General features: G+C 41.9%; 2 protein-coding genes across 9 annotated transcripts; one reads left to right on the forward strand and one right to left on the reverse strand.

Annotated features, from left to right (window-relative positions):
• The first annotated feature begins 304,304 nt into the window (after positions 1-304,304).
• LOC140727912 (rho GTPase-activating protein 6) lies at positions 304,305-837,537 on the forward strand. Of its 8 annotated transcripts, none has more exons than XM_073045873.1 (12): positions 304,305-305,288; positions 687,414-687,573; positions 744,681-744,752; positions 759,959-760,215; positions 774,043-774,238; positions 777,234-777,289; positions 786,855-787,005; positions 791,793-791,941; positions 802,223-802,402; positions 823,929-824,026; positions 825,552-825,814; positions 835,666-837,537. In XM_073045873.1, the coding sequence occupies exons 1-12, from the start codon at positions 304,737-304,739 to the stop codon at positions 836,391-836,393; spliced, it is 2,862 nt and encodes a 953-aa protein (XP_072901974.1). In that variant the 5' UTR covers positions 304,305-304,736; the 3' UTR covers positions 836,394-837,537. The 8 variants fall into 8 exon arrangements, with proteins under 8 accessions (XP_072901974.1, XP_072901977.1, XP_072901981.1 ...); XM_073045876.1 differs by lacking the exon at positions 304,305-305,288 and adding an exon at positions 499,546-499,596; XM_073045880.1 differs by lacking the exon at positions 304,305-305,288 and adding an exon at positions 502,575-502,593.
• A 10,073-nt stretch (positions 837,538-847,610) lies between these two features.
• Positions 847,611-889,534, reverse strand: LOC140727213 (uncharacterized). The gene is made up of 4 exons (XM_073044479.1): positions 889,471-889,534; positions 852,778-853,065; positions 851,288-851,452; positions 847,611-848,968 (listed from the first exon to the last, which is right to left on the reverse strand). The coding sequence occupies exons 1-4, from the start codon at positions 889,532-889,534 to the stop codon at positions 848,781-848,783; spliced, it is 705 nt and encodes a 234-aa protein (XP_072900580.1). The 3' UTR covers positions 847,611-848,780.
• Between the last annotated feature and the right edge of the window lie 26,932 nt (positions 889,535-916,466).

Raw genomic sequence — 916,466 nt, forward strand, 5'->3', positions numbered from 1 at the left:
GCTGGCAGACAAGGCTGATGTTGTCACATTGCATATCAAACACGGTCACTAGTATATCTCAATAGATGAGATATTTGTGCACTCAGAAAGTCAGCTTACACAAACACTAACCTTGGGTTTCTGGCTCTCGCTCTTCAGTAGTTTTAGATTGTCTGTGTTAAATAATTTCTCCCAATAGGGGTGTTCGAACATTTAGAACTGCCTCCCTCTGTAGATATGTAATTCAAAGGAAACATTGCCAACCAAAAATATTGAAGTAACAATGCTATCATGATTACTGAAATTATATTGAATCACCTGCTGTTACCCTTGATCTTAATGTGATGTACATTTGAGTTTGTGAGACTCTACTGTGAGAGGCTTGAGAGGAATGACTGCTTGTTGTGATAAATAAAGACTTCTGTATCAGCAGGTTCATTGTCTCTCTGGTGATTTCAGACACAGTCACAACAGAGGTTACCTTCAACCTGGAGTGTAGGTAAAGCACGGTGAACAGATTCCCATTCATCCTATAGGTTAGCTCCAAGTTAGTGAGAAGTTTTTTTTTTGGAGAAGAGGATCTAATATTACCATGAGAAAGATGCTCCATATTCCTTTAAGGGGAAATAATTTTGAACAGGACAAGTGTATCTTTACTTCAAAGAACCTTTTTATACTATGTGGATTTTTACATCACTTTGACAAATGCTGATTTGGTTTAAGATTAGTGGATCACCGCAGTCTTCAGTCATTTAATTAGCAAATCAATAATACATTAAATTCTAATGCCTTTAATACAGAGTCAATGTTCCATCTTTATATTAGACCGCAATAATATCACTACACATCTTGGGAGTTGCGAGGAAACCGGAGCATTTGGAACATATGCCAGGGAGAATTCAAGGTCAGGATTGAACCTGGGCCGTTAGAACTGTGGGGCAGCAGCTCCACCGGCTGCACTATTGTTCCGCCTTTACAAACTAAATTGGAATTAAACTTGGTAAGTTTAGAGGCCAGGCAATAATTTGGTTGTTGACTTCTGTGAGAAAGCAAGGGATTGTGATAGAAAATATATGCATAATTCTACAATTTAACGTCATGATTTATTTCAAAGATAAGAAGTGAGAGGAGATCTGTAACACTCAGCTGAACTGGCCAATTGTGATTCTAGTTTTTACAGGCACAATGGACTCTTAACAGTAACAACTTTCATTTATATGCAGCCTTTAATAAGCAAAAGTCCCTAATCGCTCTGTGAGGATTATAAAACAAAAACTGTCACAAGCCACCCTAAAAGGACATCAAAACAGACTACGAAAGCTTTTCCAAAGAGGTATGTTTTAAGGGATGCGTAAAAAAGTAGAAATCATGGTAGAGAGAATAGGAGATTTTGCAGAAGCATTCCTAAAGCTTCAGGACTTGGAAATTAAAAACATACGGTAGAGACATGTGGTGGAATTATTAAAATTGGGCATGATTAAACAGACAGAAATGGAGGAATGTGTATTTCTCTGTATTATGTTGCTGGAGGGAAATATGGAAGTGTGGGATCATGGAAAAATCTCAAAACAAGTACAAGAGTTTTAAAATCATGGTATTACTTGACTGGGTCCCTATGTAACTTACTGAAAGAGTTGGAATGACTGAAAAGGATTTGACACTACTTAACGGACAGTAGACAGAGATTCAGAAGTCCTCAATCTCATGGCAAATAGTTTCTGAGAAACCAACTATTCTTGAGTAATATGCACAAAATCAGGCAGCATCTATGGAGGTGAATAAACAGTCGGTGTTTTGAGATGAGATCCTTCATCAGGATTGGACAGGAAGGGAGCAGAAGCCAGAATAAAGTGGGGGGGGGGGAGAAGAGGTAGGCATACAGGCCAGCAGCAGGTGAAAGGTGAGTCTAGGTGAGGGGGAGAGTAGGTGGGTAGGGGAGGGGTATGAATAAAGAAGCTGGGATGGGATAGGTGGTAGAGGTAAAGGGCTGAAGAAGAAGGAAACTAATCGGAGAGGACAGTGGGTCTTGGAAGAAAGGGAAGGAGGAGGGGGCACCAGAGGGAGGTGATGGGCAAGTGAGGAGAACAAGACTGGAGAATGAAAAAAGAGAGGGGGGAGAGCATTGCTTTTGATACTGGTTTATTGTTGTCACCAAGGTATGGTGAAAAGCTTGTCCTGCATACTGTTCATAATAATCAAATCATGACACAGTAGAGCAAAGTAACACAGTAACAGTGCAGAAAAAAGTGTAAAAGCTGCAGAGAAAGTGGAGAGCAGATAAACAAGATTATAACAAGGTAGATTGTGAGATCAAGAGTCCACCTTATCGCCATAGAGTCACATTTTGCCCTACCAAGTCTACACCAACCATCAACCAAACATTCACATTAATCCCAAATTAATCCTATTTTGTTTTCCCAACAGTCTTAACTACTCACCTGTATACCACTGGCAATTTACAGTGGCCATTTACCTTACGAACCTGCGTATCTTCGTGACGTGGGAGAAAACTAGAGCACCTGGAGGAAACCCATGTGGTAACAGTGAGAACGTGCAAACTCCACCCAGACACTGAACTGGAGTCACCGGAGCTGTGTCTTAGTGGCTCCACTATCTGCACCATTGTACCACCTTTGCAGACCAACTCAGAGCTAAACTTGGTGAGGTTGGAGGTCAAGCACTAAGTTTGTACTTGACTTATACAAGAGAATGAAAGATAGTGAAAACACTATCGCTTTCAAACCCTCTTGAAAACTGGAATAATTGTTGGTGCCTGACAGGGTGGTTTTTCTGACTCAGCTGATCTGGGATTTTCACACACAACAGTTTCTAGAGTTTACAGAGAATGGTGCAAAAGACAGAAAAACATCCAGAGAGAGGTCAGAGGAGAATGGCCTGACTGGTTCAAGCTGACTAGAAGGTGACAGTAATTCAAATAACCACATGTTACAACAACAGTGTGTAGAAAAGCATCTCTGAACACATAACACATTGAAACTTTGAGCAATGGGCTACGGCAGCTGAAGACAATGAACATACACTCAATGACTTTATTAGCTGCAGAAGGTACCTAAGAAAGCGGCCCCAGTGTATATGGAAGCAACTGAAAATAGGTCCATTTTCCTTTTTATAATTTTTCATATTTAGCATTTATATATTTTCATCTTATATTTTTATCATCTTTTCTGTAATACCAATTAATTCCTGTAACTTACATTACTACTTGGCAAATAAACTTCTGCCATCTCCAATGGGATCTCATCAGCGAACACATCTTTCCATCCCCCACAACTTTCCACTTTCCGTAACGATCACTCCCTATGTGATTCCCTTGTCCATCCATCCCTCTCCACTGATCTCCCTCCTGGCACTTATCCTTGCAAGCGGAACAAGTGCTACACCTGCCCCTTAACCTCCTCCCTCACTACCACTCAGGGCCCCAATCAGTCCTTCCAGGTGAGGAGAAACTTAACCTGTGAGTCTGTTGGGGTCATCTATTGTATCTGATGCTCCTGGTGTGTCCTATATATCGGTGAGACCTGACGTAGATTGGGAGACCGCTTTCCCGGGCACCTACGCTCCATCTGCCAGAAGAATTGGGATCACCCGGTGGCCACCCATTTCAATTCTACCTCCCATTCCCATTCCAACATGTCAATCCATGGCCTTCTCTACTGTTGCGATGGGGCTACACAAAGGTTGGAGGAGCAGCACCTTATATTCCGGCTGGGTAATCTCCAATCTGATGGCACGAACACGATTTCTCAAATATCCAGTAATTGCCTCCCCTTCACCATTCCCCATTCCTGTTTCCCTCTCTCACCTCATCCCCTTAACTGCCATCTGGTGCTCCGCCCACTTCTCTTCCTGCCATAGTCTTCTACCCTCTCCTATCAGATTCCCCCTTCTTCAGCCTTTTATCTCTTACACCAATCAACTTCCCAGCTTTTTACTTCACCCTTTCCCCTTCCCAGTTTCACCTGTCACCTACCACTTTGTACTCCTTCCTCCCCTCCCCCTACCTTCTTACTCTAAACTCATCTTTTTTCTCCAGTCCTGATGAAGGGACTCGGCCCAAAACATCAACTGTTTACTCTTTCCCATCGATGTTGCCTGGCCTGCTGAATTCCTCCAGCAATTTATATGTGTTGCTCAAATAAAAAAAAATTTAAATTTCAGTCTGGCATGTTTCTGGATCAGGTAAAATAATCAAATTAGCACAAAATGCAGGAACAACAACAAAGTCTGTGAGTTGGATAAATTGAATGTTCAGCATACTCAGCACATTTAAGATAGTTCTGACCAAACTTATTTAATGGCTTCCAGCTATTATATTTCTGCAAACTCACCAGAAATTATCATCTTCCAATTAGTAATTTGCTGAATTATTTGAACAAATAAAAAAAGATTGTGTATTCATGTATCATCATGTACGAAGCCCTTCAGCATTTTACAGCTTTTGAAGAATGTCAAAGTATTGTGCAGAAAAGGTGTAACTGATTTCCACAAAGCAGAATCCTGGTACCAACAAAATAAGTGACCTATTTCAAATGTTAGGTATAAAGCAAACATTGGTCGGGTTACAGCTGAAAATTCTCTTGTCCCTTAAATAATGATAACAAATTTTTTACTTGCAACTGAAAAGGCTTCTCATTCAAGGTCTTAACCAACTCTTTCGATCAGTCTCTCAGTACTCTGTATTAGAGCAAATCTAGGTTTTATGTTTTAGTTACCTGGTATGACATAACCTCTAACAAAGGGAAACTGATAGATAACTTTCATCTTCAAGGAAATATTCTAAAGGTAACTGAAGATTCAGCAGTACTTAAAGGGCAAACTGTAAACAACTTCACTCCCACATTTTCTGAGCCAGACAAAGCATGCTATTATGATCACATTTTTAATAATGCTGATGTACGTCTGATATGACTATCCAGGTTTTTCTCTGTGCAAAAAAAAAAATCTCTGCTACCTTTGTCAGACAAGATGATATTATAGAGAAACAAAAACACATAGGAAATAAAAAAAATGCTGGAACTACTTCACAGGTCAAGCAGCATCTGTGGAGGGAGAAATAGAGTTTAATGAACTTTCAACAGTTCTAATTTTGACTGAGAGGATATACTTTGGCTTGTTGATCACTTCTTGCCTCTGAATCGATTCAGTACAGAGCACAGACTTCATTCCAGCTAAGTCTTGGTTTTAGAGTTTTAGTTATAAATTCTGCATTAACAACACTGAACAACAAAGTCTTTGTTTCCTGAATACATTTGGGTGAATTTTATGGATTTTGGGCTGCTGAACATGAAAGTCACCATGAAAATTCCCTATCACACACCATTTTTTCAAAATCGCCTATATTTGTTATTTCAATTTCATAATTCAAATCAGAATAACTGATGCCAAGATTAAGAAAGGCATTTTTGTTGGTCCACAAATCAAACGGGCATCAATGACTGGCAATTTGAGGAACTACTAGTGGGACTGGAGAAAGTTGTATGGAAAGCATTCAAGGAGGTTGCTGAAAATGTTCTTGATGTCTAGAGAGCACCAAACCACGTGAAGCTGGTTGACAAGATGCTTCAGGCATACAAAACCATGAAGTACATGCATTCCCATTTAGACTTCTTCCCTGCAAATCTTGGTGCTGTCAGTGACGAGCGTGGTGAAAGGTTTCACCAGGACATTATGGTCATGGAGAAACCATATCAGGGCAACTGGAATCCATCAATGCTGACTGATTATTGTTGGACACTTAAGCAAGAAGCCTTGGCCACTGAGTACAAACAAAAATCACCAACAAAACATTTTTAGCTTGGTTGAACTATTGCAAAGCATCAGCACCATTATACAATTAAATGCATTATATTCAATAAAAGTTGATTCTCCAAATTCCTACATGATACAAGTAGACTGAAAATTTATTGGTGTCCAGCTTCAAGTGGTCTATTATAAGCAACAAAAAAAAAAATTCAGAGGAAACAACACTTTTGAAAAAAATTGTTGCCCAGTATATCAGATGCATGTGGGTTACTTTCTTGCAAGGGAGGATTTTGGGGCCAATTTAGAACTAATCACCCCATCAGTGATATACAAATGGTTATAATGTTTCAGACTGTTGATCACTCATCAATCCTATAATAGCACCATTTTATGCATAAACATGAATTCATATTATGCAGTCAGATCTATTACTCCCCTGTAACAATATAACAATATTAATCATAGTAAATACTTTTAAGATCTTTTAAATATTCCTGATAAGAATGATCTTTTCTGATGATATATCTCCAGTTAGTAATTAGTTCATCTTATGATATAGTTGGAAATGGTTCACTGATTTGCGTAAAGAGTGAGCCTTGATTTATAGCTTCACTTAACTCCCAGCTGAAGTCTGCATCCTATTTCTCATTGATGTTTCCACTTGACACTTTGCACCTCTGTGTAACAGATGAGGGTTGGGATGAGGATGGGAGGGCGAGGAATGGGTGCAAAGGAGAAGGTCATGCGCTAGGATGGTTGGAGTTTGGGCTGACTGAACGGGCTGGGCTTAGTATAGTGTTGTCCAATACATTCCTGGTTGAGCATTTTAATGAGGCTAATGACATTTCTATGGATTGAAATACTACTCTTTAAACTGCTGCAGAGAAACAAGCTATTTCACATCAGATAAGACTGATAATAAACCTGATTCTGAGTATGTGAAATTTAAAAAAATGTGAATAGATACTGAAGCTGGACCAGAGTCCTCAAACCTCTTGTTTGAAGAACATCTGTATGATACTATTTTCTCAGGATCTTCTGCAAAGTGGTAAGGTGGGAAGACCAGTGTGCAAATTTCTTCATGATCGGTGTGAATAGTTTACTTGTTTAGGATACTAAATAGCAGTGGATGACTGTCAGATTAATGTACCTGCATTACACGCAAGATTTTTATTGATATTAGCAAAGTATGGAGTTTGGTCCATTGACATTTGTAGCTCCTGAGAAATCCCTTTCGTGAAGCCTTGGACTACAGACCCTGACTCATTCTTCCAGATCTGATGTGTCACTAACACATACCTTGAATAATACGTTTCCTGACCTTTTCTTCTACAGACTGCCACTATATCTGCAGGAAGAGCATCAGACGATTTACATCAGCAGGGATGCGCAACATAAGGTTAAGATAGTTTGTGGCCAAAAATCCATAGATTGACCAAAAATGTGGATTCGCTGCATGCCTGAGAGAACCAAGGCCTTGCAAATGCATAAAAATGTGAGGACAGAAGGATAGAGAGACATAAATATGCGCATGACCCTTGGTGGCTTTGTACTCCTCACACTTCAACAGTTTCACATATAACATGCACTATTTATGTCTGAGTTCTGTCTTCAGGAACCTTTTGAAACCTATTAGCTAAATATATCGAGAGAATTGAAAACCCTTAGAAAGACTTCTGAAGGACTGACTTGTTTTTATATGGCATTTGTGTCAATGGTATCAATTCCTTGGTTTGAACAGAAAGCTGGGATATTTCCAAACTTTCACTTTTCCCACCGGGCATGCAACCTGATTGTGCATATGTAATTTCTGTTAAATTGTTTCCATACATGTAACATTATGGAAGTGAAAGGCATAATTCTGTGGAGACTTTGAAATTGTTTCTGACTACCGAGAACATAATGCAGAATTATGACATAATATTTAAAAATTGTTATCAAACAGCTAATGCAGATACCAGTCAAGGGAAGAGACCTGAAGTCCTGTTTGTGCAAGCCAGGAGGGGAGGAACAGTGTGTTGCAACAAGGGAAAGACTTATATTGGAAGGAAAGACACAGAGTTAAAAGTACTGTAGTGAGGAAGGCTAACTGGATAGTCATTAGAATTAGTTCCTCACTAGATTATCAGCAGACGGACCCCCAATATAACCTTGAGTGTATGAAAGGATCCGCTTGTAGCATACAAGGGTAGGGAGAGAAAGGAAAGGAACATCTCATTGTCAGTGGTTACATTGACATTACTGTAATCTCTCAATTTAAGAAACGGTATTTCACTACATAATGAGGAATTTTGTTCTTTCGATTACTAAAAATTTCCAGCCAGAACTACTGCAATGAAATATATGTTAACAGGAGACAGGAGACAGTGGCTCCACATGATACCTCCAGCCCTGCCATAACCCTACACCATTAAATTTTTAGTGGCTCTATTTTGATGCTGCAATTTTAACTGTAACTTTTCTGTGCATTTCATTGCAATAACAATGCACATAGGATTTATTTTCAGACTTTTGGGGAGGTTTAACTTCCCCTTTCACAAACCGTTCCCTTCAAACTTCACCACATCCTTCTTGAGAATGTACATTTCCTCTAGAGAGAAATTTGCTTGATAGATAGATAGGAAAGGGAAAATATATCTTTTAATGATTTTACTACCGCTTTACATCTCTAATCATGTAATTACTTTCAACATGCCAGTTCTGTGTAAATAAAGTGCATAGATTTTACAAAATGATATGTCCGCAGACATTAATTCAACTGAATCACTAAACTCTTTCAGGGAAAGGAAGCTGCTGTTCATACCCAATCTGCTTTCTTATGTTAAATTTATTATCCCATCAATGTTGTGGTCTCTTTACTTCTCTTTGAAGTGGCCTAGTTATGCCACCCACTGAAAAGTCAAAAAAGAGTTTACCATGACACCCACACCCTGTGAATGAAGATGAAAAATATTTCCAACCTTTCAGCAAGATGAAAATTACTAATTTTTTTTCAGTAAATCATACTTCCCCCAATAGTAGAAACATTAGAAAATAGCAGCAGGAGTGGGCCCCTTAGCCTCCCAGTATTTTCCTGCCATTCAATATGATAATGGCTGATATCCTTGTATCTCCAGTTCTTACCTCCTACCCCTCCTCACAGCCCCTACCCTGCTCTCGTGACTACACCCCTCCCACACCTGGAACCACCATGGTGGGCTTCACAGCTGAACAGGTGAGAAGACAGCTGAAATGTCTCCACCCAAGCAAGGCTGCAGGCCCGGATGGTGTCAGCCCCAGGGTACTCAAAGCCTGTGCCCCCCCAGCTATGTGGAGTACTTCACCATGTCTTCAACCTGAGCTTGAGTCTCCAGAGGGTTCCTGTGTTGTGGAAGACGTCCTGCCTCGTCCCTGTAACGAAGACGCCGTGCCCCAGTGGCTCCAATGACTACAGACCGGTGGCATTGACCTCCCACATCATGAAGACCCTGGACAGACTTGTTCTAGAGCAGCTCCGGTCTATGGTTAGGCCACACTTAGACCCCCTCCAGTTCAGCTATCAGCCCTGACTAGGAGTAGAGGATGCCATCGTCTACCTGCTGAACCGTGTCTACGCCCACCTGGACAAGCCAGCGAGCACTGTGAGGGTCATGTTTTCTGACTTCTCCAGTGCGTTCAACACCATCTGCCCTGCTCTGCTGGGTGAGAAGCTGACAGTGATGCAGGTGGATGCTTCCCTGGTGTCATGGATTATTGATTACCTGACTGGCAGACCACGGTACATGCGCTTGCAACACTGTGTGTCAGACAGAGTGGTCAGCAGCACTGGGGCTCCACAGGGGACTGTCCTGTCTCCCTTTCTCTTCACCATCTACACCTCGGACTTCAACTACAACACAGAGTCTTGCCATCTTCAGAAGTTTTCTGATGACTCTGCCATAGTTGGATGCATCAGCAAGGGAGATGATGCAGAGTACGGGGCTACGGTGGAAAACTTTGTCACATGGTGTGAGCAGAATCATCTGCAGCTTAATGTGAAAAAGACTAAGGAGCTGGTGGTGGACCTGAGGAGGGCTAAGGCACCGGTGACCCCTGTTTCCATCCAAGGGGTCAGTGTGGACATGATGGAAGATTACAATTACCTGGGGATACGAATTGACAATAAACTGCATTGGTCAAAGAACACTGAGGCTGTCTACAAGAAGGGTCAGAGCCATCTCTACTTCCTGAGGAGACTGAGGTCCTTTAACATCTGCCGGACGATGTGGAGGATGTTCTATGAGTCTGTGGTGGCCAGTGCTATCAGGTTTGCTGTTGTGTGCTGGGGCAGCAGGCTGAGGGTAGCAGACACCAACAGAATCAGCAAACTCATTCGTAAGGCCAGTGATGTTGTGGGGGTGGAAATGGACTCTCTGACGGTGGTGTCTGAAAAGAGGATGCTGTCCAAGTTGCATGCCATCTTGGACAATGACTCCCATCCACTCCATAATGTACTAGTTAGGCACAGGAGTACATTCAGCCAGAGACTCATTCCACTGAGATGTAACACTGAGCGTCATAGGAAGTCATTCCTACCTGTGGCCATCAAACTTTACAACTCCTCCCTAGGAGTGTCAGACACCCTGAGCTAATAGGCTGGTCCTGGACTTATTTCCACTTGGCATGATTAACTTATTATTATTTAATTATTTATGGTTTTATATTGCTATATTTCTTCACTATTCTTGGTTGGTGCAGCTGTAATGAAACCCAATTTCCCTCAGGATCAATAACGTCTGTCTGTCTGTCTTATCTCCTTGTATCTACCAGTTCGGCATGGGCCTCAATCCCTCGATCTTTCAAAAATGTATCTCCTCATCTTTATAAACCTTCAATGATCTGACCCTCACAAGTTAACACAGTAGGGAATTCCAGAAATTCACCACCCTCTGTGTGAACTTCCTACAGGCCACAGTTTTAAATTACCACCTTCTACTTTTGTAGCTGTGTCCCCTTGCTTGTGATTAATACCCAATGAGGGCGTTTTGACATCTGCATTTTTATGATCCTAAAGGTCTTCAATGTTTCATTAAAATCAACATGCTTCCAAACTCTTAAGAAAGAAAGCAACACACATAAAATTCTGGAGGAACTCAGCAGGCCAGACAGCCCCTATGGAAAGGAGTATAGTCAACATTTCGGGCCGAGTCCCTTCATCAGTTTTAAGAATGAAACATTAATGTTAGCTACTTGTGATAGAGCAATTGTTTCTCTTAAACAATTGAGGTTAAACAAATTCGTAGAAACAGCTCAGTTCATTTCATGTAAAATACAGAATCAACAGAGGTTTGATAAGTCAGTCCACTTATCACACAACCAGAGGTGATGGACAAAAAAATAGTAGCCTTGCCAATAATGCAGATATTGTGATAATCTCTACATAGTTACTTTAAGAGATGTTGTGATCTATTGTAACTAATATTGCCCAATGGTTAGATGATTGTGCCAGATACAATGGCTTTGCACATAAACAGATACATAAGACCATAAGATACAATAGTAGAATTAGGTCATTTGGCCATCGAATCTGATCCGCCATTTAATCATGGCTGATCCATTGTCCCTCTCAGCCCCAATCTCCTGTCTTCTCCCCTTATCGCTTCATGCCCTGACTAATCAAGAATCTATCTATCTTTACCTTAAATGCACCCAAAGACTTGGCAACCATTGCCATCTGCGACAATGAGTTCCATAGATTTACTACTCTCTGGCTACAGAAATTCCTCCTCATCTCTGTGATAATAGGATGCCCCTGTACTCTGAGGTGATGTCCTCTGGTTTTAGACCCCCCCCCCCACCACAGGAAGCATCCTTTTCACATCCACTCTATCAAAGCCTTTCAACATCCAATAGGTTTCAATGAGGTCACCCCTCATTCTTCTGCATTCCAGTGAGAATGGCCCAGAGCCATCAAAAGCTCTTCATATGACAAGCCTTTCAATCCTGGAATGATTTTCATGAACCTCCTTTCAACTCTCTGCAAGTTCAGCACATCCTTTCTATGATAAGAGGCACAAAATTGCTCACAATATTCTAAGTGAGGCCTCAGCAGTGCCTTATAAAGCCTAAGCATTACATTCTTACATCTTGTCATCTTGAAATGAATGCTAACATCATATCTGCCTTCTTCACCACCAACGCAACCTGCAAGTTAACCTTTAGGGAATCCTGCATGAGGACTCCCTTTACACCTCAGAGTTTTGAATTTTCTCACCATTTAGAAAATAGTCAACCCTTTCATTTCTTCTACCAAATTGCATGACCATACACTATATTCCATCTGCCATTTCCTTGCCCATTCTCCTAATCTGTCTCAGTCTTTCTGCAGCCTCTCTACTTCCTCAAAATGATCTGCCCCTCCATCTACCTTTGTATTATCTTTAAACTGGGCCACAAAGCCATCAATTCTGTATCCAAATCATTGACATGCAACGTAAAAAGAAGCGGTCCCATCATAGACCCCTGTGGAATACCACTAGTCACCAGCAGCCAACTAAAAAAGCCTCCCTTTATTCCCACTCTTTGCCTCCTGCCAATTAGCCAATCCTCTGTCCATGCTAGTATCTTTCTTGTAATACCATGGACTCTGCTTGGTACCCTGTCAAAAGCCTTCTGAAAATCCCAGTACACAACATCCACCAATTCTCCTTTGTCTGTCTTGCTTGTTATTTCTTCAAAGAATTCCAACAGATTTGTCATTCAAGATTTCCCCTTACGGAAACCATGCTGACTTTGGCTTATTTTATCATATGCCTCTAAGTATCCCGAAATCACATCCTTAATAATCATCTCCAACATCTTTCCAAACATTGATGTCAGTGTGTTGCCTTTATGGCATTTGTTTAGTTTATTATATTTTTGCTTTAGTAATTAGTTTGTTATCATTTTCTAGTTAAAGTTAAGATTGTTTAAAGTAAATTCGTTGTCTGTGATATATCTCGGCATGCGATGACGTTACACCCAGTTTCACCGTGTCTTCTGGGAAAATACCGGTTTGAAGAAACGGGAAGGAGGGGGCTCACATGTGCAGGATCAGCGCGAGAAAAGTTTTCTTTCTACGCACTAGAAACATCATTGAAGCAACGGCGTAAGTTCATGAGATAATCGATATGTTGAATTAAAAATGTTAACGCTGATTCTGTTAAAAGTAATGACGGTTGATAAGGTTTATGTTTTTGTTATTTAAAGAGTTGTGGATAGTTTGTGTTGAAGTGTATTTAAAGTAGTCGATGGCGTAGGTAGATTCTGACTGTATGTTGCACTTTAATGTAATATAGTTGTTGTAGTTTTACTTTTGCAAGTATTTATGATGTAAATGTGATATCAAGAAGGAAACAAATACTGTATATATTTTGTATTGTTTTATCAACAGTTTTCAGCATATGTTAATGTGGAAGAGTGAACAGTAAATGGTTAATCTTACTGCGATCCTGTCTCATTGACTACGGTTTACCTCAGTGTTTACTTCAGAGTTCTTTTACACCTGAGCGAGAACACTACAGTGAAAAGGCGACATTATCAGGTGTTTCAAATGCTGCAATGACAACTCGATCCAGCATCAAGTCGTTGCCATCCAGCACCAGGAGCAGTAGGGCATCAACAAGTAAGGCTGCCCATGCAAGAGCTAAGGCAGAAGCCGCCAAGGTGCGAGCGTTCTACGCCGAACAAGAAGCAAAATTGAAAAAGGAAGCGGCTGCCAGAGAAGCCGAAAACCAGAAGGAAGCGGCTGCCAGAGAAGCCGAAAACCAGTTGGAAAGGGTAAGGATAGAGTCAGAGTTAGAAGTGCTGACGCTACACCGAGAAGCAGAAGCTGCCAGGGTGGAAGCAGAGATAATAGAAAATGCTGAAGAAATGCATGATCTGGTTGACGTAAAATCTACTTCAGAAAAGATCAGATTGGAACGCACAAGTGACTATGTCCGATCTCAAATAGACTTGAAGATTTGTTCTTCCTCTCCATACTTATATGCTAACGTCCCATTTCATGAGGAGTCTCAGAGAGGCCCAATTGCATCACATCCATTCGAGGAAGACAATTTACCCTTGCAACTCCGCGATGAATTCAAGAATGAAAGGGCTGATGACAAATACTTCTCGACACCAAACTTTCCAGATTTGGCGAGAAGAGAGGCAAACGCTGAATTCAGAACAGCAAATTCCATAACAAATGTACACCCTCAGTCATATACCCGCCGACATATTCCCCCAGCCAGCATGCCACTTGCAGTTGAACCCATGGCACAGTATTTAGCACGACGAGATCTCGTCACTTCAGGACTATACCAGTTCGACGATAAACCTGAAAATTACCGTGCATGGTACTCCACATTCGCCAACGCTATCCACGGAGTCCAGCTCGGAGCAACCCAAGAGTTGGATCTTATGGCAAAATGGCTGGGAAAAGAATCATGTGAACAGGTGAGACGCATACGTTCAGTGTACATTAACAACCCAAGCTAGCCTTACGCAAAGCATGGGAGAGACTTCGGGAGTGCTATGCGGCCCCTGAAATTACTGAATCGGCACTATTCCAACGTCTGGAAAGTTTTCCTAAGGTGTCAGCCAAGGACCACACTAAGTTAAGAGAGCTCGGAGATTTACTCATGGAGATTCAAGGCGCCAAAGAATTGGCTATTTAACTGGTCTATTATACCTAGATACTTCATACGGGATTAGACAAATCGTGGACGAACTTCCATTTGGGCTGCAGGAAAGGTGGGTGTCTGTTGGCTCAGAGTACAAGGAAGAGAACGATGGTCGATTTCCTCGCTTTGAGTATTTCATTAGGTTTGTGTGCAAGGAGGCGAAGAAACGAAACGACCCTAGCTTCATGAGTCCAGGTAGCAGTACAATTTACACCAGGCCGGTCAAATCCACTTCGAATAATTTCAACATTAGTAAACCTGTCTCAGTGCTTAAGACTGAAGCTTTTACAACTAACAATGACCCTAGCAAGAATTGTCCATTGCATAACAAACCTCACCCCCTCAAAAAATGCAGAACGTTTAGGAAAAAACCCCTTGAAGAGAGGATGGCCCTTCTCAAGGAGAAAAAAAATGTTTTAAATGCTGTTCCTCTACCTCTCACCTTGCTAGAGAGTGTACGATCTCCGTGAAGTGCCCAGAATGTAATAGCACTAATCACGATGGGGCCATGCATCCCGGCCCATTACTGCAAACCGACAACGCTCCTTCACCCCCACAACAGGACGGCGGGGAGGGAGAGGCTCACTCCAGGACAACTGTTGTCAGCTTGAGCTGCACAGAAGTTTGCGGTCAAGCTCAGTCAAGCCGTTCTTGTTCAAAGATCTGCCTCACTAAGGTGTACCCTAAGGGAGCCAAAGACAAGGCCATCAAAGCCTATGTAATTCTGGATGATCAGAGCAATCGCTCACTAGTCAGACCAGAGTTCTTTAACTTGTTCCACATTGAGAGTGAGCAGTTCCCATACTACCTTAGAACTTGCTCAGGCAGCGTGGAAACTTATGAAAGGAAGGCAGAAGGCTTCCAGCTCGAGTCCCTGGATGGTAAAGTTGTCATCTGTCTCCCTCCACTCTTAGAGTGCAATGAAATTTTGAATAACCGCACTGAGATCCCGATGCCAAGTGCAGTGCTGCACCAGCCACATCTCCACCACATTGCCAAGCACATCCCAGAACTGGATCCAAAAGCAGAAATACTCCTGCTATTAGGAAGAGATGTTCTCCAGGTGCACAAGGTTAGGCAGCAGGTCAATGGACCACACGATGCCCCCTTTGCACAACGCCTGGATCTGGGCTGGGTGGTGATAGGAGAGGTGTGCCCTGGCAATGTACACAAACCGACAGTTAACACGCTCAAGACCAATGTGCTAGAGAGTGGCCGCCATTCAATTTTTCAACCCTGCACAAGTTTCATGTGTATCAAGGAAGCACGACAAGGCTTTAACAAATGTAAAGTAACCGACAAGACGCTGGGTCAGTCAGTCTTCGCTCAAACTGAGCATGATAATAAACTTGCTCCATCAGCTCAAGATGCCATTTTCTTAAAAATAATGGACACCAAGGTCTTCAGAGATGAAGCAAATAATTGGGTCGCCCCACTACCTTTCAGAGAACCACGCCAGCGCTTGCCAAACAACAAAGAGCAGGCAGTCAAGCGGTTCACGTCCTTGCAAAAAACCCTGAAAAGGAAACTTGAGATGCAGCAACAATACGTAGCATTTATGGAGAAGATCTTCGCTAATGGACATGCTGAAGTAGCACCGCCACTGAGGGAAGGCGAGGAGTGCTGGTACCTCCCAACGTTTGGGGTTTACCACCCACAAAAGCCCAATCAGATCAGGGTGGTCTTTGACTCCAGTGCTCAGTGCGCTGGCATCTCCCTTAATGACGTGCTCCTTACAGGCCGCGACCTTAACAATACCCTTCTCGAGGTCCTGATGCGCTTCCGGAAGGAAAAAGTCGCAATCTTAGCGGACATCCAGCAGACGTTCCATTGCTTCTTAGTACAGGAGGACTATCGCAATTTCCTCCATTTCTTATGGCACAAGGACAATGACATTAACAAGGAAGTCATTGAGTACGGATGAAAGTCCACATTTTCGGCAATAGTCCATCACCTGCCGTGGCCATCTATGGGCTGCGAAGAGCCATCAGAGAGGGCGCACAGGAGCACGGCGATGACACCGTTAAGTTTGTAGAAAGGCACTTCTATGTCAATGACGGCTTGATATCGCTACAGAAAGAAGACGAAGCAATCGATCTGCTCCGACGTACACAAGCCTCACTCGCTGAGTCAAACCTCTGCTTGCATAAGATCGCATCAAACTGTCAGGCAGTAATGGAGGCCTTTCCACACGATGACTGTGCTCTGGCAATCAAAGACCTAGATCTAGATGGAGAAACCATACCCACACAAAGGAGCTTGGGCCTCCTTTGGGAGATTACAACTGACTCATTCACATTCTCCATGCTGACCGTGATCAAGCCATTCACCTGCCGTGGAGTTCTCTCCACTGTCAACAGTGTTTTCAACCCCTTGGGTCTACTGGCACCAGTTACGATCCAAGGAAGAGTCCTTCTCAGAGAACTTACCTCTGAGCTCTCTGACTGGGATACCACCCTACCAGAAGACAAGCTAAGCAAGTGGGAGGCTTGGAGAGATTCACTTCAAGATCTAAAACAGCTTCATATCCGACGTAGGTAGACTGCGACCTCACCCACCGAGGCAGCGCACACAGAATTGTGTGTTTTTTTGGATGCGTCTACCAAGGCCATCGGTACTGTGGCTTACTTGAAAGTAGTCGGAAAGGATGGTCAAGTTGAAGTAGGATTTGTAACTGGTAAGGCGAAGCTCACTCCTCAGTCCGAGCTGACAATTCCAAGGCTTGAACTGTGCTCAGCTGTCCTGGCTGTGGAAATGGCAGATCTTATCCAGGATGAGCTAGACCTAGAGCTGGACGATATCAAGTTCTACACAGATAGCAAAGCAGTGCTTGGTTATATTTATAATGAGTCAAAATGTTTCTACATGTACATTCATAATAGAGTTCAACGTATCCACCTGTTATCAAAGCCTGAACAATGGCATTATGTACGTACCGAGGATAACCCTGCAGACCATGCATCGAGATCCTTACCTGCATCCCGCCTGGCTCAGACATCCTGGTTCACCGGACCCCCCTTTCTGTATCAGCCACCAACGGAAAAAACTGAAATGAGCGAGACATTTGAGAAGATTGAACCCAAAAGAGACTCGGAAATTTGGCCGCAAATACAAACAGGAGTCACCTACCTCGAAGAATCAATACGTACTAATGAACGCTTTCAGCGGTTCTCCACTTTGCATTCTTTAGTGAGAGGACTTGCGTTCCTCATTCACATGGCCAGATCACACAAACATTCATCCCGAAACAGTAAATGTAGGGGATGGCACAAATGTAACTTACCTCGCACTACGGACGAATTGGCCCAGACAACGGACGTCATTTTTAAAGCAACTCAAAGAGCGGCTTTTGCAGGGGAGTTTTCAGCTCTCCAAGTTAATAAACCAATACCAAAGGACAGCCCTTTGAGGAAATTCCACCCGATCCTGAAGAACGATATCATCTGCATTGGAGGCCGGTTAATACACTCCCAACTTCCAGCTGCAGAAAAGAGTCCAGTAATCCTGCCCAAAGACAGCCATGTGTCCTTACTGCTCACTCGCCATCACCATGAACAGGTAACGCATCAGGGCCGTCACCTGACGGAAGGAGCAATAAGGGCAGCGGGACTGTGGATCTTGGGAGGTAAAACACTGATCAATTCAGTACTTCATAAATGTGTAACCTGCAGGAAACTGCGAGGCAAGTTGGAAGCTCAATGTATGGTGGACCTCCCACCAGAACACCTCGAAGCCTGCCCTCCTTTTACATATGTGGGGCTCGACGTATTTGGTCCCTGGACTATCACTACGAGACGCACCAGAGGGGGACAAGCAGAGAGCAAGCGGTGGGCCACTATGTTTAGCTGCATGAGTTCAAGAGTGGTACACATTGAGGTCATCGAATCTTTGGATACATCCAGCTGCATTAACGCTCTCAGGCGCTTCTTTGCGCTAAGAGGCCCTGCAAAACGGTTAAGGTCTGATTGCGGCACGAACTTTGTTGGAGCATCAAAGGAGCTGGGGATGGACAAAATGGTGCAAAAGTACCTCAGTCAGCAGGGATGCAACTGGGAGTTTAACACACCACACGCCTCTAACATGGGAGGTGCATGGGAGTGGATGATTGGTATCGCCAGAAGAATTCTTGATTCAATGTTTCTGCAGCAACGCACCCGATTGACCCACGAGGTACTGTGCACACTAATGGCAGAGGTCACAGCCATTATAAATGCACGACCACTCCTACCTGTGTCTTCTGACCCGGAAAACCCCTTCATACTCTCGCCATCAATGCTCCTTACGCAGAAGGCAGGAGCTGCTCCTCCACCAGGGGACTTCTCTGATAAGGATTTGTACACAAAGCAATGGAGACAGGTCCAGGCTCTGGCAAATCGGTTCTGGTCTCGTTGGAGACATGAATATCTACCTTTGTTGCAACACAGACAAAAGTGGACAGAACCCTGCAGGAATCTTCAAGTTGGAGATTTAGTCCTGCTCAGAGACAAGCAAATCACCCGCAACAGCTGGCCAATGGCCAGAATCACTGCCACATTCCCTAGTAGGGATGGACATGTCAGGAAGGTTGAGTTGAAAACTTTTGACCAAGGTGATGTGAAAATTTACCAAAGGCCAGTTACAGAAGTCATTCTACTTCTACCTAAGGACTGATTTAGAGACTGAAGTTTTGTATTATGTTCATTGTGACCTTACGAAGGTCAGGCAGGGACTGTGTTGCCTTTATGGCATTTGTTTAGTTTATTATATTTTCGCTTTAGTAATTCGTTTGTTATCGTTTTCTAGTTAAAGTTAAGATTGTTTAAAGTAAATTCGTTGTCTGTGATATATCTCGGCATGCGATGACGTTACACCCGGTTTCACCGTGTCTTCTGGGAAAATACCGGTTTGAAGAAACGGGAAGGAGGGGGCTCACATGTGCAGGATCAGCGCGAGAAAAGTTTTCTTTCTACGCACTAGAAACATCAGTGAAGCAACGCCGTAAGTTCATGAGATAATCGATATGTTGAATTAAAAATGTTAACGCTGATTCTGTTAAAAGTAATGACGGTTGATAAGGTTTATGTTTTTGTTATTTAAAGAGTTGCGGATAGTTTGTGTTAAAGTGTATTTAAAGCAGTCGATGGCGTAGGTAGATTCTGACTGTATGTTGCACTTTAATGTAATATAGTTGTTGTAGTTTTACTTTTGCAAGTATTTATGATGTAAATGTGATATCAAGAAGGAAACAAATACTGTATATATTTTGTATTGTTTTATCAACAGTTTTCAGCATACCTTAATGTGGAAGAGTGAACAGTAAACGGTTAATCTTACTGCGATCCTGTCTCATTGACTACGGTTTACCTCGGTGTTTAGTTCAGAGTTCTTTTACAACTGTGCGAGAACACTACAGTCAGGCTAACTGGCCTATAATTTCTTTTCGTCTGCCTCTCTCCCTTCTCAAAGAATAGAGTGACATTTATAATGCTCTATATCCTCTGGAACCATTGCAGAATCTAGTGATTCTTGAACGATCATCACGAATGCCTCCACAATCTCTTCAGCCACCTCTGGGGTGTACACCATCTGGTCCAGGTGACTTAGCTACCTTAAGACCTTTCAGTTTCCCAAGAACCTCGTCCCTAGTAATGGCAACTTCACACACTGGCACTCTCAAACTTTCATCATACTGCTGGTGTCTTCCACAGTGAAGACTGATGCAAAATACTTATTCAGTTCATCCTCCATTTCCTTGTCCCCTATTTCTACCTCTCGAGCATAATTTTCCAGCAGTCCAATATCTATTCTCACCTCTCTTTTACACTTTTTACTCCTCTCTTTAATATTATTGTCTAGCTTACCTTTCTATTAGAACATAGAATGGTACAACACATTACAGGCCCTTTGGCCCGCAATGTTGTGCCGACCCTCAAACCCTGCCTCCCATATAACCCCCCACCTTAAATTCCTCCATATACCTGTCTAGTCGTCTCTTAAACTTCACTAGTGTATCTGCCTCCACCACTGTCTCAGACAGTGCATTCCACACACCAACCACTCTCTGAGTGAAAAACCTTCCTCTAAAATCCCCCTTGAACTTCCCACCCCTTACCTTAAAGCCATGTCCTCTTGTACTGAGCAGTAGTGCCCTGGGGAAGAGGCGCTGGCTGTCCACTCTGTCTATTCCTCTTAATATCTTGTACACCTCTATCATGTCTCCTCTCATCCTCCTTCTCTCCAAAGAGTAAAGCCCTAGCTCCCTTTATCTCTGATCATAATGCATACTCTCTAAACCAGGCAGCATCCTGGTAAATCTCCTCTGTACCCTTTCCAATGCTTCCACATCCTTCCTATAGTGAGGTGACCAGAACTGGACACAGTACTCCAAGTGTGGCCTAACTAGAGTTTTATAGAGCTGCATCATTGCATTGCGTCTCTTAAACTCTATCCCTCGACTTATGAAAGCTAATACCCCATAAGCTTTCTTAACTACCCTATCTACCTGTGAGGCAACTTTCAGGGATCTGTGGATCTGTATTCCATCCTTTCTTTCTTTATGACTTTTTTAGTTGCCTTCTGTTGGTTCCAAATCCTCTAACTTTGCACTAATTTTTGCTTTGTACCCTCTCTTTGGCTTTTAGGTTGACTTTGACTTCTCTTGTCAGCCACTGTTGTGTCGTCTTGCTTCTTCCTCTTTGGGATGTACATATCCTGTGCCTTCTCAATTGCTTCCAGAAATTCCAGCCATTGTTGCTTTCCCATCATCCCTGCCATAGAACCATAGAACATTACAGCACAGAAACAGGCATTTCAGCCCTTCTTGGCTGTGCCGAACCATTATTCTGCCTAGCCCCACTGATCTGCGCCTGGCCCATATCGCTCCATACACCTCTCATCCATGTACCTGTCCAAGTTTTACTTAAATGTTAAAAGTGAGCCCGCATTTACCACTTCATCTGGCAGCTCATTCCACACTCTTACCCCTCTCTATGTGAAGAAGCCCCCCCAATGTTCCCTTTAAACTTTTCCCCCTTCACCCTTAACCCTTATGTCCTCTGGTTTTTTTCTCCCCTAGCCTCAGTGGAATAAGCCTGCTTGCATTCGCTCTATCTATACCCATCATAATTTTATGTACCTCTATCAAATCTCCCCTCATTCTTCTATGCTCCAGGGAATAAAGTCCTAACCTATTCAATCTTTCTCTGCAACTCAGTTTCTCAAGTCCTGGCAAAATCCTTGTAAACCTTCTCTGCACTCCTTCCTGTAATTTGGCGACCAAAACTGCACACAATACTTCAAATTTGGCCTCACCAATGCCTTATACAACCTCACCATAACATTCCAACTCTTATAATCAATACTTTGATTATACACCCAATCTAGAATAGCTGATTCCCTAGTGGGCTCAACCACAAGGTGCTTTAAAAAGCCATCTCGTAGGCATTCTAGAAATTCTGTCTCTTGGGATCCAGCAGCAACCTAAGTTTCCCAACCTACCTGCATTTTGAAATTCCCCATAACTATCGTAACCTTGCCCTTTCGGCATGCATTTTCTATCTCCTGTTGTAATATGTAGACCATGTTCTTACTACTGTTTGGGGGTCTGTATATAACTCCCATCAGGGTCTTTTTACTCAGCAGTTCCTTAGCTCTACCCACAATGATTCAACCCCTTCTGACCCTCTGTCACCTCTTTGTGATGATTCGATTTCATTTATTACCAGCAGAGACACACCACCCCCTCTGCCCTCTGCCTAGCTGCCTGCCCTTTCAAAACAACATTAAGCTCCCAGCTACAATCTTCTTTCAGCCACGATTCAATGATGCTCACAACATTATACATGCCAATCTGTAACTGTACTACAGGTTCATCTGCCTGAATCCATATGCTGCGTGCAATCAAATATAATGCCTTCAGTCTTGTATTCACCCATTTTGATTTTGTCTGCATTTTACATTGCACGCTGTTGACTGCAATTTTGCCCTGTCATCAACCTCTCCTCGCTAGCAGTCTCACTATACAGTGTTTCTGTTTGTAAACTGACTATCTCATCCTCAGCACTATCACTCCAATTCTCCTGCCAAATTAAACTTAAACTTAAACCCTTCCAAACAGCTCCCTGCAAGGATATTGGTACCCCTCGGGCTCAGATGTAACCCATCACTTTTGCACAGCTCATACTTTTGCCCAGAAGAGATCCCAATGATCCATAAATCTGCACCCCTTTCCCTTGCACCAGTTCCTCAGCCATGCATCCATCTGCCAAATCATCCTGTTCTTCTCCACACTGGTATGTGGCACAGGCAGCAATCCAGATACTGCTAACCTGGAGATCCCGTTTCTCAGCTTTCTATCCTAAAATCTCTCTTCAGGACTCCTCACCTTTCAAACCCTTGTCACTGGTGTCAATATTTACCAAGACTTCAGACTGTTCAGCCTTGCTCTTTACAAAGTGATAACTGCTGAACTGTGACTATTGTTGTCACTTAATGTTTGAATACATATCCCATTAATGAATAAATAATATATAGTGACTAGATTTGAATTGTTATAAAATTTTACTCAAATGCCCAAGATAGAAATTCATTTAGATTCTCAATTTCATCAGTGTCAACAATAACATTAACTGAATAAACAGTTAAACCAGGATGCTTAATGAAACCAATAAAATGTACGTACTTTTAAGTAGAGTCTTTGACAATGTTGAAAATTTGGAATGAAAAGCTTACTGTGTTGATGATCCCATCTAGCTCTTCGGGGGAATTAAATCCACTCTTCAATTCCTCTCTGGGTGTGTGGTTTCAAAAATAGCTTCCTGATCCCATGAGACAGAAATGGGTAGAAGCCACTTGGGAAGCACAAGCAGTGTCAAGTGGTGTACAATCAAGATTTTCAAGATTCAAGTTTATTTATCTCATGTACAGTACATCAAAACATCCAATGAAATATGTCATTTGTGTTAACAACCAACACATCTGAGGGTGTGCTGGGAGCAACCCGCAAGTGTTGGAACATATTCTGGTGCCAACATTTATACTTCCAAGGCTTGTGAATGGTGTGGGAATTCTTAAATCTCCTGTTTGATTGCTGGTAATCATCAAGTGCAGAGAGTTGAGACTATTATTTGTGTTAGTCAAAGTGGATCATTTTTGTGGATTGTGAGCAGGAGTCCAGGTTGTTGGTCCTCTCTTAAGTATGTCATGTACTAAAACATGTTCACATACCTGACAGTGCTCTTCATGCTCTCCACCAGCACCTCCAATCCCCCTGATGCTGGTTGTTGGAATCATTTCCACAACACTGTCATAAGTCTGATGTCTTGGCTTTTGATCATTTGACCTTCACTCCCCCACTGCAAATTGATTCAGCCTTCCTTGTTCCCTTAGTGTATTCTTAACACATACTGCCACCCTTTACTGTTAACCAAGGATCTATCTGCTTTTCTCTGCTTTGTATACAATCTTGGTTAGACAGTACTACACTGGCAGGGCTCAAAACTACAGTGAGATCCCCACCTTCCTAATGCCAAACAGTTGCAGTTTAAGATGCCTTTGTATATGCTAAATATTATGTAGGAGCCATGTATTCGATGCTGTGCATTTATTATGTTTAATATGGCAACAAGTCACACGAGTGGGGGCACGGTAAAAGCGTAGAGATTAACTTATGTACTCATGCTTACCTTGGGGTAGTTTGTAGTTTTGTGATGGCAGAGATCTTATCTTTGCCGACCACTGAGGTAACACTCAATAATGCTTAATTGTACATTCGCTAATTGCTAGTAAAGGATTGAAACAAGGAATTCAATTCTTTAGAGCAATCATTGGTCCTGTGGCCATGTCGTGCAAGTGTAACAACTTCATCTGGGGGTTGCAGGCTGGTGGCAATTGTTTTGTTTTGACCTTGGGTCAACTTTTACCACAACATATTATTTGCTTTGATTAAAACTGAAGAATGATATACATGTATCCCCCCCCTTTACAAAGGTAGAGCGTTCCTATGAAACCTTTCTTAAGCCGGAATGGCATAAGGTGAAGAACCATTAATTTATATGGGAAAATTTTTCATAAAAGCAAAAATCCTGTTTGTAATGTGAAAACAGATTACTAATGTAATTCTTTTGTAAAAGCAAAGTGGCATAAAGCGAACATTCGTAAAGTGAGGGATACCTGTAACTACCAAAACTCCCAAATCATTTGACATTTAAAACTATCCAACTTGAGTCTCCTGACTAGTTGGCTGTGATCGTCAGTTATGTTCATTTTTGGGGGTGGTGGAGAAAACTGGAGAGCGGAATGGACCAACTGCAGCCAATGTGCCATCCTCGAATAAGCTGTGGAGGCAAGGGGGCACTTTTTATTTAGAGACATTGACTTGGCCACATCAATACAGGAATGATTTGGTAGGACCGACTTTTTTTGGGCAGCAAGAAAATGTTCAAAACAGGCAGTTACAGAACAAAGCAATACCCAATACCTGTCAAAACACAAGAAAAGAAGAAGCAGAGACATTGACCAACCAGCCTCTAAATTCTGGAATTCCTGAAAAATCCTTTTAACTTAAAGAGATCATATAGATTTCAAGCCTGTTTATAGTAAGGGAGAAGTATTGAAAATGTTTGCCCCTATTTTTCACTGGAAAACAGAATCACAAATATATTTTCCAGGCAATTGTATTAAAGCTGCTCTTTCACCTGAGCACAGACTGGTAGTGAAACCAAAATTATCAGTGAACCTCAATTATTTCCTCAAAAGATTCCTAAATGTTCATTAAAATCTTATTTGAGAATAGATCCAGGATGTACTTGAACTGTATATAAATAATTTAAAATATTTACTCATGTAGCATTGCTAAGACCACATTGGATAGTCAGCGTTTAATAGAGATGCTATGAAATAATGATGATGCCAATAGATCTCTCACGAGAGCTCTGAATTTTAGCTGTCCACTTAAAGGCAAGCTTGCTATACACTTTTCTACTTTCATTTCAATAGCAACAGCAAATTTTAGTTACATTATGGTTTTAAAGAAATAGAATTTCTCAAAGCATTTAAAAAAAAACGCAATCAGAACAAAATTTACACCACACAAAAAAATGAATAGAGCTTGCCAAAGATGTAAGGGTTTAGGGGCATGTAAAGTAGAAGAAAGAACTGAAGAGATTCAAGGTAGGATATCCAGGATTAGCACTTAAGAGGAAGAATCCAACCTATAGTCAAAGAGCAAAAGTATCAGAGTTGAAGAGAACTAAAGGAACGGTAACCATAAGGATTGTGACATTTTATTAGGCCCCCTCCTGTACCTAATAAAGTAGCCAATGAATATTTGTTCATGGTCTTCTGCCGCCAATTTGCTTCAAGGTTCGACATGTTGTGCGTTCAGAGATGCTCTTCTGCACACCAGTGTTGGTTATTTGTGTTACTGTCAGCTTGAACCAGTCTGGCTATTCTCCTCTGACTTCTCTCATTAGCAAGGCATTTCTCTCACAGAACTGCCATTCACTGGATGTCCTTTCTTTTCACTGCAACTCCAGAGGCTGTTTTGCATGAAAACCCAGGAGATCAGCAGTTTCTGAGATACTCAAACCACCCCGTCTGGCACAAACAATCATTCCATGACAAAGTCACTCAGATCACATTTCTTCTCCATTCTGATGTTTGGTCTGAACTACAAATAAATCTCTTGATCATGCCTGCATGCTTTTATGCGTTAAGTTGCTGCCTTCTGATTGGCTGATTGGATATTTGCATTAACAAGCAGGTGCACAGGTGTACCTAATCAAGTGGCCACTGTGTGTGTGTGAGTGATAATAGACAGAGATATGGATAGGATAAGTATTGAGAATTTGAACACAAGATTAAGGGTTTTAAATTTGAAACCTTTCTGGGAAGCTATCTCTAGTGCCAGGAAACATTTTAATCCTGACATTTTCATTGATATGGAAGTGATTTCTGCAAACAGCTCAAAAATATGGAACCAAACATCAGACTAGGGGCAGCAGTAACACAATTATATTTGAATAAAGTCATTCACAGGGTACGCACATCATTGGCAATGATAGCATTCAGTGAAAACCACTATTGTCCTTCAGTCGAGGAGGTGGGTACAAGTCAATGTCATGGAGAGTCTGAGGTCACATATCGGCCAGACTAAGCAAGCACAGCAGACATCTTTCTCTGAAGAGCATTAACAAACTCAGAAGGGATTGTCCAGCAATCCATCTGCCTCATAGTCATGATCACCCTCGCCAGCTAATGTTCCATATTTATTTCATTAATTAAATTAAATTTTCCAGCTGCCACCATGGCATCTGAATGGACCTTTGGATCACTGATCTGACCACTAGTTCAGTAACTCCACCAATGCAATTGAACATCCCAGCGTGGCAGTGGGAGAAGGGAACTGACTGACAACGCAGTTGCCATAACTGCTAGTACAGCAGTGACATTTGCTGGAGCTGACTGTCAGGCAGCAATTGATAGACCAAAGCAGTATTCTAATTTTGTATTGAGCGAGCCATTGTGTGAGCAGTGGAGCAGCCTGACTGATACTTTCCAACGGGACAGCCAGTGGAAGTCCCAAAAGGTCTGTTACTTCTTCCACAGATTTTGGAAGAACAAGAAACATGGACCAAAAAACAAAGAAAATTTACAAGGATATTGCTGGGTCTGGAGGACCTGAGTTATAAGGAAAGAATGAATAGGTTAGGAATTTATTCCTTGGAATGTAGAAGATTAAGAGGAGATTTGACAGATGTATACAAAATTATTAGGGGGAAGACAGGGTAAATGCAAGCAAACTTCTTCCACTACGAGGTTAAGGGTGAAATGTGAAAAGTTTAGGGGGAACATAAGGGGAAACTTCTTCACTCAGTGGGTATTGAGAGTGTGGAATGAGCTGCCAGCACAAGTGGTGCATGCGTGCTCGATTTCAACATTTAAGAGAAATGCATGGATGGTAGGGGTATGGAGGGCTAGGGTCCTGGTGGTGGTCGATGGGAGTAGGCAGTTTAAATGGTTCAGCATGGACCAGATGGGCTGAAGGGCATGCTTCTGTGCTGTACTTCTCTATGACTCCATAACTGAAATCATAGTTGAGGTAAAAGTGATAAACACAAGAGATTCTGCAGATGCTGGAAGTCCTGAGCAACACACACAAAAGTGCTGGCAAAGGGTTTTGGCCCAAAATGGCGACTCTTTCTTCCCCTCTTTAGATGCTGCCTGACTTGCTAAAATTGTCCAGCATTTTGTGTGTGTAGCCTAATGTAAAATTGGCTGTTCTTGATATCGAGACAACATTTGGCCAAATATGGCATCATTGTACCCTGCTGAAACTAACAGCTATAAACATCAAAGAGAAAACCTCTGATAAATGGAGTCATACCTCACACAAAATATCAGCATTTGTCACACTAGAAAATACAATAGTCATACACTCAAGTTTAAATCATTTACACGCATTGAGTGGTTCAAAATCAAATCCTTTACTTCTACACTATTTTCTGTCACTTAGCTAGTCTTCTATCCGTGTGCTACAACCCTTTATTCCGTGAGCTTCACCGGTGATGAGCCTTTCACGTGGCACCTTATCAAACAAATCCATACACACAGAGTCTCAAGAAACAACAGATGTTGCAATTTGAAGCAAAAAGCAAACTGCTGGAGGAACTCAGTGGATCAGTCAGCCTCTGTGGAAGCAATGGGATGGTTGGATTTCAGTTTGAGACCATGCGATTAGTCCTGATGCATGATCTCAGCCCAAAACTTCAACCTGAAACATTGACTATCCTTCTGCCTCCACAGATGCTGCTTGACCTCGTGAGTGTCCTGGTACTTTGAGCAAATGCGGAATACTTGAAGTTTTTCAGTGCCCAGACATCACCCTTGAATCCATAGATGTTTGGAAGATTATGGCTAATGCAGGAAACCTCAGATAAATGGAGTCATATATCACACGAAATGTTAGTGATCAATCTTTCACCTCCAAAACATCACTCTAGGATGTCCTCAGGCTGCTGCCTAATCATTTCAGCTGCTTCATCAATGACCTCCCTTTTACCATAGCATCAGAAGTTGGAATAGTTGCTGATAAATGTTTGATATTCAATCTCGTTCACAATCCTCAGCAAAAGCAGACTTTGAGAACTTGGAGGCATGGGCTAATTGCAAGACAACATCTTCAACGAAAGGAAGTCTAATGACCTCGGCTTGGCATTCAATGACTTTGCTGTCACCGAGACCCTCGCTGTCAAAGTTTTGTGAGCTACCATTGGCCTAGAAGGTCAACTGGACCAGCCACCTAAATACCATGGCCACATGAAGAGAAAGTGACCCACCTCCTGACACCCCAACATCTTTCCACCAACTTATCTGTGTGAGTGCATGTCAACAGCTCCTGAGAACTCTAACACCTTTGAGGACAATGATTTGTCCACCCATCAGCCACCCTAAGATTTCATTGCCCCACAGGCACACCAAGTCTGCAGTGTGTATCAATTACAAATTCACTTAGGCCATTCTAACAGCACTTCTATTACCAGTGAACTTTACCACCAAGAATGGCAGGTGAATGGGACTACCACCACCTGCAGGTTTCCTTCTAACCTTCACGCAATCCTTACTAGAAAGTATATTACTTATCCTTCACTATCACTGAATTTAAACTCTGAAGCTCCCTCCCCACCAGCGCTATGAAAGTACCTTCATCAGAAAAAGTGCAACAGTTTGAAAAAAAAATCAACTCACTGCTACTTCATCAAGGATAATGGAGATGTGTCATAAATACTGGACTTGCCAGTGACACCCAGGTCCTGAAAATTAATATAAAATATCTCAATCTGTCACCAATATACACCCACATTTTTCACACTATATTCCATTTGTCATTTTTTGCCTACTTAGTAATACCAAAGAATTGATTGTGGACTTGAGGAAGGGGAAGTTGAGGGAACACATACCAGTCCCCACTGAGGGGTCAGCAGTGGAAAGGGCGAGCAGTTTCAAGTTCCTGGGAGTTAATATCTTTGAAGAACCCTCTTGAGCCCAATATGTTGATACAATCATGAAGAAGGCATGCCAGTAGCCATATTTCATTAAGAGTTTGAGGAGATTTGGTATGTCACCCATGTGTTAACAGATTTCTACAGATGCACCTTGGAGAGCATTTTAAATGGTTGCATCACCATCTAGTATGGAGGGGCCACTGTACAGAACTGGGAAAAAACTGCACAGTGTTGCAGACTCAGTCAACTCCATCATGGGCACTAGAAGATTGAGGATCCCAGCACTGAGAACACCTTCAAAAGATGTGCTGCCTCAAAATAGTGGCGCCCATCGTTAAAGATCCCCATCACCCAAAACCTGTGTTGCTATTATTATTACCATCAGCAAGGAGGTACAGGAGCCTAAAGACACACACAATGTCTTAGTACATGATTTTGTTTAAACCCTATTCTGAGTTCTCCTAGAAGATTACCAGCAGGATATTTCTGTAAACACAAGGAACTTTTATTCCAAACATCTGCAGAAGAAAGGTCTGATGAAAGATCACTGACCTGAAATTTAAATTTTCATATTAGTATGGAGTATCTCAATTTAGGGATAATTAGGGATAAATGCCAGTGACAGGTATCACTGACATCCTCATATTGTGGAAAATAAGTTTTGAAAATGACACAGTGGTCCTAAATCATGCATGAGAAGAAATTATTAATTACAATTCTTGTTTCAAAAATGCAAAATCATTTCCTTTAGTGTGTGAATCCACATTACAGATGTTATGTTTTGTAACTTCAACACATTAAACTAATTCCAAGGAAGACACCAGAATACAAAATGTGAGTCTAACTTTGTGCTTACTTTAAGCAAATTGCACGCATGTCATGTGGTTGCCTGATTATGTATGCAATTCACATATTTATACCTATAGCCTTAATGAATGATATAAACAGTGAAGAATGCTTTATTACACAATATGTTTACAAGATTACTCAAATATTACTGAAATATTAAATACACAACAACAGAGTAATCATAAAATTATGTGCGAAATTAGAAGGCGATTTTTCACATATCAAGTGCTGGCCATCAGCTGAAGTCGTCAACATTCAAACTCCTGATGGCTAAAGTGCAAAGCAGAGAGTTTTAATGTTAATGAAGTCTGGTGAAGATTCTACATGCTGATGCACATGAGTCATGAAGAGATTAGACGTCATGCGTGGGGTTTATTCAAGGGCTGATCGTAAACTGTCTCTGGAACTTTACATATTGTTGCAGCCCAGAGACTGGTTAGTCATACAACAGAATCCACAGGGGTGACAGCCTTGAAGCAAACGGACTGGTTGCAGCTATAATTATAAATTCTACATAAGGGATATGAAACAAACTTTGGCAAGTGAAGTGAGGAACAGATTAGCCATAGTTTAACTAAAAGTTATGTCCTCAGAATATCATTCATTCAAAGCTGGGGCAGTATTCTGTAACCAGTTACCTGTTCACCAAAGGGTTGTTGAGCTTCTTCTAGAACAATGATCATAAATTTAAACTTTTATCTTTGTATTTGGCAGGGAGTTTGCCTGGTCTGATTCTGGTAATGACACACACATGTTGGAGCAGTGATTACATTTTTACAAACATTTTGCAAGTTGTGGTCACTGGGATGCCCTAAGATTGTGAAATGTTCTTATAAACACATGCCTATTTTTAACATGCTGTGTGAGTATTTTGAATATGCACAAAAAATAAATCTGCATAATACTTTGTAACGTTCAGAATTAGTTCATACTGTAAAACATTCTCAACTTATTTGTCTCAGGTCTTTTTGCTTTGTTTTTATTATTCTAGAATAACTGTCTTTACTTCTAGATACCCGGTAATTAACACAAGGCTCAAGCAGTGTTGGATGGTGATAGCAAGTCACAAAAGCAGCATGGAGTTCCATTGTATGTGGAATTGATAGAGCCCATGTCTCTCATGTGATGAGTTTTATAGATAAGCAAAAGGCAGTCTTGCACAATAGATTACAGAGTAAGATTAACAACCCTGCCAAGCAGGGGTTGCAACTTCTGTAGCTCTCTGAGAGAAAAATATAATATGAGCACATCAGCTTAACAAAGCAAATAGTTCTAATTTACTTGCTGAAGGGTCTTGGCCCGAAATGTTGACTGTACTTTTTTCCATAGATGATGCTTGGCCTGCTGAGTTCCTCCAGCATTTTGTGTGTGTTGCCTAATTTATTTGTTGGTTATGTGAAGTGATAAAAGAGGGAGCTGTAGAAATTAATTACACCAAACAGTTAGATCTCCACAATAAATTAACAGCAAGAAGAACAACATGTGGCCTTTGTATAGTATTGTAAATGGAACTGGGGATCACTAGTATGATTATTAACACCCAGTGACATCTAAAATATCAGACAGGATTTGTTGCGGAAACACTGCTTTCCAAAATTCTAACTCAGTTGCACATAAGTAAAAAAAATGTAAGTGCTCTCCCTGGCTTATCAGCTGTATAGTCCTATTATTAGGCGGACACACCAACCGTTCAGCTGTTGATCTGTGCTAAACCACTTAATAGTTCCTCGATTACTATGCTTATCCCATCTAATATTTTATACTTTTCCTCCTTAGCTATAATATTAATATAGTCAGACTCTTTTATGAGGTAGCTGCTAAGTATGCATAAAGAACCCTACTCACATTCTCCATTTCCATACATGAGTTACTTTCTTGGTCTCTGTTAAAATTTGCTCTTTCCTTTGTTCTCTTCTCAATCTCTGTATTTTCTTATATTTTTTAGGATGTTTTAATATTCTCTTGTTTTTCGAATTTCTCTTTTAATGTCACTCTGCATTTTCTATACTTCTCTAGGTATCTGTACCTGATGCAGATTCATTTTCTTTGCTTTCACTATGAAACCTATCATGTAGGGGGCTCTAGATCTGGTAAATCTATCTCTTTCTTTGAGGGAATATCTTTATCTTGAATTTCTCAAACCTCTTTCTTGACTGTCTCTAATTATTCAGATAATTATGTGCCTTCAAGAGGATAGCTGTTTCTACTCTAAAACAGCTCTAATCCCAGAATTTCAAAATTCAGCCCTCTTTATATTGACAACATTGGCTGCCACCATATTAATATTAGGATAATTGTAAGACAGTCCTGTAAATGCTCTATTGTCTTGACCATTATCTATCTTCTATCTTCATGAATTGTTTGAAACTACATAGTACAGTTTGTTCAACCACTATACCCTCATTTTGTGATTCTTCTAACACAGTGATTCCCAGCAGGGTCGGTACCGCTCTGCCCCAAGAGGGCAGTTACGTGTCTTAAGGGGGCATCACGGGAAATAGAAGTCGTTGTGGGGTCGGTAAGCGACACCCTAACTTGAGGCACAAGACCTGACCAACCGTTAGTAGAGCAGGCACTGGAACACAGGGAGAACCATAACTCTGTAGGTGATGAGCACCCATTGTCACAACATGTCTGAAACTCAGCAAACTCATCTGACTTTACCACCCAAACTGACATACTTGGGGATGCATAACTTAGCAGTCAGTGTGACCAGCAGTTCACCTTGACTCATGGCACAGAACAAGCTCATACAATTTAACAGTTGGTAAATTAAGTGGATCCTCTCAACTTTCTCTACAGATCTACGGAAAATACGTTGTGCAATGATACAGCGTTGGCCAGAACCAATCAGCAAATCTGTTGACCTTGAGGATTCCTCTTGAGGTGTTCAAAGTCACCTTGGCTTCATATCTGCATTCCAGAAACCTATTTGGGGATTATGAGAATAGCATAAAGGTAGCTTGCTGAACAAGGGAGGTGAGGGAGGAGATTGCTGAGCCTCTGCTGATGATCTTTGCATCATCAATGGGGACGGGAGAGGTTCTGGAGGATTGGAGGGTTGCAGATATTGTTCCTTTATTCAAGAAAGGGTGTAGAGATAGCCCAGGAAATTATGCACCAGTGAGTCTTACCTGTAAGTTGTTGCAGAAGATCCTGAGAGGCAGGATTTATGAACATTTGAAGAGGTATAATATGATAGTCAGCAAGGCTTTGTCAAGGGCAGGTCATGCCTTACGAGCCTGATAGAATTTGTTGAGGATGTGACTAAACACATTGATGAAGGAAGAGCAGTAGATGTAGTGTATATGGATTTCAGCAAGGCATTTGATAAAGTACCCCGTGCAAGGCTTATTGAGAAAGTAAGGAGACATGGTATCCAAGGGGACATTGCTTTGTGGATCCAGAACTGGCTTGCCCACAGAAGGCAAAGAGTGGTTGTACATGGGTCATATTCTGCATGGAGGTCGGTCACCAGTGCCTCAAGGATCTGTTCTGGGACCCTTACTCTTTGTGATTTTTATAAATGACCTGGATGAGGAAGTGGATGGATGGGTTAGTAAGTTTGCTGATGACCCAAAGGTTGGGGGTGCTGTGGATAGTGTGGAGGCTGTCAGAGGTTACAGTGGGACATTGATAGGATGCAAAACTGGGCTGAGAAGTGGCAGGTGGAGATCAACCCAGATAAGTGTGAAGTGGTTCATTATGGTAGGTCAAATATGTTGGCAGAATATAGTATTAATTGTAAGACTCTTGGCAGTGTGGAAGATCAGAGGGATCTTGGGGTCTGAGTCCATAGGACGCTCAAAGCAGCTGCGCAGGTTGACTCTGTGGTTAAGAAGATGTATGGCGTATTGGCCTTCATCAATCGTGGAATTGAATTTAGGAGCCAAGAGGTAATGTTGCAGCTATATAGGACCCTGGTCAGACCCCACTTGGAGTACCGTGCTCATTTCTGATCGTCTCACTACAGGAAGGATGTGGAAGCCGTAGAAAGGGTACAGAGGAGATTTCCAAGGATGTTGCCTGAATTGGGGAGCTTGCCTTATAAGAATAGGTTGGGTGAACTCGGCTTTTTCTCCTTGGAGTGAAGGAGGATGAGAGGTGTATAAGATGATGAGAGGCATTGATCGTGTGGATAGTCAGAGGCTTTTTCCCAGGGCTGAAATGGTTACCACAAGAGGACACAGGTTTAAGGTGCTGGGGACTAGGTCCAGAGCAGATGTCAGGGGTAAGTTTTTTACTCAGAGAGTGGTGAGTGCGTGGAATGGGCTGCTGGCAATGGTGGTGGAGGCGGATACGATAGGGTCTTTTAAGAGACTTTTGGATAGGTACATGGAGCTTAGAAAAATAGAGGGCTATGGGTAAGCCTAGTAATTTCTAAGGTAGGGACATGTTCAGCACAACTTTGCGGGCCAAAGGGCCTGTATTGCGCTGTAGGTTTTCTATGTTTCTTCTATGTTTCTAACACCAGCTCTATCCTGACAAACTTTCAGATTTCCCAGTCTGAATCCTTATCAACATAATTTTCGCTGTTGTGAACGTCGTCATCTTCACCTCATCTTTCCTTACATTTTACTACCATCGTTCTATCTGTGTCAATTCGCTGCCGTCATTAACAGCAGATAGGCATTCCCAGTTTGTGTTAATTTTTAAATTTAATGCATCCCTGTTAATGATGGATGAATACATATGGATTGATCCCTATGTGTCTGAAGGTGGTGAAGCCTTGAATTCTAATCCTTGAATTTGACTTTTAATTCAACGTCCCATGTGTCTTATTTGTAATACTGTACTATCTCATGAAACCATCGATTGCAGGAATACTTCCGTAAATGACACCCTGAAAAGGCTACTTATGGTATTACTCAGTTCCAGAAGATGATAAGCATTTGAAAGGAGTTGCACATTCGAGTCATTTGCCAAGAAAACTAACAATGACCTTGATAGTGATCTCATTGCTTCTTATAACATTTCCAAAATGATAGCAAACTATGTAAAATCTCATACAATTGATGAAAGATTAATAATGCCTGCTGTATCAGAAGTGCTTACTGCTGTTCTCAAAATGGATAACAATATTTTAAAATCAATAACTCTGAAGCTCATCATTTTGACAAAATGAGTGAAGATATTGAGGAGTAGCAACTATGTACAGAGCTAAAAAAACAGAATTTGGGATACAACTGGGTGAGTCAACAGTGCAGGACAATGAGGCATTGCTAATGTCATATTACAGTTTATCAAAAATGGAAATGTTTATGGCGAGATTCTCTTCTGTAAAAAGTTAAAAAAAATATCAACAGAGAATCAATCTATGATGAGCTCAAAATGTATATTGAGGATAAAAATATTATGATTATAAACATGATTACTTGTGCAAAAGATGGAGCACCATATATGATAGGTCATCATGACGGTTTAGTGGCATTTATGAAAAAAGAAATTCCATGTCTGTTTGCAAGCCATTGTATAATTCATCATCAACATCTCAGAGCCAAAATCCTCAGCCAGTGGCTTTTTTAATATCTGCTATCAATGAAATTAAAGCTCATTCACTAAATAACAGAATATTTCATCAGTTATGCCAAGATAACGATGAAGAGCTTGAATATGTCTTATTTCACACTGAAGTGGGTTGGCTGTCAAAAGGTTTAAAAAGTTTCTTTGATCTTTTTGACACTGTTTGAATTTTTGCTCAAAGTTGACTTGAGCTTCAGAAACAAGATTGAGCTTTTACGTAGAGACGTGGCATACCTAGATGATCTGTATGACAAAATGCACTTTCTAAATATGAAACTGTAGGATGAGAATTTCAATTTAATCCAGGCAAAAAGTGCAGTGTTCACTTTCATTGGAAAATTGGAAATATATAAGCAAAACATTGGGAGAAGAATGTTCTCACAGATTCCTTGCGTGGAAAGTACGGCACTCTCTTTCACAGACAGTGATTTGCAAGAGTACTGCTTATGCCTGCAGTCACTGAAGAAGGTTTTTCAGAATTGATTCAAGGATTTGAATGAGTTAGAAATTCCAGACTGGGTATTTAAGCCATTTCTTTGCATGGTGGAAGAACAGGAAGAGAGCTTGCAAGAAGAAATAATCGAAATTCAGAATGATGGAAGCAGAAAATGCTTTTCAATAATGTTGGCTTTTGTGGTATGTGACTACACTTTCATCTGAAGTTTCCTGGTCTTTGGAGAAGAGCCAAACTGCTCTTTATTGTCTTCCCCATCCTCCTACCTTGTTAAAAGAGGCTTCAGTTCAGTGAACCACATACTTACTAAAAATAGAAACCACTTGAACATTGTTATACATGGGGACTTAAGGCTTTTTCTGTCACAGCTAGAAACAGATATTTCAAATCTTGCTAAAAACCATCAAGTTCAAGGCTGACATTGATACCAAAGCTACTGTACAGTGCACAGGTACTGTGTAAGCCAGGTTTAAAGACAAATAAAAATTTAAAATAGAATCATTTTTCTCATGTTAGCATATGGTAGACATGTTTTTACACTGTGGGGATGCTGGAAAGTATATTGTGCCTAAGAAGGGCATTGGCAAATATAAAAGTGCTTTAGGGGGGTGTTAGGCTAAAAAAAGGTTGGGAAGGACTGTTCTAACATAACCCTTCTTACAGCTGTAATTGCTTTTAAACTCTTGCCACTTCCTGTTTTTTAATCACTTCCTGATTTGATAACCTTGAAACCAAGAACACTAAGCTACCATTTAGCTCCTCGTTAAGTATGATTCAATGAGAATTAAATATCATCTGCTTTTGCATCTAAATGTGGATTCAACTGATCTGCGTTTTTCACTGTACCCTTGCATTTGGGTACATCTCATTAACTACAAACAGATCCCCCTTTCTGTCAACTTTCCAGTCCTTATCTGCTCTTAATTCCAAAGTCTGCAGCTAATTACTCTGCAGATACTGCCTAACCTGATCAGCACTGCCAGCACCTTTTGTTTTGATTTCAAATAACCAGCATCTGTATTATCTTTGTAGTTCCCTCATTGATTTTTGGATTTCATTCCCAATTCTGTTTTGCTTTCATTACTATGCTAAACTAATTTAGACCCTCCCCAGCAGCACCGTCAGACCCATTCAGGGTGGTCCTGGTCTTATTCAGGTCTAATCCATCTGTTCTGTACAAGCCCTACCTTCCTTAAACTAAGACCAATGCTCCAGCAATCTCAAGTTCTTAATTCTACTGCATCTTGCCATCCATCTGACTATCTTTCTACTTCTTCGCTCCTTGGCATGTGACACTGGGAATAATTTGGGGGTTTAAGGTCTGTTTCTTAATTTCTTTCCCGTCTCCTTAAAATTTACCTACAGGACCTCTTCTCTTTTTCTACTTAGGTCATTGGTACCAATGTGGACTATAGCTTTAAACTATTCATTCTCTCCTGCAGAATGTTCAGCAGCTCCTGAGTTATGTCCTTATCAGGGAGACAATGTTCCATCCTTGAATTACTGCTGCAGCCTCAGAAAAGTCTGTTTCCTCCACTAATGATAGGATTCCTGATTTCTTCTGAAGTACTTCTTTGATCAAAGGATTTTAGAATATCCTAAAATTGTAAGTTTTATTTTATGAATATGAGCCTCTCCTAGAACTGTATAACTAAGGAATTATTTCAATGCTTGACTTGTAACTGTCAGGGTCACTATGTCTCCTTTATTAAGGATGGTACATCAATATTATACACCAAAAACAAGTGAGAAACCAGTTAATGCTGGAGAACATACATTGGGATTGTGAAAGTGCATCTGTTTGACTAGGTGCAGGACACATACAAAATCTGTGCCCTGTTGTCATGTTTCCTCCATTTGTTTAATGTCAGTTCTGCTAGTTATTCCTCAAGCACTTGACCCTTAGCCAGTTTTTGTGAGTGGCTAGCTCAGGTTCAAGCTAATCAGTGCTGATTTAAGTCATGCACATTAGAGGGAAGTTTCTCATTGTATGTAATTGGTGCTGGAAATCATTCCAAAGACATTGAAGGAATCTATGGATTTGGAAAAGCTGCAGGGTGTTGGAACCTCAGCCAGCTCCATCATGAGCTCCACCATTGAGGACATCTTCAAAAGGTGATGCCTCAAGAAGGCAGCAGCCAACAAGAAGGATCCTCAATAGCCACAAAATGCCCTTTTCTCATTAATACCATCAGGTAAGAGATACAGGAATCTGAAGATGTAGAATGGCAACTGATTATATGTTTGTGCTCTTCTGCTGCTGTAGCCCACCCACTTCAAGGTTCAACGTGTTGTGCGTTCAGAGATACTCTTCTACACACCACTGTTGTAATGTGTGGTTATTTGAGGTACTCTTGCCTTCCTGTCAGCTTGAATCAGTCTGGCCATTCTCCTCTACCCCTCTCATTAACAAGGCATTTTCACCCACAGAACGGCCACTCACTGGAAGAGTTTTATTTTTTATTGCACCATTCTCTGTAAACTCCAGAGACTGTTGTGCATGAAAATCTCAGGAGATGACCATTTTCTGAGATACTCAAACCAATCAGTCTGGAACCAATAATTATTCCATGGTCAAAGTTACTTAGATCACATTTGTTCCCCATTCTGATGTTTGGCCTGAACAACAACTGACCTCTTGACCATGTCCACATGCTTTTATGCATTGAGTTACTGCTGTATGATTGGCTGCATTAACTCGATGTAGTGTACCTAATAACGTGGTCACTGAGTGGATATCCTTATTATAATTCATAGTAATTTATTTCTGTATACTGCACTGTACTGCTCAAAGTTCAAAGTAAATTTATTACCAAGGTAAATATATGTCACCATATACAACCCTAAGATTAATTTTCTTGCCAGCGTACACAATAAGTCCAATAACCATAATAGAATCAATGAAAGACCACATCAACAGGACAGATAACCAGTGTGCAAAAGACAACACTGTGCAGATACAAAAAGAAAGAAGAAATAATAATAATAATAATAATAATAATAATAATAATAATAATAATAATAATAATGGTCAAAGAATAAATATTGAGAACATGAGATGAAGCATCCTTGAAAGTGAGTCCGTAGGTTGTGGGAACATTTCAATGATGGGACAAGTGAAGTTGAATGAAGTTATTCCCTTTGCTTCAAGAGCCTGATGATTGAGGGGTAATAATGTTCTTGAACACGAAGGTGTGTGTCTCCTGTACCTTCTTCCTGATGACAGCAGTGAGAAGAGAGCATGATCTGGGTGGTGGGAGTCCCTGATGATGGATGCTGCTTTTCTATTGACAATGCTCCATGCAGATGTGCTCAGTGATGGAGAGGCCTTTACCTGTGACAAATTGGGCCATGTCCATGACTTTTTAAAGGACTTTCAAGGGAAGTGATGTTTCCACACCAAGCTGTGATACAGCCAGTCAGTATCCTTGCCACCACATACCTATAGAAGTCTGTCGAAGTTTTACATGTCATGCTGAATCTCTGCAAACTCCTGAGGGAGTAGAGGCACTGTTGTGTTTTCTGCGTAATTGCACTTACATGCTGGGCCCAAGCCAAGTCCTCTGAAATGATAATACCAAGGAATTTAAAGTTACTGACTTCCTCCACCTCTGATCCCCTGATGAGGGACCTCTGGTTTTCTCCTTCTGAAGTCAATAATCAGCTCCTTGGTCTTGCTGACATTGAGTGAGAGGTTGTTGTTGTGGCGCCATTCAGCCCGATTTTCAATCTCCCTCCTATATGCTGATTTATCACCACCTTTGATTTGGCCTATGACAGTGGTGTCATCAGCAGACTTGAATCTGGCATTGGAGCTGTGCTTAGCCACACATTCAGTAGTGTAAAGCGACTAGAGCAGGGGCTAAGCACACAGTCTCGTGGTGCACCTGTGCTGATGGAGTCGTGGAGAAGATGTTGCTGCCAATCCGAACTGACTGACATCTGAACATGAGGGAAATGAGGGACCAACTGCAACAGGATTTGCCACAAAACAACAATGTTCATGACATAAGTCAGTGATAATAAACCTATTTCTGATTCTTACAGCGTCCCAACTTTTACATGTAGCCTTAAACACATTGTTCAATGAATAAGAGTGGAGGACAATGAGCCCCCACTCACAAGATCTCAAAATCCCAACAGAACAGATTTTCTAGTAGCAATGGGTGAAGGTTACCAATAAGGTCAACACAAAGGGTGAAACTCCACTGCAATTGATGCAGTGCTCCGATAAATTTAAGCGATCAAGTATGATCAAGATTGATAAATACATCATCAGTTTCTGTTTCCCAATGCCCGAACCGTTTGCTTCACAAAGTCCTCTGTTCTAAACGACCCATCATTCACCCAACAACAATCTCTTCGAAACAGGATGCCCAGCTAACGTACATAGGCTCCACAGCAAGACAGCAGCTGGCTATCAACAGACTACCAACCCTCTGACAGCTATTTGGGGAAGAATCAAGATAGAAATAGTAAAATAAACAAAGCTGTGTAGAGAATCACACTCTGAGGGTAGACACTGCAGTGGTTGGTTGATATTTATATATTTGTTATCGTGCCTCTTTTATATGAAATATTACATCAGCCATGCCTTCAGTTTTTGTGGTAAAATGGATTCTGAGATATCTGCAACTGAAGTAAAATTCAGGAAGTGTAATAGTCTTTTTCTTTATTTTCATTCACTCAAGGAAATAAGCATTACAAGCAATTCAGCGTTTATTGGTCAACTTTAAATGCCCTTGAGAAAGCGGCAAGGAAATGCTTTGTTGTGCCACTGGAGTGCGGGTATTGCCAATGTGCTGTTATGAAGGGAGCTTCAACATTTTGGCTCAGTGACAGGGGAGGGGGTGGCACAATGGTACTATCACTGGATTAACAGTCCGGATACCCAAGGAAATATTGGTTTGAATCCTGGCAATGAAGATGGTGATAAATTTGAATTTGTATTCTGGAATTAAAGTCCAATGATGACCATAAAAACCAGTCAATTGTTATCAAGACCTATCTGGTCACTAATGCTCTGTTGGGGAAGAAATCTGCAATCTGGTCTGGCCTACACATGACTCCTAACCCACAGCAATGTGGTTGACTTTTACCTGCCCTCTGAAATCGTCTAGATATTAAAAGTATTTGAAAGCTGGTGGGTCACCCAGAATAGCATTGGAAACTGGAATGGCAAAAGCTACCCACATTGTCCTTGTGAATTCCTCCTTAACACGAACTGGGGCATGTGGTCAGCTAGAAAAGACAAGGACAACAAAAGCATGATAACACCTCCATCTGGATGCTGATTTCCAAGCGACTTACCCTCCTGAATTGGAAATATATCACTATTCCTTCACTGTCACCAAGACAATATCCTGTAGCTAACAACATTGTGATACACCACACCTCAAGGTCTGCATAGGTTCAAGGCAGCAAGTTATCACCACCTTCTCAAGGACAGTTAAAGACGGGCAATTAAATGTTGGCTTGGCCTGCAAAACCAACATGCCTTGAATGAATGACCAAAAAAAACAAGTCATACAGAATTATTTCTAAATTAGGATGTGAGCGACTTGAGGGAAATGTGGCTGTTCAGATGAACTTGCTATCCTTCTCCAGTTTGAATTTATTGACTTAGAAGTCTTATAGGTACTGTAGTCTAATTTGGACACTGCAGTCAAGGTATAGAAGTGGTGGATGGAGTGCCAATTAAGTGGGTTGCTTGCTTCATAATAATTTCAAGGTTTTTGCATGTTGAACTGCACCTTTCCAGAGAGATAGAGAGTATGTTGTCATGTTCCTGATCTGTGCATTTAAATGGGAGCTCAAGAGGTATTCAGTCTCTCATCTGACTGCAGCCACGTTGATTATGGGGCTGATCCAGATAACCTGCTGCCTATGCTACCCCTCAACAACTCCCAGGATGTTGTTGCTGGGAGTTTTGGTAACTGCTATTGAATATCATGGATAGATACCTAGACACCCTTGATGAAGATGATCATTGGCTTGTATTTGTGCATTGTAAATTGGCTTTCCAGATATCAGTTCAAGCCTGAATTTAGTTCCAGATGGACTTCTTCATCATCTGAGCAGTAATGAATTGGCTCAGGCTTCTCACTCCGAGTGTCTCCTCCTAACTTCCTTTTCTTCCCTTCCCTCTCCTTCTGCTTCTGCTTCCAAATCCTCCTGCTTCCTGATCCATAATTGCTGGCAAGAGCTGAGTCCGCACAATTGCTAAACTGTGGGGTTTAGTTTGGGATTTGCCTCTAGAGAGGATCAAATGTCAAACTGTTGCACGAGTTCAGCAGGTATGTTCAGGGACCAGCCACACAGGGGAAGGCTCGTGATCTTTGATCTGACATCGTGTTTGAAAGGTACAAAGGTCCCACCAAGATTAAGGCATCATTTGATGAACCATTAAGATTTCCTATGTATGCATGCAGGCCAGCTGCGTATTGAAAAAGTATATTTCCACATTTTGAGAAGGGGCCCTCACAGCTTAGTGAGTGCAGATGATTTTATACTGCATCAAGAAGCCTGCAAAATTGGGCAATCGCACTGTCTGCTGTCTTCTACCCACGCATAACAAGATGAATTCACACCACCTCAGGTGTAAAGCCTGCACTACTATCCTGCAGCGAAGGTGTGTTGAATATTGCAACATATAAAGTTCTTGATATCAGTCTGGAAAGATCCTGAGGTAAAGAAAATGAAAGAAACTGACTTTCACGGATACTGGAGCAATTGCCCTCTCCAAACGCAGCAGTCCTTGGTTATTATGCCCGGCCACTGTGGTGACTTTGCAGCCATTGCTTTGCTCTCCGGTGCACAAGGGAGAACTGGTTCCCCTCTCCTCTTCTTTTCGACTCCTTTCTGGCAAGTTATCCTGCAATGCAACCTTCTCTTCCTTGAACTGTAAGAAACTTTGAGCAAATAGCCAGCAATACACCCACTTTGGTCATGCTTCAGGTACTCATTTAGAACATTGTCCTGTCTGGGACCACACACTTCCTGAAGACAGAGTAAGTAATTACTCACTCTCCTTTAACCAACTCTGCTCAGCAGTTACTAAAAATAAGTCTGCAAGTCACTTTGGATATTTATAAATAGCACGTGGTACTTAGTTTTTGGCAGCTAAACATCAGACTCGCCATATGTGATTAACATTTAGATCACTGCAGTGAAATTTGACAGTACTGGTGTCAAATCAGAGTCTATACTCTGTACACCCTCAGCCATACTCTCCAATTTGCCATGCTGCTTGATTTGCTAAAAAAAGAGGTGCGTATGATTTGCCCGGAAATTCGTGAGCAATTCATCATTGTAACTTCGAAAGTACTGGCCAAAAATGAACACGAGCGTACTTCCACCTCCAGCTTCATCATCAGTGAGCAGATGAATCATCAGGGCAGGTCATGAGTCACTTGATCTCAGCTGAGAAAGGTGGAACAGAGATAATTTGATCAGTCTTGGACAAGAGTAGGGCATTCCGTCAATACTTGAAGTTTTCAATTTCTGAATAATGAGTCCTGATCAGGTTACCGCTGGGATATCATTTCTCCAGATTTTTCTTGCTTACAATTTGGTCATGAAAAGTTGACTGGATTAGAATTGGCAGTATAATAAAAATAGTGTGCACGTTCTTGGATAGAGCATGTGGTAGGGAATGTGTAAATGCTGAGCCACTATCTGTGGACTACACTTCTATTTATTTTATTCTATTGGCACACAGCCTGGAGTATACCTTTTGAGTCATGCTGCTCAGCAAACCCCTAGCCTAATCACGCGACAATTTGCAATGACCAATTAACCTACTAACCAATAGGTCTTTGGACTGTGGGAGGAAACCAGAGCACTTGGAGGAAACCCATGCAGCCACGGGGAGAACATACAAACTCCTTACAGGCAGTGGCGGGAATAGAACCCAGGTCGCTGCTACTGTAAGGTGTTGCGCTAACCACTACGTTGCTGTGCTTCCCCACTCGGGCAAGCTGGAGTTTGGAATAGTTAATTGCCTGGTTAACTTCAGGGCAGTTTGTAGGTGATGACTGATTTGTTTCCTGTTGATTCATTGCCAACTGTTGCCATGGTGACCATCACATATCCTCCACTCTTGTCCTTGAGTAATGGCTCCTGAGCTAGCTGAAGTCTCATAAATTCTGAGGAGTTCCAAGAGCCAGTAGATCTTCAGATGAACACGGGCTTAATCCTGTGGTAAGTACTGTAAGTTTTAGAAACAATCATCAGGGATAGAATTTAGAGTCATAGAGAAGTACAGCACAGAAACAGGCTCTTTGGCCCATCTAGTTCATGCTGAACCGTTTAAACTGCCAATTCCCATTCCCATTGACCTGCACTGGAATCATAGCCCTCCATACCTTTACCATCCATGTGCTATCCAAACTTCCTTTAAACGTTGAAATCGAACTCACATGCATCACTTGTGCTGGCAGCTCGTTCCACTCTCTCAGCACTCTCTGAATGAAGAAGTTTCCCTCATGTTCCCTTGTCAAATGCCTTGCTATAGTCCATGTAGACAACATTCACTGCCTTGACTTCATCCACTTTACTGATAACTTCCTTGAAAAGATCTAGAAGATTGTTTAGACATGACCTCCCACGCATAAAGCCACGCTGACATAGTGCCAGCGTACAATGCTCCTTTAGTCGACACCTTTCGAACAGCTCACGGAAATATCTCTTTCACTTCTTTTATGTCTATTTCTCACCTTAAGTGTATTTCTGGGACTGTTAGAGCCTGTAATTTACAGTTTGGAGATTGTTTGAGTGATTCAGTGCTTTGCTGTCTCTGAGAAGATTCCAGGAAGTGTGTGCGTTCTTGGACGGCCTCGATGCAAAGAAACTTTGAGATCCCATTAATTGCCGATTAAAGTGTCACGGAAGATTGAGACATCGAGGAGAATGCAGAAGGTGAGCGAGAGTTTCAGCACTGACTGCCTGCCTATTGATCACAGCTGGAAAAGGAGTCTGTGAGTGGCCTATCGCCGTGTGGCTCCCTGTGGCAGGTGAGTAGGCCTCTCTGCCTCACGTGGTGGCCTTCTCTTTCAGTGAACATCAGTGATACCGTAGTTCTGTGTTTATGGATTGGACTATTGTGTTTTTGGACTGTGGAGTTTTCAGGATTATGGTTTTTATATTCTGGGTTTTTTATCGCTTTTTCCTTTTTCAATTTGTTGTGCGAAGGGAGGATGTCGGGAGTTGATGTCATCTTGCATTTTGTTAGTGTTATGTGCAGGGAAGGGGTTGCTTTTATGGGGGTCAATGTTCCTATTCCGTTTTGTGTGGGAGGAGGGGTGTTTTGGGGGATTGATGATTGGGATGCTGTTCCTTTTTGTATGGTGGTGGGGGGTGGGGTTGATGATTCTCTTTGAATGACTTTCATGTTCTTTCTTTGCTTCATGGCTATCTGGAGAAGACAAATTTCAGAGATGTATACAGATACAGTACATGCTTTGAATCTAAATGAACCCTTGAACCTTTGAAAAACTCTGTAACATTAGTTAGACATGACCTATTACACATGAAGGCATGCTGATGATCCTTAATCAGTCCCTGTCTATCCAAATACTTATATATCCGGTCCCTTAGAATACCTTCCAATAACTTGAATGTGTGGAATGATCAAAAAGCCAACATAGATTCGGTAAAGGCAAATCAAAAAAAGGTGGGAGTAGTGTAGTTAAAAAACTGGCTAGCTAACAAGAAATGGAGAAGAGTGGAGGAAGTGTCAGGGAGATCAATGGCTAATGTTTTTAATATGTATTAATGGACTTAGGTGTACAGAACACAATTTTCAAGAATGCAAATTAAATGCAACATGGAGTTGTGGTGAATCTTAATAAACTAGACATATATTGACTGGATAGAAGAATGGATGCTGAGGTGAAATTTAATGCTGGCAATTGTGGAGAACATAGAATCATAGAAATCTACAGCACACTACAGGCCCTTTGGCCCACAATGTTGTGCCGACCATGTAACCTACTCTAGAAACTGCCTAGAATTACCCTACCGCAGAGCCCTTTATTTTTCTAAGCTCCATGTACCTATCTAAGAGTCTGTTAAAAGACCCTATAGTATCTGCCTCCACCACTGTCAACAGCAGTGCATTCCATGCACCCACCACTCACTGTGTGAAAAACTTATATATACACAATGGATCTGTTTTACCCTAGTGGCTACAGCTCCTTGTATGATTCTGCAAGCTCCTTTGGTGTCGCATTATTTATATAGGGCTATCTGATAGGTTAACTGTTATCTACCAACTTGAATGGAATGTCTCTTGTCTGTCACAAAGGAAGAGTTGACCACATTGGCCTGCCACTTTTCTTTAGTCTTTTCCTGTACTTCGTTCTCTGCTACTAGACTTTTGTTATTCTGTCTTTCCAGTTCCTTGGTTTTCTTAGCGCTGATTAAAACTATAGTGAAAGCAACAAGTTTTATGCCTCTTTCTTGACTTCTCACAGAACCTTTGATCAATAAGCATCAGAATCTAACAATTTGGCACAGTTAGCAAGGATGGTTGTTAAGATCTTAGGACTCAGAAGTATCCAGACAAAATTGACATTCTCTTAGCACGGAAACAAAGGAAATAAGAGCTTCCTCCAATTCCAAATTGAAGTGTTGCATTTTGGCAGGAAGGAGAATGTTAAATCATAGGGGTCTAGTTTAAAAGGATTACAAGAGCAGAGATTGGGAGTGTTTGCTGAAAGTGACAGGAGGGATGAGGAAATGGTTCAAGAAGCATTTAGGGTCCTGGTCTTTATAAACAGGAACAAAGGGTATAAGAGAAGAAGGTAATGATGAACCTTTATAAAATACTGGCTACGCCACAATCGAAGATCTGTGTCCAGTGTGTAACATTCACACTTTAGGAAAAGACTTTGAAGAGATGGGTAAGAAATTTACTTTTGGGATGAGTGATTTTAGTTACATGGATAGACCAGAGAAGCTAGGGTTGTTCTTGGAACATAAAGTAACAAGTTCCCTGCAAGGAAATCAAGAACCAATGACCTTCTTCAGTGCTGGGACTGTTCTGTGTTTCTACCAGCAAAGTGCTGGAACAAAATGGATACTTTCTTGCTTATTCACAAGGAGTTCTGCTACAATGGTGTTTCATTTCAGGAGATAGACTTCCAGAAGCCAGTAGCTGAGGGATTGGGAAGGTAAATTCTAGCAGACTTAGTAGAGAATTCCCAAGTTTTGATAAGGCCATACTGTGCACGTGGATGATTTTTATTCCAACAAAATAAATTTAATTATTAGAAATCCCACAATGAGTTCTGCAATGCCCTTTGCAGAACAGCCCCTTATTAACTGATTCCTCAATTTGATCATTGAAGTCAGAATGAGTCCTTTTTGGACAAGAGTCAGACCACTAACCTCTCCCTTACCCACTTCCTCACTACTTCATATACCGATTATTCACCCTTGCTACCAGCCGCAATCCCCTCAGATGCTTTAAATCAAGTGCAACTCATGTCCAGTTAACATCCTTTCCATCTTTGGAGGTCAAATGTAAAAGGCTCAAGCAGTGTCTGCTGTCTCTCTTGAATTTGTAAGATATTTTATGCAGATGTTACCAAGTATCTTGTGATTCAGCTATGGCTCACAGGGAGCAGTTTCATTTGTATTCTTGAAGGTTGCTTGTTCAATGTCCATTCAAGAGATTTGAATGCAAATCTGGGCTATCATGATATACCATCCTGAGGGAGGTACTGTATATATCTGTGAAACCCCTTTTAATGGGCGTCTCTGGAAATATGGCCATTTAGTCCTCTGCTAACAGTCGCTGGACTCCATTGCAGGGAAACTACCTTTCTCAGGCTCCATACGTCTAGTGTGTATCCGACTTTGGTCCCGCCAAACCCCTGAGGTTGGGATGTCTCGCCCACCCACACCCCTGATTGTGTGATTTACCCACCCCCAGCAATTGACCGTCGGCAAGAAGCAACAGATCATAAACTACGAACAATTTTAAAGAAAGCATATTTATGAACGTTAACTTAACCAAAGAGTTATTAAAGAAAAGAAAAAACCGAAAAGGGCCCATTATAATTAAACAGTTAAATGTGCACAGGCGGAGCTCAAATCTTCCAAAAGACGGTGTTTCCAAAGCACTCACTGGATTGCACGCACAATCCTAAACACCCCTTATCTTTAACGGTAACCCAAATACTGCCTGCAGAGCACACTGAAAAACTATTACATGAAATACCCTACAACATTGGCTGTAAAACCTTTAGCAAGGCGTTACGTCTGAGTGCCTGCCTTTTACATCAGGTGAACCAGAAGGCCGACATGCATACCCTCCATTTGCCATGATGCTATAACAAACATCACTCAGAAGGTTTTCAGCTTGTTATCACTTTGTAATTTGCTGGATCTCACTGTGCACAAACCCAGTGCTTTGCTTGTTATATTGAACCACCACTCACACTTTACTGACTAGAAAATACTTGAGGCATGCTGAAGTCATTGAATTTTTTTTTTGCATTTTGTGTGCAAGTTAAAAATGAGGACATGCAACATGATTCAATTCAAGTTTAATTGTCATTTAACCAGACCTGAATACAACCAAACGAGACAGCGATACTCGCTGGTGCAAAGACACATTACTGACAGTCACATGCAGTAAGCACACACATGATCAGCATCACGTAATAAGAGTCCCAACACCTGCCACCAACACTGACACCCCCCCGCCCCACGACGCTGTAGTTTGATGCCCAGTCCTCCCACATACAAGTCATCAAACCCATATAGGATATCAGTAAAAAACACAAAGACACAGATTATGCATATGTATAGTCCAGACCCCCCAGTCCCCTGATATTATCTGTTGACTGGCCCCTGACACTCACTAGGTGTCACCAGTCCTCACCCTGACATCCAAATCCCGCTAGATTAATCACAGCTTTCAAGCCCAGTGCTCACATATACAAGCACATATAGAAAATTAGTGAAAGCACAACCACACAAATATGTCTGTGTGTAGTCCAGAACCCCCCAGTCCATTTGAAATCTTCAGTTGCCACAACTGCACTACGCTGCCCCCAGTAGAGCGTGCTGTCTCAGACGCCTCTTCCCCCGGCCGTTGAAAAGCAAACGACTCTGCAGCTTGAGGCCCCGAGTCCATTGAGTGCAGCCAAAAAAAGAAAAATCTGTAGACTGCCACACCAGAACTTGTCTTCTATTGAGCGAAATCCTGGGAGGGCAGTTCCAGCTCCGTTCTGGACACTCTGCCACACCGTCCTCGGTGAAGCACAGCGGCTTCATCCCCTCATTCCAGGCGGCTGCAGACAGGCGGCACCAAGGCTTCAGGCCTAGTCCTCGCTACTAGGCTCCCTCCATCCGCCCATCAGGTCATAATTTGATTAAATTGCATCAAAAGCTGGGCATGAAACACAAACAGTTATGAATGGGTTTTGAACCTCCTGTAAGAGAATGAAAAGTCTGCGACTCTGTGGAAATCACACTGATACACAGATGGGAGAGTTCCCTGAAGTATAGTCTGTCCATTTGGAACCAAATAAGCTTGCAATCCTCTAGGGAAAACCTTAACATCCCTTTAAAACTTACTTTTAATTGTGTGATTACTTCATTTCTTGAATCTTGCACGTTACCTTTTTATTTTATAAACCAGTATAGATAATTCAATTAGCTCTCCTTCATTCCCCACCTCTCTCTGTTTGTGTGCCACGTGGTCAGAGAGTGAGTCAATGGCACCTGTTCCAGTCCCACGCACTCCCTGTGAAACAGGATCAAGCTGGGAATGAGGCTGTAGTTTGCTCAGTCCACCCACACTCAAAATAGCAGTGTAACTGGGTGACAGGTGTTCTGTTGTATTATGTGACTAATTTCTTTATAAAAAGAGTTCTTCTGGCATACTGTTGGTGATAATCACATAAGGGGGGGGGGGGGGGGGGGTCTCATCTCTATTTGTCCAGGCATTTTCGGTCTTTGTGGCCCATGTACAATCTGAATGGCATTTCTGATACAACAGTGTAAATAACTAAATGCCGTTTACTTCAGCGAGCAGCTATGCATTTGGAGTCACATCGGGCCAGACTATAAGAGCAGCAAGTTCATTTTTTCTCTGAAGGATAATAATGAAGCTGGTTTATGAACCTGACAACCTCACAGCCCCCTTTACTGAAAAACAACTTCTTATGCTGCATTCAGAACCTGAAACTACTAAACAGGATTTGGATGTATATTCTGCTGATTCCCAGTTATCACTTCAACATTAGTAGAGCAATAAAGTAATAGTTGCCTTGCAAATCTAGTTGAACAGGGAAAGAATAAACCTGTGTGTTTAGAATCATAGCAGAATTTTATTAGACATAGCACCAAAGGAAAATCATTCCTAAAATGTCAATTCCTAAATAAATCATTCGTGTTACTGATGACAGCAGTATCTATTGCTGCCCCTCTTAATGAATACATCCGTAATCTTCTTGCTCTGTAGGTAACCATTTGGTCTTTATTGTCTCTTCCATTTCCCTCAAAGCAAGAAGATTAACTCCGCATCCCAATTATGTTCTCAAATTCCTGACAATTTATTTTTCTGTTTAAGTATTTATACAATTTCCTTTGGAAAGTTGCTGAAGAATCTGCTTCCACTACTTTCTGAGGCAACATATTCAGGTTCAAAACAACAACACACAAATATCCAGATATTTTCACTGATCATATTGAATTTGCTACTCCTTCCATATTTCTGGGCACCTCCTCATAATCTCATTTGCTTTATGAAGAACAATCACATTAGCTTTGGACTTTCCCCATAATTGGAGATCTTTTTCAATTCTATTGCTGAATTCAGAATTGTAAATGTATCAACCTTGATTCAATGATGGAATTCTTTCCTTTTCAGTTAAAGATTGCAAATTGAAATTCCAACTTCAGAGACGTAAATGGGGAAGGTGCTTCGGGTTCAGAGGCTAAAGATGTGCCTAGCCTTGCAGAAAGATGTAAAAGATCCCATAGCACTGCTTTAAAGAACAACAAGCAAGTTCACCAAGTGACCTGGCAATTTTATTCCCCTGCCAATACTAACAAAACATGAACAAGAGAAAATCTGCAGATGCTGGAAATCTGAGTAACACACAGAAAATTGCTGAAGGAACTCAGTAGGCCAGGCAGTATCTATGGAAAAAAGTACAGTCAATGTTTCAGGCCGAACTTTGTTAACTTTGTTTCTCATTTTATGGATGCCCCCTAGCCTACCGCAAGTGTCCAACACTTCCTTTCTCAGATAGACAGTTGTTTGATTTTCAGTTATTGTTTGCGTGACTTTCTCGGTTTAACCTGGCTGCAATGTAGCCCTATGTTACAAGAGGGGCCGCATTTCAAATGGTTGCAAATTGTTTTTGATACTGAGGTTATAAAAGACCACCAATAAGTTCCTGCCCTTTCTCCGATCATTACTTAACTCCTTATGTTTTACAATTTTCATGTAATTTTTCCTGCATTACAACAATCATCATACTTCAAAAATGCTTAAATAAAAACAAAATATTCTGGATACTGCAAATCTGAAAACAATAGTGTGTGCCTTGTGTAAAGCAGAATTTTTGGATCAGTGGGGTCTCACACAAAACATGCATTGACCCATTGCACACAGCACTTGTAGTACAATTTCCTGGTACCAAAGAATTTTTAGGCAAAGGTTTTTGCTTTCTCTATTTCACTTTTTCTTTGTCTCTCTCAATACGATCTTCCCTTCTGCCCTTCTTTCATATCTACCTATATTGACAATCAATTGCATTGAACTATAACTTTGCTTACACCAGTAGTACTTAAGTAGCTGGTTTACGAACCAGAGTTAGGGAGATGCTATGCTGTTTTCACTGTTCACTCAGATGTTTGGTACTCTGTAGAATACACTTCTACCTCCAGCATGGAAAAATAGTGCACACCTTAAACATGAAAATGTACATCTAACAACAGTATATCCATTGTTACGTTACCAAAACAGATTTTCTTTGAAGAACCTTGTGTTTTCTTCTAATGCATTTTTCAAGATCTGGGCACTGCTGATAAAGCCAGTAATATTATCCTGCCCTAATTGCCCTTGAACCGGGCCAGATTGGCATCACATACAGCCCAGACCAGAAAATGAAGTCCGATTTATTTCCCTGAAGGACGTGTGAGCCAAGAGAGGTTTAAAATGTTCGGGCCAAGATGAACTTGAGTCTTGATGCACCATCAATAACTCTTGGAGGTGTGAGGTGAGATATAGGCTTTTATTGGCTGGAAGAAAGAACAAGCAGCAATTGGCCACCACACTGCATCCTGGAGACTGAGGCCGGGGCGGTGTCCCCAAACGCCTTTATACCGGGGTCCGTGGGAGGAGCCACAGGAGCAGTCAGCAGGGGGGGCGTGTCCAGACAGGTATATGTAGTTCACCACAAGTCCTAATGAAGAGTCTCAGGCCAAAATGTCAACTGTTTATTCCTCTCCATAGATGCTGCCTGACCTTTTGAATTCCTCCAACATTTTGCGTGCATCTCCCTTTTCAAGAAAGGCAACAGGAAAAGCCTTGGTAACTACAGAGCTGTGAGTCTAAAATTTGTGGTATTTAAGAAAGTGGAAAAAAATTGAGGGAGTAGTAGATGAATGATCAATTAGAAAGGTAGGGACTAATAACAAACAGCCAACATGACTTCAACAATAGATCCTATTTGATCTATTTTATTGGATTTTGAAGAGGTAAAATGTGTATCCATGAGGTCCGGGCAGTAGATGTGCTTAACAAGGACTTTAGTAAAGCCTCTGACGAGATCCCATATGGAAAACTGACTCAAAAGGTTAAGGGCATGGGATCCAGTGCATGTTGACAAACTGGATCCAAAATAGCCTTGGCAGTAAAAGACAGAGGGAGATTAGCAAGGATAGCTTTTGTAATTAGATGCCTGTAACTATAGAACATAGAATAGTACAGCACAGTATAAGCCTTTCGGCCCACGATGTTGTGCCTACCTTTTAACTTACTCCATGTGACCCTTCCCCCCAAATAGCACTCCACTTTTCTTTCATCCATGTGCTTATCTAAGAGTTACTTAAATGTCCCTAATACAAAGGTGACAAACCTTTTGAGATCATGTGCCAAAATTGGCAATAATTTTCTAAAAAATTCTCTTGTGTGTCATGGTAATTTTGTGCAGAGATTATCTTTGATTAATGAATTAGTAACAAAAATTATGGACTTTTTAAAGAAAAAGAGATGAGTCCTGTTGTTTATTAATAAATATTCATAGTTATACTATTAATAAAAATATAACAGACAGACTGAAATAAATGAAACATTTTGGAAAACCTGTTAAAACTATGAATATTAATATCTTAAAAAGGAAAATTAACATAATTTCTAAATGGCATTGTTACTGTAACTGTTTACTATCTAAATATTGGTGTACACCAGGTCTGCAAGGAATTCATGAACAACTGTATCATCCAAAGTCCGTGTTTTTGAAAGCATCTAGCTGACACCAAGCAGACAAGAGATATTTCCTGTGAAAATATGTCTCTACTCTCAAGCTTGTTAAAAAAAATTGCAGCTTTTTTTGGCAATAAAGATAATAATTATGTATTTGTTTATTATGGGTGGGATTTAAAGGATTAAGGTGAGGCACAGCATGTTGTGTGCCAACAAAACTTTTGCAGCCATCTTGGGCACACAGGCCACTGGTTCGTCATCCTGCCTCTACCACCATCCCCACCAATGCAATCCCATTCACTTACCGTTCTCTGTGTAAAAAACCTACGTCTGACATCCCCCTATACTTTCCTCTGTTTATTTTAAAAGAATGTCCTCTCATATCGGCATTGCCACCCTTGGGAAAAAGGTGTTGGCTGTCTACTCTATGCCTCTTATCATCTTAAATGCCTCATATAATTGTAATCACCTCTATCAAGTCACCTCTCGTTCTCCTTTGCTCCAAAGAGAGAAGCCCTAGTTTGCCCATTGTTTCCTCAGAACACATTGAGCCGCATCCTGGTAAACCTCCTCTGCTCCTTCAGTAAAGCTTCCTCATCCTTCCTATAACGAGGTGACCAGAATGGAACACAATAGTCCAAGTGTGGTCTAATCAGAGTTTAACAGAGCCACAACATTACCCTGCAGCTCTTGAACTCAGTCCCTGACTAATGAAGACTAACTTACCATACGCCTTCTTAACAGTCCTGTCAACTTACACGGCAACTTTGGGAACCCCAGGGTCCCTCTGTTTCACCATTCCTGCAGTTAACCTTGAACTCTGCCTTTAAGTTCAACCTTCCAAGGTGTATCACTTCACACCGTTCTGGATTAAAATCCATCTGCCACTTCTCAGCCCAGCTCTGAACCTATTAATATCCGTTTGCAACCCTCGAACCCTTCTACACTATCTATAGCACTACCAACTTCTGTGTATCCTGAAAACTTACTAATCCACCCTTCCACTTTCTCGTCTAAGTAATTTATAACAATTACAAAGAGCAGGGGTTCCAGAACACGGACTTCCAGGCGGAATAAGCTTCCCTCGTGCACTGCTCTCTGCTTTCTGTGTGCAAGTGAATTCCAAATCCACACAGGCATGTCTCTACAGGTTCCATGCCTCCTGGCTTTCTGAATGAGGCTACCATGGGAAACAGTGTTAGCACCTTATTAAAGTGTATATATAGGTGTGGCATATACACATTTTAATAAGATGTCAACACTGTTCCCCCTGGTAGCCACACCTACGTCTATAGCTTCATTAGATTACATTGTCACCTCCATGAAAAGTCATTCAGGGTTGTGAGGCATGGCCTGCCCCTCTGACAGCCATGCTGACTATCTCTACTCAGACTATGCTTCGCCAAATGGATCATCCCTATTACTTTTCTTGAACAATGGACTAACATTTGCTGTCCTCCAATATTCTGCTACTACCCCTGTGTCTAGTGAAGGTGCAAAGATCATCACTAATGGAGCAGCAACCTCTTCTCTTGCTTTCTGTGGTAACATGGGAAGTATCCCATCTGACCCCAGAGATTTATCTATCTTAATGTTTTTCAAAAGTTCCATCACATTCTCTTTCTTAACCTCAACATGTTCTAGTACGTTATGCTGACCTCACATTCATCAAGGTCCTTCTCTGTGGTTAATGCTGAAGAAAAGTATTCATTAAGGATCTCCCCTACTTCTTCCAAACAGGCCTCCATTTCCTATTTAATCCCTGATCAGTCCTCCCTCACACTAGTCATCTTCCTGTTCTTCACATACACGTAGAACATCTTGTATCTTACATGCCAAGGTCTTCTTATGCCCCCTTCCATGTAACATTCCTAAATCCATCTTAAGCTCCTTCCTTGCTGTCTCAGAATTCTCAGATGTCCTGTCTGCTCTTTGCTTCTTGAACCTTAAATGTGCTTCCTTCTTCTTCTTGACTAAATGTTCCGCCTCTCTTGTCAACCATGGTTCCTTCTTCCTACCATTTTTTTCTCTGTCTCAATGGGATTAATCTATTTAGAACCCAGACAAGTGTTCCCAAACATTCTTCCGCATTTCTGTTGTATATTTCCCTGAGAACATCTGTTTCTAATTTACGCTCCTAAGTTCCTGCATAATAGCATCATAATTGGCCCTCCCCGAATTAAATACTTTCCCATATTGTCTGCTCCTATCCTTGTCCAAGGCTATAGTAAAGGTTAAGGAGCCATGGTCACTGACTCTGAAATGCCCACTCACCAAAAGGTCTGTTATCTGACCAGGTTCATTGCCTAGTGCTAGATACAATAGGGCCTCTCCTGTAGTTGTCCTATCGACATATTGTGTCATGCATCCTTCCTGGACACAGCTACTACAATCTGTTCCATCTAAACTTGCACAAAGAAGGTGCAAATCAGTATTAGGGAAGCTGGAGTCGCTAATGACAACAACCATGCTATTTTTGCACCTTTCTAAAATCTGCCTAACAATCTGCTCCTCGGTGCTCCTGTTTTTATTGGGGGCTGGTGGTCTAGAATACTTTCAGTAGAGTGCTTGCTCCTTTCCTGTTTTTGACTTCTACCACCCCCCTCCATGATGACTCCCCTTTCTGAGGCTGAGATACTATCCCTGATTAGCACCACCACACCCCACACTTTTTTTACACCCCCCCCCCCCCCTTTTTGAAGCATCTAAACTCTGGAACATGCAGCAGCCATTCATGCCTTTGCCTCTGTAATGGCCACAATGGTTCCGTGCACTGATCCATGCTCTAAGCTCATCATAGAAACTAGAGCATGGTACAGTACAGTACTGTAGAGGCTCTTTGGCCCGCAGTGTCCTCCGTTTTTCTTTCATCCATGTGCCCTTCAATGTCCCCAGTGTATCAGTCTCCACCAGCAACCCCAGCAGTATGTTCCATACACCCTACCTATGACATCCCCCTAAACTTTCCTCCACATAATCACCACATAAGGATGCCTTCCAGTTCTTGCCATGGCCACCCCAGGGAAGAAGGAGGATAAACACATTTCAACCCATCCAACTGAGTGCATTTATGTCCTAACCATTGCCTATCCATAATCAATCTCTCTACATATTGCATCTACCTTTACACCAACAAACCCATCCACTGATCTATCACTCTGACTCCTATTCCACTGCAAATCTGATCTAAGCCCCCCCCCCAACAAACCAACCTTCAACGTTGGTCACCCTTGAGTACATATGTAACCCGTCCCTTTTGTACACTTCCTGCATTCCCCAGTGATCCACAGATCTGAAACACTGCCCTTTGCCCCAATTCTTCAGCCACACATTACCATCCAGTTCTTGCCCTTACTGGTGTGTGGCACAGGCAGGAATCCAAAGTTTACTACCATGGAGATCCTGCTTTTTAGTTTTCTTCCTAACTACCTGCATTCACTCCTCAGGACCTCATCCCTTTACCTAGTTATGTCGATTGGTACCAATATATACCATGACTTCTGGCTGCTCACCCTCCCCTTTAAGAATGCTGTGGACTTGATTTGAGGCTTCCCTGACCCTACCATCTGGGTGTCTCTTTCACATTCGCAGACTCTCCTGTCTGCTCCTATTGAATTTCATTGTGTATACTGAACTGAACCGAACCACAGTTATACAACTAGAAATTTGAAAAGGAAAACACAGGCCTGAATAATATCTTACTTATTCATTCCTGGGATTTGGTGACCAAGCAAGATACAAGAGGTCCAGGTATGATCTCTGGAAAGCTATCTCACGTGTGAAGTGCCAATTCCGGACCAAACTTGAGTCACTGGAGGATGCTCAATACCCGAGGCCAGGCTTGAATGCTATTACCTCTTACAAAGCGGAATCAAGTGACATAGGTGACAACAAGGTCCAGATGGGCTCAATGCCTTCTCTGCTATTACACTTTGACTGTAATAACACGGAGGAACTCCATGAACTCCTATAGCCCCCAATAAGCCTGTGATTTCAGTCTCTGAGGCTGATGTGAGAACATCCTTCAGAGGGGTGAACTCACAGAAATCATCCAGCCCGGATGGGATATCGGACTGAGTACTAAAGACCTGCGCTGATCAATTGGCTGGAGTATTCAGCATTATCTTTAACCTCTCACTTCAGCAGCCTGAGGTACCCAGCTGCTTCAAGCAGCCTTCAATTGTACCAGTGCCTAAGAGGAATGTGGTAACCTGCCTCAATGACTATCGTCCTGTTACACTGCGATGAAGCGCTTCGAGATGCTGGTGATGAAACATATCAACTCCTGCCTGAAAAGTGACTTGGATCCGCTCCAATTTGCCTACCGGCACAACAGATCCACAGCAGAAGCCATTTCATTGGCTCTTCACTCAACCATGGAATATCTGGACAGCGAAAATAAGTACAACAGTATGCTCTTCATTGACTATAGCTTGGCATTCAATACTATCACCCCCTCAAAACTAATCAATAATTGCCTAGTCCTGACCTCAAAACCTCCTTGAGCAACTGGATTTCCTCCCTTGCAGACCCAGTCAGTCCGGATTGGCAACAACATCTCCTCCGCAGACTCCATCTGCTGTGTGTTTAGCCTCCTGCTCTAGTTGCTTTATGTTTATGTCTGTGAGGGTCTCAGCCCAAAACGTCGACTGTTTATTCATTTGCGTAGATGATGTTTGACCTGCTGAGTTCCTCCAGCATTTTGTGTGTGCTGCAATATTTAATTTCCATTTCTGAATGTGAGTCAGCAAGTGAAATAAAGTTTCTTTCTGGCCCGCTGTGATCTGTCCCTTTCATGTGATGTAATAACTGCCCACGCCAGTAATCTTCCAAGACTCCATAAGCTCTCTCAACCCCCTGATCTTTCATCATCTCCTCCCTGCTGTGACCTCTGACCCCTCCTGTCACATGTGGGTCAGGACATTCCTGAAAAAAACAGGTTAGTCCTTGTCCTTGGCTATATGCCTCCTGGATCAGCTTGTGATCCAGTTATAGGTCTGGCCCAGAATCGGCCCAGTGGCAAACAGCCAACTCCCAAGGATCTTCACACATGGCCTCATCATTACAGAAGTGGATTCTGCACATTGATAGGTCTTTCCACATTGTAGTCATATTTTGCAGACCAATGTAAAGAAATAAAAGGGCTGAGGTGGACTATTGGGCAAGAAATTTGCTTATATCTTTCAATATGCATTTGAAAATCAATTTCTCTGATGCAGAATGCAGTTGCAGCTATTTCCAGGTAAAATTATCTGGAAATTCAATCAATCTCACCCTCACTTGCCTAAAGCGACTTCTGCATCAGACTTGCATGAATTGCAAATTGAAATATCTTAATGAAACTTTCACTGGCCTTGAAATTGATGTGCTTCCCAAACTGGTGGTTGCTCAGATTGGTACAAATGGGAGGGTATAGGCTGCAAGGTTTTCAAATGCTGGACTGGTAGCCTGCTTGGGAGAAATAAATAGAAGCAGAAATGACATATATTGTGCCACACACAGACAAGGCATAGCACAGAACAGTCAGAGGAGGTTATTGCCAAAATCAAAATCTGAAGTGCTGCTGGGAATGTAATGACCTCGTGTCAGTGGTTAAAGTCAACGAATACACCTTCAAGTACTCCGATCTAGCACCTGCACCCACTTCAGTCAGGCACTGCTTAATTTGCTGCAACACCATCACCCACTAACAACTGATTCCGTCTTGAAAGCTGATCGTGTTTCTCACAGTGCCAGCTATTCGCCAGAGTCAAACGCCATGCTCGGCATTCACTAACACACTTTCTGCCGTCCACCAAGAGAGAAGGATGCCGCCATTTAGCAATCCTGCACAAGCCCTGGCAGGTGCTGAAGCTTTCTGTCACAAATTGGCTCCCATGCAGCCACAAAATGCTAAACTGACTGTAAGATGATTTGGGGTATCCTGATGTCAGAAAAAGTCATAGGAATGAAAATTCCTTTCTTTCTTATATTTCCACTTTGCTGCTGTTTGCCATGTTAGAGGGGCCATTTCATAATTGTGAGTTGATCACTGTGAGACAAATGGGGAGTCAGGGAGAATTGGATGAAGCGCACTGAGGAGATGATCGTAAGGAAGGTCATGAGGATGGAGAGAATTGTGGGGGCACATTGAGGGAATTGGGAAAAGGGCAGCAATTGGAATAGAAAGGGTTGAGATTCAGAATGAGTCAGGAACATTGGGGGCTGTTGAGGGAAGATTAAAGTGAGCTGTGGAGAACTCTGGATTGGCAATAAGATTGGGAGGGGGCTGAAGCTAATAAAAAAATGGAGAGAAGGAAAATAGGGGTTGAAGAGGTAATGGTTGGGGGAGGGGTCAAAGCATGGGACAGGAATGGCACCAGGACCCAGAGGGATGGTCAGGGCCGCTGCTAGATATTGTGGGGTAGGACTGGTAGACGATTAAGGAGATGAGGCAGATGATGAAGGCAACTTAAGGAAGGTGTTTGAAATTCAAAAAGCCATGTTGGAGGTGGATAGAGCAGAAAAAAGTCATCGAACTGGCAACAAGCTGTAAAGATATTCACAGCACAGCTTGAAAAGACAAGAGTTCTTTCCTTGTGTGGAGAGCAATCTATCTCGCAAGGTTAGAGATCTTGGAAAAAAACCAATAGGGATGAGCCATTTGAGTAACGTAACCTTTATGCTGTGGGTGAGATTCTCTTGAACAGTAAAGCTAATATGACATTCATATCTTACACTTTCAAAGTAGCAAACCATGGAAGTGTCATAAATCATTGCAGTCACTGCGTGTTTACAGGTACCATCCACACAGAGTTCCTGAAACACCCAGTATTTACAGGGAACATTCAGTCACAATTACTGATGGCGTGTTACCTGATATTAAATTGCATAGTGGAGAAAACTAGTCCACTACCTTAAAGACGAGAAAATCTCATCGGTGCTTGAAATCCAAAGCAACACAATGGGATCTCTCAGTGCCCACCCATTTCATTTCTACTTCTCTTTCCCTCCTCTACTGCCATGAGGAAGCCACACTCAGGATGGAGGAGCCTCCAAACTAATGGCATGTACATTGATTTTTGAACTTCCATTAATTCCCATCCCCACTTCACCATTCCCCACTGCTTTATCCCCTCTCACCTTACCTGCACCACACCTCCCTCTGGTGCTCCTCCACCTTCCCTTTCTTCCATCATCTTCTGTCCTCTCTAATCAGATTCCCTCTTCTTCAGCTCTTTATCTCTTTCACCAATCAACTTCCCAGTTCTTTACTTCACCCCTTCCCCATCTCCAGGTTTCACATGTCACCTACTACCTTCCTCCCCTCCCCACACCTTCTTACTCTGACTTCTCTCTATCCATTCCTGATGAAGAGGCTCAGCTCGAAATGTCGACTGTTTACTCTTTTCCATAGATGCTTCCTGTCCTGCTGAGTTCCTCCAGCATCTTGTCTGTGTTGCACTACCCCAAAGGGTTTTTTGCTCCATGCATACCAAGTACTGAATCATAGTTTTGCTAACCACTGTATAGCCACACATCAGCTAAATCTTGGAAGTGGAATCTGATTTAATCCCAGCATTGAGATAAATTGATAGACAGCCCTGAAGTACAAAACCCATGCTGTCCTTTTTACATCCTGTTCTCTGGCATGAGAATGAAATGTAGACATCTCTCTTTGTAACCTTGGAAGGAGCCCGGCCCAGAAAAATCAATTGCTGGTGTTGCAACAATATGCTGGAAGAACTCAGTGGGTCAAGCAACACACGTGGGATGAAAGCAATAGTCAGCATTTCCATTCAGAACCCTGGTACGGTATTCCTTTCCTCCCACAGATGCTGCTTGATCTGCTGAACTCTTCCTGCAGGTCAAGCAGTTGCTCTGGATTTCAGCATTTGCAGCTTCCTGTGTCTCTATTGCCTTATTTTTTTTTGGCAGCTGCTGACAATTCTGGCCTTTCTCTGGTCTGACATGGCAATTGTGGCTTTAGCGGATGTTAAATACTGAACATTTCTTGATGCCTTGCAGATGTCTCATACACTTTTCCCAAGAAACTTCAGATATGGGTTTCCACTGGGAGCTCTGCTGCTTCTCTCAGTTATGTCAATTCTTGTGAATATCTGGCAATTCACCCATTTCTGAGAGGCATCATTTTATGCTGAAGTGTTGAACTCAGGAAAGAATAAGCATTTCACAACTTGCAATAAATCTCCCTATAGACGGTTACAACTGAAAATATCTACAGAAAACATCATCATTTTGGAGAAACATTGCATAAGCACTGGTAACAACTAAATAATAAATGATTGATCCCTTTAAATATCACAGATTTTCCATTAGGAGTCACCAAAGACACTCACAAAATTCTACAGATGTACCATGGAGAGCATTCTAACTGGCTGCATCACCATCAGGCATGGGGGTGGGGGCGGGCTGCTGCACAGGATCGAAGTAAGCTGCGGAGAGCTGTAAATACAGTCAGCTCCATCATGGGCACTAGCCTCCATAGTATCCAGGACGTCTCCAAGGAGCAATGCCTCAAAAAGGCAGCATCCATCATTAAGGCACACACTCAACGATTCAGGATCACCTTCTTTCGCTCTGCCGTCCGATTTCTGAATGGACATTAGACCTATGAATACTACTTCACTACTTCTCTATATATACGTATTTTTACACCACTTCTTTAATTTAACTATATATGTTTACTATAATTCACATTTTTTTCTGTTATTATGTATTTCATTGTACTGCTACCGCAAAGACAACAAATTTCATGTGATATACTGGTGATATTAAACCTGATTCTGATTCTGAGATGGTGATCAGAGGTTCGTTTATGTCACTGGCTGAAAGGCATACTGGGTTCAATGGAATCTCGATAAATTGGAATCAAAAGTGGCAAGACCAGAGAAGAGAGAGGACAGTGGTGGAGGGGTATTAGTGGTGTCCTGCAAAGATCAGTGCTGAGACCTCTATTGTTCATGATATTTGGATGGAAATGTAGTGAGCTGATTCGTAAGTTTGCAGATGACACAAAAAAAGTTCTGGATGGTGAGGAAATTTGCAAAAGGGATTTAACAGTGTGTGCAGATATGGGTTGAGAAACAGCAGATGGAGATTAAGCTGGACAAACAGAAGGTGTTGCACTCTGAGAGATCAAATGTAAGAGGAATGTATATAGCCAGTGGCCTGATGCTGAGAAGAATCGATGTATATTGGGATCTCGAGGGCAAGTCCACAGCTCCTTGAAAGAGGCAGCACAGCAGAGAGGTAAATAAGGTTTACACCACACTTGCCTTCATCAGTTGCAACTCTAAATATAAAAGTCAGTGAGTCACATTGCAGCGAAATAGACCTTTGGTCTGGCCACATTTGGAGGATTGTGAACTGTTCTGGTTGCTGCATTACAAGATGATTGTGGAGGTTTTGGATAGGGTGCTGAAGACATTTATTGGAATGATGCCTGGATTAGAAAGTATTAATTATAAGGAGAGATTGGGCAAGCTTATATTGTTTTCTTTGGAGTGGCAAAGGCTGAAATAAGACCTGATTAGTTAAGTTAAAGTTAAAGTTAAAGTCTGTCCCGAGCCTTATAGGCTCATCAGGCCAGTGCTTATGCCGGTTTCCGTGGCGTGAGGCGACTGAGAGTACGAGACTCCTCCCCTCCGGATAGGATGTCAGTCTATCGCGAGGTTAACCCCAGCATTTTGCTGGTACCCATTTTCAGCTGGGTGGACTGGAGTAATGTGTGGTTAAGTGCCTTGCTCAAGGACACAACACACTGCCTCGGCTGGGGCTCAAATATTCAGATCGCTAGCCTAACGCTTTAACCACTTGGCCACACGCCACACTGATAAGACCTGATAGAAGTATATAAATTTCTTAAAGTAATAGAGGATTAGAGAATCTTCTTTCCAAGGGCGGAAATATCACATTCTAGAGGGCATAACTTTAAAAAGGGGGGGGGGAATGTTTAAAGGAGATTTACAAGACAAATTTACTTTTTTTTAAGACATGTGGAGAGTGGTCAGTGCCTGGGATATGCTGCTAGAGGAAATGGGGAAGCTGATACAGTCACAACCTTTAAGCGGCGCATGAACAGGCAGGGAATGAAAGGATAATGACCATGAGCAGATAATGTGAAGTTTAGTTGGCATCATAGCACAGACACCGTGGGACAAATGGCCTGTTCCTATGCACTTTGCCTCGATGTTCTATGATGAAATGGCAGCACAGTGTCCAGTGAGCAATTCACCTTCGTTGATGGTATTCTTATATTAAACATTCACACAATGGCATTCAATTAAGGAAGAAGATAGTGCCAGTGCACAATATAACCAAGGGTGACACACCCTCTAGACGGTTTTTGAAACTACTTCTCTCACTCTTTTTATGCCTTCCTTTTCTTTCAAATGTGGTTTTACTACCATTGGAGCCCATGATCTACATTCTTGGTGGTGTGTTATCAGGGCCAATTGAGTGAGCTGGCGCTTTGTTGTCTCTGAGGGAGTTTGGTGATGTTTGGAGTGATGTGTGCGACCAAAGAGCCTGGAGATGGGGCGTCATTTCTCACCGAATGAAATCATTGAGGCAAGCGGGTGTTCAGTGCCATCTACCAGCCTCACGCTCGCTGCTGCAGGAGGAAGGTGCCTGCGTGTCTCTCCCTTTTGCTCGTTGCTTCTGGAGGCAGGTCCTTGTGTTTGAATGGCATCTCTCTCCCTCAACAGCGGTGCCAGAGTCTGGGTCCTGGGCAAGGTTTAATCGATGTGGTTTGTGGATTGGACTCTGTGGTGATGTATTTCAGGTTTCTAGTTGCTCTTTTTTTGTTGCTATTTTGGGCGATTTTGATTAGGGCGGGCCGCACATAAGCACTGAGGTTAACTGAATATGCCTGGAATGTTTCGATTGTGCGTTTTATATTCTGTGTTTCTCGCTTGCTTTCTTTCTGTTGCCTTTTGCGCTATTTGTGTTTTTTTTATATGTGGGGGTGAGTTTTTTTTCTTTAAACAGGTTCCATGGTTTTCTCATTTTACGGCTGTCTGTGGGGGTGACAAATCTCAGGGTTGTATACTAAATGCATACTTTTATAATAAATGTACTTTGAATCATTGAATTTTGGTCTAAATTTGGATAGCAATGATGTGTACAAGAAGGTGGTGGTGTGATAGTTGCAAACAGAGCTTAGTATGATGAAGAGGATTGCACAAAAGGGATGCAGACATGGATGGGTGCGGTTGTTATTTTTTTAGTCATGCTTTCATTTTTGCACAAATGATAGGCATCATTCTAGGGAACGGTAACTACTCCTTTCTCACAGAAGGTCCTCTGATTTGTTTGTAACATCAAGGTTCTTGCGTTATGACTGGTGCATAAACTCTCTGAGTTGTCGTAATTTGACCTTCAGGTTCTCCTCATTGACACAAATATTTATGTACAAATGGAAATGTTATCAATAAATCTTAAGAACACTTTATCTGCAGCCACAGGACTAGCTCAGGTACCTTGGAAACATCAATATAAACCAAATTATTTTAAACCCAATTGTTTCTGGCACTGGCAGTAAATGAGTACGATTACAAAATGGCAATCAACTTCGGTAATGTCCAGTAAATCAAATTTGACCTCATAAAAGGTGTCTAACAGGGAAAGTTGTTTTCCACCCTCATTAGAGCAAGCTAAATTTTACATGGTGTATATTGACAGTTCATCAGTCGGTGAATTGGAGGCTGGGTAAGCTACATTTCCAGGATTACAACAAGTAGCTGAGTATCCAGCAAAGTTCTCAGTACATTAGGATCTAGCAATTCTATCTGATCAAAAATTAATAAATAAGCTACACAAAATGACCATGTACCGTGGAGAGCATTCTGACAGGCTGCATCACTGTCTGGTATGGTAGGGGTGGGGGATTGCTACTACACAAGACCGAAAGAAGCTGCAGAGGGTTGTATATCTAGTCAGCTCCATCTTAGGTACTAGCCTATAAAGTACCCAGGACATCTTCAAGGAGCGGTGTCTCAGAAAGGCAGCGTCCATTGCTAAGGACTCCCAGCACCCAGGGCATGCCCTTTTCTCACTGTTACCATCAGGTAGGAGGTACAGAAGCCTGAAGGCACACAATCAGCGATTCAGGAACAGCTTCTTCCCCTCTGCCATCTGATTCCTAAATGGACATTGAAACCATGAACACTGCCTCATTTAAAAAATATATATTATTTCTGCTTTTTGCGTGATTTACTTACTTGATTTACTTATTATTATTATTATTATTTCCCTCTCTACTAGATTATGTATTGCATTGAACTGCTGCTGCTAAGTTAACAAATTTCGCGTCACATGCCGGTGATTCTGATTCTGAAAAATGCCGTGAAAACCAGCCCACTTTTTGCACGTGCTCTGTGGGGGCTAATTAGTAATTTGTAATGCATGTCATATAGTGATGTATGGAGGTGGTCTGATCTGCACAGGAAGTCCCATTGACAGACGTGTGCGCTGCCGCACTCAGTTATCTGTGTATTACGGATTGATTGAGACCAATTCAGTCAGTTTGCTCAGCCTGTGGGCACTAAGAGCCTGGTCTTGAAGCGAGTTGCCAGCATTCGTGCTTCCTCTTCTATGTCCTTTGGACAGCACCGCAGTGTCAGATTCTCTTTGTTCACTAATAATGTCCATTTCCATCTTCTCTCCTGCTCATGTGCCACTCTGTTCTCTGTTCTCCTGTGATCTTCTGCTTCTTCCAGCTAAGCTTGTCATCATTGTCATCAATCCCTGTTAGATTTGACCATTCCGCACCGATTCTACTTTCCCATCCCCCAGCCCTCGACTCAACTCTCTCTTGACTGTGCTCGGCTAATAGCCAGATTAATTGACATGTGGGCGGAAATGGGTTTGTACTCATTACTTTTCAAGTCAGAGGCAAAAATGTGACCACTCACTCAGTGAGGTGTGAAGGATGGAAGCAGGGCTTTTGGTAGAGAGGGTGACCTCTACAAGCCTCTCTGTGAAAGTACAGAGAAAGAGCACTAAATGAGCATTTAATCAGTACATGGTTGAAATACTTAACAAGTGCTGGGAAATAAACACTATTTATTATCAGTACCATTAATATCCCATAATCTAAATGCAAATGCATTACCCGAAAGCAACAATATAATCAGAAGCTGAGAAATAGGATGCAAGAATAACTACACAAAGGTTTTTGGAGTTCCATAAAAATGCAAATGGCCATTAATGTCCTTGCCTGACCTGATCTCTACGTGACTCCAGTCCCACAGGAACATAATCGATCTTTAACTTCTCCCCATAATGGACAAGTACTCCATTCAACTGCATTATACTGCTTTGCCCATTGCAGTTCAGGAAGTTAGAAATCACCAGCTGAGTTGTACGATATTTGGTGCTCTTGTTGCGTAATGATAAGTAAATTGCAGGCTGATCTCAGTAGAACTCGATATTGCAGATTCCAAGTTTCCACCAACAAAAAGCAGAGACACCTAATTAAAAATCTGCGCTTGCTGCTCTATTTCTGTTCTGCTTTCAGCAGACGTCTGTCAGAAGTATTACGTATTTGGTTAGAAAATTTAGAATTTGCCTTTAGGCAATAAAAACCCATTGCAGTAGACCTTTCTGCATTGCATGAAGGCTTAACAAGCAACAGATGAGCAGATTGGAGGACTGGTGCAACATTTTACGTTTCAGAGTAACGCAAATTGCACATGAAATGGATTATCTACTTATCCATTGCCAGCAATTTAATTCTCAGAAACCATCCTCACTTCCTGCTCAACATATTGAATTATTAATCATGCTTTTAGAAACACTGCAGTCAGCTCTTATGGTACTGAGTGCTTATGCTAGTATCCTCTGCATTCATTACTATCAAGCATATTGTTAGAAATGCAGAGATTAGTCTACGAGAGAAACTTGCATTTTCATTAAGCACGACTCCAGTTGACGATAAGGGATTATATTTTAATGAACGTCTTCATTATCCTAAATAATCCCTCGAGGTTGAGAATGTCTTGTTCCCACTGAGGTTTTATGAGCTCTGGGTTGAAAGATGCTGTGCAGGATTTGCAAAGCTTGACACAAGTGGGTCATGGTTTGCTTGATGGGGTGAGAGAGTGGGTTCTGCTGTTACCCCATGACTTTTGCTTGCTCCTTTATAGAGACACAATGTATTCATCCCCTTCCATAAGGCCATAAGAAATTGCAACAAGATTAGGCCATTCAGCCCATTGATTCTACTCTGCCATTCCATCCTGGCTGATTTATCATCCCTTTCAAACCCAATTTCCTGCCTTCTGTCCATAACTTTTGATGCCCTTGCTAATCAACCTCCACTTTAAATATATCCAATTGCAATGAATTCCATGGATTCACCACTCTCTGGCTAAAAAAATCCTCCACATCTCTGTTCTAAAGGGATGTCCTTTTATTCTGATTCTGTGCCCTCTGATGCTAGACTCTCCCACTACTGGAAACATTCTCTCCATGTCCACTCCATGTAGGCCTTCAATAATCACTTGGCTTCAATGAGACTGCACCCTCCCCCCACTTCAGTCTCATTCTTCTAAACTCCAGTGTGTACAGGCTTAGAGCCATCAAATGCTCCTCTTGCAGTCCCAGAATAACCCGCTCTGGACCCTCTCCAATGCCAGTCCATCTTTCTTTGACAGGGGGCTCAAAACTGCTCTCAATACTCTAAATACAGTCTGACCAATGTCTTATAAAGCCTCAGCATTACATCTTTGCTTTTGTATTCTAGTCCTCTTTAAATGAACGCTGACAATGCATTTGCCTTCCTCACCACTGACTCAACCTGCAAATTAACCTTCAGCGAATTCTGCATTAGGACTTCTAAGTTCCTCTGCTCGTCTGATTTCTGAATTTGCTCCCCATTCAGAAAATCATCTGCACCTTCTACCAAAGTGCATGGCATACACTTCCCTACACTGCTCAAGTAATTCTGCAGACTCCTTGCTTTCTTAACTGTGCTTGCCCCTCATCTACCTTTGTGTAACAACTTCCACTGATTCTTCTTTGTCTATCCTGCCTGTTACCTCCTCAAAGAATTCCAACAGATTTGTTAGGCAAGATTTCCCATGAAGGAAACCCTGCTGACTTCAGACTATTTAATCATGTGCTAAGTACCTCAGAACCTCATCCTTAATAATGGACTCTTGCCAACCACTGAAGTCAGGCTAACAGGCCTATAATTTCCTGTCTTTTGCTTCCCTCCCTTCTTAAAGAGTGAAGTGACATTTGTAATTTTGGAGTCCTCTGGAACCATTCCAGAATCTAGTGATTCTTGTAAAATTCTTAAAAGTATGACATGTTGTCCTTCCTTAGTTGGGAGATTGAGTTCAAGAACTATGAGGTAATGTTGCAGATCTCTAAAACCACACTTGGAATATTGTATTCAGTACCTCATTTTAAGATGGATGTAGAAGCTTTAGGGAGGGTGCAGAGGAGATTAGAAAGCATGTCTTATGAAGATGGGTTGCGTGAGCTAGGGCTTTTCTCTTTGGAGCAAAGGAGGATAAGAGGTGATTTGATAGAGGTGTACAAGATGATAAGAGACTTAGATCGAGTGGGTAGCCAGAGACATTTTTCCAGGGCAGAAATGGATAATACCAGGAGGCATACTTTTAAGGTGATTTGAGGAAATTATAGGGAGGATGTCAGAGATAAGTGTTTTTGTTTACCCAGAGTGTTATAATTGCATGGCATGCCCTGCCAAGGGTGGTGCTAGAGGCAGATACATGAGGGACATTTAAGAAACTCTTAGACAGCTACATGGATGATTGAAAAATGGAGGGCTATAGGGTATTATAAAAGATTGGCTCAACATCGTGGGCTGAAGGACCTGTACTGCACAGTACTGTTCTGTGTTCTATCACTACTAATGCCTCCACAATCTCTTCAGTTCCCTCTTTCAGAACACTGGGGTGTAGCCCATATGGTTCAGGTAACTTATCTACCTTCAGACCTTTCAGCTTCCCAAGCACCTTCTCCTTAGTAATTGCTACTGCACTCACTTCTACCCCCTGATGCTCTTGAATTTTTGGCATGATGCCGGTGACTATGACCATGAAGACTGATGCAAAATACTTATTAGGATTGTCTGCCATTTCTTTGTTACCCCATTGCTACCTTTTCAGAGTAATTTTCCAGTAGTCTAATATCCACACTTGTCTCTCTTTTACTCTTTATGTATCTGAAAAAAAAATTTGGTACTCTCTTTTTTATTATTGGCTAGCTTACCTTCATTTAATTTTTTTCTCTCTTTATTACCTTCTGCTGGTTTTTAAAAGCTTCCAAGTTCTCTAGATTCTCACAAATTGTTGGTATATTGAAGGTTTTGCTTTTGCTTTACTTCCCTTGAGAGCCATAGTTGCTACATTCTCCCTTTAGACTGATTCTTCTTCTTTGGGATGAGCCAGTTCTGTACCTTTCGAATTACTCCCAGAAATGCTTCCAATTACTGCTCTGCCATTATCCCTGCTAGTGTTCCCTTTCACTCAACTTTGGCCAGCTCCTCTCTTATGCCTCTGTAGTCCCTTGTTCTCCACTGTAATACTTTGACTTTAATTCTCCCTCACAAATTCTAGCATGTAATGATCACTGCCTCCTAAGAGTTCCTTTACCTTCAGCTCTCTAATTAAAACTGGTCTATTACATAGCACCCAATCCAGAATTGCCTTTCCCCTAGATGGTTTTACCACAAGCTACTCTAAAAAGCAATCTCCTGGACATTCTACAAATTCTCTTTCTTGGAAACTAGCTCCAATCTAATTTTCCCACTGTACCAGCATATTGAAGTCCCCCATGACCATTGTAACATTGTCTTTTTTACATGCCTTTTCTAGCTTCCTTTGTAATTTGTATCCCACATCCTACCTACTGTTCAGGTGCCCTTATATAACTTCAATCACGTCAAGGGTCTTTTTACCCTTGCAGATTCTTAACTCTATCCACAAGGATTCTACATCTTCTGATCCTAAGTCACTTCTTTCTAAGAATTTGATTTCATATTTTACCAGCAGAGTCATCATATCCACATGTGTATGATCCACCATCCAACATCCACCATCATGTTTTGGCAATTTGGCTTCAGTCCTCCTGTGAATTTTGCAGTGAAAGTATTGTGTAAGGGTTGGGATTTATTGCCCAACATCAAATAATCTGTTTGATTCCCTGTGACTTTTGACTCAATCTATTGTTTTCTTTTCATTGGGCAATGAATAACTAATTACTTGGATGTGGGTCTCTACTTGCACAAGTGCCAAATGAATAAGAGCAATAAACATCATTCCCTCAGGACTTTAGTGAACCAGTTTAGTTTTTATGACAACTATGATTCATTTTGCTTGTAACAATTTGTATTTGAACAGTTTTAAAATTGAGATCAGATTTTCAAAATCCCCTGTAGGAACAGGACTCAGGGTCTGTAGCCAAGTAGATTACACTCCTCAATTTCATTTTCTTTCATTATGGGTAGTACATTGAAGTTGATGAATGGTGAAAATATTATTTTTTAGCTTTGGCAACAAACATTAATGGACCATCAGTATCACCCCAGTACACGGACGCGATCAATATGCTTCATCAGCAAAAAATAACCTTGATATTTTCTTGCAACATAGAAGGGACCATTTTGACCACCGAGTCTATCTATGTTGGCTCTCACAATGATCCCACCATCATCATTCCCCGGTTTAACTTCCCTGTAACTAGTTTTTTTTACACGTATCTGTCAAGAACCCCAGCTCTCTTCCCATCCACTGTAACTAAGGGTAATTTCCGGTAGTGAAATTAACCCAACAACCAACTAGCCTTTGAAATGAGGGATGGAGCTGGAACTCCACAGGGTCACAGGAAAAGCATGCAAGTTCTACACAGAAACTCTCAGAGGTCAATTAAAAACTCCATCTAAACCCAGTCCAAATGCCACTTGTCTAAATCAGACCCAAGTGTGAGAAGTTTTCTCAGACTAACAGGGCCATTGCCTAAGATACCACTAACACAGAATCAGAATCAGATTTAATTTCACCGGTGTGTATATGTATATAAAATAGTTAAATTAAACAAGTAGTCCAAAAAATTAAAAAAGAAGAAGTGAGGTAGTGTTTTTGAGTTCAATGTCCATTCAGAAATTGGATTCCAGAGGGGAAGAATCATTGAGTGTGTGCCTTCAGGCTTCTGTTCCTCCTTGATGGTAGCAATGAGAACAGGGCATGCCTAGAGTGATGGGGGTCCTTAATGATGGATGCTGCCTTTTTGAGGCACCACTCCTTGAAGATGTCCTACAGAGGCTAGTGCCCATGATGGAGCTGACTAAGTTTACAACTTTCTGCAGCTTCTTTCAATCCTGTGTAGCGTTTTTCCCCCCACCCCCCATACCAGAAGGTGAGGCAGCCAGTTAGAATGCTCTTCCTGTAACATCTGTAGAAATCTGCGAGAGTCTTTGGTGACAAACCAAATTTCCTCAAACTCCTAATGAAATATAGCCACTGTCGTGCCTTTTTTGTAGCTGAATTGATATCACAACACATGATTTACATGCCTATATCACTAAAAAATCTATCTGAGCTGGATAAAGGACTGAGGCAGGCCAACACAAAAGCGACATGCAAATAACTCCTGACCCATGCGGTATATTGCCATATAGATTTCCAAGGATGTTGCCTGGATTGGGGAGCATGCTTTATGAGAATAGGTTGGGTGATCTCGGCCTTTTCTCCTTGGAGCGACAGAGGATGAGAGGTGACCTGATAGAGGTGTCCAAGATACTGAGAGGCATTGATTGTGTGGATAGTCAGAGGCTTTTTCCCAGGGCTGAAATGGCTGGCACGAGAGGGTGTAGTTTTAAGGTGCTGGGGAGTAGATACAGAAGAGATGTCAGGGGTAAGTTTTTTTACACAGAGAGTGGTGAGTGCGTGGAATGGGCTGCCGGCAGCGGTGGTGGAGTTGGAAACGACAAGGTCTTTTAAGAGACTCCTGGATGGCTACATGGAGCTTAGAAAAATAGAGGGCTATGGGTAAAGCCTAGGTAGTTTTAAGGGAGGGACATGTTTGGCACAGCTTTGTGGCCGAAGGACCTGTATTGTGCTATAGGTTTTCTATGTTTCTATGTTTCTATCCTTATTGGGCTTGTTAGCATTAACGTGGCTTAACACTGGAGACACAACAGACTGCAGATACTGGAAGCTGTAGCAAAAACTAAACCTGTTGGAGGACTTGGGCGGGGTGGGGGGTGTCAGTGGTAGGAGATTGTTGACTTCTCAGCTTATGAGCCTGCATAGTGGAGAGGGAATTAACTAGTATAAAGATGACAGGTGGACCAGAAAGGAGAAAGGGATGGAAGTGCCTGGTGGGGGAGGGGTTAGGTGGAGTTGGGAGACAGAGGCAGGTTGGTGGAAGGCGGAAGCAGACACGGAAAAGGGGCAGGTGAAGCTAAGTGGGGGTGGAGTGAGGAGGATAAAGGTAACAAGCAGAGACACAATCTTACAAGTTAGGAAGATGATCACAAGAAGCATTAAGAAGAAACGAAGGCTGAAGGAGACAAGATGGGGCAGAGGACCTGGTGGGTTGGTGTATGAGTTATCAGTGGATGGATCGAAGAGGGAGTGAGTGTTGAAAATGGGTGATGGGGGAGTGGAGGGGGGAGGAGGGATGGGAGTATGGAAAAGGGAACAAAGATAGGAGAGCAGGAGGTGGATTGAAAAGAGAGAGTGGAGCAGGGGGTGGGCTAGGGAGACACAGGGTTACCTGAAATTGGAAAATTCAATGTTCATACAGCCGGAATATGAGGTAATGTAAAATGTGCTGGGGGATCTCCACTTCTACGGACCGAAATGCATGTTTAAATATGAAGAGCTGTTCTTCTAGTTTCTATTGGGCTTCATCTTGGCAGTGAGAGAGGAGGTGCAGAAACAAGTGTTGCTCTCCTTTGATTGCAGAGGAAAGTGACAGGGTAAGGGGAGAGATAGGTAGAGAGGGATCAGGAGTCACAGGCTGTGAGACTCCATGACGGGGGGTGCGGAGAGGATGATGTGGGTAGTGTTGGCGAAGAGATAGCATCTCAGCTGGCAGGGCAATACAGATGATGTGCAAGATGCAAAGGCTCAAAGAGTGAATGGTGATCACTAAGAGAACTTCAGTTCAGATCAGTCTGCAGAGAGTTAAGGTTAAGAGCATAAGTCTGGGAAAAAGGAAGTGTAAGAGAGGACTTTGGCCAAGATTAGTCAGACCACACTTGGAGTATTATAAATAGCTTTGGGCCCTTTATCTATGAAAGGATGTGCTGGCGTTGGAGAGGGTCCAGAGGAGGTTTACAAGAATGACCCCAGGAAGGAAAGGGTTAATCCATGAGGAGTATTTGATGGCTCTGGGCCTGTACTCACTGGAATTTAGAAGAATGAGAAAGGATCTCTGAAACTTACTGAATATTGAAAAGGTCTAAATAGAATGGATACAGAGAGGATGTTTCCAGTACTGCAAGAGTCTAGCACCAGGGGACACAGCCTCAGAGTAGAAGGGTGTCTCTTTAGAACAGAGATGAGGAGAAATTTCTTTAGCCAGAGGGTGGCAAATCTGTGGAATTCAGTGCCACAGACGGCTGTAGAGGTCAGGTCATTGGGTATATTTAAAGCAGAGGTTGTTAGGTTCTGACTAGCAAGGGCACCAAAAGCAGGAGAATGGGGTTGAAAAAGGGATAATCGAACAGCCATGATGGAAGGGTAGAGCAGAAGTGATGGGTTGAACAACCTAATTCTGCTCCTATGCCTTATGCTCTAACCACAGTAGAAGTGAAGCTATGTTTCCTGAAAAAGGAAGATGTTTTAGATCTCCTGGAATGGAAGGTCTCATCTTGAGAGCATACAGTACTTACAGAGGAACAACAAGAAAGGCGTGGCATCCTGACGAGAGACAGGGCGGGAAGAGCAGCTGTGGGAGTCAGTGGGCATATAGTAAATGTCACTGGATAGTTTGTCTCCTGCGATATAGACAGAGATCCAGAAAAATGGAAAGAAGTGGTACAAGTGAATCTGAGAGCCGTGTGGAAATTAGTAACAAAGGTGACCAACTCGGCAAGCTGAAGACACGTGCAAGAAGGAGCACCAATTACATTGTCGGTATAAAAAAGAAGGAATTGGGCAAAATAAGACTTGGAACAATGAGTATTTCACACAGCCATTGAAAAGATAGGGATAGATGGGGCCCATGCTTGTGCTGAGCCCTAATGATTTTCAAATTATGCAAAGCTTGAGGAGATTGTCAATGTGAATGACCCTTACTTCCTTTTCTGTTTCCGCAGTTTGGTTTATTGCACACTGGCCAGGAATGCATCCAATGTAAAAAAACAATCAATAACCCAGCATTCTGTGAATAACCTTCAGGTCATGCAGACACAAACAAAAGGACCAATTGCAATGTAACCAGATTTAGAATGGAACAAATGTTATATGCTACCATATTGGTAATGAACAATAGGATAATTAAGATAAAATAAATTAATTCAGTCTCTGCATTGATGTGGGAACATTCCACAATGCAAATGTAATCACCGAGCAGAACAACTCAAATATGTTATGCGAGGAAAACTGTAGTTGGTGTATATTGAACAATTCCTTCCATTTGTTCAGCCAGCAAGTTTTTCCACTGATGATTCACAAGCCAAAAAGTGAATCAAAGCAAGTGAGTCATTCACTGGCAAAGACATACGTTAAACAAATAAACTGCTGTATTCCTTATATGATATTCCAGTAAGCAGTTCATCAAAATTTAAAGAGTCCAATTCACATATTTTCTTGCATGTTAATAATATTGCTACTTGCTAAAACACCTTCTTAATGAACAATTTTGGGGCAAGAATCTCTTGGAGGTTTCTCTCACAAATTTCCATTAATGACAAGTTCGAATGGCATTAATCTTCTGTTACACATTTAAAAGATAAAATGTTTTTTTCACATTATCCCTCTTAAACTCTTCGCTTTTCTCTCTGTGGGTCTCTGCGCATCCTTCTTCCCCCCATCGGAGATCCTGTCTTTCTAGTCTTGTTACTTCGTGGAATTCATCCATAAGCTCCTCCACCTTCCTCCTTTCAGACTCCCAGCCAAGTCCTGTTTTCCCCTCCCTCCCAATAACTCCACGTCTGGCTTTGTACCAGTTTATTTTCCAATTAAGCCTCGGTGTCATGCACATTTTGCTTAAACGTTAAGTAAATGTTCCTTCTGAATATAATTATTTAAACACTTCGACAGCTTATCTAGTCAGCTCTGCCATTCAATCCCGGCTGATTTATTTTCCCAACCTACTGCCTTGTAACAAAGACCATACGGAACCATCCATCATGCATATTGTCCAGCCTTCTTAACCTGTGGAACTTTGATTTCAAAGTATGCAACTGTTTTGTAAATCAAGCATTCCCTGCATGCATCACTTTGTGAGCTCAGTTTTGTTACCACGTTATCGTCATTTGTGGCGCACTTGGAGAACGCTAGATTGGGGAAGCAAGTGAGAAGCTGCAGCTGAAACATTTACCCCCAAAGTTATTTGGTGTACTTTCACTGAAGTGGGGATGACCAACAGCATACACCACAGTCATCTGGAGGCACCGCCCTAACTCTCAAACTGCACGACCCAGAGGGACACAGAAGACCTTACAGCACGTTAGTAAATGGGATTGGTAAAGATGAATATTTTAGGGCTGGCATAGACATGGTGGGCCAGAGGGCCTGGTTTGGGCCTGATTGACTGAGTAACAGAAGCAGCAGGGTCATGGGATCACCATTAACTCCAGGTCTCCTTGCAAGTCAAACTCCTCAAGCTACCTGTATGTCATCGAACAGACAGTTCCCGTTCAAAGTGACTCCATCACAGTTTCAAGGGCAGCAACAGACTTGTCAGTAATGGCTACAACTCCAGGAATTAAATTTTAAAAAATCTTGCAGATGCACATTGTGCAATTGCGTTTTTTTTTTGGTTTTGGTAGGGGGTTTGAAAAGTTGTGTGTGAACAAAACCAGTCAGCAGTCCAGCATGTGAGCCAAATGCCTCACAATAATATGAGAATACAAGCCAAAAACAGAGGGTAGCAATTTCTCATATCTTACTCACTCATTAAGTCAATTTACACTTTAGTAGACTGCCATGTTTTGTACCATCCAAAAGCTCTTTGAATTTGTTTGCAGTCTATCTGGCACTTCTCAAGTTCACTTGCTAGCTGCAAGCAGGCCTCAGCTCCCTGTGCTTAAGATTACAAGGCCAAGAGACATCTGAAGCACCAAAGATGTCCTCAGGCTCAGATATCAATCAGTGGCAGTTGGTTCAATAGCTGTGCTCCAAAATGCTCCAGTTTCACCAGATTAGAAGCACTTGTGAAAAGGAAATTCAAGAAAGGGCAGTTCTCAACAAGCATTAAAACCTGCAGCGACAGGTAATAATGAAACCAGTGAAGGGAAGGGAATTATTTATCAGACAGACAACATTCAGCATCCTTTAATGCATGAAAAGCCAGCTAGACGTTGGAAGGAAATTGAGGGCCATACAAAATGATGATTGCATTCAATTAAGCTTTGTGCAAAGAAATTCTTCCTAACTTCTTCAATAAATCTGCTGATTTAGAACTGATGTTTGTTAGCCAACTCATTGCTGAGCATCTTTTCCTTCTGCCAGCATACCTCATTCTGTTGGTCAGATAAAATCTAAAGTGTAAATATTTTTCTCCCTTTGCATCCTGGTTTGAAAGTCTTGAATCTTTAAAGTGGCTAACATTAGTTTTCAGATAGCAAGTGAGAGCTGAGGTTGACACCCACACCGGAAAACAAAGACCTAAAGTTTTACGTTTCTAAATAGGATTAGACATGGGCTTTGTGGAAGAAGCCAGAGGGTGGTAGGAGATGATTACCTTTCTGACTGGAGACCTGTGACTAGTGGAGCGCCGTAGGGGTCGGTGCTGGATCCATTGTTATTTGTCATCAATATCAACGATCTGGAGATAATGTGGCAAACTGGATCAGTAAATTTGTGGATGACACCAAGGTTGGGGTTGTAGTGGACAGTGAGAACAACTATCCAAGCTTGCTGCGAAATCTGGACCAACTGGAAAAATGGGCTGAGAAACAGCAGATAGAATTTAATGCAGACAAGTGTAAGGTGTCGCATTCTGGGAGGATAAAATGGGGTAGATCTTAGATGGTGAGCAGCAGAGAACTGAGGAGTGCAGTAGAACAGAGGGATCTGGGAATACAGGTCCATATTTCCTTGAAACTGGTGTCACAGGTAGATAGGGTCAAAAAGAAAGCTTTTGGCACATTGGCTTTCATAAATCAATGTACTGAGTGCAGGAGTTGGGATGCTATGCCTGAATTGTATAAAATGTTGGTGAGGACTAATTTGGAGTACAGTGTGCAGTTTTGGTCACCTACCAACAGGAAAGATGTAGATAAGATTGAAAGACTGCAGAGAAAATTTACAAAGATGTTGCCGGTAGTTGACGTGAGTTAAAGGGAAAGACTGAATAGGTTAATCCCTGAGAATTTAGAAGATTGAGGGCAGATTTGATAGAGGTATACAAAATTAGAGCAGTATATATAGGGTAAGCCTGTGGAAAGTGGCCAGTGAGTGAGTGGCCCAGTGAAGGAGTGGAGATTTGAGGCTTTGACTCGAGAGATTCTGGCAGTTTTGGCAGTTGGACTGTGCAATCAAGTCAATCGAGATTTGAATAGCTCAGCAGAAAGCCGTTGATTAGACAATCAAGATTTGAATAGCTCAGACTCAGCAGAAAGCAGCTAATTGGGCAATCGAGGTCAGGTCACGAAGCAGTTTGAAAAACTCAAACAAATAAATAGAGGGGTAGCTCAAGTGGAGCAGCCTGTGGAAAGTGACCAGCAAGTTGGTGGGCCAGTGAAGGAGTGGAGATTTGAGGCTTTGACGAGAAGAGGACGAGCTTCACTCCAAGTGAGGTAAGGCCAGGTAAGTTCCTTTCAAAGGAGAAAGTTTCAAAAGTTGAGGCAAGTATTGGGTAGGGCATGGCAGCTGAGATCGGCCCCGTGGTTTGTTCATCCTGCAGCATGTGGGAAATCAGGGATACTTCCAGTGTCCCTGACAACTATGTGTGCAGGAAGTGTGTCCAACTGCAGCTTCTGGCAGACCGCATTGAGCGTCTGGAGCTGCGATTGGATTCATATTGGAGCATCCGCGATGCTGAGAAAGTCGTGAATAGCACGTTCAGTGAGTTGGCCACACCGCAGGTAAAGGCTACACAGGCAGAAAGGGAAGGGGTGGCCATGAGACAGCGTAGCAGTAGGCAGGTAGTGCAAGAGTCCCCTGAGGTCATCTCCCTCCTAAACAGATATACTGTTTTGGATACTGTTGGGGGAGATGTCTCATCAGGGGAAGGTAGCAGCAGCCCAGTTCATTGCACCGTGGGTGGCTCTGTGGCACAGGAGGGAAGGAAAAGGAGTGGGAGAGCTATAGTGATAGGGGATTCGATTGTAAGGGGAATAGATAGACGTTTCTGCGGCCGCAAATGAGTCTCCAGGATGGTATGTTGCTTCCCTGGTGCAAGGGTCAAGGATGTCTCTGAGCGGCTGCAGGACATTCTGGAATGGGAGGGTGAACAGCCAGTGGTCGTGGTGCACATAGGTACCAATGATATAGGTAAAAAATGGGATGAGGTCCTACAAGGTGAATTTAGGGAGTTAGGAGATAAACTAAAAAGTAGGACCACAAAGGTAATAATCTCTGGATTACTACCAGTGCCACGTGCTAGTCAGAGTAGAAATAGGAGGATATTTCAGATGAATACGTGGCTTGAAAAATGGTGCAAGGGGGAGAGATTCAAATTTCTGGGGCATTGGAACCAGTTCTGAGGGAGGTGGGACCGGTATAAACAGGATGGTCTGCACCTGGGCTGGACGGGAACCAATGTCCTAGGGGGAGCGTTTGCTACTGCTGTTCAGGAGGCTTTAAACTAATGTGGCAGGGGGATGGGAACAAGTGCAGAGAGACAGAGGGGTGTAAAACGGGGGTAGAAGCAAAAAGTAGTAAGGTGAAAAGTAAAAGTGGCAGGTAGGCAAATCCAGGGCAAAAAGCAAAAAGAGCCACTTTTCAACATAATTGTATAAGGGCTAAGAGTGTTGTAAAAACAAGCCTGAAGGCTTTGTGTGTCAATGCGAGGAGCATTCGTAACAAGGTGGATGAATTGAATGTGCAGATAGTTATTAATGAATATGATATAGTTGGGATCACAGACACATGGCTCCAGGGTGACCAAGGATGGGATCTCAACATCCAGGGATATTCAATATTCAGGAGGGATAGATAGGAAGGAAAAGGAGGTGGGGTAGCATTGCTGGTTAGAGAGGAGATTAACACAATAGAAAGGAAGGACATTAGCCTGGAGGATGTGGAATCGATATGGGTAGAGCTGCATAATACTAAGGGGCAGAAAACGCTGGTGGGAGTTGTGTACAGGCCACCTAACGGTAGTAGTGAGGTTGGGGATGGTATTAAACAGGAAATTAGAAATGCGTGCAATAAAGGAACAGTAGTTATAATGGGTGACTTCAAACTACATATAGATTGGGTGAACCAAATTGGTAAGGGTGCTGAGGAAGAGGATTTCTTGGAATGTATGTGGGATGGTTTTCTGAACCAACATGTCAAGGAACCAACTAGAGAGCAGGCCATTCTAGATTGGGTATTGAGCAACGAGGAAAGGTTAGTTAGCAATCTTGTTGTGCGAGGCCCCTTGGGTAAGAGTGACCATAGTATGGTGGAATTCTTCATTAAGATGGAGAGCGACATAGTTAATTCAGAAACAAAGGTTCTGAACTTAAAGAAGGGTAACTTTGAAGGTATGAGACGGGAATTAGCTAAGATAGACTGGCAAATGATACTTAAAGGGTTGATGGTGGATATGCAATGGTAAGCATTTAAAGATCGCATGGATGAACTACAACAATTGTTCATCCCAGTTTGGCAAAAGAATAAACCAGGGAAGGTAGTGCACCCGTGGCTGACAAGGGAAATTAGGGATAGTATCAAGTCCAAAGAAGAAACATATAAATTTGCAAAAAAAGTGGCACACCTGAGGACTGGGAGAAATTCAGAGACCAGCGGAGGAGGACAAAGGGCTTAATTAGGAAAGGGAAAAAAGATTATGAGAGAAAGCTGGCAGGGAACATAAAAACTGACTGTAAAAGCTTTTATAGATATGTGAAAAGAAAAAGATTGGTCAAGACAAATGCAGGTCCTTTACAGTCAGAAACAGGTGAATTGATCATAGGGAACAAAGACATGGCAGACCAATTGAATAACTACTTTGGTTCTGTCTTCACTGAGGAGGACATAAATAATCTTCCAGAAATAGTAAGGGACCGAGGGTCTAGTGAGATGGAGGAACTGAGGGAAATACATGTTAGTAGGGAAGTGGTGTTAGGTAAATTGAAAGGATTAAAGGCAGATAAATCCCCAAGGCCAGATGGTCTGCATCAGTGCTTAAGGAAGTAGCCCAAGAAATAGTGGATGCATTATTGATAATTTTTCAAAACTCCTTAGATTCTGGATTAGTTCCTGAGGATTGGAGGGTGGCTAATGTAACCCCACTTTTTAAAAAAGGAGGGAGAGAGAAACTGGGGAATTATAGACCGGTTAGTCTGACATCGGTGGTGGGAAAATTGCTAGAGTCGGTTATCAAAGATGTGATAACAGCACATTTGGAAAGAGGTGAAATCATCGGACAAAGTCAGCATGGATTTGTGAAAGGAAAATCATGTCTGACGAATCTTATAGAATTTTTTGAAGATGTAACTAGTAAAGTGGATAGTGGAGAGCCAGTGGATGTGGTATATTTAGATTTTCAAAAGGCTTTTGACAAGGTCCCACACAGGAGATTAGTGTGCAGACTTAAAGCACACGGTATTGGGGGTATGGTATTGATGTGGATAGAATTGGTTGGCAGACAGGAAGCAAAGAGTGGGAGTAAACGGGACCTTTTCAGAATGGCAGGCAGTGACTAGTGGGGTACCACAAGGCTCAGTGTTGGGACCCCAGTTGTTTACAATATATATTAATGATTTAGACGAGGGAATTAAATGCAGCATCTCCAAGTTTGCGGATGACACGAAGCTGGGCTGCGGTGTTAGCTGTGAGGAGGATGCTAAGAGGATGCAGAGTGACTTGGATGGGTTAGGTGAGTGGGCAAATTCATGGCAGATGCAATTTAATGTGGATAAATGTGAGGTTATCCACTTTGGTTGCAAGAACAGGAAAACAGATTATTATCTGAACGGTGGCCGATTAGGAAAAGGGGAGATGCAATGAGACCTGGGTGTCATTGTACACCAGTCATTGAAGGTGGGCATGCAGGTACAGCAGGCGGTGAAAAAGGCAAATGGTATGTTGGCATTCATAGCAAAAGGATTTGAGTACAGGAGCAGGGAGGTTCTACTGCAGTTGTACAAGGCCTTGGTGAGACCACACCTAGAATATTGTGTGCAGTTTTGGTCCCCTAATCTGAGGAAAGACATTCTTGCCATAGAGAGTACAGAGAAGGTTCACCAGATTGATTCCTGGGATGGCAGGACTTTCATATGAAGAAAGACTGGATCGACTAGGCTTATACTCACTGGAATTTAGAAGATTGAGGGGGGATCTTATTGAAACGTATAAAATTCTAAAGGGATTGGACAGGCTAGATGCAGGAAGGTTGTTTCCGATGTTGGGGAAGTCCAGAATGAGGGGTCACAGTTTAAGGATAAAGGGGAAGCCTTTTAGGACTGAGATGAGGAAAAACTGCTTGACACAGAGTGGTGAATCTGTGGAATTCTCTGCCACAGGAAACAGTTGGGGCCGGTTCATTGGCTATATTTAAGAGGAAGTTAGATTTGGCCCTTGTGGCTAAAGGGATCAGGGGGTAAGGAGAGAAAGCAGGTACAGGGTTCTGAGTTGGATGATCAGCCATGATCATACTGAGTGGTGGTGCAGGCTTGAAGGGCCAAATGGCCTACTCCTGCACCTATTTTCTATGTTTCTATGTAAATTCAAGCAGGCTTTTTCCACTGAAGTTGGGTGAGACTACAACTAGAGGTCATGGATTAAGGGTGAAAGGTGAAAGTAAGTAGAACATGAGGGGCAACTTCTTCATTCAGAGTGCAGTGACAATGATGAAGTGATGGATTTGGGGTCAATTTCAACATTTAATAGAAATTTGGACAGGTACAAATAACCTATCTACTAGGACGATAGGTTCGGTATTGTCATTTAGAGTAAAATTGGATAGGTAGATGGACAGGAAAGGAATGGAGGGTTATGGGCTGAGTGCAGGTCAGTGGGACTAGGTGAGAGTAAACGTTCAGCACTGACTAGAAGGGCCGAGATGGCCTGTTTCCGTGCTGTAATTGTTATATGGTTATACATGGATGGGAAGGGTATGGAGGCCAATGGTACTAGTGAAGATCAGTGGGCAAAAAAACCCAAAAAAAATACAACTGCAGATGCTGTGGATCAAAGAATGTGAACACAACGCTGCAAGAACTCAGCAGGCCAGGCAGCATCCGTGAGAAAAGAGTAGCCAACGTTTCGGGCCGAGACCCTTCATCAGGAACATTGAATTCTCCAATTTCCGGTAATTCCCTCCCCCTCCCCCTTCCCCTATCCCAGGTCCCTCTCTGCCTCTCTCCCCTTTCAACTTTCTGCTTCTTTATCTCTACGGGTCTTTCATGCTTATCCCCTCCCCCTCCCCCCCCTTTATCTTTCCTCTGATTGGTTTTCCACCTGGCGCCTCTAGGCCCTACACCCTCCCCTATCTCTATTACTGGGCTTCGGTCCTCTTCCCCCCCCCCCCCCCCCCCCCATTCCTGATGAAGGGTCTCAGCCCGAAACATTAAGAAGATCAATGGGACTAGGCAGTGTAATGGTTCGGCATGGACATGATGGGCTGAAGGGGCCCATTTTTTGCTGTAGTGCTCTATGACTCTACTTCAAAGGTAATCACTGCTTTAATGAACAGTAGTCACAAATCACACAGCAGGATCGGCAGTGCAGAAAAATCTGACCTTTTGATGTATTCATTTGATGAATATTGAATGGTGGCCCAGCTCCACAAATCACTTAACATCCCTCCGAGAGGACAGATGAAGACTCACTTTTATTGAGATCTTGAACAATGCAGCACAGAATCGCACTCTGTCGCAGAGGTACATGTAGTATTACTAAGTGATTGAAGGTAGAATAATCGAAGTTACAGTTTTCATAGACCTTCTCTTGAAAAAGTGTACAATTTTGGCTTGAGTTACAGAGAAATAATGAAATCAGAATAAGAATAGGTTTATTTTATACATGACCAATGTCAATATCCTTTGATTGTTGTGTAGTAACTGATAAAGACTGAGTGCTAGTCACACTCCAAATTGCAGTGTTGTTCAGCTTTGAAGCATTGAGGCTGTCCTTGTTGGAGATAATAATTTCAAAGGATCCTGGGTTCTCTCTGCCCCTATACATGAGATGTTGGCATCTTAAGTACCTATAAAATTGTTTTGGAAAGATAGCTTGACATGCAATGAGAATCAGTCATCTTTTATGATGGTATTTTCTCAAAACAAAATATCCCCGTGTAAAAATCAGAAAACAAACCTGCATATCTTATTTCCATTTTGTCATTCTTCTTCAGATGAAACTTTGGGAAAATGAGTGAACCCAAGGCAAAATTCTACCTGAACTCTGTGGGTTGTGTACTTTATCTTTAACAGTTAGCTCCTAAAAGCTACAAGCTGATTGGAGAATTTTTCCGCACGGCAGGCTTCAGAAGGTGCGCTTTACTTTGACTAATCGTATGCAAATCCAAGTTAATTCTGTGGGCACAGCCAGAGCCCAGAGTTACACCTTCAGTTATACAACGAAAGAACCAGCAGTAACATTAATATAAAGCAACACAGTTCCTCTTGAGGTATATGCGATTGCTAAACCTGAATACCATTGCTTAATATATTAACCAAAAGGCACATGTAGCTGACTTGGAGTCCAGATGTACGTTTCTATAATCCAGTAAGCAACATAATGGGCTCTGTTGCTGGGCCTGTGACTTCAATAGCTCGCTGTCTGCATGTCATCTTCATGCAAACTTTAGTCATTTGCGCACTTCATGGTAAGATCGGAAGAAGAATGCCTGCATTTTGAACTTTGAGTTAAGTTGTGTAGTTGATTTGCAGCAGAGTCCTAAAGTACTGCAAATTGCTTCCAGGCTTGGATATCAGACTGCTAGGGTCATTCAGTCAGAGGATCATCTTGGAATTAACCCAGTCCGATGCCAACACCACATCCCTCCCTGAAATTGTGCGGTTTTAGTTAATCATTAGAGAAGGTTTTGTGGGGACAATGGGAATGGCCATCTGAAACATTCTGGTTGCAGGTCCTTGCCACGTTACAAAGTTATAACCTGGTAGAAGTGTACAAGATGATGAGAGGCATTGATCATGTGGATAGTCAGAGGCTTTTTCCCAGGGCTGAAATGGCTGCCACAAGAGGACACGGGCTTAAGGTGCTTGGAAGTAGGTACAGAGGAGATGTCAGGGGTAAGTTTTTTACGCAGAGAGCAGTGAGTGTGTGGAATGGGCTGCCAGTGACAGTGGTGGAGCCGGAAATGATAGGATCTTATAAGAGACTCCTCGATGGCTACATGGAGCTTAGAAAAATAGAGGGCTATGGGTAAAGCCTAGGTAGTTCTAAGGTAAGGACGTATTCGGCACAGATTTGTGAGCCGATGGGCCTGTATTGTGCTGTAGGTTTTCTATGTTTCTAAGGTTTCAGCCCTAAGAACTGCCCAACGTCCAAACAGTTTGCAAGTCAGAAATGCAGCTGCCCAGCAATATATTAACATATTATAGAGCAATCTCTAGTTAAATCAGATCATTTAGATTTCTGTCATGTTGTAGTAACCCAAGATCCCACAAAGCAGAAGATGGAGCAGCTATGGAACAGACAGCAAATCCCTCCCTCTAGTTTCTCAGATCTTGTCTGTTTGTAGAGGCTATCCACAAGCAGGGCATTCACACCTCGGGAAAGAGCCATAATACCATTCATTAATGTGAAAACTCTATTATTTTGATTATTATAGATTAAAATATTCTTCTATGCCAGTTTAAGGTTGGCTGATTTCCTTTTCCAATCTAATCTAGCAAATATGCCCAGCGGCCACCTTATTAGGTACCTCTTGTACTGAATAAAGTGGTCACTGAGTGTATGCTTCTGCTCTTTTGCTGCTGTGGCCCATCCACATCAAGGTTCAAATGCTGTGCATTCAGAGATGCTCCTTTGCACACCCCTGTTGTAACCCATCATTACTTGACTTACTGTCAGCTTGAACCAGTCTGACCATTCTCCTTTGACCTCTCTCATTAACAAGGTATTTTCGCACACAGAACGGCCTCTCACTGGGTGTTATTTGCTTTTTGCACCATTCTCTGTGAATTCTAGAGACCGCTGTGCGTAAAAATCCCAGGAGGTAAGCACAGTCTGAGGTATTCAAACCTGCACCAACTATCATTCTACCATTAGCTGGTCTGTCACTTAGATTGTATTTCTTCCCCATTCAGTGTTTGGTCTGAACAACAGCTGAACCTCTTGACCATGTCTGCATGCTTTAATGCATGGAGTTGCTGCCACATGATTGGCTGATTGGATATTTGCATTAACAAGCTGGATTACTGTGTACCTGTTGCAGCGGCTACTGAGTGTATACAACCTACATTTGAAGAGGCAGCAGAAAGGCCACTCAGAGTTTGAGCAAGAAGAGTGATGGCTGGCGGCGGCATTGGACTGTTAATGGTGTGGGGATTGTGGTGAACTACATATACCTGTCTGGACACCCCCCCCCCCCCCCCCCCCCCCCCCGCTGACTGCTCCTGTGGCTCCTCCCACAGACCCCGGTATAAAGGCGATTGGGGACTCCGCCCTGGCTTCAGTCTCCAGGATGCAGTGTGGTGGTCAATTGCTGCTTGTTCTTTCTTCCAGCCAATCAAAGCCGATATCTCGCCTCACGTCTCTGAGAGTTATTGATGGTGCATCAGGGATGTTGGGAAACAGTGTAGGCTCAGGCAGTGGGGAGGATCTGGAAAAGGAACCGGATATGGAGATTCGGGCAGAGTGCAGGTTGGTGGGAAGAGGCTGAAATGAAGTAAAATCTAGATCTGGTAAATGGAAAAAGAAACTTAATATTGGAAAGGTTTCAAGTGAAGGAGAAGAGGGGTGAGATATTTTGAAAAAAAGGACAGAAGACTTCCAAGTATTGTTTAAATTTGACCTGGAACGGCCTTCTTCTATCAATCCCTTTGGGTTAACTAGAGAGTTGAAATCGGTGAGAAGGCATTATGTTTGAAGACTTTGCTTGGCAAAAAGATATTATCTATCTTGCCTAATGAAAATAGAGGCATTAGGGGTGTCATAACGGGTGTTCCAGTGGAGATGTCAATAGAGGAGGTTAAATTTCATTTATTGGGAAATAAGGTTAAGGAGGTAAAGAGATTACAAGTAGTTAGAAATGGGGAATGGATGCATAGTTTATCTGTATCGATATGTTTTGATGAGGTGAAGTTCCCTGATAAAGTTAGTTTAGGGGATGTTTGTTATAGCGTATGAGCTTATATATCCCAAGCTTAGGTGTTATAAATGTCAGAGGTTTGTGCATGTTTTTGCAATATGTCATGGGAAACTAAGATGTAGTAAGTGTGGTGGGGATCATAGGTATGAAGATTGTGAGGAAGGTGTAGACAGAGTTTATTATTGTACTTGTGGAGGAGAACATAGTGCAGCTTATAGGGGATGTGAAGTGCTTAAGAAGGCAGCTGAAGTTCAACAGGTGTGGTGAACTACATATACCTGTCTGGACACGCTCCCCCTGCTGACTGCTCCTGTGGCTCCTCCCACTGACCGTGGCTCCTCCCACAGACCCCGGTATAAAGGCGATTGGAGCCTGGGCCCTGCCCTCAGTCTCCAGGATGTAGTATGGTGGTCAATTGCCGCTTCTTTCTTCCAGCCAATAAAAGCCTATATCTCGCCTCACGTCTCGGAGAGTTATTGATGGTGCATCAACAGGTTAAAGTACAGACAGGTGTGTCTTATGCAGAGGGCTTGCAAAAAGTTAAACCAAATGTTGATAAAGTATTACCAGTTGGAGAACAGACTGTGAAGTCTGTCGATATATGTCGGTATCACAGTTTTCTTATTAAAGTTTGTGAAGTTTATAATGGATGTGGTGAATTGTACTCAGACATCTAGCTGAACTGAGAAAATTAATTACTATGAAAGGTCAGAAGAGTATCTTGGTGTAACTGGTGTTATGTGGGAAGCCGTAAATGAAGCTCTGATGGGTAGGGTATCTGTATCCTAGTCTCCTGGTGAAGGTACATAATGGGCATAAGAATATTGCAGTGGAATGTGAGCAGCCTGATTTCTAATGGTCAAGACTTTATTTCTGATTTATCAAATCCACTGGATGTTATATGTATTCAGGAAACCTGGTTGTTGCCACATTTAAGTTTTTCTTTGTAGTGTTATGTTGTAATTAAGTGTTATAGGTTAGTTGGTAGAGGGGGTGGTGTTGCCAGGTTTATAAGGAAAGGGATAGGACAGAGTTATGGATGTGAATGAAACACATGAAGCACTTGAGGCAGAAATATTTGATTCAACAGGTAGGGGTATTACAGCGGTAAATTTTAACAACCGTTGTGGAAAATTTCAATTGATTTGTTAGAAAGCATAACAAATCAAGTTCACTGAATGTTATATGGTGTGGGGATTTTAATGCACATAGTTCACTGTGGGGTTGTTCATAGAATGATGGTAATGGTTTGATTGTAGAAGAATTTTTAGAGATTTCCCATCTTGTGTGTCTTAATAATGGGAGGGGTACAAGATTTAATGTTCATAATAGTTCTGAAACAGCTGTAGATTTAGTTTCAAACATTCTGACTGGAGTGAGGGAGAGGGATGTCATTGGAGATGAAACACTGGGACATGATCATTTTCCTATATTTATAAGCTTGGGTTTGGGTTTATATGGGGGACAAGAGGTCACTTTTAGGAGGTGAAATTTTAGTAAAACAAATCGCGGGAGGTTTAAGGTTTTATATTATGAATGTCTGTCAGAGCTGAATGTTGAGAATGATGTGGATTTTTGTAATGAACGGTCATGTCACATTATTCATCAAATTGTGGTGGAAGTGATTCCTATCAAAAAGGGCATTAGTAGGAGAATGGCTGTGCCATGGTGGACTGAGGGGTGTGCAGAGGTAATTAGGGGGAGAAATAAGGCATTTAGGAAAGTTAAGAAGTATCGTTCTCCAAATGACTTTTATTAAGTATAAAAGGGCACAGGCTGTGGTGAGGGAAGTGGTGAAGGTTGCAAAAAAGGTTTACTGGAGGTCATATTGTGATAGTATTGGAAGGGTGTTAGACTTAGAGATGTTTGGGGAGTGGCTCAGAAAATGGGAGGGATTTGTAGGGATAATAATATTCCAGTATTGATTAAAGAAGGTAAAATGATAGTTACTGAAATAGGGAAGGTTGAGTTATTGGCTCGCTCATTTGCTGCAGTTCATAATCAATATAATTGAAGTGACAAGGCTAAACAATGTAGGGACAAGGTTCTAAGTGAATACCCTGAAGTATTGGAAGTGTGTATAGCAACAAGAGTATTACTGATGTCAATTTTCTTTGTGTGAATTTAAGAAGACTATTATTAGTGCAGGCCAGATGTCTCCAGGAAAGGATGATATATGTTATTGTAAGATTAGATACATGATTGACAACTCTCTTTTTGAATCATACTTGGAGGTTAAGCTATCTTCCTCCTTCATGGACAATGACAGTAGTAGTGCCTATTCTAAAACATGAGAACCCCCCATGGATCCTCCTAGTTACAGGCCAATATCGTTATTGTCTCATTAATATAAATTTATGGAATGTCTGGTAATAGAGCAGTTTAATTACATTTTGGGAAAACAAGGTGATATAGCATTTTATCAGAGCGGATTTTGAAAGGTAGAATGACATTGGATTCAGTTTAACGGTTGGAAGATGATATTAGGAAAACACAGGGAAATAAAGAAGTTGTAATAGTATTTTTTGATAGTGAAAAGGCATATGACATGTTATGGAAGGATGGAGTTTTGATTAAATTATGGAAATTAAGAGTGAAGGGAAGATTGTATAATTATTTTCTGAGTTTTTTATTTGGACAGTCTATGCAGGTAAGGGTGGGCAAGATATATTTGGGTTTCTATGAGATAGAGAATGGGACCTCACAAGACAGTATTTGTAGCCCTTCATTATTTAACATTATGATTAATGATATTTTCTCTGAGATAGGTACCAAGGTGGGTAAATTACAATATGCAGATGACAGGTCTTTACGGATTAGAGGAAGAAATTTCAATGTTATCGTATACAGGATGCAATTAGCAATTAACAAGGTCAAGGGCAAATAGATGGGGATTTCAGCTTTCAGTAGCTAAAACACCAGGTATGTGTTTTACAAAGGGGATTAATAGACCTGCACTTGATTTGAAATTGTATGGTCAAACTCTTGAAGAAGCGTTAGAGGTAAGATCTCTAGGTATATGGATGGCGTGGAAGCACCATCTGACGTGGAAGCACCATCAGTAAAATAATTGATAAATGTAAAGGAATATTATATATTCTCTTGTGTCTATGTGGGTATTCTTGGAGTGCTACATAAACATTTTTGTTGCCCATTTAAATTTATTTAATTAGATCTGATCTTGATTATGGCTATGTGGTTTATGGATCAGCTTCATCTTCAACATTAAAATGTTTGGATGTGATACAAGCACAGGCTTTAAGACTGTGTTCTGGTGTGATAAGGTTGTCTCCTGTTTCAGCTTTATTGATTGAAATGGGACAATTATCCTTACAATTGCAGAGGTTGAAGTTGCTGTTAACAAACTGGATTACTTTGAGGGGGTGAAGAAATGGTCATCCTGTTAAAGGTGTGTTGGAGGACTGTTGGGAACGTCACAAGAGGAGTGTTTTTAATTTTGGGTGGCTGGGATTTTATCAGAAATGGAATATGGGTTTGTTGGATTACACAATATCTCCCACTGTAGATTTCTCGGTAACCGCATCCTGGGTTTGTTCAATGACTTTAGTTGATTTCAGGCTACATGATCTAATAAAGTCTAAGGACTCAGTCATACCTGAGAGTCTGTTGGTTCATCAGTATATTAAGGAAAATTATTACAATATATTAACCATTTTTACAGATGGTTAAAAAGATAATTTAACTGGGAATATTGGTGTGGTTGTTTCTGTGCCTGAGTTACAGCTAACAACAAAGAAATGTCTTTATAACCATCTATCAGTATATACAACAGCATTGGTTGCCATCAGTTTGGGCTTGCAGTGGGCGAAGGAAATTTATTCAGATTCCTTTTCGGTTTTGATGAGTCTTAAAACAGGTTATTCTAGTAGTAGGTCAGATTTAGAGCTGGGAGCTCTTCAAACCTTATTTCATATTCAAAGTATTGGTTTACATGTCTTCTTCTTGTAGGCCCCTGCACATAGAGGTGTTGAGGGGAAAGAGCGAGCTGATTGTTTAGCTAATAAAGCTGTTAAAAGTTCAAATGACCTTCCACTCAGCAAATCAGAAGCTAAAGGGTTAGAAGTGTAAGTAATAGGGGCTTATGGCTAGCCTTGGGGGATAATTACAGAATACATAAAACTGTTGGGTTTATGGGAGAATGGGGTAAAACAAAAAACATAGATACATAGAAAACCTACAGCACAATACAGGCCCTTTGGCCCTCAAAGTTGTGCCGAACATGTCCCTACCTTAGAAATTACTAGGCTTACCCATAGCCCTCTACTTTTCTAAGCACCATATACCTATCCAAAAGTCTCTTAAAAGACCCTATTGTATCCATCTCCACCAATGTTGCCAGCAGCCCATTCCACGCACTCACCTCTCTCTGAGTAAAAAACTTACCCCTGACATCCCCTCTGTACCTACTCCCCAGCACCTTAAACCTGTGTCCTCTTGTGGCAACCATTTCAGCCCTGGGAAAAAGCCTCCGACTATCTACATGGTCAATGCCTCTCATCATCTTGTACACCTCTATCAGGCCACCTCTCATCCTCTGTCGCTCCAAGGAGAAAAGGCAAAGTTCACTCAATCCCAAGGAGAAAAGGCCGAGTTCACTCAACCAAGGGAAGGAATTATATGGGAAGCAGATTCTAAGTGACATGACTTAGAATTGGGCATACTATGCTTAATTATTCATTGCACCTACTCGGGAAACATCACTCTGGGTGTGTAGGTTTTGTCATCATTATGAAACAGTTGAACGTATATTATTACAGTGAAGCATATAATGCTGAAAGAAATCAAATGCAGGCTTCATCTTTGGAAGGCGATAGTTTTCTTTTAAAAGTTTATTAAGTTATAGGAGTGACTTTAATTCCCAGTATTGTCTTTCACTATTTACAATTTATAAGGCTCTTTGGGGTAATTTAGCTTTCATTTGAAAAAGGGTTTTATTTCTCATTTCTACACCACACTCCTGTCCAGTTGGTGGCAGTAATGCATCTTTAGGTGGGACTGCCAACCGCCATTAAAAGTCAAAAGAAGAAAAATAGCTACCTATATTTTCTGGGTTTCCTTAATGTTCCAGGTTTGACTGTATGGATAAGAACAGGAGTAGCCCTTCTGATATTTTTTCTAGTCTGATTTGCTATTTATTACATCACTGTTTATGTTCAAATCTATTTTCCTGACCATGCCTCATTTTCTTTGATAACTTTAATCAACAAAGAATTATAATTCCTAAATTTTCAATTGAATCCAGGAACGGCATACTTTGTGGGTGGTGTTTCTTTTTTTCTTAACTGCAAAATCTGCTTCCCATTTAATCTTCAATGGATTTATTTTTTTAAAAAAGATAATTCCCTCCTGTTCTAGATGTGGCAATTCTGAACTCATCCACATAATTTTTTATTACTAAAATAGTAATTAAGTGAATTATAATTAAGTCCCACCATGGCAATTTATATGGCCTAGATGTGGCTACCAAAAATGAAAAACCCAAAGGGAAGGAAGTGAAATATAAGCCAGATTGAGTAAGGATGGCAGGCTTCTTTCCCTAAATAACATTAGATGAGTTGGGTTTTTATTGAGAGAAGCAATAGTTTTCCAGCTATCCCACACATTCTGTCCCAAATTTATTTGTTTTAAAGTATTGAGGAATTTAATTTTTAGGCAACATTATCAGTTGATAGGAATCAAAAGCAAACTGTATACAGCCTCTAAGGTAGTTATTCAAATTCCACAGCCAAATCTGCCCTCTGTTGGTCATAGTTTGAACATCAACTAAAATGTAGAGGAAAATTGGGTTGCTTCTTTAAAAATAGAAAACAAATGTAACTCTTTTAAAAATCCAAAAGGAAAAAGAGGAGATTTTAATGTTTTAAAATCAAACTTTGCTTCAAAATTTTGTGCAGAAGCAAACTAGATCTCTAAGTTAGTATTTGAAACTGAGCATTGGCAAGCCCTCAATGACCATTCAGTATTAAGTAAATTTGTTATCAAAGTACGTATGTCACCATATACTACACTGAGATTCAATTATTTGCACAAATTCACAGTAGATGCAAAGAAACACAATAGAATTGACTAAAACTCTACATACAAAGTGGAACAAACAACCAATGTGCAAAAGAAAGCAAACTTTGCCAATACAACAAAAACTAAGAATAAATAAACAAACGAATTGATAAATAATGTTGAGAACATGAGTTGTAGAATCCTTGAAAGGGTGTCCATGGAATGAATCAGTTCATTGTCGAGTGAGTGAAGTTATCCACCCTGGTTCAAGAGCCTGATGATTGAAGGGTAATACTGTTCCTGAACCTGGTGGTGCGCGACCTAAGGCTCCCATACCTCCATCTCGATGGCAGCAGCAAGAAGAGAGCATGGCCTGGATGGTGGAAGCCCTCAATGATGGACGCTGTTTTTGCGTAGCAGTGCTAAGAGAACTCTTTCTTAAAGAAAGTACTTTATTAGTTATGATGCATTTTGAAATGTTTTGATCTTGTTTTTGACTTTTCATGAGTGATTCATGATGCTAAAAACTCTTAGGATAAGATAGGGTGCATGGATAATAGTTATCGGCGTGTAACTTCATTCACACTGTCATAGCCAGACTGCAAACCCAGCACCCGAGTGCCCTCGTTACCATCTCGGGTGACTTCAACCATGTTGGCTAGAACACTGCCCAACTTCACGCAGTATGTGAGCTGTACAACCGGAGGGGAGAGGACCCTGGACTTGATGTATGCTAACGTTAAGGATGCTTACAGCTCCTCCCCCCCCCCCCCCCACCCCCACCACTGGGAAGGTCAGATCACTACCTGGTGCATCTCAAACCCTGCTACGTGCCTCTGGTGAAGAGTAAACCTGCAACCTCGGTCAGTGAGGAAATGGTCTGGGGAGGCTTATGAGGCACTCCAGGGTTGCTTTGATGTGACAGACTGGCAGGCACTCTGTGAGCCACATGGGGAGGACATTGATGGGCTCACAGAGTGCATCACTGGTTACATCAACTTCTGTGTGGACTGCAATGTTCCAGCAAGAACTGTCCTTTCTTATTCAAATAACAAGCCATGGGTAACAAAGGACATTAAGGACATCCTAAATGCTAAAAGGAGGGCGTTTAGAGATGGAAATAGGGAGGAGCTGAGGACAATACAGAGGGACCTGAAAGCCAAGATCAGGGAGGCTAAAGACAGGTTTAGGAGGAAGCTTGAGTGGAAACTCCAGCAGAACAACATGAGAGAGGTCTGGAGTGGGATGAGGACCATCACTGGGTTCCGGCAAACCAGCAACAGAGGAGCTGAAGGCAGTGTGGACAGGGCCAACGAACTTAACCTGTTCTTCAATAGATTTGACACTATGGCCCTTGCCCATCCCCCACATGATTCATCTGTTGTCGGCCCCCAACCAACACATACTCCACTCTCCCCTCCTACCCCTCCTCACAGCCCTGCTCCCTGCTCTTGAGCCTACACCCCTCCCCCACCTGAAACCACCACGGTGGGCTTCACAGCTGAACAGGTGAGAAGACAGCTGAAATGTCTCCACCCAAGCAAGGCTGCAGGCCCGGATGGTGTCAGCCCCAGGGTACTCAAAGCCTGTGCCCCCAGCTATGTGGAGTACTTCACCATGTCTTCAACCTGAGCCTGAGTCTCCAGAGGGTTCCTGTGCTGTGAAAGACGTCCTGCCTCGTTCCTGTACTGAAGACGCCACGCCCCAGTGGCTCCAATGACTACAGACCGGTGGCATTGACCTCCCACATCATGAAAACCCTGGAGAGACTTGTTCTAGAGCAGCTCCGGCCTATGGTTAGGCCACACTTAGACCCCCTCCAGTTCACCTACCAGCCCTGACTAGGAGTTGAGGATGCTATCGTCTACCTGTTGAACTGTGACTACACCCACTTGGACAAGCCGGCGAGCACTGTGAGGGTCATGTTTTTTTACTTCTCCAGTGTGTTCAACACCATCCGCCCTGCTCTGCTGGGTGAGAAGCTGACAGTGATGCAGGTGGATGCTTCCCTGGTGTCATGGATTATTGATTACCTGACTGGCAGACCACAGTACGTGCGCTTGCAACACTGTGTGTCAGACAGAGTGGTCAGCAGCACTGGGGCTCCACAGGGGACTGTCCTGTCTCCCTTTCTCTTCACCATCTACACCTCGGACTTCAACTACTGCACAGAGTCTTGCTATCTTCAGAAGTTTTCTGATCACTCTGCCATAGTTGGATGCATCAGCAGGGGAGATGAGGCTGAGTACAGGGCTACGGTGGGAAACTTTGTCACATGGTGTGAGCAGAATCATCTGCAGCTTAATGTGAAAAGGACTAAGGAGCTGGTGGTGGACCTGAGGAGGGCTAAGGCACCAGTGACCCCTGTTTCCATCCAAGGGGTCAGTGTGGACATGGTGGAGGATTACAAATACCTGGGGATACGAATTGACAATAAACTGGACTGGTCAAAGAACACTGAGGCTGTCTACAAGAAGGGTCAGAGCAGTCTCTATTTCCTGAGGAGACTGAGGTTCTTTAACATCTGCCGGACAAAGCTGAGGATGTTCTATGAGTCTGTGGTGGCCAGTGCTATCATGTTTGCTGTTGTGTGCTGGGGCAGCAGGCTGAGGGTAGCAGACACCAACAGAATCAACAAACTCATTCGTAAGGCCAGTGATATTGTGGGGGTAGAACTGGACTCTCTGATGGTTGTGTCTGAAAAGAGGATGCTGTCCAAGTTGCATGCCATCTTGGACAATGTCTCCTATCCACTCCATAATGTACTGGTTAGGCACAGGAGTACATTCAGCCAGACTCATTCCACCGAGATGCAACACTGAGCGTCATAGGAAGTCATTCCTGCCTGTGGCCATCAAACTTTACAACTCCTTCCTCGGAGCGTCAGACACCCTGAGCCAATAGGCTGGTCCTGGACTTATTTCCACTTGACATGATTGACATTATTATTTAATTATTTATGGTTTTATATTGCTATATTTCTACACTATTCTTGGTTGGTGCGACTGTAATGAAACCCAGTTTCCCTCGGGATCAATAAAGTATGTCTGTCTGTCTGTCCGTCTGTTAATAATTATAGCTTACTTATAGAGCACGTTTCATAAAGATGATGTAATTCAAACTGCTTTACAGTGGGACAAAATATAAACGTGCATGAAAATAAAATAAAAATAAAAATGAAAATAAAAGCCAAAGGGATGTTAGTTAAAAGCAAGGTTGAATAAATAAGTTTTGAGTTGGTGTTTAAAAGTACCAACTGAGTCTGCAACCCTTAGAACTTTAGGTATTGAATTCCACAGTTTATGAGCATATTTAAAAAAAGCTGACCTACCAATTATCTTTGAAGGGAGATTGTTTAGATTGAAGTCCCAAGAAGAAGACCCAAGAGCTCAAGCAGGATTATAAAACAAAAGCAATTGTGTGATGTCTCGCACCGTTATGAGCTTTAAAAATGAGTCAGAGAACTTTAAAATCAATTCTAAAAGATACAGTAAGCAAATGCAAAGTAGCTAGGAATAGAGTGATATGCTCCCTCATCCTGGTTTTAGTTGAAAGTCTAGCAGTGGCATACTGAATGAGTTGAAATTTGTCAATAGATTGCTTTGGAAGGCCAGTAAAAAGTGTGTTGTAATAATCTAGTCTATTTGATATAAAGGTGTGAATTAATTTTTCAGCATCATTATGTGACAGAATCTGATGTACCTTTGCATTATTTCTTAAGCTAAGGTCCAGATATGTGAACTACTTTTTATAAAAAGGTAAGGTATAAAGTGATAGAAAAGATGTTGGAAATAATCAGGTAAGGCAACATCTATGAAACAAGAAATGCTTAATGTTCCAATTCCAGGAATCATCTTCTGAACTGGGATAGTGAGAAAAACGAGTTACTTTTCAGCAGGAGAGATATAGTGTGGAAGGCTTTGCCTGTGACAGACTGGGCCATATCAACTACTTTTTGTAGGCTTTTCCATTCAGGGGCACTGGTGTTTCCACACCAGGCCGTGATGCAACCAGTCTATCTACCATACATCTATAGAAGTTTGTCAAAGTTTTAGATGACATGCTGAATTTCTTGATTTCTTCGTAATGCCACTTAAGTGCTGGACCCAGGACATATCCTCTGAAATGATAACAGTGAGGAATTTAAAGTTGCTGATCCTTGCACCTCTGATCCCCTGATGAGGACTGTCTCATGGACTTCTGGTTTCCTCCTCCTGGAGCCAATAATCAGCTCCTTGGTTTTGCTGACGTTGAGTTTGTTGTTCTGGCACCACTCAGCCAGATTTTCAATCTCCCTTCTATATATTGATTCATCACTACTTTTGATTCGGCCATCGACAGTGGTATTGTCAGCAAATGTAAATAAGGTTTTGGAGGTGTGCTTAGCCTCACAGTAATAACCACAGAATGAATAGAGCAGTGGGCAAAGCACACGGCCTTGTGGTGCATCTGTGCTGATGGAGATTGCGGAGGAGATGTTGTTGCCAATCCAAACTGACTGGGGTCTGCAAGTGAGGAGATCGAGGATCCATTTGCAGAAGGAGGTATTGAGGCCTCAGACTTGAATTTATTGATTAGTTTTTAGGGGATGGTAGTATTGAATACTGAGCTGCAGTCAATGAAGAGCATCCTGATGTATGCAGCTTTGCTGACCAGCTGTTCCAGTGTTCAGTGAAGTGCCAATGAGATGGCATCTGTTGTTGATCTGTTGTGACGGTACGCAAATTGGAGGGAATTAAGTCACTTCTCAGGCAGGAATTGATAAGTTTCATCACCAGTCTTTCAAAGCACTTCATCACAGTGCTACAGGTCGATAGTCATTGAGGCAGGTTAGTGCATTCTCCTTGGGCACTGGTATAATTGAAGCCTGTTTGGAGTAGGTGGGTGTCTCAGAGGGCCAAGGTGAGAGGTTGAAGGTATCGGTGAGTACTCCAGCCGGTTGATTAGCACAGGTCTTTAGTACACAGCTGGTACTCCATCTGGGCTGAATGCTTTCCACGGGTTCACCCTCTTGAAGGATGCTTTCAAGTTGGACTCAAAGACTGAAATCACGGCTATCAGGGGCTGTGGGAGTTCGTGAAGGTTCCTTCATGTTTATATGATCAAAGCGAGCATAGAAGACATTGAGCTCATCTGGGAGCCAAACCTTGTTGTCATCTATGTTGCTTGGTTTCACTTTGTAGGAAGTAATATCATTCAAGCCCTGCCACAGCTGTCCAGCATCCCCAAGTGACTCAAGCTTGGTCTGGAATTGTCACGTCATCGGGTGGCTTTGTGGAGAAAACAGCTCAGTATTCAACACAATCATATCCACATTTTTAATGAACAAGATCCAAAACCTAGGCCTCTGTATCTCCCTCTGCAACTGGATCCTTGACTTCCTCACCAGACCACGGACAGTGCAGATCAGAAATAACCTCTCCTCCTCACTGACGTTCAACACTGACACACCTCAAGGATGCCAATACTCTACTCTTACACCCATGACCATGTGGCTAGGCACAGCTGAAATGGCATCTATAAATTTTCAGATGATGCAACTATTTTTGGTAAAATTTCAGATGTTGATGAGACGGCATTCAAGAGCATGATAGATCAACTGGTGAAGTTGTGTCATAACAACAACCTTGAACTCAACATCAGCAAGACCAGGGAATTGATTGTGGACTTCAGGAAGGGGAAATTGAGGGAACACGGGGATTAGCAGTGGAAAGGGTTAGCAGTTTCAAGTTCCTGGGTGTCAACATCTCTGAAGGTCTATCCTGGGCCCAATATATTGATGCAATTACAAAGAATGCACAACAGCTGCTATATTTCATTATGGGTTTGAGGAGAATTGGTATGTCACCAAAGACATCTGCCAAGTTCTACAGATGTATTGTGGAGAGCATTGTAACTGGCTGAATCACCATCTGGTATGGAGGGGTGGGGGCACTGCACAGAATTGGAAAAAGCTGCAGAAAGTTGTTAACTTAGCCAGCACCATCGTAGGCACTAGACTCCCCAGCATCAAGGACACCTTCAAAAGGCGATGCCTCAAAAAAGTGGTATCCATCATTAAGGACCCCATCCTCCAGGACATGCCCTCTTCTCATTGCTACCATCAAAGAGGAGGTACAGGAGCCTGAAGACACACACTCAGCAATTCAGGAACAGCTTCTTTCCCTCCACCATCAGATTTATGAATGGGCAGTGAACCTACTATCTCAGTATTTTTCCTTATTTTTTGCTCTCTTTGTGCACTACATACTTAATTTATTTTTACGTTTATATTTCTTATTATAATTCATAGATTTTTATTATTGTGTTATAACATATTTCACAACTGCCAGTCATATTAAACCTGATTCTGATCTTTCTCTCCCCCCACACTCTCTGCTTTCTGTAGGAAATGCTCTCTGTTTGAATCCCTTGTCCATTCGTCCCTCCACACTAATCTCCATCCTAGCACTTACTGTATCCCTGCAAGTATAACAAGGGCAATATCTGCCCCCACACCTTCTCCCTCTTGACCATTCAGGGCCCCAAACAGACTTTTCAGGTGAGGTGGCACATTCACCGTGAGGTTTTCAAGGTCACTTATTGCATCCAGTGCACCTCTACATCCGACAAGGATTGGGGGACCACGTTGTCAAGCACCTTTGCTCTGCCTGCAGCAAATGGCTGGACTTTCTGGTGACAACCCATTTCAATTTGACTTCCCCATCACATTCGGTCTCCCACGGGTTCCTCTACTACTATGATAGGCCACACTCAGATTGGAAGAGCAACACCTCGTATTCCGTTGAGTAGCCTCCAACCTAATGGCGTGGACATCAATTTCTCTAACTTCCCTCAATTTCTCCATCTTCCCTATCTCTCTTTCTCCATTTCCCATTCTGGTTATCCTCTCATCCTTTCTCTCCTTACTTGCCCACCACCTCACTCTGGTTCCCCTTTTCCTTCCCTTTCTTCCATTGTCCACTGATCTCTCCTATTGGATTTCTTCTTCAGCCCTTTACCTCTTCCATCTTCTATCTCCTAGCTTCTTACTTCATCTCACCCCCCTCACATACCTACCTTCCCCCTCACCTAGTGTCACCTATCACCTGAGCTTGTACTCCCTCCCCTCCACCCACCTTTTTATTCTGGCCCCTTCCCCCCCTTCCTTTCTAGTCCTGATGAAGGACCTCGGCCTGGAATGTTGACTCCATAGATGCTGCCTGACTTGCTGAGTTCCTCCTGTATTTTGTGTGTTTGCTCAAGTTTTACTCAACTTGTTTCACTGAAACTGCTGTTTAAAGGGCTAATATTCAAACTTCATCCTCTGTTCTCACTGGATCTCCAACTTCTTGTGACAACTATCCATAGAGATAAGGGACATAGTGAGTTTTGGCTTCCAAGTAAAAAGTCTCTTCTAATCTGCTGCTTCTAATTTCTGCCAAATCTCACTGAGATCTTTCCACCACTGCATTATGGGTAAGAACACAAGCCCATAAGACAAAGGAGCAGATTTAGGCCATTCAGCCCATCAAATGTTCTCTGCCATTCCATCATGTCTGATCCTGGATTCCACTTAACTGCATACACCTGCTTTCTTGCCATATCCTTTGATGCCCTGACCGATCAGGAAATGATCAGCTTCCACCTTAAATATACACATGGAATTGGCCTCCACTGCAGTCTGTAGCAGAGCATTCCACAAATTTACTACTCTCTGGCTAAAAAAAGTCCTCATTTCCTTTGTTCTAAAGGATTGCCCCTCAATTTTGAGGCTGTGCCCTCTAGTTTTGGATACCCCCACTATAGGAAACATCTTTTCCACAGCCACCCTATCTAGTCCTTTCAACATTCAGTAGGTTTCAATGAGATCCCCCCCACCATTCTTCTAAATGCCAGTGAGTACAGGCCCAAAGCTGCCAAATGCTCCTCATATGTTAATCCTTTCATTCCTGGAATCATCCTCATGAACCTCTTCTGGACTAGTAGATGGTATTAGTGCCCAGTCTCCAACCTCAAGAAGAGAATGCTCCTCATTCTTTTCCTTTAGCCTTTAGGGACGAGCAGATTGGGCACTGACAGTTGTCTGGAATACAGGCTTTCCCCAGTGGAGGTATTCATAGACTGCATTCTTATTCCTATAGAGATCTTCCTTGCAACCTTTTGGAAGGAGCATCTGGCTCTAGCTGTGTTCCCACTTTTAGGGAGTTATGAACTTGAACCCCATGATCCTTCAATACATTAATGTTCCTAATTGTCCTAACCCTTACTGTATATTTTTCTCTTGTATTTGACCTCCCAAAATGCATAGTTTCACACTTATCTAGATTAAACTGCATCTTCCTCTCTTCCTCGGATTCCAGGCATAAGCTCCCTCCTTTGTCTTTCCCTTGCTTTTAATGACACATATTTGGGATTCTCCTCAACCTTATTAACTTTTTCCTGCTCTCTTTATATCCCTCAAGGGCTCTGTCCAGTTTCAGCCCCTGAACATTACACAAGCTTTCTTTCTCTTTTTGAGTAAATTTGCAACATCTCTCATTATCAAGGCTTCTGAACTTTGCCCCCCTTGTCTTTTGTCCTTGTGGATACATTGGTCTTGAATTTTAACAGCAGGTCTTTAAATGATCCCTTACCTTAGGTGTGAACTTGCCCAAAAACAGCCACTTCTGATCTACTCTCCCCAGCTCCTGCTTAATACTGTTGTAATTGACCTTTCATTGATTTAGCAGTCCCCCAATGTCCATTCTGAGCCTTATCCATAACCATGTGCAAACTTATTGAGTAATAATTATTGTTCTCAAAGTGTCCTCCCACTGAAGCTCCAATCACCCCGCTAGGCTCATCTGCCAATGGAAGATTAGAGAAGGGTATATAAATGGCATGGTTGTTACTATGGGTGATTTCAGCATCCCTAATTTAGACTGGGATCTCCTTGAAGCAGAAGGTCTATACAGAGCAATCTTCGATAGGTGCATCCAGGAGGGTTTCTTCAGTTAAAGTGTGGATGGACCTGGTGTTGGGGGATGAGCCTGGCCAGGTGACTGACCCTTCAGTGGTAGAACAGTTGGGGAAGAGAGATCACAACTCCTTAAGTTGAAGATAACTATTGATAAGGATACATATGGACCTTGCAGGAGAGTATTGAATTGGAGCGAGGCAAATTGTGACACTATTGGGCAGCAATGGGGGAGAGTTCTTTGGAAATAGCTGCTTTTGGGCAAGTCCACATCTGACATGTGGAAGGTGTTTGAAGAGCAACTGCACAGAGTACAGCGTTGGGGTGGCAAGGTGGGGGGCCTTGCGGTCGAGGGAGGTGATGAATTTTGTCCAGAAGAAAAATAATTGTATGTAAAGTTTAGAAGGCTCAAATCAAGCAGAGCTCTTGAGAATCAGAAAGACAAAGCCACAAGACAACTCAAAAAGGGAGCTGGGAGGGTCTTCAGCAGACAGGGTTGAAGAGAGTCTCAAGGCCTTCTATATATGCAATGAGAGCAGGAGGATTACTGGGGAGCACTCAATGAAAAAAGAGGGAATATGTGCTTGGAGGCGGAGGATGATACAAAGATTGGTGGTCTTGTAGAAAGCAGGGAAGTCTGGCAAAGGGTACGGTGGGATATATATCATTTGCAAATGTGGCGGATAAATGGGAGATGGAGTTTAACCCAGCCAAATGTGAGGTGTTGCACTTTTGGAAATCAAGTGTAAAAACCCTTAATAACAAGACCCTTAACAGTATTGATATGCAGAGGGACCTTAGGGTTCCAGGACCATATCTTCCTGAAATTGGCTGTACAGATTGCTAGGTTAGTAAAGAAGGCATATATTCTGCTTGCCTTTATTAGTCAAAGAATTGACTTCAAGAGTTGGGAAGTGATATTTCTCCTTTTAAAAAAAACTCTAGTTTGGCCACATCAGGAGTATTACATTCAGTTCTGGTCACCTCATTATAGGAAGGATGTTGAGGCTCTGGAGAGGGAATAGAAGAGGTTTACCAGGATGCTGCCAGGATTAGAGAGCATGTGCTATAAGGAGAGGTTGCACAAACTTGGATTGTTTTCTCTGGAGTGGCAGAGGCAGAGGGAAGATCTGAAAGAAATTTATGAGGTATGGATAGGGTAGACAGCTGATATTTCTTCTTCCCAGGGTTGAAATGTCTTAAATCAGAGAGCATGCATTTGAGGTAAGAGGGGTTGTTCAGAGGAGATATGTGGGTCAAGTGTTATTTACACAGTGTGGCGGGTGCCTGGAACGCATTGCCTGTAGTGATAGACGAGGCAAATACGATGGAGGCTTTCAGAAGACTGAGTTAGGGATATGAATGTGTTGGAAACAGAAGGGTATCAACATTGTGTAGGCAAAAAGGAATAGTTTAGTTGGCTACTTGAATATTACTTTAATTAGTTTGGCACAAAATTATGGCCAACGGGCCAGTTTCTGTGCTATATTCTTCAACTGTGTGTTTATGTTGTTGATAAACTCCACTGGATGCACCTAATCACTGTTTAAGCCTCTGGCACGAATAGAGTCCCAGTCAATACTGGGGAAATTAAAGTCATTCCAGCATACAGAGTCATAGAATACCACAGCACAGAAACAGGCCCTACATCTCACCTAATCTGTGCCAAACAATTAATCTACCAAGTCCCTTCAACATGCCCCCAGACCATAGCTCACCATAACTCTCCCATCCACTTACCTATCCAAATTTCACTTAACTGTTGAAATTGACCCTGTATCCACCCACTTCCGCTGGCAGCTCCTTCCACCTTCTGAGTGAAACAATTTCCCCTCAGGTTCCCATTAAACATTTCACCTTTCACCCTTGACCCATAACCTCCAGTTGTAGTCCCACCCAACCTCAGCAGAAAGAGCCTGCTTGTATTTACCCTATCTATATCCATAATTTTGTATACCTTTATCAAATTTCCCCTTATGTAACTCAGGTCCTCACCATCCTTGTAAATTTTCTCCGCCCTCTGCACTCTTTAAGTCTTATTTGCATCTTTCCTGTAGACAGGTGACCAAAACTGGACACAATTCTTCAAATTAGGCCTCACCAACATCTTGTACAATTTTAACATAACATCCCATCCTCAATGAAGGCCAGTGTACCCAATGCCCTTCTGCTCACCATGTCAGTCCTACCCTGGCTGGCCCTCCCAAAGTGCAACAGCTCAACTTGTCTGCATTAAATTCCATCTGCCATTTTTCCAGCTGGTCCAGATCCCACTGCAAACTTTTTTTCAGTCATCCCCACTGTAGACCCCTGTGGCTTTTGTCTACATATCTGTTTCCCTTTCTCCCACTGGCTAATGGTAAGCCCAGAATATAACCCCACCATAGCAATTACACCTTTCTTCTTTCTGAGCTCTCCGAATAATGTTTCACTGGGTAAGTCCTCCAGGATGTCCTTTCAACATGCAAGTGTGACTTTGTCCCTGATCAGCAGTGCAGCCCCTCCACCTATTTTACACTCCTTTCTATTATATCTCAATGCATCCCACAGAATTAACATAGAACTGCTAACACTTAAGTTCTTAAGTATAGTACGTGAGGCCAATAATATCTAGATTCTGTATTTTAGGTTGGTAGGTTGATTGGTAACTTAATTGTGCCCAGAGAGGGTGGTTGCTAGGAGGACCAGGGTGGAGCTGATGGGCATGTGAGAAGGAGGGAAGTAAATTGGGGGAATGGGCTGTTCTGAGAACCAACTTTGGCTCCATAGGATGAATGGCTTTCCATGTGTTAAGGAAATATGATAATGAGGTAATATGAGATTATGAAGGAGCCACTCATGAGACTCATCCCTGGTATCATAAGTAGGCCAAACGAATGGACAAGAACACAGCAAAGTAAGTATAGTATGGGGGGGGGGGGGGGGGAGGGGTGGAATATGAAGCTGTTCACCCTGGTAGGAAAGAGATCAAGCTATTTTTTTAAATCTCAAGAAAACTTTTAAACGCTGGAAAATGAGGAAGAAAGCAATTGTTAGGAAGCTGGCAAAGTATAGGTTCACGGAAATGATACTTGGAACGAGAGTGTTGTCTTCTGAAGAGAGATTGGGTACTACTGGCTGATTTTCACCAGGGTTGTTAAAAAATGAGGGTTGATCGCTTTCAGTGATCGTAGAAAGAGTGGTTGACAGGATTCTCCAGGTAAAATCATACCAAGGGGTGTAGTCTCAAGATAAGCATTTAGGAATGGTAGCTGGAAATACTTCATTACTCAGACTGTTGTTAATCTTTGGAATTTTCTACCCCAGAATGCTCTTGGAAGTGTGGAAAGTGGATTGAGCACAGGATCTGATATGGCCTTCCTGAATAGCAGAGCAGGCTTTGAGAACTATTTGGCCCATTGCCGAATGTAGGCTAAATTGATAGATCTTTGGATTGAGGGATATAGGAATAAGCAGGATAAAGGACTTTGAGGCAAAGGATTCTCTATGGCCTCAGCAAATTGTAAAGACGACTCCATGGAATGTTTCTAGTACTGTTAGGATTTTATTGCTTAGCACTTTATTGGCAAATGCTGCTTTCATTTATTTTCATCTGATTTGATGCATGCACACACGAGTTGTTCCAATGTTGATCTATTTGTTTCGTTGGAGCAATCTGATGACTGATGTACATTTGACTTGATCCACAAGGTGGTATTGTCAGACAAGTTCACAGTATACAGTGGCATGCAAAAGTTTGGGCACCCCTGGTCAAAATTTCTGTAACTGTGAACAGCTAAGTGAGTAAAAGATGACCTGATTTCCAAAAGGCATAAAGTTAAAGGTGACACATTACTTTAATATTTTAAGCAAGATTACTTTTTTATTTCCATCTTTTACAGTTTCAAAATAACAAAAAAAGGAAAAGAGCCCGAAGCAAATGTTTGGGCACCCTGCATAGTAAGTACTTAGTAACACTCCCTTTAGTAAGTATCACAGCTTGTAAATGCTTTCTATAGCCAGCTAAGAGTCTTTCAATTCTTGCTGGGGGATTTTCGCCCATTCTTCCTTGCAAAAGGCTTCTAGTTCTGTGAGATTCTTGGGCTGTCTTTCATGCACTGCTCTTTTGAGGTCTATCCACAGATTTTCGATGATGTTTAGGTCGGGGGATTGTAAAGGCCATGGCAAAACCTTCAGCTTGCGCCTCTTGAGGTAGTCCATTGTGGATTTTGAGGTGTGTGAGGTGTGTTTAGGATCATTATCCTGTTGTAGAAGCCATTGTCTTTTCATCTTCAGCTTTTTTTTTACAGACGGTGTGATGTTTGCTTCCAGAATTTGCTGGTACTTAATTGAATTTATTCTTCCCTCTGCCAGTGAAATGTTCCCGGTGCCACTGCTTAACAGTTGGAGAGGTGTTCTTTTCATGAAATTCTGCACCCTTTTTTTTAACCAAACATACCTTTGCTCATTGCAGCCAAAAAGTTCTATTTTAACTTCATAAGTCCACAGGACTTGTTTCCAAAATGCATCAGGCTTGTTTAGATGTTCCTTTGCAAACTTCTGATGCTGAATTTTGTGGTGAGGATGCAGAAAAGGTTTTCTTGATGACTCTTCCATGAAGGTCATATTTGTGCAGGTGTCACTGCACAGTAGAACAGTGCACCACCACTCCAGAGTCTACTAAATCTTCTTGAAGGTCTTTTGCAGACAAACGGGGGTTTTGATTTGCCTTTCTAGCAATCCTATGAGCAGTTCTCTTGGACAGTTTTCTTGGTCTTCCAGACCTCAACTTGACCTCCGCTGTTCCTGTTAACTGCCATTTCTTAATTACATTATGAACTGAGGAAACGGCTTCCTGAGAACACTTTGCTATCTTCTTATAGTCTGCTCCTGCTTTGTGGGCATCATTTATTTTAATTTTCAGAGTGCTAGGCAGCTGCTTAGAGGAGACCATGGCCGCTGATTGTTGGGACAAGGTTTGAGTCAGGGTATTTTATAAAGCTTTGAAATTTGCATCACCTGGCCTTTCTTAATGATGACTGCAAACAAGCCATAGCCCTAACAAGCTAATTAAGGTCTGAGGCCTTGGTAAAAGTTATCTGAGAGCTCAAATCTCTTGGGGTGCCCGAACTTTTGCATGGTGCTCCTTTCCTTTTTCACTCTAAAATTGTACAAAACAAAAATAATACACTGATCTTGCTTAAAATGTTGAAAAGAATGTTTCATCTTTAACTTTATGACTTTTGGAGATCAATTCATCTTCTACTCACTTAACCATTCACAGTGTCAGAAATTTTGACCAGGGGTGCCCAAACTTTTGCATGCCACTGTATGTGTCTTAAGAACAGCATCGATTCAGTTGTATGTGCCTTAGAGTTCCCAAGCCCAGCTGGCTGAGACTTAGTAAATTAATGATAGACGACATCACACCTTTTAAAAATGAGTTTGAATAAAATCGATTTGGCTTTAAGGATATACAGTATTCAGAACTTAATTTATAATTTATTTAAGGCATTGTTATGAATTCAGCTTTTAAGATTTTTTGGACAAATTGGGTAAGACGAACCTCAGAAGTTCATCCGTGATCTGTAGTGCTAATAAGGGTAGCAAAAACATCCGTAGACTGCACTTGTTTGAGTCATAGAGAGATACAGTATAGAAAGAGGCACTTTGGCCCAAAGCAATACACACAAAATTCTTGAGGAACTCAGCAGGTCAGGCAGCATCTGTGGAGAGGTTGCATCCTGCACACGAGGCGGCCATGGACTGACACATTGGAACGGGAATGGGAATTGGAATTAAAATGTTAGGTCATTGAGAAGTCCTGCTTGTGTCAGATGGTGTGGAGGTGCTCGACAATAGTCCCCCAATTTATGACGGGTCTCACCAACGTAGGGAAGGCCACTTCAAGAGGCTGCCCTTTGTATTAATCCCCTGTTAATTCCATTCTTGACTCTCCCAAAATGAAGGCGTACTTATATCCCAAAGTACTAACTTTATTGAGCAAATGAGTTTTTACAACATGAGATTACTAATGCATGCATTTCATTTCCTGGTTTTTGAAACAGAATTCAAATGTTCAAACTGCTAAAATAGAATTTAGAGTTTATCTTTTTTCCATTGTTGGCCTAGACAACTGGCTTATTTGACCAATAATGTAACCACTACACAATCACACCTGTTTCATTGCCCATTAAACATATTGTCGAATCTGACACCGGTCATTAAATCCTCACTATTGGAATGGTTTGAACTACTCCATTGAGAGCATTGGCCCTCCCTGAGGCACTTTCAACACACATTGAAAGGTGGGTTTTGTAAAGTTAATGCTACTGACTTATGTTGAGCAGATTGGGAAGGTGGATGATTTCTGGCTGCCACACTACAGAGCTAACAGCGTGCCTGAAATTGGGAGGTCTGTGGAGTTCTAGTTTATTCCTCTTTAGACTCTTTGCACAGGCCACAGCTCCAACTTCAAAGTGAAGTGATCAGAAGTGAATTGAAGAGACTGCAAGAAGAACAGGTGGGCTTAGGAGTCCATGTTTGGATTTTGGCGAGGACTCAGGTAAGTGGATTACAGGCTTGGAAAGTAAAGTTGGTCATTAGGAGATATATCAGCAGTCTAGCAGATCAGGATGAAGTCAGGGAGATGGGGGGGGGGGGGGGAAGGATATTACAGAAAATAGAGAAAGTGAACGGAGGGAGGTTGTAGATTGGATGGAATGGAGCTCAATTTATCTTGTGTACTTAGGTGATTTGTTTACTCTCCTGGAGGCAACTATGCCTGGGAGATAGTCTGAGGGCAAATGAAAGGTCTCTCACTTTATTGGCAATTGTCCCATTACCTGCTTGAGTTATGGTTAGCAGGTACCTCTGGCTATGGTTTGCTCCAATGGCATTCTGCAAACTTCTTTTCTGAAATGCACGTAACATCTTGGACCCAATTTTTGACCGAGGCTTGAGGAAACAACTTTGCCTCCCCATAGATTCTAAAATTCTTACTATAATCCAATTCTGGGAACTGGGCTGACAAAACCAAGAGTGCACACTCACTACAAGGATCGTAGGAATGCAATGTGAGTTTAGAGTATGCTTTGCTACTGGCAGAATTAGTTCAGAACTAGCTCTTCAGCATATAGAGATAGATCTTGATTTTGTTTTGTGTAATGGGGGAAAACTGGTGATAGCAAGTCATTGGTATGAAATGGACTCTGGGTTGGCAGAAAATGTTGGTAGTTTGGAGATCTATCAGCAGCCTTGGAGGTCGGGCTGGAGTCAGGAAGATGAGGGTGAGGATATCATGGGGAATGTTGCTGGGTGGCTGGAACAGAGCTAAATACATAACCCTCACATTGCATAAAGCCTGTCTCTGAATCCAGCTCTCTACTCTATCTCTTATCATCTTTTACACCTTTATCAAGCCCTTATTCCGAACATGTGAGAGAGAATTCCATAATGGAAGCTCAGAATCATTCTTGCTGCCTGGCCTGCTGAGTATCTGCATTGTTTCCTGTTTTTATGTCTGAATTATCATGATTGCTCTAGTGCAGGGTCCAGTCTTTCATGCTTTAGTACCACAGATTTATGTACACAAGGTTTACACTTATTCCATAACATTTTTCCAATGTCATAAGATGGGCATTGGGAACGGACCCAAATACCAGACACAGACACTGAAGTACTAGGGAGAGGACTAGGTGTATCAAGAAAGCAAGGGAAATGGGGAAGAAACGACACTGGACAAGACACAGGCCCTGGACAAGACAAGGAGACAGGGCATGGGCTAGGACTAGAGTAGGAAAGTGGGACCTGGACAAGGACTCCGAGCCAGAGACTGGACAGGGACCCAGAACCTGGGTCTTGACTCGGGCTCGGACTCCAGATCAAGGTGAGGCCTGGGCGTGGCAAGGCAACAGGACTGGATGTGGGGGCAGGACGCGGGACTCCAGGGCTGGATGAGGACATGAAGCTCAGACTTGGTCTTGATCGAGGGAGAGCAAAGCAGAAGCAGGGAGAGGCATAGCGGGACACGGACACTGGCCCTGGACGAGACCAGGACTCAGGGCCTAGGCTACAACTTGGACACAGACTGGAACCTCCACGGAGTCTTGGACACAGACTGGAACCTCCACGGAGCCTTGGACTGGAGTACCAGAACACAGAGCCGGGACCCCTCCTTGGGAGCAGGACATAGGGCCGGGACTCATACAAAAAACACTAAACACAGAGACAGTTCCAAGCTCAACAATAGATAGTTCCTTCTGTTGGCATGACAAGGCTCCAGTCTCACTCCCGCAGCTGAACTTGACAGCGATACAGGCAAGGACACAGGCATGGGTAGCTGGCAGGGCTTCAGAGGGAAGGAAGGGAACAGTCCAGCCTCAGGGTGCCAGCAAAGGCAGCATAACTTACCCCACAGAGGCAAGGCCAGGATACCAACAAGACAAACCAGCAACCACACGCAAACCCAGGGCCACTTATATTCCAGCCCCAATATGAGAATCAGGTGCCTGTGATTAAGCCCAACTGAAACAACGGACTGCCAGAAGACCCAGAGTCTGGACCAGACCATGAACCGGAATTTGACCTTTGACTCGTACTTTGACTTTTGATTAAGTAGCCAATGAGTTGAGCTGGTCAGCTACATTCATGGTGGTGAGGTTGGCTGTGATCTTGAGACAATGGTCTTATTTTCCAATTTCCGTCCAGCTGATGAGCTTCAGAGCTACCCAATGAAACCATTAGCAGACCCCAGCAGGAAGAAAGGAGAGAGGAAGAGATAACAGCCATGCTCACAGGGGGTAGCGTTGAGGTTGCAGTCCTGAAAAAAAAGTTTTGTGGGACCTGGAAGTGAAGCCACAAGATATGATTCCAAACTTACTTCAGACTCCAGCACCTGCACAGCCACTGCTTCTTCTCGGAGGAGCACCACCTTGTCATGGTGGAGAGGCTTGTGAGTTCCTGAGACCCTGACAGCAATGCCGTGTGGAGATTAGCTTGTGGTAGGGTCACCCAAGGCAGTGAGGTCAAGGGCGAGGCGCCAGACAGAGCCATCCAACCGAGACCTCAGCGGTGGAGCTGACAGAAGACGATGACGCATCACAGCAGCAGTGAAGTGGGGGAAGGCTGCAACTGTCAAGGGTTGCCTGTTGCCTTGGGTGCTATGCCACTGGACCCTGACCCTGATTTGTCAGACACTGTGTGGTGGCTGCCTGTGTATCAGCCTCCCCAAATCATGCACAGGTGTTTTCCATTAAGACAACATCATATCTGACTCAAGTGATTACACTACTACCACTAGTATGTGCATCAGATGATGCCAAGAATTCCCTAGAACAGGATTGTGTTTCAGATTGCGGCTGGTATTTCATTTCGCTGTAGCCTTGAAAGTAAGTTGCTTCTGTTAAGTCTTTAAGCAATGGTTACTATTGAGACAATAAGAACATAAGAATTAGGAGCAGGAGTCGGCCATCTGGCCCACTGAGCCTGTTACGCCATTCAATAAGATCATGGCCGATCTGGCCATGGACTCATCTCCACCTTCCTGCCTTTTCCCTATAACCCGCAATTCCCCTATGATGATTTTAGGTCAAATACAACAAGTAAATGTGAACAATTTTGTGGTGAAAGTTATCAAGGGAGTTCCAGGATGTTTTGTACAAACTGCTCATCAACATTTGGTGTAATGTTATAACGTGAAAAAGTATTTGTTTTACCTTTCAAGTGGAATGAAAATCTGCAGCAACTCAGAAAGTGATAACTATTCTCTTTGCTTTTGACAAAAGGTATGAGTTAGGTTTTAAACCTTGCACAAGTGGTGCCAATCTTCACAGACCCAAGAATGTCTGCATTTTAAGTAAGACACTTCTGTCTGTAATCATTTTCAGATTGCAAACGGAATGAATGTTGTCTGTGAGAGCTAGTGTGCTAATTCCCACCTTACTGCAGTGACTACAGAAAGTACTTTATTGAAGTGCTTTGCGGCATTCTCACCTGAAGAAAGACATCATTTAAATTCAAATTCTTATTTCTTCCTACAATTTATTTTCATAAACACGACCTAAGTGTGATTTAGGACATTGTCCAGCAAATTATCAATGAACAAGTTATCTTTTGAGAATTGCTTCAGTTTGTTTAACTAACTGGAACAGATGCTACCAAATACATTTGATTACTACCAAGTGCACCCTACTCCCAGCACCCTATTGCATTCCTCAAATCAAGGAGTTATGATTCTCCTTTAGGAGATTGTGCAAAATGGATATTATTGATTCAGTTCTTACTTTCACTTCCAATCAGGCATCAAGGGATATTGGAATAGACTGTAACAGGGGAGTGCTGAATATTTTATTATTTATATTTTGACCATTGTTTTCCTGTTAAATCTGCTTTTCTGTTTTCTATAGAGAATTTTAACTGTGTACAAGGAACCACAATAAGTCAGCCAAAGTTGCTTTCTATATTTTTAAAAAAATTGTTTATAATTTATAAGCTGTGTGAAGCATTCTTGTTTTCCGCACTGGTGTTGCACAACTGCACAATGGCTTTCTGTTTTGGCACAAGCCTCCTGATGAAGTGTTTCAAGACTGAGCAACTTCACCAACTCCCTTGACATAATTGAGCCAGAAGCTGTTTGGAGATTGTGTTAATGAGCTAACTTTAGTTGTATGCTCCTCATACTGATCCTCACCCCCTGGAATTGTGTGAGTAACACCCTTGATAATCTGAGAATTAGGGGGTAGAACTAGAAGGGCTCGGGGATAGCTGGGGAGAAGCATTTGTGGGTGGAAGTCGACTTGCTGGCTAACCTTCAGGCCTTTACAGCTGCTAAATCAGGAGCCATCTACATACAGGATTGCATGTCTTCTGATAATACCAGGGCACTGAATTTTCACCATACAATGCACATTTTGCTAAATAAAGGTAGGGACAATTGAAACTATGATGTGTCTTGTGGTTCTATTGATAAGAGGCACCTGAGGTAAATTTTGTTTTATTCATATTCTGGATATAGGACTGTCCTTAATCAACACAAAGTGTGAATTGCCAAGTTGGCTACAGAGTATCTTGGAAGCTATGTCTTCCTGTGGAGTCACTAGTATAACTGTTGCTGAGTGGCAGTTTCTTATGATACATGGGTAATCTGCCCTTTAGTTGGTATCAATTCCTGTTGCTGGGCTTAACAGGACAGCACAGTGATGCATCTGTTAGAGCCATTTCCCCACAGCACCAGTAACTCGCGATCAGCCCTGACCTTGGGTGTTGTGTGAAGTTTGCATGCTTTCTTGTGACCTTGTTCGTTTTCTGTAAGTGCTCCACTAGCCAAAGACATATGGCTGGAGAGGTTAACTTGGTACTGTAAACTGCCCCTAGGCGTGCAAACGAATGGTTGAATCTGAGAGGCACAAAACATAGAACAATACAGCACAGTACAGGCCGTTCGGCCCAAAATATTGTGCTGACCCTTAAACCCTACCTCCCATATAACCCTCCACCTTAAATTCCTCCAAAAGTGTGTGTGTGTGTGTGTGTGTGTGTGTGTGTGTGTGTGTGTGTGTGTGTGTGTGTGTGTGTGTGTGTGTGTGTGTGTGTGTGTGTGTGTGTGTGTGTGTGTGTGTTCTCAATTGTTATCTCTACTCCTGCCTGACCACACACAAATCACTGTTCACATCCTGCAGGGTGGCCCCACTGAATCCTGCTCCCACATCTACCCACAAATTACTGATTAAACAGTGAGCAGGCAGGCAGGACACTCTGCGACCTGTTCCACTAGCTAGTGATTATGATTACTTTGTTCTGTGTAGTTACTTTTTGTTGTAGGTAACTTCTTTTTAATTGGGAGCCATCCACATTTAATTTCAACTGAATGACTGTCAGAAGTTGCCAGGTTTCCCATATCAAAACCCTTTTCAGAAGTGGATTAGTATAAAAAGCATGGCATGGGCGGTGTCGTAGTTGCTATGTTTTGTAACTCCAAAACATAAAAACTAAATGAAAGGAAACATGGAACCAGGAATGTGTGTCTTAGTTTTGTTTTTACTTTAACTTTAAGCGATGTGCGCACCTGTGAGGTGGTGGCATAATGAAGTATGCCATTCCCGTACTTTTACGTACAACCTGTAATGAATAACGTAAATAAAGAATGATTAATCAAACAATATTGCTCAAATATTACTGAAATATTAAGAACACAATAGTATGAATCTAATTAAAGTGGTTATGAATGGTTATCACGGACAAACTGCAGATTGGGCGGGACTGTTTGCAGCAAGGCCAATCAGCGAGTATCCAGCAGGAGACCAGTTCTGTTTGCCTTCCACTTACCTGTGTGTGTTATAATACTTATAAAGCACGACCTGAAGGCTAACGTTACTGCAGTGGGGTCATCTGCCAGAAATGGCTAAACTGCAGAGAGGCAAGAACTACTACTACATCACTATCTCCTACTACAAATTCCATTAAATCCCTGATACTTAGCATATATTAAAAAGAAGTTCAATTTGCTTTTCTTAGTGAATAAACGCTCTTCATTGCCACATAGAATTTGTGTATATAATAGCATTTTTAATAGCACTGGTGGGCCTTCTTGGCAGTGGACTCTGCTTGGTTAGACCAAGTCAGGTCATTTGTGATATTGACCCCGAGGAACTTAAAGCTGTTCCACCTGCGCACCACCGATGTAGATGGGGTCCTGCGGTCCGCTACTCCTTCTGAAGTCAACAACCAATTCCTTCGTCTTGCTGACGTTGAGGGATAGGTTATTGTCTTCGCATCATGCCACCAGGTTCTTAATTTCCTCTCTGTACTCAAACTCATCATTACCCAAGGTACGGCCTACAATTGTGGTGTCATCAGCAAACTTATATATTGAGTTCGATGGAAACTTGGCTACACAATCATGGGTGTACAGTGAGTACAGCAGGGGGCTGAGTACACAGCCTTGTGGGGCAATGGTGAGGAAGTTGAAGATCCTGCTGTAGATCTGAGTGCTAAGACCCAGGTTCTGGAGCTTAGGAATCAGTTTATTTGGAATGATGGTATTAAAGGCAGAGCAGTAGTCGATGAAAAGGAGCCTTACATATGCGTCTTTATTCTCCAGGTGCTCTAAGGAGGAATGTAGTGCCAGAGAGATGGCATCTGCCATTGACCTGTTGCTCCGGTAGGTGAATTGAAACTTATTACGATTCAATGTTTACTAATTTTCTATAGAGCCTACTCACATAATTAGATTGTTGTTACTATTCACACACACACAAAAGTTTGGCATTATCACATTGAGCATCTTGTCCATGGTTTTATTCCATCCCCGCAGGTTAAAAGGATGCCACTGTGTTTAGTTTGTATGACTACACTTCCAAATGAAAGCATGTGGCCATGTAAGATGAGGAAGCATTTGGGAAATCAAGACACTGAATTATTTCAAAAAACTATGTGATTATTTTCATTCAAGGCTGACAGTAAAGCAAAGGTTTAGTGAAAAAACAGCTAAGATAGACAAAGGTTTACTTGCAACCTCTGAGATTTCACACATAATTACAAAAGCTGGCAAGCCACGTAATATATGTGGATCATTGGTTCTGCTTGTAGTTTCTGTTACAATTTCTACTGTATGAATTGGAGCACATGTGAAATGACTCAAGCCATCCTCTTGAGCAACTCATCAATATCAAGGCAAATTGATAAAATGTCAGATGAAGAGGAAAAGCAACCAGCTGCACATCTGCAAGTTAAGAAATTTGCCCCGCAGATTGATGAAAGCGCATTACGTGATACAGAACTCCTTCTGTTGACCAATGTTAGGTTTTTGAACGGAGATCAGACTAGCGAGGAAATACTTTTTGTCTGAAAGCTTTAGATACCAAAGGTGAAACAATTTTTGAAGGAGTCAAGAGCTATTTCTTGGAAAACAATATTCTGCTGGATAATGTAATGGCTTGTGCAACTGGTGGTGCTGCTCCAATGGTGGGAAGATACAGGACTCATTGCTCATTTAAAACATTGGTGCCTGATGCTTTTTGTATACACGGTGTCAGCCACCACCAGCATTAGGTTGCAGAGAAACCAGGAAGATGTTTGCACATCACCCTTACTGCTGTAATAATGGCTGTCAACTTCATCAAATCAAATGCACTTCCCGATGGTCTTTTTCGACAAGTTTGTGAGAAAACAAAGAAAATTTTGAACAGCTACTATTGCATACAGGGGTTAGATGTTTATCAATAGGTAATTGTTTTTGTCACTTTGTGGCACTTTGGGATAGTATTGTAAGTGATGAGCAGCTTGGAGAACAAATTGCTGCTGCTAAGTCTGACATATTTTACCTGTCAGATTTATTTGATAAACTGAATTTATTAAACAAACTGTTACAAGGGACAAAACTGCGATCTGATATCATGCAAAGAGGGTATTGCTACTTTCCATGGAAAACTCAAACTTTTCACATTCAGTTTATTGTCATTTAGAAACCACAAATGCAATGTAGTTAAAAAATGAGACAACGTTCCTCCAGAATGATATCACAAAAGCATATGACAAAACAGACTACACCCGAAAATCCACATAATGTTTGGTAATCCCCAAATCCAGAGTCCGGAGAGGCTGCTGCGTATTAATATCGTGCTACCATTTTAGCGCATTTCCCGGAAAGGAACTCCAAAACCACCAGACAAAAACAAGAACAAAAACTAAAGCTACAAGACCTGTACAAAACCACATAGTTACAACATATAGTTACAACAGTGCAAACAATAGCATAATTGATAAAAAAACAGACTATGGGCACAGTAAAAATAGTCCAAAGATGTTAAAGGACTATAAGTTCAAAAGAAATCACCACACAGTTTCCACAAGTCCCCAGGGTCCCGACAGACTCGCCATCCCACGCCGGTGGCAGAACGGAATACCCCCGCTATGGACTTCCATGGCGCCGCCCGACTCAGCCTCGCAGACGCAGCACACAATGAAAGCTCCGTCGAACCCAGCCTCACAGACGCAGCACACACCGAAAACGACCTGACCGCAGCGAACTCCGAGTCCGTCGAACCTCTGAGCCTCCGACCATCCCCTCCGGCACAGCTTCTCCGAGCACCATCCTCTGCCGAGTGTATTAAGACGGCTCCGCCAACGGCCATCGGCAACGCGACCCCGAGGACTGGGGGCCTGTTCTTCCCAGCAGAGTCCCGGACCTCACAGTAGCAGCAGCAATGAAGAAGGTCTTCCTGGAGATTTTCCAATGTTCCTCCGTGCTTCCACATCCGTTTTCAATCGATTATGATTGCGCACGGCACCACACTTCACAGATAACAGATAATCAGCTCCGGAGTGGCCGCTGCAAGTTGCGTCGCGCCGCCATCTTGGATGAGCAGCAATATTTGACGTTGCGAGTTTATGCAATTTTGAAAGAGAATCTAGTGCCATCCTGATGGCAGAGTTTGTCATCGAAACATTGGTTATAATTGATGCCCATACCTGGCTGGAAGCCTGAGAAGAGTTTATGTATTATGCAATGTCTTTCACTGGCCAAAGTAGAATTGAAAGATGATTTGATTGTATATCTTGATTGAAACACTGATATGGAATTTTGGTTCGGAGATCTGCTGGAGATGCACATTCCAGACTGGTTGGTGGATCCATTTGGGGTGAATGTGAATGACGTTGGCACCAGTTTACAAGAATGTCTTATTGACCTGCAGAATGATATAACGGCTCAAACACAATTCAAACGCAGCAAGCAAAATTTCTGGGTAACTAATAATATTCAAAATAAGTTTCCACAGCTCTGGGAGAAAGCAAAGTTGTTTTTAATTGGACTTCCCACCTCTTGTCTAGTTGAATGTGGTTTTAGTCAAGCTCTTCAACTTCTACTAAAAGCTTGTAACCCTCTTGATGTTGTGAAAAGAGGTGATCTTTGATTACCTTTAACTGAGTTGCAAGCAGATATTCAAAAACTCGCTGGTTTGCATCAGTTGCAAGATTCTCACTAAATACCCAAAGTAACAATACTAAGTGATTTTTCAGGCTGGTTGGAAGATATCATTAAGTACTTGATTCATAACTTTGAAATGATTTTATTTTTCATATACACCTGTAACATTATATTTAACATACTGTATAATAGTACTTATAACCTGTTACACATTAAATATTGACTGTATATTAGAATAATGAGTATAGTTGACTAAAATAAAACTTTAAGCAACTAACAGAGATCATGGTGAGTGGAGGCCACAGAGGTAAAAGAAAGTCACAATTGGGCCATGAGCAGAAAAAGGTTGAGATCTACTGATGTAGGCAACATCTACTGTTTTTCCTCTATCAACTTTGCTGGTAACTTCCTTGAGGAATTCATTGATTTTTTTTTCCAGCTTATTTCAAGTCTCTTCAGATAAGTGGAGCTTCACCAATGAATTGGCTTGATAAGGCCAATGCATCAGCATTCACTTTAGTGGGTGACATTTTGTCTACTTTAGTGGGAAAGGGAACCATGGTTAATGACTTGTCCAGCCCTCTCAGTAGTCAGCATTCTGGACTTCAAATGATTGTGGAGTAAAGAATTGTGAATGAATACTGAAGCTATGGTCAATGTTAGCGACACCCATACTTCAGTGGAAGAACAGGGATCTTTATGGATATAGATAATAGGCACTGAAAATTCTGCAAGGTAGAAAGCAATAATGTGCAGCTTTTGGGACTTTTGGTCTGGTTGAGCTACATAACAACGGCGAGGAAGTGAAGTGTGTCGAAGTAAGCTTCTAGTAAGAAGTTCCAAACAGTGAGCCAGTTTTAATAACAAAGACTTTCAAGAGTAAGTCCTCACTTGAAGCATCGGTAATAGTGGTTAGGCACCAAATTGCACTCGAGGATTACATGAAGGCTAGCCAGAGTGTTCAGCAAATGTTTAGACCGATTGTCAGCCAAGTCTTGTTTCTCCATAATATGTGGTTTCAGATTAAAGGCACTAGCATGTATAAAAAAAAAATTCTATTTCCAAAGCATTATGTCATCAAAAAATAATTTGGATTTTTCAGGTTGTTCATGAGGTAAGGATGTCTAGATTAATGCCACTGCCACTAAATTGCCTTTGTAATGTAGTCAGTTTTGTAAAATGCAGAAGCTGGAGTCAAGATCCTTCAAACAGTAATGAGGTGACTAAATCCGTCCACCTCTAAGAGGTAGTGCCAGTTGGTTGAGCTCGAGGAAGTGGAGCTTTATATTTATAGGTGAAAATGCTATCACTGAATTGAGTCTCAAAAAGTAGACAAGGTAGATCAAGTTGCAAGGAGCTTACACTGTCTTTTGTTTGAGAATCTGGATGCTTTTAATAATGCAGCTTGCCAGGGAGTGTGTAAATTAGCTCACAACAAACAGGCTATCAAGAAGGCACTGGCAACAGAAGTTCATTTCGGGATTGTCAGCAATAAGAATCGCAGTGTCGAATCGGAATCAAAAAGCACTGGTAATTGCCCAAGAGACCGAAGTTCCTGACTGGGAAAGCTAATTGAACGGCCCTCAGCCTTACATTCATATGCCAACCATTTATGATTAACCTGGGGATGGAGATGCACATATTTAAGACTAACATCCAAAAAACTCCTGTAAGTTCAGACATTTTGGCATTTAAAACTCTGAGCTTCTTTTCTTTTTCTTCAAATATTTCTGTTTCTTAGTTGAAATATTTCAAAAAGGGAAAAATATTTCTGTTTCCAAGCAAAAATCCAAAAATCCAAAAAGTTAATAAAAAATCCTTTTGAGGAGATGGAGGAGTGGTACATTAGACAAACAAATAGATGACTTTGAGAGTGTAGGGGTGAGGCATTTGGCAGCAAGTTGATATATGTAATGAGCACTGGTTTGTAGCATTCAATTTATGCTATAATAGTTGCTCTGAATGTTCAGTACACTTGAACCATAGTGACCCTTATATGGAAATTATATCAAATGAACAAACCATTTCCTCAAACAGTTTTTTCTTCATCTTCCTTGGAATTTGATTTGCTTTGCTTCCATTTCATTCTATTGCTAAGCGGCATCTGGAGAAAATGCTCTAAGGTGCTTTACATAGGGAATTCATATTTTTAAACCATGCAGGATGGCGGGGGTCAATGCTACTTGGTAGGATTTAGTAGCAAGTTTGTGGACTTGAGTTCTGAATGCTCTTTTTCCAAGCCACCCATGAACTAAGCTGGGGTATTGGAAGTCTTTGCTGAAAGGTGGTTCTCAATCCATGGAAAAGGATCCAAGTCTTCCAGGATCTTATTGTGCACCATTATTGCCAAAAGGGCGATGCTGTGAGGCAGGTTGATAGATACTAATGAACATGCTGTTGTCTCATACCTTTCAACAATTAAATGAATGATGACTTGGAGATAGGCCTGTGCTGAAGTAAGCGCCAACGATATATCTTGTGTCTGCGGCTATGTATCATAATTCAATGGCTCATGTTTGAATGATCAGGGTTCTAGAGTGTAGGGCATATAGAGAGATAGTTACACCCAAGGTGCAGGACACAGGAAACTGGGTGACAGTCAGGAAGGGGAAAGGGGTTAAACAGCCAGGGTGGAGTACCCCTCTGGCCATCCCCCTCAGCAGAAGGTATATCAATTTGGATACTGTTGGGGGGGGGGTTTGACCAAGGAGCGGTCAGGTCTCTGGCACTGAGTCTGACTCTGCGATTCAGAAGGGGAGGGAGGAGAAGAGATATGCTGTGGTGATAGGGGATTTCTGAGCTAGGTGAATGGACAGGAGGTTCTGTGGGCGAGAACAAGACTGCCAGATGGTATGTTGCCTCCTGGGTGCCAGGGTCTGGGTTATCATGGATCGAGTCCTCAGCATTCTGATGTGGGAGGGTGAACAGCTAGAAGTTGTAGTCCATGTAGGTACCAATGACATGGGTAGGAAGAGTGGTGAGGTTCTGCATAGGGAGTTCAGGGAGTTAGGTGATAGGTTAAAGGGTAGGACCTCTAAGGTTGTGATCTCAGGGTTGCTACCTGTGCCATGTACTAGTGATGCCAGAAATAGGAAAATTATAGAGTTTAACATGTGCCTAAGGAGTTGGTGTAGAAGGGAAGACATAAGATTTTTGGATCATTGGGCTGTCTTCAGGGAAGGTGGGATCTGTACAGTGTGCTAGCACAGATAGCAGAGAGATTGTGCAGACAGATGTTGTTAAGAACTCAGACGAAGTCAGGAATCAAAATATTGAGCATGGTGTGATTAATGTTCTGAGCTGTATATAATTCAATGCAAGAAGAATTGTAGGAAAGATGGATGAGCACAGGGTATGGAACAACACATGGAATTATAATAATGTATTCATTAGTGTGACTTTGTTGCAGGAAGAGCAGGACAGGCAGCATAATATTGGGATCTGGTGTTTCAGACGTGATAGAGCAGGAGGGGTTAAAGGAGTAGTGGTGTTATGAGTCAGGGAAAATGTCACAGCAGTGCTCAGTCAGGACAGACTGGAGAACCTGTCCAGTGAGGTGTTATGGGTAGAACTGAGAAATAAGAAAGGTATGACCACATTAATGGGGTTATATTACAGACCACCCAACACTCCTAGGGATTTAGAGGAACAAATTTGTAGAGAGGTCGCAGACTGTTGCAAGAAACATAGGATGGTTATAGTAGATGATTTTCACTTCCCACATATTGTCTGGGACTCCCATACTATAAAAGAATAGGTGGGATAGAGTTTGTCAGATGTGTTCAGGGAAGTTTCCTTAATCGGTACATAGAAGTCCCAATGAGAGAGTGTGTGATACTGCATCTGCCATTAGGGAATGAGACAGGGCAGGAGATAGATGTTTGTGTAGAGAAAAACTTTGCATCCAGTGATCATGATGCCATTAATTTCAAAGTAAGTACAGTATGCAAAAAGATAGGTCTGCTCTGCGGGTTGAGATTCAAAACTGGAGAAAGGCCAGTTTTGATGGTATCAGAAAGGATCTGGCAAGTGTGGACTGGGACAGGCTGTTTGCAGCCAAATGTGTACTTGGTAAGTGGGAGGCCTTCAAAATTCAAGTTTTGAGAGTACAAGGCTTCTAAGTGCCTGTCAGAATAAAAGGTAAAGATAATAAGTGTAGGGAACCTTGCTTTTCAATAGATATTGAGGCTCTGGTTAAGAGAAAAAAAGGAGGTGCATAGCTGGTATAGGCAAGTAGGAACAAATGAGGTGCTTATGGATTATAAGAAATGCAAAAGTACACATAGGAAATAAATCAGGAGGGTAAAAGAAGTCATGAGGTTGCTCTAGCAGACAAGGCGAAGGAGAATCCTAAGGGATTCTACAGGTATGTTAAGAGCAAAAGGGTCAAAATTGGTCCTCTGGAAGATCAGAATGGGAATCCATGTGTGGAGCCATAAGAGATGGGGGTGGGGTGGGGAGATGTTAAATATTTTCTTTGTATCTGTATTTACTCAAGAGATGGACACAGAGTCTATAGAAGTGGGGTAAAGTGGCATCAACGTCATGGAGGAGGAGGTGTTTGCTGTACTGAGGCAAATCAAGGTAAATAAATCCCCAGGGCCTGACAAGGTGTTTCTTTGGACCCCATGGGAGGCAAATCCAGAAATTGCTGGGGCCCTAGTAGAAATATATAAAACATCCTTAGGGACAGGAGAGGTAGCAGACGATTGGAGGATAACCAGTGTTGTTACACTGTTTAAGAAAGGCTCTAAACTTAAACCAGGAAATGATAGGCTGGTGAGTCTGACATTACTTGTGGGGACGTTATTGGAAGGTATTCTAAAGGACCAGATATATAAGTACTTGGATAGTCAGCATAGCTTAGTGCATGGTAGGTCATGTCTAACCAATCTTATAGAATTTATCAAGGAGGTTATCAGGAAAGTGGATGAAGGCACGGCAGTGGATGTTGTCTACATGGACTTTAGCAAGGCATTTGACAAGATCCTGCACGGAGATTGGTCATGGAGGTTCAGTTGCTTGGCATTCAAGATGAGCTAGTAAATTGGATTAGACATTGGCTTTGTTGGAGAACCCAGAGAGTGGTAGTGCATGGTTGCCTCTCTGACTGGAAACCTGTGACTAGTGGTGTGATACAGGGATCAGTGCTGAAACCGATGTTGTCTGCCATCTATATTAATGATCTGGATGATAGGATGGTTACCTGGATCAGCAAATTTGCAGATGACACCAAGATTGAGGATGTAGTGGAAAGTGAGGAAGGCCATCATGCCTTGCACTGGGATCTGGGTCAGTGGGGAAAATGGTCTCAAAATGGCAGATGGAATTTAGTGCAGGCAAGCACTAACTAGAGTAGGTCTTACCAGTGAACAGCAGGGCACTGAGGAGCGTGGTAAAACAAAGGGGCCTGGGAGTACAGGTACATTATTCCTTAAAAGTGGCGTCACAAGCACATTGGCCTTCATAAATCAAAGTACTGAGTACAGAAGATGGGATGCTATGTTGAAGTTCTATAACATGTTGGTAATGTCCAATTTGGAGTATTATGTGCAGTTTTATTCACCTACTTACAGGAAAGATGTAAATAAGTTTGAAAGAGTACAGATAAAATTTACAAGGATGTTGCCTGGTTTGGAAGACCTAAGTTAAAAGGAAAGATTGAATAGGTTAGGACTTTATTCCTCGTGAGATTTAATAGAGATATACAATATTATGAGGGGTATAGATAGGGTAAATGCAAGCAGGCTTCTTCCACTGAGGTTGGGTAGGATTACAACCAGAGGTCATGGGTTAAGAGTGAAAGGTAAAAAGTTTAAGGGGTACATGATGGGAAACTTTTTCACTCAGAGGGCCATGAGAGTATTCAACGAGCTGACAGCGCAAATGGTGCATGCAAGCTGGGTTTCAACGTTTAAGAGAAGTTTGGATAGGGACATGGATGGTAGGGATGTGGAGCGCTATGGTCCCGGTGCAGGTTGATGGGAGTTGGCAGCTTAAAAGGCTTTGGTATGAACTAGATGGGACAAAGGGCCTGTTTCTTTGCTATACTTTTCTGTGACTCCATGTGGAACCTGTGGCATTAAAATAGCATGCAGTTATGCAGAACAAGATACTTGGAAGAATAAATTCTCCTGAGAACAAATAGTTTTACCAAAGACAGGACCAAACTCAGCAGGCCCAACAAGATAAGTATGCAAATGAAGGATCAGAATATACACAGAAATTATTGGACAATGACTCCCTATTAAAACTGAGATATACACTAATTGGCAGCTTTTGATGAGAGCAAATGTAAATGACAGATTGAATAATTTGCAGATTCTATTGATCTATATTCCCTGTGAGTCTACATTATAACTGGTAATTTTTATTATTTGTATGCCATAGGTAATAAGGAAATGTGTAAGATTCTAAACTGGTCAATTCTTGCAAATAAAAAAAATCTCTTCCAAGTGGAATTCTTTGGTGTCTGGGTCTATGCTGTTCTCCTTGTGTACTAGTAAATAAAGTTTCTTTGGGAAGGAGGATTAGTTGTTAAAGTGCATTTGATTGGTGATGACAAATGGAGGTGAACTGTGAATTCATGTGAATTTCACACCAGAAGGCTGGAGAGACTTTCATTTTTTAGTTTGCTTGAGCCTCCTTCATCCATCTTCAGAAACAGAAGAGAAAGAATCTAAGGCTTCTTACTCAAGCTGATCACATTGTATGCTATTCCTAACGTGGTTGGATTAATGAAGCTTTAGAGGCATTGCAGAAACATTTTGCTTTCCTTCATGTGGAGCCTAAAGGAATAGGGCTATCCCACTTGACACCACGCTGATAAGGTTGAGAGTTGCCAGGCACAACCAGAATGTCACTTCATTACATTGTGCACTTCACCAAAGCAAAGACTACTGATGCAAAGATAAGAAGTAGGAACTGGGTTTGGTCATATGATCCCTCTTGTATGCATCACCATTCAATGAGATCATGGGCAATCAAATTTTGGCTTGTTTCCCAAATCCTTGATTATTTTACAAGAGGAGTAATTCAGACACTTGAATTAATAATATAGAATACTAATTGCTAGCATGGTATTTTCAGATTTTGAATGTAGCACGCACCACTAGGAGAAAGGAAGAAACATGACTTTAAACCATTTCTTTATTATTAAAAGCCAGATTATTCTGCTAAGATATTTTTCTGATGAGGAATTTAAAGTAATCAAAATTGCTATTGGAAAGTTAAAGTGACATTAAAAGGAATAAAACTGGACAACAGCCACCACCCCCTCCCCACACACACACGCCCTAAAGCGGACAGCATGCATCGAATCATCTGAAACAGGTGTGACATTTCTCTGTTCATTGCATTCTGCCCGACCTGCTGAGTTCCTCCAGCACTGTGTGTGTGTTACCCTGGATTTCCAGCATCTACGGAATCTCTTCTGTTTATGATTTGCTGTTCATTACCTGTGCTAACATATCAAAGTTCAAAGTCAATTTATTATCGAAGTGTATGTACGTCACTATATATAATCCTGAGATTCATATTCTTGTGGTCAATCTTAGTAAATGCAAGAAACACAATAGAATCAATTTAAGACCACACCCAACAGGATGAACAACAACCAATGTGCAATAAAAAACAAACTGTGCAAATACAAAAAGATAGAGAAAAAGAAGAAATAATAATAATAAATAAGTATGCAATAAATATCAAGAACATGAGATGAAGAGTCCTTGAAAGTGAGTCCATAGGTTGTGGGAACAGTTCAGTGATGAGGCAAATGAAGTTGAGAAAAAATTATCTCCTCTGGTTCAAGAGCCTGATGGTTGAGTGATAATAACTGTTCCTGAACCTGGTGGTGTGGGTCCTGAGGCTCCTTTTCCTTATTCCTGATGGCAGCTGTGAGAAGAGAGCATGACCTGGATGGCTGGGTTCCTCGATGACGGATACTGCTAACCTGTGACAGCGCTCCATGTGGTTATGCTCGATGGTGGGGAGGGCTTAACCATGCTGGACTGGGCTGAATCCACTACTTTTTGTAGGCTTTCCATTCAAAGGCATTGGTGTTTCCAAACCAGGCTGTGATGCAGTCAATATACTCACCACCACACACTTGTAGAAGTTTGTCAAAGTTTTATATGACATGCCAAATCTTAGCAAACTTCTAAGAAATTAGGGGCACTTACGCAATGGACCTAGGACAGATTCTCTGAAATGATAACATCAAGGAATTTGAAATTGCTGACCCACTCCACCTCTGATCCCGATGAGGGTAGGCTCATGGACCTCCAGTTTCCTATTCCTGAAGTCAGTAATCATCTCCTTGGTCTTGCTAACATTGAGAGAGAGGCTGTTGTGGCACCACTCAGCCAGATTTTCAATCTCCTTCCTATCTGTTGATACATTAACATCTTTGATTCAGCCAACAACTGTGGTGTCATCGGCAAACTTAAACGTGTTGTTGGAGCTGTGCTTAGCCTTACAATCATAGGTGTAAAGTGAGTAGAGCGGGGAGCTAAGTACACAGCCCTGTGGTACACCTGTGCTGATGGAGATTGTAGAGGATATGTTGCCAATCCAAACTGACTGGGATCTGCAAGTGAGGAAATTGAGGATCCACTTGCATAAGGAGGTATTGAGGCCTAGGACTTGAAACCTGTGGATTTGTTTTGAGGCGATGATAGTATTGAATGCTGAGCTGTAGTCAATGAAAAGCATCCTGATGTATGTGTGGTAACTTCTACTTTACAAAAAGTCCACTCGACAACTTGATGGCCAAAAGAGCATCTTTATCTGGGACGGTAAATGATATTTACAATACAGAGGCTTCCAGGTACCTCGTGCGGCCTGGGTGGAGGAACTGTATACAATGCATACTGGGAGTAAAAAGAGCGGAAGTAAAGGCCCCGCCAACCCCGGATCCCGCCTCTTGCTACCAACAGCTTCCTGAATAGTATTAACTTACTTTTAATAATACTCACATTACAACACTTCTCCCCCTTTAAAATCCAACATTCCCCAAATATAGAAGAACTGGGAAATAAAAACAGTGGTATCATTAGCAATAGGTTACCAATACAAAAACACCTAAAAAACATGACAAAATCAACATTCAATCTAACAACAAAAGAAACTATCCAATCAAAGATTCAGTCTGTCAGGAGGTTTGTGAGATCTATGCACTACCCCCGGTGACCCAGCAGGCACCGCTGGTGAGGATGTTTTGGGTGGATCTGGTGTTGGGGACACGAGAGGGGTCTGTATGTCCGTGTGAGAATGTCCATCCTCTTCAGGGGACTCTGCCCCCTCTGCCAGTGTCACTCCCTCTAGCAAAGTCACTGGTGGACATGCTTTCCTGGTATGCATTAAGTGGACATTGCTCCTTAACTGTTTTGGACTACTGAGCTTCTTTGAAATCGGTGGCAAGCTATTCTCAGCATTATTGGGATAAACAGCATCTGCAGGTTTGCCACCTAGCTTGGAACAAACTGAAGAAGGAACTTTGGTCTTTGAACCATCGTCACAACCGTGGCTCAGAATAGACCCAATTGCATATTTTTCATAGAGTTCCTTGTTATAACTTGGAACTACCTGGAGTTCAACAGCAGGAAATCATAATGTGTTTCGGAAAACCTCTTGTGCTTGAACAAAGGTTTTGTCTGTTAAATCACAGTCATTGATTTTGATGATACATTCATTCTCCTGGAGCAGGTTCTCTTTCCTTGAACGGCTGTTCTCTTCAATACCATGAATACTCAGGCCAAGGAATCTTCCACTCAGCGTAGAGTTAAAAGGCACCACCTGGATTCCCAGGGGGCCACCATCTCCAGAAAATTCTACTTTCTTTGTCAAATCACTTAGAGTGCTTTCTGAATGCTTGTCTGGTGGTCCTGGAGGCTCTGTTCTTACATCGTCTGCGGGTGCCCCGTTTGCTACTGTTACGATTGGCTTCACATGCAGGTTCCTGTTAGTGGGATCATCAGGCTGAGATGCACCTTGCTGTAACTGGGCAGGTGGTACAAAAGATGGGTCACTGCTTCGCCATACTAGAAGTGACGTGCTGGCTTTCAGTGCCGAGGGGGTGACGTCAATTGCTCCTGTAATAGGCTGACGAGACACAAGCTGCACTGCGAGCTCACTCTCAAATGTGTACGGACTATGTCTGTCACTCACATTGCCATCGGCGACTTCATCTGCCCGCTGCAGCTCTTGTTCTTCCGTCATGTGTGCAGACTTAAATTCGTGCCAGTTGAGCCGGATTTTGTGAAGCCAATCGCGGCCCAGAAGACTGGACCCACTGCCCTTAGCTATCACTAGCCTGGCTTCAGCCTTCTGGCCCCCAGCTGAAATATCCACATATAACACCCCTACATGAGGTATGGGCTGCCCCGTGTAGGTCCAGAGTTGGATCTTAGATGGTCTGATGGGAGGCAGGTTGGATCCCCATGTCCTCCTGTAGGTCTCTGCACTAATGACCGATGCAGTAGCCCCTGAATCAATCTCAAACTTAATGTCCTTTCCCCTGACAGTGACTGTGGCATAATGTGGTTCAGGTGGTCCCTCATCTGTTTCCACCCCAAACATGTTGTAGGCACACGCTGCCTCTTCGTCTGCTTCTCCTAGGTGGTGTGTGGCTGCCCAAGTCTGTTGAGCTTTCCCCTGTCCAGGCTTAACCTTACCCTTTATGCTCCTGCACTTTTTAACGAAATGTCCCTTCTTGCTACAAGCATGGCAGACAGTATCTTTGAATTTACAAATATTTGCATAGTGCGTTCCTCCACACCGAAAACATTCGACCCGCTTTTCCTGTTTACCAGTCTCCCTCCTGACCTGGAGCACTGCCGCCGACTGCGACCCCCCTATATCCTTTCTGTATATCCTTGGCATTATCAGCGGCCATCTCCCTGCCTTGAGCAATCTCTAGGGCTGTCTTGAAAGTCAACGGTGGGGTTTCCCCCAACAAGCGGCATTGTACGGCGTCATTATTAATGCTGCATACTAATCTGTCACGGAGCATGTCATCCAACACGGCTCCGAAATCGCAATGCTCCGACAGCTGCCGAAGCTCGGCCACAAAATCGGCCACAGACTGACCTGGCTTCCGGATATGGCTGTGAAACTTGAACTGTTGAACTATCACTGAAGGCTTTGGATTGTGGTGGTTCCCCACGAGCTTGACCAGTTCTTCGTATGGAATTTCTCCCGGTTTATGTGGCATAGCTAAGTTCCGTATCAGCTTGTACGTCTTTGCCCCACACACGCTCAGGAGAATAGAGCGCTTCTCAGCCTCCTCAGTGATTCCATTAGCACAGAAAAAGTGGCCCAACCTTTCCTCATACTCCGGCCACCCCTCGATTCGCTCGTCGAAAACACCGATCGTTCCGAACGTAGCCATCCGAACACTGGGTTCCTTGTCCACTCACAGCTCCTGATCGAAAACGGAGCCAACCCGTCCACAAAACCAGTTTACCTCATCGCCCAAAATATGTGGTAACTTCTACTTTACAAAAAGACCACTCGACAACTTCATGGCCCAAAGTGCATCTTTATCTGGGACGGCAAATGATATTTACAATACAGAGGCTTCCAGGTACCTCGTGTGGCCTGGGTGGAGGAACTGTATACAATGCATACTGGGAGTGAAAAGAGTGGAAGTAAAGACCCCGCCATCCCCGGATCCCGCCTCTCGTTACCAACAGCTTCCTGATTAGTATTAACTTACTTTTAATAATACTCACATTACAACAGTATGCATCTTTGCTGTCCAGATATTCCAGGGCTGAGTGAAGAGCCAATGAAATGGCATCTGCTGTGGACCTGTTGTGACGGTAGACAAAGTGTGAATAAAATAACTATACTCATTCACTTCCATCACGACCCAACCAACGTGACAGATGACCCATAATAGACACGAAACACAAAATACAATACAGACAGACAGAAAATAGATACATGGCACCTGCAATGAGTGTGCCCCACAAACTCACTCAGTCTTCCCTAACCAGAAGCCACACTTTGTCTTTGTTGTTCCAGTTTAGTTGAGAGACAGCCGGAGAATGATACTTTTTGTTGACTGCTAATTGGAACGTTTATTTCACTTATTTACTATTTTCACTTAGATTAATTACACTAATTTGAACTCTAATTATTCTTATTTCTAATATTGCTATAAGATCGTTTATCTTTACTGGTTTTGCAATAAAGGATCGAACATACCTTTTTTGACTCAGAATTCAGTTATTTGGAAGCCTGTCATACAGTGTTATCTCCCACACTCATCTCTCAGCGGTTTTGGTTTGTTTTCAAGTAACCTTTACACTCACCTACAACTATTTTTATACAGTCCCTGACAACTGTGGTGTATTTGTTCAGATCTTCTGATGAGCCCTTGAACACGCCCAGTCTATCAACTCAAAGCAATCTCATAGCTGCTCCTCAGAGCCCGTGACCACCTCTTTGTTGTCCTTATCTCTGGAGCCTTGCGCTTTAAACTCTACCTACCTGCAGGAGGATAGCTAAGTGATCAGATTTCCCAAAATGCAGGCTCGGCATGGAATGGTAGGCATTCCTAATCATCATGCAACAGTGCTCGGGAATGTTGGGTCCCCTGGTGCTGCAGATGATGTATTGATGATAAATGGGCAGATATTTCTTCAAACAAGCCTGACTGAAGTCCCTGACAATGATTTGAAAGGCGTCGGGGTAGGCTGTTTCTTGTTTGCTACTCAAGGCATCAGGTGCCTGATTAACATCTGACTTTGGTGGTGGTAAATTGCAGTCAGGATCATGGAGAAAAGCTCTCTTGGTAGGCAGAACATTCAGCACTTACGTTCCAGTCAGGGGAACAAGAGTGCAACAAGACCGCTGTGTCTGAGCACAACAAAGCACATACTCACACCTTTTGCCCTCTCTAGAGACTTGCTCTTTAAGTTGGACATTTTGGCTCTTGCCAGAGCTGGTATTGCATAATGTTCCTTTTTAATTGCTTGATTCTGATATTTTGGACCTAGACACAGCCATAGCCATCTATTAGGCTTCTTTATCACCTGAATGGAACTCGTCGGGCCCGTTGGTTCAGTGATTTTGGTCAGTACCTCTTTTTTGTGTTACAGTACACACCTGACCCCGCCAGCCTCCGGGGTTTAGATGCTCCAATTCTCCAGAGTATGGCTAGCTGGCACAGTCCCTTTAAAGATTCTGGCCTGCTCTGCTAATTGGCGGCCATGTTTTGGCACTGAGTTTTGGATGTTTAAAGAGCACCTGACCTGAGGTTTGGGCCTCATTCGACATCTCAACTTCGGTTCAGTCTGACATTGCGTTTAGGATTTTAGCCTCATTTGGATTCTCATCTAGTCTCATCAGGTTCTCATCCAGCGTCTAGTCAGGAACCCTGTTCTCGTCTCAGTCTCGAAATCGTGGCTCAATTCTATAGTCTTGGATACTCCAGCACTTGGGCCCTTATCATCCTCGCCCAGGCCTCTTGTCACCTTCTGCTCCATTTCTTGAAGTCCCTTTTAGAGTTTTCTCTGCAGCTCAACTCATATCTTGAAGGTCAATGGTGATGTAATTTTTAAAGCCTGTTGTTTCATCAGAGCTTCACAGATATTTGGAATTAGCTATATTTCAATCTTTTTTTCTAGAGGCATTTGTCAATTGAGGATTGACTCTCTGTTTGTGATGAACTGTCATCTTTCATAGGTTGTCAGTACAAAATAGTTGGGTCCATCCATTTCTGGGGCATAGAACAGAAATTAGTTCCTTTCCCTTTTGTGTATCTCCATGTGCTATTTATGTGACATAGTGTGTTTCAGGATATTTTCTTTGCATACCCATCTGCTTTTAGGTTTTCAGGGGAAATGTTAGTTTCGAATGGGGAATATGATATTACTTTACTCTGCATATCCAGTTTTAGCCTTAGATTTATAGTTCAAAGTATGGTTCTAATCTTTTTACTTTGTGGATTTCATTTCTCTAATAAACTTTCACATACAGTCACTCCTTGCAAATGTGCAGTTCCAGTATTGAATGTGCCCTCAAATGCTCTATCATCTCTCATGATAAGGATGTTTTTGAGGTCAGCGGGAGACGCTCATGGAGTGAGTACTGTTTTAGAACCGCTCCATAACCTTTACTTTTTTTAACCTATGATCACCCTTATCCAACTTATTTTTACCTACACCAAAAGATTCTTGCTATTTTCTTGGGCTTATCGTTAAGAGTTTATTGTGAATTTTTGAAGATATGCAAACAGAAATGGCTCTTAGATCTAAAGGACGAGAACCGGGGCGCAACCCGAACGGTAATGGAAAGAAGCAAGCTCATCCGCAACGCACTGAGTTAACTTATGAACTGTTTATGGAGGTTTTGGATAAAAAATTCGATGAACTACAACAAGTTTTTAAACAAGATATAAAGGCTTTTCAAGATTATATGGTTAAGACGGATTCAGTAATTAACCAGCAGCAAGTTCTTATCGCGTCTCTGTAAGAAGAAGCTCGGAAACGAGATTTGACAATTGAAAAATTGCAACAGGATTTAACTTCGACCATTAAATTGGTGGAAACACTTAAAGCCAAGAGTGTCGACTTTGAGAATCGGTCCAGAAGACAGAACCTACGTATACTTGGTCTCCCAGACGGCATAGAAAAAGGCGACCCTTCGAAATATTTTGCTCAACTTTTAAAAGATGCGTTCCCGTCGGTTTTCCCAGAGAACCCCCCCGTTACTTGATCGAGCACATAGAATTTGGCGTTGTTCATTGAGTGCTCCAGCTAAACCCTCGGTTGTAATTGTCCAGTTTAATTATGTACACGGCAAAGAACAACTTATTTGTGTGGCTCGGCGGGCTGGGATGATTAAATTTCAAGATTACTATTTCCGTTTGGTTGAAGATTTTAGTCCTGAAGTTATGAAGAAAAGGCTTCTTTTTAAACCTCTGATGTCTGAATGTTATGAGAAAAATCTAAAACCTGCGCTCTTATACCCTGCGAAGCTTAGAATCTCTCCGTCGAATGTTCCACGCCAGGTTTTCCTTTCTACATCTGAAGTGAGAAAGTATCTGGAGGAGAATTTCCCTACAGCCATAGACACTAATCCCTGATAAATGAGTGATTCTGATCGTGTAAGATGGTTTTCGATTCCTCAAACCAGAGTTAGTCTCTGGTTATTGGTGTAGGTTTATCCTATACTTCATATTTAAGTTAAAGTGTGTTTTCGTTATATTAATTGCTCTGTTTTATACACTTTAACCATTATACTATATTTTTGACTATTATTTCTGTTCCCTTGAAGGTATATTTTTAACCTTTCGAAGGGAAATTTTTTTTATTATTAAGATGGTGGTTTTTTGGAAAAATATTCTTGGTTTTGTTTAAGATGGCGTCATTTTTTCTTTTTTCGTCTTCTTCATATAATGCATCGCTTATCATAGTTTAAATATTTCTTGATTTGTTTGGGTTATAACCCGATTTATAAACTTTTAGTGATTATATTCTTTTTTTACAACGAAGTATATTAAGAAGCGTGGATTTTAGTATTGTGATTATAATTTTTAAAGTTGGGGTGGTTTTTTTTATATATATCCTTTAAATACGGAGTGGTCTTCCACTGATATGGGGGTAGAATTAGTCTCATTTTTTCTTTTTTCTAGCCATATTTTGGCTTTTTTTCTTTTTCTTGTGGGGGTGGGGTATGGTCTGTTTTCTAATTTTATTTTTCTTTTACCAGTTTGTTTTAGTTTTTTCATTTGGGCTGTTTTTGAACTTCAAATATGTCTACGGTGTCGTCACTTCCGGGTCCGCTCTTTATTTTTGTTCCTCCTCCAGGTGCATGAGTTTATAATTTGGTTACCCCTTTCTATACCAAAGGGTTGACTTTAGAAGCATGGCTCAAACCATTAATTTTGTGTCTTGGAATACTAATGGTTTAAACCATCCGATTAAACGAAAGAAGATTTTCAAAGTATTCCAAAGACTTAATGCTCATATCATTTTTGTACAAGAAACTCATGTGAGGAAGGAGGACAAATATCACTTTTTTAGGTCTTGGCGGGGTCAACAGTATCATTCGAATTCGAATGCCAAAGTTAAGGGAGTTTCAATTTTTATTAACTCCTCTATTGCATTTGTTCAACATGATATCCTTTCGGATCCGAATGGTAGATTTTTGTTAATTACGGGTTTACTCTGTAATAAAAAGGTTGCTATGGTTAATGTTTATGCTCCAAATGTGGATTGTCCTGATTTTTTTAAGTCCTTATTTACTTCTTTACCTAATCTAAATGAATATAAGTTAATAATGGGTGGTGACTTTTATATTGTTGTTTAAATCCTTTGATGGACAAATCTATATCTATTCAGACTTTACCCAATAAGTCGGCCACTTGTATTAACTCCTTTTTGACTGATAATGGAGTTTTTGATATTTGGAGATTTCAGCATCCTAACGACAAAGAGTTTTCTTTTTTCTCACATGTTTATCATTCCTATTCGAGAATTGATTATTTTTTATTGACTCTTGTTTTATTCCATCGGTAATTGGTTGTAATTATGATATTATAGCTATCTCTGACCATGCTTCATTAAAACTTTCTATTAAATTTACGGATACAGCTTCAAGTGCTAGACAATGGCGATTTGACTCTACCTTATTGCAAGATCCGGACTTTATTAAATTTATGAAGGAGCAGATTGATTTCTTCTTTTCAACTAATTCCACGGAAGATATCTCTTGCGGAACACTTTGGGACACTTTTAAAGCGTATATACGTGGACAGATTATCTCTTACTCTGTTGGTTTGAGAAAACGCATTAAGAAGGAAACTCTTTTATTGGTTGATAAAATTAAAGAGATTGACAAGAAATATTCGACCACTCCTGGTAGGGAGCTTTACAAACAAAGGGTTGAACTTCAAATGGAACATAGTTTATTACTTACATCTCCGATTGAAAATCAATTAATGAAAACCAGATCTGATTTTTATATACATAGTGATAAATCAGGTAAACTGTTAGCTAGTCAGCTGAAGAATGTTTGGGTTAAACGTCAAATCACTAAGATTCGTCAGCAGAATGGGGATTTGACAGTTAACCATGATGAGATAAATAAGTCTTTTCAAGACTTTTATACCTCCCTGTATCAATCTGAATTCCCTCAGGATCATAATACCATGTGTGATTTTCTTGGGAAATTGAATTTTCCAAAATTATCATCCGATGATCTTTCAGTATTAGATACTCCGATTATGGATGCAGAAATTAAAGGGGTTATTTCCTCAATGAATTCTGGGAAAGCACCAGGTCCAGATGGGTATACAGTAGAATTTTTAAAATGTTTTTCCGCTACTCTCTCTCCTTGGTTATGCAAGGTTTTTGAAGAAGAAATTAGATTGGGGAATTTGCCACAATCTTTTTATAGAGCTTCCATTTCTTTAATACTGAAGAAAGATAAAGACCCTACTGACTGTGCATCTTATAGACCAATATCTTTATTGAATGTGGACTCCAAGATCTTTTCCAAGTTACTGGCTTCCAGGCTGGAGAAGGTATTACCCCAAATTATTTCGGAAGATCAAACTGGTTTTATTAAAAATCGCTATTCTTTTTTCAATGTTAGGAGATTACTGAATATTGTTTATACTCCTTCACATAGCACTTCAGAATGTGTTATTTCATTAGATGTGGAGAAAGCATTTGATAGAGTTGAATGGCCTTACTTATTTTATGTGCTGGAGAAGTTTAATTTTAGTCCGACCTTTATTTCTTGGATTAAACTGATTTATCACACTCCAGTAGCCTCGGTGTTTACTAATAATCAAAGATCTCCCTTCTTTCGTTTATTTCGGGGCACTAGACAAGGTTGTCCTCTTAGCCCATTACTATTTAACTTTGCTTTAGAACCTTTGGCAATTGCCATCAGAGAATCACAGGATATTTTGGGTATTAATCGTGGGACAGATATTCATAAGGTATCTTTGTATGCAGATGATTTATTATTATTCATTTCTAACCCTGAGAAATCTATTCCAGCAGTTCTATCATTGTTGGCTCAATTTAGTGAGTTTTCTGGGTATAAGTTAAATCTTAATAAGAGTGAATTGTTTCCTTTGAATAGACAGGTCCCAAGCTATGGTAATTTACCTTTTAAATTAGTTAATGACTCTTTTATTTACTTAGGGATTAAAATCACAAAAAACCATAAAGAATTATTTAGGTTTAATTTTTTACCCTTAATTGATCAGATTAAAGGCTTGTTTACTAAGTGGTCACCATTATCTTTATCTCTGATAGGTAGGATTAATGCTATCAAGATGGTTATTTTACCTAAGTTTTTATATATTTTTCAAGAGGTACCAATTTTTATTCCGAAATCCTTTTTTACTAATGTTGATTCAAAAATTTCCTCATATATATGGCAGAATAAAAATCCCAGGTTAGGTAAAACATACTTACAGAAGACAAAGAAGGAAGGTGGGTTGGCATTACCTAATTTCAGATTTTATTATTGGGCAGTTAATATTAGATATTTGTTATGTTGGTTGAAAGACTGGGATGGTCCTTTTGGCCCTCATTGGGTGAGTTTGGAAATTAAATCGGTACCAGGTTATGCTCTGGGTTCTATTTTAGGGACTAGTCTCTTTAGACTTTGCTCTTTCTAAATTGCCGAAACGAATTGACAACCCGATAGTTAAATATACCTTACGTATATGGTTTCAATTTCGGAAATTTTTCGGGTTGATTCAATTCATTTTAAATATTCCTATTGTATCTAATTGTTTTTTCCACCCTTCAATTATAGATCAAGCTTTTTTGGCTTGGAAAACTAAGGGTTTATTAAGATTTTCTGATTTATTTTCGGACAATTGTTTTATGTCTTTTGAGCAATTATCTAATAAATATAATTTGCCTAGATTTCATTTTTTTAGATATTTACAGGTTAGGCATTTTTTAAGTACGGTACTTCCTACGTTTCCAAATTTTGTGTCTTCAGATATTTTGGAGAGTTTGTTTGAATTAAACCCTTTTCAAAAAGGGCTTATATCAAAACTTTATAATATAATTATGAAGATACGTTCAGTGCCCCTTGATAAGACCAAAAATGATTGGGAAAGAGAGCTCAATCTTATTATTCCTATTGAGAATTGGGATAGAATTCTTCAATTAGTTAATACATCATCTATATGTGCCAAACATTCATTAATACAATTTAAGGTCGTACATAGGGCCCATATGTCCAAGGATAAATTAGCTCATTTTTATTCTTATATAAACCCTAATTGTGATAGATGTCAATTGGAAATCGTGTCTTTAACTCATATGTTTTGGTCATGTCCGCTTTTGAAAAAATATTGGAAAGATATTTTTGATATTATCTCTGCGGTATTGAACATCGATTTACAACCCCATCCTATTACCGCAATTTTTGGTTTACCGATGATGGACTCACTTCATTTATCTCCTTCCGCCTGTCGAATGATTGCTTTTCTCACTTTGATGGCTAGAAGATCTATTTTGTTGAAATGGAAGGAAATTAATCCCCCCACTGTATTTCATTGGCTTTCTCAAACTATGTTATGTTTAAATTTAGAAAAAATTAGAAGTGGTGTATTCGATACTTCTATTAAATTTGAAAAGATATGGAGACCATTTATTCAATATTTTCATATGATGTAATATGACCCTGTTCCAAGCTTATTGGATTTTTCAGCTTTAATCTTATTTATGTTGAGAGGATCGGAGTTGACGACATTGATGTTTATGTATTCTTGTGAGATATTATAAACAGCCCTTTTTTTCTCTTTTTTTTTTAGTTTTTCTTTTTTTTTTCTTTTTTTGCTTCTTTTTTCTTCTTCTTTAGATATTAGATTAGTAGGTTAGTCAATTTTGCAAATATATATATATTTTTTCTTTTTTTATATTATATATTATGAAATATCTAGATTTACCTTGTTCATACATATACTGTATGGTTCATGTTTGGGGAAAACTTATTTATACTGTAATCATTGCTTATGTATTCTTTCATGTGTAATGGGAATTTGTATGTTTGGAATCCCTTTATTAATATATTAATTGTATTTTGTTTATAATATTATTAATACTAATACAAAGATTGAAAAAGAAAGAAAGAAAAGATAAGGATGTTTTTGCTTTAATTTTATTGTGTCGGCCTTTTCACTTCCTTGGTTTTGGATGCATTTTTTCACTTTCAATTTGCTCGTCTCCCATCAGTTCAGGTTGCAACGTAATCTATGTTTGACGAGAATGCTGGACAAGTTTTGCTCTCTGTTAGTTCAGTTGTTCTTATCGCCTGCCTAGTCTTTCATCCTTTTGATTCTGGAGACAAGCTAGAAGAATAGCACCTCATATTCTGGGTTTTCTACAACCTGTTAGCATGAAAATTGCATTCTTCAAATGCGCATCCCCTCTCTGCTCCTGATCTACTCAACTCTTCATACACTCTCCCCAGTCTCATCACCCTACTTCTTTCCCCTCATCACACATACACTCTTCTCACTTGGCCCCCTCATCCACTTTTCCTATCCTCCCTCCCCACCTCCCTCCGTCAGTCCTATGCTCCATTTCCCTTAAAGTCAGATTCTACATCTTCAGCCTTTTGTGTCCTCAGCCTAGTATATTCCAGGTTCAGGTGCTCTTTCCACTCTCACCTCCCCCATCTGCCTCCCCCCTCACCTGGATCAACCAGCATGCTAGCTCTTACTTCACCCCTTCCCTCCACATTGTTATACTAGCCATCTCCCCTCCACCTTTCAGTCCAGATGCAGCGTCTCTACCTGAAACGTAGCTTGTCCATTTCTCTCTATAGATGATATTCCATCAGTATTCTGTGTTTTGATGCTTTTGATTCTGTTGTTTTACTAAATCAACTCTGCTCCCTTTTCGGAATTAGTCTAGAGATGGTGTTTTTAAGTATTCAGCTTTTACATCTGCTTGTTTGTAGCCTTCCGTGCTCTGGCAGTATCTACATTTGGGGGTGAATGAACTCCAAACCTATCAATTAAAGCTTTCTACATATTTGCTCCCTCCACAAGGACGGCAACCTTGTTGTGGTTTGGAGGCTTTCATGCCTCAGTGACTCAGAAAGCTATGTTGGTTGGAGTCTGGGCTTTATATTTTGACTCTTAGTAGGGTCACCCATGCCAAACAGGTCAAAGGGTAGAGGTCAAACTAAGAGTGGTCCATTGATCCTCCAGGTTCGGAGGGTCAGCTCAGGGCTCACAACACTGACTGGTCAAACAAAACTGTTACGGAAGCAGCAATGAAGAATCCTCCTACATCTGTGTGTGGTGGATATTCCGGAGTCTCCACCCGGGACTGAGCGGAAGCTACAAGGGAAGCTGTGAACGCTGCCAGAGATGGAGAACCTTCATTGCCACCCTAAACGCCAGCGGTGTAATAGGCAAAAGAAAAAGAACATATTTGGCTATGCTAAGCCTCAAATAGGTTGGACCACTAAATTTACTCAATCTCCTTGAATCTGTATGTACTAGATCCATTTATGCAAAGAAATCATCCACAGTCCCTCAGCTGTTTCTTGGGTCAGCTTTGGTTTTCATACTATGGGTACAGGCAACAACATACATTGACTCAAACTACACACTATCATGTTACAAAAGATCATTTCAGGATCATTAACTTCGGCCTCACTTACTTTGTAATTCTGATACTAAACCTCGGAGGGTATCAGCAAAGGGCAGAGTATACAAATGTAAGAAATACACTCAGTGGCCACTTTATTAGGTACATCTGTACAACTGCTTGTTAATGCAAATATCTAATCAGCCAATCATGTGCCAGCAACTCAATGCATAAAAGCATGCAGATGTTGTCAAGAGGTTCAGTTCTAGCTCAGATCAAACATAAGAATTGGGAAGAAATGTGATCTAAGTGACTTTGACTGTAGAATAATTGTTGGTGCCAGATGGGGTGGTTTGAGTATCTCAGAAACTGCTGACCTCATGTGATTTTCATCACAGCAGTCTCTAGAGTTTACAGAGAATGATGTGAGAAACAAAATACACCCAGTGTGCAGCAATTCCGTGGGCAAAATGCCTTGTTCATGAGAGGGGCCAGAGGAGAATGGCCAGACTGGTTCAAGCTGACAGGAAGGCGACAGTAACTCAAATAACAGTAGTGCGCACATCGAGCTTTGAAATGGATGGGCTACGGCAGCAGAAGACCACAAACATGCATTCAGTGGGCACTTTATGAGGTACAGGAGGTACTTAATATACTGGCTTCTGAGTGTTTATTTTCAGTCAGAGTCAGAAGGGGAACTAAGAGTTCTGGGTAAAGGCAGGTAGGTGGAACTGAGTCCATGGTTAGATTAGCCATGATCTCACTGATTGGTGGAGCAGGCTTGATGGGCCAGATGATCTACTCCTGCTCTTATTGCCTATGCAACACACACAAAATGTGGGAGGAACTCAGCAGGTCAGGCAGCATCTCTGGAACTGAAAAAACAATTGACAGTTTGGCCCAAGACCCTTCTTCAGGTCTGAGAAGGAAGGGGGAAACACCAGAATAAAAAGGTGGGGGGAGGGCAAGGACTGGAGCAGAAGGAATCTGATAGGAGAGGAGAGTGGACCATCGGAGAAAGGGGAGGAGGGGACACAAGCAAAAATGATAGGCAGATGAAAAGGTGTGAAGTGTCAGAGTGGGGAATAGAAGAAGGTGCGGGTAGTTTTTTTTTAATGGAAAGAGAAATTAATATTCAGCCATCAGGTTGGAGGGTACCCAGATGGAATAAAAGGTGTTGGTCCTCCACCCTGAGGGTGGCCTCAACTTGTCACAAGAGGAGGCCATGGACTGACATGTCAGAATAGGAATTGGAATTAAAATGTTTGCCCACCGGGAAGTTCAGCTTGTGGCAGATGGGGTGGAGATGTCCAATGAAGTGTTTCTCCAATTTATAACGGGTCTCACCAAAAGTGCCTCAATTGGAAGGACTGTTTGGGAGCCTGAATGGAGCTGAGGGAGGAGGTGTCCTATTTCCTATGTTCTTATTTAAGTAGATTGACCATTAATAACCAATCAGATGAATTGGTGGCAGAAATAGGAATAATTGAGTATTTATAAGTCCGTTGTGCAGATGTGGTTGTAAAGTAACCAATAAATGTTGGTTCAGGATAGATATTTGAGGATAAATATACCAGGAATAAGTATTTAGCAAATGTGGGTGAAATGGAATGGGAGGGGGCGGCATTGCGATTGGAGGAAGCCAAGAGAGAAAAAAAGATATTAGTTCTAGAAGTAATTAATTTGAGTGCAACTATGAAATATTGATGAGAATGTTCAATAGGCCACCAGATATTAGTAATTATATAGGGTTTAGCATAACTCAGGAAATTAGAGAAGTGTGTAACAAGTGTGATCTACTAATCATGATGGATTTTAATACACATACATGTAGCCCTCTCACCAGGGCTCCTATACAAACTCGGCTCATTGGTTAACTCTGCTAACAGCCACCTGACTCAGCAGTGAAGGCCACCTTTCATAAACAACACACATCTATGGTTAGTATGATTTGGGGTCAGCCAAACAGGAATGTTGGGAATGTAAGGAACCTCGATTTGAGTGAATGCTGTGTAAATACTGCCCATACACAATAATCGATTAGCAAGAAATAACAGATCATGCACCTTTTACAATTATAAAGAAAGTACATTTATCAATGTCACCTTTAGATGAAAAAGAAAAGAAAAAAATAAAAGGGCCCATTAAAATTAAACCAGTCTAAGTGTGCACCCAATATTGGAGCTCCTGTCGTGTTGTAATGGTTGGCTGTACAGCTTTACTTATGGCACCGAATTCTCATCACTAATCACAGGTAAAATTTCCCTTCACTGACTCCTTCATCTCATGAAGCTTACATTAGGGTCTCCCTTTCAGATTGAATCCTTTGGATCCTCTCCTCTTTGCATCTCCTACAAACCTGACCACTGTCCGTCACAAGTCCCCCTCCAACTACCTCTCTCTAGAAACTTCTCCCGATCCCACCATCCTGATTGGCTGACACAACATTCCTAAGTCGAATAATATGGCTTCTTATCTTTAGCCGAAACCAAAACATTCTACCAGCAAGGACACACTACATTTACAGAAAACTGCTAAAATGAAATACCTACAGCATAGCAGTAGAAATCTTAACCGGGACATTACATTCTCTCCGCAGCAAAAGTAGTCTTGTCATCGTGACTTTGGAACTTATTTAACCAACTTTAATAACACATTATTCAAACTAATTTTGTGATTTCAGAACCCCTCCTCCCCCAATCCACTTGTAAATGACAGTAACATATCTCACTATTGGAATGGACACAACTTCCCTGTGCATCATATGCCAATCTCTCTGGGGGTTTCCTGGTTCTCTGAGATCTTCTTACCTCATCATCATCAGCTTCTTCAGCCTCAGGCTCTTCCTGTGACTGTTCCTGGTCACTTGGGAATGCCTCCCCCTGTCTATCTCTTGTAACTTCCAGTGACTCAGGTTCCCTGGCCACCTGACTGAACTCAGCTTCATCCCCAATTGTACTGGAGCCCAGTTTCCCCTCACTGTCTACTATCATGTCTGCCTGTCCACTGCTAAGTCCTCCCCATTACATTCGAGTCAGGGCTCAGAGATTCAGAAATCTCTTCATCAATTCTTGGGGAGTTTGCATAAGGTAAAGCATACCACACTCCCATTTCCTCATCCTCTGAGTTGGTACAGTATTCGGTTCCACTTCAGGTCTTTCCACTGAAATCTTACTAATGTCAGTGGGTTGCTTTTCTGTTCTCTGTCTGTGCAGAGTTCCCTTACTTGGTGTAGGTTCCGTGTCAGGTGCTGGGTCAACATGTACTTCCTGCCCTAGGGGTAGAAGGTGATTCTGATGGAGAATCTTGACAGGACCATTTCCATCTTCTGGCTTCACTTGGAAAACCGGCTAATTTGGTATCTGACTCTCCGCTACGTAAGGTGTCAGCCAACTTATGTTTCTCCAGTAGCCCCAATTATTAAAACCCGGTTTCCAGGAACCAGCTGAGAGAACCTAATCTTTTGATCATATTTCCTCTTGTTTCCTTGGTTTTTCTTGGTAGCAGAAACCACTGTTAGCTCATAAACTTTTTGCAGTTCTTTCCTCATGTCAGACACATACTTGAGATACGTCTTCTGCCGCAAGTCATCACTGCTGGTACCCAAACAGAGATCTACAGGTAATCTTGCTTCACGCCTGAACATCGAATAGTATGTACCCTGTAGCTTCATTCTGTGTACAGTTGTAACAGTGTACCAAATGCCCAATATACTGACTCCACTTCTTCTTTTTGTTGGCATCTAGGGTTCCAAGCATGTCTAGCAATGCCTGATCGAACCTTTCAGAGTGAGGATTACTCTGAGCGTGATATGGCATGGCTCTTGACATCTCAACTCCAGGCATGCCCAGTAACTCATGCATGAGCCGATTCTCAAAATCCCTTCCCTGATCACTGTGCATCTTGCTTTGGAGGCCGTAATGAGCAAAATAATTCTCCCATAAAACCTTGGCAACCATAGATGCTCTCCAATCCTTTTTGGGGAAGGCTTGAGCATATCTGGTGTGGTGATCAGTGTTGACCAAAGTTGCAGGAATCAGACTCTATGGAGAGGAAATCCATATTAAATCAACTGGTCCCACACTCTGTAAATGAGATAATGGAGCAACTCTTGTGGCAGCGTCTTCCTCCCTATTATATTGGATGCATGACTTACAGTTCTCTCCAACCTCAGGCTTCATTTGAGGCCATAGAACCAATCTCAGACCAATCCGTATGTAGCATCCGTGCCCCTAATTTACCCCTGTTCGCCTAGGGTGAACTGCCGTTGCCCCGCCAATAGTGCAATACTTTGGCGTAAATACAGTGTAATGCCCCCCAGTACACGCTTGCCACACAAATATCAGACAATACACCAAAGGTGAGTAAATAATTGCAACTTTATAGTTATTTCTTAGTGATGGGTTAGTAGAAACGGATAACCTAAAGGCGCCAAATCTGTAAGTTTATCAGTCTGTGCACATAATATTTTAATACATTGGAGCTCACGCCTCCGGTTCCATCCACAACGACCTACTGAACCTTCGGCCACCGTCCGAACCGCCAACGTCCAGTATCCGCTGCCCTGGAACCGCTGTCCACTCCTCACACGTCCGTCCTCCTCACTCACCTCCTGAAAAAGACCGCGAACTCCCGCTCAGCTCACACATACAAGATAGCATAACAATTCTCCATAGTTTGGTTCCCCCCTTATCTGCGATTATAACCCAAACATTCCAGATACAGAAACCCATTACAGCATTTTGTGTGTGTTGTTTGAATTTCCAGCATCTGCAGATTTCCTCATGTTTACATCATTAAGTAACATTACTTAGAAGCCATTTCATTATAACAATACAGAGAAGCCGTTTTGTTAGCCTGAACAGTTAACACCACGGTTACTGGTACTGAGAGCCCTACGCATAGGTCTTGTCAAACCCCAAGTGACCTGCATCATCATTAGTACCATCCTTCAGTACGTCCTAGGCAACACCGTCTAGGAATGCTGAGGTCCGTCTGGAGGGAATGTGGCCTGGTGTAAAACTTTGATCAGCTCCAGCTTGTCCCATTCCCTCATCAGTAGGGCTATGATAAGGTGCTTTGTCGTCTCAACCTGGGCCATATCCACCTTGACACCAGATGACCAAATACATCTCTGCAAGTGTCATCTTGCAGGGCTCAAGGCAGGCAACTGCTTCGTTGTCAATGTCAAGACCACGCATCCGCATCGCTGCTCTGACTCCCCGCCGATATTTCAGACAACACCGACAGCCAGCGATGACCTGTGGCATCCGACTTCGCCGAGGTCATAACCTAAGTCAGTGGATTGTTGCTAGCCCTCACCTTGAACTTGGTACCGTATAGAACAGAGTCCCTTCACTTACCCACCACAGCCCACTTCAATGCCAGAAACTCCAATTATTGCGTAGGGTGGTTTCATTCGGAGGATGACAGACTGCAGCTGATGAAAGCAACAGGTCTCGACTGTTTCCCTTGGTCCTGAAAACTGCATAAGCCCTCATGGCTAGCATCAGTATGCAATATATATGGCAACTGGGGGTTTGCAAAGGCCAGCGCAGGTGCTTTAGTCAGCAATTCTTTCAGCAACTGAAAGGCCTCTTCACATCTCGCATTCCATTGTTCTCCAAAAGGCTCTGAGGGCTAAGATAAATCTTGCTTTCTCCTGCCTTCATTCTCCTCACTCTCTTCCCCAAGGGGGTGGAGGTGGTAAGTTGATTCAAAGGGTGGCTTACTCTGGAGGGTAAAATCTTCACAAATCTCAGATAGTATCCACAGAATTCAAGAAATGAAAGTAGGGTACTCACATTCCTGGGCCTTGGCCACGTGGTCACCGCCTCTATCTTGGACAGATCTGTAGCTATTCCATCCTGTGAGACTGCGCCCAGTTTAATTGACTGGCATCTTACAGAACTGGGACTTGTCCAGTGACAGTTTTAACCCTTCAGCTATCAGATGATCTCACACCTTCAGCAGCCTCATCTAATGCTCCTCCAGTGTGGACCCGAACACTGTGAGATCACCCAAGTACAGGAGCAACTCAAGCAAGTCCATGTCCCCAACAGTCTTCTCCATGACACATTGAAAACTAGCTGGTGCTCCTGATAAGCCACGGGGCATTCTTTCAAACTGATCAGAGATTAAGGGAGTTAGGGCTTTATTCTTTGGAGAGAAGGAGGATGAGAGGAGACATGACAGAGGTATACAAGATATTAAGAGGAATAGACAGAGTGGACAGCCAGCACCTCTTCCCCAGGGCACCACTGCTCAGTACAAGAGGACATGGCTTTAAGGTAAGGGGAGGGAAGTTCAAGGGGGATATTAAAGGAAGGTTTTTCACTCAGAGAGTGGTTGGTGCGTGGAATGCACTGCCTGAGTCAGTGGTGGAGGCAGATACACTAGTGAAGTTTAAGAGACTACTGGACAGGTATATGGAGGAATTTAAGGTGGGGGAGTTATATGGGAGGCAGGGTTTGAGGGTCGGCACAACATTGTGGGCCAAAGGGCCCGTAACGTGCTGTACTATTCTATGTTCTATGTTCTAATCCAAGTTTTCATATGAATGCTATCTTCTCTTTATCAACTCACGCATGGGTATCTGATAATACCCACTCCTTAGATCCAACACACTGAAACATTTCACTCCACTCAGACAGGTCACAGCATCCTTGATCCATGGAAAGGTATATTGGTCGGGGACTATACATCGGTTCATCAAAATCAACATACATTCGTATCTTCCCATTCTCTTTCTCTCCACCACTATGGGTGATGCATAGAGTCTCCCTGACTCAGTGATTATTCCAGTTCCCTTCAGTGTCAGCAGCTGCTGCTGAACAACTTACACCTCCACATGTGCTAACTGTCAAGACCTCTCTCTGGAAGGGGTGTCCTCCATCACTTGAATAGTGTGGCGAGTACTTTTGGAGCCACTCACATCGAACTCGTCAGTAGAAAAGACATCTTCGAGTTTCTGTTAGACTCCTTTCCCATTTCTCAGGTACCGGGGAGTCACCAAAGTTCACATTCACATTCAGTTTATTGTCATTTAGAAACCACAAATGCAATGCAGTTAAAAAATGAGACAACATTCTCCGGAATGATATCACAAAAGCACACGACAAAACAGACCACACAAGAAAAACCACATAACGTTTGGCAATCCCCAATCCAGAGTCCGGAGAGGCTGCTGCATATCGATATCGCGCTACCGTCTTAGCACGTTCCCCGGAAAGGAACTCCAAACCCATCAGACAAAACAAGACCACCTAGACACACCAAGTCAAGAGACCAGCACTACCACCCAACAAACCAAAAACCTACACAAAACCATATAGTTATAGTTAACATTTAGTTGCAACAGTGCAGACAGTACCATAATTGATAAAAGACTAACTGAGAAAAACCACATAATTTAACATATAATTCCAACAGTGCAAAGCAATACCGTAATCTGATAAAAGAGCAGACCATGGCACGGTAAAAAGAGTCTCAAAGTCCCGACAGCCCATCATCTCACGCAGACGGTAGAAGGAAGAAAAACTCTTCCTGCCATGAACCTCCAGCGCCGCAACCTTGCCGATACAACCCCCTGGAAGCACCCGACCACAGCCAACTCTGAGTCTATCCGAAACCTTCGAGCCTCCGACCAGCCCTCCGACACCGAGCACCGAGCACCATCTCTGCCGAGTGCTTTGACCCCGGCCCCGGCCGCCAAGCAACAGGCAAAGCTGAGGATTCGGGGCCTTCTTCCCGGAGATTTCTCCAATTGCACTGTAGCAGCGGCAGCAAAACAGGCATTTCAGAAGTTTCACCAGATGTTCCTCCGTGCTTCACCCGTCCGTCTCCATCAAATCAGGATTGTACACGGCATCCTACTTGACAGATTACAGATATTCATTCCGAAGTGGCTGCTGCGCACTGCGTCGCGTCGCCATCTTATCTTCAAGTTGAATGACTTTGCTGTTAACTTTCCCAATCCAGGAAACTGTCTCTCTCCCAGTTTCCTCACTGGGAAACTAGACATTACAGTCATTGGGAAAAGTTGTACCATCAGCATCCCACGTCTGAGGGAGACCTCTCTTTCAGAGGTGTTCCTGACAATCACTGTCATCCTGTTTACGTGTACAGCCAAAGGTTTCTGCAGTGCAGGCCTCACCAGCACCCCAGCAGGTAAGCATAACTCTTCGTGGTGATCCTCTGGAACGTCCACCAGGAGGGCCTCAGTATTGGGCATTCCGGGGAATTTCGGGTTTCCCGTCACTCTAGCTACCTCCACGGGATGTAACACGACGGGTTTGGACTGGGTGTACCACACAGTTGCTTGTTCATGCTCACCGTCCTGCTTAGGAGGAACCTGTACCTTCTCAAAAACAGCTCTGAGTGGACAAGGTTTTCAAAGGATTCTCTCCAGTACTCTCATCGCATGCTCCCAAGAGCCTCCTCACAATGGAAGTATTTGTTCTCACAATAATGGAAACTTCACCTTTTTCAACCAGATCTGGACAGACCAATACTAATGTATCACGGGTTTCAGCTACTCCGACATCTGCTTCCAGAAACTCCAGCTTCAACGACAAGCGGCCATCATACGGGTAGTCATCCTTACTAAGGCAACAACTTTCTAAGGCACTGAGTGCCGTAAATGTTAAATGTGTCAAATATTTTTGTAGAAGAATCTGTCGGGTAGAGTAAAAACTGAGAGCCTGTGTCAAGTATGGCTCTAGCATAGGTACCCTCAATCCGTATGGATACACTGAAGTTGGTCCCATTAAATCTTCAGGAATAGGGTTTTGCACTTTAGTGTTTTCTTTGACATACTGATTGGTATGTGTAATTTCTGAGACTCCAGGTCATTCCCTTACTGGCTCCTGCTGTGGTAAACCATGTATACCTGTCTGGACACGCCCCTCTGCTGACTGCTCCTGTGGCTCCTCCCACAGACCCCTGTATAAAGGTGATTGTGTCTCTGCTCCTCCCTCAGTCATACAGCATGGACGTGCTCCGTTTTACTGTTAATCAAAGCCTTTCAGAATTTACTCTACTTCCAGTCTTTTGGAGTTATTGATAGTGCATCACCTCCAAAGTTTATTGCTTAAGCAACCATTGATTTACTGTCCGAAGGTTTTCCTGTCCCCCACACTCCCACTTGAAATGTCCATCCTCACCACAGTTGTAATAGAAAATACCGGCCATTTCCTTTGTCAAGAGACCCCTGTCAGCAGCAGCCCTCTGGTTGGTATGTCCTTCTGGTTGGTCTGTTTTCCTATCGGACATCACACTTGGTGGTAGCACTAGCCAACATCAAGCAAGGTAGCTTGGCTTGGAGTTTTTTTTACTGCATCCTGAAAAATCCCCACGTGTGGCATCAGGGGTTGCTTTGGCAACAGTGGCTACTACTGAGGATTGTACCCTGCTGACGGAGGCCTCCCGCCACCCGCTCCTCCATCGTGTTTTCCTCCTCTCTTACTTCTCTGATCAGCTCAACAAACGAGGGAGGGGGACACGTCTCGTGAGTCATTCGAATGCTTAAACCAATCACATCGCATGACAGTGCGTCCTTCACAACTTTCTCCACCCTTAATTGATTTATTTCAGCCATTTGAATGGCCCCTTTATGGCACAAACAAAGCAACAGTCTTCCAGGCCTGAAAATGTAGGCAGGAAGTTTCTCCCCTTTCTGCTGGAATGTGTGCCTGAACCTCTTCATAAGCTCCACTGAGCTGTCTGTCGAGCCACAAACATTTTCTAACGCTTGTATGTAGTCCCCAAACGTGACCAATGTGTTTTCTGCCAATAAGGACCTCATCTCCTCAGCAATCAGATCTTTTAGACCCTCTACCAGTTGCTGTCTTTTCATATTATCTGAGCATTGCCAGACATTCAGTAATTGAGATGTCTGCTCCACCCAAGTCTCATATTTTTCTTTCCCATTGGGCATGGGCTTGACTCCAGAGAACATTTTCAGCCTATGATAGCTTTGGTTCTCCACAAGTATACTTTGGCATTTATCAACCAGTGATGTAATAGCTGAAGCCAACTCAGAATTTCCGTCAACCGCTGGAGGATCCATTAAACCTTTCACATTAGACAACTCCTTTCCCTCACTTACCAGAAATGAAAACAACTTGTCTTTAAAGTCTTTGCCCTCAGCTACATTCCCCCACTTGTCTAAAAATACGGACTGCCCTTGGTCCCACTTCTCCAGGTTCTCCTAATCTATCGAGCAGCGTAACTTCAGTTACATCACTGCTAGTCGGGACTAATACAACATCTTTACCAGCCAATTGGTCAAAATGTCATTCAACCAGCATAACATTCCACAATACTTTCTCAGCACCCTGAGTAACATTTCAAATATCCACCCCACTCAGAACACAAGCATTTGTGGATAACTACTTTGAGTCACCGAGTCACACCAAACCTTAACCCCTGTGGCATCCATAATAAAGTACTTTAACCACTTTCCCCGACACTAGTTTAACCACAGGCTAAAACACATAAGCTGCTTAATCAATCCTAAAACAGCATTCACACAGCCTTCAAAAACCCGGAACAAAGCCCCCACAAAATGTAACCCTCTCACTGGTGCTTGTATACGAGCTCAGCTCATTAGCTAACCTTGTGGTGAGAAGGCCACCTATTACAAACAACAGGCCTCTAGGGTCAGTATGATTTGGGGTTCAACCAAACAGGAACATTGGGGATTCTGATTAAAGGAACCTCGATTTGAGTGAATGCTGTGTAAATACTGTCCATACTGAATTATCAATTGGCAAGAAATAACAGATCATGCAGCACATACAATTATAGAGAAAGTATATTTATCAATTTCAGCTTTATCATTTAATAGGAAAAAGAAAAGAAAAAAAATAAAAGGGCCCATTACAATTAAGCCAGTCTAAACGTGCACTCAACATACACAAAATGCTGGTGGAACACAGCAGGCCAGGCAGCATCTATAAGGAGAAGCACAGTCGACATTTCGGGCCGAGACCCTTCATCATCCCGAAACGTTGACAATGCTTCTCCTTATAGATGCTGCCTGGCCTGCTGTGTTCCACCAGCATTTTGTGTGTGTTGTTTGAATTTCCAGCATCTGCAGATTTCCTCGTGTTTGCTCTTTAAATGTGCACTCAGTGTTGGAGCTCCTGTCGTGTTGTAATGGTCGGCTGTACAGCTTTACTCATGGCACTGAATTGTCATCACTAATCACAGGTAGAACTTCCCTTCACTGACTCCTTCATCTCACGAAGCACTCCTTGCATTAGGATCAAATACTTCAGCCGTTACTCCCGGATCCTCTCCTCTCCACATCTCCTGCTAAAAGACCACAAACCCAACCACTGTCCCTCACAAATCTCTCTCCGCCCAGCTCCCACTAGAACCTCCTCCCAATCCCACCATCTTGACTGGCTGACACAACATTCCCAAGATGAATAACATGGCTCCTTATCTTTAGCTGAAACCAAAACATTCTACCAGCAAGGACACACTGTTTTTACAGAAGACTACTAAAATGGAATACCTACCGCATAGCAGTAGAAATCTTAACCAGGGCATTACATTCTTCCCCACCAAAATAGTCAATTCCTCATTACTTTGGAACTTATTAAACCAACTTTAATAACACATTATTCAAATGAATTCCATGATGTCAAGACCCTCCTCAATCCATTAGTAAATTGCAGTAACATATCTCACTATTGGAATGGGCTCGACACGCTGTTTCCCTGTGCATCATCGGCCAGTCTATTTGGAGGAGAAGGGGTTTCCTGACTCTCTGACATCTTCTTATCTCATCATCATCTTCTTCAGCCTCAGGCTCTTCCTGTGACTGTTCCTGGTCACTTGGGGATGTCTCCCCCCGTCTATCTCTTGTAGCTTCCAGTGACTCAGGTCACATGTACCATGTGGTGAGTCAGTTCCCCGGCCACCTGACTGAACTCAGCTTCATCCCCAATTGTACTGAAACCCAGTTTCCCCTCACTGTCTACTATCATGTCTGCCTGTCCACTGGTCAGAGATTCAGAAATCTCTTCATCAGTTCTTGGGGAGTTTGCATAAGGTAAATCATACCATACTCCCTTTATAACAGACAAGGGTGAACTAGCAGCTACTGAGCAATGTATTTGCACTTTCAGTAGGGCTTTGATAAAATCTCATTCTACATGTTGGATATTAAACCATAAATGATCCCATGGACAATTAGTTTTCAACAGAAAGTAGGAATATTTCTGAGTTGTGAATCAATAGATATTCACACATAGATTAGTGCTATGACCCAGTCATTTCACAGCCTATACAGATGACTTGGATGAGGGGACCAAATATAATTCATATAATTTTTTGACCTTGCAAAGTGGGTGATGCCGTGGGCTGTGATGAAAATTAAAAGGTTAGACATAATCACATTTAATGGCGGAACAGTCCTGAGAGGCCGAATGGTCTCCTCTCACTTCTTATGACAGTCCACAATTCAATATAACTCAACTTTGCTTTTCATTGTCTTTGAGAAAACGACCTAAAAGTTAGCTTCCTTTTTTAAATTCTACAGCGTTCACAGCTACCCGCTGAGGACTGAAGACATTGACGCTGTCTTCTATAGACACGGCAGTGCCCCGCAAGCCAATGTTGATTAGTTTCTCAAATTCAGAACTGGCTTTGCATGATATAGAATTTGTTTTCCTTTATTTACTTCATAGCTGCCAGTATGGTTAAATATTGTTATTTTCCAGAGTACTTCCAGTCAATTAGGCATCCTGATTATGATCTGGTGCTCATCAATGTGTTTATTCTTCCAGCTTTGTATCATGTGTTGGTTGTATAATACTATTTTTGGTAGACTGAATATATTGCACCCGTGTGTGATGTGGTGCAACAGGTACAAAGTAATATACTTGCACTAAACAATTCAATTCTTTGCTCATTCTTATAGTAACAAGTAAACAGGGATCATCATATCTGTTTCTGGTCATCCTGATTGAGAGTGAAATGTGGAATAGTTTGGTCTTGAAATTTTCTATGAAGGCCCAAGATTTTCCTCATAAGGAATGTGAGCACATCATCTAGGCTAGCATGGTGGCTTGAAATGCCGGAATGCATAACACTGAGGAGCAAGACATATGGCTGATCTGTGCCTTGCAAAAGCCAGTAAACCTTCAGTTGCAGGAAGCAGGAAGTGGTGGAAAATGTGAGGGTCACATGGCAGCTGTGGAGCCAGAAACAAAGAGAGAACAGACATGCTTCGAGTACTTTTTAAAACCAGTGAGACTTTCAGAGAGTAAGTTCCAGATGCATTTTCTCATCTTCTCTTGAATCCTTCTGTCAGTTAAAACTTTGCCCCTTTGTTTTTGACTCTTGCTGTAAAGGGAAAAGGGCCCGATCTTATTGACTCTATTTATCTCCATCATATTTTCAACCTATATAAATCTCGGCCTCCTCGGTTCCAGTGGAAATAAATCCTGTTCATCAAATCTTCCCCTGTTGCTACAATTTTCCAGTTATGTATAGTTCTTGTAAACCAATCTGCTTCCTTTTTAATGCTGTCCTGTAAATGTAACGAATGGAATTGTATATAATACCTCAACTGTGGTTTGTAAACAATTCCAGGTGACCTTTAACAACTTGTGCCTTGAAAAATATAAGAAAAATTTTGCATATCCTTTTCATCAACTTATTGACCTGTTCTAAAACCTTTTAAAATCTGTGGATCCAAGGTTTCTTTGTCCTTCTATTTATTGCATGATCTCCTTAATTGCAGCACGTCCTCAAATGCATTATCTCACATTTCCTCCCTTTCTTTCCCAATAATCGGATCATTTATATTTTCCAGGCAGTCTAAAGCTGTCACCTATATTCACAATCATTCACGGCCACCTATATCGGCTTTTATTGTATCATCTGCAAATTTCTTTATTATGCCCTTGTCATCTACATCTAAGCTAATACGTTTTACAAAAAGAAATTAGCCCCGTTCTGAGCCCTGTAGAACCTCACTGTAGCGTGCTTCCAATCACAAAAATACCCTTGTACTATTCCTCATTAACAGCTCACGGTGTTCCTATTCTATATTCCTCTCAATATTTCAGTCAACTCCTGCCTCAGCCACAATCCCTGCACTCTTTCTCTCATTCATCAGCTGTTTGTCTCACCAAACTGTTGGTGATCACAGTTTTCAGCAGTTTGTGTGAATGTATCCTCTGGTGTAATACTGAACTAAGCTCTACACTCCCTCCAGCTCCACCTTGTAGTAGCAAGCTTCCCCGCAGATTTGATTGTGGACTACTTGTGTTTTCTCCTGTCTACTACTATAAGATCACAATGAGAAACAAATCTTACCGCATTTTGGAAATGAGTTGACTCTGGAAAATGGGGCAATGGTTTTCCGTGCCTGTAGCAAGCCTTGCACGCAATCTCAACATTCCCTTCTCAACTTCATCAGTTTCACGAAATGGACCAGTCCAAAGCCCAGGAAATGGGCAATGGAGTCCGTTTTTGTTTTATTTACATCTATAGCAGTGAACAAGGCCTCTTGCCCCATCTATTTCATTGTCAGTGTGGAAACTTCAAGCAATGACTGCAGAATTAAAATGGAAAGCGCATACAATCAGCATTGATAGCAAATCCCACCAGTTTTCTTATGGGCATCTCAGATTAACATCATGCCTACAGGAATGTAGTTAACCCCACCTTGCCTCAAAGTTCAAAGTAAGTTTATCATCAAAGTACTGTACTTGTATGCCGCCATAAATGAGATTCATTTTTCTTGCAGGCATTCAAGAAACACAGATCAATGAAAGACCATACCCAACAGGATGGACAAACAACCAATGTGCAAAAGACAACAAACTGTGCAAATATGAAAAGAAGTAATAAGAAGAATAAATAAGTAATAAATATCAAGAACATGAGATAAAAAGCAGACAGTGCTGTATCTGCACTCAATCTGAGATAACATCAGCCCTCCCTTTGTTACCATGAAGGTGATGTCACAGTTTAAAACCACGGTAACCTGAGTCTGAACCACTTGCTCGCATTCAGATGCTGAAAACCACTCAAGAAGGAGCAGCAGCTTTGTTTCAAGCTCAGCCAACAGTTTTGACACAGTGTCCATTGTCGGTATAAGTCAGCTTCCCATACATCAGGAACTGTAGTGTTCATCACTGCTTGCTTCCAGAATTCAGTGTGCAAACCAGCTGAAATCTCCAGAGATCAAAGACTGAATTCTTATCTTAAATCTGATAGAAGAGAGAAATAGCAAGTCATCTGTGAGAGACTGAAATCATTGAGAGAATGAGAGAAGGGTTTGAGAACTTAAATTGGTGAGAGCAGTTGACTGCTTAAAGTGGCAAGGAAGTGGGAGGGAGAATCAGGAGAGATTGGTGTTGGGATGGGTCAGGCTGATGCACTGAGTTTATTCAGACTACAGAACTTGCTGTCTCCAATGCCGTCAGCCACGGACGTCCCCAGTCCACGATCCCAGCTGCCAATCTCGATGGTTTCAACAATCCCAAGCAGAATCAGAATCGACTCCACTGCCATCAATGGGGGTTCCAACAACCCTGGACATCTTCAATGTGCCTATTGCACAACCGCCTACTCTGACTCCCTTCACAATTCCCCATTCTGTTTCCCTCTCTCCTTATCCCCTTACCTGCCTATCACCTCCTCCTGCTGCTCCTACTCCTCTTTCTTCCATGGTCTTCTACCCTCTCCTATCAGATCCCCCCTCCTCTAGCCATTTTCCAGCTCTTTGCTTCACCTTCTCGCTCCCTCCCGGTTTCATCTATCACCTACCACTTTGTACTTATTTCGCCCCTCCTCTCATCTTCTTGCTCTGAATAACCTTTGTTTTTCCATTCCTGATGAAGGGTTTGGGCCTGAAATGTGGACTGTTTACTCTTTTCCATAGATGCTGCCTGGCCTGCTGAGTTCCTCCAGCATTTTGTGTGTGTTGCTTTATTCAGATCGTTGGGCAGGATGAATATAAAGTTGTGATAACAAAACAAGGTATCTGCCAAGGGATATGGTCACGTTAGGTGAGTTGGCAAACTATGGCAGATGCTGAAAAATGTGAGATTATCCACATTGGCAGAGGGAATGGAAATCCAGATGTCATTTATGCAGAGACTGTGGGATGATGCTGTGCAAAGAGATCTGGGAGCCCTCGTATGTTAGCAGCATCCAGTACAGCAAGTTCGGAAGGCAACTGGAACATTGTCCTTTATTAGGAGTAACTTGGACAATAAGAGAGCACAATATTGACAGTGCAGCTGGATGATTTACTGTGTACATCTCTAATTGCTTTGATTAGGTGGGAACTACTTAGGCATTTTAGGATAAATCACTACCTCGATTCCTGTGGTAATCATGAGCATGTTGAACCTATAGTCACTGAATTCCGGTAAGATGGCAGCACGCTCAGTCACAGTGGCTTCTACAGGGTCAACCAAAGGTATTACTTGTCTCTTTTGAATGTATTTTACACAATCACAAAATCCTACTGGGCACAAAGTACTGCAGGTCTCACCCATCAGTGAGTTGCTTGTTGGTAGGGAGACAGAAGGAGCTAGACGGTGCAGATCGTGCTGCTGCTGTAACAGAGAGGCATCGGATGACAATTAAACTTGAACCTGAACTGGAAGTTTAGAAGAATGAGAACTGATCTACTTGAAGCATATAAGATTCTGTTCCTGAAAGCAGGTGGAGGGGAGTGATGATGGTGCTAAGTGGCAACACCTTTGCTTCCATCCTTGCAAACAGCTCTATTTCCATCTTTAGTATCTTTATTTTTCCCTTTCAGAGTTCTTTTGAGGACCCTGATCTGAAGTTACATGCTGACTATAGTTCTTTGTGGGAATGGGACCTGCTCTCGTTTCATGACCGGCCAAGGGCTCAGCCTAAGAACTTGGCTCGGCTTTGGAAGCCTCAGATCTCGGGGCCCTGGAGATCGAGGGTCGGTGTCACGACAGGAGACCCGTGTGCCGTCGAGGGAATCGGAATATCTGCGGCTGTGTGCCCAGAGACTAGTGATCTTTGGGCACAGAGCTCGAGAAAAGTGCTGTGGCAGACTTTTAACATCGTAAACCAGCGAATTGTTTGTTATGTCTCCCCGCTTGCTGTGAAAACAGAAACATCTCTTTCTCCCTTATTAGGAAGAGAGAGAGCCTGTGGTATGTCGAATACCGAGTGAACAATGTAGTCTTTGGGGTAACTGCAATCTGTGTCTTTACTGTTGTTTTGCTCATGCTTGAATGCTCGGTGACGGGAGCCAATGTTTTTTTTGCCGGTGGGGGGTATTGTTGCTTGCTGCCGCTTACGCATGGGAGGGGAGCTGGGGTGGACTTTGGGGTCCTAACATTTGACTGTCGTTCATTCTTTGGAGCACTCCTCTGTTCTTGTGGATGGTTGTGAAGAAAAAGCATTTCAGGATGTATATTGTATACATTTCTCTGGCAATAAATGTACCTTTGAACATCTGATGGAGGTTCTTGGCACAAAACATTGACTGCTCATCTCTCTTTATAGATGCTGCCTGACATTTTGTGTCTGTTACTTTGGAACTTCAGCATCTGCAGACTCTCTTACCTTTAGATTCTGACTGGGTTTGAGAGAATAGAAAACGAAAGAAGATTCCTGTTGATCTAGAACTGGGAGTATAATCTCAGAATGTGAGGTCACTCTTTTAAAGTGGTCAAAAGAAAAAAAAAAGTTTTTCTCTAAGTTAATAGACATTTTCAGAATTCTTTAACCTTGAGAGACTTAGTGTTCCAAGCTGAGATGAAAAGCTATTTGGACCAGAGGAAGGTTAAGTGCTGTGAACAACAGGCAGATAAACCGATGCCAAGATTAATGAGGATTGGAAAAAAAGAGTGTCAGCAATAAATGGCAGAGCAAGCGTGATGGGCGATGGCTGACCTTGCACGTTAATGTCATTTTCTGCCCTATTCTCATAAGCCTGCAGCTAATCCATTCATGTAGACCGTGATCAGCTACGATGCAAGCACTGGTCCCTGTGATATTCCAAGCAGCAAGTATAACAGAAGTGACATAATGTCTTGTTAATATAGACTGTTGATTCGAAGCGGGCAAAAGGTGTGAGTCCGTGTTTCATGATAAACTATTCATAGTGCTCAGATGAAGCGGTCTTGTTGCATGCTTGTTCTCCAGACATGGAACATCTAAAGATTAAGTGCTGTCTGTTTTATTTACTGAGAGTTCTCCTCTGTGATCCTGACCACAGTTTACATACAGCCAAAGGCCAATGTTAAGCAAGCACTTATTGTATTGAGTGCCATGGTTAGCAGGCAAGAAACAACCTACCCCAATGTCTTTCAACATTGCCAGGGACTTCAATCAAGCCTGCTTGAAGAAATCTTTGCCCAGTTATCAACATATCACCTGCAGCACCAGGGAACCCAACACACTTGATCATTGCTATACTTTTTTTTCTCCAGATCTGCTGAAGGGTCTTGGCCTGAATTGTTGACTATACTCTTTTCCATCAATGTTGCCTGGCCTGCTGAGTTCCTCCAGCATTTTGTGTGTTTCTTGGAATTCAGGCATCTGCAGATTTTCTCTAGTTTGTGATTGAATCACAGAAGGATGTTTGATAGCTGTGGCAGGGCTTGTGTCACGTGTCCAGCAACAATGAATATAGAATTGAGTCAGGTTTTATAAACAAATAAACGTTTATTAAACTCTGCTCAACAAAAATGAAAAGTAAACAAATGACTAACTTAACCGGAAGTTAACTGCTATACGGCAACTCTGGAACAGTTCTTAAAGTGGTAAATGCGAACACAGTCTTAAAGGGGTAAATATGAAAGTCCAAGAGATTTATACAGTCAATTAGGAGAGACTTTCCTGAAGTAATGAATTCCTCAACGACATGATGTTACTGCTGATCACAGTCGAGAAATACCTTGTCCAAAGGATTCACGACGAATGAAATAAAAACAGCTTAAAGGAACTGACCTTTTTCTTGGCGAATGAACACTGCACAATCCTTTCTGCTCTTACAGGCAGGGGTTATCTCAGATGCAGGTCACTATTTCCTGAATGAAGATTCAATAAGGTCGATCCTGTATCAAACTGTCAAATGACCCCAACTTTACTTGATCCTTCGGTAAAGTCTTCACTCTCCAATACTTAGACCTTAAAATTAAATCAAAGATACATCAAACAAAACTGGCAGCGATTGGTGAAACTGCCGGCACAACGATTCTGTACCTTACAATAGAAAGTAAAACACTTTAAAATGAAACTGCATCATGAGAGAAATAAGCAGCATAATGGAGTAACTACGAATTAAACGATGACTCAACTGCGTAACAACAGGGGTTTCCCGTTATATACCTGTTGAGAACATGTCATCACGTGACCTCACACTGGCGGGAAAATTACATCACCCCACCATCACAAGACCATTACATCATGCTCACAAGATACTCTATTACATCATGGTCACAAGATACCCATGGGGTATGTACAACTTGAATGCTATCAGCTCCAATGAAATAAATCCAAGTGACATATGTGACAACAAAGTTTCACTTCCAGACGATCTCAATGCCTTTTATGCTTGTTTTGACGGACAAAACACGAGGCATCTCTTCATGAGCTCCCATAGCCTCTGACTATCCTGTGATTTCAGTCTCTGAGACCAACATGAGAGCATCATTCGGGAAGGTGAACTTACAAAAATCATCTGGCCCACATGGGGGACCTGGCTGAGTACTGAAGACACGTGCTTATCAGCTGGCTGGAGTGTTCACTGATATATTTAACATCTCGCTTCGGCAGTTTGAGGTACCCTCTGCTTCAAGCTGGCTTCCATTATGCCAGTGCCTCAGAAGAACGTGGTAACCTGCTTTAAAGACTATCTGTGACCCATGCCATGAGACCGAGGCGAGGATGGTTGGGGCCCAAGGGCTGGAATATCCAAGACGAGATTTGAGGCACAATACAAGGGTGAAATGAAGATGGTTCTAAACTAGATACTGGATGAAAATCCAAAACTGAGCTGATGATTGAGCACCAAACCTCACTTCAGGTGTTAATAGAAACATAGAAAATAGGTGCAGGAGTAGACCATTTGGCCCTTCGAGCCTGCACCACCATTCAGTATGATCATGGCTGATCTTTCAATGTTAAATCTTGGTGCCAAAATACGATTGCCAATTAGCAGGGTGGCTGGAATTTTTAAGGGGCACGCACCAGCTATCCATATTCCAGAGAGCTGGAGTGTCTAAATCCCGGAAGCTGGCATGGTTGGGTGCATATTGTAACAGTACCATCTCCCTACGGCCGACTCCTGATGGACCTGGATTGACGAGATGACAATGGTAGTCATGGATGAAAGCTGTATCCAAGATGTCCCTTTCAGGAACCCAGCACTGTTCCTTGGATCCAAAACCTTCCAAGTCCATGAGGAACTTCCGAACACCCTGAAGAGTTTATGAATCCAAAGTTCTTCTCATGATGAAGACCTGTTCTCCATTGACAAATCTAGGGGGTGGCAGGACTGATGGCGGTGGGACTAAGGGACTGTTGTTCACAGGTTTAATTTGGAAATGTGGGAAGTGGGATTTATCTTGAGGGTCTTGGAGAACTGTAAGGTGTAAGCCACTGGGTTTACTCTCCTGAGAATCTTGAAGGGTCCAATGAACTTGGGCACCAATTTCCTAGACTCCATCTGGAGAGGCAATTCCTGAGTGGACAGCCAGACCTGTTGCCCAGGCTGCAAAACTGGTCCCAGTCTTCTCTTGCGGTTAGCCTTTATTTCAGCTTCTATTTCTGCCTGTAGTGTCGGACAAGATCTTTGGCCGCAGGATTTCCAACCTTGGCCTCCTGCTCAGGGAAGAGTGGTGGAGAATACCCAAACTGGATTTCAAAAGGGGACATCCCATTCACCGAATGCCGTAAAGTGTTGTGGGCGACCTCTGCCCACATCGAATGGTTGCACCACTTATCCGGTCTTTCAGAGGCCAGGCATCTTAGGATTCATGTTAAATCTTGGTTTACCTGCTCCTTCTGGCCATTGGACTGTGGGTGAAATCCAGAGGAAAGACTTGATGTTGCCCCAGTCAGCTTACAGAAAGCTCTACAAAAATGTGACATGAATTGTAGACTGCAATCCAACACAATGTCCACCAGTAAACTGTGGATCCTGAAGACCTGGTGCAGAACAATTTCAGCCGTGTCTGCTGCAGATGGAGGTCTGTCCAAGATTATGAATTTGCAGGCCTTTAAAAAATGTTCCACAATTACCACAATACCAGTCTTCCCCATGGAAGGAAGAAGAGCTGTGACAAAGTCTATGAAATTGTGCACCCATGGTCTATCTGGAACAGGCAGAGGGTGAAGGAGTCTTTGAGGTGGGATGCAAGGCTCCTTGTCCTAGGCACACACCTTGCATGCCTGCAGATATTGACAGATGTTCCTCACCATTCCAAGTCACCAATTTCTTCTCGAGGGTCCTGGTGAGATGTCAATCTCGATGCATGTCCCATTGAAGAACCTGAGACTGGAAACAGTCGACCCGGAGAACCGTTCTGAGAAATTTCCCTTTGCACTTGGGCCTTGTGGACAAGTGTGTTGACTCCCCAACGAATTTGCGCTAATATCTAGCTTGGGGAAAGATGGTGGTCAGCAGCTTGTTTTGTTCGGGTTGGTCAAAATTATGGGACACACATCTGGTTTCTGGTTCTTTGACCCAAGTTGATAGGTCAGAATAAAATTAAAAGTGGTTAAAGACAAGAGACTGGAATTCAGTCTCTTGGCCTCCTGAATATAAGTCAGGTTCTTGTGGTCCATCCATATGATAAATGGTTTCTTGGACCTCTCAAGCCAGTGACGCAGTTCCTCCAGCGCCAACTTACCTGCAAGTACCTCTCTATTTCCAATGTCGTAGCTCAGCTCTGCTGGGGAAAACCACCTGGAAAAAATTCACACTGGGTGCAGTTTATTGTCACAAGTGTCCGTTGAACCACACCGCACCCACTCTGACATCCGAAATGTCCACCTCCATGATGAAGGGAAGGTCCGGCTGAGGCGCAACCAAAATGGAGACTCCAAGGGTGTCCATTTTGGAGCCTTCCCCTTACACGGGACCAGAGCCCTTTGGCTTAGCCACGGGAGTTCCAGATTGCTTGCACCCCTCCTTGGCTTGTTCCTGAGCTCGAGGCATAGTTCCAGCCACCCTTGACTGGACAGAAACAAGGGAAAATCTGCAGATGCTGGAAATCCAAGCAACACACACAAAATGTTTGGAGGAACTCAGTAGACCAGGCAGCAACTATGGAAAAGAGCACAGTCGACATTTCGGGCTGAGACCCTTCAGCAGGACCCTTGACCCCGATGCTGAAACCTGTCATCGGCAGAGATTCTTATGTGGCCGATTTGCATGGGCTCAGCAGGAGAAGGGCTGAAATGTCGACTGTACTTTTTTCTACAGATGCTGCCTGGCCTGCTGAGTTCCTCAAGCATTTTGTGTGTGTTTCTCAGTTCAGGTGCTCTTTAAGTATTAAATCCTGGCATGAAAACATGGCTGCCAATCAGCAAAGCAGCCTGAATCTTTAAAAGTTCTGACCCACTGACCAAATTCCGGAGAGTTGGAGTGTCTAAACCCTGGAAGCTGTAGTGATTGGGTGCACTATCATCCAGTCGCACTTAGTAATGAAGCGCTTTGAGAGGTTGGTGATGAAACATTAACTCCTGCCTGAGATCCATTCCAATTTGCCTAACAGGTCCACAGCAGATGCCATCTCATCGGCTCTTCACTCAACTCTGGAACATCTGGACAGTGAAGATAATAAATCAGGATGCTCTTCATTGACAGCATGCAATACCATCATCCCCTCTATGAACTCCAACACCTTGTCCTCAATACCTCCTTGTGTAACTGGATCCTCAATTTCCTCACTTGCAGACCCCAGTCAGTTTGGATTGGCAACAACTTATCTTACACAATTATCATTAGTTACAGGTGCACCACAGGGCTGTGTGCTAGTCCTCTGCTCTAGTCATTTTATATTTCTGACTGTGAGACTAAACACAGCTACAATGTCTTTTTATGTTTTACTACTCGGGGTAAAAGAGAGGCAGAACGGCGTAGGTCAGACAGCGGAGTGGGAAAAGTTTAAAAAGGCAAGGACTCTTCGGCGGTTTTTGATTCAGAGCAAGAAGGCCGCGGGTGAATGGCTAAGGATTTCCGGAGCGAAGGCAGTTTTAGTACTCGGGGTAAAAGAGGGGCAAGACTGCGCTGGTGTGTGATGTTAGCCAGTAGAGCGGGAAAAGTTTAAAAAGAAGACCGCCATATCCAGTGGGCAGCATTCGGAGCGGGCAGCGGAGTGAGAGGTGGCAGAGTGATAGGGCTTTGGCTCAACGGGCTTAGGCGGTAACGAGGCGGAATTGCGGAAAGGAAGTAGTGTGTGTGTGAGGCTGGTTTTCTGGCTCGGTGTCAGATGTGGGAGGTCCTGTGTTTCTATGTTTGCAGATGGCACCAATGAAACTGGCCAAATCAAAGGTGGTGACAAATCAGCAGATAGGTGGGAGATTGAAAATTTGGCTGAATGGTGCCACAACAACAACCTCTCACGTGAATGAGTAAGCCAGTCCTCATCATGGGATCAGAGGTGGAGAGGGTCAGCAATTTTAAATTCCTCAGAGTTATCATTTCGGAGGGTCTGTCCTGGGTCCAGCACTTAAGGGCCATTATGAAGAAAGCAGTGCAATATCTTTACTTTCTTAGAAGTTTGCAAAGATACGGCAGGTCATCTAAAACTTTGACAAACTTCTCGAGATGTACAGTGGAGAGTATACTGACTGGTTGCATCACGGCTTGACAGGGAAACACCATGCCCTTGAATGGAAAAGCCTACAAAAAGTGATGGATAGAGTCCAGTCCTTCATGGGAAAAGTCATCCACACATTGAGTTCCTCGGGGTCACTATCACAAATGACCTGACTTGGTCTAACCAGGCAGAGTCCACTGCCAAGATGGGACCTCTATAGAAGTGGCAGTTTGCACCTGAACTGGAGGGGTCTAATATCCTAACAGTAAGGTTTACTAGTGCTGCACAGGGTTGGAGGTGCTGGTGGTTAAACTAGAGTTGCAGGGGGATGAGAACTAGAGTCCCAGAACAGATAGTGGAGAGGTTGTGGAGACAGATCTTATTAAGACCTCGGACAAAGTCAGGAATCAAAAGGTTGAGCTTGGTGCAACTAATGTTCTGAACTGCATATATTTCAATGCAAGCAGTACTGTAGGAAAGGTAGATGAGCTCAGGGCATGGATCAACACCAGGGATTATGATATTGTAGCCATTTGTGAGACCCAGTTGTGAGAGGGGCAGGACTGGCAGCTCAATATTCCAGAGTTCCATTGTTTTAGACGTGACAGAGCAGGATGGATTAAAAGGTGTGATGAGATCCTAAGTTTTATTCAATATGGACTGAGCCTTTAAAAAGAGAGAGTGTGTGTGCACTGATTCAGAGAGAGAGAGCACCGTAGCAGCTCGTGAGTTGCCATGGTTACGGAAGTGCGGAGCTATATAATGGACGGCTGGCATTCAGCATGTTTGGGATATATGCAAGGTCAGTTGGCTTTTCAGACAGACACAGACAGAAATACAGAAGAAATAGACACTGGATGAGCTTTGAGTGCCCACGAAAGGGTGGGTTTTGCTCACCATGTGGAAAAGGGGTGACCGGTGGAAGGCTATTGCTGTGTTTAACCCTTGCCTGGGTTGATAGCTTTACTGCACGACGACGGTACCCTTTTGTGTGGTCACAGTCGGTGACTTTAACAGGACTTTGGAGAACAACGTGGGAAGAACCTCTCTCTCTCTCCTCAAATCTACTCTGCTTAATATCATGAACTGAACTGACTTCATTTCTTATACCACCGTAAGACTCTATCATTTACCATCTAAGCTTGAAGAAGTTTGGGGTTTTATACTTGCACACTCATATATGCATAAACTCTGATAACCTGTTTGATTTATCTGGTTTTATATTACTATATTACATAGATAATAAAAATAGTGTTTTCTTTGTAGCACAATCAGACTCCAGGTGTTTTCCATTTCTGCTGGTTCTTTTAACCTGTTATGGAGTACGTAACAAGGGAAAGGGATGAGAGAAAATGTCACTCAGTGGTCAGTCAGGTTAGATTGGAGAACTCGTCCGATGAGGCTTTATGGGTAGATGGAGCTGATGAATAAGAAAGGTATGACCACGTTAAAGGGACTATATTATAACAAATTTAGAGGAACAAATTTACAGAGAGATTGCAGACTATTACAAGAAGCATGAAGTTGTTAAAGTAGGTGATTTTTAACTCTCCACGTGTTGATTGAGACTCCCATACTGTAAAAGTACTAGATGGGATAGAACTTGTCAAAGTTCTGATCAAGAAAGTTTCCTTAATCAGTACAAAGAAGTCCCAAAGAGAGAGTATGCGATACTGGATCTGCTATTAGGGAATAAGACAGGTGACAGAAGTTTGTGTAGGGGAACACTTTGCATCTGGTGATCATAATGCCATTAGTTTCAAGGTAAATTACTGCCAAAGTAAGTTACTGAGTTGTGACTGAAAGAAGATCATAGTTAGGAGTTTAACATTCAAGCATATACATTGTATTAGGACAGGCAGGTAGGTAGAGAGGGTGGGGTGGCTCTGTTGGTAAAAAATGAAATCAAATCCTTAAAAAGAGGGGACATAGGAGAACCCTTGTGGGTAGAGTTAAGAAACTGCAAGGGTAAAAAATCGCCGATGGGAGTTATATACAGGCTTTCGAACAGTGGCTGGGATGTAGATACAAATTACAATGGGAGATAGAAAAGGCATGTAAAAGGGTAATCTTATGATTGTCATGGGGATTTCAATATATAGGTAGATTGGGAATATCAGGTTGGTGCTGGGTCGCAAGAGGGAATTTGTAGTATGCCGAAGAGATGGCTTTTTAGAGCAGCTTGTGGTTAAGCCCACCAGGGGAGGGCTATCCTGGACTATTCTATTCATTTGTAATGAGTCAGATTTGATTAGAAAGCTTAAGGTAAATGAACCCTTAGGAGACAGTGATCATAATATAATAGAATTCGCCCTGCAGTTTGAGAGGAAGAAGCTCAATGGAAGAAGTCAGATGTATCAGGATTACAGTGAAGCAAAGGGAATTACAGAGACATGAGAGAGGAGCTGGCCAAATTTGATTGGAAGGGGACACTAGCAGGGATGATGGAAATACAACGATGATTGGAGTTTCTGGCAGCAATTTGGAAGGTGCAGGATACAGTAGATACATTCCAAAAATGACGTTTTCTGAAAGGAGGATGACACAAACAGAGCTGACAAGGGAAGTCAACTACAGGATAAAAGGAAAAGAGAGGGCATAAAATACAGTCGGCCCTCCTTATCCGCGTGTTCCGCATGCGCAGATTCAACCAACCGCAGTTCTGGAAAACCCGGAAGTTCTCTCTACAGCACTCATTGTTTGAGCATGTACAGACTATTTTTTTCTTGTCATTATTCCCTAAACAATACAGTATAACAACTATTTACATAGCATTTACATTGTATTAGATATTATAAGTAATCTAGAAATGACTTAAAAGTACAGGCAGTCCTTGGGTTATGAATGAGATCTGTTCCTGAGTCTGTCTTTAAGTCGGATTTGAAGTTGGAACAGGTACATCCAGTATTATATTATTTAGCGTCAGTTAGTCAAATGTTTTTATTAGTATATAGTACATATTTTACCTTTCTATGCATATAAAACACTAAAGAAATGTACGTATTTCAATAATTAAACCACTGCGTTGCTTAGTAATAATTGTAGCTTTCATCGGGGCAGGGCCTTTCACATGCTCCATTAAAATTGTTCCGATCGTTGACCAACTGTAGCCTAACACTTTTCCAGTGACCGATGGCATTTCATTTCTTTCCAATCACTTTATTACTTCCACCTTACTCTCAATCGTGATCGTGATTATTTTCGTGAACAGAAACACAGCAGATTCAGATCTGCACCGCCGGGTCCTAATGTCCACCGCACTGAGACAGGTTAAATAAAGTCCAGGGTTCTGCTGGGTCCCAAAGACCACCGCACTGAGACAGGTTGAATAAAATCCAGGGTTCTGCTGGGTCCCAAAGACCACCGCACTGAGACAGGTTGAATAAAGTCCAGGGTTCTGCTGGGTCCCAAAGACCACTGCACTGAGACAGGTTGAATAAAATCCAGGGTTCTGCTGGGTCCCAAAGACCACCGCACTGAGACAGGTTGAATAAAATCCAGGGTTCTGCTGGGTCCCAAAGACCACCGCACTGAGACAGGTTAAATAAAGTCCAGGGTTCTGCTGGGTCCCAAAGACCACCGCACTGAGATAGGTTGAATAAGGGACTTGAGCATCCGTGTTTTTTGGTATCTGTGGGGAGTCTCGGAACCAATCCCCCGTGGATAAGGAGGGCTGACTGTATATCAAAAATAGTAGGACACTAGTGGATTGGAAAGCTTTTAATAACCAACAGAAGGCAACTAAAAAAGCCATAAGGAGAGAAAAGATGAAATATAAAGGTAAGGTACCCAATAATATAAAAGAGGATACCAAAACTTGTTTTCAGATTTATAAAGAGCAAAAGAGAGGCAAGAGTGGATATTGGACCATTAGAAAATAACACTGGAGAAGTAGTAATGGATGCAAAGAAATGGCAGATGAACATAAGCATTTTGTGTCAGACTTCACTGTGGAAAACTCTAACGGTACGTCAGAAATTCGAGAGTGTGAGGAGGGCTGAAGTGAGTGTAGTTGCTAATACTATGGAGAAGGTGCTTCAGAAGCTTAAAGGTCTAAGGGTAGGTAAGTCAGCTGGATCAAATGAACTACACCAAAAGAGGTAGCTGAGGAGATCGTGGAGGCATTAGAAATGATCTTTCAAGAAACATTAGATTCTGGAATGATTCCAGAGGACCAGAAAATTGCAAATGTCACTCCACTTGTTAAGAAGGGAAGGAGGCAGAAGGAAGGAAGTTATATGCCAGTTAGTCTGACATCAATGGTTGGAAAGATGTTGGAGTCCATTGTTAAGGTTTCAGGATACTTGGAGGCACATGATAAAATACCCCAAAGTCAGCATGATTTCTTAAGGAGAAATCTTACCTGACAAATCTGTTGAAATTCTGTGAGGAAATGACAGGCAGAATAGACAAAGGAGAGTCAGTGGGTGTTGTTTACTTGGATTTTCAGAAGGCTACTAAACAAGGTAAAAGCCCATTGTATTATACAAAGGATACGAACACGTATAGATGATTGGCTGACAGGGCTGACTGGCAGGAGGGAACGTGTGGGAATAAAGGGGACTTTTCCTGTTGGCTGCCGGTGACTAGGGGGTTCTGCAGTGTTTGGTGTTGAGATGGTTTCTTTTCATGTTATATCTTAATGATTTGGATCACAGAATTGATAGCTTTGTGGCCAAGTTTGCCACAAGGTAGATAGAGGGGTAGGTAATGTTGAGGAAGCAGGGAGTTTGCAGAAGAGCTAAGACAGATTGGGAAAAATGGGCAAGGAAGTAGCAAATGGAATGTAGTGTAGGGAATTTATAGTCACGCACTTTGACAGAAGGAATAAAGTTGTAGACTATTTTCTAAACGGGGAGAAAATTCAGAAATCAGAGATGCAAAGGGGCAGAGGTGTAGGATTCCCTGAAGGTTAAACATGCAGGTTGAGTCAGTGATAAAGAAGGCAAATGCAACGTTAGCATTCATTTCAAGAGGACTAGAATATATAAACAAGGATTATATACTGAGGGTTTATAAGGCATTGATCAAACTACATTTGAGGTATTGTGAGCAGTTTTGGGACCCTAATCTAAGAAAAGATATGCTGGCATTGGAAAGGGTCCAGAGGAAGTTCACAGGAATGATTCTGGGAACAAAAGGGTTAATGTACAAGAAGCATTTGATGGCTCTGGGCCTGTACATGCTGAAATTTAGGAGAAGAAGGAGGATCTCATTGAAACCTATTGAATACTGAAAGACCTAGAAAGAGGGGATATGGAGAGGATGGTTCCTATAGTGGTGGAGTCTGGGACCAGAGGGTACAGCCTCAGGATAGGGAACCTCCATTTAGAACAGAGATGAGGAAGAACTTATTTAGCCAGAGGGTCATGAATTCGTGCAGGTCAAGTCATTTGGTATACTTAAAGTGGAGTTAGACAGGTTCTTAATTTGTCAAAGGTTATGGGGAGAAGACAGAAGAATGGGGTTGGGGGGATGATAATAAATCAGCCATAAAGGATGTCAGAGTAAACTTGATAGATTAAATGGTCTAATTCTGCCCCTCATCTTAAGGTCTTATGGGCTCTTCATTCCACGTTCTCTATATTTATTGATTATTATTATTTTGTTTATTTCTTTTGTATTTGTACTGTTTGTTGTCCTTTGCACACTGGTTGTTTGCTGTGTTTACAGTTTTTCATTGATTCGATTGTGTTTTTTTGTCATCACTGTGAATGCCCACAAGAAAATGAATCTCAGGATAGTAGATGGTGATATATACAGTCTTTAGATTGATAATGAATTTACTTTGAAACTTCAAAACTTTGATACTTTGTACTCAGTAGTAGAATGAGCACTGCTGGCTGGAAAGAAAGGCTTGATGCCCTCCACATCTGGCCCCCTCAGCCTTGGGCAATGGATGGCTTCTCACAAATTGTGATTTAATTATTTGAATGATGATGCTGACCCAGCAAGCAAAGGTATTTGACATTTCATTTCTCTTCATTTTAAGCTGTTGGTATTTTAAGGTAATTTTGGTTTTAAGAATATTTAAATATTTACATACTTAATGATGCTTGACTGTCATTCAAAAGCCATCAACAGCAGCCGCATGTCAGATTTTAGGATTTGAGGGAAGAGGAAAGTAGTTCACTGGGCAATGAGGAAAGAGTAAGGAATTGGGACTAATTAGATAAGTGCGTCAGAGTGGGAACTATGGGCCCACAAGCACTATTTGTGGTGTTTGCTCTCATGCTACAGTGCTTTCATTCCATTTCTTAAAAAAAAGCAAAACGGCAAACATCCTTCGTTAAGGATCTCCATTGTTGAGGGCAGAAGAGATACCCTCTTCTCATTGCTTCCATCAGGGAGGAGGTACACACCTGAAGACACACACTCAATATTTTAGGAACAGTACTTTCCATCAGATTTCTGAATGAACAATGAACCCATGAACGTAACTTCACTATTTTTTCCTTATTGAGTCTCTTTTTGCACTATTTAATTAATTTAATTTTCACATATATTTCTTATTGTAATCTATAGTTTTTTAAAAAAACTATGTATTGCGATGTACTGCTGCTGCAAAAGAATAAATTTCACAGCATGTGCAATTGATATTAAGCCTGATTCTAACTCTGGTATTGAAAAACTGGACAAAAAATGGTGATTTGAGGATTGGGCTTCTGGACTATACACAGGTGGATAGAGGAGTTGGTAGCAGTGCTATAGTAACACAATAGAGTGCAGCAAGCCTAGTTTATCAGCTGCTCTCCAGAGCTTAGAGCTCCAGACCATAGAAGCAGGCTCTTTGGCCCACCTCATCCACGGCAGCTTTCAGTCTCTCCTACCACTCACTAAATGCTGGGGCAAAGATTTTAAAAGATTCACCTCCCATCAGTCATTGTTTCCTTAGATTTCCTGCTATTTTGACAAGTGTTCCAGTTCCATCTCAATGTCGTTACTAAGGTCAAAGGGGATGAAGCTACCAATGCCGCACATGAATGAATCAATGCTCTTGAGGAATGCAGGCAGTGTCACTTACTCAGTAGTCAGTGGCAGGGTATCAGGGTTTGGATCCTCTGATAACATCTCAGAGCTGAAGTCTGTTAAAACGTTATTTCCTGTTTTATTTCAAGCTCTACTGATTTAGCAGTGTTCACTTGTTTATTTATTAAGACACAGGGCAAACAAGCCCTGCCGACCTTTTGGGTAGTGCCACACAGTAATTTAATCCTAGCCTAATACCAGGACAGTTTGCAATGACTAATTAACCTCCCAACCGGTACGTCTTTGGACTGTGGGAGGAAACTGGAGCACCTGGAGGAAACCCATGCAGTCACAGGGAGAACGTACAAACTCCTTACAGACAGCCAAGGGAATTGAACCTGGGTCACTGGCACCATAAAGTGAAGTTGCCCCTTACATGACTTAGGACTTAATTCTTCTCTGCAAGTTTACTAAGACCAGATCCCAAACACCAATGTATGAAAGTGAAAGTGGTAGTAAATGACATCCAGAGGCTGAAACCTGGTCTCCTACCCCTACGTCATCCTCACTGGACTGTCTCTATTTGCTAGAGAAAGAGACATGCGATAGCTGAATGAAACTACGGAGAATTTTGTACCTCTTCTGTTAATCACAGAGCAGCCAGAGACCCACTATGGCTGGCTCATTTCATGACATCTTAATATGCAAATCCATCACTTGTGAATTGTTCAACCATCAGGCTTTTGAATAAGAGGGGATAACTACATTCACTTGCCTCATCATTGAAATGTCTCCCACAACCAATGATCTCACTTTTAGGACTCTTTATCTCATTATCTCATGTTCTCATTATTTATTGCTATTCATTTATATTTGCATTTACACGGTTTGCTGTCTTCTGCACTCTGGTTGATCTTTCACTGATCCTGTTAAAGTTACTGTTCTATAGATTTGCTGAGTATGCCCACAGGAAAATGAATCTCTGGGTTGTTTACGGTGACATATATGTATTTTGGTAATAAATTTTTTTTGAACTTTGAGATCCTGGTGACCCATTTGTTTGGCTGTCTATGTATTCATTTCAATTCAGCCAGTTTGAGTGCTTTGTGTGAGGGGTGTTGGCAGCATTCCAGTTGGAAAATCTTGTCATAGGCTTGAGTATTCACAACCTTTTGGCTGCAGTGGTACTGCTGTTGTTTTAGTATAATCAGACACAGTGGACAGCTTATGTTTTGCATGCCAGCCGGACAGATCATGCCATACATGATTACGTCAAGTCGTAAAAACAGTATGCAGGACATAGTTGTGCAGTTACAGAGGAGGTGCAATACAGATAGACCAATACAGTGTCAGGACCATGACAAGGTAAGCTGGAAGATCACAGGTTCATCTTTCAGCATATGAGAAGTCTATTCAGGTGTCTGATAACAGTGGGATTGAGACTGGTGGTTATCCACTCAGGCTCTTTTTTCTATCTTCTAGCCAACGGGAGAGGGGATAAAAGTGAATGACTGGGTGGGAGGTGTCCCTGATCATTTACTTATTTTTGAGATACAGTACAGAACAGGTCCTTCTTGCCCACTGGACCAAGCTGTCCAAAAATCCAACGATTAAACCCAAGCATAATCACAGGATAATTTACAATAAGCAATTAACCTACTAACTGATACATCTTTAGACTGTGGGGGGAAAGTGGAGTACCCACTTGCACATGGGAAGAACGTGCAAACTTTCTTACAGAGGAGACCGGAATTGAACTCTGAACTCTGACGCGCCAAACTGTAATAGTGTTGCGCTAATGTTTGTTGCTTTCCCAGGACAGTGAGCAGCGTTGATGAGAGTCAATGGAATGGGAGGGGGTTAGTTTGCACGATGGGTTAGCCTGCATTCACAGCTTTGCAGATCCTGGGCACAGCAGTTGTTATACCGAGCAGGGATACGTCTGGGTAGGATGATTTCTATGGGCCTTCTGTAAAAGTTGGTGGGAGTCATTGAGGACATGTGACATCACCTTAAACCTTAGTGGAAAAGGGGCATTCTGGACCTGTGCAAATTGCTGGTGATGCATCTGGGAACTTGAAGCTCTCGGCCATCTCTATCTCGGCACCTTTGATATATAGAGGGGTGGGTGCTCCCTTGCTTTGTTTCCTATCAACTCATTCTTTTTAAGGGATGCACAAGTAAACATTGCAGGGAGCCATGTAGAATCCATTTCAGAGAGCTCACAGCATTCACAGTTAGACGGAGATAGAGGAAACCATTGATGAACAGAAGACTTCTGGAGTAGAGTTTGCCTCATCAGATTCAGATTTCGCATTTCCACGCTGACCCACATAAGGTGCCCACAATGTTCAGAACACAAAGCAAAGCAGAGCAAGCAACAAAACCACAATGTCAAAACAACCGCCGTTCTAGCAAAAATAAACTCCGTTCCTCCCTCCCATCGATGAGCTCAGGCAGTCTTCCAACTCCAGGACAGGCTGTCTCCGGACCCAAGCCTTCAGAAGACTCTTAGACTATGGCTTCAAATTCTCCAGTGGACTTGCAGTGGTCTCAGGGCTTTAGCCACTGGGCCTTGATTTCTCTGCTTCTGATCAACTTTTGGGCTTCGATCTTCAGTGTCGACCCCAAGACTTGCTGACAACGATGAATGAGGATGTTGGCTGAGGACCCCCAAAACTAGGGCTTGAGCACCAGACTTGCCAATGACGGGACCTGAAACACTAGGCCTTGAACTCCAGTCTTGCCAATTAGCATATCTAGAGGTTTGCCATGGCTTGTGCATCCCACCCTTGCAGAACTGCAATCCCAGAAAACGTTGATCACTCGCTGACCTCACGAGACCACCAGCTGGTCTGCCCACAGTTGTCCTTTGTCCATGTAGACCCGAGGCCTGACCTTTAATTCTCCCTGTCCCTAAATCCTAATTGACCGCTAACTCCCAGCTCTGTCCCCAAAACTATCCCTACAAAATAAAAAAAACAACTAAAGCATTTGAGTTTGAGGCACAGCTTTGATGGAGTCCTTAACTTGGTGCCATCTTGAAAGAAAAAGGCTTGACCCATGACCTTCTACATGACTGCAGGGAAATTAGAGGAATTAGTTTTGTTTGTTGTGCTGCAGATTTTTGCATTGTTGTTTTAGTCCACAGAGCATCAAACATGAATGCTTGCAAGTCCTTCCCAATGGCTTGTACAATATGAACGTCCAGTTTTAATAGGATGTACAATACTCCTGGTTTCAAAAATCAGTGCTCCAAATAATTCAGCATGTATAGGGAATACATCCCTAGTTGCTTCTCCAAGCAAACAGGTATTGACAGGCATCTCACTTGTGACCATGAGGTTAGGAAGTCTTCTGTGGGCAGGATATATACCCCCTACCTTTTTGATACAAATACTATTTTCTGCTTGAAAGCATAAGGCAAGATGTTGTCCAGCTCTTGATATCATGCCATCATGGATTGCTCTGTTATCCAAAGAATTTTGTGTGAAACTGAATATTGAACAATCATCTATAAATATCCCTCTATCTTAACTGAATGTGGAAGTAATGGAATTGGAACAAAGTATTACTTCTTTGAAGTCTTTCATCAATTCTTGTCTCTGAGGTAATTGATCTCAAAACTGACCGTGTCCTTTGTGTCAGGTAACAGCTCAGCCACCATGGAGTTTGCTTCTGATGCATCATTGTATGCATTTGCACCAGGGTTCCCTGCTGCCACGTTTGATCAAATGCTGCCTTGCTATCAACAGTAGTCGTTTTGACTCTATGGATTAAGTTTTATACCCATCTTTAGAACAAAGCTCTGCTGAAGTCTGGAGCCCTTCTTCCAGAGCTGAATATGTATAAGCGAGTGATCGATGTAGATATGCTGCATGCACCTGCTGTTGACAACCACTTCTGTCTTCTGACTGATGACTGGGAATTGGCTAGGAAATGACGGGGGGGGGGGAGTTCTCTACATTTATGTCAATTCCAGGGAAGGCTTTGTTAATAACAAATTGCTGTTTAGCTCTTTCCATGCTCCCCACTTGGTTCATAGTTAAATCAGCTGAGATAACTTCCAAGTGAATTTCCAACATCTTAGTCTCAGATTTTCAGAGGAATGTTATTCATTATTCACCAAACTGCTGTGCTCCTCTCAAAGCTTGTCTGTTGCTTCAGATTCCAGCATTTGCAATCTCTTCAAAATTCAAAGTACGTTTATTATCAAAGTATTTACACATTATACACCCTTGAGATTTGTCTCCTCACAGGAAGCCACAAAACAAAGAAAGTCAAAAGAACCCTTATAAAACAAAGTAAATTGTGCAAACAATAACAGTCAGCAAATAGCATTCAGAACTGAAGCGAGTCCATAGACCTGAAGCTCGGAGCAGCTGGAGCAGGCCACAGCCTCTGCCTCAGTTCAGCGCAGAACCGAGTTAACATCATGGAGGAGCAAGCAGAACGGGCTCAATCCTTGCCTCTGGTCCTGACACCCTGGTTTTCAATCTGGCCCAGTGTTTATAGGTGCTCTAGGACCCAGGCTCTGTCACTTCAACATGCTCTGGGCCTGGATTCTGCTGCCTACTGAATCTCATTTGTATTTTATTGCTGGAATTAGCTGTTCAATCCCCTGGTCTCTGCCGCACCCATTTGAATGAATAAATTAATTTTATTGCTTCATATAAAATTGGCGTTATTTTATATCTGCTATATATATTTATCTTTATAGGCATAAGCAACAAATAATACAATTTTCTCATGTTATGGGATCTTGGGATTTACTCTCAAAGACATCATTTGTACTCACAGCAAGCAAATTCAGAAAGTGAGAACTGAACTGAAAGTTTGAGAGCTATGAATCCACTTAGTGTTAAGTAAAACTTCAAATGCCCTGGAATGTTTACCATTTCGATTTGACTGTAATAGGAGACAGTTCTTCCTGCATTGTTGTCATTCCACTGAAGAAGGCTGTCCAGCAAAATCAGTTACTTACTTTGATGTCTCATCGAAATTGCAAGCAGATGATGTGATGATGCAAGGTGAGCAAAGATTTATTGTTTTATTTTTTCAGGTTGGCCTCCTGTATTGACACAAGATTGTTTCTTGGCAGCATTGATCCAGGAAAAAAAATCAGGTAGCAATCTCAGTATCTGGAGAATTATGGAATCGGGCTCTGTTGAGGCAATAATCTGGGATGACACTGGAGATGAGAGATTTAATGGATGTTTTGACAGTTATGAGTTTCTTTGAAAAGCTGTTCTGGATTTGTAGCAGTTTTCTTTCTTTGTGAGCAAGAACAATTGCTTTTAATGCTTTCACCAGACTGAAGTGTAGCAGATTAAGAAATGGCAAAGGGTAAGGCATCTTTTCCGTAGAGGGGCCCCAAATGGTAATCTAAATCACTTGTGAGGGTCACCTGACTGCAAAGTCTCAACAACTGAAGAAGTTCTCACTGCTGTTGTGTTCAATATCAAACAACAGCTCTAGTAAATCTGCCCGCAAGAATATTGGTCCCCCTCGGATTCAAGTGCAATCCATTCCTTTTAGGTCCCACTTGCCACAGAAGAGGTCCCAATTATCCAGAAGTCTGAATCTCTGCCCCCCGCTCCAATTCTTCATCCACACATTTATCTGCCACTGCATTCTATTCCTAATCTCACTGACGCATGGCACTGGTAGCGATCCTGAGATTACTACCCTTGAGGTCCTGCTTCTCAACTTCCTTCCTAACTCACTATATTCTTTTTTCAGGATCTCCTCCCTTTTTCTTCCTCTGTCTTTGGTTCCAATATGTACCGCAGCTTCTGGCTGCTCACCCTTCCTCTTCAGGATATTTTGGATGCATCCAGATATATCTTGGACCCTGGCACTTGGGAGGCAAAATGCCATTCGCATTTCTTTTCCACGTCCACAGAATCGCCTGTCTGACCCCCTAACTATAGAGTCACCTGAAACTGCTGCCATCCTCTCCAGTTCCCTACCCTTCTGAGCCATGGGGCCAGACTCAATACCAGAGGCACAGCTGATGTTGCTTCCCCCGGGTAGGCCATCCCTCTCAACAGTACTCAAATTGGAACACTTATTGTTGAGGGGGACGGCCACAGGGGTGCTCTCCACTATTTGATGTCTTTCTTCCCTTCTCCTGACAGTCACCCATTTATCTGTCTCCTGTAGCCTTGGGGTGACGACCTCCCTGTAGCTCCTGTCTATCACTGCTTCACTTTCCCTAACAAGCCGAAGGTCATCGAGCTGCAGCTCCAGTTCCCTAACACGGTCTCTAAGGAGCTGCATCTCGATGCACCTGGCCAGATGTGGCCATCGGAGAGGCTGGGAGTCTCCTGGAAATCCCACATCTGACACCCAGAACAGAACACTGGCTCTGTAGATATATCCCCTATTCTCTCTAGAGTTGAATAAGAAATAAGGAACAAACTTACCTAAACTCCTCTTTCTCTCGCTGAAGTCCTGTTGAGCCAAAGCCTTCCTACTCTGACTCAGACTACTCCGACATTGCCTGCTCCCGTGATGATCGCTCCAGTAGGCAGTACCTCCCTTTTGTAGAGACTAGGTTTCCCATTGAAAATCTTTGTTGGACCTGTGCAGGAACACTCTGTTGTGTCTGTGCAGTACTCCAATCAATGACAGTCAAGGCCTTGGCGTTATCACATCAAAGGATCTGTCCTGGGACCAACACATAAGTGCCACCACAAAGAAGGCATGATGACACCTCTACTGTCATGGATGTTTGCACAGATTTAGCATCTTATTTAAAACTTTGACAAACTTCTACAGATGCATTGTCGAGAGTATTCTGACTGGTTGCATCATGGCCTGTTATGAAAACACCAATGCCCATATCTTCTCACTGCTGCCATCGGGAAGGAGGTACAGGAGCTTTAGGTCCCACACCCCCAGGTTCAGGAACCGTTACTACTTTTCAACCGTCAGGCTCTTGAACCAGTGTGAATAACATCACTCAGCTCAAATCTGAATTAATTCCACAACCTATGGACTCACTTTCAAGGACTCTACAGCTCATGTTCTCAGTAATATTTATTTTCACAGTTTGTCTTTTGAACATTGGTTATTTATTAGTCTTTGTGTGTAGTTTTTTATTGATTCTATTGTATTTCTTTGTTCTAGTGTGTATATCTGAAAGAAAATGAATCTCAAGGTAGTATATAAGCATATAACAATTACAGCACGGAAACTGGACATCTCGGCCCTTCTAGTCCGTGCCAAACGCTTACTCTCACCTAGTCCCACCGACCTGCACTCAGCCCATAACCCTCCATTCCTTTCCTGTCCATATACCTATCCAATTTTTTTTTAATGACACCATCGAACCTGCCTCTACCACTTCTACTGGAAGCTCGTTCCACACAGCTACCACTCTCTGAGTAAAGAAGTTCCCCCTTGTGTTACCCCTAAACTTTTGCCCCCTAACACTTAACTCATGTCAACAACACACACAAAATGCTGGTGAAACACAGCAGGCCAGGCAGCATCTATAAGGAGAAGCACTGTCGACGTTTTGGGCCGAGACCCTTTATCAGGACTAACTGAAGGGAAAGATACTAAGAGATTTGAAAGTAGTGGGGGGGAGGGGGAAATGCAAAATGATAGGAGAAGACCGGAGGGGGTGGGATGAAGCTAAGAGCTGGAAAGGTGATTGGCGAAAGTGATACAGAGCTGGAGAAGGGAAAGGATCATGGGACAGGAGGCCTCGGGAGAAAGAAAGGGGGAGGGGGAGCACTAGAGGGAGATGGAGAACAGGCAGAGTGATGGGCAGAGAGAGAGAAAAAAACAAACAACTAAATATGTCAGGGATGAGGTAAGAAGGGGAGGAGGGGCATTAATGGAAGTTAAAGAAGTCAATGTTCATGCCATCAGGTTGGAGGCTACCCAGCCGGTATATAAGGTATTGTTCCTCCAACCTGAGTGTGGCTTCATCTTGATAGTAGAGGAGGCCATGGATAGACATATCAGAATAGGAATGGGACGTGGAATTAAAATGTGTGGCCACTGGGAGATCCTGCTTTCTCTGGTGGACCGAGCGTAGGTGTTCAGCGAAACGGTCTCCCAGTCTGCGTCGGGTCTCACCAATATATAAAAGACCACACCGGGAGCACCGGACGCAGTATACCACACCAGCCGACTCACAGGTGAAGTGTCGCCTCACCTGGAAGGACTGTCTGGGGCCCTGAATGATGGTGAGGGAGGAAGTGTAAGGGCAGGTGTAGCAGTTGTTCCGCTTACAAGGATAAGTGCCAGGAGGGAGATCAGTGGGAAGGGATGGGGGGGGGGGGGTGACGAGTGGACAAGGGAGTCACGTAGGGAGCGATCCCTGCGGAAAGCAGAAAGAGGAGGGGAGGGAAAGGTGTGCTTGGTAGTGGGATCCCATTGGAAGTGGTGGAAGTTACGGAGAATTATACGTTGGATCTGAAGGCTGATGGGGTGGTAGGTGAGGACAAGGGGAACCCTATCCCGAGTGGGGTGGTGGGTGGATGGGGTGAGGGAAGATGTGCGGGAAATGGGAGAGATGCGTTTAAGAGCAGAGTTGATGGTGGAAGAAGGGAAGCCCCTTTGTTTAAAAAAGCAAGACATCTCCTTCGTCCTGGAATGAAAAGCTTCATTCTGAGAGCAGATGCAGCGGAGATGGAGGAATTGTGAGAAGGGGATAGCATTTTTGCAAGAGACAGGGTGGGAAGAGGAATAGTCCAGGTAGCTGTGAGAGTCTGTAGGCTTATAGTAGATATCAGTAGATAAGCCATCTCCAGAGATGGAGACAGAAAGATCAAGAAAGGGGAGGGAGGTGTCGGAAATGGACCAGGTAAATTTGAGGGCAGGGTGAAAGTTGGAGGCAAAGTTAATGAAGTCAACGAGCTCAGCATGCGTGCAGGAGGCTGCGCCAATGCAGTCGTCGATGTAGTGAAGGAAAAGAGGGGGACGTATACCCGTATGGGCTTGGAACATGGACTGTTCTACAAAGCCAACAAAAAGGCAGGCATAACTGGGACCCATGCTGGTGCCCATGGATACACCTTTGGTTTAGAGGAAGTGGGAGGAGCCAAAGGAGAAATTATTGAGAGTAAGAACTAATTCCGCTAGACGGAGGAGAGTGGTGGTAGAGGGGAATTGGTTAGGTCCAGAATCCAAAAAAAAGCGAAGAGCTTTGAGACCGTCCGGGTGGGGGATGGAGGTATATAGGGACTGGACATCCATGGTGAAAATAAGGCAGTGGGGGCCAGGGAACTTAAAATCATTTAAAAAATTCAAAGCGTGAGAAGTGTCACGAACATAGGTGGGAAGAGATTGAACAAGGGAGGATAAAACAGTGTCCAGGTATGCAGAAATGAGTTCGGTGGGGCAGGAGCAAGCTGAGACAATGGGTCTACCTGGACAGGCAGGTTTGTGGATCTTGGGTAGGAGGTAGAAATGGGAAGTGCAGGGTGTGGGAACTATGAGGTTGGTGGCAGTGGATGGGAGATCCCCAGAGCTGATAAGGTTGGTGATGGTATAGGAGACAAAGGCCTGGTGCTCCTTAGTGGGGTCATGATCAAAGGGTAAATAAGAGGAGGTATCAGAGAGTTGTCGCTGTGCCTCGGCCAGGTAGAGGTCAGTACGCCTCAACTCATGTCCTCTTGTTTGAATCTCCCCTACTCTCAATGGAAAAAGCCTATCCATGTCAACTCTATTTATCCCCCTCATAATTTTAAATACCTCTATCAAGTCCCCTCTCAACCTTCAACGCTCCAAAGAATAAAGACCTGACTTGCTCAACCTTTCTCTGTAACATAGGTGCTGAAATCCAGGTAACATTCTAGTAAATCTCCTCTACTCTCTCTATTTTGTTAACATCTTTCCTATAATTCGGTGACCAGAACTGTACACAATAGTATATGGTGACATATATAAATTTACTTTGTATTATTATTTCATTTATTTTTTAATTATTATTTTTTCTTTTTTTTCTGTATTATGTATTGCATTGAACTGCTGCTGCTAAGTTAACAAATTTCACGACACATGCTGGTGATAATAAACCTGATTATAATTCTGATTCTAACCTTCGAACCATCATTTCACAGTGTGTCCAATTACAGTGGTGGTGTAGCAGTTATATTTGTAGAACCAGTAATTCTGAGGTTTGGATAATAATCGAGAGACTTTGAGTTCGGATCTTATCAGTGCACTTTTCATTCAGCAATCAAAGTTACAAAATTAACAAGAAAACAATCCACAGGGTTTTTCGGTTGTCAATGAAATCCATACTTGTGCAGTTAACTCATGTTCTCCATCCTTCAATAACCTGTTTGACCCTCACTTGCTTCCTGAAGTAACCAAACAAGGCGTTCTAAATCAGGTGAACAAAAGGTGAGAATAAATATTAGCTTTGCTAGTGACGCCTGCAACAATAGAATAAAGAATACATTTATTCATTCAGTGACATGTCCTGGCCATGGTGGTGCTGGAGATAAATCTGAAAAGCACTTCACATTAGTTTAATTTAGTGTGTAATTTAGACACGTTCCCCTGCAGTCAAGGAATTGATATGATGCAAACTGCCTTAGTGGGAATCTGAACATGACATTCTGTACAAATCTGTATTTATTTTACTGTAACTATGTTTATTTTTCACTCAGAGTTGAGTTAAACACCAATTAAAGTAGATTTTTAATGCCATGTAAAGCTCTGCTTCAGAACATCATGACATCTCAAAGTAGTTTATAACAATCAATACTCTTTAAGAATAGTGAATGTTGTAACATTTGGAAATGCAGCAGCCAATTTTGTTTGAGGAATGAATGTTGACCGCAGTTAATTTATCAGACAGAGAAAACACCATGCAATCTTTGACTGGGAACAAGCACTTTTGTAGTTAGAGAAATACTGCACAGGAAGAGGCCCTTCAGCTCATCTAGTTCCTTTTATATCTCTCGTAGGTTGTTCTAAAGTATATTGCAATCAGTGAAATATTTCATGTTTATTTGCTGTTGTAGAGCAGGAATCATGAATGCCACGTTCAACACATAAACAACAATGCATTAATGATCCAATAGTCTGCCTTTCGTTGATTGTGCGAGAGATCTTATACAGAGTTATCTTCTCTGCTCACCTTTGAAATAGTGCCAAGGGATCTTTTACATCCACCTGAGAGCAGATCCTAAAGATGGCACTTAGTTCTCAAAGTGCATTGGACCATCTATCAGTTTCCATCATCGCACTTAAGTGTCTCAGTTTGTCATCAATCAAGCTTGGTACCATTGAATCAAATTTCGCACAGCTTGTTGTTTGCAAAGTCTTAAGAAAGAACAGGGAGAACCCTTTTTCTTGGGCATAGAGTAAGGTCAGATCCTGGCTAACTTTGAAAGAGCTAAAACTTAGGTCACCTTGATTCTTGGTCACCTGGTTACAGTGATTGGCTTGTCTGTGCTCTGTTAATTTTTGCTGGGGAATATCAATCAGAACACTCAATACACCGTGATGTCAACCTCAACCTCTTGAGATCTATAGATGTATGATGACCAAAATTCCTACCTTGGTTGATCTGAGATCAGAAGGAGCTGTTGGCTTGTGGAAGTGAGGTTTGAAAAAGCGGGCAGGACCATTCGGGATATTCTGCTCACTGAGATTTTGGTGCAAGGGCCAATAAAAAGAAGTCCTGTTTAAGTGGAGTGGCCATTGTGTGAATGGACGGTGTTAGAGTGGAGGGCTTGAGGCTTTGGCTCAAGAGGCTATGGCAAGAAGAGGTGGAGGTTTAGGCAAGCTTCTGGTAAATTTCTTCCTTTTTTTATTAGTGCCTTGTTAGTATAGTGAGAATGGGTCTTATGTCAGATGTGGGACTTCCGGGAGCCCTCCATTCTCCATGTTGGCTACATTTGTGTGAGAAGCATCCAGCTGCAGCTCCTTACAGAATATCTTAGGGAACTGGGGTTGCAGCTAGATAACCTATGGCTCATTTGGAATAATGAAAAGGGGATAGATAGGAGCTACAGGGAGGTAGTCAGCCCTAAGTTGCAGTAGTCAGGTAGCTGGGTGATTGTCAGGAGAAGGAAAGGGAATACATCAACAGTGTAGAGTATCCTTGAGGCCCTTCCCCTCAATAATAAGTATTCTGCTTTGGATGCTGTTGTGGGGGATGACCTACTAGAGGAAAGCAAGAGTGACCAGGTCTCTGACACTGAGTCTGGCTCTGTAGCTCAGGAGGGAAGGTTGGGAAGGTGGGAGTGGAGGGAAGAAGAGTGCAGTGGTGATAAAGGATTCAATGGTTAGGGAGGCAGACAGGAGATTCTCAGGATGAGAAATAGTCACCTAGATGGTATGCTTCAGGTGCCAGGGTCAAGGACATCTCAGATCGGGTAAATAGCATTTCTAAGGGGGTGCGTGGCAGCCGGAAATCACAGTGCGTATTGTTACCAACAAGCGAGCAACATTTTAAAGTGATTGGAGAAAAGTATGGGGAGATGTCTGATAGGATTTTTACACACAGAGTGGTGGATGCGGGGAATTTTCTGCCAGATGTGATGGTAACCACAGATACATTAGGAGCATTTAAGAAACTCTTAGTAGGTACATGGATGATAGAAAAATGGAGAGTGAGATAGGAGGGAAGGGTTAGATTGATCTTAGGGTAGGCTAAAGCGTCAGTGCAACATCATGAGCCGAAGGGCCTGTAATATTCTACAGTATGTTCTATGTGCAATCACTGCGATTGAAGAAAGACAGCTTAAACACCAAGAATTTCAGATATTTAAACTAATCTGATAAAAGTTTTTGTTTGACAGCATAATATCCCAGTAGGTTACTAAACTATAATTACCATTCTGCAAATTTCTGATCCTAAAACAATTAATTTTATATGCTTGTAGGTAGCTCATTCGTGCAAATATTTCAAAATATAAGCAGCCTAGAAAGATTAAAAATTATTTATTGATGAAGTTTATTTATGTTGAAGCAGCTTCAAAATCCTATTTACCTTCCAGGCTATATTTGGAACTCCAAACATATTTGGGATGTCAGCTAAAACGTGTGTCTTTTACTCCTTGTTTGTGATTGGCTGCCCAGCCGGCTTGATGCCATCGTAGTTGCAGGATGGCATCTGATGTTGGGAAAGGGAGAGATCAAAGCATCACAGAATGTACGTAGGCAGCAGTTTTTGAGGCTAGCTGTGAAAGGTGTCAATTCATTGCAGTCTACAAAATGTGGGCTATTACCCTGAGGTTGTGGACTCTCACCTCAAAGAATTTGGAGCTTTGATATAATTGACCATAGTTTAGCCTTCTGATCACTGTATTTTGGATGAAGAACTTTCTGTTTAACGATCTATTGCAAGTAAAATGTTTTAGTTGACTTTGAAGGATAATAAGACAGCAATGAAGTAACATAGAAACTCATAAGTGTGTAGCCACTTCATCTGGGGAATTCTCACTGGAAAGATTCAATTCCTGCCTTTTAAATAATTGTTTCTTGAAAGTACCAACCAGAATAGGACTTATTTACAACCAGCCAAGCAGAATAGGCCTTCTTTATCTTACGCTTCGCCTCCTGGTAATCAGCCATACTTCTACCCATGCTATTATCTTTCTTGTAATACCATGGATTCTTATCTTGTTAAGCAGCCTCATGTGCGGGACCTTGTCAAAGGCCTTTTGAAAATCCAAGTAAACAAGATCCACTGCCACTCCTTTGTCTATCTTGCCTGTTATTCCCTCAAAAAAATCCAACATATTTGTCAGGCAAGATATCCTCTTAAGGATACCATGCTGACTTTAGCCTACTTCATCATGTGCCTCCAAGTTCACCAAACCCTCATCTTATACAGTATATCGCAGGCAGTAAAATGTGAACAACATAGGAGCAGTTCATCAAGGAGAAGGAGAAGCATCGAAGGCTGCATAAATAGAAACATAGAAACATAGAAAATAGGTGCAGGATTAGGCCATTCGGCCCTTCGAGCCTGCATCGCCATTCAGTACGATCATGGCTGATCATCCAACTCAGAACCCTGTACCTGCTTTCTCTCCATACCCCCTGATCCCTTTAGCCACAAGGGCCATATCTAACTTCCTCTTAAATATAGTCAATGAACCGGCCTCAACTGTTTCCTGTGGCAGAGAATTCCACAGATTCACCACTCTCTGTGTGAAGAAGTTTCTCCTCATCTCGGTCCTAAAAGGCTTCCCCTTATCCTTAAACTGTGACCCCTCGTTCAGGACTTCCCCAACATCGGAAACAATCTTCCTGCATCTAGCCCGTCCAATCCCTTTAGAATTTTATACATTTCAATAAGATTCCCCCCTCAATCTTCTAAATTCCAGTGAGTACAAGCCTAGTCGATCCAGTCTTTCTTCATATGAAAGTCCTGCCATCCCAGGAATCAATCTGGTGAACCTTCTCTGTACTCTCTCTATGGCAAGAATGTCTTTCCTCAGATTAGGGGACCAAAACTGCACACAATATTCTAGGTGCGGTCTCACCAAGGCCTTGTACAACTGCAGTAGAACCTCCCTGCTCCTGTACTCAAATCCTTTTGCTATGAATGCCAACATACCATTTGCCTTTTTCACCGCCTGCTGTACCTGCATGCCCACCTTCAATGACTGGTGTACAACGACACCCAGGTCTCGTTGCATCTCCCCTTTTCCTAATCGGCCACCGTTCAGATAATAATCTGTTTTCCTGTTCTTGCAACCAAAGTGGATAACCTCACATTTATCCACATTAAATTGCATCTGCCATGAATTTGCCCACTCACCTAACCTATCCAAGTCACCCTGCATCCTCTTAGCATCCTCCTCACAGCTAACACCGCCGCCCAGCTTTGTGTCATCCGCAAACTTGGAGATGCTGCATTTAATTCCCTCGTCTAAATCATTAATATATTGTAAACAACTGGGGTCCCAGCACTGAGCCTTGCGGTACCCCACAGGTCACTGCCTGACATTCTGAAAAGGTCCCGTTTACTCCCACTCTTTGCTTCCTGTCTGCCAACCAATTCTCTATCCACATCAATACCATACCCCCAATACCGTGTGCTTTAAATTTGCACACTAATCTCCTGTGTGGGACTTTGTCAAAAGCCTTTTGAAAATCCAAATATACCACATCCACTGGCTCTCCCCTATCCACTCTACTAGTTACATCTTCAAAAAATTCTATAAGATTCGTCAGACATGATTTTCCTTTCACAAATCCATGCTGACTTTGTCCGATGATTTCACCTCTTTCCAAATGTGCTGTTATCACATCTTTGATAACCGACTCTGATAAATTTATCATTTGATAAATGAACAAAAGCCTTTCACATTCTTGCTTAATCACTCACATAGACTGACTGTCATCTCATTTCCACCACCTCACCCATGTAAATGATTTCCTGCAAATCTTCTCTTCTCTCATTGACTGCATTCAGAATAATTTCTCACACTATCCTAGCAGAATATTCATGTGTAACTACATTAAAAAATTACCTGAGGTGCTACCTTCACAGAAAATAATAAGATTGAGTTTCAATTATCCCCTCAAATTTGACCAATGGTTGAGCACAGAAGCCTTTTAGGGGTAAATATCCTCGATGAACGATGGAAAAAATAATTTAGTTCAGCACCTTAATGGCTTCTTTTAAATGTCGTTCTTGCTCGGCAGGTGGTGCAATTCTCCTGGCAAAGCTAACAGGACAACTTGTGCTGAATCCCTCTGTAAGACTTTACCATGTCATCTCGGCTAACTTGCCAGTGTAATATGGAGAGAGGGATGAAATTACCACTATTTGGATAAGATAATTTATTTTATGGCTGCATATTGACTGCTTTCTCTGTCGATTTTCAGATTGCAGCATGACTTTGGCCCAACCATATCGATGCAGCTACAAAGAAGGCATAATAGTGGCTATATTTCATTAGGGGTTTGAGGAGATTTAGTACGTCACCAAAGGCACTCACAAAATTCTACAGATGTACTGTGGAGCACATTCTAACTGACTGCATCAGCGTCTGGTATGGGCAGGGGGGATTTTACTGCACAGGATTGAAATAACCTGCAGAGAATTGTAAAGCTCCATCATGGACATGAGCCTCTGTAGTATCCAGGACATCTTCAAGGAGTGATGCATCAAAAAGGGGACATCCATCGTTAGGGACCCTGGACATGTCCTGTTCTCATTGCTGCCATCAGGAAGGAGGTACAGGAGCCAGAAGGCACACACTCAATAACTCAGGGACAGCTTCTTCCCCTGTGCCATCCAATTTCTAAATGGACATTGAACCCACAAACACAACCTCACTACTTTTTTACTTTTACTTTTACAACACTAATATAACTGGTAAATATATATATTTACTGTAATTCATGTTTTCTTTTTCTCTATTATTATGAATTCCATCGGGTTGCTGCCGCAAAGACAAATTTCATGCCATAAGCTGGTGATATTAAACTTGATTCTGATTCTGAAATAATAAATTGGCTTTGAAGCTCTATGGGATATTCTGAAGGCTTGAAGTGTATTGGTAAATAGACAAATGTTGCAGGTACCTACTCCCGGAAAGCTAATGACCCACTACTGAGATTTGGGTGGGGATGGAAAAGGAAAATACCTGAAAAGGGAATTCCTGAACTTCTCTATCAAAAGTCACGAGGGTACCTGTGAATTGCAATGGACTGAAAAGCCAGATTAAAATCCCATCCTAGCAGATTGATAACTTTAACTCTAGTTTTACAAAAATATCTGGAAATTTTTTTTGGAAAATCTGAACTATTACATATTGGAACACATACCAATCCTCATAGAGGGATCAGAAGTGGAGAAAGTGAACAGGTCCAAGTTCCTGGGTGTCAAGATCTCTGAGGATCTAACCTGGTCCCAACATATTGATGCAGTCATAAAGAAGGCAGCTATATTTTATTAGGAGTTTGAAGCGATTTGGCATGTCAACAAATACACTCAAAAACTTCCATAGTTGTACTGCAGAGAGCATTCTGACAGGCTGCATCACTGTCTGGTATGGAGGTGCTACTGCACAGGGGAGTCAGCCCCATCTTGGGCACTAGCCTATAAAGTACCCAGGACATCTTCAGGGAGTGGTGTCTCAGAAAGGCAGCGTCCATTATTAAGGACCTCCAGCACCCAGGGCATGCCCTTTTCTCACTGTTACCATCAGGCAGGAGATACAGAAGCCTAAAGGCACACACTCAGTGATTCAGGAACAGCTTCTTCCCCGCTGCCATCCAATTCCTAAATAGATATTGAATCTTTGGACATTAACTCACTTTTTAAAAAATATACGGTATTTCTGTTTCTGCACATTTTTAAAAAACCTATTCAATATATGTAATTGATTTACTTGTTTATTCATTATTATTATGATTTATATTATTTATTATTAATTTTATTATTTTTTTCTTTCTTCTAGATTATGTGTTGCATTGAACTGCTGCTACTAAGTTAACAAATTTCACGTTACATGCTGGTGATAATAAACCTGATTTTGATTCTGAACTATTTCATTAATATGCTTCAGTGAAGGAAGCCTTTTCTGGTTTGGCCTTGGCCTGGCTCTGTTTGCACACAGCCTGATTAATAAAGCAGTAGCAAGTGAAACACTCCGTTCCGTTGGCTGCGTAAGTCTAAGGTAGTCAATCTCTGACTTCGCCAAACGTGGGAGACTGAAGCAGAAGCCCATCCAAACCCCCTGTTTGTGTGGATGCTGCGTGATTCGTTACCCTGTTACAAATCAGTACCACAAAATATCAAACAGTACACTGCACACAATTAAACAATGTAGCTTTACAGTATAATTCTTAATTTAACTAAAGGGTTTGTAAAGACAAAGCAAAAAAAAGGAAAGGGCCCATTTTTAAAAAAAAATTTTTTTTTATTAGTTTTTCAAAACATTTTACAAAATTTAAAACCCCAAATCCCAATGAGGAGCATTAATACAGAGCAAGGTTAAGCATACAATAACAATATGCTACACAGGAAGAGAATTTAACAAAAAAGCACCTAAATTAAAGACAAGTGAGCTTAGTGTCCTCCCCAAACCCCACAACACAAGAAAAAAAAAACAATTCCAGACCAACCACCACACAATATAGAGAGTATAAGTCTGGACAGTAAAACTCCCAGACTGTGAATACACTTATTAACAGAGGATAATAATGCCTACTACCAGAAAAAAAAAGGAGCTGAAAGCAAGGGACTGAAAAGAAAAAAAACCCTCGTCAAGAGGAAGGTTATGAAAGTACTCGATAAAAGGCCCCCAGATCTTATGGAACTTTAAATCCGAATTGAGAACTGAATAATGAATTTTTTCGAGGTCCAAGCAGGCCATAATGTCGTTAAGCCATTGCGCATGAGTGGGCGGGGCAACATCTCTCCATCTAAGGAGGATCAAGCGTCTCGCCAGGAGAGAGGCAAAGGATAGTATTCGGCATTTGGTCGGACCCAGACATAAATCTGTCTCGCCCCAAAAACCGAACAGAGCAATTAAGGGGTTAGGTTCTAGGTGCTGATTCAGAATACCCGATAGTGTAGTGAAGACATCTTTCCAGAATTTCTCCAAGCTAGGACAGAGCCATTACATATGGATGAGAGAGGCCATGCCCCTCTTGCATTTAAAACAGAGCGGACTAATGCCAGGGTAGAATCGAGATAGTTTAGATTTAGACATATGGGCTCTATGAACAATCTTAAACTGTAAGAGACAATGGCGAGCACAAAGAGAGGTTGAGTTAACCAATTTAAAACTGAGTCCCAGCTCTCCTCGGATAAGGAGATATTTAAATCCTGCTCCCAGGCCATTTTAATTTTATCCACAGGCGCCCGTCGTAAGGCTGCTAGTTTATCTTGGATAATTGAAATTAACCCTTTACCTAGTGGATTAATGGAGAGAAATAGGTCCATAGCATTTTTCGCAGGCATTTCAGGAAAGTTAGGAATTAAAGGAGCAGTAAAGTGTCGGATTTGGAGATATCTGAAAAAGTGAGCGTTAGGCAGGTTGAACTTAACAGAGAGCTGTTGAAAAGAAGCGAAGCGGTTATCAATGAAGAGATCTTCAAAATGTCTAATGCCCTTCCTGTACCAAACATGGAATGCTGAATCGAACGTGGTAGGTAAAAAAAGGTGATTATGTGCGACAGGACTAGAAATGGAAAACCCCTGGAAACCATAGCATTTCCTGAACTGAGCCCATATACGCAAAGTATGTCTAACCAGAGGATTAGCTATTGATCTGGGCAGACTGCTAGGGAGTGCAGAGCCAAGAAGTGCAGATATAGATAATTCTTTAGTGGAGCTCAACTCCATTGCCACCCAGTTAGGGCACTCAGGTTGACCGTGGAAGAAAGACCAGAAGGCAGCACAACGTATATTAGCTGCCCAGTAATATAAGCGAAAGTTAGGTAAAGCCATGCCACCCTCTTTTTTAGATTTTTGGAGGTGGATTTTATTAATTCTAGAGCGCTTATTCTGCCACAAATATGACAAAATAATAGAGTCTAAGGAATCAAAAAAAGATTTAGGAATAAAAATTGGGATAGATTGAAATAAGTATAAGAATTTGGGGAGAACATACATTTTGACAACATTGATACGACTTACCAAGGACATAGATAGAGGTGACCATTGTACCAGACTCTGTTTTGTAGCATATGAAAGGTTGACAAAGTTTTCACGAAAGAGATCTTTAAACTTCCTTGTGACTGTAATTCCAAGATAAGTAAATTGATTATGGACTACTTTAAAAGGGAGATCTCGAAATATTAGTTCTTGTGCTTCTTTATTAATTGGGAAAAGTTCACTCTTATGTAAGTTGAGTTTATAGCCAGAGATCTGGCTAAACTGGTCAAGAAGTGAAAACATTAGAGGTAAGGATGTAGACGGATATGAGAGAAAGAGTAGTAAGTCATCAGCATAGAGAGAGACTTTATGTTCAACACCCCCTCTCCAAATCCCGGTCAGTTCAGGACATTTTCGAAATGCTATCGCCAGAGGTTCTATAGCCAAATCAAAGAGAAAGGGACTTAAGGGGCATCCCTGACGGATGCCACGTTTGAGATTGAATACTTGGGATTTCTGAAAGTTAGTTAGAACAGAAGCAGTAGGACACAGGTACAGCAATTGGATCCAAGAGATGAAACTTTGGCCGAGGTCAAATTTTTCTAAGACTGCAAAAAGGTAGTTCCACTCTATACGATCAAATGCTTTCTCTGCATCAAGGGAGATAACACATTCTGGAGTCCCAGTTGGAACTGAGTATAAAATATTAAATAGACGCCAAATGTTAAAAAAAGGGAGACGGTTTTTAATAAAGCCTGTTTGGTCATCAGAGATAATGGAGGGAATAACGGTTTCTAATCTATGAGCCAACACTTTAGCTAAGATCTTTACATCAACATTGAGCAGAGAGATCGGCCTGTACGAGGAACACTCTGTTGGGTCTTTGCCCTTTTTTAAAAGAAGAATAATAGATGCCTCATTGAAAGAGGGTGGCAATTTGCCGTAGTTAAACGAATCAGATAGTACTGAAAGTAACTGAGGAGAAAGAAGTGAGGAGAATGATTTATAAAATTCCACAGGGAACCCATCAGGTCCAGGAGATTTCCCTGAGGACAGTGCAGAAATTGCAAAAGATATTTCTTCTAGTGATATAGGCGCATTAAGTTTGGCTTTGAAATCAGATGAAAGTGAGGGGATATTCAGATTCTGTAAAAATTGATCCACAGAGATATTGTCATTCAGGGATTCAGAGGAATAAAGCCGAGAATAAAAATTTTTGAATGCATCATTAATTTCTAAATGATCCGATGTAAAGTCTCCGTTCTCCTTCCGGATCTTTGTAATATGTTGTTTGGCTTTAGAACGCCTCAGCTGATTGGCTAGGGGTTTACCAGACTTATCCCCATGAATATAAAAGCGGCTCTTGCTTTCGAGAAGTTGGCGTTCGACAGGTTGAATGGACAGAAGGTTAAATTTAGTTTGGAGTTCAACGCGCTTCTTGTATAATTCAGGGTTCTTAGTTTGGGCATATAATTGATCCACATCTTTAATCTGGTTAATGAGGTCTGCTTGATCTGCACGGGATCTTCTATTGAGATTTGCTGTGTAAGAGATTATTTGACCCCTCAAATATGCTTTCATGGCATCCCAGACAATCTGGGATGGCACTTCAGGTGATGTATTAGTGTTAAAATAGAAGGTTATCTGGTCTTTAATAAATTTTACGAAATCATCATCCGATAATAAAGTTGAATCGAACCGCCAGTGTTTGTTCCTCTGAGGGAGACCGGGAAAGTTCAGAGAGAGGGTAATTGGGGCATGGTCAGAAATCAGTATACTCTGATAGTCACAAGTGTGGGCAAATGGGATAAGTTGGTTATCGAGTAGGAAATAGTCAATTCTAGTGAAGGTATGGTGAACATGTGAGAAAAAGGAATAATCTCTCTCCGTAGGATGGAGGAAACGCCATATATCAGAGATACCAAAATTAGAGAGAAACAACTGAATAGCTAAGGCAGATTTGGTAGGTGATCTGGGAACAGAGGACGATCGGTCCAGTTTAGGATCCAACCAACAGTTAAAGTCACCACCCAATATAAGAGAGTATGAGTTTAAGTCTGGTAGTGAGGAAAAAAACCGTTCAAAAAAGTTAACATCATCAAAGTTGGGGGCATACAGGTTTGCTAGTGCAACTTTAGTGTTATATAGTTTACCAGAAACAATAATAAAACGGCCATTTGTGTCCGATATTTTATTATGGAGTTCAAAAGGAATATTTGAGTTAATAAGAATGGAGACTCCCCTAGCTTTAGCGGCAAAGGATGAATGAAAATGCTGACCCGCCCACTTGGACAGAAGCCGGGAGTTATCAAAACAACGGATATGAGTTTCTTGGAGGAAAGCAATGTCAGCTTTGAGTTGTTTTATATGTGAGAATACCTTCCTCCTTTTAACAGGGTGGTTCAGTCCCTTTACATTCCAGCTCACAAATTTAAGTGCACTAGCCATTATCAATTACTAATGCATAAAAGGCAGCAGGCATATAAAAAAATCAAGCGGTACAATAGCAGTCTGGGAGCAGAGATGTAAACATAGATTCGTAAGGTCAAAATATAAACATGTCCTAAACAATAAAGAAATGTTGGAACTGGAAAACTCACCCCATCCACACAACCCAAAACTAGCCGGCTACCAAAACAAGTAGCTAGCTCTACCAGAGAAATTAACCCAAATACAACTTCCAGATCTGTGTCATTGACAGCAGTTCCATATAAATGCTATAACAAACAGTAACTAGTTTATGCACTAGGAAACATAACTACAGATTAGAACACCTTCTGCCGGGATATACAACTTAATACAGAGCGAATCGGAAGAAAACCAAAACTAACCTACCCACGAAATATTGTAGAAGAATAAAGTAAGAGAAAGGGGAAAAAAAGGGTAAGAAGGAAAAAGAAAAAAAAGAGGAAGGGGAAAATTATAAATTCAAGACGAGTATTTATCAACCGTTTACCGAGAAGGGAGAAAAAAAAAATCAGAGAATGGAAAAAAAAAGGGGATGAAGAAAAGAAAAAGATAAAATAAATAAGTATTTAAAACAGAGGAAAAATAGATCAGCAGTTGAACTGTGAACCGACAAACAGGGAGGCCTTCACTAAAGACTTCAAACCTCCAAAACAAGTTAGATTTAGTTGTAGAACTCTGTAGGTAAAGTTATACAGAGGTAAAAAGAGATTACACACACACCAAATCCCGGGAGAGATTGTCAACAGCCTTTAGAGTTTCAGTGAATAATGTCTGAGTGATTCAAGTGAATTCCGAGTCCAGAGAAAGTAATTTTACTACGAGTACTTATCCACCATTTTAGGAGGTCCGATCAGATTCCGAAGATGACTGGATAGCCGGAAGACTTGCCACAAATGTTTCAGCTTCCCTCGCTGATTTGAACCACTTGAATTCCCCGGTATTAAACTTGATTCTTAGGTCAGCAAGATTACGAAAGGAAGGTTTGAAACCACGATCTAAAAGCACTTTCATTACGCCTTTATACTCAGCGCGCATCTTTAAGGTCTGGGGTGCAAAATCTTCCACAAAGCGAATGGTTGTATCCTGGAAAGTAAAAGAGCCTCTGCGACGTGCCTCCACAATCAGACTGTGTTTTACCTGGTATTGATGGAAACACAAAATTACTGGTCGTGGACGGGATCCCAGAATTCCGGCGGGGACGTTAACTCTGTGTGCCTGTTCCAGCTCGGGCGGGTTTGGAAGCAGATCCTTCCCGAATATCTCACAGAGAAACTCGGCGAAAAACTTCACGGTTGACCCCTTCTCAGTCGCCTCTGGTAATCCCAGAATTCTGATGTTGCAGCGTCTGCAGCGATTTTCGAGATCCACCATTTTGGAAAGAAGTTTATTAGATTTTTCCTCTAAGCTGGAACAGAGAGTCTCCAAGTATTGAACCCGACTTTCTAAAGCTTCAGAAGTCGAATCGATGCGAGATAAGTGTTCAGCATGTTTGTCCACTTTATTGTTGATCCGATCCAGTTTCTCTTCTAACTGTTTGAAAGCGGTTTTAATTTCCTTTAAGATTTCGTCTCGGAGATTTTCAAGCGCCTCCATCGTCACGTCCGACGAGGTCGTAGTTTCTTTTCTCCCGGATTTAGAACTCTTGCTAGACATTGTAGGTTAGATATATTCACAGGCAAGTGAGAGATACCGAAATAATTCCTAATTAAGCTTTATAAAATGGAGACATTTAGTGCAAAGGTAGCGACAGTAACGGAACAAAAGTTCGGAGCAGCTAAGCGATCGCCATCTTACCGGAAGTCCGAAAGGGCCCATTTAAAAAAAAAGAGACTAATGTGCACAAGTCGGAGCTCCAGGTTTCCCCTTCACCGATCCTCCCCAGACTTCGTTGAATCATGGCCCCGCTCCAGGTCGAGTCCTACGACCTCTTCTCTCTGGTGTCTTCCCCTTTCATCTCCCACCGAACCAAAGACCCAGCTCACACCAGTGTCAGGCACACAACATGAAAACACACTCCCTTCATTGGATGACTCACATTCCAAAGCACCTGTTACCTCTAACCATAACCCAAACACTGCTTCTACAGACCTTTCCCAGGGTGTTACACTCCTCCCCCCACCAAAATTAGTCATGTCCTCAGGACTGTGATAATTTGTCATGCTTTCATACAAGCACAAATTCCAACCCAGGTGTGAATGGCAGTGACATAGCTCACCAAGGTGATTGGTACCACACCCTGTTCCCCCGGTGCTACATAGGCCAGTCTATCTGGTGTACCCTGACTCTTTGAGGCCTCCTTACCCCATCATCTACTTCAGGTTTAGATACTTCTTGGGATACTTCTGGTCTACCTGGCAAGGCCTCCCCCGGTCTATCACTCGTGCCCTCCTGCAACTTGGACCCCTCTGGAATTTGGCTGAGCCCCGCTTCATCCCTTTTCAGGGTCCAGCTGAACCCCAGGCTGTCCACAGACAGGCCCCCAATTTCACCTGACTCAGCGTGAGAAGGGTTGGGAATCTCTTCCTCAATCAGTGGGGAGTCAGCAAAAGGCAGCATATACCACACATCCAGGTCCTCATCCTCTGAGTCTGTGTTCCACTCAGGGGTGGTAGCCGGTCTAATCTCTCCTGCTGTTGGTCCGTCAGTCACCCCGTGTCACCACAGAGTCCTCTTACTAGGTGTGGACTCCAGGTCGGGCCCTGGGTCAACTCACACCTCTTGTCCCAGAGGCAGAAGGTGGTTCTGATGGAGAATCTTGACAGGCCCATTCCCATCCTCAGGTTTCACCTGGAAAACTGGTAGGTTTGGCATCTGACTCTCCACTATGTATGGAATAGCTGCCTAGAGGTCGGCCAGCTTATGTTTTCCAGGTAGCCCCAAGTTCCTTATGAGGACCCGGTCTCCCAGCAGGAGTTGGGAGAACCTCACCTCTTGATCATACCTCTTCTTTTTTCCTTGATTTTGCTTGGCAGCCACTACCTCAGCTAATTCATAAGCCCTTTTCAGCTCCCTTTTCATATCAGACACATACTTCAGATAGGTCTTTGCTGGTAGGTCTTCCTCATCAGTCCCAAAACAAAGGTCGATAGGCAACCTCGCCTCACTCCCAAACTTCAGATAGTATGGCAAGTACACAGTAGCTTCATTTCATGTACAGTTGTAGCAGTGGACCAGATGTCCAATATGGTGACTCCACTTGCTCTTCTTGTTGATTTCCAAGGTTCCGAACATATCCAGCAAGGCCCGTTCTCTGATAGTAACCACAGAACCCAAGGAACGAGTGCAAAGCGCTCACAGTCTGGGGCATTGGCCATGTGGTCACCGCCTCTATCTTAAACCGATCCTTAGCTACTCCATCCGTGAGACTATGTGCCCAACATAGAGGACAAACGTCTTGCAGAACTGGGAATGTTTTAACCCTTCAGCTTTCAGGCAGCTCAGCACCTTCAGTAGCCTTGCTTCATGTTCCTCCAAGGTGGACCTGAACACTATGAGATCATCCAGATACACCAATATCTCAAACAAGTTCATATCCCCCACTGTTTTCTCCATGACTCATTCAAAGTTCGCAGGGGCTCCAGATATGCCCAGGGGCATCCTTTCAAACTGGAAGAATCCCAGTGGACATATAAATGCCGTCTTCTCTTTGTCAGCCTCACTCATGAGGATCTGATAATATCCACTCCTCAAGTCCAGCACACTGAACCACTTTGCACCACCCAGACAGGCCAGCATGTCCTCGATTCTTGGGACCGTATACTGGTCAGGGACGGTACACCTGATCAGTGTCCTATAGTCCACACACATCTGTACCTTCCCATTCTTCTTTCTGGCCACTACTAATGGGGACGCATAGGGCCTTTAGGACTCAGTGATGATCCCAGCTTCCTTCAACTTATACAGACACTGCCAAACGTCTTCCACTTCTGCAGGGGCCAGCCTCCGTGACCTCTCTCTGAACAGAGTGTCCTCGGTCACCCGGATAGTACGGCAAATGCTCTTGGAACAACCCACATCACACTCATCAGTAGAGAAGGCACTTTCCAGTTTCTACATCTTCTCTTCCAACCTCCTCTTCCAACCTGAGTCTCCAAAGTTGAACGTCTCAGCGGTCAACTTTCCCCCTTTTGCAACTAGTTTCTCCCCGGCTTGTCTCACAGGGACCCTAGACATTACTGTCACCGGGAAGAGATGTACCAGGGGCATCCTCCGCTTGAAGGTGACCTCCCTCTTCACAGTGTTCTTGACAATCGCTGCCATCCTGTTCGCCTGTACAACCGAGGGTTCTATAGTTGGTGCCTCACCAATACCCCAGCAGGTACGCGTGATTTCTGTTCATGGTCTTCTGGAGCATCCACCAAGAGAGCCTCGGCCTTAGGCATTCCAGGAATTTTGGGGTTTCCCATCCCTCTCAGTACTTCTCCAGGGTGTAAGACAATTGGCTTTGACTGGGTGAAGCACACAGCCTCTCGTCTAAACTCATTATCCAACCCAGTGCAGCCACACACTTCTTTGAAAGCAACGTGAAACACCAGGTGGATGGACAATGTCTTCAGAAAGCTCTCTGCAGCTCGCTTCTTGCAGGCTCCCAGGAGCCTCCTCACAATAGGAGTATTTGTCCCCACAAGAATTGAAACTCCACCCTTCTCAATGGGGTCCGGACAAACCAGTGCTAATGTACCAAGGACCTCAGCCACTCCCATATCAGCCTCTGAAAACTCCAGCTTCACTGACAAATAACCATCTTACGGATCATCACCTGCACTAAGACCCCAGATCTCTAGTGCACTGAGTGGCGTCAATGGTAAGTGTGTCAAATACTGGTTGTAAAATGGTTATGGTAAGGTTATGCTCAGAGCAAAGAGTAATTGTCAATACCATGCCTACCTAGCACTCCACTCCATATCCCGTTGTTCTGTCCCACTCTAGCGTTGAAGTCCTCAAGCAAAAGGATCTTATCATTCTCAGGGATCCGGCAAAGAGCTTCATCCAATGTCTGATAAAAGCATTCCTTGGCCTCATTCTCAGATGGCAAAGTTGGTGCATAGGCACTGAGAAGCCTGGCATAACGTTCCTTTGCCGGGGGATACGGAGGGTCATTAGTCTTTCACTAATGCCAACAGGTGTTTCTGTAAAACTTGGTAGAAAGGTGTAGGCCAATCCTACTCCGTGGAGATGTTGTTCACCTGGGGGGAAACCTTTCCAGAAGAAGGTGTAACCCAACCCTTCCTCTGTTAAAGAGCCTTCATCCAGAAGCCTGGTCTCACTCAGGGCAGCAATGTCAATGTTGTAGTGCCTCAGCTCAGCAGCGATCAAGGGTGTTCTCCAGTGAGGTCTGTCAGAGATGCCATACGAGTCCAGGAGAGTCCTTACATTCCATATTGCCAGTTTTAAGTTGTATTGTTTCTTATTTCGACCACAGTAGTGGAATAGCCCAATAGGCGCAGTAACCTATCCAGGTGAGTGATTGAATGGGCAATTTTTAGGCCACCTTTTCTAGGCCCTTCCCCAATTTGGGTGAGCGGTGCGGTCCCTCAGTCACACAGGGGTCTGCCGAAAACAGCTGCCACTCAGTCCCAGCAGCTAGCGACCAAATACCCTGTGCCGTTGCTGTGCAGGGTTCTGACTAGGAGCTCCCAGTCCATTCGTACCTGCTCCCATTGCCAGACGCCCCATCGCCGTCAGACTTCAACCATATGTAAGGTCCAGGTATTGTTCACCGTGGTCAGAAGTGGAGACCTGCGCAAGGAAGATATTAAAATGCCACAGGGGGTGCGCCATCACCAGTAGCACTGTCTTCACCATGATGAGGTAAATCCCGGTGGCAAGGGTGAACCCAGAGCAACTGGTCCCACATCTTGGCTGCAGGAGGCTGCTGGGTCCTTGGTCTGGTAAGGCCCGCCTATTGCACGCTGCCAGTGCATTGCTTCTCTGTCAGGGTGTGCTCCCTTAGCCTTGTCTCAACAGACTTACCACAAGACAGTGGGGTTATTTACCCATAGCTGGGACAGTGGCTGATGGGCGCCAGGGCATGTCCACACAGCGGTGGGCCTGCACGCCACGTCCCTGGGGCCCACTGCTGCTCTGAGATCCCCTGTAGTTTAGCCTGGGACTGTAAGATACCCAGTTTCCGCGTGTGGCCCCGAGGAGGCACTGCAGGAGTCTTGGTGGTGGAGAGGCTCTGTACTGGCAGGAGGAGGCTTACACACTCCGCTCCTCTGTTGAGAAGGCTAGCCAGCGGCAATAGCTGTAAGATAAGCTAAGTGTAGCAAGCAGAGAGCACTATGTGGCAAACAGCATGCAGCATGCACTAACTACAAACACTACTACACTACTGCACGAGACGCTTCACACACACCCTGTGAGCAAATACTCCACCCACCCACACCACAGTTATAACAGACAATACTGGCTGCTCCCCTTCTCGCGGGACCCTGGCTGCTAGCAGCCCTCTGCGTAGTCTGTGCCCTTAGAGAATTTGCCTCCCTAACAGCTCTATCATACGGGGAGTCACACCCACTGATAATAACTGGGACATCTCAGTTCTCAACTCTGCCATGATCTCCTCTACCACTCCCCGGGTTGGGCTATCTGTGGTCACTTTAACACAGGGGGCTACTACTGAGGACTATACCCTACTGATGGAGACCCCTGCACCTCCGATGCATCCTCCTTCTCCTGTGCTTCTCTGATGAGCTCGAGAAATGAGGGAGGGGGGGTGCGTCTTACGAGACAGTTGGCGACCTCAAGCGATCAGATTCTGCGACTGGGCGCCTTTCGCTATTTGGTCCATCTTAAGTGATCCACCTCAGCAGTCTGAATGGCCTCTCTATGCCGCAAGCAATTTAGCTGCCTCTCTAGCCAGAAGATGTAGGCAGAAAGCTTCTCCCCCTCTTCTTGACACGTTTTGAAACCCTGTCATGAGCTCCATTGAGCTTCCCGTCACACCAAACACCTTCTCTAGTGCTTGCATGTAGGCTGCAGAAGTGGCAAGGGGGTTCTGTGCCTTTACGACTTTCACTATGTCAGCAGCCCGCCCACTCAAACTTTCAACCAATCGTTGACATTTTATGCCATCAGAGCGCTGCCACTCATCTAATAACTGAGAGGTCTGCTCCACCCAAATCTCATAGTCCTCTTCCCCTTTAAGGTGGTCTTCGTTCCTGAGAATTGGTGGAGCCTACGATAGCTGACACTTTGAACCTGGGCATTTTTCCATTTATTCGCCAGGAAGCTAAGGGCCACTATCAACTCAGAATTCTCACTCCTCACTGGGGGACTCTTTAGACATTCCAAATCAGATCACTCCTACCCCCCCCCGCTTCGCAAAAACGAGAGAACCTTGTCTTTGATCTCTCCTCCCCCAGATATGGGAGACTTGACTTACGATTCAGCCTGCTCCCCCACACTCTCCTCCTCCCAGAAAGTATGGACAGCCCATGACCCCCTCTCTCCCAAGGCTCCAATAGTACCAGGCAGTTCTACTGCCGTTACGTCAGCACTGGTCTGGATTAAAACAAAGTCTTTGCCTGCCATTTTATCAAACCTCCGCTCCACAATCGTAACTTTTCACAAAGTTTTAACAGTACTTCAAATTCAAATTATCAGTTCATCAAGGATACAAATGTCTACCCCACTCAACATGCACGCATTTGTTACTAGTAACCCCGTGGATTCGCACCACCACTCAACCCCGGCAACATCCATAACCCCATTATATAATCACTTTACCAGACTTAAACACACAGCCCACTGGATCAATGCTCAGAGCAATCACACCGCATCCAATGAAATCGATCCCGGATGAGCCCCCACAATTGAAACACTCCGTTCTGTTGGCTGCATAAGTCTAGGGAAGACAATCTCCGGCCCCAACAAATGTGGGAGATTGAGGTGCGAGTCCATCCAAACCCCTTGTTTGTTTGGATACTGTGTGATTTGTTGCCCTATTACAAATAAGTACCACAAAATAACAGACAGTACACTGCATGCAATTAAATGATTTAGCTTTATAATTCTTAATTTGACTAAAGGGTTAGTAAAGATAAAGCAAAAAAAAAGAAAAGGGCCCATTTTAATGAAACAGTCTAACGTGCACAAGTTGGAGCTCACAGTTTCCCCTTCACTGATCCTCCTTCAATCTCCCTGGGCTTCATCGGATCATGGCCCAGCTCAAGGTCAAGTCCTACGACCTCTTCTGTCCTGCGGCTTCTCCCTTCATCCCTGCTGAACCAAAGACCCAGTTCACACTGGTGTCAGGCACACAACACGAAAAACACACTCCCTTCTTCGGACAGCTCACATTCCAAAGCACCCATTACCTCTAACCTTAACCCAAACGCTGCTTCTACAGAAAGAACACTATGTTAGCAGTGAAACCTTTCCCAGCGTGTTACACAAGTTATTTCACGAGAAGATAATCAGATGAAATTATACATCAAGCCAAGAGAAGAAACATTATGACAGTTAATAAAATATTTGGCAACGATTGAAGTTCCAAGGTGCATTGTAGAGGAGTAGACAGTGCTTTCAGATCTGAAGGCACTGCTGCTGTTGTAAAGGATCTGGGAGATACAGCAGTAGCTAGAGTTAGAGATTTGTGGTGTAGTATGTGTTAATAGTTCTCCAAACTGGTTTAACAAGCCACTTCTAAGTCTCACCCTCTGTATCTCAAGGCAACTAAATATGAATAATTATTGTTTTTTTCTGGCAGCACACATGTTTCATGAATGATATATGATAAATGAATTACCATCATTAATAAAATCTGTTTTTAAAGAGAGGGCATTTTATCCAAATATTTGCTGGTGAATCTACACTTGGCAAACGTAGTGCACTATGTCAAAATTAGCATGTCTCAAGTTTCTTATGCTTTGTATTACATTTGAAACACAGTTGTATGAAAATAGTGAATTAATAGTGTTAGAACATTTGAGAATGGAACCATATTAGCATCAGTACTGGCATGAACATACATTTTATCCTGAGATTTAGAATATATTACTCAATGTACTTGCAAATCAACTTTAAATACCTAGTTGTTTTCTTTTGTTCAAGGTACTTGTTTTATTCTTGTATTGCAATTTAAACCTCCTCAACCCTGCCTGGAATGTAGAGGCAAATGTGAGATATTGAACTTGGATTTGACTGCAAGATAAATGTCCCAGGTTGCTTCACTTTTGGCAGATATATAACCATATAACAATTACAGCATGGAAACAGGCCATCTCGGCCCTTCTAGTCCATGCTGAACGCTTACTCTCACCTAGTCCCACTGACCTGCACTCAGCCCATAACCATCCATTCCTTTCCTGTCCATATAACTATCCAATTTTTTTAAAATGACAAAATCGAACCTGCCTCTACCACTTCTACTGGAAGCTCGTTCCACACAGCTACCACTCTCTGAGTAAAGAAGTTTCCCCTCATGTTACCCCTAAACTTTTGCCCATTAACTCTCAACTCATGTCCTCTTGTCTGAATCTCCCCTACTCTCAATGGAAAAAAGCCTAACCATGTCAACTCTATCTATCTCCCGCATAATTTTAAATACCTCTATCAAGTCCCCCCTCAACCTTCTACACTCCAAAGAATAAAGACCTAACTTGTTCAACCTTTCTCTATAACTTAGGTGCTGAAACCCAGGTAACATTCTAGTAAATCCCCTCTGTACTCTCTCTATTTTGTTGACATCTTTCCTATAATTTGGTGACCAGAACTGTACACAATACTCCAAATTTGGCCTTACCAATGCCTTGTACAATTTTAACATCACAACCCAACTCCTATACTCAGTGCTCTGATTTATAAAAGCCAGCATACCAAAAGCTTTCTTCACCACCCTATCCACATGAGATTCCATCTTCAGGGAACTATGCACCATTATTCCTAGATCACTCTGTTCTACTGCATTCCTCAATGCCCTACCATTTACCATGTATGTCCTATTTTGATTAGTCCTACCAAAATGTAGCACCTCACACTTACCAGCATTAAACTCCATCTGCCATCTTTTAGCCCACTCTTCTAACTGGCCTAAATTTCTCTGCAAGCTTTGAAAACCTGCTTCATTATCCACAATGCCACCTATTCCAGTATCATCTGCATACTTACTAATCCAATTTGCCACCCCATCATTCAGATCATTAATGTATATGACAAACAACATTGGACCCAGTACAGATCCCCGAGGCACACCACTAGTCACTGGCCTCCAACCTGATAAACAGTTATCCACCACTACTCTCTGGCATCTCCCATCCAGCCACTGTTGAATCTATTTTACTATTTCATTATTAAAACCTAAAGATTGAACCTTCCAGCTAACCTTCCATGTGGAACCTTGTCAAAGGCCTTACTGAAGTCCATATAGACAACATCCACTGCTTTAACCTCGTCAACTTTTCTCATAACTTCTTCAAAAAATTCAATGAGATTTGTCAAACATGACCTTCCACGCTCAAATCCATGTTGACTGCTCCTAATCAGACCCGGTCTATCCAGATAATTATATATACCATCTCTAAGAATACTTTTCATTAATTTACCCACCACTGACGTCAAACTTACAGGCCTATAATTGCTAGGTTTACTCTTAGAAACCTTTTTAAACAATGGAACCACATGAGCAATACGCCAATCCTCCGGCACCATCCCCATTTCTAATGACATTTGAAATATTTCTGTCAGAGCCCCTGCTATTTCTACACTAACTTCTCTCAAGGTCCTAGGGAATATCCTATCAGGATCCGGAGATTTATCCACTCTTATATTCTTTAAAAGCGCCAGTACTTCCTCTTCTTTAATCATCATATTTTCCATAACTACCCTACTTGTTTCCCTTACCTTACACAATTCAATATCCTTCTCCTTAGTGAATACCAAAGAAAAGATATTGTTCAAAATCTCCCCATCTCTTTTAGCTCTGCACATTGCTGTCCACTGTGATTCTCTGAGGGACCAATTTTATCCCTCACTATCCTTTTGCTATTAATATAACTGTAGAAACTCTTTGGACTTATTTTCACAACAACACACAAAATGCTGGTAGAACACAGCAGGCTAGGCAGCATCTATAGGGAGAAGTGCTGTCGACGTTTCAGGCCGAGACGTCGACAGTGCTTCTCCTTGTAGATGCTGCCTGGCCTGCTGTGTTCCACCAGCATTTTGTGTGTGTTGTTTGAATTTCCAGCATCTGCAGATCTCCTCGTGTTTGGATTTATTTTCACCTTACTTGCCAAAGCAAACTCATATCTTCTTTTAGCTTTTCTAATTTCTTTCTTAAGATTCTTTTTACATTCTTTATATTCCTTGAGCACCTCATTGACTCCATGCTGCCTATATTTATTGTAGATCTCCCTCTTTTTCTGAACCAGGTTTCCAATATCCCTTGAAAACCATGGTTCTCTCAAACTTTTAACCTTTCCTTTCAACTTAACAGGAACATAAAGATTCTGTACCCTCAAAATTTCACCTTTAAATGACCTCTAGTTCTCTATTACATCCTTCCCATAAAACAAATTGTCCCAATCCACTCCCTTCTAAATCCTTTCGCATCTCCTCAAAGTTAGCCTTTCTCCAATCTAAAATCTCAACCCTGGGTTGAGTCTTATCCTTCTCCATAATTATATTGAAACTAATGGCATTGTGATCACTCAAGTGATCCCCAACACATACCTCCATCACCTGACCTCATTCCCTAACAGTAGATCCAGCACTGCCCCTTCTCTAGTTGGTACCTCTATGTATTGCTGTCAAAAAACTATCCTGCACACATTGAAGAGACTAGGAGAGAGGAGGTTAGTTCACAAATAGAGAAAGCTAGTAGACAGTGTGTGAGGGAGGATAGGCAGCTGACAGAGGAGGGGAGAACTCAGACCAATGTGCAGAACCAATTGAAAACCATTTAGGATTTTGTACCTGCTCTACCATTCATGACTGTTGCATGACAGCTGCATGTAACCCATCTTATTCCAAATCCATTTGATACCTCTTTTTAATTCAGTACTTCCATCTGCTTTGGTTAGAATGCAACTTATCTGGGTGTCATTGGCATTCTTAGAACTTTGGTTTAGTATTTCATCCTCTAAGCCATTTCTAAATGTGGTGGGGCCACCACATATTGTTGTGGGACCCAGCCAGCTACTTTCCTTTATTCCTGTCAATTATTCCTACTTCATGTCTCCATTGCTCAGCCAATGTTCTCTGCATGTCTGTGCTTTACTTTCACTTCCAATTTATTGAACTGCCTCTTTGAGGGAAAGTGTAAGTGCCTCTGCAAGTCTGTATAAATAATATCTAGAGGCAATACGTGGAGTGGAAAACAAAGTTAATGTTTTAGGATCATGACTGTTCGTTCTGAAAGGCTGACAGTGCTTCACCATCCACAACTTCAGCTTGATCCGTTGAGTAGTTATAGTATTTTTTCAGATATTCGAGTTTCTGCAGCATTTTGCTTTTGTATTCTTAAGCATTTGAATATCCAATCATTATCACCCCTTCAAAATATTCAATTCAGTATGCTGAGCCTGACCCACCCATTACAATTCCATAAAGGAATGAATATTGTAAAATGTCACCAGTTACTTAAATATGTATTAATATTAGTCTTTTCTGAATAAGTATTTGGCTAGCTGCAGTTCATGGTTTCCATATCAATTCTTTTTTTCAAATAGCAGAGTGACTTACACGCACTTTAAATCAACTGAAGATTATGATTAGAACATCTGCAATATTTTCACATAGTTCGCTTAAAACTTGTCCAAATGCTTCAGGCTCAACGCTTTTTGCCAGCAGGCAAAAATGGATTCTGCTTTAGATATTGTGCCGTTAAGTCCATTTAATGTTGACATACATTAAACAGAAGTTAATCTTACAGAAAATTCAAAAAGACCCTCAGAAATATCTTACTTTAGCGTAACATTTCCATGCGGATATCCATAAATCTGACTACTGGAGCACATCCAGGCTCCCAACCAAGAAATTTGGAGAGCATCTTGGAAAAATTAGAGTTTTATCCAAAATGCCTTCTAAAGAACTATCAGGAACAATATGCATTTCATTAGTAGAAATGCCTCATTTTAAAGTTTATTTCTGAAGCTGCTTTCTTACAATGTTGGGTTTTATTTTCTTCACAAACTTCTTATATTGCAGTTTGCTTTTAGGTAAAGGTGTTAGCACTTTTGCTAACACTTATGATAGACTCCCTGCAGACTCTATTAGAGATAAGCCTAAGTGTAAAAGAACAATTTAATTTGAACTGGATGATTCAACTTTTTCTGCTCTAAGGCCAATAGATTCACCCTGTCATCCATCTCCAATTGTGCCCACATTAATCTGAACCGTCTCGCTTCTTCAATACAAAATTAGATGAACATTAGAGGAAAAGGGTATTAAATGAAAGATTTGCACTTTCCATTGAACTGTCCATCACCAAAGGCAGGGAGGTAATGACAGGGAAGATTGTTATTGTTTCCACAAGTTTTTTTGTATTTATCAGATTGAGGAAATGGTTTTCAGTTCGGTACCATTACAATCAGGAAATTAGCCTCAGCAACACCATGCTCTTGACGGAGTCAGAAGTAACAGGATGCAATCTTGTTACGTTAATTGTGACTGTCACGTGTTTCCTACATTCTATGATCATTTAAAAAAAGGACTCTTGTTTAGTGCCTTAGCAGAGTCATTGTGTTGGAGAGATTGGTTTGTCCCGTGGTGTCGATCAGTTGCTCCCCCAAGGTTCTGTTGGTATTCCTATGACTAATTTCTTGTTTCTGTTTCTTCGTGGGGTATCTGTGAGGATTCACTCCACTTCTGGGGTCAAGTCATTGTCACCACTTCCCGTGACTGAGGCTGCCTTTCGCTGCACCTGGGATGAGTCAGTGCCAGCAATTTCTGTGAGAGATAGAGAGAGCCTGTCGTTCATCTGCACTTGTGTCCAGTCCTGCGAGCAAACACTGCAACAAGAGTACTAGAGAATTATTTTGTGGGGAGGGGCATTAAATGATTTTTAAAAATGTTGAAGTCAGTAAGATGATAGAAATATAGAGTCTGACCTCAGGATGTTTTTTTTATAACATTTAATCTTCGATATTGCTGCCAAGCCTGGTGAATTGCTGCAGTTGTGTAGTGAACAGAGTTACAGGGTTTTGATAAAGTGAAAAGGAAGCATCAAAGCTATACATAGAAATCAGGATGATTTCTGAATTGGAGGGGATTTATTCTGACTGCACATGCTGCTTCTGTGCTCCTTGGCAATTGAGGGGTCATGTTTGGGAAGAGTTGTTAAAAATACTTTGCACATCCCTGCACCGCAGCTTGTGGAAGATTATTTTTATGGCCGCAATATTCTGGGAGAACCAGAAATGGTGTTTGGATAGAAACAAATGATCCAAGAGGGCTGAATATTCATAGAGTTCTCCTGTTTGTAGTGCAGTTACGTTCTTGGAGCATTTGCGTTATTATCTGGGCTTTCCATGAAATTGGGAACTGAAAAACCTCTGGGAAAATCACTGTCCAAATACTTTGACTGGGTGGTTAGATTGGGCCATCTGTGTGTGCCAGGGTAGTTGTGGTAAAGGAGGCCTATGTTGTTCTGGAGACAAGTGGAATTCCAGCCTGGAGACATGAGAGAAAGTATAGGAGATTGATGGAGTGCTTTGAGATTCAAAGCATTTGTTAAGGGTGACCGTCATCACGGCATTACATGAGATGGGAATGTGACAAACTGTATAGAAAAAGAGAAATGGCCAAAGTCATCAGACTATAGAAGAAACCACAAGAGGCAAGATTACAAAAGGAACATGGAAATAAGATTTCTCTCAAAAAAGCTTCCATTTCTCCATAGCTTCCTATCTCATTACTCCACACGTTCCATTGTGAGCTGATAGTTGAGAGCGCTCACAGTCTCAAATGGTAGAATGTCGACTTTGAACATTCTGGTAGTGATATGAGGCACCTACGCCTACCTTCCTGTTTCTTGTTGAAGTGCAAACACAAACTACGTATCACTTAATATTTTTCAACTTTCTTTTCCACTCTCTCTCGCCACTGACATCAAACAGATTCATCTTAAAGCAAAGAAAAAATCAGATGTTTTAAATATGCTTCTACAAGTTAATCTTTCTACCATATTTATTTGGGATGCATGATCAGGCGTTGACTAAATGAGGACTTGCCAAAAGTTCAAAGTTCAAATTACATTTATGATCAAAGTATTTACACATTATACAACCTTGAGATTCATCTCCATACAGGCAGCCACAAAACAAAGAAACTCAAAAATAAAACATTTAAAAAAGAGAAGGCTGTCAAACACCCAATGTGCAGAGAGAAAGAAAGCAAATCATGTGAACGACAAAGCCAAGCAAACAGCATTCAGAACTGAAGTGCACAGACCCTCAGTTCAGCGTAGAGCCATGTAAACATCGCCGAGCAACAAGCTGAACTGGCTCGTAACTTGCCTCGGGTCTCAACACCCTGACTTTTTCAATTTTCCCGGTGCTTAAATCATCGTCCAAACATTGGTTTCAGTTGTTTCAATACGTTCTGTGGCCTGGATACCGCTGCCTCGATCCTGCCTGAACCCGGCTTTTCCAGTTCAGCCTGGTGCTTTCTTTCTTTTTAAATATTTTTATTAATTTTAAGGAAAACATAAGTGAAATATGAATTCAAAATGTTTGAGAGTACATAATTAATAGTTTAAATAGACAATCAGATATGTAATAATCAATATATAAAGCCTCCCAAACTCATAGTATTAATGTAAAAGAATTGAAAAAGAGAACCCCCTCCAAAAAAAACTAAAAGAAAACTTAAAAAAAAACTAACCAACATGGGCAATTGCATAATGTTAAATACATACAGTAGTGCCGATAACTCCGAACCTCCATCCAAATAATTAAGGATAATAACAGTAAGGTTTAGGATCAGACCATTTATCTCATATGAAAATGTTGAATAAATGGTCTCCAAGTTTCCTCAAATTTAACTGAAGAATCAAAAACCACACTTCTAATTTTTTCTAAACTCAAACAAGAAATACCGTAGTTTGAGAAAACCACTGAAATACAGTTGGAGGGTTAATTTCTTTCCAAATCAGTAAAATACATCTTCTAGCCATTAGTGTAACAAATGCAATCAATCGTTGAGATGAAGCGGATAGACGATTATTATCTATCATTGGTAAACCAAAAATTGCAGTAAAAGGATGTGGTTGGAAATTGATATTTAAAACTCTTGAAATAATATTAAAAATATCTTTCCAATAATTTTGTAAACAAGGACAAGACCAAAACATATGAGTCAATGAAGCAACATCAGAATGACATCTGTCACAAGTTGAATTAACATAAGAATAAAATCGAGCAAGTTTATCTTTAGACGTGAGCTCTATGTACAACCTTAAATTGTATTAGGGCATGTTTAGCACAAATAGAGGACAAATTTACCAATGACAAAATTTTTTCCCATTGCTCAGTAGATATAGGACAATGCAATTCTTCTTGCCATTCCTTCTTAATTTTTTCTGATACATCTGGCTGTACACTCATAATCATATTATAAATGATATCTACTAAACCCTTTTGACAAGGATAGCCTGGTGCTTAAACAGATGGAAATGCGGTATTTTCCTCATTCCTGGCAATGGGCCTGCTGCTTTGCCTTGCCTTGGTACCGCTGCACTGAATCGCCTCCAAGTGGAAAGTCCAAACTCCGAGTGCTGAGATTCACCAGCACCATCTTAAACCGGAAGCAGGTTCTAAAATAAATACTGCTATTAAACAAGAGAATGGTAGCCTGCAGGAAAGGAACATATCTCTGCTCCACAAGCCCATGCTCGAAGGTTTTATCTCTTCATCCTGATACCCCCTACCTCCCATTTCTTTCTCGTTTCCATGACTGCACTGACGATCTTCCTCTGCTGGTTTTACCATGCTTTGACATCTTGACACACATTGCACGACAGCTTCAGACCATGTCTCCTTGTTATCCATTGCGGTCACAGAACACATAAACTTGGATGTGTCCGGAGCTGTACTGTTGAGACTCAGTGGCGTATGGAATTTATATTTGTTTATGCCTCCTCCTTGTCGAGTCTGTTTTTGGTTAACAGCTGACAACTAGGCATTTTGAAGATGAATGAGATAATCAGTGGACCAGTGATAGCTTGTGAAAGTGATACTTGGCTTTCTTCGCAAGGCTGCTTTATCTTACTGGCAATATGCTGGAGAGGATGGGTAAGGATGGGCATATGTGACCTTTCATCAGCTTAATGAGGGGTGTGTGAGTGGAACTTAAGTGAATCTTGCAACAATGAGGATACTAATGGTACATTGGCTGGTGGCAGCACCTCTTTCATCTATTCTGGAAACTCCTGGAGGCGCTGAGCTTTTCCCCAGTAGCCTTGCTTTTGTGCATTGCTGTGTAAAGCAGAGCCTGCCACTGCTAACCTGGAGATTCTGGTTGGTGTGTACCAAAGCGCACCTCTGCATTGCTCCAGCCCTTGTGCAAATTCCACAAGTTAGTAGGTTGCTTTTTTTAAATTTATTCAGTTACGGGATGTGGGCATGGCCAGTTAAGCCAGCATTTATTGGCTATCGCTAATTGCCCTTGAGAAGGTGGTGATGAACTGCCTTCTTGAACCGCTGAGGAGTAGGTACACCCGCAGTACTGTTATGGAGGAAATCCCATGATTTTGACCCAGTGACAATGATTGCTTGTGAACAAACCATTAGCTAGCCATCTTGCATGTTTGTGAACCATCTTTTAGAACATCCTGAAAGCATTTGCAAAGAAAATTAAGAAGGGCCCATACGCAGAGCATTGCGGGTGGTGACAACCTCACTGATGAGTCACAGCCTCCTGATGGGCTGTTCATCTAAAGGAATTACATCCACTATTTGCAGTCCTTCTGCACCAGGTATTGATTATCATGAACTGCATCTTTTAACTCTCCCTCCTGTGGACCAACAGCAGCATTGCAAAGAGAACGCTGCTAGCCTTTTTTGGCTTTATCTGTGAAATCCTGGGTACAAGACCATGAGCAGAGCCCTTGCTGATCTGAGTTTCCAAATGTAGGTTATGCCTGCAAAACTCCAAAATGCTGATGAAACCTCCAAAGTGAGAAGGCAATGGTGCTTGCAGAGGATTTGTTGCCTTTCGTTCCTTCCATTGCTGAGTTCCAGGAAGCTCAAGGTAGCCATAAGACCACAAGACAGAAGAGCAGAATTTGGCCACTCAGCCCATTGAGTCTGCTCCGGCATTCCATCCTGGCTGATTTACACCCCATTCTCCTGCTTCCCCCCATAACCACTGGTAGCCTTACCAATCAAGAAACTATATCAAACTCTGTTTTATATCAATCCAATGACCTGCCCTCCACAGACATGTATGGCAATGAATTCCACAGATTCTCTACTCTCTGGCTAAAGAAATTCCTCCACATCTGTGTTCTAAAGGGCATCCTTGTACTCTGAGGCTGTGCCTGCTGGTCCTAGACTCTCCCAATAATGGAATCATCCTCTCCACATCCACTCTATCTAGGCCTTTATAAATTTGATAGGTTTTAATGATATCCCCCTTATTTTTCAAAACTGAGGTTTAGAGGTTTCAAATATACCTCATACATAAACTCTTGCATTTCCGGGATCATTCTCATGAACCTCCTGTGGACCCTCTCCAATGCCAGCACATCCTTTCTTTGATAAGGGGCCCAAAACTGCTCACAATACTCCAAATGTGACTCATAAAGCCTCAGCATTACACGCTTGCTTCTATATTCCAGTCCTCTCAAAATGAATGCTAACATTGCATTTCCCTTCCTTACTACCGACTCAACCTGCAATTAAAGGCATGGGGCATCTGCACGAAGATTCCCAAAGCCCTTTGAACCTCTGATTTCTGTATTTACTCTCTGTTTAGAAAATAGTCTACACCTTTATTCCTTCTACCAAAGTGCATGATCATACATTTCCCCACACTGTACTCTTTACCCATTCTCCTAATCAGTCCAAGTCCTTCTGTAGATTCTCTGCTTCCTTCACACTACCTGCCCGATCACCTATCTTTGTATCATTCGCAAACTTGGCCACAAAACCATCAATTCCTTAATGCAAGTCATTGACATATAACATTAAAAGCAGCAGTACAAACACCAAGCCTTCAATCCTTGCAGAACACTACCAGTCACTGGTAAACAACAGAAAAGCCCCTCCCCCTTATTTCCACTCTTTGCCCCTTGCCAGCAATCCAATCCTATGGGCATGCTAATATCTTTCCCATAATGCCATGGGCTCTTGTTTTGCAGTCTCAAGTGTGACATCTTATGAAAAACCTTCTGAAAATTCAGTGAATTATCATCTACTGATTCGCTTTAATCTATTCTACCTGTTATTTCCTCAAACAATTTCAATAGATTTTTCAGGCAAGATTTCTCCTGAAGGAAACCATGCTGACTATGGCCTATTTTATCATGTGCCTCCAAGTACCCTGAAACCTCATCTTTAATAATGGACTCCAACATCTTCCCAATCCCTGAAGACAGGCTAACGGGCCTGCAATTTCCTGTCTTTTGTTTCCCCTCTTAAAAAGTGGAGCAACATTTGCAATTTTCAAGTCCTCCTGAACTATTCTAGAATGTAGTGATTCTTGAACGATCACTACTAATGTCTCACATTCTCTTCAGTCACCTCTTTCAGAATCTGGGGTTTTACCATTTTTGGATTATTGCTAATGCGCATGCAAATATTGAGTCAATCCATGAAGCCTGAAGTTGGGCTGTTTCCCTGGCAACTGGGTTACTTCTTGACCTGGCATTGAAAATAGCCTGCTGTGAAGGGACTGAGGTATATGTTAATTAATATTTTGAGAATGAATGTTTAGTTTTTAATTAGCTTCTTTAAGAAAGTTTCATAATTTTCATACTTCCTTTTGTATTTCCTAGTTTTTGAATGTCCTCAATGGGTCTGATGTAGCTAGCTGTAAAAAATTCGGCTTTTTGTGGACAGGTAAAGTCTGAGATTGTAATGTGATGTAATTTACAGTGTGCAAAGTTGTATCACCATGTAGAGCTTTGTCCAGAGGGTAGTTAGCAGGAATTTGACACCAGCAAATCCATTAAAGATAAGTGCACACGGGCTGCTAAAGTGATCAATTCCAATGCTGATCTCTACCAGCCTATCCATATCATCCCATACCTTGCAAACAGCAAGGGAGTATGACCCACCTTTCTGCCTAACCTCATATAACAATTTAACAATTACAGCACGGAAACAGGCCATCTCGACCCTTCTAGTCCGTGCCAAACATTTACTCTCATCTAGTCCCACCAACCTGCACTCAGCCCATAACCCTCCATTCCTTTCCAGTCCATATACCTATCCAATTTTTTTTTTAATGACAAAATTGAACCTGCCTCTACCACTTCTACTAGAAGCTCGTTCCACACAGCTACCACTCTCTGAGTAAATAAGTTCCCCCTTGTGTTACCCCTAAACTTTTGCCCCTTAACTCCCAACTCATGTCCTCTTCTTTGAATCTCCCCTACTCTCAATGGAAAAAGCCTATCCACATCAACTCTATCTATCCCTCTCATAATTTTAAATACCTCTATCAAGTCCCCCTTCAACCTTCTACGCTCCAAAGAATAAAGACTTAACTTGTTCATCCTTTCTCTGTAACTTAGGTGCTGAAACCCAGGTAACATTCTCGTAAATCTCCTCTGTACTCTCTCTATTTTGTTGACATCTTTCCTATAATTCAGTGACCACAACTGTACACAATACTCCAAATTTGGCCTCACCAATGCCTTGTACAATTTTAACATTACATCGTAGCGGTGTGCTACACGCAGCGCTAAAATAACAACACGGAGTCGGTAAACTGCAATCAAAGAATGTTTTATTCAAACTTCACAGCCTTGCTTTAAAACCTCCCTCATCCCACCCTCCCCGGGCGCGGATGCTCTAAGGGACATGTACTCACAAACCCCGGCAGGCTTTTTCCCTTTGTTGCGGACCTGGCCTTTGTGCCTGCGCGTTGGCTATTTGTGAGCCGGTTCGAGTGCGCTAGGAAGTGGGTCGCCACATAAACCCCCCCCCAGAACCAGCGATACACCCCCCAATGTCCACAGTCTGGGCTGGACCCTGTTTGGGAGGTCGGCCTCTGCGCCGCGGTGTCGGAAACTCGACCGGTTGCGCCAAGTCCACATGGGCCGGTTTGAGTTGGTCCACCGTGAAAACCTCCTCTCTCCCCCCAATGTCCAGCACGAATGTGGACCCGTTGTTCCTGAGCACCGTGAACGGCCCCTCGTAGGACCGTTGCAGCGGTGGCCGATGCGCGCCCCTTCGTACAAACACAAACTTACAGTTCTGCAGGTCTTTGGGTACGCAGGTCGGGTGCTGCCCATGCTGCGAAGTGGGTATGGGGGCCAGGTCACCGAGCCTCTCGCGTAGTCTGCCCAGGACTGCTGTGGGTTCTTCCTCTTGCCCCCTTGGGGCTGGTATGAATTCCCCGGGGACGACCAGGGGTGCGCCGTACACCAACTCGGCCGACGAAGCGTGCAGATCGTCTTTGGGCGCCGTGCGGATGCCGAGTAGGACCCAGGGAAGCTCGTCCGCCCAGTTAGCTCCTCGCAGGCGGGCCATGAGAGCCGACTTTAGGTGACGGTGGAAACGCTCCACTAGTCCGTTCGACTGTGGGTGGTAGGCAGTGGTGTGGTGCAGCTGAGTCCCCAAAAGGCTGGAGGTGAACTGGGCACCTCTGTCGGAGGTAATGTGGGCCGGTACACCAAAGCGAGATACCCAGGTGGCAATCAGTGCCCGGGCGCAAGATTCGGAGGTGGTGTCGGTGAGCGGGATCGCCTCTGGCCATCTTGTGAACCGGTCCACGATAGTGAGGAGGTGCCGCGCCCCGCACGACACTGGCAGGGGGCCCATGATATCCACATGAATGTGGTCAAAACGCCGGTGGGTGGGGTGGAACTGCTGCGGCAGAGCTTTGGTGTGCCGCTGCACCTTGGCCGTCTGGCAGTGCATGCACGTTCTGGCCCATTCACTGACCTGCTTGCGGAGTCCGTGCCAAATGAACCTGCTGGAGACCATCCGGACGGTTGTCCTGATGGAGGGGTGCGCTAAGTTATGAATGGAGTCGAAAACACGTCGCCGCCAAGGTGCCGGGACGACGGGAGGGGGCTGGCTGGTAGCGACGTCACAGAGTAGGGTCCTCTCACCTGGGCCTATGGGGAGGTCCTGGAGCTGCAAACCGGAGACTGCGGTTCTGTAACTAAGGATCTCCTCGTCTGCCTGCTGTGCCTCTGCCAGCGCCTCAAAGTCTACCCCTGGGGAAAGGGCGTGAATGTTAGGGCGAGAGAGCGCATCTGCCACGACATTGTCCTTACCCGAGACGTGCCAGACGTCCGTTGTGTATTCAGAGATGTAGGACAGATGGCGCTGCTGGCAGGACGACCAGGGATCGGACACCTTCGTGAACGTAAAGGTAAGCGGCTTGTGGTCCGTGAACGCGGTGAAGGGCCTACCTTCTAAGAAGTACCTGAAATGCCGGATTGCCAGGTATAGCGCCAACAGTTCCCGGTCGAAAGCACTGTATTTGAGCTCGGGTGGCCGCAGGTGTTTGCTGAAAAACGCCAGGGGTTGCCAACGGCCCGCAATGAGCTGCTCCAGTACCCCACCGACTGCCGTGTCAGATGCGTCCACTGTGAGGGCGGTAGGGACATCCGTTCCGGGGTGCACTAGCATCGCGGCGTTCGCCAAGGCTTCCTTCGTTTGAATGAAAGCGGCGGCGGACTCCTCATCCCAGGCAATGTCCTTGCCCGGACCCGACAGCAGGGCGAACAGGGGGCGCATGATTCGGGCAGCTGAAGGGAGGAAGCGGTGGTAGAAATTGACCATACCTACGAATTCCTGAAGGCCTTTGACCGTGGTGGGTCGGGGTAAATGGCGGACTGCGTCTACCTTAGCGGGCAGAGGGGTTGCCCCATCTTTAGTAATCCTGTGGCCCAGGAAGTCAATGGTGTCGAGCCCGAACTGGCATTTGGCCGGGTTGATTGTTAGACCGTAGTCACTCAGCCGGGCATAGAGTTGACGGAGGTGGGACAGATGCTCCTGACGACTGCTGCTGGCTATGAGGATGTCGTCCAAATAGATGAATGCGAAGTCCAGGTCACGTCCCACCGCGTCCATTAACCGCTGGAACGTCTGTGCGGCATTCTTCAGGCCAAACGGCATGCGGAGGAACTCGAAAAGGCCGAACGGGGTGATGAGAGCCGTTTTGGGGACGTCGTCCGGATGCATCGGGATTTGATGGTATCCTCGGACGAGGTCTACCTTGGAGAAGATCCGTGCGCCGTGCAGGTTTGCTGCAAAGTCCTGAATGTGTGGCACAGGGTAGCGGTCCGGTGTTGTAGCCTCGTTCAGCCTGCGGTAGTCGCCGCATGGTCTCCAGCCCCCTGTTGCTTTGGGCACCATGTGCAGGGGGGAGGCCCATGGGCTGTCGGACCGCCGGATGATCCCCAATTCCTCCATCCTCTTGAACTCCTCCTTCGCCAGTTGGAGCTTGTCCGGGGGAAGCCGCAGAGCACGGGCGTGGAGGGGTGGTCCCTGGGTCAGGATGTGATGCTGTACACCGTGGCGGGGCATGGCTGCCGCGAACTGCGGTGCCAGAACCGATGGGAAATCCGCCAGGACCCTGGTGAAGTCGTTGTCGGACAGCGTGATGGAGCCGAGGTGAGGGGCTGGCAACTGGGCTGCATCCAGGGAGAACGTCTGAAAGGTCTCGGCATGAACCAGTCTCTTTCTGGGCAGGTTGACCAGCAGGCTGTGAGACCGCAAAAAATCCGCACCCAGAAGCGGGTGGGCTACGGCGGCCAGTGTGAAGTCCCACGTGAACCGGCTGGAGCCGAACTGTAGCTGCACCTTACGGGTGCCGTAGGTCCTTACTGTGCTGCCGTTCGCGGCCCTCAGGGGGGGACCCGGCGCCCTGCTGCGGGTGTCGTAACTCGTCGGAGGTAAGACGCTGATCTTGGCACCGGTGTCGACCAAAAAACGGCATCCTGACCGCTGGTCCCACACATACAGGAGGCTATCCCGATGGCCAGCCGCCGTAGCCATCAGCAGCGGCTGGCCCTGGCGTTTCCCGGGAACTTGCAGGGCGGGCTACAGTGGCGGGCTTCTGCGCCCCACTGCTGATGGTAGAAGCACCATTGTTCGTTGGGCTCCTCACCCCTGCCTCTGGGGTTAGCGGGCTCTGTGGCCGGGCCTGGTCTGGTTTGCTGCTGGGAGCGTGGCCTGGTGATCTGTGCGATGGACACCCCACTCACCTTCTTGGCGTTCCACAGCAAGTCCGCCCGGGCTGCCACCTTCCGGGGGTCGCTGAAATCCGCGTCGGACAGCAGCAGGCGTATGTCCTCGGGCAGCTGCTCCAGGAATGCCTGCTCAAACATGAGGCGGGGCTTGTGTCCGCCGGCCAGAGACAACATCTCATTCATTATAGCTGATGGAGGTCTGTCTCCCAAGCCATCCAGGTGCAGTAAACGGGCAGCTCGCTCGCGGCGTGAGAGTCCGAAAGTCCTTGGGAGCAGGGCTTTGAATTCCATGTACTTGCCATCCGCCGGGGGAGACTGTACGAACTCCGGAACCTGGGCCGCTGTCTCCTGGTCAAGGGAGCTCACCACGTAGTAGTAACGTGTGTCCTCTGAGGTTATCTGCCGAACGTGGAATTGGGCTGGAACCATAGGTGGGGTCGTAGCGTCCAGAAGCTTGGCAGTTTCAACGAAACCGCATGAACAGATGCGGCGTCGGTCATCTCCGGTCCAAAAATCGTTTGGACCGTCAGGGTCACCAATTGTAGCGGTGTGCTACACGCAGCGCTAAAGTAACAACACAGAGTCGGTAAACTGCAATCAAAGAATATTTTATTCGAACTTCACAGCCTTGCTTTAAAGCCTCCCTCATCCCGCCCTCCCCGGGCGCGGATGGTCCAAGGGACACGTACTCACAAACCCCCGCAAGCTTTTTCCCTTTGTTGCTGACCTGGCCTTTGTGCCTGCACGCTGGCTAATTGTGAGCCGGTTCGAGTGCGCTAGGAAGTGGGTCGCCACAACATCCCATCTCTTATACACAATGCTCTGATTTATAAAGGCCAGCACACCAAAAGCTTTCTTCACCACCCTATCCACATGAGATTCCACCATTAGGGAATTATGCGCCATTATTCCTAGATCACTCTGTTCTACTGCATTCCTCAATGCCCTAGTCATTCATAGATCTCTCTGCTGTCAACCAACTCGAAGTATCACAATCACAGTTCAATTATCTAAAGGAAGGATTAGAATTAGCTGTAGAATTAAAATTCCTTTGATCTGTGAAGATACCTACTTAAGATACTTGCAAATACTTTTAACCCACTGCTCCCATCTTAAGTAAGACTAGATTCAAGTGAGACCTTAATTCATGCATGATGTTTCCTGGCAAATCGGCAGCAGTTTTACATTTAACAAAATCCATGCTATTGGCATTCCCATTTGACAGCACTGAACTTCTCACATAAATATAGACAACCACTATCCTACAACTTGTGTCCTAAATGCAGCAGTGCATTAACTCTGGGAGAACTCAAGCACCATTGCAGCTCTTCAATCAGTATCTTTACCAATAAAAAAATCCATTTTCATTTGTAATGCCCTGGTTAAGATTTTTACTGCTACGCTGTAGGTATTTCATTTTAACAGTTCTGTAAGAGCAGTTTGTGTTACTTTCAGCTTGTTTGGGTTTGAGCAGAGATAAGAAGCTTTGCTATTCAAATTAGGAAGGGGCTCTTAGCCAATCAGGATGATGGAATTGGAAGAAGGTTTTGAAGAACGGCTGGGTTGAAGGTCTTTGTTGGCGGGAGCTGGGAGAGGACAGGAGGGAAGATGGCTGAGGAAGCTGTCCCTGTTGCACAAGGTGCTTTGTGCAGGTGAATGGCTTAAAGATGGGAGACCCGTTTGTTTGAGGTGGATTTCGAGCGACATTCCAAAGATGGCGTGTGCTTTCACGCAGACCGTGGGTCCAGTGTGAGAGTGACAGACAAGTTCAAGCTGAGCTCTAACTTAAGTGCACATTTGACTGTTTAAGAGTAATGAGCCCTTTTTGGTTTTTTTCTTTCATTTAATAACTGTTTGCTTAAGTTAACATTCTTAAATATACTTCTTTATGATTATATGCAGGGCACAGTCTGTTATTTCTTGCCGAGGGTAGTAAATCACACAGCATTCACACAAACCGGGGTTCGGACGGGCAAGGCATCCCAACCTTTGGCGAGTTGTATACACCCTAGATGTATGAAGCCTGAGAGAGGTGGGTTTCTCGTTGTACATTCCAGTGGTTGTCAGCGAGGAGCTAACCAGCCACATTTCCAGAGATGCCTAGTAGAAGCGGGTTTCATGTTTTAAATGCTATAAGATATTAGTTGAGATCTAATAGCATTTACTATAAGAAATCAAGATCAAGTAGCCTTAGGTAAACCAAGACAAGAGAGCTGGAAATAAAAACTCTGTTTTAAAGTGTAAGTTGAAATTTATAATGGAAGAGGCGATGCATGGGGTGTTCAGGGAGAGATAGCTGAGCTGGAGGGGCTTGTTGTGTCCACTCTGGGGCAGCTCACTCACCTTTGGTCCCCACTGGGCACTCAGCTCTCACTGTGGCTCCAAGTAGCTGTTTGCATGTGACGGAGCCACGCCCCGGTACACTGCTTTGACAGGCGGGCTAAAGCAGGTGAGGGTAGCCAGTGGGCCTCATTCCCAGTGAGATACAGACCTGCCTGCCCTAGAGTGCGAAGACAGCTCCGGCAGACCGGGCGGAAGAGATCTACAGTGAGATCCAAATAGTTCGGAAGGCAGCACTGTAATGTTACATGGAGAGCGAAGGGCATGACCAGGCACAGATGTCATGGTCATCCACTACAAGCAAGGAAGAGCCCAGTTTGTGACGCTTGTTCGTACCACTGGTCTCAGACTTTTGAGGTCAAGAGAGTGGAACTTCCTCAGTGCAATGGCTTTCCACTTTAACAACTCTCCCGCACAGGTTTCCTGTCATCATCACCAATGGAAGAGATCAATGAGAATTGAGGCTTTATAAGTGCAGGCATCATATTTTAATATAATAATGACGGCTCTTGACAATGTAGGTAAAGAAGGAAGTTGCAATTCCACACTTAATCTCTGTGTAACAGTTGCACTCACACTAACTGTTTCATTTTTTTGGTTCTTTGAGTTTTGTGTGCCTTGGAAGGGGTTGCATTTAGAGTGTTGGCTCACTGGTAGATGAACATTTAATCAAAAAGCAAGGGTATTTTGTCAACCGAAATGTAGATTTACATTTCATATCTGCTGCCCAAGATTCATAATGTGCACCTGCATGGAGACATTTAGCATGAGCATACTTTAGTACAGCAGCAGAATTAGAGTTAGAGTTATTTATTTCCACTGTGTTGCATGATGTGGAATTAGTTGTTTTGCAGCAGCAGTGCAAAATTCAAAGTTCAAAATGAATTTATTATCAAAGTACATATAGGTCACCACATACAACTCGAGATTCATTTTCTTGCGGGTAATCACAATAAATACACAAAACTGAATAGAACCAATGAAAGAACACACCCAGCAAGACAGCCAAACAACCAGTGAGCAAAAGGCAACAAACTGTGCAAATAAAAAAGGAAAGAAGAATAAAGAAATATTAATAATAATAAATAAATAAGCAATAAATAATGAGAACATTAGATGGAGAGTCCTTGAAAGTGAGTCCATAGGTTATGGGAACAGTTCAGTGATGGGACAAGTGAAGTTGAGCAAAGAAAGCGTATCAACTAACTATAAATTACAAAATAATTAAATAGTGCAAAATAGAAATAATGAAGTAGTGTCCATGGGTTCATGAAGCACTCTAAAACCTAACAGATACTGTTTTTGAATTGTGGGTTTTCAAGCTTCCATACCTCGCCCCTGATAGTCTTAACAAGAAGAAGGCATATCCCATATGGAGTAGGTCCTTAGTGACGGAAGCTACATTTTTGAGGCACCAGTTGAAGATCTCGGTGGTGGGGAGAGTTGTGCCATGATTGAGTCTACAACCATTTGCACCCTCTTGTGACCCTGTGCGTTTCAGCACTAAACCTGCAGCAGAGATTTTACTTACTTGAGCTTGTCGAATCTCACTTCGTAACCTGTTCCTTTTGTTCAAAAACTGTTTTAACAATCTGTAATAAAATGTGATCATATTTATTGCAAAAATGGTTTGATGAAGAGAAGCTCACATTTATCCCACAAACTGATCTATTCTGGAGTTCCCATTGATTCTGACTTCCCCTCTCAGAAGACTGAACTTATTGAACGATTTCCTGTTTGTGCTCCCAGTTAAACACTGCATGACAATACCTGGCAACAATCCCTTCTGGCCAGCATGTCCTACTTCTTTAAAACTAAACACTCTCTAACTTGGACTAATAGAATTTTGCAGTTAACAATTATTCATTTAATTGAAAGATGGCACAATAACCACGACTAAAAATAGCACAGAGAAGTTTCAATGTCTAATTATATAGATATTGTTTTGTATGTTGAGCTAATGTTTTAGATCTGTGTCCTAAAGCCTGAATCTAATCCAGAATAATGTTAAGCAGCTCAACTCTGAGAGCTGTAATGCTCTGACATAAAATGCAATTTTAGAACTCGATGAAGCAAACTTTAGGATCTGTCCTGGGACCAGCGCCTAAATGCCAGCACAAAGAAGGCATGCCAGCACCTCTCCCTTCTTAGAAGTTTGCGTAGACACATCCTGTCACCAAAAACTTTGACAAACATCTACAGACACACAGTGCAAAGTATCCTAACCATGCATCATGGTATGGAAACAAAATGCCCAGGAATGGAAAAGACTACAGAAAGTGGTGAATACAGTCCAGTCCTTCAGAGGCAAAGCTCTCCCTACCGTTGTGCACATTTACATGGAGCACTGCCACATGAAAACAACATCCATGATCACAGAACCAGACCATGCACCCTTCTCACTAATATAATTGGGCAGGAGGTACAGAAGCCATAGGTCCAACAGGACCAGATTTAGGAGCACTTATTATTCTACAACCACCAGGCTCCTGAACCAGTGTGGATAACTTCACTCACCGCCACTTTCAACTGATTCTATGACCAGGGATTCACTTTCAATTACTTTTTACAACCTATGTTCTCACTTTTTTTATTTCCACAGTCCACCTTCTTTTGCACATTTATTGTTTGTCAGTCTTTGTGTATATGTTTTTTCGAAATTCTATTGTATTTTTATATTTTACTGTAAGTGCCAGCAAGAAAATGAATCACAAGTTAGTATTTGGTAACATGTACATACTTTGATAATAAGTTTACTTTAAGCTTCAAACAGTGCACCTGTGAATGCATCCATTATCCAGGAATAAGTTGCATGTCTTCTTCTGGGATGCTGCAGCTTTTGTTGTTGCAGAAAACAGAAGGTTTACTTACATCTGTGCTCTTGTACAATCTGATTGATGCAGGTTTCAAAATTGCTGCATGTACATGGTAACAAAATAACTCAAACTGACCAAAAAGAAAAGCCTCTGTTATGGATGTCCCAAATGACACCTGTGAGAAGCAGCAAGCTTTCCCTACCAGAAAGTACCAGGACTGATTTGATTAGAATGAACAGGAAATCCAGGAGCAAACTATCTGCAAACATAAGGTATCTTTGGAATGGCGATGCCAGCATTCCTTGTGGATATGGAACAGATCCGTCTGCAGTTGAAGTCTGGGGCTCAACAGAATGCCTTTGATTAGGATAAGAAATGTTGGGAGCAATGGATGCAGGAGATCCAAAATCTCCCAATAGTCATGAAAGTTATGGCCTTCTGTGGCACAAGCTTCACAGGGCCGCCCACTGAAATGAGCTTATTAAAGGCATGGAGGCAGTCCATGCCCACTGAAAGAAACACTTCCAAATAACTTATCTGTGACTTTGACCGCCCTCCACAGCAAACTATCCTGTCTAGAGGAAGAATTGACAAGAATTGTAAATGGCCATTTGCCAATTAAAAAAAAACACAGTAACATGTAGGAGTAGATGGCACCTGCAATTCTAAATCTCAGCAGAGAGGAACTTTATGTGTCCCACATCTGAGAAGACAGGGATATATATGGAAATTCAGAGATGCCATATTTATGGATCTTACCAAGAAAAGGGACAAGTCCAGTTGAGTACTATCTCAGGGACTGTCTTCGCCAGGATCAGGTTCAGCCACTTTCTCCCTGTGCTGGAAGAGCTGCTATCTGATTTACAATGTAGATTGTTCACAGCTAGAGCCATGTTATACAGAGGAGTGTGTGTCAGTGTCAGTCCAAGAGAAATACACTGGCAGGGTAAGTAAGGCAAAATCAGTGTCCTTCCCAGGTTGACATTTTGAGCATGGAAGACCTAATCGCAATCAGCTGACTGTGATGGGCAGGTTATACTGTTTGCATGTCGACCAATTATCAGGTAATAGGGAAATGATTTGAGATTATTCTCAAGCTCTGCTTGATATAGTCTGACATTTCCATTGACTAGTTGGAATGCTTAAGAAATGACCACTCAGATGCTCTTGGGATGGCATTGAGAACTTTCATTCATTGAGGGCACGGTGCAGTTGGCAGGACAGGACCCAAGAGCGGAGGAATGGCAAACCCTCTCTGTCGCGGTGGTCACTGGCACTGACTCGATCCTGGTGCAGCAGACGGCGGGCTCCCCATGAAGAGAAGGAAATACGAGGCTAGTCACAAGAATACCAAAAGAGCACTGGGGGCACAGCCAAGCGACACTGTGAGACAACTCATTCACCACAAACACAGTAGGATTCCATTTACAGAAGCATCCCGAGAGTTCCCTTTCAATAATCATGGAATGAGGGAAATTCACGCTGCTAACTATCAACCAGACAAAAAGCACCTGGGCTGAATGGCTCTAACAATTAGTAAATCTAGTTGTTCAAGAAACCCTAAAGCCCAATGTTCTACAGCAAGCCGCAGAGGCCAGCAGTGCTTATAACAATAGCCCAGTATAGAAAATGGAATGAGCCCGCCACCTCTCATACTGAACAGTCATCCCACTTGTCAAACACTTCCCGTCCTAAACATGATAGTGTCTATGCATCCCGCACTGATCAAATTAATTACCTTGGAATCCGCAGTGGAAGTAAATCATCCTCAATCTTGAGGACCCACCAAGGGAACGAAACACAGCTAGTGTGAAAATACAGGCTTGTAAATAAAATGATTTTGAGGCACTAAATCATGTACTCAAAAGGATACATGAAGAACGACTGATCAGAAACTAGGCTAGTTTATTTTCCTGAGGTCTGCAGTGTTTCCTAATATAGATGTTAGGCTCCTTGCTAACGCTTCTGTGGGACTTAATGCCTGGTTAAAGTCTGCTTAGAGCTGTCCAGAATGGACCAATTACAATCCTCAGCTAACCAGGGAAGGAATTGATCTGTATGCATCCTTCCATGCTTTAATAATGTTTAAACATTTCCTGGGCATTCACTGCCTGGATGTCTGAAAGTTGCCACAGCAAACAGAACAGAAAAAATGCAACCTCCTTCAGCTTGTAGAATGTGAATCCATAATTCATTCTTCCCAAGTTATGCAGTTGTGGCAAATCTGTACAACGTTTGCACCAGCTGTAGGAAATGCATTGTTGCCCCCCTTTTCAGAGAAGCAGCAAATAAGAAAATAAGAGCAGAGGAGTAGGTGTAGGCTATTCAGCCCCTCAAGCCTGTTCTATCATTTATCAAGATCATGGCTGTTCCCTTATCTCAAACACCATTTTCATGCTCCATTCCCATATTCTTTGTTTTCATTACTATTCACAAACCTATCTATCCCTCCTTAGAAGGCAGTTAATTACTGAGCATCCATTATACTCTGAGGTAAAAAAATTCCAAATGTTCACCAATTTTTGACTGAAGATAGACCTTATCTCAGATCTAAATGGCTTTCCCTTTATTTTAAAACTCTGATCTCCAGTTTTAGGTTCCTTAGCCAAACAAGGTATCTTCACTGAAATGCACAAAATCCTTCAAATCCCTTAGAGCCTTTGAAGATTTTTTTGCATTTCAGTGAAGTCACCCCTCGTTTATCTGAATTCTGGAGAAGAGAGGTATAATCTATTCATTTGCTCTAAATTTGACAATCCCACAATCCCAGCAACCTGTCTGATGAACCATTGCTGCACTCCCTATAATGAAAGAATGTTTGAGTAATAATAGTCTGCTTGCTTGTGAAAATGAGAGATCTTGTTTATTGTCTACACAATGGTTTGGGATTTTAGATATGGATGATATGTTTGAATAATTGCCTACCTCATCTGATAAATTGTTTGTAACTCAATGAGTGTTTTAAGCTTCTATGAGGTAGCAAATTGTATTGAAGGCCAGATATTCTTTGTTTCTTTTCATCTCTGTAATTATTCCTTGGAAATTGGATTCGCAATTCTAACTCATTCCCTCTTGAATTTCTTCAGAGCCTTAATTTCTCTTTCTTCTTAGGATTTCAAGGTTAGAGATTGAACCAACTACCATGAACAGGCCCATAAAACATCACTTTTATTGCACATATAGTGAAAGGCAGGGCAGAGGGACTAATTGGATTAAAAGGTTGATGTAGTTGATAGAATAACCTCCTACACTGCATTTACTTATAGAACCCTCTTACCAGGGCTCCTATACAAACTCAGCTCATGAGCTAACTCTGCTAACAGCCACGTGACTCAGTGATGAGAATGCCACCTTTCATAAACAACATACGTCTAGGGTTGGTATGATTTGGGGTTCAACCAAACAAAATGTTGTGATTTTCTGATTAAAGGAACCTTGATTTGAGCAAATGCTGTGTAACTACAGTCCACACACAATTATTGGTCGGCAAGAAATAACAGATCGTACATCTCATTAAATTATAAAGAAAGTATATTTACAAATCTCAGCTTTATCTAACAGTTAATAGGTAAATGAAAAGAAAAGGGCCATTACAGTTAAACTAGTCCAATATGTACATGACGGCTGGAGTCCATACTGGACACAGGGGTGTATCTGTTACTCACATGCTAGACCTATGGCCACGTGAAAGCACCCGCCACAATCTGAATTCCCTCGAAGTCCATCTCAAACAAACTGGCTCTCTCATGAGTACTAACCCTTCCTTCTTGGAGCCATTCATCTGCACAAAGCACCTCTAGCAACAGGGACTCTCCTTCCAATGGCATTCTGTGGCATCCCAGTCCACAGCTCCTGCCCGAAAGATCCCAAACCAGACTACTGTACATCACAAATCTCTCTCCACCCTACTCTCTCTAGAACCTTCTCCTGATTCCACCATCCTGATTGGCTGACACAACACTCCTAAGTTGGCTTCTTATCTTCAGCCAAAACCAAAATATTCTACCAGAATCAGGTTTATTATCACCGGCATGTGACGTGAAATTTGTTAACTTAGTAGCAGCAGTTCAATGCAATACATAATCAAGTAGAGGGAGAGAAAAATATAATAATAATAATAATAATAAATAAAATAAAACATAATAATAAACAAGTAAATCAATTACGTATGTAGAATAGATTATTTTTAAAAATGTGCATAAACAGAAATACTGTATATTAAAAAAGGTGAGATAGTGTCCAAAGCTTCAAAGTCCATTTAGGAATTCTGATGGCAGAGAGGAAGAAGTTGTTCCTGAATCGCTGAGTGTGTGACTTCAGGCTTCTGTACCTCCTACCTGATGGTAACAGTGAGAAAAGGGCATGTCCTGGGTGGGTGTTGGAGGTCCTTAATAATGGACGCTGCCTTTCTGAGACACCGTTTCCTAAAGCTGTCCTGGGTACTTTGTAGGCTAGTGCCCAAGATGGAGATGACTGGATTTACAACCTTCTGCAACTTCTTTTGGTCCTGTGCAGTAGCCCCTCCACAGGACACACTGCTTTTGCAGAAACTGCTAAAATGAAATACCTATAGCATAGCAGTAGAAATCTTAACCAGGGCATTACACTTAACATCATATGTCTATCAAAATCAGATTTATTAGCATTGACACGTCTTGAAATTTGAGTTTTTGTGGCAACAATATAGTGTAAAATCATTATAAATTGGTAATAAAAATTAATCTATGCTACAAAAATAAATAAATAATGTAAAAGACAAATAATGAGATAGTATTTGTGGGTTCATGGACAATTCCAAAGTCTGGTGGCAGAAGGGAAGAAGCTGTTCTTGAAGTGTTGAGTGTAGGTCTTCAGGCTTCTGTACCTTCTTCCTGATGGTAGAACAGGAAAAGGTCATGTCCTGGCTAGTGAGCACCTTTAACCATAGATTTGCCTTCTGGAGGCACTGCCTCTTGAAGATGCCTCCATAGTGGGGAGTATTGTGCTCGTGATGGACTTGGCTGAGTCTACAAACCTTTGCAGGCCCTGTCTATTGAAGGCTCTATACCAGGCTGTTCTCTCCACTATGCATCTATAGAAATTTGCCAGAGCCTTTGATTACATACCAAATTTCCTCAACGTGCCAATGAGGTAGAGCTGCTAGTGTGACTTCTTCATTACTGTTTCAATACCTTGGGCTTGGGATGGATCCTATGAGATGTTGATGCCTATGAACTACAAGCTGCTCACCCTTTTCACCATTGTCTCCTCAATGAAGACTGATGTGTTCTCTCTGCTTCCCATCTTGAAGTCCACAATCATTTCCTTGGTCTTGCTGATACTGAGTGCAAGGCTGTTGTAGCAGCACCACTCGTGTATGTTTTCTCATTGCCCTCTGAGATTCTGAAAACTACACTGGCATCCTCAGTGAAGTTATCCACTCAGTGACCACTTTATTAGATATACCTGTACACCTGCTCGTTAATGCAAATATCTACTCAGCCAATCATGTGGCAGAAGCTCAAAGTATAAAAGTTGTCAGACATGAGCAAGAAGTTCAGTTGTTGTTCAGACCAAACATCAAAATGGGAAGAAATGTCAGTCAAAACATCAAAATGGGAAGACCATGGAATGATTATTGTTGCCAGATGGAGTGGTTTGAGTGTCTCAGAAACTGCGGATCTGGGATTTTCAAATACACCAGTGTCTAGAATTTACAAAGAAAGATGTGAAAAATGAAAATCATGGCAGTTCTGTCTGGAAACACCTTGTTAATGAGAGAGGTGAGAGGAAAATGGCCAGACTGGTTCAAGCTGATAGGACAGTGACGGTAATTCAAAGAACCACACATTTCAACAGTGGTGTGCAGAAGAGCACCTCTGAGCACATAACACCTTCAATCTTGAAGTGGATGGGCTACAGAGACAGAAGACCATGAACGTACACTCAGTGGCTACTTTATTAAGTACAGAATGCATCTAATAAAATGGCTTCTGAGTGTAGATGCTTTTTGAAGTCAATCATGTGTATATAGAGAAGCGAGAAGTAGGCTAATCGCACATCCTTGAGATACACTTGTGTTCATTGTCAGCAAGGAGGAGATGTCATTACCACTCCACAAAGACTGTGGTCTCCTGAAAATGAAGTTGAGTTTCCAGCTGCAGAGGGAGGTACAATGACACAGGTTTTAAAGCTTGTTTGTTAATAGTGAGGGGATAATGGTGTTGAGTGCCAAGCTGTAATTGATGTATGTTTTACTACTGTCTAGGTCATCCAAAGACAAGTAGAGAGCAGTAGAGAGACTGTGTCCGCTGTAGACTGTTGTGGCGGCAGGTAAATTGCAGTGGATCCAGGTCCTTGCTCAGGTTGGACTCAATTCTAGCCATGACTGAACTCTCAAAGCACTTCATCATAGTAGATGTGAGTGCTGCGGGTGATAGCCATTGAGGCAACTCACCTGCTTTTCTTGGGGTCTGATTGAAACCTCTTTGAAGCAGGTGGGAACCTTCAACTAGAGCAGGAAGAAGTTGAAGAAGTACTTGTACACTCCAGTCAGCTAGTCAGCACAGGTTTTAAGTAACCTACCAAGTACACCATCAGGGTTTTATGTTTTCTGAGGGCTGTTCTGTTGTTGCCATTGAAGATAGAGATCAGAAGGTGCTGTGAGAATTCACACAGGTATAGTTCTATTTTCCATTTCAAAGTGTGCATCAAAGGTATTGAGCTGATTGGGGAGTGAAGTATCACTGCCATTTATGCTGTTATGTTTTGCCTTAGAAGAAGTAGTGACATGCAAACCCAGCCACTGCTGATGTGCATCTATTCGAGTCTCACCCTTCACCTGGAATTCCCATTTTGCATTCATGTTGGCTTTCCGTAGGTCATACCTGCACTTCTTGTAGAGTTCTGGATCACTGGTCTTGAATGCCCAAGGCAGACTGTGAATCTTCTGGTCCACGTAGTGCTTCTGCTTTGGGGAGACTCAGTATGCTCCTGAAGGTACACACTCATCTATCTGCATAGGTCTTGATAGAGAAGGTGATGACCATGGCATGTTCATTCAGCTCTGAAGATGAACTCCTGCTTATGGTCCAGTCCACTGATTCAAAGCAGTGGACTTCTCCTTTACCTCAATTGACCATATCTTTGCTGTCCTCACCACCAGTGCTGCGATCCTCAGTCCCTGCCAATATACTGGGAGTAGGAGTACAGCCAAGTGATCAGACAGCTGAAGCGTGAGTGCGGGATGGCACGGTAAGCCTTCTTGATTTTGGCGATCGAGTGCGCTGGCTCCTCAGGCTCTGCAGGCGATATGTCGCTGGTAGTCTGACAGAGACTTCTTCAAGCTATCCTGGTTGAAGTCTCCCATGATGATCGAAAGGGCATCAGTATGCACTGTCTGGTGACTGCTGAACACAGTGCCCAGCTCCTTCAGTGCCAGCTTGATGTCTGCCAGTGGTGCAACATATACTGCAACCAGGATGACGATGGAGAACACTCTCACCAGGTAGAACAGGCAACACTTGACTGCTAGGTGTTCCAGGTCAGGGAGTTGGACTGAGACACCTGTGCATCACAATGAGTTAATCATGAAGCAAACACTGCAGCCTCTGGCTTTATCAGATGTCACCGTCTGGTTCAGGTGGTAGATGGTCAAGCCCTCAGGCTGGAGCGCAGTGTCTGGAGTGCTGGGGTAAGCCACGACTCAGTGAGGCATTGTACACAACAGCTGCTGATGTCCCTCTGCTGCTGCAGTCTTACTCTGAGGCCTTCAGTTTTATTTTCCACAGATTGTATATTAGCTAGCAGGATGGTAGAGAGCTGGTTGGGGGTGGGGTGGGGAAGAGATCAAATGATTGACTCAATCTTGTAAATCTTGCTTGTGATAATTTGCAGTTGTTCTCCAAATTTAACAAGGAAATTTTGGTCAGGAGCCACAATAGAAGTTTTGAAATGTTCTCGGCATCTGACACCACACCACTCTGAGTGCTGCTGGCCTAAACTGGAGCTCACAGACACAGAAAATGGCTTATCTGGTTTTGACCTTTAACCATTTAGCATTGGATTCTGGTACTTATTGTGACATATTAAAAATAACTGTTTTAAATGACGTGGGACAACAGTAATAGTCATGTGTCATGGATCTAAATGACAGGTCCTCACAATTGATAGGAGAGCATGCTCCAATTTACATGTTTAAAACAAGCCATACGACATATATGGGTTCCCATTAAATTTGTCCACTACTTGGGCTAAAAATTCTTCACACAAGCACAACAGGATAAATTGTATACTATGATAAACGGTTTCTACTCTTTGATGCATTTACTAAACTGGATGTGTATTTCCTTCTCTGGGTTCTAACACATGGTGCAAATTCTAATTGTGTAACTCTGAGGTAATGATCTGATCTTGGCTTTAGTTGTTCTGTTATGAGAAAGGAAAACATTAATGTGTAAAGTCTAAACATTTTTCTTGTCACGACTAGAATGCTTTTAATGGCCATGTTTAGTTACACCGACGCATTTCAAGGTGTTGAAGGGTTTCCTAATTATTTTTGACAAGTATTTGTAGATTGTTTGGTTTTCAATGAAAGATTCTGCTTAAACTACTAAACATGCAATTTGCTGTCTAAATTCAAATGCAATGAGTTATTGTTTTTGTGAAAGAGATTCTGGCGGAAATAGTTTGTGCAGTCAGATACCTTCTTCTACATCCTTGGAATGTCATACAGGATTGTACATTAATGCCATTGTTATAACTGAGGATAATCAATTCATTTGTACAAGCCATCTGTCATAAACATGAATAAAATAATGACAAGAATCTAATTAGCTGATGTTGCTTGATTTCTTCGAATTGTCCAGTAGAAGCTGATAGTTCGGGTTCTTATGTCATGCTCTCTTCTCACTGTTGTCATCAGGTAGAAGGTACAAGTGCTTCAGGTTCAAGAAGAGTTACTACCCCTCAACCGTCAGGTTCTTGAATAAAAAGAGATAACTACACTCACTTGTCCCATCATCAAAATGATCTCACTTTAAGGACTCTTCATCTTGATATTTCATGTTCTCAATACTTAATGCTATTTATTTATATTTGCACTTGCATTTGCACGGTTTGTTGTCTTCTGCACTCCGGTTGATCTTTCATTGATCCTGTTATAGTTACTATTCTATTGATTTGCTGAGTATGCCCACAGGAAAATGAATCTCAGTGTTGTATGTGGTGACATATATGTACTTTGGTAATAAAATTTACTTCAACACTTTGATACTTTTTATCTGAGAGGATTCTGAACAGTGTAGCTCTCACTACTGCACTGGAGTGTTAACCTGGCTAAAGTCTTTTGGACTAACGTTTGGGCCTATAGCTTTTTGGCTGAAAGGTAAGAGTGTTATCACTGAGAAAAGTCAGGGAGATGGACATAGCAAGTGGGCCTCAAAACTCACTTTAATTCTTAAAGTAAATTTTCATACTAAAGGATTGTATAGAACTGGTTTGGTTCAAATTCATTTGAAAGGTTCCACTGTTGTATTGGTTACCCTACAAATCTCAGGCCAGCCATTATAATTAGGCTGCTGAATACTTAGAGACTGAATAAAACCTGTGTGTCAAATGGGATTTTATTAATAGTCTTGTAAAGTTACTGAATCAATAATCATAGAATGTGAGTACAAATCACAACATGTCAGTTCATAATCCAGATCTAAAAGCAAGCAGATATCAGAAAAGGTGATCTTTATCCTGTTGGCTTGACATAAAATCCCAACAGTTTCACTAACGTCTGCTGGTGAAGGAAATTAGCCATTCTCACCGAGTCTAACTGTGGGATTGCAATCCTTTTGTAACAAACATATGGAAGGACAAATTGCTCAGGGGCTGCAGCGGTTCAAGAGGACAACTCAACTTTCCATAGGCTACAAATAGTTAAAAATGCTCATGTTAGTTGTCCCATATCTAAGAGCAAATAATTTAAGCACATCTATGTGAATGATATGTCAAGAAACAAGAATTGTTAAGGCTGGTAAAGATAGAAGGTTTTTAGATTTTCAATTCTATTTTCTTTCTTGCAGATATATTCTACTGATGTTAGGGGGCATACGGAATGACTGAAAAGTCTGGCAGTGAATGGTTTGGCAATCTGTTTCTGTATCCATTCATGTGATGTGGATGTTGGCAATACTGACATTTCTTTTCTGTGCCTAATTGCCCACGAACAAAGAAAACAGCTCAGAGTCAGTGGCATTAGGGTCCTGGGAGAGGATGGCAGATTTCCTTCCTTTAAAGATATCAAGGAATTATATGGCTTTTTTTTATGACAATCTGGTTGTTTCATTACAGAGACTAACATTTTTAAGACACACTAACCCTAACCCATACGACTTTGGAATGTGGAAGGAAAACAGAACTGTTGGAAGAGACCCATGTGGTCATGGGGAGAACATACAAACTCCTTCCAGACTGCAGTGGGAATTGAATCCCGATTGATGATTGCTGGTGCCATACAGCGATTGCGCCATAGTAACCATCAACACTATTCTTACTCATTTTTTCCACACTTTCATCAGATTCTTCTCCTCAGCTATGCATTTGTGGCAACTTATAGTGATTTAGTATTGGATCTGCCTTTAAAATAAAGCTCAGATGTTTTAATGGCAATATAAGAAATTCCATGGTCTGGAGCTGTTGACAGCTGTTAGTCTGTTCTAGATAAACAGCTAAACTAAATTACTTCTCATATTAAATACCAATGATCCGATTCATCCAAACCTCACAATCCATATGGATGTGGTTCAGATTTAACGATAGAAAATAAAAAAGGACAATTTTTTTGTATAAACTGTTGATTAGGAATTTCCTTCCATTATTTCAGAAATATTTATTGTTTAATTTACATTTCTCTCTTTCCTCTCAGCTCTTCTCTTTATTCTTATTATTCTCTTCAGCTACCTGAACAACTTAGATTTACATAGAGCTCCAAATCAGTTACAGTGCAACAAATAGGTCACAGTGGTGAAAGTTAAATAAGTTACATTTATGTGTCCTTCAATATAATAAAACTCACAAGATGTTTTGGAGAAATGCTGACTGACAGGTGCTTGGATAGGAAGTTATGTTCAATGGAGAAATGAGAACACTTTTAAGGGAAAAGTATCAGGGGGAATTGTCAGTGCTTAAAACCTCGGCAGCTTCAGGCATGGCCAAAAATGGTGGAAGCAAAACCAAATTCTACAAGAAGCCAGAATTTAGAGCACGAAGCTATCTTCGAGAATTATAGGGCTGAAAGAGATGAGTACTTTAAAATCGAGTTGCTTCATGTCAGTGAGCGTAGGAGTCAGTAGACTTTGTACGATATAGTTTTAGATGGTCTTGCCATGACAAATGGGCAACATTGGAAAGTCAACACCAAAGAGTTCAATCAGAGATGAAGTGAGTCAAGATCGTTGCTTTAGTAGGTGTTCTTGGCTATGGAAAGAAGGTGAGGCTGAAGGGTCAAGATCAAATAGAATTCTGAGGCTATGAACTACCTTGTTCACTCTTGAGTAGTGCAAAGGAGTGGCATGGAGTCTGATCAGAGTTTATGGCAGTGACCATTACTTAATTTGAGGAGATGTTTTCTCACTCACTGCTGGATGTTGGAAAACATATGTCACTAAAGACTATGGGAAGAGACTAAGTTTAATAGTTTTGATGGTGGAACAGAGTAATGAAGTAACAATTTATGGATAGGTTTAAGAATGGGGGGACTAGTGACAGTGAACTATAAGACATTAATGATGCTGAGAACAAACGAGTTAGGTGGTGCAAAATGCCTAAAAGACTGGAGGAAATTGCAGGAGTTTGAGTGAAAAAGGGAGAGAAGCCAGAGGGCATTTCATGGTCAAGACTGGAAAAGAGAAAGATATTGATGAAAATAGTAAGTGAGCCCAACACAGTCAGTGTGATCGAGAAGTTGTCCTTTCTAATAGAATGAATACAATATCAGATCCTTACCAGGTGAAATAGGAGAATAAAGTTTGAAACCAATCCGATTTAACCCAAAAAATGGCTAGAGAGTAGGTGTATGGGGCTGCGACCAATGGTGTTGGCTTTGCTTTTGTCAGTGTTTAATTGGAGGAAGTTGCATCATATTCAGAAATTAGTGTCAAACCAATGATTTTCACTGGGTCTGGAGCTGCAGTTCCACAAGTACTTTATATTTCTCCAGCAATTCTCAGCAATGGCACTTTTGTCCCAACACCAATCAGACCAACTATTAATTGGTCTCAGAACAATTAGTATATCCACTGTAATTACAAAGTCTCCAATTGTCCTTGAATGGTTCAAAGTTACTTCTATGTTAAATTATTTTTTTGTATGGAATATTAAATTAAAGCCCTAGCTGATCTTTCAAAAGAACCAGTTAAAGATCTGATGGGACATTTTCAATGAGCAGCAGCAGAAGGAATGGGGTACAGGGCATGTGCGGAGTAAAGCAGAGATCTACTCTGTCAAAATTCAAAATAAATGTATTATCAAATTATATATATGTCTCTGAGACTCATTTTCGTGTGGGCATTCACAGTAGAACATAAAACAAGAACAGTACAGTACCAGAACAGGCCATTCTGCCCACAATATTGTACTGAACTAGCTGAAAAGCAAATCAAAAGCACTCAAACACTAATCCATTCTACCTACGCAGTGTCCATATCCCTTCCTCTTCCTTACATCCATGTGCCTATCTAAACATCTCTTAAAAGCCTCTAATGTATTTGCCTCTACCACCATACCAGGCACTATCCAGACATCCTCAACTCAGAGGAAAATCCTTACCCTCACATCCCCCCACCCCACCCGAACCTACCCCCTGTCACTTTCAATGCATGCCGTCTGGTATTAGACATTTTAACCCTGGGAAACAGATACTCGCTGTCTACTTTATCTATGCCTCTCCTGAACTTATAAACCTCTATCAGATCTCCCCTCAGCTTCTGCCAGTCCAGAAAAAACAACCCAAGTTTATCCAGTAAATACAAAGAAAGACAATAGAGTCAATGAAAAACTGCACACAACAAAAATGGATTAAAAAACAACGTGCAAAAGACATCAAATTGTGTAAAGACAACCAAGAAAAGGAGTAATAAATATTGAGAACTTGAGATGTAGAATCCTTGGAAGTGAGTACATAGGTTGTGGAATCATTTCATTGTTGGGGTGGGTGAAGTTATCCACTTCGGCTCAGGAGCTATTTGAAGGGTAATATCTGTTCTTGAACCTGGTACTGTGGGTCCTGAGGCTCCTGTACCTTCTTCCTGATGTCAGAAACGAGAAGAGATCATGGCCTAGATAGTGGGTGCCCTTGATGATGGATGCTGCTTTCCTGTGAAAATGCTCCTTGTAGATGTGCTCAGTGGTGGAGAGGACTTAACCTGTGATGGACTAGGCTGTATCTACCATTTTTGTGGGCTCTTCATTCTTGAGCATTGATGTTTCCATACCAGGCTATGGTGTAATCTGTCTGTATACTCTCTACCATGTACCTATAGAAGTTTGTCAGAGTTTTAGGTAATGTGCTGAATCTTAGCAAACCTCTAAGAAAGTAAAGGACTCTGTTAGAGTTGTTGGTTTCAATGGTTTTAAACCATCTGATATTCAGAAACTTCAAAATTAAAATTCATTTAAAATAAGCAAAACTATAAGTTTGCAAAATTTATTAACCTTCCTTATTGCCTTCAAAAGTGATATCCAAAGCATAATGGCAGCAAATCCAAGCAAGCCTGTGTTCAGCTGTTGTACTTATGGGAAATCCAGTGGCAAGGCAGATATTCAAATTCAGCTTCTGATCACAGTCAGCAAAGACTGCTTTTATTTTGCAAAATTAGATCAGCAAAATTCAAGATTCAAGATTATTTCTTGTCATTTCCTGTTCACAAATGTTGCTCTGGATCCAATGTAGCAGAAAAAAATTCACAAACAATAAAGAACATAATAATAATAAAAGCACACAGTAACTAAAGATACTGAACATAGATTGATTGTATGTCCATAAAGATTGAACAAGTTAGGTCTTTATTCTTTGGAGCATAGAAGGTTGAGGGGGGACTTGATAGAGGTATTTAAAATTATGAGGGGGATAGTGTTGATGTGAATAAGCTTTTTCCATTGAGAGTAGAGGACATAAGTTGAGAGTTAGGGGGCAGAAGTTTAGGGGTAACACGAGGGGGAATTTCTTTACTCAGAGAGTGGTAGCTGTGTGGAATGAACTTCCAGTAGAAGTGGTAGAGGCAGGTTCGGTATTGTCATTTAAAGTAAAATTGGATAGGTATATGGACGGGAAAGGAATGGAGGGTTATGGGCTGAGTGCGGGTCGGTGGGACTAGGTGAGAGTAAGCATTCGGCATGGACTAGAAGGGCCGAGATGTCCTGTTTCCGTGCTGTTATGGTTATATGGTCTCCTTTGTTTCATTGGCATTAAGGAAGAGGTTATCTAGCTGGCACCAGGCCTCAAGGCCTCCCTCCTGTTCTCTGTATGCCGTCTCGTCATTGTCGGTGACGAGCTCCACTCAGTGAACTTGACGATGTGATTGCTCAGATGTTTGGCCATGCAGTTTTGTATGAGCACAGTGTACAGCAATGGACTAAGCACACAGCCCATATATATCATAATTACACCCTTGGAATAATTACTTTTTTGAATAGTACAGACTTCTGAACAAAATTACCTATGAAAATGAATGTAAAATAAACTAAATACACCAGAAGGCTCAGTAGGTCAGGCAGCATCTATGGGTAGAGAAACAGATTTAATGTTTCACCTGAATGACTCATCAATAGAATCCTTTGATTATATGACGCAGAATCAGGCCTGAATTTGTCCCCGGTACCAGGTGTCACTGACTGCATGTGCTCATTAAATCAAACAGCCCCAAAGCAATCACAGACATTCTCACACCACAAGGCATAAGACCTGAAGATTTATTCCTGAAATTCTAGAGTACTATTTAATTCACTTGATTAATTGGCATTTGGGTAAGTCAGGTCTTACTAAACTGATTGAGTTTTTTGAGGAAATGATGCAGATGATTGATGAAGATTGAGCTAAGGACGTTTGACAAGTTCTCTCATGGTAGACTCATCCAGAAGATTAAGACAGTGTAGTGGTCAATGGTACATATGCTGGCTGGAGATTGATGGTTAGTGATCTGTTCTGGAACCTCCATTATTTGGGATAAATAAATGACTTGAATGAAAATGTGGATGGGTGGGTGAGTAAGTTCACAGATAATCGGTGATATTGTGGATAGTGTAGAAGATTGCTTGCCAAAGGATACAGTTGGATATAGATCATTTGCAGATATGGGCAGAGAAATGGTGGATAGAGTTTAATCCTGCCAAATGTGAAGTTGTGTAGTTTGTGAGATCAAATGTAAAGGGACAGTACACTGTTAAGGGCAAGACCATTAACGGTGTTAATGTACAGGGAGATCTTGGGGTCCAAGTCCCTATTTCCCTTATAATGGCTGCATAGTTGATAGGGTGAAAAAGAAGGTGTATGGCGTGCTTTCCACTATAGCACTTAGTTCAAGAGTCAGAAAGTTATGTTACAGCTTTATAAAACTCTAGCTAGGCTATATGTAGAATATTGCCTCATTATACAAAGTGTAGATGCTTTGGAGAAGGTACGGAAGAGGTTCAGCAGGATGTTGCTTGGATTAGAGGGCTTGTGCCTGGAATGAACTGTCTTGGGTGATAGTAGAGGCAAATATGGTACAGGCATCTAAGAGGCTTTTAAATAGACACTAAAATATGCGGAGAATGGAGACACTTAGATGCAAATTACTTACTAGGTTATATTGCAGCAAAAAAGTAAAATGGCTTTATTGAATAACTTTGAAAGAAAATCAGCACATTGCAGCTGTTATGGGAGGAAATGAGAAACTAAATTTGTAGAGCAACCAAGCAATTGGAATCCCTGGACAGTTCTGTGGAGGAGGAAGTGGTTGTGATAATGACACAGCCTTTCTCCTCTGAAGTGCAATGGAAGGATGCTATGAGAAATGTGCTTCCCACTATCTTTAAGCCATACAACTTGAGGTTAAGTACTTCAGCAGAACACTGAGGGCCGGATGAGGAAATGGGCAGCATAATGTCATATAGCAGCATTTCATGAAACAGAAATGTTACATATATATAGTATACAAATAACTGACTTAATTATTTCTCTCTTCCCCCGCCCTCCTTTGATTGAACCCTCTTCATGTTGTCTGCTTGCTGTGATTCCTTGACCACTAAGGAAGTGCCATCTATTGAAAAACAGATAATTATCATGCAAAGGTATTCTGATGGAAATAGATTTACTGGCATTATTTCAGGATCTGTTAATGTCTTTTTTGCCAGGAACAATCTGAGTATCAAAGTTACAAACACTTTGGGATGAATCCAAACTTTCTGGTGCCAGGTTTGTTATTTTCCTGTGAATTTCAGAGTTTTGAGGGCAGCCAAAGCTGCAGAGAAGATAAAAATGGTTAAACTTTGGTCATTTATATTAGCCCCTTCGACCTTCTCTTTTCCCTGAAAGTTTGACCCTTTAAATAAGGATAATTAAATGAATACTTCTACAGGTGTGGTCATAAATTTGATCTAAAGTTTGTGAAGACGTCAGGTTTGTGGGTGGGATACAGAAGTAGTAAAGCTTTGGGACAGGATTCCAGAGCTCATGAATAGGAGAAGGCGTGGTTATTAACTGCAGTGACAGCAATCAGGGAAGAGATAATAGAAATCTCAGATAGGGCTAGAGGAAGCTATAAAGCTTAAAAGGAAGTAAGGACATAAATTATTTTCAAAACAGTAATGAGCATTTTAAGTCTGAGTTAGCATTGAACTGGGGTAACGGGTGAATAGGACAGGGTACAGGATGCAGAGCCTTTGGAATATCAGAGCTACTTCCTTATTCACAACTTTATGCTTTAAGGACTTTGATGGAGGTACAAATTAATCTGTCAGCAGATTAATTTTCTTTCTTTTATGTAATAACTTCCCCACAGTATATGTAAAGCCTACTTCCTGCAACAGTTACCTGTCATTAACCATCACACTTGATTGACTGAAACCGAAAAGAAACAAATCATAAGAATCAAATTCAAAGCAAGCATCTATAACATTATCTATAAAAATATTCATTTATTGAGATACAGCCCTTTCTGACCCTTTGAGCCATGCCCCCCAGCAACCCCTGATTTAACCTTAGCCTAATCATGGGGCAATTTACAGTGTCCAGTTACGAGATGGCCTGTTTCCATGCTGTAATTGTTATATGGTTATATGGTTATATCAACTGGTATGACCTTTTGGACTGTGGGAGGAAATCTGTGCAGTCACGGGGAGAACAGGCAGTGTCATGAATCGAACCAGGGTCACCTGTACTGTAAAGTGTTGTGCTGTTACGTACCCGTGACACGTGACAGTGGTACCCTTGTCACGTGACTGGGGTTGAAGTTATACTGGACTTGAGGTAATGGTCTTGTGATGGTGGAGTGATGTCATTTTCCCGCCAGTAGAGGTCATGTGACAGGTTTTTTTTACAGGTTATAAAAGGAAGACCCACCCTGTGGGGAGGGGCAGTTCGTGGCTGGATTTGCCAAATTGACTTCATGCCACTGCGTGATTTAATGTTATCATGCAGTTTAGTTGAAAAATGAAGTTTTATCTAATGCCTAAAGTTTAAAAGGTCATTGCCAGCAGTTTCTTTACTGTGGGGAGTTAAAGATCGAGGAGAATCGATTTTCGACGGTGGAATGGTTTCGACCTTGTGTGATCCTCATTCGGAAGGATTTCGTTGACTGTTCTCGTGTTAATCTCTACTGGGATAGCAGGAGATTGAGGACAGTGTGGAAGGAAAGGTCAGTGCCTTTAAACCGTTACGTTTCATAAAATTCTTCGTGGGAAGAGTTCGATGCCGGGGATTGAAGGAGAACGACGTGGAAGAGAATTTAAATCGCCTTAAAAAGTCTCTCCTTTTAAATGGACTGAGCATTTTGAACTTTTGGCAATATCGTTTTAAAGAACTGTTTTTGCAACATCGCTTTAAGAACTGTCTGAGCTGCATCGCTTTAAGAACTGTTAAGCTGCTGCACAGCAGCTGATTTCCGGTTACGTTAGTGTTTGTTTACTTTTGGGGGGTTTGTTTTCAGTGTTTAATAAACGTGTTGTTTGTTATAAATACCCTTGCCTAGCTCACATATATTTATTGTTGCCTGAATACGTAACAGTGCTAATCACTACACTACCCTGGCGCCCTAATATATTATACTGTTTCTCCCCACCTGATCTGTGTTTGCTTGTGCTATCTTTGGTGTTTGTCTCCCGCCTGCCCACACATCAGTTTGTTCTTTCATAGTTTCTCCTGAATTAAGGAATAATCTCAGAATGTGGGAGCGGCTGGTGAAGCAGCCAATTATTAGCCACCCCTAATCAATCTGGCATTGTGGAAGCAAGTGACAACCAGACAAGTGTGAGACCAGTGCTACATGTGATGTGCTACATGCTGATGTGGTGCTGGGATTGTCAAAGCATGAGACAACCGCGCAAATGTGAGACTAGTTCTACGTCTCGGTCAGGTTCAGAAAAGAGAGCAAAGTGCCTTGTCAAAAGGATATTGGTGAATTGGTTTGGGTTTTAGAGCAACTCCATGGCTTTATAGTCATCTTTATTAATATCCCTTCTTTTATTCCCTTTTAAGTTTGATTCAGAATTAGCAAACAGGCATTACAAGATTGAAACTCATTGCTGCCTGTCCTACAGATTACTCAGTTAATAATTCATTCATTGCTCTGCCTTTTCTTCGGTGTCCGTTTTGCAAAATTCAATTTCAGCCTTAGCTGGTTGCATTACTGTGCTTGATCCCTGCAAGTATGCCTTTCCTTTATTACTGTCAGGCACATACCAAAGACATCATCATTCTCATAACACCTATTTCCACTTGCACCATCATAAATTGAAATTCAAGGCTCCACATTGCAACAGCTGTGGAACTGTATATGATTATTAGAATCACATTGTTTCAGTTAGTAGCTGTTCACATGGTTTAAATTAAGATGATGCTCAAAATGAGAGAAATATCCCAGACACTTTCAATGCCCACTCTAGTTTCTCTGGTATCTTGAGAAGTCCAAAGTGATACAATGATCACTCAACGTTTTTCATGATTTAGGTGGAAAGACACTCTCTTAACAGGTGACCCACTGCTGAAACAGCTGGCAGTATTTATTCCATTCGTGGCGGTATCATCACGGCCATGTTGGTCCTGAACCTTAGGGCAGAAAGCAAAGACGCCACCCAAAGCAACGCACACAAAATGCTGGAGGAACTCAGCAGGCCAGGCAGCATCTATGGCACAGAGTAAACAGTCAACTTTTCTGGTTGAGACCCTTCTCCAGGGCTGTGAAGGAAGGGGGAAGAGGAGAGGAGGGGAAGGAGGCAAGCTGGAAGGGGACAGGTGAGGTCAGGTGGGCAGGAAAGATAAAGGGCTGGAGAGGAAGCAATCTGATAGGAGAGGAGAGTGGACTATAGGAGGGGACTCAGGGGCAAGTGAGAAGAGGTAAAAGGCCAGAGTGGGGAGTAGAGGAAGAGGGGAGGGTGAGGGATTCTTTTAATGGTAGGAGAAATTAATATTCATGCCCTCAGATTGGCGGCTACACAGACAGAATATAAGATGTTGGCTGTTGGTGAGGAATTTTTCGGATAGTGACATAGCTGGATGCTAATGGGGAGAAGAGCCTATTTCTAGAGTTTCAGAAACATTATATACTACCTCGACTCCCTCAACAGCAAAGTATCCTCAGACTCAGGTTTTCCAAGGCTGTCACCACTGAGATAGGTAGTGTTCTATGGGAAATAAAAATATTCAGCTGCATTGAAGTGTCTGATTTTCTCTCTTGGAAGAGGTCAAGATCATGTTGACTCTTGGCTTCCTCCCGAGAGGATATTTCTAGCCTCTAGAGCTCATTTCTGGCTGGCCTCCCAAGTTGTTGCTCATTGCCACATCAGAGGGATTGCCCAGATACTGTATTTATCATGCATCAATTTATCTACAGTACTTTGATTTCAGTGAAGAAGTTTTAGGGCGCCATGGTAACATAGCAGTTAGGACGACGCTATTACAGGTTGGGGCATCGGAGTTCAGAGTTTAATTCAGACATGATTTGAAAGGAGTCTGTTCATCCTTTCTCATGGAATGCGTGAATTTTCTCTGGGATCTTTGGTTTCCTCTCACAGTTCAAAAAAGTACTGTAGGTAGGTTAATTGGTTACTGTAAATTGCCCCATGATTAGGCTACAGTTAAATTGGGGAATGATGGGTATCGCTCAATTAATAAATAAAGAACTGACCTTTCTTTATCAACTGGAAAGATTTTCATCCTTGGAGATAAAAGAAATGCTGGAATCTGGAGTAACAGCCAATGTGCTGGAGAAACTCAGCAAGTTGAGCAAAGTGTTTTGGAGGAAGGAAACTGTTGATGTCCTAGGTCAAAAGCCTGTATCAGATTTCCATACTTTCACTGTCTTTATCATACTATGTCAAAAGGAGAACTTTCTCGTTCTGATTAGCATACTTCTGAAAAGCACATACGTGACCCCTTCATCTCTCCATTGCCAAATTTTTTCTGCATTTGGCACTGCCCTGACTCAGCATCATGGGGACAAATCTACCATCCACTTCTGTGGCTGCTCACACCACTACCCTCTCCAATCACCGCAGCTGAGGACAGATACACACAACTGCAACAAGGTAATCAAAAGTGTCACTGGTTTCTCAAGACACGGGTTTATTATCTACACCCATCCAGTGATACTTGGTGGTCCCAGGTGATCAAAGGAAGAGACATACTGGGGAGTGGGGGAGTGGTGATCCTTCTCATCACTTACATCTTCATCCCTTCATCCTTAGATGAATGGGGGAAGGAAACTTTGTTAGCGGAAGCTACAGCGGAGTTATTGATAGCCTCTTCTCCTAAGGAGATTACAAGGAAAGCCAAATGGATTTTTGTGTCCTCCTATTTTTATCACAAATGTAGTTCACCAAAAATCCCTATCATTCTGTTTCACAACTCTAACAGGAATGAATTAATTTGGTACCTCTATTCAGTGGCATGTTACAACTTTGCTGTACACCTTGATGAAATGTATAATACTTCATAATCTCAAACCTGCATTAAATACTGTATGTTTGACTGTGAGGGTCACCACTCCGTAAATGTAAATAGGCATGTAGATCACCACGTCATATCTTTTGAGGACATGAGATACAGTGTTGTTCCATTTTGTGTAGGTTCTCTTTTCCAGGTGGAGACACCTATAACTATCTGTTGCAGCTCATGCCCTTTGCTGGACTTGGTGTATCCCTGGAATGTGTTTTATTGACCGGAACATGTTCCCCTTTGAGTGAGTAATGGAGCTGTCTCCTTCTCTGCAGCAATTGTCTTTGCCATTGCAGTCATATTCTGTTGCTGCTGTGTGACTTCCATGAGGAATAAGCCTTTATGGGCTACTGACCTACTCTGAATACTATTTAACAAAGTATTTGGAGTTCTACTGAATTAGGAAGATCCCAACAGGAACAGCCCATCCCATTTTAGCATTCGTTCCTGGGTGCAAATCCTCCTCTTTGAATTTGGGCCATTTGCATGGATTGTTGTGGGTGATCTGATTTGCACTTCAGTCTTCCTGTTCTCTTATCAAATATTAATCAACTTTTTGGCAATTGTCTCTGTCATCTGCCTGTCTCCCTTCAACATTTTTGAAATCATATTTCACTAAGTAATGTCCATCTAAGTCTCTTTCTGCCCAAGATATATTGTTCTATGTTTCCCCTGTCAAGTCTGTGTCACCCTTCAAGGACTACTCCAGTGTCACAAAATGATGAAAGGAATGCAATCAATATTTTTCATATGAATTTTAAAATACTTTAATAAAGTATCACATAAAATGTTGGTTAACAAAACTGAGGCTGGTGTAATATGAGGTTTAATGCAATTTATGCTTGAGAACAGCAGGCAGAGGATTGTGGATAATGTTTGCTTTTCACACTAGAACATAGGTAATAGTAGCACAGAGTTCCCAAGTTAAATAGTTCTTTCTCTGATATATACTTTTTGCTTGAATATTGGTACACAGTGTAACATTTAAGGGTTGTGAACTTGACACTTAAAGTTTGTCAATGAAATGAAACCCCCTATGTTAAACAATTCACTGGAACAAGATTAGATCGTTTTGTAGAAAAGACAGACAAATGTAGATGGAATTTAGCACCAAGAAGTTTAAAATGATGATTTTGGAAGAAATGATGGTCTGAGATGATATAATGTTCAGGCACAGACCAAAAAGTGTAACCTAGAAGTTCATATGTCTAGATCATTGAAAGTGGTAGGACATATTGATGTAAAAACAGAAAAAGTGGGTAACACACAGCAGGTGGGCAGATGGAAGGTTTTGATGAATTTTTGATGACCGGTTTGATGAAGGATTTGATGAAGGATTGAGGAAGGTTTGACAAAGGGCTTGAAGGGTTTGATGAAGGGTTTGATAAAAGGTTTGATGAAGGTTTGGTGAAAGGTATGATGAAGATTTTGATGAGGCATTTGAAGAGGGGTTTGAAGAAAGGTTTGATGAAGGGTGTGATTAATGTTTTGATGAAGGTGTTGATGACAAGTTTGATGAAGGGTTTGATGAAGGATTGAGGAAAGTTTCATAAGGGTTTGATGAAGGGTTTGACGAAGGGTTCGATGAAGGGTTTGATGAAGGTTTGGTGAAGGGTTTGTTGATGAAAGGTTTGAAGAAAGGTTGATAAAGGTTTGAAGAAGGTTTTGATGAAGGTTTGATGAAAGGTTTGGTGAAGGGTTTGATGAAGATTTTGATGAAGTGTTTGATGAGGGATTTGAAGAAAGGTTTGATGAAGGTTTGATGAAGTGTTTGAATAAGATTTTGATGAAGGGTTTGATGAGCGGTTTCATGAAGGGTTTGATGAAGGGTTTGATAAAGGGTTTGATGAAGATTTGATGAAGGGTTTTGATGAAGGCTTGCTGAAGGGGTTTGATGAAAGGTTTGATGAGGGTTTGATGAAGTTTTGATGAAGATTTGATGAAGGGTTTGATGAAGGATTAGCCTAAGGGTTTGATGAACGTTGGGTAATGAGTTTGATGAAGGATCTGGTGGAGGATTTTGATGAAGGGTTTGATTAAGGATCTGGCGGAGGATTTTGATGAAGGGTTTGATGAAGGATCTGGCAGAGGATTTTGATGAAGGGTTTGATGAAGGACCTGGCGGAGGATTTTGATGAAGGGTTTGGTGAAGGATCTGGCAGAGGATTTTGATGAATGGTTTGACGAATGATTTAATGAAGGTTTGATGAAGGTTTTGTTGAAGTATTGGCTGAATGGTATGATGAATGTTTGATGTAAGTTTTGATGAATGGTTTAATGAAAAGTTTTATTAGGGGTTTGATGAAGGTTTTGATGAAAGGTATGATGCAGGTTTGATGAATCAATGCTGGTTTTAATGTGTGTTTGATGAAGGGTTGATGAAGATTTTGATTAAGTGTTTGATGAAGGATCTTGTGTAAGTTTTGATGAGGGGTTTGATGAATGTTTGATGAAGATTTTTTTGAAGGGCTTAATGAAAGATTTGCTGAAGGGTTTGATGTAAGTTTTGATGAATGGTTTAATGAAGGACTTGCCTGAGGGTTTGATGAAGGTTTGATGAAGGGTTATATCTAAGGTGTGAAGAAGGTATGGTGAAGGCTTTGATGAAGAATTTGAGGAAGGGTTTGTTGAAGGCTTGATGAGATTTTGATGAAGGGTTTGATGAGGTTTTGATTCAGATTTGATGAGGTTTTGATTAAGATTTGATGAAGGGTTTGGTGAAGGATTTGAGGAAAGTTTTGATGAAGACTGTTATGAAGGGTTTTATGAAGGTTTCAATGAAGGCTTTCATGAAGGGTTCGCTAAATGTTTTGATGAAGGTTCTGCTGAAGGGTTTGATGAAAGATTTGCCTAAGCGTTTGATGAATGTGTAATGAAGGTTTTTATGAAGGGTTTGTTGAGGTTTAGATGAAGATTTGATGAAGGGTTTGATGAAGTCTTGATGAAGGTTTTGATGTAGGGTTTTATGAAGGTTCTGATTAAGTTTTTGATGTAAGCTTTGTTGAAGGGTTGATGAAGGTTTTGATTAAGTGTTTAATGAAGGATCTTGTGTAAGTTTTGATGAGAAGTTTGATGATTGTTTGATGAAGGTTTTGTTAAAGGGTTTTATGAAGGATTTACTGAAGAGTTTGATGACTGTTTAATGTAAGTTTTGATGAATGGTTTAATGAAGGATTCGCCTGAGGGTTTGAGGAAGGTTTAATGAAAGTTTGGTGAAAGTATTGATGTAGGGTTTGATGAATGGTTCAAGAAAGTGTTTGATGAAGCATTTCATGCTTGTTTAATGAATGGTTGATCAATAGTTTGATGAAGGGTTTGCTGAAGAGTTTGGTGAAAGTTTTGAGGAAGGGTTTGATGAAGGTTTGATGGAGGGCTTGATGAAGGTCTTGATGAAAGACGATAAATGTTTGATGAAGGGTTTGATGAAAATTTGATGTAGGTTTTGAAGAATGGTTTAATGAAGGACTTGCCTGAGGGCTTCATGAAAGTTTGATGATGGGGTATTTGTAGGATGTAATGAAGGCTTTGGTGAAGGTTTTGAGAAAGAGTTTGATGAAGGGTTTTAGGAGGGGTTTGCTGAAAGCTTTGATGAAGGGTTTGATGAAGTATTTGCCTAAAGTTTTGATGAACATTTGCTGAAGAGTTTGATGAAGGTTTGAAGAAGGGTTTGATGAATGCGTGATGAAGGTTTGAAGAAGCGTTTGATGAATGCGTGATGAAGGTTTTGAAGAAGGGTTTGTTGAAGCTTTGATGAAGATTTTGTTGAAGTGTTTTTTGAAGTTAAGATGAAGGGTTTGATGAAGTTTTGATGAATGGTATGATGTAGGGTTTTATGAAGGTTTTGATGAAGGTTTTGATTAAGTGTTTGATGAAGGATCTTGTGGAGGTTTTGATGAGGGGTTTGATGACCATTTTGTTGAAGAGTTTTATGAAAGATTTGCCTGAGAGTTTGATGAAGGGATATATGTAGGGTTTGATGAAGGCTTGGTGAAGGTCTTGTTGAAGGGTTTTATGAAGAGTTTTATGAAGGGTTTGATGAAGTGTTTGATGAAGTTCTGCTGAATGATTTATTGTAGGGTTTTAAGAAGGGTTTGATGAATGTTTGATGTAAGTTTTAATGAATCATTTAATGATGGACTTGCTTGAGGGTTTGATGAAGAGGTATATGCAGGGTGTGATGAACATACGGTGAAGGCTTTGATGATGAGTTTGATGAAAGGTTTGCTGCAGGTTTTGATGAAGGATTTGATGAAGTAATTGATGAAATTTTGATGAAGGATTTGTTGAAGGTTTTGAGGAAAGGTCTGATGAAGGTTTTGAGGAAAGGTTTGATGAAGGTTTTGATGAAGGTTATGATGAAGGATTTGCCTAAGAGTTTGATGTAGGGTTTGATGAATGTGTGATTAAGGTTTTGATGAAAGGTTTGTTGAAGTTTTGAATTCCCCTCGTGGTCTTCCGGAGCATCCACTAAGAGAGCCTTGCCCTCAAGCACTCTGGGAAATCACTCTCGCTACTTCCCTGGGCTGTACTACCATTAGCTTCAACTGGGTGAACCCTTGACTAAATTAGGTAGCCAGCCCAATGCTTTCTCAAAAGCAGCTCAAACACCGGGTGCACGGACAATGTTCCCAGAAAGCTCTTGCCAGCCTTCTCCTTGTGGTCCCCCATGAGCCTCCTCACAGGAGGGGTGTTGGTCCTCACCAGAATTGAAAGGCTGCCCTTTTCAACAGGGTCTGGACAAACTAGCACCACTGTATCAAGGACCTCAGACACTCCCACATCGGCCTCCGAGAACTCCAACTTCACTGACAAATAACTGTTGTACGGATAATCACTAGCACTAAGCCCCCAGATCTCCAGTGCTCTGAATGGGGTCAATGGTAAATACTTCAGATACGGGGTATAAAACGAATGGTGCAACAACGTGACCTGTGACCCAGTGTCGAGTATGGCTTTAGCGTAAATACCCTCTATCCGTAGCGACACACTAGGGCATAGTCCCACTAAGCCTTCAGGAATTGGGCCTTTTGCTTTCGAGGGTTCCTTGGTATATTGCTGGTAATGTGTTCCCCCAGAGACACCAGGCCGTTCCCTCACAGGGTTTCCTCTAAGTTTTCCCAATGACTCTCCCTGCTGAGGTACCCGGGGGCTCACTCTCCTTCTGGTGTGACACCAGTTGCCAGCAGCCCTCCGCATTGTTTGTCCCCTTAGGGGATCCAACCCCCCATCAGCTCCAACATATGGGGGAGGGGTCATATCTGCTGACAACAGCCGACATCTCCGTTCTCAACTCTGCCACAATCTCCTCTACCGCTCCCTGGGGTAGGCTATCCGTGGTCTCTTCACCGCAGGGGACCACTACTGAAGACTGTACCCTGCCGATGGAGGCCTCCTGTGCTTCCGCCACATTGTCCTCCTCCTGTACCTTTATACTCAGCTCAACAAAAGATGGGGGGGCATGTCTTACGAGACTGTCGGAGACCCCCAAACAATCAGGTCCTGGGACTGGGCACCCCGGCTATTTGATCCATTCTTAACTGATCCACCTCAACCGCCTCAATGATCCCTCTGCACTGCAAACAATTTAGCTGCCTCTCTAGCTGAAAAATAAAAGCAGAAAGCTTCTCCCCCTTCTCCTGAAGCATGTTCTGAAACGCCACCATGAGCTCCTTTGGGCTTCCTTTCAGGCCAAAAACATTGTCCAGTGCTTGCATGTAATTGATAGCTGTCACTACGGGATACTTTAACCTGATGGCTCTCACAATATCAGCAGCCTGCCCATTCAAACTTTCAACCAATCTCTGTCGCTTTACGTCAACAGAGCACTGCCACTCATCCAACCACTGAGGGGTGTTCTCCGCCCAAGCCTCATGCTCTTCCTCCCCTTTAGGAGTGGACATTATTCTAGAGAATAGGCAGAGCCTGCCATAGCTGGGACTTTGAACCTGATTTTCCCATTTATTCGCCAGAGAGGTAAGGGCGGACACTAACTCAGAATTCTCACTCTTCACTGGGGAACGTGGACTAATTAGACATTCCAAATCCAACCACTCCACCCCCTACCACTATGTCAGTGCTGGTCTGAATTAAAATGAGATTTGCGCCTGCCATTTTTTCAATCCTCCACCCCACAATTGCAACTTTAACAGTACTTAACTGGTGAATTAACAATTCATCCGGAGTACGAATATTTACCCCATTGGTTCAATGCTCAGTGTAATCACACAGCATCCAATGAAATTAATCCCAGATGAGCCCCCACAATTGTAGTTCTCACTTTGGCTAGTGGCTTAACCTAGGAGAAGACAGCCCTTGGCCCAGCCAAACTTAAGAAATCTTGTTTGGGTGGATGCTGTGTGGTGTGTCCCTGTTCAAGTCTGTACCATGAGATAACAAACAGTACACAATATATGACTGAATGATTGAGGTTTATAATTCTTAATTTGACTATATGGTTAGTAAAGAAATAAAAAAAAGGAAAGGACCCATTCTCATGAAAGAGTCTAATGCGCAATGTTGGAGTTCACTGATAAGACCATTCATCCACAATTGACCTCCTCCATGTGTCGCTGACCTTTGGACCCTCACTTCAAGTCCAATCCATCCAGCGGTCTACCAACTCTCTCCAATCGCATCTCCTCCCCTCATCTCTCCCCAGCAAAAGGTTGCAAAATCCCTGCTCCCAGACCCATAAGAAAGAACAACATCCCGCTCATTGGAGAGTCCCACATTCCAAAACCCTATTAGCCAGAACCCAAACATTGCTGCTACAGAGAAACCATTACCTTAGCAGTGAAACCTTACAGCACATTACAGTTATAATGATAGTTTGATGAAGATTTGGTGGATGCTTGGTGAACGGTTTGATAATGGTCTGATGAATGTTTGATCAATGATTTGATTAAGTTTTTGATGAAGGGTTTGATGAAGGTTTACAGAAAGGTTTGGTGAAGGTTTTGAGGAAGAGTTTGATGAAGGTTTCATGAAGAGTTTGATCAAAGTTTTGATGAAGGTTTGTTGAGCATTTGATGAAGGCTAGATAAAGTGTTTTATAAAGGGCTTGATGAAGGGTTTGATTAAACTTTGATAAAATGTTTGATGAAGGGGTTGATGATGGTTTTGATAAAGGGATATGTTGAACATTTGATGATGGTTTAATAGTATTTGATGAAGTTTTCATAAAGGTTTGATGAAGTTTTGATGAGTGGTTGATGAAGATATGATGAATGTTTGCTGAAGATATGATGAATGTTTGCTGAAGTGTTCATGAAGAGTTGATGAAAGTTTGATGAATGGTTTGATGAAGGGTTTGGTGAGAGGTTTAATGAATTTCTGAGGAACATTTGATGAAGGTTTAATGAATGGTTGATGAAGGTTTGATGAAAGTTTGATGAAGAGTTCATGAAGTGTTGATGAAACTTTGATGAAGGGATGGATGTAGGTTTGATGAAGTGTTTGGTGAAGGTTGATGAACGGTTGATGAAGGTTTCATGAACAGTTGATGTAGTGTTGATGAAGGGTTCGATAAAGGCTTGATGAAGGGCTTGACGAAGGGTTTGGTGAATGTTTCATGAAGGACTTCATTAAACTTTGATAAACTTTGTTGAAGGTTTTAAAGGGATTTATGAAAGTTTGATGAAGTTTTGATAAACTGTTTGATGAAGGATTTGGTGATAGCTTTAGATGAATTAAATTGAATTGAATTGAATTCATTTCTTACATCCTTCACTACATGAGGAGTAAAAATCTTTACGTTACATCTCCATCTAAATATGCAATGTGCAATCATAGTAATTTATAATAATTCATAATAAATAGACCAGTCAATGTAATATAGAGTACACTCAAGCCAAAGTGTATTCATCAGTCTGATGGCCTGGTGGAAGAAGCTGTTTAATGAATGTTTGATGTTGTTTTGATAAAGTGTTGGATTAAAGGTTTGATTAGGGATTTGAGGAAGGCTTGATGATGGTCTGGTGAAAATTTGATGAAGTTTTTGATGAAAATTTGCTGAACGGTTGGTGAAGGTTTGATGCAAGTTTGATGAAGAGTTGATGAAGTATTGATGAAAGTTTGAATGGTTTGATGAAGGGTTTGGTGATGGTTTTGATGAAGGTTTGATGAATGGTTGATGAAGGTTTGATGGAAGTTTGATGAAGAGTTCATGAAGTGTTGATGAAACTTTGCTGAAGGGTTTGATGATTTGATGAAGGATTTGGTGAAGGTTTGATGAAGGATTTGATGAAGTGCTTGGTGAAGGTTTTGAAGAAATTCTGAGGAATGTTTAATGAAGGTTTGATGAATGGTTGATGAATGTTTGATGAAAGGTTTGATGAAGGGTTTGATTAAGGGTTTGATGAAAGTTTCATGAATGTTTGATGAAGGATTTGATGTAGGTTGATAAAGGGTTGATGAAGGATGTGATGGAGGGTTTGGTGAATGTTTGATGAATGGTTGATAAAGAGTTGATGAAGTGTTGATGCCGTTTTGATGTAGGTCTGTTGAAGGGTTTGTTGAAGATGTAATGATGGTTTTGACGAAGGTTTTATGAAGGTTTGATGAAAGATTTGATGAAGGGCTTGTTGATGGATTTGCTGAAGGTTTTGACGAAGTTCCTGATGAAGGTTTGTTGAAGGGGTTGATCACGGATTTGATGAAGGCTTGATTAGGAGTTTGGTGAAGGTTTGATGAAGGGTTTGGTGAAGTTTTGATGAGGGGTTTGATTAAGCGTTTGATGAAGGTCTAATGAAAATTTTGACAAAGGTTTGATGAAGAAATTGTTAAAGGCTTGATGAAGTGTTTGATAAAATATTTGATGAAAAGTTCGGTTAAGTATTCATAAACTGTTTGGTGATGGTTTTGTTAATGGGATTGGTAAATGTTTGATGTTGGTTTGATTAAGTGTTTAATCAAGGGTTTGGCGAAAGCTTTAATAAAGGGTTTGATGAAGGATTTGATGAAGTGTTTGGTGAAGGTTTTGAAGAAATTCTGAGGAATGTTTAATGTTTGATGAAGGGTTTGATTAAGGGTTTGATGAAGGTTTATTGAAAGGTTTGGTGAAGGTTTTGAGGAAGGGTTTAATGAAGGTTTCATGAAGAGTTTGAAGGTAGTTTTGATGAAGGTTTGATGAGGAATTTGATGAAGGCTTGATGAAGTGTTTGATTAAAAGTTTGATGAAGGTTTTGATAGAGAGATTGATGAACGTTTGATGAAATTTTGATGAAGTGTTTGATGAAGGGTTTGATGAAGGATTTGATGAAGGATTCAGTGATAGTTTTCATGAAGGATTTGATGAAGATTTTGATTAATGATTTGATGAAGAATTTGGTGAAGGTTTTGATGAAATTCTGTGGAATGTTTGATGAAGGTTTGAGGAATAATTGATGAAGATTTGATGAAAGTTTGATGACAGGTTTGATGTAGATATGATGAAGGGTTTGATGAGAAGTTCTTGAAGTGTTGATGAAAGGTTGATGAAGAGTTCATGAGGTGTTGATGAAAGCTTGGTGAAGGTTTTGATGTTTTCATTAAGGTTTGATAAAGTTTTTGATATGGGTTTGATGAAGGGTTTTATGAAGGTTTTGGTGAAGGTTTGATGAAAGGTTGATGAAAACTTGATGAAGTGTTCGATGAAAGATACGGTGATAGTTTTCATGAAGGATATGATGAAGATTTTGATGAATGGTTTGATGAAGAGTTTGGTGAAGGTTTTGATGACATTTTGATGAAGATTTCTTGAAGGTTTACTGAATGGTTCATGGAGGTTTGATGTAAGTTTGATGATGAGTTCATGAAATGTTGATGAAAGTTTGATGAATTGTTTGTTGAAGGGTTTGGTGAAGGTTTTGATGAGGTTTTGATGAATGGTTGTTGAAGGTTTGATAAAAATTTGATGAAGAGTTCATGAGGTTTTGATGAAAGTTTGATAAATAGTTTGATGAAGGTTTTGATGAAGTTCTGATGAAGGTTTGATGTAGGTTTGATGAAGTGTTTGATGGTTTGATGAAGGGTTTGATGTAGATTTGATGAATGGTTGATGAAGTGTTGATGAAGGGTTTGATGTAGTTTGATGAATGGTTGATGAAGTGTTGATGAAAGGTTTGATGTAGGTTTGATGAATGGTTAATGAAGTGTTGATGAAAGTTTGATGAAGAGTTCATTAATTGTTGATGAAAGTTTGATGAGTGGTTTGATGAAAGGTTTGGTGAAGGTTTTGATAATGTTTTGATGAAGGTTGATGAATGGTTGATAAAAGTTTGATGAAGGCTTGATGAAGGGTTTGGTGAGGGTTTTGAGGAAGGGTTTGATGAAGTCTGATGAGAATTTGATGAAAGTTTTAATAAAGGTTTGATGAAGCTTTTGCTGGTGTTTGATGAAGGATCTGGTTAAAGTTTTGAAGGATTTGATGAATGTTTTGCTGAATGGATTGATGAAGGGTTTGATGACAGACTGAAGAAAGGTTTGATGAAGAATTTGATGAAGGTTTGATGAGGGGTTGATGAAGTTTTGATGAAGAGGTGATGATGTTTTGATGAATGGTTTGATTAAGAGTTTGCCTAATGGTTTGGGGAAGGGTTTGATGAAGGTTTGATGAAGGTTTATTGCAGGTTTGTTGAAGGCTTTGATAAAGGTTTAATGAAGGGTTTGATAAATGTTTAATGAAGGCTTGATGAAGGTTTAGATGAGGGCTCGATGAGTTTTTTTTGAATATGAGGCCTTAATTGTTTCTTCTTGCATCCCAAAGAGAAGTTCTCACTGTTTCATATTCAAAACCATGTTTCGTATCAAAATGGGAAAGGGAGAGAAGCTGGTTTTAATTTGCAGCGAAAGTGCTGGTGGGAGGTGGTGCAGATAGGATGAAAGAAATATTGGTGATAGAGCAAGGCCAGGTTAAAATGGTTTAATAGGTGATTTGCTTGAAGCTGATTGTATCATTTAGTCTTTGTTATACTGGAACATTCCCAGCACGCCAGAGTATACTAATGGGGTGAGATAAAACTGAGCCAAAAATATAGATGAATATTTTGTAGCAGAAATGGCCAATTATGAAACAGGCAGAGAAACAGAGTTATCTTAATTTGGAAAATTTGATACTGAGTCAAAACGGCTGCAATGTGCCAGATGGAAGGTGAGATAGTTTTCCTCAAACTTGCGTTAAGCCTCATTGTAACAATGCAAGAAGCCTCTGACGGCTTAGATTGAGAGCAGTATGGAGAATTAAAGCGGCAGTGGAAGCTCAAGGTTGGCCTGTGGACTTTCATTCAAGACATAACTGGGAAATAAATCACAAACACGTGAGATCTCAAGCTTTGTGATTAGAAGTTCTCATTACAAAAGCAGGGAAGATAGGCTGAAAATTTTGAAAGCACAGATTAATCTGGTTGTGGACTACAGGAGGAATGGAGACAATGGATATGAGGTTGAGAGGGTGAACAGCTTTAAGTTCCTTGGCATACACATCACCGAGGATCTCATGTGGTTTGTACATACTGGCTGTGTGGTGAAGAACAGTGCCTCTTTCACCTCAGAAGGTTGAAGATGTTTAGTATGGCTCCCCAAATTCTAAGGACTTTCTACAGAGGCACAAGTGAGAGCATCCTGACTGGCTGCTTCATTGCCTGGTGTGGGAACTGTACTTCCCTCAATCACAGGACCCTGCAGAGAGTGGTGCGGACAGTCCAGCACATCTGTAGATATGATCTTCCCACTATTCAGGACATTACAGGGACAGGTGTGTAAAAGAGCTCGAAGGATCATTGGGGACCCAAGTCACCCCAACCCAAATTGTTCCAGCTGCTACCATCCGGGAAGTGGTACCACAATATAAAAGCCAGGACCAACAGGCTCTGGGACAGCTTCTTCCACCAGGCCATCAGGCTGATTAATTCACACTGATACAATTGTATTTCTATGTTATATTGACTGTCCTGTTGTACATACTATTTATTATAAATTACTATAAATTGCACATTGCACATTTAGACGGAGCCGCAATGTAAAGATTTTTGCTCCTCGTATGTGAAGGATGTAAGTAATTCAATTTAAGTCAGAAGTAGAGTACTGAGCAGAATATTGACTCCTGGTCACTACCTGAGAAAGGATGAAGATGGTCCTTCAGAGGCTGGGAAGGAGATACACCAGTATGGTTCCAGGGTGTTAACTACAAGGGTAGGTCTGAGAAGCTCGCATTATCCTTACAGTAAATGGTTTTGAAGAGAGATTTGACAGATGAGCACAGAATAATGACAGGATTAGAAAAGGTATCCCCAATAGCTGATAGCACAGGCTCTACGGGACACAAACTATGGCGTTGGTAAGAGAGTAGAGATATGTAAAGGAGGTTTGTGATGATCTCAGACTCACTGGGATGATGCTGTTGTGGTGAAGGGATTGGAGACAGTCAATAACTTCAAGAGAAAATTGAGCAGCACATCAACGAAATAAAACACACAAGGCCGCATGGACAGAATGAGTGGAGGGATTATTCTATAGGCAGCCAGCTTTGATCTTATGGAATAGGTGGTTCCTGTTAGGGATCATTCTGGAGTTACATAGTTCTGGTTTAACTAAAATGAGAATCAATCTTCAGGAAATAAAACTTTAACTTCCAACTGATACTTTGCGGCTAATGAAATTGGGTGTGAGATATGCTGATCCTGTCATACTCAGGGATAAAACAACAGATGAATGTTCCTGCTAGTGGCACAATGTTAAAAATGTACCTCTGCTACTTAAAGCACAGCTCAGGGCAGCTCTGTTTGTCACTTCACTTTCTGGTTAGTTGTATATTCGTGGAGCCATCCTTCAACACAGTAATAAAAGGGATATATTATGGGTGTCTGGAGTTTGTCCTCGAGGTTCTTGGAACAGTCTCCAGTATTGAATATTCAAAGGGGCTCCGCAAGTTGGGATGTGCTGCCACTGTAAATAATTAATTCTGTAAATTCTCCTGTCTATATTCAAAATGTTAAAGTTAAGTACATGATTACAGCAACTGAAACTGCAGTTAATCATTCATTGTTACCTTTGTGCTGAAGAAATATAAAACATCATTTCAGTAGAGTGAAATTCTCTTGGAATCTCCTGAACTCTCTCTCCTGGATGTTTTCTCTGTGAATAAAGACTTCTGTATTTCCCAGTCACAGCTTCTATATGGCTCAGTGTTAGTCAGTCACAACTGGTTCCATTGGTATTGTAATGACTGTAACTTTGTACTGTCGCTCCTGTGTACACACGGGCACATAGAGCAAAACCATTCATAATTCCCACCAATCTTTGACTGTGAGACCAAGAAATTCATGGGTGTAGTTCTCTGCTGTTGTACCCAAAGCCTTGGAGATGTTAACGCTCAAAAGGCAGCCACTGTCATCAGTTCCAGCTGTCCCCAGATACAACTGTATCTTATCAGTTTGCCTCATTTACTTACTTTTGGTGAATTGTGACCGTAAATCCAGGGAATTCAGGTCTGCATCAGATGTCATTTAAAGAATGACATGAATCTGATTGCAGAAGGGAATATTGGTGAAAATGGCTTAAGTTGCTCCTGAGAAATACGTGTTCTGACCTTACGTTGAAGTTCAGTTTAAAAAGAACATTGTCCTAACCCCAACTCAGGAATTAGGAGAATGAAGTAGCCACATATTTATCTTTAACTATCAAGGAAACAACAACATAATGAGTTGCAAATCATAAACACAAAAAAAATTATGCACTTGCTGGAAATTCAAAAAACACACACTAAATGCTGGAGGAATTCAGCAGGTCAGGCAGCTCCTAAGGAAATGAATAAACAGTTGATGTTTTGGGCCCAGACCATTCATCAGGACTGGTAAGGAAGTGGGAAGATGCCAGAATAAACAAGTTAGGGGAGAGGAAGGGGGATAGCTAGCAGGTTTTAGGTGAAGCCAGGTGGATGGGAAAGGTAAAGGTAACGGGCTGGAGAGGAAGGAATCTGATAGGAGAGGAGAATGGACCATAGTAGAAAGGGAAGAAGGAGATTCAGATAGGTGAGAAGAGGTAACAGGCCAGAGTGGGGAATAGAAAAAGTGAGAAGGGAGAGGGAATTTTTTTTACCAGAAGGCGAAATTGATGTTCATGCCATTTGGTTGCAGGCTACTCAGATGAAATATCAGGTGTTGCTCACCACCCCAAAGGTGGCCTCATCTAGCACAAGAGGAGGCCATAGCTAGACATGTTGGAATGGGATTTGAAATGTTTGGCTTTTGGCAGACGGAGTGGAGATGCTCAACAAAGCAGTCCCCCCAATTTACGACAGGTCTCACCAATGCAGAGGAGGCCGCATCGGGAGCACTGGGCCCCAGAGGATTCGCAGGCGAATGTTGCCTTACATGGAAGGACTGTTTGGGGCCCTGAATGGAGGTGAGGGAGGAGGTGAATGGGCAGGATTAGCACTTTGGCCACCTCTGGGGATAAGTGCTGGGAGGGACGAATGGACAAGGGAATCACAGAGGGAGCAATCTCTGTGGAAAGCGGGGGGGGGGGGGGGTGGAGAGAGTTAAAGATATGTTTGGTGGTAGGAGTCCTTTGGAGGTGATAAGTTCTGGAGAAAGATGTGTTGGGTGCAGATGCTGATGTGGTGGTAGGTAAGAACAAGAGGAACTCTGTCACTGTTAAGGCAGTGGGAAGATGGGGTGAGTGTAGATATTTGGGAAATGAAGGAGATGTTGGTGAGGGCAGCATCAATGGTGGAGGAAGGGAAACCCCATTCTTTGAAGAAGGAGGACACTCTGATGTCCTGGGAAGGAAAGCCTCATCCTGGGATCAGATGCAGTGAAGACAAAAGAACTGAGAAAAGGAATTATTATTTTTACAGGAAACAGGGTGGGAAGAGGAATTGTCAAGATCACCGGGGGAATCGGATGGTTTATAAAAGAATGTTGGTCGACAGTTTTTCACCAGCGATGGAGACAGAGATAAAGAAACAGGTGGGAGATGTCAGAAATGGACCAAGTGAGTTTAAGTGCAGGGTTGAAGTTAATGAGTTGGTTTCACTTGTCTTGTTTGTCTTTTCAAAAACTGATAGTAACAGCAACGTGATTATTGAAATGTACTTGCATTTCTCTTGCTTAGTACTATGGTAACTCCGTGGTTTAAGGAAACATCTGTTTATTGTGGCAATCAACTGTCAACTGCACCTGAGGCAGTGTTGCGATAGCTAACCACATCAAACCATTTCTTCAGGCAGTAGTGTCACCTTTACTTAAAATAATAGTTATCTTCAGAAGCAAACATATGTACCAGAAGACAATAAACCATAAGACATACAAGCAGAATTAGGCTATTCTGCCCATCAAGTCAGCTCCACCATTCCACCATGGCTGATTTATTATCTCTCTCAACCCCATTCTCCTGCCATGATCTTTGATGTCATGACTAACCAAAAATCTATCAACCTCTGTTTTAAATATACTCAGTGATGTCCTCCAGAGCACTCCGTGGCAATGAATTCCACAGATTCACCATCATCTGGCTAAAGAAATTCCTCCTCTTCTCTGTTCTAAAGTGATGTCCTTATAGTCTGAGGCTGTGTTCTGTGGTTCTAGACTTACCCACTTTAGGAAACATCCTTTTTACATCCACTCTATCTCGGCCTTTCAATATTTGACAGGTTTCAATGAGATCCCACCTCCCTTATTCTTCTAAACTCTGGTGAGTACAGAGCTATCAAATGCTCCTCATACACTAGAACACTAGAATATTACAGCACAGTACAGGCCTTTCAGCCCTCGATGTTGTGCTGACCCATATATTCCTTAAAAAAGTACTAAACCCACACTACCCTGTAACCCTCTATTTTTCTTTCATCCATGTGCCTGTCCAAGAGGCTCTTAAATACCCCTAATGTTTTAGCCTCCATCACCATCCCTGGCAAGTCATTCCAGGCACCCACAACACTCTGTGTAAAAAAACTTACCCCTGATGTCTCTCCTAAACTTCCTTCCCTTAACTTTGTACATATGCCCTCTGGTGTTTGCTATTCGTGCTCTGGGAAGCAGGTACTGTCTATCCACTTTATCTATGCCTCTCGTAATCTCGTAGACCTCTATCAAATCCCCTCTCATCCTTCTATGCTCTAAAGAGAAAAGTCCCAGCTCTGCTAACCTTGCCTCATGAGACTTGTTCTCCAATCCAGGCAACATCCTGGTAAATCTCCTCTGCACCCTCTCCATAGCTTCCACATCCTTCCTATAATGAAGTGATCAGAACTGAACACAATACTCTAAGTGTGGTTTCACCAGAGATTTGTAGAGTCACAACATGACCTCTCTACTCTTGAACTCAATCTCCCTATTAATGAAGCCTAGCATCGCATAGGCCTTCTTAACTATCCCATCAACCTGTGCAGCGACCCTGAGGGATGTATAGATTTGAACCCCAAGGTCCCTCTGTTCATTCACACTCTTAAGTAACCGACCATTAACCGTGTACTCAGTCTTCTGGTTTGTCCTTCCAAAATGCATCACCTCACACTTACCCAGATTGAACTCCATCTGCCATTTTTCTGCCCAATTCTGCAGCCTGTCTATATCCTTTTGTAACCTTCAACAACCTACAGCTCCATCCACAACTCCTCCAATCTTCGTGTTTTCCGCAAACTTACTCACCTATCCTTCCACCTCTTCATCCAGGTCATTTATAAAAATCACAAAGAGCAGGGGTCCTAGGACAGATCCTTGCAGCACTCCACTAGTCACTGACCTCCAGGCAAAATACTTTCCTTCCACTACTACCCTCTGCTTTCTTCCTGTAAGCCAATTTTTTATTCAAACAGCCAAGGTTCCACTTATCCCATGCCTCATGACTTTCTAAATGAGTCGCTCGTGGGGGACCTTGTCAAATGCCTTGCTAAAATCCATGTAGATCACATCTACCACCCTACCCTCATCAATTTCTTTTGTTACCTCTTCAAAGGCTCATGAGGCACAACCTTCCCTTCACAAAGCCATGTTGACTATCCTTGAGTAGACTGTACTTCTCCAAATGCTCGTAGATCCTATCTTTAAGAATCCTTTCCAGTAGTTTGCAGACCACCAACATAAGACTCACCGGTCTATAGTTCCCAGGTTTCTCCCTATTACCTTTTTTAAACAAGGGAAATACATTTGCCATTCTCCAATCCTTCGGCACCTCCCCTGCAGCCAGAGGATTCAAAGATCATAGTTACTGCTCCAGCGATCTCTTCTCTCACTTCCCACAGCAACCTGGGGTATATCATGTCCGGCCCTGGGGACTTATCAATCTTGATGTTTTTAAGAAGATCCAATACTTCTTCTTCCTTAATCTCCACATTGTCCAGCACACAGGCCTGTTCTGTTTCGACCTCACCCTGATCAAGGTCCTTTTCACATGTGAATACTGAAGCAAAGTATTCATTTAGGACCTGCCCAACCTCCTCTGCCTCCAGGCACATGCTGCCTTCTTTATCCTTTAGTGGCCCCACCTTCGTTCTTGTCATCCTCCTGTTCTTCACATACGCATAGAATGCCTCGGGGTTCTCCTTAATCCTACATGCCAAGGCCTTCCCATGCCCCCTTCGAGCTCTCCTAAGTCCTTTCTTAACCTCCTTCCTGGCTATCCTATGTTTCTCATGAGCCCCTCCTGCTTCCTGCTTCTTATATCTAACATATGCTTCATTCTTCCTCTTGACGAGTTTTTTTCTTGTCTCAGTGGGACAAACCTATCCTGAACTCAGCACAAGTGGTCCCTAAACTTCCTCCACATTACTTCTGTGCTTTCCCCTTTGAACATCTGTTTCCAATTTACTCTCGCTAGTTCCTGCCTCATCCCTTCAAAGCTAGTCCTTCCCCAGTTAAGCACTTTCCCATTTTGTCAGTTTTTATCCCTTTCCATAGCTATGCTGAAACTTAGAGTTGTGGTCACTCTCACCAAAATGCTCCCCCACCAAGAGGTCTGTCACCTGACCAGGTTCATTACCCAGAACTAGATCCAGTATGGCCTCTCCTCTCAAAGAATCCTCTCAGGAATCCTTCTTGAACACACCTGACAAATTTAGCCCCATCTATCCCCCTTGCATTCAAGAGGTGCCAGTCAATATGAGGGAAGTTGAAATCACCCATAACTACAACCCTGTATTTCCTGCTCCAGTCTAAATTCTGCCTGCTTATCTGCTCCTCGGTGTCCAAGGGCTATTTGGGAGCCTATAGACTACTCCCAGCACATTGATTGATCCCTTCCTATTTCTGACTTCCACCCACACCGACTCAGTGGACACTCTCTCTGCAGCGTCCTCCTTTTCTATAGCCGTGATACTATCCCTGACCAGTAATGCTACTTTCCCCACTTTTCTACCTCCCATCCTATTCCTTTTAAAACACCTGAACCCCAGTACCTGCATCAGCCAATACTGCCCTTCTTCCAGCCAAGTTTCAGTAATGGCCACAACATCGTAGTTCCACGTACTGATCCATGCTCTAAGTTCATCCCCCTTATTCCTAATACTCCTAGCATTGAAATAGACACATTTCAACCCCTCTAACTGGCTACATTTATGCTTTATCCCCTGCCTGTCCTTCCTCAGCAACTCAGAACACATAGCATCATGCCCTTGTCCTTCTACCCTAATCTCTGCACTCACATTCTGATTCCCACCCCTCTGCCAAACTAGTTTAAACCCTCCCCAACAGCTCTAGCAAACCTGCCCGCCAGGATATTGGTCCCTTTCCAATTCAAGTGCAGCCTGTCCTTTTTGTACAGGTCAGACCTTCACCAGAAGAGATCCCAATGATCTAGAAATCTGAACCCCTGCCCCCTGCACCAACACTTCAGCCACGCATTCATCTGCCATAACTTCCTGTTCCTACCCTCTCTGTCTCGTGGCACAGGCAGCAATCCTGAGATTAGCACCCTTGAGGTCCTGCTTTTTAACTTCTTTCCTTACTCCCTATGTTCCTTCTTCAGGACCTCATCCCTATTCCTCTCTATGACATTGATCCCCTCGTGGACCACGACATCTGGCTGCTTACCCACTTTCCTGAGAATACTGAGAACTCGATCCGAGATATCAAGGACCCTGGCACCAGGGAGGCAACAGACCATCCGGAATTCTTGATCTCTTCCACTAAACCTCCTATCTGCCCCCCTAACTATCGAATCCCCTTACACTACTGCTCTCCTCTTTTCCCTCCTTCCCTTCTGAGCTGAGGGTCCAGTCTCGGTGCCAGAGACGCGACCACTACAACTTGTACGTTGTAGGTTGTCCCCACCAACAATATCCAAAACAGTATACTTACTATTGATGGGAACGGCCACAGGGGTGCTCTGCTCATTCTGTCTAATCCCCTTCCCTCTCCTGACAATCACTCAGTTACCTGTCTCCTGACTCTTAGGGGTGATCGTCTCCCTGAAATTCCGATCTATTTCTGCCTCTGCCTCCTGAATGATCCACAGTTCTTCCAGCTCCAGCTCCAGTTCCCTAACTCGGTCTGATAGGAGCTGCAGCTGGATGCACCTTTTGCAGATGTAGTCATCAGAGACAATTGTGCTGTCCCTGACTTCCCACATACTATAAACGGAGCACTGGACTGCCCTAACTGCTGCCTCCATTACCAATTCCTAAGTTAATTAAATTAATTAAAGAAACTTTCCCGACCTTACCTCACTGGGAGCAAGCTCGTCCTCCGCCTCTTCTCGCTGGAGCCTCTTGAGCCAAAGCCTCAAAGCTCCACTCCTTCACTGGCCACTCTGCTTGAGTTACCCCTCTTTTTATTTGTTTGAGCTTTTCAATTCTCGATTGCCCGATTTCTCAGCTGCTTTCTTTTGAGTCTGAACTATTCAAATCTTGATTGACTGGATTGCACAATCCAACTGCCAAAACTGCCAAAACCTCTCAAGCCAAAGCCTCAAAACTCCGCTCCTTCACTGGCCCACTCACTCACTGGCTGCTCTCCACATTAACCTCTCACTCCTAGAATCATTCTCATGGTCCTCCTCTGGATCCTCTCCAAGGCCATCAGATCCTTTCTTAGATAACGGGCTCAAAATTGCTCACAATGCTCCAAGTGAGGCCTCACCAGTACCTTATAGAGCCTCAGCATTACATCCTTGCTTTTATATTCTGGTCACCTCAAAATGAATGTTAACATCGCATTTACCTTCATTACCAACGAGTCAACCTACAAGTTAACACTTAGGGAATCCTGCATAAGGACTCCCAAGTCCCTTTACACATCTGATTTTTGAATTTTCTTCCTGTTTAGAAAATAGTCTACACATTTATTCATTCTACCAAAGTGCATTACCAGACACTTCATAACATTAGACTCTACCTGGCACTTCTTGTCCATTCTTCTAATCAATCCAAGTCCTTCTGTAGACTTCCTGCTTCCAACCACCATCTGACCCTCCAGCTTTCAAGTCTGCAAACTTGGCCACAAAGCCATCAATCCCATCATCCAAATCATATGCCACAGACTAATATTCATATATAAAGTTACAGGTTCTTTTGCTTAAATTAATGCAGAGAAAACTCTTCAAATTCATAGAAGAGGGTTAAACAACTTTGTGATCATCTTTGTAATCCTTTACATACATTTATATATTATATAAATTTATACATTTGAATATATTTCAATGAAAGAAATTGTAGGAAAGGCAGATGAGTTCAGGGCATGGATCAGCACTTGGAATTATGATATTGTAGCCATTAGTTAGACTTGGTTGCAGGAGGGTCAGGACTGGCAACTCAATATTCCAGGGATCTCTTGTATTAGATGTGACAGAGCAGGAGGAATTAAAGGAGGAGAGGTCCCCCTTTAATCTAGTCGGGGAAAATGTCACAGCAGTGTTCAGTCAGAACAGACTGGAGAACTCCTCTATTGAGGCATTATGGGTGGAACTAAAAAATAAGAAAGGTATGACCATGTTAATGGGGCTACAGTGGTGCTAGAAAGTTTGTGAACCCTGTAGGATTTTCTCTATTTCTGCATACAAATAGCCTAAAATGTGATCAGATCTTCATGTAAGTCCTAAAACTAGATAAAGAAAACCCAATTAAATAAGTAACATAAAAACATTATACTTGTTTATTTATTTATGGAGAAAAGTGATACAATATTAAATGTATTATTGAAAAAAGTATGTGAACCTCTGGGTTAATGCTTTCTATAAAAGCAATTTGGAGTCAGGTTTGCAATCAATGAGATGAGATTGAAGGTGTGGGTTGTAGAGGTGCCCTGCCCTATAAAAAAGACGCATGAATTCAGGTTACTGACAGAACCTGCACTTCGCAAGAAAGATCTGCATACGTGCACCATGCTTTGATCAAAACAACTTTCAGAGGACCTAAGAAGAAGAATTGTAGAGGTGCATGAAGCTGGAAAAGGCTACAAGAGCATTTCTAAAGAGCTGATTGTTCATCAGTCCACAGTGAGAGGAAATTCAGCACTATTACCACTCTCCCCAGGGATGGGTATCCTGAAAAGATCACAAGGTGCAATGTCGAAGGAGGTGAAGAAGAATCCAAGGTAAGAGCAAAAGACCTGCAGAAATCTCTAGAACCTGCTAAAGTCTCTGTTCATGTGTCCACTATAAGAAAAACACTGAACAAGAATGGTGTTCATGGAAGGACACCATTGCTCTCCAAAAAAAACCATTGCTGCCCGCCTCAAGTTTGCAAAGGACCACCTGGATGTTATACAACACTTCTGGGACAATGTTCTGTGGACAGATGAGATAAAGGCTAAACTTTTTGGGAGAAATTCACATTGCTATGTTTGGAGGGAAAAGGGCGCGGCACACCAACATCAAAACCTCATCCCAACTGTGAAGCATGGTGGAAGGAACATCATGATTTGGGGCTGCTTTGCTGCCTCAGGATCTGGACAGCTTGCAATTGTTGAGTTCAAAATGGTATCAAAATATTTTACAGGGGAGTATCAGGGTAGCACACCATCGTCACCTGAAGCTTAATAGAAGTTGGATAATCCAACAAGAAAATAATCTGAAAGACAAGAGTAAATCAACAACAGAATGGTTTAGAAAGAAAAAAAATCATGTTTTGGAATGGCCGAGTCAAAGTCCTGACAATCCTATAGAAATGTTGTGAAAGGACCTGAAGCAAGCACTTCATGCAAGGAAGCCCACCAACATCCTGGAGTTGAAGCAAATTTGTAAGACAGAATGGGGAATGGCCTAAAATTCCTCCAAGCCAATGTGCAGGACCAATCAACAGTTACTGGAAATGTTTGGTTGAAGTTATTGCTGTACAAGGGGGTCACACCAGTTACTGAAAGCAAAGGATCACATACTTCTTCCAACAAATATATGTAATACTGGATCAATTTTCTCAATAAATAAATGAACAAGTATAATGTTTTTTGTGTTATTTATTTAATTTGGTTCTCTTTGTCTAGTTTTAGGACTTGGGTGAAGATCTGATCACATTTTAGGTCATATTTATGCAGAAATAGAGAAAATTCTACAGGGTTCACAAACTTTCTAGCACCACTATATATTACAGACCACCCAACAGTCTGAGGGATTTAGAGAAACAAATTTGCAGAGAGATCATACACTGTTGCAAGAGACATCAGGTTGTTATAGTAGGTTATTTTAACTTTCCAACATATTGACTGGGACTCCCATGCTGTGATCTACCATTAGGGAATGAGACAGGGCAGGAAGCAGAAGTTTGTGTAGCAGAACGCTTTGCATCTAGTGACCACAATGCCATTAGTAATAGTGTGATGGCAACTGTTAGTCTCCCCTTTCTGTGTGAAAATGAGTGAGATCTGTGTATGTGGGTGTGGGTGTGGGGGGGGGGGGGAGGGGAAGAGAGTGAGAGAGAGAGATATTAAACTGTTGATGAAACCAGCAGGAGTGTGGGGGTAAGGTAGATGCCTTGATGCTTGCTTCTGCTTGCACGGAGGAGGGGGAGAGGGGGTTTTGGGGTTCTAATATCTTTCCCTCATTATTCTTTGGGATTCTTCTGTTTTTTGTGGATGTTTGCAAAGACAAACATTTCATTGTCTGATAATAAGCAGAACCATTTGAAGGTTGAGTCGCTCAGCATTCAAGATGAGGTAACAAATTGGATTAGACATTGGCTCTGTGGGAGAAGCCAGAGAGTGATAGTAGATGGTTGCCTCTCTGACTGGAGGCCTGTGACCAGTGGAATGCTGCTGGGAATGGTACTGGGTCTATTGCTCGTCATCTATATCAACGAGCTGGATGATAACGTGGTTAAATGGATCAGCAAATGTGCGGATAAAACCAAGACTGGGGGTGTAGCAGACAGTGAGAAAAGCTATCATGGCTTGTAGTGGGATCTGGTCCAGCTGGAAATGGGGGCTAAAAAATAGCAGATGGAATTTAATGCAGACAAGTTTGAGGTGTTACTCTTCGCTAGGGCCAACCATGGTAGGTCTCACTAGTGTATGGTAGGGCACTGAGGAGTGTGGAAGAACAAAGGGATCTGAGTCAATAATTCATTGAAAGTGGTGTTGAAGGTAGATAGGGTCATAAAGAAAACTTTTGGCACATTGGTCTTCATAAATCAAAGTACTGAGTACAGGAGTTAGGATGTTATGTTAAAGTTGTATAAGATGTTGCTGAGGCATAATTTGGAGTATTGTGTGCAGTTTTGGTCACCTACCTACAGGAAAGATGTAAATACATTTGAGAAAGTACAGAGAAAATTTACAGGGGTGCTGCTGGGTCTGGGGATCTGAGTCATAAGGAAAGACTAAACAGGTTAGGACTTTATTCCTTGGAGCATAGTAGATTGAGAGGAGATTTGATAGAAGTATACAAAATTATGAGGGGTATAGATAGGGTAAATGCAAGCAGGCTTTTTCCACTGAGGTTGGAGGGGACTACAACCGGAGGTCACGGGTTAAGGGTGAAAAGTGAAAAATTTAAGGGTAGCATGAGGGCTAACTACTTCAATCAGAGGGTCATGAAAGTGTGGAATGAGCTGTCAGAACAAGTGGTGCATGTAAGCTCGATTTCAACGTTTAAGAGAAGTTTGGATAGGTACATGGGTGGCAGCGGTCTGGAGAGCTTTAGTCCTGGTGCAGGTCGATGCGAGTAGGCAGTTTAAATGGTTCAGCATGGTCTAGATGGGCCAAAAGGCCTGTTACTGTGCTGTACTCTTCTATCACTCTAGGAAACTTATTTTTGAAAGCATAGTCAAACTTCACTTCAGTAAAGCTGTTAAGATCTGTCCTCAAGCATTTCTTCCAATAATCTTGAAAAACAGGCTGCACAAGCTGAAGAAAAATATTTTGCCAGCCAGCCCTGCTTTTTGTCATTGAACTATGAGCTCTGCAAATGCTCAGAATGCACAATGCAAATTCAGTTCACAATGCCAGAATTCCAAGCACAGATGTAAGGGAATTCACTTCCAGCCCAAGAAAAATAATGTGAAGTATATTCTAAATGATGAGAAATGTGGAACAGCAGGGAACAAAGGAATTTCAGAGATGAAGTACACAAATAAATTAAAGCTATTAGACAGCTACAAAAAAAGACAATGCAGGCATCAATGAATTGTTGATATTCACCAAAAAGTGTCTAGCTTTAAAAGGGAGGAAATTTGGGCTGCAGATGGTATTGTAATAATGCATTATAAAATGTTAAAGTATTTTGTGTTTTACAATGTTTACTTGGAGTATCTAGTGTTAACATGTATTATACATTGGAATATATAGTCACGTTTAGTGTGCCAAATTATGTATTTTGAGTGAGGAAAGTGAGCATTCAACCTTTGACAGAACTTGACAATTTAAACAAGTGTGAAGATGCAGGTTAAAATCCACATAAAGGATGTTGCCTGAACCAGTCCCTCATGTTGCAATGATACCTGTTATAGCCAGGCAGCGAAGGGGGCACCAGAGGTGTTATATGAGAGAATAGAGGTGCAGCTGATGGGCTGGAATCCGTGCTGGGCTGGGAACTGACCCCTGCGGGCTGGCCCTCCTGTCGGTGATGCCCTACAGTGTTCATTCCCGTGAAGACCAAGCTGGATTACCTTCATCTGTGGTGGACCCAGTGCGAGATGAGGAACTGCCGCATGCTTGCTCTTGCAGAACCAGGACTCCAGGGCAACAAGCCATGCACCATCAATCCTCAGTCCATGCCACTCAAGGACATGTACTAATATTATTTTGTGCTATCGTAATTAAATGTGCTATGAGTGACTGTATGTACCGTGTTTTGCACCATGGCCTTGGAGGAACGCTGTTTCATTTATCTGTATACATGTACATGATTGAATGACATGTGGTCGATGTTTAGGGATCTCTTGCAGGATGTTGGGGATAAATTTGTCCTGGTAAAGGAAGATAAAGAATGGTAGAGTGAAGGAACCATGGGTGACAAGTGAGGTGGAGAATCTAGTCAGATGGAAGATGGTAGCATACGTGAGGTTTAGGAAGCAAGGATCAGATGAGTCTATTGAGGAATATAGGGTAGCAAGAAAGGAGCTTAAGAAGGGGCTGAGGAGAGCAAGAAGGGGGCACGAGAAGGCCTTGGCGAGTAGGGTAAAGGAAAACCCCAAGGCATTCTTCAATTATGTGAAGAACAAAAAGTTGACAGGAGTGAAGATAGGACCGAGAGATAAAGGTGGGAAGATGTGCCTGGAGGCTGTGGAAGTGAGCGAGGTCCTCAATGAATACTTCTCTTCGGAATTCACCAAAGAGAGGGAACTTGATTATGGTGAAGACAATATGAGTGAGGTTGATGTTCTGGAGCATGGTGATATTAAGGCAGAAGAGGTGTGGAGTTGTTAAAATACATTAGGACGGATAAGTCCCTGGGGCCTGACAGAATATTCCCCAGGATGCTCCACGAGGCGAGGGAAGAGCTTGCTGAGCCTCTGGCTAGGATCTTTATGTCCTCGTTGTCCACAGGAATGGTACTGGAGGATTGGAGGGAGGCAAATGTTGTCCCCTTGTTCAAAAAAGGTAGTAGGGATAGTCTGGGTAATTATAGACCAGTGAGCCTTACGCCTGTGGTGGGAAAGCTGTTGGAAAAGATTCTTAGAGACAGGATCTATGGGCATTTAGAGAATCAAGGTCTGATCAGGGACAGTCAGCATGGCTTTGTGAAGGGTAGATCGTGCCTAACAAGCCTGATAGAGTTCTTTGAGGAGGTGACCAGGCATATAGATGAGGGTAGTGCAGTGGATGTGATCTACATGGATTTTAGTAAGACATTTGACAAGGTTCCCCACAGTAGGCTTATTCAGAGGGTCAGAAGGCATGGGATCCAGGGAAGTTTGGTCAGGTGGATTCAGAGTTGGCTTGCCTGCAGAAAGCAGAGGGTCGTGGTGGAGGGAGTACATTCAGATTGGAGGGTTTGGATTAGTGGTGTCCCACAAGGATTGGTTCTGGGACCTCTACTTCTCATGATTTTTATTAACGACCTGGATTTGGGGGTGGAAGGGTGGGTTGACAAGTTTGCAGATGACACAGGTTGGTGGTGTTGTGGATAGTGTCTAAGATTGCAGAGAGACATTGATAGGATGCAGAAGTGGGCTGAAAAGTGGCAGATGGAATTCAACCCAGAGAAGTGTGAGGTGGTACACTTTGGAAGGAACCAACTCCAAGGCAGAGTACAAAGGAAATGGCAGGATACTTGGTAGTGTGGAGGAGCAGAGGGATCTGTGTACATGTCCACAGATCCCTGAAAGTTGCCTCACAGGTAGACAGGGTAGTTAAGAAAGCTTATGGAATGTTAGCTTTCATAAGTCAAGGGATAGAGTTTAAGAGTCTTGGGGTAATGATTCAGCTCTATAAAACTCTGGTTAGGCCACACTTGGAGTACTGTGTCCAGTTCTGGTCGCCTCACTATAGGAAGGATGTGGAAGCATTGGAAAGGGTACAGAGGAGATTTACCAGGATGCTGCCTGGTTTAGAGAGTGTGCATTATGATCAGAGATTAAGGGAGCTAGGACTTTACTCTCTGGAGAGAAGGAGGATTAGAGGAGACATGACAGAGGTATACAAGATATTAAGAGGAATAGACAGAGTGGACAGCCAGCACCTCTTCCCCAGGGCACCACTGCTCAGTACAAGAGGACATGGCTTTAAGGTAAGGGGAGGGAAGTTCAAGGGGGATATTAGAGGAAGGTTTTTCACTCAGAGAGTGGTTGGTGCGTGGAATGCACTGCCTGAGTCAGTGGTGGAGGCAGATACACTAGTGAAATTTAAGAGACTACTAGACAGGTATATGGAGGAATTTAAGGTGGAGGGTTATATGGGAGACAGGTTTTAAGAGTCGGCACAGCATTGTGGGCCGAAGGGCCTAAACTGTGCTGTATTGTTCTATGTTCTATGTTCTCTAAACTTGAACTTGAATGTGGATTTGATTAGTCAGATCTGAACATGGCGCAAATAACCATCTGATGGTCTACAATTTGAGAAATAAACATTATAAATTGTGCTTGATATAGGCACCTTACTTAATTAACTAGAAAAAAAGAGGGAAAATGCTGAACAGCTGTGAAAGATGGACTTCAAGCTGATTTATGACCTAACATGTCTTTTAGCCAGAAGACTACCAGTTCAAAACTTGAAAGCTAAAAGAATAATGCCGCTGGCTGCCTCTTAAATGTGTGATTACATATATGTCATGACAGAGAAAGAGGCATTTTACCTTAAAGTCTGTGCCAGCTCAGAAAGCATTTTAATTTGTCCCATTGCCCAACATTTTCCTGTAACTTATTCCCCTCACACGGCCACTCTGAGGGTAATTGACAAAGACCCAATAGCTAAACGGCCTTTTGTTCTGTGTTGTGGGATGAGAATGGAGCATCCAGGTGAAGACCAGGGGTCACAGGGAGGACATGCAGACTCCAAATACAAAGCATTGAACCCAGCAAGTCTGGTCACTGGAGTTGTGAAGCAGCAGCTCTTCTAGCAGTGTCAATTTGCCACTCTTGTCATACAGTCTGTCTGTCTTCAACTGAAAAGCGTGTCAATTAAGTGTCAATAACTCTCTCTCAATCCTCATCTGTTGGGTTTGTAATTGAATCAGAACCATCAGACATAGGAACAGAGTTAGGCCCTTTGGACTACTGAGTGTGCTCCGCCATTCCACGGTGGCTGATTTAGAAACATAGAAAATAGAAAATAGGTGCAGGAGTAGGCCATTTGGCCCTTCGAGCCTGCACCGCCATTCAGTATGATCATGGCTGATCATCCAACTCAGAACCCTGTACCTGCTTTCTCTCCATACCCCCTGATCCCTTTAGCCACAAGGGCCATATCTAACTTCCTCTTAAATATAGCCAATGAACCGGCCTCAACTGTTTATTATTCCTCTCTGCCCCATTTTCCTTGCCTTCTCCCCATAACCTTTAATGCCCTGGTTAATCAAGAACCTATCAACTTCCGCTTAAATATACTCAATGACTTGGCTTGCACAGCAGCCGGTGGCAGAAAATTCCACAGATTCACCACTGTTAGGCTAAAGAAATTTTCCCTCATCTCTTTTCTAAATGGATGATCTCTATTCTGAGGCTGTGCCCTCTGGTCTTAGACTCACCCACCATCCCCTCTACACCCACTCTATCTCAGCCTTTCGATATTCGACAGGTTTCAATGAGATCCCCCCTCATTCTTCTAAACTCCAATGAGTACAGGCCCAGAGCCATCAAGCATGCCTCATATGCTATAACTATTATGCATAAGGAAGCGGTGCCAACATCACTCCCTGCAGAACACCACCAGTCCCTGGCAGCCAAACAGAAAAGGGCCCCTTTATTCTCTTTTTGCCTCCTGCCAGTCAGTCTATCTTCTATCCATGCTAGTATCTTTCCCATGATACCACATTAAGCAGCCTCGTGTGGGGCATCTCGTCAAAGGTCTTCTGAAAATCCAAATAAATGACATCTGCTGCCTGTTACTTCCTTAAAGAATTCCAACAAATTTGTCAGGCAAGACTTCTCCTCAAGGAAACCATGCTGACTTTGGCCTATTTTGTCATATATCTTGAAGTACCCCGAAACCTCATCCTTAATAATTGACTCCAATATCTTTCTAACCATTATAGTCAGGCTAACTGGCCTATTATTTCCTGTCCTCTTCTCCCTCCCTTTTTAAAGAGTGGAGTGACATTTGCAATTTTCGAATCCCAAGGAACGATTCCAGAATCTAGTGATTTTTGAAAGATCATTACTAATGACTCCATTATCTCTTCAGCCATCTCCTTCAGAACCCTGGGGTGTAGGCCATCTGGTCCAGGTGACTTATCTTTTCAGCTTGCCAGGCACCTTATCCTTAGTAATAGCACTGACATTCACCTCTGCCCCCTGACACTCTCATATTTCTGGCAGTCTGCTACACGCTCAGTGAAGACTGACGCAAACTGCTTATTAAGTTCATCTGCCATTTTCTTGTCTCCTATTGCTACCTCTCCAGCATCATTTTCCAGCGGTCCGTTACCACCCTCGTCTCTCTTTTACTCTTTATTTATCTGAAAAAAACACACTATATTTTTTATATTATTGGGTGCTTATCTTCATATTTCATCATTTCTCTCTTTATGGCTTTTTTATTTGACTTCTGTTGGTATCTAAAAGCTTCCCAATCCTCTACCTTCCCACTAATTTTTGCTATGTTACACACCTCTCTTTAGTTTTTATGCTGGTTTAGACTTCTCTTGTCAGCCACGGTTGCCTTATCCTCCCTTTAAAGTACTTTTTCATCTTTGGGATTTATCTTTCCTCCACCTTTCAAACTGCTCCCAGCAATGTTCACGTTGCTCGTCTTGTCATCCTTGTTAGTGCCCCCTTCCAATCAACTTTTGTCAGCTCCTCTCTCATGCCTCTATAATTCCCTTTACTCCACAGTCATACTGAAATGTCCAATTTTAGCTACTCTTTCTCAAACAACAGGTTGAATTCTATCATATTATGAACACTGCCTCTTAAGGATTACTTTACCTTAAGCTTCCTGGTCAAATCTGGGTCATTGCGTAACACTCAATTGCCATTCCCCTAGTGGGCTCAACCACAAGCTTGCTCTAAAAAGTCATCTCATAGGTATTATACAAATTCCTTCTCTTGGGATCCCGATTTTCCCAATCTACCTACATATTGAAATCCTCATGACTATCACAACATTGCCCTTTTTACGTGCCTTTTCAATCTCCCATTGTAATTTGTAGCCCACATCCTGGTTACTGTATAATGCCCATCAGGGTCTTCTTACCCTTGCTGTTTCTTAACTTTACCCACAAGTTAAGTACATCTTCCAATCCTACTGCATGCCACCTCCTTCTAAGGATTTGATTCCATTTTTTACCAACAGAACCACACCACCCCTTCTGCCTACCTTTGGATACAATGCGTATCCATGAACGTTAAGCTCCCAACTACGATTTTCTTTCAGCCATGACTCAGCAATGCCCACAACATCATACCTGCCAACCTTTAACTGCGCTACAAGATCATCTACCTTATTTTGTATACTGCATGCATTCAGATATAACATGACTCCAGGCCTATAGCATTGTGGAGACAGAAATCCTGAGGCAGGCCATTGTGGAAGTGTTAAGCTTTCCCAGCTGCAGTTAAGAAGGATGTTGGTAGAACTTGGAATAATGTCAGAAATTACTGGGTATATGACAGGTCAGACAGCATGTGTGAAAGGAGGACCAATATTAACATTTCAGCTCCATGACCTCTCATCGCTACTGGAAAAGAATATAGAGGAATTGGCTTTTAAGCAAGTACAGACGGATAAATAAGGGAGTAGATAAGGAGGAAAGAATGAAAAGGGAGGATTGGTGATAGCATGGAAGGCAAGAGCCTTTAGATGGTGATGGAGCAGTGGTACAAGCCAAACAGGAGAATGGGGCAATGGAATAAGAAACAAAGTGGATTTGTAATTGCCATTATCACAATCATGACTAGTGCCTGACACCTGCGGAAAATGAGAGCTTCATTGGGGCGTGAGGACAAAGGAGTCACAGTGGAAATGTTCAGAGTTATATCTATAGAATGAATGCAACTGTTCTCTTATTCCATATCTATAGTGTATTCTATATCTATACACATATCTATAGTGTATAGTGTATCTATAGTATATTCAATATAGAGCATTGAATTAAGCCAGTTGGTCAGGCCAAACATCCTCCCAGATTTCCCTTTCTTACTTAATCACATGGTGTCAAAATGGTTGTGATGTGTCTAGTGTGGTAGTGTAGTGGGTAGTGCTTGTTACTCTCACTTTTAGCTTCCACCGCAGGCTATCAGACAGACAGACAGACAGACATACTTTATTGATCCCGAGGGAAAATGGATTTCGTTACAGTTGCACCAACCAAGAATAGAGTAGAAATATAGCAAAATAAAACCAGAAATAATTAAATAATAATAATAATAATCAGTCTTATGAAAAGGAGAGCTGAATGTGTAAGTCTCCCTGCCAGTATGTAGCCTCTACAACAGCAAGCCTCATGTAGTGTCTCCTCGTTGGTGACACACAGAAACTGAACTCCTTTCTGAATCAGGCAGAACTACAGAGGACGGGGAGGAGGTCCAGCCCCTGCACAATTAGCACACAAGCCCACTGGTGTGTGGACACGTCCTGGTGCTGTGAACCATGGTAAATAGCTCCACTGCCTTGTGGGCAGCTCCGGGAACAACGAGGCCTATGGGAGCAAAACCCAGACAGCAAATCTGGAGTGGAGCCCCTAAGGTAGCTGAACATCATTGAACATCCTTCTGGCAGTTCCTGCAGTCAAGCTGGTGCCAAACATATTGCTTCATAAGCTTTCCTTTGGACTACACTGGTGAGGTCAAAAGAGGGATCTTGATGACTGGGCATTTGAGGATCTCCATACCTTCTGCCCAGGCTTGTGGTAAAGATGATCATCACCCATTGTCTTTCGAGAAAAGATGGATGCCAACCACCACTTGATCACATAACCCTCTAATCTTTCCTCCCTCATAAGCATCTGAAGATTTTTCTGAAATGCATCAATGCCATTTGCCTTAACCACTTAGTGGGGTAGCATATTCTGCATTCTCTTTAAATATCTTTTTATCTCTTTAACGGATATCTTAACTATGCTACATTGATGTCGTCCAGCTTTACCACACTGCACATGTTAGGATACAGTAAATTAGAAATGCCTCTTCGAGGGTACAAAATACTTCCTGCACATGTGAGTGCTCATTGGCTGTTCGTTGTTCATTCGATTTTCCGGTGCAGCACTCTTTACCAATATTGTTGCCATTGGGCCTGCTAACTACTCTGTACTTAATAAGTATTATTGTGTTTGCAATAGGCGTAGAGTACTTTGTAAATATTGCTATATAACAATCAACAAGGTACTCCCTGGGGAGAGAGTGGGCTTCCACTTCATGGATCCTATATTGTAGGTGTCGGTGAGGCATTTGGAAAGGAGAGATACTCTGTGTGGTCACTGGGTACTTAAGAATCAGAATCAGGTTTATTATAATTGAGGGATGTCATGAAATTACTATAAGCTGATGGTAACGAGAAGACAGCATGTCCTGGGTGGTGCGGGTCCTCAATGATGGATGCTCACTTTCCAAGGTGTCTTGATGATGGAAGGACTTGAGCCATTTGAGCCCATGATGGAAGTGGCTGACTCCAGAACCCTCTGCATCCTCTTTCGATCCTGTGCATTGGAGCCTCCATATTGGGTGGTGATGCAACCAGTCAGAATGTTCTCTACATCTGTAGAAATCTGCTTACAACCTTTGGTGACTTACCAAATACCCTCAAAGTCAGAATCAGAATCAGGTTTAATATCACTGGCATAGGCTATGAAAGTTGTTTTGCAGCAGCAACTCACTATATATTACAGTAAGTATATACCGGTATAAAAGATAAATTAAATAAGTAGTGCAAAAAAAGAGGGAATAAAGTGAGGTAGTGTCACAAGCTCATCAGTCCTAATTGTTGGTCCGAAACATTGACTGTACTCTTTTCCATAGATGCTGCCTGGCCTGATGAGTTTCTCCTGCATTTTGTGTGTGTTGCAGTGAGGTAGTATTCATAGATTCATTGTCCATTCCGAAAGCCGAAGGCAGGGGAGGAGGGCGGAAGAAGCTGTTCCTGAAATGTTGAGTTGTGTCTTCAGGCCAGTTAGAATGCTCTCCTCATCACCATCTGAAATTCTGCCAACAATAGTTATGTCATTGGCAAATTTATAGATGGCATTTGTGCTTTGCCTAGCCACACAGTGGTGGGTGTAGGAAGATTAGAGGTGGGCTAAGCAAGCATCCTAGAGGTGAACAAGTTTGATTGTTAGTCAGGAGGAGATCCACACTGACTGTGGTCTCCTGGTGAGAAGTCAAGGATCCAGTTGCAGAGGGAGGTACAGAGGCCAAGGTTTTGGAGCTTGTTGATTGGAATTGAAGTATGATTGTGTTGAGCGCTGATCTGAAATCAATAAACAGCATCTTGACATATGTATTGCTATTGTCCAGATAATCCAAAGCCAAGTGGAGAGCCAGTGGGATGCATCTACTGTAGACCTATTGTGGTGATAGGAAAATCGCTGTGGGTCCAGGTCCTTGCTTATGTAGGAGTTAATTCTAGCCATGACCAACCTCTCAAAGCACTTCACAGTAGATGTAAGTGTTACTGGATGATAGTCATTAAGGTATCTCATCCTTCTTGGGCACTGGTGTGAATGTGTGTCCTCAGTCCCCTGTACCTCCTCCTCAGTGGTAGCAAAGAGAAGAGAGCATCTCCTGGGTGATGGGGGTCCTTGACGATGGATGCCATCTTTTTGTGGCATCACTGTGATGCTGGGAGGCTAGTGCCCATGGTGGAGCTGGCTGAGTTTACAACTTACTGCAGCTTTTTCCCCTCCATACGAGATGGTGATGCAACCAGTTGGAATGATCTCCGCTGTGTGAGTCTTTGGTGAGTTACCAAGACTCCTCAGATTCCTAATGAGATAGAGCTGTTGTCATGCCTTCTTTGTAATTGCATCAATATGTTGGACCCAGGCTAGGTCTTAACAGATGCTGACACCTAGGAACTTGAAACTGCTCATCTTTTCTTCTGCTAATCCCTTGAAGAGGACTGGTCTGTGTTCCCTCATCTTCTCCTTCCTGAAGTCCACAATCAATTCCTTGATCTTACATTGCACATTGAGAGCACTGTTGTTGTTGCGACACCACTCAACCAGCGGATCTATCTCACTCCTGTACGCCTCCTCGTCACCATCTGAAATTCTGCCAGCAATAGTTGCATCATCAGCAAATTTATGGATGCTGTTTGAGCTCTGCCTAGCCGCACAGTGGTAATGAAATATAACCACAGGCTTGCCTTCATTACAATTGCATTGGTATGTTGGGCCAAGGATAGATCCTCTGAGATGTTGATGTCCTTAAGCTTGAAGCTGCTCACCCTTTCCACTGCTGACCCGTCAATGAGGACCGGTGCATTTTCTCTCGACTTCACCTTCCTGAAGTCCAGTCACTTCCTCTGTCCTGCTGACATTGAGTGCAAGGTTATTGTCTCTGTAGCTCTCAACCAGCTGATCTATCTCACTCCTGCGTGCCTCCTTTTTGCCATCTGAGATTCTACCAACAGCAGTGGTGTCATCATCATATTTATAAATGGCATTTGAGCTGTGGCTAGCCGCACAATCACAAGCGTAGAAAGATAAGAGCAGTGGGCTAAGCACACATCCTTGAGGTGCGCTTGTGCCGTCATCTGCGAAGAGGAGATGCTATTACCGATCTCCACTGACTGTGGTTTCCTGATGAGGAAGTCAAGGATCCAGTTGCAGAGGGAGGTACAGGGATCCTGCTTTTGCAGCTTGTATGTTGGCACTGAGGGGTTGATGGTTTTGAGCTGTAATCAATAAACAGCAGTGATGCACCATCAATAACTCTCGGAGACGGGAGGTGAATGATAGGCTTTTATTAGCAGCAAAACGGAGAACAGCATCTCGGAGACTGAGGGGGGAGCAGTGCCTCCAATCGCCTTCATACAGGGGTCTGTGGGAGGAGCCACAGGAGCAGTCAGCGGGGGGGGGGGGGGGGGGTGTGTCCAGAGTTTACCACAAGCAGACTGACAAAGGTATTTCTGTTGTCCAAGTTGTCCAAGCCTGGGTTGACAGTCAATGAGAAGGCCCACTCCATGCTCAAAAGCCACAGCGAGAAGAAATTAACCAACAGTTGTGACACACTGATTGCACATTTCACACTTACTGATGTTGTGATCTACATCTGCAACATTCTGCTGATAAACATAACTTTGTGCCAAAAATGTATGCTTGGATGCTGTTTTAAAACTTCAAAAGTCTCAGGGAAATCAGTTAAGCAGTAGCAAGACCAATTTTACACCACGCTTCCACCTTTCTCTCTTAAACATTCTGTCTGTCTTTGAAAAATAGCAGAGCCTTCTTCTCTGATGGTTATATATCACTGTGTTTGGCACAACTTTTTCATGTTTTTTGTTTGCACAGTAAATACATTAACCAAAGCAGGCAGATGATCCCTTATAAGCATAAGAAATAAAAAGATGGGTCAAAGACCCTGTGGCTGTGTATCTAAACATATTCTGTGGTTTCCTACTTGACTGACCTAAATCTTCGAATCAAGTTCTGATTCAGTGTCCTTCGTCATTCATCAGTGATATGGTGTCAGGTTGAAATATTCGTACCCCTTCTCTGTTCAGGGAACATCTTGCATATTTGGTTTAACATCCTCTTGTTTCTTTTATCTGTTATTTCCCATTTTCTTCGTGGATTTATTTTCTTATTATCTTATAATGACGTACAAGACTGTTTGCCACAGGGAGAATTTACAGACTCCACACAGAGAGCACAAACGGTGTCTGAATAGCAAACAGGTGGAGAGGCTGAGCAGTCAGAGAGCAATGGACAGTCAGCATTTCAGGGTGAGGCCCTTCACCTGGACTGCAATTTTATGCTGCTGATTTCAGCACAAATCATGCAATTCTTGCCCGTCTGTCACACAACAGTAGGAGAGGTGATTTCATCAAAGCAGAAATGGGCAAATTAAGGGAACAGAGCCTTTTACAGGAAGTGGGATAAAAGAAAGTGGAACAGATACAATGTGGGAATCTTTCTTTCTTTTTTTACTTATCTATCTATTTATATATGTTTATTGATTTATTATTATTATTTTGTTTTTCCTTTTCATACTTGCACAATTTGTTGTCTTTTGCACATTGGCTGTTTAGAACGAAAGAGCTGAGTCGAAGGGCTGAATCTGTTACATTTCTTCCTGCTTCCAAATATTTGGGAGAACATGAGGCAGTGATGTTCAACTGATTTGCATCTTACTCTGGAGTCCACTTTCAACTGTGTGGCTTCCTCATTAGCCATTCACAAGAGTGGCTACCTATAAATTTATACATTTCTTAATATAATAAATGAGTAAAACAGCAAATGGCAGCGTGGTAGTGTTAATCTATTGTAGTGCAAGAAACTTGGATTCAGTTCCGCTGTTGTCTGTAAGGAGTTTGTACGTATTCCCTGTGACCGCGTGGGTTTCCTCCTAGAGTTTTGATTTCCTCCCATAATCCATAGATATATGCATTAGTCGGTTAATTGGTCATATGGGTGTAATTGGGTAGTGCGGAGTTCGTTGGGGCAAAAAGGCCTGTTACTGCACTGCATCGCTAAATAAACAAACAAACAAACAAACAAACAGATAAATAAATAAATAAATGCATTTTAATTAGAAGCATTGTGTTCAAGATCAAGGAAGTCATATCAGTCTTTCATTAAAAAAACTATTCAGCTGCAACTGACGTACTGTGTTCATTTTTGGGCTAAGCACTTTAGAAACATTTTGCAGAAACTTTGGAAAGGGTGGAACAGAAATTTCCCATGATGAGGAGCTTCAGTGAAATGGATTCACTGCAGGAGCTGCCTTTGATTTTCTTGGAATATAATAGGTTGAGCGGGAATCTGATAGAGATACTTAAATTCATGAAAGGCTTTAGACAGTAGGTTGAGAGAAACCATTTCAATTGGCAGATGCATTGAAGATCAAGAGAGGTGGAATGAAGTTGACTGGGGAAAAAACCTGTAACAAGTGGTTCAGGTGTGGAAAGGTGAGAGAGATAACGCCCATAAGTGTCACCACACATTCCAGCACCAACATAGCATGCCTACAATGTTCAGCAGGACCAACACAAGCAACAACAGACCAAAACAAGACAGCAACAGTAAAGCAAACTCCTTTCCCTACAGGACAGACTCTGGGTCTCCAGTCCCTGGCCCAGTCTCTTTGATCTTTTGGGACTTTATACCTCCAGACTTGCCATCTTAGTGATGGCCTGGACTCCTGTCCATATGGACCTCCGACTTGGGATTCACTGACCTGGGAACTGTTGGACCCTAACGATCTGACTTCTGGGATCTCGGATCATTCCAACCTCGACCTCGACCTCGACAAGTGCCTTCCTCTGACTCTTCAATCTTCCTTATCCATGTCCCTAAACCCTAATTTGACCCTAACTCCTGTGCTGTCCCCAAACCATCCCTCTGAACCTATAAAAATATCTAAATCTGAGCCACGGCATTGATGGGCTTTGCAGCTTGGCACCATCAATTCAGTTTATTCAGTTTCTGAATAGTCTCATTAAGGAAAAAAACTGTAAGCAATGTCACACAAAGGCATGGCACTAGGAAAGGTCATGACAAACTTACGGTTTAGGATTCACTGTTCTTTAATGATTCTGACCTGCAGCAATGTGCGATAAAACTCGGTTCTTTATTCCTCTCCATAGACCTTCTGAGTTCATGCAGCAAGATTAGGGATCATTGTTTGAAACTTATCTCTCATCCAAGATTCATGGATGCAACTCGTTAAGTTTGATGGTGTGAAATAAGAAATTAAGTTAAGTATGCCTTTGTCATCCCTCCATTATATGGTATTTCAATGCTGCATTGGGAATTTATGTCCCACTGGTTAATCCAGGCATGTCTGAAAACTTAGTATGTTTCCTTTCATTCATAATCTGGATGCTGATTGTGATGGTTTTTGTTTGTGAAAAATGTGCACAAAGAGCTGTTAAATCTTTACAGAACAGTGTTACTTAAAGAAAACCACTGTGTAATCATAGATCTGGCTGTGGTGACCTAGTTTGGACCACAGTTTAATTTTAATAGACAGCCCCATTGCAGGCACCCACACAATGTAGATAAAGATACTCATATGATTTTTCTTTACTCATTAGCTGCGTGGTTTATTAACCAAGGAAATGCACTCACAACGATCAAATTTATTTGCATGCTTTTGTCAAAATGTTGCTGCTAAATATATATAACTAATTTGTACGTAATACATAATTTATACATAATCCAACCTTCCCTCTAATTTTTTTCCACAACTGCATTTACCAACCATTCCTCTGAGCAGCAGATCTTTTCATGGCCTGAAAACTGCACAGCACTTTAAATGTTTAAATGCTAAGAAAGTTTCAGCTGCACGAAACAAGGGCTATGTGTTCAGGAGTATTTCATTACTGTGTGACCATGCACCTGCACAGCTCTGAGGGAAAAGTGGTTCTGACACAAGAGACTGCCGATGCTGGAATCAGGACCAAGAGTTTGCAGTCCAGGTGAAGGGTCTCGACCTGGAATGCTGACTGTGCGTTTCCCTCCACAGATGATCTCTGACTGCTCAGCTTCTCCATCAGTTTGCTTGCTAGACTCTGGTTGTGCTTTCCGTGTGGAGTCTGTAAATTCTCCCTGTGGCAAATGTTGTTAAAAAGTATGGAAGAGTAAGCAAATAAATTAACAAAGAAAATGGAAAATAACTGGTAAAAGAAGTAAGAGGAAGTTGAACCAAATACGGAAAATGTTATCTGAACAGAAAAGGAGTATGAATATTTCAACCTGAAGCCATATCGCTGTTGAATGATGAATGACACTAGATCAGACCTCAGTTTGAAGACTGAGGTCAGTCAAGAAGGAAACCTACATACTTCGTGAGAATATGGCTATTGAGATCAAGCATCCAATGACTAGGTCTATTGTTTATCTACTTGCCAAGCTTGATTCTCATATATAGATTTGTTGGTCCGTGGCTGGATTTTTGGACAACTCTATTCTAATCTACAGAAGAAAGTTCCTTCTTTAAAAAACGTTCACACATTATGTTTGCACTGTTTTGTGCACTTTATGCAGTCCTGGGTAGGTCTGTAGTCCAGTGTAGTTTTTTTTCTGTGTTGTTTTTTACGTAGCTCAGTGTAGTTTTTGTCCTGTGTCATGTAACACCATGGTCCTGAAAAATGTTGTCTCATTCTTACTATGTACCATACCAGCAGTTATGGTCGAAATGACAATAAAAAGTGACTTGACTTGATGGAGAAAACATGACAAGACGGGAAATTGGGCTTATCATCGGTACATTTCAATGTGGTAGTAATGTAATTTCTGGATTACATTCCAGACTGTAGAAGATGGTAATAAAGAAGTGGGTGCTGCTGTTAAAACGTTACTATTTGTTTCTGCCTCAGACTGACTCACCTTTGATTACTATCTTCACATTTTCATTGAAAATGCCAGCCATTTAATACGAGCTGCGGTTCAGATCATGTGAATCTCTGAAAGGGGAACGAACCACACTCAATAAGCTAACAGCTGATTAGAAAATCTGTATGTCATGAATTTCTTGCTGAGTAGACCATCCTGCCGTCTTCAGTAAAGAAGGAATATAACCACTTTCATATCTTCTTTCCTGTGGTCCAACAGTGTGTGGATTAGTGAAGGACACAAAAGATTTCTCATCTTTTTATCTTCCACGTGGTTGATCAAGAATGAATTTGCGTGGGTTATGAACAAACAGTAATAGTTCTATTAATTTATGTAAAATGAACAATGTATTCTAAAACACGAACAGCAGAGAGCAACATTTTTCTGTTGCATAATATATTTGGTAAGGACAGCAGTATAAATAATTTGAGATCTGTGGATTTTAAAGCTCTTCATCATTGGAGTTGTCCTCACATTAACTTGCAGTCTAATATAGGCTATTAGATTGCTTTGATTAATTAAAATGCCCGCTATCATAGGACATTATCTGATCATGGACTTGCATGATCTGACAAATTTATGCTCAAGTATAGTTTTGGAATTAAATGACTTGAGTTGAGTTTTCTAACATTTATTTTCTGAGTTTGAAGTTCTTTTTCTGAGATAAATGAAGCCTTGCTTCAGAGGATTGTGGTTTAAGTATTTTCACATGGAAGTCAGAGCACCATGTGTTGACCTAGTTTTGACCCATGATTTCTGTTCTTATTACGCGCTCACTCTCTGTATGCATTCAGCACTCCTGTCCTTGCTCCGTTTGAGCAAGCTTCTAGAGCAGAAGCCATAGCATATTAAATGTTACTGTTTGAAAAATAAATCTTTACTGTTTAGCTAATTTTCTTGTAAAGTATGAACAAATCTCTGTTAAATATATGTATTTTATTGCAGGTAGAACCATCTAAAGGAAGGGAGTTATATCAGATTTAAAGAGTGTAGGAATTACACAGATGGAAGGAAAAGATGAAAGATTGAATATGATAGTAGGGCAGCAAACTGCCCTTTTAACTGGGAGTAGAGCATGCCTGGAAGAAATGCTCTTCTTTGTTTCCCAGAAGTATTTGACAAGGTGAGCATAAGGGGCTGGTGAATAACCTAACAGCCCAGGGTATTGGATGAAGTGTATTGGCATGGGCTGTAAACTGGCTTGTATGTAGAAAAAGAAAGGCTAGAATGAATGGGTCCTTTTTGGGCTGGAGGATAACCCTATCGATCAGTCTTGGCCCTCAGTTGTTCACATTAATGAAATAAAATGTAAAATTTCCAAATCTGCTAGTGACTCAAGAATGGTTGGAAAAGCATTTGTGACTCTACAATGGAATGTAGATGGATTGACCAATTGGGTGAAAACCTGTCAAATGGAGTTTATTCTGGGGAAATAAGAGTAATCAGATGGAGAGAGGCAACAAATGAGATCATTTCAGAGGAATCCAGGAGTTCGAATACAAACATCCCAATACACTAGCTGGTAGGTCCAATGAGTAACTTTGAAGGCAAACAACATTTTGCTCTCTGTTGCAAAGGGTTAGATGTTCAAGATGAGGGAGTTTTTAGTAGTTATGCAGGTTGTTGATGACACCTACTGCTGTGCAGTTTTCGTCCCCATTGGAGACTGTCTAAAAGCTAATTCATTGGGTAAGAGTGTTGTCTGATCAAGAGAGGCTAGCTAGTTTGGGTCTGTATTCCTTGGAGTTTAGAAGAATGAAGGGTGAGATCCAAAGGGCGCTGATAAGGTAGACTTTGAGATGGCAATATGTCAGAAAATGTGTAGCTCGGGTGGTTGATGGTTGGGTTGAGGTGATCTCTGATCATGGCAATCTATTTGCAAATATTTTGGTGAATCGAGGAGACATCATCAGTGTGCAGTTCACCTGTGGTGTGTCCACAGAATGCTTGGCTTTTATATACTTATCAAACAGTTAATTGGTTATCATAACGGAAACTAAATTGCCTGCACTGCCTGGTGATGGAGTATGCCAATGGTTAGTTGATTGATGGTCTGTAACTAATGCTTCGTGGTTGTATATTTTGCATTAAGCATTCGTGGAGGAAAAAAAACTGCTCCCGAGTGGAGGCTTGCTTGCAAGTTAAGTTCTTCCAATGATGTCCTTTCAATACAATGTGTACCCTTGGATTCTAAGCTCCCAACTATAATCTTCTTTCAGTTATGATTCAGTGAAGCTCATAACTGCTAATTTCTAACTGTGCTAAAAGAATACACCTTATTCATATACTGCGTGCATTCAAATCTACCTCCTTCAGTCCTGTCTTTGTCACTCTTTTCCCATGTTGTCCCCATGTTACATTGCAATTCATCCCACTGACTGCATTTTTGCTTTATCATCTGCCTGTCCTTCCTAACAGTCTCACTACACACTGCATCTGCGTGTCTACCAACTGCCCCATCCTCAGCCCTATCACTCTGGTTCCACTCCCCCTCAGAAATTAGTTTAAATCCTCTCACATTCCCATGGTCCAAATGTGGTCACAGTTCAATACATTCTAGCAAAGGAAAGAATTATTGTGTGACACTTGTTAGAACTTTTTTCTGGTTTATAATGCAAGTGGTTGCTTTGTTTAGGATGGATCTCGTTGACATAATACTTTATGGGTCCTCACGTAATACTTCAACTTGTGAAGAATCGCGTCTTTGGAAGCTGTAAAATTGATTCTGTACAATACTGAATTTGCTTCCCCAATACCTGTGCCATTCATGAGTCCCAAGTTTGTATAAGTATTAGATAAATGCCTAAAATGCATTAGGTTTCCAAGCATCAAGATTTTACATAAGAACTGTGCAGCTTGCAATAGATTAAGGGATGATTTATCTATTTACTTACTTCTCTTTTGGTAGACTAAGTTGACTTTGAGTGCTGGATTCCTGGAAACCAAACTGCAAAGGGCTCAGTAGAAAATCTAGAAAAAAAAAATACTCTCACAAGGTAAGCATAATACTTAACTAGAACTAGAGTTGATTTGCAAAAGTGGGAACATGAGTTTAATAGCTGCTTTGAGCAGTTAAGGAGCAATGTAAGTGGAGCCAAAAAACTTATACAACACTTGTTGTCTCTGATCGATCTATGTTTAGGAGCTGAAGTCTTCAGCTTTGACATTGAGTGGTGGGAGTGCAGATGAGGAGTAGGAGGAACTATCACAGTCAGCAAGTGGGGGAGAGCAGTATTCACTCAGCGTAGGGCCAGCAAACAACTTTGGAGGACTGTTTGTTGTGATTTTGGCTGGAAAGAAATATGTCCTATTGACATCACAGTTATATGACCCTTTCTGGTAATATAGGAATGCTTGCTAATGGTTGATAGTTGTATTATCATTTAGAAAATCTTACAACTACACTCCAAGCAAAGAGGGAGCTGATTCCTACTAACTTTACAGGGTTTTCCATATAAAATCTCTGCATGAAATCATTTGTTTGTGGGATTTGTGTTTTGAGCCTAATTTTTATTCGCTTCATCAGCAGCAGAAAATGATGGTTTTTATTACTCTAGTATGGCAATTTCCAATGACTATAATAACCTGAGAACTGTTCAGAGATTGAATCTAATTGAATATTTTCTCTTTAACGTAGAATGGTGATTGGGGGCGAGCAAAATGAAAATAAGGGAAGTTCTCTTTACAGTGGCTCTGTATCATTTTGCACGAACGTTTACATTGGTTGTTTAGAATGGTTTAAGAAAAAGATCCACCAGTTGTACCGTATTTTCAGGGAACCTCGATGTGTCTTAAGTGTTGGTCTTGAAAGTATGCTCACATTTCAAAAAACTTGGCAAAAAATTGTAAAGTTCACCACACCATTCTGTTTTAATACAGTTCTATTCAGGATAGGGAGGAACAATCCCCAGAAAGAAAAATATTTAATTCACATACTTTTTCCTAAAAAGGTTGTGGAATTGGATATTACAGAACATGCTGACAATGAAGAGTGCAGCACTTTGCAGCTCTTTTAATTTACAAAAAAAAGTTTAAAAATCTTTTCTTTGCAGAATGAAAACAACAAGTCCTCGCTACACGGCAGAGTCCTGTCAAATCTAATTGGCTCCTTAACAAATGTTATGTTTGGATCAGGATTTGTGAGTTAAAGATAAAAATATCTAATATGCTTTTCCATTGTACGACTTAATCAGTTAGCAGTCAGAAACAAACACAGAAAGAATCACAGATGAAGCGTTCATTTTCTTTGAAGATCTGTCTACCGTTACAACCAAAAAAGAACCATCTGAAGTTAGAAGACTAAACTAACTTAAAGTCATATTGACAAAATAAGGCACTAGAGCAGAAAACTCACTTGAAATAGTGCCCCATCGATATATATGATTGGAAATTGATTTGACCTCTTAGGAAGTAATATTTTCATTAGTGAATTAAAATGCAGTCCTTGCATTTATGTATCATGTTGCATAGCCTCCTACGATCTGCAACATTCCAGAGTCAAACTACTATTTTTTTTCTGAAATATAATGTTGGAAGTGTAACGGATTTGCATTCTGCAGTATTTCACAAACAGAAGTGAAAATCGAAAGGCTACCAGTGCACTCTCAGGAGGCGGGTTGGCAAATGAAAGGTTTTAACAGATTGGCAGTTTTAACCCTGGCCATTTGGGTTCTGCAGGCTTCATGAGATCTGACGGCTGAATGGAGAGTATCGTTAAAGGGAGCAGGTGTCTTCAATACCGTGATCCTTGTGGATTCGGAAGCACAAGAACTTTTCAGATTACCTTTCTCTACCTCTGCCCCTAGCTGCATCTCAGCAAGTCTACATGTCCCTAGCAGAATATCCCTGGCCAGGGATTAGAGCTCCTTTGGGAATTAGACAGCATCCACCTCATTCCCTGCACTCAAGATCAGGTTTCAAAATCCCATGGACTCCAGCTATTACATTGGAGAGCATAGAACATGACAGCACAGTGCAAGTTCCTTGCCCCATGATGTTGTGCCAACCTTTTAATCTACTCCAAAACCAAGCTAATGCTTCCCTCCTCCCCTTGCAAAGCTCTTTCATCCATGTGCCTATCTAAAAGACAAAAAGTCTCTAATACATCTGTCTCGACCATCATCGCTGGTAGCACATTCCATGTGCAGACCATTCTGTAAAATAAACAGTCCTCTGACGTCCCCTGTACACTTTCTTCCAATCACCTTAAAGTTGTACCCTCTCACATTAGCCATTTTCACCATGGGAAAAAAGGTACTGGCTGTCTACTCTCTCAATGTCTTCTATCATCTTGTACACCTCTATCAAGTCCCAGCTCATCCTCCTTTGCTCCAAAGAAGCCCTAGCTCACTCAACCTATCCTCATAAGATAAGGCAGCATCCTGTTAAATCCCCTCTGCACCCTCTCCAAGGCTTCCACATCCTTTCTATAATGATCCACCAGAACCAAATGCAGAATTCTACATGTGGTCCAAACAGAGTTTTGTAGTACTGCAACTACCTCATGATTTTTGAACTCATTTCCCCAACTAATGAAGACTAACACACCACATACCTTCTTAACCACCCTATCAATTAGCATGGCAACTTTGAGGGATCTATAGATGTCAACCCCCAAAGATCCCTGCGTTCTTCCACACTGCTAAGAATCCTACCATTAACCCTGTATTCTCTCTTCAAGCTTAACCTTCCAAATTGTATCACCTCACACTTATCTGGATTTAACTCCATCTGTCACTTCTCAGCTCAGCATCTTATCAATTTTGCATTGTAATCTGCAACAACCTTCTACACTATCCAAAACACCACCAAGCTTTGTGTCATCTGCAAACTTACTGATATGTACCTCCACTTCTTCATCCCAGTCATTTATAAAAATTACAAAGAGCAGTGGTCGCAGACAGATCCCTACAGAACACCACTGGTCACTGACCTCCAGGTAGAATGCGCGCCATGTTCTGCTTTCTGAAAAATTGGCTTCTTAAGACATCAGCCACTCTGCTGTCTACTCTGTGGTCCTTTGCACATGAGTGGAAGCTGACCATCTACCTACAGCTAAGGAATTAAAATTCTATATCACGTGGAAAACCCAACTTCTGACAGCACCATTGACTACAAAACTTACTCCAGATTATTCAATATTATATTGCCAGAGTAAGTAGTAGAGGTGGATATAATTATAACATTTAAAGTGTATTTAAACAGTTACATGAGTAGGAATTATTTAGAGGAATATGGGCCAAATGCATGCATCTGGGACTAGCTTAGCTGGATGATTTGGTCTGCCGAGGCTAGTTGGGCCTGTTTCTGCACTAAGTCATAGTTCTATGAGCCTGTAAGAGGATATGGTACTTTAGTGCTCAAAACCCCTAACCAATGTCTGGCCTGCTGAACATAATGCAAACATGGAGTTCAAAGATGGGTAGGTATTTATCACTTTCCTCAGACAATGACAAAACATACTTGATGGAAGGTAGCAGCCTGTGTCAGCACCTGACCTTACCTAGGAATGTGGAATTGGCAGCTCAAAGTGGTGCTGTGTCAAGTCTGTCAGGATGTTGAAGCAGGGTCCCAATCACAGACCAAGTACTGTGCACACTGTGTTATTTCTTGAGTAGCAAATCCAGAGAGGCAACAAAGTCAGCGTCAAAGTTCAGGCAGAGATTAAAAGTTCCAGAGAAATCCAAAAAACCAGTATCGGGAAACAGGCAGAGTCGATATTCAGACAGACAGAGTACAGATACGAATTCTGGAAAGGCTCAGGAAAACTTACTGGCACAATTCTGGCAACAAACAGGTGAAAACACAGGACTGAAATACACTGAGCAATAAACAGAGAGGCAGAGGATAGGTGGAGCACAATGAGACACAGGTGGCAGCAAAACAAACAGGTAATAATTAGAAACAGGTGAGGCAGAGTACTCAGTAATACAGGGGCCAGGGTAGAACAGGAGCAGGGACAGGAGTATTTGGGGTATAAAAACAAATGAGCACATTACAAAACCACAGACTGACAGTTAGGGGAAAACACACAAAAAGACAAAGTTCAACTGGAGGTACTGCCACAATACTACTTGCCTGTTAAGCAGTTAATAACACCAGTGGCAAAAACATCATATGTCACTCAGTTGGTCAGACAGGGGTCACAGAGCAATAACTTTAATTAAAATACAGTATGTGAAGTCTTATTTTTAAGCATGGACTACATTCACATTCCAGTTTACAATCTCCCTAAACATTGACAGTAATGACAGAGCTATGGATGATGGTGGACAAAGAACAACAATAAAAACAGAATCCAAAGGCAAATTCATAAACAGTAGTACTAGAAATGAGACTCCTATGATTGAGCACTGAGTGTGCAGCACGTGCCCTTTAAGTACACACTTTCCATGAAGGAATGTGGCAGGCAATAATTAGTAGCCTGAGTCTTAAAGGGACAGCACCAGTTAACCATGCTCCAGGTAATTTGAGTGCCAAAACTTAGATGCCTGCCACTGTTCAGTAGGGCACATGACAGAACCTTGCCCTCCTATGGTGTGCTCCTGATGGCCCAGGGTGATCAGGATGGCACTGGTGAAAGTCTTCTTTCAAGGTAGGGACCAGGATGTCCTACGAAGGAATATAGCTTCTTTCTTCTGTGCCATATCCCTCCCAATCTTTGAGATACTGCCTTTTAGCTCAGTCGATGCAGGTGTCCAAAAGTCACTGGACTGTGTAGCCGGATTGTCCCTCCACAACTCTGGGAGGCAGAAGAGGTTTGGGAACTGGAACCAAGGAGCTGGCTCTCAAGGCCTTGATGCAGGATATGTGGAATGTGGGGTGAATCTGCATGCTGCTCGGGAGTTGGAAAGGATAGGTAACTAGGTTGACACATCGCAGGATTTTGAATGGACTGATGTAACAAGGGGCCAATTTTCTGGATTCAACCTACATGGGGAGATATCTAGTTGAGAACCAGACCTGCTGACCAGGAAGAATGCTGGTCCCATTTCTCGCGACATCTCTGGACCAGCTGGTCCGCTGATGGAACCCCCAACTCCGCTTCTTCTTCCAGCAACAGCGGAGGATTGTAACCAAAGGGGTCATCCTGACAGATGAGTGCAGGGGAGTGTTGAGCGCAAGCTCTGCCCAGATCAGGTTGTCATTCCAGGTGGTAGGATTCCCCAAGGCTAGCTATTTGAGTGTTCTCTCTAGGTCCTGGTTCACCCTCTTGATTTTCCCATTGATCTGCAGATGGAACGTGGATGCCAGACTGGCAGAGGCCCCAGTGGGTTCACAAAAGGCTTTCTGAAACCTAGAGGCAAACTGGGAGCCGGGATCAGAGATGATGTCCTGGGGGAAATTGTGAATCCTGAAGATGTGCTGTAACATGAGCTTGGGGAAGGGTACAAAATGCTAAGCCTTGGAGAATTAGTCTATGAACACCATTGTTACTGTATTACCTCGAGATGCCAGAAGACCAGTGACAAAGTTCATAGAAATGTGGGTCCAAGGACGAGCAGGAATGAGGAGAAGCTGAAGCAAATCTTGAGGCTGTGGTTGGGGTTCTTTACTTGTTGTGCAGACTTCACATGCTAAGACATATTCCCAGACATGTTTAGTCCTGTTTGGCCACCAGTAATGTCTCTTGACAAACTCTAGGGTAAAAGCCACCCCTTGATGTCCATCCATGTTCAAAGTGTATTCCCAGTTGAGCACTTCTGAATGAGCAGGTTCAGGAACAAATTTACATCTGGCAGGACTAGATCTGCCCCATGTTGCTCTTGGGCTCTGCACACTATCAAGTCTAAGTTCCAGTGGATAAGTGCCACCATTCTAGAGCTGGGAATTGTAGTTTAGGGGTTCTCTTCCCAGTTTCAAACAGTCGAGAGAGGGCATTTGATTTTTGTTAGATCTTTTTGACCTTGAGCGGTAAGTAATAAGGAAGTTAAACCTATTAAAGAATAGGGACCAGCATGCCTGCTTGGAATTCAGCCTTTTCACATCCTGGAAGTAGGCTTGGTGTCTGTGGTTGGTCCATACCACAAACAGATGTTTGGACCCCTCCAACCACTGCCTCCACTCCTCCTGTGCCAGTTTAACGGTCAACAATTCCTGATGTCATAGTTTGCCTCCACAGGAGAAAGATGTTTTGAGTAGAAGGCACAGGGATGCAGTTTGTGGCCTGAGGCAGGTTGGTGGGACAAGATGGCATCTACTCCCATGTCAGATGCATCAACCTTCACCACAAAAGGTAAGTCTGGGTCTGATGGAATGAGGATAGATGTGGACGTGAACCTTTGCTTTAACTCTGCAAGAGCTGCCTTGGCCTCTGTGGTCCAGTGGAAGGGCACAGTAGATTTCTTTGTGAGGTTGTCGAACTGTGCTGCTACAGAACTGAAGTTGCAGATGAACTGTCAGTAAAAGTTGGTAAAACCTAGAAACCGCTGGATTTCTTTCACAGAAGCGGGTTGCAGCAAATACCGCATGGCCTGGGTCTTATTGGGGTCCATTTATAAGTTGCCATTAGATATAACAAACCCAAGGAGGGAGACTGTGGATACATGGAATTCGTTCTTGAGCGTGATGAATAGTTGATTCTCGAGAAGCTGTTGTAGAACCTGCCGGACGTGTTCCTGAGTGGACTGGGGGAAAATGAGTATATCGTCCAGGTAGACAAAGGTGAAGTAGTGTTGCATCTCCCGGAGCACGTCATTGATGAAGGCTTGAAATACTGCAGGAATGTTTACCAACCCGAAAGGTATTCATGGGTATGTTGAATGCTGTTTTTCATTCATCTTCCTTGTAAATGCAGATTAGGTTGTAGGCACTACAGACGTCCAATTTGGTAAATATTGTAGACACCTGAAGAATCTAAAAGACTATGTTCATGAGAGGGAAAGGGTACAGGTTTGTGACAGTGATCTTACTTAGCCCTGTATTCCAGAGCCTTAGTCCACCACCTTTCTTGGTGATGGAGAAAAACCAAGCTCCAGCGGGCGATGTGGGGAGTTGAATAAACTCAGTTACCAGAGCTTCCTGGATGAAGCGTTTCTCTCTGGGGCTAATAGAGAGTGCATCTGTCCCCAAAGAGGACTACTTGGTAGCAGATTGATGGCGTAGTCGTAGTCCTGGTAAGGTGGTAGAGTGGTGGCCTTTTTCTTGCTGAAGATCTCCAGCAGGTCTGAATATTGTGGAGGTACTCCAGAAAAATTAGATGAACTGGGGGTAGAGGTGGAAGGTTCAGCAGGGAAGTCAGGAGGCATGTTGGAGGTAGGCTTAGGCCCCTTTGGGAAGTATTTTCTTTTGCACTGGTTTGACCAGCGCAGAGCAATGCCAGAAGTCCAATTGACTCTCTAGTTGTGGGATGAGAGCCAGGGATGACCCAGAAAGAGTGGTATTTGAGATGGAGCTGGATTGAATCCACGTGCTGGCCAATCTTGAGTTTGAGCAGGGATGTTTGATGGTTGACCTACCCTGGCACCAAAGGTCTCAAAAACAGGGCCTGGTTGAGACACAAAAAGGGGATTTTCAATCTTCTGGACCTGTCCGGGTCCAAAAAATTCTCAGCTGTACTGGAGTCAATAAAGGCATCTAAGGAATGTTTTTGGTCTCCCCATGAAAGGGACACAGAGATCACCACTCTGGAGGGAGTTGAACCATCACAGCCCTCCCTACGCTGGACCGTCCTGGAAATTTCCCAGCAGCTGAGGACAAGAAGGCTGATAATGTCTCTACAGTAAATACAGCACCTCTCTCTTAGAGCTCAAGAGAGATAGGACCAGTCTATTTGCAAAGGCTTCACAGAGGCTGGGATCAGCAGCGGTCGAAAATGAGTCCTGGCCTGGGGAATAAGTAAATTTGTCAGGTAACCTGCTCCTCCTGTAGGTGCATGGTAGAGCCTGGGAAAAATAAAAATGGGTTAGTGTAATGCTTGATGGTTAATGCAGGCTCGGTTGGCTGTGGGACTGATAGCCTGCTCTGTGTCTCTGTGGTTTGTAAGTGGAGATCAAAGTAGAACAGGCCACACAATGAGCGCCTCACTCAGACTTACTACAATCCTGCTGGGCACATTGGATGAAATTTATGTGTCCTATTACGGAAATATTGCATATTTAGCAGCAAATTTGCATTTATATATCATCTCTAACATAGAAACATATCATGAAGCATTCCATTAAGACATATCTAATAGTACAGCTATGAATGTGACTTTGTGTCAAAAACATTTTCGAACAGGTGGGTTTCAGCAGGGTCTTAAAGGACGTGAAGCAATGGAGGGTATTTAAGGAGGGAACTCCAAAGAATGAAACATGAAAGATTAGAATTCAGGGTGGGAGGGGGGGAAGATGAAAGAAACTATATCAGTATTTGGCATGCTTGCTGAATATTTCTGTTGCCTAAAAAAAACTAAAACAGATTAAAATGACTGCTAAACCTAGCTGAAAGTCAAGGTATGTAAATTTTAAACAACCTGGCCAGGAAACATTGTCACACAGTTCATCCTGCGCCAAATATCTTAGAATTTATAAAACTGCCCCCAGTCAGATGAAATCATTTTGCCCCAAAAATTATAGTTTCCCAGACAGTTTATTAATTTTTCATTGCATTAGCTGGAATTAGCTTTGAAATATGTTTGTCTGTAATTTCAGGCTCTTTAATTACTTCTGTGGGTTTTGGCATTGCAGACAAGGTTGGTATTTATTGTCGACATCAAGCAGCACTTCTACCCAATTACACACGAAGGCTCTGCTAGTTTAGCTAGCTAGGAGTTTGCTAACCAATCAAGGTGTTTCATTAGGCAGCTAAGAAGCAATCAATATGTTGCAGGGCTGTTTATTCTGTTCTGAAATGCAGGGTAAATATCTGGATTTGCTTGTGCATGTCAGATCGTATTTTAATCTTCTTTTGGTTTTATCTGCCTTTTTACCTTGCCTCTGTGTCTCCTGTATGAATGATGCAGTTATAGCTTTCTATATTTCTTCTGTACAATAGTCAACCCTTCTGATGTGTGTGAATGAATCGTGCTTTGGGTGACATTGTGACTCAGTGCTTCTCTCTACAACTCCAGCTTGTGAAGTCACTTCCTGACTCTGCATGAAGTTAGCATGTTCTCCAGTGACCATGCGTGTTTCCCTCAGCTGCTCTGGTTTCCTCCAACTTTCCAAAGGTGTATTGACTGCTGTACATGACATCTAGTATAGAATGTGGCAGGTGAATTAGAGTGGAGTAGGTGGGCAGGTGAGGAACAGTAACGCCATTGCTCTGAGAGGTGGTATGGGTTTGATGAGCCAAAAGGCCGCCTTTGTAAGTAAAAAATGAGAAATATGAAATATTATTTTGCTTCCCTGAAGGCCATTTTAATAAACCAATTTGAACCTTAAGACAATCTGATGACTCCCCACTCACATGTCCAGAATTTATTTTTAATTACAGAAGGTATTAGATAATCTGGTGCTTCTTAATTCGTCATTTTTAAATAGACATTGAACCCAGAAACATTACTTCACTACTTTTTTTATTTCTGTTTTTGCACTACTTATTTAACTATTTATTATCTATATACTTACTGTAATTCACAGTTTTCCCCTATATTATCATGTATTCCTTTGTACTGCTGTCGCAAAGTTAACAAATTTCAGAACATATACCGGTGATATTAAACCAGACTCTGATTCTGATTTGTACTTTGAATCACCCTGCGATCTCTCAGATGAGGGATCGCACCAATGTCTTATGCAAAAGAGCCAGTAATATCTTTGAGAAGGTGACCCAAAATATAGGATTTAGTCTGATATGCTTGTGGAAAAGCTGTCTTAACTATCAGCAGACATTAGTGGTTCTTGTGGTTCAGCTGTTGTAGAATCATGTATCATATAGTATGGCTACTCATCACCACACTGGCCATAAGATACTGAGCTATATTAATCCCATTTCCCTGCACTGGCTCATTGCTATTAACATCCTGTGTTTCCTGTGCAAATCTAAATACTTCTTAAATGTTGTGAGATATCTCCCGGTTGCGCACTTCAGATTAAAATGGCTTTTGGGTAAATAAAGGTTCTCAACATCTTCTAAACTTAAACCTATGCTCTCTACTTATAGACTCCTGTGTATAGTAGAAACATTTCTCACCATTTGTCCTACTTATGCCTTTCATAATTTTAAATATCTCAATCAATTCCAGCCTCCTCTACCTCTAGAAAATAACTAATATAATGCACAGGACAGCTGAGAGGCTTCATCCCAGGCAGCATCCTGGTAAAGTACTTCTGCACCTTCATTCTGATGTTGAGACATCCAGAAATGGTCAGGTTCTGCAGCTGTGCCTAGCTAATGGTTCACGTAATTGCATCATCACCTCTTTGTTCTTATATTCCAGGCCCTGGCTTATGAAAACAAATGTCCTGCATGACTTCCTAAGCACCTTATCTACAGAGTTACTGTCTTCAGGAATCAAGACACAAAGATTCCTTGGTACACCTGGGGTCCAACTATTCACTCTGTATATTCTAGTCTCAGCAATGCTATAACTAATGTATTGCAGGATTACATTTAATCTGCTATTTCTTTTATTGTCTCACCAAAGTTTCAAAGGTTCAAAGGTCCAATTTAATGTCAGAGAAATGTATACAATATACATACTGAAATGCTTTTTCTTCACAACCATCCATGGAACAGAGGAGTGCCCCAAAGAATGAACGACAGTTAAATGTTAGTACTCCAAAGTACCCCCCAGCTCCCCTCCCTCCTGCATGTAGGCGGCAGCAAGCAATGATCCCTCTCCCCCCCACCGGCAAAAAAAAAACATCGGCACCCACCACCGAGCACTCAAGCGTGAGCAAAGCAACAGCAAAGACACAGACTTGCAGTTACCCCAAAGACTTTGTGTTTCACCTAGTAGACAATATACCACAGGCTCTCTCTCTCTCCTTAATAAGGGTGAAGGAGGAGTCTCCGTTTTCCCAGTGAGTGGGGAGACATAACAAGCAACTCATTGGTTTACAATGTTAAAAGACCGTCATGTTGCTTTTTTTGAGGTTTGTGCCTGAAGATCTCAAAGATCTTGGGTCGCTGGGCGCACAGCTGTAGATATTTTGACTCCTCCCGATGGCACTCGGGTCTCCTGCCGTGACACCGACCCTCAATCCGCCCATCTCCAGAGCTCTGAGATCCTAGGCTTCCAAATCCGAGCTGGACCCTTAGACCAAGCCCTTGGCATGCTGTACAACAATGGCCGATTATGAAACCCCCGAGAGCGGGTCCCGTTCTCACAAAGAACCGAAAGGGAAAAATAAAGATATTAAAGATGGAAATGGAGCTGCTCCTGAATATGGAAGCAAAGGAGTCGCTGTTTAGTACCATCATTACTCCACTCCGCCTCCTCATTATCTTCATCATCAATATCATTCTGTAGCTGAAGACTTCCCTCCATGCTGTCAACAGCACCATTAATTTTCACGACATCATTAAACTTACTGATTATACCTGTTATATTCACAATATATATGAAAAGCAGCATGAGTCCCGGCACTGATCTCTCTTGTACACTACTGGCCACTGGTTTACAATTACAGAGACAACCATCGACCAGCATTCTTTCCTTACTAAGATTTATAACTGCCTCTTGATATTTCATCGGGAAAATGCCTCCTGTAGGTACATAGCACATCCTCAGTACTGCAGTCATAGATTGTGTGCTGTAGACTCTAGAATGAGACTCAAGCACATGGCTCTTTGACTGTGAGGCAGGAAAACTGCCAGCTGACTCACAGCCAAGACTTTACAGATTGCATTGTGGGCAGTTCAGAGAAGGTTCACTAGGTTGATTACAGGAATGAAGAGGCTGCCCTCTGAAAAAAGGTTGAGAGTATACCCACTGAAGTTCAGAAGAATGAGAGGTATTCTGGTGAATCATATATGAATTCTGAGGAACTGGATGATAGACAGAGACATTTTTCCACAAAAGGGAATCTAGAACAAAGGGTGATAATTTCAGATTAAGGCTCTGCCTTTTAAATTGGGAAAAGGAGGATTTTTTTTCCCTTTAGAGGGTCATGAGTCTTTGGAACTCTCCACCATAGAGAGCTGTAGAGATTAGTCATTAAAAACTTTCAAGTTTGAGGCTAGAATCAATAGTTATAGAATACAGTCAGAAGAGTCCAGTTCAGCTGTACTCTTTTTGAGTATCACAGAGGCTTGAGGCTATGCATGGTAATCTTGAGCTCCAATTTAGTATGTCTTATGTTCTTATAGATTAAAAAAATAACATGTACTCTGGAGTCCATTTTCACCACCAGACAGACAGAGGAACTGCAAGGAAAACTCCACTAGAACTCCAGTTCGTTCAGTCCCTTAAGCCTCCTGAACAACTCAGATACAGCTGATCAGTGTCTTCCTCAATCCTACCAAATGCTTTTGCTTCATATTCCTTGATACCCATGTTTCAATAAGACACAGCTTTGAAGTCCTCATTTGCTACAGCAACCACAATGTCTTCCTCCTGTTGTATGAAGAGGCGGTGTAGTGTGGTGTCCATGTTTGGTGGGGGGACTGGCCTCTCTAATTGGTGTTTTCCTCCAGTGTTCGATCAGTGGAAGGACAAGGCGGATTGCGTGACTGCACCATCAATTTGCGGGACATGTCACTCAGGGATTTTGGCTATGTATATATTTTTTTGTGTGACTGTATGTGTGCTGACTATCTTGAAAGTGCTGTGTATGTTTTGCTCCTTGGCCCCAGAAGAATGCTGTTTCATTCAGCTTGTTCATGTATGGTTGAATGATAATTAAACCTGATTTTGATTTGATTTGATTTTGATTTCATGCCTGAAGGGACAGGGCCTAATTTTAGGAAGCAAGCTCCATAGAGTCAGTCATAAAACATACAGACTGGAAAACAGACCCTTTGGCCCACTGAGAATATGCTAACCATTAAGTACCAATTTGACATTAATCCAATATTAATTCTATTTCTCTCCCTACCACTCTATCACTATCAGATTCTAGATCTTAGTAAAGGCACCTTAAAGTAGCCAATTAACCTACTACGCAACATATCTTTGGAAAGTTGGAGGTTACCAGAGCACCCAGGGAAAACCACACGTCGGGGAAAGGACATGCAAATTCCATGCAGACAACACCAGAGGTCAGGGTTGAACCAAGTTCACGTTAAGCTTATTGTCATTCAACCATACACATGCATATGGCCAAATGAAACAACGTTCCTCAAGGTAAAGGTGCACAACATGGTACATATATCTCACACACATAACACATAAAGGAATATTGCCACCAATAAATTAATAAATAATAATGTTCATACGATGCAAGTTGAAATATAAAATAGTATTATGCTACTAGTGCTTCATACTGTACGTAATGAGACCCAGGCTGTGGCAGGGAGTTCAGCAGACTTAAGGGGAAGGAGGTGTTGCCCATCCCAATAGTTCTTGTCCTAATGCCACCTCTTGCCTGATGGTAATGGGTCAAAAAGATTATTGGATGGATGGGAGGGATCACTGACTATGCTGAGGGCCCTGTGTACTTAGTGTTCCTGATAAATATCTCCAGTGGGTGATGGTGTTGCAGCTGCTCAGGAAACTCTCAGTGGTGCTCCTGTAAAAATTGGTCAAAATGGGGTGGGAGAGGGGACCCTCACTCACCTTAATATCCCCAGGCAGTGGAGACACTGCTGTGCTTTCTTGACCAAGAACTGAGTTGACAGAACGGGCAGGCGAGACCATCCATTATATGCACTCTTAGAAACTTGGTGCTCCTAACTCTTTCCACAGAGAAGCCCTGTATGTGCAGAGAGGAGTGATCAGCCTGCACCTTCCTAAAGTCCACTATCATCTCTTTGGTCTTGTCCACACTGAGACTCAAGTCGTTGTTCTTGCACCTTTCTACCAGCCACTCTACCTCCTCCTCTGTCTGTCATCTCATCACCGCTGTTGATGAGTCCAACCACCTCTGTGTCATCAGCGAACTTGGTTCGGTTTGCACTGGATCTAGCAGTACGGTCACGCGTCAGCAGCATGAACAGCAGTGGGCTGAGCACACAGTCCTGGGTCACTAGAGCAATAAGCTAGCGGTTCTATTCACTGCAATGTTGTGCTGCCTTGCCTTGTTCCTACATGCACAGGCATTAGGCATTAAATTAATGTTTCCTTATACTTAGTCTTATGTTTATCAGAACATAGGTACACAATCACATTATAGTGGTATCCATTCCAGTTTTTGTCCAATACCAAAGTTCAGAGGAAATCAAAAGGAATAAATGAGGTATCAAAATAATACTGAAATACTTAATAATACCAAAATTATGAGTAATACCATAAAAATTATACTGATAAATATATAAAATGTAAATGGTTGGGCTGAGTTGTTCTCTGATCTTGGCAACTTGAAAACATTTCGTCAGCATACAAGGAGACATCATCAGTGCCCTGTTAATCATGGCTTTTATATGCTTATTAATCAGCTGATAAAATTTATATGATTTTTTTACATGTAAAACAGTAAATCTGGTGACTCGTTATCTGTTTTCAATAGTTGCTAAATAGGACAAATATTTAACTGTAAAGCTACTAGTGAAGCCCTAAACAGATTTAGATTTTAGTCTGTTTCTATAGTGGAGTCATTACAAAACCATTGAAGTGGTTACATCATCCAATAGATTCAAGTATAATTACTATTTCATTGTTTATTCAGATTTACAATAGCCAAAAATAGCTTTCATCCATAATTCAAATTTTGATCAAAACATAAAAATGCAATTTCATAGTTTGCATGGGTACTTAAAAAGTCACATCAACATGAGATAAATAGTAGATGAACACTGAGATATAAACAATGACATACTAGTTTCCATTTTCCACTGCTTTAGGACAATGATAACAAACTGCTTGTTAGTTTTGTTTATCAGCAATTTTCTCCTTCCTGTAGTACTCTCATAGGAAGCAAACATTTTAACAAGGGCTTGACTTATTACAGATTTTGTTCTTAATTGTACGTGCAGATTGTTGTTCCCCAGCTACGTGATTATTGTAAAATGTTTCGGCTCTTTTTTGTTCTCTAATCTTCCAGCTGAATATTTTGATTGAAAAAACAGCCTTAGTCCTATAGCAGCAGACTTGGTTCAGTGTCGGAAAGTCAGAAAGTATTCTGAAATATTTATAGCTATAGAGTTATTAGCAACAGAAATGCAAAGTAAACCAGGAGGCAAAATTAGATTCTGATTGTCTTTGTTCTGACTAAGTGTTTGTTTAATAAGTCTTCACCAGGCCTCAGGGATGAATCGTGTAAAATACAAACCCCTGTCCTGTTTTGAAATGCTTATCATAAAACTCCAATAAATTAATCTTATGTAAAATTGTTGGTCAATATGACTGAATTTAATGAATCACCTGCTTGTTATAGAGTATATAGGGAGGTAAGTAAAGAAGTAAATAACTTTTATGCTGACATTATCGAGCAAAGTAAAGAAGTAAATAACTTTTATGCATGCATTGTCCAGCAGTACTGATACAGTACTGCCCTGTCAGAAGTTCTGCTTTTAGATCAGGCATTAAATTAATGTTTCATCTGTTTCCTTATACAGATGCTAATAATCGAGTGCAAATACTCAAGGATAGACAGGTGAGTTCCCCTGGTATCCTGGCTGACAATGATCTCTTAGTTAAGCAGATGAGCATTGAGGGCAAATTGTATTATTTGCATCGGTAACAACAATGACTGCACCTCATTCAGAGGAGCATTGAATTAGCTTTCTTATCTCGCTTAGAGAGTGCATGAAAACAAATCATACATCAGTAGTCTGAATTCAGTAATGAGCACAGTTACAATACAAATGTTAAACAAATAAACCCCAAAGGCAGATCCATTACTGAAGGGGCACCCTTAGATCAGAAAAGGAGCTAAATAAATGCAGTGTTTCATTTGATCTATGGTCTGTGTTCTCATTTACATAATGCACCGATTTTCATGTTCATTTATAAATAGCTCATATATTCATGGCATAACATTTCCAGTCATTATTAATTGCAGTATGTCTGTGGTTAAAAACATTTCAAATTTGTCATTAAATGACGCAGTGAATGCTCATGCACGTCAAAGATTGGTCAACATGCACACTTTGGCTGGAAATGCCACCATGCAGTGACTACTGGATAAGTAGGATGGGACATAGACATCTCCACATTAACATCATCTTTTTAGAGATCCACCATCAACCTCTAGTCTATTATTGGTCATGAACCTGATATAAATACAATGTTCACTGGAATAAGTGAAAAGCTAGATGCATTCCAATGAAGGAATGACTCTTCTTCAAAATCACTCCTCACTGTACATAAATAGCTCTTCCATGGAGAGAGTTAAGAGCACCAAGTATTTGGGAGTGAGTATAACAGACAATCTCACCTGGTCTCTCAATACCAATGCTAGCTTAGAAAGCTCAGCAATGTCTCCACTTGCTGAAGAGACTGAGGGAAGCCTTCCCCTTTCTAACCAATTTTTACAGGAGCACCATTGATAGAGTCCCGACCAGATGCGTCATTGTCTGGTATGGAAATTGCAAGGCATCTGACACAAAACTCTACAAAGGATTGCCACGAATGCTGAGAAGATCTCTTCCACCCATCTGAGATATTTATCAGGAGTGTTGCATAGGCAGGCCCTTAGCATTTTCAGTAACCCCTCCCATCTGTCCAATAATCTCTTTGACCGTGCACCACCCCCCCCCCCCCCCGCCATTATCAGGCAGGAGGTACTGAAGCATGAGGATGAGGACTGTTAGGATGGGAAACAGTGTCTTCACCCAGAATGTGAGACCACTGGACTCCCTGTCATCACACAGGTCTCAACACGCATGAAGAGCCAGTAGCGTCATACTGTTTACTTTTTGACTTGTTTCCTAAATGCACCTTATTATTTGTTAATTTGTGCATGGTAATATTACCTTGTGCATTTTGTGTGAGAGTTAGGTGTACTGTGTTGTGCACCTTGGTCTGAAGGAATGTTGTTTCATTTGGTGGTATACAATTGAATGACAATGAACTTGAGCTTCAAATGAAAAGTCAGTAGAGTAATTCAATATTTGCCAATTGTGCAGCTTGGGCATCACCAACAACACATAACTATATAACCATATAACAATTACGGCACGGAAACAGGCCATTTTGGCCCTTCTAGTCCATGCTGAACGCTTACTCTCACCTAGTCCCACTGACCTGCACTCAGCCCATAACCCTCCATTCCTTTCCTGTCCATATACCTATCCAACTTTACTTTAAATGATAATACTGAACCTGCCTCTACCACTTCTACTGGAAGCTCCTTCCACACACCTACCACTCTCTGAGTAACGAAATTCAAAGGCCTTACTGAAGTCCATATAGACAACATCCACTGTTTTACCCTCGTCAACTTTCCTCATAACCTCTTCAAAAAATTCAGTAAGATTTGTCAAACATGACCTTCCACGCACAAATCCATGAAACATTCAGGAAACAGTGCCAGGGTGAAAAAGCAATTCTTCTTCAGCAGCTATCCACTGGTTTAAATGTCTAGTCCCTCAGCCACTTTGGTTACACTCCACATTATTGAGTATGTTGTGAAGGATTCTAAGTTATGAAAAGAGCACCTGGAACATGGGAACATTATCATCATTGAATTCTCTTCCTCAAACCATTTTATAGTGGACGTACACTATTGCTGAAGGAATGATTTGACCAGCTTGAAGTTGCTTCATCATGTGATTTAGTAGAGATGTGTAAAACAAACGAGTGGACATTTGTGCAAGCCGTGTTGCACAGGATTCATGAGAATATGATCTGCATGATATTTGGGGGTTAATAAACTCAAGGTTGTTGCAAGAAAAATGTGTGTGATGTTGGCAGTAAAACGGTTGATTATTACAGCTTAGTTTAGTGAATGCATATCCATGGATACTTAAAAACAATGGAAAATAATGGAAAATTGTGCAATTTTTTATGGGAGTCCCAACCCCAAAAGATCATCAGAAGCAAAAATTCCTTCAGGATTATAGTAAATCTTTTTTTCAACTCTGCAGTAGGTGAGAATGATTTCACATGCGAAAAACATCATCTCGGATTCAACGCATCTACTCGAAGGGATCTTCTCCGATTTCATAGATTTGTACTTTCTAACCTCCTCGCTGGTCTCATGAGTAGCCATTTTAGGGCGAAAACAAACGGTTATTTCTATCTGAAATGCGTTTTCGCCTCTCTGTAATTTCAGTTCTCACGTGTCCACTCTTTCGCTAATACCCCTCTCCGTTTAATTCGCTTAGCTTGTCATTTTCCTGTATTGGTAAGCTGTTCATAACTGGTCTCCAGTCCTGATCGGTTTCAGGTACAGCTCAGTGCTTGGGTCCCCTGCTTCTGACACAGAAGTCTGAAACATCACCGCAGGGATTTCTGAGCTGACATCCCAATGTGGTACTTTTCGCGGGGCAGTATTTCAAGTTGCTCAGTCCATTTTGAAAAGGGCGTTTTAAACCAGCCGGTTTTTGTCGACAGACAGCAGCCAGAGGCAAACTACCTGTTCATTATCAGTTTAATGCTTGCTGCTGCCTCGGCAGCTCCAAAAACAAGGAAAACGCTGAAAAATGAGCAGGTTACACGAATGTCTTCGCTGTGGCTTCCTTCACGTTTGAGCCATTGGTTCAGTTTCCGCTGATCGCTGAAACGAGGTGACCTCTCGAGTCCCCCACCAGTTTTGTTACGTTTTCATGGACTTGGTTTGGGGTTTATATATCGATTGAACATTTTCTGACACGGCGTCTGTGCAGTTGCGCGAGGGTTAAGAGGGTGAATGGTTTGCCAAGTTTGAGTGGTGCGGATGTGAGTTGGTGTCGCTGGCTCGGGCTCTCCCCTCCCCTTGTCAGCTTCAGTTCCAGATTCGCCCGTGTCAATTTCAGTCACCGCGTGCAAGTGTCTTTCTGCTTCTCCGGGATCTGTCTCCTTCGAAGATGAGAGTGTCAGGTCGCCAGGACCCCGGACCGGTTTGCTACTGCAGCAGACCTAGTCTCCGAACAACCTGAGTTCCCCCTCCCTCCCTTCAAAGCACAGAACACCGCCGCAAGTCAAGCGCCGCTATCCGAGAGGAGAGCAAACTTGCTCCGAAGATGTCGACTCAAGGTCTATTTCAAGGTGGGGGCGGCAGCGGCGGCGGCGGCGGAGGATGGTTGAATGCCGTTTTGTTTTGCTCCTCGCCATCGGCCAAGACTATATCCAAAAGGAAATTGCGCCAGACCCGAAGTTTAGACTCCGCTATTACCCGAGGCTACGCGACCGATACTGAACTGGCGCAGGATGACTTTCATGTCCTGGGGTGTACCAGCCTGCGCTCCAAATACTCGAGCGCCAATAGCCCCACGTCTCCCCTCAGCTCTGCCGAGAGCTTGGCCAGCTCCCGGTCGCTGAGGTACAGGCACTGCTCCGCGGGAAGTGGCGCCACCAGCCCCCGTACTTCCCTAGAGAAATCCTTCTCCACTAACATCTGCAACGAATACGACCAGAGGGGGAGTGTAAAAAGAACTGCCGCCTGGGATCTCTCCTTCCTCCCCAGGAACCAGGGTCAGAACCTGGCCAGCAATACCTTCTTCTCTCCAAGGAGGTGGCTACAGAAGAAACCACACCAGCCCGATAGCCAGTCGTACATAGTTTGGAGGTCAGAGGTAGGAGTTCAAAATGGGATTCATACTCCATGGTAACAGAAAGAGAATGCAACCGAGAGATTTGATGTTTATGTCCTAAGTTGAGTTGCCTTGCTGCGGTGGGGTGGGTCGCTGACTTCATTCAGCATTTACATAAAAGCAGGATGAATTAATCCACAGCAGCCTGATGTCTTTGTACCACGTTCATCTGCTAACTGTTGCTATGTGCAGTGGCAGGTGCAGTTAGGAAGTTAACAACAGTTTTGTATTTTCAGCAATAAATTATAATCCTAGTGCACCCCCATATTAGAACTGAGATTTACTGTGATCAACTTGTGGTTTACTGACCTGTCTGCCTGTGCTCTCTGAATGATGATATCTCCATCAGGAAACGGAATCGAAGGGAATTCCTGTCTGCAGTATGGCAGGATCCATTGATCAGCCTGGGCACTGTCTTGGCATGTATCAGAAGACTGTCATTTCCACAGCTTGTGCTCAGTAACTTTTACAAGTGCTTTCTCACAACTAATTGAGCCCTGTATTTGGTAATCTATGTCAAATGTTTACTGATAGTACTTCACTTCAATGCCAGAACCTGTCTGCTGCTTATCAGGGTTATTGAGCACATAGTTTAACCTAGTGTTGCCCTGAGGGATGATGGTCGCATTTTATTTAAATTTCAAAATATATTTTATTGGTTTTATATATATATATTAGGTCAATGCAATTATATTGTGCTTATTGACTGTCTGTGTGAAATGACATGAGTTTGATAGTTGTCACCAAAAAATGATGTAGTCTTTGTCCCAGCTTCCACCATAGAATGGTGGTCAGCATGACGTTACTATAGCTTAGGCTGTCGGAGTTCAGAATTCAATTCCAGCAAGGAGCTTGTACCACCTGCCTGGGAACAAGTGGGTTTCCTCCCATTGCTCCGGTTTCCTCCCACAGTCCAGAGATGTACTGGTTAGTACATTAATTGCTCATTGTAAAATTAGGCCAGGGTTAAATAGGTGGGTTGCTGGGTGGTGTGGCTTGTTGAGCTGAAATAGCCCCTTCTGTGCTGTATCTCCAAATAAAATTAATATGAAATAAAATCAATAATATCAGTCAATTATTTAATTTATGATCCACCTACAGTTTTAACAAGCATAGTCCAGCTTCATATCAGTTCTAGTAAATGTATACTGTGATATCTTATGAAACAAACATCTTTTGTTTATCTCCTGAGTATGAGTTAAAAGTTCTCATTTGTGCTGTAGGGTTAGCTCATTCCCATGTTTGCATGGACTTTTCAAAGTATCATCATATCTCTTAGTCAAGATCGAAAGTGGGAGAAAATAGCCAAGGGTCACCTGTATTCAGAAGGAACCTATTTATAATAAAACATTTTTACACTGTAGCTTTGTTATGGCAGTTAATAAAATTAACTTTTAAATTTGTCATGAAATGCGATTGATTGATTGATTGTATTCTGATTATTTGAAAACATTTAAAGAGCAGTTCCCGTGCTAGAAAAGTATTCCAATTTTTTACATTAACTTTTATCAGGATATTATAATAAATGATTTTGCTTTCTTGATCCACCTGCCAGTTTTATGGGTCTGTTTCAGTATTGTTGCAGAATTTCAACAAGCTCTAAAGGTGGATCTAAACATACATGGTTTACCTACACAGACGATGCAAGACGCAGAACAAGCTTCAAAATTCTATGTAGAGGAAACATTCTGAATTCTAAACCCCCCCCCCCCCCAAAGAATGTGGGTATATAATAGTTCCTCTTATATTAACAAGGTACCTTAAAACTTTTCTCAGCTAATGGAGCATTGTTGAAGTGTCATCTAAAATAGTTCCAAAGATACCAGATTTACTGTAGATAGTGGTTAATGGATAAATCTAAGCCTTGGTACTGAGAGAATGCCCCTTTTACATGCATCTGAGAGAGAAGATAGGGCCTCAGTGTAATGTTTCAATTAAAAATGGCATCTCCAGAAGTACACTCCCTTAGCATAATGCTGATGTTTCAGCCTAGAATACATGCAGAAGTCTGGAATGGGATTTGAACCCATGACCTTGTATTGCACTTACTAAGTCCTACCTCAGCTATGTGGCAAAGTAATGTAGGTATGTGTTTGCTGTAGGTATGTAGGTACTAGCATCAAAGTAACTTAAACAATTTAAGTTAATAACCTTACATATCATTAAAGTTTATTAGCTAAAGTATAATATTTCTTTATTTTAGCTGCATACATCATTGAAATTCATTACTTAAGTTCAAGTTGGAGCGAAGTATTGCCATTGGTGAATAGCATAAACACTTTTGTAATGAACTATAGAAATCTATAAAAATGTTGTAATCGTGGTTTTAATGGGTTCTTAAAGTTGTGGCTGCATTAACAATCAAAATATAGCATTTTGAAATTCAGTGGTTGTGACAACCAGAAGAGCAGTACAGTGATGCCTCACAGGGCCAGGGACCTGTGCAATTCTGAGATCAGGTGTCATTTGTGTTGAGTTTGCATGTTTTCCCTGTGTTTCCTCCAGGCGTTCCATTTTTCTCCCAGATCCCAGAGGTGCACAAGTTGAAAGATTGATTGGTTATTGTAAATTGTTTCCAGTCTATAGGTAAGAGGTGGAATGTGGCAGGAGTTGATGTGGAAAGAATTTAAAAATGGGATTAAAGTAGAATTCCTGTAAATGAGCGCCTGGCATCTGGCATGGACTTGATGGGCCAAATGGCCCATTTCCATGCTGTACCTCTCTGACTCTGTGACTAATAAGATGAAATACGAGGCTGACTGACCTGTAAGGATCCATGACAAACATGGAGGGCATAATTTCAAAGTGTACAGATGACACAAAATGTGGAAGTGTAAAATAGGAGGGAAACAGAAGATACCTGGAGAAAGGATGGACACATGTCAGAATTAATTCACAGATTATTTACAGTATAAGTGGGTGTTAGGAAGGGTACTGAAATATCACTGGAAGCACCAGAATGAAAAGGCATGGGAGAGGAACACATTTGATTTCTATTTGAAGTAATCAGCAGAGACAGAAAGAACCAAATATCCTCCTCTTGATCCTTGAAACTTCCATACTTTTTTGAAATAGGTATAAAACTATGAGTTTATAAGACTGACAGTTAAGGATCCAAAAAAAAGCTTCGCCTTTGTTGTGTGATATTGCTTTACAACTAGTGTGGGTGTGTCAGTGCAGGAAAACCATCTGATGGTACTGCTGAACATACAGGTGAGCTGTGTTGGCCTTTGGGGCATGGATTGATTACCCCTCCATGGGGTAATCAGCCATTATTTTGTTGATGCAGCATGCTCCAGAATGCCTTTTAATGATGATAATAAACAATTTAAACAACACTAAGAGAAATTGTGACAACAGAAAAAAGTTGTAATCTTTGTGGTAGAAAATTATGTGTTTATATGTACCACACTTACCACAGATTGCCCATAATGATGCTATTTGGCTGAGTCCAAGTGTTAATTCATTCAAGGCTGTACATCAGAAGTTCAAGCCAGCACTGTTTTGGGTGGGATTGCACTAAAAACTGACAGTATTGAGAATAAACTTGAGGATATTCAGCCCAGTTTGGAAAAGTTGTGCTCTGAAATAGTTCTGTGATTCCGCTCTTTCACCCACTGTCTTGTAATTTTTCCATTTCAAATATATAAATCCCTTTTGAATTCATTTCCAGGCAGGGCACTCAAATCACTTCTGTCATGAAGTCTAGTTCCTCAGTTCTCCTCTGTAAATTAATTTAATTTTGTGCCTTTTGGTTCACTAAGTGGTCGGACGTGCCACCAGGTTTCCTGTTGCCACCTCTGAGATTTTGAGTGAAAATTTAAATAAAAACTAATCTATACTTCTGGAATACCATCAAATTCAAGCATTATTAATGGGATTAAACTACGGGCTTCTGTAATACAGTTGCTTTTCAGATGTCTTTGGGTTAAAAAGAAAATCAGAATGTAAGACACTGATATAAATAAACACATTCAAAATTCAAGCCAGTACACCTCTAACTGTGTAACCTGCATTACCAGGGAGGTTGTAGTTCTAGAGAGTGGTCCAGCACAGTTTTAAGTAACATGATGTTGAATCATTGTTTATTTTATTTTATTGAGGTATTGCGTGTAATAGGCCCTTCTGGCCCTTTGTGCCACACCACCCAGTAACCCCCAGTTTAATCCTAGCCAAGTCACAGGACAATTTACAATGACCAATTAACCTCCCAACCGGCACGTCTTTGGACTGAGTGAGGAAACTGGAGAACCCAGAGGAAAGCCACATGGTCACGGGAAGGACATGCAGACTCCTTACAGGCAGGGATGGGAATTGAACCGTCGGTCGCCTGTACTATAAACCGTTGTGCTAACCACTATGCTACCGTGCCACCCCAATTACGAATTGGGCCCGTGTCCAAGAGTGCAAGTTGAAAAAATCCATTTACATATTTAGCTTTATCACGAGAGAATAAGTTTTTGTAATGATTTGTGAATTCCGTGAAGGTGTACTTCCATTACCATAGTGTGGGGGTTTCCTGTTCTTCATTTGTAGAGCTTCAACGTGTGGTCATAGAAGTTGCGATAAATGTAATTTAATGTAAAAAAAAAATTCTTTTTGTAACCTAAAGGTTTTGTCCTTTATCAAAGGACACCTGCCATTTTCATCCAGGAGTTTAAAGCAATTTAATCAGTAGATGAACGGCAATATGTAGCATTGCAAAGGAAAAAACAGGTGTTCAAAGGATGGAAAGAGATCAATAGCACTAATGGGCTTTTGGTAGATCTTATTCTTGTCTTTCTTGGTGTGCTTCTAAGATAGGTGTAAAGTGTACACACAAAAAGGCACAGGGCATATTGAATGAGGCTGGAAATCCATAGTTGCCATTAGCATATAACATATGAAGCTGTGGCATTAATGCGTCCCCGGTGGAGGGAAAAAAGGATGATTGGTTGCCGTATCTTCCTGAAAACAGGTGTTTGGGAAAATAATGAAAGGGAGTAAGTATGGGGAGGCAGTGTTGATTAAAGAGAGAGCTGAAATTGGACAGAGATTACTGTATGTCTTGGACCATCAATGGCAGAGTATATGTGTATTGGGGGTAAGAAATATTAGAGGTGACTTTACACAGTTTGAAATATTTTGCAAGCCAATTGTGGAAAGGATATAAAGGAGCCATTTGGCAAAAATACTACAAGGATGTGTGAAAGTCATCTATCCTAATATAGACTGGTATTGTAACAATACAAGGGTTAAAGCAGGGTGGAGGAAATATTGAGCCATGCACAGGTAAACTTTCTTGATCAGTGTATTTTCAGCCCAAAAAGAATGAAAACTGCTGATTTTTTTTGGTGGCAAGCTAACTGGGGAAACATTTAATATCATCAGGTTTAAAATAGCAATGAAAAAGGAAATAGACAACTCTGTGTTTAAACTAATTAATTAATGACAAATCATAAACATAAGATGCAGAAAATCCAAAGCAACACACATAAAATGCTGGAGGAACTCAGCAGGTCAGGCAGCATCTATGGAAATGGATAGATAGTCGATGTTGCGGGTCGACTGTTTGTTCATTTCCATAGATGCTGCCTGATTTGCTCAGTTCCTCCAGCATTTCATGTGTGCTAATTAAGGTCTATTTCAATAGGATAAAATAAGATTTGGCCTTTGTAATAAAAATAATTTTATTTAAAAAAACAGGCAGGTAAAACTGTAAATGAAAACTAGCTAACTTTGGGGAGGAGATAGTTTGGGCAATAGTGGAGAAAGGGGAAAAGTCACAATTCCTTGAGTGATGTAAGAGATGAAGAGTAAAATGAGGCAGATTAAATAAAAATTTATGTCAAATGAGAACCAGGCTAATTATAGAAAAATCAGAGGGAAAATAAGATGGGAAGCAAGAAAGGCAAACAAGCAGGCTATGGAACAACTCCGTTAACCATGAAAGGGGTTTCCAGAATCTTCTATAGGCATATAAGTAATAAACAGGTGGAGGTGAATAGGGATAAAACAAAGATCTACTTAAAGAGAGAGAGAAACTAAATTGGAGAATTTGCATTGATCTTAACAAAAAATAAAGATGCTCTGGAATCTCATACGAGGCTCTTTAGGCTTTGCAAAAAAGTAAGCTGTTGGAGAAACTCAGTGGGTCAGGCAGAGGGATGGTTGATGTTTCAGGTCAAGACCTACATCAGGAGACTTTTGTGGCTATTAGGCTTGTTATTGGAGGGCCCTAGCAGCATGGATAGAAGTTTGGCTCAGTGATGGGACACAGAGAGTAGCTTTGAAAGGCTATTTTTACACTGGAGGAAAGAGAACAGCAATATTCCTCGGAGCTGGTAGTAGAAGCGCTATTTTCCTATATATATATTAATTATTTGGACTTTGGTAACTGGACACAATTCCCAAATTTGCAGAGGTAATAAACCTTTTAAGTGGAGTGTGCTGTGAGAAAGATTGCAACACATTTCAAGAGAAAATGGACAGATTGGTGGAATGGGTAGGTGTAGACAGTGATTAAATGCAGAAAGTTGCTGTGATCTATTTCATTCAGAAGAAGAGGCAATTCTCTGCCCTGGAAGACGTAATGCTAAAATAAGTGGTACTGAAGTATTTCAGTTAAGGTTGATTGTGCATAGTCAGTTCATTAAAATTGGCACAGTAGATGGATAATGCAGCTAAAAATATAAATAATACTTTCCTGATTTATACTGTAAAAGCAAGGGAGTCAAAATAAACAATTAAGCAGCTTGAGTGATAAAACACAATTGCATTTTTAAAAATCATTGCAATGAATAGCTTTTGTGAAATTGAAAAGGAGTACGGAGTACAAACGTTTATACTGCTCCTTTCATTTAACAATGGCAAAGATCACGTCCATTGCAATTTGGGAAGCGGCACTGTGCCAGAGGGTGGAAGCAGTTGAGAATGATTCATGATGTCGTTTTCTGTGACAGTCAGGAGGGAGACGATGCCCTCTGTTAATACCACAGTTAGTGTTGTCTTGAATCTGTCCATGATTACAGTATCTGTAATTTCCACTGGCACATCCTCATCTTTCCAGATATTGACATGAGATTGTGTCATAGGGATGTATGGCTCAGAAATGGGCCCATCTCCCCACTATATCCATCTGCACTAATCCCACTTGCCCACAATTGATCTGTCTTCTGCGCCCTGCCTATTCAAGTGTCTCGCTAAATGCCTCATAAATATAGTAATCATATCTAATTGCACCACCTTTCCTGAGAGTTCCTAATATTGCTATTCTTCATGTAAAATAAAAACTTATCCCCCAAACCAATTTAAACTTCATTCCACTCACCTTAAACCTAACCCCTCTTGTTTTGATACCCACAGCATGGGATATCAATTATGCTTATTTACCCTATTTATGCCTCCTGTAATTTTATATACCTCCATCAGGTCACCCTTCACTCCAGGGCAAACAAGCTCAACCTGTTGAATCTGTCCCTATAACTTAAGTCGTGCAATCCAGGCAACATTCGAATGAGCCTCTTCTGTAGTTTGGTCCAGTACACAGAAGTGTACACAGTACTCGAGTGAGGTTTAGCCAGTACTTTGCAAAGTTGTAATATAACATCCTAACTTCCATTTTCCATGCCTGCCCAAAGGCAAGCCTACTAAATGCCTTCTTCATCACACCTTCTACTTGTGTTGTCACTTTAAAGAAACTAAGTTCCTTTACACCAAGGTCCCTTTGATCATTAACATTCCTGAGTATTCTACCATTTATGTATTTGTCCTGCCTCTGTTTGACCTACCAAAATACGGTATATTATTTTGCACCTGTCAGGATTAAGTTCTACCTTCCAAAGCTCCATTCATATTTCCATCTGATCTGTATAGCCTTAGACAATCCTCCTCATTTTCCATAACACCACCAACTTCCATGTCATTGGCGAACTTACTGATCATTTATTCCACATTAACATCCAAGTTGTTAATGTATATCAGAAACAATAGATTCCAAATGCCAATCCCTACGATATCCCTCTGACAGCTAACTTCTAACGGGAAAAACAACCTTCCTCTACCACCCTCACCTTCCTCCTCTGACCAAGCTACATTTGGATCCAGTTTGTGTGTGTTGCTTGAATTTCCAGCATCTGCTGATTTCCTCGTGTTTGGATCCAGTTAGCTAGCTTACTTTGGATCCTGTACGTGTTTATCTTCTGAGCCAGCCTATCATGCAGGATGTTATTAAATGCCTTACGAAGATCAGATAGACAGCTTCTACTGCCCTTTGCTCATCTGCTTTGCTGGTTACCTCCTTAAAATTGAATCAAATCATTGAGACAGGATTTTCCTTGACAAAAACTATTCCTGATTTAGTCCCTCCCATTCCAAAATGTACAGAAATCCTATCTCTTAGAATTTTCTTCCATAGTTTTCCTCCTGCCGAAGTGTTGCTCACCTGGCTTATTCCTGCTGCACTTCCTAAATAAAGGAAAAACATTACTTTTCCATCAGTGGTTCTGATGCCTCATTCTCTGCTAACAAAGATGAAAAAGTCTCCATCAGGACCCCAGTTACTTTCTCTGTTGCTCCCCACAGCACCCTATGATAGATTTCATCTGGTTCTGTGGATGTGTTCAATGATATCTAATCCCTCTCCTTCAAAATGCTAACATGCATCAGTCTATCAACATAGCCTGCTGTGACCTCACTATTTCCCACGTCCTAGTCCCTGGCATAGCTATCTTCTCGTTTCTGATGTACTAGCAGAATGTCTTAGAATTCTCCTAAATCTTGTATTCTAGGGATATTTTATAGCCCTTATTTGGCTTTCTAATTTATTTCCTATATTCTCTCTTAAGCCCTCTGTATTCCTCCAGAGACTCATTTGATCCTAGTTGCCTATACCTGTCACATGTTGCTTTTTATTTCCTGATCCAACCTTCAATATCCTTTGTCATTCAGATGTCCCTAACCACGCCGTCTTTGCCTTTCAACTTGTTGAAGCATGCTGGCCTGTTTTCAAAGGCTCTCAATGTTAGGTGTCATTTAAAAGATATCCGCTTGTCAGATGTTGTATACTTATGTCTGAACTTCCCCTTCATTGGGTGTCAAAAATTCTGGATATCTTTAACTTCCAGGGCCTGGTTATTTTCTAGTTGGCATAATAGGCATCTGTTGGTCTCATGAGACCATGGATTTGCACCTTGGAAGGTTTCCAGGGCACAGGCCTGGGCAGGGTTGTATGGGAGACCGGCAGTTGTCCATGCTACAAGCCTTCCCCTCTCCATGCCACCGATGTTGTCCAAGGAAAGGGCACTAAGACCCAAGCAGCTCGGCACCAGTGTCGTCGCAGAGCAATGTGTTGTTAAGTGCCTTGATCAAGGACACAACACGCTGCCTCAGCTGAGGCTCAAACCAGTGACCTTCAGGTCACTAGACCTGATGCCTTATCCACTAGGTTATTAGTTGGCATATAGATGGCCTTTTCCACTTTTTTTTTGTCAGTAAAGTATGGTGGCAAAGCTCAGCTGAGCAGGTGGCTATGGGTCTGAGTTAAGTGCACACAACTGAAGAGATCTTTAACATGTTCCTTCCAGCAAGCAATAACTGCCTGTCTCTGCTTGGTAAGTTTACCTCAATTCTTGATTCTTTACGGATGGGATCTTGAGTTTGTGGGTCTTGACAACATATGTATCTAAACATGTCTTGACTACACTGTTGTCAACACAAGAGCAGAAAACCTGAGTTGTTTTGACATTTTTGGTTTGGACTCGCAGTGGATTGGGACTGAACCCTTTTGAATTCAGTGTTTAGACCACCACTGTGGTACAGTAGTTAAATTACTGGATTAACAACTGGAGTTTTGAACCAGCATACATTCCGGGGAATTTAAATTGAAGTAATTAAATAAGTAGTTCCTAGTTCTGGGCACAAACTTAGAAATGTGAAATCTTAAAGAGAGTGGATAATTGATTTATTTGAATGAATGCAGTCATGAGGGTCATTAGACAGACTGAAGAGGAGGCTGTAAGAGGGCTATTTAAAATCATTAAGGACCAAGTAGAGTAAAATTATTCATATTAGCAGAAAGAACCAACTAAAAATGAGAAGGGGTAAGATAGTTTTACCCCAGTTTGGAATGCATAGACAGTACTGTGTTGAGGTGAAGGTAGATTAAATTGTAGTGTTCAGGATTCACTGCTTAAAGGAAAACAATGCAGGGCCTTGGTCAGATAGCAGATAAGTGGTTCAAGTTAGTCTTCCCTTCCATCGGCCTAGCATAAACTTGACAGGTTGAATAGACTGCTTTCTTGCTAAGTCTTTCTGTGAATTAATGTTATTTTTGGCTTATTTGTGACTCCAGCCCAACTGAAGTGCAGCTGACCTAGCTGCTTGTTGAATTGGGCAGAACCATGCAGAACGGTTGTACATAAATACAAGCAGAAATGGGCAATGAAGGTCTACAGTGACCACATCCTGACCATGGGAAAGCAATGTTTTATATGTGTTCTCAGATGACACTGTTTCTATCTGTCTTGCTTGAAGCTCCTTAACCTCGTGGGTGGTGATGCATTGCAGGATCAATTCTAGGTGCTGGGCCAGGCAGCTTTAGCCAGAAAACAAGCACAACACAACTGTACATATGCCTTCACTGATGAGGAGTGTGATGGAGAGGGCAGAAGAAGACCTGGGAAAGAATCCTGGCATTCCAACCAGCACAAGCAGAGCCAAAGGGCATCAAGAGAACAATACCTTGGTAGATGCAGGGCCTGAGCTTTCAATGGGAAAGAAAAGATCCCCCACGCAATGCTTTACATTTCACTAATGAAATATTCACCGACCCAAGACTGTCTCAATGATGTGTTGCTAAGCTTTACAGCTGAAGTCTAGAGGATGTATTTAACATCTGTCCATTACCGTGCTCATGGAAAACAAAGGTGATCTCTGACGCACGTCTTGTTGGGCTTGTGGTGGAGATGAACACTGTTGAACTTAGCCTCCAGACCACCATGGAGATGTAGTGGTTAAATTACTGAGTTAGCAGCCGGAGCTGTGGGCCTTGGGTCCTGAGGTGTAAGTCTAAAGCCCACCACAGCAGGAGGGGAGTTTAAATTCAGGTAATTAATTAAAATTTGGAATTTTTTTAGAAGTCAGGCTCAGTGCAATTAACCATGAAAGTACTGGAATCTTATGGAATTTACTTGCTTCATGGTAATAAGTGAGCAGGTTTGCTTCTGCCCATTATTACCCAGTAAGGCAATTTGACTCTAGGTACATCAAGTGCTTAACCTCAACTGTCTCCTCCATTCAGAGATAAAGGAGGATGGAGAATAAAGGTTGATATTGGAAATAATGCCCACATCTTCTGTATGAACATTTTAAAAAGTATACTCTCTTTGTACTAACACTACTGCTGTACATTAACTGTTCTGTTGTACATACTATTTATTACAAATTACTATAAATTGCACATTCAGAGAGAGATGCAATGTAAAGATTTTTACTCATGTACATGAAAGACAAAAGAAATAAAGTCAATTCAATTCAATTTTTTGCAAAGTGTTGTAATCCACCATTATGGTAAATCACACCAATATCATGATTGCCATTGTGCCTTGATTTTAATTGAGACAGAAAATACTTAAGGAGTCTACCAATGCTTTTAGCCCTAACAAGGCAAGGCTCATGAGTCTTCTAGTGCTTCATACAATTAAACATATTACGAGGGGTGATTGATAAGTTTGTGACCTAAAGTAGAAGGCGTCAGTTTCAGAAAACCTAGCACATTTATTTTTCAACATAGTCCCCTCCTACATTTACACACTTAGTCCAGCGGTCATGGAGCATACGGATCCCTTCTTTGTAGAAGTCGGCGTCTTGGACCTCCAGAAGTGGTCGACAACAGGGGTGATTGATAAGTTTGTGGCCTAAGGTAGAAGGAGATGAGTTATTAACTTCAAATTTTCTGCATAATCATGCAAAGAGTTTAACTGCACATGCATGTAACAAGAGCTGTATAACTCATCTCACTCTTTCAAGCAATTAGGGACAACAATCATTTAGGTCAACCTGGGTCCTGGAAATGCAAAAGTGAAAGCACGGACATAGAAAATCACCTTAAAGGTTTACAAAAGAGTGGTTTGTGTACTGTGAAGCTTGTTGGCAATATTCTTGAGAAAGCATGATGAGCTGCCTTAACACGATAATGCCAGATCAGTCTTGACATGGAATTGATGACACTATTAATTTTAAAGAGAACCCTTATCCTATAGAATGGGAAGGTGTTAAATTTAAGTTATTTGTCTTTAGTGTTTTACTGCTTTTGAAGCACTTCATTGTGTTTTAATAAACTTTTATGATTTTTTAAAATAATTAATAATGTTGAAATCAATTTTATTAAGTTTTAAATATTGGTAGAATAATATAGTGCAGGATGGGCCTTTCTGGCCCTTTGAGCCTCAACACCCAGCACCCACTGGTTTAACCCTAGCTTAATCACAGATCAATTCACAATGTCCGATTATCCTACTAAGCGGTCTGTCTTTGGACGCGGGAGGAAACTGGAGCACCTGGAGAAAACCTACTCAGACATGGGAAGGAGCATACAAGCTTGCTTACAGAGAAGGCTGGAATTGAACTTTGAACTCCAACCCTCCGAGTGTTCCGCTAACTGCTATGCCATCACGGCGCCCCAATTGTTTATAGACTTCTGAAAACTCTCATGGCTTTGACAGAAGTAAAACTCAGCCCTCCATCTTTGGCTTCTTTCAAAGCTATGGAAGAGCAGGGCTGAGTCATCTGCTGCCAGAGGCTCAGTTGCCTCAGATTTTGCCACCGGATTCCAAAAAGGCCTGTGCATCTGGCCCCAGAGAATGTATGCAGTGGGGAGTCATGGCTGACAAATCTGAGCAGCAGAATGAGTCCAAGAAGCTTCAACTCACTTCACACCAGACCCAATGTGCATGAAGGACTCTGTATTCCTGAAACCCACAACAGATACTGTACGATGTATTGTAAAAGTATTCAGCCCCAACCCATTGTCCACATAAATCAGTATTACAATGGGATTTTGCTCAATGTAACTGAGAATTTCTATTTGTGAATCACATGCTCCTTTTTTCACAGTTGAGCCCAAAAAAAGGGAAAATGGTAAAGCATGAAAAACTAAAAGTTCACAAACTGAAATATCAGAAGTATTTATCCCCTTTGCTCAGTACTTAAGTGAACTACCTTTCACAGCTATTACAGCCAGTAGTCTTTTTTGGATAAATCTCAATTAGTTTTGCATAATGTGATGGAATAAGATTTTCCCATCCCTCCTTGCAAAATTGCTCAAGCTGTGCAAGGTTAGTTGGGGATCAGCAGTGGACAGCAATCCTGAGGTCTTCCCAGAGATGTTTGATTGGGTTTAGTTCAGGATTCTGACTAGGCCACTCAAGGACTTCGATTTTCGACATTTGAAACCACTCCATGATTGCTCTGGCAGTGTGCCTTGGGTCATTGTCTTTCTAAAAGGCAAACTTCCTCCTCAATTTAAGTTTTCTGGTAGAAGCTAGTAGGTTTTTATTCAGGATATCTCTGTATTTAGCAGCGTTAATCTTCCCATCAATCCTGACCAGTTTTCCAGTCCCTTTGCTGAAAAGCATCCACATAACGTGATGCTACCTCCACTATACTTTACAGCAGGGATGGTGTTATGTGGCTGATGCACAGTATTAGATTTATGCCACACATACTGCTTAGAGTTGAGGTCAAAAAGTTCCACGTTAGTCTCATCTGACCACAAGACCTTCTTCCACATCTTTACAGTATCTTCTCAGCGACTCTTTGCAAAGTCTTTTTTACGGCAAGTATATGTTTTTATTTTTAGCCAGGGCTTCTTCTTTACCACTTTTCCATAAGTACCCTTTTTGTGCAAGGCCTTTGAGATTGTGGACCGTGAACTTCTGCTCAGATTGACTCTTGGTATCACTGTAGTTTCTCTTACAAATGCCAATCTTCTCTGGTGACTAAATTTAGAGGGGTGGCCAGACCTAGGCAGCGTGACTGTGGTTTCATAATTTTTCCACTCTTTCACAATGGACTGCAGTGAGCTCCAAAGTATGTTCAGTGCCTTTGAGGTGGCCTTGTACCCTTCCCCAGATTTGTACTTCTCTATTATCATTTCCCTAATTTTCCTTGAGTGCTCTTTTGGCTTCATTTTGGTTGGTCAGTTGATAATCTACCATAGTGTTGGACCTTGCAGAGGGAGGGGGTATTTATTCAGGTGACCCTCCAATTTTCTATCTCTACAAGTTGTGTGACTTGGTAAGGTAGTATATGGTAATGTAGCTGAGGAAAGTTAGCGTGGTAATTACAAAGGGGATGAATACATTTACAGCCTCACTATTTTAGTTTTTAATTTTTAGTAAGTTGTTGACAGGTTTTGGAATTTTCTTTTGATTTGACATGATGCACAGCATTTTGTAGATTAGCTCAACAAATCCTACTTCAATATATTTTAAATTTAGAAAAGGAGGCAGTAAAATGTGAAATTAGTTGTAGGGGCTGAGTACTTTTTCAAGGCACTGCGTAACATGTTCATTCTGTGTAAGTCAGTGAGCACAGTGAAGGATTAATATATGTTTGTTTAATAGGAGGGTTCTGATGTGTTTAATACTCCCGTTTCATGTCAATTATCCAAACTAAACTTCCGAAAATCAAAATAGTTTTATTCTCTGAGATGATTGGAATGGTTATGAAATGCACATGATTTGCTTTCAAGGCAGCTGCAGAAATTCCAGAAAAAAACTGGAGAGATACAGAAAGCAAGTCAATGTTGATTACCATGGGGTAGTCTCGGAAGGAAAGTAAAGAATTACAGTTCGTCAGATTTCATACAGGCTTTGTACAGTTTGTACTATTTCAATGGTGAACTGAGAATTTTTTTTGAAAATGATAAGCGTAGCTATGTTCATCAGTAAATAAGCAGGTTTATTTATATATTTATGCTAATCTGAGATTTTTATGAGGACACTAAACAAGTCTAATTCAGTGGCCATGTTATGTTTCTGAATGGAATGGTTGCAGGAAGATTAGGATGAAGAGTCAGTTTGACATTGTTGATTTCATTGTAAAATTGTAAACTTCCCTTGCTCCCATGGTCCACACTTCCCTCCTGTCAGATTCCTTCTTCTTCAGCCCTTGACCTTCCCAACCCACCTAGCTTCACCTATCACCTTCCAGCTAGCCTCTTTCCCCTTCCTCCCCTTTTTATTACTCCAACTTCCCCCTTCCTTTTCAGTCCTAAAGAAGGGTCTCAGCCCAAGATGTCTGCCTGAGTTCCATGGTGCTTTGGATTTCTAGCATCTGCAGACTTTCTTGTGTTCATTGTAACTCGCTATTCTCCAATTACTAGTGATTGTTAGTGTGGACACATTGGGCTGAATGGCCTGTCTCTCTCCCTGACTCTAACCTTGATGCAAATGACCTAAAGTAATTGTTTATTTACAACATTTTAACAAAAAGAGAAATGTGAGGTTTTACAAGTTCCAGTGGTTGTTACTTGCAGTCTACTTTGCATGAGTGAACTTACTTATCGTGTGCCACATGTCTAGGGGGAGTTAGAAGGATGGGATGAGCCAGTCAATTAAAGACTATGCCAGGGAGTGGCTTTGTTTGTTGGAGAGGAACTGCCTCAGTCAGTGATCTGTGAATTAGTGGAGACTAAATATATCCCTTAATCTTTTGATGATTGTGATAGTATTTATACAACTGGGTAACATTTAGTTTATTAAAGCTATTCTTGTGAATTGAAAGGTTTGTGCTGTGTAGGGTTTTCCAGCAACTTCATCTCTTGTTTCAAATGTTCTCAGTGGAGTGTGCCTTACAATCAGATGTATTTCCAACACTTTTCAGTTTTGAAACTTCTTATCCGTCACTGGTAATGTTATGTGGTGTGGCGTAATTGCTTATTGTACTAAATGCAAGTTGTTTTTTTTTCGAGTTACAGCGCAGAATAGGACTTTCCAGCCCTTCGAGTGCCCCCCCCCCTCCAGCAATCCCTCGATTTAATCTAGCCTCACCAAAGGGCAATTTACAACGACCAATTAACCTACCACCTGGTACGCCTTTGGAGGAAACCGGAGCACCCAGAGGAAATCCACACGGTCATGGGGAGAACGTACAAACTCCTTACAGGCAGCGATGGGAATTGAACCCGGGTCACCTGTACTGTAAAGTGTGTGCTCACCACTAGCTACCGTAATTCAGATTGGAGACTTGGGGCCAGGAGCCATGCCACGAGTGATAAGTGTGAATCTGTTTGGTTAATAGTCTAGAATATAACTAGTTGAAGGCTGATTGCCATTGGTTTTGGAATCTGATGGATGGTCAAAGGAATCTCTGCAATTTCTTCACCAGGGATTCTAAAACGTTAGTGTTTAAATAACAAATACTTCAATTATTTTTCTGCTGGAAACAAAGAATAATGTTGGATAAGTACTATATATATCTGGATGCATACAAATGGAGATGAGCCATTGACATTTATTACAAACCCATTGATTCCTACAGCTATTCTGACTAAACCTCCTCCCACCCCATAACTTACAAGGCTGCCAACCCCTTTTCTCAGTTCCTCTGTCTCTTTTGCATCTATTTAGAGATACAACACGCTAGCAGGACCTTCATCTCAACAAGCCCATGATGCCTAATTACAACACTGTGACCAATTGACCTACTAACCCATAACCCCTTTTTGAATTTGGGAGGAAACCAGAGCACCTGGAGGAAACCATACAGTCATGGGGAGAGTGGTGGAATTGGACCCAGATCGCCGGTGCCATAATAGCATTACGCTAATCACTAGGTCACTGTGCCACCCCTCATGATGTGACTTACCACTCATAGCCATTCAAGATGCCCTCTTTTTTCAGAGAATAGAGTTACCCCCCACCCCACCTTCCAATGCAATTGATGGAGCCCTCAACCACATCTCGTCTAATTTCTGCAATTTTGCCCTCACTCCATTTCTCCCCCACACCCCCACCCCAGCAGAACAAGGTCAAGTTTCCCTCGTCCTCACCAGCCAGTGCATATTGTTTGCAGCTTCTGTAGCCTGCAACGGAATCAAGAGCGTGTTGCCGGAAGTTGGAGAATGTGCGACTGAGCCCGGAAGGCTGTGTGGTGTGTCCAGGTAGAAAATACGGCATTGTTCTTGTGCTTGCTCTGGACCTCATTGGCCTGCGGATCAGACAGAAAGGCCAAGAATAGGAGTGAGATGGTGAGTAAAGGTTGTAGGCCATGGGAGGCTCAGGATCACCTCGGCAGACTGGATGTTGATGCTTTGGCATCTTTCTGCATTTAAATTCTCTTTATGCTAAACTGTCTAACTGTCTGCCTGCTGGATTTGGCCATGACCATCTTATGATGAGAGAGAAGGAGAGAGAGAGAGGAGAGGGAGGGAGGGAGGGAGGGAGGGAGGGAGGGAGAGAGAGAGAGAAAGAGAGAGAGAGAGAGAGAGAGAGAGAGAGAGAGAGAGAGAGAGAGAGAGAGAGAGTGAGAGAGATAAGAAGTAGTACTGGAACTTACAGTGTTGAACCATCATAAATATAACAGTACTGCTTGCTGTATAATTTAACTAATCTTTATTGCATTGACACTGGAAGAAAATCTGAGGAGTTTCCATTGATGTTTTGCAACTCTGAAGATTCAATTGAAAATTATTCTGGTACCAAAGCCTCAGTATCAGTCCATTATATTAGCGGCCACAGAGCACAGCATCCAGGGCAGTCTTCATAGACTTAGTGCCATGGAAAGGGGAGTGAACATCATGGGAGAGCGCGCCATATCTTGAATATCCTTAAAAAAAACTGAATTATTTTTACAAATGGTGGGCTGATATTTAACCTTTCCATCTGCTCCTGGTTCTGCGATTCCAAAACCAACTGAGAGCAGGCTGTGGAAAGACAAAAATCCCTTCCATCTTGTGATTATCTACAAAACTTGATTAATAATAGACTTTGCATGTCTTGTGGTTAGAATTTGCATTTTTAGAATTGGTGGTTGTGCCAAGGTAGTACACTGTAAATCCTGGAAATGACTGGTTTCTAATGACCTAATGCCTTCCTTGCACAGGTGCCAGACACTAACACACACTTATTATTCTAGAAATATAATTGTGAAAAGTCAGACACATCTATTATCAAGCTGTCAAAGAAAATGCACATCATCCTTATTAGATTAACACAAATATGACATTTACCAATGTTAGCCAAAAAAAGATGCTTGCATAACATGTAAGGTTTCCAATAATCAAGAGGATATTAATAATGTTTACCAACTCTATCCATTAATTATAATTACTTTTCACACAGAAATGTATTCTCATACTGGTGATGTTGCTAACTAAAGTAATTTTGTTAACTTTTGATCTAAAGTACATAGACCCATTTTAACACACATCAAACAGGTTGGTGAATTGTTTGCCCATGTTATCAAATGTTGGAATAAAATTTGACACTAGCTTTGACAACTTTCAGTTTGTCAAAGCAAGTCTTATCTAATTTATTATTTAGATAGCTTTTGTTGCCATAAAGGTAAAGGCTTTTTATTAATAAAGTAATAATTCCATTTAATCCACAGTTAAATTTGAAATACACTCAGTAGCCACTTTATTAAGTACACTGTACACATGCTCGTTAAAGCAAATATTTAATCAGCCAATAATGTGGCAGCAAGTAAAGGCATAAGAGCATGCAGGCCTGGTCAGAAGGTTCAGTTGTTGTTCAGAGCAAACTTCAGAATGGGGAAGAAATGTGATCTAAGTGATTTTGACTACGAAATGATTGTTGGTGCCAGATGGGGTGGTTTGAGTATCTCAGAAACTGTCTGCTGGAATTTTCATGAACATCAGCCTCTAGAGTTTACAGAGAAAGTTGCAAAAAACCCCCCAAAAAAACCTCCTGTGAATGGCAGTTCTGTGTGAAAAATGCCTTGTTAATAAGAGAGGTCAGAGAAGAATGGCCAGACTGGTTTAAGCTGACAGGAAGGTGACAGTAACTCAAATAACCGCATGTTACAACTGTAGTGTGCAGAAGAGCATCTCTGAATGCACAACATGTCAAACATTGAAGTGAATGGTCCACAGTCATAGAAGACCACAAATATACACTCAGTGGTCATTTTATTAGGTACAGGGTGTACCTAATAAATAGGCCACTGCATGTGTATTTTTAATAGACCTATACTTATTAAGTGCTATTGCTCCCTCTGCATTTTCAGGCTGAGTAAATGAATCTTTTCTAAGAAATCAGAGACCGTATAATCCCAGTTTTAACTTAATCAAGCCAGTCTTACTCGTGGCTGCTGGAAGTATTGCTTCGATCCTGAGATAGAGTGAGTAAAATTGTTCTCCTCCCCAAATTCTTGACCAGAGGCATCCACATGTGACCATGAGGGTAAGAGGGTGTTCAGCTGAGAACTATGCTATAACTGAACATCCAACAGGTGATAGAACAGGCTATCTGAAGACTAGAAAACTTAACCCAAAGTCGATACTTACATCAGGCTGCTGTTTATTGACAACAGCTCAGCGTTCAACACAATCACACCCTCAGTTCTAATCAACAAGCTTCAAAACCTGGGCCTCTGTACCTCCCTCTGCAACTGGATCCTTGACTTCCTCATCAGGAGACCACAGTCAGTGCAGATTGGAAATAACATCTCCTCCTTACTGACAATCAACACTGGTGCACCTCAACGATGCGTGCTTAGCCCACTGCTCTACTCTCTCAACACCCATAATGGTGTAGCTAGGCACAGCTCGAAGGCCATCTATAAATTTACAGGTGTCACAACTATTGTTGGCAGAATTTCAAATGGTGATGAGGAGGCACAGAAGAGTGAGATAGATCAGCTGGTTGATTGGGATTGAAACAACCACCTTGCACTCAACATCACTAAGACCAAAAAATTGGTTGCGGAATGGGAAGTCGTGGGAAGACACACCAGTCCTCATTGAGGGATCAGCAGTAGAAAGGATGAGCAGATTCAAGTTCCTGCTGTCAACATCTCTGAAGATCTATCCTGGGCCCAATATATTGATGCAATTACAAAGAAGGCACAAAAGTGTCTATATTTCATTAGACGTTTAATGAGTGTTGGGTATGTCACCAAAGACTCTTACAAATTTCTACAGATGTACCATAGAGAGCATTCTAACTGGTTGCAGTGCTGCCTGGTATGGAGGGGCGACTGCACAGGATTGGAAAAAGCTGCCGAAAGTTTTTAAACTCAGCCAACACCATCATGGGCACTAGCTCCCAGCATCGTGGGCACCTTCAAAAGGCGATACCTCAAGAAGGCAGCATCCATCATTATGGATCCCCATCTCCTAGGCAATGCCCTCTTCTCATGGCTACCATCAAGGAGGAGATACAGGAGCCTGAGGACACACACTCAATGATTTAGGAACAGCATCTTTTCTGCCATCTGATTTCTGAATGGACAATGAACCCATGAATACTACTGCACTATTTTTCTGCTCTCTTTTTGCACTAATTCAATTTAATTAAAAAATATATATTCATTGGAATTTATAGTTTAAAAGATACATTATTATGTATTGCAATGTACTGCTCCCACAAAACAACAAATTTCACGACATGTGCCAGTAATGTTAAACCTGATTCTGATTCTAAAGGGCAATGTCATAAAGTCATAACAGGAATAGAGGAGATAATTTGGTCTACTGAGTTCACAGTGACCACTTACAACACATATATACTAATCCTGCATCTATCCCATTCTATTAATTTTCTAGACTCTACCATTCACTTGCACGCCTGGAGTAACTGGCAGTGGCCAGTTAACCTACCATATCTTTGACAGTGTGGCAGGAAACTGGAGCATGCAGAGCAAACTTACATTTTCACACAGAAAGTGTGCAAACTCCACACAGTTCAAGATTGAAGTCAGATGTCTAGTGCTGTGATGCAGCATCTGTATCTGCTGTGTTACTACGCCAGCCTTGGTACAAAATGAAATATTGAAAGAAATAACCTGGTCTGGGGAGTAGTTTCCAGTCCTGATGAAAACACTGACTGTTTATTTCCCTCCATAGATGCTGCCTTACCTGCTGAGCTCCCCCAGCATCTGCAGAATCTCTTGTGCCTACGGAGTAGTTACCATGATTGAAAATAACCCTCCCCCCCAATAACAGCAGTGTAGATTATATTTGTGGTACTTAGTGAAGCATTTGTGCCCATCTAGTCCATAAGAAATTAATCTCAATTAGTGTCTCTTGGGCTCATCTGCCAATGAAATATTGTCACACCTCAAAAAGCAAAGAGACAGGCATAATATTCTTTTGCTCAAGTTGACTGTGCGTTAAGAGATCTTCCACCCTTCAGTGTAATGGGCTCATTTACGTTCACCTGATAGGACTGAATGGAATTTGGTTTAAAATCTCATTCAGAAGTCAGACTCTTTTGCCGTGCAGCCATTCTTCTGCAAAAAGAAAATCAGACAATCAACCAAGTTACGTGCTTAGCTCTCTGGAGTGAACTTAGCCTCAGAGTATCTGACTCATAGTGGAGAACACCGCCACTGAATCACAGAACACAGTCTAAGTGCAGTTCTACCAATGAAGAACACTGAACACTGATGTGCTTTCAGCTCCTCTCTGAAGGTTTGGGTGCCCTGGAAAGAATAAATATATCAACCTTCTGCTGTTTAGATATTCCAGCAGATCTTCTGATGCTGACAGCCCATTTTAATGTTACATTTTAATGATTGATTGAGTATATAAAATATTTTTTCTGCTTAATGTATATTCCATTACATACAAAATCCAAAAAGGTCGTCATATTTTACTAACAAATCCAAAGGCAGCTTTGGTATTTAATATTTAAACAGCTACCTGCAATTCATCATATGTATGACTTAAATTAATATAAACTGTGGAAGATAATTGCACTTAGTGGCTTTAAATTTGAAAGATTTAGAGTGTTTTAGCCTTGCATTTTTATTCTGGTTTGCATTGAGCTTGTCGTCAACTGAATGGTTGCTACAAACAACACAGTTGTATAATCAGCTATTGTTAAATTCATTGTAGTTAAATTCACTGTGCTTTCTCTTGGCAACAATATTCCTCAGCAAACACTTCCAATGATTGAGAATTGTTCGATGCAACTGAGTTTCACACAGTTTTCTATACGAGGGTCGGGCATTATTTGCTAGTTGCTTGGAGAAGGTGATGTTGAGCTTAATAAACTGGTATAGGTATTATTGTCTTAATATACAGTGCACCTGGCTAATCAACTGGCTGGAGTGTTTACTAACATCTTTAACCTCTTACTTCGGCAGTTTGAGGCATTTACCTGTTTCAAGCAGGCTTCAATCATACTAAGAAGGATGTGGTAACCTGTCTCAGTGACTATGATCTGGTAGCACCTACATCCACAGTGATGAAATGCTTTGAGAGGTTGGTCATGAAGCACGTCAACCCTTGCCTGAGGAGTGCCTTAGGTCCGCTCCAGTTCGCCTACAATCACAACAGGTCAACAGCAGATGCCATTTTATTGGCTCATCCCTCTTATCATATCAGAGGGTCTGTCTTGGGACCAGCATGTTAGTGCCACTTCAAAGAAGGCATGGCAGCACCTCTACTTCCTTAGAAATTTATAGAGATTTGGCATTTCATTTAAGGCTTTGACGAACTTCTATAGATGTATGGTAGAGTGGTTGCATCACGGCTTGGAATGGAAACACCAGTGCCCAAGACAAAAAAGCCTATATAAGGTGGTGGATACAGCCCAGTCCGTCACTGGAAAAGCCCATCCCACCATTTGCACATCTACAGGGAGTTTTTATTTGGAGATACAGTGTGGAACATGCCTTTCCAGCCTGAGCTCCACCACCCAGAAATCCATCGATTTAACCTGAGCCTAATCACTGGACAAATTAATCTACTAACTAGTACATCTTTGGATTGTAGGAGGAAACCAGTGCGTAGCAAGTCAAGTCAAGTCACTTTTATTGGCATTTCGACCATAACTGCTGGTACAGTACATAGTAAAAATGAGACAACGTTTTTCAGGACCATGGTGTTACATGACACAGTACAAAAACTAGACTGAACTATGTAAAAAACAAAAAAACAACTACACTAGACTACAGACCTACCCAGGACTGCATAAAGTGCACAAAACAGTGCAGGCAATACAATAAATAATAAACAGGACAATAAGGTGTCAGTCCAGGCTCTGGGTATTGAGGAGTCTGATAGCTTGGGGGAAGAAACTGTTACATAGTCTGGTCGTGAGAGCCCGAATGCTTCGGTGCCTTTTCCCAGACGACAGGAGGGAGAAGAGTTTGTATGAGGGGTGCGTGAGGTCCTTCATAATGCTGTTTGCTTTGCGGATGCTGTGTGTGGTGTAAATGTCTGTAAATGTCCGTAGAGACCCCGATGATCTTCTCAGCTGACCTCACTATCCGCTGCAGGGTCTTGTGATCCGAGATGGTGCAATTTCCAAACCAGGCACCTGGATCTTCATGGGAAGGATGCACTAACTTTCTTTCAGGGGACTCTATAATTGAACTTTGAACTCCGACATCCTGAGCCACAATAGTACTGTGTTAAATGCTCTGCTATGGTAGCTCAACAAGAAAGCATCGGGGGTCCTCCATCATCCCAGCCATGCTCTCTTCTTGCTGTTGCCATCGGGATGGAGGTACTGGAGCATCATGTCCCACACCAATGGGTTCAGGAACCCTTCAACCATAAGGTTCCTAAACTAGTGTAAATAATGTCATTCAATGCAACACTGAAATAATCACTGAACACATCCTATGGTCTCACTTTCCAGGACCCTACAAATCATGTTCCCTCGGTATTAATTTTGCATTGTTTTGTATTTGCATGGTTTATCTTCTTTTGCTTGTCAGTCTTTGTCAGAATCAGAATTAGGTTTACTGTCACCAAAGTATGTCATGAAATTTGTTAACTTTGCAGCAGCAGTACAATACAATACACGATCAAAATGGAAAATAAAACACTTGAATTACAGTAATTATACACACACATATATGTGTGTGTGTGTGTGTGTGTGTGTGTGTGTGTGTGTGTGTGTGTGTGTGTGTGTGTGTATGTATTAAATAGTTAAAATAAGTAGAGCAAAAACCGAAATTTAAAAAAAAATTGAGTTAGTGTTCATGGGTTCAATGTCCATTTAGGAATTGGATGTCAGAGGGGAAGAAGCTGCTCCTGAATAGCTGAGTGTGTGCCTTCCGGATCCTGTACCTCCTCCCTGATGATAACAATGAGACGGGGGCATGTCCAGGGTGGTGAGGGTCCTTGATGATGGAAGCTGCCTTCCTGAGGCACCTCTCCTTGAAGATGTCTTGGATGCTTCGGAGGCTAGTACCCATGATGGAGCTGACTAATTTTACAAATTACTTTGATCCTGTTCAGAAGCCCCTTCAAACCAGATGGTGATGCAGCCAGTCAGAATGCTCTCCATGGTACATCTGCAGAAATTTTTGAGTGAGAAACCAGACCTTCTCAAATTCCTAATGAAATATAGCTGTTGGCTTGCCTTCTATATAGCTGCATCGATATTTTGTAATATGATTAGGTCCTCAGAGATATTGACACTTGAAATTGCTCACTCACTCTACTTCTGATCACTCTATGATGATTGGTATGTGTTCCCTCATCTTACCTTTCCTGAAGTTCACAATCAGCTCTTTTGTCTTACTGGCTTTGTGTGCAAGGTTGTTGCTATGACACCACTCAACCAGCTGGTATATCTCTCTCCTGTACGCCCTCTCATCCTTCTGAGACTCCGTCAACAATAGTTGTGTCATCAGAAAATTTATAGATGGAATTTGATCTGAGGATAGCCACGTAGCCATGAGTGTAGAGAGAGTAGAGCAGTGGGCTAAGCACACATCCCTGAGGTGTGCCAGAGTTGATTGTCAGCTCAGTGGACAACATGTTATTTCCAATTTGCACAGATTGTGGTTTCCCAGTTAGGAAGTCGAGGATCCAGTTGCAGAGGGAGGTACAGAGGCCCAGGTAATGTAGTTTAAAAAAAAATCAGAACTGTAGGAATGATGGTGTTAAATGCTCATCATAGTCTTTAAAAATGTTAATAAAATTAAAACATTTGTCAGAACAAAGTCTATAAATATTGTGACCTATATTCTTGTAAGAGGCTGGATTTTTCTGTCAGTACTAAAATATTTACAGTTGCAAATATCTTGTTTCAACATCTGTCTAAATAATTAAATATTTCACTGCTGAGACTGAAGTATCATAATGTTAAAACAAACACAAAAATTGACAGTAAGAGATGTACAATTTTAAGGAGCAAATAGTCTGTAATGAAGAGAAGGACAGACCACACTATTGTTGGACACAGATTCTTGAACTGACGGACTGATTGCGTCACATCTAGGCACAGACAGTGTAGTACTAGGGGAGCAGACAATGTGGTACATTGTGAAATAGGCTGGCATTCCAGGGAGTGAGCTAATCAGAAATCCACCCACCCCACTTCACCAGTTACATTCATGACTTAACTGCATTGGTTTTGACCCGTATCTCTTAATATCTCCAATATGGGAACAAAATCTAGCTAGAAGAAGGAGAAAAAAATGGATTCATCATTGGGACAGTGCCTGCTGAAACTAACAGATGTGATAAGCTGAATGGCCCAAACCTGCCCCTATGTTTTATGGTCTTAAGGTCTAAGTAATTTACCTTGTTGCTGCTTATTCCAGCCATCCAGAAATAAGGCTCCTAGAACACAGATGTTGCTAGAAAAAGTTCTGGTATTTAAGGCTTTTATGTCTGGTTGTCTGAAAAAGAGTTGATTCATCTTGAACTGAATTTTGTCAATTGTTATTAAGTGAGTGCTTTGCAGGATTGACAAAAATAAGGGTAATTTAGTCAGCCATCAATATAGTGTCAAAGATATAACAGATTGATTTTTATTCCCTAAAGGACATTGATGAATCAGTATGTCTTTTATGGGAATCCAGCAGTTGCATAAAATGTTAATGCTTGTTAATTAAGATAATTAGATTATGAGCCAGATGATATTAACCCCTAAGCGTTGGATTGAAAGAACTGGAAGAATATTCTTCAGCAGTTAAAACCAGCAGAAGGTTTGAGAACATGTATCATCCAAATATTCACTCCTCTCTTTAGAACAATAATAATCCAAGTAAAAACACATTTTAGGGCATTTTATTAACTTTCATATCCTTGCATATTATTATAAAATAAATAAAATAATAATTTTCTTCAGCACTGCAGTAAGTTAAATACATATGGAATTTAATTTTAATTCTTGCTTTGAGTTGTATATAAAGAGAATACTGATGTTAATCAGACCCTGAGATGAATCCACAGTAATGAATTTAATCCAAGGGTGCTATTAATGGAATGATAAAGGACTATTTGAATCAATACCCTAAGATTAATATTTCAGCTGCAGCTAAATTGATAACACAGTTGCCAGTGGGTGAAAGGATTCTGGGTTTATAACCATCGTGACTGAAATTAAATGGGCACGCGCATTTACCACTCTGTGTAGCTTCCCACGGGTTCCAGCTGCCCTTGCTTACAAATATAAGGTTTGAATTTGGGCACCACTGCAGCAGTAGGACCTTTATTTTCTCAGCTTTGTGGGAATTCATCTCATCAGCACTTAACAGTTATATCCCCAGTATTAACCCAATTGAATTGGTGTGTGAAAAGCTTAGAGAGGGTGTAGTTTTTAAAGTACACCCATAAAAGCTTTTTTGAGCTAATTTGTAAATAGTCTTGTCAGAAAAGGGGAAATATTGGACTGAATATTTTGCCCCTGGCTTGTAGGAATCAAAGGATTCTTACTTTAAACTTGCCTCATAAAATTTAGAGTGAATCCTACCACCAAGAAGTAGCATTACCATAACAAAAACAGGTGGGACTTCAAGCAGCTGCATCATGGGTATGTTACTTGCTCACGCATCATTCAGGGTTACTACTTACTGACTGCCCGTTACACTGCTAGCGTTCAGGGCAGCAATTTAGCTCCTCCATCTCTGTCTGTCCTTGGGTATCTTCCCTATTGTGCCCAACTGTATGGCGCTAAGTTGTCTTTGGTGGGGTTCAAATACTGGAAATTTCAACCTGATAGTAATGCACAAGTACCTTCATCACCACTATCTCAAGGATGGTAGCAGATGAGAAACAATATCCCACATCATGTAAGCAAATGCAAGTTTAAAAAATCAGACCATTGAAGATATAAGTGAGGTTATATCAAGCTCTTCAACACTGTCCTGTGAGTAATAATACTGCATCCAACATAACTCTAGACAAGTAAAGTGTAAATGAAAGTACTCAACATTTCTAATGCTGAGATATATCGGAGGATGTAGTAGGACATGTCATCAGTGTTAAAACCTGGGAGTGTAAGACACTTTTGCCCAGCTGACCCAGCCAGGGTTGATCAGGCCCTGGCTTGTATCCCAGCAGCATTGGTCCATGGGTCACAACCCTGTGTCCATAGACATTGGAAGGCTAACTCAGATGCCACTGTGATGGTCCTGATAGCTCTTTTCTTTGCTGCCCTTAAAATGCCAATGAGAAAGTAGATTCTGCATTGTGAGCAGTCAGCGAAACCTCTACATCCCATCTTCATAGCCTCACATCGTACCTTCGACCACTGGCACTGCTCATATTGTCATTTGATCAACTTCTCAGGATTGTCAAAGCTTCCCTCGCGATCAGACTGAAAAGGGTGGGAAATAAAATCTTTTACCTTTCTTCCTTATTCTTCTTTGCACTGACAGTGCTTCCACCAAGTCATCCACCAACTCATTCATGAACTCATCCACAAACTCATCCATCAACTCATTCATGAACTCATCCATCAACACATCTAACACACAACCGTCAGCTCATCCACCAACTCATCCATCAACTCATCCATTAGCATACTCACCGACCCATCCATCAAGTCACCCACTAAATTCATTCACAAATTCATCCATCAACTCATCCACCAAATCATCCTCTAACACATCCACCAATTCATTCACCAACTCAACACCTCGTGCATCAACTCATCTATCAATTCTTCCAACAACTCATTCACCAATTCATCCATCAACTCATCCCCTCATTCATCAACTCATCCACCAAGCCTTCACCAACTCATTCACCAACTCAACCACCAACTCATTCACCAACTCATTCAACAACTCATCCACCAACCTTTTCAACAACTTATCCACCAAATCATTCACCAACTCATTCACTAACTCATCACCAACTCATCCATCAACACATCACCTCTTCCATCAATTCACCCACCAACACATCCACCAACTCATTCACCAACTCATCACCTCATAAAAACATAAGAACATAAGAAATAGGAGCAGAAGTAGGCCATCCAGCCAATCGAGCCTGCCCACCATTCAATAAGATCATGGCTGATCTGTTCGTAAACTCTGCTCCATCTACCTGCCTTTTCCCCATAACCTTCAATTCTCTTACTAAGTAAAATCCTACCTAACTGTTTCTTAAATATATTTAATGAAGAAGCCTCAACTGCTTCCCTGGGCGGAGAATTCCACAGATTCACCACTCTCTGGGAAAAACAGTTTCTCCTCATCTCCATCCTAAATCTTCTCCCCTGAATCTTGAGGCAACGTCCCCTAGTTCTAGTCTCACCTACCAATGGAAACAACTTTCCTACTTCTATCTGATCTAGCCCTTTCAAAATTTTGCATGTTTCTATAAGACCCCTTCTCATTCTTCTGAACTCCAGAGAGTATAGTCCCAAATGACTCTATCTCTCCTGATAGGTTAACCCCTTCATCCCTGGAATCAACCTGGTGAAGCTCCTCTGCATTGCCTCCAAAGACAGTATATCCTTCCTCAAGTATAGAGACCAGAACTGCACACAGTACTCCAGGTGCAGCCTCACCAGTACCCTGTATAGTTGCAGCATAACCTCCCTGCTCTTGAATTCAATCCCTCTACCAATGAAGGCCAACATTCCATTTGCCTTCTTAACAACCTGTTGTACCTGCAAGCCAACTTTTTGCAATTCATGAACAAGCGTTCCCAAGTCCCTCTGCACAACAGCATGCTGCAATCTTTCACCATTTAAATAGTAATCTGCTCTTCTATTATTCCTTCCAAAGTGCCTGATCTCACATTTTCCAACATTGTATTCCATCTGCCCAGACCTTGGCCCACTCACATAACCTATCTATATCCCTCTGCAGACTCTCCCTATCCTCTGTACAATTTGCTTTTTCACTCAGTTTGGTGTCATCAGCAAATTTTGCTATGCTGCACTCAGTCCGCTCTTCTAAATCATCAATGTAAATGGTAAACAGCTGCGGGCCCAGCACCGACCCCTGCGGCACCCCACTCACCACAGACTGCCAACCGGAGAAACACCCATTTATACCAACTCTCTGCCTTCTATTGGTTAACCAATCCACTATCCATGCCAATACACTTCCTCGGACTCCAAACATCCATAACTTATTTTTGTGTTTGTGCAGCACCTTATCGAATGCCTTCTGGAAATCCAAGTATATAACATCCACCTGTTCCCCTCTATCCACTGCATTCATTCTGTCCTCAAAGAACTCCAGTAAGTTTGTCAAACAGGACCTGCCCTTTCTGAATCCATGCTGTGTCTGCCTAATGGAACCACTCCTTTCTAAATATTTCGCTATTTCTTCCTTAATGACAGCTTCAAGCATTTGTCCGACTACAGATGTTAAGCTAACTGGCCTATAGTTGCCTGTATTTTGCCTACATCCTTTTTAAAAAAGTGGTGTGACATTTGCTGTCTTCCAATCTGCCGGGACCTGCCAGAGTCTAGAGAGTTTTGATAAATGATTACCAATACATCTACTATAACCTCCACCAATTCCTTCAGCGCTCTAGGATGCATCCCATCAGGTCCAGGGGACATCTACCTTCAGGCCCTCTAATTTGCTCATCACTGTCTCTTTAGTGACAGTGATTTTATCAAGGTCCTCACCTCCCATTTTGTCCATAACACCCTTCTTTGGCATATTAGACGTGTCCTCCACCATGAAGACCAACACAAAATAGTCGCTCAATGCCTCAGCCATTTCCTTATCACCCAATATCAATTTCCCCTTCTCGTCTTCCAAGGGACCTACGTTGACTTTAGCCACCCTCTTCTGCTTTATATATTTATAAAAACTTCTGCTATCTGTTCTTATATTTTGTGCTAATTTACTTTTGTACTCTATCTTCTCTTTCCTTATTTCTTGTTTAGTTGTTCTTTGTTGCTTTTTAAAGTTTTCCCAATCCTCCAGTCTCCCACTACTCTTTGCGAATTTGTACACACTCATCCACCAACTCATCCACCAATTCATCCCCAATTCATTTACCAATTCATCCACCAATTCATTCGCCAACACATCAACCAACTCATCCGCCAACTCATCACCAACTCATCCATCAACTCATCCATCAACACATCCACCAACTTATTCACCAACCCATCCACTAAGTCACCCACCAACTCATTCATTAACTCATCCATCAAATCATCCACTAACACATCCATCAACTTATGCACGAACTCATTCACCAACTCATCAATCAACTCATCCATCAACACATCCACTAATTCACCCATCAGCTCATTCACCAACTCATCCATCAACTCATTCACCAGATCATCACCTCATCCATCAACTCATCCAGCAAATCATTCACCAACTCATCCATCACCTAATCTAACAACTCATCCTCCAACTCATCTATCAACTCATTCACCAACTCATCCATCACCATATCCACCACCACATCCACCAACTCATCCACCAACACATTCACCAACTCATCCTCAACTCATCCAATAGCTCATTCACCAACTCATCCACCAACTCATCACCAACTCAACCATCAACTTGTCCATCAACTCATCCATCAACTATCCATCCATGTAAATCCATTGATTTGGTTCCTCGCCTTATTACACATGAAGGAAACATTTAAAGTGATGCTTTAACATACAATAATAGTTGTAGTGGGATGTGTGGAACATCATTGTGTTCCTTGGGCCTTTGTTGCTGCCTCCTTGGAATCAATAATCACACATTTAAGAACAACAAGAAGGAGATGAGAAGAACTTTACTTTTTATGCAATGAGTTGTTACAATTGGAATGAACTAGCTGTAAGTGTAGTAGAAGCTGTTTCAATAGCAACTAAAACACATGCTTGAAAAGTATGGAATTAATTAGCTAACTCCATCACTGAGCCAACAGATCCATAATGGCTTGAATGCACTTTCTATATACAGTATCATGCCATGATTCATTTGTTGCTCAGACTGTGTATGGAATCTTGCCCAGTGACTGAAACCCAACACAAAGACCACCACTTGTTAACATTGCAAGCCACTGAGTAAGAAAGATTTGCCAAATTGTATTTTCTCTCTTGGAAGAAAACAATAACACTTTTAATCAGTTTTGAAATCTTGAAGTAGAATTGGAACCAAACAAATAGGCAGCTGTCCTTTGTGAGGGGCTGAATGAAGTAGCACGTTTCTGTGGTGTGTGAGGTACTCATTCCTAAAGGGCTGTTGTGCAAAGTTTTGGGTGTGCAATAGAAGCAAAAGGCTGTCTCTGCTCCAGTGTGGTCTCCTCAATTGCTTCGGCTGATGATCTTCCACAGAGGGAACTGTTGCTATAGATGAAATCTATAGAAAATAGATGAAATGCTATAGGTCAATTCGATGAAACACCAATCACAAACAAGAGAAAATCTGCAGGTGCTGTAAGTCAAAGCAACAACACAAAATGCCCAAGAAACACAGCAGACCAAGCAGCATCTCTGGAAAAGATGGAAAAGAGACTGTACTCTTTTCCATAGATGCTACCTGGCCTGCTGAGTTCCTCCAGCATTTTGTGTGTGTTGTTTCAAAGAGACACTATTTTCCAGTTACAAAAAAAAATCCCACAAACCCACGTGCGTGAGGCAAAACACATAAGTAATAGATTACATTTCACCAGGTATTTGAAACATTGATTTTATAAAAGATAAAACATTGTAAATTCTAAGGGCTAGATGTGTGTGGAATCTGGTATGGAGAGCCTTCCAACGGTTGGATAGTTAGATGGTGGATTGTGAGGATTTGAGTCTAGTTCTAGATTGGTTTTGTTTTACATGTGCCTAAACTTCTGCTGAGAAGCACTGATCCTATCATTTTGATCTGTATGCAATTTGATTTGACAAAGTCCTTTTTTGCTGTTTTACAAGGAGAAGACTAAAATGTCACTGACAGATTCCTTGGAAATAATGTTGCTACCTCTAATATTTCGAGCTTTATCTGCATCAAGCTTTTAAACATAAATGGTTCTGGAATGTTTTAACACTTCACCATATGTTGGATATGCTATAGATCGAGAATGGAGACTGCTACAAATCAGGGATAGAATAATAAATGGAATGACATGCAGCAGAGTTAGGAAACAATCATGAATATATGTGTCAGCACCCACTGTTGCAGTGATTTTGAGCAGGAGTCACAAATTAAATGTACAGATTTTAACTTTGTAATAAATTCTAATTCCCCTGCCTTATTTTTCAGCTGGCTTTGTCTTTAACAAAACAGATTCTTCTAAATTTGGCATCACTGAAAAGACCTCAAAGAAAAAGTTAACACTTGTTGTCCACATTCAGTAAGGCCGAAATTGTAGTTACAAGCATATATCAGCAGTCTGCCTTTGCCTTTGAGTAGAAAATATAATGGACTCAGCCCATCATCAGAGAACCCCACTGCTCAGACCATGCTCTCTTCTCGCTGCTGCCAGAAGGTAGAGGTACAAGAGCCTCAGGACTCACACCACCAGGTTCAAGAACAGTCACTACCCCTCAACCATCAGGCTCTTGAACAAAAGTGGATAACTACACTCACTTGCCCATCCTTTGAGATGTTTCCCACAACCAATGATCTCACTTTAAGGACACTTTATCATATTATCTCATGTTGTCATTATTTATTGCTATTTATTCATATTTGCATTTGCACAGTTTATTCTCTTCTGCACTCTGTTACATTTGCTGAGTATGCCCATGGGTTTGTAGATGGTGACATATATGTCCTTTGATGATAAAGTTTATTTTGACTTTGATGTTGTGTGGTGAATGTACTTTCACAGTAATGCTAGGTTTGGCATTATGCATTGGTAGCTTTAATACAACTGAAAGACTTGCTACACCACCTCAAAGGTACCCATGCCAGTCTGGAGCAGAGCTCACAGATAGGACCCGACTAGGTGAGGGTGGACGGTCTCATTTCCTAAAGGATATTTATGACACAGTGATGTAGCAAGGGTGTCACAGCTCCAGCAATCCAGCTGCTATCCTCACCTCTAGCACTGTCCAGAGTTTGCACATTTTCCCTGGGATTGTGTTAGGGTCTCTAGTTCCTACCCATGTCTCAAAGATGTGGGATTGGTAGATTAATTGTCTCTCCCCCCACCCCCTCAGATTCTGGGGTGAGCTGGTGTGAATGTGGGGAGAATAGGTTATGGGGAAATTACTGGGGAGTGGATTATTCTGAGCAAGTACAAATTCAATGGGCTGAATTGCCTCAATCTATGCAAAAAGTAAATGCAGAAATACCAGGATTAACTTCACAGATTCGTAGTTACTTATAGTGGCCCAAAGTTTTTTTTTAAAACTGATCTTGTTCTTAAAGTGCCATGGGATTTTAAACTCTCAATCTTGGCATTATTATTCAGCTATTACTAGAACTACAGTATAAACACAACCACCACCACTATTTATTTATTTATTTATTTGTTTGTTTGTTTAATTAATTCAAGGTACCCTGTGGAATAGGCCCTTTGAGCTGCACCGCCCAGCACCCCTAAGTACCCCAAATTTAACCCTAGTCTGATCATGGAACAATTTACAATGACCAATTAGTCTACTCACTGGTATGTCTTTGGACTGTGGGAGGAAACTAGAGTGTCCAGAGAAAACCCTCGCTTTCCACGGGGAGGATGTATGGACTCCTTACAGAGGACACTGGGATTGAACTCTGAACTTTGACACCCTGAGCTGTAATGGTTTCGCCCTAACTGCAACACTACCCTGGCACTCTGTGAAGCACTGTTGTTAAAATAAAGCTTGTTTATCTGGATGTACAATCTATGGCTTGTTTATCCTAAATTTCCATTAACCGTACATGCTTTGTCATAATTTGAGGATGATAGGATTCCTTGTATGATAACACTGTGTCACAGTGCATAGAATACCAATATCCAATGCAACTTCAACGGATGAAAACTCCAATAACTTTTGCTGCCTGTTGGAAACTTCTCTCAGTTTTACAGGGGTTTTTAAATTGTTGAGAGATAACTTTCAGGTGGAATATCAGCAAGAGGCATTAAAATTAACCACAATATCAATTTGTCAGTACTAGCATTCACAGGAAGCACACAGAGTTTAGGAGACAGTCATTTTAATTATTGTTTCCCAACATTTTTGTTTGTGGTAGCAGTTACCCAGTAACTTCCAAGCCTGGAATGTTAGTTGTATGCTCTGACCTATATTGCACTAATTTTGTACTTGTTTTTGAAGCATTTTAAATTTATTTCCAAATATTTTATGAAGCATGACAAACTGTATGAGTGTGGCTGCAAGTGGGAGTAAGTTAGAGAAGCGTGTGCATGTGTCTTTGTCCATGAGAGTGTTCGTCTGCCTGTGAGCACACGTGTGTGCATGCGTGCAAGTTCATAAGTTAACGCATGCACATAGGGCCACGTACGCATGCTCAAAACTTTCATGCATGCACACATGCTCACTGGCTGATGCACGCTGTCACGGATGAAGGCACATGCGTATTCATTCTCATACACATGCATTTGCGTATGCTTGTGTGTATGTGTGTAAATATGCATTAAGAACATTTGTGTGCATGAGACAATTAATGCATAAATGTGTGTGCGCAGTTTCTGTGAGATAAGTACATAAATATTGTGTGCATACTATTCTGTATGACTATAACTGTAGTTTAGAATAGGATTAAATACATCTATGTCCAAACGTGTGTGGACTAGGAAGTTAATTTGCTAGCCTTGTATGTAGGCAGGTGTCAGAATAGGGATGGAGAGGGGAGGGGGAGTAGGGAAGCATAAAATGGAATTTTGTGTCAATGGGTGATCGATGGCTGGAGCAGAATCAGTTACTACAGACGTGTCTATGACTCCATTAGGGACTGACTCTTGTATAAATTTGGTAAAACCTTGTTTAAAGTAGAAGGGTTTGTAGTTTCGCAGAGCCTTTCATGGTCTTATTTTGGACTAAATCTAGCCCAGTAGTGAAGTACTTTAATGTAGAAAATATAGCAGCCCAGTTGTGTACAGCAAGCTCCTGTGAATAGTAATGTGATGATTATTGGCTGATAATTTATTTTCATTGTGACAAAGGTAAAGGGACAAATACCAGTGGAAGGTTGATTTGTACTTAAAGAGGTGCAGGTCAGATATGAAACTAGTTTTGCAAGTAGGCCATCCCTTACAGAAACTGCACAAGTTTAACTGCTGTGAAACCCATCTGGAACTATCAAAAGCTGAATAATCGTGGACCACCTCTCAAACCAGAAATCACAGCTAGTGTGCAAGGCTGTTAGAGATTTACCATTTGCTGACAGATGTTAGGTTCTCAGAGAAAACTTTGCAAGACTCTTGAAGATTTAAAAGGAAAGCTAAATTACATTGAAGTCTGTGGCACTCATGAATGTGATTATGATCTGAAGGCTCAGTTTGGTATGAGAATAGTAAGAAATTACACTCAGCAATTCAGGAATAGCTTCTTCCCCTCTGCCATCTGATTTCTGAAAGGACATTGGATCCATGAATACAATCTCACTACTTTTCTTTGTTTTTATCTTTGCACTACTTATTTGATTTAACTATTTAATATACTGTATATACTTACTGTAATTCATGTCTTTCCTTTATTATTGTGTATTGTGTTGTACTGCTGCCACAAAGACAACAAACCTCTCAACATATGCCAGTGATATTCATCCTGATTCTGATTCTGAAATGCCGCTCCCTCTTATATCGTTCAGACTTGGAAGTCAGGGCCCTGCCTCTTGTTTTTGGGTCAGTCATAGCTATTGATTAAAAAGTGACACTGTTCAACATTTTTGCCGAGGCAACCTGCTCATCTTTAATTATCCCAGGCAACAAAACCTCACTTTCGCAAAGTTTCATCCTTACACTTCACATATCCCATTTAAACAGTTCTTTTATGAATATGATTAACACTTCATTCCTTGATAAGAAGAAAGCCCACTTATACTGTAAAAGTGCAAAACACTACTTTTAGAGTAAGGGCCTGACTTATATTACATTGAGTCTATTGGTACGGATGTGCCATAGGAAGCTTAATAACATAGAATACTAGTTTCTTAGTGGGTACACCCTGAAATAAATAAAACATACTCCTCACATAAATATTCATATTAAGAGAGCTTTGGAATAAATGGGAAATGCACTGGGATTTTGTACAAATGTTTAAATTTAAAAATTCCTATAAACTGGCACAGATTTTCCCTGTGGGAGCATTCTCTATGTAGAGGGCAATTTAAATCCTGACATCTTTTCTCCGACCGTAGTACGAGTTCAGCAAATGGAGCTGTGTGCACGCTGTTGTTTGCACATACAGAGTTCAGCCTTATTCACCCTCGTTACGCTGCTCTTCGAAATGTTCCTCGTGCCGTTATGTTGTACAGCCAGTGTATTCATTAACATGTGGCCCTGCTTATGCTCAGCCGTTTTCTCATTTGTCATTGGGACTCAGGCCTCACTGCAAGGTTTCCCTTTATTTGCTGTCCAGAAAAGACCACCAGTGGGCCTCCTCCTGAAAGAACTGGTTGGAATACAAGTGAACATTTTCAAGGCTCAGAATTTCTCCCTGTGTTTTGGAATAGGGCACCAGCTGACCAAGTAATTGTTGTTAGAACATAGCCTCTCCAATGTATATTTCCACTTCTTAATTTAATACTTTACTTGCTTTGCAGTTTTCAGTTGGTCAACAACTATTCTTAGAAAACGTACATGGATTATTTACATTCTGCTTGCAGTGCTTGTCACCTTGGCTTGTCCCTGGAATAGTTAACTCCGAATCATGGGCTATGGGTTCATAGTCCTGTTCTCAAGTCAAGAAGCAAACAGAGGTTGACATTTTAACACTAACCTGAGGGATACACATTATACCAATGATTGGCAAGTCCCATGGTTGATATTGAGGTGTTGACGAAGTTCAGGCCGGGGGGAGGGGGTGCAAAGCTGAGAGTCAAACTTCAGACACAAACAAGAGATTCTGCAGATTCTGGAAATCCGAGCAACACACACAGAATGCTGGAGGAACTCAGCAGGCCAGGCAGCATCTATGGAAAAGAGTACAGTCAATGTTTTGGGCCAAGACCATTCATCAGGACTGGTGAAATAAAGATGAGGAGTCAGACTCTGATGACTCCAGTCCTGATGAAGGGTCTCAGCTCAAAATGTCGACTGTACTCTTTTCCATAGAAGCTGCCTGGCCTGCTGAGTTCCTCCAGCATTCTGTTTGTGTTGGGTCGAAGTTTGGAGCTCAGCAAGACTGGAGGTAGAAAATCATAAGCACGAGCAAATCTGCAGATGCTGGAAATCCAAACCAACACAGATAAAATGCTGGAGGAACTCAGCAGGTCAGGCAGCATCTATGGAAATGAATAAACAGTCGACTTTTAGGACAGAAACCCTTCTTCAGGACTGAGGAGGATGGGATAAGATGCCAGAATAAAAAGGTGGGGGGAGAGGAAGGAGGCTAACTTGGTGATAGGTGAAGTCAGGTGGGTGGGAAAGGTCAAGAGCTGGAGAAGGAGTCTAATGGGATAGGAGAGTGGACCATAGGAGAAGGGGGAGGAGGAGGTAGGAAGCCCAGAGGTTAAGGACCAAAACTGGCATGTCCAGATGTAGAGGCCTGAAGGTCGAGTCTGTGAGTCCAGGCCAAGGTCTGGAGATTAGAGGCCCAATGTCTGCAAGTCTGATCATTCAGCGCTAAGGACTGGAGGCCTGGAGACAGCCTGCCCTCGGGCTGGATGTCTGTCTGTGTATCTGAGGGCTGTGTGGGTGGGAGGGTTGGAAAAGGGTTTGTTTTGCTGTGGTTACCTTCTTTTGTTCTGTTGTTGTTGTGGCTGATTGTTTGGTTCTGCTGAACACTGTGTGCATGCTACATTGGTGCCAGAATATGTGGTAAAACTTACTGCTGCACATCATCAGGTGTGTTAGTTGTGAATGCAAATAACGCATTTCACTGTAATTTTTGATGTACATGTGATAAATCAATTTGAAAATGGATCTGAGTGCTGTACTGCTAGGCACACCCTGTTAGATGAGACCCTGAGTTGAGGTCTTATCTACCTTTTCAGTGAATGTAAAAGATCTCATAAAGGAGATCTGAAGAAGAATGAAAGAGTTTCCTGCTGTCCTGGTAGTGAAGTTTCCATTGATCCCTGAGCTATGATGAAGCTGCTGTCTAGGGATAGTTGAATATAGGGGACAACAAGAAATACATTCAACGCAATTTATCAATTTTCAGAAAATTTTAGACAGGCTTAATAAACACAAGTTAAAAAATAAAGAAAAGTAACACTGGAAACTTACAGCAGTACCTGCAGAGAAAAACTCAAGCTTAAATTGCTTGAGTGTGATTTTAAAATTAGTTTAAAGGAGTTGGAGAAAGTTTGCTTTTGTGTTTGTGTAACTGCAAGTTCCAAATATGTAAAATGAAGTTCTGCCCATAGTTTCAATTTTGTTAGGATTCAATGGATAGAAGGGATTCGAATCACCAGAAATGTTTGCATTTGGATTACTGGGACCTTAAGTTTTAAACAAATCTGAGTCTTACACCCATCACACTGCTTTCCCACGGATTTAATGGGATGGGGTGGGGGTGGTGGGGGCAGAGAATGAAATCCCAGGAATGCCTTTGGCTGAAAGGACATAAGTACTGATTGATCCAAGTGTGAAGGACAACTGCAAACTCAAGGGCAGGAATCAGGGAGACTTTGGCAATTAAAATAAAACTAAGGATTTATTACAGAAATTAACAAGAAAAAAAACTAACAAGAGCTCAGGCAATCTGTACAGAATCCTGATGAACTGAAATTACTCATGAAGCAAAGAAGAACTCAGTCTGAAGTTCACTAGACAAAGAACCACAAGGAGCCAACAGAGAGAGGTTGGCATGCCCCCCTGAAACACACCGTAGAGCACGTAGGAATTCCGAACATTGAAAACAGTGTGTTAGTTAAATTATCACAAGTTAAAGGAAAGTGATCAATACAAAGAGTTTAACAATCCTCATGATCCCAAATGAGACACCTGTAAAACAAAGTAAAAACCAGAGCTGGTGCAAAGACAAACAATTAGACATAAAAGGTAAACAACCCAAGAACAAAGAAAAATGACGCTGAGAGTAAACAGTCCACATACTAACTGACTAAAAAAATCTTTTTAAAAATGGCCCTGGTTGTGACACCGGGAGCTAAATGTCTTCCCATTCATTTCATAGGTTGAGCTTTCCGATGCATTCAGTGCGGGAGATCCCCATTCCTTTCATTCCTCCTCTTTCCAAGTTCTCTGATCTGCGCCTTGACACATTCTCAGTCTTCTGTCAGCTAGACCATTCTCAATCAGCAGCATCTCCTCTAGGCTTTGCCTTCTGACCTACGCCGGCAGCTAGTACATGAATCAAACTGACAACAGAGAGGAGACGGTCAAGAAATCTGTTAACTTTGCGGCAGCATTACAATGAAATACATGATAAATACAGAGAATTTAAAAAAACTGAGTTATATTAAATATTTATATAGTTAAGTTAAAATAAGTAGCGCAGAAAAAAACAAATGTAAAATAGTGAGGTAGTGTTCATGGGTTCAATGTCCATTCAGAAATTGGATGGCAGAGGGGAAGAAGTTGTTCCCAAATTACTGAGAGTGTGCCTTCAGCCTTCTGTACCTCCTTCCTGATGGTAACCGTGTGAAGAGGGCATGTCCTGGGTGGTGGGGTCCTTAATGATGGATGCTGCCTTCCTGCAACATAGCCCCTTGAAAATGTCTTGGAAACTATAGAGGCTGGTATCCATGATGGAGCTGACTAATTTTACATTTCTGCAACTTACTTCGATCTTGTGCAGTAGTCCCCCCATACCAGACAGTGATGCAGCCAATTAGAATGCTCTTCACAGTACATTTGTGGAAAGTTTTTGAGTGTTTTAGTTGACAAACAAAAATCTCCTCAAACTCCTGATGAAGTATAGCCGCTGTCTTGGTTTCTTTATAACTGCATCAATATGTTGTGTCCAGGTTAGGCTGTCAGATTGACACCCAGGAACCTGAGATTGCTCGATCTCTCCACTTCTGATCCCTCCATGAGGATTGGTATGTGTTCCCTCGTTTTAACCTTTCTGAAGTCCACAATCAGCTTTTTCATTTTGCCGACGCTGAGTGCAAGATTGCTGCTGCAACACCACTCAACAAAGGTTCTATCACCGGCAAATTTATGGATTGCATTTGAGCTGTGCCTAGCCACATGGTCATTGGTGTAGAGAGAGTAAAGCAGTGGGTTAAGCACACATCACTGATATTAATCTGCCTCTGCCATCAAACTCAGTATGACATGAGGAAATCTATCCCTCCCTTTCTAAAGCCTACTTTGTAATATCACTAAAGCAGTTCAGAACATGTCATCTCTTCAATACTCTTTTGTACCAATCACTGGCTAAACAGCATTTGATAGAAGTGCAGATTCACACTGAATAATTCAAGTTGCTGTATGGAAATAACTTCCACATAACCTGACTGCTTTAAAAGTTACGAAATAGAAGGCAAAGCTCCTTTATTTTTAACCAAGGGTTGCAATTTATGGAGTTCTAAATCCCTTCATCTCTTGCTAATGACAGGATAATAGTTTATTTGTGGGGCTGGCACTGTAAAATGACCCATCTAAACAATGCTGAGAATATCGAGAGGGAACTGCTGTTCTCTTTAGCAAAGGCTAAACTCCAAGTACAAAGTGAAAATTTCTGTCAGACTTCAAAACTCCCTTTGACTTTTGATTCCATAGGTCTTTAATGATTGCTTTTGGATAGTTGATTGTTCGAGGCTCTCTCACAGTTGCTTCTTCCCACTAGCTCACCATTACACAGTTAGGACACTATAACATGGGGGGGGGGGGGGGGGGGAGGTGGTTTAGTCAGTTGGATTGTTCCTGGGCATGTTTGCAGTGGGATGTTCCTGGCTGTTGCCAAGACTGGTACAGAATGACTTTGGCGTTATATGGAAAAATGGTGAAAAAAAACGTTCTCAAAAAGGGAGTCTAAGGAGGAGACCCACATGGTAGAAAGGGAATGGGATTGGTTGGCTGGCAAAGGGAGAATAGGAATTGGCAATGGATTTGCATCTTAGTGCCTTATGATATACATCTCTAAGGATTCAGATTAAAGCATTTACTGCTTCATCAGTCTTTTTCAACATGACCAGTAAAATAGCGAACTAGGAGACATTGCTACCAACTGATAGGGGCCGGTGCCAGTTTAGCTTGACTTCTCCACATTTATCCTTTCCTTACTCACCAATAGAAGGCTAAGGCCAAATGACACACTGCTAGTTCCCAGGATATAATCTACTCTCTTTAGAGTGTACACTCAACTTTATATATACAGAAGTAGAATTTTGTTTGTGGTTGTCAGTGCCATATACAGTAGACAAGGTACTTAGTATCAACTATGTTCATCTCCACATGTTTGATTTCAAAGGAGGAAATTACATTAATAAATCAGCAGTGGTTAATTCTGCATCTTGGAGAGATTGTCAAAAGCTAGGTAAGGCCACAAAGGGGATTTACTAGCATGGAGGAATCCATGTACCGTGGATCCGAAACCTCAGTTATGCTGAGAAACTTTTGGATTTGCTCTTTTCATTTCAGGAAATGTTAAGGGAAAATTCGTTAGAGTTGTTCAAAATCATTAATGATTTTGATAGAGTAAATAAGATTAAAGTTCTTCCGGTGATAGAGGGGGTGATAATCATACAACTGCAACTATGAAGTTTACTTTTAAGTAGAAATTTCTCTCTCCGCAGTGCTGACTGGACTGCTAATTATTTGACGTTTTCTGTTTAAGTTTGATGTTTCTAGCATCTGCGTTTCAAAAAAAATAAATAAATTGAGTTAATACATTGAACATGCAAATGGGCAGATCAGTATAAATGTTGATGCAGGACTTTAGTTGGGCTACAATGTTATTGCATGCCAATTCATTATCACAATTTCATGGAGGGAGCTGTACTCCATGATCCTTGCCTCTGATCATCCCACATGCACAGTGAAGTGGGAGACTCCTTCAGGGAACACAATTACATGGCAAAGTCATCACGTACAAAAAAAATTCAGTTTCCTCTACTCCCACTGCACTTCCATTTCACCCCCATAACAGCAGAATATTATGCAGCTGATCCAGAGCCTTCTTGGGGATAGGCCTTTTAAGATTATAAGTCATCCCTGGGTAATGAATAGATTCCAGTTTTACAGATGTAAACTAAAATGGAATGAATGAGATGAATTTTGGCTCCTGATGGCTGATGCAGATACTATAGGTCGAAGGGTTGCATATTCCATTCAAAAGAAGTGACAATTCTTGAGCTGTGCAGGTCCCAACACAAGCTGCTTACAACTGCACTGTTCTTGGTAGGTTGATCACAGGAATAGTACCAATCATCCCAATGTTAACCCATGCCTGTTTTATGAACACCTGTATGGATGAGTGAGTTTCTATAATATTAAGTTTGAAAATACGATGTATGTACAGATACTTGAGTGTTGTGTTCAATAGTTGACTAAGCTAACCTCGTCAACATTACATTTCAGTGGATCAAAATTCCCCCAGTTGGCGCTCTGCTGAAAAAAAAATCTGAAAAATTTATGACATGTGTACATATGTTTGAAGAGGAAATATCGTAATGTTTTTCCTTCTCTTTTTCAATTGGAAATGTTTGCTATGAAACCAATGACGACTATCTTGTGAACTTTGTAGAAACAGAACCATATCCAAATGCGATATATGTGTACTGCAACAGAGGCACCCTCAATTTGCCTTGCGATTCAACAATATATGAAATAAAAAGAACTGCAAAAGCAACCAGACAACTTTTTGACACTACTAACACCACAGATCACGGAATGTCCTTATTCCTTGTGGATTAGACCAGGCAGTTGCAACACTGAAAGGACCCCCCCCAGACCACACCGTCTGGTATGGTGGCTACTGCACAGGATCAAAGTAAGCTGCAGAGAGTGGTGAAATTAGTCAGCTCTATCTTGGGCACCAGCCTCCGTAGTATCCAAAACATCGTCAAGGAGCAGTGCCTTAAAAAGATGGCGTCCATCATTAACTCCCCCCACCACCTAGGACATGTCCTCTTCTCACTGTTATCATTAGGAAGGAGGTACAGAAGCCTGAAGGCACACTCAGTGACTCAGGAACAGTGTCTTCCCCTCAGCCATCCAATCTCTGAATGGACATTGAACCCATAAACACTACCTCACTACTTTTTAACTTTTGTTTTTGCACTACTTATTAAATTTAACTATTTAATATACCGTATGCATTGCCCAGGTCTGCGCCCTGGAGGGGACGCCCCAGTAGACATTACAGGCGCAGATCCATGGTCTTGCGAGACCAACGGATGCCACCATATATACTTACTGTAATTCAGTTTTTCCCTGTATTATCGTGCATTGTCTTGTACTGCTGCCGCAAAGTTAATTAAATTTACAGCATAAGCCAGTGATATCAAACCTGATTCTGATTCAGACAAAACTCCTCTGACTCTCCACCAGCTGTCACTTTGCAAGAAGAAACAGAATGTGGTTTTTTAAACTTACAGTTAAGCTGTGTTTAATTTTGCACCATAGAGAAATAAATCAGTTAAATACTTAAACAAAATAAATGTCTCTGTGTAAACAAGTATCTAGCAATGAGATTAGGGGTTATTTATCTCCCTGCTCTAATTTTAGCAGTTAATCAAATAATCTAGCATGAGTGCTTACGGTCAATGTAACTCGGAGAAAGAAAACATGAGTTTTGTCTGTTAAGGGGACAGTTAACACAGATTCAACTTTGATGACCTGTGAATTAGAAAGACTTGATTGTAGAGTTTCATAATCTAAACTGACAACTCACCAGTGGCATTCACAGAATTTATCACATTTCCTCATGGCTTAGATGGGGATCATTTAGCCCATATATGTCAAACTCAAGGCCCGCGGGCCAAATCCGGCCCGCGGTGGAATTATCTTTGGCCCGCGAGATAATATCTAATTACTATTAAAGCTGGCCCCAGTAATCAAAGCGCCTATGGCGTATGATATGGCTAATGCTGAGTTTATTCAGGTTCCAGGTTTTCAGGGTTTTTAGTGTTTATTCGGCAGTCTTGCTCGGCAGTCTTCTTCATAAGAAACGGAATTTGTAAAGTGAAACACTTTGTAGTTATAGCAGAGACTGAGACACATGAGAGCAGGCTGAAAAAATGGAGGCAACGAAAGCTGCGTTCGCACGCGTCCGACTGATCCGGCCCGCATGAAGCTGCAGTTTGCTCAATCCGGCCTGTGACCTAAAATGAGTTTGACACCCCTGATTTAGCCCATCCGCTCAAAACCGATCCCATTTTAGGTTAGATTTAGGTTCCTTTAATATCAGAGAATGCATACAGTATGCAGCCTGAAATTAGTACTCTTCACAGACATCCACGAAACAAGAGATTCCATAGTGTTGATAAGTCTATTTTATTAATCCTATTCCGCCCTTTCCCTCCTTAATTCCATTGAGCCAATTTAGAGTGGCCAGTTAACCTACCAATCTGCACATCTTTAGGAAGTGGGAACAAGCCAAAGTAGATTTCTGTGGTCTCTTCTCACTGTTTGATAAACATCTTACTTTAAGTATTTAACTGATTCTCTTTTGAACAGTCCTCTGTTAACAGCAACTACAAGCCACAAGTCTGAAGTGCTTCCTGAGATTCCACCCCCCTTTAACTTGGAATTTAATTAGACTTACCACAATAGGAGAAGGCCAGATAATGGACAGTCTATAATGATTGTCTTACTTTTTGATTCCCACCCTCTACAAGGACAAGTTATAGAGTCATTGTGCTGCACAGTAAGGAAACATGTCCTTTGACCCAACTGATCCATGCCAATGTTGCCCATCTGCCCACATTTATCCCATAATCCTCTCAACCTCTCCTACTTATCCAGATGTCTTTTAAATGTTGCTAATGTGCCCGCCTCAGCCATTGTTTATAGCAGCTCTTTCCAAATCTGCACCACCCTTTGAGTGAAGTTGTCCCTGATTTCCCTTTTAAATCTCTTGCCTCTAATCTTAAATCGACACTTAACGCCCCATCCCTGGGGAAAAAATCATGTTTTCACCCTTTCTATGCCCCTTATGATTTTTGTTATCTCTATTGCCTCACCCCCTCAAGTTAGATGTCTGATGGAATTATTCCATCTGCCTCATTGAATGCAGCTTCAAGAAGTTTCACACTGCCCTAACAAAACAGCTGGCTTTATCGAGACCCTCTATGCCACCATGTACACCCTTCGCCTCTGGCGTGAAGTGGCAAGAGTGTTTATCATCTATAAAATGTATTATAATTACTCACTCAAGGCCTCCCCTTCCAGTGCATACCACATCCACAATCTCTGTCACCCAGAAGGACAAGGCAGGAGGCACATAGTAATGCAAAGGCCTGCAAGTATCTCCAAAGTTATATGCTATTCTGACTTAGAAATATAATTGGTATTCCTTCATCAGCCCTCACTCAACAGTACACTGGGTGTTACTAGTAGGACAGATGCAGCACTGCCTCTTTCTCAAGGGCTTTTAGGGAATATTGCCTTTGCCAGGGTAGCCATTATCCCACAGATGATTAATGAAAAACTGTATGAGCCTGCAGAGCAGTAGATTCCAGATCATCATAATTTGTTCTTCAATAAATAGATGCTTCAAATCAGCACAGGTTCTTTTGTTAGTCATCTTAAGTCTGAAATATTTATCCCCAGTTTTCCTCTCACATGAACCATCTTTTTCTTACTTATTTACTGTCAAAAACATTCATGATATTGAACTCCTTTGTTATATATTCTCTTAATATTGTCTGTCCTAAGAAGAATAGCTTTAATTTTTCAATTCCTTACAAAAGTTGAAGTTCCTCGCTTGGCACAATTCTAGTAAATCCCTTCCCATCCTCTCTAAGACCTTGACATATTTTCTGGGTTTTCTTGCCAGAAGTGAATTCTATACCTTAGCTGGTCTTGTTGCTGTTTTGTACAGGCTTAGAATAACTTTCTTACTTTTGTTCCCTTCTGCTCCGTACTAACAATTTGCATTTGTCCATTAGCTTTAATTGAAAAAAAGGATTCTTCCCAACAATGCTCTCAGTCAAATGATATCCTTTAATTTTCTCATAAGATATCAAGAGTTTAGTGGTAAGCTTAAGGAATATCTTAATAGATGAAGGAGAGAGAGGGTGTAAAATTTTAGGAAGGAAATTCAGAAATTGAGACTTAGTCAGCAGAAGATATGTCAACCGGTGGCAAATCAATTCACTTCATGAGACCTGAATTTGAGGAGCACTGGTAACTCAGAGGTTTATGGATATAGGCTGTTTACAGTGACAGAGAGGAGCAAGCTCATGGAAGAATATGAAATCAGGGAGAAAATATTAAAGCAAGGTCAGCGAGAACAAGGATGAAGTGAGACAGGAATGGGTAACAGAGCTCAGGTGTACCCTGACTCGTGGCTATCGCTTGAGGTCGAGGATGATGGTCTTCATTCCGTTTCCACAGAGCGAAGACACCTGTGCGTGTATTTGTTTAATGTGTACTTGATGTTGCACGCCAAGAAACACATGATACTTCACAAATCAACCAACTGATTCCAATGGCATTGAAACCACGACGATTGGAGCTGATGGATTTGTTGCAGCCTTCATCTGCCTTCACAGCCGTTGAATTCGAAGTAACTTCGTCCACCTGTTCCACTGTTGAGGTCTTGGTTGGATTGTTCTTTGTCAGGGACCTCACCCTCAACCTTACCGCCATGGTTGATCCTACCAGGAGCATAGCTCCAGGCGGCATCGCCCTCGGGATCTCAGGACCACACAAGCTTCTCCACCACAACAAGGTGACAATCCATGGAGAAGACTACAACAATGGAGATTCACCAGTTGATTGCAAGAGCAGTGCTTAGAGACTACAAAATCATTGGTAAATTTTCTAGCTGGTGAGCTGAAGCTTGGGCTATTACAGAGATGGAAGACGGTTGTCTTAGTGAATAAGAATCAAAATCAAGTTTATTATCACTGGCACATGTTGTGAAATTTGTTGTTTTGCAGTAGTGGTATTGTACGATACATAAAAATATTATAAGAAATATATATAAATAGACAGATAAAAAGATACTGCAAAAATAGAACAAAGTGGTGAGTTAGTGTTCATGATTTCATGGTCCATTCAGAAATTTGATGGCAGATGAGAAGAAACTGTCACTAAAGTATTGAGTGTTTATCTTCAGGCTCCTGTACCTGCTCCCTGGTAGTAGCAATGAGAAGAGGGCATATCCTAGATTGTGAGGGACCTGAATGATGGATGTCACCTTCTTCGGGAGTTACTTTTAGAAGATATCTTCAATAATGGGGAGGCTGGTGCCCATGCTGGAGCTGATTGAGTTTACAACATGAAGTGGATGTATGGTTAGTGGTTCATTTTGGGGTCCATTGTGAATCCAAAATTGAAAACAGTGGCTCTTTGTCAGATAGGTATCAAGTTGTGAATGAAGGAAACTAAGTCTTGATGAACTCCAAAGAAAGAACTTTAGTCTGTTCATTCTTCATTGAACCAACAGATTGTGCTCCCAGACAGAGAACCGTGGAGAAAATCATAAAAAAACTGCAGTTGTTAGAAAATTGAAGCAAAAAACTGAAAATGGATGACTCCTCTTCTTTTTTTACCAGTCCTGATGAAGGGTCTCGGCCTGAAATGTCGACTGTACTCTTTTCCTTAGATGCTGCCTGGCCTGCTGAGTTCCTCCAGCATTTTGTGTGTGTGTTAAAAGGAGGAAACTCTGTTAGCCAGCATCTATGATGACAGGAACAGAAATAAAATTTCAAGCTGAGGATTTCCAGCATTTGCAGTTTTTTCTTATCTTCATTTATGGTTGCTTTCACTGCTACTTATTAGAATTCCAACAATGAAGAAGCTCTGCTCCTCTCTCAGACAGAACTTCTGTCTGACTGACAAAGAGTCTCCATCCTGATATATTAATGCTGTTTCTCTTTCTCCAGATTCAACCTGGAGCTGCTGAATGTTTCCAGCATTTACTGTTTTTTCTAGCATGGAGGGAATCAAAGGTGTCAGGTTGAGGCAAAATATGTAAAATCATATTGGATGCCATTGGTGATTTTGATAAGGACATTTAGTACTGTGGTAGAGTCTGAAACTTAATTGATGGGATTAAAGCAGGAAATTGTGCAAAAGAACGGCAAGAATTTTGGAGAATACAACATGTCCAAGGATTCCAGAGGATGAAAAAATTAGAGATGGGGTGATAGTTTGCAGTGATGGTGGTATTATGTTTTTTTCTGAGGATAGATTGTAAATAAAACTTCCACTCCACAGAAAACTGAGATCTTTCCTGATCTTTTAAATTGGTTGAAATAGAAACAAATTTTGGAAGCAGTACAACATGAATTTGGAGCCACAATATGTTTTCAGCAAGAGTAACTAAGGATATATGATCTCAGCGATATCACATTGCTATTTCTGGAGCTTTTCCTGAGCTATATTGGCTCCAATGTTTCTTATTAATTTTTTTTAAAAAAGGACTTCACTTTAAAAGGAGTTAGTCAGGTGAAAGGACTTTGGCACATTCTGAGGATGTTATTTGCAAGTTATTTATTTCTAATGAACATCTCCTTTGCTGTTGCAACCTTGTCATTTATTTTGAATTAATGACCATTATCCTTGCATCCAAAATGAAATGGGTTTTATTATTCATGAGTATTGGAGTTGAAAAATTGTGCTCTGTGTCCTTGTATCAATGAACTTTAATATTTTGCTAGTTATGTAACTCGTTAGCTGGCTGAGAGTAGGGAGTTTTGACACAAGAATCACAATTCAGCATCCAATAAAATCTTTTTCTCACGTTTTTAAATCTTTCCCTGTCACAATGTTCTAAAGCACAGAAATTTCTCACAAAGAAGCCTGGGCATATTTAGATAGATGTGTATTTGCAATGTTTGGCTGGAGCAGTAATTGTTTTGTGCACTAGGATTTCAGAAAGATTGCACCACTCCCCAAGTTCCACTCATGGCTCTTGGTGCTTGACGTGCGTTTCTTCCTTTGCTCCCTCTGCTCTCCCTAACCAATGCCACTACATTTGACAGCAGCTGCAAATTAAGCTCACTGTAAGTAATTCATCAACCTGTTGTAGATTGGCCTGAAAATTAATTTTTAAAAGTTTCTATCCTTAATGGCACAGCATGGACTGAGACTCAATGGACCTCAGAAGGATGAGTGGATCGCATTGAAACCTACTGGATAATGCAAGACCTAGAGTGGACATGGAGAGTGTGTTTCAATTAGTATAACAGTCCAGGATTTGAGGGCAAAGCCTCAGAATAAAGTGGTGTCCCTTTAAAACTGAGATAAGGAGGAATTTCTTCAGCCAGATGATGGCATATCTGAGGAATTCATGGCCACAGAGGGCTATGGAGGCCAAGACAGAGATTGATAGGGTCTTGATTGGAAAAGGGGTTAAGAGCTGCAAAGAGAAGTCAGGAGAATTGCGTTGCAAAAAGAAATCAACCACTAAATGGCAGAGCAGACTTGACAGGCCAGAATGCCTAGTTCTGTTCCTAAACAGGAGAAAATCTACATTTGCTGGAAATCCAAAGCAACACACACAAAATGCTGATGGAACTCAACAGGCCAGGCAGCATCTATGGAAAGGAGTAACCAGTTGACGTATTGGGCTGAGATCATTCTCTTCGAGTGGACTTCTCCTCTTTCTTTCCAGTCCTGATGAAGGTTCTCAGCCCAGAATGATGCTGCCCGAACTGCTGAGTTCCTCCAGCTTGTTGTACGTGTTGCTTTTCCATAGATGCTGCCTGGCCTGCTGAGTTCCTCCAGCATTTTGTGTGTGTTGCCCTAATTCTGTTCCTTTATCGAATAGTCTAAAGAAACCACAAGAATGGAAATACAATGGTGAATATTCTTGGCTATTAATACTGATCACTGAAGTAACCATGGCAATATCAGCTAGAAATAAAAGTTTGGCTCTCAGTGAACATGTCCAGGAAGCTTTCAGAGGATCAAATATCACAACTGATTAATCACTACAGTAATAGCTTGTAACCCTCTCGCACATTAAATGTGGTAAGATATTCCAAATTTCACTGTGGACTTAACCAACAATTTTTGACTTACAAGGTCAGGATAATGGACCTTAGTGAAAGAAATTGGCTTTGAGGAGCATTTGAAAAGAGGGAAGCAAAAGGAAGATGCAGTGGGTTTAAGTTAGTAATGTTCAACAAAAGTATATTCCAGGTAAAAGCAAGGATAGCAAGGATGGGGAGAGCCATTCCTGAATAACTAAGGAAATAAATGAAGACATCAAACTAAAAGCTCATGCATACAAGGTCACCAAGAGGAGTAGGAAACTGGAAGATTGGGGAAAAATTAGAAAGCAACAAAGAAATGTCGACTGTACTTTTTTCCTAGATGCCGCCTGACCTGCTGAGTTCCTCCAGCATTTTGTGTGGTGCTCAGATTTCCAGCATCTGCAGAGTTCCTCTTGTTTGTGAAAGAACCACTAAGCAAGAAATAAGGAAAGGGAAAAAGGATTTTGAAAGTGTACTGGCACAAAATATAAAAACAGATAGCATAAATTTCTATAATTATATGAAGTGGTAAAGGGTAGCCAAAGTAAATCTAAGTACCTTTGGAAGGCACATTGGGAGCATTAGACACAATAGACAATTCCAGCAGGTTCTCAAGTGAAGTGTTGCCTCACTTGGAAGGACTGTTTGGCGTCCTGAATGGAGGTGAGGGAGGAGGTGAATGGGATGGTAGATAAGGATAAGAGGAACTCTATCACTGTTGGGGCAGCAGGAAGATGGGGTGAGCAAGGATGTTCGGGAAATGGAGGAGATGCGGGTGAGAGCAGCATCAATGGTGAAGGAAAGGAAATCCAATTCTTTGGAGAAGAAGGAGATCTCGGATGTCCTAGAAAGGAAAGGAGCATCCTGGGAATAGATGCGGCAGAGAGGAAGGAATTGAGAAAAGGGAATAGCACTTTTACAGGAGACAGAGTGGAAAGAGGTATGGTCAAGGTAGCCTTGGGAATCAGTAGGTTTACAAAAGATGTCAGTAGACGGTTTGTCTCCAGAGGTAGAGACAGAGAGATTGTAAAATGGGAAGGAGGTGTGAGAAATGGACCAAATGAATTTAAGGGCAGGGTGAAAGTTGGAGGCAAAGTTGATGAAATTGACAAGCTCAGCATGGGTGCAAGAAGCAGCATCAATTCGGTGGTCAATGTAGCAGAGAAAGGGTTGGGGAGCATTACTGGGGAAGGCTCAGAACGTGAGATGTCCTACGTAGCTAATGGAAAGGCAGGCATTGCTGTGGCCCACATGGTGCCCTTAGCTACCTCCCAAGTCTGGAGAAAGTGGGAGGAGCCAAAGGAAAAGTTGTTGAGGGTGAGGACCAGTCCAGCCAGATGGAGGAGGGTGGTGGTTGAAAGGAACTGCTTGGTTCCTTTATTGAGAAAGCAGTGGGAGCTCTAAGGCCTTCTTGTTGGGGGATTAAAGTGTTTAGGGACTTGACCTCTCTGGAGAAACTGAGATGGTCAGAGCCTGGGAATTGAAAATTAGAGAGGAGATCGAGAGTATGAGAAGTATCATGGATGTAGGTGGGAAAGGAATGAACTAAGGTGGATAGAATGGAGTCGGGTATGAGGGCATGAGTTCAGTGGAGCAGGAACAGGGAGAGACAAAACACCTACCTAGACTGTCAGGTTTGTGGACCTTGAGGAGGAGGGAGAAGTGAGCACTGTGGGGTAAGTGAAGTATGAGTTTGGTGGCAGTGGATGGAGGTTCTCCAGAGTTGATGAGGTCAGTGATTGTGTTGGAGACAGTTTTCTGATGGTTTGGTGTAGGGTTCTCTTCAAGGGGTAGGTAAGAGAAGGTGTCTGAGAGCTGCTGCCTGGCCTCAGCAAGGTAATGGTCAGTCTGCCGTACTGCAACAGGTTGGGATTGGTGTGGAGTGAGTGGAGGACAGGTTTTCAGAGGAGTTAAAGTTCAAGATGAGTGTGGAGTGCTGAAGTTGAGCTGGTTGATGTCTTGACAGTAATTAGAGAAGAATACTTGGAAGTTTAGTTACTGTTGTAATATAGGAAACAACCTATCCACAAGCAAGTTATATAGATGAAATTTCCTTTCCTCTGAAAGGGATAGAATTATAAACTTACATAAAAGAGCAAAGTGAAGGACAATACAAAAGCAAATGAAGAAGAAGTTAAATGATTTTGGTGGTCAATTTTAATAAAAATGCATCATATCACTGAATAGTGAACAAACAACATGCTTAGAAATTGACCAAGCCTGTTGTCGTCTTAACATTTGATATACGCATGGTCAGCTAACCAACAGATGGATTTGATTTAGAACTTCTGACTGTGTTTTTCTAAGGTCCCAGTTTGACATAGGTATCAAAATTACTTCCATCAATTTAGTCCCACACATATATGAAAATAATCATTCAGATTCTGATCGCACGCCAAAATGGGATGCTATGATCGAAGTTCCCAGGGGGGTACTTCTGGTCTGGTGACTGAAAGCACAAAACAGAAATAGAACAAACACAGGTCATCAAAGTTCAGCACGCAGCATCCATTCATTTTGAGTGTTGATTTGGTTCCAAAATGGTGACCCATGGGGGTATTCCGATTTCTAGGACATTAAATCATGTCAGCCACCATACTGATGAGGATGTTTGCGTATACATCTCACACCCACTGGTAGGATGAGATTTGGTAGCTCATGATCATCAGTCTAGCAATAATGCTGGCTCCACTACTCTAGAGTTCTTCACTGGTTGGCAGATTTGGTCTCAGAATTTGCAGTCATTTTTGCAATTGTTATTGACGACCTGAGCTACAAAGAAACTGTAAAGGTTCAAATATTCAATTTATTGTCAAAGTAAGCAAGTACAATATAACTCTAAACACAAAAATACAACTGCAGATGCTGTGGATCAAAGAATACATACACAACGCTGGAAGAACTCAGCAGGTCAGGCAACATCCGTGAGAAAAGAGTAGCCAACGTTTCAGGCCGAGACCCTTCATTAGGAATGGGGGTGAAGAGAGGGCTGAAGCCCAGTCATCAGGGTCTCGGCCCGAAACGTTGGCTACTCTTTTCTCACAGATGCTGCCTGACCTGCTGAGTTCTTACAGTATTGTGTATAATATAACTCTGACATTCGTCTTCTCCAGATAACCATGAAATACAGGAAAACCATTGAAATTGTTGAGAGAAAAGACATCAACACCCCCCCCATTGCACAAAAATGTAAAAGAAACAGAAACAAAATCACTAAACCCCAAGCCCCCAACCCCGTCGCAAAATAAACAACAACAATATCAAACCCCAAACCTGCCCCTCACAAAAAAAGAACAGTGACAATCGCATCAAACCCATAACCCCCTCTCACACACACAAAAACTAATGGATCGCCCACACACAAGAACATCAGACCCTAAATCTCCAACCCCTCCCTCCAACAAAAAGTAACTACATATAAACTACAGTTCAATAATCACATAAATCTCAGAAATTTGAAAACATCCTCTTGTCAGCATCGAGGAGATTGGCCACATGAACCCAGTCCTTCCGTGAAGAGTGACCACCACACTGGATCCGCATGCTGTCGACCCCATGGCCTCCGTGGAGAGCGACTGCTGATGCCCTCCACATTTGCCTCGATGCTTCAGTTGTTCTGGATGCTTTAAAATGGAGTCGTTCCTGGCCTCATCTCTGGTCTTTTGCACGAGGCAGCTTGTGCTCTCGGTCCTCTCTGGGGCCAGCAGAGTGCTACATCATTCGATCAAACTCCACACTGCATGTCACAGGTTCCAGAAGTTTTCAAAACACAATCAAGACAAAAAGAACAACGGATGTAGGGAAAGTGAAATAATCAAAGAGGTTGGCTATCTGGTATTGTTTGCTGGCTCCATCTTGACCAGAAGTTAACTGGGAGATATAAAAGTATTCAAAATAGCAAATCTGGACAAGATCTAGTTCTCTTCTCCTCGTACAGTGTTTTACCTTTTTTGAACACTAAGACAGTAATAAAAGATGAGCAAACAAGATAAAGGATGAGACAATAATAAAAGATGAGCTACAATTTTAATGGCTATAATCACATATTTAATTTTAACCTTTTGATTACGCATTTACAATGGTAGTGCATCTCAACTAGCAGAACTCCTTTGAGTATTCAATGCTGATCTGAAAGCTTCTAAGCACTGTGATAGTATTGAGTTTGCTGTCCGTGAAGTTCTGAACTCAGAGGAAGATCTTAAGCCCTATCCAACTTAGATAGCTATGGGCACCCTAACTAAAGGGAGGTTATGTGGCAGCCACCTACTCTTAAAAGGCTGGAGCACTTCCCTGTTTCTCTTCCGCGGCAGGTTTAGCCGCCAGTGTGCACTGTTTCAGCAGTGGGCTGAAATCCCACTCTCTCCATCAAAGAGGAGATACTTCCAATTACTGAAGTAGTTTAAACAAAGTTCATTTATTTTTTCGGGATGTACTTTTAAATTTAGATAAAATTCTTAAAATACATTTGAAACCCTCAGAGTATTTCTATCTTACAAAAGGTTTACTAATTACAAACTATTTCTGAAACACAGGTGTAAGCTAAAAAGACATACCAATGAATTTCAGACAAATGAGTCATCCATGGCAGAGGAATGGATTCTAGTCACCATCTTTCTGTCATTCTTCTTGACATTCCTTGACCGTTCCTGACAGGCCTGACTGCTCTCTGACATTTATACTTGTTTTTGGCTACTTGATGACTTCATGCATGTGATATTTTTCAGATCCTTTTGTTGGGAAATTCACACTGGCTGTCTAAAAGCTTCTGAGGCCAGATATGCCAGGAACCCAAAATTCGTGCTGTGAGGCTGACTATCTGAGTACACAAATCTCCTAACTATTTGATGTGACAATTGATAATGTCTGTGTGGTCTGCAAGTTTCCTTGAACTAAATAACTTAGCCAGTGTCATCTGGTTTGAAGTATGCCCAATTAACATGACCCCACTGTCTTTCCCTGTAGCCTGTGCTCCATAGACAATACTGTTTGTATGCAAAACTGTCCTTTTAACCTCATTGCTTGCAATTTACATTAAGAACTAAAGACTGGCTCCCATTTATGATAGGAAGCTGAGCAAAGAATATTAATTGGATGTTTAACTTACACAAAACAACTCTTTGATCCCTGGAAGTGTCAGCTGCTGTGTTAGCAAACTGAGCTTGGCAAAAGGTGTCCCCAGCCTGACCATCATAGCATAAACTCCAGGCAATGCTATTACAGAGTGCAGGGAGGGCATACAACTAACCAAAACATGAATCAAAAAACAGACCAACTCTGCTTTAAATAGCAGGGACATCCCTTCACCAATGTGCAAATTCTGGAGATGTCCAATTTATGCCTTCCCTGATCTCATCTTGTAGTTTTCAATGACCACTGATTGACATTAACAATTGACACTGAATGTAGCAGGATCAGAGCATCCCATATCCAATGGGTGGATTTAATACTCATCTATTGTCTTCCCCTGAATAACTCCAACGGGACAGAATTGGAATGTGCCACCCTCACTGATTGGTTTCTGTTGCTTTAAACTGTTACTGAAGGTAACATGTGAACAGTTTTTATTTCCAGATTCTCATTTTAAGTAATATTTGCTAACCATAGTTTTATAGCTCCGGAATAATTGCTAACATTCTGCATGTTATGTACAACACATAATCTTGCTCTACTCACATTGCCGGGCAGTTTGCAAATCGTTGTTACCTGCATGTAGAAAGGCACACAAGATTCAACCTATGGTGAGGTGAGGATGTTGCAAGTGAAACAAATCTGGAAATCAGGTGGGTTGGAGGGATAAAAGATTAGAAATGTGTGACAAGAAGGATTATGCATGAAGACTCTCTCATCTTCCATATTTTCAGCCCTGAGATTGGATAAAGTCGTAGTAATCCCTGCTCCAGTTATGGTGTGCGTATTCCCCTCTATGAGATCAGATGATGCAGTCATGCTTAGGAAAGAAGATTGGATTGGTACCAACTGGCATAAAAACAGAAAATAATTGAAATAATTGAACTACTTGGCAGGTTAGGCAGCATAATTGAAGGGGAAAATAGAATTAACATTTAGGTTAATGATCTTTGATCAGCATTGACTTGTGTGCAGTGATAGTTCTACACTCATAACAATGCACTTCCATTCTGATATGTTCTCTTCTTCCTCACTCCCAAATGGAATTATATTTTATTCTCTTGTACCATCAAAGAAAAATAATTGACCAAGACTACAAATGGGACTGAACTAAACACAATAAAATATTTTCTCTTCCCCAGATTAAATATATCTTGATAGAATAAGATGTACAGAATTGCTATAAGACACAGACTCAAATAAATTGTGCTACCCATAAAAGAAGATATTACTTGACTAATTTAAAGCTTGAAAGGCCAAGGTAATAATAAATCACCAAAAGATTCAAACCAACATATTTTTCAAATGAGATGATCTTATCAAATAAGGCAGCAGATTACATCAGTATTGACCGAATATAAAATACAAATGCTTGAAAGGTCAAGTATTATATTTTTTGAAATTAATTGAAAAATATTATTTTTTTCAACAGTGAAACATGACTTCAACCGTTTTAAGGTTTTTTTTTTGCAATACTCTGAAAATTTCATTTGGTGCTTAAGCCTTAGTGACTTCAACATAATTCTACATCAGGGTCACATTGGATGGTGTCATTTACTGTGCAATATTCCGTTAAAAAAATTGCAGAGAAATTTGGACTACCCATCTTAGGAGTGCCTTGAGTTGCGACAACTGGTCTTCATCGAACAATCTTGGTCTGAAGTGCCTGCAAAGTAATTGAAGTATTAATTATATATTAGGAAATGTAGAATGAAATGAGCTAAAAATATTAATGAGTCTTAGTTGCATCAAGTTGTTTCTCAGCATATGGGGCACTTGTTTAATAAATTAGTGTAACAAATACAAATTTAGTGCAATTTTGGGGCTCAAGGTTCATGGCTCTATAGGACCCTGGTCAGACCCCACTTGGAGTACTGTGCTCAGTTCTGGTCGTCTAACTACAGGAAAGATGTGGAAGCCATAGAAAGGGTGCAGAGGAGATTTACAAGGATGTTGTCTGGATTGGGGAGCATGCCTTATGAGAATAAGTTGAGTGAACTTGGCCTTTTCTCCTTGGAGTGATGGAGGATGAGAGGTGTACAAGATGATGAGAGGCATTGATCGTGTGGATAGTCAGAGGCTTTTTCCCAGGGCTGAAATGGTTGCCACAAGAGGACACAGGTTTAAGGTGCTGGGGAGTAGGTACAGAGGAGATGTCAGGGGTAAGTTTTTTACACAGAGAGAGGTGAGTGTGTGGAATGGGCTGCCAGCGATGGTGGTGGAAGCGGATACGATAGGGTCTTTCAAGAGACTTTTGGATAGGTACATGGAGCTTAGAAAAATAGAGAGCTATAGGTAAGCCTAGTAATTTCTAAGGTAGGGACATATTCGGCACAACTTTGTGGGCCAAAGGGCCTGTATTGTGCTGTAGATTTTCTATGTTTCTATGTGAAACATTCTTTTCAACATTTTTAAGCTCTGATAGACAACAACTTCCCACTCATTATAGGAAAAAAAGTGCATGACAGCTGACAACAATATTGTTTCCTAGAATGTTTTCAAGTCAGGTATAAAAAGCAATAATGTTCGACAGGTATGGTACCAGTTTCAAACTTACTCTTCAAAGGATAAAGACATGAAGTGAAATAAAGAGAAATTAGAATCCTGCCATGCCATTCATTTTGATCATGGTGGATCTGTCAGTCAGTTCTCACAGATCCGTAGATAGTATTACTCAAAGGAAATTGTAGATCTCCATTTTTCTTTTATTAAAAGGTGCTAATGGAATTCATTCTTGAATACTATAGCTTTAATACAAATAGTCTGTCCACTTGTTCTGGATTCTCTTCGCTCAGGAAAGTATTTTTTTTATATCCAGCTACTGGCTTGTTTTAAACACTTTGAATTTATTAACTGCTGAAAGGATTACAAGTTAAATTTCAGGCTAGCCTTTTATGTTCTGTCCCCAAGGGCAGCATATCCTTCCTGATCCAGAGATGTTCAAAGATGAAAGCAGGTTTGCAGATGGGATCTACATCTGACCAAGCCTTTGCATACTAATGCACCACTTCGCCGTTTTCACCTCCACCATCAATGTCGAGACAAAGGCATTGTTCACTAACTTTTTAAATTGTTTTTCATAGTTGCTAATGAATGTATCAACATATCCAACCTCCTCAATGGGCATCTACCATTTCCTATCAAGGAGAAGCATCTGTGTTTGGATGTATGCTGTTTTCAAACATCCGACATAATTTCACCTCTCGCGTTTCATCAGTCTGATGGCTGAATTCCTGAAAAATTGCCTCAAAGTATTTTGTTTCTCATTTGTTGGTGGAGCATATGATTTACTTTTTCATGTGTTGGTGCTTGGTGGGACACTTCAAACTTCATCTGTTCCACCGAGCAAAAATAATCATGGCATCCCTACTTTTTGTTATTTATTATGATACAGATAGACTCTCCCGTGCATTGGGTCCACAGCAGTGCCTAACAGAGCAATCCCATGAGCCCTATTCCAAGGTCCTTATCATTCCGAAGCTGATTAACTCCCCTTTGATCCTTTTGCCAATCCATGCAAAGGCATGATTTACAGTAGACCAGCATGTCTTTGGACTGTGGGATTCATATTACCCGTGTGTTTCTAGGATATAAACAAAGAGTAACTGGTAATATATTACTGACAAAACATTGGCTTAGAGATCAATAGAGAAAACTGAAAAGGAGATGAGTTATCTTCACCTAGGAATTTACTTGCCTACACTGGAATGCCACGTTAACAGCTTAAGTTAGGAAGGAGGCACAGTCATTAGTCCTATCGAGTTTGGTCTGGCACTTAGACCAGGTTCAGTGCTCATCTAGATCAGTTTCAACAGCTTCTCTTGCCATGGGATTGAGCCCAGATCTTCAACCTTGACTGCCTGCAGAGCCAGGAAATGCTCCAATAATGCTATCAGAACCAGTTTCAACAAACTCACAAATAGCCCACATCTATACATTTCTAAACATCACTGAGAAAGGCACACAGGGGGTACTCCAAAGCAGATTTCAGACTGCATTCATTTTTCCAAAATGTGGAGCAGCCCTCTGCATCAGTTCATATATGGTAAAATTATTCTCCCATAGTTTTATCGTCCTGTAAAATATAGTCCCAGTACCCAAGAAGGCCGAAACGAAAGTCTTGAGTGGCTACCTCCCAGTAACTCTGACCTCACACATCATGAAGACCCTAAAGCGGCTGGTCCTGGTTCTCCTCTAACACTTGGTCAGACCAGACCCCTATCCCCTGCAGTTTGCCCATCAGAAGCACATTGGAGTCGACAATGCTCTCATCTACCTGCTGAACAGATTCTAGTCCAGTTTGAACAAGCAGGACAGCACTGTGAGGATCATGTCTTTTGATTTCTCAAGTACCTTCAATACTATACAGCCCTCATTGCTGGGGGAAAAGCTCCAGTCAATGCAGATTGGCACTTCCATTGTATCCTGGATAATGGACTACCTGACTGGCAGAACACAGTTTGTGCAGCTTCAGAGTTGTGTGTCAGACATGGCTATAAGCAGCACTGGGGCCCCACAGGGGACTGTATTGGCTTCCTTCCTGTTTACCCTGTATACCTTGGTACCTCAGACTTCAGTTACAACACTGAGCTGTGTCATCTGCAGAAATTCTCCGATAACTCAGCAATAGTTAGGCATATAAAGGGAGGACAGGAGGATGAATACAGGGCCCTGGTGGAGGACTTTGTCAAATGGTGCAAGCTGAATCATCTACAGCTCAACATCAGTAAGACAAAGGAGATGGTGATGGACTTTAGGAAGATCAAGCCTGCACTGCTCCCTGTTGCTATTGATGGTGAGGATATGGATGTGGTGAGGACCTACAAGTACCTGGGGGTGCAGCTGGATGACAGACTTGAGTGGAGTACCCACATAGGGGCCAGGTACAAGAAGGGCCAGAGTTGCCTCTACTGCCTAAGGAAACTGAGGTCCTTTGGGGTATGCAGGCCTCTCCTTCACATGTTCCACCAGTCTGTTGTAGCCAGTACAATCTTCTGTGCGGTGGTGTGCTGTGACAATGGCATCAACTTGGGTGATGCCAACAGGCTCAATAAACTGATTAGAAAATCTGGCTCTGTTATAGGAGTCAAACTAGTCACACTGGAAGCTGTAGTAGAACAAAGGACCCTACGGAAAACCCTGGCAATTCTGGGCAATGTTTCTCACCGTCTGCATGCCACCTTGGCTGAACAGAGGAGCACTTTTAGTAATAGACTGAGACAACTACACTGCTCCAAAAAGTGCTATATGAAGTCATTCTTACCCTTGGCCGTTAGACTCTATAATGAGTCAACCTATAGCTGGGGAAGTGATGCCCCCTCCTGTTAAACTATTTGAGGTAACATATTTCTTTATTCTTTCTTACTTCTCTTATAATATTTGTATATCTGTGCATTTGTAATGCTACTGTGACACTGTAATTTCCTTTGGGATCAATATCTATCTGTTTTCCATTACAAATTACTGTCTTTATTCAATCATTTCCACAGATGAAATCTGGAACTTTATTCTTTCATTTCCATTTCAAATGAGTTTCTTTAGAGTTTAAATTATTCAGTGATATCTTGTATTTTTACAACAAAGTTTTCTTTATGGATGCACTGGTATGATCCCTGTAGAAGTTACTTGTTATTGTAATTCTCACTAATTAAATAGCATTGGTTGGAATGGTGAACTCTGAATATCTTGAAACTTATGAAACACAGAACAGATGACTTCCGTTTTTATTTGCTCAGGGGTTTTGCATGTGCCTAGAAAAATTAGCATTTATTGCCCAGCCCTAATATCCTCAAAATTAGTGACTTATATCCCAAAATAGTCAGCCATGTTATCATGTATGTAGTCAGGCTAAGATAGTTAGCTGGTGGTGTAGTGGCGAGTGGTTCCGGGTTCGAATGCAGCCAGCTCCTTGCACACTTTCCATCCATGCTGGTTTGAGCGTCGAACTAGCAACTCGGCCTCGCATAAAACAGACGAATGCCAAAGAAACTGCAAGGTTGCCACCTGATGTGCCACAAGGCATGGAGAGCAACAACAACAGGCTGAACTGGGGGTAAGTGCAACAGATTTCCTGCCCTTAAAGCCTTCAGTGGAGCAGAGGGGTTTTTAAAACATCCTGATAACTTTGTGTCTCCATTACTGAGACCAACATTTTAAATCCACATTCTCATTTCATTAATTTAAATTCAGATGTCCATTTTCCAAAATAGGATTTAAATTTATGTCTCCAGATCAACACTCGCGCCTCTACTTACTATAATTCAATTGTGTGGCCTTATACTTTGTACTGTAGGACAACTTAAAATTCACATCAACATTCATATCCAGTTTTGTATCAAAACATAAACTTACAGTGAAGCTCTTGAGATTCTCATCAACCAATGCCAGATAGGAAGAATTCTGCATAAGTAATTGGCTTCTGTGGAATGTAGAGAACTTGCCTCTCCACATTGCATTTCCAGTATGAAAGTTAAAGTCATTATGCCAATCTTTATAAAATATTAAGTTCATAGGCCTAATAAAGAATAATATGTAAAGTAAAATGTTCCCATTCATGTGGCAGTGGGTGTTGCATCCGGGGGTATAGTGGAGTGATTTTCTGCGTATGTAAATGGAGTTATTCATGGATGTTAAGTGTTGTTAGAGATTGTAACAGCATGTCATTTCTGGAAGTGATCCAAGGTACTCTGCTCCATGCCCCAACATGGCAGGGGCTGCTAAAGTGATGTTAGAAATAGTGTGGGCAGAGGTGAAACGCGCTGGAACTGATTTGGCAACGAGCAGCCTCCTTCTGTAAGCTAACACTCTCGTAGCTGAGGTAGGTGCTTAGGTAGATGATCGGTTACCCCAGAAGTAAACTGAAAGGACTCTGCAAAATTCAGAGAAGGCTGGTCCATCGGTGCATTTTAGCTGAATCCATTCTCCTGGAAAAGAATCCCTGACAACGGTCCAAGTAATGGCTGTCCCTTTAAAGGGTCCCGAAGTGGATCTGTTTCCATTTCATTAGAGCTTATAATTCAAATCAGAAATCCATGGTTTCTTTGCAGTAACAGACATTGGTACAAGTAGGAGCAGGAATGTCAAGTGTGTGTTGCATACGAATGACTGTCCCTAGAAAATTTCAGCGTGAGTATGCATCCTTAGTATGTACAGAATGCATGTATATATGTAAAATGCCAATTTGATTTTACATCTCAATTCTTTCTTGCAGCATATAAAAAAGTGTGCACTATGCAGTTGATTTCTAGGCCCCATTGATATGTTCAGGAAAAAAATAATCGTGGAAAGTTTTCAGATTTTAATGTGAGTTTTTCAGATGCCATAAAAGTTTACAAGAATCATAAACTTTAGTATATTGTATTAATTGTTAAATATAAGAACAAACCCTTTAGAAACAGACATGCGACACAAGAAATTAAACTTTCCTCTCCAGCTGTGTTGGAAATTTTGGATGTAAGTTTACAGCCATTTCAGAATTTTTTAAAAATCCTGTAAGCTCAACAAGCAGGCTTTTGTAGGGGCTAGGAAAGGGTGGTGCGGGGGAAAAGAACTGCAGTGATTCCTCTGAGTCGGTGCAACATGATCAGAAGTGTTCGTGATTGAAAATTGTCAGATATCACTTATGCGTGATGGTTTTCAACCTTTCATGCTGAAGTTTGGTGCTATGCCTGACAGGGTTGTTGTTTAAGTGTGTTTCCAGGAAGCTCAGCGTCCTGGTATTTACCCCATGCATACTACAGGAAGTCCTGAGCCAGACTTCAATACAGGGAAGTTCTTCCACAGAAGCTCAGACTGAAATTGGTGTGACACTGCTGTCTCACACCGAGTCAAGTGATGATTTACCATATACCTCTTTTTGCAGTGAAGTCTTAGTTTAATCTTGTAATAAATATACAGTAGCAGTCCAAGTCAAAGGGACAAAGTTGCCTTGTCCTTGCCTGCGTTTGCAGTAGGTGTGAGCATATACAGTAAGGGAAAATCTTGCGTCCTCCTCTTTTGAAAGATCATTAATGGGGGCCCCTGTGAAATTTTAAAGACCATGACCAACTTTAACTTGTCACTTCTATAATGGTATTGAAGTGAGCTCAAAGGATCCCCTCCCTTCTTGGGTCTTGCCAGAGTGGTTTCTAGAGGAACAGGCTTTGATGACAGGAATCCTTGGAGTACAGCTGTGAGAAAATTCTGATCTTATCATCCTAATGAAACCTTGGTGCTTTAAACTCACCCATGAGCTTGCAATTTAAACAGAGCGTTCCATGTTTCAAATAACTGAAGCAAGGAAAATATGAGTTAAAAGGATTCCCATCATCATGCATGGTAAATGTTTTATTGCACTTAAATTTTTAATGGATCCCATTGCAACTTGGAATAAGTTTGTCAAATAGCGTGTCTACGGTTTTTTGGGGAACTGGTAGAAACCACAATGACCTCAAGCTCATCTAGAGCTGCATTGCATGTTCTGAACTGAATCCATGTCCAACTCACTCCTTATTCCTGCCTGTTCTGATTTATCTGCCAATTAGTGCTCTAACGACCATTTAAAAATCTTAATTCTGATTCACAAACCTGCCTATGGCCTCGTCCCTCCACAACATCCAGTAGATATTGATTTATTATTGTCACTCTTCCCAAGATAGAGCAAAAAACTTTGTTTGCTTGTCATCCAGGCTAATCATGACATGCATCAGTGTATAAAGGAAACTGATTGGAAAATATAGCAATGTAGCTACAGAAAAGGTGCAGAGCAGTTACACAAATAAAATGCAAGGGCCACGATCAGATGGAGAGAGAGAGATCAAGAGTTCATCTTTACCATATGACTGTCTGATAACCAGTGGGATAAAAACTCCTCTTAAATCTGTTGATACGTCTGAGAAATCTACATACCATCAGTGCTTGAGCTCCTGTCCATACTTTGCTCTTTCTGTTTCAATCCCTAATTCTGGAATTCCTTCTCCAAAACTCTTCACCTCTCTTAATTCTTTTTTTATGGCACTTCTTAAAGCCTAACTTTTTGACCAAACTTTTGCTAATATCCTATCCGAGTATTTTCTTACATGGCTCAGCAACATGCTTGTCTGCAAGTGCTCCTCAAGGCATCATGGTTCACTTCAGCATGTTAAAGTTGCAGTAAAAACTGAAGTTGTTATTGAAACACTTATTATCATTGATACATCAAAGGAATCTGGATTTCAAATATTCTCCTTATCAGTCGTGATTTCATTGTTTATGCAAGCAGTTGGTAGTACTTTTTATAATTTATTTACCTGATATCATCTAATTTACTTATCTGTCTCAGCAGAGCCTTAGAATGGAAAAGGTCACAGGTTCATGTCCCTCTCCAGATACTTGAAGACAAAAGGCAGATTGATTCACTAGGGCAGTACAAAGGAAGCACTGCATGATTGAAGATGGTATCTACTGAAAGAGATATTAAATCATAATCCTATGAGGTGCACATAAAAGTTCTTCTCAGTATCCGGCCCAAAAGTTAACCCTCACTCAACATCCCCAATACATTTAGCGTATCACTGGCCATACTTTGATTCCATTTTCTTTTTCCTTCCTCATACAAGTGATCACTCTGATGAAGCTCTAAAGTACTTTGAAATGTTTCAAGATTATGAAAGACTATATAAAATGCTTTATTCATAAACATTAATAACAGGGATCTAACATATTGTACTACCAAATATGCACAAAACTAATACATATTACACTGATACTGAAAGGTGTAGGTGTCACAACCAAAATCATCCATGCGTTCACTTCAATACCTTCTCATAAACCACACTTCTAATGAATGGAAATGAAAATCAGGTGGTCTCCTGACAGAATAATCTAACTGTATTGCCTTTTGGTACACAATTGCTGTGTTGACTATCTATCTGTTGTCCATTTTATCCTTTGCCATTTGTTTAAACACTTCTCTGTTGTCAGATTGCTTTGTTAATACCAGCTTCCAGAAGAATCACAACTTTGCCTTAGAGAAAATCAAAGAAAAACTGCAGGCTCTCAGTATTTTAAATAAAAACAGAAAATGCTGGAAACTCTCAGTGGGTCAGTAAGAATCATTCTGATGAAGGGTCATTGACCTGAAAGGTTCTCTCTCCAAAAATATTGCTTATTTAAGGAGTTGTTCCCACATTTTCCTTTTGTATTTCTTGAATTCAATTTTGAGCAGGTCAAAGACATCATCTTTGACTCAGCACATATTTTGCTGCCTTGTCATTATCTCACTCCTTGTCCCTGACAACTAATACAGGCAGAGAGCTGATTCCATGTTGGAGCCTTGCTTTAGCTCTGCTTCCCACAGATTCTATTGTGGACTGGGGCGTAAGATCAGTCTTCTGGAAAGTGAACCTGCAGAAAGCATCTCATACTAGCTGTCTCAGTAAAGCAGTCAGGATAATCAAAGACCCAGCCACCCTGTACATTCTCCCTTCTCCCTCCCATCGAGGGAAGATACAAAAACCTGAAAGCATATGCCACCAAGCTCAAAGACAGGTTCCACCTCACAGTTAGAAGTCAATCGAATTGTTCCCTGGTATGATAACGTGGGCTCTTGACCTCACAGTCTACCTCGTTATGACCTTGCACCTTATTGTCTATTTGCACTGAACTTTCTCTCTAACTGTAACATTATTCTGCACTCTAATTGTTATTTGCTTGTACTATCTCGAAACACTGTTCTAATAACTTGATCTGATTGAATGCTACACAAGACAACATTTTTATTGTACCTTGTTATATACTACAATATGAAACCAACCACCAATTTTCTAATCTGTTAGTCTCAGCTGTCAAATTTCCAGTTGATATGATTGCCTTAGCAGAAGACAATGTTTCTTGCTGTCTGGCTATCAACTCATTGAATCATCTTGATTTAAGCAAGCCAAAAAAAAAAATCCCTTTCTTAATGAAAATTGGATGAAATGGTCTGGATGAACTTCCAATACAGTTCTTTTTATTTATTTTTTGTTATAATTAGCTGTAGCTCCTGACCTCAGGAAATGAGTTGCATTGACTATTATTGCTATCTCTGGTATCATGGAAAGATAGGTCACATGCTATTTGGCCTTTAGATGTAAAACACTCCTCAGTCCCCACCTTTCCTGCCAATTATTTCAATGTTACAGTAATATCAGATACAATGACAATCAATGTGTGTGAAGACAATCAGCTATCGTAAACCATTAGCAGAGTGTGGGTTTGCACTGCAATTAAACAAGAAGCTAGCCAATTGTTAGTTCATTGCAAAGTTGGAATAAACTTGGAACACTTATCATTTCGATGCTTCATTTCACACACACACAGTTCTCTCTGCTGTTTCAATGGAAACAAAATGATTTGGAAGAATTAAGAGATGTTTGATGACATTACTTTTCATTTGACCACCAAATAAATGCTAGGTGACCTGAGGTCCATTTTTGTACATTTATCAATTGGTCTTCCATGTGCAGCAAAAATCAACTTTAACTCTTCTAATGTAGGTTTTGCTCTGGTACTAATACGTACATATCTGACTTCAATCCATGTTGTAATTGTGTCTATAAGCACAAATAACTGACTGTTCCCTTTCGACAAAAATAATTTGGATTTGTTAGAGTGATTGGCTCCACCATATCCATGGTTGTAGTGGTGTCTCTTGCCTGTAATCTCCATGGCTCTGCATTGCTGGCATGGATGTACCTTCTTCTAGCTCTCTGTTGATGCTTGGCCATTATACTAATTATCTGGTGAGGGTGTTCATATTGACAACTCCAATGAGTACAGCATTGTGTAATTCATCCACAGCCTTTTGCAGAAAGTACTTGGAATGACTGCTTGACGTGTTCATTTTAAACATACTTTATTGGTTGATAAGTCGAAGTGGCAATAGCAGAATGACTGTAAAGCTTTATTAGGCCCATCTTCTCAAAGTATATTCATGGATATGCATCAGTACTACAGTATATCTTGCTGAGTCACCTGAGCAATCCAAGAAATCGTTGTCTTTGAGCTCCAAGTTAAATTTTTACTCCCAATATCAGATGATTCCTGCAATAATCAGGACAGAATCTCAACTTGAACAGTAAGCACTTGTTACACTTGAACAGTAAGCACTGTTAACGAATCTTCATCTATAATCACTGGTCACCCTATTTGGTAACTCAAAACTGTGGCTATCATAGCACATCATATATCTGTCACAAGACTTCCACAACTGCCCAGAATTCCTTCCTGAGATGAACAATTTGTCATGTGTTAACGCGCATGTTTACTGGCTCTCTGTCAATCAAAACTGATTAAAGTCTTTATATCCTTAAACTCCTATTTAATACAGTTGCCTGCATCAATCTTCCAAAAAGTAAATTATCTGTAATATGCAGTGGTTGCAATACGGGACAGATTTCCTGTTTGTAATATCTTAAGACAGACTCATTCTCTCTGTCATATTCAAGGCTACACTACTAATATTTCAATTTAGAAGCTATTGCTGCATGTCCTTCTTCCTGATGTGAGTAGCACAAACACGTAAAAGAAGTTGTATGGGTGTAACTGCCTCTCCACCACCAAGAGTGCTTCAAAGGTTTCAAAGGTATCAGAGAAATGTATACAATATACATCCTGAAATGCCCTTTCTTCACAACCATCCACAAAAACAGAGGAGCACCCCAAAGAATGTACAACATTCAAATGTTAGAACCCCAAAGTCCCTCCCAGCCTGCACATAAGCGGCAGCAAGCAACAATCCCCCCTCACCCCACCGGCAAAAAAAACATCGGCACCCGCCACCGAGCACTCAAGTGTGAGCAAAGCAACAGCAAAGACACAGACTTGAAGTACCCCAAAGACTACGTGTTTCACCCAGTATACATCATACCACAGTCTCTCTCTCTCCCTAATAAGGGAGGAAGAGGTGACTCTGTTTTACAGCGAGAGGGGAGACATAACAAATAACTTGCTGGTTTACGATGTCATAGGTCCATTGTGTTGCTTTTACGGAGCTCTGTGCCCAAAGATCTCAGGTCTCTGGGTACACAGCCAAAGATCTTCCAACTCCCAACTCTGTTGGGACACTGACTTTCGATCCGCCTGTCTCCAGAGCCCTGTGATTGTAGGCCTTCAAAGTTGAGCCGAAATCTTAGGCCGCACCCTTGGCGTGTCGGATAACGGCCAGTCATGAAACTGCGAGAGCGGGTCCCATTCAAGCAAAGAACAAAAGTCAGCGTGTAACTCCGGGCCAGGGTCTTCAAAAGATTGGCTGACATATGACATCATCAATGTTTTGATATCAAGCTTAAGGAGTTGCCATTGGACTGGAAGCACTGTTACACCTGTGGTTGGCAGAGGGTGGAATTATGTGACATTCTTGCCTATCTTCCCCAGGGATCATCTACTCAGTCAATCCTAGCACCAAGATACTTTTCCCAATCGCCAGGACTAATAAAACAAATCATACCTTTGCTGCAGAGCCTGTTATTGATATTGTTAAAATTTTAGAAATAACAAAATCGAGCAGTCTTATTGAGATTCACCTCAAGGCCGTTTTTTTTGCAAAAATTCTCTCAGACCTTGAAGATCTTGGATATGCTCTTGTAAGAGTCACTCACAAGGGCTACATCATCGGCAAAAGCCAGGGTGTTGCATTAAGTATTTTCTGCACTGAGATGGAATCCGGACCCATCTGCATCCAATGAAAATAAAAGAATGTCCATAATGATATTAAGTAAGATAGGGGGAAATAGGTTACCCTGCTTTACCCCTATCCCCAGCACCAGCATAGGGACAGACTGGGTCCTGGCTTTTCTGTTCTCAAGTGTCTGAATTTACAAACATGTCAGCTAGAAGGTCCATAAAATGGGCATCAATCTCCCCCCCTGCCTCCAGCTGAGCTGGCTGAGGATAGAATTCAGTAGAATTCTTGCCTGTCTTCCCCATGGAAGTTACAGTTCTGCACATAAAATAATTTGTAGGTACTTTGTGTCTAATAACTTTAAATGAATTATTTTGCCTTTTGGACTACATATGAAGCTATCTTTGAGAGCACGATCAAAAAAATTTGCCTATGTTACAAAATGTTGATTGATCTTTGGGTACAACAATGTAATTGCTCACTGTTTCTCTAAAGTTTTGAGTGGTTGTGCCAAAAAGATTATGTATTATAGTGCATTTGCAAATTCTGAACTGGTGTCAGCTGAGTTCCACGTAACTTTCTGCATAAAAAAATGAGTGGCAAATTTGCAGGAGAAATATTTCTTAATCTTACGGTCCTTCACTGCAGTGTTCAGCACCTATGCTCTGTCTCCACATAATTAGGTACATTTGTACACCTACTTATTAATGCAAATATCTAATCAGCCAATCATGTGGCAGCATCTCAATGCATTAAAGCATGTAGACATGGTCAAGAGGTTCATTTATTGTATAGACCAAACATCAAAATGGGAAAGAAATGTGATCAAGGTAACTTTGTCCCTGGAATGATTGCTGGTGTCAGATGGGGTGGTTTAACTCAGAAACTACCAATCTCCTGGCATTATCACTGACAACAATCACTAGAGGTTATAGAGAATTGTGTGATAAACATCCAGTGAATGGCAGCTCTGTGGGCAAAAATGCCTTGTTAATGAGAGAGATCAGAGAAGAATGGCCAGACTGGCTTCAGCTGACAGGAAGGCAACAGTAACTCAAATAACCACACACTACAACAGTGGTGGGCAGAAGAGCATCTCTGAATGCACAACACGTCAAACCTTAAAGTGGATGGGCTGCAGCAGCAGGGGGCCACGAACATACACTCAGTAGCCACTTTATTATGTATAGGTGGTCCCTAATAAAGTGGCCACTGAATATATATGTTCCTGCACTATCTTCTGGCTCAAGAATATTATTCACCATAAGAGGCGTCTCCTTCCTCCTAACATAACTGATTGACATGTCTTGTTATGTATCTCCATTCTAACCATGACCACTACTTGTGTTCAGACTGCTGTTTTCTTTCTTTTACTACCAAAACCACGTTGCACTACTCAAGCAATGTTTTGTTCTCATTCCCATCCCAACATATCAGTCCTTGGCCTCCTCTGTTGCCATAATAGGTTCAATAGATTCAATTTAATGTCAGAGAGATGTATACAATATACATCCTTAGCAAATATCCACGAAAACAGAGGAGTGCCCCAAAGAATGAATGATAGTTAAATGTTAGAACCCCAAACCCCCCCTAGCTTCCCCCCATGCATAAGCAGTGGCAAAGCATTGATCTCCCCCCCCACCCCACCAGCATAAAAACATCGGCATCTCCCACTGGGCACTCAAACGTGCAGCAAAGCATCAATAAAGACACAGACTTGTAGTTCCCCAAAGACTACTCGTTCACCCAGAATTTCGACATACCACAGGCTCTCTCTCTCTCTAATAAGGGAAAAAGAGACGTCCCCGTTTCACAGCAAGAGGGGAGACATAACAAAACAACTCACTGATCTATGGTGTCAAAAGTCTGTTGCGTTGCTTTTTTGAGCTCTGTGCCCAAAGATCTTGGGTCTCTGGGCACACAGCCAGCAGCCAGCTTGCCGCTGACGATCTGCCGTCTCCCACGACACACCAATATCCTGCAGAGACACCGACCTCGAGTCCGCCCGCCTCCGAAGCCACGAAAATTCGGTACCCTGAAGACTCATTAGTTTTCTAGGCAGCGTATATCGAAAATGGTCAGACATGAGGCCGCAAAGAACCTGAGGCCATTCTCAGGTTGGGGGACAACACTTCATATTCTGTCTGGGTAGTCTCCAACATGAAGGCAGGGACATCAATTTCATTAACTTCTGGTAACTCTCCCCCCCACCATTTTCTCTTTTCCATCTCCCATTCAGGCTCTTCTCTTCTCCTCACCTGTCCATCCCCTCCTTCTGATCCCTGTCCTTCTTCCCTTTCTCCCATGGTCAACTCTCCTGTCCTATCAGATTCCTTCTTCTTCAGCGTTTTACCTTTTTCACCTATCCCTTCCCAACTTCTTCCTTCAGTCTCTCTCCCCCATCCATCCATCTTTTCCCTTACCTGTTTTCACCTATCACCTGCCAACTTTTACTCCTTCCTCTCCCTCCACCTCCTTACCCTGGCTTCTTCCCCTTTCCAGTCATGCTGATGAGTCTTGGCCTGAAGGTTCGACTCTTTATTCCCCTCCATCTGCTGATTTCCTCCAGTAATTTGTGGGTGTTGCTCTGATTTGCATGTTTATCAGCTTGTTCTATTATTTGCAGACTTGCACATATTTAAATATTCTTTAAAATTTGATTGGAGAAGCTTTAAGAATGAGCACAACTGCTATATAATTGCCTGCTGCTCTTCCTGTTTTCCCTTTGATCTGACCCATGGGACCTCTGCGAGATGGACCCTAGCGGTCAGAAGATTCAACCTTTGTGCCCTGCTCTTTTTGCTGGTAACAGAAATGTTCATGCATTTTCTCTTTTCCTCTGATGCTACCTACCCTGCTGAGCACTCTCTGTTTTTATGATTATTTTTCTTGTGACTAGTGCAGTTTCAAATCTCTTGATTGATGACAGAACTCTGCACAGTCTGTTGAAAACACGAACCGATAGGTTTCTGGACATGATGCTGTTCAGGGGATATAGGGTGAGAGCAGGGAAAATGGCTCTGATGAACAATATCGTGCTGAATGGTCGATGCAGCCTCAAAAGGCGAGATGGCAACTTCTGCCCCCAATTCTTGTGAATATTTAAGACCATAGACCTTAAGTTATCAGAGCAGAAGTAGGCCATTTGGCCCACTGAGTCTGCTCCGCCATTTCATAATGGCTGATCCATTTTCCCTCTCAGCCCCAATCCCCTGCCTTCTCCCCGTATCCTTTCACGCCCTGACTATTCAAGAATATATCAACCTCTGCTTTAAATATACACAAAGACTTGGCCTCCACAGCTGCCTGTGGCAAAAAATTCCACAGACTCAACACTTTCTAGCTACTCCTCATCTCCAAACTAAAATGATGCCTTCCATTCTGAGGCTGTGATCTGTTGTCGTAGACTCTTCCATCATAGGAAACATCCTCTCCGAATCTACTGGGGCCTTTCAGCATTCAATAAGTTCCAATGAGGCCACCCCTCATCCGTTTTAGTCCAGAACACAATTGGCGTTTAATGCCTATATCCAAGGGACCAGGCGCCCCTCCTAAAGCAGGCACCTTCCTGTCCCTGTAGAAGAAGATACCCAAAGCTGACATCAATAGATTTTTGGATACTTACCAAGGGATATAGGGTTCAGGTGGAAAGTAGAATTGAATTGCTATTCTTTAATTAAATGGTGGAGCAGGATAAAATGCCACCTGGGTTATTCCTGCTTGTTCTTTCACTGCTTTCCCCCCCTACTAAATGCACCAAATGTGGCTTAAACAATATTGCAGCTATCATATCAGTGGTTTGTTGTCCATTTTGAACTGTTGCCATGGAGTAGAATGGGAAAAAAAACCAGGCGTGGAATTGGACAAGCATTGCTCAGTATTTCAGTCCAGAAACCAGGGCTTTCTAGAACATTATTGTAAAACGCATTTTTGGGGCAAATCCAGCCCCCACAAACACATGAATGGAACTGTATTCCAGACACATATTATGATGAATATGCCATTTAATTCAAGCAATGAAGATATTCTGCAGAAACAAGTAATAAATTGGGATTCAAAGATCATTTATAACCCATTGCTTTTTTAGTATTATAATAATCTCACAGTTTTTAAATGACATTTTAAGTAAACAGGATGATCTATTGGTGTTTGCAGCTTTGAGGCCATGCTGTTGCTCCATCTCCCGGGACAGCATGCTTTCCTTACCCCCACGTATAATTTTGTTGATGTTTGACATGTTTTTTCAATTAATTCGAAAGTTGTTTGTTGGATTTCTTCCACCACTATCGCATCTGTTTCTTTTGATTGAAATAATGAGCATAAGCTGGGAAATGTTTTTATGAACTCTGCCTCCAAGTTTGCATTTGGATGTATCTTTTGGTAATGCTTTATGGGATGCCGCTGGAGATTACCAGAGATAAGTGTACTAGGGATTGGCATCATGGCCTTCCTCTCTGTCCCTCAGGATCTGTTCTCTCTCCACATTGCTTATTATCCCCTCATGTAGCTGATTGCTACAATTCCAGCCCTTGAATTCCATATTCCATTATCACTGCATTCTGCCACCTGTCCTCCACTTTGCCTAACATTCAAACCCATTCTACTCCACCCTTCTTTTCCCCTTTCCCTTCGCACTACAGGCAATGGAGTGAAGAGCATGAATGGAGAATATGCCATCTCTTCAATTCATGCTCCAGGGATCAGTTCATGTACTGTCGCTGTGTGGAATCTCCATGTGGTGAGTTCGAAACTGCAGTCAAGGCAAGCGAGCTACCGTCAGATACCAGCACACTGGAAGGCATGATCACACAACAGCCAAGTGCAGAAACTTCACACACAATATTGTTGCCAACAAGAGGAGGCTGCTGGATACTCCAAGAAAACATCTAGAGTGTGGGCCGGTCAGTCAGAAAGCTGCGGTTTAGTGTCAAAGGGTGTTCTGGAGCCTAGCGAGAATGTAGCAGAGGTTGCAGTTCAGCTCAACCAGTATAATGCAGGTGGTGGGGAGCACAATGTACAAGCCTATTAAGAGTATAGCTGATTCCCAGCACCCTTTAAACCCTGAGAGCATTCTCCCATCTGCTCCCTCCGAACCCTGAGTGTATTCTCCCATCTGCTCCCTCTGAACCCTGAGTGCATTCTCCCATCTGCGCCCTCTGAATCCTGAGTGTATTCTCCCATCTGCTCCCTCTGAATCCTGAGTGTATTCTCCCATCTGCTCCCTCCGAACCCTGAGTGTATTCTCCCATCTGCTCCCTCCAAATCCTGAGTGTATTGTCCCATCTGCTCCCTCTGAACCCTGAGTGTATTCTCCCATCTGCTCCCTCTGAATCCTGAGTGCATTCTCCCATCTGCTCCCTCTGAACCCTAAGTGTATTCTCCCATCTGCTCCCTCCAAATCCTGAGTGTATTCTCCCATCTGCTCCCTCTGAATCCTGAGTGCATTCTCCCATCTGCTCCCTCTGAATCCTGAGTGTATTCTCCCATCTGCTCCCTCCGAACCCTGAGTGCATTCTCCCATCTGCTCCCTCTGAACCCTGAGTGCATTTTCCCATCTGCTCCCTCTGAATCCTGAGTGTATTCTCCCATCTGCTCCCTCCGAACCCTGAGTGTATTCTCCCATCTGCTCCCTCCGAATCCTGAGTGTATTCTCCCATCTGCTCCCTCCGAACCCTGAGTGCATTCTCCCATCTGCTCCCTCTGACCCCTGAGTACATTCTCCCATCTGCTCCCTCCGAACCCTGAGTGTATTCTCCCATCTGCTCCGTCCAAATCCTGAGTACATTCTCCCATCTGCTCCCTCTGAATCCTGAGTGTATTCTCCCATCTGCTCCCTCCGAACCCTGAGTGCATTCTCCCATCTGCTCCCTCTGACCCCTGAGTACATTCTCCCATCTGCTCCCTCCGAACCCTGAGTGTATTCTCCCATCTGCTCCGTCCGAATCCTGAGTACATTCTCCCATCTGCTCCCTCTGACCCCTGAGTACATTCTCCCATCTGCTCCCTCCGAACCCTGAGTGCATTCTCCCGTCTGCTCCGTCCGAATCCTGAGTACATTCTCCCATCAGCTCCCTCTGAACCCTGAGTGTATTCTCCCATCTGCTCCCTCTGAATCCTGAGTGTATTCTCCCATCTGCTCCCTCCAAACCCTGAGTGTATTCTCCCATCTGCTCCCTCCGAACCCTGAGTGTATTCTCCCATCTGCTCCCTCTGAATCCTGAGTGTATTCTCCCATCTGCTCCCTCCGAACCCTGAGTGTATTCTCCCATCTGCTCCCTCCAAACCCTGAGTGTATTCTCCCATCTGCTCCCTCCAAACCCTGAGTGTATTCTCCCATCTGCTCCCTCCGAAACCTGAGTGTATTCTCCCATCTGCTCCCTCCAAACCCTGAGTGTATTCTCCCATCTGCTCCCTCCAAACCCTGAGTGTATTCTCCCATCTGCTCCCTCCGAACCCTGAGTGCATTCTCCCATCTGCTCCTTCCGAATCCTGAGTGTATTCTCCCATCTGCTCCCTCTGAACCCTGAGTGCATTCTCCCATCAGCTCCCTCTGAATCCTGAGTGCATTCTCCCATCAGCTCCCTCTGAATCCTGAGTGCATTCTCCCATCTGCTCCCTCCGAACCCTGAGTGCATTCTCCCATCTGCTCCCTCCGAATCCTGAGTGCATTCTCCCATCTGCTCCCTCTGAACCCTGAGTGCATTTTCCCATCTGCTCCCTCTGAATCCTGAGTGTATTCTCCCATCTGCTCCCTCCGAACCCTGAGTGTATTCTCCCATCTGCTCCCTCCGAATCCTGAGTGTATTCTCCCATCTGCTCCCTCCGAACCCTGAGTGCATTCTCCCATCTGCTCCCTCTGACCCCTGAGTACATTCTCCCATCTGCTCCCTCCGAACCCTGAGTGTATTCTCCCATCTGCTCCGTCCAAATCCTGAGTACATTCTCCCATCTGCTCCCTCTGAATCCTGAGTGTATTCTCCCATCTGCTCCCTCCGAACCCTGAGTGCATTCTCCCATCTGCTCCCTCTGACCCCTGAGTACATTCTCCCATCTGCTCCCTCCGAACCCTGAGTGTATTCTCCCATCTGCTCCGTCCGAATCCTGAGTACATTCTCCCATCTGCTCCCTCTGACCCCTGAGTACATTCTCCCATCTGCTCCCTCCGAACCCTGAGTGCATTCTCCCGTCTGCTCCGTCCGAATCCTGAGTACATTCTCCCGTCTGCTCCCTCTGAATCCTGAGTGCATTCTCCCATCAGCTCCCTCTGAACCCTGAGTGTATTCTCCCATCTGCTCCCTCTGAATCCTGAGTGTATTCTCCCATCTGCTCCCTCCAAACCCTGAGTGTATTCTCCCATCTGCTCCCTCCGAACCCTGAGTGTATTCTCCCATCTGCTCCCTCTGAATCCTGAGTGTATTCTCCCATCTGCTCCCTCCGAACCCTGAGTGTATTCTCCCATCTGCTCCCTCCAAACCCTGAGTGTATTCTCCCATCTGCTCCCTCCAAACCCTGAGTGTATTCTCCCATCTGCTCCCTCCGAACCCTGAGTGTATTCTCCCATCTGCTCCCTCCAAACCCTGAGTGTATTCTCCCATCTGCTCCCTCCAAACCCTGAGTGTATTCTCCCATCTGCTCCCTCCGAACCCTGAGTGCATTCTCCCATCTGCTCCTTCCGAATCCTGAGTGTATTCTCCCATCTGCTCCCTCTGAACCCTGAGTGCATTCTCCCATCAGCTCCCTCTGAATCCTGAGTGCATTCTCCCATCAGCTCCCTCTGAATCCTGAGTGCATTCTCCCATCTGCTCCCTCCGAACCCTGAGTGCATTCTCCCATCTGCTCCCTCCGAATCCTGAGTGCATTCTCCCATCTGCTCCCTCTGAATCCTGAGTGCATTCTCCCATCTGCTCACTCTGAACCCTGAGTGTATTCTCCCATCTGCTCCCTCCAAACCCTGAGTGTATTCTCCCATCTGCTCCCTCCGAACCCTGAGTGTATTCTCCCATCTGCTCCCTCCAAACCCTGAGTGTATTCTCCCATCTGCTCCCTCCAAACCCTGAGTGTATTCTCCCATCTGCTCCCTCCGAACCCTGAGTGCATTCTCCCATCTGCTCCTTCCGAATCCTGAGTGTATTCTCCCATCTGCTCCCTCTGAACCCTGAGTGCATTCTCCCATCAGCTCCCTCTGAATCCTGAGTGCATTCTCCCATCAGCTCCCTCTGAATCCTGAGTGCATTCTCCCATCTGCTCCCTCCGAACCCTGAGTGCATTCTCCCATCTGCTCCCTCCGAATCCTGAGTGCATTCTCCCATCTGCTCCCTCTGAATCCTGAGTGCATTCTCCCATCTGCTCACTCTGAACCCTGAGTGTATTCTCCCATCTGCTCCCTCCAAACCCTGAGTGCATTCTCCCATCTGCTCCCTCTGAATCCTGAGTGCATTCTCCCATCTGCTCCCTCCAAACCCTGAGTGTATTGTCCCATCTGCTCTCTCCGAACCCTGAGTGCATTCTCCCATCAGCTCCTTCCGAATCCTGAGTGCATTCTCCCATCTGCTCCCTCTGAACCCTGAGTGCATTCTCCCATTAGCTCCCTCTGAATCCTGAGTGCATTCTCCCATCTGCTCCCTCTGAATCCTGAGTGCATTCTCCCATCTGCTCCCTCCGAACCCTGAGTGCATTCTCCCATCTGCTCCCTCCGAACCCTGAGTGTATTCTCCCATCTGCTCCGTCCAAATCCTGAGTGCATTCTCCCATCTGCTCCCTCTGACCCCTGAGTACATTCTCCCATCTGCTCCCTCTGAACCCTGAGTGCATTCTCCCATCTGCTCCGTCCGAATCCTGAGTACATTCTCCCATCTGCTCCCTCTGAATCCTGAGTGCATTCTCCCATCAGCTCCCTCTGAACCCTGAGTGTATTCTCCCATCTGCTCCCTCCAAACCCTGAGTGTATTCTCCCATCTGCTCCCTCTGAATCCTGAGTGTATTCTCCCATCTGCTCCCTCCAAACCCTGAGTGTATTCTCCCATCTGCTCCCTCCGAACCCTGAGTGTATTCTCCCATCTGCTCCCTCTGAATCCTGAGTGTATTCTCCCATCTGCTCCCTCCAAACCCTGAGTGTATTCTCCCATCTGCTCCCTCCAAACCCTGAGTGTATTCTCCCATCTGCTCTCTCCGAACCCTGAGTGCATTCTCCCATCTGCTCCCTCTGAACCCTGTGCATTCTCCCATCAGCTCCCTCTGAATCCTGAGTGCATTCTCCCATCTGCTCCCTCTGAATCCTGAGTGCATTCTCCCATCTGCTCCCTCCGAACCCTGAGTGCATTCTCCCATCTGCTCCCTCCGAATCCTGAGTGCATTCTCCCATCTGCTTCCTCTGAATCCTGAGTGCATTCTCCCATCTGCTCCCTCTGAACCCTGAGTGTATTCTCCCATCTGCTCCCTCCAAACCCTGAGTGCATTCTCCCATCTGCTCCCTCTGAATCCTGAGTGCATTCTCCCATCTGCTCCCTCTGAATCCTGAGTGCATTTTCCTATCTGCTCCCTCTGAATCCTGAGTGCATTCTCCCATCCGCTCCCTCTGAATCTTGAGTGCATTCTCCCATCTGCTCCCTCCGAACCGTGAGTGTATTCTCCCATCTGCTCCCTCCGAATCCTGAGTGTATTCTCCCATCTGCTCCCTCCGAACCCTGAGTGTATTCTCCCATCTGCTCCCTCCGAATCCTGAGTGTATTCTCCCATCTGCTCCCTCCGAACCCTGAGTGTATTCTCCCATCTGCTCCCTCCGAACCCTGAGTGTATTCTCCCATCTGCTCCCTCCAATTCCTGAGTGTATTGTCCCATCTGCTCCCTCGGAATCCTGAGTGTATTCTCCCATCTGCTCCCTCCGAACCCTGAGTGTATTCTCCCATCTGCTCCCTCTGAACCCTGAGTGCATTCTCCCATCTGCTCCCTCCGAACCCTGAGTGTATTCTCCCATCTGCTCCGTCCAAATCCTGAGTACATTCTCCCATCTGCTCCCTCTGAATCCTGAGTGTATTCTCCCATCTGCTCCCTCCGAACCCTGAGTGCATTCTCCCATCTGCTCCCTCTGAACCCTGAGTACATTCTCCCATCTGCTCCCTCTGAATCCTGAGTGTATTCTCCCATCTGCTCCCTCCGAACCCTGAGTGCATTCTCCCATCTGCTCCCTCTGAATCCTGAGTGCATTCTCCCATCTGCTCCCTCTGAATCCTGAGTACATTCTCCCATCTGCTCCCTCCGAACCCTGAGTGTATTCTCCCATCTGCTCCCTCCGAATCCTGAGTGTATTCTCCCATCTGCTCCCTCCGAATCCTGAGTGTATTCTCCCATCTGCTCCCTCCGAACCCTGAGTGCATTCTCCCATCTGCTCCCTCTGACCCCTGAGTACATTCTCCCATCTGCTCCCTCCGAACCCTGAGTGTATTCTCCCATCTGCTCCGTCCAAATCCTGAGTACATTCTCCCATCTGCTCCCTCTGAATCCTGAGTGTATTCTCCCATCTGCTCCCTCCAAACCCTGAGTGTATTCTCCCATCTGCTCCCTCCGAACCCTGAGTGTATTCTCCCATCTGCTCCCTCCAAACCCTGAGTGTATTCTCCCATCTGCTCTCTCCGAACCCTGAGTGTATTCTCCCATCTGCTCCTTCCGAATCCTGAGTGCATTCTCCCATCAGCTCCCTCTGAATCCTGAGTGCATTCTCCCATCAGCTCCCTCTGAACCCTGAGTGTATTCTCCCATCTGCTCCCTCTGAATCCTGAGTGCATTCTCCCATCTGCTCCCTCCGAACCCTGAGTGCATTCTCCCATCTGCTCCCTCCGAATCCTGAGTGCATTCTCCCATCTGCTCCCTTTGAATCCTGAGTGCATTTTCCCATCTGCTTCCTCTGAATCCTGAGTGCATTCTCCCATCTGCTCCCTCTGAATCCTGAGTGCATTCTCCCATCTGCTCCCTCCGAACCGTGAGTGTATTCTCCCATCTGCTCCCTCTGAATCCTGAGTGCATTCTCCCATCTGCTCCCTCTGAATCCTGAGTGCATTCTCCCATCTGCTCCCTCTGAATCCTGAGTGCATTTTCCCATCTGCTCCCTCTGAATCCTGAGTGCATTCTCCCATCTGCTTCCTCCGAACCGTGAGTGTATTCTCCCATCTGCTCCCTCCAAATCCTGAATGTATTCTCCCATCTGCTCCCTCCGAACCCTGAGTGTATTCTCCCATCTGCTCCCTCCGAACCCTGAGTGTATTCTCCCATCTGCTCCCTCCGAACCCTGAGGGTATTCTCCCATCTGCTCCCTCTGAATCCTGAGTGTATTCTCCCATCTGCTCCCTCCGAACCCTGAGTGTATTCTCCCATCTGCTCCCTCCGAACCCTGAGTGTATTCTCCCATCTGCTCCCTCCGAACCCTGAGTGTATTCTCCCATCTGCTCCCTCTGAACCCTGAGTGTATTCTCCCATCTGCTCCCTCCGAATCCTGAGTGTATTCTCCCATCTGCTCCCTCCGAACCCTGAGTGTATTCTCCCATCTGCTCCCTCCGAACCCTGAGTGTATTCTCCCATCTGCTCCCTCCGAACCCTGAGTGTATTCTCCCATCTGCTCCCTCCAAACCCTGAGTGTATTCTCCCATCTGCTCCCTCCAAACCCTGAGTGTATTCTCCCATCTGCTCCCTCCGAACCCTGAGTGCATTCTCCCATCTGCTCCTTCCGAATCCTGAGTGTATTCTCCCATCTGCTCCCTCTGAACCCTGAGTGCATTCTCCCATCAGCTCCCTCTGAATCCTGAGTGCATTCTCCCATCAGCTCCCTCTGAATCCTGAGTGCATTCTCCCATCTGCTCCCTCCGAACCCTGAGTGCATTCTCCCATCTGCTCCCTCCGAATCCTGAGTGCATTCTCCCATCTGCTCCCTCTGAATCCTGAGTGCATTCTCCCATCTGCTCACTCTGAACCCTGAGTGTATTCTCCCATCTGCTCCCTCCAAACCCTGAGTGCATTCTCCCATCTGCTCCCTCTGAATCCTGAGTGCATTCTCCCATCTGCTCCCTCCAAACCCTGAGTGTATTGTCCCATCTGCTCTCTCCGAACCCTGAGTGCATTCTCCCATCAGCTCCTTCCGAATCCTGAGTGCATTCTCCCATCTGCTCCCTCTGAACCCTGAGTGCATTCTCCCATTAGCTCCCTCTGAATCCTGAGTGCATTCTCCCATCTGCTCCCTCTGAATCCTGAGTGCATTCTCCCATCTGCTCCCTCCGAACCCTGAGTGCATTCTCCCATCTGCTCCCTCCGAACCCTGAGTGTATTCTCCCATCTGCTCCGTCCAAATCCTGAGTGCATTCTCCCATCTGCTCCCTCTGACCCCTGAGTACATTCTCCCATCTGCTCCCTCTGAACCCTGAGTGCATTCTCCCATCTGCTCCGTCCGAATCCTGAGTACATTCTCCCATCTGCTCCCTCTGAATCCTGAGTGCATTCTCCCATCAGCTCCCTCTGAACCCTGAGTGTATTCTCCCATCTGCTCCCTCCAAACCCTGAGTGTATTCTCCCATCTGCTCCCTCTGAATCCTGAGTGTATTCTCCCATCTGCTCCCTCCAAACCCTGAGTGTATTCTCCCATCTGCTCCCTCCGAACCCTGAGTGTATTCTCCCATCTGCTCCCTCTGAATCCTGAGTGTATTCTCCCATCTGCTCCCTCCAAACCCTGAGTGTATTCTCCCATCTGCTCCCTCCAAACCCTGAGTGTATTCTCCCATCTGCTCTCTCCGAACCCTGAGTGCATTCTCCCATCTGCTCCCTCTGAACCCTGTGCATTCTCCCATCAGCTCCCTCTGAATCCTGAGTGCATTCTCCCATCTGCTCCCTCTGAATCCTGAGTGCATTCTCCCATCTGCTCCCTCCGAACCCTCAGTGCATTCTCCCATCTGCTCCCTCCGAATCCTGAGTGCATTCTCCCATCTGCTTCCTCTGAATCCTGAGTGCATTCTCCCATCTGCTCCCTCTGAACCCTGAGTGTATTCTCCCATCTGCTCCCTCCAAACCCTGAGTGCATTCTCCCATCTGCTCCCTCTGAATCCTGAGTGCATTCTCCCATCTGCTCCCTCTGAATCCTGAGTGCATTTTCCTATCTGCTCCCTCTGAATCCTGAGTGCATTCTCCCATCCGCTCCCTCTGAATCTTGAGTGCATTCTCCCATCTGCTCCCTCCGAACCGTGAGTGTATTCTCCCATCTGCTCCCTCCGAATCCTGAGTGTATTCTCCCATCTGCTCCCTCCGAACCCTGAGTGTATTCTCCCATCTGCTCCCTCCGAATCCTGAGTGTATTCTCCCATCTGCTCCCTCCGAACCCTGAGTGTATTCTCCCATCTGCTCCCTCCGAACCCTGAGTGTATTCTCCCATCTGCTCCCTCCAATTCCTGAGTGTATTGTCCCATCTGCTCCCTCGGAATCCTGAGTGTATTCTCCCATCTGCTCCCTCCGAACCCTGAGTGTATTCTCCCATCTGCTCCCTCTGAACCCTGAGTGCATTCTCCCATCTGCTCCCTCCGAACCCTGAGTGTATTCTCCCATCTGCTCCGTCCAAATCCTGAGTACATTCTCCCATCTGCTCCCTCTGAATCCTGAGTGTATTCTCCCATCTGCTCCCTCCGAACCCTGAGTGCATTCTCCCATCTGCTCCCTCTGAACCCTGAGTACATTCTCCCATCTGCTCCCTCTGAATCCTGAGTGTATTCTCCCATCTGCTCCCTCCGAACCCTGAGTGCATTCTCCCATCTGCTCCCTCTGAATCCTGAGTGCATTCTCCCATCTGCTCCCTCTGAATCCTGAGTACATTCTCCCATCTGCTCCCTCCGAACCCTGAGTGTATTCTCCCATCTGCTCCCTCCGAATCCTGAGTGTATTCTCCCATCTGCTCCCTCCGAATCCTGAGTGTATTCTCCCATCTGCTCCCTCCGAACCCTGAGTGCATTCTCCCATCTGCTCCCTCTGACCCCTGAGTACATTCTCCCATCTGCTCCCTCCGAACCCTGAGTGTATTCTCCCATCTGCTCCGTCCAAATCCTGAGTACATTCTCCCATCTGCTCCCTCTGAATCCTGAGTGTATTCTCCCATCTGCTCCCTCCAAACCCTGAGTGTATTCTCCCATCTGCTCCCTCCGAACCCTGAGTGTATTCTCCCATCTGCTCCCTCCAAACCCTGAGTGTATTCTCCCATCTGCTCTCTCCGAACCCTGAGTGTATTCTCCCATCTGCTCCTTCCGAATCCTGAGTGCATTCTCCCATCAGCTCCCTCTGAATCCTGAGTGCATTCTCCCATCAGCTCCCTCTGAACCCTGAGTGTATTCTCCCATCTGCTCCCTCTGAATCCTGAGTGCATTCTCCCATCTGCTCCCTCCGAACCCTGAGTGCATTCTCCCATCTGCTCCCTCCGAATCCTGAGTGCATTCTCCCATCTGCTCCCTTTGAATCCTGAGTGCATTTTCCCATCTGCTTCCTCTGAATCCTGAGTGCATTCTCCCATCTGCTCCCTCTGAATCCTGAGTGCATTCTCCCATCTGCTCCCTCCGAACCGTGAGTGTATTCTCCCATCTGCTCCCTCTGAATCCTGAGTGCATTCTCCCATCTGCTCCCTCTGAATCCTGAGTGCATTCTCCCATCTGCTCCCTCTGAATCCTGAGTGCATTTTCCCATCTGCTCCCTCTGAATCCTGAGTGCATTCTCCCATCTGCTTCCTCCGAACCGTGAGTGTATTCTCCCATCTGCTCCCTCCAAATCCTGAATGTATTCTCCCATCTGCTCCCTCCGAACCCTGAGTGTATTCTCCCATCTGCTCCCTCCGAACCCTGAGTGTATTCTCCCATCTGCTCCCTCCGAACCCTGAGGGTATTCTCCCATCTGCTCCCTCTGAATCCTGAGTGTATTCTCCCATCTGCTCCCTCCGAACCCTGAGTGTATTCTCCCATCTGCTCCCTCCGAACCCTGAGTGTATTCTCCCATCTGCTCCCTCCGAACCCTGAGTGTATTCTCCCATCTGCTCCCTCTGAACCCTGAGTGTATTCTCCCATCTGCTCCCTCCGAATCCTGAGTGTATTCTCCCATCTGCTCCCTCCGAACCCTGAGTGTATTCTCCCATCTGCTCCCTCCGAACCCTGAGTGTATTCTCCCATCTGCTCCCTCCGAACAAGTGGCAACAATCTCCTGCAGTGGGAAGTGTGCTGCTTGTTGCGCCTTAAGGTACTGGCTGGATAGATTGTACCTTCTGTGCCATATGCTGGGATCTTTCACTGGGGGATGAGGACCCAGCACAGCATTGTGGTGTTGTTCTATAAACCCTGCAAGTGAAGGTCTCACTTCCAGAAATATTACGGTGTGCCCTGCAGTGTTCCTTTAATTCCAGACTTTGACTTCCAGCAATTTTTGGGCTTGTATGTTTCTGGATGTTCATCAACTAATAAAATATTCAAGGCACATAAAATTAGATCTATTCAACATAAAAAATAGAGAATTAAAACACAGTAACATTTAATTGGCTCTACGACATGTAGCTAAAACTGCCCAATGCATCTCTGGCACCAGCCAAGGGCACGTATACAGAAAGTTACTGGAATAAGGCCAGCAATATCATAAAGGACCATACCCAACTTACTTATGGACTGTTTGTCCCACTCTCATCAGGGAAGAGGCTACGCAGCTTTCATGCCAAGAACACTAGACTCAAAAGCAGTTACTTTCCCCAAGTCGTCAGGCTGAATAATATCTGCACCCATTAACCACCACTACGTACATGTCAACTCATGTAGGTACATACTATCACTCTATGTATGTACGGTTACTTGTACATTATAGGATGCTTTTAGATTTATATTTATTGTTTTTTTGTTTCTCTGTGTTATTTATGCTTATTGTGATTTGTATATGCTGCACAAGATCCAGAATAGCAATAATTTTGTTCTCCTTTAAACTTGAAACTTGAAACGAACTCAAACCAATTAAAATGATCAAAGTAAGCTACTAATTATTTAAATCCATTGTAAACCTCCCTGTACATTGACTTGAGTTGGGACAAGTTTCCGTCCCTGGTGCAAGTGATTTGAGGTATTTCCCCATCACAGGTGGTGGTAAGTGCAATGACTGAGGGTCCCTTTGCTGAAATGCATGAGGTACCTTGGTTAGACAGCAGTGGACAAACGCCTGGTCTTCTGCATCTGCATGGAAATCCCTTCTACAGAGGTATGTGAGGAACTGCTGCCACAATCTTGCAGTCTGGGCCAATATTTTTCTCAATCCCTTCTGTGATTCAAAGGTCTATTTGAACATTCTGTTATGTACATAGTTTCCAGCAATTGGGAGGATGAGTTTCAAGGCAAAGTGTTTTTATTATTTTCCTCACATCTTGAACAGTTTGTTCCATTTTTGTACCGCAGCTGTAGTAAACACAAACTGGGAAAGCTTGAGGGAGTTGGAGAAGCACATCATGCGGGGAAAAATGTGGGGCTTTTCCGAGGGACAACTTAAAATAGCAAGACCAATATGCAAATGGCTGGGTCATTTTACTCTGTGTTTGCAGGGCAGGGATTCAACGTATCTGCAAGGACAAATTGTGATTAGTATAGTGCATGGGGTTAGCATTTCTAGTTAAATAAATTCCCACTTCCCACTCTCCTTTCTTAATCCTCAACAGTTTATTACAACTAATAACTAAAATTACTTTGAATGTTTTTGCCCAATTGGTCTGAGCAACATCCATGAGATAAATCTTTAATTCATGAGTTTCTGAGGCAGTCCTGCTGACATTTCAACTCCTACAGCATTATTACTGTTATAAAATCCCCAGAGCTCATAAACAGGCACAATATGATGTTGAGCCACTGAGGGAAGTGACATAAGAACATAAGAAACAGGAGTAGGCCATTTGGCGTGTTGAGCCTGCTCCACCATTCAATAAGATCATGGCTGATTGACCATGGACTCATCTCACCTACCTGCCTTTCGCCATAACACTTAATTCTCCTCCTATGCAAAAATCTATTCAACCTGGTCTTAAATATGTTTACTGCGGTAGCTGAAGGTTTAGGTATAAAGCACGAGTACATCGGAACGACTCCAGTTAAGTACAGCTCTGTAGATCATTGCTCTTGATCAGAATGGTCAAAGGGGTTGCCATTGATTGGGCAGTACCGGCCAAGTCATACACTCAGTCTGTGTAAGATGCTCAGGGTTGAAAGTAATTCTGTAGTGCAGAACCAATGAAAAGCTGCATGCTTGGTGGGCCTGTCGTTCAGCTAGGACAGTAACCTATTGTTACTGGAGGTCCTGGAGAACCATTCAAAGCCAGCAGAGTGATCTTCTGAAGTATGGGCTAACATTTGCCATGAACACAAACTCTCAGTTTTTAGAACCTTGCAATGTGCAAGTCAGCTGTCTTGCTTTGCCAACAAAGTGATAAGTTCATTTCAAAGCAAGTTCATGGGCTTTGATCTTGTTTGGAACAATCCAGGAATGTAAAAGTTACGAGACCTTCATCCTTTCCTGCTTTTCTCGAATGCAAATCTGAAAAGGGGGAAACTGGACCTTGTTAGTATCCGCCAGGAATTCTGGCAGGGTAACGTATCGAAGGCAAGAGTACGAATTTGTGCATTCTTATTTCAGTTGAAAGCTGCCCTGCTGGAGGATCAAGCATATTTTATTTTAATCTTTAGTACGCCTTGTTTTGGCTGCATTCCTGAGCTAAGCACAATTTTCAGTAATCATTCCTTGTTGGTAATTTTTATACTTCCATCCACTTTGGGAACTCATTTCCTTATATAGCTTATTCAGCTGATTTCTTATTCAGCTAGAACAATTTGTTTGAAAGATGCAGTGCAAACATTTATGCGCTGTATTTGAACTGATCCAGCCAAAAGCGCAGGAGGCAAGGGCTGAGAATCGACTGAAAGCAACATAAAGTAACTGGTCTCTTACAGCGATCAGTGAAAACAATGAATAAGCCCAATAGCGTCGTGTCAATAATTCCTTTAACCTGCTGTCATTAAGGTGTATGCAAGGAAATTGAGATAAAATATTTTAAAAAAACTACTGCATGTCGACTGTTTCTATGTTGGCTAGTAATCCCGAGAATCAGAGCAGGAATAATGAAAGAAGGACAGAGACACAGAGTCTGATAAAAACCTCCTTTTCAAAAAAGCTGTTGAAAGTAACATTCCGTTTTCATCCAGTGGAGATATTTAGGAAATTCCTGTTAATCCAGCTTGGTGACATAATGAATGTGGTTATGTTTATGCAAGTAGTTTATACGTAATTTCTCCACTTCCTGAATTTTTCTAGAGAAATAATCCTTCTCTTACTACCAGATGCTACTATAGTTTGCTTCTTTCCGTCCTTAAGTTGTACACTTTTGGAGTACTTTGACATTGTATAACAACCACTGTGTTGAGTCATACACTTACCCAGTCCTTTCTTCAAATTATTGGCTGACACAGCATCAGCAAAAGTATATGGAGCTGGAAATTGCATTACTGCTTTAAAAACAACATCGTGGTCACTACTAGTTGCATAAAGATCATCAGCTGTGAAGTTCACAGAACGACTTCTTTGGGTTTCCATGTATAAAGTTGCACTGAAACTGAAACTGATCTTCACAATTTCAGCTCAGTGTTTCTGAATGATATGTTGTGAGTACTTGCAGTTGTTGTCTGTTAGCAAACAAGAACTGTGTTTGTTCTAATCACTCAGGTTAAGCAGGTCACTGAAGGTAAGTTTTGTGTATTGCATTGCTGTTGATATCCCCATTTGAGAAGTTTTATATTGGAGATAAAGACTCTGAGGAAAAGCAAAATTACACCAAATAATGAGATAATTAATAATATTGTAACATTAGTAATACCTTTTGTGCACCTTTCTGGGTTTTTTAAATTTTTGTAATGAGCACTAACCTGAAAGATGCACAACATTGCTTCACTCCCACATGAAGACAATTTCCAACTGCACATCCCTAGTTTAACTTGGAGAACACACAGTCCAGATGGAAGGTCTCGACCCAGAATGTCAATGACCTATTTCCCTCAATAGATGCTGCCTGCCCTGTTGAGTTCTGCCAGACTTTGTCTGTTGTTATTGGTTTTGTTTTGAGTTATGTGAACAGATTTTTAGGATACTGTTTTTGAGAATCATCCTTAGCACTGTTAAGGCCAATGCTCTTAAAAAGTTGAATCATTTGGGTCCATGTGGTATTAGTTCAAAGCTTAGAAAATCATTCCAGAGATTACCAGGGATCATCTGTATCAGTGTCTAACTGGAGTGACGTAAAGAATGGCAATTTTTCTTCTCTAAAGGATAGGATTGATAGTTTGATTTCTGTGAGGAGCTGAGAACTTCATAGCCACATTCAAATATGTTAGTTGCACCTTTAGATGAGGGTTCTAAATGCATATTCACACTAAGTGGCCGTGAATGCATATTGACAACATTATTTATTGATATTATTTGACTACACGTCTGATAACATAAACACTGGACCAGCTTTGTATTTCTATTTCTCTCTTATACCACATTTTAATTTTCAACTTGCCTTAAAGTGATCATTCATAAAGACATTTGAGTTACTAGTTCAGTGACATCACCACAAATCTGTTTTGCTAATAATAGAAAAGAAACAGGAAGTCTGACCATTTTGTGTATATTGGCAATACTATTTTAAGCATAACCCATGTTAAGACTGGTTAATTTCACAAAACATTGTCTCTTCCACCCACGCTCACAGCAGTACATTAGCACAGAAAAAAAAAACACTGTTTAAACTTTCAAGTCCTTGCCCTGAGAGCCATGCATCTTTTCTGCCTTTAAGTGGGAATGAGCCCCCAAGAGAGAGCCAGCTATCGTCATTTTAGTAGGATGAAAGGAAAGACATATAGGCTCAGTGAGAGCACAGCAGCAACAACAGTTGTAGCAGAGTTCAGGCTGGACTCCTGAGAACTGTGTTGTTCTCCGCAATTAAAATCTGAGTCTTACACGGTTAGATTTGGCAATATTCAACTTTTCCAGAGAAGCTATACTGTAGAAAATATCCTTAATGGAAGTTTGCGGCACTGTCTAAAATCATCCATTTTTTAAACTTTTTCAGTGCACAGTACTGCTGTTAAATTTGTCTGAACGATAACACCACCTCACTACTTTTTAAATTTATTTTTGTTTTTGCACTACTTATTTTAACTTAACTATTTAAGATACATATATATATATGATTACGGTAATTCAGTTTTTTCTATATTTATCATGTATTGCATTGTGCTATTGCTGCAAAGTTAATGAATTTCTTGAGATTTGCCAGTGATGTTAAACCTGATTCTGATTAATTCAGCTCTTTGTCACAAAGACCATGAATGCAATAAAGAGAAAGAAAATCGCGTTATCTATTTTAGGTTCTGGCTGCTGGAGGAACATTGTGCTAGACACGGAAGAAAGCTCGGCCTTTTTAAATAGATTAAATGGCTTGCTCTCCACATACCGTACCTCTCCTCAGGTCCTGATGGTTTACAGCCATTTGGTTACTTTTCACATATAGTCACAATTGCAACGCAGGAAACACAATTGCATATAGAAGGGTCCCGTAAACGACATAGCAAATCAGGATCATGTAATATATTTTACAAATGTTGATTCAGGGATAGATATTGACAGGACATCAAGGAAAGGATCTGTATTCATCAAAGTAGTTGCGTGTGATTTTGCATAAACAGTGCAGCTGGAGCTCTGGCTTAATATTTCATTTGAAAGGGATTTTCTCTGACACTGTGGCAAGAGTAAAAACATTTTGTTTTAAATTCTACAGAGCTCTGCTAAGATCACAGTTGTAATATTCAATTCCACTTATAGAAGGATTCACCAAATTGACCCCTATTATTGAGTATTGGTATTGATTTATTATTGTCACATGGACTAAGATACAGCGTAAAGCTTGTCTTATATACTGCTTATACAGATCAAGTCATTACACAGTGCATTAAGATAGAAAAAGAAGCTGAAATACACCCTAGGATGCGCTGGGACATATCATCACGATGTAACCTGGGGTGACTGGGTGCTTCGGGTCTTTCATCGTCAGACACCCTCGCCCAGGCGACCCACCCAGGGATGATCAGTCCCTGGTTAGTGTCGACAGGTCACACATCTTGATTCATAGCCATCTGGAGGACTGCGCAGCAGCTTCTGTGACGGTCCTGATGTGAATTACAGTAAATATATATATTTAAAAAAGTTAAATAAGTAGTACAAAAATATAAATAAGAAATTTGTGAGGTAGTGTTCATGGCTTCAATGCCCATTCAGCAATCGTATGGCAGAAGGGAAGAAGCTATTCCTGAATCGCTAAGAGTGTGCCTTCAGGCTTCTGTACCTCCTTCCTGATGTTAGCAATGACAAGGCATGACCTGGGTGATTGGGACGGAATCTATAATGATGGACTCCACCTTTCTGAGGCATCGCAGCTTGTTGATACCCGATACCAGGCGGTGATGTAGCCAGTCAGGATGCTCTCCACGGTACATCTGTAGAAATTTGTGAGTGTCTTTGGTGACATGGCAAATTGACTCAAACTCCTTGTGAGATATAGCCACTGCTGTGCCTTCTTTGCAACTACATCGATATGTTGGGTCCTTCAAACTCTGATGGTTTGAAAGATGAGAGGAAATCTCATAGAACTAAACAAAATTCTTAAGGGGCTTGAGAGGGTAAATGCAGGGCAGCTGGTTTTTCTGTGCCAGGTGTCTGGAGCCAGGATTTGACTGACCACTCCGGACAGAGTAGAGAAAGGTTTCTTTATCCAGTGGATGTTGAATCTTTGGAATTCTCTTCCCAAGAGGGGTATGGAGACTTGGTCACTGTATATATTCAAGAGAGAGATCTGTATATTTTTGGATGTCAGGGGACTTTATATATAGGTATGTGTTGTTGAAGCAAGAGGTCCTGGAGTTTCAGATCAACCACAACCTTAATGAATGACAGAACAGGCAGGCTGCAGATAGAGGAGCAATTGAAATTAAGGATTTGGAGAAAAAGAGGAGCTCAAAAGGGTTGGAAGGCAGGTTACAGAGATAAAGAAGTGAAGGCAGGGGGCGATTTAAATACAACATAAGACCATAAGACATAGGAACAGAAGTAGGCCATTTGGTCCACTAGTCTGATCTACCATTCCATCACAGCTGAATTATTATTTCTATCAGCTCCATTCTCCTGCCTTCTCCACGTAACCTTTGAGGTACTTACTATTCAAGAATCTATCACTCTCCGCTTTAAACATACCCAATAACTTGGCCTCCACAGCTGTCTGTGGCAATGAATTCCACAGATTCACCACCCTCAATATTTCAATATTTGATAGGTTTCGTTGAGATTCCCCCTCATTCTTCTGAACCCTAGTGAGTACAGACCCAGAACTATCAAATGCACCTCATACATTAACCCTTCCATCCCAGGATCATTCTTATAAACCTCCTCTGGACCCTCTCCAATGCCAGTACATCTTTTCTTAGATAAGGGGTGCAAAACTTCTCACAGCACTCACAGTGTGGGCTGACCAATGCCTTATGAAGCTTCAGGGTTATATCCTTGCTTTTATATCCCAGTCCTCTTGAAATGAATCCTAACATTGCATTTGCCTTCCTCACCACTGACTCAACCTGTAAATTAATCTTTAGGAAGGACCCCCAATTCCCTTTGCACCTCTGATATCTGAATTTTCTCCTTGTATAAAGTTTAATAATGAGATTTTTTTGAAGTCAAGACATTCCCAGAATGTGGAGCAATATAGGCCAGAGGTTGAATTCTTTATTATATATCAACTTGGACCATTTCCCGTCAATGAACTCCAGAATGAAACACAACTTACCAAAATCCACTGGGGGCTTGTTGTAAATTAAAACCTGTGTGGGAGATGTTTTGTTTATATCAAACGTTTAGCTGTATTAGTCCCAGAGGGTGAATCATGTTGGCTGATTGCAAAAGAGGGTGAAATGTGACCTAACATTGGGTTTATACTTGTAAGGTCATTCAGTGCATGCCTGCGTGTGGATAGAGTAAATGCATTACTTGGTCTACAGGTGCTCAAAGAAAAATAAAAGGGTTTTAGAATAAAAGTATAAAATAAAAGATCTTTACTTGCAACTGGGAGGGTATGAAGTGAACTGAAGCATGATTTGTCTGACCAGGAATTGGGAATGAACCTCTCAGATGCTGCATATTTGGACGGCAGAAGATATGGAGACCTGATGGAGATACAGCAAGTATTCACCAGGGTGTACCCAGATCTGAGAGGCTATACCTATCACAAAAGATAGACTAGGAAGGTATCTGTTCCTGGAATAGAAAAGATTGAGTGTTGGCCTTGGGTAGTCTTCAAGGTTGTGAAAGTGTTTCATGGGGCACTATTTTGAGGAGTAGGAGTCCTTTCCTTGATATTGTGGTCAAATTTATCCAAAATGAACATTTATGAAATATATATAACCATTTGCAGGGGTCTGAATCTCTGGACTTGGTTTTATCTATATGATAGGTACTAAGAACTTCAGTAGGGATTTCAATAAAACATTTTTATTCTGAGAGTTTAGAATAAGCAGTTTTACTCCAAAAGAAATAGTTAAGGTAAATAGTGAGAAGAAATTACTTCCCGTGGTTTGTACACACCAGCTGTGTGGTGAAAAAAGCACAACAGCGCCTCTTTCACCTCAGACGGTTGAGGAAGTTTAGTATGGGCCCTCAAATCCTAAGAACTTTCTACGGGGGCACAATTGAGAGCATCCTGACTGGCTGCATCACTGCCTGGTATGGGAACTGTACCTCCCTTAATCACAGGACTCTGCAGAGAGTGGTGCGGACAGCCCAGCACATCTGTAGTTGTGAACTTCCCATGATTCAGGACATTTACAAGGACAGGTGTGTAAAAAGGGCCCGAAGGATCATTGGGGACCCGAGTCATCCCAGCCTCAATCTATTCCAGCTGCTACCATCTGGGAAGCAGTACTGCAGCATAAAAGCCAGGACCAACAGGCTCCGGGACAGCTTCTTCCACTAGGCTATCAGACTGATGAACTCACGCTGATTTGAGTGCATTCTATGTTACATTGACTGTTTTATTTATTATAAATTACTATGATTGCACATGGCTCATTTAGATGGTGACATAACATAAAGATTTTACCCCTCATGTATGTGAAGGATGTAAGAAATAAAGTCAATTCAATTCAATTCAATTCTTCTTAGATGAGCCCTTGGGAAAGAGGATGACTTGTTTTCGCCCACATTATGTGGGTTTTGAGGTGATTGCTGAGATTAAAATAGGGTTCAGGGACTAACACAGATGGGGCAGAATGGTACAGCCATTTCATCTCCCAGAACGGTGATACCTGGGGGATGAATGGACAGTAAGGATCTGCTCAGTGGTATCAGCTGAAACAGTATGAGATATAACTCTAGTGAAGCATAATTAGAGTCAGTTATCCTCTGGCTCTGTTGTATATTCCATGTAAATAAGGAGTTCAAGTGTGTGTTAAATATTGCTGATTAGAGAATACTGGTGTTGCAGTAGAATATCCAACAGCAGATAACCTCACTTGTGGAGTCCGATAAAATATTGCATTAGTTGTATATTATTTCTATTTGCTTGTTATGTATATCTAGCTGTCTACTTCTCTGCAAACCAATGATAATTGTTTATCCTAGTGTCAGATTTTACTTCTTTTCAACTGCTACTAAAAATAGAAACCTTTTGATGTTACAGCCCATCCACTGTTGAGCTGCCAAAAGTACAGAATGTGATTGCATGCCAGTTTGTTGATATACAGTATTTCAGCAGAAAGATTGTACAAGTGACATAACAGGTTGATATTCTGGCACATGATTGGTTGGTTATATAAAGCTTTTGGAGTTGGATTTGAACTGTTCGACATAGTTATTATTAGCTTAGAAACTGGATTGATTTTATGTGTGTTTTGATATGTGCAAATTGCACATAACATTGATCATACCTGGAGTAAGATCATGCTGACCATCCCTTCCCAGTGAAGTCACATTTGCTGAGACATTCCCCTGCATATTTCTGTGCAGGATACATATTAGCTCAGTGAGATTTACTTGGCACCATGTCACACACCTAATAATGGCATGAGTCACCTATTGCATGATTCCTCCATTGCTGGCATGAACTGGAGCTATTGAGTATGACTTACAATTATTATGGAGCAATTCCAGTACAACTGGGAATATTTTTGAGCAGATCTTGGGAAATCTGGCAACCTTTAATTATATTAAAGAAAAATTAAAGAGAGAAAATCCCCTCAAACATCAAAGTGGACATTTTTGTATGAAGGTACAGGAGATACGTGAGGTCCTTAATTAATATTTTATTCTCTGTTTTACTATAGAGAAAGACGTGAAGACTTCAAAATGAGGGAAGATAGAGGCCTTGGAGATATAGGTGGTGCTTAAACTGTATTGAGGTAGACAAATTTCCAGGTTGTGACCAGATATATTTGAGAATTCTGTGGGAGGCTAGAGAAGAAATTGTGGATCCCAGGCTGAGACTTTGCATAATCATTAGCCACAGTTTTAGTGCTGGTAGATTGGAGAGCAATAAATGTTGTGCTTTATTTAAGAAGGGCTGCAAAACAATTGTAACTACAGACAAGTAGATCTAATATCTGGGGTAGATAAGTACCTGTTGAGGACTTTAAGGGATAAGATTAACATGCATTTTGAAAGACAGGGGTTGAAGAATGGTGGACAGCACAGCTTTTTGGGTGGGAGATCGTGTCTTATGAAAATTGAGTTTTTTGATGATGTCACCAAGAAGGTCAGTGAGATCACAGTCTAAGTCAGGGGTTCCCAACCTGGATGTCATTAAAAAAAGGTGAGAACCCCTTGTCTAAGCAGACTTCAGTAAAGCCTTTGATAAGGTTCCACATGCTAGGCTGCTCTGGAAGGTCACACCTTCTGGCAAGCTGGACAACAATCAGATAGTGATGCTGGAAAGTAGTTTGCAGGATGGAGGATTGTAAATAGAGCTGTGCCTCAGGGGTCAGTGCTGGGCCCACTGTTGTTCATCTATTTCAATGAAGACAGAACATATTCCAAACGGAGTCCTGACGAAGGGTCTCGGCCCAAAACATCGACAGCGCTTCTCCCTATAGATGCTGCCTGGCCTGCTGCGTTCCACCAGCATTTTGCGTGCATTGCTTGAATTTCCAGCATCTGCAGATTTCTTTGTATATTCCAAACTGTATGGGTTGGTAAGTTAATTGGCCTCTAGTTTACTCTTAGTGTGTAGGCAAATGGAAGGACCTGGCGAGGGTTGATAGGAATGTGGGGAAATGGAATGGATTAGTGTAGGAATAATGTGAGTGGGTCCCTGATGATCAGTGCAGACTTGGAGTGTTGAAGGCCTTTCTTACCATGCTGTAAAACTCTGTAATTCTGTCTCCTGAACCCATAGACACTCCGTGATGGGATTGTCACTAAGCCTTTGTGAAGAAGTATGCATGACTTCTTGCAGAGACGTGGAGATGGAAGTGCCTGCATTTGGTCAGTGAGGTATAATGGCTGCCACTCATCCTGCTCAGCATGCACCTATCCCCTGTCCACACTCTGGAGCAGTATAGCTTGGCCAGACAGTGGTGAATCTGTGGAATTCATTGCCATAGGTGGCTGTGGAGGTCATGTCACTGAGTATATTTAAAGCAGAGGTTGATGAATTTGGAGAGAAGGCAGGAGACGGGGTTTGAGAGATAATAAATCACCCATGGTGGAATTCCTGAGCAGACTCGATGGACCGATTGGCCTAACTTTGCTCCTATGTCTTATGGTCTTATACTCTCAGCTATATCACCATCTGGTATGGGAATTGCAAGCTTACTTGTCACATTCCTGTCTGCTTGAACCAGTCTAGCCATTCTCCTCTGACCTCTCTCAATAACAAGGAACTGAACCACCATTCACAAACAAGAGAAATTCTGCATATGCTGGAAATCCAAGCAACACACAAAATGCAGGAGGAACTCAGCAGGCCAGGCAGCATCTATGAAACAGAGTAAATAGTTGATGTTTTGAGTCGAGACCCTTCATTAGGACTGCATGAGTCCTGATGAATGGTTTCGGACCAAAACATCAATGGTTTATTTATTAACCATTGACGCTGGCTGGCCTGTTGAGTTCCTCCAGCATTTTGTGTGTACTGCTCATCACCGCTGTTCTCTGTAAACTGCAGAGACTTGTGCATGAAAACCCAAGGAGATTCAAAGTTCAAGTACATTTATGATCAGAAGTAAGTAGGACGCCAAATTTTCAAAAATGTTTCATATTTATCTCTTAAAAGACAGGATTAAATATATAGGTGCTCCGAAGATGAAATAATTGGTTACTTGGGGAAAGAAATAAATACATACACTAAAGTTATTACGAACTCCGTGGAGCATGTGGGGACCCTCCAATATCCAGGCATTCCTTTTTTTTTTCTCTTTCTTTTTTTTTCTAATAGGGATGTTGGGGGGAGGGGTTAAGGGGAGGGGGGCTGGGTAACACATTTTTTTTTCTCATACACACTTATTCTGTAAATTTGAAAACAATAAAAAAGTAAAAAAAAATAAGTAGGAATTATACAACCTTGAGATTTGTCTGCTTACAGGCAGCCACTAAGCAAGAAACCCAATGGAACCCATTAAAACACACACACACACACACACACACACACACACACACACACACACACACACACACACACACACACACACACACTCACACACACATCGTGCAAACAACAAAAGTAAACAACAGCATTCAGAACAAAAGTGAGTCCATAGATCAGCAGTTTTGAGATATTCAAACCACCCCATCTGGCACCAAAAATCATTCCACAGTCAAAGTCGCTTAGCTCACATTTCTTCCTCATTCTGATATTTGGTCTGAACAACAACTGAAGCTCTTGACCATGCCTTTATGATTGAGTGCTGCCATGTGATTAGCTGAATAGATATTTGTATTAACATACAGGTGTACCTAATAAAGTGGGCACTGAGTGTATATCACATGCCAATAAAGGTGAAATCCACTTTACCACTTCTAGGAGACAAGGGTAACTAAGCTTAAATAGTCATAGCTTTAATGAAGTAAGGTGCAGTGAATCTAGAATGTTAAAGAAAGAATCTGTTAAAAGTAAAAGGAGTGAAGAGAAATAATGGGAACATGACAAGAGGTGAGTGGGAATGGCGTTTGGGAAAGAAAGAGAGGAAATAATGGGGAGATTGAGAGAAGTAAGGGAGGAAGTAAAATAGAGAGTGGGAAAGAGCAAAAGCATGGAAGGGAGGAATGGGGAAAAGAACTATTAGAAAGGAAGTGTGTGAAATCAGCAGGAATTGAGATAAGTGAGAGAGTGGAGAAAATGGGCGAAAGGCAGAGTGGTGAGTAATGATGAACACAAGTGATTCTGCAGATCCTGGAAATCCAGAGTAACACACACAGAATGCTGGAGAAACTCAGTGAGTCAGGCAGTATCTATGGAGATGAATTCATCTATGGATGAATCTATGGAGATGAATTTATCTATGGAGATGAAACAGTTGACATTTTGGGCTGAGACCCTTCATCAGGTCCTGTGGGTAAATGTTGATGAAATGTTTTTTTTAAATAAATATGTTAAGATTATGCTAGAGTATGTTCACAACCATGCAAGTCGGATGCCAATGGTGGACCAGTGGATAGCTCTTTTATGTCCAGATAAGGAGATTGTGGGTTACATCACATTTCAGAGGCTTAAGTACCAAAACAGGTTAGCTCTGCATTACTGTACAATGAATGCTGAACAAGCAATATTAAACCAAAGCCCCAGAGCCCTCCTACCAGGGCTACACTACAAAGGAGCAAAGAAGTTCTGTTTTTTTTTCTCAGACCAACTTTTCCATTCATTGTCAAATCGCTCCTTGTTGGCTTTTGTTGTGTTTAACTTGTTTGGAATGGTTTCTACATTACAAGGGTGGTTTGGTTTCTGAATGAGTACTGCAATGACAGTAAAGTACCTCAGGATCATGAACGGTGCAATTGAAATGCAAGACTTTCATTTTCTTTCTCCCCCATGGTGATTCAGTGGTTTATGAGCCACAGAATTTTGGATGAGCTAGTTTATGAAAGGTGGAGAATGAGAAGCTGGCCAAGAGAGGACTCGGACAGTTGAGTCTGGAATAGGAGGTCTCAGCTGCAAATGAGCTGTGGCAAGAGCAGACACCAAAGATGTTATTGACACAGATATGGGCGATCGTTGTGGGGGAGGGATAAAGGGGAGGAAACTCAGCTTGGAGGTCAAGCAGGTTATTACGACTGCAAAAACTGCAGTGAAGTTGCTTGAGTGGCAGGGAATGCAGGGGTAATCAGAAGCAAACTTAGGAGTTGTGGTAGGACTAATGATAATGGCCCATGATTTTCTATCTGTATTCCAAAACTTGCATTCAAGTACTTCAGTATAATGAAAGGCATTTTCAGCTTTGTTCAGATATTGGAGGTTCTTGGCCAATATCCTATATGGAAAGATATTGCTTTGGGTAAATAGCCCCACTGCCTTGTGGGTAGCCTCGGGAGAGACAAAGACTATGGGAGTAAACCCCGACAGCAAATCCGGAGTGGAGCCCCTAAGGCAGCCAGACATCATTGACCATCCTTCTGGCAGTTCCTGCAGCCAAGCTGGTGCCAAACGTATCGCTTCATAAGCTTTCTTTTGGACTACAGTGGTGAGGCTGAGAGGGGGATCTTGATGACTGGGCATCTCAGGATCTCCATACCTTCCTGACCAGGATTGTGATGATGATAATCCTCACCCATTGTCCTTCAAGGCAGACAGATGCCAACCAACCAGTAATAGTGCTTTGCTTGTGCAGACCCTTCACAAACGTTGTCTGTGTTACACCATCTGTACATTCACTTGTAATAATCCATTGAGTGGGATATTAAACCCCACCATAGCAATTTAAGAATCTGAATTTAGTTTCAATCCAAATCTGAAAATTTAAAATGGCATCAGTAAAAATTGTCCTTGAAGCTTAGGGTCGTCCTAATGAAACTGTTTGACTCATCTCTATAAGAATGCATTCTGGATATTAGATAATCATGTCTATGCCACTTACTCTTCACTGCCCTCTGACATGGACACTGAGAATCATATTTATTATGTCTGGCATATGACGGGAATTTAGGTGTTTTGCAGCTAAAGTTCAGTGCAATGATGTTGACCCACTTCAACCGGGGAAGCTGAGCCACCATCCCACTCTCATTTAAACAGGATAAAAATTAGCTTCCGTGAAGAACAGATAATACATAAAGATGCACCAATAGTCATTGAAGGCTAATTAAGCCAAATATTAATAAGCGTAGATGCAATGCTTTTTAATTGATCAGCAGATTAATTAGTCAAATCCAATGTCATAAATATTGTCCTTGTGCAGCATCTCATTATTTTTGATGATAAGTTTTATTTCAAGTGATCCAGATAAAACTATATACAGTAGTGGGTTATATTAAATTTTTATGTGAAAGTGAAACTTTATGCAATTTTTTTTCTCATGTCTTGTTTGTTAGTCTGGGACAGCTATTGCCTAACAATATACAACACTGGGCTTACATTGGAATGAGCTTAGTTCTCAGTTGAATACCCAACCAAATCAGTTAACCAAATTGGTGTCTTCTTCCAATGCATATTTCATAACTGAAGACAGAGTCTGATCCAAAATTTTCCTTGCATTTTTACAAAGGAATAACAGTATCAATAACAGTTGACAGCTATTTCACCAACACTTTGCTCACCCAATTCTGCTAGCTGTTTTTCCCTCTCGTATTATTAGCTTTCCTGTCTCTATTTATATGATACCGCAATTATTCATCTTGTTCTTTCTTTGTTGCAAATTCAACACCCTAACTATTTTAAGCCTTCTATCCATCTCTACCACATCTGGCTAGGTTATAACACTGCTAAAACTGCAAAGTACGCCATTTGCATTCCTCTATCAAGCTACTTGTCTTTTATAGCTAAAACAAGCCTGACTTCACCATTATATTTTCCTTTGTTTTGTCAGTCTTTGTACCCTTTGCTGCTCTCTGGAGATAGAATATAGGACATAGAACAGTACAGCACTATACAGGCTCTTTGGCCCATCATGTTATGCCAAACATTTAACCTAATTCAAGATCAAATTAACACTTTCCTCTCACATCATCCTCCATTTTTCTTTTATCAATATGCCTAAGAGTCTCTTAAAAGTTCCTAATATATCTGCCCCTGGCAACACGTTCCACACACCCACCATTCTCTGTGTAAAAAAAAACTAACTTTGACATCTCCCCTGTACTTTCCTCCAATCACTTTATGCCCTCTCAAATTAGTTATTTCCACTCTGGGAAAAAGACACTGACTGTCCGCTCTCCAGTCTTCTGATACTACACTTGTGGCCTTTGAGGGCATGAAGATCATCGCCACAGGTGCAGCAATCTCTTCCTTTTCTTATTTGTTTCTTAATGGAAAAACAGCAGTATTATTTAATTGATGGATTACCAGTTTCCGAAGTGGATAATGATTATTAAATGCTGAACTAAACTCACATCAGATTTAAACAGCAATTCAAAAGACAAATAATATCCCATTGTTTTGACAAAAGCACAGATCAAAAAGATAGTGTTCAGTCCAAAAAAGGCAATGACCTATTTCAGTAATATTCCTGGCAAGTTTTTAAAAGGAAATCTTGGTTACAGATCTAAAATTCTTGGAAGGTGCAAAAGTAGGTCAAAGGAAAAGTTATTGTAAGTAACATTATTTAAATATGCTTAGGACAAAGTAAAATCTCTCTCCTCTTCATTACTCTGCTGATAAGGTTCCCACATTGATCTCTGAACTCTCTGACTTCCATTGTTGATGTTTAATTCAGGCTTCCTTTATTAATGTGCTACCTATCTGGTGAGATGTCCAGCTGAAACTGTGCCTGCTTTCTTCAGATGGATGTCCCATGGCACTGTGCAATGGAGTGGGTGGAAATTTCCCCACTCTTCTGACCAAGATTCATCCCTGCAGATGATTCCATTATTATATTGGGGATCTCATTGTGCACAAAATGCCCGCAACCTTTCTTACATCGCAAATAGAAATATACTTCAGCCGTGCTTATTTAGCTATAGAAATGGTGACCCTGGACCCAAAATATTGAGGGTTCATTTCCCTCCTGACCTGCTGAGTGGTATGTTTGTTCTTAATAAAGACCAATGTAGGAACGTTAGAACTGTTTTATTTACAGATTAAAGCAATGGCTTCAGCCCTTTTCACATTTCATTTGGGACCCTCCAGCACCCACCCCCAAGAGCATATGTGACTTGTTCACCAATGTCATTTCCATTTCTGGGTGAACTGCCCGCATTGCACACTGGTAAATGAGGTTCTTTATTATGTAGACACATAATAATACATCCACCCTCTTTGAAGTAAACAAACAGAATAGTATTTCCTCAGAAACCTGCAAGACACTATAATGCTTTCCAACAAAGATATTTGCATTAATAACTTCAATTGTAATGAGCAATATAGTCCTTAATTCGCTCATCCACTTTCAATTAATCTCTGTGGTGGTTTAATTATCCCTCTCGGTCTGCTATTTGTTTCCATAGATGTATCACTTTCATTTGCTGTGTTCAGTGTCTGTTCTTGTTCTCACTGTTTTGCTATTATTTGCTTCATGTGCCTCATTAATGGAGTCCCGGACTACATCAATCAGTGAGTCTTTGCACAAGTTCCAACTGATTCTGTCTCAAGTTACAGAGCTCCTTCTGTTGGCTGCATATCACAGGTAGCAACTCCTCCTGTTGGTCTGTGTTGAACTGGTGCTTTTGTTCTGACCTTGGAGTCTGTGTGATCTCCCCATCTTCCTTTTTGTTTTTCTGTTTCAACTTTGGAGAGGATCGTGGAGATAATTTTGATTTCTGGAGTTTAACTGGAAGACGATGAGAGACAGATTTTGAACCAAAGCTGTGTGATGTAAAAGCAAGACCAATGACTTCTTCATCTTGAACACTTTGCTCAGCTCTGGCACCCTGACTGTCATGCCGGTGTAACTGCTATGGATGTCTATGGCAGATGGAGTTCTCATGCTTCTCCTGCATAACCTCTCTGGAGCTCTCATGGCTGCTGTTACAAGTTTCTCAAGCTATTTCAGGTAAACATCTGAATCCCTGAACAAAATCTACATACTCTTCTGTGAGTTTTGCATGGTCATCTTTGGTCTGTGAGCCACTATGAAAATCTTTCCACCAGGTTGAGCTTTACACATGCAATCAGATCTAATATTGGCTGTACCTGCTTTTCAGGAAATGGTAGCTGTGCCTTAACGTGCTGCCCTTTGTGCTTGAAGGTCACTATACAGCCTCCTTTAATTCTTTCCAGTATACCCTGTAACTTTTAACTTAAATGGGTAAATCTTGCTCTTTACTTTGAGAGTCTTGTAATCATCCATGGCTAACAAATTTACCTGGGCTCTGGTGTCAAGCTTGAATGGAATTACTGTCTCACTCTCAGTCACTAGAAGAGTCCATTCTGTTTTTACAGTCTGCAGAGAATCTACAAAGTTCCTCCAATTCCTCAGTAAATGTGCGCACCGTTCTTTTGGTAGCTTTGTAGCACTTTGTGAAATGGTTCTTCTTTCCACAATTATTGCTGACTTTCTACTAGCGGGGCACGTCTTTTGGGATGTGCCTACCTCCACATTTGCTGTTGAGCCTATCTCTTTGCTATGCTGTTGCTTTGGGAAATGCCTTGTGTTCTGCCCCTCTGTTTTCACACAACACTGTTGTTTCTGCTCCGTGCAGGTCTTTAGCTTGTGCTCTTGTCATCTCCGCTGCCCTATGCATATTCACAGCCTTTTCTAGCATTAAATCTTTTTCACGGAGCAAGCTTTTTCTGAGCCCATTATCTGGGATTCCACAAGCTGATTTGTCTCTGACTCATGAGTCTCTCAAATCTCCAGACTCTCAGGACTTACTCAGTGTGTGAAGCTCAGATAAGTATTGGTCAAAGCTACCACCTTGTTTCTGGTCACAGGAGAAGAACTTGTATCTCTCATATTTGATGTTTTTACTTAGGAAAAAAATACTCCACAAATTTTGTCATCAGAGTGTCTTAACAATTTGAAAGCTGTTGTAGACCAAACCAATTATATGTAGAAAGATAGATTCTTTCAATTTTTCCTCTGCTCACTACTAAATATATATTGAATCACTGTCTGAAGTGTTTTGAGTTATCAGCTAGATTGCCAGTAAAGCACATAGCTGTGAGAGGACAGGTTATCCATTGAAGGGATTGTTAGGCTCTCTCATCAAGTTTCTTGATGAACTTCAAGACAGCATGTTATATGGCCGGCAGCTTCTCTCCATTGGAACCAGCGTTTCTTTCTTAGTGGCTTGTGGTATTCAGCTACACTTTGTGTTTAGATCTCAAGGCAACTTCTGACACAACATTACGTTTGTTCTTAATAAAGACAAATAGAGTGGGTAAGAATGCTAGAACAGTTTTAATTACAGATTACATCAATGGCTTCAGCTCCTTTAACATTTTACTCGGGATTCTCCAGCCCTCCAAGAGCGTGTGTGATCTGTTCACCAACATCACTTCCATTTCTGGGTGAACTGCCCGCATTGCTCACTGGGAAATGAAGGTCTTTATTATGTACACTTGTAATAATACACTGAGTTCCTCCAAATGTAGTATGTTTGTTTCCATCATCTGCATTCTCTCTTGTGCAAACCCACATCTCTGTCTTGTTCTTTTACACCCTGCTTGGAAACCTCATACTGAAGCAACTATTGAAATACCTGCAGCAATCTGAAAACTCCTTTCTTTATAATGCTTCAAGTATAAATGCAAACTTCATTGTATTACAGAGAAAATGCTTTCTTGTCAGGGATACTTAGAGTTTAAAAAAATACTTTTTTGCAGTGCTGAACAGAAGTATATTCCAGGTAAAAGCAAGGACAATAAGGACAGACTCAGCCTTGGATAACTAAGCAGATAAAGGAAGGCATCAAACTAAAATCTCATGCATAGAAAGTTGCCAAGAGTAGTGGGAAACAAAGAACCACTAAGCAAGCAATAAGAATGGGAAAATAGAATATGAAAATAAACTAGCACAAAGTATAAAAACAGATATTAGAAGTTTTTATACTGTACTTACATAAATCAGAAGAGGGTGGCTAAAGTGAATGTAGGTACTTTGGAAGGTAACATGGGGAAATTAATGTTGGGCAATGTGAAAATGGACGAGACTTTGATGACTATCTTGTGTCAGACTTTACGATGGAGGACTTGTCTAAAATACCAGGAGAAATGTTATGGATGCAATGGGAGGTGGGGATTTCAATACAATTGCTCTCACAAAAGAGGTAGTGCTGAGCAAACCAGTGTTTTTAAAGGTAGACAAGGCCCCTGGTCCTGGTGGACTGCATCCCAAGGTATTGAAAGAAATGGTGGAAGTTATAGTAAAGGCATTTATGATCATTTGCCACAGATTTCTGGATTCTGGGCAGGTCCTGGCAGATTGGAAAATAGCAAAGTCGTGCCATTGTTTAAGAAAGCTGAGGCAAAAATCAGGTAACTATAGGCCAGTTAGCTTAATATCTGAGGTCAGGAAAAAGCTCATATCTATTATTAAGGAAGAAACAGTGAGACATCAGAATAAAAATGGTTTCATCAGGCTGACATAGGATGAATTCAGGAATGGCAGATCCTATTTGACAAAGTTATTGGAAGGTACTTTGAAGATAAAATGAATAGTGGATAAAGGGGAACAGGTGGGTATTGTATACTTGAATTTCCTAAAGACGATCAGTAAGATGCCACATAAAAGACTTATCCATAAGATAAGCATACATGGAGTTGCAGTAATATATCAGCATGGATATAGGACTGGTTAACAAATAGATTGCAGAGTGTTTAGATAAAATGAGTGTTTCTCTGGTTGGCAATCTTTGGTGACTGAGATGCCTCAGGCGCTGATGCTGTGTCCACAATTGGTGACAATATGCATTAATGTTTTGAAAGATGGGTTCAGGTTCAAGGTAAGTACATTTACTGGTGGCACTAAGTTGAGTAGAAAAGCAAATTGTGCAGTGGATGCAGATAATCTGCAGAGAGATATAGACAGGTTAAGTGAGCGGGCAAGGGTCTGGCAGATGGAGTACAATGTTGGTAAACGTGAGTTCATCCACTTCGGAAGGAAAAATAGAAGATTAGATTATTATTTAAATGGTAAAAGATTGCAGCATGCTATTGTCCAGAGGGACTTGTGAGTGCTTGTGCATGAATTGCAAAACGTTGGTTTGCAGGTGCAACAGGTGATCAAGAAGGCAAATGGAATGTTGTCCTTCATTGATCAAGAAATTGAATTTAATGCTGCTAATGTACAGGGCACTGGCAAGGCTGCATCTGGAGTACATCGTCCATTTCTGGTCTCCTTACTCGAGGAAAGAAATACTAGCTTTGGGAGTAGTGCAGTGCAGATTTGCAGGGTTGATTCCGAAGATGAGAGGTTAGCCTATGAGAGACATTGAATCGTCTAGGACAAAACTCGCTGAAATTCAAAAGAGGGGATCTTATATAAACATATAAAATTACGAAAGGGATAGCTAAGATAGCTGGGAAAGTTGCTTCCAGTGGTAGGTGAGACTAGAACTTTGGGACTTAGATTCAAGATTCAATGGAATAAATTTAGGCAGAGATGAGGAGAAATTTATCTTCCCAGAAAGTAAGGAATCTGTGAAATTCTCTGCACAGGGAAGCAGTGGGACACAGATAGATTTTTGCATCATAGGGGGTTTAAAGGGTTATGGGGAATAGACAGGTAGGTGGAGCTGAGTCCATGGCCAAATAAGAAATCATCTTATTGAATGGCAGAGCAGACTTAACTGCTGACTCCAGCTCCTGTTTTTTTGCGTGTGCTTAAAAGCTAGTAGGAGAAAATAAAAATGGACAACTTCCCAGCTCTGAGTGGGGGATATATCTTAGTGGAGTTGTAGATGCCATTAAACTATGACCCAGTACACCTTCTCAGGTTGTGATTAATAAAATCTCAACACAATATTTCAGAATATGGAAGTGTTTCTGTGTGTTGGCTACTGTTTATTCTCAATATAACCACAAATAGGTAGTTTTTTTCTGATATTTTGAAATTTGGTGGCACATCAGTTCTCTACATTTTAGACGATAAGACCATAAAATATAGGAGCAGAATTGGGCCATTTGGCCCATCAAGTCTATTCTGCCAGTTCATCATGGCTGATCAATTTTCCTCTCAGCCCCAATCTCCTGCCTTCCCCCTGCCCTGACCAATCAAGGATCTATCAACCTCTGCCTTAAATATACATAAAGACTTGACATCCAAAGCTGCCTATGACAATGAATTTCACAAATTCACCACTCTCTGGCTAAAGACATTTCTCCTCATATCCATTCTAAAAGGATGCCCCCCTATTTTGAGGCGGTGTCCTCTGGTCTGAGACTGTCCCACCATAGGAAACATCCTCTCCACATCCATTTTATCAAGGCCTTTCACCATTCGATAGGTTTCAATTAGGTCACTCTTCATTCTTCTGAATTCAAATGAATACAAGCCCAGAGCCATCAAACGCTCTTCATATGACAAGTGTTTAATCCTGGAATAATTTTCATGAACCTCCTTTGGACCCTCTCTGGTTTCAACATGTCTTTTCTAAGATAAGGGTCCCAAAACTGCTCACAGTACTCCATGTGAGGTCTCACCAGTGCTTTATAAAGTCTCAACATTACATCCTTGCATATATATTCTGGTCCTCTTGAAATGAATGTTAACATTGTGTTTGCCTTCCTCACCACAGACTCAACCTCCAAACTAACCTTTAGGGAATCCTGTACAAGGACTCACAAATCCCTTTGCACCTCAGATTATTGTATTTTTTTCTCTACTTAAAGAATAGTCAACCCTTTCATTTCTTCGACCAAAATGTATGACCACACACTTCCCAACCCTGTATTCCATCTGTCTTTTATTTGCCCATTCTCCTAATCTGTCTAAGTTCTCCTGTAAACACGAGGAAATCTGCAGATGCTGGAAATTCAAACAACGACACACACAAAATGCCGATGGAACACAGCAGGCCAGGCAGCATCTATAGGGAGAAGCGCTGTCGACGTTTCGGGCTGAGACCCTTCGTCAGGACTAACCAAAAGGAAAGATAGTAAGAGATTTGAATGTAGTGGGGGGAGGGGGAATGCAATATGATAAGAGAAGACCGGAGGGGGTGGGATGAAGCTAAGAGCTGGAAAGGTGATTGGCGAAAGTGATACAGAGCTGGAGAAGGGGAAGGATCATGGGACGGGAGGCCTCAGGAGAAAGAAAGGGGGGGGGGAACACCAGAGGGAGATGAAGAACAGGCAAGCGACTAAATATGTCAGGGATGGGGTTAGAAGGGGAGGAGGGGCATTAACGGAAGTTAGAGAAGTCAATGTTCATGCCATCAGGTAAAAGCAGGATCTCCCAGTGGCCACACATTTTAATTCCACATCCCACTCCCATTCTGATATGTCTATCCATGGCCTCCTCTACTGTCAAAATGAATCCAAACTCAGGTTGGAGGAACAACACCTTATATACTGGCTGGGTAGCCTCCAACCTGATGGCATTATAATTGACTTCTCTAACTTCCGTTAATGCCCCCCTCCCTTTCTTACCCCATCCCTGACATAATTAGTTATTTGCCTGTTCTCCATCTCCCTCTGGTGTTCCCCCCCACCTTTTTTTCTCCCGAGGCCTCCCATCCCATGATCCTTTCCCTTCTCCAGCTCTGTATCACTTTTGCCAATCACCTTTCCAGCTCTTAGCTTCATCCCACCCCCTCCGGTCTTCTCCTATCATTTCGCATTTCCCCCTTCCCCCACTACTTTCAAATCTCTTACTATCTTTCCTTTCGGTTAGTCCTGACAAAGGGTCTCAGCCCGAAACATCGACAGTGCTTCTCCCTATAGATGCTGCCTGGCCTGCTGTGTTCCACCGGCATTTTGTGTGTGTTGTTGTAAGTTCTCCTGTAGTAGTTTTCCTATTTCCTCGAAACTACCTGCCCTTCAACCTATCATCGTATCATCTGCAAACTTTGCAACAGAGCCAACAATTCCATCATCCAAGTCATTGACATATAACGTAAGAAGAATCAGTCCCCACACAGACCCCTGTGGAACACCACTAGTCATTGGCAGCCAATGAGAGAAGGCTCCCTTTATTCCCATTCTTTGCCTCCTGCCAGTCAGTCACTGCTTTGTCCATGCTGGAATCTTTTCTGTAATACCATGGGCTCGTAGCTTGTTAAGCAGCCTCATGTGTGGCACCTTGTCAAAGGCCTTCCGAAAATCCAATTCTCCTTTGTCTCTCCTGCTTGTTATTTCTTCAAAGAATACCAATAGATTTGTCAGGTAAGATTTTCCCCTGAGGAAACCATGCTGACTACAGAATATCTTAACATGAGGAAATCTGCAGATGCTGGAAATTCAAGCAACATGCACAAAATGCTGGTGGAACGCAGCAGGCCAGGCAGCATCTATAGGAAGAAGTACAGTTGATGTTTCGGGCCAAGACCTTTCATCAGGACAAACTGAAAGAAGAGATAATAAGAGATTTGAAAGTGGAGGAGAGGGGGAGATCCAAAATGATAGGAGAAGACAGGAGGGGGAGGGATGAAGCTAAGGGCTGGAAAGTTAATTGGCAAAAGGGATACACAGATGGAGAAGGGAAAGGATCATGGGACGGGAGGCCTAGCGAGAAAGAAAGGGGGAGGGGAGCACCAGAGGGAGATGGAGAACAGGCAAGAAGTGATTGTGAGAGGGGCAGAGAGAGAAAAAAAAGGGGAGAAATAATAAATAAATAAGGGATGGGGTAAGAATGGGGAGGAGGGGCATTAACGGAAGTTAGAGAAATCAATGTTCATGCCATCAGGTTGGAGGCTACCCAGATGGAATATAAGGTGTTGTTATCAGCCATGATTGAATGGTGGAGCAGGCTTGATGGGCTAAATGGCCTAATTCTGCTCCTTTGTCTTATAGTCTTATCATTACAGGGTCTAAATTTTTAAACTTGGCAGAATAATTTGAATGGCTTTATCAGGACTGCATCAGTTAAAGAAGGCATCTAGTTGCCACCTACTTGAAGGATGGCTAAATAAATGCTGGCCCTACCAAATGTGTTACCACTGTACTAGAAATAATACTATTTGAATTGCTTTTAGAAATGTGATTGTGAAATCACAGTGATATATTTTCAAGTTAGGAGTGTGTGTGACTTGGAAGAAAATCACATGTGCCTTCTGCCTTGGCTGGAAATGATTGCTTAGGGTCCACTTCCTTCCCTTCACTCTCACTACTAAGTTCAGCTACACAGGTTTAACCTTGTGCTGATTCAGTTGGGACACATCAGGAAGTAGAACGGGATTTTGTTAACACTACAGTGGAAAGATCATTATTCTGTGCTGCGTGGATCTGACCAAGTTCTTGGCTGTTTCCCTAATGCATCATTCACAGTCTGAACAGATTGACTATCTTCTCCATTTGAAGTTGTAGATGTGAGGCCACACAGAACTTTTGCTAGTTGTCTGGAGTGGGACTTTGTCCTATAATTTGAAACTAGTGTTAACAATCCATGTGTTAGGAGGATCGGCTGTAATTCGTTAATGGTCTTTTTGCTTGATGTGCAGCAACAAAAGGTTAATCTCCCAGCAAGAAAGTTGCAAAAAAGTATTGGATAATGTGAGAACAGTCACATTGGGCGAAGTGTGGTGGAGTTATGGGAGCTTAGAGGTGGGGGTCTTGCAATGGAACCTTACAAAATGCATCCAAACAAAGCTGGCTGTTGGAACTTCTATTTGTATCCCCAATATTTCGGTTCATTGGCAGTAGCTTAAAGCAGCATAAACTTACAGGCAACTGTTGAGGCTCAGAATATCCTAGTTCTATAAACAGTTGAAAGCATATCCAGGACAAAAAGTTAAGGGTGATTTCAGTAAAATAGTTCAAGTGCATAGATTGTGTACAGTATGTACACGATCATCATTTATTAATGAGTATTTTGGAAGGATTGACAATGCTTGTTTTTAAACATCAAACAGAATAATTCTCTTTTAGTACAGGACAATGTAGCTAGCTTAATCTAACTATAACTAAATCAATTAATTTTGTCAAATTGTTGAAAGTAAGAAGGCATTCCTGATTTATAGACCAACATCTCTCAGAAGGTGAGGAGTCAGACCGTGCACCATCTAGTGGCTGTATCTGTCAACTGCATTGGCAGCACAGCAGTTGTGTTATCTGGCTTCAGTACTGAGTCATGTGTGGAAGTTTCAGCAGCAAATAAGTTGATACTGAAGTGATTTCAGTGCAGTGCATCTGCATTTTTATAAAGAACCCTGTATTGCCATCTCATCTCATGTTGTCTCAGACAACCAAGACAGAAATTATATGGATACAAACAACAGGTAGAGACATATTTCCATAACGCCACCAGCCCTGAACGTGTGTGGGAAGGCATCAGGTCCATCACTACCATAAAAGGAAGATCTTTGGCCCTGCAAACAGCAACGGCACATTATCTGAGGAGCAAAATGACTTCTTTACTCGGTTTGATAGGGCAAAAACAAACCAGAGCTGAAGGCCTTGATACCCGAGGAGGACACAGCGTTGACACTGAGCACACATGAGGTGAGACGTAACATCCTCAGTATCAACACACGCAGAAGAGCAGGACCAGATGGTGAGCCCGGGCAGGTCCTCGGGACTGTGCTAACCAGCTGCTAGAGGTTTTTACTGAAGTCTATAACCCCTTGCTATGGTCCCTGCATGCTTTACACATCAACCATCATACTAATTTCAAAGCAGTCAGTGGTAACACGTCTCAACCACTACAGACCAGTTGCTCTCACCCACAGAGCTACCTTGTGCCTGGAGAGACTGGTTATGCCCCACATTTAGAACACCATCCCTGCTACTCTGGACCAGCATTAGTTTGGCTCATAGGCAAACACATCAACTGAGGACACCATATCCATCATACTGGAACAGCTGGAGCACAAGGACACCTACGCCAGAATGCTTTTCATTGTCTACAGCTCTGCCTTCAACACCATACTCCCCAACAAGCTGACCATTAAACTACACAATCTGGGACTCAACTCACCAATTTGCAACTAAATTCTGGAGTTCCTTACCAATCACACCCAGACAGTCAGACTAGGCAAGTACACGTCACCCTCACTGACCGTGAACAGCGGTACACCCGGTACACGATGCGTACTGAGCCCAGTCCTTTGCACTCTTTTCACCCATGACTCTGCCAACAACTACCATCAGATTTTCAGATAACTTCACAGCGACGGGATTAATAACAAATGACAATGAAACAGCATACAGAGAGGAGGTGCAGAAACTGTCTGAATGGTGCAGTAACCATAACCTCTTACTCAACATCCCAAAAAACCCAAAGAAATTATCAACTTCAGGAATCAAGGTATGAACAAGCTCCACTACTCATAAATGAAGAACCAGTGGAAAGGGTCTCCAGCTTCAGTTCTTGGCGGTGAACATCACAGGGGAACTCTCTCGGACCCCCAACACCTCCCTGACAGTAGGGAAAGCTCAGCAGTGCCTGTACCATCTTAGGAGTGTAAAGAGAGCAAATCTGCCCCAAAAGCTGCTGGTCAACTTTTACCGATATGCCATGGAGAGCATACTGACTTACGACGTGACAGTATGGTATATTAGCTGCAACAAGATCAACTAGAAAGCATTTCAGTGAATGATCAAGACCTCACAGAACATGATTGGGACACAGCTACGAGATATGGAAACCATCAGCAACTGACACTATCAATGGCGAGCTCACAACATCGTGATGGGCATTCCACCCCAGTAATCACCTGTTCAATCCCCTACCATCCTGCAGGAGATACAGAAACATTTCTGCATGGACATTCAGACTGAAAGACAGCTTTTTCCGCAAGGCTGTCGAGCAACGGAACAATGCTTCTCCCACCCTACCCATCCATAGTCTATAGGCACTCTGGACAACCTCTAAGGGCAATACATGGGCATGTGCAAAATGGGGCAACAGGGGGAGCTGCAGTGATCGGCTTTCTGGCAATGAGTATGGTGCAATGGCTGAGAAGGGAAGGGTGGTGAAAATGACTAGTGTAGTGATAGGGGATTCCATAGTTAGAGTAGACGTGAGATTCTGTGGATGCAATAGAGACACCCGGATGATAAGCTGCCTTCCAGGTGCCAAAGTCAGGAATATTTCAGAGTGGTCTATGGCATTCCAAAGAGGGAGGGTGAGCAGCCAGAAATGTTGGTACATATTAGCACCAATGACACAGGTAGAAAAGGTGAGGAGGTCCTGAAGAGAGAATTTAGGGATCTAGGTAGAAAGCTGAAAAACAGGACCTCAAAGGTAGTAATCTTGGGTAGTAATCTGCCTGAGCAATTTGCCAGTGAGATTAAGAATAGGAAGATTTGGCAGGTGGATGCATGGCTGAGGACCTGATGCAGGCGGTAGGGATTCAGATTTCTGGATCATTGGGATCTCTTCTGCGGAAGGTATGACTTATACAAAAGGGATGACTTAGACCTGAATCCAAGGGGGGCCAATACCCTTGTGGGCAAGTTTGCTAGAACTGTTGGGGATCGTTTAAACTAGTTTGGCTAGGTGAAGGGAACCTCAGTGATAGGGCGGATGGGGCAGTTGGTATACAAGCAGACGCAGTGTGTAGTCAGACTGGGAGGAAGATGACAGGGCAAAATTGCAGTCAGTGGGATGAGTTGCAGTGTAACAGCAGACAAAGTCAAAAAGGGTGATGAATGAAGGACTGAAGGCGTTATATCAGAATGCATGTGGTATACAGAATAAGGTAGATGATCTTGTAGTGTTGAGGGCATCACTGAGTCGTGGCTGAAAGAAGATTATAGATGGGAGCTTAACATCCAAGAATACACATTGTATTAAAATGACAAGCAGGTATGCAGAGGGGGTGGTGAAGCTCTGTTGGTAAAAAATGAAAATAAATCATTAGAAATAGGTGACATAGGATTGGAAAATGTGGAATCCTTGTGGGTAGAGTAACGAAACTACAATGGTAAAAAGACCCTGATGGGAATTATATACAGGCCTCCCAACAGTAGCCAGGAAGTGGGCTACAAATTACAACAAGAGATAGAAAATGCATGTCAAAAGGACGATGTTATGGTAGTCATTGGAGATTTCAATATGCAAGTAGATTTGGAAAATCAGATTGGTTCTGGATCCCAAGAGAGGGAATTTGTAGAATGCCTACGAGATGGCTTTTTAGAGCAGCTTGTGGTTGAGTCCACTAGGGGATCAGCTATTCTGGATTGCGTGTTGTGTAGTGAACCAGATTTCATTAGGGAGATTAAAGTAAAGGAACACCTAGAAGGCAGTGATCGTAATATAATAGAATTCACCCTACAATTTGAGAGGGAGAAGCTCAAATGAGATGTATCAGTATTGCTGTGGAGTAAAAGGAAATACAGAGATATGAGAGATGAACTGGCCAAAGATGATTGGAAGGAGACACTAGCAAGGATGATGACACAGCAGCAATGGCTAGAGTTTCTTGGAGCAATTCAGAAGGAATAGCATAGATACATTCCAAAGAAGAAGTATTCTAAAGGCAGGAAGATAGAACTGTGGCTGACAAGAAGTCAAAGCCAACGTAAAAGCAAAAGAGAGCACATATACCAGAGGATTGGGAAGCTTTAAAAAACCAACAGAAGGCAACTAAAAAAGCCATAAGGAGGGAAAAGAATAAGTATATTCAGATACGTAAAGAATAAAAGAGAGGTGGAAATAGACATTGTACTGCTGGAGAAGGACGCTGGAAAGGTATTAATGGGGGACAAGGAAAAGGCAGACAAACTGAATAAGTATTTTATGAGTAAGTATAACTGAATAAGTAATAAGAACTGAATAAGTGTCTTCACTGTGGAAGACACCAGCAGTATGCTGGAAGTTCGAGAGTGTCAGAAGGCAGAAGTGAATGCAGTTGCTACTACTAGGGAGAATATTCTTGGGAAAGTGAAAGATCTGAAGGTAGATAAGTCACTTAGACCAGAGGGACTATAACTCAGGGTTCTGAAAGAGGTGGGGGAAGCGACTGTGGCGACATCTGTAATGATTTTTAAAGAATCACTAGAGTTTGGCATTGTTCAGGACATAGGTGTCAAACACAAGGCCCGCGGGCCATATCCGGCCCGCGAGATCATTTTAGATAGATCTATTATTTTAATTATTAATGGCCCGGCGATATGAAGCGCTGATAACACACAAACTACAGATCCCATAATGCAGCGCAACAGCTGCCGATAGGCTACCCGGGAACATTCCCGCGTCAAGCGTCTGTTGCTGTATACAACGCTATTCTGAAGTCAAAGCTAACCCCTAACAATGGCGAAGAGAAAAGTTGATTCTGAAAAAAGAGTCTTTCAAAACCGATGGGTTGCGGCTCGAACCTTGTGCATGTTTGGTAGCACATATCTGTGTGAGAAGCTTTTCTCAGTGATGAAGATTAACAAAACATTACACAGGAGTCGTCTCACTGATGAACACCTGCAGTCCATCCTGAGAATCTCCACAACACAGAACCTTACACCAAACCTAAACGAACTTATTGCCAAGAAAAGATGCCAAGCATCCAGCTCTGACAAAACGGCATAAGAGCAAAGAAAACTGAGTGTTTTGATTTGTTGTTGTTTTAACTTCTGCTGAAAAGCACAAATTTTATTTATATTTTCAGGGTTTTTTTGCAGCATGCTCATATTTCTAACTTGTATAATACTGACAGGAGATATTTTTATGGAGAGCAAAATATTTAAGTTATTTAAAGTTTTAGTTTATTTTTTCTAGAATAATATTCCTGTCTGTTTTTATTCATATTTATGTTCAAAAAATGTTTAGTTTTAGTGTGTTCAATAAACGTTTATCCTGTTCAGCCCGCGACCTAAAGTGTGCTTTGAGTTTTGGCCCCATGTGCAATTGAGTTTGACACCTCTGGTTCAGGAGGACTGTAAAATTGCAAATGTCACTCCACTCTTCAAGAAGGGAGGGAGGCAAAAGAAAGAAAATCATAGGCCAGTTAGCCTGCAGTCTGTGGTTGGGAAGATTTTAGAGTCAATTGTTAAGGATGATAGACTAAAGTCAACCTGGTTTCCTTAAGGGTAAAATCTTTGCCCGGCAAATCTGTTGGAATTCTTTGAGGAAATAATAAGCAGGGTAGTCAAAAGAAAATCAGTGGATGTTGTGTACTTGGATTTTCAAAATGCATTTGATAAGGTGCCATATATGAGGCTGCCAAAGACATTAGCATGGATAGAACATTGGTTGATTGGCAAGAGACAAAGAGTAGGAATAAAGAGAGATTTTTCTGATTTGCTGCCAGTGACCAGTGGTATTCTGCAGGGCTCGATGTTGGGACTGCTACTTTTTAAATTGTATGTCAATGTTATTGATGATGGAATTTATGGCTTTGCGGCCAAGTTTGCAGATGATTCGAAGAAAGGTGGGGGTCAGGTAGTGTTGTCGAAATAAGGAAGTTGCAAAAGGACTTAGACAGATTAAGAGAATGGGCAAAGAAGTTACAGATGGAATACAGTGTCCAGCAGTGTATGATCATGCACTTTGTTAGAAGAAATAAAAACATGGACTAGTTTCTAACAGGGGGAAATTCATAAATCTGAGGCGCAAAGGGACTTGGGAATCCTCGTGCAGGATTCCCCAAAGGTTAACTTGCAGGTTGAGTCAGCGGTAAAGAAGGCAAATGCAATGTTAACATTCATTTTGAGTGGACTAGAATATAAAATTAAGGACTTGATGCTAAGGCTTTATAAAGCACTGGTGAGGCCTCACTTGGAGTATTGTGAGCAGTTTTGGGCCCCTTATCCAAGAAAGGATGTGCTGACGTTGTAAAGGGTTCAAAGAAGGCTCCTGAAAATGATTCAAGGAATGAAAGGGTTATCATTTGAGGAGTGCTTGGTGTCTCTGGACCTTGTTGAAATTCAGAAGAATGAGGAGGGATCTGATTGAAACCTATCAAATGTTGAAAGGCCTAGATTGAGTGGATGTGGAGAGGATGTTTCTTATAATGGGGGAGTCTATGACTAGAGGGCACAAGTGCAAAGCACAGGGATGTACTTTTAGAATGGAGATGAGGAGAAATTTCTTTAGCCAGAGGCTGGTGAATCTGTGGAATTCATTGCCACAGGCAGCCATTGGGTGCGTTTAAGGTGGAGGCTGATAGTTTCTTGATTAATCAAGGCATGAACGTAATGGAGAGAACGCAGGAGATTGGGATTGTGACAGAAAAAGATCACCCATAATGAAATGGCGGAGGAAAGGAGGGATGTGGAAGCATTGGAAAGGGTACAGAGGAGATTTACCAGGATGCTGCCTGGTTTAGAGAGTATGGATTATGATCAGAGATTAAGGGAGCTAGGGCTTTAATCTTTGGAGAGAAGGAGGATGAGAGGAGACATGATAGAGGTGTACAAGATATTAAGAGGAATAGATAGAGTAGACAGCCAGCGCCTCTTCCCCAGGGCACCACTGCTCAGTACAAGAGGACATGGCTTTAAGGTAAGGGGAGGGAAGTTCAAGGGGGATATTAGAGGAAGGTTTTTCACTCAGAGAGTGGTTGGTGCGTGGAATGCATTGCCTGAGTTAGTGGTGGAGGCAGATACACTAGTGAAGTTTAAGAGACTACTAGACAGGTATATGGAGGAATTTAAGGTGGGGGGTTATATGGGAGGCAGGGTTTGAGGGTCGGCACAACATTGTGGGCTATTCTATGTTCTATGTTCTAAAACTTGATGGGCCAAATGGATTAATTTTGCTCCTATATCTTATGTTTTTATGAAATGGGCAGCCACTGTTTCTTTTAGTTTTAGAGTTGTTTGTTTTTAACCCAGTTGTAACTTAGATGTTATTCTAAATAATTCGGGCATTATTTAAAATTTAGTCGTTGTGTTTTTAGTAATTGAATTGTCGGTATGTTGTTTTACACTGAGCAGAGCAGCATTGCAATTTCGTTGTCCTGATCAATGACAATAAAGCTCTCATTAACTAATATTTTCTTAATAAGGTTGTGCTCTTGGTTGCAACCTTCTAATCAGGGGCCGGGTAGGGAATGTATCATAAGAACTGCAGTGGCCCTCCAATAGTCATTACATACACAGTGGATACATGTGTGTTTATATTATGTGTTTGATAAGCAGCTCCAGAAGTGATTAAACTGAAGCTCTTACACATGTCCCAGCAGTCACTAGGTAAGGAATACCCTCCATCAGTCATCACCATTAGTGATCAAATACCCCCTCCTGCAAGGGCAGCATGATACCTGGAGGAACTCCAGGTAATGGTTCAGAAGTGTCCTGCAGGAACACCAGTGCTCCCCAAGTCTTTGGCAAATTGTGTGAGGGGCTCTGGTGAGGGGCATTGCACTACAGGCCGAGCACAGAGTAGAGAGGGTTGCTGTTTTATGATCCCTCTCTATGAGCCTTGAACTGAACATTCTCACGTCATTAGATGTCCAAAAAATATCCTTGACAATGCAAAATATCCTCGACAATGCCTTTAAAATTAAGAATTTTTTACAGCAGCCGCAGCCTGGCTGGGCAGCCCAGTAGCATAGTGGTTAACATAATTTTTTACAGTGCCAGCTGTAAGATTGTGGTTCAATTCCTGCTGCTGTCTGTAAGGCATTTGCATGTTCTCGCCACGACCACATGGATTTCTTCAAGTGCTCCAGTTTCCGCCCATATTCTAAAGTTGAACAAGTTAGGGGTTGTAAGTTGTGGCATGCCATGTTGGAGCTGGAAGAATTTGACACTTGCAGGCTGCCCTCTGCAAATCTTGGAGTGTGTTGGTTGCTGACACAAATAACGCATTTCACCGTATGTTTCAATGTGCATGTGGCAAGTAAAGATCATCTTAAAAAACTTAGCTTACTTGCTGATGATCATCTCATCCATGACTTATTATTCACAACCTGAGCTACCTACTTGCTGGAAGTTTGAGGTCATTGAGTTCTCTGCTGTTCACATCGTAACCGACACCATCCCGGTAGTCCATGGCCCCGGGTTTGCTGACTAATGCTAGGTCCTGCTTAAGCAATTCCTGTTTTTTTAAACTTTTCGTCCATGTGTTTAAACCCTTTCATGGCCTTGCCCTCTTCATCTTTGTAATTGCCTTTCACTGTGCTTCAGGCTGTTTGTACAACATAAACTATGGTCTCAAAAGAAATTGAAATGTTCCATAACTGGCAGCTATGTCTCAAATGCACATGCCCTAAACCATGGCATTCCTTCCACAGTCCCCTCTACCTCTCTCTTCTCCTTTGACTCACTCCTTAATTTTTACGTCTTCATCTGCCCTTATGGGTGTCCACGTTTGTTTAAAGTGGTTGCAAAGTGCCTTCATAGGACTTCTGCAACTTGTGTTCTTTGGAATAAGATGATGTCAACCATTGTGTCATGCATATCAGCAATAGGTTGTGAGGTCTGTACTTAATTATTTATAGTTAGGAGAGGGGATTATTGATATAGGACAAATAAGTGTTTACTTGATTAATACTCTTGCTCCATGGGTATTGTTCTAATGGATGTGGGTTGCTAGATGTAGTGTTCCAGTAAATTTATCCAGCACAGAAAAGGGAATGGTAACATGTGACCAAGATGGAGTACATCGCTCAGGGGTGGATATAAAATCAAACGTGTGTCCACAATTGTGAAGTTTTAGCTCTCTCAGTGGAGAAATGTGCAGTGAGAAATGGAGTCATTCTTGTTACTGATTGTTGTGCAGTTTGTAGGACCTACACATTGTGGCCATAAGTAGCCAGTAAGTGAACTGAAAGAAAAACACGAATTGTGAGAGGAGCCGAGTGTGTTGAGCAACATCTGTGGAGGCAAGGGGATAATTGACATTTCAGGTGGAAACCCTACATCAGTAAGTGAATTGCTCTGGTCTAGATGGTGTTGAGATCTTCAAGTTTTGTTGTAATAGGTGACGGGTTCTCAATCATCTTCCTGACCCCAGTCTCAATAGTGGCAGAATCCTGTGGAGTCAGGAGGAGTATCACTCTGTGTCGAGTGCCCAGTCTCTGCTCTGCTAATGTTAGCCCCAGTGTTCGAAATGTGCCATCAGTCACAGTTGGTGCACAGAGTGTTTAGAACCAAGGTGAAAATTCAAATTATTGTGCTAATGAAAAGTGAAATCTGAATTTCTGTGCAGTTGTTGTTTGGTGCGTCGAGTGTTCCTGGTGTCTTCAGATTCTCTGTTCTTATATTCCTACAAGATTATTAATTAGGTCAGTGCTTTTTGTAAACTCTCAATCTGTGTGTTTGCCACTGCTGGTGACCCTTCAGATTTGTTATACTTGCATGACGCGCCCTCTCTCCTGTAATGATTGCACCAAAAATCAAGGATATGTATTCGATCCTTTATTAGTAATTAGCAAACATACAATGCTGAAGTGATGAAACTTACGCGTACCCATGTGTAAGCTAAGTGTTATTGAGTGGTTAGCAAAGGATACGACCTCTGTTGGGCCCCACCTACTACAGACTGCAATAAACAAAACACGAATACATAATTTATTCCCTTCTCTTTTACCACACGCCCACTCATGTGACTGGTTACTATAATAAACGCACAACACAGAATACAAAGCAAATTGAGGACAGATACTTGGCTTCCACAGAGTGCATGTTGATGAATGACATGTACTTAGTGAGGGGTCTGCCAGAGAGTGAAATTGCACATGGGCATCTTCTGTCGATGTTGGATTGGCACTGATAATTCAGCCTAACAGAAAATGGTGGGTAATAAAATGCAATAATTGCTTAATTGCATGAGGAGGTGTGGAAAGTTACTTTTCAAGCACATATACAGACTCTGGTGGCACTTTTAGAAGGAACAGGAACAACAAAAACAAATAGAAGACAGATACTCAGGGAATTCTGGAAATACCAACTTATCATCGAAAGGATAATAGGCATCCGTTAGTCTTGAGAGACCATGGATTTGTGCCATGGAAGGTTTCCAGGGTGCAGGCCTGGGCAGGGCTGTATGGGAGACCGGCAGTTGCCCATGCTGCAAGTTTCCCCTCTCCATGCCACCGAAGGGCCGATACAGCTTGGCACCGGTGTCGTCGCAGAGCGCTGTGTGGATCAAGGACACAGCATGCTGCTTTAGCTGAGGCTCGAACTAGTGACCTTTCGATCACTAGACCAACGCCTTAACCACTTGGCCATGCGCCAACACCATCGAAAGGATAATATGTTGGTATTTCATTGGAATGCAGCTGAACTTGCTTCATGAGGTTCGTTGAGGTTGGAACTAGAGGGCATGGGTTAAGCGTGAAGGTAAAAAGTTTAAGGGGAGCATGAGGGGAAGCTTCTTCACTCAGAGGGTGGTGAGAGCTTGGAATTTGCTGCCAGCACAGCTGATGCATGTGAGCTCGGTTTTAACATTTAAGACAAGTTTGGATAGGAACATGGATGGTAGGGGTATAGAGACGTACAAAAAAGCTGGATGAACTCAGCAGGTCGGGCAGCATCCATTGAAAGAAGCAGTCAATGGATGCTGCTCGACCTGCTGAGTTCATCCAGCTTTTTTGTATGTCTTGATTTGACCACAGCATCTGCAGTGTACTTTGTGTTTACTAGGGGTATAGAGAGCTATGGTCCCGGTGCAGATTAAGTGGCCCAGCATGGACCTGAAGTGCCTGTTTCTGTGCTGTATTTTACTTTGACTTGATGTGTTGCTTTTCTTTTGTGTTGTGGTGGAGCAGATGCTGTGACAGTGAAAGAGCGAATATATAAGGTGCATGAATGGAGATTGGATTATGTTCACTGGCATCGCTGTCAATCGGTCAGGCAGAAAACTGCAGCTTAAATTTCCTGTACGTTTCCTCCACCCCCAGCCCCTTCACAACCCCCCAACCCCCCACACCCTAATATTTTCTCCCATTCCACACTCTTCAAATCTGAACACCTTTGCTGAGAAGGGCAGCCCAACCATAGAAACATAGTTTCAACAAACCAGTGATCTCCTGAATGGTGTTGTGTATGTCAGCATGACTATCAATTCATGCATTTTGCCCACACACTTGTGAGCTGGAGTCCAAGTTCAGAGTAGCCTGCTCTGCCATTCAAAAAGATGATTGTTGATCTGATTTTGACAGCACTTCTCTAATGTTCTAAATAGGCCTTCACTCCACAGTAACCATGTGCTGAGTGCGGTGGAATAACTGAACATCAAGAGTGGAGAACTCCAAAGGTTCACAGTGCTGGAAGGAATCCCTTCTCTTTTCTCTCTAAAAAGGCCACGTGTGCATATTGACACCCTCACATCAGACATGACGTAATCAGAATCAGGTTTAATATCACCTGCACATGTTAACTTCACAGCAGCAGTACAATGCAATACATGATAAATATAGAATAAATAAATAGGTACAGTAGGTATATAAATGTATATTAAACAGTTACATTTAAAAACAGAAGTGCAAAGACAGTAATAATAAGAACTAGTGAAGTAGTGTTCATGGGTTTAATGTCCTTTCAGAAATTGGATGGCAGAGGGGAAGAAGCTGTTCCCAAATCATTGAGTGTGTGCCTTTAGGCTCCTGTACCTCCTCCCTGATGGTAACAGTGAGAAGAGGGCATGTCCTGTGTGACAGGGGGTCCTTAGTAATGGACGCCACCTTGCTGAGGCACCGTTCCTTGAAGATATCTTGGATACATAATGCATTAAAAGCTAATTTCCAAACAAACTGATGCCTACCATGCCCCCAGAAGAACAGTGCTCTGGTTTTCAGGAGGGATTGTCAGTCTCAGTTATGTTCTTGGGAATCTAAGATGTGATTGGAAACCACAGCCCTCTGCCTCAGGGCTGAGCAAAATGAACGTTTTGTATGGTAGTCATTGCAATTCCTCTGGAGACCATTAAGAAATATTAAGAGGAATTGAACTGAAATTTAAATAAAGCCCGGATTAGAAATGAAAGTAAAACCCCCTTCAAATCTTTTGACAGACTCTGGCTGCAGCTCAGTGAGGCCACCCAGTGTCTATAAATGAATTCTCAAGTTAGTGTTTTAAAGAATTTCTTCCAACCCTAACCCTAATTACCAACTGATTGTGTATGACTGAAAATTCACTTACAGTGACAGAGTACAATTAACTTCAGTTTCCAAATAGGATCAGGCTGAATTTCTCACACAGCTGCCAGGTTTATGAGAAATAAGTGGACAAATAAAAAATTTAGCTGTAAGGATTGAGTTTCGTTCTTGTTTTTGTGTTATGCTACGTTAGGCATGTTATACTCATAGAACCATAGAACATTACAGCACAGAAACAGGCCTTTTGGCCCTTCTTGGCTGTGCTGAACCATTTTTCTGCATAGTCCCACTGGCCTGCACCGGGACCATATCCCTCCATTCACCTCTCATCCATGTACCTGTCCAAGTTTTTCTTAAATGTTCAAAGTGAGCCCGCATTACCACTTCATCTGGCTGCTCATTCCACCCTCCCACCACTCTCTGTGTGAAGAAGCCCCCCCAATGTTGTTCTTGATGTGAAGTGCTTTGCCGACCGTTGTGCATGGGCACATGTACAGCTTAAAGAACTGAGCTGAAACAAACTCAAATGTTACTCATCAATTTTCCTGATGGAGGATTCACGGGGATTCAGCTGATGAAGAGAGTGTGTCAGAGGTCACAGTGCTGGGAAAGTGTTTATTGTGATCAACTGCGAAGTGTTAAGTTCTCTCCTGAGGGTTAATGTGGTTACTAAGGTATTTTGAAGGAGACTATCTGAAGCATCAGCCTGCTTGAGCTAGCTTAAGAAATTTGCTCAAGAAATTTTAAGCAATGATTTTAAGTTACCTCCGTAGGCACAGTGATTAGATGTCCATGCTTAAGTATCTGACAGAAACGCTACAATAAACCTTAGTCTCACCTCACCGAAGTCCAAGATTCAGGCCTTTGTCTCAAATCCAGATTTTCATTGCGTTTTCTGGATCTCCATAGGTTATATGGCATTTGGACTTCAGGAATGTTTAATTCCCCATTGTTCTTGCCTGTAACCCACTCAACAAGATCCTCAAGTGAAGAAAAATGGCCTTTTTGGAATATGCTTCTACCCCTGTGATCTCCATGTCGTAGGGACACTCCTATAGCAATACCCACGTTTGGGCCACACAGTTCTATCCCAATAGCATAGTTTAGACCAGACATGCACATATAAAGAATGACCCCTTCTTACCCTTTCCCTACTCTGGAGTCTTTTGGTGGATCAATTGATTATTATAGAGGATATGGTGGTAGAGAAGGCATGCATGCCTTCAATGATTAGAGTACTGAGTATAATAACAGTCAGGAAGTTATATTAAGAGGAATAGATAGAGTGGACAGCCAGCGCCTCTTTCCCAGGGCACCACTGCTCAGTACAAGAGGACATGGCTTTAAGGTAAGGGGAGGGAAGTTCAAGGGGGATATTAGAGGAAGGTTTCTCACTCAGAGAGTGGTTGGTGCGTGGAATGCACTGTCTGAGTCAGTGGTGGAGGCAGATACACTAGTGAAGTTTAAGAGACTACTAGACAGGTATATGGAGGAATTTAAGGTGGAGGGTTATAAGGGAGGCAGGGTTTAAGAGTCAGCACAACATTGTGGATCGAAGGGCCTGTACTATGCCATACTATTCTATGTTCTATGTTCTATTTTGAGTAAATTCATCTAAGCCACACTTTGAGTATTGTATGCAATTCCAGTCACTCCATTTCTGGATGAATGTGTAAGTTTTGGAACAGGTACAAAAGAGGATAATTGGGATGCTGCCTGGGTTTGAGAGAGTGAGCTATCAGGAGACGTTGGTCCTGATGAAGGGTCTCAGCCCGAAATGTTGGCTGTTTATTCCTTTCCGTAGATGATAGCTGACCTGCTCCCAGTTCCTCCAGCATTTTGTATGTGTTACTCTGAGGGTGGGTGAAATTGGGTTGTTTGAGGCAGAGAGGAGACCTAATAGGAGTTTATAAGATAATGATGGGGTAAAAAATCAGAATCTTTTTTCCTCAGTACTAGAGAATATGCATTTAAGTGAGAGGAGGAAGTTTTCAAGGAAATGTATGGAGCAAGTTTCTTTACACAAACATTCATGGGTGCCTGGATTGGGCTGTCAGATAGTAGTGGCATTTAAGAGAATATTAGATAGGCAAATTAATACACAGAGAATGGAAAAGTATGGATGATGTGTAGCCAGAAGAGATTTAGTTTAATTTTCTATTGTGTTTGGCACAGATACCGTGGACTGTACAGCTTGTTTCTGTGCTGTCCCGTTCTCCGTGTTACATTCTATTTGGTACAGCAAGCACCCAAATGAAGCAAGTTTAACTGCACAATTATTCTATTCACTCTTGGCCTTTTTGGTTACCATTTCCTCCATGGATTTAAAATGTGTTGCTGCCTTTTGGAACTACCAGTTCTGTCAGTGCTATGTTTTGACTGAATTTCTGCCAATCTCTGTAAGTTATTATTGCTAGGGTTGGAGACATCTTTTAGAATATCTATGATATAAGTTCATAATTGATTAATTAAGATTTGGTGCATACTCATGTCAGCCTCAGAAAACAAAGCTATTACTTAGTGTTTTTATAGTTTACTTTGATAAAAATGAAAATACAGATGTGGGTGGATTCCTGAGAAAATTCTTACCCTTCCTGAAGCACAAACTTCCCAAAATAATTTGAAAAGTCTTTGAATTGAGGAGTATAGCGGATTTTTCTCTTATTCAGTAATACTTGGGCGAGAAACCTATGTTTTCAGTCATGGAATGAACCACTCCTGATTCCATATTAATATCTGATTATGTGGTGTTGGTGTGGATATGTTATCATCATTTGCAGTTCAGCTACCATTCTGCTCAGACTTGAAATATCATTCCAAAGGGATCCCTAAACATTCATAAGTTTCATGAGGTGCAAGGAATACTAACAGGTACAAGTTGACTTCCAGCTTATCTACAAACAAAATCATGGATTCTTTATTATAATTGGGCCATTAGTCTGAAACCCCAGCGAACCAAGGAAAAGCTTCATCATGTCAAATCACAATGATTAAATTTTGTCAACGATATTGACAAGATTTTGCATAAAGTACTCAAAGGAAGCACCCATAAATAGACTCCAAAGTAACAACATGCAGAGGGCCAAGAGCAATCCTGAGCTTTGGTTTGGTGTTGGTGTCTGAATGTTCATCTACAACTCTTCCTCTTTAAAAATATATGCTTAAAACTCTTATATACTCTTACAAAGTTAAATCAAGTGACATAGGTGACAACAGGGCTTTGCTTCCAAATTACATCAATGCCTTCTATGCGTGCTTTGACCATCAAACATGGAGGAGACGTCATCAACTCACATAGCCCCTGATTCTCTGAGGCTGACATGAGGGCATTTTTCAGGAGGATGAAGTCAGGGAAAGCATCAGGCTCAGATGGAATACCTGGCTGAGTATTAAAGACCCGTGCTGATCAATTGTTTGGAGTGTTCATTGAGATCTTTAACCTCTCAGTTGGGAATCTGAGGTACCCAACTGCTTCAAGCAGGCTTCAGTTATACTGGGGCCTAAGAAGAACGTGGTAACCTGCCTCAATGACTGTCATCCAGTCACACTTACATTCACTGTGCTGAAATGTTTTGAGAGGTTGGTGGTGAAACATATCAACTCCTGCCTGAGAAGTGACTTGGATCTGCTCCAATTTGCCTACCGGCACAATAGGTCCATAGCAACTGCCATTTCATTGGTTTTCACTCAACCCTGGAACATCTAGACAGCAAAGATGCATACATCAGGATGCTCTTTATCAATTACAGCTTGGCATTTAATACTATCATCCCCTCAAAACTAATCAATAAGCTTCAAGACCTTGGCCCCAATACCTTCCTGTGCAATTGGATCCTCAATTTCCTCACCTGAAGATCCCAGTCAGTTCAGAAATAGCAACAACATCTCCTCCACAATCTCCATCAGCAAAGGTGCATCAGAGGGATGTGTGCTTAGCTCCCTGTTCTACTTGCTTTATTCTTATGACTCTGTGGCTAGGCACAGCTCCAATGCCATATTTTTTGCTGCTGACACCATTGTTGTAGGACGAATCAAAGATGATGACAAATCAGCAAATTAGGAGGGAGATTGAAATTCTGGCTGAGTGGTGCCACAACAACAACCTCTTACTCAGTGTCAGCTAGACCGAGGAGCTGATTATTGACTTCAGGATGAGGAAAGTGAAGGTCCATGAGCCAGTCCCCATTGACGAGTCACAGGTAGAGAGGGTTAGCAATTTTAAATTGCTAGGTGTTATCTTTTCAGAGGATCTGCTCTGGGCACAGAATCAAAGTGCAATGATGGAAAAACCATGGCAGAGCCTTTACTTCCTCAAGAGTTTGCAAAGATTTGGCATGACATCTATAACTTTGACAAACTTCTATAGATGTGTTGTGGAGATTATATTGCGTGGTTGCATTGCAGCTTGGTGTGGAACCACCAATAGCCTTGAACTGAAAATCCTACAAAAAACAGTGGATACAGCCCCGTCCATCACAGGTAAAGCCCTCACCACCACTGAGCATATCTACACAGAGTGTTGTAATCAGAAAGCAGCATCTGTCATCCATGCAGACCATGCTCTCTTCTCACTGCTGCCATCAGGAAGAAGGTACAGGAGCCTCAGGACCCACACCACCAGGTTCAGGAACAATCCTCAATCATCAGGCTCCTGAACCAGAGAGGATAACTTCACTTAGTTTCACTTAACCCAGCACTGAACTGATGCCATGACCTACAGACTCACCTTCAAGGACTCATCTCATGTTCTCGATAATAATTGCTTATTTATTATTGTTGTTATTTTTATATATTTTCCTTTCTTTTTGTATTTGCAGTTTGTTCTCTTTGGCAAACTAGTTATCTGCCCTGTTGGTGCAGTCTTTCACCATTCTGTTTTGGTTATTGGATTTATTGAGTATGCCTGCAAGAAAATAAATCAGGGTTGTAAATGGTAACATATATGTACTTTGATAATAAATTTACTTTGAAATTTTATCTTGATCGCATTGCAAAATACCAATGTTCTAATAAGAAATCTGCTTGCTTGGGTATCTGCTGGTGTCACTATGCTGCAAGGCAAGCCGGAGAACAGCAGACCACTTTGAGCCTCGGTCTGAATAATAAGAGTGAGTTTCCAACTTTGGAATTCTGACATTTTCATTTGACGCTGAAACACTATCCCCCCAAGACTTTCCTCCAATAACCTTAAAATTATGTCCCTTGGTATTAGCCATTCTCGCCCTTTGGAAAAGTTTCTGACTATCCTTTTAAACTATACCTCATCACCTTGTACGCCTCTATCAAGTCGCTTGTCATACTCCTTTGTCCCAAAGAGAAAAGCCCTAGCTTACTCAACCTATTCTCAAGATATGATCTCTAATCCAGGTTTCATCCTGGTAGATCTACTGTGCGCTCTCTCTGAATTTTCTGCATCCTGTCTTTGATGAGGTCACCAGAACTGAACACAATATTCCAAGTATGTTCTAATCAGGATTTTATAGACCTGAAAAATTACCTTACGGCTCTTGAACTCAATCCCCTAATTAATAAAGCCTTATACACCAAACGCCTTCTTAACCACCCTATCAACTTGCATGGTAACTTTGAGGGGCCTAAGGACGTGGACCCCAAGATACCACTGTCCTTCCACACTGCTATAAATCATGCCATTAACCCAATATTCTGCCTTCAATATTCAACCTTCCAAAGTGAATCACTTCACACTTCCCTGGATTGAATTCCATCTACAACTCTTACCCTAGGTTAACCAAAGGCAATAATCTCCAGTAAGGAAACAGATATGGAAAGAATAAATGCTAGGGGTTCTGCAGATGCTGGAAATCATACAAAATGCTGGAGGAACTCAGCAAGTCAGAGAGCGTCTATGGAGGGGAAGAAACAGTGGATGGTGAAGGATCTCAGCTGGAAATGTCAACCGTTTAATCCCCTCCAAAGATGCTGCTACATATGATAGGGAGGTGTGAATACACAGAGACTGAGTTTCCAGGGCCTCCATGGGTTGAGAAGTCCAAAGATTCACTTCTGATTGCATGTAGAATATTCTTCTCATCTCTGTCCTGAAACATTAATGTTTCATTTTCAGACTGTGAGCTCTGCTTTATGTGCAAGGGAAAAATATTCTTTCTCTACCCTTTCAAGTCACTTATTAATTTCAAATGTTTCAAAGGGTACATGAGAGTACACACACTAGTCCTCATGAAGGGATCAGAAGTGGAAAGAGAGAGCAATTTCAAATTCCTAGGTATCAATATCTCTGAGGATCTGTCCTGGGCCCAACATATAAAGAAGGCAAAACAGCAGCTATATTTCATTAGGAGTTTGAGGAGATTTCGTATGACACCAGAGAGATGCACAAATTGCTACAGATGTACTGTGGAGAGGATTTAACTGGCTTGATATGGGGGTGGGGTGGGGTTGCTAAGGCACAGGATTGATACAAGCTGTGGAGAGTTGTAAACAGTCGGCTCCATCATGGGGACTAGCTTATGTAGTATCCAGGACATCTTCAAGGAGTGATGCCTCAAAAAGGCGATGTTCATCATTAAGGACCCCCATCACTCAGGACATGCCCAGTTTTCATTGCTACCATCAGGAAGAAAGTACAGAAGCCTGAAGGCACACAGTCAATGATTCAGGAACAGCTTCTTCCCCTCAGCCATCTGATTTCTGAATGGACGTTGAACCAATTAACACTACCTCACTACTTTTTTATTTGTATTTTTGCACTACTTATTTAACTATTTAAAATACTATACATATATATTTACAGTAATTCGCATTTTTTCTGTTTTTCAGCAGCTTGTACTGCTGCCACAAAGACAACAAATTTCTTGACATATGCCAGTGATATTAAACCTGACTCTGATTCTGATTCTGAGATCAGCTCTCTTAACCTCTGCTTAACCTCCTTATAGGATAAAGCCGTCATGCCAGGAATCAATGTGAATGATCTTTGATCACACATACATTATTCCTGTGGGAGGGCTGTCAGACCTGTACACAATATTCCTCAATTCCTAGCATATGTCCATGATTACTTTCCATGTTCTCTATTACCACCATTTATAATAATAGATTCCAGCATTTTCAATTTTACCAATTTCAGGCCAATTTTTCTATTGTTCCTTGTTTTCTCTCTCCCTCCTTTCATAAATAACAAGGTTATACTGTATATGCTACCTTCCCAATGGTGGAAACATTCCAGGACTATGGGATGTTGGAAGATGACAAGTGCTTCCATTATTACTACACTGCCTTCCTTCAAAACATTGTGATGCAGGTCACGAGGTCCTCCCCTCCAGTTCCTTTCAATTTCCCAACTTTTTAAACAAATGGGAATTACTTTCAGCCCTACATTAATTCTAGATCTCTTGTTTGGCATTATATCTGGACGGCTTTCTCCCATGAAGGGAGTGTGATGGATAGTCATTTTCCAGGGCCCGAGATGCTTATTGCTAACCTCAGCTTTCTAGCACAGCAACATGACCTTTCCAAAGGGTCAGAGTTGTTTTTGACAAAGTTAAACTTCTAATCAATATTCCTTGTTCAGCTACTTGTTGTAAACAAGTGAACAATGAGGTCTTGTAGGCGCATGTTTAATCAATGTAAGACAATTGGGTTATGTTAACTGGCCTGCATCAAACCAGATAGCACTGACTAAATTATTTATGCCATTGTGACTGAGTTCAAGGCAGCTTACAGACCAGACTAATTTTGTCACATAGCACATCACACATGGTCACAGGTGTAGCTGATCAATTAATAGTTGGGCTATTTTTGTACTCAGAGAGTCAGCCCTCACAGCATTAATTTTTGGTGTCTGGAAACTCTGGCCCCAGACGCCGTTACACCATTGGTGTGAATTAATCTGTCCCAGCAAAAATATCTGAAAGACATCACATGCAGATAATGTCAACTAGTAGCAAAACTGTATAAATGTCAAGAAACATTGGGAATGACAAGGAGAATGATGGAAAGATGGGGTGACAGAAGGAAGAACAATAATTCATTCTTCAACCTTCAGTTTCTGTGGCAGTTACAGCTTTTAGGTACATTAGTATGTAAGAATTGAACCTGTGTTTGGGAATCCTTTGTAGCTTATAAACGTTTTGTAAGTCTGAAATCTTTTATAAATCAGAAACCCTCTGTGAGTTTTAAATGTGCGTTAATGACTATTGGTCTAAATTTAAACATGTATCATTAAAAATTAAATTAACCTGTGTTTAAGCAACTTTGTTAGCTGGAAGTATCTCTTTCTTGGTAAGGAGGAGGGGTCCACCGTAGTGCAAGTGGGCAGCTGGACCTCACCACAGAGACTAGACAGGGAAGTAAGCTAGTCTTTGAAGAGTAGGTTGATAGAGTATTATCTCCCTATTGTGAGGGTACATGTAGATACAAACATCAAATATGACTTAAAATCTCCTTCTGAGTTTAGGGCTTTGTGAACCCAATACCATCACAGGAGACGTGAACTATCAGTTTAATTTCTCTGCCATTTTCTTATTTTGCAATTTAATTTCTCCTGTCTCACTCTGTAAGAGACTCGGATAACTGTTTTCCTTTGTTTGTATATCTGTCAAGCTGTCAGCAGTCTATATTTTATGCTTCTTCCTTGATTATTCCTGTGTTCTATTTTATCTTCCCTTTCCAGCATTTTGGTCCTCCTTTGTTGAATTCTGAAATGTTCCCTGTTCATTTTAGCAACAATATAAGACTTTTCCAATACTATAATACTTCCTTTAACTTCCCTTATCAGCTAGACCACTATTCCTATTGAAAGTTAGAGTCCTAATAGGTTACATCTTTTTTGTTGTAAAATATTAACAATTTTTCATTTACTGTCAAACCTTTTAATGTGGTACACATATATACTGTACACAGCCAAGTATGCTGCACATCTTCATGGCTTATACTATGCTTAGATATTGAAGTAAACTACTTTTCATATTGAACTAAACCACTTTTAATCTTTATATAAAATGCTATCATGTTACAATCACACTTTCTTAAAGACTCCCCAAAATTAACAGTTCATTAATTACCAATTTGCCATTGCACAGTGTTAGATGCAAAGTAGCCTTCTTTATCTTCTCAATATCCTTATGTAGAAAATCATGAGTCTATCCTCCATAAAATTACTGGTCTTAATGTAGGTCAAAGTCCCCTGTGATTGATATATCACCCTTGTTATTTCACTTCTGATATAGGCATCCGTTAGTCTCGTGAAACCATGGATTTGCACCTTGGAAGGTTTCCAGGGCGCAGACCTGGGCAGGGTTGTATGGGAGACCGGCAGTTGCCCAAGCGGCAAGCCTTCCCCTCTCCATGCCACCGATGTTGTCCAAGGGAAGGGCACTAGGGCACCGGTGTTGTCGCAGAACAATGTATTGTTAAGTGCCTTGCTCAAGGACACAACACGCTGCCTCAGCTGAGGTTCGAAGCAGTGACCTTCAGATCACTAGGCCGATGCCTTATCCACTAGGCCACGTGCCAACACTTACACTGTGGTCTGATCAAAACTTACATTGTTGTCTGTTGCGCTGGAAGACAGTACTCACCATTTTTTTCTGTTCCTTTTGTTTTCTTAGCCTCATCCAAAATAAATCTACCTCTTTTGAAGCTCTGGTCCTTTATCCCTGCTTTATTATCAGAGAACCTCTCCCCTTTTACTCTTTGCTGATAATGAACTATTCTGGGATATTTAATTCTCAACCTCGGACGTTTGCAGCACGTGTATTGGTGATTAGATTCTATCCACGTATTTCTGTGTGGTCTATTAATTCCTTTTTCATGTTATAAATGCTGCACGCATTCAGATGGAATCTGAATTCCGGTAATGGCCCAGCTCCTCTCCTTCACCATTCCCATTTCCCTCTCTCACCTTATCTCCTTACCTGCCCATCACCTCCCTCCAGTGCTCCTCCCCCTTCCCTTTCTTCCATGGCCTCCTGTCCTCTCCTATCAGGCCCCTTCTCTGACCCTTTATCTCTTTCACCAATCGACCTTCCAGTCTCTATTTCAGCCATCCCCCTCCCAGTTTCACCTATCACCTACCACCTTGTATTTCTTCCTCGCCTCCCCTCGCCCTCTTACTCTGACATCTCATCTTTTCTCTCCAGTGCTGATGAAGCGTTGCGACCCGAAACCTCAACCGTTTATGTTTTACCGTAGTTGCCGCCAGGCCTGTCAAGTTTCTCCAGCTCTATGTATGTGTTGGATTCAGATTGAGTCGTTTTTTTACCATTTTCCCTTATCTAACTCTAATTAGAGGTATACTCTTATAGACTTGGAAACGTCTCCATGGAAGTCAGGACCAGCTACATCAGTACATTTGTAACTCAATTCCTCATTGTTTCCCAAGGACAGATTCCCCTGTAGAATGCCTGCCAACAATTGCTCCAGCTGTCTTGGCTAGATATAACTGGTGCTGCCTAATTACTGTACTGGTCCAGAGAGTCACCAGCACTGTTATCAGTGTAATAAAAATCAGTATGAAACTAATCACAGCAGGGAACAGGTTAATTCCCCATACTAACCCCCTGTGCTAGTTTTAGGGAAGGGGCAATTGAACTTAACAGCCTTTTTTTGCAAGTTATCTCAACGTTAGTTGTGTTTGTTAATTATTAGTAATATTTCCTACATTTTAGCAGCTTACTTCAAAAAACTATTTGATTGACCCTAAAACACTTTGGGACGCCATACAGTTCTGAAGGCGCTGTATAAATAAGTTATGTCTTCCTAATTGATTTTATTGTCACAGGCATGACATTGACTGATTATTTTACGAGGCACGGTACTAATATTCTGAATTTGTAACCATGGGAATGCTCAACGTCGATTAAGTAATCTTGAGAAAGGCACAGTAACTGGAAATGAGAATGCAAAATGAAGCAGTCCTGCTATCAACTGCAAGAATGCCGTGTAAAGGAGGGATTAAATTGTCAACCCTTCCCAAGCACTTAGCCTCTGAGTTAAATTTAAAGGGGCAGTGTCTTCATGAGAAATTATATTTCAAATAATTTGTTATGTAAATGATATGAATCGAATAAGAATATGCTATTTCATGTGCTTGCAGGCAATATGCATCTATCCACAGAAAAGTTATTAAACATTTTTCTCCTTTATAAAGCATCGGAGGAAAGAACACTTTTTTCCCCCTCTCAATTTAGACCAATTCCTGGGAGTTAGCTGTGCCAGAATGTTAATAAACTTAGGGCAACAATGTTGAAATGTAAAATTGTCTGTGCCTAAGGAATGTAATGTTGCTAAGTGTTCCATGACTGATACATGTCACCCTGTGGGCCAGCCTTAAAGGGTACTGGCGAAACGCCTATTGTCAAATTCTCTCATTGGTTTCTTCCAGCAGAGTAACTGATCAGAAATGCTCTCAGGCTGAATAGTTGTTAGCACTTGTGACTGCTGCTCGACTGCTCACCGTCTTTCAAAGCATTGTGCAGATATGAAACGGTGAGGTGGGGCAGCTGGAGGAAGGGAAATTGTTGTGTATTTAATATATAAATAATGTCTGAGCAATCTTGTGTGTGTGTATATATAGGTTGATTAAGCATTCCTGTTTGTTTAAATAATTAATTATGGGTCATACATATAAATATGTCAATTGCATACATCATCATGCTACCACATGATACATGTGCACTTTGCTTGAAGTAAACTCGAAGTTAGACCTGCATTTTTGGACTCCCATGTGTTCCTTTGAATTAGCGTAATGCTTTGAAGTTACAAAGCATAATGGAAACGGAGAAAGGGGAGATGGAGGAAGAGGAAGGGTGAGGTGTATCTGCCACTGATTTATATCCCACTATATCCTTTGGTAGTTTTCGAAGCTATCCGCAGTAGTGTTAATCTTGTATTATTTGCAAACTTACTTACTTACTTTATCCACCCATCAACGTTTTTATCCAGGTCTTAAACAGCAGAGGTCCCAGTTTAGATGTCCATGGTACACCAGTACTCACAAATTTCCAGAAGAATAAGTCCCATCAACCTCTCTTTTTTCCATAAGCAAGCCAATTCTGAATCGAAGTGGCCAAGTCATGCTGGATCTCAGCCATTGTAATCCACTGGATGAATTTACCATGAGGGACCTTGTCAACCATCTCACTAAAGTCCATGTACACAACATCCACAGCTCTCACTTCATTAATCACCTTCTCAAAAAGCTCAGATTAGTAAAACATGACCTGTTACACATAAAGCCACACTGACTGTCCCTAATTTGGACATGGTTTTCCAAATGCTCCTAAATCCCATCCCAAAGAATGCTCTCCAGTAGCTTCCCTGCCTCAGTCTAGAGTTTATAGGATGATCCATATCCTCCATCTTGAATAAAGAAACAACACTAGCTACTCACTAGTCTTCCAGGAGCTTGTTTGTGGCTAGAGAAGACATGAAGATGTTGGTCAAGATCCAATTACTGCCTCTCTCAATTAATGTGCATGTCCCATCAGGCCCTGGTGACTTACCCACTTTAATCTCCATTAAGAGACCAAACATTACCTCCTTCTATATCTCAAAATGCTCCAGCACATTAACAGGCTCCAGACTGATCTTTTCATCCTTCTCCTTGGTAAATACTGATGCAAAGTACTCATTTAGGGTCCTCTACCTCCGAGCACATTTTCTTCTCCTTTATTTTTCAGTGATCCTATCCTCTTCCTATTTATCCTCATGTGATTGATGTATGTATAGAATGCCTTGGGATTCTCTTGCTTGCCAAGGACTGTTGCCCCCTCCTGAATCTTCTAATTCTCCTCTTGAGATTTTTTTCTAACTTCTTTTTAATCCTCAGGGGCTCCATTTGGTTTCAACTTTATAAACCTCACAAGCACTTCCTTTTTCTTATGAATTAAATTTACCATCTCTCTCAACTTCTAAGGTTCCCTTTACTTGTCCTTCCTTCCAAATGGAACATAGCTGTCCTTTACACTGCCCTGTTAGCCTGTAGGGTAACATAATTGGGGGAAATGTACTTAATTCACAACCTCCGACACTGAGTTGGGGTTTCACTTTAAGAGACTGGTCTGATGTGCTGATGGCCTTATGTAAGGATTTTTAGTGCACTTTTGTGTTTAGGTTCTGAGGTCAATAAAAATGTGTTATGGGTTTAATTAAACATAAAACACCTCACTTCATTTTATTTGCAAACACCTACATTGGTGACCGTGATGCTCTAGGCTGATTCCAGAGTTATTGGACATGAAGGCCAACACAGTCACTTTGAAACTGTTCCAGATTTGGGAGCAAAATGCAATCGCTTAGTTTGTACAAGCTGAAGCCCGATTTGCTCTGCGACAAATCACCACCAATGAAACTAAGTTCTATTATGTGGTAGCATTGCTCAGCAATTCTAGGGCTGCAGGAGTGGTGATTTTGTTTGAGCACGCACCTGAACACGATAAATACCGATTGCTGAAAGCTCACCTTTTACAGACTATCGGAGTCAGAGCGCGCTGAACAGTTGTCCTTACCCGATATCGGTGATGCTAAGCCTTCAGAGCTAATGAACCACGTGCTGTCTGTACTGGGAAATCACCGTCCTTGTTTTATTTTTAAAGAACTCTTCATGCAGGAAATGCCTGATCAAGTTTGCACAGCCCTTGCTAATGCACCTGTGAAGGACTATAGGGAGCTTGCTAAAATGGCTGATAGTCTACACTCAGCCAGGCAATGGTGCATCATTCCTCCTCCTTACTCTACCTCAATAAGCCCAGTCAGCAAAGCCTCCAACAGCAGGATGTAAAACAGACGATGCCAGGCCTGTGTCGTTTGCTGACTTCCTTGCCGCTTCGATAGTGCCAGTGCATTGGACACCAGCGGTTCCAGCTGTTGGGGTCGTCTACTGTTTATTATGGACACCCTTGCAGGGTGACACTTCCTGTGTGACGTGGGTGTTCGAATGAGTGTGCTGCCAGCATCACCTATTGATGCACCATCAATAACTCTCTCTGAGACGTGAAGGCGAGATATCGGCTTTTATTGACTGGAAGAAAGAACAAGCAGTAGTTGACCACCATACTACATCCTGGAGACTGAGGGCCGGGCTCAGGCCTCAATCGCCTTTATACCGGGGTCTGTGAGAGGAGCCATGGTCAGTGGGAGGAGCCACAGGAGCAGTCAGCAGGGGGGCGTGTCCAGACAGGTATATGTAGTTCACCACACCTATTGATGAGAAAGCCAAGGGAAACAAAGTCTCCCTGGGGGCTGTCAGAGGCAGCAGGATCCAGACTTCCGGGGCACGACAGGTGACACTCTACTTCACCTTACACATGGGACTTCATCCTGGCTAAAGTAGCTAGGCCTCTGCTCGGTGCAGATCTCCCTTGTGCCCAAGGGCTGTTGATCGATCTTAAGAACTAATGGCCTGTGAATATCCAGGACTTTGGGTTGTTACCCTGCTCCCCCAGTAAGTTCCCCACAACAACTTTGTTAAGAGCATGCACCACCACATGTGATTTACTCTATAGCTGAGCGAGTTCCCAAACCTCACCAAGCACACATTCTCCACTACAGTCACAAAACATGGGGTCGAGCACCACATGCCCTGAACTGGCCCGCCAGTCCATGTCCGCACACTTAGACTGGATGCAGAAAAGCTGGCAACCGCGAAGGCTGGGTTTGCCAATGTGGAAATACTCAGCATTGTACGCCAGTTGAATAATCCCTGGGCATCAACTCCTCCATATGGTTCCTAGGTCCAATGGTGGTTGCTGCCCACGTGGTGATCACTGCTGTCTGATCGAGGCCACCACACCCGATCGTTACCCGAACCCACTAATCCCAGTCTTCTCCATACCTTAGTGGGAAAATTAATTTTTTCCAAAGTCAATCTAGTTAGGGGCTCCCATCAGGTGCCTGTGTGCTCAGAGGACATCCCCAAAATGGCTGAGATAACCCCTTTTGGCCCCTTTTGACATTCAGCGTATGCCATCTGGGCTGAAAAATGCATCACGACTTTCCAATGGCTGATGGATTCTGTATTAAAACCTTAGATTTTATTTTTGTTTACCTTGATACTTATCTTCAGTGCGTTCAAATCTGAATACGTATCTCATTTCCGCACACTTTTTGAGCACTTAAATCAACACAGGCTGATTCTTAACCCTGCAGGGTTGTCAACCTTTGACTTTCTTGGCCATCGCACTTCTGCAGAAGGCGTGAAACCCCTCCCATCAAAAGTAGCCGCTATTATGGATTTCCCACCACCCCGCACTACTAAAAACAACAGGAGTTTTTAGGATGGTAAATTTCTATCACTTTATTCCTCGAGCTGCTAGACTTATGCTCCCCCGTATAGCGCACTTAAAGGCAATAACTCCAATCAATACTTGACTGATCAGTGGACGTGACCAGGGCATTAGATAATAACTAACGAGCTCTTTCTAACGCAACCCTACTGGTGCACCCACTCCCCACCATGCCCATGGCCATTACTACTGATGCCTCAGATTATGCTGCGGGTGCTGTGGACAAATAGTTGATTGGAAGCATGTGGCAGCCAGCAGCTCTGCCCCCTGAAAGGAAGTACAATACATTTGACTGTGATCTTCTCATTCTCCATCTGGCTGTCCACCATTTTTGTTTTCTCTTAGAAGGTTGCCAATTCACACATTCATTGACCACAAACTCCTCGGTTACATGATGACCAAAATATCTGACCATTGGTCTGTATGGCAGCAACACCACCTGGCCTACATATTTGAGATCACAACTGATATACAACATTTCAAGGGGAAAATGTCATGGCTGATTCTGTCTCATGGTCAGCCATTGAGGCCGTACACATAGGGGTTCTTTATGCCGGCATGGAAGCCGACCAAACTACTGACCCAGAGGTCCAGGCTTACAGAATAGCAGTCACAGGCCTGTGGTTGGCTGACGTTAAGATCAGGGAAGATGAGGTTTCTCTCCTGTGTGATGTCTCAACCAGTCTCACTCACCCTATTGTGCCCACAAGCTCGAGACAGACTGTTTTCAACTCCGTACATGGCTTCTTACATCCAGGCCGGCAGGCCTCACTGAAACTGTTTGCACTAAAGTTTCCTCAGAAAGGAGTGCATGATTGGACTGTGGCCTGTGTGGAGTGCCAGTGAGCAAAAATTAACAGTCACGTTCAGGTGCCATTGGCACCTTTTGAGGTCCCCGAGCAACGGTTTGACCATGTCATTGTGGACCGTGATGATGGCCACAGACGTGATTCATTCATCATCACCTGGGTTGCTCGGTTTGGCACCCCATCTGATATTTCCTTTGACTGCAGTCCCCAATTCACATCAGACGTCTGGGGTGCAATGGCCTGGAACCTCGGTGTTAGGCCACATTAAAACCATGGTGTCTCACCCGCAGTCCAATGCTCTATGCGAACCTTAATGGCTGCTCTGAGGGCTTTCCTGATGGATGAGTGTTGGCACGATCATCTCCCATGGGTCCTGCCGGGGCTCAGAGCGGCTCCAAAAGAGGACCTGCGGTCATCCGCGGCTGAGTTGGTATACGGACAACCATTGTGAGAGTTAAGTGATTTTATTCCTGACACCACAACCGCCCGGCCGGCCTCTCAACAGCGTTCCACCTTCCTCAGTAAATCCAGTTCCTTTTCACCTGTTCCTACCTCCCATCATGGCGTAGAGCACAATTGGGTTCCTGTTGACCTACATTCTGCCTCATTTGTTTTTGTCCGCCATGATACACACCAACCCCTTTGGCCCACTTATGGTGCCCCGCTCCATGTTTTCAAATGGAGAGAAGAGACTTTTATCATAGATAAGAGGGTAAACCTGAACGTATTTTGGTGGATTGCCTTAAACCGGCCCACCAAGATTTGGAGAATTCCACTGCCATGTCTGTGGCTCACAACATGACCACGAACGTGACAACGAACCTCTGGACAAAGCAGACGCCTCCACTCTTGGAACACAGGACCTGAGCTGGGTGGCTCATCTGAGCTCCAGACAGACTGAGAAGGCGGGTCGTAGTGAATAATGCGGGGGGGGGGGGGGCTATGTAGGGTAATGTAATTGGGGGAAGGTGCATAGTTCACAACCACTGACATCGAGTTGGGGTTTCGCTTTAAGAATCTGACCTGACATGCTGACATTATGTAGATTTTTAGCGTGGTTTTGTGTTTAGGTTTTGGAGTTAAATACAAAGTGTTACAGGTTTCGTTGAACATAAGATGCCTCACTTTGTTTTATTTGTGAAACCCTTCAAGTCTCGTAAGGTCCTCCACTTGTCAGTTCTGCACTTGTCCAGAAACAGCCGTTCCCAGTTAACTCTGCCTGGTTCCTGCTGAATACTCTTATAACTTGCTCTGCCCCAGTTTAGTGCTCTACCACAAGCTTCATACTTATCCGTTATCTATAGCCATCGTAAAATTTAAGGAGTTGGGATCATTGTTCCCTAAGCGTTCTCTCACTGAAAGATCGGGCACGTGGCCAGGCTCATTTCCCAAAGTCTCATCCAATACATCAGACCCTCATTGGACTATCTGTATATTGATTTAAAAAACACTTCTGGATGCACCTAACAACTTTTGCCACAACTAAACCTCTTGCACTAAAGGAGTCACAGTCTATATTGTGGAGGTTAAAGTCATCGGTCACAACAACCTTGTTGGTTTCACACTTCTCCCTAATCTCCTGCACATCCTTAATGCCCTGGTGGCTACTGGGAGTGCTGTGGTCTGTAGTATAATCCCATCAGAATATTTGCACCTCTCTCATTTTTGAGTCCTCCCATATAGACTCAGTGTATGAGCTCTCTGTTATGTCCCCTTTGTGTGCACCTGATATATGGTCTGAATAAAGCATGCCCACACCCACCCTTTAGTTCTCTTTCTATCTTTTCTGGAACTTACAGAGGGAAAGTAAAACAGTTAACATTGTGCGATCAATACATAACAAAATGCTGGAGGAATCCTTTTCTCAGAGCAATTTGCTATCTAGCCTCCCTGTGTGAAATTACACACCGAATTGAAACTTTTATTCAGCACTGGGTTTAAACCTTTCAGTTGCTGCTAGATTTAAAATATTAATTTAAAAATTACATTGCATTATATTAATATTAAAATTCATTTATTTTTGTTTTGTCTTTTAACACAAGCATTAACCCATTCTTGTTAACCAGTGCTGCATGAATCAAGCCTAACAGAGGGACTTATGACTTTGCAAGAGCAACAAAGAAATTAGCATGAATTGGGACTCTCCAACACTGACTGTAGTCTGGTCTAAGGTGTTTGAGATAGTATTGCATGTGTACAAAAAAGTGGTTTCGTGAGTCACTTGGAGTCTTTTTGCCTCTCATTTGCTGGGAACCTGGACACTTCCTATTAGTGCCAAAGAAATGCACAGCAATGCCCTTCCTGCCTCTAGCCCAACAACGGTTCCCATTTTCTATCTCCCTGACAATTGCCTAATCCCTTTCAAACACAAGAAAACCTCCAGATGCTGGAAATCTAAAGCAACACACACAAAATGCTGGAGGAACTCAGCAGGCCCAGCAGCATCTGTGGAAAAGAGTAAACAGTAGATGTTTTGGGTTGAGACCCTCCAGCAGGACCGGAAAGGAAGGGGAGAAGTCAAACTAAGGTAGGGGAGGAGGAGGAAGTACAAAGTGGCAGGTAGTATGTAAAACTGGGAAGGGGGAGTGGGTGAAGTAAAGAGCTAGGAATTTGGTGAAAGAGATAAAGGGCTGGAGAAGGGGGAGTCTGATAGGAGAGGACAGAAGACACTGGAAGGAAGGGAAGGAGGAGGAGCACCAGAGAGAGGTGATGGGCAGGTAAGGAGATAAGATGAGAGAGGGGAAAATGAATGGGGAATAGTGCAGGAAAGGAGTGGTGCAGGGCAATTACTGGTGCCATTGTCTCCCGCACCTTCACCGACCTTATCAACTCCGGGGATCTCCCTTTCACTGCCACCAACCTCATAGTTCCCTTACCCTGCACCTCCTGTTTCTACCTCCTACCCAAGATCCATAAACCTGACTGTTTAGGTAGACCTGTTGCTTCTGCCTGCTCCTGCCCCACTGAACTTGTGTCTGCATACCCCGACTCTGTCTTATCCCCCTTGGTTCAGTCCCTTCCTACCTGCATCTATGACACTTCACATACTCTTGATCGTTTCAATGACTTCAAGTCCCCTGCCCCGAGTGTCTCATTTTCACCATAGTTGTCCAGTCCCTACACATCTCTATCCCCCATCAGGAGGGCCTTAAAGCTCTCCACTTCTTTCTAGACAACAGACCCAACAAGTTCCCCTCCACCACCAATTTCTTCCATCTGGCAGAACTGGTTCTCACTCTCAATAATTTCTCCTTCAGCTCCTCCCTTCAAACCATGGGCACTCACATGGCTCCCAGCTATGCCTGCCTTTTCACCAGCTACTTACAACAGTCCATGTTCCAAGACTACACCGGCATCACTCTGCAGCTCTTTCTACGCAATATCGATGACTGCATTGGTGCTGCTTCCTGCACCCATGCTGAGCTCTTCGATTTCATCAACTTTGCCTCCTACTTCAATCCTGCCCTCAAATTTATCCGGTCCATTTCCAACACCTCCTACCCCTTTCTCAATCTCTCTGTCTCTGTGTCTGGAGACAATCTATCTACTGATATCTTTTATAAACACCCTGATGCTCATTGCTTTCTGGACTATACCTCTTCCCACCCTTCCACTTGTAAAAATGCCACCCCCTTCTCTCCATTCCTCTGTTTCTGCCGCAACTGCTCTCAGGATGAGGTTTTTCATTCCAGAGCAACTGAGATGTCCTTCTTGTTCAAAGGAAGGGGCTTCCCTTCCTCCACAATCAACACTGCCCTCACCTACATCTCTTCCAACATGTCAATCCGTGGCCTCCTCTGCTGCCACGATGAGGCCATACTCAGGTTGGAGGAGCAACACTTCTATAGTCTGTCTGGGTAGCTCCAACCTGATGGCATGAACATCAATTTCGAAGTTCAAAGTAAGATTTATTATCAGAGTACATACACGTCACCACATACAACCCTGAGATTCTGTGTCTGCAGGCATACTTAGCAGATCTATGGAACAGGAACTGTAAATAGGATCTGTAAACTGTAAACAAAGTGCAAATGCAGCTAATAAATAAATAGCATGAAATAACAAGATAAAAGAATCCTTAAATGAGTGTAGTCAACCACTTTTGTTCAAGAGCCTGGTTGAAGGGTAGTAACTATTCCTGAACCTGGTGGTATGAGTACTGAGGTACTTGTACTTTCTACCTGATGGTAGCAGCAAGAAGAGAGCATGGTCAGGGTGGTGAGGATCTCAAACTTCTGGTAATTGCCCCCCCCCTTCACCATTCCCCATTCTTGTTTCCTTCTGTCACCTTATCTCCTTACCTGCCCAACACCTCCCTTTGGTGCTCCTCTCCCTTTTCTTTACTCCATGGTCTTCTGTCCTCTCCTTTCAGATGATCCTTTTTCCAACCCTTTATCTCTTTCGCCAATCAACTTTCAAGCTCTTTATTTCAGCCACTCCCCCTCTCCTGGTTTCACCTATCACCTGCTACCTCATGCTTCTTCTTTCCTTTTCCCCCACCTTCTCAATCTGACTTCTCCCCTTCCTTTTCAGTCCTGAAGAAGGGTCTCAGCCCGAAACGTCAACTGTTTTCTCTTTTCCACAGATGCTGCCTGGCCTGCTCAGTTCCTCCAGCATCTTGTGTGTGTTACAAATCCCTTCCAATACTGATAACTGCAGATAACTGCCCAGATTCTCTTGCATCACTTTTCCACTGCCAGCCGCCAGTCCCCCAGTCCACATCAAGCTAAATTCTATGCATCCTGCGTGTGGCATCATCCAATATACTACAGCATTAACCTCGGCATTATACTACATTGTGAATGAATTGGATGTAATACTACAGATTTTAGAGTGTAAAAGCTGGTGTTGTATATTTCTTGCCGCTATATTTGTTCAGACTGTAGTTGCTTTATCTTTATTCCTAATTACAGAAAAGTTAGATCAAGTGGAGTTAAATGAAGATGAGGATAAAGTGTCCCTTCGTTATATAGTCTTTTGTATCATCTTTGCCCTTCTGTTCAAATAGAATCCCAGTTCAAGTGTGGGATTAAATGAGATTTAGAATTTGTATCAAAGCTCTGGTTATCTCCAGCATTAATAACCCTCAGCTTTAGGAGAAGATCCAAGTAATGAGTGTGAAGTAAAACTAAGTCAGCAGCTGAATATAAGTGAGCAGGGATCTCAGGACCCTCTTGGCCATCTAAGTTTTTTGGATATAGGCTTCGATATAAATGATCCTCTTGATAAATTACATCTGCAGGGAACACTTTTTTAATGAGGAACAAAATCCATCCTCTGTTAAGTTTCCTTCTTTAGGAGATTTGGAATGTCCAAGGATCCCATGATGGTGGCCAAGTTTTCTTTGTGGAAATTGGCAGATGTAGGACATTTTATTAAAAATAAAGAGCATATTCATCAGTCCCCAAAAACCAACATCCCACTCTTTTTCCTATATTTAGTGTAACGGCTTTGGTAGATTCATATACTGTATGTACCCAGTGATAGTAATCTGACAGCAATGTTTTTGCACAACTGCACCCTCGGGATCTAGTTTCACTTGCTGACCTCAGGAGAGAATGCCAGAAATGTTTTAATTACTAATGCCATTATTCACACAGTTTCCTAAGTGTACCAAAGAAATGTGGAAACTCTGTAAAGATTTACTGTACACATGATGTTACGTTTCTGCAACTCCGAAAACTAATTGAAAGAAAACCACAGGGGCCAGGGAGAATGTGTGTGCTTCGTTTTCACTTTTGTAAGGTGCACACTTATGATGTGGTGACATAATGATGCAGGCCAGTCACCTACTTTTACATACCCGTGCTGAATAGTGTAAAGAAACAAAGAATGCTTAATCAAACAATGTATTTACAATATTAGTCAAATATGACTGAAATATTAAATACTCAACACAAGGGAGCTGCCAGAGAGTGAGAAAGACCAAATGGAGTCCTTTGGTTCTATCACCCTCCACCTTGTTCTTCTTCCTTCCCTCCCACCACCTTCTTATTACGACTTCTCTTCCTTTCCAGTCCTGATGAAGGCTCTCTGCCCGAAACATCGACTGTTCACTCTTTTCCATAGATGCCGCCCGGCCTGCTGAGTTCCTCCAGCATTCTGTGTGTGTTCCATTGGGTTAGTACCAGCTTTCCTATTCAGGTGATGAAGGGCAACATTTCACACAGACACTTGACTTATGATAGTTCAAATCTTTGATCGATATTTTCATTTTATTTTCGTAAGTCGGAGAGATAACCCGTGGAGGTGCACCTGGAAAATCAAAATCAAAATCGTAGGGTGAACTCTTCGGCTACTGACAATATTGTTGACAGCTGCATGTTAATTTAGCATAAATCAAAACAGCATACTTAACAGTAAGATTTCTAGATGGGAGCCACGTCCACAAGATTTCTTTCCCTCGCAAGGATTCGTAAGCAACAGAGTCCTATTGTATTTTAATCTGAGGATACCCTGGATCTCCTTCTTGCAGGCCTCTTCAAACGTATGTCTGGCAGTGTGCCACAAATGCTTTAGAAACGGATTGCTGGATGGTATGGATTTGAATTACATGACCACCATGCTTCACGCCAGTTCTGATGTCAACAGCAATAAATCTTGCTTTGGTCAACAGCAGAGTTGTGGTTTAATTCTCATGTGGTAAAGTCAACAGGCCAATCATTTAATTGTTGTTTAGATAGGGAAATTTGTAGAAAGCTTGTTGAAATTTTGCATGCTGTTTCAGAAATACCCAGCATTAACTCTATTCTTTCCATGTTTTCTGAAACTAGTTTAAGATGCCCATCAACAATTACTCTTCCACCCACAATGCAAACCCCTCTCCAAACACCACCCATGCAATAGACAATCTAGTCAGATTGCATTCTTATGGGGCATTTGATCCATGTTTTAGGACACTTCCTCCCCATTTCCCTTTGTAATCAATGAAAAGTAACATGTTTGTAATGACTCATCTATCTGATTGAGAATAAAATCATAAGAGTACTCCAGCACAGAAGCAGGCGCTTCGACCCGTCTCATCCATGGCAAACTGTTGTTGCACAACGTTAATAGTTGTATTGATCTGCAATACCATTCAGGGTCTACATTACGTCAAGCTCTATACCACAGAGCTTGCCTCCCCCATTGCCAATCAACTACAGTTCCGACTCCGTCATCCACTGCACTTTTTTTAATATATAGTATTTCTGTTTTTGCACATTAAAAAAAAATCTATTCAACATACATAATTGATTTACTTGTTTATTTATTATTATGTTTTATTTTTTTCTCTCTCTGCTAGATTATGCATTGCATTGAACTGCTGCTGCTAAGTTAACAAATTTCATGTCACATGCCGGTGATAATAAACCTGATTCTGATTCTGATGTCAGCATAAAACCTTCTGAATTATAGAAACATAGAGAATAGGTGCAGGAGTAGGCCATTCGACCTTCCGAGCCTGCACCGCCATTCAGTATGATCATGGCTGATCATCCAACTCAGAATCCTGTACCTGCTTTCTCTCCATACCCCCTGATCCCTTTAGCCACAAGGGCCATATCTAACTTCCTCTTAAATATAGCCAATGAACCGGCCTCAACTGTTTCCTGTGGCAGAGAATTCCACAGATTCACCACTCTCTGTGTGAAGAAGTTTTCCCTCATCTCAGTCCTAAAAGGCTTCCCCTTTATCCTTAAACAGTGACCCCTCATTCTGGACTTCCCCAACATCGGAAACAATCTTCCTGCATCTAGCCTGTCCAATCCCTTTAGAATTTTATACGTTTCAATAAGATCCCCCCTCAGTCTTCTAAATTCCAGTGAGTATAAGCCTAGTCGATCCAGTCTTTCTTCATATGAAAGTCCTGTCATCCCAGGAATCAATCTGGTGAACCTTCTTTGTACTCCCTCTATGGCAAGAATGTCTTTCCTCAGATTAGGAGACCAAAACTGCACACAATACTCTAGGTGCGGTCTCACCAAGGCCTTGTACAACTGCAGTAGAACCTCCCTGCTCCTATACTCGAATCCTTTTGCTATGAATGCCAACATACCATTTGCCTTTTTCACCGCCTGCTGTACCTGCATGCCCACTTTCAATTATTGGTGTACAATGACACCCAGGTCTCATTGCACCTCCCCTTTTCCTAATCGGCCACCGTTCAGATAATAATCTGTTTTCCTGTTCTTGCAACCAAAGTGGATAACCTCACATTTATCCATGTTAAATTGCATCTGCCATGAATTTGCCCACTCACCTAACCTATCCAAGTCACCCTGCATCCTCTTAGCATCCTCCTCACAGCTAACACCGCCACCCAGCTTCGTGTCATCCGCAAACTTGGAGATGCTGCATTTAATTCCTTCGTCTAAATCATTAACATATATTGTAAACAACTGGGGTCTCAGCACTGAGCCTCACGGTACCCCACTAGTCACTGCCTGCCATTCTGAAAAGGTCCTGTTTACTCCCACTCTTTGCTTCCTGTCTGCCAACCAATTCTCGATCCACATCAATACCAAACCCCCAATACCGTGTGCTTTAAGTTTGCGCATTAATCTCCTGTGTGGGACCTTGTCAAAAGCCTTTTGAAAATCTAAATATACCTCATTCACTGGCTCTCCCCTATCCACTCTACTAGTTACATCTTCAAAAAATTCCATAAGATTCATCAGACATGATTTTCCTTTCACAAATCCATGCTGACTTTGTCCGATGATTTCACCTCTTTCCAAATGTGCTGTTATCACATCTTTGATAACCGACTCTAGCATTTTCCCCACCACCGATGTCAGACTAACCGGTCTATAATTCCCCAGTTTTTCTCTCCCTCCTTTTTTAAAAGGTGGGGTTACATTAGCCACCCTCCAATCCTCAGGAACTAACCCAGAATCTAAGGAGTTTTGAAAAATTATCATGAATGCAGCCACTATTTCTTGGGCTACTTCCTTAAGCACTCTGGGATGCAGACCATCTGGCCCTGGGGATTTATCTGCCTTTAATCCCTTCAATTTACCTAACACCACTTCCCTACTAACATGTATTTCCCTCAGTTCCTCCATCTCACTAGACCCTCGGCCCCTTACTATTTCCGGAAGATTATTTATGTCCTCCTTAGTGAAGACAGAACCAAAGTAGTTATTCAAATGGTCTGCCATGTCCTTGTTCCCCATGATCAATTCACCTGTTTCTGACTGTAAGGGACCTACATTTTTTTCTTTTCAAGACCAATCTTTTTCTTTTCACATATCTATAAAAGCTTTTACAGTCAGTTTTTATGTTCCCTGCCAGCTTTCTCTCATAATCTTTTTTCCCTTTCCTAATTAAGCTCTTTGTCCTCCTCTGCTGGACTCTGAATTTCTCCCAGTCCTCAGGTGTGCCGCTTTTTCTGGCTAATTTGTATGTTTCTTCTTATCCCAAGCCCTGACTTACAATTCTTTGAATACCTTGCAACAATACCTACCTCCCGTCTACTAACTCCCTAATATCCCAATCATTCCACAGCTGCATTCAATCCCAATCTCCAGATCACCAATCATCCCATCCATCCCTGGTTCTGATGCCTTTAAAGTCAATAATCTACAATTCCCTGCTGGACAACACCATTCCCACCTCCTATCCCTTCACAACTACTGCTCAGCTTTTGATGACAGACTCAACATTGTCTGGGCCTCCAGTGGGACCTGACTTCCAATCCTGTTTTCCCTCTGCGTTTGAACGTTAGTGCACACCTACTGTGGCCCTCTCCAAACATTAGCCATTATCCTTAACTAGTTCCATTCTAATATAGTTCTCTTTTAATTGTTCCCTAAATTGACACACTCTTTTAATCCTCAGGATAACTTCAGATGGCCTATAAAGTGTCTCCAGTTTGGGAGATTGTAATTTGTAAATACATGACCACCTTTTGCCAGGCCCATCACAAAATGGAGGCAGGAATCAGTAGGAGCGGAACCAGGTAGGTATCATCAGAGGTCTTGGCTAAGTTTGGACTATTTTTTCAGCAGATAAGTCAGTGTGATAAAACAAGAGAAAAAATATGCAGGAAGATTGTTATTTAAAAGTCATTTGGTTTAAGGGTTATGCTTTGGCAGAATTTTAGATAACAAAAGCATTGGATAGACAAGTCTGTTTGATAACTGGATGACACTAATTCTGTTTGTCCCAAATTCATGGCAAGACAGGCCAGTAGTGGTCTGCAGAGCTGACATTTGTTTCCTATTCTCTGTGAACGTGGAGGCAGTTTTTTCTTGTGCTACTGCAGTAATGGTGCCAAGTATTCCCACAAGTCTGTTAGATGGAGAACTCCAGGATTTTAATGCGTTCACACCTTATAACTGGCTGCATGTGGGAGAGGACTACTTCATAATCTCAGAAATAGTGAACAGAATGGAATTATTGCTTATCATCTCAATTTCTAACCTTATGAAAGTTAATGATGAAGCAGCTAAAGTTTGGCCAAGGACATTGCCTGAATAGATTACAGGAGCTAGCGGGGACTCAAGTCTGCTGTAAGGCATCTATGATTCTGTGTCCGAGAGCTCAAAGGATTGACAATTGATTACCTCAGCCACCTTTTTGTGAGGGGTACAATTCCGAAGAGCAGAAAGCAATGGGAGTTTGGCCCCATCTACTGCACACCGGCACAGTTTGGGACACGTGCACGATTATGATTAAAAACTGATACCCCTGCACCTACTATGAATATGAGTGAATCTCACAGGATTGATTAAACAATTTTAAAAAATGCTGGAAATCTAAAATTTTTTTTTAAACGGGGAAATACTGGAAATACTCAGCAGGTCAGACCTGTGAGGAAAGAAACAGAGTTAATATTCTGGTGAATGTTCTGTGACCTGAAACATTGACTCTGTCTTACTTCCAACAGACCTGCTGAATGTTTCAGCATGTTCTGTTCCCGTCACAGAACCTGATTGTTACCTTCTCACTCAGTTATTTTCATTTTACCTTATTTCCACTCCTCTCCGAATTATTACACAAACATTATTACTAAATTTACTTAAATACATATCTAATTGTTGCCAAATGACAGTGCATAGAACATACTGTTCCTCCCAGTCTTGCACTTGTCTTCTTTCTGGAAGAGCTGATCAGATGGTATGGTAGCACTGCAGTTCCTGTTGTTGCTTCACAGGTTCAGGGACTGGCTTCAATGCTGACCTCCAGCATCATCTGGAGATGATGTATTTTCCCTTTGAACGCATGGATTTCTGCCAGGTGCCCTGTTTACCCCACTTTCCAAAGAGGTGCTGTAATTTATTCCTTAATGTAGACAAAACAAAGGGTGGGGTTGATATAAACAAGTGTGAAACAACAAGCTTCAGGGAGAATGTTGCTGCTAGCTGGTAGGGATCTGATAGGCTGAATAGCCTCCTCCTGTGATGTAGTAAGTAGATCCCACTTCCCAGCTTGTTCACCATGTACAAGTGAATTAAACCCGCTCTCCCGTTTCATAAGATCTTGGCTGATCTCATTCTGACCTCAATTCTACATTCCTGTCCATATGCAATTTGGAGAGCTTACCTGCAATCTCTTTGTTTTCAATTATGTATCAAATTCTCTTTTGTATATTACAATTGAATCTGCTTCCAACACACTGCTAGGCAGGATGCTTTGAGCCATAACAAGCTCACTGTGTAAAAGGAGTTTCTATCCATCATTTGGTTGCTCTGTTATTAATTGCCTGAAAGGTTTGTACTCTTGTTCATAATTTTGCTGTTGTGGAAACAATTTCCTGATTATCATAATCCCTCATAATTTGAAAACCTTTACCATTTTCCCCTGAACCTCTCAACTGTACAGAGAAAAATCATAAGTTCTTTAATTTCTCCAAATAATTGAAGTCTAACATCTTTGACAGCACTCAAGTAAATTCTCTCTGTGTCCTCTCCAAGACCTTCTAATCCTTTCTAAATTGTGGTGCCCAAAATTGGGCACAATTGAGGGAGTTTATTCCATGACATCAATAGAGATGATGAAGGGCACTTTGACAAGTTTTTACAGAGCAGTTGCCTTCTGTTTTAACTTGCCAAGTGTTCTGTATCCTGAGGAAAATGTTACTCTCAGAGCAAGAGGAGTAATCTGCTCTATCAATCATATGTATTTGATTTTGAGACCTTTCTGAGCACAGATGTAATTTTCTTGTTTATGTGCATATTTAATTGTTTTCCTATATTTTCATTCTGGGGACATGGGCTGCATTTTCTGTCCTCCCCACGTAATCTAGTCCCGCCTGGTGGTGCAATAATATCAGCACCAGACTCCGAAGCGAAGGTTCCTGAGTTCGAATCCAAGTTGCGTTGAGCGTCGAGCTAGCAATTTGGCCTCGTAAAAACAAGAATAGCTTGCTACGGAAACACCGGTGCCCCAATAACTCCACTGCCGAGTTAAGGGCTAGTCTTCTTCTTCCACTTAATCTAAAAGGATAACTCCGGGCCTTCTTTTTAGACTGGTGCACTTTGCTTTGACGGTTATACAGAAATTAGTGGCTTGCTTTTCAGGAGATCAGTATAGCTTTATATTTCTAGATTTTCTTTCAGGGGGTTCATATTTTGCCCAAATGTCCAGGCACTGTATTTCAGTCATATTGCAACTCTTAAAACAAACATCTTTCTCACTAGTTCTTTTGCTAACCCACAAGTAGAGCAGTGGAGATGATTCAGCGAGGAACGATAAATTTAATAAGAGACTGGGAAAATAACAAACCTTGAGGGGCCACAACATGAGAGAGAACAGATACTGAACACCACAGATAATAAAGTAACTGAAGGCGAGGAGCAATTGGTTGAGGCTGGATGGATTGATGGTCGGTGGGTTTAAATAGGCTGCAGGTGATGAGTTGGAAACGAGCAGCAGGTGACACTGTTAGCTGGATGTAGATTGGTAGGTGCCTGCCTGTGCAGGTTTGACATGACTGACACCCCTCACCCCTCCACTCCTATGGCCGGCAACCAATGACCCAGGGCGATCCAGATGGGTCTAGTGAAACACCTCAATGAACGATGGATCCAAGATGAAACTGGATGCCACCCAAGACTTCTCTTTCAGGCTGCACCCTTCCCAGTTGACCCAAGCACGATGACGTGAATCCATCAACTGGCGATTCTTGTACTCTGGACCACCTTCCACCATCCTAGGGTTCGGAGGTGCAGGCTCAAGTGGGTTGAGGGGTCCATGGACAATGGGCTTGAGGCAGGACACATAGAAGGAAGGTGTGATCCTGAGAGATGGTGGCAGCTGGAGATGGTAAATGACTGGATTGATGCAATGTGTAATCTTGAAGGATTGATGTACAGGGGTGAGAGCTTATGCAGTCAGTGCACAGGGTCATATCTTGGGTGGACAGCAAGACAAGGCCTCCATGGCTGGGCGCTACAGGTGTAGGTGTAATTAGCAGCTAGGATGGCCTTCTGCACCCTCTTTATAGCATTTTGGTAGCAGCAAACCAGGGCCCTGACGGATGGACCTCCACTGTTAACTCCTCCATGGGGAACAACGGGTTATAGCAGCCTTGAAGCACTTCAAAGGGTGAGACACCTGTGGCAGAGTCCGTCATGTGCCTGGATGGCTGGACAAGGATGAGGAGTGGGTGCTTCAGACCTTACACCTATTGAGGATGGTCAATTATGGGGACAGACAGGAGGTTCTGTGGCTGTAAAAGAGATGCTAAGATCATGTGTTGCCTCCCAGAAGCTTGGGTCCAGGATGTCTCAGAGTGGCTGCAGAATATACTTAAGGGGGAGGGTGAGCAGCCAGAGACTGTGGGGTGTATATTGGCATCATTGACATAGTAGAAAGAGGGAAGAGGCCCTGCACAGGAGTTAGGAAAGAGGCTGAAGAGCAGGACCTCTAAGGTTCCAAGGTAGTAATCTCTGGATTACTTCCAGTACCACATGCTAGTTAGGGCAGCAATAGGATGGTAGTACAGATGATTGAGTGGCTGAGGAACTGGTGTAGGGGGCAGGATTTCAGGTTCTTGGATAATTAGAATCTTCTCTGGAGCAGGGGTAACCTGTACAAGAAGGATGGGTTGCACCCTAACTGAGGGAGGGACCAATATCCAGGCCTGGAAGTTTTGCTAGTGTTACTCAAGAGGGTTTAAACTAGTTCAGCAGGGCGATGGGAACCAAACCATCAGGTCAGAAAATGGAGCGATGGAGAGGAAGGTAGATGTCAGGGCCAGTAAAACCCAGGCAGGAGCAAAGTACTAGATATGATGAGACAGATAGTTTAAAGTGCGTGCATTTTAATACTAGCAGTATTATGGGTAAAGGTGATGAACTTTGAGCCTGGGTCAGTACATGAACTATGATGTTGCAGCCATTACAGCGACTTGGTTGACAGAGGGACAGGAATGGGTTCTTAATGTCCCAGGGTTTTGATGTTTGGAAAAGATAGAGTTGGAGGTTAAAAGGGTGGGTGGGTGGGGGGGGGGGGGTTGACTAATCAGGGACAATATCACAGTTGCACTCAGATGGGACATAATAAAGGGCTTGTCCACTGAGTCTATATGGGTAGATCTCAAAATATAGGAAGGGTGCAATCACTCTGGGATTGTACTGCAGACCTGTTCAATAGCCACCCGGACATTGCGGAACAGATATGCAGACAGATTAAGGAAAGGTGTAAAAACAATAGGATTGTTGTCTTGGCGATTTCAACTTCCCTAATATAAACTGAGACTTTCAGAGTGTAAGAGGTTCAGATGGGGCAGAATTTGTTAGGTGTATTAGGTGTATAAGGTTTCTTAAATCAGTATGTAGGTAGTCCAACAAGAGGAGGGGCTGTACTTGACCTGGTGTTGTGAGCCAGGCCAGTTGGCTGACCTTTCAATGGGTGAACCATTAGGGATCAGTGACCACAACGCCTTAAGTTTAGAGATGGCTATCGATAAGGATGCATATGAACCTTGTGTGAGGGTATTAAACTGGAGCAGGGCAAGTTACGAGCATTATGCAGGAACTAGGGGTAGTTCATTGGGAATAGCTGTTTCTGGGCAAGTCCACACTGGTGTGTGGAAGGTGTTTAAAGACACGGAGTACAGGACAGGTATGTTCCAGTAAGAGGGAAGGACAGGGATGCTAAGATAAGAGAACCTTATGTTGAGGGAGGTGATGAAATTAGTCAAGAAGAAAAAGGAAAAGTATGGAAAGCTCAGAAAGCTAGAATCAAACAGAGCCCTTGAGGATTATAAAGAAGCCTGAATAGAAAATTAGGAGAGCCAGGAGGGGCCATGAAAAGTTCTTTGCAAGTATGATTAAAGAGAATCCAAAGGTATTCTATTCATACATCCAGAGCAAGAGGATAACTAGGTAGAGGGTAGGACCACTCAAGATAAAGCGAGGAATATTTGCATGGATATGGAACATTGAGTGAGTTGGGTGAGATGAGTACTTTACATCAGTGTTTCCCAAGGAGTAGGACATGGAAGATAGGGAGACCTCCGCTGAGTGCACTGATAAGCTTGCACCTTTCGAGGTGAAGCAGGACGTAGGATCTCTTAAAGAACACTGAGGTGGATAAGTCCTCAGGCCATTGGGATATACCCCAGGTTATTAAGAGAGGCAAGGGAAAAGATTTCTAGGGCTTTGATCAATATCTTTGTGTCCTCACTAGCCACAGGTGAGGTCCCAGAGGACTGGTGAGTAGTAAATGGTCCATTATTCAGGAATAGAACAAGGAATAGTCCTGGAAACTATGGACCAGTGAGTCTCACATCAGTAGTAGGGGAGTTACTAGAGAGAATTCTTAGGGATAGAATTTCTGGGCACTTGGACAATCATGGCCTAATTAATGAGAGCCAGCATGGCTTTATGTGGGGCAAGTCCTGTCTTACTAACTTCATTAAGCTTTTTGTTAAGATGATGAGGGTGATTGTTGAAGCTAGAACTGTGGATGTTGCTTACATTGATTTTAGTAAGGTGCTTGACAAGGTCCTTCATGAGAGACTCATCCAGAAGATTGAGGTGCATGGAATTCATGGTAATTTGGCTGTTTGGATTCAGAACTGGCTTGCTCATGGAAGAAAGAGGGTGGAGGTTGAAGAGACTTGTTCTAACTGGAGATCTGTGATTAGTGGTGTTCTGCAGGGATCTGTACTGGGACCTCTGCTGTTTGAGATGTATATAAATGACCTGGATGAAAATGTAGATGGGTGGTTTAGTAACTTTGAAGATGTTACTGAGGTTGGTGGAGTTGTGGATAATGTAGAAGACTAGACAAGAATACAGCGCAATATAGATCAGTTGCAGATAATGGGTGGAGAAATGACAGGTGGAATTTAACCCAGATAAATTTGAGGAGCAAATGCAAGGAGAGATTCACTGTTAAGGGCAAGACCTTGAATAGTGTTGATGAGCAGAGGGATCTTGGAGTCCGAGTTCATAGCTCCCTGAAAGTGGCTACACATTTGATAGGGTGGTTAAGAAGGCATGTGGCATACTTGCCTTTATTAGTTGAGGCACTGAGTTCAAAAGTCAGGAAGTTGTGTTTCAGCTTTATAAAACTCTAGTTAGGACCTAACTGGAGTATTGCATTCAGTTCTGGTCACCCCATTTTAGGAAGGACGTCGAAGCCTTGGAGAGGGTGCAGGAGCGGTTTATCAGGATGTGGCCTGGATGAGAGGGAATGTGCTAAAATGAAAGGTTGGACAAACTTGGGTTGTTTTCTCCGGAGAGGTGGTGGCTGAGGGGAGATCTAATAGAAGTGGATAAGATTATGCGACATAGAGAGAGTAGACAGACACTATCTTTTTCCAAGGGTTGAAATGTCTAACACCAGAAGGCATGCATTTAAGGTGAGAAGTGGTAATTTCAAAGGAGATGTGAGAGCCAAGATTTTTTACATAGAAAGTGATGGTTGCCTGGAATCAGCTGCAGGGGTTGCTGGTAGAGGCAGAAACATCTTAGACTTTTAAGAGATGTTTAGATAATTCAATAGTTCAATTTAATATCAGAGAATGTATACAGCACACAACCTGAAATTCTTGATCTTCACAGACATCCACAAAAACAGAATGAATGACAGTACCCCAAAGACCCCCCATTCCCACCTCCCATGCACAAGCAGCAGCAAAGCAGCAGCCCTCCCCTGCCCCTCCCTACTGCAAAAAGCACCAGTGCCCACCACCCACCAAACAAGCCATAGCAAAACCCCTGAGAGAGACCATGATCTGCAGTACAACAAAAACCAATCGTTCACCGGAAAATTCAACATGCCACTGTCTCTTGCTCTCTCTCCCTAGTAAAGGGGCAGAGAGGTGTCACACAGCAAGACTAACGAAACAAAACAACTCACTGATTAAAGTTTGCTGCGTTGCTTTTTTCCCCCGAGCTCTCTGACTCGAGAACAGACAAGAAACTCTCCCCCACCGAGAGAAGGAGACAGAGAGATCCGGGTACAGAGACCTCCAACAGCTGAACCACTGTTCACAATATTCAGTTTTCTCCCACGATGCTTCAGTCAGCAAAGAACTAGATCATCCACAGGGCCGCAAGGAATGCTTGACTTCTACTCTGCGCTCTTGGGATATCGAAAAGTGGCCGATTGGTAAGCCCCGGGAGTGGAAACCATCGCATAAAGAACTGCAGGATGTGTCAAGGGCACTGACAGAACACCATCCATCTTAAAAAAGGAAAAAAAGAGACATTGAAGGTAGAAATTAAGCTGTTTCCACAGATGATCTTGAAGAAGCTGCTGTCTAGTGCCATCGTGGCTCTACCTTGACTAGGAGAGGCACATGAATTTGAGGAAACTGAGGATATGGACATAAATGTGAGGAAACTGTAAGAATATGGACATGAATATGAGGAAACTGTAAGGATATGGACATTATGTGAGGAAACTAAGGATATGGACATTATGTGAGGAAACTGTAAGAATATGGACATGAATATGAGGAAACTGTAAGGATATGGACATTATGTGAGGAAACTAAGGATATGGACATGAATTTGAGGAAACTGTAAGAATATGGACATTATGTGAGCAGAAGAGATCCGTTTAGTTAGTCATTTGATTACTCATTTAATTGGCTCGGCATCATATTGTGGGCTGAAGGGCCTGTTCCTGTGCTGTACGGTTCTGTGTTCTATGTTTTGGGTGACATTTCAAATCTCGGCAAACGTCTAAGAAGGTAGAGTCGCTGCTGTGCCTTCTTTGTGTGCTGGACCCAGGGCAGATCCTCTGAAATGATAACGCAAAGGAATCTAAAGTTGCGGACACTCTCCACCTCTGATCCCTGATAAGGGCTGGCTCATGGACCTCCAATTTCCTCCTCATGTAGTCAATAATCAGCTCTTTGGTTCTGCTGACATTGAGTGAGAGCTTATTGTTGTAGCAACAGTTAGCCAGATTTTCAGTCTCCTTCCAACATGTTGATTTGTCACCACCTTTGATTTGGCCAATGACAGTGATGTTGTCAGCATAATTAAATATGGCATTGGAGCTGTGCTTAGCCTCACAGTAATATTATGAGTATAAAGCAAGTAGAGCAGAGGGTTAAACGCACAGCCTTATGGTGCACATGTGCTAATGGTGATTGTGGAGGAGGTGTTGTTGCCATCCGGTTCTTGGTCTTACTGATATTGAGTAAAAGTTTGTTGTTGTGACACCACTCAACCAGCTGATCTACCTCCCTCCTGTACGCCTCCTCATCACCATCTGAGATCCGCCAACAACAGTTGTGTCATCAACAAATTTATAGATGACATTTGAGCTGTGCCTAGCCACACAGTCGTGAGTGAAAGTTTCCTCTTATCTTTTCAGTCTAAACCATCTATAATTTTGAATACCTATTTTAATTCAGACTTCCAGATTATTAATCTGGTAATCTTACCACAATATTGGAGTGCTGAGATGTACAGAGAGGAAAGAAAATTTCAATTAAAATATAACATGAATTTTCAACACCTACTCCCTGTATTCATTAGCAAAATCCAAAAGCAATTGTGTTGTAGAACCTTTGGATGGACGAAAACGAAGTTTTGACATGAGGTTTTGCAGAGACTGTGTCAGTACAGGCGGCAAGGATATGTCATCTAGGTTAGATAATGGTTCTTCGAACTGGACATAAATTGTGAGGTTAGTGGATAGTATTTTTGGCTGAGGTTCTTACTCCATAAATTAGTGACAGGAAGGCAAATTTAATGATGCATCGTGATTTTCCTTGGCTTAACAGGCTTTACATTGGCAACCAGGAGAACAATAGTTTGCTTACATTTGCTACTATGAATGAGTTATCAGAGGATAACCACACACTTCAAATGTTCCGTGCTCTGCCTTGAGAGGATTTGCATCTAAAGCAACGTGTTGCAGTTCTGTTAAATTTTCAAATATTTACAGAGCAGCCTTTTATCATAGTATGTTGAAATTATTTTGCCATCGTTATTCACTGAGTCTGAATGGAATTGACAGTCCTAAACCTAATACTTGATATTTAGATCTGCTGAGAATTATGTAGACTTTCAAAAAAAAAATCCAAGGCGCTATTTAATGAAGAACAGAAATACTTTGGTGTGGTAGTTTATTAAATTGTTTCTGGTTCAAATTAACTGTCATACTTTTGCACAATGTGGGACTAATCACATTTGAAAGTACTTACTTCCCAGCTTAGTGACATCCCTAAAATGGTAAAAGGTGCCAGATAAATGCAGCAGTTTGCCTCCTTTCTTTTACTCCAGGAACTTTATTAAGCAGACAGCCTCTTACTTTTCTGAGTCTACACGGTCAGAGCTGCCATCATTCAGATGTGAATAATATTAATATTCTCTCATGAGGATTTGAAAACTATGAAACTACAGTGTGAGGAGGAATATGGGAGCTTTCTACATGTCCCGGCCAGTAAGTTGCCCTGCAACAGTAATTCTACTTCAAAATTATTTACTTGTGTGAGAAATATCTGGAATATCTTGGGGTGCTGAAAGGCCCAAAGTAAATGCAAGTCCTTTCTTCTTTGCCAAGTGGGCTTAAATTGGTGATTGTCAGAATCAGAATCAGATTTAATATCACTGGTATATGTCTAGAAATTTGTTGTCTCTGCTGCAGCAGTACAATGTAAATGCATAATAATAGAAAAAAATTACATTAATATATATATTGAATGGTTAAATTAAATAAGTAGTGCAAAAATAGAAATTTAAAAAACTAGGGAGGTAGTGTTCATGGGCTTAACGCTCATTCAGAAATCGGACGGCAGAGGTGAAGAAGCTGTTTCTGAATCATAGAGTGTGTGCCTTCAGACTTCTGTACCTCCTTCCTGTGATGGTAGCAATGAAAACAAGGCACGTCTTGGGTGATGGGGGTCTTCAATGATGGACGCTGCCTTTTTGAGGCACCGCTCCTTGAAGATGTCCTGGATACCACAGAGGCTAGTGCCCACGTTGGAGCTGTCCCTACCTGGTCTGGCTGGTACTGTATGGTTTCCCATTTTAAGATTGTTGACTCTTCGCTGCTATCAGAAGGTGCCTTTAAGCCATTGTTCTTAGCAAAATGTGGGCTGAAGAGTGGATGTTGTTTGTTGCCAATGACAGATTCATTCCAGCAGTAAAGTCAGAAGGAAACTGAGGAAATATCAGCCAGGAGAATAGGGAAAATTGAATAGCCGGAGTCTCCTGGGTACAGAGTAAAGGGCAGGCAGCCAGGATGTGATAATTAGGGGCTTAAATGTTGCCAGTTAACTCCATCTGCCCATGTTAGTAATTTTCTTTATTGATGAAAATTCAGCATTTTCTTTGGGAGAGGTCAGACTTTTCTACGTTTGCTTAAAAGAGAATGCTGGTGTCTTGATGTAGACTCGTCCTCTCTTTCCCAGAAGAGCCTGGGATTCAGGGCAATGCTTTTTACACTACAGTATGCTCCAACAGAGCATTTCTCAAGAGGTTGTACTTGAAAACCAAGACCACCCTGCATTCCATTGGCTGAATGGAAACTTTCCTCTGGCTTTATACCAGGCTTCCCTATTCAAATCAGTACGGCTGGGTTGTGGCACTTTGTGCAACATGGCCAACACATGTAGATGCCTACTGTGGAACAGGATACAGAACAATGTTACATTTGACAGCATATCTCAGTGACTGTGCTCTTTTGTAAGAGCTCTCAGGACGCTGAAAGGGGGGGGGGGGGTGTCGCAGACCAAGTACTGTGCATACTGGGATATTTATTGAGTAGCAAATCCAGAGGGGCAACAAAGTCAGCATCAAAGTTCAGGCAGAGATCAAGAATTTCAGAGAAATCCAAAAACCAGAATCAGAAAACAGGCAGAGTCAATATTCAGACAGACTGCCAGACAGACAGACAGAGTTCAGATACAGTTGCTGGAAAGTCTTAGGAAAACTCACTGTCACAATCTGGCAACAAACAGGTGAAAACACAGGACTGAAATACACTGAGCAATAAACAGAGAGGCAGATGATAGGTGGAGCACAGTGAGACACAGGTAGCAGCAAAACGGGTATAATGAGAAACGGGTGAGAGCAGAGTCCGCAGTAATACAGGGGCCGGAGGGGACAGGAGTATATGGGGCATGAAAACAAACAAGAGCACATGGCAACACAAAACCACAGACTGACAACTAGGGGGAAAACACACAAAAAGACAGAGTTCAACTGGAGGTACTGACAAGAGCACCTCCAAGTTGCAGTTTTTATTGGAATGCTATGAGAATTAGTAGGCTGGAGTTAATGAAGAATGGACTGTTGATCATTAAATGATAGAAATAGATGGCGACAGATGAGTTTGTGGGGTAATGATGAACATATGAGATCAAATATGAGAAAGGGAAAAAGAGCATCACCAATCCCTTGGGCTCATTTATTTTTTGTGATCCGCGACGAATGTGTATGCATATTGATATTATGTGAAGCCAAAAAATGTACTTGGATGTGATTATTTTCACAGTGGTATAACCTACTAAAATTCACAGCAAGATATTAGCAGATAATGCTGTATCTATAGAAATTAACCCCATTCCAGTCTTTCAAGAAATGCATTATCAACATCACTTGAAAATGAAAACTTTCCGTGCACCAGGAGTGGGGGTGAAGTATGAGGGATGATTGATAAGTTCGTGGCCTAAGGTAGAAGGAGTCAATTTTAGAAAGCCTAGCACATTTATTTTTCAACATAGTCCCCTCCTACATTTATACACTTAGTCCAGCGGTCGTGGAGCATATGGATCTTGGACCTCCTGAAAATGTCCACAGCAGGGGTGATTGATAAGTTTGTGGCCTAAGGTAGAAGGAGATGAGTTATACAGCTCTCATTACATGCACATGCAGGTAAACTCTTTGAGTGATTATGCAGAAAGTTTGAAGTTAATAATTCATCTTCTTCTACCACGAGCTTATCAACACCCATTTGTGGACACTTTCTGAAAGTCCAAGATCTGTATGCTCTATGACCGCTGGACTAAGTGTGTAAATGCAGGAGGGGACTATGTTGAAAAATAAATGTGCTAGGTTTTCTAAAATTGACTCTTTCTACTTTTGGCCATGAACTTATCAATCACCCCTGGTACAGGCTTTGTGTTAGGCATCTGAGGGTCAGTGGTGGGTTGTTGCAGACTCAGATGGTTGTGGGTTCTAGCTCCAGTTTTGAGGCTTGGGCCCACAGCCAGGCTGCTGTTGCAGAGCAGATGTGGGAGAGTACTAGAATATCAGGATGTTCCATTGTCACTTACAAGGTAAAATTTGTGTCCTCACCTTTTTTTCACAGCTAGATGGAAGTCTCCATCACCCTTTTTAAAGAGAAGTGGGTAAATTCTCCTGGTAGTCTGGCCACCATTTCTCCTTGAACTAATATCAACAGATTAACTGATGAATTTATCATTACTGTCTGTGGGAGTCTGCGGCCCACAAATTACCAGCTTCATTTCCTTCATCACGTACATCAACAGTGTTTTAAGATGTTTTGTGAACATGATGGGTACTGTTTAAATGTAACTTATTTTCCATCCATCTGCCTTTTGTTTGCCTTTGTGCAACCGGTAACTTTACCAGTTCATGCTACTACATGGGTTTTCTTCCCTGCCAGCTTGTCCTCTGTTGTACTAATGTGGTGAATGGTATTTTCCTTAGTAGTCCTGATGAAGAGTCTCGGAGTGACACATCAACTTTTTACTCCCTTCCATGGATTCTGCCCAACTTGCTGAGTTCCTCCATTTTGTGTGTGTTGCTCAAGATTTCCAGCTTCTGCAGAATCTCTTCTGGCATTTTCAATAGATTTGCCACATTTTCTCTGTCAAGTTGTGCTTATTTTGGAAATCTGACTTGGCTAATACAGCAAAGAATGTTGAGCTAATTGCATTAATTGTAGCTTAAATCTCTGTCTATTTGAGGGCGTAGACTGCAATTTAACAAAGGCAGAGTCCATGTCCTCTATTTCCATTACCACAAAATTCAATGCATGTGTCAGGCACGCTATTGATATTTACATATACTGTGAATTAAAGCAGAGGCTAGCCTCTGTATAAACAGTGACTTTCTGCATTCCATCAGGGTTACACTGACCCTAAAGCTGATTACAATCTCCACAAGGCAGCAGCAATAAGTAAGCCTTTGTTTCCATGTGAATCAAGATGTAATTAAAGGACAAAATTAGGATCTGGGCTGTCCTGACAGTTTTTGATACCCATTAAGGAAAAATAAATGTCACGCTTCAACCCTTGAGCTGACACTTCTTTTCAGTTATACATTTGTAGGTTGATGCATTGTTGCTGCTCAAGAAAGGTTTCACTCATTACTGTACAAGTTGAATATTGAGAAATCATTTGTGGCCCAGTGGCCTCTAATTTGGAATATTGTGTTTCATGCATCACCATAGAGGCTTGAGCTGAAACCCTCAGTTGACAATTCATTACCTTAAAATGGGAGTAAAACATATTGAGGCCAGGAAGCATCTATAGAGGGTAAAGAACAGTTGAAGTTTTGGGCTGAAATCCTTCATCAGGACAGGACCCATTGAAGTGCTATCTTTCTGACCGGATGTTAAAACTGATGACCCAACTGCCCATTCAGGCAGATATTAAAATATCTCACAGCACTATTTCAATCAGACATTGTCTGTCCCATTTTCTTGCCCAGTGTATTTCTCTCACCATAATCTAGCCATAATCTAGCCATTATCTAGCCATTGCCTTTATGGCCCTTTAATGTGTGCTTATCCGATGCTATGTTTCATGTTATATCTCCATCTACTTGACAGAAGTGACTGATAGCTCTTGCGATAGCCTGAGGCCATTGCACAGTTTTAGCTTTTCTTTTTCTTATCTCCCTCCCATCAGAAACAAAGAATGAATTCATCTTTTAAATAGAGAACTCCACAGAAGTTCCACATATTGCAACCAGGTTTCACAATGGGTTTAAGAATGAACAGACCAGAAGGTTTTGAATTATTATTTTGTTATCTTTCTATTCTGTCCATGGAGAATATTTGATGCACCATCAATAACTCTCCGAGACGTGAGGCGAGATATAGGCTTTTATTGGCTGGAAGAAAGAACAAGCAGCAATGGACCACCATACTACATCCTGGAGACTGAGGCCAGGGCTCAGGCCCCAATCGCCTTTATACCGGGGTCTGTGGGAGGAGCCACGGTCAGTGGGTGGAGCCACAGGAGCAGTCAGCAGGGGGAGCGTATCCAGACAGGTATATGTAGTTCACCACAATATTGTAAAGTGATTAGAAACCATTGTCAACCGACTTTGCAAATGAATCAGGTTCACTTCCTTTTCCTTTTAATCTACTACCCCGATTTCATTCTCAGTTTCCTTCTCAACATCCCCAATGATTTCAACTTCTATTCCTGTATCCCCCTACTTGCCAGCTCCGTGTAAAACCTCTCCAGTCTGGTTTCTGCACCTTGCTGCCATTTCCAAATTTAACCACTCTATTGCTGCACCCACCCCCACCTTCTACTTTCTGTAAACTGCAAAATTCTACTGTGCCACAGCAGGATCTCAAGAGCAACTATAAATCTAAGCCCTAAGCTTTCTGCTTGTACAAACGTTTTGTGACCCAAACAAGTAGAATCTCATTATAACTTAGGTTTGATTATTTGAGTATACATCCAGAATTGCACTTGTTTGCATAAGGATTCATTTTAGTTACATCCCCTGCTGCTTTTCATTACAGAAAGTGCAGCTAACTTTAAGTATTGAATTTCAGATTTCCACTCCCATATACTCATAAGTGCCGAGCTGAAGCAACGGGTGAGCTACACAGATGATTTATGTGCTTTTACAATTCTACGTGCGCCCATGCCCTCTGTCACCTCTGCTTCACGTGCAATTCTTTAAAAAGCCAGAATTGAATTTTTGTCACAAGCAAGCCATACTTTTATCATCAAAACTTTGTATAATTTCGTTGATCCTCTCTGCCACCAAAGCACGACTACACCCTGCTGCTCCTCCAACCCAATTTTGCCTCGATTCACGAGGCTAGTTTCCTGTTTATTTTCCATTCCACTCTCTTGTTAAATCAGGCTGCTCTCCTTTTTATAAAGTTACACCTCTTACACGTATTAGGGGGTCAGCCACAAAAGATCTCCAGAACGGATTCACAAAGGATTGATTTGCCTGAGCCGTGATCTCATTATCTCATTTATAACATTCTCACCAGAGCAGTAAAAAACCTTTGACAAAAGAATCGGCTTCATTTGAAGGAAGTTTTCAGATGCATCGTCGTCTTTGTGCTGATAAATTTTTAAAAGTGAATCAGCAGTAGTTCATTTGTGTGCACAAGTCAGCCTTTCTGCCACAAAACTCATTTTTATTTTAAAATTCATGCCCATGTGCTTATTTCAGATTTAAACCTGATGGCTTTGTTGATTATCATGGAAAATTAAACAGCAATGGTTAATTCTGAAGTTTTCTCTCTCATTTAGAATGTATTTCAGCAGTGGATCAGTTTGCCCTATTCAGTAATAAATCAGCTTGTTTAAAATCTAATTGAGTCCAGTAAGGGGCCACATTCCTAAAGGCTGTGATCATTTCTACATATGCTTGAGATTGGAGGCAAGACACAGTCACAGAACCTTTTTTATTAACCAAAGCAGACACCTTCAATCCTGTGAAAAGTGTAAAAGGTAGGAAAACTACCATTTATATAAAACTTCACAGACTATTAAATATTTCTGCAAGACACGGCTGTTAAGCACCAAGCCCAGGAGTGTAGCAAGACCCCACAAACAGAAATGAGATAATTACCAGAGAATCTGATATTGTGATGTTGAATGAAGGATAAATGTCAGCCATGATATAAGGGAAACCTATCTCTTCCTCTTTGAAATGACACCATGGGATTGGTCGATCTGAGAAAGTAGTATTGAATTAATGTTTCATCCGAAAGACAGCGCCATTGAAACTGAAGAGATCCCACACTGTGGAGTTTGGCCTATATTTCACGCTCAGCTCTCTGAACATGGAAATCTATAGACTTGTCAGCAACAAGCAAAGTGCTACTGATTCACAGCCCATAGCTACGTTTAGTCCAGTTGGAGATGCTGGCAGTTATTAATCTGAGCAAAATTAACCCAGAATATGTCAGCTTAGAGGACAGTTAAGAATGTGCCGTGGTGGTGTGGGACTAGAGCAATAGCAAATGGGAATGGCTAAAGAGATTAGTTTCATTCCTTGAAATACATTGATTAACTATCTCCAAATTTTGCATTGATCCGACAGTGTCATATCACTTTTACTACAGTTACATTTACTACGATCAAAATTCCCAAACTACTGTGGTATTAGACCACTGAATCAGCCGAAAGCCTTTGATATTCTATTTGATCTGAGCTCAGCTTCCAACTTAGAACACCATGTAACACCTGCTTCCTCATTTGGGATACTGTTGGTCGCCATCACTGAATTGGCTCACCTACTGTTGTAGCATCTATCTCTATTTCCATTATCTGTAGATCCAACTTTCTGAGGTTCTTCTGACTGCTCTTCTACCCTACAGATACGTGTGTTCATCCTACTATCTATTGAACATTCCCTAATCTACACTGAGTGTCATTAACCCAACTCCATTAATCCTGTTCTTGCTGACTGTTCTATATTCTTATGCTGTGTTCTGACCTCTCCATGGCTCCTCAATCATTGTAACCTTTCTATATGGCAGTATTCCTCTGAGAGTACGATGTTGCTCTAACTCTCGTCACTTTGATTTCTACCCTTCACAACTCCTCCACCCAGTCAGCCGTTGTTGGGGATACAACCATTAGCCTTCTAGTTTTTAAATCAACGCTCTCTGTTTATTTCTCTTGCCCTGTAAATGCTTCTCTAAACTTCAGGTTCAGATTTACTTATCAAATGCACGTTGAAACATATAGTGAAATGTGTCATTTGTGTTAACAACCAACACATTTAAGAATGTACAAACATGAGGAAATCTGCAGATGCTGGAAATTCAAACAACACACACAAAATGCTGGTGGAACACAGCAGGCCAGACAGCATCTGTAGGGAGAAGTACTGTCGACGTTCCGGGCCGAGACCCTTCGTCAGGATTAACTGAAAGGAAAGATACTAAGAGATTAGTATCTTTCTTAGTATCTTTCCTTTCAGTTAGTCCTGACCAAGGATCTCGGCCCGGAACGTCGACAGTACTTCTCCCTACAGATGCTGCCTGGCCTGCTGTGTTCCACCAGCATTTTGTGTGTGACACTTAAGAATGTGCTGGGGGCAGCCTGCAAATATCACCACTCATTCCAGCACCAACATAGCATGCACACAATGCTCAACAGAACTTCCCTCCCTGACCATGCTTTTACTCATCCCCAAAGTCTCTGCATTTGATTTAGCGCCATTTCTTTACTTAGTTGTGCTGCTGTGGTATCATAGGAACTTAATAACTTTAAAAGTTGGAAATGTTGTGGCAGAATACTTCTAAAGCTCCATGCCTTTTTTAAACCAGTAAATGCACTTCATTTCCAGTCTGATGGTGTACCATTTGAGAAGATCTTAGAATCTGGGGCATTGTGAAGAGACATCATTGGACATTGTACAGTATTTAAGGAGGATTTGCTAAGCTTGGGTAACCCTCCGGTTCGGCCAGCCCGTGTTCATCTCGGGGAAGACAACTTCTGGCCCCGCCAAACTGAGAAACCTCGTTTGTGTGGATGCTGTGTGATGTATTGCCCAGTTACAAATCCGCACCGCAAAATATCAGACGGTTCACCATACGCAATTAAATGATTGAACCTTATAAATCTTAATCTGGATAGAGGGTTAGTAAAGAAAATAAAAAGTTAAAGGGTCCATTTTAAGGAAAAAGTCAAAAGTGCACATTGGAGCTCACTGATACGGCCATTCATCAACCATCGACCTCCTCTGAGCGTTGCCGACCTTTGGACCCTCACTCCCAGTCCACTCCATCCAGTGGTCTACCTGGTCTCACCACATGCGTCTTCCTTCTTCTCTCCCCGACAAAAGACCATGAAAATCTCTCTTCCAGACTCATGAAAAAGAACATTTCTCTCATTGGATAGTCCCCACTTTCCAAAGCCCCGTTATCTCTAGTCCTAAACCAAACATTGCTGCTACAGAGAAACCATTACATTAGCAGTGAAACCTTACAGAGAAGCCATTACATTAACAGTGAAACCTTACAGCATGTTACACTTGGACGTTCAAATTACAGATAGTAGAATGTCAACTTAATGATAGAAAGCCGAAATGATAGCTACAGTGATAACTTGACTGGTGAATTGGAACAATAGAATAAAGGACACAGACTTATCCAGCTGTGATCAGAGGTTCATGCTCCAACTTTCTGAACCTGTTGGAAACATCCGCCTACAGACATTGGAAGACTCCAGACAAACTGTTCCAAAGAATATCACTCTGTATGGACTCCAGCCACTGTTTACATGCAGTGTCTGCACCTGTTTATGCAATCTTGGAAGCTATCCAGATATTGGCTCTTGGAGCACAATTCTTAGCTTGGGAGAAAAAAAATCTGCACACAGTAAACTTTTAGTTCATGTTTGTTCATTTGTACTTTCATTAATTCTCCTTCTGATATATCGCTGCTGAAATTGCCAGCAGCAATAGCAAGCGTGCACACACTACCTTGTCAAGCAGTTTCATCCGTGGAATAATTAAGAATTTTGCACAGTATCTTGCATCAAGGACCACAGAGCTTTTAGCCTAAGATAGTCTGTTCTTCTTGAAAAAAAAGACTGTATAATTTGTCTTTTTTGGAAAAAATGCAAACATTACTTACAGTAAACAACAAAGCAAGAAATTGTTAATGTCTTTGTAGGTGGTCTGTTAATCAGTCTTATAAATGCTTGTAAGGGTTATGCATAATAATCTTTAGTACACATGAAACTTCAGGACATGCGTGTGCAGTTTATTCCGGACTAACAACAACTACCACATGTGTTAATGTGACATATATTGCGGTCTCATTACATCACTTGCCCATGTGATTCATTTACATACAACGTCCTGTGTGTGAGTAGCTTTTCCATGTTGCCTGAATCCCAGAGTGGAGCAAATTAAAGAATACAACTGCCAATCAGGGCACAGTAAACTTACACAAACAGAACATCTGGAAGCTCTGGATCTTTTGTAAAAGCTGTGGTTCTTTTGGAAATAAAAGCTCAGTGGTCGTTTTGGAAGTAAGTTCTGTGGTTCTTTCACAAAAATGTGTAATGAACTTCATGTCCACCTAATTGGGCAGATGGCCTCAATGTGACATCTTCTCTTAAAGTAGGCATCACAGATAGTATAGCCCTAGGGTTTTTGTATTGTCTTAAATTTGCCCTTTCTGACATAGTTGGCTTAAAACTGACGTAACAAAGAAGGCTTCATACAAATGTCAAAGAAAAAGGAAAATGTCTTGTATTTACTTGCACAAAGCCATGAACATAATTAATAGGTGCTTCACAGAAGTGTTATCAAATGAAGTTTGACAGTGAGAGGCAAGAGAATAGATAATCAAAATCATAAAATGTAGAATATTACAGCATAGCACAAGCCCTTCGTCTCACAATGGTATGGCAAACTTTTAAATTACTCTAAGATCAACCTAAACTTTCCCTCCAAGAAAGGTGTTTCTATCATCCATATGCCTATCTAAGAGTTTCCTAGAACTTATTGAAATGGTAGATTTTGTTTTAGAAATGCTTTAGTATAAGAGAACTAGACTGCTGATATGTTCAGGAACAGAATTCTAGTTCAGAGGTTATCCAATTGAAAACTCACCAATGAAGGAGTCAGTAAAATCAGGAATGTTAAAAGAACACAGAGAGCTTTGTGGGGCCTGCAAGAGAGTAAGTAGATATGGAGGAGCAAAAGCATTTAAAAACAGTGATGAGAATTTGAAATTGCAGTATTAATGTATTGAAAAGCAGTGAAGGCAATGGAATACAGGGATTAGTGAGTACGGAGATGAGGGAGTACGGAGATGAGGGAGTACGGAGATGAGGGAGTACAGGGATGAGGGAGAACGGGGATGAGGGAGTACGGGGATGAGGGAGTACGGGGATGAGGGAGTACGGGGATGAGGGAGTACGGAGATGAGGGAGTACGGAGATGAGGGAGTACAGGGATGAGGGAATATGAAGATGAGGGAGAACGGGGATGAGGGAGAACGGGGATGAGGGAATATGAAGATGAGGGAGAACGGGGATGAGGGAGTATGGAGTACACAGATAACAGTTGAAATGAGAGTGTTCACATAAAGAATCAAGCAGAACCAATTTTGGGTGTAGGTTGAAAATGTGAGATTGAAATATGGAGCCTTTGAATACATCCATCAGTAGAGTTTTACTAGTAGATGACCAGAGGTAAGTGCTGATGTCACCCAAAATATGAACAATACCTTCTCCCCAACAGATGCCGCTTAGCCCGCTGGCATCCCCGGTAGATACTTCGTTGCTGCAGATTCCAGCATCTGCAGTCTCTTGTCTCTCTGTCTGAATTTGCGTCATGACTAGTTGGGTAGCAACACATAGAAGAATAATCAGAGCCCAGTATTCCAGCACACCAGTTCCTAGTGGAGTCTTTCTGGTAGTGATTGTGAATATTTTAAAACCAGAATCAAAATCAGCATCATGTTTAATATCACTGATGTATTACATGAAGTATGTAGTTTTGCAGCAGTAGTACATTGTACTGCATAATCATAAAACTATAAATTATGATTAGTATATGTAAAAATTAAATTAAATAGGTAGTGCAAAAGAGAGCAAAAAAAGAAAATAATAGTGAGATAGTGTCACTGGATTAATTGTTCATTCAGAAATCTAATGGCATGTGGTGGAAGCTGTTCCTGGAATGTTGAGTGTGTGTCTTCAGGCTCCTATGTCTCCTCCTTGATGGTAACAATGAGACGAGGGCATGTCCTGGGTGATGGGATTCTTTATGATGGATGCCACCTTTTTGAGGCATCGCCTTTTGAAGTGGTCCTCAGTACTGGGGAGACTGGTACCCATGTTGGAGCTGGCTGAGTTTACAGTTTTCTGCAGCTTTTTCCAATATAACTGTCATGCCCCCCCCCCCCCCCCATTACCAGACAGTGATGCAATCAGTTAGAATGTTCCCCATTGTACATCTGTAGAAAACTTGTAAGAATCTTTGGTGACATACCAGGACTCCTCAAACTCCTAATGAAATATATCTGCTGTTGTGTCTTCTTTATAACTGCATCATCTTGTTAGGTACAGGGTAGATCTTCAGATGTTAACATGCAGGAACTTGAAACTGTCCACCCTTTCCACTGCTGACTGCTCGAAGAGGACTGGTGTGTGTTCCTTCAACTTCTCCTTCCAGAAGTCCACATTCAATTTCTCAGTTTTACTGACATTGAGGTTGTCGTGACACCATTCAACCAGCTGATCATCCTCACTCCTATATGCCTCCGTGTTGCCATCTGAAATTCTGGCAACAATAGTTGTGTCATCAGCAAATTTATAGATGGTGTTTGAGTTGTGCCTGGCCACACGGTTGTGAATGTAGAGAGAGTCGAACAGTGGGATAAGCACACATCCTTGAGGTGCACCAGTGTTGATTATAAGTGAGGAGGAGATGTTATTTCAGATCTGCACAGACTGCGGTCACCCAGTGAGGAAGTCATGAATCTAGTTGCAGAGGGAGTTACAGAGGTCCAGGTTTTGGAGCTTGTTGATTAGAACTGAGGGGATGATGCTGTTGAAAGCTGAGCTGCAATCAAACAACAGCAGCCTTATATATCCTGATAGATGCAGGAAAGAAACGCAGATAGTAGTTTGCCTCCCAAATGCCAGGGTCCCGGATGCTTCTGATTGTGTCCATGATATCCTGAAGTGGGAAGGAGAACAGCCAGAGGTCGTGGTACCAATGACCTAAGTAAGAAAAGGGAGGAGGTCCTGAAACAGACTACAAAGAGTTAGGAAGGAAGTTGAGAAGCAGCACCTCAAAGGTAGTTATCTTGGGATTACCGCCTATGCCACGCGACAGTGAGTATAGGAATAGAGTGAGGTGGAGGATAAACGTGTGGCTGAGGGATTGGAGCAGGGGACAGAGATTTAGATCTCTGGATCATTGGGACCTCTTTTGGGACAAGCGTGACCTGTACAGAAAGGACGGGTTGCACTTGAATCCAAGGGGGGACCAATATCCTGGCAGGCAGGTTTGCTATGGCTATTGTGGAGAGTTTAAACTAGAATTGCTGGGGTGGGGGGTGGGAACCGAACTGAAGAGACAGAGGAAGGGGCTGTTGGCTCACAAATAGAGAAAGCTTGGAGACTGTGCGAGAGGGAGGATAGGTAGGTGATAGAGAAGGGATGCGCTCAGACCGAAGGTTTGAGATGTGTCTATTTTAATGCAAGAAGCATGAACAAAGCGGATGAGCTTTGAGTGTGTGGATCAGTACTTGGAGCTATGATGTTGTGGTCATTACAGAGACTTGGATGGTTCAGGGGCAGGAATGGTTACTTGTGCTATGTAACCTTCTGGTTCATCCATGGTTTTTGGTTTGGACATAACAAGGGCAGGGTTTAGGGGTGAAGCAGCAACTGAACTGAGGCAGGGCAGAGTTAGGCAATTGGTTCATGATGGAATAAGTTGGTCTGTGTAATATTCTGTCTATGTGGTGAGGTTAAATATGCCCTCAACCATTGTGCGCAGTAGGCTTCAGATTCAGTTGACTACCAAGGCAAGAAGTAGAGTTGGTGACAAGGAAGAGAATCTGTAAAGAGAATGCAATAGATTGATGGTAGAAGTGTTAGAAGAGTAGGTGATGAGCATGACCACAGTATTGTCACCAAATGTGTGTAAACTTTCAAACGATGCTATCGAACAACGGTACCTGGGTAATAAAAGAGGAGAGATCAAGGAGTGGACTCTTGTGGGATGACAGAGGTCATGGTAAGTACACAAGAAGGCTAGACATTCCTGATGATGACTTCATGGAGGAAAATGACGTTTTGGCAAAAACAGTCATGTTCAGCTGGAGATGGTTTTGGGTGCGAATGAGAAGTTCACTCTTGGCAGAGGCAGCAGACAAGTTAAGAATGTCAGGAAAGAATGGACTGCAATGTTGATATGAGCTCTTCCAAGATGAATAAATGAAGGGTGAAAAATGGCCTTTTAATTGCAGATCTTAAGTGGACAGAACTACAATAATCGCAAATCTAAACTGGTATGAAATGGGCATGATTTGGAGCACTGCTTTCAATTTTGGACATTGCATCCAGGGACTCTTACACAGAACCTTGGTAGGAATGTGGTGCACGTTCTCCAGAATAATAAAGGGTTGAGAATAGAAACAGGTATCATGAGCTGTTTTGTTTTTTTTTGATTTAGAATCATTTAATATGATTGAAGGATTCAATAGGATGGAAGAAGAAAGAGTCTTTCCCCTTGTGGGTGTTTTGAAAGGGGTTGTGGACATTAAAGTAGAGCAAAGTGTTCAGGAGAACTTTACTCATGAAAGATGCAGCAGCAGAAAGCTGGAACTCTCATCACCAAATCTGTACCCCATTTATTGTCCCTACCAAATTGCTTTAGAGGAGGTGGTGAACCACCATCTTGAATCACATTGTGTGAAACTCTGTCAGATACCTTTCTGACATTTGAGCCATACATCAACAGTTCCGTTCTCAGAATGGTGAGTGATGATGACGGGAGCTTAAAGCTGGAGTGTTCTTGTTTACCTCTTGTCCTTGTCCTTCAATGTGGTAAAGAGTGACAGGCCTTAAAAGTGCCGTGAATGCTTTGCTCTGGATGACGTGAAGCTTGAATGTTGTTAAAGCTGCATTTGTCCAGGCAATGGGAGAATATTTCATCCTGTGTGTGATCTGTGTCTTGTAGATGGCTTGAAGGCTTTAGAGTGTTGGTAAGAAAGCCAGCCACGACAGGGCCCTGCTGCTGTTGGCGCTGAATCTGTTAATTTCCTGATTAATGTCACAAGGTGCTAATGGTAGAGAGTGAGGATAATAAAGTTTTTGAATATCAAGGGGAGATGGGTTATGTCTTCCTTATCGTTTGGTACCAGAGTGGTGCAAATATTTAGCCATGTCACAATGGTTACTTCACATGTATTCAGCCACTTTTATCTGGATTCTGCACATCAGCAGTGGACAAAGGTAAGATGAAGCAGCTAAGTAATAGAACACTGCAATGGGGAAACTATGAAGAAATGTTCTAGACCTGGACATCTGATAACCACAACTATCTTCCTCTGTGTTACCTGTGACTGCTGGCAGTGGTGCAATTCCCCCAATTCAAAAATGACTGGCTTCTGGGAAAGTGTGCATTGTATGTGTAGTCTTTGCAGTTCAGGCTCAAAAACAGGGCAAGCACTTTAGCCTTGTTTTTTACAGGGCCATCAATGAAGATGTGGACATTTATGTGATCCACTCTTTCTGTTAGTTGTTTATTTGTCCACATATTCATGACCCTTTTTAGCATGGCAGCAGACATTTGAAATGAACCACTGGTTCTGTGATTGTACAAGTTTGAGGAGAGGTTTGAGCCTCTGACAATATTCCAGCTAAAGCATGGAAAGCTCATGCTCCAGATCTACCCACATCTTTGGTGAAATCTTCCAACAGAGCAAGAACTTGGCACCATCTTGACAAATTGGAAAATCACTTAGTTATGTGGTTGTGTGCTTCTCCTGTGATCACCAAGTTGACAACTCATTTTGTAGACATTCCCACTGCTCTATCCTAGAGGCTCTGATTTACTTTACCTTGAACCAGGGTTAATCCCCTCAGCTGAGGGAAATGTTAAAGAATGATTTGGCAGGAAGGTCAATGAAAGAGTCCTGTAATTGATGGGAAATTCATGGATTTTTGTTCCTCCTTATTAACAATAATAGCAAATTTAAATCATATCATGTGCCAGAGCTCTGTGCAACCTGGTAACTTTCAAACAAAGTCTGCAGAGTTTGCACTCAGAGCATGTTTATAGCTTCTCACGCACAGCACAGCACTGAATGAGAATTAATGCAGGTGAACCTGGAGTTTAATAGCAAAAGCCTGCTGTATTGTAAAGGTCTTTTCCAAACTTCTAATTTTGTTTGATGTGGAGAATCTTGCCTTATTTCTGTTTGAAGATGTTTTTATTAATGCAAAAGTTGCTAATTGATATGATAGCATGAAGAAATAATGAGGTGAAGTATTTGAAGTTTGTTTTCAACATCATGCTGTGTAGTTTAAAGTAAATAATAAAATTGCTAATTTCCCCTCTCCACTCTAAAATGCCAATGGGCACCAGATACCTTCTGGAAGCTATACCCTGATCATATATCACAGTACTGAGTGTTGGCAGATAGTCATCTGTGTGGGGCAGGTCAACACACATTTGACTTCTCCAGCAAAGCTGGGAAAGGGGAAGAAGTTCTCCCTAATCTTAACCAAAAGATTTGATTGATGCTTTTGGAAAGTCAGAACATCAAGGGTGTATGGAGCTAAGGATAAGGAGGTAATGGAAATCTGGGTGTACTTACAAAGGATTGACTTTCAGAACAGAGCAAAAATTGAAACTAAAAATTAAAGGGAGGAATGAGAAGAAGAAAATTCCCGCTAAGTGGTCAAAGAGTATTGGAGAGCAGAAATTAAATAATTAAAAATATTTGCTGACCTAAATCCTCAGACCTATGGAAGCCAACTTAAAAAGATAACGTTTGATGAAATTCTATACTAGCAGTTAGCTGCAAGTTGCAGGCAAGTAAAGTTCTGGCCAGGCGCATTCCTGGAAGATGAGATCACTTGAAAATGAAAGGTTCTCCAGATTAGTTGTTAATGTTTCAAGGCAAGTGTGGCTCTGCATTGTGTCAGCACGGAAACCTCTTTGGTTTATTGGGTTTGGATGCTGAGAGAAGCTGGATACTTTAGAACCACAGTTGATTTTAGAAATATTTCTTAATACATTTTGACTTATGACAGCTTTTCCAGTTGATCTCAGTAATATATACCGTATAGCAGATATTTTTTACATAGAGACATATGATTGGCTGTACTGTTCCACATGGAGGTGGGTTCAGACCCTTGTTTTTAGCCTCCTCCTCAGAACAATCCTACCCCATTCATCCTCCTCTTGATCCTCTCTTCCTGAATCTCTTCTTATTTAGTGTCTAGGTTTATATTGTCTCTTTATGTTTGGCTTCCACTAGTGTTGTAATTTAGGTCACAAATCTGAAAATTCTTCAATATTTGGATAGATGTCATCATTGCTGTCTCTGGAAAATCCTCAAAATCTGCTGGAAGAAAAAGTGAACGGATTTCAGCAACCTCTTCCAGGCCCTAATTACACAAGTGGTCTGGCAGCACATTCCCAAAGCAGCAACATTACTCTGAGCTTTGTGCTCAGGGGGAAATGCTTTACCTTTTCAAGGAGGACTTGTGAACATCCTGTTTTCCACCTGGAAGAGATTGTCAGGTGGAAACGGGATGTTCTCAAATCCTCCTTGAAAAAGTAAAGCATTCCTCCTTAACTCCTGAGAATCACAACCCAGCACTGTTCAAAAAAGAAAAAGTCAAGTCACACAGCAGAAGGAGCAGACCATTTCCCAATCTGCCCGCCCAGTTAACATCTCCCTGCCTCATCTGTGACCAAAGCTGTAGGTTGCACATAGGCCTCATCGTTCATCTCAGGACTGGAGTTGAGGTGAGTCACCCTCCACCTAGAGGACTGCCCAAGGAGATGATGTTTAACAGAGTAAGGGGCAGGGGAGCAATAAGCAATCTATGAGAATTCAGTATGATGTTTGTATACCATTTGTATTGGATTTTTCTGCCAAATATTGGAAGAGGCAAAAATCTGTTTAAGGCAACCATGTTAACATCACTGCTGACATTAAACAGAGGAATTGAATATAAATTTCACAGTGCAATTTAAAGGATTGATGAAACACAGATCTTGCTCTTCTTATAGTATGTATTGTCACTTTAAATTTCCATCCATTAAAATAATGTGGCATCTATTGCCTTAGTCTCCATTGCTCTTTCGCCTTTCATTCCACACAGCAAGCACAGCCAGGCAGCGCTGATGTTACTGAACCACTTGAAGCTCATTTTATTCTCAAAGTACATATGTGTCACCATATATAATCCTGAGGTTCATTTTCTTGCAGGCATTCCCAGTAAATACAAAGAAACACAATAAAATCAATGCAAAACTGCATACAAAGACATGCAAATGACAAGTTGTGTAAACACGAAAAAGCAAAGAATAATAATAAATAAATAGATAAATAAATAAATAATACGGAGGACATGAGTGGTAGAATCCTTGAATGTGAGTCCATAGTTTGTGGGTCAGTTCAGTGATGTGGCGAATGAAGTTATCCACCCTGGTTCAGGGGTAATAAATGACCCTGCACCAGTGGTTAGGAGACTGGAGGAAATTGTATAGTTGCAACGTGAATGAAAAGGCACCATTTTTGGACAGAGGCTGGCTGTGGGGGAAGGGGGAGGGAGTGCTGGAAGGCTTATAGTTATTTACTAGTTGGGCTAGGGTGGATTTTGTGGAGGAGGTGGTCAGTGATATAGATTGGGGCTAAAGTAGTGTGGGTTTGCAGCCAGAGGGGTGATTGGCAATCATGGTGTTGGGATATTGATCAGATAAGGGGCCAGGGCCAGGAGGTGGGGAAATGGGTTGTGTGGGTGGAGGAACTCACAACCCAAGTACCTCATTCACAGATTATCTTGCATTTTCACCCCTTTATCCCTGGGTGCCAGAGTGTAGGCCTCACAAAGTGAAAAATCAAATAAAGTGCTCGGCTATGGGATTACTACAGAAGGGTGGTCAGCATGGTCAAGTTGGACTGAATCGCCTGATTCCATTCTGTATGATTCTGTGATTTTGTGAAGGTCCACCACAAAACCAAGCTTATGAGCAGTATCGTATCATACCACCCATAGACGTGTATATTCCTTAGCTCCTGTCTTTGCTGTGGCATGGTATGACTGGGAGGCCGAATTCCATCTGAGGCAATTACTGATGGGCTTGGATGATGCTGGGCAGCTTCAGGTTTCAGCCATATTTTCTGAACAAATATGGCTGCAATCTTGTCTGGCTGGCTGACAGGTATCAACAGAAACACCGGAGGACAACCGTTTTGTGGTCCAGTCCTCTCCACCTGGGTAAGTGCCACAGCAATGCCAGGACACGGCCAGTAAGTCAGGAATCGCAAAAACTATTTGGTAAACACAGCTGGAACCAGTGTTTGAACTTGAATGGTCCCATTATGTCTGTTTCTTTGGAGTGCCAGAACATTGGGAGGCTGCTAATGCTGTAACATCAATGAGCCCTGACTTACCTGTGGCAAAGGTTTGGGTGACACAGATGCCTTATCAGTCATCTTCCGTCTGGAGTGGAAGTGAGTTACCCTCCACCCAAACATTGTGACTTCGTGTTGGCTCTACCTGTGTGTGAATGAAGATGACCACGGGGCCTGGTACCAGATTAGTTCCATACTCCTTCATGTTTTTTGACAGTAAACGGCAGGCTTTCTGACAGGTCACATGATGTTTTAAGCCTTTCATTTGTACAGCCACAGCCCTTTTGTTTGCAGCCCACCCGAATGAAGACCTCACTTGAGCCATTTACTGCAAAGCTACCCTCTAGTGTCCATGTACCTTTTACCCTGCCTTCACCATAGGCCAATCAGACTCCTTTGAATTCCCTTTCTAGATACATATCTGACCTCCATCTTAATCTTTAAATTACACAGAGTTTTGGTATCTGGACTGATGAATAAATTAATGGTTCCATGGGTGTCCTCCAACCATTCCACAGATCTATAGTGATTCTATCAACTATAGATTCCACAGATCTATAGAATAATGGTTGGTTGGCATCTGTCTTTCTCGAAGGCCAATGAATGATGATGATGATCATCATCATCACAACCCTGGGCGGAAGGTATGGTGATCCTGAGATGCCCAGTCATCAAGATCCCCCTCTGGCCTCACCAGTGTAGTCCAAAGGAAAGCTTATGAAGCGATACATCTGGCACCAGCTTAGCTGCAGGAGCTGCTGGAAGGATGTTCAATGATGTCCAGCTGCCTTTGGGGCTCCACTCTGGATTTGCTGTCTGGGTTTACTCCCGTAAACTTCATCTCTCCCGAGGCTGCCCACAAGGCAGTGGGGCTATCCACTTATAGATAGGGCCCTGGTTCACGAGCACCAGGGCATGTCCACATGCCAATGGGCCTGTGTGCTACACGTGCAAGGGCCAGAACTCCTCCCCATTGGGTCTGCCAGTGTGTGAATGAAGACGACCACGGGGCCTGGTACCAGATTAGTTCCAGACTCCTCCATGTTGCTTGACAGAAAACAGCAGGCTTTCTGACAGGTCACATGATGTTCTGAGCATTTCATTCTGTGTAGCTGCAGCCCTTCGGAGTCAGTAGTTCAGCCCGTCTCTGAAAGGAGTTCAGTTACCGTGTGTCTCCAGTGAGGAGGCACTACATGCGGCTTGCTGTTGGAGAGGCTCTGTTCTGGCAGGGAGAGGTATATACATTCAGCTCTCCTTTCCGCAAGACTGCTAGCCAGCAGTGGAAGCTGGAAATGAGAGTGACAGGCACTACCCACTACGCTACCACACTCGATGTATCACAGCAACCATTTTGACACCTATAGAAAAATACTGCAGAGAAATAAACCCTTTGGGCCTCCAAGTCCATACTGAACATCCAGACCTATTTGCACTGATCCTACACTAATAACATTTTCTAAATTCTCCCCCACATTCCCATCAATTTCCTATAGATTCTATCACTCATCTACACACTAGGCATAATTGACAGTGGTTAATGAACCAATCAACTTGTATGTTTTAATTGATGTGGGCAGAAAGCTCACAGCGGACAGTGCAAAGTCCCATGAAGGTCAGAGTTTGAGCTCGGATCACTGGAGTTATGAGACAGCAGCTCCGCTACTGGCAACATTCAGATCGTCCAACTTACAGACAGCTGGCTCCTTTTGGGTATCTGAAATGAAAAAGGAGACACAAAATTATCTTGTGGGAGTGCGTAAGTAAGAATTGTGTGTCGACACCTGTGGTTGTATGGGCAGAAAACTGGCTGTGGAATGACTTCACTCACATTTTCTAATATTTTTCTGGTAACTTTGGAGGTAAACAGGAATGATAAATGGGATCAGCTGCAGTCACAGCCATATTTTCTCCAGAAATTGCCAGATCACTTTAAGAAAGCTGGCCTGAATTAAATGGAGCAGACCACTCGTGATACTGGCAGCTGTTTTTCAAGCAGATAGTTGGAAAAGTAATTAGCACTGGTCAAAATAATTGAAGTTACCAGACAGCCCAAAGTTGCCTTGTTTCCTACAAATGTAATCAACAGGCACAAGTTAATTTGCATTTGTGATTGCAATGCCCATTTTGGGAAAATATCAAACTTAGCCCTGATAAATCTCCTTCAGCAGGAAATGCCTGTATCTGATCACATCCATTCCCATAGGAATGCACCGGGAGCTTAGCTGCTTACTTTCAAACTGAAACCTCTGGGGGATAAAATTTGTCCCTTCCACTGATGATTGCATTGAAGAGGTGGATAAAAGGATCTTCCTCTCTTGGTCAGTGGGAAAAGCTTTCAGAGGGAACTTTGTTCTATGAGAAGAAGAGACAGACATAGGACGTGGGTAGGGATGGGATATTGATAGGATATTCCCACTGTACAATATTTGGACCACATGCTTGAGAACTGAAATTAAGAAATCATGCAGAGTGGATCAAAGATTTGGTTCCACTTGTCTTTCTGGTATGTGATCCAATTTTAATGAAAATCTTGCATAACAAAAATGAGGAAATTCATTGGAGTTCCATTGGAGTTTTAGTATCAGGTCCCCTGATTGGTGGCTTTCATGAATTTTCAGTCACTCGAGTCATCGCGATCAACAGGAACTCTCTTCCACTCATTCAAGATATTTATCAGGAGCGCTGTGTACACACGGGCCCTTAGCATCGTCAGTGATTCCTCCCATTCATCCAACAATCTCTTTGATCCCTAGCATCAGGCAGGAGGGACTGTAGCATTAGAACAAGACCTGTTAGGGTGGGAAACAGCTTCTTCTCCCAGGGCCCTGAGACTACTGAACTCCCTGTACCACACATGCATCCCGCCATACAGTCTGATCACATATGAAGCACCAGTAGCAATATCCTGTTTACTTTTTAACTTGCATCGTATCTGCACCTTATTATTTGTTAATTTATTTGTGGTAATATTACACGGTGGGTTATGTGTGTGAGTTATACGTACAGCTTGTGCAGCTCGGTTCGGAGGAACATTGTTTTGTTTGGAGGTTTACATGTATGTGGTTGAATGACAATAAACTTGCACCTGAGCTTGAATCTCTAGAAGGAGGCTTTCATAGCACATGCTTTGACAAGACCTAAAGTTGTACCTTCTGAAATAAAAAGAGAAAATGTTGGAACTTGGCTGCATCCGTGGAAAGAGGGACAAACAGAAGGGTCATTGATCTGAAAAAGTTAAACCCGCTTCTCGCATCACAGATGCTGGCTGACCAGTTGAATATTTCTGCCATTGTCTGTTTTTGTTTCATAGAGTCATACAGCACTACACCACAGAAACAGGCCTTTTGGCCCACCTTTTTCATGCAGAACTGTTACTCTGTCTAGTCCCAGTGACCCGCACCTGAACCATAGCCCTCCATTCCCCTCCCGTCAGTGTACTTATCCAAACTTTTCATAGAAGTTTCAGTTGAACCTGTCCACCACTTCGCTGGCAGCTTGTTCCGCATTCACACCACCCTTGGGGTGAAGAAGTTCCCCTCCCCCCAGTTCCCCTTAAATATATCATCGCTAACCCTTAACCTATGACCTCTAGTTCTAGTTTACCCAACCTCAGTCGAAGAGGCCTGCGTGCATTTACCCTGTCTATATCCCTCATTATTTGGTGTACCTCTATCAAATCCTGCCTCAGTCTCCTATGCTCCAGGGAATAAAGTCTTAACCTTTTCAGCCTTTCCTTATAACTCACGCCCTCAAGTCCTGGCAACATCCTTGTAAATGTTCTCTGTACTCTTTCAATCTTGTTGATATATTTCCTGGAGGAGGTTCAGGTTTGAAGGTTTTACTTCAGGTTTTTAGTTTTCCTCTTTCTCGAAGGATAGAGTGATTCTTGGCTAGATGGCATCTTCTTTCACCATGTCTAGATGGCACAGTGTAAATGGGATGGGATGGGGATCCTGCAGTGGTGCTCACACCGGTCTTCTAATCAGGAAGATAGAGATGAGGAAATGGGAAATACTGCAAGCACTTTGCCTCAAAATATCATTCCTGGATCAGATTCCTGTGAAAAAGCTATAAATAATACATTTTATAGTCTTCTGACACCGGCCAATGTAAATACTTTGGAATGTAATCAAAGTGAATATCTAAAGCAGAGCAATTCCTGGATGCGAAGTGAAGCATGATGAGAATAGTTATCAACTTCATGGAGAAATGGGGCAGCTTGGTGGAGTGAAGGACAACAAATACAAATGTGGATAGTGGAATGTGAAGTGAAATGGATTTGCTGGCAAAATAACTCCACCAGCTGAGCAGTCGTCAGCTTTCCCGACTGAAGCTGTTGCCATGTTATTTTCACTTTAAATTCAGTGCACCTTTCACCGCTGCAATGCACTGTACTCAGAGGTTTGTTAGTGTCTAGACGGCCTTCTCGTGCAGTTTAACCCTCGCTGCCAGGGAGAGAGGGAGAACAATGCGCATGTGTAGACAGCGGTGCATGTGCAGATGACAGATCAATACGTAGTGCTAAGGGGAGGGGGAATCATTGCTCGAAAAGAGATCGATCCATACAATACAGGTTGGGTGACAAGAAGCATGAGTACTGATGAATCGTAAGACATCTCGAAGAAACAAAGTGAGCTTGAAAATGGGAACGAATAGAGCAGTTTACCTAAAGCTGGAAAATTCGCTGTTCATTGCAAAGGTGGGCAAAGTGCCTAGATGGGAGATAAGATGTTCTTCTAGTTTGCTTTGAGATGCACCGTAACTGTTGAGGAGGCTGAAGACTGGCAGGTTGGCATGGAAGGAGGATTGATTATTAAAGTGATGACAGAAAGCTCAGAATCACCTCTGTGGACTGGGTGCAGGTGCTTCACTAGGTGAATACCCAATTTGCATTTGGTTTCTCCAGTGCAGAGAAGACCCCATTGTAAACACCGAATGCAGTTTTCTAGATTAGAAGTAGAGGTGAATCACTATTTCCCATAGAATTATTATTTGAGCTCCTGAATGGTGAAGAGGAATGGGTGAATGGAGAAGCTTCAAGACCTGGGCCTCAATACTTCCTTGTGCAATTGGATCCTTGATTCTGTCACTTGCAGACTCTAATCCATTTGCATTGGTAGCAACTTCTCCACAATCTCCATCAGCACAGGTACAACACAACGGTGTGTGCCTAGCCCCCGCTCTACTCACTTTAAATGTAATACTGTGTGGCTAAGCACATCTCCAATGTCATATTCAAGTTTCCTGACGAGTTTGAAAATCTGGCTGAGTGGTGCCACAACAACAACAACATTTTACTCAATGTCAGCAAGACCAAGGAGCTTACTATTGACTCCCTGATGAGGAAACCAGAGATCCATGAGCCAGTCCTCATGATCAGAGGTGGAGAGGGACAGCAACTTTCAATTCCTCAGGGTTATCATTTCGGAGGGCCTGTCCTGGGCTCTGCAGGTAAGTGCAATTACAAAGAAAGCACAGCAGCACCTCGATTTCCTTCGGAGTTTGCAAAGATTCAACGTGACATCTAAAACTTTGACAGACCTCTATTGGTGTGTGGTGGAGAGTGTAGTGACTGGCTGCATCACAACCTGGTATGGAAACACCAATGCCCTTGAATAGAAAATCCTACAAGAAGTAGTGGATACAGCCTTCCCCACTTTGAGCACATCTACACGAAGCGTTGTATCAGGAAAGCAGCTTCCATCGTCAGGGACAGTGCCACCCAGGGCGTACTCTCTTCTCGGTGCTGCCATCAGGAAGAAGGTACAGGAGCCTCAGGACTTGCACCACCAGGTTCAGGAACAGCTATTACCCCTCAACCATCAGGCTCTTGAACCAAAGAGGATAAATCCACAGAACTTTACTTGCCCCATCATTGGATTGTTCCCACAACCTATGGACTCACTTTCAAGGACTCTTCACCTCATGTTCTCAATATTTACTGTTTATTTAGTTATTTTTATTATTTCTTTCTTTTTGTATTTGCACAGTTTGTTGTTTTTTGCACACTGATTTAACACTGAAGTCGGTGCGGTCTTTCATTGACTCTATTTACCTAGAATGCCCGCAAGAAAATGAATCTCAGGTTTGTATAGGGTGGCATACATGTTCTTTGATAATAAATTTACATTGAACTTTGAACTTTATTGCATCTCCTTCGGCTGCATGGGATGGGGAATAGGTGTGAGGATGGAAGGGCCGACCATGAAGTGAGGGGACCCTGCAAAATGTAGATAGGGGAAGAAGAGGATCATGTTGGAGCTGTTGGAATTTGGGAAGGGTAATCTGTTGAATGTAATGGGTGGTGATGTGATGATAATAGGTTTGCTGACCATGAAGTTCTAAACTCAAGTGAGGACGTTAAGCACTATTGGATATAAATAACCATGAATACCCTCACTAAAGAGAGATTATACTGTAACTGCCTGCTCTTCAAAAACTAATTTATTTCCCACTTTATTCTCTATACTGAGTTTAGCTGCCAATCCTCACTATCTGAGTGGTGGGTTCCTCCTCCCTACCAAGAAGGAGATACTTCCAGCTAAAAAATTAGTTTAAAACACAGTTCAACTATTTTCAGTGATGCACATTGAAACCTAAACAACATTCTTAAAATGCATTCAAAACTCAGTGGATTTCTATCTTATAAAATTTTTCCAAATTACAAACCATTTCTAAAACACAAAGGATTTCCAAAACACAGATACAATCCCTATAAAAAGAAAACACGAGGAAATCTGCAGATGCCGGAAATTCAAGCAACACACACAAAATGCTGGTGGAACACAGCAGGCCAGGCAGCATCTATAGGGAGAAGCGCTGTCGACAAAAGACTTGTCCATCATGGAAATTGAACACAGAGGAATGGATTCTAGTTCTTGTAAAAGTGTTTGCCATTCCCCATTTCCAGTTAAGGTAGCTCTCTGTTCGTTTGTTGGTAATTTGCTGTTATTTTTCAAAGCTGCAAACTCTATATAATATGGTCCTCTTGCAGTAGCCTTACTGTAATAAGTGTATGGAATACCAGTGTAGGACATAGTTCTAAGGCAGTAAATTTCTGTTCTGTTGGGGTGAGATTATATGAGGCATAGTGTATGAGGGCTTGTATTTCTTCTCCCTCATTACAGCAGAAGGTGACAGCGGTTTAGGAGAAGCAGGAATTCGCAGAACAAGAGACTTTGTTAAGTCTCATGTCTGGAATTCTATTGCTTGCTGAACACTCATCAATTTCTCTAGTGCCTCATAATTGGGGTAAAAACAAAAAGCTTTTCATTTTCTGTCTGTTTCCTTCTGTTATATAATGGTTTTAACAATCAAGCAGAGTCAGGTATGAAAGCTCTAGCATAATTTAATAGGTTTAGGGTTGATTGTAAGGCCTTAAGGGTCTTTGGATATCTGACTTGGGTGAATTTTTGTCGAAATTCAGCACTAAACCACATCCCCGATTGGTAACTGTCTGTGGTGAACTACATATACCTGTCTGGACACGCCCCCCCCCCCCCCCGCTGACTGCTCCTGTGGCTCCTCCCACGGACCCCGGTATAAAGGCGTTTGAGGCCTGAGCCCGGCCCTCAGTCTCCAGGATGTAGCATGGTGGTCAATTGCTGCTTGTTCTTTCTTCCAGTCAATAAAAGCCGATATCTCGCCTCATGTCCCAGAGAGTTATTGATGGTGCATCACTGTCATACCTAAGAAATTTACATTTGTATGACGGAGTGGATATATTTTAATGTTAATTACATAGCCTCTGACTGTCACTTTCAAGAAGTGGGTGTGTCCAGAAGCCAATGAGCAGATCTATGCAAGATTTATACTTTTACGAGTCAGTCTTCGCAGCATTTGTTGCAATGAATGTTACTGAAACTCCCCTGTGTCATTTTTGTTGCATTATCAATCGGCCTTCCCCTTCTTTACATTTCATTTTCCCTGAGCTGTCGGGGAGGTAGTGAATGTTTGGGGTGAGCCCTGTTCCTTTGTATTTTTAGAACGTGAGCCTTGTGATGTGTGCTTCGTTGCATACTCTTCTCCATAATATCAATGGGACCTCTCAACGTTTCCTCTGTCGTTCAAGGAGTGTCGTGGTCTAGGAGTAACTATTGCAAAGAAAGAAGGTGGAGCTAAAGGTTGTGGCCTATATCTAGTCTCTAGCCAACCAGGTTGTGGGTATTTTGGCATCTTGAGGCGCAATTCATTTTGTATCAACATCATTTCCTGCATGTAGACTGTTATTTTATGTCATTTCCTGTACAGGTTAGTATGGATTTTGATTTGAAGTGCATGCCATCTCCATCTCTTTATTTATCTATTATCTGTGAGACTTAAGTTTTGTTGATATTGGTAAGCATTTAGTAGATACTGTGTATTTTTAGGGAAGTACTGTGTTCATTGTTTTTAAGATATCATTGCACCATGAGTTTGCTGTTGTTTTCGTGGCATCATTATGACATGTGTGTGTGTAACACCGGTTGTAAGAGTAATCGACAGTATTATTATATTCAGGCACATGACGATTCTGTATTGAACTGAATATATACTTTACTCAACCTCCTGCAGTTTCACAAGTGAAATCGCATTAAAAACCCAGAAGAAAGCTTCCGCCTCAGGTGATTAGCTCGCTGCATGGCTTTGTACTTACGCATTGCGAGGGAAGTAGAACAGGTGAACACCTCTTGCTAAGGCAGACGGTCTCCACGAAACTTGTTTGGTTCATTGATTACATCTTCCCTGCTGAGGGGCTGGAGGAGGAGAATGCCGTGAATGCGATTGTCCCGAGGAAGGAGTTTGACTGGATAACTTTGCTCCATTCCCTTGGAAAAGGGGAGGATCCTGTGCCAGCGCCTCTTTGTCCTTGTGTGGGAATGAGCAGTAATCTAGCTACCACCATGTTGGTGTGCAGGATCTTTTCAACAACCTGAAATCGTTCACGTTTTGCGTGTTGATTAATGACTGTTCTGGAGTGGAGATTTTCACTCGGGTAAAGGGGGAACATGATAGAATGAATGAGGCCCCAGTCTGCCTTTGTCATTAGTTCTCTGATTTTATAAACTGTTATTAAGCCCTGGCTTTCAGCTACTTTACTCAATACAGTACTAAGTCCTCCATGTACACCTTTACCATTTATTTGTTTGTAAATCCATGCATGTATCTGATACAGATTTCCACACTCATGTGGAGGCTGTACCAAAGCTATGGGAAATAACATTAATAAGAATTGCTGAGTATGTTGTGGTGGATGACTGGTCCAGAAGGCCTGTGACCTCCCGGCAGTCTGAAGCAGCCATTTCAGAATTCCGTCAGCATCAGCTGGAGGTGTAGCGCATACTGCCTGCAGACTGAATAGTCAAAGGTCCAAAACCTTGATGGGAAGCTGCAGTGGCTCCTCGTACAGGAACAGGTCCCTGTATTCTTCTCTTACTGGCTATTATTAATCTTTTTTAATAATTCCAGAGCAGGTTCCCAAGCCTCTGTTCTCCAGGCTTCATTAGTATCTTTAGAGTTTACTGGTGTAGGTGCTACCTCATGTGTGCCTGTAAGAATACACAATTTCCCATTGCATTGGGATTAAGATGTGAATCACCAGGTTCTGTCACATATTTCTTTACTCAGAGAGTGGTAGCTATGTGGAACGAGCTTCCAGTAGAAGTGGTAGAGGCAGGTTCGGTATTGTCATTTAAAGCAAAATTGGATAGGTATATGGACAGGAGAGGAATGGAGGGTTATGGGCTGAGTGCGGGTCAGTGGGACTAGGTGAGAGTAAGTGTTCGGCACCGACTAGAAGGGTCGAGATGGCCTGTTTCCATGCTGTAATTGTTATATGGTTATATAAGTATGTGGTCACCACATGGTGTTTGGTTTCTGTCTAAAAGGGGTTCATTTGTTATCTCCTGGAACAAATTATTGTTACATTGCAGGGATCTGGTACAAATTGTGATGGTCTGAGTCCAGCAGGTCATACAGAAGGGTTTGGTCTGTCTAATCTGCATCACACTCGATGTTCTACCCCTTCATCATTCCAGTCTCTGACTTGAACAACAAAATATTTATCATGTTCAGTCTGACAATTTGAGGAGCAGTCAGGGTATTATCCCATGTTTCTGGTATACTATAACACAATCATAATATCAACCAGTATTTGCCTGCATAATGGAGAAAACCAGGATGTCGACCATCGGATACATATGATGGGTAAAGTGCCATAGTACTTGTTGAGCGCTCCCTGAGTTAGACTGCTGCTAAATAATTTTTAAAAAAATAATACTTCCGGTACAACATGATCATGTTGGGCATCACCTTGGGATTGAGATTGCTGACCTTGAAGCTCTAAACTCAAACAAAGACCTTAAACCCTATCGGATATAAATGGCCATGAGTACTTTCACTATAGGAAAATTATGCAGTAACTACCCAATTTTCAAAGACTACTTCACTTTCCTGTTTATTCTCCACCCTGTGTTTCGTTGCCAAAATGTACTGTTTGAGTGGTGGGTCCCTCCTCCCTGCCGAGACGAAGATATTTTCAGCTAACAAAGTAGTTTAAAGCACAGTTCAACTATTTTCAGTGATACACATTTAAATCCAAATAACATTCTTAAAACACATTCAAAATTCACAGAGGATTTCAATCTTAGACATTTCTAAATTGCAAACCATTTCTAAAACACAAAGCATTTCCAAAACACAGGTATTTTTCTGGCATCTAGAAGCACAGTTGGTTTGTATGAACATCACTTTCTCTAAATGGGCTGTTTTTTACATCATTTCCTGCGTGGATTAGTTTGGATTTTAACTTGAAGCACACAGTGGAAAGACATCAATCTTTGTCCTCACTTTATTCACCCTTGAAACAGTAATATCTGTGAGTCTTAAGTTTTATTAATATTGGTAAACATTTTATTTTGAAGAAAGTATTGTTTATCGCTTATCTTTATTAAGATATTGTTATGCCATAAGTTTACTGGTGTGTGTGTGTGTGTGTGTGTGTGTGTGATTTTTAAGAAAGTGTTTAACTCACTGCATGGCTTTGTACGTACACACTGCAAGGGCGGTAGGGAGGTACGATTCTTCTAAACTAAAAAGACATACCAACGATGCAGACAAACAAATTGTCTGTCACAGAAATCAGTTATTGGATATGCTGATATTATCCATCTGGTCTGCAAACTTCCTTGAACTAAGCAACTTAGTCAGTTTGTCTGTTTGACATAAATAAATAACCCATTGTCTTGTACCACAGCCCTTGAGCAGCAATAAACCAGGACATAGAGTCATAGAATCATGCAGTGGTCCAGCACAGAGACAGTTATTAAACCTATCTAGCCTATGCTAAAACATTAATCTGCCTACTCTCATCGACTTGAACCCTCCATACCCCTTCCATCCATGTATCTGTCCAAATTTCTCTTAAATGTTAAAATCGACCCCACATCCACAACTCTCGCCACCCTCACATTCCCCTTAAACATTTCACCTTTCACCATTAACCCATGACCTCTAGTTGTAGCATCAGTGGAAAAAGCCTGCTTGCATTCACCCTATCTATACACCTCATAATTTTGTATACCTCTATCAAATCTCCCCTCAATCTTCTACATTCTAAGGCATAAAGTTCTAAACCTATTGAACCTTTCTCTATAAACTCAGGCCCTCAAATCTCAGCGACATCCTTGTAAATTGCCTGCTTTATCGAGAGATTGTCCCATTGCATGTTACAGACAATTACGTACTTTTGAAGTATAATAAAAGCTGTAACATAGTGACATTTTCCAAGGAGCTTTGTAGGAATATTATCAAAGAAACAATAAAGGGAAAAGCATCAGTGAGAAAAAGATTAACAGATGGAACTTTTGAACTTGGAGCCTAAGCCAACAGCAATATGAGGAAAGGTAGTGGTTATAGGCGAGAGGACAAAAATGAAAGAATACAGAACTGACTTAATAAATTGAAATTCAGGAGCCAAGCCCAGATAGCAAAGTGCAGCAAACAGCAAGAAGACAGTGACCAGTTAACCTTTTTTGTTGGTTATGTGAATGTAAACTATACTGAAAAGGAACAGAGTAGGAAAAAGCATTGCCAATTTGCTATAACCTGTTTTACATTACTGCCTAAATTTCCAAAGAGATGTAAACAGGCGAACCTTGCAAAGAAACTTACCTCTTGATGTAGAGAGCTCTCAAATTCAGCTTATCTAAGATTAATCAATTGAATACATGATGCTGGGTCAAAGTAATTGACACATTTGTTGCTTAAAAATGGTAATGTTAATGCTGTTCGTGAAAAGAGTGGAACAACAGACAGAATATGGGAGGAACTGAATGGGCCGGACAGCACCTATGAGGGAGAATGGACACGGTCTTGACTGGACATTTCCCACCGTACTTGCTGACTGACCTGCTGAGTTCCACCAGCGTTTTGTGTGTTGCTCCATATTCCAGCATCTGCAGTCACTTGTGTCTCCTGGAGAGTGTTGCCCAGTTTTTCCCATCTAATTGACTAGGGCTCCCATTTCTGTGGTGCTCAGTGTTTACGTAGAGTTGTTTTAAATGTGCTTGATGTGCGTGCCTGGAGTAAACTGTAAAGTTGAGAAGGGTCAATATGAAATAGGTAAGGGGGTTGAAAAGGGATTTAAATTACATCACAACATCTTCTATTATCATTTTCTAGGATAAACGAAGAACAGACCTGTTTGTGGGCAGCCTCATAAAACTGGTTAGAAGGTGATGCTATTAAAAATGAAAAATACTGGAAATGTTCTGTAGGTCAGGTAGCATCTGTGGAGATCATTGTCAATCTGAAGTGTTCGATCTGCTTCTCTCCTCACTCCAGTATTTTCAGATATCTGACATCAGCAATTCTTGGCATTTGGGTATAGAACTGCTTGTCTACCTCTTCAGACTGGAGATCTGTTAAAAGGCACTTGGTTACTTTTCAGCTAACTTAGACACAGATCTATGAAATGACCCTACACTCTTCCCCATAATTGGACTGCACAAGCACCCGGAAACCAGACACTAACACAAACAGCAATCAGCAAAGCTAAACTCTAAAAGAGAGCCTTTAGATCAGGAGACAGGGAGGAATTGAAACATGTGCAGAGGGAGTGAAAGGAGAAGATCAAGATGGCTAAAGAGGAATACAGGAGAGAGCTGGAGATCAAGCTTGGGCAGAGTAGCACATGGGAGGTATGGAGAGGCATGAAGAACATCACCGGCTTCAATCAGCCTAGCTGTAGAACCTCAGAATGCAGCTGTGAATAGGCTAATGATTTGTTTAATTCTTCAATGGGTTTGACAATTACTCTCCTGTTCACACCCCCTTCAACATATCAATCCAGGTGTTGAGACCCCCAATGCAATCTCACCACTAATGCCTTCCCTCCCCCCTCCTGTTCAACACGGGTTGACAACACAGGCTACCACTGTCTACATATTCTCCTTGTCCTGCACCTACCATCCACACCTCCAGGTACCGACTGCTATCATCCCGATCTTCACCTCCCCCAGCCCCCCACCTTCCACCAACTCCCCAGTCATCATGGACTCACCTTCACTACTGAGCAGGTCAGAAAGAGAAGGGCTTCGGGAAAACTCAGACACGGCAGAAAATTGTGTCTGGACGATGTGAACCACATGGTTCTGAAGGAGTGAGCCGAGCAGTTGTGTGAAGTTCTCCAGCTCATTTTCAGTCTTGAGTCTCAGCCTGGAAAGGGTCCTGACTGTGTGGAAAATATCACGTGTGGTCCCAGAACCCAAGAAGGGCCAACCAAAAGTCTTGAATGACTACTGTCCAGTGGCCCTGACCTCATACATTATTAAGTCCCTAGAGAGGTTGGTCCTGGCTCACCTCCAATCCCTGGTCAGAATTGGCCTCGATCCACTGCAGTTTGCCTACCAGGAGCACATTGTAGTGGACGAATCTGTCATCTACCTGTTGAACAGAGCCTACTCCCATTTGGATAAACTGGGCAAAACTGAGGATCATGTTTTTTGATTTTTCAAGTGCCTTCAATACGTACAGCCTTCAGTGCTGGGGGAAAAGCTCTGTTCAATGCAGATAGGCACTTCCATTGTCTCCTGGATAATGGACTACCTGACTGGCAGACCACAGTTTGTGCAGCTTCAGAGCTGTGTGTCTGACATGGCTATAAGCAGCACTGGGGCCCCACAGGGCACTGAATTGGGTCCTTCCTGTTTACCCCGTATACCTCAGACTTTAGCTACAGCACTGAGTCACGTCATCTGCAGAAATTCTCTGATGACTCAGTAACAGTTGGGTGTATAAAGGGAGATGGGAGGATGAATACAGGGCCCTGGTGGAGGACTTTGTCAAATAGTGCAAGCTGTATTTCAACATCAGTAAGACAAAGTCAAACATCAGGAAGACTAAGCCTGCATTGCTCCTTGTTACTATTGATAATGAGGATGTGGATATGGTGAGGTCTGCAAGTAGCTGGTGGTGCACCTGGATGAGTGGAGCACCAACACAGTGGCTGTGTACAAGAAAGGCCAGAGTCACCTCTACTTCCTGAAGAATGAGGTCCTTTGGTGTGTGAAGGCCTCTCCTTCACGTTCTACCAGTCTGTTGTTGCTAGTGCAATCTTTTATGTGGTGATGTGCTGGGGCAATGGCATCAACACAGGCAATGCCAACAGGCTCAATAAACTGATTAGATAGGCTGGCTCCATTATAGGAGTCAAACTGGACACATTGGATGCTGGGGTAAAACAAAGGACCCTATGGATAATCTTGGCAATTCTGGACAATGTTTCTCACCCTCTGCATGGCAGCTTGGCTGAACAGAGGAGCACTTTTAGTAATAGACTAAGATGCTATATGAGGTCATTATTACCCTTAGCCATTAGGCTCTATAATGAATCAACCTTTAGCTAGGGAGGTGATGACCCTCTCCTGTTAGACAATTTGAGATAACTTATTTTTTTATTCTTTCTTAGTTCTATTCTAATATTTGTATATCTGTGAACTTGTAATGCTTCTGTGACATTGAAATTTCCTTTGGGATCAATAAAGTATCTATTGATTGTGGTTCTACATATTTTTCTGTGTTGTTGGTTGGAAGATGGGTATGAAGAATGGGTATGAAGGATGAATATCGTGGGAATATCTAAACAAGGGTTCACGGTCCCAAAATAAGCAGTCGACCATTCATAACTGAGATGAGAAGAAATTACTTCACCCAATAAACCTTTGGAATTGTCTATCCAGGATGGTTGTGCAGCCTCAGTTCTAATTCACAGCAAATATCTATTGAGTTTCAGATATCAAGGAAATCATAAGGTACGGGATTGGTACAGGATAGACAGAATCAGAATCAGGTTTAATATCATCAGCACATTGTGAAATTTGTTGCAGCAGCAATACAATGCAATACGTAACAACAGAAAAAATACTGTGAATTGCAGTAAATATACATATATAGTAGTTAAATAAATAGTGCAAAAATAGAAATTTAAAAAGTAGTGAGATAGTGTTCATGGATTCATTTTCCATTCAGAAATCAGATGGCAGAGGGGAAGAAGATGTTCCTGAATTGTTGAGTGTCTGTTTTCAGACTCCTTTACCCCCTCCCTGATGATAGCAATGAGAACAAGGCATGATCTGGGTGATGGGGGTCCTTAATGAGGGATGCTGCCATTTTGAGTCCTTGCTCCTTGAAGATGTCCTGGATACTAATTGTGGTGAACTACATATACCTGTCTGGACACGTCCCCTGCTGACTGCTCCTGTGGCTCCTCCCACAGACCCCGGTATAAAGGCGATTGAGGCCTGAGCCCGGGCCTCATTCTCCAGGATGTAGTATGGTGGTCAACTACTGCTTGTTCTTTCTTCCAGTCAATAAAAGCCGATATCTCACCTTTACGTCTCAGAGAGAGTTATTGATGGTGCATCACTAATCAGGCTAGTGCCCATGATGGAGCTGAAACTTGCGAGTGTCTTTGGTGACATATCAAATCTCCTTAAACTCCTAATGAAATATAGCCATTGCTGTGCCTGCATCGATATGTTGGGTGCAGGTTAGATCACCAGAGATATGGACACCCAGGAAACTGAAAGTAATGCTGAAATCAAAGGTTACCCATAATACTAACTGGCAAACAATATGCAAGGGACCAAAGGCCCCCCCCCCCTCCACTCCCCTCCCGCTTCTGTTTCTAATGTTCAAGTAATTTTATATGTGACAGCTTTGTCCGGTAATATCATAATGTCACCAGCATAACATGTGGCTCTAGCATTGAATTCCTAATGTTCAAAGTTCTGACGGGTGTAGAAAGACTGGTCTAAAAACATCCGTGCATGCATTAGCTACAGGGACCTTCTACAGTAGAAGGCAACACCTTGAATCCAACAGAAATGTGACAGAGACAATTTGAATTGCAAAGGTACTGTGGTTGGACCCTGGGAGCAATGCTTCCAGAATCAGGCAGGTAGTGCAGCTGTTGTGGTTGTTTGTTTACGTGTTGAATCAAATGGGTCCACATCAATGATCGTTTGAAGGCTGAAGCAATGAGGCCTGTGTTGTTTGGAGTTTGCCAATGACCGGGTGCCATGTGGTTTTATATATTTTTAATATTTTACTGGTAGCCTTGTTCTCTGCCATGGTATTATAGAGAGATATCTTGTAATTACATTCTGTGCAGATTATGAATACCATGTATGATTTCATTTTCCTAAAATATTCTGTTGTGGTGAGCTGAAAATGGTATTTCACTTCCAGCTTGGTTTATAGGCATTTTCAATTTTAAAAGTAGTCAGCAAGTTCCAGTTTAAACTTCTTCCAAAATGCCCATGTGCAGCATCGACTGTGACTCAATGGTTTGGTGACTTGGCTCTGAGTCAGAGGTCGTGGCTTTGAGTCACACATTAGAGACAGGGTTGTAAAGTATCTGCCTACTCCCAGATTTACTGCACAGAATAGACAGCTGCCACTGCTCATCTGCCACCAGGCAAACTGCCTTTGGACTCTGGAAGACGGTAAGACGGTAGCTTTACATATATATATGTAAATTAATTCATTTTTCTGGACGTTGACGTTGCTAACAAGGCGAACGTTCATTACCCATAAGATATTTGATCTTATTGTACTGTTGCAATGCATTGTGGTGAAAATACAACCACAAAGTTCCTGGGGAGGCAGTTCTGGGATCTAGGTCCCCAACAAGGTGGAAACTTCATACTTCCTAGTCAGGTTGATGCACTACTTGGATGGAATTTGCAATCTAATCCTTGGTGGGAAAGGTCATGGATTTTGGTGTAAGTTTCATCGCTGTTGGTGTGGCCTAGCTACGGTGGGGGGGGGGAGGGGTGGTGGAAATCAGAATGGGAGGGCATAGTCTTAATATAAGGACAAACTATTTTAGAATGAAACCAGGAAATGCAAGTGCAAGTGCAATGGAAATGTGGAATTAACATGAATGTAGGATGAGACTGCTCTAAGAGTGACAGCTGTGCAGTAAAGAGATCAGGGATATGAAGCTTCGGTGGGTCAGTGGAGATGCACATCCTCTATGTCCAAACTTCATGTGCACAGGGATGGCTGCATTCCACTGGGCTCTCTGTCACTTTGAAGTGTCGCACAGAATGCAGTATTGCTTGAAACATCACCTAACACTCTCCAGGATTCCACTTGACTACCCAAGGGATTTTCATCTGTTGTAAGTGAAAAATCCTTGCTGTAAAAATCTGCAGTAGTACCATAAAAATGTAAAATACTATGAATGTCAATACAACAAATTCAGAATAAGGCAAATAAACATGAGTAAATTGTAAAAGGAAGAGATTTTACAGATGCTGGAAATCTTGAACATACACTCAAAATGCTGCACGAATTCAGTAAATCTATGGAGGGGAATATGGATCTTGGAGTACCAGCTCTATTGCCATTCTGTAGACATTATATTTTAGATCCCATTTGCTAATTAATCTTCCTTATGCTGGAGTTAGAATGTCGCTACTTTCTCTCATGATCATTCACAGTCAGCACTCATTCACTTGCTCCTCAATCTGAAGATTCTGCAAAATCTCCTGCCGAGAATGATTATCAGTTTTCCTTCCTTTCTGTCACTTACCACCTTCCACGATGTTGTCTTCCAATCTATCTGCCTTCATCTATCCTTCCAGATATTTTCCTTTCTTTAATAATGCTTTATTTTTCTGTCTTGGGGTATCTTCACTTCTGTCTTGTAGCTACAACCATGGTTTACCAGCTATTTTACACCAATGCTGAAAATCAAAATCCACCATTCAAAATCAAGATTTTGTTGTCAAAATCTTTCACATAATCTCTGTCTCTCCCCATAATTAAAAATAATTATCCATTCGGCCCCCTCATCAACATCATCATGCAAAAGCAATTGAGCGATAATGCTACATTTACTGTGTATAGAACATCACTTGGGAATGCTGTGTGTGGCTCAGACTTCTATACAATTGGATTAGGAATGAAGAGCAGATGGATAGTATCTGGGGGTAGTGGAGAAAGTTAGAAAAGAGGTGGTGTTGTGGGGGTGGGGGATGGATTAAGTTGAAAGTTGCAGGAAAATGGTCAGGAGATAGAGCATAGAACCTCACAGAACAGGAACAGCTCCTTCTGCCCATTATGTTGTGCTGATCTAATTAAATTAGTAATTAACAATCTACTAAACTAGTTCCTTCAGCCTACACAAGTCTATATGTCACCACTGTCTGCATATTCATGGGCTTACCCAAGAATCTCTTAAACATCTCTATCGTATTTGCTCTATTACTACTCCTGGACCTACATTCCAGGCACCCATCAATATGTGTAAAAAAAAATGCCATACATATCTCCTTTCAACCTATCCCTTTCTAACTTTAAATGCATGCCTCCTAGTATCAGACATTTTGATTCTGAGAAAGAGATACCAGATATCTATCTCTATCTATAGATACTCTATCTATGTCCCTCATAGTCTTCTACTGCATCTCCCCTCAGCTGCTCCAGGGCAAACAACCCAAGTTTGTCCAACCTCTCCTTACTGCACATGCTCTCTAATCAAGGAAACATTTGGGTAAAACTTTTCTGCACTCTCTCCAAGGTCTCCACGTCGTACCTAAAATGGGGCAACCTGAAAATAATGCAATACTCCGGATGCAGCCTAACAAAATTGTTATAAAATCACAACATAATTTCCTGATCTTTGAACTCAGTACCTTGACTAATAAAGGCAAGCTCTGGCTTTTCCATTTCATCAACTTATTCAGCCATTTTCAAGGAGCTACGGACAGTGGACATAGTGCAGATGTAAGATTAGGGAGAGAAAATGGGAAATAATTGGAGGTTGAAATTGGAGCAGGAAATGATCAGGGAATGTTGCTGTGTAAAATAGATGAATGGCTGTAGGGGGTGGGTGGGGGAGTTGGTTGCATACCACGTCGGCCCAAGAAGAGGACCTCAGTGAAAAATGCCAGCTAGAACTTGCTAAGGTAGCAGACTTATCAAAACATCTGGCAGACCCAACTCACCTCAGCTGGACAACTCGCCAGGAAATTCCAACAGGATGAGTTAAACTTGTTAATGTATGTTTGACGGGGAATCTTCACAGAAATGCTGAAAGAAATTTGGAACAACAATTTCCCTTTTGTACGGGGTCACTAATAACAGTTCATTCATTCTTCTTGCCTCTGTGTTGAGCAAATGCACTGTGAGTCGGACCGTGGGAAGTGAGGGTTACCCATATTATTTTCTGAAATGCCGGCTTACATTTACTGTCCAAGTTTCTGCTTAACATGATGACACCTGAACGTTTTAAATTCTTTTTTTGATGTGGGTAGCTGATGTCATTGCACTTCCTCAGCTCCACTGTTGAAGTCACAGTGAATGCTATCACTACAAATACACTAAACAGATAAATGAGTTGTTCAATTTAAATGTTTTGAAAGACCTTCAAGATGGCTGTATTTCTATAGATGACAGCCAGGAAAAACTGCTGATCAACTTTTAACAAACAGGTAAAGATTCAATTAAGTTTTGTTAGTTAATGCATTGTTTAATATGATAAGAGTGATTCCTGTAACATTTTTGTGATACTAAAAGAGTTCAGAGAGAATTGACAAGGATGTTGCCAGGACTGGAGAACCCAAGTCACAGTATATGGAAAGACTGAACAGGTTAGGACTTTATTCCTTAGAACATAGAAGATTGAGGGGAGATTTGACAGTTATATACAAAATTATGAGGATATAGATAAGATGAATGCAAGCAGTCTTTTTCCATCGAGGTTGGATGAGACTACAGCTAGAGGTCATGGGTTAAGGGAAAAGCGAAAAGTTTAAGGAGAACAAGAGAAGAAACTTTATCACCCAGAGGGTCATGAGGATGTGAAACGAGCTGCCAGTGCGTGCAAACACTATTTCAATGTTATGGAGAAGCTTGGATAGATATATGGATGGTAGGATATGGAGGGCTATGGTGCAATGGGTGTGGGCAGATTAAATGGTTTGGCATGAACTAGATGGGCCAAAGAACCTGTTTCCATGTTGCACTTTTCTATAACTACTTTGGTGTTACTTTGAAAGAATAAAGAGAATTCAGTATGACCACAATGTTGTGGTGAAAACTTTCAGCATGCGTGTCACTGACACCACTAAGGTTTGCAGGGATGAAGTCTAAATGAGAAAGCAGAAAATGAATCTTTAGTGAAAAATAGTGCGTGATAGAGAAAGTCATGGTGATTTTCATGATCAGCTCCCCAAGATCGATAAGATACACCCAAAAGTTTTCAGGAAGCAAAATCTTTGTTGTCCTGTGTAATCAAACACGTAGAGCATCTAGAGCCTCGTATTGGACGCTTTGGTCTGAGAGGCTTCACTGAATAAAATAAGTTTCAACAATAATTCAGTAGCAGGTTGATTTAAAAAAATTATTAACTGATTTTAAACTCCGAAGCTGCAATGATGGGTTTGACACAAACATGAGAAAATCTGCAGATGCTGGAAACCCAAAGCAGCACAACAAAATACCGGAGGAATTCAGCAGGTCAGGCAGCATCTATAGAAATGAAGAAATAGGCGACATTTTGGGCCGAGACCCTTCATCAGCACTCTGAGTGGGTCCTGAAGAAGGGTCTCGGCCTGAAACATCGTCTGTAATCTTTTCTATAGATGCTGCCTGGCCTGCTGAGTTCCTCCAGCATTTTGCGTTTTGCCTATTACGGGTTTGAACTCAGGTCTCTGTCTTGTTATTCCATTAATTTAACCGCTGCACTGCTGGTTACTGTATTTTAGTTTAAAGATCAATTGGTCATACAGATGCTGCAGTGTGCTAGTTGAGCAGGGATCACAATGCCGAGTTTAATAGCAGGGTATCAATCAAACTGGTCTGCCCAGTCATTACTAAGCTTGTCGAATGTTACTGTGGCTGCACCCATCTAAATGAGTGGTAAATGTGTCATTACACTTCTGGCTTGAACCTCAGAGTTAGTGTAGGTACGGTGAGGGGTCAGGAAGTGATCTCTTTGACAGAGTATTCAGTGTCTGTCCACAACAATGGAGCTATTTATGAATGTCTGGTCTCCATTCAGTGAAGACCCCGAAGATCTTGTCAATGGGGAACTGGATGGCAAGTAGCTGCAGAGTGATTGGTGTGAACTTGCCATTCATTTGTGATGTTTATAAAATATTGCCAACAAACTGACTGATGTCCTGAAGTAGTGAGAGATACAATTTAAAAAGAAGCCTTTTTGTCCTTTTGTTTTGGACTGCTGGGAATCAGATTAGAAGAGAGAGTATTTTTCAGAAAGCTGAAGGAAAGGTAACAAAGGGGAAAGGTAGCAAGAGGGTAGCAGATAAAATAAATGATGGGAAAGCATGAGGTGATCCATTACCATACAAAGAGCAAAAATACACACTACAGTGTAAACAGTAAGGAACCAGTAAATGTGGGTGTGCAGAGAGAACTTGCTGCGTCATTTCATGAGGCACATAAGCATGCAGGTCTAACAAACAATAAGGAAGACAAATGGCAAGTTGACCTTTGTGGCAAGATAGTTAGAGTACAACAGGTAAGGAAACCTTGCTGAAGTTGTATGATGTTTCATTACGGTCTCTGTGCTGTTTAAGCCTCTTTGCTTAAATCCAGTTAGGTTTATCTTAGAGTTGGTGCACTGTAGATTTACACTGGACAAGAGGTGGTTCTGGGAGAGAATATATAAGATTATCCCTGGAGGTTAGGAAAATAAAATTTGCATTGAGATATATGATTTTCTCAGGTGGAAGACAGTAGAGTATAGAATTATTGGTAATAGATAAGAGAACCAACAGTTAGGATGATAAGAAAAGATGCCTTTATGGCCTTGTATTCAAATCATTGACAGTTAATATTCAATTAGAAAGTCAAGTTGATCTTTATTGCAAAAGGATTTGAATAAAGAATAGGCAAATTTTATTCCAATTATGTGGAACCCTAGTGAGACTGCACCTGGAATAATGTGTACATGTCTGGACACACTACCCAAAGAATCATATACTTGTGATTGAGGGAAGCTTCACTAATTTAATCAGATAGGAGATTCGCCATTAGAGGAGAAGCTGAACAGATTTGGTTGGTCCTCTCTTGTGTTTAGAAGAATGGGAAGTAATCCCATTGAAATATTGAAAATTGTTATGGGACCTGACCGGGCAGATGCTTGCCCTGGCTAGGATGTCGACTTCCAGAAGTCAACGCTTCAAATAAAGGGATGACCTTTGGGAAATGAGATGACATGAATTATCTCCACTTAAAGTTTTGTGAATCTTTAGAATTCTCTGTCTAAGGGGGCTGTGGTGGCTCAGCCACTGAGCATAGTCAAGGCAGAGTTCAATATAATTCAGAGTGCTTTGGGAATCAAGAAATGTGAGGTTTTGCAGTGAAGTGGCTCTGAATTAAAAGATCAACCATGATCTTGTTGAATGATTACTTAGACACAAGGGGACAATTTGCCTCCCCTGCTTTTTATAGGGTCCTACTCAGGGAACACACAATTTTTAAGGGCAAGAGAGTCCTCTTGAGTTCTATATCTGGATTAAGCAGTAACTATTCAAGAGAATTAACTCTTTTCAAAAGACCAATTTTTTTCTACATTCTTACATAATGGGTCAGGTGAGAAACAAGTACTGGAAATTCTGCTGTGCAGTGCACCTAATACTTCCCAACAAAGTCTTTGATACCCCTTTAACCACCAACAGTACCTCCCAACCACCGCCCCAATACTCCTCTGATACCCCACAACAAACTCCCAATTACATCTCAGCTTCACACCTCCCACAGTACAAGAAGGCAACCGGAGGTGAGGTGCGGGCCAGTTTTCCTCACTGCTCTGCTCTTTGCTGTGCCACGGCTATGGCTGTGGGCCTACTCCAGGCTTCGGGTCTGTGAACTGCACGGTGTTTTGCTCCTCTGTGTGATGAACAGATGCTGAGGCTGTGGGCCTACTCCAGGCTTTGGGTCTGTGAACTGCACGGTGTTTTGCTCCTCTGTGTGATGAACAGAGGCTGAGGCTGTGGGCCACCTCCGGCTGCTCCAGGCTTCGGTTCTGTGGACTCACTTACATTCTGACTGCTGTTGCTTGCTTTTATTGTTGCATTATTTATGTTTTTTCCCCCTCTCTCTGTGCATTGGGTGTTTGTTGGTCTTTTTTTAACGGGTCTTTTTGGATTTGTTGTTTTCTGGCTGCCTTTAAGGAGACGAATCTCAAGGTTGTATAATCTATACATACTTTGATAATAAATGAACTTTGAACAAGTGCATATCTAACAACTCTTTCTCCAGTGCCTCATCTCCTACTCTCCCAGAGTGCACCTCTTGCACTTCCAGATCCAATACTGTCTTCCTCTACAATGCCACCCGTGGAACTAACAGACGAAGGCCTTTCCACACAATGTGCAGAGCCTATTCAATTGTGCAGAATCACCTGAACCTGTCAAAAACACTAGGATTTTGCTGCCAGGTGCCTTGTATGTAACTTACCCATGCCTGTCCTCAATTACCCCCTTCTCGACTGCCATTTCAACCTGCCTTCCTGGTGTAGAGGTGTATTTTTTTTGGAAATATTGCAATGCCTTATAATATCTGGGCTGATGGCGTCGACACTCTCAGTATAAAACAACTGACTGTGACCCAGATCCTGACCACAGGAAAAGAAAACAACTTTTTGTCTGAAGTGATAATTCTTAGAATCTCACTGCACGGTGCTCTGAAAGACCTTCTGTCATTCTTACCTTCCTGTTCTTTCCCAATAACTCTGCAATTTTTTTCCCTTTTCAAGTGTATGGAAATGTCTCTTCTATCCTTTAAAGGATGTGTTTCCAAAAGCTTGCTGCAAAAAGAAAATCTCATCTCTCCTGTTAACTGTATTCAATCTCTCTCTCTTGGCTCCAAACCCACCTGCCTGGGATTAATTTCTAAATGTGTTTATGTGTTTACTCAACACCTCCCATTCTCCCTCACACAGTTTGTTCCTAATAGAAAAGTTACTTAGACATAAAATTTCCCGTTTTGTATTTGCACGGGTTGTTGTCTTTTGCACATCAGTTGTTTGTCCGTCTTGCTGGGGGTAGTCCTTCATTGATTCTATTGTGCTTCTTTTATTTAGTTTGAACTTTGAAAATGTGAGATAATGGTTTATAAAACAATAAAAATGTAAATTCATCTGTTCATATTTAAGCACAGACCATGTGGCAAGGGAACAATTAATCAGTAACTCGTGATCGTTCTCCTTGACAAAGTTTTGGCCAGAAGGGTACATTCCTAAACTCTACCTTTGGGTAATATCATAAGTCCTGATGAAAGGTCTCGGCCTGAAACATTGACTGTACTCTTTTCCGTAGACGCTGCCTGGCCTGCTGAGTTCCTCCAGCCTTTTGTTTGTGTATTGCTTTGGATTTCCAGCATCTGCAGATTTACTCTTTTTTGTGATACGTCATGTGATAGGTCAGGTAGGCCAGAGTGAAATTAATTAAAAGAAAGAATGTTAGCTGCATCAAATAAGCAGTGTTAGATCAATTCACAGCTCTATGTGCCTGCACACAGTTTGTAACTCATTAAAATCCCCATAGTACCTGTTTTGTGTGAATTCATATTGCAGCTATTTCTACAGCTTGAAGAAGCATATCGGTTGTTTTGATCAGCTATTTGACAATCAGATCCTTTCTGATTTAGTGTCACGAATTGTATTTGTTAACCATCCATTGACTTCTGTGCAGAGTCTTCTGTTCTTTTCATTGTGTTGTGGGTTATATTTTAGTATTAGCATATTTTAAATCTGTACTCTACCACATTCCCCACCCCCATCTGTACATTTCCTTCCTGTCTCTATGATCAAATCCCACACGTTCAAAAACTGAAGTTAAAAGTTGCTGTCATCTCCAAAAGTCTCAAGATTGTGCTTGTGAAGTGATTCAAATTGAGAACTTAGAGAGAAACTCTCCAAGAAGGATTGTGCTAGAGTAAGTGTGTACTTTTTTCAATAAGTCATTCTACAACAGAAGCTTTTCTATTTATGAAATAAGATAGAGAATAAAGTTACCTCATAAGTAGTTAGTAAGTTGTATTGCTGATCAGAAATCTGAGTTTCGTTAAAACGATGATAACCCATCAGGTTTGCATAGAAATTCACAGTAGTTTGAAAGGCAGCCTTGGAAATTACAGTATATGTTCGAGAAAGCAGCTTGTTAGTGTCCAGTTGAATAATATCATCTCATGACCAAGACTCAGCTGCTCACCATTTCCATCGGGAGACCTTCTTGCCTCTCTACCACTCTCTCCTCCATTAGAGAAACATTTCAGGGTTTACTTTTCTCTCAAGCTTTCAATACTTGACCTTGTTAATAGAGGAAATGGATTTAAGAACAAGGAAGCTACACTAAACCTTTATAAAATCATATTGTATTCTGGGTGCGACATTTAAGAGGGCAGTGTTTCAGATCTAAACGTTCATTATTCCCAAGACTGTTAACTATAACCTCAGGAGACCATCAGACAAAGCAATATTACTCAAGAAAATAAATGATTATTGTGAAGGCTTGGAGAAGGGGTTTGGAAAAAGGGGTTTTCTATAACAGTATCAGGGATTAGAGACCGTGTATTTGGATAGACTGGAAAAGGTATGATTGCCCTCCACAGACTAATAAAGTCAAGAGAACATTTGCTGTCTTGAGACAAGCTTGTGGATGATTTTAAGTGGAAGAAAATAGATGGATTGTGCTTAGATGTGACTGGCAAAGGATCCATTGGTGATTTGTGGAAATGTGTGGGGTTTTTTCTGTGAGTTATTGTGATCTCCTTAGAGGGATGTGGACCAAATGCAGGTAAGTGTGACTAGTTCATGAAGACGCCTTTGGAGGCATGTATGAATCGGATCTAGGGGCCTGTTCCTGTGTTGTCAAACTATGACTGTATAACTCTAAGATCTGGACTGAACTGTCTGAAAACATGTGGGAGCCAGATTCAATAGGAATCTTCAAAAATGACTGCAATAGAGTAAGTGCGTTTTTGGTAAGATGCTAGGACGAGAAATGAAGTTGGGGTTTTATTCCACCAATGTGATAGCATTGGAATGACCTCCTCTGTGCAGGGATTCTGTTCTACAATGTGTTCTGTACTCCAAGTGAGTGCTGCTGTTCCACTTTCTGTTCCTGCAAAATTCCTTAATGGTGCTGTATAATAAAGGGGATACATGCATGCAAATTGTTCAAGACCATACACTACTTCCGAGGAAAAGTGGATCCTATGTTACTAAAAAATGGCCTTTGCTTTTGTTACAGTTTAGAGATGACTAGAAATGATTCTGGTGTGAATTAGTTCCTATTGTGGTCTGACCAACACATTTTTCAAGTCGGCCTCCTCTGGTCAACTTATAGTGCAAACCCATAATGATTTGAAAATTATTTGATTCATGCACTCGGGTAGTTTTTCTATTGCTTTCAAAGGCAGACTGTTCAAATGTTAGTGGGACAGGGCTTCATAAAGATTATAAGCAATTTTATTTCCCTTTGTAGAGGTACAGTAGTGGTAAAACTTTCTTGATTCTGTGGGAACAAGCTTTCCCCGCAAAACCACATGCCTGTAGCATTTCAGTGGTGTTGCCAATACAGCTGTTGCCAAACAGTTCCAGTGACCCAGTTTCAATCCCGGCCTTCCTCGATGGACTTTGCATGTCCTCCTTGGGATCTCTTTGGTTTCCCTTGGTGCTCCAGTTCTGTCCCACAACCCAATGATAAACTTTAGGCAGATTACTTGGCTGCTTTAAATTGCCTTTAGTTTAGAGGTGAATGGTTGAATATATGGATCTGTGAGAATAGGTTACAGAGGAGTATGGTGGGGCATTTTGCATTCTTCCATGAACCAGCATAGTTTCCTTCTTCTATGTCATAAGGAAATATGGAATGCTGTCTTTCTCTACATCACAGGGCCACCCTTTGAAATAATTTAGATGTCTTGGAATGTATCTTTTCCTTGGCTTTCTTTTGGGTCAATGTCAGTTCACACTTTTCTGCTGCAAAAACCGAGTTACCTGCACAACATCCCACTTGAAAAGCTTTTATCTCTGAGTTTGTCATGGCAACAAATTTATTTTTCACACAGCCTGAAATGGAAGATCTGCCAAGTGTTAGAGTCCAAGGGTTCCCCAATGTAATAGGTATGAAAAACAATGACAAGGTAACCAATTGCATTGCCGTTGTAATCTAATTATAGCACAACTCTACACCTATCATAGCAAGCTATTGTGTTAGACTCATCCTTTGAAAAACTGGCTTCCACGTGTTGTCAATTAAGAGTCAAATCATGCCCATGAAATGATTCAGATAAAATGACAACGTGAGTCCCCCACCAATGATATCTCAGAGATTATCCTTGACCAGAAACTCAACAGCACCAACCACATGTATACCACAGTGATAATTCTTGCTGTTGCTAGTAAGGAGTTAGTACGTTGTCCTTGTGACCGTATGGGTTTCCTCTGGGTGCTTCAGTTTCCTTCCACACTTCAAAGATGTACTGATTGGTAGATTAATAGGTTACTGTAAATTGTCCTATGATTAGGCTAGAATTACATTGGGGATTTGCTGGGCAGTGTGGCTCGAAGGGCCTATTCTGCACTGTAACTCAATAAATAAATAATTTCCAGGGCTGTGTATTCCATGGCAAATGTCTTCCCAACTAACACGTCAGGATTTTGCAAATATGTTAAAGTGACATATCACAAGTGTGCTTGAAAACCCTACACTTGCCTGGATGATTATAGCAGCAACCACTCTCAAAAATCCTCAACAGAACCTTCAAGGCAGAACGCCCCCCTTGCTTGGCATCTCATCAACTACCCAAACATTCAGAATCAGAATCAGATTTATTATCACCGGCATGTGACGTGAAATTTGTTAAATTAACAGCAGCAGTTCAATGCAAGTCAAGTCACTTTTTATTGTCATTTCAACCATAACTGCTGGTACATTTCACAGTAAAAAATGAGACAACGTTTTTCAGGACCATGGTGCTACATGAAACAATACAAAAACTACACTGAACTACGTAAACCAACACAAAAACTACACTAGACTACAGACCTACCCAGGACTGCATAAAGTGCACAAAACAGTGCAGGCATTACAATAAATAATAAACAAGACAATAGGCACAGTAGAGGGCAGTAAGTTGGTGTCAGTCCAGACTCTGGGTATTGAGGAGTCTGATTGCTTGGGGGAATAAACTGTTACATAGTCTGGCCGTGAGAGCCCGAATGCTTTGGTGCCTTTTCCCAGATGGCAGGAGGGAGAAGAGTTTGTATGAGGGGTGCGTGGGGTCCTTCATAATGCTGTTTGCTTTGCGGATGAGGCGTGTGGTGTGAATGTCTGTAATGGTGGGAAGAGAGACCCCGATGATCTTCTCAGCTGACCTCACTATCCACTTCAGGTTCCTGCGATCCAAGATGGTGCAATTCCCGAACCAGGCAGTGATGCAGCTGCTCAGGATGCTCTCAATACAACCCTTGTAGAATGTGATGAGGATGGGGGGTGGGAGATGGACTTTCCTCAGCCTTCGCAGAAAGTAGAGACGCTGCTGGGCTTTCTTTGCTATGGAGCTGGTGTTGAGGGACCAGGTGAGATTCTCCACCAGGTGAACACCAAGAAATTTGGTGCTCTTTACGATCTCTACCGAGGAGCCGTCGATGTTCAGCGGGGAGTGGTTGCTCCGTGTCCTCCTGAAGTCAACAACCATCTCTTTTGTTTTGTTCACATTCAGAGACAGGTTGTTGGCTCTGCACCAGTCCGTTAGCCGCTGCACCTCCTCTCTGTAAGCTGACTCGCTGTTCTTGCTGATGAGACCCACCATGGTCATGTCATCGGTGAACTTGATGATGTGGTTCGAGCTGTGTGTTGCAGCACAGTCGTGGGTCAGCAGAGTGAACAGCAGTGGACTGAGCACGCAGCCTTGGGGAGCCCCCATGCTCTGTGTGATGGTGTTGGAGATGCTGCTCCCGATCTGGACTGACTGAGGTCTCCCAGTCAGGAAGTCTAGGATCCAGTTGCAGAGGGAGGTGTTCAGGCCCAGTAGGCTCAGCTTTCCAATCAGTTTCTGAGGAATGATTGTGTACATAATATAGAAGAAAATAAAATAAAATAATAATAAATAAGTAAATCAATTACAGTATATGTATATAGAATAGATTAAAAATCATGCAAAAAACAGAAATAATATATATTTTAAAAATGAGGTAGTGTTTAAGGGTTCACTGTCCATTTAGGAATTGGGTGGCAGACGGGAAGAAGCTGTTCCTGAATTGCTGAGTGTGTGCCTTCAGGATTCTGTACCTCCTACCTGATGGTAACAGTGAGAAAAAGGGAAGCCCTGGGTGCTGGAAGAGTCGTTAATAATGGATGCTGCCTTTCTGAGACATTGCACCTTGAAGATGTCCTGGGTACTTTATAGGCTAATACCCAAGATGGAGCTGACTAAACTTACAACCCTCTGCAGTTTCTTTCAGTCCTGTGCAGTAGCCCCTCCATACCAGACAGTGATGCAGCCTGTCAGAATGCTCTCCATGGTACAACTATGGAGGTTTTTGAGTTTATTTGTTGACATGCCAAATCTCTTCAAACTCCTAATGAAGTATAGTCGCTGTCTTGCCTTCTTTATAGCTGTATTGATATGTTGGGACCAGGTTAGGTCCTCAGAGATCTTGTCACCCAGGAACTTGAAACTACTCACTCTCTCCACTTCTGATCTCTCTATGAGGATTGGTATGTGTTCCTTCATCTTACCCTTCCCGAAGTCCACAATCAGCTCTTTTGTCTTACTGACACTGAGTGCCAGGTTGTTGCTGTGACACCACTCCACTAGTTGGCATATCTCACTCGTGTACGTCCTCTTGTCACCATCTGAGATTCTACCAACAGTGGTTGTATCATTAGCAGATTTATAGATGGTGTTTGAGTTATGGATATAGAGAGAGTAGAGCAGTGGGAATAATAACGCACCCCTGAGGTGCGCCAGTGTTGATCGTCAGCGAGGAGGATATGTTATCACCAATCCGTACAGACTGTGGTCTTCTGATTAGGAAGTCGAGAATCCAATTGCAGAGGGAGGTACAAAGGCCCAGGTTCTGTAACTTCTCAATCAGGATTGTGGGAATGATGGTATTAAATGCTGAGCTATAGTCAATGAACAGCATCCTGACATAGATGTTTGTGTCTGTTCCAACATCTTCAGTGTAGAGTGTGCACCATCTACAAAATGCACTGAAATTACTTGCCCAGTTTACACACCAGCAATAAGACAGTAAAAGACCAGGGCAGCGTGCACATAGGACACAACAATCTGCAGGTTCCCCTCTAAGTAACACACCATCCTGACTCAGAAATAAACACCAGTCCTCATCATTGTTGGTTATGAACCTGGCATTCCCCACTCAACATCAGCTTGGAAGTAGCTTCCAGTGGTTCAAGAAGGCAGCTCATTAGCACCTTCTCAAGTGCCATCGGCGATGGGCAATGAATGCTAACCTGGGACACACATAACCTGAAAATGATTTTTTTTCAAAATTCAGAATTGAAGAGGGGGATTGAGACCCTGACTGGCCTCCTCCTATTCCAATCTTCCTGGCCTATAGACACACCATCTTCATTCTTCCCTGCATCTAAGGAGACTTCGATAAGGATTCAGAAGGCTACTAATTTAAACCAGTTTATAATGTTTTTGTACTAGTTCATGCTGCCTTGAGAACATTTTTGAATTATTTGTGATTCATGCAATAAACTTAACTGTGAATCATTGGATTAATCTCTTAAAGCAGCGCAAATGCAATAAAAAGGTTAAGGTGTTGCTTGACAACATGCTGCCCAGATACAGTGTGAAGTGGTTCATTTTGTCAGGTCGCATATGATGGCAGAATATAGTATTAATGGTAAGACTCGGCAGTGTGGAGGATCAGAGAGATCTTGGGATCCGAGTCCATAGGACACACAAAGCTGATGCTCAGGTTGACTCTGTGGTTAAGAAGTTATATGGTGCATTGGCCTTCATCAACCATGGGTTTGAGTTTAAGAGCCGAGAGTTAACGTTGCAGCTATATAGGACCCTGGTCAGATCCCACTTGGAGTACTGTGCTCAGTTCTGGTTGCCTCACTACAGGAAGGATGTGGAAGCTCTAGAGAGAGTGCAGAGGAGATTTACAAGGATGTTGCCTGGATTGGGGAGCATGCCTTATGAGAATAGGTTGAGTAAACTCGGCCTTTTCTCCTTGGAGCGGTGGAGGATGAGAGGTGACCTGATAGAGATGTATATGATGATGAGAGGTATCGATCGTGTGGATAGTCAGAGGCTTCTTCCCAGGGCTGAAATGGCTAGCACAAGAGGACACAGTTTTAAGGTGCTTGGAAGTAGGTAGAGAGATGTCAAGGTTAAGTTTTTTACGGAGAGTGGTGAGTGTGTGGAATGGGTTGCCGGCGACGGTGGTGGAGATGGATACGATAGGGTCTTTTAAGAGACTCCTGGATAGGTACATGGAGGTTAGAAAAATAGAGAGCTATGGGTAACCCTACGTAGTTTCAAAAGTAAGTACATGTTCGGCACAGTATTGTGGACTGAAGGGCCTGTATTGTGCTGTAGGTTTTCTATGTTTCTAATGTAATTGTTCATTAAATGCAAAATTTTAAAACTATAGATGCTGGAAAACTGAAATGAAAACAGAAAATGTTGGAAACACTGAGGTCTGTGGAAGGAGAAACAGAATTAGCTCTTCTGATAGACCTTTCATCAGATCAGAATCAGAATCACGTTTACTATGCATATGTCTTGAAATTTGTTGCGCAGCAGTACAATGCAATACATAACAGAAAAAATACTGTGAATTACCGTAAGTATACAGATATTAAAGTTAATTAAATAAGTAATGCAAAAATATAAATAACGAGTAGTGAAGTAGTGTTCATGGGCTCAGTGTCCATTTAGAAATCGGATGACAGAGGGGATGAAGCTATTACTGAATTGTTGAGTCTGTGTTCTCGGGTTTCGCTACCTCTTCCCTCCTGGTGGAAGCAATGAGAACAGGGCATGTCCTGGGTGATGGGTTCTTAATGATGGACGCCGCCTTTGTGAGGCACCGCTCGGTGAAGACGTCCTGGATACTACGGAGGCGAGTGCCCATGATAGAGCCGACTAAGTTTACAACTCTCCACAGCTTATTATTTCATGCGCAGTGTCTCTTCCACCCCCCACCCCCCATACCAGACGGTGATGCAGCCTGACTCGCTGAATGTTTTGATATTCTGCATTTAATTATGATAATACGTCATCCTACAATGTCACATTTGCTGTTATGATTATATTTCAGTTGCAATATAGGAACCAGATCCCAGGATCAACAATTAAACAATTGACACTTTAATCAGTTTCAGATGTTGGTTGAGGGATAATACTGGGCAAGAGTGATCCAGCACTTGTAGCACGGTATTTTTTTTTAAACACATATCCGAGATAACACTCAAAACATATCCCCACAATGCATTCCCAGCGCTCCGTAGTAAGTTTGGATCGTGTGCTTGTTCCTGGCGCGGGATTTGAGCCCACGGAGCCTTTGGCTCAGAATTAAGCGCAGGGGTCACTCAACACTGAACCACAGCAAGTGAACCGCTGGTCAAAAATTGGTTCTCAGCCTGCGATTTCTCAATTTGGGCCAGTCTTGTAATTCAGACCCTAATTAAAGGTAATTGACTCCACGACAATAACCGCGAACTGGGAAGTGCTGAAGAGTTTTTCGATACCTTGGATCACTGCCTTTTCTTTAGGCACTCGGGGCTGCAGATGAGCAGCGGCAGTCCCTTATTGCTCCGTGCGCACTGGCGTCTGCTGCTCATAACATCAGCGAGCGGCCGCGAATGTGTCAGGGAGCTTGGCACACGTGTGGTCGGGCGCAGTGCATAGCGGACGCGGCACAGCTGCGCCTCTTCAGCTTGTCCCGTTTGTCCGCCGAACGGCGATCAGTTGACACATTCATGTCGATGTGCCAATGACCCGGGGTCTTGTCAATTGAACCCCTCACCACCATCAGCAAAGGAGCCGTCCGCACGGTGAAGGGTTTATTATGAACCCTGTAGCCTAGTCCGGGTTGCGAGCAGCGCTGACCGTATTCCTGAATCGAGCCGGAGTCTGAAGTGGGCTCGGCTGCAGTGAAAAATCGCAATCCGCATTCTCCAGTGTAGGTATTATGAAGAAAAACGGCGGAGGCACCTGCTTAAACGGCTTGAAACGGGAGTCTCTTTAGTCGGGATGTGAGAACGAACTATACTTAATAATCCATTTCCATCACTGCACTTTGCAACTGACTGCAAAGAACTGGTGCATGTGTCTGGTCAATGCTTCAACCATGTCAGACTCGGTATTTTTTGAGAAACCGGCTCTCTGCGTGGTAAGCTGTTTATATTTATTTTTACCTCGCTCGAAAACATGATTATAAAGCTGTCCATACACGTATGTTTGGGAATGTGCGCTCGTTACACTTGCTGTGTATTATATACAAGTGTGTGTGTGTCTCGGTGTGTACATTTATATATATATATATATATATATCCTGTGTGATTAAAGCGAAACCCTGCAAAATGCTGACGCCTTGCTCATTAGAAGCAGGACAGGGTTGCAAGTTTGATGTTTCACAGATGTCGCTCACCGTTCAGTTGAACAAACCACAGGCAGTGGAAGAGAGAGAGAGAGAGTTCTACAGCGTTTTACCGCCGAATCACGGCTTGACCGATCAATCGTTGGCATTTATGTAAAACTGAACCCATTTTAGTGCGATTCGCAGAATATTTGTCCAAGGGTTCCTCTTCATTATAAGTCAAGGGAAAAGATTTTGGAGTCTCAAGTTTCAGCTGGTTTGGTATGGGTTCTGAGGGCCTGAAGCTCTGGCATCCCCTCCCTGAACCATTTGGCCTCTTGTCTCTCCCGCCTCTGTCACTGGAGAATTGCTTAATGCCCCCGCACTCTGGTGGATTTTGTGGAATGAAAAACAGTGTCTACTCTGTTTCTCTTTCCACGAATTCCTACTAATCTGTTGAGTCCCTCCAGCCTTTCTTGATTTTCATTCGTTTGGGGAACCTGCAGTTTTTTTAAAAAAAATCTTGAATTGGAATTGTCACGTATACCCTATATGTACATGCTATCGAAGTATATAAGCCATCTTGTGTGTTTATATTCATCGTGTTTTTATTGTTATTGTTTTGTGCTGCATCAGATGGGAGTAACAAGTATTTAATTCTCCTTTATACTTTTTGAACTGGAAATGATATTAAACAGTCCTGTGTTAGAGAGTGAAAAGTTTCATAAAATCAAGTCATTACACAGTGCACAGAGGCAGAACAATCTAAAGTAATAAGAATGCAGCATTAAAAGTGTTAACAGTCACAGAGAAAGGGCTGTACAAGTAAACAAAAAGGTGCAAGATCATTATTTATTGAGATACAGTGTGGAATAGGCCCTTCTGGCCCTTTAATCCCTGCTGCCCAATTTCATCCTAGCCTAATCACAGACAATTTGCAATGACCAATTAATTTACCAACCAGTAAGATTTGGACTCTGGGAGGAAACTGGAACACTCAGAGGAAATTCGCGTGGTCCTGGGGAGAACGTTCAAACTCCTTACAGACAGCGGCAGGAATGGGGTAGATTGTGAGGTCAGGAATCCATCTTACCAGGGGACTGCTGGGGAACCATAGGTCTTGTAACAGTGAAGTAGAAGTGGTCCTTGAGGCTGATGGTACACAATTTCAGGTATTTGAATCTTATGGCTGATGGAAAAGGGAGAATTTTCAGGGTTGGTGGTGTCTTTGATAATCTTGACTGCTTTACTGTGGCAGTGGGGAGGATAGATAGACTACAGAGGGAAGGCTAGTTTCCATGGTGAGCTGCGTCCATGATTCTCTGCAGTTTCTTGAGGTCCCATGCAGAGCAGTTGTCATACCAAGCTGTCATGCATCCTGACAGGATGCTTTCTATGATGCATTGATACCGATTGGTAAGGGTCAACATGGACGTGCCAGATTCATTTAGCCTCCCGAGGAAGTAGAGGCAGTAGTGAGCTTTCTTGACAGCTAGGTTGTTGGATGGGTTTTGGTGATGTTCACTTCTAGGAACTTGAAGCTCTGAACCTCAGTGCCATCGATGCAGATAGGAACATGTGTCCCTTCTTGGAGTCAATGACCAGTATCTCGTTCGACACTTGTTATGATACCATGTTACTGAGATCACTACCTCCTTTCTGTACTCCGACTCACTGTTATTTGCGATACTGGCCACTATGGTTGTATTATCTGCAGATGGAAGTAGAACAAAATCTGGCCGTACAGTTGTGTGTGTACAGGGAGAAGAGTAGGAAGCTGAAGCTGCAACATTAGGGAGCACCGGGACTTAGAATAATCATGACAGAGGTGTGGCCGCCCGTCCTACTGAATGTGATCTGTTGGTTCGGGAAATCAAGGTTCTAGTTACAGAGAGAGGCATTAAATCCCAGAGTTCAGAGTTTAGTGATGAGTTTGCTTGGAATTATTAGCATTAAATGTGAAGCAATAATCAATAAAAAAAAAAATACCTGATGTAGGTGCTTTACTGTCGGATGCTCCAGAGAAGGATGTAGGGTCAGGAAGATGGTGTCGACTACAGACCTGTTTCAGCAGTGGATGAGTTACAGTGGGTTGAAAGGCTGGAGTTAATTAGCTTCTTGAATCTCTTCCTGATGGTGAATGCCAGAGCCCTGGGTGGTAATTGTTTACCTTTTGGTTTGACCAAGTAGTTGTTAATCTGCTTTGTTGTATTCTCTTGGAGCTTGGTATCGATCTTCTGCTTGTTATTGGTCTTGTGAACCTGGGACGTTTCTGCTGTATGGTTGGGGTTGTAATATGGTTCCCACAGCTTTCAGATGAAGTGCAGATTCCAAGCTCACAACCTCTGTGTGGCAGCAGGGGTTTGGGAATGCCAGAGCCTCCAATTTCTCCATGGAGTTACACATGTCTGATTGGATGGGTGTACTTCCATTATGCTGGAATTCCCTGCCCAAGTGATGGACACGATCTAATTAATGAGTAAGTCTGAAAGCAGTATTGTAAGGCAGATACTCTGAGTCTTTTTTAATTCTTACAAAGTGACATCACAAGTACTAGGCAGTATTTATTGGCCATCCTTAGTTGTCCTTAATTGGACTGTACTTGCTGGAATTCAGAAGAATGAGAGAAGATCTTGTAGAAACATATAAAATTATGAAAGGGGTAGATAAGAAATAGGCAGGGAAGTTGTTTCCGCTGGTAGGTGAGACTAGAACTATGGGACGTAGCCTCAAGATTCGGTGGAGTAGATTTAGGATTGAGATGAGGAGGAACTGCTTTTCTCCGAAGGTGGTGAATCTGTGGAATTCTCTGCCCAGTGAAGCGGTGGAGAATCAGAATCAGGTTTATTATCACCGGCATGTGACGTGAAATTTGTTAACTTAGCAGCAGCAGTTCAATGCAATACGTAATATAGAAGAGAAAAAATATAATAATAAACAAGTAAATCAGTTACAGTGTATGTATATTGAATAGATTTTTAAAAATGTGCAAATAAACACAAATACAGTATATTAAAAAAAGTGAGGTAGTGTCCAAAGATTCAATGGCCATTTAGGAATCGGATGGCAGAGGGGAAGAAGCTGTTCCTGAATCACTGAGTGTGTGTCTTCAGGCTTCTGTACCTCCTACCTGATGGTAACAGTGAGAAAAGGGCATGTCCTGGGTGCTGGGGTCCTTAATATTGGACGCTGCCTTTCTGAGACACCGCTCCCTGAAGATGTCCTGGGTATTTTGTAGGCTAGTACCTAAGATGGAGCTGACTAGATTTACAACCCTCTGCAGCTTTTTTCGGTCCTGTGCAGTAGCAACCCCCCACCCATACCAGACAGTGATGCAGCCTGTCAGAATGCTCTCTGCAGTACAACTATAGAAGTTTTGAGTGTATTTGTTGACATGCCAAATCTCTTCAAACTCCTAATGAAGTATAGCCGCTGTCTTATCTTCTTTATAACTACATCGATATGTTGGGACCAGGTTAGATCCTCAGATATCTTGACACCCAGGAACTTGAAACTACCTCTGTAAACATATTTAAGACAAGGTTGGATAGATTTTTGCATAGTAAGGAATTAAGAATACGGGAAAAAGACAGGTAGGTTGGAAGTGAGTCCATGGCCAGATCGATATTGAATGGCGGAGCAGGCTCGATGGGCTAGATGGCCTACTCCTGCTCCTATTTCTTATGTTTCCAATTCAGCACAGGACCTCATTGGTTTTCCGACTTGGGAACAATTAAGTACAGGCAAAAAATGTTGCTTAGTACTTGTGATGCCAGTTTGTAAGACTGGAAGAAAGACCTGGAATCTCTGCCTTATAATATTACAGTCAGACTAACTCTTTAATTAGATTGTGTCCGATATACAGTTTAAAAAGTCTGCTACCTGTTACATGCTGGACTAAAAACTGCTGGGTACTCAATCATGCCAGTTTGCCCAAATTGATCCTGGATTAGTGTCTGCACGTTTGTCAGTCTGAATTCTATCTTGCACCACCCCCCTCACAATTTGGATGCTCCCTGAGTGTGCCAGAGTCTCCACTACCACATAACAAAGTTTTTACGGTGACATTTTCCCCATTTGTAAGCACATATTATAAACGTGGGACTTCTGCAAGGCAACTGGTGATGAGTTAAACAGAACTAATCTAGCCCCCCTCTCTCATGACAAGTCCTGCTGGGGTTGTTTTATTACATTCAAAGTGTGATGATAAGTAAATTGCATCAAGTTTCAAAAGTATTCAGGTGCCAGTGTGCAAAATAACTCCCATCTTGAGTCAAAAAGCTCAGCTGGAGTTCACATGTCAATTCAGAAATGTGTACTGTACATACTTAATACATTTCCATAGGCTGACATTTCTCTGGCAACATGTTTTGACAAATTACTTTAGATTTCTATTCTCTCATTACAATCATCAATCATTTAGGCATTTTAAGGATTAAAAATAGAAAAGATGTAAATACTCAGCAGATCAGGCAATATCTGTGGAAAGAGATAGAGTTAACTTTTAGTGTCATAGGCTCTTCATCAAAGTGGAATGTCATCAGAACTTTATCATCAGTTATGACCAAGGTTCTTCAACCTGCAACATTAACGCTTTCTCTTTCCATATTTGTACATTGCCTGACCTGCTGAATATTTCCAGTGTTACATACATATGTTGCCTGCTGAATATTTCCAGTGTTACATACATATGTTGCCTGATCTGCTGAATGTTTGCAGTGATTGATGACTTTAGTTTGTTATGGTGGGCACGATGGGCCAAAAGCCTTTCTTTAATGACATAAATAGTCTATTGTCCTATAAATGTCATAGTTCTTGTTTCTTAGATTTATAATTTCTTTAACATGAGTGAAGTGCATTTTGCCATTACGTATTGCTAAATAGTTTGTTTCACATTATCATTTTGGTTGGAATTTGATTATACGTCTTTGGCATTCCATCATTGTTATCTTTTGTTCAATGAATCACACTCCTCTTGGTCATTGCTTATTTACAGATTTTTGTTGTACAAGTAGTGATGTATTGAGTAGTCTTGATTGAATTTCATTTGGATTTTTTGCTTCCACTGTATACCTCATAGTGGTTGTGAGGCATGCTTAGCACTATAAACAGTCCTGGTACAGAGTGATGAGTGCAAGTTGTGGAATTCTACTGGATGTTCAGTAGTTTGCTGCCATTATAGTCATAGGAAGTTAGTCAATGATTCAGGGACAGCTTCTTCTCCTCCGCCAGGTATCTGAATGGACATTGAACACATGAACACTACCTCGTTACTTTTTTTGCACTACTTATTTATATTTTGTACTATTTATTATTATATATAGCAATGCACTGCTGTTCTGTAACAACAAATTTCACAACATATGCCGGTGATATTAAACCTGTTTCTGATGTGGAAAATCAAGTGTACAAGCTGAAAATGTGTGGGAGACTGTAAGAGAGAAACTCAAGAATTTGTGCTCAAAGCTAAGGCAAAATGGAACTGGATTTGCGGACGGGATGAAAGTGTGTGTATGTGCGTGCGTGTGTGAGTGCGGTTTACGGATCAGTAGTGGTTGGCAAGGTGTTTGTGAACTGTGAATGGAGAATCTAGTGTGAGAGGTCACTGTTTAGATATGAGACGTAAGATGAGAGGAACTGTTTTCTCTTAGAGGGTCATGAGTATCTGGAGCCTTCTTCCTCAAAGAGTGATGGAAGTAGAGTCTTTAAATATTTTTTATAGTGGCGATGGGCAGACTCTTGATAAAGGTTAACAGGATTAAATAGGAACATGCATCTGAAATTAACATTAGCACAGGCATGATTTTATTAAATAGCTGAATGGGTTGAGAGGCAAAGTGATTAACTCCTATGCCTAATTCATATGTTTGTGTGTCACTGTTGTGAAGGAGATGTTGGTGAATTCCTGTTGTCTGTTTTTGATGTCAAGGGAACAAAGAACAGGGAAGACGGGATAAAGGTCTGGAAGTGGGAGGGCTCTGTGCTCGGCAGATTGGTCCTGAACTAGTAGTGTTTGATTCAAGCATTTAGGAATGCTATTCGTGCTTAATCTGATCCTGACAGACAGGGTGATGGAAGACTAAACTAGCTATAAACATTCAGGTTGATGTCTCTTGTATCAAAAGGGGCAAAAATAGATGTCTTACCGAGGAGGTTTGTTACGATGTTAGTGTGGTTTGATTTGAGACGGGAATGAAGCAGTGGTGAAAGTGAAATACGATATGAAAACGTGCTTTTGAGATTTAGATTGTTTTGAACTGGAGTGTTTTTAGAGTTGAACTTGAAAGGCTGGTGAAGCTTACAAGAAAGTGGTCAGAGATGGGCTTGATTGTGCAAGTAAAAAAACAATTTGGAAGACAGCAGGAAGCCAGTGGCAATGAGCCAGGGCAATAGAGCTTAAGAGTGTTAGGAATCAGAGATTTCCCCATGGGAGAGGAAAGGATGACCTGACATGAAGATTGAAATCAGAGAAGTCCCTTAGTGCAGAGGCTGTGAAAAGAAATACAGGAGGTTATCTTGATGAGAAATCTAGGGTGCGGCATTGTTATGGAAAAATATTCATCAAGCAAATGAAAAATAAGCACAAGTATAGAATGCACTGATGTTGAATCAATGTTACTGTGTTTGGTATGATTTTATTACACTTGGCCTAATATTTTTCAAAACTTTCCAAGAGGTTCTGAGTCCAGTTCTGATACTCACTTGTGTAAGTGCCTTCCCCCATATTTCCTTTGCTCTATTCTGAACCCTGACATGGAATGTGAAGAGGAAGGTTGATAAACTAGCTGGTATAAATTTGTCCCTGGTTTGCTTGTGAGTGGTAGAATTTGAAGGGGTTTCTGGGAATGTGGGGAGAATAAAAAGTGGGATTAATGTGTGGTGAACTACATATACCTGTCTGGACTGCTCCCGTGGCTCCTCCCACAGACCCCTGTATAAAGGCGATTGAGGCCTGAGCCCGGCCTCATTCTCCAAGATGTAGTGTTGTTCATTCTTCCAGTCAATAAAAGCCGATATCTCGCTTCTTACGTGAGTTATTGATGGTGCATCAATTTTATTGACTGGAAGTTAAAACATGGAAACCGGTGGTGACTAAAAGCAGGAGGTATAGCGCAGGGGACAGGGCCTTCATTCAGTCAGAGGTGCAGCGGCTGCTCGGGGAGGGGATCATCGAGCCAAGCACAAGCCCTTGGCGGTCCCAGGTGGTTGTTGTTCGGACTGGGCAGAAAAATAGGATGGTTGTGGACTATAGTCAGACCATCAATAGGTTCACGCAGCTTGACGCGTATCCCCTACCCCGCATCGCGGATATGGTCAACCAGATAGCTCAGTACAAGGTGTACTCGACAATAGATCTGAAATCCGCTTATCACCAGCTCCCCATCCGCCCAGAGGACCACCCCTACACCGCCTTCGAGGCGGGCGGCAGGCTCTATCACTTCCTGCGCGTCCCATTTGGTGTCACCAATGGTGTCTCAGTCTTTCAGAGGGAAATGGACCGGATGGTGGACCAGTACAACCTGAAGGCCACAATTCCCTATCTAGATAACATCACCATCTGTGGTCGCGACTGGTCGGATCACGACGCCAACCTCCAATGATTTTTCCAAGTGGCCGAAGCTTTGAACCTTACTTATAACAGGGACAAGTGTGTGTTCAGAACCACCCGACTCGCTATCCTTGGGTATCTCGTGGAAAACGGGGTCATTGGCCCTGATCCTGACCGTATGCGCCCCCTGTTAGAACTCCCTCTTCCCACCACCCTCAGAGCCCTCAGACGGTGCCTGGGCTTCTTTTCCTATTATGCCCAATGGGTCCCCCATTACGCAGACAAGGCCCACCCCCTGGTCAAGTCTACCACTTTTCCCCTCTCTGCTGAGGCCTGCGCGGCCTTCAGCTGCATTAAAGGGGACATTGCCAAAGCAACGATGCATGCGGTGGACGAGACCATTCCCTTCCAAGTAGAGAGTGACGCCTCCGATTTCGCGCTGGCTGCTACCCTCAATCAGGCAGGCAGGCCAGTAGCATTCTTTTCTCGTACCCTTCAAGGCTCTGAAATTCGGCACTCCGCGGTGGAGAAAGAAGCCCAGGCCATAGTGGAAGCTATTAGGCACTGGAGGCACTATCTCGCCGGCAAAAGGTTCACCTTGCTGACCGACCAGCGCTCGGTTGCGTTCATGTTCAGCAACCAACAGCGGGGCAAAATCAAAAATGATAAAATTTTGCGATGGAGAATAGAACTCTCCACCTACAATTATGATATCCTGTACCGGCCTGGCAGACTCAATGAGCCCCCTGATGCCCTATCCCGGGGAACGTGTGCTAGCGCACAGCTCGACCAGCTGTATGCCCTTCATGCACATCTTTGCCATCTGGGGGTCACCTGATTTTACCATTTCGTTAAAGCCCGGAACCTGCCGTACTCCCTGGAGGACATCAGGACGATGACCAGGGACTGCCAAGTCTGCGCTGAGTGCAAACCGCACTTCTACCGTCCTGACACGGCGCAACTTGTCAAGGCCACCCGCCCTTTTGAGCGACTGAGTGTTGACTTTAAGGGCCCCCTTCCCTCCACTGACCGCAATGTCTATTTTCTCAATATTATTGACGAGTACTCGCGATTCCCCTTTGCCATTCCCTGCCCCGACACCACTACCACGTCCGTCATAAAAGCCCTGCGCCAGCTCTTCACTCTGTTCGGATATCCCTGCTATATCCACAGTGATAGAGGGTCCTCCTTTATGAGTGACGAGCTGCACCAGTACCTGCTAGCTAGGGGCATTGCTACTAGTCGAACCATGAGTTATAATCCCCGGGGGAATGGCCAGGTGGAGAGGGAGAATGCCACTGTGTGGAAGGCCACACTTTTAGCCCTTAAGTCAAAAGGGTTGCCGGTCTCTCGATGGCAGGAGGTCCTCCCTGAGGCAGTCCACTCTATCCGCTCCCTGTTATGTACGTCCACCAATGCCACCCCTCACGAACGCCTATTCTCTTTTCCCAGGAAGTCTGTCACTGGGACCACCCTACCAGTTTGGCTGACGTCCCCGGGGCCAGTGCTGCTCCGAAAACATGTGAGGAGTAATAAATACTCCCCGCTGGTCGAGAGGGTTCACCTCCTGCATGCTAATCCCCAGTATGCCTACGTGGTCTTGCCTGATGGGCGGGAGGACACGGTCTCTGTCCGCGACCTGGCGCCCGCAGGAGCAGCAGACCACTACCCCGTACACTCCACAGTAACTATGAACCCTGTACCCAAGGTGACACCGCGCACACCGTGTCCCACACAGACTCCTCACAGCGCTCATGTACCAGGCATCTCGTACGCGTATATTCCGGGCGCCTCGCACACACGTGAGGGATCCCTGACACCTCCAGTTAGGCCACAACCAGCACAACCTCCGTCTCCTGTGCAATCACCACCTCCGGCACCTGTGCAATCGCAGCCGGAGCTACGTAGATCGCAGCGACAGATTCGACCACCTGATAGACTTAACTTGTAAATATACTTGCAAGAAACTTCGCCACCTGGGGACTCTTTTTAAAACAAAGGGGGGGGGGGGTGAATGTGGTGAACTACATATACCTGTCTGGATACGCCCCTGATGACTGCTCCTGTGGCTCCTCCCACAGACCCCTGCTGACTGCTCCCGTGGCTCCTCCCACAGACCCCTGTATAAAGGAGATTGAGGCCTGAGCCCGGCCTCATTCTCCAGGATGTAGTGTTGTTCATTCTTCCAGTCAATAAAAGCCGATATCTCGCTTCTTACGTCTCAGAGTGAGTTATTGATGGTGCATCATAATGTGTAAGTAGTATACAGTAAATGGGTGTTGATGGTTGACATGAACTCAGTGGATGAAATGCCTGTGTCTACATTGTGTAGCTCTCTGATTTCTTACAATTCTACATGGCTGTTCATTATGGTCAAGTGTTGTTCTGACTGGAAATTGTCACACGCTCAGTCCAGCACATAGCATTCAACTGTGCTCAGTGCAAGAAACCTCACAGATTTCACGGCTGCCTTGCTGAAGTGCATAAAAAAGCCAAGATTAGTAAACTTAACCTCCACTGAACTAGCATGTTATTAATAACAGGCTGTGCCTCTCTCCTCTTCTCGTGTCTCTCTCTCTCTCTCCTTACATAATGTCCTGTCTGGACAGACGTTGACAATGAGCATCTGAGAGCCTCCTTTAGTGAGAAGCAGCGTGGTTAACTAAAACAGGTGCTTCCTGTGCCATAGACACACATGTCTGCAACTTCATTTCTGGTCGGTAGTGCTAAGCACTTTATATGGAACCATCACATTGTACTTTGTCTCTGAAACTTACTCCACTGAAGTTGATAAGCAGAATTTTAGAGGCCGAGTATGACCTGTGAAGCTATTATATATAGTATGTTTACTTCTAGTCATTGGCAATAAATTTCTAGGCAAAAGCATTTTGTTAAGATTTTGCCTTGGGAATTTTAGTTGGATTAGAGAGCTAGTAAAACCAAGAAATTGAATTTGCTAAATTAAAAGATCAGTGAGGCTCCCACTCGTGTGAATGTGTTGTTGCTGTCCTTCAGCTCTGAGCGATTCTGGTACAGAATGTAGGGGAAATGGTTGCAGTGCGTGGGTGCAATGGCAACAGCAATGCAGTTTTAAGATTACTAACAAAGGAAAGGCATTTTTGAAATGCATACTGTTGTTATGATATGGATGCATTCACCGCCTGAATGGATGAAAGAACAAATTTGGAAGTAACATTTAAAAAGAGAATTGTATGCATACATCAAAAGGCAATGCTTGAGGAAAGAACAAGGCAGTCGCACTAATTGCGTAGTTCTTTCAAGACGCCAGCAGAGATAGCAGGGTCCAAACAATATTTTTCTGTAAGATTTAACTTGCCAGGTATTTACCTTTGGTTACCAGTGCTAAACACTGGTGAGATTTTTGGCTAGTGCCCCCCCCCCCCCCCACACCTTTCAGGCAATCAGTTCTATTGAGTTCAGCAGAAATAATGAATCCCCCTGTACCTGGTCCATGTTAGCAACTTTTCCCCCTTGCCACCCGCTCCGCATCTTCTTAGGGTATGAACTTGAAAGCTCTGCATTTCGGATCAGCTCAAGTTCAAGTTTCTTGTCGTTTCAGCTATACTACATGTATGCTGCCAAATGAAACAATGTTCCTCCTGACAAAGGTGCACAACACAGGGCATATAACTCACACTCAGCACCTAAAGTAATATTACCACAAATAATAAGGTGCATTTATGACACAAGTTTAAAGTGTAAATATAATAATGCTACTGGTACTTCATATGTGGTGGGACCTGGGTGGTGACAGGGAGCTCAGTAGTCTCACAGCCTGGGGGAAGAAGATGTTTCCAATCCTAACAGTCCTTGTCCAAATGCTGTGGAGCCTCCTACCCAATGGTAGGGGTCAAAGAGATTGTTGGGCAATGGGAGGGCTTATTTATAATGCCAGTAGACCTGGAACACAATCCTTTACTGGTATTCCTATTTCCACCAGTAATGCCTGGTTGTTACAGTCAGAGGCAGTCCTAATTTGTCATAATATTTAGAACAATTCCTAAGTTTCAAATTCTTTTCCAGGTATCATTTGAAATCCCAGAATTGCCTTATGAATAGTTTATACTTTATTCACACACAAAGATCAAGTTTCTTCTTGAACTCTAACAAGCATTAATAAAGTCATCAACTCTTTAACGCTAGTAGGTGTTGCCTTTGATTCCTGTAAAGGGATTTCCACTTCCAGGATAAATATGATTTTTTTAAGTAATGACAAGGCATCAACATTTCTGGCTTGTGCTTGAGTTCCTTTCAGTATCCACAACAGCCCTCTTCCCCCCCCCCCCCACCCACTAACCCTGGCACAGCAGAGCAGCTGCCCCATGGTTTGAGGCATCTGTGTTTAATCCTGATCCCTTGTGCTGCATGTGCTGAGATGGCCATGTTCTCCCTGTAACCACGGGGGATTCCTCCGGATGCTCTGGTTTCTAATAGCTGTGCTGATTGGTATGGCAACTGGCCTAAATGGATGATAAGATTGATGGGAATGGTGGGCAGGAATAAGATACAGGGAAAAATAGTGGAGGGAGTAGGATTGCTTCATAAATTGAAAAGGACTCTGTAGGCTGAACTGGCACTTTCAATCTTGTAAAGAAATATGGAAACCCCTTTTCAATCCTCCCTACACCCCCCAATGTCCATTGGTCATCCAACCTTGGGATTTCACCTTTGCTCAGTTAAGAACAACCCTACCAAAGTCAGTAGGGTTCAAGGCTCATTTTAAGGCAGGTAATGCTGCCCCAGCCTTCATTGCATCAGTGGGATGGTTCTTTATTGTTGGTTATGTGATCTTTTGGTTGGGTGTTAATTGGGGGCACTCTTCCTTGTGAAGTGGATGTCATACAACTTAAGAGTATGTGTAATTTTCCTGATGTCTAAGTCAATGCTTATTCGTTAAGCAAAACCCAAAGTTGATTATCTGAATTGTTATGATGCACATACTGGGACCCAAACTTTCTTCATGACGGTAATTGCTTCTCTTCAGGAAATATTTCTTTCGGCCTAGTCTCAAGTTGCAACAGGTGTCATGCAAGTAGAATTTCTTCCTCATTGCATTGTCCTTTTAGCTGCAGTTCAGGCTGAGCTAAGGCATTTCTGAGTGATAAAACAGATGTAAACTTAAATTATTTACAATGTCTGTACAGTTCAGTTATTGTCGACCTTCTGTCTATGTAGTTTTGTTACATTTTTGATATTTGATTTTTTTTTTGGGAGGTATACCAAAAGAAAGACTTGCATTTATTTAGCGCTTTCTATGACCTTCGGTATTTTTGAAATGTGATCACTGTTGTGAAGTAGCAACTATTTTGTACACCGATCCCGCAATGTAAGGAAATGTATGACTAGAAAACATAGTTTTGTGTAGGATTTTGTGAATAAAACATGTGAGAGTTACTTTGTGCTTAACAAAAGTCGCAGTCCTTACTTCTATTATGAGCAAAACCAAAAGCAATCACCTTACACTGACATCATTATGTCAGACACCGTCTCTGAGTGAACATAACATCCCAATGATGGTGTTTGTGAAGTATATAGAACAGTTTCTGTTATGGACAATGTGTGTCATCTAAACCTATTACATTAGTGATGATGGTTGGGGAAAGAGGTGTTAGACAACAGACCATGGAAATGTCCACTGATTTTTAATCAAACATGTTGTGCACTTTCTCTTATCATTCTCTTTCTCTTCAAAAGATGTGAATTTCTCTGGAAGAACAGTTAACCTAAACTTCTTGTAATTAAGCTTCTTAGCTAGAAATTAATTGGTACTGCATAGTGAGTGGCAAATTGGAGCACCCTGTGACCTCTGACCCCTGTGTTTGCACATTCTTCATCTGACCAAGAGGGTTTCATCCACTCTTCCATTGCAGCTCTTCCTCTACCCACATAGTCCGAGCCCAGCCACAGTTTGTAACGCTCATTTGCTAATTGTCGGTAGGACACTCCCTTGAATCTCTTTACTCGATACTTTCCCTCTGTACTTGTGCTGTTTGCCAGGTCAGATTCTGTAATCACTTCCTTGGCATTATTGATATTGGTTTATCATGGTCATGTGGACCAAGATATAGTGATGAGATTGAAATGAGGTTTGGTTATTGCTTATTGTAAACTTCCACTAGTTTGTATATTTTCTTACATTATTACATGAGGTATTCAGTCCATTGAGTCAATGCTCCGAGCAATCCCATTTATTTCTCTATTTTGTTTAATCTCTCACATGCCGATTAACTCCCCTCTGACTCTTCTCCTACCAACCTACTCGAGGATAGTCAACCTACAAACTGGTATGTTTGTGGGGTGTAGGAAGACACCAGAGCACTCAGTGCAGTTGGGGAATCCACTCTCTTCACGGGTTCAGATCCCAAAGAAACAGCTCTGAGAGACAGGATCCCTGGCATTGTGAGCAAGTGTCCTACTATGGTGCCTTATAATAAACCCAACCATAGTAAGCTTTGATTGTCTCTGCAGGGGCAGAAACAATTCTCTAAATGTGCAATTTTAAGAAACTGTAAAGCAGTATTTAACTAATAGAGATTGTCAACTAGCCACATATGTGAAAAGGGTATAATTAATCTACACTTGCTTTACTATCAAGCCCCTTGCGAACACTTGGGAGGTATTCTGATTTCCCAAGGATTTTTGCTTAGCTTGCTTATTCCAGCATTCATTAATCAAGGAAATTATTACTCTCTACAATGAAAATAACTTGTTCAAACTGTTTTTTATTGACCTATTTCACTATTAAATAATATTCGTAAGCCTTCACCTCTTGGCCATGAATGCTGTTCATGACATTGTGCATAATAATGGTGTTCTATTTTGTATCGCCTAATCACTGACTGGAAATGTGAATAACTGCATGTGGATTCCTAAGAAATTGTATAGGGTTAATAGCAGTATATTGGATAATCTGCCTTCCCTGAGAGACTAATAGACATTGATTAATTATTAGCTTGCTGCCAAAACTAAGTAACCTTACAATAATATCTTTATTCTCTTGGTGCAGAAAACTGATTTTGGAGAATAGCAGAATTCTAATACCCTTGACAGTAATCTAGAGTATTTAAGTGATTTGCTTTGTTTGTATTAGTAACTTTTCTAACAGATTGGCTGATGATATGAGCAACTTTTATCAATGCTACCATTGGGCAGGAGATATACAAACATTAGGTCTCATACCACCAGGTTCAGGAACAGTTATTGTCCTACAACCATCAGGCTCGTGAACCAGCGTGGATAACTTCACTCACCTCAACTCTGAACTGATTCCATAATCTACACAGTTATTGTCCTACAACCATCAGGCTCATGAACCAGCGTGGATAACTTCACTCACCTCAACTCTGAACTGATTCTATAATCTACACAGTTATTGTCCTACAACCATCAGGCTCGTGAACCAGCGTGGATAACTTCACTCGTCTCAACTCTGAACTGATTCTATAATCTACACAGTTATTGTCCTACAACCATCAGGCTCGTGAACCAGCGTGGATAACTTCACTCGTCTCAACTCTGAACTGATTCTATAATCTACACAGTTATTGTCCTACAACCATCAGGCTCGTGAACCAGCGTGGATAACTTCACTCGTCTCAACTGTGAACTGATTCTATAATCTACACAGTTATTGTCCTACAACCATCAGGCTCGTGAACCAGCGTGGATAACTTCACTCACCTCAACTCTGAACTGATTCCATAATCTACAGACTCCGCTTTAAAGGGCTCTGCAACTGTTGTTTACAGTGTTATTTATTTTTTATTTGCACTATTTGTCTTATTTTGTTTGTCATTGTGTAGTTTTCCCATAAATTCTATTGTATTTATTTTATCCTGTAAATGCCTGCATGAAATGAATCTAAAATATGGTGACATACATACTTTGATAATAAATTTACTTTGATTTTGACTAATTAATAAAGTAGTTAATAAGTGTTTAAATTTGTAGTCATTTTTAATGACGTGCTTGAATCAACACTTTCCTTCAGGAAATAAACACAGGTTAGGCAACATCTATGGAGAGGGTCAAAGAGAATTCAGATTTTTTTTACCTTGGAGGTTCATCTTAACTGGTGGTGAATGTATTTCACATAGGCTTCCTCCCTTATTTCCATCAGTTTGTATGTTTCTCATTCCCCTTACCTCTCTGTTCATTGTTTCTCTTTTACTAGATTGGCAACCTATCCCAACTGGTTGACTGTTGACACTTTATCCCATGTTATTATTGAAAAAAATCATAGTTATGAGTTAACATCTATGATCTCAGTATATCCCTATATGGTTTATAGTTAATGAAATTCTTTTGAAATGCAGTCACTTCTATAAGCTAGGGAATATGGCACGTGGTAGTGACAAGGCGCTGTTCTTGTGATGTAGGATGGATGTTAGCTAAGACACTGGGAAGAACAGCCATTTGCAACCTTTTGCATCCAAGTAGAATGGAGAGATTTGGGGAGGGGGTTCAGTTTTGCATTCTACCTGAAATTCAGTGCAACGCATTTTCCATGTCAGCCCAGCAACCTGTACTGAACTGCTACAAGATCATGCATTTATCTGGTAGCCTTCATGTAATAGGTGGCTAGGATGTTAAACAATGTCACACACATTGCACAGTGTTTGGAAACTAAAGCACAAAAGGAAATATTATTAAGGTGGTGAACTGTGGGGAAAAAAAGGTCCAAATAACATTTAAAATGTGGATGGAGATAGAAAACAGCAAAAGGTATTTTTGTTTCGGGTAAGGGCTGGTGGTGGTAATTGTTACTTAGAAACGAAGTTGCTGATGTGCTTAAAGTGAGCTGTAGAGAAGGATTTCTTTTGAAGCACTCTTGCTAAGATTTTTATTGCAAAGCAAGGTTTTGATTGAAATTGGCAGGATTTAGTAAAATAGCTACTGCATTGTTGATCCATTGGTTTGGGGGTCGTCATGACATAGTTGGAGTACAGTAGTACGGTTGAGCTGTATTATTTCATGTTGTCATGAAAGAAGGGAGAAGAAGGAGCTTGCCAACAACTGATTTTTAAAAATCAAGCATACTAGTTTCTGATTTTCTTTTTTGAAGCTTAAAGATTCCTATATCTCTATTTAGAAGTGATGCCCACAGAATTGTTTCATACAAAACAGACTAGAAATAATGTTAATATGTTAGACCCTGTCCCGATTGATCCATGGATTTTATCTAAATGTATGCACGCTGCCACACCATTGCAGCAGCTCGTTTAGTCAATGGCTCTCACTTGTGCTGCTTTTGTTGGAGGTGTAAATATATAATTTTCTCAGGTACTTGTACTCTGTTAGAGATGATGCTTTTCAGACGAGACATACAGTAAACTGAAGTCCCTTTTGCCAGCAGAGGTAAATGAGAAAGGTCTCATGGTAGTAGACTGAAAAACAGAAGTAAAGTTCTTCCTTAGACTCTTGTCAATATTTGTTCCTCAATAACACGTTATCACCTTACTCTGTGTAAAACCTTATTATTCATAGTTTAACTTGCTAAGCATCCTGAATTATATCAGTGATCTCAAATCAAAAGTACATTATGAACATGAGTTGTTTTTGCTGTCCTAAGTATATTAAATCCACTATGTAAATACAACTCTTCATTTCTATTTATGTGAATGCAGAACTCCATAACAGAAACTAGTCAAAGTAAATTTATTATCAAAATACATGTATGTCGCCACATACTACCTTAAGGTTCATTTTCTTGTAGGTATTTACAGGGAAAAAATACAATAGAATTTATACATTATCTAAGACTGACAAACAACAAATGTGCAAAAGAAGACAAATTACAATAACAAATAAATCTGGGAGCATGAGTTGTGGAGTCCTTGAAAGTGAATCCTTTGGAATGTGGAATCTTCTCAGAGTTGAGGTGAGTCAAGATATTTATGCTGGTTGAGGATATTGATCATGCTAAGAATATCCAGATTCACTGCTGTGACGCTTGCTGTAGAGAAACTTATAGAAAAGTACAAAATGAGCTGCATTACAATTACTAGAAAATTCACTGAGCAGTTACACGTATATTGGTGAATATATAAAAATACAAGGCAGCATAGGAAACATAACAACTTGATACTCTAATCCAACAGGGATTTCAGGATGACCCGTGTCAGCTTTCTCCCGGTTAACAGCAATGTGATGCAACGTGATTCAATGGTTGGATGAGCTTATTCATCTGCTCAAGCAGATCTGATGTTGTCGTTCTGCAGAAACAGCTCTTGCATTGACTTTTTTCAAGGTCTTAATGTCTTTAAGCTGTGAATCACATTTGCCTTTGAGAATCAATTTTCTTCCAAGCTTTTACCTCCAATGTCAGAAGAATTTAGATGATTTAGATCAGTAATTCTTCAAATAATGCCAAATCTTTCATTTTTTTTCAATGTCTCTTGCACATAACTATGAAATTGATAGAGCAGTGATGTATTGTGATAGTGTGTCACTCAAAATGCAGGATCTGCCTTGAAAGGTTCACAAGTAGTTGAAACCACAACTACTCAGATGATGGGATAGGAAGCCATGTTTGCTGATACAAGTCAATTCTGCTCTATCTCCATCAATAAGCTTGCAGATGATGCCACCCTAGTGGGCCATATCTCAAAAAATAATAAGTCACACTACAGGAAGGAGATAGAGATCTTGGTAGCAACTTTTCCCTCAATGTCAGCAAAACAAAAGAGTTGGTCATTAACTTCAGGAAAGGGATGTGGTGCATGTATGTCTGTTTACATCAACGGTGATAAAGTTCAGAGGATTTGAACCTTTAAGTTCCTAGGAGTGATCATCACCAATAGCCTGTACTGGTCCAGCCATGTAGGTGCCGCACCCAAGAAGCTTACCAGCACCTCTACTTCCTCATTTGGCATGAATTGCCCCATAGCTGTGGAGCTGGACTTGGTACGGAACTTGTTGCTGCTCACTACAGAGAGACAGTGGAGACGGTGCGTGAAGGTGGTGTGTAGTCTAATAGAAAGTGATTGTCTTGGGCATTTACCTTGTGGATCGCAAGACCCCATTGGGTATTGGTAATGTACAATACTGCGAGTCAAGTCCATTGGTTTTATTGGCGAGATGGTTGGCAGGGGAGCAGCGCGGCCTTGGTCGTAGTGGGGCCTAGGCCTCGTGTTGCAGCAGCCCAGGAGGAGAGATGCCGGACACGATGTGATACAGCATCCATGCTAGGTTGGGCGCTGGCCCCATCTCGTCAGCGCTGCTCTCCAGTGTTCACTCAGTGGAAGACGAGCTGGATTGTGTCCGTACGCTCGTCTGCAGACTGCTGAGAACTGCTTGTTCTTGCCGACAGCACCTATACACCATCAATTTACAGGACATTTCACTCAAGGACTTGGGCTATATACTTGTTTGTGTGACTGTATGCTTACTGCTATTTTATGTGCTATATGTGTCTTGTGCTGTGTTTGACTGTGGGCACTGTGTTTTGCACCTTGGCCTAGGCTGTTTCATTTGGCTGTATTCATAAATGGTTGAATGACAATTAAACTTGAACTAAAGACAATAGAGATGGATAATACACCATCATTCCTCAGTAATCCTTTCAATATAGAACAAGGTCATTTCAGACCATTGGCAGTCAAAAGGCTCCTATTCCCTGATTAATATTCCCTATAACTGACTCTTCCACATTTTCCAGCCACTCCTCTTTGGTTTCTGCCACTCAGCAACACACTGAGAGCAGTTTACAGTGGCCAGCGAACCTACAGGCCCCCCTACTGGGAGGAAACTGGAGCACCTGGGAAGACCCAGAGTTATAGGGAGCAAGTGCAAACTCCACACTGACAGCACCCTGATCACAGGAGCTACGTGGCAAAGCCTTTACCAGCTGCCACACTGAGTACTGGGCATCACTGCATTGTTCGTAGAGAGTGGCACAATTATATCTTAACATCAAGAGCTGAATTGCCAGGGCTGTATTCAAGGAAATGTAGGATAAGGGTTGAAGGGATTGAATTTTATTCAAATATTAAAAGGATCTGGCAGTATAAACACTTCCTTCTCTTTGGGGAGATGAAAGCTAGATCTCACAGTTAGGAAAGTGTTTTACATGCAAGAGTTGTGGAAGTTTGAAACTCTTTTCAAGATCAATTATTAGTGAAGGGTTAAAAACAGAAGGATTTTTGAACATTCTAGTAATTTCATGTCTGTCACATGGAGTCAGATTGTAGAGAGATCATACTCTTATTGAGTTATAATACAGATTCGAGGGGCAAAGTGGTTTACTGTTGTTCCCAGATTCTTATAAGCTAGATCTTCAGTTAAAGACTCTGCCTTCATTTGGGGAGATGCATGATCAATTAGAAGATGACAATTATTTTAAACAAAAAGCAAATATCAGCAATGGTGGCGATGGAATTGCTGGGTGGTTCAATAATTCTTCTGGTACGCTAGCATTCTTCATGGAAGGCAGCCTGTTATCCTCATCCAATCTGGCTGCTTTGTGACTCCAGGCCCACGTGAGTAAGGTTAGCTTTGTTTACCACATTCATCAGTCAGATTTCTGCAGTCAGTTTCCTCCCAACTTCATAATCAGTATCCTTCAGTCTTCTGAATGTGCATTTTAACCAATTTCCCTTAATACTTCTGGTTGACATGTCAGATTTCTAATTAGTGAGGTGTTGGAGTTGTGAAAGACATTTTTTAAAAAACTGAAATGGAGTGCAACTACAAAAATATGGGAATTGAGCTAAAGGGGCAGAGAAGGTAAAATCAAGAGCGCATTTGTATTTAAATAATCTGAGCATTTCGATAATTATGGCTCCCCATGCAACAACATGCCAATTTATTTGAAAATTGCGATGTCTTCAAGACTGTAATAAGATGCAGCTTATTTATATCCAGAAAGAGACAGATTATTTACAGAAACAGAAACTATTTATATGTTATGTCCTAAGCTTTTGGCTCAAACTTAATGTTCCAGACAGTTTGTGAAACTGTTATATTAGTTGAGAATCAGGTTCACTACGTGACTCTTAGTCCCACAGGACTACAACAATTCAGAGAAAACAGCACATTTCATGCTTCAAGATGCATGATAAATATCCACATTTCAAGATCACATTTTAACAATTGTGTAATGATGCAAGAATTAGATTCCAAAATAGTTCTTGTCTGATTACAATAGCCGCTCAATAATTTGGTCTCGACAATTTTTGTTGTAATAATATGGAATGTCCAAGGAGATCACTACATACTTTTTCTGGGCTTGTTATTCAGAGTTTTTGTTTCAAAAGTGCAAATTTCATTCCCCTCTCCCCCACCCACCACTCTCCCTCCTTTATTTGGGCTCACCTGTCATCAGTCAGTTTGTGCTCCTCATTCCTTGCCTCATCTTTTTATTCTGGCTTCTACCCTCTTTCCAGTCTTGCTTTGGGGTCTCAGCCTGCAACATTGATTGTTCATTTCCCTCCACAGATGCAGTCTGAATTGCTGAGTTCCTCTAGCAATTTTTGGGTGTGTTTAAGGCATAGGTAGCAGGATTCTTGATTGATAAAGGGGTTATGGGGAAATGATAGGAACGGGGTTTTCTAAAAAAAATCAACCATGATTGAATGATGAAGCAGACTCAATGGGCCAAATACCCTAATTCTGTTCCCATATATTTTGATCTTGTGGTCTAACAGAAGTTCCTTATCTGCAGGGGCCTACATACTCTAGTAGGCCACCCCTACATTATTCTGTACACTTCTTGTCACTACATCTCAGAACAAATATGATTAAATGCAAAGCAAATGAGATTAAATGGTAAAAACAGATGATAAATTTTGAACAGTGTTGGCATAATTAAAAGTACGATAGTAGCATAGATCTTCTGAGAACTTTTCCCAAGAAAATGGAAACCCTCACGTGCATCTAATCACCCCATTAGTCAAAGAAGCAGATTGCCAGGAGAAGAGCAAAATGCACATTTAGAGCTTTTCGGATTCAGTTTTAGTTTAACAAATTTAAGTGAAGAAAATCCGTGATAAGGCTGCAGTACAGCACTGAGCTTCATCTGCCCCTGCACTGCTTGGTTTGACTGCACCCACTTTTCCAGGGTAGATGGGCAAGGAAAAATCAGAACTGGAACTAGAGGAATCAAAAGCAGATGCACAGAGTGGGGCACAAAAGTAAATGATGTGAGAAACTATGTGGATAAGTTAAGAGCAAAAGAAAGAATCTGATGGGAGATGATAGTAGACTGTGGAGTAAAGGGAAGGAGGTAGGGCACCAGACGGAGGTGATAGGCAGGTGAAGAGAAGAAAAGGGGTGAGAGGGCCAGCAAGATAAGGGGGGAGGGGAAGGAGGGAATGGAAAACTAGGAAACAGGGGAGTCGTTAATGGTTAGAGAAATCTACATTCTTATCATCAAGTTGGAGACTTTCAAGACTGAATATGAGGTGTTGCTCCATCAACCTGCAGTTGGCCTCATTGTGGAAGTGGAGAAGACTCGTCAGTGTGGGAAGGGGATGTGAAATTGAAGTGGGTATCCACCAGGAGATCTTGGCTGTTGTAGCAGATAGAGTGAAGGCACTTGATGAAGTGGTCCCCCAGTCTATTTCGGGTCTCACTGATATAGACAAGGCCACACTAGGGGGGCCCGATACATGAATAACCTTGACAGGCTCCCAAGCAAATCATCAACTGTTCATTTCCCTTTTAAATACTGCTTGACCTGCTGAGTTCTTCTAGCATTTTGTGTGTATTGCTCAAGTTTTCCAGCATCTGCATAATCTCTTGCATGTCCTTAAATACACCCAGTGACTTGGCCTCCACAGGCCTCTGTGGCAACAAATTCCACAGATAAGCCAGCCTGTGTTGCTCATCTCAGTTTTAAGAGAATGTTCCTTTATTCTGAAGATGTGTGCTTGAATGCTAGATTCTCCTACTAATGAAATATCTTCTCTTTGTAACTGGTAGATTTTAATGAGATTCCCTTTCATCTTTCTAACTGATCAATTACAGGCCAGGTCATCAAAAGCTCCTCATACATCAAACCTTTAATTCCTGGATTGTTCTTGTGAACTTCCTTTGGACCCTTTCCAGGGCATTTTTCCTTGGATACAGGGTCCAAATTTTCTAACAATATTCCAAATGCAATCTGACTGATATCCTATAAAGCCTCAGCAATACGTTCTTTTTTATTCTAGTCCTCTTGAAATAAATATTAACATTGCAGTTGCCTTCAGTACTACTGACTCGATGTGTGAGTGAGCCTTCAGGAAATACTGAACTAGGACTCCTAAGTCCCTTTGCACCTCTGATTTTTTTTAAAATTTCAGAATCAGGTTTATTATCACTGACATGCGACGTTAAATTTAATTTTTCCTTTTAGAAAATACCTAGATTCTTCCTACCAAAGAGCATAACCCTACACGTTGCCTATGTTCTGTTCTGTCTCTAAGTTCTTTATCCACTCTTCCAACCTGCCCAAGTCTGTTAACACATCTCTTGCCTCCATGACACTACCTGTCCCTCCTGCAGTGGAGGCTACTTCAGTAAGTATATTTAAGACAAGGTTGGATAGATTTTTGCATAGTTGGGGAATTGAGGGTTATGGGGAAAAGGCAGGTAGGTGGAGATGAGTCCATGGTCAGATCAGCCATGATCTTATTGAATGACAGAGCAGGCTGGATGGGTAAGATGGCCGACTCCTGCTCCTATTTCTTATGCTCTTTTGTTCTTATCTCTTGTTACCAGCTGCAAACTTGGCCACAATGCCACCTGCTCCTTTATCTAGATCAGGGGGTTCCCTGCCTTTTTTATGCCATGGACCATTTCCATTAAGCAAGGGGTTCGTGGATCCCAGGATGGGAACCACTAATCTAGATCATTAATATATAAAGTGAAGTGAGATGTCCCATAAACATACACAATGGACAAAAATAGTGAGGAGCGTTCTTTGGGAAACAAACGTATGGTGTTTAGATATACAGATTCTCAAAACTTCCTGGGCAGCATTTATGAAATTGTCAAACGTTTATTACAGAGGAGGATGCCATCCTAATCCCACCTTCCAGCACTAGATCTGCAGGCCACTGCTCTTTCAAAAAGACAAATGCATAATGGTTAAATGTGACAAGGATGTCTGTTTCCACCATCCTCTCAGGCAGAAAGCTCCTACCACTACTTTGGGCAGAAAAGTATTTCTTCCTCTTCTAATCACCCCTCTAGTTTTTTGTATCTGTTATTTGAAATCGATGCCTTAGATTTTGATCTCTCTGCCTAGAGAAATTACAGTAGGTTCTTCCTGTTTATCTAGGCCCCTCAGAATTGTAATAAGTCTGTCTTCATTTGCCTCTGTTTCAAAGCAAATCCAATCTTCATAATTTTTCCAGTCCTAGCAGCGTGCACGCAAGTCTCTAATGCACCCTCTCCAGAGCAGTTACATCTTCCATGCCCAGGTAGTGACCAGAACGGTATGTAGTACTTGGGCTTTGCATGTAGTTCTGGCGCATCCTTTCTTCTCTTATTCTGAATACCCAATTCTTTGTAAATCTGCTTAATTCTGCCCACTCTTCTGGGTTGGACCAGAAACTAGGCTTCTGGGAATTGTTGGACCTGGCATTTTTCTTTTGTGGTAATGTCAATCCAAGGTGATTAGTTTCTGTCAAACTGCACATGAGCACACTGTTATTTCAATAACCCTTCGTGTTCTGGGTCAATCATTTCTGATCCAGTTTGGACTTTTGACCATAACAATCAACTGACCTTCAAGGTAATAATTCTTAATATCTTGGAGCACAAAAGGATGTCTATCAGGTCCTGGTGTGGATCTAGCATCCCAGAAGAGCAGCTGTCAGCTTCCTTTAATTGCCCTGCTTTTTTCCCCATAAGTCCATAACATTTTTCTTTTCAAGTAATATAAACTTTCTTCTTGAATGTGACTTTGAAGTACCAACGTGTTGATCTTCTCTTTTTTTTAAAAAAAATTTGCCAATTACTTAATCTTCCTGTTTAAGATGGTGCTGGTGGAGTCCAGCAGTTAGTTATCGGCAGCAAACAAAGTATGGAATACAACTAAATACTTTCTCAGGAACACCTTTTCTGGTAAAGGTATCTGGTAAATGATCACTGCAAACAATGGAGAGGTGAGCAAAGGTGTCTACCAAAAGCGAGAGTGGGGAAAGACTTGAGGTTTGATTGATCTAAGTACCAGGCTGAAACGTGGTGGTGGGGTCCAGGCCTGGAGCATATTGAAGCGATAAGGCCCGGGTCCTACAGGGAGGAATGGGCCGATGTTTGGACGATTTAAATGCCGGGCCAGATTGAACAGGCAGGCAGCCAGGACCAGAGGCGAGGGTCAAGCCGGTTCTGCTAGCTGCTTCGTGACGTTTACTCAGCCCTGCGCTGAACTGAGGCTTGGCCTGCTCTTGCTGCAGTAGTGACGGGCTTCGTTTCTGTGAATTTGCTTTCGTTCTGAATGCCATTTGTCTACTTTTATTGTTTACATGATTTGTTTTTTTTTCTCTGCACATTGGGTGCCGGTTTGTTTTTCTTAATGGGTTCTTTGGGGTTTCTGTGTTTTGTGGCTGCCTCTAAGGAGACAAATATCAAGGTTCATAATGTATACACACTTTGTTAATAAATGTGCTTTGAACTTTTGAACTTTTAAAATTTGTGTCCTCTAGTTACACATTCATTTGCCCCAGAAACAGATTTTTTCCATCCGCTTTATCATTACCCCTTGTAATCTGTGAAAACAATCTTTAACCGTTCAGCAGAGCAACCACCTGGGCTCTATAATATCGCCACTTGCTTATGAATTTACAAAAGCTTGGTTTTCTCAGGGAATCAGTTTGACAACGCCTGTTCTTTAGTGTACAGTACAAACTTTAATTTTATGATGGGCTGGAGCGTTGATATTAATAGTCAAAGTTACCACTCTTGTTAGAGTTTCCTTTGACTTTGGGAATACCATGCTCAAAGGAGGTTGCTTTCATCTATAGGTGCTGAAGCAAGTAACTATGGAGTAACTAACAATCTTTTAACAAGCTTATTTTCCATTTAATACATAGATTGTGGAAATTGTAATGCAGTTGCTTCAGATTCTGTGATTTTTTTTTTCATATTTATTCTCCTAAGCTTTTATTATTGGAGATGCTGGACCAAGAACTACATAGTGAGGGATTTTTTTGGTGGCAAATTTTGCTGGAAATGAAAGTTTATAAGAAAAAGGTGAAGGCTAATGGAACTTCGGGCAATATTGGGGCCAATGGATTAACTCCTTAACCAATGAGAGTTAATATTCAAATAAGTAGTTGAGGGATAGTAGAGAAGATGGATGGAATGTAAAAGCAGGCCAGTCCCAGATGAGAAATGGAGTGCAACAAAGATTGGAAGTCACAGAGGAGATAAAAAATATAACAAAATTTAATATTTTGCAAATGTCTAACAACAATTAAGTCCAGGTAGTAATGCGTTTGGACAGATTAAATTGTTTCCTTCTGGCTCGGAAGTTGGTAGTCACATCTTTACATTTGACCTATTATTGAAAACAGTTATTAATTACAAATCTATATTTCTGTGGGGAATATAATGAGTAATTAATATGGAAGTTTGTCACATGCTTAAAAATAGCAAGGAGGCTTTTGCCGTGGGTGAAGCAAATGGCAGTTAGCTCTGGAGATTTGCAATCTCTGACAAATGATCGAACTTGTTTACACATCTGGCTTCAGTTCCTTCAATGTTGTAATTTTCAAGAAAATACAGTCAGTCGTTCAATTTTCCCTTTGTCTCTCTGTTGTCAGAAAAAGTAGCACTGTTTTGTGTCACTTTCAAATGATCTTTCCATAATATATTGGATGGGGGAAGCAAGTATTGCACAATAGTATGACACTGTAATGGTGCACTTCTCTGAGTGTCTGTGATCCTGTATCATTGTTTAATATGAAGAAACCAAATGTATGATACTCAGTGGCCACTTGATCAGGTATTCTTCTATACCTGCTCATTAGAGCAAATATCTAATCAGCCAATCACATGACAGCAACTCAATGCATAAAAGCATGCAGACATGGTCAGGAGGTTCAGTTGTTGTTCAGACCAAATATCAGAATGAAGAAGAAATGTGACCTAAGTGACTTTGACTGTGAAATGATTATTGGTGCCAGATGGGGTGGTTTGAGTATCTCAGGAACACCTGATCTCCTAGGAATTTCACGCACAACAGACTCTAGAGTTTACAGAGTCTGGTGTGTTAAACAAAGAAAACAGTGAACAGCAGTTTTGTTAATGAGAGAGGTCAGAGGATAACGGCCACACTGGTTCAAGCTGACAGGAAAGCAACAGTAACACGAATAACCTTATGTTACAACAGTGGTGTGCAGAAGAATGCCTCTGAACTACAACTTGTCAAAACTTGAAGCAGATGAGCTACAGCAGCAGAAGTCCATGAACATGCATTCAGTGGCCACTTTTTTAGTTATGAGGTGCCTAATAATGTGGCTACTGATTGTATGCCTTAGTATTCTGGCGATACAATACTGGGTGGAGGTGCGAGTTGTGAGACGGATATAGAAGGCTTTAAGGGGACGTTAACCAGCTAAGTGAATGGGTGAGGATATGACAGATGGAATACAATGTGGGAGAAATTTAAAATTCTCCAAAAATGAGCATGGGGTATTTTTTTTTAAAACAGTGAGAATTGTTGGTGTTTGGAAGGACCCAGATATTATTGCCAAAAGTTATCATGTAGATACGGCATGTAATTAGGAAGACAAATAGTATGTTATCCTTTATAGTATGATAAATTAAATAATAATAAGTGCCTTATTGATCCTGTGGGAAATGCTTTCACTACAGCAGCAACATTTAAAAATACACTTAGCAGTGTGCAGACTTAACTAATAATAAAGTACGGAATAATAATTCACCAGTGTGCAATAACGTCTGAAATATTGAAACAGACTATTGTACTGTGATATGTCTTCTCCTGTCGCACAGAGATGAACTGTTGTATATGCTTATTGCATTTAGTAAGAAAGATTTTCTGTAACGATCTCTGTGACAGTAGAGCTGAATGAGTCTGTTCGAAAGGGTGTTCCGCTGCTTATTCAGTAGGTCATGGAGCGGACGTGCTAGATTGTCCATAATGGATAACAGTTTGTTTAGTGACCTCCTCTCCATCACTAAGTCAAAGAGTCCAGGTTGTAGACAAGGATGGATCCAGCCTTTTTGATGAATTTATTTAGTCTTTTTTGAATCATCAGCACCAGTGCTGCTCCCCCAACATGAAGTTGCAAAGAGGACTGCACTCTCTACAACAGACTGGTAAAAGATCTCCAGCATCCTGCTGCACACGTTGAAGGATCTCAGCTTCCTCAGAAAATAGAGTCTGCTCATCCCCTTCTTGTAAACAGCCTTGGTGTTGCTTTTCCTGTCAAGTCTGTTGTCGAGGTGAACACCCAAGTATTCGTACTCCTCCAACACTGCAGATTCTCCCAGAATGTATACGGGACTCGTCACAGTCCTCTTCCTACTAAAACCGATCACCATCTCCCTGGTTTTGGCCACATTCCGAAGCTGGCAATTCCTCCCACACCACTCCACAAAGTTGCCCAACAGTCCTCTACTCGGACTCCTGCCCATTGCTGATACACCCAGCCACTGCCGAGTCATCGGAGAACGTCTGCAAGACTCAGATTTGTACTGAAAGTCTGAGGTGTACAGTGTGAACAGAAACAGAGACCGGACAGTCCCTTGTGGGGCCCGCCACCACCATCATCCCAGATGGAGAACTACCCAGCCGTACAAGCTGGGGTCTACCTGTCAGGTAGTCAGTAATCCAGGAGATGGTGGATTTGTCTAAGCCCATCCTTTGCAGCTTCTTGCTCAGAAGAAGTGGCTGGATTGCATTGAAGGCACTAGAGAAATCAGAAACTGTGATTTCACAATGCTACCAGCATCATCTAGGTGGGTCTGGGCTTTGCAAAAGGTAAATGATGGCATCATATATTCCCACATGAGCTTGTTAGGCAAACTGTAGAGGGTCCAATGGAGATCTCACCTGCAGTCCGAGGTCAGTCAGGACCAGATTCTCCCACACCTTCGTCACATGAGATGTGAGGGCAATTGGTCTGCAGTCATTAAGTTCAGATGGAGTCACCTTCTTGGGTACAGGAAGCAAGCAGTAAATGCCTTCTCCTGACTCGCACTCTGATTGTAAAGGAGCTGCAAAATACCAGACAGCTGGCTCGCACAGGCCTTCAGTACCCTGGGGCAGTTACCATCCAGTCCAGCAGCCTTGCCGTGGTGTAGTCTCTCCAGCTGTCTCTTAACCTGACCTGTAGTCACAGTCAGATGGGGGGGGGGGGGGGTGGTCATCCCCATGGAGGCAGGAGACTCCAAAGTTGGGGGGAGTTTGTAACTCGGCGCTCACCAGAGGGGAGAGTGGAGGGAGAAAGCTTCGGGGGCGGGGAGGGAGGGTGGTTTGGGCAAGTGGGGAGGGGACAGCAGGAGGTCCCATGCTGAACCTGTTGGAACAACAAGTTCAGTTTGTTGGCCCTATCCAGGCAGCCCTCGACCTTCCTTTCCTTAACCTTGAAGCCTGTGATCTGCTTCATGCCGGGCCACACACCGCTGATGCATAACTCTGCTGGGGCTTGTACTCCAGTATCCTCTTGTAGGATTCTTTGCACTCCCTCAGCCTTACCCTCAGTTCACTCTGTACTCGCCTCAGTACTTAATTCTCTCCAGACCGGAAGGTTTTTTTCTTCATATTGAGAAGTTCTTTCAGATCAATGGTACAAAACTAAAAGTGTCTTGATGTAATTAAAGTGTCCTGGTGAAACAACACTTAGAATATGGTGTACTGGTCTGGTGTCACAACCGTAGAGGAAGTTCAGTGAAGCGGGGGTGGGATTAAAGACGAGAATGTGCCTGGAGTTGAAGGAGGTAGGGCAGGGCCTCAATGAACTCCTTACTTCAGTATTCACTACTATGAGGCACGTTGATGAATGTTAGGATGGTATGTTGGATTTAAGAAAGAGCATCTGCTGAGAATTTTGAAAAACATTAGGATGGGTAAGTCCCCAGGGCTGGATAGTATACATCCCAGGTTGCTATGGGAGCTGAGGGAAGAAATTGTTACGCCTATGGTGATGATCTTTGCATTCCCACTGGCTACAGGAGCGATACCTGAAGATTAGACGGTGACCAAATGTTCAAGAAAGGCAGTAGGAATAATCCTGGATATAATAGTGGTTCATCAGTGCTGAGCAATCTATTGAAGAAGGTTCTTAGAGACAGGATTTACAAGCTTTTGGAGAAGCATAGTTTGATTAGGGATAGTTGGCATGGATTTGTGAGGGGCAGGTCGTGTCTCATGAGCCTGAGTGAATTCTTTGAGGAGGAGAAAACAACTAGATGAAGTTAGAGTATTAGGTGTGGTGTAAGTATATTTTAGTAAACCAGCTGACTACGCTCTATATGATAGACTCATTCTAAAAGTCTGGAGCCATGGGATCCAAGGAAACTTGGATGTGTGAGTTCAGAATTAGCTTGCCCACAGGAGGCGGGGCGGTAGTAGATGGAGTGTATTCTGCCTGAAGGTCGGTGACCCGTGGTGTTCCACAGGGATCTGTTCTGTGGCCCCTGTTCTTTGTGATTTTTGTAAATGAATGGGGTGAGGAAGTGGCAGGGTGGTAAGTTTGCAGATGACATGAAAGTTGGTGTATTGGATAGTGTGGAAGGTTGTTGTAGGTCACATTCAGAGGATGCAGAGCTGGGCTGAGAAGAGGCAGATGGAAAGTGTGAAGTGATGCACTTTAGGTGAGTTTGAAGGCAGAGTATGGGGTTAATGACAGGATTCTTAGCAGGGTGGAGGAACAGTAGGATCTTGGGGTCTATGTCTATAGATCTTTTAAAGTTGTCGTGCAAGTTGATAGGGTGGTTAAGAAGCTGTATGTTGTGTTGGCATTTCTTAGCTGGGGGGTTGAGTTCAAGAGCCATGAGGTAATGTTGCAGCTCTGTAGAACTCTAGCTGGACTACACTTGGAGAATTGTGCTCAGTTCTGGTCCCTTCATTGTAGAAAGGATATGGAAGCTTTAGAGAGGGTGCAGAGATTTACCAGGATGCTGCCTGAATTAGAGGATAGTTTGTGTGAGCTAGGGCTTGTCCCTTTGAAGTGATGGAGGATGAGAGGTGCAAGATGTTGAGAGACATAGATAGAGTGGACAGCCAGAGACATTTTCTGAGCAAGGAAGTGGCTAATGGATTTTGGATATTAATGGAATTGGTGTCTGTTCATTAATGTGAGCGTTTAGGTAAACATTCAGTCATGATGTCATTGAATGGTGGAGCAGGTGTGATGGGGTGAATGGCATGTTCTTCTTGTTCTTTTGCTGTTATGTCAACACATTTTAAAAATGGCCGGGGGAGCTTTCACCAGCTTTCATTCAGATTCTCTGCTTCCTTCTTTTACAAAGACACGATCATTGAGATGCAGTTTGTTCTGGTCAAAAAAAAAAGATGGACAGAAATTAGTGAAGTGAAAGAATCATACTAAAAGAATTAGTGGTTTCTTATTGGAGATGGAAAACTATATCACACAGCCTTTCTATTGGGAACACGTCATGATTTTTCTCTGAAATGTATTTATGAATATGGAACCTTTTGAATAATCCTTATCTTTTCCTTTGCCAATTTCAACAAAGAAGATGATTGGCTAGGGAGGCTGGCAGGACAGATAACTTGAAGAATGTTTCTTGGCCACCTGGAGCTGATTCTTTTCTCCTGCTTATAAGCTTTACTGTGTGTTTAAAAGAAGAACTAGAAAAAACATTTTTAAACTAATATGCCTGTGTATTACCTATTTTCATACATTCCAGTGTGGGTGGGAATATGTAGACAGTTGTATACAAAGATTTGTAGCGGTGTGCCCTATAGACCAGTAAGTCAGATGTGATTACGGAGAGACAAAGACTTTGTCATTTTGGTGATTGTTGAGGTTTGGATTAAGGGTTTGACTAAAATTAAATTTGGGTTAATTGGGAGATTGGAGAGGAAGGTTGATGGAGGGCAGTAGCATTGTTTGTTTGTGCGTGTTTGGGGATGGATGAATGACTGACGGAGAGGAAGGAAGTGAAGGGACTTGCTCTGAGTGAGCATCCTGACCCCTCCTGGGACCTGGTTTGGGAGGAGCACTATTCAAATGTAGCTGTTCCAATTGTAAACATCAGATGCTCCTCAGAACACTGTAATCCACTGTCAGATACAAACGCTGCAGCAAATCTCTGATTATATTAGAGGTTACGTCATTCTGAATACTTCCAACTCAAAAAAAATCACTGCAGCAAGAATAGTTTGCAGTCAGCTTTCTGGAGGGGTGCGATCAAAACTTAATATCATATTCACACTGTTTTAGAAGGGGCCAGCTTTTTATTTATCTGGGAGCAAAAATAGTGCTACACATCCAAACTTCGAGGACATCTCTTTCCTGACATGCAAGGGGAAGGAAAGTGGAGGAGGGTGTTGGTGGAATGGTGAAGGGATTGATTTCTAGATTGAGAAATAAGGTGGTATTGGCCAGATTGGATTTGTGCTGGTTCTTGTAGACAAAGTACCTGGGCGGTTTTTCACATTGTCTGTTGGATGCCAGTTTTGGAACAGCTTGGCCAAGGTAGCAGCAAGTTCCGTAGCTCAGGTGTTCAGATCCCCTAACACTGGCTGTTTCAAGTGGAGTGAATCGAACTGGCTGAAGACCGGCAACCATCATGCTGGGGAAGCACTGCAGGAGGCTGAAAAGTAAATACAGTCAATAGAGCAAGCAAGTCCAGTTGCCAGAGCAGCCAGTTATGGGTGGAGGTGCATAAGAGGGCTGGCAGACATAAGTGTATTAGCTGATGAGGGTGAGCTGGCAGTGTGAGTTTATGACATTGTGGCGGAGGGAAGGGCAAGAATGGAGTTTGAAGTTCCTGGGTAAAATATCTACAGGCATGATGGGAGCGGGGTAGGAAAGCTCGTAAGAAAGCAGGTCTTAACTCCATCGTCAGATTTCTGAATGGTCCATGAATCCATGAACATTAACTCACTATTTTGTTCTTGTTCCACATTAATGTTATATTTCTTAAATATAATTATTCACCAGGGAGAAATATGGGGTGGAGAGCAGATTAGGGAAGGTGTATGTTGATAGTCAGCGATGTGTCTATCGGGAAGGGGATGATATTGTTGGCAATATTGAGGGACATTAAACTGGACAGATCCCAGGGCCTGATGAAATCTTTCTTGTGGTATTATGCGAAGGAAGGGTGAACATCGCTGGTTCTTTGAAGGAGATTTTTGTATCATCTTTAGCCATAAGGCATGTAAAACTGGAAGGTAGCCAATGTTATTCCCATATTCAAACCAGGAAATTGCAAGCCACTGAGGCTTGTGTCACCACCAGGAACGTCTTAGAAGAAATTCTTGGGATACGATGTATTATCATTTGGAAAGATAAGGACTGATTATGGGGGTCAGCATAGCTTTTATGCATGTGAATTCCTGCTTCTCAAATCTGACTTTTCAAAGAGGTTGCTGAGATAATTGATGAAGGCAAGGTGGTAGACGTGGTATGATGGACTTTAGCGAGGCTTTTGACAAGGTCCCGCACAATAAGCTGGCCCAGAAAGTTTGGACACATGCAGCCCAAGATGTTTTGGCAAACTAGTTACAAAATTTGTTTGGTAAAAGGGGTCAATGGTAGTAGAGGTGGGTTGTTTCCCTAACGTGGAAATCTCTAATCAGTGGAGTACAGCTGGGACTGATGCTGGGACCTTTGCTGTTTATATATAAATGGCTTGAATGAGAATGTCTGTGGGCTGCTAACTGAATTTATTGATAACAAGAAGTTTGGTGGGTTTCTATGTAACAAGGATGGTTGTCTAAGGATGTAGAGGGTCATGGATGAACTGGAATAGTGCTGCCAGAATTTAATCTGGACAAGTGTGAGGCAACTTATTTTGGGTCTTCTCAAACTGGCAAGGCTCTTAGAGGCATTGATACACAGAAGGACTTGGGGTTCTAGTTATTAGCTCCCTGAAAATAGTGATATAGGTGGATAGTGTAATGAAGGTGTTTAACTTCCGTTCTTTCATAGAATCAGAGTCAGGTTTAATGTCACTGGCAAATGTCGTGAAATTTGTTAACTTTGTGGCAACAGTACAATTCAATATATGATAAAGGTAGAAAACTAACTGAATTACAGTAAAATATATATAAAGTAGTTAAATTAAAACAAGTAATGCAGGAACAAATTAAAATAAGTAGTGAGGTAGTGTTCCTGGGTTGAATGTCTATTTAGAAACCAGATGGCAGAAGGGAAGGAGCCATTCCTGGATCGGAGAGTGTACCTCAGGCTTCTGTACCTCCTTCCTGACGGTAACAGTGAGAAGAGGGCATGTCCTGGGTGGTGGGAGTCCTGAATGATGGATGCTGCCTTTCTGAGGCATTGCTCCTTGAAGATGTCTTAAATACTATGGAGGCTAGTACCCATGATAGACCTGACTAGTTTTACCACTCTCTGCAGTTTGCTTTGATCCTGTGCAGTAGTGCACCACCCCTTCCCACCAGACAGTGATGCAGCCAGTCAGGATGCTCCCCACAGAACATCTGTAAATATTTTCAAGTGTTTTAGGTGACACACCGAATCTCCTCAAACTCCTAATGAAATATAGCCGCTGTCTTGTCTTTATAGCTGCATTTATATGTTGGGATAGGTGGGGATATTGAATAAGAGTGGGGATATCACGTTTCAGCTATGCCAGACATTGAATGAACTGCACTTGAGATATTGTATGCAGTTCTAGTCAAATTCATGTTTGTTGTCATAAGCACAAGTAAATATATGCACAGGTGCAATGATAACACTTACAACAGAATTACAGGCACATGGCATATAAGCAGCATTCACAGAGAAAATATAAACAAAATATACACAGTTTTTACATGAACACAATTGGAACCACTTTAGTGCAAAGTGATCATAGTATTGTTAAACTGTTATGATAAAGGTTGTGCAGGTTGGTTCAAGAACCAAATAGTTGAAGGGATGTAACTCTTCTTGAACCTGGTAGTGTGGGACACCCTGGAACTTGAAGTTGCTCACCCTTTCCACTTCTGATCCCTCTATGAGGATTGGTGTGTGTTCCCTCACCTTACCCTTTCTGAAGTCCACAATTAGTCCTTCGGTCTTACTGGAGTTGAGTGCAAATTTATTGCTGTGACACCACTCAACTAGCTGATAAATCTCCCTCTTGTATGCCCTCTCGACACCATCTGAGATTCTACTAACAATGGTTGTATCATTAGCAAACTTGTAGATGGGATTTGAGCTCTACCTAGCCACACAGTCATGGATGTAGAGAGAGTAAGCACACATCCCTGAGGTGCAGCAGTTTAGATTTGCAGTGTTGAATGTAGCAAATGCAGGAAAATGAGATTACTGTAGATGGACAATTTGGGCCAAATGGCCTGTCTCCCATTGTAGGACTCTGTGACTATCTGAAGAAGAGTTGAGGAACCTTGACCACATTTATCTCTGAAGCCATGCCAGCAGGCTGATTAGCTAGTTGTGCATTTTATTGTTTGCTAGTGCTCATTGTATGGTAATTTTGGCACTACAGTTCCCTGAAACCACATTGATTACTTGTCCAGTGCTGTGGGAAGCCCTGAAACTTTGTTAAGTAAATATCTTTTCCTTTCTCTGTACTCTTGCCAGAAAATTGTTATGTGTAATGTGCAGCCAAATTTCTTATTAGTAATTTTTACGTTCCATATTCCTCAATTTCTTTGGTTGCAGTGACACAGGATAGGACACATACTTATTTATCACAATTGAACTTGCTTCAAGCAACCCAGAAACATTTTGATGATCTGAAGCTTTGCTCCATTAATAAAGACTGGAAAATCTTGCTTGTTGAGCAACATTCGTGATGATTTCAATGCTGCTTTCCGAATCCTAGCTTGTCAAAATCAGAATAAGTCCAGCAGGCTACTGGAGGCAGCCTATTGGATGAGACGTACTGCACTCTCGCAGTCTTTATGGCATGGTATTCATGTACAGTGAAATAAAAGTCAATTTGGAGGTCATGTTTAAGGTCTGGCCAGATGCCAGATGTGCCCGGTTGCATGATAAATCAATTAGTTTGGCCTGTTTATTGAGTTGTTATCAAAGGTGTACTTACTTTTCCAGCTGAACAGAAATTGGTATCAAATTCTGTGTCATTGCGTGTATAAATACTGTGTGATAAAGATCTGGTTTGACTTGCTTACCTCCCTGATAGCAGGAGAGTTCAACTCTCTGTATTTCTCCCACTGCAACAGATATAAGTATGGAATTGAGATACAAGGGTATCTGCATGACATAGGAATATTTTGCAAGAGAGCATACCTTATTTCAATATTTCTCTGTCAGCTTTGTTCTTTGCCTTTCTTCATGCCTTTACAGCTTATGAATGTAAAGATAAAAGAAAATAATAGCAGAGTAGAATAGTTAGTCCCTCAAGTCTATCCTATCACTCAGTTAACCGATCTGACATGGGCCTCAATTCCTCTTCTGTGCAGGTGTATGTAGCCCTTAATTTCCTGATCCTTCAAACAATGTATCACTTCTTCTAAATATCACAGTTTGTGCAGCTTCAGAGCTGTCTGACATGGCTATAAGCAGCACTGGAGCCCCACAGGGGACTGTATTGGCTTCTGTCCTGTTTACCCTGTATACCTCAGACTTTAGCTACAACACTGAGTCATGTCATCTGCAGAAATTCTCTGAAGACTCAGCAATAGTTGGGTGTATAATGGGAGGATGAATACAGGGCCCTGGTGGAGGACTTTGTCAAATGGTGCAAGCTGAATCATCTACAGCTCAACATCAGTAAGACAAGGGAGATGGTGATGGACTTTAGGAAGACCAAGCCTGCACTGCTCCCTGTTGCTATTGATGGTGAGGATATGGATGTGGTGAGGACCTACAAGTGCCCGGGGATGCACCTGGACAACAGACTTAAGTCGAGCACCAAAACAGAGGCTGTGTACAAGAAGGGCCAGAGTTGCCTCTACTTCCTGAGGAGACTGAGGTCCTTTGGCATATACAGCCTTCTCCTTCACATGTTCCACCAGTCTGTTGTCGCCAGTACAATCTTCTAAGCGGTGGTGTGCTGGGGCAATGGCATCAACTTGGGTGATGGCAACAGGCTCAATAAACTGATTAGAAAGTCTAGCTCTGTTATAGGAGACAAACTGGACACACTGGAGGCTGTGGTAGAATAAAGGACCCTACAGAAAACCCTGGCAATTCTGGACAATGTTTCTCACCCTCTGCGTGCCACCTTGTCTGAACAGAGGAGAACTTTTAGTAATAGACTAAGACAGCTGCGCAGCTCCATATGAGGTCACTCCTTCCCTCGGCTGTTAGGCTCGATAATGAGTCAACCTAAAGCCGGGGAAGTGATGACTCCCTTCCTGTCAGACTGTTTGCGGTAACTTGTTCTTTTTATTCTTTCTTACTTCTCTTGTGTTTGTGATGCTGCTGTGACACTGCAATTTCCTTTGGGATCAATAAGGTACCCCTCCACCCCTGATCTGGCAGTCAAAACTGTGAGAGAATTCCAGAGATTCACGACGTTCGGCAAGGAGCAATTCCAATGTACATCACTTTTGAATGACTGCCTCCCTAACTATGCCTCCTGACATGAGATTCTCCCCATTAGTGAAAACATCTTGCCATCTAACCTTTCTAGGGTAGTTTGTTTCAATAACATTGCCTCTCGTTCTAATCTTGGAAGAAAACAGTTTTTTAGCCATTCATGATAGACATATTGGCCTAGAAATTTGTAATGAGCCTGAACACACAGAGTGTCAAGCATTGGGGATGTTCATGGGTTGTTGGTGTGAGGTGGGAAGTGGGGGCATTTCCTGTGGTTTATTGTGCAAGGTCCTTGGACAGAGATATTCCATTGCACTCTTTTACCTGGACATCATATGGGGTGGAGCAGATCCACACAACGGCTTTGTCAGAAGAAGTTGGGGATTGCATCAGGAGAGGGACAGGCCTGACAACGTGGGGCTATGACATAGCCAACACTCCTGATGAAAGATCATGAATCTGAATTTTCCAAGATGCTGCCTGGCCTGCTGATTTTCCAGCATTTTGTGTGAGTTGCTTGGATTTGCAGCATCTCTTGTTTGGGAGTGACAATTGTGTTGGGTGCAGAGTACATCCTGTCAGAGACAAATGTGGAGGGACTTTAACGGAGTGGACAGGAATCGATTATGAAAAACCTGAACATGCTAACACAGAGGTTGATGCCATTGGGAATGATCCATAACTAACAAGGCATTTGGACTCCCTTACAGTTAAATAATGGCAAAACAGATCTTGGCCTTCTAGTTAAAAATTTTCTTCAGTGCAGAGGCGCCTTGCTGCTCATTGACCTCATTTTACATTGTACAAGCTGGCACAGTGGTGAAAAACAAAGTGCCATTTGTTATTACTGAGCAACTAGACAGCCTGCCTACCTGTTAGTCCCGGAAGTGCTCTGCTGACCTGTAGAATAATAATTGCCAAACGGACAGAGAGATTCCACTATGGCAGAACTGCATTTCCTCCAGACCCACTCCAGCGTCCGCTCACTCGATTGTAATGTATCACTCGATGCAGAAAAGCAAAATGCTGCAGCTGCTAGCAATCTGAAATGGAAGTAGAAATTTCTGGAAACTTGGGACTGGCCCGGCAACGCGGGGTTATAACATAGCCAACACTTCTGATGAAAGACCATGAATCTGAATTTTCCTTAGCTGTTCTGAGAACATGATAAAGCTTCCTTTCCTTGATAAGAGTGCAAGTTACTTTGCTTAGAGTTGCTAATAATGCATGCTATCATGTTGCCTGAAGGTGCACCAGGGAGATAAGATTGTGCACAAATTCATGCTTATGTAAAATGCAATTGTGTAATATCGAATGGCAGAAATGCTTTAACACTGATACTGGTGTGCTTCTGACGCCTTTCCATCTCCATCCAGATGATGAAGATCTTCATGGAATCTTATTCCTGCAGGTAATAAATAGTTTGTTCCGGTAGGCTGCATTAGTACAATAGATCCATTTAATATCAGAGAATGTATACAACATACAACCTGAAATTCTTGCTCTCCATAGGCATCTACAAAAACAGAAGGGTACCCCAAAGAATGTGTGACAGTAAAAACATTAGAACCCCAAACCCCTCCCACTTCCCCCCATGCACAAGTAGCAGCAAGCATCAACCCTCCGCCTCTCCTCCCTCACTCACTACTGCAAAAAACATTAGCATTAATTCAGTTATTTTAAACTTCTGTCTTCCTATACTTTACATTTGATTTCTCTTTTAATCCAAGTTTGCTGTTCTCCTATTCATTCATCTTTCTGCATCCAGTTTCATTCTGCTCTTCTCCATTCCTGCAATTCGTCGTTAAAGGGGATGAGTTAAGAGGCTCAATTCTTCAACAAACTCCAACAAGCACCATTGACCAGAAGGTTTGACCTGTAGGATGGTGAGAATATCTAACAAATGGAGCATGATCCACTTGGCAAATTCTGGGCAATGTTTCAACTAAACAATCTCATGGGGAATCACCACCCCATTCCAAGTGCTTAGCAGACCATTACTTATCAGGAAGCAGAGATGCACTGTATTATCAGTCTTCTGAAACATTACATTGATATTTTTATTAATCCTGCAAAGCATGTCAGAACAGCAATAGGAATTAAAATGATTGGTCACTGAGAAATTCTGGTTTTGGTGGATGAAGCACAGGTGCTCCCCAACCCCGTCTGCCTCCCCTTCATCCCCAAGTTCCTCCCACGCTCCCCTTGATATTATTCAATCATGAGCTATAGTGACTCCATTTGCATTGCAGCACCTGTAATACCTGCCTGCATGAAAACAGCAAAGATCAGACTTTGGACTTGAAGCTTTGTTGGATGCCCATTCACTCCACCATTGAACTACAAACAAAAGTGATGCCGTATAATTAAATTAAAAAGTCTTAATGATATATACCACAGGTAAAATCATTCTCATTCTGTTCCACTAGGGATACTGTTCTGGCCTCTGGAGGTGTAGTTTGTTTTCTATGATAATTTTGTCTGAACATCACTTCCTGTACATAAGCTGTTTTTTATTACATAATTTCCTGTGTGGTTAATTTTAATTCGATTTGGAGCACTCAGTGGAAAGACACACAGCTCCATGCTCTCTTTGCCATTGAAACAGCAATATCTTTTCACAAGTCAGATCTCATTAAAAACACAAAAAATTCCTGCAGATGCTGGAAATCTAACACAGCACTCAGGAAAAAGCTGGAGAAATTCAGCAGGGCGGACAGCATTTTGTTTCCATGGATGCTGCCTAACCCTCTGATTTGCTCCAGCATTTTGTGTGTGTTGATCTCATTTAAAAACAATGAAAGCTTCCAACTCGGGTGATTTTTGTTTTTGAGAGGGTGTTTAACTCACCGCATAGCTTTGTGCACACACACTGCGAGGGCAGCAGACTGAAATGATAACTAATCTTTTTAAGCATCGCCTGCCAACTGGAGATGAGTCTGAAAGCGGTATGCGACAATATCAGCTTCTGACCTGAGCAATATTAAATGCCAAAACTTGGAAGGGAGGTCAGAGTGTGGCACTCGAATGATTCCACAATTCGCATAGCTGCAGCACAAGTCCACGCTGGAGCTGAATCGGCAAAAATAGGAGCTCAACGTGAAGTTGAGATGCCAATGGAGAAAACTCACATTGACATGGAGTGTGCATGGATAGACGTGGAGAGAATGTGTAGAGGCGTACAAGGAGGTGTGTGAAGCTAATGTCGCCTCAGCAGTGGCAAAGGTATATGAAACAGCAGCTGACTTGGACAGTAGTTAATCTATAACCAGCATCAGTCATACTTTGTTTTCACAACTACCAATACATCTTACCAAAGAATTATGTCCAAATGCATCTTGGTTATAAAAAAGACAGTGCTTTGGATCTATAAGGGGAAGATGTTCATGTCTTTTCCATAGTCCTGGTATTCACAGTCAATGTGTTCAGCAGCAAAGAGTCACAGCATTCCCTGTGCAGTTCCACCACAGAAAAGACAATAGTCAGGAGTTGCTACTGATGCCAATTCTGTCTGTGCTTGGTCAGCTTGAATTTGCGTCCATCTCAAGACGCACATTTGGTAAACCAGTCTCCACAATGATCCCATTCAGGAGCAGCAGGTGCATTACACTTGACTTGATACCTGGCTAATCGAGACCCATTCATAGTAAGACTAAAAGTGTTTGACAACCAGTCTGCTGGTTATCTGTCCTAGAAATTAAGCTTTCTGCAAAGCTGTGAAAGGACTAAACCTCAAACCTAGCCAAAGGCTGCACCTTCCCTGGAAGTGGCTTGGTGGGGATCACAGCAACATGCAGGAAGGGTTGGGTTAGTTCGCATTAATAATCCAGCCAGGGGTTTACAAATGCTGTGGCAGACACTGTACGAATTCTATGGCTGTCCTGAGACAATTGAAGAATCTCTCTTCAGCAGACTCGATAATTTTCCAAAGAACCACAGAAGCTGTTGTCAGAACTGCAAGCCAGAAAAAAAACGGGAGTTACCTACGAGGTCTGAGTTGCTTGGATACAGCAAGAGGAATAAACCTTATAGTGAAGAAACTACCAAACAATGTGCAGGAGCGGTGGATAACAGGAGGGTTCCGTCATGCCTCCATCTGCTATTTTCATTCTTTGTTGAATTCATCTGCCGCTGCACAGAAATGTGAAATGTGCTGTGTCTGGCAACACCTCAAAGTGAGTTTCCAGCAAAAACATGCAGCACTATAACCCCTATCATAGTCAAGAAAACAAAGTAGTAAACCCTATTATTAATCTGATAGACAATTCTCAGTCCATAAGAAACCTCATCTCATGCCGAGGATTCAGAGGAAAAAATTGCTTAGAGATCAGAGACGTTTTCTAAAGGAGCACCCAACAGTACACCAAGCTAAAGACTGTTAAGTGGTCATATTGATATCACACTGAGTGCAACCGTGACCAGAATATTTTATCAGCACTTCATTAGGGCCGGCACCTTGGGCTCCTGGTTCCAGCAGAGCATGATGGGGAGTCAGCTGAGCATCCATCAGATGTAGTTACTTCCTCACGCTCAGAGGTATGTCCAAAGCAAATCCTACTCTGATAAATGTCTAGTTAATGTCTACCCAAAAGGACATCATGAGCAAAAAAATAAAGGCATTGGTGACATTGGAGGATCAGTGCAATGTGTCATTGGTAAAATCAACATCCTTTGCCACTTTCTGTATTCAAAGTTCTGTTTCCCCGTACACTTTAAAGACATCAGAAGTTGTTGAAAGAAGAGCCAGTGGATTGGTCATGGAGTCAATAGGAGAGAGACGTCTGCTTCCCTTGCCAGCCTTCCTGGAGTATGACTGTATTCCCAACAACAGGCACAGTTTGTTTTGTATGAAAATCACTTCCTGTACTTGAGTTTTTGAAATATAATTTCTTGCACAGTTAATTTGGATTTGATTTGAAGCTCAGTGCAAAGACATGCATCTCCATCCTCTCTGTTTGCCCTTGAAACAGCAATATATTTTTGCAAGTACGATCTCGTTTAAAAACCCTGAGGAGAGCTTTTGTCTCGTGTGATTTTTTGAGAAGGTGCTTAACTCGTTGCATAGCTTTGTACGTGTGTGCTGCAAGGGCAGCAAAGATACTTAGAGTAGCAGCTGAGGCAGGTTCTCAGACGTGGAGCCCCACATGCAATTTCAACACCTTATGGGCATTATGGACTATGGAATGAATTTCTACCTCCATGTAATTAAGACACTGTTAAGGTAGATTTATTATAAAGATTTTGATGATGTTAAGATTATCCTCTTTGGACAAACTTTTGGCTATAAAGTCATTCAGCTGTATTCATAGACAACTTGCTCTTCATTTTGGCATTTGGTCCATATGATATTTCACTATATTGCAAATTACAAACAGATCTGTCCTTTTACTAAGCACTCCAAGAGACTAAACATTTGTGTCCACAATGTCTGCAGACCAAACTCAACAGTATAGCTTCTCCAAGCGAAGGATAATCGGCTACAAAGCCTAGTACTGTGCTTTGCATGCTGGGATACATGCCGACAGCGTCATTTGATACTGGGAATGTTTTTCTTAAATTCCACTGAGTCAGTTGAAAAGAATGTTTTGATTTATATAGCAGATGATTTTTTGCCACCAAGGAGCCGAACACAGATGAACAGTTTGAAATCAACCCAAACTGTTAACTTTCCTTAACAACCAGCAAAAGCACTGTTCAGCTCTGTTAACGAGCACATAAGAGGGTTTTGGTGTGGCCCTGCCTTTTTGTCTATGCACGTTGCCCAGCACTTTGTGGGCTCTTTGAAAAGGCTAAATGGAAAGCTAATATCTTCTAAAATTCCCTTGGTGATGTACAAAGTAGTTTATGGGTGGGAACAGTGCGGAGATGCCAACTTTTTGCTTTAGATAGTTTTGTTTATTTGTCCCTGTAACTACTAGCTAACAAAGACAACATCTATAACGTACCTCCTGCTATCTGAAGCAGAGGATAAACGTGTTAAGTGCATTCTTTGCATGCTCTATTTACCTCACAAATTCCAGTTTTCATGAAACTTTCAGGATTCTTCCCAAATTTGTCTCCATATAAGGTCAAAAATGGATGATTTTAATATATTCTTTCTTCAGGATCTGGTTATCACTGGAATGGCTGCATTTAATCCCATTCTAAAATGGCGTTGAACCATCTTATTGAACTCCTGCAGTTCTTCTCGTTAAGATCGTCTCTCACATTGCGGGGCAGGGAATTCTGGGTTTGAAATGGTGGTGATGAAGACAAACTGCAGTGTGTTTCAAAGTCACGACTGAGTGTCATTTGAAGGGAGAGCTGCAGGCATCTCCTTCTCATGCACTTGAAGCCCTTGTCCTTCTCAATCACAGAGCTTGTAAATTTGGGAGATACTGTCAGATCAGCCTAGGCATTTTGTTGATGGTGTAGCTGCTTTGTCCTGGACAGAGGGCAGTTTGTTTTGTTTGGAGGAAGGCGGGGAGTACTCTATCACACTCTTGTGCCTTGTGGATGGTGGAAAGTCTTTGGAGAGTCAGCTGTTGAATACCCAAATAACTCAACTCCTGTCACTCCAGAGACTCTCTCTGATGGGCTTATTTGAATTTCTGGTCAATAGCAGCACCCAGGATATTGATGGTGGGGATGCTTGGTAATGGCATTGCTGTCAACTAAACAGACCATGTGGTTGGACTCTCTGTCAATGTAATTGCTTATTGCTTGGCATTTTTGTGGTGACCATATTATTTGCTTGTCGATAAATGGACATCTACTTGTTTTGTGTTCTCATCTGCATTGAGCTTTACTCATTGTCTCTGAAAACCTTGATCTCATTTCACAGTGAAAGGTCACTATCCACAGAACTGTTGTGAACAAGTGATTTCACCTGGCCCAGGAGCATCAAGTTAGCTGTTTATTACTGAAATAATGGAGAATGTAGGCCGTTAATGCTGGAGAACCTCACCTATCAGGCAGCATTTAAGAGAATTAAATCGCGTTTATTATCACTGATGTGTTGTGAAATTTGTTGTATTGCAGCAGCAGTGCAGTACAATACAGAAAATATACTGTAAATTATGATAAATATATTAAAAATTAGTGCAAAAGTAGTGAGGCAGTGTTCATGGGTTCATTGTCTGTTCAGAAAGCTAATGGCGGAGGGGAAGAAGTGTTGAGTGTGTGTCTTTAGACTCCTGTCCCTCTTCCCTGATGTGGTAATGAGAAGAGGGCATCTCCTGGGTGGTGGGGGTCCTTAATGGTGAATGCTGCCTGTTTTGTGGCATTGCCTTTTGAAGATGTCCTCAGTGCTGGGGAGGCTAGTGCCCAGGATGGAGATGGCTGAGATTACAGCTCACGGCAGCTTGTTCCGATCCTGTGCAGTGGCCCCTCCAAACCAGACGGTGATGCAACCAGTTCGAATGCTTTCCAGTTAGAAAACAAACCAGATAGAATAAACAGTCAGCAGTTTGTGTTGAGGCCTTTTGGGAGTGGAAGGGGCCAGAAGCCAGAGCATGAAGGAGGAGTCCAGTCTGTGGGTTATAGGGGAAAGGTGGGCAAATGGGAGAGAGGGAGTGAAGTAAAGTGTTGAGTGGGAACAGTGGAAGAAGTGAGGGGCTGAAGTAAAGGGAATATGGTGGGAGAGGATAATGGAGCATGGAAGGAAGGGAGGAGGGGCACCAGAGTGAGGTGATGGGCAGGGGAGGAGAGAAGGTGTAAGAGAGGAATCGGTATGGGAAATGGGAAAAGAGAGAAGGCAGAGGGAGAGAAATTACTGGACATAGAGAAAATGATTTTCATGCCATCAGGTTGGATGCTACTCAGATGGAATTTGATGCAGTATCATTTTTGAGCCTGCTTGTACTGTTAAACATCATCATCTGCTTCATATTAACAAAATTCAGGTTAAAACAAGAATTTAAAAACTTATTTGATCTTTGAAATTGAAGTTTAGAAATCCTCCTCAGTGTATCTTCCTGAGTTCAGGGATGCTGACTTAGGAAGCAACCTACAGTTATAGGAAGCATGCCATCTCATCTGACACATTTGTTAGGTTGTCGGTATAAACATTGAGCAGGATGATGCAGAGGACCTACCAGATCACTGTAGTCTGTGACTCCAGTGGATTCACACCCTCACAGTAAAGTACAAAAACCTGCTGGATGCCACATATAAGAATCTTGCTCTTTTTCAATTCAAAATTAAACCTAATTCGTAACAAATATGCACTAAATACCCAGAAATTCTAAGGCTTTCTTTACATTCGTAGTGGCTTCTCACCTATACATTTATAGTTTCGCAACATCTATATGTTTGTAGTTTCATTCAGTTAAGACATTCTATGTACAAAATACCAATGTCACTCATGTGGTCTCTTTCTCCAGTATAGCCCTAATGTGAGTGTGGGGCTGTTAGTCTATTGTATTTCAATAAGTCAATACTTCTGATATTCCAGCAACTGATTGCTCCAATGGGTACAAAGTTTCTAAGGATGACAGGGTGAAGAATGCAGGTTAGACCAGTCTATAATCAACACATCATTGTGAAATGGGTATCCTCTCCATTATGCCATCTGACCCATGTCTGATGGGACGTTGCTATGATTGGGTCTGGTTAGGTCAACTTTGGCAAACTGGTAGGTCTTTGAGCTCAGACTGGATTGAACCAGGCTAACATCTGTCAGCCCTTTATGAGTGTGTGTGTTATTGAGGTGTACAGATGTTTCAATGCATGAATCAAAATTTGCAAATTTCATGAACTGCTATTCATTCACAGATTGTTTTACTATATAGTGTCTGAGTTTAGCAAGGGAAGTTTTGACATCAAGGGTACTGTGAGTCAGTTGCTGTTCTTGGAGAAAACCAGGTCATACCACTTAGGTGATACTAGAAGAAATAGGATGTGAGCCTCAGCCTCAACAGTACTCAAAGGTTCTTTTATTATCAAAATATGTATGCAGTATACAACTCTGAGAATCTTCTTCTCCAGGTAGCCACGGAACAAAGAAAAATCATATAAGTCAGTTCAGGGAGAAACAGCAAGCCCACCTACCCTCTTTCACAAAAAAAGAATGGTAACATGATTATCAGTGCCCCCCCCCAATATCTCCTTCCCACCACATGAAACATCGGCTCCTGAATCCATGTCCCCCCACACAAAATGCAAACTGCCCCCAAATGCCCCTCTCCCTGCACCGAAGAACTAATAAAAACACAGAAAGAGCATCAACTCCTAAACCTCCCTCCCCTCCCCCACACAAAACACAACATGAACGTCGACCCCCAAATTTTTCTCCTCCTGCACAAATACAGAGAAAGAATGGGTGAAAACACAAAGTATAAAAACCATAAGACTGAAAAAGTCCATAGACCATAGTCCAAATCCATAAACACAGAACATCAATAGCATCCTCCAACGTCACTGAAAGAGAGAGGCACACAAAGGCCTTCCCTCTGGGCACAGCGATAGGCCACGCAGGCTTCCTTCTCCAACAGTGGAGTGGTGACGGGCCACACAGGCTCTTTCTCCTTCTTGACGCTTGCCTCCCGCATTCACCGCGATATTTCAATCTTCCTTGTTACTTTAATTGGCGAACAATGGAAGTTTTAATTAGTGGAATAGAGTTGAACATCAGATTGTGCCCCATCTCGTAGTTCTTTCACCTCGAGGCTTATGTTCGCTTGCCTCTCAGAATCTTCTCGGAGACAACAAAGCCCTGGGTCTCTCAGTTGATCTTCAGACTGTTAAGTTGCAGGCTCTAACAGTTCCACAAACACATTTAAGATGAAAAGCAGACGTAAAAGAAGTGAAATAAATCGTTCCATGGTCTATCCAGAAGATGTCAACTGAGGGAGCATTGTACGCAGGCGCCGTCTTGACCGGATTCCAGGATGGAGAGTTAGAGAACTTGATTGGTAAAGGAGAAAGTGAAGAAAGAAATACACTCATGTTTAGGGGGTTCCATGAGGGTAAAGCTTGAAAAGCTGTATATGTATGGGATTCCAACTATGGTCACAGGCTGAGTGCCAGTTTGGATAATCCAGATCAAGATGTACAAAAAATCTGGATATACTCAGCAGGTCGGGCAGCATCCTGACGAAGGGTCTCGACCTGAAACGTTGACTGCTTCTTTCAACGGATGCTGCCCGACCTGCTGAGTTCATCCAGATTTTTTGTACATCTTGATTTGACCACAGCATCTGCAGTGTACTTTGTGGATAATCCAGATGGTGTAAGTTCTTGGGCTGTGATTGGATTCGTCTAGAGCCTGTTAGACCCATGAACAGACCAGAATACCATTTGGAGTGATGAACTTATCCTTTAAGCTATCCTGAGTGCCAATAAGTGCGCAAGTGTTCTGTGGTCCAATTTGATTATTAGGAAAGCATCAACTCAACATCAACCTCAGCTGTAGAGGGTGATTGTCAGAAATGATGGACTGTGTTGAGTTGTTTAATAATGCACAGAAAAATAATGCAAACTGCTTGAAATAAAGTGGTATTCTCAGTGTGTATTTCATTGCAAAGAACTGTAAGTCATCGGTGTGGAATAGGACAGGAATCTGAAGAAGTAGAACTGTTTACACTAATTTTGGAAAGTACCTGGATAGGAAGATATGAACAAGAATAAATTATACTGTTAATATCAATTCACCAAGGAAATGTTCAAGTTATGTACTACTTTCATATCCTTTCATACCTAAGAAATGGCTCCAAAAATGGTGGTGTGGAGTGATCATTTGATTTGGGGGTTGCAGTTGCGTATCGGAGTCAGAAAGTGAAGTGTTCACATCTAACGAGAGAGAGAGCCTTGTAAAGTGAAGACCAAATAAAGATCCCTGTTAATGGATTTTCATCCCACTGGAAACTGGCAGCTTAAATAGGGTGAATGATGGTTCAGTGCATTTGGATACCACCACAGAGGGCTCTGGAATGCCGGCACCACATCTAGTAGCATCAGCAGGTAGGGTCAGATCTTCAGTATGTGTGTGCTTACCCTCCAGCAGAGAGGGCATAATTGCCACACAGAACGTACTCTGATGAAAGAAAATAATTTAACCAGTGTCCCGATCATCTTAAAAAGAATTTGTGGATATGTGCATCAGCCTATCTAAGAGTCTCTTCAAAGTATCAGCCTAATGTAGTAACCTCTAACACCACCCATGACAGTGAATTCCAGGCACTTATCAATCTCTGTGTAAAACAAAACCAATGTCCTCTGACACCTCTCCTAAACTCACCTCCACTCACCTTAATGGATGTCTTATTCATTAGCCTGGGGAAAAGATGCCAGCTGTCCACCCTATGCCTCTTCTAATCATTAACAATACTGTGCAAAAGTCTTAGGTACATTTATATAGCAAGGGTGCCCAGGAGTTTTGCACAGTACTGTAGTAATTTTATGTATCACACTGTACCATAGCCACAAAAAAAATCTAATTTCATGACATGTATGAGTGATAAAACCTGATTCTGATATGGGTCTCTATTGTGGACTGAGAGTGGGAAGGGGGAAAGGAGAAGGGTATCATGGTTGGGGGTGGGGGAGAGAGCTGGTAGCAGCAGATAGATATTGTGTAATGATCAATAAACCAATTGTTTGGAATCAAATGACCTTGCCTAGTATCTCAGGACTGGGAGTGTCTGCAGCCACACAACCTCCCCACCCCAGCACTCCTTCTCTGCCACTTGTCCCACACCTCTCCTGCGGTGATCCTTCCTCGCCATTCCTAACATCCTTTGCTCCCGTCAGATTAACAAACTCACTCTCCAGATACACGTAGACAAATACAACACTGTGACAAAGTCCTAGGTACCCTTGCTAAATATATGTGCCTAGGACTTTTGCTCAGTTCTGTACAACTCTACTAAATCACCTCTCATCCTCCTTTACTCCAAAAAGAGTCCTAGCTTGCTCAAACCATCTTCTCTAATCTAGGTAGGATCCTGGTGAATCTCCTGTGACCCTCTAATGTTTCCTCATTCTTCCTCCAATGAGAACCGAACATAATACTCCTAGTGTAGTCTAAGCAGAATTTTAAAGAGCTACAACATTTCCTCGTGGCTCTTGAGCACAGTCCCATTGACTAGTGAAGGCTAACACACCATACACCTTCTAAGCCACCCAATCAACTTGCATGGCACCTTTGATGGATCTAAGAACCTGGGCCACAAGATCCCTCTGTCCACTGCGTTGTTAAAAATTCTGCATTAACCAAGTATTCTGCTTTCACATTCAACCTTCCACAGCGTTTAAATTCACACTTTCCTGAATTGAACTCCATCCACCACTTCCAGCCTCTGCATCCTCTTGTCTCATTGGAACATCCGACAGCTTTCTGTACTGTCCACAACACCACCAACCTTCATGTCATCTGCAAAATTACCAACCCACCCTTCCACTTCCTCATCCAAGTGGTTTATAAAAATCACAAAGAGCAGGGGTCCCAGAACAGACCCCTGTGTAGCATCACTAGCCACACACCTCCAGGCAGAATACATTCCATCTACTACCACGCTCTGTCTTCTCAAGGGAAGCCAGTCCTGAATCCATGCTGCTAAGGTTCCATGGATCCCATGCCTCATAGATGAGCCTTCCATGGGGAACCATGTCAAATGTCTTGCTAAAATCTGTATACACCACATCCACCACTTTACCTTCATCAATTTGTTTTTCAATTTCCTTGAAAGCATCAATCAGGTTTATGAGTTATGACCTGCCCCTCACAACATCATACCAACTATCCTAATAAGACTATGCTTCTTTAACTGCTCAAATGCTCTCCATTACTTTGCCCACCATTGACATTATAAGGGCAAGTGACTTGCGGTAAGAGAAATGGTATAGTTGTATTGATCAACCATTATATAATTAAATACTGTGGGCGAGTGAATAGTCCAATGCCTATTTTGGTATTCCTACTTGAAACAAAGAAAGAATGTAATGGTCAGACAGTGGTGGTGCTTTATGCTACTACCAATGTCTTGTATTCTGTATAACATAATTCATTATATTCTCAGGCCGTCTCTCAGAATCAACGGTAACCTATGAGAGTATTATGGTCCTAATATAGGAACACCCATAGATTTGATATTGGGGGAGAAAAACTGGTCTCCAGCACTCCAGAAGAAAATCTTTTACCCAATTCATTCCCTCCTAAAAATGAACATTATTTTTAAAATTGGTCTTGATAATTATCCCAAAATGCAGCATGTGGCTATGGTTAATAATAGTGTATTGTCTGTGTGTAAGTTTTTTTTTCATGAAATGGAATATTTTTTCTTGATATCCAAGATATTTTCGATAGTTCCTTTTCCTTTACCTCTTATATTAACAACAGTAGAGTGTTGTCAGATAGCAGGGTGTTCTTTAGTCACCCTTAGGGGATGGTTCTTGCCTGCCTGCTTATGCTCATCTGAGCATAATTGGAAGATGGCTCCATGTTCCGTCAATGGAATGTGTTAAATTGAATGTAACCTCAATCAACAGAAAGTCTAGTAAAGGATAGCAGCTGTCCACCTTCAATAAAGTATGTCAAGTTGTATGGCAATTTCTATAGAGATTAATACTGGCCTCTGGGCTATAAATTATTGACTAATTAAGGATATTTCTACTTCTTCAAACTGATTTCAATTGATTAAAATCCAGGCCACCATTTCTTTCATTGTTCAATTTTACTTGTGGCCAATACAGGTGTACTTCAAAAATATTCTGCTGTCTGGTAAAAAACAACAAAAACGCTTGGATAATGATTGATATTCTGTTTAGTGTGGATTGCACTACAACTCAGAAAGAACTGCTACCGTAAGATCCTTGTTTCTCCCAACAAGCGATAATGATATTCCTAACGTGCCTTGCAGATTGTATGGAGAGCTGGGGTGGAACAAGATGAAATGCTTACTGCTGGAAATCCAGTCTCAACCGTTTATATAACTGGTCCAGTTTGGATTCTGGCCAGTGCTGACCACCACAATGCTGAGATGGATGTGTAGTGCCTACTCTAACAACCCAATGCCACTGCTGGCGACCCCCACAGATTGCTAACCTCGTTAGATGCACCCTCTGGTCAATCCAATAATAATGTTCCAAAATTGAAAAACTGTAATTGATCCTTTAATAACAATTAGCAAAACAGTCTTGAAGTGATGAAACTTATGAAACTAAAACGAGCGATATTAAGCATACTTAAGTGAACTTAATTGAAGTTAAGTAGAGTTAAGCAATTTCAGATTTAATTCAGTGGTTAAGCATAACTAAGTGGTCACCAAAATATATGACATCTGTCAGTCTGCAGCTCAAAACTGCCCAGAACAAAGCACAAATACATAACTTTTACTACGTCCTCACTCATGTGACTAGTTACCATAATAAACATAATAAGTGTGGAACACAGAATACAGTGCAGATAGAGAACAGATGCACGACTCCTACAGGATGATTTAGTAATCAAATAATAAACTCCAATATTGGGCAAAATGATTTCTTGGGGTCGATTTTGCTGTTTCTACAGCAAGGTTAGTGAACCTAAAATGTGGACAGTCATATTCAGAAATCCAATTGAAGAGCATTGTGTTTCAGCATTCACGGAACTGAAAATCCTTTTTTTCATCGCAGTGAAACCTATCACTGGAAATCTGGGAGGGCCCTCCAAGTCACATGGGATGTGACTATCCCCTCATGGAGCATTCATTTCATTTGGGGGACCTTCTCTGTGTTCCAGGAGAGACACTTTGGAGCAACTATAGGGCTCCCACTGCTGTACTGGATTGGGATCACTAATAGCTAATACCTCCACTTTATTTTTTCTGGGCAACGGTACACTAAAGCACCTTTCACCCTCACGTTTTCAGACTGTTTACTCCCTCAAGAGATCAAAGCCAAGACTCAAACCACCCCATTCCATGTACCTACCCAACCATCCTTGTCCATGAGCTTAAAGCTCAGTCCTCCATCGTGGCTTCTCAACCTCTTGACCCAAGAGTATCTCTCACAACCTCCCTCATCTTTCTACAAGAGATCTCCAAACCAACTATAAGTGGCAAATAGAAAATTTTCCCAGATGTAACATTCTGCAGAGAATAAAATAATGATTAGAAACTGCTTGTTTTTTTCATTGATTCTACTGTAGTTGTGTTTTACTGTGAATGCCTGCAAGAAAATGGCAACTACATATATGTACTTTGATGATAAATTTACTTTGAACTTTGCTTAAAATGATGTACATTTGTTTCTCATTTTCGTGCAGTTTGCCATACTTGGGAAGGAAAACAGAAGAAATGGACTGAAATATTCCTCCCTTGTATAATTTCCCTTCAATTATTCTTTTGAACTCTTTGTATATGGGAATCCAGTTGAAATATGCACTGCTGTACTGATTAAACATATATGTTTATTTCAGTTTAAGTATAATGTTGAGCAGATGAGATACTTGTACTGGAATTTGTACTGTGTATTATGTTCATTTGCAATGTTATTTATTTATTCATTTTCGGGATGTGGACATCACCAGCTAAGCCAGCGTTTATTGCCCATCTCTAGTTGCCCTTGAGGAGGTGGTGATGAATAGCCTTCTTGAACTGGTGCAGTCCCTGAGGTGCAGGTACCTGTTCCTGAACCTGGTACTATGAGTCATGAGGATCCAATAATTCAATTATTATTGAAATGCAGATAACATAGCAGGCAATTTATACATAGCAAACCGGCTGCATAGCAGTTTGAAGTCTTTAATGATGTATTGGTTAGGACATGAGGACAAACTCAAGTTAACATAGTCCCATTTTCCTTTATGCTCAAACAGGAGCCTAGACCAGGTGTCAGTATGCGATTCCACCTGGCAAAAATGGCACTTCTGTGTGGCTTAGCCATTCTCTGTGGTGTAGCCGTGTCCGTTGAGCACATTTGTCTGGAGTGGAGCTTGAACTCACAAGTTCTGGCTCAGAGAACATGTTGCTAATGGAGTCACAGCCTGAGGCAGTCTCTTTGCTGTTCTCCCTATACACAGCAGGCCACGCCATCATAAAACAGATGACACTCAGCCAGCCAATTCCCTAAGGGATGATCTGTACTCAGCAGGTAATTTGCTAGTTACTAATAACTCATAAGAAACTATGACATAAGTTCTGAAGAACTATCAATGATAACAATTGGAAAGTGATTAAAAAAGTATGAGCATTGTTTTCCTGGAATGAGGGAATAAATTTTGTAGGACTGTACTTGTATAAGTCAAAGCAAGGAGCAAACCACACCTCTGTCAATTGAGGTTTATTGGTTCAAGCTGACTACTTGCAAAGATAGTTGAATGGTGTTTTGCTTCCAAAGTAGGTTGTAGGTTCAAGGTTCACTCTAAAGCATTTCCTTGCAAAGCTGAAAATATCAAAGCTCAAAGTTCGAAGTAAATTTATTATCAAAGTACATATGTTACCATATACTACCCTGAGGTTCATTGTCTTGCAGACATTTACAACAAAAAATACAATAGAATTTATGAAAAAAAAATATAAACAGCCAAAGACTGACAGACAACCAATGTGCAGATGAATACAATCTGCAAATAAAACAAAAACCCAGAACCAGAAATGCTGCATTTTTGTGGCAGTGCTCCATGTCAATGTGCTCAGTGGTGGGGAGGGCTTTGCCTGTCATGGACTGGGCTGCATCCACAACTTTCTTCAGTCTTTTCCATTCCTGGGCATTGGTACTTCCATACAAGGCTATAATGCAATAAGTCAGGATACTCTCCACTGTGCATCTATAGAAGTTTATCAACTTTTTTGGTGACATGCCAAATCTACGCAAACTTCTAAGACAGTAGTGCTTTCTTTGTGAAGACACTTAACTATCTGTGCTGGTCCCAGGACAGATTCCCAAAGAGGTTAACACCAAGGAATTTAAAGCTACTGACCCTCTCTTCCCCTCATGAGGAAATTGAGCATCTGTTTGCATAGCGAGGTACCAAAACCCAGGGCTTGGAGCTTAGCGATGAGTTCTGAATGCTGAGCTGTAGACTCAGAGTCAAAGTAAATTTATTATCAAAGTGTGCGTGTGTCACCATATACTTCTGAGAAATTCATATTATTGCAGGCATTTACAGGAAAAATAAATTAATTAATGAAACTGTATATAAACAGAGACGGTCAAGTAGCTGGGGTCCAAAAGAAGACCAATTGTGCAAATAAACACAAGTAAATAAATAACCCTGAGCACTTGAGTTGCAGAGTGCTTGAAAGTGCGTGTGTAGGTTGTGGAGCCAATTCAGAGTTGAGGTGAGTGAAGTTATCGACACTTAAGCAGCTTGATAGTTATAGGTTAATAACAGCTCCTGAAACTAGAGGTGTGGGACCTAAGGCAGCACTTTCTGCTTGATGGTAATAGTGAAAAGAGAACATGGCTCTGGATGATGAGGGTCCTTGATGATTGATGCTGCTTTCTTGTGGTAATACTCCTTGTAAATGCATCAATGGTGGCAATGGCTTTGCCTGTGGTGTACTGGGGTCTAGCCACCACTTTCTGTAGATTTTTCCATTCCTGGGAATTGGCGTTTCCTTACCAGGCTGATGTGATGCAACCGCGTAGGATGCTCTCCACTGTGCATCTGTTGAACAGTGTCAAAGTTTCAGCTGACATGCTGAATCTATAGAAACTTCTAAAAAAAAAAGTGGAGACACTGCTGTGCCTTCATTGTGATAGCACTTGCTTGCTGGCCCGAGGACAGATCCTCCGATATGATAATGCCAAGGATTTTTATGTCACTGAACCTCTCCATCACTGATCTCCTAATGAGGACTTTCAGTGGATCTTTGTCTTCCTCTTCGAGTCAATAATCAGCTCTTTTGTCTTCCTGCACTAATCAGCTGTCGTGTTTGTTTACATTTTCATTCTTGGCAGTCTGAAGTACCACCTGCTTGAAGCAGGCCTCAATCACACTAGTACCCACAAACGATGTGGTCACCTGCCTTAGTGACTGCCATCCAGTGGCACTTACATCCACAGTGATGAAATGCTTTGAGAGATTGGTCATGAAACATGTCAACCCCTGCTTAGGTCCACTCCAATTTGCCTAGTGTCACACAGGTCACAGCAGATGCCATTTCATTGGCTCTTCACTCAGCTCTGGAACATCTGGACAGTGAAGATGCATACTTCAGCTGACGTTGAGTGAGAGTTTTGTTGTCAGCCAAGTACGCCATCCAGGCCAGATGCTTTCTATGGAGTCACCCTCCTGAAGGATGCTCTCACATCGGCCTCAGAGACTGGGGTGTGTTGGGGTGCGGTGTGAGGTCATGAAGGTTACCGTGGTTTTTGTGGGTAGCAGGGTATTTGATGCCTGCTTGAAGCAGGTGGGTACCTGGCCAGTGAGTATGTGCAAGATGATTCAACTGGAATCTGTAAAACCATTGTTCTGTTACAATTGTGACTGTGTGTTCACACGTTCCTTGATAGTATTAGGGATGCATGTAAATATTCCCTTCCACCTGCTAAAACGGAAATGTGAAAATGTGAGATAGTGGTGCACTGTGAGTAGTGCCATCAGTTTGAACAAATGACTACACAGTGGCCTCTGAGCTAGATGTTATGAAGCTCTTAGTACCATCTCTCATAACCACTAAGATCCTTTGATCACCCAGTCAACCAACACAGGGAGGTTACCAGAGAGCAGAGAAAACTTACAAGTATGTTGCCAGGACTTAAGGGCCTGACTTATAGGGAAAGGTTGAATAGATTAGGACTTGTTCCCTGGAGTGTCGGAGAATAAGGGGAGATTTGATGGAGGTATACAAAATTATGAGGGGTGTAGTTTGAGTAAATGCAAGCAGGCTGTTTCCATTGAGGTTGAGTGAAACTAGAGCTAGAGGTCGTGGGTCAAAGGTAAAAGGTGAAATATTTAAGGGAAACATGGGGGGTGGGGGGGAGCTCTTCATCCAGAGTGTGGAATGAGTTGCCAGTGGAAGTGGTGGATATGGGTTTGATTGCAATGTTTAAGAGAAATTTGGATAGGTGCAGGGATGGGAGGGGTATGATCCAGGTGCAGGTCGATGGGACTAGGCAGATTAATAGTCCGACACAGAATGGGCCTGCTTCTATGCTGTAGTCTTCTATGACTCATTGCTGTTTATGGGATTTTACAATTTACAAATCTGACAGCTGATACTACCACTTTGAAGGTACTCCATTTGCTTTTAAGCATGAAACAGAAACTGAGGTCGTGAAAACTGCCATGCAAATACTAATAATCAGGCATGAAATTACGTCAGCCTAATCTTTGTTCAGTTGAAACCTCCACTGTTGATAACGCCAAATGATGCTCTCACTATAAAACAAACACACACACAAACAGACAGTAGTGGATTATCGTTGATAATTGCGCGCATACACCCACCACCACCACGACGTAGTCATACACATCCAGACCTGGACAACTCTCCCTATTTCCTCACTCACCACTACTGGGTCAAATCCTTGAGGTCCACTACCTTACGGCATTGAGAAAGAATGTTCACTGTATAGTGTGCAACAATTTTCAAAAAGACTGTTCATTGCTGTCTTCCCAATGGTAACTAGAATTGGACAAAAACTCCTGGTCTTAGGAATATGGAAACGTGCTGTAGGTTGCCTATTCAGCCTTTAAGCCTCTTGCACAGTTGCATTGCGTTGTGATTAATATGTAACCTTATTCAATCCATCCTCTTTGGTTCCGGAGAATGCTTCAGGGCAAGAGCAATTAAAAAATCAGGAATAAATAGGGAAAATGTTTCTCTGGTGACTGCAGTGCAGACTTACAATTGGAATTGAAGCTTTGGATAAGACGATCAAAATAATTTGGCCAGTCAAATAACTTGGCTTTATAAGGGTGAATGTCAGTGGATACTGCTTTCAATTAGTACATTTTCTTAAATATTTTCTGAGATTTCTCGAAGCAGTGCATCTAATGCATACCAAGTGATCCACAGTGGAAAGTGTGCCATCAGAAGAGTCAGGGTTAAAATGGTTCACACTCAGAGAGAGCCAACTGATGTCATGTCAGCCACCAGTGAGCTCAATGCTGGGATAGCTCAGCACTCTCACATCCAGGGCATCTCAGAGGAGGAAATAATGAATACAAAATACTCCCTTTGCTCAAACAATGATTGACTAGTGATATTGCAGCAAATTAATTAATAATTTCTGATTATATACCTGTTGATAACACACTCCTTCACTAGAAATTGTCAACACCCAAATTTTCATCATTATTACATAGGATCCTTTAAATCAGAATCAGGTTTAATATCACCAGCATATGTCATGAAATTTATTACAAACGTTTGTAACTTTGCACCAGCAGTACAATGCAATACAGGATAATACAGGGAAAAATCTGTGAATGACAGTATTAATATGTCTTAAATAGTTAAAATTAAGTACAGTAGTGCAAAAAATCAGAAATAAAAAAGTAATGAGATAATGTTCAATGTCCATTCAAAAATCAGATGGCAGAGGGGAAGAAGCTGTTCCTGAATTCTTCAGTGTGTACCTTCAGGTTTCTGTATCTCCTTCCTGATGGTGGCAATGAGAAGAAGGCATGTCCTGGGTGGTGGGGGTCCTTAATGATGGACGCTGCCTAGTGCTCCCTGAAGGTGTCCCGGATAATATGAAAGCTAGTGCCCATGATAGAGATGACTAACTTTTACAACTCTTTGCAGCTTACTTTGATCCTGTGCAGTAGCCGCCACCCCCCCCCCCCCCCCCCACCCCCATACCAGACAGTGATGCAGCCAGTCAGAATGGTTAGGTTAGGTCTCAGAGATATTGACATGCAGGAACTTGAAACTGCTCTCTCTTTCCACTTCTGATCCCTCTATGAGGTTTGGTGTGTGTTCCCTTGTCTTACCCTTTTTTTCTGAAGTTCACAATCTGTTCTTTTGTCTTTCTGACATTGAGTGCAAGGTTGTTGCTGTGATACCATTCAACTGGCTGGTATATCTTGCTCCTCTACACCCTCTTGTCACCATCCAAGATTCTACCAAAAAATGGTTGTATCAACAGTAAATGTATAAATGGCACTTGAGCTGTGCCTAGTCACACAGTTATGAGTGTAGGGAGAGAGTAGAGCAGTGGGTTAAGCACACATCCCCGAGGTGTGCCAGTGTTGATTGTCAGTGAGGTGGAAATGTTATTTCCAATCTGCACTGACTGTTGTCTTCTGGTTAGGAAGTCGAGGGTCCAGTTTTAGAATGAGGTGCAGAGGCCCAGATTCTGGAGATTTTCAATCAGAACTGTAGGAATAGTGTTAAATGCTGAGCTGTAGTCAATAAGCAGCATCCTGATGTAGATATTTGTATTGTCCAGCTGATTCAAGGCCACATGGAAAGCCAATGAGATCACATGTGCAATAGACCCATTGTGGTAATAGGCAAATTGCAGTGGGTAGAGGTCTTTGCTGAGGCAGGAGCTAATTCTAGCCATAGCCAACCTCTCAAAGCATTTCATCACTGTAGATCTGAGTGCAACTTGAGGATAGTCATTAAGGCAGCTCACCCTGCTCTTCTTGGGCACTGTTGCCCTTTTGAAGTAGGTGGGAACTTCTGAATCTAGCAACGAGAGATTGAAAATGAAACTCCTGAGACTGCCTGATATATTTGCTTTAGCAATTGATACAGTGTGCTGACATCTTACTCTTCAAAACTACACCAGACTCCTTTCATAATTGAGGATACGCTCTGGTACTGTTAATACTGAGCCTCTAAAATTTGCAGCTTTGTCTCTTTGCCTTTGACCAACACTAATATCTGAGGATAGGGATAGTTGGTAGTCAACACTAGGCTTAAAGGACAAGTAGTCCTGTTATGCTTCACTTCTGACACAAATGTTGAAAAATCATATATTCCAAATATTTAATAGCCAATGATAATAATAATAGAATTATATTATAATATTCCTGGAAGAAGTCCGAAAGTGGTTATAAATGGTTGTCTCTCTGACTGGAGGCTTGTGACAAGTGTACCACAGTGGCTGGTGCTGGGTCTGTTGTTGTTTGTCATCTATATCAACGATCTGTATGATAACGTAGATTGGCACCAAGATTGGGGGTATGGTGGACAGTGGGGAAGACTATCAGAGCTTGTAGCGGGATCTAGTTCAACTGGAACAATAGGCTGAAGGTAGATGGAAATTAATGCAGACAAGTGTGAGGTGTTGCACTTTGGGTGGACCAACCAAGATAGGTCTTGGATGGTGAGCAGTAGGGCACTGAGAAGGGGGATCTGGGAATACACTTCCATAATTCCTTGAATATGGTGTCACAAGAAGATAGGGTCATAAAGAGGTTTTGGCACAGTGGCCTTCATAAATCAATGTACTGATGACAGGAGTTGGGATGTTAAGTTGAAATTTTAAAAGACATTGGTGAGACCTAATTTGGAGTATTATGTGCAGTTTTAGTCACCTACTTTCAGGGAAGGTATAAATAAGGTTGAAAGAGCGGAAGGAAAATTCACAAGGATGTTTTGGTACTTGAAGACTTGAGTTATTAGGGAAGGTTGAATAGGTTAAGACTTTATTCCCTAGAATATAGAAGATTGATGGGAGATTGGGTAGAGAAAATTATGAGTGGTCTAGACAGGGTAAATGCGAGCAAGCTTTATCCACTGAAGTTTGGTGAGACTACAACTAGAGGTCATGGTTTAAGGGTGAAAAGTGAAATATTTAATGGGAATATGAAGGTGAACTTCTTCACTCAGAGGGCCATGAGAGTGTGGAACTAGCTGCCAGTGCAAGAGACGGACGTGAGGTCGATTTCAACAATTTAAGAGAAATTTGGATTGGTACATGGATAGGAGTGGTGTGGGGGAGCTATGGTCTGGGAGCAGGTCAATAGGACTAGGCAGATTAATGGTTCAGCATGGACTAGATGGGCCAAAGGGACTGTTTCTGTGCTGTAGTATTCTGTATCTCTATACCTTTAAAGTGATTAATACTTTTAACTACTGATCTTACAACAGTTCTCTATACTACCAGAACATAGCTGTTAAAGGCAAAGCTTAGTACTGCTATGGTCTAATTAACTTGGCCAAAGGCAAATATTTTACCCAAAAAAAGTATGCAATTTAAGTTCCAGAAATGGTAATACTTTGCATATTATGTTGACTTATGAATTTAATGTCCCTCATCACTTGTGTTAGAGTCCAGGTTGAAGAAGAATAATTATAGCTTGCTTATCAACAGGCTAAATAAATAATTTTAAAGGGATTTCTTAAAACAGAGTGCTACAAATGCAAAGCTTGCAGGCTGATGCAATGGAATAGACCTATAGCATTGATGGATTTAAACGGCAGCTTGAAGGAGTGGGAGATAGTGGGGTTCTGGGCAGTGCAGGAAGAAGGGTGGAGTCCTAAGCTGAGTCAAAAACACTGGTATTTGACCATTTGGGTTCCGTAGTCTATTCTGTGATGTACGTTGTGTGTTGTTCAGTGGCATTACTAAATAACTCCATTGCTATCACATACTAGAATCAGATTCCCAAGTAAAGGTTAATTAAATCAGGTTCATGTAAAATCCAGAAGATCGGAGCATAACTGTGGAGAGTTGGATTCTGATTATTAAGTGTACTTATTTTTAGAAGGAGGCAATTCAGTCCATTTGAATTAATGTCAGCTCTTAGAGCAATCCCATCATTTCTAACTTACCCCCATCTATTTCCCAGAAACCTGTTCACTCTCATTTGGCTATCGACTTTCTCCAACTTCACCCTGTCTAATTACCAAACCGGGGAATAATGCTCAACGGCCATTTAACCTGCCAGTTCATCTTTCACATGCAGGAGGAAACTAAGGCACCCAGAGGAATTAGTGCAGTTACAGGAAAAACATGCGAAGAGCAAACAACACCTTAAGGTCAGGATTAAACCTGGCTCTCTGAAAGCTGTGTAATATCTGCTATTCAACTATTCACCTTAATACACGAGATTTTTGATGATATAGTATAACCTTTGAAAATGTGGTATATTTTTGGAGCTCTTAACGTGTTCAGTAATTTTATTTACAAAACAGTGCTTGAGGTAGGCTTAATGGAAGTTGATTGATCTTTGGTGATCAATACGTTCTAAGAATTATGAACACATCAAAGAGTAAGAAAACACTATGGATGAATAGAGTGTCATGGGATGTCAATCATTTTGATGATGGAATTGATGGCTTTGTGGCTAAGTTTGCAGATGAAATGAAGATAGGTGGATGGGCAGTAGCAGGTAGTGTTGTGGAGGCAGGGAGACTGCAGAAGGACTTAAAAATTCGGAGAATGGACAAAAGAGTGGCAGATGGAATACAGTGTCAGGAAGTGAAGGTCATGTGCTTTAGTAGAAAGAATAAAACCGTGGACTATATTCTAAATAGGGAGAAAATTCAAAAATCTGAGGTGCAAAGGGATTTGGGAGTACAGGATTCCCTAATGGTGAATTTGCAGATTGAGTTGCTGGTGAGAAAGGCAAATAGCATGTTAGCATTCATTTTGAGAGGACTAGATTATAAAAATAAGGATGTAATGATGAGGCTTTGTAAGGCATTGATGAAGCCTCACTTGAAGTATTATTTTGAGCAGTTTTGGGCCCCTTGTCTTAAGGATGTGCTGGCATCGGAGAGGCTTCAAAGGAGGTTCTTCAGAATGATTCCTGGAATGAAAGGCTTATCTTGTGAGGAGCATTTGATGGCTCTGGGCCTGAACTTGCTGGAATATAGAAGAATGGGGAGGGAGAGGGAATCTCATTGAAACCTATCAAATGTTGAAAGGCCTAGATAAAGTGCATATGGAGAGGATGTTTCCTGTGGTGGGGGAGTCCAAGACCAGATGGCACATCCTCATAATAGAGGGAAGACTATTTAGCTTGATGATAAGGAAGAATTTTTTTGCCAGAGGGTGGTGAATCTAGAATTTGTTGCCATAGGCTGCTGTGGAGGCCTGGTCATTGAGTATATTTAAGGCAGAGGTTGATAGGTTCTTGATTAGCTAGGGTGTGAAACCTTACAGAGAGAAGGCAAGAAAATCAGATTGAGAGAATAATGGATCAGCCATGCTCAAGTGACAGAGCAGACTCGATGGGCCAAATGGCCCGATTCTGCTTCTGTATCTTTAATCTTAAAAGCATATTTGGAAATTCATCATTTAATGAGTAATGCTTATTGTATATTGTGGAAGAGAAATTTGCATTTAGTTTTGTTAAGAGAATATATTGAAGAATTTGGGCCATATATGGATACATGGTTTCAAATCAGCCAATACAGCATATAAGCATGTTGTATGGGCTTCTGCTCTCATCGCCTGGTGTTGAAAAGGCGACAACAAAATAGATAAAACATGCTTAGATTGTCAAACTGCCTTCATCTAGACACTGACATGTGCCACAAAGACATTATTAAATTTGCACAATGGGCCTACGAAGTTCAAAGTACATTTATTATTGAAGTATGTGTACATCATATGTGTTCCACAACAGTTTATGGTGTACAGCTTGGAGACAGTTGTGGCATCGTGTAGCACCGTTCTTAACTTGCTTTCAGGTAATTCTATTGCAGGGGATGTGGCATGGTAATAGTGGATAGGCCTCCAGTCAAATTGTTGCCTCAGTCAACAATGCTGGTCCTCCTGTTTTTACCACATACTAGCTTAACATGCTTTGTTAGTTGTTATCTTTCACTGTCACGGATATCATTCCCCCAGGAGTTACCTTTTCTCCAGTATTAGTTCTAAGTTGGAAATCTGCAGGCTTCAGTTCAGTAACTCTGAAATGCCATTGAAACTCATTTTGCAGAATGATTGAAAGAACTGAACCAGAATCTAATTCCATTTTAATTAATTTGCCGTTCACTTCTGATATAAGCCTTATTGCTTGTTTATTGTTAGTTTTTACATTGTAAACCTCAAGGCTTACCAGTCCTGTATCACTGTGATTATTATCAGATTTTTTTATCAATAGCATTGTTACAAGAATCACCCCTTGTAATAGTGAGGCACAGAGAATCTGTAGTTATCGACAAGTAACCATATAACAATTACAGCACGGAAACAGGCCATCTCGGCCCTTCTATTCCGTGCCGAACGCTTACTCTCACCTAGTCCCACCTACACTGAAAGAGATCTCATATTAGGCAGGTCGGTATGTAGTCAAGATAATTAGTTAATTCTTGCAATTTCACGAAATTACAAAGATCTCAGAACACAAGTAACACTTATACAACATGCAGCTCGTGCATTTGGAAGCCCGTGCCAACATTGAATGAACATCAATGGAATCGGTTTCAAAGAAAAACAACTTACTTTGTAAGTTTATAACAACTTTTTCAGTTATAAAGCAACTTATATTGTTTCAATTAAAAGCACGTGGGTTCACAAATTGTCTCTGTGTGTACCCTACTAGAATTCCCTGACACTCCATGACCAGTCAATGAAGAGAAAAGGATATTACCCAGGAAAGGAATCTACACTGGCCAGGCGTTCCTTGTGATCCTGATCTCCACGTGTCCGTGGGGTTCTCCTTATCCGCGATGGTTGGTCTCTGGCTGCTGGAGAGTTATCGCCCCTGCATATTTGGAGCTTCTGAGTCTTGTACTGTTCCTGATCAATTAAGCCATTAGACCTCCATCCCATTGGCTCAAGGTCACCTGAGCTACCTGGGTCACCTTCTTACTGGTCATTGTACAGGGCTACAGCCAACATTGTTCCATGGCTCTGCCCACCCCAGCCTTGTGTATTTGTGTCTTTACACTCTGACTGGTACAAACCAGTTAAATGAGGCAACCCAGACAGAGTTTAACGAGATTACTGATTGCCGGTCCGGTATTTTACATAACAAGTAGCTATTCCTCTGAGAATGGTCTCAGGTTTATTGCTGTGATTAGATTGTCCCAGAGCAAGGATCAGTTCAGAGTCCATTCCCTTTACATAACTAATGGTCTCAGGTTTAGCAGATCATTACCTGAAGCTTCCTGTGTCCACATTCAGTTGCTCTGATTATCCAAGAGCAAGACACTGTTCAGAGTCCACAAAATGGGGGAAACAAAGTAACTTGTCTGCTTCCCCTGTCCTTGGTCAGACTGCAGTTTCTTCTTGCCAACAGCATGCAGATTCGTACGCGTCTTGAAACTGCAACTTGACTTATTATCTTTTTCTCTTCCTTGCGCGGTCCATTTATGTTTCTCTGCCTGACATGCTCTTGGTATGCGTCCTACTTTGCTGCATTTTCTGCAAGTATTACCTTTAAATCTGCATTGATCTTGTTGTATGTGAGCCCCTGCCACAATGGTAGCACAATTTGTTCAGCCAGGCCACTTTCTATTGAGAAGTTGTTTATGCTCACTTTCATTCCTGACTACAACTCAATTGTGTCTGTCTGCTGTTTCAATTGATGCAGTGATTTCATTTGTTCTTTTAGCTATTTTTGAATGTTTTCTTGTAAGATTTAACAAACTAAATGATCTCTCAGTGAATCATTAAGCCCATTACTGAACTGACAATTCTCAGACAATCTCTTCAATTCAGCCATGTACACTGAAATGGACTGCCCTTCCTTTTGCTTATGGAATCTAAAGCATTCTGCGATCAGCAATGGTTTTGATTCTAAATGTTCCTGCATTACTTTCACAATAGCAGCAAAGCTCACTTCAGCTAGTTTGGTTGGAGCAGTTAAACTTTGAAGCAAACTGAATGCCTTTAACCCCAATGCATTTAGCAAAATTGCCACTTGTTAATCATTGACTATTTCACTTACTTGAAAATACTGCTCAATTTGCTTACTATATGAAATCTAGTTATCTGTTGTGCAATCAAACATGCCTATCTTTCTGATGCAGGCAATCATTTCTGCTCTTACCATAGAACCATAGAACATTACAGCACAGAAATAGGCCTTTCGGCCCTTCTTGGCTGTGCCGAACTATTATTCTGCCTAGTCCCACTGACCTGCACCTGGGCCATATCCCTCCAAACCCCTCTCATCCATGTACCTGTCCAAGTTTTTCTTAAATGTCAAAAGTGAGCCCGCATTCACCACTTCATCTGGCAGCTTATTCCATACTCCCACCACTCTCTGCGTGAAGAAGCCCCCCCTAATGTTCCTTTTCAACTTCTACCCCTTCACCCTTAACCCATGACCTCTGGTTTTTTTCTCCCCTGGCCTCAGTGGAAAAAGCCTACTTGCATTCACTCTATCTATACCCATCATAATTTTATACACCTCTATCAAATCACCCCTCATTCTCCTACCCTCCAGGGAATAAAGTCCTAACCTATTCAACCTTTATCTGTAACTCAGTTTCTCAAGTCCCAGCAACATCCCTGTAAACCTTCTCTGCACTCTTTCAACCTTATTAATATCTTTCCTGTAATTAGGTGACCAAAACTGCACACAATACTCCAAATTTGGTCTCACCAATGTCTTATACAACCTCACCATTACATTCCAACTCTTATACTCAATACCTTGACTTATAAAGACCAATGTACCAAAAGCTCTCTTTACAATCCTATCTACTTGTGATGCCACTTTTAGGGAATTTTGTATCTGTATTCCCAGATCCCTCTGTTCTACTGTACTCCTCAGTGTCCTACCATTTACCTTGTATGTTCTACCTTGGTTTGATCTTCTGAAGTGCAATACCTCACACTTGTCCGCATTAAACTCCATACAATTAGAAGATCAATTATTTCTTTTAATAATTATTATCACCCGGGACTCACTGTTTATGAACTCGGAATTCTGCCTTTTTTAAAAACTCAACTGTCCCTGCACGTGCTGGGCTGCAACTGTTTTTCTTAACTCGATGTCCCTCGCTGTGTTTTTGTTTCAGTTCGAGCATCTCTTTGCACTTCACAGGTCGGTAGCCGACTCGGGTTCATTTTAAAAATTCTTCACTGCCACTGTTATGTTTTGAAACTTCAAAGCACTGAAATAATTCAAAGGAAGACACGAGAGTCTGAAAAGTGACTCTGACTTTGTGTTTAAGTGAAGTGCACACGTATCATGTGTTGGCATAATGACGTATGTAATTCACGTATTTATTCCTATAACAGGTATATATACATATACAATTATGCAAATCTTACTGAAATATTAAATACATGACAATGTGAACTTGAGCACAGAAGGCTCTGAGACAAGTGCTGGAAAATGGAACTAATGTGGAAAGGTGCCCACTAGTTGGTAGGGAAATGGTGGGCCAAATTGTCTGTTTCCCTACAGTGTGACTCTAACTCCAGTGGGCGTAACTTTATAATAGTTCAGAGGAGGAACATTGTTTAAAAATTCTACACGGCCTGAGGAGACATTTCCAGTCAGATTATTGAAGACTTGCATTCATGTGGCAATTTAGGCAACTCCCAAAGCTCCTTACAACCAATTAGCTCAAATTTCAATAAGTTCAAAGTTTGAAGTATTATCGAAGTCCATATACATTACCCTATATTATTCAGAGGTTCATTTTCTTGCAGGCATACTTAATAAATCCAGTAACCATAATGGAATCAGTGAAAGGCTATACTGACAGGGTTGACAGCCTGTGACAAAACCAGCAAACTGTGCGAATACAAAAAGAAATTTAAAAATAAATAAATAAACAATTAATATGGAGAATATGAAATGAAGCATCCTTGAAAGTGAGTCCGTAGGTTGTGGGAATGGTTCAGTGATGGGGCGGCTGAAGCTGTGAAGTTATTCTCTCTGGTTGAGGAGCCTCATGGTTGAGGTGTAATAGCTGTTTCTGAACGTGGTGGTGTGGGTCCTGAGGCTCCTGTACTTTCTTCCTGATGGCAGCAGTGAGAAGAGAGTTTAGCCTGGATGGTGGGGGTCCTTGATGATAGATGCTGCTTTCCTGCGACAGCGCTCCATGTAGACATGCTTCAATGGTGGGGATTGTTTTACCTGTGATGGACTGGGCTGTGTCCATTATTTTTTGTAGGATTTTCCATTCAAGAGCATTAGTGTTTCCATGCCGGGCCGTGATGCAACCAGTCAATACACTCTCCACTGCACATCTATAGAAATTTGTCAAAGATCTACTGTCCAAGTGTGGATGCTGACAAAATATATGAAAAATAGTTACCAAAGTTTGCAAAGCAGGTTCCCTGAAACTACTGAAATAAGTAATCAGGTCACTTTGTTACTGATGATGGCAGAGGGACAACTATCAACCAGAATAGTGTCGTGGTATCTTCGATCTCTGTCCAGAGTGGAGTCAGGGCCTGGGTTTTATTAATTTCTGACTTTCTGTTGTATGTACAAAACTTCTGTAATGTTTGTAATACTTATCAGTATCACGTTAAGGATTGCGCGCATGACCAGTTGATACATTATTTTGCAGGAATACTGCCATGATCAGCTGCTTCCGCAGTGGGCAGAGGGGAGAGACGTGCCACCTTGTTGCTCTTGTCTTTGCTTTGCTGGTCTAAATAATCTGTGATCCTTTAATCTCTTGGCACATGAGAGGCAATACTGAGACAGCTTCATATTGTGATTTAACTGCCAGTACATTACTGTTGATCCTCTCGGCGTGCCAGGACAGGAACAGGAAACCCGCAGCAAACACAAATTGGAAGTTGTGAGCCGAAGTACAAAACGTAAACCGTCTGCAACAGGTGATAATATCCTTCATTGAGGATTTCCTGAAAAGTGCGTGATGTAATCAGCCTCTTGTCTGCATACTTACACTGAGCACATTTTAATATAACCCCAAAGATAATAGACTTTTCGTATTATCATATTTCTTCACAACAGAAAAGATGAAGCCTCTCTAAAAATATTTTTGCCTTAAACGGGTTTGAGCAAAAAAATAATGAATGTAGAAATTAGTGAGAAAAGGGAACCATTTTTTCATTCAGCTTTTATCGTGCCTACCAGATTGCTGGAACACCTGCAATACCAGCTGGTGTGACTTCAAGAATATTGCTGACTGCTTGTTGTGGTGTTGTGGAGAAGGCACTTGGAGTACTGTACTCAGTTCTGGTCGCCTCACTACAGGAAGGACGTGGAAACCATAGGAAGGGTGCAGAGGAGATTTACAAGGATGTTGCCTGGATTGGGGAGCATGCCTTATGAGAATAGGTTGAGTGGACTCGGCCTTTTCTCTTTGGAGCGACGGAAGATGAGAGGTGACCTGATAGAGGTGTACAAGATAATGAGAGGCATTGATCGTTTGAATAGTCAGAGGCTTTTTCCCAGGGCTGAAATGGCTAACATGAGAGGGCATATTTTTAAGGTGCTTGGAAGTAGGTACAGAGGAGATGTTGAGGCTAAGTTTTTTTACGCAGAAAGTGGTGAGTGCATGGAATGGGCTGCTGGTGGGTAATGGTTAAGCCTATGTAGTTCTAAGGTAAGGACATGTTTGACATAGCTTTGTGGGCCAAAGGGCCTGTATTGTGCTGTAGGTTTTCTATGTTTCTATGTTTTAGTATAGAACTTTCCAGAAGCTGCTTGCATTCTTAGACTAAGCTTGTAGGAACAAAATAGACTAGACTTCTGCTTTCCCCTGCTACCTTCACACCTGATGTCCGGAAATGTTTGGATGAGTAATTGGAGCTCGGTGGCTGGTCGGGCAGGAAGAGATTTGCATACAGTTGGTCAGAGAGAAGACTGAGGGAGGAGCAGATAGACTTTGGGCGATATGTGCAATAAGTTGGGAGCCGAAGGAGGGACTGAACAAATGTACTTGTGGGAGCATCATGAAGATGGTAGACACTTTGAATTCCTTGACAGCAGACCAGGTATGATTAGACTCTGGAGATACAAGAGTCTGCAGATGCTGGAACCTGGAGTAGCAAATAATCTGCTGGAGGGACACAGTAGGTCTGTGGTTTAGGAAATGGAGGTGGAAGGCGTTCTCTACATTTCAGGTTGAAACACTATATCAGGACTGCAGGGTTGGGGGGGGGGGGGAGCTGAGTTAGTTTAAAACAGAAAGGTAAAGAGATTGCTGGTGGACTGGAGGTGGGGAGGGGGATGATGGGCTGACTGAGGCAGATAGAGGAGAGGAAGGGGTGGAGTTAGCGGAAGGATAGATGGAGGTAGAGGGAAAAAGGAAGATAGAGAGGGGACGGTTCAGGCGGAGACAGCTGCTGGAAGGTGTTGAGCAGGAACACTACCAGAGCCAGAATTCAGTGAGAGTGGAAGGTAATGATGGGAGCCAGTAGGGGAGAGATGAAGGGCAGATGCAATCAGGATCATTTGTGGAAGTGGGGATGAGCCAGTGAGTGAAACGTATCGGTAGTGGGCAGATGGAACTGAGAGGAAGAGAGAGACAGATATGGGTTGCTGGGGGAGGAGAGGAAGTATGAGCTAGAGGAGAATTGGAAGGAGGGAGAAGGGGAATATGGAGAACTGGAGGTGTTCAAACTGTTGGATTATAAACTACGAAGGGGATTATGAGGCGTTGTTCCCCCGCTTTGCTTCGTGACTCTCTCTGGCAGTGCAGAAGGCTAAGGATGGACAGGTTGGTGTGGGAATAGGAAGGAGAATTTGAAACAGTTTGTAACTAAGGGGCTGAGGAAGGGCAGTGTGGGCGGGGAGCAGGTGCTCTGTGAATTGGTCACCTGGTCTGTGCCTGGTCTTGCCGATGTAGAGGAGGCCATATTGGGAGTGCTGAATGCAGTAGGTGAGGTTGAAAGAGATACATGGAATCTTTGCCTTATTTGGAAGGGTGGTCTGGGTCACTGGACTTCCTTTAACCAAAACTGGAATGCTTATAGCTATTTTAGGATGCCAGGACCATCTCATTCACAAGCCTCGTGTGTATGAGCTATCTTATGCAAGAGACATCATCCTGTATATTGCATACTTTCGAATGTTAATGCACATGTCCTTCAGCCTCCCTCTACTTGTGTCAAATGCAAGGTAGACCAGGATCTAACTTAAGAAAGTACTCAACTAATTCACCACATAGTATTGAGTTTTTACTAAAATTCAGCTGCACAGAATGCACCAGTATTCTATCACACAGTATGTTTTGTTGAACATTAATTGGATAGTTTAGTAGCAAGAACCCAATGGCTGTTCACACCTTTACAGGGAATGTTAATTTAATTTTTGACTGCAGGGAGCTTTACACTTAATTGTCACATGCACAGTTTGTAGCAGTTACCAACTACCAATGTTAGCTGATATCTTTTTCCATCTGCAAGGGATGTTAACGACAGCTGTTTGACTCCACTGTTGACCCAACTCGGATACCTCAAACTCAGCATGGGCAAAAGCTGACATCTCATTGGTTTGTTTGACTCAGCTGTTTGTTGGTTAAATTCGCTGAGCCATCATATGCGAATACAGTTAGGTGTTTGATGGATAGCCACAATGATGGATACATCAGTTTGGAATGATTTCTACTGGAGGTCATACCTTCTGTGGTAGATCTTGCTGTGAGAGGCGACTGTGACAGTTCAGGCCAGGATCAACACTTTGTTACTGCCTCAGTTCTAATTTCACAGAAAATGCAGTTTGTGAAAATTGCATTGATCTCTGCCTTTAATGCACAGTGGGATAGCTGGTCTCCATGGAGGTTGGAAAGCTGTTGCCTGCTGTCAACCTAACACAAGCAGTTCATAGATAGATGTCTCAGCATTTTTCTCTGTTGGCGAATTTTTGCTCTGGTTGCCATGGAGAATTGTGTTTTGTTTTCATCCTGATTTCTTCCCAGCTGACTAATTCTGGGCTCGTGTGTGTTGCTTATAGTGTTGTACACTTCCAAAATCAGACAGAAAAGTGGAAGAATGCGCAAATGAACTTTAATTAAAGCAAAGATGTTTCACTGCCCTGCACTTTCAGCTGCAGGCTTGACTTTGCTAACTCATTACTGTCTGAGGTCGATTCACAGAACTGTTCAGCCCAGGTGAGCTGTGCCAGCTCTGTGAATGACCTATGTAATTAGTTCCACTCTCCTGCTTTCTCCCCAGATCCATGTAGCTATTTCCTCCCTCTCTTTGTAAATATCCAATGATGTCCTCAAAGTTATTCTTAAGTTTGCTTCCTCCACTTTGTCAGGGACTATATTCAGGCTGTAACAACTCGTTATGTGAATCGATTCTTCTCATTTCCCCAGTTGCTTTTCCACTTATTTAAAACCCGTGCCTTCTGAATACTCTACAGTCTGGCAAGGGATACAGTTTTGTTCAGACTCCCATCAAAAATTTTGGCACTGCTCTGATGTCCTTTTTTTAATATAGCCTTTTTTTTCAGTTGTGGGGATGGAATCTTGCTGACACTTTGTAAACCATTAGGACAGGCTTTCGTCCACACACCTTCTTCAAGTTTGTCATCTAATTGATGATTTGAATGCAAATTTTGATAATGACCAAGATAGCCAGCATTTATTGCCCATCCCTAATTTCTCTTGAACTGATTGGTTTGGTGGGTCTGAAGATGCACATTGGCCAGACTGGGGAAGAATGTTCCGTTTTCTTCAGGGAAGGACACTAGTTATCCCGGATTATCATAGTTTGTTTTAGTGATGGGATTTGAACTGTGAGTTCCAAATTGTTGGCCTCTCGATAACTAATCCATTAACTTGACCACAACCAGGTATTTGATGACTGGAGACTTGATCTTAAAGTCAAAGGTTAAAATGCACAGGTAAAATGAAACTTCTTGTAGCAGTAGTATAATACACAATATCCACAAGAAAACTATTAATTGAATGTAAACTATACAAGAAAGAACAAATTAGAACAACCATTACAAAGACCATTGTAGTGTAAAGTGGTCATAGTGATGATTGTTGTGCAGGTTGTTTGAAGAAATGAATGGTTGAAGGGATGTGGCTGCTCTTGAGCCTGGTGGTATGGGACTTGAATCTTAAAGTCAAAAAACAAAGGGTCCTTGGATTTGTTTATACGTATTTGACTATTAGAACATACAGTAATATCCCAAACTTTGAAGGTAGTGCACACCTGCTATGATGTGTATGTGTGCCCCTTTGAAATAGATGGTCTAAATTCCAATTCCTGCATTTACCTTTCCAGTGCATCAAACAAATGCAGATGTCAATGGAGTCATAAAGTACCTTCAATTTTCAAACAACTTCCATGATCTTTTGTATGGCAGCTTTTCAAAATTCAAACAGACTGCCTTTATTAGTCCTCATGAACCACCCTGGTTCCTTACGATTGTCATAGTTGGGGGGATGGTAGTGGGGATAAGCTCTCGCTACCTATTAAATGCTCTCAATTATGTGCATCTCAAGTAGCCTCTGACAACCAAGTCCAACTCCTGGCCTCCATGTGTGGTTTAGCTACTGAGCTCAGCAGAATCAATTCGGCTGACAGGAGAAGGGGCAAAGCCATGTTACTGGTGCCTTAAAACCAGTCGCTTTGGGCTGATAGGGCCCATCAGTCATGGTTGGCAGCTCGTCTAGGAGAAGGCAAACTCTCATCTCAAGCTTCTGCTGCCTTGCAGCCATACCCACTCATTGGGAAGGCTTTCACAGTAAACCCCGAGGAAATATCAGAAGATGGACTCCCGAAGGGTGTCCTACGTTGAGTTCAACACTGGCAATTCCTGTGACGCTGCTGGTCTCTGCCATTCTTTTAGATTAATCAGCTAAGTGGAGAGGGGGAGCCTGCTGTGTGGGCAACAGCTTGCTCTCCATATCATACTGGCCTGGCTTGCCTATCACATAGAGAGCTAGGACACAATACCCATGATCAGCTCTCACCAACGGAGGCTACGTCCACACTAAACCGGATAAATCCGTAACCGAAGCTTTTTCTCTTTGTTTTTACCCTCCGTCCACACTAAAACGGCGTTTTCATCACCCAAAACTGGAGCTTTTCAGAAACGCTCTCCAGGGTGTGTAATTTTGAAAACGCCACTTGGGCAGATCAGTGTGGAGGGAGTAACCAGAGAAATCTGAAAACGCTGTCAGACGGCAGCGCGCTATTTCATTGTTTTCTTGAACGCAACCTAACAATTTCAGAGCAGACGGCAATGAGACTGAAGCCAGAAGAGTTAGAAATATACTCGCCAAATACTTTGACCCATAACTTACTGAATAAATAAGTATACTCACTTCGCCCTGTTTTCTGTCCTTGCTTGTAGGAAGGTGGTTTACCTATTTATGCAAGTACTTCTCTGACAATAGATGTGTAACAGCCTAATGTAACATTGTATGGAAATACAAGATAACACTGATGCAGTGTTATATGTAGTTGAAGAAGTTTGAACCCTTCTTCAACACATATGCAGTGATATGTTTTATACATTTAACAAGGTACTTTATTAATGCAACAGAGTTAGTCAGTTTTTCAATGTTCGTCGTGAGCCGGGTTAATCTATCCATGAACTCCCTGTCGGTTGCCGCCGTATGCTCCAGTATTTGTTTTTTTTTAGTTTTAAGTCCTCCTGCGCGAGAGCCAACAGCTGTCGTCGTTTAAGTTTTTCTAGTCTGTAACTGAACAAACACGCACCAAGTCTTTCACAGCGAGATTCGACCCAAACATGTCGCTTGTTTTCGGTAGATGTGTCCCGAGCATGCGCAGTAGGAGGAGATTCGCCGAAATATCCTTTTCAATGTGGACAGAGATATTTTTTAAAACACTTAGTGTAGACACCTATCGTTTTTACGTGAAAATTATCAAAATTATCCGGTCTAGTGTGGACGTAGCCAGAGTGTCTCGTTAACCCCCCCCTGTTTTTAACATCCTTAACTACTCCTTTACCCTCTATATTTATAGAGCTCCTATTGTATGTTTTAATATCTCTGGATAGTTTACTAGCACACTCTATATTCTTCCCTTCTCACATGCTCCACCATCCTTTACAAGTTTGAAAAACTTTACCCAGTGTTCTGGACTACCACGATTCCTTACAACGTTGCCAAACTTACTTACAAATTTGAACCCTTCTTCAACACACATTAATGTTTAATCTATTTTCAGAGTCCACTTCGGTCAGTTCTACCTTCATATCTGCGATTGCCTTTAAGTTACAAATTTAAATTTTTGACTTCAGTTTCTCACTTTGAAACTGGATAAGAAGCTCAGCATGTGTTCATTCGTCCTGGAAGTTCGCTTACGGTGTAGTTGCACACAGCCATATCTAAAAATGCCTAAGCTTTAGTTGATTTCACATGTTCTGACCCCATAGCTACCTCGGACACTTCGATTTTCCCAATTAGTGTTGAAGATTAATGTTACCATGATTATTTCAGTCCCTTTTTTTGCTAAGTTTATTAAACCCTTCATTAAAAGATGTTGTAACATTGGATAGTCTACATTAGACTGGTATTAGAGATGGTATTAAACATGTGCAAAAGGATCTTGTATTGAAGCAGTAGAGTCTTTACAGCAGAGCAGTTACAAAATGATGTATTCAGCACCAAGTTACAATTATGGTGCCCAAAATTTTCTAGCTATTCATCATGTTCTACAAAGAAAATAATAATATTTACAGTACATCCCTGTGTTAGGGAGGAATTTCATTTCCAATGCAAACCGTGACAAAAATTGACAAAATATGTTGTTTATTTTGCATTTTGTGTTTCTTGAGTAAGTTTTTATCTCCATAAATTCCACAAGACCACGTATAGCAAGGATTTACCAGCAGTTGTGCGATGATGCCCAAATAAATCTGCTTTAGTGATTTTGGTTGAACACTCAGAAACAAATCAGATTCAGGTTTAATATCACTGATATATGTTGTAAAATTTGTTGTATTTGCAGTATCAGTACATTGCAATTCATAATAATAAAAACAGTGAATAACAGATTCTGTGTGTGTGTGTGTGTATATATTAAATTAAATAAGTAATGCAAAAATAAAAAGAAATAGTGAGGTAGTGTTAGTAGTGTCCATGGATTCAATGTCCATTCAGAAATTGGATGGCAGAGGGGAAGAAGTTGTTGCGCAATCACTGAGTGTACCTTCAGGCTCCTGTACCTCCTTCCTGATGATTGCAATGGTAACAGAGCATGCCCTGGGTGATGGAGGTCCTTAATGATGGAGTCCACCTTTTTGAGTAGAGCAGCAGGCTAAGCACACATCCCTGAGGAGCGTCAGTGTTGTCAGTGAGGTGGAGATGTTATTTCCAATCCACTCAGACTGTGGACTTATGGTATGGAAGTCAAGGATCCAGTTACAGTGGGAGGTACAGAGGCCCAGCGTTTGGAGCTTTTTGATTGGAACTATAGGAATGATTGTATTAAGTGTTGAGTTGCAGTTCATAGACAGCATCCTGACATAGATATCAGAATTGTCCAGGTGATCTAAGGCTGGGTGAAGAACAAATGAGATTGCATCCACCATAGACCTATTGTGGCAATTGGGAAAATGCAGTGGGTCCAGGACCTTGCCAAGACAGGAGTTCTAAATGCTATTTGCTTACTTTTATTATGTGCACAATTTTTTTTCTCTCTTTCTCTGCACATTGCATGTTTGTCAGTTTTTTTAAATGCCTATAAATAGTTTGTATGTTCTCCCCGTAAGAGCATGGGTTTCATCCCACAGTCCTATGGTTAGAAGGTTAATTGGTCATTGTAAATTGCCCCATGATTAGACTAGGATTAAATTGGGGGTTTGCTGGGCATTGCAGCTCAAAGGGCCAGAAAGACCTATTCAATGCTATATCTCAGGAAGTAGAAAATGACTGAGAAAGAAAATGAGTTATTGTTACTGGTGGATGACCTTTATCTGAAAATAGTTGAACTCAATGTGGATTTCTGAGGGCTGAAATACATCTAAGTGGAAGATGAGTTATTCCCCCTTACATTGGGATTTTTCTTCTGCCTGACTCTTTGAGTGAAGAAACCCAGCATTTGATATTATAATCAGAATTATTGTCATTTTGTAAAGACAATGTGTGTGACATATGTAAATGTTAAACTGTATTTTAGTGAACTAATTTGTTCTTTTTACTATTTAGCTTAATTTTGACATATTTATCAGTGTTTTATTAAATTGCATGAAATTGCAGTGTATCTTTCCATCATCATAGTAGTTCTGATGCATATATTTTACATTCCCACATGTCACAAACGATTTTGCAAACCATCAACATTTAGTAGCTGATGTTCAACTTTTTATTATTTACAAATCATTGTAACTTTATGTAGTTGAATTGGTGGAATGGTTCCAATAAAGCAAGTCCATTATGAAGCTCAAAGTGTAAGTAAATACATTGGGAAGTCTCAGTCTTGGCCTTTGCACTGTTTATCATTAAACCTTTGTTTTCATCACTGTGATTCTCTCCCTGATCTCACATGTATTATATTGCTTCATAGTCTCCTGGAAACTTCATCATTCTTTTCTTTTGAATTGGCTGGTTAGCCTCAGCATTTGAGTTTTTCCTTCAACCTGGCCCAATGACAATCTAACCCTTCCTGTGGTAAAGGCATTTTTTGGCAGACCACTTCAGAACTTGCATCACATCCACACCATTGTGCTTCATGACAATTCCATACAACCACAGGAGTCTTATCAGAACATCGAAGAATGGCGTATGTCATTCCTTTGTTCAAGAAAGGTAATAGGGATAACCCTGGGATATAGACCAGTGAGCCTTACATCAGTGATGAGCAAAAGCTATTTTAGAGGATTCTTAGAGACAGGATATATGACATTTGGAGAAGCATAATCTGATTAGGGATAGTCAGCATGGCTGTGTGTGGGCAGGTCAAATTCATGAAGGTAGAGTGGTGGATGTGGTGTATATGGATTTTAGTAAGGAGTTTAACAAGTTTCCCATGGTAGGCTCATTAAAAAAGTCAGGAGGTATGTGACCCAATGAGATTTTGCTGTGTGGATTTGGAATTAGCTGGCCCACAGAAAGCAAGAGGTGACCGTAAATGGAGTGTGTTCTGCTTGGAGGTTCGTTACTAGTGGTTCTCCGCAGGGATATGTCTGGGACCCCTGCTGCTTGTAATTTTTATAAATGACTTGGATGAGGAAGTGGAAGGGTGGGTTAGTAAGTTTGCAGATGACCTGAAGGTTGATGGAGTTGTGGGTAGTGTGGAGGGTTGTTGTACTTTGCAATGGGGCAATGACAGGATGTAGAGCTAGGCTGGGATGTGGCAGATGGAATTCAAACTGGGAAAGTGTGAAGTGATTCATTTTGGAAGGTTGAATTTGAAGGCAGAACATAGAGCTAATGGCAGGATTCTCAGCGGTGTTGAGAAACAGAGGGATCTTGGGGTTCATGTCCGTTGATATCTCAAAGTTGCAGCACAAGTTGATAGTGTGGTTAAGAAGGTGTATGGTATGTAGGCCTTCATTAATCAGTGAATTGAGTTCAAGAGCTGTGAGGTAATGTTGCAGTTCTATAAAACTGTTTAGGTGACACAAGGAGCATTTGGTTCAGTTCTGGTTGCCTCATTATGGAAATGATATGGAAGCTTTCGAGAGGGTGCGAAGGAGTTCTAGCAGGATGCTCCTTTAAGTGGTTAGGTTCAGTGAGGTAGTGCTTTTCACTTTGGAGCTAAGTGGCGACTTTATAGAGGAATATAAGATGATACAGGGCATAGATAGAGTGGATCTTCAGCACCTTTTTTCCTAGGGCAAAGATAGCTAATATGAAAGAGCATAACTTTAAGATGATTGAAGGAATATATAGTGGGGGATGTCAGAGGTAGGCTTTCTTTTGCAGAGGGAGTGGAAGGCATTGTCAAGGCATTGTCAAGGGCAGATACATTAGGGGCATTTAATGAACTCTTAGATAGGCACATGGATGAAAGAAAAATAGAGCGCTATATTGGACAGAAGGGTTAGAATGATTTTGGATGAGATTAAAAGTTTGGCACAACATTGTGGGCCAACAGGCATGTACTGTGCTGTACTGTTCTACGTTCTAACCATTTAGCAATCATAATATATAGGGATTGACACAGATATACAGAGCAACTAATGGAGTCGGTACAAAATAATGATTTTAATTACCTTCCTATAATATATAATAAACGTCATGAGCCAGCTTGAGTGGTTTCTAAATATTGGCAAACTCTTGCCATGAGCTCGCTGCCAGACTTTTATTAATTTTATAGTTTGGAAAACAATGTTTATTTTAAAATAGTTGCTGTTGCACCAAAGAAACGTCAGGCTTCTAAAGCAGCTGCTTAAGGTTGAATAATGCGAGTTAAACAGGGAATGTGGTGCTTCACTCAAAGTATTCTTTGCGGTCAGGGAAATTTCACAGTATTTCTCGGAATGAAAGGCATGTTGAGTGGACTCTGTGGTAGGTCAGACAACCTGTGATAAGGAAGAGATAAACTGTGAATTGTAATTGTCCCAGATTGCTCTGTGATTTGTGTGTGTCTGCTATATGGCATGCAAAAATCAGAGCTCTTAATTGGTCTCTCCATGATGTTGGCATTTTGCTGCATTTCTGCTCATAAAACATATTAACCCAGTTGCAGAAAAGTGTGTTGATGCCTTATAGTTTCTTAATTTTTTAATATTTAGAATTGTAGTCAGTAAGACCAAAGAATTGATTGTTGACTTCAGGAAGTGTAGGTCAAGGGCACACACGCACGCACCCCCCTCCCCCCCCCCCCCCCAGTTGAGGGATCAATAGCGGAAAGGGTGAGCAGTTTCATGTTCCTGGTGTCAACCTCTCTGAAGATCCATCCTGGGTCCAACCTATTGATGCAATTACAAAGAAGGCACAACAGTGGCTACATTTTATTAGGAGTGTGAGGAGAATTGGTATGTCATAAAGGCTCTCACAGATTTCAACAGGTGTATTGTGGAGAGTATTCTGACTGCATCACCAGTATTGGGGGGGGGGGGTGGGAAGGCACTACACAGGATCGGATAAAAGCTGCAGAAAGTTGTAAACCCAGCCGGCTCCATCATGGGCACTAGCCTCCCTAGCATTGTGTACACCTTGAAAAGGCGCTTCCATCATTAAGGAACCCCATCACACAGGATATGTGCTCTTCTCATTGCTACCATCCAGGAGGAGCTACAGGAGCCTGACGCCACACACAGAGTGTTTCAGGAGCAGCTTCTTCCCCTCTGCCATCAGAATTGTCTGAATGAACAATGAGCCCGTGAACACTTCCTCACATTGTTTTGCTCTCATTTTGCGCTAACTTAATTCAACTCCTTTAGTTGGGTGCATATATTGTGCTTTGGGCAAATTACAAAGCATGACAAAAATGGACAGTTTGTTGACTTTTTGAAGTGGAAAGATGATTTATGTGACATAGCTTGGATGGTATCCTCACAATCAATATTTCACAATAAATCATTATTTCTTTTCACCAATAGACAATAGGTGCAGGAGTAGGCCATTCAATGTGGTCATGGCTGATCATCCACAATCAGTACCCAGTTCCTGCCTTCTCCCCATATCCCTTGACTCTGCTATCTTTAAGAGCTCTATCTAACTCTTTCTTGAAAGCATCCAGAGAATTGGCCTCCACTGCCAATTCCATAGATCCACAACTCTGTGGGTGGAAAAAGTTCTTCCTGAACTCCATTCTAAATGGCCTACCCCTTATTCTTAAACTGTGGCCTCTGGTTCTGGCCTCCCCCCAACATCAGAAACATGTTTCCTGCCTCTAGATAGATAGATAGATAGATACTTTATTCATTCCCATGGGGAAATTCAACTTTTTTTCCAATGTCCCATACACTTGTTGTAGCAAAACTAATTACATACAATACTTAACTCAGTAAAAAATATGATATGCATCTAAATCACTATCTCAAAAAGCATTAATAATAGCTTTTTAAAAAGTTCTTAAGTCCTGGCGGTAGAATTGTAAAGCCTAATGGCATTGGGGAGTATTGACCTCTTCATCCTGTCTGAGGAGCATTGCATCGATAGTAACCTGTCGCTGAAACTGCTTCTCTGTCTCTGGATGGTGCTATGTAGAGGATGTTCAGAGTTATCCATAATTGACCGTAGCCTACTCAGCGCCCTTCGCTCAGCTACCGATGTTAAACTCTCCAGTACTTTGCCCACGACAGAGCCCGCCTTCCTTACCAGCTTATTAAGACGTGAGGCGTCCCTCTTCTTAATGCTTCCTCCCCAACACGCCACCACAAAGAAGAGGGCGCTCTCCACAACTGACCTATAGAACATCTTCAGCATCTCACTACAGACATTGAATGACGCCAACCTTCTTAGGAAGTACAGTCGACTCTGTGCCTTCCTGCACAAGGCATCTGTGTTGGCAGTCCAGTCTAGCTTCTCGTCTAACTGTACTCCCAGATACTTGTAGGTCTTAACCTGCTCCACACATTCTCCATTAATGATCACTGGCTCCATATGAGGCCTAGATCTCCTAAAGTCCACCACCATCTCCTTGGTCTTGGTGATATTGAGACGCAGGTAGCATGTCCAATCCCTTAATAATCTTATATGTTTCAATCAGATCCCCTCTCATCCTTCTAAATTCCAGTGTATACAAGCCCAGTCACTCCAATCTTTCAACATATGACAGTCCTGCCATCCTGAAAATTAACCTCGTGAACCTATGCTGCACTCCCCTGTTTACTTCTAGTGATTTTGGTTGAGACATCAATTTTGTGCAATACATTGAGGAGAGCCACCTTACACGGATTTGAAATAGTGTTGTGGCTCTCTTCAATCTAAGTAAATAGATAATATTGGCTTCAGAACTTGTCACCTTGAAGAGTGCTGCACTCTTTCAACACCACATTGATGAACCACTTGGCTTTGCTTCCAATAGTCTCTCAGGCAAAAACAATGTTGTTCATAAGGAACTTGTACATTCTCCCTGTGACCGCATGGATTTCCTCGGAGTGCTCTGGCTTCCTCCCACAGTCCAAAGCTATACCAGTTGGTGGGTTAATTGGTTGTTGGAAATTGTTCAGTTATTAGACTAGCTTTAAATTGTGGAAATGCTGGGCAGCGTGGCTCGAGGTCAGATGGGCCGTTTCTGCACTGTATCTTAATAAATATGCACACAAGGATCAAATAAATAGATTTCATTGTGCTCTAAATATGGCAATAATAAAAAGTGATTTCTTAAAAATTGTTCTGTGTTAAATTACAAGAGTAATTTGTGACTTAATAAATAATTGATGCAGAGTACTTAGGAAAAGCAAGTGAATTTGGATGGGTCCTGATGAAGGGTCTCGGCCCGAAACGTTGACAGCTCTTCTCCCTATAGATGCTGCCTGGCCTGCTGCGTATTGCTTGAATTTCCAGCATCTGCAGATTTCCTCATGTTTGGATTTGGATGGGTTCTTTTTCTTGTCAAATACCAGGGCTGTTTAAGACTAACTACTCGGTTGTTTGCTATGATTGGTCAATATTTCCAGTATTATGTGATTAATACGGGGTTGGAAGGTGAAATTGATGGCGATCATTGATGGAGGTCCTGACAAAGGGTCTCGGCCTGAAACGTTGACAGTGCTTCTCCCCATAGATGCTGCCTGGCATGCTGTGTTCCACCAGTATTTTGTGTGTGTTGATTGAGATTTCTTTCTTATGGGTCTATTTGTATGTTCTATGATACAGGAACGAAGGGAAAAGCAGATCTCCAGATGCTGGAAAATGTTTTTAAAACTTTAGAAATAGTTTTTCTTGTCTGCATAATCAGAAAGCCGAGATTGACACATTTCTGCCTATTATCAAGTAAACATGGTTGCAATGGTGACATTTGTAGACAAATGCAAATATAGTACTTGTAAGGATGAACATAAACATTAAAAAATGTGATTTTCACCCTTTTCAAGCTGGATGGGCAATTAGAGAAATAACAGATGTAATTAATAATGAGCAAATAAAAAACATTATGACATTTAGCAAAGGTAGGTTAATGTCAACCATGTGTTAAATAGTAATATAACCAGTTCTAAGTTATCAACAACAAATAATAGTGTAGTAATGCCCATCCCAAGAGTTCATTCTAAAACTGTAATTGACCTTGGTGAAATTTTATCACCAATAATGTGTCCATGATTTTTAGGAGGAGACTACTTAGTTATTCAAAGAATATAAGGGAATTAAAGAATATAAGGGAATTAAATACAAGGAAAAAATTGCTTGCCAGAGTTCTCTTCTGTCTCAGAATGAGAACAATGGGAAATGTTTAAAATTATAAGTTGTTTGGACATATTGAATCTCAATAAATTTTCTGTCATTTAAACACTCAATTTTAAATTTCAGAGAAGTTTAGGAGGGACTTGATAAGTAACCAGAATAGATCGTTGTTAGGGTGGTAGGACAAGAACCTCTAATATATTTCCAGGGGAATCAATTAATGTTATTCAAGGTTATTAAAACCACACAACTGTTACTCCATAAAATTTTCTTTTGCTGATGTTTTTCATGTTCCAGGCAAATTGATTTGAGTGTTTCAGGTTTTTACAATGAAATTTCTTTACTTTCTTCTGTCGTGGTCTGTTTATGCAGTGCACCAAGCTGACCAAATGATAGGGCAGGACATTTTACTTCCACCTCACCACTAATAGATCTGTCCCAGGATAACTGCGCTGTCCAACTGGAAGGTAAAGTTACTGAAGAGGTATCCTTAGGCAGAAAGTGGGTAGAACAGAAAACTTGCCTCAGAGAGTGTCTGACCAAATATCATTGCTGCATTTAAGGAGATGCTGGATAAATGCATTAGTGGGGAAGGTAACACAGATAACTGGAATGAGGCATGAGCCAAGTGGTATACATTGGGTGTTTAAATCTCCTTTGTGTTTTTGGAGAGTTAAAATAAAGCAGTAATGGAAGGATGTCTGCAGTTCAAGTTGCACCAGTTTATTTTAGTGGTTCCCTGCATTCCAATAGTGTGTGCACTTCACAACGTACATAATAGGTTACATTGCACTGAAGGAGATCCCAAGCTTTAGAAGTGCAACCTTTCATTCTGTTTGCCTGAAGGGGAACGTTTTGTTAATTTAAGCAGAATGTGCAGTAGTCCAAATAATATCGGGATTGCCCGGAAATGACAGCTTTATCCTGATTATTTCAGTTGTTATTTGGTAAGTCGGATGACCACAGTATACTGACTGTGTGTAGCACTACCGACCTGTAGCCTACATAGGAACGTGTCTGTACACAGCAGTCTACATACTGCATTATAAGTTGCAGGTTCTGACAGCTGAGTAATATGGTTGTCTACTCATTGACAACACATCATGTGTTGTAGACCTCTGCTCTTCTCCTGAGGATGCATCTACTTCTAGGAAAACACATTTTAAATTCCTGTAATGGACAGGATGAATTTTATTTGTTTTAAACAACATGTTAAACTGTTTCTCATTTAATTGCTTCATCATCTTACCAAATCTAGACTGCAACAGAAACAGTAGCCGGGGTTTGAATGAGTGAGTGTGAAAACCAGAGAAAGGAAGAGCAGCTTAGCTGGCCTGACAAAGTTGATCTTGCCTTCCCTCCATATGGCAAATGTTGCATTTTCTGCATTCCTACCTACGTTGGGAATGGCATCTGAGCATGGCCCCTCTTGATGCTCCACAATTTTCTGAAGCTTTGGGAGCCAGCTGGTGTTCAGAATGCAGTGACCTCCCTACACACGATGAGTGAAGTGTTGGGAATGGCCCATTAATGATGAGGTTCAGAGAACTGCTTTGGGGCAACAGCCAGTCATTGCAACCCTGGGACTGAAGCAAAGTATTCAGGTAGATTTCTTGGAAAACAACGTTCATTGAATTGGAATTGGGGTTCAAACAGACTTTGTTACTGAATGATTTTAAAATAGTTTTAATTTTACTTTAATAAGGCTATGCAGTAAATCGCAAATGATTCCCATTAATTATTTTGAATGTTTCTACAATATAATCAGTGAAATTTGTTCTCACAATGAACTTCTCATAATAGTGTAGCCCTGAACATCCATAGTGAACAAAGTAAGTGAGTGTGGGAGCATTACAGGCAAGTGTAAAGCCACCATGCCTTCTTAACCCATTTCTCCCAATTCTTTCTGTACCAATTACTCCAAGAACCATCTCTGCACGTTGGATGAGAATTTACATGTAATCATGTCTCATTGCTTTTGAATACTTTAAACTTATCTACTGCAGTCCTTCACCACCACCCTTTGACCAGCATCAGCCAGCTACTCACTGCTTCAGCCCCATGATGTTCAACTTGTCACCAGGACACAGTAATCCTAAAGACATCGACTGTTGACGAGAAATTATTAAATGATATTGAAATGATTATTAAATGATATATCAACTATTTTACTTGAGGACAATGAAAGAGTGAGAAGGCTGAATCTGCCGCTATAATTTATTTTCACAATGGTGCATATTTAAGTGATGTACGATAGTGTGCTTTGTGATTATGGGAGAGCAGGGTTTACATATGCTTCCAATGAAGACATGGCCTCTTCAATTAACAGTTCTCAAAACAGATTCCAACCTTTGGCTGTGTTGTGTTTATTGTAGGACCTCCATCCAGTTATTTAAAAGTGGGCCTCTATTTTTAATGTCCTTAATAACATCAGCGTAGATCTGACAAGTGATTACATCCATTTAATTTTGAGCTGACAAGTCATAACGATAATGAACTTCTGTGAATCCTCCCACCTGGTGTCTCTTTTGGAATCAGTGCCTTCCATGTTGTGTCAGTTATTTCTGTCAGTGTTTATGCGTTCCCACTTACAAAGTGCAGTAAACAGTAGGTAGCCTGGAACTTCTCGGTATTATTGATCGGTAATGGGAGATGTTCAGTTATAGCAATCTGGAATGTTTTTTCCAACTTCACTCTATTTTCTTCTATGCTGTTCCTAATTCCGTCCTAATAACAATAATCTCATTATGTAATGAGGAAGCCTGTCCAGATACTTACACAGGTCGATCTTTCATGTCCAGAATCTTAAAGGGCAAAAAACAAACTGGAGGTTAAATAACATGTTAAACTAACACTACACCCAGCAAATGGAAAGTCTGAGCCAAACTCATTTGAGTTACAAGCATACTTGATAGCTGCTCAGGCAGCTGATCGAGTCCTTGCTCTGATGCATTGAAGCATGACAGCAAAGTTTGATATGTGGGGAGTCATACAGAAAGTTTGAAAGAAGCATGCTTTAAGCAAACAACCCAGAATTCCAGATGTAACGCTGTTATAATAACAGCCATTGATGGCAGGATGCACACCAACTGTAACAGCACAACTTGCATGAATTGCAGCCAGTCAGACAGTTCCGCTCCAAATGCAAAAGAAGCTCACCATGTTAAATTCAGCTGCTGAGTCAAAATATACATCGAGATTACTGCACATGCGAAGGGAAGAATGAATCCACCAACATTTCAGATGATCCTTTCCAATTATTTTCTGATATGCTTTGGTGCAAATTTGACTCTTTTCTAACTATAGGGTTACAAGTTCTGCAGAGATACTCCCTCAGCTCACTGCTAAACTACTGTGTGGCAAAACCAAGGAGAAAATTGAAAAATGTTCCCTCTTCCTAAGACACGACATGTACTGGTTCATTACACACACCTGCTGTGTTTGCTCCCACCCTCTGCTCACTCACCAATTACTCCACATCTCAGCCTACAAACATTTCATACAGACTGTCTGAAACAGTTGGCTGTCACTGGATGAATGGGAAAAAACAGAAGACAGGGCAATGAATAACAATGGTATCCAGATTGCTGCTGTTGGTAATGGAAAGAAGAACTTGCATTTAAATCAATACCACATCCTCAGAACCTCTCAAACTGCTTGACAACCAATGAAGTACTTTCTGAATCCCATTTACTATCTCAATTTATACACAGTGAGATCCCATGATCAACAAAAAAAATCTATTGTTGAAGCAATAAATATTGGCCACAAATATTTATTTGGAATGGTGTTTTAGGACCATTAATATCCACCATTTATTCCCACGGAATCTACTGCCTGGAATCCAAAGTATCCATTTCTCTTCAAGTAGCTTCCTGAACTTTCTCCGTTACTTACTGCCCATGCCCCTTACTGCTCTACATCTACATTCTCCACTCACGTTTGGTCACTCCAGTGAAGATCACTGCCCACTCCTCATTGTGCACTCTCTACCACCCCACCCCCACCACCATCCATGCATCCACTCACCTTGATCTTTAGATGATGAACCCATTTCCATCAACTCTCTTCTACTCTTGCTCGATGATCTTCAGCAACTCGGAGGCACATTTTGTGCTGTGTAGCCTGTACTAACAGAAAGCCTATGTTGCTTGAGGGGATCCTGGTCCAGTTATAATACCAGGCTTGTGATGGGGAGCATGTTTATAGTCGAGAGAGACTATGAGAATGTTGACTGTATGGGTCTGAATGACAGTCAGGGTTTGGGAGAGAGACTCACTCTAATTGATCACCATAGTTTGCCACTTTTATGATGTCATTATTACTTGCCACTTATCAGATGTTGCTTGAACGTTGTTTAAGAACAGCTTACCTAGTTAAGGAATGCAAACAGTTGGTAGTATCACAATTATGTTTTCTCTTGCACACTCAGTTATTTCTTCTTATTACGTGGAAACATATGGACTAGGTTATCTGCTAATTATCTAATGCGTCATGTAGAAAAACTTTAGGTTCAGAGGGGTAGACTGCTTCATTTTCTAAGGGATCATGGATAGAATTGAACATGTTTCAATCATCAAAGAGCATCACTATTTTGACCTTATGATGGAAGAATGGTCATTGATGAAATAGCTGGAAGTAACTGAGCCTAGAACTCAACCTTGCTCTCCTGTAGCTCTGTCCTAGGGCTGGGAAAATCAACTTTTCTAAAATTACTTTGTGCAAGGTGTGACTCTAGTGATCAGAGTTTTCCCTTTTGACGTCTATTGACTTCAGTTCTACCCGAGCTCCTTTGATGTCAAGGTAAATCACCCTCATCTCACCTGTTGGTCCATCTTTGGATCAAGGTTGTAATGATGCCTAGAACCAAGTAAATCCTGGCAAAACCCAAACGTCTGTGAACAGGCTAATGATAAGTAGATACTACTGAAAGCACCATTATTAACAACTTTCATCATTTTGCTTTTGATTGCGAGTAAGTTCATTGGAAAATTTGTCAAATTTGTCCTGCTTCACTCTGGACAATTTTCCACATTATTAGGTAGAAGCTAGTGTCTACACTATACAGACAGAGATATGCTAGATGTGAGTGCAACTGGGTGATAGTCATTGAGGCAACTCATCCTGCTCTTCTTGGGTTCTGGTATGATTGTCGCCCTTTTGAAACTGGTGGGAATTTCCAGCTGTAGCAGTGAGAGATTGAGGATGTCCTTGAACACTCCTCCCAGTTGGTAGGCACAGGTTTACAGTGTCCTACCAGGAACACCATGAGGGCCCGACTTGCAAGAAGGTTCATCCTCTTGAAAGGTGTTCTGAATCAGCCTCCAAGAGAGAGTTTGTTGAGCCGCCAGATTCTGCACGGATCTGCAGAGGTGTAGTTTTATTCTCCATTTCAATGTGTGCATAAGAAACATTGAGCTTAACTAGGAGGGAAGCATCACAGACAGTCATGATGTTAGAATTCACTTTATAGGAAAGCAATGCCTGCGAACCCTGCCAGAGCTGACGTGCATCTGATTCTGTCTCTAATATCATTTGAACTGTTTTTTTTTTGCTCTTAAGATAGCCTTTTGCAGGTCATATCTAGACTTCTAGTATAGTTGACTGGTCTTGAATGCCACAGATCAAACCCTCAGCAGACTGCAGATCTTTTGGTTCATGCACAGCTTTTGATTTGCGTATGTCTGGTATGTTCTCAAAGGTGCACTCACAGGTCTTGAAGTCGGTAACAACTGTGGCGTATTCATTCAGTATCAAAGATGAATCCCTGAATATTGTCCAGTCCACCAGCTCAAAGCAGTCCTGGAAGCATTCCTCTGCCTTCCTTGACCTTATCTCCTTCATCCTCACTGCTGATGCTCTGGTCTCTAGTCTCTGTTTATATGCCAGGAGGAGAAGTACAGCTAGGATCAGACTTCCCAAAGTGTGGGCATGGCATGGCATGGTAAGTGGTGTTGGTGGTAATATAACAGTGGTCAAGTGTGTTGGCTCCTTCAGAGACTTCTTCAATCTTCTTCAATCTGGCCTGATTGAAAACTCCTGCGATGATAGGGAAGTCATTTGGGTGCATTGTTTTCTGACTGCTGGTCACAGTGCTGCACCCCTCCAGTGCCTGTGTGGCGTTGGCCTGAGCTGGAATGTTTACACTGCAATCAGGATGATGGCGGAAACCTCCCTTGGGAGATAAAATGAATGACATTTTACCATTAGATGTTCAGGGTCAGGTGAGCTGGATTTACACAGAAACACCACATCTGTGCACCATAAAGGATGATCCACCTCCTCTACCTTTAAAAGACAGTGCTGACCTGTCTTTGTGGAGAATGGTGAAGCCATCAGCCTGCAGTGCTGCATCTGAAATGGCAAATGTTAGCCATGTTTCCTTGAAGCAAGGTACACAGCATTCCTGATGTCCATCCTGGTTCTGCAATCTTGCTCTGAAGTCTTCAATTTTAATTTCCAGGGACTGTACATTCACCAGCAGGATAGAAGGGAGCTGGGGTCCAAGGGCTCTGAGTTTCAATCAAACCTGTAGACCGGCTCATCAGTTAGCTGAGGTCATCCGCTTGTCACTTCTAACTGAACATTGCAAACTTGCTAGCTTTGTTAAACCACATTCAACAAAACCTTTCATTATTCTTAAGGCTCCAATTCCAAACTTCCAGTATGTTAGTTACAAGCTACAGGTTGCTGTTTGGGAATCTTCTTTTGTGGCCAAGTTAAAGATGACTAATCTGCACTGTCATTGGGCATGTGATCATGTTGCTTATCAGCCTAATACATCTTCAGTCATCACGGGCAATTTTTAGTGAAATCATATGACAAATGTCAGAATGTTCATTTACTTCCGCTAAGTGTGTGTGTGTGTGTGTGTATACACACACACAAAATATTATAATGAGTGGATAAGGGGGTTTGTACTAAAAATATTATGTATTTGCTAAAATAGGCACACTTGTAATTATGCAATAAGTAAAATGTGCCTTGGTCCCTAAATTTTGGTCTTTTACAATACAAGAGATTAAAAAAATCAAGTTATATTACAGTAGTCAACCCGCTATACAAGTTTATATCCATTCTGTGGGCAGAATCCTGATTATTTTGATCCGCATCAGCCCTGTGTGACCCAGGAGAGAATAAAGGCAGTATAGAGTGGGTGTTAGGTGACCCCTCAAGATACGGGCATGAATCCTGTCAGGAACCTGGGCACTGTTGTAGAAATGGCCCACAAAAGTGAATTGCTATGGACCAGGTGCTAAGAAATGGAATTAGTGTTGACTTGATGGCCATTGTGGACATGGAGCCTGGAAGGGCCTTTTTCTGGTTGGTTAAATGCTGTAAGGAATATTATTAGTGACAGAGGAGTTAATTCTCACTGTAATTTGGGTTGCAAGAGGTGAAGGGCGAGGAACAAAAAAGCATTGACCATCAGTGTTCCAAGCTGCCAGTGTCTTCAGAGAGCAAACCTTCCATGAGTACTTCATGTGAACCATTTCCTTCTGCCCAACACAGACAACCTAACGTCAGTCTCAATCACCACCATTGTTACCAGCCACTGACAGACCTGAATAATGGGCTTTGTTCTCATTGTTTCAATGTTTTATATTTATTTGTGTATTTATTAAGATATAACATGGAATCAGCCCTCGAGCCACATCACCCAGCAATCCCCTGATTTAACTCTCGCCTCATCATGGGAGGGTTATTAACCTGGAACCATTAGGCTCTTGAACAATAGGGGATAACTTCACTGGCCCTATGTTGTGATGGAAAATAACTGGTTCTTTGAGTCTCAACAGTAGAGGACTGGACACACACAGTTTTAATAATAAGGAATTTATTTACAAGGGGAAGTCAGGTCAACACAAGCAAATACAATATTCTAACAAAAAACGCTTAGGGTTAACACGTGTGGGGAAGGTCGGGTTGGCTGTACAATACACAGGAAGCGGTATGGGGACAGGTACGGTTACACATACAAAGAACAAGGGAAAAGCACTACGATAGCTATCCCCCTTGACCTTGGATAACTGCGGCTCCCTTACCAGGACAAACGATAGACCTTCCCAAACATAAATCAATGCACTTACCTTCAATGAGGTGGTCTGTAAGAGAGACCAAGCCAGGCACATGTCTCACCTTTTATAGCATGGGGCTGGGCGAGATAATCCAATTAAGGTGACCAATAATTTAGGTGTGCATTGATTAGTTGGGAGGGACCAAATGTTGATTGGCGTGTGGTGTGTCCTCCGACCAGCCAGGTGGCAGTGCGTCTGTCACGTGGCCGGTATCTCTGGATACACCCTATCATTGAAATATTCCCACAACCCATGGACTCACTTTCAAGCACTCCTCACCTCATGTTCTCAATATTTATTGCTTATTTCTTTCTTTTTGTTTTTGCACAGATTGTTGACTTTTGCATACTGGTTGAATGCTGGAGTTGGTTCAGTTTTTCATTAATTTTACAGTATGATGGTTATTGTTCTATGGAGTATGCCCACAATATAGTGACATAGATCTATGCACTTAGATGATACCTTTACTTATGAACTTTATATGACTTACTCCACATCTTTATGACCTATCCCTTTAAAATAGATTAATTGCAGATTTCAAATTAACAATTGACCAACTACCATTTGCTTTTAGTATTTGGGTTCAAAGCTTTACTGTCCTTTATGGAGAGTGGTATTTCCTAACTTTATTTCTGAAAGGCTGGCTCTGATTTATAAAAAAAAAATGTACATTCTAATTTTAGACTTGCCAACTAGGAGATATAATTTCTAACAACCCTTTTAATTTTATTAATAGCATGAAGACCTTGCTCAAATTGCCATTCATATTCCAGTGGACAGTTTGTCTGGATGATTTTTCAACATAATTCAGCTGTGAAAACCCAGAAAGCAAGAGACTAATTATGCCACATTCTCTACCACATATTAATTTATGTCCATATATATCCAGTATATGTCCATTTGTGGTACAACCTGTGCTCTAAAATGTTGTGAGATAACTTGTATATCCTTATACCCCAGAGGCGTTTGTGGTCATTTTTTGCACTTGACTAGAATATTTTAATGATCTTCCCTCTCTTTGAACTTCCAGGGCTTTATAGTATTCATGGGATTTGGCTTCTAATCAATGCCGAGGCTAGGTTTCAGCCTGAGGACCAGCCACTGGTGGGTATTAGGGAAATTTCCTCTCCAGCCAAGGTGCACTGTGGGCAGGAGATGGTCCATGGGCACTACTGGACTGGGGCAGGAAGAGTGGTTTCTGGATGTATTAGAATTGTGGGCAGGGAACAGTCATTAAGTTCATTTTGACCTCAAAGCACTATTCATCCACCGATTCTGGTAATGTACACGGACAGATTGAGAGTCCGGAACCTGCCAAAAGCCCAAAATCAAAATTAAGGGAGGGAATGGTGAAATTAAGATTGAATGGAAAGCAGGAACTGGGTTAAAAAATTGTTAATTGATTTTATTTATTCAGTTAATCACTTAATTTGTTTATTTAAAAGTCGGGTAATATTTCTGTAAACGTCCATTCTTTTCCACCTAGCTGATCACTAAGCTGCTTTATTTAGCTTCACAGCTATTATATAAGCAATTTATTTTAATATTACCTTGTTTCTGCTTCATGGTCAACACTGAGGATGCCCTTTAGTTCTTGGCAAGCTGCTGGAAAATCTCCCCATCACAATCAATGCTGAAAAGCAGGAGTATGTTAGTTGAGGGGGGAGGGGCAGAGCAGTAGTGGCAAAGGGGGAGGCAGCCAAGGCATCATCCATTGTGATACATGTGATTGCTACTTGTATTTCTCATTCATTCGCGCTCTCCTACTCTGCTGTTTTTGACGCTGTGATGTCCGCATTTGCCTCCCTGGGTGCTGACAACACTGGCTCTCTTCTAATCATCCACTTACGAGCAGTGGTCAATGCTGCTGGATGCTTCAGTCGTAGATAGCGGGCAGCGTAGTATATTGGCATGATGCCTTCATTGTAAACTGTCAAGGATTAATCATACAATGCCAGCATTTGTGTTTGAAGAGTAGCTAACCCGGCTCCATTATGGTGCTACTTAAGGATCTATCAACACATCATTTTGGGGGGCTTTGAAAATGCTATGAATATACACTAATTGATCTATTTGACTTATTCAATGTAACTTTTTGAATATAAGCAAATAATTTAGTTCAGAATGTGTGCCAAGTTGAGAGAGGAACACTGGACAGATTGAGTGATGTTATGTGCTAGATTTTCCATTCCTGCTCTTGTGTCAAATTGGTGTTGTGCATTGTGGTATTGTAATTTTTCTAACTCTGGGAGCATTAAGCTTGGATATTAAGTTTAAATTCTACTAAGTATCTTTCCTTCGTACGAATAAACCCCTGTCCATTTACTCCCTCAGACAGAACTAGGCATTGAACCTGTCAAGTTACTGGATTGCTGGGTCTTCTGTCTTTGAAAATATTGAGAGAGATAAATTACAAAAGTAAAATGAATATATTAGTCACAGTTCCATTTGCAACTTTCTTTATAATGCTTTTGTTGCCTGGTGGGTGTCAAAGCCAGGCTGCTGCCATCCAGTTAACTACCACGGTGGATATCATAGTGCTTACTGGAGTCTAATCTGCAGCATCTCATCAAAATAAATTAGAGCCATTGAGCTATATGTTATGGAAATAGCCCTTCAACCCTCCAAGTCCATGGTTGTCGAGCACGCCACTTGTGCTAATGCAGCATAAATCTCAAATTTTGTTACCTCCCCTTTCTTAACAACTCTGGTTACCACTCGTCGGCACAGGTGGCGTAATTTACAGAGGCCAATTAACCTAGCAATTTGCTCATCTTTTGGGACGTGGATAGAAACCAGAGCACTCAGAGGAAACCTGTGCAGACACAGAGAAGCTCCACGCGGATGGCGTCGAAGGTGATGATTTAACCCAGGCTGTGGCGTTGTGAGGCAGCAGCTCATCTGTGCTGTCCATGCTCTTGCAATTTGTAATAATCAGTGGCTTCTTTGTAGAATCTGGTGCTAAACTTGAAAGCTCAGTTTCTCAAAGGTTTGATACTCTGGGATAAAGGGTGAATTCTCACCCTCCCAGTCCAGGAACACTGACTCCAAATATCAAATATTTTTTAAATTGCTGGCAGTGTTGGCATATAATCCGACTCCTTTCTGAAGGCATTGATGGACTTTCTTCACGTCTGCAGCACAGGTGAGTAGCTCTCATTTCACAATGACAGGAGATCTCAGCTCAGCGACCATGAAGGAGCAATAAGATAAATGCCCAATCGGCATGAAGTATTTCCAGCAGAATTCACAGATGTTGTGTCAGTAAAGGTGTTGTATATATTATGCAAACTTCAGCCATGGTTGGCCAATCTGGGAGTGGTGGGGAGATGTTTAATTTGGCAAATGAGATATCAATCAAGTGGATACTTTAGATGGTGCATGTTACAAGCTATTAGTATTCCCACAATGGTAAGGCTTCTTTCACTGCACTTCCCAAACCCATTGACTACACTGGTTAGATGTACACCACTGAGACAATGGCATTTGAATGTTGAACCCTGTCAGTCTCCTGTAATCCTTGCACTATTGGAATTTAAAAAGAGTGTATGTCATTGTTACTTCATCTTTCATGCAGATACTATGAGAGTAGCATCAGTGCAAGGAGTGCTGTACTTCAGGGGGCTGTCCGTAACCTCCTTAGTGAAGAGAATAAATGCAGGTCTTGCTAGTGAAATCCACAGTCTGTTTTTAAAAAAGCAGAAAGGTCCTGGGTTGGGCTTTGATTGTGTCATTACAACTGCACCCGTCCGGGAAAGAGGAAGAGATGCCCATCATGTGACTTTGTAGGACTCCAGTTAACGTCAAATCACATCCAGCTAACTCACTGTAGGTCAGCTGTCAAACCTCAATGTATATTGAAAGTGGTATTCATGGCTTGTGGAGTTGTGTACTACCTATTCACAGTCCTAATACATACTTGTTTTTACTTTATTTTAAAGAGATACAGCATGGAATAGGCCCTTCTAGTCCTTTGAGCTGCACTGCCTCGCAATCCCCAATTTAATCCTAGCCTAATCACAGAACAATTTACAATGACCAATTAAACTACCAACGTCTTTGGACTGTGGGAGGAAACAGGAGCACCTGGAGGAAACCCATGGAGTCACGGGGAGAACATATAAACTCCTTACAGACAGCCATAGGAATTGAACCTGGGTCACTGGTACGGTAAAGTGTCGTGCTAACCACTACTTTACAGTGCCGCATCACTCCCCAAAGATCAAACTTGTTGCATAATAGTGTGGTCCTTGGTTCTTCTTTGTTTTGTGTCTGTCTGTGGGGAAGCCGAATCTCAGGGTTGTATACCACATACATCCTTTGATAATAAATGCACTTTGAACTTCGGTCTAAGAATTGGGCTTTGCAAATTCTGATCTCTAACCTGCTGCCACATGTCTTCTATTTTTGGTAAAGATGATTATAGATTAATAGTTTATTCAGCATAAGATACGTTAATAAAAAAAGTAAACCTGTTCTGCTTTATGTATTGTACCACTTAATATACTGTATTTGGGCTTGTAATGGACTGATATTTAGATTATAGGGCAGTTGAGGGCTGAGTCAGTAAAATGGCCATCAGTTAAACTAGATGGTCTTTTTCAATGGTAAGATGTATGTCTGCCTTCTGTTTCTATTTCTTATGTCTTGATCCATTTGCAAAATACATCTTTTTTTCTCATTTATAACACAATAAAATATGCAGACAATGACCAAATATCATCAGCTTTGGCCAACGTGTATGTAGTTTTGCATTTACAGAACTAATTAGCCATGGCTCCCACACTAATGCCACTAAAGAATTGATAGACAGTCGAGGCAAGATATCCTTGAGAGCACAGGCCTGTGGGATGAATTAGATGAGCCAAATCATGGTTTCTTCTCTGGAATTGTTCTAACATCCACTGGGATAAGATGACACAGGACTATAACCACATCTATACCAGTATTATGTGTATCCTTTCAAGTTGTCCACTACGCCTGAACAATGGGCTACATGTCCAAGCAAATAGCGACAGGCCATTGTGGCAATGCCATGTAGTTAGTCAATGATACAGATGAATATTGACTAGTCCATTTGAATCCTGCTTATTCCCTTGTGATCCCACCAACAACCAGATTCCAAGATCAGGAACCATCCACTCTTGATACAATTTAGCCTTGGGTTTACTTGTAAATATTTTAGTAAGTGATAATTCTTATTAATTAAATATTTTAAAAATTCTGAAGCCTAATGAATTGTGCTCACTTTATTTGATTGCTTTTGGATGCACACATAGTGGAATTTTGTTTGGTTGTGGAAAGTAGTGTTTGTGTAAACCCATTGTTGCCAAGTGCTGCTTGCAATATATTCCAGGCACATGACAGGTAGATGGATCCTCTCTGATGGATGTGGTTGCCATAGATATTATAACAACCATAATATCAACATTGTATCTTCAGGAATGATGTGTGTCTGATTTATTTAAGTGTAGCTCATTTGTCATTCCAGTGCAAGAACCAGGCACGGCGATTGTTTTGACTTACTCGCAGTATTGACTTGTAAATCTCGCACGATGTTGCAGGATCTAGCGACATTAATTATACCAACTCCAGTACTTGAGAAAAGAATTAAAAGCTGGGCAAACCAAGTGAAAGATGCATATTGCTTTGTTAATTTTATAAAGCAGTGTGTTGCTAAATGCTTCTCAGTTCCAGGCATTTAATTGGTGCACTGCACGCACGTGAGCTGTAAGAAGTAAATTGCCTGACTGGTAGATCAGCGGTTTGCTAGCTGTCTGCCGGGGTTTTCAGCACTATGCCTATATATTATGCCATTTCTGAGTCTTGCCATGCTTGTTCTGGACTTCCATGGCTGAGCACAGCTCAGATTTATGGTGATTTCTTGAGAAAAGTGCCTCTGCTTTGCAGAGATGTAGGACAAGTCACAGTACCCTTCTGTGTAACTGGATCTTGGGCTTCGTGACAGAAAGGACCCCAGTCGGTCCGAACTGGCAGCAACATCTCTAGCTTCATCACGCTGAGCACGGGTGCTTCCCCCCTCCCCAACCCCGGGCCGCGAGCTCAGCCCGCTGCTGTTCATACCGCTGACTCACAACTGCGCTGCCTGATCCAGCTCAAACCACATCATCAAGTTTGCTGATGATACGACAGTGACTGGCCTCATCGGCAACAATGATGAGTTGGCATACAGAGAAGAGGTAGAGGGGCTTGTCAGATGGTGTAAGAACAATGTGGACAAGTCAAAAGAGATGATTGTGCACTTCAGGAAGGCACAAGTCAACCCCTCTCCATTGCTCATCAATGGCTCTGCCATGGAGAGAGTTAAGAGTAAAAGTTCCTAAGGAGTGATCCAACCTGGACCCACAACATCTCCTCACTAGGCAAGAAGGCACAGCAGCATCTACACTTCCGAAAGAGTTTGAGGCCTGACCCCCCTCCTAACAGCTTTCTACAGGAGCACCACCGAGAGTGTCCTGTCTGGCTCCCTCATTTTGTGGTATGGAAGCTGTAAGTCATCGGACCGCAAGACCCTACAGAGGACAGTAAAAGCCACCGAGAGGATCTCCGGGGTCTCTCCGCCCTCCCCCAACCCCCATTTGTGAATTTACCGGAGCATTGCAGACAAAGGGCCTAAAGCATTGTCAAGGATCCCTACCCCTCATTCCACAATCTCTTTGATCCACTACTGTCAGGAAGGAGGTGCAGAGGCATTGGGACTAGGTCTGCCAGACTGGGTGACAGCTCCTTCCCCCTAATGAATACCCTGCCACACTGAGGTCTTGTCACTCAGATAGTGAGCGGTTTACTGTTTATCTGCACTACGCTTTACTACATGCATTTTTAATTCTATTTTATTAACTTATTCATGGTATAATATTTGGTTTGTGCTACATGGTCCGGAGGAACATTGTTTCATTTGGTTGTATGTGTGTACGGTCAGATGACATTGAATCAGAATCAGAATCAGACTTTAATCGCCAAGTACCTATGCACATACAAGGAATTTACTTCCGGCAGATGTTGTCTCTCTGCTCATAACAATAATAATGATAAATATAAATGAAAATATAGATTATACATACAGGTAGTGCAATCCAAGTAATAGTTAGCCGACAGTTAACCAGCAGTTAACTGTTCAGCAAAGTGACCGCAGTAGGGAAAAAACTTCTCCAGTGCCTATTAGTCTTAGTCTGGAGGGATCTGAAGCGCCTACCAGACGGAAGCAGATCAAACAGTCGATGCGCAGGATGGGAGGAGTCCTTTATGATGTTCCCCGCCCTCTTCTTCAACCTGGAAGAGTACAGGTCCACAATAGAGGGCAGGGAGGCTCCAATGATGCGCTCAGCAGTCCTCACTGTGCACTGTAGTCTGGTTCTATCCTGCTTGGTGGCGGCTCCAAACCACGCAATGATGGAGGTGCACAGGACAGACTCAATGACTGCAGTGTAGAATTGCAGCGGCAACTTGAACTAAAAACGTTCCCATTCCCTCCCTTTATTGCATAATTATTTCATTCATTAAAAATGCTGCTCAAGAGTTGGGATTGTGTTTCTTGCACTGCGGAGTGTCTCTTTCAGCGAGTAACTCGGCCACTGAGCTAAATGCTGACAGCCACAAGAGCCTGCAGTGCGTCAGTGGGGAACATTGTGCAGAGATTTCATTGCGTTGCAGAAGGAAACCCAGCAGTGCTCTTCTGCAAAACAACTGTCTAAAGCTCTTGCTCTTTATGGGACTTCCACAAATGTCATTTTGGGTGAGTCACAAATCTGGTAGTGCAAATTCTAGCCTTGCAGCTCTGCTGCAGTTAATCTTCGTGACATCGTGGATTGTTAAGTGTATAAAGGCCTTTTTAAAACAAAGCTTAGTCAATCATGTTAAATATCATAATTTGGTGAGAATTGTTTCATTGACCCCACCCTTAAGCTTTAGAATTCTCTCATCTCCTTTTAAGGTGACCTTTAAATCCCATCATGTTAATGCCCTGTGCTCAGTGGCAATTTCCCTTCTGATGATACGTCTGCAAAGCAACTTGGGCTGGTTTACTACATTCAGAGAACTATGTAAGTGCAGCCTGCTGATGCTAAACAGGAAAGCTATGTTTCAAATGGAGCTCTCCTTCCTTTTCCAACAAGGTCCCACTTATAAAGCTACTTTCTGGGTAGCGTTCTCATCACAAAGATCTGCTTGAATGTATAATCCTGTAGAAGGAATACTGGAGTGGAGGCTCTGGCATGAAGCATGTTGCTTCATTTAGTAACATATTTGTCTGACCGTATGCATTTAAAACAATCTTCACCAAATTAACATAACTGCAAATGGTAACAAATATTAAAATGTGGGTAGTTTAGTCCAGAAAATATTCATAAAAGCTCTAATATCTTGGTAATTTGTGTTTAATAGAAGTTTCTGAATGGGAAATGGTGTGGAGCGAGAAGAGAGAATTAGTCCTTTGATGTGGTTCTTTGTTCATCCAGCTGTTCTAAACAAGGCACTTCACTGAACGCTGCCATTTCACTGAAAGCAATTCAACTCAATGCCCAAAGCAATGACATCAAAGCAACGATCCCCTTCACATCCAAGTAATTTTTCTCTATCATGTTAGAAATACTCACTCCAAAAAACATAAGCTAGATTGTTCAGATGTAACTTAGAAATAAATATGCTGGATTTTGATCTTTGATTGGATTTTGATCAGAGGCTTAATGGCAAAGGATTCCTTCTGCAATCAGTGTTTGATTTGGTCAAATAAGCCCTGAAAACAAAAATTATGCCACTATTGTTAAGAAGTTAAACCAAAACTGCTCATGGGAAAGTAAGAGTAATCTTTTCTAGTGGGTGTATGTAGTTATATAGGTTTTGTTGTCATAACTTCTTTATTTGTATCCCACAAGCCTTGGAGGATCATGAGTGTGTGTGCCTGAGACAGTTTCTAAAACGATCTGTTGTTACTTCCTAACTCAAGTTGCCCGTCCGATAGTGGTGCACCATTGCACTCTGTGTGTCTAGACGGAGGGTTCCAAGATGTTTACCCAATGACCATGAAAGAACAGCTAGCTGGTGGTGTAGTGGCATCTGCACTGGACTTTGAGGCGAGAGGTCCTGGGTTTGAATCCGACCGGCTCCTTGTACACTTTCCTTCTGTGATGGGTTGAGCGTTGAGCGAGCAACTGAGCCTTGTTAAAAAAAACCAGACAAAAATTACTAAAGAAACGGCAAGGTTGCTGTCCGATGTGTCATGGAGAGGAAGAAGAAGAGCAAAATCAACAACAACCACGAAAGGCAATATTTATCCAAGTCAGGATGGTACGCAGGATCAGATGACACAAATCTCATTGGAGTGTTCCATGGTTTTTGATTCCAAGTCATGGCATTGTAGAGTTTACAAATTCAACTTTAAATTTAGAACTATGGGATTTCACAGAGTAGGAGTTAAATTTTGTTGTGGAAGTCTTCTCATTCTGTATGACACATCCCTAAACCAATGTCTATTATGTAGAACTGGATTTTGAGAAGCAAATTTAAAAATCAATCCACAGACATTTAGATTCCTTGCTTTCAAAGGCAGGGATATTGAGTAAAAGAGTTGAGATATTGTGTTTCAGCTGTACAAGCAGGACCTTAATGATGCCACACTTGGAATTTTGTGTACAGTTCTAGTTACCACACTAAAGAAAGACGTGATAGCAATAGAATAAGTGGAAAAGGGGTTCACTGGGGTGTTGTTTGAAATGGAGAGCTTTAGTTACAAGGAAAGCTGGAATAGGCTAGATTTGTTCTCCCTGGCATGCAGGAGGCCATAGGGATAGATAGTCACAATCTTTTTCCAAAGATGGAGGAGTGTGAAACTGAAGGAGGTCAGTTTAAAGTGAGAGGAATATTTAAAGGAGATCTGAAGGGCAGGTTTTTCCACACAGATAGTAGTGGGTCAATGGAACAGTGAGGAGGTGTAGGGGCAGGTGCAATCACAATATTTAAAGAGGCATTGATATAGGTACATGGATAGCAAAGGAACAACAAAATGAGACTTGTGTAGGAAGGTATGTACCTCAGCATGGGCAATGTTACTGTGCACAGGATCAGAAAAAGCTGCAGGAAAGTTGTAAACTCAGTCAGCTCCATCATGGACACGTTCATCAGGTGATACCTCAAGAAGACCGTGTCAATCACTAAGGACTCACATCACCCTGGATATGCTCTATTCCCATTGCTACCATCAAGGAGGGCTTATAGGAGCCTGAAGACACACACTCAACATTTCAGGAATAGCTTCTTCCCCTCTACCATCAGATTTCAGAATAGACAGTGAATCCTTAAACACTACCTCACTATTTTTCTTTTCGCATTACTCAATCTAATTTTTAATATATATTTCTTGTTGTAATTTATAGTTTTAAAAAAAAATATGCTGCTGCCAGAAAGCAACAATCTTTTTATGACATATGCCAGTGATGTTAAACCTGATTCAGACTGAATGACTCCAAGACCATTAGGGACCTTAATGAAGTTTTAATGAACTTGGCTCTCACTCTTCAAAACTCCAGTAGATACATGTCTAGGTTAATCCTATCTTTCTTTAAAGGTGAGCTGCCTGTTCCAGGAATCATGATCCTTTTGTGTTTTGAATTCTGAAATCTTTCACCATCTAGATGATGAGCCTTTGTAAATTTTCCTGATTTTCCTGGCAAAATGAACAGTTTCACATCTTCACCATTATGCTCTGACTCCCAAAGCTTTACTCACATGTTTGAATTACTTGTAGTCCCTTTGTAGTCTCCTTATGTTCTTCTGACTCTCTACTTTCCTACCTATCTTTCATTATCTCCAGTACATCTCAAATCAGCAAATGGATGATGTAAGAAAAGCTATCAGCTTTCCCACTGTTGGAACCAAGATGGATATGATCCAGTCTCTCAGATCCTGCTTGCCAATCCCTGGAGGACAAAAACATTCCAGTCCTCTTCTGCAAACAAAGGACTCCTCTCCATCAATTCTTTATCTGGATGTGAAACACAAGCACTTCAAAAATCACTTTCACCTCAAGTCTATGCCAATCACCCAGAACCCCCCCCCCCCCACAATAAACAGTTATCAAGCATTGTGACTTGTACAGAACAAAGAAAGAGGATTAATGAAGTATGAACAATGTTATGTTTTTTGTCAGTAAGTAGACTGCAACTTTTCAGAATACTAGTTTGCTATGAACATTTGTTTTATTTTCACTAATAGGAACCTCGCCACGTCTCTCTTACATCAGAGTAAAGGAGTACATTTGTTATACTCAGCCACACTTCCAACTGCATACACTTTAATGTTCAACCTTGTTCCTGCCTCGTTCATCAAAAACAAAAGACAGAATGTTGTTGCAAATATTTTTCATATCTCACCAGGAGGAAATACTGGAATTTAGTTTTATTTGTGGAAATACTGATGATCCAGAAAGAAAATGAGAGCCGCAGCGATGACAGAGGAACTGAATACGTATTTTGCTTCAGTCTTCACAGTGGAAGATGTCTGCAGTATACCAGCCATTCAAGAGTGTCAGGGAAGTGAAGTTTGTGCAGTGAAAATTACAACTGAGAACGTGCTCAGGAAGCTTAATGGGCTGAGGGTGGATAAATCTCCTGGACCTGATGGAATGCACCTTTGGGTTCTGAAGGAAGTAGCTGGAGAGATTGTGGAAGTATTAACAATAGTCTTTCAAGAATCGATAGATTCTGGCATTGTAATGGATGACTGGAAAATTGCAAATGTTACTCCGCTATTTAAGAAGGGTGGAAAGCAGCAGAAAGGAAACTATAGACCTGTTAGCCTGACATCAGTGGTTGGGAAGTTGTTGGAATTGATTGTTAGGGATGAGATTATGGAATACCTGGAGGCACATGACAAGATAGGCTAAAGCCAGTATGGTTTCCTGAAAGGAAAATCCTGTTTGACAAGCCTACTGCAAATTTGAGGAAATTGCAAGCAGGGTAGACAAAGGAGATGTAGTTGATGTGCTGTACTTGGATTTTCAGAAGGCCTTTGACAAGGTGCTGCACATGAGGCTGCTTAGCAAGATAAGAGTCCATGGAATTACAGGGGAGTTACTAGCATGGGTAGAGCATTGGCTAATCAGCAGAAAACAGAGAGTGGGAATAAAGGGATCCTATTTCTGGCTGGCTGCCGGTTACCAGTGGGGTTCCACAGGGGGTTGGTGTTGGGACCGCTGCTTTTTACGATGTATGTCAATGATTTGGACTATGTAATTAATGGATTTGTGGCTAAATTTCTTGATGATACAAAGATAGGCAGATACTTTAGGGACATTTAAGGTAGGCACATAGATGTAACAAAAATGGAGAGCTACGTGGGAGGAAAGGGTTAAATTGATCCTGGAGTAGGTTAGGAAGTCAACACAGCAGTGTAGGCTGAAAGGCCAATATTGTGCAGTACTGTTCTATATCTCTGTATATCTGCAAGATGCAGCTGAGAGGGGAAGCTGGGTAGTGGGGGAGATGGAGTAAAAAAACTGGGAGGTGATAAATGGAAGAGGTAAACTGCTGAAAAAGATGGAATCTGATAGGAGAGGATGATGGACAATGGAAGAAAGGAAAGAAGGAAGGGCAGCAGAGGAAGGTGAGGGGTAGATGAGGAGAACAAGAAATCAGAATGGAGATTGATAAAGGAGAAAGGGGAGAGGGAAGCAATTACTGGAAGTTAGAAAAACTAATGTTTGTGCTAATGTTGCCCCTCCTTCCCTTTCTTCCATGGTCCATGTCCTCTCTTATCAGATTTCTTCTTCTTCAGCCCTTTACCTCTTCTACCTATCACCTCCCAGCTTTTTACTTTAACCTGCAGGTTGTACTCCTTCCTGTTCCACCCCCTACCCCACCTTCTTACTCTGACTTCTGCCCCCTTGCTTCCTAGTCCTGATGAAGGGCCTCAGCCTGAATCATCGACTTTAGAGATCAGGAAGCTATAGCATGGATAGAGTAATGACTGTGTGTAGGCTGAATCGACTGTGAATGTACTTTGTATATTTAGTCCACTTTCTTGGCCAATGGTGAATTATTTTTGTGGGTCTTGGAAGATTACATCAAGTTAATCCATCCATTGTCACGAAAGGAACTTTCCGAGATTGGAAATCCTCCTTAATTTACCTCATCTGGTCTTGAGATGAGAGAGTTCTTTCATACCTTACAGCTAAACAAAAATAATTTAATTGAGCTTCTATGCCCAAAATGACAAGGGTTATTTGCCAGTGATCAGTTAATACATTCCTTGGACTAGTCACCTGACAGCTACTAAATTCAGTTTCAAAGATTTCTTATGTGTTAAGCGTAGTTGAAAACCTGTTGGCAAGGAACGCTGTGATTTAGTTACACATAGTGCACAGAGGAAATCATCTCAAGGATTGGTTGAATTTGGTCCAAGCCACGTTCTTAGTACACTAGAAAAGAGGATTTTAAAGAGAGTAGCATGGAAATATAAATAATTTTCTGTCAATATATCTATAAATGGACATCATGCATCACTAGAGGGGCAAATTTCAAAATTCCCCATATTTCCCTGATTCTGGATAAGGTCTACAAAAATCCAAGTAAAAAGTACTGATTTATTTCTTAGGGAATTTTGTCGAGATGAGGTGCTGAGATAATTAACAGCTGAATTACACCAATCAGGAGAAGTATAACATTTCTGCTGTGCATTATATAGGGAATGGAGACTCTGGGCAGAAGCACACTACAGTCTTTTCAGATAGAAATGATCCAGTGCCATGCCTGCAATCAGTGCAATGAAAGTGACCCTCTGCTCTGGATCAACAGAAGGCCATTCGGCTTCTCAGACTTGTTCCTCCCATTCATTAACTGTAATGACAATAATCATAATAACTTTTAGAGCACCTTTCATACAGACGATGTAGTTCAAAAAGTGCAATCATGAAAATAAAATAAAAAATAAAAATGAAAATAAAAGACAAGAAGATGTTAGTTAAAGCAAGGTTAAATAAATAGGTTTTGGGCTGAAATTTAAAAGCATCAGCTGAATCTGCAACCCCTAAGTTTTAGGTATTGAATTCCACAGTTGAGGAGCGCAGTTCAAAAAAGCTGACCTGCCAATTTTCTTCAGAGGGAGGTTGTTTAAATTTAAGAGACCGGGAGAGGAAGACCTGAGGTCTCAAGCAGGACTATAAAACAACAACGATTCTGTGATGTGCTCCGATCACAGAGCATTAAGAGCTCTAAAAACACGTAAGAAAACATTACAATTAATTGTAGAAGATACAGGAAGCCAATGCAGAGTAGATAGGATGGGAGAGATATGCTCCCTCATCCTAGATTTAGTTAAAAGTCTAGCAAAAGCATTCTGAATGAATTGAAGTTTGTCAGTCGGTTGCTTTGGAAGGCCAGCAAAGACTGTATTGCAGTAATCTAATGAGATCTTGCACATGAGTTCCATTTTTCTGCCTTTGCAATAGATTCCTTGAATTTCTGGATTGGTCTGTGGTCCACGTTCCTGTGTGGAAACAAGTCCGGTCTTTTTCTGTGTTATTAAAAAGGCTTATTTAGTTTCTTTCCAAATAGTCTAGCTCTTAAATTAAGTATATATTCCTTGTTCAAGATTCGTCCAGAGGAGGAAATAATTTCACTTTATCCTCCCTGCTGAATTCCTTCAATATTTCGAATTCATTCAGCTCACCCTGCAACATGCTGAAACATGGGAATACAAACTATGTTTATGCAACCTGTCCTCTTAACCTAATTACAGTGGATACCTCTTAGCAGTCTGCCCCCTCTGAAGCCAAATTGGTTCAATTATTTTGCAGTCCCTGGGGCAAACACGGTAGTGTAATGGTTAGCACAAAGCTTTACAGTGCGAGTAATCTGTAGGTTAATTAGTCATTGTAAATTGTCCTATGGTTAGGCTAGGGTTAAATCGGGGACTGCTTGGTGTCATGAATTAAAGGACGGAAGGGCTGTGCTGTAGCTCAACAAATAAATAAATAAATAGATCTTGTGGGGATTGAAATTACTTCCTTCCAGTTTGGTATAAATTAGTTGATACTTGGATAAGATTGACTCACTAGCTACTGCTTCTTCGCACTCAAGTAGACAACACCCATTGGAACTCTGATCTTTAGTTTTTGGCTCATTCATTTGCTCAGATTTCACTGATACATCTAATTCATTAGTATAACCAAAACTTTATCAGGGTAGATTTAGGGGAGGCTGTTATCAGCTGTGCATTAATCTGAACACTGAGCGTAGAGCACTCAAGCTGATGTGACAAGGAAGAATTTCATGTACTGCAGCATTGTGAGACTGTGGTAATAAAATGATATAAAAGATCATCTTTTGGTCCTCAATATCTTATTGAGAAGAATCACGAATTATGTATTGAGGTCATGAGGTCACCACCAGGTTCAAGAACAGTTACTACCCCTCAACCATCAGGCTCTTGAACAAAAGAGGATATCTACACTCATTCAGTTTCTGGTGTTCCCACAACTGATGGTCTCACTTTAGGAACTCTTTATCTTGTTACTTCATGCTGTTGTTATTTATTACTATTTATTTATATTTGCGTTTGTGCAGATTGTTGTCTTCTATGCTCTCGCTCTTTCATTGATCCTGTTTACAGTTTCTGCTCTATAGATTTGCAGAGTATGCCTGCAGGAAAAAGTATCTCAGGGTTGTATGTGGTGACATGCTTGCACTATGATAATAGGATTTACTTTGAACTTTGATGTTATAGGCAAGAAATAATGATTGTACATGAGTTCAGGGATAGCCAGCTGTTAAGGTTTGGGAACCTATCAAGAATGGAATCAGCTAAAACCCATAATCTTGCCCACAGAGGTACATAAAAGAAGAATCCAAGGAAGAGTTTACGTAATGTCTAATATTTTTCATTGTTTTGTCTGCTTAGCTGTAGATGGAAGTCAACACATTCAAAAAAGGCATGTTTTAAATTAATATCGGAGCAATGCCGCTTATTACGAATACATCCAATCCCCTGCTCCTCACTGACTTGGCATAGATGGGATGGTGTGAAGATGCAGCTTGCCTTCTGTTGAGGAAGGCTTTGCTGAGGGGTGGATTCAACACACCCTCGCTGCTGTTCTGATGAGCACATTGTTGCCCTGTTAGCATTGACTTGACTGTTAGCGTTTCTGTCCGTTATACTCTACTACCAACTTGTTGCTTCTTGTCTCAGCATCGCCTCGGATCCCAACTGTCACTCTTCTCGCATCTCTCGCCATTTTTCCACCTATGGTTCAGTTTTCAGTGGGTGTCAGGGGTTCTGAGTCACACTGATACACACTCATCTCAAGAGTGAATTTCTGATAACGAGTGCAATGATAAGGAATGCCTTGGAGCAGGGGGTAGGAGGTTGGGAAGCTGCTGGGAGAAGCATCTTAACTTTCCCTGTCAGTAAAATACTTCCCTTGGCGAGACTTTTTCTTATGGTCACTAATGTCACATGAATGCAGGAACTTTGGCTGTCGTCGTTCTCCACCTATAAACATTCAGGTCCTATTGGATTTCATTGGAATTTAACAACACAACTCTTTAGAAATCCTCTCCCTCCAAAGCCTGGGGACAAAACCTACAATGAGCTTTCAATTGGTTTATTATTGTCACGTGGACTGAGGCACAGTAGAGTGAAAATCGTGTCTTTCATGCTATTTACACATATCAGTTAATTTCCCAGTGCATTGTAAAACTAACAGAATGCAGATTAAAGTGTCACAGCTATGGAGAAAATGGAGTGAAGGGAGACAAGAAGGTGCAGTGTCGTAAAAGAGAGATTGTGGGTTCATGGGTCCCTCTTATTGTGCTAGGGAACCGTTCATCAGTCTTCTAATAGTGGGATAGTAACCGAGCTTGAATTTCATAGTACTGTACATGCTTCCATGTTTTTGTATCTTCTCTCCGATGGGATTGGGGGTGAAGAGAATATATCTGGGGTGGGTGGGGTCTTTGATTATGCTGGCTGCTTTATAGAAGCCATGAGAAGTGTATGGACGGAATCCATGGAGGGGAGGCTGGATTCTGCCCTAAGCTGAGTTGTGTCCACCACTCTAGCTTCTTGCAGTCATTGAATGTTTGCAACCTGCAGTAACTTTTTCTCACACAGAACATTGTAATCGTAGTCTTTCAATTGTAAATATCATTCTCGATGCTCCAAAATAATCTGAAATTAGCAGCTGGCATTTAAAGTCAACTTGTTTGATTATTATCACTGTTTTTTGAGAGGATTTCCTGTGTACAAATTGTCTCCTCATATTACAATGGCGACGGCATGCCTAGAAATTAGTTTGTTTTAGTTTTGTGTAATTCTAAAGCATTTTGCAGATGCACATTTCAAACAGTATAGTTGAGCTTAACCAGCACTGTAACTCTATGGTGATTGCTGGAATCTGGAAGCAGAAATTGGATCATTAAGTTCAACATATACTTCTAGTTGAATGGTTTGAAACAAGGCACATCCATTAATTCGGTTACATTTTGAAAAGGACGTGTGAGAAGGGCAAAGAACCTTACAGGGACAAAAGGGGGAAATAGAATATTGTGTGTAAGCTGGAAACTGTACACTGCAGCAAACCACCTACTTTGTACCATCTGCAGACTGTGAGTTCCATAACAGTCTCATCTTCTCTAAAGTCTTTGAAAAACTTTAAATATCAAAAAATAAAGTTACAGTGTTTGTCAGCCACCGTGGCTAGTAATTCAGTGGCTTGTTCTTAGTGCATGTGCTAAATCCCTTACCTTTTCACCTTTCAGAGGGAGAACAATGTTCCTTTAATTAAATAACTTGGCTGAAATGTTGCTGTTGAACTTAAAACTAAGCAGTAGTATGTCTATTAAAAATGACTAAGTTAAATATTCTGTAAAGGACACATCAAAGTGCTGAGGCCTTTGTGCAAATTTGTAATCTTGAACTACAGAAGATTATGGTTCATTTACAGAGCTAAAAGCAAATTCTGTGTATTTAATTCTCTGTATGGCTGTGACGGTTCCAGTGAAGTTAAGCAAGAGCTTGATGTATGGCAGGTCAGCTAAAAACACTTAATGCAATTACACTGATTTCTTTTGCACAAACTTTGTTTCTGTAGATATAGCCCACAAGTGGCAGGCACCAACAATACAGATGCACACTTTTATTTAGCGGGTGAATTCAGTTTCTGTGTTGTTGAGAGGGGTCATTCTGACCCATTTTGCTCCCATGGAGTCCAGTGTGAAATTAACACAATTCTTATGATTCTTACTTTCCTTTGGTTCCAACGCTAATCTTCCAGTCCCCTACACTTGCCCTTGCTGCAGGTGTCCCTGGGGTTTCATCTCCCCCCCCCCCCGATGAAAGACTAACCACCACCCACAAGTGCATACTGACCTCTTCTGCTAGTTCCTCCCAATCTTTACTTTGGTTTTTATTGAATATTCCATGACCAAACACATGAGCCTTGCACGGACTTTTGCTGCAGTGTTTCTCCCCCCTTCCTCTCCCTGGGCCAGAAATTCCTCAACACCATCACTTCAGTGTTCGTTCCTCCAGCATTTTGTGTGTGTTGCTTGGATTTGCAGCATCTGCAGGTTTAGTGTTGCACACCTCCCTCGCATTGTTTTAAAAAATCAGGTATTTTGCGGCATGCCAGGATACCTAAAACTGACTGTTAGAACTAAGTTCTCAGAGGGATTTCCATTTGAGAAAATACACCCCTTTCTATTAAAGAATATTTTTGCGTTAAAGCTGGAGCTCTGATGACAAGTATGGTGTACTCTGTGAGATTTGGATTCAGATTAATTTATTGTTCTGTACAGGGTGCTATGAAATTCCTTGATCGCATGTAACTCCCAGAGTAAACAGAACAGAATATAATGAATATAACAATAAGTACAATGATGGATACAAAACAGTGGAATGGAGGAAAGACTGAAGTGTAATCTGAAACAGTGCAACAAGAAATGCCGAAGTGTCAATCCCAGAATGTCTGAGAGAGGTAGGGGATGTGAAAGGGGTGACTGGTTCAGGAACTTGACAGCAGTGGGGAAAAAGATGTTCTTAAGTCTGGACATCCAGGATTTCAAACTCCAGCATTTTCTCCCAGAAGGCAGAAGAGAAAGAAGGAAATGACTAGGGTGGCAGGCATCCTTGACGATCAGCCTGCCTGAAGCAGTGCACTGTGAAGATGAAGTAGATGGGGGGGGGGGAGTGACGAGTCTGTGACGGACTGGGCTGTGTTTACCACCCTCTGCATTTGTGTCATGCCAGAGCAGAGCTGTTTCTGTACCAGATGGTGACATAGCCCGTTAGAGTACTTTGTATTGTGCATCATACTAAGTTTGAATCCTCTTGAACGTGCTGAATCTTCTCAGACAGCCAAGAAGACAAATTTGCTAATGGGCTTTCTTGATTGCTATATCAGAGGAAGGGCCAGGTGAGATTGCTGGTGATATGGATGCCAAGGAACTTTAAGCATTTGACCATCTCTACAGCAGCTCCTTTGATGAGGACAGGGTTCTGATCACCCTTCCCTAGGCTACTAACCAGTTCTGAATCCTGAAGAAGGGTCTCGGGCCGAAATGTCGACTGGTTACTCCTTTCCATAGATGCTGCCTGGTCTGCTGAGTTCCTCCAGTACTTTATGTGGTTCGCTTTGCTGATATTAATGGCAGTATAGAGTACAGCAGCACAGAAACAGATCTTCTAGCCCATCCAGTCCATGCCTACTTGGATCGTCTCTGTAGTCCCTTCTACCTTCAACCAAACCCCTCAACCACGTACCTACACAAACTTCTCTTGAATGTTACAATTGAACAGGCAACCATGACTTCTACTGGCAGTTCGTTACACATTCGCACCACCCTCTGAGTGAAGAAGATTCCTCTCAGATTACCCTGGAATATTTCAATTTTCTCCTTAGGACCTCTACTTCTAGTCTCACTCATCCTGAGAGGAAAAAGCCTGCATGATTGTCATACTGACAATCTATACCCCTCAATTTTGTGTATCTCCTCGACTTCTCCTTCCTGAAGTCCACAATCCATTCCTTGCTCTTACTGACATTGAGTCCAAGGGTGTTGCTGCTATAGCACTCAACCAGCTGATCTCTCTCACTCCTGCACACCTCCTCATCACCTTCTGAAATTCTGTTGTGTCATTGACAAGATTATAGATGGTGTTTGAGCTGTGCCTGGCCACACATCCTGTAGAGAGAGTGGAGAGATGAGCTGAGAACGCACCAGCCTCAGTAAGGAGGAGATGTTAATTCCGATCCACACATTTGGCCTCATCAATGTCTTGTACAACTCCCAACATAACATCCTATCTCTTGTACTCTTTGCCCTGATTAATGAAGGCCAATGTGCTAGAAGCACTCTTTACTACCCTATATAACTGTGATGCCACTTTCAAGGAATTATGGATCTCTATTTCCAGGGCCCTTTACTCTACAGTAAACCTCAGAGCCCTACCATTCATGGTGTGAGTCTTGCCCTAGTTTGTTATCTCAAAGTGCAATGCCATTATAACTTTTTTGCATTAAATTCCATCTGCCATTTTTCACCCCATCTTCCCAGCTGGTCAGGATCACACTGCAAGCTCTAATAACCTTCCTCACTGTCCACTACACCCTCAATCTTGCTGTCATTTTCAAATTTGCTGATCCGATTTGCGCATCCACGTGTCTAGTCTACCATCTTCTATGGACTGGAGGAGCCGGAGGTGTAAATGATGCAGTTTACTGAACAAATACTGTTAATGAGCTGTCTAGTGGAGTGATAAACAGCATACTGTGAGATCTGGCAAAGACTAGCAGCTCCATCCTGGAAGGAATTTAAAGGAAGTATGGGAAATCGGGGCCCAGCAAGTTCAAAGGATGTGGGGAAAATAGAACACAGTGAGCCAGATGCTAAAGCATTGCAATTTCTGAACAATCGGATAACAAATTTTCAGATATTATAAATAAAGTTTACTTTGGATTTTAAAAACAATATCACTGCTGTGGTTTGATTTGCAAAGCAGCAAACCCACACTATTTATATGTTCGGACTCAATAATAACCTCAGAATCCTCAGAACCGCAGTAGAGTGGAGGCATGCAATCTTTTACCTTAGGGGACAACACAAGATGAAGAAGATTCATTTTAAAATAGCAGCTTTTGGTCATTAAAAGGCACTAGGGAATTAAATGGGATTTTTTGACAAACCAACACAGTTAACCTGGCTAAGGGTCTTTTAGTGTAAATTTCTGAAATTTAAAACCAAATTTAATTTCTAAAGAACACACGCACAATGCTGGAGGAACTCAGCAGGTCAGGCAGCATCCATGGAAATGAACAGACAGTCGACGTTTCAGGCCGAGGCCCTTCTTCAGGACTGAGAAGGAAGGTGGAAGATGCCAGAGTAAAAAGGTGGGCGGTGGGGATTTTTTTTTCTTAAACCTCAATTGCATGTTACCATTGCCTGTTTTAATTTGTTCTTCTTGCAAATGCTTCACAAAGCTTTATGAGGGGAGAAGTCAAATAGCGATCAGTCAAGTGGTGGTGGGATGGGGATATGGTGAACAAAGAAAGAAAGATGTCTGTAGGGGTGGCCTGTGAGATAAAATAAATTTGCAATAAATTTATTGACCACTGAGCCGAATTCATCAATGAGGATATCACAAAAATAGTCTGTACAAGAAAATACAAGTTAAATCTGAATACATTTTGAAAAATGTGAATTCAAAGGGAAATAATTTTCAAAAAGCTGTAGAATAGCATTAGAACTACATATTAAGTGAAATAGAAAGGTTAATTGAAATGTAAAAATAAATAAGTAAAATTGTTAGGAAAAGATTTTTAGAGCAACAAACAATTTGGAGGAATTAAGTGGATCAAGCAGCAAGTGCGGGGAGAAAGGAATTATGCTTGCAGTTAAAACCATGGACAGTGTTAGGACAGCACAGGGCAGGGAAAATTCCATTCCATTCCTTCCCCGCCCCTCCCCTCCTCCCCCATAGTTTCTGCAGAAGGTGTTTTGTTTTGCTCTGGATTACAGCATGTGCAGTCTCTTGTGTCTCTGAAAGAAATGATGGTTTGTCCATTATGAGTTATCCATAACCAATTCTTGAAATGGACTGCGCACTAGACACCGTATCAGCTTGTTGGATTATGTTCACAAGGACACAACTTCTTTAACAAATGAAATGTAAGTTTTATTTGTGGAGACCCTCTTCTTTGCTCTAGTTTTTCTTTTATCCATTTCTAAAAGCATCGTGCCATCTTGCAGAATGGTTCCATTAAAACCGACAGTCCTATGATGCCTTCTGGAAGTGGTAATCCTTCATTTGAACAGAAAATTCAATATTGGCAGGTGAAAAAGCCAACAGAAGGCTCGACTGTCAAGCCTTTTCAATAAGGCCTCTGAGCAGCCTGGGTAAATTAAGCTTTGCTATATAACTTGAAAATTAGTTACCATTGGATCTTGGATTCATTCTACTTTTGCCATGCTTTCTTTGTATCACTTTAGTAGTGGCAGTCAGTGATTTAACAGTGATTTAATTCTGCAAAGTACATTCAGGTACTGGAGAGGATCACAAATAACCATGGTAACCCAATAAATATATGTTATCCAACTAGAACTAATGCAATCCTGAGAAGATAGATGATCCTGTCAGAAATAATATATGCCAGGCAGTTCAGTATTAGAATGCTTGTGATTGGCTGGAAAGTTAGCAAAACCACTCCATATATGGTAGGCAGAGGATGAATACAAATGCAAAAGTTGGAACAAAAGGCCAGGAGATGTGGTGGGAGAAGTTAAAACCCCTGCTTCCCTGAGATTTGGGGTAGAATTGCCATCTTATTTTCATTGTATCAGTTGGCCTTTGCATTCTTTGATACAATAGATCATATTTGTTGTCCGCAAGCTATTTAGATTCTCACTAATCTCTTGATTTTCCTAGAATCGGGCTGACAGAACTGGCTAAAGCTGGTTAAAATTGCAAGTTGCGAATGAAAACACAAAATCATCATTGCATCAGCACTGGAGACTTCTCAACCATGGCTCATGTTTAGCTGTAATCCTTCTGAACATTCAGTAAGAAGCTATCAAAGTACACATATGCTCTTGTAGATTCCAGGGAGACAGAGTTCAGGTCAAAATAGCACTGTACAAACATGTGTTGAATTATCTGAACTAGAAGTTCTAAACTGGAGAGAACAATCACAACTCCATCAAGCCTTGGGGGAACTTTATGGAATCAAAAATCAAAGTGACTATGACCAACCTTTACTTTCCAGCTGTGAAGATGGGTTTTCTGGGAATGCACAGCTGTTTTGTGTTGGATTTTTTTTTAAGCAAGATAATACTGGCCACTTACGGTTGTGGCAGACACAGTCACATCACTTAATGAGCTGGACCTTTCTCCACAAATGCTGTTGACTGTTGCTGAGATGCGGCTTCACGGTTACTTTACTGGCCTTTTTTGTCATCCAGATAGCATCCATTCTCAATTGATGAGCTTGAGCTTTGACAGAGTGCATGCTATTGAATTCTCATTCAACTTTCTCTCATTTACCCCCCCCCCCCACATGTACACGTACACACAGATACAGACGCAGACACAGAGACATACACAGCTTAAGTGTGTGATAGTAAGAACACTTCAAGAAAGTTTCAAGTGATGATAATTTCCTTCATTATTTCTTGGAATGTAGGTGCGTGATTTTTGACAAGGTTGGCCTTTTGTGTCATGAAGGCCCTTGAGAGCCAAATTTCATTCCATATTAAAAATGGGCATGTGGATTGTGAAGTACAATTAATGTCTGACTGGGTATTCAGTGGCAGCAACCCACTAACAGCGCAGTCTGATCATGTCACTGTTCGGTCAGTCCAAACAGTTCCATTCTTTCACTGGGTACATCAACTGGGGACCAATATCATGAGTGATGATTTCCTTCAAGCTGCTGATAGAAACATATTTTGTGTAGGATTAGTGTAAATGTCTGCCTGATGGTGGACTTGATGCGCCAAAGGTCCTTTTTCTGTGCTTTATGACTCCGTTTCTCTATGACTTCAATGGCATTTCTAACCAAACCAATTACTATCTCCAGACGCTGCTCAATGCAGCCTGGTTATTTTCTTACTAAAGACCACAACCAATTAGAATTAATTGTAATGTTCTTCAGCCTTGTGATCTGCAAGCCTCCCAACTACACCCCACATCGTATGCAGCTATTCAGCCATGAGAACCTTACCTCCCGAGATTGCACAGTAACCTCCAAAGCAATTGCCCCAACCTTGCAAAGAGAGTGTGCTATAACACTATCTATTAGTCCCGCAACCAGGGGTCCACAAACACATTGCTTAACGGTATTGGTCCATGGCATAAAAAGGTTGGGAACCCCTGTCCTAAACAGAAGAGGAAAATCTTTGCCATGCACCCTAAACACCGGTGATTACCTTTACTGGGAGCGGGGCAGTTGCACATGTAACTGTGGTTAATTGGGTGCCTTAAATCACTGAAGAAGACAATTTTCTCTTAACTACAGTACATCTACTTTGTCCCATACCCACACTCTCTTTTGATTTAAAGGCTAAAGATTGTGTAAGCATTTTCTTTTCTCTTTCATCCCCATCCTTATTCCTCTTTTATCTCAAATAAACAGAGAGAAAAGAGAACACAGCACTTCATCACACAGTTTCACAAGCAACACCTTCCATATAGACACCAAGACAGCACAAACTTGAGTGTATAGTACATGTAGACCAGAGTATTGATCCATAAAGCAGCCTTGGATTGCTGCTGCAGCTCAAATTTAGCTAGCGTAGGAGCCATGTGATCTGTGTCGTGCATTTATTATGTTAATTGTGGTAACTAGTCTTATTAATGAGGGCCTGATAAAAGCAAAGGGAATAAGTTACGTACTCATGCTTATTTTGTGGCAGATTGTAGCTTGGGACCGTGAAAGTCATACCTTTGCTGGCCGCTGAGAAAACGCTCAATAATGCTTAATTAAATGTTTGCTAATTGCCATTAAAGGATTGAAATAAGGAGTTCAACACTTTGGAGCAATCACTGGCACTGTGGGCGTGTCACACAAGTATAACAACTCTGGATCAACTCTTTGCCGCTGTTGTTAGTGTGGCAGAATGCTGAACCTACACAGTCGTGGGATCTGGCATAGACTCCAATGGCCAAACAAGCCTCCTCCTAAATTGTGAACAAATCTGAAATATACTATGTGTGGTACACTGATCACTGGTATCAATGATTTTCTGTTGATAGCTCTACGTCAGATTGACACAGAGGAACTGAAATCAAAGTTGTCTTCAACAAGAGGGCAGGTAGATTTGCAGCACCCATAGAGTAACCTGTGCAGTCATTTAGGAACCATGGGGAAGTAAATTATGTTGGCTTAGCTATCTATTCACCCCACTCTTCCCTTTTTCAATGGTCACTTGCTGGCTTTCCAAATTGTGCACCACTCCTCCCCCTCCTGCATCCTTGTATGGGAACAATTGGTTTTCGCAGAAACCTTGTTATTAGTAACAAGTTCCCTCAGCACCTTCAAGTGCATTTGCAGCTTGAGTTAGCATTAAAAGGTATCAACGACCTAATGAAATCAGCCAGTAATTGTTTTAAATAAGAAGTGTTCTGCTATCCAAACTGATCAATGGGAATCTATTAATGTTGTACCCAAGTTCCTGCCATCCTATCCTTTCCACGTAGCCATCCATGGCTATTTTCTCTAGCTGAACCAGCATCCCTAATTGCTCCTGAGAAGGTGGTGGTGAGCGGCCATCTTGAACTGCTGCAGTCCATGGGGTGTGGGTATATCCATGATGCTGTAATGGAGAGAGTTTTAGGACTTTGATCTAGTGACAGTGAATGAAGAGTAATATATTTCCAAGTCAGTATGATGCATGGCTTCCAGGCAGTGTTGTTCCCATGGTTCTATTGCCCTTGTCCTTCCATTTGGTACAGATTGTGTGTCTGGAAGGTGCTGTCTAAAGAGTTGCTGCAGTGCGCTCTGCGTGTCAGTGATAGAGCGAGTTGTGAATGGGACGCCTATCAAGTGGCTGCGGTGTTCTCTTTGGGTAACTTTAACAACTCATTGATGTTGTTGAAGTTACCCAAAAAGAAATAAAAAATGTAAAAAAATTCAGAATGAGGTACGTGCAAATTCTGTTCAGCAAGGACTAGGCCTCAAGCCGTGGTGTTGCCAGTTTACAGCTGCCAGGAGAGAGGCGCCGGAGCCGGTGCACTCACTGGGGGCAGTATGGCATCAAGTCCTGGCTGGAGTCAGTGCTGCTCCCAGTGGTTGCATGGCAGAAGACAGCCTGTATTGCAGTCATGGACTCAGGATCTGAACTGCATATATTTGTTGTGTGATTGTATTTTACTGATATCTTATATCTGCTTGTATCTTGTACATGCTATGTGTACTTTGTGCTGTGTGTGACTGTTGGTACTGTGTTTTGCACCTTGGCCCCGGCGTAATGCTGTCACGTTTGACTGTATTAATGGGTATTCATTTGTGGCTGAATGACAATGAAATTTGAATTGAATTGATTTTATGGTCTGTGAAAATACTTTTTTTTGTTAAGTCATATATAATACTGTGATCTTATTGAGTGCTACATGTGAATACAAACAACCCCTGTTGTCTTATCTGTTGCCCTTTTTATGTATAAATCTAAACACTACTGTGGTGCTCTAATGGAAACATACCCACACAAGTTGCAGCAACTCATCAATCAGACTTACTATGTTAGCATTTATGAAATACTGTATACTGTATATTTCAGTCTCCGAAGATGTTTACATAATACAAAGGGAGCCATGGGTTAAGTTTCTTCCTTGCTTTTAGAATAGCAGGCGTTAAACCTCTTTCAAATCAGTAATACTGTGAAATGGCTTGTCATGAATGCACTCACTATTCTTCCTCCCTTTAGAAACAATGTATATCTGCGCATAGAAACACAAATTGAAGTTTTCTGCTAAAGCTCGTTTGTATTTTCCAACTCAGCATACAGATTCATTACAATTATTACAAAAGGACTGAAGCAGTGGGGAGGAGCATCTCGGAAGCTTCAAAGATGGCATTCTGCCTGAAAATACATAGACTGAAGTACCTGGGTTTTAAAAGGTGAATCTCTCAGTATCTTAGCAATTCCAAAAGGCTACAGCCATTGGTTACAATTTTACCCAATGAATAAAGGATGATTTAACCAGTTCACTTTCTTCTAGGTGCTGAACACTAAACGATCTGCTCTGTTACTTGCTTACTGTGCAACTACTTTTCGTGTGTTCCTATTTATATCAATTAATTCTTGATAAAGAATAAAATAATTTTGGTTTCATTGGATATTGATTCCAATTTTGTCTGTCCTGAGGCTTGCAGCAAGTTAAATAAACAGTTTGCTGCTGCATGTAGGGTCAGTATTGGAAATTGTGAAACTCTTTTAACATGGATGCTGGTAGAGTTGCTGGAAGTTGTATTGTGTACTCCTTTTAAATGATGGGACTTGGAAACAGTGGAAACTATGGTATTTATTACAGCTGTGCTATGGAATGCTTTAGGTTGAAATATACAGTATTCTATTACCGTAAGTTGCAGAATTCTGAATTTTTAAGAACATCAGAAGTTTCTTAAAGGACCACAAAGAGAATATATCAGAGGTGGTTATTGTATTGATTGAGTGATTATACTTGCTTACATAGTCAAGGCAGTTTTGTTTGGAGGAGGAATAATGGAAATGTGGAGTGAGACAATTGTAAATGGCTTGATTTTCTCATTTAGATGGTGTGGTGAATGTGGTGGAGGAATTAATTTGTATACCGTATGAAGAAACTTCATCAAAAGTCAATAAGCTAAATGAGATGTGTTACTGGTCAACACTCCCTTGGTCTCCCTGCCTATGGGACACATCTGCATGGGAGTTGTTAGGCATATTTGATGTCAAATACTCTACCCCACTCAAGTGATAGCATTAGTTTGAAATTCCACCTGCCTGTGGTGGATGCCACAAACACTGAGAGCTGGATTAAATTGAGCCCTGCATTAACATCAGTTGGAAAGCCCAATTCTGACTGGAAATGGATAGGCTCCTCCTTTATCTCTTCAGTGTTGGCAATCGTTCCATCCTCTCCTCCTAATACTGCTCTTGTGCCCTTTGGACATGAGGTCATTTCCCCATTGGTTCACCAGCTTCTACCTCCTCTCATCCACCCTCTTTGCATGTGAATTGAACTGACCTCACAATCTATCTCATCGTGGCTTTTGTACTTTATTGTATGGTTGCTATCTGCATTTTAAATTGGGTATAGTACTCGTGAAAGAAGCACCATCTGGAGATTAACACATGGCTGCAGTTCTAAGGATGTGCTAGACTGTTTGAGATACTATTTCTTGGATGATATGTTAGGCCTTGCCTATCTTTTGAACGGACTGGTAAGTTCCTTTATGAATTAATTTAAGATTGTAATGGCGGTGTCTTAGCCAACATTCAATCCTGCATGAACATTTCTTAAACAGTTTTTGGTTATTTTTGTTCTTGGAACCTGGCTATGTATAAAACAGTGGTACCAAGCTCTGTGTTAGTATTTTTTTATGCTTTTAAAACTACTCCCAAAGTTATAGTGTATCTTGAGACATTGCAATTATCTGAAAGGCACAGGATAAATGGAATATTCTTTTTCTGTTGTTATCCAGTGGAATTTTTGGTTGAGCACCAGGCCTTCAGAAAGGTCATGTTTGTTTAAGTTCATTTCTGCATAGGTCATTGTTGTAATCAGGAAATAATTGATGTGTTGGGAAATGGGAGATGGGTACCAATCCATTGCTGGTTACTTTTATCTTCTGGGAACAGATCTTAAAGACGTGACATATGAACTCATGGATAATAGCACATTGGAGTTACCTTATTTTTGATACATAAAACATTTCCCTACTGTCTAGCCAAATCTTCAAATGCAATTATTTCACTAATTTGAATATTCAAATTAAATATTTTCCAATGATTGGTTGTTTTCTGGGCATTATATTTGAAGTCATAATAATTGCTTTTGTTAAATGAAAGAAATGGCAAGGTTTTTGATTTGGAGGCATTAATTCAAATAAGAACATTATAAATATTACTCAAAGGAAATATTTACAGAGCTAGAGGTGAATTGCATAGCTTTTTCAAAAATACAGCTGATAGACTAAGTGACCTCTTTTAGTTTTGACTTATTATGATTAAACATCTTGAATATTCAGGCCAGCCCTGGGTAACAAACAGGAAGCATTTCTACGCATGTCCAGAAATTGGAAAATCCTTAAAAACCACTTGGTGGATTAATATCCATTGAATACCTTTGCTGGGGTTCATTTGCCTAACTCTTTTCACCATGTTGATGAAGCAGTGAGGTCAGCTTTAACTCATTTGCAATGTTCTTTCTACTGAGCAGACAACTGTTGCAAAGGGAGACTGTGTTTCTTTGAATAGAGCCATGGTGCTACCAGCCTGACTTCTCAGCTTTAGAATGCCCTCTTGACACTTCAACGCTCTGCTTTTTATTTATGTTATATCCTGAAATCTCTGTGAACTTAACTTCGTCCCATTTTATTTCAATGATCTTGTGAACTCATGTGACACTTCACTACATTTAAGATGCTCTAGAAAAGTAAGTAGTAGTTGCTGTTATTGCATATACTGTGGATTTTGGTTAATTAGTCCATCAATTAATCAGGTCAGCCACTTATTTGGGATAGCTCTTAAAGAACAAGAATGAGTTGAGAAAATAGCCAGGATTCCCGTCGTTTATTTGGGACACTATGCCGCTTACTTGGGACAGGAGACTGTTGCTGAAACACTTCTAATTAACGTCAGTCGAACTTGTGTGGCTGTTTGACATTACATCATACTTAGAGCAAACAGTTTTTAAATAGCGCCATTTGCATGTGTTTGTGTTCAAAAAGCAGTGATTTTTGTCACTGATAGTTGGAGAGACATAAGCAGTAAGATAATTCAGAACAGTTTTGTTCACCACAGTTCTCAAGCACTCAGGCTTAGAGATGCCAGAAATGGCCGGGAGTAAAAATGAAACAATTTCACTATTTCAACAAGTTAGGAACTATGAAGACTTTGAAGGTACTGACAAGCATCTTCAATATTGATTTGGAGGATGCAGCTGTCAAAAGCATTGTTGGTAGGCAGTCCATTAACTGCACTCTGTCTGCGCTAATTTTGTTCATTTACAGTCAAACAAAAGAACGCGGCAGTGTGTTGGTTGTCCGTTGTAACAGATAATGACAGTAAAACTTGTGAGAGAGATTACTTAAAGTAGAAAAATGTTGCACTGGGACAGTTCCACTCTCTCGACCTCCGAAGTCCGGGTTCAGTGGTACAAGCAATCTTCACAAAGTGGATAACCATGCCTTCCTTCCATGTCTTATCATGCCCTTAGCTCTCCAAGAAGCCTTGCACAACTGCCATCTTCGCCGTTTCATCTCACTCTTGATCTAATCTGCCCAGAGTGCTGGGGCAGATCTCATGTGCTAGGACAGGCATGTCTCTATTTCACCGGGGTATGGAGCCCGCTGGCAAGCCTCACCCGGTTTAGCCCGCCTGTTGAAGCTGTGGCTCCGTCACATACAGACAGCTACTTGGATCCACAGGTGAGAGCTGAGTGTCTAATGGGGACCAAAGTTGAATGAGCTACCCCAGAGTGGACACGACAAGCTGTTCACACGGCAGCATACATTGAATGAATTCTTCTATCGATAATTATTAGTACTGTAGTAGCATTGGTAGTGTTCTACTTTGTTCTGTATGTTCAATAAACTGATTAGAAAGTCTGGCTCTGTTATAGGAGTCAAACTGGACACACTACAGGTTGTGGCAGAACAGAGGACCCTACGGAAAATCCTGGCAATTCTGGACAATGTTTCTCACCATCTGCAGGGCACCTTGGCTGAACAGAGGAGAACTTTTGGTCCTGTAATAGACTAAGACAACTGTGCTGCTCCAAAGAGCACTATATGAGGTCTTTCTTACCTCAGTGTAATGAATCAACCTATAGCCAGGGAGGTAATGACCACTTCCTGTTCAACTGTTTGAGGTAACTTATTGGTTTATTCTTTCTTACTACTTTTCTAATATTTGGATATCTGTGCACTTGTAATGCTGCTGTGACACTGTAATTTCCTTTGGGATCAATAAAGAATCTATCTAAATGGTAGTTCGTCTTTTTTATACCTTTAACTATTTTCATGAAACTTTGTCTAATTGGGGCAGCTGCTGAATTGAGCCAAAATGTACTGGCCCTGGTTAGTCCCGATTAACTGGAATCCACTATATATAAGATTTTGGCTAGCTGCCAATTTCATTCTGCTGTCCCATGCCAGAGTTTGTCTGACAATGCCTCTGTGAAGTGCTTTGTTCCTTATGCTATGATGAGACTGTTATAAAAAGGCATCTTTTAAGAGTAGGATGGAGGTAATAAGTTTTGACTTGAAAGATTAAACACCTAGAACAAAGTAGTTTTTGTAATTCTAGGATAATGGATGTGCCTCCATAAAACAGAACTGGCTGAGGCCAGAATAATATTTATGGGACTTCACAGTTCTCATTGTAGCTTGGGAAGAAGCATTATTCTCCAGTGAAGCTCTTTTCTTTATTGCCATTGTCTGGAACAGCATTTTGTGCTTGCGATTCCTCCTCCCATTTCTAAGCTCTGCTGGGGAAGGTCCATGTGACTTTTTCATTTTCAGTTACTTCCAGTCAAAACGTTACTCAACCCAGCTGCTGATGACGCAGCCCATAAAAAAAGCAGCCGTCTGCGGGTTGTCTCGAAGATTAACGTGGAACTGAATCTCTTTATAAACTGGTTCAAAGACTTGATTTTCAAATCGGGACAAGAAAATGTGTCTTCGTGTTTTGCAGAGGGTAGTGCATTTCTCAGTTTAATACAATATTTCAGGGAAATTTAGACTGAATAAACATCTCATTTATAGCACTTATTATTTTTACGAAGCGCAAAACACTTTGAGCACATTCCACCTGCTGTAAAGTTGATTACACTTACGGGGCAGTAGTTTTAGTGGATTTACTCTCCTTGGTTGTAGACGTCTCCTACCGAATATCCGCCGGGTGCAGGCAACTGGAAACAGCAGAGGGATGAATGAGTCTTCAGGTGACAGGCACTGATTCATGGCATGTGATTTGGATCTGCACCTGTCCATACTATGTATTGACGGTTTGGATGAAGGAACTAAATATAAGGTCTCAGGTCTGGAGACGACGTAGAGCTGGATGGGTGGAGGGGCAACGTGAGCAGTGAGGAAGATGCAAAGAGGTTGCAGTGTCATTGAGACGTTGGACCGAGTGGGCAAGTTTATGCCAGATGCAGGTTAAGGTGTGTGTATTTGACACTGTCCACTTTGGTTTAATACAAACCAAAATGTCTGTTGCCAGAATGATCATGAATTGGGAAAAGGAAAGACAGAATGAGACCTGGGTGCACCTAGGACAATGCAACAATGGTGCAGCTCATAGACCTGTTGCTTCACAGTCCCCATCACCTGGCTTAATTTCTGATCTCCGCTGCTGTCTGTCTCCCTGTGATCTGTAGGCTTCCAGATGCTCTGGTTTCCTTCCACACCCGAAAAATGTGGGTTGGTAGTTAAATGCCTCTGTAAGTTGCTCCTAATTGCTCCTAGATACATTGTTGAATCTTCAACAGCAAGGGTTGTGGAGGAGTTAGCATTGATGGGAATGTGGGAAAATTAGTAGGAGTTGTGTAAAGAAATTGATGCTTCATTGCTGCTATGGACTTGATGGGCTGAAGGGCCTGTTTTTGTGCTATATCTGTTTGTGAAAGCAAGTGGTATCCGTCTTCACTTCAAGGTTTGAGTATAGGAGTGATGATGTCTTAATGCAACTGTAGTGGAACGTGGTGCAACTCCACCTGTAGTTTTCTGTGGGGCTTTATCATTCTTATCTGATGTTGTTGCCAAGTGCCACGGAGATTTACAAGATTTATGGGATTATATGATTGCTTTAAGAGCAGAGGTTGGGCAGTCATCTCTGGATTTACTGGAATTTAGAATCCCTGTGAAGCATTGTGAAACACACATTTATTGTTCTCACCTAACTCTGAGATTCATGGTCAAAATTTACAAATTTAAACTATGATATTTTCCACTTTCCATTCACTGTCATCAAAAACTCCACTGTCCATCAACTAAATCACACTGTGTTCTATCCATCCATCACCCATGCACTCATTGGTGTACATCAGTTGCTAGAAGTTTAAACAATTAAAATACCAAACAGTTAAAGCAATAGAGCTATTTTTATATATTTTAAATTACCCATTATCAATTGAAAATGGGAAAAACAGCTCTGCATTTAAAAAAATGCTAATTTTCCGTGTCAGGGTGATTGATTGGACGCCATTCATTAAAAATATATTTGCAATTCAATGGACTGCAATTGGCGTTATATTTGGAGAATTTTGGGGGGAATTTGTCACTTGAGCTTGGCCACGTTTTTTCAATTCTGAGTCTTTTTGATGCAGGTTCAGAAGGAGCCAGACAAATCATTCTTGCTGATGTTTGCATTTATCTGTATATATTTAGCCTCCAGAACTTGACCACAAATTATTTTTTAATAACTGAGAGAACTATTAGCTTTATTATAACAAATTACAATATTACCCTCTATTAACACAGTTTAAGGAAAACTTCCATTTCACTTTATCGCCATCTAGTGGCAGTAACGGGTACTTGCACAGCACTTACAGGCGGTCCCAGGATCGTTAAGGATTCTGTCCCCTACACATTTCTCCACAAAATCTGTTTTCTATGGCTACTTGTAAAAGTTCTTTAATTTTTATTTAATAATCAGCCCAAGCCATCTATAATTAAAGGAATATACACCATGAGTCAAGTCAAGTTTATTGTCATATGCAGGTGCAATGAAAAACTTACTTGTAACAGCATCGCAGTCGCATAGCATCATATAAACAGCATTCAGAAGGAAAACATAAACAATTTTTTATACAAGAAAGAACACAATTAGAACAAAAAGTCTGTTTTAGTGCAAAGTGATCAAAGTGGTCATAGTTTCAGAATCAGGTTTAATATCACTGGCATAGGTCATGGTGTTGGCACGCGGCCAAGTGGTTAAGGTGTTTGTCTAGTTATCTGAAGGTCGCTAGTTCGAGCCTTGGCTGAGGCTGCGTGTGTGTCCTTGAGCAAGGCACTTAACCGCACATTGCTCTGCGATGACACCGGTGCCAAGTTGTATGGGTCCTAATGCCCTTCCCTTGGACAACATCGGTGGTGTGGAGAGGGGAGACTTGCAGCTTGGACAACTGCCGGTCTTCCAAGGAAAGCCTTGCATTAAAAAAAACTGCAATACTGCAATATATATTGTATATATTGTACTGCAATATATACAAAATATACAATAAATTACAATAAGAAATATATTTTAAAAATATATAAATTAAATAAGGACTGCAAAAAGGAGGTGGTGTACATGGTCCATTGTCAATTCAGAAATTAGATGACGGAGGGGAAGAAGCTGTACCTAGAACATTGAGTGTGTGTCTTCAGGCTCCGGTACCACCTCATTGGTAGTAGCAATGAGAAGCGGGCACAAGCGGGTGATGGGGACACTTCACGATGGATGCTGCCTTTTTGAGGCGTCGTCTTTTGAAGATGTCCTGGTTGCTGGGGAGGCTAGTGCCCATGATGGAGCTAGCTGAATTCTCAACTTTCTGCAGCTTTTTCTGATCCTTTGCAGTAGTCCCTCTCTACCAGATGGTCGTGTAACTAGCTAGAATGCTCTCCTCAGTACATCTATAGAAATTTGCAAGAGTCTTTGGTGACACACCACGTCTCCTCAAACTGCGAATGAAATATAGACACTGTCGTGCCTCCTTTGTGATTGCAACAATATGTTGGGCCCAGGAGAGAACTTAAGAGATGTTGACACCCAGTAGCTTGACTCTGCTCACCCTATCCACTACTGAACCCTCCATGAGGACTGTGCATGTGTTCTCTTGACTTTTTCTTCCTGATATGAACAATCAGTTCCTTGACATTGAGGGCAAGGAGATGTACAAGAGGGAGATTGATCACAACTCAACTGGCTGACCTACCTGACTCCTGCACACCACCGCCTTATTATCTGAAATTCTGCCAACCATAGTTGTGTCATTGGCAGATTTATAGATGTCATTTGAGCTGTGCCTAACCACACAGTTGTGGGGGTAGAGAGATTAGAGCAGTGGGCTAAACGTGCATCCTTAAGGTAAGCCAGCGTGGATTGTCAGTGAGGAGATTTCCGGTCTGCACTGACTGTGGTCTCCCAATGAGGAAGTCAGGGATCCGGTTGCAGACCAAGGTACAGAGGCCCAGGATTTGGAGCTTGTTGATTAGTAGTAAGGATATGATGGTTTTGAACACTGAGCTGTAATCAACAGACAGCAGCCTTACTTAGGTAATGTTATTGTCCAGGTGATCAATGGCTAAGTGGAGAGCCAGTGATGTTGCATCTGTTGCAGACCTATTGTGGCAATAGATAAATTGCAGTGGGTCCAGGTCCTTGCTTAGGCAGGAGTTGATTCTGGCCATCTCTCAAAGCACTTCATCCCAGTAGATGTGAGTGCAACAGGATGATAGTCGTTAAGGCAGCTCATCCTGTTCTTCTTGGGCACTGGTATGATAGTCTCCCTTTTGAAGCATGTGAGGAACCTCTGGCTGCAGCAGTGAGAGATTGAAGATGTCCTTTTGAACACTCCTGGTTGGTTGGCACAGATTTTCAGAGCCCTATCAGGTGCACCATCAGGGCCTGACACCCTGCGAGGGTTCATATGTTCTGACATCACAGGGTCACCAGATGCCGTAGGGTTTGCAGAGTTGTCGTTTTAAAGCATAAAAGCCATTGAGTTCATCTGGGTTTGAAACATCACAGCCATTCACGGAGCTAGGTTTCACCTTGCATGTGGTAATGGCATGAAAACCCCTCTAGAGCTGACGTGCATCCAATTCCATCTCTAACTTCAATCAGAATTGTTTTATCACTCCTAAAGTAGCCTTCTGTAGGATGTATCTGCACTCCTTGTATAATTCTGGAGCACCAATCTTGTGAATGCCTCCAATTTAGCCATCAGCCAAACTATGAATCCCTTGGTTCACCCACGGATTTTGCTAATCTGTAGTGTTTAGGGTGTGAGTTCAAAAGCTGTTTTTGAACCAACTGATATGGGTCTTCAAGCTTCTATATCTCCTGCCCAATGGTAGTTCTACAAAGATGGCGTGGCTGGGATGGTGGTAGAATATTAAAAAAGCAGATGTTCAAAAAAACAGGGAAAACCTTTGGATAAACGATGATAAAGCATTATTATATCTGGCAGATTGGTCAGAAAATAATTATTTTAAATTATTTAATTGTTTTTCTTTTTGATTGAGTACCACTATAAATAAGTTGTATCTTATTCTTGTGAAAGTGAAGCAGATAGTGGAGAATCCCTCTGCAAATCGAGGAAATAATGAATTGTTGATGCAATCTCCCCCCTTGCATTGGCTGAAGTACAAGCACACTCTTCCCTCTAACTCAAAGCATGTGATGTGGGCTCATATTTTACCAGAGACTTGAGTAATGTGCCAGCTGAGATCACACAAGTTTGTACTGCACAATTTAAATATTGCCAAAATTTAAATAAGTTTGCATTGCATGAAGATCCATCAAGATTTCAGAGAATACCATTAATCTTTACAATATCTTAAATTCATAATTTCTGGAAGGGGAAATCATTAAGAATGCAGGACCTTCTTTTTGTTGTTATTTGGCATTTTGCCAATACCAAGTGCTAACACCAAGTGGTGATGAAATTAACTCGTTGAAACACCCCGGACTGCCCAAGCTGCACGCCAGGAAGGAACACCGAGATGCCATACATAATTGTATTTATTTTAAAGATTTTCATAAATACATGATAGAATTGAGTATTTTGTTTGGGCGGGGGATATGATTTTGCTCCACAAACAGCTGTTGGGAAAGTGAACCAGTGTAGCAGCAGTCGGTGAAGGCGCGGGTTATGTGTATTGCCGCTTGTTTAACTCTGTGTAGAACTATTCATGGAAAAACACCATTAAAATGGTTCAGAAAGGACAGACATTTGGTGGCGACGTCCGAGGGTTTTGTCACTTCCCTGGAACTTCTAAGCAGAATAATAACACCACCAGGCACTTTTTGCATTGCCACGTTTTTATTTTGGAGGCTTCTACTACAACGGGGAGGGAAAAATGGCAACGTCCCTCGACTTGCATCTTTTTTTTTAAAAAAGCACTAAGTAAGCTCTCTTCCTGTTGTCATTCTTCCTACCCAATACCCTTAACAGCAGCCTCGCCTGCTTCATTTACTGCGTTGCTGCTCTTCAACACATGGGAGGCTTGGCTGGAAGGAAGCGCGTTTTTAAAAACGTGAACCCTCTTGATTATTCCCGCGTCCCTTAAAGGGAAGACAATACCATCACCTCAATAACGTGACTTGAAGGGATGTTACCCGATGCCTCTTCGGACGGCCCTTTGGAGCTCTATTCCTAATAAGGAAAGTATCTAGAAGTGACAGTCGAGCCGAGAAAAGAGTTGGGGGCGGGCGATTGATAAAACGCCAGTGTTTACTGGACTTTAGTTTGCAAATTTCACCAAATTTAATAGAGTCGAGTCATCACCAGAGAGGAGTCGGTGCAAGGTTCCGGTGCTGGCAGGGAAGAGCTTTCGTGGAGTTGGAGATATCGGTCGGAGAGGGGAAGAGTGCGGAAGAGCTTGAGTCCCGGCTAGCCCGCCGACCGGGACGCGCACTCGCTGTGAGCGGCCGGCGGGCCGGCTTGGATGGGCGAGTCGGAGTCGGCGCCCCCGCTGCTCAGTGCCGGCTGAGGCAGCGGATTGTCAGAGAGAGAGGAAGCACCGTGCTCTCACTGCCTGCCTGAGCTCAACCGTAAAGCAACCTGTGGGACACGTACTGTGCACCCATCGCAGGTACAAACATTGCCCCAGTCGAGCTGCTCCCAGTTTCTTAAAGGAACGTCAGCCCACTGTTGGATGCCTGAAAATGGGGGGGAATGCCCAAACTTGGATCATTAATTAGTTTGGCGAAAATTATTACGAATGATTCGGTTTGGCTGAAATGTATGTGCACTGCCGTTGATAGCATAGAGAGCTGCGGTTAGTTAGTTAACCTTCCAAACGTCTCCTTTTCTCTATAATCATTTCATTTCTCGATGCAGTCTTCTTCTTCGTTTTCTTCATTCGTATTTATACACCAGTATAATTAATTTATAGGCACTCTCCCTTCGTTTATTAAGGATGATAGGGTGTAGTGTTACTGAGTGTTTAACATGCCTTCCCCCCCCCCAAAAAAAAACAAGCCCCTTTAAATTCCCAAGCACATACATCCTGGACCGGCCATGTTCCTTATAACTGCGATATTGCTTATGTAAGTTTGAACTTTAAATGGTGAATCTGTTTTATGAGTGGGTGCTTGGCGGGAGATCCCAGCTCAGTACAATGATTTGTTAAGTAATGTTTACCCTGGCGTTACCATGACATGGCCTTTGCACGTGTTTCGTTGTAATTCTCTGCAGAATAGTCAGGAACGACATGACGGTAAATTCGAGGATCACAATAGGATCAATGAAAAACTGCACCCAAAAGGATGGACGTACACCCAATGTGCAAAACTGTGCCAACGCAAAAGAAAAAAATAGAGAATAAGCAATAAATATTGAGAAAATGAGATGAAGAGTCCTTGAAAGGGAATCCATAGCTGTGGGAACACTTCAGTGATGGGGCGAGTGAAGTTCTACCCTCTGGTTCCGGAGCCTGATGATTGAGGGCTAACAACTGTTCCTGAACCTGGTGGTGTGGGTCCTGGGGCTTCTGTGCCTTCTTCCTGATGGCAGCAGCAAGAAGAGAGCATGGCCTGCAAGGTGGAGTTCTTTGATGGATGCTGTTTTCCTCTGACCCTGTTCCATGTAGATGCACTCATTGGTGGGACGGCTTTACCCTTAATGAACTGGGCCACATCCACTACTTTTTATAGGATTTTCCACTCAACGGCAGAACAAGCTGTGCAGCAACCAGTCAATATACTGTCCAGCACTTACCTGTAGAAATTTGCCAAAACTTCAGTCAGGATTGGTTGAAGAAAGCTCTGCCCAATTATCATCAATATATAACCTGCAGCACCAGGGATCCCAATACATTGGGCCATTGGTATATTACAATTAGGAGTGCCTACCATTCCATCCCTGGGCCACATTTTGGAAAATCTGATCATTTGACTGACCTCTTCCTAACTGCATACAGGCAGAGGCTAAAGAGCAAGTTCCTAGAAACAAGGGCAACAAAGAAGGCAGGGGAGTGGCTATGGGATTGCTTTGACATAGTCACATTAACATTGTTAAACATGAGTGGAATAAGCTTTTAAAATAGATTTGAATGTATTCAGGTACTTTCCTTATTGTGCAAGCACAGCAGTGGGAATGCCAGGCAAGGCAGTGGAATGCTCCTTTTTGCAGGATGTGGGAAGACAGTGAGACCTCTAGTGTTCCTGAAGACTACACCTGCTTCTTACCACATTAGGGAGCTGGAGCTGGATGAGCTCTGGTTCATTCGGAAGGCTGAGGGGTTGATTGACAGGAGGTACAGTAGGTAGTTACACCTAAGGTGCAGGACACAGGCAACTGGGTGAACGTCAGGGGCGAGGGGATAAGCAGCCAGTGCAGGGTACTGTATCCCTGTGGCCATTCCCCTCAATAACAAGTTACTGCTTTCTAATCCATTGTGTTTTCTTTGAGCTGAGGGTTTAACCTAGAAGAGTTCTCTGGCTCCAGTCAGGAGTCCAGCTGTTTAACTCAGAGGAGAAGAAGAAAGAAGACGCAAGCAGTAGTAATAGTGAATTCATTGGCTTAGAGAATTGTCCTGGAGGTTCTGTGGATGAGAAGGAGATTCCCGGATGGTATGTTGCCTCCCAGGTGTCAGGGTTAGCTCAGGTCAAGTCCATAGCATTCTGAAAGTGGGAGGGTGAGCAGCCAGAAGGTTGTTGCCCAGCTTGGAACTGTTACGTTTTGTAACTTCAAAATATTAAACTAATTTAAAGGAAGATATAGGAGTCCAAAATGTGAGTCTAACTTCATCTTTACTTTAAGCGTGGCATGTGCGTATCATGTGGTAGTGTGATGACGTATGTAATTCCTGTATTTATAAATATAACCCATAATGAATTAAAGAACAAGAATGCTTACTCAATACATTGACAATATTACTGAAATATTAAGTACCCAACAGGTACCAATGAGGAAGGATGATGAGGTCCTGCAAAATGAATTCAGGGAATGAGATGCTAAGTTACAGGATAGGACCTCCAGGGATGTGATCTCGGGGTTGCTACTCATGCCATGTGCTAGTGAGGCCAGAAGCAGGAACACCATACAGTTTAACATGTAGTTAAGGAGATGGTGCAGACAAGCGTCCTTCAGATTTTTGGATCATAAGGCTGTCTTCCAGGGGAGGTGGGACCTTTACCGGCAGGCTGTTTGCACCTGAAGTGGACGGGGACTTTTAGCCTTGTACTGAAGTGGACGGGGACTTTTAGCCTTGTACTGAGGTTTGCTCAAGCAGCACTTGGTGGGGTGTGGTGGTGTCTGAACTAGAGTTGCACAGGATGGGAACCAGAGTGTCAAGGCAGTTAGTGGAGTGGTTGCGGGGAAAGATGTAGTTAAGATCGCATACAAAGATGAGAATTGAAACTTTGATAATGGTATAAATAATATTCTGCATTGTGCCTATTTCAGTGCAAGGAGTATTGTAGGTAGGGTGGATGAGTTTAAGGCATGGATCACCACATGCAATTATGACATCAAAGTCACTAGTGAGACATAGTTGCAGGAGGGTCAGGGCTGGGAGCTCAGTTTTCCATCTTCCGTTGTTTTAGACATGATAGAGTGAGAGGGATTAAAGGGGGAGGGGTAGCATTACTAGTCAGGCAAAATGTCACGGTATTGCTGCAGTAGGAAGGACTGGAGAGTTTGTCTACTAAAGCCAGGTGGGTGGAATTGAGGAATAAAAAAGGGATTACCATGCTAATGGGATTATGTTATAGACCACCCAATAGTCAGTGGAATTTAAAGAAGGAAATTTGTAGAGTGACAGTGGTTGTGATGATAGGTGATTTTAACTTTCCACATATTGACTGGGACTTCCACCCTATAAAAGGGCTGGCTGGGCTAGGGTTTGTCAAATATGTTCAGGAAAATTTCCTTAATCAGTATACGTATAGAAATCCCAATAAGCCAGCTGATGGTGTAGCCATGTTTGACATAACACCTTCTGCCGGCATTCTGGATCGAAGTCATGGCTGAATATCCTGAGATAGCCGCGAAAGCACTGAAAATGTTGCTTCCATTTCTAACATCATATCTCTGCGAAGCGGGGTTTTCTGCAAGGAATGCAACAAAAACTAAATTGCGGAATAGACTGGACATAAGGAACCCCCTTCGAGTATCACTGTCTCCTATCACCCCTCGATGGGACCATCTTGTTGCAGGAAAACAAGTCCAGGGCTCCCACTGATTCAGTGATATTGGTGTGTTGCAATGATTTTATATGTTCATACGAGGAAAACATGCACTGTGTGTTTAACGTCCAAATGTTACTTAAAATGTTATGATGCTATTGACTTGTAATTGACTTATCCCTATATTCATGTGAGGAAAATCTACCCTGTGTGCTTGATATTAAATTTGTTAGATAACCCCTTTTAGAAATGAAATTGAGTGTATTAGCCACTTATGAGTGACTTATAGTTCACTTATCACCTATATTCCGGTCGTAACAGCCCCCGCCCCCCGATCAGCTGGTCCGCAAGAATATTGTCAACATTAAACTGGTCTGCAATGCAAAAAAGGGTTGGTGACCCCTGTATAGTGCATCCGTACTGGACCTCAAGGCGAGCGGTCCTGGGTTAGAATGCAGCCAGCTCTTGACATTCCTTCCATCCGTGCTTGGTTGAAAGCTGAACTAGCAACTTGGACTCGTTTTATAAAAAAAAACAGACAGAAATGCTGAAAGAAACAGCAAGGTTGCCACCTGATGTGCCTCAAAGTGCGGAAGAGAGCAGTACAAGAAGTCCCAACTGGCGAGATTATGATGGACCTCCTATTAGAGGATGAGGCAGACCATGTGCCAGGAGTTTGTGCATGGGAACACTGCATCTAGTGATCATAGTGCCAGTAATTACAAGATAACTATGGTGAGGGATAGATTAGGTTGAGATTCTAAATTGGAGAAAGGCCAATTTTGATGGTATCATAAAAGATCTGGCAAGTGTGGATTGGGTCAGGTTGTTTTCTGGCAAAGATGTGCTTGGTAAGTGGGAGGCCTTCAAAACTGAAACTTTGAGAGTACAGAGGTTATATAAAAGGCAAGGCTAACAGGTCTAGGGAACCTTGTTTTTTGAGAGATACTGAGGCCCTGGATAAGATGAAGAAGGTGCATAGCAAGAGTTGGCAGCAAGGAAATAAAGAGTTGCTTGAGGAGTATAAGAGATGCAAAAGAACACTCTTGTGGAAGAGAGAATCGGGAAAGATAAAATAAGGCATGAAGTTGGTCTAGTAGACAAGGTGAGGGAGAATTCCAAGGGCTTTTACAGATATATTAAAAGCAAAAGAATAGCGAGGAACAAAATTGTCGTCTTGAAGATCAGCATGGTCACCTATTTATGGAGCCAAAAGACACGGGGGAGGTCTCAAATGGATTTTTTGCATCTATATTCACTCAGGAGGTGGACACAAAGTCTTTAGAACTGAGGCAAAACAGCAATGAGATCATGGACTGATACGGATTAGAGAGGAGGAGGTTTTTGCTGTCTTGAGACAAATTAGGGTGGATAAAACCTCAGGGCCTGACCCCAGCAGAGGTACTTAATGGTCCTTAGCCATGGGTGTAGTGGTGGAGGATTGGAGGATAGCTATTGTTACTCTGCTGTTTAAGAAAAGTTCTAAGAATAAGATAGGAAATGATAGGCCCGTGAGCTGGCATCAGTAGTGGGTAAATCATTCTATATAAGTGTTTGGATAGATGGACTGATTAGGGGTAGTCGTCAGCAAGGCTATGTGCATAGTGGATCATGTCTTACCAGTCTTATGAGTTTTTGAAAAGAGGGTTATTGGAAAGTTGATTAAAGAAAGGCAGTGAATATTGTGTACTTGAACTTTGACAAGGTCCCATCTGAGAGATTGGTCAAGAAGATTCAGTTGCTTGTCATTCAGTAAATTGGATTTGAAATTGGCTTCATGAGAGAAGCCAGAGAGTGGTGGTAGATGGTTGCCTCTGCGTGTTGCAGAGATTGGTGCTGGTTTCATTGTTGTTTGTGATCTGTATCAGTGATCTGGATGATGATGTGGTAAACCAGATTAGCAGATTTGCAGATGACACCAATATTGGGGGCATGGTGGACAGTGAGGAAGGCTATCAAAGCTTGCAATGAGATCTGGACCTGCTGGAAAAATGGGCTGAAAAATGATAGATAGAACTCAGTGAAGACATTACACTTGTTACATTTTGAGAATACAAACAGAGGGATGTGGGAATACTGATCCATAATTCCCTGAAAGTAGCATCATGGATAGATAGGGTTGTAAAGGGAGCTTTTGCCACATTGGCCTTCATAAATCAAAATTTAGAGTACAAGAGTTGGGATGTTATGTTGAAGTTGTATAAGACATTAGTGAGGCCTAATTGGACTGTTGTGTGCAGTTTTAGTCACCTACTGTACTACAGGAAAGATATCAATAATATTGAAGGAGTGCAGAGAAAATTTGCAATTGTGCTGGAATGGGGACCTGAGTTATCAGGGGAAGTTGAATAGATTGAGACTTATTCCTTGGAGAACAGGAGAACGAGGGGAGATTTAATAGAGGTGTGAAAAGTTATGACAGGGTAAATGCAAGCAGGCTTTTTCCACTTAGCCTGGGTGAGAGTAGAAATAGAGGTCACAGGTTAAAGGTGAACCTGAGGGACAACTTCGTCAGTCAGAGGGTGGCACGAGCTGCCAGCAAGAGTGGTGGGTGAGGGTTTGATTTAAAAAAAAAAGAAAATTGGGATAGGGATGTGGATGGGAAGGGTGTGGAGGACTATTGTCTGGTTGTGGGTTGCTGGGTTAGGCAGAATAATAATTTGACATGGACTAGATGGGCCAAAGGGCCTATTTCTGTGCTGCATTGCTCCATGATTCCATATCTGTGAAAAAGGAAAGGACAGTCTCAATATGAGTGGCTTCTTGTGCCTAACTCTGTCCCTTTTGCATTGCAAAATATTAGACCAATCAATAGGAATAAGATGTCCTCAGCAACTCTATTTTAGTCTTTGACCAACAATGCAAGTTAATATAATAAAAATGCATTGGGGTATTAGTATGAATAGCATCCAGTGGTCTGAAAATGTGCCTTGCACCCACAAAGTCCTGTGTGTGCTATATTAATGGAATGTTACTGTATTACAATTTGAACTTGCTGACTATTGCACAATTTGACTTGCTGACTATTGCACAATTGTCTAGAACAATGCAGATATATGCCACATCTTCCAATTAAACAGTAACTTTTTTTCTAAGAATTGAAAAACTCTTTCATGCGTCCTCTGCATATTACAATATACATTTCTGACAGTAAATTCTCTTTCTTTAACTACGTACTTTCTCTCCACTTCACAAAGGTGTCATCTCTCTTTGGACCTCCACTCACTGAGTGTTGGCATTCCGAGGACAATGAAAGCTGTAAGTCTGTTTGACTTATGAGGGGGGCATAATTCTGTCCTTCCCTGCTGTCGCGGTCAGGAGTCACTAGGAAGCAGTCAAACCAAGGGCTGTGCTCAGCAGCTTGGTAGTGATCTACAGATTTGGCACATATTAGTGATTGACCTTGAGTCTTGCCTACATCTACATAGTGCCAAAGGAGGTAATGTGCAGTGGAGCACTGTAGTCAGCATTTTCTTGTGAAGTCTCCTTTCCTGGGATACGCAAGAGACTGCGGGTGTTGGAATCTGCTGGAAGAACCCAGCAGGTTGAGCAGCATCAGTGGGAGGAAAGAATTTGTGGTGGTTTTGGTACTTAAGTGGTACCTGACTATTATGGCTATGGTAGTGGGTGCTGAACCTATGTGTGTCTTCAGATGTAGCTGGACTGATGTTTGGGACAGAAAATTCCACTGTAAGTAGGTTGGTTGCTAACGTACAGGTGGTTATGCATATCATGACTGGAGCTAGCTGATGGACTGGTATTTTTATTGGTGTGAGAAGAGTGAATAGGACACTGATGAATATTTCCACTTGATTTATATTGCGTATTTGTAATGGAATATTTGCCAGTACTTTGGCATGTCGAATTGTTAAAACTGGGCCATCAAAACACCGGGATTTAAAATAAAGGATTTTGCTGGGGAATAGAACTGTTGTATAGTCCACGTTGTGTGCTTCCACACATTCATTTTCAAGTAGTACACTTTTGATCGATAATAGTTTTCACATTTTCTTTATCCAATGCTCCTGTTCTTGTGTCTCATCAGAGTCAAGGTCTGCTTCTGATCATTGATATTTCTGGATTGTAATTTTTTTTATGCAGTGGGAACTCAGTTGAGACCCTCTCAGAGGCAGGTGGTTTCGATTCATACAATCAAGTATTGAGATTTTCATGGGACTGTTGCAGTCCAGATGAATGGTCTCGACCCGAAATGCTGACTGCCCACTTCTCTCCACAGATGCTGCCTGACATGCTGAGTTCTCCAGATTCCAGAATCTGAAGTCTCTTGTGGGATTTTACTTGGGTTACAGAAATACAGAGAAAATATGCTAAATTGTTGCACAAACCAAGGAATAGCAAATGTTTGATATAAAACATCCTAATTGAATATTAAGATAATTATTATCCCATTATTCCTAAAGCAGATCAACTATTCACAGTTCCACTAGGGTAAAACTATGAGTTGAAACATATTAGTTTCTAAAGGTTCAGAGATGCCAAGGAAATGATGGATTGCCTTAGAAATAATCATTTCTCCCTGTGGAAGCCTGCTGTGCAAAGTAAGTGAAAACATGAAACATTCTTGATGAAAGTTCTCTGGTCTTCAATGAAATTTGAACTTGAGCCAGAATAGTGGTATTTATTGGTGAAAATATAAAAATAACTGCAGATGCTAGTGTCTATAAAAACAGAAAATGCTGGAAATGCTCAGCAGGTCAAGCTGCATCTGTGGAAAGTGAAGCAGAATCAAAATTCCAGATTGAAGGGTCCAGCATTTTCTGTTTATGTTTTAATGTTATTTGTTTTTGTCATCCAAGACTTCATCTCAGCTATTCATTTGGCATCGCTTTCCATTGTTGGTGCAGGAAATAATTGACGGATCCAATTTCAACAGATCTACTTTAGATATGAGAAGATTGCATCATTTTATCTGCTATTTTTAATTCTGCACAGTAAAACCTGAGGATTAGATATATACTTGAAAGTATTCCAGGACTCTAGTGTAGGGAGAGAAGAAGCCCTCTGCTCAAGAGTTAACTTTAAAAAAAAATCAGAATACCAGGAGTCTGATCTTACAGTCATTATGTGGTTTTGCAAATTTGACTGTATTTATATAATCATTCTCAATAACTTTGTATTAAATACCTGTTGAATTGCACCTATCCACGTAAATTTAACACCTATTTGTGAAAACCTACAGACTAAGGAGGATCAGAAAGAAAGGAAAAGTGTAATTCAGAATGCTAAAGTTAAAAATGTTAAAAATAAAAGTTCTTAACTATAAGGCAGCTTGGTAATGCATTATGTTGTATGAGGGATTTGTACTGGTATAGATGTACCATGGAGAGCATTGTAACTAGCTGTATCACTGTCTGGTATGGGGGTTGGGGGGTGGTGTCTACTGCACAGGATCAAAAGAATTTACAGAAAGTTGTAAAATTAGTCAGCTCCATCTTGTGTTCTAGCCTCCATAGTATCCAGGTCGTTTTCAAGGAGCAGTGCCTCAGAAAGGTGGCACTGTTATTAAGGATCCTCATCACCCAGGGCATGCCCTCTTCTCGTTGTTACCATCAGGAAGGAGATACTGAAGCCTGAATGCACACACTCATTGATTCAGGAACAGATTCTTCCCCTCTGCCATTTGATTTCTAAACAGGCATTGAACCTATGAACATTATCTCAATACTTCTTTAATTTCTGTTTTTACACTACTTACACTACTATTTAATAGTCATGAATATAATTCTTTTTTTATATCTTTATCATGCTTTGCATTGTACTGCAGTAAAGCTAACAAATACGATTCCAAATGGACATTAAACCCATGAACACCACCTCACATTTTTTAATTATTTCTGTTTTTGCATTATTTTAATTTAACTATTTAATATACACAAACTTACTGTAAAATTGATTTGCTTTTTTCCTGTATTATCATGTATTGCATTGTAATACACATATGCCGGTGATATTAAATCTGAATCCGATTCTGTGACTTTTGGCATTGGGACCCACTTTCAATCCGCTCAGTTTGTTGTGTTTAAAGTTTATTTCTAAGGATTGGAAAGATCCTACAAAAGTATTGTTCCATTGTCAGCTTCAGTGCTAATGGACCTAAGTGGGCTCAACGGTGACGGGCTTATTTGGAGTGGTTCTGGATTGGCTCATAAGTGAAGTAACAAGCAATGCACACATTTCTGATGTTAAGATGCATCCTTGTTACACTGGGGCACATCATCAATGATGTAACTTGGGGTCATCAGGTGTTTTGAGCCTTTTAACATGAGACCCACCCAGCTGACCCAGCCAGGATTGGTTAGGCCCTGGCTTGTGTCCCAGGAGCACCGGTCCATGGTTCACAGCTCTTGATACAAAGCCATCAAGAGGCTTGCCTGGCAGCCTCTGCGATGGTCCCGATGGCTCTTTGCAGCCCTCGTAATGCCAAGGGGAGAGTGGGTTTTACACAGCAATCAGCCAGCGAAGCCTCTGCACCCCACCTTCTTAATTCAAAATGTTGTTCATATTTTGTGTTTTTGGGTTTCCTGAAAATATGTCACTCAGAAGTATCTCTTTGAATATATACACATAATTTGTGATAGATGGCAACTGGTTTCAGCTTTCTGAGCTTGCTTTTCCTCCTAACTCTCTCGTGTAGCTTCAACTGCAATATTAAACCATAACAGGAGTAGGAAATTTTTTAATCACTTTTTGTTCTTTCCAGAACCCAGGCTTTCATCTGTATTTATCAATCCTCCTTTCTCCTTGCCTGCTTCCCTTTACAAACTCCATCTTGCACAAAATACCAACAATATTGATTATACTTGCAACTTTGATTTGCTCAAGTTTCATTTAAAACGGAACTGTTTCCAGTGATCTATTTACTGCAGTCCTCTTGCCTGCACAGAATGAATACTGGGAACGGGGTTAAACCTGCCTTCAGTCTCCATGCTCTGACAACCTCATAGTTCTTAGTTACTTGAGAAAATAATGGAGACTTTGGAATGCTTTAAAAAATACATCAGTTGTATGGACTAACACAGTCTGCCTGATATGTACATTGTGGGAACCACGGCTTTCTCTATTGTACGAAACCTTCTCAAATTGAAACTTTTTGACCAACATTTAATTTCCCTTCCTAACCGCTCTACAGTGGCTCATTTCCCATTTTGTTCACTTTAGTCACCTTCATCACTTGCTCTTTGAGATGGTATATGGACATGCAAACAAGCCATGGCTTTTCAAGCTTTAGGCCCCAAAGTTGCTGCTTGACAATTTATTTGAAATTAGGGAACTGTATTATCCATATTCTTGGAAATTTTCTGAAAGTTTTGTCTTGTAGAAGATAAGCTATCTGCTCTGATAATATTTTATTCATGGAAAGAATATACAGCTAGCGTATTCTGTAAGTAGTGCCATATCGAGTAGTTCGGAGTAAATTTCGTAACAATATAGTAATACACATCTAGCTTAACAGAGTTGCTTTTCACACCTCAGCAAAATGTAATTTATTTTCATTTGACAAAACTAGAAATATTTATTGAAAGAATTTGTGATTTGGTATCTTTATTATTGAGAACATAATTTTCAATTCTTGTAAGTTTTCAGATAATAAATTTGTAGTTTGAATTTGTCATGAAATAATCAGAGACTTTTCACAGTGCTTTTTTGTAAGGATTTACAGCATTTATACTGCCCCATTGTAATGCTGATTGTTTATTTTATAAAGAACACATTCATGGTCTCCATATTCTTTATTGTTTATAATTATTTTTCTGCCTGTAGAATCACCTCTCTGACTGTTTATTGTTTCACCCATCTCTTGAAACCTTGGTGTCTTGCTGAAGCACAAATCTGAGAGTGTGGGTCAATTATGGCACATTCAGAATCAGGTTTAATATCACTGGCATAGGTCATGAAATTTGTTAACTTTGCAGCAGCAGTACAATGCAATGCATAATAAAAGATTTAAAAAAGTAAATAAATAGAAAATACCGTATATCTCGATGGAGAGGAAATTGAAGTGGTTGATAGTTTCAAGTTATGTGTGATCAACACCGAAGTGGTAAGCAGTCAAGAAATCCAAAGAAGGATTGCCCTTGGCAGAGCAGCCATGAGGGATTTAGAGAAGATCCTCAAGAACAGGAGTCTATCTCTATGTACAAAGATTTGACTTTACAAAGACTGTGAAAGTTAGATGGTAAAGAAGAAGGACAGGAAGTGTATTGACACCTTTGAACCGTGGTGCTGGAGAGAAATACAGTGCTACACATCTCGTGGACCTCTCACAGAACAAATGGATTGGTCCTCAATGAGACCCTCTCTCTGGAGGCTCAAATGACAAAACTCCAGCGATTGTACTTTGGGCACAGCATGCAAAGAAACAGTTCCCTGGAAAAGGATATTATGCTTGGCAAGGTGGAAGGGAGGAAGGCCGCCAATCAGATAGATGGACACAATAAAGGCAGCTATAAGTGCAGAGTTATCTACACTGAGCTGCCTTTGCGAGGATCTACTCATTTAGGGCAACTATCCATAGGGTTGCCATGAGTCGAGGATGACTTGATGACACTTAACTATATATATCTTAGTTAAATATTTAGTGCAGCATACCAGCATTAAACTGATGTTTAACCCTCAATCAAAACCCTGAAACTTGCAGTGGTGATCTCAACTCATCTCAACTTTTAGAAGTTTTCACTTGCAAATAATTAACAAGTCTTTCAGGAATGTTTAGTGGAAGTAGACTACATCTGAGCTAAGAGCCATGTAAAATCTTCACACTGCACAGTCCTTTTGACACTTATGATTAACTGGGAAAGTAAATAATGTAAGCTTGAAGTTATAAACAAGCTGGTTATTGATGGGAAACCTGTTGCTTTGGGTTTAAGCGGCACACTGCCATTCGGGTGATGATGGCTGGCTAAGTGAATTTATCAGACTGTGTGTACTTTCATTAACTGAAAGAAATGTAGATCTTAACACAATTGTCCTTCCCTCCTACAAGCAGGTCATGCCTTGCCTATGCTCTTGAGGGCCCTGTAATTTTTTTTTGCAATTAGAGTTGACGTGTATATCAATGGTGAGACGAGCTTTTATTCTGTTGTACATCTGGTTGTGTTTGGATGTGTTGCAAGTGGCTATAATTAAAGTTCTCATGAGAACTCACTGCGGAGAACAATGCCACAGATTTGGCTGGGTATACTCCACCAATTCTCCCATCACCCTGAAAGCTAGTTGGTCGCTGTTTGTTTTTATCGTGTTGATTTTTTTATTTTAGTGGTGTTGGGGAGGAATTGAGATGTTGGCTGCACATCACAACAGTTTTTTTGTCTGCGCATTCCTTCTGCTTTATCAAAAGTGCCGTGATAAAACCAATGACGAAGAGAAGGCATTCAATGTATAGACAGGATATTCAAAAGGTCTGTGTTTCCTGAAACAAAAAGACTTCCATCCTTATGGTGTTTTCTGTGACCTCTGGATGTACCAGACATTTAAATGCTTTTACAACCATTGTTATAGGAAAAGATAAAGATTTTCTTCCATATTTTTCCTTTCCGCTGCCAGCATCAAGGTCTCAGGCTTATCATTTATCTGTTCAGAAGGACCCTTTCTCTGAACCCAGACACTGAGAAAACTCAGCTCATGCTTCCACTTTCTCTCTGCAGTTCGGCATCAGAATTAGGTTTATTATCATTAAGATACGTCATGAAATTTGTTATTCCACAGCAGAAGTACAATGCACAACATAATTGCTGCAAGTTCCAAAAATAAATAAATAACAAAAACTGAAATAATTAATTGGTGCAAAAAAAGGCACATTGAAATGATATTTATGGTCAATGGACTGTTCAGAAAACTGACAATAGAGGGAAAGAAGCTATTCATAAAATGTTGAGTGTGGGTCTCAGGCTCCTGTACCTTTTCTCCGATGGTAGTGACGAGAAGAGGACATTTCCTGGGGAGGGTTCTCAATGATGGATCTCACTTTCTTGCGGCAAAACATCCTTATGATTTCCTTGATGGTGAGGAGGGTTGTGCCCCAGGTGGAGCTGGGTTCTTGCAGTCCTGTGATTGGGTTCTCCATTCCAGGCTGTGGTGTCAGAATACTCCCCACTGTAGACCTGTAGAAACTTGCAAGTCTTTGATGATATACCAAATTTCCTCCAACCTCTATTGAAGAGAGCTAGTGGCCAGCCGCCTTCGCGATTGCATGAATGTGTTAGGCCCAGGATAGATCCTCTGAGATGTTGTCACCCAAGCACTTGAAGCTGCTCACCCTTTCCACCGCTGACCCCTCAGTGTGAGCTCGTGCACGTTTTCCCAACTCCCCCTTTATGAAGTTCCCAGTTCATTGGTCTTACTCATGTTTAGCTACAACACCACTCAACCAGCCGATCTGTTGCCATCTGAGATTCTGCCAACAGTGGGATCATTAGCGGATTTATAGATGGTCTTTGAGCTGTGCCTAGCCATGGGTGTAGTCAGGTTTAGACAATGTGCACATTATTTTGCTGATTAGGACAAAGATCTGATTACCATGGGACTTCCCAGTAGAGTCTGAGATTATTTGGTCCATGGTGCCTTCGTAACATGTGACCAGACTTGCTGATCTTCATTTCTCACTGAACCTTTTCTTTCCACCATAGAGAGTTATTATTCTTGCCCATATTCTAAGCTACATTCACATCCAGAACAATAGTTTTGAACCTTGTGTGTCTACTCCTTTATTGGATATTTTGCTCCCAAATTCACAGCACTACATAACCTGTTCACCTTTTTATCCCTCTGGGTTTACTCCCATTTCCCAAATCCTCTTCTGTTCCCATGAGTATTAGAGTATGCACCTTTGATGGCGGAATTTAATGCCTGAAAGAGCATTAGGTTTGCATAAAAACATTAACAATACATGAAGGGGTAGAAGGGGACTCTTGAGCTTGCTTTCCTCATCAATATTGACACAGGTTCTCATTACTGCCCAGCCACAGATTCCTGTGTGTCCAAAAACCTATTGATCTCGACCTTGACTTAGCACCACATCCATCTGAAGTAGTGCAGTCCAAAATGACGGCATTAAGGCACTTTTAGTCCTAAAATCACTGATCTCTTCTCTTGAGGCAGTTCTAGACTCTCCACTTAGTAGAGATAGCATCTTGGTATCTATCCCGTCAATCCCTCGATTTTCCATGCCTCGACGAACGCTCCCTCTAATACATCAAAATTTCAGTGAATGCAGGCCATTCTCTCTCAACCTCCTGTCATCCCGGAACTCAGTCTGGCAAATCTCTGTTGTGCTGATACCAAGGCAGGTGTATTATTTGGCAGATTAAACATGCAGTTTTTCAGTCTGTAATTCAAATTCTTAACCAAACTTGACTCTAGAGTGTATTAATTTGTTTACCATATCATTAGAATATAATGTTCTGTAGGAGTGAGTCATCCAAAAGCATGCATTTCTCCAATATGTTCTTCAGCTCCCAATTACCGTACTCCAAAGCCATGTAGTCACTGTCGTGTTTGCTGCATGACAGCAAGTTTCATACTGCAAGATGCAGGAAGCTACACAACCGGTAATGACAAGTTATCTTGTTTAAAAATCTAGCAAAGATTTTTGTGTTTGTTCTGCATGTTTCTATTAATTTAAAAAAAATTATTGAAACCCGAAGACTTTTTTTGAGGAACAGTTTGAGGATTTGTGTAGATGAATCCTCTCTTTTTTCCCCCTGCATCACCTTTTAGTGTTGTAATGTTTAAATAATATTGACACTTTTCAGTCTTTCAAGAGAAGTATAGTTTATTGTCACCAAACAATTGATACTACAGTGTACAATCATCACAGTGATATTTGTTTCTGCGCTTCGCGCTCCCTGAAGTACAAATCAAAGTAAATATAATAAAAATTTAAATTATAAATCAGAATTAGAAAATAGAAAAGGGAAAGTAAGGTAGTGCAAGTCAGGTCCAGATATCTGGAAGGTACGGCCCAGATCCGGGTCAGGATCTGTTCAGCAGTCTTATCACAGTTGGAAAGAAGCTGTTCCCAAATCTGGCCGTACAAATCTTCTTGCTCCTGAACCTTCTCCCGGAGGGAAGTGGGACAAAAAGTGTGTTGGCTAGGTGGGTCTTGTCCTTGATTATCCTGGTAGCACCACTCCGGCAGCATGTGGTGTAAAGTGAGTCCAAGGATGGAAGACTTAGCACCACATCCATCTGATGTAGTGCAGTCCAAAATGATGGCATTAAGGCACTTTCAGTCCTAAAATCACTGATCTCTTCTCTTTATTGCTTCACTAAATTTCATTCATTGTGTTCGTCCATTTCCCCAGTCATTGTTGTCCACCATGGAGAAGACTTTCATTTCCTCATACCATATCTGAGTTTTACATCTTCAGTTTTGAAATTATACCAAGTTTGTGTTACTGATATGCTTCAGGCTTGACAATCAAATACTCTGATGTTTCATACAGATGCCCAACAATGCAGCATTACCTCAGCACTTAAGTAAGAGTGTAGAATTTGTAACTGGGTATCTTATTTCTGACTCAAAGGTGTGTGCTATTTGTGTGGGTTTGCACTGACTACTTATTTTGCTTTGCTGACAGTTTGATCTCTACCATCATCTCCGAGAAACGAACAATTGAATTGGAAGATCATGCCTTATTTGATTTTATACTTTCTGGCAACCTTGACTAGGTAGACTTGGAGAGACAGATCAATATTCAGAACCCATTTGGAACAATTGCTACCATGGCCGTATACTACATGGGTGCTTCTTTAGAATGTTAGGTGTTGGCCATGAAAACTACCAATCTTAAAAGAGACTGGATGGCAATATAATTCCTTGAAAAGTGAGTTGATTGGCATAACGATATTCTTGAGTGTCGTCCATTAGCACTTGGCTGGATTGTTATCATAGACTGGTGGCACGGAGAGGAGTTGTCCTTAAAATTTCAGTATTAAAAAAATCTGTAAGTGGCCAGTATGAGTCCTGAGATCAAATGTTGGTTGAACTTAAGATGGTACCTTAATGGCGAAGCTTGTGAAGTGAATGGCCACTCAGAGGTTCATGACAGATTGTTGCAGTAGTGGATTGATTGAGACTTGAATGGCCTGACAGTGTGCATAGAGAAAGCTGCGCAGTAACCTCGTGGTAAGCAGACTAAAGTCTACTTCTGCCCGTGCTCAGTTGGTGGGAATAAGTTTTGGAGGATCCCGGGTGTTATTTAAAGGGGCTTCACCTTTTGCATGCTGCTGGATGTTTGAAGGGAGGTTTTGAAGTATCAACATTAGCATGATGTTGAAATTCTCTGATGACCTCATGTGGAGGAAGTGTTGAGTTCCATTTTGTAGGGATAATAAGGACAAATGGCAATGTTTGACCATCGGTGTTTTGCTGTAGAATTGTATGGGCTGGAGGTGTACATGGAGAACATGAGGTCAAAGGGAACAGGGCTAACTTGCAAAAGAGAGAGGCAGGAGGGTAGGATGTGACACTTTTGCTGCAGAATTGCTGCTAAATCTTTCCAGTTCCGTCTTTTGCAGCCCCCCCCCCCCCCACCATACCCCATCCTCTGCTTCTGAATCGCTTGTCAGAACCTCCAAATAACATCCATTGAATTAATACACCTTGCCTGTTGTGTTCAGACCATAAGACATAGGAGCGGAATTAGTCCATTCTCCACATCATGGCCAATTTATTATCTCTCTAATCCCCATTTTCCTGTTTTCTCCCTGTAACCTTTGACACCCTTACTAATCAAGAGCTTACCAACCACCGCTTTAAATATACCACCTGACTTGGCCTCCACAGTCATCACTGGCAATGAATTCCACAGATTCACCACCCTCTGGCTGAATAAATTCCTCCTCATCAGTGTTCTAAAGGGACGTCCTTATGCCCTCTGGTACTTGTCTTCCCCATTATGGGAAACATCCTCTCCACGTCCAATCTATCTAGGTTTAATCTTTGTTTATGTCAAATTTGCAGAAGTCTGCCTCAGAACCTCCAGATAAATTTGAATTGTGGTAATCAGCAAGCAGGACCAAATTTGCAAACCGTGAACACAAACTTTCAAAGGGGCTTATCTTGCTGGCATTGCATCCACTTAGCAGCTGTTTTCAATCTTGCATGCAAAATTACCACTGGGGTTTAGCTGCAAGATGTAATGTGTTCATAGAGCAGTCTTGCCTTTATAGGCAGTTATGACAATAATCAGCTGGGTTGCCCTCACTATTGGTGAAGATTCACTTTAAGTTAGATTCTGAGCATGAACTGTCCAGACCAGATAGGACATAGATGCTTTCTCCTGTAGTTCACTCTGCACAAAGGAAGTATGATGTCACAGCAGCAAGGGGAATAGGATGCCAGCAAGTTTATAAATAGAAATGTCTTAGACTTGGCAGTTCCTCAGGAAAAGAAAGTCAGACAACATTTAATGGACGTTTTTAAAATGGGTTTAATAGCATACCATGCATGGGTCCAGCAGAAATACAATCCATTTTCCAATCTCCTTGCGCTGCTCTCTGCCAGATGGCACATTAGTGGGTTAAACTGCCCAAGAGTATACTATCACAGTGGGTGTATTTAAAAATAGGCTGCAGTTAGCACGACACTATTACAGCTTGCAATATCAGAGTTTGGCGTTCAATACTGACATCTTTTAAGGACGTGAATGTGTGGGTTTCCACTGGGGGTTCCGGTTTCCTTCCACATTCCAAAACTATACCAATTGATAGTTAAGTTGGTCGTTATAAAATGGTCCTGTGATTAGGCTAGGGTTAACAAGGTGGTTTGCTGGGCAGTGTGACTCGCTGGGCCAGATGGGTCTGTTCTGCACCGTATCGCTAAATAAAATAGAAACATAGAAAACCTACAGCACAATACAGGCCCTTTGGCCACAAAGCTGTGCTGAACATGTCCTTAACTGAGAATTTACCTAGGGTTACCCATAACCCTCTATTTTTCTGAGCTCCATTTTCCTATCCAGGAGTCTCTTAAACGACCCTATCGTATCTGCCTCCACCACCGTCACCAACAGCCCATTCCAAGCACTCACCACTCTCTGCGTAAAAACTTACCCCTGACATCTCCTCTGTACCTACTTCCAAGCACCTTAAAACTGTGCCCTCTCGTGTTAGTCATTTCAGCCCTGGGAAAAAGCCTCTGACAATCCACATGATCAATGCCTCTCATCATCTTGTACACCTCTATCAGGTCACCTCTCATTCTCTAAGGAAGAAAGACTCCGTTCACTTAACCTATTCTTATATGGCATGCTCCCCAATCCAGGCAACATTCTTGTAAATCTCCTCTGCACCCTTTCTATGGTTTCCACATCCTTCCTGTAGTGAGGCGACCAGAACTGAGCACAGTACTCCAAGTGGTGTCTGACCAGGATCCTATATAGTTGCAACGTTACCTCTTGGCTCCTAAACTCAATTCCACAATTGATGAAGGCCAATGCACCATATGCTTTCTTAACCACAGAGTCAATCTGCGCAGCAGCCTTGAGTGTCCTCTGGACTCGGACCACAAGATCCCTCTGATTCCCCCACACTGCCAAGGGTCTTACCATTAAAACTATATTCTGTCATCATGGTTGACCTACCAAAATGAACCACCTCACTTAATCTGGGTTGAGCTCCATCTGCCACTTCTCAGACCAGTTTTGCATCCTATCAATGTTCCGCTGTAACCTCTGACAGCCTCCACACTATCCACAACACCTCCAACCTTTGTGTCATCAGTAAATTTACTAACCTGTCCCTCCGCTTCTTCATCCAGGTCATTTATAAAAATCATGGAGAGTAGGGGTCCCAGAACAGATCCCTGAGACACCCCACTGGTGACCGACCTCCATGCAGAATATGACCCATGTACAACCACACTTTGCCTTCTGTAGGCAAGCCAGTTCTGGATCCACAAAGCAATGTCCCCTTGGATCCCATGCCTCCTTACTTTCTCAATAAACCTTGCAAGGGGTACCTTGTCAAATGCCTTGCTGAAATCCATATACACTACATCTACTGCTCTACCTTCATCAATGTGTTTAGTCACATCCACAAAAAAATTCAATCAGGCTCTTAAGGCGCGACCTGCCTTTGACAAAGCCATAGTGACTATTCCTAATCATCTTATGCCTCTCCAAATGTTAATAAGTCCTGCTTCTCAGGATCTTCTCCATCAACTTACCAACCACTGAAGTAAGACTCACTGGTCTGTAATTTCCTGGGCTACCTCTACTGCCTTTCTTGAATAATGGAACAACATCCCTCCAATCCTCCGGAACCTCTTCTGTCCCCATTGATGATGCAAAGATCATTACCAGTGGCTCAGCAATCTCCTCACTCACCTCCCACAGTAGCCTGGGGTACACCTCGTCTGGTCCCAGTGACTTATCCAACTTGATGCTTTCCAAAAGATCCTGCACATCCTCTTTCTTAATATCTACATGCTCAAGCTTTTCAGTCCGCTGTAAGTCATCCTTACAATCGCCAAGATCCTTTTCCATAGTGAATACTGAAGCAAAGTACTCATTATGTACCTCTGCTATCTCCTCCGGTTCCATACACACTTTCCCACTGTCACACTTGGTTGGTCCTATTCTCTCACATCTTATATTCTTGCTCTTCACATACTTGCAGAATGCCTTGGGGTTTTCCTTACACTTGGCTGCTAAGGGCTTCTGGCTCTCCTAATTTCTTTCTTAAGCTCCTTCCTGCTAGCCTTATAATCTTCTAAATCTCTATCATTACCTAGCTTTTTGAACCTTTCATAAGTTCTTCTTCTTGACTAGATTTACAGGAGCTTTTGTACACCACAGTTCCTGTACCCTACCATCCTTTTCCTGTCTCATTGGAACATACCTATGCAGAATTCCACACAATTATCCCTTGAACATTTGCCACATTTCTTCCATACATTTCCCTGAGACCATCCGTTCCCAATTTATGCTTCCAAGCTTCTGCCTGATAGCTTCATATTTCCCCTTATTCCAATTAAATGCTTTCCTAACTTGTCTGTTCCTCTCCCTCTCCAATGCTATGGTAAAGGAGATAGAACTGTGATCACTATCTCCAAATTGTTCTTCCACTGAGAGATCTGACACCTGACCAGATTCATTTCCCAATACCAGATCAAGTACGGCCTCTCCTCTTGTAGTCTTATCTACATAATGTGTCAATTAACCTTCTTGAACACACCTAACAAACTCCACCCCTTCTAAACCCCTCGCTCTAGGGACATGCCAATCGGTATTTGGGAAATTAAAATCTCCCACCACGACAACCCTGTTATTATTACACCTTTCCAGAATCTGTCTCCCTATCTGCTCCTCGATGTCCCTGCTACTATTGGGTGGTCTATAAAAAAACACCCAGTAGAGTTATTGACCCCTTCTTGTTCCTAACTTCCACCCACAGTTATAGTTTGATCGTTCTACATACTTAATGATGACTGGGAATTTATTGCAAGATACAGTACGTCAAGTGCAATCTGGTGGGTCAGGTGATGCCACAGTGTCAGAATTAAACATTCAATCTCACCAAGTTTAGTTGGCAGTGAATAATAGACTTGACATTTTACCTGAAGTTAATTCAACTAAACTACTGTTCAGCAACTCGTGATTTAGTAAGTCAGTATGATTACTGAGGCTGTCTAGTGCCGTTTCCATTGAGAATTTCCAATTATTCCTGATCAATTCTAATTTTGCTTTGCAACCTTTCAAGTACAAGGTATTTTAAAACCAAGTAAATAAATCTGTAATTAAATCCTTAAATACAGGTAGCTTTTCCTGTATTAGTCTTTTAGTACTTTTAGTTAAATACGTTAAGGGATGAAAAGATTGAACGTGCAATGATGGAGGTTTTCCAACCTTCCGTTTCTGCTTCTGCCTGTTTTGTGGTACTCTTTGTATATGTTTGTTCAACAACAACTGCTGCTATTTCCACCAATCTGCCTTACGTGAGAGGATAATGGAAAGGCCTCTTGAGTCTGCTCTCCCTTTCAATAAGATCATAACTATTCTTTTACTTTAGCAGCACACCTTCACCAGCTCCGCATCCTCTAAATTTGTTGATCGCTCTCTGGACGAAACTTAGCAGCAGCTCTGGACTATACTGTTTTGGTTGAAAATTGCTAGCATTCAATATCCTCTATCAGTGATTCCCAACAGCAGAGGTTATGTGTCCTGAGGGGGCATTAAGGGAAATAGAAGTCGTTAGGGGGCATTCTAGATTCTTGGGGGTGGGGGGGACAGGATTGTAAGCGGCACCCTAATGTGAGGCAGGAGACCTGACCGACCGTGTCAACTCGCTGCTGTCATGAACATCCGATAGGCATTCCCAGTTTGTGTTAATTTTAAATTTTAGTTTAGCCCTGTTAATGATGGATAAACACGTCACGATCTCCATGAGTCTGAAGGCAGTGAAGTCTTGAATTCTAATCCTGCTATGAAATAGAAACTACAGAAAGTACGTTAATACGATGTTACATACCTGGAGTATGGTTTTATTCTATTCCTGTCAGATCAGCGACGTCCCATATGTCTTATTTGCAATACTGTACTGTCTAATGAAGCCATGAAACCATCAAGATTGCAAGAACATTTCCGTAAAAGACACCCTGAAAAGCCTTTGTATTATGTATTACTCTGTTCCAGAAGATGAAAGAAGCATTTGAAAAGAGTTGCACACTCAAGTCATTTGCCAAGAAAGCTGAAAATGACCTTGATAGTGACTCAATGCTTCTTATAACATTTCCAAAATGATAGCAAAGTGTGTAAAATCTCATACAATTGGTGAAAGGTTGCCTGCTGTGTCAGAAGTGCTCACCACTGATCTCAAAATGGATACCAGTATTTTCAAATCAACTCCTCTGAGTAATAACGCTGTAGCTCGTCGTATTGACAAAATGAGTGAAGACGTTCAGTATCAACTGTGCACAGAGCTACAAACAAAATTTGGGATACAACTGGATGTGTCAACTGTACGCGATAACGTGGGATTGCTAATGGTATATGTATAGTTTATCAAAAATGAAAAAGCTTATGAAGAGATTCTCTTTTGTAAAAAGTTTAATAACAAATATCAACAGAGAATCAATCTATGATGAACTCAAAATGTATATTGAGAATAAAAGTATTGCAATTAGGAACATGATTTCTCATGCAACAGATGAAGCACCATGCTGATTTAGTGGCACTTATGAAAAATGAAATTCCAAGCCTGCCACCCATTGTGCAATTCATCGTCAACATCTCACAACCAGAAAGTCAGCCAGCGACTTTTTTCAAGCGTAACTCTTGTAATATCTGCTGTCAACAAAATTAAAGCTCACCCATTAAATAACAGAATACTTCATCAGTTATGCCATGATAATGATGAGTTTGAAACCTTTTTCACACTGAAGTGTGTGATCTTTTTGACACTGTGGTTGAATTTTTGTTCAAAGTCGACAAAAGCTTGGGCATCAAAATTGAACTTCTAGCCAGACTGTATGACAAATTTAACATTATAAATATGAAACTGCAGGGTGAGAATTTCAATTTAATCCAGGCAAAAAGTACAGTGTCAAATTTTATCTGAAAATTGGAGATAGATAAGTAAAACATTTGGAGAAGAATGTTCTCACAGTTTCCCTGCATGGAAAGTACGGCATTTCTCTTTCACAGACGTTGATTTGCAAGAGTACTACTTACAACTGCAGTCACTGAAGAAGGATTTTCAGAATCAATTCAAGAAATTCCAGACTGGCTAATTTTAAGCCATTTCTTTGCAAGGTGGAAGAACAGGAAGAGAGCCTGCAAGAAGAAATTATTGAAATTTAGAATGATGAAGAAGCAGAAATGCTTTTCAAAAACGTCATCTTTTGTGGTATGTGTCTACATTGTCATTCTAAGTTTCCTGGTCTTTGGAGAAGAGCCAAACTGCTCTTCCTTGCATTTCCATCCTCCTACCTTGGTGAAAGAGGCTTCAGTGCAGTGAACCACATACTCACAAAAACAGAAACTACTTGGACATTGTTAATCGTGAGGACTTAAGGCTTTTGTTGGCACAACTTGAACCAGATATTTCAACTCTTGCTAAAAACCATCAAACTCAAGGATCACATTGATATTGAAACTGCAGTACAGTGCCCAGGTACTGTGTAAGCTAGGTTTAAAGACAAATAAAAATTTAAAGCCGATTCATTTTTTCATGTTAGCATATGGTAGACATGTTTTTACACTATGGGGGCGCCGGAAAGTATATTGTGCCTAAGAGGGACATTGGCAAGTATGAAGGTGCTTTAGGGGAGTGGTGGCAATATGAAAGTCTTTAGGAGGGTGTTGGGCTAAAAAAGGTTGGGAAACACTGCTCTATATGAAGAAACTTTTTTATATCTTTAATTGTGAAAGGGAAATTCCTTATCTTCACCCTTCTGTCCCTGTTCTTCAGACATTTCATCCAGGCAAGCATCAGGCTTGCATCTATTCTTTAAAGAATGTTGTATGTTTTGATGGTATCACTTCTCAGTTTTCAACATTTTAGCGAATATAGGCCCAGTCCATTTGCTAACTTCTTGTGGGGTGATTTGCCTCTCCCCCTTCCCCCTCCCTTTTCATCCTTATAATCAATCTGGTTTACCTTTGTTGTACTTTCTCCTTTGTAAGTATCTTCTTAAGTATAAGGCTTATCATACCTGTACCCACAATATCCCAGTGCCGTAAGCAATGTTCCCTCTAATTTTTAGTAGTCAGTGTGTGCAAAAATCTTACGTTGTGCAAATTCTTTTTCCTGTGACTAAAGTATGTGCACACTGAATGCACACATGGCACAGTTTATATAGGTTTACAAAATATTTGACATAAAACTGCACAGAATAACAAAATAACATACATATTTAAGTCACTCAGTTACTTTTTCTCTCTCGTCTTTGGCATTTACCCATTCTTTGATCTCGTCTGTATTTGATTGTTTTCGCTCTTGCTCATCTGCACTCAACCGTAACATGCTTAGCACTCCTGTAACAGGTAATAATGGGTTCTGTTGCCTGGGCTTTTGTACACCATCTAAAGGTGATTTACTTGCCAAATGATGCTGCAAAAAGTCAAGTTTCCAAATATCATCCCACTTCTTTCCACGAGCAAATTCTCCAGCAACTTTCGCATCACGACAATACAAGCAGATAATTCCAGTTTCCGAATCATACTTAAATACTTCTCGTAGCTGAACGTTCATGACCTTTCAAATTTGCAGTTCTTTTGCGCTTCACGCCCTTCGTTTCTTTTGAATTCGACATTGTGAATCAATATTTTTTCTATAAAAACTTGGTAAGCTATCTACAGGATTTGAAACAGATCATTGCAAACTTTACGATATGAACACAGTCCGCCAAAGATAGCTGCCGCCGTGATGCAGCTGTACAAACCAGAACAAGAAGGGTGAAGTGTCGTAAATTAGTGACGTGCATTGTGGTATTTGAAAAACTGACTAACTAGTTATCAAAAACATTTAGCTAAAAGATTATTTTCAATAAGTATAATTATTAATTACTACATTATTTTAAGTAACATTTAGGATTTCATTTTCACGAAACAATATTTGCAAGGATATGAAGCAGTACAGTGAATAGATATTTCACAGTGAACAACTACATTTCGTGCACACTTTAATTTCCTTTGTGCGCTGGTTGAAAACGTGTGCGCGCACACAGCTAAGAGGGAACATAGGCTGTAAGGTTTCTTTATTCTTTACCCAGTTTCTATCATGATAAAGTCATTTTAAATTTCTATATCTCTCAATTCATACAGATCCCACAGATTATAACATTTCTTGACCTTTTACTTTTATTTCTAAATGCCTGCTTTTCTATTTTTCCACATTAGGTGCCACTGGCTATGGTACCCATTCTCTCAGCTTGTCCATGTTCCCTTGAAGCCTCTCTGCATCATTCTTAAAGGGCACTTTGTCATTCAGTTTTGTTCTATATGTATAATTGATAATGTAACACTCGCCCCACCTTATACAAAATGTTCAGACACGTGGTGAAAAGTCGGAGTGCTGTGCTGATCCCTGTAGCGTGCTAGGAGGTTTGTGACCACTTATAATTAATTGTAATATTTTCTCTGCAATTAATGTGAGATTTTTTTGTACTGCATTTTCTCTTCCTTCATTCTTAAATATTAGATGATAGTAAATGCATTCTCACTATACGAGTATTGTTCAGAAGTTTATGGATTTTTCCTTGTTGACAACCAGTGCATTCATTATTTCCAATGCTGCTACTTTCAAACTCTTGGAATGCAGCTCTCAGGAGCAGGTAATTATTTTTAGATTTTGTAAATAATGCTGACTTCTGATTCATAAACCTGCTGTCCCCATTATTTTTGAGTGATTTTGTGGTTTGCTTTGTGAAGGCTGACATTAAATTTCTCCGCCTTTCTCTTAGACTCCATGGTTTCTTTCCTCTGTTGCAATCTATAAGGGACCCACATCACTTTTTGCTGATTTTTCTTTTTTACATATCTGTGAAAGCTTTTAGTGCATCAAACTAGGTTGACCAAGTGCTGCAGTTTCATGTTCTTCATCAATGCCGTAGGTATTTTCAGACAACATCTTAAAGACACAAAGTTTTGTTTAAAAAATGCATAGAAGTTAAGGTAGAAGGTACAGGAACCAAAGGTGGAGCTGTTAAACTCAGGCTAAATAGGAGAGAAGAATTTGACAAGCAGATTTGGGATGTTACAAGACTTTTAGGGTTGTGGAAGTGTGGAACCATCATTTAACAGCAAGAGAGAGAATTTTAAAGTTGGGGACCAGTTTAAGTACCCACACTGGGATGTTGGGGGAAGTAGTTTAGAATATAGCCAGAAGTTTATAGAAAGAAGATGAAACAAAGCCAGTTAGGAGAACTATGTTGGGATTATCAAGCCTAGAATGAAGGGTAAAAGTTCATATGTGAGAGGTTAGAGTCATTGAGTCACTGAACAGTGCAGCACAGAAACAGGCCCTTTGGCCCATCTAGTCCATGCCAAATCATTTAAATTGCCTATTGAAGACAGGATGGGGGGGGGGGGGGCTTGTGCCCAGTGATGAAACTTGATACCTGGCAGCTACATTGAAGTTAAAGTCAAGTTTGAGTAATAAACTTGAGGCTGGTGTGGAACCAAGCCTGACATTTAGAGTCTTGTAGACTTCTTGTGGGTAACTGTATCCTGCATGGAGTCAGTGTCCAGGGTATGCCCCGTAACAGCTCCATTGAAATACAGGTGTGGAAAGTGATGGCGAGTTCCTTCAAATGACTTAATGTCCTTCACTTAAAGAAAATGAGAAGCACAAGAGTGCTGTTAATGGTCACCCAGTTTATAAGCAAATACATAGCAATAATTTAACCAGACTCTTTCGATGTGACAGCTTTGTCAGTATGCAGTTGTTCACTGTGAAATATCTATTCACTGTACTGCTTCATATCCTTGCAAATATCATTTCATGAAAATGAAATCCTTTACACCTTGTCTGTAGGTTATTGTATTAGACAATTATTCTATTCCACTGATTGTATGTAAACTTAGAATGAAAAATTGCCAAAATGTTATGGTGATTTGTGGGAGTTTGGTCGTGGGTGTATTATTTACTGTTTGCTTCCAAAAAAAATTGTATTTTGTGAGAATTGGCTGCATTCTTAACACTAGGTCAAGGATAATGATTTAAATTCACTGGATTATAGTGTCATGAATTCTGTAAACTTTGATGGATATCTGCCATCTTTTACAGTTGACTGAGGTTTAAAATGTCAACGTTAGTTTTGGAAGTTGCAGCAAAATCTCCAGTGGAGGTTATAAAACCTGATAACACAGTTTCTTATTTCTTTTGGACAGCTCAGACTTGATTGTGACTCTTTTTAGCAAATATAACTTTTCTTTATTTACAGTTGCACTTTGATCTCTGACTATCTCTGGAAATGGTTCATGATTAATTAATTCACTCATGCCTACACAATGACCTTTTAATTTGAGATAACTGCTGGGCATAGTGATATCATTGAAGGAGACAGTGTAGCTTTATCAAACCTTTGCCAATATCTGCGGAGAGGGTCGTGGGTGACACTGATTTGGTGCTTTATTATAAGTTGCATGCATGTGATGCTTGATGCAGCATTGGAAACTTCTGTGGTCAATCTCCAGTCCTGGTGCAGGTGAAGCTTCCCACCCCACTTCCCATTCTAACCAATTTTTCAGGAGCACCGTTGAGAGTGTCCTTATCAGCTGCTTCACTGTCTGATATGTGAATTAAAAGGCATCTGACCATAAGACCCTACAAAGGATTGTGAGGACTGCTGAGAAGACCATTGGGGTCTCCCTTCCACCCATCCAAGATACATCCATCCAGGAGTTCTGTGTAGGTATGCCCTTAGCATTGTCAATGATCCCTCCATCTGTCCAACAATCTCTTTGAACCCCGACCATCAGGCAGGAGGTATCGTAGTATTAGAACAAGGACTGTTAGGATGGAAAACAGCTTCTTTCCCCGGGCTGTCAGACTGCTGAACTCTCTGCCTCCGCCCAGGTCTCATCACGTATGAAGAACCAGTTGCGTTATACTGTTTACTTTTTAACTTGTGACAGAAGAGCTCCTCATTATTTGTTAATTTATTTGTGGTAATATTACTTTGTGTTGTGTGTGAGTTATACGAACTGTGTTGTGCACTGTGATCCAGAGGAATGTTGTTTCATTTTGTGATGTACATATGTGTTGTTAAATGACAATAAATGATCTTGATCAGCATGCCTTAGTCAGCAGTTCAAGTGTAACATATATGCAACCAAATGAGACTAAGTTCCTTTGGACCACGGTGCACCCTCACAACATATGTCACACACAGCACACTAAGCAAGCTATTACCGCAAATAAGTTAATAAAATGTAATACAAAATGCATGTAGTGTGCAGCACAGATAAACAGTAAACAGCTTGCCGTCGTCGTGATGAGATCCTGGTGGCGACAAGGTATTAGTGTCTCGGACTGAGGGAAGGAGCTGTTACCCAGTCTGGCAGTCCTGTACCTCCTCCTTAACAGTATTGGGTCGGAGGGATTGTGGGATGGGTGGTAGGGATCCTCAGCATTGCTTTGGGCCCTTTGCAATGCTGCCTGTAAATGTCACCAGTGGGTGGAGGGAGACCCTGGCTGGTGATCCTCTGTAGGGTCTTGCAGTCTGATGCCTTGCAGTTTCCGTACCACATAATGATGTAGCCCAGTAGGACACTCTTGTTGGTGCTTCTGTAGAAAGTTGTTAGAATGAAGGCGGCCGCATCTCCTCATATCAAGCATTCACATCAGGATGGGAGGTGTCGCAGTTGTGTTAACGCGCAGAGTGGACCTGCAGTCGGTTATGGTTTATGTATCTTGCCACAAATACCGCGTGACCCTGGTGTCACAAAGATGTTTGTGCCTTTCTGATGGCACGGGAGAGTGCAGACTTTGCTGACTTTAGCGTCGTCCTGTCCTCCAATCTGTAGGCAGCATCCTGATACGTAAGCCGAGCATGAACCTGTGCAGTCAGCCATGGTTTCAGGTTTACCCGGCAGCGTAGTGTTTAATCATAAACGTCCTCAGTGCATTTTCCTATGTAGCTAGTCACTGATGTTGTGTATTCATCAGTGTTGCCATGGTGATTTTAGGTAGCTGCCTCCTTCAATATGCTCCAGAAACTGTCCTTCAGGGATGAAGTAGTGCCTTCTGGCCAGGTCCTGATCTCCCTGTAAACTGGTTTGACCATTTTAACCCGTATGCAGGGATTAGCAAAATGGATATGTAGTCTGTGTATCCGAAGTGAGGGAAGGGGCAGTCTTGTAGTGTTCACGGATGTTTGTATAAACCCAATCTAATAGTTGATGGTCTCTTGAGATATCTGTTTCCTGTTTAGAAATAGAATGCACTAATTTGAGAGATTTCACTTCTTTTGTGTGTTGGTGGGTGAAGCAGAGAGCTAAAAATTGAACCTACCAACAATAGCGTTGCCACCTTTGTACTAGATAAGACCACAAACTGGTAATGCCCACTGGAAAAAAAAGTGCTCACTATTCCCTGTCAATGAATGCAGGATACAGACAGAAGTCTTTACTATACCTACAACCACAAACAGATAAATGATATGGGCATTGCATATGCATCAAAATTTGAGATTAGCAAATGCATTTCTTGATGTAGATGACTAGATTTTTTTCCATAACAATGCCAAAACTACATGTTGAAAATTAAACCCATATCCTTAAGGCACAGGACTGAAAACAGCAAAAACATGAACATTAGTCAATTACTCTAAGTAACTTATCTCCAACATAAGTAACAGTTCACATTTTGTGGGGTAAGTGGGGGTATTAGGGAGAGAAATTAATTAGAATTTTAAAATAGTGAGCTAGAGGTATCACACAAAAAGGAAGAATATGTAATCATACTTGGAATTATAAAATCTCACCAATTTTAATTACCAACCAGAAAGCCCTCTTGGCCATTCATATAGCCACAAGCCTCACATATCCTAGCAGATATGTCCATCCATAGCTTCAATTTGGTTGAGACTTTGAATCCTGAGTATTTACGCAGAATGTCACAGCACATACATTATATTAAGACCAATCTGATAGAGATAGCAAATCATACAACGTACAGGGAGTAGAGGGTGATTTTTCCTTAATAGTGAAAATTGGTAATACTATTCTAGCAGTATGTTATAATTATCTTAACATTTCATCCAACATTTTGTTTTCTGCATTGTTCAGAAATTTTTGATGTGGATCAATTTATAGGAAGAAGGCAATATTGTATATATAAGGGAACTAATAAGCAATAGAGAAAATAACATCCAAACTAATACGAGTAGAAACAATAGCTTGATTTTTTTTGACTGCGTGCTTTCGTGTTCTGCTATTGCTTTTGTCTACTGTTGACAGACAGCCATTAGTCAAGCAAACAAACACTGTCTATAGGCTCATTATTGATGGTGGGGATTTTTTGATAGCATTGATCTCAAATTGAAATTTGTGCCAAAAGGCATTTGAAGCTAAAGGTCTGACCTTCCTCCCTGGTGTGCAGTCAATATGTTCTACTGCTTCCAAATCTGTGTTGGGTTCTCTGCTCACAGCATTTGAAAGTTACACCAAAGTCTGTCCATAGGAGCATCTGATGTAAAATCTGATGTCCCTGATCCATGTTTATAGTGTTGACATTGTGTCAGGAGGCAGTTTACGGAAACATGAGGATCGCTAAAACACAATAAATTTGACATGTGACTTGACACATTTATCCAATGCAAGTAAAACTCATCGGGAAGTTCTTTCTTGCAAGGAATTCCTCATTCTGCCTTGTAGCCAATGCTCAAAGTTAACATGTATCACCCAGGCCATTGTAATGGAATATCAAACAAGATATGTTATATGTGGGCATTTAGCACCAAAAAGGGTTTGTCGTTAAGAATTCACTCAGGACATTTGTACAAAAGAATTCATCTGTCTTCACGTGCATTGAAGCCATTGACTACACTTGAGTAAATCCTGTTGCCAATTTTCTTGCTTAAAGAAAGAGCCTTGTTTCATCAAGTTTAAAAACTGGAAAAGCATGCGGCCTTGAATACATTAATAATCCTGAGTTAATGTTGCTGTAATTGTTCGTATTTATAATTTAGTATTCTGGTATTGAACATATCTGTCCATCGAAACCCTGCTGGGAGTGAATTGCTTGATGTCACTGGGATGATAAGCTCATACAGAGACAAAACTTAACCTCTAACAGCTACACTGTTGACAAGCATCCTTCTGTACTGAGCATTTCAATGATTGCAGAATTTCTCACTCTTAACTAAATTTGGAACCCTTATCACCGATGATACTTTCAAAATCACACGTTGTGTCCAATTTTTCACTCAATTTTTATAACAACCATTTTCTGTTGGTGAGCAGTCAACTTAAGAACGCAATAGTGCTGGCATTTAAGCATAGAAGCTAGACTGGACTGCCAACACAGATGCCTTGTGCAGGAAGGCACAGAGTCGACTGTACTTACTTAGAAGGTTGGCATCATTCAATGTCTGTAGTGAGATGCTGAAGATGTTCTATAGGTCAGTTGTGGAGAGCGCCCTCTTCTTTGTGGTGGCGTGTTGGGGAGGAAGCATTAAGAAGAGGGACGCCTCACGTCTTAATAAGCTGGTAAGGAAGGCGGGCTCTGTCGTGGGCAAAGTACTGGAGAGTTTAACATCGGTAGCTGAGCGAAGGGCGCTGAGTAGGCTACGGTCAATTATGGAAAACTCTGAACATCCTCTACATAGCACCATCCAGAGACAGAGAAGCAGTTTCAGCGACAGGTTACTATCGATGCAATGCTCCTCAGACAGGATGAAGAGGTCAATACTCCCCAATGCCATTAGGCTTTACAATTCAACCGCCAGGACTTAAGAACTTTTTAAAAGCTATTATTAATGCTTTTTGAGATAGTGATTTAGATGCATATCATATTTTTTACTGAGTTAAGTATTGTATGTTATTAGTTTTGCTACAACAAGTGTATGGGACATTGGAAAAAAAGTTGAATTTCCCCATGGGGATGAATAAAGTATCTATCTATCTATTTATCAAAGATTTCTGTTTCCTCGGTAGGCTAATAGAATTTTGATTTTCTTAAATTTATTTTCATGTGTTTGGAAGTTTGTAAACCAATTGATTAGGATTTTAACATCAAATCAATAAAAGCCCCACCATATAAATATGAAGTAGGATATTATGTACATTGGAAATATTGGCTGTAATGATATAAAGCTCAGAACTTTGTATCTGGATTTGCACCATGTGACAGCTGAGTACTGTATGACATGAAGCTTCTGACGTGAGCTGCCAAATACATACTTCATGGACTTTATTTTATTCTTCATATCTTCCTGCTCTGCCATAGGGATGCAGTGAGAAAGCCGACAGGCTGATTAAGGCAACATGAGTGAATCTGCAGATGCTGGAAATAAATAAAAACACAAAATGCTGGCAGAACTCAGCAGGCCAGACAGCATCTATGGGAGGAGGTAGTGACGACGTTTCGGGCCGAAACCATTCATCAGGAGTGAAGTAACATGGGATGGTGGAGAGGGGATAAGAAGTGGGGGGAGGAATGGAGTAGAGAGCTGGGAAGTGATAGGCTGGAGGGAAATCGGCTAGGGGGAAGGTGGAGAATGATGGGAAATAAAAGAGAAAGAAAGGTAGGGCTGGGGGGAGATTATAGTGAGGGGGGAAAAAGAGAGAGAAAGAGAACCAGACTAAAATAATAGGGATGGGGGTAAGGGGGGGGGGGCAGGGGTATCAACAGAGGTCTGTGAGTTGGATGTTCATGCCGGCAGGTAGGAGGCTACCTAGGCGGGAGATAAGGTATTGCTCCATCGACCTGCGTGTGCCCTCATCTTGACGGTAGAGGAGGCCATGGACAGACATGTTGGAGTGGGAGTGGTCTGTGGAATTGAAGTGTGTGGCCACAGGGAGATCTCTCCACTGCTGGAGGACTGAGCGCCAGCGTTCGGCGAAAGGGTCTCCCAGTCTGCGGCGGGTCTCCCCAATGTATAAATGGCCACATCGGAAGCACCGGATATTGTATATCACCCCAGTTGACTTGCAGGTGAAGTGGTGCCTCACCTGAAAGGACTGTCTGGGGCCTGGGATGGTGGTGAGGGAAGAAGTGTGGGGGCAGGTGTAGCACTTCTTCCGTTTGCGGGGATGAGTGCCCGGAGGGAGGTCGGTGGGGAGGGATGGGGGGGATGAATGGACAAGGGAGTCGCGTAGGGAGCGATCCCTGCGGAAAGCCGAGAGTGGGGGGGAGGGGAAGATGTGGCTGGTGGTGGGATCACGTAGGAGGTGGCAGAAGTTACGGAGGATTATACGTTGGATCTGTAGGCTGGTATGGTGATAGGTGAGGACCATCCCTGGTGGGCTGGTGGGGGAATGGGGTGAGGGCAGAGGTGCATGAAATACGGGAGACGCGATGGAGGGCAGAGTTGATAGTGGACGAAGGGAAGACATCTCCTTTGTCCTAGAATGAAAGGCCTCATCCTGAGAGCAGATGCGGCGGAGGCAGAGGAATTGAGAAAAAGGGATAGCATTTTTGCAGGAGATGGTGGGAGGAGGAATAGTCTAGGTAGCTGTGGGAGTTAGTAGGTTTGTAGTAGACGTCGGTGGATAGGCTGTCTCCAGAGATAGAAACAGAAAGATCTAGAAAGGGGAGGGAGGTGTCTGAAATAGACCAGGTGAATTTGAGGGCAGGGTGAAAGTTGGAGGCGAAGTTAATGAAGTCGACGAGCTCAGCATGTGTGCAGGAAGCAGCACCGATGCAGTCGCCCCTGCCCCCCCCTCCCCGTACCCCCATCCCTATCTATTATTTTAGTCTGGTTCTCTTTCTCTCTCTTTTTTCCCCCCTCACTATAATCTCCCCCCAGCCCTACCTTTCTTTCTCTTTTATTTCCCATCATTCTCCACCTTCCCCCAGCCCATTTCCCTCCAGCTTATCACTTCCCAGCTCTCTACTTTATCCCTTCCCCCCCTTCTTATCCCCCCTCAACCATTCTATGTTACTTCACTCCTGATGAAGGGTTTCGGCCCAAAACATTGTCACTACCTCCTCCCATAAATGCTGTCTGGCCTGCTGAGTTCTGTCAGCATTTTGTATTTTTATTAGTCTGATTAAGGATCTGTTTGGTCACAGCTTCCGTGGTCACACACCAGCTCTTGGGATGATTAGATTGAATTGAATTGACTTTATTTCTTACATCCTTTGCATACATGAGGAGCAAAAATCTTTGTTATGTCTCTGTCTAAATGTGCAATCCTAGTAATTTATAATAAATCGAACAGCCAGTGTAACATAGAAGTGCACTCAAATCAGCGTGAGTTAATTAGCCTGGTGGGAAGAAGCTGTCCCGGAGCATGTTGATCCTAGTTTTTATGCTGCGGTATCCTTTACCGGAAGGTAGTAGCTGGAATAGATTGTGGTTGGGGTGACTCAGGTCCCCAATGATCCTACAGGCCGTTTTTACACACCTGTCCTTGTTAATGTCCCGAATCATGGGATGTTCACAACTACAGATGCAGATACAGATTGGTCTTTTCATTGGAAAGTTTTTAGAGACCTCAGGATGTGCACATGAGGTGAAATGGGGTATCACCTGCTGTGAGTACTGTGCTTGGTAGTCTACACAGAATTCAAATTGGGAGCTTTGTACATTATCTGAAATTGGAGTTTAACCCTGTACCTTTTGGAAAACTGCCACTGAGCTAAAGCATTACTTGTTTCCTTTCTTAAAATGGAAGAAAATAAACTAAATATTCTCTTAAAGCTGTTTTTAAAACAATATTCTTAAAACATGGTATGTCAAATTATGGTGTAAATACTTGGATAGAGTATGCATTACATCATTCCAGTTCTGGGAATTAAAAACAATTCTGGTGTGAAGATAACAGACAGTTGTCATTTCCAGCATGGATTATGTTTATAAAGCAATAAACTAAAGATTGAGCAGATTCTTATATCATCAAGATTTTGTCCGTAGCAAAATCACCAAGTTTAGGTCGTAATAGGTTAGTTGGCGTCTGGTGGAAGGTCATTGTCCTGAAATGTTAATATTGCTCTCTGCAGCTGCTGCTTGACACTCAGGATTTTCTGTTTTTATTTCACATTTCTAGCATCTGAGGGATTTTATTTTCCCATGCTCAGTTCTAGTCTTAAAAATCTGCCACTTGCCTTTTATTTTCACTCTTTTGGTAGTACTGGGATGTTATAGCAACTTGGGATTATGCTGCTCTTAACATTGAGGAGATATTCCAGGGACTTATCAGAAGTAATTAGACCGAGGGTAACAGTAGTCAAAAAGAGAACATTGAAAGCTTACTCCAAGCGAGTGCTAAAGAAAGCAAGGAAGGAAGCAGGAGGAAAATTTGCAAAGCTTCAGACTTCAGACTTGCATCCTTTCACGCTTGGGAGTATGGTGTGCTTTATGTGAAAGAATGCCAAAATATTTTATGTATTTGCTTCCAGCAGTTGTCATTGCCAGAGCATTATTCCAGTTCTAATATGCAGCATGGCTCATCATCCCCACACTGATCTTTTATGCCCATCTACTGTATCCTATTTGCCTGTATTATTCTGCATCATTCAGTAGGATTGCCTCTATAAAGAGCCTGTCTAAATGTTTCTTAAACATGGTGATTGCATCTGATTCCATCACCCCACTTCAAAGTTAAAAGTCCGAGTCAATTTACTATCAAAGTACATGCTGTGTATGTCATTATATGCAGTACTAACTTGGGATTCATTTTCTTGCGGGCATTGACAGGAAAATAAAGACTTACAATAGAATTTATGAGACAAACATACACAGACAGGCAAATAACCAATCCGCAAAAGAAGACAAATGGTTAAAATAAAAACAGACAAATAAATAATCTTGAGAAGATGAGTTGTAGAGTCATTGAAAGTAGGTCTGTAAGTTGTGGAATCATTTCAGCATTGAGGTGAGAGAAGTTAATCTATGCTAGTTTTGGAGCTTGATGGTTGAAGGATAATAACTTCCTGAATTTGGTGGAGGGGACCTGTACCTGCTTCCTGGTGATGGTGACAAGTAGGGAGCGTGGCCTGAATGGTCAGGGTTCGTAATGATAGACGCTGTTTTCCTGTGGCAGTGCTCCTTACAAGTACTGTACGCTGAATTGTGGGAAGGGCTTTGCCTGTGACAGACTGGGCTACCTCCACCTCTTTCTTGAGACTTTTCTGCTCCTAGTGTGTTCCAGATATTAAGCTCGCGTTATGTAAAAAAAAATCCATTCAAATCCCCTTTAAAACTCCTCCTTCTCACCTTAATCATCTGCCTTTTTTAGATACAAGACAAAAAGACACAGGAGTAGAATTAGGCCATTTGGCCCGTCGAGTCTGCTCTGCCATTCAATCATGGCTGGTCCTTTTTTTTTTTCCCTTCCTCAGCCCCATTCCTTGGCCTTCTCCCCGTAACCTTTGATGCAATGTCCAATCTAGAACCCACCAATCTCTGCCTTAAATACACCCAACGACCTGGCCTCCACAGCTGCCATTGGTAACAAATTCCACAAATTCACCACCCTTTGCCTAAAGAAATTCTCTGAATTTCAGTTTTAAATGGATGCCCCTCTATCCGGAGGCTGTGTCCTCTTGTCCTAGTCTCCCCCACTATGGGAAACATTCTTTCCTCATCTACTCTGTGTAGGTCTTTAAACATTCAAAAGGTTTCAATGAGATTCTCTCCTCATCCTTCTAAGTTCCAGTAAGTACAAACCCAGAGCCATCAAGCGTTCCTTGTATGATAACCCTTTCATTCCCAGTATCATCCTTGTGAATATCCTCTGAACCCTCTCCAATGCCAGCACATCTTTTCTTAGATGAGGACCCCAAAACTATTCACAATACTCAAGGTGAGGCCTCACCAGTGCCTTATAAAGCCTCAGCATTACGTTCCTGCTCTTGTATCCTAGTCCTCTTGAAATGAATGCTAACGTTGCATTTACCTTCCACACTACTGACTCACCCTGCAAGTTAACCTTTAGGGTGTTCTGCACAAACACTCCCAAGTCCCTTTGCATCTCTGATTTTTGGATTTTTTTCCAGTTTAGAATATAATCTGCACATTTATTTCTTATACCAAAGTGCATGACCATGCATTTTCCAGCACTGTATTTCATTTGCCCCTTTTTTGTCCATTCTCTGAATCTGAGTCCTCCTGCAGTCTACCTGTGTCCTCAACACTACTTGGCCCTCCACCAATCTTAATATCTTCTGCAAACTTGACAACAAAGCGATTCCATCATCTAAATCATTTATATTCAGCATAAAAAGAAGTGGTCCGGCAAAATAAGCGCTCTAGAATTAATAAAATCCACCTCCAAAAATCTAAAAAAGAGGGTGGCATGGCTTTACCTAACTTTCACTTATATTACTGGGCAGCTAATATATGTTGTGCTGCCTTCTGGTCTTTCTTCCACGGTCAACCTGAGTGCCCTAACTGGGTGGCAATGGAGTTGAGCTCCACTAAAGAATTATCTATATCTGCACTTCTTGGCTCTGCACTCCCTAGCAGTCTGCCCAGATCAATAGCTAATCCTCTGGTTAGACACACTTTGCGTATATGGGCTCAGTTCAGGAAATGCTATGGTTTCCAGGGGTTTTCCATTTCTAGCCCTGTCGCACATAATCACCTTTTTTTACCTACCACGTTCGATTCAGCATTCCATGTTTGGTACAGGAAGGGCATTAGACATTTTGAAGATCTCTTCATTGATAACCGCTTTGCTTCTTTTCAACAGCTCTCTGTTAAGTTCAACCTGCCTAACGCTCACTTTTTCAGATATCTCCAAATCCGACACTTTACTGCTCCTTTAATTCCTAACTTTCCTGAAGTGCCTGCGAAAAATGCTATGGACCTATTTCTTTCCATTAATCCACTAGGTAAAGGTTTAATTTCAATTATCCAAGATAAACTAGCAGCCTTACGACGGGCCCCTGTGGATAAAATTAAAATGGCCTGGGAGCAGGATTTAAATATCTCCTTATCCGAGGAGAGCTGGGACTCAGTTCTCAAATCGGTTAACTCAACCTCTCTTTGTGCTCGCCATTGTCTCTTACAGTTTAAGATTGTTCATAGAGCCCATATGTCTAAATCTAAACTATCTCGATTCTACCCTGGCATTAGTCCGCTCTGTGATAAATGCAAGAGGGGCGTGGCCTCTCTCATCCATATGTACTGGCTCTGTCCTAGCTTGGAGAAATTCTGGAAAGATGTCTTCACTACACTATCGGGTATTCTGAATCAGCACCTAGAACCTAACCCCTTAATTGCTCTGTTCGGTTTTTGGGGCGAGACAGATTTATGTCTGGGTCCAACTAAATGCCGAATACTATCCTTTGCCTCTCTCCTGGCGAGACGCTTGATCCTCCTTAGATGGAGAGATGTTGCCCCGCCCACTCATGCGCAATGGCTTAACGACATTATGGCCTGCTTGGACCTCGAAAAAATTCATTATTCAGTTCTCAATTCGGATTTAAAGTTCCATAAGATCTGGGGGCCTTTTATCGAGTACTTTCATAACCTTCCTCTTGACTAGGGTTTTTTTTTCTTTTCGGTCCCTTGCTTTCAGCTCCCTTTTTTTTCTGGTAGTAGGCATTATTATCCTCTGTTGCTAAGTGTATTCACAGTCTGGGAGTTTGACTGTCCGGACTTATACTCTCTATATTGTGTGGTGGTTGGTCTGGAATTGTTGTTTTTTTTTCTTGTGTTGTGGGGTTTGGGGAGGACACTAAGCTCACTTGTCTTTAATTTAGGTGCTTTTTTGTTAAATTCTCTTCCTCTGTAGCATATTGTTATTGTATGCTTAACCTTGCTCTGTATTAATGCTCCCCACTGGGATTTGGGGTTTTTAATTTTGTAAAATGTTTTGAAAAACTAATAAAAAAAATTTAAAAAAAAAGAAAAAAAAAAGAAGTGGTCCCAACACCAACCCCTGCAGAACACCACTAGTCACTGGCAGCCAACCAGAAAAGGATCCTTTTTTTCCCACTTGCTACCTCCTACCAATGCCAGTGCTCTAACCATGCCAGTAACTTTCCTGTAATACCATGGGCTTTTAACTTGGTAAGCAGCCTCATGTGTGGCACCTTGTCAAAAGCTTCCTGGAAGTCCAAATATACAACATCCACTGCATCCCCTTTATCTATCCTACTTGTGATTGCCTCAAAGAATGCCGACAGGTTCTTCAGGCAAGATTTTCCCTTAAGAAAACCACACTGACTTTGTCAGTGTCATCAAGTACTTCATAACCTCATCCTTAACAATTGACTTCAAAATCTTCCCAACCACTGAGGTCAGGCTAACTGGTCTATAATTTCCTTTCTGCTGCCTTCCTCCTTTCTTTAAGAGTGGAGTGACATTTGCAATTTTCCAGTCCTCTGGCACCATGCCAGAGCCCATTGATTCCTGAAAGATCATTACAAATGCCTCCACAACCTCTACTGCTGCCTCTTTCAGAACCCTAGGGTGCAGTTCATCTGGTCCAGGTGACTTCTATACGCTTGGGTCTTAAAGCTTTTTGAATACCTTCTTCATTGTAATAGTTAACTGCATTCACTTCTCTTCCCTCACACCCTTCAACATCAGCACACTGCTAGAGTTTTCCACACTGACGACTGATGCAGAATACTCATTTAGTTCATCTGCCATCTCCTTGTTGCCCATTATTATTTCCCCAGCTTCATTTTCTATTGGTCCTATATCATCTCTCATTTCTTTTTTTCTTTTTTACATACTTGGAAAAAGCTTTTACTATTCACTTTGATATTGTTTGCTAGCATGCTTTCGTATATCACCTTTTGTCTCCTAATGATTCTTTTAGTTGCTCTCTGTAGGTACTTAAAAGCTTCCCAATCCTCTATCTTCCTGCTAATTTTTGCTTTGTTGTATGCCCTCTCTTTTGCTTTTACATTAACTTTGACTTCCCTTGTCAGTCGATCATATTGTGATCACTGCCTCCTAAGGGTTCCTTTACCTTAAGCTCCCTAATCATCTCCGGTTCATTACATAACATTTAATCCAATACAGCTGATCCCCTAATAGACTCAAAACAAACTGCTCTAAAAAACCATCTTGTAGGCATTCAACAAACTTGATCTCTTGAGATCCATTTCCAATCTGATTTTCCCAATTGACCTGCATGTTGAAATCTCCCATGACTGTCATCTCCTATTGCCCTTTTGATATGCCTTTTCTATTTCCTGTATATAACTGCCGTCAGATTCCATTTACCCATGCAGTTTCTTAACTCAGCCCACAAGAATTCAACACCTTCCAATCCTTTTTCACACAGATATCCCAGCCAATAGAATAAAATTAACTATAATATATATATAGTTATATATTAACTATATAATTAACTAAATTATCTATGGCCATAATAATTTTATATACCTCTACTAGGGAATACAAACCCAACCTATTCAATCTCTCACATTGACTGAAGACCCTTGTGAAGTATCATTGTGGTGAATCGTGTCTGCATTCTCTCTCCACAACTCTAGCATGCTATTTAGAACTGTACACAATACCTCAAGTGCAGTCTAAGGAGTGTCTTATGGAATTGCAACCTATCATTTCAACTTTTGTGTTCTCTGCCCTGACCTATGAAGACAAGCATACTATAAGCCTTCTTTACTGTTATGTTTTGTAACTCCAAAACATAAAACTAATTGAAGTAAGAACAGGGGAGTGGGATTGTGAGTCTAACTCTGATTTTTACTTTAATCAAGACATGCACGTAGCATCATGTTGTATGCAAAGCACTTATTTTTCTATATAACCCATAATGAATTGTTAAACAAACAAGAATGCTTGATCATACAATATATGTACAATATTGCTCAAGTATTACTGAAATATTAAATACACACCAGTCACCACCCTTTCTACTTATTTTGCCATTTTTAGGGATCCATAGACTTGAACCCCAGGGTCACTTTGTTCATTAAGATTCCTTAACATGCTTAATCCTCAATACTGTACATATTTTACCCCCATTTGACTTTCCAAAATGCATCACCTTGCAGTTGTTGAGATGTGATTGCATCTGCCAGTGCTCTGACCAGCTTTCCCTCTGAGCTGTTTCCTCATTATCCACAACAGCATCGGCAATTTGTGCTATCCCAGTTGTTAACATACATCACAAACAAGAGTCTCAGTACCAGACCCCACAGTATGCCACTAATTATAGATATATAATCAGAAAAGCACTCTTCCACCACCATCCTTCTTTTAATCTGCTTGCTTTGGTCCCACTGTGACAAACTGCTTGAAAGATGTGGGCTCTGTAGGAATTACAGGCATTGCCATATTTTGTTATAGAAACAGATTAACATTTGGAGCAACTTCAAACTTTTACTGCTGTCTGTAGCCTGAAAATCATAAGCACATTATAATTTGAAAAAAAAAGCATCTCTGATCACTTAAATAATCAATTTGAATCCTTTATGTATCTGTTTCTCTGAAATATTTGTCCCTCATCACCGTAAAGGATACTATCAACCTTGATACAAGGATACAAGTTTTATAAGATGTTCTGCAGTTTTCAGAACCGGTTTGCAGTCAGTGCTGTGCATGAGGTCTGTAGGTAAATGAGTTGATAATTGGCCTGTGGTTCAGGTCATGTTGAAAGTCTCAATCCAGAGATTTGATAATGTGATCCAGAGTGTAACTTTTGGAGTGATAATGAAGGAGATAGCATTTCATCTTTTGAACTGAGATGCCATTTTGAAGAATATTGGAGTACTTCACCACATTCTGGGCAGTATTTAACTTTCAAAACATGCCATCAGAAGCAAATGATATGTTAGTTTATTGATTGGTGCTTGAATGCAAATTTATTGGAGCTTTTCTAACATTACTGGGGTGACAATCTTTTCAGAAGCTGTTATTTGGCTACAAGTTGCTAATTTGGGGACGTGGGGTTTATCCTTAATTGAAGTTGGCAAGTTGGGATTTAAGTGTAAATATTTTCTGTCTCTCTTCTCTTTCCCTCTGAGGTTTGAAGACGTGGGTGTGAGTAAGCTGGAGGGTGGTACTGAAAGGAAGAATTCTGCAGATGCTGGAAATTTAAATTGTGTTTGCATATCGGCTCTTGATGCAGACACAGGAGAAAGGCTCCTATAATTTTAGAAATAGCCAAGAAGTTTTCAAAGTAGTTTTATTTAGATCAGAAATGTTGCTGGCTCAGTTAAGTGTTGGCCATGTACTAGTATACAGATGAAGTATTACTTGCCAAATAGCCTCAGAATTACTGACATTTTGGACGTAAGAATTTAAGATTAGGAGGAGCAGGATATGCCGTCCTGTGCTCAGTTCTTTTAACGAGATCCTTTTATTTTCCTTTCTAATAACAGGGCGACTTCACCTGGAACAGCATGTCTGGCCGCAGTGTTCAACTAAAGCCAGTCCCTATTCAGAGTCTCTCGGAGCTGGAGAGAGTACGGCTTCAGGAAGTGGCTTTTTATCGGCTGCAGCAGGACTACGACTTGGGCTGCCAGGTTACAATTCCAAAAGGTAAGAGTTCGCCATTGCACCTGGTTCCTCAGAAAGATTGCTGATCACTTCGTTTTTTGCTCGTACTTTAACTTTTCAGAAATGCATCTGCTGTATTTCCTGGTAATTGTAAGAAGTTGTGACATAGGTTTTCAGCAGATGAGATTAAAGCCTTGTAATCTGGGTTGTCATCTTTTCAAGGTAGTCCTGGAAGTCAAGGGTTTAAAAAGTAATCAGATCAATCAGGGAGAAAAGTCATGGGCTATTCATTTTTTTAAAAAAAAAGAAAAGTTGTGCATTTTTCAAATGTTTTGTTTTTCTTTTGGTTGCTAGTTGTGTGAACAAAGAATATTGAAGGCATAAAGATAAAGAATAATTTTGACAATTGGGCCAGGAATGGGGTAATGGAGATTGTGTGTGCTTTCCATCTGAAGTAGAAATGGATGGGAATGGCTCTCACTGACCTGCAAATCTTTCACATCGTAATCAAATTTCAAAGTAATTTTATTCTCAAAGTGCACCATATACAACCCTGGATTTATTTTCTTGCGGGCATACACAGTAAGTCCAAGACTGCACCCAATAAGCAACCAATGTGCAAAGGACAACAAACTGAAAATATGAAAGAGGAAAAAAGTCATAAATTAATAAACAATTAAGTATTGAGAAAGTCAGATGAAGATTCCTTGAAAGTGAATCCATAGATTGTGGGAACAGTTGAGGGGTAATATCTGTTCCTGAACCTGGTGGTGTTGGGTCCTGAGGGTCCTGTACCTTCTTCCTGAACATATTCTCAGAGAATGTGGTGAAACAAAGATTTACAGTGAACCTCTGTGTTATCGCGTAGCAGTTGGATGGATTGATAGACAAATAGATAGTTTATTGATCCCAAAGGGGATTACAGTGTCACAGTAGTATTACAAGTGCACAGATGTACAAATATAGGCAGTCCTCGGGTTACGAACGAGTTCCGTTCCTGAGTCCATCTTTAAGTCGGATTTGTACGTAAGTCGGAACGAGTACATCCAGTATTATTTAGCATCAGTTAGTCAAACGTTTGTCTTAGTATATAGTATATATTTTACCTTTCTATGCATATAAAACACTTAAGAAACACGTCCAAATACACTAAAACATCTTAAACATAATAATACACTAATAATAAAAGTAACTACATACAGCTCCATCGATGTCTTGCATCCTGGAAGGGGTATTCGTGAGGTAACACTATGATGGACCTAGTGCTGGAGGGTCAGGGTTTGATTCTGCTGCTGGAGAGGGCAGGTTTACTACTGGAGTCGATTTCTTGAAGTAGGCATCAAGGGAGGCTTGTACAGAGCTTTTCTTTTTCTGGTCATAAATGGTCTTGTAGCAGCTGAGTTCCTTGGTAACTGCACGGTAAACTTTGGTGAACCTCTCTGTATCAGGATCTTGCTCCTCTAGCTCTACCATCCCTGCTTCAATGAGACGAAAGGCTTCAGCTAACTCTTTTGTCACAAACTTTTTCGGTTCTGGAGTTCCTAGGTCCCAGTCTTCTTCTTCATCAAATGCTCTCATCTGCTGCTCTAGTTCCATAAAGTCTTCATTGGTCAGTTCTTCAGCATGGGAGTTGAGTAACGACATCATTTTCACTGATGTTTAACTGCAGTTCATTACCAATATCAACCACAGCTTGCCTGGCTTCAGCGATGTCATCAGCTGTAAACCCCTGAAAAACATGCACGAATTGGGGGCACAATTTGTCCCACACTCCTTTCATATTGACTGCTTCACTTCATCCCAACAATCAACAATATTTTTGTTGGCATCATAGATGTTATAATCCTTCCAGAACTCTCTTAAGCTCATCGTATCATCTTGGGTAGCCCTGACTGCTTGTGTGAAGGTCTGCCGTAAATAATAGGCCTTAAAGGAGGCTATGACTCCCTGATCCATTGGCTGAAGTAGTGATGTGATGTTGGGGGGTAAAAATATGACCTTTACATTGGGGTGAAGGTCATCTAAAGTGCTTGGATGTCTGGGTGCATTGTCAAGCACAAGGAGAATCTTGAAAGGAATTTTCTTGGCCAAGCAATAATGTTCAACAGCAGGAACAAAATGGTTCAAGAGCCAATCTTCAAAGATGGCAATTGTAACCCAAGCTTTTGAATTTGCCTTCCAAATAACGGGAAGAGATGCCTTAATGATGCAGCGAAGTCCCCTTGGATTTAGAGAGTGATACACAAGCAAAGGCTTGAGCTTGAAATCCCCGGATGCGTTACCCCCAAGCAATAACGTTAGCCTATCCTTCGATGCCTTATGCCCTGGTGCACTTCTTTCCTCTTTCGAAATGTAGATCCTTTCAGGCATTTTTTTTTCCAAAATAAGCCAGTCTTGTCTACATTAAATATTTGTTCTGGCAAATAACCTCCCTCCTCAATAATTTTTTTAAACATTTCAGGAAAATCACTCACAGCACTTACATCGCTGCTTCACCTTGCACTTTAATATTATGTAAATTTGCCCTCACTTTGAAACGATTGAACCAACCCCTACTCGCAACAAATTCTTCATCACAATCACCCTCACTTGCTGTACGTGCAGCTTTTAAATCATTGAGAAGGCTTTGAGCCTTTTCTTGCAGTAAAGTAAGGCTAATAAGAATATTACACTTTGATCATCTAACCAAATTATCAATAGCCTTCCCATTTCAATAATCAAACCACTGCATTCCTTAGTAATAATTGTAGCTTTCATTGGGGCAGGGCCTTTCACATGCTCCATTATTCTCACTTTATCGACTGACTGTAGCCTATCACTTTTCCAATGACTGATGACTTTTCGCCTCTTTCCGATCGCTTTATTATTTCCACCTTATTTTTAATCGTGATTGTTTTCCTTTTCTTTGATCCATCACTAGCACTTGCATTGGATTTATGCTTTGGAGACATGATAAATAAGAGAAAAATTTAAGCCAAATACAAAGTTACACACTCAACACGGTGTAAACGGAAATGTGATTTGACTTAAACTGGTGGATGGCGTTCTCCTTCCTCGAGCCGACGAACCGCTGAAGCCGCGCAATGTTTTCATGAGCGTCACAGCGTAGTGTGTGCGTTCGTTATTATGAACAATTGTAATTAACTTGAATTTTCAATATAATAGGCTTTATGGCAGGCCGTTCGTAAGTACGAGTTGTTCGTAAAGCGGACATTTGTAACTTGGAGACTGTATACAAATATTAGAAGAGAAGTAAGAAAGAATAAAAAAATAAGTTACCTCAAACAGTCTAACAGGAGTGGAGTCATCACTTCCCCAACTATAGGTTGACTCATTATGCAAAGTTAAGAATGACCTCATGTAGCGCTCTTTGGAGCAGTGCAGTTGTCTTTGTCTTTTACTAAAAGTGCTCCTCTGTTCAGCTAAGGTGGCATGCAGAGGGTGAGAAACATTGTGCAGAATTGCCAGGATTTCTTGTAGGGTTCTTTGTTCTACTACAGCCTCCATTGTGTCCAGTTTGACTCCTATAACAGAGCCAGGCTTTCTAACCTATTTATTGAGCCTGTTGGCATCACCCATGTTGATGCCACTGCCCCAGCACACCACCGCGTAGAAGATTGTACTGGTGACAACAGATTGGTAGATGTGAAGGAGAGACCTGCATACTCCAAAGGACCTCAGTCTCCTCAGATCCAGCTATTGACGGGATGGTTAAGAGGTGACCAGACGAATATCCCCGCTGTAAATTTAAATTATAAATTATATTTGCTTACTTAAGTCACTTTGGATTTCAGTGATTTCTGATTTCTTTTCTTCTGTATTCACTAAGGAGAAGTATATTGAATTGTGTAAGGTAAGGGAAACAAGTAGGGTAGTTATGGAAACTATGATGATTAAAGAAGAGGAAGTACTGGCGCTTTTAAAGAATATAAAAGTGAATAAGTCGCCGGGTCCTGACACAATATTCCCTAGGACCTTGAGGGAAGTTAGTGTAGAAATAGCAGGAGCTCTGACAGAAATATTTCATATGTCATTAGTAATGGGGATGGTGCAGGAGGATTGGCATATTGCTTATGTGGTTCCATTGTTTAAAAAGGGTTCTAAGAGTAAACCTAGCAATTATCGGCCTGTAGATTTGACGTCAGTGGTGGGTAAATTAATGGAAAGTATTCTTAGAGATGGTATATATAATTATCTGGATAGACAGGGTCTGATTAGGAACAGTCAGCATGGATTTGTGCATGGAAGGTCATGTTTGACAAATCTTATTGAATTTTTTGAAGAGGTTACGAGGAAAGTTGATGAGGATGAGCAGTGGATGTTGTCTATATGGACTTCATTAAGGCCTTTGACAAGGTTCCACACAGAAGGTTAGTTAGGAAGGTTCAATTGTTAGGTATTAATATTGAAGTAGTAAAATGGATTCAACAGTGGCTGGATGGGAGATGCCAGAGAGCAGTGGTGGATAACTGTTTGTCAGGTTGGAGGCCGGTGACTAGTGGTGTGCCTCAGGGATCTGTACTGGGTCCAATGTTGCTTGTCATATACATTAATGATCTGGATGATGGGGTGGTAAATTGGATCAGTAAGTATGCAGATGATACTAAGGTAGGTGGCATTGTGGATAATGAAGTAGGTTTTCAAAGCTTGCAGAGAGATTTAGGCCAGTTAGAAGAGTGGGCTGAATGATGGCAGATGGAGTTTAATGCTGATAAGTGTGAGGTGCTACATTTTGGTAGGAATAATCCAAATAGGACATACATGGGAAATGGTAGGGCATTGAGGAATACAGTAGAACAGAGTGATCTAGGAATAATGGTGCATAGTTCCCTGAAGGTGGAATCTCATGTGGATAGGGTGGTGAAGAAAGCTTTTGGTATGCTGGCCTTTATAAATCAGAGCATTGAGTATAGGAGTTCGGATGTAATGTTAAAATTGTACAAGGCATTGGTGAGGCCAAATTTGGAATATTGTGTACAGTTCTGGTCACCGAATTATAGGAAAGATGTCAACAAAATAGAGGGAGTACAGAGGAGATTTACTAGAATGTTACCTGGGTTTCAGCACCTAAGTTACAGAGAAAGGTTGAACAAGTTAGGTCTTTATTCTTCGGAGCGTAGAAGGTTGAGGGGGGACTTGATAGAGGTATTTAAAATTATGCGGGGGATAGATAGAGTTGACGTGGATAGGCTTTTTCCATTGAGAGTAGGGAAGATTCAGACAAGAGGACATGAGTTGAGAGTTAAGGGGCAAAAGTTTAGGGGTAACACGAGGGGGAACTTCTTTACTCAGAGAGTGGTAGCTGTGTGGAACGAGCTTCCAGTAAAAGTGGTAGCGGCAGGTTCGGTATTGTCATTTAAAGTAAAATTGGATAGGTATATGGTCAGGAAAGGAACGGATGGTTATGGGCTGAGTGCGGGTCAGTGAGACTAGGTGAGAGTAAGTGTTCGGCATGGACTAGAAGGGCCAAGATGGCCTGTTTCCATGCTGTAATTGTTATATGGTTATATGATTCCACTGGATTTATGTATATTGCACTCTGAGAGATCTTGGTTGTGAGAGATGTAGTCTTATTGGCTCATCCAGATTAAAAGCCTAACAGCAAAAAAAACACACTTGCATTTATACATGTTTAGTACAGTAAACTGTTTCAAGAAAGTTTACCCTTGGTTAATGGTAATGCTCCATGTCATAAGAAAGGTTGGGAATGTTTTAGGGAATATTTTAAAAGAGAGAGTATTGTTAGGAAAGGATTTCCAGAGATTCCAGAGGGAGGGTGAAATTGGAGGTTTATGGAAGAATGGTGTAAGCCAGACAAAAAGGCTAGCTGGGAATATCCAGATGAAAAATTAGGACATTGAAACAGGTTGGTGTACACAGAAAAGAAGTTTGCATTCTTTGTGTGCAGGATAGTATTGGCAAGCTTTCAAATTAGAGGAGGGAAAGCGTTGTTGAACTGCAGAGGTGAATGACATAAGGGTGTGCTGGTGGAAACGTGCCTCTCCTTCGCTCTGCTGTTCGAAGTAGGTAAATATCAATGCCTCAGAGTCGGGAGGTAAACCAGAAGTTAATGAGGCAGCATGGCCAAAATCAGCTGTATACTATAACAAAATCTGTAAAGCTCATTTGACCGAACAAATTCCCTTTCACTAGCATAAAGACTGCAGATACCTTTGCTGTCTCTGTATCATGGATTAATATTTTATTAACATCTCAGGCTTCCCACTTCGGATCATGTACAGGTGTCCCCCCCCTCCCCTTTATAAAGGTAGAGCGTTCATATGAAACCTTTCTTAAGCCGAAATGGTGTAAAGCGAAGAACCATTAATTTATATGGGAAAATTTTTCTTAAAAGCGAAAATCCTCTTTGTAATGCGAAAACAGGTTACTAATGTAGGTCTTTTGTAAAAGCGAACATTCGTAAGGCGGGGGACACCTGTACCATCAATCTAGTTGCCTATCAATATTTTAAAATAAGTTTGTACGTGTGCTGCTATAGGTTTATCTGTAAATTGATAAGTTTTAAGCAATAAATATTCCTCCGTTCCTACATTTGTTCCTCTGTTTCTCAGCTCCTGAAGGTGCTGATTTGTACTGTGCAGTAGGTTCACAGTGCTGAAACAGTTCCAATTCTCTGTCTGAGTGAATATTTGAGTGTTGACAATGAGTGTTGGCTGGTAGCAGTGTGTGCCACAGCCAGATCATACCTACCTTCCCCACCGATTACAAGTACCATTGACCAGAGCACACTGAAAGCAATGCACACAAGTAATGTGTTGGGCACAATTTTGCCAAAGCCATTGAGGTTCCATCTCCACTGTTCATTGCTTCAGCCTTATTTTCATTTTGAGTCGTTCACAGAAGTGAATGGCACAGGAAGTTACACTTTTCCTCCACCACTCTGCAAATGTTTTCTTTTCAAACATTTGTCCAATTTTCTTTTCAATTTCCTGCTGAATCTGTTCCCACCATCATTTGAGCAGTGCATTTCAGATCAGTTTTCCTCATTTCTTTCTGCTGGCTCTTTTAGAGTTTAACTTAACCCCTGTCCCCTAGTTACTAATGTTCTTCCCACCAAAAGCTTCTTCCTAAAAGCACTCTTTATTTGGATTCTTGCAGGTTAAAGACCAGGACGTGCTTTGAATCCTCTACCCATATTAGTTGCTAATGAACTAAAGGCAAAAGTTTTAATGAGTTAAGAAGGAAATCACGAGCGCTAAAAGAAGGCATAAGGTGCCTCGTCACCTTGTCCTAGCTGACGAGGCGAAGGACAATCCCAAGGGCTTCTACAGATACATTAAAAGCAAAGGATAGCAAGGGACAAAATTGGTCCTTGTGAACATCAGATTTGTCTTGTATAGATGACCAAAGAGATGGGGGTGATCTTAAATAGATTTTTTGCTTCTGTATTTACTTGGGAATGGGCACAGAGTCTATAGAAGTGAGGTCAGGAATTGTATATGGATTAGAGAGGAGGAAGTGTTTGCCGTGTTGAGGTAAATTTGAGTGTATAAATCCCCAGGACCTGACAAGGTTTTTCCATCTGACCTTGTAGGAGACTAGTGCAGAAATTGAAGGGGCCCTAGCAGAGGTATTTAAAATGTCCTCAGCCATGCGTGAGGTGCTAAAGGATTGGAGGATAGCTAATGTTGCCCCATTGTCAAAAAAAGGCTCTAAGAGTAAGGCAGGAACTTACTGGCCAGTGAGCTTGAAGTCAATAGTGGTTATGTTATTGAAAGGTATTCTAAGGGACCAAATGTATAAATATTTGGATAAACAGGGATTGATTAAGGATAGTCAACTTAGGGTTGTGTGTAGTAGGTCATGTCTAACTAAACTTAGAGTTTTTCAAGGAAGCTTACCAGAAAAGTTCAGGAAGGAAAGACAGTTGGATGTTGTCTACATGGACTTTAGCAAAGCCTTTGACAAGGTCCCACATGGGAGTCTGGTCAAGATGGTTAAGTCACTTGGCATTCAGGATGAGATAGTAAATTGGATTAGACATTGGCTTCATGGGAAAAGAAGAGAGTGGTAATTGATGGTTGCTTTTCTGTCTGGATGCCTGTGACTAGTGGTGTGCCACAAGGATCAGTGTTAAGTCAGTTTCAAGATTATTTAATGTCATTTCCATTGCACAAGGAGAACAAAATAATTGTTACTCCAGATCTGATGCAGCAATAAGAAAGCAATAAGGAGAGATCATCAGGATAAAAAACATGATAAATGTAAATACATAAGGTAGCTTATATACATAGATTGAAAATGTCTGTACATCAGAATCAGAAGTAGAATCAGATTTAATTCCACTGGCATATGTTGTGAAATCTGTTCACTTTACAGCAGCAGTATAATGCAATACATGATGAATAAATATAGAGAAAAAACTGAGTTACAAGAAGTATATAGATGTCTATTAAATCGTTAAAATCAGTAGGGCAAAAAGGCAGAAATAATAAAGTAGTGAGGTAGTACACAAGGTGACTGACAGGAAATGATAAGGTAGTGGGGTGGTGGTGTTGTCATCTGTATCAGTGATCTGGATGATAATGATGTGGCACACTGGATCAGCAAATTTGTAGGTAACAACATGATTAAGGACGAAGTAGACAGTGAGGAAGGCTGTCAAAGCTTGCAATGACCAGCTGGGAAAATGGGCTGCCAAATGGAAGATGCAATTTAATGCCGAGAAGTGTGAGGTGTTCCACTTTGGGAGGACAAACCAAGATACAACTTGCATGGTATCAGTAGACCTCGGAGGAGTACAGCGGAGCAGAGGATCTGGGAGTACAGATTCATAATTACATGAAAGTGGTGTCACAGGTCATAAAGGGAGCTTTTGGTACATTGGACCTAAATAATCAAAGTACTGAGCACAGGAGTTGGGATGTTATTTTGAAGTCGTACAAGATGTTGCTGAGGCTGACTTTGGAATATTGCATGCATTTCAGGTCACCTACCTACTGACAATATAGCAACAAGATTGAAAGAGTACAGATAAAATTTACAAGGATGTTGCTAGGAGGGTTCAGCAGCTGAGTTGTAGGAAAGGTTGAATAGGTTATTAATAAGCTATCAGCGGAAGTGGTGGATCTGGATTGGATTTCAGCATTTCAGAGAAATTTGGATAGGTACATGGATGGGAGGGGAATGGAGGGCTACACGCTGGATGCAGATCGATGGGACTAGGCTGCATAATAGCTCAGCCAGTACTTGATGGGCCAAAGTGCCTGTATCTGTGCTGTAGTTCTCTGTGATTTAAAAAAATAAAAGATGTTGAGGCAGGATTGAGTCATAATGACACTTAGTCATTTGAGCCTTCACTATTTAGTATGGTTGATCATAGAACAATACGCCAGAGTACTTTGATCCAAAACATTGTGCTGACCTTTTGACCTACGCCATAGTCAATCTACCCCTTTCCTCCTATAAACCCTCAACTTTGATCCCTCTAGTTACCTAGTCAATAAGTTTGTGTCTCCTCTGATCTTGCGGGCCCAATTCCATTTTGCTGTTTGATCTCAGAATAATGGAGATCAAACAGCAAAATGATTTACAGCTCTTGCTGCTTGTTATAATAAAAGCTCTTTTACTAGTTGTCCAGAATGTTCACGCCTGTTGTGGCAGGAACCACCCGGGGTGGCACAATAGTGTAGCAGTCAGCACAATTGCTTTGCAGTGCCAGCAATCACCAATTGGGGTTTGATCCCCATTGCTGTCTGAGGAGTTTGTGCATTCTCCTTGTACTTCCTTCGGGTGTTCCATTTATCTCTCACATTCCAACTTCAGGAAGGAGAAGTCAAGGGAATGCGCACCAGTCCTCATTGAGGGATCAGCAATGGAAAGGGTGAGCAGTTTCAAGTTGCTGCATGTCAACATCTCTGCAGACCTATCCAACATATTGATGGGTTACAAAGAAGGCATGACAGCGGCTATCCTTCATTAGGAGTTGACACCAAAGACTCACCAATTTCTACGGGTATACCATGGAGAGCATTCTAACTAGTTGCATCACCATCTGGTATGGAGAGGCCACTGCGCAGGATCAGAAAAGTTGCAGAAAGTTGTGAATTCTGTCCGTTCCATCATGGGCGCTAACCTCCCCAGCATCCAGGCCATCTTCGAAAGGCGATGCCTCAAAAAGGTGGCATCCATCATTAAGGACACACCATCTTCTTATTGGTACCATCAAGGAGGAGGTACAGGAGGCCTGAAGACATACTCAACCTTTTATGAACAGCTTCTTCCCCTCTTCTATCAGACTTTTGAATGGATTAATGAACCAATCCATGAACACTAGCTCAATTTTTTTTCTTTTTTTGCTCTCTTTTTGCATTACTTAGTTGAATTTTTTTCAAAATATATTTCTTATTGTAATCTATAGTTTTTTATTATTATGTATTACAATGTACTGCTGCCACAAAACAACAAATTTCACAGCACATGACAGTGATATTAAGCTTGATTCTGATTCTGAAGATGTGTGTTTAGAGTTAATGAGTTGAGTTGTGAGCATGCTATGTTGGTGCCTGTTGTGGCAACACTTGTGGGCTGCCCCAGCGCATTGCCCGGACTGTGTCGGTCGTTCATGCAACTCAGTGCATTTCACTGTGTATTTGGATGTTTCGATATACACGTGACAGTAAATGTGAATCTTTAATCTAATTCCCAAAGTATCAGCAGCTAACAAATACAAAATAAAAATAGTACATTGGAAACACTTGGCCTCCAAAGAGGCAAAAACTCCTTCCGGTTGATGATCTTTCATTAAGGCTGTTGAAAATCCTTAAACCTTTGACCTAACATGTTAGCCGTTTTTCTCTCTCATTTTTCCCTTGATCCGTGTCAAAGAAAACCAAATTAAATCCACTGTGATTCAATGTTGTGAAACAATAAAACATGGAAACTTCCAAGGGGCTGAATGCTTTTTATAGGCACTATATCTCAGAAGGATTAACAGATTTGCAGGCCATGATGTGAGTGCTGCTTTCTGTGCTGTAATGCCTCACTCTTTGGGCAAAACTTACTGCAGGGTGGCAAGGGATTAATGACCTCTCCACTACTTATGTGATGATAAATAGGGAGGCTGGTCCTTCAACACCTGTGGAGATTGAATCCTGTTAGATCTCAATCCCAAATTTGGAACCATAATAAGACTGTGGGAGCAGGGGTAGAACACTTTGCCCCTTAATCCATTAGGACGCTGACTGCATCATGATAAAGTAGCTCTAGGAAGGAGGACCTGCATTAAGAAAACTGCGAGTGAAAGTTGTGCCTTCCGAACACTGTCACTTTGGTCATGTCCAAAATCAGTAATGTTGCCTCTGGTGCTTTCCCGTCTACTGTAAAGCTGAGCATTAGACTCCAGCATTGTAAACGGCAAGTACGCACTCTTATCTGGTGCCTCCCAAGAAGCAGCTGAATCTTTTGTTTTGATCTTCTAGGCGCATTGAGAGAATTCGTCACTGAATGGGAGCGGTATTCTTGGCTTTGCAGAACAAAGTCTATGAAGTGGCAGCATGATCTGCTGTGTGATGCATAAATTTTCAGTTTTCTGTTCTCCTTTGCAGCTGATGCAGTACATTAACTTCCATTGGCCTTTTGTAGACTTAAAATGTTTCTTGTTTAATCATTTTTATTGTAATAATCTAGTGATGAAGTATTACTATTATTGCTAACTAAAAGGAATAGTAGGTCATACAAGAGAGAGAAATTGGATTGTACTTTGCTTTCTAAAATATGTAGTTACCCCTGATGTACTCATTTTTTCAGCTCATTTATTGCTTTGTCTCACTATTGCCTTCTTATTGTCTCATGATCTCACTCTCTATCTTGCTCTCTGTTTCTCATCAGTTCCTCTCTGCTTCTCTCTCCTGGCTTACTATTCTCATCTTGCTATGTGTCATCTGGCTATTCAGGCAAGATGGCACTGGTGAAACACAGCGGTGTGTCGTGGGCAGCTGACGCAACTTCTAAATATACTTCTGAATTAGTCTCGCTGTATTCTGCAGCCTGTAATTTCTCTAAGTAATGAACTTTTGAACAGTCTTAATGAGCGAGTGATTTCATGATCCTCTTTGGGACTTGGTGGACTTAACTCTCCAGAACACACGAACGGCACGAAGGTACCTTGCCATGGTTGAGAGGGAGGAGGGGAGGACTTCAAGCCAGACTGAAATGCAGGGGATTGAAACGTCCTCTACCCAGCATCTTGTTTGCAAATGTATGGACTTTGGAGAACAAGATAGAGAACCTAAGGCAAGTTTGCTATATCGTGGGGAATATTCTGTGTTTCAGTACAAACACGATGGATACGTTGCTAAGACCTAAGGGCTTCTTGATACACTGGATGGACAATTCTGCTGATTCAGAGAAGGCAAAATGTCGGGGACTGTGTTTCTTGATAAACTCTTCGTGGTGCTCAGACGCAGCAGTCTTGTTGCATGCCTTCCCTCGACTGGAACATCCAGTGATTAAGTACCGACCAAGAGAGTTCTCCTCTGTGACCTGACTGCAGTTCACATAGCGCCAAAGGCCGATGCTAATCAGACACTTGATATATCGAGTGCTGCCATCAGCAGACAAGAAACAGCCTACCCTGATGCCTTTCAAATCATTGATGGGGAATTCAGTCAGGCTTGTTGAAGAAATCTCTGCCCAATTATCACCAATATATAACCTGCAGCAGCAGGGGTCCAAATACACACAAGCACTGCTATACCATGATTAGGAATGGCTATCGTTCCTGCATTTCAGGAAATCCGATTACTTGGCTGTCCTTCTCCAAGAATTGGTCGCAGGAGGCAGGGGAGCAGCTAAGGGTTTGCTTCGAGTTAGTGGACTGGGCTGTGCTGAGGGATTCATTAGAGGATCTGAATGAATATACTACAGTTGTCACGGACTTTTTAAAAGCAGTCATAGATGAATGTGTCTTTGCAAAGTCATTCAGTATTCCCTTACCCAGGGGTGTCAAACTCATTTTAGGTCACGGGCCGGATTGAGCAAAATGCAGCTTCATGCGGGCCGGATCAGTCAGACGCGTGCGAACGCAGCTTTCGTTGCCTTCGTTTTTTCAGCCTGCTCTCATGTGTCTCAGTCTCTGCTATAACTACAAAGTGTTTCACTTTACAAATTCCGTTTCTTATGAAGAAGACTGCCGAATAAACACTAAAAACCCTGAAAACCTGGTACCTGAATAAACTCAGCATTAGCCATATCATACACCATAGGTGCTTCGATTACTGGGGCCAGCTTTAATAGTAATTAGATATTATCTCGCGGGCCAAAGATAATTCCACCGTGGGCCGGATTTGGCCCACGGGCCTTGAGTTTGACATATATGCCCTAACCAGAAGCCCTGGATGAACCATGAGATCTGCATTCTGCTGAGGACCAGATAGTGGCATTCAGGTCTGGTGACCAAGTAAGATACAAGAGGTCCAGGTACAATCTCCAGAAAGCCATCTCACGTGCTATGTGGCAACTCTGGACCAAACTTAAATCACTGAAGGATGCTCGATAGCTATGGCAGGGCTTGACTGCAATTTCCTCGTACTAAGTGCAGCCAAGTGACGTAGGTGAAAACAAGGCTTCACTCCAGAGTGAGCTCAACACCTTCTGTGCTCACTTTGACTGTCAAAACATGGAGAAACCTTGACGGACTTCCATAGCCCCATATGACCCTGAGGCCGACATGAGAGCACCCTTCCGGAGGGTGAACATCCGAAAGCATCCGGGCCAGTAGGGATACCTGGTTGCGTACCAAAGACCTGAGTTGATCAACTGACTGGAGTGTTCACTGATATCCTTAACCTTTTGCTTTGGCAGTCTGAGATACTCACCTACTTCAAGCAGGCTTCAATTACACCAGTGCCTAAGAAGGATGTGGTGACCTGCCTCAGTGACTATTGTCCAGTAATACTTACATCCACTGTGATGAAACATATTACCTTCTGCCTTAGCGTCTTGGATCTGCTCCAATTTTCCTACCATCACAACAGATGCTATTTCATTGGCTCTTCACTCAACCGTGGAACATCTGGACAGCAAAGATATGTACATCAGGATGCTCTTTATTGACTATAGCTCGGCATTCAATACCATTATTCCATTAAAATTAATCAATAAGTGGCAAGACCTTGGCCTGAATACCTCCCTGTACAATTGAATCTTCAATTTCCTCACTAACAGAATCCAGTCGGTCAGATTGGCATACAGGCCTCCTTCACAAACTCCGTCAGCACAGTTGCACCACAAGGCTGTGTGTTTAACCACCTGCTGTACTCACTTTACACTTATGACTGTGAGGATAAGCACAACTCCAATGCGTTATTTAAGTTTGCTGACACCACCACTGTTGTTGGCCGAATCAAAGGTGATGACAAATCAGTATATAAGAGGGAGAGTGGAAATCTGGCTGAGTGCTGCCACAACTAGAGCCTCTCAATCAATGTCAACAAGACCGAGGAGCTAATTATTGACTCCAGGAGGAGGAAACTGGAGATCTATGAGCCAGTCCTTATTGGGGAATCTGAGATGGAGAGGGTCAGCAACTTTTAACATTCCAGAGGGTCAGTCCTGGGTCCAGCGCGTAAAGGCCATTACAAAGAAAGCACGGCAGCAGCTCTACTTCCTTAGAAGTTTGCAAAGATTCGGCATGACATCTAAAACTTGAACAAACCTCTATCATGACCTTGTATGGAAACGGCGATGAGCTTGAATGGAAAATCCTACAATAAGTAGTGGATACATAACAGCCCAGTCCATCATGAGTAAAGTCCTCCCCACCACTGAGTACATCTATATGGAGCGCTGCTGCAGGAAAGCAGCATCCATCCTTAAGGACGTGTACCGGGCCATGCTCTCTTCTCACTGCTGCCATCAGGAAGCACGTACAGGAGCCTTAGGACCCACACAACCAGGTTCAAGGACAGTTGTTACCCCTCAACCATCAGGTTCTTGAACCCAAGGGGATAGCTTCACTCAACTTAACTCGCCCCATCACTGAACTGTTTCCACAACCCATGGACTCACTTTCAAGGACTGTTAACTCGTGTTCTTGATATATATATATATATTTTTTTTCTTTCTTTCTTTTGTATTTGCACAGTTGTCTTTTGCACATTGGTTGTTTGTCAGTCGTGTTGGGTGCAGTCTGTCATTGAGTCTATAATCTTTCTTGGATTTACTGTGTATGCCTGCAAGAAAATGTATCTCAGGGTTGTATATGGTGGCAAATACAGTTCTGTGTAAACATCTTGGACACATACTGTATAGATACATACTGTATATATATAGTACTTATATAGTACTGTAGTAATTTTATGTATTGCATTGTATAGCTGCTGCAAAAAAAAAATTCATGTGATATGTAAGTGATGATAAACCTGATTCTAATATGGACTGAGAGTGAGAAGGGTCCAGGGAGAGGGGAATCATGGTTTGGAAAAGAGGAAGGAAGAGGGGAGACAGTGGGAAGCACCAGAGAGACATTCTGTGATGACCAATAAAATTGTTCGGAATTAAATGACCTTGCCTGGTAACTTAGGGCTCAGTTTGTCTGCACCTGTGCAAACCCCTACCCCTGGCAGTCCTTCTCATACCCCTCCGTGGCGCTCCAGTGTCACCATTCCCAATATCCTTTGCTCTCGCCAGGTTTACAAACTCGCTCTCCGTTTCACATCGACAAATACGGTACTGTGCCAAAGTCATAGGCACCCCAGATATATAAACTGTATGTGCCTAAGACTTTTGAAGAGTACTCTATGTACTTTCATAATAAATTGACTTTGAACTTTTGCTATTCTGACCCTATCCCATGCCCTCTCTTGTTTATCCACCTCTATCAACATGTCTGTCTCTTCAAATGTGTAAAATCACTTGCTGTGTCCTTTTATAATTGTTCATGTTTACTTGAAAATCTAAGTAATGATGTATTGATATTCTGTTTGTTTTCTGGGAATTATGACTTGGCTTTCCACATAACTTTTTGTAAACAAAAGATTTGTTTGCACAGTGTGTTTATTATTGATCAAAGAATTTTCAAAGCCAAAGTCACAGATATTTGGACTAATTTACTGCCATCCAAGTGACAGAGAGGATTTGCATTTCCCCAGCTCCTTATCACTTTCTACGATTGGCATGCAGTGATGTGTAGTCAGAAAATGTTTTCTAACACAGCATGGTTCTGAAAATGAATTAAATGAGAAATGGCTGCTTGCTTTTGTAATTAGCTGAAGGAAGAATATTGAACAAGACCTGGAGAACTTTTCTATTGTTCTTATGTGATCTGCTGCAATTTTAGCTGAAGTTCATTGTGAGAAGCCTAGAATACAAGTGTGTGTGAACTGTATACCACACAGATAGGCCACAGTTCTCAAAATATGTCTGCTTGGGTCTCCAAATTATGGAACACATGATTGCACTGGAGATTTACAATGATTTTGTTCAGAAAATGATTGAAATGCAAGGGAAAGAGATGTAAGGTAAATTATAGAAGGACGACGAGGCAAAGGTTTTTCATCCAGTGGGAAGAAGGTGTCTGAGAAGTCAACAGCTTGGAAATGTTGGTACAAGTAGAAATCCTCAATGCATTGTAAAAAGCTACAGAGCCACTGAGTGTGGTTTTGATCCCAACTTGAGGAAGAATATACTTGCCTGATGTCAATAGACTTAAATTGATTCTTGAGATGAAGGGTCTATCCTGTGAGAAAGACTGGGCTGTTGTCACGGGAGTTTAAAGCATTAGAACAGTTTCATTGAGAGCACACACAAAATGCTGGAGGAACTCAGCAGACCAGGCAGCACCTACGGGAAAGAGTTTGGGCTGAGAACCTTCATCAGGACTGAAAAAAGAGATGAGAAGTCAGAGTAGGAAGGTGGGAGGAGGGTAGGAAGAAGTACAAGGTAGTAGGTTGATAGATGAAACTGGGAGAAGGGGAGGGGGTGATGTAAAGAACTGGGAAGTTAATTGGTGAAAGAGATAAAGGGCTGGAGGAGGGGGAACCTGATAGAAGAGGGTAAAAGGTCATGGAAGAAAGGAAAGGTGGAGGAGCACCAGAGGGAGGTGATGGGCAGGTAAGGAGTAAAACAGGAGTTGAGATGTATGTGATTATCAGAGGACTACCGCTGTGATTTCCTCTGGTAGAAGAACATCAAACTGGGGTAAAACATCAGGCTAGAGTGTGTGCTATATAGGATGAAGCTGAAGACAAATATTTTCAGGGGAAGGGTTGTAAATAAGTAGAATTCTCTTCTCCAGGTGGCTGGGGATCTCAGTTGATGAATTTATCGAAGGTTGAGGTGTTTTGCTGGATAGGAAACTGAGTGGGAAATTGGACGATGTATAGGATCAGTCCTGATGTTATTAATTGGCCGCCCAAAACTTGAGGGATGAATAGCTTACGCTTGCTGTTTCAAGTGGACTTGATATTCAAGATTTTCTGGTTCCATGTCAATTCATTTCATAATTTTGAATTACTAAGCATCTGTTCTCGGTGAATTTGCTTAAAACAAGAATGGTGCGGGCAAGCGCAGCAGTGTAGCTTCCCCCACCCCCACCACCCATGCAAGTAATCAACAAGGATGTATGCATCTTTCAATAATTGTGTCTTTTGTTTGCTTTTTGGAGGAGTTTGTTAATCACAGTCAAATTTAAGTGCACACTATGAAAGATGGTAGATATTGGTTCAGAGCAAAATATGTAATGCTGGAAAAAAAGACTCAGGGAACATCTGTGGAATGAGAAGTAGTAGTTAATGTTCCTGGACTAGAACCCTTCATCAGAGTCAGAAGAGTCGTAGACCTGAAATGCTAACTCTTTTCCCTTTCCAACGGTGCTGCCTGGCCTACTGAGATTTCCAACATTTTCCTTTTTTTTTCTTTCAGATTTCCAGTATCAGTAGATTTTTTTCTCTCTCCACTCTTCATCATTTCTTGTGCTTCATATCATTCTTTTATTTGATGCAACACCTCCTTGCAAGATCAAATTTTGAGGGGAAGCAAAACCTAAAATGCACAAGGTGGATTTTGCCACTGAGGCAATGGAGTGATGCTCATATCCAAGTAAGCATTTGATTCATGTTGACTTAATATGAAAAACAAATTGAAACTAGACCATTTGATATAAGAGCAAAATTAGGCCCTCAGTCCCAATCTCCTGTCTTCTCCCCATATCCTTTCATGGCCTTGACTAATCAAGAATCTATCAACCTCTACCTTAAATATGCCCAATGATTTGTGCTCCCCTGCCACCTGTAGCAACAAATTCCACTGATTCACCACTCTGACTAAAGAAATTCCTCCTCATCTCCGTTCTAAAATGATGTCCCACTATTCTGAGGCTCTGTCCTCTGGTCTTAGACTCCCACATCATAGGGAATATCCTCTCCACGTCCACTCTATCCGGGCCTTTCAACATTTAATAGGTTTCAATGAGATTCCCCCTCATTCTTCTGAATTCCAGTGAATTCAGGCCCAGAGCCATCAAATGCTCCTCGTACGACAGATCTTTCAATCCTGGAATCATTTTCATGAACCTCCTTTGAACCCTCTCCAATGTCAGCATATTTTTCTTAGATAAAAGGCCCATAACTGCTCAGAATACTCCACGTGAAGCTTCACCAGTGCCTTATAAAGCCTCAACATTGCATCTTTGCTTTTATATTTTAGTCCTCTCGACTAGAAATGCTAACGTTGCATTTGCCTTCCTTACCGTTGGACTCAACCTGCAAATTGACCTTTAATGAATCGAGGACTCCCGTGTCCCTTTGCACCTCGATTTTTAATTTTTCTCTCCATTGAGAAAATAGTCTATGGTTTTATTTCTTCTACTGAAGTGCATGACTGTACACTTCCCGACAATTTATTCCACTGCCATCTCTTTGCCCAAGTCCTTCTGTAGCCTCTCTGCTCCCTCAATAGTACCTGCCCCTCCACCTATCTTCATATTGTCCGCAAACTTGGCCGCAAAGCCACTAATTCCAGCATCCAAATCATTGACATGTAATGTTAGAAGAAGCAGTCCTAACACAGACCCCTGTGCAACACCACTAGCTGCTGGCAGCTAACCAGAAAACTCTCCTTTTATTCCCACTCTTTGCCTCCTGCCAGAGAAATAGGTTCACTCCTTTTGCAGAATTTGTTCTCGGCTCTCATTTGTGGCAGCAGATTAGGCGTTTCCTGGTTCATGCTTATGAGGTCTTTTTATTTACCTGGGAATGTTAATCAATACGTCATACTGAGGTGAAATAAAAAAAAAATAATTGAGCCTGACATTAATTACTGAGCATTACTTGGACCAAAATGAGCAACTTGATTCTAGGAAAGCATAATAGAAAACATCTGGAGTTGTGCCTTTTTTTCCCCTAGCTGCAGTGGGCTAGGAATTAATGTTTCAAAAATACTTTATTTAAAGCTATGGCACAGTAACAAGTCCTTCGTGCCCAGTGAGCACACGCCACCCAATTACACCCATGTGGCCAATTAACCTACTAACCTGTACATCTTTGGGATGTGGGACCACCCAGAGGACAGGGCCAGGTACAAGGAGAACATACGAGCTTCTTCCAGGCAGTGGCAGGAACTGAACCCAGGTCACTGGCACCGTAATAGCATTACACCAAGCACTATGCTACCACACCACCTCAAAGAAATGTGGCTATTTTGCACTGGATGTACAGTACATAGGTATGAGGAAGAAATGATTCACCCTTTAAAACTAATTGATTTCAGAATTTGCCCACTTAAACTATTGTTTTACAGGGAATATTGCAAATAATTTTTATTTCAGTGAGTGTTTTTTGTATTAAGGACTGGGAACTGAATAAGAAAAAACTGAGTGGGAATCTGTATTCTTGTTTAACTAGATTAGTTTGAGCCGTTGCTGCAGAATAATAGTTAATCTTAGTTTTTGCATTTTGCTTTTGTTAAAGTTCATCTTCTCTTCCCTTTCTCTGGCTAACCTTGTCTAGCCTACTCTGCTATGGGAACTATGTGTTCCTCCAAAGTTGGATCCTCTTGTGTATTCCCTTCTCTTGCTGCAGAATTGACATCTCTGCCTCTGTTGTCAAGGAGTTGTTCTAAGTAAATAAATCTGCTTCATTTTATCTCTTGGGAGATGGGGCTAAATTAGTAGCATGTGTTACAGAGATGAGGATGCATGGAATTTTTTTTTATTATTGGTAAAGCAGTTCATCGATTGAAGACCATTCATTGATTGCAGTAAAACATATGCATTGGAAATCATAGCGACACGTGGAAGAAATGCAGAGTCAAGGATTCAGGAACAGCTTCTTCCCCTCTGCCATCCAATTTCTGAATGGATATTGAACCCGTGAACACCACCTTTTTATTTTCTATTTTTGCACTACTTATTTAATTTAGTTATTTAATATATATATAATACACTTACTGTAATTCAGTTTTTTTCTATTATAATGTATTGCATTGTACTGCTTCTGCAAAGACAACAGATTTCATGACATATGCTGGTGATATTAAATAGGATCTGATTCTGAAATGCACAGTGTGCTATCCAGTGTTCACATCCATGGGAATTTATGCTCTGTTGTCTCTGATGGAAACCTGGACATTATGCCCAATATAATATGGGTTAGTGTCAGATTTCCTTTCTGCTCCACCCCCCCCCCCCCGGAATATTTTCCCATGTATTGGATTGAGATGAGGCACTCATCATTCCTTCACTTGCCTTTGGGATTTTATCGAGCTTTTTTTGAGCTAGAAGTAACAACAGATTTTGGTAAACACACTTTGTGGCATATGTCTATAGGATGCATCATGCTCCAATGTATCATTTACCAAGCCAGATTCATTTTAATCCCAGTCTTTCGATCACTGCAGATTACTTGCCAAACTTAATTTTGCTCTAGAACATCTTATATTCTGCAGTTTAGTACCTGTGATGTACAAGTCTATGATTGCAAGTATCTTATCCTCCAGCTGAGGGGAAGGGAATCCATCACTAGCATGCTGTTGAGTGAGTGAAATGTCATGTGCTGTGTATTTAGGTAATGATCTTGCTTTGGAAGTGCATGTAAGGTGGTAGATCTGTAACTGTGTGTTAAATTAGAAGTGTGAAAGTTTATCCCGTGCAATTGTTTGCTAGCTGAGCTTCTCTGACTGATTTCTGTGATAACCACATTGCATTACCTCTTCATCTGTGTCCTAGATGGCTTTTTGGATCCATGAATCTCTCTTCAGCCATTGAAAGTGTATTTTTACCTTTGCAAATGGCTTCGGAGTTTACTCCCCATTGTCATGCATTAACGTGGAAAAAGGCATAACTGGTAGAGTATAAGAGCTCAAATCATTCCAGAATCAGAATCAGATTTCATCTCACTGCCTATGGTGTGAAATTTGTTTTTTTGTGGCAGCAGTACATTGCAATATATAATAAAAAACTAAGTTACAATAAGAAATATATACAGTATATATAAACATTAAATAAGTACTACAAAAGGAGGGGAGAAAAGAAAATAGTGAGTTCATAGGTTAATTTTCTGTTCAGAACTCTGGTGGAGGGGAACCAGCTGTTTCTAAAACACTTGAGTGTGTGTCTTCACCCTCCTATACCTCCCCCTTGATGATAGCAATGAGAATGGGCACATGCTGGTGATGGGGGTCCTTAATGATGGGTGCCACCATTTTGAGGCATTGGCTTTTGAAGGTGTCCTCAGTGCTGGGGAGGGTAGTGCCAGTGATGGATCTGACTGAGTTCGCAACTTTCTGCAGCTTTTTCCGATCCTGTCCAGTCGCCTCTCCATACCAGACGGTGATGCAACCAGTTAGTCTCCACAGTACGTCTGTAGAAATTTGTTCGTCTGTGATGACATACCAAATTTCCTCAAAGTCCTAATGAAATATATTGGCTCTTTGTAATTCTATAAGTTCCACAGTCAGTTCCTTGGTTTTATTGATATTGACTGCAACGTTGTTGTGACACCTCAGAACCCACTCATCTTTTGTGCTCCTGTATGCTTCCTCATCACCATCTGAGATTCTGCCAACAATATGCTATGTTTGTTCTTAATAAAGACAAACTTGCATGGGTAAAAACGCTAGTACATAGTTATTTTCAGTTAATGACTTCCAGCTCAACACAAGTGCATGTGACCCGCGCACCAATGTCACTTCTGGTTCCGGGTGAGCTGCCCACATTGCACACTGGGAACTGAAGTCTTTTGTTATGTGCATTGTGCATTATGTCACTGCAATTATGAAACCATGTTGTAAGTTTGGATATTGAGCAGAAAGTAATAGGACTTTATTGAACTAGAATATTTCACAAGCACATAGACTTGTAAAACTATCAGTGCCAAACTCTTCTCTAGAAATGTGTAAAAGAAATCCTACTGTTGTACTACTTCCCCAAGGCCTAAAACTAATCCTTTGGCTCAAGTTCCTCCTCTTGTTTTTGTGTCCAAGCTAATTCCACCACCTATTTCACCTTTTATAGTCAGGGAATTATACAGCTCAGACATGAGCTCTTCTGCTAAGCCAACCATCAAATATCCATCTACGCTCATCCCATTTGCCAGCACTTCGCCCACAGACTTCCATGCCTTGCCTAGTTACCTGCTAAATGTGACAATGGCTGCCTCCGCCAGCTCTTCAGCCAGTGGTTTACCTGTCTGGGTGGGAAAAAAATCCTCAGTTGTCTCCCCCCCCCCCCCCCCCCAAGGATCTTAGTCCATACTCAAAACCTATTCCTTCTACTTTTGCATGTTTCTGCTCTGAGGAAGACGTTCCCATTATCATACTCTGTGTTCCTCATTGTTTTGTATACCTCTCATGTCCACACTTCTGCTGCAAGGGAAACTATCCTAGTTTCTCCTGTCTGTCCACTTGTGAGTCACTTTCCTGAGCAATATCCAAATGGATCTCCTTTGCATTCTCTCCAGTGCAATCACGTCCATCCTGTTGGGTAGTGACCAGAACTGTGCACATTATTCTGGTTGTGGCCTAACCAGTGTTTTATCGACTGCCCCGCTCTTGTATCCCTGTGCCTGGCTAATGAAGAACAGCATTGTGTTTGTGTTCTTTACCACAGTCTAATTCTGCTATCATTAGGGATCTTTTAACCTGTAAAACTAGATCTCTTTGTTCACTATTACCTGACTCTTTGTTCACTATTACCTGAGCGTAACCATTCATTGTATATGTCATGCACTTATTACCCAACATGCATCTTGCGTTATCAGCAATGTGTACATAAAACATGATTAGTTATTGTTGGGAACACACACAAAATGCTGGAGGAATTCAGCAGGCCAGGTAGCATCTATGGGAAAGAGTACAGTCAACGTTTTGGGTCGAGACCCTTCAACAGGACTCATTATTGTTAATTATTGTTATATCTGATCATGAGTCGAGGACCTATTGAGAAGGAAAACAAAATGTTGTTAATGCTGAACACCTGAATTAAATCATAAAATGCTGGAAAAGTATGACGGAATATACAGAGAAAGTGAGTGAATAATCTGTTTGATAATTGTTGCATGAACATTTAGAATTTCAGGTGATCAACATTTTCTGATTTCACCTATGCAGTATATATTCCCCTTCGGTTTTAGATGAGGATTTCTGCATCTCTTACTTAGCCACCTGCAGCCTATTTTATTTCTTCTTCTGCTACCTGTCCCACTTGCTCCATCTTTCACTTTGTGCTAATTTCTCTTTTTTTTTAATTTCTTCCCTCAACCTTTTAATCTTCCATTAGCCTTTCCTTTTATTCTGTACTCCTTTATAGTCATCCACTTTTGTACCTTGGCTCCTGTTTATTTCTTTAAAGTAGTTTCTTATGCACAACCCTAATCTTTTCCCCCTTGTTTGCAGTATAAAAAGAGCAATTTTGATTTCGAATATTGCACCTTGCATCTACCTTTAAAAATTAATCTAAGGAATGATCGAAGAATATGTGCATTTTTGTCGGTACACTGATTGAATGTATGATAAGTATATGTTCGATTTTTTGCAACTTATCTACTCGGATCAATCCAAAACAAATGTGTACCTCCCTGTTACAAAGACTTGTGGTAACGGCCACCTTCATGAAAACAAATGTTAAATAACATCAGCATTGCCACAATAATCATGATCTCTCACCTTTGCAGTCACCCGTTAGTGAACCCCCAACCAAATTTACTCCTTTAGCTTCGGGATGATTGTTTTGAAAATAATGTAGGACCAAAGTTATGGACTGCGTGTCATTCCAGAATGGAATTGCTCCTCTGGACCATGTTGCTACAAAATTGATACAAGATGTGTTGGCTCTTTTCACTTGTGACTGGAAAGGCATAAATAAAATCAATTCAGCACAGCTTAAAAATAATCGGCTATTTCACAATATATGTTGTGAAAGTAATGCCATTGTGTACTGGATGTCACTAGTGCTGGTAGTACAAGCTGGCTACCAAGACCCCCTTGTGATTTACATAAGAGTATAATAGGAGGAGGAATGGGCCATCTGGACTCTCTTGCCTGGTCCACCATTCAGTAACAGTACAGCTAATATTTTACTTCAGCACTGCATTTTGCAGTTATCCCGTAATTCCCTTAATATCTAAAAATCTATTGACCTCTTCCTTAGCTACACTTTCTATACTTAACATTTATTTAAGTAGTGTGAAGAATTCATTTATTGCATGGTTACAGAGTAACAGTCAAGAATCAGAATCCGGTTTAATAAAAAAAAGTAGAGAGATCGAGTTCATGGTTCGACGTCCATTTAGAAATCGGATGGCAGAGAGGAAGAAGCTGTTCCTGAATTGCTGAATGTGTGCCTTCAGGCTCCTGTACCTCCTTCCTAATGGTAACAATGAGAAGAGGGCATGTCCTGGGTGGTGGGGGTGCTTAATGTTATATGTCATCTTTCTGAGGCATCACTCCTTGAAAATGTCTTGGATACTATGGAGGCTGGTACCCATGATGGAGCTGACTAATTTTACAACTTCTCATTTCTCTTATAGGAATCTTACTGTGAGATAGAAGTTTCAATGTTTTCATAACACTTCATCCACATCCTTCCTTGCCTTTCTCCTGCAGGTTTCTGTCATTGTGGTGTGAGATGTTTTAATGGGAAAGGACTAAAGGACCAAGCACTTGTTTTCCATAATCTTTTCAGATTTTGAGTTAATAGTTCATCTCACGAATGGGACATTAAACAAGGGATTTTCCAAATTATTAGGTATTGAGACCCCATGGCATAATTTAAAATGATTCTGCCCTTTGCTTGGCCAGTGTTCATCCTTAAATCAGCATCACCAATGCAACTTGTCTGGCCATCACTGACTTCTGAATTTGGCGATTAGAATAGGGAGGGTTTTTTTTACAGTTGTACGGGCTGCCGGTGAGGCCACACCTGGAATATTGTGCATAGTCTTGGTCCCTCTTCCAACAAATAAAAGGTGTGCTAGAACTGTAGGCAATACAAAGACAGTTCACCGGGCTGATTTCTGGGATGAGAGGGCCATCCTCTCAAGAGTGGCAAGACAGATTGGATCTATATTCCTTTGGAGTCTGCAAGATCCGAGGGAGACTTGAGGGATAGATGTTGAGATATTTTCAGTATCAGGAGATTCATGAACAGGGAGAATTAGCTGTAAAATAAGGAGCCAGTCATTTAAAATTGAGGTGTGCATATTATATTTTAAAAAATCCTTCTTTCTGAGGATAATGAATCTGTGTAATTCTCTGCTCCCGAGGATGGTAGAGACCAGATCAATATATATGTTTGGAGATGGTAAATATTTGAAAGATCAAGAGATTGATGATTATGATAATTTTGAATAGTAGAACGAGTATGATGTATCTACTGGACTCCTACACTGGCGTTCTTGTGCTCTTGGATGTTTGTTGCATGTTGCAGTGAACAAGTTGTACTTTAGGCGTTAGCTGTAAAGGATTTTAAAAATCGTAATCATGGTAAGTGCCACAGAAATACAGGCCCACTTCTTAAACAAATTGTGCAATTGGTAGATGCAAAGTTAGTTAAACACCAAGAATGTGTCAGATTTCAATACCGTCCCAGGACTCACCAAGATAACAGATGCAACAAGGTGATTATCTCTCCCTAGACTTAAAGATAACCGCAGACAGGAAAAAAAAATATTCTTGTGCTTTGATTAAGATCAATCATATGTCTTATCTTAGTCTGCATTTTACTAATGGTGTGCTGTTAATAGTTGTTACTGTTGACTCCCATCAATATTTTATGCATTTTATCCGCTGCAGATGATGTCTACATTTAAAGTGGTTACTGGTGTCACTCTTTAAGCACATTTATTCATTCATAAGACATGGATATCCTAGACGTCCAGTCCTGACAATTGCCCATCCCTAGACGTCCAGTCCTGACAATTGCCCACCCCTAGACGTCTAATCCTGACAATTGCCCACCCCTAGATGTCCAATCCTGACAATTGCCCATCCCTAGATATCCTGTGGCAGTGAGCTGACATCTAGAATCACAGCTGAGAATCTTTCCTTTGTCGCCCTCATAATTTCTTCCCGTGATAGCTATTGGAATAGATGTTTTTCTTCTTTTCTGTTGGAAGATGTGCCCAGCAACACACACAAAATGCAGGAGGAACTCTGCAGGCCAGACAACATCTATGGAAAAGGGTACAGTTGACTTTTTGGACTGAGACCCTTCAGCGGGCAAGATACGCTCAGTCCCCCTATAGGGCACTTTGTTTTCCTATGCGCTTTTCAGCTCCTGCATTCTTTTCCCCCAAGTTCTTTTGTCTCTATTCCCACTCTCTAACGTACACATTTGATCATTGATCAGGTTACCTTTTTCACAGCTTTATCCCTATCGTTACCCCAGTTTTACCCTATCAGAGATCAACCCCTCCTCCATCCTCCCTGCAGTTTAATTAGCAGGTTTGAGCAACACACTCAAAATGCAAGCAGAACTGAGCAAGCCGGGCAGCATCAGTGGAGGGGAATAAGCAGTCACCATTTCAGGCTGAGACCTTTCATCAGGACTGGAGAGGAAGGGGGCAGAAGCCAGAATGAGAAGGTAGAGGGAGGAGTGGGAGTACAAGCTGGCAGGAGAACAGGTTGGGGAGGGTGAAAGTAAGAAGCTGGGAGGTGATAGGTAGAAGAGGTAAAGGGCTGAAGGTGAAGGAATGGAATAGGAGAAAATAGTGGACCATGGAGGAAAGGGAAGAAGGGTAACCAAAGTGGAGAATGGGAAAGAGAAAAGGAGGGAGGGGAGGAGAAATTACTGGAAGTTAGAGAAATCAATGTTCATGCCATCGGTTTGTAAGCTACACTGATGGAATATGAGGTGTTGCTCCACAAACCTGAGTTTGGTCTCATCATTGCAGTAGAGGAGGTCATAGACAGACATGTCAGGATAGAAATGAAGAGTGGAATTGAAATAGATAACCAATGTGAGATCATGCCTTTGGCATTGGACGCAAGTGAAGACACTTGACAAAGCAGTCCCCCAATCTGTGTCAGGTCTCCCCAGTGTCGGGGAAATGGCACTGGGATCACTGGATACAGTAGATGACTCTGACAGGCTCACAGGTGAAATGTCCTGGAAGGTCTGTTTGGAGCTCTGAATGGTGGTGAGGGATTAGATGTAGCACTTGTCACACTCGCAGGAGAAAGATCTGTGAGAAGCGACAAATAGGCAAGGAGTCACATAGAAACTAGTCCCTATGGGGGTGGGGTGGGGTGGGGAAGGATGTGCTCAGTGGTGCGATCCTGTTGGAGGTGGCAAAGTTATTAAGAATGATGTGCTGGATACAGAGGCTCGTGGGGTGGTAGTTATGGACTGCATCTGCACAATCTCTTGTGTTTATGACAAGCAAGTTTGTCTCCTTCTCAATTCTAATGAAGGGTTTTTGACCTGAAATCTTAGCTCTGTTTCACTGAATATTTACAGTATTTTCTGGTTTTTTTAATGTTCATTTACTTGTTGGAATGGACTTCGCTTTTCCAGATTCTGGTGTTGAGCAAGTGGCATGGTCTGTTTAGTGGAGCCAGCTGAGTGTAATGATTGTCTCACTGCTGGGCACATTGACCTGGGAGAGGATGTCATCGTTGCATAACTTCTTCTTTCACACATGGATCTAGTTTTGGAAAATTAGTTCCAGGAGTAGTAAATTACTTTTCAATAGTTGTTCAATAACAAAGACCTGACAATCTTAGTCAGCTGTTGAATTTTGAAGTACAGGTTGTCAAAGATTGTCAGGGACATGCAGAAATGTTATGTTAAAGCCAACATCTTATAAATGGTGCAGCAGGCTGAGGGCCTGCTCCAGCTTCTATTTCTATGTTGTGTTGCTATAAGGAAAGGGTTTTAAATTCAGCTGTCAGCTGATTTCATTATTTTCCATAGGTGCTACAGTATTTCTAGCATTTCCAATTTTCTTTTAGATATTACTTATTGAGACTTCTCTTCTACCTAAGTAAAGGTTGACAACAGTTTGAATATTGTTGTGGAAATACTGCTGGTCAAGGGCAGGCCACCAGAATCGCCTGCATTATTCCTTTGCAACTGAACTCTGAAAGTTCAGTGTGTGCTCCAGTTTGTCATTGTATTTTGGATTTCCTTTGTTTCTTTTTATAGGGCATGGTTTTCAAACTATTAGGCTGTAATCGCTGGAATTCCCTCTCTGAATTTCTTTGCAAAGTACTTGCAGATTTAAAAAAAAACCTTCACTTCTGACTAAAAATCTCCACGTGTCTTGCTATCAAGGTTTACCTGATAAGACTCCTGTGGGACCAGTTCTCTCTTTACTTCTAACAATGGATGTCCAAAAGTCATTGATGAATATCCAGTTAAAGTGATTTTGAAGTGATCTAGTGATCTACTTGACATGAACACTTATTCAGTTAAAGCATATATGTCAAACTCAAGGCCTGCGGCCCAAATCCGGCCCGCGGCGGAATTATCTTTAGCCCGCGAGATAATATCTAATTACTATTAAAGCTGGCCCCAGTAATCGAAGCGCCTATGGCGTATGATATGGCTAATGCTGAGTTTATTCAGGTACCAGGTTTTCAGGGTTTTTAGTATTTATTCGGCAGTCTTGCTCGGCAGTCTTCTTCATAAGAAACGGAATTTGTAAAGTGAAACACTTTGTAGTTATAGCAGAGACTGAGACACATGAGAGCAGGCTGAAAAAACGGAGGCAACGAAAGCTGCGTTCGCACGCGTCCGACTGATCCGGCCCGCATGAAGCTGCATTTTGCTCAATCCGGCCCATGACCTAAAATGAGTTTGACACCCCTGAGTTAAAGTGATCCAGTCAAAGTGATTTTATTTCATCATATCGATCTTTAGATCAGCACTGTGGGCAACCTATCACTGTTTTGCATTTTGGTTGTACTTGAATGCCCTATTACTGACTGTAAACTGCTCAACCAGTTACATTTGCAGTGCCCTGGTCTGAAGATAGTTGTGACAGTTATAGATTGCTATGATTAAAAATAAAATTGAATCATGCAGGAAAGTATTAAATTGGACGATTGTGAAAACGGATTGAGGCAGGCTGAGATGAAGAAGGGAGTAGTGATGGGTTTTCAGAAAAGCATTAAGGTGGATAAATTCCCATGGTCTGATGCCATACATTCCAGAATATTGAAATCCCCTCACTTGTCTCTTTCAATATTCTTGTCACCTCCTCAAGCACCTTTGTTACCTCCTCAAAAAGCCGAATCAAGTTTGTAAGGCAAAATCTGCTGTGCACAAAGCCACGCTGACTGTCCTTTCAATGTTCTCCTCTATAATCTACATGGACGTTAGAAAGGCATTTGATAAGGTTTGTTACAGTAGGCTGATTCAGAAGATAAAGGTGCATGGTATCTAGGGTGAGTTACAAGTTTGACTTGCCCATAGAAGACAGAGCAGGAATAGAAGTTTGTAACTGGCTAGAGGTCCATGGCCTGTGGTGTTCCACAAGGATCAGTGCTGGGACTTCTGTTTTTTGAGATTTGGATGAAAATATAGGTGGAGGATTAGCAAGTTTGGTGGAATTGTGGGCAGTGTAAAGAGTACAAGGGGAATATAGCTGAGTTAAAATATGGGCAGAGAAGTAGCAGATAGAGTTTAATCTGAGCAACTGTGAAATGGTGCACTTTGGGAGGTCAAATGAGAAGAGAAGTTATACAGTTAATTGTAAGTCCCTTAATAACATTGAAGTAGACCATAAGACATAGGAGCAGGATTTAGGCCACTTGGCCCATTGAGTCTGCTCTGTCATTCAATCATGGCTGATCCTTTTTCCCCTCCTCAGCCCCATTCCCCAGCCTTCTCCCTTTAACCTTTGATGCTGTGTCCAATCATGAACCTATCAAGCTCTGCCTTAAATACACCCAATGACCTGGCCTCCACAGCTGCCTGTAGCAATAAATTACACAAATTCACCACCCTCTGGCTAAAGAAATCTCTCCATATCTCTGTTTTAAATGGATGCCCCTCTCTCCTGAGGCAGTGTCCTCTTGTCCTAGACTTCCCCAACATGGGAAACATACTTTCCGCATCTACTCTGTGTAGGCCTTTCAACATTCGAAAGGTTTCAATGAGATTCCCCCTCATCCTTCTGAAGTCCAGCGAGTACAGACCCAGAGCCATCAAGCATTCCTCGTACGATTACCCTTTCATTCCCAGAATCATCCTTGTGAACCTCCTCTGAACCCTCTCCAATGTCAGCACATCTTTTCTTAGATGAAGAATCCAGAGCTGTTCATAATACCCAAGGTAAGGCCTCACCAGTGCCTTTTAAAGCCTCAGCATCAGATCTCTGCTCTAGTATTCTAGACCTCTTGAAATGAATGATGATGTTGCATTTGTCTTCCTCGCCACCGACTCAACCTGCAAGTTAACCTTCAGGATGTTCTGCACAAGGACTTCCAAATCCCTTTGCATCTCAGATTTTTGGATTTTCTTCCCATTTAGAAAATAGTCTGCAGGTTTATTTCTACTACCAAAGTGCATGACCATGCATTTTCCAACATGGTATTTCATTTGCCACTCTCTTGCCCATCCTCCTAATCTGTCTAAGTCTGTCGAAGTACAGAGGGATCTTGGGATCCAAGTCCACAGCTCACTAAAAATGGTAAACACGTGCATAAGGTGATAAAGAAGGCATATGGCATGCTCGTTTATTGTCTGTTGTTTGCATGATTTGTGTTTTTTCTCCATCGTCCACCATCAACTCTGCTCTCAAACGCATCTCTCCCATTTCCCGCACATCTGCCCTCATCCCATCCACCTGCCACCGCACTCGGGATAGAGTTCCCCTTGTCCTTACCTACCACCCCACCAGCCTCCAGGTCCAACGTATAATTCTCCGTAACTTCTGCCACCTCCAACGGGATCCCACTACCAAGCACATCTCTCCCTCCCCCCCTCTTTCTGCTTCCCGCAGGGATCGCTCCCTACGCGACTCCCTTGTCCACGCGTCCCCCCATCCCTTCCCACCGATCTCCCTCCTGGCACTTATCCTTGTAAGCGGAACAAGTGCTACACCTGCCCTTACACTTCCTCCCTCACCACCATTCAGGGCCCCAGACAGTCCTTCCAGGTGAGGCGACACTTCACCTGTGAGTCGGCTGGTGTGGTATACTGTGTCCGGTGCTCCCGGTGTGGCCTTTTATATATTGGTGAGACCCGACGCAGACTGGGAGACAGTTTCGCTGAACACCTACGCTCGGTCCGCCAGAAAAAGCAGGATCTCCCAGTGGCAACACATTTTAATTCCACGTCCCATTCCCATTCTGATATGTCTATCCATGGCCTCCTCTATTGTCAAAATGAATCCAAACTCAGGTTGGAGGAACAACACCTTATATACCGGCTGGGTAGCCTCCAACCTGATGGCATGAACATTGACTTCTCTAACTTCCATTAATGCCCCTCCTCCCCTTCTTACCCCATCCCTGACATATTTTGTTGTTTGCCTGTTCTTCATCTCCCTCTGGTGCTTCCCCCCCTTTCTTTCTCCTGAGGCCTCCCGTCCCATGATCCTTTCCCTTCTCCAGTTCTGTATCACTTTCGCCAATCACCTTTCTAGCTCTTAGCTTCATCCCACCCCCTCCGGTCTTCTCCTATCATTTCGCATTTCCCCCTCCCCCCACTACTTTCAAATCTCTTACTATCTTTCCTTTCGGTTAGTCCTGACAAAGGATCTCGGCCCGAAACGTTGACAGCGCTTCTCCCTATAGATGCTGCCTGGCCTGCTGTGTTCCACCAGCATTTTGTGTGTGTTGTGTTTTCTCTCTCTCTCTCTCTCTCTCTCTCTCTCTCTCTCTCTCTCTCTCTCTCTCTCTCTCTCTTTCAATGCACGGTGGTTGTTGGTCTTTTTATTAAACTGGGTAATTTGGGTTTTTTGCTTTGTGGCTGCCTATACAAATCTCAACGTGTATGATTCATACATTATTTGGAATAAATGTGCTTTGAATCTTTGAATCTTGCCTTCATTGGTCAGGATGTTGTGTATGAGAATAAGGACATCATTCTATGGCTTTAGAAAACTTAGTCAGAGGGTACTTGGGAGTATGGTGCAGTTCTAGATGTCCTATTGTAGAGAGGATGTTGATGCTGTGGAAGGGGTGCTGTTTGGATTGGAGAGCATGATCTCTAAGGAAGGGTTGGACAAATATGGGTTGTTTTCAGAGGCTGAGGGGACACCTGATAGAGGTTTCTTTAAAAAAGATATGAGAAGTATTGTTCGGGTAGACAGTCATAATCTGTTCCCCAGGGTAGAACAGATGTTGGTCAGATGTTTATGTTGTAGGCATCAAGAAAATTAACTTGTATGAGATTAACTGACTCACATCGGTATAACCAAAACTCATTCTGATCGGAACTTGGTCTCTACTGGGTTCCTGACAGTAACATGCAACTGTGATACATCCTAACAATTATGCTGGCTGGTAGTAATATTAATTGTTACATAGCATAATATCAAGATTAGGCAATTTAGTCAGTCCTGCCATTCAAATGAAATCATGTCCAACTTGCAATATAACGTGATATAACAGGCTTTTCAATATGTTTCCTCAAACCCTTTGTATTTTCAAAAATTTTTGATCCTGATTTAAGAATAATACTAGCCCTGGCTTCAGTTATCATTTGCAGAAGAAAGATCTGAATTTCTAATCCCCTTCATACATTGAAATATTTTCTGTAATCTTCAGACTAGGCTTGACTGCTTGCAAGAAAAAATAGTTTCTCTCCACCTATTCTACCTGTATTTCTTTAACGTAACAATGTCTCTTTTCATTATTCTCTTACTTTCATTTGCAGACTGCGTTGTGAAGCCAGTGTTCATTGACCAATCCTAGTTTTCCTGCACTGACTTGTTCACTGAGCCATTTCAGAAGTTGGTTTAGGGTCAACCAAGTGGCTGTGGGTCTGAAGTTTTTAGGCCAGATGAGATAAAGGAAGATTTCCCATCCAAAAGAAAAGAAATTCAGCTTTTAAAATAATGTGGTACTTTTTCCTGTAAGAGGAAACTGAAAGAAAAGTCCCTGGTTTACTTAATTAATGTATATTTCCTGGCAGCCATGATGGGATTTGAAATTATATTTCTGAACAATTAATCCAGGCCTCGGGTCTCTTTAGTAACAGTTGCCAATCCATGTCCACCTGAATTTAATTTACTAAATTCCAGGAAATGTAACCCTTGTTTGTGCAGCCTTAGCTGTGATTCCTTTCTTGTGATCCCTAAAAGCCCACTGTACATATCATAAGGTGTGGTATTCAGATCTGTTACTTATTAGTTACTTATATGGATATTGCTGGTAATGTTGGCATTCATTTTCCATCCCTAATTGTGTAACTAAGGAAGGTGTGAAAAATTGACTACATTGGTGAAGGTGTGAAAAATTGACTACATTGGTGGGTCTGGAATCACGTGTATGCAAGAATGGGTAAGGACAACAGATGTCCTTCACTGAATGTTAACAGGATCTAATAATTAGAACACCACTTTAGTTCCTTTGTGATTTCAAACTCCCATTAGCTATTTTGATTTTTCATTGCCTGACCAATATCCTGTGTAGGTAGACTTTTGTTATTTTTGGATCTTCACTTCTTCCCCTTCATCATTCACAAAGAAATTTTTTTTTTAATTTCAAAGGATGAGGGCTTCACAGGCTGAGCCAGCATTTAATTGCCCTTCTTGAGAATGTGGTGGTGTGCTGCCACCTAGAAGCAGTGATGTCCTTATGGTGTGGTTATACCCACAGCAGGAGAGAGACTTAGGGAGAGGGCCACAGGGTTTTGACTCAAGTTGGGACAGTGTGTGGCTTTGAGGGCAACTTGCAGGTGCTGGTGTTCACATGCTTTTGTTGCCCTTGTCCTTGGAGATGATAGGTGTCGTGGGTTTGAAATGTCTTGTCCAAGCAGTCAGTGGGTTGCTGTACTGGATCCTGTAGATGGTGGAAATGCTGCACAGTGGGTTTGTGGTGGAATGAATGGTTGTGGAATGGGATTCCTATGAAGCAGACTGCCACTTGCCTTCTGGCAAGCCTCTTGAATGTTATTGAAGCTGGGTAATGCAGGCAATGGGAGAGTATTCTATCACACTCTTGAATGAACTCGCCATTGGTGGACATGCGTTAGTGAATGAGGAGGCAAGTGACTTGCTACAGGATTCCTAACCTCTGACCTACTTTTCTAGCAGCATTATGTACATGGCTACTTCAGTTCAATTCCTGGTCAATAGCATCTCCCCCCATAGGGGGTTTCAATGATGGTAATGCCATTGAATAGCTAGGGGTGATAGTTGGATTTTATCTTGTTGGATATTTTCATTGCTGGAACTTGTGTGGTATGAATGCTACTTGCCACTTATCAGTACTGGATATTGTCCAGGTCTTGCCACACCTGGATGTAAAATCAGCAAGCCACCTGTTTTGAAATCTATTTACTATTAAAAACATAACAAATAGGAGCAGGAGTCTGCCGTCTGGCCTGCCGAGCTTGCTGTTCAGTAAAATTATGACTGATCTGCCATAAACTCAGCTCACTGACATGCCTGCATTTGTGAGTCTGTCAGGATCATCTTCTGCTACCAGTGCTCCTGCTGTGACCTCCACTACATTGAAGAGACCCGACGTACATTGGGAGACTGCTCCCTCGAGCAGTTTATTCCATCTGCCTCAACAGGCGGGATTTCCTGGTGGCCACCCATTTTAATTCTATTTCCCATTCCCATTCCAACACGTCAGTCCATGGTCTCATCTACTGCAACGATGAGGCCACGCTAAGATTAGAGGAGCAGCATGTCATATTCCATCTGAATAATCTGTGACCTAGCAGCATGAACATTGATTTCTCTAATGTCTGGTTATCCCCACACCTCCCCTTCTCTCTTTTCAATTCCCTTTTCTGCCTCCCCTCTTACCCTTTCCCTTCTCCCCACCTTGAACCCTTTATATTTCCCACCTATCACCTTTCAGCTTCTCATTTCCCCACCCCCACCACCCACCCATCTTGCCCATTACCTGGCTTCCCCTATCATCTGACACCATGTACTTCTTCCTCTCCCCTATCTTCTTATTCTGGCTTCTTCCCCCTTCTCCCCTTCCTTTCAAGACCTGATGAAAGGTCTCAGCCTGAAACATCGGCTGTTTATTCCCCTCCATAGATGCTGCCTGACCTGCCAAGTTCCCCCAGCATTTTGTGTGTTGCCTTTTTTTCATAACCCTTAACTCCCCTTACTGTGCAAAAATATATCTATCTGTGTCTTACCTATATTTATTTAAGTCCCTCCATTGCATCCCTGGACAGAAAATTCACAGATTCACTACTCCCTAGTAAAAGCAGTTCTTCCTCATCTCCATCCTAAATTGACTGCTCTGAATCTTCAGACCATGATCCCCAGTTCTAATCTCATTTATCAGTGAAAACTACTTTCCTACCTCTATCATACCTTACCTTTTCATCATTTTATATGTTTCTATAAGCCCCTTTCTCATTCTGAATTCCAGTGAGTATTGTCCCAGGCAACTTAATCTCATCAACCCCCCCCCCCCCCCCATTTCCTGAATCAACCTGGTGAGCCTCTTCTGCATCTGTTTCTCATGTTCCTAATATAATGTTTCCATTTGTTCAGCTTGCAATGTCCTCTGTCTTTGCAGTAGTGGAAGGCAGGATTTATGTACCATGACATGGGCTGCCATTGAAGTAGAGTTGTAGCTCCAGTGTTGATCGTTACAGGCCCTTCTGGACATATCCTGAAAATACAAGCAGTTGGAGAGTCTGCAATCCCTACCTACCACTTGGCCTCATTTCTTACCTGCTTAATTCAAGAGTTTCAATTTCATATAATGATTATTTCAGGAAGATTTTCTCCTCAGCCTTCTAGAAAGCTGCATAAATAATATCCAAAGTCATTCTCTCATCCAATATTTTAGCAACCTCTTCCAAACATTCACATTTCCTGTGCAAAATCTATCCTTTATAAATCCTTGCTGTTCGCTGACCATCTAAAACATTCAGTGCTTAAACATTCAAACTTAAACATCTTAATTAACAACCCCAGTATTTCCCAAAAATGGATTTTAGGCTAATTGGGTTATAACTTTTATTTTCCCTCAAGTAGTTGAATACAGTGTAGCAGTGAGACACTAAACTGCTTGCATAGTGTACCATCTATCCTATTACAGAATCCTCCCGTGCTATCACAGTACTCTTTTCCTGCTTTTAGCCTCTGGATCTAAGGAGTCATGATAGCTGTTCTGGCTGTCAATTCTTTAATCTTACAAGCAACTTTTCTGAAGACTTCCATGCTCTATCACAGCATCTCATGATATACGGAGTTGCTCTTACTGACCCCATCTCAATATTGTACATTCCTTTAATGTGATGATTCCTATAAATTGCTGATGACACCACAATTGTAGGCCTTATCTTGGGTAATGGTGAGTCTGAGTACAGAGAGGAAATTAAGAACCTGGTGGCATGGTGTGAAGACAATAACCTATCCCTCAACGTCAGCAAGACGAAGGAATTGGTTGTTGACTTCAGAAGGAGTAGCGGACCGCACGACCTCATCTACATCGGTGGTGCGCAGGTGGAACAGGTCAAAAGCTTTAAGTTCCTCGGGCTGAATATCACAAATGACTTGATTTGGTCTAACCAAGCAGAGTCCACTGACAAGAAGGCCCACCAGCACCTTTACTTCCTGAGAAAGCTGAAGAAATTTGGCCTGTCCCTAAAACCCTCACTAATTTTTATAGATGCACCGTAGAAAGCATTCTTCTAAGGCGCATCACAACCTGGTATGGAAGTTGTCCTGTCCAAGACCGGAAGAAGCTGCAAAAGATCGTGAACATAGCCCAGCACATCACACAAACCAATCTTCCATCCTTGGACTCATTTTACACCACACGCTGTCGGAGCAGAGCTGCCAGGATAATCAAGGACACGACCCCCCCCCCCGGCCAACACAGTTTTTGTCCCTCTTCCCTCCAGGATAAGGTTCAGGAGCATGAAGATTCGTATGGCCGGATTTGGGAACAGCTTCTTTCCAACTGTGATAAGACTGCTGAACGGATCCTGACCTGGATCTGGGCCGTACCTTCCAAATATCCGGACCTGACTTGCACGACCTTACTTTCCCTTTTCTATTTTCTAATTATGATTTATAATTTAAATTTTTATTATACTTACTTTGATTTGTACTCCAGGGAGCACGAAGCGCAGAATCAAATATTGCTGTGATGATTGTACGCTTTAGTATCAATTGTTTGGTGACAATAAAGTAAAGTGAGGTTTGGAGCAAATTACCCGAATACTCCCCTCCCTTCTTCGTGTGCCAGAATTCTTTCAACTTGTGCTCCTGCTCAGTGACTCTGAGCTGGTGAGACATGTCTGTTACAGATGATTTGTTTGGGACAGTCTCACCCTTTACAAACTCCCATGTTATGTCTTTTCCAACATAAACCTTGATGTGCCAAGTAATTTACATTAACTTTAGAGTCCCTTGTGAAATGTTTTGAGGCATACTAACTTGCTGTAAGTACTGAAATGAATGACAAAGTATAACACCTTGCAGCACACAGATCTCAGGGAATGTGATCATTACAGTCTTGATGTCCAATGGTCTCAGCATTGCTGAGCCTTCCACTGATGTCTTGGGATCACTGCTTACAGAAACATAGATACTGTGGCTATAAGAGCAGGTCAGAGGTGGATTTCCTGCCATCGGTGACTCACCTGACACAAGTCTTTCCATCAAGCAGAAGGTACAAATCAGGAGCATGATGACTACTTTACTTTCCTTCCCTTTCCTTCCCTTCCCTTGGTGAATGCATCTCCAACAACACTCAAGTTTGATATCATCCTAGACAGAGCAGTACATTTGATTGGTATCTTGACATTCACCTTAAATATTTGCTCCTGCCACCATTGGCACACTGTGGGAGTGCTGCATAATCTTTATAAAATCCAGTGCAGTTACTCACCTAGGCCACTTGGACAACATCTCCTGAGTCTTCACCTTCCAAGATGAGTAAGGGCAGTAGATACCTGGGATCACCACAGCATGCAGGTTTCCCTCCAACTGTCACAGGATCCGTACGTGGAAGCATATCATTATTTTCTCATCATCGCTGGATCTAAGTCCTGGAATTCCCACCCAACAGTACTGGAACAAGTTCTGTAGCTTAAGAAGGTGGCACAGCATGACCACCTCAAGGGTAGTCAGGCAGCAACACTAATTACTGGCATTGCTCACGTCCCATCATTGAGTAAACAAAGTTTTGCACAAACTACTCTCTGTCCCAGATAATACCTCAAACGATTCACTAGAATTCCTCTTGTGATCAAACTCTTGTGCTCACACTCTTAAAGAGCACTGTGACTGCTAGGATTACTCTTGACCTTGAGATTTACTGTGTTACATCACGATCCTGAATACTGTAAGTTCAAACAAACAATACATTATGGTGATCTTTAACATAATAATACAGTCATTGCCCAGCCTAAAAACAAAGTTTCATCAAGTTTTTTTAGTGTTCAGTGAGAATGAAAACTCCCACTCCTCTGTGTCAGCCCGTCAATTGGTTTCATTCTGATCCATATGATGCTTTAGGTGGCTTGCTCTTAAAATGTGACAGCTCTTCAAAGATGAATGAATTCTCTACTGGTAACTGGTGGCTCTAATGCCACACAATTAGTTTGCTTTTCAAGTCTTAATGTTAAGTGGCTATACTTTTACTCAGAATTTCTAGACAAATATGGTTGTGAATTAATTATGTAGATTTGCAAATTGTGGAATTTTGTGCTTCTATATTTATTTATTTATAGATACAGCACAGAACAAGACCTTCTGGCCCAAAGAGTCCCATCACAGCAACCTACCTGTTTAATATTGGCCTAATCACAGGTCAATTTATAACAGTCAATTTACTTACTAACTGGTGTATCTTTGGACTTCCACCCAGAATTCCTCAATTTCCTCACTCTGTTAATCTTTCCACCTCTGTGTATCCTGGCCTATAAAATGGCTGAATTCTTAGTAACACACTCAAAAATGCCATAGGAACTCAGCAGGTCAGGCAGCATCAATGGAAATGAATTAAGAGTCAAGGTTTAGGGCCGAGACCCTTATTCAGGATTGGAAACAAAATGGGAAGAAGCCAGAATAAGAAGGTGGGAGAAGGGGAAGGAGTACAAGCTCAAAGGCAGGTGGATGGGGGAGAGGGATGAAGTAAGAAGCTGGGAGGTGATAGACCATAAGATACTGGAGCGGAATTAGGCCATTTGACCTATCAAGTCCGCTCTGCCATTTCATCATGGCTGAGCCTTTTCCCTCTCAACCCAATCTCCTGCCTTCTCCCAGTATCCCTTTATGACCTGACTAATCAAAAATTTATCAACCTCTGCCTTAATTGTATAACCATATAACAATTACAGCACAGAAATAGGCCATCTCGGCCCTTCTAGTCCATGCCGAATGCTTATCTAGTCGCACTGACCTGCACTCAGCCCATCACCCTCCATTCCTTTCCTGTCCATTTAGCTATCCAATTTTACTTTAAATGACAATACCGAACCTGCCTCTACCACTTCTACTGGAAGCTCATTCCACACAGCTACCACTCTGAGTAAATGACAATATCAAATACACCCAATGACTTGGCCTCCACAGCCACCTGTGGCAATGAATTCCACAGATTCATCACTCTCTGGCTAAAGAAGTTACTCTCAACTCCGTTCTAAATGGGCATCCCTCTATTCTGAGGCTGTGTCCTCGTATCTTAGACTCCCCCACACAGGAAACATCCTCTTCACATCCAGTCTATCGAGGCCTTTGAATATTCGATAGATTTCAATGAGATCCCCACTCTTTCTCCTGAGTTCCATTGAGTACAGGCCTAGAGCCATCAAATGCTCCTCATGTGATAAGCCTTTCAATCCCAGAATCATTTTTGTGAATCTCCTTTGAATTCTCTCCGATGCAGGGTCATCCCGTCTTGGATTCAGTTACGGGCCCAAACCTGCTCATAAGGTGGAAAAGGTAAAGGGCTGGAGAAGAAGGAATCTGATAGGAGAGGAGAGTGGACCGTGGAAGAAAGGGAAGGAGGAGGGGACACAGTGGGAGTTGGTAGGCAGGTGAGGAGAGGAGAAGAGAAGAGGTAAAGAGGGGTTAGAGTGAGGAATATAAAGGGTGGGGGAAGGGAAAGGGTAAAAATGTACCGTAAGTTGGAGGAATTGATTTTCATGCCATTAGGTTGGAGGCTACCCAGACGGAATAAGAGTGTTGCTCCTCCAACCTGAGAGTGCCGTCATCGTGGCAGTAGAGACAGCCATGGACCAACATGTCGGAATAGGAATGGGAAGTGTAATTAAAATGGTTGGATTGTTAGCCTTGTACCCAAGCCCTGTATTGCAGAAAGTGAAATGGAGAGAGAAGAGCATAAAACTTCTGGTTGTTCCACGTTGTGGTTCTGATGTTCCCATGGTAACTTTTGCTGGTTATCTGCATTTTGCTCTGCTGTGTATCAGTGCAGAGGCTCCAGCGCAAGTATCTGGCTCTTTGCATCTAGAAGCAATAACAAGATAAAGAATTTATTTTGCTTGTACTGATAGACCAAATGCAAAATCCAAAGACACAGCCGTTTGATTTTCACTCCAGTTAATTTCAGAATGTTACCTTTGGCTTGACCTGTTCCCCTGACACTCTCTTCTAAAGTTTGTGCTTAAGCAGTTAGCTCTGGATTTGGATTTTCTGTAATCTACTGAAGTATATTACGCATATATCAGTGAGTGAGATACTGTGCTTTATTGTCCTGATATTTCAGCTTCTGAGTTTATGGATTCTGAGATATTAATGGAAAGATAAAGAACTCTTCAAACGAAACTTTTCACAGCTCTGATTAAAAGTAATTGATGTGGAGTGTGACTCATTTCTTTTCCCATGGATGCCTCCTCATCTGCTCAGAGAGACCAGTCGTTGCTGCTTTCATTTCAGATTTACAGCAGCTGCAGTATTTTATTTCTAGCTTTGAGTTGAGCCCAAGAACGTGCAGCGTGCTATGTAAGTGCACAATTAAATGTTTGAAAAGGAAATGAAGGAAGGAACGTGCGCTTTCAAGGCATTTTTCCAAACTAAGGATGTCTTAAATGCCTACAATCAATGAAGTACAGTAGACAACGTGTGTGCAAGGTTCTACAAAGAGCAAAGGAACGCTGACCAGGTGTGTTGGGAGTAATGTTGTTTCGTTGCCACGATGACCGCTGCTGAGAAACTGGGCAGGCTCCTAGTCAGTAACCATTTTGGAAGATGGACCACAGATAGCGCAGTACTTCCTTTGCTGAACGCATTGCTCCTCTCCTAAGATGCAGCCACTTCTCTGTCTTCAAAGGAGGCACACAGAGCTCTCCAAAGTAACTCATCAGCCTGTAGTTTGTAGTTAGCCACCCACAGAGATCTCCACAATGTGATCACTGGACTCTGCTTAGAACATAGAACAGCACAGGAACAGGCTCTTTGGCCCACGGTGCCCAACCAATTAACTCAGTAAACGAATGGCCAACTAAACTACTCCCTTCTGTCGACACAATGCACATATCCTTCCATTTCCCTCACATGCAAGTGCCTATCTAAAGTCTCCGAAAAGCTCCTAAAGTGCCTCTCTCTGCCACCACCACGGGCAGTGCATTCTGCTCTCTGTGCAAAAATATGGGGCAGTTGGTGTACAACTGGATTCAGTGTGTAGTGAGGCTATGAGGAAGGACAGGCAGATGATGGGGCACAATTGCAGTTCGTGGAATGAGTTGAAGTATAGCATGGGAGTAAAATTGTAAAGGATGATGAATACAGGACTGAAGGTGTTATATTTGAATGCAGAAGTATAAGGAATAAGGTAAATGATCTTATAGCGCCATCAACAGTTAGCAAATATGACATTATGGGCATCACTGGGTTGTGGCTGGAAGAAGATCATAATTGGGAGCTTAACATCTAAGGATACACCTTGTATTAAAAGATTTCAAGGGCTGAATGGCTTAATTGTTCTCCTATGTCTAATGGTTTTGCAGTCTTGTGCCCTGTAATCCTGGTAAACTTCTTCTTCACCCTGTCCAAAGCCTCAACATCCTTCCTATAATGAGGAACCAGAACTGTATGCAATACTCCAGATGCAGCCTAACTAGAGGTTTATTAAGCTGCAACATAACATCCTGAATTTGAATTTGGTGCTTTGACTAATAAAGGCAAGCATGCCGTATGCCACCTAACCACCCTAACAACCTGTGTAGTCACATTCAGGGAGCTGTGAACTTGGACCCCAAGATCCCTTTGCTCACCAACACATTTAAGCGTCTTGCCTTTAACAGCGTACTATCTCTTTACATTTAACCTACCAAGGTCCAACACTTCACATTTGGCTGAGTTAAGTTCCTTCTGCCATTTTGTTGTCCATATCTGCAACTGATTTTTATCCAGATGTACTCTTTGCCATTCACCTACGCTATCCACAATACCACCAATCTCCGTATCACCTGCAAGCTTACTAACCCACCTACCTACATTTTCATCCATTCATATTCATCACAAACAGCAGAGGTCCTGGTACAGATACCTGTAGAACACCACTATTCACAGACCTCCTGCCTAGAGTTAGTCCCATTGATCCCCACCTTCTGTTAAACCAATACTGAATCCAAACAGCAAATTCACCCTGGACACCATGCATCTCAATCTTCTGGATGAGCCTCCAATGAGGGACCTTGCCAAACACCTTACTAAAATCTGTGTAGACAACATTCACAGCTCTACCTTCAGCAATCACCGTCTTCACCTCATCAAAAAAACTCGATCACATTAGTAAGACACGACTTCTCTGCACAAAGCCATGCTGACTCTCCCTATTTAGGCCATGATTTTCCAAATGTTCATAAATCCTATCCCTAAGAGTTCTCTCCAGTAACTCCCTCCCACTGACACAAGACTGTCTGGTTCAGAAATTCAAAGTTCAAAGTAAGTTTATTATCAAAGTACATTTTTGTTAACATGTGCTACCCTGAGGTTAATTTTCTTGTGGGCATTCACAGTAAATGCAAAGAAACACAATAGAATTGATGGAAAAACCACACACAACAAAGATGAACAAGCAATCGAAGTGTAAAAGACAACAAACTATACAAATACAAATGGAAAAAAAATAAATAAGCAATAAATATCAAGAAAATGTGTTGCAGAGTCCTTGAAAGTGAGTCTGTAGGTTGTTGGATCAGTTCAGTGTTGGTGTGAGTGAAGCTTATCCCCACTGTTTCAAGAACCTGATAATTGAGGGTTACTGACTATTCCTGAACTTGGTGGTGTGGGACTTGAGGCTCTTGTACCCACTTCCTGATGGCAGCAGTGAGAAGAGAACATGGCCTGGATAGTGGGGGACCCTGACGATGGAAGCTGCTTTTCTATGACATTGCTCCTTGTAGATGTGCTTTGTGGTGGAGAGGGCTTTAAATGTGATGGACTGGGCTGTATCTACTACCTTTTGTCAGCTTTTCTATTCAAGGGCAATGATGTTTCTATACCAGGCTGTTATGCAACCAGTCAGTATTATATCCATTACACATCTATAGGAGTTTATCAAAGTTATAGATGACACACTGAATCTTTTCAAGTTACTAAGAAAGTAGAGGTGTTGCCGTGCTTTCTTTGTAATGGCACTTACGTGCTGGACCCAGGACAGATCCTCTGAAATGATAATGCTGAGGAATTTAAAGTTGCCGATCCTCTCCACCTCTGATCCCCCAATGAAGACTGGCTCATGGGCCCCCAGTCAATAATCAGCTCTTTGGTTTTGCTGACATTTAGTGAGAGGTTGTTGCTGAGGCCCCACTTCGCCAGATTTTTAATCTAAGTCCTTTATGCTGATTCATATTTCCAGTGTTATCACCATTTCCTTCTCCAAAGCAAGCTGATGTAGTCATCTGTGATATGCAGCTACTGTGGTATTAGCATTTCAATGTTCACAGTACCTTTAAACATCAATTTTCAAACAGATAATTAGATGTTATTATTGCAATTTATGGGAGTTTCCTTTTGCAAGTTGGTTATTCCAGCTGTTGTGTTTCAAAAGCATTCTGTTGGCCCTGAGGAGGCTCATGACATTCTGAGTGTTGAATAAGTGTTATGTGGTATTGTCGGGCTGACTGAATATTTAAACCAATTTTACACAATTAAGTAAAAGGAAAATATTATTTTGTTTTTGCTATTACAAGCATTTTTGCAATTTCAAGAATTTAAATTAAAAGTTGGTACATACAAGTAAATGAATCTCAAAAATTGTGGGACCTTGGAACTGTACTGAGTTGTACAAACAGTTTACTGTTCTAGGTGTTGAAACAGATGATGAAACTTGTGTGGGAAATAAAAGCAAAGTGTAACTGGTTGCTTGTGAGCTGATGGCACAGTTCTGTGAATGAAATGTTTGTCCTTCTTGTGTGTGATACGTGGAGATTGTTGGAATAGTCACATCAGCGGCAGAATTGGAAGTCAGTTGCCTAAGCCATACGGACAAGGCATGCCAATGGCAACGGTACATCAGAGTTGACTTTAACCAGAAAACTTGGCCTGTTAACCAAATCACATAGAAGGGGCCTAACCATGACTAGGCCACAGCCCTGAAGTCTGAGAAAGCGCCCTTGTCCAGGTAGGCATTCTGTTCTATAATTTGATCACTATGCCTTGCTACAAGCCTGCAAATGTCTTTGAGTTACCTCCAATTGCCCCCTCGCCTACCTTTTCATCTCAAATTCTCCCTTCTCCTTGCAATTTATTCCCCTTCTGCTCTCTCCCCCCCCTCTTTGTCCCCCTCATCATCTCCCTTTTAATCCTATGCTTCTCTTAAATCTCCATGTTCCCACAGTCTATAGCCCTGGGAGATTATGGAAGATTCAAGGCATGATGACATTTGAAATGCCTGTTTTACTCTGTATGTTGCCTCACACCTCATGGGATAACATGTCACCACACTGGTGCTTCCCTAGGCTTGAATGTTTATTAGCATTTCAATGTTCACAGTACCTTTAAGCATCGATTTTCAAACAGATCAATTAGATGTTATCATTGCAATTTGTGGGAGCTTGCTGTTCCAGCTACTGTGTTTCAAAAGTACTCTGCTGGCTCTGAGGAGGTTCATGGCATCCTGAGAGGGCTGAGGGGGTTGAATAAATGTTATGTAGGTGGAAAGCTTTCCTGCAGGAGTCTGTTACACGGTGAATGCTTAAAAGGTCCACCATTGCAGTCTGGACTGCCATTGATCGGTACGTGTGGCCTGCCTGTTGCCAAGGTCTGTGGGCTGACTCTTGCTATAGCGCAGATTCTGATTCACAAATTGGAGTTACGTTGAAAGAGTTAATTTGTTAACTTGATTCGGGGCAGAAAGCTTGTACCAGCGATCCATCCTGCTGCGATTTAAAAGGAAACCCAACTCTTGTTAAAATGCTAGTAATTCAATGCCAGCTAAATGCAATCCTGATGTTTCTGTCAACTTGCTCTGCTTTTTCCCAGAGTAATTCAACAGGGGATTGTAAATTTTTCATAAGTATGGAGATTGTATTCTTAAGCTGTACCAGAAAATGACTCATCAGCAAATAGTTTTCCAGCCCAGAAGGTTCACATTAGTGAACAAACTCATTACTGCTCTTGTGAACCCAGTGCTGTGTGTTGTCTGTTCCATGGGCTAAGCAACCCACTGATAATGTTACTGGGATGCTGTTCGAAAAGGGTGGATACTTTGGGAAGGTGGGATATTATTTGAAAAAGGTGCTCGTAGATTCAAGTCCCTCTTGGTACCAGGATTCAGACCATATCCTAAACCAAAGCTTTGTGTGATTTGTCAGATGAATGTCACAGTAATGTCAACTAAATACTTCATTATTCACATTTTTCTGGTAAATGATTGCTGCAAACAGTGGCCTATGGCTTCCCTGTCCAAGCTGAGTGGAATTGCCTGTATGACCTGGCATTTTTGCAGTGCGACTGGAGTCTCTCTGGGGCAGGATAGCTGGAGTTATTGGAGCATTTGATGCGAGGGAGCGGAGCTGTGGGAAGACCCAGGGTTGGATCAATTTAAGAGCTGAGCCGAATTGGAAAGGTCTGATACTGGCCTTATCAAGGCGATGGAGCCCAAGCCCGAGGGTGAGAAATGACGCAGGATTTGAACAATTTAAGTGCTGGGCCAGTGAGCTGGTTGGGCTGTTGGGGTCGGAGGCCGCTGCTCCGTGGGGTGTGCTGGACTGAGGACACCTGAATCAACTTGCGTGGACTTCCGAATCCGTTGTAGTGATGCCAGGTGCCGTGCGTATCAGTTCTGAATGCTGTCTGTTGGTTTTTCTCTCCTCTGTACATCGGGTGTTCGACAACCTTCTTTTGTTTTTAATGGGTTCTGTTGAGGTTCTTAATTTCATGGCTGCCTGTAAAGAGATGAACCTCAACGTTGTATAAAGTATACTTGTTTAGATAATAAGTGTACTTTGACTTTGAACATGGTCTGACACAGAGATCCATTCTGAAAGGTTCAATTTATGTTGAAATAAAAACAAAGTGTTAGTGGGGCTTCCTCTTAGCAATCAGCTAGGACTGCAGACCCTGATGTCACCTGTGGTAAACTATGTATACCTGTCTGGACACGCCCCTCTTGATGACTGCTCCTGTGGCTGCTCCCACAGACCCCTGTATAAAGGCAAAAGGGAACACTACATCTCGAAGACTGAGGGAGGAGCAGTGCCCCAATCGCCTTTATACCGGGGTCTGTGGGAGGAGCCACAGGAGCAGTCAGCAGAGGGGCGTGTCCAGACAGGTTTACATAGTTTACCACATCACCACATCCCAACTCTTGAGCTCTTGATTCTACAGCCTTCCCCATGTTATTTCCCTGCTGTGACCACAGTCAGATCTACTGTTCTTGTTTCCTTCCCCCTCACTGTGGTGCCTGAAGCCAGTGAACAGGATGTTGAGCAGTTAAAGCTTGTAAGGTCAATTCTGCTGTGCAAGAAGTTTTTTTAAAGTGGGAGATGCAGAGAAATATTTGATTTATTGTCCCACTGCACATCTCCAGTTGCTTGTGCTTTTACAGATACCAAAGAAATTTCCTGAACATTCCATACTCCACATATGTGGTGGTGGAGGAGTACGAATACTTGGGTGTTCACCTCGACAACAGACTTGACAGGAAAAGCAACACCAAGGCTGTTTACAAGAAGAGGATGAGCAGACTCTATTTTCTGAGGAAGCTGAGATCCTTCAACGTGTGCAGCAGGATGCTAGAGATCTTTTACCAGTCTGTTGTAGAAAGTGCAGTCCTCTTTGCAACTTCATGTTGGGGGAACAGCACCAGTGCTGATGATGCAAAAAAGACTAAATAAATTCATCAAAAAGGCTGGATCCATCCTTGTCTACAACCCGGACTCTTTGACTTAGTGGAGAGGAGGTCACTAAACAAACTGTTATCCATTATGGACAATCTAGCACAGGGGTGTCAAACTCATTTTAGGTCACGGGCCGGATTGAGCAAAATGCAGCTTCATGCGGGCCGGATCAGTCGGACGCGTGCGAACGCAGCTTTCGTTGCCTCCGTTTTTTCAGCCTGTTCTCATGTGTCTCAGTCTCTGCTATAACTACAAAGTGTTTCACTTTACAAATTCCGTTTCTTATGAAGAAGACTGCCGAATAAACACTAAAAACCCTGAAAACCTGGAACCTGAATAAACTCAGCATTAGCCATATCATACACCATAGGCGCTTCAATTACTGGGGCCAGCTTTAATAGTAATTAGATATTATCTTGTGGGCCAAAGATAATTCCACCGCGGGCCGGATTTGGCCCGCGGGCCTTGAGTTTGACACATATGATTCTAGCACGTCCGCTCCATAACCTACTGAATAAGCAGCGGAACACCCTTTCGAACAGACTCATTCAGCTCCGCCGTCACATGGATTATTACAGAAAATCTTTCCTACCAAGAGCAATAAGTATAGGTCATCTCTACACAACAGGGAATCACACATTATAATACAGTAATCTCTGTTTCATTATCTCATACATTATTGCACATTGGTAAATTATTATTGCGTATATTATTGTTCTGTACTTAATTATTAATTAAGTTTGCACACTGCTAAGTGTGTTTATAAATGTTGCTGCTGTAACATAAGAACTTCCCACTTAGTATCAATAAAGTATTTATTATTATTATTTTTCCATACGAGATAGAAAGACTTTGCCCCGTGAAATCTTTGCCAACTTTCTGCTTACGGAGCAATGCAATTGGCCAGTTAATTCCCTGTCACCATTCTTCCCACATTTCTATCAAGAACTGTTCCTCCCCCAGGATTCAGTCAATCACCTATCACTAAAGCAATTACAATGACCAGTTGACCTACTAATCGAAGCGTGGAAGTTAAGTGTTGAACCTGGATTGCTGGTGCTTTAGATCAAAAGGTCTGCCAGCTGTGCCACTGTGGCACCCGTTTGTTCTGCGATGACAGGATGTTCTGTTGTTTGTAGAAGCTTGCTGTGCAGAACTTGGCAACTGTATTTCCCACATTACAGTTGGGACCACACCTGGGAGCATTGTGTTGTGAAGCACCCTGGGACATCCAGAAAGAGAGTGAAGGAGGTTACAAAATGTAGCCCTTTTGTTCAACAGATTTTGAATTAAATTAAAATCCATACAGCTATGCCTTATTTCTGTGGCTTGCTGTAGCTTCAAATTTAATATACATACAGTGAGACAATCTTGTTGAAGATCTTTTCATAGCATTCTGGCTCCAAATGGCATGCATCACAGTTAGCTTCTGGCAACCAAGTCCAGCTCCTAGCCTTCATGTATGACTTGGTCAGTAACCCCAGTGGAACCATTTCTGCTGCCAGGAGAAGGGGCAAAGGCAGGTTACATGCAATGGGCAGATGGGGCTTGTCAGCTGTGGTTGGCAGCTCATCCAGGGAAAACTGATCTCAAGTCTCTGCAGCCTTGCAGCTATACCCATTCATGGGGAAGGCTTCAGGAGTAAACCCTGAGGAAAAATCTGAAGATGGAGTCCCTAAGGCCATCCTACGGTGACTGGCACTGTGGGCACCACTGTGCCAAACTGCCCAGTCTCTGCCATCCTTTGCATGGAGCGGGGAGCCTGCTTTATGGACAGCAGCTTATTCTCTATGTTGTATTGGCCTGGCTTCCATATCGATCACGTAGACAGCTAGATGAAACGTTCATGCTCGACTCCGACCAACAAAGGGCCTGCAACTGTCCTGAGACAAGGCTCTAAAATGGCAACTTTAAGTGTAATACTAGGAGACGTTCATCTTCCACCCGGACAACCACCCAATAGCAGATGATAAAGAGTGATAAAGTATTTCTTGACAGTACTGCCAGTCTTTAATTGGTGTTATATTTTCTCATAATGACAACCCTAGGGTTCAAAACATGATGCATTTTGCAGCCTTGTGATGGCCAGAAGCATTCTGTAGACAATGAATGTTCGAGGCGTTGCAATGTGTGAAGCATGTAAACACCCTCAGAAAAAGCCACGTAATAAAACACAGACAATTTTTAGCGATGTTAATTGAGCAGTAAATCATCGCTAAGGTAGCGGGGATAACTTATCTGTTTGTCAGATGGTCATGAGTTCTGTTGCGTCAACAAGTAGACACAGATGTTGCCTCAATTTAAGCTCTTTGCCCGAAGTAGGGCAGCAACTAAAAATTCAGTTGTTCATCTGACATAGTGCAAAGGAATCCTTGTAACTACTGTATATAAATATTTTGTGTTCACAATTGAAGAGAGTAGATCTGTTGTTCTTCAGCAAAAGCTACATGATTATGGACTCTTGCAAGTAAGAAGCTCTTGTTTACTTTTCCCAAGACTTTGTTTCTGCTGCTTTAATGTGGAATGAACTATCTACCACACTGTCTGGATAGAGCATTTGCCCCACACACAATGGAGATGCAAGAAGTTCTGCAGGTGCTGGAAATCTTGAGCAGAACACAGACACAAAGTCTTGGAGGAATTTTGAAGACCAGGTGGCACCTATGGGTGGGGGGGGGGGGTGGTGGTGGAGAGGAGTAATAAACAGTTGATGTTTTGGGCCGGGACCTTTCACCAGGACTGGAAAGAAAGGGAGCAAAAGCCAGAATAAGTTGGGGAGAGTGGGAGAGTGCAAGCTGGCAGGTGATGGGTGAAACCAGGTGTGTGGGTGGGGGAGGGAGGATGATGTAAGAAGCTGGAAGGTGAAAGGTGGAAGGGATAAAGGCTTGAAGAAGAAGGAATCTGATAGGAGAGGGCAGTGGCCCATGGAAAAAAGGGAAGGAGGAGTGGATCCAGAAGGAAGTGATAGTTAGTTCGTGAGGGCAGGTACAAAGAAGAGAAGGGATGAGAGGGTACCTGGAATGGGAATGGAAAAAGAGAGATGAGAAGACAGGAAAAATGTGGGGAGTAATTACTGGAAGTTAGAGAAATCAATGTTCATGCCATCAGGTAGGAATAGGAGGTATTGCTCCTCCAGCCTGGGTTTGGGCTCATTGTGGCAGTAGAGGAGGTCGTAAACTGACATGCCAGTATAGGAATGGGAAATCTAATTGAAACATGCAACCTTCGGGAGATCCTGCCTTGGGAAAATGTGCCTAGAGTAGGATTCCGTTGGAGATATCGAAAGATGAGGAGAATGATATGTTGGATACAGAGGCTTATGGGTGGTAAGTAAGGACAAGGGGATCCCCATCCCTGTTACAATCATGGGAGACGGGTGAGAACAGATGTGCAGGAAATGGAGGAGATGCAGGTGAGGCCAACATTGAAAACAAAAAGAGGACATTCCTGGTGTTCTGGAATTGGAATGGAAAATAAAACATCTCTGATGCTGGGTGTGGCAGTGATGGTGAAGCTGATAGAAGGGAAAACTACTTTTACGGTTGACAGGGTGGAACAAGGTATAGTCAAAATAACTGTGAGGGTAAAAGATGTCAATAGATAGTCTGCCTCTGGACATGGAGACAGAACAATCAAGACAGTGAGAGAGTTGTCACAGATGTGTCAAATAAATTTGGGGGCAACATTAGGGGCAAAGTTGATGAAATTGATACGCTTAGCAAGGGTGTACAATGCAGCACCAATGCAGTTGTCAACGTACTGCAGAAAAAGTTGGGAAGCGTTACCGGCATAGGCTTGGAACATAGACTGATCCATGTATCTGACAAAAAGGCAGGCAGTGCTGGGGCCCATACGAGTGTGTATGGCTACATCTGGCATCGAAGAAAATAAGACAAGCTGAAAGAGAAGTTATTGAGGGTGAGAGCCAGTTCAGCCAGACAGAAGAGGGTGGTGGTGGAGGGAAAGTAGGTGGGTCGGTTGTCTAGCATGTGTAAATTCTTTAGGTGTAGATAGTACTGCACTGTGCACATGTGCATGTCCAACACCTAAACAGATAATTTTGGTTGAATTATGACTTGCACTTGTATTTGTAATTTAGTCCTTGATTCAGTGTACTACAGGTAGAACTTGCCTTGAGCTGGGCGGTGCAATAGGTCATGTAAATTTAGTACATCATGCTTCTGCAAGTAGGCTGTTAACAAAGTAGGCTTGAAACATGAAAATCTTTCAGTCTGTCAGGCCTCTCCTGAAGCACCTGTGGCGATCTCTTTCTTGGATCATTTAATGTTAATAATGCAGCATTCAGATTTGCATTTCTCTTTTCCTTTCCATGTTCTTCTCAGATTTGCATCCGATCATTTACCAGCCCTTGTGGATAACACCGGCTTTTGTATTCTCTACAGTGTAACTTATCCATTACCTGTGATGAGGAAAGAGGCTATTACACCCATTGTGTCCATGTTAGCTCCTTACAAGGCAAGGTCATCAGTCCTATTTCCCCTGTAACCTTACAACTCATTATTTCTCAATCACTTTGACTCATTTGCTTATGTTAAGGGATGAGCTGCTATGGCCTGTCAGCACATCTTTGGGATGTGAGTTGAAGATGGAGCACCCAGAGGAAACCTCTGAAGTTAGGGGTGAATGTACAGACTCCACACAGGCAGCACTGGACCAAGTCAGGGCTGCTAGTGCCACCCTACCACTTTAGTACATGGGAAGCACTCGGGAATGATTGAGTTATTTTTGTGTTATCTTTTGGACGAATCATCTGCTTGTCAGGGTGACACTGGTAGTGCTGCCGCCTCACGGGTCTGCAGCAGATGGTGTTCAGTTCTGACTTCTGATGTGCATGCGGGGCTTGTGCATTTTTCCTGTCACTACCCGAGTCTCTCCAGGTCCCTGGTTTCCTATAACCTGCAGATACTCTGGTAGGTTATTTGGCCAGGGTAGTAGGTGAAGGTGGTAGGAAAATCAGAGGGGAGTTGATGTGAGTCGGAGAGAGGAGGGAGTGGGATTGATTGGACTGTTCTGAGGGCCTGCATAGACTTGATGGTCTTACGGTCTTCACTTAAATAGCAGGACATATAGAAGTATGAGGTGCTGTAAATGGTCCCAAGGCACTGCTCTGAGGGAGCTTTTCACCCTCAACCAGCATTACACTGACTGAGTGATTATTATCGTCGTAGTGGCTTGCAGTTGGCTGCTCTGTACCCTACGTTACAAATACAATGATTGATCAGAAGTAGCAAGCTTGTCATGCACTTCGGGATGTCTCGAGGCTGCGAAAGGTGGATAAGTTTCATGTTATATATTGTCAGTGCTGCAATTCAAATCGCTATTAATACATCACTGCTTTTTTTTTATAAAAGGGAGATGATATTACTCTCTAAAGAGTACAAAAACCTACTGCTTCTCGACAGATTGCCATTTCTGTGACTTCAATTTCGCATTAATATAAGAAGTGGCCCATTCAGGGCAATTAGATATGTACAATCCGTTAATTTTTGAGAGTATATGTCTGATAAAATCAGAGGGTATCTTGTTTGTTTTGATGTGATGAGCTGTTTAAACATAATCAATAGCAGTAGCAAAAATGGTTGTCAGTGGCTGCATTTCCCAGAATTATCCTTTCCTTTGTTTATCCAGAAAATGTTTTGGTAAAATGCAGCTGGGAATCATGGAGTGGGAAGCTATTTGCATGCTGAGAAGTGACATGTTTATCTTTAAGGCTTCATTTGTACAGTTCATGCTTTCTGAAAGTCAGATCAAAGATCCAAGGAGATCGACCGCATTGGAGGAGGCCAGTTAGCCATGATTCAACTCATTCTGCACCATTCCTCTTTACCCAATTTGCTACAGATGAACGCGTTTCCTTTGGAGGTTACTGCTGAATCTATTGATACCAACTTCTAGGATGATGCTTGCCAAGAGTACACATTTAGCTGAGTAAGAATTCCTTCTCATTTTGTTAAGCTGTCATCAACCAACAATTCCTTTTGCCTTTTGATTCTCACAAATGTATGACACCAATTTTCTAATTTCTTTCCAGTAAACCATTTTCATCTTCTCTTCTCTGTCTAAACCACTAAGTTTTGAGAACCTAAATTAGTCTCCATGTAACCACCTCAGGTTACACAGTCACTGCTTTCATCCTCTCTAGGTTCTCCACAGTTTTGAGTTTCCTGTTCAGACTACTGTGCAAATACTGTAGATCAACTCCCAGGCATTGAGATCTTGGAGATATTTCATGATCTTCTTGTCTGTTTTGTCATCTTTTAGTCATCAGCCATAGGTAGTTGGAAACCTTGCTAGTACTTTGTATTCATAGTCTGTAATGAAATGCTGGCACCCTGGAGCAATCACAGTCTTGTGAATTTAGATGTTGAGGGTGGAGCGCCATGGGAGGGGTGTGGGACAGGAGGCAGAGGAGGAGTATTAGGGCGGGGCATGGTGTGGGTGCAGGCACACCCAGCCCTGAGGTACCAGGCAAGGTCATTTGATTCAAAACAATTGGTTTATTGATCATTATGGAATATCTCTCTAGTGCTTCCCCGCTCCCTATGCCTCTCTCTTCCAGTTTTCCCAACCAACCGTAATTTGCCTGTCCTGGCCCCCTTCCCACTCTCAGTCCACAAAAGAAACCTATATCAGAATCAGGTTTATGGTCACTCACATATATCGTGAAATGTGTTTTCTGTGGCAGCAGTACAGCACAAAACATAAAATTACTACAGTAATGTTCAAAAGTCTCAGGCAACCTAGCTCTACCTACAAGTATCTGGGAGTACAGTTAGACGAGAAGCTAGACTGGACTGCCAACACAGATGCCTTGTGCAGGAAGGCACAGAGTCGAATGTACTTCCTAAGAAGGTTGGCGTCATTCAATGTCTGTAGTGAGATGCTGAAGATGTTCTATAGGTCAGTTGTGGAGAGCGCCCTCTTCTTTGTGGTGGCATGTTGGGGAGGAAGCATTAAGAAGAGGGACGCCTCACGTCTTAATAAGCTGGTAAGGAAGGCGGGCTCTGTCGTGGGCAAAGTACTGGAGAGTTTAACATCGGTAGCTGAGCGAAGGGCGCTGAGTAGGCTACGGTCAATTATGGAAAACTCTGAACATCCTCTACATAGCACCATCCAGAGACAGAGAAGCAATTTCAGCGACAGGTTACTATCGATGCAATGCTCCTCAGACAGGATGAAGAGGTCAATACTCCCCAATGCCATTAGGCTTTACAATTCTACCGCCAGGACTTAAGAACTTTTTAAAGCTATTATTAATGCTTTTTGAGATGGTGATTTAGATGCATATCATATTTTTTTTTTTACTGAGTTAAAAATTGTATGTAATTAGTTTTGCTACAACAAGTGTATGGGACATTGGAAAAAAGTTGAATTTCCCCATGCGGATGAATAAAGTATCTATCTATCTGTATCTATATATATATATATATTCCTAAGACTTTTGCACAGTACTGTACGACACTTCTGAGAAAAAAAGATGTTGAAATGGTTACAAGTTTGAATAATAAAATCAGGGTTAATTAAACTCCTGAAATTCTGGGGCCAAGTCCCTTGAGAGCTTGAGTGGCTGTGATGTTGATCCAGCGGAAGGTGCTCTGCAGCACCACCCAGAGGCCAGAATGTATAATTGCAACAGCCAGGTAGCATCTCTCAGCACTGCACTAAAAATCCTGTTTTGATTGCTTGTACTTTAAAACTGAGTTGTCAACTACTGTCGACCCAGGAAGTCCCAGCTGTTGCAAATCTGAATCATCAAACAGATGCCAGAGTTGTTGCCGTGGGGACGTGCTTTTTCCTGTGTTGCAACAGATTGTATTCCAGAATTTTTATCAGAAGAAGGACAACCCTCCCACTCCTTCCGTGCTCATCAAGTTTTGTGATAAGATTACATCTTGCCCAGTTGAGTTACTTTGTCTTCCTCTGGGATTTGGACCAAGATTTCTTCACAATGAAGAGTAGATGTCCTTGGCAACTTCTATCACTTCCAGGGTCTGATGATCCCAACATGCTGAATCCATATTATTGAATTGAATGATCTTTATTGTCATTATACGTAGGTACAATGAAACACTGTTTGACTTCCTCGCAGGCAATCAAACAAAGCGGTAGATAAAACGACAGTAATAGAAAAACGGTATTAAATAGATAAGTAGAAAATAAGTTACAGTAAGATGAAGGGTCATAAGGCATGTACAGTTTAGCAGAGAGAATCACTGAGTCACTAGACTCACTTATTCTCGACAGAGAAATTTATATTGAACCAGCTGTAATGATAAGCAGTTCCTATGATTTCAACATTAATTTTACACAGGGAGGATCAGACTTTGACTCCATAAAAATGAAAGAAATGCAATTACTGTCCATGACATGTTGTTTGTCAGAGAAGTGAGCTTGTTGGTGACTCTGCTCTCTTTTTTTTAGTTGGGAGCTAATGTTGAGGAGGAGTTGGTTGCTAGGGTGCCTCGCGTGTATAGTGCAAGCTGCAGCTGTGGTGTTCGAATGGAAGAACGTGGGATGTTTTAGTGACAGTCAGCAGAAGGACTTCCCTGTTTCATTATCCTGCATACATTGCAAAATTTATACTGTAATACTATTACATTAATGCCCATGGATTTTAAAGCTGGAGAACGTACTATTAAAATCACATGACGAGAATGACCATGATAAGGAGTGTTTGATGGCTCAGGACCTGTACTCAATGGAGTTTAGATGAATGAAGGGGAATCTGATTGAAACCTGTTAAATATTGAAAGGCCTAGATAGAGTGGACATAGAAGAGATGCTTCCTTTAGTGGGGGAGTCTAGGACCAGAGGGCACAGCTTCAAAATAGAGGACTTCCCTTTAAAACAGAAATGAGGAGGAACTTCTTAAGCCAGATGGTAGTGAAGCTGTGGAATTCATTGCCACCGATGGCTGTGGATGCTGTAATGGAGTATATTTAAAGTGGAGGTTGATGACTTTTGAGTTCTAAGGGTGTCAAAGGCTAAAGGGAGAAGGCAGTAGAATGGGATTGAGAGGTTTGAAAAATCAGTCATGATGGAATGTTGGAGCAGACCCAATGGGTGGAATGGCCTAATTCTGCTTCTATGTCCTACGGTCTAATACATGTAGTAAGGAAGATTCAAACACCGTACAGTACAGATCTAGATATTGTGCAATGCAACTTTTGAGCAGATATGTTCTAGGGTTTGGCTGTAAATTTCACATTCATACTCTACTTCAATGAATATGTTTACTTTGCTACTTTATTTTCAGATGGACAGAAACGGAAGAAATCCCTGAGGCGGAAGTTGGACTCACTGGGCAAAGAAAAGAACAAGGACAAAGGTGAAAAATACAATTCAATTAAAATTGATTTGAGTGAATCAATCCTTTGAAGCTTGACATTTGCATGGTTGAAAGCTTAAACACTTACAGTGCTTTGAAAAAGTATTCAGCCCCACAACTATCTTCACATTTTGCTGTCTTGTTTTTGAAATTTAAAATATATTGAAGTAGGATTTTTGAGCTAATCTACAAAACATTGTGCATCATGTCAAATCAAAAGAAAAATTTCAAAACCTGTCAAAAATTAAAAACCAAAATCGTGAGGCTGAAAAAGCATTCATCCCCTTTGCCACACTAATTTTCTCAGGTACATTACACAGTATTACCCCCCAATTCACCCAATTTTTTGATGTAGAACGCGTGTTTTCAATGAATTCATGAGAATAAATACTCTCTCCCTCTGCAAGCTCCAACGACGTGGTAGATTTTCGATAGTCCAAACCAAAGTGAAGCCAAAAGAGCATTCTAGATAAGTCAGGGAAATGATAATGGAGAAGCGCAAACCTGGGGAAGGGTATAAGACCACCTCAAAGGCACTGACCGTACCTCCAAGCTCAGTACAGTCCATCAAAAAAGGTGGAATGAAGTACGAAACTGCAGCCACACTGCCTAGGGCCAGCCACCCCTCTAAACTTAGTCGCCAGAGAAAAATGGCACTTATAAGAGAGATTACTGTGACACCAACGGTCACTCTGAGTGAGCTGCAGAAGTCAGTGGCTGTAAATGGAGATGAAGTTCGTGGCTCCACAGTCTCCAAGGCATTGCACAAAAAGGGTATTTATAGAAGAGTGGCAAGGAAGAACCCCTGGCTAAAAATCAACACATCCTTGCCCATAAAGACTTGGCAAACTGTAAAGGTGTGGTGAACTACATATACCTGTTTGGACACGCCCCCCTGCTGACTGCTCCTGTGGCTCCTCCCACTGACCGTGGCTCCTCCCACAGACCCCGGTATAAAGGGGGGGGGGGGTGAATGTGGTGAACTACATATACCTGTCTGGACACGCCCCCCTGCTGACTGCTCCTGTGGCTCCTCCCACTGACCGTGGCTCCTCTCACAGACCCCGGTATAAAGGCGATTGAGGCCTGAGCTCTGCCCTCAGTCTCCAGGATGTAGCATGGTGGTCAATTGCTGCTTGTTCTTTCTTCCAGTCAATAAAAGCCGATATCTCGCCTCACGTCTCAGGGAGTTATTGATGGTGCATCAAAAGGTGTGGAAGAAAGTCTTGCGGTTGGATGAGAGCAAAGTGGAACTTTTTCTTAGTGGTACCTATAGCTTAAATCTAATTCTGTGCATCAGGCAGGTAATGCCACCCCTACTGTAAAGTATGGTGGAGGTAGCATCATTCCATGGGGATGCTTTTCGGCAGCAGGGACTGGAAATCTGGTCATGATTGATAGATGATGAATGCTGCTTAAATACAGAGAGATCCTAGATAAAACTTGTTAGCCTCTGCCAGAAAGCTTAAACTGGGGAGGAAGTTCGTCTTTCAGCAGGACAATGAACCAAACGGAACTGCCAGAGCAATCATGGAGTGGCTTCAAATGAAGAAACTGATGTTCTTGAGTGATCCAGTCACAGTCCTGACCTTAACCTGATCAGACATCTCTGGCAAGACTTCAAGATTGCTCTCCACTGCAACTCCCCAAATAACCTGGCACAGCTTGAGCAATTTTGCAAGGAGGAATGGCAGATCTTGCTCCATCACGTTGTGCAAAGCTAATAAAGACTTATCCAAAAGACTACTGGCTGTAATAGCTGTGACAGCTGGTTCATTTAGTTACTGAGCAAAGGGGGGATGAATACTTTTGAACTGCTGACATTTACATTTTTTGGATTTTTAGTTTTTGATGCTTTACAATTTTCCCTACTGTGTAAAAAAAAAAGAGCATGTGACTCATAAATTAAAATTCTCAGTTAAATTGATCAAAATCCCTGGTTGTATTACTCACATGTGTGAGCAGTGGGTTGGGGGCTGAATACTTTACCAAGGCACTGTAAGTCTTTGTTAATATCACCAGCTTGGATTTAAAATTAAACTCAATTTTCCAACCTTGAGCTCTAGCAGAGATGTAAAAGTATTCGTCCTTATATTCTGAGGTTAAGTTCTGGTTAGTAAGTTAAACAGTGGCTTTGAATAAAACTAAATCAAATTTATAACTTCATAAGAGACTATACGAATAAAGAAATTAATGGTGTATAAATGGTCTGGATTGACAGGGTGGTGTTGGAAGGTTTTAGTGCTGAAGAACATTGCAGAGATGGAGTGGGACCACTAGGAGAGTTTTGAAAGAGATTTTAATTTTCGCAGTGCACGTGTAGTGTAACATGGTGTCTGTTGAACTATGAGACTTATCTACATGAGGAGGATGTATGTTTGAGGAAGGAGCAGAGAATGAATTCAATTAATAAGTGTTCCAGGATGTAGGACTATTGTGCCAAAATGTCAGCAAAAGCCGTCAGTGGTGTGGATTCTTGATGTAAATGTGCTTTGTTACCAGATCATTGGGTGAGGTGAAGACATGAAATCTGAAACTGGGGAAAGGATCTTGAAACGAGATGTTTTGGGTTAAGATGGGACAGTGTTAATCAGTGATGGGAGAGTGATACAGCACCGGCTGAATTATTCTGATCACCTTGGAAAGACCAGTGTATAAGAGAATTTAATTATTGGGTGTAGTACGTGGTGACTACTGAACAGGAAAATGATTGGCCCTCTGCATCATGTGTTAAGAGTTGACATGTTTGTAAGTTAGGAAAGCAAAAGAGCCTGTCAGGAAATTAGTGAGACAAGTTTCATGGAAGGTTCCATGACATCAGTTGATGAGATTTGAATTGCATTATTGATAATCTCGGCCTGTCGTCAATGAGCTATGTAAAGTTTGTGATGTGAAGAGCTGACTTTTTTTTCCCCCTGACTGATTCTATTTGAGAATTATGGGGTTTGCTTTCTCACTCTCATTTTCTCTGAAATAAAAAACATAATTTTGTGTAGTTTGTTGACAAAGTTTGTGTTAATAACTAGTGGGACTGTATGATATTCCCTAGTGCCCAATTTATACTTATCTAGAGTTTAACCACACTTGGCTGCACAAACTCAATGCACAGAAAATGGATCGATGGTAGTAGCATCGCTGCATGAGTTGGAGAAGGGCAGACAAATATTATTTCAAATCTTCTATAACACTTAAATATTCCGGAGGTAGTAATTGGTGTTTTCTTTTTGGAACATCAGCTCACCTTCCATTTAGATGTATTGCAGGCCTTGGGACTAAACACTGTTTCAACCACCCTTTCCTGTCTGTGTCTGAACCAGTCAAGTCTGATTATAAGCCGGACATTAACTCAATTAACTTGCAATATTAACTTAATTTTTGTCTCTTGAGATGCTGCCTGATGTGCTGAGTATTTTCAACATGACTTGTTTTTTTTTTGTAGATTTCAAGACACTGCTGTGTTCTGTGTATCACAGTTCCAGGAGATTTGTTTCATCTTTGCACTGGTCTGATCCATCTTTCTCCTCCTCTGATTAACAATCATTCACTTCCTTCTCTTAGATAGAAGAGAATCTGAAAAATCACCTGAAATGTTCCCAGCCCTATCTCTGATGTTTTCTTGGTTCTCTTTATCCCTTCTCCTTTTAACAGTTGTTTTCTTGCATACTTTTCCTTGTATATGAAATGTTTTCTCTCTCCACAGATGTTGCCTGGCCTGCTGTATATTCCTAAAGTAATGTGTTTTTATTTTTGATTTTCACAATTTGCCTTTTTATGGTCTTATTAATTATAATTTAATTTTTTGGGCAAGTACAAGATTGGGTACTTGTCCAAACACATTCAGCCACAGCGGGTGAATGGTATTAAGGCACTATCAGCCATGATCCAACTGAATATTGCAGATGATACTAAGGTAGGTGGCGTTGTGGATAATGAAGTAGGTTTTCAAAGTTGCAGAGAGATTTAGGCCAGTTAGAAGAGTGGGTTGAACGATGGCAGATGGAGTTTAATGCTGATAAGTGTGAGGTACTACATTTTGGTAGGAATAATCCAAATAGGATTATGGTGAACGGTAGGGCATTGAAGAATGCAGTAGAACAGAGTGATCTAGGAACAATGGTGCATAGTTCCCTGAAGGTGGAATCTCATGTGGATAGGGTGGTGAAGAAAGCTTTTGGCATGCTGGCCTTTATAAATCAGAGCATTGAGTATTGGAGTTGAGATGTAATGTTAAAATTGTACAAGGCATTGGTAAGGTCGAATTTGGAGTATGGTGTACAGTTCTGGTCACCAAATTATAGGAAAGATGTCAACAAACTAGAGAGAGTTCAGAGAAGATTTACTAGAATGTTACCTGGGTTTCAGCACCTAAGTTATAGAGAAAGGTTGAACAAGTTAGGTCTTTATTCTTTGGAGCGTAGAAGATTGAGGGGGGACTTGATAGAGTTATTTAAAATTATGAGGGGGATAGATAGAGTTGACGTGGATAGGCTTTTTACATTGAGAGTAAGGGAGATTCAAACAAGAGGACATGAGTTGAGACTTAGGGGGCAAAAGTTTAAGGGTAACATGAGGGGGAATTTCTTTACTCAGAGAGTGGTAGCTGTGTGGAATGAGCTTCCAGTAGAAGTGGTAGAGGCAGGTTCGGTATTGTCATTTAAAGCAAAATTGGATAGGTATATGGACAGGAAAGGAATGGAGGGTTATGGGCTGAGTGCAGGTCAGTGGGATTAGGTGAGAGTAAGCATTCGGCACGGACTAGAAGGGCCAAGATGGCCTGTTTCTGTGCTGTAATTGTTATATGAATAGCAATGAAAGTTAATATCCACTTCCCCTTCAGCAGAGATGGGTCTGTATTGTACATTATTTTCTCAGGGCATTCTATCTCTCCTTCGGAAACTAACAAATAGCACCTTAAATAGGGATGCCAGCTGCTCATGATTTTAATTGGCATGTGGCTTTACTCACTTCCCGTTGGTTAGGGTGACAGTTAGCGTGGAATCAAAGTTGCTCATAGTTGAGGAGATCTGCAAAGTACTCCTTGCAGATGCTTACTTCCCTGTTTCACTGGATTCTTGTCTCATTTTATTTGGGGTCATGGTATTTGGACCATAGATAACTTAGACAGCATTGCCCTATCAACGGCTTACAGGGCCTTCTGTGCTCATTTTACTCAACAGTGCTTCTTTAGTTTTTGGAACTCCACCTTCACGTGCCTGTTAAGTTGTTCCTTCTTGCTTTGCTGCATGTTTGGGCTTACAATCCTTAAAAGCCTTGTGTTTGCAAGTAAGTAGCTCCTCAATCTCCTAGTCACTCATCAAGCCAATGCTCATGCCTTCCGGTAGATAAGCCGTAGCTATTTGCAGGGGCATATTACAATGGATTTAAGGAATGCTGTGCCTTTTGTTGATTGTCAACTGTCAGGTTGTCTGTGAGGTGCTGTCTGAGAAGAGCTACCCTTGAGATGTTTTGTATCAATTTACTGGTATGGAAATTTTGGTTGCTTCTATTGTACTGGGCTCAAGCTTTTGGGGTCAGCAGGGCTGTATCCATCATGGTGTGGGTGATTCCAACATCATAGTTTCTTGTTTGGATGTGCCATTGCCTGTACCGTGGGTGTTGCCATTAATGTCCTTGACTTGATAATGAAACAGGGTTACGATTAAAACAAGCACATGCTTCACTTATTTTGTTTAGGTAGCATCTTTGTCGGAGTTAGTGTTTGCTACTCCCACATTGAGAATCAAAGCCTGCCGGACAGTTGTGTCGTGTCAGACCCTGCCATTGAAATCGCCCAGGAGGATCAGCCCACTTCCTTCTGAGGGTTCTGCTTTTCCACAGTTGGAATTTTTCCCTTTGCTGTGTCTGTAGCTCCAGGTTTGCGGCAGGGTGCCGGTTCAGCAATAGACTGAGCTGAAGGCTGGGCTCTTCCTGTAGTAGCAGCAAGTTCCGAGATGACAGAAGGTCAGGCGTGTGCACATTTTTGACCAGTGCTGTCTCCTTGCTTAACTATATATACTTCTCCTTGTCTCCTCAACCTCAATGCTTCCTGTTCCTGAATCTCTTCCCCCTTTACTCTGCTCCGACCTTCCCTCAGTCACCCTCTTGCATTCTTCCTCCATCTTGCACCTTGATGCTTGGTCCTCTACTTCCTACCCAAAAGGTCCATCTTTGGCAGCAGTTATGTTTTGAAATGAATGATTATACCAGGGTTCTGTTCTGGACAACTGTATATAACCCAAACAGTTCACAAGTCAAAAATGTGGAATCCTGGCAATACATTTAAATAAAAACTTAGGCCAACGTGGAGTTAAACCAGTGCATTTTGCACAGCCGCTCAGAGATTTCCTGCATGGCAGCAGCTGGCCAATCCATCCTGCTGATCTCCTAAATGCCCGCCCATATGATTGGGCTTTACAGAAGTTGAGCAGTCAGAACCTTGGGGAAGACTTGTAGTGTGAATGAAATTCGTAGAGGAGGCAGATTTGTATGTTCGGGCTGTAGTAGTTCGGCACCTTCAGTAGTAGCAGTGTGACAAGCTTGATAATGAGGTGTGCGATTTTTAAAGGATAATAAATTATTTTAGTGATGCTTTATGCCTGTTTAAGTATTAAACTGTAAGTATATTTGCAGACTGAAATCTTACCACAATATCCTGTTTTTCTTTGCAATTGAAGTTATAGTTGTGGAAAAGTATGGGGAAGAATATTCTGCTACATTTGCATTTTATCCCTGGATGAGCACCTTTATTTGCTGCCAGTCGGGGAAACCTGGTCCAGAAGGCATGAGGCAATGAAAATAAATGTAAGGCAGTTAACGTCACTGTGTTAAGTTGTTAGCAACACAGAACTTTTCCTAACAACTATCTCCACGTTACTTTGATAATGCCTCTTTAAAAGATGGAAAAGTTCCATGGTCTAACTCACAAATGAATTTCCAGAATGTTTGATATACTGGAGCAGTTCCACTTTAAAGATGCTTTGAAGTTTCATTATCATGGGTGTGTTTATGCTATAGAGAAGTGTTTTTATTAGCTGTGACTTGCAGGCATTTAAAATTAATAATGCTATCTTGCAATACTTATCACCTCAGCATTAAGAGTGGAAAGTGAAATCTGAGCAAATCCTCATTTGAACATCTTTTCCAAAGTTAGATATCGACCCTTTTTGTATTCTTGTGTCACTTGTTCTTTTCCATTGGCTTGAAAAATAATCATCTTTTAAATACTTATCTGATTGCCTTTTGAAGGCACTGATTCTGTTCCCATACTTCCATGGAAGTGAATTCCAGTAAAAATAACATGCTCTGCACACACCCTACTTAATTGTTCTGCTCAGTATTTCGTATCTGCACTAAAATGTTCTTGATGGATACTGCTGAGATACCAGAGATTGAATGTCCAGATTCCGTGGAAAACCCGCATGTTCTTCCTTACATAATGTTTTGGAATCTCTTGCACCAGTTAAGAGCCTTTATATTCATCTAATGTAGCATTTTTAACTGAAAATCAATACAGCTCTCTTCAGTGCCACAATGAAGTACAACCCTAAAGATGTGCTTCTGACTGACCTGAGGAATCCACAAGCTTCTGATTTCGGAAGTCCGTAAAACATAGGAGTGGAATTAAGCCATTTGGCCCATGGAGTCTGCTCCGCCATTCAATCATGACTGATTTACTATCCCTCTACCTCATTATCTTGCCTTCCCCCTATAACCTTTGATGCCCTCATTAATCAAGAACCCATCAACCTTCCCTTAAAATATATTCAACGACTTGGCCTCCACAGCCAATCTGCGATACTGATTCACCAACCTCTGGCTAAGGGAATTACTCCACTTGTTTTAAAGGAAATCCTTCTACACTGAGGCTGTGCCCTCTGATCTTAGACTCTCCCACTATTGGAAACATCCTCTTCACATCTAGGCCTGTCTAGATTCACACCAAAATGCTCCATTTAGCCATTGCATACCACTTTGAATGTGGCAGAAGCTCCTTGAGAAGAAGAAATGTCTTTTGACATTAAGTTGAAACTTCAAGAATTCCTTAATTTCATAACTTTTTCACTAGGTACAATTTGAACTGGATGGAATTCATGGGGTATAGAAAGATCCCTGTTCTGGGTAAGGAATGGGTGGAATAAATTTGTTCTACAGTTGCTTTCCTTGCCAATTGCCATCAGAGCAATATAATGATCAGAATTAATACAATATGCTGGAGGAACTCAGCAGACCACAAGATTCACTGGTCTGTAGTTTCTTGGCTTGTTTTTGTTACTGTTTTTAAACAATAATGGAACAACCACAACTCTCCAGTCCTCCAGAACCTTATCTGTAAAGATGAAGCAGAAATCTCTGCTAGGGCCTGCACATTTTCTTCTTTATTTCCCTCAAGGTTCAAGAAGGCACCAAGTCTGGTCCTGGGGATTTATCCACCTTAATACACTATAAAACTTCTTCTCTACTAATTCCGTCACTACTAATGACATCACCACTCATCTCTCCCCACCCCCAACTTTCCTTTGCTTCCAGAGTTTTCTCCACAGTAAAAACTGAGGAGAAATATTCATGAAAAATCTCTCCCATTTCCTCAGGTTCCACACACAGAAAAGACATAAAATACAATTCTGGAGCAGGAGTATAGTGAGAGATAAGGGGGAAGTGATTCATTGAGTAGTCATTACATGCTGAAAACGAGCGATGTTGAAATGATGTTAATTAATTGAAGTGTAGTTTTGTAACACAAGTATATAAATCTGATTAGTAGAAAAGTGACTATTCCAAATTACTCCTTTTTGTGGCCGAACACATTAAAAGTGTGGATGTGGGGTTGGACGACTGGGGTAGGTGCATGTAGGTGCAATGCCTGGCATTGCTTTTGCTAGTTATACAGGCAGATGTAAAGAAATTTTAAAGTCCTAAATCAAGTCATTTATGTAGGCACAGCCGCTGCATGTTACGTGGTATACAGATGGCTAGTAATGGATTGTTCCTTTCTGGAAACAGTCGTGATTTTATAACCACATTGAAATGCTGCCTTCTTCAGCAATGTAGAGTCTTTTTGTTTGCTTGAAAGTTCCATTTGAATGAAAATGGGACATGGGTGAGATAACTTTAAAACTATGAGGTAATTTTTAGCTGGAAGCTTGAATGTACTATTTTTACTTCTCACTTTCCTCATGTGTACCGTTTCCCTTTTATTATGTAGCCGGGCAGTTAACTATTGTGGTTCCTGTTTAGCCCTTCCCCTCCAAGCTTGTCATCAGTGGCACTAAACCCATATGAGTCACGGAAGCAACGCACACAAAATGCTGGTGGAACACAGCAGGCCAGGCAGCATCTATAGGGAGAATCCCTGTCGACGTTTCGGGCTGAGACCCTTTGACAGGACTAACTGAAAGGAAAGATAGTAAGAGATTGGAAAGTAGTGGGGGGAGGGGAAAATACGAAATGATAGGAGAAGACCAGAGGGGATGGGGTGAAGCTGAGAGCTGGAAAGGTGATTGGCTAAAGGGATGCAGAGTTGGAGAAGGGAGAGGATCATGGGACGGGAGGCCTATGGAGAAAGAAAGGGGGAGGGGAGCACCAGAGGGAGATTGGGAACAGACAGAGTGATGGGCAGAGAGAGAGTAAAAAAAAGAGGAAGGGGGAAAGAAAACTAAATATATCAGGGATGGGGTAAGAAGGGGAGGAGGGGCATTAATGGAAGTTAGAGAAGTCAATGTTCATGCCATCAGGTTGGAGGCTACCCAGCCGGTATATAAGGTGTTGTTCCTCCAACCTGAGTGTGGAGTGTAGTCATGGAAGTTTGTTTTGCATTGCTGAAGAAGTTAAATGCTGTACTCGCTGATGTTTAAATGGGTTACAAGAAACATTTTGTATAAATGAACCTGTGTTTGATGATGCCTATGTAACCACCCCAAACTTAAATAAATTCTCAAAAGTATTTTGTTCTACGAAAAATAGAACGTTTACTTAAAGTTAAGTATATTCACCAACTTACATACAGTATCAACTGATACACCATGCACTTTCCCACCTGCCTGGTTTCACCTATCACCTTCCAGCTAGCCTCCTTCCCCTCCCCCCGCCCATTTTATTGTGTCATCTTCCCTCTTACCTCAGTCCTGAGGAAGGTTCTCAGCCCAAAACGTTGACTAGTCCATTCATTTCCATAGATGCAGCCTGACCTGCTGAGTCCCTCCAGCATTTTGTGTGCGTTTTTCAATGTGGGTTGACTGCTTCGTTGATCCCCACTGCAGTGAGTTAGTGTGGATCAGCGTGGTGTCATAGTTACACCTGTTTTCTGAGTTCCACCAGATTGTTCTTGATCATTTTCTTCCTCTGCTCAGTGACGGCATGTGACAGGGATGTGTTATTTTATCTTCTCAGTTTTCTTGTTTTCTCTTGAGTAAATTTTAATCTGAGAAGAAATCATTTAATTAAAATAATTGAATGGGCAATCCACAAGAAGCATCCACAAGGGTTGGATCAGTTGTTGTTGATTAGGGTTACTGGTTATGACTGCGCCACCATTTATGTTTGGTACATCTTTGCAGAACAAAGGGGAATACAACACAGAGAAGCACTTCTAATTTATACTGAGAGCATTGTAAATTAAAGAATGTATGTGTAAATTAAATATTAGTTTTATAATATTAAATAGTTCAAAAATAGCCCTTCCTGCTCAATGAGCCCTTGCTGCCCAATTAACCTCCTGATGGGTACGTCTGAATGTGGGAGTAAACCGGAGCTCGTGGTGGAAATGCATGTGGTCATGGGGTAGGCGTACAAACTCCTTACAGAACTGAGCCCAGGTCACTGGCACTGTAATAGTGTTATGCTAACGGCTACGCTATTGTGGCATCTCAGAACAACTCTTATGTCTTCCTTGACTATTATTCCAGAATAATTTGAGTTCTGTGAAGTCCTGTGAGAATGTTGGAAACATTACAACTACCGGTACTGTACTCTTTATAGCAAGGCTCTTCAAGGGGCTTTGTGTTAATGACCAGAATGATCTGTCAGTGATAAATGAGTGAACCAGATAACAGAGGATAGCACCTCTGCCCTTATTAAGAATGGTGCCTTGGACCTTTTACCATCTGAAACTTGACATTGACTTGAGCTCATGACAGACAGTTTAATGGCTTACATGACAACAAGCATTTATGAGGCTCAGCCTGGTTAGACTGTCTCTGGAGTGGTGTGAATACACATTATTGTGGCTCACATGAATGTAATTCATGAAATGTGATAAACTATGGTGATGAGTGTACTTCACTGAGAATTATTATCTGTGAGTGGTTTGTAACTACAGTATATGTATTGTGGATAATACCCAGTATTGGCATCATGTGTAATGGAAAATATAGATGGCTTGTTAGGCTTCAGTACTTGAAGGAATTGGGAACACTAAGATTGCTTTATGATGAAATAAGATGTTGGCAAATGTTATCTAGAACTCCTTTATTCAGTTAGTAAGCACAACCCTGAGCTTTCATTTACTTGTCACTATAATGCTCACCTTGCTTTCCCTCTCAGCTCTCAGTCCTCAGCCTTCTTTCCTGCCCTAATGAAGTTCAATTTAAGTTTGAGGAGCAGCATTTTATCTTTCGATAAGACACCTTACAACTTTTCAAGTTTGCTGCTGAGCACAGCAATTTTAAATAATGATTCTGCTTTTCTCCGTTAAGCCTCTCCAAGACCAAACTGCTGGTTCATGTCACAGCACATTCCTTTTGCCTATGTACCATGCTTCCAGCTGTTCTGTAAATCCTGCCTTCTCCCCGTCAAAGAGCTTCCTTTGTGCAGTTTGAGTGCTCCTATTTCACACTCCCAAGGCTGCCAGGTCCTCGGTGATGAGGCACTGAACAGTGGTGAGGTCTTGACTGGGTAAATGTTATCACAGGGTGGTTGGTGGCTGAACCGCAGCAAGCTGCACTGTGAAATGACTGAAAGGAGAGCTACAGTCCTCACTCCAACTCCACTGCCCCCATCTTCACTGGTTGTCAGAGCTATTTAAATACTGAAAGGTCTTGAATGTTTCTGACATTTGGAAACTTTCAAACACTATTACAAATTATTCAAATTGTTACTATTTATTTTCCAGCTATTAAAATTAAACCCCCCCCCACCCAAGAACAATTTAACTTTGAAAAGAAAATTAGGAAGTACAAATGTTTAATATACACTGGTTGCTTTATGTCCGACCTGGAGCACAGTCTTCCCTCCCAAGTGATGAAGAACACCCACAACTTTATCTTCTCATTCTGGCACAGTAGTTCGGCCAGAAAAAAAATCTATTAAGGATCTATACAGAAATATGAAACCAGAATTTAATTTTGACAAATTTACCAGTTTAAAGAAAATACTTAATAATTATATAGCCATAAAAACATTTTCAAAATCGATTTGACTGCCATCTTGCCTTCTCCAACAACAAGCCATAGGGAGCAGCTGATATTACTGATCTGAATGGGTGGATATGGAAGATAGTGTATGATCCTTGTATTAGTCTGGGTAATCTGACAGTTTTATGCATTTTATTTCTGATCATTGCACTTTGTAAGTACATTTTTATACCAGTAGTTATTGGGTGTTTGTACCCTATGAACAAGGAAACCAGCACATTTAGTTGAGTTTTGACTGGAACCATACTTTAAGATGTTTTTTCTTTTAAAATAAATACAAAATATCAGGCAAAAGAAAAATTTCCCTGTTTACTGAAAGTTTTTTTGATCAATGTGGGTAAATGGAAAATAATTTGCATGAGAGCAGGAAATTACTCTCTACCACAATAAGCAAAAGTTTTCACTTCAATGTTGGAGAAGTGTTCTGGGTCTTGGGCTGTTGGTTTTTTGACCCATTCTGCAGACTGGAGTATATAATTTAGTTTGATATCCCGTGCCAGAACAGAGAGCGATCAGCACTGTCTAACTTAGATTAAATGTTATATACCGTCTTCATCTGCCTTCTCTGCTAACCCCACAGCATGATTTGAGACAGCAAAAGGAATTTCTCCTTAAAACAACTTGCCCAAAGCAAATGATCTGGCTAGCAAGTTATTGCTGCTTGTGAAATCTTACTTTTGGACAGAATTTCTGACTTTTTTCCCCTACTTGCAGTGGTGACTGTATTTCAAAGCTAATTTCTTGGTTATAAGATATTGGCTATAAAGCATTCTGAGATGCAAGACACAAAATAAATGTAAGCATTTTTTTCTTAGTTATCCATCTGGCACAGAAATTGATTTTTACGTCCTTATTATAAATAATCATAAATATTGTGCTCATATAGACGATTTTCAAAATTCCAAAGAGTTATTGTAATGACATTTTGATCAGCCTAGCTAACTTCAAAGTCTTCTTCAGGCAATAGTTTAAATTCCAATTTGGTAACATTTTATTTTTAAATTGTAATTTATATGGCAAGTGAACTGCCAATATTGTTTTAAACCATTGTATCACAGTAGGAATGTGCAAATACAGTTTATATATCATTGAGTGAAAATTCCTGAGACCCCATCTTCTTAAAAGAAGAATGGACAACAATGAAGAACACCTGAGCCAAAATATTCTTGGGCAAACTTATTGGCTCTGCTCAATCATATTAAAAATAATATACAAGTATGAGGGATACAAGCACCAGTTTTTATTTTTTGCAGACTTTTTTAGGGTGGGGAGAAGGATCTGGGCATCACTGGGAATGCAAACCTTCACTGTCCATCTGTAACTGCCCTTGAACTGAGCAACATACTTGGTGTTTTGGAGTACAGTGGTGAGTTATTTGCATTGCTAAAATCACATCATGGCAAGAGCAGTTAATGATGAACTAGGTAGGGCCATCCAGATGAGTATTTATAACCATCTTTATTAGTCATGACTAATTTTCTTCGTATTGTAGGAACTGAATTTAATATCCATGGTGGGGTATGAATTTGGGTGTTTGTTAGTCCTTTTCTGAACCACTGTTCCAGTACTCAATCCAGTATTAAATTTTCACATGCTGTTAAGAAGTTTGATAACAAAGAATATCTGCTATTTTCATATCCATTCTGTAAGATGGGGATTTTGACAGAATATTCAAATATTTCTCTCCTGTCAGTTGGGGAGGGTGAATAATGGATATCTTATGCACTAGAGTCGGCTTGGGTGCAGCAGACATTTTTAAAGTCTGTTAAGTTTTACTCCACAAGCGTTCCCAGCAGTATTGAATTCTGTCTCCGCTATTTCTCAAAGTGAATCAGAAAATGAAAGTAACCAAACTATAATTAATGAAATACAGATCTGTGATAATTGTATTAATTTGTGTAACATATTAGTTGTTTGCAGAAAAATACTGGGAATTCTTTACTAGGAATTCCCTGTGGAGTTATCTTCAGGTGTTCTAAATGGAGGGGTTTTTGCATGTAACACTGTAATTATAATAAACTTCACAGTGAACCCCATGAGTTCAAAGGGTGTTGGAAATAGAACCCAGAGAGAACTTTGTAAATAATAAAATGCAACCCTAGTCCAGAATTTTCAACTTTAAAAAATTGGGAAGTACTAATTTTAGCTTGTTGCGCACTTTGAATGGTAACTCTGGAAGCAAGAAAATGTTTCTCAGCCTCATTGTTCTTTGCCCAACCCCCCACTCTCTCCACACATACAGCCAAACATAGGCCCCAGCACACATTTTGAATCCTAGCCCCAACAGCACCCTCCACGCTCTTCTAGACCCCCAGATTAATAAGAGAGCCAGGTGCCAAACCATCAGAATTTCCAATCAATTGGATGCTGGAATATCAGATTTTTAACTGTGAATACAGAAATTACTGGAAACAGTCAGGCAACATCTGCAGAAAGAGAAACATTAATGCTGTTAAAAAGGATCTAGTGCTTTCCCAGTGTATATGATGAATAAACTCTTCATATGATGAAGTTTGTCATCAAAACGTTGCTTATAATCAATACCTGTACCCAGCTGGAAGCCCGAGACGAGTTTATTCATTAATGCTGTTAACAAATTAATGTTTTTTCTCTCTCTCTACAGATGCTGCCTGATCTGTTGAGTTTTTCTAGCTTATTGTTTTTATTATAAAGTAAAACGTATTGTTTGGTGTGAGTCACTTAGCATGATCTGTCTGTATTATAGTTCTCAAGTAATTTAGATAAATAGATTACTGTGACTCTTGTAATAAACTGTCTCATTTATTTTTACATCATCAGAATTTGCACCTCATGCCTTTGCAATGCCATTGTCCCAAGTAATTGTCAATGATCGGGCCCAGAAACAAAAGCAGGATGCTCGGAGAGAGGAGCAAAAAGACCATTTGGATCTGGTGACATCGGTTTTGCCATTCGGGCCTAAAAAGCCCAACAAAGAACTCTCAAGCAGCAATTCATCTCTCAGTTCAACCTCGGAAACTCTGAATGAACCAACATCGCCCAGTAGTCTTGAAGCTGCCCAGCGCGTGAGAAGACGGGTAAGTTTGATGCAATGTATCTTCCTCATGGTTCAAAAGAATCTTCTCATTTTTCACAGAGCCTTTTGTATTGATACTTCTATGGTATTAATTAGGTGTAAGTTTTTACAAAATGTATAATCTAGTATCTAGTTCTTTAGTCCATAGTAACAGTGACAGTGGAGATAGAATTCCCAGCCTAACTTCAGATTCAGCATTCTGTGCTTTGTCCTGCAGGTCACAGCTCTCTCACTCTTTCAGGCAGTGAATTCTACAGGGCAAAAATAATCTTGCTCCTCCCCACTCCAGTCCCATTAACAGTTACTTGAAATCTTTTTCCCTTGGCTTTTAATCCCTCTGCTGGGGGAGCTCGGTGCATCCTAGCTGTTTTATCCGGGTCCCTTGTAATTTTATACATACAAGTTGGCTCTATCCCACACCTTTCTCAATATATGTCAAAGTATGAAGTAAATTTATTATCAAAATACATGTATGTCACCATAAACAACCTCAAGATTCATTTTCTTATGGGAAATAAACCCATAAATATAATGATAACCACAATAGAATCTCTGAAAGACCACACCCAACAGGGTGGACAACTAATGTGCAAAAGATGACAAACTGCAAATACAAAAAGAAAGAAAAAATAATAATAAATAAACAATTAAATTTCAAGAACATGAGATGAAGAGTCCTTGAAAGTGAGCCCATAGGTGTGGGAAAAGTTCTGTGATGGGCAAGTGAATTTGAGTGAAGTTATCCCCACTGGTTCAGGAGGCTGATGGTTGAGGGGTAATAACTGTTCCGGAATCTGGTGGTGTGATTACTGGGGCTCCTGTACCTTCTTCCTGATGGCAGCAGCATGTCTTGGGTGGTGGGCATCCCTGATGATGGATCATACTTTCTTGTAACAATGTTTGGTGTGTATGTGCTCAGTGGTGGGGAGGGTTCTACCCGTGATAGACTGGCCTGTATCCACTACTTTTTGTAGCATTCCCTGTTCAAGGACATTGGTGTTTCCATACCAGGCTGTGATGTAACCAGTAAATATACTCACACCACACATCTATAGAAGTTTATCAGAGTTTTAGGTATCATGCAAAATCCTCACAGATTCCTAGGGAAGTAGAGGCACAGTTGTGCTTTCTTCATATTTGTGCTCTCGTGCTGGGCCCAGGACAGGACCTCTGAAAGGATAACACCAAGGAATTTAAAGTTGCTGACCTTTTCCACTCTGATCCCCGATGAGGACAGGCTCATGGACCTCTGATTTCCTCCTCCTGTAGTTTACAATCAGTTCCTTGGTCTTGCTGACATTGAGTAAGAAACCATTGTTGTGGCACCACTCAGCCAGATTTTCAGTCTCCCTCCTAGATACTGATTCACCATCTCCTTTGATTCAGGCTATGCCAGTGGTGTCATCGACAAACTTGAATATGGAATCTTAGCTGTATTTAGCCACGCAGTCATAGGTGTAAAGTGAGTAGAGCAGGGGGCTAAGCACTCAGCCTTGTGGTACATCTGTGCTGATGGAGATTGTGGAGGAGTTGTTGTTGCCAATCCAAACTGAGTGGGGTCTGTTAATGAAGAAATTGAGGATCCAATTGTGCAGGAAGATATTGAGGCCAAGGTCTTGCTGCTTATTGATTAGTTTTGAGGGGATGATTTTATTGAATGCTGAGCTATAGTCAGTAAAGAGCATCCTGATGTATGTATCTTTGTTGTCCAGATGTTCCAAGGTTGAGTGAAGAGCTAATGAGATGGCATCTGCCATGGACTTGTTGTGTTGTAGAGCGTATCCAAGTCACCTCTCAGGCAGAAGTTGATACATTTCCTAACCAACCTCAAAAAACGCTTCATCACTGTGGATGCAAGTGCTATTGGGCAATAGTCATTGAGGCAGATTGCCACATTCTTCTCAGGAACCGGTATAAGTGAAGTCTGCTTGAAGCAGGAGGGTATCTCAGATTGCTGAAGTGAGAGATCTTAGTGAAAACTCCAGCTAGTTGATCAGCACAGAAGTTTAGTACTTGGCCAGTGTCCCATCTGGGCTGGATGCTTTTCATTGGTTCGCCCTCCTGAAGGCTGCCCACACATTAGCCTAAGAGACTGAAATCTCAGGATCATTGGGGTCTGTGGGAGTTTGTGATGGTTCCTCCATGTTTTGACGGTGAAAGTGAGCATAGAAGGCATTAAGCTCAGCTGGAAGTGAAGCCTTGTTATCACCTGTCACACTTGATTTAACTTTATAAGAGGTGATAACATTCAAGCCCTGCAACAGCTGTCAAGCATCCTTTGTTGATTCAAGTTTAGTTCAGAATTGCCTCATCATCCGTGAGGCAATTCAGAGATCGTACCTGGACCTCTTGTAACTTGGTCACCAGAGTCTGATCAGACTCTCAGCAGATTGTAGATTTCATGGTTAATCCAGGGCTTCTGGTTGGGGAAGACTGAATGATTCTGTGGGGACACATTCATCTACAGCTGTTTTTCTAAATGTTATGGCAATCACGGTACATTCATCCACATCCACAATTGAGTCCTTAAACATGGCCCAGTCCATTGATGCGAAGTGATCCTGTAAGTCGCTCTTGTGCCTCCCAATTCCACTTCTTTGTTGTCCTAATCTCTGGAGATTTGCTCTTTAGCCTCTGCCTGTATGCAGGTAGGAGAGAGACAACCACGGGATTAGATACCCTGACATTCAGTCTGGGCATGGAACAGCAGGCATTCCTTATCTTAGTATAACAGTGGTCTATTGTGTTGGGACCTTTGGCGCTGCAGGTTATATGCTGAAGGTAACTAGGCACAAATTTGTTCAATCAAGCTTGGTTGAAGTCCCCAGCTATGATTTGAAACGTGCCGGGATAGATTGTTTCTTGTTTGGAGGTGGTATCTCAAACGCGTGATTATAGTCAGCCGCTGGTGCTGTATAAACTCTGGTGAGGATTACGGATATAAACTCCTTGGTAAATAGAAAGGATGGCATTTGATCGTTATGTGTTCAAGGTGAGGAGAACGTGAGTTCGACAAAACTGCCACATCGGAGCACCTGCAAGGGTTCATCGTGAAACACGAACTTCCACTTTTGCAGTGATGCAGCCAGTCAGGATGCTCTCAATTATGCCCCTGTAGAAAGTTCTTAGGATTTGGGGGCCCATACCAAACTTCCTCAGCTGTCTGAGGTGAAAGAGGTGCTGTTGTGCCTTTTTCACCAGACAGCTAGTAAGTACAGATCACGTAAGGTCCTCAGTGATGTGGATGCCGAGAAACTTGAAGCTGTTTACCCTCAACTCCAGATCCATTGATGTCAATAGGGGTTAGCCTGTCTCCATTCCTCCTGTAGTCCACAACCAGCTCCTTTGTTTTTGTAACTTTGAGGGAGAGGCTGTTTTCTTGACACCACTGTGTCAGAGAGATGACTTCTTCCCTGTAGGCCACCTCATTATTGTTTGAGATAAGGCCAATCAATGCAGTGTTGTTGGCAAATTTAATTAGCAGATTGGAGCTGTGGGTGGCAATACACATCATAGGTATACAGAGAGCAAAGGAGGGGACTCAGTACGCAGCCCTGAGGGGCTCCTGTATTGAGAGTCAGAGGGTTGGAGGTGAGGGAGCCCACTCTTACAACCTGCTGGTGATCTGACAGGAAGTCCAGTATCCAGCTGCACAAGGTAGGGTCAAGGCTGAGGTTCTCTGAGCTGCTTGAGCCTGGATGGAACTATAGTGTTGAATGCTGAACTGTAGTCTAAGAACAGCATTCTCACATAAGCATCCTTCTCCAGATGTGCAAGGACGATATGTAGAACAGTGACTATTGTGTCGTCTGTTGACTAGTTGTGTCGGTAGGCGAATTGTAGGGGTCCTGTTTGGATGGTAGCAAGCTGCAGATGTAATCCTTGACCAGCCTCTCAAAGCATTTGCTTATTATTGAGGTGAGTGCAACAGAACACCAGTTGTTCAGGCATGTTACCTTGGTCTTTTTTGGTACAGGGACAATGGTGGATAATTTGAAGCAGGAGGGCACTCTACACTGGGAGAGGGAGAGATTAAAAATGTCTGTAAACACACCTGCTAGTTGTGCTGCGCACATCCTAAGTATTAAGTACAATAATGATAAAATCGCAGACAAATCATTCTTTTTTCAAAGCAGTAGTTCTCTGCTACTGCCAATATCCTCATAATTCTCTGTAGACTCTGAAGTGCATCTTCCCTGTAAATCTGGTGACCATCATTCCACACACTACTCAAGATGTGGTCTTGATAGCATTGTAAACAATTTTACGCTAATCTCCCTGATCTTTTTTTCCGTATCTTGGCTAGTAAACTAAAACATCCCATATGCCTTTCTAAACATCTGATCTGTCTGCCCTGCTATCAATGGATGTATGCTCCAACCTTATTCCATCATTCACTTCTCTTATTATCCTCATATTTGCAGATGTCTCTTGCCTTCTCACTAAATGTATTACCTCAATCTTCCCTTCAATAAATTCCATTTGCCACTCTTCTACTCAAGAAATTAAATGATCTATGTCTTGTTGCAGTGTAATCTTTCCTCCTTGCTGCTAATTGCAGCTGTGGTTGCATTTCTTTCACATATTGTATTACTGTCTGCTTACATGTTTTAGTTAAACAGACTGCAGACGTTCTACAATCTGGTCAAAGTGAATGCCCCAGGACATGAACATTTGCATCTCATACAGAGCTTTTTTTCTCAGGATGATTTTTGTTAAGTAAGCGCGCATCAGTGTGATGGAGATCCCCTTTGAAGTCACCCTGCTATTTTGATCATTTGTTTCCCCTGGTATTCCTAGGTGGTCTCCTATCCAAGAACCAAGCAGGCATGATTCTACTTAACTGAGACCTCACAGAGAGCAGAATGAGAACACAAGAGCACAGGAACTGGAACTGGCCATCTGGCCCGATACTCAGGGTGATCATAGCTGATTGAGTTCTCTTCTATTTCAGATATTCATTGCCCTCAATCCCCAAACCTTACGAAAGTGTACCTCCCTCCACTTTAACTACTTCTAATGACCTAACCCCAGTATCCTTCTGGAGTTCAAAGCTCAGAGTAAATTTATTACCAAGATAATAATTTTTATTATCAGAATTACCTGCAGGTATTTAAAGGGAAAGAAGACAATCTGCAAATAGAAATAGTACAGAGAACGTGAGTTCTAGAGAGTCCTTGAAAGTTGGTCTGTAGATTATAGGAGCAGCTCAGAGCAGTGGTGAATAATGTTCAAAGTAAATTTATTATCAAAGTACTTCTGTCATCATATACAACCTTAAGATTTGTTTTCTTGTTGGCGTGCTCAGTAAATCCAGTAACCATAATAGAATCAATTGAAACCAACAGGGCAGACAACCAGTGTGCAAAACACAGCAAACCTTGCAAATATAGAAGAAAAGACAATAATAAATAAATACTTAATAAATATCGAGAACATGAGATGAAGAGCCCTTGAAAGTGAGTCCATGGGTTGTGGGAACAGTTCAGTGATGGGGCGAGTGAAGTTATCCCCTCTGGTTCAAGAGCCTGGTGCTTGAGGGGTAATAACTGTTTCTGAACCTGGTGGTATGAGTCCTGAGGATCCTGTGCCATGTTCCTGATGGCAGCAGCGAGGAGAGAGCATGACCTGGGCGGTGGGGGTCTGCACAGTTTTGATGAGCCGGTGATAGTTGTAGGGAAATAGCTATTCCTGATTCTGCTGGTGTGGGACCCAGGCATTCTACACCTCCCACCCAATGGTAGTGGCAAGAAGAGGGTATGACCTAGAAGGTGGGGGTTTTTGATGATGGATCCATACATCTTGGTTTTGAATGAAGCTACGTCTCCTTGTTTGAGACAAACATTGCTACATAGCTCAATCCAGGGGGTTGAGATTAGTAATTATCACTTGGCAAGGCAAAATCTGACAATGAAGTCGAGAATGTTTTTTTGGGTATGAATCAACACACTGCCAAACATAAAACTGATTATATTATATTGATGGCATAGCACAAATGGAATAGATTAAGATTGCTGGTATGTTATTGAAGATGTATTATTGAAATGTAGATTCCTTTTGGATGTAAGATGTAAGACCTTTCTGTCCTTCACATTATCCCTAGATCTCGTGACATGCCACACAAATGGTTAGTGCTATAACTAACTCTGTATGGATTTCTTCACATCCACATTAATACTGTGATTGTTGTGTCTTCTCTGACCACTTCAGTAGATATTCTCTCTAACAAGCCCCGTGGTCACCTTCCACAAACTTTATATTTCCCAATCCCCAGATCAGAGAGCATTATCATTTCCACTATTGCTGTAATGCTGTTGTATTCTTCCTCCATCAGAGATGACTGCACATTCAAAGGTGTTGGTCAGATCCATGATATCTGATGTGTATTTGGAGATGTATCTCAGTGATCAATCACAATATTAGGAAATGGGTCAAAAATAGAGCTCAGCATTGGATATCAGCTGTATATGTGGGAGCTGCAAACAACTTTATTAAAGACATTTTTCCACCCCAAAGATACCTGTTCTATTTCTGGGAATCTGCCTTTAAGTTGAGAACATTGAACAGTACAGCCAAGGAACGTGACCTTTGGCCCACAGTTAAACTAATTAAGCCAACAATTAAATGCCTAACCAAATTAATCCCTCCTAACTACACAATGACCATATTCCTCCTTTCCTGGCATATAAATGTATATAATGTAGCATTAAGAAGAAGGACGCCTCACGTCTTAATAAGCTGGTAAGGAAGGCGGGCTCTGTCGTGGGCAAAGTACTGGAGAGTTTAACATCGGTAGCTGAGCGAAGGGCGCTGAGTAGGCTACGGTCAATTATGGAAAACCCTGAACATCCTCTACATAGCACCATCCAGAGACAGAGAAGCAGTTTCAGCGACAGGTTACTGTCGATGCAATGCTCCTCAGACAGGATGAAGAGGTCAATACTCCCCAATGCCATTAGGCTTTACAATTAAACTGCCAGGACTTAAGAACTTTTTTTAAAGCTATTATTAATGCTTTTTGAGTTAGTGATTTAGATGCATATCATATTATTACTGAGTTAAGTATTGTATGTAATGAGTTTTTGCTACAACAAGTGTATGGGACATTGGTAAAAAATGTTGAATTTCCCCATGGGGATGAATAAAGTATCTATCTATCTATCTATCTATCTATCTATCTATCTATCTATCTATCTATCTATCTATCTATCTATCTATCTATCTATCTATCTATCTATCTATCTATCTATCTATCTATCTATCTATCTATCTATCTATCTATCTATCTATCTATCTATCTATCTATGAGCCAATTAAACATCTTTGTTGTGCTTTCATCCATTTTCAGATTCAGAGCACCCACCATTCTCTGTGTAAAGAAACTTGCCCCACACTTTCCATTGAATTTACCCCTTCTCAGCTTAAGTGCATGCTTCCAGCATTGGACTTTTCAACTCTGGGGAAAAAGATTCTCTATCGATACCTTTTCAAAATCTTATCAACTTGTATCAGGTCTCCGATTGAGAGAAACTATCCAAGTTTTTCCAGTCTCTCCTCTAATCCAGGCAGCATGCTGGTAAGCCTCTTCTGCACAGTCTCCAAAGCCTCCGTATTCTTCCTTTAAGGGGGTGACCAGAATTGAATGCAATATTCCATATCTGGCCCCACCAGAGTTTTGTAACTCTGCAACATAACTTCCTGTCTGTTGAACTCAGAGCCTTGACTAATGAAGGCAAGCATGCCATTTGCCTTCTTTACCACCCTTTTGGGGAGCTATGGACTTAGACCCTGTGATCTCTCTGTATTTCAACACTGTTAAGGGTCTTGTAATTAACAGTGTAGGTTGATGCCATCAGCATGTGTGTCCAGTAGCACGGCGGCTACATAATGATGAGATTGGTGCCAAACCTCACATACTGAAGGCCAGAAGAGATCAGAAGTTTGACAGGGACAATAAAGAGTAAGGGAACACTAGTCATTGCACCCTCATAGTGGGAAAATAGCTTTATTTTTGGTCTTTCAGAAAACCCAGCACAATTTTGTTTAGAGATAATGTTGATAATGACTAGTCACCTGATAATGTTTTGTGTTACACCGCTAGCGTTTGGAGCAGCAATGAAGGTCCCTCATTTCCGGCAGTGTTCAGGGCTTCCTTCATCATGTCAGTAGTTTCCTCTCAGTTCTTGCCTCCGTCAGCCTCTGGATGAAGATTCGGGAGTACCATCACACTCAGATGTTCTTCCTATCTGTTTCTGTAACAATTTTGTTTTACCAGTCAGAGTTTTAGCCCTCCGAACCTGAGGACCAGTGGACCACTCTGAGTCTGACCTCTACCCTTTGTACTGTTTGGCATGAGTGACCCTACCAAGAGCCAAAACATAAAGCCTTGACCGCAGCCAGCATAGCTCTCTCTGTCATAGAGGCACACAAGCTAACAAGCTACAACAAGATTGTGGTCCTCTTGGAGGGATAATGTTCTGTAAACTAAGCTTATACTCCTCACTATTAACATGATGATGATGATGGCATTCGTTAGTCTCGCGAGACCATGGATCTGTGCCTGGAAAGTCTGAGTGTCCTCTCTAGGGCGCAGGCCTGGGCAAGGTTTAATGGAGGACCAGCAGTTGCCCAAGCAGCAGGTCTCCCCTCTCCACGTCACCGATGTTGTCCAAGGGAAGGGCGAGGGCTGATACAGCTTGGTATCATTGTCATCGCAGGAGTTGCCAGAGTGAGGTTGAAGGCATCATCGGACTGCCTTAGGGACTCCAGCTCCGTATTTGTCCTCAAGGTTTACTCCCAAAGCCTTTCCCATAAGTGGGTATGTCCGCAAGGTAGTGGAGGTTTGAAATCTGAGTTTTCCCACTCCCCTCCCCAGGCTGATGAGCTCATTCTGCCTGAAGCACTGATTTTAAGGTGTCAGAACCTGCCTTCGCCCCTTCTCCTGTGATTAGAAACAGTTCCGCCGGGCTTAGAGGCTAAGCCACACGAGAAGGCCAGAAGTTGGACTTGGTTGTCAGAGGCTATTTGAGGCGCACACTGTGAGGAGCACTTTTAGGTAGGGGGAGCTTGTCCCCACTACCACTCCTCGGCTTGACAACCTTGGAACCACTATTAACAACATCACCAATTTTCATGTCATCTGAAAACTCATCATCCCTTTGTCTACACTTAAACGGCTGGTCACCCATCGTTTTCCTGGCTTGGCAGATGTTGCTTGCATGGTGACGTGCTCACCAAACGTCCTATCGACGGTGTCTTCAGAGTCATGGAACGCTTTGTCATGAGTCCATCTGCAGCTTCATCTATGCAATGCAGTCAGTCAGGAACTGCAGCTCGACACAATTGCTGTATTTATCATTAGGGACATTGGAAGTGTTTCTCATTTTCCACGTTACAGGGTAACATGACGTGGGGCTGAGTTGCTCCTGCTATGAATTACCTTTGGACTAAGTCTTTATTTACTCAGTTTGATTTGGCGTACTGATAATGCTATGGGTCATTCCTCACTACTGCTACTTAAAACCTCTACCTTTTACTTGTGAGTGAAAGCAGTAAGGAAAGGTGGAAAGACCTATACATCGCTCCTCATCAGTCTGCTGCCTTCACTCTCATGCATTAGTTTCTGAATTGTCACTGTTGGCTACAGTAGACCACTCAACATTTCTAGATGAAAACCTTTGTCCGTGAGAAGAATCTAATGGCCATTGATTGGCTTGGGTATGAATGAATTCGCTTGGAATGTTCACACTGTGAAGAGTACCTGAAGATGGACTCATTTGGATGGAGATATAATGTAAAGATTTTTTACTCCTCATATATGTGAAGGATGTAAGAAATAAAGTCAATTCAATGCAAAACAAGCACTCTATTTCAAACCCTCAAATGGGAAGAGCTTCCCAAACCGACAAAGACAAACATACTTATTGTGCTTTAAGTTTATGTAAAGATATGCAACTTGCTCCCTTACCCCTGTAAATCTCTGGTCCATTAGCTCAATGTGAAGATTGAATATTCAGGATTGAACTGAGAACCTTGAGTCCATGTATCAGATGCACATAAGGCCTTGTGTAAGTAGAAGGAACACATCGCTTCACAAACACCCACCCTTCCTGCCTGCCTTCACCCACTTGCCCCATCAATGGAAGAGTCTGTGGTTCACACATTGGTTTCACCAATCACCTCAGAATTCACACAGAGTGGAATCAAGTCATCCTCAAAAATCTACTTAACATCTTAAGCAATCCTTAATTGTCTTCTAAGTCATTTTGAAGCCACTGTGATGATTTGATATAACTGAGGAACTTGATAGACCACTTCAGCAGGATGTTAAAATTTAATCCTATCAGTATTGGACTGAAGTCACGTATTAAACTGGGCAGTTGTTTCAGCCGTCCTTGCTTGAAGGCAAGAGTGAAGCTATCATTTTTAATGCCAATCAGTATGGTCATTATCACTGATTATAGGACCATATCACTTGTGCAATTGCAATGCAATTGTTTGATCCCCTATTGGACTTGCAGTCACTGAGTGAATATCTGATGCTATTAAATCTAATTTCTAGAGGCATTTGCTCAGGCATAATTGCTTAACTGGTTAGGGATTATAGGTTCGGTTGTGTCTGAAATGTCTACATTGAACTGAGTAAATCAATTTGATAGTCCCAATGTGTAAACAAAAATTTAAGAAATCATTATGCACAAATACTGAAAAAAGTGATCTTTAATTCAGCATTTTCCCTCAGGTAAGAAAATGACCAAATGCAAGTAGGAAGAGATTGAATAATTGTGATATAGAATAAAGTAGTCACTAAGATTTATGTAAAGCTGTTATAGATTGTCTGAGGAGCAATGAAACAGATGCAGAAACTTAGACATGCATTTTTGTGTACAACTTGTCCCCTCTTCACTATCAATGTGACTGAATTATGACATCTGAAATGAAAGCTGTCTTGAGGTAAATGTCGTGCATTGGAGGTTCCAGTATACTTTGGCACTTTAATGCAGTTTTCAAAGGTCTAACTTACTTTGTGGGATTATCCACTAGTTCTTTGACTTTAAAATCATTATAAATATACCCTTCCATTTACCGTATTTAGCTAGAAGCACCGGGGGGGGGGGGGAGGGTACTTTGTTGATGAATTTCAGGATTGCAGTGGAGGATGGGGCTTAGAAACCAGAGCTGAGTCTCCAATTTGCGTTTTAAAAAGCACATGTCGAAGTTCCCTTACTGTTGGTTTTTTACATTGAGATTTCCTTGCTGCTTCAACACGATATTGTCTGATAGTTTGAATTCCAATCTGTAATTTGCAGGCAAGAGTTAAAACCATTAGACCTAGCAGCAGAATTAGGACATTCAGCTCATCAAATCCACTCTGCCATTTCATTTTGGCTGATCCCTGATCCCACTCAACTCCATACACCTACCCTCTCACCATATCCCATGATAACCCAGCCAATCGGGAATCCTATCAACTTCCACTTTAAATATACCCACGGTCTTGGCCTCCACTGCAGTCTGTGGCAGAGCATTCCACAGATTCACCACTCTTTGGCTAAAAAAATTCCTCCTTACTTCTGTTCTAAAAGGTTACCCCTCAATTTTGAGGCTGTCCTCTAGTTCCAGATGCCCCCACCAAAGGGAGCATTCTCTCCACACCTACCTTATCTAGTCCTTTCAACGTTTGGTAGGCTTCAATGAGATCCCCTTGCATTCCACTGAGTACAGGCCCAAAGTTGCCAAATGCTCCTTGTATGTTAATCCCTTCATTCCCAGAATCATCCTCATGGACTCTCTCCAAAGACAATATATCCTTTCTGAGATAGGGGCCCAAAGCTGTTGATTCCCCAGTCTTTGGCTAAAAACTTCCTCCTTACTTCTGCAGCCTGACGTGTGCCTTATAAAGATTCAGCATTATCTCCTTGTTTTTATATTCTATTTCCCTTGAAATAAAGGCCAATGTTGCATTTGCCACCTTTACCGCAGACTCAACCTGTGAATTAACCTTTTGGGAGGCTTGCACGAGGACTCCTAAATCCCTTTGTTCCTCTGATTTTGAATTTTCTCCCCATTTAGATAATAGTCTGCACTATTGTTACTTTTGCCAAAATGCATTATTGTACATTTCCCAACACTATTCCATCTGCCACTTACTTAACCCATTCTTCCAATTAGTCGAAGTCCTGCTGTAATCGCATCGCTTCCTCAGCACCACCTACCTCTCCATCTTTCTTCGTATCATCTACAAACTTTGCCACAAAGCCATCAATTCCACTATTGAAGAATCCTGCCGAAAGGTTTCAGCTCGAAACATTGACTGTACTCTTTCCCATAGATGCTGCCTGGCCTGCTGAGTTCCTCCAGCATTTTGTGAGTGTTGCTCAGATTTCCAGCATCTGCAGATTTTCTCTTGTTTGTGATTGAATTCCACTATCTAAATCATTGACAAACAATGTGGAAAGTAGTGGTCCCAATACTGACCCCTAAGGAACACCATGTTACTTCCTTGAAGAATTCTAACAGGTTTGTCAGGCAAGATCTACCTTAACAGAAACCATGCTGACTTTGACTTATTTTATTATTAGTCTCCAAATACCCTGAAACTTCATCCTTCATCCTTCATCCAACACTTTCCCAACCACTGAGGTTAGGCTAACTGGCCTACAATTTCCTTTCTTTTACATTCCTCCCTTATTAAAGAGTGGAGTGACATTTGCAAATTTCTAGTCCTTTGGGACCATGTCAGAATCAAGTGATTCTTGAAAGATCATGACCAATGCATCCATTATCTCTTTAGCAACCTCTCTCAGGACTCTGGATGTAGTCCATCTAGTCCAGGTGATGTATCTACCTTAAGACCTTTGAGTTTGCCTGGCATCTTTTCCTTTGTTATAGCAATGGCACTCACTCCTGCTCGGACTCTCATAGACCTCTGGCATACAGCTAGTGTTCTCCACAGTAAAGACAGAAGCAAAGTAGTTATCAAGTTCATCTGCTATTTCTTTGTCCCCCATTACTACCTCACCAGCATCACTTTGACACCTCCCTTTTATTCTTTATATGACTGAAAAACTTTTCGTATCCTGCTTTATATTATTGGCTAATTTTACCCTCATATTTTATCTTTTCCCTTCTTATAGCTTTTTTTGTTGCTGTTTGTTGGACTTTAAGCTTCCCAATCATCCAACTTTTCACTCACTTTTGCTACCTAATCTGCCCTTTCCTTGGATATTATACAGTCCTTAACTTCTCTTGTCAACCACGGTCACCTACCCCTGCCATTTGAGAACTTCTTCTGTGGGACATATCTATCCTGCGCCTTGTGAACTATTCCCAGAAACTTCAGCCATCATCCCTGCCAGTATCTTCCTCCAATCCATCTGAGCAAGCTCCTCTCTCATCCCTCTGTAATTCCCTTTATTCCATTGTAATACTGATACATGTGACTTCTGCTTCTCCCTCTCAAATTGCTGTATGAATTCAATGTATGATAGTGTGATGTTGTGTAGGGATGATGTATGATAGGGATGTATAGATTTGTGAATGGAAGAAATGTATCCCAAAGTATCAGTGGCATAATGATAAAAACTAATAAATGGAACATTCATAAATCATGGAATGCCAGTACTCATTACCTGCCCCCAAGGTATGAAGCTTGAAGCCATTAACTGTTTCCATATCATTGACATTTTTAAAGCCAAATCTCAACAATTTTCAGATCTTACCACATTGTTAAAAAGTCTCAGTTGGAAACATTACTACATTTTGACATATTATTCTCTGTCCTGGGTCATTTTGGTGCTTGTCAGTACATGTTTATGTTTCTCTGCAGGGTGGGATGTCTGTGGATTCCATCACCGACCTTGATGATGATCACTCTCGACTGTTGGAAGCACTGCAGCTTTCACTCCCTACTGAAGTGCCAAACAAGAAAGAAAAGCAGAGAGACAAGAAATTAAGCCTCAATCCTATTTATCGACAGGTTCCCAGATTAGTGGACAGTTGCTGCCAGCACCTAGAAAAGTATGGTAAATATTGCTCCAATTATTACTTATATTGTTCTGAGCTATTAAGTGGAACGTTGACTGAGTAGTTCTAAATGATTAGTTTTTGATTTGTTGAAAATTCATTAGTAAACTAAGATGGAGCTAAGGCTAGTATGGATTGCGGCCATCACAGCTGTCAGAATATCAGAATAAATTAATAAAGATTCAAATTGGTCAAGCGGAAAGTCAAGATGTAATCAATGAAAGCTGGAGCTATCTAAATTGATTGTAGAACAGCTCAGGGGGGTGAAGAGCAACAATTACTCCTTTATTAGAAGAGGCAAGTCTGCTAAGATTTTTTTCAGCTACTTGGCAAGTAAATTACCCAGTTCAGTCCATCCTCTGAAGTCCTCACTATCCTAGATGCCGGTTCACAGTGCGTCACAGTTAGAAGTAACAGACTGTCCTAAACAGGGCAGAGACTTTGGCTCTGACTGGGTTCTGTAAATCTTTATCACTGAAATAAGTGTTCCCTAATTATCCTTCCCGAAGCATACCTGACACCATGTATCTATCTAAGCAAGTGAAACATTTCATCTGTTTTCTATCCACAAAGCACAGGATTTATCTTATTTGCCCGGCAGCCATTTCACAATCATTGGTGGAATGAATCATTTGCAGTCTGGCTTAATTATGCTGACCTTCCAGTGATTTTCTGTAACTGCTCCACTGACCTCATCATTTTAACAAAACTGTAAACACTGAATGCCAGAGTGATGGAAACTGGACCTGGCTCCAGTGAACTAGTGGACCCATTTAGGGAGAAGGGCTGTGACAAAAACCGGGCCTCTTTCCTCCTCCTTCCAAAGCGTGAATCTGCCTTTGTCCAAGTCACCCCTGTGGGTGTTCCTCAGACACGACATCAAAGCTGTTAACTTCAGCTGCTTAATCAATCACCTTCCTTCCTTTGTATGGAGCAGGGTTATTTGCAGCCCAGGTTGGCACGCAAAGGCTTTGACAACATCTGGCAAATTCCTGGAAATCAGTGTGCTATTTTAGTGCCAAGTCATGGTCATTATCAAAGAAAAGGTCAAACACCTTCTCTTGACACTCCACAATGCTACTATCACAGAGACTGTAGCCATCAATAACTTGCTAGTGATGGTCATGTCAACACCCATCGAACTTGTATTGATATGATGACTTAGTACAGGCTACAGTGATGGGCAGGTGTTAAATACTATATCTTCTTATAAGGCTTGAGCCAGAAGTGTGATGGAATTGTTTCCATTTCCATGTATCTCTGCAGCTTCAAAAACACTGAAGACATTGATATTGATAAGGAAGAACAATTTGCTTTATTAATACGAAGCACTGTGCTGAAAATCTAATACATCCCATGATATAATCCATTAGTGCTAACCCATCTTATAAAATAGGATTTTAAAGATTAGCTTTATTTGTCACATGTACATTGAAACAGGCAGTGAAATTTGTCTTTTAATTTGAAGTAAATCAGCAGGAATAGTGCTGGGTAGCCCACAAGTGTCGCTATGCTTCTAGCGTCAACATAGTGTGCCGGCAATTCACTAACTCTAACCTTACATGTTTGGAACATGGGAGGAAGCTGGAACTCCTGGAGGAAGCCCATGTGGTCCAGGAAGAAGATAAGAACTTCCTACAGACAGAGGGGCGAATCAACCCCGATAATGGACACACTCCCGTGCTGTCCTTACAATAAGTCTACAGGGTTCATGCAGCAACCTGATTAAATTTCTGCAAGAGTATTTTCATTCCTGTCTGGAAAGGTCTCAACTCCTTGATTTTTTTTTCAGGACCCTGAAATACCACATCACTTCAGGAAAGCAGCAGTTGCAAGAGTAGATCTTATGTTCCGTATAATCAAACAAATTTTGAGACTTTTTAAAACTTAAAGCATTCTGCTCTCTCATATCTAAACATGTTTAATCTAATTCAAATTCCACTGATTGAGGTGTTTTCCAATCCCTCCCTTACTGCTTTGTGGGTATCTCAAGGACAAGATGGCAGCTCACCACCACTTTCACAAGGGCAAATAGGGAGAGGGGGGTATTTAAATTCTGGCTTCATTTAAATGCTCAAATCAATTTCTCCAGTTTGTAACCATTTGTCCCACTGTATCCAATGGGCACCCTTCCATATTAATCCTGTGAAGCCCACGTCCTTCGAATGAATAAAAACCTTTACTATTCTGATGAAGGGAGCACCATTTGTTAGTCTGCCTCTTTATCTGTTGTTAATTTTATCTTGGGATATATTAGGATGTGGTGCTGACCTTGGGTGTTGCCTGTCTAGAGTTTCCATTTTCTTCCCACCACCTGGTTTCTGCCAGGTACTCCTGTACCCGCCTCTGTCTAAAGATCTGTCGATTTGCAGATTAATTGGTTGTAGTAAGTTACCCATTAGTGTAGGTGAGTGCTAAAAGGACCAAAATGGTGTCAGTGAGCATATCAGATATAAATAAGCAACGCCTATAGAATGATGGAGGAGCTCAGCAGGTCCGGCAGCATCTATGGAAATGAATAGATAGTCGGCGTTTCGGGCTGAGACCCTTCTTCAGGACTGAGAAGGAAGGGGGAAGATGCCAGGATAAAAAGGTGGGGGGGGGGGGAAGAGGCTAGCTTGATGGTGATAGATGAAGCCAGGTGGGTGGGAAAGGTCAAAGATTGGAGAAGAAAGAATAGGAGAGAATGGACATAGGAGAAAGGGAAGGAGGAGGAGACAGAGGCGAAGTTATAGGTAGGTGAGGAGAAGAAAAAGGTCAATGTGGGGAATATAGGAAAGGGGGGGATTTTATTTACCGGAAGGAGAAATTAATATTCAGATATAAATAAGTTGTCTGATAAGGGCTACAAGTAAAATGGAAACAAAGTGGAACCAATGGGGTTGTTCTAATGATAGCCTGGATGAACCTGATGAGCTCAATGGCTTTCTTCTGCACAAACCAAAGTGTGTAAATTATGATATACTCTGTAATTATTTCCTGATGTTGTTGCAGGTCTTCAAACAGTAGGAATATTCAGAGTTGGTAGCTCAAAGAAAAGAGTAAGACAGGTAAGATTCAACTGTTTGCCCTCGCAGGTGACTCAGAAGCATTCTGGAAGTAAATCAAGATTGATCCAGCTTTCTATGCACATGATCACTGCCAGCAGGAAGAAATTGATTATGGCCTAAAAATCAGATTATTTTGTGCAGTTTATTGCATTGATTTTTGATCAATGAGGGATTTTTTTCCCCCAAAAGTGAAACAGTTAAAAGACCTTCTGCAATAAAAACACAAAATGCTGGCAGAACTCAGCAGGCCAGACAGCATCTATGGGAGGAGGTAGTGACAACATTTCAGGCCGAAGGGTCCTCATGAAGGGTTTTGGCCCGAAACATCGTCACTACCTCCTCCCAAAGATGCTGTCTGGCCTGCTGAGTTCTGCCAGCATTTTGTGTTTTTATTTATTTCCAGCATCTGCAGATTCACTCGTGTTGCCTTTGAAAGACCTTCTGCAGTTTGTTTAGGGTAAATCCAGAAGTTGTATTGGCACTTTGCTTGCATGTCTTGTGTGATTCCTTTACTGGACATGGGGCATATTATGCCATTCCACTTGTAGAACTCTGCCACCAAGTTGAACCAGATTCTCCTGGGTCTGCCTTCTGTTAGAGCACAATACTGGACTGAATTTCCCCATAACTCAGTCTCATATATACCTCTTATCCTCCAGACCTGGGCCACATCCTAGCAGCACACTTCTGTTGCTTTGGGTACAACTGAGATTTCAGAGGCAGTGTATGGCAATGCACTGTCATTTCTGGGCATGCAATCCTGAAGCTTCTACTGACTGATTTATGTTCAGCCTGTCAAATAGGTGAATAATGCATTGATCTTTCAGTTTTAAAATACACATCCAAGTAATTCAAAGTTATCCCTGACTAAATATTGCAGTACTAATGCTCAAATCAACTTCTCCAGTTTGTAGCCATTTGACCCACTGTACCTCATGGGCACCCATCCATTTTAATCCCATCTTCCAGCACTTGGCCCAGAGCTTTCTTCAGTGGTTGTCCAGAACCTCTTAAATGTGTTTAGCAACTCTACTTCTACCACTTTCTCTGATTGCTTCAAGTAGTCAGCATCTGCAGAGTTTCTTGTATTTATCACATCCTTCCTCTGATATGATGACCAGAACTGCATGCAGTGCTCAAGTGGAGGTCTAACCAATGTTTTATAAAGTTGGGCCATTATCTTTCATGCTTTTGCATTCAACACCTTGACAAATAAAGACCAATAATCCCATACACCTTTGTAATCATATTACCTACGTGCGCTAAGATCTTTAAGAACCTTTGGACTTGCACTCCAAACTTGTCAATATTCCCTTGGAACTTACTTTTAACGCTGTACATCCTAGACTAGAGTTAGTTTTCTTAAAATGCATTACCTCATGTTAATTAGGATTAAACTCCATCTGCTATCTCTCAGCCCATTTTACCAACACATTAATATCATCCTAACACTACCCTGCACATTGTCAGCAACTCCACCAATCTTGGTATCATCTGCAAACTTACCTCCTACACCCACATTCAAGTCATTCATATACAGTATGTTACAAATAGCAAGGGTTCTAGCACTGATCCTGTGAAACAGCACTGGTCACAAGCATCCAATCACAAAAGCATCATTCTGTCTCCTGTTGCCCAGACACCTTTTGGACCAGTCCCTTATTTAGGATCTTTGTTGAACGTTTTATTGAAGTCCACATAAACTACTTCTACTGCAATGCCCTTCTCAGTACACTCGTCAACTCCTCAGAAAATTCAGTAAGATTGGCTCTTGACAAAGCTGTGTTGACTCCTTCTGATTAATCCCTTCCTTTCCATGGTATTTGTTGCTGCCCCTCTGAATTTTTACCAATAATCTCTCTATTACAGATGTTAGGCTCATAGGTTTGCATTTGGTAAGGTTTTCCTGGCATTGAGTGTAGAGATTCATTTGCTGAAAGAAAATCTAAAGCCTTAATATCATTTATGAGAGAATATCTGCCACTAAAACATATCAAAAGGATTTTTGTTTATTCTCTTCCTGTCTATTTTCTTCTTCATGCTTTGTCACAACCACAGTAAGTGTGTCCATGTAGCACTAAATAACGTGGCAAAAGAATTCTAAAAGAAATAGAAACCAGATAGATCTCCAAAACATTTTTTGCATTATTTTCTATTGCCATTCCAGCAAATTTGAAAGTAATAAATCATTTTTGAAGCCCGTGAGAAGCAAATGGAGAAATTGCAAATAAAATGTATGTATGGGTCTGGTTTCTTGTGTCCAGATGTTAATTTATATATATAATTTATATTATCCATCATAAATGTACAAAATTGGACCCACTGACTCATAGGGATTAAGAAGGAGTATCTGAATGATACTGAGAATCCCAAGACTGTATTAAGGGCAGATGGAGCACTACAGTTCACTAACTACTTGCCCATCTCATCACGGTCTGTGGTTCTGCATTGGTCTCGTCAGCCAACTCTGAACCCACAAAGCAAAGTGGAAACAAGTCATCCTTAACCCCAAGGGACCCCCAAAGAAGATGAGTTTGTTTTTACACAACATTCTCGACTTTTCTTTATTGCCAAGCTGCATTCTTTACCTGTCTCTTTCTCACATTCAAAGCATGATCTATTATGATGACAAAGGATTTGCTGGATTAAAAAGTCTTAAGGTTACCCCATATTATTATCTGAAAGAAATTTATTCAACTTATTTGTGGATGGATCAACACGAGTTGCTTTCACCATTTTCCTTCAAGGCAAATGTTTTATTATATGACCAAGCAGATAATGATATTGAAGCTTTTTTAAAATCTTTTTTTATTAATTATTATTGAAGATCAACAAAAAAAATACATTAAGGTAATCAAGTCAATATGTCATTATGTACAAAAAAGAATTAAATTAGCAAATAACTGATTAACAAAGCAATATATCAATAATAAGAAGAAAAAATAAGTTATTAAATACATTTTTTGAAAGAAAAAAAGAACCCCTACTAACTAAGAGAAAAAAAATGGAAAAAAAAACCCATTGGGAGCACAACTCCGGAGCTATACATCATACAAGCTTCCATAAAAGAAAAACATCAATCCGCCAACTCACATCCGTTTAAACAAAAATCTGAAGGAAACCATATTAATTAACTCAAATAAGATGATAGTAGCGGGCAAATTAACCCCACCTTTTCTCAAAATCAAATCGAGGATCAAAAGTCCAACTTCTAATTTTCTCCAAACTAAGACATAGCATCTCCTGAGAGAACCATTGTATCAAAGTAGGAGCAGAAGCATCTTTCCATTTCAACAAAATAGCCCTTCCGGCCAATAAAGTAACTTATTAGTTCTGAGTATCCACCCATCCCACCTTCCTTTAAGTATAGGCTCTTGCTGTGGTTCTGAAATGGGCCAGGTGATGCAGCTCTCCGTCAGCTGTGTTAGTCAAGCTTAGAGCATTTCAGGAGGTATAAAATTGAAGGGAATCTTTGTTAAAGTTTTAGGATATGCTGCTGGTATCTGTTTCCCAAGCTACTGATAATCCTTGAAACAATATTTGCAGACTCATGTTGGATATCTTCTGCAATTTTATTTCTACCCATATGCACCATATTTTTTATAATGGTTTCCATTATTCATTTGGTCACTTTTGCTACCTCTCTGTTTTAAATGACTATCGTGTTATGACTGTGATCAAAGTCACCAGAGAGACTCTGAAACTGGTGGATATAGAAATCTTTATTCAGCACAACAAGTAGGCATCACTGGAGAGACTCAATATTACATGATATTTTTTATATGCTAAAAATCAAAGGTAACAACAGGACAATTCTATAGTAACAATGCATCCACAATGCTTTCTTTGAATTGCATATAATTTTCAAACACCTAGATCTTCGCACCAACACTCCAGACACACAAAATAAATATTAATCACCACTGTCTCTGAAATACTTTCATGCGTATGCAGACATCTCAGGTCAGTAGGGTGTTTCCTGTTTTGCAATCGATGCCAGTCTGCAGCATTGTTCTGAGTTCTATTTTAACTCAATCTACAATCCACATTCAGATCTGAAGACTGGTTGCTGTTGAAATTAATATTTGCTATATTCCATAACTCCAGAGTATGCCCTAACTACTTTTCTAGTTACCATGGTATTTGGTGATTTCTGGAAGATTACAGGCAGAGCTTCAGCACCATTCTATCAAGTTTGCTCAGTTATCTTCCAATGACTCTAAACTCAAAACATCTTAAACATGATTTGCTTTTTAAAAGCCATATTGTTAGTAACATGAATAGATTTACAATTCACTCTTGGGTTCCCATTCTAGATGAAACGTATCATTTGTCCCTGCCTGGGACAAGAATGACAGCAAAGCAAAAATCCATCTTCCACACCATAATTTACTTCTCCTTTCCTCAGGTGTGGTCATAATAAAACCCAGATATTTTATTTTTAGCATTGACTCTCATGCCAAATTCAACTAGAATGTTTGCTATGTGATTTTAGTACCTGCCAATCCTACTTTTGGTATTGGTTGTGTTAATTTTGCCATTGACTCTTTGAGCTGCATATTAATCAACAAGGTCTAAGATCCCAATCCTTTGCTTGTATGTGTATGAATTGGTCCACTGAATGTTGTCCATTAAAATGCCAGTTGCATTGGACTTGTTCTCTGAAGGAAGTCTATTGTTTCCTCACTGTTTTAGCTACATCCAAGCATTGCAGTTCCATGACGACAAAGAGGAAAGATTTGCTCCTTTTCATATTTGAACATTTTGTTTGGATTTTCATAACCTGTCTTGTTCTTGTAATGTCAATTAATCTAAGGTTATACTGATTTAAGGATGAATTTTACTGATTACAGACATTGATGCTCTCCTTAACTAACATCGTTGTAGTATGTTTCTCCTTGCTTTCTGTTATCCAATAACACTTTACCAACATTGGACATACATCCATTTATATTTGACTCCAGCTGGAGAATGCCCCCAGTTCATTGGAATGAGTTATTTGCATTTCCCCTTCATTTGTATTTCCCTAATTACAGGACATACAAGATAGCAGTCTCTGTTCGTTGTCTGTTGAGATGAGGCAGACAACATCTGTCACCCGGTTTCACCATCAGCTTTGAACATATCAATGATTTAACGTCAGTGGCCCTCTGCAATAGTGCAGCCCATTATTCAGAAGTTCAGGGAATGATCATTCAGAGGGGTGTAGATTGGAAAGCAGTAGCTCAGAGGGCTGGGGTTCCCTGGAGAGTTGTAGCGCAGGGGAGAAGTAGCTGATGCAGTGGAGGTGGGAGTTCTATGGGTGAGAGCTAGGAAAATTGGAATCAGGTGATTGAAGCCTGGTGGAAGGGGAAAAGAACTTGAGTGGACATGGGAATCCAGATTTACTGCAAAATGGTTCCAGCAACATTGTATTGGCCCTTTCAGTCAGTTTATCAAAAAAAAACTAATTTTAACAACTCTTTAAAATCCCATATGCAACAGAACAGCTCTTATTTTGTGAAGGTATTCAGTGTGATCTAATTGTAAGGTATTTTTATTCCAATTTGAATTCTGCTATAGTTGAATCAGATGCAATAAAGACTTCTGCTAAGTGTTTTTGTTCATTCTGCCATATAGTCTTTCTGTTGGATCAAATGAGGGTCCACCTACTAATCACACCAAGAATCAGAAAAAAATGGAACATTTTCTCCATTGTTATACCTTCACCCAACTTGCTAGGTTTGAGAACAGTGATTCATTTGTGAAGAAACTCTTTACAAAGTGGACATGGAACACCTGATCCTTACAGGCAGACGAGCAACATCCATCCAAATGAACCATAAAATCATTGTATTTGCAAAATTGAAACCCTTCTTTCATTTGACTTTGATATGATTGTTAAAATAAATCACAATATATGGCTTAAATGAGAGGAGAGAACACCAAATGAAGTTGTTAAAAGTAGAGCCAAGGCCATCTTCAGAAAATAACCCTTCAAGCTGAGCGAGCAACATACAAGATGGATTTCCACACTGAGTGACCAATGAAGGTGGTAATCCCTGGTTAATGACTGAGCAATTTGGTGCCAGAACTCTGGAATCTCTGAACGGTTGCTATGGGAGAAGCCAAGCCACTTTGTTTCTCTGCTTATTTGTCATGAGGGTATTGATGATAGAATTCAACTCTGATGTGTCTGCAAGATGAACATTTGTGGGTCTTTCTCTTTGCCTTGTCTGATGTCCTTTTCATCGACTCAAGTGGAACAGAAAATTGGACAAGGCTATGCAGGCCCTCCTTGGGCTACAAATGCCTGGCTTATGGACAACATGTACATATAAGTGAACATTTGGAGACTGCTGGGTTGGATGGGGATGGAATTGCCAGCTGCAGCAGGGTTGCATGTGTTTTCTTCCACGTGAATTCTCTCCCTGCCCGAGCTGCAACAGTCGGGACTGGGTAGAGATGAGCAGAGTTTGGAGCAATGAGCTAACTCACTTGCTCACTCACTGAGTCAGTGACACTGGCTGTCAGCCACTGATCCCACACTTGCTTGCTCCCTTGAGACGGCTATTTCTCTAATCCTCTCCAAGACACTGTCTTTATTTATTTTTTCCCCGTTCAGGTTACAAGCACTTGTCAGGAATGGAGCTCTGTCATATTCTTGGACGGCCTGTATTAGTGGCGGAAAGTGCATTGAGACCTCTTTTAATTCCTCACTGGCATCTTCAGAAAATGCATGAGGATTGTAAGTGTGAGAACTGGAAATGCCACAGTGGTGCAGTAGTGAGTAGTTGTTTGAAGCACAGCAGGCCAGCACGCTTCCATTCCGAGAAATTTGGCACAGTTTTGGTTAGAGTTATTGCCTTAATGCTGGAGGAACTCAGCAGGTCAGGCTGCATCTATGGAAATGAATAGATAGTCAACATTTCAGGATGAGACCCTTCTTCCGGACTGAGAAGGAGAGGGGAAGATGCCAGAATAAAAAGCTGAGGGGAGGGGCAGGAGGCTAGCTGGAAGGTGATAGTGAGGCCAGGTGGGTGGGAAAAGTCAAGAGCTGGAGAAGAAGGAATCTGATAGGAGAGGAGTGTGGAACATGGGAGAAAGGGGAGGAGGAGGGTTGGGCTGGTGAGAAGAGGTAAAAGGTCAGAGTGCGGAATGGGGAGTGGGGGTGGATATTGTTTACTGGAAAGAGAAATTGATATTTTTGCCATCAGGTTGGAGACTACCTGGACAGAATGTAAGGAGTTAAGTTGACATGCGTTTCTCAGCTCCAAGATGCACAGGTCCTTCACAAAATGGTCACCTACTCCCACTCGTTTCAGTAATGCAGAGGGGGCCACATTGCAAGCACTGAATGAAAAAGATTGGATTGGAAGAGGTGAAGGTGAACCTCTGATTTACCATCAGGTTGCAGATTTGGGTACAGATTTTTTTGCATTAAGTCACCTACAAATTGCTTTCCTACCATTTATTGATATTAAAACCACATAAATCTGTTTTGTTGCAAGTCTTATAAAGCTCAAGAACTTTAAAGTGCAAAGTTGATGGAAGAGATCTGTTGGGTGTCCCTGTGCATGATCGTGTGTCCTTTTCGGAATGGTTATTTTTAATTGATCCTTTGCAAGATCTCACAAGGTTACTGTTGCTTTCCACGTATGTTCTGCAAGAACGATTCAGGCATTCTGCAATCAGCTGTACTTTATCTTTCTGTGAAGCTAGTAGCCAATATGCATATAATTATACTACTTCTGGATCTGGTCATTCAGTGGGTGAGAGGAGAAAATTGGTGGGTGGGGATTGAATGGATTTTGGACCAAACAGAGAGTGGGGAGAGATCAGAAGATTGTTGGGTTGGTTGGCGGTGGAAGTTGACTTGTTCTGCATGTGTGAATGAGGAGGGAACTGGAGGATATCTGTGGGTTAAGTATAATACTATCCCAGTCTTAACGCTGTGCCATGTTGTCCTAGTTGACCAAGGGGTGATTAGACAACACTCTCCAGGAAGAATTAATCCAATTTTCCTTACATCTGATGTTAAAGTGATAAGGTCTGATGCACAAATGCATTCCACACCAGGAAGTGAGCAGTCAAATTTCTGCAGTTCTGCAAACTGATGTTTAAATTCCTTTATTACTGCCATTCCAATCTGTATTTTCAACCACATAATTCAGTTATGAGCAGAGCAATCTAACATCTCAGTAAATCATGCAGCTTACTCTCACTCCACTGCTGATAATGCAAATTTGCACAGCTTGACTAACAAAGCAAGGCCTACAGTGCGTAGATGGTTACACACCCAAACTCTTTATAGTCCCATGCCATTCACATCTCCTTGAACACGTTTCTTGCATCTCCATCTCTGACCAAGGTTGTTTAAGGAATTCCTCTTTGAAGCAAGTGCCAGGGTTAGTTTGATTGGTTCTTCTGTTGGTACCTTACATAAAGTAGTAATCACTTTACACATAAGGCATAGTAGCTTGTGTAGGCCTTTCAGCCCCTCATACACTTGTGCCATCATTCAATACGATGACAGAAATGAATAAATGTTTGATGTTTTGGGCCAAGACCGTTCAGGACTGAGAAGGAAGGGGGATACACAAAAAGTGCTGGAGGAACTCGGCTGGTCAGGCAGTATCTATGCAGCGCAATTAAAACAAAATACTGTTTCAGGCTGAGACCCTTCATGATGACACAGCTGATATTTTACCTCAGTGCCATTTTCCTGCATTAACCACATATCCCTTTTTGACATATTATCTTTAAAAAATGTTTCATTCTCTTTATAGCTGAGCTTCCACAGATGCGTTATCATGTTCGTGAAGGTATTTCTGTTCATCTGATTCTCAAATGGCTGACCTCTTATTTTGAGACTAATCTCTGGTTCTGGACATCCAAGCCAAGAGAAACATCATTCCTGTATTTACCCTGTCAAAACCTGTTAAATCATTCTGTCTCAATTAGATAAACTCTCGTTCTTCTGAAATCTAGAGTGTAGGCCGAGGCTGCCTAATGCAACAGCCCATCATTTGGGGTACTGTTCTGGTGGATTTCCACTGCATTGCTTCCGGTATACTGAAGTAGGCAGAGAAGGGAGACCAGACCTGCACATAGTATCGCAGATGCTGTGCCATCAGGAATTGAAGCAAGACACTGTATATTGAAAACACAAAATGCTGGCAGATCTCAGCAGGCCAGACAGCATCTATGGGAAGAGGTAGTGATGACGTTTCGGGCTGGAACCATGAGGACCCTTCGGCTCGAAATGTCGTCACTACCTCCTCCCATAAATGCTGTCTGGCCTCCTGAGTTCTGCCAGCATTTTGTGTTTTTATTTATTTACAGCATCTGCAGATTCACTCGTGTTGACACTGTATATTGACATTTGTCGTCATCCTCTTGTGAGACCCTTTTCACAGCATCTACTTAGACAGTGACGGGTTGTTTCTGAAAGTGCATTGTGTAGTTTATTACAGATTATTGGAGCTTGTTTAAAATGAATATAGCATTTAATGTTTTGGTAATCTATTTCATATTTTTATGTATGTGACTAAATGTACTTTGGTGTTTGTCCTTTGTCTTACAGTTACGAGAGGAGTTTGATCGAGGAGTAGATGTTTTGCTTGATGAGGAGCACAGTGTTCATGATGTTGGGGCCTTGCTGAAGGAATTTTTGAGGGATATCCCAGACCCTTTGCTTACGAGAGAGCTCTACACAGCATTCATCAGCACACTTTGTAAGAAGATCACCTTTATTAGTCTTAATCCATTGCAGAGGTTGGAACTCAATTCTGGCACCATTCTGTAAGGAGTCTCTGTATAGTGCTCCAGTTTCCTCTCTCAGTCCAAAGAGGTAGCAGTTAGGTTAATTGGTCATTGCAAATTGTCCCATGTTTGGGTTAGGGTTAATCAGGGCTATGGTGTTGCTGGGGCTGCATGGCTTGAAGGCCTGGAGAGGAGGCCTACTCTGCTCTGTATCAATAAATAAATATTTTTTTAAAAATTCTGTTCAGTAGATCTAATAATGTAATCCATACAAAACTTCATTTTGTCAGGAAACAAACATGATATTGCTGTTGCTGCCACGTCATTGTAGGCCGTCTTCTCAAGCCTGTCCTGCTATGAAGTGGTTGTACCTCGTCTATTGCCACAACTCCCTGTTTTCTGCCCTAACAACAATTGCCTTTCTGCCTAAAAAGTCTATGGATCTCAGATTTGAATGTATTCAATTACCAAACATCCATGCCTAGTCATGGAACGAGATTCCAAAGATCCACAATTATTTGAGAAAAAAAATTCTCATTCCAGCCCTCAATGTCTGCTACCAATCATGAAATAGTATCCCCCAATTCTGAGGCAACTGATTCTAACTTTAGATGCACCAAGGAAGCTGCATTGACTATAACAAATCTTCAAGGAATTGTGTGTGACATGAATTTCACCTCTTCAATTGGTGAGGGACTTTTCTCCTTGCATGTCACTGTCTGATAAAGGTTAGATTTTCTACAGGCAGAGGGAAGTGTAGAGTATTGGTTTGTGGAGATAATGGAGTTATAGGATCTCTGGTTTTAGATGTGGTCTGATCCTCAATAACAGGGCTCGTTGTGTGGAGTGTGGGGGCAAAGACAAGCACTCTAGCAGCTCATGCCCACAGAATTGGCATCACCTGATTGGCCTGAATTATAGTAGCTGTTTTGTTTGACAACCACCTGGAATCTGGTTGCACCCCATTCCAAGTTTATCTTTGGATCACAGCAGACTGATAATCACCCGTGAATCTGTTCAGTGTTGTGTTTGCTTTCCAAGTGGGAAATTAGAAAATCAGCTTCCATTTCTTGTTCGTTTCACTCCACCTTCAGTGTTTTATCTCCCCCCCCCCCCCCCGATAAGCTTTAACTTTATATCTGTTTTGGCAAGATGTGGTCCTTCAGACAATTCCAGTTCCCTACTTTTATATATTTTCCTCAGAACCCTGTGAAGATGGAAAGGAAAAGGACATGTATGGAAAAAGCAGAGGCAAAGCACAGAATAAACAGAAGAGAGTAGAGCTCAAAGAGATAAACTGAGCAGGAAGGGAGAAAAACAAAGGGAAATGGAGAAGGTCAAAATTAAACAATGGTAGGGTATTATAAATTGGTATTTAGGAAAAGAGATACTGATAAATGGGAAGGAGGAAAATAAATTGAAAGCAGAGAAAGGATTGCGGAAGAAGAGGAAGAGGCTTGGAGATGAATATGTAAGGAGGAGAAGCAGGGAAAGAAGGAAGGATAAAGCAAGCTAAAATGAAGGAGAAACAATGGGTATTAATGGAATCAGCAGTGATGAAGAAAAATGAATTAGGGTGTGGAAGACCTTTAAATAGGCTTTATGCACTTAGGTGGAGAGGAACTGTGACTGTCATCTTAGTGGATGTGTCAAGATCATGAAAAATTAAACAATTAAATTCAAACTAGGAATTGAAAATTTTCAGTGTTTGACATTTCAAAGAATAAACAGAAAGGGAAATAAAGTGTGATAGCAGTTAACATTTGTTACAGTGATGAGAAATGAGCTTAGACCAATTAATTACTGGTGGCAACAGTCCATAGACCCTCTAATATTGGCACACTACAGTACACATTATAGGTAACAAGTCTTGTGATGAAGTACTTTAATCTTTTTATGAGTTGGACAAATGGTATTGGCAAATGTAACCTTATGCATCAGTTCATAGTGTTTACAGAAAGTTTCTTCAAAAATGCTTTGCAGAACCAGTCATGAACAAGGCTATTTAGATGTGATTGTGTGTAATAAAGTGGAATGAAATAATGATTGATAGTGAAGGATTCTCTGGGCAAGAATAGAACTTCACATACTGTTTGGGAGTCAAAAATTTGGGTATGAAGTTGTGCTTAAATGAAGGGAATTATAGAGGTGCAAAGGCAGTGATGGCTAAAGTAAACTGGGAAAACAGATTAAAAGGTTGTAGATCATCAGTACAAATTCCTAAAAAAAAAAGCCCTAGAAGAAAAAGGAACCGTCCATGGTATCCAACTGAATGTGAGGCAAGCACTTTTTACAAAGATCAGGACAGACTAGAACATTGAGAAAGGCTTAGAAAGCAACAAAAAGGTTTAAAAAGCAATAAATTATGACCAAATGATAAAAAGGAAGAAACCAGCACGAAAAATGAAAAACACAAGAAATTCTACAGATGCTGGAAATCGAAAGTAACATACAGAAAATACTGGAGGAACTCTGCAGGTCAGACAGCATCCATGGAAATGAACAGTTGATGTTTTGGGCCTAGACCCTGCTTGAGGACTAGAAAGGAAGGAGGAAAACACCAGAATAAAAAGATGGTGGGGGGGGAGGAGGTTAGCTAGAAGGTGATAGATGAAGCCAGGTGGATAGGAAACGTAAAGGGCTAGAGAAGAAGCAATCTGATAGGAGAGGAGCGTGGATTTGAGGGGAAAAGGAAGAGTGAAGGGCACCAGGCACAGGTGAGAGAAGTGTAGGAGGCCATAGTGGGGAATAGAAGAAGAGGAGAGAAAAATGAAAGCTGACAATCAGAGTTTCTATGTACAAAAGAAAGAGAATACCTATTTGAGTTAATATTGGTTAGTTAGAGAATGGGAATAAGGAATTAGTCATAGAAAGAAAGGAAGTGGTACAGATGTTGAGCAAATAACTTACTTCTTCTTGGTAGAAGATGCTAGTGGTAATGGTAAAAAAAATATTTTTGAAGGAAGAAGGCAAGCAGTCAAAATCACTGGAGAGACTTTTCTAGGTAAACTAAGGGGACTATAGACTGAACAGTTTTTGGACCTGATGGCTTGAATACCACTGTCTAAAAATGATACAGAGATAGTGGATGTGTTGGTTGTGAAATTCTAAAATTGCTTAGAATTTAGGAAAGTTGCTGACAATTGGAAAGGAGGGAAACCAAAAAACAGGAAAAATAAAGGCTGGTTGCCTGAGATAAGTTGGGAAAATTGTGAAAATGCTGGAATCTATTCCAGTATCCAGTAACAAGACGCGGTAGTGTAGCAGTTATTGCAATGCTATTACAGTTTAGGGCATAGGAGTTCGGAGTTCAGTTCCAGCGTCCTATGTAAACAAGTTTGTAAGTTCCTTCCCGTGTGCACGAGTTTCCTTCAGATGCATCAGTTTCCTCCCACTATCCAAAGATAGTAATTGGTCATTGTAAATTGTTCTGTGATTAGGCTTGGGTTAAATCACTGGGTTACTTGTTGGGGCAGATCAAAGGACCTGTTCTGCGCTCTATCTCTAAATAAAGTAAATAAAAACTGTCATTATGGATAAGGACTCTGAATGTTCTATAACTAGATTTGTTGATAAAAAAGATAAATGGGAGAGAAAGCTGTGAGGAAGATACCGAGTACAGTGGTCTAAAGGTAGATCTAGTAATGGGGCAAAGAGTTGTCAGATGAAGGATAATATGTGGAAATGTTAGGTAATCTACATTGCAGGGAAGAATAGGAAATCAGATATTGTTTAAATGGAGAAGTATGGAATACCACTCGACACTGGGATCTAGGTTTCCACGAAGCTTAATGTTAGTATGCTGTTAAGTCAAATTATTGGAATGGCATTTGTTGAAAAGGAATGCAGTATAAAAGCAAAGAAGTCTTTTTACAACTTGATAGGACACAGGTGAGTATTGTCTTCTTAAAGGCAGTTCTGCAAAGGTTTGCAGGTTGATAGCTGGGATGAAGGGGTTGCCTCATGAAGAAAGATTGAACAGACCTGGACCTATATTGATTGGAATTTCTTTGGAAGGATGTGACATGATCTTACAGAAATGTATGATTCTGAAAGGACATGACTGGATAAATGCTGAGAATGTGTTTCATCTCATGGGCCAATCTAGAGTTAGACAGGAAATGAAGAGTAACCTATCAAAGATAGAAATGAGGAAGAGCAACTTCTCAGAAGATTGTGCATCTTTGGAATACTCTTCCCCAGAGAGTTCACCTCACTGAATAAATTCAAGTTAGATTCTTGGACTCTAGTGAAGTCGAGGGTACAGTGGTGTTGAGGTAATATGAGACTACCTGTGGTGTAGTGAACAGCCGAGCAGGGTTCAAAGGCCTTTTCTTCCTATTCCCTATCTTGTATTTGTTGCCAAGGGTGACATGTTTGCTGAGTGAGTTTATAAATCAAAGTATGAATTGGTGCTTTTGGGTTTTGCCTCATAAATTCTTTGCCTGGAAACTGAAATCTATTTAGTAACTGCTGTGATTTCTCCTCCACTTCCAAAATTGGTAATGTTGAGGTGAATGAAACAGAACTTCCAAACTTCCCCCCCCCCCCAACTATTCCCTGCTCCCAGCATATTTTACAAAGGTCTAATATCTCACCAAATCTCATACTTCACAAAGTGAATTTAAAACTAATATGTAATTTTTATTCCTTTTACTTCATATGTCATCACTTCATAGAATTGCTGTTCTTTTATTGGTTCATTCAACTTGTATTGATTTTAATGTTGGAACTGTCTTTACTTTTACCCCTCCTGTAGTATTGGATCAAGAAGAACAGCTCAGTGTCTTGCAGCTGCTCATTTACCTCCTCCCTCCGTGCAATTGTGATACCCTCCACAGACTTGTGGAGTTCCTTGCCATGGTAGCAAATCACGCTGAGGATACCTTGGACAAAGATGGACATGAGGTAAGGGCAGTCTTAATATAATGGCGTCGGGATTTCGTAGGGCATGATGAGATGTAAGTATTGTATTGGTGCTGTCACTAAACTGACCTAGTACTCCCCCCTTGCCCCCACTTCCTCCCCTTCTCTGTCCCTTCCTGCAGCTGGAGTATGTCCTATTAGATCCACTCCTATTGAAAAGCTGTACTCATTTAAAATGAAACAGCATTTAAGATTTATCCAAACTTCTGAAATTGTTAGACTTTAAACAATTATTTTATTAGCTAACAGTGCAGTTGTTGCATTAAATTGTGACGGCAGACTCATTAATTCCATGCACTTGGAAGCCAAGAAATGGTCCAGATTTATTGTCCCTAATACTGTGATAACATGCTTAACCAAAATCTTGGTAGGAATCCCAAATTCTAAATAGTTTCAATTTTAAACTTTCTAACCACAGACGAGAAATTACTCTAACAGGCCACCAGAAATGTGTATTTCAAGTAGGAGAACAGGCCTGAAGGGAAGGAAGGCAGAGCAGTATCATAATCTGGAACCTGCAAGTATTGAGCAGCCCTGGTCAGCCTGCAGCCACATCTCTGTAATGATCATACTCACTGTGTTGCTATTGTAAATCTATTCACATACTGTTAAACGTTCATTTTTAAAAAAAGTTTTTACTAAATGGATTTTTCTGTTCATGCTCGTTATACTTGTCAATTTTCTTCTCATTTTCTTATGCCGCTGCTGTCATTTCTCCTTGATTTATGAAACATCCTGTTTTTGGAGTCCTCCTGTCCCTTAATCAGTTTAAAACTCTTGTCTGCAACCTTACCTATGCTGTTAGCTGAGGTACTGGCCCCTGCACAGTTCAAGTGAAGCTCATCCCAATGGGAGCAGTTCTCTCCTCCGATTCGGATTACTTCATGGTCGTATACACCAAGCTGCCTTGTCCTTTGCTTGTGTGAAACTCACAGAGTAAGTGCTATACACCTGTAGTAATAAATTCAAAAATAAATGTCACGACAAGGGCAGGGCAATGGAAAAGTGCAAAATGTAGTAATGCAGACAGAAGTGGGGCAAAAAGGAATGCTGAAGTTACAATAATGAAGTCTGAAAGCAGTGGGGAAGGACCTGTTCATGAGTTTAGTTTTCTGAGCTTTCAAATTCTTGTATCTTCTTGTGGATTAGAAGAGAGAATTGGTAAGAGAGAGGTGCTGTTGCCAGTATGCCACAGATTGGAACTCATTTCACCTATACCACACTTTGAGCCATGCATTTACCTCTCTAATTATGCTTATCCTTTCTTAGTCTGTACATGGTTCAGGTGACCATTAAGAGATAATCACCCTGTTTTTCATTCATGCCCCAGATCCCTCATAATCCCTCAGCAGAACACCACTTCCCAGTCTTCCCTCGATCAATAGGGTCTTCGTGGATCATGACAACAGAATCCACCCTCTCCCACTCCAAGTTCTGCTCCAGCCCTGGTGAGGTGTTGTTGATCCAAGCACCAAGCAGGCAGTACAGCCTTTAGGACTCAGTGTTTGCTCCAGAGACCAATGCCTGTACCCTTGATTATGATATTCTTCTGATTACTGCACTCCCTTTTTCTGTGCCATTGATTTCACATCCTCCCTTTAGTTCCCACCCACGTCCACACAGGAAACAAGAAACTCTTACCTGTTGGATAAGTGTAGTTTAAGTACCAGCCTCACTTCTGCCAGGTAGACGGTTTTCGATCTGGGGCTGTCAGCTCATCCACTAATACAGTGGTTCTCAACCTTTTTCAGCTTGTGATCCAGTTGTGAATTTCATTTCCCTCTGTGGCCCCACCTTCTTGGTTGCTTAGGTTTGTTTTGGTCAATTGTGCTAATTATTCTAATGTACACCCCATATTAATGCTTTAACAGGATATAGGTATTGCTATATGTTAAATATAATGTTACAGGTGCATATGAAAAATAAAACTATTTCAAATCTCTGAATGGGATATTATTTACAAAATGTAATATACTTCCAATCAGCAAGGAAAAAGTGCTTAATATTGTTAATTCAGGTATTTACTGAAGCAACCTAACAAGTTTTAAAATAACTGATTGCAACTTGGTTGAAGATAATCAAAGATCACCTTTTTTCACAACATCAAGACAGTTATGAGGTTTCGATGGCAGACGATGAGCTTGACTAAAATCAAATTCACCTAGACAAGAGGTGGAAAGTCCAATTAAAAACAACTTTGCTTTCTCCCAGAGCTGTGGAAACTTATTTTGATTATTATTAGTTACCCAGAAACTTTGCTTGCTGCATTTGAATTGTGTTTGAGCTGTTATATCACTCTGCGGGTCAATAAGACATTCTTGTAAACTGGTGCCAACGTCATTCACATTCACCACAAATGGGTCCACCACCCAGTCTGGAATGTGCATCTCCAGCAGATCTCTGAACCAAAATTCCATATCAGTGTTTCAGATGATCAAGATATACAATCAAATCATCTTTCAATTCTATTTAAAGCGTGGCTAAGTGAAGGAAATAGTATAAATCTGTGACGCCCAATATTGCTGCTGGAAAGTTTGAGTTTTCCCAGGGAAGTGGCAGTAGCCTCGTTGCATGCTATCAGATTGCAGGTTTTTCCTTGTAACTGTTAAATAAAGTCAGTTTTTAAAATATATTTTACAAGTATGTCAGACTTAGTAACAATTTGTTCTACAAGCTGCTTATCAACACAATACTATCAACAATGCAACAATACTATCAAGAAAAGTGAATTGAACTTCCTTTCAAAATATGATAAGTATCAGGAATTTAATGGAAGTTGCGCTGGCAGTGGTAGACTTCACACTTTCTCACCTCTCTGCAGTTTAGCTGTTTAACTCTTGCTATGGCTAGCGGCTTAATATAGGGGGTGATAGCCCCCTGCCTGGCCAAACTTAAGAAATCTCGTTTGGGTGGATGCTGCGTGATGTGTCCCCTGTTACAAATCAGTACCCTGAAATAACAAACAGTACACAATATACGATTAAACGATTAAGCTTTATAATTCTTATTTTGACTATATGTTTAGTAGAGAAGCAAAATAAAAGAAAAAAGAGCCCAATCATATTAAACAGTCTTGTGCAAAGTTGGAGCTCACTGATAAATTGATTGTTCACTATACCTCCTCTGATCATCGCTGCCCTTCAGACCCTTGCTCCGAGTCCACCCTGTCTAGCGGTCTACCAGATCTCTCCATTTGTGTCTTCTCTCCTCATCTATCCCTGGCAAAAGCCCTCGAAAAATCTCCTTCCAGATTCACAAGACCCAGCAACAAAATCCTGATTGGCTAACATGCATACCACAGTCCTGTTGTCTCCAGCCATAACCCAAACATTGCTGCTACAGAGAAACCATTACCTCAGCAGTGAACATTACAGAGAAGACATTTCGTTAGCCTGAGCAGTGAAACATTACGGAGAAGCCATTACAGCAGATGACCCTTGGCATCCAAGTCCATACTTCTCTGAAAGTGGCTAGACAGGTTGATAGGATGTTAAAGGCATGTAGCATGCTACATTTACAATAGTAGAGAGTCTAGGACCAGAGACCACAGCCTAAGAGTAGAAGGGCTTCTCCTTAGGACAGAGATGAGGAAGAGTTTCTTTACAAGAGGGTGGTGATTCTTTGGAATTCATTGCCATGGATGCCTGTGGAGACCCAAATCATTGGGTATATTTAAAGCGAAGATTAATAGGTTCTTAATTAGTCAGGACATCAAAGGTTATGGGGAGAAAGCAGGAAAATGGGGTTAAGAAGGATAATAAATCAACCATGAATGAATGGTGGAGCAGATTCTTCTTTTAATCTTTTTATTAGTATTAAAAATATTATGAACAAAATACAATTAAAATATTAATAATGGATTACAAACATATAAACTCCCATTACACATGAAGGAATACATAAACAATGAATACAGTATAAGTAAGCTTTCCCAAAACATAAACCATATAGTGTATATATGAACAAGGTAAGTCTAGATATTCCATAATATATAATATAAAAAAAGAGAAAAAAAATCTATATATGAAAGTTAACTAAACTACTAATCTAATATCTAAGAAAAAAAACAAAAAAGGAAGAAAAAACTAAAAAAAAACTAATAAAAAAAAAGAGAAGAAAAAAAAAGGGCTGTTCATAGTATCTCACAAGCATACATAAACATCAATGTCGTCAACTCCGATCCTCTCAACATACATACGATTAAGGCTGAAAAAACCAATAAGCCTGGCACAGGGCCATTACATCATATGAAAATATTGAATAAATGGTCTCCATATCTTTTCAAATTTAATAGAAGTATCAAATACAGCACTTCTAATTTTTTCTAAATTTAGACATAACATAGTTTGAGAAAGCCAATGAAATACCGTGGGAGGATTAATTTCCTTCCAATTCAACAAAATAGATCTTCTAGCCATCAATGTGAGAAAAGCAATTATTCGACAAGCGGAAGGAGATAAGTGAAGTGAGCCCATCATCGGTAAACCAAAAATTGCGGTAATAGGATGGGGTTGTAAATCAATGTTCAGTACCGCCGAAATAATATCAAAAATATCTTTCCAAAATCGGACATGACCAAAACATATGAGTTAAAGACACGATTTCTGATTGACATCTGTCACAAATAGGGTTTATATGAGAATAAAAATGAGCTAATTTATCCTTGGACATATGGGCCCTATGCACAACCTTAAATTGTATTAATGAATGTTTGGCACATATAGATGATGTATTAACTAATTGAAGAATTCTATCCCAATTCTCAATAGAAATAATAAGATTAAGCTCTCTTTTCCAATCATTTTTGGTCTTATCAAAGGACACTGAACGTATCTTCATAATTATATTATAAAGTTTTGATATAAGCCCTTTTTGAAAAGGGTTTAATTCAAACAAACTCTCCAAAATATCTGAAGACACAAAATTTGGGAATGAAGGAAGTACCGTACTTAAAAAATGCCTAACCTGTAAGTATCTAAAAAAATGAAATCTAGGCAAATTATATTTATTTGCTAATTGCTCAAAAGACATAAAACAGTTGTCCAAAAATAAGTCAGAAAATCTTAATAATCCCTTAGTTTTCCAAGCCAAAAAAGCTTGATCTATAATTGAGGGGTGGAAAAAACAATTAGATACAATAGGACTATTTAACACGAATTGAGTCAACCCGAAAAATTTCCGAAATTGAAACCATATACCTAAGGTATATTTAACTATCGGGTTGTCAATTTGATTCGGCAATTTAGAAAGAGCAAAAGGGAGAGATGTCCCTAAAATAGAACCCAGAGCATAAGCAGATACCGATTTAGTTTCCAAACTCACCCAATGAGGGCCAAAAGGACCATCCCATTCTTTCAACCAATATATCAAATATCTAATATTAACTGCCCAATAGTAAAATCTGAAATTGGGTAATGCCAACCCACCATCCTTCCTTGTCTTCTGTAAGTATATTTTACCTAACCTGGGATTTTTATTCTGCCATATATATGAGGAAATTTTTGAATCAATATTAGTAAAAAAGGATTTCGGAATAAAAATTGGTACCGCTTGAAAAATATATAAAAATTTAGGTAAAATAACCATCTTAATAGCATTAATCCTACCTATCAGAGACAAAGATAATGGTGACCACTTAATAAACAAGCCTTTAATCTGATCAATTAAGGGTAGAAAATTAAACCTAAATAATTCTTTATGGTTTTTTGTAATTTTAATCCCTAAGTAAGTAAAAGAGTCTTTAACTAATTTAAATGGTAAAATACCATAGTTTGGGACCTGTCTATTCAAAGGAAACAATTCACTCTTATTAAGATTTAACTTATACCCAGAAAACTCACTAAATTGAGCCAACAATGATAAGACTGCTGGAATAGATTTCTCAGGGTTAGAGATGAATAATAATAAATCATCTGCGTATAAAGATACCTTATGAATATCTGTTCCACGATTAATACCCAAAATATCCTGTGATTCTCTGATGGCTATTGCCAAAGGTTCTAAAGCGATGTTAAATAGTAATGGACTAAGAGGACAACCTTGTCTAGTGCCCCGAAATAAACGAAAAAATGGAGATCTTTGATTATTAGTAAACACCGAGGCTACTGAAGTTTGATATATCAGTTTAATCCAAGAAATAAAGGTCGGACTGAAATTAAACTTCTCCAGCACATAAAATAAGTAAGGCCATTCAACTCTATCAAATGCTTTCTCCGCATCTAATGAAATAACACATTCTGAAGTATTGTGTGAAGGAGTATAAACAATATTCAATAATCTCCTAACATTGAAAAAAGAATAGCGATTTTTAATAAAACCGGTGTGGTCTTCCGAAATAATTTGGGGTAATACCTTCTCCAGCCTGGAAGCCAGTAACTTGGAAAAAATCTTAGAATCCACATTCAATAAAGATATTGGTCTATAAGATGCACAATCAGTAGGGTCTTTATCTTTCTTCAGTATTAAGGAAATGGAAGCTCTATAAAAAGATTGAGGCAAATTCCCCAATCTAATTGCTTTTTCAAAAACCTTGCATAGCCAAGGAGATAGAGTAGCAGAAAAACATTTAAAAAATTCTACTGTGTACCCATCTGGACCTGGTGTTTTCCCAGAATTCATTGAGGAAATGACCCCTTTAATTTCCGCATCCGTAAACGGAGTATCTATTACTGAAAGATCATCAGATGATAGTTTTGGAAAATTCAATTTCCCGAGAAAATCACACATGGTATTATGATCCTGAGGGAATTCAGATTGATACAGGGAGGTATAAAAGTCTTGAAAAGACTTATTTATCTCATCATGGTTAACTGTCAAATCCCCATTTTGCTGACGAACCATAGTGATTTGACGTTTAACTGAAACATTCTTCAGCTGACTAGCTAACAGTTTTCCCGATTTATCACTATGTATATAAAAATCAGATCTGGTTTTCATTAATTGATTTTCAATCGGAGATGTGAGTAATAAACTATGTTCCATTTGAAGTTCAACCCTTTGTTTGTAAAGCTCCTTGCTAGGAGTAGTCGAATATTTCTTGTCAATCTCTTTAATTTTATCAACCAATAAAAGAGTTTCCTTCTTAATGCATTTTCTCAGACCAGCAGAATAAGAGATAATCTGTCCACGTATATACGCTTTAAAAGTGTCCCAAAGTATTCCACAAGAGATATCCTCCGTGGAATTAGTTGAAAAGAAGAAATCGATCTGTTCCTTCATAAATTTAATAAAGTCCGGATCTTGCAATAAGGTAGAGTCAAATCGCCATTGTCTAGCACTTAAAGCTGTATCCGTAAAATTAATAGAAAGTTTTAATGGAGCATGGTCGGAAATAGCTATAATATCATAATTACAACCAATTACCGATGGAATAAAACAAGAGTCAATAAAAAAATAATCAATTCTCGAATAGGAGTGATAAACATGTGAGAAAAAAGAAAACTCTTTGTCATTAGGATGACGAAATCTCCAAATATCAAAAACTCCATTATCAGTCAAAAAGGAGTTAATACAAGTGGCCGACTTATTGGGTAGAGTCTGAATAGGTATAGATTTGTCCATCAAAGGAATTAGACAACAATTAAAGTCACCACCCATTATTAACTTATATTCATTTAAATTAGGTAAAGAAGTAAATAAGGACTTAAAGAAATCAGGACAATCCACATTTGGGGCATAAACATTAACCATAGCAACCTTTTTATTACCGAGTAAACCCGTAATTAACAAAAATCTACCATTCGGATCCGAAAGGATATCATGTTGAACAAATGTAATAGAGGAGTCAATAAAAATTGGAACTCCCTTAACTTTGGCATTCGAATTCGAATGATACTGTTGACCCCGCCAAGACCTAAAAAAGCGATATTTGTCCTCCTTCCTCACATGAGTTTCTTGTACAAAAATGATATGAGCATTAAGTCTTTGGAATACTTTGAAAATCTTCTTTCGTTTAATCGGATGGTTTAATCCATTAATATTCCAAGACACAAAGTTAATGGTTTGAGCCATGTTTCTAAAGTCATCCCTTTGGTATATAAAGGGTTAACCATGTTATAAACTCATGCACCCGGAAGAGGAACAAAAATAAAGAGCGGACCCGGAAGTGACGACATCGTAGACATATTTGTAGTTCAAGAACAGCCCAAGTAAAAAAACTAAAACAAATTGATAAGAGGAAAATTAAAAAGGAAAACAGACCAACCCCCACCCCCACATGAAAAAGAAAAAAAGCCAAAATATGACTAGAAAAAAGAAAAAATGAGACTAACTCTACCCCCATATCAGTGGCAGACCACTCCGTGTTTAAAGGATATATATTAAAAAAAACCACCCGAACTTTAAGAATTATGATCGCAGTACTAAAAACTACGCTTCTTAATATGCTGAGTTGTAAAGAAAAAGGGAGTAGAATCACTAAAAGTTTATAAATCGGGTTATAACCCAATCAAATCAAGAAGTATTTAAACTATGATAAGCGATGCATTATAGGAAGAAGACGAAAAAAAAGAAACAATAACGCCATCTTAAACAAAACCAATACTTTGCAAAAAACCATTATCTTGATATTAAACAAAAAATTCACTTCAAAAGGTTAAAAATATACCTTCAAGGGAACAAAAATAATAGACAAGAATATAGTATAGTAGTTAAAGTGTATAAGACAAAGCGATTAATATAACGAAAACACACTTTAACTTAAATATGAAGTATAGGATAAACCTACACCAATAACCAGAGACTAACCCTGGTTTAAGGAATCGAAAACCATCTTTCACGATCAGAATCACTCATTTAATGGAGAGTAGTAACTGTATCAGTAGGGAAGTTCTCCTCCAAATACTTTTTCGCCTCAAAGGTAGACAGAAATACTTTACGCGGAGCATTCGGGGGGGAAATCCTGAGCTTCGCCGGGTATAAGAGCGCAGGTTTTAGATTTTTCTCATAACATTCAGACATCAGAGGTTTAAAAAGCAGCCTTTTCTTCATAACTTCTGGGCTAAAATCTTGCACCAAACGAAAACAATACTCATGAAATTTAATCATCCCGGCCCTTTGAGCTTCACGAATGAGTTGTTCTTTGTCGTGTACATAATGAAATCGGACGATTACCACCGGGGGCTTATCTGAAACCGTCGGTGAACGACTCCAAATTCTATGTGCTCGGTCAAGTACCGGGGGGTTTTCTGGAAAAACCGACGGAAACGCATCTTTTAGAAATTGAGCGAAGTATTTCGAAGGATCGCCTTTTTCTATGCCGTCTGGGAGACCAAGTATGCGTAGGTTCTGTCTTCTGGACCGATTCTCCAAATCGACACTCTTGGCTTTAAGTGTCTCCACCAGTTTAATGGTCGAAATTAAATCCTGTTGCAATTTTTCAATTGTCAAATCTCGTTTCCGCGCTTCATGTTGCAGAGACGCGATAAGCGCTTGTTGCTGGTTAATTACTGAATCCGTCTTAACCATATAGTCTTGAAAAGCCTTTATATCTCGTTGAAAAGCCTGATGTTGTTCCTCAAATTTTTTATCCAAAACCTCCATAAGCAGTTCATAAGTTAACTCAGTGCGTTGCGGTTGAGCTTGCTTCTTTCCATTACCGTTCGGGTTTTGCCCCGGTTCTCGTCCTTTGGATCTAAGAGCCATTTCTGTTTGCATATCTTCCAAAATTCACAATAAAATCTTAACGATAAGCCCGAGAAAGTAGCAAAAATCTTTTGGTGTAGGTAACAATAAGTTGAATAAGGGTGATCAAAGGTTAAAAAAAGTAAAGGTTATGGAGCGGATCTGAAACAGTACTCACTCCATGAGCGTCTCCCGCTGACCCTCGATCATCTTCTGGTGGAGCAGATTCGATGGGCCAAATAACCTAATTCTGCTCCTATGCCTTATGGTCTTAGAATGAGAGGCATAGACAGAGTAAGACTTTACCCAGCTTCGAAATGTCTCACCTTCTGTGTATGTCCCAGAGAGCTACATTTAAGGTGGGGGGGGGGATAAGTTCAAAGGAAATATATGGGACAAGTGGGGCACAAACTGGCTGGAATGCTGCCAGTGATTGGCATGGAGACAAGTACAATAGGGGCGTTCAAGAGGCCCTTAGACAGGAAAAAGAATGTTCAGGAAATGGCAGGATATGGATGTTGTGTAGACAGGTGCAGATAGTTTAGTTGGGCATTTTAAATCAGTTCAGCACAATCTTGTGTGCTGAGGGCTTGTCCTTCTGCTCAACTGTTTTATGTTCTATCTGGCTTTGTTATTTTCTAGATCACTGGGAACAAAATGACTTCACTTAATCTTGCCACGATCTTTGGACCTAACCTCCTTCATAAACAGAAGAGTTCTGACAAGGAATTCAGTGTGCAAAGTTCGGCTCGGGCTGAAGAGAGTGCTGCCATTATCAATGTTGTTCAGAAGATAATTGAAAACTATGGAACTTTATTCCTGGTGAGTGGCTGGTACTGTTTATCAAATATCTAATTCATTTGTGAGTGCTTATTGTTGTGTTCAAGCTGCCATAACTTGCAGTCCAAGCTCTGGCTTAAAAACTGCTGCAGTTTCTGGATTTCTGTCCGAAAAAACCCTTAATGTATTTCCTTATCCCACTACAAATGTTTACTTCAGGTTCCAGTGGAAAAGAAAATGTTTCAAGAACTAGTTTGATGAAAAGATGTGTAAACTTTCCTCTGTGGCTGGTGTTTGCAGAGCAGTTTTGTGGTGTTCGGATTAGATCCATTTTAAGTGATCAACAGAGAGAAAATGCTGGAGGAACTCAACAAGTCAAGCAGCATCTATGAATCAGGGTGAACAGCCAACATTGGAGGCCAAGACCCTTCATCAGGACTGGAAAGGAAGGAGGGGGGCAAAAGCCAGAATGTGGAGGTAGGGGCAGGAGTACAAACTGACAGGTGATGGGTGAGGCCTGGTGAAGGGGAAGGTAGATGGTTAGGGGAGGGGTGGTGAAATAGGAAGCTGGGAGGTAAAGGCAAAAGCGATAAAGGGCCGAGGAAGAAGGAATCTAGTAAAGAACAGTGGACATGGAAGAAAGAGAAGGGGGAAGGGAACCAGAGAGAGGTGATGGGCAGGTGAGGAGAAGTGGACTGAGAGGGGTAACCAGAACAGAAAATGGGAAAAAGAAGAGAGACGGCAGTAATTCCCAGAAGTTGATGTTTGTGCGATCATGTTGGAAGCTACCCAGAAGGAGTATGAGGTTTTGCTCTTCCAACCTAAGTTTGTCCCCTTATTCGCAGTAGAGGAGGCCATGGACAGGCATGTCAGAATGAGGAATGGGAAACTGAATTGAAATTTGCAGCCACTGGAACATCCTGCATTTGTGGTGGACAGAGTGAAGCTGTTCGATGAAGTGGTCCCCCAGTCTGTATATCAGGTGTCACTGATGTAAAGGAGGCTACACTGGGAGCACAGGTTATGATGGGGGCCCCAAACAAGCTCAGAGGTGAAGTCGCCTCACCTGGAGGGACTATTTGGGGCCCTAAATGGTGGTGATGGAGGAGGTGTTGGGGCAGTAGTGGCACACATCTCACTTGGAGGGATAAGTGCCCGGAGGGAGATCAGTGGGGAGGGATGAGTGGACAAAGGAACCACATAGAGAATGATCCCTTTGGAAAGCAAAGAGGGGGAGGAGGGGAAAGATGTGCTGAGTGATAGGAATCCATCATAAATGGAGCAAGTATCAGGGAATGAAGTGCTGAATACAGAGGCTCATGGGGTGGTAGGTAAGATCAAGAGGCACATTATTCCTGTTATGTTGGCAGAAGGATGGGGTGAGGGCAGCATCAATGGTGATGGAAGGGAAGCCCCGTTTTTTTTGGGAAAAAAAGAGAACACCTCAGATGTTCTAAAATCTAAAGCCCCATCTTGAGGCATATGTGGAGGAACTGAGAGAAGGGAATAGCATTGTTATAAGTGACAGAATGGGATGAGGTATAGTCAAAATAACAAAGTCAGTAGGTTTGTAAAAAATTTCCTTAGAGATGGGGTCTCAGAGACCAAGAAAGGGGGGCAAAGTGTCAGGGATAGACTGGGTAAATATAAGGGCAGGGTGGAAATTGGAGGCAAAGTTGATGAAACTGATAAGCTCAATATGGGTGCAGGAAACAGCAGAAGGAGTTGAAGGGCATTACCAATGCTGGCTTGGAACATAAACTGTTCCACGTAGCCAACAAAAGGCGGGAATAGCTAGGGTCTAGGAAAGTGCCCATGACTATACCTTTGGTTTGGAGAAAATGGGAGGAGCAGAAAGACAAATTGTTGAGGGTCAGAACCAGTTCTGCCAAATAGTGGTGGGTAGTGGGGACCTAGTTATGTCTGTTGTCCAAAAAGTAGCAGAGAGCTTGAAGGTCTTCCTGATGGGGGAATGGGTGTATATAAGGGCTGGATGTCTAAAGTGAAAATAAGGTGATCTGGGCAGGGGAAAGTGATGAAGAACATGTAAAGTGTTACTGATGTGGATAGGAAGGGACTGAATCAATGGGGAACAAAATGGAGTCAGCATATGCAGACACAAGTTCAGTGGGCCAAGAGCAGCCAGAACTGTTGAGCCTATTGGGACCATTAGGTTTGTGTATCTTGGGTAGGAGATAGAAACGTGTGGTTCAGGCAACAGGAATTATGAGGTTAGTGGCAGTGGATGGGAGATCTCCAGAGTCAGTAAGGTTCATTCGAAGTGAGATGTTTTAATTAATAAAATGTCCTATATATAGCAGATCAAACAATGTATGAACAGTTGCCGACAAGGTCGCAAGTTTACCCATTAAGTCTCTGAGAAGCTGTTGCACAGGACCCAGCCCCTGCGTGTTCAGTAGAAGCAGGACCTTTCCAACATAAGCTTCTTGTAGCTGCACATAGCTTCTGTGGGCTTCTTGCATGGAGTCACTCCCAGCTCAGAAGGTTGTGTCTGGAATTCAGGAAGCATTGCCTATCTGAGACCAGAGAGCTAACCTGCACAGACTCTGAATTAGTACAGTGGAATTTTAACCTGAGCACACAGATGGCTTGAATCATTCCGGAGATTTAATGCCAAGGTCCAGCTGATCTTGCAGAAGTTCCTATTTAATCTATTTCAGCATTTCCCAACCTTTTTTTCGCCCAATGCCCCCCTGCAACACCTTCATACTTGCCAATGCTCCTCTTAGGCACAATATACTTCCTGGCGTAATGTGTAAAAGCTTGTCTACCATATGCTAACAAGAGAAAAATGGTTCTGCTTTAAATTTTTAAATTTGTAAAATCTGTACAGCAGCTTAGATATCAATGTGATCTTTGAGCTTGATGGTTTTTAGCAAGAGTTGAAATATCTGGTTCAAATTGTGACAGCAAAAGCCTTAAGTCCACACGGGTAACAATGTTCAAGCTGTTTCTGTTTTTTGTGAGGATGTGGTTTACTGCACAGAAGCCTCTTTTAACAAAGTAGGAGGATGGAAATACAATGAAGAGCAGTTTGGCTCGTTTCCAAAGACCAGGAAACTTCGTATGACAATGTAGCTAGATGCCACAAAAGCCGGCAATTTTGCTTTTTCATCATTTTGATAATTTCTTCTTGAAAAGAATTAAGTTAATTACTCAGTGCAGAATTTCCAGATCATTCAAATCCTAGAATTGATTCTGAAAATCCTTCTTCAGCCACTGCAGGTGTAAGCAGTACTCCTGTAAATCACCCTCTGTGAAAGACAGTGCCATACTTTCCATGCAGGGTAACTGTGAGGAGCAGTGCTGCTAAAGGGTTTTGGCCCGAAAGTGTGTGTGTGTGTGTGTTACTTGGATTTCCAGCATCTGCAGAATTTCTCCTGTTTGGACATTCTTCTCCCAATGTTTTGCTTACATATTTCTAATTTTCCAATGAAAATGAACACTTCACTTTTTGCTTGGATTAAACTGAAATTCTCACCCTGCAGTTGCATATTTAGAAAGTTCAATTTGTCATCCAGATGCAACATCTCCACAAAGCAGTTCAATCTTGTTTCCCAAGCTCTTGTTGACTTTGAGCTGAAATTCAACCACAGTGTCAAAAAGATCAATGAAGCATTTGAAGCAGCAGCCTTTTGACAGCCAACGGACTTCAGAGTGAAGAAGCAAGGTTTCAAACTCTTCATCGTTATCTTGGCATAACGTGCAAAATATTCTGCTATTTAATAGATGAGATTTAAATTTGTTGATAACAGATATTACAAAAGTCAGGCTTGAATAAAGTCACTGGCTAAGGTTTTTGGCTCTGAGATGTTGATGAATTATACAACGGATTGCAAACAGACTTGGAATTTCTTTTTTCATAAATGCCACTAAACCAGCATGGTAACCTGTCATAGATGGTGCTCCATCTGTTGCACAAGGAATCATGTTCCTAATCAGAGTACTTTTATCCTCAATACATCTTGTGCTTGTTGTAGATTGATTCTCCATTAATATTTGTTTTTAAACTTATTACAAAAGAGAATCTCTTCATAAACTTTTCTATTTTTGATAAACTGTAACTATGCTATTAGCAGTGCCTTATTGTCTTACACAGTTGGCTCATCCAGTTGTATCCCAAATTCTGTTTTTTGTAGCTCTGTGCATAATCGATATTCAGTGTCTTAATTCATTTCATCAATACGACGAGCTACAGCGTTATTACTCAGAGGAGTTGATTTGAAAATACTGGTATCCATTTTGAGATCAGTGGTGAGCACTTCTAACACAGCAGGCAACCTTTCACCAATTGTATGAGATTTTACAAACTTTACTATCATTTTAGCACTGAGACTTCTATCAGGGTCACTTAAAGCTTTCCTGGCAAAGGACTCAAGTGTTCAACACTTTTAAAATGCTCCTTTCATTTTCTGGAACTGAGTAATACCATAGGTAGCCTTTTCAGGGTGTCTTTTACGGAAATGTTCCTGCAATCTTGATGGGTTCATGGCTTCATTAAACAGTACAGTATTGCAAATAAGACATATGGGACGTCGCTGATCTGATGGAAAAGGAATAAAGCCATACTCCAGGTAGGTAACATTGTATTGACACACTTTCTGTAGTTTCTGTTTCTTAGCAGGATTCGAATTCAAGGCTTCACTGCCTTCAGACTCATCGAGATCGCACCATTCGTATTTATCCATCATTAACGGAGCTAAATTAACACAAACTAGGAATGACGATCAGATGTTGATGACGGCAGTGAGTTGGCATGGTCGGTCAGGTCTCGTGCCTTGAGTTAGGATGCCGCTTACTGCACCTCCACAAGAATCTTGAACGTCCCCCAACGACTCTTATTTCCCCTAATGCCCCTGTTGGGAATCACTGATCTAGTTCTTCTGACCAGGTAGAAAGGTTGTTAACTGCAACCAGAAAACCAGACTTCTTTAAATATTTAAGTCTGGCTCCAATGATGTAATCAGGGCTTGTCTGCAATTTTAACTGGAGATTTACTCAGGAAAGCAGTTGTAGCTTCCCCATGAAGCAGCCTTGCAGGAAGAGGAGCAAGGACCTGAAGAGGACCACAGAGGTAAGTGGCTTCCCTCTTTTGACTTGTTCAAGCACAAAAGTTAAACTTCTTTCTTCAGTTGTGCTCTTCCACTGCTTTGAGTACCAGTGATCATTCCCCTTGTCCATTTAAGTGAAAATCAAGACTAGTATGGCTCATTGTGTTCCTTGTTGGCTTTGGTTCCTGCAGACTAATCCAACGCTTCATAGTTGAAGCATGGAAGAGAAGGTTCCTGCCAACAGAAGCAGTCGCAAAATCATATTGAAATGCTGAAAGCTTCTAAATATAATAATTGCCGTTAAGTAGCATAGTGTCAAGACAGGTGATATCCCTTTGTGCTAAAGCCAGACAAACAGAAAGGTTTTTTCCTGCTAATATTTGTTTTATCTCATTTGAACTCCATATTCACCCTTTCTTGCTCATGTGGTGAAAGTTTCGTGGGAACACAGCCCAAGAATTTCTTTATAATGAATCTCTGCTGCCTCTGGAGCAGCCACTCAGTGCTCTGTTTAGTTTTCAGACTCCTCAGCTCCAAAGAGGCCACAGTTCACATCATTGTTTTGACATATGTGCTGGACCCAATCAAAGAAACATCTGGCTTTTTTTCCAGAGATAATTTAGTGTAGTGCAGCGCAGAAGCGAGCGATTGCCAGCTGTTTGTACCTGCAAAGTACGTTCAACCTACATAGGCTCAGTGGAGTACGTGACTTGGCCTTGGGAACAGTCGTGAAGCACTGTCTTCTTCAGAAATGCAACATGCACAGATTGTTTGTGCTCCACTCTGAGACTGTAGCTGAAGAGTTCCAGCTTATCATGTGACCTGCACAGGGTTTAAATATAATTGCAAAATGGATTTTAAAATAATTATGATTTCTGTTTTGAGGTTCTTCAAAGCTTCCCAGTGTTGTTATTTTGTAGTACAAGTTATTAACCACAGAGGAACATGACTAGCTAATCAACTTGTTCAATTAGATCATAGTTGATCTGAATCTCAACTTGTTTTACCTGCCTAAATCCTCATCTCCCTACCAAAAGTGCAGAATTCTATTATTATTGTCTCTAAAGATGCATTCCAAGGTGAGCCAGTTCCAAATTTCTTTTACTAAGAAAGACACATAGAAATCATTTTGCGTTCTCTAGAACATTAATTCCCAACAGTCAATAAAGCACTTTCTGAAGTACAAGGCAATTTGCACACGGTAAAGGTTTAACAAAAAGTAAAGTGGTAGCAATATGGAAATCTTTTTTTTCCCCAGATGCAACGTTGATTGAGGGATAACTCTTGTAGAACATTTGAGAAATGCCTTGAAGTCCGCAGGAGAGGGCAGCTATCTAGTGTGCAAAGCAGCACCAACAAATGTGTGAAACATAAGCTGCCCAAATTCCTAATTCCCTTGACAAATTTAAACTTTTGACAGTACTTACTCTATCATACCAAAATATTTCAGCAGTTTTGGAGAATGATTTGGGTTAAGGGCACTGGGTAAATGCAGAGATTCTCTCCATGATGTGGCCTTTGCAGTTGACTTCTATCTATCTCCAAATCCTTTGGAGCAGATTCCAAAGGAGAGTGTGACATGCCTCTTCTATACGTGCACGTTTCTTGTATGAGAACCAAAGATGAATTAAGCTGCAGTACTAATGGTTTGCACTCTAGAACCAGTTGTCCTAGCTAGGCCATTCCAGTATAGTTACAGTAATGGATAATGTGAAAAATTGCCCAAGTACATTCTGCCTGCACAAAATACTAAAGTCCAATCTGCCTAATTGCTGTTGTATCAGTCTACTCCTAGGCAACAGCAACATGGTGGAAGGAATCTCTATTTGTTCTATCAAGCAATACTTAACAATATCCTGCTCGTTGCTGCTTAGTCTGGGTTTCACAAGGATCACTCAGCACCCAATTTTAACCCACTGTTTCTCATAGCTATAGTATTTTCACTATACTTCTTCCAACTGTGTCACCTGTAAAAATGCCATTCCCTTTCCTTAGTCCCGCTGCATTTGGTCCAAGAATAATGTTTTCCTTTCTAGAACATCAGAGACGTCATCTTTCTTCAGAGAATGGGGTTTCCATTCCTCCACCATTGATGCTACCCTCACCAGTATCTCCTCCATTTCCCAGACATCCGCCCTCACCCCATCTTCCTGCCCTTACCTACCACCCCATGAGCCTTTGCATCCAACACATAATTTTCTGTAACTTCTGCCATCTTCAACAAGATCCTAACACCAAACACATCTTTACCTACTCCCCCCCCCCCCCACTCTTCACTTTCCACAGGGACCGCAGTCTCCATGGTTTCGTTGTCCATTCTTCTTTCCCCCGCACCCCCTCCTGGCACTGTCCACCTACTACACCTGCCCATTCACCTCCTCCTTCACTTCCATTCAGGGCACCAAACAGTCTTTCCAGTTGAGGCAACATTTTACCTGTTGAATCTGTTGGTCAATGGCATTTGGCACTCCTGATGCAGCCTCCTTTACATTGATGACACCTGACTTAGACTGGGGGACCACTTTGTTGAGCACCTGCGCTTTATTCGTAGTGAGCAGGATTTCCCAATAGCCCGTTCTCACATCAATACGTTGGTCCGCAGGCTCCTCTACTAACATGATGAAGCTACTCTCAGGGTGGAGGAGCAACACCTCATATTCCAACTAGATAGCCTCCAACGATGGCAAGAATAGCAATTTCTCTAATTTCTGGTAATTTTTCCCACTCTCCCTTTCCTCCTCTTCCTCTATTCCCCATTTGGCTCCCCTCTTACCTCTACTCTTCTCACCGGCCTATCACCTTCCCCCTGGTCTTTTCCTTTTCTCCCATGTTCCACTCCCCTCTCCTATCAGATTCCTTCTCCTTCAGATATTTACATTTTCTACCTGTCACTTTCCAGCTTCTCACCATCACTCCTCCCCCATCAACCTGGCTTCACTTCCAGTTTATACTCCTTCCCCTCTACCCACCACCTTATTCTGGCTTCTTCCCCCTTCCTTTCCAGTCCTAATGAAAGGTTTCATCCTGAAATGTCAACTGTTCATTCTTTTCCACAGATTCTGCCTGACCTGCTTAGTTCTTCCACCATTTTGTATGTGTTACTCTGGATTTCCAGCATCTGCAGATTCTCTTGTGTTCCAGTTTTGTTATAGCCTGAATTCAAATTTGGACTAAAAGGTACATTTTAGAATTGTGTCAAGAGTGATAACCCTTGATATCAAGAGCAGCATTTGATCAAGTGTGACACAATGGAGCTCTGATACTAAAGGAAAAACACTCCAATGGTTGGAGTCATGTCTTGGATATAGGAAGAAATTTATGGTTGTTGGATGTTGGTTAACCCAGCCACAAGCAGGAGTTCCTCTAAATCCAATCATCTTCATTGCTTCATCAGTAACTTTTCTTACAAGGCGAGATGTAGAATTGTTGTGTATTTAATGCCTGTAATATTTGTGTAATCTTGTATATACTGTGTATATATTTGATTAAGCATTCGTGTTGATTTAAATAATTCATTACAAGTTATATGTATAAATACTTGAATTGAATATGTCATCGTGCTACCATGTGATACCTGCTCCTTGCTTAAAGTAAACACTAAATTAGACCCGCATTTTGGTCTTCCATGTCTCCCTTTTGAATTAGTTTAATGTTTTGAAGTTACAAAACATAACATTGGCGATGAGGTATTTTTGAAATGAACCTGACACAGCCACCAACTTGTTGAAGCGCAGCAAAACGTTTGAGTTCACAGCAAAGCGCAGCGAAGAACGGCAAGTAAAAAAAATACAGCCCAGCACGTGCAGGCGGTCAAGTTCAAAACAACCAGCGCACCACATGTTTTTCAGAAGGGAAGACGTGATCAGGTTTTTTTAAAGTCAAAAAATGGAAGAGTTCGCAGGTTTATAAAGAGTGAGTACTGAATGATGTTAATCTTTAAAAAAGCGGAAATGGGTGGCTATATCAGAAAGATGGACATATTTGATTACACAACGGGTAACTGGCTCATCTATACTGGGCTAATTCAACAATATTTTGAAGCAAGTGAAACAGCCGATGAGAAACAAGTTCCAATTTTGCTGAATGCATTGTGTTTAAAGGCAATCAGTTAACGTCGAAGTTTAACTGCTCCAACCAAACCATGCATTCAGAATGGAAGCCATTGTGGATCGCAGAATGCTTTTGGTTTCCTAAGTGGAGTCAAAAGGAAGGGAAGTTCATTTCAGCGTACATGGCTGAATTGAAGGGATTGTCTAAGCATTCCCATTGTAATGGGCTTAAGAGATCATTTAGCTTGTGGAATCCTACAAGAAAGCATTCAAAAATGGCTCCTAACTGAAGCACAACTTACATTTAAAAGGACAGTTGAAATCGCTTTTGAAGCGGTTTTGACAATTGAAGGACAGAGGTGCAATTGATTGCAGTCAGGAAAGAAGGTCGGCATGAACAAAATTGCAATGTCTAATCAGAAACCAGCCTGGCCAAATAAGTTGTGTATCATTGTGGCAGGAGCTCACATACACCAGACAAATACAGGTTCAAAAGCAAAACTTGCAGAAAATGCGACCAAGTAGGACACATACAAAGACCATGCAGACATAAAATAAATGGACTGTAAAGGGAAGAGAAAGATAAAAAGTCAAGTTGTAGTTTCAAGGAGAGCACTAATCTGCATGATGTTGATGAAATCTCTGATATTGATAAGGATGACACAGGACTGTGTAGCCTTGATACTTCCAATATGAAAATTTACAATAGAGAAGCAATTGGCTTATGCCAAAAGTGAATTGCAAATTAATTAAAATTGAATTGGACATTGGCTCAGCTGTTTTGGTCATTCCACAAAATGAGTTTGAATGGCATTTCAAAGATACTGAACTGAAGCCTGAAGATATTCAACTGAGAACTTATACTGGAGAAAAGGTAACTCTCTGTGGCAATGTTATTACCACATTGGTTTAACATCGGTAGCTGAGCGAAGGGCGCTGAGTAGGCTACGGTCAATTATGGATAACTCTGAACATCCTCTACATAGCACCATCCAGAGACAGAGAAGCAGTTTCAGCGACAGGTTACTATCGATGCAATGCTCCTCAGACAGGATGAAGAGGTCAATACTCCCCAATGCTTTACAATTCTACCGCCAGGACTTAAGAACTTTTTAAAAGCTATTATTAATGCTTTTTGAGATAGTGATTTAGATGCATATCATATTTTTTACTGAGTTAAGTATTGTATGTAATTAGTTTTGCTACAACAAGTGTATGGGACATTGGAAAAAAAGTTGAATTTCCCCATGGGGATGAATAAAGTATCTATCTATCTATCTATCTATTCATCACTGTGAAATACAACAACCAATAAGCCACATTGGGCTTGTATGTGGTAAAACCAGAAGGACCAACATTGTGGGAGCAGTGATTGGTTGACACTAATTACAACTTGACTGGAGATCCATCTATCATTTGTATGCCATATCCCTGCAATGAAGCCATGTGGAAGTGAATCAAGAAAGATCCTGGATGATGTCACAGCAGCGTTGAAGGATGGCTTTGGAAAACTCATACATATCAAGTGTAAAATAGCATTAAATGAAAATGCCACACCCAAGTTTTGAAAAGCCTGTCCGGTTCCTTGTACATCGATCAGTTGAGGAAAGCAGAGTTAAATGTTAGAGCGGAAAGTTGGCTACTGCTCTCAGAACCACTTCCTCCAGTCTCAGAGTCAACTCGCATAGTCACCGCAGAGGAGGCCCCAGAACCCGAGATTGCTCCACAGCTACAAGTTTCACCTGCCAGGCAGAGTGACACCCTTTGCCAGGAACGACATTATCTCACAAGAGTAAGAGATTAAATCTTTAGGCCTGAACTGAACAATTCCAGATATGCTGTGGATGTCTGTATATAGTAGTTGTATTGTCAGAAGTGGAGAGAATGAGCAATTTCAATTTCCTGAGGGTCAATATCTGAGGATCTAACCTGGATGCAACAACAGTGACGATATTTCATTAGGAGTTTGAGGAAATTTGGCTTGTCAACTAAAACATTCGAAAACTTCTACAAATGCACTGTGGAGAGCATAATGACTGGCTACATCACCATCTGGTATTGGGGATGGGGGGTGGGGCTACTTCACAAGATCGAAAGAAGTTGCAGAAATTTGTAAAATCAGTCAGCTCCATCATGTCATGGGTACCAGCCTCCATAGTATCCAAGATGCCCTCAAGGGGCGATGCCTCAGGAAGGATCATTATTAAGGATCTCTACCACCCGGAGAAGGAGGTACAGGAGCCTGAAGGCACACACTCCGTGATTTAGGAACAGCTTCTTCCCCTCTGCCATCCGATTGCTAAATGGACATTGAATCTATGAACACTACCTCACTACTTTTTTATTTCTGTTATTTCACACTACTTATTTTAACTTAACTATGTAATAGACATATACATAATGTATCTCAGTTTTTTCTTTATATTTATTTATCATATATTTCATTGTACTGCTGCCGTAAAGTTAGCAAATTTCACTGCATATGCCGATGATATTAAATCAGATTCTGATTCTATACAGTGTATATAGTTGAGATGCATTCTCCATTGAGTTAGAGTTTATAGCATAACAGGGAGGGGTGTTGTACAATATTTGTGTAATTTTGTATATACTGTGTGTGTATGTATGTATGCATGTGTGTATGTATTTATAGTTTGATTAATCATGTTTGTTTAAATCATTATAAGTTATATGTATAAATACATTAATCGCATACGTCATCACGCTACCATGTGATACGTGCATGGCACACTTAAAGTAAACAAGTAAATGCGAAGTTGGCCATGCATTTCGGGCTCCCATGTCTTCCTTTGAATTAGATTAATGTTTTGAAGTTACAAAACATAACAAGTCAGCTCATTGAATATACAGTATTCCATTTGGACCGCTGAGAAGATTAAGTAGTCCATAGCTGCGTGCTGCTAGACCTAGACACTATTTAGACATTGTCTGATGTGTGGCTGATATATTCATGGCATAGAGTTGCCAGGAAACAAACATGCCAATATTAAAGATGGCTAAGTATCTGTGATGTCACCCATCACTAAGTGCTCCACCAATAAAATTCTGTGAGTCACATTTGATGAGAAACTCAACTGGATGAGCCATTTAAATAAATTGGCTACAAGAGGAGGTCAGGTGCTCAACCACTCACTGTATACTCTGTGGTGAGCGATTACACACTTGGCACCCAAAAACATTTCTACTATTTGCAAAGCTGTTGATTAAGTGTGACAAAATCCTCTCTGCTTACCTTAATGGATGAGTACAACTCCAGCAACACTGGAGAAGCGAAAAGCCATCAGGAACATAGCAGCTCACTTCCAACACCAGAAAATTCTGTCCCCCTGCAGTGCATGTACAATATACAATCTATCTGCAACATGCAGCCATCACAGTCCTAAGCAATATGGTGCACTTGTTCTTTGTAATGGCTTTCTGCTTACTCCTTGTGTATGTTTTGGTATTTCACTGAGAGGAACACAAAGTAAGAATTCTTATCCTTATGAATACTTTCACTTTAAGGCCCAAGTCTAGTGTTTTTATTTAAAGAAAATATTTTCCAGAAGATAAGAGTATTCATTTCTTTTATGCATTTTCCCCCTCATATGCTGAAAGCTTAATTCCCTCTTAATTCCCATGGTCTGTGACCATGATTGTTCTTGGCAAATTCTTCTACAGAAGTGGGTTTGCCATTGCGTTCTTCTGCGCAGTGTCCCCAGCATTATCAATACTCTTCACAGATTGTCTGCCTGGCGTCAGTGGTTGTATAATCAGGACTTTTCATATTTACCGGCTGCTCATATGACTATCCATCACCTGCTTCCATGGCTTCATGAGCCCCTGATCCAGTGGAAAAGGTGGGGGGGGGGGGGGGGGCGCTGCAGTCTAGGCAGGTGCTACACCTTAACGAAGGGTGGCCTGAAAGCTAGTGGAGGGAAGGAGTGTCTTATGCCTCCTTTGGTAGTGACATAACTCTGCCCTGCCACCCAATAGTATTCTTACCTTATAAAATCGATCAGAAGTTCAAGAATTTTTAATTGATAAAACAATGTGTGTGTGTGTATATATATATATTTTTTTTCCAGATATATGGGATTACAGTGACCTGAAAATTACATCTTGCACGATTAGGAGAATTTTGTTTTATTAATTCCCTGCTCCTCTCACTTTACCTTCCTTCATGTTTTGTTCCAGTACACACGAACGTTTTGTTCCATGATGTTTACTTGGATGTGGTTGCAATTCATGTCAAAGATTAGGTAATTATCCTTTTACTTTGACTTGTTCTGCACTGATTGGTTCTTCTGGAACTTGTGCTGTGCTGAGCAAATTATAGACATGCACAGAGCCTTATAAAGGAAACATCGACTGATTATGTCAAAGTGCAAAATGAAAACTTGTGTTCTGCTGCATCAAACAACTCATGAAAACACTTCTGAAGTTTTAAACATTTTCTGAAGTTTCAGAGTGAAAGAGGTTTTGTTTAAGTGTTGCAAGATGGAGTACAGTGTATTTTCCACAGGAAAGTAGTAGTTGTTTACCACAGGAAAGCACACACCCAGTCAAGCACATACAGAGACAGTTTTCCAACCCTAGGACAGGCTTCCAGGCCTCCAGCAAACTTGTGTACTCGCAGGCAATGCACCTCTGACTTCCCCAGTGGACTCTCAGATTTGTAGATCCAGGAGTTCGACCATTGGACTTCAACATCCCCACCATCCAGTTGCAATTTGGTATCTACCCAGGACTAGCCAGTGATGGGACCCCAAACTCCAAGCCTTGAACTCCAGACTGGCTGACTCATTACTTATGGGGGCTCTGGCCCTTGTGCCCGCTGCCCACCTGGACATTTGACCCTGGGACCCACTCAGCTGAGGGGACTCACTGACCTGGTGGGACAGTGGCCTTCATCCTCACTGGTTCTCATCTAGCCTCGGATGTTCTTCATCACACATCCACATCCCTGGCCTTCATGCGCAGACTGGAGGCCTAGATTCTAGATGTCCTTTGTCACACTTCCACGTCATTAGCTTTTGAACATGGAGTGGAAAGCTAGACTTCATTCGTCACACATCCACATCCCTGGCCTTTGAGCATGGAGTGGTGGCCTAGATTCTGGATGTCCTTTGTCACATGTCCATCTCACTGGCTTTTGAATGCAGAGTGTAAAGTGGAGGCCTACACTCCTCCTGATCCCTCTCAGTGTTGCTTTGCCCCATCTCTGTCCATCTCTCAAGTAAATACAGATACAAACATCCACTTATGATTTTCCCCTATCTCTTCTAGCTCCACACCATAGATTACCACTGATCTTCCAGAGGATCAATTTTGCCCCTGCCCCTTGCTATCCTTTTGCTTTTAATGTATCTGTAATGTGTCTTGGGGTTCTCCATCACCTTGTCTGCTAGGGCAACCTCATCTTCTTTTAGTCCTCCTGATTTACTTCTTAAGTGAACTTTGGCATTTCTTATGCTCCATAAGCACCTCAATTTCTCCTGCCTATACCTGCTATGCGCCTCTTTCTTTTTCTTAATCTGGGCCTCGATATCTTTCAAAAACCAAGGTTCCCTAAACCTGTTATCCCTACCTTTTATTCTGATAGGAGCATACAAATTCTGTACTCTCAAAATTCCACTTTTGAAGGCCTCCCACTCACCAAGTACACCTTTGCCAGAAAACATCACTCCACACTTGCCAGATCATTGCTGATGCAGTTAAAACTGGCCTTTCTCCAATTTAGTATCTCAATCCAAGGACCAGGCCTATCCTCTTCCAAAATTACTTTAAAACTAATGGCATTATGATCACTGGATACAGAGTGTTCTCCTACACAAACTTCTGTCACCTGCCCTGTTTCGTTCCCTAATAGGAGATCCAGTATCTTATACTCTCTAGTTGAGACTTCTATGTACTGACTAAGGAAACTTTCCTGAACACATATGACAAACTCTTTCCCACAGAGCCCTTTTACAGTACAGGAGTCCCAAATAATATGTGTAAAGTCAAACTCACCTATCACAACCTTACGTTTCTTGTAATAGTCTGCAATCTCTCCACAAATTTTCTCCTCTAATATCCCTTTAACATGGTCATACCTTTCTCATTCATCAGTTCTACCCATAAAGCCTCACTAGACAAGCTCTCCAGTCTGTCCTGACTGAGCACTGCATTAACATTTTCTCTGATAAGTAATTCCACCCCTTCCCCTTTAATCTCTCTTGCTCTATCACTATAAACAATGGAGCTGTGAAACCTTGAGCTGCCAGTCCTGCTCCTCCTGCAACCAAGTGTCACTAGTGGCTACAATATCATAATTCCATGTGTTGATCCATGTCCAGTGCTCATCCTCCTTCCTACAGTACTTCTTGCATTGAAATACACGTAGCTCAGAACATTAGTCCACCATGCTCAACCATTTGGTTCCTGACATCTTTCCCCACATCCACTCCACTATCACGCTGGTTCCCATCCCCTGCAACTCTAGTTTAATTTTGTTCCTTCTTCAACTGACAGAATACCCAGTAAGAGTAGCTTAGTTCCATTTGTCACACATACGTCAAAACATCAAAGCATACAGTGAAACGTGTCATTTATGTAGACAACCAGTGCAGTCTGAGAATGTATTGGGGGCAGCCCACAGCTGCTGCCATGCTTCTGGCCCTAACATAGCATGTCCACAATTTACTAACCCTAGCCTGTGCATCTTTGGAATGTGGGAGGAAACCGGAGCACCTAGAGGAAATCTAAGCAGTCATGGGGAGAACATACCTACAGTCAGCAGTGGGAACAAGCAGCGAGCAGAAAGGGATGTACAGCCATAGGAGATCTCAATATTTAGCACCAGAATGTACAAAATTTGCTGCTCTCGAATATAAAGACAATGCCATTTGCCACATCATAACTGAACTCACAGAACCAATATTTCTCTGGTCTCTGAACATTAGGAGAAAGCAGGACTTTTGGCATAATTAGGCAATCGCAAGCCGAAAGGACCATGAATAAATGTTCCAGAATGTGACTCGTACATAATGGCACTCAGATTTTAGGAGTCAGCACAGTTACTTTTTATTCCCAAATAGTTTTTTTTTTAAATTGCATTTAATTTCCTGGGTATCCGTGGCGAGATGTAAATTCACTTTCTCTGGATTACTATTTCAGTAATATATTCACCAAATGATCAATCCCAGGTTTTATGGATTAGTTTAAGATATGTTAGAATCATGGCCTTCAAGGAGGCTCTTTGGCTCAAGGTTTTTGTGTTTGCTGTTTGGCAGAAGCATGTGATTTAATCCACAAAACCTGCAGTCTCATGTATTAGATTAAATAAACTTAATAAATCTCATCTGCATTGTCTCCAACACGTCATCCTTTCCACAGAATTCTGCCCAGAATTGAAGATGGCAGTCCACATGACAGCTAGCCAATGTTTTGTAGCAGTGTAACAAAGAGGTCCAGCATTTATACTCTGTATCAACAATGCCCCAGGAACTCAGCAGGTCAGGCAGCATCTGTGGAAGTGAATAAACAGCCGTCATTGTGGCCCAAGAGTCTCAGCCCAAAACGTTGACTGCTTATTCATTTCCATAGATGCTGCCTGACCTGCTGAGTTCCTCTGGCATTTTGTGTGTCTTGCTCTGGATTTTCAACATCTACAGAATCACTTGTGATTATTATTTATTCTTTGCACTTCTTTATAATAAAGCTAAAAATTCCATGTTTTATTTTAGCCACTTCCTCTACTTACCTATCCACCCTTAAAGATTTGTGTGTGCACCACACTCCTCCAGATATCTGCTCCTGCATGCTTTTTAAATTACTATCCGCTAATTGAAATTTGTTTACGTGCACTCAGCTGAAGTATATTACTACACATTCTTTATGTCCCATTTTGCCAATCTATCCATTCTGAGGATTGTTGCTATTCTTCCATTTTGCTTTCTATATTGAAGACCTGATCATTCAGGTGCAGTGGATTCCTGTTAAATGGGCAAATTATGTATCTGTCCCAATTAGCCAACATTTCTTGGAAATAGTTAAAGCGTGTAAAAAAGACAATTTACTGTATAGCTGAATAACAAATTATTTACAGGTGTCCCACGCTTTATGAATGTTCGCTTTACGCCACTGCACTTTTACAAAAGACCTACATTAGTAACCTGTTTTCGCATTGCAAAGAGGATTTTCACTTTTACGAAAATTTTTCCCATATAAATTAATGGTTCTTCGCTTTATGCCATTTCAGCTTAAGAGAGGTTTCATAGGAACGCACTACCTTTGTAAAGGGGGGGGGGGGACACACCTGTATTTAAATGATACCAATACTAATACAGTATTATAAAACTGTGGCTTATAATAGTTATCAATGTAAGAATTCATCCAGTGTACCTGCTGTGTTCTTTTGATTGACTGTAAATGAACAAAATTAGCGCAGACACCTAATGCAGATAATGGACTTCCTCCATACAACACTGTTGATGACTGCATCCTCCAAATCTTCATTTAATTGAAATATTCAAGATGATTGTCAATACCTTAAAATTATTTGTAGCTCCTAACTTGAAATAGTAAAATTGTTTCATTTTCACTCCTGGTCATTTCTGGCATCTTCAAGCCTGAATGCTTAAAACTGCAATGAGCAAAACTGTCCAAATTGTCTTACTGTTTATTTCTTGTCAAAAATCAATGACAAAAATCGCTGCCTTTTGAACAGAGATACACTGATGTTATTTAAAATCTGTTTGCTCTAAACATGGTGGTGTTAAATGACTGACACTAGTTACAAACTTTGGCAACCATCACTTCTCCCAATTAAGCAGCATGGTGTCCCAAATAAATAAAACAAATCCTAGCTATTTTCTCAATTAGATTTTGTTCTTTAAGAGTTGTCCCAAATAAGTGTCTGCCCAGGTTAACGAATGGCCCAATTAACTGGAATCCATTGAATATCTAAATGATCAATTGATATGGTATTAACTGTGTGGGAAGAATATCCACTTGTCTTTACCAACTGTCCACCACCCCAAGGAGAAATTTGTATTTATGTTGATCCTTTCCTTAATTTTTGACAATGTCTAGAAGTGCTACTTTGTTATATATCTTTTGGATGCCCATACAAGAATTAGCCAAGTTACGTGCAAGAATGTGAGAAAAGGAAGCAGGAGGAAGCCTCCAAGCTTTCTCTGCCAGTAATATGATCATGGTTGATCTGCTCTAGGCCACAACTCCTCTTGTGTATCTGTCCCTCACAACCTTCCTCAAGCTTTCAACTATTCATCTCTCTCCACCTTAAATATATTTAATGATCTGTCTTCTACCACTCTTGGGGTCGGAGAATCCCACAGAGTCACTGCCCTCTGAGAAGTCAAATTTCTATGCACAATTCCCAACATTTTCCTTACTTCTACTCTTTTAAAACTATGGTTCTTATGAGAGCCAGCAAGTCAATTTTGACAAAAGGTTGCGAATCTTCTTGGCCTTGGTTGTCAGTTCCAAGGGGCAATCAGCTAGCTAAATCCTAGATTTAGCAAGCCACAGAAAGACCTGAATTTCCCAGAAGATGCTTCTGACTTCCCACACTGTTGCAGGACAATGCATGGCACATCCCAGTATTGTGGAAATCCCTAAGATTGTCCTGAAGAATCTCCCTGCCCTTCCCAGAACAGTTTAGTCCTGGTGCTAAATCAGAAACACCTTAATATAGTGGGGATTCTTAACTACAGAAAAGGGAAAAATGTTTTCCACCATTATGGAGGTCAGTCTCCAGCCAACTTCATTTCCTAAAAATGGCTGAGAGCACTAGATACAACAGAGCATGGGACAAGACAAATTCTTAGTTGTGGTATTGAAGATAAACATTACAGATCCAGCAGTGCTTTGAGCTAAATTGTTCCGGTAAAGTTATAGCACTGGCATTTACTTGACAAGGTAAAAAGTTGCCCTGGTGTGCCATATTCACAAAAAATGTAATAAATCCATTCCAGCTGATTACCCACCCAAGCAACCTACTCTCAATCAACAGCAGAGTGACGGAAAGTATTATTGAAGATGATAGCAAGCAGAGTTGGCCATGTGCGGTGATCAGTTCTCCAGGCTTGTGCCCTGAGGTTATGTCTCCAGCACTGGTGTGATAACCTTTCACACCTTTTGTTTTCATTTTTACATTTCTGTATTGATCAGAGGCATTTGGAATTGATATGACTGATATCAAAATCAGGTTTATTATCACCGGCATGTGACATGAAATTTGTTAACTTAGCAGCGACGGTTCAATGCAATGCATAATCTAGCAAAGAGAGAAGAAAATAAATACAATAAAACATAATAAATAAACAAGTAAATCAATTACGTATATTGAATAGATTATTAAAAAATGTGCAAAAACAGAAATGCTGTGTATTTAAAAAAGTGAGGTAATGTCCAAAGCTTCAAAGTCCATTTAGGAATCAGATGGCAGAGGGGAAGAAGCTGGTCCTGAATCGCTGAATGTGTGTCTTCAGGCTTCTGTTTCTCCTTCCTGATGGTGACAGTGAGAAAAGGGCATGCCCTGGGTGCTGGAGGTCTTTAATAATGGATGCTGCCTTTCTGAGACACCGCTCTCTAACGATGTCGTGGGTACTTTGTAGGCAAGTGCCCAAGATGGAGCTGACTAGATTTACAACCTTCTGTAGCTCTTTTCGGTCCTGTGCAGTAGCCCCTCCATACCAGACAGTGATGCAGCCTGTCAGAATGCTCTCCATGGTAAAACTATAGAAGTTTTTGAGTGTATTTGTTGACATGCCAAATTGTTGTCTTGCCTTCTTTATGACTACATCGATATGTTGGGACCAGGTTAAATCCTCAGAGATCCTGAAGCTACTCACTCCCTCCACTTCTGATCCCTCTATGAGGATTTGTATGTGTTCCTTCATGTTACCCTTCCTGAAGTCCACAATCAGCTCTTTCAGCTTACTGACATTGAGTGCCAGGTTGATGCTGTGACACCACTCCACTAGCTGGCATATCTCACTCCTGTACGCCTTCTCATCACCATCTGAGATTCTACCAACAATGGTAGTATCGTCAGCAAATTTGTAGATGGTATTTGAGCTATACCTAGCCACACAGTCATGTGTATACAGAGAGTAGAGCAGTGGGCTAAGCACACACCCTGAGGTGTGCCAGTGTTGATCGTCAGCGAAGAAGATACGTAATCACCAATCCACACAGACTGTGGTCTTCTGGTTAGGAAGTTGAGGATCCAATTACAGAGGGAGGCACCAGGTTCTGCAACTTCTCAATCAGGATTGTGGGAATGATGGTATTAAATGCTGAGCTATAGTCGATGAACAGCATCCTGATGTAGGTCTTTGTGTCGTCTAGGTGGTCTAAAGCCGTGTGAAGAGCCATGGAGGTTGCTTCTGCCATTGACCTATTGTGACGATAGGCAAATTGCAATGGGTCCAGGTCCTTGCTGAGGCAGGAGTTCAGTCTAGTCATGACCAACCTCTCAAAGCATTTCATCACTAAAGAAAAAAAAATAAATTCATTTATAAGCATGTCAAGCTATTAAAGGAAAATGAACAGTTAACTGGCTGGTCATCTTAATGATAAAACACGTGAGATGCATCAGCTGTAGCTGAGGAGCCAGAGTTGAAGAGAACCTGTCCATTGGTCTCTAAGTTACAAGCATCCCTGGACTCACCACTGAGTAGGAGGGGTGGTGGTAATAGTAGAATTGCTGGCGGTAGGAGGGGAGATGTTAGTAGGTCAATAGTTTTGCCTGGTAGTGCAGAGGCACAGAAAGCTGGATCAGACTGACACATGCACCTTGGATGTTTCAATTTCTGCTTTCTGCTTAATCGACTGGAATGTCCTGACGTGTTTATGTAACAACATCAGTTTTGTTCAGTTTTCCTGTTAGTTCCTAAACATGACAATCCCAAAATGAGTAAGTGGTGCACTGGTGATTAAAGCATCTATTTTTAAAACATTTTAAAAGCCCTAGTTTCGCAGTCATTCATTGATTCTGGTTTAGTTACTCTTCTATAGATTTGTTGAGTATGCCTGAAAGAAAATGAATCTCAGGGTTGTATATGGTGACTTTGATCATAAAATTTACTTTGAATTTTGAAAACTTTGTTTTCTGCCATTTCCCAGTAGGTTTTAACCCATTTAACTTGTTAAGGGTTTTGCTTTGTATTTTAAAGCAAACACTAATAAACTGATTTTAGATAAAAGTGAGAGCTCTTTGGTGAGTATATATTTCCCAACCTTTACTTGTCATGTTATATATATTTCATTTATTAATCGTTATATGAAACATTTCCTTTCTGTTCCTTGACAAATGAATGCTTGTCCAGTGATGTGAATACGAAGAAGGGATGTGTAATTATATGTTCCTTATGTGCAGTGTTTCATTATGAATTCAGATCACTCAGTTTGTAAATAATTTGCATGGTTTCTCAGGTTCCCCCGGAGCTACAGAATGAGGTGCTGATGAGCTTGCTAGAGACAGATCCAGATGTTGTTGACTACTTGCTGCGAAGGAAAGCTTCACAGTCATCGTGAGTATCTTGCCATTGCAAGTGAACTCCCACTCGAGGCTAATAATTTCCTTCTGTCTTATCCGTGCTAAGCATTAGTAAGCTAGACAAGAGAATGCATGATCAAGGGTGCAGTGGTCAACCTAGTGCTGTTAAGTAATAACAGCCTGTACTAAAAATGTGGGTGTAAAAATTCTTCTGTCTAGTATCTTGCTAGCAAATTTACTGTCACTGGGAGCAAGATTGAGGCCCTAAGGGCAAGATTGCTCTATCGGAGGGAAATGAGGGATTGCGGTGTTCTGTGTCTAACGGAGACATGGCTCACTCAAGACATGCTGGCCATGGCGGTCCTGCCCGAGGAGTTCTCCATCTACCAGATGAATTGCTCCGCAGAACATGCAGGAAGGTAAGAGGTGAGAGTGTGCGTCATGATAAACTCTTGGTGGTGCTCTGACATAGCGGTCTTGTCGTACTCTTGTTCCCCCAAGCTGGAACATCTAATGATTGAGTGCTGTCTGTTCTACTTACTAAGAGAGTTCTTCATGATCCTAACCACAGTTTACGTACTGCCAAACACCAATGTTAAGCAAGCACTCGAGGTATTGAGTACCATGATTAGCAAACAAGGAACAGTCTACCCAACAACGTTCAAATCATTGTCAGGGACTTCAGTCAGGCTTGTTTGAAGAAACCTCTGCCCAGTTATCATCAGTAAATCACCTGCAGCATCAGGGGACCCAATACATTCAACCACCATTATACTACGATTAGGAATGCCTACCGTTTGATCCCTAGAAGACATTTCAGGAAATCTGATCATCTGGTTGTCCTACTACCTCCATAGAGGCAGAGGCTGAAGAGCAAATCTCCAGAAGTTAGAAAATGAGATAGTACATTGTGAAAGTAGTTGTGGGGACTGAATACTTTTTCAAGGCACTGTATTGCACTCTGGTTACTTGCCTGGGCTGTTCTATCAGCACATCCCAATCCTGTCAACTCTGCAATCAACAGGGACCAGGGTAGTAGTAGTGTGGAAACACCACCACGTGCAGAACCCCTAAGGTTGTACTCCACCCTGACCTGGAAATGTATCCAGGTCCTGCATTATAATTCAATCAAAACCTGTAACTCGGCACATAACAGCATTGTGGAAGTAACTTCAACAGAGGGGCTACTATGAGCAACATCATAAAACTTCAGTGTCATCCTAAAGAGGGCAGGAGGGGCCTAGGTATTAAGTTTCTTTTGTACTGGAGGAAAATACCAGCCTGGATTATTTGCTTAAACAGAACTGAACTCCCAAACTCCTGACTGTGGGCAACCACTGAATCATGGTTAATAACTTGATTTACTGTCTAATTAAACACTTTAAAACTCTGAGCATCCACTATCCAAATACCCACAAATCTCACTGGGTGATATTTTCTGACCAGGACTATCAAAGTCTTGAGAGTATCAGCTTATGGGAATTTTATTGGAGTCTGTTTTGAACTCTTTGTAGTGAGCTGTGTGCATTTTAATAATCAGCTGTGATTATCTTTAACAGGAGTCCGGATCTGACAAGAGCAGAGGTCTCCTATACTTTGGGAGGAAGACATTCATCGACTGACTCCAATAAGATGTCAAGTGGGGAAGTCTCACCTTATGACAATAATTCTCCAGTACTCACAGACAGGCTGTCAGTACAAAAGGCAGACGATCTCAGCCCTGGTTCCGACAAGCTTTATAAAGTTCCTGAACAATATGCTTTAGTTGGACACTTGAAATCCAAATCTAGGGACAGCTCTCCAGTCTCGTGGCCCGAGAAAGGTAAGGTTTATACGATATATGCAGTTTTCACTCTTTAAAACTCTGCAATAATTATGACTTCAGAGACTGTAACAAAATTCTATGGTTTGTCTTGGAATTTAGTACGATGTTGGCTTCTTACACTTTGTCACGGCATTGAATTGCAACTTGTATAACTTTTGCACTGATTCATTGTCTTGAGCAATATCCAGTCCATCAGAACAAGACTAAAAAACTATTTGCAGTCATATGCACATAGTTAGTGGTTAGTTCTGACAACAGAACATTCACAATTATTAACATGGAAACCGAGTAGTTAATAATTTCAGCCAAGTAAGGATCAAATTGAACCCAGGATGATGTTTAATGGCACAAAAGTTGTAATGAAAACCTGAGATCAGCCTACTAAAATGCCATTGTTGTGACCAGTGTAATGCTGACAAGTCCATTCTTAATGAAGATTATGACAATGTGCTCCTTTGCATTGAGAGGGCAAATTTGGAAGATGACATTCAAATGCCACAGCATCCCATGAAGTCAGATAGTTTAATTGTCCCATGCTTTCAATAGCCACTCCCATTCAAACATAACTGGCCATGTGCTTGCTACCAATACACTGGCTGCTTAAAATGAGGCATTCATTATGTTACAGGCTGATAGGGGAATATGGGAATCTGAGGTTATGAATGGGAAAAGCAAGTAATGGGTTTAGTCCCTAATTGTTTTGCTTAGTGTAGCATCTCTGTCGCTGGTGTTCACCATCATATCTTTGTAGACGAGATGATGGGACAATGGGGGTGCATAATTAGATCCTCAGCAATCCATATCTGTCTTTACATTGATTCAGCTTTAACGTTTCAATATCAAATTCAAAGACTTTAGGGAACTTGCATTCCTAGTTCATGCTATAAGTGGCCAGTTTACCCATCCATAATATCTACTCAGTTTTATTTCTCTCTCCACAGATACTGCCTGGTCTGCTGGTCTTTTCCAACAGTCTTCCCTTGGTTTCAGTTCCCTGCAAATGCTCTGATCTGCTTTTATCTTTCTGTCAGTCTATCCTCATTAAATTGTTAATAGTGCCCTCACACTGTTCTCTGACCTACCTCTTCCTACATACTTTTGGCAACTTAAAACTTCTCCGGTTCTGATTAACAGAGTGAAACTGCAACAGTAATTCTATTTCTCTTTCCACAGATGCTGCCTTGCCTGAGCATTTCCAGAATTTTATATTTTTATTTCTCTAACAGCAATGGTATTCTATCACTACAGTGACTTGGTTCAATGGAAATATTATATAGTTCCTGTTTCAATTCACATAGAACATTACACCACAGTACAGGCCCTTTGGCCCATAATGTTCTGCCAACCCTTTAGCCTACTCTCAGATCAATCTAGCCCTTCATTCCTATATAATTCTCTGTTTTTCTATCATCCATGTGCTTTTCTAAGTGTTTCTTAAATGCCCCTGATGTATCTGCCTCTATCACTACCTTAGCAAGGCCTTCCAGTCACCTTAAAGTTATTGCGCCTGGTATTAACCATTTCTGCCTTGGAAAAAAGTCTCTGTCTATCTACCCTTATTATGACTCTTATCATCCTGTACACCTCCATTAAGTCAACTCTCATCCTCCTTCATTCCAAAGAAAACATCCTTAGCTCACTCAACCTATCTTTATAAGACATGCCCTCTAGTCTAGGCAGCATCCTGGTAAATCTCAGTACCCTTTCTAAAGCTTCCACATCCTTCCCATCATGTGGCAACCAGAATGGAGCATAATATTTTAAGTGTGGTCTAACCAGGGTGTTATAAAGCTGTAACATTGCCATAGACCGTAAGGTATAGGAACAGAATTAGGCCATTCAGCCCATCGAGCCCGCTCTGCCATTTTATCATGGCTGATCCAATTTTCCTCTCAACTCCAATCTTCCATCTTCTGCCTGTATCCCTTCACGCACTGAGCAATCAAGAATCTATCAACCTCTGTCTTAAATATACATAAATACTTGGCCTTTACAGCTACCTGTGACAAAAAATTCCACAAATTCACCACTCTCTGGCTGGAGAAATTTGTCCTCATCTCCATTCTATAAAAGGATGTCCCACTATTCTGATGCTACATCCTCTGGTCTTAGACTCTTCCACCATAGGAAGCAACTTCTCCATATCCATTCTGTTAAGGTCTTTTTCAGCTTTCGATAGGTTTCTATGAGGTCAACCCTCATCCTTCTGAATCCAAGTAAACACAGGCCCAGAGCCATCAAACACTCTTCATATGACAAACGATTTAATTCTGGAATCACTATTGTGAACCTCCTTTGAACCCTCTCCAATACCAGCACATCCTTTCTAAGATAACGGGTCTAAAACTGCTCTCAGTACTCCAAGTGAGTCCTCACCAGTGCTTTATAAAATCTCAACATTGCATCCTTGCTTTAATATTCTAGTCCTCTTGAAATGAATGCTAACATTGCATTTGCCTTTCTCACCACAGACTCAACCTGCAAATTAACCTTTAGGGAATCCTGCACAAAGGCTCCCAAATCCCTTTGCATCTCAGTTTTTTTGTATTTTCTTTCCTTTTAGAAAATAGTCAACACTTTCATTTCTTCTACCAAAGTGCATGACTGTACACTTCCCAACATTGTATCTCATCTGCCATTTCTTTGCCCATTCTCCTAATCTTGTCTAATTCCTTCTGTAGCCTCTCTACTTCCTCAAAACTACCTACCACTCCACCTATCTTCACATCATCTTAAAATTTTGCAACAAAGCCTTCAATTCCATCATCCAAATCATTGACACCTAATGTAAAAAAAAAGACCCTTGTGGAACATCACAAGCCACTGGCAGCCAACGAGAAAAGGATCCCTTTATTCCCACTCTTTGCTTCCTGCTAATCAGCCACTGCTTTATCCATGCTAGAATCTTTCCTGTAATACCATGGGTTCGTACCTTGTTAAGCAGCCTCATGTGTGGCACCTTGTCAAAGAACTTCCGAAAGTCCAAGTACACAACATTAACCGATTCTCCTTTGTTTCTCGTGCTTGTTATGTCTTTAAAGAATTCCAACAGATTAGTCAGGCAAGATTTTCCCTTGAGGAAACAATGCTGACTACGGTCTATTTTATCATGTGCCTCCAAGTACTCTGACATCTCATCCTTGATAATCGACTCCAACGTCTTCCCAGCCACTGAGGTCAGACTAACTGGCCTATAGTTTCCTTTCTTCTGCCTCTGTCCCTTCTTAGAGTGCAGTGACATTTGCAATTTTCCAGTCTTCCAGAACTATTTTAGAATCTATTGATTGTTGAAAGCTCATTACTAATATCTATACAATCTCTTCAGCCGCCTCTTTTGGAACCCTGGGGTGTACACAATCTGGTCCTACCTTCAGGCCTTTCAGTTTCCCGAGACCCTTCTCTCTAGCTGTGGTAACTTCATACACTTCATAACCCCGACACCTGGAACTGCCAACATTCCGCTAGTGTCTTCCATTGTGAAGACTGATGGAAAATACTTGAATTTGTCCGCTATTTCATTGTCCCCCATTACTACCTCTCCAGCATCATTTTCCAGTGGTCAGATATCCACTCTTGCCTCTATTTTACATTTTATGTATCTGAAGAAACTTTTGGTATCCTCTTTAATATCATTGGCTAGTTTACTTCTGTATTACGTCTTTACCGTAATTACATTTATAGTTGCCTTCTGTTGACTTTTAAAAGCTTCTCAATCTTCTATCATTCCACTAATTTTTGCTTTATTATATTCCCCTCTTTGGCTTTTATGTTGGCTTGGACTTCTTTGTTTGCCATGGCTGTGTTATCTGCCTTTAGAATACTGCTTCCTCTTTGTGATGCATATATCCTGTGCCTTCCGAATTGCTTCCAGAAATTCCTGCCTTTGCTGCTCTGCTGTCATCCCTGCCAGTGTTCTTTTCCAATCAATTCAGGCCAACTCCTCTCTCATGCCTCTGTAATTCCCTTTACTCCCCTGTTAATACAGATACATGTGACTCTCATGGTGAATTTGGTCATATTGTGATCACTTTCCCCTAAGGATTCTTTTACCTTAAGCTCTCTGATCAATTCTGGTTCATTGCATAACACCCAATCCAGAATAGCTGATCCCCTTGTGGTCTCAACCACAAGCTGCTCTAAAAAGCCATTGTGGGCATTCTGGAAACTCCCCCTCCTGGAATGCAGCATAAACCTGATTTTCCCAATCTACCTGCATATTGAAATCCCCCGTGACTATTGTAACATTGCCCTTTTGACATGCATTTTCTATCTCCTGTTGTAATTTGTAGACCATATTCTTACTACTGTTTGGGGTCTGTATACAATTCCCATCAGGGTCTTTTTACCCTTGCAGTTTCTTAGCTCCATCCACAATGATTCAAACCTTCCAACCTTATGTCACCTCTTTTTGATGATTTGATTTCATTTTTTACCAACAGAGCAACATCTGTTTTTCTGCCTGTCCTTTAGATACAATGTGTATCCTTACACATTCAGCTCCCAGCTATCTTCTTTCAGCCATGGTACAGTGATACCTACAACATCATTCTGCCAATCTGGAACTGTGCTATGTTCATCTACCCTGTTCCGTATACTGCACACATTCAAATATAACACCTTCAGTCCTGTATTCACCCTTTTCGATTTGGTCCACCTTTTACATTGCAGCTCATCCTGTTGACTAATTTTGCCCGATCAACAGCCTCTCCTCACTACACATTGCCTCTGATTGTAAACCAGCTACTTCATCTTCAGAACTATCATCAGCCTTTCCTACAATACTTCTTGCATTGAAATATCGGCAGCTCAGGACATTAGTCGCACCATGCTCAACCTTTCAATTTCTAACTTTGTCTGAGGTCTTACCAACATCTGTCTCCAAAATATCTCCACTAACTGTTCCAGTGATCTGCTTCCTATCCCCCTGCAACTCTAGTTTAACATCCCCCAGTCCAGGTGCAAATTGTCCCTTCTGTTCAGGTCCACCTTCCCCGGAAGAGAACTCAATGATCCAAAAATCTTATGGCCTCCCTCCTACACCAACTCCTTAGCCACGTACTAAGTTCCTTAGCCATGTACCTCCCTAGTTCTGGCCTCACTAGCACACTAGCGGATCACTCATCCTACCCACGTCATTGGTACCTACATGGACCACGACTTCTGGCTGTTCACTTAAGAATGCTAAGGACTCGATCCAATGTATCCTGGACCCTGGCACCCAGGAGGCAACATACCATCTGGGAATCTCCTTCTCACCCACAGAACCTCTTGTCCATTCTCCTAACTATCGAATCCCCTATCACCACAGCGTGACTCTCCTCTCCTCTTCCCTTCTGAGTCACTGAGTGCCAGAGGCCCAGCCACTCTGATTTTCCTCATTTAGATCATCCCCTGACAGTATCGCAAGAGGTATACCTGTTGTTTAGGCGGATGGCCACAGGGGTACTCTGCACTCCCCTTTTCCTCTTCCTGACTGTCACCCAGTTTCCTGTGCCCTGCACCTTGCGTGTAACAACCTCTCTATATGTCCCATCTATCACCCCCTCAGCTTTCTGAATGATCTGGAGTTCATCCATTTCTAGCTCCAACTCCTTAAGGTGGTTTGTTAGAGGCTGTGCTGGATGCACTTCTCTCACTTGTAGTCATCAGGGGCACTGGAGGTCTCCCTGCCTTCCCACATCCCACAAGAGGAGCATTCTACTATCCTGCCTGGCACTTCTACTGTCCTACCTGAGCAGATATAAAAAAGGAAGGGAAAATAACAGCTTTGCTTTTCTTTTCTCTGACTGAAGCCTCAAAGCGCTAAAGGCTCAAGATCACCACTCTGACTCTGTCCACTCAGACGATGGCCGCTGCCCTTGCCCCTGCCTTCCTTTAGTTTACTCTTACTAATCAATTCCAAACACCAATAGGTCGCTGGTCAAAGCTCTTTTTGCTGTAGTGACCGGCTGCTGCCTTTTGTACTCGGGCAGTGGACCTGATGGAGGACCCCTCCTCCCAAAACTTCCACTGTCCAGATTGGCTGCTGGTTAAAGCCCTTTTCACCTCGCGGCTCTTGAACTCAATCCCCAGACTAATGACAGCCAACAAATCATGTGACCTCTTAGCAACCCTATCAACGTGCGCAGCACTTTTGAGGGACGTGGACCTCAAATCTATTAGTTTTTCGAGGAGGTTACAAGGAAAGTGGATGAAGGGAAGGCAGTGGATATTGTCTACATGGACTTTAGTAAGACCTTTGACAAGGTCCGGCATGGGAGGTTAGTTAGGAAGATTCAGTCGCTAGGTGTACATGGAGAGGTAGTAAATTGGATAAGACATTGGCTCGAGGTTGAAAGAGTGTAGAGAAGGTTTACAAGGATGTTGCCGGGCCTTGAGAAACTGAGTTACAGTGAAAGGTTGAATAGGTTAGGATTTTATTCCCTGGAACGTAGAAGGATGAGGAGAGATTTGATAGAGGTATATAAAATTATGATGAGTATAGATAGAGTGAATGCAAGCAGGCTTTTTCCACTGAGGTTAGGGGAGAAAAAAAACCCAGAGGATATGGGTTAAGGGTGAAGGTAGAAATGTTTAAAGGGAACATTGGGGGGGGGGGCTTCTTCACACAGAGAGTGGTGGGAGTGTGGAATAAGCTGCCAGATGAAGTGGTAAATGTGGGCTCACTTTTAAAATTTAAGAAAAACTTGGACAGGTACATGGATGAGAGGTGTATGGAGGGATATGGCCCTGGTGCAGGTCAGTGGGACAAGGCAGAAAAATGGTTCAGCACAGCCAAGAAGGGCCAAAAGGCCTGTTTCTGGGCTGTAATGTTCTACGGTCCTATGTCTCTGTCCTTCCACACTGCTAAGAACCATGCTTTTATATTCAACCTTGCAAAATCAATCACTTAACTCTTTTCCAGGTTGAATTCCACCTGCTATGTTCCAGCCCAGCTCTACATCCTGTTAATATCCTGTTGCAATCTACATCTTTCTAACATCAACATGTTCAAGAATTTCAGCCTATTTTATAGTGTCCTTACAATCATCGCAGCCCCTTTCACTGGTGTATTCATTTCACACCTCACCTACCTCCTCTGACTCCAGGATATGTTTCCTCTACTTCTGTGATCGACCCTACACTCACTCTGGCCATCCTACTGTTCTTCACATACAGCATGTGTCAGATGCATTAGGGTTTTTCGTAATCCTACTTGCCAAGGCCTTCTCATGGCTTACCCTGGTGTTCCATTTTCAATTCTACAGCTCCTTCCTGTCTACTTTGTAACTTTTTAGAATCCTGCCTGATCCCTGCTTCCTAAACCTTAAGCAAACTTTTTTCTTCTTCTTGACTAGTCCTTTGTCAACCATGGTACCTTCACCTTACCATCATATCCCTGCCTCAATGGGCAAAGCTATCCAGAACCCCATGCCAGTGCTCCCTAAACAACCTGCACATTTCCCCGAGTACATCTTATCGCAGTTTTTGCTCCCCAGTTCCTGCCCAATAGCATTATAATTTATCCTGCTCCTATCCCTCTCCAGGGCTATAGTAATGGTCAGGGACCTCTCCAACTGACAGATCTGACACTTGACCTATTAAGGTCAAATCTGAATCAATGGCAACCAGACTGAAAAACATATTAAATAGTAAATTAATCAGGCAAACTAAAATGAGAAAAATAATTGTAATTGCTGTTCTCAGCTATTGGAAATAGGACCATTGGATAGCTCTTTCATAAGCGCGTGTTGGAGAAAATATTTCCTTTACTATACAATTTAACAGTTGAACACACACGACTCTGCAGACGGGTCAAAAATAAATTGACGGGGGAATGTAGAAGGTGAGGCAGAGGTATGGCAGACACTTCTGTGTGTGGCCTGAAACATCAACCATCCCTCTGCATCTATGGATGCTGCCTGACCTGCTGAGATGTTTTTTGACTTTATTCTATGATTCTCCATCTTCTGACAAGATTATTAGGGCCCTAGGTTAAATTTGGAATTGACGTGCAGAGCTGTGGCACTGTGGATCATAGATGGGCTGTGTTCCTCTCTCGGAGTTGAGAGTTGGGCCATTTTTCACTTTGCAGTAACTTTTTATTTTAATACTGAAAGTTTAAGTAACAACAATTTTGCATGCCATTTGAAAGAAACCATAATGTCTTGTATGGTTTTCTAGACTTGCAACAGTTTATGTTCCGCACTAGCTGTTAGGTATGAGCTAATTGTAAAACCATGCACAACTAGCTTGGCAGCACTTATTGTGTACCTCAGTGGAGAGAAAAACAATCCAAACGTTTCTGCATGTACTGAATAATCGTCCCACAGAGGCCACAAACAATTAAATTTGTGCTGAGGCAGCTTGGATGACATTTTTGAATCTTACAAACTGGACTTCAATATAATATTTTACTTATGTGTGCATGTTGTTTTTCTTAATTGGGCTCCGCCCATCTCCTGCTACAGTTGGAAACAACAGACCCTCCAGTGATGAGTGCCAATGTTTTTCCCCATGGCCTGATTTCCTCATGCCAGCCCAGCTCAGCAGTAGGATTCCTGCCTTGGAGTCATGTTCCTTCTAAAGGCCCAGCCTGAGAATGTAATGCCTACCTCCCCCAGTCAATATTGCTAAAGCGTGGTTGTAAGGTCTTGCAGTGTGCAAACTGGCTTCAATATTTTCTATATTACAATATTGACTACACTTTGGAAGTACTTCAGTTACAGAGATAGTGGACACTGGTCAGCATAATCCTCCTATTTATTTTTATCTGGCCTGACCAATGCTCCAGATACCTCAAGTATTATACAGGAGAAGATGTTTGCCCCAGTCTTGCATAAAGACAGACCCATACTCATCAGTACCACACGCAGTTAGGCCTGCATCCATCTACTCCTTCTCTATCCAAGTATTTGCCCAAATGCCTTTTAAATATTGTAATTGTATCTGCCTCTCAGTCACCTCCAGTCACCAACACCCTTTGTCGAAAAACCTACCCCACAGATCACCTGTAAATTTCTCCCCTCTCACTTTAATCCTGTGTACTCTCAACCTAGACTCCCTTGCCCTGGGAGAAACCGTCTGGCTATCTACCCTATCTAAGCACTCATAATTTTTTTAAGTATCCAAAGGGTCACCCCTCAGCCTCCTGTAGTCCAGTGAGAATATGCTAAATCTATCTAATCTCACTTTATAACTACAGTCATCCATTCCTGTTCTTTGCTGTTGATTCCGTGCTGCCACATGTCATGACCAAATCTGTCATTGTGCACCCCCATTCTCCTCTTACCTATTTAGCTCCTGTGGCCTGAGGTTGTAAGGCAGCTTGTTCTGCGGAGGAGAGGAAAGGGTATGGATGAGTTTTGCTGATTCTGGGTGGATGACAGTGCTGACTGCAAGATGTGAGTGCAAGAGTTGTAAAAGGTCTAAATAAGCGAGAGTGAGATGAGGCTCGTGAACTACAGGCTTAGACCTGGATGTTGTTCTCAGATGAGTGACACAGGGCTTTAGGCTATGGAGGCAGATGTTGAGATTGAAAATGTGTCTCTTAATCTTTAATCTCTTCCTTTGTTAATAGCCTTCTTACCAATGAAATATTCTTCCCATTGACTGTCAAAATCCTTTGAAATTCTGAACATTAAGCTTGCCTATTAGGATTATGAGCCTGGCTTCTGTAGTTTGTCCATATAATTGAAGGGTATTAGCATATTTTTATCACTATTCATGAATGAAGCAAGTATAACTCCATTGTATTAAACTTAAGACATAAGTATTACTGAATTTGCCAGATGTAACTTCCCCTTACATTTCTTAGGTTACATTGACTTTGGAAAGTTGACGCCTTATTCTTTCTTTTCATCCCTTAGGCTTATATGGCAATATTTACCGAAACAGCCCGTTGCAGCAAAGACAGTGTTCTCTTTCCCAGGGAAACCTCTTAGTGGACTGGCCTGTGCCTCAGGCCTCTTCCACATTGTCTCTAGACAACACAAAGCTGCCCGTCCGAAGAACTCACACAACTGCAGGGGCACCCGAGTACAGGGCTCACCCTCCCGTGAGTCGTGTCTGCAGTAGTCCACAAGTGGCAGGAAGTAAGAAAAACATTCAGCTGAGCCTGGAATCACTGTGTCTCAGACGTGACCAACGCTCCACGGCAAGTGCGGAGGAAATTTTTCACAGAACCTCGGACACCTCTTTCTTACACAAGAAGCCGTGGCTAACCTGCTTCAAGCACGGGGACATCAATCGTAACGAGAGGCGGCCCCCTCCGCCCTACCCCATTGTACTGAGGCAAACCTTGTCCAGTAACTCTGTTACACATCAAGAACAAGCTTTGTCAAGGCATCATAAGACTCAGCCAAGCTCAGCTCCGGCAGGAGAGCTGGAGGCGATGGTACCCAAACCATCGGCAGCCGAGCCCCGCGAGCAGGACTTGGTTCCCCCCGACAGCGAGAATGAAGCGTGGTCCAAACAGTCAGACAATAAGAACAACTTAACAGAGCCTGACTGGGTGGAATGGCAAAGGGAGCGATGGCAAATCTGGGAGCTCCTGTCAACGGACAATGCAGATTCTCTTCCTGAAACTCTAGTATGATAGCTTGAGCTGCTGGAATGCAGGCCTTGTTTAGATGTCATGTCATAATTTTTTAAAATCTAAATTTATCCTATCATGTACACAAAACATATTTTTATATTTGTGTGATATTTTTACTTTTTACTTTTCAGGTGTAAAACTACACAGTCTTTAATATTCATGTAAAAGCCAGTGTGTCTCTCAGCACTTAAAACACAAGCATAGGACAATGCATTTGAATGTTGCTGTAGCATAAACTATACATGAAATATATAAATATCTATTCAGTGATTTATTTTCCAATGATTTGTATTTATATGTACATGTTTGGACCATTGTATGTCTTGAGAGGTTATGTTCAGAACCACATTCAGTGGGAGGGGATTGGAGCAGGAGATTATCGCCTGGACGTCCCTTATTTCATGCACTTATCATGTTGCTAATAGCCAGAAGTAACAGAAAAGTGTCCCTGTTGTCTACCAACTTAATGTAACTCCCTGCTGGTTAGCTTCTTCCAACTAGCAGGCAGTTACAGGAAATTCTTGTCAATTGACTAAATGAATTAGCCATTGCATTATCTAGTTTTGACAATTGTCAATTTTCTTTTGAGGATACCATTTATTTTTTAGCTCACATGTAGCCCTCAAATACCAACCAGTGCTCCCTTCAGCCATGTAGTATTTTATTGGTGCTAAACCTACGTAGCACATCTTCAAGTAATTTCCATTCCCTTCTCCGTAAGGAAATGTTCCCCACTTAATAGAGATGGTCGTATTTTCAGTTTGTGATTATTGAAGGGTTAGTGAAAGACAATCCAACTCCAGCTCCAATGAAATGGAAATATTTTTGCCTGGCAGGAATTGAGAGATTATATATTTTAAATATGGGAAAATGATAAGTATTTTTTCATGTATTCAAATGAGGGATTTGCATACAATGTACCTTTTAAAACCAGACTAAGTTACAAATTCATGCAATATCATGTGTTTTATTTTCAGAAAAAATGTTTATTTTATAATATCGTATTTTATCTAGTTCAAAAACTGGGCGAGCACGAGGGGTAAATGAATAGATTACGTAGAGACAGTTGTGATGTATCATCTTACATTGTCTTAAACAGATCTATAGTCATCTACAGTGCCATTGAATTAAAAAAAGAACATTTAAAAGCAAGATTGATTCCTGAGTATTTCTGAATTGTAAGGACCACTGCGGATTATTGGGATTGAATTGGCTTTATTTCTTACACCCTTCACATACATGAGGAGTAAAAATCTTTATGTTACGTCTCTGTCTGAATGTGAAATTATAGTAATTTATAATAAATAGTATGTACAATAGGACAGTCAATATAGCTCAGAAATACAATTGTATTGGTGTGAATCAATCAGTCTCCTGGAGCCTGTTGGTCCTGGCTTTTATGTTGCGGTACCGTTTCCTGAATAGTAGCCGCTGCAACAGTTTGTGGTTGGGGTGACCCAAGTCCCCAGTGATCCTTTGGGCCCTTTTTACACACCTGTCTCTGTAAATGTCTTGAACAGAGGGAAGTTCATATCTACAGATCGCTGGACTGTCCGCACCACTCTCTGCAAGTCCTGCGATTAAGGGAGGTACAGTTCCCATACCAGGCAGTGATGCAGCCAGTCAGGATGCTCTCAATTGTGCCCCTGTAGAAAGTTCTTAGGATTTGAGGACTCATGCCAAACTTTTTCAACCATCTGAGGTGAAAGAGGCGCTGTTGTGCTTTTTTCACCACACAGCTGGTGTGTACAGACGACGTGAGATCCTCGGTGATGTGGATGCCGAGGAATTTAAACTGTTCTCCCTCTCAACCCCAGATCCATTGATGTCAATAAGGGCCAACCTGTAGTCCACAACCAGCTCTTTTATTTTTGCAACATTGAGGGCGAGATTGTTTTCTTGACACAGGCTTCTTCTCTGTAGGCTGCCTCGTTATTATTTGAAATAAGGCCAATCAATGTGCTATTGTCAGCAAATTTAATTAGGTTGGAGCTGTGGGTGGTGACACAGTCATGGGTATACAGAGAGTAAAGGAGGGGGCTTAGGACACAGCTCTGAGGGGCTCCTGTGTCGGGGGTCAGAGTTGAGTGATGTTAACGATGGTTTTACTGCAATCAGTTAATGAAACGTGAACAGCCTGTTTAAGACCCTGTCCATTTTTATTATCAATGCTACTTCATTGTTTATTTTTCTAAGATATTTCATGTTGAACAGGCCCTTCAATTTGTGGCTGAAATAACGTGCATGAATGATATTGTGTACTGGAGGAGGCATGAGTCAATATGATGAGGGTAGGTGGTTGACTAATGGTATGATTTTGGTTCTGTGTTCTCCTTTGTCATCCGGATTTGGGCAAAGTGGGACATAGGATCCTCATTGATGGCTTCATCTGTATGAGAAACTACCTTTACCTAAACAAGTGCAGCTCTCAGGTCTACAGTGGTGCTTGCTTGTCATTTACCTTCTGTCCTCTGTTCTCTTCCCCATTTATTATTTCATATTTACACCAACAACGCCATGGTCCATCAACCCTCTCAGTCCCATGACTAACTTAGCAGTCTGGCAGGGAATTATGATTGATTAATCATCATTTCCTACCACTTTTAACATTAGAAGCACTGATATTATAAATTTTAATGAAACATTGATATTATAAGTTACCGTGGCAGCACTTCAGTGTAACGATTAACGGCACACTTCACAGCCTCTGCGATCAGTGATCGGAGTTCGGTATCCTGCCACAGTCTGTAAGGAGTTTGTACCTTCTCTGTGTGACCACATGGATTTCCTCCAGGAGCCCATCTCCAGTTCCCTTCCACGTTCCAAAGGCACACGGGTTAGGGTAGTAAGCTGGTGCTGGAAGTGTGGTGACAATTGCAGGCTGCCCCCCCAGCACATCCTCAGACTGTGTTGGTCTTTGATGCAAATGATGCATTTCACTCTATGTTTGGATGTTTCGATATACACAAGACAAATAAATAAAGTTCATCTTTAACCCCTACTATTAGCCCTCGTTCCCCTATCGGTCACTCCATCCACATTTCTTGTAGATTCATTGGGATGAGAAACAACCAGTTTTCCCTCACATTCAGCCTGCTGTACGTTGTGAAACTCTGGAATTTAGAGTCATAAAGAAGTATGGTACAGAAACAGGCCCTTCAGCACATCTAGTCCATGCCGAACCATTGAAGTTGCCTAATCCCATTGACCTGCTCCAGGATGATAGCCCTCCACAAGCTCAAACTGAGCTTCAAGCCCCACCTCCCATCCCTCCCAACAACAGATGCTTGCTTCTCTCTGTCACTGCTTGCTTTCGTCAGTCTCAGCCTTTCCACCGATGAGGCACTTTTGGTCAGCGATGAGACTCTCGGAGGTGTAAGCTGTTAATGACAGAATGTTAATAAAGGGACAAAGTGGCTTTCGCTATAATTAAACATGTGAAGGTTCAATATTTTAACGTACAAAAACTGGGTTATTGAGCTCAGGTGAGACAGTAACATTTCAGAAATCTCTGAAGACCAAACATCTCCAATTTGGTCATTTCCATGTTTTACAGGAATGGATTGAGACGGGTATCAAACTCATTCTCTGGAAACAGGTTAGCTGCTAGCATACTTTAATGAGGCTGAATGCCTCAGATTTAAACTGCTTATCTAGGTCTTGTGAAAGTTGGGAGCTGATGGGAAGTGTAGACTGTTCTTTGGAGAATGTATGTAGCTTTAATTGTAAGGTTGAAAGGAGTAAGGAGTGTTTCCTATTGGTCCCCTAGCTGTTTTACAGCCTGTCATCACCATAGAGAACTTACTTTCACATCATCTACATTTATATAGCAATTCCAACAGGCTAAAATTTCAAATACGATTTACAAGAGTCAAAAGTTTGAATGAGTTCAGGTTTTGGAGCGTGTAAGGTGGGGTGACTAGCCCCAGAAGAGATGTACCTAGAAGGATTGAGAGTTTGAGCTGAGGATGGAGTGAAGGCAGGAAATGCTACAGGAGCCCAGAAATTCTTTGTATAAGAAGAATGGAAAACCAGCAGATGGAGGCCATAGACTCAAAGCTCAAAATACATTTGTTAATAAAGTATGTATGCAATATACAACCCTGAGATTTGTCTTCCCACAGACAGTCACAAAACAAATTCATGGAATCTATTCAAAGGAAAAAAATCAAACCCCCGATGTGCAAAAAAACAATAAATCGCACAAACAGCAAAAAAAAACAGTTAAAAACACAGAATACAAAACACCGTATCACAAAGCCATTGAAAGGGTCCAGGTATGTTCAGTTCAGTTCAATCCAGTGCTGTCTCTCTCGCTATCAGTGCCAGCTTGACCCGATCAAAATTGCACAAAACAGCAAGAAAGAAAAGGAGTGACTACAGAGTCCAATCCACAAAGTGCGTCGATTAAACTTGCCCAAGACTCACCCTCCAGCAGGATCAAGTGAGAGGGAGCCAGAGAGGCTGTTCGTACTCGGGCACCTTCCTCTGGGAGCAGCCGGCGGGAGGTAGAGACCAGTTATATGCAGGTAGACAGAACTGAACATCTACTTGCCTTCTGCTCTCATCCTCATAGATTTCAAACTTTGCTCAATGACTTAATCAGCAGGAAATAGAGTCAAACATGGGCTCGCACCCTGTCTCCAGGCCGCACACCGCTCGAAATCTCATCAAACCCCGTCAGCGACAGCAAAGTGCCAGTTCACTTAATCGGCCCAAAAACACACCACCAAGATGTAGATCACAGGCTCCAATACATTTGAAAGAAAAAGATTAAGTGAAAAAAGTTGTTTCATGAACTGTCTGAAGTATGTCATCTTGGGCACGTTGTTTGCTAGCACCATCTTCTTAGACCATAAGGCATAGGAGCAGAATTAGGCCATTCAGCTGATCAAGTCTGCTCTGCCATTTCATCATGGCTGATCCCTGATCCCACTCAACCCCATACACCAGCCTTCTCACCATGTCATTTGATGCCCTGGCTGATAAGAAAACTGTCCACTACCGCCCTAAGTATACCAACGGACTTGGCCTCCAATGCAGTCTGTGGCAGAGCATTCCACAGATTCACCACTCTTTGGCTAAAAAATTCCTCCTTACCTCTGTTCTAAAAGGTCATCCTTCAATTTTGAGGCTGTGCTCTAGTTCTGGAAACCCCCGCCATAGAAAACATCCTCTCCACATACACCCTATCTAGTTCTTGCAACATTCAGAAGGTTTCAATGAGATCCTCTTGCCTTCTTTTAAATTTCAGTGCGTACAGCCCCAGTGCTACTAAACACTCCTCATATGTTAACCCCTTCATTTTCAGAGTCATCCTCGTGACCCTCCTCTGGACTCTGTCCAATGACGATACATCTTTTCTGAGATATGGGGCTCAAAACTGTTGACAATACTACAACTGCGTCTTATAAGACTAGTGTCTTATAAAGGCTCAGCATTATCTCTTTGCTTTTATATTCTATTCCCCTTGAAATAACTGCCAACATTGCATTTGCCTTCTTTACCACAGACTCAGCCTGTAAATGAACCTTCTGGGAGTCTTGCACATGGACTCCTAAGTCCTCGTGCATCTCTGATGTTTGAAACTGCTCCCCATTTAGATAATAGTCTGCACTATTGTTTCTTTTAGCAAAATGCATTATCATACATTTTCCAACAATGTATTTCATCTTTCTTGTACATTCTTCCAATTTGTTTAACTCCTGCTGCAATCACATTACTTCCTCAGTATTGCCTACTTCTCCACCTATCTTCGTATCATCTGCAAACTTTAACACAAAGCCATCAATTCCATTATCCAAATCATTGACAAACATAGTAAAAAGTAGCGGTCCCAATACTGACCCCTGAGGAACACCTCTAGTCACTGGCAGCCAATCAGAAAAAGCCCCCTTTATTCCCTCCCACTCGCTGCCTCCTGCCAGTCAGCAATTTCTCTATCTATGCCAGTATCTTTCCTGTAACATCATAGGGTTTGTGACATCTTATCAAATGCCTTCTGAAAATCTAAGTAAATGACATCCACCGCCTCTCCTTTGTCCACCCTGCTTGTTACTTCCTCAAATAACTCTAACAGATTTGTCAGACAAGATTATCCTTTACAGAAACCATGCTGACTATGACTTATTTTATCATTAGTCTCCAAGCACCCTAAATCCTCATCCTTAATAATGGACCCCAACACTTTCTCAACCACTGAAGTTAGGCTAACTGGCCTGTAATTTACCTTCTTTTGTCTTCTTCCCTTCTTTAAGAGGGGAGTGACATTTGCAATTTTCCAGCCCTCTAGGACCATGCCAGAATCAAGTGATTCTTCAAAGATCATGACCAATGCATCTGTTATCTCTGTAACCTCTCTCAGGACTCTGGGATGTAATCCATCTGGTCCAGGTGACTTATCCAACTTAAGACCTTTGAGTTTGCCTAGCACTTTTTCCTCTGTAATAGCAGTGGCACTCACTCCTGCTCCCTGACACTCATGTACCTTTGGCATACAGCTAGTGTCTTCCACAGTAAAGACTGATTGTCCAAATATCAAATCTCACCTCCCTTTAATTCTTTATATAACTGAAAGAAACTTTTAGTATCCTGCTTTGTATTATTGGCTAGTTTGCCCTCATCTTTTCCATTCTTATAGCTTCCAGCATTCAATAGGTTTCAATAAGATCCACCATCATTATTCTAAATTCCAGTGAGTACTGGCCCAGAGCCATCAGACGCTCCTCCTATGACAAACCTTGCAATGCCGGAATCATTTTTGTTTACCTCCTTTGACTCCTCTCCGATGTCAGAATATCCTTTCTTAGATAAGTGGCCCATGCTTGTGCATATACTGTATAAAGTGCTGCATCAGTAGCTCGGCTTGGGTACAAATGGATGCCCACTGTTACCTTGAAACTGGCTGCTGTTCTCTGACTTCACACCACCTTTGATCGATGCCCACCTTTAACCAGTCCTACTTGCAGTTACCAAGCCATATGATAGAGATCATTAGAGATAGTTGAAATATATTGACATTGTAGTTGAAAGAGAATGCTGCACTTGAATTAAAGTCCAGACAGCTTAAAGCCCTGCCTGTCAGTTGACAAGAATAATCTTTTTCAAGGAAAGAAGCATTGGGAGACCATCTTCGTGATCGTGAAGGGTGTACCAGAGACCATCTCTTGATTCCTTGGGGATTTTCATCTTTGAAGAACCTTGCTGCCAAGTTAGAGAATTCTCTTTCCTCTCCATATGAGGAGGTGTGGCCCAGATGATGGGACTGAGATGTACATCCAACCTAATATACACATCTTGAGCAAACACGAGGAAATCTACAGATGCTGGAAATTCAAGCAACACACACAAAATGCTGGTGGAACACAGCAGGCCAGGCAGCATCTATAGGGAGAAGCACTGTTGACGTTTCGGGCCGAGACCCTTTGTCAGGACTAACTGAAAGGAGAGATAGTAAGAGATTTGAAAGCAGGAGGGGGAGGGGGAAATGTGAACTGATAGGAGAAGACCGGAGGGGGTGGGTTGAAGCTAAGAGCTGGAAAGGTGATGGGCAAAAGTGATACAGAGCTGGAGAAGGGAAAGGATCTTGGGATGGGAGGCCCAGGGAGAAAGAAAGTAGGAGGGGAGCACCAGAGGGAGATGGAGAACAGGCAGAGTGATGGGCAGAGAGAGAAAAAAAAACAACTAAATATGTCAAGGATGGGGTAAGAAAGGGAGGAGGAGCATTAACGGAAGTTAGAGAAGTCAATGTTCATGCCATCAGGTTGGAGGCTACCCAGCCGGTATATAAGGTGTTGTTCCTCCAACCTGAGTGTGGCTTCATCTTGACAGTAGAGGAGGCCGTGGATAGACATATCAGAATAGACAGTTCACATCTTGAACTGTCTGGTATGGAGCAACGCTAAAACCTTCCTTTCAAGGTGTGTCCGACATGAGCAATTTTGAGTTGTTTAAGTGAAACAAGTGGTACAGGTTGTCCCTGGGTTATGAGCACCAATATATAGACACTTGCATGTGCAAACAAGCTCCCACAGTATTAAGTTCAAAAGTCTGGCTCCCATATACATGTTTATTCCTAAGAACAGCAGAACTAATATTCTCTCTCCACTCTTAGTCATTGTTCTTTCTTAACAGATGTCTGTGATTTTGATGCCATTCATTTCAATACAGAGAATGTATGAAATAGTCATAGGAATTGCCCAACTGGCCTGTCCAGCCTGCTCCACCAGTCAATAATACCTAGGCTGATCTGGCAGTGGACAGGGCTTACTGTATGGAGTGATTTTTTGAGTACGTTGGTTCTTAAGGACAAAATTGAATTATGGATATCAGTTGAAAACAAAACCTGTTCATTTACTGAGGATGGCTCATGTTCTCTTGTGAATAGCAAATTACGACACCTTACATACTGGGTAGCCTCCAACCTGAATATTGATTTCTCCTTCCAGTAAACAAATTTCACCCCCCCCCCCCTTCCCTACTCTAACTTTTACCTCTTCTTACCTACCTATCACTTCCTCGGTGACCCCTCCTCCTTCCCTTTCTTCTATGGTCCTCTCTTCTCACCTATCAGATTGCTCCTTCTCCAACCCTTGACCTTTCCCATCCACCTGGCCTCACCTTTCACCTTTCAGCAAGCCTTCTCCCCACCCCACACCTTTTTATTATGGCATAATCCCCCTTCCTTCCCAGTCCTGAAAAGGGTCTCAGCTTGAAACATTGACCGTTTGTTCTTTTCCATAGATGCTGCCTGACCTGCTGAGTTCCTCCAGCATTTTGTGTGTGTTGTTAACAACCAGTCCCCTAGTCTCCCTTTTACCAGCAGAGGGCACTAGTGCATTGCTCAATAACTTCACTAAACTACAATTTCTATTCTATGCAACATTTCAAAACAGTTTCTCTTTCATTCATTTACACAATGGCAGGGAAAAGGGACCCTGCTCTGAAAGAAGAAAATGCTTAAGAGCAAACTTGAGATTCCATACATTCCAAAAATTCCATATTTGATGACTAATTATGGAAATATACTTAACATTTTTCAATTGTCCAGAAATCTGATAGTTGGGCATCTGGCACACTAATTACAGATTCCCATGTTCCCATTAACACACTGGGGCCCAGATACTCTTACTCTTTTTAATGCATCATTGCTCTGGTTCCTGCACTCATGTTAAACTGTCCGAGGCTCGGTCTCCTGCACTCCCTTGGTTGACTGGAAAATTTATTATACGTTTGAAAATCTAGTTGAGTTGTGCTGCAACAGTCCCTCACCCAACACCAGCAAATCCAAAGAGATAATTATCAATTTACGGGAGGAAGAAGCCAGAAGTTCATCACCCAATCCTCATTAGGAGATCGGAGGTGGAGAGGATCAGTAGCTTTAAACTCCTTGGTGTTATTATATCAGAGGATCTGTCCTGGGACCAGCACGTAAGTGCCATTACAAGAAGACATGATGGTGCCTCTACTTTCTTAGAAGTTTATGTAGATTCATGTGTTACCAAAAACTTTGACAAACTTCTATAGTTGCATAATGGAGAGTATTGTGACTGGCTGCATCTCAGCCTGGTATGGAAAAACCAATGTCCAGGAATGGGAAAGACTACAGAAAGTGGTGGAGACAGCTCAGTCCAGAGGCAAAACTCTGCCCACCATTGAGCATTTTTGCATGGGGAATTATCACAAAAAAAAAGCAGCATGCTTCATCAAAGTCCCCACCATCCAGGCCGTGTCTTCCTCCCTTATCTTACGTCAGCATACTGGTAAATCTCCTCTGAAGCTTCCACATCCTTCCTTAAATGAGCTGTCCAGAACTGAACATCATATTCCAAATATGGTCAGAGATGAACTTTATATTGCTGCAACATCACCTCGCAGTTCTTGAACTCAATCCCCTAACTAATGAAGGCCAGCACTTTGTTAGCCACCCTATCAACTTGTCTGAAACTTGCCCACAACCTGGACCCCAAGATCGCTCTGTTCCTCCGCACTGCCAAGAATCCTGCCATTAACTTCGTGCTCCGCCTTCAAGTTCAATCTTCCAAAGTATATCTCTTCACACTTCATTAGACTGAACTCCGCCTGCCAATTCCTCACCCAACCCAGTCTATATCCCGTTGTAACCTGTGATAACCTCCCTCATTTCCCCCAACAACTCCAACCCTTATGCAATCTGCAAACTTAGTACTCACTCCTCCACTTCCTCTTCTAAGTCTTTTGTAGACATCAGAAAAAGCAAAGGTCCCAGAACCGATCGCTTCAGAACACGACTAGTTACCAGCTTCCAGGGAGATCCGCTGGCTTCTGAGGGCAAGCCATTTCTGAATCCATGCAGCCATTACCCATCATCAGATCACATCCCTCTGTAATTTTTCATAACCCTCGACACAATGCACAACACCACTTATTTTAGCATCATCAGCAGGCTTACCAACCATGCCTCGTACATTTACATCCTGATAGTTTATATAAATTATAAATAGCAGAGATCCCAGCTCCAACCTCCATGGCACACCACAAGATGCAGACCTCCAGTCCAAGAAGAAAATCCTTAATCATCACCCTTTGGAGAACATCTAGCCTGTTGGTGTCCCTGGTCGTGTCAGACATTGCAGATATCTTATACAACTACAATATACAATCCCATCTCCTGTACTCAATACTTTGATTTATGAAGGCCAATGTACCAAAATCTCTCTTTACGACCCTATCTACCTGCGATGCCACCTTCAAGGAATATTAGATCTGTATTTCCAGGTCCCTTTGTTCTACTACACTCCTCAGTGCCCTACCATTCACTGTGTAAGTCTTACCCTGGTTTGTCCCTCCCAAAGTGCAACACCGCAGTCTTGTCAGCTTTAACTTCCATCACCCATTTCTCGATCAATTTTCCCAGCTGGTCCAGATAATTTTCTAGCTTTGATAGAAATTATGCACTGTCCACTAAATACCCAGTCTTGGAGTCATCTGCAAACTTACTGATCCGATTTACCACATATCATCTAAATCAGGGGTTAACCTTTTTTTATACCATGGATCCCTTTTGCAGTCCAGTGAAGCCTATGGACCCCTTCTCAGAATAATGTATTCAAATATATAAAATAAAATACATTGGACTACAAAACAAATCAATTATATTGAAATACAGTTATCAAAATATAAAAATCAAAATCGTTTACATATGTGCTTCTTTATTAACGCATTAAATAACAAGGCTATACATTTAAAATATAGGCAAGTTAAAAATGAATTTTATTTTTTAAAGACATGTGTGAAGGCTTTTGTTGCTTAGCTTGAATAAGAGCATTAAACTGTGACATGGCCTTTGACAAAGCAACACACATGTCATGTTGAGTTTCCAATTGATTTCAATTTTTTGTTTTAATGGTTACAAGCCTGAAAATCCTGATTTGGGAAGATATGTTGTTGCAAATGGGATTAAAGCTTCCATGGCTCACTTTACAAGGCAAGGATAGGTTTCCCTCAAGGAGCACTAAAATTCTCCGAGGTTTTTTGAGATAAACTCTAATTGTAGCAAGTTTTTGTCCTAAGGCACTTCAGGACTTGTCCTCTTTGAAACCCAGTGCACTTCTGTGCGATAGAGAAGCATTCATATTCTGTATCTACTCCTTGCATAGGTCTTTTAAAAATCCAATTACTCGGAGACCTACTTCTAATAAAGTTGATGACTTTTATGGCTGTTGACGAAACTTTGTTGGAAAAGTCTCTTTTGCCAGTGCATTCTATGTAAAAAATAATGAGTGACAGTGATGTAGGGAACTTCCTTTTTCATTAAAGTAGCTAAACCAGATGTATTACCAAGCACCGCAGGAGCTCCATCTGTGCAAAGAGTGTGTAGTTTTTCTTTCCAGTCAATGTTTTGTTTGGCAACAAAACTTTTTATCATTTCCAAAACATCGATGGCCTTTGTAGTTTCCAAAATGGACTCACAAAATAAGAATTCTTTGATGGCATCAGCATACATATAATGGACAAAAACAAGGAGCTGACTACATTGAGAGAAATCTGTATTTTCACCCAGTTGCATACAGAATGGGAAATGCGAGGCTGACAATTCCTCAATGACCTGTTTCAAAATGTTAAAAGAAATATCAGCTATTCTAGAAAGTATCACATTATTTGATAAGGGAACTGCTTCCAGTTTTCTTCTGTTCCAGTCCACAAATATGTTTGACTGTTTGCAGGATTTACTGAACTCTCTCCAATAGTGTTGAGCTTCCTTTGTTTGTCAATCCAGTAAGCAACTTTATAGGATGCTTCAGGAAAAAGGTTTTTGTGAAATTGCAAATCCAAGTTTTGGAAGTGTCCCAACTCTTTCGAATTGAGCTTTCATCGCATGAAAATAATCCTGCAACTTTAGATGCATTTTCAGAACGGATAGGCGTGAGGTGCACTTTCAGATTTGCTGACTTCATATTTCCATTTGCAAGAATTTTTCCGCACGAAAAGACACTGCGGCTTTTGTGTCCTGTCAGGTCCATTAGTGCAAGCGAAACCACATAATGCATACTTCTCATCATGCTTCCTTTTCTTCCACATTTCAACTTCAATTGTGTCTGCAAAAATATAAAACAAATAAAGCTAAGTTAAATATTTGATTTAATTGATAGTTCTTGAAACTCAATATTTTTAATGGATTTTAAGTACTTTGATAAATCTGCTAAGAAATATGTAATCTGTATGTTAAGTGAAGTGTACAATATTCAAGAAATTTGTGTGCCCAGTAAGTAAAATAAGGCAGGTTTTACCACTTATCCAAAGATGTAACAGTCTTAATGGCTTTAAGATTCTCGGATAGACACAAGGATTAAAACAGTAGCCCTGGCGGTGTGTCCTTCCTGGAATTTGGTAAAGTTGCATGGCTTTCTGTGCCTTCCTAAAAACAATGGTTCTCATTTCTCACATAGAAACATAGAGAATAGGGGCAGGAGTAGGCCATTCGGCCCTTCGAGCCTGCACCGCCATTCAGTATGATCATGGCTGGTCATCCAACTCAGAACCCTGTACCTGCTTTCTCTCCATACCCCCTGATCCCTTTAGCCACAAGGGCCATATCTAATTCCCTCTTAAATATAGCCAATGAACTGGCCTCAACTGTTTCCTTTGGCAGAGAATTCCACAGATTCCCCACTCTCTGTGTGAAGAAGTTTTTCTTCATCTCGGTCCTAAAAGGCTTCCCCTTTATCCTTAAACTGTGACCCCTCATTCTGGACTTCCCCAACATCAGAAACAATCTTCCTGCATCTAGCCTGTCCAATCCCTTTAGAATTTTATACGTTTCAATAAGATCCCCCCTCAATCTTCTAAATTCCAGTGAGTATAAGCCTAGTCGATCCAGTCTTTCTTCATATGAAAGTCCTGCCATCCCAGGAATCAATCTGGTGAATCTTCTTTGTACTCCCTCTATGGCAAGAATGTCTTTCCTCAGATTCGGGGACCAAAACTGCACACAATACTCTAGGTGCGGTCTCACCAAGGCCTTGTACAACTGCAGTAGAACCTCCCTGCTCCTATACGCGAATCCTTTTGCTATGAATGCCATTTGCCTTTTTCACCGCCTGTTGTACCTGCATGCCCACTTACAATGACTGGTGTACAATGACACCCAGGTCTTGTTGCACCTCCCCTTTTCCTAATCGGCCACGATTCAGATAATAATCTGTTTTCCTGTTCTTGCAACCAAAGTGGATAACCTCACATTTATCCACATTAAATTGCATCTGCCATGAATTTTCCCACTCACCTAACCTATCCAAGTCACCCTGCGTCCTCTTAGCATCCTCCTCACAGCTAACACCGCCGCCCAGCTTTGTGTCATCCGCAAACTTGGAGATGCTGCATTTAATTCCCTCATCTAAATCATTAATATATATTGTAAACAACTGGAGTCCCAGCACTGAGCCTTGCGGTACCCCACTAGTGACTGCCTGCCATTCTGAAAAGGTCCCGTTTACTCCCATACTTTGCTTCCTGTCTGCCAACCAATTCTCTATCCACATCAATACCAAACCCCCAATACCGTGTGCTTTATGTTTGCACACTGATCTCCTGTGTGGGACCTTGTTAAAAGCCTTTTGAAAATCTAAATATACCACATCCACTGGCTCTCCCCATCCGCTCTACTAGTTACATCTTCAAAAAATTCTATAAGATTCGTCAGACATGATTTTCCGTTCACAAATCCATGCTGACTTTGTCCAATGATTTCACCTCTTTCCAAATGTGCTGTTATCACATCTTTGATAACCAACTGTAGCATTTTCCCCACCACCGATGTCAGACTAACTGGTCTATAATTCCCCAGTTTCTCTCTCCCTCCTTTTTTAAAAAGTGGGGTTACATTAGCCACCCTCCAATCCTCAGGAACTAATCCAGAATCTAAGGAGTTTTGAAAAATTATCACTAATGCATCCACTATTTCTTGGGCTACTTCCTTAAGCACTCTTATTCATTCACAGTATTCTCACAGTCAGTTTTAAGATGTGCGGTATTTTCTTGGAGTAATAATACACGAGCACCACTTGTAAAACATACTGCGTGGGCACGTCTTTACTTCATTACATAGAGAGTGGACAAAAGGGAAATACAAAGAGAAAAACAAAAGATAGATAAAGAACCTCTGACACTCACAAAGCTTATAACTCTGTGCATGACTTGAATTACTTCGCAATCTGTTAGCAACAATAGATGTTACTTTAAACAACAAACTTCAGCAGTTATCCCAACCATCAGACGTGTTTGAAGTTGCCTGGTCTACACTTGTAGCCGGCAAACCTGTCCGTGTTACAAAAGGCCACGCGGCCTTACGGAGTTAAGAATTCTCATTTGAACTGTTCAGTTCTGCAAAACTTCACCAAGCGATAAAAGTGACTCACCTCCTTCCACACATTGGTCAAAAAGCAATTGTAGATAGGGAATATTGGAAAGCGATGTGGAAGCCTGGGTCACGCATGTGAGAACATGTGACTTCACCGTGTGGTGGCTGAATACTAGTAGGCCCAGGGCTGCCCGATAGTTGGCCAGCTGTCGCGCACAAGCGTCTGCAGAGAGGAAAACTGCGCTCACATTCAGTCTAGCAGCAGGTCTAATAACTACAGTATTAACTATCGTAAGTACCTGTGATATCTATTGGGTTCAATGTCACAGGTACTACTAATGCTACTGTGGTTTATTGCCTACATTCATAATTGAAGGAGGTGCTAAAGTTCAGTTAGAGGTTAGTGAAAATAAAGATGTAATTTTTTTCCCATCCAAGTTCACGGACCCCCTGGAATCTATCCGTGCACCCCTGAGGGGTCCTGTTGACCCCAGGTTAAGAACCCCTTGATCTAAATCGTTAATATAGAGTAGATGAGAAACAACAATGGAGCCAGCACTGATCCCTGTGACACTCCACTAGTCGCAGACAACCATCTATTTCCACTCTCTGGTTTCTCCTGCTGAGCCAATGTTAAATCCAGTTTATTACTTCACTTTGAATGCCAAATGACTTTACCTCCTGGACCAGCCTCCCATATGCGGGATTCTGTCAAAAGCCTTGCCAAATTCTGTGTAGACAATATCCACTGACCTTCTTTCATCAATTTTCTTGGTAGCCCCCCTTCAAAAAATTCTATAAGGTAGGCATGAAGTGCCACATGCAAAGCCATGTTGACTATAACCTAATCAGGCTCCGACAGCCAAATACTTATATATCCTGTCCCTTACCATGCCTTCCAATAATTAACCCACAATTTACATCAGGATTTAATTTTTCGGCTTATTCTGTGGAGATGGAGCAGTATTAGTTATCTTCCAGTCTTGTAGTACCTCATCTGTGAATAACGACATTTTAAATATGTCCAGCCAGGGTTCCTGCAATTGACCTCACAATCTATCTCGTTCAGATCTTGCACCTGATTGTTTACTCGCACTGCGCTTTCCCTGTGGCTGTCACCCTGTATTCTGTGTTCTGTTAGTGGTTCAACAGAGAAAGTAAACAATATACAACCTGAAATTGTTACTCTTTGCAGACACCCACACAGCAGATAAAAAAACAACAAAAGAATGACAGGAACGTAGGGACCCCAAAGCTCCCTCTCCCCTCCCATGCACAAACAGCAGCAAAGGCGTCAACCCCCCTCCCCCCTCACCTGCTCCAGCAACAGCACTGAACCCCTGCCGCCCCACACTGCACGGGCAACAGCAAAGCCCCCAAAGAGAGCACGGTCCAGGGTCCATCCCAACACTTTGGTATCTCGGGCAGGCTGTCCCTCGCTAGTGAGGGAGAGAGATGGCTTCCTCAACAAACAAGAGTGGGAGTTCACTGTTTCAATCTTCCAGTCTCCGGGTCTCCCAACTCAAAGACCAACAAGCTCTCACTCACCATCAAAAGAGAGAGAATGGTTCTCTTGAGTGAAGGGGTCTCCTTCTGACAACAGCAGACGCCACCTGCTGTCTTGATGTGTCGGTCTCCTGCGACGCTTCTGTTGGCGACAATGGCAAGGAACTGGATCGACTATGGAAACGCACACCGAAGGCACACGTCTTTCAGGCCGTACCTGGAGATATCGAAGTGCCAGGCTGCACAGCGGGGCTGAGAACCCACCGCTCGCAGACAACCGTAGTTTGAGCTGCAGCTGTAGATCACAGACTCCGACAGGACCCCAGCAGCCTTGAAAAGACAAGAGAATCATGAGAAAAAAAGAATAAGCCATTTCGCAGGTGAACTGGAAGAAGCCACATAGGCCTGAAAAATGTCTGGCACCATCTTTTCTAGCTCCTCCCTTGTACCACCTCAGTGCACTGTGTAATGATTTGATCTGTGTGAACAGGTTTTTCAGTGGAATTGAGCAGATTGTGGGGAGAGCTCGTTCTCTGTACTCAGTATGTGTAACAATATTAATAAACCAAGCCAAGCCAGAACGTCAATTATCAATCCAATCAGCTATCTCTCCCTAGATCCAATGTGATCCAATCTAACCTGCCCTGAGGGATTTTGTTAAATGGCTGGCTAGATCATAAGACCATAAGACACTGGAGCAGGATTAAGCCATTCAGCCCATCGAGTCTGCTCCACCATTCCATCATGACTGGTTGTGGATCCCATTTAACCCTGTACACCTGCCTTCTCATCACTCCTTTGATGCACTGATCAATTAGGAAACTGTCAACTTCCGCCTTAAGTATACCCACTGCAGTCTGTGGTAGAGCAATCCACAGATTCACTACGCTCTGGCTAAAAAAATTCCTCCCTACCTCTGTTCTAAAAGGTCGCCCCTCAATTTTGAGACTGTGCCCTCTAGTTATGGATGCTACCACCATAGGAAACATCCTCTTCACATCCACCATGTAGAGTCCTTTCCACATTCCATTGAGTACAGCCCCACTGCTGCCAAACGCTCCTCATTGGTTAACCCCTTCATTCACAGAGTCATCCTCGTGAGCCTCCTCTGGACTCCCTCCAATGACGACACACACTTTCTGAGGTATGGGGCCCCAAACCTTTGAGAATTCTCCAAGTATGGCCTGACTAGTGTCTTATAAAGCCTCATCATTATCTCCTTGCTTTTATATTCTATTCTCCTTGAAATAAATGCCAACATCGCATTTGCCTTCTTTACCACAGGCTCAACGTGTAAATTAACCCTCTGGGAATCTTCCACGAGGACTTCTAAGTCCCCCTGCACCTCTGATGTTTGAATCTTTTTCCCATTTAGATAATAGTCTGCACTATTGCTCATTGATCTGTCTGCATTTGTACCCAGTCACTTTCTTGTCCTTCATTACATTCATGTTACACCCATCGTCTACGTTTAAACCTGCTGGCTCATCCTCAGCTCTACCATCCTGGTTCCCAACTCCCTGCCACCATTCCCAATAGCTCTAGTGAACCTGCCCGCAAGAATATTGGTCTCCCTCAGATTCAAGTGCAACCCATCCTTTTGTACAGGTCACACCTGCCCCAGCAGAGGTAACAATTGTCCTGAAATCTGAATCCCTGCCCCTGCTCCAATTCATCAGCCACAGATTTATCTGCCACTTCATTCTATTCCTATCCTCACTGTCATCCACTGCCCTCCGACCTACCTCTTTGTTACCTCCTCAAAATACTGTAAAAGATTTGTCAGGCATGAATTTCCACATACAAAGCTGCCCTGAATTTCACGCCCTCCAAATATTGTTGGAAGGGTTGGCGAGTTATCTCAAAGTCATGAGGGCATGACTAAATTTGGTGGGGTGGGGGAGAGTGTAAGACCCTGGGAAAGGGTTCACTGCTGAAGTAATGGTTTCTCTGTAGCAGCAGTGTTTGGGTTATGACTAGAGGTATGGGGACTTCGGAATGTGCAGCGTCCAATGAGCGGAACGGTTTTCTTTCTTGTGTGCCCAAAAGTGAGGGATTCAGCAAAAGATGGAGAGAGAAGATGCCAGAACAGAGAGGTCATAGACTGCAGAATTGAGTGGACGTGGAATGGGGTCAGGAGTCGACGATGCCTAGGGGAAATCAATGGGGACGAACAGATGGGGAAGTGTCATGAGACTGTTACATTAAAATGGACCCTTTTCTTTTAGTGTTTCTTTACTAACCCTCTAGTCAAATTAAGAATTATAAAGCTAAATTGTTTAATTGCATATGGTGTACTGTTTGTTATTTCATGGTACTGATTTGTAACAGGGGAAAACATCACACAGCATCCACTCAAGCGAGATTTCACAAGTTTGGCGAGCCACCGAACCTAGGGATTACACGAGCAGCACACACAAAATGCTGGAGGAACTCAGCAGGCCAGGCTGCCTCTATGAAAAAGAGTACAGTTGATGTTTTGGGCCATAACCCTTCGGCAGGACCGGAGAAAAAAAAGTTGAGGAGTAGATTTGAAAGGTGGGGGAGAGGAGGGAGAAAAGCCAAGCGATAGGTGAAACTTGGAGCAGGAGGGATGAAGCAAAGAGCTAGGAAGTTGATTGGTGAAAGAGACGGAGGCCATGGAAGAAAGAAAAAAGCAAGAGGGAGGAGAACTAGAGGGAGCTGATGGTCAGGCAAGGAGATAACATGAGAGAGGGACAAGGGGATTGGAAATAGTGAGGGGAGAGGATGGGGGCCATTACTGGAAGTTTGAGAAATCGATGTTCATGCCATCAGGTTGGAGGCTACCCAAACGGAATATAAGGTGCTGTTCCTCCAACCTAAGTGTGGCCTCATCCTGACAGTAGAGGAGGCCATGGATGGACATATCGGAATGGGAATGGGAAGTGGAATTAAAATGGGTGGCCACTGGGAGACCCTGCATGTTCTGGCAGATGGAGCACAGATGCTTGGCGAAGCAGTCTCCCAATCCATGTCGGGTCTCAGTGATATACAAGACGCCACACCGGGAGCACCGAATACAGTATTTAACCCAACAGACTCACAGGCGAAGTGTCGCCTCACCTGGAAGGATCATTTGAAGCTTGGAACATAGACTATTCCCCACTAAGAAACACCAGGCCATTGTCTCCCACACCATCACCAACCTTATTGACTCTAGGGATCTCCCAACCACTGCCACCAACCTCATAGTTCCCACACCCTGCACATCCCGTTTCTATCCAAAATCCACAAACCTGTCTGTCAGGTAGACCCATTGTTTCAGATTGTTCCTGCCCCACTGAACTCATATCTGGATACTTCGACTCTGTTTTATCCTCCCGGTTCAGTCCCTTCCCACCTATGTCCACAACATCTCACATGCTCTTGATCTTTTCAAGGTTTTCAGGTTCCATGGACCCATCATCTTATTTTTACTATGGATGTCCAGTCCCTATACACCTCCATCCCCCACCAGCAAGGCATCAAAGCTCTTTGTTTCCCAACCAGTTGCCCTCCACCACCACTTTCCTCTGCCTAGTGGAACTTGTCCTCACTCTAAATAACTTCTCCTTTGGGTCCTCCCACTTCCTTCAAACAAAAGGTGTAGCCATGGGTACTCGCATGTGTCCCAGCTAAGCCTGCCTGTTTGTTGGCTACGTGGAACAGTCTACGTTCCGAGCCTACACTGGTGACCGTCCTGCACTTTTCCTACGCTACATTGATGACTGTGTTGGTGCACCCATGCTGAACTCGTCAATTTTATCCACGTTGCCTCCAACTTCCACCCTGCCCGCAAATTCACCCAGTCCATTTCTGACCCTTCCCTTCCTTTTCTTGATCTCACTGTCTCTAACTTTGGAGAGAGCTTATCCAACGATGTCTATTATAAACCAACAGACTCTCACAGCTACCTGCACTATACTTCGTCCCACCCTGCTACTTGTAAAAACACCATCCCCTTCTCTCAATTCCTCCATGCCCACCACATCTGCTCTCAGGATGAGGCTTTTCATTTTAGAACATAGGAGATGTCCTCCTTTTTCAAAGAAAGGGGCCTCCCTTCCTCCATCGTCAACGCTGCCCTCAATGGCATCTCTTTCATTTCACGTATGTCTGCTCTTACCCCATCCTCCCACCACACTACCAGAGATAAGGTTCCTCTTGTTTTCACCTACCACCCCACCAGCCTCCGTGTCCAGTGCATAATGCTCCAAAACCTCCACCACCTCCAACTGGATACCACCACCAAACACATTTTTCCCTCCCCCCCCCCCCACTCTCTGCTTTCCACAGGGATCGTACTCTACGCGACTCCCTTATCCATTCATCCTTCCCACTGATCTCCCTCCTAGCACTTACCCTTGCAAGCAGAACAAGTGCTACACCTGCCCCTACACCTCCTCCCTCACCACCATTCAGGGCCCCAAACAGTCCTTCCAGGTGAGGCGACACTTCACCTGCAAGTCTGTTGGGGTCATATACTGTGTTCCGTGCTCCCGGTGTGGCCTCCTGTATATCAACATAGATTTGGAGATCGTTTTGCTGAGCATCTGGCAGAACGAGTGGGATCTCCCAGTGGCCACCCATTTTAATTCCACTTCCCATTCTGATCCATCCATGGCCTCCTCCACTGTCAGGATAAGGCCACACTTAGGTTGGAGGAACAACACCTTATATTCCATTTGGGTAGCCTCCAACCTGATGGCATGAACATCGATTTCTCAAACTTTTAGTAGTGCCTTGCACTCCATTCACCATTTCCTATCCCCTTGTCCCTCTCTCACGTTATCTCATTGCCCGACCATCGCCTCCCTCTGGTACTCCTCCCCCTGCCCCCTTTTTATTTTTTTCCATGGCCTAGCTCTTTGCTTCATCCCTCATCCTTCAAGTTTCACCTGTCACCTGGTGTTTCTCTCTCCCCTCCCCTCACCTTTCAAATCTACTCCTCAGCCTTTTCTCTCCAGTCCTGCTGAAGGGTTTTGGCCTGAAATGTCAGCTGTGCTGTTTTCCAACGAAGATCTCAATCGTGTACTGAAAGAATGGATAACAGCCATTGACTGTCCATCTGGGCAGCCAAGGTAATGAGTGACAGCTTACGTTGCAAGTCAAGTCAAGTCACTTTTTATTGTCATTTCGACCACTACTGCTGGTACAGTACACAGTAAAAACGAGACAATGTTTTTCAGGACCATGGTGCACAGTAGAGGGCAGTAAGTTGGTGTCAGTCCAGACTCTGGGTATTGAGGAGTCTGATAGCTTGGGGGAAGAAACTGTTACATAGTCTGGTTGTGAGAGCCCGAATGCTTCGGTGCCTTTTCCCAGACGGCAGGAGGGAGAAGAGATTGTGTGAGGGGTGCGTGGAGTCCTTCATAATGCTGTTTGCTTTGCGGATGCAGCGTGTAGTGTAAATGTCTGTAATGGTGGGAAGAGAGACCTCGATGATCTTCTCAGCTGACCTCACTATCCGCTGCAGGGTCTTGTGAACTGAGATGGTGCAATTTCTGAATCAGGCAACTTGACTTGACTTGACTATATAGTAGCTGCAAATATTCCAAAATCTGAAATCCGAAACAGATTTGGCCCCAAGCACTTTGGATAAGAGAGTCTCACCTGCACAGTTCGTGCCTTCACTGTGATGCTTATAGGAGTAGAACCACAGCTGACAAAATAGACCACCTGAATAATCTCCCAGGGCTGACAAAGATCACAGCCAGTGATATTCAGCTGCCTTCATGGAAAATAAGAAAAGCAGCCAACTGCAGGCCAATGGCCACTAGCTTTGTTCTATGAAAAGTATGGAAGTGAAATATTACTTAAGCAGAATAAAACAGAATAAAAATGTGGTTGAAGTGATTTGCTCAAAAGAGGAAATGTGGTCTTTAACAGAGTAGGTGCGGCATTGCTATTATGTGGGCAAGCACTGACAAAATTACCCAACTTGATTATGGAGTTTTAACAGGAACTTATACTGGGTCTAAATCATTAATGTCCTGATCCTCTGGGCAGTGCCAGAAAATAAATGTGACACCAGACACCAGAGTGTGGACAGCATGCAGCTCCAGCTGGGGCCAATAGGTGTCAGGGGAGCAAAGGAGCCTTTCTTTTGTTATCCACCATGGCAAAAGTCTGGATTTAAATGATCCATACAATCAAGTAGCAAATAAGAAGGGAAAAATGAAAATAGCACTTCTGAAGTAGAAATGAAACACTTCGAACAGAATCAGTCCTATGTTGGCATAAGACCAAGTGTAGCATCAGCACTTGCCAGGTAGATGTCAGCATGTGCATTGTTCAGTATGTTAAGGGTTGATTGTGCTAGAGAACATACACAGTTCACATCTGGACAGACTAGTGTGGGCCTGTTATTAACGATACACAACATCCAGTCTCTCAACACCACGTACAATCAAAAATGGAAGCTAATTACCGAAACAACGAGGCATGTACTCAATGTACCTTTTGTACTTTCTTCATGTCCAAACTCTGTTGATTTGGTTCTTCTTGATTGCACTTCACCTTTCTAAAGTCTGAGTTCAAATGAAAATAATATAAAAGCAAGGATGTGATGCTGAGGCGTTATGAGGCACTGCTCAGACCACACCTGGAGTATCGTGAGCAGTGTTGGGCCCCATATCTTAGAAAGGATGTGCTGATATTGGGGAGGGTCCAGTGGATGTTTACAGGAATGATCTGGGGAAAGAGAAGGTTAAGGTATGAGGAGTGTTTGATGGCTCTGGACCTGGACTTTAGAAGATTGTGAGGGGGGATCTCATTGAAACCTACCAAATACCAGAAGTCCTAGATAGGAGCAGACGTGGAAGAGGATGTTTTCAATAGTGGGAAGAGTCTAGGACAAGAGGGCATAGCCTCAGTATAGAAAGATGTTCCTTTATAACCAAGATGAGGGGAAATTTCTTTAGCCAGAGGATGGTGAGTCTGTGGAATTCCTTGCCACAGACAGCTGAAGAGGCGAAGTCATTGGGTATATTGGTTCTTGATTAGTTAGGGCATCGAAGGCTACAGGAGAATGCTACAGAAGGCAGAATACATAGAAGGCTACAGAAATCAGGAGAATGGAGTTGAGAGAGAAAATACTGTAAATCAGCCATGATCAAATGGCAGAGCAGACTCAATGGGCTGATTAGCTTAACTCTTCTCCCTTGTCTTATGTTCTTCATGAGTTGTGATTTAACAATAACTTACAAAATCAAAGGTTCCTGTAGCATTATCGCTTCTCCTCAAAGAGGGCTTCACAATGCTCTGCAAGTAGGACCATGTTGAACCTTAACAGTGTAACAGCAACATGTTGTGGGATGTAGTATATAATTCCTACATGCCCAGCAGACTTTGATCATTTCTCTCCCTCTCCATTATAATGATTCCTTTGTTTATTTTCAATGCAAATCTAATTAGGTAATGGGAACTAGTTCCTCAGTGATCCTTTGTTAAGGCAAAAAATCTCTTGTTATTATAGCTATGAAGACATCCTAAACCACTTTGTATTCCTGGAACAGTGGTTATCATTCTGACATACCAGCCAACTTGCAAAAAAAAAGATTAATAATCATATAATCTGTTTTAGTAGTGTTTGTTGAGTGAAACTAAGGTCCAATAGACCAAGTAGTACTTTCCACAGCATTGTGGGATCTTTTGTTTTCAACCATTGCCAGAGCCACTATTTACAATCTCTCCATAAAGCTGAATTATCTGACAACAGACAAAGTGCTTTACTTTTCAGTCCCAATAGCTTTGTATGAAGTAGTTAGCAAATTTGTATTATAACAAATGAGGACATAAGTCAAATTGAAATCAATAAAAATTTATCATTAGCAGTGCCACTTAATGGACTTTCTCCTTGCAGACCACACACTTTGTGCTGGATAATGGACTAAATTTTCTGGAGGAGTAATCCCTTATATTCCGTCTGGGTAGCCTCCAGCCTGGTAGCATGAACATCGATTCCTTGAACTTCCAGTAATTGCACTCCCCCCCCTTCACCATTCCCCATTCCTGTTTCTCTCTTTCACCTTATCTCCTTTCTTGCCCATCACCTCCCTCTGGTGCTTCTCCCCCTTCCCTTTCTTCCATGGCCTTCTACCCTCTCCCTTCACCACCATCCTAAACTAAAGCAAATATTCTACCCTTCCCCTTCTCCAACCCTGTATCTCTTTCACCAATCAACTTCAATGCTCTTTGCTCCACCCCTCCCCCCTCCTGGTTTCACTTATCACCTACCACCTTGTACTTCTTCTTCCCCTCCCCCATCTTCCGACTCTGACTTCTCATTGGTTTGTCCAGTCCTGATGAAGGTTTCTGACCTGAAATGTAGATTTCTTCCATAGATGCAGTCTAGCCTGGCCTGCCGAGTTCCTCTGGCATTCCTCTGGAGTGTGTTGCTTGGACTTCCAGCATCTGCAGACCTTCCCTTGTTTGTAAATTTTCTGGAGTGTGATTTGAACCCAGAAATGCAAGAGTTCTCAGTGAACTGGCATAGGTAAGCAACTCAGAGAAGATGCAGTTAACTCAGCTAATACCCAAGGTGGTTAATGGAATCCCTGACCTTTGCTCTTGATAAGTTTCTGCCTCATGGGGGACCTGTGAGGAAGTGACAGGAGTTCAGATGCATCCCCAAAATAGTCAGCCTGATAACCACCATGATGCATCACAAGACCTGAGAATCACTGAAGCAAGAGAAGGAGGTGAAGCAACAAATATCTGCTTCAGTTTAGGGTGGTGGAGAATATTGGCAGATCAGGGTGAGGTGTCTGACGTTGCAGTGTTCTCTGAGCTTGGTAATTAGCTTGCAGAGGTTTCATCAGAACTTGAGGTGACACCCTCAGTGCACAGTTGATACTTCTCTCTGGGAGTGCTTGCGTTTATATAGATCTCCCTACATTGCTTTAGAGCTGATCATCTACCCCCTTCAGCTGATCTTCGCCTGAGCCAGAGCCTCCATGGTATCCCATTTAAAGTGGGCTCCTTCTCGGTCTTTGTGTACCAAGATAAGCGACGGTGGATCGTGTCTCCGTACCGTCAGCTGTGTTCCTGTAAGCAAGTTGTACACGAAGCAGGCATGAGAATTTTTAGAAGTGCTGGTTCTCTTCTGATAACTCTGTAAAGAATGAAATCGAAATAGACGCCGTATACGAACCCGTAAGAGCTGAAGAAATGCAAGGAAATAGAATTCAAAGATCAACTGAAGGGGTAGCCAATAAGGACCGGGGCGAGCGAATGGGTCCTATATAAGCGCGAGCACTCCCAGAGAGAAACACCAGCAGCTGCACACTGAGGACGTCATCTCGACTGGCGATGAAACATCTGCAGGCTAATTGCCAAGCTCGGTGAACACCGCAACATCATCCGCTTTGGGTTTGAGTTCCACCAGATCGGAGGCAGGCCAGCCACATCCTCAAGGTGGTGCTCAAATGAAAGGCTCCTGCTTCACCCCGATCACAGTACAATAAACCAGGCCTTGCACTGTCATGCAGCAACATGTGGAACCACTCCACTAACAGGCTCTCATTCTTGAACTATTTTTTCAGCTGCTGCGAGACAAGTGTTGTTGGATAAATGTTAATGAAGAGATAGACAGTGTCTGTCTGTTTTACATAATAGGCAGGGAGATGACCAGCAATCCTATTTCAGACCTGCCTGTGAATGTGGGCCAGTTTCCAGTATCTGCAAATTCCTAGCTCATTATTCATTATTCTGATGAACTGGGTAGATCTGGCTCAAACTTGACTCTGGGCTTCTGGACATAATGTCACTTAGTTATCTGCCCTGCCCTCGCTCTGACCTCTCTGTTCTTGGCCTCTTATTCTGTTGAAGCGAAGCTCAATGTGAAGAACTGTGCCTCACATTCCACAAGTAATGACTCCTCAGCTTCCACTTCCATCTCTTTTAGACCAAACCCTCCTCCTTTCCCTACCAACCTGTTTGCCTTTCATCCTCATTAATTCTGTTTCCTACTTGATCTCTCCTTGCCATCCACTTTACTTGCCCATCTCCCCTCTCTACAAGTTAAAACTTATTTCAATGCTAACATTTTCTAGTACTGATGACAAACCAGATGGGGGATGTAGGCACCACTTCAATTTATTGTCCATCTCTACCTGTGCTTGAAAAGGTGGTGACAAGCCATATTCTTGAGCCACTACATTTCTCCTGGTGAAGGAACACCCCTCGTTCATTTGGGAAGGACTTACAGGGTTTACATCCAGTGGCAATGAAGGACCAGTAATATGCTTCCCAGTCAGGGTAGTGCAGGGTTTGAGGGAGAATCCGCAGATGGAGATGTCCACCTGCTGCTCTTGTCTTTCTTGATGACAGAAATCACAAGTATGGCAGACACAGTAAGAAAAGTCTGCCACTAGTCACAGAGAGAATAAGTATTTATGGTTCTGCACATATTTACCTTCTCTGTCTCCAGATTCTGCTCAGTCTATTCAATATTCTGCTGAGAGCCAGATCAGTGGCTGGTGACGGAGTAAGATACAAGAGGTCCAGATGCGATCCCTGGAAAGCCATCTCACGTGCAAAGTCGCAATTCTGGGCCAAACTTGAATCACTGAAAGATGCTCGACAGCTGTGGCAGGGCTCTTACCACTTACAAAGTGAAGCCATACAACGCAGTGTACGTAGCTGACAACAACGCTTCGCTCCCAGACGGGCTCGGCACTTTCTGTGCTCACTTGGACTGTCAAAACATGGAGGAAACTTCACCCCAATGATCTGTGGTTTCTGAGTCTGAGGACAATGTGAGCCTAATAAAATCATCCAGCCCAGATGGGATACCTGGCCAAGTACTGATCACCAATATCTTTAATCTCTTGCTTCGGCAGCCTGAGGTACCCAGCTACTTCAAGCAGGTTTCAATTGTACCAGTGCCTAAGAAGAACATGGTAACCTGCCTCAATGATCATCGCCCACTAGCACTTACATACACTGTGAGGACGAGCTTCAAGAGGTCATTGATGAAGCATATCAACTCCTGCTTAAGAATTGACTTGGATCTTCTCTAATTCGCCTAGCAGCAAAGGTCCACAGCAGATGCCATTTTATTGGCTCTTCACTCAACCCGTGAACATCTGGACACCAATGATGCCTACATTGGGATGCTCTTCATTGATTACAGCTCGGCATTCAACACTATCATCCCCTCAAAACTAATCAATAAGCTTCAAAACCTTGGCCTTGTGCAGTTTGGATCTTTGATTTCCTCATTTGCCCAGGTAGTTCTCACTGGCAACAATATCTCCTCTACAATCACCATCTGCACAGGTGTACCACAAGGCTGAGTGCTTAAACTCCCGCTCTACTCACTTGACACGTGATTGTGAGGCTACACACAGCTCCAATGCCATATACAAATTTGCTGATGACACCACTGTCACTGGCTGAATCAAAGGTGGTGATGAATCAGCATATAGGAGGGAGATTGAAAATCGGGCTGAGTGGCGCCACGACAACAACCTCTCACTCAATGTCAGCAAGACTAAGGAGCTGATTGTTGCCTTTGGAAGAGGAAACCAGAAGTCCATGAGCCTGTCTTCATCAGGGGATCAGAGGTGGAAGAGGATCAGCAACTTTAAAGTGCTATCATTTCAGATGATCTGTCCTGGACCCAATACAAAGAAAGCACAGCAGTGCCTCTGCTTCCTTAGAGGTTGCAAAAATTCAGCATGACATCTAACTTCTTCTTGGATATCTATAAAAACTTTAACAAGCTTTTATAGATGTGTGGTGGAGAGTTTATTGATTATTGCATTGTGGCCTGGTATGGAAACACCAGGCTCATGAATGGAAAATCCTATAAAAATTAGTGGATATGGCCCAGTCCATCATGGGTAAAGCTCTCCTTACCATTGAGCACATCTACACAGCACGCTGTCACAGGAAAGCAGCATCCGTCATCAAGAACCCCCACCACCCAGGACATGCTCTCTTCTCACTGCTGCATCAGGAAGAAGGTACAGGAGACTCAGGACTCACACAACCAAGTTCAGGAACAGTTTTTACCCCTCAACCATCAGGCTCATGAACCAGAGGGGATAACTTCACTCGAGCCATCACTGAATTGTTTGCAGAAACTATGGACTCATTTTCAAGGGCTGTTCGTTTCATGTTCTCGATATTTATTGCTTTCTTGCTTATTTATTTGTTTGTTTATTTATTTATCTATCTATCTATCTATCTATCTTTTGTGTTTGCAGTTTGTTGTCTTTTGCACATTGGTTGGTTGTCCATTTTGTTGGGTGGAGTCTTTCATTGATTCTATTGTGCATTTGCTGTGTATCTCCACAAGAAAATGAATCCCATGTTTGTATATGGCGATATAAACATACTTTGATAATAAATTTACTTTGAACTTTGGATTTTGTATTTCCAGAATCTTCCATTTTTTATTCCTTTATTTCTCATCTGTTGTCACCAATCGCAAGTCTGCTAACTGAACAGTTAACCAGACCACTCTAGAAGGCCCTGGTTGTGTGACCTAGGTCACATCTGCACAAAGATGGAGGATTTCCATTCCTTTGGTGAGGAAGTCTGAGATTTTACAACGATCTATGAGCTTTATGTCCTGGGAGTTCTTCTTGGATATCCAAAATAAAAGTGGTATCATACCAACTTGCTGGGTTTCCAGCTATTTAGAGAAAATACAAAATTTCACTTCCATATCTTATCTCCTTTCACACCTTCACAGTAACATTGTGTGCCTTCATGGATATTTATGACAGAAACCCCTCATGTCCACAACAAACAAAACTTGGTTAATCCTATTTCCAGCTGTGGGTCCGTGTTTTACTTTGGATTTATTATCTCTGTTGGATGGAAGGAAACTGCGAATAATGAAAAATGGTAGAAAATTTCCAAACTCCCTAATAGACAAAGAATTCTTCTCCATCTTCCAGATTGGAGATCTTCTCAAATGGCTGAAGACTTGGTTAGTCTGAGAATTTACAAAGATCTCAGAAAACCTATTACATACCATTTATTCTTCGAAACATAGCTCGGTCAAATCATGCATCCAAATGCCTCCAAAGTACTCAATACTGTGTACATTTTACGTCCGCTGCAAAAGCAGTACCTATTGTACATTGGAAAAGATTTCAGCCCCCACAATTAATTTCACATTTTACTGTCTCATTTTCTAAATTTAAAATATATTGATGTAGGATTCTTTTGAGCTAATCTACAAAACATTGTGCATTATTTCAAATCAAAAACATTAAAAGCCAAAATTGTGAGGCTGAAAATGTATTCATCCCCTTTGTAATTACTACACCAACTTTCCTCAGGTGCAATACTGTATATTACCTTACCAGCTCATTCAATTTGTAGGTGTAGAAAATTGGAGGGTCATCTGAGTATATACCCTCTCTCTCTGCAAGGTCTAACAGTATGGTAGGTATTCACTAGACCAAACCAAAATGAAGACAAAAGAACGCTCAAGGCAAGTCAAGGAAATGATCATAGAGAAGTGCTGATCTGGGAAGGGTACAAGACCACCTCAGGCAGTCCATCATGAAAAAGTGGAAAAAATATGAAACCATAGCCAAACTGCCGCCCCTCTAAACATAGTTGCCGGAGAAAAACAACATTTGTACGGAAGGCTACTGTGATGCCAACAGTCACTCTTTGTGAGCTGCAGAGGGTCAGTGCCTGTAACTGGAGATGAAGATTTTCATTCCACTATTTTTAAGGCCTTGCAAAAAAAGGATATTTATGGAAGGGTGGCAAGGAAGAAGCCTAAAAAATATATCCTTGCCTGTCAAGACTTTTCAAAGCTTCACTTAGAAGATACGGTAAAGATGTGGAAGAAGGTCTTGTGGTTGGATGAAACTAAAGTGGAACTTTTTGGCCTCAACACTAAGCAGTACGTATGGCAATAATCTAATACTGTGCATCAGCCAGGTAACATCATCCCTACTGTAACGTATAGTGGAGTAGCATCATGCCATGGGAATGCTTTTCACCAGCAGGGACTGGAAACTTGGTTATGATTGATGGGAAGGTGAATGCTGCTAAATACAGAGAGATCCTGGATTAAAAACCTGCTAGCCTCTGCCAGAAAGCTTAAATAAGGGAAGCAGTTCATCTTTCAGCACAGCAACAACCCAAAGTGCACTGCCAGAGCAACTATGGAGTGGCTTCAAATTAAAAAAATATTGATGCCCTTGACTGGCCCAGTCAGAGACTTGACCTTAACCTGATCAAACATATCTGGCAAGACCACAAGATTGGTGTTCACTACTGCTCCCTAACTAACCTGGCACAGCTTGAGCGATCTTGCAAGGAGGAATGGGCAAATCTTGCTATATCATGTTGTACAAAGCTAATAGAGACTTATCCAAAATACTACTGGCTGTAAAAGCCTAGAGAGGTGGTCTACTAATTACTGAGCAAAGGGGGATGAATACTTTTGAATTGCTGACATTTCAGTTTTTGAATTTTTAGTTTTTCATGCTTCACAATTTCCCCTGTTTTTTGAGCTCTAGCTTGAAAAAAAAAGAGCACGTGATTCACAAATAAAAATTCTCAGTTAAATTGATGAAAATCCCTGGTTGTAGCACTCATTTACGTGAACAGTGGGTTGGGGACTACATACTTTTACATGGCACTAAACCTCCAACGAACAGTTAAGCAAGCAAGGTCAATAATTGAAAGTGGTATTGGTACCAAGCTTAAAGAACAAAACTCAGCCAACTCAGAATCAGGTTTAATGTCACCTTCATATGTTGTGAAATTCGTTGTCTTTGTGGCAGCAATACAAGGCAATGCATAATAATAGAGGGGAAATTACAGCAAGTATATATGTATTAATGGTTAAGTAGCACCCTTCCTCCCCCCCATACCAGATGGTGATGCAGCCAGTTAGAATGCTGTCCACGGTACATCCGTAGAAGCTTGGTGACATACCAAATCTCCTGAAACCTCATGAAATGTAGTGGCTGTTGTGCTTTCTTTGTAGCTGCATTGATATGTGAAGGATGTGTAAAGCCAGATGCATGGGAAAAGAGTAGTCCTGAAGACTGGAAGATTTTAGAGAATCTTTTGTGAAAAGAAAGAAGAAATTTTAAAAATTAAAGTAGTTTGAAAAAGAGAAATGAGAGCAGGGTGTTGTCGCTGGAAGATGCATAGGGGGAATACAATCACCACGTGCATACTCCTCCTGTGGCTATTACCATGCCTATGCCATTCAAAATGGTGGATACTCCTTTTCAATTGCCCGTTTCCATGTGACACATGAAATGTAAAGTGGGTGAAGCTTGTTCTACTTCCAGGAAAGCACAGGAAGCTCTGTGAATTTGAGTTTCGCATGCCCAATATCAGGGTCAGTGGTTTGTGAAAAACCCATTCTGAAGTAAGATGAGGGTCAGAGGCTCCTCAAACTCATTCCTATAGTTTCACAGAATAAAAGAAGGCCATTTGTCCCATCAAGATGGGAAAGTAATACGGCTGATCCAACTACCCTCTCCCCTTGGCCCTGCAAAGATACTTAGTCAATTCTCTTTGGAAGCCTCTTCAAAAGATGTGCTGTGCAAACTATTTTTCCACATATCGCTCTCAGATCTTTTGCTAATCAACCTCATTCTATGTCCCTGGTTTTTTGAGGCCACCCAGTGACAGAAGTTTGACTGAACATCTGAACGGGCACTTCCAGTCCCCTTCATTTTAGGTACTTTTCAGAGAGCTCCTCACAGCCTCCTGTGTTCCACCAGTTGTGACAGTTCTGACTATCTCCTGAGGGAGTCAGAGCGCGATTTTTTGATTCAGCAGTCACAGTTCCACACTGGCAGCACCAAAGGAGGCTACGAGCTCAATATTCAGGTGTGGTCCCATTTGTGTGTACATTTAAAACAAATCAAGTCACAATGAATAAAAGACCTTTCAGTCACCCCAGTCTGCAGGAAGCTATACACAATAATGCAGTGGTGTTTATTCATCACACCTGTGAGTTAATTGAAGCTGAAATTCCTTACAGTCTCCTTGGCAGTCTGAAACACGGAAGGCAGTTACCAACACACGGGACTTGCAAATTCCATACAGATGAGTTGTCTGCCTAATACCAGGCAGTTTAAATGTTCTGCAAAGTTCTGACACTCTAAACCAATCACTGAGGCTCAAGGGATAGCACATTCGTTTGGCAGACAGGTAGACACTGGTTTAAGTCACACTCATGTAATCTGAGTACAGAAATCCTGGCAGAGCTAATTACAGAGCTGAGCAGTGCCCCGTCCTGCTCGAGGTTTTATCTTCAGCACTATTGTTGGTGGCTCAGGGTGGAACTTGCACCTGACCTGTGTTTGACTCCAGACTAACACGTCTCTCATAATGGCTCAGTGCAGGGTTCAGCACTTTGATGACTGATGCTTGGATTTCCTTCCATGTGCCTGGTCAAATGGCCTCCTCTTGAGCTCTACATTTGTCTGTCTATTCCATGCAGATTTCACCAATGTGCCCAGCACAAATCTGAGCATCTGCCTGTCCTCCTACTACCTGCATACAGGCAGAGGCTAAGGAGCAAGGCACCAGAGGTAAGGATAACCAAGAGCTAGTCACAGGAGGCAGAGAAACAGCTGTGGGACTGCTTTGAGTCAGTGGACAGAACCATGTTCAAGGGCTTGTTCATATTAAGCATGCAGGTACAGCAGGCAGTGAAGAAAGCTAATGGCATGCTGGCCTTCATAACAAGGGGAGCTGAGTATAGGAGTAAAGAGGTCCTTCTGCAGTTGTACAGGGCCCTGGTGAGACCACACCTGGAGTATTGTGTGCAGTTTTGGTCTCCAAATCTGAGGAAGGACATTCCTGCTATTGAGGGAGTGCAGCGTAGGTTCACGAGGTTGATTCCCGGGACGGCGGGACTGTCATATGTTGAAAGGATGGAGCAACTGGGCTTGTATACACTGGAATTTAGAAGGATGAGAGGGGATCTGATTGAAACATATAAGATTATGAAGGGATTGGACATGCTAGAGGCAGGAAACATGTTTCTGATGTTGGGGGAGTCCAGAACCAGAGGCCACAGTTTAAGAATAAGGGGTAGGCCATTTAGAACAGAGTTCAGGAAAACTTTTTCACCCAGAGAGTTGTGGATCTATGGAATGCTCTGCCTCAGAAGGCAGTGGAGGCCAATTCTCTGGATGCTTTCAAGAAAGAGTTAGATAGAGCTCTTAAAGATAGCGAAGTCAAGGGATATGGGAAGGCAGGAACAGGGTACTGATTGTGGATGATCAGCCATGATCACATTGAATGGAGGTGCTGGCTCAAAGGGCCGAATGGCCTACTCCTGCACCTATTGTCTATTGTCTATTGGCTCATCAGAGGATCTGAATGAATACGCCACGATTGTCATGAACTTTATGAAGACATTGATGGATGAGTGTGTCGCCACAAAATCATTCAGAGTATTCCCCAACCAGAAGTCTTGGATGAACTAAGAAACCTGCAAATTGCTGAAGTCTAGAATGGTGATGTTCAAGTCCGGCACACAAGATTGTACAAGAGGTCCGGGTATGACCCCTGGAAAGCCAGCTCACATTCGAAGTCGCAATTCTGGACCAGACTTGACACACAGAAGGACACTGGACGCTGTGGCAGGGCTTGAATGCCATGACCTACAAAACCAAACCACAATATAACTCAGGGGTGTCAAACTCCACCGCGGGCCTTGAGTTTGACATATATGATATAACATAAAAGACAACAAGCTTTTACTCCCAGATGAGCTTAATGCCTTTGAAGTTTACTTTGGCAGCTTCACAAAATCCCATGTGCCGGGCAACCTGTTGATTTCAGTCACTGAGGCTGATGTCATCAGGTCAGAAATGGGGATGTTTGATGATGAGTGCAAAGTTTTCTATTTCCAACTCCTCGGCAAATGGAACAGACCATGCCTGCATGCAACAAGACTTAGATGACATTCAGGCATGGGGAATAAGTGGCAAGTAATATTTCTGCCAAATAACAACCTCCAGTACCTATCCACCTAGCCAAGACACTCTATGGCATTACTATGTGCTCTATGACTCTAAGACTCTATCACCAAGTCTCCTACAACCAATGCTTGGGGGTTTAGAATTGACCAGAAACTCAATTGGACTGGCCACATAAATACTATGGCCACTGGAGAAGATGAAAGGTAATTACTAGCACCATAGGCCCCTCTGATTCTGTGATTTGATTGCTTATCCAGGGACTTCTTAAATGCTGAGAGAGTAGCTGCCTTTACCAGCTCAAACATTATAATTAGGATTGCAAGCACTCTCAGAATAAAGAGTCGCCTTTAGATCCCCCTATGCTTCCTATTCCTCATCATCAATCGATATCCACTGGTCTGGAGTTAGTGCAGCAGATTTGGTTGTCTCATGTTAAATGTGGTTTGATGAACCAGGGGTTGGACCTGCTTTAGAACACTCGTCATTGCAGAAGAAGTGAATATGTCTGAGAAACAGACCAGTATGTGGCAGACCATCTCTTCCTAATCGAGCGTTTCATTCTGTGAACCTTATAGCTTTTCCTTCAGCTGAAAGCTATTGCATTGTTGTATAAAGGACTCCACCCAGCAACCAGCTAAAAGCTGCAGACAAGCTCAAGCAATCAAATAGGATATTAGTAACAGGGAATTTGAAGCTGTTCCTATGAAATGCTAGAATATAACAGTCTGCTGTCTGCAACTTCATCTACTTTATTATATTTGCATAATTCAATAATCTGAGGTGGCTACATGCGGTTAAATGATGGACAGAAGCCTTAGACTAATGCCATCTACCATGTGAATATTTCCAACAGTTAAAGTAAGCTGGTATCAACTGTAATAAGCTAAAAAATCATAACTCCTCCACAAATGTTCATACTTTATTTGAACCAAACCAAATCTGGCTTTTATTGACATGCCTCCTTTTGTAGAACTAGGTTCATTCCAAGTCACTGAATCACGCTGAAAAAAACAACAAAGTGTTCCAAATTAGTCTGGTTGGAATCAGGGAATCTTACAAAGTAAAATGAAGCCAATTAGCCCATTGTATCTGTTTTCTCTGAATGTGCTGTCCAATTGCTTTCTAACTACAATGCAAATCCAAGCAATTTCAAGCTCAAAGTAGATATATAATCAAAGAATATATATGTCACCATATACTACCTTGAGATTCTTGCAGGTATTTACAAGATAAATAAGTACTATAGAATCTACAAAAAAAATACATAAGTAAAGACTGGCAAAGAACCAATGTAAAAAAGAAGAAAAACTGTGCAAGAAAAAAAATACTGAGACATGAATTGTCGAGTCCTTGAAAGTGAGCTTGTAGGTCGTAGAATCAGTTCGGAGTCGTGGTCAATGAAGTTGTCTACAGGAGCCTGATGGTTGCAGGGTGCTAACTGTTCCTGGACCTGATGGTGTCACGTCTAAGGTTTCTGTACCTCCTGCCTGATAGTAGTATAGAGAAAAGAACATGGCCTGGATGGTGGGAGGCTCTGATGCTGGATGCTGCTTTCCTGGGGCAGAGCTCCATGTAAATGTACTCACTGATTACGAGGGCTTTGTCTGTGATGAGCTGGGCTGTATCCATCACTTTCTGTAGTCTTTTTTTTTTGTTCCTGGGCATTGGCATTTCCATACCAGGCTGTGATACTCTCCACTGTGCATCTATTGAAGTTTGTCAAAGCTTTTGGTGACATGCTCAATCTGTGCAAACTTCTAAGAAAGTAGATCTTCTGTTTATTCCTTCTCTGTGATGGCAGTTGCACGCTGCTGCAGGACAGATCATCTGATATGTTAATGTCAAAGAATTTAAAGCTACTGACCCTTTCCATCTCTGATCCCCTGAGGAGGGCTTATGGACCTCCAGCTTATTTCTCCTGATAGTATTGAATGCTGAGCTGTGGTCAATGAAGAGCACCCAGTGTACGCATCTTCATTGTCTAGGTATACCACAGCTGAGTGAAGAGCCAATGATTCAACCAATCTGATCTGTAATGGCTCAGGATGGGGCAATTCCATTTGTCACGTTCTCACCTCCTACTTTTCTTCTCATCCCACAACATTTTGCTTTCTTGGATCTCATTAATCGCTCTCCCCAGCTCTTTCCTCTTAGTAATGAAAACCCTATAGTTCTGCTTTGAAAGTGACTATTGAGTTTACTTCAGTTGAAGCTTCAGGCTACAAGCACACCAATTCAGTGCATTAAATGAAAAGTAAGTCCCTAATACCCAATTACTTCTTTTGCTGATGATTTAGTATCTATAATTCACTTGCTGACCTCCCAGCTAATGGGAACTTTTCTCCTTCATTGGACCAAGCAGGATGTTTATTTTCTCTCCGCGTTCTCCTGTGCTTTTCTCTTTAATGTTACTGAAGCGCTGCTTCACACAGAGCACCAAGCAGCCTTGCAGGTGCAAAATGGGCATGTAATAGGCATAATCACTCCTGAACTGTATACAGTTCATGTAATTAGGCACTTGGGAGGGAAATACAGCTGTACTTACTGTTTACAAAATACTTTTGTCACATAACTGTTATGATATTGCAGCCGATTTAACAGAAATTATCACCACTAAGCACTAAATACTTTGAGTTACTCCGCTTTTAGATTTTCTCATGAATAATATATTACTAAAAACCGTTTGGCCTCCGATGTACCAAAAAGAGTTTAAAAGGTGATTTATCAAGTAACAAACAGGAATATGATCGTGGGATTCCCTGGCCACATATAGCAATAGTTATCATTGGTGAGAGGTCTGTAACAAAAAAAAGGTGCCCCAGGTACAAAGTCTCACTTGACAGAATTTTCATGGCTACATTGCATTTTCCAAGAGAGACTTGGCGCGGTGATAACACTCAGCTTTGCTTCTTGAACAACAACTTCCTTTCCTGCATCACCCACCATCCCCTGTCTCTGGAATGTCAGAAACATGTAGCATGCATGCTTGTTGTGAGCCGGATCTTACAGCCAGTTGCTTCAATGGCCTGGAGTCACTTGAGATGATAGTAAGGAGATCTGGCTTTTCTCTCTTCTGTGCCTAGCAGAGTTTTACTCTTCTAATGCTATGGCATATTTATTATGTACAGGCTATTCTAATCCAAGTAGGCAGCTTTACTTACACAATCACATGCAGAGATTGTGTGCTGAACTGGCTAATGCATAATTTACTTGTATTGCGAATGACTGAAAACCCTAATATGCCCCGGAGAATTCCTGGAGGTTTACACAAGTACTATTTAATTTCTCTCAGAGGCTACAATTAGAGAAAAGAGGCATGCATTCTGTCAAAAGCAACTAATGATTAGAGCGCGGGATGGACTGATTACTTACGTCGTGCGCTTCAGCAATTAATGGGCTGGAAATTGGATCATGCTTTGTGTGTGTGTGCAAATCAGGAATGTCTAGTCCCTTGTGTGAGTATTGTGCAAGCTCTAATTCCACACTGGCAGGCCATCACCTGTCTTTTTCACTCAGTTATTTCGGTAGAAATTTGAACTTCAGCACTGAAAATGGTGATAAAATACAAGCTGATAAGGTGAGGTGCAGTGATGGTATTTGCCTTCTTCATTTCTCCTCTTTTATTCTCCCTCAGAGGACACGATCGATGTAAAGAGGAAACTTGGTGTCCAAGTCTATAGCTCCCTGAAAATCACTACCCATGTTGACAGGGCAGTAAAGAAAGAATAGGCTATGCTTGCCTTTCTTAGTTGAGGCATTACGTTCAAGAATGAAGAAGTTGCATTGTGGCTTTGTGAAACTCCAGTTAGGCCTCATCTGGATATTGCGATCCACTCTGGTTGCCCCATCGTAGGAAGCATGTGGAAGCTTTAGAGATGGTGCCGAAGGGGTTGACCATGATGCGGCTAGAATTAGACAGCAAGTGCTGCAAGCAGAGATTTGATAAGTTGGAGTTGTTTCTCTGGGATAGCAGAGGCTGAGGGGAGAGCTGTAAGATTATCAGACTCATAGGTAGAGTGTACAGAGAATATCTTTTTGCCGGGTTTCTAAGTTCTGTAAAGAATGAAATGGGGCAGCCAGGTGGGCAGTGTTTGCCAGTCATGAACATCTGGTCTCTTATGTGAGTAGCGTGCAACCTCGAGTTCCACACTTGTAGGCATCACCTGTGATTTTCACTCAATTATCTCTGCAGGAATCTGAACTGCACAGCTCACACTCCACCTGCTGCTCCTCTGTCTGCTCCCAATGTATGGCCTCGAGGTTCTGAACACTATTCCAAATGGCTCGGACGGTGAAAGGTGGGGTGACAAACGCCTGCTTAGGTTCATTTGTGAGATTGGTTTGCATTGTGCATTGCAGATCATTAAAGGGTGATCTAAAAGCAAAATAGAAAGCATGAGATGCTGGAAACGCTGCAGGTCAGACAGCGTCTGTGAAGGGAGAATCAGAGCTGACACTCAGGAGGTCGAGCTTTTATGGAAATACGCAGCAGAAATGTCATTGACGTGAAATTCGGAGGTGTAAAAAGGACATGGACTTTGGATTTGGAAGAAACCGGTGATCGAGAAAGAAATACTGTTCATAATTTGGTGTCTGCTAACTGTATAGCCAAAGGGAAATAATTGGGAGCCTAGAGGTAATTTTTTTGGACTTTCCCACTGGTTTGTGACTTTCTCAGCAATCACATAAGTGATGAATTCGATGTTTTGTAAATAGTGGCCTAGAAATTCACTGGAAGCAACTGAAGTTGTGCAACAAAGATGCAGGTTAGCATGGGATAGATTAATTTGGTGCATATTGCTAAATGCTAAGTTCCTGTTGTAAAACTTAATTTCCTTTTTTTTTGAGAAATTTCTGTCCTTTCTTGCACTTTTCTTTAAACATGACATTTCCTCATATGGGAATAATACAACATGCAGGCTTTGTCAGAAGTGAGATTTTCCACATTTTTCATATTTACTCACAGAAAAGTCAGGTTTTACTCAGTCCAATTCCCCTGAAACCATGTTATTTAACGAGCCGACTCTCAGACTGCTCTGACTTCAAATACAATGTAATACCTGCCTGGGCTGCTTGGAGACTGTGTTCAATCTCAGACTCCTGGCCTTTGTGTCTATCCGTCCTGCTGCAGGATCTCAGAGCAGGCTGCTCACTGCTACAGGTGGGATTAGCGGAGGGGAATTCAACCTGCTTCTGGAGCACACGGAGTGGCCATGAGCATCTGCCTACACTGTAGATCATTCAGTCAGAGAATACATTCCCGTTGTTATGGAGACCTTCCTGGCAAACACATACCAGGAACACCTGGCTATAGCCCAGTAGAAACTCCAACTCTGCCCTTGCATAATGAAAAACGCTCATGTAGGCACTATTTTATGCCAGACTGTCAGGTCTTCTGTGAGCCTGACCGCAGTCTGCTCCTTTCATTCTCTCCATACATTCAGTAATAACACTCCCCTGTGGCTGGAAGCGCACCACCAGTATTGAGCTATGCGTCTTTGAGAACTGACTGCAAAGAACATTCTTCAACATGCTGAAAACTATGATGAAGTTCAATACTTCAGTTTGGAATGCAGTGCTGACACTGACACAACATGACATTAGGCAGAAATACAGCAACACTGCTTTGAGTTTTACAATGGAAAGTTTTGGTTATTGTCTGAATTTCATGAAGGGCATTCAGATAATCCATCATCCCATTTTGTGCCAGGCAAACAATGCAAAATAGTTACTGGGACAATATGTCTGCTTTAGTCTTTTTTACTCCTGCTTGTGACTATCTGATCAGAAGTGGCATAGTGGCAGCACTTTCACTCTTTATAAAGGTCATAGGTTCAAGTTCCTCTCCAGCAGCCTGAACAGATAATGGCAACTGACACTTTTCTGGTGTTGAGGGAGTGCTGCTTTGTTAGGGGTGCCAAGGCCTGGAAGGTTCTCTCAGGATGATGTGAAATATTCCATTGCACTTGTTCAGACAAGAATGTGGGAGTTCTCTCCAGAATCCTTCGATGGTCATAGGTCAGACACTGGCTTCCCTTATTTACTTGTGGGGTCAGTCTGAGTGTGAAATTGGGTACGACTGTGACTGCACTTTGGAAGTCTGTCATTGGCTGTTAGGTGTTTTAGGACATGCTGGGATCATGAGAGGGGTGGAGGTAGTGTGGCCCATTGTTCTTTTCAGTTGCTCGTGAGGAAAACAAAGGATCACAGAGGGACAACAGCAGATGAGACCAAGGATGACACCTTGGCCTAGGATCCAAAAGTGTAAATGGCTCTTGGGGAGGCCCTGAATCCTAGGGCAAAATAGGCCTGTGACCTGTTGTTTTCATCTCTGATCATGTTCTGATCAACTTTACTCTGTGCTTTGTGCCTTTTATTACTAGTCAGCTTGGTGATGTTGACCATGGTGGGGTTTTGTGTGTGCCTCCTTTCGGTGACCAGTGGGTTATGGAAGGATTATCCGGTATAATGGGTGTAGCACAAGGAACTAACCTTCTGTTTTGTTCTCTCGTCCTTCAACCAGGCAAGCATTCCACCTCAATATGTGGCTGTTCTTCGAAGCCTGATTGAAATCAAGAGCTTGTCATGTCAGCAGGTTGGGCAGAGATCCTCTATTCAACACTATCTGGTACAGTTTATCATTAAGGGTTCAGCCCTCGTTTGTAACAGCAAGAACATTCATCGTCCTGGGCTCCTGACTCCTGTTTGCTAATCCTGTTCTCTAAACACAGCTGTCACTTGTAAAATCAAAAACAGCTGTAAGAAACTTCTAACTAACAGTCCATAAGATCTTCAGATATAGGAGTAGAATTAGGCCATTTCGCCTATCGAGTCTGCAAATGGTACTGCAGCATAAAAGCCAGGACCAGCAGGCTACAGGGCAGCTTCTTTCTACAAGCCATGAGACTTATAAATTCACATGTCTGTACATTGTGACGGAGGCATAATGCAAAAAATTTTATTCCCTCACGTTGTGGGATTGATGTAAGATTTAAATAAATTCAAATTCATCATGGCTGATCTATTTTTCCTCTCAGACCCAATCTCCTATCTTCCCTCCATATCCCATCATGCCTTGACTAATTAAGAACATTTCAACTTCTGCCTTAAATATATGTAAAGACCTGGCCCCCAAAGCTGCTTGTAGCAATGAATTCCACAGATTCACCACTCACTGGTTAAAGAATTTCCTCCTCATCTCCGTTCTAAAATACACCCCTCTATTCAGAGTCTATGTCCTCTGGTCTTAGAAACTCCCACCATAGGGAACATCCTCTCCACATCCATTCTATCAAGGCCTTTCACCATTCAAGAGGTTTCAATCACAACATCCCTCATTCTTCTGAATTCCAGTGAATACAAGCCAGAGCCATTGAAAACTTTTCATATGACAAACCATTCAATCATAGAATCACTTTCGTGAACCTCCTTTAAACCCTCTCCAATTTCAGCACATCCTTTCTAAGATAAGGGGCCCAAAACTGCTCACAATACTCCAAGAGAGGCCTCAGCATATAAAGTCTCAACATTACATCCTTGCTTTTATGTTCTATTCCTCTTGAAATGACTGCTAACATTGAATTTGCTTTCCTCACCACAGACTCAACCTGCAAAATAGGGAATCCTGCTCACGGACTGTCATATCCTTTTGCACCTCAGATTTTTGTATTTTCTTTCCATTAGAAAAGAGTCAACCCTTTCAATTCTTCTACCATACACTCCCTAAGACTGTATTCCATCTGCCACCTCTTTACCCGTTCTCCTTATCTGTCTAAGCTCTTCCGTAGCCTCCCTATTTCTTCAAAACTACATGCCCCTCCACCTACCTTTATATTATCTGCAAACTTTGCAACAAAGCCATCAATTCCATCACCCATGGCATTACCATATTATATAAAAAGAATTGGTCCCAACACAGACCCCTGTGGAACACCACTAGACATCGGCAGCCAACAGAAAAAGCTCCCCTTTCCCTCACTCTTTGCCTCCTGCCAATCGGCTACTGCTTTGTCCATGCTAGAATCTTTCCTGTAATACCATGGGCTCATAGCTTGGTAAGCAGCCTCAGTGTGGCACCTTGTCAAAGACCTTCTGAAAATCCAAGTACACAACATCAGCTGATTCCCCTTTGTCTATCTGTTTGTTATTTCTCTAAAGAATTCCAGCAGATTTATCAGGCCAGATTTTCCCTTGAGGAAACCATGCTGACTATGGTCTATTTTATCACGTAGCCCCCAAGTACTCTAACATCTCATCCTTGATAATCGACTCCAACATCTTCCCAACCACTGAGGTCAGACTAACGGGCCTATAGTTTCTTTCTTTTGCCTCTCTCCTTTCTTGAAGAGTGCAGTGACATTTGCAATTTTCCAGTCTTCCAGAACCATTCCAGAATCTAGTGATTCTTGAATGATCATCACTAATGCCTCCACAATCTCTTCAGCTACCTCTTTCAGAACCCTAGGGTGCATACCATCTGGCCAGGTGAGTTATCTACCTTCAGCTCTTTCAGTTTTCCAAGACCTTTCTCTCTAGTTATGGCAACTTCACACCTCATGACCACTGACACCTGGAACATCCATAGTACTGCTTGTGTCTTCCACAGTGAAGACTGATGCAAAGTACTTAGTCAATTTGTCCACCATTTTCTTGTCCTCTCCACCATCGCTTTTCAGTGATCCGATATTCACCCTTACCTTTCTTTAACAGTTTATGTATTTGAAGGAACTATTGGCATCCTCTTTAAAACTATTGGCTAGCTTGCTTTTGTATTCCATCTTTACCTTCTTAATGACTTTTTCAGTTACCTTCTGTTCCTTAGCTCCATCCACAACAATTTAACACTTCCGACACTATGTCACTTCTTTCTAACGAGTTAATTTCATTTTTCACCAAAAGAGCTGCACCATCCCCTCTGCCTTCCTGTCCATCCTTTCGATATAATGTGTATCTGTGGACATTAAGCTCCCAGCTATAATCTTCTCTCAGCCATGATTCTGTGACGCCTACAGATATTTGCCAATCTATAACTGTGCTACAAGTTCATTGACCTTATTCCATATACTGTGTGCATTCAAATACAACACCTTTAGTCCTGTATTCACCTTTTCTGATTTTGCCTGCCTTTTACATTGCAACTCATCTTGTTGACTGCAATTCTGCCCTGTCATCAGCCTCTCCTTGATAGGAGTCTCACAACACATTGCCTCTGTTTGAAAGCCATCTACTGTATCTTCTGCATATATCACTCCAGTTTCCATCACACTGCCAATTTAGATTAACCCACCCAAACAACTCTAGCCAATCTGCCCGTAAGGATATTGGACCCCCTCGATTTCATGTGTAACCCTTTCCTTTAGTACAGGTCAGACCTTCCCCAGAAGAGATCCCAATGTTCCATAAGCAGTTGTTTAACTTCTGGTGGTAAATGGAAGTCAGTCTTCAGTTCTTAAAATGGAAATGGTAGGCAGTAATCAGTATGAAGTTAGAATGAAGTATTCTCTATAGAGCAGCTTCGCAAACAAGCTCTGTAGATCATAGACGCTGTCTGTGAAAGCAGACGTTAGCTCACTATATCTGCTTTATTACTGATCGAGAGTGGAGTAAGACAATGAGCTGTTTTAAACAAACAATTCGACTCTAAGTTGCTTAGTTCAAGGTAGCTTGTAGATAGATGGATAATATCGTTTATCATAACAGCAACTGATGTATTTATAGTTGAGAAATTATCTTTACAGCGTTAATTGTGGGACTATATCTGCAAATAAGGTACTCAGCAGAGTACTAGAGACCTGTGCTGATCAACTGGCTGAAGAGTTCACCGATATCTTCAACTTCGGCCCTCTGAGACGCCCACCTACTTCAAGTAGACTTCAATTGTACTGGTGCCTAAGAAGAACGTGATAATCTGCCTCAATGACTGTCATCCAGTCACACTTACAACGACAGTGAAAAAAGGCTTTGGAAGGTTGGTTATGAAACATATCAACTCCTGCCTGAGAAGCAGATTGAATCCACTACAATTTGCCTACCCTGTACAACAGGTCACAGCAGATACAATTTCATTGGCTCTTCACTTAACCCTGGAATGTCTGGACAGCAAAGATGCATACATCAGGATGTTCTTTATCAACTACAGCTCAATATTCAACACTATTTTCCATCAAAACTAATCAATAAGCTTCAAGACCTTGGCCTCAATGCCTCCTTGTGCAATTGGATCTTCAATTCCCTCACTTGCAGACTCCAGTCAGTTCAGATTGGCAAGGATATCTCCTCCATGATCTCCATCAGCATGGGTGTGCCACAAGGCTGTGCGCTTAGCCCCCTGCTCAACTCGCTTCATATTTATGACTGTGAGGCTAACCACAGCTCCAACATCATTTTTAAATTACTGATAACATCTGTCCGAGGCCGAATCAAAGCTGGTGCAGAAATCTGCAAAGATTCGGCATCACATTCAAAACTTTGACAAACTTCTATAGATGTGTGGTAGAAAGTGTATTAAATGGTTGCACCACAGCCTGCTATGGAAACACCAATACACTTGAATGGAAAATCCTACGAAAAGTAATTGATAGGATGGCTAAAGCCCTCCTCATCACCAAGTAAATTTACACAAAACACTGTTGCAGGAAAGCAAAGACCCTCACCACCCAGGCCATTCTCGCTGCTGCCATCAGGAGAAAGGTACAGGAGCCTCCGGATCCACAGCACCATGTTCAGGAACGGTTATTACCCTCAACCATCAGGCTCTGAAGCAGAGGGGCTATCTTCATTCAACTTCACTCACCTTATCACTGAACTGTCGCCAAAAACTATGGACTCACTTTCAAGGACTCTTCATCTCATGTTTTTGATATCTATTGCTCACTTATCTATCTATCTATCTATCTATTTATTTTTTATTTATCTTTTTCTCTCTTTCATATTGCGCAGTTTGTTCCAGTCTTTCATTGATTCTATTGTGTTTCTTGGATTTACTGTGTTTGCCCACAAGAAAATGAGTCTCAGGCTTGCTTATGGTGATGTAAATGCACTTTGATAATAAATTTACTTTGAATTTTGAACTTTGAAAAGATGCTTTTAGACGATTAGTGTTAGAAGTTTATCTAAGGAAGTATATGCATGCAAAGCTACCCAAGTGGCTGAGAGAGGTATAACCGTAGAGAGCAGCTCAGGGTCGGGCTTATTAGCAATGGGGCAAGGAGCATCAAGAGACATGGAAGGGTTAGAATCCATTCCTCCAGCTTCAGTTTCTGCACCAGGTGATTTGTCCATCTGCATTGCGAGTATGTCTTTATAGTTGATCAATTTGTACCTGGGTTTTGGAAATCCTTTGTGTCTGAGAAAATTCTTTCTGCTCTGTGCTTCATCCTTTGAGTTTAAGAAACCCTTTGTGTTTGCTGCTTTGGAGATGGTTTGTGACTTGGAAATGTTTAAGATAAAGTTCAAAGGAAAGTTCAAAATGAATTTACAATCAAATTATTTGTCACCATATACAACCCTGGGATTCAATTTCTTGTGAGCATACTTATTAAAACTATAATAGAATAATAACCATAATAGAATCAAGGGTTTATCCATGATGTACTGGGACGTATCCACTACTTTTTGTAGGATTTTCTGTTCAAGGGCTTTGGTGCTTCCATACCAGGAAGTCCTCTGAGAGTTTGAAATGTGTTTCAGGAGTGCTTTGAGGATTTAAACATACATCACTGAAAATAAATGAACTGTGTTTTAAGCTATTTTGTTAGCTGGGGATATCTTCTCCTTGGTTGGGAGAGGGGATCCACTGTTTGAATAGAGTAGTGGTCACCAACCTTTTTAGCCCAAGATCCCCTACCTTGGCCTTAGTAAAAGGCAAGATCGACCCTCAGTCAATTAGTTATACACATGCGCACCGGGGCAGAAATGACCGGAAGTAAAACCCCACAACCCGGAAGTAGAAATAATGTATAAACACTAGGGGTACCCATCCTTTCTTTGTACCACGGACTGGTTTAATATTGACAATATTCTTGGGGACCGGCCAACGGTGGGGAGGGGGGATGTTAAACACGACTGGAATACAGCGGTACTCGAAACAGGTTCCTTACGTCCAGTTTTCGTGGCCCTCGGCACTTAGTTTCTGTCCCACGCTGCTTACGTTTATTCCGCTGAAAAAACTCAGTGGGTTTGTCTTTAAGTGCGGGGTGCTTGGACTCGGGGTACTGAAGCAATTTTGAGTGCTTCATTGCCTCATTAGACAGCCTCCGGTCCTGAACTACAGCCTCCTGCCCACCTGCTCTGATACTTATGAAACACTAAGCCCGAATTAGGTCGCCTGCAAGTATTTTAGCACCGGGTTCCCCACGAACATTCAGTGTGTTAAACAGGTTTAGAGACAGCGCTCCAGGCCAGTAGCGACGGCACTTCCCGCTGGCCGCCCGAGGCCAACCAGTGATCCCTGGCACGAGGGTATCACTGCGTTTAGGCGACTGATGACCTCACGTGGGTTCAAATTCAACAGTGGGCTGACAGGGAATGAGGAAAGGTGCAGCTGACTCATATCGTTTCCTCGCGGTCTGGTGGTTGGGGACCACTGAAGTACACTGTGTAGTGCGGGGGAGTTGAGCGTATGCGCACTGGGCAGAAAGAACGGAACTAAAAACCCGCAACCCGGAAACAATCTCTCAACAGTATTTATGTATTTTTCATTTTTTTTCGGGATCTACTGGGAAAGTCTCAAAGATCGATGGGTTGGCGACCACTCGAATAGAGGGTATTGACAGCTAAATTCACCATGGAGGATAGACAGGGAAGTAAATTAGTCTTCTAAGATTTGGTAGTTACAGTACTATCTCTTTAGTGAGAGTACCCATAGTTTTTTAAATCAGATAGAGCTTACGGTCTTTGAGTTTAGAACATTGTGCTCAGAAAACCCAATACTATCACATAAGTTAAAGATAATCAGTAACATAAACACAAACTGCCCTATTTGTTTCATGACAGGCACCACCTTTAACAAAAAGTATTCTTTTGCTCAAGTCAACTATTACTATCATCTGAGCCCAGAGATTAAATTACTGACTTACAGATCCCTCAATGCATTTGCTGTCTGTGCAATGTATACTTTTGGAATGACCAGGTGTGGGGTTGGTTGTCATGACAAGTGCTGGCTACAATGCTTGTATAGTCAACATGTGATGTGATTCATACTGAAGGATTATTGTCGACAGAATACTCGGTGTTCACTTATTAAGTGACGGGCAGATTTTATTAGCCGGTTATACAAATCAACACTTTGTAAAATGCCCTCTTCCTGGCTGGAAGGTGAAGGGTTAATTCTCAACCTGATTGTCATAGTGAGTTGGAAACTGGAGCTTTGGATCAGGATTCTGTGTTGACATTCAATGAAAGATAAGTGCGAGACAGAAAACCCACAAATACATACTTCATAGACTGCTCTGGAGATGATTATGACAAAGAAATGTCTCACATACTTGTCAAGTTGTTAGTCAGCCTAAGAGTTACCCCACTACTTCCCCTAGATTTCAAAGAAAGAATTAGGAAGATATGAAATATAATGTGTTATTACACTTCAGCAAAACTCTTATCAAAATAAAGTTCAAAGTTCAAAGCAAATTTATTATCAAGGTACTATGTGTATATGTAACCATAATCTATCCTGAGATTCATTTTCTTGCAGGCATTCACAGTAGAACAAACAAATACAGTAAAATCAATGAAAAAACACACACAACCCCACAAGCAACCAAACTGCAGAAAAAGACAAACTGTGCAAATACAATAATGATAATAATAATAATACTGAGAACACGAGTTGTAGAGTCCTTGAAAATGAGTCCATAAATTGTGTATAAGATAATATGAATTCACAGCTATACAGGAAGCTGTGGCATCTGCATCATGTGCCTGTCAGGAATACTCAATGCAGTGAGAGTTCCTTGCATTGCAAAAGGGACTGAATATTTTTACCAGAAGAATGCATGCCAGTATTGTACATATACAAACACATTGCTGTGTAATCTTACACTTGCATCAACCAATCTGTTTAGAAAGATTGTTGATGAGAAAGAAGCAGTTGTAGCATTCTTACCTTAAGAATAGAGTCTTTGTGTGCAGGGTGAATGTTTTAAGACAGAGTGAAATGAAGAAATACTGTATATAACAACAACAATGGCTACAGGTGCATTCAGTTGGCTCATAATGAAGGAAAATCTTTTCTTCCCTGTCAATTAGGAAGTTATTTTGCCAAATTTGTAATGGCATTTTTTTCTAAGTAACAGGAAATAACTTTTCTCCTTAATTTCTAAATTTGATTTCTGATGATCACAATGATAAAGCAAATATATTTTCTTCTCTTCACATCACGACAGAATTAAGACCCTAAGACCTAACATATAGGAGAAGAATGAGGCTATTTGGCCCATCGAGTCTGCTCCGTCATTTCATCTTGGCTGATCCAATTTCCTTCTCAGCCCCAGTCTCCTGCCTTCTCCCCATATCCCTTCATGCCCTGACCAATCAAGATTCTATCAACCTCTGCTTTAAATATACATAAAGCCTTGGCCTCCACAGCTGCCTGTGGAAAAGAATTCCAAGATGCACCACTCTCTGGCTAAAGAAGTTCCTCCTCGTCTCTGTTCTAAAAGGACGATCCTCTATTCTGAGGCTGTGTCCTATGGACTTAGACTCTCCCACCACAGGAAACATCCTCTCCACATCCACTCTATCAAGGCATTTCAACATCTGATAGGTTTCAATGAGGTTACCCCTCATTTTTCTTAATTCCAGTGAACACAAGACCAGAGCCATTAAACATTCTTCATATGACAAGCCATTCAGTCCTTTGAACCCTTTCCAGTTTCAGCAGATCCACTCTAAGATAAGGGGCCCAAAACCGCACACAATATTCCATGAGGCCTCACCAGTGTTTTATAACGTCTCAACATTACATCCTTGCTTTTATATTCTGGTCCTTTTTAAATGATTGCTAACATTGTATTTGCCTTCCTCACCACAGACTCAACCTGCAAGCTAACCTTTATGGAATCCTGCACAAGGACTCTCAAGTCCCTTTGCATCTCGTTTTTTTTTTGCATTTTCTCTCCATTTAGTAAGAAGTCAAACCCTTTCATTTCTTTTACTAAAGTGCATAATCATACATTTTCTGACACTGTATTTCATCTGCCTTTTCTTTGCTATCCTCCTGATCTGTCTAAGACACTCAGTAGCCTCTCGACTTCCTCAAACTACCTCCCCCTCCACCTATCTTCATAACATCTGCAAACTTTGCAACAAAGCCAACAACTCCATTATCCAAATCATCGACATATAACGTCAGACTAACTGGCCTATAGTTCCCTTTCTTCTGCTTCTCTCCCTTCTTGATGAGTGAAGTGATATTTGCAGTTTTCCAGTCTTCCGGAACCATTCCAAATTCTAGTGATTCCTGAAAGATTATTTCCCCCTGACACCTGGAACATCCACCATACTGCTAGTGCCTTCCATGGTGAAGACTGATGCAAAATATTAGTTCATCCGCTATTTTGTTGTCCCCCAGTACTACCTCTCCAGCATCATTTTCCAGCTGTCCGATATCCATTTTTATTTACACTTTATGTATCTGAAGAAACTGTTGGTATCTTCTTTAATATTATTGGGTAGCTTACTTTTGTATTAAAGGCAATTCACAGATCATTTCATTTATCTCAGGTGGTGCCTTGTTCCAATTAAGAGAGATCACCAAGAGTCCTTCAAACCTGTTTTCAAAATTGGCCAATTAAAAAGGGGGTCCATTATCTTGGAAGCATATTGTATGTTGTTGCACACAGAAGATTTTAATATTCCACCCATTATATCTCTGGAACAATAAATCTAAATATTTGGTGAGAGCTTAAGGTCATCATGGTACATTGAAAATCCAATTCCATTTCCCTTTTCTTCTTCTGGTAAAGAAGCCCTCAATGTTAACCCTATTTGGTTTGAGAAACTGCAATATCACCTGGAACACATGTTCCAAACTGTTCCCAAGTCACTTTAATGCGTTCAGGGTGGATATTTTAAAATAAAGCAGTTCTCCCTCACTAGCATTAGAAACTTGACGGAATAAAGTGGCCCATCATGTTTTCATAGAATCACAGAGTCATACAACACAGGAAAGTGCCAACCTTTTTGTTCATCAGTACTGATCCCATTGGCTCACATTGAGACTGCATCTTTCCATGCTCTCCCTACTTAATTGTCTCTCTAAATGCTGCTTGAACAGAGTAAAATTGTACCCGATTACACCACTTTCTCTGGCAACAAATTCCAGATATCAACTATTCTCTCTTTAAAAAAAAACGTGTATCTCAGATCCTCTTTAAATCTCCTTCCTCTCTCCTTAAACCTCTCGTTTGATAAGCCTACCATAAGAATAAGATTTTGACTGTTTACCATATCTCTGCATATCTCTTACATTCTTCTGTCCGGTCTCACCTCAAACTCCTTCACTCCACAGGAAACAAGCACTGTCCATCCAAACTCTCCTTGTAACTAAAATCCATTCTCATTTCTCAATGAAACTCTCCCTCATTTCTTTTATAATTAAAATGCATTCTATTCTCACTGAAACTGAGGGGAAAAAGTCACTTCTTTGTATGAATCTGCAGCCCTCAAAAAACGATCCTCACAGCTATTCTTTGAAATAATCAGGGTCATTGATGGCGCTGAGCAGTACAACCTCCATGATGATAGTTCAGGCACAGTTGCCTGTTGATCTCGGGGGGAGTCCCAGGTCAGTAGTGCACCACTTCATTAGAAATAAAGCTGCTGGTAGCTTTCCTAAATTCCTGGCATTTCAGCAGAAGTTGCAGGGGTAGGGGGAGACAATCAATGGCACTCAGCAAGTAATTACCAGCAGTAATTTTAAATTGATGAACTGCATTGACTTGAAAGACTAGATTAAAGATTCCTGATTTTAATGTCCTCTCTCCCCCACTTAAGATGGGAATGTAAAGTAAAAGCTGTCACTATTCCCTCTAACCCTGCAGTCTCTGCAAATTTACTTTCAGCAGGTGAACTGCATTACAGATGTAGTCTGTGGATCTATCATTTTAGTGATCTGCTTCCTGTCAGGCAAACCAACTGGGAGCTTGTGCTGAGCTGTTAGCTCATGAAGGGGTGACCTTATTTATACCAGCAAGTTTTATCAGATGGCATTCCAGGCATTTTACTGCGATGTTGGAATTTCCCTTAAGGATGTGTGGTTGCCTGGTTTGTTAATACCGCAGGCCAAGTGACGGGCACCAGCAGCTTGTCCAGATTCTCAACACGATTTTTGGTGACAGGCTCAGGGCTCCTTTACCGTCACACTTTTTTCTCCAAAACCCAGGAAAAATACATTTTTGCCCCAGTGCTGTATACCAACGACATATTCCAATTCAAGCTTATTGTTGCTTTTAGATTGTGCAGATGTAAGCTGCAAAAATCAATTTTCATCTCTGTGCAATATTCCAAAGTTATTGATTTGCTCAAACAGCATACCAGCATCTCTCCAAGAGCAATTTTACTGACAGGTCAGAAAATAGAAAAAGAAAATTATTTATTTACCAGAAGCGAATGCAGTTTCAATATATTAGGACATGTCAAGTCGCCAGGCAACCCTCCAAGTATACATTCAGGAAATGTCATCAGTGTTGATGGACTTGTGAGTTATAGTCCTGCCTTTGTATTAAGACAAAGATTCGACTTACTGTGATAGTACAGTGTTATACCTGGTTAGGCTCAGCGGCGGAGTTAACAGATGGATCAGCCATGTGTACAACAGACTGGGCTAGAAAGACTAGTTGTGGAACTCTTGTTCATTTTGGTCATTGACTTCAGGAAAGGGGGTGCTGCACATGCTCCTACTTACATTAATGGTGCTGATGTTGAGAAGGTTAGCTTTAGATTTCTTGGAGCGAACATCACAAATAGCCTGTCCTTGCCCATACACATTGGCTCTACAGCCTAGAAAGTTCACCAGCATCCCTTCTTGCTCATGAGTCTAGAGAAGTTTGGTTGTTCCCTTTGGCCCTTGCCAGTTTTTATCAAAGCATCCTACCCGGATGTGAATGAAGTCACTGGAGAGAAGTACTGGTAGACATGAATCAGACTTTTTATTCAACAAAGTGAGATACAACAGGAATCAGATGGAGAGCTCTCTGGTCGAAAAAGGTCTGCTTGGCCCATATGTGCTAAAGAGCAAAGTAAGATTCAGGACAATTCAAACAAATCTAAATTTATAATGCTTTCTTTGAACCACACACCATTTCCATATCTTCCTTCTTTGTACCCATACTACAGACACACAAATACACACAAATAATGTATTTAAATCAGTGTAGTCTGGTCTTCCATTTAACTGTGGTGTCTTCCAATGAACTTGGTGTTAGGAACCCATTGTTCAGAGTTGCAATTTAGGGTTAATCTCCAATGCATATTCAGATCTGAAGGTTGGTTGCTGAGTCAATATTTGCTCTATGTCCTAACCCCAAAATCTCCTAACAGTTCCTCCTCTTGGCCATCCAGGACAAAATAAATTGTTTCAGGGAAGCCCAACATTAAAGAGGATCTTCTTAAATAGGGCAGCAGAAATGCCCTGTGTCAGATCCCTCCCAATTTCTCTACGTGTATCTACATCTACCCTATCATCTCTAATGGCTACCTACAAAATGCTAAGTAGAGGGATGGTTCCAGAAATTTAAATAACAGTCTTTAGAAATGCAACCTTCCTTCTTCAGTGTTTCTATTCCCAGGATAGTACCTTCATTCGTACACCTGTTGGCTCTTTCCCTGCTGGCCGACTGCAGCTTAATCACATTCCTCATCTTGACTCCTTCATTCTCTGGTAGCTAAAACTCTCTTTCCAGGGGCACCACCAAGGGCTCACATGCCCTCTCATTGATGTAGAGGAAGGGGTTGGGGTGGCCTCCATTTGAATGACTGCAAGGGCCTCTTCTCAGTGGCACCCCCTTCTGAACTGTCCAGTCAATCATTAGCCCAACCATAGAAAGGTTTAACTTAAATCCCTCCCCATCTATTTTTCCCAAAATCTTTTCTGTTTTATGCTATTCAGTAATCAGCTACCTCCAGCAACCAGCCTTCATTACAGAGTACCGTCACTATTACACTTTAGCATGCTACTTATCGGTTTCTGTCAGGCTCTTGGTGTCTTCCGCCTTCACGTTTGCTATGTGTGTGTTTCCATCAGCTGTGGTCAGCTCCCGTGTGGCCGGCTGGTGTTCATCTCTTAGGTTCTCGATAATTACATGGTTACTGGGTACACTAGATTCCCTGCTCTGATCTGTGGGGGTAAAAAGAAGTTGAGTCGTACAACTTAATCTGAGTCTAGTGTTTCCATTGGCTGCCTGATCGACTGCACAAAGACACAAGTGTCATTTATTATAAGTAACATCTGTGGTCCTGTCCATCCAGGAGAAAACTTTGCCTTTTCAGGCAGCATCCTCACCTTGGCTTGGTCAGCCAGCTGTGGGAGGACTACCTCCCTCCCCTCCAGCTCTCTCCGATCAGCAACGTGCTGCTCTTGCTTTGCTCGGCCCTTCGCACCTCCTGTAATCTTACCAAACTGGCAGTTGTAGTTTCTTTCAGTACGCTTGTGATTTCTGTTGCATCATGTTCTTCAGCTGCCCTCCTCAAACTGAGGTCTGCCCACTTGTTCCCTTTCTACCCCTTACTGTGATCACCTCAGGCAGGTACACTAGTTCTAACAGCTTGGTCCCTACCTTTGGGACTTCCTGACATGATTCCCGCACATCGCCCTGTCTCATCTCCCTGCTTCAAGCTGCTGTCTCTCTGTGGCTCATGTTTGCAGCTTTGCAGGTCAAGCATGTTTGCTGCCCCTGTCTTGTCCATGTTAATTCTCCTTTTCCTGAGTCTACGATTGCACCTTCCTTCTTCAGTGTTTCTATTCCCAGGATAGTACCTTCAGAGTTTAGACACACCCAGAAATCTACAGGAAGCTTCACTGCTCAGTCTCAAGTACATGGGCTGACCTCTCTCTGCCCTCATTGTTTCACCTCTTGCGCTGGTAATGTAAATCACCTCTCCAGTCATAGAACAGTTATCGATACTGATGATCCCTTGCCTCATTGTTGGCCTCCTAATAAACCTTTTATGTACATTTGTTGATGACCACCACTGCCAACAGAGGCTGTGTCAGCTGTTTGTCTGACCTCACCAACTCTATAATCTGGTCAGCAGCTAAATCACAAAGAGATTCTGTGGGCTCTACCTACTTTGGTGAATGTTTTTTTACACTTCCCGTTTTTCAGAACACTGCCTCCAACGAGCCTGAGAAGCCACAGCTGTAACAAATCCTCTCCTTTACCCTCCCACGTGTATTCCAGCTATTCCCGGCTATACCAGCACACAAAGCAAAATCTGTGACTTCACGGCAGCCACATGCACTACAGCTACCTCACAATTTCTCTTTCTCTTCCTCTGGTCTATCTCACTGGCCCATGAAACTACCACGGAGTAGGCCGATCCCACCGCTATCCCCAAATCTGAAACTTCCTGGTGGGCCTTCCTTCAGCATTTTCAGAAAGATTGGGTCATCCCTCCCTGGATAATCCAACCTGGAATACTCCTCATTTGCTCAATATTTACGTTCAGCATAATCCATCGCTGTCTCATCATCGCTTTGAATCACTGCCATTATCGTTCCCCAGTTAATCTTACCTCCCCCCAGTTGCTGCCTCACTTCCCCTTTAAAAATCAATATCTCTCTTCATTGCTGGCATTCCCGGTTGTTGCCCTATGTACCATCCACACCCCTGGGCCATACCGTTCCACTTACTCCTCGAGCACTTCGCTTTTACCAACACGTGTATATCTTTAGGGTGCAGCTGGTGAATTTCAACCATTTCCTTGAGCTTGTGCCAGGATTCTGAATTCCCACGTGTAACTTTAAGTGAGAGCAGCTCTGATAAAATGCTCTGCTTCTTCCCGGAGGTGAACGGTTTATGAATGGTCGTAATCAGAATCGTAATGGTCGTAATGTCATGGGTTCTTGACCTGATGTTGCCTGACCTCAATAGGTGCCATCCTGACAGATAAATCTGGTAAAACCTCAAATTCAAACAAAGCCATATTTACGTGCTTGCTTTGAACTGCACACCACAATTCCACAAGACCATAAGACCATAAGATATAGGAGCAGAATTAGACCATTCAGCCCATTGAGTCTGCTCTACCATTCAGTCATGGGCTGATCCAATTCTTCCAGTCATCTCCACTCCCCTGCCTTCTCCCTATACCCTTTGATGCCTTGGCTCATCAAGAACCTATCTACCTCTGCCTTAAGTGCACCCAGTGACTTGGCATCCACAGCTGCCTGTGGCAACAAATTCCACAAATTTACCACCCTCTGACTGAAGTAATTTCTCTGCATTTCTGTTCTAAGTAGATGTCCTTCAGTCCTGAAATCGTGCCCTCTTGTTCTAGACTCCCCTACCATGGGAAATAACATTGCCAAATCTAATCTTTCAGGCCTTTTAACATTTGGAATGTTTCTATGAGATCCCCCCTCATTCTCCTGAACTACAGGGAATACAGCCCAAGAGCTGCCAGATGTTCCTCATACAATAACCCTTTCATTCCTGGAATCATTTTTGTGAATCTTATCTGAATCCTCTCCAATGTCAGTATATCCTTTCTAAAACAAGGAGCCCAAAGCTGCACACAATACTCTAAGTGTGGTCTCATGAGTGCCTTACAGAGCCTCAGTATCACATCCCTGCTCTTATATTTTATACCTCTAGAAATGAATGCCAACATTGCATTCGCCTTCTTCACCATCGACTTAATCTGGAGGTTGACCTTTAGGTTATCTTGCACAAGGACTCCCAAGTCCCTTTGCATCTCTGCATTTTGAATTCTTTCCCCATCTAAATAAGACTCTGCCCATTTATTTCTTCCACCAAAATGCATGGCCATACACTTTCCAACATAGTATTTAATTTGCCACTTCTTTGCCCATTCCCCTAAGCTATCTAAGTCTCTCAGCAGGCTCTCTGTTTCCTCAACACTACCTGCTCCTCCACCTATCTTTGTATCATCAGCAAATTTAGCCACAAATCTATTAATTACATAGTCCAAATCATTGACATTCTTCATAAAAAGCAGCAGTCCCAACACCGATCCCTGTGGAACTCCACTGGTAACCGGCAGCCAGCCAGAATAAGATCCCTTTATTCCCACTCTCTGTTTCCTGCTGATCAGCCAGTGCTCCACCCATGTTAGTAACATCCCTGTAATTTCACAGGTTCTTATCTTGCTAAGCAGCCTCATGTGTGGCACCTTGTCAATGGCCTTCTGAAACTCCAAGTATACCACATCTACTGCATCTCCTTTGTCTACCCTGATTGTAATTTCCTCAAAAAATTGCGGTAGGTTAGTCAGGCAGGATTTTCCTTTCAAGAAACCATGCTGGCTTTGGCCTATCTTGTCATGTGTCTCCAGGTACTCCGTAATCTTATCCCTAACAACAACTTCTCAACCACTGATGTCAGGCTAACAGTTCCATAGTTTCCTTTCTGTTGCCTCCCACCCTTCGTAAATAGAAGAGTAACATTTGCAATTTTCCAGTCATCCGGTACAATGCCAGAATCTATTGATTCTTGAAAGATCGTTGTTAATGCCTTTGCAATCTCTCCAGCCACTTCCTTCAGAACCCAAGGGTGCATTCCATCAGGTCCAGGAGATTTATCCAGGAGGTTTACAATGCTTCCTTTAAATTACACACCACATTGCACATTTAGATGGAGATCTAACATAAAGATTTTTACTCCTCATGTATGTGAAGGATGTAAGAAATAAAGTCAATTCTATGCAATTCAATTCAATTCACACCTCCCTCTTTTGTAACCATACTACAGACAAAAATAGTGAATTTACATAAGTGTTGTCTGGTCTTCCATTTAACCATTGTGTCTTCCAATTAACTTGGTTCAAGGTGCTTAGATTTAACAACTGCATCAATTGTTCAGAATTGCATTTTAGATTTAATCTTCAATGCATATTCAGATCTGAAGGTTAGTTGCTGAAGTCAATATTTGCTTTATGTTCCAGCCCCTAAAACGCCCTAACACGATGTGTCACAGCTCGGTACGATGACTGCTCTGCCCAAAACTACCGGAAACTACAGAGAGTTGTGGACACAGCTCAGTATTAGAGAGTCAGTAGTTATGAAATTATATGAATGTAGCAGAAGTTAAGAACATAAGAACATTAGAGATAGGAGCAGGAGTAGGCCAATCGGCTCCTCAAGCCTGCTCTGCCATTCAACAAGATCATGGCTGATCCAATCTTAACTCTAGTTTTCACCGAATCAAACATTCAAAGTTCATTCAAACAAGAATGAATCTTCAGTTCATGATGTAAATTGCAAGCACTAATCAGTTCAAGTTAAAAGGAGAAGCAATACTGTCTACAGGGCACAGGCTGCTCAAGTGATATGGTTTGTAAAGTGAGGTGAGACGTTCACGCACCAGCCAAACATAACCTCATTGTCATCTTAATGACAAACCAACAATGCGGGCTAAGTTATTTAGTACCATTGTGTCTGAGTTCAAGAAAGCTTGCAGACCAGGCTGTATGCGCCACTTGGCACATCAAAATAGTCACAGGCATATTTGTTCTAGCAATGGTTGGGATATTTGTGTTATACAGAGTTAACCCTGACAACCTTAGTATTACATGGCTGGCATCTCTGTCTTCAGAAGCTTCTAGAGCACCTGTGTGAATTGTATTGTCCCAGCAAAAGTGTTTCAACATTCAGATATGTTTCCATTGTAGATATGTAATTGAATGGAAGCATTGCCAGACATGAAATATTGAAATTAACAATGTCATTGTAACTATTGAAGTATTTAATATCCTACTGTTACCTTTGATATTAAAGGATATAAAAATGTAATGTACTTAGAGTCTGAGAGACTCTACCATGAAGATCTCTCGAAGATTGCCCACATGTCACAATGGAAGAGTGAAGTTAAAGAGGGTTGACAGCTCCCTGTTGCAGACGTAAAGTACTGCAACACTCTGTTCCAGCTTATCACTCAATGTGTGTGCTTCACCAGTGCTGAGTGAATAACTGACTGTCACACACCATCTCCCACCACTGCTGGCGACTCCCCTAGCAGTCATTCTGGCTGACGACTTCAACTGCATCTGTAACATGACTGGACAATCTGGCGGTACCGATAGGAGGTCGAACAGCAGCTCCAGATTCCTAATGAAAATGGTTAATTATGCAAACAGGAGACAGAAGACAGACTACAGATGTTGGAAATCTGAAGCAACACATGCAACAGGCTGGAGGAACTCAGCAGATCAGGCAGCATCCAAAGAGAGAAAGGAGCAGTCGACATTTTGGGTGGAGACCCTTCATCAGCACTGGAAATAAAGCGAGCAGGAAAGTTGTGAGACATCTTTAGCACCCCTGCACAACTGCAACACACTTAGAACAGGAGGGGCGGGTTAGTATGGTTCCAGATTGACATCTTTTTCATATTAAAAGCAGTCATATCAGATTGACCAATGTCATGTTAGCGTTCCTCTCTGACCCACTGCCTCCTTCAAGCCTCCTGAAGGACCAGGAGGCAGGCAGGAGGATAGGGCAATTGAATGTCAAGCTGCTGACCCCAGAGAACGTTTGAAGAACTAAAGAGAGTTTACACTGTGGTGGTTCAGTCCGAAGTCCGTGGTCCGGTCCGTAAACTCTGGACTCCGGGTTTTCCGGTGGTCCATTGTTGCGGTTGGACTTAACTAGAAACACCTGAGGCTCATATTGGAACTGGGAATGCAAGTGGCCCTGGTATTGAGTGGGGTGTGGGGTCTTGTCAAGATACTCATGGCATAGATGGCCGGTGGAAGGCTAGAATGGACTCTTGCCATCCTTGGGGCTGCGTTGGAGAACCGTGGCTTCTGGGAGCCTTGCTGGTAGTAGTTGGAGTGGTCATTGTGGTAGGGATTCAGCTGTTTCCTGGGCCAGCTGGGTGGCCGTCAGCCACTCTGAGCCAGGTAGGGATCTGGTTGCTTCTGTAGCCAGCCAAGGCTGCCAGCTGTAACGGCTACTCGGAGCTACCCTGATGCAGAGGTGGAACTGTCTGTTGTTCCTTGGTGTTTGTCTCCTCCTGTCCTTGCCCCTGTGGGGTAAGTCTGGCTGTTCTGCTGTTGCCTTGTGAGGGATCTGTCTTGCCTTGTCCTCGCCTCTGTAGGGTAAGTCAGGCTGTTCTGCTGTTGCCCTGTGGGGGGATCTGTCTTGTCTTTGCCTCTGTCAGGTAGGTCAGGCTGTTCTGCTGTTACCTGATGGATGGTCCTGCCCCACCTCGGTGTGAAGTTATAGATGAGTCCTGGCTTGTCGGTGGATAAGTCCTGGCTCTACATCTGTGTACTGTCCCGTCTCATGTCAGTGTCCTGTTAAAGTTGAGTCCCGGCTTGTCAGTGGATAAGTCCCGGCTCTATGTTGATGTACAGTTCCTAGTCTGCCCCTAGCTCCAGCCTCGAGCCAAGCCCGCAGCCTCCAGCCTCGACCCGTCCTCGCCTGGGTTTGGGGGTCCGAGCCCGAGGCAAGACTTAGGTTCTGGGTCCTTGTCCAGTCTCGGGCTCGGAGTCCACCCCAGGCTCCTTGTTCCCAGTCTCTCGTCCTGGTCCTGCTTCTTCTGCCTAGACTACATCCCGTCCCGTCCTTGGGTTCCGTCTCATCCTGTTTCTGGGACTCCAGTGTCTGTGTACTGCAGTTGGGTCCTGAGTCAACACTCGACTTATGATAACGCAGGTTAGAGAATCCTGAAGCACCTTCTTTACCTCACATGTGGGATGCAACCAAGGAGAACCTTAAAAAGTTCCTTCATCCTTAAAGGTGCTTAGAAAGCAAGACAGAGTCAGAAGGAATTGTGTGGACTCCAAGAACACTTACAGTATCTTCTGCAGTTGAGTGGGATGGATGTGAGAGAAGGAGTACAAGAGGTTAAGAGCTGGCAAGCTGCACTCTTTGCCTCTGAATCCAACAGGATCATCTTCCAATCCAGGACCCACTTTGTCAAGCGGAAAACAGCATGTTCACGCTTAGAGCACTACAGCACAGAAACAGGCCCTATGGTCCATCTAATCGATGCCAATCCATTATTGTGCCTAGTACCATCGACCCACACCTAGAACATAGCCCTCCATATCCCTCCCAAACTTGTACTGTATGTACTTAACCAAACTTCTCTTAAATATTGTGGGCCTGCATCCACCATTTCCGCTAGCAGCTTGTTCCATATTTGCACCACCTCTGAGTGAAGAAGCTTCCCCTCTTTAAATATTTCACCTTTCAACCTTAACCTATGACCTCTAGTTCTAGTCTCACAATCCTCAATGGAAAATGTCTACTTGCATTTACTCCATCTATACCCCTCATAATTTTGTATGTCTCTATCAAACTCCTCTCATTTTCCTACACTTCAGCAAATAAAGTCTAAACATGTTCAACTTTTTCCCCATAACTCAGGTCCTGCCAACACACTTGTAATTTTTTTATGTACTCTTTCAATCTTGTTGATAGCTTTCCTGCGGGTAGGTAACCAGAACTGCACACAGTACTCCAAACTAGGCCTCACCAACATCTTATATAACGTCAATATACCATTTCCGTTCCTGTAGTCAGTATTTCCAGTTATGAAGGCCAGTGTACTAAAAGCTCTCTCTATGATCCTATCTATCTGAGAAGCCACTTTCAGGGAAATATGGATCTGCATATCCAGAACCCTCTGATTTTCCACGTTCCTCAATGCCCTACTGCTCACTGTGTAAGTCCTACCCTGGTTTGTTCTCCCAAAGTGCAACACTTGTCTGCATTAAATTCCATCTGCCATTTTTCCAGCTGGTCCAGATCCTGCTGCAAACTCTGAGAGCCTTCCTCGCTGTCCACTATGCCCTGATCTTGGTGACATCTACTGATCCTCTTTACCACTTTATCATCCAGATCACTGATACACTGCGGATGACAAACAATACTGGGCCCAGCACCGATCCCTGTAGCACACCACTAGTCACAGGCCTTGTTGGCCATTGCAGATTTAAAACATTGAGCTCGAATGGATCAAGGCCAGTAGAAGCAGACAGATCAATTATCTTTGTTCCTGCCGTGTGCTTGGAGATGGAGGCTGCCATTTTGTGGAACTGTTTTACATTCTCCATTTTGTGAGACAGAGTTGCTTTGCTCTCTGTGTTTTAAAGTAGGTACAATGATGTTTCAGGTAACCTGCTGTACTGGAGATCATTTTCAACTAAGAAGTTATTTGTGAGGTGTTTTTTGATACAACATAACATAATATGCAGGTTGGTGCCTGCCTGGAGTGATTCAAGCTGGCTACTGAAGAGAACAAAGAACCATAAATTACTGATTGTCACTTGCTGGGAAGAGGGCAATAAATGGATGCTGGTCTGGAGCAGAGCCAATAAAAAGGTGTTAAAGGTCAGACACTTGACCGACAGCCAATGACACTGGAATGTAATGTTTGAATTGGTAAGGAACGAGTATAAAAGTGGACACTTCGAGTGCACTATCAGTGACAACTCTCTCAAGAGACCCACTAGCACAAAGAAGAACCCCATGCCAGGGCTGGGTGAAGAAAGAATCGATCATCTGGCCAACGGAGATCCCCCATTTCAGTGTTATCAATGGGAAAAGTGGTTTGCATGAGTATTGGCACATGGGGAGCAGTAGAATTCATCCCAGGGTGGACATAGTGATGCACCATCAATAACTCACGCCGAGACTCCAATCGCCTTTATACAGGGGTCTGTGGGAGGAGCCACAGGAGCAGTCAGACAGGTATATCTAGTTCACCACACATAGTTAGGTGGTTGTTTGTACAGAGACAATGAAGTGCAATCTTCGATTAATCTCAAGTTGCGTAGTGAAATTCCGAACCTAGCTCCACTGATGAATGGTCAACTACCACTCTCTGCCTTCTCCTGTGAAACCGATGTCAAATCCAATTCAGTTCAGTTCAAGTTAAATTATCATTCAACCATATATGAATACAGCCAGACAAAACAGCGTTACTATGTAATCAAGGGGCTGAAATACACATTCAACAATCACACATGAGAACACTTTCACAGAATAAAAGCCTCCTCCCTCACCCCCACTCCTTGCGACACCACTGCCTGGTGGCCAGTCCTTGCACATACAAGTCAACAGACCCTTATAGAGTATCAGTAAAGCACAACGGCACAGAATATGTATGTGTGTGTGTGTGTATATATATAAAAAATAGCAAAAACATAACCAGAGAGATATATACGAATTTAGTCCAGATCCCTCAGTCCAATTGAAATCTTCTGTCAACCACAACTGCTCTGCGTCGCCCCCGGTACAATTCAATGGCGCAGATGCCTCTCTCCTTGCGGCTAAAAAGCAAGCAATCCTACAACCTGAGGCCCGAGTCCATTGAGTGCCGACAAAAAACCGCAGAAGAGTTTGTGTTCTGCTGAGGAAAACTCCAGGAGGGTAACATTGTCTCCATTCCGGCCGCCGCACTCGGTGAAGCCTCGTCACCTCACTGCAGCTGCTGTAAGCAGGCGACACCGCGGCTGCAGACTTCGTCCTCACTGCACCTGTGCCCACGGAGTTCCCCCACCATCCGCCCCGCTCTCATCCAATAAATCAGTGAATTGAACTTACACGTATCCGATTAACAATGTTCAAATGGGTCTTACAATCACAAGAAAGGCAACCATGATAGCCACTCACTACTTGACTGTAAATCTCTGGCTCACCAGTCTGTAATTCCCTGGCTTATTCTTACAGCCTTTCTTGTACAATTGAGCAACATCAACTATTGTCAAGTCCACCAGCTCCTATCCCAAGGTTAAGTACATTTTAAATTCTTCTGCCAGGGCCCCTGCAATTTCTGCCCTCACTCCCATGACCTTTCTTCCAAAAGCTTGACATAGTGATCAACAGCCGCATGGCAGAGGGTGGCTCGGCAAAGTGCTCATGGACAGACATAGTGAGGGTCTGCTGATCCTTCAGCATCAGTCTGTGTGACAGAAAGGCGAGAGGTAGCACAGACTCCCAGAACATCCTGGCCTCTATTACAGAGGTGTTAGATGATAGCAAGCAGGAAAGTCTGGATCAGTCACTGTCCCTGGAGGAGCTGACTAGCTCCATCCTTTCCCTTGGCATGAATAAACTCCCGGATGTGACAGCTTACCAGCAGGGGTTTTCTCAGCTCTGTGGGATCTTTGGGCCCAGACTTGCTGGAAGTGTATGGAACTACGCTTTTGGCTGGCTGTATGTCAGACTCCATGAGGACCTTTGCCAACTATGTAGAGTCTGCTCTGGGGCAGGTTATCTACCCAAACTAAACTGTCCCTGGTGTTGTAGAAGGTAGGCCTGGCCCTGCTACTGCGCAGTCAGCTGGGCATTGCCACATTACCTGTACCTTGTGGAAGAGTTCTTCCAAGTAAACACCTTTGAACAAGTCCATTGGGCAGCAGTCAGGGTTTCAGAAAAGGGAGGTCGGGAGAACACACACCAGTCCTTGCCGAGGGGTCGGCAGTGGAGAGTGTGAGCAGCTTCAGGTTCTTGTGTGTCACCATCTCAGGGATCTGTCCTGTTGATGCAGTCACGATGAAGGCACATCGTGGCTCAGCTTCATTAGGAGTTTGATGAGATTTGGTATGTCCCCAACGATTCAAGCAAACTTCTGCAGATGTATGGTGGAGAGCATCCTGGCTAGTTTTATCGCTGCCTGGGATGGAGGCTCCAGTGCACAGGGTTGAAAGGAGCTGCAGAGGGTTGTAGACTCTTCCAGCTCCATCATGGGCACAACCCTCCCCACCAGTGAGGATGTCATCAAAAGGCAGTGATTCAAGAAGGTGGTTTCCATCGTTGAGAGCCCTCACCATTCAGGACATGTCCTTGTCTCATTACTACCAGGTACAGAATGCTGAAGATGCACATTCAAAGTTTTAGGAAAGCTTCTACCCCTCCACCATCAGATTAATGAATAGTCTTTGAACCCATGAACACTGTCTCACTATTCTTCTTCTGTACTCTTTAGTTATTGTATTTCTCAGGAAAACAGCGAGTAATTTTTTTAGTGTCTTCCGCTATACTGGTGCCACAAAGCGGAACATTTCACGACTTCTGTCAGTGATAATAAACCTGATTCTGTGGGATCGGAGCACTATGGATATCCTGGGCTGACCTCTAAGCCGATTGTCCAAGCCACCTGCCAGAATGCCTCATCACGAGATCTGACCAAGACCTCGCTTAGCTGTGGTGAAAGGGGCCCTCACAGTCAGATCTTTCCTGTACATGCTGCTCGCGGGACGGCTGCAATGGGGAACAGTCACCCCAGCTCTTTACAGACCGTGGATTTCCAGCGAGGGTGTGGAGACAGGTGCAATGTCTTTGTCCTGGTTCATCCCGCAGCAGCTTTGTCACAGAGGACTCTCTGATCTGAGGGTAGTTCTCAAGGATCCTCATCGAGACAGGCACCAAATGCCACCGGGAGATTATTGGCTTTGCTTAGTCAGCCTGATTCTCCGCCACAATGGGACATCTGTAAGGGGGTGTGGACAACTAGCACAGCCCAGGCTGCAGGAGTATGAACTGACAGATCCACGGCAGCTAACACAGATGTTCTGTGGGGACGGACCACCGTCGGGGTTTGCTTTCACACATGGAGTAGCAGATTTGGGTGGGGAGCCTCTCGAACAATCAAAAGGGCATAACACACCAAGGGGCCACACAAGTGGCACAGTGTTGTTTGCTTGTTTTTTGCTGAACGTATCGACATTGAATATTTGATTGTTTTGCTCTGCTTCTTCCACTGTATATAGCTTTTATTATGAATAACATATGTTTTTGAAATAATAATAAAGCTTGTCATGTTGAATAAAGACTTTTATATCATCAGCTTCAGTGTGTCTCCGGTAACAAGGATCATAATTACAACACTCAGCACCTCATGGAAACCAGCCTCCTTCCCCATTGACTCTGTCTACACATCTTGCTGCTTCAGTCAGCACAATCAAAGACCCCAACCACCCCTTCTTTTTCCATCTCCCAACAGACAGAAGACACAAAAACCTGAAAGCACGTACCACCAGGCTCAAGGGTGGCTTTTAACCCAGCGCACTAGATGACTGCTGTACTACGATAAAGAACGCCCTTTGTTTCATGCCCAGACCACATTTTGGGAAACCTGATCACTTGGCTGTCGTTCTCCTACCTGCAAACAGGCAGGAGTTAAAGAGCAAAGCTCGAGAGATTAGGTCAACAAAGAGGTGGTCACGGGAGGCAGAGGGACAGCCGCAGGATCAGTGGACTGGGCCGTGTTCAAGGACTCATCTGTGGATCTGAATAGACACACAATAGTTGTCACAGACTGTATGAAAACAGTTGCAGACGAGTGAGTCCTCACAAAATCATTCCGAGTTCTCCCCAGTCAGAAGCCCCGGATGAACCATGGTATCTGCCATCTGCTGAGAGCCAAATCAGAAGCATTCAGCTCTGAAGACCAAATAAGTTACAAGAGGTTCAAGCACGATCTCCAAAAATCCATCTCGTGAGCAAAGTGGGAATTTAGGACTAAACCAGAAATGAACGAAGGATGCTTGTCAGTTGTGGCAGGACTTGGATACTCTTATAAATTTAAATCAAGTGACATAGGTGCAACAGGGCTTCACTTCCACATGAGCACCATGCTCGCTTGAGCATCTAAACATGGCGGAATCATCGAAAACTCCCAGAGCCCCAGATGATCCAGTGATTTCAGTCTCTGAGACCAACAAGCATGCAGCCTTCAGGAGGGTGAACCCATGAAAAGCATCTAACCCGGAAGGGTTACCTGGCCAAGAACTAAAGATCCTTGCTGATTAAACACACAGATGCACCACATGGCTGTGTGCTTAGCCTCTTGCTTTACTCACTTTACACTTGTGACTGTGTGGCTAAATACAGCTCTGATGCCATATTCAAGTGGCTGATGACACCACTGTGGTAGGCCAACGCAAAGGTGGTGATGGATCAGCATGTAAGAGGGCGATGAAAATCTGGCTGAGTGGTGCCATAGAAACAAACTCAAAGTCAGCAAGACCAAGGAACTGATTATTGACTTTAGGTGTACAATACCAGAGGCCCATTAGCCGGTTCTCTTTGGAAGATCAGAGATGGGAAGGGTCAGCAACTTTAAATTCCTCTGTGATATTATTTCAGAGGGCCTGTCCTAGACCCACCATGTAAATGCAGTTATGAAGAATCCTCTACTTCCTTAGGGTTTTTTTTTGAAGATTTGGCATGACACCTAAAACTTTGACAAACTATTATGTGTGGTGGAGAGTATATTGTCTGGCCGCTTCAAAGCCCAGTCTGGAGCCACCGATGCCGTTGAGTGGAAAGTCCTACAAAAGGGAGTGGATACAGCCGAGTACATTACAGGCAAAGCTCTCCCCACTATATAGATCACCTACATGAAAAGCTTTTGCATGAAAACAGCGTCTATCATCTCACTGCTGGCTTCAGGAAGGTGGTTCAGGAGCCTCAGGACTCACACCACTAAGTTCAGGAACAGTTATTACCCCTTAACCATCAGGCTCTTGAACCAGAGGGGATAACTTCACTCAACTTCACTCAGCTCATCACAGAACTGTTCCCACAGCTTATAGATCCACTTTAAGGACTCTTCATCTCATGTTATCAATATTTATTGCTTATTTATTTATTATTGTTACTTTCTTTTTGCATTCGCACAGTTTGTTGTCCTTTGAACACTGGCTGAATGCCCAAGTTGGTGTGGTCTTTCATTGATTCCATTATGGTTATTATTCTATTATGGATTTATTGAGTATGCCCGCAAGAAAATGAATTTCAGGATTAAAAATGGTGACCTATATGTACTTCGATAATAAATTTAATTTTAACCTATTGAGTGGTTCCCTGTATGATAAAACTGACCCTTGACCTCAATCTACCTTGTTATAACTTTGTACCTTATTGTCCAGAAGCACTGAACTTTCTCTGGAACTGTAACACTTTATTCTGCACTCAGTTATTGTTTTACCTCGCACTACCCCAGTGTACTATGGCTATGATTTGATCCCTGTGATTGGTAAAATCATCTCAGGAGACATATTTGAAATGGCGCCAGAGGGCAATTTCTCCCAGCCCATCAGAGTAACAGTTAAATTCTTCCTCTTCTAATGTCTCTATTTTCTTTTTCAAGGTGGCTGTGACCTACAGCAGCACTCAGACTGCACAGTGACGTGCTCCTGTCCTTAGAGCTCACCGCATTTCGATACATCCAGGTTCAGCCTGAAGTTGGGCGCCTTCGGGATGCAGCCTTGCGTGGCCCTTGTGGACACAAATTCTTGCTAGTGTCGCGAACTGAAGCATAGTGGGAGCCAGAGCACTGGGACAGCAAGAGCGGCTGTCGGAGGTCTCTGCGCTCGGGCGATCACTATCTCTCTCGTCCTCGATGGTGAGTGAGAATTTGCTCCCGATTCTCAAGTTGGGGAACTCAAAGTAAAAATTAACGCTTCAGACTGTGACTGTAACATTCGAAACAGCGATTCTCCCCTCTCACTGTGGAGGGAGTGTTATCTGTGTTTCCCTTGTTAGTGAGAGAGAGAGAGAGCCTGACGGATGTCGAATTGTTGAAATGAACAGTTAGTTTTTGATGTACTGTAGACCCTGGATTTTCTTTGGCTGGGGGCACGGTGGGTGGTGGGAATGCTGATGTTTTCTTCTAGAATAGGTGGGAGGAGGGGAAAGATTGATCCTGCTTGTGTGTGGGAGGGGGTAGGGGGTTTGGTGTTCTTATGTTTTATTCTGTCATTCATTTTTCTCCTGTTTCAAGAATGTCAGCGACGAGTAAGAATTTCAGGTTGTATACTGTATGCATTCTCTGATATTAAATGGAACTGTTGAACCATTGGTATGCCAGACTGCACTTCGGTGCATATGGCAACAATAAATCTTTTTACCAATTTCCTAATTTGCAGCTGCTTTTAAAAAGTGGCAACCCCCCACCCCCCAGGTGTTTTAGGATCGCAGGGGATAGAGGTTGCCATTGGTTTAATTTTTTTTTAAATCACTTAACACATCCAATCCAGATGAAATGTCTTGACCTGAAATGTCAGCTCTCCATTTCTGTCCTCTGAGCGGCCTTTCTGTCTCAATATAAAGTGAGATCTGAGTTACTACGTTGGCTGACAGATAAACGTTAATGAGGAGATCCTGAGGAGTTCTCCTCTTCATTGTTAATTCTTTTACCTCCACAGATGAGTGGAGATGGGGCCTCAGTTCCAGCAATGCAGCAGCACACCGACAGTACTGCAGTCATTGCAGTCAATAGTCAAACAATGCAGTCAGCTGTCATTGTGCTCAGGAACATGACCAGAACCACCCATTCCAAAAGCAAGATGCCCCCAGCTGCACTGCAGCTGACACTGTTGATTGCACTTGAATGAAGCTTATTAAACAATCTATCACTTTGCCCTGAGCAACCGTTTCATAGACACTTTATCTTCTATTGGACTACTGATCTCCTTCAGGGTCTTTGCCTTCTCCTTGAGCGAGATAGCCTAGCCCGTTATGGAGGAGACTTTACGTCAACAGTGATTCATAACAACTATGCCAGGGACAGTATGATTGATTGGGTTTTCATAAACCGTCTATCAGCACCTTTTAAACCAGCCAGTTTTTGAATCCGTTTTTTAAAATCAGTTTTAATCCAGTTCTCAGAGCACCTAGTAATAGTTTCAACAGTAACAAGACCAGAAAAGAAGTATTGCCTTTTGTTGTAAACACAGATTTGATTTTTTTTTTACTTAAGAAAAGACTACAACAGACACACTAGTTAAATCATCCACATTTTACCATTCAGTTTGATCAGCAGAATAACCGTAAATAGTTTCAGATTAGCAGGAGCTGTTCTTTCCCTTGCATTCTTTTTCTCCCCTTACCCACTCTCCTATCCCTCCCTGTGCTACAATAGTTTGGAATAACCATTGACCTCAAAGTACGTTTCTACATGCTGTATCAGAATTTTCAAATGCAATTTCGTTGTAAGTGCAAGAGCATTAAATCTATGGCTAGATGAATCAGAAACAGATGACAGATTTCCTGATGATAACCAGTATCAGGGAGAATATCTCTGCATGATGACAGACAAAGCGGTAAAGAATGTTACATGTAAAACAAGGGATGGAGGATTGTCTTCTGAAGAATAGAATTACAAGTTGATACTGTCGGTTCCCCAAACTCCAAAATTGAAGAAAACGACTACTTGTTTGTGATTGGGATTGATGTTATAAAAATAAAGTCATAGCCATACAATGTTTTTAGGAGGGTGTTAGGAAATGAAACTGAAAATGTTAAGTAAAGTTCAAAGTAAATTTACTTATCGAGGTACATATATGTAACCATATACAACCTTGAGATTCATTTTCTTGCTTGCATACTCAATAAATCCATAACAGGGTAGACAGAGGTCAAGAGTTATTTTTATCGTACCGAAAAACATTCAATTGTCATATTAAAAGTAAATTTACATTCAGAGTAAATGTAATCAAAGTACATATATGTCATTTTCTTCCGGGCATACTTAATAAATCCACAACAAAGTCAATAGTCAATCTTATCAGTCATGGAACCATTCAGTTGTCATATTTCAGCAGGTCAAAAAGTAAATTTAAATTCAAAGTTTAGTATCAACGTTTGTATATGTCACTATATACTAACCTGAGGTTCCTTTTTTATGGATTTTCTATAAATCCATAATAGGATAATAACCATAACAGAATCAATAAAAGACCACACCAGCTTGGATGTTCAGCCAGTGTTCAAAAGAGAACAAACTGTGCAAATACAGAAAGAAAGAAATTATACTAATAAATAAATAAGCAATAAATATCGAGAACATGAGATGAGTCCTTGAAAGTGAGTCCATAGGTTGTGGGAACATCTCCATATGGGGCAAATGAAGTTGAGTGAAGTTATCCCCACTGGTTCAAGAACCTGATGGCTCCACGTCTTTAACTTAAACAAGTCAACCATACCAGTGAACAAGCAGAATGATGGTTTTAAGTGCTAACCTCTGTGTGCCATCTTCGAGTAGGCAACTTAAAATAATCAGCATGATATTCTGAAGTATAACAGAATGATAGCCTTTTGATGTGGCTGGATTCCCCAGAAGTTACTATTCCCCAGAAATTACACTGAGGTCTCTAAAAATTAATCCAATGACATATATATTCATTCTGTGAATGGAATTAACAGAACAGGATCTATTAGCTTTTAATTTATGAACTCATATACTTTGAGGAATATTTGAGAAAAGCTGTCTCTAGCCTAAGAGTTCTAAACAGTCATCTGGCTTCCATGTTGGAATTGCTATGTGCCATTGTCCATTGCTTACAACTTTATTCCCTTCCCTGTAAATTAATCAGTTCAGAGACAGATCAAGAGGCCATGCTTACACTATGGTGATCTTGTTCTTCCTTCGCAAAACGGTTCCAGTTTGCATTTACTTCGTGCTATTGATGAGTGGTGCTACACCGACAGTACAAACACAACAGGCTCACAAACAGATATTTAGTTCAAATAATCGAAGATTTGGTCAAAGGGGTTACGTTGGTGAGACCTAGGGAAAGAATTACAGGCCTTAAGCTAGTTGAAATATGATTGGCAATGGTGGAGTGATGAAAATCAAGATTGCATTGAAGGTATGATTTGGAACAAAACACAAGGAAACAGAGCTGGAGAAGAGAAAAAAATAAATTCCAGATTTTATCAGACTGTGAACCAGCACTGATTCTAATCACAAGCAAGCTGTTTAAACAGGTTGTTTTGAGAGTTAAAGTTGAACATGAAGAGCACAGAACAGGACAGGCTTTTTGGCCCATTGTGTCTGTAGTGACCACGATGCCACTTTAAACTGATCCCAGCTGCCTGCAAATCTCTATTCCCTGCCTGTTCTTATATCAGCCACAGTGGCTCTTAAATGTTGCTCTGATACCTGCTTCTATCACTTCCCCGTCAGTCTGCTTCAGTCGTCAACTGCTCTCTGGGTAAGATAAAAAAACTCATCTCACAAATCGCCTTTAAACTTTCCCTTTCCCACCTTCGAACCCGACTCTGTAGTGAATGATGTGTGATATAGGGATCTGGCAGGAGTCAGGTTTACAGAGAGTAGCAGATGGGTCACAGGGAAGGTATGTATCAGAGAGGCTGTCAAAGAACGATTGCGGTTTTCAACAGCAGAATGGCCGAGGGAGGAGCTGGCAGCAGCCCTAATCACCTCTGGTAGAGCGTTGGGTGAAGGAGATAGATTGTCTCATGCATTTCTAGGCATGGAAAGGAAGAGGAATGAAGAGAGCCAGTAGTGATTCTGCCTCACGGTTCCAGTGACTCTAGGTCGGTCCTGACCTCTAGAGCTGCCTCTGTGGAGTTTTCATTGTCTCTTGGCGGTCACGTACAGTAGTCGCTCCAGTTCTGTCCCATATTCCAAAGTTGTGTAAATTGGTAGGTTAAATGGCCTTTGTAGATCGCCCCTACTGTCAAGCTGAATGGTAGAATACAGATGGATAGATGGGGGAGAATAAAATAGGATTATGTGAATAGGTGCTTGATGGTCAACACAGAGTTGAAGTGCAAAGAGCCTGGTTCTGTAATGTACAGTTCCATGTTTCCTGCTATATTACAGTTCATGCCAACTCTACCGATATAATAATATCAGTGAACATCATTCTGTTTCCATTTCTTTCTCAGGATATTCAGGGACAAATAACATCTGCAGCTGGTGCACGAAGCTGCCATCAATTCCATCTGTCTCCTTCTTTGAAAATCTTCCCCATTGTTATCTTGTCTTCGCTGAAGAATTGGACAATTATCTCAGGAAATAAGGTTTTGGGGAGGAAAATATCCTGGTTAAAGAAAGAAACTTGAAATGACCAGAATGGTGGCATTCAGAGGAATGGGAAGGTGTTCAGTTTAAACTCTGCTTGGTTTTCTCCAAGTGGATCAGTGTTAAACAATGAGGATTCCTCTTTTACAGGAAGGGAGTAGTTGTATAGGGGCATTATCACCTCACACTTTCACTCTAAGGTACACCCAGTCCCGATATACAAATTGAGAATCCTGCAAGCAGACCGCGTTTGTGGAAAGAGAAACAGAGTTAATCGTTTGGATGGAAAACCCTTTGAAAGAATTGGGAAAGTGAGAAAAAGCAGTGTCAACCATATTTTCAAATAACCCCTAGGCTGGCTAACTATTGACTCCAAGATGGTGCTGGTGATACACAGTGACATTTTTCAGACACCTCACAAAACTACAACTGTGGCAATCTGCAGCCTGTAATTTCCCTTTAAGAAAAGAACTTTTGAATTAACTAACAATTTTATTGTCTCCTGAAGGATTTGGCAAATTTGACCCTCAGGAATGCAGGTATAGCACCTCGAAGCGGACGAAGGTCGGCCATCGGCAGAAGAGAGAGCACTAGGGTGGACTTCAAGCCAGATTAAAGTGTTGAGGCTGGAGAGCAGGAAAAGAACTGGTGTTCAGCCCCACTACCCTGTGCCAGGCAAGATCCCCCAAGAGAGCTCTTTCCTGTCGTCCCGTGTTTGACCCGTCTCCTTGCTACTCCCACTGGGTTGGAGGTGAAGGAGTCTGGGGTCCCTCACCACCAGGTTCAGGAACAGTTGTTGCCCAACAGCTACTGGGCCCCTGGACTGGTGTGGGTGACTTCACTCAACTCAGTGCTGAGCTGCCTCCACAGCCCAAAGACTCAGTTTCAGGGACTGCCTTTGTTATGTATGCTTTTTATGGAATCTATTATACTACTTTATTTTGCTGTGAGTGCTTGCCAGAATATTAATATATAAGCTATACATACTTTGATAATAAATTTACTTTGAACTTTTTGAACTTTTAAATATTATTCACAGGTGTTTTGTTTGAAAATATGAATCTCACTGTGGAAAGGATTAAATATATCTTTACTGGCCCTGCAGTCAAATAGGCCACAGTCACAAAACATTATTATGCTTTACTTGGTAACAAGTTACTTAAGGGTGACGTTAAGCTACTCAAAAGCTTCTTCATTTTCCTGGATTAAGGTTTAACAATTTGAATTCTGATTTTTGCAGCACTGAGAATAACGCAGCTATAAAAGCTTACTTGCCTTTCAAATGCCCTCTAGGGAGGAATCTTGCCCTCACTCAACCTGGTTTACATTGAATCAAGTTGATTCTGAATAGCCTTCTGAAGTGTTTTGCAAGCCACTTAAATGTGTCAAAGGTGGGCAGTTTTGGATGGGCAATAAATACTAATCTTTCCAAAGATTCAAGAACAGAACTAATGTTCAATATTTTTTTAAAAGAAGGATTCAGACCAAGCAATTTAGTTACAGCGAGTGGTCTTGAGATTATTCAGCAGAACACACACACACACACACACACACACAGGTTGTACAGTGAAAAGTAGAGGTGTGTAAATCACATATTTAAACTCATTTATCTTTCACTATCTGGGTCACTTATCTTGAGACCTTTACTGTGCGGACTCTTTATGATATATATGTTACCCTTTCAGATGCCATTTGCCATTAAGTGCCGTAACATTTCCCCCCCCCCCCCCCGATGGTCTTTCAAGTGTCTAAAGATTTACCTTATGACCTCCTGAGGCTAAGCAAATACCAACCTGTAAAGTCCATCCCATAAATATGTTAGTCCAACCATGACATGGCTGCTAAGTAAACAGCATAACTGACCTGCCTGCACACAGTTGTGTAACACACCTTAGCAGCTTTGAAGTCAGATTTGAATGAATATGTGATTTGAAATTCACCTCCAGGTGCCAGGTTTTAATTTGTAGTATTTTAACTTAAAGTCTAAATCGAAATCTCTACTCCTTTTCTGCAAATGGATCAACAACTCAGCAGTTTCTGTTGTACCTACTTTACCCGTTCAAAATCCCAGTCTCACGTTGCTATGAGGAACCCCCTGAATCACATGTAGCTGAATGCTTGGTGGCTGGAACAAGTATTTGAAGTGTCCCTTTTCTTGATGTCCCAGAGGCATTTGCTGTGTCAAAGGGCACTGTGCCTTTGAAGCATTGACGGTGGACCCATAAAGGGATGGCTTTGCTCTCACTCCCTGTGAAGTAATATCCGTCTCACCGCCAGGCAGCCTGAATGACCAGGTCAGAGGGATCAGCTTGGTGCCATTACTTTAATGCCTTTAAAGCCCTGGGAGAATGTCCCATTCCGTGCTTGTCAGGAAATATCACTGCTTTTCTTATAAACTCTTCCGGCTGGAGTTCTGATATTTACTGATTGCCCATTACGCTGCTGGCATTTAGGACAGTAATGAAGCTCCTGTTGGTGTTTCATCATGTCAGTAGCTTCCTCTTGGTTTCCACCATTGTCGATCACGGAAGTCCAGGGAGGACACTGAAGATTACCGTTACACTCAGATGTAGAAGGAGTCTACATTGCTGTTTCCATAACAATTTTGTTTTGCCAGCCCTGAGCTGAACTCCTGAACCTAGAGGACTGGTGGACCACTCTTAGGACAGATGTACCCTTTGATCTGTTTGTCGGGGTGACCCTACCAAGAGCCAAAGCACAAGGCCCTGACTCCAGTCGGGATAGCTCTCCAGGTCATTGAGGCACACAAGCCTCGAAATCCTACAACAAGGTTGTGCTCCTCTTGGAGGTGGAGTTCTGGTGCTGTAGGGATTTCTTGAGTTTACGTAGCCTCTAGGGTTTTCTGCTGATTGGCATAAATCTTTCCTTTTGCTAATCCAGGTGTTGAACTCTTTAAAACCTACCTGCCATTCAGCCACATGCTTCTAAACTACCTCCACTGACTGTGGCTGCAGTTGATGGTTTTTTTGAATTGCTGCCCTTTTGAGGACAGAAGCATTGAGTTCTGACCCTTTCTGCGTTTTTTCCCTTTTGTGGAATATTGGCATTGTTTTTCTCTTTCGAAGTTCAAAGTTCAAAGTCGATTTTATTACCAAAGTACACACATTTCACCATATACAACACTGAGATCCCCTTCTTTCATTCAGGATCTTCACACTCATCAGTACTGAATGACTCAGCTGAAGGCCACCCTCCTGACTCCCTCCTTATCTCCTTCTGAGGGTCTGTCTCTGCAGTGCCAGAGATGCCAGGATGTAGATGGTGAGAATGGGACATCTTGTAGTGCCCAGTCTGCCATTTGAGGAGTTATCCACTTCTTCAATGTTTTCAGTGCTACAAAAGACAGAGTAACTGCTTTATCTGAATATTGCCCTTGCAGAAATAGATTAGCAAGTGCAAAGTTGGTTATGTTGTCCCACCTTCTATTTGCAAGCTCAAACTCATCTACCACACACCTCCTACATACCTTTCTACCTATCATTATCCCCCATCTCCATCTGTACTGTAAACAGTTATAGCCTTTTAAACGTGACCCTCAAACTTTGCTTCTCTCCACGCTAGTGATATTAAACACTAAATGAAAAAATCTGTCCAGAATGTGGAGGTGGAGTTTTCTTGATGGTGGTTCTTCGACTTTTTATCTTCCGTCTTGCTAGTCTGAGATTCCTTCTTTCTTTCAAGGACTGTGTTCACACGTTTTCAGAATGGGACTTGAACCATACTATTCTGACTTGGCCTCACAGATGATATTGCAAAAGGTTCACATACCTAATTCTAATACAATTTTGAGTTCAAAGATGAACTTGAAATATCTGGTTAAAAGTAAAACTAATGCAAATGCATCAATAATCTAACAATTGTACCATTTAAATCAAATTTACAGTTCTTTCATACATTCCCCGTGTCTTTGCTAGGGTGGTATTTTTAAATATTGATTTTTCTTTCTTCATGTTGGTCACTAGAAATGTGATTGTAAATCTGACCTATGAAGCAGAGGAAAATAAATCTATTTAAACTAAATAAGTAGGAGGAACTCCAGTCTGTTTTGTTTTAATGGAAGCATAATTGATAGCAAAAGCAAACTAGATTTCCCACAAAAGCAATGATATTGAAGATGTTCGACTGACTAGCTCAAATACACAACACCACAGCCCTTCACCACTGTGCGCCATTAAGTCTACAAGGGTTTAACATACGAGGGTATGAAGCCTTTATTCAGAGCCGTGATGTGCCGCACTAGTCAGCGACCTTTGTGCTCCTGTGAGGTAATGTCAAAGCCTTTGATTGTTTGCTGATTTTCTGCTGGAAACACAGCGGGTGGACTAGATAGATAAAAGCTTTTTTTTAATAAATATTATACTTCTTTTGCTGAGGTGTGACCATATTGTATTTTTAAAAGAATAAAACTGATTGTCATCATATTTCAGGTCCATAAATTTACTTTGAATTGCACTCTGCTACACTGATGGTTTTAATTTGTGATTATTGTCTATCAATATTATGAAAAATGCTTTAGAGTTATCTGCTGTGACCTTTCACAAACTGAACTTTCCTGAAGCAACTTGATTTACAAGCTGTCAACAAAATTGTGGGGAAGTCTGTGTTACAAGAAATGTTTTCTGCTGTAAGGAAGGAGTTGTGTGATACACTTTGCAGAATTAACCTTCATGAGCATTAAGAGATAATTGAGTGTAGCATTCTGTTTGTTAAAATGTGATTTTCATTGAGTGATCTGAGCACAGTATCCAGGCTCATATTCCAGAATAGTACTGAGCAAGTGGGATATTGTAGGCCAGGGTGCCATTTGTATAAGACACATGACATTTCTTGAAGAACAAGAGAGTTGTCTCAACATCCTTACCGCCATTCACCCTTAACCAATCTCATAAAAACATTATCTGCCCATTAATACATGATTGCTTGTGAGAGCCCACTGAGCACAAATTGACAGTAGAGTTTCCATTACGAGAGAATTAAATTCCAAGTGTGTATGTCCTTGTCTGTAAATATATTTGGAGCACGACTTCCTGTAAGGCACCGTCACAGTTCGTACGTTCTTCCCGTGACCACGTGGGTTTCCTCCGGGTGGTCCAATTTCCTCCCACAGTCCAAAGACCTACCTGTTGGTAGGTTAGTAGGTCAGTGTAAGTAGTTCCGTGATTAAGCTAGGATTAGATCAGGGGGTTGCAGGGCATTAAAGGCTTGTTCCGCACTGTATCTCAATTTTAAAAATCCAGGTTTCAAAGGAGGAAACACTGAAGGGCACATCCTACCATAGCTGAATCTTTTTAATATTTGTAGGAACAATACAGCACAGAAATTTGTTTAAAATGTGTCCATTGTTATCTTTACATCATGCTGATGTTAAAGCACAATTGATGTTTGTCCCTTAGCCCCAGGCCCGGTTCTATTTCCTTAGTGATCTGTTCAATTTCAGTTATCACAGAGCCAGTCTGATTTCATCAATGCAGAAACAACAGAAGCTTCACAGGTTGCTTTAATGATCCTCCTTTTCCGTGTAATTTCATAAGACCATAAACCATAGACCATAAGGTCTATTAGCACTATTAGGCTATTCAGCCCATCGAGTCCGCCCTATCATTTTATCATGGCTGATCCATTTCCCTCTCAACCCCATTCTCCTGCCTTCAGTCCTAACCTTCCCTAGTCCAACTAATCAAAAATCTATCAGTCTCCACCTGAAGTGCACCCAATGACATGGTTCCACTGCTGCCCATGGCAATGAATTCCAGAGATTCACCACCCTCCTCATCTCCGTTCTAAATGGCCGTTCCTCTATTCTCAGGCTGTGCCCTCTGGTCCTAGATTTCTCTCCACATCCACCCTATCTAAGCCTTTCAACATTCGATAGGTTTCAATGAGAACCCCCTCATTCTTCTAAATTCCAGCGAGTAAAGGCCCAAATCCATCAATCACGCCTTTTCAAGGAAAACATCCAGTCCGGGCAGATCACCTGGCTGATTACTGAAGACCTGTGCTGACCAGCTGGCTGGTGTGCTTATGGATCTTCTCACTCCGGCAGTGTGTGCTACCCACCTGCTTCAAGCAGGCTTCAATCATACTGGTGTCCAAAACAAGCAAAATGACCATCGCCCAGTGGCACTTACATCCACCAGTGATGAAGTGTTTTGAGAGGCTGGTGTTGAAGCAATCAGCTCCTGTCTGAGTGGCGATTTGGATCCGCTCCAGTCTGCCTACTGATGCAACAGATCTACAGCAGATGCCATCTCTTTCGCTCTTCACACAACTCTGGAACATCTAAACAGCAAAGATGCATACATCAGGATGCTCTTTATAGATTACAACTCAGATTTAAAACCATCAGCCCCTCAAAACTCCGAGACCTGGGCCTCAATACCCCACTGTGCAATTGGATCTTGTATTTCCTCATTTGGAAACACCAGTCAGTTCAGATTGGCAAAAACATGTCCTCCACAATCTCATTCAGCACAGGAGCACCTAATATCTCTGTTAGGGCCCTGGCAATTTCTACACTTGCCTCCCGTAGGGACTGAGGGAACTCATTGTTTGGCCCTGAGGATTTACCACCCTGATTTGCCTCAGGGTTGTAGCAAACACCTCCTCCTCTGTAATCTGTCCAGGGTCCATGAAGTTGATGCCACTTTTCCTCAATTCTACAGACTCTGTATCCATCCTCCTAGTAAATACAGATACAAAGAATGCATTGAAAATCTCCCCCATCTGTTTTGGTTGCATGCATGGATTACCATTCTGGTCTTCCAGAGGACCAGTCTTGTTCCTAGCAATCTTTTGCCCTTTCATACCCATATAGAATCCCTTAGGAGAGCAACTTCATGCCTTCTTTTAGCCTTCCCGATTTCTTTCTTGAGTGTTTTCTCTTGCATTTCTTGTACTATCTGCCTACCCTTCCTGACAGCCTCACTGAACACTGCCTCTGTTTGTAAACCAGAAACCCCATCACTCCAATTCCCATTCTCCTGCCAAATGAGTTTAAACCTTCCGCAACAGCTCAGGCAAACCTGCACGCAAGTAGATTGGTCTCCTTGGTCCTTGGTTTCAGGTGTAACCTGTCTCTTTTGTACAGGCCATACCTTTCTCAGAAGAGGTCCCAAATATCCAGAAATTGCAGGAGAAAGCCCGGGATTTGGGAACAGCTTCTTTCTAACTGTGATAAGACTGCTGAACGGATCCTGACCCAGATCTGGGACGTACCTTCCAAATATCCGGACCTGTCTCTCAGTTTTTTTTTTGCATTACCTTACTTTCCCTTTTCTTTTTTCTGCTTATGATTTATAATTTAAATTTTTATTATATTTACTATTGATTTGTACTCCAGGGAGCGCGAAGCGCAGAATCAAATATCGCTGTGATGATTGTACGCTCTAGTATCGATTGTTTGGCGACAATAAAGTAAAGTAATAAAGTAAAAGGGAATAAAATCTCCCACTTTATATGGCCTTCACAGACCTTACAAAAGCATTTGACTTTGTAAATTGTCCTGCCCTTTGGCAGGTACTGTCCAAAATCGGGTGCCTGGAGAAATACCTCAAGATCCTGCAGCTTTTCATTGCAACCATTCTTCACCTCACAGGCCAAGACCTCCCTCCCACAAGGAGTCCAGATTCTCTTGTAGGACAGATGGGGAGCTATTTAACCTTATCAGGTTCAAAGCAAAGAGCAAGGTGTCAATTATTTCCAACATGGAGTTCCAGTTTGCAGATGACAACACCATCGTAGCTCCCTCTAAGGGGGATCAGCTATGCATAATGGATGCTTTTTCCAGAGCGTACAATTTGATCTA

This window comes from Hemitrygon akajei, chromosome 5 (assembly GCF_048418815.1).
Source record: "Hemitrygon akajei chromosome 5, sHemAka1.3, whole genome shotgun sequence".
Lineage (NCBI taxonomy): Eukaryota > Metazoa > Chordata > Chondrichthyes > Myliobatiformes > Dasyatidae > Hemitrygon > Hemitrygon akajei.

Excerpts from the sequence above, each read along its gene's own strand:
- LOC140727213 (XM_073044479.1), bottom strand. The coding sequence starts at position 889,534 with ATGAGGAATGTGATTAAGCTGCAGTCGGCCAGCAGGGAAAGAGCCAAC. Across the intron at positions 853,066-889,470 it reads CAACAGGTGTACGAATGAAG|GCTGCTGGGGTCCTGTCGGA; the intron begins GTACTATCCTGG and ends TGTCTTTTCAAG. Across the intron at positions 848,969-851,287 it reads TGACCAATGTGTGGAAGGAG|ACACAATTGAAGTTGAAATG; the intron begins GTGAGTCACTTT and ends ATATTTTTGCAG.
- LOC140727912 (XM_073045873.1), top strand. The coding sequence starts at position 304,737 with ATGTCGACTCAAGGTCTATTTCAAGGTGGGGGCGGCAGCGGCGGCGGC. Across the intron at positions 687,574-744,680 it reads CCAGGTTACAATTCCAAAAG|ATGGACAGAAACGGAAGAAA; the intron begins GTAAGAGTTCGC and ends CTTTATTTTCAG. Across the intron at positions 825,815-835,665 it reads AGTCTCGTGGCCCGAGAAAG|GCTTATATGGCAATATTTAC; the intron begins GTAAGGTTTATA and ends TTCATCCCTTAG.